We start from the raw sequence: 1103907 nt of genomic DNA on the forward strand, positions 1-1103907 counted from the left end.
GGTGCCCGAACCCGACCTGGCACCGGAGACGCCGCGGGTTGATTCCGGTAACGACGGCGGGGACTTCGCGAGTCAGAGCGAGAGTGAGCCTGCCAATGAGCAACTGAGGAGGTCTTTGGAAGAGGCGATTACGCAGTATCGCTCCACAAACAATCCTAGGCCACGATTACCACGTCTGCCTATGAATAGACGCAATCTAGCGTTAATGGGAGCCTTAAACGCTTTACTAGAGCCATTTATACGGACTAGTAAAGATCTAGATGATACACACTCGATCATGTATTGCGGAGCCATCGCGGCGTGCCGTGTTGCTCGAGTCAAGTTTCCGGACGCTGACCGTGCAACTAGGACCGTCGGAGGTGTTCCTGCATGGCAAGTACGGATCGAGCGTCGTATCAACTCGTTTAGGACTCTCATTGCAAAGCTGATCTGCTTCAGAGGGGGTAATAATCGCCCCCGAGTAATGCGCTTTGTGAACCAGGCGTTCGCGGGGACGGACATCAGGCCCCGCGACTATTTGGCCAATGTCACAGAGCGCATCGACTTCCTGAAGCAGAAAGTCTATGCATGGGCAAGCCGTATTCGCCGCTACAGAAAGCGTGTGGACCGATTCCAGCAGAATCGTCTTTTTCAAAGCGACCAAAGGAAAGTATACCGGAGGTGGGAGGAAACCGACCCTCGTGTGTCTGACGTGCGGCTGCCGGATGCTACTGCCATGTCTGATTTCTGGCGTAGCATCTGGTCGGTGCTCGTCGAACACACGGAGGGTGAGTGGATGACCGTTGTCGAACGCGAGTGCGAGAACATCGAACCTATGGGGGCTATCACCATCAGCCCCGACGACGTAAGTTGTGCTACCCGTACGGCCCAGAACTGGAAAAGTCCTGGACCGGACGGATTGCACAACTTCTGGCTAAAATGGTTTCGATGCTCGCACTCGCGTTTGGCAACGCAATTTCAACAAGCCCTCGATCTTGGTTCTCTCCCACCTTCCCTAACAACTGGTGTTACTTTCCTGCTCTACAAGTCCGGTAGTACCACGGAAGCAAAAAACTACAGACCCATCACGTGCTTGCCTACACTCTACAAGCTCCTTACATCCATTTTGAGAGCAAAAATTAACGCGCATATTGTCTCTAACAACATTCTGGCCCCCGCTCAAAATGGATGTAGGGTTGGGTCCCGTGGTACTAAAGAGCTCCTCCTCATAGACATGACCATTTGCCAACAAGTTCGGCGGAACAAGGGGGCCATCTCGGCCGCTTGGATTGACTATAAGAAGGCCTATGATTCGGTGCCTCATTCATGGCTGAGAAGGGTATTGGAGCTGTATAAACTTGATGCAGCTTTAATATCCTTCCTGGCTGCATGTATGAGGCAGTGGACCACAGTCCTTCGTCAACCAGAAGGCAGGGATGACCCCACTGGCCCGCAGGACTTCATAAGGATTGAGCGAGGAATATTCCAGGGTGACAGTCTGAGTCCATTATGGTTCTGCCTAGCTCTGAATCCCCTCAGCACCCTGCTGAAGGATTCTGGGCTAGGTTGCCGGCTTCGGAGAGAGGGTGAAGTCATCTCTCACCTTCTGTACATGGACGATCTCAAACTATTTGCACCGAACACCCAAGACCTGATGGTGCTATTGAAAACCACAGAAGTTTTCAGTACCGCCATCAGAATGGAGTTTGGTGTCGATAAGTGTGCGGTTATGCATGTACAGCGGGGGAGGTTGTAAATTCAGAAAATTTACAACTTTCTGAGACGATGTCGTTCAGATCTATCTCTGAATCAGAAACCTATAAGTACCTTGGTATGTCACAGTCGTTGGGTATTGAGGATGTTGGCATTAGACGGTCGGTGAAGGAGCGCTTTTTCAGTCGGCTCACAAAAGTCCTTAACAGTCTTTTGTCAGGAGGCAATAAAGTGCGCGCCTTTAACGCCTGGGTAATGCCTCTACTCACATACTCCTTTGGCATACTAAGGTGGACCCAGACCGAGCTGGACGCCCTGGATCGGAGGGTCCGGTCACTGCTTACCACACACCGTATGTTACACCCGCGCTCGTCTGTTATGAGATTGTACATCCCACGGAAGTGCGGAGGTCGAGGCTTCCTAAACGCCAAAAATCTCCACAACCGTGAGGTGTACAATCTCAGGAATTACTTCCTTAACAACGAGTGTGGGATGCATCGTGATGTGGTGGCAGTGGACGGAAACCTCACGCCGCTCTCCTTGGCGAAACAGAACTGGCGCAAACCTGTGGTACTAAGTACTGCGGACCGCAAGGCGGTATGGGAGAGCAAGCAGCTACACGGGCGGTTCTACAAGGCCCTCACGGGACCCGATGTAGATCTGCTCGCATCGGTGAACTGGTTACGATTTGGGGACCTCTTCGGAGAAACCGAGGGTTTTGCCTGTGCAATTGCGGACGAAGTTATGATGACGAACAACTACCGGAAATATATCCTGAAGGACGGTACGGTCGACATTTGTCGGGCATGCCGCCGTCCCGGAGAGTCACTCAGGCATATCATTTCCGGTTGTTCTCATCTAGCTAACGGCGAGTACTTGCACAGACATAATCTCGTAGCCAGGATTATTCACCAGCAACTTGCTCTTCAATACGGCCTTGTGGACCGCGAAGTACCGTATTACAAGTACTTACCTGCGCCAGTTCTCGAAAATGGTCGTGCCACGCTCTATTGGGATCGATCTATTATCACTGACAGGACTATAGTAGCCAATAAGCCTGACATTGTGATAATAGATCGACTGCAACGCCGGGCCGTGCTCGTTGACATCACCATCCCCCATGATGAGAATCTCGTGAAAGCCGAGAAGGACAAGTCCAGTAAGTACCTAGACTTGGCTCACGAGATAACCGCCATGTGGGATGTTGATTCAACGATCATTGTTCCGATAGTCGTTTCAGCGAACGGTCTCATAGCGAAGAGTCTCGACCACCATCTTAAGAGACTCTCGCTAGGTGGATGGATCAAGGGCCAGATGCAGAAGGCGGTGATCTTGGACACGGCGCGGATAGTCCGACGGTTCCTCTCTCTGCAGCCCTAACCACCGGCAGCTTGGGCCCTGCCCCGCTGCTGGCGGCACCCTAGGTTAGGTTTTTTATAATGTGTTTATATGTTTTATATTGTTTTGTAAGTGTTATTTTTATTTTACTTTTATACTCATATTGTACAAAACCTAACTTAAGAAAGAAGATAATAATAATAAATAACTTTATTTCGAACCATCAAGTCCATAGGGTTAGTAAATACAACAACCTATACATCTATTGTTAGTAACAAGAAAAGATACAATCATTAAACAAAACAGATACAAGGACGGAAACAAACAAAAACCTAATATATTTACAAGTTTCGCGGCAGCACAGCTACAGGTGAGTGTAGCTGCACATACCGCTTGACTAGGGGCGAGTCACACCGCTGCGCCAATGTACTTAGGATGCCGTTTGTGCTGCCTCGACTGCGTGTGAGAAGTGACGCGATACGCTTCCTTATGATTGCGTAAAAACAGTCTGTTCTAGCCTCTTCAAACATTGCTGAGGCGCAATGTAACGGATTTATTTAACGAAACGTGCATTTATATTGCTATGTTAAGTGAGATATTTTTTTATAGTTATTTCTTAAAATTAAACTACTTGTTCTGAAACTGCTTTGATAATCTATCCCCATGGCAGTATTAAATTAACTTTAAACTATATGGAATAAAATTGCAAATAAAAACAAAATCCGCAGTAGTCAATTGATGAGCTCTCATTATTTATTAACTTTATTGATAAAATGATGAGATAACTTTATTGATGATATTTTTAAAAGATGACAAACATTGTACCAAAAAAAATTTACAAAAGGTGTGTAACATTGCATTACCCATTAGTTATTGAAACACATACATCTGATAACTATAGGACAAGTACATTTTTCTGGATCCAAAATGGAACACATTGCTTTATACACAATAAGCGCCACGATATGATACGCTATTCAGTTTGTGACAGTAAAATTTCATAAATTAATTGGCTTAAGGAAACCGTGGAATTATGAGTAAAGTAAACTTGTACTTTGTCAATGCTTTATTTGTATTAACAATGCCTCGAGTTGTTAAACACGGCCAACACCATTTTATGTTTTTTTCGGAAAAGTGGTGTAATTTATTCGAACGAGGCAATTGTCATGGTCTAAATCCTTACGTCTAGATTTATACTGCTATTGTATTCTGTTATTATGTATTCGTTATTCTGTTATAATACATATTCGAGCTTATCAGGTTATACAGATCAGAAATACAATTAAAAATTCATACTGAATTAAATACGCTGTGTAAAATATGTTCTCATAAAGTACATCAATATTTAATTCCTCGTGTCCGGTAACGCAAGATTGGTAAAATTTATCTATACTAATGAAAAGTTGATCTCAATTCAAACTGAGAATTATAATGATGGTTCGTAATTTTGATATTTAATGCGTTGAGTACGATTTTGATTATAGTATTCTAGTATACACAAAAGCGATTCCCGTTTATTTGCAAATACATATTTAACAGTGAATATAATATATTATATTAAACGTTAAAATCGAAGTTGTGCATCAGGGTAGTTCAATTCTGTTGAGTACTGAATTTAAAAATAAATAAACTTTAATACTAAGGTTGCCAACCTCTGGTATGAATAATGGAGAGTATGTTGTACCTCAAATCATCTTCGGATATTTTATGATAACTCGTTATAAAAATGTTTAGCGTTTTAAAGTTTTAATTGAGTTTTTTACTTATGACCATTTGACTCAATTAATTGAACTGTGTTGTAGAGTTTTCAACGTTTTATATCATGAATTGGACTGATTGATCTCCTATTGCTTGTTGACGGCATGCTACCACATTTATGAATACTATTTTATAATGGCCAGTGATGGCAGAAGTATTTAATCAATGTAACGTATAAAATAAAATGCTTCGCATGTTACCATGGTGATCATGGATGAGAATTCGATGGGAAGTCTAAAAATTACATCTATGGTGTGAATATATCATTGAGGACATGTTTCAGACCATTAGTAATATCTGTTTGCTTCTTTAATAATAATAACACCGATTTTATTTTCGTTTTTGGTATTTGTTGTTATAGCAGAAACATAAATACCTAGATCATCAGATATTTTATTTATTTTTCCAACAACTTCCTTAAATATTTGCTTAGATTGATTACATGAGACAATATTAACCATTCCCGCCAGTCATTTCTGTTAATAATAACACACGCATGAGATTTAAGAGTATATAATGGTATTGTCTTTCCACCATCGCCGGTCTGAATATTATATGATGTGTTTAATAAATAAGACTGAAAGAAAAGACTAGTATGACTATTTCATGAATTTGTTGTAATTGTGATTCATAGGATTTTTAAGTTTTAATGGCCTATATAATCTCATGTAGGTAATCAATCTAAGCCAAAATTTAAGGAAGTATTTGTAAATATTGTCATTATGAATCATACCTGCTTTGCCTACTTTAGTGGACACAGAGGAAAAGCTTGGCTTTGGTAAATAAATACCTTCAGTTTTTAACGGAAAATGTTTTTCCGCGATAAGCAGCAGTGTACATTTACATTTGAATCTTGGCGATTTCACGAACTTTTCTCGGCGGAAGTTTGGGGGTAAAATGTGACTTAACAGCGGCAACCAGTGTGTGGGAGTTGGTTTTAGGCAGCCGCTGATGAGTCGCATGGTGTGGTTCAGCTGGGCGTCAACCGCGGAAGTATGGATGCTGTTTAGCCACACCGCTGAGCAGTACTCGGCAGAGGAGTAGACCAGGCATAGCGCGGTTGTCCGAAGTGTTGCTGCGTTGGCACCCCAGGAAGTTCCAGTAAGCTTCTGAATGATGCTGTTCCGGGTCTTGAGCTTCGCAGAGAGGCTGGTCAGGTGTTCCTTGAAATTCAGGCTGCTATCCAGGGTGACTCCAAGATACTTAGGGAAGAAGTTATGGCGGAGCTAATTGCCCCTGAATTTGACTCTTAGCTCTTGGGTTGCCAGTTTGTTGCACAGGTGGAACCAAAATACCTCGGTCTTTGAAGTACTAGGGCACAGGCGCCAGCGGGAAAACTAGTCACTATAAGTACGCCCAGGTCCCTTTCCAATGTGATTTCTGCAGGCATCTTGCTGTGTTCTTGGACCACGAAAGCAAGATCATCGGCATAAGCAAATTTCTGCGAAGTGGTACTAGGCAGGTCGTGGATGTACACATTAAACAAAAGTGGTGCTAGGACAGATCCTTGGGGGAGACCGTTATTCAACATTCTCACTGAGCTGCTAGTCTCACCCAGATGGACCTGAAATGGCCTGTTGCTGAGTGCATTTTCCAAGAGCCTGTAAATCTTAATGCAGGGAACGATCTTCAGAAGCTTGAATAGGAGGCCCTGGCGCCAGACAGTGTCGTACGCCGCCGTTCAGTCGACGTAGACCGCAGCGGATTTTTTCTTGTTCTGGAAGTCTGATTCAATGTGCGTTGTTAGAGCCAGGACCTGGTTTGAGCAACTTCTGTGGGGCCGAAAGCCAGCCTGTTCCTGGGGAATGATGGCGTTAATTGTACTGGCAATACGGTTATATATTATTCGTTCAGCAGTTTGTAAACTACACTCAGAAGAGATATAGGTCTATAGCTGTCGGGCTTACCCTCAGGTTTTCCAAGCTTCAGAATAGCAACCACTTTGGCTCTTTTCAGAAGACGAGGTATGTTCCCTGACTCGATTATGTTAGAGAAACAGGATGCGAGTCATGCGAGCCATGACCGAGTGCGTGGGCCACAATGCTGGATGAACTCGGAAAAGCAGTCGTCGAAACCGCAAGCCTTATTACTCACGATGTGTTCAATGCCTGAAGAAACTTCATCAACTGTGACGGGACGACTGAACTTGTCGTCGGCTTTTGTAGTTTTCTTAAGTTTCTGAAGCTCAAAACGTGTAGTGCGGGTGTGAGACTTGTGGCTAGGGGCATTCGAAAGTCTGCGTATCCTGTCAGCTAAAGTATCAGGGTTAAGATTTGTTTGGCATTTCTGGGAAGTAGAGCCACTCGACAGGCGATTAAGAGTGTGCCAGGCTTTACGGCTGGAATGTGTAAAGTTCATAGATTCCACTGTTCGTTCCCACTTTTCCTTTCGAGCGGTACCTATCTAGAGCTTCAACCAGTTTGTGAGCCACGTTGCGGTCGCCGGTCTTGTTAAACGCCTTCCAAAGTTTCTCAGTGTCGTCACTGACGTCACTCTTACATGGGATTGGGATGTAGTCCTTGCGGTATCCACGCGGGATATATGTTTTGGTTAAGCTATTGACCAGACCAAGAAATCGTTCATAGTTGCCGGGCAGTGGGGGTACAGGCATCAAGTTTGGCCGCGTATCCATTCCAGTCCGCTTTTTGAAAATTCCAACGCGGTACAGGGTATGACTCAACCATCGGAATTCTCAAGCCTATAACGGTTAGGACGGATAGGAGTTAACTGGGCGGTGTTGGGAGTGTGGGAAGTCCCCTAAAACGAAACGCTCGGCGGCGACCGAGGTACCATCCGCTTCCCTAGTTGTGAAAACTAGATCCGGGTTATGATCGCTTCCCCAGCGAGCCGATTTGAATGTTCCTTTACCCTTGTTAGAAACGGCCAAGAAGATGTTGTTCCTTTCTGCACAGTCGGTAATCGCCTCTCCGTTGGCATCCGATCGCTTATAACCCCAGCTAGTATGGTGGCTGTTGAAGTCTCCGATGTATAGGGATGGATGCTCCAACTTAGGAAGGGGTGGTGTAGGCCTGCAGTTTGAGGAGGCTTATAGATGTTGCATAGCCTCATTTCATTGATTTCGATCACTGTGGTAGCTATGTTGTTCCCGTCGGTTTTATTAGAAATCACGTTGACTTGTGCAGACACTGATGACCGGGTGTACGTGGCAGTCCCATATTGGGCGTGGTGTGTGGCCGCTACCAGATCAAACCCCGGTATTTTACCACGTTTAGCGAGTTGGGCATCATCTGAGGTGTGTGTTTCCTGAAGAAGGACTATGTCAACACGGTTGTCGTGCAGAATTCTACCTAAGCATTCCGTTTTGGAATTGCTGATGCCTTCAATATTCAGCTGCAGTACACGCAGTGCAGTATTTGTGTGTGCATTCGGTTTCATTTTCAAGTAGAGAAAGCTGCGAGATCAGAAAGATAGTGCAGCTGCCAAAGTCGTTGCGCTCTTAGCACCACCCGGGAGACACGTGTAGGGTTATCTAAGGTAATTCCTTAGGACGTGGAGCAACATCGCCACCCAACGCCTCACGTCCGTAGTGTGAATGAATATAGGGGAAGTCCACGGAAGTATCTAATTGCCTTGACTTTGGTTTTTGATTTTTCTAATTCATGTTACCTCGCTTATTAATTTGCCTGTTCTAATTAGTTTTATACCTACTGTATATTGTCACGAAAGCATAATGCTAGGCTTCATGGGTTGAGATATAAACATATAAGAAATGTATTTATTAAATCGCATTTTTTCTCAAAAAATACCTTTCTCTCTAAGAGCCACGACTCTAATTGCAGGGACTGTTCTAATACTTCTAATTGCCATCGTATGATATGCTTGTTATGATTCCGTGCTGATCATTTACTTTTTGTCAGTTGAGTCTATCTTTAAAAAAGTATAGGTACTGCGAGTGAACATACTAAGTATTATTTAGTAGATTAGAGTCTATTTGATATATAACATAACAAAAAAAACATAAAAAGGATTTAGGGGTATTCCACGCCATGCGGGCAGGTAAAAAAAGTTGATGTCTCCGATTTGGATAATTTTTGGTGATAATATACCTATGTGTGCCCTCGGCCCAGATACCAAATATTTTTATCATTTGAAGTATAGTTCATGAGTTATTAAATTTTGAAATTTTCACCTTTGGGCGGTATATGGTATCTTTGACGGCCATTATTGCGTATAAAGACAACACAATGTTACAAATTGAATACTGAAGTGTATTGTATGATCAAATTTGTCCAAAGCCAAAAGGACTGATATTTACACTCATGTAAAAAAATAATTGTACAATCATTGATATGTATGTTATACGCCATGAAATTAGCTGAAAGTATTCCAATACAACTGTGATGTTATGTTTAAGGGTAAAGAAATTACGATAGAAAGTTTATTTTATATGTCGGCGTATGATGCATTTTGTCCAGCACTGTATATTACTGACGAAGCACCGCTACGTTTCAAAAATAGGTTTAACTTCATGAACCGCTTTTATTTTAAGCAAGAATTTTTATTTTAGCATAGACTCAGAATTCCATTTTCACGCCACTTCTCATGGTAAAGGGCCGTGTGATGGTCTTGGTGGAAACCTTAAACGCCTAGCAACACAAGCTAGTTTACAGGCGATGTCGGACAAGGCTATTTACAACACTAGCGCAGCAACAAATGATATGATTTTATCGTTTACCGCGCGACGACACTTGCCTGTCCGACCGGTGGGATTTAAGGAGCCTCGACAGGTTTGGTGTCGGCTGAACCGGATCAAGACAGGCATCGGAAACTGCGCGTCTCTGTGGTGCAGATGGGGATGGCGCGAGTCTGCGGAGTGCCAGTGTGACCAGTGACCACCCAGATCAGACGGTGCACCATATAGTCTTCGAGTGCCCCATCACCAAGTTTAGCGGAAAAATGGCTGATCTTAAGACACTTTCGACAAATATCGTTGAATATCTTAAATCTAGTATTTTAAAAATTTAAGTAGAGAACAACCTGTAAGCCATACGATAAATAAGTAAATAACTACGGACGTGCGCACTGGCCAAGCACATGCGCAAGACTAAGGCTTCCCACAGACAGTCTTAAAAATTCATAATCTTAAAAAAAAACTTGTATGCAATCTGACAGTTCAAACTGACACTGACAAGACACTGACAGATTTGAACTGTCAGATTGCATACAAGTTGTTTTTAAGATTATGAATTTTTAAGACTGTCTGTGGGAAGCCTAACGGCTCACAGCCCGTGCCATAGTGATGTGCTTGATAACCCAAGTTAGGGTTGTACGAGCTCGATTGTTAACAATCGCGGCAATTATACTTTTCGGCCGGACAAAACTGTTATCGATGGTTTTGTTAAAGAAAGTATATTATATTTGGTTGTATATTTTATATATTGTGTATAATATCTTTATTCATAAGAAAACATGATTGAAAATAGCAAAAATCACTAAATTTTGAAGTCACGGAAAAAATTCTAAACTGGGAGAGCGTTTGGACGCGTCGTGGCAATTATAAGAACAGGATTTTAAAAAAATATATAAAACAAACTAAAACCCTTAGGGACATGACTGTGTATGCAACAGATTGGTATAAGTGTAAACTATCTGTAGAAAAATCTGCGCCTCAATATTATTTCACTTGCCCATGGATTTTGCCTCGGACATGAAAAATCTTGCTCTCAGAGAATGACCCAGTTAAAGCCCTTTAAGAAAAGAGGTGTACAACTTTCTTAAAAACAATAATCGCCAATCTACGGTGGTTTTTAAAAAAAGGGTATTGATGCGATTTTAATGGGTCTTTAGGTGTGCTACCCTAGACGGGTTTAAAAGGAGGTGTAAAGGTGTCATATGGATCATTTATACTCCAAAGGTCACCGAGGACACTACTGAACATCTGCAGAAAGAAAAAGCGTTCAGAATACGGTTACAACACCAGAAAAAGCAGCTCAAGTGGTGGCACTGCTCCTAAACGGACTATGGCAGTAGCAAGTTGCTGAACGCCTAAGCATAAGCCGTTTCCGGGTGCAACGAGTCTTGCTGCGGTTCCTGGAGATCAGTGGCTACATCAGGAGGCCTAGATCCGGGAGAAGACGCTGCACCACCGCTAGAGACGACCGGTACATTGTCTCGGCCTCTTTGCGGAACCGCTTTCTGACCGCTGCTGAGCTGCAGATATTGCTTAGGTCAGCTCGAAGAACTGCAGTGAGTTTCTCCACGATCAAAAGAAGATTGCTGGAGAAGAAAATGTTACCCCGAAGAGCTGGCAGGGGCCCCCAATTGAAGCCAGAGCATCGAATTTCCAGAGGGCAATTTACCCGAGTGCACGAGGATTAGACGTTACAGCAATGGAGGAAAGTTCTGTTCCCCGATGAGACGATAGTTTATTTACGCAAACGACAGCCGCAAGAGGGTGTACAGGAGTTAAGGAGAGCAGTTTACACCAGTCTGTACAGAAGAAACAGTCTGTCACGGGAGCGGCTCGTGCATGTTCTGGGGCGGCATTTCCATCGACGGCAAAACGGATCTCGTCTGCGTTTCCCGCACGTGGTCGTCGTTTTGAGGGGTCCTTAACTGCTGGCAGTTACATTATGGGGATCTTGGAAGAACATGTGGTCCCGTACGCTGAGTTTGTTGGACCTGACTTCCAATTTATGCACGTCAACGCCCGTTGCCATACTGCCTTGACAGTGCGGGAATCCCTGCATGAGGTCGGAATGCACCGTGATGGAATGGCAAGCTACGAGCCCCGACCTGAACCCCATCGAGCATCTCTGGGATGAGTTAAAACGGCTTGTTTGGTCGCGGGATCCTGCTCCAGCCACCCTCGACGAGCTGGAAGCCGCAGTTGAGTGGGACAACATTCCTACAAAACGGATCGTAACACTGATCAGGTCCATGATTGCCTGGAAGCTACACGAAGGGCCAGAGGGAGGAAACACTAGGTTTTGAGTTTAGTTTTAGTCATTTTTTTTTTCGATATTTGTTGCTTTTATGATGTTTGATTTCTTTTAATACTTGAACCTGAATGCACGTTGATTCCTTCTTCCTGAAAATTTTCATTTTTTCTGAAAAATGTCATAAATTTTATGGCATTTCCCCATAGAGCGTTAGATTACCTTTCAAATAAAACCACATAGTCATACTTTTCCTTATATAATATAAGGGTTATAACCGCTTGAACGAAACCGATTGAGAGGTGCGATTTTTTTGACGCTGAGTGTATTTGGTACATACTAAAAATGAAGTACTTAAACTTCGTATCGGTTATGAAGAGACCTATCAGATTTAAAATAAAATCGTTACTAAAGATTATAAAATATCTGTTAAGACTCTTTGCAATACAAATAAAAATGTATATAATATCTGACGGGTTTACACTGTCGCTAAAATAAATAGCAAGTCGAAGAACAATATAAGCATCTGGCAATCATATGAACTTGTTGACCAAAATGAACTTCTTTAAAAAGTTCTTAAACAAAACCTTATTTTTACTATGTTCAGAAATACAGATCAGTATAATTTGAATCCACTTATATGGAGCTATAGCCTAAATAACTAGTTTTTTAAAGGTGCGCGGGGCCCGAGGGCCCCGCGGTGTTCTTTTGTGCTTTGCTTTTTGTGCTTTGCTTATGCTTTTGCTTTTTGTTTTTGAGCTATGCTTATGCTTTTTGTTTTTGAGCAATGCTTTTTTGTTTTTTTGCTTTGCTTGTTTGATTAATTGCTTGGGAGCACTCTCTGCCCGCAGCTCGGCCTGCGGCCTCGCGTGCTTGGGAGCCTATCAGACACGCTCCGGGCCTTCGGCCCTCCGCGTAGTTACTGTGGGGTTGTAGGGAAGTTGGAGCTTAAACGCGACCCAACAGTAAAAGTGTCTTGAGAAGCTCACGACGGGCCTACGGCCTGCGGCCTCCGGCCCGTCGTTTCGCTTCCCTAAGACACTTTTACTATTGGGTCGTGTTTAAGCTCCAACTTCCCGGTCCGCCGGCGAGCCGATCAGGGACGCTCCGGGCCTTCGGCCCTACGCGGAGCTCGGCCTTCGGCCTTCGCTTGGTTTCGAAGCTCCGCGTCGGGCCTTCGGCCCGCCGCTTCGCTTATTTAGATACTTTTTGTTATTGTTTTGTTTGGGAGCACAGTGTGTACGCAGCTCGGCCTGCGGCCTTCGCGTGCTTGGGAGCCTCTCAGACACGCCCGGCCTTCGGCCCTCCGCGTAGTTTCTGTGGGGGTTGAAGGGAAGTTGGAGCTTAAACACGACCCAATAGTAAAAGTGTCTTGAGAAGCTCACGACGGGCCTGCGGCCTGCGGCCTCCGGCCCGTCGTTTTGCTTCTCTAAGACACTTTTACTATTGGGTCGTGTTTAAGCTCCAACTTCCCGGTCCGCCGGCGAGCCGATCAGGGACGCTCCGGGCCTTCGGCCCTACGCGGAGCTCGGCCTTCGGCCTTCGCTGGGTTTCGAAGCTCCGCGTCGGGCCTTTGGCCCGCCGCTTCGCTTATTTAGATACTTTTTGTTATTGTTTTCTTGGGAGCACAGTCTGCACGCAGCTCGGCCTGCGGCCTTCGCGTGCTGGGGAGCACTCTGCCCGCAGCTGGGCCTGCGGCCTTCGCGTGCTTGGGAGCCTCTCAGACACGCTCCGGGCCTTCGGCCCTCCGCGTAGTTTCTGTGGGGGTTGAAGGGAAGTTGGAGCTTAAACACGACCCAATAGTAAAAGTGTCTTGAGAAGCTCACGACGGGCCTGCGGCCTGCGGCCTCCGGCCCGTCGTTTCGCTTCTCTAAGACACTTTTACCATTGGGTCGTGTTTAAGCTCCAACTTCCCGGTCCGCCGGCGAGCCGATCAGGGACGCTCCGGGCCTTCGGCCCTACGCGGAGCTCGGCCTTCGGCCTTCGCTGGGTTTCGAAGCTCCGCGTCGGGCCTTCGGCCCGCCGCTACGCTTATTATGACACTTTGATTATCGTTCTGCTTGGGAGCACAGTCTGTACGCAGCTCGGCCTTCGCGTGCTTGGGAGCACTCTGCCCGCAGCTCGGCCTGCGGCCTTCGCGTGCTTGGAAGCCTCTCAGGCACGCTCCGGGCCTTCGGCCCTCCGCGTAGTTACTGTGAGAGTTGTAGGTAAGTTGGAGCTTAAACACGACCCAATATTAAAAGTGTCTTGAGAAGCTCACGACGGGCCTACGGCCTGCAGCCACCGGCCCGTCGTTTCGCTTCTCTAAGACACTCTCACTATTGGGTCGTGTTTAAGCTCCAACTTCCCGGTCCGCCGGCGAGCCGATCAGGGACGCTCCGGGCCTTCGGCCCTACGCGGAGCTCGGCCTTCGGCCTTCGCTGGGTTTCGAAGCTCCGCGTCGGGCCTTTGGCCCGCCGCTTCGCTTATTTAGATACTTTTTGTTATTGTTTTCTTGGGAGCACAGTCTGCACGCAGCTCGGCCTGCGGCCTTCGCGTGCTTGGGAGCACTCTGCCCGCAGCTCGGCCTGCGGCCTTCGCGTACTTGGGAGCCTGTCAGACACGCTCCGGGCCTTCGGTCCTCCGCGTAGTTACTGTGGGGATTGTAGGATTTGTAGGGAAATTGGACCTCCGGCCTGCGGCCTCCGGCCCGCCGCGTCGCTTTTTAGACACTTTTTACTTATATTTTCTTGCTTGGGAGCACTGTCTGTACGCAGCTCGGAACTTGGACCGGAGCAATGACCGTTGGGCTGTGCAGAACGCTCCCTCAGGCTGGTAGGGAAATTTGACTTTGTCCCCTCTCGCCGCCGTTTTTGACTTTTCCAAAAAAATTTTTTTCTCATTTCTATTTTTGGCCCCCGTTCTTACCAAGTCCCAAATTGGAACGCGCTCGGACCGAAAATAAAAAAAAAAATTTTCAAAGTCGGCCATTTTGAAATTTTGTAAATGCCATTCGATGGACTACAAATAACTGTACAACATTAGTTTAAGCACTATTAACCTTTCTCCTACCGTTACGGAGCTATGGGGATTTAAAAAAAAACCTCCATACAAACTGGTAGGGAAATTTGACTTTGACCCCTCTCGCCACCGTTTTTGACTTTTCCAAATTTTTTTTTCTCATTTCTATTTTTGGCCCCCGTTCTTACCACGTGCCAAATTTGAACGCGCTCGGACCGAAAAAAAAAAAAAAATTTCAAAGTCGGCCATTTTGAAATTTTGTAAATGCCATTCGATGGACCTCAGATAACTGTACAACATTAGTTCAAGCACTTTTAACCTTTTCCCTACCGTTACGGAGCTAGGAGGATTTAAAAAAAAGACCTCCATACAAATTTCAATTGGCCTTCAAAGGGCGCCATTTTGAATTTTTCAAAATTTTCTTTTTGTATACTAATCTTAGGGTGACTGTCCACCCGTGTGCAAAATTTCAGCGCGCTCGGACCATTTTGAAATTTTTCAAAAAAAAAGTCGGCCATTTTGTTTTTTTTTTAATGCCATTCGATGGACCTCGGGTGACTGTATAACATTTGTTTGAGCACTTTTCACTTCTTTGTACCGTTACGGAGCTATGGTAATTAAAAGAAAAACCTCCATTCAAATTTCAATTGGCCCTCAAAGGCCGCCACACAGACTGGTATTTGACCCAAAAAGTTGGCCAAAATTATTTTAAAGTTCCAATGGCCCCCTAACCATTTGTTATTAAGATTTAAGGGTCAAGAAGGTAAAATAAACCGGCCAAGTGCGTGTCGGGCCACGCTCAGTGTAGGGTTCCGTAGTTTTCCGTATTTTTTTTTAGAACTACTGAACCTATCAAGTTCAAAATAATTTTCCTAGAAAGTCTTTATTAAGTTCTACTTTTGTGATTTTTTTCATATTTTTTACACATATGGTTCAAAAGTTAGAGGGGGGGGGACACTTTTTTTTCCTTTATGAGCGATTATTTCCGAAAATATTAATATTACCAAACAACGATTTTAGTAAACCCTTATTCATTTTTAAATACATATCCAACAATATATCACACGTTGTGGTTAGAATGAAAAAAAAAATTGTCCCCACTTTACATGTAGGGCCTTTACATGTGTACCCTAACAAAACATTTTTTTTCCACTTTTTATTTTACCATTTTGCCGGCATGGTTGATATATATATTGGTACCAAATTTCAGCTTTCTAGTGCTACCGGTTACTGACATTATCCGCGGACGGACGGACGGACAGACAGACATGGCGAAACTATAAGGGTTCCTAGTTGACAAATTGAAAGTTGAAAGACATTAAATATTATATTTCAACTTTTATTAGTTATTTTCTTCAAAGCTTACATTAGCTTTCTTCCAGGACATTTCTGTTTTATGTCTCTTGCTCCTGTCGCTCAACTCTAAGAAAGTCTTTTCAGGACGACCAGAACTGACTCCTGCTTTTGGTAGAGATATGCATCCTTTGAGCTACTCGATGCTGCTATCTAGGAATCTGGCACTTGTATTAAGAGCAGCTGTCCATTTTTGTTTAAACTAATGCTTGATGCGAGACAGTTTCAGCTTTATGTCAGCAATATTGTGGTCATTTTCCGTATATAGATTCAGTAATACTTGCTCCAAAAATTGCAACTTTTTGTTAAAAGTTGAGCTGTCTGAGCGTTCAATAATAGCAAATAAATCATTCCTATATAATACCCGGATTCCAGAAGAACCTAAAACACAAAAACGTAAAAATAAGTAAAATCTCATGTACCGAGTAACGAATGTGCTTACGGAAAAAAAATCACCAAAAATAGGCGGGTACATTGGGGTGGCTATTCTGCACTTTATATTATAAAGGAAAGTCTATTCTTCAACATGTCATTCAAATGTTTGCTGGATAATGCTTGGTAACTTATTAAAAATTCCAATGTTCTTGAAAAACTTATCTTTTTATTTAAAATTTCCCGGTACTCACTTCTCAAGGGTATTAATGAAGAAAATCAATTAATATTTAAGTAAAATTTAGTGTTAAATAAAGTACATACCTGGTTCTTCGCAATCCATATTAGAAACCAACACAAAACGGGCCAATCAAGGAATAACAAATTTTTGAAAACAATGAAATTCGAGTGCATCGAACAATCACGCAGACGCTTTCGGCGAACGGTAATTTTCGACTAAGCCTACACGGGTGATAGATGACTTTAGCACGTGGTATTTTTTTTTACTAGGTGGAGGGGTTATCCTAGTTTTAAGAAACAATGGTTAAGAAGGGGTACGGCGTAAATAAAAAAAATGGATTTTGGCCAGCTTTTGAGGCTCAATACCTGTCTGTGCGCCATTTTGAATTTTTCAAAATTTTCTTTTTGAATATAAATCTTGGGGCCACCTTCCACCCGTGTGCCAAATCTCAGCGCGCCAGGACCAATTTGAAATTTTTCAAAAAAAAAAGTCGGCCATTTTGAAATTTTTTTTAATGCAACTTTTTTCTACTCGGATACCTGTATGACATTTGGTCGAGCACCCCCCGGCTATATCTTACTGTTTAAAAGTTGCCATACAAAATAAAAGTGGCCAGTTTTCCCACATTTGTAGCACTTTTCAATTTTTTTTTATTTCATTCGAATCGAGGCCACTTGGAGATTCTATGACCAAAATTTGAGCTCTCTACGACAAACTTGAAAAATCGTCAAAAAAAAAAGTCGGCCATTTTGAAAAAAAAATGGCGGTGTCAAAAACTGCCCAGGATCCTCTATGACATTTGGTCGAACACTCCCCGTAGTTTTTTAAAGGTGCGCGGGGCCCGAGGGCCCCGCGGTGTTCTTTTTTTGTTTTGCTTTTGTGCTTTGCTTATGCTTTTGCTTTTTGTTTTTGTGTTTTGCTTTTGCTTTTTGTTTTTGTGTTTTGCTTTTGCTTTTTGTTTTTGAGCTATGCTTTTTTGATTTATTGCTTTGCTTGTTTGCTTTAGCCTTTGCGTGCTTGGGAGCACTCTCTGCCCGCAGCTCGGCCTGCGGCCTCGCGTGCTTGGGAGCCTGTCAGACACGCTCCGGGCCTTCGGCCCTCCGCGTAGTTACTGTGGGGGTTGTAGGGAAGTTGGAGCTTAAACACGACCCAATAGTAAAAGTGTCTTGAGAAGCTCACGACGGGCCTGCGGCCTGCGGCCTCCGGCCCGTCGTTTCGCTTCTCTAAGACACTTTTACTATTGGGTCGTGTTTAAGCTCCAACTTCCCGGTCCGCCAGAGAGCCGATCAAGGACGTTCCGGGCCTTCGGCCCTACGCGGAGCTCGGCCTTCGGCCTTCGCTGGGTTTCGTTTCGAAGCTCCGCGTCGGGCCTTCGGCCTTCTTTTAGACACTTTGATTATCGTTCTGCTTGGGAGCACAGTCGGTACGCAGCTCGGCCTGCGGCCTTCGCGTGCTTGGGAGCACTCTGCCCGCAGCTCGGCCTGCGGCCTTCGCGTGCTTGGAAGCCTCTCAGGCACGCTCCGGGCCTTCGGCCCTCCGCGTAGTTACTGTGAGAGTTGTAAGTAAGTTGGAGCTTAAACACAACCCAATAGTAAAAGTGTCTTGAGAAGCTCACGACGGGCCTGCGGCCTGCGGCCTCCGGCCCGTCGTTTCGCTTCTCTAAGACACTTTTACTATTGGGTCGTGTTTAAACTCCAACTTCCCGGTCCGCCGGCGGGCCGGTCGGGGACGCTCCGGGCCTTCGGCCCTACGCGGAGCTCGGCCTTCGGCCTTCGCTGGGTTTCGAAGCTCCGCGTCGGGCCTTTGGCCCGCCGCTTCGCTTATTTAGATACTTTTTGTTATTGTTTTCTTGGGAGCACAGTCTGCACGCAGCTCGGCCTGCGGCCTTCGCGTGGTTGGGAGCACTCTGCCCGCAGCTCGGCCTGCGGCCTTCGCGTACTTGGGAGCCTGTCAGACACGCTCCGGGCCTTCGGCCCTCCGCGTAGTTACTGTGGGGATTGTAGGATTTGTAGGGAAGTTGGACCTCCGGCCCGCCGCGTCGCTTTTTAGACACTTTTACTTATATTTACTTGCTTGGGAGCACTGTCAGTACGCAGCTCGGAACTTGGACCGGAGCAATGACCGTCGGGCTGTAGAACGCTCCCTCAGGCTGGTAGGGAAATTTGACTTTGTCCCCTCTCGCCGCCGTTTTTGACTTTTCCAAAATTTTTTTTTTCTCATTTCTATTTTTGACCCCCGCTCTTACCACGTGCCAAATTTGAACGCGCTCGGACCGGAAATAAAAAAAAAAAATTTCAAAGTCGGCCATTTTGAAATTTTGTAAATGCCATTCGATGGACCTCAGATAACTGTACAAGATTAGTTTAAGCACTATTAACCTTTTTCCTACCGTTACGGAGCTATGGGGATTTAAAAAAAAAACCTCCATACAAACTGGTAGGGAAATTTGACTTTGTCCCCTCTCGCCACCGTTTTTGACTTTTCCAAATTTTTTTTTCTCATTTCTATTTCTGGCCCCCGTTCTTACCACGTGCCAAATTTGAACGCGCTCGGACCGAAAATAAAAAAAAAAAATTTCAAAGTCGGCCATTTTGAAATTTTGTAAATGCCATTCGATGGACCTAAGATAACTGTACAACATTAGTTCAAGCACTATTAACCTTTTCCCTACCGTTACGGAGCTATGGGGTTTTAAAAAAAGGACCTCCATACAAATTTCAATTGGCCTTCAAAGGGCGCCATTTTGAATTTTTCAAAATTTTCTTTTTGTATACTAATCTTGGGGTGGCTGTCTACCCGTTTGCAAAATTTCAGCGCGCTCGGACCATTTTGAAATTTTTCAAAAAAAAAAGGCGGCCATTTTGATTTTTTTTTAATGCCATTCGATGGACCTCGGGTGACTGTATAACATTTGTTTGAGCACTTTTCACTTCTTTGTACCGTTACGGAGCTATGGTAATTAAAAGAAAAACCTCCATTCAAATTTCAATTGGCCCTCAAAGGCCGCCATTTTGAATTTTTCAAAATTTTCTTTTTGAATACTAATCTTAGCGCGACCGTCCACCCGTGTGCCAAATCTCAGCGCGCTAGGACCATTTTGAAAATTTTCAAAAAAAAAGTCGGCCATTTTGATTTTTTTTTAATGCAACTTTTTTCTACTCGGATAGCTGTATGACATTTGGTCGAGCACCCCCGGCTATCTCTTACGGTTTAAAAGTTGCCATACAAAATAAAAGTGGCCAGTTTTCCCACATTTGTAGCACTTTTCAATTTTTTTTTATTTCATTCGAATCGAGGCCACTTGGAGATTCTACGACCAAAATTTGAGCTCTCTACGACAAACTTGAAAAATCGTCAAAAAAAAAAGTCGGCCATTTTGAAAAAAAAATGGCGGCGTCAAAAACTGCCCAGGGTCCTCTATGACATTTGGTCGAACACTCCCCGGCTAACTCCAGCCGTTTGGCCAGGCCGTCCAACATTTTTTTACCCGGAACCGGTAGACCGACGGTCTGATCTATCCGGGGTCGCAGGACCAACCTCTATACGGCAACACCAAACACTGCCACCTTCAAATCCCCCTTCTGCCCATTTTTGGAAAAATGTCAGTCGGGTTGTAGCTTTATATTATATAGACTAGTTTTTTAAAGGTGCGCGGGGCCCGAGGGCCCCGCGGTGTTCTTTTTTTGTTTTTGTGCTTTGCTCTTCGTGTTTTGCTTATGCTTTTGCTTTTTGTTTTTGTGTTTTGCTTTAGCTTTTTGTTTTTGAGCTATGCTTTTTTGATTTATTGCTTTGCTTGTTTGCTTTTTTGCTTTAGCCTTTGCGTGCTTGGGAGCACTCTCTGCCCGCAGCTCGGCCTGCGGCCTCGCGTGCTTGGGAGCCTGTCAGACACGCTCCGGGCCTTCGGCCCTCCGCGTAGTTACTGTGGGGGTTGTAGGGAAGGGCCTGCGGCCTGCGGCCTCCGGCCCGTCGTTTCGCTTCTCTAAGACACTTTTACTATTGGGTCGTGTTTAAGCTCCAACTTCCCGGTCCGCCGGCGAGCCGATCAGGGACGCTCCGGGCCTTCGGCCCTACGCGGAGCTCGGCCTTCGGCCTTCGCTGGGTTTCGAAGCTCCGCGTCGGGCCTTCGGCCCGCCGCTTCGCTTGTTAAGATACTTTTTGTTATTGTTTCGCTTGGGAGCACAGTCTGTACGCAGCTCGGCCTGCGGCCTTCGCGTGCTTGGGAGCACTCTCTGCCCGCAGCTCGGCCTGCGGCCTTCGCGTGCTTGGGAGTCTCTCAGACACGCTCCGGGCCTTCGGCCCTCCGCGTAGATACTGTGGGGGTTGTGGGGAAGTTGGAGCTTAAACACGCCCCAATAGTAAAAGTGTCTTGAGAAGCTCACGACGGGCCTGCGGCCTGCGGCCTCCGGCCCGTCGTTTCGCTTCTCTAAGACACTTTTACTATTGGGTCGTGTTTAAGCTCCAACTTCCCGGTCCGCCGGCGAGCCGATCAGGGACGCTCCGGGCCTTCGGCCCTACGCGGAGCTCGGCCTTCGGCCTTCGCTGGGTTTCGAAGCTCCGCGTCGGGCCTTTGGCCCGCCGCTTCGCTTATTTAGATACTTTTTGTTATTGTTTTCTTGGGAGCACAGTCTGCACGCAGCTCGGCCTGCGGCCTTCGCGTGCTTGGGAGCACTCTGCCCGCAGCTTGGCCTGCGGCCTTCGCGTACTTGGGAGCCTGTCAGACACGCTCCGGGCCTTCGGCCCTCCGCGTAGTTACTGTGGGGATTGCAGGATTTGTAGGGAAGTTGGACCTCCGGCCTGCGGCCTCCGGCCCGCCGCGTCGCTTTTTAGACACTTTTACTTATATATTTTCTTGCTTGGGAGCACTGTCTGTACGCAGCTCGGAACTTGGACCGGAGCAATGACCGTCGGGCTGTAGAACGCTCCCTCAGGCTGGTAGGGAAATTTGACTTTGTCCCCTCTCGCCGCCGTTTTTGACTTTTCCAAAAATTTTTTTTTCTCATTTCTATTTTTGGCCCCCGCTCTTACCACGTGCCAAATTTGAACGCGCTCGGACCGAAAATAAAAAAAAAAATTTCAAAGTCGGCCATTTTGAAATTTTGTAAATGCCATTCGATGTACCTCAGATAACTGTACAACATTAGTTTAAGCACTATTAACCTTTTTCCTACCGTTACGGAGCTATGGGGATTTAAAAAAAAAAACCTCCATACAAACTGGTAGGGAAATTTGACTTTGTCCCCTCTCGCCACCGTTTTTGACTTTTCCGAATTTTTTTTTTCTCATTTCTATTTTTGGCCCCCGTTCTTACCACGTGCCAAATTTGAACGCGCTCGGACCGAAAATAAAAAAAAAAAAAAAAAAAAAAAAAAAAAAAAAAAAAAAAAAAAATTTTTCAAAGTCGGCCATTTTGAAATTTTGTAAATGCCATTCGATGGACCTCAGATAACTGTACAACATTAGTTCAAGCACTATTAACCTTTTTCCTACCGTTACGGAGCTATGGGGATTTAAAAAAGGACCTCCATACAAATTTCAATTGGCCTTCAAAGGGCGCCATTTTGAATTTTTCAAAATTTTCTTTTTGTATACTAATCTTGGGGTGGCTGTCTACTTGTGTGCAAAATTTCAGCGCGCTCGGACCATTTTGAAATTTTTCAAAAAAAAAGTCGGCCATTTTGATTTTTTTTTAATGCCATTCGATGGACCTCGGGTGACTGTATAACATTTGTTTAAGCACTTTTCACTTCTTTGTACCGTTACGGAGATATGGTAATTAAAAGAAAAACCTCCATTCAAATTTCAATTGGCCCTCAAAGGCCGCCATTTTGAATTTTTCAAAATTTTCTTTTTGAATACTAATCTTAGCGCGACCGTCCACCCGTGTGCCAAATCTCAGCGCGCTAGGACCATTTTGAAAATTTTCAAAAAAAAAGTCGGCCATTTTGATTTTTTTTTAATGCAACTTTTTTCTACTCGGATACCTGTATGACATTTGGTCGAGCACCCCCGGCTATCTCTTACGGTTTAAAAGTTGCCATACAAAATAAAAGTGGCCAGTTTTCCCACATTTGTAGCATTTTTCAATTTTTTTTTATTTCATTCGAATCAAGGCCGCTTGGAAATTTTATGACCAAAATTTGAGCTCTCTACGACAAACTTGAAAAATCGTCAAAAAAAAAAGTCGGCCATTTTGAAAAAAAAATGGCGGCGTCAAAAATTGCCCAGGGTCCTCTATGACATTTGGTCGAACACTCCCCGGCTAACTCCAGCCGTTTGGCCAGGCCGTCCAACATTTTTTTACCCGGAACCGGTAGACCGACGGTTTGATCTATCCGGGGTCGCAGGACCAAACTCTATACGACCACACCAAACACTGCCACCTTCAAATCCCCCTTCTGCCTATTTTTTGAAAAATGTCAGTCGGGTTGTAGCTTTATATTATATAGACTAGTTTTTTAAAGGTGCGCGGGGCCCGAGGGCCCCGCGGTGTTCTTTTGTGCTTTGCTTTATTGTTTTATTGCTTTTGCTTTTTGTTTTTGAGCTATGCTTTTTTGTTTTTTTGCTTTGCTTGTTTGATTTATTGCTTTGCTTGTTTGCTTTTTTGCTTTAGCCTTTGCGTGCTTGGGAGCACTCTCTGCCCGCAGCTCGGCCTGCGGCCTCGCGTGCTTGGGAGCCTGTCAGACACGCTCCGGGCCTTCGGCCCTCCGCGTAGTTACTGTGGGGGTTGTAGGGAAGTTGGAGCTTAAACACGACCCAATAGTAAAAGTGTCTTGAGAAGCTCACGACGGGCCTGCGGCCTGCGGCCTCCGGCCCGTCGTTTCGCTTCTCTAAGACACTTTTACTATTGGGTCGTGTTTAAGCTCCAACTTCCCGGTCCGCCAGAGAGCCGATCAGGGACGCTCCGGGCCTTCGGCCCTACGCGGAGCTCGGCCTTCGCTGGGTTTCGTTTCGAAGCTCCGCGTCGGGCCTTCGGCCCGCCGCGTCGCTTTTTAGACACTTTGATTATCGTTCTGCTTGGGAGCACAGTCTGTACGCAGCTCGGCCTGCGGCGTTCGCGTGCTTGGGAACACTCTGCCCGCAGCTCAGCCTGCGGCCTTCGCGTGCTTGGAAGCCTTTCAGGCACGCTCCGGGCCTTCGGCCCTCCGCGTAGTTACTGTGAGAGTTGTAGGTAGGTTGGAGCTTAAACACGACTCAATAGTAAAAGTGTCTTAGAGAAGCGAAACGACGGGCCTGCGGCCTCCGGTCCGTCGTTTCGCTTCTCTAAGACACTTTTACTATTGGGTCGTGTTTAAACTCCAACTTCCCGATCCACCGGCGAGTCGATCAGGGACGCTCCGGGCCTTCGGCCCTACGCGGAGCTCGGCCTCCGCCCTTCGCTGGGTTTCGAAGCTCCGCGTCGGGCCTTTTTAGATACTTTGATTATCGTTCTGCTTGGGAGCACAGTCTGTACGCAGCTCGGCCTGCGGCCTTCGCGTGCTTGGGAGCACTCTGCCCGCAGCTCGGCCTGCGGCCTTCGCGTGCTTGGAAGCCTCTCAGGCACGCTCCGGGCCTTCGGCCCTCCGCGTAGTTACTGTGAGAGTTGTAGGTAAGTTGGAGCTTAAACACGACCCAATATTAAAAGTGTCTTGAGAAGCTCACGACGGGCCTACGGCCTGCAGCCTCCGGCCCGTCGTTTCGCTTCTCTAAGACACTTTTACTATTGGGTCGTGTTTAAGCTCCAACTTCCCGGTCCGCCGGCGAGCCGATCAGGGACGCTCCGGGCCTTCGGCCCTACGCGGAGCTCGGCCTTCGGCCTTCGCTGGGTTTCGAAGCTCCGCGTCGGGCCTTTGGCCCGCCGCTTCGCTTATTTAGATACTTTTTGTTATTGTTTTCTTGGGAGCACAGTCTGCACGCAGCTCGGCCTGCGGCCTTCGCGTCGCGTGCTTGGGAGCACTCTGCCCGCAGCTCGGCCTGCGGCCTTCGCGTACTTGGGAGCCTGTCAGACACGCTCCGGGCCTTCGGTCCTCCGCGTAGTTACTGTGGGGATTGTAGGATTTGTAGGGAAGTTGGACCTCCGGCCTGCGGCCTCCGGCCCGCCGCGTCGCTTTTTAGACACTTTTACTTATATTTTCTTGCTTGGGAGCACTGTCTGTACGCAGCTCGGAACTTGGACCGGAGCAATGACCGTCGGGCTGTAGAACGCTCCCTCCGGCTGGTAGGGAAATTTGACTTTGTCCCCTCTCGCCGCCGTTTTTGACTTTTCCAAAATTTTTTTTTTCTCATTTCTATTTTTGGCCCCCGCTCTTACCACGTGCCAAATTTGAACGCGCTCGGACCGAAAATAAAAAAAAAAATTTTCAAAGTCGGCCATTTTGAAATTTTGTAAATGCCATTCGATGGACCTCAGATAACTGTACAACATTAGTTTAAGCACTATTAACCTTTTTCCGACCGTTACGGAGCTATGGGAATTTAAAAAAACCTCCATACAAACTGGTAGGGAAATTTGACTTTGTCCCCTCTCGCCACCGTTTTTGACTTTTCCAAATTTTTTTTTTCTCATTTCTATTTTTGGCCCCTGTTCTTACCACGTGCCAAATTTGAACGCGCTCGGACCGAAAATAAAAAAAAAAAATTTTCATAGTCGGCCATTTTGAAATTTTGTAAATGCCATTCGATGGACCTCAGATAACTGTACAACATTAGTTCAATCACTATTAACCTTTTCCCTACCGTTACGGAGCTATGGGGATTTAAAAAAAGGACCTCCATACAAATTTCAATTGGCCTTCAAAGGGCGCCATTTTGAATTTTTCAAAATTTTCTTTTTGTATACTAATCTTGGGGTGGCTGTCTACCCGTGTGCAAAATTTCAGCGCGCTCGGACCATTTTGAAATTTTTCAAAAAAAAAAAGTCGGCCATTTTGATTTTTTTTTAATGCCATTCGATGGACCTCGGGTGACTGTATAACATTTGTTTGAGCACTTTTCACTTCTTTGTACCGTTACGGAGCTATGGTAATTAAAAGAAAAACCTCCATTCAAATTTCAATTGGCCCTCAAAGGCCGCCATTTTGAATTTTTCAAAATTTTCTTTTTGAATACTAATCTTAGCGCGACCGTCCACCCGTGTGCCAAATCTCAGCGCGCTAGGACCATTTTGAAAATTTTCAAAAAAAAAAGTCGGCCATTTTGATTTTTTTTTAATGCAACTTTTTTCTACTCGGATACCTGTATGACATTTGGTCGAGCACCCCCGGCTATCTCTTACGGTTTAAAAGTTGCCATACAAAATAAAAGTGGCCAGTTTTCCCACATTTGTAGCACTTTTCAATTTTTTTTTATTTCATTCGAATCGAGGCCACTTGGAGATTCTATGACCAAAATTTGAGCTCTCTACGACAAACTTGAAAAATCGTCAAAAAAAAAAGTCGGCCATTTTGAAAAAAAAATGGTGGCGTCAAAAACTGCCCAGGGTCCTCTATGACATTTGGTCGAACACTCCCCGGCTAACTCCAGCCGTTTGGCCAGGCCGTCAAACATTTTTTTACCCGGAACCGGTAGACCGACGGTCTGATCTATCCGGGGTCGCAGGACCAAACTCTATACGACCACACCAAACACTGCCACCTTCAAATCCCCCTTCTGCCCATTTTTGGAAAAATGTCAGTCGGGTTGTAGCTTTATATTATATAGATATAACTTTGGCACTTAACTTATATAACCAGCATACAAAGGAGCTTTCTATTTCGACATACGATTGCATCAATTTTAGCTAGAACCTAGGAATAAAATAAATAAATAAATAAAGACGCGTAATAAAGTTGTGTAATATAATATGTATACATTACAAATGGTAAATAAATAATGAGACATGATATTTTATTAACAGGTCATAAATTTGAGTATTTAAAGATTCTGTAAATGTGTATACTGTATGAATCCGGAAAATCTTGGATGTAATTTCTGAGTAAAGAGATAAATAAAGGTAATGACAATAATTTAATTAATGTTATTGAATTAATTACCGAACCATAATCATTTTTACCATAATTTCGAGGAAAGTCGAAATTTTATGTTCCTAAAGAAAGTGTTGCAAGTTCCAGACCAAGGACCCAGGAGCGTTCAGGTGAAAGGGCCAGGGTCTGGTGTTGATTCACTACCCAGGAGTACCCAGGTGAGAGGGTCGGGGTGTAGATTCACTTCCGACCCAGGAGTGCCCAGATGAGAGGGCCAGGGTAAAGAGACTTCTGTATCGATCGTCGCCTAAGTCCTCAAATACTGGTATGGCATGCGAGCCTGCGTCTGGCGGCGCAATATCCGGCGTCCGTGATGAGCAACATCGGCTGCAATATCCAGGCTGACAGAGCTTGGGTGGTCCATGATGCTATTGGACGGGTTTACGTGGTTACGGGTATACGTGGACGGGTACATCGTGTTTGTTCGGCGTACACCGGTATTGTCTTTCTTTTGAATTATTTCGCATTAAGTTTTGGCGAAGGGTCTTGCCTCGAACAGGATGGCCGAGCTGTAAGAGTAATTATTTATAAATGGCTTATATTTTGAATTATCTTATTGTTACATAAGATGAGCGTATTAAAGAATATCAATTGATTGACTCGTACTAGTCACTGATTCCCGCCATCTTGGATCGATATAAAACACCGGGAATGCAGTGACGGTTGGCCAGTTCGAGTACAGACGAGTTGTAGTGAAGAAGTCTTGAAATATTTATTGTAAATTGGTTGTTATTATGTTTGTAATTAACGAATAAAGTAAAAGTGTTACAAGTAAAAGTTTTCATCATCAACCTGGTAATAGGTATCTCCTTACAATATGAAACCCAAACAAATACCTGTGCTTACGTCGTTGTAAGCGGTTGGACGTTATGTCATGTCTATGCGGAGTCGTAATGCTAACCGGACTCTACTAATAAAATGTATATTTGAGTGGACTCTGGACCAATTTTTAAACTTCAAGTTTAGTTAATTGACTTAGGCGTCATCCATATATTACGTTAAATACTAAATGTGACAAGCCCTGTTAAAGGGATACAAAAAAGCGTGACATAGGGGGGGGGGAGGGGTCCAAAAACCTGAAATTTGGTGTGACGTAATATGTGGATGATCCCTTATTTAAGAAATTCCGTGCAGTTATGTAAATGAAAGGTAATAAATAAATCTTTATTATTAAAAAACATTAAATAATTACGTATTTTTACACCTGCCTGCTTTTTTTTGCCTCTGTGGTGACGGGTTAAGAATTTCACCACCCCCTTTCTTTCCGTGGGTGTCGTAGAAGGCGACTATGGGATATGGGTTAAATTGACAACATTTCATATTTTTGAGTACTACTTTTTATTGTTTGGTTTGAAAGAACTCAATACTAAAAGATACACGTATTTTTTTATTTTTCCAAAAACTGCTATTTTAATGAGAAATTCCCTTTTTATTACTGCTTCGAGCAGAAAGAGCGTAAGTTACAAACGTCAAGACACAGCTTCGTGACGTCACATGTGTTGTTTCATACACCTAAGAAAACGACAAAATCATTCCTAAAAAAGTTTTAACAGTCAGCTTAAACAGTCCGGTATGTCTGACCACAGTATAACAAAGAGTACTATCGTACAGTATGGCCACTCCTGCTCCCCGCTGAAAGTGCCGCTCACCCCCTCTCGGTTACCTCACAGTTACCGCCTGTCAAAAATGCGAACAGTCGACCTGTCATATCTCACTCATACAAGCATGGTAAGCGTTCACCTACACGAGCTTAGAATGTGTGCTAGGAACGCGCCTCTTTCATATATTTGATCGCCAGTGTCCGAGATGTGGTCTGACTGTCAAGTGTCACTGTCAACCACTAGTGAATGACTACGAATCATAGACTAAGCCATGATTTTTTAAATATCTTTGCTACGAACTGTGATAAGTTTCACTGTCAAACTCAAGTGACATCCCAACTGGAAGATTTTTTTGATATACCTAGTGGCAGCTCTAAATCAGCTATTTGACGTCACTTCCCCTTTAAACTATTTGTAAGATTTTTTATACTAAAAATGCGGAAATAAAATTAAATAATTTTTAAGAAAAAAAAAACGTCGCCTTTCGGGTTCTGGTGAAAGCTACTTGCGAATGTTGGATTATGTAGAAATGTGTAAGTATTTTTTTAAACTGATTTTAATGCTTTAATTATTAGATGGCAACACAAATGAATATAGGTACCTATAACGTTAAGGTTTGAGGAGTTTCCTCAATTTCTCATGAATCCGATTATATTATAAGAAATCGGAGATAAACTTTTGTAAGCTTTTGTCGAGAGATGGCTGTCTGTGCACTGTGATTACACATTTTACTTTGACAGTAACTCTCTATAATACTCGATCCTCTTTGATCTGTTGTTGCTTGAAGAATTCGGAACAAACCTTGTCCGTAGCACTATGTTTACCTAAGCAGTTAAGGCAGGATGGGACATCCGTACAGGTACTGCCTTCATGGAGCTGAGCACATTTGGAATTTTGGAACAACGAGGACGAGACCGGCATTGCGCCCGAACGTGGCCGAAGCGACAGCATTTGAAACATTGCACAGTTGGGAAATAATATTGAACCACGTCCAATGCACAGCTGAATAAAAACACATTGTCCGGGAGAATTTGGCCGTCAAAGGTCAGAACTACAGTTTCTGATGGGGCCCATTGAGTGGAATTGTCGGAAGGATTTATTTTTTTAAAAGTTTAATCATCTCGCCTTTATAATCTTACCACATTCGAAAGGAGTGGAAATTAAATTTGGTAGGTCCTCGTTCGTGAAATCAGTCGGGATATTACGTACAATATCTGTTTTGGTAACGTGATAGAAAGGAATAAACTTCTCACAATTATTGGTGGCCAATGAGCAAGACAATTTTGTTATTTATTTATTTATTCACAAGAACGGTTACAGTATACCAGTAACACTTGCTACTAAAAGTAAGATAAACATATTAATAGAATGTAAACAATGAAACTAGACTAGACAAGAACTGGTTAGCCCCGGCAGCAGATAAAAATTCTACACTCAGCCTATTTCTGCCAATTTTTTAATACCACCATCCTTCAGATTTAATTTTGATACTCCATTTGTGTAAAGAAATTGGCCAAATTTCACCGGATGCATGTAGGCACTGTGAGTACTGGCCACGGGACTCTCGACGCAGATCGGAATTCAAATCCTCATTTGAATCCGTCAAACCGACGTAACATTATAATGTTTGTTATTGTTGTCAATTATTATCTAAACGAATCTGTAGAATAAAGATCTGTTCATTGTGCCTGTGATCCGTGACTTTCTACTCCAGCTGCCCTCTCATATTCCCCCACCCTCACAAATGGTAGCAGAGCGTGGTTCCAGAATCTACGCGCCTGAGAATAATCGAGATGGCATCGACGAGTTATAGAAATATTGAACCATTGAACAAGTCAAATTATGACACATGGTGCTTACAAGCGCAAGCGGTCCTGATAAAAAACGACTATTGGGATATCGTTAGTGGCGAAAATAGATTATCGCAAGAATAAATAAATAAATAAGAATAAATAAATATTATAGGACATTCTTACACAGATTGACTGAGGCCCACGGTAAGCTGAAGAAGGCTTGTGTTGTGGGTACTCAGACAACGATATATATAATATATGAATACTTATATACATAGAAAACATCCATGACTCAGGAACAAATATCTGTGCTCATCACACAAATAAATGCTCTTACCGGGATTCGAACCCCGGACCGTGGCTTAGCAGGCAGGGTCACTACCGACTGAGCCAGACCGGTCGTCGAGACGAGAGAGAGAGAAGAAGCAGATGAGAAAACGAAGTCAACTTTCATCAACACCTTCCGAACTAAAACAAGTGAAGATCTGCACGTCATCAAAAGCCGTGTGGAACAAATTAAAAGCGATTTATCAAAGCACCGGCAACCCTGCGAGAAAAGCAACCTTGCTAAAACAATTGGTTCTAAAACGGATGACCACAGATGAAGATATTCGTGATCACTTAAATAATTTCATGGATATCGTGGATAAGCTAGCCGACATGGACATAAAAATACCATCGGAATTGCTCAGCATAATGCTACTCTACAGTTTGCCAGCTACATTAAACTTTCGCATCGCGATTGAATCAAGAGACGCCCTGCCCGATCCTGATGACCTGAAGGTAAAAATTCTAGAAGAATATCAGGCCAGGAGTGGTAGTGAACAACCAGAGCACTCCGAAGCGTACCATTTCAAGAAAAAGAACTCGAAACCGTACTGCAAGAGCTGCAAAAAGAAAGGTCACACTACTGAGGCATGTTGGAGCAAAAAGAAGACTTCAAATGAGAAGATGAACAGAAACCAGACTAGCAACTTCAACGTTTGTCTGAGTAGCGCAAATTCAAGCACCGGAGAAGATATTTGGTGTTTAGATAGCGGCTGTTCTTCCCACATTTGCGGCGACAAATCTAAATTCTCCAAAATAACCTCCGAAAACGGCGCGCTTAAGTTGGCATCAAGAAAACACACAAGTAATATTGAAGGAAAAGGAAGAGTAACAGTCAAGACAGAAAAAGGTGATGGTTACAATATAGACGACACCTTATTCGTTCCTGATGTATCAGTAAACCTAATGTCTGTTGGAAAGATCACAGACAATAAAGGATTTAAAGTCATCTTCGACAAAAATAAAGCTCTACTTAATCACACAGAATAATGGCAAAATATTACTGATAGCACAGAGAAGAGACGAATTGTACTACCTTAAATTCAAGAAAGAAGCAACTGCAAACTACACACAAAAAGGGCTTTCTGACATCATGGAGTGGCATTTAAAACTTGGTCACATAAATGAAAGAGATCTTAACAAGATGGCCGCAAACAACCTTATGTACGGATTGAACCTACGTAAAGAAAAATTAAATACCTGCGAGACATGCATCAAAGGCAAGATGTCAAGATTACCTTTCACAAGACATGATGATCTTTATACGATGCAACCGCTAGAAATTATACACAGCGACGTCTGTGGACCCTTCGAATGTGTCACTGACAGGCTCAAGATACTACGTCACATTCATAGATGATTTTACTCGATACTGCTACGTGTACTTCATCAAGAAGAAAAGCGACGTATTCAAATGTTTCCAAACTTATAAAAATGAAGTTGAAACGCTCCATAACAAGAAAATTCGACACCTGCAATCTGATAACGGGTCAGAATACCGCAACAAGGAATTTGACAACTTTCTCGCATCGCATGGCATTCAAAGAAGATTGACCACTGCTTACACGCCCCAAATGAACGGCATAAGCGAAAAGAAGAATCGTTCCTTATTAGATAAAACCAGATGTCTGTTGATAGAAGCCAATGCTCCCCAAAAACTCTGGGCAGAATCGGTATCTACGGCAAACCTTATAAACCGTAGCCCTTCAAAAGCATTAAATGGCACCATACCGTTCACGAAATGGATGAACAAGACACCATCTGGAAATCATCTTCACGTTTTTGGCAGAAAGACCTTCGTTTTGAAAAAGAACAAACGAGGTAAACTGACACAAAAAACCAAAGAGGGTGTATTTGTGGGATACTCATTGACCTCTAAAGGCTACAAGAATCTACATACCCGAAGATGACGACGTGGTAATAAGCAGGGATATCAAGGTCATAGAGAAAATGTACTTTAAAGACGAAAATACAAGCTATGAAGACCTCGTACGCGAAGAGGAGTGCAACACAAAGAAATCTGAAAGAGGAAACAGAAATAAACATCAGAATAGTCATGGCAGACGACATATAGAGGTAGAAGTCACGGATCACAGGCATAAAGATCCCCTCAAAATTCCAGTGATATCAGCTCAACAAAACAGGCACAATGCAACAGATCCCATTCAAGAGGACGAACCGGAAGAAGCAGATAACTTCGATGATGCTCCAGAGTTTGCTGAGATGCCCGAAAACGAGATTCAGATGCCCGAAAACGAGATTCAGATGCCTGAAAACGAGAGGCAGATACCTGAAAACGAGAGACAAACATCTGAAAACGAGAGGCAGATACCTGAGATTGAGAGGCAGATACCCGAGAATGGGAGGCCCCAAAGAGAACGGCGGAAACCTTCATGATGGAAAGACTTCATACTAGGTGACAGAGAACAATGTCACATGCTCACAGAGACAAGCAACCTCTTTGACGAAAATGAAAATGACGAATACTGGCATGACGCGATAAAAGCTGAAATAAGAGCACATGTCAAAAACGGGACATGGAAAATCGTTAAGAAAACCAAAGATATGAAAGTTGTAGTTATAATATAAAATGGTACTTAGAAATAAAATCGGACCCGATAACAGTTTCACACAAAGGGGCTTTACACAAAGACCAGGAATCGACTACAACGAAACATACGCTCCCGTTGCGAAATTAAGTTCGATCAGATCTGTCATTGGCATTGCTATGGAAGAATTGAAGAAAAAAACCCTAATTCAGCCGCCTGTATCATTCGCGGGGACTGAAATCAGAAGTTACATACTTAAAAAAAAAATTGGTTGTCTGTAAAGTCGGTTTACGGACGGTAGTTTAACGTGATAACGTCAAACATTACAGTAGTATAGACAGGGGCGGTCAGAGTATAGCAAAAGGGGCCCGATTCTGGGACTTTTTTCACGTTTTTTTATTTATTTATTAAAAATACACAAAAGTTAACAGTATTTCACCAAAGCACTTATGTGGTAATATAATTATGTACAGTATGTTAAATTGACATAAATAAAAGCAAACACACTTAAAAGTTAAACTATGGTTATTACATTAATCACCTATAAGGAGTGTAGAGTCTATGAACCTTAAGAGTTTTCTGTAAAACACACCAACACTATCAGCAAATATGTCAATATCGTCTGTCTCCAACATGATGCGGTTAAGAGCAGCTCGGGCTCGAGCGGTGCGCCGGCCGCCGCGAACAGGCGCCTCCGCCGCCGCGCCGGCACCGCGCCCGGCATGCCAACCACCACATTCGCTCTTGGCACTTGCAGCCCCATTCTCTCAAGCACGGATGCGTCATCTACTCTATGGTGAAACAGTTGGCGGTAATGCATAATATGCAGCAGTTTCCGTCTGGTTTCTAGAGTTTGAAGACCAACCATTCCTGTTACGAATAGAGATGGATACATATATGGGTAATATCCGTACAGTCGTTTGTAAATGTGCCTACAGAACTTCCTCTGCACTCTTTCTAGCATAGTGTTTTGTTCTTATTAGAAAGAATGCATTAAAATAAGCATCTTTTATAAATTAAAGTTTTTTTAAAACCTACTAATTTAGGAGTTAGAGTGGTGCAAAGTTGCAAAATTTTCCCGTAGCATTACTAAGGCGCCAGAGACAGAAAGCGATATCGACGGAGCCCCGCCATCGATCTAAACTCGATCTAAAATCGATGAGCCCCGCTTATTACAGAAACTGCACAGAATAGGAGCCTTCGACCGTTTGAAGATACCTAACGAACCTAACCTATACCTATATAAAAGTCGTCATTTTGTATCCTAGACCGTTTGCGAGACACGCGTTAATTTTATTAAAGTGCTAGTGCCATTTACTAATCTTAGAACCCTAATATCTCAGTAAATATTAATGGAGAAGAAAAAGTTTATATAACAAAACATCCTTATTTAAACGTGTTCTATATGATTTATCAATATTAACATAGGTTATATTGGTAAAAAAAATCATCGTAAATTTATTGTCTCTGGCGCCTTAGTAAATACTATGGGAAAATTCGCAACTTCGTACTGCTCTAACTCCTAAATAAGTAGGTTTTTCAAACAACTTCATTCTATAAAAGATGCTTATTTTAATGCAATCTTTCATGTTTTTAAATTACAAACACTCAAAAATAATAAATACGGGCGCGCCATCTGTCGCAGCTGTGGTGCTTTACTCAGGCCACACGCTACAACCATACCGAGCGCATCGATCAGCCGCTTAGTTCCTACGCGCGCCAATAGATGGCGCTTTCGCTCTCTTGGGAAACGGGACAATGACGTCATCTTTTTCGTGCATGCTGCCCGTAGTAACGAGTTATTAGACGTTATCACGTCAAAAGTCGGTGATAGCCTCCCCACAGACGAGTCTTAATTTTCATAATCTTAAAAAAAATTTGTATGCAAATTGACACTGACAGATCTGTCAGTATCAGTTTGAACTGTCAGATTGCATACAATTTTTTTTTAAGATTATGAATTTTTAAGACTGTCTGTTGGAAGCCTTAGGCTCCCCACAGACAGTCTTAAAAATTCATAATCCCACAGACATTCTTAAAAAATTCATAATCTTAGATAATGTATTGAAAAAGGATGGAAAAAAATTTCTCTTTTTGGTTGTATGCAATCTGATTCACATACAATATTGATATAAACATTTCATTTGGATTATTATGTGGCTTTTTGGCTATGAAAGTCATATATTCATACATTCTTGCCTTCTTGGCTAACCGTACCTACTGATTGCAAATAAATGGTTTGTTTATGTACTTACCTACATAAACGGTCACTTCTCTTCTCTTACCAAGTCCTAATATTACATTATCATACCTATATCTCTGATCATAGGTCTGTATGCCTCCCTTTTTCTGTAACGTGAATAAAAAGGACGGCATGTTGTCTATGACTATATTTCTATGATAGTGTAATATCGGCCTAAATAGTTGTAAAAAATAGAAGATGGGAGATACGAGTATAAAACAAATAAATACATTCTTCTCTTCTCCTTACGCAAAGACCTAAGTAATTTAATTCGTGTAGCATCCCTCTATTAATTTCTAGTCCACCACTCAAGAATCTACTTATACTTACCTCAATAATATTTTCTCTATCAAATAGAAAATAAAACAAAACGGCAGTGTAGGTACCAACATTTATTATTTCAATAGTTTCACCTATTTTTAGTTTCTTTTAATAATGTTTGAGAATTTCTGGAAAACTAAAAAATACTATAAGTTTAATTCACTAGAAATGTTACATTACCATTTACCCAGTCTGTGATACCTGATCATCATTAATCATTTTCATGTCCTTTTCAATGCAAGAATGTCAATAGAGTTAATGTCGGGACGTCGATAAAAATGACACATCACTAGTACAAAAACATAACCTAAAAACAGTTTGGAGAAACTTCAGAACAGAATTTAACATGGTAGTAGTTATTATATAAACTATGAAAATATCGTATTTTATGCTTTGTTTAGATCCTACAAATAATAGTATCAATAACTGACCGAAATTCACTAATGAAACACAGCAGGTTCTTGGGAGTTTTCTTTTCTCCATGTACGTGAATTACAGTCGTTAATCACACAAGCCATAATCACACAAGGAACTTGAACACATCACAAATAAGAATTTAGCAGGATCATCAACTATCTATCAGGAATAAACACAATTAAATTAAAAATCGGCCAGACGACCGCCGAGATATTTGATCTAATATAACGTCGTTGAGATTGCCAATTCCGTTATGTGCATTTTTTCGATTTTTCGTTTTTTGCAGATTTGCCTTTAAAATTGTATTCCACGTCTAATGCAAAAACCAGCATACGCAAATTCTACTTGGATCATGTTTTAACTAAACACATTTGTGACTTTAGCCCCAAAAATAAATACACATGTACTTCCAAGCACATATAGGTTTTGGTAACCAAGTAAAATAAACGAAATTGATAATTACTACTGCACATGTGTGGATTTAGTATGGATTGTTGCTTAGTGTGCTTATGTGTTTCGGTCATATATCTTTATTTTTCAATTTATTTTTTCAAAGCTAAATATTTTAACCGTAAAGCTGTTATACTTATTATGTTTAATATTGTGAAGTACCTTTTTGTCGTCGATTATTCGGCAGGTTTTTCACATTTATCGCAAAACATTTTCTAACACAGTAAGAGGGTAGCAATTATACTTCATTCTAACGTTCTTGATACTGATAAATTATGATAACTTCGTATCTGACTTATTTTACAGCTATTCCCGTTAAGTTTGTACATTAAGATCACGTCTCCGATTTGGATAAAAATTGGTAGGCTGATAGAGTCCATGATGCTGAGCAAGATCCACTAGGTAACCCAAAATGTCCTAGGTTGATTGTATGAAACTTTCCTTTTTTGTTACCGAAAATGTATAGAAATTTGGTAACAAAAAAGGAAGGTTCATACAAACTATATAGGACATTTTGGGAAACCTAGTGGATATTGCTCAGCATCATGGACTCTACCAGCCTACCAATCTTTATCAAAATCGGAGACGTGATCCAAATGTACAAAGTTAACGAGAATTGCTCTTTAACACTATTTTAAAAGTAATTGTTTATTGGTGTAGTTAGGTAGCATCTACTGTGTAGTATATCCGGCGTAAGAGTAGCACCAACCCTGGTAGAAGAACGAGGGTGTTGTAAAAGGCAACTAAGTTCACAAACGAAGCAGCTAATAGCTAAAGGGGAGATGAGCCTCTTCTCTTCGAGAAGGAAAACTACTAACTCAAGCCCGGGATGGAATCCCCGTTAGGCGCGAGTAAGGTCCAAGCTGAAATATGTGGTAAACTCCTCAACCTCCAACGGCCAGTTTCCAAGAGGGTAGCACAGGTGCGGGGAATCACAGCGATTTCCTTCATTCCTCAGTCCCTGGTGGTGTGTCTGCCGAGGTGTGCGACAGGGCTGCGTGTCGTCGTGTGTGTCTTTGCTACTTTGGTATTCATCTGCATACAAGAATCTATAGAAAGTTCAAAGTTGTACACATCACTCCTCAAATCACAGAAGAAACGCGAGGAACTTTTAATTGGCAGCCTTTATGCCAATACTTTATGCCGATGACGCAGCCTTTGTTGCTACCTCTGTGAGCTTCAGCTAATGATGGGTCCAATCTCCAAGGCAGAAATTCCACTCGATGGCACGCTGTTGGAGACCACTTTACGACAATAACCGACCATCTTTCGCTCTAGGTAGAGGTTGACAAGGCATCGGCAAGGAAGCTACCACTTTTGGGAAGCTTAGTGCTCGAGTATGGCATAACAGACTCCTGACTACTAAGACCAAGGTGTTAGTCTTTCAGGCTTGTGTATAGACCATACTCTTGTACGAATCCGAGACGTATGCCAAAGTCAAACGCCGTGGCATCTCCTTCTATAAGCGATGCCTGTGTAAGATGTTGGGCATATCATCACAGGTCGTCAAACCAGAGAGTTCTAGAAATCGCTACCCAGTCTGACCATGCTTCTCAAACAGAGGCGACTTCGTTGATGGGGTATATGCACAGGATGGAACCCTCTCGTTTACCACGCCGTGTTCTTCTGGGCACAGTAGCGAATGCCAAGAAAGATGTTGAGAGGTCATTGCTTCGCTTCAAAGACTGCGCCAAGAGGTACTATCAGCTGCAAAAGTGCATGGAGAAGTTAGAAATGAATTCATTGATAAATTCGCCATGCACTTTTGCAGCTGATAGGACATGGCTGCCTTTTAGATCGACTACCGAAACTAGGAGAGGCTTGCTAAGAAACGGAGGGAGTGGCGTAAGTGCATTGAAGATGGTCGCAAGTTCGTCCATGGACCTGGTTTGCGGCACTTGCAGACAATAGGGAAACAAGGTACCGTAGCAAACCGTCTCAATTGGTTGCAAGCTTCCCTTGTCAGCTATGTGGCAAAGTATGTCGCTATCGCATAGGTTGTCGTTATAATTACGTTGAATTTAGTCAGAACGAGTTTTAAGTTCTTTTTTTATTATAAATGTATATTTCGTTTTCTTTCAACCCCTTTTTGCCAAAAGTGGCACTGAAACTTGAGTAGTTCATGTGCTCTGCCTACCCCTTTATGGGATACAGGCGTGATTGTATGAATGTATGTACGTAAATATATATTATTAGTAATTGACAAGGAAGGTCTTTAGTTTTGTCAGATACTGACATTTTCCTTTGGATAATATCATTTATTTCTGATACAAGTGATCATGTTGTTTTGTTTTTATTACCCTAAACGCACATAACTTACTCTGATAAACCTCAAATGAACAGTATTTACACATATGTATTTAGTAAGCTCAAAACCAATACCCATATGTGCACAAAATTAAGAAAAACGAGTATATCTTAATTTGTGACTTATTATTTCCCATTTTTTTTCACACAACATATTTCTTGCTATTTTTGACACATTTTGGATATAAATTGAAATGATGTTTGTACCTAATTCTCTAGTAAATCGATTTTTTGTCTCTCCTGAAAAGTAGCTAAAATGCACATAGCGGAATTGGCAATCTCACCGACGATAATACGATTATGTACAATTGTCAAAGGTAGACATCTGGGGGCCTGCTCCATTTCAGCTTCTTGGCCTTCTTTTTGGTGGAGTCTTGGGAGTTAAGGAACCGCGAGCATCGCACCTTGAACTTCGTGTTTCCGGTCTTCTTCTTCGGAAATCTAAGAAATATATAAAGTTGAATTTGTAAAATAGCTAAATAACAAGAGAATCATAACAAAGAACAATAATCATTGATGGCGTTTTTAAGGTATGAATATTGATAGGTTATTATTGCAAGGTCGATAAAACACATCACATCACTATGCTAAAAAACATAACCTTTCCGAGTTTGAGAAAACTTCCAAAAAATATGCAAAAATCTATACAGAATTGAATAAGATTTGAATTGTATAAACTACTAATATGTACATTTATATTTCTGCCAGGTCGTATCAATAAATATTATCAAAAACTCAAGAAACTTACCGATGAAATGATATAACCTCTTGCGTGTTTTCTTTTCTTCCTGAATGTGATTTGCAACACTTGATCACACAAGCCATAGTCAGAAATGAAACTTGGAACTATCACAAATATACACTGAGCTATTTTTTCCACGATCTATCAGAAATCCTCACAAAATATATAAATATCGTCAAGACGACCATCGAAGTCGCGCTAAAAACTCGAACCAATATAATACGACTATGTACAGTTGTCAAAGATGGAGACCGAGTGTGAAATGACAAACGTTTATTTAATTTTGCCGTATAATAAATGGACCCCAGGTCCGTTTTGACATCAGCATTTAGGGACAACCTTCGAGAAAACGAAAGAAGTTGTGGAATAATGTCTCTTTCGCTCATATAAAAAAGGTAATAGTGTGGTGTGAGTAAGATACATGTCACCGAGCTCTTATTTTAGCATGGCTTCCATGCTTTAGTTATACTTCCGTGAATCTGACAGTTCAAACTGACACTGACAAGACACTGACAGATCTGTCAGTGTCAATTGCATACAATTTTTTTTTAAGATTATGAATTTTTAAGACTGTCTGTGCGGGGAGCCTTAGCCAAGGATAATAGAATTTCTATGGGATTAGCAACTTTTTCTTTCTTAGAGAGCGCGCACACGGGCAACTTTTGGCAGCGACTTTTTTGTCGCTCACATCATCGGTCTGTGGGCTAGTATAAGAGAGCGCGCACACTGCCAACTGTTGACGGCAACTGTTGCGGGCAACTGTTGTCGCGACCATGGCCTAGTATGAAAGTGCGCATACGAGGCGACGCAACTTTTCATACAAATACGAAAGTCGCCGAGCAACTGTTGCCCCCGTAGGCGCGCACCCTGAAAGTGCGCACACGTTGCAACGCAAGTTTTTTGTCTGCGGGTTCGGCAACAAGCCAGCGACGCAACTGTCTCCTTCCCTATTGGTTTCAATGCATATGCGCACACGGCGACAAAATAGTCACCGGTCGGTTGTTATTTTGACAGTAATCACTCAACCGCCTGGGCGAACGTATGTTATTATTCGAAAAAGTCTGTCGTTTAATTGAAGAAGTAGAGGAAAGACCGATTTTATATGACAAGAATTTAAAAGAATATTCCGACAATATTGAGAAAAACGATGCCGGGTTGTAAAATTCTAACTAGTTCAAAACTTTTAAACACTCATTCTGAAGTACCAAAAATTTTTTTTTGGATAGGCTCTCAATTTCATGAAAAAAGAAAAAGTTGCGTCGCTGTCGTTCCCGTGGGCGCACCTTGCAAATTGTCGCGAGGAGCGACGACGACGACAGAGACAAAAAAATCGCCGTGCAACTTTGTCGCCCGTGTGCGCGCACCCTTACCTTGTATCATAGACTAAGAAATTCTATTATCTATACATCACCGACATGACGCTGGCAAATGAAGCCAAAAAAAAAGGAGTCGGAGTCGGATGAGTTTTGATTGTTAGGAGGGCGCCACTGTAATACAAATGCCCAAAATCTAGTACGTGGCGTGGTTAGTTTAGTTTTTCGCCGCCAGCAATTATAATAATGTCATAGACAAGACAATCCAAGTAGTAACTCATATCGTGGAGGTGATAGTGACGCTTGGGTTAAGATTTGCATTAATGTACGTAGTTTGTCTAATAAGTAACATGTTATCTTCTTAGAGTATAATATAAATGTTTGTCGCTGTTTACACGTAGTTAAAACATGTTTTTATTAATCTAGTGACTGCAGATTAAAAAACACAGGTCAGTATCAGATTCATGCTTAGGTATATCATTATATTGTTCAATCCCTATTCAGCACTAAAGTTCATGTTTATTATTTGTTGTTAATCGACTTATTTTGTCAATAGCACGTATTGTTTTATCATACGTTCTCACCGTGTATCGGACGGAATTCAAAATGTAGTCCTTCATCTTCACGGAATACTGTCTTACACGGTGGGCACTTTAGGCCTATAAATTTGTATATGCAATCAAAGTTTTACACTAATGGTTAAAAGCTAGTCCTGAAAATATGATATAAATAGTTAAACTAAACTGTTTACTTTCAAGGGAGGTTAACACGGACACATGACTGCTCAACTACAGCTAAAATAGCTAAATAGTTATTAGTTCTTATCTATTTCAAATCTTCTTTTTAAAATACATACATACAATCACGCCTGTTTCCTAGAGGGGTAGGCAGTGATCACGGATTTCCATTTGCTACGATCCTGACAAACCACTTTCGCTTCACACTTGCTTGTTGGTTTCGAGTGCTTCTGACTGGGCCTTTTTGCAATATTTTCCCCATTTGGTCGAGAAAAGTTTGCCTAGATCTTCCACTTCCAATTGATACTTGCACTCTTTTTCATATATTTACTTTGTTGATCTCACTTATGGTTCTGCAGGATAAACTTAAAATATGTTGCTATAAAACCAAACTGAATACCAAATCATTCCTGTGTACTAAAACATAAGTTTCATAGTTGAATGTTATAAATAATGTGAATTGTGGGCTGGATCACCCTTCACTTGTCACATCTATCAAGTTATTTTTAGATCTACCTAACCACATTGCACAAACAATGAATAATATAAAATTTAGGAGACAATTTTGGCCTTTAAAATCTTATGGACTATTTAGCTAATTTATAATTTTTCTATAAGATATCATTTTAAAGAAGTAAGTGATACTTTATTTGTAAAAATAATCATTTGTATGATTTTCATATTAAATAGCAAAGTCATGAGTTAAAATGTTTTAAAACAAATTTGGCATTTTCAAATTATGAATACAGCAGAATCTCTATAATGACATTGAAGATATATGTCAAATACATCATACTAAGTGGATGTCATGCTAAACATAGTTAATCAGCTTCATACAGTTAAGTTTTTCAAGTAAATCTTCAATTCCACTGAGAAATATGAATTTTCCAAAACTTGTCCCAATTACTAAATTGTGACGGAGAATAAAGATCCAAATAATGTAGGCTCCATGAACACACCAAACACCTTCACAGGAAAAAATGTGGGGACAGCAAAGAAAACCATCAAATCTGTCAGTATAACCGGTCATAGCATCACAATTATAGCTTGTTTCGGTCACAGTAGTTACTAACTACTGATAAAGTCCCCAGACAATGGTGCATCTCTGACATAATACTATTACAGAGGAAAGGAGACCTTCAAGATATTGGAAATTTCAAAATCATTTACCCACATATCACAAAAAATCAATGACAGCCAACCAGTAGAACAGGCAGGCTTCTGTACTAGATATTCAACCATGAACCATATTTATACATTGCAGCAGATATTGGAGAAATATTAAGAATTCAAATACCCCCTGTACATCGCCTTCATCAACTTTTTTTTTAATTTTTTTTTTATTTATTCTGAAAAAAAAAAACAACTTAAACAAATTTTTTACATTAAAAAACTTGCCAAACTGCTACGTTTAATGGCAAACTACACCCAGGCTTTCGACAGCATAACACATAGCTCATTTGGAATGCACTTAGCCTGCAGTGAACAAAACAATAAACATCATCAACATAGTACCAGTAGAGTAAGGTTGGAAATAACGGCTAAAGAGATACCTGTAAGGAGTAAGACAAGGAAACCCATTGTCTCCAAAGCTGTTTATTGCTGTATTGTAAGAATTATTAAAAAATATCAACTGAAGCACTGGTAGCCTAGCGGTAAGTGCGTGCGACTTTCGTTCTGGAGGTCGTGGGTTCGAACCCTGGCTCGCACCAATGAGTTTTTCACTTATGTGCGAATTGTCATTTGATATTTGCCAGTCGCTTTTCGGTGAAGGAAAACATCGTGAGGAAACTGGACTAATTCCAATAAGGTCTAGTTACCCTTCGGGTTGGAAGGTCGGATGGCAGTCGCTTTCGTAAAAACTAGTGCCTACGCCAAATCTTGGGATTAGTTGTCAAAGCGGACCCCAGGCTCCCATGAGCCGTGGCAAATGCCGGGATAACGCAAGGAGGATGATTAAAAGATATCAACTGGAAGAATGAAGGACTGGATAAAGTGCAAGCAACTTTGTCATCTTAGATTTGCAGATACTTGCAGATGAAAGCAGGAAAATTTGCTTATACATGAATATAGGGAAAACTAAAGTGATGACCAACAGTATAGCCCAGCCAATCAAGATCACTGGAAAACAGGTAACAAAGAAGAATATAAGAGCTATGTACACCTTGGCAAGTCTCGTTCTATACAAAGAACAATGAGGATGAAGTGAAGAGAAGGATAAACCATGCATGCCAAAAATACTGGGCTCAGGCAGGCAAGCATTGTCGCGCGATAAATGATAAAACATCAGGCTGTCCCTATCACACTATTTGTAAGTTTGATAGGGACGGCCTGATGTTTTATCATTTATTGCGCAACCATGCTGGCCTGCCTGGAAGAGATACTAAAAGGAGACTACTCCTCAAACCTAAAAAAGTTAATTATGGATACTTGCATTCTGACCCAGCTAGACATATATGGATGCACAAAAAACATCAGAATTAAAATCTTAACATGCAATGGAGAGAAGTATGTTGAAACTCAGGAGAATATATAAAATCAGGAATGAGAAAATGAGGAACAAAACGAAAATGATAGATGCATTTAAACAAGCTCTACTAATATAGTGGAGACGGGCTGGACATCTGTCTAAATATTTTGATATAAGATGGACCTTAAGTGCGTTTTCATATTATTCAATCAGATGTAGGAAGGATTTTAACGGCAAAAAATAAATATGGCGGCTTAAATGTATGGGATACCGGTGCTACATCGGATATCGGATTGGATAATGTGAAAACGCACTAAGAGTAACAAACTGGAAAAGGCCCAGAGTGATGCGAGATTGAGGAAAAACGAATAAACGAGGCTCAGATGACATGGTAAACAATGACAATAGGAAGAAACTGGATGGAAGTGGTGAGAGACAGAGAGAGAGAGAGATGGAAGGGTAGTGAGGAGACTTTATGCCATCAGCCAGCAGGAATCAGTCACTAAGTAGATTCTACTATACCAAGATTTAATTAACTTATGGGTATTTAAGGGTTCCGTTTCAGCCCAAATAGCTAAACGTCATAGCAATTTTACTTGAAAACTATTTAGATCAGTCAATGAATGCTCAAAAGGGGGATCTAGGTGGAATGGCCGAAAGCAGAATGTTTCACTACGGGATGTTGTTAGGGATAGTCAGGAGACATACATACTAAAAGTCCTCGGACTTTGGACGTGAGCTCGAAGAGGGGGGGATGAAAAAGATCCCATTTTTTGGTTTTTTTGCTCATATTTCAAAAACTATGCGTCATACGAAATTTTGGTTTACTACACTTTGAAAGCTTATAAAATTCTCTATAACTTTGATCTAGAAACTTTTTTTTTATTCTTAACCATTATCTAGGTATGAGCTCCTAAAAACTGTTATTTTTTAAAAATCGTCCCCCCCCCCCACTTTTTACTTCATAAATTGCTCCATATCTTGAAAATATTTATCTTAGACAAAAGTTTTCTTAAAAAATCTTGTAGATCATTCAAATACCTGTACCGTTGAATAATTATACGACTTTAAAACGAAATGAAACAACAAATGTATGTGATAAACGTGTAAAATATGTATTTCATGAACATGATTGTATTTACGATGCTGTATAAATGCATTCACACAACATTACAGGTAACAATACAATTAGCTGTACATAAAGGCCTTCTCACACCCACATCTACCACTACTACCATCTGTGTACTGTGGTGCACCGGCAAAATATTAACTTCAGTATTTCTTCCAGAGCAGCTGGTACTTTGGTTTGCACAGGAATCAGTAAGTTGCTTTCGTTCCGTGGCATCGCTCATGGGAGCCTGGGGTCCACTTTGACAACTAATCCCAAGATTTGGCGTAGGCACTAGTTTTACGAAAGCGACTGCCATCTGACTTTCCAACCCGAAGGTTAACTAGGACTTATTGGAATTAGTCCGGTTTCGTCACGATGTTTTCCTTCACCGAAAAGCGACTGGCAAATATCAAATGACATTTCGCACATAAATTCAGAAAATTTTTTTATAATATATAATAATTGGCTGTTTGTTACTAGGGTTATATTGTTTATTCTGAATTGTAAGCTGTTGGTTCTCCAAATAATAAATAATAAATAAATAATAAAAAGTCATTGGTATAAAAGTGTGGAAGGGAGGTAAAAAAGTGTGGAATACTGATACAACTAACTAACTTAGTTTCGGAGGTAAAAATTGCTAATAACAGCTTAAGTTACAATTATGTCCTAACTCTTAAAAGTTTTCTACTACTATTCTACTTTAAATCAAATTTTAACGTAAAAAAAAGGTTTTTATACGTACTTTACGAATACTGGACCAAGTGCGCTAAAATACTCGTATACTGGATCAAGTACTCTTATATCATAAACTGTTGTAAAATTGAAATTCTCATGAATGCAGGAATAACCTCATTTATTTAGTTAAAACAAATCCGAATTTTTATGTTATTACGTAAACAAATATGTTAGTTATGTTACTTTGTACCTTTGCTTTGTTGCTTTGTACCTTTGAACGGCTCTCCTGTAAAATCATGACTTTGCACTTGCCTCAGTATTCTTAGGAGGTATCGATATAACTTGCACGTGTTTTATTTACTCGTTGCCTCTTTGGGCGGGACGGTACTAATCGGTCTTCTTTGTTTGTTTGAAATGTTGTTGGTCTCACACCTTACTACTGTCAACACTGCAATTCTCTATTATAACCTTGTGTGTTACTGTGTTTGTTGTCCCAAATAAATTAAACAAATTGAAACTGTTTCTTCCATGTCGTCTGGATCAGATTTGCAACTGTACGTATCTTAGACAATATCATCAGTGTCTTCCTCTATCCTGGGGGTGTCGTTGACTTTCGATCCGGAGGTCGCGGGTTCGAACCCGGCTCGTACCAATGACTTTTTTCTGAACTTGTGTGCAAAATGTCATTTGATATTTGCCAGTCCCTTTTCGGTGAAGGAAAACATCGTGAGGAAACCGGACTAATTCCAATAAGTCCTAGTTAACCTTCGGGTTGGAAAGTCAGATGGCAGTCGCTTTCGTAAAACTAGTGCCTACGCCAAATCTTGGGATTAGTTGTCAAAGTGGACCCCAGGATTCCATGAGCGATGGCACGGAACGAAAGCAACTTACTGATTCCTGTACAAACCAAAGTACCAGCTGCTCCGGAAGAAATACTGAAGTTAATATTTTGCCGGTGCACCACAGTCCACAGAAGGTAGTAGTGGTAGATGTGGGTGTGAGAAAGCCTTTAAATGTACAGCTAATTGTATTGTTACCTGTTGTGTGAATGCATTTATACAGCATCGTAAAATCGTAATACAATCATGTTCATGAAATACATATTTTACACGTTTATCTCATACATTTGTTGTTTCATTTCGTTTTAAAGTCGTATAATTATTCAACGGTACATGACACAGAAGCATATGTACACATATTAATGAAAGGTATTTGAATGATCTACAAGATTTTTTAAGAAAACTTTTGTCTAAGATAAATATTTTTCAAGATATGGAGCAATTTATGAAGTAAAAAGTGGGGGGGGGGGGGACGATTTTAAAAAAAATTAACAGTTTTTAGGAGCTCATACCTAAGATAATGGTTAAGAAAAGAAAAAAGTTTCTAGATCAAAGTTATAGAGAATTTTATAAGCTTTCAAAGTGTAAACCAAAATTTCATATGACGCATAGTTTTTGAAATATGAGCAAAAAACCAAAAAATGGGACCTTTTTCATCCCCCCCTCTTCGAGCTCACGACCAAAGTCCGAGGACTTTTAGTATGTATGTCTCCTGACTATCCCTAACAACATCTAGAATCGTTCGTTGACCAAGCTAATTAGGTACATTTTGATAAGATTCGGAACATAGGTGTGTTTTGTAAGGTGCTACTTATTTTGGAATGAAATTGTATTAAATAATATTTTTTAAGGGTTCCATATATGTAATTAAAATGTGGCACATCATCATGCTTCTAGCGCTATCCCGGCATTTGCTACGGCTCATAGGAGCCTGGGGTCCGCTTTGACAACTAATCCCAAGATTTGGCGTAGGCAACTAGTTTTACGGAAGCGATTGCTATCTGACCTTCCAATCCGAAGGGTATTAACTAGGCTTTATTGGAATTTGGAATTAGTCCGATTTCCTCACGACGTTTTCCTTCACCGAAAAGCGACTGGCAAATGGGTGATTCTAAGTTAAGAGGTAATACGTTGTATGGAGTGACGGCGCGGACTTTTTTTTTGTTTTTTACCTATTTGTTTATTTGTATTAGTTAAAACTGCAAATTTGAAGTGTTTACAAAGAGGACCAGTCAATTTATTTGTTTTATCGTGTTTTATAAGTGACCAGGGGAAATACTCAGTCCAGGGGAGATACTGTTGCACAGGGGAGGATACTTTGTGACCAGGGAAGAGACAGTTGTATGAAAAATTTAGTTTAATTTTTTAAAAATTAATTTTATTTATCGTTTTTATTATAATTATTGATTATTTATACTCAGACTTTACATTTCATAACATTCTTACAGCAAGAAAAGTGATAATTCCTTAATGAGTTGTCTTATTTTTCACTTCTCCATATTATCCATTAAAACAAAAATAATTTGAATGTACAATCAATAGGCAACAATTAAACAAAAACCTATCCTTTTAATATCAGTATTAAACCTTTTTATTAAACAGCTTCATGAAAATTTCATATGAAGTTTAATGTGAATGTGCCCTCTTTTTTTCTTAATAGTTGCATTTTTCTGGAAAGAAAACCTTCTATCGTAAAGCTATAATAAAAATAGGTACAACGCTAAACAAAGGTTAAGAGATAACGGAAATAAAAATAATCAAAACTAGTACAAAAGTGTCTCCTCTGGACAGAAGTATCTCCCCTGGCATCAAAAAAGCCAGGGGAAATACGTCAGGGGAGATACATTTTCGATGAAAATCAAAAATAGCTGTAAAAGTGTTTCTCGTACGCAATTCATAAACAAACGTAACAATATATTCAACATTTACAGTGGATATTGTTATATATATTAGTATTTGAACAAATGATTGTGAAATAAAAGTGACCAGAGGAAAGACTGCATTCACTCAACATTTCTGTACCCAGCGAGTGCTGTGGCCGAAACAACCAATAAAACGGATGCATAGTTGCCTTACGCGCCTCTTGACGGTAACTTCACATAACACCCTGTTTATTAGAGGACAAAACCTCCACAGATTAACAAATTAAACCGACTTTTGAAGGAAAACTAAAAAGCCAGGGGACGAGACACGAAACGAGGAGGACAAAGTTTGGAGTTCATATTTGTTGTAAAATACAGAAATATAAGAAATTCCACTCATAAAATACTGTTCCCTAGTTATTTATGTTTGTAAAATTAAGGCTATTAAAATAATAAGTGAATTTTAACAAAGTCATAATTACTTATTTACAAATAAATTCGGTTGGGGGACAGGCCAGGGGAGAGACATTTTTCCTACATTAGAGCTGATTGTGACTAATTTACATAAATTTCTGTAATAATTTTGGGTGTCCATGTAGAAAACATTTAGTTTTATGAAATAAATATTTTTATTATGAAGTTTTATCTTGAAAAAATATATTTTTCAGTACAGATGGTCGTTTTTTTTTTAACTTCGGAGAGCCATCTGTACTGAAAAACGTCGTTCGATACACGTGCGAAAAGGAAATTCGTAACTCGTGTCGATTTAAAACACTCCCTTCGGTCGTGTTTTAATTTATCGCCACTCGTTTCGAACTTCCTCTTTTTCGCACTTGTATCGAAATGTACTATTATTGTCAGTGCCGTCGAAAGTACCTCTTAACTTAGAATCACCCAAATATCAAATGACATTTCGCACATAAGTTGCTAAAAACTCATCGGTACGAGCCACGGAAAGTCGCACGATCTTACCGCTAGGCCACCAGCCCGCGTATCATGATTCCAATTTTATCACTTATCCACGTGGATAAAGCATCCGTCACGCTTTGGCAAGTATGTCAGTGTGAGAGTGACAGTTGTCTTATCCACGTGGACAAGTGATAAAATTGGAAGCATGATACGCCGGCAGCGCTTCGTTAAAATGTGGCACACCCACAGATGTCATATACAGATGTATGTATACCATAGATCAAGCAAACGTATCTACTTAGCGTGTCAAATGAACACAGTGAAATCCACTGAGTTGTCCGTCTTTACTCGCAGCTTGCAGCTTTCGGGCGTCAATTTTTGTAAGTTGAAGTCAACCAAAACATAAAAAATGCCTCGTTACGTGATATTCAATTGCAACAACACAAAAATTATGAACAATCAAGAGCCTGAGACATATTTAAAATTACAGGCAAGAATCAACTTCAGTACAAAATTTGACACGCTCGGCCCCTATACAAATATATGAATTTGTTTCTTCTATCTAAATTAAGTTCTGTGGGCACACCAATCGATCGGTTATCAAAAATAATATAAATGTTGCTAAAATAGTTCTTTGATCCAGTAAATACTTTTGGAGATACCACTCTCAAATCTAAAAAAGATTATCTCTAACTTTTGAATCTATTGAAAAGTAAGAAAATATTTCAGGACATAAAGCTTCAAAATGCTTCTTATGGAATGAGTAAAGCATAAATTCGAAACTAGTACAGTCGAGTTCATAAATACGTGTACATTTTTTCACCTTATTGCAACAAGTTAAGGTGGAGAAATGTACATATGTTTATGAACTCAACTGTACTACAAAAATAAATATAGTTTCTTTTTTGATTGTTCGTTTATTTCATACAAACTGCGAGTGAGACACCTGTCCAATAGTTATTTGTTTTGCAAGGGGGCAAAGTAGTTGTTTAACCGCACGTGCCAATATTGATACCTGAGCAAGCGAAAGATTCCAATATTGAACCGCGAGCGTAGCGAGTGGTTCAAAAAGTGGAATCTTGAGCGTTGCGAGGGTATCAAGGCACGAACGTTAAACAAACTTTGCCACCGAGTGAAACACAAAATTTTTCACCACACCAACACGAACAAAATACTGACTATAAAACATCAAAATAAATCAAATCCGTAAATTTATTTAATATTTATGATTGAAAATCATCATTTAAAGGTAAAATGTAGCAGCCAGATTAAGACATCGCGTTAAAATTTGTATGAAATTACTTTGCCCCCTTGTGGATAAAATGCAATTTTGCTATCTGTTTTCGAATAGCAAAGAAAGCCTTTACCAGTTGGTGTGGTGAAAAGTTTTTTTTTATCTCATGAATGTGAACACACCTTTTAGCCAAATGTACCCTACCCAATCTGTCTGGGGATGGGTATATACGTTCGTGGTATACCTCATTTTTTTAGCATTAGAGAGAACGTAAAAGCACAAAGCACGAGGTCTTTTATATGAAGCACAACTGTCATTCATAAACTGTCAGTATCATAAACAGACATTTTAATAAAATACTCTATTGTTTTATACGTACACTAAAATTATAAAATTGTGTTTTAGATTTATATATAAATAATACTTACAATTATATGTACATTTAATTTGAAAGTATTTGTTTTAATATGTATTATTTATAATTTCCTAATTTAATTCTGGAAAGGTTGCACATTAAAAAACCTAAATAAGCAGACATTTGGAACTATCGGTTCATTTTATGAGCTGCCTATGTGTTGTCAGTGGTAATTATTTATTTATACATATTAGGTACATTATTTTTTGTATTATCGTATAGAATTTTATGACACGAGCATTTATTTTGTTACTTTGGCGGCATTCGACTGTGATTACCTACTGCAATAGATCAGCCAGAGGCCCAAGTGGCTTGCAAAAACACCGTCACATAGTCCTCTGAATGTTAGTGTCTTGAATAAATAAATAATCACTCCAATATTGTTTAGCAAATAATCAAATGATGCAGTTGATATACCTACGGGTGCATATTTAAAGTCACATACAGGTCGAACGCGATTAATTAACATTACTTTATATAATAATTAAATTAAGACGATACGGTAGGGGTCAATTCTCCATACAAACGCTCTCAACTATTTCCTCCCTGGTTTTTGAAGATAGAGCAATGATTTTTTCAAAACAGATTGTTATTATTTTTATCTGTGTCAGACCGTTTTGATTTTTTTGATATTCTGCTTTTTAAAGATTCTAGAGCCAATCAAAAATTTCCAATAACGGCCTTTTTCATTGTGGCGCAAAAAAAGGTGTGATACTCAAGATTGGTAACAATCAACCAAAAAAGCTAAACGGTCCGACATAGATTATTTCATTGTTATTCAGATTCTCAAATTTCGTTCCGATTGATTAAGTTTTGAAGGAGGAAAGAGTCGAGAGGGGAACCTCGATTTTAAAGATTTTTTAAAATATCTTTTGACTGAGTTGTTCTTAATGGACAATTTTTTTTCGATAAATCTAGTTAATAACACTTGTATATTTAACCGAAATTCCCAAGTTGAAAGGGGGGCTCCTTTCCATTTTAGCATTTTCGCTACCGTATCCTCTTAATTTATTTTTTTAAATATGTGTACAAAGCGCGAGAACTTAGTGTTACGAGTATATTTCAAACCCGGGTGCAATTAAAAAGAAATCTAAAAATAACTAATATTGACCTGTTATGTTCTCGTTCTGGTTAAAATTCTTAACATCTAATATTTGTCCTAAGAAGATAGGTTGACGACGACTGCTTCTTTGTTTACCAAATTTCTTATTCTAAAAAAACGAGGTATAGCAACAGGCTCATGATTAGGCCGGCAACAGACAGTCGTAAAATTCATAATCTAAAAAAATCATAATTCATAATGCACGAAGTTCCATACAATTTTGCAACTGTCCACACACACTTATGATTTTTCAGATTGATCTGGTAGATTGTATTGTATACAAATCTTCTTTTTCAGATTATGAATTTTAAGACTGTCTATTGCCGGTCTTACGGTTCGTTACTACCAAAATATAAGACCATGTTCTTAGAATGTCGCAAGGTTAAAACGGATTAGTAGTAAAATGTCTAAAATTACGAAAATACCCATTTTCTGCAGGTAACCAAAATTCAAAATAACACTTTCTCAGAATATCTAAAATTTTATTTACAGTGTACTGCTTGCACTGTGTTTTATTAATTATCATTAACTTTCGTATTCATTTAGTTAATAAATGCTAACTATTTATGAAAAACTGTAAAAATACAGTTTTCATGGATACTGCATTTTAGGCATGTTGAAAAAGTGAAGTTTTGGTATTAAGTTAATTTGACTTTTAGACATTTTGGGAATACGGTTATTTGAGAAGTAGGCTTAAGTCATTTCAAGCTTTAGAAATTTTGAGACTAATCTGTTTTGGTCACAATGCCGTTTTAGGAATATGGTATTTTAAAATTTGATTGTAACGAACCGTAATCAGGCTCATTTATAAATAATAATTTAGTAAAACCATCACCAATTGAATGTAGCTCTAATGTTTTCATTACACTAGGCAGCATTACCACATTGAGTTGAGTTATGGATAGAGTAAATTGAGTGAAAAGAAATAATAGTATATTGTGCAACAAGGGAGGTAGAGGGGATTTTGTCTGCGAGTGTTAAAACTCGCGACAGCCGCAGGCTGGAGAGAGTTATAGACACGAGTTTACAAAATCCTTACCTCCTGAGTTACACACAATGTTTTTCATCACATTTGAGAGGAAAACACAGAGAAAAAAAAACATAAGGCAAAACCTTCAATGAATGGCGGTGTTGTACTGCCCGTTGCTATGGCAACGCGGTCAAGCGCAAATCGAGATGGCCGTCACAATTTTCTGCCAGATTGCAAATTATAACGATTTATCTAAGGTCAGTCGGGGTAATAGTAACTACGGGACAATTGTAACTAATCGAAATATCTTCCATATTTTACATCATTTACTGTAGTTCCATATATGTCCAGATAGCGTATAAGCTCTTTCATAATTTCACCGTAGATGGTGTTGATAGTCCTAATGATCTCTGATCTACACGACCGTGAAGTTTTCGACGAAATTGGTAGTATGCGCGTGAGAGACAGCCTCTCAAACATTCTATAAAAAATATGGTTTTAATGTTAGTTAACATTTTTTCTACAGTTAGTTGCATAATTATAAACTTTTTTATATTTGTATGTCCTTCAATCTTCTGATTTTCATGTTTTAATAGTATTTAAGCGATAGTTAAATTGCCCCCCTTAAATTGCGATGGAGGCTAATTTCGACTATTTGGTAGTTTTAATTGCCCCGCCATATTTTATATGAAAATCAACAACACTAGTGATGTACTCGATTCGAGGTTTTGTATCCATATTAATACCTCATTTAGTGACTCTGGCTCTGGAAGGGGCTAAAAGTATATTTTTATTGAAAGTCAGTGTGTATTATCGATTATTTTAAGCATTTATTGGTCTGATTATGAACAGAGAATAAGGTGTGCGCGGGTGGGTACACGGTATGCACCTATAGACACAGTATCGACAGATTTCTAATAGGCACTATTCCCATCACTACTTAGTATGGAGACCAGTTTTAATTAACCCGCTGATATCTTGTAAGTGTTTTTTTACACAAACCGACAGACCTACATAAAAATGAGTGTTTAAGTTAGGTTCCTTACGTCTTGACAAACCACATGATATCCGGTTTATCAGTGTAAGTTCACCGTAACGAAACTTATTATCAATAGTTGGAATTTCCCCTCGGCGGGGTAATTATAACTATTTCTGCCATCTCATATAAAAATCGTATTTTAAATTATACGGAATCAATTCAATTCATCAATTGTCATTATAATTACCGTTGATAGTAGTTTTAGGCAGTCAAAGTTGTACTTTATATTTTAGTAGTCGCAGTTCCCCCGCTTGACCTTACTTGAAATTTACAAAATAAATGTAAACACACACTGAAACAATTGTAAAACATCAATAAAATGCATTTTTCATACCGTATAATATTTTTTTATATAAAATTTAGTTGTACAAAAAAAATCCTTGGCTGATTGAAACATCCTTTGCCTGAAGTATTGTACGGATTGTATTAATTTTTAAAACTAAATCCATTACTCCCGTGGGAATAAAATAGTACATTATTCTTCAGTACACGTAGACGCAATGAAACCTTTAAACAGCAAATGTGATGAGAAATATGTTTTTTTTTTTTTTTTTCATAAAATCATAACATTATTGATGTGTCGACATCAACAGTGTTTTCAATAAAATATTTTGCTACTTTAGTGAATGTGCTCCGAGTTAGCTTGATTATGCTTAGTACTCTTACTTAATGAGACTTTTTGTGATATGTTTTGCTAAAATTTTTTGTTTTTCTATAGACACATGAATATAAATTAATTTCTTTAGGCATTGCATAATTTTAAAATAAAGCAAAATTCTATGTATAGTACCGGGGGTGGCTCACTTCGCGATTTTATCGCCGCGCTACAAGTACATGCTGGCGGCCGCGAGTTCGCGGTCTATTCAATGGTTGGCGCGCGTTCTCGCGGAACGCACGTTAGTTTACGTCGCTAGTTTTTTAAGCATCATAATTATGCGATGTCCGCGCGTGTATTGATCAATTATGCTTAGTTAAATAAACATCATAACTAAAACAAATACCATAGGATATTTCTACACAGATGTACTATGGACTAAGTCCCACGGAAAAGCTCAATAAGGCTTGTAATGTTGGAACTTAAACACAAATATATAAATACTGTATAGGTATATACCCAGAAAGTACCCAAGACTTGATTATAATAGTACAAACTTTTATCAGAGTATTAATTCGTTAGGCATTCCGTATTTGTTTTAAATAATCCATAGGCAACCCTAATGTCGGTCGCTGCTCGCGTGCGGTTCATTTCTTTATAAGAATAATTGAGTAGGCACAAAAAGGTTGCCTTTCGTGAACATCAAAGCAGTGGGCCTTCTGTACCTGTACTATTATATATTCTGTGGTAGTATAGTCAAGTTCAAAAATATCGGTGTACACATCTTACTCCAAAATATGTCCGATAGCATCTTAGACCGGTGTAATAAGAGCGTAGTACATACTGTATTTATGAGGATTTTTTCGAGGTCAGGTGGGGTAAGGGGGACTATGGGGGAAGGGAAACACTGATCGGTAACTCTGAATTCATAGACTATAGCTGGGTCATTTGTTGGTCGGTAAGGTACTACCTAGGATTTAGTTATAAAACAAAAACAAAAATAGCGCTAAGTCTAAGGAGTGTGCGTCCTTGACAAAAACAAAAAATCAGTTGTCGTGCTACAAGACCACGAGTTGGACGAGTATTATTTATGTAGTGATTTGTGTAGCAAAAAGTTATGTCCGAAGACTTTTGATATCTGTAAATATTACTTTATATGTTGAATGTTCATGTTATGTATTTGAATTTGAGAAAACTATACTATAAATATGGAAATTTAACGTGATTAATAACACAACCTATAAATGACATACCGGGGTAACGGGAACTACCATAGCCGGGTTAAGTGGAACATATGTTTCCTTTTCCCGATTTCAGGGGTCATGAACATTTTCAGAGACACATATTATATAAGTACAGAAATTTTGTATTGATCCAAGCTTCAGTATTTTAAATACGAATAATTACTAATAATTAAAAATCGTTTTGAAATTTGCAATTCCGAAAATCGAATTTTCGAACAAAACTTGTAAAAAAAATCGTTAAAAATAATCTTTTTATATTTTTTAGTTAACAACCCCTGTCTCAAGCCCATATGTTCCCCTTACCCCGAATTTCAATTTACGTAAATATTTTCTATTTTAAACTATATGTCAAAGAACCAAAGTCTCCATTTGATTGATGATATTTTTTTTTAATTTACATTTCCGGTATAATCCGCACTAGCGCCAATACTTTGAGATTTTAGAGAAGTGTTTCCCTTACCCCAAAACTCGGGAAAGGGAAACGGCAGGACCAGCCTAAACATTTTATCAATTTTCAGCTACATGCATTAAAGCTAGTTTAAAAATTCATTTAACCCTAGAAAGCAGACTTAAAAAAGCATACTTTGTGTCGGTCAAGATGAATATACGACATTAAATAAAGTGATTAGAGCTTGATATAAAATATAAAAAATGAAGTATGTTTCCCTTACCCCACCTGACCTATACACCTGACATATTTTTGCACTTGGCAGACGTTTCTGCATTATATGAAATAAGCTAAAGTGTATTTCTATTTTCATATTTTACGGAGTATTTTATCAAAGTAATCCTTTAGTATATTTATAATTTTTTATGTGTGAATATGCAGATAAAATACTGATATGTTTTTTAGTTCAACTTTCCTTGATTACAAATTGTGTTGAATACAAATTGTATGTGGAGGTAGTTTAAGTATAAAGTTTGTGATCACATAATTGTGTAACCTTGAATTTAGGACACCGTAATGTAAGTATTTTGAGCTAAGGATGTTGTAAGTATCAATTTCCTTAATAAATAATCTGATAAACTGAATTAAAGAGCAACATCATTTTAGCTTTGTGATTTGTGTTACAGTAACAGCAGCAGGAGAGAGAAGATTGTGCTTGAGTGGAATTAAGTTAATTAGGAATAGTTTATGACCGTTTAAGGTCATAAACTGACAAGTGTAGTGCTTCAGTATGGACCTCCCTGACTGCCCTCCTGGAGCAGAAGGCTATCAAGACTCTGTCACCGAAGTTCCCAAGAAGCCAGATCTTGAAGATTCTTCTTGCACTAAGGTAAATATCCATTACACTATTGTCTTATATATATTTTTTATAACTAACATTTTTTTATAATTTAGATAAAATAGAAACCTAATAAACCGTAACAGTAACAGGAGTATAAGTAGGTACTTAACCTACATTTCCCCAGACTATTTTAATCATCTAGTTTTATCCACTCAAACTTTATTTCAAATAAAGTATGCCGGTCTTGCCCGCACTGACATTAAGTGTATTTTTATATTATTACTTATTAGACTAAGATTGTATATAGTTATATGCAAGTGGCCTCCTTTTTATTCATAGTTTGGTATTGGTATACATAATACTATATTTTACAATAACCAAGATTGCAACACCCGAAATTATTCCGGCAGCCAAAGTTCCGGGAGTTCTGTTCCAAGTTCCATGAAGTTACGTTCCTTTGGTACAATATTAGTACAGTCTAAATCATAAGAGTGCGTCATATATTTTTCAACACACTTGCCCATAACAAGGATATTATTTAACCGTTTTTAGGCTCAAGTGAGGAAATTGTACACGCCTGGCTTACTACATTATGCATTATCGCGCTTTTGCGGTGATGCATGATAACCCAATAGAGTTGAGATTGAAACTAGCCGCCAATATAATGCCATTTCGCTTTGAACGGAATAAACATAAACAAACTGCTGTCACTGTCAAAGTAACACAATGCAATTCAAGTAAGAGGTTCTCAAAGTAAGGGCCGACAGAAAAACAAATATCTTATAACTGTTTATTAACGATCACTATTACACACTCAAAGTAATGAATCGAGGTAGCTTAGACCCCGATAAAAGATGGAGTAGTTTTTATCTATAATCATCAACATCAATCGATTTAAAATCGGCCCAGAAGTGACGAAGTTCTGTTATAGCAGATATTTACAAAAACACTAATTAAATTGATAACCACCTTATTATACACCACCGTATTTGAAGACGGTTTAATTAGCCATTAAAATTGACTACCACCTAGTCTGGAAAGTAGGTGAAAAATAATGTTTACCGGCCCGCTACTTGGTCGCCCAGGTACATTTCCATAGTGATACCAGTGCAATAAACAAACTACCCGACAAGAACAGCTTTTTATTTTCAATAAATCAAAACGTGTTAAAATTTAGTTTCGTTTAATTAGAGTCATTATTTGTATAAAGGAATCGAATGGTGCACATTTTTTATGGCACAGGCATTGAGGTATAAATGTCCTCTTAGTATAAAAATATCTGCATTCCGTGTTTTTTCTGTCGTATTTATACATAGGGTTACCTCAGTCCTCGCGGCTCGCGTGTTTTATTTAACAACAAGGAAATCCTTCAATGTTTTGGTTGTTAGTCATTTTTATGATTTAAGTGTGTGTGAATACCATTACTTAAATGGGATGTATTTCTTGGTAAGTATGATCTTTGACAAAACGAAAAAATTACTGTTTATTTTATGAATAAAGCAATAAAGGATTGGATCTGTTTTATTTGTGATATATCCTACCAATATAGTTTTTACCATTTCACGAATGACCCCGCGGTTTTGTTAATTATCACACGGCTGTGAATTGCTAGTGTGTTAAAATTAAAATGCTGACTCGTTAACACATTCACTGCCAACAATGCTTATACATATGTACCATCGACAACACTGTTAGCTGTACATTTGTAATCCTTATTACAAGCGCATAAATAAAGTCTACCGATGGTTAGCTAAGAGTGTTGCTGTTAGAACATATTCGTGCAACGTGCTACAAGTTTTTCCTGGCAGTGATTGCATTAAGAGCACTTGAGGGCTTGCCGTAATTGAAACAATTTCGTGATGTCGGTATCTAAGAGTTTTATTTATGTAACACAATATGTAGAATATGTAGTATTAGAAGGAGTGTGTAACGAAAGGGTGTTTACAGGCGGAGCAGGAATTCCAAGAGCATTTGAACAGCCTGCGCATCAGCTGTGAAGATGGCAGCCAGCGCTGCATGGTGGAGCGCCGCGGGCGCGACGTGTCCGGCAAGTGGATCTACCTCTGCTACCCGTGCGCGGCCGTCTGCAGCGGCGAGACCATCCTGCAGGTACTCTATCAACAACCAACCTATATTCCTCCTCGCGAGTACCCATTTATTATTCATCTTAAGAGGGCTTTCACCAGGTCGCCACTTAAATCGCGAGAAAGCGTTTTATCATACCTACCGTGTAGGATATCTAATGAAATATTTTACAAAAATATAATAAATTACTTTATTAAAAAATCTATGACACATCATGTAAACTACACCCGCAGTTAGATACCTTTATATTTTTCAAACCGATAGTGGTATTTGTATCTAACGAATTAAAGAGAATTTAATATGGTATTCAATTCCACTTTCATTGTCCTACTTCGAAACTGGAAACAGGCTTCATTACAAAAAAACAAATTTGATATGATATTCACAAAAGCTCGTTTATTAATGACTTTTTTTTATAGACTCATATTTCGGGGAAAAAACACAAAATCAAGATAGCTATGCGAAATGTTTGGCCGCTGAGTCTTTTCGATGAGCACCCTTTCATACAAACAGAACGAGGGACTAAAACTGAAGGTGAGTTGAATTAACCGATTAATAGAATAGTAATAACTGATAAACTTTCCTTAACTAATACTTTCCGTAACTATACTTACTTAGTAAGTCTAGTCATAATAATTGTTTTATTTACAGCAACGGAAAAGGTGTTGCAAAAGATGGCGCAGGAAGTGGACATGCACAACAAAAACGCTTCCGAGTTTGACAAGAAGTACGGCAAATACAGAGATGTGATGTGTCACATACAAAGCATAGTAGACAATGTCAAGTGAGTCACCATAATTCGTTAAGGTCAGTTTCGGGAAGACCGTCTATCTGGGAAGTCCGTCTACTGAATATAATTTTATATGCTTCTTACATCTCCAAAGGTAAGTATACTAGTTTTTCATCCTTAATCCATTGGTCTTCAATAGATATCCCTAGGACGAACACTAGTTAACAAAAAGAACACTTTTTTCATTTTTAGTAAACGCTTATTCATTTTTGAATATCTATCCAACAATATATCACACGTCGGAAAGACCGGCATATAATAAATAAGTAGTTGCCAACCTTTTTTAGGCTTTATGGGAAATAAGTCGAGTGTAGACGGGTGTTGTAGGTAAATTTTAATTGTAAGTTCCGGCTTTGCTTTTATCTGGGCCTGAAAAAAAAGCTTATGAACACCATTCACAGGACAGGCCGGACTTGCCTTATAAAAGAAAATGCTCATATGTTTAAAATTTTAACGTTAATTGATTTAATGTCAACACATTATTCACTGTTATTACGGAAAATACCAATGATCATGATTTTGATACCTATTCCCATATGAAATTACGCGTCAACGAGCACTAGACGGTCTTGCCTTACTCTTCACGGGGACACGGTCAACCCGCCGAGCCTCTTAAAAAGTGGTGAGTTGATGAGTTACACACAATGTTTATTACATACGCTTTTTGAGCACATACAAACACTAAAATACTGCATATAACTTAAATTCAATGTTCAAAGAATAGCTTCTAATTCTAATTTGAACTTAATTTACGTGTCCGTCAAAATAGAGCGGGGCGGAAACGGCGAATTAGTATGAATGTTATAGTCCCTGCTGGCAGAAAGCATGAAACTTGGCATGTATATTGGACAGAGCCCAGGGCCGCCAGACCTTCCTCAAATTCTCAAGGATGAAACTTTGGGATAACGTCATTGAGGTATATGTACTACGTACTAGAGGCGACGTTGCCAAGCGAAAACACTGCACATGCTGACAAATGCGCGGGGTGGGGGGAGCGGCAATTTACGCATAGAGTAGGTCCACCATCAGATGTGACACATTATTATTATATTCTGCCTAACGGAAATTTTACATTTTAAAATACGGCTATTCTAGTCAAAATGATTTATTTATTTACAACTTAAACAATACAAATTAATATAATTGTGCTGTACTTATCTTCTTCTTTAAAATACAATGAATGAACATATATATGTGTTGGACAAAGCGTATCCATTGTTCCCTTTTTTCATGACCAGATCAAAGAAAACTGCAAAAAGTGAGCGTGCTAAAAATACAATTTCACTCAAAAAATATTAACAATCAATAAACAAATAAACTTTTTTTATATTATAGTAACATAATTCATGAAGTAGTAATTAGTTACCTAATAATTTTCCAAATAGAAATATATATATTTCGCAAATATATTAGAGGTGAAACACTTAGTAGGAACAATGTAAATGGCACATCTGCGTGGTTAGTCTATGATTGCGTCACCAAAATGGCGGCAGTCCGCTCCCGCTCGCGTATTTGTAGAATATTCAATCTTAAAATATTATAGACGAGTTTTTTGTTTAATTTACCGATGAAATGTCACACCTTGACTTTTATTTGATTTTTTTCGAGTGATTAGAACAATTTTTAAGCACACAAGAACGCATTATTCACGTGGAAAGTAAATGCATCACGGCACATCACTGCACTGCGAGGGCCTGGTGACGACTGACAACGTTGCGGTCCATGGACCGCAGTGGGGTGTGTAAAAAATTCTCTTAGCAGCGTCGCCTCTAGTACGTAGTACATATACCTCAATGGATAACGTAGAGTTCATATCGACGTTTAATGTCTGCATATTTTCTAGTTCGGCCCGACGGCCATTTTTTTGCTATCAAGTGTTGAAGGTGAAAAAAAAAGTGCTAACTTTTCTTACCGATTCGAATATCCGAATTATTCAAATATCCCCCAATATTTTTATCCGAAAATATTCGAATAATCCATCTGAACATATCCGGATAAACGGATAATTTCTATAAACATATTTTTTTTATTTACATGTAATATATTTCATACATAGACGTCACTGAAACCAATTTCGATCAATTCTTAATACGGATAATATTAATGCTAACAAGCCTTAAACAAAGGATACTATAGACTAGACAGCCAAATAATAATACCACTACCGAACGAGATGGTCACATACAAATTATAATAAGAGTGACAGAGAGCAAAATGTTATTGTTTGTCTTTGTCATAGTTTCACTTTTCCGCCGCTGCCACAAACGAGTTTGTGGCAAACAATAACCCTTTACCGCATATTGTTCCACATTTGGCCGTTATAAATTCTACTCTACTGACAACTGTTATAGTTCAAATTTGAACAAATATTGTATACGTCACATGCGGTAAGGGATATGTACGTGACGTCAAGCTTATTATCCGCCCAGATTACGTAGGTTGTTTATGGTAAACTGTCAGCCATTTTTAAAGTACTTCTTAATTTCGCTCCATTATTCTATATCTGTCCCTTACGGGTGTACGCTTACGTCAAATCTATAGTATTCTTCATCTGAGTAACAAGCTAATACCTATTTATCGTCAAAATCAAACTAATAACATTATTCCAGTCTAGCCATTCTAGGCAACCGCCAGACCTTCCTCAAATTCTCAAGGATGAAACTTTGGGATAACGTAGAGTTCATATCGACGTTTAATGTCTGCATATTTTTTAGTTCGGCCCGACGGCCATTTTTTTGCTATCAAGTGTTGAAGGTGAAGTGAAGTGTCTAAGGTCTTCGACTAATTGGTCTTCTTTTATTTGGGTTTTCTGTTGTGCGAGTACCTATATCTTCACTCATTCCTATTGTACGACCTTAACAATGACGCCCATTACCACCAATCACCGGTGGAGGCCTCCAGGACGCTTTTTTAGAGCCTAAGTACTTTTTCAACTTTTCATATTATCCGATCCGATATCGAGTGTAGGACCGACTCCTATACATTCTCGATATCCTATAATATATATCCATTCAAGGCGCCTTCTTAGATTTTTGCCTTTGACATCCTTCCTACATCCGATGTCGGATAGGATAATAGGACAACGCTGTAAAGTCCCACAGCCATCATCATATTCAATGATTTTATGTTTGACATTCCACTCTACATTCATCAATTTCCAAGTTGAAGGTGCTGTCAGAAAAACGTCTCCTTATACCTAACTAATTACTACTACTCATTGTCATATATCAACAGCTCTCTATCTTATTGCAAGAGATCTACTAGCATATTCTAGTCACAGAACTAAAAATAGAGAGGTGTGTTTTCTACAGTTTGCTGATTTACGTAAAAAATAAATAAAATATTTAGGTAAATTTCGCATTATGGCTCTCATATATCTCAGCCGTTATCAATTCCACGCTTAATTCGGCGCTAATTTTACAAATTATGTTTTTTGGAACATCATTTTGTTCCATTTACAAATTAACCGATTATTCGAATAATAAAAATTGTATTATCCGAATTATTAGAATATTAAAAACCCGTCGGATAATGCAAACTCTAGCCACAGATTAAAGAGCAAAGTCGCTAGTCTTACTTGTCGTACAGGTCATCAAACATAAATATTGTTTGCGGAAAATGAGCATAAGGTCAGTGCGGCCAAGACCGGCATACTTAATTTGAAATAAAGTTTGAGTGGATAAAACTAGACTATTAAAGTAGTCTGGAGAGATCCGCATGGTCCTATGGGCTAGCAAATTTTATATTCTACACAGCTTTTATAATACTTTGGTGAATTAAAGTAAACTTATGTGATAAAAATCACTTATTTTAAGGCTCGGCGGGTTGACCGTCCCTACGCACTCAGTACGGAAAGACCGTATAGTGCTGGTTGTCGCGTAATTTCATATGGAAATAAGTATCAAAATCATGTTCATTGTTATATTCTGTAATAACAGGGAGTAATGTGATAGGTATTAAAACAAATAACGTTGATATTTTCAACATATCAGCATTTTTCTATTTATAAGGCAAGACCGTCCCGGAAATGAGGTTGATAACCTTCTATTTTCAGGTCCAGACAAAAGCAAAGCCGAAACTTATAATTGAAATTAACCTACAACACCCGTTTAAACTCGACTTATTTCCCATAAAGCCTAAAAAAGGTGCCTTACTCTTATATGTCTTTCCGACTAGGCACAATTTCGAAGTTACATATTTCAGGACATAAAACAGTAAATTGAACGCGTTTTAAGAGCATTAATTGTACTAGACAGGAAGAACGATTATTAAATTAACACGTTACATACATAATGCACAAATATTCCAACTGCTTCTATTTTATTTTAATTTTGTGCGTAACCTTGTTGAACTCGATGGTCGAGTTCGAAACACGAATCAAGTTTTTTGTTAACTAGTGTTCGTCCTAGGGATATCTATTGAAGACCAATGGATTAAGGATGAAAAACTGGTATACCTTCGGAGGTGTAAGAAGTGATAGATATATATATACTAAAGTTATATTCAGTAGACGGTCTTTCTGGGTAGACGGTCTTCACCACACTGACCTTAGTTTGAAAATTATAAGTTCTAGCTATGTCCTTCCAAAGACAATATTGTAGAGAATTTTATGGAGAATATACTTGAGAGTTTTGAATGATTCACGGTTATTTTCATTAGACTTATATTGACCGGGATATAGACCGTGATTACCTTTTTGATTTTTGTCGAGCTCCCGATATTTCGACGCAGTTGCATGCATCATGATCACGGAAAACTGACGAACATCCACCCGCCTTCGTCAGTTTTCCGTGATCATGATGCATGCAACTGCGTCGAAATATCGGGAGCTCGACAAAAATCAAAAAGGTAATCACGGTCTATATCCCGGTCAATATAAGTCTAGAGAATATACTTGTCCTAGACATCGTGATTTCACGGTTTTCATGGAAATATTAAAAAAAAACTGAAAACAGGGATACAAAACTGGGGGGAAGAGGGGAAACATTGACACCTTGGCGTGTTTCTACTTCTATTTTTTCTTATAACCCTATAAGCTATACACATGCCAAGTTTCATGCTTTCTGCCAGACCGGACTATAGATCTGGTTAAGAAGTCGTACTAAAATATGTTGTCAATATTTTTTTAATTTTCTTATAATTCTTATTGAAATTTCTGTTCTACTGCCCGTTGCTATGGCAACGCGGTCAAGCGCGAATCGAGGTGGCTGTCACAATTTCCTGACAGATTGCAAATTATTAACGATTTATCTGCGTGAAATCCATACTAATATTATAAATGGGAAAGTGTGTGTGTCTGTTTGTTTGTCCGTCTTTCACAGCAAAACGGAGCGACGAATTGACGTGATTTTAGGCTACTTTTTGTCTCTTTCTAACGCGAGCGAAGCCGCGGGCACCCTGAAATAATTGTAAAACATAAATAAAATGCAATTTTTATGATGTGTAATATTTTTTTATAGCTTAATAGTCAAAGTCTAGTAGTGCAACAATAGTATATTGGGCATTAAGGGAGGTAAGGGGGATTTTGTCAACAAGTGTTAATAACTCGCGACAGCCGCTGGCTGGAGAGAGTTATAGACACAAGTTTACAAAATCCTTACCTCCTGAGTTACACACAATGTTTTTCATCACATTTGAGAGGAAAACACAGAGAAAAAAATTACATAAGGCAAAACCTTCAATGAATGGCGGTGTTGTACTGCCCGTTGCTATGGCAACGCGGTCAAGCGCAAATTGCGGTGGCCGTCACAATTTCCTGCCAGATTGCAAATTATAGCGATTTATCTACGTGAAATTTACAAAATAATTGTAAAACATAAATAAAATGCATTTTTCATACCGTATAATATTTTTTTATAGCTTAATAGTCAAATTTTAGTTGTGCAAAAAAAATCCTTGGCTGATTGAAACATCCTTTGCCTGAAGTATTGTACGGATTGTATTAATTTTTAAAACTAAATCCATTACTCCCTTGGGAATAAAATAGTACATTATTCCTCAGTACATGTAGACGCAATGAGACCATTAAACAGCAAATGGCTGATTGAAACACCTTTGCCTGAAGTATTATACGGTACATTATTCATCAGTACACGTAGATGTAATGAGACCTGCATTCATCAGTACACGTAGATTCAATGAGACAGCAAATGTGATGAAAAATATAATATTCGCTCATATGCGGATCATCCCAGACTACTTAAATCATTTAGTTTTATCCACTTAAACTTTATTTCAAATAAAGTAGGTATGCCATATGCCGGTCTTGCCCGCACTGACCTTACATAAATAAGTGCTTGGGTTATCAAACTGTTATATTTTTGTCCTGTTTAATCCCCATCTTAGGGAACTGAGGGTTAGGAAAAGACAAAAAGTAGCCTATGTCACTCTCCATCCTTTCAACTATCTTTACTTAGAGAACACCACAATTAGAACACTAATAATAATAAGGTTCTAATGAGACGTAGTCGCGGAGACAATGTCGTATTTGTGTATTTGCATATGTATGGGTAGGTGTGCTGAAAGAATCCTTCAAGTGTAGTGTACGAGTAGTATGGGATGGGGAGTCGAGTCGGTCTCATGCCGGTGGTGTGTGTGTGTCGCAGGGCGCCGCTGCTGGGCCTAGAGTACCTGGTGGAGCACCCGCCCGAGCAGGCGCACTACGAGCCCTCCTACACGTGCACGCTGTGCTCCAAGCAGGGCCACCCGCGCACCATCATCAACCACATGACCTGCTTCTGGCATAGATACAACTACCTCGTAAGAACATGTCTATTTATACTATCATCATTTACGCCTAATAATTATAATTAACTCTACCGTGTTATTTCAATGACACCAGTATCTATACTTTTCTATGTCTTTCCCATCACGGAAACCATAGGGTATTCCGGACCTTTAGGAGGAGGCGCGCGCGGAGCCAAAGCCAACACGTAGAGGAACCTTTTGAAAGGGGTACACTGAGCGGATGCTGCCCTTACTCGTGTCATGGGACGCACGCAGAGGCAGCACTCGCCAGGGTGTACAAGTCGCGCCACGTTACTTTAGCGGCGACGGTTATTGCGTAGAAGTCAAAAACAGGTCTCTTAGGGGATCTCAGGGTACCCCCTATCCCCAGCTATCCCCTCCACATTTCACTCTGCGCTAAAGTTACGTGCCGCCAAATGTAAGGATTATTTGACGGCCTAGCCACGACATTGGTCTAAGCGCGACAGCGTTGAGCGGCAGCCATACGTGCGAATGAAAAGTCCCATCGCTGTGTCTCGCTCCAATGTATGGCCGCCGCTCACCGCTGCCGCGCTTAGACCAATGTCGTGGCTGAGCCGTGAGAGTTCATGAAAATAATGGAATCTGAAATGAGCTAGGTTATTGAATGAACTAATGGACTTAACTAGTATCTATTTATTTATTTAATCTTTATTGCATAAAAGAAAAATCTTGCAGTACAAAAAGGCGGACTTAATGCTTTAAGGCATTCTCTACCAGTCAACCTCGAACATATAATATTAAGGCGAGTCTAGGAAATGTAAGTAAAGATATCTCTATGTTCTCCCTCAGACAACATTTTGAAAAAAATATATGTTGTAGGTTATTAGTGGGTGTACTATTGGCGAAAAAACTAGAGCGGTCTCTAACCTGTAAGTAATTTAAAAAAAAAAATTAAAAAGTTTAGTCAGCTTTTTTATTTTTTTGCTATGAAACAATGAGAATATTATTATGTCATATAATTATCTTGACTTAATCTACAAAATATGTAAATTATACTAAAATCGGTTAACTAGAAAAAAAGTTATCAAAGGAAAATTAATTTTCGTTTTTTTTTACAAAAACTATAAAGTTTAGGGTGCTCAAATTTTGCACATTAATTACTGGTGTAGAGCCACACCAACCATAAAAATTAAAAGCCCAAATTCGTCGGGGGCAGAATCACTTAGCTTATCCTGGCACGCCCTTTGATCATACAGGCTTTAATGGCCAACACAGTCCCATGTAATCAATCCAAGCCAAAATTTAATAGACTGGTTCCATTTCTCAAAAAAATCGATGCGACTGGCAAATCATATTACTTTTTAGCAACCTGGTTCTTTAACCTAATTTGGGGTCGCTGAATCCGAATTTGGCGGTTGCCTTCGCGAAATCTTGACCGGAAGTGAGTTATTCAAGATGGCAGCCAATATGATCTTATATAGCGACCTATTGTTTAATTATTATTGAAAGTAATGACAATAGCAATAACGTGTATTTTCTAAAAGTTTTGCCTGATCAAATTCCTGACCGGAAGTGAGATATTCAAAATGGCGGCCAATATATCCCTATTTAGCGACCTTAGTGACTTCCTTGTATGGAGACCCATACTTATGAGTATGTATGTAAATATGTCAGTTCTTTTATGTTATAGAAACATGTCTATCTATCACACTTAGGTACATATTTCCTTATAAAAATTTAAAAGAAATAAAATGCATCAAACCTGGTATTTCTTCAGGTTTTACACGATTTGATTTAGACAAAGTCCGCAGAGGTTTAACCTTTCCAACTCTCGTTTCTACTTCTCCTTCATACATGTAATCATTTTGTCAGTCTTCTTCCACTCATTCTTTCCACATCTTCTGCCTTAACCAACTTGACTACTTATTACAACAACATCCCTTTATGCACCCTGCACGGCCAACCTATCCCAAATGCTATTTACAACACCTTCTGCAGCTTTGAAAGTGGTGTGTCCATTCACTCGATTTCCTGCATTCACTCTTTTTTCAATGTCTTTTATCAAGCTTACCATCTCTAGTGAACAGGGTTCCCAGTAGGCTACTAGACTCGTATCGAATTTAGCACATCAAGTTATTGTTTTCTGTAGTATTTGACTTAAGAAATCAATATTTATAGCTTGCGGGCATTAAAAGTGCGTGATGACTGCGTATTTTTAATTAAAGATGTGTGTATATTTTTTTTAAATTATGGACTCCGAAAACGGTGTTGGCCGATGGAGTGACGTCACATAATTCAGATTAACTATGGAAATTAGAGGTAGTAATCTGATCTCCATAGAAGCAACCTCTATTGTATTAAAATTCATCAAGAATCTTATATACATGGATGTTGCACGCCGAACATTACTTTGAAGCCAGAAAATTTGACCTTGAATTACGTCACGCCGGTCTTGCATCTCTTTCTTTAGGGTGTCCATGATTAAGCATACATTAGGGATATCCCGCGGAATTTGACGTATTACATCTCTCGACACAGGCTTAAAACCTTTGAACCTCCGTTTTGAGAATATTCTCAGCTTGATATGATATTGATATGTGTTAAAATGTCAAATATTAATATTAGCGCCATCTATCTGAGCGTACCTAGACCTACCCCAAAGGTGTATCGCCATCTAGCTCACCGTACCTTTTTCTGTATGGTTTTGAGGTAAGTTTTTTTCATAGACTATCTGTCTATACGGAGTTACATAAGTATTTGTCTTTTACTAACTGACACCTGTGTTTATTAAAGCATGCAATGGAATATATATTTTAGTGTTTTGGTCATCACAATAATATTTTGGTAGTAACTACTGGGAAAACTAATCCCAGTAGCTATCAACCCCGGTGTGGTAATTAACAATGTGGGGGAAATCCCAGTAGTTAGGACAGGTAAAAACTTGGTGGTAACTAGTGGGAATAGCCACAAAAATATAAGGGAAGTATTTGTCAATGGGGAAATAATGAAATACTAGGACGTTTTAAAACAGTATCTTTATTTTTAAGCGCCGCCCCAAATCTCAAGGAAGGTGGTTCTCAATTCGTACGTATTTCAATTCTCTTCGCATGTATATATGTATCTCAATTTAATGTTTAGGCCACGATATATCCGTCGTTACTGGACTGATTTTTAAAATTTCTTTCTGTGTCATAATCTTCAGGCTTAAAGTGCAAATCTGCAAATTGTCGAACGCTCTGAAACATTTCCTTTTATCGGTACAATCGACAGCCAACAGCCAATGCTGCCTCCTTCCTTCATCTTTTGGAACACTGAAAAGTTTAATATTATTCATGTTAATTGTAAAGACATAAATTATATAAAGTTGGTACTATTATACTGTGATATGAACTATGAACATAGAAACCGTACCAAGTTGATAGATTTAGCTCCATTCAATAAGAGTAAATACCATGCAAGAAAAAAGATTGGTCACCCTAGTCGTAAAACCACACATAGCATTATTTTTCTTTAAAGGTCATATTTATCGTTCTAAACCTATTCGTGGGAATTTTGATATAATTTGAGACAATGAAACCAATATAATGATAAGAACTAACCAAGATTACAAGCAACATAGAAGAAAATTTATTGCCAGTGAGGTTTATGAACATTTTGGTAAAATAAGTACTTACTTGTGAAATTTTACGTCGGATTTCGGTTTCCATTTACTTCCACAATGGTTCACTATGCAATACATAGCTCAGAACTTAAGTAAATCGTCGAAAAACGTTTATTTTGCAAAATAAATCTCTGAATCGGTGAATGAATTTTGACAATTCTGACATATCGGGCATAATATAAAATTCTTGAAATTCATAGTCGTTGACGGGTGTGACAATGTAAAATATTTTTTCTAAATATACTGACGTCATGTCATAGATATTCTATAGATTAATATGGCTGATGTTGTTTTTGCCTGATGAAGTAAAAGTAAACTTTAAATATTTTTTTTGCGGGTTTTTAAGTCGTAATAAAATATGGTACTATTTTTTTTTTCGTTTAATTAGACAGTAATTAATAATATAAGACATACTTTGAAAAAGAGTCAAGTAGCCTATTACACAAACTATCACTTGTTACATTATTTCTTTTCATAATAAATTTTCTGACTTATTTAATACCTACCAGTATTTTCACCTTGATTATGCAGGTATTTATTTTCATTCTTTCAACTCTTGGCCCTATGATGCTAGCTCAGCAGGTCATTACCGTAAAATATACATTTGATCAAGAGCCCACACACTCTTAGCCCACATTCATCATTTTTGAAATCATTAAACTTTTAAGTGTTAGTATGGAATAGGTTACAATCAAATCAAGTAATGTTAAGCTGGTTAATCGAAACAGGATTTGTTTTAATTCAGAAGACAGTGACATACATTTGTTAGGAGATTTGTTCTATGTTTCTTAAGCAGTTTTCAGTTTTCAAATCAAATTTTGTCAAGCTCGATCTCTTATAATCGGATATCGGATTTATTAGGAATTGAGGAAACTCCTCAAACCTTAACGGTATACGTATATTAATTTGTGTTTCCATCAAATAATCAAAGATTTACATTAAAAGCAGTTTTAAAAAATACGTACACATTTCTACATAATCCAACATTTGCAAGTACCTTTCACTAGGACCCCAAAAGCGGCAGTTTACTTGTTAAAAATTATTCAGTACAGATGGACCCTCTGAAGTTTCAACTTGACAAGATATGAACCTCTTTGCTCACTAGTGCGGGCAAAAAGCACCGTCTACACTAAAAAAACCTTACAAGTGTATTTTCAGGTTTCGATTTAAATGAATGAACATTTTGAATGATTTAGTATTAATTAAGTATGCAGCATAAATTATAATATTGAGTGTAGTTATATATGTGTCGTATGTATAAGTTTAGTGAGAGCGGATTGATCGGCAGGTGCGGCATTACGGGAAGGCGTGCAGCCTCATGACGCCGTACCGCGCGCAGCCCAAGTACCGCGAGGGAGTGGCCGTCATCATGAACCGCCTGGCGCAGCGCATCGAGGACAAGCACGGTCGCCAGCGGCCCGTGCACATCGACAAGGAGGAATATGACAACGATAAGTTAGAATCCTGCACTAATCACTTTTTCATTGCTATTCCTTGTACAAATTCAAAAATAACCCCTTTTTTTCTTCTTAGAAGAAGCACCTAACTTTTTAACCCTTAAATGCATGATGATGTATATATATACATCGTATCTTTGATGGCCCGTCGCTCAATATGTAGCTACCTGAAATTACATTTATTATTTAATTATTATTCATTATTTATTAGTATTTAATAAATAATTGAAAAAATTGTTAGTATTTAAGGATTAAGATGAAAGGGCGGAAAAGTGGGAAAAAACAGGATTATGGCGATTTTTAGTATGTGATTTAGGCTGATTTTTTCAGAATGAGTAATTATTTTAAATTTAAACTTTTTATCATACCTAGGGGTTTCACAAATAGTGTACCTTTCTAATAGTAGTAAACTTTTCATATTAAATTTACCAATAATGATATATTTGTTTAAATATGAGTTAGCCTATTTAACTTCTAACACTGACTTAGTATTAAAATCGATGTTAAATATTTTTTTATTATTTTTCCCAGGGGTAGAAAACCATTGTCTATCACATATACATATTAATTTCGCGTTAAAAGAAAAAAAAACATGCATTTAAGGGTTAAAAATATCGACGAATGGCTCAGGGCGTCGCTAGCGGTTGCTTTAGGATTCAGGGTATGTGGTACGCGCATAACGTTCTTGTTTTTTTAACAGGGAGAGTATTCATCAGTGGATATTCAAAGGTTTCCATTTCTCTGAATCCAACGGCCCCTCCTTTGAAGAAGTAGTTGACGTCGATCTAATCAACACTTTATTGAAGTCAGGTTAGTGAGACTAATCAAATTATTAGAGCGTTTTCACATCCGATATTGGACATAGGACCGATACATTTAGGGAATGCAATTACCGGTGATTTTGAAAACCGGTAATTTACCGACATAACGTTGCCAAAACCGGTAAACCGGTAATTTAAGTAGTATTCATTAACTTAGCACTTCAAAAGAAAAAAGTAGGTGAAGTTTTAGATAAATCTTACAATTTACAATCATCTTCGCTAATATCAACTGTGACACAAGAAATCATCAATAAATGTATTTGTACCCTAAATCAGAGCCGACATAGTGTGGTCATGGTCACCCTACATGATGCATTCGTATGAGAAAAAATATATCTGAATATCTTTAAAACCAGACAACGAATGTAAAATATTAGATGGTGGATATTTAGTAAATATTTTTACTTAATGGTGGTGCTACTAATCTTAAGATATTAACATTTTTAACTTTCTCTAAACGCGTGGACTGAGTGAGCAACTGAGCACTTACAAAAATTTATTATAAAAAAACCTGACACGTTAGTGGTTCATTTTGTATTTTACAAATTCCCATATTACTTTTACTAAACTATACACATAATAGAGGTCTAAATCTTATGTTTTTCATCAAAATTCGGGTTTTCAGAAGTGTGAGGATTGAGTGAGCATAAGAAACTATTTGTATAAAATTAAATACGTCACTAGGTGATCCACAGTCGAGTTCATAAATATGTGTACATTTCTTCACCTTAACTCGTTGCAATAAGGTGACAAAATGTACACATATTTATGAACTCGACTGTACAATTTATAGAGGTAAGTTGGCATATTTTTTGCCAAATGTTAGTATATAAATATTATATGTTTAATGAATACATTCACTGTTTTCGTTGGTAGTTTGTGAGAACTGAGTGAGCACCTGTTAATGAGTGTTTCTTTTGCTTTATCTTTTTACAAATTCAGAAATTCGTTTTACAAATGTTTTAGAACTTTTACTAAATGATCAGCATATTTTTTTTTTCGGAAGGTGCTCACTCAGTCCACACGCCACACCTGTTGGGCTAGGGCTGTTCGGCGCAAACACCGACAATACCTGTTCTTCTGAAAAATAAATCAGAAAACGCAGGAATAGCCAAAAGTGCAATGTCGCAGTTACAAAGAATATGGAGAAACCATATCTCTAGAAAAAACAAAACCAGGTTGTTCTACGCTCTGTACATTGTACTTTTGGCTGTTGAAAAAAATATAAACAAACCGGAGCCGTCAAATTTGACAGATCCCAGGGGTAGTAAACTTTTTAAGGCCAAATTATAGAACAAAATTATAGGTGACTACTTACTTGGTACTTTTCATTTATGTTGACCCATTTTGAAATTAAGTGAAAGTAACAATGCGTAACGTATTAACGTTACCTACGTTTGGTTCCTGTTCAATTTTTCGTATTTAAAAATAATTGAGCTCACTATTATAGTCCGTTCCATTCCAAAAACTTGCAAAGTTTTTTTAATTTATTTAATTTTTAACCGACTTTAAAAAAAAGGAGGTTCTGAATTCGACTGAATGTTTTGTTAATTTTTCTACTTGTCGACTGTAATCTGTCAATTAGGACACCACAGACTAAACTATAAGTGCTAACTTTTCAGTGTTGGATACTCTATGGTAGTTCCGACTCAATTATAATAAGCTCATTATAGTTGACTTTAGTTAACTGTAATAATTTCAAAAATAGAACTCCATACAATTTCTATACTAATTTGCGATACCTGGCAAATTTTCCTGCATCTGAAACACATTTTTTTTTATCTGTCGCGTTATCGGCCAATCAGAGACGGTTATTACAAACAATTGGTTGCTAGGTAATTGTTGATGTTGATACAACGGTGAATGACTCTATTAACATTAATTTTAACTTGCATGAATGATGATATTTCCGTCCATTGATGATGAAGATGATGACTCGTAGAAAAAGTATTGTATACATACATATAATCACGCCTGTATCACATAAAGGGGTAGGCAGAGCACATGAACTACTAAGTTTCAGTGCCACTCTTGGCAAAAAGGGGTTGAAAGAAATCCAAATTTTGACATTGCAGTGACAGGTTGCCAGCCTCTCGCCCACGCCACAATTTAACCCATATCCCACAGTTGACTTCTACGACACCCACGGGAAGAAAGGGGGTGGTGAAATTCTTAACCCGTCACCACACGGGAGATTGTATACAATAGTGATATAATTAAGCTTTTCACTCTCGTACCGTACTATTAGGCCACTCAGCAAGCTTCGTGGCCTAAACATGGTACTCGACTGAAAAGCTTTGTATTATATCACGATTGTATAAAATACTAAGTTTTTTTATGTACGTTACTCGATATCTCCGAGATTCGTGGCCCGATTTTCATTTTTTTTTAATCGTACGGGTATAATCCCGAGGTGGTCCCGTTGGCACCAAGTCGGGGTCTGATGATAGTATCTTGGAGAAATCGAGGGAACTCTTCAAATGTTATAGGCACATATAATGTTTTTAGTGTATTTTTCAAAGCTACACAATATTTACGCCTGATGGTAATGATTTTATGTAGCTGAGCTGATGATGGAAGGTCAACTCCTCAATGGTTAGGAGTTAAAGGATAATTCTTTCACTATTGTACGCATATTCAGTCTGCTACTTATAAATCAATAGGAACAACTAAAAATCAAGAAATGAATAAACGGTTTTTTTTTATAAAACCGCCTTTAAAAAATAAGCGTGTTAGAAAACACGGAGAAACTAAAAAGCCAGAAATAATATACCATATACCTTTGAAATCAGATTTCTAATCGGATTGCAATAATCTAAACATCCGAATTATAAAGAAATCAATTATTTTTGGAGTCGGGGCTCGCCTGCGTATATATTTAGGCAATAGCAAGGCGAGGGAATGCACCTACGCGAGGAGGAGGAGATCTTATTTTTAAAGCTAATCAATTATTTAATATGACAATGAGTGAATTAATGGTTTTATTCTTTGTTCTGGGTCTAAATTTGGATTTCACGAAATCAGCTGTTACTACAATGATACAAAAAATTTAACGAACGATTAACGATCACGAGAAAAACGTTTTTTTTTTACTAAATAATATTTAAAAAAAATTGCCTGAAGTGTATGTAGGTGTCTATTTTAGAAAACACTTTCTGTAATAAAATTTTATGTAAAAAACCGATTGTGGAAACATATTACCGCTAAAGTTCCGAACTCTTTGGCAAAATTACCGAGAAACCGGTTTACCGGTTTGCATTCCCTATACATATACAGTAAAGGCGCCATATTTGACATCCTACCTACGTCCGATGTCGGATATGTGACAACGCTGTTATTAAGGTGGCTGTTCACCCTGAATGCGTTTGTACCGTAACTGGGGTTACATTGATCAATTTTAAAGTTTAATCTTCTCTAACTTCTACATTTAATGGGATCAACTTTTTTAGTGATTCGACGCCAAAAATCTAGAAAGCTAACAATGTACATAAAAATAAAACGTGATCTAACAAACTGACCTTGGGGTTACTTTGATACCCCATGTTTTTTAATGGTAATCGAATGTAACCCCTTACAGAAGTATTTTATCTCAAGAAAAGATAAAAATCGGTTCACAGGTTCAAAAATTACAACTGTTTAATGCTATTTTGGGGTTCAAAGATCAAAAATAGATTATATACCCATCTTCGAAAAATCAACTGTTTTTAGGTTGTCTCAATATTTATTACAAAAAGAGGACATGAAAAGTAGCAAAAAACTATAGGTACCTATATTTAGACACGTGATCCACACCGCCCACGACCATACTTGTTCACTGCGTCAGAGCAACTAGTGGCAGTAACTATCGATATTGACAACCTTAAAAAATGGCCAGATGCGTTCTGAAACGTAGATTTTTGCGTTTAAAAATAAAACGAAAAGTTTTCATCAATGTAACCCCAAGAATCAAAGTAACCCCAGTTTACGGTATTCGACCACCAAACAAATATTTCAGGTTTAGCCAGCCGATCCATTATGTTACGTGTATTATTGTATCACAGAGAACCTCCTATAGAGTGGCAGTCTTGTATATTTGGTTCGCGATACGAGTCACCAGTGTTTGGGGTGCGAGGAGCGGGCGGGGAATGTGTTAAGCGCGCTGTGATTGGCCGTTTCAAGGACGGCGGGCAGTCGCGCCAGATGAAAAGGGACAGAAGTATGACTGTCCCTCTACTGACGCGTAAGTGGCCAATGTAAGTTGACCTATGCCGGCTCTGAATAAATTATAAATATGACTTATTTGTGGAATGTAATGCCGTCTGTTTTTAAATTTGAGCTTCTTGTTACCTTTCCACACCATTTCACACTACAGGTGGACATCTTTAAGGCATCAAAATACCCTTTTCCAATTTTTTTGTGCGAAAAACACGCGCTGCTTTCGGGTCTGTTACTTGGTCGATACTGATCGGGCACGGCGAGCGCCCGCGCTTATATCAGTGCAAATACTAGGAAGGCTGGCCACCGCGAGTCGTCTTGTAATAGATGTCTATAGGGGTTGGTCTGTGTATTGTATTCATAATTCCAAGTGAAAAGGGATTAGTTGTCAAAGTGGACCCCAGGCTCCCATGAGCGGTGGCAAACGCCGGGATAACGCAAGGAAGATGATGATGATGTTTATTAACGTGTCGATTTCGGCCGAAACTTATGTATGTACTTAGTGAAATTAAAACTGAGCCTACGATTTCGTCTTTCTCTACTTTGACCAAATTCTATTGTTGCAGATAATGAGTCGAAGCTGGCAATGAGGTTAGTAATGTTTTTTTTGGGTTCCCTCTATTTGGCATAACTTTAATTGTCCGAAACAATTTTCGCATAACAGACTTCGCATAATCGATTTTCGCCGAATGTTAATCTGGCACAAAACGTATTTGTCATAATCTAAAATAATACGAATATTACTTTGTCCGAAAATAAGTTCGCATAATTCAGTTTACGCCGATTGTTTTAATGAATAAAATTAATTCACAATTGCATTTGGCATATTTATTAAAATCAGAATATCGGCCCATACTAAATGATGTCAAGAGAGTCGGTCTGGTTAGGTTAGAACTGCGACCTCAAGAAATACAACATCTTAACATGAATTTCAAAGACAAATTCTTGACAAAGGTTAGAACTGCAACATTAATAAAGTAGTATTACCTATGATAAAAGTTCTGCGTGGTAAATTTAGACTAAACCATGTTATGCAGAAATAATTTATGCATAAAAACCATTCGGCGAATAACCTTTATGCACGAAATATATTCGGACAAACAAAAATATGCCTAAACGAATTATGCGTAACTATACTATGCCATAACAGATTATGCGAAAGGTGAATTATGCCAATATAGATTATGCCAAAAAGAATTCGTGATTGTAAAATTATGCCAAAACAAGGGGAACCGTTTTTTTTATAAACCCTTGGTAATTAAGAGGACAGGGTATGATTATTTCTAAATGTTTTAACCCTGTGTAGAGAAATGACTGCACTGTGACTACAAATTTCACTTTGACAATAATCCTCCTTATCGTCAACATGGGGACCAGTGATTCAGATGTTGAAACCAAGAGATCTATCTCCGGACCAGTGCGCGGATACTGTGTGCTGTGTGTCGTGCGGTGGATAATAAACATTGAACAAATACGCGTAGATCAATTTTATTTGTCTACCCCAAACATTTATAAAAATGAATATCGGGTAGCTTGGCGTTGTTTACATTTCCATTGACACTTCGCTGGGACGTCAGTCTTCCGCGACCACGGCTAATGCAACCTGGCCGAAACGTTGTATAAAAGGTAAAAATGTTATTCTATCCCGTTCGACCCGTGTTGCGTCTTTAAAAATGTATACCCTTTTACGTAACAGAAACATCGGTCTAAAATACCCAACATACAACCGCCGCTCCAACGCGCGTGTCATGTATCTAAACACTATACAAAAATTTAGCGCGCGTTCAACTCATCTGAACTGCGCCTGCCTTTAAGGTAGGTTCAGATGACCTACCTACTACTATGACTAACCTACCGTTTGGTAGCCAACATTTCGTAACCGGCTGCAAACCGGAAATCTTGATTCCCATTTTGTAGCTGGTTACGTATTGGGCCCGAGTTACTGATCAGAGTTTCTAAAAAATTACTCAATGTCAGCATTGTTCGAATAAATCGTGTATTCATGACGGCAAAAGAAATCCCATTTTGAAACCCGTTACAATAAGGGATATTTTTCCCGTTTAGAAGCTGGTTACCAACCATGGCTATAAATCGGTAATGATTTAAGTAGTCTAATTTTAAACCAGTTACAACACGGGATTCTTTTTCCCGTTTCGAAGCCGGTTACCAAACGTGAAAGTCCCAATTTAAAGCCAGTTACGAATTGGAACTTTTTCCCGTTTGAAAGCTGGTTACCAATTTTTAGTTACGAAGCGGTACTAAACCAGATGACAGGCGTTCAACGCGCGTTTTGCTAACGCGCTTACAACTACATAAGTTGGCCTGAATATAGGCCGGTACACATTCTAATGCGCGTTAAACGCGCGAAACCGATATACATTGTTCCCATTACCTATGTATGACGTCCGCATATTATTACCATATGAAAGCAGTTATAGTTTCAGGCTTTACACCAGCATAACATGTCAATCTAATCATTATGTATTTATATATGTTGTTATGACTGCAGGAACAGAGAAAGAGATCCATCCCCGCCTCACGTGGCGGCGCCGTGTAAGCCTCATTTCAATGCATTCACGGTTAGTATCACTACTATCAAAGACATGTAACTCCGTGTAGACAGATAGTCTAAGAAAAAAAACCGGCCAAGAGCGTGTCGGGCCACGCTCAGTGTAGGGTTCCGTAGTTTCCCGTATTTTTTTTTCAAAAACTGTTCAACCTATCAAGTTCAAAATAATTTTCCTAAAAAGTCTTTAATAAAGGTCTAATTTTGTGATTTTTTCATATTTTTTAAACTTATGCATTATGGTTCAAAAGTTAGTCCTCCCGGACACACATTTTTTTTTACTTTTGGAGCGACTATTTCTGAAAATATTAACAATATCAAAAAAATGGTTTTCGTAAAGCCTTGTTCATTTTTAAATACCTATCCAAAAATATATCAAACGTTAGGGTTGAAATGCCCTAATAAAACATTTTTTTCCACTTTTTATTTTACAACTTTGTCGGCGTGATTGATATACAGATTGGTACCAAATTTCAATTTTCTAGTGCTAACGGTCACTGAGATTATCCGCGGACGGACGGACGAACAGACAGACGATAAGGGTTCCTAGTAGACTACGGAACCCTAAAAACGTACCTCAGAACCATACAGAAAAAGGTACGGTGGACTAGAATGGCGTTACACCTTTGGGGGACGCTCGGCTAGATGGCGGTAATATTAATATTCGACATTTTAATGGGCCAAATTGTCAAAACTGAGGTCCAAAAGTTTTAAGCCTGTGTCGAGAGATGGCAGTATAATGCACGTGTTAAACACGCAAAGAAAAAAACCGGCCAAGTGCGAGTCGGACTCGCCCACCGAGGGTTCCGTACAAACTTTCTTTCAAACTACCTAGTAAAAATAATCTCATATTTTCATATAACTCTAATGACTTGACTAGAAGACAAAAGTATAGGCACTAATGAGTATTATTGTGTATAGCGCCATCTCCCGGTCAATTTGCTAATTTGCGCGACCTGGTTTTTCAGGGATAATTCTTTATAATGTTAACCGATTTAAACAGTTTTTAGGGTTCCGTAGTCAACTAGGAACCCTTATAGTTTCGCCATGTCTGTCTGTCCGTCCGTCCGTCCGCGGATAATCTCAGTAACCGGTAGCACTAGAAAGCTGAAATTTAGTACCAATATGTATATCAATTAGGCCAACGAAGTGCAAAAATAAAATATGGAAAAAAATGTTTTATTAGGGTACCGGTACATGTAAAGTGGGGGCTGATATTTTTTTTCATTCCAACCCCAACGTGTGATATATTGTTGGATAGGTATTTAAAAATGAACACGGGTTTACTAACATCGTTTTTTGATAATATTAATATTTTCGGAAATAAAAAAAAAAGGAATTCAAAATACAAACACGATTATATTTTTCCTGTAATATTTAGCATAAAACCAATGTTTACTAAAATTTTCATAATTTTTCGTTGGTAAACTTCGGAGATAAGGGGGGAACGGTATTTTTTTTTACATTTTCCTTCAAAATTCTTTTTTTTTTCCACAACAAAAAAATTATAAAAAATAGCTTATTTACGTTCAATTTGAGCTCTTTCCAACGATACCCCACTTGACCTAGTACCTTGAAATTTACAGTTTGCCCCCCTTTCATTTTGGCCATTTTCTACAATTAAAATTAATATATTTAAAAAAATTATACTTTCTATTTGTAGAGGTTTACAATGTTCATAACTATTCCAAATTTCAAGTTGATAGCATTAGTAGTTCTCGAGATATTTAGGAATGTGACAGACGGACAGACAGACGGACAGAGTCGCACCATAAGGGTTCCTGTTGTACCTTTTTGGTACGGAACCCTAAAAAGAGTGTATTGTTTTCAGAGTTCATGTATGTAACTATGTATGTGAGATTATTTGTTCCACCATAACTTCTGAATGCGATAACTGATTTAGATGAACGATGTATCATTAGAATCCTTACGTCATCCCAATTAACATAGGATATGTGACGTCATGATAAATTCAATATGGCGGACTAAGTACGTCATAATACGCAAATTTTAGAAACAATATCTTGCATACCTATCGAGTCGGGTATCAAAACGAAGAGCTTTGAAAAGTGATTAATAATATATATACATTATGCGCGTTTATGTTTTATTTTGAAAGAGTATGAGTTTTCAAAATATGTAACTAAACAAAACTAATAAATAATTTTTAAGAAAAAAAAACCGCCTTCCTTTGGGCTTCTGCTGATAAATACTTTCAAATGTTGGATTATGTTATCAATTCGTCTGTATATTTTTTAATGTTTGTTATTCGTTATCTCCGTCATTTCTGAACCAATTTTGAAATTTGGATGATTCTGAAGTACTTACAGATGAGAATGATTATCAGAACGGAACTCTAACGGCGGCTCACTCTCCATCAGCAGATCCACTGCATCAAATGTCACTGTTCTGGACGTAAGTGCATGCTGTTCTTATAAAAATACCAAAGTCACTATAAGTGTGCCGTTCAGATTTGAGGAGTTCCATTCTGACCATCATCAGGAGTTTCACTGCACCAAATGTCACTGTTCCGTACGTAAATGCATGCTGTTCCTTTAAAAACACAAAAATCACCATATGTATGCCTTTCAGATTTGAGGAGTTCCCTCGATTTCTCCAGGATCCCATCATCAGAACATTCAATCAAAAAAAAAATTTCAAAATCGGTCCACTAACGACGGAGATATCGAGGAACAAACATTTAAAAAAAATACAGACGAATTGAGAACCCCTTCCCTTGAGATTTGGAAGGCGGTTAAAAATAAATAATTAAAAACACGACTGCAGTTTTAAAGCGAATTGAAAAGATCAAAATAATCTTTAGATCAAGTTGACTGACCCACGTATCTAAAGATTATTTTGATCTTTTTTCAGTTTGCTTTAAAGCTGCAGTCGGGTTTTTTAATTTTTTAATTATTTATTTTATACTTTGACAGTAACTTTCTATAATACTCTATCCTCTTCGCTGCTATGTACATATTATTAGTATTTCAAAATCATCATTTAAAGGTCAATTCTACCAGCCAGCTTAAGACAAGTTAAAATTTGTATAAAATGACTGCACTCCTACGGAATAAACTCCAACTTTCTTATCAGTTTTTAAACTATCAAGAGAGCCTTTAGCAGTTTTGTGGTGAAAATAATGATGTCAAATTTTTGAGAATCTGAATATAATATGGTATAATTGACAGCGTTCGGGGCGGCGGCAGGAGCGGCGCGGCGCGTCTTTGGACTCGCTGTCGGACATCAGCGATGAACAGGAGCCGCGGCGACGCGCGGAGCGCCCTCGCCCGCGCCGAGAGCCGTCACCCGACCGCGACCGCGACCGCGACGCGCCCAGGTCACTTACACACCTCTACCTCTACCCGACCTCACGCCTTCTACACTAACTCACTTTTACAACTGATTCATTTCAAACAATAGGCTAGTTTCCTATACTTAATATAAAATATTTTATGCAGTGCACGAAATAAAGCACCACATAATTAGAAGGAAAATATGGACAGTAGTTATGTTTAAACATAATTTCTATTTAATAAGTTAAAGAGAAAGATAAGTAAATGAATTGACGTCACGCGTCACTCCTCAGTATTTCATAGTAATTCCATATGAGCAAATCGTTTTTACAGTTCTTCAAAAGAAGCTGATTTGACTAGTAGGACACTAGCCTATTATCAATATACCTAGATATTTTTCTGGCACGAACGAAGTGACACTAGTGACTTCCTTCCGATATTTATATAGTTCATCGATAACTTACATTATAATATGTCATTAATTATTATAATTTTATTATGTCATTAATTATTGCCATGGCACTGAATCTTGAGTAGTTGCATGTACTCTGCCTACCCCTTTTATTAGGGTTCCGTAGTCAACTAGGAACCCTCATAGTTTCGCCATGTCTGTCTGTCCGTCCGTCCGTCCGTCCGTCCGTCCGCGGATAATCTCAGTAACCGTTAGCACTAGAAAGCTGAAAATTAGTACCAATATGTATATCAATCACGCCAACAAAGTACAAAAATTAAAAATGGAAAAAAATGTTTAATTAGGGTACCCCCCCTACATGTAAAGTGGGGGCTGATATTTTTTTTAAAAATGAATAAGGGTTTACTAAGATCGTTTTTTGATAATATTAATATTTTCGGAAATAATCGCTCCTAAAGGAAAAAAAGTGCGTCCCCCCCATTAACTTTTGAACCATAAGTTTAAAAAATATGAAAAAAATCACAAAAGTAGAACTTTATAAACACTTTCTAGGAAAATTGTTTTGAACTTGATAGGTTCAGTAGTTTTTGAGAAAAATACGGAAAACTACGGAACCCTACACTGAGCGTGGCCCGACACGCTCTTGGCCAGTTTTTTGAATATAGGCTTGAATTGATGTGTAGGTATATGTCATTAATGTTTTATACAAATGTAGAGGTTAACGATGCTCATAAGTATTCCAAATTTCAAAGCGATAGCATAAATAGTTCTCGAGATATTTAATAATGTGACAGACAGACAGACAGACGGACAGAGCGGCGCCATAAGGGTTCCTTTTGTACCTTTTTGGTACGGAACCCTAAAAATGAAATATGTAGTAACTATGTATGTATGCATGTATACAGTGTTGGCCGAATGTCAATGCAATTAACTATTAAAAATTACACATTTAAAATGTTAATTGCAATTCACCGAAACGACAATTGACAGAAACTTAATTGTTAATTGCAGTTAACACCAATTGCCATTAACGTTAATGTATGTCGAAAAATTAACAATTGAAAAGGATTAAGGGGCTACCTTTGAACGCGCCACGCACCGCACGCCAGTTGCCTGCCGGCTCTCGGACGGGGGGGGCTGTGCCGCTCGCTGCGCCGAGCCATTTTTTTTCTTAGAATAGAGAAGCGAAACAAAATGAAATTAAATTATCATTTCATTATTACAAGTGTACATTACATAATTCCTGTTTTAGGACAAAAACAAATTATTTCACAATGTACTATGTGACATGTATTGGCGAATTTTGCCCGTCAGTCGCAAGTAGAATTTGGCCGTGTGGGTTTCATCACCGCTTACGGCTCTCACTGATCAATGCGGGTCCTGGTTTCGAGCCCGGGCAGTGGGATATCTTTTTGTGTTTTTTTTTTTCAAAAACGATTAGTTTCTACATTATAAAGGTTTTAATATCTCCCGGTTACAATATTTATGGCAAAATTCATTGTTTCGTATTTTCTCGCTGATGAAAATTATTTGAAGCTTCATATATATGTAAAAGTTTATACAAACGTTGAATTTTATCACAAATATTATACAGGAAGCCTGTATAGTTTACATGTGCTGGCTGTGTAAAAAAAGCAATAAATAAATATGAAAATGAATACATAATTATTTTATATAAAATACACACAAGCTAAAATGCATGTGCCTTGTAAACGAGCGCGCAGGCATGGTTAGATTTGGTTAGGTACCCACAGTACCTACTGCGAGCCGCGCGCGCGCTCGGGTGGGGTCGTTGACCTTGCAACCCCTGCAGGTAGGTTTTAGTTCGCGGCTTCGCGCACATAGCACGAAATGATATAGGTAACAAGGAAAGGTGATATATAAATAAATTTGAACTATTCTTTATATTATAACGTGACCATAATACGTACCGTATGCCGCAACTAACAAAAATCTAAATTTGTAGATAGGTGTTCGTAGTTTCCGTTAGAATAACGAAATATTTTAAAATTATATGATTATTACGATCAAAGATACGGTACCTACCATAGAATTTTATCACAAATATTATTCATTTTTAGTTAAAAATATTGTGCCAAATTGTACAGGCTGTAATTTTTATAACAAGTAATATGTTAAAAAATAATGGAACCTGAAAATGTAATATTATATTTCGTTAAATTTTATATATTTTCAATTTCAGTTTATTTATTCAAGAACAATTTTTACATCGTGTTTGTTTATACACTTTAATCCTTCCATTCTGTATCCAAAACACTCTTCTCTCACGAGACTATTCAGATGGTACGCGACTGAACTTTGTGCTTCGTCCGCCTCGCCTGTGCGCGCTGTGTGTGTAGTAAGGTGAAGTGGTCGACAGTGGTTCGTTTTTTTTTCAAAGGCCATATCTCCGGAACTATTGCCGATAGGGAGTGAGTATAAAGAACAAAATTACAGTAAATGTAATATAGTTTTAGTATGTATTATTGATTTTTAAAAAAATAATACTTTCAAACCCAAAGAAACCTAATATGTATTGCACTATATATTGTACATTGATTCGGTTCGGAGGTGGTGTCACCCCTTTTCCAGGCATTGGATACTGCGAATAATTACCCATTTTGATAATTTTAAGCAATATAAATCATCAATAGAATCAAATAAAAGTAAGGCGTAGATAAAAGCTAAAGTAATAGTTATTTGTTATACAAGGGTGCAAAGTTGAACTTGGCGAGTTTTTCAACACACGAAAAGTAAAATACATTTGCACCCGTTTGTAAAACGAAACTTTTCCCCTCCACTATTTATAGCGAGGAAAGTACAACGCAAAAAACGTATGTAGAATAGTATAATCCTTTTTTATAAAAGCAAACGTAAAGATATGCAAACAGGTATACGGTCCGCCTGATGGAAAGCGATCACCGTAACCCTGTATACATGTATTCGTCATTATGCTAGATACAATTCCTTGAGAAATCTCTTTCAAAACCTTCTATGTTTGGTGCGCGAGCGTTATCATGGATACTCGCAGGCATCCTATCAGTCATTCTGTGAAATATCCAGTACTGGTGTTAGTCGTCGCTCAAATGGTGTACACCGCTTGTTTGTCTTCTAAAAGCTAAAATATAAATAAGATAAAATGTGAAATTCATGGAATGGGCAGATACATAGCGCGCGCAGGCGGACTAAGCACACATGTCAGTGGCGGGATCCCTTTCTTTCCCATAAACTTATTGTTCATAATTTCGTTAGTCAGAAGTTGTTATTCACATATTTTGTGGTCATAAACATCACTAGTCATAATTTTTGTTACGAATAACGTTTCATGGTTCTAACAATAACAAACCATAATATTGGATATCATAATCTCAAAAGTCATAAAGTTGATGAGTATAAAATTGAAAAGTATAACAATAATTATTCAGAAATATTATTAGGCATATATTTTGAAGCCCTACTGATTTTTCTGCATATAGATTTAATGTCTAAAATTCCTAAAGTATATTATATTTCAGACATACATATATTTATTATTACACAGAAAAAAAATATAGTAACCCTATTCCTCGGGTAGGTTGTTAGTTTCCTTTGATTCCTTAGAGCGGAAATAGGAGCCCCGAGTAGTGGGCTCCGTCTACTCATTGGTGGAACTAAATTGTTTTAAAAATAACCCTTTTCCTCATGTAGGTTCGTTAGTTACCTTAGAGCGGGAATAGGAGGCCCGCGTAGCGGGGCTCCGTCGGTTTATTGGCGGAACAAAATTGTTTCAAAAAGTAACCCTTTACCTCGTGTAGTTAGTTTCCTTTTGCTAGTTATCTTTTGTCCTTAAAAGCGGATATAGAAATTGTCAACGTCGGCTCCTTGGCGAGACCAAATGGTTTAATAAGTGCCATGAAAATTTAATAAACACTGAGGAAGTTAGTAAGCCAAATTACAAGTTTCGAAAATGCAGACGAAAAAAACATTGCAACATTATTTATGGGAAACAATAGAGAACCATTTAATGCTATTAGTGAAGAAACACATGGTTATTAAGGTTCACTATTATCTGGCAGAAACTTTTTACGCATATATTTGATTCGTATAATAGTTCTTGGCAGAAGTATTACGCAGAATATGCTTTGGCATAAATCATTTCGCAGATTTTTGTAATACCGAATCATCTGTTGTCATAATGTTGATGACCATAATAGTCTTTTAGTCGAACATTTGCTTTTGCAGATAATATTTGTGCATAATATTTAGGTGGCATAAAGTTGCGATTTGCTATTTGATAGCGAGTTGGATGTGTTGGGGATGCAAGATACCTAACACTCCTCCTCGCTTCGCTCGTCGTCGTACCTAACGGTGACTCTGGGGCAGTTTTTCTCTTATGATAGCGTGTAATAATTCTGCTAATGTAATATTATGCGATTAGATTATTATGGTACATACAATTATGCTAAATCAAAGTCGACCAAAGTAATGTTTCTGCCAAATGTGTCTTATGCATGGTAGTAATAATGCCAACTAAATTTTCTGCAAAATTACCATTCGACTGAAAGTGTTTCTGCGAAACATGTTATGCGAAGTGTGTTTCGGACTAAAATTATTCTACCAGATGAGGGTAACCCGGTTATTAATCGTTATGACTTGTGATAAATCCTTAGATCAATTATTCCGAATAAGTTTATTTCCTTCAACATTATGGATTTGTACATCTATGGACTTTGATTATTATGGCTAATAAATTTTATGACTAACAATACTTATGACTTTCAAAAATCAGAACTACAATTTCTGACGTTTAATTTTATGACTAGTGATAATATGACTAAGAAAAATTATGACGGAAAACGTTATGGATAGTAAAAATCGGACTTAAAAAATTATGGGAACCAATAGAGACCCGTCAGTGGCGCTTCATTTGAATAGCCTCGTGATAGAGGAGCGTTAGAGAGAGAAGAGTGTTTTGAAGACAGAATCGAAGATTTAAAATGTACATAAGTAATAAACAAAATTGATGATGAATTTTGATGTTCTATTCTTTTTTCACACAGCCAGCCGGCAGCCCATGTGCAGAAAATATTGCTTGTTATAAAAATTACTGCCTGTATAGTTTGGTTCCCTGTATGATATTTGTAACAAAATTCAACGTTTCTATGGTAGGTCGAATCTTTGATCGTAATAATTATCATATAATTTTAAAATGTCTCGTTATTCAAAATGTAACTTATAGGTACTTGAGTTGTACTGTGCGTGCTAAATATGCAGTCTGCCTGTATGCAGTCTTTCGCCGGCTCGGCGCTGCGGACTACCTACCTCGCAACTCGCAAGTCGCAACGCAACCCCAAACACAAGGCACATGCATTAGCTTAAGTGAATATTTATAATAGGTACCTATATTTATTGCTACGCGTTCTGTTTTATTGCAAAAAAAAGGTGTGTGTGTGGATTGAGTGAGCACCTTCCGAAAATAAAAAAAAATATGCTGATCATTTAGTAAAAGTTCTAAAACAATTGTAAAACGAATCTCTGAATTTGTAAAAAGATAAATCAAAAGATACAGCCATTAACATGTGCTCACTCAGTTCTCACAAACTACCAACGAAAACAGTGAATATATTCATTTAACATATAATATTTATATACTAACATTTAGTAAAAAATAGGCCAACCTACCTCCATAAATATTAGATCACCTAGTGACGTATTAAATTTTTTACAAATAGTTTCTTATGCTCACTCAATCCACACACTTTTGAAAAGCCGAATTTTGATAAAAAACATAAGATTTAGACCACTATTATATGTGTATAGTTTAGTAAAAGTGAAATGGGAATTTGTAAAATACAAAACGAACCACTAACGTGTCAGGTTTTTTTATAATAAATTTTTGTAAGTGCTCACTCAGTCCACACGTTTTGAGAAAGTTAAAAATGTAAATATCTTACGATTTGTAGCACCTAAGACACTCGAAAGTACTTCAACATTTAGTAAAAATTTTTACTAAATATCCACCATCTAATATTTTATATTCGTTGTCTGGTTTTAAAGATATTCAGACATAACTTTTCTCATACAAATGTATCAAGCAGGGTGACCACACTATGTCGGCTCCTGATTTTCCCCACCTTCCCATTGTCATATTGAGATTGGGGAGTTTCGTTCAATTTTGATAATAGTTTACCGGATTTGTAAGTGGGAGCGAGAAAAGAATAACTATTTCTCGCTCCCACTTACAAATCCGGTACGCTCATCTGTTAGCGCGATTAGATTACCAGGTTCTGGTTTCTTACTAGTGAAGTATTATATTCTTTGTTTCTTACCAATTATCATTCATGTCCTTTTTAATGCATGAATGTCGATATGGTTATTATCCTGACGTCGATAAAAATTACACAATACACATCATCACTAGGCCAAGAACATAACCTAAAAACAGTTTGCAGATGGATAATTAATATGGTATTAGTTTAATATTATCAAAATTAAACGAACGAAACTCCTCAATCTCAATATGACAATGGGAAGGTGGGGAAAATCAGGAGCCGACATAGTGTGGTCACCCTACTTGATACATTTGTATGAGAAAAGTTATGTCTGAATATCTTTAAAACCAGACAACGAATATAAAATATTAGATGGTGGATATTTAGTAAAAATTTTTACTAAATGTTGAAGTACTTTTCGAGTGTCTTAGGTGCTACAAATCGTAAGATATTTACATTTTTAACTTTCTCAAAACGTGTGGACTGAGTGAGCACTTACAAAAATTTATTATAAAAAACCTGACACGTTAGTGGTTCGTTTTGTATTTTACAAATTCCCATTTCACTTTTACTAAACTATACACATATAATAGCGGTCTAAATCTTATGTTTTTTATCAAAATTCGGCTTTTCAAAAGTGTGTGGATTGAGTGAGCATAAGAAACTATTTGTAAAAAATTTAATACGTCACTAGGTGATCTAATATTTATAGAGGTAGGTTGGCCTATTTTTTACTAAATGTTAGTATATAAATATTATATGTTAAATGAATATATTCACTGTTTTCGTTGGTAGTTTGTGAGAACTGAGTGAGCACATGTTAATGGCTGTATCTTTTGATTTATCTTTTTACAAATTCAGAGATTCGTTTTACAATTGTTTTAGAACTTTTACTAAATGATCAGCATATTTTTTTTTATTTTCGGAAGGTGCTCACTCAATCCACACACACACAAAATAAGATACTTTTTATGTGAACCTAAAATTAATTTACATCAGGAAAAACATACAAAACAATGAATCTTGCCATAAATATTGTAAACGGGAGATATAAACCTTTATAATGTAGAAACTTATCGGTTTTGAAAAAAAATAAAAACCAAAAAAATATTCCTCAGGCCAGAATCGAACCCAGACCATACTAGTACTAGACTCAGTCAGTAAGCGGCGTTACAAACCACAGTGCCAAACTCTGCTTATGACTACTGGCCAAAATGCGCTAGTACTTTTCACATTGTACATTGTGAAATAAACAATTTGTTTTAGTACTAAAACAGGAATTATCTAATGATAATTTAGATACATTTTGTTCCGGTTATCGATACGGTCATTGATGATGCCACAGGGCCCTCTGGTTCGAGTTTAAAGGTAATTTTATGATACGTCAATACAACAACATTCTTATTGATTATTGACAAAAAAAATCTTCCATAATACGACAGCATTCCAGCCGCGGGTAACTGAAGGCCTTGGTCACTTTTCTTTAGTTTACTGCATTTATTTCCGTTTATAATATTTGCATATTTATAGCATTAAAGTGTACCCATACATTCGTACAGGCAACTCCTGGCGCTAGTAGCTTATAGTATTGCGATCTAGTACAAGCAACTCCTCCTAGATGGCGACTTGTTACGTATGGTGGTCTTGAATCTCGATCGACGTATCGTATAACAGGGGTGCGGGGAGGGGAAGTAGCGCGATCGAGCGAGGGCATTCAAACGGGGGACCGTCTTAAGAGCGCTTTCAAAAAATCTGCTTGCTCGCATTTCGACGCCGGCGGCGCTGGCGTGCGCCTGTGTGCAGACGCACACTATAACCAGAAGCATAACGATTGTAGCCTGCGGTACAGACATAGCGTGCGATCCTCTTCGAACCAACCTTACGTGCGGCTAGAGCGAAAGGGATAGCATTCATGGTCGGTACCGCCACGCCGTCAGTAGCGTTGCGGACTAACCATTATTGATACTTGCGTAAAAACACCACCATATATATATTACATATTTGCATACATGATTTCGTGCATATATACTTGACCTTTTAGTTTAATTATTAAACTTATCACAGTTTTTAGGGTTCCGTAGTCAACTAGGAACCCTTATAGTTTCGCCATGTCTGTCTGTCCGTCCGTCCGTCCGTCCGCGGATAATCTCAGTAACCGTAAGCACTAGAAAGCTGAAATTTGGTACCAATATGTATATCAATCACGCCAACAAAGTGCAAAAATAAAAAATGGAAAAAAATGTTTTATTAGGGTACCCCCCCTACATGTAAAGTGGGGGCTGATTTTTTTTTTCATTCCAACCCCAACGTGTGATATATTGTTGGATAGGTATTTAAAAATGAATAAGGGTTTACTAAGATCGTTTTTGATAACATTAATATTTTCGGAAATAATCGCTCCTAAACGAAAAAAAAGTGCGTCCCCCCCCCTCTAACTTTTGAACCATATGTTTAAAAAATATGAAAAAAATAACAAAAGTAGAACTTTATAAAAACTTTCTAGGAAAATTATTTTGAACTTGATAGGTTCAGTAGTTTTTGAGAAAAATACGAAAAACTACGGAACCCTACACTGAGCGTGGCCCGACACGCTCTTGGCCGGTTTTTTTTATTAAAACGTGTGTAGCCTAGGAAGAAATAAATTAAATTGTCTTCTGTCACCGCGATAGTTACTTATGAAATAAATTTATGGAATCAGATTATATCGCGTATAATGAATATAATCCGTTTTCTTAGTTTTATTTCATTTTTGTATGATATGTTTTCTAGGTTCTTTTCGGTGAAGGAAAACATCGTGAGGAAACCGGACTTATTCCAATAAGGTCTAGTTTACCCTTTGGGTTGAAAGGTCAGATGGCAGTCGCTTTCGTAAAAACTAGTGCCTACGCCAAATCTTGGGATTAGTTGTCAAAGTGGACCGCAGGCTCCCATGAGCCGTGGCAAATGCCGGGATAACGCAAGGAAGATGATGATGTTTTCTAGGTACCAGTGGCGGGGCGTGAAAATTTTCGTTGGTAAAGCCGGAGGGGTTTTTGGAATCTGTTTTGTATGGACTTCTACAGATACTAGAGAATTTTAGGGAACCCGTTGGGAATCGAGTTGTATCGACGCTCCGCCACTGCTAGGTACATATATATAATGGAACTAAGATCGGTTTTCTTTAATTTTAAGTAGTTTTTTTTATATTTAAAATGTGTTTTTAGGGTTTCGCAGTCAACTAGGAACCCTTATAGTTTCGCCATGTCCGTCTGTCTGTCCCTCCGTCCGTCCGTCCGTCCGCGGATAATCTCAGTGACCGTTAGAACTAGAGAGCTGAAATTTGGTACCAATATGTATATCAGTCACGCCGACAAAGTGCAAAAATAAAAAGTGGAAAAAATGTTTTATTAGGGTACCCCCCCTACACGTAAAGTGGGGAGTGATTTTTTTTTTCATTTCAACCCTAACGTATGATTTATTGTTAGATAGGTATTTAAAAATGAATTACTGAAATCGTTTTTTGATAATATTAATATTTTCGGGAATAATCGCTCCTAAAGAAAAAAAAAGTGTGCCCCCCCCCCTCTAACTCTATTAAAAATCACAAAAGTAGAACTTTATAAACTTCTAGGAAAACTGTTTTGAACTTGATAGGTTCTGTAGTTTTTGAAAAATATGGAAAACTACGGAAAAGCCGAGCGGCTATTTACCAACGCGGCTTTAAAAACCGGCCGAGAGCGTGTCGGGCCACGCTCAGTGTAGGCACTGAGCGTGACCCGACACGCTCTCGGCCGGTTTTTAAATATTATGTTGTTTTAATTGCATGGAGCACAGGAAGGTCCACATCTATGTATTAGGTTTTTGTAAGGAAATACAACTCTACGCTACGCCTACCTGCTTTAGTTGACTGTTGACACACTGAGACAGTGGACTACGCCTACCTGCTTTAGTTGACTGTTGACACACTGAGACAGTGGATGCGCCAGAGTATAAAAGAGTGATTACCATCTCTTGTCAAAGATCTTGTTGAGACGAATCAAACGAACCCAAACATGAAGTGGTTTCAAGACCTGGTCGTGGAATACTCTTGACTACCTTCCAGCTTCATCATCAGATCCTGGGTACCATCTCCTGTCAAAGATCTTGTTGAGACGAATCAAACGAGCCCAAACACAGAAGAGTTTCAAGACCTGGTTGTTGAATACTCTTGACTACCTTTCGGCTTCACCATCAGATCCTGGGTACCATCTCCTGTCAAAGATCTTGTTGAGACGAATCAAACGAGCCCAAACACAGAAGAGTTTCAAGACCTGGTTGTTGAATACTCTTGACTACCTTTCGGCTTCACCATCAGATCCTGGGTACCATCTCTTGTCAAAGATCTTGTTGAGACGAACCAAACGAGCCCAAACACGGAGTGGTTTCAAGACCTGGTTGATGAATTCTCTTGACTACCTTCCAGCTTCATCATCAGATCCTGGGTACCATCTCCTGTCAAAGATCTTGTTGAGACGAATCAAACGAGCCCAAACACAGAAGAGTTTCAAGACCTGGTTGTTGAATACTCTTGACTACCTTTCGGCTTCACCATCAGATCCTGGGTACCATCTCTTGTCAAAGATCTTGTTGAGACGAACCAAACGAGCCCAAACACGGAGTGGTTTCAAGACCTGGTTGATGAATTCTCTTGACTACCTTCCAGCTTCATCATCAGATCCTGGGTACCATCTCTTGTCAAAGATCTTGTTGAGACGAACCAAACGAGCCCAAACACGAAATGGTTTCAAGACCTGGTTGATGAGAACTCATGACTACCTTCCGGCTTCATCATCAGATCCTGGGTACCATCACCTCTTGTCAAAGATCTTGTTGAGGCAAATCAAACGAACCCAAACACGAAATGGTTTCAAGACCTGGTTGATGAGAACTCATGACTACCTTCCGGCTTCATCATCAGATCCTGGGTACCATCACCTCTTGTCAAAGATCTCGTTGAGGCGAATCAAACGAGCCCAAACACGAAATGGTTTCAAGACCTGGTTGATGAGAACTCATGACTACCATCTGACTTCATCATCAGATCCTGAGTACCATCTATTGTCAAAGATTTTGTTGAGACGAGTCAGTAATACTTACTAAAAATATTAGTCAAGTTAATTAGTTAGTTACCAAAGTCGTCAACCCAAGGATCAAAGTTTTCGGTCGCAGTATACATGCAACAGTACAGCCAAACACGCACACAAGTGCGGTTTTGGACACGGCGGGTGCCGCACACGATGACAAAATAACTTCGCGATCGTCGAGCCGCGTGCGGAGCGGACTAACATACGTCCTGCCTCTACAAGCTCTGCCGCGGTACTGACATCGCAAGCGCGCGTAACCGGTAATAAGGAGGCATTTTTAAAAAATCGTCAAAAATATTAAATTGCAATTAATAGAAAACTTTTGCATAAAATCTGTTTGAGTAAGCGTTGCAGATTATTTTTATATTAAAACTACTTCAAAAACACGTAAGTTTTCGAAGAAATTGACACTTATTCTGAGGTGATTTCTGAAACAAATTGGATTCATCATATCCTCATTTACTCTATTCTAAAGCCTTATAACAAAGAAGTAGTCTCAGAAGATTGTAGTACAGGATATACATAATACAAATTTACCACTTGAAGCATTCAAAACTATCCAAATTTTACAAATTAGACGGACTAAGTCAGCACTTTTCGCGGGTTTTCCTAAACATGCACCAGAAAAAAAATCATAATTAATTAAGTGAGTTAGTTTTTAAAAATCCAGTCTCATAACATGTAAGTTAAGAAGATGTCCTAATCGAATCCTGAACTTAATAAGTCTTTTAAATGACGGAAAGTGTAGCATTTTGCCGACTAAAACTATCAATTTTACATTATTACGACGTTTTCGTTGAATGCCCTCTTAATGCCTAACTGCTACACAAAACATTAATAGTTATTTGTTATACAAGGGGGCAAAGTTGTATTTTAACGCCGAGTGTGGAATTGAAAAACGAGCAAGTGAAAGGATTCCATAGTTGAACCACGAGCGAAGCGAGTGGTTCGAGAATAGAATCCTGAACTTGCGAGTTTTTTAACACACGAGAAGTAAAATACATTTGCACCCGAGTGTAACACAAAACTTTTCCCCTCACTATAGCGAGGAAACTACAACGCAAAAAATGCGTTTATCACTGCTTCCAGTAGTTCCACAGGTGGTAAATAAATCTTTATTACTAGATTCACCTACTATTATCAATTTTAAAGCAGTTAATTTGACTTTATTCAAGGTCAAATTACTTTACACACTAGTGGATAAAATGCGGTTTTACCCGCTGGTATTAAAGGACAAAACACGTGTTTCCGAGCTAGTAAGGGGAAAAAAATTAAATCAATAGGCTACTTGCATCCTAGTCAAATCAGCTTCTTTTTAAGAACTGTCAAAACGAATTTGAACGACTTGTTATATGGAATTTATATGAAATCGAATTGAGTGTCGTCACGGTCAACTCAGTTACTTTATACAGAGTGGGGCCTGTAACAAAGGCGAAGAATTGAACTCTAGACTATTCTCCTTATACTGATCAACATTTGTTCGGCGACTTTTAAAAATAACTTGTATTTTGATTTTTATCACCCTTGAAAGTTTTTTCTAAGAGGTAATGTATTGCGAATTCTGTTAAGTCTAAAGTGTGACAGACAACGTCAATGACAACAATAATGGCGTACATTGAAGCTAATATTTATTTTGTATGAAAAATTAAAAATTTAAAGACTTCATAATTTTTAAAAGTCACTGAACAAATGTTGATCAGTATAAGGAGAATAGCCTACAGTTCAATTCTTCGCCTTTGTTACAGGCCCCACTCTGCATATTTCTACCTGACTTATTAAATAAAAATTGGATTTAAAAATAACCTCTGTCCATGTTTTTCTAATAATTATCTGATGCTTTATTTCGAGGTCAAAACAGACGAGTGGCGTGGGTAACAATTTGAGGCGAAGCTGAAAATTGTTATTAAGACGCCACGAGTATTTTTTGACTCAGTTACACGCCGTTGCATACAATACTCTTTCTACGACAATGCACTTACTTTTGAATAGTTTTATAGAATAACTTTCGTGAAATTGGCACTGTTTCCTATAAGTATTTTGACTTGTCCTCTGCAATGTTTCTGAACTCACCCTGTCGCTCGCACTCCCCCGCGCCGCCGCCGCCGCCAGCCCCCGGCGCCCCGCGCACCCCCGCTATATCCATATATAGGCATCCTAACAATGCTTTAAGAGCTATATCGTATGCGTGGGTGCGCGGGGTGCCGGGCGGGGGCGGGCATCTTTTATGTAGGGTTTTGACGACCGGTCTGGCGCAGTCGGTAGTGACCCTGCCTGCTACGCCGCGGTCCCGGGTTCGAATCCCGGTAAGGGCATTTATTTGTGTGATGAGCACAGATATTTGTTCCTGAGTCATGGATGTTTTCTATGTATATATAATATAAGTATTTATATATTATATATATCGCTGTCTGAGTACCCACAACACAAGCCTTCTTGAGCTTACCGTGGGCCTCAGTCAATCTGTGTAAGAATGTCCTATAATATTTATATTTATTTATATTTATATGGTGAGCGTCATATGGTGCGCGATAGACGATAAAATATCAGATCGTCCCTATCGCACTTACAAATAGTGCGATAGGGACGGCCTGCTATTTTATCGTCTATCGCGCGACTATGCTTCCCGTGCTGGACCACTACAGATATTTGATGTTTAGTACATACTAAAATTTAGTACCTATTTGATACTATTTGGTACCTGAGTACATATATTTGGTACCTCCATTGATATCGAAAAATCGTGCGAATAAAGTGGCCAGACATTCTGACGTCAGGATGTCTGGACCATTTTTGGTTTACATAGTTCTAGACAACACTACTAATTGATATCTTAGTCAATATTTAATACCTATTTGGTACCTGTCAATATATTTTTTTCAATTTTTTTGGCGTACCAGAAAAAAGTTATGACGGAATTTAAAGTTGTGAGCCCAGCCGTGGCGTTGAAGTATGTAACGCCTGTCAAAAGTATAGAGGCAAATCCGCCTGCCCTCCTGCGTGCGTCAACTTAAATAGGAATTTAGCTTTCGGCACTCGCACATCATCAGCTACTGATGTCCCTGAGAGACATCTCCTGGCGGAGAAATTTGTAAATCAGTTTACCCTGACCTGACAGCCGCTCATTTTTGTGACTGTTCAGCAGCTGTAGCTGTATGGCAGATTTGGCGGCATTATGGTTGTGTGGCAGTGCCTAAAACTAAATTCCTATTTAAGTTGACCAGGAGGGCAGGCGGATTTGCCTCTATACTTTTGACAGGCGCTACATACTTCAACGCCACGGCTGGGCTCACAACTTTAAATTCCGTCATAACCTTTTTCTGGTACGCCAAAAAAAATTGAAAAAAATATATTGACAGGTACCAAATAGGTATTAAATATTGACTAAGATATCAATTAGTAGTGTTGTCTAGAACTATGTAAACTAAAAACTTTTTAACAAAAAATAAAACCGCCTTCAAAAATAAGCGTGTTACAAAACACGCAGAAACTAAAAAGCCAAAAATAATAAACCTTTGAATTCAGATTTCTTATCGAATTGCAATAATCTATACATCCCAATTATAAACAAATCAATTATTTTTGTAGTCGGTACCAAAAAAAAAAAATCAAAATAATTTATTCAGCAAATAGGCCACAGGGGCACTTTTACACGTCACATGTACATAGGTATTTAAACCAGACCTGTTCGTCGCCTTGCTATTTCCTGTTTGCCCCACCTAACCATACTCAGGCTGGCCCCGACTCCAAAAATAATTGTTTTGTTTATAATTGGGATGTTTAGATTATTGCAATCCGATAAGAAATCCGAATTCAAAGGTTTATTATTTTTGGCTATTTAGTTTCTGCGTGTTTTGTAACACGCTTATTTTTGAAGGAGGTTTTATTTTTTGTTAAAAAGTTTATTTATTTGTTGATTTTTAATGGTTCCTATTGATATTATATGTATCAGTCCGAATATATGTACAGTAGTGAAAGAATTATCCTTTAACTCCTAACCATTGAGGAGTTGACCTTCCATCATCAGCTCAGCCACATAAAATTATTACCATCAGACGTAAATACTGGTGTACCTTTGAAAAATACACTAAAAACATTACATGTGCCTATAACATTTGAAGAGTTCCCTCGATTTCTCCAAGATCCCATCATCAGACCCCGACTTGGTGCCAATGGGACCATCTCGGGGGTATACCCATTCGATCAAAAAAAAAAAATTTTGAAAATCGTTCCACGATTTTGGGAGATATCGAGTAACATACATACAAAAAAAAAATAAAAAAAAAATTCAGTCGAATTGAGAACCTCCTCCTTTTTTGAAGTCGGTTAAAAATGGTCCAGACATCCTGACGTCAGAATGTCTGGCCACTTTATTCGCTCGATTTTTCGATATCAGTGGAGGTACCAAATATATGTACTCAGGTACCTACCAAATAGTATCAAATAGGTACTAAATTTTAGTATGTACTAAACATCAAATATCTGTAGTGGTCCAGGGGTCCTGACGCTCACTTTATATGCACGACACGGTAAATGACGAATAACAACACGGGAGTAGAAAAAATAATAATTTTAACTACAGTCAAGTTCCCTATTGCTAATGTACATTGAAAGTGTCATTGACAAGTAACAATTAACAAAAATAATTTAAAAAGACTAAATTTATATACGTTTTAAGTACCCATTTTGAGATTTATTCATGCTCATCATCAGGGAGCGTACTTTTCATGCCGATGACATTAATCTGACGTCACGCTCCGTATAGGATGATCACAAATAGTTTTATTGTAAATTATTAATCATTATTCGTCAATCATTTTAATCTTATACAAATTACTTCAAATACAGTAGTCCATTTACATGTGGCATAAATAATACCTACTTGAAATGTGAAACGTGAATAAAATTATTTGATTTGTTTTTATAAATAAATTTAATTAAATAGTATTGTTAACAACACATTACAAGAAATACGTAGAAAAGAGAATTTCTCTCTAACGTAAAGCACACCATCCTTCTTGCATTCATTACCATGCAAAGAAATGCATAACTTAAAATGATTGATGACTAATGATTAATAATTAACAATAAAACAATTTGTGATCACCCTATATGGAGCGTGACGTCAAATTGATGTCATCGGCACGAAAAGTACGCTCCCTGCTCATCATGAACCCTGGTTGTACAGTCAACCAATTGAAACCCTAGGCCACTGTAGAACTATGTCATAGTGGCGTTATAAATCAGATTGTAAGATATCTCTTACTCCTTGTCATTTTGACATGGTTGTAGAGTGGCCTAGGGTTCCAATTGGTTGACTATACCTAGTGGAACTCATGTTTAGTGCAACATAAAAACAAGCCGTTTTCGTCATCCGACTCGCCTTGATGAGTATTTGGGTGAGCAGTACCCAAGATAGAGCTGATGCTGAACCCTGGCTGTACCTAGGGGAACACGGGTTTGGTGTAACATAAGCAAACACTGTTTTCGTCATCGGACTTGTCTTGATGAGTACTTAAGGTAGAGCTGTAGCTGAGCCCTGGCTGTACCTAGGGGAACTCAGGTTCGATGCAATAATTATAAATACACGCTGTTTGTAACCGCGGCCCCAAATCTCAAGGAAGGTGGTTCTCAATTCGTCTGTATTTTTTTTTGTTTGTGCCACGATATCTTCGTCGTTACTGGACCGATTTTTTTTATTGAGTGTATATTATGCATACAAATTGGTCCCATTTTTATCAAAACCCAGTTCTGATGATAGGATCCTGGAGAAATCGAGGGAGGTCCTCAAATCTTAAATGCATACATACAGTGATTTTTGTGTTTTTATAAGAACAGCATACATTTACTTATGGAACACTGACATTTGGTGCAGTGGAACTGCTGATGATGGTCAGAACGGAACTCCTCAAATCTGAACGGCACAATTATAGAGAACTAGCTTTTGCTCGCGACTTCGCTTGCGTTAGAAAGAGACAAAAAGTAGCCTACGTCATTCTCCATCCCTTCAACTTTTTCCACTTAAAAAATCACGTTAATTCGTGGCTCCGTTTATAATATTAGCATGGATTTGGTATTTATATAAGAACAGCATGCAATTACGTCCAGAACAGTGACATTTGGTGCAATGGAACTGCTGATGAAGATCAGAACGGAACTTCTTAAATCTAAACGGCACACTTATAGTAACTTTGGTTTTTTTTATAAGAATAGCATGCATTTAAGTTCAGAACAGTGACATTTATTTAGTTATGTTCGCTAAGAATATTGAGTTTTCAAGTCAAATTTTGCCTAGCTTCGATTTCTTATAATCGGATTCATGAGGAATTGAGGAAACTCCTCAAACCTTTACCTGTATTTATTTGTGTTTTCATCAAATAATCAAAGATTTACATTAAAAGCAGTTTTAAAAATTACCTACACATTTCTACATAATTCAACATTCGCAAGTACCTTTCACCAGAACCCCAAAAGTGGCGGTTTTTTTTTTTCTTAAAAATTATTCTGTTTATAAGTTCGTTGGACACAGAAATAAATTTATTTTATTTACCACATGGTGGCAAAGAAGTATACCTACATCCAATCTGATAGTAAGCAGTTACCGCAGCCTTTGGACGCTTGGAACTCCAGTATTATTTATATTGCCTACATGTGTTACTGTTAGTGAAATCAACTGTAATTAATTCTGATATTCAAATGAATATACATTCATATTTCTTATAGTAATATAATTATGTACTGTCTGTTTCATATATGGTAAATTAATAAATGTGTTGTAACTACATGGTGTTAAGGGGCTCCACACGGTTTTCATCGATTTTTTACAAGTTTTGAGTTGAAACTCTTAAATGTGCACTAAGGTCAGTGCGGGCAAGACCGGCATACTTTATTTGAAATAAAGTTTGAGTAGATAAAGAATATATAATAATAAAGTTTGAGTAGAAAAGATAAACAGTCCGGTCCAAGCAGTTGCCGAGCGCAGTCGTGTACGAGTATTATCGCTACGCGCGAAGGGTCATTGAACCCACGAATCGAGTCGAGCTATTTCGTGATGGAAAAAATGTGTCTTGTGAAATGTACTCAGTGTAATATTGTAATAAATGAGGTGTTAACATTTATTAGAAACAAAATTGATGTGATGAATGATGAAAGCTTGATACAAATTTGTACGTCGGCGTTCAGTGACGTTGAAATTAAGAATGCAAAAACTTTGCTATTCCAATCGGTGCCGAACAGCGACCGTTTAATTACGAGAAAAAATAAAGGAAAGTCAACTAGAGACATGGAGGATATTGTGAGACTGTTAAGAAAAGCTCATGTGGACAGTTTACCCATTTTCGTGGCAAAAGACTTACATAGGCTTCCGCCTGTTTATTTTGACCACATAGACTGTACACGCTTGCTCAAGGACATTCTCGTGATGCAGCAAGAAATTGTCCACATCAAGGAGAACTTTGCTACTCGAGAACAAGTGAAAAGCATAGAAAATGAGGTTAAAAACTTTAAGCAATTTAGTAGCCCTCAACCACAGCCCCGACCACATACCCCCGAGCAGGAGAGGTTTGATTGCAACGTTAATTTGCGAAGAGGAGGTTTTGTTTTTAGAGACAGTTTTGTGAATAATAGCGGGCCGATAGGTCTACAGCATTTAACTTCACCGTTAAGGTCAATGGACGACGTCAACAGCCGGCAAGGTGGCTCGCTCGAACATGCAGCACAATCGCATACGGCTATCTCACCTACATCGTCATCGGTACGGAGGTCATCGAACTGTGAGCGGCCGAGCGATAGCGATCTGTTGGAATCTTCCGTCCCGCTCGCACGCGCGGAGGAAGTCAGTCGCGCTATTTCTCCTGTACACGCATCGCACGAAGCACCCCGAATGCATACGCACGTGGAGGCCACAACTGCGGTTTCGAACAGTGCGAAATCAACTCAGGCGCCGATTGAGGCCCGCTTACACGCGCTGTCGGCCAGCTGTTCGGACGATAACGACGGTTCAACGCATATGCACCGTATTAATGACGTGAGAGAGTCCAATTTACCGATGAAATCTATGGCGGAGGTTGTTAAGGACGGCGTTTGGAAACAGTCTCAAAATAAAGACGACGAGTATGTGAAAGGTCAAATGTACCGACTTAGAAATCAATTTATTGGAAATCGTGGTAGGGCTAATCCTGGTGCGAACTGTAAGTTTAAGGCGGCAGAAGTAAAAGTCCCGTTTTATATCTACAACGTGGACGAGGGAGCTTCGGAAAAGGATATTGCCGATTTCGTTTTCAGTAAAACGAGAGTTACGATAAGACCTCAGAAAATACGAATGAGACAGACTAAGGGATATGAAGCGTACAAATTCTTTATACCGGAAAATAAGCTAGCAGTTTTTATGAATGAACAACTGTGGCCGAGCGGTGTCGCTTTCCGTCAGTATATCAGGATTGACAAGAAAGGTGATAATCGCGTGTCTTATCTGCGTGCCTCGAGTGATAAGAACTTCTCCGAGCTTAATCAGTGAAATTAGTAAATAATACCTAGATTTCTTTTGGGGATCGCTTTTTAGGAGAATTGCTTTTTACAGTTATAGCTTTTTATGATAATTGCTTTTATGGGAATGGCACGAAACGCTAGTGCTAGTACTATAACGTTAGTAAGCTTTAATTGCAAAGGTATTATAAGATCAGTTGAATGTGTAAGAAATATTTGTCGCACGGCAGATATTATTGCTATCCAGGAGTCGTGGATAATGCCGCATGATTTGGGCTTTTTTGGAACCATAAGTAATGAGTTTTCATTTACCGGTAAGTCTGCGATCGACACGTCTAAGGAAATTTTGAGGGGCAGACCATATGGAGGTGTAGCTATACTATGGCGGAAGACAGTGTTCCCGTGTGTGTCTGTAATAGAATGTCGTAGTGTGCGTCTGTGCGCGATTAAAATCGATATTGGGGACCGATCGGTGTTGTTATTCTCCGTATACATGCCTACAGACTCAGCAATTAATGTTGTGGAATTCACGGAATGCTTAGGCGAAGTGGCGGCAATTGTCGAGAATAGTAACGTTGACTCGGTGTTCGTACTCGGTGACTTCAATGCTCACCCGGGCGAGCTATTCTCAAATGAACTATTGAACTTTTGTGTTGAACAGGATTGGTCGTGTGTCGACATGGATCTGCTCCCAAGCAACTCGTTTACTTTTATCAGTGATGCCCATGGTTGCAAGCGCTGGTTGGATCACTGTGTAGTAACTCACGCCGCCAGGCAGTCAGTGATCAATGTATCGGTGCTACATAATACCTATTGGTCGGATCATTTACCTTTGGCCATAGAATGTGACTTAGACTATATTAAACCTTCTATACCGACGCCTGTGGTCATGACTGATAGGGTAAAATGGGGTGTCAGGGACGAGGTACAGATAGAAAAATATCATGACTTCTGTAATATAAGATTAAGTAAAATACATTGTCCACGAGAACTTAGTAACTGTGTTCATAAGTTATGTGATAACGAGAATCATAAGGCGCTGGTGAATAATATGTACAAAAACATTGTAAAAATACTTAAAGCGGGAGCGGAGCATAGTTATGTGGAACCGAGACGAAGGAAACACAAATATGTTGCGGGCTGGAATAAGCACGTGTCCGACGCGCATAGGATGGCCAGAGTCTATTATTTAAACTGGATAGATTACGGAAAACCTACGGCAGGACCCGTATATAACCAAATGCGCGAATCGCGTCGGGTTTTTAAATCTAAGTTAAAATTCTGCCAAAATAATCAAAAACAAATTAAATTAGACATAATTGCAAAACACCACTATAAGAAAGACTTCAGTAAGTTTTGGAAGGAGACTAGTAAATTAAACCCAAAGTCTGGCCTACCGGTGAGCGTCAGCGGCCTACATGATCCTGTAAGCATAGCCAACGCCTTTAAAAACCATTTCAGAGTGGAATCTCCTTTGGGGCCCACTGAGCTTACGCCTGAGTTTGATAGTCGGGAGGATGAGAATCTGGTTAATTTCTCTGCCGAAGAAGTGGCTCGTATAGTTAAAAATATGGTTAGAGGTAAATCTCCGGGGCATGACAACATCAGCATTGAGCACCTGAAATATGCGGGAAGCCATCTACCGAGGGCGTTGGCCATGTTTTATAGTCTTTGTGTTCGGCATAGCTATCTTCCGGAAGAGTTGATGTACACTATTGTGGTTCCAATAATTAAAAATAAAACTGGAGATGCATCAGATGTGACCAACTACCGGCCTATCTCACTAGCAACCACCATTGCCAAGGTGCTGGATGCTCTGCTTGATAGGCAGCTGGACAAGCACATTCAATTACATGACGCGCAATTTGGCTTTAGGCCGGGCCTCTCCACTGAGAGTGCTGTCTACTGCCTCAAGCAGACCGTACAGTACTATACCTCCAGGAGGACGCCGGTGTTTGCATGCTTTCTGGATCTCTCCAAGGCCTTTGACCTAGTGTCATACAAAATTCTTTGGCAGAAGATGCAGAGCAGCGTCGGTCTTCCTGGTGAGGTGATCTCCCTGCTTAAATATTGGTACCATCAACAGAAGAATTGCGTGAGATGGGCTGGTAGGGATTCCGAGGAGTACGGGCTGGAGTGTGGGGTCAGGCAGGGGGGGATAACGTCTCCAAGGCTGTTCAACCTGTACGTCAACGGATTGATTGAGGAGTTAAGTAGCGCCAATGTCGGATGTTCGGTTGATGGTGTTTGCATGAACAACTTCAGCTATGCAGACGACATGGTGCTGCTTGCACCATCTCTGGGTGCTTTGCAAACCCTAATCGGTGTCTGTGAGAGATACGCAGAGAGCCATGGACTCAGATACAATGCCAGCAAAAGTGAATTTCTGATTTTCAAGGCTGGTACAAAAACGTATGAGACCCTGCCACCAATTACTCTATGTGGCACTAACCTGAACAGAGTCACGCATTTTAAGTATCTGGGTCATTGGGTCACTGAGGATCTCTCTGACAATATGGACATCGAGAGGGAGAGACGAGCGTTGTCCGTCCGTTGCAATATGTTGGCACGTAGGTTTTCAGGATGCACGAAGGGAGTCAAGGTTACTCTTTTTAGGGCATACTGCCAGTGCTTCTATACATGTAACCTATGGGTCAATTATACGCAGAGGACGTACAGCGCTCTTCGAGTGCAATATAACAACGCCTTTAGGATGTTGCTCGGTCTTCCACGTTGGTGCAGTGCATCAGGAATGTTTGCGGAGGCAAGCGTGGACGGCTTCCATGCGATTATAAGAAAACGCTGTGCCTCTCTGCTCAATAGGTTAAAAGGGAGCCCGAGCAGTATCCTGAGAGTGTTTGCCTGGAGGTGGGATTCACCAATGATGCGAAGATGGATCGGTCTGCACTCCAGTCTTGTAAATTATGATTATTAATAATAATATATAGCTTGATTTGATTATATTTCTATTGCCTAATTATTTATTCTATAATCCAGTTATATTTTTAATTTAATACATTGCATGTTGTTAAAATTTATCCCTAATTGTGTAAATAATATAATATATATAATTATAATTCTATTTTTATTGGAATAATTGTGCTTATATAATTAATTTATGAGAGACATGTAACCTAATTTGGACATTGCCAGTAGCTTCTAATATTTAATTTCAACTTCTTTTTATTTTATTTTATTTCGTTATTAAGTACTTATTTTTTATAATTTTTGACATGTTTCCCATAATTTAATTAATGCTTTATTGTTAATGTGCGTTATTTGATGTTTATTTTAATCTCTAAATTGTATAGGTCCTTAGTTATTTTGTCACCCATTGTATGAGCCATGTTGCTTGAATCAAATAAATAAATAAAAATAAAATAAAAATAAAACTGAGACTATTAAAGTAGTCTGGAGTGATCCGCATGGTCCTATGGGGTAGCAAATTTTATATTCTACACAGCTTTTATAATACTTTGGTGAATTAAAGTAAACTTATGTGATAAAAATGACTTTTTTTAAGGCTCGGCGGGTTGAGTACGGAAAGACTGTCTAGTGCTCGTTGTCGCGTAATTTCATATAGAAATAAGTATCTAAACCATGGTTATTGTTATATTCTGTAATAACAAGGAGTAATGTGATAGTTATTAAAACAAATAACGTTGATATTTTCAACATACCAGCATTTTTCTATGGCAAGACCGCCATACGTCCCGTAAATGAGGTTGATAACCTTCTTTTTTCAGGTCCAGACAAAAGCAAAGCCGAAAGTTATAATTAAAATTAACCTACAACACCCATTTAAACTCGACTTATTTCCCATAAAGCCTAAAAAAGGTGCCTTACTCTTATATGCCGGTCTTTCCGACTAGGCACAATTTCGAAGTTACATGTTGCAGGACATAAAACAATAAATTGAACGCGTTTTAAGAGCATCAATTGTACTAGACAGGAAGAACGGTTATTAAACTACTACGTTACATACATAATGCACAAATATTCCAACTGCTTCTATTTTATTTTAATTTTGTGCGTAACCATGTTGAACTCGATGGTCGAGTTCGAAACACGAATCAAGTTTTTTGTTAACTAGTGTTCGTCCTAGGGATATCTATTGAAGAATAATGGATTAAGGATGAAAAACTAGTATACCTTCGGAGGTGTAAGAAGTGATAGTTATATAAATACAAAAGTTATATGCAGTAGACGGTCTTTCTGGGTAGACGGTCTTCCCCACACTGACCATACCTACATATAGAATTATAAGACAAACGGCCATCGGTTCTTCAATCTTTTATCTCTATTCGCAAGAAGCATTTAAAAAAACCTTATTTTAAAAACATGGTCTAAAAAAACACAGTTATAGAAATTTGACTTTAGTGAAGGGTCTTACATACATGAAATCGACATCGAATTGAGAACCACCTTCCTTGAGATTTGGGTTGGCGGTTAAAAACAGCGTGTATTTATATTGTATCGAACCTGAGTTCCCCTAGGTACAGCCAGGGCTCAGCTACAGCGCTGTCTTGGGTACTGCGCACCCAAGTGCTCATTAAGGCAAGACCGATAACGAAAACTGGATTTGTCTATGTTGCACCAAACCCGAGTTCCCGTAGGTCCAGCCAGGGTTCAGCATCAGCTCTACCTTGGGTACAGCTCAGCCAAGTACTCATCAAGACAAGTCCGATGACGAAAACAGAGTTTGCCTAAGATGTTACACCAAACCCGTGGCTCCTAGGTACAGCCAGGGTTCAGCATCAGCTCTACATTAAGTACAGCTCATTCAAGTAGGTACTCATCAAGACAAGTCCGATGATGAAAACAACGTTTGCCTATGTTACACCAGATCCAAGTTCCCCTAGGTCCAGCCAGGGTTAAGCATCAGCTCTATACTGCTTACCCAAATACTCATCAAAGTCGAGTTGGATGACGAAAACGGCTTGTTTTTATGATTCACTAAACCTGAGTTCCCCTAGGTGCAGCCAGGGTTCAGCATCAGCTAGACCTTGGATACTGCTCAATTGCTCATTCAAGTACTCATCAAGACAAATCCGATGACAAAAACAGCGTTTTTCTATGTTACACCAAACCCGAGCTCCCTAGGTACAGCCAGGGTTCAGCATCAGCTAGACCTTGGGTACTGCTCACTCGAGTACTCATCAAGACAAGTCTGATGACGGTAACAGCGTTTGCCTATGTTAAATCTGCGCAAGGCAAGAGCATATCATAACAAAGTATTTGGTATTGAAAATCAAACCTTATTTCATCTACAAACGTTTCAATCAAACAGAAACGCGCAAATATCACACAGTGCCGCCATAGGTAACAATCATATGTTATTTCGTTCGCGGTAATGTGTGCTTTATGAGTGAGGTACAGAATTAAAATTTGCACGATATGCTCTAAGAGGGAAAGCCAATAAAACCCAATATAAGGCTTACCCTTATGGCGTTAGGCTGAGCAGGTGATAAGGGTTTTAAAAGGTATTGGGCTATTTTGGGTAAGCGCTAGCGTTAGAGCTTTAAAAGCAAAAGGAAAGGCTATCGTCTGGAAAGGGTAGGGTAAGTTAAGCCTAACGAAATACCCATACAAAACCCCGTATAAGGGATAGCGGGCCGGTCCCTGGTCCTGCAGTGGCCTAGGGTTCCAAGTAGTTGACTGCACATATTTAGATTTAATTTCAGCAATCAATAGTAGTTTATTTTTCTTGTGGTTCAAATAAAAGTAATATTACTAATATATTTTAATTATTTGTGAACGCATTACCCCTAATAGTTTAAACTCATTGATCTGGCTTTACAGATTTTAATTGGAAGCATTATTATAAATTTCAGGGGCAAATACGAACACCAACGGGCGCGTTACGAGCCTTACCCAGACAAGCGGCGGACCAGCCCCTATCGCTCGCGCTTCGCTCTGCGGAACCCCCCTGCGGAGAAGCCCCGCGCGAGTGACTCGAAGGTACAATACACCAACGACACGGTGCCTTACAAACACCACCAATTCTGTATTTGGTTCTTTTAACAAAATACATTAGCTACATGACATTCCTAGCTTCTTTCTATTCCTTACACATTGTTAGCAAAAATTATTTGACAAAAGGTTCAAACGTCATTCAATACGGTTATTACGCAAAAATCTGCTCTAGCGAGTCTCTCAAGATGTTGGTCGAGAGTCTTCGCTATGAGACCGTTCGCTGAAACGACTATCGGTACAATGAGTGAGCCAAGTCTAGGTACTTACTGGACTTGTCCTTCTCGGTTTTCACGAGATTCTCATCATGGGGGATGGTGATGTTAACGAGCACGGCCCGGCGTTGCGGTCGATCTATTATCACAATGTCAGGTTTATTGGCTACAATCGTCCTGTCAGTGATAATAGATCGATACCAATAGAGCGTGGCCGGACCATTTTCGAGAACGGGCGCAGCGCAGGTGAGTACTTGTAGTACGGTACTTCGCGGTCCACAAGGCCGTATTGAAAAGCAAGCTGCTAGTGAATAATTCTGGCTACGAGATTATGTCTGTGCAAGTACTCGCAGTTTGCAAGATGAGAACAACCGGAAATGATATGCCTGAGTGACTCTCCGGGACGGCGGCATGCCCGACAAATTTCTTCAGGATATATTTCCGGTAGTTGTTCGTCATCATAACTTCGTCCGTCATTTATTTATTTTTATTATTTATTAACACGCTGAGATAAGGCCATTTCGTGGCACTTCATTCCTTTCAGTCTTGTTGTTATTATGTGTATTTTGTCTTACCTGTGTTCACGAATAAACGTTTATTCTATTCTAATACTAAAGACTGTATCGTTAAGTATGAAGACAACTTTGAGTAGCCGTATTTATTTGCTATTATATTTTTTTCTTATAACAAGCCATGGGCTTAATAAGGCACATAATAAGGTAGACATTTTGTCCTAGAAACTCGACGTAAAGCATATGGTTTAGACAGTATTGACTTAATCCTCCCGAGTACCAATTACGATTCCGGACAAATGCTACTAGAAAATTCACAAAGTGCGTAAAAGACGATACGATTGCGAAAAAAAATTGTATGGTGCGAACCTCAACGACACATGATCCACAAAGCAGAATATCTGGACATAGTCTAGCCACTGTTATTTAAAAAAAATATAGTTCAGGATCTGTGTATGGCGGACATTTAGAGAATGTGGCATGGTGCTTACTCTAACTCCGACTTTGATGTCGAATTTGACTATCATACATTGTTTATATCGATCTGGTTTAAGCACTGTTCAAACACCATGAATGTCAATTAGACTTTGGCCTATGGCTAATTTTTTTATCTGTTTCTCTCATCCTGCTAGCATCAAAAATTTACGGCAATCCGGAACGTTGCTCAAAATTGCGTTTTTTTAAATTATATAAATTCGCCGCATTTATTCTACAAGTACCCAATTGGAAAAACCATGAAGAGGACTCTTAAAGAATATATTTTGGCAGCATATTAACCTTTGTTTGTTGAAATCGTACAAAGAGTCATTGAATTATTCTCAAATTAAGCCAGATAGGGGTTGTCCGAAATTTATTTGCTAGACCTTGATGAAAGTGCCATAAAGTCCCTAAAATAAAAAAAGTATCAGACATTCTTATATCAAATAGTACTTACCAATACCTTAAGATCATACTCTCGGAACATAATAATACAAAATTATGCACATGTCAACATTTAGACGAGGTTTGTTTTGTCCTTATACTTAACGATACAGTCCTTATAATTAAAAAAAAAATGGTCAAAAAAAAACTTTTCTCGAAATTTGATTTTAGTGAAGGGTCTTACATACTTACATGATATCGACAAGTTTGGAATTACCTTTGACTTGCCTAAAAACTCAAGAGAGCTATTAATTTTAAACTAGTTAAAAGAATAGTACATTGTGCAATAAGGGAGGTAAGGAGGACATTAATAACGTGTGTTACACACAAGTTATTAACCCTTCGTATGCTTAGACACGGATCCGTGCGTGGGAATTTTAATCTATTGTTTTAAATGTCAAGGTCGTATTTTCAATGATCAAAATTGACAGGCCGCATACGAGGGGTTAACCCTTTACCGCATGTGACGTATGCAATATTTGTTCAAATTGGAACTGTAACAGCTGTCAGTAGAATAGAATTTATAACGGCCAAATATGGAACAATATGCGGTAAAGGGTTAATGTCCTTGCCTCCACCCGCCTAAAACAATGATCAAATGTCAAAATTTCATTTTTTTTATCAGTCTACCACAGATAATGCTACGAAGTGCGTTTAGTTCTCGTGACATGTTATACTGCCAGATTGTAAATTATTACAATTTATCGGAATGAAATTTACTAAATAAATGCAGTACAGACTGAAATAATTAATAATTGGAAGCGCTGGTGGCCTAGCGGTAAGAGCGTGCGACTTTCGATCCAGAGGTCGCGGGTTCGAACCCCGGCTCGTACCAATGAGTTTTTCGGAACTTATGTGCGAAATGTCATTTGATATATGCCAGTCGCTTTTCGGTGAAGGAAAACATCGTGAGGAAACCGGACTAATCCTAATAAGGCCTAGTTACCCTCCGGGTTGGAAGGTCAGATGGCAGTCGCTTTCGTAAAATTAGTGCCTACGCCAAATCTTGGGATTAGTTGTCATTGCGGACCCCAGGCTCCCATGAGCCGTGGCAAATGCCGGGATAACGCAAGGAGGATGATGACAGACTGAAATAATTGTAAACATAATTTTACATAAATTAATTGGACTTTTAATACCGTACAATACTTTTTTTATAACTTAATAGTCAAATTTTAGTCGTGCAGAAAAAATCCTTGGCTGATTGAATCATCCTATGCTATGCCTGAATTATTTTTCATCACATTTGCTGTTTAAAGGTCTCATTGCATCTACGTGTACTGAAAAATAATGTACTATTTTATTCCCAAGGGAGTTATGGATTTAGTTTGTTGCACTACCAGAGTTTGACTATTAAGCTATAAAAAAAATCACACAATTTAAAAATTGCATTTTATTTATGTTTTGTAAATTTCACGCAGATAAATCGTTATACTTTACAATCTGACAGGAAATTATGACGGCCATCTCGATTTGCGCATGACCGCGTTGCCATAGTAACGGGCAGTACAACAGAAACTTCAATAAGAAAATGCTTTGTCTTATGATTTTTTCCTCTGTGTTTGATGAAAAACATTGTGTGTAACTCAGGAGGTAAGGATTCTCTCCAGCCTGCGGCTGTCGCGAGTTATACACTCGTTGTCAAAATCCCCCTTACCTCCCTTGTTGCACAATGTACTATTAAGGATAGGTATTAATTTTTAAAACTAATAAATCCATTATTTCCTTGGGAATTAAATAGTACACAAAGACCTTTACAGGGGACAGCTCAATCACATTTTTTGCCATACGAAATTAAACCTTATTACTGAAACAGAAAGTCGATCGTATCAGACTAGCGAAAACGGTCCACATGAGAGGACATTGTTTGGGCTGGTGTCCCTCTCGCACGTGTTGCCAGTGTTAATGAGGTTCCCATATTAGTAGTATTTTTATCTGTATATTACCTGACTTTATAACTTCTTATTTTATTTTAATGTTATATTCAAACTAGGGTTTCGATATATTTCAAAAAATTTGAAAATAATTATAATGTAATTATTTTGATGCCAGTAAATCAAAGATTTGTATAATTAAAAAATACTTTCAATTGGGTGTTAGTAGATTTAGTAGTAACTTTGAAAATTGACTGGTATCCCCAATTTATGACAGTGATGACGTCACTGAATAATGTTGACATTGTCAGCAAGTGCGAGAGGGACACCAGCCCAAACAATTACCTCTCATGTGGACACACTTTTTGACCTAACCAAACAATCTAGTTTAATAATTCTAAATCTATGATAGTACATTATTCTTTAGTACACGTAGATACAATGATACCTTTAAACAGCAAAAGTGTTCAGTCATTTTATTTTATTGGACTGACCCTAACGTATTTTCACACCCGGCCGCAGTCGCCGCGCGTTGTGCGCTTGAAACACTCCGTTGAGCCAAAACCGTTAAGTTCATTATTCTTGACCGCTAGCAAGTTTCGGTAAATAAATCGTAGGTATTTGTCGTTTGCGGGGAAGTGAAGGATCTGTTACGCTAGTAACTTATTATTGATCTGTGGTAAGGCATCTTAATCTTATTTTAGAACTAACGAACATTGCTATTTAAAGACCAAAATATATGGTTATTAGAGAAAAGTCTGAATAATAATTCTATGGATTAGTATAATAAAGTAGCGAATGTTTTTTTTAGGGTTCCGTACCAAAAAAATACAACAGGATTAGGGCTTGCATTCCGGAATTCCGGAATCTCGAAATTCCGGAATTTCGGACAATTTTTCCGATATTACAGTTCCGGAATTGAAACACATAATCTCGAAAATTCCGGAGTTGAAAAAAGATATATTTTTGGACGAAAACGTGTAATATCAGCCTGGTTATTTTACAAAACTACCACCGCGTCTATAAAAGATATGTAAATTCATTAAGTTAGACACTGCTCGGATTCAGGTAGTGCCTATTTTAGGACCAAAGGGTTGCATCCAGGGCTAGTTAGAGCGAGATAGTGTAGTTTTAACCCTAATATTATACCATTGTCACTTTCTGGTTTTGCTCTCAATTGTTTTAGCTAATGAGTGAAATATATAATCAGTTTAAAGTAAATATGTGTTATAGACAGTTGTGTTTTGTGATAATTTAAAATTACTAGCCGGGAGTTGAGTGTTATGCTCGAATACTGAAGGACAATTAAATATAAATAAATAACATTAGGTACATTATTATTTTATTAGCGTTATTTATGCTCAATTTATTAGATCGAACTTAAATTTCAGTAATAATCTAAATTAATCGGTATTAAAGCGGCATAAACTCAAAATGTTACTTCTTTTCTCATAGCACTGAACATTTTAGGCATAAAGAAACTTAAGAAAGTTCAGACGCAAATCGTAGTATTTGGTATTACATTCATTCACAAGCATAACGTCGTAGTTACTTTATACACTTTTCACAAAGACGTGTGCATATTTTACTAAACTCTATCTAAGTCTATTACCACTTACCTCAAAATCAAAAGATTTGAGAAGCAAATGTATGGAAAATGATGAATACGAAAAGAATGATTTATTTTTTTACAAAAAATTAAGTTGTATGTAGGTACCTAGGAATAAATCATAAAATCTGTCTTTATGGGCTAGCTTGGATATCTTTTGTCCCTACTCGAATCTGATAAAGGTAATTCAATATTTCTTTTATTACAGTTACGTGAACAAGACGCTATGCCATTCTTGTAAATTATTACTTTTATATTATTTCGATAGACAATGGATAAAAAAATAACTTTAACGTTGACCACTATCAGAAAACTGGCACTAAAACCTCGTTTGTATCGTTAACTGTAGTTCGAAATACCTTGCAAGACCGATTTTGACACAAAATGGGCTTTCCTGTAAAATTACTAAAATGAAAATTTCAGTGTTATATGCCTTTCAGGTACGGAGTTATTGTCTTAAACGTCGATTTATAATAAATTTCAATTTAAAATTGTATTATTTCATCAAAAACCCACCAGAAAACCAAACCAAAAAAAATTGTTCAATTCCGGAACTAGTTCCGGAATTCCGGAATTGAAGTCCAATCTCGAAAACCAGTTCCGGAATTGAAAATCGTCCGATATTGCAAGCCCTAAACAGGATCCCTTATGGTGCGACTGGACAGAGTACCGACTTCTTTACGTAGAAAGAGGAGGTTCTGTATTCAGTTTCGTATTTATGTTTTATGTACTTATGCACGGGAAGCATGGTCGCGCGATAGACGATAAAATATCAGGCCGTCCCTATCGCACTTACAAATAGTGCGATAGGGACGGCCTGCTATTTTATCGTCTATCGCGCGACCATGCTTCCCGTGATGTTCACCGATGACTCCGAGAGCCATGATCCAATTTTAATCATATTTCTGAAGAAAGCGGATTATTGCAAACGTGACGAAAAAGAATTAAATTTTGGTTTTAACATAGATATTGTGTGACGTAAAATTGAAAATCCTCTGATGACGTCAGCCGCGAAATTATCGTTAATACATCATTTTATCGACACTTCTAATTACATACTAGTAATTGTCTTTGACCATATTTGACGTTTCGTTGGTTTACTATATTGGACAAGTAAGGTTGAACTGACTTTAAATCTACTAAAAGATGAAAATGTAGTATCCGCAATTCCGACCGATGCATTACAACCTTTTTAGGGTTCAGTACCAAAAAGGTACAACAGGAACCCTTATGATGCTCAGACGAATGATACTAGGATCATTCGTCTGAGTTATGGTGCGACTCTGACCGTGTCACATTACTAAATATCTCGAGAACTACTAATGCTACCAACTTGAAATTTAGAATAGTTGTGAACGTTGTAAACCTCTACAATTAGAAAGTATATATTTTTTTAATTTATGAATTTTAATTGTAGAAAATGGCTAAAACGAAAGGGAAACTGTAAATTTCAAGTTACTAAGTCAAGTGGGGTATCGTTAGAAAGAACACAATTTCAACGTAAATAAACTATTTTTTACACGACTGCCCCAAAAAAAGAGTGTATTGTTTTCAGCGTTCATGTTTGTATGTATGTATGTGAGTTTCTTTGTTCCACCATAACTTCTGAATGCCTTAACCGATTTAAATGAATGATGTATCATTGGAATCCTTACGTCACCCCAATGAACATAGGATATATATGTGACGTCACTTAAAATTCAATATGGCGGACGTATTACGTCATAATACGCAAACTTTTGAAAAAAAACTTTTGTAAACCTATCGAGCGGGGTATCAAAATGAAGAGCTTTGAAAGGCGAATAATAATAATATATACATTATACGCGTTTATGTCTTGTTTTGAGAGATTAAGAGTTTTCAAAATATGTTACTTAAACAAATGTAATAAGAACAAATATTATAGAATGAGACATTAGAATGAAGACTTTAGATAGAGGACACTAGAAAACATAAGTATCCGGAATAACAATAGGTACTTGTGTTATTCTGGGGCCTAGTTAATAGATTATGAATCGCGCGAACAGAGTCGAAAACGTGAAAACTTAATCTACATCTACGTCTGTTTATTAGAAAATACGATTATAAAGATAAAAAAAATCTGCGTGGACTTACAGATCAAAGCAGGTACCCGACTGATTTTCCGAGGAAAAATACGGTGATTTTCGGCACGCCAACAGCGGTTCGCCGACCGCTTCTTTGGTCGAATAACAATTAGAAGAGTCTCATTACGCATAGCATAATACTCATTCGTAAGTGGAGATCATTTGGCATTAGGTATTGGTAGTTTTTTGGGACTCGCGTATATTTTGTTGTATGGATTCAAGAAGCTGGTACTTTTAATATTTAAAAAGTTTCTAAATGTCTGAGAATTCTACATTCAAAGCTAATGATTATGAGCCTGAGAGAGCATACTGACCAATTTAAAATGGCAAATTGCCCTATACGCTGAAACAACTATTTAGAACAAGCAATGTGAAAAATACGCATAGTAACCAAACGCATATTTTGACGTAAATTAGGTAGCTTAGGTTTTTTTTTTTTTTGAAATGAAAATAAATTTATTGGTTACAATATAAACGTGTTATACAAGACATGGTTGGAATCTCCAAGTAAGTAAAATTATACTTGTAGAAGGAGATCCCGCTCTTCCTACCATAGTTACTTACATAGTAACCGAAAATCTACTTAAAGGTTCGTTAGGTATATTCAAATGCCCGATGGGCAAACTGCACAGGAATAGGAGTCCCACAACATGGGGCTCCGTCAAGGGCAGATTTAGAAAATCACTGTCTATCTAAACTCATTTATTAGCCAATACGATCATAAAGCCCCGTCTAAGCTATATCTACCTAGACTTAAAGATTCGGGGGAATCCAAGCGCACGCGTTCCAAGGCCGGGCGCCAACATACTCAGAGTCGTCATACTTAGAGTCGGGCCAAGCCCGACGCACGCGGTTGAAAGCGCCCTCATACTTAGACTCGGGTGAAGCCTGACGCCACAGATGCCTGACGCACGCGGTCCATGGCCGGGCGGCGAAGGCGCCCTCATAAATAGAGTCGGGCGAAGCCCGACGCACGCCGTCCATGGCCGGGCGTCGAAGGCGCCCTCATACTTAGACTCGGGTGAAGCCTGACGCACGCGGTCCATGGCCGGGCGGCGAAGGCGCCCTCATAAATACTTAGAGTCGGGCGAAGCCCGACGCACGCGGTTGAAGGCCGGGCGCCGAAGGCGCCCTCATACTTAGAGTCGGGCGAAGCCCGATGCACGCCGTCCATGGCCGGGCGTCGAAGGCGCCCTCATACTTAGACTCGGGTGAAGCCTGACGCACGCGGTCCATGGCCGGGCGCCGAAGGCGCCCTCATAAATACTTAGAGTTGGGCGAAGCCCGACGCACGCGGTTGAAGGCCTCATACTTAGAGTCGGGCGAAGCCCGACGCACGCCGTCCATGGCCGGGCGTCGAAGGCGCCCTCATACTTAGACTCGGGTGAAGCCTGACGCACGCGGTTCATGGCCGGGCGCCGAAGGCGCCCTCATAAATACTTAGAGTCGAGCGAAGCCCGACGCACGCGGTTGAAGGCGCCCTCATACATAGAGTCGGGCGGAGCCCGACGCACGCGGTCCAAGGCAGGGGCGTCGAAGGCGCCCTCATACATAGAGCTGGCGAAGCACGACGTATGTGGTCGAAAGCCGGGCGCGGAAGGCGCCCTCATACATAGAGTCGGGTGAAGCTCGACATCCGTGGTCCAAGGCCGGGATCCGAAGGCCCCATCATACTTAGAGTCACGCGCTAGAAGGCCGGGCGCCGGAAGCATCCTTATACTTAGAGTCGGGTGAAGCCACGTACGCAGTCCAATGCCGGGCGCCGATTTTGTAGGGGCGCAGAGAAAGAGTGTTGGTGTTACGGTGTGCCATTCTGTCTGTCCTCCGTAGCCGAGTTATGGCAATGCAATAGATGTGTTGTCAGTGCTTAAGCACAGAACAAAAGTAACACACACAACACAAACTAGTGACTAAAAGCGAACGCCGTTAAATAAAGTTATCTACATGTTTCTTGCTAAAATATCAAGAGCCAACTCCATGACGTAAAGAAAATATTAAAATTATGGTTGTTTTGTGTGGTCACTAAAATGTACGAAATAAAATAAATAATAAAAAAATTAAAAACACGACTGTAGTTTTAAAGCGAACTGAAAAGATGAAAATAATCTTTAGACATGCTGGTCAGTCAACTTGATTAATATAAAATGGAATAATGAGTGTTTAGTCAGGTTCAAAATTAGCTAAATCAAAAGTTAATCTCATGGATAGGATATCGTGACCGTACCTGGATATTTTATTTTGATTGCAGTCGGGGGACCTTCATGTCAGGTTCTTGTCCATTGTCCCCCGACTGCAATTTAAATAAAATATCCAGGTACGGTCACAATATCCTTCATGAGATTAACTTTTGATTTAGCTAATTTTGAACCTGACTAAACACTCATTATTCCATTTTATATTAATCAAGTTGATTGACCAGCATGTCTAAAAATTATTTTCATCTTTTCAGTTCGCTTTAAAACTGCAGTCGTGTTTTTAATTTTTTAATTATTTATTTTATTTAATTTTTTTTTGTTGTGAAAAAAAAAAAGAATTTTGAAGGAAAATGTAAAAAAAAATACCGAGATAGTACATAAAGAGGTAGTTTCCCTTCAGGGCCCGACTTATCTTTACACCCTGTATATCTTCTTGTAATTGTGTCGCTTAACTTCAAAAGTGGGTAAATCCGTTCTGCTATAAGGTTGATTATATAAAAAATACAATATGATCTTAAAGATAATCAACCTTATAGCAGAATGGATTTACCCACTTTTGAAGTTAAGCGACACAATTGTTGTTGTTTGTTAAGCAGCAGAGACCGCCGAATTATGCATACAAGCTGAAGCTGGCGGAGGACAAGCGCATGATTGCTGAAGAGTCGGCGCAGAAAACCCTCGCCTATCACGAGAAGAACCCGGAGAAGCATCCGCTCTACCCCGAGGAGTGGAAGAAGTTTTGGAATAGGCGGTACAAGGAAATACAAGCTGGTCAGTATTACCGTGTACACTAGCCAATCGTATTTGCAGTCAGCAGCAGAAGTAGTTGAAATGGAATGATCATTATATTCATTATACCTACTTATAGCAGGTAAAAGGTAAAGCCCTCACTTAGCTGGTTTTACTGCTGGCGCAGAGTTAGTAGAGTTGGAAGCTTGACTCTACATGAGATCTGATAACTTATTGTGAGGCTAGCCTTATGGTATCGTCTTGGCACTCGGAGGAAATATAGACTAGAGTAGCCTTTCAGTGACTTACCCCTCTGCCAAAAAACTTGAACAAATGTTCATAAAGTCACGTTAATACAATTTCACTATCGATTCATGCTCATTCACAGAATCGCCACGACACATATCACTGGTAATTAAAAATGCCCGCGTGTGCTGTGAACACTTGTAATAAGCGCTCAAATACCTTAAGTTTACAAAAAGATGCCATAACATTCCATTTGTAAGTAATTTTAAGAGGCCTTATTCCTAAAGACGAGCGTTTTTTGCAAAATAGAACCTTTTTCATTCAAAATTATAAAGAAACTATAAATGATTATTAAAAACAAGTGCGAGTCGGGCTCGCGCACAAAGGGTTCCGTAGCAGCAAATATAATAAACTTATTATGTCAATTTATACACCTGCCAAAATTACAGTTAAATCAACCTATCTCAAAAACTATAAGAGATACTTTGATCAAACCAAAAATCGTTGAAAGAGTTAATTAGCATGCATCACCTCTATTTTTTTTAGAATTTTATACCCCGTAGTTATAAAAATAGAGGGGGGGGGGACATACTTTTTACGACTTTGAGAGCTGATATCTCAAAAACCGTTCACTTTAAGAAAAATGTTTTTAGAAAACTTTATATCATTTTAAAAGACCTTTCCATTGATACCCCACACGGGTATGTACATCGAAAAAAAAAATTTCATCCCTCAGTTACATGTATGGGGGCCCCACCCCCAATTCTTTTTTTTACTATTTAGTGTCATAATTTTGTAGCGGTTCATACAACACATATTCCCATCAAATTTCATCACTGTAGTACTTATAGTTTCCGAGTAAATCGGCTGTGACAGACGGACAGACGGACAGACGGACATGACGAAACTATAAGGGTTCCGTTTTTGCCATTTTGGCTACGGAACCCTAAAAAATGATAATGTTCCTAAAAGTACATATCTTAAGCTAGAAAGTCAATTGGTACTACTTTAAAATATGTCTTTTTATACTTCCGAAAAATCAGTTTTTTCGGAAGACGTTTTCAAATTTCGTAGTGGGATAGCTCGTTTAGAATCGTGATTGTGCTGTTAAAAATGTTATTTGGGGTAATAAATGATCACAATCCTATTTGTTATATCCTGTACGAGTTAGCTAATACTTTGACATTTTAAGATTTACTTGAAATGGTGGATAAATAACCTTCCGTATCCTCCCCATTTTTTCTATAAAAAGAGGTTTACATTATGTATTTTTCCTGCGATTCCTGCATTTTTTGTAACTCTTAAATAATATTATCCTAAACTAGAACTTCTTTTTAACCTATAAGAAAAAAATCATACATATAAGACATACCTTTCTGTCGATAGATATGTTTTTAAAACACCTAAAATTCGAATAAAAGACACTGTGCTAACGCGAGTAGAGATGTGCCAAACCGAAAATATCGCAAACGTTATCAACATTTTCGAGTCGAGTCATGTGGGAGTGGGACCGATCGGTACGTTCGTTCGGCTGCGTTCCGTCTGCTCGTTGGAACCGGTTTGGTGAACTGTCAAACCGAGTCGGGCCGAGTTGAGCCTAACTCGGTTTGAACCGGGTTGGCAAACCGGGTTGACACATCTCTAAACGCGAGCCCGCTCAGTCTGCGCCGAGCGCTCGAAGACAACGGACCTGCGTTTGATCGTCTGGCGCACCTAGCTTTCGTAAGCAGCTCGATAGTTCCGAGAAGTGCCGTAAACTGCGACTAAACAAATCTTGATCCTTTTTACACCTTATGCAATTTTAGCATTCGACATGCTTTTCATATGATTTTGGATTTTAAGTTATACGTGAAGTTTGTTGAGAGTTTGAATTATTATTATATTTTGGGACCAGGATGAGGTTCTGGTTCTCATGATGATGGAGTCAGGAGGTGGTCAACAGAACTGCTATTCTCCTCATCATAACCCCATCATGTTTGGGCTCATTAGATTTGGGCTGACGAGCACCATCGAACTAGATGAGGTCCAAGGTCTCATGACGGGGTCAGGAGGTGGCCAACAGAACTGCTATTCTCCTCATCATAACCCCATCATGTTCGGGCTCATTAGATTTGGGCTGACGAGCACCATCGAACTAGATGAGGTCCAAGGTCTCATGATGGATTCAGGAGGTGGTCAACAGAACTGCTATTCTCCTCATCATAACCCCATCATGTTTGGGCTCATTAGATTTGGGCTGACGAGCACCATCGAACTAGATGAGGTCCAGGGTCTCATGATGGGGTCAGGAGGTGGTCAACAGAACTGCTATTCTCCTCATCATAACCCCATCATGTTTGGGCTCATTAGATTTGGGCTGACGAGCACCATCGAACTAGATGAGGTCCAAGGTCTCATGATGGAGTCAGGAGGTGGTCAACAGAACTGCTATTCTCCTCATCATAACCCCATCATGTTTGGGCTCATTAGATTTGGGCTGACGAGCACCATCGAACTAGATGAGGTCCAAGGTCTCATGACGGGGTCAGCAGGAGGCCAACAGAACTGCTATTCTCCTCATCATAACCCCATCATGTTCGGGCTCATTAGATTTGGGCTGACGAGCACCATCGAACTAGATGAGGTCCAAGGTCTCATGATGGAGTCAGGAGGTGGTCAACAGAACTGCTATTCTCCTCATCATAACCCCATCATGTTTGGGCTCATTAGATTTGGGCTGACGAGCACCATCGAACTAGATGAGGTCCAAGGTCTCATGATGGAGTCAGGAGGTGGTCAACAGAACTGCTATTCTCCTCATCATAACCCCATCATGTTTGGGGTCATTAGATTTGGGCTGACGAGCACCATCGAACTAGATGAGGTCCAGGGTCTCATGATGGAGTCAGGAGGTGGCCAACAGAACTGCTATTCTCCTCATCATAACCCCATCATGTTCGGGCTCATTCGATTTGGGCTGACGAGCATCATGAACTAGACGAGGTCCAAGTTCTCATGATGGAGTCAGGAGGTGGTCAACAGAACTGCTATTCTCCTCATCATAACCCCATCATGTTTGGGCTCATTATAAATATGTGGAAGGTCGTTAATAATAATAAATGTTTTATTAGGGTACCCCTACATGTAAAGAGGGAGCAGATTTTTTTTTATCTACTACTTTTTTTTTATCTGTATTCATATACATTCAATGTTTTTTTTTTAAATCGGTCCAGTAACAACGGAGATATCGAGGAACAAACATAAAAAAATGAAAAAAAAAATAAACATACAGACGAATTGAGAACCTCGCCTCAAATCTCTCAGATTTGAGGCGACGGTTAAAAAGTGACACATCATGAGCAGTTCCAATGCACCAAATGTCATTGTTCTGGACGTAAGTGCATGCTGTTCTTATAAAAATATGAAAGTCACTATAACTGTGATAATTTCCGAAAATATTAATATTATCAAAAAACGATCTTAGTAAACCCTTATTCATTTTTAAATACCTATCCAAAAATATATCACACGTTGGGGTTGGAATGAAAAAAAAATCAGCCCCCACTTTACATGTAGGGGGGGGGGGGGGTACCCTAATAAAACATTTTTTTCCATTTTTTATTTTTGCACTTTGTTGACGTGATTGATATACATATTGTTACTAAATTTCAGATTTCTAGTGCTTACGGTTACTGAGATTATCCGCGGACGGACGGACGGACGGACGGACGGATGCACAGACAGACATGGCGAAACTATAAGAGTTCCTAGTTGACTACTGAACCCTAAAAAACAGAAATCACTATTAAACTATTCTCTAATTTCAAGTTCCTAACTAAAATTTTCCTAATAAAAAAAAAAACAAATTGATCCCGCTACAAACTTTCACCCCCTTTTTCCCTCTACTAGGGGTGTAAATTTTCATAATCGATTCTTATCTCTTCGAAATTTTGTTAATGCAATCTATACAAATTTCGACTTTCTAGCTTTCGTAGTTTCGGCTCAGCGGTGTTGGTTGTTGAATCAATCAATTAGGAAACCTGAATTTATATATGTACATGTAGACTAATACTATACTTTTACTACATTCATATACCTTATTTACTACTACCATACCATGAATATGAAATTAAATAAAGAGTCCCCATATAAAATTGAAAATTATGTTATTAGCAATTTAATTCAAAACTATCAAGATTATTCGTGTCTGCGTTGAATCGATGGCCGTTTCGTGAAATTGATGAGCGCTCTAAGGAATAAGGGGTCTTAATATTTTTGTATTACTGTTCTTATTATTTAAATGAAAATTTCTTGTCATACATACGTCATCGAAATCGATTTATGTGATCGAATGCAATCGATTTGAAATTTGTTGGTGGGTAGAAATGCTGTTTAAGAAGTTGCCTAATGTGGTTTTAACCCTTAAATGCATGAATTTTTCTTTTAACGAGATATTCATATATGTGATAGACAATGGTTTTCTGACGCTGGGAAAAATAATAAAAAAAATATTTAAGATCGATTTTTATACTAAATCAGTGTTAGAAGTTAAATAGGCCAAATCTTATTTATATAAATATATCGTAATTGGTAAGTTTTATTTTTTTTAAATTACAAGTATTAAAAAGGTACACTATTTGTGAAACCTTTATGATAAAATGTTTAAACATAAACTAATTACTAACTCCGAAAAAATCTGCCTAAATTATATACTAAAAATCGCCATCGTCCTGTTTTTAGGGTTCCGTAGTCAACTAGGAACCCTTATAGTTTCGCCATGTCTGTCTGTCCGTCCGTCCGTCCGCGGATAATCTCAGTAACCGTAAGCACTAGAAAGCTGAAATTTGGTACCAATATGTATATCAATCACGCCAACAAAGTGCAAAAATAAAAATTGGAAAGAATGTTTTATTAGGGTACCCCCCCTATATGTAAAGTGGGGGCTGATTTTTTTTTTATTTGAACCCCAACGTGTGATATATTGTTGGATAGGTATTTAAAAATCAATAAGGGTTTACTTATATCGTTTTTTGATAATATTAATATTTTCGGAAATAATCGCTCCTAAAGGAAAAAAAAAGTGCGTCCCCCCCCTCTAACTTTTGAACCATATGTTTAAAAAATATGAAAAAAATCACAAAAGTAGAACTTTACAAAGACTTTCTAGGAAAATTGTTTTGAACTTGATAGGTTTGATTGATTTAATTTATTTAATTGTATATTAAATAATAATAAATAATGAATAATAATTGAGCAATAAATGCGATTTTGGATAGCTACATATCGAGCCACGGGCCATCAAATATATGATGCATATATACATCAACATGCATTTAAGGGTTAAATACAGTCGATATTTATATACCAATTTATCCATAAAAAATCCAGAAGTTGTGCACTTCGCACGAGACTCCATTTTCATATTTTGTAAGAAATAACCTAATTGCAATTAGAATAGAACATATAATAATATTGACAGGATAATTGTGTCGCTTAACTTCAAACTCGGGTAAATCCATTCTGCTTTAAGGTTCATTAATCATTATGTATGAAATAGTACATTACGATACAAGTGCGTAAAAAAGGAAGTTCGAAACGAGTGGCGATAAATTAAAACACGACCGAAGGGAGTGTTTTAAATCGACACGAGTTACGAATTTCCTTTTCGCACGTGTATCGTACGACGAAGTCTCGTCCTGGCATATAATGAACCACTTCTCGCACTAGTGCGAAAAAAAAAAACACCATCTCTACTGAAAATATATAAATATAATCTGAAAAAGAATCAACCTTATAGCAGAATGGATTTACCCGAGTTTTAAGTTAAGCGACACAATTGTAAATTAGGAAGATCACCGACCCGAGACTTCTTCGTAGAGATGAGGTAATGGTCGGTAAAATACCTAATATCTATCGATAAAAAAGTATGATTTACAAAACTTGTTTTTTTTTTCTACAACACAATTTATTTGAAATAGATATATTTGCAGTTTTCCGACGTTTTCGTCAATCATAAAGTTGAGTTGTCCAAATCAATTATGACGAAATACACGAATGTAAGGCTAACTGATCTAACAAAGAAAAGTGATCCTAAAACATGCATTCGCCATATATATATATATATATATATATATATACCAAATTAATTGATTTTAAGAACCAATACTAGTACTTGACCAAAATTAGATTATAGGATATAAAGATTTGTAATCTATATAATATAAAGCTACAACCCGACTGACATTTTTCAAAAAATGGGCAGAAGGGGGATTTGAAGGTGGCAGTGTTTGGTGTGGTCGTATAGAGTTTGGTCCTGCGACCCCGGATAGATCAGACCGTCGGTCTACCGGTTCCGGGTAAAAAAATGTTGGACGGCCTGGCCAAACGGCTGGAGTTAGCCGGGGAGTGTTCGACCAAATGTCATAGAGGACCCTGGGCAGTTTTTGACGCCGCCATTTTTTTTTCAAAATGGCCGACTTTTTTTTTTGACGATTTTTCAAATTTATCGTGGAGTGCTCAAATTTTGGTCGTAGAATCTCCAAGCGGCCTCGATTCGAATGAAATAAAAAAAATTGAAAAGTGCTACAAATGTGGGAAAACTGGCCACTTTTATTTTGTATGGCAACTTTTAAACCGTAAGAGATAGCCGGGGGGTGCTCGACCAAATGTCATACAGGTATCCGAGTAGAAAAAAGTTGCATTAAAAAAAAATCAAAATGGCCGACTTTTTTTTTTGAAAATTTTCAAAATGGTCCTAGCGCGCTGAGATTAGGCACACGGGTGGACGGTCGCGCTAAGATTAGTATTCAAAAAGAAAATTTTGAAAAATTCAAAATGGCGGCCTTTGAGGGCCAATTGAAATTTGAATGGAGGTTTTTCTTTTAATTACCATAGCTCCGTAACGGTACAAAGAAGTGAAAAGTGCTCAAACAAATGTTATACAGTCACCCGAGGTCCATCGAATGGCATTAAAAAAAAATCAAAATGGCCGACTTTTTTTTTTTGAAAAATTTCAAAATGGTCCGAGCGCGCTGAAATTTTGCACACGGGTAGACAGCCACCCTAAGATTAGTATACAAAAAGAAAATTTTGAAAAATTCAAAATGGCGCCCTTTGAAGGCTAATTGAAATTTGTATGGAGGTCCTTTTTTTAAATCCCCATAGCTCCGTAACGGTAGAGAAAAGGTTGATAGTGCTTGAACTAATGTTGTACAGTTATCTGAGGTCCATCGAATGGCATTTACAAAATTTCAAAATGGCCGACTTTGAATTTTTTTTTTTTTATTTTCGGTCCGAGCGCGTTCAAATTTGGCACGTGGTAAGAACGGGGGCCAAAAATAGAAATGAGAAAAAAAAAATTTGGAAAAGTCAAAAACGGTGGCGAGAGGGGACAAAGTCAAATTTCCCTACCAGTTTGTATGGAGGTTTTTTTTTAAATCCCCATAGCTCCGTAACGGTAGGAAAAAGGTTAATAGTGCTTAAACTAATGTTGTACAGTTATCTGAGGTCCATCGAATGGCATTTACAAAATTTCAAAATAGCCGACTATGAATTTTTTTTTTTTTTTTCGGTCCGAGCGCGTTCAAATTTGGCACGTGGTAAGAGCGGGGGCCAAAAATAGAAATGAGAAAAAAAAATTTTTGGAAAAGTCAAAACGGCGGGGAGAGGGGACAAAGTAAAATTTCCCTACCAGCCTGAGGGAGCGTTCCACAGCCCGACGGTCATTGCTCCGGTCCAAGTTCCGAGCTGCGTACAGACAGTGCTCCCAAGCAAGAAAAGTAAAAGTGTCTAAAAAGCGACGCGGCGGGCCGGAGGCCGCAGGCCGGAGGTCCAACTTCCCTACAAATCCTACAATCCCCACAGTAACTACGCGGAGGGCCGGAGGCCCGGAGCGTGTCTGACAGGCTCCCAAGTACGCGAAGGCCGCAGGCCGAGCTGCGGGCAGAGTGCTCCCAAGCACGCGAAGGCCGCAGGCCGAGCTGCGTGCAGACTGTGCTCCCAAGAAAACAACAAAAAGTATCTAAATAAGCGAAGCGGCGGGCCAAAGGCCCGACGCGGAGCTTCGAAACCCAGCGAAGGCCGAAGGCCGAGCTCCGCGTAGGGCCGAAGGCCCGGAGCGTCCCTGATCGGCTCGCCGGCGGACCGGGAAGTTGGAGTTTAAACACGACCCAATAGTAAAAGTGTCTTAGAGAAGCGAAACGACGGGCCGGAGGCCGCAGGCCGCAGGCCCGTCGCGAGCTTCTCAAGACACTTTTACTATTGGGGCGTGTTTAAGCTCCAACTTCCCCACAACCCCCACAGTAACTACGCGGAGGGCCGAAGGCCCGGAGCGTGTCTGAGAGACTCCCAAGCACGCGAAGGCCGCAGGCCGAGCTGCGGGCAGAGAGTGCTCCCAAGCACGCGAAGGCCGCAGGCCGAGCTGCGTACAGACTGTGCTCCCAAGCGAAACAATAACAAAAAGTATCTTAACAAGCGAAGCGGCGGGCCGAAGGCTCGACGCGGAGCTTCGAAACCCAGCGAAGGCCGAAGGCCGAGCTCCGCGTAGGGCCGAAGGCCCGGAGCGTCCCTGATCGGCTCGCCGGCGGACCGGGAAGTTGGAGCTTAAACACGACCCAATAGTAAAAGTGTCTTAGAGAAGCGAAACGACGGGCCGGAGGCCGCAGGCCGCAGGCCCGTCGTGAGCTTCTCAAGACACTTTTACTATTGGGTCGTGTTTAAGCTCCAACTTCCCTACAACCCCCACAGTAACTACGCGGAGGGCCGAAGGCCCGGAGCGTGTCTGACAGGCTCCCAAGCACGCGAGGCCGCAGGCCGAGCTGCGGGCAGAGAGTGTTCCCAAGCACGCAAAGGCTAAAGCAAAAAAGCAAACAAGCAAAGCAATAAATCAAAAAAGCATAGCTCAAAAACAAAAAGCAAAAGCAAAACACAAAAACAAAAAGCAAAAGCATAAGCAAAACACGAAGAGCAAAGCACAAAAACAAAAAAAGAACACCGCGGGGCCCTCGGGCCCCGCGCACCTTTAAAAAACTAGTTTTAACTATAAAACTCCCGTGAGACTCATACATATTTAAAAATATTTTAAGCGGGTTACTCACGTATTAAGTCGATATTTTTAAATATGTATGAGTCTCACGGGAGTTTTATAGTTAAAATTACAAATCTTTATATCCTATAATCTAATTTTGGTCAAGTACTAGTATTGGTTCTTAAAATCAATTAATTTGGTATATATATATGGCGAATGCATGTTTTAGGATCACTTTTCTTTGTTAGATCAGTTAGCCTTACATTCGTGTATTTCGTCATAATTGATTTGGACAACTCAACTTTATGATTGACGAAAACGTCGGAAAACTGCAAATATACCTATTTCAAATAAATTGTGTTGTAGAAAAAAAAAAACAAGTTTTGTAAATCATACTTTTTTATCGATAGTTATTAGGTATTTTACCGACCATTACCTCATCTCTACGAAGAAGTCTCGGGTCGGTGATCTTCCTAATTTACAATTGTGTCGCTTAACTTAAAACTCGGGTAAATCCATTCTGCTATAAGGTTGATTCTTTTTCAGATTATATTTATATATTTTCAGAAGAGATGGTGTTTTTTTTTACGCACTAGTGCGAGAAGTGGTTCATTATATGCCAGGACGAAACTTCGTCGTACGATACACGTGCGAAAAGGAAATTCGTAACTCGTGTCGATTTAAAACACTCCCTTCGGTCGTGTTTTAATTTATCGCCACTCGTTTCGAACTTCCTTTTTTACGCACTTGTATCGTAATGTACTATTTCATACATAATGATTAATGAACCTTAAAGCAGAATGGATTTACCCGAGTTTGAAGTTAAGCGACACAATTATCCTGTCAATATTATTATATGTTCTATTCTAATTGCAATTAGGTTATTTCTTACAAAATATGAAAATTGAGTCTCGTGCGAAGTGCACAACTTCTGGATTTTTTATGGATAAATTGGTATATAAATATCGACTGTATTTAACCCTTAAATGCATGTTGATGTATATATGCATCATATATTTGATGGCCCGTGGCTCGATATGTAGCTATCCAAAATCGCATTTATTGCTCAATTATTATTCATTATTTATTATTATTTAATATACAATTAAATAAATTAAATCAATCAAACCTATCAAGTTCAAAACAATTTTCCTAGAAAGTCTTTGTAAAGTTCTATTGAGTTGGTAAGAAAGTAATGAGCGAATCATAACCAATATTGTTATTTTTATTTAATTTATTATTTTAATCATTTATCAAAAATATAACGGAATTCGTTATCTACTACTTGTCTCCATCGTTCTGGTAAAGAATGAATAGCATCGGCGAAGAAGTTCTTAGGTTTAGATTCAAAAAACTCAGCTATGTACTGTCGTAGATGGGCTTGATCATCGAACTTTTTTTCATTCAAGGCATTGCTTAGCGATCTGAACAATGCGTAATCCGTAGGTGCCAAGTCTGGAGAGTACGGTTGATGAGGTATCACTTTCCAACCTAGCTCTAATAGCTTTAGCCGAGTCACTTTTGCAATGTGTGGGCGAGCATTGTCGTGTAAGAAAAAACTTTAGCATGCTGTGGACGATTCTGACAGATTTTTTGGTTTAAATTTTCAAGCTGATTACAGTACACTGATGCGGTAACAGTCATTCCACTTGGTAGGAGTTCCCAGTGAATAATACCATGAATATCCCACCAAACGGACAGCATAACTTTTTTCGGGTGAGGCTCTGTTTTTGGTGCCTCTATTCCTTTTTCGTTTGGAGCTAGCCACTGACGTTTGCGTGTGTGATTTATATATAAGACCCATTTTTCATCTCCAGTGATAAGATGGTCCAACCAGTTGAATGTGCGGCGAAAAGACAGAAGTTGTATGCAGATATCGGCACGGCGGTTTAGTTGATGTCTATCAAGTTCGTGCGGTATCCAAACACTGTATTTGTAGTTTTTTCCCAACTCGTGTAAATGTGTTTCTATGGTGACATGAGAGCAGCCTAACTCGGTAGCAAGAGTACGACTCGTTAGCCTCGGATCTCCTTCAATTAAGGTTTTTAATTTGGCTACATCAATCTTCACCGGTCGACCAGACTTAGGTTGATCTGATAATGAAAAGTCGCCACTACGAAACCGCTGGAACCATCGTTTCGCCGTGGCCTCAGACACGACTTCAGGAGCAACACGCTGACATATATTACGCACTGCTTCGGCGGCTGAATGGCCAGACTGAAATTCATATAGTAAGCAATGCCTTACATGCACTTTTAATTCGTCCATTTTCTTCCTTATATTAGCTCGGCGACAGCTAGTGAATGACTGACGAGAAACTGTGCGACTCGCCCTTTATATACTTTCGACCATAGAAGATTCTAGAACTCTCTCAAAAATTTTATGTGGAATTCAATCGATCGCTCATTACTTTCTTGCCAACCCAATACTTTTGTGATTTTTTTCATATTTTTTAAACATATGGTTCAAAAGTTAGAGGGGGGGGGACGCACTTTTTTTTTCCTTTAGGAGCGATTATTTCCGAAAATATTAATATTATCAAAAAACGATATTAGTAAACCCTTATTGATTTTTAAATACCTATCCAACAATATATCACACGTTGGGGTTCAAATAAAAAAAAATATCAGCCCCCACTTTACATATAGGGGGGGTACCTTAAGAGGGCTTTCGTGTTAAAAATAGTGAAATCGCAACCGAGCGCTCGATCATACCGTGTGTGGTATCAAATTAAAGGGCTTTGCGAGTAGTTTATAAATATATATCACATTATAGGACTTTTTCTACTTGGTCTAACAAAATATGAGAAAATGTCCAAAAGTGGTAATAATTGTACCGGTGAAGGCTCGTTTTCAAAAAATTAGCAAAAATCAATAATAGCAATTTATAATCACTAAGGCATAACAGCAATTTAAGTAAACGTTGCAGATTAATTTAGTACAAAACTTACTTCGATGTGATGTAGATTTTCAAAGAAATTGTCACTTAATTTTAGGTAATTTCTGAAAAAAATTGAATTCGCCTTAGGCTAGTTTACTCTTTTTCAAAAACTTAAAATAAAAATCTAGTCTGAAATCATTGTGGTACAGGATATACGAATTATAAATTTACACGTTTTAATATTCAAAATTGTCCAAATTTTACAAATAAGATCGACTGATTCAGCTCTATACGTGCGTTTTTCTAAACGTGCATTAGAGAAAAATTCATAATTAATTTAGTGAGTTAGTTTTCAAAAATCCAGTCTTATAAAAATCAAGATAATAAGATGCTCTAACTGGAACTTGAATTAAATAAATCTATTGGATAACGGAAAGTGTAGTATTTCACCGACTAAAACTATCAATTTTACATTCTTTTGACGTTTTTTTTGAAAGCAGCCTTAATAAAACATTTTTTTCCAATTTTTATTTTTGCACTTTGTTGGCGTGATTGATATACATATTGGTACCAAATTTCAGCTTTCTAGTGCTTACGGTTACTGAGATTATCCGCGAGATTATCATTTTTACATTTCCTACTGAATGACTAATGGTACTTGGTGATTGCCCACAGCGGTGCAACGCTAAAACAGCTATTCGGTTTCAGCAATCGCAGCAAATTACTGTTTTTTGTTTTAAAATAATTGTCAAACATTCAAAAATGGAATCCAAAAACATTTTCTTAAAATTATGTTCTAAATTTAAATAAAAATAAGGTGCCAGTGACAGAATTTTAGGACCGACTAAGTAATGTTAACCGATTTTAACAGTTTTTACTTTATAGTAAGGCGGCGGAATTGAAAAAAGTCGTCTAGTTTTGAAGTTGATGTGACTGGAGAGTATACTGCTGACAAGTGGTATCGTTGTGATCGGTAGACTTTACTGAGTACGAAATAATGACTTGTCACTTTCTCAGACTGTGGGGGGGTTAACTATGACGTCACAAAGATCGCGGTCCCGGGTTTCAATTTTTTGCCAATTTGTCTAGAACCCCTTATCCAATTTTGAAAAATGAGGTGTCGATTGAAAGCGTATAACATGCTGATTAAGATTTATTATATGTGAAGAGTATAGTTTTGTTAGTTATTTTTTAATTAATAATAATGCAAAAAATACTTTTTTTTTACTCTCTTTTTTGATTTTTGTGACTCAAAAAGGCAATGAAAACGGCCACTTAGCTAAAAAATATGTTATATAAATCATTTAACTACATTATTAAGCTATCTGTTGCTTTTTAAATTTCTACGATCGGATAATAAATAAGCAAACTACAACCACATACCTGTAGGCGGGGAGTACCGCTTGACACGCGTTCCCATACATTCGGCGTCTACCAAATTACACCTCGCGCAAAATTCGTTTCAAGCAGATATACCTCTAATCTTATTCATCGTAACCTATCAATATTGGTATCATTTGAAAGTACAATTAAAGTACTTTAAGAAACAATGTCAATCATTTTCATAAAATCAATAATCGCCAGTCTGTGGTGGTTACAAAGGAAAAAAGTGGGTATGCAATTTGACTGGTTTCCTAGGTTTGATACCCTAGACGAGTTTAAAAGGGGAGGTAAAGGTGACATATGGGTTGTTCTCTGGCCTAAAAGCTATACAGAGGGTCAGGGGAGAAAAAAACTAGGGTTTAAGTTTAGTTTTAAGTTATTTTTTCTTTTATTTGTTGATTTTATTGTGTTTAATTTTTTTGTAATTTTATCAAGGATACACATTGGTTTCTTTTGCTGAAAATTCCCTTTTTTATGAGAAATGTTATGAATTTCATGGCATTTTCCGATAGAGACTAAAATTAACTTTCAAATAAGGCCACATAGTCATACTGATACATAGTCATACCCTTAATATTATATAAGTAAAAGTATGACTATGTGGCCTACTGATACATAGTCATACCCTTAATATTATATAAGTAAAAGTATGACTATGTGGCCTTATTTGAAAGTTAATTTTAGTCTCTATCGGAAAAAGCCATAAAATTCATAACATTTCTCATAAAAAAGGCAACTTTTAGCAAAAGAAACCAACGTGTATCCTTGATAAAATTACAAAAAAATTTAACACAATAAAATCAACAAAAAAAGGAAAAAATAACTTAAAACTAAACTTAAACCCTAGTTTTTTCTCCCCTGACCCTCTGTGTAGCTTTTAAAGTAAAATCCATAAACCTACGGACCAAATTGACAAGTAAGTGTGAACGAATGTTGCCACAGTTTGGCCAGTGTCGTTCTTATCGATATTAAAATTATGATTACATCGTAGATTTAAGGTGCACCCAGACGGGACAATGAAATTGGCAATTTGATCGTCTAATCAATATACCAACTTTTTCTGTGATTTCGACAGATCAAAAGGTCTGTAGACCGTTAATTAGAGATATTTTTTTTATTTCGAAGCAGCAATAATATTATTCGAAAATTATATAGATATTTATGACATACTTGCCATAGCGTGACAGATAATTGATTATCGTCGGACATGGTATTTTATTTTTTACCTACAGGCTCGAAAACCTTTTTATGTTTTAAAACTAGTGGGTAAAAATGCGTGGCATCCATCCACTACCTCGAAGATACATAGAACAAATCAAAAACCGATCCGCCGACGTAGAGATGTGCGTGTCCTGTCGTTGCTGTACAACGTACTCTATAACCCCTGTTCGCCAACTTACCTATCTGAGAGATTTAACTATCTGGCTGAAGGCAGTGAACACCGCTTACGTTCAAGCACTAATCTTACGCTTGCCATTCCGACAAATAATACACGTACGTATGCAAAGTCTTTCACGGTGCGCGCGGTGAAATTGTGGAATGAACTGCCTCGGTCTCTCAAACAGTCTCAGTCTGTGGCGTCACTCAAGACTAATTTGAAGAAGCTTTGGCTTTCCAACCAAGCGTGATCTGGTTATGTGTATTCCTTCTGAACATACTCCTATTTGAGAAGTACATATTTCTTGCGATATTCATATTTATGTATATATATATTTATATATCGTATTTTATTTGTGTATTCGTGTAAGTATGTAGTTTATTTCATAATATTATTTAGTATTTATGTAGTTTATTTACTTGTGGACATTATTTTGGTTTATTTCTGACCTTTATTGTAATTCTGTAAGTTTGTCTATCTTGCCCACTTTAATGTTCCTCTCATCTAATCTGTTAGCTGGAAGAGATCCCTTATAGGGATAAGTTCGCCTTTGTACCTCTGTTCCTGTAAACTGTATATGAATCTGTTGTACACAATAAAGTGATTACTACTACTACTACTACTACAAAATGTGTACCTCTTATTTGAAACTAATATACTTATTCTTGATTTAAACTTGTCTGTTGTATGTACTTTACAACTTGTCGATATATTGTTATCGACATATACCCTTCCCTATTTTAACTTTGCTGTTCCTGGTATCATTTTACCTGTCAGTCATTTGTCAATTTAGTCCGTAGGATTATGAATTTTACTTTAGGCCAGAGAAAAACCCATATGTCACCTTTACCTCCCCTTTTAAACTAGGAAACCAGTCTAGGGTATCAAACCTAGGAAACCAGTCAAATTGCATACCCACTTTTTTCCTTTGTAACCACCACAGACTGGCGATTATTGATTTTAAAAAAATGATTGACATTGTTTTTTAAAGTACTTTAATTGTGCTTTCAAATGATATCAATATTGATAGGTTACGATGAATAAGATTAGAGGTATATCTGCTTGAAACGAATTTTGCGCGAGGTGTAATTTGGTAGACGCCGAATGTATGGGAACGCGTGTCAAGCGGTACTCCCCGCCTACAGGTATGTGGTTGTAGTTTGCTCATTTATTATCCGATCGTAGAAATTCAAAAAGCAACAGATAGCTTAATAATGTAGTTAAATGATTTATATAACATATTTTTTAGCTAAGTGGCCGTTTTCATTGCCTTTTTGAGTCACAAAAATCAAAAAAGAGAGTAAAAAAAACGTATTTTTTGCATTATTGTTAATTAAAAAATAACTAACAAAACTATACTTTTCACATATAATAAATCTTAATCAGCATGTTATACGCTTTCAATCGACACCTCATTTTTCAAAATTGGATAAGGGGTTCTAGACAAATTGGCAAAAAATTAAACCCGGGACCGCGATCTTTGTGACGTCATAGTTAACCCCCACAGTCTGAGAAAGTGACAAGTCATTATTTCGTACTCAGTAAAGTGTACCGATCACAACGATACCACTTGTCAGCAGTATACTCTCCAGTCACATCAACTTTTCCCGAGACCCTCTCGCCGCTCTACTATTATTTGAAAGAAGATGATCTCGTACTAATTTGAAATACGATATACATCCGTAAGAGTGGATAAATTGAAAGAAAAAACTGATAAGTTTTTTGTGCATTAAAAAAATGTATTCAAGATACAAACACGATTATAATTTTCCTGTAATATTTAGCATAAAACCATTTTTACATGTTCCTTAAAATTTCTTTTTTTTTTCCACAACAAAAACAAATATGAAAAATAGTTTATTTACGTTCAATTTCCGCTCTTTCTAACGAAACCTCACTTAACCTAGTAACTTACTTAAAATTTACAGTTTGCTTCCCTTTTATTTTGGCCATTTTCTACAATTAAAATTAATAAATATATATTTTCTATTTATAGAGGTTCACAATTTTCACAACTATTCTAAATTTCAAGTTGATAGCATTAGTAGTTTTCAAGACATTTAGTAATGTGACAGACGGACAGAGTCGCACCATAAGGGTTCCTGTTGTACCTTTTTGGTACGGAACCCTAAAAATGAAGACTAATATACATATTATGTGATAAATTGATTATAGTTTAGCGTTCGTATTAGATTAGTCAATATTTTTATAGAAAAAATACTTGTAGTGTTTGTTGTCCTTATCACATGGATCGTAATTGCACCATCTTACTTATCGACATATGTAGGTATATACATGACTATTTTATTCTTTGCTATTCCTGATACTTATCATTTTCATTTGTCAAACTAATGTCGATTTAGTTCGCTTGATTCTGGACGCGACTGTACATACGAGGCACATACGTTTGTTGAATATATTTTATTTTTGTTACAGAGGGCAAGGATCCATCTAAACACGATTTCAAGCCAGAATGGATAGTGTTTTGGACAGCACGCATGAAAGAATTGCACGACGCCGAATTGAAAGTGGTAGTTAACGAAATCTACCGAAAACTTTGTATCTCACCTCCCGACATGAGAGGTCGGTCGCCTGAGCTAAAGGCTTGTTCGGCGGAGCGGCGCAGGTCGCCTGAGGCGCGGCGCCGTTCGCCGGCCAGGCGGCGCTCGCCCGAGCCGCGCCGCCGCGACCCGTATCTCGAGCGCCGCAAGTCGCCGCACCGCCCTCTGTCTCCGGACCCAAGACGCAATCGCAGGTCAGACTTAACACACTTTTCACATTATCCTATCCGATGTCGGATGTATGAAGTTGGTACCTACCAAAGGCAAAGATGGCGCCTTTAATATACACACTGTAACATGAGGAAACCGAAAAATTTTAACAGCATATTCTTGATCACATTCTATTTTAAGACTAAAACACCGGTATACTCTTGGGTCGTCTCGTTCGTTTTTCGCCTCGTTCCTAAATTTGTCCAATTCTGCTTTAGCCAGCTATTCTTCATTCGTCAACTTAGGGCCAGTTGCATCAACCACATTTGACAGACACATCGTCAAGCAGCAGACGTCTATGGAACTTCCCATACAATAAAATTTAAAGAGGATACGGTAGCGAAAATGCTAAAATGGAAATGAGCCCCCCTTTCAACTTGGGAATTTTAGTTAAATATACAAGTGTTATTAACTAGATTTATCGAAAAAAAAAATGTCCATTAAGAACAACTCAGTCAAAAGATATTTCAAAAATATCTTTAAAATCGAGGTTCCGCTCTCGACTCTTTCCTCCTTCAAAACTTAATCAATCGGAACGAAATTTGAGAATCTGAATAACAATGAAATAATCTATGTCGGACCGTTAAGCTTTTTTGGTTAATTTTTACCAATCTTGAGTATCACACCTTTTTTTGCGCCACAATGAAAAAGGCCGTTTTTGGAAATTTTTGATAGGCTCTAGAGTCTTTATAAAGCAGAATATCAAAAAAATCAAAACGGTCCGATACAGATAAAAATAATAACAATTTGTGTTGAAAAAATCATTGCTCTATCTTTAAAAACCAGGGAGGAAATAGTCGAGAGCGTTTGTAAGGAGAATTGACCCCTACCGTATCGTCTTAACGAACGCTTTAACGGTGACAGACGGTTTGATGCAACCGGCCCTTAGTCTGCAGTCAGTCATTATCCTCTTTGGCCATAATCACATAATGAGTTGTTTGGCCTTTTTCTTATCTCGACTCAAAATTTTTTCGTCAATTCGTATTTGGACGTAGGTATTTTAAGTTGGTACTACCGACCTAATGCTAAGACTATGAAAAACACGAAAAACATAGATTTAACAGCAAACATGCCGAAAGAAGAATATTACGAGTAAAGAACGAGGCGGATTAGAATGGCTGACGAAAGCAGAATCGGACAAAGGGCCTGGCCGGACTGCCATGGTAAAATCGCCCCTGGCTAAATATGAAATATTGATATGCAGGATTATTCGTATTGTTACTACATGTACTACTACTGGATATTATGCCTCAAACTGTTTCCGTTTACGAAAAAAATTTAAAAAAAGAAATTTTGTTTTTTATTTTTTTCTTTAAAACCGCGTATCCGATTGAGTTGTTCTTTGGATATTTTATAGATATATTAGGGATACATCAATAAAAAAAAATTAACTTCCTGACTTTTTGTTAAGTACATTTTTTTTTTAATTTATGTTTTAAATATTTTTTTTTTACCACATACGAGTTAGCGACACCGTAGCGTTGTAGTAAATTTATTAAGGATTACTTCGTTCCTACACGCTTTTTCTGTATCGTCATTCGGTTTTGTCAGAAATCGAGAAAAATCGCATTTTCGGCTCTTTAAGGGGGGGTAGAGGGGTGACGCAGAGGGGGGAGGGGTGGGGAGGGTTGATGAAAAATAACTTCGGCCTATAATCTACATATCCCAATTAAAAAAAAATCTTCCATTAATTATGCCAAAATTTTCATACATCACTTTCCAGGAGCAACGTACTAAAGGGTAATACTAGTAATATATAAATAACTTATTTTGACATTGTTGATCCAAACTAATATTTTTGATAAAAATATATGTAATAGAGTATAAAATGGCGATTATTATATAAAAATATAGTAGGTGTCGCTAACTCGTATGTGGTAAAAAAAAATATTTAAAACATAAATTAAAAAAAAAATGTACTTAACAAAAAGTCAGGAAGTTAATTTTTTTTTATTGATGTATCCCTAATATATCTATAAAATATCCAAAGAACAACTCAATCGGATACGCGGTTTTAAAGAAAAAAATAAAAAACAAAATTTCTTTTTTTTAATTTTTTTCGTAAACGGAAACAGTTTGAGGCATAATATCCAGTAGTAGTACATGTAGTAACAATACGAATAATCCTGCATATCAATATTTCATATTTAGCCAGGGGCGATTTTACCATGGCAGTCCGGCCAGGCCCTTTAGGAACGTGACGAAAAACGAACGTTACGACCCAAGAGTATACCAAAAAGGAAGAGGGTAGTGCGAGATAGCACCTGAGCGGACGCGAAATTTATTGCTCTTACGCTTTTAATCTCAAAAAATACTTAAGTACCGCTGTGCGCGAATATTCGTGTAAAATAATAGTCAAATAACTATAATCAGTGTTTTGTGTAACAAATCGGACATAAAATCGCCAGTTATTTGTGTTTTAAAGCAATAGCTAGGACTAATAGTTATTTGCTTACCCTCGCTGGACTCATTAAAACAACATCACTTTTAATCAATAGGTATGCCACCTATAACAACCAACAACATGTCTGTAAAAACCTGCGCTGGCTGTCAGCTGGCAATTAAAACCAGACTGTTTTTATGTTGTTCGAACTCGAAGTGCAAGAAAGTGTACGATTTGGAATGTGCGGGTTTCAGCGAAAAACAAGTCAAGCAAATGGAAATCAGCAAACGCGCTGAATGGAAGTGCCCGGAATGTCAAAATAAGCAACCTAAAGTCGGTAATACAAATACACCAGTGCGATGCAATCACTCCTCACCTGCAGAGGGACCCAGCCCGCCACAGACACTACAGGACCAGACTCCACAGGACGGCCTGCTTCAAAATATACCGGACAGTTGCGACGCGCCCACAAATGATTTTGAAAAGTTAAAATGTGATTTAACTGCTACATTTCAAGTTATGATTGATAAGTGTTTAGAAAAGCTGTATAAAAAAATCGACGGACTTTCACACACTTTCTCCAATTTAAGCTCACGTATGGACTCCGTGGAGGACCGAGTCTCTGCTGTGGAATCAACCCTCAGTCAGAAATCCTATGACGAACCGAGTGCACTAGCGGACACCATAGAACAGCTCAAAGTACAATTAGACCGTCGCGACCAAGAACTTCTGCTAAATGACCTAGAAATATCGGGAATACCGGAAAGTAGCGGTGAAGACACGGTTAACCTAGTGATGCTTATCGGCAGCAAACTTGAAGTCACTATACAACAACAAGAAATTGTCAGTGCAACGAGAGTTGGTGCAAGGCGTGACAACGGCGATAACGTGCGGCCGCGGTCGCTAGCACTGCGCCTGGTGCGACGAGAGCTGCGCGAGCGACTGCTGCGGGCGGCGCGCGAGCGGCGCGGCGCTAACACCAAGGGATTCCAGCTACCCGGAGCGGACAGCGATCAAACCTGTCAATTCTACATTAATGAGCGACTCACAAAAGCAAACAGAAGGTTGCTTTTCTTGGCCCGCCAGGAATCTAGACGTCTAGAGTGGCGTCACCCGTGGACACGTGACGGTGCCATTTATGTGCAAAGTAGTCAAAAATACTCCCCGCGCCGTATTCGCACAGAAGCTGAACTGCATCAGGTTTTTGGTTTGGAGCCTACTGGCAGTATTTAAAGTGTTTAACTCTGTATATTATAATAACAAAAGCAACAGTATACTTATCAAGTGATAATCATTGTTACTACTATAGTCTACAGGTATATTTTAAATTAAGTGCCACTATCTGTGCTAAAATAATTTCGCATGTTCTTTGTAATCCTAAGTTTATATTCAAGGCAGCCTATGTATTACTGGTACGGACGGTTCACTGGACGACATATTATCTATATCAATTTAACCATATATATACATTATACTACAATAGCATGCTTATCGAAACATATATTTATTTAAAAATAAGTACGGCATGGTATACAACTGTTTGTTTTATTTATTCACTTATCTCCTATGTAAACTACATTATAGACCTGGCAAAGCATGATAGGTTACCAATAAATTCCAGTCATCTCTCAAATAAATATAACCGGTACTTATTTGTTGTTTGCATAAATGGTAATAGTACATACTTATACTCGATATACAGGTACGCGCACCTAGAATCATTTTGTTTTAAGATTTTGGACTGGAGACATGCTTCACAGTTAAGACTGTACCTACTTCACAGTAAATATTGTGAAATATTATTCTCTTTTGTTATACAATTTATTAAAAATAAAAAACTGACCCTTGGATTTTTAAACCCTGGTTCGCTTAGTACACGACATAGTGAGTTTCTTGTTGCCATGGCACGCTATGATGTAGATATAATGGCCATAAGTGAGACATGGTTGAGAGCCGGGCAAGAGGCCCGCGCGCCTGCGCCGCCGGGCTACCGGCTGCGGCACGTGCCGCGCGACGCCGCGAGCGGGCGCGCGCGCGGCGGCGGCGTCGGCATGTACCTGCGGCGCGGCCTCACCGCGCGACGGCTGCAGCACCCCGAAGCGCCATTAGTTGAACAGATGTGGCTAAGTCTCAATATCGGTGGTCTTAGACTGGCTGTAGGAACTGCGTATCGACCTCCCTGGTTTAATGTTGACACATTTCTGGATGCACTTACTGATTCTTTAACCACTTTTGCCATGTTCGATTATATTATTCTGTTAGGCGATTTTAATATTAATGTTTTGAACGAACGTGAGCCCAATACAAGGAAACTAACCAACTTTTTAAACTATATGCACTTATCACAATATGTAACTGAGCCGACGCACTTTACAGAACACAGTGAAACTCTCATTGATGTTATCTGCTGCAACAAGTCTATATCAAATGTGTCCGTTAATTACATCCCTGACCTCAGCAGTCATGCTTTTATTACCTGCCAACTAAATGTTAAAAAAGTTAAGCCACCTTCGAAAATGTTTTTATACAGACCTATTAAAAATATTGACCTAGATAAGTTTAATATGACTATCAATGTTATAGACTGGGAAGAAATGGTGAAGGGCAGCGTCGACGAGATGGTGGCTCAGTTTAATTATTGCTTGACGAATGTGTTTGATACATATGCTCCTTTACAAAAAGTATATATTAAGGAAAATAGTTACCCTTGGATCACTTCTAATATAAGGGAGATGATGCGCCTACGAGACCTAGCTCACACTAAATATCACCGCACGAAATTGGACTTCCATAAAAAATATTACAAAGATTTGAAAAGCCTAGTAAATATTTCACTCCATTATGAACAATCAGCTTATTTCCAGTACCATGTAAATAAAAACCTTAATAACCCTACAAAACTTTGGAAAAATATCAAACACAACTTAGTAGACTTCAAATCACAACACACTGAATTACCGACCCATCTCAATGATCCTGATTGTATAAACTCCTATTTCCTTAACATACCTGGCAATAATAACTTTGATTTACCATATATAATTTCTCTCGAATCTAATCGCCATGGTCCACATGAGTTTAACTTAAACCCTGTAGATGAAACAACAGTTGCAAAAATTATCAAATCATTAAAAACGAACGCTACTGGGGTAGATGGCATATCTCTGGACATGGTAATTCTGACCCTCCCAAGAACTTTATCGACAATCACAAAAATCGTAAATAAATCTATAGAAACAAATGTCTTTCCGCAGCTGTGGAAAGTTGCGTCTGTTAAGCCTATCCCTAAAATACTTCATCCATCCGATTACAAGGACCTGAGATCAATAAGCATACTACCTCTCCTTTCTAAAGTACTAGAAAAGGCCGTATGTATGCAGTTAACTGAATTTCTTGAATGCTGCCAAATATTACCAGAAAGACAGTCAGGTTTCAGAAAAGGTCACAGTACCTCTACAGCTCTGTTGGATGTAGTTGATGAAATCCTAACTGCACAAGACGAAGGCAAGGGATCAATATTGGCACTACTAGATTTCTCTCGTGCCTTCGATAGTATAAACACGTCCGTTCTTCTGTCATGATATAGAATCAAATGTGTCCGTTAATTACATCCCTGACCTCAGCAGTCATGCTTTTATTACCTGCCAACTAAATGTTAAAAAAGTTAAGCCACCTTCGAAAATGTTTTTATACAGACCTATTAAAAATATTGACCTAGATAAGTTTAATATGACTATCAATGTTATAGACTGGGAAGAAATGGTGAAGGGCAGCGTCGACGAGATGGTGGCTCAGTTTAATTATTGCTTGACGAATGTGTTTGATACATATGCTCCTTTACAAAAAGTATATATTAAGGAAAATAGTTACCCTTGGATCACTTCTAATATAAGGGAGATGATGCGCCTACGAGACCTAGCTCACACTAAATATCACCGCACGAAATTGGACTTCCATAAAAAATATTACAAAGATTTGAAAAGCCTAGTAAATATTTCACTCCATTATGAACAATCAGCTTATTTCCAGTACCATGTAAATAAAAACCTTAATAACCCTACAAAACTTTGGAAAAATATCAAACACAACTTAGTAGACTTCAAATCACAACACACTGAATTACCGACCCATCTCAATGATCCTGATTGTATAAACTCCTATTTCCTTAACATACCTGGCAATAATAACTTTGATTTACCATATATAATTTCTCTCGAATCTAATCGCCATGGTCCACATGAGTTTAACTTAAACCCTGTAGATGAAACAACAGTTGCAAAAATTATCAAATCATTAAAAACGAACGCTACTGGGGTAGATGGCATATCTCTGGACATGGTAATTCTGACCCTCCCAAGAACTTTATCGACAATCACAAAAATCGTAAATAAATCTATAGAAACAAATGTCTTTCCGCAGCTGTGGAAAGTTGCGTCTGTTAAGCCTATCCCTAAAATACTTCATCCATCCGATTACAAGGACCTGAGATCAATAAGCATACTACCTCTCCTTTCTAAAGTACTAGAAAAGGCCGTATGTATGCAGTTAACTGAATTTCTTGAATGCTGCCAAATATTACCAGAAAGACAGTCAGGTTTCAGAAAAGGTCACAGTACCTCTACAGCTCTGTTGGATGTAGTTGATGAAATCCTAACTGCACAAGACGAAGGCAAGGGATCAATATTGGCACTACTAGATTTCTCTCGTGCCTTCGATAGTATAAACACGTCCGTTCTTCTGTCTAAATTAGTTTATTATGGTTTTAGTAACAGTACCATAAACTGGTTTGCGAGTTATTTATCGAACCGATCACAGTTTGTTGAAGTGCGCGGCGTTGACGGTTCTAGTGTATCATCTGAATTACTCCCAGTGTCCAGAGGAGTTCCACAAGGCTCCATTCTCGGTCCTGTGTTATACAGCCTCTACAGTTCAGATATTGTAAAAAACATACGTCATTGCAAATTTCATGTATATGCCGATGATATTCAAATCTTTATATCTTTTAAACCAGAAGACACTAAAGAGGCAGTCGATAAATTAAACGAAGACTTGCATCGTATTGCTAGCTGGTCAAAAATGAACAGTTTGGTGCTTAATCCTTCAAAATCCAAGTTTCTGGTGTTAGGTTCAAGAAAACAAGTGAACAGAATCAACGCTTTAAACCCGAGCGTGAACATTACAGGTCAGAAGGTAGACATGGTCTCAGAAGCCCGTAACTTAGGCATCCTTATGGACAGTTCCTTGCACTTTGAAAACCATGTCGTTGAAACGGTCAGAAATTGCTTCTACAGGTTAACAGTTCTTTACAGGGTGCGAAATTATTTAAGTGTAGACATGCGTGTGAAGCTTTGCGATACTCTAATTCTGTCTAAACTTAATTACGCGGATACGGTATATGGGAACTGTTTACTATCTCGTACAAAAAGAATCGTTCAACGACTGCAAAATGCGTGTGCTCGCTTTTGCTTCCCAATACCACCTCGGACACACATAAGCCCATACCTGAGTAGTAACAAACTGTTAAACATGAGTAATCGACGCATGTTACATTTCGCCTCGCTCCTTTTTGGTATCTGTGTCAGTAAAAAGCCGGTGTATTTATTTGAGAAATTGACCGTCCATCACCACATAAGACATGCTCCCAGACTGCTCTGCCCAAGGCACAGAACTGCTGCATTTCGTGGCAGCTTTCGTTACGCTGCCACGAAGTGCTGGAATAATCTTCCACCTCCAATCCGACAGAGCATTACTATAGGTTCTTTCAAATTGCGACTAAAAGCGTACCTAATGGACCAACAATGTTCTGCTGCCTGAAACATTATTTAGTTTGAGCTAGATTTATTTATTTCATTAAAATATATATTTCCGATCTTCCTTTCCGTATGTCGTCTTTGTTACTTTTATATGCCTTTTTAGTAGTTCTGCTACTGTATATTTAGATATGTATTTGTGTATATATAATATAAATTTAACGTATTTAATTGACACTATCTATATTCACGATGTCCGCAACCAGTATGCTGTCCCGCATACCTCGCTGGCTCCGCAGAAAACCAGCGCCGTTGACACGCCTGTCGTGTCAGCTGCATTGCTGAGTGGAGACCATTTCGGCCTCTCATTTCTACTTCTACTGTTTTGTTTTAAGTCTTTGTATTTCTATTTCTGATGTTTGTAGTGATGTATTGGCTGAATAAATGAATTCTATTCTATTCTATTCTAAAACACGTAGGTCAAAAGTACACTATCAGATGTTTATCATAGAAATATGGTCATACTAGCTTTTGCCCGCGGCATCGCTCGCGTTAGAAAGAGACAAAAAGTAGCCTATGTCACTCCATCCCTTCAACTATCTCCACTGAAAAAAACACGTCAATCCGTCGCTCCGTTTGGCCGTGAAAGACGGACAAACAAACAGACACACACACTTTCCCATTTATAATATTAGTATGGATGTCTGTATGCCTTTCTTTTTCTCCAACGTGAAGAAAAACTACGGCATGTTGCCTATGATCATATTTCTATGATAAACATTTGTGACAGTGGACTATCGGCCGTAGTCAAAGCGGATCCTAGGCCCTCATGTGCCGTGGCGAATGCCGGGATAACGCAAGGAGGATGATGTTGACGATTTTAAGACTAACTTCTCTGGATTTTGCCTACTTTCAGAGCTATTACCAATTTTTAAAAAGGTTCTTTTTAACGGCGTCGATGCCACTTCCCATGTTAAACAATGTGTTACCTACTGTAGATAATTTTACGTAATGTTGCTGTATCGTTTTAGTGTGGGAGTGTAGTAACGAGGGGAATAAGTGCATTTGTACTTAATTAGTGCCTTTAACTCGCCGCCCTCGAAAGACGGCAGGATTTTTTTTGTTAGGACTACTTTAATGATGTGTACTCCCTACTGAATTCTCAAGTGAGCAACGGTACGAAATTACCCACGCTATATGTCTTTGCATTGTTGTATGCAATTTTGGGTTTACCCAACTCGTTTTCGTTTTGTATCGTACCAGTTGCACGAAATAATATTAATATTGTGTGCAATCCGTAGAGCGCGCAGCCCTGTACATACCAACTTCACATTGGAGTCAGTACGACGCAGCCGCAGCCCGCTGTCGCGGCGCGAGGCTGAGCTGCGTAACCGCAGCCCCGCGCCGCCCGCGCACCCGCACCACGCCGCGCCCAGCATGCAGACCGTCACCATCTCCGATGATGAACTTAAGATGTAACATATTCTACAGAGAGTAACGATACCAGTATACGTCTGTCTAAAGCCTGCGATACACATGTCTTTAGTTTCTACAACTGCCAGATCGGACTGATCGGACCATCGAACCTATTAGCAATTTCTTTTAAAATGCTGTTGGGACCACATCTCGCACGACTTAGTAATGAAATTATACTATTGTCCCGGAGCTGTAAGTTCACATTTTTGACACATGACAGCGTCCACAAAACGTAAACTCGCGCGACCTAATGAAATTTGAAATAAAATCCTGTAATAATATTTAAAAAAATCAAGTACTTACTTAAACTTTATTTTATTTTATTTTTAAAAACAATATTTCGCTTACTTTAAACATAATCTAACACATGTTACATTTTTGCGGATCTTCGTTAGTGAGTATGATATTAATTTATCACGCAGCATTTACTTATGTCATTTATCATTCATTTTTATTTTTAAACTAGTGCTGTGGCGGAGTTTGTCATTTCTATTCAAATGACATTTCAGTAAGTTGATAGAAATCGTATATTTGTTTAAACGCCTCCTTGTACATATAACCTAATCGATTCAACCGATTCGTAATTAATCGGTGTGCGTGTGGATTGAGTGAGCACCTTCCGAAAATAAAAAAAATATGCTGATCATTTAGTAAAAGTTCTAAAACAATTGTAAAACGAATCTCTGAATTTGTAAAAAGATAAATCAAAAGATACAGTCATTAACATGTGCTCACTCAGTTCTCACAAACTACCAACGAAAACAGTGAATGTATTCATTTAACATATAATATTTATATACTAACATTTAGTAAAAAATATGCCAACTTACCTCTATAAATTTTAGATCACCTAGTGACGTATTTAATTTTTTACAAATAGTTTCTTATGCTCACTCAATCCTCACACTTATTTTATATTCGTTGTCTGGTTGTAAAGATATTCAGACATAACTTTTCTCATACAAATGTATCATGTAGGGTGACCACACTATGTCGGCTCCTGATTTTCCCCGCCTTCCCATTGTCATATTGAGATTGGGGAGTTTCGTTCAATTTTGATAATAGTTTATATTAAACTAATACCATATTAATTCTCCATCTGCAAGCTGTTTTTAGGTTATGTTCTTGGCCTAGTGATGATGTGTATTGTGTAATTTTTATCGACGTCAGGATAATAACCATATCGACATTCATACATTAAAAAGGACATGAATGATAATTGGTAAGAAACAAAGAATATAATACTTCACTAGTAAGAAACCAGAAATCAGGAGCCGACATAGTGTGGTCACCCTATATGATACATTTGTATGAGAAAAGTTATGTCTGAATATCTTTAAAACCAGACAACGAATATAAAATATTAGATGGTGGATATTTAGTAAAAATTTTTACTAAATGTTGAAGTACTTTCGAGTGTCTGTGGTGCTACAAATCTTAAGATATTTACATTTTTAACTTTCTCAAAACGTGTGGACTGAGTGAGCACTTACAAAAATTTATTATAAAAAAACCTGACACGTTAGTGGTTCGTTTTGTATTTTACAAATTCCCATTTCACTTTTACTAAACTATACACATATAATAGCGGTCTAAATCTTATGTTTTTCATCAAAATTCGGCTTTTCAAAAGTGTGAGGATTGAGTGAGCATAAGAAACTATTTGTAAAAAATTAAATACGTCACTAGGTGATCTAAAATTTATAGAGGTAAATTGGCATATTTTTTACTAAATGTTAGTATATAAATATTATATGTTAAATGAATACATTCACTGTTTTCGTTGGTAGTTTGTGAGAACTGAGTAAGCACATGTTAATGACTGTATCTTTTGATTTATCTTTTTAAAAATTCAGAGATTCGTTTTACAATTGTTTTAGAACTTTTACTAAATGATCAGCATATTTTTATTTTATTTTCGGAAGGTGCTCACTCAATCCTCACGCACACATTAATCGCTAGATTTGGAAAACGATACGTCTTAGCCACATCGCAACATACTTTAACCTCCTAAGGCCCAAGGTCCTTCCTATAGTAATAATTAAGTTGGTCATTCAGACCCAGCTTCTTCAACGACTGTATAGTCATAGCGTACCACGGTCCTACCAGTAGGACTTATTATAAAAGCCATCATGTTGATTTCAAATTTCGCGCCAATCTAAACTGACGTATACGATTTTCTAGAGGGGTATTTTAGTTTGAATGTGAACACACTCATAAGCTTGAAAAACAAAAACAAAGTGTCAAACTGACAAGTTACAGACGGCGACTTGGGTATTCCGTGAAGGAGAGGTTAGTAAATCCAATTTTATTCATGTAATCTTGAGTAATTTTTACTAATTTTTAAATTATCTTCTTTTTTATTAGTTATTTTACGGAGTTAAGTAATAATTTATTTGATTTTGCTTATATTTTACGAAATACGGGATGTAAAAATATTAAGTCCTATGAGTAGTACCTCGGGCTTATACAACTACATAACTTAATAATAATGTTTGTGGTGGTTGCAAAAACTGACACATATTGCTTTTATTGTTGTAGGATTAAATGACAGAGAAACATAATTCGCTCTTAGGGAATCAGAAATAGAAACTGAAGATGAAGAAACAGACTTTAGCGACATAAAACTCATAGAAACAAATTTTGTACAAACAGTTCCTATGTCGATATTTCTCTGTCAGAACTAATTTCAAAGCCTAACCAGTGGAGTAACGTTCGTCCAAGAAGAGCGTAAAATCTTAATTTTTGGGTCTAGTAAACCACTAAAGACTGATTAAAAGTGATTAGTGCATTATATTATTTAAATAAGACTATTATTTTATTGTATTCATTCAATGAAACTAAAAAAGAAACAAATCTTAAGTGAGTTTTTTTAATTTTCTTAATATTAATTACGTTTTTTTATAAGCCCATGGTCCTTCTTGTAGGACTTTTTTAATTAAAATCAATTTATCCTAAAAGGCATCATAAACTGATAATAAATATGCCCCAAAGCTGTCAGTGGCATACAAGTACAATAACATTAAAAAAATGTGTTCCTAATGTTTGGGCCTGAAAGAGTATAAAACAATAGTACTACTGGTAGTACCGTGGTTCGCAATGACTAGGGGCCGAATTTCGCCTTGGGCCTGAGGAGGATAAAACAAATGTGTCAAATATGTGAACTTACAGATCCGGGACAATATGTGCAATTGTACATTACTAAGTCAAATAAAAAGAAATCCCTCAAAGGAATAAGTTCGCCTTTGTACTGTTCTTTACTGTAATTGACAACGTTTCAAAGTTTTCAATGTCCCTAAATCGAAAACCATTTCGAGATATATTATATTATATAGTCATACTATAGTTATGGAAAAAAAGCTGCACTTTTAGATGGAAGCAAGCCGCTTTGCATGGTGATAGTAGACATCATAGTAAACGATTTTTTCCGAGGATATCGAAATTTCATCCCTTAGGAAGCCGAGCGTAGCGAGGTGTTTTATGAAAATGAAAAAAATTATATCTTTTTATCATGTCGTCCGATTTTGACAAATCGTATCTCAAATAAAAGGTATTGCTTTATGTAATTCAAAAAATATTTGAAAAAAAAATATAAGTTAAAAAAAAGCAAGAAAAAATAAAAAAAGTAAATTTAAGTATCGCACTGAATAACTTCAAAAAATGACAGACAAAATGTACAATGTCGATATATGAGTTTTTTTTATTTAAGGACAAATAAATTCATAGTTGAAAACTAAAGACTGCATCGAAATCGGATTAGCATTTTTTAAGATACAAGTTGCCAAAGTTGGGAAAGATCGGTTTATATGGCCCCTTTGAAATTCCTTTGCCAGAAAGTCAGAAATAATATATTTTTCTGACACAGAAAAATACATAGTAGCAGTACACATCAAAATAAAATAAAAAATTCCGAGGATATTATAATTTCATCCCTTAGAACGACGAGCGTAGCGAGGTCGGTTACGAAAATCGAAAAAAAAAAATTAATTTTTTTGTACGTCGTCCAATTTTGACAAAACATATTTCAATTGAAAGGTATTGCTACTCGTATAAGTCACTTAAAAAAATATTGGAAATAAATGTATTTTTTTTTAATTTAAATTTTCGTATCACACTGAATAACGGCAAAAAACGGTACACACGATGTATATTCTCGATATATGAGTTTTTAAAATTAAAGACAAATCAATTCATGATTATAAACTAAAAACCGAATCGAAATCGGATCAGTAGTTTTTAAGATACAAGTTGCCAAAGTTGGCTTAGTTTGTTTATATGGTCGGTTATAAATTCCTTAGCTAGAAAGTCAGAAACATTAACATTTTTCTTACAGTTAGTTATTCATTGGTAAAAGACATCATAATAAACGATTATTTCTGAGGATATAAAAATTTCATCCCTGAGAAAGCCTTAGAATGACAATCCAATAAAAAAACAGATTTTTTTTTGTTTTTCGTAACAGACCTCTCTATGCTCGGCTTTCTAAGGGATGAAATTCTTATATCCTCGTAAAAAATCGTTTATTATGATGTCTATTACCAATGCATACTTTTTTTTAACTGTAAGAAAACTATAATGTTTCTGACTTTCTAGCTAAGGAATTTATAAGCGACCATATAAACAAACTAAGCCAACTTTGGCAAATTGTATCTTAAAAACTACTGATCCGTTTCGATTCGGTTTTTAGTTTATAATATAATCATGAATTTATTTGTCTCTAATTTTAAAAACTCATATCGAGATTATACATCGTGTGTACCGTTTTTTGCAGTTATTCAGTGAGATACGAAAATTTAAGTTAAAAAAAAATATATAACATTTTTTCCATTTTTTTTTCAATATTTTTTAAGTGACATAAAGCAATACCTTTCAATTGAAATATGTTTTGTCAAAATTGGACGACGTACAAAAAAAATTGATTTTTTTTTTATTTTCGTAACCGACCTCGCTACGCTCGGCGTTCTAAGGGATGAAATTGTAATATCCTCGGAATTTTTTATTTTATTTTGATGTGTACTGTTACTATGTATTTTTCTGTGTCAGAAAAATATATTATTTCTGACTTTCTGGCAAAGGAATTTCAAAGTGGCCATATAAAGCGATCTTTCCCAACTTTGGCAACTTGTATCTTAAAAAATGCTAATCCGATTTCGATGCGGTCTTTAGTTTTCAGCTATGAATTTATCTGTCTTTGATTTAAAAAACCTCATATATCGACATTGTACATTTTAAATTTAAAAGTGGAAAATGTCTGCCTTGGGTGAGACTTGAACTCACGGCCTCTGGATCAATATTCCAGCGTTCTGCCAACTGAGCCACCAAGACTTCAACCAAGCCAGCGAAATTTTCCACTACTAAGGTCAATGGGACCCGTAGCGACATCTACCGTAAGAATGTTAAACTTCTTAAACGGCAACCGGAGTTCCAAGTCATATTGGAAATTCACCAGTTACGATGCGCTAACCATGCTAAATTTTAACTTCTGATTAGCAGAAACGTCTGCAATCGATGCCACTAGGCCTAGAATAAATTTAAAAGTGGAAAATGTCTGCCTTGGGTGAGACTTGAACTCACGCTGGAATATTGATCCAGAGGCCGTGAGTTCAAGTCTCACCCAAGGCAGACATTTTCCACTTTTAAATTTATTCTAGGCCTAGTGGCATCGATTGCAGACGTTTCTGCTAATCAGAAGTTAAAATTGTACATTTTGTCTGTCATTTTTTGAAGTTATTCAGTGCGATACGTAAATTTACTTTTTTATTTTTTTCTTGCTTTTTTTTTAAATTATATATTTTTTAATTTTTTTTTAATTACATAAAGCAATACCTTTCATTTGAGATACGATTTGTCAAAATCGGACATGATAAAAATATTTTTTTTTTTTCATTTTCATAAAACACCTTGCTACGCTCGGCTTCCTAAGGGATGAAATTTCGATATCCTCGGAAAAAATCGTTTACTATGATGTCTACTATCACCATGCAAAGCGGCTTGCTTCCATCTAAAAGTGCAGCTTTTGGCCAAAAATTCTCCATAACAAGTATGACTAATACGCCTGTAGATCACAAAAATATATTGTTGTACAATTAATAACAAAAAAACACAGTAATTGACAACATTTCATATTTTCAACTACTACGTTTTATCGTTTGATTTGAAAAAACTCAATATTTAAAGATACACGTATTTTTTTATTGTTCCCAAAATCTGCTATTTTAATGCGAAAATCCCTTTTTATTACTACTTCGAACAGAAAGAGCGTAAGTGTCAAACGTCAAGACACAGCTTTATGACGCCACATGTGTTGTTTTATACACCTAAGAAAACGACAAAATCATTCCTAAAAAAAGTTTTAACAGTCGGCTTAAACAGTCCGAAATGTTTGACTGTCAAGCACAAACTACTAAGAATTGACTAAGAAGATACGTCTGTCAAGTGTAACTGTCAACAAATATTGAATAACTAAGAGCTATGGAATGTAGAAGTATAAGGAGAGAAATCTGTCAAAGTAGAACAGTCGAAAATGTGACTTCCCCTTTAAACTATCTTTAAGATTTTTTTACTAAAAATAAGGAAAAGAAATATTAAATAAAGAGTTTACTACTACTACTACTACATACTACTACAAATACAGTGTTACATATTTCATAACTGACCAGGGAGAACATTCTAGAACTCCCGCTCCGCTTGAGTGTGAAGAAAAATTACTGTCAAATGGACTGGCAATGGTATGTAAGTTCATTGAACGCGGCTGGCATTTCAGTTGTGTAAGCTACAGGCATGTGTATCGTTGGCTTAATATTAAATAAGCATTAATTACAGTTCTCAAACTCGGGTCAACACTATCCAATTTAGTAATTGTTATAATAATTTGACACCGAAATAATGGTTAAAAAAGAACATAATTATTACTTATAGGTTATTTAGTTCATAAAATAAGTTTTATCAAAGAGGATCGAGTATTAAAGAGAGTTACTGTCAAAGTAAAATGTGTAATCACAGTGCATAGACTGCCATCTCTCGACACAAGCTTAAAACTTTTGAACCTCAGTTTTGACAATTTGGGCCATATTCTTAGCTTGATATGTTTTAAAATGTCAAATATTTATATTAGCGCCATCTAGCCGAGCGTACCCCAAAGGTGTATCGCCATCTAGCCCACCGTACCTTTTTCTGTATGGTTTTGGGGTACGTTTTTTCTTAGACTTTATCGGTCTATACGAAGTTATATAGGTCTTTGGTTTTATTAAGCGGAACACCGTTGTCAAAAATTTGCTACTGAATTAATAACTTTCAAATCTGTTAGTTACAGTTTAAATTGCCTGGGACAGATCTGGAACAAGGCGCTTCAGGGGTTAATGTTAGAATTTATAACAAACCTGCAAACACTGTGGTGTATTGGTATTTTTTGCTCCTATTAACCCTTAATAGGGCAGAAGAATTTCGGAAATTAGTAAAATTTGAAGTGTGCGTGTGGATTGAGTGAGCACCTTCCGAAAACAAATTTGAATTCTGTCAAATTGTCAAATAAAGTCCGAACTATGGTGGTAAATATATGCCCCCTGCCCTATTAAGGGTTAATATATTTTAATCAAAAGTATGGCAAGTTGTATATTTTGAATATTTCGCTACCTTTGAATAGTAGACACTGTAGCGGAAAATAATCTATCATATTTGAATACTTACTTCATTCATTTAAAAAAAAACGACTGTTGTGATGTCGATGAATTTACAATATGTATATAGGTGCATACGAAAGACTATTTGGCCAACTTAAGGTTCATTTTTAAAACAATTCGTATGCCCGAGTTATGCAGGGTAGGCCCGTGGGCCTCAAATAGGAAAATAATCTAGTGGTGTAATCTCCATACCAACGACTTCTGAGATTGATAAATCCATCCATCTATATTATCAAAGACATATTGTAACTCCGTATAGACAGATAAAGTCTAAGGGCCCCCACAGACGGGAGACAAAACTGTTTTGTCTCCGTCGCTCGGTCTATGGGCTAGTATGAAGGTGCGCACACGAGGCGACGCAACTTTTCATACAAATACGAAAGTCGCCGAGCAACTTTGTCGCCCGTGTGCGCGCACCCTAAGAAAAAAACGTAGGTACCTCAGTACCATACAGAAAAAAGTACGGTGGCCTAGATGGCATTACACCTTTGGACACTCTGCTAGATGGCGCTAATATTAATATTTGACATTTGGGATCATCCATAAATTACGTCACACGTTAAGGGCGAGGGAGGGGGTCGACGAAGTGTGACAAGTGTGACAAGGGGGTGGGAGGGGTCCTAAATTTCGTGACGTCACATTTCAAAATCTATCATAATCTAAGGGTTAATTAAAACACGAACTTTAAACTGTTACTTTATGAAAACCTCATAAACATATACAAATACAGGTGTTCGGTAACCGGATGGAAAGCCAAAAGTAGGCGATAGTCTAGGCCATTTAGAACATTCTTCAACTATAAATGTCTTGGACAAAATTCGATTCGTCGTTTTTTTTTTTAACTTCTCGGTGAAAACTCCAAAATTTCAGACTAAATCGATAGCATACTCTTGTTACTGTAGATAGTTGTTTTGGTTTTATTTTGTATTGTAAAATGTCTATCGTATACCATAAAATAAATTTGAATCATCTGTGTCTAAAGAAAATCAAACTACAGCGATTTAAAAATTAATAATAATAAAAAATAATGAATTAATATATGTGTCGCAGCATGACGGCTGCGGATGTTGGAATGTCAAGATATAGTCTATGGAAATAGTCTATGCTTGAGTGTGTTTGACTGCGATACAGTGTCTGTTATTTATATGACCCGAACAGCTGTTAAATGGATTAGTTCCTGGCTGGTTAAGATGACCACCGTCATTAAGACAGCCGTGTTGAGTTGGATCCTGAGAGGAACAGTCAGTTAGATTTGAATTGGAAAGTATCGCAGTCAACTGCACTGCATTCTTTAAAATATTTTTGGTATATTTCTTTATTGAGGCTTTATTCAAGCCTCCAACATCAGAAGTGGGAGTGGGCAGCGGAAGTGGGTGGGAAGCCTCCAACATATGTATTAAAAAATTTTTTTTTAAACCACAAAACAAACATGTATGGCTAAAAATGTTCTAAATGGCCTAGATCAGGATCACCTATTTTCGACTTTGTATCTCGTTATAAATATAAGATACCAATTGTATTGTCGACCTATTCAGAATGTGGAATCTTGAGCGTTGCGGGGGTTTCAAGGCACGTAGGTTATAGTATTTTATGCAACAGGCGTTTAAAGGAGGTCAAAAAAGACGAGTGGCGTGGGTAACAATTTGAGGCGAAGCCGAAAATTGTTATTGAGACGACACGAGTATTTTTTGACCCAGTTAAACACCGTTGCATACAATACTTTTTCTACGACCATGCACTTAGTTTTTAATAGTTTTCTTTCGTGAAATTCACACTGCTTCCTGTATTTTGACGCAAAGGTTTGCACTGTCAGCTCAGCTGCCCAAAGCCTTTCCGCGCACTCGCGCAGTGTCGTTATAAGGCGTTGCCATGGTTACAGAGCCAAACAATGCGTTTTTAGTTTTTTCGATACTGCGCGCATGCGCGGAAAGCCGGCGGACACTGGCTTTGGGGAATAGACCTTTATGTAGGGTTTTAAAGAACTATGCACGACCGTGTAAATGACGTATAACAGTTCGGGAGTAGAAAAAATAAATTTGTCACACACACCAACACGTGGAAAATATTAACTGCAAAACATCAAACAATTTAATTTGATTCATATTTTTTTAAACATCCCAAAGTTAAAATTTCTATGAAATTACTTTACATTCTTATAGATAAAATGAAACTTTGTCATTTCGTTTTTGAAGTATCAAGTGTGGTGAAGAATAATTTAAGTACATAAATGGAAATAAGATTGATTTCTAATTGACCTGCTGTGATAAGGAGGGGGGGAGGGGTCAAAAATCACGATTTTTAGTGTGACGTAATTTATGGATGACATATATCAAGTTAAGAATATAGGCCAAATTGTCAAAACTGAGGTTCAAAAGTTTTAAGCCTGTGTCAAGAGATGGCAGTCTGCACTGTGATTATACATTTTACTTCGACAGTAACTCTCTATAATACTTATCCTCTTTGATATTATATTGTTAGTAGGATTCGCTATTTTGTGTTTTTATAATAAGAAGTTCGATATTAGTAACATACACGATCGGTGTGTGTAGTCTCCAATCCGCATCAGGCTCTCGTGGCTGCCCACGGGCCACGTGCAGTGTGTCCTATAAGAATAGTTAGTATTCAAATACATATTTGTAATGATGATCCAATAGTCTAATTTCGACTAATCGTTTTCGATATATGTATAACCAGTATGATAGATTTTTTCCGCTACTGTATGTAGTTGTTTATTGAGTCGCGTATTAAGTATTGATATGGTACATTTCAGCGATGACAACATATCACCGTGGAATTCGGATGACATGGATTCGATAGGGTCAGTGCCGGAAGCGCGGTCGCCGGGCACGCGGTCGACGCGCGCGGGCAGCGTGGCGTCGCGCGGCTCGCGGTCGCGGCGCGAGCTCCGCGGCCCGCTGGCACCCGCCGCCGCGCCGCAGGACCTCGGCCCGCCCGAGAACGTCGTCGTCACCTTGCGGCTGCTCGTCGCGCTCGAAGACTATCTAGGCAGTCTAGGCCCTAAAATTGTAGATTTACTCACCGAGGCTATCCGAATGGAAAAGGTATGTATCGGTATAGCTCCTACTCTCTTGCAACGAATTAGATCTAAATTGTTTAGTACCTAGTTATTTATTTATTACCGATACAAACTTCAAACCCTCTTTAATCCTATATCCCATCGTATGCTGCAGGCACGAATCCGTGCGTAAAATTAGGTCATGTAATTTTCTTTTTCTCAAACTTGGCAGTGCGCATAAGAAAAGAAGCAAAGCGCTTCGTGCGGTTTCGCGGAATACCAAGTAAGGTTGGAAACCGGCCGTGCGTCTGAGTCCGATGGTAGAATGGGGACGGTGGAACAAGCTCGTGTAGCTCTTGAGCACACTCCCCGAAGTGCAACCTGTAAAACACCGACAAACTGGCGACTTTCCGCCGATGGGCCAAAGACTGAAGCTTAGCCGTTAGCTTCTTATCGCCAATCATCTTCCTGGCTCTGCGCTCCACTGAGTCTAAAGCGGCGAGTTGGTATTTAGCTGAGTCGTCCCACAGGTGGCTGCAATACTCCATACAGGATCGGACTTGAGCTTTGTAAAGTGTTAGAAAAGCTTATTTAGGATGCCCAGCTTTCTGGCCGCAGTTTGTACTTAAACTCAATGAAGGTGCCAAAGTTGAGGACTGAACTCAACTCCACACCGAGGAGTTCCAGACAGATTCACCTCGGAAAATAGGAGTCATATCGAACGGACTCTGTTTTGCGGAAAACAGACACGCCTGCGTTTTGGTGGCATTGAACGTGACCAGATTTTCGTCCCCCCACTGCGAAACGCGACTAAGGGTTAAGTTCGCTCGCTCAACCATGGCCTCTCTCTGTGAATGTTTGTCGTCTCTGCTGTCCCCTGCACTAGCTAAATATCTCTCAACAACCGTACGTCTGCATAACCAACAATACTGGGTAATGTGGAACAGGAAAAGGGTTTCGGAGAGAACAGACTCCTGAGGAATACCGGCGTCGATGGCCATGAGGGCCGAGGAGAAGCCATAAATGACTACTCTGACCGACCGTTCACTCAAGGAGTCAGATAGCCAGCTACAAAATTCAGCGGGGATGCCGTATGCAGGAAGATTGTTAAGGACACTTGCGTGCCAAATCCTGTCAAAGGCCTTCGAAATGTCCAATAAAGCAGCTAGTTTCACCGTTCTTCTCGATGGTTTCGCCACAGCGGTGCGTGACGTACGCTAGAAGATCTCCAGTAGACCGACCCCGGCGAAAACCATATTGACGGTCACTGAGCAGATCGTTTGCCTCGGGGTAAGTCAGCAACTTGCCGTTAAGTACCCTTTCCATGACTTTACAGAGCATGGAAGTAATGGCGATTGGTCGGTAATTGCAGGGATCAGCACAACTACTCTTCTTGGGTACTGGCTGCACATTTGCAAGCTTCCAGGATTTCGGCACCATTCTTGTTTGGAGAGAGAGAGAGATGCGGTACAGGCGTGTCAGTACAGGATACCGTCTGGACCATTGGTCTTATCCACGTCCAGAGTCTGCAGAGCTCTGCGTACCTCATTTTGACGAGTAGCAATTCCTTGCATAGAGGAGCTGCATTGAGGTAGCGTAGGTGAGAGTTTTGAGCCTGCGTCTAGACGTGAATTGACAACATTTCATATTTTCGACTACTACTTTTTATTGTTTGGTTCGAAAGAACTGAATATTTAAAGATACACGTATTTTTTTATTATTCCCAAAAACTGCTATTTTAATGCGAAATTCCCTTTTTATTACTACTTCGAACAGAAAGAGCGTAAGTTACAAACGTCAAGACACAGCTTCGTGACGTCACATGTGTTGTTTCATACACCTAAGAAAACGACAAAATCATTCCTAAAAAAATAGTTTTAACAGTCAGCTTAAACGGTCCGAGATGTCTGACTGTCAAGTGTCACTGTCAACAAATATTGAATAACTACGAGCTATGGAATGTAGAAGTATAAGGAGAGAAATCTGTCAAAGTAGAACAGTCGAAAATGACGTGTCATACCCTTGTACCTGCAATTGCAGCGCCACCTGGTTTTATATCTGCACTTCTGAAACTTAAAGCTTTCGCTCCTTACCTCTTATCTCCATACTACGAGCGGTGATAAGTGTCACAGTCAAACTCAAGTGACATCCCAACCGGAAGATTTTTTTGGTTATAGTGGCAGCTCTGAATAGTCTGAATGGACTATGTGACGTCACTTCCCCTTTAAACAATTGTTAAGAAATTTTGACTAAAAATAAAGAAAAAAAAATATTAAAAAATATTTTTTTGTGATCTACAGGCGTATATCTCGAAATGGTTTTCGATTTAAGGACATTGAAAATTTTGAAACGTTGTCAATTGCTCGCAAACAGAGAAGCAAACAAGTTTGATTTCTCCGTCGCGGATTGGGCCACTGTACCATCCGGGCTTGTGCAGAGATGGCAGTGTGGGACGGCAGAAGTTGGATTCGACCGCTTTCGACAGGGACCAGACCAGAACCGCTTACTACCTATACGACTGACGTGGTCTAATCGAGCCTTTCGAAGCACACTTTTGCAGGACTTGGCAGCTGAGTTAAAGGCTTTTTTCCTCGCACGTACCCTCCTCTGTGTTCCAGCTTTTGAGTCGCGGGCTTGTTTATTTACCATGGAATTACCCACCTCTGCTTATGAGTATTATCAATAATAAAGAGTGGTCCAGTAAAAAAGTAGCAGTGAATGATATGGTATATTTTTTTTATCCGTTGCTACTTACGAACCAGTTATTTTTTTAGTAATCTGTATATAATTATACTATAAAATATAAATAAAATCATATTGGAAAATACGAGGTTGTTTATAAATTTTTATTGTAATACTTTGAAAATTTTTGGACAAGACAATTTGACAATCTTCATTTCGTCGTTGAGAATGCCAAATCCGTTATGTGCGCGGTTTTGAGTAAAGTAAATAACACTATGTATTTTGTTGCTAGGTAACTATTTGTCAATCAAAAATCGAGCACATAACGGATTTGGCATTCTCACCGACGATTTGCCGTTTTCCACAACGCCACAACTAGGGTTGCAAATAGAAAAAAAAACAAATGGTTTTTTTCCAAATATGGTTTTTTTTTTCAGATGAACAAATAATACGACAATAACGGTTTTTCGTGATTTTTAACGTTTCAATAACAATAACGTACATTTTAATTCGATAAACATTCAGTATACAAACATTTATTGGGGAATCCCCGATGCAGCGTGGAGAGGCGGTGGTGTTGCCAACAATAAATAGCGATATGTTAGTTTTATAAAACCCGAAATTAAAGTTATTAAATTAAATTTGTTTAATAATTAACATAAAGTCTAAAAAAGCGCATAAAAGTATTAACTGTTCTGCAAATTTTGAGATTTCGACCTTTAGAAAAAAACATATACTCCAGAAAAAAAAAATGTTTTTGCCACGGTTTTTTTTTCGTTTTTTTTTCAAGCCAGAAAAAAACCGTTTTTTTGTAACCCTAGCCACAACTGAATTTTCATGTTCATATGTTGGTTCACCTTTTTGGAAATATCATCTTATGAATAAGTTATACCAATTAACTGGATCTAATCTTGGGTAGTCAGCAGCGACCGCGGCTCCATACAAGCCGGTTCCCACCGAGTTGTCCTAACATTTAGTGCTACCTAGATTGTATATTTATATACCTAGCAACTCATAAACTAATGATGAAAATTCTTGCTAAGTTGCAATTGCTAATACAAAATAGGTACTAGGTTTCATTCAACCATACCACTTCATAACACGCGCGCGCGCGAAAGCCACAGAAAGTTACCTTCACCTACCTAGCGCAAGCTTAGCTTCCCTAATCATTCATAGATTCATCGCGCGGTACGAAAACTACGCACACACTCATAATTTTTGCTATAAAAAATTTGCGCACGGGATAACTTGATTTTTATCGGGTTATAGGTAGCAATAAGGTTCATATTGGCGTTTAACTCGGTTGCACGCACACGTTTACAAAGCCGGTAATAGCAGTATTATATTTGGAATAAAAACCTTAAATTATAGGTATTGAGGTTCTCATATGGTTTATATTGAAGTGTGTCCTGCGTCACAATTTTGAGTGGAGTCGAAATGGCGTCAAGGACCTTTAAATATTGCCATACGAAAAATCTAATTGAAACAATGCACAATGGGTAAAATTAAAATGTTATCGTATTCCGCTGTTATTAATAATTTGTTAATGTTATATTTTGAAAATATTTTGAAAAATACAAATTATTCTTTTAGAGTGAGTTCAAGTGTCTTATTGTAGGTTCTAATTTAGTTTTATAAGAACGTTTCATAAGTACTTTTTCAAATTCTGGGTTTTCTAAATTCGTGGGTAAAAAAGTAAGTTATCATGGCAACATTTAGGTACATTTTATTCCCGGTTTTTGTTTACAAATAGGTACCTTTCACTGTAAAATTTTAATGTTAAAAACTAATTTTGTGCATAAATTACACGTAGGTACACTTTATTGACCGGTGTAATTTAGTTTGACTAGTATTTTGAGTATATTGTATAGTGATGCTGATGAGATAGGATCGAGTTATACAAATGGACGCAGCGCAGTGCAGGTATATTTTATAGGTTAGTTCATGTTTTTGGAATTAAGTTATTGCAGTGTGTGTATTGTAGATGGTTTGATGAAAAACTTAATTAGGTTTTACCCCGATACTTTTTTAAATTAATTCGTTTTTATTCGTTTATTGTGACACCAGTGATGAAAGATAACAAACTACCAGGGCTTACGCTGACTGTAAGCGTTCGCGTCCAAGGACATATTCACGCGTAAGATTAGAAACCTTCGCTAACTAAAAGTTAGGTTAAGTTTAGGTATTTTTGCTCTGTGTTGCCTAGTCATGTAGTGTCTAGCGCCGCGACTGGTAGTCAGTAAGCCTCTCCAATGTAACCTCTATATTATACAGACGTTTTTGTATAGGATACAAATACGTGTAAAAATGGCAAATAAACAAAAAATAGAAATTTCATGTGACTACTTACCTCATCGTAACGTAAATTCAAGTAAGTTTAGTACTGAACAAAAGACAATTCATTAAGATTTTAAAAAGTTACTAATAAAATAAAAGAAAATAATTGTTTATGAGAAAACACCTCGTAAATTCTTTCAGAAGACCGTGTTCAAAAATATTTAGGGGAATTGTAATATAAAATGGTGGTGGTCCGATGGTTGACTGGTAGAGAATGCCATTAGGCATTAAGTCCGCCATTTGTACATTTTTTTTTTATTTATGTGCAATAAAGTTTAAATAAATAAATAAATAAATAAATAAAACGTGGAAACTTGAATTAGCCCTTTTACTTTAAATAAAATTGTTTTTAATTTTACAGAATAGGATCTACATATTATTTTAAAAATGCACTGCTTTAAAATTATCTCAAAATAGAATGAATAATCTACATTCTGTGCTGCTACTTTTTTTCCGAACCACTCCTTATTATTGGCGATAATTAGTGATTGCGTTGCGAGTGATTTAGTGGGTTGATTCGGAAACAGGAGGTCGCGAACTCTTCGGAGGAGCTACTGGAGCGCGAGTCAGCGGTGGTGCTGATAGAGACGGCCAAGGAGAAGCTGAAGGGCGCCGTGCAGGCGGGGCTCGTAGCCGCCGCCGCCGCCGCCGCCGTGCGCGCCGCCATCGTGCGCGCCGCCGCCACGCTGCACGTGGCCGACACCCGCGCCCACAAGGTATACTTGTTTCATGCCCTGCCCAACCAATATGCTTACGGTCCCCCTCCCGGTTCACTCTATATTTAACTAATTGGGACTAGGGAAATAAAAGGTTTCACTACAGAAAATGTTTGAGTAAAATATTTAGTGCTCTTCGAATCGAATAAGTATAATACATTTATCTCACACACTTGTGTATTTTCCTATTTTATCTTACCACTAAGACTAAACTTTAGTTTTAGTAGCAGTTCTCAGTAGCGATAGAGCAAACTTTTTGCAAATACATATGTACCTTCACTGATGAATAGGCCGATGTATGAGAAAAAACATATAAAACTATAAATCGGTGGCGCTGCAAACCCCTCGTAGCCGAATTTCAAATAGCTGACAGGGTATTTCATTCCGTCATAAAACTAACATACATAACATAACTCATACATAACATAAACAATAACAATATAATTAATGCGGAAGGTACGGAAGGCATAGTCACGGGAGTAAGTAGTATTATACAGCTCTTGTCGACGTTGTAATAGGATGTGAATATTTATTTAGTAAGGTCAGTGTGGAAAAGAGCGTCTATTCGGAAAAACCGTCTACTGACTATATCTTTTGTGTTTATATATCTACGTCTCTCACACCTCCGAAGGTATACCAGTTTTTCATCCTTAATCCATTGGTATTCAATACATATCCCTAGGACGAACACTAGTTAACGATAAACTTGATTCGTGTTTCGAACAAAAAAAAAAAGAAGCAGTTGGAATATTTGTGTATTATGTATGTAACGTAGTCATTTAATAACGGTTTTTTTCTGACTAGCACTATTTAATCTACTCGGAAAGTCCGGCATAAAAGAGAAAGGCAAGACCGGCGATATGATAAACAAGGAGTTGCCAACCTTTTTTAGGCTTTATTGGAAATAAATCGAGTGTAAACAATGTCAATATAATTATAAGTACGTTTTTGGCTTATGATAGTTGTACCGTTTTTGATTTTAACTTATACAGTTTTGGTAATGATTCGTAAGGTGTTACTGAAATCATTCGAAAGTAATCAATAAAAATAAAATATATATGACATGGTTGTAAAGAATGATAAGAGGTGAACAGAACTGATCCTACACTGCATTATTCATCATCATATTTAAGTTGGTAGAATTATCGTAAGTTCTACCCGTTTTTTATTATTCTTGTTTAAGTATACATATGTGGATTGTGCAACATGCGGCAACAAATATTTCTAAAGAGAGTAGGTATAGTAAAAAGGCGATGGCCAGCGATTTACGCCCTGAGTTACAAATCTTAATGTTTTTATTACACTTGCACTTAAATATATTCAAAAACAACGTAAGGTCAGTGTCGGGAAGACCGTCTACCCAGAAAGACCGTCTACTGAATATAACTTTTGTATTTATATATCTATCACTTCTTACAACTCCGAAGGTATACTAGTTTTTCGTCCTTAATCCATTGGTCTTCAATAGATATTCCTAGGACGAACACTAGTTAACAAAAAACTTGATTCGTGTTTCGAACTCGACCATCGAGTTCAACATGGTTACGCAATAGTTATTTGTTATACAAGGGGGCAAAGTTGTATTTTAACGCCGAGTGTGGAATTGAAAAACGAGTAAGTGAAAGGATTCTATAGTTGAACCACGAGCGAAGCGAGTGGTTCGAGAATAGAACCCTGAACTTACGAGTTTTTAACACACGAGAAGTAAAATACATTTGCACCCGAGTGTAACACAAAACTTTTCCCCTCACTATAGCGAGGAAACTACAACGCAAAAAATGCGTTTATCACTGCTTCCAGTAGTTCCACAGGTGGTAAATCATCATTATTACTAGATTCACCTACTTTTATCAATTTTAAAGCAGTTAATTTGACTTTATTCAAGGTCAAATTACTTTTCCTACTAGTGGATAAAATGCGTTTTTACCCGCTGGTATTAAAGGACAAAACACGTGTTTCCGAGCTAGTGAGGGGAAAAAAAATTAAATAAAATGGAAGCAGTTGGAATATTTGTGCAACAACGGGTGTTGTAGGTTAATTTTAATTATAAGTTTCGGCTTTGCTTTTGTCTGGACCTGAAAAAAGAAGGTTATCAACCTCATTTCCGGGACATATGACGGTCTTGCCTTATAAATAGAAAAATGCTGATATGTTGAAAATATCAACGTTATTTGTTTTAATATCTATTACATTACTCCCTGTTATTACAGAATATAACAATGAACATGACTTTGATACTTATTTCCATATAAAATTACGCGACAACGAGCACTAGGCGGTCTTTCCTTATTCAGCGCGTGGGGACGGTCAACCCGCCGAGCCTTAAAAAAGTAATTTTTATCACATAAGTTTACTTTAATTCACCAAAGTATTATAAAAGCTGTGTAGAATATAAAATTTGCTAGCCCATAGGACCATGCGGATCACTCCAGACTACTTTAATAGTCTAGTTTTATCCACTCAAACTTTATTTCATATAAAGTATGCCGGTCTTGCCCGCACTGACCTTACTAGATGGAGAACGATTTTTCTACAACTCACGCTCCGCCTGCGTGCAAAATCACATTTAGTGTGCGATTGTGATGAAAAAAAAATACGCATTCATTCATACTGTAGTGACTATAGCAAAATCCAGACATTGCTAAGAAATATTAGCAAACTAATTCACGTATCTTAGGATACCTTTTCTTGATAATAAAGTTTCGAAAACAGATAAGTAGTTGGATTTATATGAGCCTGTAATATCGTGACTTAATTGGATTCGCAGGTGTTCGTTGGAAAAACACCTATATACGAGGGCTGGTTGAAAACAATCCGAAACAATATTAAAAAAATAAATAAAATAAAAAACTTTTGTTAGATACGTCATCTGCAATCTTTTACGATTCCGATAAATGTAATTTCATGAGATAATAGTTGTTTTATTGATAAAATATTCTCATCTGAATTGAAAAGTCGATAATTTTCGTGAAAATGGAGAAAATGGAGGTTCGTGCTGTTATAAAGTTTAATGTTTTAAAAGGAAAAACAGCAACTCATATTAAAACAAGGCTGGATCGTGTGTTAGGGCATTCTTCGCCATCGTTGAGCACTGTTCACACATGGGTCGTGGATTTCAAACGAGGATGACAGTGCTGCAATGATGCTCCCCGTAGTGGAAGACCAAATGAGGTAACAACCCCAAAAATGGTCTCTAAAATAAAAAACATTGTATTGGGGGACCGTCGATTAAAACTTCGGGAGATAGCAGAGATTGTAAATATTTCGTTAGAACGTGTTTTTAATATACTGCATAAGCATTTGTCTATGAAAAAGCTTTGTGCTCAATGGGTGCCGCGGTTTTCAAATGACCAGCCAATGAAACACCGAGTGAATGTTTCTAAAGAGTGTTTGCAAATCTTTAGAGAGAATCCTAAAGAATTTCATCGTCGTTTCATAACGGTCGATGAGACTTGGATCCACCACTACACACCGGAAACTAAAGAGCAATCCAAGCAGTGGACAAAAAGTGGTGAACCCGCCCCAAAGAAGGCAAATACGACCTTGGCCGCTGGCAAAGTAATGTCAACCGTTTTTTGGGATGCTAGAGGTGTCATTTACGTGATTATCTTGAAAAGGGAAGAAGAATAAACGGCCAATATTATGCAAACTTGTTGCAAAAGCTGAGCGATGTAGTCGAACAAGAAACACCCCACTTATATAAGAAAAAAATCTTCTTCCACCACGCTAACGCAGCGGTTCACACGGAAAAAGTTGCGATGTCAGAAATTCAAGAATTACGCCTCGAAATACTGCCGCACTGGCCTTATTCGCCTGACTTGGCCCCCTGCGATTTCCATTTGTTTCCGAATTTGTAAAAGTGGCTAGGGAGACAAAAATTTTCGACTGACTCTGAAGTTATTGACGCCGTTAACGGCTATTTTCAGGGTCTTGACAGAAGCTTCTATAAAAACGGAATTATGGCAATAGAGAAGCGTTAGTCAAAGTTTGTTGAGCTAGGAGGAACCTATGTTGAAAAATAAAATCGTTTTATTCAAATAACTCTGAGTTTTCCTCTTCGTTTCGGATACTTATCAATCGGCCCTCGTATATGGACCTGAAAAGAAAAGGTTATGAACCCCATCTACGGGACATATCGGCGTCTTGCCTTATAAATAGAAAAAAACCGGCCAAGAGCGTGTCGGGCCACGCTCAGTGTAGGGTTCCGTAGTTTTTCGTATTTTTCTCAGAAACTACTGAACCTATCAAGTTCAAAACAATTTTCCTAGAAAGTCTTTATAAAGTTCTACTTTTGTGATTTTTTCATATTTTTTAAACATATGGTTCAAAAGTTAGAGGGGGGGGACGCACTTTTTTTTCCTTTAGGAGCGATTATTTCCGAAGATATTAATACATACATACATACATACATACATACATACATACAATCACGCCTGCATCCCATAAAGGGGTAGTCAGAACTCATGAAACTACTAAAGCCTCAGTGCCACTCTTGGCAAATAAGGGGAAGATATTAATATTATCAAAAAACGATCTTAGTAAACCCTTATTCATTTTTAAATACCTATCCAACAATATATCACACGTTGGGGTTGAAATGAAAAAAAAAATCAGCCCCCACTTTACATGTAGGGGGGGTACCCTAATAAAACATTTTTTTCCATTTTTTATTTTTGCACTTTGTTGGCGTGATTGATATACATATTGGTACCAAATTTCAGCTTTCTAGTGCTTACGGTTACTGAGATTATCCGCGGACGAACGGACGGACGGACGGACAGACAGACAGACATGGCGAAATTATAAGGGTTCCTAGTTGGCTACGGAACCCTAAAAATGCTTATATGTTTAACATTTCAATGTTAATTTATTAATTATCTAGCACATGCTGCCCTGTTTATTACGTAAAATAACAATGATCATGATTCTGCAACGTAGTCTCAATATGAAATTACGCGACAACAAGCACTAGACGGTCTTCCCGTACTCATCGCGGGGGGACGGTCAACCCGCAGAGCCTTAAATATTGTGATATTTATCACTTAAAATTACCTTTTTTCACCAAAATATTATAATAGCTTTATAAAATATAATATTCGTTAGCCCATAGGACCAAGCGGATTACGCCAGACTACAATTATCTACTTTTATCCACTCAAACTTTATTTAAAATAAACTATACCGGTCTTGTCCGCACCACAGAGGACCTATACATAGAGGATCCAGCTCCATACATTAAAATACAACCATCTGAATTTAGCTTAGACGTAGATGGCAGCAGTATTGTCTGCTTAGGCATAGATGGCGCTAAAACTGCTAGAAGTTTTTAGTATTTGTAGCGACATCTAGATTCAAGGTATCGAAATAATGTTATTTCTAGATAAGTTGTCAATTTGAAAAAGTCTTTAAAATATGGTCGCTAATTTCGTCATCTGAGTGTCGGCAGCGCATAGCTCCGTCGTAAGTGCGTCGGCCTAAAAATCACTTGCACATCGTGGGTTCTTATCCCGGCCAGAAACAAAATTTTTATGTTTGTATTTATAAGTTCCTTTTTTATGTAAAGACTCGATCTAATAAAATAAAACCGAGCGAAGCTCGGCCACCCTACCTGGTGTATAATGTATATGATATGATTCAAACACAATTTATTATTGTTTATGTATAAATGAAATGATCAAATTGAATGATTATCTTTGTAAAGAAATTTGAATAAAGTACCTAATAATTTCACTTTATGCAAGTTCGACTTGTGGGCCAAGATAACCACAGAGTGGGAGCCCCACGAGTCAAACCGGGGATCCGGCAGACCACACCGGCGATGGCGGGATAACCTGGACTCATTTTTGATTGGCTGGCCAGAAATAGCACTAGACAGAGAAGATTGGAAAAAGAGGGGGGAGGCCTTTGCCCAGCAGTGGGACACAGTGGGCTCTGAATGAATATGCAAGTTTGGTGACCAAAAAATGTTTTTTCAGTACAGATGTTGTTTTTTTACGCACTAGTGCGAGAATTGGTTCATTTCTTGTCAGGTCGAAACTTCGAGAGGGCCATCTGTACTGAAAAACGTCGTACGATACACGTGCGAATGTTGCCAGTACATGGAACACCCATTCCTACAAATTCCTTCCGATAAATTTTGACGTCATTGTGGCAAGATAACAAGTGACAGATGTACACATCATATTTTTCATCAAACACAAATTGTTTATATAGTTATATTTACCGAAAATACATTTTTTTGCAATAATAATTTACTGTCATTTTATCCATTATTTGTGGAGAAAATTCTCAGTTTTAACCTTGGCAACCCTGCGTCCGATCGTTCCGTTTTACGCGACTTGCCATTTTAATAGTAATGTGCGTAGCCAAAACTCATCCTCATTAAATTAGGTAAAGTGGAAATGATAAAGCTAGTCTTATTATTATATATTTCCTTTATTTATTTTGCTTCTTAGGTTAAGCTTTTTATAATATGAATATAAAAGTAAAATACAAAAACACATACAAAACAATATAAAAAACATATAAACACATTATAAAAAACCTAACCTAGGGTGCCGCCAGCAGCGGGGCAGGGCCCAAGCTGCCGGTGGTTAGGGCCGCAGAGAGAGGAACCGTCGGACTATCCGCGCCGTGTCCAAGATCACCGCCTTCTGCATCTGGCCCTTGATCCAGCCACCTAGCGAGAGTCTCTTAAGATGTTGATCGAGACTCTTCGCTATGAGACCGTTCGCTGAAACGACTATCGGAACAATGATCGTTGAATCAACATCCCACATGGCGGTTATCTCGTGAGCCAAGTCTAGGTACTTACTGGACTTGTCCTTCTCGGCTTTCACGAGATTCTCATCATGGGGGATGGTGATGTCAACGAGCACGGCCCGGCGTTGCGGTCGATCTATTATCACAATGTCAGGCTTATTGGCTACAATAGTATTATTGTTATTGTTATTATAGTGAGAGTATAAGTAAGATTTTAATTATTATTTTATTTCACAATGCAAGTTTGGTAGTTGAAGTATAGAAACGGAATGCATAATTCAGATTGAGGTTACTTGTAGAAGCAAAACATTACCTTTACAATTTTCTTTTCCTAGCGTTTCGTTTGTTGCCAGCTCGTCAGATTACGGTTAGGAGAATGCTGACAACGTTGCAATGTATTTATGTTATGATCCTGACATTCTTATGAGTTCAAATCCTACGCCGAGCATATTAGATATGACTTGTAAGGTGTGCAATTTCTGTTAAGATTAGTGATGTAGGGACTTTTTTACTTTTTTTTGTATTTATTAGTATTTCTTTTTTTTTAGACAGCTTTTGTTTTGTTTAGTGTTTGCAAGCTTTTGTTTAGTGACATCTATTGGTGTTTTTTTGACAAGAATTGAGCTATGTACCATGTTAGCCCCGTAACGAACTAAAAAGCATAAAGATGTCGTAGTGCGATAGATGGCGTTTAAATCAATTTACGCCATATATGATTTAATTGTTCGAAACACCAATTTACACTCTGAGAAAGGGTATTCTTGACTGTTTTCGATGTATTATGGTAAATTGATTAAAACTGTGCATTACCAGCAAGTAAATATCTTGATATCAAATAAAAATAAATCTATCAATAGTCAATCATACACCAAGTGACATCTATTGTGACAAATTCTGAACTATTCGAGACGACTATGAGATGGATCCTCTATGTATAGGTCCTCTGTGTCCGCACTGACCTTAAATGTATAAATGTGATGCCTACACTGAGAGAAATTTGCGTTTGAAACAAAAGTAGGTATTTTAGTAAACGGAATAAATCACTATAATATTGATGATACAAGTCGAATTTGTACGAACAACAAGTTCAAACTTGTTAAAAGATATTTGATTGAATCAGTCAAACATAATGTTTAAAACAATATGTGACATGTTGCTTTTATAAAATCGACTTGTTGATTCAAATAAAATAAAACTTGTAGAATGTACTAGTTACACTTAACAAAATCAAACTTGTAGATTGAACCAAAGAGCACGTAGTAGGCGCTTTTTTAACAAAAAACATTGTTGAACGAACATGAAATCTAGTTGTTTTTTCTCTCAGTGTATCCATACTGATATTATAAATGAGAAAGCGTGTGTGTCTGTTTGTTTGTCCGTCTTTCATGGCAAAACGGAGCGACGAATTGACGTGTTTTACTAGGTGGAGATAGTTGAAGTGATGGAGAGTGACATAGGCTACTTTTTGTCTCTTTCTAACGCGAGCGAAGCCGCGGGCAAAAGCTAGTTGTATATAATGTGTGGGTTGTCGCTGACCACTATACAATACAATACAAATCCACTTTATTGCACAACCTCAGAAATGTACATAGGAACACACACATTACAATAAATTTTATTACAGAGGTAAACAACAGGCGGCCTTATCGCTAAAGGGCATTATGCATTGTCGCAGTAAACTATTGTGTTACTGCTGAACACTGAAAGTGGCTAATCGCCATATATCACACCTCCGAAAGTCCCTTCTCGCCAGGATGGCAGAACAAAAAAATTAAACGCATATACTTGGTTTACAATTTTTTCTGAAACCAAAACCTAACAAAGTTAAACTTGGTAAATTTTAATTACAGACAGACACACATTCATTGAAATGAATAGCAGGAGTAAGAGTACTGTTTAAGTTTTAGTACTGTAATTTAAATCCAGTAAGACGTAAAAATGTCATAGAATCAATTAATTATAGAAGAAGTAACAGAAATAATGATATTTTTTTGTCCTTATCACAATTGTTGTTGTCCGTGCGGATCCGGAAGGATAACAATTAACCCGACCAAATTACGTAGGTTGGTTATGGCATGTTATCAGAAATGTTTAAACGTATTGAAATATTAACTCATGGGCGCGAATCTAGTTCGTCATGTTAACGTATTTGTGAGTGTGCACTGGAAAACGTCCCACTTTGTCGATAGCTATAAAGCCGTTTTGTCAGTTTATTCATATAAAGGTAGGTACAAGTAAATCTCGCCTTAATGGTAACCGACAAAGTGGGACGTTTTAACAACACACTCACATTTGAACATTTTAAACTGTTGCCTAGTTACTGACATTTTTAACTCCCGACGCAAAAACTACGCGGTGTTATAAGTTTTACGTGTCTGTCTGTCTGTGGCATCGTAGTTCCCGAACGGATGAACCGATTTAGTTTTTTTTTGTTTGAAAGTTGAATTAGTCGGGAGTGTTCTTAACCATGTTTCATGAAAATCTGTCCACTATATTTTTTTTTACAAAATTTTAATTTATTCTTATGGTTATAGAATAATACATGCCCACATGTTTATATAATATTTATATAATATCAGTGTCGATTAAAAAAGAACATTTATTTACCTACTAGTAAGAATCACATTAAGTTAAAATCGCGTTATTTACTGGGTATATAGCGTGTTATTTTATATGTCTAATACTATTGATATTTCAAATAATTTAAAATTCAGTTAAGCAATGACATGTAACCTAATGTTACCAATAAATTTTCATTTTCATGTCATAGCAGAGCAATCCCCGTTAAGTTTGTAACAAGAAGCAACTGTATCCTGATAATTGTAAGGTTCAAATCTGTACAGCAGCAAATTTGAGATAGATTATTTTGGAAATGTGAAGCGATAGACCACACCGCTATAGGTGCGAAAATACAGCGTTTCTAATACTTTGATACTTGGTGGTGGTGCTGTAAGTAATGAAACACGTATATTATCACTTATTTTTTATTAATGATTTTGTTAACAATCAACAATTGTATATAGCAATATATAAATAGTAATTACATAAATATTAGGTACAAGTCTTGATAAATAAAATAACATAAATAACTAAACAAACCGTAAACCGTATTTATAACAAAACATAACAATGGCGGTCAGATTGAAAAACCTTATCAGTGTTTATTGTCACTTTGCGATGACACCTTAAGGTGCCAGGTGCTTATCAACCTTTTAATCGTAGTTTCGCTGTTTAAACGTGTTATTTTTATTATACAGACTGACATATTACCGATGATTATTATAACTATATGTACTATACTTACACCATCAAGTATCAAAGTATTAGAAGCGCTGTATTTTCGCACCTATAGCGGTGTGGTCTATCGCTTCACATTTCCAAAATAATCTATCTCAAATTTGCTGCTGTACAGATTTGAACCTTACAATTATCAGGATACAGTTGCTTCTTGTTGTCTTAGCGCGTGCAAATACAGAAGCTCCCGCTCAACACAAAAGGAACAATACCTTTGTTTAGAAACGTTCGTTTCAAAAAATTCATACTATACATTTGGATCACGTCACGTCTCCGATTTTAATAAAAATTGGTAGGCTGATAGCTTTTCCCAAAATTTCCTATGTAGTTTGTATGAAACCTTCCTTTTTTGTTACCAGATTTCTATACATTTTCGGAAACAAAATAGGAAAGTTTCATACAATCAACCTAGGACATTTTGGGAAACCTAGTGGATCTTGCTCAGCATCATGGACTCTATCAGCCTACCAATTTTTATCCAAATCGGAGAACTTACAATACAAATGCTGACAGTGTGCTGTACAATATTGAACCTTAGGTGCAGTGGAAATTCAATTCCTTGATTGGTGTTTGATCAGAATAAAATAAGCTTTCAAATGATGCATACCTATACCTTGTACTTTTGGCACTTGAAAAAAGTGTAAACAAACCTGAGCTGTCAAATTTGAGGGTTGTTTATTAGGTAACGTTTGGTTCCTGAATTTTTTTCTCTATTTAAAAATAATTGAGCTCACTACTATTTTCCATTTTCTTTCCGCTAACATGTAATTTCGTTTAATTTGATGAAACGTATACACCTTTACGAATATAAAAATATCGTCATTACATTTAATGAATATTATTATTTTCTTCAGGGAATCATCAACCAAAAAGTACCTAATTTTGCAGAGGTTTAAAACTCATGGTTGCATTTTAATCTGGGTGTAACTCCGGTTTCACATTATCCGATCCGATATCGGATGTCGGAAGGATTTCGATGGAAAAATCCAAGATGGCGCCTGTAATGTATGGGATATCGGTCCTACATCCGATATCGGATCGGATAATGTGAAAACGCACTAACTCTACTAAAATATAAAGGTAGTACAACTTACGCGATTTTTAATTTTATATGTCTAACATTTGCCATTGCTTGTTATCAATCATCATCATCATCATCATCTGTTCCGAGTTCGATATTTGTGTTGATGATTGTTATATTTATGTTTTTTAGGGTTCCGTACCAAAAAGGTACAAAAGGAACCCTTATGGCGACGCTCTGTCCGTCTGTCTGTATGTCTGTCACATTTCTAAATATCTCGAGAACTACTTACGCTATCGATTTGAAATTTGGAACAGTTATGAACATTTTAAACCTCTACAAGCTGAAACTATTATTTTAAAAAATATATTAATATTAATTATAGAAAATGGCCAAAATGGAAGGGGGCAAACTGTAAATGTCAAGTTACTAGGTCAAGTGGGGTATCGTTAGAAAGAGCTCAAATTTTACATATCAAAACTATTTTTTATAATTTTTTTGTAGTGGAAAACAAAAAGAATTATGAAGGAAAATGTAAAAAATAAAATACCATTCCCCCCCTTATCTCCCGAAGTTTACCAACGAAAAATTATGACTTTTTACGAAATATTGGTTTTAAGCTAAATTTTACAGGAAAAGGTTTCTGGCCTTAAAAGGTTCCCTATCCCTGGATCTGTCAAATTTGACGGCTCCGGTTTGTTTACACTTTTTTCAAGTGCCAAAAGTACAAAGTATAAGGTCAATAAGTGTGTCATGCGGAGAAGTGTGTCTGGACTTCACATTTGACCTGTGTAAACTAAACAATTTTTACTATTTATTGAGTGATCGTACGTTTACTAACTAATCGTGAGTAGCAAGTAGCAAAAGTATAAACTCACAAAAACACACTTAGGTATCCCCGTATGGAATACTTACCCGTATTGACCTTACATCTTGTAAATTTAAACGCTTTAGTACCTATAGTTAAGAGTCAAAAGTGTGGTAAGGTAAGTTAGTATATACTACGTATACATATATGTACATGTTGATACTTGTGTTAATCAGGGTTCGAAGAGCGGGTCGAGCGCAGTTCAGTCGGGTCACGCGACGGCGGCGGCGGCGGCGACGGTGACGGGGGTGGCGGTGGCGGGTGTGGGCTCCGTGGACCGCGCGCAGATCGCGCAGCAGATGGCGGCTGCGCTTGTGGCGCAGGGCAAGACCGACGTCTCCTCCGAGGAACTCGCGCAACTCGTCGACGCAGTGGTCGGTACTAGTACAAAAAACTACCTTCTCATACCACTTTCCTTTCTAACTAATGCCAAACCTACCACTCTAGCCTCATACGTCCTATGCTTATCGAAATCTGCACCTTATTATTATTTAAATGGGGTACGCTAAACACGGGCTCGGTTCCCGCGTCACTTTTTCGTATTGGCCCGTTGAACAATAAAATCTGAAACGCGCCGATTGCACCCCGGTGTTTTCCCCCGTGCGCGCGGTTTTTAGTGCCAGTCGTATTAAGACATTCTACTTATATTATTCTGTGTTTGTTTTACACTGACTCAAATACGAATAAAATTTATTTATTTCGTTAACCTTTATTAAACAACATAATGTAAACATGGCGAACTTAATGCCTTAAGGCATTTTCTACCAGTCAACCATTGAGCCAAACAGAAACTTACAATTGGTGAGAAAAAAAACAGAAATTTAAATAGATATGTCACTATCAAAATACTATATGCATTATCAATATACATACATAAATACATACAATCATATACATAATTATATAGTACTACCCATTTAAGATTGTGCCAATTCGTCGTGTGCGTGTGGATTGAGTGAGCACCTTCCGAAAATAAAAAAAAATATGCTGATCATTTAGTAAAAGTTCTAAAACAATTGTAAAACGAATCTCTGAATTTGTAAAAAGATAAATCAAAAGATACAGTCATTAACATGTGCTCACTCAGTTCTCACAAACTACCAACAAAAACAGTGAATGTATTCATTTAACATATAATATTTATATACTAACATTTAGTAAAAAATATGCCAACCTACCTCTATAAATTTTAGATCACCTAGTTACGTATTTAATTTTTTACAAATAGTTTCTTATGCTCACTCAATCCTCACACTTTTGAAAAGCCGAATTTTGATGAAAAACATAAGATTTAGACCGCTATTATATGTGTATAGTTTAGTAAAAGTGAAATGGGAATTTGTAAAATACAAAACGAACCACTAACGTGTCAGGTTTTTTTATAATAAATTTTTGTAAGTGCTCACTCAGTCCACACGTTTTGAGAAAGTTAAAAATGTAAATATCTAAAGATTTGTAGCACCACAGACACTCGAAAGTACTTCAACATTTAGTAAAAATTTTACTAAATATCCACCATCTAATATTTTATATTCGTTGTCTGGTTTTAAAGATATTCAGACATAACTTTTCTCATACAAATGTATCATGTAGGGTGACCACACTATGTCAGCTCCTGATTTGGTACTCCTGAACTGGTAAAGGCTCTCTTTGCTATTTGAAAACAGATAGCAAAGTTGCATTTTATCCACAAGAGTGCAAAGTAATTTCCTACAAATTTTAACTTGATGTCTTAAGCAGGCTGGTAGATATTTCCTATAAATGATGATTTTGAATCATAGGTATTGAATAAATTGATGGATTTGATTTAATATTTCGATGTTCGTGTTGGTGTGGTGAAAAATTTTGTGTTTCGCTCGGTGGCAAAGTTTGTTTAACCTTCGTGCCTTAAAACCCTCGCATCGCTCAAAATTCCACTTTTTGAACCGCGAGCGTAGCAATTTTTTTAATGCTCTAAATGCTGTTAAAATTATTCGGTTCGGTATTAAAATAACGAGCATAAAAAATACTCATGAGTGTCAGGCAAAATAATTTTACATATACTTACACTCAGTTCAGCCTTACTTGTCCAATCATGTAAACAAACACTGCTGGAAAACATTATCTCAATTTTCTCTGGAATTACACATTAACCATCACTTAAAATGTTATTATACACTTAAATAAACTCACAAAGTATTGAAATCAATCAAAAAACCACTGAATAATATCATTTCTAAAACGATTTTCACCAATAATTTGTAATTACTATACCTAGATATTTTTCTGGGACGAACGAAGTGACATTAGTGACTTCCTTCCGACATTTAGTTCATCGATAACTTACACTATAATATGTCATTAATTATTGCCGTGGCACTGAATCTTGAGTAGTTTCATGTGCTCTGCCTACCCCGTTTAGGGAATATAGGCTTGAATTCGTGTGTATGACATTAATGTTTTATACAAATCGTCACTACTTTGAAAAAATCTCGTATCTCACACTGCTCCTCAAAGTTAAAACGCAGTAAGTCTATGCATTGCATACAAACTTATTACATTTTTCTTTTCATTGACAGAAGAAGATAAAAGTTTTTTTCAAAGTAGTGACGAAATGTCACAAGTGTCACATTTTAATAGTTTACATAATTTCTTACATTATTATTCATGATTTTAGAGATTATTATTAGGGGTAATTAATAACCTTATATAAGGCTATTTATCGATAAAAGGATTGTCGATGTTTTTATTTTGTCAAGCACTAACAACTTGACGTTCGTGCCAGTTAAATATCTAGGTATAGTAATTACCAATGGATGACATAAAAAACTCCTGACATTACGAAGTCTAGATTGTCTATGAGTCGTAATGTTGGGATGACAACTTATCGTTATGAACGATCGATATTAACGTTTGAGTTTGTATAGCTTGAAAAAGATGCGTTGATATTATCAGACTTTTAACCGACTTCTGTACGTAGAAGGAGGAGGTTCTGTATTCAGTTTCGTATTTATGTTTTATACCGTTTTTCCAACGAACACCTGCGAATCCAATTTAGTCATGATATTACAGGCTCATATAAATCCTACTACTTATCTGTTTTTGAAACTTTGTTATTAAGAAAAGTTAATAGGATATTAAGATACGTGAATTAGTTTGGTAACATTTCTTAGCAATGCTTGGTTTTGCTATAGTCACTACCAGAGTTGGACAAAAAGTAATCGAGTAACGATTAACGATTAAAATAAGACGATTAATTAGTTTTTAATCTATTGAAAGGATGATTAATTAGTTGTAATCGAAGATTTTAGATTAACGTTTATCGAGAATAAATTCATCGTCGACTATACCTTGTACTTTTGGCACTTGAAAAAAGTGTAAACAAACCTGAGCTGTCAAATTTGAGGGTTGTTTATTAGGTAACGTTTGGTTCCTGAATTTTTTTCTCTATTTAAAAATAATTGAGCTCACTACTATTTTCCATTTTCTTTCCGCTAACATGTAATTTCGTTTAATTTGATGAAACGTATACACCTTTACGAATATAAAAATATCGTCATTACATTTAATGAATATTATTATTTTCTTCAGGATAATCATCAACCAAAAAGTACCTAATTTTGCAGAGGTTTAAAACTCATGGTTGCATTTTAATCTGGGTGTAACTCCGGTTTCACATTATCCGATCCGATATCGGATGTCGGAAGGATTTCGATGGAAAAATCCAAGATGGCGCCTGTAATGTATGGGATATCGGTCCTACATCCGATATCGGATCGGATAATGTGAAAACGCACTAACTCTACTAAAATATAAAGGTAGTACAACTTACGCGATTTTTAATTTTATATGTCTAACATTTGCCATTGCTTGTTATCAATCATCATCATCATCATCATCTGTTCCGAGTTCGATATTTGTGTTGATGATTGTTATATTTATGTTTTTTAGGGTTCCGTACCAAAAAGGTACAAAAGGAACCCTTATGGCGACGCTCTGTCCGTCTGTCTGTATGTCTGTCACATTTCTAAATATCTCGAGAACTACTTACGCTATCGATTTGAAATTTGGAACAGTTATGAACATTTTAAACCTCTACAAGCTGAAACTATTATTTTAAAAAATATATTAATATTAATTATAGAAAATGGCCAAAATGGAAGGGGGGCAAACTGTAAATGTCAAGTTACTAGGTCAAGTGGGGTATCGTTAGAAAGAGCTCAAATTTTACATATCAAAACTATTTTTTATAATTTTTTTGTAGTGGAAAACAAAAAGAATTATGAAGGAAAATGTAAAAAATAAAATACCATTCCCCCCCTTATCTCCCGAAGTTTACCAACGAAAAATTATGACTTTTTACGAAATATTGGTTTTAAGCTAAATTTTACAGGAAAAGGTTTCTGGCCTTAAAAGGTTCACTATCCCTGGATCTGTCAAATTTGACGGCTCCGGTTTGTTTACACTTTTTTCAAGTGCCAAAAGTACAAAGTATAATTTTGACGATTAAAATTTTTAAACGATTAATTAGTCGGATAAAAAGTTAATCGATTAATACCTATTTCTGATCCAGGCATGGCCTTTAATATTTCATATACAGGGTGTGAATCTAAAACGGGCGATGGAACTCTTATGTTGACCGTTTCAACCGTTTCAAGTAGCTACGGGTACCCGACCGAAAGTAGGGCTAAACGGTTATTACGAGATGTCTTGCTTAGACGGCGGCGACCGCGCGGTAGCGATACATCGCGAGGTCTCTCCTCACTCTTACTACCACGAATCAATCTCAATAACGATAGTGCTATCTCTGTCACTCTTTACTGTATGCGCGAAGTGCATATACCACGAGTATAGGTTGTTGGGGGTGCTGATATCAAAATTAATGACCAATTTGGAATCTGATATTACCGACTGTCACTTTGACACAAAAGTCGTCTTGGGTGTCGTCAGATTGGTTTTTGGGGGTGCTGATTTCAAAATTAATGACTAATTTGAAATCATGACAATGCTGACTGTCACTTTGACACAAAAGTCGTCTGGTGTGTCGTCAAATAAGTTTTCGGGGGTGCTGATTTAAAAATTAAACACCACTTTGGAATCTGACATTGCTGACTGTCACTTTGACATAAAAGTGGACAACTTATATGTCAAAGTGACAGTCAGCAATGTCAGATTTCCAATTAGTCATGAATTTTGAAGTCAGCACCCCCAAAAACCTATTGACGACACCCATGACGACTTTTGTGTTAAAGTGACAGTCAGCAATGTCAGATTCCAAAGTGGTGTTCAATTTTGAAATCAGCACCTATAGTAGAGCGGCGAGAGGGTCTCGGAAAAAGTTGATGTGACTGGAGAGTATACTGCTGACAAGTGGTATCGTTGTGATCGGTAGACTTTACTGAGTACGAAATAATGACTTGTCACATTCTCAGACTGTGGGGGGGTTAACTATGACGTCACAAAGATCGCGGTCCCGGGTTTCATTTTTTTGCCAATTTGTCTAGAACCCCTTATCCAATTTTGAAAAATGAGGTGTCAATTGAAAGCGTATAACATGCTGATTAAGATTTCTTATATGTGAAAAGTATAGTTTTGTTAGTTATTTTTTAATTAACAATAATGCAAAAAATACTTTTTTTTTACTCTCTTTTTTGATTTTTGTGACTCAAAAAGGCAATGAAAACGGCCACTTAGCTAAAAAATATGTTATATAAATCATTTAACTACATTATTAAGCTATCTGTTGCTTTTTAAATTTCTACGATCGGATAATAAATAAGCAAACTACAACCACATACCTGTAGGCGGGGAGTACCGCTTGACACGCGTTCCCATACATTCGGCGTCTATCAAATTACACCTCGCGCAAAATTCGTTTCAAGCAGATATACCTCTAATCTTATTCATCGTAACCTATCAATATTGGTATCATTTGAAAGGACAATTAAAGTACTTTAAGAAACAATGTCAATCATTTTCTTAAAATCAATAATCGCCAGTCTGCGGTGGTTACAAAGGAAAAATGTGGGTATGCAATTTGACTGGTTTCCTAGGTTTGATACCCTAGACGAGTTTAAAAGGGGAGGTAAAGGTGACATATGGGTTTTTCTCTGGCCTAAAAGCTATACAGAGGGTCAGGGGAGAAAAAAACTAGGGTTTAAGTTTAGTTTTAAGTTATTTTTTCTTTTATTTGTTGATTTTATTGTGTTAAATTTTTTTGTAATTTTATCAAGGATACACGTTGGTTTCTTTTGCTAAAAGTTCCCTTTTTTATGAGAAATGTTATGAATTTCATAGCATTTTCCGATAGAGACTAAAATTAACTTTCAAATAAGGCCAAATAGTCATACTTTTACTTATATAATATTAAGGGTATGGCTATGTATCAGTAGGCCACATAGTCATACTTTTACTTATATAATATTAAGGGTATGACTATGTATCAGTATGACTATGTGGCCTTATTTGAAAGTTAATTTTAGTCTCTATCGGAAAATGCCATGAAATTTATAACATTTCTCATAAAAAAGGAATTTTCAGCAAAAGAAACCAACGTGTATCCTTGATAAAATTACAAAAAAATTTAACACAATAAAATCAACAAATAAAAAAAAAAATAACTTAAAACTAAACTTAAACCCTAGTTTTTTTCTCCCTGACCCTCTGTATAGCTTTTAGGCCAGAGAACAACCCATATGTCACCTTTACCTCCCCTTTTAAACTCGTCTAGGTATCAAACCTAGGAAACCAGTCAAATTGCATACCCACTTTTTTCCTTTGTAACCACCGCAGACTGGCGATTATTGATTTTAAGAAAATGATTGAGATTGTTTCTTAAAGTACTTTAATTGTACTTTCAAATGATACCAATATTGATAGGTTACGATGAATAAGATTAGAGGTATATCTGCTTGAAACGAATTTTGCGCGAGGTGTAATTTGATAGACGCCGAATGTATGGGAACGCGTGTCAAGCGGTACTCCCCGCCTACAGGTATGTGGTTGTAGTTTGCTTATTTATTATCCGATCGTAGAAATTTAAAAAGCAACAGATAGCTTAATAATGTAGTTAAATGATTTATATAACATATTTTTTATCATTGCCTTTTTGAGTCACAAAAATCAAAAAAGAGAGTAAAAAAAAAGTATTTTTTGCATTATTGTTAATTAAAAAATAACTAACAAAACTATACTTTTCACATATAAGAAATCTTAATCAGCATGTTATACGCTTTCAATTGACACCTCATTTTTCAAAACTGGATAAGGGGTTCTAGACAAATTGGCAAAAAAATGAAACCCGGGACCGCGATCTTTGTGACGTCATAGTTAACCCCCCCACAGTCTGAGAATGTGACAAGTCATTATTTCGTACTCAGTAAAGTCTACCGATCACAACGATACCACTTGTCGGCAGTATACTCTCCAGTCACATCAACTTCAAAACTAGACGACTTTTTTCAATTCCGCCGCCTTACTACTACGAAAATCTATTGATGACACCCATGGCGAATTTTGTGTCAAAGTGACAGTCAGCAAAGTCAAATTCTAAATTGGTCATTAATGTTTGGTATCAGCACCCCCGAGAAGCTATTTGACGACACCCATGATGACTTTTGTGTCAAAGTAACGGTCATCAACGTCAGATTCCAAATTGGTCATTAATTTTGAAATCAGCACCCCTGAAAACATACTGACGACACCCATGCTGACTTTTGTGTCAAAGTGACAGTCAGCAATGTCAATTAACGGTCGGGTAGCCGTAAAATTGTCGGTCAAAACCGTTTTAAAGGGTACCCATACGGTCTCTGTTGGGTAATACTGATCATAAAAATAAGGCATATAATTAACCGGGCAACTAAAATATTAAACGGGAAGTTATGTCGGGCATACAATAATATTATTTGGCTGTGTTTTAATATTGTGGCGACAAAAAAAATATATGAGCCTCAAATATTAAGCATCATTATTATTGAAAAAACGGCAGCAAATTTCAAGCGACAAAAATATTGCCGAGGAACATTAAACAATACTTTGGCGACTAAAATAATAATTGGCACCTAGTATTGTAATGCGTAAGATTTTTAATATTTGTAGTCATATAGATGTTAGCACCTAAATAATTATACTTAGCTCATCGTTTAAAGTAGTATTTAAATTGCGTAGGCAACTAAAAAAATTATTGGGAAGTAGGTTTTTTTAAAACACATATAAAATCGTTTCTTTATGAAAACGATGTTCTCATCGGAAGATCAGCGCTGGAAGTCAGTGTAGTTACTACTGAAATTTATTGATATGATTTTGCTTGCAGGTCGGGATAGCTGAAGAAAAGAAACGACAAGAACAATCCAAGAAAAGGCAGGAACAAAAAATAACTGTCACTCCGACATCCAAAACCATCAGCGGAACTGCTTCTGCGTTGCAAATGTTGCAGTCGGCCTATGATGAGAATGACAAAAAGTGAGACCCCATAATCTCTCTCCACTTATGCATTATAAATATTATGTATGACTGTCAGTCTCTTAGACGTTACACGGTCATTTAAGTCATTTTAATTATTCACAGTGTGATTAGTGATTCCATGAAAGTTGGGTAACTTTTAGGCGAATATTGCATGAGGTGTTTATTAAATGTTAACAAAAAACTTTATCGTCCGTTGGATAAGTGTACACTGTACAGTACCCGGCGATAATTATGGCACATCGGTTTTTTGTCTTCATAGAGCGTTGTCTCTTTTTTGCTTATGTGACCTTAATTTTCCCTTTCCAAATGCCAGAAATTGTTATAAGGTCAGTGCGGGCAAGACCGGCATACTTTATTTGAAATAAAGTTTGAGTGGATAAAACTAGATCATTAAAGTAGTATGGAGTAATCCGCATGGTCCTATGGGTTAGCAAATTTTATATTCTAGACATAGTAAGGCGGCGGAATTGAAAAAAGTCGTCTAGTTTTGAAGTTGACGTGACTGGAGAGTATACTGCTGACAAGTGGTATCGTTGTGATTGGTAGACTTTACTGAGTACGAAAAAATGACTTGTCGCATTCTCAGACTGGGGGAGGGGGGGGTTTAACTATTACGTCACAAAAACCGCGGTCTCGGGTTTCAATTTTTTGCCAATTTGTCTAGAACCCCTTATTCAATTTTGAAAAATGAGGTGATTAAAAGCGTATGACATGCTGATTAAGATTTCTTAAATGTGAAAAGTATAGTTTTGTTAGTTATTTTTTTATTAACAATAATGCAAAAAAAAAACTTTTTTTCTTACTCTCTTTTTTTGACTTTTGTTACTCAAAAAGGCAATGAAAACGGCCACTTAGCTAAAAAATATGTTATGTAAATCATTTAGCTACATTAATAAGCTATCCGTTACTTTTTAAATTTCTTCAATCGGACAGGGGCGGCTCACTCTGCGATTCTATCGCCGCGCTACAAGTACATGCTGGCGGCCGCGAGTTCGCGGCCTAGTCAGGGATGGCGCGCTAGGGTGGTCCACATTTGTATGGAAGAAAAATAAATATGACTAATCCTTTCTCCACATGGTTATCTTTGTTCTATTATGAATTAGTAGCCTATGTACCAAATTTTAACCCATTTCCACATTATTTACAGGTCGCTCAAGATACATTTAAAATTTAATATCTCCTATAATAAAATAAAAACCGAAATAATTAAAACATTGCAAACTGCCCGGTTCATGTTTTATTTAGCTCTAATGAAATAGGGAAAAATATAATTAAACCATTAAAATACCTCCATGTAAGATTTTTTCTTTAGTCAAATTCATTTCATACATTTCAGTATGGCATTATTGCATTATTTTGAGCGACCTCTAAATAAAGTCTGATTGTTCTCAAAATTAGTTGCAATGATTTTAATAAGTTTTCGTGTAGAAATAACCATGTGGAGCTCAAACAATAAAAATAAAAAATTTTTTTGGACCACCCTAATGGCGCGCGTTCTCACGGAACGCACGTTCGTACTTTTTATTGTTACTATACATCGCGAGTTTTTATTAAGGTTTATATGCGATGTCGGCGTGTGGAATGGCTAATAATGCTTAGTTAAATGTCATCATGAATAAATAAGACAATTTTACACATCTACTAATGATTAAGTCCCACGGAAAAGTTCAATAAGGCTTGTGATGCTGAAGGCTTAAACAAAAATATATAAATACTGTATATATACCTAGAAAGTACCCAAGACTTGAATATATAGTATAACATTTTATCTGAGTATGAATTCGTTTCAATCTATAGGCAACCCTATCCTCCGACGCTGCGCACGTGCGTCTGGTTTCTTTGTTAGAATTTTGTAGGCATTTATAAAGGCGGCATTTCGTGAACATCAAAGTAGTGGGCCTTCTGTACTTGTACTATTATATATTCTGTGAATCGGATAATAAATAACCAAACTACAATCATATAACCGCATTCGAGGCACACCGTTTGACACGCGTTCCCATACTTTCGGCGTCAAACAAATACACGTCGCGCAAATATTCGTTTCAAGCAAATACAGCTCTAATCTTATTCATCGTAGCCTATCAATATTGGTATCATTTCAAAGTACAATTAAAGTCCTTTAAGAAACAATATCTACCATTTTCTTAAAATCAATAATCGCCAGTCTACGGTGGTTACAAAGAAAAAAAGCGGGGATGCGATTTGAGTGGTTCCCTAGGTTTGATACCCTAGACGAATTTAAAAGGGGAGGTAAAGGTGGCATATGGGTTGTTCTCTGGCCTGAAAGCTACACAAAGGGCCAGGGGAGGAAAAACTAGGGTTTAAGTTTAGTTTTAAGTTAGTTTTTCTTTTATTTGTTGATTTTATTTTGTTTAATTTTTTTGTAATTTTATCAAGAATACACGTTGGTTTCTTTTGCTGAAAATTCCCTTTTTTATGAGAAATGTGATGAATTTCATGGCATTTTCCGATAAACATTATAGGTAACTTCATTTTAGTAATCTATTGTGTATAACGACCGAAGTCCAATCGTTTTGATTTTATGATTACTTTTTAATACTGGGTCAAAACCCGCACCTCTCAGTCGTTTGAGTTCAAGCGGTATTACCCTTAGTATTATATAAGTAAAAGTATGACTATGTGGCCTTATTTGAAAGTTAATTTTAGTCTCTATCAGTGACATGTGTGAGTTTTCGCTGAATACAGTCCATAGTACATTTCATTTTTTGTCCAGCGTTTTTTGACTGACACTCTTCACAGGCTTCCTATCCCACTTTTCACAATTGTAGTTATATTTTTAAAAGCCGTTTTACACGCATTAGAATGTCATCATACCAAAAAAAATAGTTATTGTAACTCATTTCGACATTTGGGAGCCAGGAAGGCTTTCTACTCCAAGCACTGAAAGTTGTTTTTGTATGGGAAAGCCAAAAAGTTTCAAAAAGTCGAACTCAGCAAAGTTAGAAAACCTCAGAACTTTCTTAATCTTATTACAATCAGAAAAATGTTTACTATTGTGGAATCGGTATATCATCAGGTATATTTTGGCTAATATGATTAAACATTAAAACATCTTTTTAACAGGAAAGTTTTGTAAAGACTGCCAGAAGACAGTGGACAAAAAAATATTGGTACCATGAGATATACACTGCTAAAATTCATAGACCAACTAACGTTATGGTATGTTTATATCTTTAATTTGTAGGTTGATATCCACAAATTATATGAAAACGGTCCTGCTTGAAAATTAACTTTCTATTAAAAGATTTGCCATATTATGTATGGCCGAATTTTATCGTGTACAGTCTTTAACTACCGTAGATTGGCGATTATTGATTTTAAGCAAATGGTAGACATTGTTTCTTAAAGGACTTTAATTGTACTTTCCAATGATACTAATATTGATAGGTTACGATGAATAAGATTAGAGGTATATCTGCTTGAAACGAATTTTGCGCGAGGTGTAATTTGTTTGACACCGAATGTATGGGAACGCGTGTCAAGCGGTACTTGCCGCCTACGGGTATGTGCTTGTAGTTTGCTTGTTTATTATCCGATCGAAGAAATTTAAAAAGTAACGGATAGCTTAATAATGTGGCTAAATGATTTATGTAACATATTTTTTATCTAAGAGTCCTTTTTGTTGCCTTTTTTGAGTGATAAAATTAAAAAAAGACAGCCAAAAAAAATATTTTTGCATTATTATTAATAAAAAAATAACTACAAAACTATACTTTTAACGTGATACCAAATTTTAAAGGGCACTGTATAAGCTTTCAAATGACATCTCATTTGACAAAATCGGATAAGGGGTTCTTAGTCAAATTTAAACCCGGGATCGCGATCTTTGTGACGTCATAGTTAACCCCCCCACAGTCTGAGAATGCGACAAGTCATTTTTTCATACTACACAATACACATGACAACGATTTTTTCAGAAATGATTAACTCGTCCCTACATATATTACACGAAAATGATATACGATTTGCTCTGGTCACTAAGAGCAAAAAGAAGTTTAATGCATAGATTTCACCGAGGAAACCGGCCCTTTCCCCTTGTTTTTGCGGGGGGTACTGACATGCGATTTCACGACTATTGAGCTAAATCGGATCAGTTTGACCCAAGGAACAATTTTGTCAAGCAACATCGCCACAGATAAAAGAGCAAAGTCGCTAGTCTTACTTATCGTTCAGGTCATCAAACAGAAAAATTGTTAGGGGAAAATGAGCATAGTTTGAAAATTATAAGTTCTAGCTTTATACTTCCAAAGACAATATTGTAGAGAATTTTATGAAGAATATACTTCTCCTAGACATCGTGATGGTAGCTTTCACGGTTTTCATGGAAATGTTAAAAAACTGAAATCAGGGATACAAAAGTGGGGGGAAAGAGGGGAAACATTGACACCTCGGCGTGTTTCTACTTCTATATTTTCTTACAAACCTATAAGCTATATACATGTCAAGTTTCATGCTTTCTGCCAGCAGGAACTAAACATATACATTCATACTAATTCACCGTTTCCGCCCCGCACTATAAGCTATTTTACACACATTAGAATGTCATCTTAGCAAAAACAGTATTTTATGCAACTGGCGTTTAAGTGAGGTCAAAAAAGACGAGTGGCGTGAGTATAGTCGTTCCGTTTCTGTAAGGCAGAAAAGCCATAAAACTATTAAAACTCGTTACAATAGCATTATTATTTGCAAAAGGTAAGAAGTTGTAATACGGAGGAAACAGTTTTGACCCGAAACACAGTAAACATAAAGCTTAAAGTGACGGAAAGAAGTGATTGTGTCTGGTGAACAAAAGAAATATAAATTTTATTTTATTTAGTTTATAGGGTTGACACAAGTAAACATGAATAATTCTTTCTAAGCTAAGTTTTGAATACCTGATCACGACATATTAGCAACACGAATAAAGTTTAATAAGATTCTATATATTATTCAATCTATTAAGTAGAGCCCATTTAAAGATAAAAGATTATTAATTATATTAAATTTTCTGTTTTGTTTTAGTTTCCATAATGTAACTTTGTTCATGCAAATAAATGAATTTTGTTAGTTCCGATGTGTAAAATAATTATTAATAATAATACGCCTCTGAAGTTTTTATATCAATCCTATTGTATAGACTGGCGGATAGTAAGCAAACATTCATTCAGGACTAAATTAGTTTAAATACTGAGGAATAATAGGCTAATAATAGGTCACATATGTCTTCATATATTCAGCAAGTATGTACAAGTAACATACTTGTTACATACACTACATGCCGTGGCCATGCAATTCATAGGTGTAAAGTAATTTAACCGGACTTCACAATCCCACGTGTTCAAATTTTCTGGTAGAATTTTCCCGTTCCGTGGTTTAACTATGTCCATCCATCCTCATATAATTGTCACGTGTGACGTGATAGGTAAGTTTCAATAAAATATAATTATTGATTCACTTCGCGAATCATCTTTTACTGACAAGTAGGCATATTAAAATGAACACATTTCCTACTACATACATTGGTCCTAGTACGACACTCCCGATGGTGGCGCAGTGGCAACCCTACCCTCCAATATTTTTTATTGCTATTAGAATTTCAGTGACGTTCATTTGACATTGAACCTTAACACATATTATTACGTTAGCTTTTCGTACATGTAATGAATGACTTAAGCTATTTTTACAATTGATTAACTAATTATCTTAATTTTATGGCTCTTTTGCCTTAGCCCGCCGGACAAACTATAACAATTTGAAGCGTAGGCGAAATTTGTTAATAAAGACGCCACGAGTATTTTTTGACTCAGTTAAACACCGTTGAATACAATACATTTTCTACGACCATGCACTTACTTTTTAATAGTTTTCTAGAATAACTTTCGTGAAATTCGCACTATTTCCTGTATTTTGACGCGTCGGCCTCCCCTCTGTTCCTGCACTCACCCTGTCGCTCGCACTCCCCCGCGACGTCGCCAGCCCCCGGCGCCCCGCGCACCCACGCTATATCCCTTAAAGGCTTAGAAAGAGGCTTAGAGGATTCTTCCTAACAATGCTTTAAGAGCTATATCGTATGCGTGGGTGCGCGGGGCGCCGGGCGGGGGCGGGCATCTTTTATGTAGGGTTTTAACGATCTATGCACGACACTGTAAATGACGAATAACAAACAACACGGGAGTAGCAAAAATACTTTTTGAAACTCAGTTCGACTTTTCGAAGTCAGGAAGACTTTCTACTCAAAGCACTGAAAGTTGTTTATTTTGTATGGGGGAGATTTTTCCGTTAAAAAGTCGAGTTTACCAATGTTTAAAAAACTTCTCTCTATCTGATCACAATTAGAAAATTGTATTCTGAAATCAGGATGTAATAACATATATTTGGGTTTATCTAATAATAAAACATGGCTAAGAACACTCCCGACTAACTCAGCTTTCAGTAAAAAAAAACTAAATCTAAATCGGTTCATCCGTTCGGGAGCTACGATGCCACAGACAGACACTCACACAGACAGACAGACAAACAGACAGACAGACACATCAAACTTATAACACCCCGTTGTTTTTGCGTCGGGGGTTAAAAAATGTTTTTAACAGGAATACTTAGTAAAGATTGCCAAGTGACACTGTACAAAAAAAAATTGGTAAATCCTGCCAAGATTTTATTTCACCCTGAAAGAGTGTCGCTACTAACCGCTTCCATATGGCAATAATGTGCGAACCTCGTATACACCGTGCTCGTGAGCATTGCGAGAGATTTTAACAGCATATTGCTGATCCTATTATATACTTTTCTGTATTTCGCCTAGTTTAAGACGGGTACGTAGCACAATGTCGAAAATCAAATTTCCGAAGTACAAAATTCCGAAAAACATGGTATCTAAACTCAAAATTAAATAAATAAATAAATATTGGGGGACACCTTACACAGATCAACTTAGCCCCAAACTAAGCAAAGCTTGTACTATGGGTGGGTGCTAAGCGACGATATACATACTTAAATAGATAAATACATACTTATATACATAGAAAACATCCATGACTCAGGAACAAATTTATTTATTATTATTATTTATTCAATTAATATACATATTCAAATAATAATATAAATATATTGCTCCACAAAACTATTTATATAGTTTGACTGTGGAGTCAGAGCTCGCTAATACAACAAAACAAAAATATCGCTATATTAATCAGAATTATCTATTGGACAATCCGGTAGGAACTAATGGCCATCGCCATTCCTATAGGATATCCAAGAGATGTTTTTTGAGTTTATTCTTGAACACTGTTTTTTTCCGTTCAAGAACAATGTTCGCCGGTAAGGAGTTTAATAGATAGGGTACGCGTTTTTTTAGAGTTCTATCCCCGTAATAGTTAGACACTCTAGGTACTTGGAATTTACCTGCGGACATCGCTCTTGTACTGAACCTATTATTTACTAATGTTAATCGCTCTAGATTGCTATGGTTGTTTAATGCTATTGTGTATTTAATTTTGGATCCCAAAGGTAAGACTTTACATATTTTAAATAGCTGTCTATAGTCATTTTTATACTTGTGTCTTGTCTTTTTACTAACTAATAGTTTCAGGAATCTAATTTGAAGCGTGTGATACTATACAGCACGACCACGGATGATTTTATTAATTCTGATGCGGTACAAATTCACGAAAAAAAATGTACTTTTTTGTACTGACGTTTAAAAAAAATGTACCCTTATGATTTTGGAGTTTTGACATAGGGCCCGGGGTCGTGCTAGGTAGGTACTCCCTGGCACGACCACACTATATTTAATGAGATTTTAAATTTCTGTTGCAGTACAAATTCACGAAAAAAAATGTACTTTTTTGTACTTACCTTTTAAAAAAAAATACCCTCATGGTTTCGGAGTTTTGACATGGGGTGTGGTCGTGCTAGATAGGTGGTACTTCCTGGCACGACCACACTATATTTATGTTTAATTTGATGGTCAAATGAATACTAAACAAGTGTTTTGAAATTGTACTATGTAAATTACTTTAAAAACTTAGTGCTGTCGTGCCAGGGAGTACCTATCTAGCACGACCACAACCCATGTCGAAACTCCGAAACCATGAGGGTACTTTTTATAAAAAGGTAAGTACAGAAAAGTACATTTTTTTCGTGAATTTGTACCACTACAGAAATTAAAAAAATCATTAAATATTGTGTGGTCGTGCCAGGAAGTACCACCTATCTAGCACGACCACACCCCATGTCAAAACTCTGAAACCATGAGGGTATTTTTTTTTAAAAGGTAAGTACAAAAAAGTACATTTTTTTCGTGAATTTGTACTGCAACAGAAATTTAAAATCTCATTAAATATAGTGTGGTCGTGCCAGGGAGTACCTACCTAGCACGACCACGGGCCCTATGTCGAAACTCCAAAATCATAAGGGTACATTTTTTTTAAACGTCAGTACAAAAAAGTACATTTTTTTTCGTGAATTTGTACCGCATCAGAATTAATAAAATCATCCGTGGTCGTGCTGTATAGTATCACACTTTGAAGCAACTCTAATTTATCAATATTACTTTTAAAGGTTAGACCATAGCAATCAAGAGCGTAGTTGAGTATGGAGTCTACTAAACACATATAATAGTATATTATATAACGGTAACGTTATGAAGGCTATAAAAGTTGAGTACCGCGGTTAGGCCACGAAGGCTTGCCGAGTGGCCTAAGTAAGGTACGAGACTTTTATAGCCTTCATAATGTTACGATTGTATACTATACTTTTTCTACGACAGCCACATACATACCTATTCGAGAATAATAAAATGGGTTAGTTACTTACTTCATGTAATGAATGGGAATATTTGTGTGGATCGTCGTAGCATTGAGTATTCTGTCCACAATGTTGATGGCGAGAACTTGTTGCACAATTCTTCAAAATATGCCAACAACGCCGTTTCAGAGAAAGTTGAAACATTTTTTTGCAATTTCCATGTCAAAACAATCATAACATTTTTGGTACGCTTTATCTGACTTTTCATGTAACAAATTGTCAGTCACTTTGAGCGCCCATAGCCTTGATTTCTTCGGAAGTGAATTTTTCACCAGAATCACTCATAATTACTTATGTTTTTGCACAATAACGTCGAATTAAAACAAACTACACACCACCGAAATAGTTCAAATAGTTTCGTGATAAGTTTACAAATGTCAAACATACCATAGACAAGAGAAATAGAAAATAAGCCGGTTTTCAATTACGAAAAATGTGGTTGCGTTCAAGAATATTTAAATGTCGAATGTAAAATTATTGGATAAACTTATGATTTTTACCTTTGTTTTGCAATATCTAATATGTAAAACGCATTTAAGTTTATTTTTTCATCTTGATTTAAATTATGAACCTAAATATTATATTATTTATTAAAAGTTACTTATTACTGTAAATGAAAACATACCTGATAAATGGAAGTTGTGCTTTTAAAAAAAAATTAACAGAACTCCTATATTCATATGATTACTGCTAGCAGTAATCCTATGAACCTATAGACAAATAGACTTTCTCATCGTTACTCAAATGAACTTAATTTGGATACCGCTGACAATAATCTAATTGACAGATTTAAGTGCTGGAGTAGAAAAAGACATTTTAAGGTACTCAAAGGAACTTTAAAACTTAAATGATAGAATTTACCTAAAATAATTCTTAACTTACTGCAGATATAATCGACATGAGCTGACCAAGAAATTTTTTTATCTATTTTAACTCCAAATTTGTGCTCATCACACAAATAAATGCCCTTACCGGGATTCGAACCTGGGACCGCGGCTCAGCAGGCAGGGCTATGCTAATGCACAAAATTCCTAAAGATGCATGCATGTCCTATTATACTTTTATACCTTTTCACCGAACGATCTCATTTTCGAAAGTCAATATTCCTCTGTCCAAAATTCCTTACACCAATCAAAGACATACGTAACTCCGTATAGACAGATAAAGTCTAAGAAAAAAACGTACCTCAGTACCATACAGAAAAAGGTACGGTGGCCTAGATGGCATTACACCTTTGGGGTACGCTCAGCTAATATTAATATTTGACATTTCAACACATATCAAGCTAAGAATATGGGCCAAATTGTCAAAACTGAGGTTCAACAATTTTAAGCCTGTGTCGAGACGAGATGGCAGTCTATGTAGGTACTGTGATTACACATTTTACTTCGACAGTAACTCTCTATAATACTCGATCCTCTTTGGTATAGCTAATTGTATTGTTACCTGTTGTGTAAATGTGTGCGTGTGGATTGAGTGAGCACCTTCCGAAAATAAAAAAAAATATGCTGATCATTTAGTAAAAGTTCTAAAACAATTGTAAAACGAATCTCTGAATTTGTAAAAAGATAAATCAAAAGATACAGTCATTAATATGTGCTCACTCAGTTCTCACAAACTACCAACGAAAACAGTGAATGTATTCATTTAACATATAATATTTATATACCAACATTTAGTAAAAAATATGCCAACCTATAAATTTTAGATCACCTAGTTACGTATTTAATTTTTTTACAAATAGTTTCTTATGCTCACTCAATCCTCACACTTTTGAAAAGCCGAATTTTGATGAAAAACATAAGATTTAGACCGCTATTATATGTGTATAGTTTAGTAAAAGTGAAATGGGAATTTGTAAAATACAAAACGAACCACTAACGTGTCAGCGTGCGTAGCCGAATGGCATTTCTCCGACGCCAAACGAAAACGAAACGCCACGCCAGTTTGTCCGGCTCTGTCGCGCCAATACGCACGAGCGATAGAGATAGATATCTACTAGCGTTTCGTTTCGTGAGCGTTTCGTGAGCGTTAGTGCCATTCGGCTACGCACCCTGGTTTTTTTATAATAATTTTTTGTAAGTGCTCACTCAGTCCACACGTTTTGATAAAGTTAAAAATGTAAATATCTTAAGATTTGTAGCACCACAGACACTCGAAAGTACTTCAACATTTAGTAAAAATTTTTACTAAATATCCACCATCTAATATTTTATATTCGTTGTCTGGTTTTAAAGATATTCAGACATAACTTTTCTCATACAAATGTATCATGTAGGGTGACCACACTATGTCGGCTCCTGATTTCTGGTTTCTTACTAGTGAAGTATTATATTCTTTGTTTCTTACCAATTATCATTCATGTCCTTTTTAATGCATGAATGTCGATATGGTTATTATCCTGATTTCGATAAAAATTACACAATACACATCATCACGACACGAGGCCAAGAACATAACCTAAAAACAGTTTGCAGATGGAGAATTAATATGGTATTAGTTTAATATAAACTATTATCAAAATTGAACGAAACTCCCCAATCTCAATATGACAATGGGAAGGCGGGGAAAATCAGGAGCCGACATAGTGTGGTCACCCTACATGATACATTTGTATGAAAAAAGTTATATCTGAATATCTTTAAAACCAGACAACGAATATAAAATATTAGATGGTGGATATTTAGTAAAAAAATTTACTAAATGTTGAAGTACTTTCGAGTGTCTGTGGTGCTACAAATCTTAAGATATTTACATTTTTAACTTTCTCAAAACGTGTGGATAGAGTGAGCACTTACAAAAATTTATTATAAAATAACCTGACACGTTAGTGGTTCGTTTTGTATTTTACAAATTCCTATTTCACTTTTACTAAACTATACACATATAATAGCGGTCTAAATCTTATGTTTTTCATCAAAATTCGGCTTTTCAAAAGTGTGAGGATTGAGTGAGCATAAGAAACTATTTGTAAAAAATTAAATACGTCACTAGGTGATCTAAAATTTATAGAGGTAAGTTGGCATATTTTTTACTAAATGTTAGTATATAAATATTATATGTTAAATGAATAGGTACATTCACTGTTTTCGTTGGTAGTTTGTGAGAACTGAGTGAGCACATGTTAATGACTGTATCTTTTGATTTATTTTTTTACAAATTCAGAGATTCGTTTTACAATTGTTTTAGAACTTTTACTAAATGATCAGCATATTTTTTTTTATTTTCGGAAGGTGCTCACTCAATCCACACGCACACTGTATATCCTCATTTTCCCGGCCTCTGCTGTAATGTACTATTTTTTCTTTGTTCAATCAAATGCAGGCCGGAAAAGGCGGACGCACCAGACGCTATGGACGGTTTATCAGACTCTGATCTAGAAACCTTGTTGAAAAATTTCAACGAGCTTTCGGCAGAGGAACAGCACAGCCTTATAGCATACCTGAAGAAATTAGAAGCCCGTGAGCCTGAGCGGGTGGAGCGACTGCGGCAGTACGTGAGCGCGGCCGCGTCGCCCGGCGCGCCCGCCACCCCTGCGCCCGCGGACGACGCGACCGCGCCGGCCGAGGCGCCGCGCCCCGCGCCCAACGCCGCGCCTGCGTCTGCCGCCGCCAGTAAACCAATTGCTATCGACAGCGATGACGACGACTACACCGTTGAGGAGGTAACCTTTCAATTTGCCACTGCTAGGGTCACTCAAGCTACCAGTAATACCAGATTTGTTGCGCTGCCGCGCGTACTAGACTAGTCAAAAAGATAAATAAAAAAACAAAGCGTGATGTAAAGCCGCATTTTTGGTATATTATTAGAGGTCCTTGAAGTAAATGTAAAACTATGTTCTTATTTCGTAATTTGCAAAAAATTCGGATATTTTTAGTTTTTGCAGTGTCATACAAATACTGGAAATTTTAGGCAACAAGTTGTTTTACAAAGTTGACAGTACATTAAATTTGGAATAGTACATTACGATACAAGTGCGTAAAAAAGGAAGTTCGAAACGAGTGGCGATAAATTAAAACACGACCGAAGGGAGTGTTCGGTCGTGTTTTAAATCGACACGAGATATGAATTTCCTTTTCGCGCGTGTATCGTACGACGTTTTTCAGTACAGATGGCCCTCCGAAGTTTCGACCTGGCATATAATGAACCACTTCTCGCACTAGTGCGTAAAAAAACACCATCTGTATTGAAAAGATCTTTATTAGTTACTAGCTTTTACCCGCGGCTTCGCCCGCGTAATAAAAGTATTCTTATTGAAACGTTTACAAAAAATAAGATTTTCATTTGGATCCGTAGGTTTCTTTGTAAGTAGGTACATCTGTCCGCGATTATTTCGATTAAGGTAAAGCGGGGCAATTCTCGACTGCCATTGTAACTGATCTATTTGCTGTACGGTCAGCCAAGAAAGTGGTTTACCACTTTTCGACTCTATTGATCGAAAAGTGGTAAACCACTTTTTTGGCCGACTGTACCTTACACATATTACTATTGTTTTAAAAGAAATTCTTGCAATGATTGTAGAATTGTTACACAGCGACCACAGCGTAGGTAGTAGGTACGAATATGTATGTATTTTACCTATATGAATATTTATACTGGGGAAACTTCATACAACCCACATAGCCAGTATCTCGACGCTATGGTCGGTAGGGTAAAAAGTACTTTCTTGCATTATCGCTTACAATTTTTTCCATTTTGCTTATACTTATTGCAAACGTAAACATATAAAAGGCAAGCAAACAACGATCTTCTTACAGCACATTGAATGTAATAGTTATTACAGTCTACAGATGCAGGATACTCGCCGATGCCTACTTACTAATCCCTTCCCACTGAGCCACCTGCATTTTACACTGCCTAGATATCGATTGCCGACCGATTATTCCGACCCCAATCCCTATTCTTATCCCTGTCCCTATCTCTATCCTTGTCCCCGTCCCCGTCCCCGTCCCCGTCCCCGTCCCCGTCCCTTATCCCTATCCCTATCCCTATCCCTATCCCTATCCCTATCCCTATCCCTATCCCTATCCCTATCCCTATCCCTCTCCCTATCCCTATCCCTATCCCTATCCCATCCCTATCCCTATCCCTATCCCTTCCCTATCCCTATCCCTATCCCTAACCCTATCCCGTCCCGTCCCGTCCCGTCCCGTCCCGTCCCTGTCCCTGTCCCTGTCCCTGTCCTTGCCCCTGTCAAATTATCATGCTAATAGGAGGTGAACTTTGAAAAATCCTTTCTTAGTTCTCCTGGAACTTCCGTGTCAATTTGAAATCTCTTGAACCAGAAGTAAAGATAAAAACTAAACCTATACTTATGGCTATTTTGGATATTTTAACCCCATTGCACAACAACAGGGAGAAAATTTCTTTTCCACCTCATTAGATTTTAAAAACGTTGTATTTATCGTGATCAGCGACCCAATAAACCGTAAAAACGATACCCATATTAGTTTTTTGACTTTATCACCCCCTTTTCACCCTTTTAGAGGTTAAATTTTCAAAAAACCTGAAACACGTCTTTAGTCATATGTTTTTAGGATCCCTCCTGTGAAGTTTCGAATAAAACAGTGAAACTAACATTGTTACCCCATACAAACTTTGAACCCCCATTTGACCCCCTTAGGAGGCGAATTTCGAAAAATCCATTCTTAGTGCTCCTCTACACTATATGAGGAACCTACGTGCCAAATTTGACATCTCTAGGACCAGCGGTTTCGGCTGTGCATTGATATGTCAGTCAGTCAGTCAATATCTTCTTTTATATATTTTTTTGATATTTAAACCCCATTGCACCACAGCAGGGGAGAAGGTATTTCACTTCCGCCTCGTTAGATTTTAAAAACGTTGTATTTATCGTGATCAGCGACCCGATAAACCATAAAAACGATACCCATATTGATTTTTTTACTTTATCACCCCCTTTTTACCCTTTTAGGGGTTAAATTTTCAAAAAACCTGAAACACGTATTCAGTCATATGTCTTAAGGAATCTTCCTGTGAAGTTTCGTATAAAATAGTCAAACTAATCTTGTTTCCCCATACAAACTTTGAACCCCCATTTGACCCCCTTAGGAGGTGAATTTTGGAAAATCCTTTCTTAGTGCTCCTTTACACTATATAAGGAACCTACATGCCAAATTTGAAATCTCTAGGACCAGCGGTTTTGGCTGTGCGTTGATATGTCAGTCAGTCAGCTTCTTCTTTTATATATTTAGATTATAAATGGGCTTACTCTTGGCCACAGATTAACCAAAAGCAAAGACGTTGCCTACGATGGAGTAAGCTCGCCCAAGATTTGACCAAGGTTGCCATAACGCTTCAAAATCGGTATTTTTTCCCCTTACCGGTACTTTTCTCTTTTGACAATATTTTGAGGCAAATATCAGCAAAACTACTCAGTTTATCATATCTATTGCGAAATAAATGTTTAGCAAATTTAATGAGCTTTCATCAATTGGCCAAATGATTATTTTTTTAACCTAAAAAAAAAGATTATAGCGTAAATCTAGTATAACTGGATCAGAAATTAGTGGTGGAGGGTGATCGCCAAACGGGATAGTTTACATTATATATCGTTTAAGAGGCGTAGTAGAGAAGGCGTTATTATTATTTGGGGGGCTGTTCCAGTATTACGTAAGCACTATAACTAGGGGGCGGGATGGTCTAAGGTCTGCTTATTTTTGGGCTTGACTTGGGCTTTCGTACTTTTTTGCTAACAAAGGGAATTATTAGATTAGGTAATTTTATATGAAGAAAAAAACTTTAATTTTATCCCGTTTACTTGTTCATTATATTGGCTACGTGCACGACAATTACGCCCACTACCATGTGAACTTGAAGTGGAAAATGTCAAAAAATGACATGTAAACAAACCTTATATTTTAATTTTTCGTTAATTTTAAATAAATCGAATAACAAGAGCTACTATTTCAAGTGTAATTTAGGTATATAGATTATAAAGACATGGATATAATACCAAAAATCAGTTTCCAAAGCATTACTCACGGTATAAACTTCCAACCCCAGACTACAGAAAGAGTCAATAAATTGGTGCTGGCGGGGCATATAAGGAATCTTGAAGAACATAGGAGTAATGGTACAAGTTCTTCGAGCTAGTGATATGGTATTCGCTAAACTTCCGTCCCGTTAATGCCATATATAACAAATCTAAACGTAAGTACCTAGTCATGTCCGCGGCCGCAGAAATATCCGACACGGGCCTATTCCCAGGCTAGGCCTGAATCTTTAAGCATAATCTTTTACGGTAGGAAAAATACTAACAGCGTATTGAACAATGTTAGGTACACAAAGCTTAAATATAATTTATTATAATATTTTGTTTTGACATGTCACTTACGTTTTCTTTTCACCGTAGCTATCCATTTAGTTCTTTGATCCAATTTCCAGTGTGCTCTAAGAAACGCATAGAACGTGCAACTACTATTTATGCCATTATTTTTACAATTAACAACGAAACCACATTGATGCCCCATATCAAACATTACACATTGTATTATATTTTATGAGTTTTGATAGATGACAACCACAATCAGTGTCGATTTTGACCAACGCAAGCACTGCGATCGCTTTGCTTACCACTTCGCACGAAGCCAATACAATTACATAATACGGGATGCGCCCTCTTCCATTGTTTAAAACTAAAACAATCCTGTGATGCATATTCGCCACCATATTATTCCAATTATTCCAAAACATGTCACTTCCTCTTAATAGTTTCCAAGTGTGAAATACCACTTGATTCAAAGGCCATGCCAGGATAAGCTAAGTGAATCTGTCCCCAGCGAGTTTTGGCTTGTATTTTTTTATTGATTTGTCTTAGTATTAGTATGTATCGAGTACCTATGCCAAATTTCAGCTCCCAAAACTTTATAGTTTAGTAATTTAAAAAAAAATCGAAATATTCGTTTTAACGAGCGTGTATGGGAGTAAATGTATTGTGATTTGTGATGTATTCAATTTAAAAAAAAACACCTTGTTCTACCACAGATAAAATTAAGTATTTATATTCATTTGGTAGCTTATTAAAGAGGCTTACTTTGTGAAATATCTGGAGGTGTCGCTGGCGTGATAATACTTAATATTTTTTTTTTTTACTTTTTGTATGGCAATATAACACAAAATTAATATCATATACTTAATTGTCTTTACTACGTGCACAATATACGCGCTTTGCTTTGGACGTCGCTTGGATCCCAATTAAGAACCATTTTACCCCAAACATTCTCAATAGGGTTTAAATCCGGGCTTTTAGCTGGCTACCCAATGAGCTCAACGTCAGGTAGGCCTGCTAGCCATTTCTGGCATTCCTGCACTAATGGGGGGCGGTGTCTAGAACTATTGTCCAGATTGACTTTGAGGGCTACTGTTCTCGTTCTTTCCAAAAGAGTTAGACGGGAATCCATCTTCAAACGTGAATTTAATAGAATCGTAACATCAATCGGAAGTGAATCCACATGGAATCCACAATTTCAATCAAAGGCATTTAATGTCAATAATGACATTTTATCAAACACAAAAGAAAAAATAAATAAATAAATAAATAAATATTATAGGACATTCTTACACAGATTGACTGAGCCCCACGGTAAGCTCAAGAAGGCTTGTGTTGTGGGTACTCAGACAACGATATATATAATATATAAATACTTATATACATAGAAAACGTCCATGACTCAGGAACAAATATCTGTGCTCATCACACAAATAAATGCCCTTACCGGGATTCGAACCCGGGACCGCGGCGCAGCAGGCAGGGTCACTACTACTGACTGCGCCAGACCGGTCGTCGGGAAAATACTGTTAACAAAACTCTTTTGAATAAATAGCCCGTAACTTGTGAGCGTCAGGACCCCTGGACCACTACAGATATTTGATGTTTAGTACATACAAAAATTTAGTACCTATTTGATACTATTTGGTACCTGAGTACATATATTTGGTACCTCCACTGATATCGAAAAATCGAGCGAATAAAGTGGCCAGACATTCTGACGTCAGGATGTCTGGACCATTTTTGGTTTACATAGTTCTAGACAACTCTACTAATTGATACCTAAGTCAATATTTACTACCTATTTGGTACCTGTCAATATATTTTTTTCAAATTTTTTTGGCGTACCAGAAAAAAGTTATGACGGAATTTAAAGTTCTGTCCGGCGACAATTGTCAGTAGTGAAACAGGCCAAAAGTATTACTGAAATAATCGTATTTCTGTGGACTTAATCGATGTAATTTCTGTTCTAGGTATTCAAGTCTGTAACAGAGAAAGTGAAAGAAGACCAGATCCGTCAGGAAATGGAAATTGTCAAAAAATCGTTGGAAGAGACGAAAGCAGTAACTGTTGCTAACGAAGTAGTCAGAGATCCCCAGCCTAACGTATCTAAAAGCATGTCATCAGCGGCAAATTTGCTGGCCTTAGTGCAAGCTTCGATCCAGTCCTCGGAGTCCGCCAAGTGCACGCGTGCTCCTCCCTCGGACGTCGTCGCCAGCAACCCTCAGCCGAGATCTTTCGGCGACATGCCGATACCACCGGTTGCAGTGCCTACAGAGCCGAGCAGACCAGCTATGCAACCCGTACCCATAGCGACGCTAACGTCTCCGCCCGGTCAGCAAATCGACTACAACAACCAGCAGCAACATGCTCCCTTTACTCATCAGCACAGCTCATTACCTGGACCTATACATGACAGGCCTAATTTTGGCGGAAATAACACTTCTCATGTCAATGTTTGGGATCATAGACCGATGCATAATATGCCAGATGTGCGATGTTCTATGCCGAGGCCACCTGCATATAATAATTATGGTCAAAACAATATGTACAACCAACCAGGACCCAGGGGTAGTTTCATGAACGGTAGAATGCAAGATAGTTACGATACAAGGCTGAATGAGATGAGTCACCAGTTCGAGCGAGCCCAATATGATCAAAACCATTATGCTCGAAGAGGAGGCAGTGGAGGACGGGGTCATTTCGGCGGCCCTGGGGGGTCCAAAAGGGGCCGAGGACGCGGCTACTACTAACGTTCCAATCAAAACTCTCAATAACTTAAAATAGTTATAATATAATAAAACCTTAAGTCGTTGGTACCATTCATAAATTAATGGAATCGCTCGTTTTATTTGCAACAAAACACTTGTGTAGTTACTATCCTTTTCAGCAAAGACCACAATAATGTATTTAGTCCAGCTGCTAGACATGTTACCTTTTTGAATCGATTCTTATGTAAGTACTTTTTGAACAGCTATGATTAATATAGTAGTTAAGGCTGAAATTAAGTTAAAATCCCGGATGCCAAAAAGTATATAGGTAATATGATTTTTCCCTCACTAAGTAGCTCGGAAACACGTGTGTCTTACTTATCCTATTTCCATACAAAAAACCATTTGTTGCCCGTGGTCCTACCGCGTAGTCCTACTGGTACTGGTACGGGCAATTTTTTTTGTCCGTGGATCTACCGGTAGGACTACGCGGTAGGACCACGGGCAACAAATGGGTTGAGCAAGGATTCATTGTTTAAAATACCAGGATATGTCTGTTTCAGCGAGGACAGACCTGATGGGTATGGCGGAGTGGCCATGATTGTCAAAAACTCACTAACTTATGATTATGTCACTTTACCAGTACATAGTGATGAAATATCTGTTATAGCAGTGGTTGTAAATAGCAAGGACCATTTAATACTAGACTGATATAGCCCATACAAAAAAGCGTACCCCTGAAAAAAGCTTAGTTTTTGCTTTAAACCTAGATGGCGTTGTTTCGTAACCCGGGAGTGGAAAAAAACATATTTTCACACTTATTTTTACTTGTTTTTATATTATACTATGAATAACTATCAAAAAACTTTATTTTAATATCAAAATATTGGCTCAAAACACAATTTTTACAAATTATATTTTTTGGTCGGCCTCGACGTAGTTGTGATCGCTTCGCTGGCTAAGTTTGTTCGCATGTTGTCTAATTATTGCCAAATAAAATGACTAGATGACGTTGGTGGACTAGGAAAATGTCACATCCGTTTCGTTGTTCATTAATATAATATACTTAGTGATAATAAACCTATATGTTGAGCTCAAATACGTTCAACAAAACGCAATCATTGTGCCAACAGATGTGACATCTGACATCCATGTCACATCACAAATGTCATTGTATGATTTATTGAATATTCATAATAAATGGATATTAAATATTTTAGAATCGCAGCAGCAATGCGAGTAGAGATACAGAATTAATAACGGTATAAATTAATAATTGTATGACCAATGACCTCATACATAAATTTACCAGTTTAGGTGACAGAATGCGAATCCAATTTGTAAACATTAAATGTGCTAAGGAAAAGAATCTTTCCGATTTTCAACGGGACACGGCTGAAGGCTTCGACTGCGCCCATGCATCTCAATTGTCCAGAAAGTTCATTCGAAGATCATTTTGCTTATAATAATCTGAGTAATCACAGTGAACGGTTTGACAGTATTTCAGCTAACATGTAGAGAGACTTGCTAGCTTCGTCGGTCAGGCTTCGTCTTGGACACAACGCGGATAGTTCAGCGTTTCTTGTATGTCACTCCGAGCACCCTAACCATCGGCAGCGTAGGCCATGCACTGGCCGACTAGGTGTGGCACTTTGGATTACGTTTTTATAATAAATTAATGATAGTTTGTATTGTTTTGGTAATATATTTTCTACTCGTATACTACTCGTTTGGTACTCGTATAAACCTAAACTCTGACATAAGTAATAATTAATGAGACTAAATTTAATGCGTTTTCACATTATCCGATCCGATATCGGATGTAGGACTGATACCCCATACATTACAGGCGCTATCTTGGATTTTTTCCAATGAAATACTTCCGACATCCGATATCGGATCGGATAATGTGAAAACGGACTAAGACAATAGATACCTTGTTAGTGTTATATACCTATGCCTATGTATATCCCACCAAAAACATTCTGTAAAAAATAGCCGTCTCGATGGAGCTGCTTGTTTATCTCTAAAAAGTAATGAAATCTACATAAAATTCCTTACTGCGATTTCTTTATTATTATAGTTAACTAGCCTTTGCCCGCGGCTTCGATCGCGTTAAATTCGAAAATCTCTCCACAAACTTCCATCCTCCATTATAAGGAAGTGGGGGGATATAAAAAGAGACAAAAAGTAGCCTATGTCACTTTCCATCCCTTCAACTATCTACACTTAAAAAATCACGTCAATACGTCGCTCCGTTTTGCCGTGAAAGATGGACAAACAAACAGACACACACACTTTCCCATTTATACTTGACGTGACTTGGCCGTTGAAGTGTAGCGGTGCTGGCGACAGATTGGTGCAATGGTGTCATGGAGCACCTGGTTATAAACTTCTTTATACCCTTGTGTACAAAGAAGTTTATAAGTTTCATATTCGATGGTCCGAGCTAAGGTTCGTAAAGCCATGAAGCCGAGCTGATAATCATTGACGCTAAACGCCGATCGAAACGCAGTCTGAAGTGGGCGATAGACGTACGATACGAGCAAGTATGCGTACTTATGGCTCGACGACCTTTTTCGATTATGTGTCACCGTAAGTGCGTTTTCACATTATCCGATCCGATATCGGATATCGGACCGATAATCCATACATTACAGGCGCCATCTTGGATTGTTTCTATTGAAATCCTTCCGACATCCGATATCGGATCGGATAATGTGAAAACGGTCTAAGTACGCGTAAAAACCGCCGCGCATAGTAGTCGACCATCCAACGCGTACTTGCTCGTACGCCTATCACCCACTTGACGTCGCGCCAACACTTTATGGAAAAAGCGGGTTTTCGACAACTACCAATAAGATTTTAGACATTCAAAAATCTTCAATAATACTCAACTGTTTCGGTCGCACTTGTTCAAATATAGGATAGGATTGGTGTGAGCGAGACGGTCAGGAGATTGATTGTCAACATGATATCTATCATAAACACCGTTCGAAATGGCCTCATTAAAATCTAAATTTTAAATATATTGAAAGTAATATTACTAATCATTGACGTCACGCTCAAAATGAAAGAGATAGAAAATTTGACAGTATGGTACTCTTTTGCATGATTGTCATAATTCAAAATAAGAACGATGGCTTGCTTTGTAAACAGGGACCGAAACATGACACGGGCCCCTAGCGTCATCTATATACTTTTCACTGTATCACTTGTAATGCCGTTGAACTACCGCGTGCGTATTTTAAAAAAAAAACGACATTTTTATTCAAATGACACTCTTAGTGACATCTAGCGACATAGATTTACGGCTGCCAACGGGGTACGGTGTTTAGTATGGACTCTGCTGGTCCTTTATAATCGTCCTTGTAAATAGCATTTGTTTTGTATCATAAACAACTTAAATTTTTAAGTCCCTGCTTAAGCCATTTGTTTGCCTAGGGGATTTTAATGCTCACCATGAGTTCTGGGGCTCTGCTCAAACTTCATACTATGGAGAAAGGTTATTGGAAATAATTAGTGAACCTAATTTATGCATTGTAAACACTGGATCTCCAACTAGGCTTGCTCGAAATCCAAGTGCAATAGATCTGTCTATATGTACTCCAGATCTTGCTAAGGTGCTTCTCAATTCGTTTGTATTTTTGACGTGATAACGTCTAATAACTCTTTACTACGGGCAGCATGCACGAAAAAGATGACGTCATTGTCCCGTTTCCCAATATAGCTTAAGCGCCATCTATTGGCGCGCGTTGGAACTAAGCGGCTGATCGATGGGCTCGGTATGGTTGTAGCCACAAACTACTAAAAAGATACTACGTGTAGCGTGTGGCCTGAGTAAAGCACCACAGCTGCGACAGATGGCGCGCCCGTGTTTATTATTTTTGAGTGTTTGTAATTTAAAAACATGAAAGATTGCATTAAAATAAGCATCTTTTATAGAATGAAGTTGTTTGAAAAACCTACTTATTTAGGAGTTAGAGCAGTACGAAGTTGCGAATTTTCCCATAGTATTTACTAAGGCGCCAGAGACAATAAATTTACGATGATTTTTTTACCAATATAACCTATGTTAATATTGATAAATCATATAGTACACGTTTAAAAAAGGATGTTTTGTTATAAAAACTTTTTCTTCTCCATTAATATTTACTGAGATATTAGGGTTCTAAGATTAGTAAATGGCACTAGCACTTTAATAAAATTAACGCGTGTCTCGCAAACGGTCTAGGATACAAAATGACGACTTTTATATAGGTATAGGTTAGGTTCGTTAGGTATCTTCAAACGGCCGAAGGCTCCTATTCTGTGCAGTTTCTGTAATAAGCGGGGCTCCGTCGATATCGCTTTCTGTCTCTGGCGCCTTAGTAATGCTACGGGAAAATTTTGCAACTTTGCACCACTCTAAGGCTTCCCACAGACAGTCTTAAAAATTCATAATCTTAAAAAAAACTTGTATGCAATCTGACAGTTCAAACTGACACTGACAAGACACTGACAGATCTGTCAGTGTCAATTTGCATACAATTTTTTTTTAAGATTATGAATTTTTAAGACTGACTGTGGGAAGCCTAACTCCTAAATTAGTAGGTTTTAAAAAAAACTTTAATTTATAAAAGATGCTTATTTTAATGCATTCTTTCTAATAAGAACAAAACACTATGCTAGAAAGAGTGCAGAGGAAGTTCTGTAGGCACATTTACAAACGACTGTACGGATATTACGTATATGTATCCATCTCTATTCGTAACAGGAATGGTTGGTCTTCAAACTCTAGAAACCAGATAGTCATACTTGTTATGGAGAATTTTTGGCCAAAAGCTGCACTTTTGGATGGAAGCAAGCCGCTTTGCATGGTGATAGTAGACATCATAGTAAACGATTTTTTCCGAGGATATCGAAATTTCATCCCTTAGGAAGCCGAGCGTAGCGAGGTGTTTTATGAAAATGAAAAAAATTCTATCTTTTTATTGTATCGTCCGATTTTGACAAAACGTATCTAAAATGAAAGGTATTGATTTGTGTAATTTAAAAAAAAATACAAAGAAAAAAATTTTGAAAGAAAAGTAAGAAAAAAATAAAAAAAGTAAATTTACGTCTCGCACTGAATAACTTCAAAGAATGACAGACAAAATGTACAATGTCGATATACGAGTTTTTTTTTAATTGAAGACAGATAAATTTTTAGTTGAAAACTGAAGACCGCATCGAAATCGGATTAGCATTTTTTAAGATACAAGTTACCAAAGTTGGGAAAGATCGCTTTACATGGCCACTTTGAAATTCCTTTGCCAGAAAGTCAGAAATAATATGTTTTTCTGACACAGAAAAATACATAGTAACAGTACACATCAAAATAAAATTAAAAATTCCGAGGATATTATAATTTCATCCCTTAGAACAACGAGCGTAGCGAGCTAGCGAGGTCGGTTACGAAAACCGAAAAAAAAATCTAATTTTTTTGTACGTCGTCCGATTTTGACAAAACATGTTTCATTTGAAAGGTATTGCTTTATGTAACTTAAAAAAAAATATTGAAAAAAATTGGAAAAAAAATGTAAGATTTTTTTTTAAAAAAAACCTTAATTTTCGTATCACACTGAATAACCGCAAAAAACGGTAGACACGGTGTATAATTTCGATATATGAGTTTTTAAAATTAAAGACAAATAAATGCATGATTATAAACTGAAAACCGAATCGAAATCGAATTAGTAGTTTTTAAGATGCAAGTTGTCAAAGTTGGCTTAGTTTGTTTATATGGTCGCTTATAAATTCCTTAGCCAGAAAGTCAGAAACAATATATTTTTCTTACAGTTAAAAGTATGCATAGGTAATAGACATCATTATAAACATTTTTTTACAAGGATATAAAAATTTCATTCCTTAGAAACCCTTAGAAAGACGATCCAATAAAAAAAACTGCCTTTTTTTTGTTTTTCGTAACAGACATCGCTACGCTCGGCTTTCCAAGGGATGAATTTTTTATATCCTCGTAAAAAATTGTTTATTATGATGTCTATTACCTATACATACTTTTAACTGTAAGAAAAATACAATGTTTCTGACTTTCTGGCTAAGGAATTTATAAGCGACCATATAAACAAACTAAGCCAACTTTGACAACTTGCATCTTAAAAACTACTGATTCGATTTCGATTCAGTTTTTAGTTTATAATCATGCATTTATTTGTCTTTAATTTTCAAAAATCATATATCGAAATTATACACCGTGCCTACCGTTTTTTGCGGTTATTCAGTGTGATACGAAAATTAAGGTTTTTTTTTTTTAAAATCTTACATTTTTTTCCAATTTTTTTCAATATTTTTTTTTAAGTTACATAAAGCAATACCTTTCAAATGAAACATGTTTTGTCAAAATCGGACGACGTACAAAAAACTTAGATTTTTTTTCGGTTTTCGTAACCGACCTCGCTGCGCTCGTCGTTCTAAGGGATGAAATTATAATATCTTCGGAATTTTTAATTTTATTTTGATGTGTACTGTTACTATGTATTTTTCTGTGTCAGAAAAACATATTATTTCTGACTTTCTGGCAAAGGAATTTCAAAGTGGCCATATAAAGCGATCTTTCCCAACTTTGGCAACTTGTATCTTAAAAAATGCTAATCCGATTTCGATGCGGTCTTCAGTTTTCAACTAAAAATTTATCTGTCTTCGATTAAAAAAAACTCGTATATCGACATTGTACATTTTGTCTGTCATTCTTTGAAGTTATTCAGTGCGAGACGTAAATTTACTTTTTTTATTTTTTTCTTACTTTTCTTTCAAATTTTTTTTTTGTATTTTTTTTTAAATTACACAAATCAATACCTTTCATTTGAGATACGTTTTGTCAAAATCGGACGATACAATAAAAAGATAGAATTTTTTTCGTTTTCATAAAACACCTCGCTACGCTCGGCTTCCTAAGGGATGAAATTTCGATATCCTCGGAAAAAATCGTTTACTATGATGTCTACTATCACCATGCAAAGCGGCTTGCTTCCATCCAAAAGTGCAGCTTTTTTTTTCATAACTAGTATGACTAAGACGGAAACTGCTGCATATTATGCATTACCGCCAACTGTTTCACCATAGAGTAGACGACGCATCCGTGCTTGAGAGAATGGGGCTGCAAGTGCCAAGAGCGAATGTGGTGGTTGGCATGCCGGGCGCGGTGCCGGCGCGGCGGCGGCGGCGCCTGTTCGCGGCGGCCGGCGCACCGCTCGAGCCCGAGCTGCTCTTAACCGCATCATGTTGGAGACAGACGATATTGACATATTTGCTGATAGTGTTGGTGTGTTTTACAGAAAACTCTTAAGGTTCATAGACTCTACACTCCTTAGGTGATTAATGTAATAACCATAGTTTAACTTTTAAGTGTGTTTGCTTTTATTTATGTCAATTTAACATGTACATAATTATATTACCACATAAGTGCTTTGGTGAAATACTGTTAACTTTTGTGTATTTTTAATAAATAAATAAATAAATAAAAAAACGTGAAAAAAGTCCCAGAATCGGGCCCCTTTTGCTATACTCTGACCGCCCCTGTCTATACTACTGTAATGTTTGACGTTATCAACTTATCACGTTAAACTACCGTCCGTAAACCGACTTTACAGACAACCAATTATTAGTATTTTTGTAAGAACAGCATGCCATACGTAGTATCTTCTTAGTAGTTTGTGAGCATGCCCTTACGTCCAGAACAGCGACATTTGGTGCAGTGGAACTTCTGATGATGGTCAGAACGGAACTCCTCAAATCTGAACGGCACGCTTATAGTGACTTTGGTATTTTTACAAGAACAGCATGCACTTACGTACAGAATACTGACATTTGGTGCAGTGGAAGTGCTGATGATGGTCAGAACCGAACTCCTCAAATCTGAACGGCACGTTTATAGTGACTTTGGTTTTTTATAAGAACAGCATGCACTTACGTCCAGAATAGTGACATTTGGTGCAGTGGAACTGTTGGTGATGGTCAGAACTGAAATACGTAATCCAACATTCGCAAGTAGATTTCACCAGAACCCCAAAAGCGGCGGTTTTTTTTTCTTAAAAATTATCCTATATACATTACTTTTCCTTTTTATAAGACTCCACGAACACATGCCAGACAGCCCCGTATGAAACATAAACTGATTGATGACAAGTGGGATGAGTATAGAGAGGCTGTAGTAAAAAGAAATAATATTTTTCCAGAAATAAACAACTCAAATATATTAGAGAGCTCTCAAGCATTTGCCTTAGCTCTGGTGGAGGCAGCTAATGAAACCTTTCCATTAACCCTTAAATGCATGGTGATGTATATATGCATCATATATTTGATGGCCTGTGGCTCAATATGTAGCTATTCAAGATCACATTTATAGCTTAATTATTATTCTCGGTATTTATTTTCATTCTCTAGGCTACTAGGTTTTTTACAATATGTATATAAAAATAAAATATAAAAACATTTAGAAAACAATAAAAACATATAAACATATAAAAAACCTAACCTAGGGTGCCGCCAGCAGCGGGGCAGGGCCCAAGCTGCCGGTGGTTAGGGCTGCAGAGAGAGGAACCGTCGGACTATCCGCGCCGTGTCCAAGATCACCGCCTTCTGCATCTGGCCCTTGATCCAGCCACCTAGCGAGAGTCTCTTAAGATATTGGTCGAGACTCTTCGCTATGAGACCGTTCGCTGAAACGACTATCGGAACAATGATCGTTGATTCAACATCCCACATGGCGGTTATCTCATGAGCCAAGTCTAGGTACTTACTTATTATTCAGTATTTATTATTATTTAATAAATAATTAAATAAATTAAATAATATAATGATTTATTATTTAAGGATAAAGATGAAATTGGAGTTAGTAATTAGTTTATGTTTAAACATTTTATCATGGGGGTTTCACAAATAGTGTACCTTTCTAATAGTAGTAAAACTTTACAAATAAAACTTACCAATATTTATATAAATAAGTTTTGGCTTATTTAACTTCTAACACTGATTTAGTATTAAATATTTTTTTTATTATTTTTCCCAGAGTCAGAAAACCATTGTCTTTCACATATACAGTGGAAACTGGATAAGTGGAACCTGGGTAAGTGAAATCTGAATACCATCAAGGTGAGGTTGGAACGAACTCCGGACCTCTGCTCTTTAACCCTTAAATGCATGAATTTTCCTTTTAACGAGATATTAATACAAGGTATAAGTGGAATCGCAAGGGACCGGCTGTTTAGTTTCGCTTATCCAGGTTTTCCGTTTATCCAGTTTTTCACTAAACCAGGTTCAAATAAAACGTTTTCTCACTTACAGAGGCTCTCGCTTATAGAGGTTGTCGGTGCTAGTAATGTCGCTTATAGAGGTCAAAAAAATATGTATCTTTTATTTAATATGCATGTAGAATTGTAGATATAAATTAACAAAAAATAGGTTTGTGATCCTGACTTCAAAAAGCAATACTGTATATAACCCACAATGCTGTTATACAAAAACAATATCTTTCCTTTATTATGAAGTAGGTAACTTATATACAAAATCACTCCTAATATTTATTTATGCAAGAGATCCAGTATGGTTAAATAAATCAATATACCGATTGTACTTTAATGGAAAAATCCGATTTTTTTTAATTTATCCCGAAGAGATAAATACTTGATTGTGTGCTTACTTGCTTAGGCATTGCTTATCTAACAGCACGGTACCGCACCGCAGCTAAAACTAAACTAAACGATGTGTAATCTCATACAAAATATATAGTTTTAAACACAAACCATAATGTTAACGAAATAAACTACCCTCCTTGTGGCGGTTTATTAAAAAAACAAAATTTATAACGCCATGCTTTTCCACTATATATAATGATTTATTATTTAAGGATAAAGATGAAATGGCGGAAAAGTGTGAAAAAACAGGATGATGGCGATTTTTAGCGTGTGATTTAGGCAGATTTTTTCGGAGTTAGTAATTAGTTTATGTTTAAACATTTTATCATGGGGGTTTCACAAATAGTGTACCTTTCTAATAGTAGTAAAACTTTACAAATAAAACTTACCAATATTTATATAAATAAGTTTTGGCTTATTTAACTTCTAACACTGATTTAGTATTAAATATTTTTTTTATTATTTTTCCCAGAGTCAGAAAACCATTGTCTATCACATATACAGTGGAAACTGGATAAGTGGAACCTGGGTAAGTGGAAAACCTCTTTAAGTGGACCCAAGTTCTCGGTCCCAGTCCCTCAGGACCGAATTACCTCTATAAGTGGAATTTTGGGACCTCTATAAGCGGAATCCATTTTTTCGTAAATTTCTTATTTTTACCTCTGCAACTGGAAGCAGTCGTCTCCAAAACCTCTATTAGTGGAAAAGCATGGCGTTATAAATTTTGTTTTTTTAATAAACCGCCACAAGGAGGGTAGTTTATTTCGTTAACATTATGGTTTGTGTTTAAAACTATATATTTTGTATGAGATTACACATCGTTTAGTTTAGTTTTAGCTGCGGTGCGGTACCATGCTGTTAGATAAGCAATGCCTAAGCAAGTAAGCACACAATCAAGTATTTATCTCTTCGGGATAAATAAAAAAAAATCGGATTTTTCCATTAAAGTACAATCGGTATATTGATTTATTTAACCATACTGGATCTCTTGCATAAATAAATATTAGGAGTGATTTTGTATATAAGTTACCTACTTCATAATAAAGGAAAGATATTGTTTTTGTATAACAGCATTGTGGGTTATATACAGTATTGCTTTTTGAAGTCAGGATCACAAACCTATTTTTTGTTAATTTATATCTACATGCATATTAAATAAAAGATACATATTTATTTGACCTCTATAAGCGACATTACTAGCACCGACAACCTCTATAAGCGAGAGCCTCTGTAAGTGAGAAAACATTTTATTTGAACCTGGTTTAGTGAAAAACTGGATAAACGGAAAACCTGGATAAGCGAAACTAAACAGCCGGTCCCTTGCGATTCCACTTATACCTTGTATTAATATCTCGTTAAAAGGAAAATTCATGCATTTAAGGGTTAAAGAGCAGAGGTCCGGAGTTCGTTCCATCCTCACCTTGATGGTATTCAGATTTCACTGTTGCAATTAAGCAAAGAAAGGAGGCAGAGAAAAAAGTATTGTCAAGAAATAACTGATACTAACTTTGATAACTACTTGAAGTCGCTAAAGCAACTAAAAGAATTACTTAGAAAAAAAAGTTTGAAGGGTGGCATACATTTTCTAAATCATTAAGTCCAAATGTAGCTCCTTCAATTGTTTGGCAAAACAGGAGGTTTCGATCAGCATTTAAAGACACACAAAGCAAAATATCTCCATATTTAGCAGACCAGTGGGCCTAGCACATGATGGCCGCGGGAGTATGTCGCCGCGAGATAGATGCCACGTCTTCTTCTAACTGTATTAATGACATAAGGACGGGTAGTCTATCTCGCGGCGACATACTCCCTCGGCCATCATGTGCTAGGCCTACAGGTTATGGATCGTTTGGGTCCACCTTATGTCCCAAACACCCTATGATTCTCAGGCCACTAATGTTGTCTAAAAATGATACAGAAGATGTTTTAAATTTAAGCATTTTTATTATGGAGATTAGAAATATAAGGAGCGAAAGCTTTAAGTATCAGAAGTGCACATACACAGAGAACCTCCTATAGAGTAGAAATCTTGTATATTTTGTTCGCGATACGAGTCACCAGTGTTTGGGGTGCGAGGAGCGGGCGGGGAATGTGTTAAGCGCGCTGTGATTGGCCGTTTCAAGGACGGCGGGCAGTCGCGCCAGATGAAAAGGGACAGAAGTATGACTGTCCCTCTACTGACGCGTAAGTGGCCAATGTAAGTTGACCTATGCCGGCTCTGAATAAATTATAAATACTTAATAAATTATATAGACTTATTTGTGGAATGTAATGCCGTCTCTTTTTAAATTTGAGCTTCTTGTTACCTTTCCACACTACAGGTGGACATCTTTAAGGCATCAAAATACCCTTTTCCAATTTTTTAGTGCGAAAAACACGCGCTGCTTTCGGGTCTGTTACTTGGTCGATAGTGTCGATACTGATCGGGCACGGCGAGCGCCCGCGCTTATATCAGTGCAAATACTAGGAAGGCTGGCGACCGCGAGTCGTCTTGTAATGGATGTCTATAGGGGTTGGTCTGTGTGCACATATTAAAAAAAAGATAGGTGGCGCTGCAATCGCAGGTGCATAAGGGTTTGACAATCTCTTTGCCTTCTCGGTAGTGACCCCGCCTACGGAGCAAGAGGACCCGGGTTCAAATCCTGATGAGACCTTTTTAGGGTTCCGTAGTCAACTAGGAACCCTTATAGTTTCGCCATGTCTGTCTGTCCGTCCGTCCGTCCGTCCGTCCGCGGATAATCTCAGTAACCGTAAGCACCAGAAAGCTGAAATTTGGTACCAATATGTATATCAATCACGCCAACAAAGTGCAAAAATAAAAAATGGAAAAAAATGTTTTATTAGGGTACCCCCCCTACATGTAAAGTGGGGGCGGATTTTTTCATTCCAACCCCAAAATGTGATATATTCTTGGATAGGTATTTAAAAATGAATAAGGGTTTACTAAGATCGTTTTTTGATAATATTAATATTTTCGGAAATAATCGCTCCTAAAGGAAAAAAAAGTGCGTCCCCCCCCCTCTAACTTTTGAACCATATGTTTAAAAAATATGAAAAAAATCACACAAGTAGAACTTTATAAAGACTTTCTAGGAAAATTGTTTTGAACTTGATAGGTTTAGTAGTTTTTGAGAAAAATACGGAAAACTACGGAACCCTACAGGCCTACACTGAGCGTGGCCCGACACGCTCTTGGCCGGTTTTTATTTTTTTCTACTAATATTTTTCTTGAAATATTTTATTTTTTTTAATGTCCAAAAATATTTTGTTTTGTTACAACTTTTCGAAATTTCATTCGCAAGACTTACAACATTACCGAAGAATCCTAAGGCTTCCCACAGACAGTCTTAAAAATTCATAATCTTAAAAAAAACTTGTATGCAATCTGACAGTTCAAACTGACACTGACAAGACACTGACAGATTTGAACTGTCAGATTGCATACAAGTTTTTTTTAAGATTATGAATTTTTAAGACTGTCTGTGGGAAGCCTAAGATGGGGCAAACTAGTCTCCCTGATTTTTATCACAGATACAATAAGTTTCTCTAAGAGGGTGCGCACACGGGCAACTTTTCGAAGCAACTTTTTTGTCGCGACAAAAAAGTCGCCGGCAACAGTTGCCCGTCTGCGCGCTCTCTTAGTTGCTGCCTTTCTAGGCTTGCCACAGACAGTCTTAAAAATTCATAATCTTAAAAAAAATTGTATGCAAATTGACAGTTCAAACTGACACTGACAGATCTGTCAGTGTCAATTTGCATACAAATTTTTTTTTAAGATTATGAATTTTTAAGACTGTCTGTGGCAAGTAGGGTTGCCAACTTTTTTTTAGGGAAATATAGTATTTTAGAAAATTCCATCTAAAAAATATAGTACACCGAAATAAAATATAGTACGGTACACATAATCGATAACCAAGTCGTAGAGATCGTTCTTTCTGTCCACTCTAAGGGGCTCCATTCGGTTTTCATCAATTTTTGACAAGTTTTGTGTTGCATTGGTTCTCTTATTTAAGTATCGTCGAAAGTTGTATGGCCGAATATCACTTCCCAACTCACGTTTCGCGCAATTTTATTCCGCCGAATGTTCATTTCCCACCTTATTGTTTTATTTGCCAAGCTCACATTTACCAACTTAACATTTGACCTTTTTTAAAAAAGCAAACTTTCATGTTGTCGAATGTTTTACTTAGCGTAATATATAACTAGTTTATTTATTGTATGTAATGTACCAAATGTTTTATTGAACACCAACAATATATATGGCGTATTTCGAAAAATATGCAATATTGAGTCTTCTATCACTTTCTAAATGTATTGACAGGTGTGCAATTTTTACTTACGTACCTATTAATTAATATTATTAATTTCAATAGTTACCTACTTACTTTTTTTACATGACCCATATAAAAAAAATACCCATATTATAAGTACTTATATTTTTTATGAAATTTGATATTGTTTTAAAAACTTTTACTTCAATGAAATCTAGACTTTTATAAAAATGCAAAAGCGATTTTAATTTTAAACTAATTAAGGCAAAAATTTTGACCAAAGAACCAGTTTCGGTCCTAAAATAGTTCAACTTTGATGCTAAATATCACACAATCAATGAGCTGTGAAGTAGGTACCTAATTATGGGATGCTAGTTTGTTTAAAGACGATTCTGTTAATATGATATGCTTCAGAAACTATCGTAATATTCATAATAGCAATGGATTCAAATCGAAGCTCATCGGAGTAGAGAATCCCCTTAAGAAATGTCGTTTTTTAATATATCATGGAAAAAATACAAATGTTTGCAAACAACAGTGGCTTTATACGTAACTGCAATATTTGCAGGATAGAACGAAGTAATGAAATGTACAGTAAAGGTTAAATATGTATAAAAGCGCGAGCGGAGCGAGCGCGAAATTTTTTTCATTATCAAAAATTCAAAACGCCGCTCCTGGCGGTTTGACCCTAGTGTAAATTCGCCACTGGCATGGACCCCAAAAATATAGTACTTTTGCGTACTATATATGCTTCATATAGAATATAGTACGCTGGGCCAAAATATAGTACAGTACTATATTATATAGTACGGTTGGCAACCCTAGTGGCAAGCCATAAATTCTGCTTATGATAACGTCAACATTTCAATCTTAAAAAATAAATTAATAAAATTAGCTGATCCTAACTTTCTTATTACTTTTATAATCAATATGCTGTATGAAAGGTTTATAAATTATCACTTAGAACAACCTGGAAATAAATTCATTAAAATAACTGTCTGGAAAGGTCTACCACAAGGTTGAGCCCTTTAGGCTCCCCACAGACAGTCTTAAAAATTCATAATCTTAAAAAAAACTTGTATGCAATCTGACAGTTCAGATCTGTCAGTGTCTTGTCAGTGTCAGTTTGAACTGTCAGATTGCATACAAGTTTTTTTTAAGATTATGAATTTTTAAGACTGTCTGTGGGGAGCCTTACTGTATAACATTTATACTTATGATCTAAAAACTTTCTGTTGGAGGACAGGTGAACGTCCTTCACTATGCGGATGATTTGCTTTTGTATTATGTTTCGGGGAGTTCTTTAGAAAACATTAGTAACACAATGTCCTCATCCTTGAATGCCTTAAATAGTTGGTTGAATAATAATGGGTTAGGCTTCCCACAGACAGTCTTAAAAATTCATAATCTTAAAAAAAACTTGTATGCAATCTGACAGTTCAAATCTGTCAGTGTCTTGTCAGTGTCAGTTTGAACTGTCAGATTGCATACAAGTTTTTTTTAAGATTATGAATTTTTAAGACTCTCTGTGGGAAGCCTTAGATCGTTCACCTTCTAAAAGTTCTGTTGTTGTTTTTTCACGAAAGAAAAATACTCCACCCAAGAATTTTATATACATACTGGATATTGCACGCCGAACATTACGTTGAAGCCAGAAAATTTGACCTTGAATTACGTCACGCCGGTCTTGCATCTCTTTCTTTAGGGTGTCCATGATTAAGCATACATTAGGGATATCCCGCGGAATTTGACGTATTACGTTTATACGACTGATTAATTTTGTAACTTATTAAATTCAAATCCGATCAATCGTTTTATCACGAAAGTGAACATCCATCCTCACAAACTCAAAAAGTAAGGTACATTAGGGCAATTCCGAAAGTCGTCTAATTAGGAAAGTCGTATAGAAATCACCATTATTTCCGTCATATCAAGATTCCCCTTTCGGAATTATCTGAACATTTCTGTCATTCGGAATTACTCTAATGCACCTTACTAATTTGTCAACCGCCAATAAGGTCCATTTCTATACCACTCTGCAGTTACTTTGCCTTACGCCACAAAATACGGTACAGTTGACTGACCTGTATTTATTAAAAAATGTTTCAGTCACTTTAAACCATCACAACAATATTTTGGTAGAACTACTGGGAAAACTAATTAACTAGTCAACTACCAAACCAGGTGGTTTGGTAGTTAACAATGTGGGAAAAATCCCCGTAGTTAGGGCTGGTAAAACTTGGTGGTAACTAGTGGGAATAGCCCCAGAAATATAAGGGAAGTATTTCGTCACTACTTTTAAAAAATCTCGTATCTCATGCTTCTCCTCAAAGTTAAAACACAGTAAGTCTATATGCATTCCATACATACTACTACATTTTTTTTAATTGACAGAAGATACAAGTTTTTTTCAAAGTAGTGACGATTTGTCAATAGGAAAAAAATTAAATACTAGGACATTTTACAACAGTATCTTTTCTTTATTTCTTTTAAGTCTTCAGGCTAGGCTATTAAATAAATTTTATAATACGAATATAAAAGTAAAATACAAAACCACTTACAAAACAATTAAAAAAAAACATATTATAAAAAACCTAACCTAGGGTGCCGCTAGCAGCGAGGCAGGGTCCAAGCTGCCGGTGGTTAAGGATGCAGAGAGAGAGAGGAACCGTCGGACTATCCGCGCCGTATCCAAGATCACCGCCTTCTGCATCTGATCCAACCACCTAGCGAGAGTCTCTCGAGATGTTGGTCGAGACTCTTCGCTATGAGACCGTTCGCTGAGACGACTATCGGGACAATGATCGTCGAATCAACATCCCACTTGGCGGTTATCTCGTGAGCCAAGTCCAGGTACTTACTGGACTTGTCCTTCTCGTTCTTCACGAGATACAAGTTTTTTTTAAGATTATGAATTTTTAAGACTGTCTGTGGGGAGCCAATAAATTTGGTATTATATACTGTGATATGAATTATGAACATAGAAACCGTACCAAGTTGATAGATTTAGCTCCATTCAATAAGAGTAAAATACCATGCATGAAAAAAGATTGGTCACCCTAGTCGTAAAACCACACATAGCTATTTTTTTCTTTAAAGGTCATATTTATCGTTCTAAACCTATTCGCGGGAATTTTGATATCATTTGAGACAATGAAAACAATATAATGATTAGAACTAACCAAGATTACAAGCAAAATAGAAGAAAATTGATTGTCAGTGAGGTTTATGAACATTTTGGTAAAATAAGTACTTACTTGTGAAATCTTATGTCGGATTTCGGTTTCCATTTACTTCCACAATGCTGCACTATGCAATACATTGCGCATAACTTAAGGAAACCGACGAAAAATGTTTATATCACAAAAGAAAACTCTGAATTGGTGAATTACTTTTGACAATTCTGACATATCGGGCATATTTCTTTATTATTAGTGTTCCCATAGTACGCAGGAGGTAAATACCGGAGAAATAAGGTTTTTGCTTGAGTGCTTTTTTGTATAATACAAAGAAAACTAAGTCAATTTGATTGAAGAATGTTTTATACGTTTTTTTTAGTAACTAATCTGGCAATACATCACAGTGTCGGAAAGAGATAGAACATAGGAGTAAAGGTGAATGAACCTGGCTTCAACTCATTGGTCGGCACGCACTATCCAGAGATATATATAAAATTCTTGACTCCACCTATTGTGTGACTGAAACTTAGCTTGTAAGAGTGGCAACACTCAGGCTTTATGGAAAATAAAGTTATTCTCTATGATCAACATACATGGTGACATGGTGGATATTTTTTTTCCCGATGTGAAAAAGAATTATGGAAGAGCTAAAGCAGCAAATGGAAGCGCAAATGGCGCTGATACAGCAGTTACAAACCCAACTCGCAGCACAAACTTCTGCATCATCAGCATCAAGCCAAACTATAAGTTTCCTGCCCGGCATGACCACGCCGCCGCCACAACCTTTCACCTTTAAAGCTACCGACTGGGAAAATTGGATCATCCGTTTTGAACAATATCGTGAAACAACTCGTTTGAAGATGCTACCAAGCGAGACACAGGTAAACTCATTACTATACATCATGGGTGCTCAAGCCAATAACGTCATCACTTCGATGAAACTGAGCGAAAGCGACATGAAATCTTACGATATCGTCAAAGCCAAATTTGAATCCTACTACTCAGCCCGAAAAACCAAAATGTATAGTAGAGCAAGATTCAACCAACGCATTCAAAATGAAAACGAATGCATAGACGACTTCATTACAGACTTACATAATACATACATACATACATACAATCACGCCTGTATCCCATAAAGGGGTAGGCAGAGCACATGAAACGACTAAAGCTTCAGTGCCACTCTTGGCAAGTAAGGGATTGAAAGAAATCTAAATTGTGACATTGCAGTGACAGGTTGCCAGCCTCTCGCCTACGCCACAATTTAACCCATATCCCACGGTCGCCTTCTACGACACCCACGGCTACGAGACTTACATAATATAGCAAAAAAATGTGAGTTTGGAACACTCGAAGAGGAACTTATACGCGATCGTATCGTCGCCGGCATGACACGGACACGGAGCTAAGAAGAACCAAAGCTGGAAACTGTAATCAACAGAGTCAGACATGCGGAGATCGTAGAAGCCAATAGCGCTACACTTAACCCAACAACACAGACCCCAGAAGTAAATTTTATTAATAAAAGGGTGAGTGCTAAAAAGCCCATAAAACAAACGGGAACATCCGAATCCTGCAGAAAATGTGGACGAACACCGAAGCACAAATTCGCAGACTGCGAAGCTACTAATTCGACCTGCAAAGGCTGTGGACTAAAGGGACACTGGCTGGTTGTATGCAAAAAGAAAAAAGAAGGCATAGAGCCAAAGAACTACCTGAATTAGAAACTGGGAAAAGAGTATTCCTACCAAGTGAACAAATATATGGAACAGTCACTGGAAAAAGAGAAGAACCTCGAAGCTACAACATATTGACAGAAAAAGGAAGTGAAATGAGGAAAAATAGGAAAGCAATCATTGAACTACCTGATCAGACTAATGGTTTAAAGAAACAGAGCTGTACCCCTGCTCTCACACCATCTCTGCCATACTTGTCTTCATCACCAAGTCAAGAGCCCGTCATATGTATCATTCCAGAAGACTGCAATCAACCAAATACAACTACAGACCAAACAGAGACTATGAACCACTTGCCACCGACAGAAGAACAACGTCGAACATCATCACCTGTAATTAGACCAAAAACACCATCAGCGGAGATCTCAGTAAGCAGTCCCATACAAGAGCCCAACTCTGAAACTGTTTATGGATCACCACAATCAACTCCTGTCAATACCCCAGAGTCATCATCATATTTGTCACTCACAAGTTCAGAGACCTCACCAGAAAAGGAAATCATTACCACCAGATCAGGACGGCATGTAAAACCCACAAAAAAGTGTTTGTGTAAAGACTGTTAAGAAGTGATTTCCCTATTTAAGTTTTAATATTTCATTTAAAATCAAGAACATTGATAGTGTTGTGTACTCAGTGAATTTGTACTTAAATTAGTATACATCGTAAATAAGGAGAAGTGATTATTAGTGCAAAGTCAAACAGATAATTATTTCAAGACCTTTATTGTTATAAAATACAGAAATATAAATTTTGTTGATTAGCCTATTGTAAACTCTCGCCGCACTAAACTGCTCCTAGACTGAAATTGTTTGTAAATCATTTCTTATAACATCACGTAACAGATTAATTAATGTCCTAATGTTTACGTACTATGATTGTTAATTAGTAATAAAATACGTTGTTTACTACTTAATTTTAGGTTAGAATCTATTGATATGTCAGTGTCACTCATGATATGTAATGTCAACTAGTGATGTAACAGTCGTCTTCAATAACCGGTAACTAGTGATGTCCAAATTACTTTTGTTTAAGAAAAAGGAAGATGTGTGACTGAAACTTAGCTTGTAAGAGTGGCAACACTCAGGCTTTATGGAAAATAAAGTTATTCTCTATGATCAACATACACCTATTAATATAAATTATAATGGTTTCCCACTGGTAATTAAAGATAGTGTAAAATTTCTGGGAGTTATATTAGATCGTAAGCTTACTGGAATTCCCCATTATGAAAATGTTGTTATAAAATGTGAACGTAACCTGAATGACATGGGTCTGGTGGGGAGCCCACCCTTTTACTGTGAGATTACTATGTAATGCTTTAATAAGAAGTGTTTTAGATTACGGCACCTACCTCTTACACCCTGGAAATGTTAAAGCGACTCAAAAACTAGATTCAGTACAGATTAGTTACAGGTGCAATGAAATCAAGCCCAATAAGTTGCTTCACTTGCTTGCAAGTAGAATGTTGTGATCCACCTCTTGCCTTTAGAAGACAGTTTCTATGTGACAAATTCTTTTTCCGTTCTGTGCAACTATATTTTCATCCACTACTTCCAAGAGTAAAGCAGTTAGCTGAACTGGTTGAAACATGTACCTAACTATTAGGCCCATAAGGATTCTCCTTGTGTTGTTAAAGAGTTACAAAAAAATACAAAAGTCTAGAAGCACCGACTTATAGAAGTGAGACTCTTCCTTTATATCAACATCAACACTCATACAACAGTCTCATTACTAATCCAGATATTAGATTTACATCGGCATATCTAAACACGATATAAATCCAAAAATAGATTTTTTGAACCTTCTTAACAATGACTGGAATAATTGGCACTGTTTGTACACTAATGCCTCTAAACATGGTGATAGGAGTAGCGTTGGTGTTGGAGATTTTCATTCACAATACAAAGGATTACAACTTATTAAACTGCCACCTGAAAGTTCTGTCTACACTGGTGAATGGTGGTTTACTTAAAGCTATAGAATATGTACTTTACTTATGTTGAAGATACCTAAAACAATAATTTTTTCAGACTCCCGTAGTGCTTTAGAAGCAATAATGAGGTTTCCATTTAAGTCCTCTGTCACAGAACTAAATCAAGATAGAAGGAAAATGCTCGGCGATTAACAGCGAAACCGAGCGTGTAACGTTTTGTGTCGAACCTATGACGTCACGAGTGTACTTTAGTGATGGGAACGTTGTCGCCGCGTAACCCATTCGGTCGATTGTGGAGGTTGCGTGCGGGATGCCTGCCGAAGTTAAAAATATCGGATGTTCATCTTCGTTGTGAAATGAAGTAAGTATATACCTGTATTCGTGTGATGACAAACAATTCACTAGTAGGTATATAATTTGCCTAAGGCCAGGAACAAAGATTTTTGTAGGTAGGTATTAATACTAGTTAATATTTCGTAATATTTTTAAGAAAATCGACCATGTACTCACAGCATTATCCTCATGTTATTTGTTACAACTTTTAGTAATATATAAATATAATTAACCATTAACACATTTTTAGAGTTATTTTTATTCATAATAAATATAGAGCGTATTATGTTTGTATTTGTTTTTCTGCCGACCACAAATTCAACGTTAATACCGTAACTGTAACCTATTTTAAAGTTAAATTTACTTTTCACTGGTACTTTTTATGTATAGTTTCATAACAATATAAAAACATAATTATAATTTCCACTGCTTCGCTAAATCGATTTAAATCGAATAAGGAAATCGCAGCATACATGACGATATAGTTCCGTGGTGCACCACTATTCTTAAGTTCGACGTGAGTTCGACGGACAAAATAACAAATCTACCTTCACTTTGTCTCGACAGTTTGAATAGCCTATTTTTATATCGCTTGTTTTAAACGCACGCCAAGTCGGACTCGTCAAATTAAAGCCGCAATGGAAAACTAGTTTGACGGCCGTACGTCAGCTAATGTTTTGATGATAAAAATAGGAAAATCGTGTTTTTTATTTAATAAAAAATATTTTAGGACAAATGGTACTTACCGATGATAGGAAACACTTTGTTTAACACCCTTGCTTTTATTGGTGGTGTTTGAAACAGTTAATTATCGAATACCGACCCATTTTGTATTTTTCACTGTATGTCACTCGCGGGCAGCGGTCGGGAGCAGACTGACTTGCGCGGCGAACAATGTTGCTCGCTATTTAACTTTTCCGCACGCGAAGTAGATACACTTTTTCCTTCTATCTTGATTTAGTTCTGTGTCCTCTGTCGTGTTTAACATTAAGAGCACAGAACTAAATCAAGATAGAAGGAAAATGCTCGGCGATTAACAGCGAAACCGAGCGTGTAACGTTTTGTGTCGAGCCTATGACGTCACGAGTGTACTTTAGTGATGGGAACGTTGTCGCCGCGTAACGCGCGTGGAAACGATTTAAAAAGATCGATTGTAGAGATTGCGTGCGGGCTGCCCACCGAATTTAAAAATATCGGATGTTCATCTTCGTTGTAAAATGAAGTAAGTATATACCTGTATTTGTGTGATGACAAACAATTCACTAGTAGGTATATAATTTGCCTAAGGCCAGGAACAAAGATTTTAGTAGGTAGGTATTAATACTAGTTAATATTTTTAACAAAATCGACCATGTACTCACAGAATTATCCTCATGTTATTTGTTACAACTTTTAGTAATATATAAATACTAGCTTTTGCCCGCGGCTTCGCTCGCGTTAGAAAGAAACAAAAAGTAGCCTATGTCACTCTCCATCCCTTCAACTATCTCCTCTTAAAAAATCAAGACAATTCATCTATCCGTTTTGCCGTGAAAGGCGGACAAACAAACAGACACACACACTTTCCCATTTATAATATTAGTATGGATAATTAACAATTAACACGTTTTTAGAGTTATTTTTATTCATAATAAATATAGAGCGTATTATGTTTGTATTTGTTTTTCTGCCGACCACAAATTCAACGTTAATACTGTAACTGTAACCTATTTTAAAGTTAAATTTACTTTTCACTCGTACTTTATATGTATAGTTTCATAACAATATAAAAACATAATTATAATTTCCACTGCTTCGCAAAATCGATTTAAATCGAATAAGGAAATCGCAACGTACGTGACGATATTGACGATATAGTTCCGTGGTGCACCACTATTCTTAAGTTCGACGTGAGTTCGACGAACAAAATAACAAATCTACCTTCACTTTGTCTCGACAGTTTGAATAGCCTATTTTTATATCGCTTGTTTTAAACGCACGCCAAGTCGGACTCGTCAAATTAAAGCCGCAATGGAAAACTAGTTTGACGGCCGTACGTCAGCTAATGTTTTGATGATAAAAATAGGAAAATCGTGTTTTTTATTTAATAAAAAATATTTTAGGACAAATGGTACTTACCGATGATAGGAAACACTTTGCTTAACACTCTTGCTTTTATTGCTGGTGTTTGAACAGTTAATTAACGAACACTGACCCATTTTGTATTTTTCACTGCATGTCACTCGCGGGCAGCGGTCGGGAGAAGACTGTCGTGCGCTGCGAACAATGTTACTCGCTATTTAACTTTTCCGCACGCGAAGTAGATACACTTTTTCCTTCTATCTTGATTTAAGCTAGGAACATACTACGCGGACGTCCGTCGTAAAACGACCGCGACCGCGACCTATCAGTGTGCACGGAACAAAACATCCAGAGAGCCAGATTTCGATCGGACGTCCGTGCGCTCAAGGCCACGTCCACGGCCAAGGCCCAAGGCGTCCGTCGACCGATAGTTTGCACGGTTATGTGTATTTCCATTGTCCAGATTCCCGTCCGCGGTCGATTTACGACGGACGTCCGCGTAGTGTGTTCCTAGCTTTAGTTCTGTGATTAAGAGCCTTTTATACAAATGTTCCCAAAAGAGTTGTGCTGTCGTGCCGGCTTGGGTACCAAGCCATGTGGGTGTCCCTGGGAATGAAAGAGCTGACCAACTGGCAAATGAGGCTATTCACGTGGGAGACATTGTACCATATCATAACTATTGTCATGACTTAATCAATTTGTCGAAAGAGTATTTGTATGATAATTGGAATGCGATTTGGAATAAGGAAACATCAAAAGGTGAACGTTATAGGCATATTCAGCCGGCAATTCCAAAGAAACCATGGTTTACCAAAGTATCATTTTCAAAAACTGTGACGTCAACATTCTGCGGAATGCGCCTGGGGCATGTTTGTTCCCCGGTGCATTTACATTTAATAAATAAAAAGCCAGATCCTCATTGCTCTTGTGGTGAATATGGGGACCTAAACCATATTTTCTTTGCATGTACTCTTTACGATCGCTCTGATTTTCTTTCTAGTCTTGAATTACTACGCATCCCATTTCCTACATCCATACTTTGCTTGTTATATAATAATTCGTATGATATTTATAAAGCCATATCAGTATTTTTAGAACAGGCAGGCAGGCAATTATGGTTGTTTTGGTCAGCCGAAGCCACGTCCCGAAGACCGTGCACACTGATCGGTCGCGGTCAATAAGTGCAGTGGCAATAAGTGCGAGAGGGACACCAGCCCCAACTTTGACCCTCTCATGTGGAGTTGTGGACACACTTTTACTAGTCTGACACGAACGCCTTTCTGGACCCGTGATAAGGTTCAATTTAGTTTAGCAAAAAAAGAGCTCAGTCCCTATTGAAGCTCCATGATTTATACTCAATAAAGATAATTATTTGTATATACATCTATGCATGGTCACAAAGACTAAAGTCCCCCATTCACGGTACGATGCGATATATCTGTACGATAACACTATTCTGTTTTTATCTCATACCAAGGGTCCTTGCTCATACTTACCTTTTTTTTTATGAAATAGGCAGCAAACGAAAAGACGAGCCGCCTGATGGTAAGCAGTCATCGCCGCCCATGGACTTAAGCAACATCAGCGGAGCCACTTATGCGTTGCCGACCTTTGAGAACCCTAAATACCTACTAATTTTATTATTCCGTTCGTGCGAGTAACGATGGCGAAGGGGATCGTTTACGATATCGTAAACGATCGCTCGCCTCGTATGTTGTGGCTGGAGCTTTCGATGCGACCGACGTTCACGATATCTGTCCGATCGATCGAAACATGAATCGTACCGTGAATGTGGAGCTTAAGGGTGCGCGCCCACGGGCGACAAAGTTGCTCCGCGACTTAAGTACGTATTTGTATGAAAAGTTGCGTCGCTTCGTGAGCGCAATTTCATACTAGCCCATGGTCGCGACAAAAAAGTCGCCCGTGGGCGCACCCTCTAAGGCCGGCAACAGACAGTATCTTATGAAATCAGATCGAGTGCCTTGCCACACACATTCTTAAAATTCAGATCAATCTGAAACCTGTCAGATCAATCTGAAAAAAATCATAATCTTAAAAAATAAGACTGTGTGTAGACAGTTGCGAAATTGTGTGGAAATCCATGCACTCGATCTGATTTCATAAGATTATGATTTTTTAAGATTATGAAATTTAAGACTCTGTGGCGTGCCATAGGCTTCCCACAGACAGTCTTAAAAATTCATAATCTTAAAAAAAATTGTATGCAAATTGACACTGAGAGATCTGTCAGTGTCTTGTCAGTGTCAGTTTGAACTGTCAGATTGCATACAAGTTTTTTTTATGATTATGAATTTTTAAGACTGTCTGTGGGAAGCCATAGGCTCCCCACAGACAGTCTTTGTTGAACTGTTCAGTTTGAACTGTCAGTTTGCATACAAATCTTTTTTAAGATTATGAATTTATTATTTAACTTAAGACTGTCTGTGGCGTGCCTATGAAACTTAAAGACTGTCTGTTGCCGGCCTTAAAATTCATAATCTTAAAAAAGACTTGTATGCAATCTGACTGATCATCCTGAAAATTCATAATCTTAAAAAAGAGTGTATGGCTCCCCACAGACAGTCTTAAAAATTCATAATCTTAAAAAAAAACTGTATGCAATCTGACAGTTCAAACTGACACTGACAAGACACTGACAGATCTGTCAGTGTCGATTTGCATACAATTTTTTTTTAAGATTATGAATTTTTAAGACTGTCTGTGGGAAGCCTATGTAGACAGTCGCGAAATTGTATGGAACTCAGTGTCACAACCTGTCAGTTCAATCTGAAAATTCTGTTCAAAGGCCGGCAACAGACAGTCTTAAAAATTCATAATCTTAAAAAAAAATTGTATGCAAATTGACAGTTCAAACTGACACTGACAGATCTGTCAGTGTCAGTTTGCATACAATATTTTTTTTAAGATTATGAAAATTAAGACTCGTCTGTTGCCGGCCTTAGACAAGACACTTAATAAGGCCGGCAACAGAAATATCTGAAAAATCTGTCAGTTTGGCCGGCAATTTTTTTTTAAGATTATGAATTTTTAAGACTGTCTGTTGCCGTCCTAAATCCTGTCTATACGTACGATTTGTGTTTTTGTTTTTCCACTTTTTCAGTATTGCGCCTTTTTTGTACTATACAGCTTGTACATAGAAACTATCTGGCTGGTATGTGATAAATCCCAAAATAACAAATTCCTTTTTTGAAAGATCGCGCAGTCTTCCAATTATTGAAACATTTCTCTGAGCGTAAAAGATATCAGTGAAAATTTTCATATTTTTGCAATAAATTCGTCAGATTCGCACGGATAGTAAATAAAGTTGTAGTTTATTTGAAGTTCTACGTTCAATTATGTTTTCTTTCAGATAAAGGACAATATATACGATAGCGAAGTATTCATATTTGAAAAGGGCGCCTTTCTTTGCAGTCCTGAACGTTTCCGCCGTAATAATCTAATTAATGTCTTCGAAAGAATACTTATTTGCAATATATTATAAGAACTGTCGAAAAAAAATACACAATACGCATTTCTGCAATCAGTTATCAGAGTGTTTAAAAAAACCTGTGTGAGATCGCCGTTAAAGGCTTCCCACAGACAGTCTTAAAAAATCATAATCTTAAAAAAAAATTGTATGCAATCTGACAGTTCAAACTGACACTGACAAGACACTGACAGATCTGTCAGTGTCAATTTGCATACAATTTTTTTTTAAGATTATGAATTTTTAAGACTGTCTGTGGGAAGCCATAAAGTCATATAAATATACCATAGACTACAGACTTGACGAAGTAGAGTTGGTTCCGTCAAACCTGCCACTTATCCTTTCTTTCGCGATCCAGCAAAGATGGGTGAGTGCCTCCGTGCTGTTTTATATTAAATCTCTCAGAATCTGGAGTTTATTCGTTCAATTTTGTATAAAGAGTGGTTTATATTGTGTAATTTATTCTTTTACGTTTTTCGTATCAATATTTCTGTTTTCAGTCCCTAATCACTATGTGAATTCTTATCGTATCCTGGAGGTTTTCTGCAGTATTTTATGTAAATTCTCAAGTGAGTGTTATACGTTTTACCAGGTATTAGTCGTGATCATTGGCATAAGCGAAGAGCTACTGGCGGCAAACGTGCGCCCATCCGTAAGAAGAGGAAGTATGAGTTGGGTCGCCCGGCAGCCAATACCAAGGTAAGGGTTGTGTATTTAGTCATTAAGTTTTGTGTTTTTGTGTGTCTGTCAAGTTTTTATTAGTTAATTTGAGTATCAATGCGCCTTTTAATACCTTACATGTTAATTCAAGCTGTTTAGTATACTATAACCTATAAGTGTACATGTGACTTCATTGTTGTAGCTTACACCGTTATTACAGTTAGTTATGTTATTTACAGCTTGGCTCTCAACGTATTCATCTAGTGCGCTCGCGTGGTGGCAACGTGAAATATCGTGCCCTGCGCCTTGACACAGGAAACTTTTCTTGGGGCTCCGAATGTAAGTTTTCCATACTACTAACACGTTTCGCTTGTCCTTGCTGCGCTTATTCCCCATTTAAGTAATATATTATCATCCACAGTTGAGTTGTTTTCTGGTACAGTAAAGTGTAAAAATATGGGTGTACACATTACTCAAAAATATGTCTCATAGCATCTTAGTCCGGTGTAATAAGTGTGCAGTACCATATTATAAAGACGATTTTTTCGATACATGTTTTTGCACTTGACTGTTCAGTATAAGAAGCCAAGGTGGTAATAATTCAGTGTTTATTTAATACAGATTTATTTTGTTGGTTAGTATAGAAATGTGATGGCTGCCCATCATTGATAAACTATAAAGACTAGCTTTGTCATGGTATGGTATTAAAGGTAAATTAAAACAAATTAATATGTTTGGATTTTCCACTGAGGTATGTTTGTGTAGCCTGCTGTAGTATGAAGATTTTCTTATTTATCAGACCAGGCAGGCAAGCATGACTGCGCATCTAATGATAAAACATCAGGCCATCTATCGCACTCTACAAATAGTGCGATAGGTATGGCCTGATGATTATTCATTTATCGCATGACCATGTTTGCCTGCCAGCATGGAATACATACATACATACAATCACGCCTGTATCCCTTAAAGGGGTAGGCAGAACACATGAAACTACTAAAGCTTCAGTGCCACTCTTGGCAAATAAGGGGTTGAAAGAAAACGAAACTATGGCATTGCAGTGACAGGTTGCCAGCCTCTCGCCTACGCCACAATTTAACCCATATCCCATAGTCGCCTTCTACGACACCCACAGGAAGAAAGGGGGTGGTGAAATTCTTAACCCGTCACCACATGGCTTGAGCCTGTTTGACATACCTAATTATAGAGAAGTCAGTGTGGCCACCAACTTGTGATGGCTTAATTACTACACTATCATCTTTTGTGCTAGTGATCTGAAATATGTGTACGTAGATGAAAAATGTTTTTCCATCTTATTTTCACAGAAACCCACAATCTTGTCATGCTGTTCCAGCAGTCCCAGTACAAGAAGTACTGATGATGACTGAAGTAGCATGACAAATTCGAACGTTTCTGGGAAAATTTGAAGGAAAATTGTGCACTACATCTGTATTCAAGATGACCATACTGTCCACATTCAAGGGATGTATGATTTAACATTAACTATATTTGTAGTAAATAATCAATATAATTGGGCTAGTACTCATGTTTATCAGAAGCTACACAATGGATTTTTTTTAGATTTGCTAGCTTCTTAATAAATTCTTAACTCTTGTCAATTTAAAACACTTGTTTCGAACTTTCTCTTTTGTGCACTTGTATCGTAGTGTTATGTTCTACATATTTCATATTTTAATGGCATGATTAAGGAGCCTTTTTAAAAAAAAATTATATTTGGTGCTCCCTAATTTATAGCATATTATATGTAACATAACCTTAAACAGTGACAAACACTGGAATGTGTTGACCAATACTTGGTATCATTAAAAAGATTAAAAACATTTAATGTTTAGAATTTTGCAATATTGTTTGATCTTGCGAATGTTTATGTTAATGCTACAAGCAATATAATTAATGTTTATAAAAATATTCAACATCAAAAAGATAGTGCAGGTAAAAGGCACATACCTATACCTACTATGTTATAAATAAATAAAAAAACGCCTTCATTCCAAATCTTACATAAAAAGTGTTTGTGTATTGGTTAGTAATTTCATCATCATCATCATATGTGCTTGTGCACGGGAAAACGTCCCACTTTGTCAATATGGAGTTAAGACTAGTTCCTAATACTACGGAACATAAGCTACCTTTTGGTGAAAAAATCATTTGTTTAAGTGCTATAGTTATTTTTTTTTAATTCTTCAAGTTTGCAAAAGCGAAAAAACCGACAATTGAGAAATGTTGGTTAAAGTATGGGATGGTAAAAACACACTTGTAGTGTGAAGTTATGGAGTGGTGGGTATCAAATTAATTGTCGTACTTCAGGGATTTCGAATAAGTCTAAACCATGTATGTAATCATAGTAGTTTTAATGTTACGGAGACTTGAACATAAAAATCTCAACTTGAATATGTCTATTTTTTCCAAATGTATAGCACAACATGCAGTTTTATCATTAAAGTTGTATTTATAAATGTATTCTTATGCTAAAAAAAAGTAGAAATAATTCTATGGATGCCCCTAGTTAGTCATTATATTAGAAAGTTAATAAAAATATAATTGAAATTTATACTATTAAAAAAAATACTAATTACATATGTATATCAATTTAAAACACATGATTACTTAAAAACACACTGATCAAGCATAAAAAGTATGAAAACATCAAATATTAAGTACTTTTTTATGCAAATAAAGTTTAGTGATTTTCTGTAGGGAGCGTCCCACTTTGTCGGTTTAGTAAACTTTAGTGCTTGTTCAGTAAAATACATGTGTGTGGTATATTAAACACATTTTATCTATGAGATAAAGGTTTGTTATTATTAACATAATAGTCATTGATACTAATCGTCACTACTTTGAAAAAATCTCTTATCTCACGCTGCTTCTCAAACTTAAAACGCAGTGTCTATATGCATTCCATACAGACTTACTACAATTTTCTTTTCATTGACAGACGAAGATACAAGTTTTTTTTAAAGTAGTGACGTAATGTCGTTAGTTTGATCTATTTTTACGGAATTTGAACTGAATTTATTTTAGATTCAAGTTAAGTGACCCGCTTTGTCGGTCTAGTAGTTCACACGCTGAAAATTGAGTACCAGTATACACCGTGTTTCACATAACACTAAAAACCTGAAAACCGTTTGTTCAGAATCGAGAGTAGAATCGATTGAGCTATATCTTGATGGGGGTAATATTTTTATTTAAATTAGTATTATTAGTTATTTTTTATGTGCCTATTCTATTGTATTCGTAATACAACATTGTGTATATCGCATTGCTAGAGGTTGTTTACCTTTTTCAGTATTTGGGGGTATTCATACTGGCTGGTTACTTGGACGATTATTTTTTCCGCTACGAGTTTGACGTTGTTTGTCAGTTTAATCTTAATGTTTATCATAAGTCACAACAAATTGAACTCGTACCTAATTACAACCTTGTCATTTTGAATATTGGGTTTAAATTTGCTTACTGTGATTACCTGTCCAATTTGAAGTTTACTGTGACAAAGCTTTAAAGTGTTTTACAGTGACATCTTAGCTGTCTATTGGTAAACCTTATGTCGTTGCAGTAACGTACACAAATAAATAGTTTTATGGTTTATGATGGTAGTTAGCAATTATTTTATTGAGTGTAGAGCTAAAAGTCAAGTAGAGCTGTACAGAAAATTAAAAGTTCATTAAAAAAAAAAGTAACCACCGGATTAAAAGATGAATACTCTAGACGAGTTTAAAAAAATAAAAATCAGTTGGGGTGTCTGAGGTTTTGAGTGGTACCGGAAACACGTTGTATAATCAGCTTTTAAATCATAGCTGTCATTTTTAGGGTTCCGTAGTCAACTAGGAACCCTTATAGTTTCGCCATGTCTGTCTGTCCGTCCGTCCGTCCGTCCGTCCGTCCGCGGATAATCTCAGTAACCGTTAGCACTAGAAAGCTGAAATTTGGTACCAATATGTATATCAATCACGCCAACAAAGTGCAAAAATAAAAAATGGAAAAAAATGTTTTATTAGGGTACCCCCCTACAAAGTGGGGGCTGATATTTTTTTCATTCCAACCCCGACGTGTGATATATTGTTGGATAGGTATTTAAAAATGAATAAGGGTTTACTAAAATCGTTTTTTGATAATATTAATATTTTCGGAAATAATCGCTCCTAAAGGAAAAAAAAGTGCGTCCCCCTACCCCCTCTAACTTTTGAACCATATGTTTAAAAAATATGAAAAAAATCACAAAATTAGAACTTTATAAAGACTTTCTAGGAAAATTGTTTTGAACTTGATAGGTTTAGTAGTTTTTGAGAAAAATACGGAAAACTACGGAACCCTACACTGAGCGTGGCCCGACACGCTTTTGGCCGGTTTTATTTTCGAATTAGTATCCATGAAAATGTATGTGATAATAATATATTTTTTATTAATAAGAGTTTAAAAGTCTATAGTTATTAGTATTTAGTATAAAAGTCTATAGGTATTATCATCAGTCATCGAAATAGACGAAATATAACTTTTAAAGTACAAGTGTGTTTTTTGCCGTCCCAAACTATAACAGTTGACGCTTTTTCACTTTTGCAATATTTGAACACATTAAAAAAAATAACTATTGGACATACAGACATAATTCTTTCACCAAAAGATAGCTTAAGTTTTGTTATATTACAACTACTCATTGAAAAGTAAGTTTTCCCTAAAACAGTCACAAGTATGATATCCACGGTTTTTTATGTAACCGACAAAGTGACGGTCGGCACTAAAATTTGAGGCCCTGAAAAGGTGCTTAAATTTGACATTTATGCACCGGTATCAAAATAATAACTTTATTTGAGTCTTATTAATCAGTTTTTATTGAAAACCGATTTGCGGTAGGTTTTGCCATATTTCACGAAACTGCCCAGTGCCCGTAGCTCCGTAACTAGAACCGACAAAGTGGGACGTTTTACTAAACTCACTCGCATATCAGCCCTTTATTGCCCACTGCTGAATAGGCCTCTCTTCTAGTACGCCACTTGTCCCGGTCCTGAGCTAGTCTCATCCAGTTTCTTATTTAGTTATTACTGTTAAGTTTATGTTTATACTATTTGGCTTATGTGATTTAGACCCCAACTCTTTCCATTTTTCCTGTCTTGGGCTTTATTTAGCCAGTCTTTTCCTACAGTTTATTTTAGGTACATTGTATGTCCATCATTTACTGGGTGGGCCTTGTAACAAAGGCAAAAAATTAAACTGGCTCCTGTCCTGGCATACTCCTTATTTTTTTATTAATTTATTAACACAATAGGTACATTCATTACAAAAACTGACCAACATTTGTGCAGTGACTTTTAAAAATTATGAAGTCTTTAATTTTTTTTGTCATTGATGTTGTCTGTCATACTTAAGAAAACTCTGATACATTACCAAGAAAATCTTCCAAGGGTGATAATCAAAATAGAAGTTGTCACTGAACAAATGTCGGTCAGTATAGTTCAATTTTTAGGGTTCCGTACCCAAAAGGTACAAAAGGAACCCTTATGGCGCCGCTCTGTCCGTCTGTCTGTCTGTCCGTCCGTCTGTCTGTCACATTAACAAATATCTTCTCATTAATAAATGACATCCTATTTCAGCATTCTAAGGAACCACCTAAGGGAGATATAATGCGTTAAAATATAAGTACCTACAATAATTACGTAAAAAAGTAAAAATAACGTAGCTTCAGAAACAAAAACCAAAATTTTCTTATGCACTAAATTATAGGAACTTTAAGAGTCTTATTACCCATTACCAATCATTGAAAAGTTTTTTTTTAACTCTAAGCTAGGAATCTAAATAAGATGTCATATATTAAAGAAAAAATGACGAGCACCACCAGTGGTGAAGGTCGGATTCGGATTCGATTTCGGTGGCGAGGTGGTCTAGGGGTTCATGGCGTTTGGCCCGGATTGCTAAAAGACGCCGGTTCGAATCTGGCCTTCACCACTGGTGGTGCTCGTCATTTTTAGGGTTCCGTAGTCAACTAATAAAGACTGTATCGTTAAGTATGAGGACAACTTCGAGTAGCCGTATTTATTTGCTATTAAATTTTTTTCTTAAAACAAGACATAGGCTTAATAAGGCACATAATAAGGTTCACATTTTGTCCTAGAAACTCGACGTAAAGCAAGTGGTTTAGACAGTATTGACTTAATCCTCCCGAGTAACAATTACGATTCCGGACAAATGCTACTAGAAAATTCACAAAGTGCGTAAAAAACGATACGATTGCGAAAAAAAATTGTACTGTGTGAACCTCAACGACATATGATCCACAAAGCAGAATATCTGGACATAGTCTAGCCATAGTTATTTTTAAAAAATAAAGTTCAGGATCTGTGTATGGCGGCCATTTAGAGAATGTGGCATGGTGCTTCCTCTAACTCCGACTTTGATGTCGAATTTAACTATCATACACTGTTTATATCGATTTAGTTTAGGCACTGTTCAAACACCGTGAATGTCAGTTAGACTTTGGCCTATGGCTAATTTTTTTATATGTTTCTCTCATCCTGCTTGCATCAAAAATTTACGACAATCCGGAACGTTGCTCAAAATAGCGTTTTTTTTAATTATATAAATTCACCGCATTTATTCTGCAAGTACCCAATTGAAAAACCATGAAGAGGACTCTTAAAGAATATATTTTGGTAGCATATTAACCTTTGTTTGTTGAAATCGTACAAACAGTCATTGAAATATTCTCAAATTAAGCCAGATAGGGGTTGTCCGAAATTTATTTGCTAGACCTTAATGAAAGTACCATAAAGTCTCTAAAATAAAAAAAAAATAGACCTTATATCAAATAGTGCTTACCAATACCTTCAGATCATACTCTCGGAACATAATAATATAAAATTATGCACATGTCAACATTTAGACGAGGTTTGTTTTGTCCTTATACTTATCGATACAGTCCTTAGGAACCCTTATAGTTTCGCCATGTCTGTCTGTCCGTCAGGCCGTCCGCGGATAACCTCAGTAACCGTTAGCACTAGATAGCTGAAATTTGGTACCAATATGTATATCAATCACGCCAACAAAGTGCAAAAATAAAAAATGGAAAAAAGTTTTTTATTAGGGTACCCCCCGCTACATGTAAAGTGGGGCTGATATTTTTTTTTCATTCCAACCCCAACGTGTGATATATTGTTGGATAGGTATTTAAAAATAGTTTACTAAGATCGTTTTTTGATAATGTAAATATTTTCGGAAATAATCGCTCCTAAAGGAAAAAAAAGTGCGTCCCCCCCCCCTCTAACTTTTGAACCATATGTTTAAAAAATATGCAAAAAATCACAAAAGTAGAACTTTATAAAGACTTTCTAGGAAAATTATTTTGAACTTGATAGGTTCAGTAGTTTTTGAGAAAAATACGGAAAACTACGGAACCCTACACTGAGCGTGGCCCGACGCGCTCTTGGCCGGTTTTTTTTTTCTTTAATATATGACATCTTATTTCGATTTTTAATTTATATACCTAGTAGTGTGACTACTGACTACATAAAAAACACAAATCAAAATATTTGTTAAAATAATTTGATTTGTTCCCATAGTTGCGTCTAACCTAGGATTTAAAATATGGCGGAGCCGAATATTCGGCCGAATGTTCGGTTCGGTAATAGCTGAACCGAATGTTTGGCCGAATATTCGTATTCGGCAAAGTCCGTATTCGGCCAATCTCTATTCATAACTATTCCAAATTTCAAATCGATAGCTTTAGTTCTCGAGATATATAGTAATGTGACAGACAGACGGACAGAGTGGCACTATAAGGGGTTCCTTTTGTACCTTTGTGGTACGGAACCCTAAAAACGGCGTTTTACGTGCAGAATTGCGGACATGCCATTATTCACTCGTCCCGAGTATTGCCACACCTGCGGTTCATGCTAAGATGAAATGACATACTTCCCGCACTAGTAACGAAATGTACTATTTTACAGTTTTGGGTGTCTAATTATATATACAGGTGTCCCAAGGCTATGGGACATGAAGGAAAAGTACCTTAAATATTTTGCTAAGAGAAGACTTTATTTTATTTTTAAAACTAAGTAAAACTGCATTCATCTTTTTCAATAATTACATGGTTAAACCGGGAAACAAACCTGCTACAAGAGAAAAAAAAACCATCCTGTAATTTTGTCATACCGATTGATAGGTTTCATCATAAGGATTATTTTTCTCTAAATAACATAGTGTCGGACATAAAAGGAAGACCATGAATTTTAATATTTTAGATGACATACTCCTTAGCCTTAAATTTTGTCCATACAATTAAAAAAAAAAAACTGAATGCAGTTTTACCAAGGTTTAAAAATAAAGTCTTCTTTCAGCAATATATCCTATCTGTGATATTTTAGGTACTTCCCTTCATGTCCTATGTTCTTGGGACACCCTGTATATGCCTTATACTAATTACAAGTATTTCTATGTGCAGTGTCAAAATTTTAAAGCGTCGGTTTCATCCGAAACACCTAACAGTTTGGGCTGGACACTAATTTTAGGCAGCGCAATGGGCCTTCTGCACAATAAAAGCTAATATTTGACATACAAATTGGCGAATAATATTAGTTGGTACATTGTCATTCAATGGGCTCATTACCAAAGCAAACTATCGTCTTAAAATGTAGTATTATTTTTCAACTATTACCTACTGTCTGTATGGGCCGTAAAGTACCGTAGCTGAAATACTTGGTGACAGCCGTCACATTTATTACCTTTACATGCAAGTTCACACTGACCTTAGTTATTCTTAGTTATATTGATTGTCAGTTTTACTGTTACAGGTTCTACCCGAAAGACTCGCATCATTGATGTCGTGTACAATGCGTCCAACAATGAGTTAGTGCGTACTAAAACGTTGGTGAAGAACGCCATTGTTGTTGTGGACGCGACTCCTTTCCGCCAGTGGTACGAGTCACACTACTTGTTGCCACTTGGTAGGAAGAAGGGTGCTAAATTAGTAAGTATGAAGATAGTCATTAACTATATCTTCTTAGGGCAAATATTAGATATTAAGAATTTTAACCAGAACGAAAACAACAGGTCAATATTATTTATTTTTAGATTTATTTTAATTGCACCCGAAGGTATTGGCTACGTGCACGACAATTACGCCCACTACCATGTGAATTTGAAGTGGAAAATGTCAAAAAATGACATGTAAACAAACACTATATTTTAACGATTTTTAGTTAATTTTAAATAAATCGAATAACAAGAGCTACTATTTCAAGTGTAATTTAGGTAGATAGATTATAAAGACAAGGATATAATGTGTGTGTGTGGATTGAGTGAGCACCTTCCGAAAATAAAAAAAAATATGCTGATCATTTAGTAAAAGTTCTAAAACAATTGTAAAACGAATCTCTGAATTTGTAAAAAGATAAATCAAAAGATACAGCCATTAACATGTGCTCACTCAGTTCTCACAAAATACCAACGAAAACAGTGAATATATTCATTTAACATATAATATTTATATACTAACATTTAGTAAAAAATAGGCCAACCTACCTCTATAAATATTAGATCACCTAGTGACGTATTAAATTTTTTACAAATAGTTTCTTATGCTCACTCAATCCACACACTTTTGAAAAGCCGAATTTTGATGAAAAACATAAGATTTAGACCGCTATTATATGTGTATAGTTTAGTAAAAGTGAAATGGGAATTTGTAAAATACAAAACGAACCACTAACGTGTCAGGTTTTTTTATAATAAATTTTTGTAAGTGCTCACTCAGTCCACACGTTTTGAGAAAGTTAAAAATGTAAATATCTTACGATTTGTAGCACCTAAGACACTCGAAAGTACTTCAACATTTAGTAAAAATTTTTACTAAATATCCACCATCTAATATTTTATATTCGTTGTCTGGTTTTAAAGATATTCAGACATAACTTTTCTCATACAAATGTATCAAGTAGGGTGACCACACTATGTCGGCTCCTGATTTTCCCCACCTTCCCATTGTCATATTGAGATTGGGGAGTTTCGTTCAATTTTGATAATAGTTTACCGGATTTGTAAGTGGGAGCGAGAAAAGAATAACTATTTCTCGCTCCCACTTACAAATCCGGTACGCTCATCTCGACGACAACAACGTACAAAGCGCAATCTGCGATTTTTTCTCGTAGCAGATAGCACCTTGTACGTTGGTGGGTAAGGTGCAATTTTCTGAAAAAAAAAATTGCAGATTGTACCTTATACGTTCAGTGGCGTGCCTAGGGTTTTGAAGTAAGGCAAGCCGAAAGATACGTTTTGGCAATATCTAACTAATCTTCAGTTTTCGGACTCAAATGCATTTGCAAGCGTTTCGAAGCAAGCTAGTCATAGCGCACTGAGGGCATACTAATTACTAGATAGAATATTAAAACCATATCAGTAGTTGTATACCCCCGGTGGCTTTGAGAAAAGCCGTTTCATTTGGTTTAGTGAACATCCTGTGTACCTATATACAATATATTATTTACACGATTATTATTTACAAGTTATTATTCTAAAGGAACGATCTAATCGATCTATCCATATTTACATGAGGTCCATATACTAACTATTTATACACTAATTCAAATCGTCTGTCTTTCTTTAGAAAAGAATCAATTACGTCACTGTAGAATGTCGGCGAACGTTTCAGCTCTACCAACAAAGATTTCTCTATGGCAATAGTTGATAGGTCGGTAAGACGCTCTTGGCCTTGTGTATTTCTCAGATACGTGTGTATACGCTTGAGAGACGAAAAAGCTCGTTCCGCTGAAGCACTTGTAGCCGGAATAGTTACAATCAGATTTGCTAATTTTAAAAGCTGAGGAAAAGCGTCTTGAAGGCTATTTTCATGAATGAAATCAATCAGTTCAAAAACGTTACAGTTTTGTAATTCGGGAGAGGAATACAAGCATATCAATTGACTTTTTATTGTGTGTTCGTCAAAGCGGTTTGGGTAGGTTTCAAAAAGCGACTTTAGTGCCTCTGACGGAAAATTGGAGCGATAATTTTCGTATTTTTTATTGTTTACTAATTGAAAAAATTTAAGTTTAAAAATTTCGGCATATCTTTGTTCGACTTCCGAATAAATATTGTCTATTATTTCAATAAACAGTCTTTTATATTCAGTTTGAGCGCAACTTATGTTGCGTCTCAAACGAGGAGCCGAGCAGTTTAGCAAGGTGTCTTTATATATTTCTTCAAATTCTCCTTGGAAATTGACTCGCAGCCATGTTTGAAAATCTTTTATTTTGTTACTGCAATATCCGATATCCACCTCGGATTTTTGCAAGATGTTGTATAAGCAGTCCGACCTTTCAAATATACGATGGAATATCGACAGGTAAAAATTAAAATTGAACGATTTGAGCATGGTCTCGAAATTTTCTGCCGCTAAAATTGTATCGCCATCCCAGTCCTGTGGATTGTCACACATTTCTACAAACACCGTTGTGAGATTGTTTTTCTGATCGAAAACCGTGTTAACAAGTCGCGACATATACGTCCAGCGAGTTGCAGGTGCATTTGGCAGTTTTTTGCTACAGTGAATGTCATAAAATGCAGCTCGTTTAGTGCTGTGGCCGAAGAAAGTCGACAAAGATTGCAGGGCCGAAAAGAACGAACTAACCTCTTTAATTCTATTGCACGATTTTGATAATACTAAAGCCAAGACATGTGCATTGCACCAGATGTACATTGCTTGTGGACACATCTCTTTGACTTTTTGTTGCACCCCATTTCTTACACCTGACATCACGGATGCTCCGTCATAGCTTTGTGCCACTAGTTTTGCAGTGCAATCATGTTTCATTAACATTTTTATTATTATATCTGAAAGTACGTCCGCGGTGCGACTTAAAGAAACATCAACATATCCCATAAATCGATCATGGATATCGTTTTCGCAGAAATATCTCAGAATTAAACATAATTGTTCTCTATGACTAACATCAGGAGTTTCGTCAATTATAACAGAAACAAATGTAGCTTTTTTTACTTCAAGTTCAATGCGAGTTCTTATGACGTCAGCTACAGAATGAATAATGTCATTTTGAATTTTGTTAGACAAATAGCTCGAGCCGGCCGTCGGTTTGTCGCTTTGTTGAACGTGTTTTTCCAATACGCCGTCATATTTCGATAGAAGCGATACAAGCTCCAAAAAATTGCCCCTATTTAATGAAGTTTTAGACTCATCGTGCCCTCTAAACGGAAGTTCTTGTTGGGCTAAATGGCAAACAATGTCTACTAACCTCTGGAAGACACTACGATTATTGTCAACACGAATATTGTGTTTCGAGATTTCTTCGGATAATTGGCGCGACAAGGAGGCCTCGATTCGTTGTTTTCCAAAATTGCTAAAAGAAACAACAGCACACATATGCTTACTTGAATTCATGTGCCTCTTTATCGCGCCAGATAAATTATTTAAATCATCGTATCCAGTAGAATTCCATACGTTAGCATCGTTGGAAAAAAATATGCAACACCAGCAATACAATTTGTTGGTGTGGGAACAACCAACTAGCCAATGTGTTTTGTACACAGCCCTACAGAATTTTCTCTTATGCGCACCACTTTTCTGAGAAATACACAGGTCGGGCGTTGGTTTTGGCGCGGAAATAATATCACGTTTTTGGGCAAAATTTAATGATTTTACCTTGCCTTCGTTGAGTAACATAAGGACGCATTTATCACCGTCACAAGGCACCACTTCATCCATTGTTATGTAGGTTTTTGAAACACAAATAACACTTTGTTACAAGAAAACGAAGAAAGCACATTCACTTACGCAAATAAAACTTTCGACTAAATAATACACTTGAAGTTGTTTATAAAACGCGCGCTCAACTCAAACCTGCACCTCACTTCATACCAAAAGCCCGGCTTAAATCGTCGAAGAAATGTGCTATATATACCTACAAATAGTTATATAGGTTGCTAGGCAAAATGTACGCTAAAAGTTGGGGAAAAAGGATGCAAGAGCAAGCCCCATTGCAAGCCAACGAGTGCGAGCGAGCAAGATAAACTGTGCTGCTTCGACTTCAAGTCTCGTTCCTTCCGCGCTGCACTAGCGCCACGGCAAAGCATGACAACATGCTGAGGTCTGTACTGTTAGTACCGTGTGGTCGGTCGGCCGTGAGCTTTACTTATGGAGAATCTAATAATACCTAATATTGGCGCGCGGTTTTAAAAATGTTAGGGCAAGCCCGGCTTTTCGGCTTATATGGCTGTACCGCCACTGTATACGTTGTTGTCGTCGATCTGTTAGCGCGATTAGATTACCAGGTTCTGGTTTCTTACTAGTGAAGTATTATATTCTTTGTTTCTTTCATGTCCTTTTTAATGCATGCATGTCGATATGGTTATTATCCTGACGTCGATAAAAATTACACAATACACATCGTCACTAGGCCAAGATAATAACCTAAAAACAGTTTGCAGATGGATAATTAATATGGTATTAGTTTAATATTATCAAAATTGAACGAACGAAACTCCCCAATCTCAATATGACAATGGGAAGGTGGGGAAAATCAGGATATAAAACCAGACAATGAATATAAAATATTAGATGGTGGATATTTAGTAAAAATTTTTACTAAATGTTGAAGTACTTTCGAGTGTCTTAGGTGCTACAAATCGTAAGATATTTACATTTTTAACTTTCTTAAAACGTGTGGACTGAGTGAGCACTTACAAAAATTTATTATAAAAAACCTGACACGTTAGTGGTTCGTTTTGTATTTTACAAATTCCCATTTCACTTTTACTAAACTATACACATACACGGTGTTTCCGGTATCACTCAAAAGCTCAGACACCCCAACTGATTTTTATTTTTTTAAACGTATCTAGAATGTTCATTTTTTAATCTGATGATTATTATTTTTTTAAATTGAGTTTTAAATTTTCTATGCAGCTCTACTCGGCTTTTAACTCTACACTCAATAAAATAATTGCTAGCTACCATCATAAACCTTCAAACTGTTTAATTGTGTACGTTACTGCAACGACATAAGGTTTACCAATAGACAGCTATGTCAATGTAAAGCACTTTAACCTGTGTCACAGTAAACTTCAAATTGGACAGGTGACTCAGTAAGCAAATTTAAACCTAAAATTCAAAATGACAAGGTTGTAATTAGGTACGAGTTCAATTTGTTATGACTTATGATAAACTTTAAAATTAAACTGACGCACAACGTCTATCTCGTAGCGGAAAAAATAATCGTCCAAGTAACCAGCCAGTATTAATACCCTTAAATACTGAAAAAGGTATACAACCTCTAACAATATGATATGCACAATGTTGAATTACAAATTTGTAGAATGGGCACGTAAATAATAACTAATAATACAAATTAAAACAAAAAATATTACCCCCATCAAGATATAGCTCAATCGATTCTACTCTCGATTCTGAACAAACAGTTTTCAGGTTTTTAGTGTTAAGTGAAACACGGTGTATAATAGCGGTCTAAATCTTATGTTTTTCATCAAAATCCGGCTTTTCAAAAGTGTGTGGATTGAGTGAGCATAAGAAACTATTTGTAAAAAATTAAATACGTCACTAGGTGATCTAATATTTATAGAGGTAGGTTGGCCTATTTTTTACTAAATGTTAGTATATAATATTATATGTTAAATGAATATATTCACTGTTTTCGTTGGTAGTTTGTGAGAACTGAGTGAGCACATGTTAATGGCTGTATCTTTTGATTTATCTTTTTACAAATTCAGAGATTCGTTTTACAATTGTTTTAGAACTTTTACTAAATGATCAGCATATTTTTTTTTATTTTCGGAAGGTGCTCACTCAATCCACACACACACACGATATAATACCAAAAATCAGTTTCCAAAGCATTACTCACGGTATAAACTTCCAACCCCAGACTACAGAAAGAGTCAATAAATTGGTGCTGGAAGGGCATATAAGGAATCTTGAAGAACATAGGAGTAATGGTACAAGTTCTTCGAGCTAGTGATATGGTATTCGCTAAACCTCCGTCCCGTTAATGCCATATAAAACAAATCTAAACGTAAGTACGTAGTCATGTCCGCGGCCGCAGAAATATCGACACGGGCCTATTCCCAGGCTAGGCCTGAATCTTTAAGCATAATCTTTTACGGTAGGAAAAATACTAACAGCGTATTGAACAATATTAGGTAAAGAAAGCTTAAATATAATTTATTATCATGTTTTGTTTTGACATGTCACTTACGTTTTCTTTTCACCGTAGCTATCCATTTAGTTCTTTGATCCAATTTCCAGTGTGCTCTAAGAAACGCATAGAACGTGCAACGACTATTTATGCCATTATTTTTACAATTAACAACGAAACAACATTGAAACCCCATATCAAACATAACACCACATTGTCACAGTATAATAAAGAGTATTATCATACAGTATGGCCACTCCCGCTCCCCGCTGAAAGTGCCGCCCACCCCCTCTCGGTTACCTCAAAGTTACCGTCTGTCAAAAACGCGAACAGTCGACCTGTCATATTGCACTCATACAAGCATAGTACGCGTTCACGTACACGAGCTTAGACTGTGTGCTAGGAACGCGCCTCTTTCATATATTTAATCGCCAGTGTCCGAGGTGTGACATTGTATTATATTTTATGAGTTTTGATAGATGACAACCACAATCAGTGTCGATTTTGACCACCGCAAGCACTGCGGTCGCTTTGCTTACCCCCTCCATGCACTTCGCACGAAGCCAATATGAATCGCATCATTTGATGTGAGCGTCAGGACCCCTGGACCACTACAGATATTTGATGTTTAGTACATACTATTGGGTTGGTAAGAAAGTAATGAGCGAATCATAACCAATATTGTAATTTTTATTTAATTTATTATTTTAATCATTTATCAAAAATATAACGGCCTTCGTTATCTACTACTTTTCTCCATCGTTCTGGTAAAGAATGAATAGCATCGGCGAAGAAGTTCTTAGGTTTAGATTCAAAAAACTCTGCTATGTACTGTCGTAGATGGGCTTGATCATCGAACTTTTTTTCATTCAAGGCATTGCTTAGCGATCTGAACAATGCGTAATCCGTAGGTGCCAAGTCTGGAGAGTACGGTGGATGAGGTATCACTTTCCAACCTAGCTCCAATAGCTTTAGCCGAGTCACTTTTGCAATGTGTGGGCGAGCATTGTCGTGTAAGAAAAAAACTTTAGCATGCTGTGGACGATTCTGACAGATTTTTTGGTTTAAATTTTCAAGCTGATTACAGTATACACTGATGCGGTAACAGTCATTCCACTTGGTAGGAGTTCCCAGTGAATAATACCATGAATATCCCACCAAACGACAGCATAACTTTTTTCGGGTGAGGCTCTGTTTTTGGTGCCTCTATTCCTTTTTCGTTTGGAGCTAGCCACTGACGTTTGCGTGTGTGATTTATATATAAGACCCATTTTTAATCTCCAGTGATAAGATGGTCCAACCAGTTGAATGTGCGGCGAAAAGACAGAAGTTGTATGCAGATATCGGCACGGCGGTTTAGTTGATCTCTATCAAGTTCGTGCGGTATCCAAACACTGTATTTGTAGTTTTTTCCCAACTCTTGTAAATGTGTTTCTATGGTGACATGAGAGCAGCCTAACTCGGTAGCAAGAGTACGACTCGTTAGCCTCGGATCTCCTTCAATTAAGGTTTTTAATTTGGCTACATCAATCTTCACCGGTCGACCAGACTTAGGTTGATCTGATAATGAAAAGTCGCCACTACGAAACCGCTGGAACCATCGTTTCGCCGTGGCCTCAGACACAACTTCAGGAGCAACACGCTGACATATATTACGAACTGCTTCGGCGGCTGAATGGCCAGACTGAAATTCATATAGTAAGCAATGCCTTACATGCACTTTTAATTCGTCCATTTTATTCCTTATATTAGCTTGGCGACAGCTAGTGAATGACTGACGAGAAACTGTGCGACTTGCCCTTTATATACTTTCGACCATAGAAGATTCTAGAACTCTCTCAAAAATTTGATGTGGAATTCAATCGATCGCTCATTACTTTCTTACCAACCCAATAAAATTTAGTACCTATTTGATACTATTTGGTACCTGAGTACATATATTTGGTACCTCCACTGATATCGAAAAATCGAGCGAATAAAGTGGCCAGACATTCTGACGTCAGGATGTCTGGACCATTTTTGGTTTACATAGTTCTAGACAACACTACTAATTGATATCTTAGTCAATATTTACTACCTATTTGGTACCTGTCAATATATTATTTTCAAATTTTTTTGGCGTACCAGAAAAAAGTTATGACGGAATTTAAAGTTGTGAGCCCGGCCGTGCCGTTGAAGTATGTAGCGCCTGTCAAAAGTATAGAGGCAAATCCGCCTGCCCTCCTGCGCGCGTCAACTTAAATAGGAATTTAGTTTTAGGCACTCTCACATCATCTCTACTACTGACTAGTGGCATTAATATAGTCGAAATATAAAAGTAATTAGTGTAATTACACTAGTTTTCCATTTTCCTCCTGAGAGACCTAAACACGTGGCAACAGTTGGGCAAATTCTAGGGGGGAAATAGCATAAACTGTTATAATTAACAGCGTCATTGGTAATATTGGTATATAGGATGTATTTTGATGATGTGGACCAGTCTATGGTCCACGAGCTCCGTTATAGGGGTTCATCATATAAATAAACCACTGCTTTCGGTAACATTTGTTTTTTGCATCGATTAGTGTCAATTATGAATTAAGAATAAATACAAACATCAAATCAATCATCTACTACCAGTACCTACAACCACAATGCCGCCAAATCTGCCATACAGCTCTACAGCTGCTGAACAGTCGCAAAAATGACCGGCTGTCAGGGGTAAACTGATTTACAAATTTCTCCGCCAGGAGATGTCTCTCAGGGACATGACATGAGATTAGACGTTATTGAGACTGTAGGAGGTTCTCTCAGGAGGAAAATGGAAAACTAGTGTAATTACACTAATTACTTTTATATTGGATCCGGTCACTTAGGGCCACTTTCATTTTTAGGCCAAGTTTTATGAACGGCCACTTCCCCGATAGGCCACTTCCTTTAAGGGCCACTTAGTGACAACGTTCCCCGAAGGGCCACATTTATCTAAAGGCCACTTCTTCTCATGGCCAATTCCTTTAACGGCCTGTTTCTATTATGGCCACTTCCTCTCATGGCACAGACCAACCCCTATAGACATCTATTACAAGACGACTCGCGGTCGCCAGCCTTCCTAGTATTTGCACTGATATAAGCGCGGGCGCTCGCCGTGCCCGATCAGTATCGACCAAGTAACAGACCCGAAAGCAGCGCGTGTTTTTCGCACAAAAAAATTGGAAAAGGGTATTTTGATGCCTTAAAGATGTCCACCTGTAGTGTGAAATGGTGTGGAAAGGTAACAAGAAGCTCAAATTTAAAAACAGACGGCATTACATTCCACAAATAAGTCATATTTATAATTTATTCAGAGCCGGCATAGGTCAACTTACATTGGCCACTTACGCGTCAGTAGAGGGACAGTCATACTTCTGTCCCTTTTCATCTGGCGCGACTGCCCGCCGTCCTTGAAACGGCCAATCACAGCGCGCTTAACACATTCCCCGCCCGCTCCTCGCACCCCAAACACTGGTGACTCGTATCGCGAACCAAATATACAAGACTGCCACTCTATAGGAGGTTCTCTGTGTCTCATGGCCTTTTCCTATGATGGCTACTTCCTCAAACGGCCTGTTACTCTAATGGCCACTTCCTCTCATGGCCTTTTCCTCTTGATGGCCACTTCCTCAAACGGCCTGTTCCTCTTATGCCCACTTTTTCTAATAGGAACTTATGTATCTGACAACCTTCCTCGTAAACGCATTATCAACAGGCTTTTTAATGACCACCACCACTAAAAACTTTTTCATAAAAAAAATAAAACTGCCTTCCTGCCTATGGTTATCTGCATATGGTTGGATGGGGCAAACAGGCAATAGCAAGGCGAGGAACAGGGCTAGTACCGACTACAAAAATAATTGATTTCTTTACAATTTGGATGTTTAGATTATTGCAATCGGATAAGAGTTCCGTTCTGACCATCATCAGCAGTTCCACTGCACCAAATGTCACTGTTCCGTACGTAAATGCATGCTGTTTCTTTAAAAACACAAAAATCACCATATGTATGCCTTTCAGATTTGAGGAGTTCCCTCGATTTCTCCAGGATCCCATCATGAGAACTGGGTCCTGAGAAAAATGGGACCAATCTGTATGCATATACATTCAATCAAAAATTTTTTTTTAAATCGGTCCAATAACGACGGAGATATCGTACAACAAACATTTAAAAATTAACATTAAAAAAAAAACATACAGACGAATTGAGAACCGTCCTTCCTTGAGAGATTTGAGGCGGCGGTTAAAAAGTAGCCAATCGGAGAATAGGACAAACTAGTAAATGTTGTAGTGGCCGATCGAGGAATTAGACAAACTGGTAATTTTAACGATGGTCGTTCCGGAAATGGGTGGCCCCACAAAGAATTTTCATAGTGGCCATTCGGAGAACTGGACATAGAAAGAATTCCGACAGTGGTCTATCGGGGAAATGGTCAGACAAGGAAACAGCCGAACCAAGAAATGGCCCATATAGGAATTTGCATGGTGGTCGTTCGGGGAATGGGGCCAACAAAGAATTTTCAGTGGCCGTTCGAAGAACTGGACGTAGAAAGAATTCCAACAGTGGTCTATCGGGGAAATAGTCGGACAAGGAAACGGCCGAACTAAGAAATGGCCCATATATGAATTTGCATGGTGGTCGTTCGGGGAAGTGGCCGTAGGTGACCGGATCCAACGCGCAGGAGGGCAGGCGGATTTGACTCTATTCTTTTGACAGGCGCTACATACTTCAACGCCACGGCTGGGCTCACAACTTTAAATTCCATCATAACTTTTTTCTGGTACGCCAAAAAAATTTGAAAAAAATATATTGACAGGTACCAAATAGGTAGTAAATATTGACTAAGATATCAATTAGTAGTGTTGTCTAGAACTATGTAAACCAAAAATGGTCCAGACATCCTGACGTCAGAATGTCTGGCCACTTTATTCGCTCGATTTTTCGATATCAGTGGAGGTACCAAATATATGTACTCAGGTACCAAATAGTATCAAATAGGTACTAAATTTTAGTATGTACTAAACATCAAATATCTGTAGTGGTCCAGGGGTCCTGACGCTCACCATTTGATCATTGGCTAAGCGAAATTGGAGTGATTATTTATTTATTCGAGAAACTAACATTCAGAGGACTACGTGACGTGTTTTTGCAAGCCACTTGGGCCTGCCTCTGGAAGTGCTCGTATCATAAAATTCTATACGGCAATACAAAAAATAACTAACCTACTTACCTACTATGTATTCATAAATAAATACCATTGACAACATTGACAGTTCATAGTGACCCGATAGTTTCAAATGTCTGCTTCCTTAAGTTTCTTAATATGCAACCTTTCCAAAACTAAATATTTTTTTTTAAATAATACAGATTAAAACAAATGCTTCCAAATTAAATGTATAATTGTATTGCCTGACAAGTTGGGTTTCTGATTTCTCGACCTATTTGAAGTCTCGAGTTTCGAGAAATCTCGAGCCCAAAGTCTCTAGTCTTCTCGAGTCTCGAGTCTTTTTTTATAAATGGTAAAATTTTGATAAAATAATAAACAACAATATGATTAGTAGTTTATATTCCACCACACTATGATAAAAAATGCGTACAGCAATAAAAATCTTCTTTGAAATAAACATAAATCAAATTTTAACAAGAAAACTACAATTATAGTCTTGAAAATAATACCTAATCCTTTAACTTCCCCGCCTGTGCACGGGTTAAGTAAATTAAAATGTCATGTATTAAATTATAATGTCATTGAAATTAAACGTTTAAAATAACTTCGTCTTCTTCCTCGTTTCCTCATTGCTGAGGTTCGCGACCACAAGTAGCGTGTCTCTATTGAACGCGGTCATAAGCCATGTGGACTGCACAGTATACGCTGCCGCCACACGATTTCTTCACACAGTCAGACCATCTCTTACGAGCCCCACCCCAAGAATGTTTATTAATTCGCCATATTACGCATTGGTGCTCTCATAATGTGTCGCTGACTTTTTCGTAATGACAAAGTGCTTTTAAATAACACGAGGCTGTCAAAACTAGCCAAAGTCGCTGCCAGCTTACGTTGGAACGAGAGGTTAGATCGCTTTATCTCGTTATAATTTATGGCCGCCGTTCGACACCGTCCCCACCGCCTCGCGATGAGACCGGGCAGAAGGTAAAAAGTTGCATTTCTCTTCAGTTCGTACTTTATATTCGGAAGTCGAGAGTCTCGAGTACCTGTCATTTTTTTCTCGTCTCGATTGAAGCCGAAATTCTCGAGTTGTCTCGAGTATCGAGACTCTCGAGCAGAAACCCTACTGACAAGTTTTTATTTGACCCTCGCCTTGTTGCGGATTTTCAGCGGAACAAATTTTTTTTACTGGCAAGGATTACTGTTTAACACCCGTCGTTGAAAGTCATCGAAGGTCAGTGATGTAAACAAGAAGTAATAAATACATTAAATTTTCTAACGGTTGCATCGCAATTTTGCCCAAAATAATATCAATAAAAGTGAAAATAATTATCTGAACGTGATAAATTACTTACAGCAAAAAAGGATGACGGATTTTACAGCATTTCAATAACAATGTTCTGAAATCGGTTGTTGACATGTCCGGTACTAGCAGTTTATAGTGCGGCTCTCTTGTATTGGTTAGCTGGTTTCGATTTAGCCTAATATATTTTTTATTCTTATTTAAGAGGGCTTTCATGTGAAAAAAACAGTGAAATCGCAACCATATATAAAGTACAAATATATAATATACTAGCTTTTGCCCGCGGCTTCGCTCGCATTAGAAAGAGACAAAAAGTTGCCTATGTCACTCTGCATCCCTTCAACTATCTCCACCTAAAAAATCACATCGTTTCGTCGCTCCGTTTTGCAGTGAAAGACGGATAAACAAACAGACACACACTTTCCCATTTATAATGTTAGTATGGATAGTATGGATTATAGGACTTTTTCTACTTGGTCTAACAAAATATGAGAAAATGTCCAGAAGTGGTAATAATTGTCACAGTGAAGGCTCGTTTTCAAAAAATTGCCATAAATAAATAATAGCAATTTATAATGACTAAGGCATAACTGCAATTTTGGTAAATGTTGCAGATTAATTTAGTACACAAATAACTTGGATGTGATGTAGATTTTCAAAACAAATTTTAGGTAATTTCTGAAAAAAAATTAATTTGTCTTAGCCTCGTTTACTCTTTTTCAAAACCTTATAATAAAAATGTAGTCTGAGAAGATTGTAGTACAGGATATACGATTTATAAATTTACCCGTTTCGTTATTCAAAATTGTCCAAATTTGACAAATAAGACCGACTAATTTAGCTCTATACGCGAGTTTTCCTAAACGTGCATCAGAGAAAAATTCATAATTAATTCAATGACTTAGTTTTCAAAAATTCCGTCTTATAAGAATCAAGATAATAAGATGCTCTAATTGAAACTTGAATTAAATAAATCTATTACATAACGGAAAGTGTAGTACGGGACGTGACGTTTTTTTTGCTGTCTGTAGCTCTGCAGTGAGAAATATTTAAAAACAAGGTCCCACGCAAAAAGAAAATGAACATCGATGACTTCGATTTCGGCTGTTCGGAAAGAAGTAGCGAGTCTTGAAACCTTGCTCATTAAATGTTGATTCTCTAAATTTCTAAAATCATGTTTCTATTTTCTACAAATATTAATGGGTAACCAGTACAACGCTGTCCCCATTACATATGACATCGGCACATTATTACCATATGAAAGCGGTTTGTAGCGTAGCGACACTCTTTCAGGGGGTCAAATAAAATCTTGTCAGGCTTTAAATGTCAAACACTTAAAATTTTAGCAGAAAACAATATTTTATTAAAATGTGTGTTTATGATACTGAGAGTACACGAATGAAAGTTGTGGCAAAAATGTCTCATATAAAAGACCTCGTGTTTCGTGCTTTTACATTCTCTCTAATGCTAAAAAAATGAGGTTTTCAAAAATTGGGACCCATAATTAGTGACAGTTAACAAAAATTAACTCTGTCAGTTTTGTGACGACAATAATTTGTCGTCACAAAATTATTATAAATAAAATTTGTCTCTTTTTCCATGTTTTAAATATAAATTATTGCTTATAGTAATCACTGCGGGTTCATATTTTTATTTCAAGCCTGACTAGAAATATATATTTCTCGTACCGTCTAAATAGGCACTTAGAATGAATGAGTAGCCAAACGTCTGGAAATATACATAGTCCGTATGATTAGCATATCTAAAAAGCCAAAAGTGTAGTTAGTTAATTGACGTCAACACAGAACTATTCAGTAGCAAAACGTCCGGAAATATAATGTGTCATCGCCATGGTTTATAAATATGTAACAGAACAGTTCTTATTAACAGTGCGAGAAGGTTTGAATTCTCAAGACACTTAAGCATTTTAAAACCAGACGTTTACCTAACGGGTCGTTTGGCGTTTATTCTATTTAGCAATAAAAACATTAAACAATCCAGATTTTTTGCTCCTTGACCGTTTAGCGTTCATGTCTGTTTTGTAATACAGACATTCGAAGATGAAGATGTTTTGCAGTTAGATCATTTTAAATTGTTACGTTTTAAGATCCAGACGTTTTGCTAAAGACACATTTGAATGTTGTCACGAGGGCGCGCTGTTATCCTTACGTATAAGGAAAATAGTTCTAGTAAAATTCCGCAAAATGGTTAGCAGAAATATATGACTACGCTTATAATTAAATAAGAATAAAAAATATATTAGGCTAAATCGAAACCAACTAATCAATATTATAATTTTCTGGTAAGGATTTAAATACTTTGGCTAACTCAAATTGTCAGATTATTGTCTCCCCTGAATTGAACATCAATGCTGTGCCGGCGACACAGAATGTTTGAATACGAAATGTTAATTTTCCTATACCCCTGTCGGCGCTGGCATAGGAGTAGAAGTTGACTTAATGCCAGTGGCATAGGAATGAAAATTTAGAGTAATTTGCCAGTGAAGCTGCGTTTTCCAAGTATAATTCAAAATCATCATTTATTATATCATGTGTCACTGGCATGGGAGCCTTGGGGACCGTCCACACTCAAGAGACGCGTGTCCGCCGACGCGGAAGGACGCGCAAGGGACGTCGCTTGGCGCGCGCCGCGCCGCCTGGGGGCGCGTCTTACGCCCTTCCTATACAAAATGTACTGAGGAGACGTTTTTTAAATTACATTCAGGCGGCGTGGCGCTGACGTCCGTTCCGCGTCGGCGGACATGCGTCCCTTATGTCGCCGCCAATTAATTGCATAGTTGTCGTATAAGCGTCGTGAATTCGACTTAAGGTAGAGTAGTGGTGTAATATACAACTTTAGTCGAGTAATTGTCGCTTAAAGGTCGTTAAAATAACTTATTTCTTATGAATTCAACATACAAAGTTCTGCGTCGCGTCGGTGTCGTTTAAGTGGCGAAAGACATCTTTGAAAAAAAAAGGCAAGTCGCCATTTTGTTTTCAATTATCAAATATTAGGTTATAAGATAGGAGACGAGAGTGCATCTAATACCGGTAAACTATTGCGCAGCCAAATTTACTGATTATACTAGCCTATGTTTATAACTAATTTTTGATGCGCCAGTAAAATTCTTAACCATTTAATAATTATTAGTGACAAATTATAAATCAGTTGCCTTATACGACACTTATACGACTTAAGGTCGTATAATTTAAATGTATGAATGCTCTGTTGTCTGAAACTTAGTGGCCAAAACGATACTTTTAGGCTTCACTATAAAAATAATACAACTTTTGAAATACATAAACCATAAAATAACGTATTTGGGGCGTTATTTGGGAAAAGTGTCTTCATTATCATTCTAGTTTTACGACATATTGGCATAAGTTGTATAAAGGTTAACTTGGAGACTTCTATTGGACTATTGGTTGTATAAAGGTAGTATAAAGGTATTATATGCTACTTAAACACGTATAATGGTTGCCCCAGTTACCTTTATACGACGTTCTATAAAGCACACTATTACGACATTTAAGTGACTTATGGTAGTTTAAAAGTCGCATAATGGTAACCTATACCTCAAATTGTCGTATAAAGGTCGTCGTAATACCCACTATACGACGTCGTGTAAAAAGGTAGAATAAACGTTTATACGACCTTTCTATACGACCATAAGTCGCACCGATGTTTAAGTTGTATAATTCACCTTTACTCGACCTAAGGTCGTAATGACGACTGCTATACAACATTTATACTACTTAACGTCGTATAGCTAGCTGCTTGCTTATACGACCAAATTGTTACCTGGGTAAACGCCGCGGCCAGTCGTCTAACGCAGCACGCACCATATTCATGTCTATTTCAGCGACTGCTTTTCTTATAGATGACTTCAGGCTCTCCAAATTTTTATGTGGTTTAGCACAGACCTCTTCTTAGACAGACCGTAAGACCTGCCAAATTTTGTATTTCAAAAGATTAAGGTCCTGACTGGAGGAAGGCCAATCTTCGTGTCTTATGAAGTCGATTTTTTGACGCTCAAACCAGGCTTGAGTGGTCTTGGCTTTGTGTGCAGGTGCAGAATCCTGCTGGAACACAAAAAGATCTCCTGAAAATAGCGTGTTGGGCAGATCTTTGACAATATGATCTAAAACCGTCTCTTGGTAAAATTTGCACTGATTTTGACCCCTTTTTCGCAAAAATGATCCTCAGTTGGCCCGTAATAAGATACTCCCAACCAAACCATCACTGATGATGGATGATGCCCATGTTGCACCAGCGGAACTATTTTTTAACCGTCGCCTCATATCTCAAGAAGGACGGTTATCAAGTCGTCTGTATGTTTTTTATTTTTTTTATTTTTTATGTTTGTTCCTCGATATCTCCGTCGTTCCTGGACCGATTTTGAAAATTTTTTTTTTGATTGAATGTATATACATACAGATTGGTCCCATTTTTCTCAGAACCCAGTTCTGATGATGGGATCCTGGAGAAATCGAGGGAACTCCTCAAATCTGAAAGGCATACATATGGTGATTTTTGTGTTAATAAAGGAACAGCATGCATTTAGGTACGGAACAGTGACATTTGGTGCAGTGGAACTGCTGATGATGGCCAGAACGGAACTCTTCAAATCTGAACGGCACGCTTATAGTGACTTGGGTATTTTTATACGAACAGCATGCACTTTCGTACAGAACAGTGACATTTGGTGCAGTGGAATTTCTGATGATGGTCAGAACCGAACTCCTCAAATCTGAACGGCACGCTTATAGTGACTTTGGTATTTTTATAAGAACAGCATGCACTTTCGTCCAGAACAGTGACATTTGGTGCAGTGGAACTGCTGATGATGGCCAGAACCAAACTCCTCAAATCTGAACGGCACGCTTATAGTGACTTTGCCATTTTTATAAGAACAGCATGCACTTTCGTCCAGAACAGTGACATTTGGTGCAGTGGAATTTCTGATGATGGTCAGAACCGAACTCCTCAAATCTGAACGGCACGCTTATAGTGACTTTGGTATTTTTATAAGAACATCATGCACTTTCGTTCAGAACAGTGACATTTGGTGCAGTGGAATTTCTGATGATGGTCAGAACCGAACTCCTCAAATCTGAACGGCATACTTATAGTGACTTTGGTATTTTGTGTGTGTGTGGATTGAGTGAGCACCTTCCGAAACTAAAAAAAATATGCTGATCATTTAGTAAAAGTTCTAAAACAATTGTAAAACGAATCTCTGAATTTGTAAAAAGATAAATCAAAAGATACAGCCATTAACATGTGCTCACTCAGTTCTCACAAACTACCAACGAAAACAGTGAATATATTCATTTAACATATAATATTTATATACTAACATTTAGTAAAAAATAGGCCAACCTACCTCTATAAATATTAGATCACCTAGTGACGTATTAAATTTTTTACAAATAGTTTCTTATGCTCACTCAATCCTCACACTTTTGAAAAGCCGAATTTTGATGAAAAACATAAGATTTAGACCGCTATTATATGTGTATAGTTCAGTAAAAGTGAAATGGGAATTTGTAAAATACAAAACGAACCACTAACGTGTCAGGTTTTTTTATAATAAATTTTTGTAAGTGCTCACTCAGTCCACACGTTTTGAGAAAGTTAAAAATGTAAATATCTTACGATTTGTAGCACCTAAGACACTCGAAAGTACTTCAACATTTAGTAAAAATTTTTACTAAATATCCACCATCTAATATTTTATATTCGTTGTCTGGTTTTAAAGATATTCAGACATAACTTTTCTCATACAAATGTATCAAGTAGGGTGACCACACTATGTCGGCTCCTGATTTTTCCCACCTTCCCATTGTCATATTGAGATTGGGGAGTTTCGTTCAATTTTGATAATAGTTTATATTAAACTAATACCATATTAATTCTCCATCTGCAAACTGTTTTTAGGTTATGTTCTTGGCCTAGTGATGATGTGTATTGATTGTGTAATTTTTATCGACGACAGGATAATAACCATATCGACATTCTTGCATTAAAAAGGACATGAATGATAATTGGTAAGAAACAAAGAATATAATACTTCACTAGTAAGAAACCAGAACCTGGTAATCTAATCGTGCTAACAGATGAGCGTACCGGATTTGTAAGTGGGAGCGAGAAAATAATAACTATTTCTCGCTCCCATTTACAAGCTAGCAAGCATCCATATGGATGACCTTGGTGCGGTACGGTGCTCGTACGGTCATGTGTTAGCAGCTTTACAGCGTGCGTAGCCGAATGGCATTACTCCGACGCCAAACTAAAACGAAACGCCGTGCCAGTTAGTCTGGCTCTGTCGCGCCAATACGCACGAGCGATATAGATGTCGATATGGTTATTATCCTGACGTCGATAAAAATTACACAATACACATCATCACTAGGCCAAGAACATAACCTAAAAACAGTTTGCAGATTGAGAATTAATATGGTATTAGTTTAATATAAACTATTATCAAAATTGAACGAAACTCCCCAATCTCAATATGACAATGGGAAGGTGGGGAAAATCAGGAGCCGACATAGTGTGGTCACCCTACTTGTACATTTGTATGAGAAAAGTTATGTCTGAATATCTTTAAAACCAGACAACGAATATAAAATATTAGATGGTGGATATTTAGTAAAAATTTTTACTAAATGTTGAAGTACTTTCGAGTGTCTTAGGTGCTACAAATCGTAAGATATTTACATTTTTAACTTTCTCAAAACGTGTGGACTGAGTGAGCACTTACAAAAATTTATTATAAAAAAACCTGACACGTTAGTGGTTCGTTTTGTATTTTACAAATTCCCATTTCACTTTTACTAAACTATACACATATAATAGCGGTCTAAATCTTATGTTTTTCATCAAAATTCGGCTTTTCAAAAGTGTGAGGATTGAGTGAGCATAAGAAACTATTTGTAAAAAATTAAATACGTCACTAGGTGATCTAATATTTATAGAGGTAGGTTGGCCTATTTTTTACTAAATGTTAGTATATAAATATTATATGTTAAATGAATATATTCACTGTTTTCGTTGGTAGTTTGTGAGAACTGAGTGAGCACATGTTAATGGCTCTATCTTTTGATTTATCTTTTTACAAATTCAGAGATTCGTTTTACAATTGTTTTAGAACTTTTACTAAATGATCAGCATATTTTTTTTTATTTTCGGAAGGTGCTCACTCAATCCACACACACACTGGTATTTTTATAAGAACAGCATGCACTTTCGTCCAGAACAGTGACATTTGGTGCAGTGGAACTGCTGATGATGGTGACTTTGGTATTTTTGTAAGAAAAGCATGCATTTAAGTTCAGAACAGTGACATTTATTTAGTTATGTTTGTTAAGCATATGTTTTGAAGACAAAGTTTGTCAAGCTTCGATTTCTTATAATATAATCGGATTCATGAGGAATTGAGGAAACTCTTCAAACCTTAACGTTATACGTATATTCATTTGTGTTTCCATCTAATAATTAAAGCATTAAAAGCAGTTTTAAAAAATACTTACACATTTCTACATAATCCAACATTCGCAAGTAGCTTTCACCAGAACCCGAAAGGCGACGGTTTTTTTTTCTTAAAAATTATTTTCCTTCTTCAGAGCTCGTAGCATACACTATCATTCTGTTTATTATACTTTTCTTCAACATCGAAATGTTTTTCGTCTGTATAGAGGATATCGCGGTGTCGATTTTTCGCGTACCGCTTTATAACTTTCGGGATCTTTTAAGCCTTATTGTTTTAAGACGCTCATTAAGCAAGTGCCCACTCTTTTTTTTTGTATGCTCGTAGACTTAAGATCTTCGATTAAAATCTTTTTGACGGTTTTCCTACTGACACCCATCTGCAAAGCCATCAACTTCTGTTTTCGGACAGGATTTCTTGCTATACGGGCCTTGATCGCTTTGATCACTGCTGGTGTTCTTACGGAGCGTGGCCGGCCAGTTCTTTTTTTGTCCTCAACACTAGAGACTTCATTGTACCTATCAATAGTACGGTACACAAACCTAAGCGTTCTATTTAATTTTTTGAGCAACTTGAAAATGGCACTTGGCGAGCGCCCACAGCGGTGCAACGCTAAAACAGCTATTCAGTTTTCTTTTAATGTCCACTCCATCGTGAGCAATCGCAGAAAATGACTGTTTTTTGTTTTAAAATAATTGTCAAACATTCAAAAATGGAATGCAAAAACATTTTCTTAAAATTATGTTCTAAATTTTAGGACAGAATTTAAGGACCGACTAAGTATTCGTCATAAGATAATGATAAAAAACATACAGATATTTTTGCACCACTAGAAGAAACGTTATTCAATTTGTCACAGGCACTAGCAGGACCCATGATAAACGGCCGCTATATAGTGTAGTTAGGTTTATTATTAGCAAAGACATAACTCCTTGTAGACAGATAAAGTCTAAGACAAAACGTACCTCAGTACCATACAGAAAAAGGTATGGTGGCCTAGATGGCATTACACCTCTGGGGTACGCTCAGCTAGATGGCGCTAATATCAATAATTGACATTTTAACACATAACAAGCTAAGAATATGGGCCAAATTGTCAAAACTGAGGTTCGAAAGTTTTAAGCCTGTGTCAAGAGATGGCAGTCTATGCACTGTGATTACACATTTTACTTCGACAGTAACTCTCTATAATACTCGATCCTCTTTGTTATTAGGTTTCATTAGTGTAATGTAATAGCTTTATTCTATATCATGTGAGTATTATTTACAGACTGAAGCTGAGGATGCTATCATCAACAAGAAGCGTAGCAAGAAGACTGCCAAGAAGTACATCTCAAGACAGCGCCTCTCCAAAGTTGAAGCTGCACTAGAGGAACAATTCCATACTGGAAGACTATTGGGCAAGTATTACTTATTAAAATCCAATGATGTTAACAGACTTCAAAGTTTTGAAATGTAAACTCCCGTATGCGCATATTGCGCATGCAGATGAACTCGTGATTGTCATTTAACCCTTTACCAGGGGAAGGGGCATATATTCCTCCCGCGTCTTAAATCAGTTACCATGGTCAGGTTTTAACCGAAAACCTGCTAGAAAATATTTTGTCAACCCCTGAAAATAGTGTTTTATGATTTTCATTCACAATTCTTCTATATCGCGTCATATATATTTGGCAGCTGTTTATTATATATCTCTTCCCATCTCGGCCCCTGTAAGTTATCTGAGGTTGATCCCATACAACGAATTAATACTACAGTTCAGAGTAGAGATGGGCCGAATATTCGGTAAATATTCTGTATTCGGCATATTCGGCAAGTTTTCCAATGTTCGTATTCGGCCGAATAGTTCGGTTATTGCCGAATATTTACCGAATAAACAAAGTAAATAAATAGCGTAAGTTGTTTCGTAATTCATCGGATAATGACATCCTATTTCAGGATTCTAAGGAACCACCAAAGGGATTTAAATATGCGTTAAAATATATATACCTAAAATAATTAATTAATTATGTAAAAAAGTAAAATAACGTAGCTTAACATACAAAAACCAAAATTTTGTTATGCACCAAATTATAGGAACATTAAGAGCCTTAGTACTCATTACTAACCAATCATTGAAAAGTTTTAAACTCTAAGGATTTAAAATATGGCGGAACCGAATGTTCGGTTCGGTAACAGCTGAACCGAATGTTCGGCCGAATATTCGTATTCGGCAAAGTCCGTATTCGGCCCATCTCTAGTTCAGAGCTTTCAAACAAGATAATTATGTCTCGCCCATGGGACACCGCCCATTCTCCTTTCGTGTTCGGATTTGTAAAAAAAACCACTATCATCACTTGTCTAGTGGATTTAAACGGCTGGCATAGATACATTATTGGATTTTGAAGCGTGACGTGAATGAAGATCATAAGATAATGTCTTTAGTGATTGATATAATGTTCCGTAGTAGATGTGGGTACGTAGCCGAATGGCACAAACGCTCACGAAACGAAACGCTCGTAGATATATCTATCTCTATCGCTCTTGCGTATTGGTGCGACAGTGCCAGTCTGGCAAAGGTAGTCTATCTACCTTTCGCGGCGTTTCGTTTTCGTTTCGCGTCGCAGAAATGCCACTCGGCTACGGCACCTGGAGTTAAAACTTGACTATGCTTGTACACATCGGTAACTCGTGGCAATTAAAAGGTGTTTTTTCAGAAAAGACAAAATAATAAATTAATATTCCCTACATTGTGTAGCTTTATTAAATAAAATAAAAATATTCGAAATAACATATCCATTTTATCCGGATATTCAAATTCCAAGTATTCGAATTATCCGGGTACAAAATTGGGCGGATAATTGTGTCGCTTAACTTCAAAACTGGGTAAATCCATTATGCTATAAGGTTGATTATCTTTCAGATCAGATTATATTTTTTATATATTCAACCTTAAAGCAGAATGGATTTACCCAGGTTTGAAGTTAAGCGACACAATTGCAAGCCCTACTACATTAAGAGAGCATTCAGAACTTCTATTCTGGGGTGGGGTACTTCTATTCACCATTACGTCAGTGGAGGTTGAAAAATAGTTTTCTTAAACACATTGGATTTTCTCAAGTAGAAGACGTAGGCTGACTTGTGAACATTTAGAACAAATGTGTCGCTTAACTTCAAACTGGGTAAATCCATTCTGCTTTAAGGTTGAATATTATATAAAATATAATATGAACTGAAAGATAATCAACTTTATAGCAGAATGAAAATTTAGTGAGCGTCAGGACCCCTGGACCACTACAGATATTTGATGTTTAGTACATACTAAAATTTAGTACCTATTTGGTACCTAAGTACATATATTTGGTACCTCCACTGATATCGAAAAATCGAGCGAATAGTGGCCAGACATTCTGACGTCAGGATGCCTGGACCATTTTTGGTTTACATAGTTCTAGACAACACTACTAATCAATATTTACTACCTATTAGGTACCTGTCAATATATTTTTTTCAATTTTTTTGGCGTACCAGATAAAAGTTATGACGGAATTTAAAGTTGTGAGCCCGGCCGTGCCGTTGACGTATGTAGCGCCTGTCAAAAGTATAGAGGCAAATCCGCCTGCCCTCCTGCGCGCGTCAGTTTTAGGCACTCACACATCATCTCTACTACTGACTAGTGGCATTAATATAGTCGAAATATAAAAGTAATTAGTGTAATTACACTAGTTTTCCATTTTCCTCCTGAGAGACCTAAACACGTGGCAACAGTTGGGCTAATTCTAGGGGGGAAATAGCATAAACTGTTATAATTAACAGCGTCATTGGTAATATTGGTATATAGGATGTATTTTGATGATGTGGACCAGTCTATGGTCCACGAGCTCCGTTATAGGGGTTCATCATATAAATAAACCACTGCTTTCGGTAACATTTGTTTTTTGCATCGATTAGTGTCAATTATGAATTAAGAATAAATACAAACATCAAATCAATCTTCTACTATCAGTACCTACAACCACAATGCCGCCAAATCTGCCATACAGCTCTACAGCTGCTGAACAGTCGCAAAAATGACCGGCTGTCAGGGGTAAACTGATTTACAAATTTCTCCGCCAGGAGATGTCTCTCAGGGACATGACATGAGATTAGACGTTATTGAGACTGTAGGAGGTTCTCTCAGGAGGAAAATGGAAAACTAGTGTAATTACACTAATTACTTTTATATTTCGACTATATTAATGCCACTAGTCAGTAGAGATGATGTGCGAGTGCCTAAAAATAAATTCCTATTTAAGTTGATGCGCAGGAGGGCAGGGTCAAATTCCCATTTCACTTTTACTAAACTATACACATATAATAGCGGTCTAAATCTTATGTTTTTCATCAAAATTCGGCTTTTCAAAAGTGTGAGGATTGAGTGAGCATAAGAAACTATTATGTAAAACTGAAGGATAAATGCCGTAACATCGACATAAGGGAAAGAACCAAAGTTAGAGACATCCTCACACATATAGACATGGAAAAATGGAGGTGGGCCGGCCACACTGTAAGATGTAAGACCGAAAAATGGAGTCAAAAAGTCCTCATGTGGCACCCCAGAGATGGTTCAAGAGCTCAACGCCCACCACTCAAACGATGGGAGGACGAAATTATAACCACTGTAGGGCCTTTCTGGACTAGACTGGCCAGGCAGAGGAAATACTGGAAAGAGCTGGAGGAGGCCTATGCCAACAGGCACACTGAACTACGCGACTTTATCTAAACAAACAATCATAAACACTAGACCACGTTCAGAAGAAAAGGCTAAATAGATAGATAGAAGAAACTATTTGTAAAAAATTAAATACGTAACTAGGTGATCTAAAATTTATAGAGGTAGGTTGGCATACTTTTTACTAAATGTTAGTATATAAATATTATATGTTAAATGAATACATTCACTGTTTTCGTTGGTAGTTTGTGAGAACTGAGTGAGCACATGTTAATGACTGTATCTTTTGATTTATCTTTTTACAAATTCAGAGATTCGTTTTACAATTGTTTTAGAACTTTTACTAAATGATCAGCATATTTTTTTTTATTTTCGGAAGGTGCTCACTCAATCCACACGCACATAATATTGACTAAGATATCAATTAGTAGTGTTGTCTAGAACTATGTAAACCAAAAATGGTCCAGACATCCTGACGTCAGAATGTCTGGCCACTTTATTCGCTCGATTTTTCGATATCAGTGGAGGTACTAAATATATGTACTCAGGTACCAAATAGTATCAAATAGGTACTAAATTTTAGTATGTACTAAAAACATCAAATATCTGTAGTGGTCCAGGGGTCCTGACGCTCACGAAATTTACCCACTTTCGAAGTTAAGCGACACAAATATTCATTGTTTAACACGAATGTCATAATATATTAAATGATTAACATTCCTTCTTTTAATTGGTTTCTTTTTCTTGACTCGTAGGTATATGAAAAACATTGTCACATCACTAGTCTGCTAATATAACTGTCAAGTGCCATCAAAATGCCACAAGTTACCGATGTGTACAAGCAGTCAAGTTTTAACTCCAGATCCTGTATATATCTGCTGTATATCTTATTATCTATGAACCATAACCCACATTTATCCTCCTCATCCTCATCATTTATCTCCTCATTCTATTTTATCATTTTATTCTATCATTTATCTCCTACTTTACGTATGAAGACACTTCTTAGGGGCCTGGTAAAGGGTTAATTCACAAAGATAATAAAAAATACTTGAATAACTTTTCGTCAATAACATATTCATAATTAATATGATGAAACCGATAAGTTTGATTCTGCACTTGGGCTGTTACCGTTTTGGGAGCGGTCTAGCAGTTGAATGATCTACTTGTCATAGTTACTCTGATAGTCTAAAATAGATTTGGCAAAATATGTTATTATTGCAATGTGGTAATTTTTAATATTTTTTATTTAGCATGTGTTGCAAGCCGGCCTGGTCAGTGCGGCCGCGCCGATGGTTACGTGCTTGAAGGCAAGGAGTTGGAGTTCTATCTCAGGAAGATCAAGTCCAAGAGAGCAAAGTAACGGGCGTAAAATGTAGAAATAAAACACTAAACCACAAATATTGTTTCATTTAATTAGTCGCCTAATACCTAATATCTGGGCGAAAACCCTGACACCCGCGCTGCCTGCGAATAATTAGACCGACCTCTGGTGTGGTGTGCTACTCTCCGGCGGCGCCACCTTAATGAAATTCAACTAATTATATGTTAAAATGATGTTCGTAAGACGTACAGTATGTACGTGTAATGTTATGACTGTACCTATAGCGGGAAATAAAATAATGGGCTTTTATTGTGGGCGGCGCCACTCAGTTCTCATAGATAGAAATTACATCATCTACTTTTTTCTTATGGAAATTGATGTACCAATGCTGTTTATTATGTACGTATGGAAAAAATCACTATAACTTAGTAAATTTATGTACTTTCAGTAATTCCGCATTCCGCCTGAACGGTATGAGATAGTGTGTAAGCGAGAGGGAGATATATTCCTTCCCGCGCTTCCGCGCTCGGCGCGATTTGCTCTGGGTTTCAATAATTATTATTAAATTTATGCCCCTGTTGTACACTCTGCTTTTCACTTCGATTGCGAGGAATTAATTATATTTTTCTCGGCAATTAAACCACGAAATTGTCGTAAAGCGAAAGAACATAATACATAACCAAGAATCTTATATACATACTGGATATTGCACGCCGAACATTACGTTGAAGCCAGAAAATATGACCTTGAATTACGTCACGCCGGTCTTGCATCTCTTTCTTTAGGCTTGCCATGATTAAGCATAAATTAGGGATATCCCGCGGAATTTGACGTATTTCGTTTATACGACTGATTGATTTTGTAATTTATTAAATTCAAATCAGATCAACCGTTTTATCACGAACGTGAACATCCATCCTCACAAACTCAAGTAAAAGGTAATTACTATTTTCTTACCACTCAGCAGTTACTCGACCTTACTGATGTCCGGCAAAAGGTTACCTTTTCCTAAGAACGCCACAAATACGGTACAGTTTTTACCAGTGATAAACTATTGGTATATATATAATTATATATAAAATTCTTGTACATAACCAACTCCCGCCAACTTTTTTTGACGTGATAACGTCTAATAACTCGTTACTACGGGCAGCATGCACGAAAAAGATGACGTCATTGTCCCGTTTCGCAATATAGCTTTAGCGCCATCTATTGGCGCGCGTTGGAACTAAGCGGCTGATCGATGCGCTCGGTATGGTTATAGCGTGTGGCCTGAGTAAGGCTCCCCACAGACAGTCTTAAAAATTCATAATCTTAAAAAAAACTTGTATGCAATCTGACAGTTCAAACTGACACTGACAAGACACTGACAGATCTGAACTGTCAGATTGCATACAAGTTTTTTTTAAGATTATGAATTTTTAAGACTGTCTGTGGGGAGCCTAAAGCACCACAGCTGGGACAGATGGCGCGCCCGTGTGTTGTTCTCGTTAAGCTGAGTTTAGACCAGCAAGTTATTGCTGCAAGTTTTGAGACGCAACTATAGGTAAGAGTGAGTGGCAAATATCTGCATCTCTTTCTAGCATATACTTCTGTCTCAAAACTTGCAGCAATAACTTGCATGTCTAAACTCAGCTTTACAAAATTAATTATTTTAATTTATACGACTTTTTACAGAACATATCCCGTCTGAACTCATCATAGATTTAGAATTATTAAACTAGATTGTGTAGTTAGGTCAAAAAGTGTGTCCACATGAGAGGTCATTGTTTGGGCTGGTGTCCCTCTCGCACTTACTGACAATGTCAACATTATTCAGTGAACGTCGTTTTTAATTATACAAATCTTTGATTTATTGGCATCAAAATAATTACATTGTAATTACATTGTAATTATTTTCCAATTCTTTGAAATATATCGAAACCCTAGAAGTTATAAAGTCAGGTAATATATATATATAAAAATACTACTATTATGGCTCATTAACACTGACACGTGCGAGAGGGACACCAGCCCAAACAATGCCCTCTCATGTGGACCGTTTTCGATAGTTCAGAATAGCGAAAACGGTCACCTTTTTGTCTCAGTAATAAGGTTCAATTTAGTATGGCAAAAAATGTGATTCCGCTGTCCCCTGTCTTTGGAACTCACTGACAATGACATTTGGGCCGCTAAACATAGTACAATAGGGACTGAGCTCACACTTTTGCCATACTAAATTGAACTTTATCACCGGTGCAGAAAGGCGTTCTTGTCAGACTAGTAAAAGTTTTTGGCTTAACAACTCAATCTAGCTTAATATATATAAATCTATGGCATAGAACAACATGTCGGGTCCCTATATATAGGTCTAAGGTTTTATTTGAAAAAAAAAAAAATCAAAATAATTTATTCAGCAAATAGGCCACAGGGGCACTTTTACACGTCACATGTACATAGGTATTTAAAAAAATATTTAAAATTGAGTTGAAATTACAATTGATACTATTATATACTAATTCTAAGTTCTAACTAAAGTTAACTCTATACAATTAATTAGAGATGTAGAAGGTCTCTAAATGTCGAATTACAACCAAGAACTACACTAAATTTTAATATAAAAAGTACAAATACAAAAAAAAAAGTCTAAAATTACTTTAGAGGTGCAAATGACTCTAAATGTCACCAGGGTGTCCACTTTCTGGAAAGTCAGGGAAAGTCAGGGAAAAGTCAGGGAAGCTCATAGTGGTCATGGAAAGTCAGGGAAATGATTTGGAGGTCAGGGAAAAATTTGGCACCAAGGAAAAAAAAAACAAAAAGTATTGAAAAATGTATACGATTTCTTGGGTTTGGCCACATCCGACAGCAAAGATGGATCCCGGTAGTGATTTTAAGGCAACTTAGAATTGTCTCTTTAGACTTTTATGACAAGTATAGTGCCTGGCCTCCATGCCAGTGATTACTAATAAGGGATATCTTCATGCTCTAGCTTAATTTATCTATATATATTTGTGCAACATTCATAATGGGCGACGTGAAAACGACAAAGTTACGTCGCTGTCAGAATTCTAAGTATCTATCCGACGTTCCAAAGCGGAGTTCCTCATAAAGCCAATGGTGCAAAACGTCACATAAAGGCGCAATCTTGTATGAGTCAAAGGAGCATAGGAGGATAATGAGCCTGACGATAAGAATCACTTTGAAACCTAAAGGCATGTCGTGGCAAAACACCTAAATGAGCATCCCGACTCTGACAACAGACAAAAAATTTCGCGCTCGCTTCGCTCGCGATTACTACTTTTACATAGTTCATATTTTTGTTCTTGGTCAATACTTCGCGCTCACTACGCTCGATATCTCGTTTTCATTTCAAAAGCCTGCTTTCTTGCTCTCCTGCTCGCTCTGGTACTCCATTATGTGCTATCAGCTGCAAAAGTGCATGGCGAATTTGTCAATGAGTTCATTTATACTTTCTCCATGCAATTTTGCAGCTCACTGTATGTGATAACTACTATCAGCCCCAGGGACGTATAAAAGTGGAACATTTTTCGCGCTCGCTACGCTCGCGATATTTTTTTCTGCCACACTATATCCAAGGCTACCAAAACTCAAACTCGCTGGTATGAGAAATTAAAGTTTAATAGTTAACATAAAGGTAAAAAAAACCGTAGGTATATAAGTATGAATTGCCTTGAAAATGTTAAAATTTCGTACTTTACGTACCACGTGTCGTATATTCCAGAAAAAAATTAGCTGTGACAGACGGACAGACAGGCGCACGAGTGATCCTATAAGGGTTCCGTTTTTCTAAAAAAAACTGCTTTTTTCAGGTTCTTTTTTTCAAGACAGAAAAAAACCGTTTCACAACCCTGAGCAAAAGTGGTAAAAATGTCATCATAAAATGAACATTTGGTCAGGGAAATTTTCTTAAATGGTCATGGAAAGTCAGGGAAAAGTCAGGGAATTTTTTTTGGGTTTAGTAGTGGACAACCTGGTCACAACTAAAAATAAAATGTATATCTACTTAATCTAATTCTCCTTAGAGATGTATATGGTCTCCATGAGTCAAAATCATATATTTAAAATATTCACTAAAAGAAAGGAAACAAACGACAACCGAACAAAGTGTCCTAATTTAATAAAAATTAGAATTAAAGTTACTAAGTTATAACAGCCCCAGTAAGCTTAAACAGACCGGTCTTCACAGACGGCACCCGTTCACGAGTATGACGCGTATCTCAGCCATCGCCTCCCTCAACCTTTATTCGGGAAGGTGGCGACCCGATCAACGACGCCACCGCAGCAAAGACTTTTAAGTGTGCATGACATGTTCAAGCTGCCAGGCTAAATTAAATATTCAAATAATAAAACATAGCTGTAAGACACTATATTCTGTGCTCGTATGTTACAAAGGAAGGAAATATAGATTTATACAATAAAATTAAAGTAAGATAAACATTAAACATTAAACACATAATCTTGGAGATGTATAAGGTCTCCAAGTGTCCACAACTAAACTTAAATAAAAACAATATAATCAGACGAGAATATGTTCTCATACGTCAATTGAACACTAGTATGCTTAATTACACAATGCAGAGAAAATGAAAAAATATATACGACTTCATTCATCTATTGACAAGCAACCACCTTAAAGGCATCCCTATCATCTATAAAATCCTTCACAGTGTAGTACGCCTTACATAACAACAAACGCTTAATGCGTGCCTTAAATTTGTCAAATGGCAAATCCACTATATCGGTTGGTACTTTGTTATAAAAACGTGTACAGTTCCCGACGAAAGACGTACCAACCTTACGCAGACGGTGGGCGGTCACAGCAAGTTTATGTTTGTTCCTTGTGTTATAGTTATGGATGTCACTGTTAAGCTTGAATTCGTGGATATTTTTCCGAACATACATAATATTTTCGTATATGTATTGAGAGGCAACGGTAAGAATGTTCACCTCTTTGAATTTTTCTCTTAAAGATGCTCGACCGCCCAATCCGTAGATTGAACGGACTGCTCGTTTTTGCAGCACAAAAATAGCCTGAATGTCTGCAGCTTTTCCCCATAACAGGATCCCATATGACATAACACTGTGGAAGTAGCTAAAGTATACCAGCCTGGCCGTCTCTACGTTTGTTAGTTGTCTGATTCGCCTTACTGCGTAAGCTGCAGAACTAAGTTTGCCAGCTAAAGTGGCTATATGTGCATGCCATTGCAGTTTTGAATCCAAAGTGACTCCAAGGAAAACCGTTCGATCTTCAAATTCCAGCGTTTCACCTTTCATTTGGATCTTACTGTTATTTACCTGCTTAACGTTCGGAAGCGCAAATCTGATGCACTTGGTTTTCTTGGCGTTTAGAAGTAAGTTATTCGCCGTAAACCAGTCTGTTATGCTAGACAGTGCATCGTTGGTGTTATCGAAGCTGCTTTCCTTTCTATCAACTTTGAATATAAGAGAAGTGTCGTCAGCAAATAACACTATATCATGTTTATCTTGCACTAGTTTCGGTAGATCATTAATGTATACTAAGAACAGGAAGGGACCGAGAATTGAACCTTGAGGCACTCCAAGTGCTACCGGTGAACCTGCTGATTGAGTCCCATTGATAACAACTCGCTGAGTTCTGTCGGAAAGGTACGATGAAACAAGGTCAAGGGCAGCAGCTTTAACCCCATAGTGGCTCAATTTTCTCTTTAAATTCTCGTGATCAACGCAATCAAAGGCCTTTGATAGATCACAGAAAATTCCAACAGCATCTTGAGCTCTTTCCCAGGCGTCAAAGATGTGTTTTAGAAGTACCACACCGGCATCAGTAGTTGAACGACCTCTGGTAAAACCAAATTGATTATTGTCAAGCAATTTATTTCTGTTAAAGTGAGACAACAGTTGATTAAGAATAAGCTTCTCAAAGACCTTACTTAGCGCTGGTAATATTGAAATAGGTCTAAAGTTGGTCGGGTCTGATTTCGTTCCTGATTTAAACAGCGGGATAATTTTGCTGTGTTTCATAATATCAGGAAAAATGCCAGTTTCAATACATCTGTTGAAAATCTCAGCTAAATAGGGTGCGATTGATTCTACTATTGAGTGTAATACTTTAACTGACAAGCCCCATAGATCTTCAGTTTTCTTTAAATTTAAAGATCTGAACGTTTTAATAACTATGGTCGGAGTAACATAAGAAAATGTGAATATTTCTGAACATTCTTCTACATTAGCTTGCAGCATTTCTTCAGCGACAATTGGCGATGAGTTAAGAGACTTTGTTGTCTCTGCCGGTATATTCGAGAAAAATCGCTCGAAGTGATCTGCCACTTCACGGTCGGAACTTACTAAAGTATCAGCAACTCGTAGGTTGTAGTGCCGTTCTTTTATTTTACGCTTTCCTGTTTCACTGCTGATCACTTGCCATGTAGTTTTAACTTTATCGCTGGAATTTAAGATCTTTTTGGATAAATAATCAGCTTTAGCGGCGACACACATCCTTTTAAAAGATTTCGAGAAATTCTTTACGTACTCTATAAATTCCGGCCTTTTATCAGTTGTTCGCAGATCATACAAATCATAGAGCCGGCGTCTCTTATCGTGAATATCCGGCGTAGCCCAGTCGCTAAATTTAACCTTGACCTTGCCCTGCATCTTCTTGGGGATGAAGCAGGCATCAAATTCCTTTTTTATACAGTTAAACAACTCAGAACTCAGACAGTCAGGGTTCTCTCGGTTACATGAAAGAAAAGGTAAGTTGTTCCTAATATTACGATTGAATGACTGTAAGCGCCTTTCGGAAATCAGTCTGCACACAGTGTCTTGTGGAATATCCTCTATCTTCCCGCCAAAAGAGGCTTTTAGTCCACAGTGGTCAGAACTCAAGGTGTTTATTACAGATTTACTAATCGCAATATCGTTACTGAAGATGTTGTCTATACATGTTGCACTGGTTGCCGTGATTCTAGTTGGTTCACAAAATAAATTTACTAAATTAAAAGATTTAAAGGTATTTAGTAACCTTCCACACAAAGGCGAATTTTCTAGCAAATTAATATTAAAATCGCCACATACAACTATAGTTTTCTGACTTCTAAAAACACGACTAAGGACTTCATCTATAACCGATTCAAATACATTATAGTCCGCCGATGGGGACTATAATGTATTTGAAAATTGAAATGGTCATACAATGCCAAAAATTGTAAGTATTTGCAATATTACTTTCTATTATAGTAAAACATATATTTTTTAAGGATTATAATATATATAGGTACGTATGTTTTTTCATAGCCAAATCTGGTCTGCTTTGGCAAACATTGCCATCATTGCGGTAAATGGATGGAGCGGAGAGCTTTGAGGAAAGATTGTAAGTATTCACTTCTGATAATTGTGTTAAAGGTTTTTTATCTATCTACTCACACCAGTATTCCCAAAAGTTATTGGCAAATCACTAGAAAGAGTGCAGAGGAAGTTCTGTAGGCACATTTACAAACGACTGTACGGATATTACCCATATATGTATCCATCTCTATTCGTAACAGGAATGGTTGGTCTTCAAACTCTAGAAACCAGACGGAAACTGCTGCATATTATGCATTACCGCCAACTGTTTCACCATAGAGTAGATGACGCATCCGTGCTTGAGAGAATGGGGCTGCAAGTGCCAAGAGCGAATGTGGTGGTTGGCATGCCGGGCGCGGTGCCGGCGCGGCGGCGGAGGCGCCTGTTCGCGGCGGCCGGCGCACCGCTCGAGCCCGAGCTGCTCTTAACCGCATCATGTTGGAGACAGACGATATTGACATATTTGCTGATAGTGTTGGTGTGTTTTACAGAAAACTCTTAAGGTTCATAGACTCTACACTCCTTAGGTGATTAATGTAATAACCATAGTTTAACTTTAAGTGTGTTTGCTTTTATTTATGTCAATTTAACATGTACATAATTATATTACCACATAAGTGCTTTGGTGAAATACTGTTAACTTTTGTGTATTTTTAATAAATAAATAAAAAAACGTGAAAAAAGTCCCAGAATCGGGCCCCTTTTGCTATACTCTGACCGCCCCTGTCTATACTACTGTAATGTTTGACGTTATCACGTTAAACTACCGTCCGTAAACCGACTTTACAGACAACCAATTTTTTTCAACATGTAATCAGAGTTTCAGACGCTTGGTTTTTTGCCAAGTCAAAAATTTTTTTAACGATAAGTAATCGAATCCTATTTTATTTGATTTACTGAATTTAATGACAGAAAATACGGAATTCTAATGAATTGTAGCAAAAATAAAATTGTGCAATATGTTTTAACTGTTTTTGTCTCTTGAGACCGATTTCCTTAGTCTTAAGCTAGGAACATACTACGCGGACGTCCGTCGTAAATCGACCGCGACCGACCAGTGTGCACGGAACAAAACATCCAGCGAGCCAGATTTCGATCGGACGTCCATGCGCTCAAGGCCACGTCCACGTCCGTCGACCGATAGTTTTTGCACGGTTATGTGTAATTTCATTGTCCAGATTCCCGTCCGCGGTCGATTTACGACGGACGTCCGCGTAGTATGTTCCTAGCTTTAAAATAGTCTTAACAGACAGTCTTAGGCTTCCCACAGACAGTCTTAAAAATTCATAATCTTAAAAAAAATTTGTATGCAAATTGACACTGACAGATCTGTCAGTGTCTTGTCAGTGTCAGTTTGAACTGTCAGATTGCATACAATTTTTTTTTAAGATTATGAATTTTTAAGACTGTCTGTGGGAAGCCTTAAAATTCATAACTTGATAAAATCATAATCAGTACAGAAATCAGATCGAGTGCACGGATTTCCATACAATTTCGCGACTGTCCGCACACACTCTTGTTTTTTATGATTATGAATTTTAAGACTGTCTGTTGGCGCCTTAGAAGAAAATTTAACACGCTTCATTATCAGTTTAATATGTAACTATTTACACAACAAAACAAATTAGAATAAACTACATATTTCGTGACACTAACCATAATATAAGTAGGTACGTATATAGTTAATTGCTAAAACAATTTGAAAACTGTATTTTAAATAATTTCACAGTGCTTTCCCGCTACAATAAACTTTTTTTTATATTTTTATTAAACTGTAGGGACCAAGGTAATATGAAGTTAATTGTTAGATGAAAAAGTTGTATTTTAATTTTTTTTAAACGAAGTATTAACAAATAAATTTCGTTTTCACTTCTCATGCTTGAAAAGTGCACCTTTATGTAGTTTAGTTATAAAAAGGACTTGTAGTGAGACTTGTAGTAAACGTTTTGGTGTTAAACTGTAAGTTTATATTGAAATTAAATAAATGAAATGAAATGTAGTGCGAAGACGACATAAAATCGCATTTTATGTTCTAGAGCATAAAGTACAATTTTCTTCTAAGGCCGGCAACAGACAGTCTTAAAATTCATAATCTTAAAAAAAAAAGTGTGTGTGTGTGGACAGTCGCGAAATTGTATGGAACTCCGTGCACTCGATCTGATTTTTGTACTGATTATGATTTTATCAAATTATGAATTTTAAGACTGTTCATAATCATAATCTTAAAAAAAAATTGTATGCAAATTCACAGTTCAAACTGACACTGACAGATCTATCAAGTGTCAGTTTGCATTTGGTTTGCATACAATTTTGACGTGATAACGTCTAATAACTCGTTACTACGGGCAGCATGCACGAAAAAGATGACGTCATTGTCCCGTTTCCCAATATAGCTAAAGCGCCATCTATTGGCGCGCGTAGGAACTAAGCGGCTGATCGATGCGCTCGGTATGGTTGTAGCGTGTGGCCTGAGTAAAGCACCACAGCTGCGACAGATGGCGCGCCCGTGTTTATTATTTTTGAGTGTTTGTAATTTAAAAACATGAAAGATTGCATTAAAATAAGCATCTTTTATAGAATGAAGTTGTTTGAAAAACCTACTTATTTAGGAGTTAGAGCAGTACGAAGTTGCGAATTTTCCCATAGTATTTACTAAGGCTTAATAAATTTACGATGATTTTTTTTACCAATATAACCTATGTTAATATTGATAAATCATATAGAACACGTTTAAATAAGGATGTTTTGTTATATAAACTTTTTCTTCTCCATTAATATTTACTGAGATATTAGGGTTCTGTTCTAAGATTAGTAAATGGCACTAGCACTTTAATAAAATTAACGCGTGTCTCGCAAACGGTCTAGGATACAAAATGACGACTTATATAGGTATAGGTTAGGTTCGTTAGGTATCTTCAAACGGCCGAAGGCTCCTATTCTGTGCAGTTTCTGTAATAAGCGGGGCTCCGTCGATATCGCTTTCTGTCTCTGGCGCCTTAGTAATGCTACGGGAAAATTTTGCAACTTTGCACCACTCTAACTCCTAAATTAGTAGGTTTTAAAAAAAACTTTAATTTATAAAAGATGCTTATTTTAATGCATTCTTTGTAATAAGAACAAAACACTATGCTAGAAAGAGTGCAGAGGAAGTTCTGTAGGCACATTTACAAACGACTGTACGGATATTACCCATATTTATGTATCCATCTCTATTCGTAACAGGAATGGTTGGTCTTCAAACTCTAGAAACCAGACGGAAACTGCTGCATATTATGCATTACCGCCAACTGTTTCACCATAGAGTAGATGACGCATCCGTGCTTGAGAGAATGGGGCTGCAAGTGCCAAGAGCGAATGTGGTGGTTGGCATGCCGGGCGCGGTGCCGGCGCGGCGGCGGCGGCGCCTGTTTGCGGCGGCCGGCGCACCGCTCGAGCCCGAGCTGCTCTTAACCGCATCATGTTGGAGACAGACGATATTGACATATTTGCTGATAGTGTTGGTGTGTTTTACAGAAAACTCTTAAGGTTCATAGACTCTACACTCCTTAGGTGATTAATGTAATAACCATAGTTTAACTTTTAAGTGTGTTTGCTTTTATTTATGTCAATTTAACATGTACATAATTATATTACCACATAAGTGCTTTGGTGAAATACTGTTAACTTTTGTGTATTTTTAATAAATAAATAAATAAATAAAAAAACGTGAAAAAAGTCCCAGAATCGGGCCCCTTTTGCTATACTCTGACCGCCCCTGTCTATACTACTGTAATGTTTGACGTTATCACGTTAAACTACCGTCCGTAAACCGACTTTACAGACAACCAATTTTTTTTAAGATTATGAAAATTAAGACTCGTCTGCTGCCGGCCTAAGGCTCCCCACAGACAGTCTTAAAAATTCATAATCTTAAAAAAAACTTGTATGCAATCTGACAGTTCAAACTGACACTGACAAAACACTGACAGATCTGAACTGTCAGATTGCATACAAGTTTTTTTTAAGATTATGAATTTTTAAGACTGTCTGTGGGGAGCCTAAGGATCAGATCTGTCAGTGTCTTGTCAGTGTCAGTTTGAACTGTCAGATTACATACAAGTTTTTTTTAAGATTATGAATTTTTAAGACTGTCTGTGGGGAGCCTAAGACTAAGGAAATCGGTCTCAAGAGACAAACAGTTAAAAAATATTGCACAATTTTACTTTTGCTACAATTTATTAGAATTCCGTATTTTCTTTCATTAAATTTAGTAAATCAAATAAAATAAGATTCGATTACTTATTGTTAAAAAAATTTTTGACTTGGCAAAAAACCAAGCGTCTGAAACTCTGATTACATGTTGAAAAAAAAAGTTGGCGGGAATTGGTTATGTTTTATGTTCTTTCGCTTTACGACAATTTCGTGGTGTAAATTGCCGAGAAAAATATAATTAATTCCTCGCAATCGAAGTGAAAAGCAGAGTGTACTACAGGGGCTTAAATTTAATAATAATTATTGAAACCCAGAGCAAATCGCGCCGAGCGCGGAAGCGCGGGAAGGAATATATCTCCCTCTCGCTTACCCGTAGGTACACCTCCTTACATACTATCTCATACCGTTCAGGCGGAATGCGGAATTACTGAAAGTACATAAATTTACTAAGTTATAGTGATTTTTTCCATACGTACATAATAAACAGCATTGGTACATCAATTTCCATAAGAAAAAAGTAGATGATGTAATTTCTATCTATGAGAATTGAGTGGCGCCGCTGCAGAGCATGCTCTGCAGCGGCGCCACAATAAAAGCCCATTATTTCATTTCCCGCTATAGGTACAGTCATAACATTACACGTACATACTGTACGTCTTACGAACATCATTTTAACATATAATTACATAGTTGAATTTCATTAAGGTGGCACCGCTGCAGAGTAGCACACCTGGTGTGCTACTCTGCGGCGGCGCCACCATAATAAAATTCAACTAATTATATGGTAAAATGATGTACGTATAACGATGTGCGTTCCCATTGAGGGTCCACGTTAGAATTTCGAGCTTTTGAATTTGTCAGTCTTAAGTAAAAGTTCTCAAACGATTGTAAATTCAACCAATAATTTGTAAAAGTAGGCACTCAAAAGTTATATTCGTTTAAGCCTCCCCACAGACGAGTCTTAATTTTCATAATCTTAAAAAAAATTTGTATGCAAACTGACACTGACAGATCTGTCAGTGTCAGTTTGAACTGTCAATTTGCATACAAGTTTTTTTTAAGATTATGAAAATTAAGACTCGTCTGTGGGGAGGCTAAAGGTGGACCCTCAGTCGTGCATGTCAGGTATCCATATTTCATAATCCACTTCAAATTTACAACTTCTGTAAATGAGTTCTCTTAGTAAAAGATTTGTAAAACTAATTTCATTAATTGTGACCCCTTTCTGCTAACTCCACACGAAAAATGTCATGTAGAATGTGGTCCCTCAATCGATCGCGATAAGTTCGCGTTAAGAGAAAACAATAGTATTATTTAAAATATAGGTGTGACTGAGAGTTAGTAATATATTACCTGACTTTATGACTTTTTATTTATTTTAGTGTTATATTCAAACTAGGGTTTCGATATATTTCAAAGAATTGGAAAATAATTATGATGTAATTATTTTGATGCCAATAAATCAAAGATTTTTATAATTAAAAAATACGTTTAAATGGGTATTAGTAGATTTGGTAGTAACTTTGAAAATTGACTAGTATCCCCAAGGTATGACAGTGATGACGTCACTGAATAATGTTGACATTGTCAGTAAGTGCGAGAGGGACACCAGCCCAAGCAATGACCTCTTATGTGGACACACTTTTTGACCTAACTACACAATCTAGTTTAATAATTCTAATTCTATGGTGAGTTCAGACGGTATATGTTTTGTCAAAAAGTCGTGGTATAAATTGAAATAATTAAATTTCTTTTTATTTAACTTATTAAATGAGAATGAGAACACGATCATATTGGAAGCCTCCTTTTCTATTTTCACTTATCAAAATAAATAACTTATTATACTTATTATTTATTTAACTTATTAAAAGAGAACACGTTCATATTGGAAGCCATCTTTTTATTCTGCCTAGGCAGCATACACTAAAATGGTCCATACCCAAATTACCCAAACCACTTGCTCTTGCTTGCGGGCCTTGCGGACCGGGACAATGACGTCATCTTTTTCGTGCATGCAGCCCGTAGTAACGAGTTATTAGACGTTATCACGTCAAAAATATTAACTAACTACTTATTGCTCCATCGATCAGTAAAAACAAATGTACCATTTTACTTAAAATAATAATCAAATGCCTGCGAAGAAATACTACGGGTCAGATGACCACACATTAGAATTTTGATGGATAATTAAATAATCACAATTTTAGTTTTCTTTCAACTTCTTTTTGCCAAGAGTGGCACTGAAACTTAAGTAGTTCATGTGCTCTGCCCACCCCTTTATGGGATACAGGCGTGATTGTATGTATGTATGTATGTAATTAAATAATCGTACATTACGTCATTACGGGAAAGAAGGACTTACAGGCTGAGTAGGTGTATCCGGCTACTATTATTTAATTATCTAACAAATTCCTAATGTGTGGTCACTTGGACCGTAGTATTTCTTCGCAGGCGTTTTATTATTATTTTAAGTAAAACGGTACATTTGTTTTTACTGATCGATGGAGCAATAGTTAGTAAATATTTTTTCAGTACAGATGGTGTTTTTTTAAGCACTAGTGCGAGAAGTGGTTCATTATATGCCAGGTCGAAACTTCCGAGGCTCATCTGTACTGAAAAACGTCGTACGATACACGTGCGAAAAGGAAATTCGTAACTCGTGTCGATTTAAAACACTCCCTTCGGTCGTGTTTTAATTTATCGCCACTCGTTTCGAACTTCCTTTTTTACGCACTTGTATCGTAATGTACTATTTACTAACGAGTAGACTATAGCAATTGCCTATTTAAGAACCAAATGTTACGTAAATTGATTTATTTTTATGACAAACGTTTCGATTGAGGGACCACCTTAAATCGAATTCGATTGAAACTTTTGAATGGCATCTTTTACAAACTAAAGCTTGAATTTACAATGATTCGAGTACTTTTACTAACTCTCAGTCACACCTATATTTTAAATAATACTATTGTTATCTCTTAATGTGAACTTATCGCGATCGATTGAGGGACCACATTCTGCATGCCATTTTTTCGTATTGAGTTAGCAGAAAGGAGTAACAATTAATGAAATTAGTTTTACAATTCTTTTACTAAGAGTAGTCATTTACAGAAGTTGTAAATTTGAAGTAGATTATGAAATATGGATATGGTAGTTTCAACTCAGTTGAGGCCACGCACACTATAACACTGTCATGTAATGACAACGAGATTTTGAAATTAGTGTTCTTACCGTGTACCGACTGCAGATTAAACAGTGAATTGCAAGAAAGACCAAAAAGTTTATATTTACTATTTTGTTAAGAATTACGTCTATAGAACAATTTTCAAACAAAACAGAAAATAAAATATCTCGCATGTGATTAATTGTCAGATTATGATTGTAATATAAATCGTAGAAATCAAAGATAATATGTAATAAATTGCCTTATTTTATCATCTTAGCTGTTAAAATGGTGTTTACCTATTTTTTCATTACTTATTAGCAGACATAGAAGTCGCAGTAGCAATAACGTCAATTAACATAGGGACATCCTTCCGATATAAAATATATCGATAGCTGAATACTTAGTTGGAAGTGAAATTTCATATGAGCTATAAAGTTCACTAGATAATTTAATTTAATAAAATAATATCGTTTGTCCTTACCTAAATTTTATTCGTGCCACCGCGACTTCCAGCTAGTACAGCTAGTAATACTGAGTTCACATTTAATAGCGTCATGAGAAAATTAAACGAAGATATAGCAGCACTTGATAAAGAAACGTTTCACAGTATTTTCAGAAAAACCCAAGAAAACGAAGAAAGATATAGGGAAAGGGAACCTATGATAGATGATTTAACCGAAAACCAAAACCTTATAATCAATCCTAACGAATCAGATGAAGATATGCCAAGTGACGGTGGTTTATAAAAGGATTTGTTCATTATTTTTTACTGCTTTTAATACCATTAATGATAAGTATATCAATAAATAATAATGTTTTTCAAAAATATATTAATCGTTTTTTTTACATTCACTCACTCATTTCATTCATTCATTTTTTTGCAATCAGTACTAATCTTCATTTAGCTGTGTGTGTTATCATTCACTTCAACCTCCATGGAATTACCTTTTTTTAGGGTTCCGTAGTCAACTAGGAACCCTTATAGTTTCGCCATGTCTGTCTGTCCGTCCGTCCGTCCGTCCGTCCGTCCGTCCGTCCGTCCGTCCGTCCGTCCGTCCGTCCGCGGATAATCTCAGTAACCGTAAGCACTGGAAAGCTGAAATTTAGTACCAATATGTATATCAATCACGCCAACAAAGTGCAAAAATAAAAAATGGAAAAAAATGTTTTATTAGGGTACCCCCCCTACATGTAAAGTGGGGGCTGATATTTTTTTTTCATTCCAACCCCAAAGTGTGATATATTGTTGGATAGGTATTAAAAAATGAATAAGGGTTTACTAAGATCGTTTTTTGATAATATTAATATTTTCGGAAATAATTGCTCCTAAAGGAAAAAAAAGTGCGTCCCCCCCCCTCTAACTTTTGAACCATATGTTTAAAAAATATGAAAAAAATCACAAAAGTAGACCTTTATAAATACTTTCTAGGAAAATTATTTCGAACTTGATAGGTTCAGTAGTTTTTGAGAAAAATACGAAAAACTACGGAACCCTACACTGAGCGTGGCCCGACACGCTCTTGGCCGGTTTTTTTATACCTGACATGCACGACTGAGGGTCCACCTTCAACCGAATGTAACTTTTGAGTGCCTACTTTTACAAATTATTTGTTGAAGTTACAATCGTCTGAGAACTTTTACTAAAGACTGACACGCTCAAAAGCTCGAAATTCTAACGTGGACCCTCAATGGGAACGCACATCCCTCAGTCGTGCATGTCAGGTATCCATATGTCATAATCCACTTCAAATTTACAACTTCTGTAAATGTCTACTCTTAGTAAAAGATTTTAGTCATACTAGTTATGAAAAAAAAGCTGCACTTTTGGATGGAAGCAAGCCGCTTTGCATGGTGATAGTAGACATCATAGTAAACGATTTTTTCCGAGGATATCGAAATTTCATCCCTTAGGAAGCCGAGCGTAGGGAGGTGTTTTATGAAAATTAAAAAAATTCTATCTTTTTATTGTGTAGTCCGATTTTGACAAAACGTATCTCAAATGAAAGGTATTAATTTGTGTAATTAAAAAAAAATACAAAGAAAAAAATTTTGAAAAAAAAGTAAGAAAAAAATTAAAAAAAGTAAATTTACGTCTCGCACTGAATAACTTCAAAGAATGACAGACAAAATGTACAATGTCGATATACGAGTTTTTTTTAATCAAAGACAGATAAATTTGTAGTTGAAAACTGAAGACCGCATCGAAATCAGAATAGCATTTTTTAAGATACAAGTTGCCAAAGTTGGGAAAGATCGCTTTATATGGCCACTTTGAAATTCCTTTGCCAGAAAGTCAGAAATAATATGTTTTTCTGACACAGAAAAATACATAGTAACAGTACACATCAAAATAGAATTAAAAATTCCGAGGATATTACAATTTCATCCCTTAGAACGACGAGCGTAGCGAGGTCGGTTACGAAAACCGAAAAAAAAATCTCATTTTTTTGTACGTCGTCCGATTTTGACAAAACATGTTTCATTTGAAAGGTATTGCTTTATGTAACTTAAAAAAAAATATTGAAAAAAATTGAAAAAAAATGTAAGATTTTTTTAAAAAAAACCTTATTTTTCGTATCACACTGAATAACCGCAAAAAACAGTAGACACGGTGTATAATTTCGATATGTAATTTTTTAAAATTAAAGACAAATAAATGCATGATTATAAACTAAAAACCGAATCGAAATCGAATCAGTAGTTTTTAAGATGCAAGTTGTCAAAGTTGGCTTAGTTTGTTTATATGGTCGCTTATAAATTCCTTAGGCAGAAAGTCAGAAACATTATATTTTTCTTACAGTTAAAAGTATGCATAGGTAATAGACATCATAATAAACAATTTTTTACGAGGATATAAAAAATTCATCCCTTGGAAAGCCGAGCGTAGCGATGTCTGTTACGAAAAACAAAAAAAAGGCAGTTTTTTTTTATTGGATCGTCTTTCTAAGGGTTTCTAAGGAATGGAATTTTTATATCCTTTTAAAAAAATGTTCATAATGATGTCTATTACCTATGCATACTTTTAACTGTAAGAAAAATATAATGTTTCTGACTTTCTGGCTAAGGAATTTATAAGCGACCATATAAACAAACTAAGCCAACTTTGACAACTTGGATCTTAAAAACTACTGATTCGATTTCGATTCGGTTTTTAGTTTATAATCATGCATTTATTTGTCTTTAATTTAAAAAAATCATATATCGAAATTATACACCGTGTCTACCGTTTTTTGCGTTTATTCAGTGTGATACGAAAATTAAGGTTTTTTTAAAAAAATCTTACATTTTTTTCCCAATTTTTTTCAATATTTTTTTTAAGTTACATAAAGCAATACCTTTCAAATGAAACATGTTTTGTCAAAATCGGACGACGTACAAAAAAATGAGATTTTTTTTTCGGTTTTCGTAACCGACCTCGCTACGCTCGTCGTTCTAAGGGATGAAATTATAATATCCTCGGAATTTTTAATTTTATTTTGATGTGTACTGTTACTATGTATTTTTCTGTGTCAGAAAAACATATTATTTCTGACTTTCTGGCAAAGGAATTTCAAAGTGGCCATATAAAGCGATCTTTCCCAACTTTGGCAACTTGTATCTTAAAAAATGCTATTCTGATTTCGATGCGGTCTTCAGTTTTCAACTACAAATTTATCTGTCTTCGATTAAAAAAAACTTGTATATCGACATTGTACATTTTGTCTGTCATTCTTTGAAGTTATTCAGTGCGAGACGTAAATTTACTTTTTTTATTTTTTTCTTACTTTTATTTCAAATTTTTTTTCTTTGTATTTTTTTTTAAATTACACAAATCAATACCTTTCATTTGAGATACGTTTTGTCAAAATCGGACGATACAATAAAAAGATAGAATTTTTTTCATTTTCATAAAACACCTCGCTACGCTCGGCTTCCTAAGGGATGAAATTTCGATATCCTCGGAAAAAATCGTTTACTATGATGTCTACTATCACCATGCAAAGCGGCTTGCTTCCATCCAAAAGTGCAGCTTTTGGCCAAAAATTCTCCATAACAAGTATGACTATTTGTAAAACTAATTTCATTAATTGTGACTCCTTTCTACTGACTCAATACGAAAAAATGGCATGCAGAAGGTGGTCCCTCAATTGATCGCGATAAGTTCACATTAAGAGAGAACAATAGTATTATTTAAAATATAGGTGTGACTGAGAGTAAATTCAGGCTTTAGTTTGTAAAAGATGCCATTCAAAAGTTTCAATCGATTAAAGCTCGGAACACACTACGCGGACGTCCGTCGTAAAACGACCGCGACCGCGACCTATCAGTGTGCACGGAACAAAACATCCAGAGAGCCAGATTTCGATCGGACGTCCGTGCGCTCAAGGCCACGTCCGCGTCCGTCGACCGATAGTTTGCACGGTTATGTGTATTTCCATTGTCCAGATTCCCGTCCGCGGTCGATTCACGACGGACGTCCGCGTAGTGTGTTCCTTGCTTAAAGGTGGTCCCTCAATTGAAACGTTTGTCATAAAAGTAAATCAATTTACGTAACATTTGGTTGTTAAATAGACAATTGCTATAGTCTATAGTCAAATCCCTGCGAAGAAATACTACGGAACAGGTGACCACACATGAGGATTTTGCTGGATAATTAAATAATAGTACATTATGCCGGGAAAGAAGGGCTTACAGGCTGATAGTAGAGCGGCCAGAGGGTCTCGGAAAAAGTTGATGTGACTGGAGAGTATACTGCTGACAAGTGGTATCGTTGTGATGGGTAGACTTTACTGAGTACGAAAAAATGACTTGTCGCATTCTCAGACTGTGGGGGGGTTAACTATGACGTCACAAAGATCGCGGTCCCGGGTTTAAATTTGACTAAGAACCCCTTATCCGATTTTATCAAATGAGTTGTCATTTGAAAGCTTATACAGTGCCCTTTAAGATTTGGTATCACATTAAAAGTATAGTTTTGTAGTTAATTTTTTATTAACAATAATGCAAAAATATTTTTTTTGGCTGTCTTTTTTTACTTTTGTCACACAAAAAAGGCAATAAAAAAGACTCTTAGATAAAAAAATATGTTATAAGTCATTTAGCCATATTATTAAGCTATCCGTTACTTTTTAAATTTCTTCGATCGGATAATAAACAAGCAAACTACAAGCACATACCCGTAGGCGGCAAGTACCGCTTCACACGCGTGTTCATATACATTCGGCGTCAAACAATTTACACCTCGCGCAAAATTCGTTTCAAGCAGATATACCTCTAATTCGTAGCCTATCAATATTAGTATCATTGGAAAGTACAATTAAAGTCCTTTAAGAAACAATGTCTACCATTTGCTTAAAATCAATAATCGCCAGTCTACGGTGGTTACAAAGAAAAAAGCGGGGATGCGATTTGAGTGGTCGACGTTGCAGGTGCGGCTAGGACGATTGATAGATAATGGAATTTCATACAAACCTTGCAGGCCAAGGCCGGCAAAGTCTTCTTTTTTAATTTCCAACCACAGATAATTGTGACATAACATCCAGGTATTTAGCCAATTAAAAAAAACTATAAGGGGCTTTATAGACGTGCCGACTGCAACTGGTACGGGCCCTAGACAATATTTGATTTTGGGTGCATTTTCATACAAAAAAAAATTTTTTCGTTTTTTTTTTCGTTTTTTTTTTAACTTTTTGTTTTTTTTATAAGCGTATACGGGACATTAAAGGGGAACGAAAATTCGATTTTTGCGCTACGACGCACCGTTTAGGAGATACAGCCATCCAAAGTTACTATTTTCAGTAGACTTTATTTATTTCATACCATGTTTGAGAAAAGCACTATACATACCTCGGCGGGAAATGGGGTTGCCCGCCTCAGACCTATCCGGCCTCGCTTCGCTCGGCCGTCTATATGTCTTCGGCCGGCAACCTCCTTTGTCCCGGCCTCTGTAGTAATGTACTATTGTAATTTTACCCAGAATACTTACACGTGGGTTTCTTTTGCTGAAAATTCCCTTTTTTATGAAAAATGTGATGAATTTTATGGCATTTTCTGATAGAGACTAAAATTAACTTTCAAATAAGGCCACATAAGTCATACTTTTTAGGGTTCCGTAGTCAACTAGGAACCCTTATAGTTTCGCCATGTCTGTCTGTCCGTCCGTCCGTCCGTCCGCGGATAATCTCAGTAACCGTTAGCACTAGAAAGCTGAAATTTGGTACCAATATGTATATCGTTCACGCCAACAAAGTGCAAAAATAAAAAATGGAAAAAAATGTTTTATTAGGGTACCCCCCGTACATGTAAAGTAGGGGCTGATATTTTTTTTCATTCCAACCCCAACATGTGATATATTGTTAGATAGGTATTTAAAAATGAATGAGGGTTTACTAAGATCGTTTTTTGATAATATTAATATTTTTGGAAATAATCGCTCCTAAAGGAAAAAAAAGGTGCGTCCCCCCCCCTCTAACTTTTGAACCATATGTTTAAAAAATATGAAAAAAATCACAAAAGTAGAACTTTATAAAGACTTTCTAGGAAAATTGTTTTGAACTTGATAGGTTCAGTAGTTTTTGAGAAAAATACGGAAAACTACGGAACCCTACACTGTCGTGGCCCGACACGCTCTTGGCCGGTTTTTACTTATATTATAATAAGTACTAAGGGTAATACCGCTTGAAGTCAAATGACTGAGAGGTGCGGTTTTTTGACCCAGTATTAAAAAGTTATCGTAAAATCAAAACGATTGGACTTCGGTCGTTATACACATTAAATTACTACAATGAAGTTACCTATAGTGTTTATCGGAAAATGCCATGAAATTCATCACATTTCTCATAAAAAGGTAATTTTCAGCAGAAACCAACGTGTATTTTTGATAAAATTACAAAAAAAATTAAACAAAATAAAATCAACCAATAAAAGAAAAAATAACTTAAAACTAAACTTAAACCCTAGTTTTTCCTCCCCTGGCTCTCTGTGTAGCTTTTAGGCCAGAGAACAACCCATATGTCACCTTTACCTCCCCTTTTAAACTCGTTTAGGGTAGGGAACCACTCAAATCGCATCCCCGCTTTTTTTTCTTTGTAACCACCGTAGACTGGCGATTATTGATTTTAAGAAAATGGTAGATATTGTTTCTTAAAGGTCTTTAATTGTACTTTAAAATGATACCAATATTGATAGGCTACGATGAATAAAATTAGAGCTGTATTTGCTTGAAACGAATATTTGCGCGAGGTGTATTTGTTTGACGCCGAATGTATGGGAACGCGTGTCAAATGGTGTCCCTCGAATGCGGTTATACGCTTGTAGTTTGATTATTTATTATCCGATTAAAGAAATTTAAAAAGTAACGGATAGCTTAATAATGTAGCTAAATGATTTATATAACATATTTTTTAGCTAAGTGGCCGTTTTCATTGCCGTTTTGAGGCACAAAAGTAAAAAAAGAGAGTAAAAAAAAGTTTTTTTTTGCATTATTTTTAACAAAAAAAATAACTAACCAAAAAATCCTTTTCAGATATAAGAAATCTTAATCAGCATGTCATACGCTTTTAATAGACACCTCATTTTTCAAAATTGAATAAGGGGTTCTAGACTAATTGGCAAAAAATTGAAACCCGGCACCGTGGTTTTTGTGACGTCATAGTTAACCCCCCTACAGTCTGAGAATGCGACAAGTCATTTTTAGGGTTCCGTACCTCAAAGAGGAAAAACGGAACCCTTATAGGATCACTCGCGTGTCTGTCTGTCCCTCTGTCACAGCCGATTTCTCCGAAACTACTGGACCGATTTACTTGAAATTTGGCACACGTATGTAAACCTGTGGCCCAAAGACGGACATGCAGTATAATTAAATGAAATTAAACGAAATTTAATCATAAGGGGCACTTTTGGGGGGTAAAATTGAAAATTAAAAATCAAAGTTATTAGAACTATATTGTGATACATATCAAATGAAAGAGCATTTTATAAGCATTTATATATAATATATTTTTTTTATAGTTTTTATTTTGGTAATTTAGAAGTTATTTAAGAAAAATGACCATTCCCCCCCCCCTTATCTCCGAAACTACTTAGCGTAAAATTTTCAAAAAAATACACCAGGTAGCCCTCTACATGTAGATTACAGGAAAACCTATTAGAAATCTACAGTCAAGCGTAAGTCGGACTTAAGAGAAAAAAACTCAAATTGAGATTTTCACTCACTGCCGCTGCAAGTACTTACTAAATGTTTTGAAATTTTGTGAGCGCCATGGACAGGTAGAAAGAAATTCATTTCTGTTTAGAAATTGTTAAAATTTTTAATCATTTGCCAAAATGACTTAAGTTCCTACTAAAAAAGAGGCGCTTAAGACTGTTTAGAACTGCACTGACCATAATATTGCCCTAATAGGTCCAAAAAATGGTGTATATATACGAAAACAAAAAAATTGTGCCACCGACAACCAAAATCTGAAGTCTATTTGCTCTATCTCTTATAGTTTCCAAAATATACGCAAAATCTTTAAAGTACAAATCTAGTGTAGGCGCTCATGACCTTTTTGTATGGAAATGTCGAAATCCGACTCGCACTTTACCGATTTTCATAGAAAATTGTGTTTTATTATAGTTTTGAAGGAGGTTTCTTGTTTTTAACCACCAACGCAAAAACGAAGGAGTGTTATAATAATAATAGGTTTGACGCTTGACATGTCTGTCTGGCATCATAGCTCCCGAACGAATCAATCGATTTTGATTTAGTTTTTAATGTTTAAGGTGAATTCGTCGAGATTTTTTTTTGTACCACGTAGGTGGCAAACATGCATACGGTCCGCCTGATGGAAAGCGGTCACTGTTACATATGGACGCCTGCCACTCAAGGAGTGGCACATGTGCGTTGCCGAGTCGACTCATTAGAAACTTGTACAAACCTGTACTTAGAAGGGGCCTGGGTGCCGACGACTCAAAGGACCGAAGGAAGGAGGAGGAAGGAAGGAAGGAGGAAGGATCTATTGTCCTAATTACTTCCGTAGGTCCTCCAGTTGCGATACAGGCTGCCAACATTTTAATTACACTTTGTGCATTTTAATCTTTCGGGCCGCATGACCACGCCGTTGATAGTTCATAATTAATGGGAAAATACTTGAACAGGCATCCACGACTACTTTCCTAGGTTTAAAGATTGATCAGGGCTTAAAATGGGACCAGCAAGTAGATAAACCGTGTGGTAGTCGGGGCAGTGCGTGCTTTGCCTTAGGTCGAGTTGCAAAGTCTGTGGCTCCAGAAGTAGCCCGGACATGCTATTTCGCCACTGTCCATTCATTAATACAGTACGTTGCGGAGGTCTGGTCTGGGGATGTTGTCCTGAATGGGAGAGGGTCTTTCGCTTTCAGAAACGAGCTGTCAGGATCGTTGCTCAGGTACCTGTAGACAGTAGACACTCCGGCCAAAGAACTCTTTAAAAAATAAGAATCCTTAAGCTAGGAACACACTACGCGGACGTCCGTCGTAAATCGACCGCGGACGGGGATCTGGACAATGAATATACACTTAACCGTGCAAACTATCGGCCGACGGACGTGGACGTGGCTTTGAGCGCATGGACGTCCGTTCGAAATCTGGCTCGCTGGATGTTTTGTTCCGTGCACACTGTTCGGTCGCGGTCGATTTACGACGGACGTCCGCGTAGGATGTTCCTAGCTTTACACTCATTACACTGCCTGCAAAAGTTATCATGCAGGTAGCCATTTATGTAAGAGAGAACTTGGCAGCATACAAAACCAGGGGCGGCTCACTCCGCGATTCTATCGCCGCGCTACAAGTACATGTCAGCAGCCGCGAGTTCGCGGCCCATTCATTGGCGACGACCTTCGCGCGGCGCAATAATAGTTATTTGTATAATAGTTATTTGAAGAATCATGAACTTGCAAGTTATTTATAGAATCCTGAACTTGCGAGTTTTTTAACACACGAGAAGTAAAATACATTTGCACCCGAGTGTAACACAAAACTTTTCCCCTCACTGTAGCGAGGAAACTACAACGCAAGAAATGCGTTTATCACTGCTTCCAGTAGTTCCACAGGTGGTAAATGATCTTTATTACTAGATTCACCTACTTTTATCAATGTTAAAGCAGCTCATTTGAATTTATTCAAGGTCAAATTACTTTACCCACTCACTAGTGGGTAAAATGCGTTTTTACCCGCTGGTATTAAAGGACAAAACACGTGTTTCCGAGCTAGTGAGGGGAAAAATTCAATGTTGGCTGCTCGCGTGCGGTCCGTTTGTTAATGTAGGTAAGAATTTAGAATGGCGTCATTTTGTGAACATCAAAGGAGCCTTCTGTACTTGTACTATTATACATAATATATTCTGTGACAAAACTAACAACATGTGTTCCAAGTACAACATTCGAAATGCCGGAAAGTTAGTAGGTATCGACCGTAAATTGGCGAAATCCAATTTACGGTCAAATTAACACATGTGATGGACCCTGCCGTCTATAATAAATTGCCGCAATATGTGGTTGAAGCGCCTAGTGTGTCGAACTTTAAGTACCTATCGCTTAAAAAATTGGTTGGTCGAGCACCCGTTCTACACTAATGACAATTTTTTTATTACCTAATTAGAAAAATATTGTATTTTTGTGCATTTTTTATGTGAATATTGCCTAACTTTTTGTAATTTCAATCTTCTGTCTATTTATTCTCTAAGTATTATTGCTGTATAAATATTATTTTTTAAAATCAAATCTTGACGTGTAAAATGGCGTTACAAATATGAATAAATGAATATGAGTATAAGTAGTATGATTATTTTAACCATTGAAAGTTTGTACGGAACCCTCGGTGGGCGAGTCCAACTCGCACTTGGCCGGTTTTTTAGTACTCAGTAAAGTCTACCGATCTTGTAACGATACCACTTGTCAGCAGTATACTCTCCAGTCACGTCAACTTCAAAACTAGACGACTTTTTTCAATTCCGCCGCCTTACGAGTAAGTAGGTATATTCGGCTTCAACACCTTCGCTGCGGCAATTAACCACACTTCGTAAATGGTCTAAAGACAGGGGGTCTTATTGTAGTGAACGTCTTAAGTCCACATCCACATTACTTTTGTCTGAACTCATTTTGAAAAGGTGCTTACAACAATGCCATCGTCAGAAAAAAAAAACATGCAAAACGGTTTACATAGACGGTATATAGACGGTGCCGCCTCCATACATTTTTACTCCTTTATGCCAGACTATAATGCGGTAAATGTCACCGATTAAAACGTTACCTCAAACAATTAGTATAAATTAGTATATTAAAAAAAAAGTTTAAGCGCGGAAATCAATATATATATATATATATATATATATATATGTATATGTTTGCCGGATTTATCATAAATATTTGTGTATAAGAGCTTTTTCACATTTCAAAATGAGTTCGGACAAAAGTGGTGTCCGAGACCCCGATATTTTGTCATCTTTTTTATTTCAGCCGCCTCCGCAGCTGCCCCAGCCCTGTTTGAGGTTCTTGAAAGATGGGAAGGTGCCAGTGTATCGACGCATGTGGCGTCCCAGACTAGCACCCGTCCCATCTTCCAAGGAACTAGGGTCATACCGTCCGGTCTCTTGCCATCGTCCCTCGAAACGCCGTTTGGTTCAAGGATGGCCGGCGCGTTGACGGTAGCAAGAGACCGGCGTATAATGTCATTCAGGGCAGAGTGTCTGGAGAGGCGACCGGCACTCAGTTGACAAGAAAGGCCATGGTGTCCAAGCTCGTCGACGGTTGTGCCGCAGGGGCACCTATGAGGGGTGTAGACCTTTATTCCGAGCCTGAGGCTCACGGCTAGGCGCAGGGTATCAGGCTCAAGGTATAGGTACCACTGGGAGGGGAGGGGTAAGCGTGCAGCCACTGACCAGATTCCTTTTCTGCGGCTGCGAACAGCCGCGCCCGCGTTGTGGCAGTGGTACCGGGACTGGAAAGGAGTTCGTCGAAAGTAATTTTACAAATAGTGTCGTCCCAGCAACGTTGGATATGTAATTTTTCAGGTAAAATTTGGCTCGGACAAGCCGTCAGCCAAGCGTTTCTAGCGTCCATCAGGCACGCCGTCTCGTAGTTTAAAGGGCAGGCCCTTAATATTTTACCCACGAGGGCGGAAGTGCCGTAGACGGATGATAGAAACGCCGGCAAAGCAACACTAGAAATTTTGCGCGTACCCAACCCGCCGAATCTGATGGGAAGGGACGCTTGGTTCCAGGCCCCGTAGCCGAATGGCATTTCTCCGACGCCAAACGAAAGCGATACGCCGCTGGCTCTGTCGCGCCAATACGCAAGCGCGATACAGATAGATATCTACTAGCGCTTCGTTTCGTGAGCGTTTCGTGAGCGATTGTGCCATTCGGCTAGCCACCCAGGAATGCTCGCTGAGCTGAATGTTTAAAATTGACTCTAAGTAAGAGGATCTAATGAGGTCGTCAATGGGTGATAATAAATTTTGATGCTTCCAAAAAGGGCAGCAGCGAAGCAAATAGGTAAATTTAGGTACAAATTAGACATGCGCGCCGCCGCTACAAGGAGCCAGCGCGCCGCCGCCGCCGCCGATAGTTGGAATTTCGCGCCGAAATAGAGAACCATATTCATATTCATATTCGTTTATTGATAATAATTCCTATTACATGTCATTTTAAATTTTATTATAATAATACATTATAATTATCTATTAATAAGTTATAAATAAGTGTATTACAAATTAAACCAAAAATAAAATATTATTATCTATATCATACGAGATTAATACTTAATATTAAAATCCATTGAATATAAACAAACGAATGAAACGCGCGTAGCCCGTGTCCCTTTAGTTTCATAAGAGTATTTTATGCAATTAACCGTTGCTTATGAGAGGTGAAAAATGGCGTGCTGTGGGTTACAATTTGAGACGGTAGTATACAAAAAGCTCTTCCTAATATCCCCATTGTATAAACGCTCTTTGAATGTTCTACATATTCCAACGGCGCTGCGAAGGCTGACAGGTTCTACTCCTAATCTAAGCCGTCAATAAATTTGCTGACAACCAAACTGCCCGCCGCCGTTGGATGGAGTCAAGCGGAAGGAGCTGATATTGCGGAGCGCTAGACCAGAGATGGGGACAGTACTCAATATTAAGGCCGAACCTTTTTTTTTTGACGAAGTGGGAATGCAGTTACGCACGATGTGTGGTACTCGCCGTTTCTTTACCCTCCCCTAGCAAGAGGGGGGAAACTTGGCCCTACCCACTAAATCCACTCCGGCGTTTCATCCTCTCTGGCGTTCGTGAGGGCGCGCTGGGATCGATGTATGTTCATCATGTCATTCACCATGGCGTCATTCACCAAGAGCCAAGGCATGAGGAGGGAGATCAGAAACGCTTAATCCCTCAGGCATGGCATCGGGGGCTTAGGGTCGAGGCGAGCGTATGTTCTTCGCCTTTGACCCTGCCGCTTGCGTCGCAGCGGAAGAGCGTCTGCGGCTGCTTCTCGCTCCCTCTCTGCTTCTTCCTTCTGCGATATGATCTCTTCGCCGAAGGAAGCCAGCGCATTCCAGTTTCTCTCGCTACCCAGTATGGCTTCTACTACGCTGCGTAGCGAGACATCCGCCATCCCCGTCGCCGCCCTGAGGGAGGCTCTTTCTACCGCCCAGCGACCGCACTCATCCAAAGTGTGCTGGGCCGTGTCGTCCGCTGCGCTGCATTCGTGGCAGTGAGGCCCCGGCTCTCTCCGTATTCCGTGTAGGCAATGTCCGAAACAGCCGTGTCCGGACACCACCTGCGTCATCCTATTTGTCAGGGCCCCCCTCCTGCTATTAAGCCACTCGTCCATCACTGGGAGAATAGCTTCTATGGTTCGGATTCTATAGGTGCCATTCTCCAAGGCATCCCTCCATCTTTCTAGCAGGCACTCCATGGCAGCCCGCAATCTCCTCTCCGCTTCCTCGGCATCCGGGACCTCTCCTCGCTCCCTGGCCTCCACTTTAAGCCGGTACCTCTCTGCCAGCACCCCCGTGTCCAGCTCCAGGTGGGGTGCCGGCAAGAAGGCATGCCGCTGCGTGAGAGGTGGTGCGGTAGGCCCTCACCATCCTTTGTGGCTGACGGAGCAGTGCCTTTGTGCGTGTCGTCAGTCGTTCTGCCCAAATGGGCGCTCCGTAGAGCGCCATGCTCCTGATGACTCCCGAATATAGCCGCCAACATGGGGTATTCGGCCCTCATAGATTAGGTAATAGGCTGCCCAAAGCCGTCGCCGCCTGAACGAGGTGAGGAGCCAGTTTCGCAAATTGCTCCTCGAATGTCCACTTCCTGTCCAGGACAAGATCCAAGTACTTGATGTGGGGCTTGACCTGAACAGACTCACCCCCCACCCTCACTGCAGTGCCCGGAGGTAACCGCCCCCACCCCCTCGTTCGCCCGAGGACCATAGCCTCGGTCTTTGGTAAGGCAACCCGGAGCCCCAGGAGTCCTATGCGCTCTACCGTGAGCTCGGTCGCCACCGCCGCCCTCCTGAGTACCTCTTCTAGCTCTCTTCTCCGTACGCGGCCACCAACGTGTCGTCTGCGTAACACACGGTGATCATGCGCCTGCGGGGAAGCTGCACCCCCCGGATAACTCAATCATAGCCGAGATTCCACAGGATTGGACCCAAGACAGACCCCTGCGGAACCCCGCACGCCATAGCCCTCGATTAAGGTCGAACCTGCGCTTCATAATATAACGAAAGTCGCTGACGCTGACCCGGTAGTTTGGCCCTGTTCTCTCGTTGGAACCCAATTTAGCTTCATGTTTCACATGACTTCGAAACTGGATATGGTTCGTAATATCAGCACCAAGTATCCAGACTTTTTGTTAGAGATGGTAAAAGGGATGCCCTGAAACTTTGGAGCCGGGGCATATGGTGTTTTCTTAGTAGAAAACGCACTAACTATGTATACTTTGTTTGAACTGGGCTAGGTTAAGATTACCCAATTCTGAGACTGGTCTCATCTCGAAACATCTGGAAACATCTCGATCTCAGACACAAGGTTGCATTCTATATACTCCGACAACTGCTCAGGGGAGGCATTTTTGCACTACCTGTATGTGTATACCGGCTGTGTCGGTAGTGCTTATCATCTGTATAGCAGTGAATACTTATTGTTAGCAGACAACAAATCATTGAATTGCAGAAGGAACAAGGTAAACAGTACAGATCCTTAGGATACGCCAACGTTATTCCGACAGTGACGACTGAAATGGTTCGCCTAAACAGGAAGCAGGAACCAATCTGCACAACCCTTTAGGAAGACAGTACGAGGTCAGTTTAAAGAGAAGAGCCTTACGCCAAACCCTATAAAAGGCCTTTGTGATATATAGGCTAACAGCCAGTGCTCTCTATAGCTGTGGCGCAACGACAAGTAAGGTAGACAAAGAGGTCTCCAGTGCCTCGACCATGGCGAAGACCGTACTGCCGGTCGATATTGAGCTGGTGGTCTACAAGGTACTTAAAACTGTTTTCAAATCAGCAAACGGACATCATCTTTCAACTCTTATTTGCTAGGTTGAAAATATTGAAAAGAAGACAAAGAAATATTGAAAAGAATATATACCCAGGCAATATTGAAAAGAAGACAAAGCGACAAACAGAGAGCAAGGAAAGTCCACTTTCTCTTTTGCGGAATGAGCCAGTGAGTCATTAGGTTTGGGCAAGGGTAAAAGTGCAAAGAAAACTTGCAGAAGGTCTTCTGAACAGTTTCTAGTTCTAGTTATCTAGTATAAGAACTGGGAGTAAAAATCCAGGAAACAGTGTATATTTTCAGAAAGTTCTTCAAAAAAACATTGGAAATACATGGTCGTAGATAAAGTAATGTTTGCAATGTTGTTGAACTGAGTCAATCAAATCATGCTGGTACCCATGCCTCTCACTTTTTTTGCCCAGTGTCTTAAAAAACGGTCGCATAATATACTATAAATAAGATTTTCATTAATATTTAACCCCATGAAAGTGATATTTAAAAAGTTGGAAAAAATCTCACGCCGCCGCCGACGATTTTTTCGAGGCGCGCCGCCGCCCGATTTTTTCCGAGCGGCGCGCATGTCTAGTACAAATAGGCAGAATTTTAAAATAGTCAGAGCGGAATGAAAAATTATCTCGAGTAAGCGATCGGCGCAGTTTTTGAATTTGGAAGTCGCGTTTGTAATGATGTCAGGAATAGCTTCTTCGAAGATGGGTGACCCTAGGAGGTTTAGTGAGTCCTTGTTGACAAATTTAATGTTAGGCGTAATTGCTTGAAATTTTTGAATGGCGTCGGGATTAAAACTGGTGAGATATAATTCGCATTTATCAGAATTTAATTCAAGTCCAATTCGTTGAAATTTATTTTTTATTTCCAATAGGTCAGCCAATACCGTGTTAGCATCACCTCCAAGCCACTCCAAGGGTACCGTCATCTAAGTACCATACGTTAAATTTTGAATTTAGATTTTGAATAATAGGATTTATGGCTAGGCTAAAAGCGGCTGGTCCGAGAGGGTCGCCCTGTTGGCAGCCTACTTCAGAGGAGAGTTCATGGGTTTTGTATATCAATTTTGAGGGATTTGCGTAGCAATTTAATAAATAGTTGTAGAGTTCTGGAGTGTGGTTATTGACTTCTGCAAGCAGGGCGTCCCTATTGAGCGAGTTAAATGCATTTTTGACATCCAGTTTAAGCACTACCTCACACTGGTTATTGATAAGGCAGGTGCGGAGAGCGTGTACTGCCGCTTCACACCCACCCCTAGTCCCAAAGCCGAGTTGTACAGGTTCGAATACTTTTTGTAATTTTGTAAGTATATGTCGCACAGAAATTTTCTCAGCCAGCAAGTAAAGAATATTAACATATTTGATCTTGTAGGATCTAGCCTACATTATGCACTCCCGGCACTTTATAGGTACATATTTAAATATTTACATACATAGTTACAGTGCAAGTTAAATAAAAGCTTTTAAAAAACGCGAAACCTGGTTTTGGTTGCATGGGAGTGCATCATTTAAGGGAAACGACGTGTTATTATATTAATTACGTATATTACAAGCACATATTTTCGTGGGGCTATTTAATTTGCGGGGAGTGCATACAAATACTCTTTATTGCACACCTCAATACACGAAACAACATAGCAAGTATAAACAACAACTTAAGAGGTAAAACAAGAGGCGAAATGCATAATGTAGGATGTATCCACATTTTGGATAGTAGTACAAATATCACCCAAAATATGTCTTTAGATATTTTTTCGTATTTTTCTCGTGTTTTTTACGCCATTAGGTATCCACATTTTTTTTTAATTGAAAAAAAAAATCATGCATTTAAGGGTTAAGAAATTAATGATACCCGCCATTCTGACGTCAGGTCGGCGGGTGCACTTCCAGTTCTATAGCTAATGGCCACCTACTCAAGGGTGCCTAAGGTCAGTGCTCGCAATGTGCTTCCACATGTATGAAGCACAAACTAATTCAGAGAGCCGTTCAAGAGTAATAGGGAATTGAATAAATATATCTAAAAACGCCTGCTGAAATAAAATAGCAATACGCGTTTTACTCAAATAAAAACCGGCCAAGAGCGTGTCGGGCCACGCTCAGTGTAGGGTTCCGTAGTTTTCCGTATTTTTCTCAAAAACTACTGAACCTATCAAGTTCAAAACAATTTTCCTAGAAAGTGTTTATAAAGTTCTACTTTTGTGATTTTTTTCATATTTTTAAGACCCCTTACTCCTTAGAGCGCTCATCAATTTCACGAAACGGCCATCGATAGATGGCGTTGGCGCTCGGTACGCAAGCACCGGCAACTCAACGCGCGTTTCAACGCAGACACGAATAATCTTGATAGTTTTGAATTAAATTGCTAATAACATAATTTTCAATTTTATATGGGGACTCTTTATTTAATTTCATATTCATGGTATGGTAGTAGTAAATAAGGTATATGAATGTAGTAAAAGTATAGTATTAGTCTACATATACATATATAAATTCAGGTTTCCTAATTGATTGATTCAACAACCAACACCGCTGAGCCGAAACTACGAAAGCTAGAAAGTCGAAATTTGTATAGATTGCATTAACAAATTTCGAAGAGATAAGAATCGATTATGAAAATTTACACCCCTAGTAGAGGGAAAAAGGGGGTGAAAGTTTGTAGCGGGATCAATTTGTTTTTTTTTTATTAGGAAAATTTTAGTTAGGAACTTGAAATTAGAGAATAGTTTAATAGTGATTTTTGTTTTTTAGGGTTCCGTAGTCAACTAGGAACTCTTATAGTTTCGCCATGTCTGTCTGTCCATCCGTCCGTCCGTCCGTCCGTCCGTCCGCGGATAATCTCAGTAACCGTAAGCACTAGAAAGCTGAAATTTAGTAACAATATGTATATCAATCACGTCAACAAAGTGCAAAAATGAAAAATGGAAAAAAATGTTTTATTAAATTAGTGTAAAGTGTAAAGTGGGGGCTGATTTTTTTTTTTCATTCCAACCCCAACGTGTGATATATTTTTAGATAGGTATTTAAAAATGAATAAGGGTTTACTAAGATCGTTTTTTGATAATATTAATATTTTCGGAAATTATCACAGTTATAGTGACTTTCATATTTTTATAAGAACAGCATGCACTTACGTCCAGAACAGTGACATTTGGTGGTGTCCTGCCGTTTCGCCGAAAAACGTTTCGTCAAATTTCATTATTTAGTTATGTTTGTTAAGCATAATTATTGAGTTTTCAAGTCAAAGTTTGTCAAGCTTCGATTTCTTATAATCGGATTCATGAGGAATTGAGAAACTCCTCAAACCTTAGCGTTATACGTATATTGATTTGTGTTGCCATCAAATAATTAAAGCATTAAAAGCAGTTTTAAAAAATACCTACACATTTCTACATAATCCAACATTCGCAAGTAGCTTTCACCACAACCCGAAAGGCGGCGGTTTTTTTTTCTTAAAAAATATTAAACGTTTTTTTATGGGATAGGAGGCAAACGAGCAGATAGGCTGCCTGATGGTAAGCGATCACTGCCGCCCATGGACACCAGAAGCACCTGGTGCGTTGCCGGCCTTTAAGATGGATGTACGCTCTTTTCTTGAAGGTTTGATGGTCGCATTGGTCCGGAAATACCGCTGGCGACAATTCATTCCACAGTTTAACTGTGCATGACGTGACCAAATTTGCAAAACGTTGCATCTTAGAAACATTTTAAAGGGTGAAAATCAAAATATGTACACCGTGTCCAATAAGTTTGAATACAGCACAAATAGCCAATAAAACAAAATGAACAAATAGTTACTACATTATTATTATATTTTATGAATGGCACTCTTATTTACTACATTCACAACAAATGTTTTGGAATAACTCCAGCATTAACTTGTTTACCAGCCTCAAACGCTTCTCAAACGGATCACACGCGGCACGCACCGTTTTCTTCACATTTCATCCCAAATACTCTCAATAATCTTTTTGAAATGATCTAGGTTTATGATTTTATAAAAATTTAGTCTTCAAAGCATGTATGACCATACAAAGTAGTCTAATACGCCTAAACCTGGAGGCCTGGGTGGCCACTCATGTTTCGGATAAAAAACTGCCAAATTAGTCTGAAACTACGCTAGAATACCATTTGCCGAATGTGCTGGAGGTGCGTCTTGTTGGGACACATGATACTCATTCCCAAGCATCCTTTTTAACTTTAAGGCATTTTTTTCTCCAAAACCTTGGTTTTAAAGAAAAAAACGTTGATTTTAACGCTTTTATCTGTAAGTACTGAAGGTAGTTTACCTCGCTTACATACTGCATCCCACACCTGGGCCGATGGTGAGCTCTGGAACCTAGGCACATTTTTCTAGTTGCCCGGAACGTTATCTATCCTCGGTACCCATAATAGTTTATTTTGGACACGTGGCGTCTGTTTTATCACATACAGATTCTGCTTATAAAAAATAACTCGTCACCTGCGTGCCGAGCAAGTATTTTGTTGGCACTTTACCTCTTTGTTTTTCTTAGACACTTCGGAAATTTCATGAACTTTGTGCTTGTATTTTATTAAAAGGAATATACTCTTCAGTTTAAATAAGAATTTGATGGCCTGTGATCCCTATATCTTTAGAACTGAGGTAAAATGTGAGTATTCGGACTTATTGGACACGGTGTACATGTTCGTTCTAAAAGTAGCTGATCAAGCATCGTCGGTTTGGAAAGCCTGCGGTAAAATTTTTGCTCATTACTATACATATTCGATTTAAAGGGTTTTGAGATTTAGGAAATAAAACAACGCTTCATTAGATTTAATTTAATAGCATTATGTAATTATAATCTCAATGTAAGTGCAAGCAGTCTTATTTACAATAAACTTAAAAGCGGAAACAAATATATGCAGAAAGAAAAAAGAAGCTGTCAATACTGAATCCCCTAGGGTGGCTATGTATGAATAGCACAGAAAAGTATTAAAATAAAATAAAAACCGGCCAAAAGCGTGTCGGGCCACGCTCAGTGTAGGGTTCCGTAGTTTTCCGTATTTTTCTCAAAAACTAACCTATAAAGTTCAAAACAAATTTTCAAAGAAAGTCTTTGTAAAGTTCTACTTTTGTGATTTTTTTCATATTTTTAAACATATGGTTCAAAAGTTATAGCGATTATTTCCGAAAATATGAAAATTATCAAAAATCGATCTTAGTAAAACCTAATTCATTTTTAAATACCTATCTAACAATATATCACACGTTGGGGTTGAAATGAAAAAAAATATCTGCCCCCTCTTTACATGTAGGGGTACCCTAATAAAACATTTATTATTATTAACGACCTTCCACATATTTATAATGAGCCCAAACATGATGGGGTTATGATGAGGAGAATAGCAGTTCTGTTGACCACCTCCTGACTCCATCATGAGAACTTGGACCTCGTCTAGTTCGATGGTGCTCGTCAGCCCAAATCTAATGAGCCCGAACATGATGGGATTATGATGAGGAGAATAGCAGTTCTGTTGGCCACCTCCTGACTCCATCATGAGACCCTGGACCTAATCTAGTTCGATGGTGCTGGTCAGCCCAAATCTAATGAGCCCAAACATGATGGGGTTATGATGAGGAGAATAGCAGTTCTGTTGACCACCTCCTGACTCCATCATGAGACCTTGGACCTCATCTAGTTCGATGGTGCTCGTCAGCCCAAATCTAATGAGCCCGAACATGATGGGGTTATGATGAGGAGAATAGCAGTTCTGTTGGCCACCTCCTGACCCCGTCATAAGACCTTGGACCTCATCTAGTTCGGTGGTGCTCGTCAGCCCAAATCTAATGAGCCCAAACATGATGGGGTTATGATGAGGAGAATAGCAGTTCTGTTGACCACCTCCTGACTCCATCATGAGACCCTGGACCTCATCTAGTTCGATGGTGCTCGTCAGCCCAAATCTAATGAGCCCGAACATGATGGGGTTATGATGAGGAGAATAGCAGTTCTGTTGGCCACCTCCTGACCCCGTCATAAGACCTTGGACCTCATCTAGTTCGGTGGTGCTCGTCAGCCCAAATCTAATGAGCCCAAACATGATGGGGTTATGATGAGGAGAATAGCAGTTCTGTTGACCACCTCCTGACTCCATCATGAGACCCTGGACCTCATCTAGTTCGATGGTGCTCGTCAGCCCAAATCTAATGAGCCCGAACATGATGGGGTTATGATGAGGAGAATAGCAGTTCTGTTGGCCACCTCCTGACCCCGTCATGAGACCTTGGACCTCATCTAGTTCGATGATGCTTGTCAGCCCAAATCTAATGAGCCCAAACATGATGGGGTTATGATGAGGAGAATAGCAGTTCTGTTGACCACCTCCTGACTCCATCATGAGACCTTGGACCTCATCTAGATCGATGGTGCTCATCAGCCCAAATCTAATGAGTCCAAACATGGTGGAGTTATGATAAGTAGAATAGCAGTTCTGTTGAACATCTCCTGCCTGACTCCATCATCATGAGAACCAGAACCTCATCCTGGTCCCAAAATATAATAATAATTCAAACTCTCAACAAACTTCACGTATAACTTAAAATCCAAAATCATATGAAAAGCATGTCGAATGCTAAAATTGCATAAGGTGTAAAAAGGATCAAGATTTGTTTAGTCGCAGTTTACGGCACTTCTCGGAACTATCGAGCTGCTTACGAAAGCTAGGTGCGCCGGACGATCAAACGCAGGTCCGTTGTCTTCGAGCGCTCGGCGCAGACTGAGCGGGCTCGTTTTTTTTTTTTTTTAGATTTGGAAATTCTTTGAGTCGGGCGGGTTAAGCGCCCTTTACTCTTTACGGGACGGGGCGCCTATACACCTGGGTGTATAGGGCAAAAGTGAGCGGGCTCGCGTTAGCACAGTGTCTTTTATTCGAATTTTAGGTGTTTTAAAAACATATCTATCGACAGAAAGGTATGTCTTATATGTATGATTTTTTTCTTATAGGTCAATAAGAAGTTCTAGTTTAGGATAATATTATTTAAGAGTTACAAAAAATGCAGGAATCGCAGGAAAAATACATAATGTAAACCTCTTTTTATCGAAAAAATGGGGAGGATACGGAAGGTTATTTATCCACCATTTCAAGTAAATCTTAAAATGTCAAAGTATTAGCTAACTCGTACAGGATATAACAAATAGGATTGTGATCATTTATTACCCCAAATAACATTTTTAACAGCACAATCACGATTCTAAACGAGCTATCCCACTATGAAAATTGAAAACGTCTTCCGAAAAAACTGATTTTTCGGAAGTATAAAAAGACATATTTTAAAGTAGTACCAATTGACTTTCTAGCTTAAGATATGTACTTTTAGGAACATTATCATTTTTTTAATAATCATTTATAGTTTCTTTATAATTTTGAATGAAAAAGGTTCTATTTTGCAAAAAACGCTCGTCTTTAGGAATAAGGAGTTAGAGGGGGGGGACACACTTTTTTTTCCTTTAGGAGCGATTATTTCCAAAAATATTAATATTATCAAAAAACCATCTTAGTAAACCCTTGTTCATTTTTAAATACCTATCCAACAATATATCACACCTTGGGGTTGGAATAAAAAAAAAATCAGCCCCCACTTTACATGTAGGGGGGGTACCCTAATAAAACATTTTTTTCAATTTTTTTATTTTTGCACTTTGTTGGCGTGATTGATAAACATATTGGTACCAAATTTCAGCTTTCTAGTGCTTACGGTTGCTGAGATTATCCGCGGACGGACGGACGGACGGACGGACGGACGGACGGACGGACGGACAGACAGACATGGCGAAACTATAAGGGTTCCTAGTTGACTACGGAACCCTAAAAAAGTGATACTCGTTAGATAACAATCTACAATTTTATTCATTGTTGTAGTTTTAGCATAAAAAAACGTCATAAGTTTACAAAAAAGTTGTCGATATTTGATGACTTTTGGACTGGACTAGAGATGGGCCGAATATTCGGTAAATATTCGGTATTCGGCATATTCGGCAAGTTTTTCAATGTTCGTATTCGGCCGAATAATTCGGTTGCATTGCCGAATACTTACCGAATAAACAAAGTAAATAACTAATGTACCTAGATCTTATTCCATCGTAGATCGTATTCCATTGGATAATAAGCTCCTATTTTAGTAGCTTTCTAAGGAACTACTATGCGTCAGAAATGTCAGAATACTCAAAATATAAATACAAAGTTGAAAAAACCGTAATTTAAGAGTTGAGAAGAGTTCAGAGTTGTTTTAACTAACTTTTAGTTAAATCCACTAAATCGTAAGACCATATGTAGTTCGAGTAACATATGTAACCATCATCAATCATTTAATAGTTTTAATCTTAACATCCGCTTTAAAATATGGCGTAACCGAATATTCGGCCGAATGTTCAGTTCGGTAAGAGCTGAACCGAATGTTCGGCCGAATATTCGTATTCGGCAAAGTCCATATTCGGCCCATCTCTAGACTGGTCTAATAGTAGAGGATCCGTACTAAGCTCGATCTTCACCGACGTGTTAGCCAGCGTTCCCACTTAAGCGTCGCGTGTCTCGGGGCGCGCAACGGACGTCCGCGCCACGCCACCTGAGTGTAATTCAAAAAACGTCTCCTCAGTACATTTTGTATAGGAAGGACGTAAGACGCGCCCCAGGTGGCGTGGCGCGGACGTCCGTTGCGCGCCCCGAGACACTCGACGCTCTGATGAGGCCGGTCCCTTAACCAGATGAAAAAAATATTTTATAAAAGAAAATAAGTTTCTGAACATGTCTTAATAAGGCAACCTCAATAAAAAATGGTCAAGATTATTTTTGAAAAATATTTGAAAAATATTTTTTTTTATTAATTTCACCGACGTGTTTACCAAATGAAACAAACTCCAGTAGAAAGTTTACTCTATACACAATATGCAACACCTCAGTTGCTTACCTTTTTTTGGTCCCTAATACCTGGCAGCCGCTGTCAAACGGGTAAGTTGATGGTAGTAGTTGCACCCTTTTGTTAACCAATCCGGGCTAGTCTTAAAATGAAGCTTACTAAAGTAGTATAAGGTTGCCTGAGAAAAATTGGTCATAAATCCTAGTTGCCAGGCTTTTAAGTTGAAAAATTCGGAGCGAGCAAAAATCCAAGACAGAGAGGTCGGTACTCATCGTGATAGATACGAACAACTAACATGGAAACCAGGCTAAAATAAGCTTGGTGAAATATATCTTACAATACAACACACAATCAATTTTAGTTAAGAGCTAATGACACAAAATTCTTCTTTGGAAAGGAGTCATTTGACATAAAAAGTCCATACTACTGCTAAATTTGTCATTGTACTACCCCTTTCCATATATATTATGTGACAACTGTACATAGTCGTATTATATACACCGTGTTTTTATTGAATTCCGTTAACTTTTATGGAAGGTTTTTTAGATCAAATACAATTAATGTAGGTATATAATTTTAAGCACTCACGTTTTTTAAAATATTGTAAATATATTTGAGTCTCACGGGAGTTGTTGACATAAATTATTTTAAGAATTTTCTATTGTACTACCACATGTTTTTTTAAGAATATAATTGTCTTATTTGTTCTAAAACAGTTTTCTTTACTACTTTCATCTACTTATGCCAATTTTTTAAAAAGTTATCAAATTTTTTAAAGTATCATTTTATGTACTCGAAAACATTACTATTTAGTAATAGTTATTTGTGCAACAAGAGAGCAAAGTTGATATTTACATAGATTTGCCATCCTTTTCGTACTATTTGTAAGTGCGATTGGGACGCACTAATGCGATAAAGATTATAAATCCAACTAGGGACACTTGCACCAATGAAAATAGAGGGTGAACCCGAGGATCAACGCACCATTTTATATGGAATTTGACAGATGACAGCCCACTAACCCTGAGTTAAGTGGTTGGTGCAAGTGGGCCCTAGTGTGTTACGCCCGCAGGTTCCTGGAATTGACTATTCGTGTTTCTATGTAATTCACACGTGCACTCTCTCACAATTACGCCGTGGCTTGCGTGGGCGACGGTCGCGCGATGGTCGCGCGACGGCGATGCGACGCATACGAAATCAAACCTTATCGATATGGAAGTATGACTATGAGACGCGATGGCAACGGTCGCGCGACCGTCGCCCACGCAAGACACGGCGTTAGTGGGTGCGTGGTATCCTTTTCTATCACGATGAGTAAGTACGCGCAACTTCTCTTTGTCTTGGATTTTTGCTCGCTCCGAATTTTTCAACTTCAAGTCTGGCAACTAGGATTTATGATCAATTTTTCTCAGGCAACCTTATACTACTTTATTTGTAATTAAGACTAGCCCGGATTGGTTAACAAAAGGGTGCAACTACTACCATCAACTTACCTGTTTGACAGCGGCTGCCGGGTATTAGGGACCAAAATAATTTTTAAGAAAAAAAAACCGTCGCCTTTCGGGTTCTGGTGAAAGTTACTTGCGAATGTTGGATTAAGTAACTATGTAGAAATGTGTAGGTATTTTTAGGGTTCCGTAGTCAACTAGGAACCCTTATAGTTTCGCCATGTCTGTCTGTCCGTCCGTCCGTCCGTCCGGCCGTCCGTCCGTCCGCGGATAATCTCAGTAACCGTTAGCACTAGAAAGCTGAAATTTGGTACCAATATGTATATCAATCACGCCAACAAAGTGCAAAAATAAAAAACCGGCCAAGAGCGTGTCGGGCCACGCTCAGTGTAGGGTTCCGTAGTTTTCCGTATTTTTCTCAAAAACTACTGAACCTATCAAGTTCAAAACAATTTTCCTAGAAAGTCTTTATAAAGTTCTACTTTTGTGATTTTTTTCATATTTTTCAAACATATGGTTCAAAAGTTAGAGGGGGGGGACGCACTTTTTTTTCCTTTAGGAGCGATTATTTTTTTATATTTTTCCCCTCACTACCTCGGAAACACGTGTTTTGTCCTTTAATGCCAGCGGGTAAAAACGCATTTTATCCACTAGTGGGTAAAGTAATTTGACCTTGAATAAAGTCAAATTAACTGCTTTAAAATTAATAAAAGCAGGTGAATCTAGTAATAAAGATGATTTACCACCTGTGGAACTACTGGAAGCAGTGATAAACGCATTTTTTGCGTTGTAGTTTCCTCGCTATAGTGAGGGGAAAAGTTTTGTGTTACACTCGGGTGCAAATGTATTTTACTTCTCGTGTGTTAAAAAACTCGCAAGTTCAGAATTCTATTCTCGAACCACTCGCTTCGCTCGTGGTTCAACTATAGAATCCTTTCACTTGCTCGTTATTCAATTCCACACTCGGCGTTAAAATACAACTTTGCCCCCTTGTATAACAAATAACTATTTTTTTTATTTAGGCTCACAATTCTGTTCTGAACAAAGCCATGCTGGCTGGGAGAAATAAAGGTACTTAAGTGAGAGTAAAACGAACTGTCCAGTACGGATTCAAGCAATTTTGAAAAAGCAGATAGGATACTTATAGTCCTGTAATTTTGGCATTGATCCCTGTCACCTGATTTATGGATTGGGATAATAAATGCAGTTTTCCATGCGTCTGGAAAAGTACCGTTTGTTAATGATTTATTGAAGATAATAGAAAGAGGTGGACTGAGTTCCTCAACACACTTTTTTATGAATGACGCAGGAATGCCATCATGACCGGCTCCTTTGTCATTATCCAGGTCCTTTATTTTTACCTTTACCTCGTCAACACTGATACGAGTATCACAAAGTGTAATATGTGAATAGGGTGCATTGGGAATAGTATAAGTGCATTCATTTGCTGGTTTCTGAAAGACTGAGCCAAAGTAACTGGAAAACATTTCACAGACTTCCTTTGTGTTTGATGATATGAGATTGTTATATTTCATTGTAACTGGTATAGAGTTGGAACCCTTTTTAGCATTAACATATCTCCAGAAATGTTTAATATTGTGTTTAATTGAGTCTTGCACTGAGTCTACGTAAGCATTGTAACACTTATCAATCAATTTTTTGCACCTTGCTCGTAATAAATCGAACGTGTCGTAATCTCGAGGGTTACCGAAATTCTTATAGCGTTTGTGATATTTCGATTTCTCTTTTAAGGCCTTTATTAAACCACGACTGAACCAACACGGATAAGTGTCAGTATTTACTTTTTTTAGAGGCGTATTATTTTTAATGATTTCGTCCAATTTATTATGGAAGCAACGTACAGCGGTATTTATGTCGGAATGTGATAAGAGTTTGTCCCAGTCGACCGATTGTAGTTCCAGTCGAACTTTTTCGTAGTTACATTTATTAAAGTTTAGTTTATATTGATTATTGGAGTTTATGCATTTCGGTGGCAGGATAATAACATCAAGATCTATTATTAATGGTGGATGATGTGTGTCAGTCCGGCTTAGAGGAGCTGCACCGTAAACGCTGACACCGTTCGTCATACTAGAAAGGACAAGGTCTAAAAACCTATTATTGTTGTTAGGGATATTATTATACTGATTTAGGTTGCATAAAGATATCGTTTCTAAAAGTAATTGGGATTTTGAATCTTGAGGCGAGGAAGATAGCATAAGCGACGAGTTATTAGATTTAATCCAGGTTATATTAGGCGCATTAAAATCACCGATACAAATAAATTCAATTTTTTTATTTGTTTGCAAGTGCAACATTCTTCTCTGACAGTTGGAGTAAAATGATTTTAACTTAATTAATTTTAGATCAGGAGGCAAATAGCAAAGACAAATAATTAATGTAATCGAGTCATTCACTTGAACACGGACCCACAGGTCCTCTATCTCACTCTCCCAAGAGGGCAGTCGAACTGCGTTCAAACTTTTTTTGACTGCAATCGCTACTCCACCGCCCTCGCTTTTACGAATAGTGGTCGAGCAACGATCCCTTCGGTGGATGTTGTACCGGCTATCCAAAACTTCGGTGTCATGTACTCCGTCATTCAAGTTTGTCTCGGTTAAACAAATAATATCATACTTAGTTATAGTTTAGAATACTTAAATATAGGTTATTTAACTTACTTCTAATTCGGTTTACATTTTGGTAGTATATTAACATATTACAAAAGGGCTAAAGTTATAAATATAATTAACAAAATATAATCTTGTTACTTATCTCTACACTAAAATAAGGGATTCCAGTGAGTCCCAGGTGAGAACTATTGAGTAGCGCAGTGGAGCCTCCGGAAGTCCTAGCCGATTTATTGTACCGACTGACCGATGACAAAACAGAGTCACGCAGAATAGGGCTTGACAATGACACTAAGATGTTACGTGGTCTCCTTGAGTTTGAGTCCATTTTAGCAACTCTGCGGCAGGCAACAATGTTGCAATCGTCCATGTTCATATTGACAACGGAGCATAACTTCTTAAAAAGCGACAGGACATTTTCTTTTTTATTTTCTCCAGGATCCCATCATCAGAACTGGGTTCTGGGAAAAATGGGACCAATCTGTATGCATGTACATTCAATAAAAAAAATATTTCAAAATCGGTCCAGTAACGACGGAGATATCGAGGAACAAACATTAAAAAAAACAGACGAATTGAAAACCCCTTCCTTTGAGATTTGGAAGGCGGTTAAAAAAACATACAGACGACTTGATAACCGTCCTTCTTGAGAGATATGAGGCGACGGTTAAAAAGGTAAGCAACTGAGGTGCTGCCATCGAGTACGTACCCCAAGGATATATCCTCGATGGGTGCTGCATATTGTGTATAGAGTACACTTTCTACTGGAGTTTGTTTCATTTGGTAAACACGTCGATGAAATTAGTAAAAAATATTTATTTTTCAGATTTTAAAAAAATAATCTTGACCATTTTTATTGCGGTTGCCATAGTAAGACATGTTCAGAGAATTATTTTATTTAATAAAATATTATTTTCACCTTATTAACACGTTGGTGAAGATCGAGCTTAGTCCATCTTAGACATGGATTTTGCTCCGAATTGTTCAACTTAAAAGTCTGGCAACTAGGATTTATGACCAATTTTTCTCATGCAACCTCATACTACTTTATTTGTAATTAAGTTAGCCTCATTTTAAGACTAGCCCGGATTGGTTAACAAAAGGGTGCAACTACTACCATCAAGACGTCCGCGGTCGCGCGACCGCGTCGCGACCGATCAGTGTGCACGGTCTTCGGGACGTGGTTTCGGCTGACCAAAACATCCAGCGAGCCAGATTCGGACGTCCGTGCGCTCAAGGCCACGTCCACGACCGACGACCGATAGCTTACACGGTTAAGTTTAAGTGTATATTCATTGTCTAGATCCGCGTCCGCGGTCGCGCAACGGCGGACGTCCGCGTAATATGTTCCTCCTAGCTTAAACGAATTCATGGACTTTCGATTGATCCATGGAACATGGCGGATCGTTCTCCAAATATGTATTTTTTATTTTTGCATTCTGCTGTTTAATGTATAAGTTTGATAGGATATTATGCAGTAATAGCTTTAAGAGGCAAAAATCAAATGTTTTGACACTTTTGACATATTGATTGTTTGATAAGACAATTGGTGTTGCTTGCTACACATAGTTCTGTTTTAGTTCCACTTGTTATTGTGTTGTGAAGGTTGAATATGCAATCGACTCATGCTTGACCAAGTTTAAGTTTGGAACCTCAGTTGTCTATGTGCAGACTTTTGAGTTTTTCAAACGACACTCTTTTGACAGGACTCATGATGTAAACATGTTTGTGTAAATATATATTAATAAATTATAAATAAATAACGTTCGGATAATCCAAAGTGCCTTCCTATTGTTCCAAGGACCTCCTGTGGGAATTACCACAGGTTATGGCCCAGACGCAACGTTAAGGAAAATATATTCAAAGCTAGGAAGTGTTTGTATTTTTTCAGCATTATTTAGTCAGCTTTCGTACGGCGAGAATAACGTTAGCAACCACAGTTGTTGACAACATAACCTTAGCAACGAGAGTAACATCATAGTTAAAGGAAAACCGTAAGTAAATTACATCATGGACAGCAAGGACAACATAAAGACTTTGAAATTAAATACGAATTATTCTAATTGGAGAAAACTAGCTAAATTATTTCTGGATGCAAAAGGAATTGGAGCTGATGATAAAGGTAAAGACGCAAAAGCTAAATACTATATTTTAAATTCAATAGATGAAAATATTTTACATTATGTGATTAATTGCTCAACCACAAAGGATATTTTTGAAAAATTAGATATTGTCTTCAATTACAAAGTGGAAAAAGACAGTCACCTCAGAGTTATAGAATTTTATAACTACAAATTTACTGGAGATATACTTCAAGATATTAGCAAATTGCAAAATATGTGTTTTGAACTAGAATCTACCGCAAATAAAATAAATGATGACATGCTTATACAAAAGATTTTGACCATTTTACCTTCAACATTAAATTACTTCAGGACTATATGGGAGGTAACTCCGAAGTCTGACCAAACCATACATACTTTGATCGAACGAATTCAAAAAGAACTTAAGCTTGTTGAAAATAATTATTCAATAGTAGTCAATTCAGATATAAATCACCAAACAGAGGAAGCAATGAAAAGCAATGAAAGAATTTGTTTTAATTGTAACCAACGAGGGCATATTGCGAGATTCTGTAATAATAAAAAATGCACAATATGCAATAAAAGTGGCCACACTTCCAGTGAATGTTTTTCCACAAAGGTATGTAGGAAATGTAACAGGAAGGGACACATTGAAAAATTTTGTCGCACTTTTAGTCTGGTGAGTGAACAACTGAAGCATACAACTAGTATTAGAGCCATTATTGATTCGGGTGCATCCTCTCACATGTTCTATAATAATGATGTCATTAACTCCACAGAAAATGTAAATGTAGAAATAAGATGTGCTAATGCAGAGAACCTCGTCGCACAAGCCATAGGTACAGTAAAAACAAATGGTTTTGAACTGGAAGATGTACTACATGTTCCTGCAATTTCTAGAAACCTGATATCTGTAAGTTCAATCACTGATCATGCAGCTTCTGTACTCTTCGTTGGAAACAAGGTAACTGTAAAGAAATATAATCGCATTATTCTTACGGGATATAAAACTAGAAACGGTCTTTATGAAACAGAATTTTCTGCTAACACTGTTCGCGAGGTTTTGCTTTCTGAGAACACCGATATTTGGCATCGTCGGCTAGGTCACGTATCGGATGTGCCGCGTCTAGCTAAACTGGTGAACGGTATCAAAATTGGGGGGGAACATAAAGAAAACTTTTGTGAAATATGCATTAAAGCAAAAATGACTAGAAAACCTTTCAAAAATAATAGAATTAAAGCAAAATTTCCTTTAGAAATTATCCATACGGACATTTGCGGTCCGATAGAAATTCCCACTTGGGATAATAAAAAATATTTTATTACTTTTTTGGATGACTTTACACATTTTTGTGTTGTCTACTTAATTACTTTTAAAAGTGAAGCCTTTGATAAAATAAAACAGTTTGTGACTTTAGCGGAAAACCATTTCAATACAAAAGTTAGGAAAATCAGATGCGACAACGGAAAAGAATACTCGAACAATAACCTAATGTCTTGGTGCAGCTCTAAGGGCATAATTATGGATCTAACAATACCCTACACTCCTCAATTAAATGGAAAAGCAGAGCGATTGAATAGAGAACCTTGTTAGAACGAACGAGAGCATTAATATTCGATGGTCGAGTTCCAAATTATCTATGGGGTGAAGCTCTTATAACTGCAAGTTTCTTAATCAATAGAAGTCCTACCGAAGGCAAAGACAAAACTCCAGCAGAGATGTGGTTTGGCATCAAACCTGATGTATCACATGTAAGACGTTTTGGTTCAACAACTTATTATAAAATAAACTCTGGTGTACGAAAGCTAGATGTCAGATGCAAAAAGGGAATCCTGATTGGCTATATCAGGAATGGTTACAAAATATGGGTGGATGAAACAAAAACAATTGTAAGAGCGAGGGATGTAAGAATAAATGAAGATGAGCAAGGTATATATACAAATGAAGAAAATGATGAAAGTATTAGAGGTCTTTGGACAATCAACGAAGAAACTGAAGAGACAGTTAGAGAAGGCACAACACAAAATGAAGATCAAATAAACAGGCAGGAAGAATATCAGGTCAGAAGAGTCAACAGTAATGAAGGTCGAGAAGGAGATACATTAAGAAGAATTGAAACAAGTAGCAATGGAGAGGAGGGTCGAGAAGGAGGTACATCAAGAAGAGTTGGAGGAAGTAGTAATATAGAGAAGAGTCGAGAAGGTGATATGTTAAAAATAAAAGTAAGAAGTAGAAATGCAGAGAATGTTCGAGAAGGTGTTATTCATTTAAGAAGATTAGGAAGCGAAACAAGTGAAGATGAAACAAAAGATGAAACAAAAGAAGATGAAACAAAAGAAGATGAAACAAAAGAAGATGAAACAAAAGAAGGTGAAACAAAAGAAGGTGAAACAAAAGAAGGTGAAACAAAAGAAGACAAAACAAAAGAAGATGAAACAAATGAAAGCGAAACAAATGAAGGCGAAATAAATGATGGCGAAACAAATGAAGGTGAAATAAATGAAGGCGAAACAAATGAAGATAAAACAAAAGACAATGAAACAAATGAAATAGAAACAATTGAAGAAGAAGAAAATAATGAAGTATTTTATGATGGGAATGAAGAATTTTTTGATAATGAAGAAGTTGAAAATCGAGTTGGAAGTATTGAAAATCAAAATATTGATAGTGATGTTAATCAAAATAGAAGAGTTCAACCTGCTAGAGACCGCAGATTACCTGATAGATATAAAGATTATTTAATGAATTATGATACTGAAGCTTCAATGTTAACTTACGAGGAGGCAATAGAATCAAAAGAAAAGGATAAATGGAAAAAGGCAATAAAAGAAGAAATTAAATCACTTGAAGAAAATAAGACGTGGTCATTTGTGGATGAACAGGAAGCAAAAGGAAGAAAATTAGTTACTAGCAAGTGGATTTTTACAGTAAAGTCTGATCGCAGATATAAAGCCAGACTAGTTGCAAGAGGCTTTCAACAAAAGTACAAAATAGATTATGACGAGACGTACAGTCCGGTAGTTAATAGTACGTCTTTAAGAATCTTACTGTCTATTGCAGCGGCAAAAGGGTTAAAAATGAAACAGTTTGATGTGAAGACAGCCTTTTTACATGGAGACTTGAAAGAATGTATATACATGAAGGTACCCAAAGGCTATAGCAACAAAGAAGGCAAAGTATGCAAACTAAACAAGAGCTTATACGGTCTGAAACAAGCTCCACTAATGTGGAATATTAAGTTTACAGAGTTCTTAATAAAGATGGGGTTCAAGCAGATGAAACTTGATCAATGCATTTTTGTTATGGAGGGTGAAAGGAAGATTATTCTTGCGGTATATGTCGATGATGGATTAGTTCTTGGAGAGAAAGAAGAAGATCTAGTGTACATAATAGAAAGAATTAGAAAGGCTTTTGAACTAAGAGTCTTAGATGAAGTCACCAATTACATTGGTTTGGACATTAAGCAAGATGAAAATGGGATTAAAATTTTTCAGAAAACATACAGTGAGAAAATCATTAAGAAATTTAACCTAAACAATGCCAAAGAATGTAAATGTCCAACAATTCTCAAATGTCGCATCACTTGATAATGGGTGACCTTAATACCGACCTTTGCAAGGATACGACCCACAGCCGAAAATTGAAGGCGTTGATTCAATCTGTCAACTTCTCTCTGCTTCCTCTGGCTCCAACTCATCACACTTCCACTACTGACACGTGGTTAGACGTTATTATGGTGTCTTCTCCTGATCTTGTTGTGAAGCACGGCCAACATCTTGCCCCCGGTTTCTCTCACCACGACTTGATATACGTGTGTTACAAAATCAAGCCCCCCAAGTACAAGCCTGCACTTATAAGCATGCGCTGCTTTACCAAAATAGATACTAATACTCTATCTAGGGATGCAGCGGCTATTGACTGGACACGTGTATATTCTACTCCCTCTATTGATGACAAGGTATCACTCTTCAATGCTGTCGTACTAGAGCTTTTCGACAAACATGCACCATTACGTGATGTTCGTGTCAGGCGTCCCCCGGCACCGTGGATTACCGATGGCGTACGTATGGCTATGAGGAGAAGGGACCGTGCCTTCAGAATATATAAGCATAACCGGACTGAGGAAAACTGGATGTTGTTTAAACAAGCTCGCAATCGGTGCAACCAGTTGGTGCGTGCGGCGAAGCGTCGCTTCATTCACCAAAATGTATCCTCTTCCTCTATGGCCGATGTATGGAAGTTTCTGAAATCACTAGGCATAGGGAAACAACACAGTAGCTATGATGGCACTCCTTTCTCACTGGATCAACTGAATAAACACTTTTCCTCTGCTCGTTCAGTTAACGACGGTGTCAAGACAATCACTCTCTCGATTATTTCGTCCCTACCCTCTTCTTTGTCCGCATTTTTTTTGTTTTAACCCTACCTCTCAAACAGAAGTAAAACATATTATTCGGGCCATCAAATCTAAGGCCGTTGGATGTGATGATGTGAGTCGTTACATGATAGTCTCAATTCTTGATTGTGTACTGCCTGTGGTTACTCACATCATTAATTTCTCTCTGGTGAATGGCCAATTTCCTGAGCTTTGGCGAAAGGCACTTGTGATCCCACTTCCTAAAACTAAAAACCCCACTTTGCTTAGTAATTTTCGACCAATTTCAATACTTCCTTTCCTATCAAAGATCGCTGAAGCTGTCGCCCACAAACAACTCTCAAACTTTATACATACACACAAATTGCTAAGTCCGCTTCAGTCTGGTTTTCGACCTAGCCATAGTACATGTACTGCTTTGATTAAGGTAACTGAAGACATAAGACAGGGCATGGAGGATCAAATGGTCACAGTCCTTATTTTAGTTGATTTCTCTAACGCATTTAATACTGTTGATCATGACATTCTCCTTGCTCTTCTTAACCATATAAATGTTTCGCCCCAAGCTCTAAGATGGTTTTCTGCCTACCTTGGGGGACGCAAGCAAGCCGTCCGAGCTGACCGGTCCTTGTCGGACTGGTGCGACCTAGTCACCGGCGTTCCTCAGGGTGGTATTCTCTCTCCTCTCCTCTTCTCTACATTTATAAACTTTATCACCCCTGAGTTAGGCTGTGCATACCATCTGTACGCGGATGATCTACAACTTTACGAGAAATGCCATGTAAAAGACATAACAAATGCCATTGATAAATTAAATGGGGATCTCCTACATGTTCAACGATGGTCGGAGAAGTTTGGCTTATTTGTGAATCCCGCAAAGTGTCAGGCTATTGTCCTGGGTAGTTCGCGACAACTTGCCAAGCTGGACCTAGATTCGGTTAGGCCGGTGCACTTCAATGGCACTCCTATTTCTTTTAGCCCGAGCGTCAAGGACCTGGGAGTGTACTTGGACTGCACACTGAGTTGGAGACCGCAGGTTGCGGAGATTAGTCGGAAGGTTACTGGCACCCTTCATGCACTCAACCGGCTTAGACACTTCTTGCCAGTAAAAACCAAGATATTGTTAGTCAACACCTTGATTTTACCCATTATCGATTATGGTGATGTGTGTTACCCGGACTTAAACGTAGAACTTCTTAATAAGTTGGACCGGCTCCTTAATAATTGTATTCGCTTTATCTTCTGCCTCCGGAAATACGACCACGTGTCCTCATTTCGCACACAGCTCGGCTGGCTCCCTATTCGGCAACGGCGGAATATTCGCATGCTCTGCACACTCTATTCCATTCTCAATGACCCTCACTCCCCTGAATATCTAAAATCCTTGTTTCACTTTTTTGGTGCCTCTCGTGATCGTAATCTTCGTTCCACTGGCAATCTCTCTCTCTCAATCCCTCTTCATCGTACGGGCTTCATGTCCAATTGCTTTGCTGTTCAGGTGGCCCGCCTCTGGAATGGTCTTCCCCCTAGCATCAGGAAAGCACCCAATAAGACTATATTCAAAAGATCTGTGCGTAATTTCTTTGCTGGTAGTTCCACATAATATAAAATAGTACAAGTTGGTAGTTCAAAGTAGAATTAAGTATCTATCTAACAAGTTTAAAATGTATATATTAATTATGTATATATGAGTATATTTATATATCATTAAATTATATTTATGTATTATATGTATTTATGTATTATTTGATGTAAGTATGTTTTAGATTTCTGATTTTCTTTTTCTGTTCTTTTGTTTTCAATGCACCGCCTACAATCTTCTCTGCTTTGCCTTAAGGTTGACTGGTAGAGAATGCCACATGGCATTAAGTTCGCCTTTTGTACATTAAGTTTGTCTTTTGTGCAATAAAGTTTAAATAAAAAAATAAAAATTCTGATAGAACAGCATCCGTCAGTAAAGGTTGATACTAAGTCTCATGAGCTTTACCGAGAGATGATAGGGTCATTGTTATATCTTTCGAATAAAACGCGACCAGACATTAGTTTTCAAGTGGGTTATTGTTCGAGGCATCAAAATTCTCCAAATTTAAATGATTTGAATAATGCTAAGACAATTTTGCGATTCCTGAAAGGCTCAACAGAAAAAGGGATTCACTTTAATAAAGATGATAAAGTACTCAGGGGTTATTGTGATTCGGATTTCGCGGGAGATCCAGACACTAGGCGCAGCACTTCTGGTTTTGTGATTTGGCTGAATGGTGGACCAGTGGCATGGAGCTCAAGAAAACAATCAGTAGTCGCACTGAGCAGCACAGAAGCAGAATTCATAGCAGCAGCAGAATGTTGTAAAGAACTACTATTTATAAGGGATCTGATTTTTGAGATAACCAAGGAAAAACTAGAAGTTGAGATGAGAGTAGATAATCAATCTGCAATTTGGCTTATGAAAAAAGGAATCATGGGGAGAAGAAGCAAACACATAGACGTAAAATACTATTACCTAAAAGAGAAAATTGACGAAAATCAGATTACAGTTAAATACTGTCCGACGGGATCACAGCTGGCTGATATACTAACTAAAAGTTTACCGGCTGTAAAGTTTGAAAAATGTCAACGAAGATTAGTGTTTTAGAATATAATTCTCTTTATTTACATGAACATATTTACATAATTATATAAGAAACTAAGACTAAACTTAAAAGCTAGCTAATGTCTAAAATAGGCCCTTGAGGCATTGTACCAAGGATACTGGCGACATTTCCTCGCTGTATCGCAATGCTGATACGTTGTGCGAGGAAGTCGCCAGCTCTTCGGTCACCAGTTACCTCAACCAGACGCTTCGCGATTTCTGTAAACAACTTGTTCGCGCTGGGGCCCCATGGACCTAGAGTTTCTACACCAAAGGGTACAAAAAGGTATTCTTTGCCAAGACTTTTGTATTTATTACGTTTCAAAATTTCGGCACTTTCTGCCGCTGCGCCCGCTTTTATCTTGGTCCGTTGGAGGTGAGACGGTGCCAATGTGTCTACGCAGGTAGCATCCCACACTAACATTCGTCCCATACTCCAAGGGACCAAGGACACTCCATCAGGCCTCTTGCCATCATCTCTGATTATGCCAGTCGGCTCAAGGAGAGCAGGCACATTGATGGTTGCAAGGGACCGACGGATAATGTCATTAAGCGACGCATGTCTCGAAAAACGGCCTGCACTTTTTTGACAAGATAATCCATGGTGTCCCAGTCGGTCTACGTCCGTGCCACAAGAGCATATGTGTGGCGTACACACCGAAACCCCAAGTCGCAGACCGATCGCCAGTCTAAGGGAGGTCGGATCCAAGAAAGTACCAGTGTTTGGTGAGGGATGGGCATGTAGCCAGTAACCGGCTTCCCGGGCTCCGACCGCCAAAAGCCTCGCGTGTTCTGGACCTGTGAAGTTGTTTAGAAGAGTATTGTAAGCTAAATCACAATAAATATTATCCCAACTCCTTTGTGATTTTGGATTGTCTGGAAAGTTTTTGCCTGGGCAGGCAATTTTGAAAGCATTTCTGGCATCCTCAAAACCCGCAATCTCATAGTTTGTGGGCAAAGCCCTTAAGATATTTCCTATGAGATTTGACGCGCCATGAGTAGATGCCAAAAAGGCTGGGGGAGCGATACTGGTAATTTTGCGAATACCTAAACCACCAAACCGAATAGGAAGGGATGCTTGAGACCAGGAGGCCTCACTCAAATGAATATTTAGGATTGTCTCTAAACTAATTTTGATTAAATCATCTATGGGTGACAGTAAATTTTGATGTTTCCAGAAAGGACAGCAACGGAGCACATATGTAAATTTAGGGACAAAAAGACAGAATTTAAGAATTACGAGAGCATAATGAGGGCTAATTTCGAGTAACCGATCAGTGTGACTTTTGAATTTAGATATGGAATTAGAAACGTAACCGGGAAAAGATTCTTCAAATACGGGAGAACCCAGGAGGCTAAGGGAATACTTGTCTACTATTTTGATATTGGGGGCCAGAACGTCAAATTTTGGTTTAAAATCAGTGAACGTATAAGAAGGCTTTTGAATAAAAAGTTCACATTTGCTGAAATTCAGCTCTAGACCAATAAGTTCGAAACTGCTTATTATGTAAGACAAATCAGAAAGTACAGTATTCACGTCGCCTCCTAGGGTACCGTCATCTAAATACCAAATACCGTGTTTTAGTGATATTGTGGCTAAAATGAGTCATTGAGTGTAGTATAAGTGCGGGCTAAAGTGAACGTTAATTATTTTTCGGCTCATGTCGGGGTTTGTTTATAATTATCGTAGTATGTAAGTTTTTTATAGGGTGTGTAAAAAAATAATACAGGAATGTGTATTGAAAGAAAACTTAAGGATTCTGGAAACATGAAATAAAGTTAGAATTAAGGGGGTGCTTAATAATGATTCACTTAAGAGGGTGTAAGGTTCGTTCTCAAAAAAGTGGCACCGTCAGGGTAAAGTGAATGAAAAAAAATGAAAATGGTTTTTTGTACCTTTTTGGATTTAAATATGTTTTTGAGTGCATCAATGATACGGAATTTGCAGGAGGGAACGAAATAGTCGTAAAAACGTAGAACTTATAGCGAGTTGAAATTTTAGACATACAGGAGAAAGTGAATAGACAGGGTAGCAGGGAAAAAGTGGCAGGATAAAGAGAGTTTGAATAAAAAAACAAGTTTACCACTAATAATTCAACGTATATCGACTATTATGATTAGGTTAGGATTCAATTTTTTTTCTTTAAGTAGAAACAAAAGCAAAAAAAGGTATTTTTTTAAACAATATCCATTATTTTTTATTCAAAACAGTTGAAGTACAGTAAGTGATATCTGATTATTATTTTCAGTCACGATGCCTGCAGTTTTTGACTGGTAGAGAATGCCTTAAGGCATTATGTACACCATTTTGTACTTTTTTATGTGCAATAAAGAATAAATAAATAAGTACCTACAATCACAGTCTTGTAAAACAACAAAGTACATATCATGATTCACAATGTGAGTTGTACTTGTGCATGTAATGCCTGCAATGGCTGCCCCAGTGGAAGAGTTGGTTCGTCTCCTTGATGTCTCCTTGGTAACAGATGTCGAGATAATGAGGTCAGTATTTAAAATGAGGGCCACTCTAGGGCCGGACGGTGTGCCTTGGCTCTTTAAACATCTTGGAAGTAGATTACGTGGCCACATTGACGACTGCCTCCGAGAGAGTATAAATTCTCGTTGGAAGGTGGGCAGACTGTGCCTTTCGAAAAAAGGGTAGTCCAGCTGACTGTCCCTTAGGATACCGTCCCATTGCCCTCCTAGATGAAACTGGCACGATGTTGAGCGCATCATCGTAAGTCTCATCTACTGCTGTGCACGCATTTTGAAAGACACGTGCCCAAACATCAGAGATCGGGTTCTGGGAGGAGCGATAGACGCAATTGATGCGCTGCATAAATACAGCGGTCTGGTAGCAGAGAAAAGGCAGGGAGCTATCTCAGTATCTCTTGACATTGCCAATTACTTCGGCTTTCTTCCTTATGTGGTAATAAAATAGGCGCATTGCTTCCACGATGCGCCTTTCTATTTGAAGATCATCATTCACCATAGGGCATTACCTTGCAGATAGAGTACTGCTCAATGAATCAGGAGGAAGATGCCTAGAAAGGCGAATGGAGTGTGGTGTTCCTACCGGCTGCGCCATATAAACGTATAGGGACAGGTCAATGAGACTACGTGCTCAAATCAAGACTGACTTCTTTATTCTTCTTCTTACCCACATGCATATTCATAATAATCATAACCTACCCACAGTTTTCCACAGGGGTCGGTACTGGGCGCCTGCTCTGGAGCATTGGCTTTGACTTGGCTATCAGAGTAGTCCAACTTCTCCGCATGATCACCATTTGTTATGCCGATGACACAATAGTAGCCGTGAGGGGAAGAAAGTACCAGGATAATAAGGAGAGCCACAGTGGCAACTGAGCTCACAGTTAGGCGCATTAATTTGTTTGGGCTTGCGGTGTTACTTGCCACGACCGATGACGTGGTTTTCGAAGGAAAGGTTGGCTTCTGCCCGAAGAAAGTGATTGCTGCCGACCTAGCCAAAATGATAATTGTTAACGCTATACGCCGATCGAAATGCAATCTGGTTCTGTAATGCCTATATGCAAGAGCGATAGGGATGTTGCCTTGCCTATTGGCGGTGAGGCGGTCCCTCTTACGCCCCAAATTAAGTACTTGGGCTTAAATTCAAACCAAAATTGGTACTCCGAGGAACATTTTATCAAATTGGTTCCTAGCCTCGTCGAGACTGCTTCGGCGCTGAGCAGACTATAGCCCAATATCGAAGGACCCAATGCCCCATATCGGCGCTTATATGCGAACGTCATCCGCAGCGTGTATACAAAATTTCAGCTCAGTCGGTTGAATATTTCTGCTTCAAATTGGGTTGCAAGATTTGACCTCAACATACATACAAACATACATACATTGCAAGTTAGTAAAAACCATGTCAAAATAGCTTTTTTGTACTTGTGTTTCTTTATCCTGTCAACAGTCACTTTACCCTGCAGATTGATGGCAGGATAAAGTTACACAGGGTGTAGTGAAAATCCGATTAACTAGATATTATCTCCGAAACTGTTGATAATACAACTGTCATAATTTTAATATACATAGTTATACTTCAATACAACATTAAAATGTTATTGGTAAAAAAACTGCCGTATTAATATTTTAAAATAATCATGCCAGAATAAAGTGGACATACCTGTTACAAACTCCGAACGTCACACTTTGAAAACTTCTAACCACAAGACCGCAGCACCTCACACACAAACCTTTACACCGGCGGCTAGAACCATACTGGCTACGTGTTTTACGTATATTAGGGCCTCAATAAGACTTTCTGTGTGTGAGTGAGGTGCAATACCGCGGACGCACAGGATATGGAGAAAATATCGATGGACAAACTTTGAAGGTGAAAATTAGTGTTCAAAAGTAATCGAAACATCCCGTGCAACGTATATTTAAGAATATAGTAGTCTATTCTCTACAAAAAACGATATTTTATTATCATAAAACTGCAATTTAATAATCTATAGAGCGAAAACTTGAGCAGTGTCGCGTTGTGACAAGGCAGGGTACAGTAGAAAACGGTCTTCTTTATTTTTTTTTTTACAAAAGTATTATATTTATAGAAAAAATATGTGTTGGCCTCGATGTGTCACGTTAATGCCTACTTATGAAAATTTTAATTATATGTGAAAATTATATATTTCGCATACTTTCTATTCAAAAACGTGATGGCAGGGTACGATGCCACTATTTTGAGAATTACCCGTAAGTGTATGTACTAATGGTAAGTGAATCAATATAAAAGCAACCATCAAACGAACTTGAAAAAAAAAAGAGTAAAACCACACATTCATTTAGTCATTATTTACACAGTGTTCTGAAGTTATCCTTAAGTATTTTTTCTAAATTTTATTTATTCCAAATATTATTATAATTTTTAGTATTTAAGTATTTGTTTAGAGAAGGGAAAGATACGTAAATTTTATAATCGAATATATATTTGGCAATTAGTAATGATGTATTGATCCATTGAAATCGTACATTCAGCCTTGCATCAAATGAGGTAGTTCTAATTTTTATACATATTGTTAACGATGACATAGTGATGTCAAATCCGAGTTTTCCACCTCGAAAGCCCACCGGGTCATTATTAAATACTTGAAAAACCATGACTTTTTTTGGTTCTTCTCATATTTCACCATCAAAAACTTTCTTAAGGGCTAAAGTCATTATGAACAATTTTAAGAATAATAAATTACCAACAAAATAATATAAAAAGTATCTTTGTGGCCCCAGTAGTTTCTGAGATACGCTTAGTTAAAGTTTTCACAATTTCATAAAAACACAGTGTATAGTCATAAATATACTGAGGGTGAGTTAATGTTATTGTTCTTAAACTACTTAATAGGACACGGGCATGTCCTTAAACTACGACAACCAATGTTAGTAGGTCCCGCAAGGGGCCATCAGGCCCCGTAGCCGAATGGCATTTCTCCGACGCCAAACGAAAGCGATACGCCGCTGGCTCTGTCGCGCCAATACGCAAGCGCGATAGAGATAGATATCTACTAGCGCTTCGTTTCGTGAGCGTTTCGTGAGCGATTGTGCCATTCGGCTAGCCACCCTGGTCTGCTACCACCCTCCCGCCGAAATCCAGGCACCGAATAGCCTTGCTGCGTTTCATCTATGTACAGTGCCAGTGCCTTTGGATGATGATTGGGTATCAGGTATGTTGCTTACAGCTAGTCATTTTGGATCCTAAAGTTTACCGGACCCAGTAGCTCACGCTGGAAGGTAGCGAGATCCGAGGCACGGTCTTGTCGGTCGCCGACCGCAGGAAGTTGGGGGCTAAAGCAGTAAGTGTAAACACCAGCGGCACTTCCTCTTATTGAAAGTGCACCTCACCAACGTGCATATAGTGCGATCTGTTTCTCCACCATCTTGAAATCGAAAAGCTTATCAAAACATCATCCTCCTGGCTCTGCAATGTATCCAAAGCGGTGAGTTGGTATTTAGCTGAGCCGTCCCGCAGGTGGCTGCAATACTACGTATATGGTCGGAGTTGAGCTTTGTAGAGCATGGAGAGTGGATCGACATGGATTTCACCAGACAGTGGCCGGATCCCAGTGGAGCTGAGACCGAAACCGAGTGCCTTTTTGGATCAGTTGTTAGCAGAAGGTCACTTTCCTGGTTTCCGCTGTACGTCGGTAGACACAGGTATACGATCGCTTTCTCAGAGCCCAAGTAAATAATTATCCACAAAGCGGACCTCTCACCACCCCGGACCCGGTCACCTCAAAGAATCAGAGGCATTGTAGAAAATGCCGTCGCGGATGTACACACAGACCCCAGCATCTGCTCTGAACTTGTCCTCCAGTGAGTAGCCTGGGTAGTTGATGTACGCCGCGTCCGCTGGGTTTTTAATTTGCGTATTCGCCAAAAAGAATATGTGCGGCTTTTCGATTTCAGGATGGTGGAGAACCGGATCGATATAGTGCACGTTGGTGAGGTTCACTTTCAATGAGAGGAAGTGCCGTTGGTGTTTACACTTACTCGTATTCTTTTTCTTTTTCGTTTCATGTTGTTGAAGGGTACGGGGTGGGTGAAAACTGGTTGTCAAGGTGTTGCCTTTACTGCTTGGATCACTTGAACTAATCAGGACAATGAGGAGCTCACTTAGAGATTGCCTCCTCCTCCCATCCAGTCGCCATATCTGGCACGGTGGAGCTATTCGCGGATTTTTCACTAGGTGGCGGGGCAGCCTTTTGCATGTGGCTGCCGTACAACTGGACCTCAACTTCCTGCGGTCGGCCACCGAAAAGACCGTGCCTCGGATCTCACTACCTTCCAGCGTGAGCTACGAGGTCCGGAAAACTTTAGGATCCAAAATGACTAGCTGTAAGCAACATAACTGATACCCAATCATCGTCCAAAGGCACTGGCAGTCTGGCACTGTACATAGATGAAACGCAGCAAGGCTGTTTGGTGCCTGGATTTCGGCGGGAGGGTGGTAGCAGACCAGATGGCCCCTTGCGGGACCTACTAACATTGGTTGTCGTAGTTTAAGGACATGCCCGTGTCCTATTAAGTAGTTTAAGGACATAACATTAACTCACCCTCCAGTATATGACTATACATTGTGTTTTTATCAAATTGTGAAAACTTTAACTAAGCGTATCTCAGAAACTACTGGAGCCACAAAGATCCTTTTTATATTATTTTATTGGTAATTTATTATTCTTAAAATTGTTCATAATGACTTTAGCCCTTAAGAAAGTTTTTGATGGTGAAATATGAGAAAAACCAAAAAAAGTCATGGTTTTTCAAGTATTTAATAATGACCCGGTGGGCTTTCGAGGTGGAAAACTCGGATTTGACATCACTATTTCATCCTTAACAATATGTATAAAAAATTAGAACTACCTCATTTGATGCAAACCAACCCCCCCTGAAACATACGATTTCAATGGATCATATCGAGCAGTGGAGAATAAAGATAAGTATGAGTCGAGAGGTGGAATAAATAAGGGAGATAGATGTAGTTAATTTATATATTAGTAGTGATGTATCGAGTGGGAGAATAAAGATAAATATAAAGCGAGAAGTAGAATAATTAACTGTTTATTTATATATTTGTAGCGATGTATCGAGTGGGAGAATAAAAAATAATATGAGGCGAGAAGCTGAATAATTAACTATTTATTTATATATTAGTAGTGATGTGTCGATTAGTGGGAGTTTATATTATATGAGAGTACATGTAGATATGTACTAATTAATATTTGATGATAATGTTTTTTGAAACCTTTTGTTTTTTGGTAAACTAATGTGATGAAACTTTTTTGAAATATTGTTCTGGAAATGAGATTGTGGCCTTTTTAAATAAAAGTTGTAAAGTATTAGATAAAAGTTGTAAAGTATGTACTAACGCTTCAAGCAGAGTCGATTGAGGGGGTGTGTTAATAGTGAAGGTTGAATATGCAATCGACTCATGCTTGACCAAGTTTAAGTTTGGAACCTCAGTTGTCTATGTGCAGACTTTTGAGTTTTTCAAACGACACTCTTTTGACAGGACTCATGATGTAAACATGTTTGTGTAAATATATATTAATAAATTATAAATAAATAACGTTCGGATAATCCAAAGTGCTTTCCTATTGTTCCAAGGACCTCCTGTGGGAATTACCACACCACTTTACTGCGTTCTCTATAATATTCTGTCGCACTATACATAATGCACAAATATTTCGACTGCTTCTATTTTATTTTATTTTTTTGCGTAACCATGTTGAACTCGATGGTCGAGTTCGAAACACGAATCGTTATTGTTATAGTGTTCGTCCTTGTGAGAGGTCCTTGGAACAATAGGAAGGCACTTTGGATTATCCGAACGTTATTTATTTATAATTTATTTATATTAATTTACAACAACATGTTTACATCTCGAGTCCTGTCAAAAGAGTAGCTATTTGAAAACTCAAAAGTCTGCACATAGACAACTGAGATTCCAAACTTAAACTTGGTCAAGCATGAGTCGATTGCATATACAACCTTCCCAATAACACACCCCCTCAATCGACTCTGCTTGAAGCGTTAGTATCAAATACTATATACTATAATACGTGCAGCTTCTGACGTTTCCCATACAATTGAGCGGCAACAATTTTACTAGCGCCATCTAGCGGTTCTAATTGATCAAAGTAGTTGTTCAGACTTTTATTTGAGTAAATTAAAATAGAAAATGCTATTACTTGATCTACTTTAACATTTTTAGACGGAATAAAACAAAAAAATAAGAATTTGTAATTTTTTTTAATTTTATGCTGTATGAAACTAAACTATTTTGATCAACTCATGCCGCTAGGAGCGCTAGTGTGCCTGTTGCCAACTTTGGCACCGAGCTGCACGTATTAACTCGTAGAGTTTACATAGTATTTGTTAGTATACTGTACTAACGCTTCAAGCAGAGTTGTAAAGTATGTACTTTACAACTTTTATCTAATACTTTACAACTTTTATTTAAAAAACCACAATCTCATTTCCAGAACAATATTTCAAAAACTTTCATCACATTAGTTTACCAAAAAAAAAACAAAAGGTTTCAAAAAACGTTATCATCAAATATTAATTAGTACACATCTACATGTACTCTCATATAATATAAACTCCCACTAATCGACACATCACTACTAATATATAAATAAGTAGTTAATTATTCAGCTTCTCGCCTCATATTATTCTTTATTCTCCCACTCGATACATCGCTACAAATATATAAATAAACAGTTAATTATTCTACTTCTCGCTTCATATTTATCTTTATTCTCCCACTCGATACATCGCTACTAATATATAAATTAACTACATCTATCTCCCTTATTTATTCCACCTCTCGACTCATACTTATCTTTATTCTCCACCGCTCGATACATCATTACTAATTGCCAAATAAACATCGATTATAAAATTTACGTATCCTCCCCTTCTCTAAACAAATACTAAAATACTAAAAATTATAATAATATTTGGAATAAATAAAATTTAGAAAAAATACTTAAGGATAACTTCAGAACACTGTGTAACTCTTTTTTTTTTTCAAGTTCGTTTGTTGGTTGCTTTTATATTGATTCACTTACACTTACACCCCCTTAAGTGAATCATTATTAAGCACCCCCTTAATTCTAACTTCTAGAATCCTAAGTTTTCTTTCAATACACATTCCTGTATTATTTTTACACACCCTATAAAAAACTTGACATACTACGATAATTATAAACAAACCCCGACATGAGCCGAAAATAATTATTAACGTTCACTTTAGCCCGCACTTATACTACACTCAGTGACTCATTTTAGCCACAATATCACTAAAACACTAATCTTCGTTGACATTTTTCAAACTTTACAGCCGGTAAACTTTTAGTCAGTATATCAGCCAGTTGTGATCCCGTCGGACAGTATTTAACTGTAATCTGATTTTCGTCAATTTTCTCTTTTAGGTAATAGTATTTTACGTCTATGTGTTTGCTTCTTCTCCCCATGATTCCTTTTTTCATAAGCCAAATTGCAGATTGATTGTCTACTCTCATCTCAACTTCTAGTTCTTTACAACATTCTGCTGCTGCTATGAATTCTGCTTCTGTGCTGCTCAGTGCGACTACTGATTGTTTTCTTGAGCTCCATGCCACTGGTCCACCATTCAGCCAAATCACAAAACCAGAAGTGCTGCGCCTAGTGTCTGGATCTCCCGCGAAATACGAATCACAATAACCCCTGAGTACTTTATCATCTTTATTAAAGTGAATCCCTTTTTCTGTTGAGCCTTTTAGGAATCGCAAAATTGTCTTAGCATTATTCAAATCATTTAAATTTGGAGAATTTTGATGCCTCGAACAATAACCCACTTGAAAACTAATGTCTGGTCGCGTTTTATTCGAAAGATATAACAATGACCCTATCATCTCTCGGATTTACATTCTTTGGCATTGTTTAGGTTGAATTTCTTAATGATTTTCTCACTGTATGTTTTCTGAAAAATTTTAATCCCATTGTCATCTTGCTTAATGTCCAAACCAATGTAATTGGTGATTTCATCTAAGACTCTTAGTTCAAAAGCCTTTCTAATTCTTTCTATTATGTACACTAGATCTTCTTCTTTCTCTCCAAGGACTAATCCATCATCAACATATACCGCAAGAATAATCTTCCTTTCACCCTCCATAACAAAAATGCATTGATCAAGTTTCATCTGCTTGAACCCCATCTTTATTAAGAACTCTGTAAACTTAATATTCCACATTAGTGGAGCTTGTTTCAGACCGTATAAGCTCTTGTTTAGTTTGCATACTTTGCCTTCTTTGTTGCTATAGCCTTTGGGTACCTTCATGTATATACATTATTTCAAGTCTCCATGTAAAAAGGCTGTTTTCACATCAAACTGTTTAATTTTTAACCCTTTTGCCGCTGCAATAGATAGTAAGATTCTTAAAGACGTACTATTAACTACCGGACTGTACGTCTAGTCATAATCTATTTTGTACTTTTGTTGAAAGCCTCTTGCAACTAGTCTGGCTTTATATCTGCCATCAGACTTTATTGTAAAAATCCACTTGCTAGTAACAAATTTTCATCCTTTTGCTTCCTGTTCATCCACAAATGACCACGTCTTATTTTCTTCAAGTGATTTAATTTCTTCTTTTATTGCCTTTTTCCGTTTATCCTTTTCTTTTGATTCTATTGCCTCCTCGTAAGTTAACATTGAAGCTTCAGTATCGTAATTCATTAAATAATTTTTATATCTATCAGGTACCTAATCTGCGGTCTCTGGCAGGTTGAACTCTTCTATTTTGATTAACATCACTATCAATATTTTGATTTTCAATACTTCCAACTCGATTTTCAACTTCTTCATTATCAAAAAATTCTTCATTCCCATCATAAAATACTTCATTATTTTCTTCTTCTTCGATTGTTTCTATTTCATTTGTTTCATTGTCTTTTGTTATATCTTCATTTGTTTCATTGTATTTTGTTTTATCTTCATTTGTTTCGCCTTCTTTTGTTTCATCTTCTTTTGTTTCATCTTTTGTTTCATCTTCACTTGTTTCGCTTCCTAATCTTCTTAAATGAATAACACCTTCTCGAACATTCTCTGCATTTCTACTTACTTTTCTTTTTAACATATCACCTTCTCGACTCTTCTCTATACTTTTACTTCTTCCACTTCTTCCTAATGCGTCTCCTTCTCGACCCTTCTCTATATTACTACTTCCTCCAACTCTTCTTGATGTACCTCCTTCTCGACCCTCCTCTCCATTGCTACTTGTTTCAATTCTTCTTAATGTATCTCCTTCTCGACCTTCATTACTGTTGACTCTTCTGACCTGATTTTCTTCCTGCCTGTTTATTTGATCTTCATTTTGTGTTGTGCCTTCTCTGTCTCTTCAGTTTCTTCGTCCATTGTCCAAAGACCACTTTCATCACTTTCATCATTTTCTTCATTTGTATATATACCTTGCTCATCTTCATTTATTCTTACATCCCTCGCTCTTACAATTGTTTTTGTTTCATCCACCCATATTTTGTAACCATTCCTAATATAGCCAATCAGGATTCCCTTTTTGCATCTGACATCTAGCTTTCGTACACCAGAGTTTATTTTATAATAAGTTGTTGAACCAAAACGTCTTACATGTGATACATCAGGTTTGATGCCAAACCACATCTCTGCTGGAGTTTTGTCTTTGCCTTCGGTAGGACTTCTATTGATTAAGAAACTTGCAGTTATAAGAGCTTCACCCCATAGATAATTTGGAACTCGACCATCGAATATTAATGCTCTCGTTCGTTCTAACAAGATTCTATTCAATCGCTCTGCTTTTCCATTTAATTGAGGAGTGTAGGGTATTGTTAGATCCATAATTATGCCCTTAGAGCTGCACCAAGACATAAGGTTATTGTTCGAGTATTCTTTTCCGTTGTCGCATCTGATTTTTCTAACTTTTGTATTGAAATGGTTCTCCGCTAAAGTCACAAACTGTTTTATTTTATCAAAGGCTTCACTTTTAATAGTACATTTCGATACAAGTGCGAAAAAGAGGAAGTTCGAAACGAGTGGCGATAAATTAAAACACGACCGAAGGGAGTGTTTTAAATCGACACGAGTTACGAATTTCCTTTTCGCACGTGTATCGAACGACGTTTTTCAGTACAGATGGACCTCCGAAGTTTTGACCTGACATATAATGAACCACTTCTCGAACTAGTGCGTAAAAAAGCGACCATCTGTACTGAAAAAGTAATTAAGTAAACAACACAAAAATGTGTAAAGTCATCCAAAAAAGTAATAAAATATTTTTTTATTATCCCAAGTGGGAATTTCTATCGTACCGCAAATGTCCGTATGGATAATTTCTAAAGGAAATTTTGCTTTAATTCTATTATTTTTGAAAGGTTTTCTAGTCATTTTTGCTTTAATGCATACCTATTTCACAAAAGTTTTCTTTATGTTCCCCCCCAATTTTGATACCGTTCACCAGTTTAGCTAGACGCGGCACATCCGATACGTGACCTAGCCGACGATGCCAAATATCGGCGTTCTCAGAAAACAAAACCTCGCGAACAGTGTTATCAGAAAATTCTGTTTCATAAAGACCGTTTCTAGTTTTATATCCCGTAAGAATAATGCGATTATATTTCTTTACAGTTACCTTGTTTCCAACGAAGAGTACAGAAGCTGCATGATCAGTGATTGAACTTACAGATATCAGGTTTCTAGAAATTGCAGGAACATGTAGTACATCTTCCAGTTCAAAACCATTTGTTTTTACTGTACCTATATAGGGCTTGTGCGACGAGGTTCTCTGCATTAGCACACCTTATTTCTACATTTATATTTTCTGTGGAGTTAATGACATCATTATTATAGAACATGTGAGAGGATGCACCCGAATCAATAATGGATCTAATACAAGTTGTATGCTTCAGTTGTTCACTCACCAGACTAAAAGTGCGACAAAATTTTTCAATGTGTCCCTTCCTGTTACATTTCCTACATACCTTTGTAGAAAAACATTCACTGGAAGTGTGGCCACTCTTATTGCATATTGTGCATTTTTTATTATTACAGAATCTCGCAATATCAATCGTTGGTTACAATTAAAACAAATTCTTTCGTTGCTTTTCATTGCTTCCTCTGTTTGGTGATTTATATCTGAATTGACTACTATTGAATAATTATTTTCAACAAGCTTAAGTTCTTTTTGAATTCGTTCGATCAAAGTATGTATGGTTTGGTCAGACTTCGGAGTTACCTCCCATACAGTCCTGAAGTAATTTAATTTTGAAGGTAAAATGGTCAATTTCTTTTGTATAAAGCATGTCATCATTTATTTTATTTGCGGTAGATTCTAGTTCAAAACACATTTTTTGCAATTTGCTAATATCTTGAAGTATATCTCCAGTAAATTTGTAGTTATAAAATTCTATAACTCTGAGGTGACTGTCTTTTTCCACTTTGTAATTGAAGACAATATCTAATTTTTCAAAAATATCCTTTGTGGTTGAGCAATTAATCACATAATGTAAAATATTTTCATCTATTGAATTTAAAATATAGTATTTAGCTTCTGCGTCTTTACCTTTATCATCAGCTCCAATTCCTTTTGCATCCAGAAATAATTTAGCTAGTTTTCTCCAATTAGAATAATTCGTATTTTTTTTCAAAGCCTTTATGTTGTCCTTGCTGTCCATGATATAATTTACTTACGGTTTTTCTTTAACTATGATGTTACTCTCGTTGCTAAGGTTATGTTGTCAACAACTGTGGTTGCTAACGTTATTCTCGCCGTACGAAAACTGACTAAATAATGCTGAAAAAATACAAACACTTCCAAGGTTTAGTTATACATTCCTTAACGTTGTTCCTGGGCCATAACCTGTGAGAGGTCCTACAGGAGGTCCTTGGAACAATAGGAAGGCACTTTGGATTATCCGAACGTTATTTATTTATAATTTATTTATATTAATTTACAACAACATGTTTACATCTCGAGTCCTGTCAAAAGAGTAGCTATTTGAAAACTCAAAAGTCTGCACATAGACAACTGAGATTCCAAACTTAAACTTGGTCAAGCATGAGTCGATTGCATATACAACCTTACCAATAATAGCTTGGTCAATGAACGATTCTAGATGGAATGGTCGAAAGCAGAAAGTTTCACTACGGGATGTTGTTAGGGGTAGTCAGAAGACATACATACTAAAAGTCCTAGGACTTTGGACATGAGCTCGAAGAGGGGGGGGGGTGAAAAAGGTCCCATTTTTTGGTTTTTTGCTCAAATTTCAAAAACTATGCGTCCTACGAAATTTTGGTTAACTACACTTTGAAAGCTTATAAAATTCTCTACAACTTTGATCTAGAAACTTTTTTCCTATTCTTAACCATTACCTAGTTATGAGCTCCTAAAAATTGTAAATTTTTAGAAAATCGTCATTCCCCCCACTTTTTGCTTCATACATTGCTCCATATCTTGAAAAATATTCATCTGAGAAAAAAGTGGGTTGAGAAGGGCTTGTAGATAATTTAATTGTCTTTCAGAATATGTGTACATTCATGTACCGTTGAAAAATTATAGAACTTTTAAAAAATCTGTTAATTTAAGCAATTTTTCAGTGAACGAAACGAAACAACAAATGTATGTGATAAACGTGTAAAATATGTATTTAATGAACTTGGTAGTATTACGATGCCGTCTAAATGCATTTACACAACAGATAACAATACAATAGGCTAGATGACTCGTATCAAATTTGGCACAATAAATGTTATTATCTGTAGTATTGTTGACATAAAAAAACAATTTCTATAGATTTTGGGTATTAAAGGTGTATCATGAGTACGTATGTTCGATTAAAATGTTTATTTATTTATTTCGGCTACCTAAAACGCCGTCAACGATGTAGTGACGTCATCGAATAGTAGGGTAATATTTTATTTCAGTTAATTGGACAGTACTTAATCATATAAGACTTTAAAAAAAGGTCTAGTAGCCTATTACCTATATATACAAAAAAGAAATTAGCCCAGAAGACAGCTAGTACTTACACGTTTTAATTAACTCGTTTTTGCCTTTTTGGGCGGGACGGTAACAATAGATCTTCTTTGTTTGAAACTTCTATGTCATCTGGATCAGATGTGACAAGTGTATCATCTACCATATCCTCCCCGCCGTCATCATCAGACTCTTCTTCTATCCGGGGGGTGCCGTTTAGGCAACTTCCGTGGCAATTGTGACAAATGGTAGAACACAGCATTGAAGCCTTCTTACACCCACATCTACCACTACTGCAATCTGTGGTGCACCGACAAAATATCAACTTCAGTATTTCTTCCGGAGCAGCTGGTACTTTGGTTTGCACAGGAATCAGTAAGTTGCTTTCGTTCCGTGCCCATCCCCATTGCTCAGGACAAACATCGCGTCCAAGCCAAGTCTGGACCTGGTAGTATGTGCGGAATGAGTGCTCCATCGCTGCTCCCTCAGTTGGTGGGAGGGAAGAAATATCTTGTTTCACTTTAGATACAGATTGGAGGAAGCGCTGGTATCTAAACTCATTAAGGGAGGTCTCGTGCTATGCTCCATACCATCTCAAAAAGCAAACATTTCCACTGTCTTTAATGTCAGCAGATGATGCAGAGGGATTCGAAAATTCCTCAGCAGCTCGACGGACTTCAGGGGTTTTCAAATAAAGTTTGCAGAAACCAACTTTACTTCTCCGAAATGCTGCTGAGATGGTGTCACACCCCGTGAAGGCATGTAGAAAGAGTATGTCCTTTAGGCCTATCTGTTGCATCTCCTGACTCGAATAATGGGCCGTGAAGGTTTAACTAACATAATTTTGTTTACAGTCAAGCCAGCCAGCTTTATAGGAACTGTATGCTGCACGTTGCTATGTAACGACAAATCGTAACGGTTTAATTACCAATCTGATTGTAGCCAATTTTCACATTTTGTTATATTTCTTCTTGAACCCGATTTTTGTTAAGAATACTAAAAATCATGAGTATACATAAAAAATATTATTTTTTTTTCATTTTTTTTTAAGTTTTTGTTTGGCAAAATAACACAAAATTAATAAATCATATAATTGTCCTATCTCCATACACAATATACGTGACACACGTCAAAATCGGCTGCACAAAAAAATATCTAAGAAAGTTCAAATTTCGTTTTTTTTTATTACTAAACTATAAAGTTTTGGAAGCTGAAATTTGGCATACTCGATACTAATACAAAGAAAAATCAAGCCAAAACTCGCTGGGGGCAGATTCTCTTATCTTATCCTGGCATGGCCTTTGCTAAATTTGCCGATTTTTTTTTAAATTCGTATAATTCATCAACGGTACATGACACATAAGCATATGTACACATATTCTGAAAGACAATTAAATTATCTACAAGCCCTTCTAAACCCACTTTTTTCTCAGATGAATATTTTTCAAGATATGGAGCAATGTATGAAGCAAAAAGTGGGGGGATGACGATTTTCTAAAAATTGACAGTTTTTAGGAGCTCATAACTAGGTAATGGTTAAGAATAGGAAAAAAGTTTCTAGATCAAAGTTGTAGAGAATTTTATAAGCTTTCAAAGTGTAGTTAACCAAAATTTCGTAGGACGCATAGTTTTTGAAATTTGAGCAAAAAACCAAAAAATGGGACCTTTTTCATCCCCCCTCTTCGAGCTCATGTCCAAAGTCCGAGGACTTTTAGTATGTATGTCTTCTGACTACCCCTAACAACATCCCGTAGTGAAACTTTCTGCTTTCGGCCATTCCACCTAGACCCCCCTTTTGAGCATTCATTGACTGATCTATAACAGTCCTAGGGACATCTTTATTTACTTATTGAAGACTAATGGATTAAGGATGAAAAACTGGTATACCTTCGGAGGTGTAGATATATAAATACAAAAGTTATATTCAGTAGAACGACGAGTACTAGAGTACGGTCTTTCCGCGTAGACAGTCTTCCCGACACTGACCTTACTAAAATTTTGGCGCGTAATCCGGATCTGAACTACCTATATTCCCATAGAGCATTAAAATCACGTTTTTGCCTGAAATCTTTGGTGTTCTTGCGGAATAATGAATATAATGATATTACAGCAATTCCCGTTTAGTTTGTACATTTGGATCACGTCTCCGATTTGGATAAAAATTGGTAGGCTGATAGAGTCCATGATGCTGAGCAAGATCCACTAGGTTTCCCAAAATGTCCTAGGTTGATTGTATGAAACTTTCCTTTTTTGTTACCGAAAATGTATAGAAATCTGGTAACAAAAAAGGAAGGTTTCATACAAACTACATAGGACATTTTGGGAAACCTAGTGGATCTTGCTCAGCATCACGGACTCTATCAGCCTACCAATTTGTATCCAAATCGGAGACGTGATCCAAATGTACAAACTAAACGGGAATTGCTCATTAATGATAGGTAGGTGTATGGAACGGAACGTAACGTTGAAGCATGTCTATAGTGTATATGCTAAGGCAAAGTTATGTTTATATAGCTTTGCGCGTTGCGCGCGCATCGCATCTGCTCGCCCCACCGATATGGCGGATAAGCAGTGAAGGGAAGGATGTTGGTCGTCTTTTCTGAATCGGAAATTATTGATAGTATCCAATGGCATAATTCGGTATTTTTTAAAATTTAGTATTGTAAATAGTTTCGTGTACATATAGTTATTATATTTGTGTCCCTTTTGTTTAGAATCTGTGTGAATAGTGTTTTTGTTTTGAGTGTTTACTTAATTCAGTTTTTTTTGACGCCGATATTGTATATTTCGGAATCTAGTTAATACAGAAGTTAGCGATCTGAATTTAAATGATAAAAATTGTTTAGCCTTTCTTTGTGTTTGGATTCGTTAGTGATACCAGAGGCGCCTACAATATTTTGGTTGGCCCTATCGGCGGCTGTCATCGTAGTTTCGATTTTGCTAGCTGTCATCCACAAAGACAAAAAGGCTGGCGTATAAACGATAATCAATGGTTACAAGTGCGAACTACTACGTTATTGGTGTTCAGTGTTTAATGATCATGTAAATCGTCCATTGTACCACTCACCGTAATACACTTAAGGAAATTTGACGATTTTTCGGGAAGCGGTGAATTTTACGAAAGCTTCGTGTTTACGGTTGCAAAAGAAAAAAGTGAAGCCAAACTGAATGCTTGAGCCCCACGGTAGCCCAATGAAGTGGCCGGGGTCGGGAGCGGAGGAAGAGTCTGGCGAAGCAGGATTGCAAAGCGCGCGTACCGCGCAGGCCCGCTCCCAGTCCCAGGACGATGCCGGCGTGCACTATGTGTTCCAGCGTGAGCGTGACCGCGAACCCCACGACCCAGAACTGCCCTGTCTAGCTCCAAAGCAACGTTGGGCAGTAGGGGACGACGCATGCCTAGAGGTATCTATATACATACTAGTTTTAAACTGCATTTGACAAGGAACAATATTTTGTGTCGTTTTTGATTAGAAGCTTCTTTATTTTACTGTGATTGAGGTAAGGTTCACGTATCACAGTACCTGAAACATGTTTCCATGTCATGCTCTATGTTGTGGTTTTCCCGTTGATCAGAAATCTGCCATGTTGTGTGAAAGTTATCAAACTTAGACTAGGATTCTTGTACGGAATTGGTGTTGTATTCTACTGAATGAGACCAAAAGTTTTATAGTCTTATTTACGGCCTAAACAATATTAACAATATACCATATACTTTGCTCCAAAACCAGGAGAACTAAATTGACAGGTTAATATGCATAAATGATACCTCGGTTTGGCATAGTTTTAAGTATGAATTAGAGAATATTGGTTGAATCCGTTGAAGTGGTTAGTTCAAGTGTAAGTTAGAGTAATTCTTATTTTATGTGAATGTTCATTAATATTTCAACAATTTTTTATTGTTATAATAATAAAAATAAAAACTGATGTTTATAATTCATAATCAAATAATTGCTGTCACATGTAAATTTGTACACCATTTTTCGTTTCCGTTAAATTCAACAGATCCTTAGGTTCATTATAAGGAACCTAGTATATATTGTGTAACATGAGGAAACCAAATAATTTTAACAGCATATTCCTTATACCTTCGGATGTAAGGAATACGCCGTTTATATGACATTACACAAAAATGTCATATAAACATTTCTGGATTTCGCCTACGTTCAGAGTTATGAGCATTTTAAAAAATAACAATTACTTATTATTTCTCAGAACAAAATGCTGTCTTGATGGTGATGATACCGTTATGGAACATAATCTAACTATACTTATTGATAAATATCAGTAAGTAACTAGTGACTTGTTGCAAAAAAATATTTTTTTAGAAAAATGATGTCAATTTTTATTTTAAGTGCCACTTTTACGAATAACATTTACTTTTTATGTGAAAATACATCCGAAAAAACTTACAAAAATAGCTAGGGATGTACCGACTAGTCGGGAAAGCCGACTATCCGGCCACATTTGTAGTCGGCGATTAGTCGGCGACTAGTCGGCAAAACAGGCCGATTAGTCGGCACTTTATAAGTTATAGAAAAACAGTACAAAAATAAATTAACAGCTGATATAATTGTATTATGTACCGATTTGTTATATCTTTGTTAGTCAAAAGAACAAATATCTGTGATTATCACAGAAATAAATATCTTACCTAGGACTATCGGGTTTCATAGACAGGATCCCTACACTACCCTATCCACTAAGCCAAACCGGTTGTTAAAAATGGAAAATGTATAAATATTCTCATAGACCTTTGAAAAATTTAACCTGTAAAAAAATTGAAAGCGCAAACGAAGGACCAAAAATGCAATTCAAAAATCCTGACGAATTTAGTCGAAAACTATGTTCTGGCCTACTAGCCGACTAGTAGGCCGACTAATCGGCCACCCAAGCGCCGACTAGTCGGTAGTCGGCCTAGTCGGCCAAATCAATAGTCGTTACATCCCTAAAAAATACACAAAAATAAAATATTTTCGCCCTCAGAAATGCGTAGTTAAAATCTTTCGGTTTCCTCATCTTACACAGTGTAACTTTTTGTTACACTTTTTGTTAAAATGTAAAAAAAAATTTTTCATTGTTGTCATACATAAAAGAAATAATAAATAAGTGTGGGAGATCCTTTAGAATAACATTTCAGTTAATGGGTGAATTTCAACATACTCGAAATTTGCCTAATTTTGGTGGATTTTTTTAGTTTTGTAATTTTTGTTAAATTATGTACTGATGTTACATAACTAATTATTACCAATGTTATGTATCAATGACCTTTCATTATAATAAGTAGTTTTAGAGAAATTACGATTTCAATGACATGGTCGCCACCAAAATTGGTCTACCCACAAAAATAAAAAATAAAATCAAAAATAAAGCCTTTTATTCATTTTTCTATTATTTTCTACTTGAAATAATAAACTTTTAACATGTAATAAATACTTTTCAAATAGTTATTTTTTAATACGCATAAAATTAAAATTATTTTTGCTTGGTTCTTTAATGTATGACATAAACCCATCCCTTTTCGTGTCAAATTTTAGTCAAATATGAACCGCGAATTCTTAGCTGCCAGCACGTACAGCAAGAAGGTTATTAGCCGAATAAAATCGCTGATTGGTAGTTAGTGACATTATATGCATTTCAGCTACACTTATCTGTGTGGATTAGTATAAAAGAGATGACTATTGTTTTGTTTACCAGTTTTGATTACAGGGCCTGTAAACGTATTGTCTTGTGTAAATGCAGGCGTAATTGTGTATGTGTGCTAAACGGTGCCAAGAATTTGAACGGTAGTGTTCTTAAAGGCGGCTTCCATGTTTATCTTACTTCGTTGTACACAAGACAATACGTTTACACTTACAGGCCCTGTAATCAAAACTGGTAAACAAAATAATAGTCATCTCTTTTATACTAATGTATAAAAGAGATGACTATTATTTTTACTACACAGATAAGTGTAGCTGAAATGCATACAATGTCACAAACTACCAATCAGCGATTTTATTCGGCTAATAACCTTCTTGCTGTACGTACTGGCAGCTAAGAATTCGCGGTTCATATTTGACTAAAACTTGACATGAAAAGGGATGGGTTTATGTAATACATAAAAGAACCAAGCAAATAATAGTTTTAATTTTATGCATATTAAAAAATAACTACATAATCAATTTGTTTTTATCAAATAACAAACTACATAAGAAAACATTAATTATGGCGTAAACGTATTCCGCTATAATAGGTAATAGGTATTTATAGGTGATCAATGATACCTTGATAGACTCATGTCCCCTATATCTGGCATGTAATTTGTTATATATGGTGATTCTAAGTTAAGAGGTAATACGTTGTATGGAGTGACGGCGCGGACTTTTTTTTTTGTTTTTTACCTATTTGTTTATTTGTATTAGTTAAAACTGCCAATTTGAAGTGTTTACAAAGAGGACCAGTCAATTTATTTGTTTTATCGTGTTTTATAAGTGACCAGGGGAAATACTCAGTCCAGGGGAGATACTGTTGCACAGGGGAGGATACTTTGTGACCAGGGAAGAGACAGTTGTATGAAAAATTTAGTTTATTTTTTTAAGAATTAATTTTATTTATCGTTTTTATTATAATTATTGATTATTTATACTCAGACTTTACATTTCATAACATTCTTACAGCAAGAAAAGTGATAGTTCCTTAATGAGTTGTCTTATTTTTCACTTTCCATATTATCCAATATCCATTAAAACAAAAATAATTTGAATGTACAATCAATAGGCAACAATTAAACAAAAACCTATCCTTTTAATATCAGTATTAAACCTTTTTATTAAACAGCTTCATGAAAATTTCATATGAAGTTGAATGTGAATGTGCCCTCTTTTTTTCTTAATAGTTGCATTTTTCTGGAAAGAAAACCTTCTATCGTAAAGCTAAAATAAAAATAGATACAACGCTAAACAAAGGTTAAGTGATAACGGAAATAAAAATAATCAAAACTAGTACAAAAGTATCTCCTCTGGACAGAAGTATCTCCCCTGGCATCATCAAAAAAGCCAGGGGCAATACGTCAGGGGAGATACATTTTCGATGAAAATCAAAAATAGCTGTAAAAGTGTTTCTCGTACGCAATTCATAAACAAACGTAACAATATATTCAACATTTACAGTGGATATTGTTATATATATTATTATTTGAACAAATGATTGTGAAATAAAAGTGACCGAAACAACCAACAAAACCGATGCATTACCTTACGCGCCTCTTGAGTCTTGACGGTAACTTCACATAACACCCTGTTTATTAGAGGACAAAACCTCCACAGATTAACAAATTAAACCGTATTTTGAAGGAAAACTAAAAAGCCAGGGGACGAGACACGAAACGAGGAGGACAAAGTTTGGAGTTCATATTTGTTGTAAAATATAAGAAATTCCACTCATAAAATACTGTTCCCTAGTTATTTATGTTTGTAAAATTAAGGCTATTAAAATAATAAGTGAATTTGAACAAAGTCATAATTACTTGTTTACAAATAAATTCGGTTGGGGGACAGGCCAGGGGAGAGACATTTTTCCTACATTAGAGCTAGGGTGTGCAAACCGGTTAACCGAAAAACCGGTTAACCGAGACTTTTTGGCCTCTGTTAAAAACCGGTTTTTATAGTCTCTAACCGGTTAATAACCGAAACTGTATTTATTTCTCAAAATTTGGAAAATTAAGCATAAAAAGGTTCCAAAATACGTAATTATTTAATTTTTTGTAATAATAAAGATTTATTGATTACTTTTCATTGACAAAATTATTATCTGTAATGATTTTATTTTAAAAATTAGTCCCGAGTATACTACCGAGTATACATTTTATACAATACAGTAGAGTCCGGTTAGTATATTACGACTCCGCATAGACCTAACGTCCAACCTCTTACAACGACATAAGCACAGGTATTTATTTGGTATTCGTATGTGATAGTATGAAAGTACATCCGTTTATTACGACTTCGATTTTTAACGACCAGCCGCTTTTTACGACACATTTTACACAGAATCCGTCTGTCAAGTCCGGTTGCAACGACGAGCGACAACGTTTTTAGTTTTACTAGTAAATTGAGGAAACAAAGCTACTTCCACCCGAGCACGGCCCCCTGTCTTGCCTACAACAAGTAGCAAGATGACATTGTGGCCATGTAACTTTTTGGAGTACTTTTAAAATTTTAACAATTGGTTCACCTCGGGTCTAATCTTATAAGCTAAATAGAACCCAATTTGTATGTTTCGCTTGCGTATAAACTAGCTTTACTTACAAATGATGAGCAAGCACGCATACTAAAAATGACTTTTTCACAATAAAATAAGGTATTAATACTATGATAATAATACCCTGTAAATAAACCTATTGATTGAAATGTTTTAGTAATAGAGATGTAGATATTACTTTTAATTAAAAGAAATGAAATTCGTTTTGTACGACATCCGGTTAGTACGACGTAATATCAGCGGTCCCTTGAGCGTCGTTGTAACCGGAGTCTACCGTATATTTCAAACTATATTTTTTCTATTGTTTCTGTTAACATGTTTCATGTGCTGTTGGTTTTCAATAAATAAATAAATAAATAAAAGAAAGGTAAAATGGAGATCTTGGTTTTCTTACATCAATTGCTTGTATACGATTTCTATCAATTTAGTGAAATGTCATTTGAATCGAAATGACAGACTCTGCCGCCACAGCACTAGTTTAAAAATAAAAATGAATGATAAATAATTGACATAATAAGTAAATCCTGTGTGATAAATTAATATCGTAAAATACTCACTAACAAAGATCCGCAAAAATGTAACATGTGTTAGATTATGTTTAAAGTAAGTGAAATATTGTTTTTAAGTACTTGATTTTTTTAAATATTATTACATTTATTACCTGTAAAATCCTGATTTTATTTAAAATTTCATTTGGTTGCGCGAGTTTACGTTTTGTGGACGCTGTCATGTGTCAAAAAGAGGTTCTTACAAATCTGGGACAATAAGAGCACAGGGCCGCCAGACCTTCCTCAAATTTTCAAGGATGAAACTTTGGGATAATGTAGAGTTCGTATCGACGTTTAATGCATATTGTCTAGTTCGGCCTACGGCCATTTTTAGGGTTCCGTAGTCAACTAGGAACCCTTATAGTTTCGCCATGTCTGTCTGTCCGTCCGTCCGTCCGTCCGCGGATAATCTCAGTGACCGTTTGCACTAGAAAGCTAAAATTTGGTATCAATATGTACATCAATCACGCCGACAAAGTAGTAAAATAAAAAAAGGAAAATAATGTTTTGTTAGGGTACCCCCCCTACATGTAAAGTAGGGACTGTTTTTTTTTTCATTCCATCCCCAACGTGTGATATACTGTTAGATAGGTATTTAAAAATGAATAAGGGTTTACTAAAATAGTTTTTTGATAACATTAATATTTTCGGAAATAATCGCTCCTAAAGGAAAAAAAGTGTCCCCCCCTCTAACTTTTGAACCATATGTTTAAAAAATATGAAAAAAACATAAAAGTAGAACTTTATAAAGACTTTCTAGGAAAATTGTTTTGATGTGATAGGTTGAGTAGTTTTTGAGAAAAATACGGAAAAATACGGAACCCTACACTGAGCGTGGCCCGACACGCTCTTGGCCGGTTTTTTGCTATCAAGTGCTAAAGGTGAAAAAAAAGTGCTAACTTTCCTTAAATTCTCAAGGCTGGTTTTTATGTAGAAATTGGTAATCATCAATGCCAGACCGTTTCCGCCGGCCGTAACTTTTACCAGAAAGTTGGTAAATAGAAGTAGAAGAAAAGAAATTTCAGCTTTTTTTCGATTTTTATCCTTTTAGTGGGTTAGAAAAGGGCATTTGTTAGTCGTATACCTCGAAATCAAAAAATCCTGTAGGGTTCCGTAGTTTTCCGTATTTTTCTCAAAAACTACTCAACCTATCACATCAAAACAATTTTCCTAGAAAGTCTTTATAAAGTTCTACTTTTATGTTTTTTTCATATTTTTTAAACATATGGTTCAAAAGTTAGAGGGGGGGGGGACACTTTTTTTCCTTTAGGAGCGATTATTTCCGAAAATATTAATGTTATCAAAAAACTATTTTAGTAAACCCTTATTCATTTTTAAATACCTATCCAACAGTATATCACACGTTGGGGATGGAATGAAAAAAAAAAACAGTCCCTACTTTACATGTAGGGGGGGTACCCTAACAAAACATTATTTTCCTTTTTTTATTTTACTACTTTGTCGGCGTGATTGATGTACATATTGATACCAAATTTTAGCTTTCTAGTGCAAACGGTCACTGAGATTATCCGCGGACGGACGGACGGACGGACAGACAGACATGGCGAAACTATAAGGGTTCTTAGTTGACTACGGAACCCTAAAAATTGCCGTAGGCCGAACTAGACAATATGCATTAAACGTCGATACGAACTCTACATTATCCCAAAGTTTCATCCTTGAAAATTTGAGGAAGGTCTGGCGGCCCTGTGCTCTTATTGTCCCAGATTTGTAAGAACCTCTTTTTGACAATTTTGACACATGACAGCGTCCACAAAACGTAAACTCGCGCAACCAAATGAAATTTTAAATAAAATCAGGATTTTACAGGTAATAAATGTAATAATATTTAAAAAAATCAAGTACTTAAAAACAATATTTCACTTACTTTAAACATAATCTAACACATGTTACATTTTTGCGGATCTTTGTTAGTGAGTATTTTACGATATTAATTTATCACACAGGATTTACTTATTATACATACATACATACATACATACAATCACGCCTGTATCCCATAAAGGGGTAGGCAGAACACATGAAACTACTAAAGCTTCAGTGCCACTCTTGGCAAATAAGGGGTTGAAAGAAAACGAAACTGTGACATTGCAGTGACAGGTTGCCAGCCTCTCGCCTACGCCACAATTTAACCCATATCCCATAGTCGCCTTCTACGACACCCACGGGAAGAAAGGGGGTGGTGAAATTCTTAACCCGTCACCACACAGGTTACTTATTATGTCATTTATTTATCATTCATTTTTATTTTTAAACTAGTGCTGTGGCGGCAGAGTCTGTCATTTCGTGTAGCGCAGATTAATGTAGCGTTTATCACTAATAGCCTATTCAGTTAGCCGCAAATATTTTTAGTCGCATTTTACCTGGGTCTCATACTATTGTATTAATGGTTTTAAAAAAAGGCTATATCACTGGGATATAATACGTGGTTATCAGTGATATGCACAACGAGGTTATATAACCAGGAAAAAACCTACAAATGCGAAATGCATTTGCAAAACAAAACTAAAGTGCTAAAAAAAAGGAAATATCAGAATATCTAATAACGCATTACAAACAAATATCTATTGAGGTGAAAAGCGACTACAGTGAAAAAAGGCAGGATAATAAATATACTATGAATTTTATACACCATTGTAATTGGCGACCAAAAATCATACTACAAGAAAAAAATATTGTTCAGAAATTTTGAGATCGCGGCGAAACGCGAATAGGTGAAAAGCTACAAAGATTTTTTGATTTCGAGGTATACGACTAACAAATGGAAAAGGGATGGCCATCGATTTAAACTTCCCTAGATACACTATCGCCTACAAATTCGACACTCAAAAGTGTCCGATCGCTTAGTTGCAAATGTGTGCGTCTAGTTGACAAACGAAAACTTCGCAATGTAGTAAAAACTACTTTAATTTTTTTACAAAAACAACGTTATTTCTTAGTACTTAGAGTTCAATTTCAAATGCAAGCAATTGGCGGTTATGACATTAATGAATGTGATCATCGCGAAAGCCATGAAAATTTTATGACAAGGCTTGTACCTTTCAGATCGCAGGTGTGCATATTTTTAAACAAATCTACGTCTTATTGCAACCAACATAAGTTTAATTTCGTTCGCGCTGCAACAATCTAAACGCCATTTTTAAATTGGGAACGAGGATGGACAGAGGCATCATGGGAGTCGCGCTATGAGATGAAAGGCGAGAATGAGGATATTTGCGGTATTTTTGCGAAAAACTGTTAAAAAATATATATATATATATATATATATATATATATATATATATATATATATATATATATATATATATATATATACTGTGTGTGTGTGTGTGTATGTATGTTTATAAATAAATAAATAGATATTGGGGACACCTTACACAGATCAACTTAGCCCCAAACTAAGCAAAGCTTGTACTATGGGTACTAAACGACGATATACATACTTAAATAGATAAATACATACTTATATACATAGGATACATCCATGACTCAGGAACAAATATCTGTGCTCATCACACAAATAAATGCCCTTACCGGGATTCGAACCCAGGACCGCGGCTTAGCAGGCAGGGTCACTACCGACTGAGCCAGACCGGTCGTCTAATATATATAACATATGTGTGTGTGTGCGTGTAGTGAGTGTATGTGTAGCGATTATGTGAAGGTAAACAGTTGAGGGATTGTATGTGGTGTGTGTGAGGGATGGTGGACTTGGAGAATATGAATTAAGTAGCTATTAAAACAAAGAAGAATTGAATGATGACATTAATTTATTATTCTACGTAATTTCTTTCAAAGCTTTGTGTGGGTAAATCTTCTCTCCGCTCCTCAGCTATAATCTTGCGCCATTTTTCCCTTTCAACGTCTTGTTTTGGGAATCTGGAATAAAAACCTTTTTTATTACTTAAAAACGAATTTGCTATTCCCGGGTTGTTTCTTTTTATAATTAAAGTAATTTATAAGATATGTATTAATATTATTGAATTGAAATCATTTATTTCAGACTTATTGGTCCATAATAATAAATAAATACATACACTAATAATATGAAATAGGCTTCTTTTACAAAAAATATAAATAAGCGACTCCATCATTCCATTTTTAACTATGTTCCACTTCATCCATCTTTTGTCGCCGTCCGCTCATTACTAGTATAGCGCGAGAGAAAGAGACAAACTGCGTAAGACCAAATCAAGGAATTTACTTTAATTATTCTAGAAAATAAATGTTTTTAGTAAGTTAGGAAGCCATTTTGGCCACAAATGCATAACATTATAAAATTATTAACAATTACTTACCGGAAATACGATACGTCATCCTTTTTTAACGTATATAAGGTGTTATTTTTGCACTTTTTTACGGAGCACTTAGGCATGTTGCCGACACGGCGGATGAAGCGCTACTGACCGCCCAATTGTGCTTAGAACATTTTCAAGCACAATTTGCTGCGGACACATTCTAAGCCATGATGGTGCATCATCTAGGTAGTTTAGATCGATGGGGATGGCAGTTTGTATGGGGACTAAATTTTATTTTGAGTTAGGTTAGGTTAGGTTACGAACTTGAAACTTTGTAAGAAGATAATAAATACAAATTGTAGAAAAGCAATTTCGGCGTTTTTCGTTTTTCGTCTTCTTAGGGGGTTAAAAAAGGGAAAGCAGTTTGTATGAGGATCAAATTTTGTTTTAAGTTAGGAACTTGAAACTCGGTGCAGAGGTAATAAATAAAAATAAAATTGAAGTGATTTTGGCCTTTTTTGATTCTCGTCCCCTAAAAGGGTAAAAAAGTTGATGAAAGTTTGTATGTGGATCACATATATTTTAGAATTAGGAACTTGAAGCTTGGTGAATAGATAATAAATACAAATAGAAGAAAAGTTGGTAATTTTAGGAACTTATCCTAACTAAAAATAAAATTGGATCCGCATACAAACTGACATCCCGGTTTTAACCCCCTTAGGGGTAAAATTTTTCAGAATCGCTTTTAGCGTATAATATACATTATAAACGTAAACTACTGTGCAAAAATCAACTCCTTAGCTTTTGTAGTTTCGGCTAACTATCTATAATCACGATTTTACTGATGTTGATAGCGAAACTTTAAGTCGGTCTGGCGGATGGTTGGTCTGGCTGCTTACAAACGGTCTAGTTATAGTTTCCTGTGTATCATATATCAAAATCAGGCTTGAGAAAATGAGGAAAGTTAGAGTGGTTTTTTGTCAACTTTTTAAACTGTTTTAAATACATATTTATGTGATTGTGTTTAGTAAAACGTTAACCGGGACTTTTTGGTCTCGGTTAAAAATCGGTTTTCATAGTCTCTAACTGGTTAATAACCGAAACTATATTTCTTTCCCAAAATGCCCAAACTAGGCATACAATATAATCAAAAGTACGTGGTTCATTAATATTTTGTTATCACAGACATTTATTTATTACTTTTCACTGCCAAAATTACGATCCTGTACTAAGTTTCGTTAGGAACTCATAGTATAAAGCATGATTTTATAATCAAAGTGTGTCTTCACTTCATTGTAAAAAGAAGTCCTTTTAGTCCTCAAATTTATATTTATTAGGCCGTCAAAAGTTTTATTTCTATTTTTATTTTACATACTAAGTATACTAACATATATGGTGGTTTGAACAAAACCTAGTCCCTTTTATCTTATTTTACCCCACCCTGCCTTCATTCTCCGCTTTAAAAGACGAGAGGTATAAACACTTGTCAAATCAACTGTTTTGATACTTTTGACGTAGACTACGGGATGTGGGGTAACTGCTTTGTGTTCATTGTTGGCGTTTTTTTAAGTTTATTAAGAGAAATGATTTGACATAAGTAGGTTATCAAATTATTTCAATTTCTTTTTGTCCTAAAAATAAATGTCTCAGCAAAGATAATTTCATTGTTTGTGAGCTATATAGCCTGACAAGTTTTTATTTGACCCTCGCCGCGTTGCGGATTTTCAGCTGAACTAATTCCTTTCCACCCGTCATCGAAAGTCATCGAATGTCAGTGATGTAAACTAGAAGTAAATATTTTAAAATTTCTAACGGTTTCATCGCAAATATGCCCAAAATAATATAAAAAACCCGGCCAAGAGCGTGTCGGGCCACGCTCAGTGTAGGGTTCCGTAGTTTTCCGTATTTTTCTCAAAAACTACTGAACCTATCAAGTTCAAAACAATTTTCCTAGAAAGTCTTTATAAAGTTCTACATTTGTTTTTTTTTTTTTTTTTTAATTTATTTACTCAAAAAAGGTTACACAGTATTATTCTAATTATAGTATTTTCGCCAAACTGTATGACAGTTTGTTGGCGAATGCAAGCACTCACTATTATTTCCTTATCGTCTACTGTGTAAGGTAGGTAGCAACAGCAACACACTTGTCCGACTTGTGATTTTTTTCATATTTTTTAAACATATGGTTCAAAAGTTAGAGGGGGGGGACGCATTTTTTTTTCAGCCCCCACTTTACATGTAGGGGGGGTACCCCAATAAAACATTTTTTTCCATTTTTTATTTTTGCACTTTAGTTGGCGTGATTGATATACATATTGGTACCAAATTTCAGCTGTCTAGTGCTAACGGTTACTGAGATTATCCGCGGACGGACGGACGGACGGACGGACGGACAGACAGACATGGCGAAACTATAAGGGTTCCTTTCCTAGTTGACTACGAAACCCTAAAAAGTGAAAATAATTATACTGAACGTGATAAATTACGTACAACAAAAAATGATGAAGGATTTCACAGCATTTCGATAACAATGTTCCGAGATCGGTTGTTGACATGTCCGGTACTGACGGTTTATAGTGCGGTTCTCCTGTATTGATTAGTTGGTTTCGTTTTAGCTTAGGTATATTTTTTGTTCTTATTGATGGTGTCTGTAGCCCTGCCGTGGAAAATATTTGTAGAATTAAGGAGGCCGTTCCATAATTGCCACCAGTACAGAATAAGGCCCCACGCAAAAAGAAAATAAACCTCGACAGCTTCGATTAACGCACAAGATTCATGGATTTTAGGCTGTGCGAAAAGAAGTAGCGAGTCTTAAGACCTTGCTTATTAAATTTTGATTCTCTAAAACCATGTTTTAATCACTACATAGTATAAAACAAAGTCGCTTTCTTTGTCCCTATGTCCCTATGTCCCTATGTATGCTTAAATCTTTAAAACTACGCAACGGATTTTGATGCGGTTTTTTTAAATAGATAGAGTGATTCTAGAGGAAGGTTTATATGTAGGTATAGTAGCCGTGCGAAGCCGGGGCGGGTCGCTAGTTTTCTATAAATATTAACGGGTAACCAGTACACGCTGTCCCCATTACATATGACGTCGGCACATTATTGCCATATGAAAGCGGTTTGTAGCGACACTGTTTCAGGGTCAAATAAAAACTTGTCAGGCTTTACAAACAAACAATCACTGATTATTTACTTGTTTTTTGGGATAATTTATTTACTCTAATGTTAACTTGCATTTCTTTTTTATTTCGAAGTCATTTATTATTTGTTGATTTATTTCATTTCAATTATTAATGTTAACTTGCTTGTGTTTTGATGTTTATGAGCAGTATTAGTTAAAAATATTTCTATTTAGGTAATTCAATTATAACTGATACTGCATGATTATTCAGTGCTTCGGGCTATAAAGTCTCTTTTTTATACTCCCTTGGCCCTCTTTCAAGAATATATTCTTGTGTAGTGGAGTAAGACCCAGTAAAAGAACCAACAGATCTATGTGTTTCCCAACAACTACTACATTCTCGTATCTTTCGGCCTTGAATTGACTACAGTACCTCTTTCATTTTTTGAAGAAATCTGCCCTATACGAAATCTTTAACAATGTTTTAACTGAACCGTGAACCGACACTGGAGAACGATCGGGGTGACGAAGTTTAACGAAGTGTAGCTCGAAAACGGAGCACTGCGTAACATCGCATCGCGACATATAGCTTGCAGTGGACAATATTTCTTATTCATTAGAATGCAGTTTTTTATGAAAAATATTCGAATATTCGTCTTTTTCATGACCGAATATTCGAATTGCAAGCCCTATGCGCGTCTTACGTCTTTCCTATACAAAATGTACCGAGGAGACGTTTTTTAAATAAAATTACACTCGGACTGCGCGGCGCTAGCGTTGCCTGTGTGTAGATAGTGCCTTATACGTTCTTTGTCACAAATTTTGGTGGCTTAACTACAAACTTAATTTTTGGTGACATAGGAAGTACTCTTATAGAATTAAGTTATTTTCTCAGTAGTAGCAAGACTGGATAGCTCTTATCTCAGGGTAATAGGGGCATTTTCAAAAATTGGAACCCAAAATTAGTGACCGTTGTCAACAAAAATTAACTCTATGTCAGTTTTGTGACGACAATTAAGAATAAAATTTGTCTAAAAACCAACTTTTTTCATGTTCTAAATGTAGATTATTGCTTATAAGGACTGTTCAATTTACTAAGCGGACACTTAAAAAAAGCATTTCTATTCTGCATAGCATAACATCTTATTTAGCTGAATGTTATTACAACGACGACTAACGTAATAGATAATATTTAATATGAAAAAAGAACTTAATTAAGTACATCGGTCAAAATTTCGGACTTTTATACGGATACGACGCATGAGTGCCTGCACATTACTTCTTGCTACTTTTCGGCAAGTTGCAGACCACATTCGTTTGAATTCATCAAGAAATATATTATCTCAGACATTCTTTCGTAAGTATGTCTCAACAATGGTCCAGTGCCGCTCGATAGGTCAGAGATCTGGACAATTTGGTGATAGGCTTCTTTTTGAACAAATTTCATGTTTTTTGGTTTTAGTAGCTCAACTGTCTGACCAGCATAGTGAGCACTTGCTAAATCAGGCCCAAACAAAGGAGAGATATAATGTATCGGATAGATGACAAAAAAATGTATTTGAATGCATTCTTTTCTGTAAATTTCGCCTCCAATAGTACCAGTAGATAACCTAACCACAAAATTAAAATTTTGAAAAAACCCCCGACTGCGACATAGTAGACCGATTTTCATGAAACATGGCTAAGAACACTCCTGACTAACTCAGCTTTCAGACAAAAAAGACTAAATCTAAATCGGTTCATCCGTTCGGGAGCTACGATGTCACAGACAGACACACACACAGACAGACAAACAGACAGACGGACAGACAGACAGACAGACAGACACGTCAAACTTATAACACCCCTTCGTTTTTGCGTCGGGGGTTAAAAAATAAGATACACTCCTGAAAGCAACAGGAACAGATTGCCTGCTAAACAAGTAGGTACTTTTTTCCCGAATTTATCAATTTTTATGGCTTTCTCCTCATCTAGCACATACTCCCCTATGACGTCATTGTGGGACTGGAGTCCCGGTAATGAACTACAGTCAAATTTGACGTACGTTTTGTCGTTCATTAAAATGCAACGAGATTTATTATTTAGCAACATTTTATAAAATTTTCCGCACCATTTTCTGGATCGAATTTTGTTACTTGCACTTCTCTTCTGCATTTTCTGCTTCGTGTAAGTCTTTATATTATTTTTTTGAACAGGACCTACGCGAATGGCTACTTTTTTTACAATTTGGTGAACCGATAGATAATTTTACGATTTTAACAACTGTCTAACTTTATCCTCGACTTGAGGATTTACCGGACCGCTTCTACGCCTAGATTTCGGTAAATCCTGAAGCTTATGATGCTCTTCACATTTTGTAACGATTTGGAACACCGCTGATTTTGAAAAATTGTACATATTTGCGGTTTTTTGTAGAGAACACTTTCCAGTACACCATTTGTGCAAGATTGCTTTGCGATCGTTCTAAGTAATACGCTGCATCGTGAAATATAATTAACTATGGAAATATAACTATGCAGCGATCGACGTTGATAGCTTTTCTAATGTAGTCACCGTCAACTGTTTATCAATTGTTTTTAAATTACAAATTTTAAAGATGTTTTAGTGTGTCCGCTTAGTTAAATTGAACAGTCCTTAGTTTATGTAATTAACACAAAATCAATATTTTTATTGAAATTTCATGTTTAATTGTCGTCACAAAATTGACATCGAGGTAATGCTTAATTAAAAATTAAATTAACTTTCACTAATTTTGGGTCCCAATTTTTGGAAATGCCCGTAGTCAAAATTAACCGCCGTTACAATTTAAGCGGGGCAATTTAAACTATCACAAATATACTATTAAAACGTAACTTTATTTAAATATAGGGACATACACATATAAAATAGGCTATAAATAATTAACTCACTGTAATTCACATTGAAACCACAATTTTTATACTCGCATTTACACTCATATACTTAATATCGTGGAAAACAAAACAGCCGTGTAAATCAAATCAAAGAACATTCGCTCATTTCGGTCTATTAAGACAGTCTACAGTGAAATGTTGAAAGAGTTTATACGCCATCCGGACATACGTTACGTACAGTCAACTAATTTGAATCGTAGGCCACTATAGAACCTATTCACGGTAAACGTCGAAGCACGTCGAAGTGACTTCTATGACAAATTCGTTACGATATCAATAAGACAGGGTTCTAGAGTGGCCTAGGTTTGAAATTGGTTGACTGTACATAGGTTCATATGTACATATGACACTCTAGTAAATAATGTAAAACATGGAACATATTTCAATTACTTGATATATCCCCAAGCCAGAATTTTTTCCTTGTTGAAATACGTTTAAAATGCAGTGCCGAATGTGCTGTTTATCTGTTGCCGTCGTGAACTTTACTATTCTGAGAGGTTATTATTATAATCTCTATATGTGAGTGTGTCGATTGCTATAAAGCCGCTTTGTCAGTTTATTCATATAAAAATACAAGTAAATCTCGCCTTAATGGTCTACAAAGTGGTACGTTTTATTAAACACTCGCATAATATACAGGATGATTCATGAGTCGTGAGCAGGAGTGAACAGGGTACTGGGGAGGGTCACGCTGAGCAACTTTCATAATGGGGCAACACTGAATTGTGATTATTTTTCTTAACTATGACTTAATTGATAAGTACTTAATTGATAGCTAATTATCAATTACGTTCTAATTATGACTTAATTGATGATTAACTATCATAGTTAAGAAAAAAAAAATCACAATTTAGTGTTGCCCCATTATGAAAGTTGCTCAGTGTGACCCTCCCCAGTACCCTGTTCACTCCTGCTCACGACTCATGAATCACCCTGTATACTTGTCGGTTAGTGTTCTAAACTCTTGTGCCAAATCCCTACAAAACATCTCTGTTTTAAATATATATATGTAGTTTAATTTCTATGAAAAACCTGTAAAACTTAAGTCATACTTACACCTATTACATATGTACTATATCATTCACCCATATCCGACACCATATGAATTGAAAGTAATGTGAAACCTGATTTTCCAGCCAACTCCGTAGTACCTAAATGTAACTGTCTCCATAAACTTTTTTTTTTTACAGAATCAAGACAAGTGGAAGAATGCCATTCCTGTAGCCATAAATAACATGCATCATCAAGCTCCAGTGCAGATAAAAAATTCTCAAACAAACCCGCAACAATTTATAAATCAAGCTATTGCTTCATCCGTTGGGAATATGGCAATGAATCCGTCAGCTATTGGGAGTCATCCTCAGCACCTGACGTCTAACATGGTTCACACCCAACTGGCTCCGCTGCAGAATCATAACATGGGGAACAACTTAACTATACAAAGCAATGCCATGATGATGCCACCCCTACAGGGCATACAAAATGCACCACAATTGGGTCAACAAGCTCTGTACGACATACATCAACACCATGGAAATCCTATGCAAGCCATAAATGGTATGGGCAAAAGTGCAGAACACCTGATGTATTTAAGTCAGGCAGGCATGCTAGCACCGGGCACAAATCAATTTTTACAAGGACAAAACCAACTGGGCATGACTCCTGTTGCTGCCATCCGAAATCAGGTAGGTCTAAATATAGTTTCCCGCTAATGTAATTATATGTTATAATTTTTGTTAAAGAATACCCGCCCTAAATGTATAGCAAGCGAAATGCTACCTGCGCGCCGCTCGAGTGTTATTCAAAATTCGTCTCAGTACATTTTGTATATATAAGTAGTAAACGTTTTGGAGCGGCATCGTACCTGCGCTGCGTCTGTGCCTTACCTCGTTTGTATTTCACGCCTAAGAGCCTGTCCGCTGTCCACATGGGCGCGTTGCGGCGACGCGCCGCAAAAAATCTTCGTTGCGGTGCCGCACCGCGGGTTTTTGCGGCACGAAATCTGCGGCGCGGCACCGCAACGCAAGAAATCGTAAAACCCGCGGTGCGATCCCGCAACGCCTATTTTTTGCGGTACATGTAACTGGCCCATGTTTTACAATGTTTGCATTAATAAGAGGATACGGTAGCGAAAATGCTAAAATGGAAAGGAGCCCCCCTTTCAACTTGGGAATTTTAGTTAAATATACAAGTGTTATTAACTAGATTTATCGAAAAAAAAAATGTCCATTAAAAACAACTCACTCAAAAGATATTTCAAAAAAATCTTTAAAATCGAGGTTCCGCTCTCGACTCTTTCCTCCTTCAAAACTTAATCAATCGAAACGAAATTTGAGAATCTGAATAACAATGAAATAATCTATGTCGGACCGTTTAGCTTTTTTTGGTTAATTGTTGCCAATCTTGGGTATCACACCTTTTTTTGCGCCACAATGAAAAAGGCCGTTTTTGGAATTTTTTGATTGGCTCTAGAATCTTTAAAAAACAGAATATCAAAAAAATCAAAACGGTCCGACACAGATAAAAATAATAACAATCTGTGTTGAAAAAAAATCATTGCTCTATCTTCAAAAACCAGGGAGGAAATAGTCGAGAGCGTTTGTATTATTAGAAGCGTTTATCGACAAAAAGAGGCCAAACCTTTTTTTTCTTGACCAAAGCATGAAACTTGGCACAGTTGTTCCTTATATCAAAATAAGCCGATTAAGATCGGGAGCCTTCGGGAGCCTCCCCCCTGGGGCTCAGGAGGGGGGGTCAAAGTACCGCTTCACCCGGCTTGCTTTGAAAAATTCTAAGATACCCCGTTTAGTTCATAGGTCATGTTTGGTATCGTTTTCGAGTAAATCAATAACGTAGAATTCATTTTTGATACTAAAATTATAATTTAATGGTAAATAAAATAAAATAAATGAAAAGTTTGAAATTTTCATCTAAAATTTACAAATTCAAGTCATCATAAATGTCAAACTGTTTGCTTTTTCTTTAAATAAAAAGAGCCTATTTAATATAGATTATAAAAAATGAAACTTTTACCCACCTTTACTAACGTTAAGTTTCATAAAAAAAACTTTAAGCCGCGCGTCGTCGGGACGCCGCGAGCGTAATTTTAAAATGCCTTTATTTTAAAAAAACTCCATTAGAACCCGTTTAGCTTTTAGGTCATGTTTAGTATCGTTTTCGAGTAAATAAATAACGTAGAATTTAGTTTTGGTACTAAAATGACCATTTAATGTTAAATTAAATTAAAAAAACATGAACATTTTGAAATTTTCTTCTGTGATTTACAAATTCAAGTCACCATAAATGTCAAACGGTTTGCTTTTTCTATATATATATAAAAATATGATATTAAATCTTATTTAGAATAGACTACATAAAATATAATTTTTACCTACCTTTACTAACTTTAAGTTCCATAAAAAAAACTTCGTTGGGACGCCGCAAACGTAATGCCTTTATTTAAAAAACTCTATCAGACCCCAATTAGCGAAAAGGTATTTTATTAATTTCGGGTAAAAAAAAAAGAATGGGAAATTAATTTCTTGTAAAAAATAAAAGAATGTTTAGCAATTTAAAAATCAAAACAACAAATATGTTTTTTGTGATTTTTTTTAATCTACTTGCTGTAAAAACATTATGAGGCTTTACAAATGCCACAATATAATAAAGAGTACTATCGTACAGTATGGCCACTCCCGCTCCCCGCTGAAAGTGCCGCCCGTCAAAAACGCGAACAGTCGACTTGTCATATCTCACTCACAAAGGATAGTACGCGTTCACCTACGCGAGCTTAGACTGTGTGCGTATTTGATCGCCAGTGTCAGAGGTGTGTTAATGCATAAATAGAAAAAGATTCGTTATTATTGACTCCGGTGTCGACAACGGCAACACTCGGGTCGGACCACACGCTCTAAAGACCGACTGTACCTGTTATTTATTCATTGTAGTGAATCCTGAAAGAAATGTATATAAATGTCAATTTTTTACTTTGATGATATTATGTGTGTGACTAATATAAATTAAATGATACCCACTAACTACAGATCTTGTGCTTCAAGACAATTCCCTACACAGAGACATAGCTGGGTACATATGCAACTGCATAAAGAGGGCTCTACCCTCTTGCAGTTGCATCGGTTTTTGCAACCTGCTTTACATTTACATCTTGTAAGTTCTAAGGCTTAGAATCTAAGTATATACTGGCCACTTCAGTGTTGTCTGACCAGTGTGATGGTACCCATTCGTCTCCTTCTTCCTTTCATCCCCAAGAAGACGGACTTCGCAAATTTCACGGACGGACTCCAAACAAGAACGCCCTGAGGCCTATTTCTCAAAACTGAAAGTTACAAGTTACAAGCGGAAGTCTCTTTCCAACTTGTCATATTAGACATTGACAACCAGTTGACCATTGTAACTTGTAGCTTCGTACGTTGGTACACTGTGCGCAGTATATGCTGATGCAAGGCAGCCCCTGAAGGAGGTATGTTCTCCAATTGTCGATCTTTTCTGGTACCTAAAGAGGTAGGTACTTCGACCACTCATTCACCGTTGCGCAACGACTTGGTCTGAAACAATATGTGCATTATCATTCTAGATTGTACAACTATCAAATTACTATTTGGTGGATCACGTAACCTTCAGTATTACCCACTTACCTATCATACAAAATAATTACAAACTTTAGTAGAATCTGATTTACCCCTGATATTGCTCCATCTTAATAATAGTCTTAATAATAGTTTGACACCTTAGGTGGCCTAGCTAAATGCGTGCCATGCTTCAAAGCCAAAGGAAAACGTTTCTAGATTAGACATAGTATGGGATAGGTACGATAAACGCAGCTTGAAACGATCAACAAGGGAGAAACATGGCCACCCAAGGCTTCAAACTATTACGAGATGGAGCAAAATAGATAGGCAAATCAGATTCTACTAAAGTTTGTAATTATTTTATATGATAGGTAAGTGTGTAATACTGAAGGTTAGGTACGTGATCCGCCAAAATGTTGTAATTTGATAGTTGTAGAATCTGTTTAAATAAAATGACAATGCACATATTGTTTCAGATCAAGGGTCCTTACGCAACGGTGAATGAGTGCCGGAAGTACCCCTTTACTAGAAAAGATCGACAATTGGAGAACATACCTCCTTCCGAGGCTGCCTTACTTCATCATATACTGCCATTTTTCTAAGACTGGGGCTAAAGACCTGCCAACCACACCCTTAATGCCGACGCATTAGGACACCACGGACTCCACTGCCAGTCTAGTGCTGGCCGAATTTTCTGACACGCTGCACTTAACGATTTAATCCGCAAGGCTCTCGGCACAGCGAATATACCGACAACCCTCGAACCTGTCGGCTTGTCAGCAGTAGACGGAAAGCGGCCTGATGGTTGCTCGCTTGTGCCTTGGTTTCTGGGACGACCCTAGGCGTGGGGCGTGACCTTGGCTCCGTCCAACGTCTAACGCTCGGCCCAGAAACCAGGGACTGCTGCTGAAAACACCCAGTTTAACAGGTGCCGCAAATATGCATTTTTTTTAAACAACTACATATTTGCGGCAATTGCATTTGAAACATTTGGATCATGGTCATCAGACACCAAGCAGTTTGTGAAGGAAGTTTCCACCAAACTTGTCTGGGTGTCTGGTGACCTACGCACGGCCAATTTCCTTGCACAACGGCTGAGCCTAAGCCATACAGCGAGGAAACGCGGCAAGCCTAGGGACGATGCCCCGGGCAAACGTAGAATTAATATAATATTAATATAAGCTTTATTTTGATATGTATTTGCTGAATAAATAAAAACGTCACTCGTTAGTAAAGGTGGGTAAAAGTTATATTTTTTATAATCTATATTAAATAGGCTTTTATATCATATTTAAAGAAAAAGCAAACAGTTCTGACATTTTTGTTCACTTGAATTTGTAAATCATAGATGAATAATTTTTTTTATTTATTTATTTACCATTAAATTATAATTTTAGTACCAAAAATAAATTCTTTGTTATTAATTTACTCAAAAACGATATCAAACATGATCTAATAGCTAAACGGGGTCTAATAGAGTTTTTATAATAAAGGCATTTTAAAATTACTTTCGCGGCGTCCCGACGCCGCGCGTCTTAAAGTAATTTTTTTATGGAACTTAATGTTAGTAAAGGTGGATAAAAGTTTTATTTTTTATAATCTATATTAAATAGGCTTTCATATCATATTTTTTATTTATAGAAAAAGCAAACATTTTGTCATTTATGATGACTTGAATTTGTAAATCATGGATGAAAATTTCAAAGTTTTTAATTTTTTTTATATTTTATTTACCATTAAATTATAATTTTAGTACCAAAAATGAATTCTTATGTTATTGATTTACTCGAAAACGATACCAAACATGACCTATTAACTAAACGGGGTAAGTTATAATTTTTCAAACCAAGCCGGGTGAAGCGGTACTTTGACCCCCCCCCCCCCCCTCCCGGGCCCCAGGGGGAGGCTCCCGAAGGCTCCCGATCTTAATCGGCTTATTTTGATATAAGGAACAACTGCGCCAAGTTTCATGCTTTGGTCAAAAAATTTTAGGTTTTGCAATGAACGCCCCAACTATATGGAGAATTGACCCCTACCGTATCGTCTTAAATAGAGTGTCCACCGGTTTTACAAGTTCATATGGTAGGCGCGTTGAGTGGATACATGTAGAACTCAACATCATAGTGTAATAATGGAAAAAATTGAACAGCTACAATTGCCCCCCAGTCGAGATTTCGCGCTGTACCTTATCTATAATATAAACAATGACTGAAGTCATTTTGATAGAAAATATGCGGCATTAAAGACAAGAGAAGAAGTTAAATTAGAGAAGCACTCCATTAATGTCCATTATAAATTAATAGTCAATAGTTTATTGCAAGAACATAGTGAGATTACATAAGATGATAACATTGAAAAGCAGTTCTTATGTTCTACCAAGCAAAGCGAGGCATGCAATAATTAACATTTATTTACAAGTATGTACAATATAATGTCAATATATGCAATAATTCATTACAAATATACACAAAGATTGAGTCAAATTATTACATTTTATAAATTACACAGCTAAGATGTCAAGGCATAGATTATTATTATTATTTGTCTGTCTTTTCCATATCTCGGGACCATGGGGTCCCGGTCCCGGACCTTTGGGAGGCATGCGTGGGGCCGAAGCCAACAGCATATGTGGCCTAGCATATGTGGCTTATAGTTTCGCCATGTCTATCTGTCCGTCCGTCCGTCCGTCCGTCCGTCCGTCCGCGGATAATCTCAGTAACCGTTAGCACTAGAAAGTTGAAATTTGGTACCAATATGTATATCAATCACGCCAACAAAGTGCAAAAATAAAAAATGGAAAAAAATGTTTTATTAGGGTACCCCCCTACATGTAAAGTGGGGGATGATATTTTTATTCATTCCAACCCCAACGTGTGATATATTGTTGGATAGGTATTTAAAAATGAATAACTATTTACTAAGATTGTTTTTTGATAATATTAATATTTTCGGAAATAATCGCTCCTAAAGGAAAAAAAAAGTGCGTCCCCCCCGCTCTAACTTTTGAACCATATGTTTAAAAAATATGAAAAAAATCTGAAAAGTAGAACATCATAAAGACTTTCTAGGAAAATTATTTTGAACTTGATAGGTTCAGTAGTTTTTGAGAAAAATACGGAAAACTACGGAACCCTACACTGAGCGTGGCCCGACACGCTCTTGGCCGGTTTTTAGACATTTTAATCTAAAGGCAAGGGATACACGTGGCGGATACCATCCCCGAGCGCACAATATGATACAACCGGAGATGGTCCCCGCCAGGTGCAAAGACTATTTTCTACTCGTCGAGTTTAATCTGTCAATTAGGACACCACAGACTAAACTATAAGTGCTGACTTTTCAGTGTTGGATAGTCTTTGACACTTAGTCAACTATAATATTTCATTACACTTTACTTTAGTTAACTGAAAAAAAAATGAAAAATAGAACTTCATACAAGTTCTATACTAATTTGCGATACCTGGCAATTTTTTCTGCATCTGAAACACATTTTTTTTAATCTATCGCGTTATCGACCAATCACAGACGGTTATTACAAACAATTAGTTGCCAAGTAGGTAATTCGATGTTGATACAACGGTGAACGACGCCATTAAGAGCGCTTTCAAAAAATCTGCTTGCTCGCATTTCGACGCCGGCGGCGCTGGCGTGCGCCTGTGTGCAGACGCACACTATAACCAGAAGCATAACGATTGTAGCCTGCGGTACAGACATAGCGTGCGATCCTCTTCGAACCAACCTTACGTGCGGCTAGAGCGAAAGGGATAGCATTCATGGTCGGTACCGCCACGCCGTCAGTAGCGTTGCGGACTAACCATTATTGATACTTGCGTAAAAACACCACCATATATATTACATATTTGCATACATGATTTCGTGCATAAACACTTGACCTTTTAGTTTAATTATTAAACTTATCACAGTTTTTTTTATTAAAACGTGTGTAGCCTTGGAAGAAATAAATTAAAAAACTTTAAAATATAATAAATTGTGTATATAATATTGTCTTCTGTCACCGCGATACTTACTCATGAAATAAAAAATAAAAAAATAAAAAAAAAATTATGGAATCAGATTATATCGCGTCACAGAGAACCTCCTATAGAGTGGCAGTCTTGTATATTTGGTTCGCGATACGAGTCACCAGTGTTTGGGGTGCGAGGAGCGGGCGGGGAATGTGTTAAGCGCGCTGTGATTGGCCGTTTCAAGGACGGCGGGCAGTCGCGCCAGATGAAAAGGGACAGAAGTATGACTGTCCCTCTACTGACGCGTAAGTGGCCAATGTAAGTTGACCTATGCCGGCTCTGAATAAATTATAAATATGACTTATTTGTGGAATGTAATGCCGTCTGTTTTTAAATTTGAGCTTCTTGTTACCTTTCCACACCATTTCACACTACAGGTGGACATCTTTAAGGCATCAAAATACCCTTTTCCAATTTTTTTGTGCGAAAAACACGCGCTGCTTTCGGATCTGTTACTTGGTCGATACTGATCGGGCACGGCGAGCGCCCGCGCTTATATCAGTGCAAATACTAGGAAGGCTGGCGACCGCGAGTCGTCTTGTAACAGATGTCTATAGGGGTTGGTCTGTGTATCGCGTATAATGAATATAATCCGTTTTCTTAGTTTTATTTCATTTTGTATATGATATGTTTTCTAGGTTCTTTTCGGTGAAGGAAAACATCGTGAGGAAACCGGACTTATTCCAATAAGGTCTAGTTTACCCTTTGGGTTGAAAGGTCAGTTGGCAGTCGCTTTCGTAAAAACTAGTGCCTACGCCAAATCTTGGGATTAGTTGTCAAAGTGGACCGCAGGCTCCCATGAGCCGTGGCAAATGCCGGGATAACGCAAGGAAGATGATGATGTTTTCTAGGTACATATACAGAGTGGGGCCTGTAACAAAGGCGAAGAATTGAACTCTAGGCTATTCTCCTTATACTGATCAACATTTGTTCGGCGACTTTTAAAAATAACTTGTATTTTGATTTTTATCACCCTTGAAAGTTTTTTCTAAGAGGTAATGTATTGCGAATTCTGTTAAGTCTAAAGTGTGACAGACAACGTCAATGACAACAATAATGGCGTACATTGAAGCTAATATTTATTTTGTATGAAAAATTAAAAATTTAAGGACTTCATAATTTTTAAAAGTCACTGAATAAATGTTGATCAGTATAAGGAGAATAGCCTACAGTTCAATTCTTCGCCTTTGTTACAGGCCCCACTCTGTATATAATGGAACTAAGATCGGTTTTCTTTAATTTTAAGTAGTTTTTTTTTTATATTTAAAATGTGTTTTTAGGGTTTCGTAGTCAACTAGGAACCCTTATAGTTTCGCCATGTCTGTCTGTCTATCCCTCCGTCCGTCCGTCCGTCCGCGGATAATCTCAGTGACTGTTAGAACTAGAGAGCTGAAATTTGGTACCAATATGTATATCAGTCACGCCTAGGGTTTGAGATCCGGATATCCGAATTATCCGGATATCCGTTGAATTTGAGATCCGGATCCGAGGTCTCATAGGATCCGGATAAAACGGATAATACGGATCCGTTAAATATGGGTATCTATTCACGCCAGAAAGAATTTTTGAATGAAATTTATGAATTATTTCCTGCATTTTGTCGCCTAAAATGTTTATTCACATTTATTTAATTCAAATACTCCAGAATATCAAACTAGGTTAGGTTTGGTACATTACGCATTACGCCATGCGATGAACCCATAAAACTATATGTTAACAAACTAAATAAAATGAACAGTAAACCATTGTTTTTAAAACTGCTTTCGTTTCTAACTGGATGCATCCCGCAGGAATAACGATAAATATTTAATTAAATAATTTTCTATAAAGCAGAAACGATTGCCACGGATGTTTTTAAGCTCAATGATGAATTAGAGATCATGGAAGTAATTGATATAATTATATAAGTAATTTTATAAGCTGAGTCCAGATCCAATTTTTTTTGTATCTAATAAGATGGGAGGCAAACTAGCAGACAGGTCGCCTGATGGTAAGCGATCACTCCCGCCTATGGACACCCAAAACACCAGAAGGATTGGAGGTGCGCTGCCAGCCTTAGAGCTTCACTGAAATGCGACTGGCAAATATCAAATGACTTTTGCACATAAGTTCAGAAAAACAATTGAAAATGGTACACGATAACTAAATATGTGTAACATATTTTACACGTATAATACGTTTAACGCAATAAAATTATATTATTTTATTTTTTTCCTACAACTGCAATTTCGCATGGATGTATTTATTGGTTGTGGTTACTGGTTACGGATAGACTCCCCAGTAAAACAGAGGTATTAGTGAACAACTGCTTAATTACTCTGCAGTAGCTTATGTATGTTAAATAAAAATATTGGCCTACTGTTTATTGTTATATGCTGTACCTGTACAATGGGAGTGACATTAATTGTGTCGCTTAACTTCAAACTATCCATTCTGCTTTTTTAGAATAGAATAGAATATTTTTTATTTAACATCAGTTTTCATTTCATTTCATTTATTTAACATTAAAGTCATATGCATTACAGAAGGTGTTAGTTTGAGGTAGTCAGTACATGACACCCGGGTAGGGCGCATAATGTTAGTACTTATGAGGTACTTACTTATATACTAGTCTACATATTACCTACTTATACAATTTCTAATTCATGCGTTTGGACAAATATAACAAAGATAAATACAACACAATCTAGATGTTAAATTGGGAGCCCACTCAGCATATTACCACATTTTAAACTTAAAAATAAACTTGGTTGTATAATCATCCTTAAAACCGAATCGATTTACGCGAGTTTGAAGTTAAACGACATATATACAATTGTATGTTAAAAGTTCATCTAAAGAGTTAATGAACCAATAATAGACTATATTTATGTCGTTTTGTGAGTTTAAATTATTTTATTTCGGTAACAGCAGCTTTGATTAGACGAAACCCCTATAAAAAGTGACCTTTTCAACATGGATGGATATCCGGATCCGGCAAATCTTAAGATCCGAAATATCCGGATCCGAAAAATCGACGGATCTTGCAAACCCTAGTCACGCCGACAAAGTGCAAAAATAAAAAGTGGAAAAAATGTTTTATTAGGGTACCCCCCCTACACGTAAAGTAGGGAGTGATTTTGTTTTTCATTTCAACCCTAACGTATGATTTATTGTTGGATAGGTATTTAAAAATGAATTACTGAAATCGTTTTTTGATAATATTAATATTTTCGCGAATAATCGCTCCTTAAAGAAAAAAAAGTGTGTCCCCCCCCCTCTAACTTTTTAACCATATATTTAAAAAATATTTAAAAATCACAAAAGTAGAACTTTATAAACTTTCTAGGAAAACTGTTTTGAACTTGATAGGTTCTGTAGTTTTTGAAAAATATGGAAAACTACGAAAGAGCCGAGCGGCTATTTACCAACGCGGCTTTAAAAACCGGCCGAGAGCGTGTCACGCTCAGTGCCTACACTGAGCGTGGCCCGACACGCTCTCGGCCGGTTTTTAAATATTATGTTGTTTTAATTGCATGGAGCACAGGAAGGTCCACATCTATGTATTAGTTTTTTGTAAGGAAATACAACTCTACGCTACGCCTACCTGCTTTAGTTGACTGTTGACACACTGAGACACATGCGCCAGAGTATAAAAGAGTGATTACCATCTCTTGTCAAAGATCTTGTTGAGACGAATCAAACGAACCCAAACACGAAGTGGTTTCAAGACCTGGTCGTGGAATACTCTTGACTACCTTCCAGCTTCATCATCAGATCCTGGGTACCATCTCTTGTCAAAGATCTTGTTGAGACGAATCAAACGAGCCCAAACACAGAAGAGTTTCAAGACCTGGTTGTTGAATACTCTTGACTACCTTTCGGCTTCACCATCAGATCCTGGGTACCATCTCTTGTCAAAGATCTTGTTGAGACGAACCAAACGAGCCCAAACACGGAGTGGTTTCAAGACCTGGTTGATGAATTCTCTTGACTAACTTCCAACTTCATCATCAGATCCTGGGTACCATTTCTTGTCAAAGATCTTGTTGAGACGAACCAAACGAGCCCAAACACGAAATGGTTTCAAGACCTGGTTGATGAGAACTCATGACTACCTTCCGGCTTCATCATCAGATCCTGGGTACCATCACCTCTTGTCAAAGATCTTGTTGAGGCAAATCAAACTAGCCCAAACACGAAATGGTTTCAAGACCTGGTTGATAAGAACTCATGACTACCTTCCGGCTTCATCATCAGATCCTGGGTACCATCACCTCTTGTCAAAGATCTTGTTGAGGCGAATCAAACGAGCCCAAACACGAAATGGTTTCAAGACCTGATTGATGAGAACTCATGACTACCATCTGACTTCATCATCAGATCCTGAGTACCATCTATTGTCAAAGATTTTGTTGAGACGAGTCAGTAACCTAAAATGATATTCAATAATAAATAATACTTACTAAAAATATTAGTCAAGTTAATTAGTTAGTTACCAAAGTCGTCAACCCAAGGATCAAAGTTTTCGGTCGCAGTATACATGCAACAGTACAGCCAAACACGCACACAAGTGCGGTTTTGGACACGGCGGGTGCCGCACACAATGACAAAATAACTTCGCGATCGTCGAGCCGCGTGCGGAGCGGACTAACATACGTCCTGCCCCTACAAGCTCTGCCGCGGTACTGACATCGCAAGCGCGCGTAACCGGTAATAAGGAGGCATTTTTAAAAAATCGTCAAAAATATTAAATTGCAATTAATAGAAAACGTTTGCATAAAATCTGTTTGAGTAAGCGTTGCAGATTATTTCTATATTAAAACTACTTCAAAAACACGTAAGTTTTCGAAGAAATTGACACTTATTCTGAGGTGATTTCTGAAACAAATTGGATTCATCATATCCTCATTTACTCTATTCTAAAGCCTTATAACAAAGAAGTAGTCTCAGAAGATTGTAGTACAGGATATACATAATACAAATTTACCACTTGAAGCATTCAAAACTATCCAAATTTTACAAATTAGACGGACTAAGTCAGCACTTTTCGCGGGTTTTCCTAAACATGCGCCAGAAAAAAAATCATAATTAATTAAGTGAGTTAGTTTTTAAAAATCCAGTCTCAGAACATGTAAGTTAAGAAGATGTCCTAATCGAATCCTGAACTTAATAAGTCTTTTAGATGACGGAAAGTGTAGCATTTTGCCGACTAAAACTATCAATTTTACATTATTACGACGTTTTCGTTGAATGCCCTCTTAACATTAATTTTAACTTGAATGATGATATTTTTCGTCCATTGATGATGAAGATGATGACTCATAGAAAAAGTATTGTATACAATTGTGATATATTAGGTTGGCACAAAAGTAATGAGACACTTGGTTTACGTTTTATATTTTTTATTATTATTACAATACAAAAAGCTTAGTCGATGATGTAATCACCATTAGCATCTATGACTTCTTGCCAACGATCCGGCAAAGTTTGCATGCCTTTCACCCAGAACTCTGATGGCTGTGCCTCGAAAAAGTTGTTCAACTCCACCTGTACATCATGGATATCATTGAATTGTTTACCCCGCAAATGTCGTTTCAGGGCTCTAAACAAATGAAAGTCTGATGGTGCGAGGTCTGGAGAATAAGGTGGGTGGGGTATCGTCTCCCAGCCCAAGTTCTGCAGCTGTTGGCGAACGGTAGATGCGACATGACATGAGGTCGAGCGTTATCATGTAGTAAAATTACAGTGGCTCGTCTTCGTCGTTTTTTCTTGATAGCAGAAGATAGTTCGGTGAGCTGTGTTGAATATTTGTTAGCGTTTACAGTTTCATTGTGTAATAGTTCATGAAACAGCATGCCTTGCGAGTCCCAGAAACAACAAAGCAAAACTTTTAAGCGGTTCTTTTGACTCAGCTTCGGTTGAGTTGGTGGCGTTTCTTCTCGAGGCAGCCAAAAAGCACGACGTGTATCGTTCTCATAATAAATCCATGATTCATCTCCCGTAACCAGATCAGTCAAAAACTCTTTATGTCGGGGTCGCAGCAACAGTGATTGACAGATGGCGACACGGACTGCACGACTGGCGTCGGTAAGGATGTGCGGTACCCATCGAGCCAAAACTTTTCGATTGCAGTTAAGTGCTTCCGCTAATTCACGAGTAGTAGCATCAGGATTCGACTGTAGTTCGCGGCGTAAATCGTCATCATTGAATGCAGGTGGTCGCCCTGAGCGTGACTGACTTTCAAGGCTCCTGTCTCCTGATTTAAAACGGTCAAACCATCTGGACACCGTGGCATGGCTTGTACTTCCAGCGCCCAATGCAGTGTTGATATTGTCAGCCGCAGCCCGCGCACTGTGGCCTAACAAGTACTCGTATAAGTAAAGTGTTCGAACTTGTCGCTCGTCCATTTTATTTCAATCTAACTAAACCAATCACGAGGGCGGCTTTATATACCCTCGCATTAGAAGTACCTAGAATGTTCTACAACATACTAGAATATTATCGAAAACAATTAACTTAAGAAAGGAAATGTATAGAGTTTTGTAGAGTGTGTCATTACTTTTGTGCCAACCCAATAATTAAGCTTTTCACTCTCGTACCGTACTATTAGGCCACACAGCAAGCTTCGTGGCCTAAACATGGCACTCGACTGAAAAGCTTTGTATTATATCACGATTGTATATAAAATACTATTGCAGTGCAGCACTTTTGTGCTGCGATTAGAGATGGGTCGTGGGTAAATACCCAATCTACCCACCCAGGTATTTACCCGGTAAATACCTATCTACCCGGTATTTACCCGTATCTACCCAAATTGACGGGTAGATTCATTTCATGTTGCACATGCTGATTTGTGTTAAAATGGAGATAAATACTAAGTTAGTGGTTGTAATTATTATACACAATTCAAAACGAAACTGTTCAGTCAAATATACAATAAAGATTACAGAAGTTTTAATGTATATTTTTAAAATAATTTAAAGAATATGTTTTACGTGTGCTTTTTAGATTGCATTAAATAGTCGTATTTATACGATAAAGATAAACTTCCTAGTACTGGTTGGAGGGGGTTATGGTGGGGTTAGGGGGGGTAAAATGTATTTTTTTCATATTTCATGGAAACTATCATGAATATCGAAAAGTTTTGTATATACGAACTAAAGTAGACACTATTTCCTACAAAAAAGTTTATATACATTTTTGTCATAAAACATACTATGTATGAGTTATGAGCTTCAAAAAGAGATTTTTAAAATATTTTTATGCACATATTTTCATTTACAGTTTTAATTTATCAGACTTATAATTTATATTAAAAGCATTTTAAATTATTTCCGTATGTCAGAGAATGATATTACACCATTTTTATAGTTGGAAAGATACACTAAAATCACATTTTTTCTCATAGCAACCTATTCGTTCTCAATTTGAATAAACATTATGTGTACAATTAAAAAGACTGACTTAAATTAATCTATTTTAGCCCAAAACACCATTTAAAACGTCAAATTTGGAAGAAAAATGAAAATACCCGCGTATTTACCCGCGGGTAGGTAAATATCGGGTATTTACCCGGTAAATACCCACCGTCGGGTATTTACCTGGGTAGTTACCCATCTCTAGCTGCGATGGGAGCTAAGGTCATGAGTTATTAGTTGGATGAACTGGTTAAAGGGCTATGGTAGGAGACTATCGGACACCTGCCGTGACAATTAGTCTCACAATTGTAAAAGGCAGGCGGTGACTCGCCAACTCATTGAGTGGGCCCCGCAAAACGGCCGCACGCACGGTGCGACAACAGAGCAACACTTGAGAATGGCTAAAAGGTTGTCGAGAGGTGAATCTGCGGTAGCTTGGTTCCTGGTGTTCCATTCAGCAAGCCGCCGGCGTTATGACATTTTACACTTCCAACCTGGAGCATAGGTCCCGCTCTTGCGAATCCACTCTGGTCAGCCGGTTAAGGCAAGCACAGAGGCGAGGGCTAGATGGAAGTGCCCTCTGGAATAGGGGTCCGCGGTGTCGCCACTCACCGTCAGCTCACCACAAGCTGCCCCCGCGGGCTTATTATTATTATTGTTTGTCTTTTCCAATTCTCGGGACCATGGGGTCCCGGACTTTTGGGAGGCGTGCGTGAGGCTGAAGCCAACAGCGCAGAGGCCCTTTAAGACAGTTTAATTTAAAGTAATGTGACACTAGCCGGCGATTGTCCCTGTCCGCACTATAGAATGCACCCAAGGACAAGCCCCGGTTAGTGTAAAACTATTGCAATGAAAAGAAACAAATTATTTCAATTTTCAATTTCAAATATTTATTCAAGTAGGCTTAATTAAATAAGCACTTTTGACATGTCATACAAAATATTAACAATTACAGCTTAAGAATTACAGATAAGTATTACAATAATAATTATATTACAGTTATACGAAATTATATTAGTAAATAATACAATACAACAGTATAATATGGCAACTAAATATTATATAAACGGTATTAGCTAGTATTTAGAGTGCGCAAGTCAACTCAGTCCCAGGCGGTTTTGTCATTAATATAATCCTTAGTGCTATAATAAGCCTTACACATTAATCTACTGACGTCAGCAGCGCTACCCCAGAGCAAGATGCCATATGACATGATACTGTGAAAGTAGGCAAAGTATACCAATCTTGCTGTCTTTTCATCTGTTAGGTGGCGAATTTTAGATACTGCAAACGCTGCAGAACTGAGTTTGTTTGCAAGAATATTTATGTGCAAACCCCATTGCAGCTTGGCATCCAAAGTTAGGCCTAGGAATACTGTACTGCTGGTTAACTCCAGTTCCTCATCATTGATGGTGACAATTGTTGGTGTAGTTTTGACATTAGTAGTCACGAACCTTACATATTTAGTTTTCCTTTCATTTAACAATAGGTTATTGGCATTGAACCATTTTACTATATTAGATAAAGCACTGTTTACATGATCATTGGCATCTTCGTGACGTTTACGTGACTTTAAAGATGAGAGAGGTATCATCAGCAAACAGTATTATGTCATGGTGATCCTTAACTAAGTGAGGTAAGTCATTTATATAAATGAGGAACAGGAAGGGTCCCAATATAGAACCCTGGGGTACTCCCATGGTAACTAGTGACCCAGAGGACCGTTCTCCATTGACATCTACTCTTTGGATTCTCCTATACAAATAAGATTTTAACAGATCCAGCGCTTTCCCTCTAACTCCATAAAAATAAAGTTTCCTGACGAGTGTTTCGTGACTTACGCAGTCGAACGCCTTGGATAAGTCACAAAAAATGCCTATGGCATCCTGTGACTCCTCCCAGGCATCGAAGATATTTTTAACTAATTCCACCCCTGCGTCAGTGGTCGATCTGCCCCGAGTGAACCCAAACTGTTTATTGTGCATCAGATTGTTGCTGTGAAAGTGATTTAATAATTGTGACAATATTAATTTTTCAAAAATTTTACTTAGTGTAGGCAGAACTGAAATGGGCCGATAGTTGGTGGGGTCAGTGGTAATACCTGTCTTAAATATAGGAATAATTTTACTCTGTTTCATGAGGTGTGGAAACTCGCCAGAGTCGACGCAATTGTTGAATATGAGTACTAGGTGAGGTACCAGTAATTCGATTAGTGATTTAATGAGATGAATAGAAACCCCCCAAAGATCAACAGTTTTTTTAACATTGATGGCCTGAAATGCCTTAAGTACATCTAGCACAGTAACATGTTTAAACCTAAATTCAATTAAACATTTCGGCAAGTTATTTTCTAACATTGTGGCCGCAGAAGAACTTGATGAGTTAAGATTCTTAGTCGTGGTAACTGGTATGTTTGTAAAGAAAGTTTCAAATTCAGTGGCGACATCTGTGCTAGATTCTAACAATTTCCCATCTACGTTTAACTGGTATGTGTTACTTGTACTTTTTTTCCGACCTGTCTCTTCATTTATTATTTTCCATGTGGTCTTAATTACGTTGGAACTATCTTTTATCCTACTGCTTAGATAATTGCTTTTAGCCCCCTATGGCATTCTTGTTTAAAACTTTTAGAAAACTTTTTTACGTATTCTTTAAATGCATCATCCGTTCTATAGCGCCGTTCCTCGTAAAGTTCATACAATTTTTTTCTTTGATTGTGTAATTCTGCAGTAGCCCATTCACTAAAATTATTTGTACAGCTAATTACCACCGACTTACTTGTGAATATTTTATTGTACTCTTTCATGAAACATTTGAAAAATGTATTGTACATATTAGTTGGACCTAATTCAACAGGCAAAAAAGGCAACTGAAGGGGGAGGCTATTCCTCATTCTTTCCAAACGTTCGAAAGTTACTGGTACAAACGTAATTTTCTTCATTGGAGGACTTACATCCCTTGCGCACTCAAAAGTCATCAATTGACCCAGGTGATCTGATTCCAGAGCATTGATCACATTCTTACCAATAGGAACAATATTAGTAAAAATGTTATCAATACAGGTTGCGCTGGTAGCTGTGACTCTTGTAGGCTCCTTAAAGATATAATTCAATCCGAAAGATCTAAAAAGACTTATTAAGCTGACACTCAAGGTGGAGGTTTCCAGAACATTGACATTGAAGTCTCCACAAACGATTATTTGTTTATTAACGTGTGATATTTTTTCTAATGCTATTTCCATTTGCTTTTGAAATATTTCATAACTGGCCAAAGGTGGCCTATAATAGTATTTTATGCAACAGGCGTTTAAAGGAGGTCAAAAAAGACGAGTGGCGTGGGTAACAATTTGAGGCGAAGCCGAAAATTGTTATTAAGACGCCACGACTATTTTTTGACTCAGTTAAACACCGTTGCATACAATACTTTTTCTACGACCATGCACTTACTTTTGAATAGTTTTCTAGAATAACTTTCGTGAAATTCGCACTGTTTCCTACAAGTATTTTGACCTTGTCCTCTGCAATGTTTCTGCACTCACCCTGTCGCTCGCACTCCCCCGCGCCGCCGCCCGCCCCTGGCCGGCGCCCCGCGGCCCGCTATATCCCTTAAAGGCATCCTCACAATGCCACAGAATATATAATAGTACAAGTACAGAAGACCCACTGCTTTGATGTTCACGAAATGCCGCCTTTTAAATGCCTACAAAATCCTAACAAAGAAACGAGCCGCACGTGCGCAGCGTCGGACGATAGGGTTGCCTATTAAAACCAATTATTACTCAGATAAAATGTTATACTATTATATTCCAGTCTTGGGTACTTTCTGGGTATATATACAGTATTTATATATTTTTGTGTAAGTCCCAACATCACAAGCCTTATTGAACTTTTCCGTGGGACTTAATCAATAGTAAATCTGTGTAAGGTTGTCCTATTTTATTCATGATGTCTATTTAACTAAGTATTTTTAGCCATTCACACGTGGACATCGCATATAAAACTTTAAAAAAACTCGCGACGTAAAGTAACAATAGAAAGTGCGAACGTGCGTTCTATGAGAACGCGCGCCACCCCTGATTAGGCCGCGAACTCGCGGCCGCCAGCATGTACTTGTAGCGCGGCGATAGGATCGCGGAGTGAGCCGCCCCTGACAATGCTTTAAGAGCTATATCGTATGCGTGGGTGCGCGGGGCGCCGGGCGGGGGCGGGCATCTTTTATGTAGGGTTTTAACGATCTATGCACGACACGGTAAATGACGAATAACAACACGGGAGTAGAAAAACACATATAACAATGAATTGTTCGAATTCCACAGCGGCTAGTTCAACAACTCTTTCGACAGATAAGGACACAATATCTTTACGTTCTTTGAACTTTAACTGGTTGTTTATGATTATCAATATTATCATAGTCCCACCATATACCGATTTAATTCTACTAAATATACTACCAAGCTGATGGTTCTTAAAATTAAACATTGCTTCGTTAGATCTTAGCCAGTGTTCGGTAATACATAATATATCAATATTTTTACAGTTTAAGAATAGATCAATCTGCAAATCCTTACTTCTTATGCTTTGAATATTTTGATGGACCAAGTTTAAGCTACTTACAAGATTACAATTCTTTTTGTTGTGAGAGTTCCCTATATTAGGCAAGTTGCCAGCACTAAAGTCTACTGTTGTCACATGGTTTAATTTAAATTAGTTTGTACCCTCACAAGGTTTGTGCTTGTCTGTTGGAGATTAATATGCTTACAAACCAAGTTTTTTGTTGATACATCAAAAAAGTATGATAGCGACTTAGCTATCTGTTTTCTACAGTAATATTTGAGGTAACATTTACCTCTGTTCAAAGTGTAAAAATGTCTAACGTACCTGTTAGTGTCAATAATATGGATGTTTTTATTATACGCACAGAGATTGTACATTTGTAAGTTTAACTTATGTCTAAGTTCATTTTCCGCTCGTGACAACTGCTGGCAGTAAGGGAAAGAGAACAATACAATTTGTTTTATTTTGAGGCCATTTAGAATGTCATGATATCTAATTATGTCATTTTTATTAATTTTATCTACGTTTCCTATAAATATAATCAATGTCGTATTAGAATGGATGTTATTGTCTCTCGTCATATGATTTAAAATATTCTCAAAGTTATTACGTGGCATGCAGGTGCTAATAATTCTTTGCTCCCCACAATATCTGTGAAGAAGTGTGCCAATGTTTTTACCGATCTCATCACAATACATGACTATATTTGGTGTCGGCGCGCTCGGCGAGGGCTCAGCCGAGGGCGGCGAGGGCTCAGCCGAGGGCGGCGAGGGCTCAGCCGAGGGCGGCGAGGGCTCAGCCGAGGGCGGCGAGGGCTCAGCCGAGGGCGGCGAGGGCTCAGCCGAGGGCGGCGAGGGCTCAGCCGAGAGCGGCGAGGGCTCAGCCGAGGGCGGCGAGGGCTCAGCCGCAGTTAAAAAACTATATATAAGCGACTCTGTCAATTCTCGGTTATGTTTGCTTAGCAAAGTAAGTTCTAACGTAGCAGTGGAAAGCTCCTGTATCTCTTTGTTAGCAGAGCTTAATTTTGAACTTAGAGTTTCGAGCTCAGCTCTCTGATTTAATAGTTTATCAGTCATCTTCAAAGACTCCTTCTTTGATCTAATATATTTTCTACAAATCCTCATACAGTGCTTAATTTGAGATCTTTGCTTAATTTTGTTTGTTGTCTTCGAATGCCTCTTCACTAGTTTTTTAATATCGTAGTGGAAACTATTACAAGAGTCGGAAGAGGATGACAAAGATGACAGTTCCTCGGACAGTGTGTATATTAGATCATCTTGCCCTTTGTCTTGTTTTAAAATATGAATTTCATCTTGGGCTTCTCCAAGCTGTATCTGAAGGCAAGAGATTTTTTCGAGAGCGGTCTCGTGCACTGATTGACATTCTCGAAAGCCGTCCACCAAGACCTGCAGAGAATTTCTTTGTTCTTCAGTCTCCGCTAGTTGATTAGACAGCTCGTTTAGTTAGCGCTTTAATAGCGAGTTACGTGACACAATGGTCTTAATTTCAGCCTTATTTTTCTCTCGCTCTTCTAGTAGTCTATCACATAAAGCTTGTTGACTTTTGAGCTCATCTTGGGTCTTAGATAGACTCTCTAGTAGATACTGCCTTCTAGTGGTCATTTTTATTAAGTTGAACAACAAAAGTAATTACAAAAAACTGATCTAAAAAAAATAATAATGTGTGATGATTTGGAACACTGCCTTTGTTGAGGACGGTGTGAAGTCGTCCGTCGCTCTTTTAATATCTTATTGTTTCTGAACGTACCTCGTTCATGTGACACTTCAACGTCAGTTTGTAGCTGTCAGTGTCAGTCGTCAAAAGCCGTCAAACTCAGCCGGTAAATACCGCAGTTTTTACTAGATATTTAACTAACTAATCCTTTTATTTTAAAAGTGAATGTGTGAGTGTTATTTTTGGAAGTACCGTTATAATTTTAGGCTTTGTTTTGATCTAAATACACAATTAGAACTCACCATAACGCCTAAAACTTCATCACCATGACGCTTGTATCTTCTCGTAAGTTTTATACACTAATTAGAGTTATTTTAACGGGTTTAAACATTATTTCGTAATTAAATTAAATTAAATGCACTGCCAATAACATGACTGTCAATTCTCACGCACACACGCGCACTTACGCATTATACTGGGCTATTGGGTTGAGATGTTAGTGTGCTAGTGACCGGTCTATGGAAAGGTCTATGGCACCTGCCTTGATCATATGTTTTAAAAACTCGAAAAAATAGGCAGGCGGTGACTCGCCAACTCACTATATGGGTCCCCGAAAACGGGCGCTCGCACGGAGCGACAAGGGGACAACATAGCGTGAGCGGCTCAGGGTGTGGAGAGGTGTGCGCCGCTTTCTACCCAGTCTGTACGAAACAGCCACTGTGCTAACTCGCGTCTTATGCATATTTCACTTCCACCCTGCAAGCATATAGCTCTGGCATCCCACTCTGGACGGCCGGTTAAGGCAAGCCAGAGGTGAGAGTCCTGCGGCCCCTGCTCAGTGTTCACTCAAGCCGGCCAGTGAAGGCAAGCCGGAGGGAGGGGCCTAACCGACTCTCGGGGGCATGGGACCCAAGGGACGCCACTTCCCATTCAGCTCGCCACAAGCTGCACTGGGGGCTTACATACATACATACATACAATCACGCCTGTATCCCATAAAGGGGTAGGCAGAACACATGAAACTACTAAAGCTTCAGTGCCACTCTTGGCAAATAAGAGGTTGAAAGAAAACGAAACTGTGACATGACTGTGACTGGAGGCTTATTATTATTATTATTAGCCCACATTGTCCCACTGCTGGGCAAAGGCCTCCCTCTTACTCTTCCACGTATCCGTATCCTCGGAAGTCTCCCACCAGTCGAGTTCGTCCCGCCATCTCTGACGTGGTCTACCCCTTATATGTCCATGAGTATATTTACCTGGGCCAAATAGTCTCCTTCCAGGAACGGCAAGACAAAGAAGTCGCAAGACGGACCGAGAATGCCTGGAGGAGCTTTTGTTCCATGAAGGAACATATGAAAGGAACCTACCCATATCACTTAAAAGAAAACTCATGGACATGTGTATATTGTGTATTCTCCCCATCCTTACCTACGGAGCACAGACTTGGTCTTTGACAAAGATTCAAAAATCCAAACTCAAGGTTTGTCAGCGAGCCATGGAGCGTAGTATTCTGAACGTGAAGTTAAGCGATCGCATTAAAAAAAAATATAATACTACGCTCCAAAACTGGGATTACAGACGTAGCTAACACTGCCGCCAAGCTCAAATGGGATTGGGCAGGACACGTTTAACGTATGCCGGATGACCTACGGGCAAAAACAGCCACCCGTTGGTTGCCAGGTTGCCACAAATTACAAGGCATAGATAAATTACTTAATTTCAAGATTTACAATAATTTGAGATCTTGGCAACTTAAATATTCTTTTACGGAGTAATAGTTATTTGTTTTACAAGGGGCAAAGTTGTTGTTTAACCGCACGTGTCAATATTGATGTCCGAGCAAGCGAAAGATTCCAAATTTCCAATATTGAACCGCGAGCGTAGCGAGTGGTTCAAAATGTGGAATCTTGAGCGTTGCGAGGGTTTCAAGGCACGAAGGTTAAACAAACTTTGCCACCGAGTGAAACACAAAATTTTTCACCACACCAACACGAACAAAAAACTGACTATAAAACATAATACTAAATCAAATCTATCAATCTAATCAATGTTATTGATTCAAAATCATTATTTATAGGTAAATTCTACCGGCCAGCTAAGACATCAAGTTAAAAATTGTATGAAATTACTTTGCTATCTTATGGATAAAATGCAATTTTGCTATCTGTTTTCGAATAGCAAAGTAAGCCTTTACCAGTTGGTATGGTGAAAAAACATTTGTCTAGTAGTCATTCCGTAAGTGATTTCTTAAAGCGATCTGTAGGACATTCTAAGATCGATTTAGGCAGCTGGTTATAAATTTGAATAGCCATACAGAACGAAATGTTTTTATGAAGCTTTACTCTAGAATACGGTAAGAATAGTTTGTCTTTATTTCTGGTAGATCTAGGATATAATGTACTTTACTTTTCAAAAAATTCAGGATGTTCTAAACAAACAAGTGGCAATACTTTTATTTCTTTAAATAAAGGTCTACATGGCTCTAAGTAGTGTGTTACAAACGGCTCGTACACATTTTTTTTGTAGTAAAAATGCATCATACACATCTACGTAATTGCCCCAAATAATCAAGCCGTAGCTAAGTAGAGAGATGGCACGTGCCGCGTGCCCGTGATAAGCAGTTAGTGCTAAATCTCTAGATGAGGTTCTGCTTAATTTCCTTAATGCAAAAACAAACTTTTCTAGCCTTTCACACAAGTAGAATTTCAAAATTTGTCAATAATTATTCCAAGAAATTTCGTTGTTTCGGGTCACTATCAAATTTACCTTATCGCTAAACGACAATATAGCTGAAACGTCTGGATTGTATTATGTCGTTGTGACCACTTAGACATGAATGCTAAATGCCTATTTAGCAAAACGTCTGGAACTCGTAATGTTACAATTTAAAATGAGCTTGCAGCAAAACTTCTTTATCATCGAATATATTTATTACTTAATTGATATTAACGCTAAAAGGTCCGGTAGCAAAACGTTTGCAACGCAAAATACCCATGGAGCAAAACGTCTGGATTGTGTGACTTCTTCGTAATTAAATATGACAAACAAATTCTAATTCACACGTATACTAATTATTTTACTTCAGACATTTCATGACGTTATGCTACTAACTCGTTCTGTGTTCATGTTAATCAACTTATATCACTTTCGGCTTATTGGGTATTCTAATCATAAGGACTATTTATATTTCCAGACGTTTAACTACTTGTCCATTCTAATTCTTAGTCATTCAGCTAAATTGACGCTTTGCTGAGTGTGTGTTATACTTTTATGTCGTCGCAGTTGAATTGACTCTATGCTGACCGTATATTTAACTTTTATGTCATCTAATTGAAATGGTCGTTTAGCGATAAAGTACATTCGATAGTGACCCGTTGTTTCTACTTCTTCTAATTGGTAACTCTTGTAATTAATATTAATATTAATGTCAGTATTTTTGTATGTCCTAGATTGCATAACATTAGTCTTGTTTATATTTATTCTTAATTTATTCATGTGTAGCCAGACAATGATGTCTGCCAGAGTTTTATTAATGTTATATATCTATGACTATGGGATATGGGTTAAATTGTGGCGTAGGCGAGAGGCTGGCAACCTGTCACTGCAATGTCACAGTTTCGTTTTCTTTCAACCCCATTTGCCAAGAGTGGCACTGACGCTTTAGTAGTTTCATGTGTTCTGCCTACCCCTTTATGGGATACAGGCGTGATTGTATGTATGTATGTATATATCTGCATAAATGTTAATTTTGACGACTGGTCTGGCTCAGTCGATAGTGACCCGGCCTGCTGAGCCGCGGTCCTGGGTTCGAATCCCGGTAAGGGCATTTATTTGTGTGATGAGCAACAGATATTTGTTCCTGAGTCATGGTCGTTTTCTATGTATATAAGTGTTTGTATATTATACAGGGTGTATTTTGATAGCGGGTCAGTAAGGCAGCTATGAGATCCCGTAGTCCTACGTTAAAATGGTCTAAGGGGACCATCCATCGATTTCAAATTGATAAAAACGGACATTTACAGATTTTGAAAAAAAACATAAAGGTTGAACACGCCAAAACCGAGGCATATAAATTAATTTGCTGCTTCGTTATAATTAAAGTTATAGAAATTTTAATGATGCCATTTAAATCGTAAAAACGTATAGTTTTCAAATATATCAGTTACTTTTGTGAAAGATTTATATATGAAGCGATATCGAACAGGCAACTGAAACAACGTGAACTTATTTTGCACGAAAACACAAAAAATCCAAAACTCAGCTACAGGGATGTGGGTAAAAGATTAAAATTTCCACAATCCACTGTTTGTTGCGTATTGAAAAGGTTTTGGGAACGCCTAACTTTAGAGCGAAGGCCAGGAATTGGTGGGTTGCAGTGTATAAAGGATAAAAAAAAGAAGGAACGCATCTTAAGGATATTTGCTTCAAATTGTATGATGTTACCTCGTGACGTGGCTAAAAAGTAAAGATGTCCCAATCGTATGTTCAAAAGGTGAAACGTAGAGCAGGGCTAAGAAGTTTTAAAGCACAGAACGGCACCAGATCGGAATGAAAGACAGAAATCAGCAGCAGAAACTCGATTGAGAATTTATACCAGCAAAAATAGCACAGAGGCTCCCAAAGACTGTCAAATAAAAAAGATCTAAGTTTCCAAAAAAAAATACCTAGTTTGGCAGGCAATTAGCAGTTGCGGGAAAAGAAGCAGCTGTTTTGTCACTACCGGAACAATAAACGGCAGCATCTATCAAAAAGAGTGCTTACAAAAGCGATTACTTCCGTTTATTAAGAAACACCACTCCTGGCCTTTATTTTGGCCAGACCTTGCCAGGTGTTACTACGCGAAACCTGTCATGGAGTTGGTACAAAGCAAATGGTGTAGCCGTGGTACCGAAATATAGCTATCCACTAAATTGCCTAGGACTCCGGCCTATCGAGGAATATTGGAGTATAATGAAAGGGTTTCTTAAAAAGAGAGGCGGGGAGGTTAATTCCGCGGAGGAGCGGCGAAAACTGTGGACCTGGCGACAAAGAGGTATCCTGACGTGATGGTGCAGGCTCTGATGAGTCGTATTCGAAGAAAGTACGATCCATGGCTTATTCGTCGAGAAACCTTGACTAATTATGGTTTGCATTTAAAATACATTAAATTTGCTCATATTTAAATCAAACATCTTTTATTTATTTATTATATCTTTTTTATAATAAACATTTAAGTGTGCCCCATTTTTGGCGTGTTCAACCTTTAGTACATGCTGCGAGAAAAAGGGCATTTTTTTTTGACGCCAATCGATCTCATTCCTATCCAGGATCAAAAGCTTGTATGGGACCAACAAAAATTTTCCTGCTAGAAAAGTCACAAGTCGCGAAAAACTTTTCCCATATAATTTGTATGAAAAACATTTTTTTTTCGCATGGTATTTTTTTGATGCCAATCGATTCCATTCTTATTCAGTATCAATACTTGCTTAGGGGTCATACAAGCTTTTGATCCTGGATAGGAATGGGATCGATTGGCGTCAAAAAAAAAGTTTGTCAAAAATCTATGTAAGAATGTCCTGTATATTATTTATTATTATTTATTAACCCTTAATTGCATGATTTTTTCTTTTTTAACAATTTACAGATATATGACCTGATGGTGGTATGCTAAGCACTGGAAAAATAATGAAAAAAAATTATCACCATATTTCAAAAAATATGAAACAGCCTTTTATTATTTAGCCAATTAAAAAAAGAAGATTTTTTACTGGCATATACACAACAGTTCACAAATTGCGAGTAGCGGTGACGCGTCGCGAGACCTGCGTTGCGGTGCCGCGCCGCAGATTTCGTGCCGCAAAAACCCGCGGTGCGGCACCGCAACGAAGATTTTTTGCGGCGCGTCGCCGCAACTCGCCCATGTGGAATTGTGGACAGGCCCAAAAGCATGCCGCTTGAAAATTTCTCTACCAACATTTATTGGGCATGTTGTCAAATAAAAGTAAAACTTAGGATTTACCGAATCAATGTCGGTAAATGCTCAAAATTTTGATGGTCATTATTCAGTAGCGTACTTTGGACTTTTACAGTACCTACCAAATATATAAATTGTTGCCAGCCTTATTTTAAATGTTGTATCTGGCAAATAAGTGAATCAAGCAAGACATGTTTTTTTAGGGTTCTGTTATAGTGTTCGTCCTAGGGATATGTATTGAAGACCAATGGATTAAGGATGAAAAACTGGTATACCTTCGGAGGTGTGAGAGGCGTAGATATATAAACACAAAAGTTATAGTCAATAGACGGTCTTTCCGGGTAGACGGTCTTCTCCACACTGACCTTACATCAAATGAATGATTCAAAGAGTTCTGGGGGCCGATTTTTGAGTCTCACGGCGTTCGAATTCAGAAAATTGTCACTGAAAATTCACCGTTTTCAACCGGTATTTTAGTGACAGTGAGACTCAAAAATCGGCCCCCTGTTCTTGTATCCTTTCCGGTAGCAGCTTTCTTCGAAGGGTGCTGAAAATATCCTGGAGTATGCCGGCGGACATTCTTGGGGTTTTTTAATCCTTTGTTTACGAAGTAGTTCTAAATCAGGACGGCAACCTGTATAAAAATGAAATGAGTATGAGAAAATCAAATATGCACAATACTGTTAGGTATCGATAGATCGATGTTATGCACAATACTGTTAGGTATCGATAGAGCAAAATATTTCCGTGAAGTATCTTTAAATGTTCTGATTTACTTTTATATTCACTTTTTACTTACTTTGTTTATCGATATGTCGATATGTCATTTTGTCAATCTCTAGTTTCTGTGAGAAATGATTATGGGCCTAATTAAGTAAATACACAATATTGAGACATTTGAGACATGATATTAAATATGTGTGTCGCAGATATACATAAAGAACAAGATTTTCAATCTGTTATATCTAGAATGTTTTAATATTTAACATTAATATCGCATATCGCTTACCGGTAAAACGACAAAATGATTGTTTTGTTCTTTGGAAACTTGATTTCGGTTTTTATAACCCCGTACCACACAGGCCTTTCCTCTTGAAATTGATGTATACAAATAATTATCATTATTGAGTATAAATCAACACAAATATAAGAAAACGTTGTGAATCATTTGCAGAGAGTGTAGTCTTCACAACAAATCGACGTCAGGGCAATGCGGGGGCATAGACCTTCACCATAATTATAAACTATATCTATTGTCCCAGAGCTGTAAGAACCTCTTTTTGACACATGACAGCGTCCACAATACGTAAACTCGCGCAACCTAATGAAATTTTAAATAAAATCCTGTAATAATATTTAAAAAAATCAAGTGTGTACTTAAAAACAATATTTCGCTTACTCTAAACATAATCTAACACATGTTACATTTTTGCGGATCTTCGTTAGTGAGTATTTTACGATATTCATTTATCACACAGGATTTACTTATTATGTCATTTATCATTGATTTTTATTTTTAAACAGTGTCATTTTGATTCAAATGACATTTTTCAGTAAGTTGATAGAAATCGTAATATTTGTTTAAGCGCCTCCTTGTATTGTACATAGGGCCTAATTCTGAGGGCCTAATCGATTCAACCAATTCGAAATTTCGCGAGGGCAACCGGCAAATTCGGATTCAGCTACCCCAAATTAGGTTAGAAAACCCGGTTGCTAAAAAGTAATATGATATGCCAGTCGCATCAAGAAGGAGAGCGATTTTATACATTTTGGAACTAGACTATAAGAGCGTGCGCAGACAGAGAGCGGTCTGGAATTCTGCGTTCCGCGTTCAGAGTTCTGCGTTCTTTAGAATGTACCGAGTCTGTAGCAGCAACGCACACAGCGGGCAGTCTGCCCGCGGCGGTCAAAGCGGAACGCCGCGTTCTAGCGTTCTTTTCCCGCCGAGACAGAGAACGCCGGAACGCGGGGATGTCTGAGGTTGCAAACACAGAAAAAAATAATGAATTTGTTAGGAAAAGGAAGGATTTCTGAGGTTGAATCTACGGATAGTACACGACGAAATGCTATTATGTTTATTGTATCCTTAAGAAATAATTACAATGTCCTAAAAATACAGCCAACCTTTATTCATCGACATGCGAATAAAAATATCGAATCGCTGTTCATCTGTAAGGAGAATTTAATAGGTGGAATTTTTGAGCAATAATTCTTCATAGGAAAACGAACTTTTCAGTGACATGTTGCATGTACAAAGACACAAACGAAACTAGAACGCGAGAATTTGAACGCCGCCTGTGTGCGCGGGGAGTAATGGATTTAGTTTTAAAAATTAACACCATCCGTACAATACTTCAGGCAAAGGATGTTTCAATCAGCCAAGGATTTTTGTTGCACAACCAAAATTTGACTATTAAGCTATAATAAATATTTTTTAATACAGTTGCTCAATCAAAAAGTGCCCGTTTTTTGGCTGTTTAGCGTGCGAGATGTTGGTTTTTACGCACTCGTGCGTAAAAAGTGTGCGTTCCATTTTACGACTACTTACCGAGCTGTTTTAATATTAGTATATTTTACTAAGACGGAATAAAACTATAAACATACTATTAAGTGATTAATGTTTAAAACATTGATATTTCATATGTAATTGTTTATTTTTAGTCATACTAAACATAATTTATAAAATGGTTTATACTTTGAAAAAGTGGCTCATAATGAGTCGTGTAAACAGAACGTGAAATGGAACGATACGCGACGTCTGTCATTTAGGCCGGCAACAGACAGTCTTAAAAATTCATAATCTTAGAAAAGATTTGTATGCAAACTGACACTGACAGATCTGTCAGTGTCAGTTTGAACTGTCAGAACTTAATGCAAGCACGTTCAAAAACCTTAATATGTTACGCGTTTTGTCATAATTATTTTATGCTATTTGCAATACTTCGAGGCATAAATGGTCGATTGAATTAAAATGTAGGTGTATATTAAACAATCGTCCCAAATCGTAAATGTTTATGGATTTATGGCACACAATGAAATAAATAAACTGTGTTGGATGGATAGCAAAATCGAAAATATGAACGCAAGTTTAAAAGCTTCAAAGATAGATACGTCAATGTCATGCGAAAATTGTGAGTTCGTATTGTTTATCGTTTTATTTCGTTGTAGTAGTGTTTTTTCGCAACTGTATTAAAAAACGTCGTTCGTCACACGTGCGAGAATGTCATTACTACACGAGTCCCGAGACATTTTGCCACGAGCGGCACGCGAGTGGCAAAACTCGAGATGAGTTTACGTTACGTTATATGTATTATAACGAGACGTTATAAGTGCGATACTTCTCGCACTTATAACGAAATGTACTATTTTATCTTTTTAATGGCACCACAGCGATACCAATCATACAGATTTAAAATCTTAGTAACATTTTGAATTTGAAAAAACCGGCCAAGAGCGTGTCGGCCCACGCTCAGTGTAGGGTTCCGTAGTTTTCCGTATTTTTCTCAAAAACTACTGGACCTATCAAGTTCAAAATAATTTTCCTAGAAAGTCTTTATAAAGTTCTACTTTTGTGATTTTTTTCATATTTTTTAAACATATGGTTCAAAAGTTAGAGGGGGGGGCGCACTTTTTTTCCTTTAGGAGCGATTATTTCCGAAAATATTAATATTATCAAAAAACAATCTTAGTAAACCCTTATTCATTTTTAAATACTTATCCAACAATATATCACACGTTGGGGTTGGAATGAAAAAAAATATCAGCCCCCACTTTACATGTAGGGGGGGTACCCTAATAAAACGTTTTTTTCCATTTTTTATTTTTGCACTTTGTTGGCGTGATTTCTATACATATTGGTACCAAATTTCAGCTTTCTAGTGCCAACGGTTACTGAGATTATCCGCGGACGGACGGACGGACGGACTGACGGACAGACAGACATGGCGAAACTATAGTTTAGTTTAGTTTATTTATTACATAATGATAAATTACAGTATAAATTAATCTACGTTAACCTATATGAATTTACATTATGATCGTCAATAATGATAATTATAATTAGGCATGCAAACATATAAGAGGTACAATAATATTTATGTCAATGATAATCATAAGCAATAGAAAACATGAAAGAACAATTTGAATTTCAAATGGTATTTCAAAACTACCGTCATTAAGTAAATATGTAAACAATAAAATACAGGTCAAATTAAAATCTAATAGGCAGGTAGAGATGGGTAGGGGTGAGTAAATACTGAGTATTTACCCGTAATTTACTCAAAGCACCGAGTAAATACTCGTATTTACTCATTTGGGTGAGTAGAAACTGTTACCTAAAAATAATTAAAAAAATGAGATTTAAGTACTTAGTCGTGTTTATTTTAACTGTGTGGACATGTTTAAATGATATTTATATTATTAGAAGCTTATGGGAGTCTTAGTTTGTCGAAAAAGAGGTAATCATTGTGAGAAAAAAATAGTGATAATGTTTAGTTAGCAGTTTTGTTTTAAAAAAGCAGGTATTCACAGTAAAAGTATGAGAATTAAATTAAATTGATGTTCTAGATAACGGCATGACGTTCGGAAGTGATTGTTAATGTGGCACTTACGACCTTTTATTAAGGGTTTTCTAAAAAAAACTCAAAAATGGCTCAGCTGATGACGTTTAAAGTACTAGTTTTGTGTTTTGTATTATATGGGCAATAATTTGACGCTTTCTGGATATTTTTCCAACAACGAATTCGAAAGTTATAAAGGTATAAACATTATTTCGGCCTTAATTATCGTTTTATTCCAAAACTGTTCATATTATTAAAAAACTTTTTTAGAAACATTCAATTAATTTTTAAAGACCTATCAGATGATGTATAACACACTGGTAATTTCTGAATTTTATTTTTGTGAAAAATAGTTACATGTATGGAGAGCACGTCTTTAAAATAAAATTCATATAAATTTGATTACTTAACTTAGTAGCCGATAACAAAATACACCAATATTTCAAATTTGTATTTCCATTTCAGCACGCTAAATAGTTTATACCCACCAATTTGAGTAAAAACGAGTAAATACGGGTATTTTGAGTAAATACTGAGTATTTACTCGATATTTACTCTTGAGTATTTACTCACTACCCATCTCTGGGCAGGTATCTCATAGTGATCGTCATAGTAAAATTATAACTATGTCAAACAATTTAAAGCAGGTTATTACAATTTTAATTCCATATATTCATCTACTGAATCACGACGTCCAGGCCCGAATTAGCGCTGCTTGGGCAAAATGGCGAGAAGTAACCGGTGTCCTCTGCGACCCCAGGATACCGGTGAAGCTTAAGGGTCTTGTGTACAAGAGCATCATCCGACCAGTCTTACTGTATGGTAGCGAGACCTGGCCTGCTCTCGGAAGGCATGTCCAGCAGCTTCACGTCACAGAGATGAAGATGTTGCGGTGGATGTGTGGCGTTACGCGACTAGATCGCATACGTAACGAACACATCCGTGGCAGCCTCGGAATCCGTGACGTGGCGGATAAGCTGCAGGAAAGTCGCCTCCGATGGTATGGCCACATACGCCGCAGACCGGTAGACTACGTCGGAAACAGATGCCTCAACCTCATCGTCCAAGGCCCTAGGTCACGCGGCCGTGGTAGGCCTAAGAAGCGCTGGCTGGACGTCGTGACAGCGGACATGGAAGAGAACAATCTTTCACCTCAGGATGCCGAAGACCGGGCAAAGTGGAGAAGGCTGAGCAGGAAAGCGGACCCTGGCGCTAGGCCGGGAAAACGCTAGGTTGAAGATATTCATCTACTGAATATAATGGATTATTCAATAAAAAGTTCCTCAATTGCCGTTCAAATGCTTCGTCAGATACCTCAGTTCTTAATTCGGCGGGTAGGTGTTCGTAATAAGTAGGGCCTATTACTCGTGGGTTCTTGCATGAAAGTGCCATGCGACGCGGCACTGTTCGCAGTCTTCCCGTCGATCTGATCTGCTTGCCTATGACTTCGACGCGTTTGAACATAGACAAGTTTCTCCGTACGAATATCAAAACTTGAAAAATGTATAACGAAAAATGCGTCATTATACCATACTTTTGAAAAAGTTCTTTACAGTGACATGTTTGTTTAATTCCAGCCAGTAAACGGATCGCACGTTTTTGGAGAATCAGTACTCTCTTGGCCTCTGTGGAATTTCCCCAAATCAGTGTACCGTATGACATCAACGAGTGAAAGTGCGAAAAATACACATTTTTAAGTGATTTCCGTGATATCAATGGTTGTAGTTTCTTTAATGCAAATATTGAACTACTCAACCTATTACAAAGCTGATCGACATGGCACTTCCAATTCAGATTCGAGTCAAGTACAAAACCAAGAAATTTGATTTCGTTACATGATGGCATTGGGCAGCTACTTAAGCATGGAGGTATTGTGGTGTTGCGTCCCGAAAATATCATCACATTGGATTTCGCTATATTCAACAGTAGGCCATTAGATGAAAACCATGTTTGTAATTGCTCACAAGCTACATTGATTGCCTCGGCCAACTGCGCATGGGTTTTTGCTTTAACAACAACGGTGGTGTCATCTGCAAATAACACCGACAGTCCATTTGTGATGGCAGAGGGCAGATCATTCACAAATAGTAAAAATAGCGTATTTCCGGCCGCTGATCCTTGAGGAATACCCAAATTAATGTAGCCTGTTTCTGATACATGTTTTTGGCCATTAAGTGACATTTTAACCACTTGTTGACGGTCAGACAAGAACGATGCAAACAATTTGTGTGCGGAGCCATTTATGCCATACATTCTTAATTTATTTAAAAGTAAATTATGTCTAATAATGTCAAAAGCCTTAGACAAATCGCACAGTACAGTATAAGGGTTCCTAGTTGACTACGGAACCCTAAAAAGGCAAGACTTTTCGAATGGCAACCATTTGTGACACGTCAAAGTCAGTTGTCATGATTTTTTGCGTGATAACAAAAGGTTTTCTAGTGTTTTGAGGCTAAGTATAAAGCTGAGTTTAGACCAGCAAGTTATTGCTGCAAGTTTTGAGACGCAACTATAGGTAAGAGTGAGTGGCCAATATCTGCATCTCTTTCTTGCATATACTTCTGTCTCAAAACTTGCAGCAATAACTTGCACGTCTAAACTCAGCTTTAGTACGAAAAAAAATCAGTTAAGTGCATACAATGAATACTGTCATAAACTAGATTTATTTCCCCTGTGCTCTGCTTAAATAGAATTGTCATAACGATATTAATTAGCCAAGATTTTAAGGTTTTAGTAAGTGGGAAATTATTTTCCGGCGTTCGTGCTGTCGTGACGTCGGTTTATCCTATGCAAGGCTGACGATCAGAGCAATACACTTTATTACTCTAACTTCAACTATTCCTGAGTTCTAACAAGACATAACGACAAGATAGTTCTGAACATATACAATAAAGTAGTAAAGACTGAGAGATGAAGTGATTTCCATAAGTATATTCTTTTCTAGATTCTAAATCATAAACATTCTTCCTAGTTTCTATTCTGATTGTTTGGCGGAGATTCTTTCTCCGCCGCGGGCCTCCACAACTCCCCTTATAGCCCGACCCTGTCCACTCACAACCATTTGGCATATTCTTGGCTGTTTCTATTCTAATCCTTCAATCTTATGTTATCCCTTCATCTCTCTAATCCAATTATGATTAACTATATTTCTAACACTCACCGATTCAACGTCGAGTCTTCTCTCCTTCCTTCCACTTACTTCTTTCTATTGTTCCCGCCACACGAACCTTGTCCGTCCGGTCGCAACGTGTCTCTTTCCCCCCTACTGTCAAAGTCATTCGTTCTTTTTTAAAACCAGTTAATCGGTGTTACCAGTATAAATAATAATCTGTCAAAATCATACAGTTACCTGCTAATTTGTTGAGGATCGCGTTCGTCGCGACACGTGCCTGAACTCACAATTTTGGTAGGTTTTAATCAAGTGGGAATATATTTCCCAGTGTTTATTCTCGACATTAACTTTTTGAAAATGGGCGTTTTTTTGTTTTCCATTTTTCTATTTGTTTTTATTTATTACTAGACGTGCCCGCGCGGCTTCGCTCGCGCAAGTGATCGATATCCTAATTAAGGCCCTGGTTTCTCTGGCCCGTCACACGCGACCGGCGGCGTCTGAATGTGCGTCGCACGCTGTGCCACACGCCGTCGGTCGCGGGTGCGTGGGTTTCCTGACCCTCGGTCACCCGTCGCCGGCAACGGAACTCAGAAGCTCTGGTAGACTGCTTTTTGAACTGCTGTGTTGTGCTCTGAGCAAAATGAATGCAAAAATACTTACATTGTAACTCTTAGAGAAAGAATATGTTCATAAAATAGGTACCTATTGATTTTATCCAAAAAAAGAGACAGTCAAGCGATATTTGTATAATAGCGGCAAAAAAAAGTGCAATTTTTAACTTGGTACTCAAACACACACTACATCGTATATTCAATTATCTCTAAAACAGTTCACAAAAGTACAATTCATCATTATTTTTAGAGAAATCAGTCATTTTCCATATCAAGACGCCACCCGTCGTCCGTTGCTATTCTACAAAACGAATACAGACCGTCGCGTGCGGCGTGTGACCTTCGCCCGTCGGTCCACCCGCCGCCGGCAAACATTTCCGAACAACACATTCGAACGTCGTCGGTCGCGGACGCGGACCCGCGTCGGTCGCCGGCCGCCGGCGGCGGTTGGTCAGAGAAACCAGGGCCTACACTTTCACTGTCCTTGCACCCAATGTGGAATCACGATTATCCTCAATTTAAATTAGCGAATGCAATCGGTAAATAGTTTGTATGAAAATAACTTGTTATTTACCGGTGTCTCGGTAATTCCCATACAATTATTTACCTGTTTACATGCCCTAATTTCAAAGTCTATTTTACCCATAACAGTATTAGGGTACACTTTTCAGTTAAGAACCGTGAACGTGATTTATCTACTTACAATTCTAGGAATCGCCAAACCAAAATTCGTCACATAAATTTTCGGCTTTATCCATGTTCATTCCACAGTTGACACTTGACTTGACAGTAACTACACGACAGAACAAAATAGGCCTTTTATTTCCTGTCACTTCGAATAAAATAAACAGCTATACTACTGCAGGTGTACCAACATAACAAACTCACAAAACATAATAAACTTTCATCAACTTGAACCACTTCAACTTAATTTTAACTATAAAACTACCGTGAGACTCATACATATTTAAAAATATTTTAAGCGGGTTAGCTAGAGTTGTGCCTGCTCGTTCACTGAAAAGATCGCTCCCAACTAGTACGATCTCCGAAGTGTACTAGTTCGTTCTTTTAGGACATTTAGGACAGTTTTCATATACATTTTCTATTCCTATATTTAGACAATAGATTTAACCCAAGTAACATTTTAGTGCTATAATTTTAGTTTTCGACGCCAAAAGCTACTATAGATGTCGTATAAAGGTTTTCGGTGTGACCGCTTGTCGTATAAAAGCCTCCAGTAACACCTTTTAGCTCTATAAGCTTATACCGCTAAAAGGTGTTATTAGGAAGTGATGTAAACGTTTATATCACCATTTTATAGAGCCGCTATAGGCCTGGTCTATAACAGGATCAAATATGACTACTATAGATCTATATTATTGTATAATAGTGTTAGGAATCACTGCTATGCAATCAATTTGCGCTATTAAGGTTCCCGACAAGCTGCTATAGTTGTTGCGTTATACAGCTAAAAGGTGTTATTAGGAAGTGATGTAAACGTTTATATCACCATTTTATAGAGCCGCTATAGGCCTGGTCTATAACAGGATCAAATATGACTACTATAGAACAATATTATTATATAATGGTGTTAGAAATCACTGTTATGCAATCAATTTGCGCTATTAAGGTTCCCGACAAGCCGCTATAGTTGTTGCGTTATACAGCTAAAAGGTGTTATTAAGAAGTGATGTAAACGTTTATATCACCATTTTATAGAGCCGCTATAGGCCTGGTCTATAACAGGATCAAATATGACTACTATATAACAATATTATTATATAATGGTGTTAGAAATCACTGTTATGCAATCAATTTGCACTATTAAGGTTCCCGAGAAGCCGCTATAGTTGTTGCGTTATACAGCTAAAAGGTGTTATTAGGAAGTGATGTAAACGTTTATATCACCATTTTATAGAGCCGCTATAGGCCTGATGTATAACAGGATCAAATATGACTACTATAGAACAATATTATTATATAATGGTGTTAGAAATCACTGTTATGCAATCAATTTACGCTATTAAGGTTCCCGACAAGCCGCTATAGTTGTTGTGTTATACAGCTAAAAGGTGTTATTAGGAAGTGATGTAAACGTTTATATCACCATTTTATACAGCCGCTATAGGCCTGGTCTATAAGAGGATCAAATAACCTACTAAAGAACAATATTATTGTATAATAGTGTTAGGAATCACTGTTATGCTATCAATTTGCGCTATTAAGGTTCCCAGCAAGCCGCTTATAGTATTTTTAGTAGTCGTATTTTAACAGAAATTAAAACCTAACTATACCACTATTTTGGGATATAGTGGCTTTGGAAAACACTGCTACAGTATTTAACACTGTAGTAGTGATATGAATACCATTATAGAGCTATTTTGCTGTATAATGAAGTTTTCAGGATACGTTTATATAGCTTTGAAAAGCGTTAATAGTCGTTTTCTAATGCCTTTTATATCTCATCGCCGTATACGTCACAATTACTCTTTTATATCACAGAACTGTGGAATAATGGTTTCGGTATCTCTTTTAAAACACAATAGCGTTATAGCTGAGTTTACTATATGTTTTATAAAAAAAAATATTTAGAAGATCTTTCTATAGTAAAACATTGAAAACAAGTATTGTTTTCTATATAAAGAACTTATAAGTTAAACTGGATCATAGTTAAAGTCTCATGAAATCCTAATTGAATCCACAATGGCGGGCTTATGGCAGTGAATGCGTATGATAAGTGACATAGTCGAACTATAAAAGCGTATGTTTTACTTCTTGGATCCATAGTAGAAACTATGGTGCCAATAATTTTATTGTATTAAATTATATTTATTTATTTTATTCAAAACAGGTATAAATCGAGGGCGCACTTAAAATACTCCATTAAACTAATATTCTTTTAACGGTAAAATTTCCATCGCATACCTTTTTGCAGTAATGATGGAATTATACGAAATCCAAATTATTTTGATTGACACTAAACTTCACAAGTTCACAAACCACTTTTCATAAAGTTCCTCGTTTGTTAAATATTACACACATTAAATTATTTTAGAAATTTCATTCATTCGCATTAAAAGGGACGGCAACTGCTATTACAGAACAAAAAACCTGTATAACGGAATCTCAAATGCTACTATAGCATAAATTGATACTATAATAGCGTTACTGTGTCATCTATGTCAACAAATTAGCACAATAGTCATCATCACATCACCATTATAGACCTTAAACGTCACGGATGATACTGCTATAGCCCTATTATATCACTAAATGGCTGCATAATTGCGCCAAATCGGCTCTACAGTACCAATATAGACTATTTATAGGACTATTTAATGTGATTTAATTTGGTGCTCTCGACCACTATAGGACCAGAAATTGTTACTTGGGTAAATAGTTTTCTATTACGATACTTGCGTTGTATCCGAGAAATTTGTAAGGCGCCATCTCGTTTCTTCCCTCGTTTTTTTAGGGTTCCGTAGCCAAAATGGCAAAAACGGAACCCTTATAGTTTCGTCATGTCCGTCTGTCCGTCTGTCCGTCTGTCCGTCTGTCCGTCTGTCACAGCCGATTTACTCGGAAACTATAAGTACTACAGTGATGAAATTTGATGGGAATATGTGTTGTATGAACCGCTACAAAATTATGACACTAAATAGTAAAAAAAAAAAGAATTGGGGGTGGGGCCCCCATACATGTAACTGAGGGATGAAAATTTTTTTTTCGATGTACATACCCGTGTGGGGTATCAATGGAAAGGTCTTTTAAAATGATATAAAGTTTTCTAAAAAACATTTTTCTTAAAGTGAACGGTTTTTGAGATATCAGCTCTCAAAGTCGTAAAAAGTATGTCCCCCCCCTCTATTTTTATAACTACGGGGTATAAAATTCTAAAAAAAATAGAGGTGATGCATGCTAATTAACTCTTTCAACGATTTTTGGTTTGATCAAAGTATCTCTTATAGTTTTTGAGATAGGTTGATTTAACTGTAATTTTGGCAGGTGTATAAATTGACATAATAAGTTTATTATATTTGCTGCTACGGAACCCTTTGTGCGCGAGCCCGACTCGCACTTGGCCGGTTTTTATTATCCCTTTCTGGTTTTTCGTTTTTATATAAGTAGATATTTCTATTAATTTTTAGTAAAGACAAAATGAATAAGAAACTCTTGTGAACTTAGCTTTAGCTGATGTGTCTGATTTATCCGATCATGAATATCATGAGTCATGCATGAGTCTGATAATGATCCTTCTATCCCGACAGAATATATTTTCCATTTCTAAGTTACTAGATTTTAAATCAACTAAAATTGACTAGTAAACAGTTCGTAGGTACCCTTATCGAGCAATGTAATTTGAGGTTTGAGGCCACGAAAAGCAGACTGACAGGGCCTATATGTAAGGTACACCCGGCTAAGATCGGATCTAAGGTAAGATCGGATGACCGCAATAACTACTAAAATAATAGTATTTTTTCATCACTGGCAATACTATGCATAACGCCATTTTATCCCACCCCTCACTTGCCAAAGCGTGACGGATGCTTTATCCACGTGGATAAATGATAAAATTGGAATCATAATACGCCGGCAGGATGCAGCAACCGCTCAGCCGCATCAGTCGTGTGCTACGAACGTTTCATTTTTTCGAGAATTTTTGGAGATCCGATCTTTAACATAAAAAATAAAATCAGTTTTTGGGTGACTAAATGGGTTTATATTATTATTGCAATGAAATAATGGGTAGTTTAGGTTTAATGCGGTTTGATTTCTGTATTTGAGTTTGGCGTAGGAAGGCTGTAAACGGAGATCCGGTGTTTAACCTGTCAGCTAAAGATACACAACTGGTTCTCAAACTTTTTTATATGGCACATTGGACGACCGGTCTGGCTCAGTCGGTAGTGACCCTGCCTGCTAAGCCGCGGTCCTGGGTTCGAATCCCGGTAAGGGCATTTATTTGTGTGATGAGCACAGATATTTGTTCCTGAGTCATGGATGTTTTCTATGTATATATTTAAGTATGTATTTATCTATTTAAGTATATACATACTTAAATAGATAAATACATACTTATATATTTAAGTATGTATTTATCTATTTAAGTATGTATATCGTCGCTTAGCACCCATAGTACAAGCTTTGCTTAGTTTGGGACTAAGTTGATCTGTGTAAGGTGTCCCCAATATTTATTTATTTTATTTATTTACTAGCTTTTACCCGCGGCTTCGCCCGCGTAATAAAAGTATTCATTAAGATTTTCATTTGGATCCGTAGGGACCGTAGGTTTCTCTGTAGGTATATTTATCTGCGATTATTTCGATTGCACATAATACTTTTGCTTGCAATGATTGTAGAAATATTACACATCGACCACAGCGTAGGTAATTCTATATACGCTGGGGAAACCTTTATAAACATCCCACATAGCCCGTATTTCGACACTATGATCGGTGGGTAAAAAGTACTTTTTTCTATTATCCCTTACAATTTTTTACATTTTGCTTATACTTATCGCAAACGTAATCTTCAAGCAAGCAAACAACGATCGTCTTTGAGCACATTGATGGTAAGAGACCGCCGACCGATTATCCGTATCCCGCTAACGATACCCATATTATCCGTATCCGTATCCGTATCGCTATCGCTAACGCTATCGCTAACGCTATCGCTATCGCTATCGCTATCCCTATCGCTATCCCTATCGCTATCCCTATCGCTTTCCCTATCGCTATCCCTATCCCTATCCCTTATCAAGATGTTTAATGATATAACACTTTAAGTTCTCGCGCTTTGTACACATATTTAAAGTCACATACAGGTCGAACGCGATTAATTAACATTATTTTTACCTTTTTTCCCAACGTTTCGGCCAGGTTGCACTGGCCGTGGTCGCGGAAGACTGACGTCCCAGCAAAATGTCACCGGAGATGTAAACAACACAAAACTACCCGATATTAATTTATATAAATGTTCGGGGTAGACAAATAAATATAATCTACCCGCTTTTAGTTAATGTTTATTTCCCACCATGTTTATTTTATTGTTGACCGAACATTAGCATAGTTCTCCATTTCAGCTTGGACAAAAATGCGTCCATTTATTTAGCGGTCTGCCTGCTTGTTCTCAACTCAACCACTGTCGTAAAATGTATAAGTATGCAAGTCCTATAAATCGTAAATTATTTATGTTGTTTTGTTTTTTCTTAATATTTTCTTATCATCTTACAATATTATGGACATCAGTAGAAAATAAGTATAAAATATTTTTTATACGTAATATATAAAAAAATAGGACGTTCTTACACATGTGGGTACTCCGACAACGATATATATCAAATACAAATATTTATATACCATAGAAAAAATCCATGACTCAGGAACAAATATCTGTGCTCCACACAAATAAAAGCCCTTACCGGGATTTGAACTCGGGACCGCGACTTAGCAGGCAGGGTCACTACACGCTAGTCCAGACTCCAGACCAGCCGTCAAACACACCGTATAAACACCGTGTTTTTAGTAAGAGTTACATTGAATGTACTAATTATATTTTTCTTTTTGAGTTGTTCATGTTGTAAAGTTTGTCTGTGAGTAGTAAGTATAAGTAGGTACTGTTGATTACTTAGTAAGTACAACTAGCCTGTTGATCATTTTAATTTTGTAAAAAGTAAACAATTCTTGCTGATTCCTAACTGCTTTAATTAATTTACTTACAGTACAATTATAATAAAAGCCGATTACAAGACTTATTCATTGATACATAATATTCCTGCATTTGTATAGCCACATCTATACACCCCATATATCTGCAACTGTAGGATCCGGACTTAAGTACATCATTTACCACAAACACTTTGAGAACCACAAAATGTGCATATTTTGTAGTCGGACTAAAAAACGACAATTTTTTTTCAAAACTTGGTTCCCGCCAAAATATTATGAAAATAAATGTATTTCCATAGTATATTTTTTAATAACTAAAGTTCGGATTTTTTCCATGTATGCACCTTATTCTTCTTACTTTAGAATTTAAATTAGGCACTAGTCCGATCTTAAGCCGAGAAGGTTTTTGGTTGGGTGTCTTGAAAAAAAATTAGTGCAAGTTTGAATGTCGATTACTCCTAAACTATTTAGTTGAGTTTCATCAAGTAAATTTTTTATATCGAAAGCTTGATTTCTTTTTAATCACGTACATTATAAATATGCAGGTAAAAGTTAGTGAGAATGAATTTATGATTTTTTTTGTGACGTCTTTCCAACTCACCGAAAAATAGTCCGGTCTTACCCGAGTGTACTCTATTTTTATAAAGGTCCTTTAAAAAAAAAAACATTCATAATTTTGCTATTCCGTACCGGATAACGGGAAATTATTTCCCACCGCAATACCCCTCTTTTCCCCCACTCCAAAATTTTGTAATGTATATTTTCGTAATCTACGCACCCGAATTACCTAACTGTTCTTACTTAAAAACTAGTGCCTACGCCAAATCTTGGGATTAGTTGTCAATGCGGACCCCAGGCTCCCATGAGCCGTGGCAGATGCTGGGATAACGGAAGGAGGATGAGTAACTCTCCATAATACTCGATCCTGTTTGGTCACCGGCCTTACTCAGCGGCCTCAGCGCACAAGATATGTACGTACCGACCTAATTTGAAGTAAGTACGTAATGACAACATTTCATTGCAAGTTTGAGAAAATATTATTTTTTTAAACTTAAAAAGTAAAATTATAATTTATAAATGTACAGTACCGGTCAAAAGTTTGAGTTCACCCTTTGATTTCGGTACAAATGAGTACTTTTGTACGATAATTATATTCGGTTTGGTAGTCGAAATATGTTTTCAACTTATATTTATTGTTTTGTGGAGATTTGTTTTACTAGTTAGACACAATTCACGTACCTTTCTTTCACTAAAATCTAATAAACATGACGGCAAAATGCTAGTTATATTTATGGCCTTGCCTTTGCCACTAATTGAGACACATCTTTACACGAAACACAGTTTTAGCCAGATAATATAGGCCAAATAATTAATTAGCCTATAAGATTTGAGGGAAACAGATGTTAAAAAAATATAAATTGTTTACGAAACAAATTTTTCTCAAACATGGTATGAAATATTGATGTTATGTGCCTTATAATTGGCAGCGAAGTATGACGTTGCAGGTGCGGCTAGGACGATTGATAGATAATGGAATTTCATAGGCTTTCATACAAACCTTGCAGGCCAAGGCCGGCAAAGTCCTCTTTTTTAATTTCCAAACACAGATAATTGTGACATAACATAACATCCAGGTATTTTGCCAATTAAAAAAAAACTATAAGGGGCTTTATAGACGTGCCGACTGCAACTGGTACGGGCCCTAGACAATATTTGATTTTGGGTGCGTTTTCATCAAGCCCCCCTAATAAAAATTCGTGTAAAATGCATATACTCATCCTTGACTTCCTTATGACTTAGATAATGTATTGAAAAAGGATGGATATATGCTAGTTATTGCTCTTTTTGGTAGGTGGTCCCTGGTTTTGTGTTAGCTAGGGATGTTACTTTGTCGATTCAATTATCGATAAAATATGCACTTACTTACGTTCTCACCTTAAAAATAATATAAACGTCATATATATAAAAGTAACGAAAACATACAATATTGATATAAACATTTCATTTGGATTATTATGTGGCTTTTTGGCTATGAAAGTCATATATTCATACATTCTTGCCTTCTTGGCTAACCGTACCTACTGATTGCAAATAAATGGTTTGTTTATATACTTACCTACATAAACGGTCACTTCTCTTCTCTTACCAAGTCCTAATATTACATTATCATACCTATATCTCTGATCATAGGTCTGTATGCCTCCCTTTTTCTGTAACGTGAATAAAAAGGACGGCATGATGTCTATGACTATATTTCTATGATAGTGTAATATCGGCCTAAATAGTTTGTAAAAAATAGAAGATGGGAGATACGAGTATAAAACAAATAAATACATTCTTCTCTTCTCCTTACGCAAAGACCTAAGTAATTTAATTCGTGTAGCATCCCTCTATTAATTTCTAGTCCACCACTCAAAAATCTACTTATACTTACCTCAATAATATTTTCTCTATCAAATAGAAAATAAAACAAAACGGCAGTGTAGGTACCAAAATTTATTATTTCAATAGTTTCACCTATTTTTAGTTTCTTTTTAATAATGTTTGAGAATTTCTGGAAAACTAAAAAATACTATAAGTTTAATTCACTAGAAATGTTACATTACCATTTACCCAGTCTGTGATACCTGATCATCATTAATCATTTTTATGTCCTTTTCAATGCAAGAATGTCAATAGAGTTAATGTCGGGACGTCGATAAAAATGACACATCACTAGTACAAAAACATAACCTAAAAACAGTTTGGAGAAACTTCAGAACAGAATTTAACATGGTAGTAGTTATTATTTAAACTATGAAAAGATCGTATTTTATGCTTTGTTTAGATCCTACAAATAATAGTATCAATAACTGACCGAAATTCACTAATGAAACACAACAGGTTCTTGGGAGTTTTCTTTTCTCCATGTACGTGAATTACAGTCCTTAATCACACAAGCCATAATCACACAAGGAACTTGAACACATCACAAATAAGAATTTAGCAGGATCATCAACTATCTATCAGGAATAAACACAATTAAATTAAAAATCGGCCAGACGACCGCCGAGATATTTGATCTAATATAATATGATTATGTACAATTGTCAAAGGTAGACACCTGGGGAGACATCTGGGGGCCTGCTCCATTTCAGCTTCTTGGCCTTCTTTTTGGTGGAGTCTTGGGAGTAAAGGAACCGCGAGCATCGCACCTTGAACTTCGTGTTTCCGGTCTTCTTCTTCGGAAATCTAAGAAATATATAAAGTTGAATTTGTAAAATAGCTAAATAACAAGAGAATCATAACAAAGAACAATAATCACTGATGGCGTTTTTAAGGTATGAATATTGATAGGTTATTATTGCAAGGTCGATAAAACACATCACATCACTATGCTAAAAAACATAACCTTTCCGAGTTTGAGAAAACTTCCAAAAAATATGCAAAAATCTATACAGAATTGAATAAGATTTGAATTGTATAAACTACTAATATGTACATTTATATTTCTGCCAGGTCGTATCAATAAATATTATCAAAAACTCAAGAAACTTACCGATGAAATGATATAACCTCTTGCGTGTTTTCTTTTCTTCCTGAATGTGATTTGCAACACTTGATCACACAAGCCATAGTCAGAAATGAAACTTGGAACTATCACAAATATACACTGAGCTATTTTTTCCACGATCTATCAGAAATCCTCACAAAATAAATAAATATCGTCAAGACGACCATTGAAGTCGCGCTAAAAACTCGAACCAATATAATACGACTATGTACAGTTGTCAAAGATGGAGACCGAGTGTGAAATGACAAACGTATATTTAATTTTGCCGTATAATAAATGGACCCCAGGTCCGTTTTGACATCAGCATTTAGGGACAACCTTCGAGAAAACGAAAGAAGTTGTGGAATATTGTCTCATTCGCTCATATAAAAAAGGTAATAGTGTGGTGTGAGTAAGATACATGTTACCGAGCTCTTATTTTAGCATGGCTTCCATGCTTTAGTTATACTTCCGTGGTTTTCATACAAAAAAATTTTTTTCGTTTTTTTTTTTATTTTTTTTTTAACTTTTTGTTTTTTTTTTATAAGCGTATACAGGGCATCAAAGGGGAACGAAAATTCGATTATTTTTGCGCTACGACGCACCGTTTAGGAGATACAGCCATCCAAAGTTACTATTTTCAGTAGACTATTTATTTCATACCATGTTTGAGAAAAGCACTATACATACCTCGGCGGGAAATGGGGTTGCCCGCCTCAGACCCAGCCGGCCTCGCTTCGCTCGGCCGTCTATATGTCTTCGGCCGGCAACCCCCTTTGTCCCGGCCTCTGTAGTAATGTACTATTGACGTCTGAACTACAAAAAACTATCTCTCTAAAGCAGTCAATTGTACTGAAAACAAGGAGTGAACTTAAATTTTTGACCGGTACTGTAAGTATTTTACTCGTATAATATATCTACTTGAGTTCCATGAATTTTGTGACACTGAATAGTATGCTGGGAAAATTATAAAAAAAAAATCCATTACGCCAGTGGGGTGATGAGGATGATCTCATTACGGCTCATTACATCTCAGTATGCTGGTATAATATATAATAGGCTATTATTATAATAACACTGTTTGCAAGCAAGTGTGATAAAAAAACTTTAGTTGATTTGCACGCCCTCTATGTACAGGGGACTGAGGTCTGTTCTGAACATTGGACGCTCGGCTCTGTCCAATGTGCGCCCATCATTTCTGTGTTTGTGTATGGACCATTTTAGCGCAGGCGCTGTGGTCGGCGTACGTCCTTTGTTCGAAACAAGTCAACATTGTAGGCTAGTTTGCCTATTGAATTGAGTTTGATTCTTGTACTTTTTAAGGTGAAGTGTTTGAAAAGTAGTAATACACAGTGTTTGTTGAGTGGAAATCAAGTGCAGTCTAATGTGAACAGTGATAAGTTTCTTTCAGTATAAGCTCTCTGTATTGGTGTCTACATGATTGAGCTGTTAGTTCGTTCGTATGAAACCGTTGAGTGATTTTTTTTTCGAAGCTGATGTTAAGGATATGGGCCCCGACATGGTAGGTGTGAGCATTTTATTTGATAGATAACATTACTGGGATGTAGTTTTAATTCATGGGCTATCATTATTATTACATTTTACACGCAACAGGTCAGTTTTTGTTTTGTTTACTTGTCACCGGCGTCGGCCATTTCTTGGTAGGTTTAATTTACAGATGCTAAACCTAAATTTATTAAGACTAGTTATTGTAAATTTAATACGTGTTATACTGTGGTTTCATCAAACGATCAAGGCTTTTACACTTCATTCATAAGATTTACGAAACGCGAACTGTCTTGATATATGGATTGATTTCGTCGCCATCACGAAATAGTGTTGCCACTTTTGTCGTATATATGGAATATTGTCTAAGAAACTAACTTGATATGTTGTGTACTTATCATGATTCGTTCGTGGGTTGGCTGATTTATTGCCTCATATTATGCTCAATAAGCTCTTTATACACCGTGTTTTTTTCCGTTAAATTCGACACGTCGTTAGGTTTATTATCAGGAACCATCCTGTACATCCTGTGAGCCAAGCCAAGGCTCAAGAGCTCAGTCACAGGGTTCCATCATTTAATCTATTGCTTCCAGTTTCATGTGAGGGCATGTCCGTGGCCCTCGAGCTCCGGTATGGGGGTTTATCATTTAAACCACTGCTTCCGGCTACATTTGCTTTATTACATTGATTGCTTCAATTACAGTGTCAAATAATAATCAGGAATATAACATTAATCAAATCATTAATCATCTACTATCAGTAGTTACAATCCGTACAAAAACTCTTATAACCTAAAAAGTGAAGTGCCGCCAAATCTGACGTTTACTGTTGACATTCGTTAAGCCCATGCACAGATGAGCTACGATCAGTATAAGGCTATATATACAGAATGTTATTCATTGTGATGCTTACAGCTTCGGCCGTCCTTATTATAAAGTGAGCCCTCTCACTAAACATATTCACCTCAATAACAGTGGTAACAAACGTACGGGTACCTATCTACGCTTAATGTCAACATTCATTACTACAGTATCAATCCACAGACATTCATTACTACAGTATCCTTCTCCTAAACCTTATTAATAATCAGTATAACACATATACAAAATCTTAAATTCTTTCGTAACCTTATTACAGTTATTAAATATACAAGAGCTATCAGTTTAACACATATAAAATCATCAGCCTTTTAATCTCATAAAATCACAAATCAAGATCACTTTTAATCTGCAGTTACCTATCTTTCATTAATATATTAAGGAACTTAAATCATGCTCTTCTAGACAGTTTATGAGTAAGTAAAAATCAACATCAATACAGCCTGTCCTAATGCCTGCTCTAAACCTATGCATAACTTTTTTTTTGTAATATTCAACATATTTATAAACACTTGCATTACCAACATCAAGTAGCTGTAACAGCTTGCATTTCGTTGAAGTTTTCCAATCTAGCAACTAATTTACAATCATAGACTGCTCCAAGCAATTAATACAAGTAGGTATAAACGACCATTAACAACCGCAGCCTGTCTTCAAGGCCTACTCAACATTCTGGCAAATTAGATCATTATATTCAATGCGTATCTTGATCAATCGCAACCCTCGGTCTTTCACAGCTTTCAGGAACTGTTCTTATCACATTAACAAAGTATATATATAAATAATAATCTCAGTCCGCTTTCAAAGGTCAGTTCTAAACATATTAACGAATTATGTATCATTAACAATGCCATAGGCAGTTTGAATTTTGTACATAATATAAAGTGATTAACACTCTCAGTTTGTCCACAAATGTTCTAATCATATGAACAAAGTATTATCATTAACTATCTCAGTCTGTTTACAATACCTGTTTTATAACCAGTATGATTATCCATTTTATCAAAGTATATAAAACATCATTATCAATCTCTGCCTACTAGGCTTGTTATTTAAGTATTGACTAAGTATAATATATCATTAATAGTCACATTCAGCTTACAAAGTCAATTCTAATCATATTATCGAGGTTTTTATATTATATCATTAACTATCTCAGTCTGCCTTCAAGGCCGGTTCCAAAGTATAACATATTAGCAAAAGTATATTTTCTAATTAACATCACAGTCTGCCTACTAGACTAGGCCTGCTCTTATCATATTAATAAAGTATATTATATCACTAATAATCAGTCTGCTTACAAGCCTGTTCTAATTATATTAACAAAGTATATATCATTAACAGTCAACCTAAAGGCTTGTTTTGAACATATTAATAAGAGATATTATGCCATAAACATCCGCAGTCTGCCTTTAAGGCCTGCTCTTTTCATCAACAAAATATAATTTGTTATGGCCCGTTCTTGACTAATCAAGGCGGTCTGCCGATCAATCAATTAAATTATGGCCTGCTCTAGACTGGTGTGGCCTAGACAGTCTGCCATATCGGCCTGCTCTAGAGTGTCAAGATGGTATTATAGCCTGTTCTAGACAGTCTGCCTTCACGGCCTGCTCTAGAATGTCAGGCTACTACCCAAACCTGTTCCAGACAGTCTGCTACTTCATTCAACCTAATCAATCAATATAATTTTATAATTTGGTATGGCCTGCTCTAGACTGGTGTGGTCTAGACAGTCTGCCATAACGGCCTGCTCTAGAATGCCAAACTGGTATCCTAGCCTGTTCTAGACAGTCTGCCTTCACGGCCTGCTCTAGAATGTTAGGCCCAACCCAGTCAGGACCTGTTCCAGACAGTCTGCTCCTTCATTCATCATAATCAATCAATCAAAAGGTATTAACCTTTTCAATCTTATATGTTTGTTATGGCAAATAATATCATCATCAACAATCAGGGCCTGCCCCAGACAGTCTGCCTTTAAGGCCTGTTCTGAGCAGTTTTCCAACATAAATTTACCTATCAATATTTTGTTTAAAATTTGATTCACGCAACAAGCTTACATTACAAGAATCTTCGAATCGACATAAGTCACAATCTATACATAGCTTTGTTTGTTTTACCTACTATCATGGCCTGGTCTAGACTACACACTGCCATAACTCGGCACTCAATTAAGATTTTACAATATGTATATAAAGACTAGTATAGTCGTGCCAGCTATTAATCTTATTACATTGAATCTCGACACTCTCAATCAATGCACATATAGAGAGATTCGCTTCCTTATCGTGTAAGTACACGGCACTGCAGTACGGCGACTCTGCGACCCTGATCACCAGCAGCTTGGCACTCGGTCCGCTGGCAGTGGCTCCACCATCTATCAGATTTAACCTTCTTTACATCAGTGTGCTCTTGCAGCGAGGCTCTTCCAAATCATCAATTTCATCCGATCAGCCATATTACCAGCGTTGGAACATAAAACAAATAGAAACACATTATACTATTGTCAGTACCTAATTCTCGTTCTAGCCACAGACGTTAAAAATTCGATCAGACACAGTCGATCATCATCATCATAATTCGTCTAGGTATAAGATTATTACCATCATTATAATCCATCATCGATTTTATCTGGTTATTAACCCTGTTATATACATCGAAACAAACTTTCAGTCAACATAGAAAAGCATAGAAAAATCACCCTCAAGAGACCTGCTACTTATTGAGTATAGTACCTTAAAACCTAAAATTATCAGTATTGAAATTGAATCAGTAATCAAACGTCATGGACATCAGTCTCAGTAGATACTCTCAGTATTTTAATCAAAGATTCATATCATTAATTTAATACAATGACATTCATACTAATTTCATTTATCAACCTTGAATATATTTAGAAAATTAAGTATTATATTCACAATTTCCGTTACTTTTAACGCCTTAATTGCCAAATTGGCTTCGTTATACTATTGTCAGTACCTAATTCTCGTTCTAGCCACAGACGTTAAAAATTCGATCAGACACAGTCGATCATCATCATCATAATTCGTCTAGGTATAAGATTATTACCATCATTATAATCCATCATCGATTTTATCTGGTTATTAACCCTGTTATATGGGTGAATCACCTTTTTCTTGCTTGTTATTGCCATGGTTACGGTCCCCTGGGTCACCCTGGTTTTATGCAAAATTATGCTATTTAAACTATGCAAACAAGCATTTTTCTGTTGTTAATACATGCCTTTCTTAATGGGCCATCTACAAACATGGACTACATGCATGTTTGCATAATTAAAGTAGCATAATTTTGCATAAAACCAGGGTGACCCAGGGGACCGTAACCATGGCAATAACAAGCAAGAAAAAAGTGATTCATCCATATACATCGAAACAAACTTTCAGTCAACATAGAAAAGCATAGAAAAATCACCCTCAAGAGACCTGCTACTTATTGAGTATAGTACCTTAAAACCTAAAATTATCAGTATTGAAATTGAATCAGTAATCAAACGTCATGGACATCAGTCTCAGTAGATACTCTCAGTATTTTAATCAAAGATTCATATCATTAATTTAATACAATGACATTCATACTAATTTCATTTATCAACCTTGAATATATTTAGAAAATTAAGTATTATATTCACAATTTCCGTTACTTTTAACGCCTTAATTGCCAAATTGGCTTCGTAATTGCAGTTTCACGTGCTCTGCCTACCCCATTTTGAAATACAAACATGGCGTTATGTAAGTTTATCAGTAAATATTAATTAAATGCAACATCCCTGGTAATATTTTGGGTAGCTATTGAAATCTTGTAGCTATTAGTAACCTTTAATGAAACAAAACTTCTTAGGTACCTATCATAGAGGAATAAGTAAGGGAAGAGTTGTAACTCCATACATCGGTAAATGAAGTTATTTGTAGTGACATCTAGCTCATCCACTCATCAATCACGTGTCAATTAGCGTAAATTATCAGTACTGCTACTTGTCAATAGATGTCGCGACGAACAAAAAGTCTAATGCTCAACAATTTTTAGCTAATATTACAATAGTATTAATCAGTGCTCTGTTTTCAATTCCTTCTGCTTGAAATATAAGTTATAAACTGTTTTGATATTACATTTTTAGCAACGCAGCGCTGGTGGCATCTATTATCGAGTAGTGGTACTGATAATTTACGCTATTTGACGCATGATTGACGTGTGATTGTCGCTAGATGTCACTTCAAATAACTTGCATTTACTGATGTATGGAGTTACAACTCTTCCCTTACTTATTCCTCTATGGTACCTATACAAATATTCAATGAACTTTCCTACGTATTACATTCTCTTTCTCTTGCAGTTTTATAACGTAAATTGTTTATTAACCCGCAGATTCATAATGGCAATAATCAACTACTTATTGGAATCGTAAATTTCAGAAACATCTCTTCAACCTCTGGCTCTGCAGCGACTCACGAGGGCGCAACAAACAACATTATTCAGACAAAATCAAAATGAACCTCTGAAGTCTTTGGCCGGAGCCGAAAACGCTATTTGCATACCAGCCATATTATTTAGAATAAGTTCAGTTACTTATATCTTATTCATTTCTTCTTTTTGTTACATTGGTACAGCCGTCGAGCTCTATTTGGATGTAAACAGCACTCTTCTAAATAAAATGTAACCTTCAATTTTGTATTCGTTGGTTACCTTAATACGATTAAATTTACCTACTTATTTCTGGTCATCACTGAGTCTCCATCATACAATAATTAATTACACCAAATATTATGATCAAAAGTTGATTTCACGATGCCTTATGAAAAATTAAACCAACTCCAAATTCCTCCCTTTCTGGCTTATTTCGCAAGGTTTCTTTATATTAAAATGTCATTTACCGTTAACCACATAAGTACATTTAAGTCACTCTGGAAACTCTAGATTTTACCTTTTTTAGGGTTCCGTACCTCAAAAGGAAAAAACGGAACCCTTATAGGATCACTTTGTTGTCCGTCTGTCCGTCCGTCCGTCTGTCAAGACCCTTTTTCTCAGGAACGCGTGGAGGTATGAAGCTGAAATTTATATCAATTACTCAGGTCTACTGTCCCTTGAAGCTGTGAAAAAATCAAACTTCTAAGCCAACGCAATCAAAAGATACAGCCGTTTATGCCGCAAATTTTCGACACTTGCAAGGGAATCAAAACCTACAGGGTGCTTCCCGTGAACTCAGAATCTTGAAATTTGGTACGAAGCAACGTCTTATAGCATAGATAAAGGAAAAATTACGAAAACCATAAATTTTTAGTTACATCACATAATATATTTTTTTTTAATAATTTTAACCTTACTACCCATTTCCTCATAAACGCGTAGAGGTATTAAATTGAAATTCATACCAAATACTCAGGTCTATAATACCTTTAAGCTGTAACAAAATCAAACTTCTATGTCAACGCAATCAAATTGCAATAAAAATACCATAGTTATGACTCGATTGTCGTAATGAACGAACTTTGTAAACCTTGCAGGTTTGTACGGAACCCTCGGTGCGCGAGTCCGACTCGCACTTGGCCGGTTTTTTTGTATCATTGGACTAGGTACTAAGCCACCAAAGACAATGTACGGCATATCGACACCACACAATAAAATCACTGCAACAATCATCTGCTAAGATGCTGTGGCCAATGATGTATATTTACAACAGGAATCCGAACAAATAAATGTATTAATACCAAAACTTGGTAGTACCTAAACAATTTGAAGTAGATACTTCTATTTACCATTGTTACTTTTTTTTAAAGTCCATTTTCAATGATAATTGAATAAAAAAAAGTTCTGCTGGTATTTCAAACAAGCATGGTTTTTTTGATATTTAATTTAAATTACTTATATAACTTGATATTTTTTTTAAATTTTAATAAGTAGGTACCTACAGGTCACCTGCTTTTACCTTTACTAGGCACTGTATACCTTGAACTGGCTTGTAATTTTTACCTTTACTAGGCACTTGCAATTTTAAATATAGTGACCTAAAAGTTACGACCTGGTAGTTGTGTTTACTTAAAATACATCAATAATTACTCTGTCTATTAACCTGAATCTACCATACTATAAATTATTTGTGTTCTTTTCTAGAATAATTCCATAGAATTACTGACTCTCTAACATGTTGGTAGTGGGGAAAAGTAATGTGCACACTCAATCCCTTAAAACAAAAACTAAAAAAAGAACCGGGTTATCACTAAACCTTTTATACTTACATACATATTTGATCATCAACATTGATAAATATCACATGGTAATATTCAAAGGCACACTTTCGTGATGTACATTGTACAGTACCAAAATTCGAAATGGAATCAGAGGCCAATTGTCCTGGATGAAAATGATGATGCTTTGAAATTGTAACCTTTGTTTTCGGAGTAACCTTTTAGAAATTTAGTGTTAAAAGATAGTGACACCATGAAATGGTTGTGTGTCTCTTTTACACTCATGTACTGTTTATATCATTAGTAACATTACTTAACTACCTTTGTATGTAACCCCGTGATTAATCATGCCAGTTATCCATATCAGTCGGTCACAAAAATTATTAGAGAATCAATGAAGAATTTGAAGTAATTAATAATATCCATAATTGAGGAGTAATCAATTCAGGAAAACCCATTATATCTTTATATTGCATAAATATTACTCATACTTTCACAAAATTCAGGCTTGATAGTATAAGCGGACCTTTGATTAGCTTACTACACAATAGGTAATAGTCTGGAATAGAGATCTGATTCACTCTACCAGTTTTAATATGTCACTACCAGTACCGCTACACATTTGGAATTCTTATCATCTGTGATTTTATTTATTCACTTTTTACTTGCCTACTCTCCTTATATTATTAAATAAAGCATTCAACATCAACTATGTACATTGTAGTATTCATTTGCCTAGATCTCAAAATATTTATAAATAAATATTGCGCTACGGAATCAAAACTAATTTCTTTGTACCTTATACCTCAAATAACTGATACATATATCGGCTATGATTACTGTCACAATGATCACTGGATACAGGCTATATCAGTTCTTTAACTGCCTGCCTGCTTATTAAATAATAATAATAATATATTTTATATATAATTATGTACATGAACTATCTATTGAGCTATGTATTCTGATTTATGAACCACAGTTTATATATTCTATGACCTGTGACCTGTGTGCCGCTTGGTAAAAATCTCTTTATATTGAAACCCGACATAGCCTGCTAACAATTTAATTTAGCATGCTACTGCTTGAAGCTCTTTTCTCATTTTACATAATAGCTAAAACTTTGGATTGTTAATCTATATCATTATCTTTGTTATATTTCATCATACATATATATAGGTACTATATAACCAATGTGTCTGAACAAAAAAAAAACTTTTCAGTACTTTTCAGTAAACCTTCCAAAAGAATAAGTATACATTCAACTTACATGTGTTAATCAGTTTTCTCTGAGTACCTGCACTGCACCAGAATACTGTGTATTCTGTCCAATGCCATTCTTACCATCTAGCATTTCATATCCTTATCAACATGTTCAAGGCTTGTGCTGATGACATAGTTAGTTTCACCTAGGGAATGCAATTACCGGTAGTTTTTCAAAACCGGTAATTTACCGAAATTGCGTCCGAAATACCGGTAAACCGGTAATTTACCGGTTTTTAATTTATTTCATGAAAAATCTATATTTTCCGTCAAAATCGATAAATAAGTAGTTTTTTTAGTAGTTATTCATTAAAATACCACTTTCAAAAGACAAACAAATATTATTAATTAAATCTTGAAAAAAGCAGGTCTTAGGACTTCGTTACAAAAAATAAATACATTCTGAATCTTACAATTAGCAATCATCTTCGATAAAATCAACTAAGACACTAGAAATCATCACAGATTATTGACATATCACGTATTTGTGTAAAGTAAAATAATATTGTCTTCGGTTACCGCGATAGTTACTCAAAAGGTTAAGTAACTGATAATTTAACCATTAATTTACGAATTTTGTTTCGTAGTGGTCACTCCGCCGGTCGCATACAAATGAGCGCTGACCGTAGTAAAGTATTCAATATTTTTAAGTTCTTATTTTACGGATCCATATGTAAGAGGTATCATTTAAAAGCAAATTAAACCTACTATAATTATTTTTGAATAACTATAGTTATAAAGGTAGCTGTTTACAAAATATTTGAAAACATGAGTTTTTTTTTCGAGCACGAGTTGCACATATACAGATAAAAAATGCTTCTAACTTAATAAACAATAACTTTACCGCAATTAATGTTATTATAAAATTTACGCGAAATTTCATGCGCTTTCTAAAAATATAAGTATTATTGGTGTATGATAATATATGACCAAGTAATTACGAATTTGGTTTAGCAGGTGTCACTGCGCCCTGTCACGATATTGGGTGCTGACTGACATCGCCAAATTTTCTACGTTACTCGGATCCTATTTTACTGATAAATTTGTGAGAGGTATCATTTGAAAGCATATTATGCGTACTATCTTTATTTCTAATATTTCGAGTCGAAACTGTAGAAGTTTACAAAATATTTGATTAGTAATATGTGTATTTTACTGTGCATGAATAGCATTGGCATTGATAAGACACGCTTCTAGCTCAATAAATTATAGTTTTCCGCAATTGAAATAATAACAAAATAAACGGAAAATGTATGACTTACACAAAAAATAAGTTTGGTTTGTATTGCATAAACAATTAATTTGAATTTGTTCAGCTCACCTACTGCGCACCATCATATAAATGGATTTCCACCGTCGTTGCCTTTTTTCATGATTTTTCAGATTTTATTTCACTAATCGTATATTCATAATAAATATAATATATCACGTATCGAATTTACTTATATACTTAATTGATCAGTAAAATAAAATCTGTAAAATGATGAAGAAATTAAGGCAACGGCGGTGGACATCCGTTTATATGACGATTGACCGTGCGCAGTGGGTATGGTGGACAAATTAACATTAATTGTTTAAGCAAATCTAACAAAACTCATTTTTTGTAAAGGCCATACATTTTGCGGTTCATTTCGTTATTATATCAATTGCGGAAAAATATAATTTATTGAGCTAGAAGCATGTTTCACTCGTATCAGTGCGAATGCTATTCATATACAGTAAAAATACACATATTGTCAAATATTTTGTAAACTTCTACAATTACGACTAAAATTATTAAAAAGTAACGATAGTACGCATAATATGCTTTCAAATGATACCTCTCACAAATTGATCGCTAAAATAGGATCTGAGAAATACATAAAATTAGGCGACGGTTAGCACCTATTTACGTCACGGGGGTGCAGTGACACCTGTTAAACCAAATTCGTAATTACTTGGTTGTATAATATCATACATCAATAAAACTTATATTTTTAGAAAGCATATGAAATGTCCTGTAAATCTTATCATAACATTATTTGCGGTAAAGTTATTGTTTATTGGTCATGCACCAAGATACAATCTTAAAAATTATGAAAACGGCAACGAAAATGGTCATCCATGTATATGACGGTGCGCAGTGAGTATGATGGATAAATTAACATTAATTCTTTATGCAATACTGACAAAACTTATTATTTGAAAAGGTCATACATTTCGCAGTTTATTTTGTTATTATATCAATTGCGGAAAAAATATAATTCATTGAGCTAGAAGCATGTTTTACTCACATCGGTTCCAATGCATATTTTCAAATATTTTGTTAGCTACTACAGTTACAACTAAAATTATTGAGAACCAATGATAGTACGCATAATATGCTTTCAAAAGATTCCTGTTAAATAAAATAGGATCTGAAAAATATAGAAAATTTGGTGACGGTCAGCATCCATACGTGGCCGGGCGCTGTGGCCCCTACTTAACCATATTTGTAATTACTTGGTTATATAATATCATACACCAATAAAACTTATGTTATTAGAAAGCACACGAAATTCCGCGTAAATCTTATACTAACATCAATTCCGGAAAGTTGTTGTTTATTGATTAAGAAGCATTTTTTACCAGTAGGTACTTGTGCGACTCATGGTCTATAAAACACATATTTTCAAATATTTTCTAAACAGCTACCTTTATGATTATAGTTATTATAAAAAATATAGTAGGTTTAATTAGCATTGAAACGATACCTCTCGCATATGAATCCGTAAAATAGGACCTCAAAAATATTGAATACTTTACTACGGTCAGCGCCCATTTCTGCGACCGGGCAGAGTGACTCCTGCTAAACCAAATTCGTAATTACATGGTTATATATTATCATATACCAATGAAACTTATATTTTTAGAAAGAGCATGAATAGACGCAAAAATTTTATAATAACATCAATTGCGGTAAAGTTATTGTTTATTGAGTTAGACGCATTTTTTCTAGTACTTGTGCAATTAATGCGCGATAAAAAAACACATATTTTCAAATATTTCGTAAACGGTTACTTTTATGAGTATAGTTATCTAAAAAAAATTAAAGTAGGTTTAATAAGCTTTCAAACGACACCTTGCACGAACAGATTGGTGCCATAGGACTCGAGATGTGAATAAATATCTATGATGGTCGGCCGCCATCTTTCTCCCCCTTTTTCTCAACCCGTCCCCCCTCCTTAAACTAAAACAGGTCAATTCGTAATCTGGAGATAACGAGGAACACATCCATACCTGTTTTAGGTATTTAGAAGAGATGTCGACGACTTTTTGTAAAAGAGGTCGTTTGGTCCCTGACTATAAAGTAAAATAAATAAATTTGTAATTGTGTAAAGGACAACTACAGGACCCTGGTTCTTACACTGAGAGAAAATACAACCAGTTTTCATGTTCGTTCAACAAGTTTTTTGGTTAAAATAGCGCCTACGTGCTCTTTGGTTCAAACAACAAGCTACTTGTCATTTGAATCGGCAATATATTTGAATCAACAAGTCGATTTTATAAAAACAACATATTGTTCAACATACGTTTGGCTGATTCAAACGGATAAACCGCAACAAGTCGGACTTGTTAAATTCACAATGCAAATTTCTCTCAGTGTATATACCACCAGAAAAGTGCTGTAACACAGCAAGTTATGCCACATCCTGGACTGGCAGATCTCGCAAAAACAGGCAAGTTTCGTCAAGGGCAAAGGTGCAAACAGATCCTAAATATATGTCCAATTGTCCATTGATAGAGATGGCTTACGAATTCAGTACTTCGATGATCCTCTACTTCATCGACTATAGCATAGCCTTTGACTGCATCGTTTTGTCCTCAAGCATTTGGTAGCTTTCATTGAAACTCCGTTGAAAAAGGAAACTGAATCGGCAGATAAACTTTGAGCCTTTTTACTCTTGTAAAAGGTGTTGATATTAAGATTACCCGTCACCTGCCTACGGTGAATATGTCATCAGAAGAGCCTGCGGAAGCTGAGAGGGAAGAATTATCATTGGTGGGCACCAAAATAACGAATCTTCGATATGTTTGATAGGCAGATGACACCAATTTTCTGGCCGCCAATGAAGCGGAGATGATTGCCAGCACTGGTAAAATGGAAAGCATCAGTTTGGAAACGCATTTCAAGATTAACCACAGTAAAAACCAAGCTCATGGTGGTGGATTGTGGTAGGTAGATACAACACACAAATGCTCTTAGGCCAGTAACAGTAGATGACTTCATATACAGGGTGGGCCAATGATAAATGCATTTTTGAAAATTGAAATAATAGGACTTTTTTGTGGTTTTGAAATAAAAAGTATATTTAGAAAGTATGTCAAATAAATAAATTTTACGTTTCAAAAATTAAATCATCAAGATGTCGTCCGTGGCGGTTGCGGCACTCTTCCAGCCTTGCTTGTAAATTTTGAAAGACTTTCGTCAGAAGTTGCGGAGATATTGCTTGGATTTCTTGGCGAATGTTCTCCTTTAATTCTGCTGTGGTTGCCGGATTATTTGAGTACACTTTACTTTTCAAGTAACCCCATAAAAAAAAGTCACCTGGAGTTAAGTCAGGGCTCCTGGGAAGCCAAGCAATATCACCCCGAATCCGAACTCGAAAACGCCGACGAACAGACACATAAGATCGATTGTTTTCATAAAAAGCTTGAATGCAAAACGCTCGCTGTTCTCCCGTGTAAGACACCATTTTGAATAAAAATTTTCTTTTTTTTTCTTTTAAATGACACCATTATTATATGCCAATGTTTTGTAATTTTGATAAAGGAGGTCGAGACAAAAGTGAATTTATCACTGGCCCACCCTGTACTTCGGCGCAAACATCGACAATACCGGAAATCAGAATACGCATAGGAATGGCCAATAGATTCCCAAATACAAGGATTATCTCCATAATTTTTGGTTCCTGAGAACCGCATGTCTCTAGAAAAACCAAAACCGGATTGGTTTACGCTCTAGTCTTTTCCATTTTCGTCTACGGAGCTGAGACTTGGAGTCTGAAAAAGGCTGCAACCGCATTGACGCTTTCGAGATGTGGTGCTAGATGAAGATTTTGTAAATACCCTGAATTGCCTTCCGTACAAACGTGTCTATCTTACGCGAATTGAAAATCAACAGTCAACACCAGGTTATCAACCATCTGTTTAAGTAGAATTTTGGGAGTTTTTGGAGGGAAAAAGGCCACAACCTTGAGCAACTAATCATTACTGGCAAGGTTAATGGCTAACGATCTAGAGGTCGCAAGATGGACAGATGAGAACCCTTCCACCCTCTACACCCAACTTCGAAACCGGAACAGAAAGTCAGAATAAAATTGATTCTATTGGGACTTCACGACCCTCAGTAATGAAGATACCAAATGCGAGGATGAGGGGGTCTTATCTTTGAAACTAATCAATTATCTATATACAATGAGTGAATGAATGGTCTTATCCTTCATTCGGGGTCTAAATTTGGAATTTATAAAATCAACTGTGATTGTGATAGTGATAGTGATTGTCCACAGTCCACACTTGTTGGTTTTATAGAAATCCGATTATTTTATCTTGGAACCGACAATGCAGGCACGCACTGTGCAGCCAAAAATGCACGGACTCTAGCCGCTGCAAGAACTCATGCCTGATGATGGGTCTCCATATGATACGAAACGTCGGCAGACATAGGTACGTTTATGATACGACAACCATTCATCCCTCTCGCACGTATTGACTGTCGACGTATTACAGTGGGTAAGATACACTTAATAGACATGTTTTCAATACCACAATATAGCATAACAATGACACAAAAAATAAACGTTTTCGTGGAAAAAACGAATTCTTGCTAAATGAAGTGTTTACCATAAGTATCTACAAGTGTTTATTTACGAAGAAATTGCGACAGAAGTGCTTTTTGTAGTAATTTTTAAGTAAATTTAAATTTCGGTAAAAAACCGGTTTTGGAATATATTTACCGGTAATTTACCGAACCCAAATTTGGCAAAATTACCGGGAAACCGGTAAACCGGTTTACCGGTTTGCATTCCCTAGTTTCACCAAAGAGCTAATGCTTCAACCCTTAAGTTACCTCTCATCATACATCAGCTGTTTGATTCCTTGAGTTGTTCCTTTGTGTATGGCAGCTTCTCATCTCACAGCCCAAAAACAAACAATACAAAAGAAATGGTTAATAATTTGATCAACTGAAAACAAAGTTATGCTAGATGCACCAAACAAAAACTTTTTGGTTTTAAGTAAACAAAACGATCTGTCTTTTGCTCCTCTTATCGAACAAGTTAATGAAATCTTGTATCATTTGTACACATATTTTCTGTAGTTTCTATTATCAAACCAACTTTTAGAAGGCCAAGTGACGTTTACGCACCTTGTGGACATTAGATCCTTTATTCAACTTCTGAGATGTGAGCCAAGCCAAGGCTCAAGAGCTCAGTCACAGGGTTCCATCATTTAATCTATTGCTTCCAGTTTCATGTGAGGGCATGTCCGTGGCCCTCGAGCTCCGGTATGGGGGTTTATCATTTAAACCACTGCTTCCGGCTACATTTGCTTTATTATACTACTTTAAACGATGAGCTAAGTATAATTATTTAGGTGCTAACATCTATATGACTACAAATATTAAAAATCTTACGCTTTACAATACTAGGTGCCAATTATTATTTTAGTCGCCAAAGTATTGTTTAATGTTCCTCGGAAATATTTTTGTCGCTTGAAATTTGCTGCCGTTTTTTCAATAATAATGATGCTTAATATTTGAGGCTCATATATTTTTTTTGTCGCCACAATATTAATACACAGCCAAATTATATTATTGTATGCTCGACTTAACTTCCCGTTTAATATTTTAGTTGCCCGGTTAATTATATGCCTTATTTAAATATAAATAATAATATTTAAAATTGCAAACGGGACTTAATCGCGTATTTACTATGTTTTAAACACTATGTTTTAAACACTAACCTCCGACGTTTCAAGGACGGCATTGTCCCCGTGGTCTCGGAGCAGACTGGCTGAAGTTGACATCAACATCTTCTAGCTGTACGAGTTTTGAGCATGTCGCGTCAGTGTTGCAGCCGCTGGTAGGTGGTACCTTCCTCATACACCAACCTTATATAAAACAAACCTACAGATTATAAGTTATTTATTTACTTACAATTCTAGGCATTGCCTAACCAAAATTCGTCACATTAATTTTTCAGCTTTTGCCATGTTTTTTCCACAGTTGATTTGACACTTGACTTGACAGTAACTACACGACAGAACAAAATAGACCAGTACGTTTTATTTCCTGTCACTTCGAACAAAATAAACACCGATACTACTGCAGGTGTACCAACATAACAAACTCACAAAACATAATAAACTTTCATCAACCGAAACTACTCGCGAAACCAAAAGACCGAGTAAGTGCCGATTGGATCCCGAACATAGCCGAAGTTTTGAAATGGTAAATTTTATGAAATTTTCGTTAGCTAATTTTTATTTCGAAAAAAAGGGATGAAGGGGTTGAAAAAGAGGTTGAAAGTTTGTATGGGATTTCTTAATTTTAACACTTTCGCTACCAAGAACCCGACTGTCGGGTACACCGCTCGTAGAAGCGTAGCCGATTACATGGGTTTCCCCGTATGTAGCGAAAATGTCGTAGCGCCGCGTAGAGCCCGGTTTCGAAAGTGTTAAATGATAAAACCATGAAACTTTATATTTTAGCACTTGACAAGAAATCATTAAACATATATTTAAAGTCACATACAGGTCGAACGCGATTAATTAACATTATTTTTACCTTTAAAATAAACATGGTGGGAAATAAACATTAACTAAAAGCGGGTAGATTATATTTATTTGTCTACCCCGAACATTTAATATAAATTAATATCGGGTAGTTTTGTGTTGTTTACATCTCCGGTGACATTTTGCTGGGACGTCAGTCTTCCGCGACCACGGCCAGTGCAACCTGGCCGAAACGTTGGGAAAAAAGGTAAAAATAATGTTAATTAATCGCGTTCGACCTGTATGTGACTTTAAATATGTGTACAAAGCGCGAGAACTTAGTGTTATATCATTAAACATCTTGATAAGGGATAGGGATAGGGATAGCGATAGGGAAAGCGATAGGGAAAGCGATAGAGATAGCGATAGGGATAGCGATAGCGATAGCGATAGCGATAGCGATAGCGACAGCGGAAGCGATAGCGGAAGCGATAGCGATAGCGATAGCGATACGCATACGGATAATACGGATACGGATAATATGGGTATCGTTAGCGGAATACGGATAATCGGTCGGCGGTCTCTTACAATCAGTGTGCTCTAAGACGATCGTTGTTTGCTTGCTTGAAGATTACGTTTGCGATAAGTATAAGCAAAATGTAAAAAATTGTAAGGGATAATAGAAAAAAGTACTTTTTACCCACCGATCATAGTGTCGAAATACGGGCTATGTGGGATGTTTATAAAGGTTTCCCCAGCGTATATAGAGAGCTAGTTGTAAAATAAATACGCAGCGTAAGGCCGTTTTCACATTATCCGATCCGATATCGGATGTCGGAAGGATTTCAATAGAAAAAATCCAAGATGGCGCCTGTAATGTATGGGATATCGGTCCGACATCCGATATCGGATCGGATAATGTGAAAACGCACTAAGCGGCAGTTTTTATCCTCATTTTCTATTCCTATATTTAGACAATAGATTTAAATAGTTTTCTATTACGATACTTGAGCTGTATCCGAGAAACGTGGTCCAAAAGTTCTTAAAATTTGTAAGGCGCCATCTCGTTTCTTCCCTCGTTTTTTATCCCTTTCTGGTTTTTCGTTTTTATATAAGTAGATAGGCAGGCTTTGTACCCATATTACATGCAGTACTTTCAATATGTGTTATCCTATAATTAAATTCGAACACTCGCGTTCTAAGACTCCTTAGTTTTTGAAAATTTTGAACTATATCCAGGGGCGGCTCACTCCGCGATTCTATCGCCGCGCTACAAGTACATGCTAGCGGCCGCGAGTTCGCGGCCTAATCAGGGGTGGCGCGCGTTCTCACGGAACGCACGTTCGCACTTTCTATTGTTACTTTACGTCGCGAGTTTTTTTTTAGGTTCATATGTGATGTCCGCGTGTGAATGGCAAATAATGTTTAGTTAAACAGACATCATGAATAGAATAGGACAATCTTACACAGATCTAATATTGATTACTTAAGTCCCACGGAAAAGTTCAACTAGGCTTGTGATGTTGGGACTTAAACAAAAATATATAAATACTGTATGGATATATAGAGGTATATATGACCTAAGACTTGAATATAATAGTATAACATTTTATATGAATATTAATTTGTTTTAATCCATAGGCAACCCTATCGTCCGACGCTGCACACGTGCGGCTCGTTTCTTTGTTAGAATTTTGTAGGTATTTAAAAGGCGGCATTTTGTGAACATCAAAGCAGTGGGCCTTCTGTACTTGTACTATTATATATTCTGTGCTATATCATTACTTTTGAATTTGTCGCGTAGACACTTCTAATATTATTTGAATGGAATTACCAACATTAAACCTCCTTTTGAAAATAAATTTTAAAGAATATCCCACTGTCAGATAGTCACTGGTATTTAATTTAAAACAAATGCCTATAATAAATAAATCCGATTAACCTTTGGGGTGGTGTGCATCAGAATGACTGACCAAAGTGGCAGATCGATGTTGGAGTACCATCAGCATTTACTACCTATTTGCTACTATTTACTACCTATATTGACATATTTGCTACCTAAGTTGAAAAAAAGATTTTCCAAAAATAATGTGGGCAGTCATTCTGACGTCAGGATGACTGCCCAAACTGAGTATGTCGGGTTTGGACCCCCTAATTTGCAACAATGTATATACTATGATTTACTACCTATTTGCTACCTACACATATATTTTTTTCAGATTTTTTAGGAAAAAAATAACGATTTTATGAGCAAAGTATTATTTTTAGAGAATTCTTCCATAAAGTGAGCAGTCATTCTGACGTCAGGATGACTGCCCAAACTGAGTATGTCGAGGTTGGACCCCCTAATTTGCAACAATGTATGTACTATGATTTACTACCTATTTGCTACCTGCACATATATTTTTTTCGGATTTTTTAGGCCAAGATTAACGATTTTATAAGCAAAATAGTTTTTTTGTAGAAATGTGTTTCATAAAGTGGGCAGTCATTCATACTTCAAGTTGGACCCCTAATTTGCAACATTCTATGTCCTATGATTTACTACCCATTTGCCTACTTACATAATATATGTATCCTTTGGGGTGTCCATTGTCGAATTAAATTATTTTCGTAGAAAATATTTTAATTTGTATCCTTCCAGCTCGAGATTCTTGGAAGCCCTGTAAATTTTTCTTTGTGACAATATGATATGACATTTATTTCAGGAAATTTACACATACATACATTACATACATTTATTGTAATAAACGGAGTACAAGTGACCAACATAAAGATGATACAGTAGGGTATTTTTAAAGTTGTGTGATGAAGAAATAAAATTGGGGCCTTTTTTAGGTATCTATTTATGGGATAAATTGGAAATATCTAATACCTACATACTTATTACAATATATTGGTAGCGGCTCCATTCGTTCAATATTCGTTGACAATTCATTTTGACATAAGTCATTTGAGCATATTACGACAAAAGGTATTTTGATAAAGAGTTTTTAGTGTGTCGCAGTTCCATTTGCAATTTTGATACTTAGATCTTTATACACTAAGTTGGTTATGGCATGAACGATTTTTTTCCTAAGCAGATAAGAAGTTAACGTTAATAGCATCAACAAGAATGTTATAAATGCAATTAAGACCCAGATTTTCAAAACATTTTTGTTACGAATTGTGCGTCCTTGTATTTAATGTCATTGCAGTAGCTTGTACTCATCAACTTATAATATAAATAAAACATTAAAAAAATGAATTAAAAAAGCTGTAATATCCACGTATGCGACGACTGAGATTTGAACTCCTGACCTGTAGGCCTAGCACATGATGGCCGCGGGAGTATGTCGCCGCGAGATAGACTACCCGTCCTTATGTCATTAATACAGTTAGAAGAAGACGTGGCATCTATCTCGTGGCGACATACTCCCGCGGCCATCATGTGCTAGGCCTACTGTGGCTTGTAAGTCTAACGATAAACGCCGGGGCTATACCTGGCCGTGACATATGGGTCGAAATTCGACTTTGCATAGCTTTCGCGTGTTTATAACAAGCGTTGCATCAACGTTTCTGAAAAACGGAAGAATACATTTCACAAGACGACGGAGATCTGTCAAATGGTTGAAGAGAAAAACTATGACAAGTATGTACTCTTTTCGACGAGTGCCTGTGTTTTTGCCTATGCGTTATTTTGAAAAATGTTATAGCACATTTATTGTTCGCCATATTATTTCTTATCGTATAGTATTTTTATAATTACGTTTTTCGCAAAAAAGTAAGAATGTCCGCTTTTTCATCGTTTCGCCCCATTGTGCGCCGTGTCTCTTATTTACACAGGAGTGATTATCTTAAGTTCGTTTTTATAGCCAGTGCCTACTGCACCGATACCGCGCCGACGAGTGGGGAAGCTGCCGAAGGCCGAAAGCTTCATTTCTTTTCGTTCGTAATCCTTCACTTCCTTGACAATGTACTACTTAAATCTTCTTCAGTGTCATTATCATTATGGATTCATAAGGAACTGTTCATTGTTTACAGATTGCACCTGCTGCAAAAAAACTATGGGACAAGGGGCCCGGTGCTGGTGGAGACAGTAAGGGGCCACCGCATCTTCCTCCTTTGCAACTAAATCCTGAGCAAATGTGGCGCGATCCGACTTGGTCAGCTCAAGGTCTGTAATGTTTGAGTGTGATTCCGTGTTTTTTTTAAATTATAATTTTCATTAAATATTTAAGTGACATCCCCTATAATATTAACTTTATTACATTAAAGTGTTTATATATTTAAGTGTTTAATGTTAGTCTTACTGCCTGGCAAAACAGAGTAGAAAATAAAAATTGGCAACATTGTTGTGTCTTCTCGTTTTCTCACACATTTGTAAGAAAGGGATGGCATACGATTTTTGCCAATCTACTGTCCACGAGGCGTGTAGATGCATAGACGCTGCATACATTGCCTGTGCAGTGCAGTAGTCATGCAGCTCGGCTTAGCATAAGCGAACCGTATTGTCCTGCATTACCTTTCATTGACCCCCAACGCATAAACGACGTGGTCATGAAGAATAGAGGTAAAGGAGGAACATCTTCATGTATCAGAAGTAGAGATGGGCCGAATATTCGGTAAATATTCGGTATTCGGCATATTCGGCAAGTTTTTCAATGTTCGTATTCGACCGAATAATTCGGTTGCATTGCCGAATATTTACCGAATAAACAAAGTGAATAACTAATGAAGATCTTACGTATTCCATTGGATAATAAGCTCCTCTATTTTAGTAGCTTTCTAAGGAACTACTAAAAATAGATATTATGCGTCGAAATATAAATACAATTGTTTTGTAAAAAAGTTGAAAAACCGTAGCTTAAGAGTTGAGAAGAGTTCAGAGTTGTTTGAACTACGAGTAAGTTTTAGTTATCCACTAAATCTTCCGGCTCGGTAAGAGCTGAACCAAATGTTCGGCCGAATATTCGTATTCGGCAAAGTCCATATTCGGCCCATCTAATCAGAAGTGTACATATAAAACAATACGAGTAGATAGGTGGCGCTGCAATCGCAGGTATCTAAGGATTTGACAATCTCTTAGTCTTCTCGGTAGTAACCCCGCCTACGAAGCTGAGAGGTCCCAGGTTCAAATCTCGAGAAAAGCTTTTTTCTACATATATTTTTTCCTGTGTTATTTTATTATTGTCTAAACAGATCTTGTTACAACTTTAAAATGAAATTTATGCGAAAATAATAGTACATTACGTCAGATGCCGGGAAAGAAGGGCTCACAGGAGTGATACGAAGCCTGTAAGCCCTTTTCACGGCGAGGAATATATAGCGCTATTCTCAAACCTGCAAATGGCTAAAAAACTGACCTTGAAAACCTTTCATTTTAAGAAATTTTCATACGCCGTCGTTTCTTACTTTGGATTTCGGGGGCAGTAAATTACTCATGTCTACTTCTGCCTCCGCTCGCAATTCCGGAGGCGTATTACACTTTAAATCCACATCCACAACACTTGTCCGAACTCAATTTGAATAAGCTCTTGATAAAATAATTGATAAATCCGAGCAAACATAATTATATTTCAATTTAATTTCCGCGCTTAAACTTTTTTTTAAATCTGTTTGAGGTAACGTTTTAAACGATGACATTTATCTGGCAAAAAAGAGTAGAAATTAATAGGGTGCGCCACCGTCTATGTAAACCGTTTTGCCTGTTTTTTTTCTGATGATGACGTTGTGCTAAGTATTCATTTTGTTGCATAGTAGTCGTACTTGTTATGGAGAATTTTTGGCCAAAAGCTGCACTTTTGGATGGAAGCAAGCCGTTTTGCATGGTGATAGTAGACAACATAGTAAACGATTTTTTCCGAGGATATCGAAATTTCATCCCTTAGGAAACCGAGCGTAGCAAGGTATTTTATGAAAATGAAAAAAATTCTATCTTTTTATTGTATCGTCCGATTTTGACAAAACGTATCTCAAATGAAAGGTATTGCTTTATGTAATTTAAAAAAATTTGAAACAAAAAATATTATAACGACGACGAGCGAAGCGAGGAGGAGTGTTAGGTATCTTGCATCCCCAACACACATGACTCGCTATCAAAACAGAAATAGGAAGAAAATGGACAACTTTTTACCGCCTAAATATTATGCAATCAAAAATCTACGGAAGTACTCTTAATCTAGAAGATTATTTTGCTCTTTAACATTATGCCACCATAAGATTCGATATTATAAAATCTGCGGAACGATTTATGCCAAAGCATATTATGATTTTCCTGCCAAAAAAAATAATCTTTCAGAGTGATGTTAAGACTGCGTAAGGCCAGCCTTAGATTCGATAGAGTAAACGTCATGAAAAGTTAAATTAATTGTATAGTTAGACGAAGTTGCCTGCACCAGTGCACTCCAAACACCGAATTTCTTACCCATGAGTATAATATTTTGTCGACCGTTATATTTTATAAGAATCCTTTTTTTTATTAAATTGACAGCTCAGGTGATGAGTGCCGATGTATAAATATATAAAAGAACTGTATATTTTATATTAATAGACAGCCGTTTTCCTATTAAACTGTATCTCTTAAATTGTTTCCAATATAATAATTCAGTTGCCAAATAAATAGTTGGTACTCGCGTCTGAATAAACCGTAGCCGTAATGACATTAAAATGCTACCTCATATTTAAATAGTTTGAGGCCCCATTTTAGTCGCCAAACTATTATTTTTGATACCCATTTCTATGGTTATTCAGTCGCCCCGTTAAATACGTGCCAAAAATTAATAGTATCTTGTGCAACAAGGCTGGTAAGGGGGATTTTGTCAGCGAGTGTTAAAACTCGCGACAGCCGCAGGCAGTTATAGACACGAGTTTACAAAATCCTTAAATACCTCCTGAGTTACACACAATATTTTTCATCACATTTGAGAGGAAAACACAGAGAAAAAAAAACATAAAAAAACCGGCCAAGTGCGAGTCGGGCTCGCGCACAAAGGGTTCCGTAGCAGCAAATATTTAACCAAAATTACAGTTAAATCAACCTATCTCAAAAACTATAAGAGATACTTTGATCAAACCAAAAATCGTTGAAAGAGTTAATTAGCATGCATCACCTCTATTTTTTTTAGAATTTTATACCCCGTAGTTATAAAAATAGAGGGGGGGGGACATACTTTTTACGACTTTGAGAGCTGATATCTCAAAAACCGTTCACTTTAAGAAAAATGTGTTTTAGAAAACTTTATATCATTTTAAAAGACCTTTCCATTGATACCCCACACGGGTATGTACATCGAAAAAAAAATTTTCATCCCTCAGTTACATGTATGGGGGCCCCACCCCCAATTCTTTTTTTTTTACTATTTAGTGTCATAATTTTGTAGCGGTTCATACAACACATATTCCCATCAAATTTCATCACTGTAGTACTTATAGTTTCCGAGTAAATCGGCTGTGACAGACGGACAGACGGACAGACGGACAGACGGACATGACGAAACTATAAGGGTTCCGTTTTTGCCATTTTGGCTACGGAACCCTAAAAATAATAACCTTCAATAAATGGCGGTGTTGTACTGCTCGTTGCCAATGGCATTACATTCAGGCGGCGTGGCGCGGACGTCCGTTCCGCACCTCAGGACATGCGTCTCTTAAGTGTGGCCGGTCCCTTACGTCCTTCCTATACAAAATGTACTGAGGAGACGTTTTTAGGGTTCCGTAGTCAACTAGGAACCCTTATAGTTTCGCCATGTCTGTCTGTCCGTCCGTCCGCGGATAATCTCAGTAACTCAGTAAAGGGTTTACTAAAATCGTTTTTTGATAATATTAATATTTTCGGAAATAATCGCTCCTAAAGGAAAAAAAGTGTCCCCCCCCCCTCTAACTTTTGAACCATATGTTTAAAAAATATGAAAAAAAATCACAGAAATAGAACTTTATAAATACTTTCTAGGAAAATTATGTTGAACTTGATAGGTTCAGTAGTTTTTGAGAAAAATACGGAAAACTACGGAACCCTAACACTGAGCGTGGCCCGACACGCACTTGGCCGGTTTTTGAATTACATTCAGGCGGCGTGGCGCGGACGTCCATCCCGCACCTCAGGACATGCGTCTCTTAAGTGTGGCCGGTCCCTAACGTTAGTGATACTATATACTATTTTGGAAATTGTCTGCTTTACTTTTTGAAAATAATGGTTACAAAATGGATTTCCACTTCTACTTTAAATCATGGGACGCGATAAAATGTAATATTCTAATGTATTGAATAGTATTATATTTAACGCAGTATGTTTATAATGTAGAATTCATAGAGAAACTGACCACTACAAAACAACATAAATAGGGAAAAGTTCTTGAACTTACCTTATAACAATGTTAAAATGTCGTCGATCGAGTAAGGACAACCGCGCGCCAATAGTAGGTACTAGGTATTATCATTGAGGAATAAGTAAAGAAAGAGATAAGAAAGAATAAGTAAGAGTAAGGAGAGAGTAAGAATAAGTACAGTCGGTTCATCTTTACTTGTCTTATCATCATGTAAACAAACGAAACGTCAAATATGATCAAAGACAATTACTAGTGATTGGAAATGTCGATAATTTGTAAATCAACGCTGCTAACGTCATCAGAGGATTTTTAGTTTTACGTCACACGATATCTATGTAAAAACCAAAATTTAATTAGGTTTCGTCGCATTTGCAACAATTTTATGGAAAAGGCTAAAAGTTCTGACGTAAAATATACTGACAACAAAATAGTATTTTATGCAACAGGCGTTTAAAGGAGGTCAAAAAAGACGAGTGGCGTGGGTAACAATTTGAGGCGAAGCCGAAAATTGTTATTAGGGACCGGCCACATCAGAGCGTCGCGTGTCTCGGGGCGCGCAACGGACGTCTGCGCCACGCCGCTTCAGTGTAATTCAAAAAACGTCTCCTCAGTACATTTTGTATAGGAAGGACGTAAGACGCGCCGCTTGGCGGCGCGGCGCGCGCCACGCCGCCGCCACGCCACCTGGGGCGCGTCTTACGTCCTTCCTATACAAAATGTACTGAGGAGACGTTTTTTGAATTACATTCAGGTGGCGTGGCGCGGACGTCCGTTGCGCGCCCCGAGACACGCAACGCTTAAGTGGGAACGCTGGCTTAAGACGCCACGAGTATTTTTTGACTCAGTTAAACACCGTTGCATACAATACTTTTTCTACGACCATGCACTTAGTTTTTAATAGTTTTCTTGAAAAACTTTTGTGAAATTCACACTGTTTCCTGTATTTTGACGCGTCGGCCTCCCCTGCACTCACCCTGTCGCTCGCACTCCCCTGTCGCTCGCACTCCCCTGTCGCTCGCACTCCCCCGCGCCGCCGCCAGCCCCCGTACTATTAGGCCACTCAGCAAAGCTTCGTGGCCTAAACATGGTACTCGACTGAAAAGCTTTGTATTATATCGCGATTGTATTGGGTTGGCACAAAAGTAATGAGACACTTGGTTTACGTTTTATATTTTTTATGATTATTACAATACAAAAAAAAAGCTTAGTCGATGATGTAATCACCATTACCATCTATGACTTCTTGCCAACGATCCGGCAAAGTTTGGATGCCTTTCGCCCAGAACTCTGATGGCTGTGCCTCGAAAAAGTTGTTCAACTCCACCTGTACATCATGGAAATCATTGAATTGTTTACCCCGCAAATGTTGTTTCAGGGCTCAAAACAAATGAAAGTCTGATGGTGCGAGGTCTGGAGAATAAGGTGGGTGGGGTATCGTCTCCCAGCCCAAGTTCTGCAGCTGTTGGCGAACGGTAGATGCGACATGAGGTCGAGCGTTATCATGTAGTAAAATTACAGTGGCTCGTCTTCGTCGTTTTTTCTTGATAGCAGAAGATAGTTCGGTGAGCTGTGTTGAATATTTGTTAGCGTTTACAGTTTCATTGTGTAATATTTCATGAAACAGCATGCCTTGCGAGTCCCAGAAACAACAAAGCAAAACTTTTAAGCGGTTCTTTTGACTCGGCTTCGGTTGAGTTGGTGGCGTTTCTTCTCGAGGCAGCCAAAAAGCACGACGTGTATCGTTCTCATAATAAATCCATGATTCATCTCCCGTAACCAGAGTCAAAAACTCTTTACGTCGGGGTCGCAGCAAAAGTGATTGACAGATGGCGACACGGACTGCACGACTGGCGTCGGTAAGGATGTGCGGTACCCATCGAGCCAAAACTTTTCGATACCCAAGCTCATGCAGATGGTATTCCACAGCGTGGTGACTGCAGTTAAGTGCTTCCGCTAATTCACGAGTAGTAGCATCAGGATTCGACTGTAGTTCGCGGCGTAAATCGTCATCATTGAATGCAGGTGGTCGCCCTGAGCGTGACTGACTTTCAAGGCTCCTGTCTCCTGATTTAAAACGGTCAAACCATCTGGACACCGTGGCATGGCTTGTACTTCCAGCGCCCAATGCAGTGTTGATATTTTCAGCCGCAGGCCGCGCACTGTGGCCTAACAAGTACTCGTATAAGTAAAGTGTTCGAACTTGTCGCTCGTCCATTTTATTTCAATCTAACTAAACCAATCACGAGGGCGGCTTTATATACCCTCGCATTAGAAGTACCTAGAATGTTCTACAACATACTAGAATATTATCGAAAACAATTAACTTAAGAAAGGAAATGTATAGAGTTTTGTAGAGTGTGTCATTACTTTTGTGCCAACCCAATATAAAATACTATAAGTATTCAAAAGGTTAATTAATGGTAACTATTTATGAAAAACTGTAAACAGATGAAAACTGTACACAGTTTTCATGGAGTACAGTGTTCAGTTTTCATTTTAGGCATTTTGAGAAAGTGAAGTTTTAGTTTTAAGTTAATTTGACTTTTAGACATTTTGAGAATACGGTAATTTGAGAAGTAGGTTTGTCATTTCGAATTTTAGACATTATGAGACTTATCTGTTTTGGTATTGCGACGTTTTAGGAATATGGTATTATAAAATTTGGTTGTAATCAACCGTAATCCACTGAACATTAAATTTAAAATATATTAAAAATAAATAAGCACCTGGTTTCTTTTCACATCCCATATACGTTAAATGCACAGTATTATAAGGTGTGACAGAATCACGACATTGGAATTATACGAGGGATTCAGCTAGTTTCTTTGGAAAAGTTGTTACATATTATACACTGAATCACTTACAAAATTATTATTTCATGTTTCTGTCAAACCCTGTATAATAATCAGTATTGAAATGCTTCTTCTCTGCCAGCTTCTTTGCTTTGGAAGGCACGCTAAGATGGTTGGTCACATACAAATTTGTAGTTTGGTTTGTTACTCAATCACGAGAAAGCGGCTAGGCGGATTTAGATAAAATTTTAAATACAGATTATAAACTGGATCAATACATGAACTATACTTTATTTCTATTTGGACCTCGAATTGGAAGCAAATAAATTGCAGCGTACCTATTGTGAAAAGGCAGAAAACTTAGGTGCTTGTTTCATGGAGTCAGACGGGGTGAGCTGTAACTCTGGAAGTTATTACTCTACCACAATTATAATAGTATCGTATTGTAGCTCAATGAATAAGGCATTTAACCTCTTTAGCCTATTTTTGAACAACTCTTGTACTTTTTTCTATAAATGATACAAAAAAGAAAAAAGTGTGCCTCTTTTTACAATTTCATAATAAGTTGATGGCTGTTTTCTTTTTAATTAAATATTAATCTTATCAATATGTATTTGGTATCGTTTTATAGGAAATTTATCGACGATGATTTGGTTCTTAAAGAGTAAACTCGTCAGTCCTACCGTTTTAGAATAAAATCCAGAAAACTAGAATGAGGGAGATAAAATGGGGGGTAAGGGGGGAAAAATTGACTCTTCAGCGAGCTTCCATATCGACATTGAAGCACATATATGAAAGCTACATTCATGCCAAGTTTCATGCTTTCTTCCGGATGGGACCGTATTTTTCATTATGGACCCGTACTAAAGAGAAATTTCGACGGCTTCCGCTGTGGCAAGGTGGCCTAGGGGTTCATGGCGTTTGGCCCGGATTGCTAAAAGACGCCGGCCTTCACCACTGGTGGTGCTCGTCATTTTTAGGGTTCCGTACCAAAAAGGTACAAACAGGAACCCTTATGGTGAGACTCTGTCCGTCTGTCTGTCCGTCTGTCACATTCCTAAATATCTCGAGAACTACTAATGCTATCAACTTGAAATTTGGAATAGTTATGAACATTGTAAACCTCTACAAATATAAAGTATAATTATTTTAAATTTATGAATTTTAATTGTAGAAATTGACCAAAATGAATGGGGGGCAAACTGTAAATTTCAATTATAATTTTTTTGTTGTGGAAAAAAAATAATTTTGAAGGAAAATGTAAAAAAAAATACCCTTCCCCCCTAATCTCCGAAGTTTACCAACTAAAAATTATGAAAATTTTAGGAAACATTGGTTTTATGCTAAATATTACAGGAAAAATATAATCGTGTTTGTATCTTGGAAACTTTTATTTTAATTCACAAAAAACTTTTCATATTTTTACTTTCAATTTACCCACCCTTGCGAATGTATATCGTACTTCAAATAAAGAATTATCCCTGAAAAACCAACATAGTATACAGGTCGCGCAAATTAGTTAGCGAATTCACCGAGAGATGGCGCTATACACAATAATGCTACCTATACTTTTGTCTTCTAGTCAAGTCACAGAGTTATATGAAAACATGAGATTATTTTAACTAGGTAGTTTGAAAGAAAGTTTGTACGGGACGGGACCCTCGGTGGGCGAGTCCGACTCGCACTTGGCCGGTTTTTTCTTTAATATATGACATCTTATTTCGATTTTTAATTTATATATAGTAGTGTGACTACATAATGAAACACAAATCAAAATATTTGTTAAAATAATTTGATTAGTTCCCATAGTTGCGTGTAAATGTAACAAGTTTTTGCAATGTAGATTATATATTATTAAAAATAAACACAAATGGTGGAATAATGTCTTCAATCTCAAGAAAATGCCCAGCTCGCACAAATTTCTTGCCTTTATTCATCGTCTCCGGTTGGAAAACGATTTCGTGGGTGATGGCACGAAACCCCGTTTTAGTCATCAGTTAGCTAATTTTTCACTGAAAATATCAATTTTAAGACGCTACAGGAGTGAAAATGCTAAAATGGAAAGGAGCCCGCCCCCTTTCAATTTGGGAATTTTAGTTAAATATACTAATGTTATTAACTAGATTTATCAAAAAAATTGTTCATTAAGAACAACTCAGTTAAAAGATATTGCGAAAAAATCTCTGAAATCGAGGTTCCGATCTCTATTGTTTCCTCCTTCAAAATTTAATCAATCGTAATGAAATTTGAGAATCTGAACAACAATGAAATAATCTGTGTCGGTCCGTTTCGTTTTTGTGGCTAATTGTTACCACTCTTTTGAGTATCACACTTTTTTTTGCGCCATAATGAAAAATGCCGTTTTTCGAAATTTCTAGCGTTTTTAAAAATAAAAATATCAAAAAAATTAAAACGGTCCGATAACAAATTAAACGGTAAAAAATAATAATAATCTGTGTTGAAAATATAATTGCTCCATCTTCAAAAACCAGAAAATAAATAGTCGAGAGCGTATGTATGGAGAATTGACCCCACCTGTTTTGTCTTAATGTTATGTGTTGGTACTTGATATGGGTGCAGAAAGGCGTTCTTGTCACACTAGCAAAAGTGTGTCTGTGTACACATGAGAGGGTCAAAGTTGGGGCTGGTGTCCCTCTCGCACGTGTGACCAGTGTTAAAGAGATTACTATAGTAGTAGTATTTTTACCTGTATGATAAGTTGATAACTGTTTATAAACTTCTTAAAATTTTTTATATTATATCGAGGCAAGGGTATGAATACCTTGTAACGAATTGGTAAGTAATTATTATGAAGCCATAAAACCAAAGATTGGCGCTATTAAAAAAAAAAACCTTTAATTGGGTATTAGTAGATTTAGTAGTAACTTGAATATTGGGTATCCCCAAATTATGACAGAGATGACGTCATTCAAATGATTTTGACAGTAGCAATAAGTGCGAGAGTGACACCAGCCCCAACTTTACCCTCTCATGTGGACACACTTTTTGGCCAATCAACTCAATCAAGGTTATCTATAATATATATCTATTCTGGTAGTGTCAGTACCGCCAGGCTGCATGACGAAAGCGTGCAGCGAGCGTCTATGCTGTTAAACCTCGTGGACAGTAGACCTTGAGTAAATAGAAGTTAATACGATTTTCGTACCTGAAGCGCAGCCTCCTACTCTACCCACCAAGGGCTGGCGCATGGCTATTGGTCTTGATTAGACCTTGTAACGAATTGGTAAGTCATTATTATGAAGCCATAAAACCAAAGATTTGCGCTATTAAAAAAACCTTTAATTGGGTATTTGGTAGTAACTTAGAATATTGACTGGTATCCCCAAATTATAACAGAGATGACGTCATTCAAATGATTTTGACAGAAGCAATAAGTGCGAGAGGGACACCAGCCCCAACTTTACCCTCATGTGGACACACTTTTTGGCCAATCAACTCAATCAAGGTTATCTATATATCTATTCTGGTAGTGTCAGTACCGCCAGGCTGCATGACGAAAGCGTGCAGCGAGCGTCTATGCTGTTACGCCTCGTGGACAGTAGACCTTGAGTAAATGGAAGTTAATACGATTTTTGTATCTGAAGCGCAGCCTCCTCCTACCCTACCCACCAAGGGCTGGCGCATGGCTATTGGTCTTGATTAGCTCAGCCTTACGTATTTTATTTTATTATACCTGTTTCAAATGGTTTCTTTCGATAACAACATTTGCACCAACCATTCATTTTTTAGTTGCTACGAGGCGCGGTCCAAAAGTCTCCGGCCAGAAAAATATGTCGGAAGATTAAAAAAAGTACGAATATCATTGTGTTCGTGATTTATTCCACTTTTTTGGTGTATAGTTTCTTTAGGTGTCTGTTGGTTTTTTCACGGTGTTTAGTGCTAGGTTAGTGCCCAAACTTTTATCGTGCTTACAGCGAGATGAGTGAAAACCCGTGAGTTCATTAAACTTTAGGGACCATCCCCACTCAGGCGACGCATGTACTGAGACGCGGAACGGACATCAGCGCCACACCGCCCGAATGTAATTTAAATAACGTCTCAGTACGCGTACGTTTTACAATGTCTAAAATGAAAAAACCTAACGTTAAATGACCTACGTTCAAAATACCTAAAATCAAAATACCTAATGATTTTAAATACCTAAGAAAGTTACACCTACGCACGAATAACCGGAATTTAAAATACCTATTGGACTAAATACCTAATGTTTGAAATACCAAAAACTATGTCACGTAAATTTTATACACCAACATTTGAAATACCCTATGGTCAAAATACCTAAAATGATTAACCGGTCAAAATACCGAAGTAGTAGGGTAGGTTCCGCGAGCGTAAAAGAGGGTAAGTATATTGAAGTATTAATTTTAAGCATAGTATAGTTACGCATAATTTATCTAGGCATATTTTTGTTTGTTCGAATATATGTTGTGCATAAAGGTTTTTCGTCGAATGGTTTTTATGCATAACATGGTTTAGTCGAAATTTATCACGCAGAATTTTCATCATAGCTAATACTACTATATTGATGTTGCAGTTCTAACCTAACCTAACCGACATTCGTGCATTCTTAACACAATATTGTATTTCTTGAGGTCGCAGTTCTAACCTAACCTAACCGACTCTCCTGACTGCATTTAGTATGGGTGGTTATTTTGATTTAAAGAAATATGCCAAATACAATTATGCAAATCAATGCTATTCATAAAGAAACAATCTGCGTAAAAAGTATTATGCGACCTTATTTTCGGACAAATTATTTTAGATTATGTCAAATAAGTTTTCTGCCAAATTAACATTCGTCGAAAATCGATTATGCGAAGTCTGTTATGCGAAAATCGTTCCGGACAATTAAAGGTATGCCAAATAGAGGGAACCCGATAGGTTTAAATCCTATATTAGAGTAGGTTTAGGTTAGAACTCCGCCCTTATACAACAACGAACGGCTTTTAAAGTAGGTTTAGGTTAGGTTAGTACCATGACCACACACAAAAACAAACAGTTTACAGAGTAGGTTTAGGTTAGGTTAGAACTGCGATCACACAGAAAAGAACGGCTTACAGAGTAGGTTTAGGTTAGGTTAGAACTGCGACCCTACACATCAATGCACGACCTTTAAAATAGGTTTAGGTTAGGTTAGTTGTGACCAAACATAAAAACAAATAATTTACAAATTGTAAAATTTTAGAAAAATTAACAATTGAAATAGGTATACAAAATTGAAATAATATTATGCGTAATAAATTTTATTTAATGTAAAACAAAATGAAATGAAAAAACACAAAACGAAATACCACGATATAAAGTATACTCGGAATAAGTTATCTACGTAATCCACGGTTTAATTTGACTTGTATCGATCATTCTACGATATGAACTGTCGATAAAATGAAATTATTTGAAACGATGTCTTTGAAATAATATTCGATGAATTGTCTATCGACGAGTCAAGGGTAAACCGGTTATTTAAGCCCCATTTATTAGACATTTTTGCTTTTCGGATTTAATCATTAGGTATTTCGATTTTAGGTATTTTGAACGTAGGTCATTTAACGTTAGTTTTTTTATTTTAGACATTATAATATGCACCTTTTTAAACTTTAGGTATTTTGAATTTCGGTCGAAACACCATTATGTATTTTTAGGTATTTTGAACGTAGGTCATTTAACGTTAGGTTTTTTAACTTTAGACATTGTGATACGTACCCCCTCAGTACATTTTCTATAGGAAGGACGCGCAAGGGACGTCGCTTGGCGCGCCCCAGGCGGCGCGGTGCGCGCCAAGCGACGCGTCTGGGGGCGCGTCTTACGTCCTTCCTATACAAAATGTACTGAGGAGACGTTTGTTAAATTACATTCGGGCGGCGTGGCGCTGACGTTCGTTCCGCGTCTCCGGACATGCGTCACCTGAGTGGGGATGGTCCCTTAGACCAGCATAGACACCGCGTAGGGCGCGTAGCGAGTTTTATGTTATGCAATTGCTACTGTAGATGAAACTATGGTTATACTTAGTCCGTTTTCTTTTGGAAAAAGGTATGAATTTTTGTGTACAACATTCGCGTTTGTTATGGGTATTATACATACACTAGGGCTTGCAATATCGGACGATTTTCAATTCCGGAACTGGTTTTCGAGATTGGACTTCAATTCCGGAATTCCGGAACTAGTTCCGGAATTGAACAATTTTTTTTGGCTTTGTTTTCTGGTGGGTTTTGATGAAATAATAGAATTTTAAATTGAAATTTATTATTAATCGACGTTTAAGACAATAACTCCGTACCTAAAAGGCATATAACACTGCAATTTTCATTATAGTAATTTTACAGGAGAGGCCATTTTGTGTCAAAATCGGTCTTGCAATAAAGATACAAGTAAATCTCGCCTTAATGGTAACCGACAAAGTGGGACGTTTTACTAAACACACTCACATATTTAGCATTAAGTATTATTTAATAGTATTTGACACATCATTTAGTAATAAAAACTACACATTTTAGATAAAAAACCAAATAAAACTACCCCAAATACAGTGTTTTCCTACTGAACTTTTTTCATACTTGAGGATTTACAGCAATATGGACAAGGACAAAATTATTGTTTTATCAATTTTATTAAACTAATAAAAACAAGAATTTTAAATGCATATGCATCGATTGATCATCGATCATCGCAATAATGTAAAAGTAATAATTTACAAGAGTGGCATAATGTATTGTTCACATAAATGTAATTAAAATTAAGTATTGAATTACCTGTATCAGACTCGAGTAGGGGAAAAAGATATCCATTATTTGTTTTCGAGGCGCAAAAAATCGGAGTTCCTGATTTATACCTAGGTACCACCTTGAATTTTTGTTAAAAATAAAACATTATTTTCATATCCACCATTTTCCATACATTTGCTCCTCAAATATTTTGATTTTGTAGTAGGCGGTCATAGAGTTAGATAGAGTTTAGTAAAATATGCACACGCCTTTCTGAAAAGTGTATAAGTAACTACGACTTTTGAATGAATGTAATATCAAAACACTACGATTTGCATCTGAAATTAAGATTTTTTGTCTAAAATATTCCGTGCTATGAGAAAAGAAGTACTTAATATTTTAAGTTTTTGCCGCTTCGATACTAATTAATTTTGATTGTTACTGAAATTTAAGTTCGCAAAACCAGAAAGTGACGATGGTGTAATATTAGTGGGTTAAAATTAGACGCTCTCGTTCTAACTAGCCCTTTTGGCCATAAAATATGTACCATCTGAGTCCGAACAGTGTCTAACTTATGAATTTCTTATACATTCTGTGGTAGTTTTGTAAAATAACCAGGCTGATATTGCACGTTTTCATCTTAAAATATATATTTTATTATACACGTCCTCCTGAGTCAAATAGGACCGGTAGCTACTTTGAACTCCGTGTCCGAAGAGTATAATATTTTTTTAGTAGCCACGAAATGTAAACAAATCCTCATATTTCCATATTTTTGTACTAAACTTGTTTTTTTTTTTTTAATACTGTTAAAAAGTCCATTTTATGGGTAATCTTAAAACATTAACATTAAATATAAAATTATATTTGATATAAAACAATAGTACATTGTGCAACAAGGGGAGGAAGTTGAACATTACTAATAGACCCAGAGCCCAGGCCCGCCAGACCTTCCTCAAATTCTCAAGGATGAAACTTTGGGACAATGTAGAGTTCATATCGGCGGTTAATGTGTGCATATTTTCTAGTTCGGCCCATCGGCCAATTTTTTGCTATCAAGTGATGAAGGTGAAAAAAAAAGTGCTTACTTTCCTTAAATTCTCAAGGCTGATTTTTATATATGTGTTAGAGCACGTTGTTAGAAATTGGTTATCATCAATGCCAGACCGTTTCCGCCGGCCATAACTTTTACCAGACGCGACAAAGTTGGCAAAAAACGACTCTAACTTACCTCATTTTCTCAAGCCTGATTTTGATATATGATACGCAGGGACCTGTAACTAGACCATTTGTAAGCAGCCAGACCAATCGGATGGACCCAACCGTCCGCCAGACCGACTTAAAGTTTCGATATGAGCATTAGTAGAATTTAAATATTCCGGGTCTATAAAAGCTAAAAACTTGAATTTTCTACATTAAGCTACGTGTATATTGTATACTTGACGTAATCAAAATCAGGCTTGAGAAAATGAGGTAAGTTAGAGTCGTTTTTTGCCAACTTTGTCGCGTCTGGTAAAAGTTATATTTATAATAAAATACACATGTACTTACGCAGTGTAAATAAAATTCATAGCTTAAAATTAATCTTGCACCACATATAAACTTTCATTTTTTTATTTCCTTAGAAGTAAAATTTTTGAAAGTCGCTTATTACGTGTTAGTTTATGTCTGTTGCGGGAACTTCGTACTACCGTTCGTACCCTGTGCTACCATTTTATGAAATATAAAAGAAAGCAGATTTGTAATTGTGAATAATTATCTAGAATCTGTAGAGTCTGTAGTGTTATTTAGTTGATTGATTAGTTTAGAATATTTAGTTGGTAATTTCACTTAGTAAACGTAAGTAAAAATGCACAGTTTAGTTATTAATAATAACGTAATGTTATTAATACTGTAATGCTGTGTTACTTTTTGATTAAATAAATAAATAAATAAATTAGTTACTAGAATGATTTTTATTGAGGTGCTATCACAATCATCATCCTCCTTGCGTTATCCCGGCATCGGCATTCGCCACGGCTCATGGGAGCCTGGGGTCCGCTTTGGAAACTAATCCCAAGATTTGGCGTAGGCACTAGTTTTATGAAAGCGACTGCCATCTGACCTTCCAACCCGAAGGGTAACTAGGCCTTATTATAATTTAATTATAATACAGTATGTAAACTAACGAAAACCATTTACTGTAACCCGTAAATGTCCAGGTGATACTGAGAAACTTTAACTATGGGATCAACCCCGAAATCACGAAAATATCTTCTGACAGTTTCATAGGTAGTTTTATTTTATAGTAAGTATTTCCTATGGGAGAGTAAATTTTTATTTCGCGTTTTGGGTGTTGGTCCCATAGTAAAAGTTTCTCAGTATCACCTGGACATTTACGGGTTACAGTAAATGGTTTTCGTTAGTTTACATACTGTATTATAATTTGTTGCAAAACAAATTCACCACAGTACTGGTACCGGTACCATTGTCTATAATAGACATGTCCCATTGCCATCCCTGTTGCTAATCGTAAAGGCGCGCCATTATTTGAAACGACCAATGGCAGCACCGTGCGCGCCCGCCTCGCCCCGCAAGGATTGGTGATTTGCGTCTCGAACAATATCGCTTGCATTAGGCTTCTAGTGGGGTGTTCTGTGGGTCCATCCGATTGGTCTGGCTGCTTACAAACGGTCTAGTTATAGGTCCCTGCGTATCATATATCAAAATCAGGCTTGAGAAAATGAGGTAAGTTAGAGTCGTTTTTTGCCAACTTTGTCGCGTCTGGTAAAAGTTATAGCCGGCGGAAACGGTCTGGCATTGATGATAACCAATTTCTAACAACGTGCTCTACACATATATAAAAATCAGCCTTGAGAATTTAAGGAAAGTAAGCACTTTTTTTTTCACCTTCATCACTTGATAGCAAAAAATTGGCCGATGGGCCGAACTAGAAAATATGCACACATTAAACGCCGATGTGAACTCTACATTGTCCCAAAGTTTCATCCTTGAGAATTTGAGGAAGGTCTGGCGGGCCTGGGCTCTTGATTGATTGATTGAAGAGAGTAAGTTGCCAGCCTCTCGCCTACGCCACAATTTACCCCATATCCCACAGTCGCCTTCTACGACACTCACGGGAAGAAAGGGGGTGGTGAAACTCTTAACCCGTCACCACACGGATACAAATACAAACAAACTAAACAACAGGACACAAATTTTCACACGAAACAGGATACAAACTTTGTAAATAAATACAAACCCGACCCGCGCACGCCCGCTGTGTGTGAGCTTATACGCAAACCAATGAATTACGAAAAAAGCTACCGCCCGTTAGCCGCCTCACCCGCTCTCTGTCTGTGTCGCGGGCGCGGGCGCGGGCGGGCGCGTGTGGCTGATACACGCACCCGCCCGCGCCCGCGCTGTGTGTGTAGATGTACATTATACACTGGCTAACACAACGCGCGGCGGGCCCGCAGACGCACGCACCCGCCCGCGCCCGCGCTATGTGTGTGGTACGCTTTAAACATTAATCACTTAAGGGTGCTTTCGAGAAAAACGTCAAAATAATGTAAAATTGATAGTTTTAGTCGGTGAAATACTACACTTTCTGTTATCTAATAGATATATTTAATTCAAGTTTCAATTAGAGCATCTTATTATCTTGATACTTAATAGACTGGATTTTAGAAAAGTAACTCATTAAATTAATTATGAATTTTTCTCTGATGCACGTTTAGGAAAACCCGCGTATAGTGCTGGATTAGTCGATCTTATTTGTAAAATTTGGAATACTGAAACTGGTAAATTTATAATACGTATATCCTGTACTACAAACTTCTCAGACTACATTTTTATTATAAGGTTTATAAAAAGAGTAAACAAGGCTAAGATGAATTCAATTTTTTTTCAGAAATTACCTAAAATTATGTGACAATTTCTTTGAAAATCTACATCACATCGGAGTTATTTTCGTACAAAATTAATCTGCAACGTTTACTAAAATTGCTCTTATGCCTTAGTGATTATAAATTTCTATTATATATTTTTGACAATTTTTTGAAAACGAGCCTTTTCCCAGTCACAATTATTGCCACTTCTGGACATTTTCTCATATTTTGTTAGACCAAGTAGAAAAAGTCGTGATCGTTAGAATGGCCGGTGTACATCAAGCAATCTTGGTGCGGTATATATATACTTCAGGAGTTAGTGCTAGCAATGTGCCAAATGTGCGCCAAAATTCAAGCAATGTGCTCTTTAAACTCCAGAGATATTTAAGAAATTAATGATACCTGCCATTCTGAGTTTCTGACGTCAGGTCGGCGGGTGCACTTCCAGTTCTAGCTAATGGCTACCTACTCAAGAGTGAAAGTACTGCCTAAGGTTAGTGCTCGCAATGTGCTTCCACATCTATGAAGCACAAACTAATTCAGAGAGCCGTTCAAGAGTAATATGGAATTGAATAAATATATCTATAAACGCCTGCTGAAATGAAATAGCAATACGCGTTTACACAAAAAAGTGATCTATTTTAATTCAGTATTTATATTCAGTAAAATATAACTTCTCGCACGCTAAACAGCCAAAAAACGGGCACTTTTTGAGCAACTGTATAAAAAAAGTATTTATTATTCGCAAACGAGTTTCAAAACGATTCTACGTGATTAGATAAATGTCTTTAATCTGACATATTATGGCAAAAATATTTTTATATAAAATATTATATAAGAATAATAAAAAATGACTAAAATTGCGTACAAATGGAACTTAATACTTTATTTTTAAAGCATGTGCTCATGGCATATGCGGGCATATTTAATTAGCCAACAAGCGATCCGTGGAGAAGCGATTTTGTGAATGACCATTAGGGTATGCAAAAACCGGTTAACTTAAAAAACCGGTTAGTAACCGGGACTTTTCCTTCAAAACCGGTTAACCGGTTATTAACCGGTTTTGAGGATTTTTAGTAAATGGCCGTACTACGCAATAATTACCATTACCTTTAAGAATTCTGATGTTGATGATATCGTAGGAGGTATTACTTGCACGATGAAGATCATTTTTATCCAGTTTTTGGAAATTTGGTAAATGCGGAAATTGCTAAAAAAGGCTTGTGTGGTTTGAATGTGATTCGTCAGTTTTGCGTTTTCTAGGCATGTCGCGAAGGTCTACAGCTCCCAGAGCCCCTAGTAATACAAGCAATTGATGTAAGAAAACCAAGATCTCCATTTTACCTTTCTTTTAAAAAATATAGTTTGAAATAGCTCCCTGTCGAGGTATTCCCGATGAACTACAGTATGGGTTTCTTCAAAAAAGGAGTGTACAAGTTTTAATGGGTCGGCAACGCGCACGTGACACCCCTTGAGTTGCGGGCGTCCAAAAATATAGTTTGCCACCGACGTGGTATAAAAAAAATAAAAAATATACGGTATACTCCGGTCACAACGACGCTCAAGAGACCGCTGATATTACGTCGTACTAACCGGATGTCGTACAAAACGAATTTAATTTCTTTTAATTAAAAGTAATATCTACATCTCTATTACTAAAATATTTCAATCAGGTTTATTTACAGGGTATTATTATCATAGTATTAATACCTTATTGTGACATTTGTGACTTGTTTAGTTAGAAAAGTCCTTTTTAGTATGCGTGCTTGCTCATCATTTGTAAGTAAAGCTAGTTTATACGCAATCGAAAAATACAAATTGGGTTCTATTTAGCTTATAAGATTAGACCCGAGGCGAACAAATTGTTAAAATTTTAAAAGCAATACTTCAAAAAGTTACATGGCCACAATGTAATCTTGCTACTTGTTGTAGGCAAGACGGGGCCGTGCTCGGGTAGAAGTAGCTTTGTTTCCTCAATTTACTAGTAAAACTAAAAACGTTGTCGCTCGTCGTTGCAACCGGACTTGACGGACGGATTCTGTGTAAAATGTGTCTTAAAAAGCGGCAGGTCGTTAAAATCGGAGTCGTAATAAACAGATGTACTTTCATACTATCACATACGAAAATCAAATAAATACCTGTGCTTATGTCCTTGTAAGAGGTTGGACGTTATGTCTATGCGGAGTCGTAATATACTAACCGGACTCTACTGTATTGTATAAAATGTATAATTGAGTAGACTCGGGACTAATTTTTAAAATGAAATCATTAATTCATCTAAATATATAAAAGAAGAAGCTGACTGACTGACTGACTGACATATCAACGCACAGCCGAAACCGCTGGTCCTAGAGATTTCAAATTTGGCACGTAGGTTCCCTATATAGTGTAGAGGAGCACTAAGAAAGGATTTTCCAAAATTCACCTCCTAAGGGGGTCAAATGGGGGTTCAAAGTTTGTATGGGGAAACAAGATTAGTTTGACTATTTTATTCGAAACTTAATTTGGCACATAGGTTCCTTATATGGCGTAGAGGAGCACTAAGAAAGGATTTTTCAAAATTCTCCTCTTAAAAGGGTGAAATGGGGGTTCAAAGTTTGTATGGGGAAACAAGATTAGTTTGACTATTTTATTCGAAACTTCACAGGAGGATTTCTAAAGAAATTTGACCCCTAAAGGGGTGCAAAGGGGTAAAGTCAAAAGCACAATATGGGTATCGTTTTTATGGTTTATCGGGTCGCTGATCACGATAAATACAACGATTTTAAAATTTAATGAGGTGGAAAAGAAATTTTCTCCCCTGTTGTTGTGCAATGAGGTTAAAATATCCAAAATAGCCATAAGTATAGCTTTAGTTTTTATCTTTACTTCTGGTTCAAGAGATTTCAAATTAACACGGAAGTTCCTTAGAGGAGCACTAAGAAAGGATTTTTTATAGTTCACCTCCTAGCATGATAATTTGACAGGGGCAAGGACAGGGACAGGAACGGGATAGGGTTAGGGATAGGGATAGAGACAGGGACAGGGACAGGGATAGCGACAGCGACAGCGACAGCGACAGCGACAGGGACAGGGACAGGGACAGGGACGGAACGGGATAGGGTTAGGGATAGGGATAGGGGACGGGGATAAAATGCAGGTGGCTCAGTGGGAAGGTATTAGTAAGTAGGCATCGGCGAGTATCCTGCATCCGTAATAACTATTACATTCAATGTGCTGTAAGAAGATCGTTGTTTGCTTGCCTTTTATATGTTTACGTTTGCAATAAGTATAAGCAAAATAGAAAAAATTGTAAGCGATAATGCAAGGAAGTACTATCTACCCTACCGACCATAGCGTCGAGATACTGGCTATGTGGGTTGTATGAAGTTTCCCCAGTATAAATATTTAAATAGGTAAAATACATACATAGTCGTACCTACTACCTACGCTGTGGTCGCTTTGTAACAATTCTACAATCATTGCAAGAATTTATTTTAAAGCAATAGTAATATGTGTAAGGTACAGTCAGCCAAAACCGGACCGTACAGCAAATAGATCAGTTACAATGGCCCTCCAGTCGAGAATTGCCCGCTTTACCTTAATCGAAATAATCGCGGACATCTGTACCTACAAAGAAACCTACGGATCCAAATGAAAATCTTATTTTTTGTAAACGTTTCAATAAGAATACTTTTATTACGCGGGCGAAGGCGCGGGTAAAAGCTAGTTACAGATAATAATATTGTCAATGAAAAGTAATGAATAAATCTTTATTATTACAAAACATTAAATGATTACGTATTTTTTAACCTTTTAATGCCTAATTTCCCAAATTTTGAGAAATAAATACAGTTTCGGTTATTAACCGGTTAGAGACTATAAAAACCGGTTTTTAACAGAGGCCAAAAGGTCTCGGTTAACCGGTTTTTCGGTTAACCGGTTTGCACACCCTAATGACCATTAATCAATTGTGAAATTGTATTTACGTGACTTTATGAATATTTGTTCAAGTTTTTTGCAGAGGGGTAAGTAACTGAAAGGCTACTCCAGTTCTGTTTCCTCCGAGCTGAAGATAGACTACTGGTCGCCTTTGAAGGTTTTGCCTTATGATTTTTTCCTTTGTGTTTTCCTCTCAAATGTGATGAAAAACATTGTAACTCGTGTCTATAACTCTCCAGCCTGTGGCTGTCGCGAGTTATACACTCGTTGTCAAAATCCACCTTACCTCCCTTGTTGCACAATGTACTATTTTGCCGTCCCCTATGCTGCGCTGGCGATCGTTGCAGTACTTTTGATATTAGAAATCTTTAAGTAAAGTAAATATTTATTGCCAACCATGGTATGTACAACGTAAACAATGTTACAGTCAATACAGGTTTCATATGGCCCCCGGTGTTGGCCTATGCCGTCCCCTATGCTGCGCTGGCGATCGTTGCAGTACTTTTAATTTTTTTTTACATCAAATAATAATAAATGTTATTAGGGTGATTCTAAGTTAAGAGGTACTTTCGACGGTACTGACAATAAAATATTTTCAAGATAAAACTTCATAATAACATATTTATTTTATAAAACTAAATGTTTTCTACATGGACACTCAAAATTATTACAGAAATTTATGTAAATTAGTCACAATCAGCTCTAATGTAGAAAAAATGTCTCTCCCCTGGCCTGTCCCCCAACCGAATTTATTTGTAAACAAGTAATTATGACTGTTAAAATTCACTTATTATTTTAATAGCCTTAATTTTACAAACATAAATAACTAGGGAACAGTATTTTATGAGTGGAATTTCTTATATTTCTGTATTTTACAACAAATGAACTCCAAACTTTGTCCTCCTCGTTTCGTGTCTCGTCCCCTGGCTTTTTAGTTTTCCTTCAAAATACGGTTTAATTTGTTAATCTGTGGAGGTTTTGTCCTCTAATAAACAGGGTGTTATGTGAAGTTACCGTCAAGAGGCGCGTAAGGCAACTATGCATCGGTTTTGTTGGTTGTTTCGGCCACAGCACCTGCTGGGTACAGAAATGTTGAGTGAATGCAGTCTTTCCTCTGGTCACTTTTATTTCACAATCATTTGTTCAAATACTAATATATATAACAATATCCACTGTAAATGTTGAATATATTGTTACGTTTGTTTATGAATTGCGTACGAGAAACACTTTTACAGCTATTTTTGATTTTCATCGAAAATGTATCTCCCCTGACGTATTGCCCCTGGCTTTTTTGATGCCAGGGGAGATACTTCTGTCCAGAGGAGATACTTTTGTACTATTTTTGATTATTTTTATTTCCGTTATCTCTTAACCTTTGTTTAGCGTTGTACCTATTTTTATTTTAACTTTACGATAGAAGGTTTTCTTTCCAGAAAAATGCAACTATTAAGAAAAAAAGAGGGCACATTCACACATTCAACTTCATATGAAATTTTCATGAAGCTGTTTAATAAAAAGGTTTAATGCTGATATTAAAAGGATAGGTTTTTGTTTAATTGTTGCCTATTGATTGTACATTCAAATTATTTTTGTTTTAATGGATAATATGGAGAAGTGAAAAATTAGACAACTCATTAAGGAATTATCACTTTTCTTGCTGTAAGAATGTTATGAAATGTAAAGTCTGAGTATAAATAATCAATAATTATAATAAAAACGATAAATAAAATTAATTCTTAAAAAATTAAACTAAATTTTTCATACAACTGTCTCTTCCCTGGTCACAAAGTATCCTCCCCTGTGCAACAGTATCTCCCCTGGACTGATTATTTCCCCTGGTCACTTATAAAACATGATAAAACAAATAAATTGACTGGTCCTCTTTGTAAACACTTCAAATTGGCAGTTAACTAATACAAATAAACAAATAGGTAAAAAACAAAAAAAAAGTCCGAAACATGATAAAACAAATAAATTGACTGGTCCTCTTTGTAAACACTTCAAATTGGCAGTTAACTAATACAAAAAAACAAATAGGTAAAAAACAAAAAAAAAGTCCGCGCCGTCACTCCATACAACGTATTACCTCTTAACTTAGAATCACCCCTAATATTTTTAGATTACTCATAAAATGGACTTTTTAACAGTATTTTTAATAAAAAGTTTAGTACAAAAATATGGAAATATGAGGATTTGTTTACATTTCGTGGCTACTAAAAAATCATTATACACCGTGTTTTTTTTTTTGTTTTCCGTTAAATTCGACACGCAGTTAGGTTCATCATCAGGAACCACCCTGTATATCGCTTTTTTGAAATTCTCAAAAATAAATATATTTTTTCGTTTCCATACATAATAAAATGGATTAATTAGTGTAAGAGGACCTTAATCATAACCAGGGCCCGTAACTTTCATGCCGATGACATCAATTTGACGTCACGCTGCATATACACCGTGTTTCACTTAACACTAAAAACCTGTAGATTAAAAAATGATTCAAATAGTTTTATTGTAATAATTAATCATTATTCATTAATCAATTTTTATCATGTACAAATTACTTCAAAAGTAAGTTATTCATCCGTGGAATAATTAATACCTACTTGATACATGAAACGAAAAGGAAACAATTTTTTTTGTTTTAATTTATTTAAATATTGTAACAAACATTATTGCACAAAAAATAAACAAATAATTTAATTTCCTTTTCACGTATCAAGTAGGTATTAATTATTCACGTATGAATAGATTAGTTTTGAAGTCATGATTAAAATGATTGATGAATAATGATTAATTATTAAATAAAATTCTTGAATCATCCTGTATGCAACGTGACGTCAAATTTATGTCATCGGCATGAAAGTTACGGGCCCTGTAGGCCTAGCACATGACGGCCGCGGGAGTATGTCGCCGCGAGATAGACTACCCGTCCTTATGTCATTAATACAGTTAGAAGAAGACGTGGCATCTATCTCGCGGCGACATACTCCCGCGGCCATCATGTGCTAGGCCTACTGATCATAACATTAAAGTCATTGTAAAGTGTTTGACGTGACAAAACAAATAACATTATGAAGTGGTAACTGGCAAGGGATGCCACACACGTGTTCACTAATTTTTTTTTTTTAATGAGAGTTAAGATGCTAGTTTCTTTGAGAAATTGATTGTATTTTAACTAAATAATCTTCCCTTAAAGTTAACGGAATTCAATAAAAACACGGTGTATTAAATATTGCGCTATATTTTGCTATGGAACCCTAAAAACTAGTATTAGGAATAAATTGAGCATTATCTACATAAAAATGACACCAAAATTAACTCAAAAGTTCAGCCGATTAGGTCAGAATTTTTTTCTGAGCACTGGGAGCTCCATACTTTGACAATAGCAGAAATAAGTAAATAGCAGATACTACGCAATAATTTTTGACCAGTTACGATAGCAGATTATGCAGAATAGTCGTTAAAAACTAAGTAGAAAAAAAATTTCTTCGGTTGACGAAGTGAAGTGTCTGACCCGTGCGGTTTAGACCGATTTTGAGGATAAAAGTCTTTATTATTTTTGTTAGGTGATAGAGAAGCTTTTAAAGAGATTTGAAAAATGCATTGTAACCGAGGAAGACTATATTAAAATAAAATAAAAAAATGAAGATGAAATTGTAAAGATAGTAGCCCTTTTTTTGTTAGGCCGGAAACTTTTGGACCGCACCTCGTAAATGCCATGCCCATGATCTTATGTCCCTAATATTAGTAATATTATATCAAATATATTATGTAAAAAATAATAATCTCAATTTTCATGATCTTTTTACTGTTCTCTTGAGTTGCTCCGCCTGAAACGTGATACAGATATAGTGCGAAGATTTTCCTTCGTATATTTTCTGGAAATGTTCTTTTTTGTCATGCCAGTAGAGACAGTGTCAGTACGACTCGTACTGAGACTGTCTGAACTAGCATGACAAATATGAACGTTTCCGGAAAAATGCGAAATAAAAGCTTTTTGCACTACATCTCACAGTGTGGGATCAGACCTCATTTTTGACCATGGTCTTTTTTAGTAAAAACCGGTAGCCTAGACCAAAAAAATGCTACGACTAAAATTCCCGAATGTCAAATATGACTAGTTTACGAGAAATTATTTTTTGAAATTTAGGGCAAATGTACCCGAAAATTGACTAAAACTCAAAATATCCTGAGAACGGTATCGATTATCAAAAAACACCTTTAAGAGAACTTATAGAACTAGCAATATACTGTCGTATGGAATAATCACCACAGTCGTAACATCATTCATATCGGTATTAGAACCAAATTAGTCATTTTCGATTTTTATTTTTTTTCTCGAAAGTTCCTGTATATTTTTTTACTGAAAGGTGATTAGCTTCCCTATATGCCATGATTATTGCATTAAGCAATTCCATAGGATCTAGAAATTCTGGTGTGTTTAAACGTCCCATATAAAATCCCCATAGAGTAATTAAGCACACCATAATTTCTAGATCCTATGGAATTGCTTAATGCAATAATTATGGCATATAGGGAAGCTAATCACCTTTCAGTAAAAAAATAAAAGAAATGCTAATATACAGGAACTTTCGAGAAAAAAAATCTAAATCGAAAATGACTAATTTGGTTCTAATACCGATATGAATGATGTTACGACTGTGGTGATTATTCCATACGATAGTATATTGCTAGTTCTATAAGTTCTCTTAAAGGTGTTTTTTGATAATCTATACCGTTCTCAGGATATTTTGAGTTTTAGTCAATTTTCGGGTACATTTGCCCTAAATTTCAAAAAATAATTTCTCGTAAACTAGTCATATTTGACATTCGAGCGTTTTAGTCGTAGCATTGTTTTGGTCTAGGCTACCGGTTTTTACTATAAACAGACCATGGTCAAAAATGAGGTCTGATCCCACACTGTGCATCTGTACTATACTTTGAAGAATATCATATCATACGAAACATAACAAACGAAATGACATAACATGGCGTGTTTGAGAAAATTACTGTTATTCGTCCATAATCAGTTTTTTTTTTTTATATTTCTAGCCATAGAACATAATGTTGGCGTACCGATGATTGGCACTCGTAGAGGTGTCGCATTTCCAGGCGGCGATGCTGGAAGCATTTTATCGCCACGTGATACAGCTGGCCTTGGCGTTAAGATGGTGGAATACGTCTTGGGAGGATCTCCTACAGGTTTGTGACGGTCGTTACTAATATAGCTCAAATTATAGATATTGTTTGTTACATTCATTTGTTACACAGCAAAAAAGAGTGTACAAGTACCAAGGAGGGTTCGGGTTGCCGACGACTCAAAGCACAATAGACGGAACAAATTAGTTCCGTAGATCCTTCCGTCACCAGCACACCGCACCCTCGTTGAGCTCTGGCAGCCTTACTCACCGGCAGGAACACAACACTGTGCACAACACTGCGGTCTTCTGTAAGGCGGAGGTACTTCCCCAGCTCTGCTCTAGATTCGAGCGAGATGATATCCGCTGTGCTGTGCCCTACCACACAAAGCGGAAATTTCATTCGCTATGCCCTACCTCCTCTTGCATGCATTTGTTGAGCTTGAACTGTTTTTTTCATCTCAGGGATTCCAGGTAACTCTTTGTTTAAGCAATAATTGACAACATTTAATAATTTTGAGTACTACTTTTTATTGTTTGGTTTGAAAGAACTCAATACTAAAAGATACACCTTATTTCATTTTTCCGAAAAAGCTATTTTAATGCGAAAATCCCTCGTTATTACTACTCCGATCAGAAAAAGCGTAAGTTACAAAGTCAAGAATCAACTATATGACGTCACATGTATTGTTTCAAAGAGTCCTGCCGTTTCGCCAAAAAATGTATCGTCAAATTTAATTTCCCAATAATCATATCGCAATAGTTTCATTTCCCAAATTATTGTTTGGCAAAGGTATCGTCACTACTTTGAAAAAATCTCGTATCTCATGCTTCTCGTCTAAGTCTATATGCAATTATGCATTCCATACATACTTACTACAATTTTCTTTTCATTGACAGACGAAGATACAAGTTTTTTTTCGAAGTAGTGACGGTATGTTTCGCAATAAATTTGTTTGGTCAAATTATCATTTGGCACAATTTTACTTAGTCAAATTTTGTTTAGACAAAACTTTATGTCGCAAACATTTTTAATAGCAAAACTTGTATCCGAAAAACATTTTTGGTCAAAATTTCACATCGCAAATTTCGAAAATATTTAGGCATTTGCATTGTCATATTTCTACGGGATCCATTTAATTTACCGAAGATTTTTTTGCCAAATTTCATTTCTCAAACAAATTTTGCCAACTAGACGTTTATCAATCTTTCCCATATTAACATTTGACAAACTTAAAATCTGTCAAATTATAATTTCCCAAACTGTTATAATTGCAATTTGTTTAACCCCAACTGCTTTATTCCCAAGTGCTTCAGTTGGACAAGAAAAGTTTGCTCAACTTTATTTTTGTCAAATTAATTACTGGACAAAATTATTATGTCAATTATTTTTTTTTGTAAAAAAAAGTTTCTACAAATTACACCATTATTGTAACAGAAGACTCGTGTGTGGCAGAGTCAGTTTAGGTGCGACGACGAGCGAAGCGAGGAGGAGCGTATTAGGTTGACAGCGAGCGAACCGGAAATGACTTTTTAATGTAATGAAAAATTTATAGAACATAATGGCCTCGAAAACATCAGGATTCTTTTTAATATAATTTTTAAGAAAAAAAAACCGCCTTCCTTTGGGGTTCTGGTGATAAATACTTTCAAATGTTGGATTATGTTATCAATTTGTCTGTATATTTTTTTATGTTTGTTATTCGATATCTCCGTCATTTCTAAACCAATTTTGAAATTTGGATGATTCTGAAGTACTTACAGATGAGAATGATTATCAGAACGGAACTAACCAGGGGCGGCTCACTCTTCATCAGCAGTTCCACTGCACCAAATGTCACTGTTCTGGACGTAAGTGCATGCTGTTCTTATAAAAATACCAAAGTCACTATAAGTGTGCCGTTCAGATATGAGGAGTTCCGTTCTGATTCTGACCATCATCAGCAGTTCCACTGCACCAAATGTCACTGTTGTGGACGTAAGTGCATGCTGTTCTTATAAAAATACCATAGTCACTATAAGTGTGCCGTTCAGATTTGAGGAGTTCTATTCTGACCATCATCAGGAGTTCCACTGCACCAAATGTCACTGTTCCGTACGTAAATGCATGCTGTTCCTTTAAAAACACAAAAATCACCATATGTATGCCTTTCAGATTTGAGGAGTTCCCTCGATTTCTCCAGGATCCCATCATCAGAACTGGGTTCTGAGAAAAATGGGACCAATCTGTATGCATATACATTCAATCAAAAAAAAAATTTTCAAAATCGGTCCAGTAACGACGGAGATATCGTGGAACAAACATTAAAAAAAAATACAGACGAATTGAGAACCCCTTCCCTTGAGATTTGGAAGGCGGTTAAAAATGTATCCAGAGTATCCAGACATGTAAGTGAAAATGTCACCCTTGACATTTGCAGCAGGAGGAAAATAGTACGACATACACATTATTTCACACAAATCTTGGACACAAAGTATAAAATCAACAAACAGTTTTCTAGTGTGCCATTTAATTACAATATATTGGAAAATGGAAATTTTGTCTAACAATACATTTGACTAAATAATATTTGGTATAATGAAAGGGTATAGCCGGATAACCATAGTGAAACTGCCCTAAGCAAAAAAACTGATTTCCTTTTACTGGATTGTATACCTATGTATATGTAGTGCTTTCACCAAATATCAGGCCTCTATGTATTAGATTAAAAAAAACATTTTTATTTTATTTTAGCCAAAGTACTTATCCAATTTCTTTGTAATTTGGATATGTTGTATATACAATTAAGGTTTATTTCTAAAAAAAAAAAATTGTGTTATGTCATGAAAAAAAAAAGAAAAATAATGAGTTGAAAATTAAAAAAAAAGAAAAATAATTCTTGCGAGATAGCGACAGTTACCGAATTTACATATTTTATGTATAATTTAATAATGTTTAACATATATTTTTTTCAAAAATAAAAATCGGGATTAACAGTGTGAAAAAATCGGATTTGTGACATCCCATACATTGTTTTCATTCAAAATAACTTGTACGTGAATCCACTAGAACGTTTTATTCCGAAACGTATTTTGAATTTAGAACGCGAGTAATTAAACTGAGAGCGAACCATACACTCCTTGGCTGTATGCGGCTGGGCGTACAGCATTCGAATGATTAAAAAAAATAAAAGGCGGGAACGGGCAAATAGGCACGAAGAACGATAGGTGTGCTAATTATCGAAATGGGTATAAATGCGTTTACTTGGGTTTTTTCCTAAACGACGTTAGTGAAATTAAACTCCCGACCGCTAAAGATAACGGTAGCGTAGGGGCCGTTTTTCCATTTATCCCTATGGACGTATTAACCCCGCACTCGGTATTAATAGTAATTTAATTCCTCGCGTTCTAAACTAAAATTCACAATCCTGCGGACTAAATTGACAAATGACTGACAGATGAAATGTTACCAGGAACAGTGAAATAAAAATAGTGAAGGGTATATGTCGATAACAATATATCGACAAGTTGTAAAGTACAAATAACAGACTAGTTTTAATCAAAAATACGTATGTCACTTTTAAATAAAAGGTAAACATTTTGGTTTGCTCGGTTTAAATTTGTTTAAATTACTACGTAATACTCAGAAAAGCAATACGTCCCGCGCGACTACACAGGCGGGCGTTTCGCGGCACTCTGCCACTTGTTACGCCGCCGGCGGAACGGCTCGCGTGTACTACACGCCGTGTAGGTACTTAACGAGCGACCGAGAGCGAGTGACGGGGGCCCACAGAACACCCCACTAGAAGCCAAATGCAAGCGATATTGTTCGAGACGCAAATCACCAATCCTTGCGGGGTGAGGCGGGCGCGCACGGTGCTGCCATTGGTCGTTTCAAATAATGGCGCGCCTTTATGATTAGCAGTAGGGATGGGAATGGGACATGTCTATTATAGACAATGGTACCGGTACCAGTACTGTGGTGAATTTGTTTTGCAACAAATTATAATATTATAATTAAATTATAATAAGGCCTAGTTACCCTTCGGGTTGGAAGGTCAGATGGCAGTCGCTTTCATAAAACTAGTGCCTACGCCAAATCTTGGTAGTAGTTTCCAAAGCGGACCCCAGGCTCCCATGAGCCGTGGCGAATGCCGATGCCGGGATAACGCAAGGAGGATGATAATTGTGATAGCATCTCAATAAAATCATTCTAGTAACTAATAACTAAACTGTGCATTTTTACTTACGTTTACTAAGTTAAATAACCAACTAAATATTCTAAACTAATCAATGAACTAAATACCACTACAGACTCTACAGATTCTAGATAATTATTCACTATTACAAATCTGCTTTCTTTTATATTTCATAAAATGGTAGCACATGGTACGAACGGCAGTACGAAGTTCCCGCAACAGACATAAACTAACATGGCCCCATGCCTAGTCGTTTACGTGAAAGGGATAGCATATCACATTGTTAACTCGGTAAAGAGGGATGGACGCGCCTCGGCGCCGCTCAGCACAACCATATTGACCAGTATAAATGAACTCCGCGGACAATAAACAATATTCAACAAAATAATTAATTTGACTTAACTGTGGAATGTTGTTCCATCTTTTTTACATGTAGAAGTGTTAGAAGACTTGCCACACCACTTTATGCTGTAAGAGACCATTGTTTGCAACCAAAATTGATTATTTAAGATTTTTTCCCGAGCGGACACGGACACTGTTAGCGGGTCGTATACTTGGGCGCTACTGATCGGTGTCGCACGCATTCAAACTTTTATAAACCTGATTTGTCGTATGCTTGGTGACCGCGAGTCGCCCTGTAAGGGCCATCTTGTTGTATTGATCTGTGCGGGGGCCTGTTAGTAGTTAAATGATCAGACGGATTGCCTGATGGTAAGCAACTGCTGGAGCTCATAAACAATGAGGTTACAAGTAACTGGTCGAAAAATAAACGCAATCCTCGTGCAGGTAATAATATTTATAAAATAAACGATATTAAATAAGCAAGTTCAGCAAGTGTTGGTTATGATATAGGGAAATAGGAATGATTATATAAAAATAATGAAATTGTACAGAAATGTAGTTATTATTTACGTGTAATATAAAAAAGTCAACTTTCTTTGTCACAAAGAAAATGTGTATTTTTGCACTTAATTATTTATCTATAATACAGTGAATTTTTATACTCATATTTTATTGTAAGCGAGGCCTATACTAAACTAGTTAAAAAATAAATTCAGCGTAATAACAATGATGATTTGATATCGCATTTAAAATAACGACCCGTTATAGCAATAAATTCATATTATAAAGGTAGGTACATAATATTATGATAAAAAAACTGTCCTTTTTAAACCACATAAAACCTGGAATCCCGCGGCATATCCATAATTCCATACTAGCCTAATGTTTGAGGTCATTCACCCCAAGTGGCATCTAAATCCCCGATCACTGGCTAATGTTGGTAGTTTTGCGAATGAAATTTCCATTATTTTCGCATAAATAAAGTTGTAACAAGATTTTTGGATACTAATATCTGTAGAAAAAAAAAAGAAAAATCCTCATCAGGATTTGAACCCGGGGCTTCTTGCTTTGAAGGCGGGGTTACTACCGCGAAGGCTAAGAGGTTGTCAAACCCCTATGTACTTGCGATTGCAGCGCCACCTTAATCTATGGTTTTATATGTGCATTCTGATACTTAAAGCTTTTGCTCCTTACCTCTAATCTCCATACTACGAGCAGTGATACTGATAAGTGTCATAGTCAAAGTTAAGTGACATCCCAACCGGAAGAATTTTTGGTTATAGTGGCAGCTCTCAATCAGCTATGTGACGTCCCCCTTTAAACTATTTTTAAGAATATTTATTAAAAATATATTTTGATCTACAGGCGTATATATATCTCAAAATAGTTTTCGATTTAGGGACATCAAAATTTTTGAAACGTTGTCAATTATAATTTTGTCTCACTCTTACGCTAAGTATAAATGCACGTGTAATGAAAAACATTAAGATTTGTAACTCAGGGCGTAAATCGCTGGCCATCGCCTTTATACATACCTACTCTCTTATGAAATATTTGTCTCCGCATAGAACTTACGATAATTCTACCAACTTAAATATGATGATGAATAATTTATTTATTTATTTAAACTTTATTGCACAATTAAAAAAAGCACAAATGGCGGACTTAATGCTAGCAGGCATTCTCTACCAGTCAACCATGGGCTAAACCGAGAGATCGTGTTGGTGCAGGGTCATAAAACAGTTAAGTAGTGAAATAACAAGGAATTATATACATACACCTAAATTTGCCTAACTAGTTATATCTACATATACATACATAAATAATGCTAAATATAATAAATATACATAAAATACATATATAAAATATCCATTGTGAAACATCATGAGGACAACTATTAAACTTTTTCTAACAGGTGCTTGCGTAACATGCGCTTGAAAGACAATTTGCTCTGGGCCTGCCTGATGGAGAGCGGAAGATCAATGCCACAGCCGGATCGCCTGCACGGTGAAGGAATTAGACATGAAGCCTGTGCGATGCTGGGGGACGATAAGTTTAAGACTACGGGTGGTTCGGAGATCAGTGCCGGGACGCGGAGAAACAAATTTAAATTTGGAAGGAAGATAATCAGGGGTAAAAGGGTCAAATAAAATAGAAAATAACGTGCAGAGAATACATAACGACCGTCGTTGTCGAATAGAGAGCCAGTTTAGTTTCTTACGATATGCTAAAATATGGTCGTATTTTCGCAGTCCAAAAACAAACCGGATACAGTTGTTGAGCAATCGATCGAACTTATATAGAGAGGCTTGGGTGAAATTACTGGAAGTCACATCAGCATAATCCATGATGGGCAAAACGAGGGCTTGAACTAGGAGAATCTTGGTGCTAGATGGAAGAAAATGTTTAAATCGATACAGACCTCAGTGTTAGTCACTCTCCGGCTGACATCAGATACCAGGGGATCCCATGTAAGGCCACTGTCTATAATCAACCCTAGGTTCTTTACTTGCGGAACAAAAGGGATGACTGTTTGTTCGTACTGGATCGGGGCTATTGTTGCTGCATTTGTCAAGAAAAGCAAGCGCGTACTACCCAGTATGATGGCCTGACATTTGGTAGGGTTTACTGCAATGCCGAAACAACGTGACCAGGAAGCTATAAGGTTAAGATCTTCATTTAAGTCGGCGACAGCCCTATCCATATCGTCAGCACTAGCCTGACTGTAAAGCTGTAGGTCATCAGCATACAGATGGTAAGAGCACTTAATGTTGCTTGTAATTAGATTAATGAAAATGGAAAAAAGCAGTGGAGACAAGATGCCACCCTGTGGGACCCCAGAAAGTAGTTGGCACCAATCAGAATGAGAGTTATTAGACATGCGCGAAACAGTGCTTCAAAATGTAATGCCATATCACATCACTTTTCCGAGAAAGTAACATCTCACTGTGATGTCACATCACACATCACTCGAAACGTTACCCGACCTTGAACAGCGCGCGAGATGGCACCATCACAGTCATCACAGATACCAACAAGGCTACGCATCTCTTATCAGCGCGTAGTTCCATTACATGTTGCTTTTTGTCACCGCTACGTGAATTATGTATATTTTATAACATTTGCAAATGGTTACTTAATACTTATACTTACTGGATCATACGATACCACTACCACACATGTACGTAATGTTCATCTAGATACATTATTAGCCGCGAAAGTCAACTAAACATTTCACAACAATAATAATAATGTTTTGTTTTCGGCGCGCCCAATTTCACAGACAAAATTACTCTGTTTACCCGCATCCACAAAATTATTATAAGAAATGATAATAATAAAATAAGCTCTATGAGGACGCATTACAGTTTTAAATCTTTTGGACTGTTATAAAATCATATTCGCAAGCGAAATTTGCAACTACGTAAACGCGACCGCGTTCGGCTGAGTGGCGTGTTCCGAACTCTTCCGGAAATAGCCGAAAGCATCGTATGATATTTTGATGGTTAGAACGAGAGCGACCGAGCGCTTAGTGCGGCGCGCGTGAGCGCGAGAGCGGGATAAGAAATAAGAAAGTAATAAGTGTAATAAGTGATGCTTTCAAACATCTCAGTTGTTACACCATTACAGTTTTCACATGGGGCAGTAAACATTACGCGCACTGTTTTAGTAGTTCCCGACATTTGCGTTCGGGTGATACGTAATGCTAGAGGTGATGGTGGATTTCTCGGAGTGATACGTAATGCCATATTACGTGTTCAAGTGATATCACATTTGTGATATTACTCGCATTACTTACACATGTCTAAGAGTTATCTGCACGGACTAACTGAAGTCGACCACGAAGGTAGGAAGCAAACCAGTCGATGACAGATGAAGAGAGGTTCAGGTTTTTAAGGGAGGCCAGAAGTAAATCGTGATCTACCACATTGAACGCATTAGAGAAGTCGATAAGGACCAGCACTGTAAGCAGCGCAGAATCCATACCGACCCTCACGTCCTCAATTACCTTGAGCAGCGCGGTAGATGTACTATGACTACGGCGAAATCCGTCTACCGAAGGCGCCGACATAACTGAAGACCAGTCAGCTGCTTGAGCTTCACGCTTTAAGGCCTCATGGCCAGGCTATCAAATCATATCAAGCCTAGCGAAACTGCGCAGTTGAACCTTCACACGCTGCAACTTAGGGGGACGAATACGGTAGCTTAATAGATGAGGTCGTGGTGTGAAAAACCAGGAGCAGAGAGTTGGCCAACCGTAATGACGCGTTCAGGGCAGGAAACGATGGCAAGATCAAGCCAAGAGTCAGATGCGTCAGTATTATGATTTATGATGCGTACTTGCGTAGGCGATAAAGGAAGTACCGAAAGGTCCGCTGATTCAATAATAGCATTTAGCTTGCGCGTCCTGAGGCAAGTCTTCGTAAGATCAGTGTTAAAGTCACCAAAGATAAGCTGATGTGAATGATGTAAATAATCTGTACTAAGTGGAGAAAGAACAGACTCCAGATCAGTGAAATAGTCAACACCAGGAGGACAATATACAACTCCTAGAGCCGCTTTAGTACCCGAAATGTTAACCTCCAGGATTAAGTATTCCACTGACCGAACTGAGTACAATGACGGAGATGCGCAAATAACTTTGAACGCGATGTTACTACGCAGGTAGATGAGCAATACCGCCGCCTCCCTTGCCAATACGGTCGTTGCGCAACAACACAAAACCGGGTAGGCTAAAAGAAGTAGTATCAAGACAGGGCTTCAGCCAGGTTTCAGAGATAAGGACGTCGTGAACATTACAGGAAGAGACAGTGTCGAGAAAATCAGTGTAATGACATGGCAAGCTTTGTGCGTTAATGTGACATGCGTTGAAGTGTTTAGTGGCATTTTGAAAAGTACGATTTAGGCTGTTACCAAGAGTTTCAGGCTCAGCTGAGCTATTGAGCGAAAGGAAGGAAGCAGACATGTCGCAAGCAGAGTGATACGATTCATCATCAGACATAATAATTCACAATGGTATAATATATATACATATAAATTTATAATTTATAAATACTTATTACCTACACTAAAAAGTGCCGAAAGCATAAAACTTATACAACAATCGACAGCTATCGATTTAACCCACCAGTCGACCAGTTCACACATATAAATAAAACAGAAAATAATCAATTTAAAATTAACACCATACTGTAAAATTAAAATATTTATACAACAAAAATTTTCAACAAGCTGTAGCAGTTTCTAAATGAATAAAAAAAAAGTGTTTCATGTGAAAACGGAACGCAAGAATTTGACAGCTAAGATGTCATTTTGTTAACGCCACTTACGTCAGTGTTAGAATTTTACAAAAATATATTCAATTTTGTTACGGGAGTCAGACAAAATTTGAAGTAAAATAATGCAGTCTAGGCTTAGTTCTGTTCACCTCTTATCATTCTTTACAACCATGTTACATGCATTTTATTTTTATTTAATACTTTCGAATGATTTTAGTAACACCTTGCGAATCATTACCATGTATTTCGAAGTTAAAATCAAAAACGGTACAACTATCATAAGCCAAAAACGTACTTATAATTATATTGATATTGTTTACGAGGGGCGTTCAATAAGTAATGATAATGAGTATTAAAACATAAGAATGTAAGTATCCTTATATTTTTATAATTAAAAGTAACTCTTTTGTGATTTATTTACATATTTAATTTTTCCAATTATTATATTTTTGCCCCCTTTAAAAATTAAAATCTTAACGATAGTCTAAATACCATGTCAGTAAGCACTTCACTTCATTATACTTCAGAGCAGCGATTATATTACAATTTTATTTAAAGGTCGGGTATAAAATATTAATTATCCTTATATTACCTTCAATATTAGGTATGTCACTTGTAGCTTTAAATACACTAACTTGAGCAGCACCCTCGGCAATTTGAGGGTTCGGCCCTGTCGACTGTCAGTTTGAAGGCCAAAAACATTATTATTTGTTTGTTTAAAATGTTCTTATTGTAACTAATCATTTTTTTTAATATTAAAATGATTGTATGTTCTTCTTTAATACTAACGTAATTTTGTTTCCAATCTATATTCTCAATTTTCGTGATAATCTGTAAAAATCGTGAACATGACCCAAAACAGCACCTAGATTTTTTTTGGATACCATACCGTTTGAAAATGTATCTATACGAACTTTTTTTATTGCTGTTACTAACAAAGGATAAACCCAGCTTTAATTTAAAGTATGATTATTTTTGATATTCATGTCAGAAATGAACTCACGACATGTCAAATATTCATGAAAACATGCTCTTATTTTACTGAAAATTTTCATCCCCCACCTTGTGTCAATTATTTACATATCAAAGAAAATCAAATGAAAGTAGTAAAAATTTGAATTATGCAATTTCACTTTAATTAGTACTGCTACATGGACAAGTTAAGACAAATTAAATCAAGATACAGGAACATATCCATTCTCATTACTTTTTGAACGTCCCTCGTACACTCGACTGCCCGTGCTACGTGCCCAAACTTTTATCATGCTTACAGCGAGATGAGTGAAAAACCGTGAGTTCATGAAACTTTAGACCAGCATAGACAATTAGACACCGCGTAATAGCGAGTTTATGAATACAATTGCTACTGTAGATTATACTGTACGTAGTCATTAGTCATGTAAGACGATGAAGAATATAAAAGATGGAGTGACAACGTCGTCGTGAAAAAGCGCCTAGAACAACATCGGTCACAAAATGCACGAAAAAAGATAAAGGCTACGGTATTCTAGGGTTGTCACGAAATTGTAACGATTGACATAAAAGAAGGGTAGACTACGGTAAATAGCAGATACTAACGCAATATTTTTTTACCAGTTACGATAGCAGATTATGCAGAATAGTCATTAAAAACTTAGCAGATGCACAAAGGAATCTCCGCGACAATTTTTCCGTTCACGCTGCTTCATTTTACAAGGTTGCTGTGACGAAATGTGTCTTCAAAAACTTTCGGCACCCACCCTATATTCGTTAGACGCGCCCCCAGGTGGCACGCCGCCGCCACGCCACCTGGGGCGCGTCTTACGTCCTTCCTATACAAAATGTACTGAGGAGACGTTTTTTGAATTACATTCAGGCGGCGTGGCGCGGACGTCCGTTCCGCACCTCAGGACATGCGTCTCTTAAGTGTGGCCGGTCCCTAACACGCATGTCTTGCGGCGCGCAACGGACGTCTCCGCCACGCCGCCTGATTGTAATTCAAAAAACGTGGCGGAGGCGTGGCGCGCGCCTCGCCGCCTGGGGACGCGTCTTACGTCCTTCCTATACAAAATGTACTGAGGAGACGTTTTTTGAATTACATTCAGGCGGCGTGGCGGAGACGTCCGTTGCGCGCCGCGAGACACGCGACGCCTAAGTGGGGACGCTGCCTAAGCCTAACACAGCCTGAGCTTCGCGTAACCTAGGCGAACCACCTTAACGTATGCGGAGTGAAATCTGGACAAAATTCAATGTTTTATAAAATTAATATAACATAGTTTGTTTTTGATATTTTTCATGATTTTAATTATATTATGTCCATCGGTGTCGACAAAACCAATGTTAACAATTTTTAAGGTCCAAATTTATCTTCCATATGATAACTTATTAAAGAAGCTTCGTATGCTCGACATTTTTCACATTCTTGTCCGTAGGATCATTAGTGTTCTCAAAATAATAGTTTTCTTGTGAAATTCCATTTAATCGACATATTATTAGTCATTCATAAACCGACTTAATGTAATTTTGGATAGCTACATATTGAGCCACGGGCCATCAAAGATGTGATGCATATATACATCATCATGCATTTAAGGGTTAAAGTCGGTTTATGAATGACTAATAATATGTCGATTAAAAAATAAATAATTTAAAAAAATTTAAGGATTAAGATGAAATGGCGGAAAAGTGTGAAAAAACAGGATTATGGCGATTTTTAGTATGAAATTTCGGCCGATTTTTTCAGAGTTAGTATTTATTTTAAGTTTAAACATTTTACCATGGGCGTTTCACAAATAGTGTACCTTTCTAATAGTAGTAAAAATTTTCATATATAATTTACCAATAATTATATATTTGTATTAAATATGATTTAGCCTATTTAACTTCTAACACTGATTTAGTATTAAAATCGATGTTAAATATTTTTTTTATTATTTTTCCCAGAGTCAGAAAACCATTGCCTATCAAAACTATGGCTTTCCGACACTTAATTTTTTTTTTTTTATCGGATTGTTTTTTTTTTCTTTTCTCTCTTTTTCCTTTTCTTTAATTTTTATCTATTTTTTTTTAATTGTCGTCTTGCTTTGTGGTTCGAATTAATATCCATATACTTTTTGGTCTAAGTACCTATATAAATATATATTTTATGAGTATTTGTTTATTTATTATTATATTATTATATATGTATATATTAGTGTATTAATGTAATTGTATATGTATATATTTGTTACCATGTGTATAAAAAATTTGCATTTAATTCTTTTAGTGGTTGTACATTTTTGAATTCGTCACTCATCGTTAATTCGCTTCTACTCATTTCCTCAAAGGTTGACTGGAAGAGATCCCATTAAGGGATAAGTCCGCCTACATTGTATATTACTGACTCTGTAACTGTGTCTCTTTTGTTTCCTTTATGTACAATAACGCTTATACATACATACATACATACATACATACATACATACATACATACATATATTAATTTCGCACTAAAAGAAAAAATCATGCATTTAAAGGGTTAACCTGTCAATAATGACACCACAGACTTAATTATACGTGCAGACTTTACAGTGTTGGATAGTCTTAGACACTTATTTCATCATTACACTTCACTTTAGTTAACTGAAATAAATTCAAAAATAGAACTTCATACAAGTTCTATACTAATTTGCGATACCTGGCAAATTTTTCTGCATCTGAAACACATTTTTTTGATCTATCGCGTTATTGACCAATCAGAGACGGTTGTGTCATAAAAGAATTGGTTGCCAGGTAATTCGACGTTGATGCAACGGTGAACGACGCTATTACCATTAATTTTGACTTGAATGATGATATTTTTCGTCCATTGATGATAAAGAAGATAGGAAAACTGTCAAAAAGATTTTAAACGAAGATCTTAGTCTACGAGCATACAAAAAAAAGAGTGGGCACATGCTTAATGAGCGTCTTAAAACAATAAGGCTTAAAAGATCCCGAAAGTTAAAGCGGTACGCGAAAAATCGACACCGCGATATCCTCTTAACAGACGAAAATTTTTTTGATGTTGAAGAAAAGTATAATAAACAGAATGATAGAGTGTATGCTACGAGCTCTGAAGAAGCAAAAAAAAAAAATTATTCGACGGGTGCAACATGGGCATCATCCATCATCAGTGATGGTTTGGTTGGGAGTATCTTATTAGGGGCCAATTGAGGTTCATTTTTGCGAAAAAGGGGTCAAAATCAGTGCAAAAGTGTACCAAGAGACGGTTTTGGATCATATTGTCAGATCTGCCCAACACGCTATTTTCAGGACATCATTCTCCATGTACTCCATGTACTCCATGAAAACTGTACACTGTTTACAGTTTTTCATAAATAGTTACCATTAATTAACGAAATGAGTACTAAAATTAATAATAAAACACAGTGCAAGGCATATAATGCACACTGGATATGTTGAAGGACCTGCGGATACGAAGTTCCTAACGAACTATTGTAATAAAATAAAACAAAACGGAAAATAAAATTATGGAGATTGATGGGGAGCCAAACTCACCGATGTTGTCGTCTCGAGAGTTTATCGGGTGGCCACCCTTGCAAAGCTTGGTTCTCTCTTTCCTTGCACTGCACACTCGCGAATCGTTCTATTATAATATAATTAATTAATAACTTAATTCGTTGCGGATATTTTTATTTACTATTGACAACGACTGTCTTTTTGCGGATTGACACTTGACGTATTTTATATTTTTTAAGAAGTTTGGCAAAGAGGCGGGTGACATGACAATTAAAAATGAGGTTGAACCTATCATAAGGAAGAGCGAGCGGGATGGACGATATGAATGATAATGAATGAAAAGGGCGCGAACATTTCTCCCCGGCTTTAAAGGGTTCCTTTAAAGGAAAGAAGTACTAAATAAAATAAATAAATAATGACCCTTTTCTTCGAGTAAAATAATAGCGAAAAAAATAATATTATTCTAACATAATACCTATTCCATTACTGGTTAGGCAAAGGACACAACCGCACGACAGGACGGACGAAACTTCCTTTACTTGTCCTGACAGTAACAACGCGGGTTGAGCCGTCCTTTGAAGGATGCACTGCGTCTACAACACCCAATGGCCATGAGAATGGCGGCGCATTATCTACTTTAATGACGACTACTGTGCCAATTGCGATGGGAACTGATGGCGTTGTCCATTTAGCTCGAGATTGCAACTGATGCAGATACTCTGCTCGCCATCGTTGCCAGAAAGACTGCACTATCCTATCTAGGAGGGCATGTCGTTCACGTAAGTTACCTGACTCGACCAATGGAGTAGGTAACGACAACAGTGGAGCAGTATGGAGAAAATGAGCAGGAGTAAGAGCTGATGGCTCAGCGGGGTCACTGCTCAAGGCTGTTAGAGGCCGGGAATTAACGAGCGCTTCTATCTGAGCAAGCGTCGTTAGAAGTTCTTCGTACGTCAGTATTTGCGTACCGATCACCTTGAAAAGGTGATTTTTTACTATTTTCACCATAGACTCCCATGCGCCTCCAAAATGAGCAGAAGCAGGAGGGATGAACTTCCAATCAATGCGGTTCTCCGCTAGTTCCATCTCTATAAGTGGACGATGAGCATCCAAGAACTTGTAGAGGTCACGCATATAAGAATTGGCGCCAACGAAATTAGTTCCATTGTCCGAATACATGCATTGGACGGGACCACGGCGTGCCAAAAAGCGCTTTAATGCAGCCATGAAGTTGGCGGTACTCAATTCCGTCGCTATCTCAATGTGAAGACAGCGCGTAGTGAGGCAAGTGAAAATACATAACCAAGCCTTGCGACTCTTCACTCCTCTGCCACGAGTAGGCGTATATTGCAGAGGGCCTGCATAATCACACCCTGTATGCGTAAACGGTTTATCCACTTGATTCACGCGACAGCCCGGTAAGTCTGCCATGAGCGGAAAAGACGATTGTGGATTCGCTCTGAAACAAGTGTTGCATTTGGCAATGCGGTCGCGAATGACACGACGAGCCGACAGAATCCAATACTGAAGCCTAAGTATAGTCATCATTGACTCGGGACCAGCATGCAAATGCTTTCTGTGAACGTAGTCAACGATCATATTGACTACATGATCACGTCGCGGGAGCACAATTGGGTGCTTCTGAGAATACTGCAAGTCTGTATTTGTCAACCTGCCTCCAACACGAATTAGACCGTCTTTGTCTAAGAACGGTTTGAGCTTTTGTAAAGCAGGTGAGCAATATTTCTTGCTCTTAATTTTCTCAATATCGTCACAAAAATGTTCGTTTTGCAACGATGAGAGAATTTTGCCTTCAGCAAACTCTAAGTCGGATCGGGTAAGGGCCGTGGGGAGCGGTTTCGGATTAAGGATGCGGTACACGTATACGACGATGCGCAGTAATCGAGACCACGACGATATCCGCTGCGCGAGGGAATAAAGTGGTGACTCTGACACATCCGTAGTAGTAGCGTGTGCAAGAGGCTTAAGCTCCGGCACTTCTCCGATGGACTCTCGATCGAGCTCCCTTAAAGGCCATTCTGATGGATGCTTGGATGCCCAAGCCGGTCCTGTAAACCACAAAGGATGATCCACAAGCTTAGCAGGCGTCAGGCCACGCGACAAGCAATCCGCGGGATTTTCTAAGCCCGCCACATGATGGAAGCAGCTGGCCGGTACAGCTTCAATTATCTTAACAACGCGATTGGCAACGAATGTTTGCCAGCGGTGTGGTGATGACTGAATCCAGCAGAGCGCAACTTTCGAGTCAGTAAAGGCGTAGATCTCGTTAATGTTGTAACGGGGCTCGAAATTATCTTGCACCTTCCGCATGAGCTTTGCCAGGAGGACAGCAGCACACAGCTCTAATCTCGCTACAGAGACTGTCTTCAAGGGAGAGACCTTCGACTTGGAACACACCAATCGAACTGTCACTTCATTCCCGTTTATGACCTGAAGATAAACTACACCTCCATATGCCCGCTCGGAAGCATCACCGAAGCCTAAGAGGTTTATAGTACAACCTTGTACTACCCCGAGATGACGCGGTATATGAATTTCATTCAATTTTGGCAACTCAGAACAAAATCGTTCCCATAAATTTACAATATGGGTCGGGGAGTTTCATCCCAGTCGCATTTGATCAACCAAAGCTCCTGTATGAGGAGTTTTGCGTAAAGGACAACTGGAGCTACTAAGCCGACGTTATCCCATAGGCGAGCCACTGCAGACAAGATTGTCCTTTTAGTACACGTTGGATCTGGCTCTGTCACCTTGAAATAGAAATAATCGCCAGATTTATTCCAACACAAGCCAAGGACCTTTTGCGAGACTCCTGGGTCTATTTCCAAGTCTACGGAAGCCCTATGAGAAGCAGGTATCTCACGTAGCACGGTCTCTGAGTTGCAGGTCCATTTGACAAGATCAAATTGACCGCATTTGAATAGGTCAATAAGCTCCTTAGCCGCAGCGATAGCAACAGATTCATCCTGCTGTTGCGAATCATCTGACATAATGCTGAAGCATACGTCATCCATGTATGTGCAGGACGATGCGATCGCTGCTGCCATTGGAAACTTATTTCCGTCGTCTGCAATCAGCTGGCGAACGACGCGGAGCGCGTGATATGGGCTCGACTTCATACCAAAACACACACGGTTAAATTCGTATGTCGAAATGGGATCTGCCGGGCGGAATCTATATAAGATTCGTTGAAACTGGCGGTCCGATTCGCGAACACCAATCTGTAAAAACATTTGGCGACAATCGGCTGAAAGCGCTATTTTGAATAAGCGAAAGTTCAAGAGGATTGAAAATAAATCCCCTTGAAGATTGGGCCCTGAGTGCAAGACATCATTCAGCGACAGGCCTGTAGTTGTCTTGCTACTCGAGTCCAGGACCATACGAACTTTGGTAGTGGTCTTATCCTCACGCACGACAGCATGATGAGGAATTATGTATGCGAGGGCTGAAGAGGTGTTCGCGTTGAGAGAGTTAGTCACGTCCGATATATAACCCTTACTGACGTATTCACGAATTATATCGTCATAGGCGGCACGTAACACACTCGATGACTCTAGCTTTCTTTCAAGACAAAGAAAGCGCCTCTTAGCAGCCGAATGCGACTCTCCGAGCTTGAACACGTCATCTCGGAAAGGCAATGCCACAGTATATCTACCACTAGCGTCGCGCGTAGTGGTGGCGCGGAAATATTCCTCGCATTCAAAGTCATCCTGGCTTTGAGCGGGCGGAGCGGATACTTCCTCAAGTTCCCAGAACTTTTTGAGGAGGTGGTCCATGGAATCCACGGAAGTACAACAAGCTGAAGTATATTTACGCGGTGGCTGTAAAGCAGGCACCGAACCCATTAAAATATACCCCAGTACCGTCTGTATAGCTGGTGGCATATAGTCCACTTCGCTTTTGACGATGTGCGGCAGCAGCAAATGTGGAAATATAGTTGCACCCACCAGTACATCAATGGCGACGGGCGTATCCAACGTGTCGTCAGCTAGAGGGAGACCATGAACATGTGTCAGTGCTGACATGTCCACGGGCACTGACGGCAGGTCGTCGGTGATGCGATCGACCACCAAACTCGAAACGTCGAAGTTGACATTATCGTCGAATCGCGAAAATACTTTTACGTTTGCGTTCCCCTTAACAATCTTTTTGGTTTTTCCAATGCCGAATACAGAGCTTGGTTTCCTATCAAAAGTTAGACCTAAGCGCCTACAACATTCTTCAGTAATGAAGTTACTTTGTGACGCGGTGTCAAGTAGACATTTGATAACCTGCGTTTCACCTTTACTGTCGCGAACTATGACCTTTGCGGTGGACAGCAAAACCGTGTCACACGAAGATGTTGAGTTTTGATTTGACACTTTATTGTTAGAGGCTGCAAGTGCTCGCGTCACGATAGACGTGTTACAAGACGTGCTTTCCGGCGGCGAGGATGTTTTAGCTGCGTTGCTCGTAGATGAATTTGACTCATCAGATGTCGAAGCTTTTTCATCCTTGTTCTTGTCAAAATGCAACAGAGTATGATGCTTTTGATGGCAAACTCGACATTTCACCTCGGAATTGCACTCGCGGGTGCGGTGTTTAATGCTTAAGCAGTTAACACATGCTTTAAGCTCTTTAGCGCGTTTGAAGCGATCAGAAGACGTTAAGTCGTTAAAAGAAGGACATTTGAATAAATGTTCATGGACAATATTGTCACAAATACATTTAGTAGTGCTCGCGCAAGCAACGTAGCTTTGTAGTTTAGGTGCGGCACTACGCGGTTGAGTAGACTTAACACCTTTTTCGCGCGATGGATTTACGGCGGCGGAGACGGCGGTACATGGTTGAGAGTTTTGATAAATCCTAAACTGACTTTTCATGAAATCTGACAGATCGCGAAATGTAGGCAACTTCGTATTTCGATGCAGCATCTCAAATGCTCGAAGAGTTTCCTGGTCTAACTTCTTTAAAGCTATATGCATAAGCATAAAATCGCTTAAATCATCGAGCTTAAGCGATTTAAGCGCATTCGCAGCAGTCACAAACTTATCGATGAATGTCTGAAAGTTAGACGAGGAAGCGGGACCATTAATCTTCAAATTGAGCATTTGATCCATGTAAGTCGAGGCAAGAGTGCGCTTATCTTGAAATCTGTCAAGTAGACTATCTAGAATAAGCTGATAATTATCTGCGCTCGGAGTTATACCTGCAAAGACGGCTTGAGCTTTTGGTGACAATTTCCCAATCAAATAAAACAGCTTCTCCTCGTCGGTAAGTGACAGATTGTCAAGCACTCTCGATTTAAAACTAGCGTAGAACAGCGGCCAGTTACGTATGTCTCCATCAAACGCTACCAGTTCCATCGTTGGCAAAGAAGGTCTAGCTCTCTCCACCGATAAAGGCGGCGAAGAGGCCGGCGGTGCGGCTGGTTGCAGTCGCTTAACCACTCTCCTGATGCGGCAGTACAAATCTTCAAAGGCTATGAGCGGCTGATAATTATCAGGGACAGCAGCCGTCTTAGTCCTCAGTAGCGTGCGGTTGTACTCATTTACCACCTCTTTGAACTCCGTCCGAAGTTCGTCGATAGTCAGCGTCAAGAAAACTTTCGCGACTCACTGCATCTGTATCGGCAACTAGCGACTTTTTATAAATACCCTGGACGAGTTCAAAGAAGACGTTGCGTTTTGCTTCAAGCATTGACAACTCGTCTTCATAACACCAGCTGTCAACGCTTTCGGCTTTTGTTTCTTTTGCCATTTTGCAGGAGACGGGTTAAATATGCGGTAAATCAATTTATGTTCCTATGAAAGGATAAACTCTTATAAACGTATACCTAAATTGCGGGTGCGGTTAAAAATATATATTTAGGTAAATAATTTGTAAGGGCGGAGCGACGAATAAAGTAATATACGTATAAATAAATACCTAAACTGCGGGAGCGAGTAATTAGGAATAATTTAGGTAATATTTATACGGGCGGTGCGGGAGGAGAACGATTCGCAATGAATGTATGAGGAGAAATTAGGGGAAGAGAATCCGGTTCGAAGACCAGATATGTTGAAGGACCTGCGGATACGAAGTTCCTAACGAACTATTGTAATAAAATAAAACAAAACGGAAAATAAAATTATGGAGATTGATGGGGAGCCAAACTCACCGATGTTGTCGTCTCGAGAGTTTATCGGGTGGCCACCCTTGCAAAGCTTGGTTCTCTCTTTCCTTGCACTGCACACTCGCGAATCGTTCTATTATAATATAATTAATTAATAACTTAATTCGTTGCGGATATTTTTATTCACTATTGACAACGACTGTCTTTTTGCGGATTGACACTTGACGTATTTTATATTTTTTAAGAAGTTTGGCAAAGAGGCGGGTGACATGACAATTAAAAATGAGGTTGAACCTATCATAAGGAAGAGCGAGCGGGATGGACGATATGAATGATAATGAATGAAAAGGGCGCGAACAGTAAATAAAATTTAGGTATTCTGAGAAAGTGTCATTTTGAATTTTGGCTATTATGAAACTAATACATTTCGGTTATTAGATATAATCGACCAACGTCATTTTGGCATTTTGATGTACTGGCAAGATATGTCATACTGACTTACGACAAAACTAGCGACATAGAAGACATCAACAAAGCTAGAAAAGCGTTATTCGTCAAAGGACGGGCCATGGAAAGGTTGCCACCAACACTCGGTGCTCTTGAACAGTATACATACAAAACGAGCATTTGCAAGCAGGATTGATCTGGGGTCAGAGTTTGATAGCAAACCCAAAATATCCAAACTTTGAAAAGTAGGGATGGAAAAAAGAAGGCGGTGACTGGACTCCATTATGGAGTACCATCAAAGAAACTTCCGCATCCTTAAAGGAATTGACGAAGTGTTCGTGTCACATGCAGCTGCATCAGATTACGGTTCGTTACAACCACATTTTATAATACCATGTTCTTAGAATGTCGCAATGTTAAAACGGATTAGTAGTAAAATGTCTAAAAATACATAAATACCAATTTTCAGTACATCAAAATGCTAAAATGACGTTGGTCGATTATATCTAATAACTAGGCTTAGGACTTTTTATGGCATACCGTGGTTCTAAAATCCGTGGAGTCGCCATACGAGCATATTTGCAAGCAGGATTGATCTGGGGTCAGAGTTTGATAGCAACCCCCAAAATATCGAAACTTTGAAAAGTGCGGATGTGATGGGTGATGTGTGACAGAATCATGACATTGGAATTATCAGAGGGATTCAGCTAGTTTCTTTGGAAAAGTTGTTACATATTATACACTGAATCACTTACAAAATTATTATTTCATGTTTCTGGTAAACACTGTATAATAAATCAGTATATAAATGCTAATTCTCTCCCAGCCTCATTGCTTTGGAAGGCACGCTAAGCCAGTTGGTCACATACAAATTTGTAGTTTGGTTTGTTACTCAATCACGAGAAAGTGGCTGGGTGGATTTAAAAAAAATTTTATATACAGATAGATTAGAAACTGGATCAATACATGAACTATACTTTATTTCTATTTGGACCTCGAATTGGAAGCAAATAAAGTTGCAGCGTATTGTGAAACGGCAGAAAACTTAGGTGCTTGTTTCATGGAGTCAGACGGGGTGAGCTGTAACTTTGGAAGTTATTACTCTACCACAATTATAATAGTATCGTATTGTAGCTCAATGAATAAGGCATTTAACCTCTTTAGCCTATTTTTGAACAACTCTTGTACTTTTTTCTATAAATGATACAAAAAAGAAAAAAGTGTGCCTCTTTTTACAATTTCATAATAAGTTGATGGCTGTTTTCTTTTTAAATATTAATCTTATCACTATGTATTTGGTATCGTTTTATAGGTAACTAGCTTTTACCCGCGGCTTCGCCCGCGTAATAAAAGTATTCTTATTGAAACGTTTACAAAAAATAAGATTTTCATTTGGATCCGTAGGTTTCTTTGTAGGTACATCTGTCCGCGATTATTTCGATTAAGGTAAAGCGGGGCAATTCTCGACTGGGGGGCCATTGTAACTGATCTATTTGCTGTACGGTCAGCTAAGAAAGTGGTTTACCACTTTTCGACTCTATTGATCGAAAAGTGGTAAACCACTTTTTTGGCCGACTGTACCTTACACATATTACTATTGTTTTAAAAGAAATTCTTGCAATGATTGTAGAATTGTTACACAGCGACCACAGCGTAGGTAGTAGGTACGAATATGTATGTATTTTACCTATATGAATATTTATACTGGGGAAACTTCATACAACCCACATAGCCAGTATCTCGACGCTATGGTCGGTAGGGTAAAAAGTACTTTCTTGCATTATCGCTTACAATTTTTTCCATTTTGCTTATACTTATTGCAAACGTAAACATATAAAAGGCAAGCAAACAACGATCTTCTTACAGCACATTGAATGTAATAGTTATTACAGATGCAGGATACTCGCCGATGCCTACTTACTAATCCCTTCCCACTGAGCCACCTGCATTTAACACTGCCTAGATATCGATTGCCGACCGATTATTCTGACCCCAATCCCTATTCTTATCCCTGTCCCTATCTCTATCCTTGTCCCCGTCCCCGTCCCCGTCCCCGTCCCGTCCCTGTCCCCGTCCCCGTCCCCGTCCCCGTCCCCGTCCCCTGTCCCTGTCCCCGTCCCCGTCCCTGTCCCTGTCCCTGTCCCTGTCCCTGTCCCTATCCCTGTCCCTATCCCTATCTCTAATATCCCTATCCCTATCCCTAATATCCCTATCCCTATCCCTAATATCCCTATCCCTATTCCTATCCCCATCCCTTCCCTATCCCGTCCCAGTCCCGTCCCTGTCCCTGTCCCTGTCCTTGTCCCTGTCCCTGTCCCTGTCCCTGTCCCTGTCCTTGCCCCTGTCTAATTATCATGCTAATAGGAGGTGAACTTTGAAAAATCCTTTCTTAGTTCTCCTGGAACTTCCGTGTCAATTTGAAATCTCTTGAACCAGAAGTAAAGATAAAAACTAAACCTATACTTATGGCTATTTTGGATATTTTAACCCCATTGCACAACAACAGGGGAGAAAATTTCTTTTCCACCTCATTAGATTTTAAAATCGTTGTATTTATCGTGATCAGCGACCCGATAAACCATAAAAACGATACCCATATTGTGTTTTTGACTTTACCCCCTTTGCACCCCTTTAGGGTAAAATTTTCAAAAAAACCTGAAACATGTATTTAGTCATATGTCTTTAGAAATCCTCCTGTGAAGTTTCGAATAAAATAGTCAAACTAATCTTGTTTCCCCATACAAACTTTGAACCCCCATTTCACCCTTTTAAGAGGAGAATTTTGAAACATCCTTTCTTAGTGCTCCTCTACACTATATAAGGAACATATGTGCCAAATTTGAAATCTCTAAGACCAGCGGTTTTGGCTGTGCGTTGATATGTCAGTCAGTCAGTCAGATTCTTCTTTTATATATTTTTTTGATATTTTAACCCCATTGCACCACAACAGGGAAGAAGGTATTTCACTTCCGCCTTGTTAGATTTTAAAAACGTTGTATTTATCGTGATCAGCGACCCAATAAACCGTAAAAACGATACCCATATTAGTTTTTTGACTTTATCACCCCCTTTTCACCCTTTTAGAGGTTAAATTTTCAAAAAACCTGAAACACGTCTTTAGTAGTATATGTTTTTAGGATCCCTCCTGTGAAGTTTCGAATAAAACAGTGAAACTAACATTGTTACCCCATACAAACTTTGAACCCCCATTTGACCCCCTTAGGCACCGGCCACACCAGACCGTCGCGTGTCTCGGGGCGCGCAACGGGCGTCCGCGCCACGCCACCTGAGTGTAATTCAAAAAGCGTCTCCTCAGTACATTTTGTATAGGAAGGACGTAAGGCGCGCCACCAAGCGGCGCGGCGCGCGCCCCGCCGCCGCCACGCCACCTGGGGCGCGTCTTACGTCTTTCCTATACAAAATGTACTGAGGAGACGTTTTTTGAATTACACTGAAGCGGCGTGGCGCGGACGCCCGTTGCGCGCCCCGAGACACGCGACGGTCTGGTGTGGCCGGTCACTTAGGAGGCGAATTTTGAAAAATCCATTCTTAGTGCTCCTCTACACTATATGAGGAACCTACGTGCCAAATTTGACATCTCTAGGACCAGCGGTTTCGGCTGTGCATTGATATGTCAGTCAGTCAGTCAATATCTTCTTTTATATATTTTTTTGATATTTAAACCCCATTGCACCACAGCAGGGGAGAAGGTATTTCACTTCCGCCTCGTTAGATTTTAAAAACGTTGTATTTATCGTGATCAGCGACCCGATAAACCATAAAAACGATACCCATATTGATTTTTTTACTTTATCACCCCCTTTTTACCCTTTTAGGGGTTAAATTTTCAAAAAAACCTGAAACACGTATTCAGTCATATGTCTTAAGGAATCTTCCTGTGAAGTTTCGAATAAAATAGTCAAACTAATCTTGTTTCCCCATACAAACTTTGAACCCCCATTTGACCCCCTTAGGAGGTGAATTTTGGAAAATCCTTTCTTAGTGCTCCTCTACACTATATAAGGAACCTACGTGCCAAATTTGAAATCTCTAGGACCAGCGGTTTCGGCTGTTCGTTGATATGTCAGTCAGTCAGTCAGTCAGTCAGTCAGTCAGTCAGCTTCTTTTATATATTTAGATTTATCGACGATGATTTGGTTCTTAAAGAGTAAACTCGTCAGTCCTACCGTTTTGGAATAAAATCCAGAAAACTAGAATGAGGGAGATAAAATGGGGGTAAGGGGGGGAAAAATTGACTCTTCAGCGTGCTTCCATGTCGACATTGAAGCACATATATGAAAGCTACATTCATGCCAAGTTTCATGCTTTCTTCCGGATGGGACCGTTTTTTTTTTGTTAGGACGTGGACCCGTACTAGAGTAATATTTCATATTAATCGCTTTAATAACGTAAATGTGTAAAGTTTTTCACATGATTTTCTTAAAAATTGCAATGGTATTTTTGTCTTAATCAATATTCGAATTATTCGTGTTATCCGGATTTCAACGTACAAAAATCCGGAGTTTAAAATTGGCGGATATCCGGATAAAACGAATATCCGGATATCCGGATTGCAAGCCCTTTCGCTGAAGTAAAGGTTCAACACGCCAAAAATGGGGCACACCTGAATGTTTATTATACAAAATGTATAATAAATTAATAAAAGATGTTTAACGTAGAGCAAATTTAATGTATTTTAAATGCAAATCATAATTAGCCAAGGTCCTAGAGATTTCAAATTTGGCACGTAGGTTCATTATGTAGTGTAGAGGAGCACTAAGAAAGGATTTTCCAAAATTCACCTCCTAAGGGGGTCAAATGGGGGTTCAAAGTTTGTATGGGGAAACAAGATTAGTTTGACTATTTTATTCGAAACTTCACAGGAAGATTCTTTAAGACATATGACTGAATACGTGTTTCAGGTTTTTTGAAAATTTAACCCCTAAAAGGGTGAAAAGGGGTGTGATAAAGTCAAAAAATCAATATGGGTATCGTTTTTATGGTGTATCGGGTCGCTGATCACGATAAATACAACGTTTTTAAAATCTAACGAGGCGGAAGTGAAATACCTTCTCCCCTGTTGTGGTGCAATGGGGTTTAAATATCAAAAATATATATAAAAGAATATATTGACTGACTGACTGACATATCAACGCACAGCCGAAACCGCTGGTCCTAGAGATGTCAAATTTGGCACATAGGTTCCTTATATAGTGTAGAGGAGCACTAAGAAAGGATTTTTCAAAATTCGCCTCCTAAGGGACTCAAATGGGGGTTCAAAGTTTGTATGGGGAAACAAGATTAGTTTGACTATTTTATTCGAAACTTCACAGGAAGATTCCTTAAGACATATGACTGAATACGTGTTTCAGGTTTTTTGAAAATTTAACCCCTAAAAGGGTGAAAAGGGGGTGATAAAGTCAAAAAATCAATATGGGTATCGTTTTTATGGTTTATCGGGTCGCTGATCACGATAAATACAACGTTTTTAAAATCTAACGAGGCGGAAGTGAAATACCTTCTCCCCTGTTGTGGTGCAATGGGGTTTAAATATCAAAAATATATATAAAAGAAGATATTGACTGACTGACTGACATATCAACGCACAGCCGAAACCGCTGGTCCCAGAGATGTCAAATTTGGCACGTAGGTTCCTTATAATATAGTGTAGAGGAGCACTAAGAAAGGATTTTTCAAAATTCGCCTCCTAAGGGACTCAAATGGGGGTTCAAAGTTTGTATGGGGAAACAAGATTAGTTTGACTATTTTATACGAAACTTCACAGGAGGATTCCTAAAGACATATGACTAAATACATGTTTCAGGTTTTTTGAAAATTTGACCCCTAAAGGGGTGTAAAGTCAAAAACACAATATGGGTATCGTTTTTATGGTTTATCGGGTCGCTGATTACGATAAATACAACGATTTAAAAATCTAATGAGGTGGAAAAGAAATTTTGTCCCCTGTCGTAGTGCAATATGGTTAAAATATCCAAAATAGCCATAAGAGGAGCACTAAGAAAGGATTTTCACCTCCTAGCACGATAATTTGACAGGGGCAAGGACAGGGACAGGGACAGGGACGGGATAGGGTTAGGCTTAGGGTTAGGGATAGGAATAGGGGACGGGGACGGGGATAGGGATAGGGGAGTGACGGGGACAGGGACGGGACGGGGACGGGGACGAGGACAAGGATAGAGATAGGGACGGGGATACGAATAGGGATTGGGGTCGGAATAATCGGTCGGCAATCGATATCTAGGCAGTGTAAAATGCAGGTGGCTCAGTGGGAAGGGATTAGTAAGTAGGCATCGGCGAGTATCCTGCATCCGTGATAACTATTATATTCAATGTGCTGTAAGAAGATCGTTGTTTGCTTGCCTTTTATAAGTTTACGTTTGCAATAAGTATAAGCAAAATGGAAAAAATTGTAAGCGATAATGCAAGGAAGTACTTTTTACCCTACCGACCATAGCGTCGAGATACTGGCTATGTGGGTTGTATGAAGTTTCCTCAGTATAAATATTTATATAGGTAAAATACATACATATTCGTACCTACTACCTACGCTGTGGTCGCTGTGTAACAATTCTACAATCATTGCAAGAATTTCTTTTAAAACAATAGTAATATGTGTAAGGTACAGTCAGCCAAAAAGCAGTGTAAGGTTCTTGGCTGACCGTACAGCAAATAGATCAGTTACAATGGCCCCCCAGTCGAGAATTGCCCCGCTTTACCTTAATCGAAATAATCGCGGACAGATGTACCTACAAAGAAACCTACGGATCCAAATGAAAATCTTATTTTTTGTAAACGTTTCAATTAGAATACTTTTATTACGCGGGCGAAGCCGCGGGTAAAAGCTAGTGTATAATAAATTAATGAAAGATGTTTAACGTAGAGCAAATTTAATGTATTTTAAATGCAAATCATAATTAGCCAAGGTTTCTCGACGAATAAGCCATGGATCGTACTTATCTTCGAACACCACGACTCATAATATCCTGCACCATTAGTCCATTACGTCAGTATACCTATTTATCGACAGGTCCACCGTTATCGTAGCTCCGCGAGTTCCGCGACGGAATTAACCTCCCCGCCTCTCTTTTTAACTGCCTTCCAAATCTCAAAGGAAGAAGGAAGGCGGTTTTTTTTTTCTTAAAAATTATTATTAAGAAACCCTTTCATTATCCTCCTCGTTGGGCCGGAGTTCTAGGCAATTTAGTCCCCCTACCTATAGACCTATATTTCCGTACCACGGCTACTCCATTTGCTTTGCACCACTCCATGACAGGTTTAGCGTAGTAACACCTGGCAAGGTCTGGACAACATGAAGGATGGGAGTGGTGTTATATAATAAACGAAAGTAACCGCTTTTGTAAGCACTCCTTTTGATAGATGCTGCCGTTAATTGTTCCGGTAGTGACAAAAGAGCTGCTTCTTTTCCCGCTACTGCATATTGCCTGCCAAATTAGGTATTTTTCTGAAAACTTAGATCTTTTTTATTTGACATTCTTTGGGAGCCTCTGTGCTTTTTTTGCTAGTATATAAAACTCTTGGCCAGGGATTTCTTAGAAATCGGATTTTATGTAAGTTTTATAGTCCATGAGAACGCAGTCAAATTTAGTTAATAAATTTTAGTATTGTTTCTCGATCGAGTTTTTGTTGCTGATATCTGTCTTGCATACCGATCTGGTGCCGTTTTGTGCTTTAAAATTTCTTAGCCCTGCTCTACTGTTCACCTTTTGAAAATACAATTGGGGCATCTTAACTTTTTATAATTTTTAGCCACGCCACGAGGTGATATACAATTTGATGCAAATATCCTTAAGATGCGTTCCTCCTTTTTTTATCCTTTATACTGGGTTTCGTTCTAAAGATAGGCGTTCCCGAAACCTCTTCAATACGGAACAAACAGTAGATTACGGAAATTTTTATCTTTTACCCCCGTTCCTGTAGCTGAGCGTTGGGTTTTCCGTGTTTTTGTGCAAAATTAATGTAGTTCGCGTTCTTTTAGTTACCTGTTCGATATCGCTACATTTATAAATCTTTCACAAAAGTAACTGATATAAATTTAAAAACGAACCTTTTTACGATTTAAATGGCATCAAAACATGTCCTATACTTACTTACCTTTAATTGTAACGATACAGCAAATTAATCTATATGTCTCAGTTTTGACCTTTAGCCAGCGTTCCCACTTAAACGTCGCGTGTCTCGGGGCGCGCAACGGACGTCCGCGCCACGCCACCTGAGTGTAATTCAAAAAACGTCTCCTCAGTACATTTTGTATAGGAAGGACGTAAGACGCGCCGCCAAGCGGCGCGGCGCGCGCCACTCCGCCGCCACGCCACTCCGCCGCCACGCCACCTGGGGCGCGTCTTACTAGTCAGGGACCAAACGACCTCTTTTACAAAAAGTCGTCGACATCTCTTCTAAATACCTAAAACAGGTATGGATGTGTTCCTCGTTATCTCCAGATTACGAATTGACCTGTTTTAGTTTAAGGAGGGGGGGACGGGTTGAGAAAAAGGGGGGAGAAAGATGGCGGCCGACCATCATAGATATTTATTCACATCTCGAGTCCTATGGCACCAATCTGTTCGTGCAAGGTGTCGTTTGAAAGCTTATTAAACCTACTTTAATTGTTTTTAAATAACTATACTCATAAAAGTAACCGTTTACGAAATATTTGAAAATATGTGTTTTTTTATCGCGCATGAATTGCACAACTACTAGTAAAAAATGCGTCTAACTCAATAAACAATAACTTTACCGCAATTGATGTTATTATAACATTTTCGCGTCTATTCATGCTCTTTCTAAACATATAAGTTTCATTGGTATATGATAATATATAACCATGTAATTACGAATTTGGTTTAGCAGGAGTCACTCTGCCCGGTCACAGAAATGGGCGCTGACCGTAGTAAAGTATTCAATATTTTTGAGGTCCTATTTTACGGATCCATATGCGAGAGGTATCGTTTCAAAGCTAATTAAACCTACTATATGTTTTTATAATTAACTATAATCATAAAGGTAGCTGTTTAGAAAATATTCGAAAATATGTGTTTTATAGACCATGAGTCGCACAAGTACCTACTGGTAAAAAAATGCTTCTTAATCAATAAACAACAACTTTTCCGGAATTGATGTTAGTATAAGATTTACGCGGAATTTCGTGCGCTTTCTAATAACATAAGTTTTATTGGTGTATGATATTATATAACCAAGTAATTACAAATATGGTTAAGTAGGGGCCACAGCGCCCAGTCACGTATGGATGCTGACCGTCGCCAAATTTTCTATATTTTTCAGATCCTATTTTATTTAACAGGAATCTTTTGAAAGCATATTATGCGTACTATCATTAGTTCTCAATAATTTTAGTTGTAACTGTAGTAGCTAACAAAATATTTGAAAATATGCATTGGAACCGATGTGAGTAAAACATGCTTCTAGCTCAATGAATTATATTTTTTCCGCAATTGATATAATAACAAAATAAACGGCGAAATGTATGACCTTTTCAAATAATAAGTGTTGTCAGTATTGCATAAACAATTAATGTTAATTTATCCATCATACTCACTGCGCACCGTCATATACATGGATGACCATTTTCGTTGCCGTTTTCATAATTTTTAAGATTGTATCTTGGTGCATGACCAATAAACAATAACTTTACCGCAAATAATGTTATGATAAGATTTACAGGACATTTCATATGCTTTCTAAAAATATAAGTTTTATTGATGTATGATATTATACAACCAAGTAATTACGAATTTGGTTTAGCAGGTGTCACTGCACCCCCGTGACGTAAATAGGTGCTAACCGTCGCCTAATTTTATGTATTTCTCAGATCCTATTTTAGCGATCAATTTGTGAGAGGTATCATTTGAAAGCATATTATGCGTACTATTGTTACTTTTTAATAATTTTAGTCGTAATTGTAGAAGTTTACAAAATATTTGACAATATGTGTATTTTTACTGTATATGAACAGCATTCGCACTGATACGAGTGAAACATGCTTCTAGCTCAATAAATTATATTTTTCCGCAATTGATATAATAACGAAATGAACCGCAAAATGTATGGCCTTTACAAAAAATGAGTTTTGTTAGTTTTGCTTAAACAATTAATGTTAATTTGTCCACCATACCCACTGCGCACGGTCAATCGTCATATAAACGGATGTCCACCGCCGTTGCTTTAATTTTTTCATCATTTTACAGATTTTATTTTACTGATCAATTAAGTATATAAGTAAATTCGATACGTGATAGATTATATTTATTATGAATATACGATTAGTGAAATAAAATCTGAAAAATCATGAAAAAAGGCAACGACGGTGGACATCCATTTATATGACGGTGCGCAGTAGGTGAGCTGAACAAATTCAAATTAATTGTTTATGCAATACAAACCAAACTTATTTTTTGTGTAAGTCATACATTTTCCGTTTATTTTGTTATTATTTCAATTGCGGAAAACTATAATTTATTGAGCTAGAAGCGTAATATCAATGCCAATGCTATTCATGCACAGTAAAATACACATATTACTAATCAAATATTTTGTAAACTTCTACAGTTTCGACTTGAAATATTAGAAATAAAGATAGTACGCATAATATGCTTTCAAATGATACCACTCACAAATTTATCAGTAAAATAGGATCTGAGTAACGTAGAAAATTTGGCGACGGTCAGTCAGCACCCAATATCGTGACAGGGCGCAGTGACCCCTGCTAAACCAAATTCGTAATTACTTGGTCATATATTATCATACACCAATAAAACTTATATTTTTAGAAAACGCATGAAATTTCGCGTAAATTTTATAATAACATTAATTGCGGTAAAGTTATGGTTTATTAAGTTAGAAGCATTTTTTATCTGTATATGTGCAACTCGTGCTCGAAAAAAAAACTAATGTTTTTAAATATTTTGTAAACAGCTACCTTTATAAGTATAGTTATTAAAAATAATTATAGTAGGTTTAATTTGCTTTCAAATGATATCTCTTACATATGGATCCGTAAAATAAGAACTTAAATAGTATTTTATGCAACAGGCGTTTAAAGGAGGTCAAAAAAGACGAGTGGCGTGAGTAACAATTCGAGGCGAAGCCGAAAATTGTTATTGAGACGCCACGAGTATTTTTTGACTCAGTTAAACACCGTTGCAATACAATACTTTTTCTACGACCATGCACTTAGTTTTTAATAGTTTTCTTGAATAAATTTCGTGAAATTCACACTGTTTCCTGTATTTTGACTCAAAGGTTTGTACTGTCAGCTCGGCTGCGCAAAGCCTTTCCGCGCACGCCCGCAGTGTCGTTATAAGGCGTTGCCATGGTTACAGAGCCAAACAATGCGTTTTCAGTTTTTTCGATACTGCGCGCATGCGCGGAAAGCCGGCGGACGCTGGCTTTGGGGAATAGACCTTTATGTAGGGTTTTAAAGATCTGTGCACGACCCTGTAAATGACGAATAACAGTTCGGGAGTAGAAAAAATATTGAATACTACTACGGTCAGCGCTCATTTTTATGCGACCGGCGGAGTGACCACTACGAAACAAAATTCGTTGTTTAATGGTGATATTATCACTTACCAATAAAACTTATATTTTTAGAAAGCTCATGAATAGTCGCGTAAATTTTATAATAACATCAATTGCGGTAACGTTATTGTTTATTGACTTAGAAGCATTTTTTACCAGTACTTGTGCGATTCATGCTCGATAAAAAACACATATTTTCAAATATTATGTAAACCAGCTACCTTTAATACTAAAGTTATGTGTAAACAATTATAGTAGGTTTAATTATCTTTCAAACGATACCTCTCACATATGGATCCGTAAAATAAGACCTCAAAAATATTGAATACTTTACTACGGTCAGCGCCCGTTTATGCGACCTGGAGGATAACCCCTGCCAAACAAAATTCTTAATTACATGGTTATATATTATCATATACCAATGAAACCTATATTTTTAGAAAGAACATGAATAGACGCGAAAATTTTATAATAACATCAATTGCGGTAAAGTTATTGTTTATTGAGTTAGACGCATTTTTTACTAGTACTTGTGCAATTCATGCGCGATAAAAAAACACATATTTTCAAATATTTCCTAAACGGTTACTTTTATGAGCATAGTTATTTGAAAACAATTAAAGTAGGTTTAATAAGCTTTCAAATGACACCTCGCACGAACAGATTGGTGCCATAGGACTCGAGATGTGAATAAATATCTATGATGGTCGGTCGCCATCTTTCCACCCCTTTTTCTCGACCCGTCCCCCCCTCCTTAAACTAAAACAGGTCAATTCGTAATCTGGAGAGAACGAGGAACATATCCATACCTGTTTTAGGTATTTAGAAGAGATGTCGACGAAAATCGTGAAGGAGACGACTTGTGGCCAAATTGGCTCTAGACTATACGTCCTTCCTATACAAAATGTCCTGAGGAGACGTTTTTTGAATTACACTCAGGTGGCGTGGCGCGGACGTCCGTTGCGCGCCCCGAGACACGCGACGCTCTGATGTGGCCGGTCCCTTAGATGGCGCACAGTGTTTCGTCTAGAACAAGCTAGGTGGACAAAATTATTTTTTTAGATTTTTGGGTAGGATTATGGTCTATATTGCAGAACTAAACATAATAAATAATAATTTCTATATTTTAGGAAAAAAGGCCCAAAGATATTTTTTTTTTCTTCTATAAATGAATGTATTATTAAAAAACTATACTATAATAAATATGTTAATATCACTATAATAAAGACAAAATAAAACAATTATTTATACATTCAATAAAATATATAGGTAGTCTTAAACAGGGACCGGACAACCCCTTCCACGCTACAAGCCTTTCATTGGGAATCCCTAACGACCCAATCGAGAGACTCTCCCTTTCGAACTGCAAGCCCATTCATTTGACTAGCCCTTACAAAAAACTTAGCAAAACAATAAAGCTAGCCCTGTGCATTGGCTTACCGCTATCCGATACGGCTTGCAAGCCTTTAATAAGGGTTACCCTTATTTTAAGCGCTATTTATAAGGCTTTCCCTTTTGTTAAAGCGTAGTCGAGCCTTGCGTGAAAGAGACAGGATTATGAATTTAAGCTAGTGTAAGAACAGGAAGGAAAATGCGCTGTTGCCACTCCGCACTATGCGCCCCATTTTTTTTGCAACGAAACATGTTTTCGTTGGATTAAAGTAGAACACGGCTAGAAATTATTTTTAATGAACTGGGAGACAAGGGACTGATGGATCGCCTGATGGTAAATGATCATCGTCGCCCATAGATCAGTATGTATGTTCGCACGTATGAATGTATGTAGGATGTATGAATGTATGTAGGTATGTATGTATGAATATAAATATGTAAATATGTATGTATGCATGTAAATATACAGTGTTGGCCGAAAATCAATACAATTAACCATTATCATTACACATTGAAAACGTTAATTGCCAACATAATAAATAAACTTTTTAACAAAAAATAAAACCGCCTTCAAAAATAAGCGCGTTACAAAACACGGAGAAACTAAAAAGCCAAAAATAATAAACCTTTCAATTCAGATTTCTTATCGTATTGCAATAAGCTAAACATCCAAATTATAAACAAATCAATTATTTTTGTAGTCGGTACCAGACCTGTTCGTCGCCTGTTTGCCCCACCCAACCATATACAGGCTGGTACCGACTCCAAAAATAATTGATTTGTTTATAATTTGGATGTTTAGCTTATTGCAATACGATAAGAAATCTGAATTGAAAGGTTTATTATTTTTGGCTTTTTAGTTTCTCCGTGTTTTGTAACGCGCTTATTTTTGAAGGCGGTTTTATTTTTTGTTAAAAAGTTTATTTATTTGTTGATTTTTAGTGGTTCCTAGTGATATTATATGTATCAGTCCGAATACATGTACAGTAGTGAAAGAATTATCCTTTAACTCCTAACCATTGAGGAGTTGACCTTCCATCATCAGCTCAGCCACATACAATTATTACCATCAGACGTAAATACTGGTGTACCTTTGAAAAATAGACTAAAAACATTACATGTGCCTATAACATTTGAAGAGTTCCCTCGATTTCTCCAGGATCCCATCATCAGACCCTGACTTGGTACCAATGGGACCATCTCGGGGTTATACCGGTTCGATCAAAAAAAAAAATTTGAAAATCGGTCCACGATTCTCGGAGATATCGAATAACATACATACAAAAAAAAAAAAAAAAAAAAAAAAAAAAACATTCAGTCGAATTGAGAACCTCCTCCTTTTTTGAAGTCGGTTAAAAATAAGCCGTTTTCGTCATCCAACTCGCCTTGATGAGTTAATTGGGTGAGCAGTTTCTAAGATAGAGCTGATGCTGAAACCTGGCTTTTCCCAGGGGAACGCGGGTTTGGTTTAACATAGGCAAGCGCTGTTTTCGTCATCGGACTTGTTTTGATGAGTACTTGAGTGAGCAGTAAGCAGTAACCAAGGTAGAGCTGATGCTGAACCCTGGCTATTTCTAGGGCAACTCGGGTTTCGTGCAACATAGGCAAACGCTGTTTTCGTCATCGGACTTGTATTGATGAGTACTTGAGTGAGCAGTAACCAAGGTAGAGCTTATGCTGAACCCTGGCTTTTCCCAGGGGAACGCGGGTTTGGAGTAACATAGGCAAGCGCTGTTTTCGTCATCGGACTTGTCTTGATGAGCACTTGTGTAAGCAGTAACCAAGGTAGAGCTGATCCTGAACCCTGGCTATTCCTAGGGGAACGCGGATTTGGAGTAACATAGGCAAGCGCTGTTTTCGTCATCGGACTTGTTTTGGTGAGTACTTGAGTGAGCAGTAACCAGGGCAGAGCTGATGCTGAACCCTGGCTATTCCTAGGGGAACTCGGGTTTCGTGCAACATAGGCAAACGCTGTTTTCGTCATCGGATTTGTATTGATGAGTACTTGAGTGAGCAGTAACCAAGGTAGAGCTGATGCTGAACCCTGGCTATTCCTAAGGGAACCCGGGTTTCGTGCAACATAGGCAAACGCTGTTTTCGTCATCGGACTTGTCTTGATGAGTACTTGAGTGAGCAGTAACCAAGGTAGAGCTGATGCTGACCTGGCTTTTCCCAGGGGAACGCGGGTTTGGAGTAACATAGGCAAGCGCTGTTTTCGTCATCGGACTTGTCTTGATGAGTACTTGTGTGAGCAGTAACCAAGGTAGAGCTGATGCTGAACCCTGGCTTTTCCCAGGGGAACGGGGGTTTGGAGTAACATAGGCAAGCGCTGTTTTCGTCATCGGACTTGTCTTGATGAGTACTTGTGTGAGCAGTAACCAAGGTAGAGCTGATGCTGAACCCTGGCTATTCCTAAGGGAACTTGGGTTTCGTGCAACATAGGCAAACGCTGTTTTCGTCTTCGGACTTGTATTGATGAGTACTTGAGTAAGCAGTAACCAAGGTAGAGCTGATGCTGAACCCTGGCTATTCCTAAGGGAACTCGGGTTTCGTGCAACATAGGCAAACGCTGTTTTCGTCATCGGACTTGTCTTGATGAGTACTTGAGTGAGCAGTAACCAAGGTAGAGCTGATGCTGAACCCTGGCTTTTCCCAGGGGAACGCGGGTTTGGTGTAACATAGGCAAGCGCTGTTTTCGTCATCGGACTTGTTTTGGTGAGTACTTGAGTGAGCAGTAACCAGGGCAGAGCTGATGCTGAACCCTGGCTATTCCTAGGGGAACTCGGGTTTCGTGCAACATAGGCAAACGCTGTTTTCGTCATCGGATTTGTATTGATGAGTACTTGAGTGAGCAGTAACCAAGGTAGAGAGCTGATGCTGAACCCTGGCTATTCCTAAGGGAACTCGGGTTTCGTGCAACATATGCAAACGCTGTTTTGTCATCGGACTTGTATTGATGAGTACTTGAGTGAGCAGTAACCAAGGTAGAGCTGATGCTGAACTCGGGCTATTCCTAGAGGAACTCGGGTTTCGTGCAACATAGGTAAACGCTGTTTTTGTCATCGTGAAATATCTGAGACTCGTCTTTATGACTGGTACTTGGTTGAGTTGAGTAGTACCATAGAATCTGTCAAACTATTTCTGTTGATTGTTGTTGTGAATTCTATGAAGATCGTTTGAAACAGAAATACTTTTCTGGTGGCAATCAAGTATACAGCCCGTCTGATAGTAAGTAGTTACCGCAGTCTATGGACGCTTGGAACTCCAGTATTCTCTTTATTCCCTGTGTTACTATTAGTGAAATCGACTGTACTTAATTTTGATATTCAAATGGATATACATACGTATTTTTTTAGACACAAATAAAGTGTTTCATGTATGGCAAATTAATAAATGTGTTCTAACTACTTGATGTTAATATTCACTTCTGGTAAGATTTTTGTTCAGTTAATATTATGTTTTTATGCCTAACTTGAGATTGCATGAAATATTTCTATATTATAATGTACCGAAACCAGAGTTGCCCTAGATACCGCCAGGGCTCAGCTACAGCGCTGTCTTGGCTACTGCGCACCCAAATACTCAAGACAAGTCCGATGACGAAAACAGCGTTTGCCTGTGTTACACTAAAACCGAGTTCCTCTAGATGCAGCCAGGGTTCAGCATCAGCTGGACTTCGGGTACTGCTCACTCGAGTACTCATCAAGACAAGTCCGATGATGAAAACAGCGTTTGCCTGTGTTACACTAAACCCGAGTTCCCCTAGGTGCAGCCAGAGTTCAGCATCAGCTGGACTTTGGGTACTGCTTGCTCGAGTACTCATCAAGACAAGTCCGATGACGAAAACAGCGTTTGCCTGGGTTACACTAAACCCGAGTTCCCCTAGCTGCAGCCAGGGTTTAGCATCAGCTGGATTTCGGGTACTGCTCACTCGAGTACTCATCAAGATAAGTCCGATGACGAAAACAGCGTTTGCCTGTGTAACACTAAACCCGAGTTCCCCTAGGTGCAGCCAGGGTTCAGCATCAACTGCACTTCGGGTACTGCTCACTTGAGGACTCATCAAGACAAGTCCGATGACGAAAACAGCGTTTGCCTGTGTTACACTAAACCCGAGTTGCCATAGGTGCAGCCAGGGTTCTGCACCAGCTGGACTTTGGGTACTGCTCACTCAAGTACTCATCAAGACAAGTCCGATGACGAAAACAGCGTTTGCCTGTGTAACACTAAACCCGAGTTCCCCTAGGTGCAGCCAGGGTTCAGCATCAACTGCACTTCGGGTACTGCTCACTCGAGTACTCATCAAGACAAGTCCGATGACGAAAACAGCGTTTGCCTGTGTTACACTAAACCCGAGTTCCCATAGGTGCAGCCAGGGTTCTGCATCAGCTGGACTTTGGGATCTGCTCACTCGAGTACTCATCAAGACAAGTCCGATGACGAAAACAGCGTTTGCCTGTGTTACACTAAACCCGAGTTCTCCTAGATGCAGCCAGGGTTCAGCATCAGCTGGACTTCGGGTACTGCTCACTCGAGTACTCATCAAGACAAGTCCGATGACGAAAACAGCGTTTGCCTGTATTACGCTAAACCCGAGTTCTCCTAGGTGCAGCCAGGGTTCAGCATCAGTTAGACTTCGGGTACTCATCAAGACAAGTCCGATAAAAAAAACCGGCCAAGAGCGTGTCGGGCCACGGTCAGTGTAGGGTTCCGAAGTTTTTCATATTTTTCTCAAAAACTACTGAACCTATCAAGTTCAAAACAATTTTCCTAGAAAGTCGTTATAAAGTTCTAGTTTTGTGATTTTTTTTTCATATTTTTTAAACTTATGGTTCAAAAGTTAGAGGGGGGGGGGACGCACTTTTTTTTCCTTTAGGAGCGATTATTTCCGAAAATATCAATATTATCAAAAAACAATCTTTGTAAACCCTTATTCATTTTTAATTACCTATCCAAATAATATCTAATACACGTTGTGGTTGGAATGAAAAAAAAAATCAGCTCCCACTTTACATGTAGGGTGGGGGGGTACCCTAATAAAACATTTTTGCCATTTTTTATTTTTGAACTTTGTTGGCGTGATTGATATACAAGTATTTGGTATTGACCAAATTTCAACCTTAACGGTTTGAGATTATCCGCGGACGGACGGACGGACAGATGGCGAAACTATAAGGGTTTCCAGTTGACTACGGAACCCTAAAAAACGCGCAGGAAATATCAGTTTGGACAAAGTGCCGCTTGGACACAGTAACGATCGTATGTTATTTCAAACAGGGTTCGGATCACGCCGGCATAATGTGTGCTTTATGAGCGAGGTACAGGATTTAAACTCGCACGATATGATCTATAAGGGAAAGCAAATAAAACCCAATATAAGGCTCACCCTTATGGCGTTAGGCTGAGCCGATGATAAGGGTTTTGAAAGGGTATTGGGCTATTTTAGGTAAGCGCTTTCGTTAGGGCTTTAAAAGCAAAATGAAAGGGTATCGCATCAAAAGGGTAGGGTAAGTTAAGCCTAACGAAATACCCATACAAAACCCCGTATAAGGGATAGCGGGCCGGTCCCTGGTCTTAAACTTCCGACAAGATTTATATTTTCACATGATGCCGATGCTTGTGGTCGGGTTGTGTGCACTGTTATTTCAATATTCTGGCCATCAAGCCAACTTTTAAACTTTTCCACAAATTGTTCCTTTGATCTTGCTGCACTGTTCCACTTGGTATTCAGTTTTGATGAAAAACTAGTCAAAACATTATTTAACCGTCTCTGAGATTCTTCAGTCAGATCTTTTAATTCATATTTTGCTAATATGCACTCATAAAGATGTCTATTTCTGTCATTTGTTCCTTATTAGACCATTCTTCAAAAAGCATCCTCCTTGAAATAGAAAAAACGTGTTTTGAAAAAAGAAAAGAAAAAAAAATGTTATGTAAATTTCTGAAAAATAAAATCTATACCATCCATATCCATACTATCCATACTATCCATACTTCCATACTATCCATACTATCCATACTAATATTATAAATGCGAAAGTAACTCTGTCTGTCTGTCTGTTACGCTTTCCCGCTTAAACCACGCAACCGATTTTGATGAAATTTGGAACAGACAATCTTTAGACCCTGAGACAGAACATAGGCTACTTTTTATTTCGAAAAAAAGGGATGAAGGGGTTGAAAAAGAGGTTGAAAGTTTGTATGGGATTTCTTAATTTTAAAAGATAAAACCATGAAACTTTATATTTTAGCACTTGATAAGAAATCATTGAACATCTTGATAACGGATAGGGATAGGGATTGGGATAGGGATAGGGATAGCGATAGGGATAGCGATAGCGATACGGATACGGATAATATGGGTATCGTTAGAGGGATACGGATAATCGGTCGGCGGTCTCTTACAATCAATGTGCTCTAAGACGATCGTTGTTTGCTTGCTTGAAGATTACGTTTGCGATAAGTATAAGCAAAATGTAAAAAATTTTAAGGGATAATAGAAAAAAGTACTTTTTACCCACCGATCATAGTGTCGAAATACGGGCTATGTGGGATGTTTAATAAAGGTTTCCCCAGCGTATATAGAATTACCTACGCTGTGGTCGATGTGTAATATTTCTACAATCATTGCAAGCAAAAGTATTATGTGCATTTGTGCAATCGAAATAATCGCAGATAAATATACCTACAGAGAAACCTAAGGATCCAAATGAAAATCTTAATGAATACTTTTATTACGCGGGCGAAGCCGCGGGTAAAAGCTAGTCATAAAATAAAATTACGAAAGTAAATAATATCAAAAATATAGACCGGTGTTAAGCGGTGTCAAGTATTTACTAGTCTATCAAAGTTCTAAAATGAAGAAAAAAACACCCATGTTTTTTAAGTGCAATTTTAATGCTCTATATGAGCATTATTACAACTGATATGAACATGTTTTTAAGAAAAATATAAAGTACTTACCTTCAGTTATAAGATCCATCTTTTCACAAAATAACGTTGTACTTGTAAGAGATGTTGTTGAACGCATCACAAAATTGCAACTGATTTAATTGTGCAATTGCACTTACCTCATTAGCTGACTTCTGCACCCTGTGACTCATAAAATTAGAAAGTTAGAAATAATCTATTAACAGGTTTGGGGGTTTAAACATGTTGTTTATCTTATCTAATGACTTATTAGTGATAATTTGATAACGACTTTTGTCCACCTAGCTTGTTCTAGACGAAACACTGTGTGGCGGGCGCCACTGTCTCCCGGCAGTTTTGGAAACCACATTATCCCAAAGTTTCATCCCGGCAGTTTTGGAAACCACATTATCCTTAAAATTTGATCGGTATACTCTGTGTGGCGGGCGCCACTGTCGGCAGTTTTACATTATCCCAAAGTTCATCGGTTTTTCGTCACGTTCCTAAATTTGTCCGATTCCGCTTTCGTCAGCCATTCTTCATTCGTAAACATAGTCGGCAGTCATTAACGTCTTTAACCCTTAAATGCATAGTGATGTACATATGCATCATGCATTTTTGACTCTATTGAGAGCATGTCAAAGTTCAAATTTGAATAAATCTTTGTCGTCATGCATTTAAGGGTTAATGAGTTGTTGGCTTTTTCTTATTTATATATATTTGGTCAAATTCTAAGTTGGTACCGACCTAAGACTACGAAAAAATACGAAAAACATAGATTTAACAGCGAACATGCCGAAAGAAGATTATGACGAGTAAAGAACGAGACGGATTAAGATGGAGATGAACAACGAAATTGACCGTAGTTGAGATAGACCATCGACGATCGTGACGAATAAAGAATGGCCAAAGAAAGCAGAATCGGACATATTTAAGAACGTGACGAAAAACAAACGTGTCAACTCAAGAGTATACCGTTTCATCCTTGATAATATGAGGAAAAGCTCCGGGCTGTTGCTCTATAAAGATACTGTATTATTCAATTTAAAATGACTCTGTAGAAGTTATTGAGGCTTGCTCATGCACATCTTTAAGGTTTTCTTATTTCATTTCATTGCTTTATTTACTATTTACACAGCATTACAGTAAGGACTAATACACTGTTAAACGATAAAATGACATACTATAAGTACGTAAAACTAAAAATAAAATTAAAACACTTTAAAAACACTAGACTCCCTCTTATCCATCACCTCACAAAATAACTTATGCATACGTTTAATTTATACAGAAGCTGGTGGAGCAACCGTTGGAGGAGGAGAAAAAGTGGCTGGCGTAGTTGCGGGACTGCGGGGCATGGTATTAGAAGAGAGACCCGAGGATAAATCTGCATCACCATTTGAAAAAGATCTTCACGAATTGCACGAGCATGGTCCATTACCCAATGGTCTTCATAATGGACAAGAAGATGATAAGGCTTTCAAGTGAGTACAAGTGAATTTTACACAAACTTTTTATTGCGAGAACAAACGGAAATAGGTCGATAATAGATCTTAAAATCTACACTACAGCTGTATCAGTATATTCAACCAAATGGTATTTATAGTAGATTTCATACCTAGGCCAGTAAAGTAAGAAATGTCTCAGATCACATGTATTTGTCAGCCGACATGTTTTATTTTCACATTTTCTTTAGTGATAGTGGTAGGTGACTGATCATTGGGGTTGTTAGTCTGTAAAGTGAGTCATTTTCGCACGTTTAGTGTGTGCGAAAGGGATTTCACTCACACAGTCGAGGAATGAGCGACCCTCCGCGGGCGCATGGTGTAGAGGCGCGAGTCACGCCCGCATTGCGCCGCGCCCGCGCCGCGTTCGCGCGCGCGATGAGGGCGTGTTGAGACGTTGAGAGCGCGAGGCCGGCGTGATCCGCGCGCACCCTGTTTGAACAGTCATCGCGATTCGCGTCGGCATCACGCGGCGCGGACGCCACGCTGCGTCGCGCTGTGTGCCTTATCCAAGCCTTAAATCCACATCTACATTACTTTTGTCCAAACTGATTTTAGTTCCTGCGCTTAAACTTTTTTAGGGTTCCGTAGTCAACTAGGAACCCTTATAGTTTCGCCATGTCTGTCTGTCCGTCCGTCCGTCCGTCCGTCCGTCCGTCCGTCCGTCCGCGGATAATCTCAGTAACCGTTAGCACTAGAAAGCTGAAATTTGGTACCGATATGTACCTATATTATCAATCACGCCGACAAAGTGGTAAAATAAAAAGTGGAAAAAAATGTTTTCTTAGGGTAGCCCTACATGTAAAGTGGGGACTGATTTTTTTTTCATTCCAACCCCAACGTGTGATATATTGTTGGATAGGTATTTAAAAAAGAATAAGGGTTTACAAAAATCGTTTTTAGATAATATTAATATTTTCGGAAATAATCGCTCCTAAAGGAAAAAAAGTGTGCCCCCCCTCTAACTTTTGAACCATATGTTTAAAAAATATGAAAAAAATCACAAAAGTAGAATTTTATAAAGACTTTCTAGGAAAATTGTTTTGAACTTGATAGGTTTAGTAGTTTTTGAGAAAAATTCGGAAAACTACGGAACCCTACACTGAGCGTGGCCCGACACGCTCTTGGCCGGTTTTTTCTACTTCCGAACTGTTAAACCTCCGCCACATATATAGGGCGCCCGCTAATTAATGGACAGCCTTTTAACCACCAAGAGGGCACCTTATACTGGTCCAGAAAATCGATATTAAGGTTTAGTAAAAGTCGCCTGGTTTTCGAGTTCTCACACTTTTTAAAATTTTAGGTGTTTTGATTTCCAATTTCACTCTAATGATCGTAGAGGCCACAAATAAAAAGATTTTTACGTTCTGTTTTTGAAAAATATTCCCAAATAGTGCTTCTAACTAACTGACATTAACATCTCATCACAATCACTCCAGTTTATTTTGTATTGGGTTGGCACAAAAGTAATGACACACTCTACAAAACTCTATACATTTCCTTTCTTAAGTTAATTGTTTTCGATAATATTCTAGTATGTTGTAGAACATTCTAGGTACTTCTAATGTGAGGGTATATAAAGCCGCCCTCGTGATTGGTTTAGTTAGATTGAAATAAAATGGACGAGCGACAAGTTCGAACACTTTACTTATACGAGTACTTGTTAGGCCACAGTGCGCGGGCTGCGGCTGACAATATCAACACTGCATTGGGCGCTGGAAGTACAAGCCATGCCACGGTGTCCAGATGGTTTGACCGTTTTAAATCAGGAGACAGGAGCCTTGAAAGTCAGTCACGCTCAGGGCGACCACCTGCATTCAATGATGACGATTTACGCCGCGAACTACAGTCGAATCCTGATGCTACTACTCGTGAATTAGCGGAAGCACTTAACTGCTTGGGTATCGAAAAGTTTTGGCTCGATGGGTACCGCACATCCTTACCGACGCCAGTCGTGCAGTCCGTGTCGCCATCTGTCAATCACTTTTGCTGCGACCCCGACGTAAAGAGTTTTTGACTGATCTGGTTACGGGAGATGAATCATGGATTTATTATGAGAACGATACACGTCGTGCTTTTTGGCTGCCTCGAGAAGAAACGCCACCAACTCAACCGAAGCTGAGTCAAAAGAACCGCTTAAAAGTTTTGCATTGTTGTTTCTGGGACTCGCAAGGCATGCTGACGCTAACAAATATTCAACACAGCTCACCGAACTATCTTCTGCTATCAAGAAAAAACGACGAAGACGAGCCACTGTAATTTTACTACATGATAACGCTCGACCTCATGTCCAAGGATCGGACAAACGCCCGTCATTTCGAAAATGTAACCCTGTTCCGTACAGCAGAGACTTCCTTATGTTAGTAAAAAAATTGTAAGTGTTTTATAAATTTATTGGACCATATAATTTATATCCAGTGACAAATTAGTTAATGATTATTATTACGAAAATTACTTTCGCCAATAAAATAGAATGACCAAATTTTTTTCTAAATTTTCAGGTATGAGCCTATAAAGACGTGAATTTAGGACCCATTTATGCGTTGAAAAAGTCCGTTCACAGTCTACGGACGTCATAGGGGCATATGTAATCGTTGACATTGGTATATTGTTCTCCCAATATGATTGTGCCTCGGAGTTAATTTTCTCATGAATTTGTTTCACGGTGATGTAGTCAGGATTCCTATTAAATTGAAATTTTGACATAGCTGTAGATCTAAAACTCCCGGGAATATTTTGTAAAACAGTCCTTATGTCCTTAACAATTTTAAATGCTTTTTTTATGTGTAACTTCGTCCTTTGTAGTTCAAGAATTTTTTGTGGGATGACTTGGAAATATTTTTTTATGTACAGAAAATCTTTTTTTTAAACTGGGGATTTTTATTAATTTCTTAATCTTTCGAATTGCGGAAACAAATTTTTCGAAATTCATGAGAAAATTAACTCCGAGGCACAATCATATTGGGAGAACAATATACCAATGTCAACGATTACATATGCCCCTATGACGTCCGTAGACTGTGAACGGACTTTTTCAACGCATAAATGGGTCCTAAATTCACGTCGTTATAGGCTCACACCTGAAAATTTAGAAAAATTTTTGGTCATTCTATTTTATTGGCGAAAGTAATTTTCGTAATAATAATCATTAACTAATTTGTCACTGGATATAAATTATATGGTGCAATAAATTTATAAAACACTTACAATTTTTTTATTAACATAAGGAAGTCTCTGCTGTACGGAACAGGGTTACATTTTCGAAATGACGGGCATTTGTCCGATCCTTGCTCATGTCGCATCTACCGTTTGCCAACAGCTGCAGAACTTGGGCTGGGAGACGATACCCCACCCACCTTATTCCCCAGACCTCGCACCATCAGACTTCATTTGTTTAGAGTCCTGAAACGACATTTGCGGGGTTAACAATTCAATGATTTCCATGATGTACAGGTGGAGTTAAACAACTTTTTCGAGGCACAGCCATCAGAGTTCTGGGCGAAAGGCATCCAAACTTTGCCGGATCGTTGGCAAGAAGTCATAGATGCTAATGGTGATTACATCATCGACTAAGCTTTTTGTATTGTAATAATAATAATAAAAAATATAAAACGTAAACCAAGTGTCTCATTACTTTTGTGCCAACCCAATAATTAGGCCTTGATTAAAAAAAAAAACTATTAGACAAACATTTTCCGCAAGTTCAATCGCCTTTGGTGAAAAAAAAAATGTATGGAAATTAAAGTGGCCAACTTCCAGGATAATAGCTTACTTAATACTGAATCAGAAATGGTACAACACATGATAGCTATTATTTCACGAAAATGATTTTGCCGTTAATAATCATTAAGAGCGAGCTTATTCCAGTTAAACGCGGTCAACGATTTGTTTAGAGATATCATTTTGCGGAAAGTGCGCATGCGTGCAGTAACGAAAAAATTGAAAACGCATTTTTTTTTATTTTTTTTTTTATTTAGGCTCACAAAACAGGTTACAGTCATTGCAGTTACAAAATATTAAGATTCGGGATGTACAAACAGCATTCTGAACTGGAAACCCTAAATATGTGTGCACAGTAAGAACTAAATTTACATGCAATAAATTTGTGCTTATTATATTATTATATGTGTCAAATATTATTAAGGTAAGTATCAAAATTACAAACAATTAGGTAATTTAGATTAGTCAGGTCAGTGTTACATGAGTTAGTACAAGTGCGATGAAATATGAATGTCGAAAAAGACTAAATATACAATATATACTTAACTTAGATTAACAAACAATTATAAACGGAATATTCTTGTAATTCTTATTTTAAATTGATATAAACTATTGCCAAAGCTGTCAAGAGAATGCTTAGCATCGGTGTCATTGTATAAACGACACATTCTGGTAACCGGATTATAATAAGACGTATTATTTTTGAAGATTTGTAGCTGGAAGATTCTCTGTGAGGGATTTCGTGTATTTATTCTTGTAATCCACAGAACTTAATTTAGATAGAAGAAACAAATTCATATATTTGTATAGGGGCCGAGCGTGTCAAATTTTGTACTGAAGTTGATTCTTGCCTGTAATTTTAAATATGTCTCAGGCTCTTGATTGTTCATAATTTTTGTGTTGTTGCAATTGAATATCACGTAACGAGGCATTTTTTATGTTTTGGTTGACTTCAACTTACAAAAATTGACGCCCGAAACTCCCGAAAGCTGCAAGCTGCGAGTAAGGACGGACAACTCAGTGGATTTCACTGAGTTCATTTGACACGCTAAGTAGATACGTTTGCTTGATCTATGGTATATATGACATCTGTGTTGTAATCAGATTAAGTTGTGAAAGGGGAGAGGGACAGTCAATCTGCGAGTGAACAATTTTATATAAGACCATTAATTCATTACATTGTCTCCGTGACGATAGGCATGGCAAGTTAAAATGTTTAAGCCTACTAGAACATGATCTATATGTGCGACCAAGCTGAGATCTGTAGCAAAGGATATTGAGAAACCGCTTTTGGACCCTTTCAATGCGATCAATATGAACTTTATAGTACGGAGACCAGATTACAGATGCATATTCCAGAACGCTTCTTATTAAGGAGTTGTATAGAATTTTAATAGTTTGGATGTCTTTAAAGTCCCGAGAGGCCCTAGTAATAAACCATAAGAGCTTATTGCATTTACAGATCAAGTAGTCATAATGATAGTGGAAATTTAATTTCTCGTCAAAATATACTCGCGGATGACTTGCTTGCGGTTTATTGTAACGTTGTTTAGTGTATAATCAAAAGTAATTTAATTTTTTGAGTTTGAGAATGTAATCGTGAAGCAAATGATCAAATTCACAACAATCAAATTTTATGTCTTTTAGTAGATTTTTCCTTGTCTAAAGTAGTATTCATGAATAATGCAACAAAATAATAAAATGCTTTCCATTCAAAATGGATATATATCAAAGTTGATAAATATCCGATATATATCATAAATATCCGATATTTTGATATTTATTATAAATATCGGATATTTTCGAACCCTGTTTAAAAGTAAAAATGAATGATAAATGACATAATAAGTAAATCCTGCGTGATAAATTAATATCGTAAAATACTCACTAACGAAGATCCGCAAAAATGTAACATGTGTTAGATTATGTTTAAAGTAAGCGAAATATTGTTTTTTCTACTTTTGAACTGTTCTTCGTCATTTACAGGGTCGTGCTCGTGCATAGATCTTTAAAACTCTACATAAAAGTCTATTCCCCAAAGCCAGCGTCCGCCGGCTTTCCACGCATGCGCGCAGAATCGAAAAAACTAAAAACGCATTGTTTGGCTCTGTAACCATGGCAACGCATTGTTATAACGAATCTGCGCGCGTGCGCGGGAAGGCTTTGGGCAGTTGAGCTGAAAGTGCAAACCTTTGCGTCAAAATACAGGAAACAGTGTGAATTTCACGAAAGTTATTCAAGAAAACTATTAAAAACTAAGTGCAAGGTTGTAGAAAAAGTATTGTATGCAACGGTGTTTAACTGAGTCAAAAAATACTCGTGTCGTCGTGGCGTCTTAATAACAATTTACGGCTTCGGCTCAAATTGTTACCCACGCCACTCGTCTTTTTTGACCTCCTTTAAATGCCTGTTGTATAAAATTCTATTTAAGTACTTGATTTTTTTAAATAGCGCGAGTTTACGTTTTGTGGAAGCTGTCATGTGTCAAAAAAAGGTTCTTACAGCTCTGGGACAATAGTTATCTTCATTTGCACATAATTATTATACGGAGATTATTTAGCTGGTTCTTCAATGTATTGCATAAACCTATCCATAATGCATGTCATATTTTAATCATATATGGACCGGGAAATTTTAGCTGCCAGTACGTACAGCAAGAAGGTTATTAGCCGAATAAAATCACTGATTGGTAGTTATAGTTACTGACGTTTTATGCATTTCAGCTACACTTATCTGTCTACATTAGTATAAAAGAGATAATTGTTATTTTGTTTACCAGTTTTGATTAATGATTACAGGGTCTGTAAACGTATTGTCTTGTGTAATAGAGGTGACTATGGATTTGTTAACTAGTTTTGATTACAGGGCCCGTAAACGTATTGTCTTGTGTAAATGTAGGCGTAATTGTGTATGTGTGCAAAACGGTGCCGAGAATTTGAACGGATTGTTCTTAAAGGCGACTTCCATGCTTATATGAGTTCGTTGTGACTACCTCTAAAGTAGGGATTGCAATCCGGTCTGACCTCCAATCCGGCCGGATCCGGCCGGATTCTGGCCCCGATCCGGCCGGATTGGCCTTGAGGATTAAAAGTACCCAAATAGTACCTTTTTTGCAAGTTTTCAGCATAATACGATGGTATTTTGCTTCACGATTAATAAACCAAAAGATTAAATAAAGCTTAGAAAGCAACATTTTTTTAACCGCCTTCCAAATCTCAAAGGAAGGGGTTATCAAGTCGTCTGTAATTTTTTTTTTTTTTTAATGTTTGTTCCTCGATATCTCCGTCGTTTCTAGACCGATTTTGAAAATTTTTTTTTGATTGAATGTATATGCATACAGATTGGTCCCATTTTTCTCAGAACCCAGTTCTGATGATGGGATCCTGGAGAAATCGAGGGAACTCCTCAAATCTGAAAGGCATACTTATGGTGATTTTTGTGTTATAAGCATAGAGGTAAAATGAAAATGTAACAAAGACATACTGACTGAACCTATCTAGTTCAAAAGTTAGAGGGGGGGGGGACACTTTTTTTTCCTTTAGGAGCGATTATTTCCGAAAATATTAATATTATCAAAAAACGATTTTAGTAAACCCATATTCATTTTTAATTACCTATCGAACAATATATCACACGTTGGGGTTGCAATAAAAAAAATCAGTCCACACTTTACATGTAGGGGGGGTACCCTAACAAAACATTTTTCCCCTCACTAGCTCGGAAACACGTGTTTTGTCCTTTATTAGCAGCGGGTAAAAACGCATTTTATCTACTAGTGGGTAAAGTAATTTGACCTTGAATAAAGTCAAAATAACTGCTTTAAAATTGATAAAAATAGGTGAATCTAGTAATAAAGATGATTTACCACCTGTGGAACTACTGGAAGCAGTGATAAACGTTTCCTCGCTATAGTGAGCGGAAAAGTTTTGTGTTACACTCGGGTGCAAATGTATTTTACTTCTCGTGTGTTAAAAAACTCGCAAGTTCAGGATTCTATTCTCGAACCACTCGCTTCGCTCGTGGTTCAACTATAGAATCCTTTCACTTGCTCGTTTTTCAATTCCACACTCGGCGTTAAAATACTACTTTGCCCCCTTGTATAACAAATTTATAACTATTTTTCCACTTAGTTGGCGTGATTGATATATACATATTGGTACCAAATTTCAGCTTTCTAGTGCTAACGTAACGGTCACTGAGATTATCCGCGAACGGACGGACGGACCCGACCCAACTAACAAAAATTAGTCTTATAGTGGCTTATAATGCCAAAAATAGTACTCTTATAATAACCTTGTAAACCCTTTACAAGAGGGCATTTGGGCACACCTTATAAGGCCAAAAACCTTATATCCCCCTTGTAGTTGCTATATTATTAGCTTTCTTATCTTGTACGTGCTTTATTATGGCATGCAATAAGAAAGTTAACCTTATAATGGCAAGAAAAGTGCTTTTAAAAGGCTAATGTACTAATAAGAATCATATTTAAAGCTTTAATAAAGGCAATTATACTTGTAAGAACCATATTCAAAGCTTTAATAAGGGCAATAGCTCTTATACACGTTTTGTGATCATCAGATATAAGGGAGTAAAACTCATAACGGCGAAACAGGATGCTGTTTTAAAAGTTTATTGTGCTTTTCGTAGTGAATTATGTGTACATCATCATCAAGTCATCCATTTTGCAAGTTAGTAAACGGTAAGTTAACTTTTACATATTACAATTATTTGCTTATTTATTATGAAAACTGTGTGGGAATCCAATTTCATGGTGAAATGTGATATAAAATGTGTTGTATTATTAATGCGCCCTTGTATTTCAACGGTTTTGTACTAAAAATGCGGTTAATTAATTTTGACATGTCTTGAGCAAGGCTATATTATAAGAGTAAAATCAGTAAGCACATCATTTACAAATACTCTATAAGAGTAAAAACTTTATAATAGCCACCGGTGTTACTTATGATTCGCCATTTTATATATCTTTAGGGTTCCTTCTCACAATTAGTGAAATCCCGAACCTTACCATCTAGTTAAATATTTGTAACGGATACCAGTTAAAAATTCATAACGTTATCGTTAGAGAGCAGATTTCAGGTAGCGATTTAAATATTAATATGAATATGACTCGCATACAATATTTATAATTTTTTCTACACACGAAAAAATGTATGGGAACATAAAAGTAAAACCCTTTTTGGATGCTTTTGTGAATATTGGGCAAAAATTATAATGATAATAAATAAAAATTAAAAAAATATTTATTTATACTTATTTCTTTAATATTTCTTCTGCGCATTGCACAGTAAAAACTTCTATTATGGCTCAAAGAATATAAAAATGAAAATAATTCGCTTCTTATATATATTTAAATTGAAAGTCCATTATTTAGAATAAAATACTTTTTTTAAATGTAGTTTATTGAAAAAATAACATTAATTTAATCTAATTATTCAGTGAAGTTTGTGGTGTGCGATGTAGGTAATAATAATAGATTATAAACCACATGACATGTATTTAAAAAATTGCACTAGTCATATCCATATTAATATTTAAATCGCTACCTGAAATCCGCTGTCTAGTTATCATGTACTTGGCGCAAACCTTTGAAATTGCATTTTTGTTCGAAAGACCGTTCTTTTTAAACCGGTATTTTGGGGAACGCTTTGATAAAGGTTTGGTTCGATTAACCGGCATAGAACAAAATAAAACCGTGTAGTTCGCAGCATGTCAGGTAATACTGATATTTTCAATATTTCATTAGGAAGTTATACCTAGAATTTTCAATTTAAAACAAACTTGTGCTTCGGAATATTTAATCTTCTGGTGCCTTATTTTATTACTTCCTATTGATTTATTGTAAATGCTGAGTCAAATACTCTATTTGATATTTATTATTATGGTTATTGTTACAGAATCTGTGGATGAGATACATAGTCAGCCGTTTTTAGTGACGTGAAGATGACAACTCTTCTCCTCCTCTTAGTAAGTAAGTGCTATTGAAAACCACAGACGATTTCAGTACCGCCATCACAATGGACTTTGTGTCGATAACTATAAACAGCCTAGCCTAAGACTTCAAATAAATATTTTTTTTTTATTACAGATGAACTACAAAACGGCACGTATTCTGATGGAGAAAATCAGTCACAATCATTACTTACACCCAAAAATAAGCCCGGAGTGGTGGATCAAAAAACATGCAAAATGGAAGAGGACGCAGGAAATAGTTTAGGTTGTAAGAAAATCACACCAAGCAAAGATGGCGCTGATAATTCAAAACAAGAAAAATTTACTGATAGGTTAATTACAATTTCTACCACCGTGTAGGTTAATTATTAATTATTATTCTGAAGAATATATTAATATTTTGAAGTATGTAGACTCATTGAAACAGCAATATCGTGAGCAATAGAACAGAAAATATTAATCTTATAAAGTTACTTGTATCGGTTTGGTTTCGTTGCACATAAATAAATATCTTAAAAACAGTGAGTTTGTCTTTATTTGTCCTCAATTTTAATCTGTCTTAGTCCCAAAAGGACTACATATAAAATCGGTTTCTTCTTAAAATAGCCGAACATTGTATTCACTTATTCAGATCGTCCAACATTTACAATGATAATCCGCAATAAAAGATTTTTTTTTATTTCAGACCAAAGTCCATAAATTAAGGAATACACTTTTGGAACTTATTCTAATAAAGTTAATCTTAAAAATTAATATTAGTAGGTACTGATGGATAAAAAAACTGAGTGCCTTGGTAATAGTCTCTTATACGCTCAGTTATGTATAATTGGCCACCTCCGAGTATGCACTCGCTAGTCTGGTATAACCGGTGGACACTCTATTTAATAATGTAAACATTGTAAAACATGGAAACAATGGACCAGTTACATTTGCCCTCCAGTCGAGATCTGCCCCGCGGCCCCGCTGTATATACCTTAACATTTTTCACCGCAGAGCTACAGACACCTTAAATAAGAACAAAAAATATAATTATTAAGCTAAATCCAAACTCAATTCATCATTTCACGATATACCTGTATTACTGTCACTGCTGCTTGCCTGCATATTCTTATAATTATTCCATAATGGCATCCTCTACGGAACCACTAATCGATAAGTTGGGATCAGATTGTTCACATTCGCTGGATTTTCAAAATGACGAATCAAGTTTTATAAAAACTTTTAATACGACACTTTCAAGAATAATGCCTTTATAATTATTGTATAAGAGAAAATGTATTGCTTTAATTCTTTTAAACACTTTATAAAATGCTATAATTTGTTTGCTGGATAGACGTTTTATAATATGCTCCTATGAGGCATAAAGCATCATAGTTATCTTATGCATTACTTTTATAAGAATAATTGGCCATAACAAAAGCTTTTATAGTGCTTTGAATATTATACAGCGAAAAGGCATTTTAAATGGCTTCTATAAGAATACATATTTTTAAACCCTTATTGCAGTCATATAAACTGGACTTATTAACGTGTACATGGCCAAGTTATAAGAGTAAATGTACTATTGGCCAAATCCTCTTATAATGAGCTACTATAAGAGTAAATATTTTTAAACCCTTATTGCAGTCATATAAATTGGACTTATTAACGTGTACATGGCCAAGTTATAAGAGTAAATGTACTATTGGCCAAATCCTCTTATAATGAGCTACTATAAGAGTAAATATTTTTAAACCCTTATTGCAGTCATATACATTTGACTTATTAACGTGTACATGGCCAAATTATAAGAGTAAATGTACTATTAGGCCAAATTCTCTTATAATGAGCCGCTATAAGGAACTCTGGCATAATGAATGCTATTTTAAAACTACTATGAGTGTTTAGCCCTTATAGATTGATTTTATAAGGATATTTTGTTTGTTGGGGACGGACGGACAGACAAACATGGCGAAACTATAAGGGTCCCTAGTTGACTATGGAACCCTGAAAACCAATAAAATAATTTTAATCGGGTTTTGGGCATAAATACTCCTATGTGCGGCGCTTTCAGCGGGGAGCAGAAGTGGCCATACTGTATGATAGTAACCTACTCTTTATTATACTGTGATGCAACGGTGTTTAACTGAGTTCAAAAATTCTCGTGGCGTCTTTGTTATTACCCACTAATTTGTTACCCACGCCACTTGTCTTTTTTGACCTCCTTTAAACGCCGGTTGTATAAAATAATATTTAAAATCTGTTCGAGGTAACCTTTTATTTCAAATTCCGCGCCAAACTTTATATTTTAAATTAGTAATCAACCGGTGACATAGGCGATTTATATAAGTACCTAGATATTCTGTGCTACCATTTATTGTTTATTCCTGCTTTTGTGACCCACTAAAACTATTTGTTAATCAATACTTAACCCGTCGTCTGCTTTTGTCAGAAAAAAGTCCAACGCCTTAGGATCCTTATCAAACACAGACGAAGGGTTAAGGATGGCCCTGTCTTATAATATACTAGATGAGAAAATGTGATATTCCTTACATATTTGTTTCAGTCGCACTCCAGGTTCCCGGCAACCATCTCCTGCAGAAGAGGAAGGCGGTGGAACAGGAGGAGGGGTTGTTGGTGGCGCCATCCGCAATGGAGACGCCGCCGCATTCCCCCTACTGCCTCCGCACGCAATGCCGGCGCCGGCTCCCGCACCCGCACAATTACACCATTTACCACATTTAACTCACCCACAGGTTTGAATTTTTTTTTCAGACTGGCATAAATAAAATGTATCATATTAGCTTGTACAGTCAGCAGCAGAAGTTCGGTAGCGGGCAAGGTGTTCACAATGATCCTAACACGCTCTTATTGTCTTAAAAATAAGATCGTGTCAAGTTCATTTTGAACACCTTGCCCGCTACGCTACTTCTGCTGCTGACTGTAGTAGGGCGGCCAAATTGAAAAATGTCGTCTAGTTGATGCGACTGGAGAGAGTATACTGCTGACAAGTGGTATCGTTGTGATCGGTAGATTTTACTGAGTACGAAATAATGACTTATCACGTCACTACTTTTAAAAAATCTCGTATCTCACGCTGTTCCTCAAAGTTAAAACGCAGTAAGTCTATATGCATTCCATACATACTTACTACAATTTTCTTTTCATTGACAGACGAAGATACAAGTTTTTTTAAAAGTAGTGACGTGTCACTTTTTTAGACTGTGGGCCGGTTAACTATGACGTCGCAAAGATTGCGGTCCCGGGTTTCAATTTCTCTACAACCCCTTCTCCAATTTTCAATAATTAGGTGTCATTTGAAAGCTTATGAGATGCTTAAGTTATTGTTTTACTAATAATAAATCAATAAATCATTTTTGATTTGATGTCAACTTGCGTTTTGTCACCCAAAAAAGGCAATAAAAACGGCCGCTTAGGTAAAAAATATGTCATAAAAATCATTAAGCCACATTGGTTCGAGTAAGCTTTCCGTTACTTCCTAAATTTCTTTTAGTCATACTTGTTATCAGAGAAAAGAGACTAACAAAGAATGGGAACTCCGTAGTCCAATTTATATGTTTGACTCGTAAAACAATAGATGGCAATACTATACTCTCGCGACAAATGGTATTGTTCAATTCACGAAATAATTTCATTTAAATGACCCAAGTCGTAATATTTAAAAATTTGGAACTTGATCATACAACATTTTCATAACACCGAAATTTACAAAAACAAGAGCGCTATGACAAAAAAAGGCGATATATTGTAAAATGTACAATATTTATCGGCAAAATTGTACACTTTACTCATACTAAAAGACAGTAAAAGTACTTGTTTCAGTTAGAAAATCTAATTAACTGTCGGTTCATTAAAAAACATATGGAAGAAAAAGCGTTTTCAATTAGTAATGATTTTTTTTCTGATGCTCGTTTAGGAAAAACCGCGCGAAGCACAGATTTCGGAGCTCTTATTATGTACAATTTGATAAGCTCACTCTCATAAATGCGGTAAATTTAAATTCCTAATATCTTGTACTTTAGGCCCATTAAACAATATTTATCATTTAATCCTTTGAAATTGAGAAATTGAAAGTAAAACGAACTCAATTTTGTCTTGAAAATACATCGAATAGAATCAAGTGATAATTTCTCCGAAAATCTACATGTTATCGAAGTTATTTTAGTATATAAATAATCTGCACAATGTGCTTAAATTGCTGTTATCCATTTGTCGTTATAATATTTTATCATGATTTTTTGCCAATTTTTTGAAAACTAGCCTTCCTGTCGCTATTTTACCGGCGACGGACGCCTGCGATTTCAGTGCCGCGCCGGAGCTCGAGGAGGTGAGACGTATGTCGCTTCGCTCTCCGAGTTTTCATCGCAAACGTCGAGAATATTTATCGTTGTGTGGGTCGGACGCCTTGTTTATACACGGGCTATCCTCGCATTGTGTGTGTGTAAACAGCGACCAACGAATTTGATCCTAGATCCGTAAATATTTGCTTTTGTAATACTTTGTTATGTTTGAATGTTAAAGTATTACAACGTTATGATGATAAATATGTGAAAATTACAATACGGTCAAGATGATAAGACACATCAAGATGGTACTCGGGATCTGATGATGGAGCCAGAAGGTGGTCACCAGTACCAGTGAACCATGTAAGTAAACGACTTCGTGTTTAGGCTCGTTGGGTTCGTCTCTACAAGACCTTTGACAAGAGGTGGTACTCAGGGTCTGATGATGGAGCCAGATGGTGGTCACCAGTACCAATAAACCATATGACTAAACCACTTCGTATTTAGGCTCAATGGGATCGTCTCAATAAGACCTTTGACAAGAGGTGGTACTCGGGATCTGATGATGGAGCCAGAAGGTGGTCACCAGTACCAGTGAACCATGTAAGTAAACGACTTCGTGTTTAGGCTCGTTGGGTTCGTCTCAACAAGACCTTTGACAAGAGGTGGTACTCAGGGTCTGATGATGGAGACAGATGGTTGTCACCAGTACCAATGAACCATATGACTAAACCACTTCGTATTTAGGCTCAATGGGATCGTCTCAATAAGACCTTTGACAAGAGGTGGTACTCGGGATCTGATGATGGAGCCAGAAGGTGGTCACCAGTACCAGTGAACCATGTAAGTAAACGACTTCGTGTTTAGGCTCGTTGGGTTCGTCTCAACAAGACCTTTGACAAGAGGTGGTACTCAGGGTCTGATGATGGAGACAGATGGTTGTCACCAGTACCAATGAACCATATGACTAAACCACTTTGTGTTTAGCCTTATTGGGTTCATCTCAATAAGACCTTTAACAAGAGGTGGTACTCAGGGTCTGATGATGGGGCCAGATGGTGGTCACCAGTACCAATGAACCATGGAACTAAACCACTTCGTATGTAGGCTCATTGAAATCGTCTCAACAAGACTTTCGACAAGAGGTGGTACTCAGGGTCTGATGATGGACCCAGATGGTGGTTACCAGTACCAATGAACCATATGACTAAACCACATCGTCTTTAGGCTCATTGGGATCGTCTCAATAAGACCTTTGACAAGAGGTGGTACTCAGGGTCTGATGATGGAGCCAGATGGTGGTCACCAGTACCAGTGATCCATGTAACTAAACCATTTAGTAATCAGGCTCATTGGGTTCTTACTTCTTCTTAATCAGACCTTTGACAAGAGGTGGTACTGAGGGTCTGATGTTGGAGCCAGATGGTGGTCACCGGTACCAATAAACCCATGTAACTGAACCACTTCGTTTTTTTTATGTTATTCAAATATGCGAGTTGATTTTTGGTGACCACAATCTCTCTCCATCATCAGACCCTGAGTACCACCTTGAAGTAATTAGAATTATATTTGACTTATTTTATCATCATATTAATATATACTTTACTCTAATACTTATCATATAACAAAAGCAAACATTTGGGATGGGATCTACTTAAATATGATCACAGTTTATAATTATTACTTTAAATTTTTAAATAAATTTTAACGTAATTAATATTATTTTGCGCTATATTCTAGTCTTTTCGTACAAAATAATGTTTATTAGAAATCAAAAGTTTATATCGAGATAGTAGATTGTGGTTGTTATCAAAATTCCATAGGAAGGATCAAGATTGTTTTGTCCATTATTGTAGTGCGAGCGAGTGATAAGACGTGCTAGAAAGGGTCGGCATATTAGGCTCGCGCGGCGGGTAAAATACCTAATTTCGCCCGACGCCGAAATGTTATAACGCTCTTAAATACCTAATTTCGCCATGACATGTGTTTTTTCGTCAGCATCGGTAAGAGGATAGTTAGTGTAGCGGCTACTCCGTCTGATTCGCAAACGTGAGGTCCTCGGTTCCAATTCCAAGAATGACATATCTTTTTGTATTTTTTCTTGTTTTACTCTGTTACTTTTTTTATTATAATATTTATAATATTTACAGTATTTTTAATTATAATTGTATGCCTTTTTTATATTAATTGAACAGGTAACATCTAATAATTTAAAACGAAAAATTTTATACAACATGTAACATCTAATAATTTAAAACTAAAATACTAAAATAAAATATCATGTTTAAGGTCATTCGCTTTCTTTAAATATTACAAACAAATATTACATATTTACACTAATAAAGACTACTAGGTTAAACGATCAAGATCATTAGGTTGCGAGAAAAACACCACGCCGCCAAAAGGGTCTGGCCAGGTATCTTTTGTTATCACTAATCCTATTGTTAACGCTAATTGACCGTCTCAAGTGCCATCGGGCCATCGTATTTGAAATGGACTATAAGAAAAGTAACAAATTTTACTAATTTTTATTTTTATAATATTTATAATAAAGAAATCTTTGCTTAAATAAACATGAGGTATACAGAAAAAGAAAGGCACTTTGCTATAAATAAAGTTATTTATTTACTTAAACATAAATTTTCGTAACGTTTATTAAAAAACTTCAAAATAATAACACGACCTTTTTTAGGGTTCCGTAGTCAACTAGGAACCCTTATAGTTTCGCCATGTCTGTCTGTCCGTCCGTCCGTCCGTCCGTCCGTCCGTCCGTCCGTCCGTCCGTCCGTCCGTCCGTCCGTCCGCGGATAATCTCAGTAACCGTAAGCACTAGAAAGCTGAAATTTGGTACCAATATGTATATCAATCACGCCAACAAAGTGCAAAAATAAAAAGTGGAAAAAAATGTTTTATTAGGGTACCCCCCCTACATGTAAAGTGGGGGCTGATATTTTTTTTTCATTCTAACCCCAACGTGTGATATATTGTTGGATAGGTATTTAAAAATGAATAAGGGTTTACTAAGATCGTTTTTTGATAATATTAATATTTTCGGAAATAATAACTCCTAAAGGAAAAAAAGTGCGTCCCCCCCCTCTAACTTTTGAACCATATGTTTAAAAAATATGAAAAAAATCACAAAAGTAGAACTTTATAAAGACTTTCTAGGAAAATTGTTTTGAACTTGATAGGTTCCGTAGTTTTTGAGAAAAATACGAAAAACTACGGAACCCTACACTGAGCGTGGCCCGACACGCTCTTGGCCGGTTTTATAGTCATACTTGTTATGGAGAATTTCTGGCTAAAAGCTGCACTTTTGGATGGGATCAAGCCGCTTTGCATGGTGATAGTAGACATCATAGTAAACGATTTTTTCCGAAAATATTGAAATTTCATCCCTTAGGAAACCGACCGTAGCGAGGTGTTTTATGAAAATGAAAAAAATTCTATCTTTTTATTGTATCGTCCGATTTTGACAAAACGTATCTCAAATGAAAGGTATTGCTTTATGTAATTTAAAAAAAAAAATGAAACAAAAATTATTATAAAAAAAGTAAGAAAAAAATTAAAAAAAGTAAATTTACGTCTCGCACTGAATGACTTCAAAGAATGACAGACAAAATGTACAATGTCGATAAATGAGTTTTTTTATATCAAAGACAGATAAATTCATAGTTGAAAACTAAAGACCGCATCGAAATCGGATTAGCGTTTTTTAAGATACAAGTTGCCAAAGTTGGGAAAATTTGCTTTATATGGCCACTTTGAAATTCCTTTGCCAGAAAGTCAGAAATAATATATTTTTCTTACACCGAAAAGTACATAGTGACAGTACAACTCAAAATAAAATAAAAAATTCCGAGGATATCATAATTTCATGCCTTAGGTTAGGACGACGAGCGTAGCGAAAAAAAAATCTTATTTTTTGTACCTCGTCCGATTTTGACAAAACATATTTCATATTATTAAATTAAAACGGGACTTAATCGCGTAAAACTTACGTTTTATATTTAACCCGACGTTTTTTCTGGACATAAAAGTGATAGGTCGGATGGATGGATCCTTGGCGCACACTGTCTACAGGAAGCCTACTCACACAGATAGATACCTCAATGCTCAGTCTCACCACCACCCTCGTCACCTACTGTCCGTCGTTAATTCCCTAAAGAACAGAGCACATGACCTTTGTGACCCTGAATTTTTAGAGAGTGGGATGTCACACATTCAGGAGGTTCTTAGAAAGAATGGGTACAGGGTGGATTGTCGGCAACCAAGACGAAAGCCTGCGAAGAAGCATCCGAATGTTGCAAGACGACCGGCATTTATGCCCTATGTCAAGGGAGTGACAGACAAGGTTGGTACCATACTAAAGAAGTATTCGATACAGACTGTGTACATGCCGTTGTCGAAGGTGGCGGGGCAACTAAGGTCAGCAAAGGATGTTATTCCATATCAGACGCCAGGCGTTTATAAGATTGACTGTAGCTGTGGTAGTTCTTATATTGGAGAAACCAAACGCACCATAGCGGAAAGGGTCAAAGAACATATCGCGGCGGTCAAAAAACGACAAATAAATAAGTCTGCGGTTGCCGAGCATTTGCTAGAGTCAGGACCGAACCACTGGATTGAACTGCATAATCCCAAAGTCCTTTCAACTGAACGTCTTTACTATAGCAGGAAAGTACGTGAAGCGATTGAAATCAGGAAACATCGTAATTTCAATCAAAATGAAGGGCAAGGGATTTCATCTTCGTGGAATCCAGTGATTAGCAAGTGTAAACGTGAGAAAACTTCCCGTCTCATACCATCGGATGTCGTGAGTGTTGTATGTAGGCAGAGTGGCAACCCTAGCGTAAAAGTGACTGATGACAATCAAGTGCGGGTAGTTCGAAAAACTCGTACAGCTAGAAGATGTTGATACAACTCCCAGCCAGTCTACCCGTGACCACGGACGTAATGTCATGTCCGAAACGTCGGGTTAAATATAAAACGTAAGTTTTACGCGATTAAGTCCCGTTTTAATTTAATAATATGAGTGAAGATCGTGTTAGTTTAAATCAATATAAAACATATTTCAATTGAAAGGTATTGTTTTATGTAACTGTATATGTGTGTATGATGTCTATTACAAATGCATACTTATAACTGTAAGAAAAATATATTATATAATGTTCCTGACTTTCTAGCTAAGGATATAAGCGACCATATAAACAAACTAAGCCAACTTTGACAACTCGTATCTTAAAAACTACTAATCCGATTTCGATTCGATTTTTAGTGCTGATTATAATCATGAATCTATTTTTCTTTAATTAAAAAAAAACATATATCGATATTATACATCGTGTCTACCGTTTTTTGTGATACGAAAATTTAAGTTTTTTTTAATCTTACATTTTTTTCCAATTTTTTTCAATATTTTTTTAAGTTACATAAAGCAATACCTTTCAATTGAAATATGTTTTGTCAAAATCGGACGACGTACAAATTTTTTTTTTCGGTTTTCGTAACAGACCTCGCTACGCTCGTCGTCCTAAGGGATGAAATTATGATATCCTCGGAATTTTTTATTTTATTTTGAGTTGTACTGTCACTATGTACTTTTCTGTGTAAGAAAAATATATTATTTCTGACTTTCTGGCAAAGGAATTTCAAAGTGGCCATATAAAGCAAATTTTCCCAACTTTGGCAACTTGTATCTTAAAAAATGCTAATCCGATTTCGATGCGGTCTTTAGTTTTCAACTATGAATTTATCTGTCTTTGATATAAAAAAACTCATATATCGACATGTTACATTTTGTCTGTCATTCTTTGAAGTTATTCAGTGCGAGACGTAAATTTACTTTTTTTATTTTTTTTTCTATATTTTTTTCATTTTTTTTTTCAATTACATAAAGCAATACCATTCATTTGAGATACGTTTTGTCAAAATTGTACGATACAATAAAAAGATAGAATTTTTTTCATTTTCATAAAACACCTCACTACTAGGGAATGCAGAACCGGTACCAGTCCCAGAACCGGGACTGAGATTTCCGGTACTGGGAAAGAACCGGTAAATCCCGGTTCTTCCTTACTTTTTGGTACTGAGGGTTTACTAGTACATTTGTTGAGGTTACATACCTACAATTTAATGTTCCTACTATACAACTCATGATTTAAATAATTCATATGACCTATTATTTTATTCCGTCCTCTTGACTTCGGCGGCAAGTGATTAGAGAGTCGAGTAGGTATAGGACCTATACCTATGGTTTTTATAAACAGACAACAAGTAGGCGCGAACAATACTTACTTTTCTATGATTCAACTTCAAATCATACTTATTTTTCTAATATTCAATTATATATAAAAAAAATTGGTTGTCTGTAAAGTCGGTTTACGGACGGTAGTTTAACGTGATAACGTCAAACATTACAGTAGTATAGACAGGGGCGGTCAGAGTATAGCAAAAGGGGCCCGATTCTGGGACTTTTTTCACGTTTTTTTATTTATTTATTTATTTATTTATTAAAAATACACAAAAGTTAACAGTATTTCACCAAAGCACTTATGTGGTAATATAATTATGTACATGTTAAATTGACATAAATAAAAGCAAACACACTTAAAAGTTAAACTATGGTTATTACATTAATCACCTAAGGAGTGTAGAGTCTATGAACCTTAAGAGTTTTCTGTAAAACACACCAACACTATCAGCAAATATGTCAATATCGTCTGTCTCCAACATGATGCGGTTAAGAGCAGCTCGGGCTCGAGCGGTGCGCCGGCCGCCGCGAACAGGCGCCGCCACCGCCGCGCCGGCACCGCGCCCGGCATGCCAACCACCACATTCGCTCTTGGCACTTGCAGCCCCATTCTCTCAAGCACGGATGCGTCATCTACTCTATAGTGAAACAGTTGGCGGTAATGCATAATATGCAGCAGTTTCCGTCTGGTTTCTAGAGTTTGAAGACCAACCATTCCTGTTACGAATAGAGATGGATACATATATGGGTAATATCCGTACAGTCGTTTGTAAATGTGCCTACAGAACTTCCTCTGCACTCTTTCTAGCATAGTGTTTTGTTCTTATTAGAAAGAATGCATTAAAATAAGCATCTTTTATAAATTAAAGTTTTTTTTAAAACCTACTAATTTAAAACCTATTAATTTAGTTGCAAAATTTTCCCGTAGCATTACTAAGGCGCCAGAGACAGAAAGCGATATCGACGGAGCCCCGCTTATTACAGAAACTGCACAGAATAGGAGCCTTCGGCCGTTTGAAGATACCTAACGAACCTAACCTATACCTAAGATATAAAAGTCGTCATTTTGTATCCTAGACCGTTTGCGAGACACGCGTTAATTTTATTAAAGTGCTAGTGCCATTTACTAATCTTAGAACCCTAATATCTCAGTAAATATTAATGGAGAAGAAAAAGTTTATATAACAAAACATCCTTATTTAAACGTGTTCTATATGATTTATCAATATAAACATAGGTTATATTGGTAAAAAAAATCATCGTAAATTTATTAAGTCTCTGGCGCCTTAGTAAATACTATGGGAAAATTCGCAACTTCGTACTGCTCTAACTTCTAAATAAGTAGGTTTTTCAAACAACTTCATTCTATAAAAAATGCTTATTTTAATGCAATCTTTCATGTTTTTAAATTACAAACACTCAAAAATAATAAACACGGGCGCGCCATCTGTCGCAGCTGTGGTGCTTTACTCAGGCCACACGCTCTACAACCATACCGAGCGCATCGATCAGCCGCTTAGTTCCTAAGTACGCCAATAGATGGCGCTTAAGCTATATTGGGAAACGGGACAATGACGTCATCTTTTTCGTGCATGCTGCCCGTAGTAACGAGTTATTAGACGTTATCACGTCAAAAAGTAAAAAACAACAATATAACTGTTTTTCAAACATATTAAAAAAATCCGGACCTGGGTCTCGAACTCGGGATCATAGACGTGCAAGTCAAATACACTAACCCCTAAGCCAAAAAACAAGGAGCCGCCCGGCTCAAAATATTGAATCATATTCAGATATGGTTGCTCGGCAATGTAATTAGCCAAAAGCTGCACTTTTAGACGGAAGCAAGCCGCTTTGCATGGTGATAGTAGACGTCTTAGTAAACGATTTTTTTCTTAGGAAGCCGAGCGTAGCGAGGTGTTTTATGAAAATGAAAAAAATCTATCTTTTTATTGTATCGTCCGATTTTGACAAAACGTATCTCAAATGAAAGGTATTGCTTTAGGTAATTTAAAAAAAATTATAAAAAAAAAAATTTAAAAAAAGTAAGAAAAAAAATTAAAAAAAGTAAATTTACGTCTCGCACTGAATAACTTCAAAAAATGACAGACAAAATGTACAATGTTGATATATGAGTTTTTTAAAATCAAAGACAGATAAATTCATAGTTGAAAACTAAAGACCGCATCGAAATCGGATTATTATTTTTTAAGATACAAGTTGCCAAAGTTGGGAAAATTTGCTTTATATGGCCACTTTGAAATTCCTTTGCCAGAAAGTCAGAAATAATGTATTTTTCTTACACAGAAAAGTACATAGTGACAATACAACTCAAAATAAAATAAAAAAATCTGAGGATATCATAATTTCATCCCTTAGGACGACGAGCGTAGCGAGGTCTGTTACGAAAACCGAAAATAATAGTACATTACTACAGAGGCCGGGACAAAGGGGGTTGCCGGCCGAAGACATATAGACCGGAAAGGTCTGAGGCGGGCAACCCCATTTCCCGCCGAGGTATGTTATGTATAGTGCTTTTCTCAAACATGGTATGAAATAAATAAAGTCTACTGAAAATAGTAACTTTGGATGGCTGTATCTCCTAAACGGTGCGTCGTAGCGCAAAAATAATCGAATTTTCGTTCCCCTTTGATACCCCGTATGTATACGCTTATAAAAAAACAAAAAGTAAAAAAAAAAATAAAAAAAAAAACGAAAATTTTTTTTTGCACCCAAAATCAAATATTGTCTACGGCCCGTACCAGTTGCAGTCGGCACGTCTATAAAGCAACTTATATTTTTTTTTTAATTGGCTAAATACCTGGATGTTATGTCACAATTATCTGTGTTTGGAAATTAAAAAACCGGCCAAGAGCGTGTCGGGCCACGCTCAGTGTAGGGTTCCGTAGTTTTCCGTATTTTTCTCAAAAACTACTGAACCTATCAAGTTCAAAACAATTTTCCTAGAAAGTCTTTATAAAGTTCTACTTTTGTGATTTTTTCATATTTTTTAAACATATGGTTCAAAAGTTAGAGGGGGGGGACGCACTTTTTTAGGGTTCCGTAGCCAAAATGGCAAAAACGGAACCCTTATAGTTTCGTCATGTCCGTCTGTCCGTCTGTCCGTCTGTCCGTCTGTCCGTCTGTCACAGCCGATTTACTCGGAAACTATAAGTACTACAGTGATGAAATTTGATGGGAATATGTGTTGTATGAACCGCTACAAAATTATGACACTAAATAGTAAAAAAAAGAATTGGGGGTGGGGCCCCCCATACATGTAACTGAGGGATGAAAATTTTTTTTTCGATGTACATACCCGTGTATGGGGGTCCATGGGGTATCAATGGAAAGGTCTTTTAAAATGATATAAAGTTTTCTAAAAAACATTTTTCTTAAAGTGAACGGTTTTTGAGATATCAGCTCTCAAAGTCGTAAAAAGTATGTCCCCCCCCCTCTATTTTTATAACTACGGGGTATAAAATTCTAAAAAAAATAGAGGTGATGCATGCTAATTAACTCTTTCAACGATTTTTGGTTTGATCAAAGTATCTCTTATAGTTTTTGAGATAGGTTGATTTAACTGTAATTTTGGCAGGTGTATAAATTGACATAATAAGTTTATTATATTTGCTGCTACGGAACCCTTTGTGCGCGAGCCCGACTCGCACTTGGCCGGTTTTTATTTTCCTTTAGGAGCGATTATTTCCGAAAATATAAATATTATCAAAAAACGATGTTAGCAAACCCTTATTCATTTTTAAATACCTATCCAACAATATATCACACGTTAGGGTTGGATTGAAAAACATTTCAGCCCCCACTTTACATGTAGGGGGAGTACCCTAATAAAACATTTTTTTCCATTTTTTATTTTTGCACTTTGTCGGCGTGACTCATATACATATTGGTGCCAAATTTCAGCTTTCTAGTGCTAACGGTTACTGAGATTATCCGCGGACGGACGGACGGACGGACGGACGGACGGACAGACAGACATGGCGAAACTATAAGGGTTCCTAGTTGACTACGGAACCCTAAAAAACCGGCCAAGAGCGTGTCGGGCCACGCTCAGTGTAGGGTTCCGTAGTTTTTCGTATTTTTCTCAAAAACTACTGAACCTATCAAGTTCAAAACAATTTTCCTAGAAAGTATTTATAAAGTTCTACTTTTGTGATTTTTTTCATATTTTTTAAACATATGGTTCAAAAGTTAGAGAAGGGGGGACGCACTTTTTTTTCCTTTAGGAGCTATTATTTCCGAAAATATTAATATTATCAAAAAACGGTCTTAGTAAACCCTTATTCATTTTTAAATACCTATCCAACAATATATCACACGTTGGGGTTGGAATGAAAAAAAATATCAGCCCCCACTTTACATGTAGGGGGGGTACCCTAATAAAACATTTTTTTCCATTTTTTATTTTTGCACTTTGTTGGCGTGATTGATATACGTATTGGTACCAAATTTCAGCTTTCTAGTGCTTACGGTTACTGAGATTATCCGCGGACGGACGGACGGACGGACGGACGGACGGACAGACGGACAGACAGACGGACAGACAGATATGGCGAAACTATAAGGGTTCCTAGCTGACTACGGTGTAACGGAGGTGTTTTTGATGGGGGGTAAATAAATGGAATGGAAAGCTCCGGCTAGTTCAAAGTAGGGTTTGCAAGATCCGCCGATTTTTCGGATCCGGATATTTCGGATCTTAAGATTTGCCGGATCCGGATATCCGGATATTTCGGATAAAACGGATCCATGTTGAAAAGGTCACTTTTTATAGGAGTTTCGTCAAATCAAAGCTGCTGTGACCGAAATAAAATAATTTAAACTCACAAAACGACATAAATATAGTCTATTATTGCTTCATTAACTTTTTAGACGAACTTTTAACATACAATTGTGTCGTTTAACTTCAAACTCGCGTAAATCGATTCAGTTTTAAGGATGATTATACAAAAAAAAGCAGAATGGATTTACCCGAGTTTGAAGTTAAGCGACACAATTAATGTCACTCCCATTGTACAGGTACAGCATATAACATTAAACAGTAGCCAATATTTTTGGTTAACATACATAAGCTAATTCAGGGTAATTTAGTGTTGTTCACTAATACCTCCGTTTTACTGGGGCGTCTATCTGTAACCACAGCCAATAAATACATCCATGCAAAATTGTAGATGTAGGAAAAAAGATAAAATAATATAATTTTATTGCGTTACACGTATTAGACGTGTAAAATATGTTACACATATTTAGTTACCGTGTACCATTTTCAAATTGTTTTTCTAAAATTATGTGGAAAAGTCATTTGATATTTGCCAGTCGCTTTTCAGTGAAGCTCTAAGGCTGGCAGTGCACCTCCAATCCTTCTGGTGTTTTGGGTGTCCATAGGCGGGAGTGATCGCTTGGTAAGGCGACCTGTCTGCTAGTTTGCCTCCCATTTTATTAAATACAAAAAAAATCGGATCTGGATTCAGCTTATAAAATAATTACGTATATCATATTAATTACTTCCATGATCTCTAATTCATCATTAAGCTTAAAAACATCCATGGCATAATTAGTTTTAAGTCTTTCTCCTAGGTTCTGTCGTCTACAACCTCCCGCCCAGTACTGCTTCGGCAGTACTCACACTGGTAAGCGTACAATGCGAGCTGCGGGTCTCACTAACACTCGTGATTTTGTTTTCACGTGGACCGTTCTCACTCGCCCGTCCTTGCCGCGGCACACTTCTTGTACCAGTCCGCGCGCCCAGTGGTTTCGTGGGGCGTTGGGGTCAGCAATCAGTACTAGATCACCCACTTGTAATGGGCGGCAATCGTCATGCCATTTTTGACGAGGTAGCATCGTAGGCAACACTTCTTTTACCCATCGGCGCCAGTACATATCTGCCAGTCTTTGGGATATTCGCCATTGTCGTTTCAAGAAAAAATCTGAATCATCAAATGATCCCATCAGAGGTAAGTTTGATGAGGTTCCAAGTAGGAAATGGTGAGGGGTCAATCCTTCAGGGCAGTTTGGTTCCACGGAGACATGAGTGAGAGGCCTGCTGTTTGCCATGTTCTCCGCCTCTGCTAAAAGAGTAAGCAGTACCTCTTCGCGTGGGGCCCTCTCTTTTAAGGTCACCTTCAAGGTCGTTTTAATTGACCGTATAATTCGTTCCCAAGCTCCTGCCATATGAGGACTTGCAGGAGGAACGAAGTTCCAGGTAACGCCACGGTTCGCTGCGTACGTCGTAAGTTGTGACTTATCCAATTCCGTAGCGGCTAACTTAATTTCTGTATTGGCGCCTCTCAAGTTGGTTCCATTATCCGAAAAAAGTTGTTTTGGCCAGCCTCGTCTTGCTGCCATCCTTCGTAAGGCCAAAATTAACGAATCCGTGCTGAGTGAGTGTACTAGTTCTATATGAACTGCTCTTATCGTCAAACACGTAAATAGTACTGCGTAGCGCTTCTCTCGGCGTCGGCCAACAGTAATATCCATAGGACCAAATAAATCCAAACCAGTGTTAGAGAACGGCCGTTGATGATGGGCCATTCTGGCCTCGGGTAGGTCGCCCATGCGAGGAACTTCCGGTTGCGCCTTTCGTATTCTACAGGTCATGCATCTGGCAGCTACGTATTTCACGGTCGGTCTAATACGAATAATCCAGTACTTTTGTTTAAGTTCGTTGACGACCATTTCTTGGTAGCCATGAGCAGCATTTTCATGATAAAACTTTACTATTAATCTGGTCACATAGTTTCTTCCATCTAAAATTACGGGTCTTTTCATTTCAGATGATATTTCAGGCGCGGCATCGATTCGGCCACCAACTCTCATCAGTCCATCTTCGTCCAGGTAAGGAGCCAAGGTAAGTAGTACAGGTAAGCTATTTTTATTTAAAGTCTTCTCTTTAGCTAGTAAGGCTATCTCCACACCGAACGACTGTATCTGTGAGTATCTCAATATTAGGCATTCTGCGCGTGCTAGTACGGTACTTTCGCAGGTATCTAAACGTTTCATCTTATTTATAAATTTCAGAACTGCAGCGGTAGCGCGCACGAGCCGTATCCACGAAAAAAACCTCTCAGGATCAGGAATGTCGAGGTTTATAGGCTCCGGCTGCACCATCAATGCGATCTCAAGGTCATCTTGATTTATACCTGGAGTCAAAATATCTTTCGGCCATTGATCTTCTTTGTTATATAAAAATGTAGGTCCTTTAAACCACTCGCAATCAGCGCGTAACATATACTGTGTTTTCTTTGTAGCTATGTCAGCAATATTCAGGTGTGTAGGTACGTAGCGCCATTCCAGGGAACTGGTAAGTTCGTCGATTTCTCCAAGTCTGTTAGCGATATATTCCTTATAATTGCGACTATGGTTTCTAATCCAGTGCAAAACACAAGAAGAATCAGTCCAGAAGTACGTCCGGTCGCTTTTTATACGATGTTGCTCCTTTATAGTTTTAGCTAAACGCGCCGCCATCAATGCGCTTTCTAATTCCGAGCGCGGTATAGATAATCGTTTCATTGATGATATTTTATTTTTGCAGGCGATAAGGGACACGCACACATCTCCGTTATCTTTCACAAGTCTCCAGTATGCGACGGCTGCGAAGGCGGTTGGCGCTGCGTCACAAAACAAGTGAAGTTCCAGAACGCTAGTTATCTCTTTCGCACTCTTTACGAAATTCACAGACGCAGAAAAATACCATCTAGGTATGTTGAGATGCACAACACTCTTAAGGTCGGTAATCCATTGTTTAAATTCAATAAATAGCTCCTCAGATATTTTTTCGTCCCAGGATAGGGCGGTCTTCCAGATGGACTTCAATAATATTTTTCCTTTTATTGTTACAGGTGCTAATATACCAAATATATCATAAATTGACATAGTAATGCGTAAAATTTCTCGCTTAGTCGGCGTTTTCTTGAATTCCAGAATATCTTCAGATATGTTTTTAAAAGACACATCAACTGCCAAGGTATCGTGCGATGGGTCCCATAACAAGCCCAAGGTTCGCTGAGTTTTATTTTCGCCATCTACCAGCAAACTTTCTCCGTTAGTACTTAATTGGTCTTTAGGTAAGTGTAACAAAACATTTTTATTGTTACTTGTCCAGCCACGTATATCAAATCCACCGAATTTATGCACCGTTGAAACATCGTCAATGATATTTATCGCTTCGCTTTCTGTGGACAGCGAGTCTATGAAATCGTCTACGTAATGACTATGCATGATAGCACGGACGGCGTTAGGCTTCGTTTCGATGAACTGTTGAGCGTTCTTATCTCTTATAAATTGTGCAATGAACGGGCTACAATTTCCTCCAAATAAAAGTGACGTCATAACATATTGTTTTATCGGTTGACCTTGATTATCTCGCCATAAAAAACGGAGGGCGTTTTGGTCTTCTTTTCGTATTTTAATTCTTAGAAACATGTCACGTATGTCCCCCGTTATTCCTATGGGGTTTTCTCTGAAACGTAACATAATCCCATAAAGTGAATTTAATAAGTCAGGGCCTTGAAGTAAATAATCATTTAGACTTTTTCCGTGAGAAATACTAGCACAGTCAAAGACTAATCTCAATTTCTTCTTTCTGGGATTGTCTACCCCAAAATGGGGAATTACCCAAATTCTGTTCCCATTTTCGTCGGGTCTTACTTCTCTCGCGTAGTCATTTTCAAATAAATGTCTTATTCGCTCGCGGTATCGTGAAGCATATTCTCCGTCATTTCGCAATCGCTTCTCAACAGATTTTAATCTTTTTTCCGCAGTCGAGTAAGATTCCACTAATTTTTCTTCATTTTTCCAGGGAAGCCCCACCTCCCATCTGCCATTTTTTAACTTTGCCGTATCATTTAAAATAGAAATCGCCTGTTGTTCTTCTTTATTTTCCCGCTTTTTTGCAGTTACGCCGACACTTTCCAAGTTAAAATAATTTCTCACCGTTTCGTGCAATAACACATCTGCGTTGTAATTATCAGTAGGCTCGTTCGCATCAATAAATAAGACTGCAGATTCATCAAAACAGGTTTGCTCGGCCGGTGGCAACACAGCTGACGCGCATGTGCTTGCAGGGGCGGCGGGCCGGGCGGGCGCACCGCTGTTATCACAGCTAAGGCGGCCGGCGGGAGGGAGCGAGCGAGAACGATGCGCACGCGCAGGTGAGTGTGACACGAACAGGACGTCGCTTGCAGTGCGCTGGCGCTGCCTAGGCGAGGTTTGATTTGTAGGGCCGTGCACACACCATCCTAATACAGTCAATGTAGCACAAGGATCGTTCCACTTACGCGAAATTATTTTTCGAGGCATAATTAGGTGATAATAATCTTGTCCGATCAATAGTTCCGGTTTCACATCCGCGTTCACAAAATGTTGATTATTTAATTCACTCAAGTGTTCATAGTTTTGAATATTTAGTTTTGATAGTTTTTGCACAGGTATATTCAGTTCTGACATTTTTCGCGCACGTAATTTAAAACATTTATTGTCCATGTTTGATATTTTTAAGTCCACTATTTCAGATTTGCACCAAATTTCTCCAGACTCCCAGGCACCACGTAAACACATGTTTCGAGTCTTTCCAACTAACCCCACTTGATTTACCACTTTGTCCGAAATTAATGATATTGCTGCACCGTCGTCTAAAAAGGCGTGCGTTGTGATCATGCCTTTAGGACCGTGAACATTGACACGGACAACTTTTAAAAGTACTTTGCTGTTGATATCACTAACACTTGCAACGATACTTCTCTCAGACGCGGGCTCACTTTCTGGCTGTGAGGAGTGAGAGTCATCATCATCATCATCCTCGTCCTTGTCTTCAGAGATAACATCCACGGCGTGAACTTGCTTGGGGGCTTGTTTGTTGATAGGATAATGGAGCAGTGCATGGTGTGGCTGTGCGCAGCCGTCCTTGTCGCACATCGGCGCTTGGCACGTTTCCTTGTCATGATCAGCTGATAAGCATTTAAAACAAATTCCGTTGTTTCTCACAAAGTTCCAACGCTCTTTGCGTAATGACTTTTTAAATAGTCTACACTTTATTAGGCTGTGAGGGGATAACTTGCAAAACTTGCACCTTTCCGTTTGTTGACTTGTAGCACATATTGCATGTTGTTTGAATGAACTTTTATCAGCACTATTATTTATTTGCTTCATGTTTAGTAGACAAATGCCAGACTCGGTAATTTTTGTAGCTTCTTCTGAGAGGAACTGCGATAATAATTCCAACTTGGTCAGCTTGACGTCAACATTTATATCCTTATGTTTATAATAATAGTCAGACCACTTAGTTAGCAGAGCAGTAGGTAACTTAGATAAGACGACCGTACAAACACTGACGCCTTTTAGGTACTCGTTTCGGTTGAGCGTTTTTACTGCTGCCATGAAATTTTTAATTTTTATTGAAAATTTCACTATGTCCCCAATATAGTCTTGAGGCAATGTAGGTATTTTCTTGATATCATTCATGATTTTATTTATAATCAGTTCTGGGTTTCCAAATTGTAGCTGAAGGGTTGCCATGATGGTGTCGGGCGACGAACCACTCGTGAGTAGCGCCGCTACTGCCTCTCGTGCCGCTCCGACGAGGCACTTCCTCAAGCGCCACATGTTCTCCTTCGCGCTGTAGTTACAGAGTTCTGTGGACTCATCAAAGGATTGTTTGAAGTTTAGCCACTCCAGGGCGTCACCAGAAAAGGTAGGTAACTCTCGTGGTGTACTCAAACGACTAATTAAATTATTGTTTTGTTTGCAGGTGGAAGCTGTGAGATCCTTAAGGGCGTGTGCCAGCATAGACACGGTGGCTTCTGCATCATTGGCGGCTAGCGCCGGCGGGCGGCCGGTGACGTCACCCTCCTCGCGAGCACGTTGAAGCACTTGTTGACCTTGGTCGATCCACTTCTCAATCTCACTTCCATTATTCTTCTTTTCACTTGACTTCGACGACGATATGTGACTGTATTTTTCTTCCAAGGCTGCTAGATCTGCCGCTAGCTTTTTCTGAACCAATTCAGACTGTATGCGAGCTAATTCCTCTGCAGCTCTTATTTTTAATTGTTTACGTTCGTCCACTAATGTACTCTTAAATGATGCAGACTTCGAGCGATTGCTACTGCGCGAACCGGGCGGGTGGTGAGGCTCTTTATCAGCCGGGTCCAAAAACATTTTTGAAGTACCCTCTCCTGGATCAGGTGCTACGTAAGTCTTGTCGCATTCCTTGACTTTTTTCTTCGAGTCTTCATCAGTGTACTCCTTAGTGAGTTGCTTCACATCACTTTCCTCTATTTCCGCCTGTTCCAGTTCGCGTTCCTGCTTTTCACGTTCTCTTTTTAGCTTTCTGCGGGTACTCGCCATCTTGCGCGGCGATCAGGTAAATCCTTGATCCGGCTCGAAGACCACTTTGTAGACTGTAGACGGTGAGTAGGGGTACAGGGTAGAACAGTAGCAGAATAAAAACACTAGTTTACGAAATGAAAGTAACAATAGGTAGCGGTCGCGAGGGACAGCGTGCATGTGTGACAGTGGTCAGTTAGCAACTGATTCGAGTTCGGTACAGGTACGTATGGCATACGTTTCTGCTTTATAGAAAATTAATAATTTATCGTTATTCCTGCGGGATGCATCCAGTTAGAAACGAAAGTAGTTTTAAAAACAATGGTTTACTGTTCATTTTATTTAGCTTGTTAACATATAGTTTTATGAGTTCATCGCGTGGCGTAATGTTCCAAACCTAACCTAGCTTGATATTCTGGAGTATTTTAATTAAATAAATGTGAATAAACATTTTAGGCGACAAACTACAGGAAATAATTCATAAATTTCATTCGAAAATTCTTTCTGGCGTGGATAGATACCCATAATTAACGGATCCGTATTATCCGTTTTATCCGGATCCTATGAGACCTCGGATCCGGATCTCAAATTCAACGGATATCCGGATAATTCGGATATCCGGATATCCGGATCTCAAACCCTAGTTCAAAGTAAATACACTCACGTTAGCACAAAATTGATAATAAAACAAAAACTAAATGGTGTCTCTATACTTGCTGGAGGAAAGCTAGGGGAGAAACAAATTAAACAATATCACATTTTATAACTTTATTAAATATACACGATGATTTTTATTCCGTGAACAGGAGTGGAAAAATATTAAAATTTAGCCCAAATTAAACTTATTCGGCGAGGTCTCGCGTTATTTCTTCACTGTTTAATTAATTAAAAGTGAAAACATAATTAAAACAAATAACCACTGAATACATGGTCACCCTACAGTATAAATAAAGTTTAACTATGATACGTCAAGTGTCATCAGTATGGCGGGAAATTTGACGGATCTTATGTCAATAAATACTTCTATGTACTTGTAATCTTATCACTCTTATTAGTGCTGCACTGATAACGACGAAAATAATTGATAGGTAATTAACATAAAGTGCATTATACCTAAACTTGCATTACTTACCTAAACTTTTATTTGCAAGCTACTTTTGTACAAGTTAAATGTTGAACAAGTAATACAATGGTACAGTATAACAAGCACCTGTAATTTCATTTTGCAAGGATCTCAGATACATCGCTTCTTTGCAAGCCTCAGCTATAGACATTAACTCCGATTCCATACTAGATAAAGCGACAGTTCTCTGCTTCTTACTTAGCCAAGAAATAGCTGAGCCTGACATTTGAAAACAATAGCCGGTAAAAGACCTCCGGTCTATAACATTACTTGCCCAATCGGCATCCACATATCCTTCAAGCTGAGCTTTTTCCTTTACATACTTTAAACAAAAGTTTTTAGTTCGGCTTAAATACCTAAGTATTCTCTTTGCATAATTCCAATGAACTTTAGTATAACATTTGTTGAATTGACTCAGAAAACTAACACTGAAAGATATGTCAGGCCTAGTCATCACTGACAAATACATAAGGCCTCCAATAAGATTTTGATATGGAATTTCTTTATCACAAATTTCTGATTTCTCTACATTTAATTTACATTCCATTGGAGTACTAGCCTCTTTACAATAGGCTAGTTTCCTATACTTAAATTAAAATATTTTATGCAGTGCACGAAATAAAGCACCACATAATTGGAAAAAAAATATGGACAGTAGTTATTTTTAAACATAATTTCTATTTAATAAGTCAAAAATAAAGATTTTAAGTAAATGAATTGACCGTGACGTCACTCCTCAGTATTTCATACTAATTCCATACTAGCAAATCGTTTTGACAGGTCATAAAAAGAAGCTGATTTGACTAGTAGGAAACTAGCCTATTGGACATATTAAATTTTTCTAACAAATTGTTTATGTATTCTTCCTGGTCTAATGTAATAACATTTGCATTTTTATCAATTTTAACTCGCATGCCCAGGCAATTCTGAACTTGTCCTAAGTTTTTAATATTAAAATTAGAACTCAAAACAGAAACTAATTTGTCAGTCTCTTCTTTACTATTTGAATAAACAAAGAAGTCATCCACATATAAAGCTATAATGATTTTCACATTATCATTCATTTTTGTAAACACACAAGGTTCCAATTTACATTTTTGAAATCCTAGTTCACACAAACATTTTTCAACTCTTTCATACCAAGAACGAGATGATTGCTTTAAGCCATAAATAGCTTTATTAAGTTTAACTATCACCTTTTTCTTGTTAGCATCACAAGTAATATCTGGGTGATACATATAAATATCCTCTTTGAGGAAACCATTTAAAAATGCAGTTTTAACATCTAGATGTGTAACATCCAGATTCAATTGTACAGACAAGGCAAACAACAGTCTTAAAGTGGAATGTCTGACCACAGGTGAGAAAGTTTCATCATAGTCTATACCTGGCTTCTGCGTGAAGCCTTTAGCCACTAAACGCGCTCTGTAACGCACACTTTTATCACTGTTCACTTTGATTTTAAAAACCCACTTACACTGCACTAAGGTTTTACCTGGAGGTAACTGTTCCACTGGCATCCAAGCCTGATTTTCTTCAAACGCTTGCAACTCATCCTGCATAGCCTCGATCCATTTATCCTTATCGGGTCTAGACAAGGCATCACGAACAGATACAGGATCAGTGATGTGGTCTGGATTCGATGAGGTGCACAAGTTGGTAAATCCATATCGCTCTGGTTGCCTCCGGACACGTTTGGTTACCACTTCCACTGGTTCTGGGTCCGGTTCAGGTTCCTCCTCTGACAGCTCCTGCTGTAATGTAGTATCCAAGTCAGACATCGCATTGTCATAATTAGACTCTTCAGAAATGTTCAGATCAGAGTTATCAGGTTCACTCTTATTTATAACTGTCTCCTGTGTTTCGTCACAGGCAGTTTCCTGTTCCTGAGTGGTATCCCCAACTGAAACTGATACTCTGTCATCTGAGCACTTCTTTTCAATATCCTCATGTATATATACATCCCTACTTGTACTTATACATTTTTTTATGGGATCATAAATCCTATATCCCTTGACATTTTCTGGAAAACCAACTAGGATGCTTTGCTTTGACTTAGTGTCCCACTTAAGTCGCCTTTCCTTAGGTATATGAACCATAACCTGGCTGCCAAAAATCCGGACATGGCTCAAATCTGGCTTGGTATTAGTCCAAAGCTCAAAAGGTGTCTTGTTATCTAATCCTGATGCTACAGATCTATTTTTAAGGTAAACTGCAGTACTAGTAGCCTCTGCCCAAAACTTTTTATCTAAATTAGCATCAAATAACAAGCAGCGAGCTCGTTCCACCACCGTGCGAAGAGAACGTTCTGCCAGGCCATTCTGTTCTGAAGTGTAGGGATTAGACTTTTGATGCACTATACCGGCTTCCTTCAAATAAGTCTCAAACTCATTGCTACAGAACTCAAGTCCATTATCTGTCCTAAAATACTGGATTTTCCTACCTTTCTGGTTTTCAACCATGGCTCTAAATTCTTTAAAACATTTAAATGATTCACTTTTAGCTTTCAGAAAGTATACAAATACCATACGGGAGTAATCATCTATTAGAATTAGGAAATACCTTGATCCGCCAATTGAGGTTGTTTCCATAGGTCCACATACATCTGCATGCACTAATTCCAATAGCTGGCTGCTTCGTGTTCCTGTGTGATTAAATGGAAGACGAGCCTGCTTCCCTTGACAACACACAGTGCACGTATTCTTGCTGAAATTCGACTTGCCACTGTATGATATGCCATTGACAGCACCATCTCTCATCATATCGAGTGATTTCATATTCAAGTGTCCAGTTCTACAGGGCCACACTTCACTAGTTGCCGAGTTTGACGTAAACAAACAAAGTTTACTTTCGTCCATGATTAATCTGTATACACCGTCAATCAAGTCAGCCACGGCCACAAGTTCTCTGTTTTTATTGTAAACAAAGCAGTTTTTTTTTCCCGAACCTGACTTCATTGTCATTCTTAATTAACGGGCTCACTGATATGAGATTCGTGCTAAGGTTAGGTACGCACAAAACATCTTTCAATGTCACTTCATATTTACATCTTGGCGTCACTGTCACAATATCCACATCGCCCGAACATAATACTGGCATGGCACAATGATTAGCTGCCATAATCTCCTTTATGCTGGGTGTAAAAGATGCATTCTGGATCATGTTTATATCACGAACATAATGACCACTCGCGCCAGAGTCCAAATAAAAGTCCTTTTCACCGTAATTCCCGGACATAAATACTGCCGAGAAAGCGTGTGTTTTCTTCACATGTTCCGTCTGCTGGCTACTTGCTTGGCATTGATTTTTATAATGGCCATAAGACTTGCACCGGTAACATTTTATTTTCGACTTGTCACCATTGTTGTTGTTGACGTTTGCCACAGACAATCCGCCGCCATGATTCCTTTTCTTGTCAGAGCTACCAACTTTCAAGTTTTTGCTTTGGTAGTGCTGCCCTCTACAACTAAACAATGCGTTGCCAACTTCACTATCATCAACCGTCAAGTCGATGAGTTTCGTTTTTACGACATCTGCAGTAATGGCGATTCCGGAATGTTCAATTGCCATTATCATTGGTATGTATTTTTCAGGTAATCCTGCTAACATCAAGCACCCGATCCACTCGTCGTTCACGGTAAAACCGGTTCCCGATAATTTCTGAGCCGTCTCGATGATTTGTGTAACATAATATTGCATTGATTTACAGTTTTCGAGTCGAATCGAAATTAAATTTCGCAGCAAGGTAATTTTTCGGGAAAAACCGGAGTCATCAAACATCTTCTGTAGCTTCGTCCACAGCTCTTTAGTTGTTTTTGCTTCCTTTATGTGAACATACAGCGATGGATCGATCGTTAAAATCAATTTAGCCTTTGCTTTTGCATCACTTGTGGCTGCTGATGCGTCGGGTTCAGTCTTTATTGAATCTCCCGTGCCCTCCAAAATCAACAAATTCTCCACTGCAAAAGCCCATTCCCGATAATTCTCACGTCCCTTCAACTTGGGAACGTTGGTCAGGAACGAATTTGACGTCATGATGTCGAATCACAAACCACTTTTAAAAAAAAAAATACGATAAACGATTCGTTTTTAAACCGTACAATTTAATTAATAAATAAACAACAATAAAAGCAACTGCGTACCTGACCAACTAAAACATAAAAAAAAAATATTTTAAACATAATTTAACAAGTGTTCAAAATGACCACCGTGTTGTTCTTGACACAGCTCCGCTCGACGCCTGTGATTATTTTTAATTCTGCGGAGAGAATTGCTAGCCCTTATTTCGTCAAATGCGTTGCATATTCTTTGGCGGAGTTCTTGATGGACAGTATTAGACTCTTGTTCGTAAACAATTCGTTTTACGTCACTCCAAAGGTAAAAATGTGAGATCTGGACTGCGTGGAGGCCATGCGATGGGACCGCCGCGGCCGATCCACCGCCCAGGGAATTCCGCGTTCAGGTAGTCGCGAACCCTATATTCGAAATGTGCAGGGGCACCATCATGCTGGAAATGCAGGTTGTTCAAATTCCGCAGGGGCACTTCGTCCAACAGTTCTGTCACCATATGCCTTAGCAAATTTAGGTAGTTTCCTCCATTTAATCTCTCTTCTATGAATATGGGTCCAATTAATGTCTCATTAATTATCCCTGCCCACACATTTACCGAGAAACGCACTTGAAACGCGTTTCTTCGGGTGAGCCGTGGATTTTCGGCAGCCCAAAAGTGTTCATTATGGACACTAAATAGACCGACACGCGTGAAGGTCGATTCATCCGACCACAAGATATTGGTTTCGATGTTTCTCTCGAACCACTGACAGAAAGCAACCCTCCCTTCAAAATCTGTTGGTAGAATATCTTGCACAGGTCGAAAATGAAAGGGATATAAATCGGACGAGTTAAGCAGCCGCCACACGAAGGATTGACTCACTCGAAATCTTCTTGCTGCTTGCCTAGTGGTCCTTCGAGGATCCCGAGCAAAGAATCTTAAGATTCGTCGATCCAGATCGTCAGGATGACGATGAGGTCGTCCGGGTGCTTGAGCATGTTGCGGCACTGTAAACTGTCCGAAGTCACGTAGGTTTTGGTGCATGCGGTTTATCAAATTGTGTCTGGGAATCGGGACGTTTGGATGAAGTTCGTGGAATAACTGTTGGGTTCGTCTTGTGCTGTTTGTTTGTATCGACAAACGTATAATATCGTAACGCTCGATATTTGAGTACGGATATGGTTGAGGCATGACTTTTAGAAAATAAATTATAATTTTCTCAGTCAATATCCACGAATCTGACTTTGTTTACGCGTATGACAAAAGTAATTGACAATGTCAATGACAAGATTTACTCATAAATTGTCAATTACTAATAAGTTTGTAAAGGTTACAAACTCATTAAAACTGATAAGGTAGTAGAGTGACAAGGATTTTAGGATAAAATTTAACTCAAAATTAAAATTAGGATTTAAAAAAGAACAAGTTTGTTTCCACGTAATTACTATTTTAACGTAATCCCCATCAATTACTGAGTTAGAAAAAATGGTTCCTGTTCACGGATTAAAAATCATCGTGTATATTAATTCTTGCCTAAACAGAAATTAGTGAGTTATACTAAATTCGACACCATATAAAAATATGAACTACGCTCAGTGGTAAAGCTGGGCCGCTTTAAGAGGGTCCAGGAAAAGGTTTCTTACAACCATTTATTCTACAAAACTAAATAGGAATTTACCTAAAGTTATGCACCAGAATTCTCAAAATAAATGAAATCAGAAATTACTTTACACAGAAATTAAAAACCTGAATTACACAGCATTACCGGCAGGAAACGGGCAGGAGACACACCTTGTCAGGGATGAGCCGGCTGCTCCCCGGACTCCGGTGCTGACGCCCCCTCGCCACGTGGACAGGGCTGACCCTTCCATACGAAAACAAGGTCCAAAGGCACCTTGCGCCAGTAACGCCAAAGAAAGTTTCCTTGCACATCAAAATGTTAAAAGCTTTTACTTCTTTAATTCTTTATTTCTGCCCGACTCCTATGAAACAAATAAATTGGTCACATTAGTCGAGTGCCCTCACACACTGTGATAGACTAAACAAAAAATGTAAGCGAGCTCACCGGAGACCTGCAGACTGCAGACCGAGGATCTCCACGGAGCACTCCCACCCTTAGCATGTTTCTGCCAGCTGGAAATAAACCAATTTATGGTTAAGAATCTCTCCACGTTTCACGCCATGGAAATATCAAAAGCTCACAATGAAATCTACTTACTCAGACTGACAGAACGCACCACACAAAATATGGAACGCCACGGCAGCACGTGGCATGCCGGGCTCCAGGCCCTTATACGGCCGTCCGATCACTATGCAAGAGGATCTCGTTACAAAAAGAACGCCGCACTGAATGATCTCGAATTTAAAGGACCCAAAACAAAAGCCGGGTGGCAAACGAATAAACAATAAAAATCTCTAATTAATTAAATGAAAATTACTCCAGTTTCTGTATCAGACCTTGAAGTAAACAAAACCCAACAAATGTCATTCCAGAACAGCCTTAAAAAACCTATGATAACATTTGTTATCATGTTTCTAAAATATTATATTTTCCAAAAATCAATACCTAAACTATATCAAAATAATACAAAGTTTTTCTGGAATGACAGCCAAAATACCTACAATTTCGAATAATACTTGTATGGCAACCCTACAACAGATAAACATAAATATTTGCATTTGAAATGCAACAGATAATGCAATGAACGAGAAGGAAGTGTTTCTTTCATTCAAAAATTAAATTTATCCAAAATATTTAATTACGACTATCAAAAAAATCTGCTACGTTACAACGGAACCCTAAAAAGAGGACTTTGCCGGCCTTGGCCTGCAAGGTTTGTATGAAATTCCATTATCTATCAATCGTCCTAGCCGCACCTGCAACGTCATACTTCGCTGCCAATTATAAGGCACATAACATCAATATTTCATACCATGTTTGAGAAAAATCTAATTTTTTTGTACGTCGTCCGCACAGAACTAAATCAAGATAGAAGGAAAATGCTCGGCGATTAACAGCGAAACCGAGCGTGTAACGTTTTGTGTCGAGCCTATGACGTCACGAGTGTACTTTAGTGATGGGAACGTTGTCGCCGCGTAACCCATTCGATCGATTGTGGAGGTTGCGTGCGGGATGCCCGCCGAAGTTAAAAATATCGGATGTTCATCTTCGTTGTGAAATGAAGTAAGTATATACCTGTATTCGTGTAATGACAAACAATTCACTAGTAGGTATATAATTTGCCTAAGGCCAGGAACAAAGATTTTAGTAGGTAGGTATTAATACTAGTTAATATTTCGTAATATTTTTAAGAAAATCGACCATGTACTCACAGCATTATCCTCATGTTATTTGTTACAACTTTTAGTAATATATAAATATAATTAACCATTAACACATTTTTAGAGTTATTTTTATTCATAATAAATATAGAGCGTATTATGTTAGTATTTGTTTTTCTGCCGACCACAAATTCAACGTTAATACCGTAACTGTAACCTATTTTAAAGTTAAATTTACTTTTCACTCGTACTTTATATGTATAGTTTCATAACAATATAAAAACATAATTATAATTTCCACTGCTTCGCAAAATCGATTTAAATCGAATAAGGAAATCGCAGCATACATGACGATATAGTTCCGTGGTGCACCACTATTCTTAAGTTCGACGTGAGTTCGACGGACAAAATAACAAATCTACCTTCACTTTGTCTCGACAGTTTGAATAGCCTATTTTTATATCGCTTGTTTTAAACGCACGCCAAGTCGGACTCGTCAAATTAAAGCCGCAATGGAAAACTAGTTTGACGGCCATACGTCAGCTAATGTTTTGATGATAAAAATAGGAAAATCGTGTTTTTTATTTAATAAAAAATATTTTAGGACAAATGGTACTTACCGATGATAGGAAACACTTTGTTTAACACCCTTGCTTTTATTGGTGGTGTTTGAACAGTTAATTATCGAATACCGACCCATTTTGTATTTTTCACTGTATGTCACTCGCGGGCAGCGGTCGGGAGCAGACTGACTTGCGCGGCGAACAATGTTGCTCGCTATTTAACTTTTTCGCACGCGAAGTAGATACACTTTTTCCTTCTATCTTGATTTAGTTCTGTGGTCGTCCGATTTTCACAAAACATACTTCAATTGAAAGGTATTGCTTTATGTAACTTAAAAAAAAATATTAAAAAAAATTGGAAAAAAAAATTAAGATTTAAAAAAAAAACTTAAAATTTTCGTATCACACTGAATAACTGCAAAAAACGGTAGACACGATGTATAATGTCGATATATGAATTTTTAAAATTAAAGAAATAGATGCATGATTATAAACTAAAAACCGAGTCGAAATCGGATCAGTATTTTTTAAGATACAAGTTGTCAAAGTTGGCTTAGTTTGTTTATATGGTCGCTTAATAAATTCCTTAGCTAGAAAGTCAGAAACATTATATTTTTCTTACCAAGCAACCCAATACTTCTTCGCCTCGGGCAAATTATACTTGCATGGCTTGTGGTCGTGTTTGCAGCTCCCGCATTGGCTTACACAGACATGATGAACAACGCTGCCGCTCTACTACTTGACAAGACACTGTTTTAATAGTCTGTAATAGACTTAAAGGCCAATGATTGATTGATATACAAGGGAAGAGCGTTGGATTAGGGGCAGACTCAACAGAGTCATCATACCCAGGAAACTATTCCATTCATTCTCTATGTCATTTTTACGAGAGCACGAATAAAGGTACACTTATAAGAATATCTACGTGCTTGTTTTACTTGTTTATTATAAATATTTGACTTCCGTTTCAATAATTACACCCAGGGTAAGAACCACTGTGCTGACTACTAAACTTAATGTACTTACCAGGGACCGCAACTTTGGTGCCGGTGACGTCATTATGACGTTTAGTCCGATATAGGATGTTCTTTTAATAACATAGCAATACCTCAATTCTTAATAATGAGATATTGAGAACTGCTTGGTATTTGCATAAAAAAATAATGTTAACATTAAAAAACGATGCAAGTATTATTTTTATTGGCGTCCGTCCGTCCGTCCGTTTTTTACAGTAATGTAATTGTAACAAAAAATATTATTCTTCGTGTACTTAAATAAAACAAAAGGTTGTTTTTTTTTATACATTTCACACGTACATTCAGGGCAAAATAATTCTTTAACCTCTCGCCAATTCGGAAAATTGGGGTCGCACTGGTCATAATTCCTATAACCGCATCTGGAGCAAATGTTGTTGACGGTCAACCATTCTTCATCTAAATTAATTTCTTTTGATGGAAATGACGCCAATGACTTTAAAAATAGCTCTTTCCGTAAAAATTCTGGCAATCCAAGATTCCGAACCCATCCTCGAAAATTTATCATCTAAAACAATAAGTGTCATGAAATAAAATTAACAATGTCGGTATAATAAGTATTATAATATGGAACCCGTGCTTTTCATTCTTTACGCACTTGTATCGTAATGTACTATTGTAGCTTGCTTTCCGATCAAAGAAATTTAAGAAGTAACGGATAGCTTATTAATGAAATGTGGCTAAATGATTTATATAACATATTTTTCAGTACAGATGGTGTTTTTTTTACGCACTAGTGCGAGAAGTGGTTCATTCGGAGGTCCATCTGTACTGAAAAACGTCGTTCGATACACGTGCGAAAAGGGAATTCGTAACTCGTGTCGACTTAAAACACTCCCTTCGGTCGTGTTTTAATTTATCGCCACTCGTTTAGAACTTCCTCTTTTTCGCACTTGTATCGAAATGTACTATTTATCTAGGTGGCCGTTTTTATTGGCTTTTTTGGGTGACAAAATGAAAGTTGACAATGTCAAACATCATAAAAATGTTTTCCCCTCACTAGCTCGGAAACACGTGTTTTGTCCTTCAATACAAACGGGTAAAAACGCATTTTATCCACTAGTGGATAAAGTAATTTGACCTTGAATATAGTCATTTTTTCTGCTTTAAAATTGATATAAGTGAGTGAATCTAGTGATGACGATGATTTACCACCTGTGGAAGTACTGGGAGCAGTGATAAATGCGCTTTTTGCGTTGTACTTTGCTCGCTATAGTGAGGGGAAAAGTTTTGTGTTACACTCGGGTGCACATGTATTTTACTTCTCGTGTGTTAAAAAACTCGCAAGTTCAGGATTCTATAGTTAAACCACGAGCGAAGCGAGTTTCACTTGCTCGGGTATCAATATTGGCACGTGCGGTTAAACAACTACTTTGCCCCCTTGGGGTTAGGGGTTAAGGGGTTGGAGAGAAATAAATAAAAACGTCTTAGTAAACCCCCCCCCCCCCCCCCCCCCCCACAGTCTGTCTTTATTTCGTATTCAGTAAAGTATACCGATCACATCGATACCACTTGTCAGAAGTATACTCTCCAGTCACATCAACTTTCCGAGACCCTCTGGCCGCTCTGCTATTATTTTATTAACGAATCGTAGTGGGTTTGTTATGTGTGTGGATAAATGAAATAAATGCTTTCGCTTCGATACAACATATCGTATTTATGTTGCAGCACCATCCTGGGATGTTGGGAGTAGCACCACTGCAGGGTTTGCCGCATCCACAACATCCTCAAATTCACCCTGGTACGTTTTTGTTCATTAGACTTCTATTGGTTTATATACCATTTAAAAAAAAAAGAAATTTAGGATTTGGTGTGTTTCGGTGGTGTGTTTTAGTCACAGTACACGTGCAATTAATTTCAAGGTTAGATAGTAGGGTGGTCCACATTTGTATAGAAGAAAAATAAATATGACTAATCCTTTCTCCACATGGTTATCTTTGTTCTATTATGAATTAGTAGCCTATGTACCAAATTTTAACCCATTTCCACATTATTTACAGGTCGCTCAAGATACATTTAAAATTTAATATCTCCTATAATAAAATAAAAACCGAAATAATTAAAACATTGCAAACTGCCCGGTTCATGTTTTATTTAGCTCTAATGAAATAGGGAAAAATATAATTAAACCATTAAAATACCTCCATGTAAGATTTTTTCTTTAGTCAAATTCATTTCATACATTTCAGTATGGCATTATTGCATTATTTTGAGCGACCTCTAAATAAAGTCTGATTGTTCTCAAAATTAGTTGCAATGATTTTAATAAGTTTTCGTGTAGAAATAACCATGTGGAGCTCAAACAATAAAAAAAAAATTTTTTGGACCACCCTATTAGATAGTACCTATTTTTAAGAAAAGAAATAGTTAGGACTTTCTGTGGTTGAGAAATGGTAGCGTTAATTACTGCGTTACTAAATGGCTCTACACGATTTTCGACTCAAACATTCGAAATAAATAAAATTGTTGTCACGCGTGGCCGTAGTCGTCCAGACTTAAAGTTATAGACGGAGAGATGGCCTTTTAAGCAATTTCATAGCGGACTGTACGATAAATACACTTGGATTTCATGACATATTTTTAACCGCCGCCTCAAATCTCTCAAGGAAGGTGGTTTTCAAGTCGTCTGTATGTTTTTTTTTATGTTTGTTCCACGATATCTCCGTCGTTACTGGACCGATTTTGAAAAAAATTTTTTTGATTGAATGTATATGCATACAGATTGGTCCCATTTTTCTCAGAACCCAGTTCTGATGATGGGATCCTGGAAAAATCGAGGGAACTCCTCAAATCTGAAAGGCATACATGTGGTGATTTTTGTGTTTTTAATAGAACAGCATGCATTTACGTACGGAACCACAGATGTCATATATACCATAGATCAAGCAAACGTATCTACTTAGCGTGTCAAATGAACTCAGTGAAATCCACTGAGTTGTCCGTCTTTACTCGCAGCTTGCAGCTTTCGGGCGTCAATTTTTGTAAGTTGAAGTCAACCAAAACATAAAAAATGCCTCGTTACGTGATATTCAATTGCAACAACACAAAAATTATGAACAATCAAGAGCCTGAGACATATTTAAAATTACAGGCAAGAATCAACTTCAGTACAAAATTTGACACGCTCGGCCCCTATACGAATATATGAATTTGTTTCTTCTATCTAAATTAAGTTCTGTGTACGGAACAGTGACATTTGGTGCAGTGGAACTGCTGATGATGGTCAGAACGGAACTCCTCAAATCTGAACGGCACGCTTATAGTGACTTTGGTATTTTTATAAGAACAGCATGCACTTACGTCCAGAACAGTGACATTTGGTGCAGTGGAACTGCTGATGATGGCCAGAACCGAACTCCTCAAATCTGAACGGCACGCTTATAGTGACTGGTATTTTTATAAGAACAGCATGTACTTACGTCCAGAACAGTGACATTTGGTGCAGTGGAACTGCTGATGATGGCCAGAACCGAACTCCTCAAATCTGAACGGCACGCTTATAGTGACTTTGGTATTTTTATAAGAACAGCATGCACTTACGTCCAGAACAGTGACATTTGGTGCAGTGGAACTGCTGATGATGGCCAGAACCGAACTCCTCAAATCTGAACGGCACGCTTATAGTGACTTTGGTATTTTTATAAGAACAGCATGCACTTACGTCCAGAACAGTGACATTTGGTGCAGTGGAACTGCTGATGATGGTCAGAACCGAACTCCTCAAATCTGAACGGCACACTTATAGTGACTATGGTATTTTTATAAGAACAGCATGCATTCAAGTTCAGAACAGAGACATTTGTTTGTTATGAGATTTGTTATGTTTGTTAAGCATATTGAGTTTTCGAGTCAAAGTTTGTCAATCTTTGATTTCTTATAATCGGATTCATGAGGAATTGAGGAAAGTCCTCAAACCTTAACGGTATACGTATATTCATTTGTGTTGCCATCAAATAATTAAAGCATTAAGGGCAGTTTAAAAAAAATACCTACACATTTCTACATAATCCAACATTCGCAAGTAGCTTTCACCAGAACCCTAAAGGCGGCGGTTTTTTTTTTCTTAAAAATTATTTGTTAATCCTGTTACCAATATTACCAATGACGCTTCTGTTTACCCTTAAATGCATGACTTTTTTTCTTTTCACGAGAAATTAATATATGTCATACTTAGGGTTGTAAATAGAAAAAAAACCAAATGTTTTTTTTTCAGAATTATGAAAAAAAACATGAAAAAAAACCGAGCACCTTGGTTTTTTTTTCTAAATATGGTTTTTTTTCAGATGAACAAATAATACGACAATAACGGTTATTCGTGAGTTGTAACGTGTTTCAAGAACAATAACGTACATTTTAATTCAGTATACAAACGTTTATTGGGGAATCCCCGATGCGGCGTGTAGCGTGGAGAGGCGGTGGTGTTGCCAACAGTAAATAGTGATAACTACAAACTACAGATTTCGTAAATGTTACTTTTATAAGACCAGAAATTAAAGTTATTTGATTAAATTCGTTTAATAGTTAACATTAAGTCTAAAAAACCGTATAAAAGTATTAACTACTTTGCAAATTTTGAGATTTCGTACTTTAGAAAAAAAACATACTCCAGAAAAAAAACTGTTTTTTTTCACGGTTTTTTTTCATGTTTTTTTTTCAAGCCAGAAAAAAAACCGTTTTTTTACAACCCTAGTCATACTAGCTTTTTTCCGCGGCTTCGCCCGCGTACTAAAAGTAATCTTAATCAAACGTTTACAAAAAATAAGATTTTCATTTGGATCATTTGCAGGGTTCGAAGATATATATCCGATAACCCCGCTGGATATACAGGGTGCCCGGTAATTAATGGACAACCTTTTAGCCACCAAGGGAGGACCTTATACTGGTCCAGAAAATCGACTTTAAGGTTTAGTAAAAGTCGCCTGGTTTTCGATATTTGCACACTTTTTAAAATTTTAATATAACCTAAAATTTTAAAAAGTGTGAAAATCTCGAAATATGCCTTCAATACAAAATCGATATATTATATCAAAGTTGATATACAGGGTGGCTCATTCAAATCGGTCAGTATGGGAAAGACTGAAACTACACCGTGTTTCACTTAACACTCAAAACCTGAAAACTGTTTGTTCAGAATCGAGAGTAGAATCGATTGAGCTATATCTTGATGGGGGTAATATATATTTTTTTAATTTGTATTATTAGTTATTTTTTACGTGCCCATTCTACAAATTCGTAATACAACAGTGTGCATATCGCATTGCTAGAGGTTGTATACCTTTTTCAGTATTTAGGGGTATTCATACTGGCTGGTTACTTGGACGACTATTTTTTCCGCTACGAGTTTGAAGTTGTTTGTCAGTTTAATTTTAATGTTTACCTCTAATAAGTCATAAGTCATAACAAATTGAACTCGTACCTAATTACAACCTTGTTATTTTAAATGTTGGGTTTAAATTTGCTTACTGAGATTTTCTGTCCAATTTGAAGTTTGCTGTGACAAAGCTTTAAAGTGTTTTACAGTGACATTATGGTAAACCTTATGTCGTTGCAGTAACGTATACAAATAAGTAGTTTTAAGGTTTATGATGGTAGCTAGCAACTATTTTTTTGAGTGTAGAGTTAAAAGTCGAGTAGAGCTGCACAGAAATTTAAACATTCAATTTAAAAAATAAATAAACATCAGATTAAAAAATGAATACTCTAGATAAGTTTAAAAAAATAAAAATCAGTTGGGGTGTCTGAGGTTTTGAGTGATAACGGAAACACCGTGTATAAGATATACGAAGATCTGTTCTTGGGAACCATACCATGTCATCGATTTTAATAAAAATTAAAAAAAAAAAACTGTAGTACCCAGCTGGGGAATTGAACCTAGTTGTTTGGAAAAAAATAAATAAATTAGGTACATTTTTTCTATTCAAATATCGATTGTTAAGACCTACCTACCTTAAGCAGTGTCTCTTTGAAACATGATGTCTAAAATGAATAAAATGCATTATTTTTATTTTAACATTATTATTTTTTATTTTTTCACAGCAACCGGGTTCGATTCCCTAGCTGGGCAGTTTTTTTTTTTCAAATGTATGAGTGCAGAGTGCAGATTTTCTTTTTATTGAAATCGATGACATGGTTCCTAAGAACAGATCTTCGTGTGTCTTATAGTTTTAGACTTTCCCATACTGGTCATCATGAGCCACCCTGTATACCCGATATATATCATAAATGAGGAGTGTCTTTTCAAAAGGGCTTATTTCCACTTTGAACTTATTTTGGGAAATCGAGAAAAACATAATTCCACGGTATTGATTTTGAAATTAATATTTAATTTGCAAAATTGTAATATTGTAAGTTGACGTTAATGCTATGATTACATCAAACGTAACATGTGTACCTAAATAAATATTAAATTACCATATGTTTATGAGAATTAAGCACTTTTGATAGTTTTGATGCGAACTTTTGGGAACTTAAGCCCTTTTGTTGTGGCCTTGTAGCGTAACTGTTATTATTTTAAAATATGTAGTATTAAGTTAGTTGATATCAATGTTGTTGTACTACATACATTGGTTTATCCACATAAATAATCATTACACATTTTTCAAAAGATCAAGGCGAGACTTTTTGAGCTTTAATCTCAAAACAACACGTAATTTTCTATACTAAAAAAACTGCATTCATAGTTTAAAAAAAAGAAAAATGGAAACAATCTCTTTTGGAAAGACACTCCTCAAATATCCGATATTTTCATATTTATTATAAATATCGGATATTTTCGAACCCTGATCATTTGTACATTTGTCCGCGATTATTTCGATTACACATACGAGGGGCATACCGAAATGATCGGGAATAAAGTCTGAAGTGGGGGCTAAAGGTTAAATACGCCAAAACTGAGGCATATAAATTCATTTGCTGCTTCGTTATAATTAAAGGTATATAAATTTTAATGATGCCATTTAAATCGTAAAAAAGTATAGTCTTTAAATCTATCAGTTACTTTTGTGAAAGATTTATATATGTAGCGATATCGAACAGGCAACTGAAACAACGTGAACTTATTTTGCACGAAAACACAAAAAATCCAAAACTCAGCTATGTGGGTAAAAGATTAAATTTCCACAATCCACTGTTTGTTGCGTATTTGAAAAGGTTTTGGGAACGCCTAACTTTAGAGCTAAGGTGTAGGTGTAGGTGTATTGGTGGGTTGCAGGGTATAAAGGATAAAAAAAAGAAGGAACGCATCTTAAGGATATTTGCTTCAAATGGTATGGTATGTTACCTCGTGACGTGGCTAAAAAGTAAAGATGTCCCAATCGTATGTTCAAAAGGTGAAACGTAGAGCAGGGCTAAGATGTTTAAAAGCACAGAACGGCACCAGATCAGAATGTAAGACAGAAATCAGCAGCAGAAACTCGATTGAGAAACTATACGTAAATTTATTAACAAAATTTGACTGCGTTCTGATGGACGGTGAAACTTACATAAAATCCGATTTCTAAGAAATCCTGGCCAAGAGTTTACCAGCAAAAATAGCACAGAGGCTCCCAAAGACTGTCAAATAAAAAGATCTAAGTTATAAAAAAAAATACCTAATTTGGCAGGCAATTAGCAGTTGCGGGAAAAGAAGCAGCTCTTTTGTCACTACCGGAACAATAAACGGCAGCATCTATCAAAAAGAGTGCTTACAAAAGCGATTACTTCCGTTTATTAAGAAACACCACTCCTGGCCTTTATTTTGGCCAGACCTTGCCAGGTGTTACTACGCGAAACCTGTCATGGAGTGGTACAAAGCAATGGTGTAGCCGTGGTACCGAAATATAGCTATCCACTAAATTGCCTAGAACTCCGGCCTATCGAGGAATATTGGAGTATAATAAAAGGGTTTCTTAAAAAGAGAGGCGGGGAGGTTAATTCCGCGGAGGAGCGGCGAAAACTGTGGACCTGGCGACAAAGAGGTATCCTGACGTAATGGTGCAGGCTCTGATGAGTCGTGTTCGAAGAAAAGTACGATCCATGGCTTATTCGTCGAGAAACCTTGACTAATTATGGTTTGCATGTAAAATACATTAAAGGGCCTGGCCGGACTGCCATGGTAAAATCGCCCCTGGCTAAATATGAAATATTGATATGCAGGATTATTCGTATTGTTACTACATGTACTACTACTGAATATTATGCCTCAAACTATTTCCGTTTATGAAAAAAATTAAAAAAAAGAAATTTTGTTTTTTATTTTTTTCTTTAAAACCGCGTATCCGATTAACTTGTTCTTTGGATATTTTATAGATATATTAGGGATACATCAATTAAAAAAAAATTAACTTCCTGACTTTTTGTTAAGTACATTTTTTTTTTAATTTATGTTTAAAATTTTTTTTTTTACCACATACGAGTTAGCGACACCTACTATATTTTCATATAATAATCGCGATTTTATACTCTATTACATATATTTTTATCAAAAATATTAGTTTGGATCAACAATGTCAAAATAAGTTATTTATGTATTATTACCCTTTAGTACTTAGTACGTTGCTCCTGGAAAGTGATGTATGAAAATTTTGGCATAATTAATGGAAGATTTTTTTTTAATTGGGATATGTACATTATAGGCCGAAGTTATTTTTCATCAACCCTCCCCCCCCCTCCCCCTCTGCGTCACCCATCTACCCCCCTTAAAGAGCCGAAAATGCGATTTTTCTCGATTTCTGACAAAACCGATTAAGATACAGAAAAAGCGTGTAGGAACGAAGTAATCCTTAATAAATTTAATACAAATCTCTCATAAACACTTTAGTGCTAGCACTTATAGTTTTCGCGCAATCCGTCACGAAAGTTGCTCCTTTCTTCAATTTTCTTTAATGAATGAAAAGTTTTTAACCGACTTCAAAAAAGGAGGAGGTTCTCAGTTCGACTGAATGTTTTTTTTTTTTTTTTTTTTTTGTTTTTTTTTTGTATGTATGTTACTCGATATCTCCGAGAATCGTGGACCGATTTTCAAAATTTTTTTTTTGATCGAACCGGTATAACCCCGAGATGGTCCCATTGGCACCAAGTCAGGGTCTGATGATGGGATCCTGGAGAAATCGAGGGAACTCTTCAAATGTTATAGGCTTATGTAATGTTTTTAGTCTATTTTTCAAAGGTACACCAGTATTTACGTCTGATGGTAATAATTTTATGTGGCTGAGCTGATGATGGAAGGTCAACTCCTCAATGGTTAGGAGTTTAAGGATAATTCTTTCACTACTGTACATGTATTCGAAATGATACATATAATATCACTAGGAACCACTAAAAATCAACTGAGCTGATGATGGAAGGTCAACTCCTCAATGGTTAGGAGTTAAAGGATAATTCTTTCACTACTGTACATGTATTCGGACTGATACATATAATATCACTAGGAACCACTAAAAATCAACAAATAAATAAACTTTTTAACAAAAAATAAAACCGCCTTCAAAAATAAGCGCGTTACAAAACACGGAGAAACTAAAAAGCCAAAAATAATAAACCTTTCAATTCAGATTTCTTATCGTATTGCAATAAGCTAAACATCCAAATTATAAACAAATCAATTATTTTTGGAGTCGGTACCAGCCTGTGTATGGTTGGGTGGGGCAAACAGGCAATAGCAAGGCGACGAACAGGTCTGGTACCGACTACAAAAATAATTGATTTGTTTATAATTTGGATGTTTAGCTTATTGCAATACGATAAGAAATCTGAATTGAAAGGTTTATTATTTTTGGCTTTTTAGTTTCTCCGTGTTTTGTAACGCGCTTATTTTTGAAGGCGGTTTTATTTTTTGTTAAAAAGTTTATTTATCTCCTTATATGTTTACGAAATCATCGGTTTGATAGTACTAAAATATTATAAACTCAAGAATTAATTTCAGGGGAAAAAATCACTACCATGGGCGGGACTTGAACTCACGGCCTCTAGATTGATAGATATGATAGATAAATAACGCTAGGGGTACCATTGATTCATATAGTAGAAAGCTGAAAGATTCGCTAACTAGAGATGAGCTTTTGGTGGCTCAGTTGGTAGAGCCCTCGAGTTTCTATTCAGAAGCCGTGAGTTCAAGTCCCATCCATGGTAGTGATTTATCCCCTTAATTTAATTATAGTCATGAGTTTACAATATTTTAGTCGTATCAAACAAATTTCGACGATTTCGTAAGCATTTTGGGAGAACACTTTAATATTCTTTAAAGAAAATTGCAGCAAGGACCAACTTTCGTGACGGATCACGCGAAAACTATAAGAGCTAGCACTAAAGTGTTAATGAGAGATTTGTAGTAAATTTATTAAGGATTATTTCGTTGCTACACGTTTTTTCTGTATCTTCAACGGTTTTGTCAATAATTTAGAAAAACTGCATTTTGGGCTCTTTAAGGGAGGGTAAAGGGGTGACGCAGAGGGGGAGGGGTAGGGAGGGTTGATGAAAAATAACTTCGGCCTATAATGTACATATCCCAATTAAAAAAAAATCTTCCATTAATTATGCCAAAATTTTCATACATCACTTTCCAGGAGCAACGTACTAAGTACTAAAGGGTAATAATACATAAATAACTTATTTTGACATTGTTGATCCAAACTAATATTTTTGATAAAAATATATGTAATAGAGTATAAAATCGCGATTATTATATGAAAATATAGTAGGTGTCGCTAACTCGTATGTGGTAAAAAAAAATTATTTAAAACATAAATTAAAAAAAAAATGTGCTTAACAAAAAGTCAGGAAGTTCATTTTTTTTTAGTTGATGTATCCCTAATATATCTATAAAATATCCAAAGAACAAGTCAATCGGATACGCGGTTTTAAAGAAAAAAATAAAAAACAAAATTTCTTTTTTTTAATTTTTTTCATAAACGGAAATAGTTTGAGGCATAATATTCAGTAGTAGTACATGTAGTAATAATACGAATAATCCTGCATATCAATATTTCATATTTAGCCAGGGGCGATTTTACCATGGCAGTCCGGCCAGGCCCTTTGCTCATATTTAAATCAAACATCTTTTATTTATTTATTATATCTTTTTTATAATAAACATTTAAGTGTGCCCCATTTTTAGCGTGTTCAACCTTTATTTTAGTACTTCAGTCAAATTATGGTGGTTCTCAGCGAAAAATAAGGTACCTAAAACTCAATTTACTATGCAATATAGTTTGAACTGTAGTCATACTAATACGTATAGTTTCCAAGATCTGCTCGTATGTCACATGTCTGTCATTTTCAATTATTTTTTGCGTTGCCGTGACGTTATCAGGTCTCACCGCCGTTTTTGATCTACCTTAATTGTGGAAATGCCATCGTGGTTCTTAATAGCCAGTACACATGTGACAGAAAAGGCTTTATTATGACTGGGCGTTAATTATTCCATTCCCGACTATTTCGGTGTGCCCCTCTTATTACTGTTGTATTTAAAGAAATGCTTGCAATGATTGTAGGACATACAGTGACTACAGCGTAGGTAGTAGGTACGAGTAGGTAGGCTCGACACTGTGGTCGGTGGGTAAATTTTTTTTTGTTTGAAAGCTCATTCAGTCGAAAATCATTCTTAGCCACGTTTGATGGAAATGGGTCCACTATGTCTATGTTGAAGGTTATTTTAAAATTTAATTTTTTTCACAAATATTTGTATTTTCAAGAATTTTTCCTTTCCCTATCCCTATCCTTTTCCTTATCTCCAGCGCCCGTAACTTACGTGCCGATGACATCATTTCAAATTTGACGTCACGCTGCATGATTCAAGAGTTTTATTTAATTAATTAAACATTATTCATAAATCATTTTAATCATGACTTCAAAACTAGTCTAAGGTCAGTGTCGGGAAGACAGTCTACTCAGAAAGACCGTCTACTGAATATAATATTTATATATCTATCACTTCTTACACCTCCGAAGGTATACCAGTTTTTCATCCTTAATCCATTGGTCTTCAATAGATATCCCTAGGATGAACACTAGTTAACAAAAAACTTGATTCGTGTTTCAAACTCGACCATCGAGTTCAACAAGGTTACGCAAAAACTTAAAACATAATTTTTAAGAAAAAAAAAACCGTCGCCTTTCGGGTTCTGGTGAAAGCTACTTGCGAATGTTGGATTATGTAGAAATGTGTAGGTATTTTTTAAAACTGCTTTTAATGCTTTAATTATTATTAGATGGCAACACAAATGAATATACGTATAACGTTTAAGCACAGAACACCCCACTAGAAGCCAAATGCAAGCGATATTGTTCGAGACGCAAATCACCAATCCTTGCGGGGTGAGGCGGGCGCGCACGGTGCTGCCATTGGTCGTTTCAAATACTGGCGCGCCTTTATGATTAGCAGTAGGGATGGGAATGGGACATGTCTATTATAGACGATGGTACCGGTACCAGTACTGTGGTGAATTTGTTTTGCAACAAATTATAATATTATAATTAAATTATAATTATGCCTAGTTACCCTTCGGGTTGGAAGGTCAGATGGCAGTCGCTTTCATAAAACTAGTGCCTACGCCAAATCTTGGTAGTAGTTTCCAAAGCGGACCCCAGGCTCCCATGAGCCGTGGCGAATGCCGATGCCGGGATAACGCAAGGAGGATGATGATTGTGATAGCATCTCAATAAAAATCATTCTAGTAACTAATAACTAAACTGTGCATTTTTACTTACGTTTATTAAGTTAAATTACCAACTAAATATTCTAAACTAATCAATTAACTAAATACCACTACAGACTCTACAGATTCTAGATAATTATTCACTATTACAAATCTGCTTTCTTTTATATTTCATAAAATGGTAGCACATGGTACGAACGGCAGTACGAAGTTCCCGCAACAGACATAAACTAACATGGCCCCATGCCTAGTCGTTTACGTGAAAGGGATAGCATATCACATTGTTAACTCGGCAAAAAGGGATGGACGCGCCTCGGCGCCGCTCAGCACAACCATATTGACCAGTATAAATGAACTCCGCGGATAATAACAATATTCAACAAAATAATTAATTTGACTTAACTGTGGAATGTTATTCCATCTTTTTTATATGTAGAAGTGTTAGAAGACTTGCCACACCACTTTATGCTGTAAGAGACCATTGTTTGCAACCAAATTTGATTATTTAAGATTTTTTCCCGAGCGGACACGGACACTGTTAGCGGGTCGTATACTTGGGCGCAACTGATCGGTGTCGCACGCGTTCAAACTTTTATAAACCTGATTTGTCGTATGCTTGGTGACCGCGAGTCGCCCTGTAAGGGCCGTCTTGTTGTATTGGTCTGTGCGTTTAAGGTTTGAGGAGTTTCCTCAATTCCTCATGAATCCGATTATTAAATAAGAAATCGAAGCTTGACAAACTTTGACTTGAAAACTCAATATGCTTAACAAACATAACTAAATAAAATGTCACTGCTCTGAACTTATTGGCTGGGACGCTATTGCACAACACCCTGCATTTTATGATTAAGCACTGAGACTTGGCACAGGTTGTTCCTTGGGTGGCCCTGAGTAGATAAAGGTCGGGAGGCATCGAGAGCCCCCCTTCATTTAGGAGGGAAGAGGGGGGGAAGGCTGGCGCCGCCGCGCTTTCTTCGAAACCATATTTCTCTAAAACTATACAAAATAGGGCATGCGATATATCTTTTCCGGATAAATGAAGGACGAGGAATTCATTTTTGGAACAAAAAAAAATGTACTTTAGAACAAAAATACAAAAAAAAGGGAAAATCTTAAAACGAGTTTTTTTTTATACATATTGCACTTTTTATAAAAACCGTAATAGTTATTTTAAAATAAAAAATATTATTTAATAGCTACATTTATCTAGTTTTAGAAAATGTATAATTTGTTATAGAAATATATTATAGGACGAGTGATAAAATAGTAGGTACATTTCGATACAAGTGCGAAAAAAAGGAAGTTCGAAACGAGTGGCGATAAATTAAAACACGACCGAAGGGAGTGTTTTAAATCGACACGAGTTACGAATTTCCTTTTCGCACGTGTATCGTACGACGTTTTTCAGTACAGATGAGCCTCCGAAGTTTCGACCTGGCATATAATGAACCACTTCTCGCACTAGTGCGTAAAAAAAGCACCATCTGTACTGAAAAATAATTTACATCGCACGATAGGGTGATTTGAATGCTCATTTCAATAAGTTTTGTTAATGATTTCAGGTATAGTCACTATTTTTAACACACCAAAGCCGTAATCATTGTAGTTTATGGCTATTTTAGTGATTAATGTACTTAAAATAATAAAAAATACAAAAATTAAAAAAAAATATTAAAAATGTGTTAATTTTTTTAACATTATCCTATTTTGTTATTTCTACACAATATAGAATATCAATAAGAAGCCATATTTATGCAGTTTATAAAAATATATAGTTTGTTATATAAATATATTACGAAACGCGAGATAAAGAATAATGAAAATGAAAATTTTAATGTACGGGTCAGCTTGCATTATTCGATGAGGTGAGGTAAAGGTACTACCCGCTAAGCAGTGGAGTTCGTCTAGTAATACAGAAATATACTTATTCTAATAACGTTTACACATGTAGGTATATCACGACCCAGTACAGAAAATTGTAAAAGTCCTATAATATATAGTTTATTTTGATTGTAAAATAAAATTACATGTGACTTATATTGTAAAATAAAAAATGTCTTAATCACGTTCTCCTCTCCTAAAGCAGTTCTGCATGCATAGGCTTGAGGATTTTTTAGTTTACTAGCAGAACTTAGTTACTTCCTTTGGGCCCCCTTAAATCGGTTTTACCCATCCATAAAAGATAAAATAAAAATCGTCATATTCTTCCTTTCAGTATCAATGATAGTTAGTTATTGCGCAATAGTGCCATAAAAAATAAACTAGATTCGTATTTTAACTATAAAACTCATATTTAAAAATATTTTAAGCGGGTTACTCACGTATTAAGTCGAGTATTTTTAAATATAGATTCGTATTAGCATTAAACATTAATGATTTTTGAACTAAGACATTGCTTTTGTACAAAGGAGTACCTCAAAAAATGGTCTGACTAGACGAAAACATGTGTATCGGGGCTAGTACTCAAGGCTCTCAAAAAGTGTAGCTATTTTGAGTTATTCAAATAAAACAACATGAATAGTCTGAATTTAACTATATACAGAGTGGGGCCTGTAACAAAGGCGAAGAATTGAACTCTAGGCCATTCTCCTTATACTGATCAACATTTGTTCGGCGACTTTTAAAAATAACTTGTATTTTGATTTTTATCACCCTTGAAAGTTTTTTCTAAGAGGTAATGTATTGCGAATTCTGTTAAGTCTAAAGTGTGACAGACAACGTCAATGACAACAATAATGGCGTACATTGAAGCTAATATTTATTTTGTATGAAAAATTAAAAATTTAAAGACTTCATAATTTTTAAAAGTCACTTAACAAATGTTGATCAGTATAAGGAGAATAGCCTACAGTTCAATTCTTCGCCTTTGTTACAGGCCCCACTCTGTATATGTTATGGACCAAGTGATAAATCGGGCACTATACATAATGCCCGGGCATTATGAATAATGCCCATTGGGAGTGGGCAGTTTGATAATAACTATTCAAATAATTGAATTGCCCGGGCATTATGCATAATGCCCATCCTCTTTTGGGCAAAGTAATAGTAACACAGCGAGTAGCTGAATTTTGCCCGGGCATTATACATAATGCCCATCCTCTGTTGGGCAAAGTGACAATATCATACCGAATAGCTGAATTTTGCCCGGGCATTATGCATAATGCCCATCCTCTGTTGGGCAAAGTAATAATAACACACCGAATAGCTGTACTTTGCCCGGGCATTATACATAATGCCCATCCATTGTTGGGCAGAGTAATAATAAAACATGTAGCAAAGCTAATAGCTGGATTGGCGTAGCTTCAGCATACTTTCGTGCCGATTAGTTCAAGAAACTGTATGCAGTTTCATATCGAACAACAAAGGACGCGCAGCCGCTGCAACTTTGACATCCACCCGCCGTCTTCAGTTTCCCGTGATCAAGATGCATGAAACTGCGTCGAAATATCGGGACTTCAATAAAATTCATAAAAGTAATCACGGTTTATATCCCGGTTAATATAAATCTTATGAAACTAATTGTGAATCATTTAAAACTCTTATGATAGATGATTTAGAGTTAAACGAAAAGTCCGATATAGGCCGCAGAGCAGAGCTCGCCTTGAGCCTTAGTGAGGCAGGGTCCATAGTCCATAGATGATATCGGAAGAGGGCAATAAAGAGTTTCGGTCCGTCAGACCAGCTTCTAGCCATAAGGCACGGCTACCGGTAAGCGCCATGATAAAAATGCACTTTCACGAATGGCAAAGATGGTGAAACGCCTAGTTTGTTTAGCAGGTATGACCAATGATAGCGTGAAATGTGACTCTACAGACAATATGGCCAGCACACTGGGAGAATACAGTCGTTGGGCTGCGGAGAGTTTCCTTTAAGGCAGTAACGAGGTTTGCAGACCTGTAGATGTAGCGAGAACATGGGATAATGACGTAATATTTTTTTTATATTCCCGTCTAACTGTAACCGCTATTTGAAATATGTTTGTTTTTTAAATAATAGGTACGTTTTGTGAAACTGATTTAACATTGATCATCTTTACTGACCTGACTGACCACTATTTGATCAACAACTTAATAAAATCATTTGTATCCATTTTCATTATACTTTCAAGTCTACTTCAATTAAAACGATGATGGCGTACAAGGAAATAGGTATTTAATTTGTATAAAAAAATCGAAAGACTACTAATTGTTCAAGTCTACTCAACAAAAGTACCTATCCTCATGAAATAAGCACAATTTACATTTCATTATTTGTTAGGAAACACTCAGTATACTTATTAAACTTATTATCAAATTTCCCAACGATCATGTGTATCATAATGACCGGGCAATGTGATAAAAAATGGCGTTTAGACAAACTTGTTAAACTTACCATCAAATTGCCCAACGATCACGTAGCATTATCAAAATGACCGGGCAATGTGATAAAAAATGGCGTTTAGACAAACTTGTTAAACTTACCATCAAATTGCCCAACGATCACGTTAATCACGTAGCATTATCATAATGACCGGGCAATGTGATAAAAAATGGCATTTAGACAAACTTGTTAAACTTATTATCAAATTGCCCAAAGATCATGTAGCAGTATCATAATGACCGGGCAATGTGATAAAAAATGGCGTTTAGACAAACTTGTTAAAACTTATTAAAGTGCCCAGCGATCACGTAGCATTATCATAATGACCGGGCAATATGATAAAAAATGGCGTTTAAACAAACCTGTTAAACTTATTATCAAATTGCCCAACGATCACGTAGCAGTATCATAATGACCGGGCAATGTAATAAAAAATGGCGTCTACACAATGATTAATCACTTTGCCCAATACAGCTAGGCTTTATTCATAATGTCCGGGCATTATACATAATGCCCTTATTAATCACTTGTTCCATAACATATACATAATACCTACATCTACATGTACCTACCTATACTATGAAACTATTTAACTTGTTCCTAATAATAAAAATATTTTTGGTACATTTCAGGTATGACTCTGAATGATTCCATGAATCAGCACATAGAGCTGGTGTTACAAATGGAACAGCACCCTCAATTTGACAACAACAGTTTTGCCAGCACGCAACAGGTATACCCTTTTTAAATGCTAATTCGTTCGTTCGTAACACAAGGAACCGGTGGGATTCTAACCATGCATTTCTGAGGCGGAGAGGAGGAAAAAATGTTGTATGAATTTCAGAAAGTTAATGGCGAAAACAATAACTTTATTTATTTTAATTTGAATTGAAATCTAACTGTTAAGGTTTACTAAATGAAACAATTGGGCAACTGAAACACAATAACTCCCATTAACTCACATTTAATCATTTTAATAAGCCGCAGTGCGTGGCGATTAATCAGTTACAGTGGCATAGTCGCGTATCGATAAAAAAAACAGCGCGTCGCGAGTAAAAAGTCAGTCTCAGAAAATACATATCCCATCAAAAACAAAACTTGTAAAAACACCAAGTCTCGCAACTCAGTTCTTCTGGCGTGAAAAAAGTTGAGATCCCTTTAATACCAAGTCGGTTAATTTATTCAGTCCCTACTTAAAGGACCTTCTGCCGTAAGTTATTACGTAGTTTACCTATAACTAACCTAATAATATCTTATAACGACCATATCAATATTAAATATATTTCATGTTTTAAAGAAAATGGACTGACTTGGCAATCGCATGAAACAATTTTGTCAACGGTGTAAATTGCGATTGCCAAGTCAGTCCATTTTCTTTAAAACATGAAATATATTTAATATTGATATGGTCGTTATAAGATATTATTAGGTTAGTTATAGGTAAACTATAATTTACGGCAGAAGGTCCTTTAGTAGGGACTGAATAAATTAACCGACTTGGTATTAAAGGGATCTCAACTCTTTTCACGCCAGAAGAACTGAGTTGCGAGACTTGGTGTTTTTACAAGTTTTGTTTTTGATGGGATCTCATTTCTTTTTGTAGACTCTCTGTAGAAAGATAGTCCAACTTTTTTCCTTCTTTCCTATTTAACCTCCTCATACACGCATTAATAGTTAATAGGTATATGGCCATGAGGCTGATAGGGGATATCGTGTTCATGTACTTACCTACACGTAAGCGTAGCAAACGCGAAACTTTGACTAGGAGTATGTAAGTAAAAAATGCATTCTGTCTACCATTTCAAAGATATTTATTTGATGGAAATAATAACCGCGAGCGAAGCGAGCGCGAATTTTTTTCATATTATTGACTCAATTTATAAAGACTCAACCCGCTAGTGGAGAGGAAGGTGGGATTCTATCAAAACCCTTGTCTTTCATAGGCCAAATGTATATGCAGGTCCATAATTGTATCGGGATGCCCACAGAACTAAATCAAGATAGAAGGAAAATGCTCGGCGATTAACAGCGAAACCGAGCGTGTAACGTTTTGTGTCGAGCCTATGACGTCACGAGTGTACTTTAGTGATGGGAACGTTGTCGCCGCGTAACCCATTCGATCGATTGTGGAGATTGCGTGCGATGATAGGAAACACTTTGTTTAACACCCTTGCTTTTATTGGTGGTATTTGAACAGTTAATTATCGAATACCGACCCATTTTGTATTTTTCACTGTATGTCACTCGCGGGCAGCGGTCGAGAGCAGACTGACTTGCGCGGCGAACAATGTTGCTCGCTATTTAACTTTTTCGCACGCGAAGTAGATACACTTTTTCCTTCTATCTTGATTTAGTTCTGTGGGGATGCCCATTTCGGTGTTTTTTTTTTCAGTAGGGCCCTTCGGTTTCCTAGTGCTCATCATCACGCTTGCTCCTTTGACTCTCTGAGACGTTTTTTTTTATGGGATAGGAGGCACACGAGTAGACAGGTTGCCTGATGGTAAGCAGTAACTGCCGCCCATGGACACCCGAAACACCAGAAGTGTTGGAGGTGCGTTGCCGGCCTTTAAGATGGGTGTACGCTCTTTTCTTGAAAGTTTGAAGATCGTATTGGTCCGGAAATACCGCAGGCGACAATTCTGCTGCCATAAGTTTTATGAAGAACTCCACTTCGGACTGTATTTTAGACACATGATATTTAGATTACGACGTAACTTTGTAACTACGTAACTTTAATTGATGCAAGGCAACACCACATAATTGATAGGTACAATTTTAATGGATTATTGTCTTTCAAAGGTTTGTCAATGACTAAAATCCTCCTTTCATTTAATTGCCCCTTATGAATGTTGTACACTGCGACATTTTGATACATCGTTCCACAATCATTTCAATATCTGAATTAATTCCTGACACCTCTCGCTAGCTGGTGGCCTATCGGTAAGAGCGTGCGACTTTCGATACGAAGGTCGCGGGTTCGAACTCCGGCTAGCACCAATGAGTTTTTCGGAATTTATGTGCGAAATGTCATTTGATATTTGCCAGTCGCTTTTCGGTGAAGGAAAACATTGTGAGGAAACAGGACTAATTCCAATAAGGTCTAGTTTACCCTTCGGGTTGGAAGGTCGGATGGCAGTCACTTTCGTAAAAACTAGTGCCAACGCCAAATCTTGGGATTAGTTTTCAAAGCGGAACCCAGGCTCCCATGAGCCGTGGCAAATGCCGGGATAACGCAAGGAGGATGATGATGACCTCTCGCTATTTTGGAATATGTGCATGCGCGCCCACGCGATATAATACTTTTTATTGGATTTTTTTCACATGTAGGTACGATTTTTCGGCCCCCTTACCATTTGGTGCCTAGAGCGGTCGCTCCACTACCCTTAATCAGCTATACATTCTTTCACCTTAACCTATTGCAAATTAGTTGAAAAAACGTACACATATTTATGATCTCGACTGTACCTACTATTAACGACTAGCACAAGTTTTTTTATTATATTTGAACATAATATTTAAGTATGTATTTATATTTAATTACATTTTAGAACACATTGATTATAGGTACTCATATATTTATATGGGTATATGAAGTTGGTGATGTAGGTAGAATTGCAATTTACTTGTTTTAAATTTTTGCTGTACTTGGCGAGGGCTCGCCCTCATATCTATATCTTATACTTTTAAACGAGCAATTCTTGTATATTTCTTTATTTATTTATTTATATATATATTTATTTACACTGACGATCTCGGAAACCGCTCTAACGATTTCGCAGAAATTTGTTATGTGGGGGTTTTTGGGGGTGAAAAATCGGTCTAACTTATCCTTAGGTCCCGGAAAACGCGAATTTTCGAGTTTTCATGAGTTTTTCTTCGCGCGCCATCTCGTGTGCAGTAGTTGTACTGTTAAGACAGAATTCTTTCGGTTGATGTAAGTACTATTTATTGCAAACACTAGATGGCGACACAGGTCAAGGCTAAAACAAATAGAAAAATACACTATTTGAGTTTTTGTGGCGAAATGCGCGCCATCTCGTGTGGAGTAGTTGTGTTGTTAAGGCTGAGAATTCTTTCGCTCGATGTAGGTACTATTCATTTTTGAACTAGATGGCGACACATGTCAAGGATACGAAACAGAACCGAGCGAAGCTCGGTTGCCCAGATTACATACATAAAGTCGCGCATGTATTTCCCAACAGGGTACGCAGAGCACACTAACTCGTTTCAGTGCAACTGTTGGCAAAATTATGAAGGGGTTGTCAGCCTATTCGTCCAGACCACAATGGAACCCATATCCCATAGTTGAATTATACGACTCCCACCATGTAAGGAAATGGGGTAGTGAGATTTCCAACCCATCACGACATCGGGTATCTGTATAAATGTACATAGACAGGTACACGGATTTATTTACTGTAAATCAATTGCAAATATAACTTGGTAATTCCATATATTGATATGAGATTACAAAGTTATTTATGCAGTTGGTGTATCTGAAAACCTGGAATGAATTTGCAACTTTTTTTAATTTTTGTGTAATTTATACACTAAACACTAACTGTATTCTAAATTTGAAGCTTCCAAGTATACTAGAAGTGTCTTATTATCATTGATGATCGTGTGTCAGTCAGCCAGTGAGTGACAAAACTAAGAAACTTTGGCTAGTAATTATTCCTAAACTATTGGTTCAAATTTAATGAAATTTGGAATATACCGTCTTTATACAATGACTACTTGGGTGCTGAAAATTGAGGCTTCTAGTTTTATCCAGAACGGAGTAACAGGGGGTTGAAAATGGTCTGAAATGCTTCGAGAAAAGGATGGTACGGCCGTGCCTCTTTTTGCTCGACTTGGCGGGGGCACTGCCGTGCCCCCAGATGGGTGTTATTTAACTGATCTGCTTAAAATTACGATTTTGATGAGCAAAAACATATATTTGGTCAGCAAAATGGATAAATGGTCAGCAACTTAAGGTTAAGTATTCCAAAACCGGTTTGCATTTAATGTCACGCTCAAAGAGCATTGAACCACTACGTTTTAACACTTAAATGCATAGTGATGTACATATGCATCATGCATTTTTGACTATATTGACAGCATGTCAAAATTCAAATTTGAATAAATCTTTGTCAAGGATGAGCATTTAAGGGTTAAGAGTCGGCACTTTCGAACAAGCCTCGAACCGACTCATGCAAGCGTTTTTAGGGTTCCGTAGTCAACTAGGAACCCTTATAGTTTCGCCATGTCTGTCGATCCGTCCGTCCGTCCGTCCGTCCGTCCGTCCGTCCGTCCGTCCGTCCGTCCGTCCGTCCGTCCGTCCGTCCGTCCGCCCGTCCGTCCGCGGATAATCTCAGTAACCGTTAGCACTAGAAAGATGAAATTTGGTATCAATATGTATATCAATCATGCCGACAAAGTGGTAAAATAAAAAAGTGGAAAAAAATGTTTTGTTAGGGTACCCCCCCTACATGTAAAGTGGGGACAGATTTTTTTTTTCATTCCAACCCCAACGTGTGATATATTGTTGGATAGGTATTTAAAAATGAATAAGGGTTTACTAAAATCGTTTTTTGATAATATGAATATTTTCGGAAATAATCGCTCCTAAAGGAAAAAAAAGTGTCCCCCCCCCTCTAACTTTTGAACCACATGTTTAAAAAATATGAAAAAATCACAAAAGTAGAACTTTATAAAGACTTTCTAGGAAAATTGTTTTGAACTTGATAGGTTCAGTAGTTTTTGAGAAAAATAGCGTGGCCCGACACGCTCTTGGCCGGTTTTTTGACGGTCGTGACATCATGTCACTGCTACCAACACAAAGAAAAAAATCGCTAGGGCTCGACCAACCCAGTCCCTGATATTTATCGATATCAATGACATTAAATACAAGGACGCACAGTTCCAAAAAAAAAAAAATTTAAATATCTGGGTCTAAATGCCATTTGTCACATTCTTGTTGATGATAATAACGTTAACTTCTTATCTTCTTAGAAAAATAATCATTCATGCCATAACCAACTTAGTGGTCTGTAGTGGTCCAGGGGTCCTGACGCTCACAAGAAGTTGCCAACCTTTTTTAGGCTTTATTGGAAATGGAAATAAGTCGAGTATTAACAATATCAATATATAAGTACGTTTTTTGGCTTATGATAGTTGTACCGTTTTTGATTTTAACTTCGAAATACAGTTTTGGTAATGATTCGTATGGTGTTACTAAAATGACCGGTCTGGCGCAGTCGGTAGTGACCCTGCCTGCTACGCCGCGGTCCTGGGTTCGAATCCCGGTAAGGGCATTTATTTGTGTGATGAGCACAGATATTTGTTCCCGAGTCATGGATGTTTTCTATGTATAAGTATTTGTGTATTATATATATCGTTGTCTGGGTACCCACAACACAAGCCTTCTTGAGCTTACCGTGGGGCTCAGTCAATCTGTGTAAGAATGTCCTATAATATTTATATTTATTTTATTTAAAATCATTCTAAGGGACCGGCCACACTTAAGAGACGCATGTCCTGAGGTGCGGAACGGACGTCCGCGCCACGCCGCCTGAATGTAATTCAAAAAACGTCGCGCCCTGCCTGCTACGCCGCGGTCCCGGGTTCGAATCCCGGTAAGGGCATTTATTTGTATGATGAGCACAGATATTTGTTCCCGAGTCATGGATGTTTTCTATGTATAAGTATTTGTGTATTATATATATCGTTGTCTGGGTACCCACAACACAAGCCTTCTTGAGCTTACCGTGGGGCTCAGTCAATCTGAGTAAGAATGTCCTATAATATTTATATTTATTTTATTAAAAATCATTCTAAGGGACCGGCCACACTTAAGAGACGCATGTCTTGAGGTGCGGAACGGACGTCCGCGCCACGCCGCCTGAATGTAATTCAAAAAACGTCGCGCGCGTCACGCCGCCGCCACGCCACCTGGGGCGCGTCTTACGTCCTTCCTATACAAAATGTACTGAGTAGACGTTTTTTGAATTACATTCAGGCGGCGTGGCGGAGACGTCCGTTGCGCGCCCCGAGACACGCGACGCTTAAGTGGGAACGCTACCTAAAGTATTAAGTAAATATATGTGACATGGTTGTGAAGAATGATAAGAGGTGAACAGAAGTAAGCCTACGCTGCATTATTCATCATCATATTTAAGTTGGTAGAATTATCGTAAGTTCTACCCGTTTTTTATTATTTTTGTTTAAGTATATGTAGATTGTGCAACATGCGGCGAGCGGCGACAAATATTTCAAAAGAGAGTAGGGTTTCAAGTTGGTAATTATTTTTATAATCAGCATTACCCAACAGGGATCGTAAGGGTACCCTTAAAAACGGTTTTGACCGACTATTTTACGACTACCCGACCGTTAATTGACATTGCTGACTGTCACTTTGACACAAAAGTCATCATGGGTGTAAGATAAGATAAGATACATTTATTGATAAAATTTTACAAATTTTACACGTCATATCTTATTACACAATGTCTATTATCTTATTTAACATTTTAATTATTATGACATTCTAATATTCTACATCGTATTAAATATTCAACATAATATGTATTAGTATACAGTTCGTAATTTAGGTATATAATTTAGTTTACATGTTACATAGGTAAATCTTGTTACAATAAAGAAATGACTTAATTTATCAGTTCATAATTAGATTAATTAGTTACTATTTATTAACGATCTCTGAATACAAATTCATTCACAGTGTAGCAACTTAGGTCAATTAACATTGTTTTTAGTTTACGAGCAAATATGCTATCAGTCGCGGAGGTAATTATATCATTCGGTAGGGTATTGTAGATCTTAACACCGAGGACAGCGAGTGATTTTCGAGCCTTAGCGAGTCTACGGCGCGGGACGAGTAGCAGGTGTGCTCCACGGGTATTCCTACCATGAGACTGACCGCGCGTCATGTATTTATCCAGATTCGACCTGACATATTGACAGGCCATCCATACATGACGCGCGGTCAGTCTCATGGTAGGAATACCCGTGGAGCACACCTGCTACTCGTCCCGCGCCGTAGACTCGCTAAGGCTCGAAAATCACTCGCTGTCCTCGGTGTTAAGATCTACAATACCCTACCGAATGATATAATTACCTCCGCGACTGATAGCATATTTGCTCGTAAACTAAAAACAATGTTAATTGACCTAAGTTGCTACACTGTGAATGAATTTGTATTCAGAGATCGTTAATAAATAGTAACTAATTAATCTAATTATGAACTGATAAATTAAGTCATTTCTTTATTGTAACAAGATTTACCTATGTAACATGTAAACTAAATTATATACCTAAATTACGAACTGTATACTAATACAAAAAACTGTATAATGTAATAAAAAATAAATTAAATAATATTCAATATTCTCGTAAAAAAAGGTAAGTAGGTAACTATTGAAATTAAAAGAATATTAATAGGTACGTAAGTAAAAATTGCATACCTGTCAATAAATTTAGTAAGTGCTAGAAGACTCAATATTGCATATTTTTCGAAATACGCCATATATATTGTTGGTGTTCAATAAAACATTTGGTACATACAATAAACAACTAGTTATATATTACGCTAAGTAAAACATTCGACAACATGAAAGTTTGCTTTTTAATAAAGGCCAAATGTTAAGTTGGTAAATGTGAGCTTGGCAAATAAAACAATAAGATGGGAAATGAACATTCGGCGGAATAAAATTCCACGAAACGTGAGTTGGGAAGTGATATTCGGCCATACAACTTTCGACGATAAATAAGAGAACCAATGCAACACAAAACTTGTCAAAAATCGATGAAAACCGAATGGAGTCCCTTAGAGTGGACAGAAAGAACAATCTCTACGACTTGGTTATCGATTATGTTACAGTTTTTTCCGGTTTGCTCACGGTCAATCTAACACCCTCCCCCACGCCTCGCTCGTCGTCGCACAAACTTGACTCTATTATACCTATATAATTATAGTGGCAACATAGTCCTTGAACAGAAAAGTGCTACTTTGCTCCCTCCTAACAGGGAAGAAAAGTACCTACCCTATCCGAATGGATGATGTTAGAAATTATTATTTTATTTTATTTAGAAATTATTTGTAAGTAACTTGCCTAATGTTTCGTTGCGAAACGTTATTCGTCCAAGAGTTGTTTGAGCAAGTGAATCATTTGACAAATGACAAGTCTGCCAAAAGTTTAGATTGATTTTAATAATTTGCTTTTGCAATAATTCTACCAATTGAAAAGTCGCCAAACGTTAGTTGTTAAAATGAAACTTCGGCGAAAGGTTGGTTGGCAAATGAAATTCGGCCAAAAATAGTTCTGTGAAAAGGCAGAACACCCTATTTGTAAGACCCATATTTAAAAAAAAAAAGAATACCCATGTAAGTACTTATATTTTTTATGAAATTTGACATTGTTTTGAAAACATTTTTATTTAAATGAAATCTAGATTTTTATAAAAATGCAAAAGCGATTTTAAATTTAAACTAATTAAGGCAAAAGTTTTGACCAAAGAACCAGTTTCGGTCCAAAAATAGTTCAACTTTGATGCTAAATATCACAGAATCAATGAGCTGTGAAGTAGGTAATTATGGGATGCTAGTTCGTTTAAAGACGATGCTGTTAATATGATATGCTTTAGAAACTATAGTAATATTCATAATACCAATGGCTTCAAATCGAAGCTCATCGGAGTAGAGAATCCCCTTAAGAAATGTCGTTATGTAATATATCATGGAAAAAATACATATGTTTGCAAACAACGGTGGCTTTATATGTAACTGCAAAATTTGCACGTTAGAACGAAATAATGAAATGTACAATGAAGGTTAAATATAAATAAAACCGCGAGCGGAGCGAGCGCGAAATTTTTTTCATTATCAAAACGCCGCTCCTGGCGCTTTGACTCTAGTGTAAATTCGCCACTGGCATGGACTCCACAAAAATATAGTACTTTTGCGTACTATATTTTTCATATAGAATATAGTACGCTGGGCCAAAATATAGTACAGTACTATATTATACTAGACGTGCCCGCGCGGCTTCGCTCGCGCAAGTGATCGATATCCTAACACTTTCACTGTCCTTGCACCCAATGTGGAATCACGATTATAGCTAAATATAATAATATATAGATTATAGCTAAATATAATAATATAATTGCCCAATGGTTCTCATCTAACGGCATGAAATTGAACATTGACAAAACTAACATTATGCACTTCCAACTGCGTAAAAATGATGAATGTTCATTTAATATTGACATAAATGGCATTAACCTACCCCAAGTTGATCAGGTGAAATATCTGGGCTTCACGATGGATTCGGGTTTAACATGGTCCCCTCATGTGGAAGCACTTTGCGACAAGCTAGCATCTGCCTGTTTTGCTTTGTCCAGACTTGTCCCCACACTAACACCTGACAACCTCAGTAGGCCTAGCACATGATGGCCGCGGGAGTATGTCGCCGCGAGATAGACTACCCGTCCTTATGTCATTAATACAGTTAGAAGAAGACGTGGCATCTATCTCGCGGCGACATACTCCCGCGGCCATCATGTGCTAGGCCTACTGGACTGCTTATTTTGGGTACTTCCACTCAATCCTGATCCAAGGTGTCGACCTATGGGGTACATCAGCAGACTTTGACAGACCATTTAAACTACAGAAGCGGGCCATGAGAATAATATCGGGTAAGCCACACGATTATCCAGCACAAGGATTATTTAAGGAGCATAAAATTCTCACCCTGCCTTGTATTTTCCATCCATACAAGGCAGGGTGAGAATTTTATGCTCCTTAAATAATCCTTGTGCTGGATAATCGTGTGGCTTACCCGATATTATTCTCATGGCCCGCTTCTGTAGTTTAAATGGTCTGTCAAAGTCTGCTGATGTACCCCATAGGTCGACACCTTGGATCAGGATTGAGTGGAAGTACCCAAAATAAGCAGTCCAGTAGGCCTAGCACATGATGGCCGCGGGAGTATGTCGCCGCGAGATAGATGCCACGTCTTCTTCTAACTGTATTAATGACATAAGGACGGGTAGTCTATCTCGCGGCGACATACTCCCGCGGCCATCATGTACTAGGCCTACTGAGGTTGTCAGGTGTTAGTGTGGGGACAAGTCTGGACAAAGCAAAACAGGCAGATGCTAGCTTGTCGCAAAGTGCTTCCACATGAGGGGACCATGTTAAACCAGAATCCATCGTGAAGCCCAGATATTTCACCTGATCAACTTGGGGTAGGTTAATGCCATTTATGTCAATATTAAATGAACATTCATCATTTTTACGCAGTTGGAAGTGCATAATGTTAGTTTTGTCAATGTTCAATTTCATGCCGTTAGATGAGAACCATTGGGCAATTATATTATTATATTTAGCTATAATCTATATATTATTATATTTAGCTATAATCGTGATTCCACATTGGGTGCAAGGACAGTGAAAGTGTTAGGATATCGATCACTTGCGCGAGCGAAGCCGCGCGGGCACGTCTAGTATAATATAGTACTGTACTATATTTTGGCCCAGCGTACTATATTCTATATGAAAAATATAGTACGCAAAAGTACTATATTTTTGTGGAGTCCATGCCAGTGGCGAATTTACACTAGAGTCAAAGCGCCAGGAGCGGCGTTTTGATAATGAAAAAAATTTCGCGCTCGCTCCGCTCGCGGTTTTATTTATATTTAACCTTCATTGTACATTTCATTATTTCGTTCTAACGTGCAAATTTTGCAGTTACATATAAAGCCACCGTTGTTTGCAAACATATGTATTTTTTCCATGATATATTACATAACGACATTTCTTAAGGGGATTCTCTACTCCGATGAGCTTCGATTTGAAGCCATTGGTATTATGAATATTACTATAGTTTCTAAAGCATATCATATTAACAGCATCGTCTTTAAACGAACTAGCATCCCATAATTACCTACTTCACAGCTCATTGATTCTGTGATATTTAGCATCAAAGTTGAACTATTTTTGGACCGAAACTGGTTCTTTGGTCAAAACTTTTGCCTTAATTAGTTTAAATTTAAAATCGCTTTTGCATTTTTATAAAAATCTAGATTTCATTTAAATAAAAATGTTTTCAAAACAATGTCAAATTTCATAAAAAATATAAGTACTTACATGGGTATTCTTTTTTTTTTAAATATGGGTCTTACAAATAGGATGTTCTGCCTTTTCACAGAACTATTTTTGGCCGAATTTCATTTGCCAACCAACATTTCGCCGAAGTTTCATTTTAACAACTAACGTTTGGCGACTTTTCAATTGGTAGAATTATTGCAAAAGCAAATTATTAAAATCAATCTAAACTTTTGGCAGACTTGTCATTTGTCAAATGATTCACTTGCTCAAACAACTCTTGGACGAATAACGTTTCGCAACGAAACATTAGGCAAGTTACTTACAAATAATTTCTAAATAAAATAAAATAATAATTTCTAACATCATCCATTCGGATAGGGTAGGTACTTTTCTTCCCTGTTAGGAGGGAGCAAAGTAGCACTTTTCTGTTCAAGGACTATGTTGCCACTATAATTATATAGGTATAATAGAATCAAGTTTGTGCGACGACGAGCGAGGCGTGGGGAGGGTGTTAGATTGACCGTGAGCAAACCGGAAAAAACTGTAACATAATCGATAACCAAGTCGTAGAGATTGTTCTTTCTGTCCACTCTAAGGGACTCCATTCGGTTTTCATCGATTTTTGACAAGTTTTGTGTTGCATTGGTTCTCTTATTTATCGTCGAAAGTTGTATGGCCGAATATCACTTCCCAACTCACGTTTCGTGGAATTTTATTCCGCCGAATGTTCATTTCCCATCTTATTGTTTTATTTGCCAAGCTCACATTTACCAACTTAACATTTGGCCTTTATTAAAAAGCAAACTTTCATGTTGTCGAATGTTTTACTTAGCGTAATATATAACTAGTTGTTTATTGTATGTACCAAATGTTTTATTGAACACCAACAATATATATGGCGTATTTCGAAAAATATGCAATATTGAGTCTTCTAGCACTTACTAAATTTATTGACAGGTATGCAATTTTTACTTACGTACCTATTAATATTCTTTTAATTTCAATAGTTACCTACTTACCTTTTTTTACGAGAATATTGAATATTATTTAATTTATTTTTTATTACATTATACAGTTTTTTTCCGGTTTGCTGACGGTCAATCTAACACCCTCCCCCTCACCTCGCTCGTCGTCGCACAAACTTGACTCTATCTATATAATATAAAGCTACAACCCGACTGACATTTTTCCAAAAATAGGCAGAAGGGGGATTTGAAGGTGGCAGTGTTTGGTGTGGTCGTATAGAGTTTGGTCCTGCGACCCCGGATAGATCAGACGGTCGGTCTACCGGTTCCGGGTAAAAAAATGTTGGACGGCCTGGCCAAACGGCTGGAGTTAGCCGGGGAGTGTTCGACCAAATGTCATAGAGGACCCTGGGCAGTTTTTGACGCCGCCATTTTTTTTTCAAAATGGTTTTTTTGTCAATTTTTCAAATTTATCGTAGAGAGCTCAAATTTTGGTCGTAGAATCTCCAAGCGGCCTTGATTCGAATGAAATAAAAAAAAATTGAAAAATGCTACAAATGTGAGAAACCTGGCCACTTTTATTTTGTATGGCAACTTTTAAACCGTAAGAGATAACCGGGGGGTGCTCGACCAAATGTCATACAGGTATCCGAGTAGAAAAAAGTTGCATTAAAAAAAATTCAAAATGGCCGACTTTTTTTTTGAAAAATTTCAAAATGGGCCTAGCGCGCTGAGATTTGGCACACGGGTGGAAGGTCGCCCCAAGATTTATATTCAAAAAGAAAATTTTGAAAAATTCAAAATGGCGGCCTTTGAGGGCCAATTGAAATTTGAATGGAGGTTTTTCTTTTAATTACCATAGCTCCGTAACGGTACAAAGAAGTGAAAAGTGCTCAAACAAATGTTATACAGTCACCCGAGGTCCATCTAATGGCATTAAAAAAAAATCAAAATGGCCGACTTTTTTTTTTGAAAAATTTCAAAATGGTCCGAGCGCGCTGAAATTTTGCACACGGGTAGACAGCCACCCCAAGATTAGTATACAAAAAGAAAATTTTGAAAATTTCAAAATGGCGCCCTTTGAAGGCCAATTGAAATTTGTATGGAGGTCCTTTTTTTAAATCCCCATAGCTCCGTAACGGTAGGGAAAAGGTTAATAGTGCTTGAACTAATGTTGTACAGTTATCTGAGGTCTATCGAATGGCATTTACCAAATTTCAAAATGGCCGACTTTGAAATTTTTTTTTTTTATTTTTGGTCCGAGCGCGTTCAAATTTGGCACGTGGTAAGAACGGGGGCCAAAAATAGAAATGAGAAAAAAAAAATTTGGAAAAGTCAAAAACGGTGGCGAGAGGGGACAAAGTCAAATTTCCCTACCAGTTTGTATGGAGGTTTTTATTAAAATCCCCATAGCTCCGTAACGGTAGGAAAAAGGTTGATAGTGCTTAAACTAATGTTGTACAGTTATCTGAGACCCATTGAATGGCATTTACAAAATTTCAAAATGGCCGACTTTGAAATTATTTTTTTTTATTTTCGGTCCGAGCGCGTTCAAATTTGGCACGTGGTAAGAGCGGGGGCCAAAAATAGAAATGAGAAAAAAAAATTTTTGGAAAAGTCAAAAACGGCGGCGAGAGGGGACAAAGTCAAATTTCCCTACCAGTTTGTATCAAGGTTTTTTTTTTAAATCTCCATAGCTCCGTAACGGTAGAAAAAAGGTTAATAGTGCTTAAACTAATGTTGTACAGTTATCTGAGGTCCATCGAATGGCATTTACAAAATTTCAAAATGGCCGACTTTGAAATTTTTTTTTTTTATTTTCGGTCCGAGCGCGTTCAAATTTGGCACGTGGTAAGAGCGGGGGCCAAAAATAGAAATGAGAAAAAAAAATTTTTGGAAAAGTCAAAAACGGCGGCGAGAGGGGACAAAGTCAAATTTCCCTACCAGCCTGAGGGAGCGTTCTACAGCCCGACGGTCATTGCTCCGGTCCAAGTTCCGAGCTGCGTACAGACAGTGCTCCCAAGCAAGAAAATATAAGTAAAAGTGTCTAAAAAGCGACGCGGCGGGCCGGAGGTCCAACTTCCCTACAAATCCTACAATCCCCACAGTAACTACGCGGAGGGCCGAAGGCCCGGAGCGTGTCTGACAGGCTCCCAAGTACGCGAAGGCCGCAGGCCGAGCTGTGGGCAGAGTGCTCCCAAGCACGCGAAGGCCGCAGGCCGAGCTGCGTGCAGACTGTGCTCCCAAGAAAACAATAACAAAAAGTATCTAAATAAGCGAAGCGGCGGACCAAAGGCCCGACGCGGAGCTTCGAAACCCAGCGAAGGCCGAAGGCCGAGCTCCGCGTAGGGCCGAAGGCCCGGAGCGTCCCTGATCGGCTCGCCGGCGGACCGGGAAGTTGGAGTTTAAACACGACCCAATAGTAAAAGTGTCTTAGAGAAGCGAAACGACTACAACTCTCACAGTAACTACGCGGAGGGCCGAAGGCCCGGAGCGTGCCTGAGAGGCTTCCAAGCACGCGAAGGCCGCAGGCCGAGCTGCGGGCAGAGTGTTCCCAAGCACGCGAAGGCCGCAGGCCGAGCTGCGTACAGACTGTGCTCCCAAGCAGAACGATAATCAAGGTGTCTAAAAAGCGACGCGGCGGGCCGAAGGCCCGACGCGGAGCTTCGTAACGAAACCCAGCGAAGGCCGAAGGCCGAGCTCCGCGTAGGGCCGAAGGCCCGGAGCGTCCCTGATCGGCTCTCTGGCGGACCGGGAAGTTGGAGCTTAAACACGACCCAATAGTAAAAGTGTCTTAGAGAAGCGAAACGACGGGCCGGAGGCCGCAGGCCGCAGGCCCGTCGTGAGCTTCTCAAGACACTTTTACTATTGGGTCGTGTTTAAGCTCCAACTTCCCTACAACGCCCACAGTAACTACGCGGAGGGCCGAAGGCCCGGAGCGTGTCTGACACATACTTATATTTTTTATGAAATTTGACATTGTTTTGAAAACATTTTTACTTAAATGAAATCTAGATTTTTATAAAAATGCAAAAGCGATTTTAAATTTAAACTAATTAAGGCAAAAGTTTTGACCAAAGAACCAGTTTCGGTCCAAAAATAGTTCAACTTTGATGCTAAATATCACAGAATCAATGAGCTGTGAAGTAGGTAATTATGGGATGCTAGTTCGTTTAAAGACGATGCTGTTAATATGATATGCTTTAGAAACTGTCGTAATATTCATAATACCAATGGCTTCAAATCGAAGCTCATCGGAGTAGAGAATCCCCTTAAGAAATGTCGTTATTTAATATATCATGGAAAAAATACATATGTTTGCAAACAACGGTGGCTTTATACGTAACTGCAATATTTGCACGTTAGAACGAAATAATGAAATGTACAATGAAGGTCAAATATAAATAAAACCGCGAGCGGAGCGAGCGCGAATTTTTTTTCATTATCAAAACGCCGCTCCTGGCGGTTTGACTCTAGTGTAAATTCGCCACTGGCATGGACTCCACAAAAATATAGTACTTTTGCGTACTATATATTTTTCATATAGAATATAGTACGCTGCGCCAAAATATAGTACAGTACTATATTATACTAGACGTGCCCGCGCGGCTTCGCTCGCGCAAGTGATCGATATCCTAACACTTTCACTGTCCTTGCACCCAATGTGGAATCACGATTATAGCTAAATATAATAATATAATAGGCTAGCCTCAATTTCAATTAGGGAACGCAATCAGTAAATAGTTTGTATGAAAATAACTTGTTATTTACCGGTTTCTCGGTAATTCCCATACAATTATTTACCATAACAGTAGGGTACACTTTTCAGTTAAGAACCGTGAACGTGATTAAATATCGACTAATTATAACTCTATCATTGCCTTCAGCATTCAATCCTGTCAGGGCTCAAAACTGTAATACCTCTTTAACCTTTGTAACTTAGTTTGGACTCAATAAATGATATGATTTGAAAAAGAAGAGGTTGTACTTTTTTATCCACCTTATTTATTTAAAACCTTTATGCAAAACAATCAGTCTTAAGTATATGCATCATTACTTAATAGGAATATTCTTTATCCTCATAAAGTAATCTGTTTAGCTATACCGTAATCTCGGCGTGCTTCAGCCCTCGAAGGTTACATTGTCTACCCCAAAAAATTAACCATGTATAAATATTTTACTTTGGGAGTAAATATTCGTTCTTTTTAATTAAAAAAATATTTGAGTACTAAATAAGGTACATTAGGGTAATTCCGAATGACAGAAATGCTCTGGTAATTCCGAAAGGGGAATGTTGATATGCTGGAAGTAATGGTGATTTTTACGCGACTTTCGTAATCAGACTACTTTCGGAATTACCCTAATGCACCTTACCTCAAAAACTTCTTTTGAAGTAAATTCGCTCTTTAATAAAACAATTATTTACATACAAAATATCTCAGTGTAAATCTCATTTTTGTCAAACACTTATCAAAATTTTGGCAAACACTAATCACTTACTTATTCTTAAATTGAGATGGCTGACTCAGTCTTAATAATAAATTTACCACAACTGGGCTGTTCTATGTTAGTGAGCGAGAACTCTTCAATAAATGAGGTTTCAATAGGAATAAACAGTCCTCCCCTTGTGAACTCTGTTGCTTCATCTTAGCTAAGGTCGACAGTTGTTTCGCTTTTTCTATTTTATTTTTTCGCTTAAGCCAATTTGCTGTCTCAAGCCCGCATGTTTCACAATTCATGAAAACATCTGTAAAACTGTTTTAATATTATTTATCGCAATTATTATTGAACAATCTATGATGTTATAGGGTCAAACAAAGCACATGGTCGGTTGTAATTCAACTGCTTGATGCGTTTCCCCGACCGCGGGTATCCAGTACTTAACTTTAGAAACGGGTGCTTTGAGCCGTATACGGGTGTATACAGCTCAAAGATAAGTAAAAGAAAATATATTTCGGAATGTATAAAGACATAAAAGGCAAATAAAACGAATGCCTACTAAATAAACATAATATAAAACAAACCTTAAACCCTAAAGTTATTTATCTACTTACAATTCTAGGCATCGCCAAACCAAAATTCGTCACATTCATTTTCATCTTTAGCCATGTTTTTTCATAGTTGACACTTGACTTGACAGTATAACGACACGACAGAACAAAATAGGACGTTTTATTTCCTGTCACTTCGAACAAAATAAAAACCGATACTACTGCAGGTGTACCAACATAACAAACTCACAAAACATAATAAACTTTCATCAACTTGAAGTACTTGAACTTACGTACTCGCGAAACGAAAGACTGAGTAAGTGCCGATTGGATCCCGAACATAGCCGAAGTTTTGAAATCGTGGTTTTTATGAGATTTTCGTTAGCTAATTGTAAAATAAATACGCAGCGTAGTCGGCAGTTTTCATACTCATTTTCTATTCCTATATTTAGACAACAGATTTAAATAGTTTTCTATTACGATACTTGCGTTGTATCCGAGAAACATGGTCCAAAAGTTCTTAAAATTTGTAAGGCGCCATCTCGTTTCTTCCCTCGTTTTTTATCCCTTTCTGGTTTTTCGTTTTTATATAAGTAGATAGTACGGTTGGCAACCCTACACGGACCATCTCCAATATTAGACTATGGGAACTGACTGGTCAAAACCCTTTAGACAAAGAAATTCTGCTGCGGAAATGGCGCTGGATAGGTCATGTTTTACGAAGGCCAAACAACCACCTATCCAAGCAAGGATTGACCTGGAAAATTCCCGGGAAAAGAGGGCAAGGTCGCCCACGTACCACCTGGAGAAGCACAGTGGAAAAAGAGGCGGCATCAGTTGGCCTCGGCTGGGCGGAGCTGGAGGAGGCCGCGCTGGGCCGCGAAGAATGGAAATCCCTTCTGAGAGTCCTATGTCCCTGATGAGGGATAACAGGATATCATCATCATCATCATCATATATATATATATATATATATATATATACACCGTGTTTCACTTAACACTCAAAACCTGAAAACCGTTTGTTCAGAATCGAGAGTAGAATCGATTGAGCTATATCTTGATGGGGGTAATATATTTCATTTTTATTTGTATTATTAGTTATTTTTTACGTGCCCATTCTACAAATTCGTAATATAACAGTGTGCATATCGCATTGCTAGAGGTTGTATACCTTTTTCAGTATTTAGGGGTATTCATACTGGCTGGTTACTTGGACGACTATTTTTTCCGCTACGAGTTTGACGTTGTTTGTCAGTTTAATTTTAATGTTTACCTCTAATAAGTCATAAGTCATAACAAATTGAACTCGTACCTAATTACAACCTTGTTATTTTAAATGTTGGGTTTAAATTTGCTTACTGAGATTATCTGTCCAATTTGAAGTTTGCTGTGACAAAGCTTTAAAGTGTTTTACAGTGAGATTATGGTAAACCTTATGTCGTTGCAGTAACGTACACAAATAAGTAGTTTTAAGGTTTATGATGGTAGCTAGCAACTATTTTTTTGACTGTAGAGTTAAAAGTCGAGTAGAGCTGCACAGAAATTTAAACATTCAATTTAAAAAATAAATAAGCATCAGATTAAAAAAGAGATAAGTTTAAAAAAATAAAAATCAGTTGGGGTGTCTGAGGTTTTGAGTGATAACGGAAACACCGTGTATATATATATATATATTAGGGTGGTCCACATTTGTATGGAAGAAAAATAAATATGACTAATCCTTTCTCCACATGGTTATCTTTGTTCTATTATGAATTAGTAGCCTATGTACCAAATTTTAACCCATTTCCACATTATTTACAGGTCGCTCAAGATACATTTAAAATTTAATATCTCCTATAATAAAATAAAAACAGAAATAATTAAAACATTGCAAACTGCCCGGTTCATGTTTTATTTAGCTCTAATGAAATAGGGAAAAATATAATTAAACCATTAAAATACCTCCATGTAAGATTTTTTCTTTAGTCAAATTCATTTCATACATTTCAGTATGGCATTATTGCATTATTTTGAGCGACCTCTAAATAAAGTCTGATTGTTCTCAAAATTAGTTGCAATGATTGTAATAAGTTTTCGTGTAGAAATAACCATGTGGAGCTCAAACAATAAAAAAAATTTTTTTGGACTATATATATATATATATATATATATATATATATATATATATATATATATATATATATATATATATCTCGCATAAGTAGTTCTCGAGATATTTTGAAATGTCACAGACGGACAAAGTTGCACCATAAGGGATTAGAACCAGGTTTCTTAGCGATTATTGGTAGCTGACTTTTTCAAAAGAGATGTTGTGGGTGTCACGCATACTTGATTGATATTTGATAGTGGCTGAAAATATCAGTCGGTTGACTAAGTAGCTTGTTAATTCCTCAATCGGTTTTCCAATATGAATCGTAAATTAATTGAAGTTTTTCTGTAACAAACAAATTTTCATCCTCCGCACCCTCTAGGTTGTATTAGTGAAATATTCTGAATCTAGTGACATTTAACCCTCAAATGCATGATCTTTTCTTTTAACGCGAAATTAGTATATGTGATAGACAATGGTTTTCTGACTGGGAAAAATAATAAAAAAAATATTTAACATCGATTTTAATACTAAAATTACTTAATCAGTGTTAAAAGTTAAATAGGCGAAATCATAATTATACAAATATATAATAATTATTGGTAAACTTTATATGAAAAGTTTTACTACTATTAGAAAGGTACACTATTTGTGAAACCCCTGTGGTAAAATGTTTAAACTTAAAATAATTACTAACTCAAAATCAGTCTAAATCGCATACTAAAAAAATCGCCATAATCCTGTTTTTTCACACTTTTTCGCCATTTCATCTTAATCCTTAAATAATAAATAGTAAATCATAATACTATTAGGTTTTTTAAATTATTTATTAAATACCAATAAACAATGAATAATAATTAAGTAATAAATGTGATTTCGGATAGCTACATATTGAGTCACGGGCCATCAAAGATATGATGCATATATACATCCTCATGCATTTAAGGGTTAATACTGACTTTAAGTTGTACGTTAATGTGCGCGAATGCATTGCGGTTTATACATAACATTAATGAATCGAGACACTGTTATATATACTGTACCTGGGCGACCGAGCTTCGCTCGGAACTCGAAAATTCGCGTTTTTGGGGACCTAAGACTAAGCTAGATCTATTTTTCAACCCCTAAAACCCCCACATAATAAACTTCAGCAAAATCGTTAGAGCTGTTTCCTAGATCGCCGGTGTATATAAATTATTAAATGTACAAGAATTGCTCGTTTAAAAGTTTAAAATAATACCTATTTCAAATTGGGTGTCATATTTTTTGTTGTTTTGCATTTAGTAGGGTCATTAGTGGCAGTGACCTTGCAAAATGTTCGCAAAGAAAGCCACTTGGCACAGTTGTTCCTTGGGTCATTCTGAGTCATTTAAGACCGGGTGACACGAGGTACCCCCCAACAGGTAGGAGGGGGGGGGGGGGTAAAGGTACATCTCTGCCCTCATAAGGCAATTGGCAGTATCCCAAATAAAATTTTAATGCAATCATATACCTTAAGTTTTCTAAATGACAGTTCCATTTGATTTTGAGATACCGCTAATTGCTTTATCGGGGCAGATCTTCCGCTCTGCATTCTGGGCTCCATATCTTCCCCCAGAAAGTTACCAGATCGAGTTTGGTGTCGTTTTCATATAATTCGAGGATGATCTATTATTCATTTCTGGAACAAACTTTTTGCCCGTTCATAGAAAAAAACGGAGAAAAATTAAAAATCTGAAAATTATTCGATTTAGTAATTTGTCCATTACAATCATATAGTAGCGAAATTAACTAAATAAAAAATATGCTCATATAGCCTAGCTAATATTAAATATAAAATATATAACTTAAAAGCCATATTTAATGTATTAACACATCAAAAAAAATATAAACGAAGACGCGGCCGCCCTGTTTTCGCGAAAAGTACATCTCCTGCACTACATCCTGGTCTCCATATCTTCCCTCTGAAACTTACCAGATCGAGTTTGGTGTTAATCTCGTATAATTCGAGGCCGGGCTATTCATTTGGCAAAATTTTTGCCCTTTCATAGAAAAAATCGAAGAAAAATGAAAAGTAGCAAAATTTATTCAATGAAAAATTTTGGAAATTCGTCGATTATAATAATATAGCTGCGAAATTAACTATATCAAAAATATAGTCATGTAGCCCAACTAACATAAAATATAAAAAATATTACTTAAAAGCCACATTTAATGTCTTAACATATCAAAAAAATATAAACGAAGACGCGGCCGCCTTGCTCTCGCGGTCGGGCGGCGGCCGCGGCGCCGTGCGCCTTTTAGGTTTTTATTTTATTTTATTTTTTTATTTATTAAGGTAATCGCAACTTCATTACTGTATCATGTTAGTATATATTATTAACTAGCTTTTACCCGCGGCTTCGCCCGCGTAATAAAAGTATTCTTATTGAAACGTTTACAAAAAATAAGATTTTCATTTGGATCCGTAGGTTTCTTTGTAGATACATCTGTCCGCGATTACTTCGATTAAGGTAAAGCGGGGCAATTCTCGACTGGAGGGCCATTGTAACTGATCTATTTGCTGTACGGTCAGCCAAGAAAGTGGTTTACCACTTTTCGACTCTATTGATCGAAAAGTGGTAAACCACTATTTTGGCTGACTGTAGTACTTACACATATTACTATTGTTTTAAAAGAAATTCTTGCAATTATTGTAGAACTGTTACACAGCGACCACAGCGTAGGTAGTAGGTACGAATATGTTTGTATTTTACCTATATAAATATTTATACTGGGGAAACTTCATACAACCCACATAGCCAGTATCTCGACGCTATTGTCGGTAGGGTAAAAAGTACTTCCTTGCATTATCGCTTACATTTTTTTCCATTTTGCTTATACTTATTGCAAACGTAAACATCGATCTTCTTACAGCACATTGAATGTAATAGTTATTACGGATGCAGGATACTCGCCAATGCCTACTTACTAATCCCTTCGCACTGAGCCACCTGCATTTTACACTGCCTAGATATCGATTGCCGACCAATTAGTCCGACCCCAATCCCTATTCTTATCCCCGTCCCTATCTCTATCCAGTCCCCGTCCCCGTCCCATCCCTGTCCCCGTCCCTCCCCTATCCCTATCCCCGTCACTGTCCCCTATTCCTATCCCTGTCCCTGTCCCTGTCCCTGTCCCTGTCCCTGTCCCTGTCCCTGTCCCTGTCCCTGTCCCTGTCCCTATCCCTATACTTTCCCTATCCCTATCCCTATCCCTATCCCTATCCCTATCCCTAACCCTATCCCTATCCCTATCTCTATCCCTATCCCTATACTTTCCCTATCCTTATCCCTATCCCTTCCCTATCCCTATCCCTATCCCGTTCCTGTCCCTGTACCTGTCCCTGTCAAATTATCATGCTAGGAGGTGAACTTTGAAAAATCCTTTCTTAGTGGTCCTCTAAGGAACATCCGTGTCAATTTGAAATCTCTTGAACCAGAAGTAAATATAAAAACTAAACCTATACTTATGGCTATTTTGGATATTTTAACCCCATTGCACAACAACAGGGGAGAAAATTTCTTTTCCACCTTATTAGATTTTAAAATCGTTGTATTTATCGTGTTCAGCGACCCGATAAACCATAAAAACGATACCCATATTGTGTTTTTGACTTTACCCCCTTTGCACCCCTTTAGGGGTCAAATTTTCAAAAAACCTGAAACATGTATTTAGTCATATGTCTTTAGGAATCCTCCTATGAAGTTTCGAATAAAATAGTCAAACTAATCTTGTTTCCCCATACAAACTTTGAACCCCCATTTCACCCTTTTAAGAGGAGAATTTTGAATAATCCTTTCTTAGTGCTCCTCTACGCCATATAAGGAACCTATGTGCCAAATTTGAAATCTCTAGGACCAGCGATTTCGGCTGTGTGTTGATATATTAGTTATTCAGTCAGTCAGTTTCTTCTTTTATACATTTTTTGATATTTAAACCCCATTGCACTACAACAGGGGAGAAGGTATTTCACTTCCGCCTCGTTAGATTTTAAAAACGTTATATTTATCGTGGTCAGCGACCCAATAAACCGTAAAAACGATACCCCCATATTAGTTTTTTGACTTTATCACCTCCTTTTCACCCTTTTAGGGGTTAGATTTTCAAAAAACCTGAAACACGTCTTTAGTCATATGTTTTTAGGATCCCTCCTGTGAAGTTTCGAATAAAACAGTGAAACTAACATTGTTTCCCCATACAAACTTTGAACCCCCATTTGACCCCCTTAGGAGGCGAATTTTGAAAAATCCTTTCTTAGTGCTCCTCTACACTATATAAGGAACCTACGTGCCAAATTTGATATCTCTAGGACCAGCGGCTTCGGCTGTGCGTTGATATGTTAGTCAGTCAGTCAATATCATCTTTTATATATTTTTTTGATATTGAAAGTATTGAAACCCCATTGCACCACAACAGGGAAGAAGGTATTTCACTTCCGCCTCATTAAATTTTAAAAACGTTGTTATCGTGATCAGCGACCCGATAAACCATAAAAACGATACCCATATTGATTTTTTGACTTTATCACCCCCTTTTCACCCTTTTAGGGCTTAAATTTTCAAAAAACCTGAAACACGTATTCAGTCACATGTCTTAAGGAATCTTCCTGTGAAGTTTCGAATAAAATAGTCAAACTAATCTTGTTTCCCCATACAAACTTTTAACCCCCATTTGACCCCCTTAGGAGGTGAATTTTGGAAAATCCTTTCTTAGTGCTCCTCTACACTATATAAGGAACCTACGTGCCAAATTTGAAATCTCTAGGACCAGCGGTTTCGGCTGTGCGTTGATATGTCAGTCAGTCAGTCAGTCAGTCAGCTTCTTCTTTTATATATTTAGATAATTCTAAAAACTTATTCATTTAATTTTTAAATATGTACCTATGGTACTGATCGACATTAAGTGCCTCTGGATTCACATGCAAGATGAATTTCCGATCTTATTATCATACTTATTCCTAAATAGATATTAATAGATTATAAAGTGCAATTAAGATGTTTCTGTATGTCAACATACGTACATACACACGGACTTACGGACACACAAAGCTCTGTACACATCAATTTTCTTTTTACGCAGTTGCATCTCTTTGCTCACTTCTGTTTGCATTTTCAGCTACTGAGCTCGACGCACGCGCTAGGTGCTACCGGCAAAGTCAGCCAAACTGGCTCCCGAAGACCTGAATCCTTAGTCAATCCCAGTTGAAAGGATAAGGAAGATTTTGCTGCGGTACTCGGATTTGTCCCCATACAGCCATACGGGTCCTTCTTTGTACACTGCTCGAAGCATAATACGTATACTGTTGTAACGAATATTTGGCAGATGGCAAATATTCGATGCTTCAATCTTTTTTTGTCAATAGGTCTCTTCTGCAACTATTCACCGCGGTGCAAGATCTCGAACTGAAATAAACATACACAAGCTAAAACACCGTTCGCGATTTCAAGTTTTATAAGTTATATTTACCTATAAACGAACTGTTTCTACACGCATGTACAAGTAAAGTTTTCGTTGCATGCAGGCTGAAACGTGCATGATGATCCATGTATCTGATGTCCATAGCCCCAGGATACATAAAGATAATACTTACTGAGAAACAGTGGACAAAGACGTGGTAGTACTAGCTATAATATGCATATTTAAATTAGCACAGCTCAAAGCTGGAATAACTGTGGGTTCACGTAAGCAACATAAAAAGTCGCACATATACATCTCATGCACTCGTGTGGCAGCCTCTCCGGGTAGTAAATATCCGTGAGCGTCAGGACCCCTGGACCACTACAGATATTTGATGTTTAGTACATACTAAAATTTAGTACCTATTTGATACTATTTGGTACCTGAGTACATATATTTGGTACCTCCACTGATATCGAAAAATCGAGCAAATAAAGTGGCCAGACATTCTGACGTCAGGATGTCTGGACCATTTTTGGTTTACATAGTTCTAGACAACACTACTAATTGATATCTTAGTCAATATTTACTACCTATTTGGTACCTGTCAATATATTTTTTTAAAATTTTTTTGGCGTACCAGAAAAAAGTTATGACGGAATTTAAAGTTGTGAGCCCGGCCGTGCCGTTGAAGTATGTAGCGCCAGTCAAAAGAATAGAGGCAAATCCGCCTGCCCTCCTGCGCGTCAACTTAAAAAGGAATTTATTTTTAGGCACTCGCACATCATCTCTACTGACTAGTGGCATTAATATAGTCGAAATATAAAAGTAATTAGTGTAATTACACTAGTTTTCAACTTTAAATTCCATCATAACTTTTTTCTGGTACGCCAAAAAAATTTGTAAAAAATATATTGACAGGTACCAAATAGGTAGTAAATATTGACTAAGATATCAATTAGTAGTGTTGTCTAGAACTATGTAAACCAAAAATGGTCCAGACATCCTGACGTCAGAATGTCTGGCCACTTTATTCGCTCGATTATTCGATATCAGTGGAGGTACCAAATATATGTACTCAGGTACCAAATAGTATCAAATAGGTACTAAATTTTAGTATGTACTAAACATCAAATATCTGTAGTGGTCCAGGGGTCCTGACGCTCACAAATATCCGTATTGCATATCGAGTATATCGACTAAGTAGATACCATTTAAAAACTTATTTTTCTTTCACATAATCAAAGTAGGCAGAAGTACTGGCAAAGGTTTAACACCTTTACGAGTGGTGATTGGTGACAACCTGATAACACATTTTTTGCGTTATGGGAAGAAGACTGACTTTGAGACCAGAGTGCGTAGCCAAATGCACAAACGCTCATGATAATATCTGTTTCGTAGCTATCTATCTCTATCGCTCTTGCGTATTGGCGCGACAGAGCCAGACTGTATTTCTGTCGGCGTCTGGCGTCGACGATTGCCATTCGGCTACGTCAGTTGGAGTGTATACCCGAGTGTTAAGAAAAGTTTTAAATTGGACAACCGAATTAAGTACAATGCAACAAAATATTCTATATAATATAAAGCTACAACCCGACTGACATTTTTCCAAAAATAGGCAGGAGGAGTTTTTGCAGGTGGCAGTGTTTGGTGTGGTCGTATAGAGTTTGGTCCTGCGACCCCGGATAGATCAGACCGTCGGTCTACCGGTTCCGGGTAAAAAAATGTTGGACGGCCTGGCCAAACGGCTGGAGTTAGCCGGGGAGTGTTCGACCAAATGTCATAGAGGACCCTGGGCAGTTTTTGACGCCGCCATTTTTTTTTCAAAATGGCCGACTTTTTTTTTTGACGATTTTTCAAGTTTGTCGTAGAGAGCTCAAATTTTGGTCGTAGAATCTCCAAGCGGCCTTGATTCGAATGAAATAAAAAAAAATTGAAAAATGCTACAAATGTGGGAAAACTGGCCACTTTTATTTTGTATGGCAACTTTTAAACCGTAAGAGATAGCCGGGGGGTGCTCGACCAAATGTCATACAGGTATCCGAGTAGAAAAAAGTTGCATTAAAAAAAATTCAAAATGGCCGACTTTTTTTTTGAAAAATTTCAAAATGGTCCTAGCGCGCTGAGATTTGGCACACGGGTGGAAGGTCGCCCCAAGATTTATATTCAAAAAGAAAATTTTGAAAAATTCAAAATGGCGGCCTTTGAGGGCCAATTGAAATTTGCATGGAGGTTTTTCTTTTAATTACCATAGCTCCGTAACGGTACAAAGAAGTGAAAAGTGCTCAAACAAATGTTATACAGTCACCCGAGGTCCATCGAATGGCATTAAAAAAAAAACAAAATGGCCGACTTTTTTTTTGAAAAATTTCAAAATGGTCCGAGCGCGCTGAAATTTTGCACACGGGTAGACAGCCACCCCAAGATTAGTATACAAAAAGAAAATTTTGAAAAATTCAAAATGGCGCCCTTTGAAGGCCAATTGAAATTTGTATGGAGGTCCTTTTTTTAAATCCCCATAGCTCCGTAACGGTAGGGAAAAGGTTAATAGTGCTTGAACTAATGTTGTACAGTTATCTGAGGTCCATCGAATGGCATTTACAAAATTTCAAAATGGCCGACTTTGAAATTATTTTTTTTTATTTTCGGTCCGAGCGCGTTCAAATTTGGCACGTGGTAAGAACGGGGGCCAAAAATAGAAATGAGAAAAAAAAATTTTTGGAAAAGTCAAAAACGGTGGCGAGAGGGGACAAAGTCAAATTTCCCTACCAGTTTGTATGGAGGTTTTTTTTTTAAATCCCCATAGCTCCGTAACGGTAGGAAAAAGGTTAATAGTGCTTAAACTAATGTTGTACAGTTATCTGAGGTCCATCGAATGGCATTTACAAAATTTCAAAATGGCCGACTTTGAAATTTTTTTTTTTTTTCGGTCCGAGCGCGTTCAAATTTGGCACGTGGTAAGAACGGGGGCCAAAAATAGAAATGAAAAAAAATTTTTGGAAAAGTCAAAAACGGCGGCGAGAGGGGACAAAGTCAAATTTCCCTACCAGCCTGAGGGAGCGTTCTACAGCCCGACGGTCATTGCTCCGGTCCAAGTTCCGAGCTGCGTACAGACAGTGCTCCCAAGCAAGAAAATATAAGTAAAAGTGTCTAAAAAGCGACGCGGCGGGCCGGAGGCCGCAGGCCGGAGGTCCAACTTCCCTACAAATCCTACAATCCCCACAGTAACTACGCGGAGGGCCGAAGGCCCGGAGCGTGTCTGACAGGCTCCCAAGTACGCGAAGGCCGCAGGCCGAGCTGCGGGCAGAGTGCTCCCAAGCACGCGAAGGCCGCAGGCCGAGCTGCGTGCAGACTGTGCTCCCAAGAAAACAATAACAAAAAGTATCTAAATAAGCGAAGCGGCGCGCCAAAGGCCCGACGCGGAGCTTCGAAACCCAGCGAAGGCCGAAGGCCGAGCTCCGCGTAGGGCCGAAGGCCCGGAGCGTCCCTGATCGGCTCGCCGGCGGACCGGGAAGTTGGAGTTTAAACACGACCCAATAGTAAAAGTGTCTTAGAGAAGCGAAACGACGGGCCGGAGGCCGCAGGCCGCAGGCCCGTCGTTTCGCTTCTCAAGACACTTTTACTATTGGGTCGTGTTTAAGCTCCAACTTCCCTCAACCCCCACAGTAACTACGCGGAGGGCCGAAGGCCCGGAGCGTGTCTGAGAGGCTCCCAAGCACGCGAAGGCCGCAGGCCGAGCTGCGGGCAGAGTGCTCCCAAGCACGCGAAGGCCGCAGGCCGAGCTGCGTACAGACTGTGCTCCCAAGCAAAACAATAACAAAAAGTATCTTAACAAGCGAAGCGGCGGGCCGAAGGCCCGACGCACAGCTTCGAAACCAAGCGAAGGCCGAAGGCCGAGCTCCGCGTAGGGCCGAAGGCCCGGAGCGTCCCTGATCTGCTCGCCGGCGGACCGGGAAGTTGGAGCTTAAACACGACCCAATAGTAAAAGTGTCTTAGAGAAGCGAAACGACGGGCCGGAGGCCGCAGGCCGTAGGCCCCTCGTGAGCTTCTCAAGACACTTTTACTATTGGGTCGTGTTTAAGCTCCAACTTCCCTACAACCCCCTCAGTAACTACGCGGAGGGCCGAAGGCCCGGAGCGTGTCTGACAGGCTCCCAAGCACGCGAGGCCGCAGGCCGAGCTGCGGGCAGAGAGTGCTCTCAAGCACGCAAAGGCTAAAGCAAAAAAGCAAACAAGCATAGCTCAAAAACAAAAAGCAAAAGCAAACCACAAAAACAAAAAACAAAAGCAAAAGCAAAAAAACATAAAGCAAAGCACAAAAACAAAAAAGAACACCGCGGGGCCCTCGGGCCCCGCGCACCTTTAAAAAACTAGTCTATATAATATAAAGCTACAACCCGACTGACATTTTTCAAAAAATAGGCAGAGGGGGTTTTTGCGGGTGGCAGTGTTTGGTGTGGTCGTATAGAGTTTGGTCCTGCGACCCCGGATAGATCAGACCGTCGGTCTACCGGTTCCGGGTAAAAAAATGTTGAACGGCCTGGCCAAACGGCTGGAGTTAGCCGGGGAGTGTTCGACCAAATGTCATAGAGGACCCTGGGCAGTTTTTGACGCCGCCATTTTTTTTTCAAAATGGCCGACTTTTTTTTTGACAATTTTTCAAATTTATCGTAGAGTGCTCAAATTTTGGTCGTAGAATCTCCAAGCGGCCTTGATTCGAATGAAATAAAAAAAAATTGAAAAGTGCTACAAATGTGGGAAAACTGGCCACTTTTATTTTGTATGGCAACTTTTAAACCGCAAGAGATAGCCGGGGGGTGCTCGACTAAATGTCATACAGGTATCCGAGTAGAAAAAAGTTCCATTTAAAAAAATTCAAAATGGCCGACTTTTTTTTTTGAAAATTTTCAAAATGGTCCTAGTGCGCTGAAATTTGGCACACGGGTGGACGGTCACGCTAAGATTGGTATTCAAAAAGAAAATTTTGAAAAATTCAAAATGGCGGCCTTTGAGGGCCAATTGAAATTTGAATGGAGGTTTTTCTTTTAATTACCATAGCTCCGTAACGGTACAAAGAAGTGAAAAGTGCTCAAACAAATGTTATACAGTCACCCGAGGTCCATCGAATGGCATTAAAAAAAAATCAAAATGGCCGACTTTTTTTTTTGAAAAATTTCAAAATGGTCCGAGCGCGCTGAAATTTTGCACACGGGTAGACAGCCACCCCAAGATTAGTATACAAAAAGAAAATTTTGAAAAATTCAAAATGGCGCCATTTGAAGGCCAATTGAAATTTGTATGGAGGTCCATTTTTTAAATCCCCATAGCTCCGTATAGTCAGGGACCAAACGACCTCTTTTACAAAAAGTCGTCGACATCTCTTCTAAATACCTAAAACAGGTATGGATGTGTTCCTCGTTATCTCCAGATTACGAATTGACCTGTTTTAGTTTAAGGAGGGGGGGACGGGTTGAGAAAAAGGGGGAGAAAGATGGCGGCCGACCATCATAGATATTTATTCACATCTCGAGTCCTATGGCACCAATCTGTTCGTGCAAGGTGTCGTTTGAAAGCTTATTAAACCTACTTTAATTGTTTTTAAATAACTATACTCATAAAAGTAACCGTTTACGAAATATTTGAAAATATGTGTTTTTTTATCGCGCATGAATTGCACAAGTACTAGAAAAAATGCGTCTAACTCAATAAAAAATAACTTTACCGCAATTGATGTTATTATAAAATTTTCGCGTCTATTCATGCTCTTTTTAAAAATATAAGTTTCATTGGTATATGATAATATATAACCATGTAATTACGAATTTGGTTTAGCAGGAGTCACTCTGCCCGGTCGCAGAAATGGGCGCTGACCGTAGTAAAGTATTCAATATTTTTGAGGTCCTATTTTACGGATCCATATGCGAGAGGTATCGTTTCAAAGCTAATTAAACCTACTATATTTTTTTTATAAATAACTATAATCATAAAGGTAGCTGTTTAGAAAATATTTGAAAATATGTGTTTTATAGACCATGAGTCGCACAAGTACCTACTGGTAAAAAATGCTTCTTAATCAATAAACAACAACTTTTCCGGAATTGATGTTAGTATAAGATTTACGCGGAATTTCGTGCGCTTTCTAATAACATAATTTTTATTGGTGTATGATATTATATAACCAAGTAATTACAAATATGGTTAAGTAGGGGCCACAGCGCCCGGCCACGTATGGATGCTGACCGTCGCCAAATTTTCTATATTTTTCAGATCCTATTTTATTTAACAGGAATCTTTTGAAAGCATATTATGCGTACTATCATTAGTTCTCAATAATTTTAGTTGTAACTGTAGTAGCTAACAAAATATTTAAAAATATGCATTGGAACCGATGTGAGTAAAACATGCTTCTAGCTCAATGAATTATATTTTTTCCGCAATTGATATAATAACAAAATAAACGGCGAAATGTATGACCTTTTCAAATAATAAGTTTTGTCAGTATTGCATAAACAATTAATGTTAATTTATCCATCATACTCACTGCGCACCGTCATATACATGGATGACCATTTTCGTTGCCGTGTTCATAATTTTTAAGATTGTATCTTGGTGCATGACCAATAAACAATAACTTTACCGCAAATAATGTTATGATAAAATTTACAGGACATTTCATATGCTTTCTATAAATATAAGTTTTATTGATGTATGATATTATACAACCAAGTAATTACGAATTTGGTTTAGCAGGTGTCACTGCACCCCCGTGACGTAAATAAGTGCTAACCGTCGCCTAATTTTACGTATTTCTCAGATCCTATTTTAGCGATCAATTTGTGAGAGGTATCATTTGAAAGCATATTATGCGTACTATCGTTGCTTTTTAATAATTTTAGTCGTAATTGTAGAAGTTAACAAAATATTTGACAATATGTGTATTTTTACTGTATATGAATAGCATTCGCACTGATACGAGTGAAACATGCTTCTAGCTCAATAAATTATATTTTTCCGCAATTGATATAATAACGAAATGAACCGCAAAATGTATGGCCTTTACAAAAAATGAGTTTTGTTAGTTTTGCCTAAACAATTAATGTTAATTTGTCCACCATACCCACTGCGCACGGTCAATCGTCATATAAACGGATGTCCACCGCCGTTGCCTTAATTTTTTCATCATTTTACAGATTTTATTTTACTGATCAATTAAGTATATAAGTAAATTTGATACGTGATAGATTATATTTATTATGAATATACGATTAGTGAAATAAAATCTGAAAAAGGCAACGACGGTGGACATCCATTTATATGATGGTGCGCAGTAGGTGAGCTGAACAAATTCAAGTTAATTGTTTATGCAATACAAACCAAACTTATTTTTTGTGTAAGTCATACATTTTCCGTTTATTTTGTTATTATTTCAATTGCGGAAAACTATAATTTATTGAGCTAGAAGCGTGTCTTATCAATGCCAATGCTATTCATGCACAGTAAAATACACATATTACTAATCAAATATTTTGTAAACTTCTACAGTTTCGACTTGAAATATTAGAAATAAAGATAGTACGCATAATATGCTTTCAAATGATACCTCTCCCAAATTTATCAGTAAAATAGGATTTGAGTAACGTAGAAAATTTGGCGACGGTCAGTCAGCACCCAATATCGTGACAGGGCGCAGTGACCCCTGCTAAACCAAATTCGTAATTACTTGGTCATATATTATCATACACCAATAAAACTTATATTTTTAGAAAGCGCATGAAATTTCGCGTAAATTTTATAATAACATTAATTGCGGTAAAGTTATGGTTTATTAAGTTAGAAGCATTTTTTATCTGTATATGTGCAACTCGTGCTCGAAAAAAAAACTCATGTTTTCAAATATTTTGTAAACAGCTACCTTTATAACTATAGTTATTCAAAAATAATTATAGCAGGTTTAATTTGCTTTCAAATGATACCTCTTACATATGGATCCGTAAAATAAGAACTTAAAAATATTGAATACTTTACTACGGTCAGCGCTCATTTTTATGCGACCGGCGGAGTGACCACTACGAAACAAAGTTCGTAATTTAATGGTTATATTATCACTTACCAATAAAACTTATATTTTTAGAAAGCTCATGAATAGTCGCGTAAATTTTATAATTACCTCAGTCGCGGTAACGTTATTGTTTATTGACTTAGAAGCATTTTTTACCAGTACTTGTGCGATTCATGCTCGATAAAAAACACATATTTTCAAATATTATGTAAACAGCTACCTTTAATAGTATAGTTATGTGTAAACAATTATAGTAGGTTTAATTATCTTTCAAACGATACCTCTCCTATATGGATCCGTAAAATAAGACCTCAAAAATATTGAATACTTTACTACGGTCAGCGCCCGTTTATGCGACCTGGAGGATAACCCCTGCCAAACAAAATTCTTAATTACATGGTTATATATTATCATATACCAATGAAACTTACATTTTTAGAAAGAGCATGAATAGACGCAAAATTTTTATAATAACATCAATTGCGGTAAAGTTATTGTTTATTGAGTTAGACGCATTTTTTACTAGTACTTGTGCAATTCATGCGCGATAAAAAAACACATATTTTCAAATATTTCCTAAACGGTTACTTTTATGAGCATAGTTATTTGAAAACAATTAAAGTAGGTTTAATAAGCTTTCAAATGACACCTCGCACGAACAGATTGGTGCCATAGGACTCGAGATGTGAATAAATATCTATGATGGTTGGTCGCCATCTTTCCCCCCCTTTTTCTCGACCCGTCCCCCCCTCCTTAAACTAAAACAGGTCAATTCGTAATCTGGAGAGAACGAGGAACATATCCATACCTGTTTTAGGTATTTAGAAGAGATGTCGACGAAAATCGTGAAGGAGACGACTTGTGGCCAAATTGGCTCTAGACTAGTAACGGTAGGGAAAGCGTTAATAGTGCTTGAACTAATGTTGTACAGTAATCTGAGGTCCATCGAATGGCATTTACAAAATTTCAAAATGGCCGACTTTGAAATTTTTTTTTTTTATTTTCGGTCCGAGCGCGTTCAAATTTGGCACGTGGTAAGAACGGGGGCCAAAAATAGAAATGAGAAAAAAAATATTTGGAAAAGTCAAAAACGGTGGCGAGAGGGGACAAAGTCAAATTTCCCTACCAGTTTGTATGGAGGTTTTTTTTTAAATCCCCATAGCTCCGTAACGGTAGGAAAAAGGTTAATAGTGCTTAAACTAATGTTGTACAGTTCTCTGAGGTCCATCGAATGGCATTTACAAAATTTCAAAATGACCGACTTTGAAATTTTTTATTTTTATTTTCGGTCCGAGCGCGTTCAAATTTGGCACGTGGTAAGAACGGGGGCCAAAAATAGAAATGAGAAAAAAACATTTTTGGAAAAGTCAAAAACGGCGGCGAGAGGGGACAAAGTCAAATTTCCCTACCAGTTTGTATGGAGGTTTTTTTTTTTTAATCCCCATAGCTCCGTAACGGTAGGAAAAAGGTTAATAGTGCTTAAACTAATGTTGTACAGTTCTCTGAGGTCCATCGAATGGCATTTACAAAATTTCAAAATGGCCGACTTTGAAATTTTTTTTTTATTTTCGGTCCGAGCGCGTTCAAATTTGGCACGTGGTAAGAACGGGGGCCAAAAATAGAAATGAGAAAAAAAATTTTTTGGAAAAGTCAAAAACGGCGGCGAGAGGGGACAAAGTCAAATTTCCCTACCAGCCTGAGGGAGCGTTCTACAGCCCGACGGTCATTGCTCCGGTCCAAGTTCCGAGCTGCGTACAGACAGTGCTCCCAAGCAAGAAAATATAAGTAAAAGTGTCTAAAAAGCGACGTGGCGGGCCGGAGGCCGCAGGCCGGAGGTCCAACTTCCCTACAAATCTTACAATCCCCACAGTAACTACGCGGAGGGCCGAAGGCCCGGAGCGTGTCTGACAGGCTCCCAAGTACGCGAAGGCCGCAGGCCGAGCTGCGGGCAGAGTGCTCCCAAGCACGCGAAGGCCGCAGGCCGAGCTGCGTGCAGACTGTGCTCCCAAGAAAACAATAACAAAAAGTATCTAAATAAGCGAAGCGGCGGGCCAAAGGCCCGACGCGGAGCTTCGAAACCCAGCGAAGGCCGAAGGCCGAGCTCCGCGTAGGGCCGAAGGCGGAGCGTCCCTGATCGGCTCGCCGGCGGATCGGGAAGTTGGAGTTTAAACACGACCCAATAGTAAAAGTGTCTTAGAGAAGCGAAACGACGGGCCGGAGGCCGCAGGCCGCAGGCCCGTCGTGAGCTTCTCAAGACACTTTTAATATTGGGTCGTGTTTAAGCTCCAACTTACCTACAACTCTCACAGTAACTACGCGGAGGGCCGAAGGCCCGGAGCGTGCCTGAGAGGCTTCCAAGCACGCGAAGGCCGCAGGCCGAGCTGCGGGCAGAGTGTTCCCAAGCACGCGAAGGCCGCAGGCCGAGCTGCGTACAGACTGTGCTCCCAAGCAGAACGATAATCAAAGTGTCTAAAAAGCGACGCGGTGGGCCGAAGGCCCGACGCGGAGCTTCGAAACGACACCCAGCGAAGGCCGAAGGCCGAGCTCCGCGTAGGGCCGAAGGCCCGGAGCGTCCCTGATCGGCTCTCTGGCGGACCGGGAAGTTGGAGCTTAAACACGACCCAATAGTAAAAGTGTCTTAGAGAAGCGAAACGACGGGCCGGAGGCCGCAGGCCGCAGGCCCGTCGTGAGCTTCTCAAGACACTTTTACTATTGGGTCGTGTTTAAGCTCCAACTTCCCTACAACGCCCACAGTAACTACGCGGAGGGCCGAAGGCCCGGAGCGTGTCTGACAGGCTCCCAAGCACGCGAGGCCGTAGGCCGAGCTGCGGGCAGAGAGTGCTCCCAAGCACGCAAAGGCTAAAGCAAAAAAGCAAACAAGCAAAGCAAAAAAAAAACATAAAGCAAAAAGCAAAAAAAAACAATAAAGCAAAGCAAACAAAAAAAACAAGAACACCGCGGGGCCCTCGGGCCCCGCGCACCTTTAAAAAACTAGTCTATATAATATAAAGCTACAACCCGACTGACATTTTTCAAAAAATAGGCAGAAGGGGTTTTTGCAGGTGGCAGTGTTTGGTGTGGTCGTATAGAGTTTGGTCCTGCGACCCCGGATAGATCAGACCGTCGGTCTACCGGTTCCGGGTAAAAAAATGTCGGACGGCCTGGCCAAACGGCTGGAGTTAGCCGGGGAGTGTTCGACCAAATGTCATAGAGGACCCTGGGTAGTTTTTGACGCCGCCATTTTTTTTTTAAAATGGCCGACTTTTTTTTTGACGATTTTTCAAGTTTGTCGTAGAGAGTTCAAATTTTGGTCGTAGAATCTCCAAGCGGCCTTGATTCGAATGAAATAAAAAAAATTTGAAAAATGCTATAAATGTGGGAAAACTGGCCACTTTTATTTTGTATGGCAACTTTTAAACCGTAAGAGATAGCCGGGGGGTGCTCGACCAAATGTCATACAGGTCTCGGAGTAGAAAAAAGTTGCATTAAAAAAAATTCAAAATGGCCGACTTTTTTTTTTTGAAAAATTTCAAAATGGGCCTAGCGCGCTGAGATTTGGCACACGGGTGGAAGGTCGCCCCAAGATTTATATTCAAAAAGAAAATTTTGAAAAATTCAAAATGGCGGCCTTTGAGGGCCAATTGAAATTTGAATGGAGGTTTTTCTTTTAATTACCATAGCTCCGTAACGGTACATAGAAGTGAAAAGTGCTCAAACAAATGTTATACAGTCACCCGAGGTCCATCGAATGGCATTAAAAAAAAATCAAAATGGCCGACTTTTTTTTTTGAAAAATTTCAAAATGGTCCGAGCGCGCTGAAATTTTGCACACGGGTAGACAGCCACCCCAAGATTAGTATACAAAAAGAAAATTTTGAAAAATTCAAAATGGCGCCCTTTGAAGGCCAATTGAAATTTGTATGGAGGTCCTTTTTTTAAATCCCCATAGCTCCGTAACGGTAGGGAAAAGGTTAATAGTGCTTGAACTAATGTTGTACAGTTATCTGAGGTCCATTGAATGGCATTTACAAAATTTCAAAATGGCCGACTTTGAAAATTTTTTTTTTTATTTTCGGTCCGAGCGCGTTCAAATTTGGCACGTGGTAAGAAAGGGGGCCAAAAATAGAAATGAGAAAAAAAAAATTTGGAAAAGTCAAAAACGGTGGCGAGAGGGGACAAAGTCAAATTTCCCTACCAGTTTGTATGGAGGTTTTTTTTTAAATCCCCATAGCTCCGTAACGGTAGGAAAAAGGTTAATAGTGCTTAAACTAATGTTGTACAGTTATTTGTGGTCCATCGAATGGCATTTAGAAAATTTCAAAATGGCCGACTTTGAAATTTTTTTTTTTATTTTCGGTCCGAGCGCGTTCAAATTTGGCACGTGGTAAGAGCGGGGGCCAAAAATAGAAATGAGAAAAAAAAATTTTTGGAAAAGTCAAAAACGGCGGCGAGAGGGGACAAAGTCAAATTTCCCTACCAGCCTGAGGGAGCGTTCTACAGCCCGACGGTCATTGCTCCGGTCCAAGTTCCGAGCTGCGTACAGACAGTGCTCCCAAGCAAGAAAATATAAGTAAAAGTGTCTAAAAAGCGACGCGGCGGGCCGGAGGCCGCAGGCCGGAGGTCCAACTTCCCTACAAATCCTACAATCCCCACAGTAACTACGCGGAGGGCCGAAGGCCGGAGCGTGTCTGACAGGCTCCCAAGTACGCGAAGGCCGCAGGCCGAGCTGCGGGCAGAGTGCTCCCAAGCACGCGAAGGCCGCAGGCCGAGCTGCGTGCAGACTGTGCTCCCAAGAAAACAATAACAAAAAGTATCTAAATAAGCGAAGCGGCGGGCCAAAGGCCCGACGCGGAGCTTCGAAACCCAGCGAAGGCCGAAGGCCGAGCTCCGCGTAGGGCCGAAGGCCCGGAGCGTCCCTGATCGGCTCGCCGGCGTACCGGGAAGTTGGAGCTTAAACACGACCCAATAGTAAAAGTCTTAGAGAAGCGAAACGACGGGCCGGAGGCCGCAGGCCGCAGGCCCGTCGTGAGCTTCTCAAGACACTTTTAATATTGGGTCGTGTTTAAGCTCCAACTTACCTACAAATCTCACAGTAACTACGCGGAGGGCCGAAGGCTTCCAAGCCGCGAAGGCCGCAGGCCGAGCTGTGGGCAGAGGCTTCCAAGCACGCGAAGGCCGCAGGCCGAGCTGCGTACAGGCAGAACGATAATCAAAGTGTCTCCCAAGCACGCGAAGGCCGCAGGCCGAGCTGCGTACGAAGACTGTGCTCCCAAGTTGGAGCAGAACGATAATCAAAGTGTCTAGAGAAGCGAAACGACGCGGCGAGGCCGAAGGCCGAGCGGAAGGCCGAAGGCCCGGAGCGTGCTTCGAGAGGCGAAACCCAGCGAAGGCCGCAGGCCGAGCTCCGCGTAGGGCCGAAGGCGCAGGGAGCTGCGTCCCTGATCGGCTCGCCGGCAGACGATAATCGGGAAGTTGGACGCGGCGGGCCGAAGGCACGACGCCAATAGTAAAAGAAACCCAGAGAAGGCCGAAGGCCGAGCTCCGCGGGCAAAGGCCCGGAGCGTCCCTGATCGGCTCTCTGGCGGACCGGGAAGTTGGAGCTTAAACACGACCCAATAGTAAAAGTGTCTTAGAGAAGCGAAACGACGGGCCGGAGGCCGCAGGCCGCAGGCCCGTCGTGAGCTTCTCAAGACACTTTTACTATTGGGTCGTGTTTAAGCTCCAACTTCCCTACAACCCCCACAGTAACTACGCGGAGGGCCGAAGGCCGGAGCGTGTCTGACAGGCTCCCAAGCACGCGAGGCCGCAGGCCGAGCTGCGGGCAGAGAGTGCTCCCAAGCACGCAAAGGCTAAAGCAAAAAAAGCAAACAAGCAAAGCAATAAATCAAACAAGCAAAGCAAAAAAACAAAAAAGCATAGCTCAAAAACAAAAAGCAAAAGCAATAAAACAATAAAGCAAAGCACAAAAGAACACCGCGGGGCCCTCGGGCCCCGCGCACCTTTAAAAAACTAGTTTTATTTGTACATGCGTAGAAACAGATCGTTTTTAAAAGTAAGTAAGTAAAACACTTTATTGTACCAGAAAATAATACAACACACAGGAAAAAGAGCTTATTACAAGTACAAAGGCGAACTTATCCCTTTAAATGTAACTTATAAAACTTGAAATCGCGAACGGTGATTTAGCTTGTGTATGTTTATTTCAGGTCGAGCTCTTGCACCGCGGTGAATACATAGTTGCAGAAGAGAACTATTGACAAAAAAAAACCATCTGCATGATTCTTTACAACAGTATACGTAATTACGTATTATGCTTCGAGCGGTGTACAAAGAAACATCCGTATGGCTGTATGGGGACAAATCCGAGTACCGCAGCAAAATCTTCCTTATCCTTTTAACTGGGGGTGGACTAGGAATTCAGGTCTTCGGGAGCCAGTTTGGCTAACTTTGCCAGTAGCATCTAACGCGTGAATGCTCATTAGGTGAAAATGCAAACAAAAGTGTGCAAAGAGATACAACTGCGTAAATAGAAAATTGATGTTTACAGAGCTTTGGGTGTCCGTAAGTCCGTGTATATGTACATATGTTGAGATAAATAAACATCTTAATTGAACTTTATAATCTATTTAGGAATAGGTATGATAATAAGAACAGAATTTCATCTTGCATGTGAATCCAGAGGCACTTAATGTCGATCAGTACCATTCATAATTTCTCCATGCAATTTTGAAAGAAGAAAAGAGAAGAATAATCATTCAAGTTTGCCATATACTCGTATCTATAAAGTCCAACTTCAAAATGATACCTAAAAGGCGCACGGCGCCGCGGCCGCCGCCCGACCGCGAGGGCAAGGCGGCCGCGTCTTCGTTTATATTTTTTTGATATGTTAATACATTATGTGGCTTTTAAGTAATATTTTTTATATTTCATGTTAGTTGGGCTACATGACTATATTTTTGATATAGTTAATTTCGCAACTATATTATTATAATCGACGAATTTCCAAAAATTTTCATTGAATAAATTTTGCTACTTTTCATTTTTCTCCGTTTTTTTCTATGAACGGGCAAAAAGTTTGTTCCAGAAATGAATAGATCATCCTCAAATTATATGAACGACACCAAATTCAATTTGGTAACTTTCTGGGGGAAGATATGGAGCCCAGAATGCAGAGCGGAAGATGTACCTTTACCCCCCCCTCCCCCTCCTACCTGTTGGGGGGGTACCTCGTGTCACCCGGTCTTAAATGACTCAGAATGACCCAAGGAACAACTGTGCCAAGTGGCTTCCTTTGCGAACATTTTGCAAGGTCGTCCATACAAATCTGCCACTAATTACTCTACTAATTATCCAACGTGTCTTATAACGTAACGACAATAGTTCATTGCCTGTTTGAAAAAATAGCTATAATATTTTGACAGTATGGCGGCGGAGTTGGTGGAGTAGGCGGCGTCGGGAGCGTGGGTGGCGTTACTGGCGCAAGCGGCGGCGTCGCCGCGGGAGCGGCTCCGACTCTTGTCAACGGCGCCTCTGTCGTGCAGTCAGCGCCAGATTCTTCTCAACATCACCAACCTTTCGATGTGCAGGTGAGATATTTAGTATGCGAGCTCAGGACACAGAAGTCCTTTTCTTCACTATTTTCGGGGCCAGGTATCTCTTCTAAATACCGAAAACTGGTATGGGGTGTGTTGTGTGTTGCTGTTTGCCTCCCAATCGTTCAAAATCTGCGATATCATGGACCATTTTCTGTACCGAATCATGTCCCAGGTAAAGGGTTGTGACTCACGATATATAGATATTAGGCCAGTGTTTATGACGAACGTGCACGTTTCTCTGGAGTTTGTCAGCGATTCGTTTTAACGAGCGTGTATGGGAGTAAAACTGCACAACGCCATGCGCTTGGCGAGGAACAGACGCCTATGGAGAGACCTAGTCTTCAACAGAATGACATTATGTCACGATCCTCAGCATTGAGGGAACGACTAAAGAAGGAAGAAGGAAGGGAGTAAAATATATGCATTCATAATATTGTCTTCGGTTACCGCGATAGTTGCTCATGAAATAAAACTATGGAAACGGATTAAATCGCGTATAATGAATTTAAAATACATCCCGACGTTTCGAACTCTACAGCGTTCGTGGTCAACGGGTGACTGAGGAAAAATTACAATGTGCAAAAGCTACCCACATACAAGAAATATTAACGAACCATGATCACAAATAATATAGATTTCTAAGGCAGGTTCACACACTATTAATAAAGCTAGTTATACAATATTCAAAAAATTTACCATTACTATGTTAAAAAATAATTAACCAATTAATCTACACAAAATTGACAAAGAACAAACTGCAAATGTCCAACACCATACAACACAAATGCCTCACAGCCTTCGTCGTGCTTGTTCCATTATCAGATGTACTACTGGATCCCAAGCCGGTGGTAAAGTAAAGCCATCTTCTCTATTAAAGTTTGGATATTTCTTGATCTCAATGGCCTCTCGCAACATTCTGGGTATATATCGCTTCTCCTTAGCAAGAACCAGAGGCTTGTCAAACTTTATAGCATGATTGACTTTATCCATGACATGTTCAGAGACTGCAGACCTTTGCCGACGGTGCTTGACATCCGCTAAGGACTGTACCATTTACTAAGCGAACACACTAAAACATCTTTAAAATTTGTAATTTAAAAACAGTTGAAGGTGACGACATTAGAAAAGCTATCAACGTCGATCGCTGCATAGTTATTCTTCCATAGTTAATTATATTTCATGATGCAGCGTATTACTTTGAACGATCGCAAAGCAATCTTGCACAAATGGTGTGCTGGAAAGTGTTCTCTGCAAAAAACCGCAAATATGTAATTTTTTTCAAAATCAGCGGTGTTCCAAATCGTTACAAAATTTGAAAGGCATCATAAGCTTGAGGATTTACCGAAATCTAGGCGTAGAAGCGGTCCGGCAAATCCTCACGTCGAGGACGAAGTTAGGCGGTTGTTAAAATCGTAAAATTATCTATCGGTTCACCAAATTGTAAAAAAAGTAGGCATTCGCGTAGGTACTGTTCGAAATATAAAAATAATAATAATATGTTGTTAGCAAGCCAATACAAGAGGTAAACACATTAGCTAGTGGCAAGGCCGAAACGAAACTATCTTTTGCAAGAGTGGTACAAAATGGGAATACTTGGAAACAACCGACTGAGGATGATGAATGGAAGGCTGTACGTTATAGAAAACAAAAGTATAAGTATATCGGAAATAAAGGCAAAGCCGAGCTGAGCTCTAACACTAAATTTAAAGCCGCGGAGGTCAAAGTGCCATTGTTTATCTATAATGTGCATAAAGATGTGTCGGAGAATGACATACGGGACTATTTACTGCAAAAAACCGGTGAAAATGTCTCCCTGGTAAAAATAAAAATGAGAAAACAGAGGGCCTATCATTCTTATAAATTGTTTGTTGCATCGGATAAATTAAATATGTTTATGGATGATGCACTGTGGCCGGAGGGAGTGTACTTCAGACGGTTCGTCTCTCAGAGGGATCGGCAAGAGGAAGCGCTCAAGGCAAGTGGTGAGAATGGAAATAATATACAGTGCGAACAATAATGACAATGGCAGAAATGAGTAATTTAGTAAGTTTTAATTGTAAATGTTTGAAGCGATCGTTAGATGGAGTTAGGGAACTGTGCAAGGAAGGGGACATTATTGCATTGCAAGAGACTTGGCTGCTGCCGCACGACTTGCCGCTGCTCGGGACAATACATGAGGACTTCGCATACACGGGATCATCTGCGGTCGACACAGGGGCCGGTTTACTCACGGGGCGGCCGCACGGGGGCGTCGCATTGCTATGGAGGAAGTCTGCGTTCTCGGAAGTCACAGTAGTGGAGTGCGAAAATGTACGGTTAGTGGCAATAAAAGTGAAAGTGCGGGAGTCCTCTTTCTTGGTGTTTGTTTAGTGTATACATGCCGGTAAATGCTCCTGAAAATGTGCCGCTGTTCACAGAATGCTTAGGGGAAATCAGTGCAATCAGTGAGGACAACACGGACGTTGAGGCGATATACGTGCTGGGAGACTTTAATGCACACCCAAATGAGTTGTTTTATAATGAGTTGCTGCAGTTCTGTGAAACACAGGTGTGGAGATGCGTGGACTTAGAAATGCTAGGCTCCGACTCTGGGACATTTACATTTACCAGTGAGGCTCATGGATGTAACAGGTGGTTGGATCACTGTGTTGTCACGGAGGCAGCGCGGCAAACGGTTTGCAACGTACGGGTAAAATATGACGCATATTGGTCCGACCACCTGCCGCTCATAATTGAATGTAAACTAAACAAGATACAGATTAAGTGTAGTAGTGGCAGGTTACGTAATGAGGGGGTAAGATGGGGCGAAAGGCAACCCTCCCAAATAGAATTGTACCAAGCACTCTGTAATGACAGGTTGAAAATGCTGGACTTTCCAGCCGAGCTAACGCCGTGTGCCGACAAACTATGTATGGACCGCAATCATTCGGTAATTTTAGATAAGATGTATGACGATATAATTGACACTCTGACGGAGGCGGCGAGAAAGTCTAGCAGGAGAGGGCACAGTAAACGGAAGGTCGTTATGGGATGGAACAAGCACGTCGCAAGCGCGCATAGACTAGCAAGAGACAAATTTCTGGCCTGGGTGTCGGCTAATAAACCTAGGCAGGGCTCAATATATGAGGGTATGCGTGATTCCAGGAGGGCTTTCAAGTCAAAGTTAAAATGGTGCCACGATAAGCAGGTACAGCAGCAACAAATTAAAGCAGACATTTTGGCCACCAAACGGGCAACAAATGACTTTAAAGCCTTTTGGAAGAGCACAAACCAGCATAATGTGAGACCTAGTGTTCCTGTGAGTATAGGGGGAGTTAGCGACAAGAAAGATATCGCGAATAGCTTCAGGCGTGCTTTTTCTGTACAGCCACTTTTGTAGAGACCTGCAAAAGAGGTGCGAAATGCTGAGGCAGTCATGGCTGAGAGTACCCTTAGTTTTACAGCTAAGCAGGTTCACACAGTGATTAAAAATATGCAGAGGGGTAAATCACCAGGTCATGACGGGCTCAGCATAGAGCATCTCAACTATGCAGGAGTACACCTTCCGAGAGTGCTAGCGATGTTTTATACGATGTGCCTAAGACATGCATATCTCCCTAGTAACCTCACTAGAACGGTGGTAGTGCCGTTGGTAAAGAACAGAACGGGGGATCTGTCAGACCTGGGAAATTATCGGCCCATCTCGCTGGCAACTGTACTTGCTAAGGTGCTTGATAGTCTTCTTAATGAGCAACTCTGTAAATACATTAAGCTACACGATGCACAATTCGGCTTTAGGCCAGGATTGTCCACAGAAACTGCGATATTGTGTTTTAAGAAGGCTTTCAAGTACTATAAAGATAGGAACACACCTATATATGCATGTTTTTTGGACCTCTCAAAAGCGTTTGACCTGGTTGTGTACGACGTACTGTGGGACAAGTTAGCGAAAACCGATATACCGGGAGAGAGCGTCAAACTGTGTGAGATGGGCAGGTGAGGACTCGGATGACTATGCTCTAAAATGTGGGGTTCGTCAAGGCGGACTAACATCTCCCGTGCTGTTCAACCTCTATGTAAATGGGTTAATTGAGGGGCTCAGCAACACACATGTCGGATGTCATATAGATAAAACATGTTTTAACAACATCAGTTACGCTGACGACATGGTGTTGCTGGGTCCGTCAAGTGACTCGTTAAGGCAACTCATTTGTGTGTGTGAGGAGTATGCTGTGGAACGAGGTCTTAGGTATAACACTAGCAAGAGCGAGTTCGTTCTCTTTAAAGCTAGTAAGTACAACCCTACAACAATACCTACGATCATGTTGTGCGGCGTGCCCTTAAAAAGAGTTGAGAGGTTTAAATACCTGGGACATGTCATTACGGAGGACCTTAAGGATGACTTGGATCTGGAGAGGGAGAGAAGGGCGATGGCAGTGCGTGGCAATATGCTTGCCCGCAGGTTTGCAAAGTGTAATGAACAGGTCAAGTTGACGCTTTTTAAAGCCTACTGTCAAACGTTCTACACTTGCAGCCTGTGGGTAGCGTTTACCCAGAGGGCATATAACGCACTGAGAGTGCAGTATAACAATATTCTGAGGATGCTCTTGCGGCTGCCGAAGCACTGTAGTGCGTCCGGCATGTTTGCCGAAGTGCGAACTGACGACTTTTTCGCAATCAGACGCAAGCGTGTTGGATCGTTGCTTAGGCGAGTGCGTGGCAGCAGCAATAGCCTCCTCAGAGGACTGTCTGGGAACTACGACTGCCCCATAATTAAATACTGGGTGGAAGTTGCCATCGGCAAGGCTAAGTAAGAGTGTGTGTGTGTGTGTGTGTGTGTGTGTGTGTGTGTGTGTGTGTGTGTGTGTGTGTGTGTGTGTGTGTGTGTGTGTGTGTGTGTGTGTGTTTGTGTATGTTTGTGTATGAATCTACTAACATAGTTTGTAAGTTAAAATTGTTACTAATATATTCTATGGATCAGTGGTCTGCAATAAATGTTTTTTATTTATTTTATTTTATAAAGACTTATAAGAAGCAGAAAATGCAGAAGAGAAGTGCAGATAACAAATTGCGATCCGAGAAATGGTGCGGAAAATTGTATAAAATGTTGCTAAAGAATAAATCTCGTTGCATTTTAATGAACGACAAAACGTACGTCAAATTTGACTATAGTACATTACCAGGACCCCAGTCCCACAATGACGTGGTAGGAGAGTATGTGCTAGATGAGGAGAAAACCATAAAAATATATATATTCGGGAAAAAAGTACTTGTTTAGCAGGCAATCTGTTCCTGTTGCTTTAAGAGTGTATCTTATTTTGCTACTGGTACTATTGGTGGCGAAATTTACAGAAATGAATGCATTCAAATACGATTTTTTGTCATCTATCCGATACATCATATCTCTCCTTTGTTTGGGCCTGATTTAGCAAGTGCTCACTATGCTGGTCAGACAGTTGAGCCACTAAAACCAGAAAACATGGAATTTGTTCAAAAAGAAGCCTATCACCAAATTGTCCAGATCTCTGACCTATCGAGCGGTACTGGACCATTGTTTAGACATACTTACGAAAGAATGTCTAAGAAGATATATTTCTTGATGAATTCAAACGAATGTGGTCTGCAACTTGCCGAAAAGTAACAAGAAGCGATGTGCAGGCACTCATGCGTTTTATTCGTATAAAAGTCCAAAATTTTTACCGATGTACTTAATTAAGTTCTTTTTTCATATTAAATATTATCTATTACGTTTGTTGTCGTTTTAATAACATTCAGCTAAATGAGATGTTATACTATGCAGAAAAAAAAAATGCTTTTTTTAAGTGTCCGCTTAGTAAATTGAACAGTCCTTATGTGTTCCTTCACCCGTGTGGAAATAGGTACTTCGTTTCGTCTGTCCACATATGACAGGCTGCACTCACAGTCTAGCCTGTACACTCCCGCATTTTGTAGAGGAGTTTGACATTTCACAGGCCTCAGGAATTGGGACATCTTCTTCATAGGCTTGAAATAAGTTTTAATAGAAGCCCGTTTCAAGATGTGGCTGATCTTATCCGTGATCCCCCTAACAAAAGGCAGACACAATGAAAGAAAAAATGAATGAAGGGAAGGTCTACAAAATGCGGGAGTGTACAGGCTAGACTGTGAGTGCGGCCTGTCATATGTGGGGCAGACGAAACGAAGTATTTCCACACGGGTGAAGGAACACATAGCGGATGTCAAGCACCGTCGGCAAAGGTCTGCAGTCTCTGAACATGTCATGGATAAAGTCAATCATGCTATAAAGTTTGACAAGCCTCTGGTTCTTGCTAAGGAGAAGCGATATATACCCAGAATGTTGCGAGAAGCCATTGAGATCAAGAAATATCCAAACTTTAATAGAGAAGATGGCTTTACTTTACCACCGGCTTGGGATCCAGTAGTACATCTGATAATGGAACAAGCACGACGAAGGCTGTGAGGCATTTGTGTTGTATGGTGTTGGACATTTGCAGTTTGTTCTTTGTCAATTTTGTGTAGATTAATTGGTTAATTATTTTTTAACATAGTAATGGTAAATTTTTTGAATATTGTATAACTAGCTTTATTAATAGTGTGTGAACCTGCCTTAGAAATCTATATTATTTGTGGTCATGGTTCGTTAATATTTCTTGTATGTGGGTAGTTTTTGCACATTGTAATTTTTCCTCAGTCACCCGTTGACCACGAACGCAGTAAAGAGTTCGAAACATCGGGATGTATTTTAAATTCATTATACGCGATTTAATCCGTTTCCATAGTTTTATTGTATGCATTCAATTAAAAAAAACACCTTGTTCTACCACAGATAAAATTAAGTATTTATATTCATTTGGTTTTGGTAGCTTATTAAAGAGGCTTACTTTGATGAAAAATCTGGAGGTGTCGCTTGCATGATACCTAATACTTTAAAAAAGAAAATATTATTATTATTCTCTTTATTCATTTCAATTCTTAGGCTAGGCTTTTTTATAATATGATTATAAAAGTAAAGTACAAAACCACATACAAAACAATACAAAATATATAAACACATTATAAAAAACCTAACCTAGGGTGCCCCCCAGCAGCGGGGCAGGGCCCAAGCTGCCGGTTAGGGTGGTCCACATTTGTATGGAAGAAAAATAAATATGACTAATCCTTTCTCCACATGGTTATCTTTGTTCTATTATGAATTAGTAGCCTATGTACCAAATTTTAACCCATTTCCACATTATTTACAGGTCGCTCAAGATACATTTAAAATTTAATATCTCCTATAATAAAATAAAAACAGAAATAATTAAAACATTGCAAACTGCCCGGTTCATGTTTTATTTAGCTCTAATGAAATAGGGAAAAATATAATTAAACCATTAAAATACCTCCATGTAAGATTTTTTATTTAGTCAAATTCATTTCATACATTTCAGTATGGCATTATTGCATTATTTTGAGCGACCTCTAAATAAAGTCTGATTGTTCTCAAAATTAGTTGCAATGATTTTAATAAGTTTTCGTGTAGAAATAACCATGTGGAGCTCAAACAATAAAAAAAATTTTTTTTGGACCACCCTACTGCCGGTGGTTACGGCTGCAGAGAGAGGAACCTTCGGACTATCCGCGCTGTGTCCAAGATCACCGCCTTCTGCATCTGATCCTTGATCCAACCACCTAGCGAGAGTCTCTCGAGATGTTGGTCGAGACTTTTCGCTATGAGACCGTTCGCTGAAACGACTATCGGGACAATGATCGTCGAACCAACATCCCACATGGCGGTTATCTCGTAAGCCAAGTCTAGGTAGTTACTGGACTTGTCCTTCTCGGCTTTCACGAGATTCTCATCATGGGGGATGGTGATGTCGACGAGCACGGCCCGGCGTTGCGATCGATCTATTATGACAATGTCAGGCTTATTGGCTACAATAGTCCTGTCAGTGATAATAGATCGATCCCAATAGAGCGTGGCACGACCATTTTCGAGAACTGGCGCAGGTATGTACTTGTAGTACGGTACTTCCCGGTCCACAAGGCCGTATTGAAGAGCAAGCTGCTGGTGAATGATCCTGGCTACGAGATTATGCCTGTGCAAGTACTCACCGTTAGCTAGATGAGAACAAGGAGATGATATGACTCTCCGGGACGGCGGCATGCCCGACAAATGTCCACCGTACCGTCCTTCAGGATATATTTCCGGTAGTTGTTCGTCATCATAACTTCGTCCGCAATTGCACAGGCAAAACCCTCGGTTTCTCCGAAGAGGTCCCCGAACCGTAACCAGTTCACCGATGCGAGCAGGTCTACATCGGGTCCCGTGAGGTCCTTGTAGAACCGCCCGTGTAGCTGCTTGCTCTCCCATACCGCCTTGCGGTCCGCAGTACTTAGTGCCACAGGTTTGCGCCAGTTCTCTTTCGCCAAGGAGAGCGGCGTGAGGTTTCCGTCTACTGCCACCACATCACGATGCATCCCACACTCGTTGTTAAGTTATTCCTGAGATTGTATACCTCACGGTTGTGGAGATCTTTGGCGTTTAGGAAGCCTCGACCTCCGCACTTCCGTGGGATATACAATCTCATAACAAACGAACGCGGGTGTAACATACGGTGTGTGGTAAGCAGTAACCGGACCCTCCGATCCAGGGCGTCCAGCTCAGTCTTATTATTTTTAAGTTTTTATGGCAATATAACACAAAATTAATATCATATATATATTTGTCCTACCTACATGCATAATATACGTGACGCCCGTCAAAATCGGCTGCCCAGAAAAAAATTTATCGAAGAAAGTTCAAATTTCGTTTTTTTTTAATTACTAAACTATAAAGTTTTGGGAGCTGAAATTTGGCATACTCGATAATAATACAAAGACGAATCAATAAAAAAAAATTCAAGCCAAAACTCGCTGGGGGCAGATTCACTTAGCTTATCCTGGCATGGCCTTTGAAAAGTTGACTCCATCTTTTAAGATGGCATAAGAAGGCCCAGATGTACCGTAATAGTATTTTTTCTACTTGTCGACTGTAATCTGTCAATTAGGCCACCACAGACTAAACTATAAGCTTGTGCTAACTTTTCAGTGTTGAATACTCTATGGCAGTTCCGACTCAATTATAATAAGCTCATTATAGTTGACTTTAGTTAACTGTAATAATTTCAAAAATAGAACTTCATACAATTTCTATACTAATTTGCGATACCTGGCAAATTTTCCTGCATCTGAAACACATTTTTTTTATCTGTCGCGTTATCAGCCAATCAGAGACGGTTATTACAAACAATTGGTTGCTAGGTAATTCGATGTTGATACAACGGTGAACGACGCTATTAACATTAATTTTAACTTGCATGAATGATGATATTTCCGTCCATTGATGATGAAGATGATGACTCGTAGAAAAAGTATTGTATACAATAGTGATATAATTAAGCTTTTCACTCTCGTACCGTACTATTAGGCCACTCAGCAAGCTTCGTGGCCTAAACATGGTACTCGACTGAAAAGCTTTGTATTATATCACGATTGTATAAAATACTATTATGATTGGCTGTGACAGACGGACAGACAGATACACGAGTGATCCTATAAGGGTTCCGTTTTTCCTTTTTGAGGTGAGGTATTTTTGCGAAAAATCTTATTTGCACGCCTGCCAGCGAAATTCTGACCAATGCTTACTTATTGCAACAGCATGATGCTTGGTCAGAGTTCTTAGTTCAGGGTGAACTACTAGTCTCATCAAAAACAGCCCCTGTAGTGTTATACATTGTGAAAGAGGCCGTTTAAGTTTTACAATACGTGTTTTTTTACTAATGGCAAAAACGGATTATATTCTGGAGGCCCATTTTGACGATGTTTGCGATTTATTACTCAGTGGTCCTCATCATAACATAATAAGCGTATGAAACGCCCAACTCGGCGCGGCATCCGCACCCAAAATCGATAAGACATTATTGAAACGTCGCGAAGCCGTTGATAGGTTCACGCGATCGGCCCGATGCTATCACATGTAGGCTGTAATGATAACTGTAGTTAAGGTGTATGTTTATTGCTTCCTGGAGCAAGCGCCGTGAAAAAACCTCCGAAGATAGTCGCCCTTTACAAGCACCAGGAAACGCAATACAAAATAATGTTATTTTCGTAAACTTTCTAATAAATTCTTAGAGAACGTGTAAGAAATGTTATAGTATGCTATATATTCGTGAACTACTCAATAAGCCCTTTCATTTCATACCCCACACGGCATGGTTTGTTGAAATATTTTTAAATCTTTGTATGCTATCTTTAATTGCCGGGGTTGCCGCATTATGTTTAAACGTCCCATATAAAATCCCCATAGAGTAATTAAGCACACCATAATTTCTAGATTAAGAAAAAAAAAACCGCCTTCCTTTGGGGTTCTGGTGATAAATACTTTCAAATGTTGGATTATGTTATCAATTCGTCTGTATATTTTTTAATGTTTGTTATTCGATATCTCCGTCATTTCTGAACCAATTTTGAAATTTGGATGATTCTGAAGTACTTACAAATGAGAATGATTATCAGAACGGAACTCTAACCAGGGGCGGCTCACTCTTCATCAGCAGTTCCACTGCACCAAATGTCACTGTTCTGGACGTAAGTGCATGCTGTTCTTATAAAAATACCAAAGTCACTATAAGTGTGCCGTTCAGATTTGAGGAGTTCCGTTCTGACCATCATCAGCAGTTCCACTGCACCAAATGTCACTGTTCTGGACGTAAGTGCATGCTGTTCTTATAAAAATACCAAAGTCACTATAAGCGTGCCGTTCAGATTTGAGGAGTTCCATTCTGACCATCATTAGGAGTTCCACTGCACCAAATGTCAATGCACCATGTTCCGTACGTAAATGCATGCTGTTCCTTTAAAAACACAAAAATCACCATATGTATGCCTTTCAGATATGAGGAGTTCCCTCGATTTCTCTAGGATTCCATCATCAGAACCGGGTTTTGAGAAAAATGGGACCAATCTGTATGCATATACATACAATCAAAAAAAAATTTTCAAAAATCGGTCCAGTAACGACGGAGATATCGAGGAACAAACATCAAAAAATATTGTTGCACTTAATAATATGGGCAACAATTAATATGGCAATAATTGCTTATGGCGTTTGAATATTCTATTAAACCATATTATTGCACGTAATAATATAACTAAGGCTAACAAATAGTATGGCACTGTATGATTATGGAAGGTAATGTTCGGATAAACAACCAGTATGTCATACAATTTATATGGTAAACAAATCGTTCGGGCAAATGAAATTCAGGCAAGTTAGATTCGGGCATATGAATATTATGTTAAATAACTGTCGGGCAAACAATAGACAACCTACTTCAACATTTAGTAAAATTTTTTACTAAATATCCACCATCTAATATTTTATATTCGTTGTCTGGTTTTAAAGATAACAGACATAACTTTTCTCATACAAATGTATCATGTAGGGTGACCACACTATGTCGGCTCCTGATTTCTGGTTTCTTACTAGTGAAGTATATTCTTTGTTTCTTACCAATTATCATTCATGTCCTTTTTAATGCATGAATGTCGATATGGTTATTATCCTGACGTCGATAAAAATTACACAATACACATCATCACTAGGCCAAGAACATAACCGAAAAACAGTTTGCAGATGGAGAATTAATATGGTATTAGTTTAATATAAACTATTATCAAAATTGAACGAAACTCCCAAATCTCAATATGACAATGGGAAGGCGGGGAAAAAACCAGACAACGAATATAAAATATTAGATGGTGGATATTTAGTAAAAATTTTTACTAAATGTTGAAGTACTTTCGAGTGTCTGTGGTGCTATAAATTTTAAGATATTTACATTTTTAACTTTCTCAAAACGTGTGGACTGAGTGAGCACTTACAAAAATTTATTATAAGAAAACCTGACACGTTAGTGGTTCGTTTTGTATTTTACTAATTCCCATTTCACTTTTACTAAACTATACACATATAATAGCGGTCTAAATCTTATGTTTTTCATCAAAATTCGGCTTTTCAATAGTGTGAGGATTGAGTGAGCATAAGAAACTATTTGTAAAAAATTAAATACGTCACTAGGTGATCTAAAATTTATAGAGGTAAGTTGGCATATTTTTTACTAAATGTTAGTATATAAATATTATATGTTAAATGAATACATTCACTGTTTTCGTTGGTAGTTTGTGAGAACTGAGTGAGCACATGTTAATGACTGTATCTTTTGATTTATCTTTTTACAAATTCAGAGATTCGTTTTACAATTGTTTTAGAACTTTTACTAAATGATCAGCATATTTTTTTTATTTTCGGAAGGTGCTCACTCAATCCACACGCACACATAAAAAATAACTTTGACTTGAAATATCATCAATATTGTTCGTCCTTTGATGATGATGACTCATAGAAAAAAGTATTGTATACAATAGTGATCTGAACTTTATTTTTATCATTAATGTACTCGACCGAGTTCAATGAACTACTAGTAGCATCGACACCAACGGGTCTTTGCGACTTGCATTGTTCTTGATGAATGCAAGTCGTGCGAAAACAGAAATCGGGTTAGCGCTGATGAAAGCCATTGCATTAGCATTTAATATAGTTTTTGCATGTTTGAAAATCGGAGCACTTGTAGAGCAACAACGCTATCTGTTTATAATTGGTCCTGCTTTCTCACGACATCTCAAGATAACCTATTTTTCCCCTCACTAGCTCGGAAACACGTGTTTTGTCCTTTAATACCAGCGGGTAAAAACGCATTTTATCCACTAGTGGGTAAAGTAATTTGACCTTAAATAAAGTCAAATTAACTGCTTTAATAGTTATTTGTTATACAAGGGGGCAAAGTTGTATTTTAACGCCGAGTGTGGAATTGAAAAACGAGCAAGTGAAAGGATTTATAGTTGAACCACGAGCGAAGCGAGTGGTTCGAGAATAGAATCCTGAACTTGCGAGTTTTTTGACACACGAGAAGTAAAATACATTTGCACCCGAGTGTAACACAAAACTTTTCCCCTCACTATAGCGAGGAAACTACAACGCAAAAAATGCGTTTACCACTGCTTCCAGTAGTTCCACAGGTGGTAAATCATCTTTATTACTAGATTCACCTACTTTTATCAATTTTAAAGCAGTTAATTTGACTTTATTCAAGGTCAAGTTACTTTACCCACTAGTGGATAAAATGCGTTTTTACCCGCTGGTATTAAAGGACAAAACACGTGTTTCCGAGCTAGTGAGGGGAAATAGTTATTTGTTATACAAGGGGGCAAAGTTGTATTTTAACGCCGAGTGTGATATTGAAAAACGTGCAAGTGAAAGGATTCTATAGTGGAACCACGAGCGAAGCGAGTGGTTCGAGAATAATCCTGAACTTGCGAGTTTTTTAACACACGAGAAGTAATAGTACATTGTGCAACAAGGGGAGGAAGTTGAATATTACTAACGAGAGTAAGTTAAATCGCGACGGCTTGCCGGAGCGATTTAAAGACTCGAGTTAGTAATATTCATACTCCCCGAGTTACACACAATGTTTTTCATCACATTTGAGAGAAAAATAGAGAGGAAACAGTTATAAGGCAAAACCTTCAACCGGCGGCGTTGCTACCAGTAGTGTATCTTGATTTACATCAGATTATTCATATTAAAGCCGTTGTTTATGATAACAAACACTTTTTGAACGAAAACAAACTCGAAAATACTGCGTATAAATTAAATGCAATGTTCAAAAAAGCAGATAAATCATATGATTGAACTAAAATTTCACTTATCTTTCATTCAGTTCAATAGGTATTTTGATCTGTTGTACTCTCCGTTGCTAGGCAACGGTGGGTGCCTCGCGTACGCACGCGGTCAAGCGCGAGTAGAGAGCATGTTGTCAGATTATAAATTATAACAATTTATCTCAGTTAAGTTTACGAAATAAATGCAAAACACACTGAGATAATTGTAAAACATAAATAAAATTCATTTTTCATACCTTATAATTTCTTTTTTCTACTCCCGAACTGTTATTCGTCATTTACAGGCTTGTGCATAGATCTTTAAAACCCTACAAAAAAGTATATTCCCCAAAGCCGGCGTCCGCCGGCTATCCGCGCATGCGCGCAGTATCGAAAAAACTGAAAACGCATTGTTTGGCTCTGTAACCATGGCAACGCCTTATAACGATACTGAGCGCGTGCGCGGGAAGGCTTTGGGCAGCTGAGTTGACAGTGCAAACCTTTGCGTCAAAATATAGGAAACGGTGTGAATTTCACCAAAGTTATTCAAGAAAACTATTAAAAACTAAGTGCATGGTCGTAGAAAAAGTATTGTATGCAACGGTGTTTAACTGAGTCAAAAAATACTCGTGGCGTGTTAATAACAATTTTCGGCTTCGCCTCAAATTGTTACCCACGCCACTCGTCTTTTTTGACCTGCTTTAAACGCCTGTTGCATAATATACTATTATAGCTTAATAGACAAATTTTGGTTGTGCAATAAAAATCCTTGGCAGATTGAAACATCCTTTGCCTGAAGTATTGTACGGATTGTATTCATTTTTAAAACTAAATCCATTATTCCCTTGGGAATAAAATAGTACATTATGCTTCAGTACACGTAGACGTAATGATACCTTTAAACAGCAAATGTGATGAAAAATACTTTTGCACCCGTGTGTAACACAAAACTTTTCCCCTCACTATAACGAGGAAACTACAACGCAAAAAATGCGTTTATCACTGCTTCCAGTACTTTCACTGGTGGTAAAACATCTTTATTACTAGATTCACCTGTTGTTATCAATTTTAAAGCAGTTAATTTGACTATATTCAAGGTCAAATTTCTTTACCCACTAGTGGATAAAATGCGTTTTTACCCGCTGGCATTAAAGGATAAAACACGTGTTTCCGAGCTAGTGAGGGGAAAATATCATTTACAGGGTACAGGGTTTATTGTAAAATAAAAACAAACTCTATAATAACTTTTAATAATATACATTACAAAAACTTGTTTCATTTACTTGAAAATATTGGAGGTTTACCAGATACCACATCAAAATAAATATGTAATCATCAATGCGATGAAATAAGTTCTCAGGAATTTTATTTAAAATGTGATAAGCCTTCAGTGGATGGGATGCTTTTGCTTCTATTGTTCTCCTGCTCCTTCGTCCCATTGAAACCTCGGCATTTCGTCAATCCGTTTCGATTTGTACACAGGAGCACACATGAGGAAACAACTCAAATGATTTTGGTACATAGGGTAAACGCAGCTATTAACGCCCCCCTTAAGGCAATTTTACAATCGGGTCTAATTATTAAGTATACACGTTGTTCAAACATTTTATTTTCCTATTATATGTGATACTATGATAATTAAAAAAGGTAAATATTGTGTTACTTGTACTCAAATTAAACATTGATATTAAAAATCAATTTTTAAATTACTGAGTCGATTGCTAACATTAGCGACCCATAAAAATGCATATGAAGCTATCAACGATTTTTAAGCAGTTATTACCGATTGTGTTATAAGTATGAGTAATTACCTGAACGCCCAGCGAGTACACAGTACAGCAACACCTAGTATAGTGGCATAGTCCACAGGTAACGGGTAATTTATTAAAAACGTGTTCAGCATTGTCATAAAATTGAAATTTGATAATGAATTAATTGATGGATTTCATTAAATTTAGTTTGATGTTTAACAGCCATTAATTTGTTCGCATTTGTGTGAGATTTTTTTTTATAAATTGCTCAGTGGCAAAGTTTGTTTAACCTTCGTATCTTGAAACCCTCGCAACCCTCAGATGCTACATTCTGAACCACTCGCTACGCTCATGGATCAATATTGAAGTATTTAGCTTGCTCGAGTATCATTATTAGATAGTAGGTATCAATATTTGTACGTGCGGTTAAACAACAAATTTGCCCCCTTGTAAAACAAATTTAACTTTTGTCGTGATATTTTTTCCTACAGTGCTGCAAGAGAGGCACAACCCAAGAGGCTGTATTAGGCAACTCTTCTTGGTACCAAAGCCACATTTTTGTTAAAACTTGTATGTTTGTAATAATTGTATGGCTTTAATAATATCCTTAATATTATAACCTACTTATTTAGAAACGATCGGTCATACCTTCTCATGGTTTGTAATAGCGATTTCTATGAGTCGTTGAAAGAATATGTAAGCACTAACGTAAAATGTATGACCGACCCATATTAAACAACATTATTATTGTTATTTTATTATTGTTGTGGCTACTAAACACTTTGTTATTACGTGCTATTCAAAATTTTTGACATAAAATCAGTTTTTATGGGTAAAACTCCTTCACAAACAATGTCTTACACAATATCCGTTTTCCAAAATATTGTTATTTTAGTAAACTTTACAACGTCAAAAGAAGAAAACTAAGTACAAATGTGTACGTCGTTAATAGCTTTTTGAAAAAAAAACTACTATTTGGGTCTCAAATAATCTATAAGCATACTTATGTTTCTAAAGACTAATATTGTAAAAGAAAGAAAAAACTTAACATGACGTTATAGTCATTACCGACCTGTGGGTCGTTGATAGCTGCTACTACTAAAACTGATGAAGCTATCACCGCCCAAATTTAATTTCATGTTTTATGTATATTAATGGATGTTTTTTAACAAATCGTGATAACCAATCTATAATTTATAAATGACTGAATATAATTAACAACAAAAGTAAATGTAAAATAGTCAATTGTTAACATAAACGTCTTAGCCAGATAAGTCAAATCCTTACTTGAAAGTGCAAGCGCCAGTATGGAATGTCCTTCTTCTTCGGTACCCACGACTTGATTGACGTATTATTATGATTTCTCGAACTACCACTCAAACTAATGTAACACTACCCTATACTCAAGAAATAAACGCTTTTAGAAAATAACCTACCTACCCTCACGTTACTAGTGGCAACGGATAAATGTCGAATTACTTATTAGATCGGTAATACCTTCCGATTTTCGATGGAGCGTTAATAGCTGCGTTTACCCTAACTGGGATTGGCTTCCACATCGGCTTTTCTACCTCCAATAAAGTTTGCACTACAAATTCACCGTAAATTCAATTCAATACTTGTATCAAATGTTTACGCACTTTAAGTAAAACTTCAGAGGTTAGATGACAATTTTCTTCTTACGGCAATTATCCACATAAACGGTGGTTTCGTTTCCACCACGGTCTTGGAAGTTGCTAGAATTTAGTCGCTATTTTTCTTGGAGTTATTACAATTCAACATAACAAATTTTACTAGGCCCATATTAAATTTATCTCAAAAACGATATGAAAATATTTACTGCAATATGGATTTGACAGCGTAAGTCAGCGACAAAAATGACAATTTTGGCCGTAGTGAGCGCTGTGATCGTTTTAGCTACCCCCTGCACCCGCTTTGCACCCTGCCAATATGTTTTGCATCATTTAAGCTATACGTAGATGTGCGTTCCCATTGAGGGTCCACGTTAGAATTTCGAGCTTTTGAATGTGTCAGTCTTTAGTAAAAGCACAGTATAAGTATATGGACGACACGTAGTTAATCTCCGGCAGCGGCGATGCGAAAAGTACCTGCTGCGTTCGAAAGCACCTGGTTGAACAAAATTACTATAAATGTTACTCGAATCGAATGTAACTTCTGAGTGCCTACCAGTGGTGGGGCGTGAACATTTTCGTTGGTAAAGCCGGAGGGGTTTTTGGCATCTGTTTTTTATGTACTTCTAACAGATACTAAAGAATTTTAGGAAACCCGTTGGGAATCGAGTTGTATCGACGCTCCGCCACTGGTGCCTACTTTTACAAATTATTGGTTGAATTTACAATCGTTTGAGAACTTTTACTAAAGAATATTCAAAAGCACGAAATTCCAACGTAGACGTAACGTGCCTGCCTCGTGTTGGTGTCTTGAAAACTGTTGTTTCACTCGGTGGCAAAGTTTGTTTAACCCACGTGCCTTAATAACCGAGCAAGCGAAAGATTCCAATATTGAACCGCGAGCATAGCGAGTTAAACAACAACTTTGCCTCCTTGTAAAACAAATAACTATTATTTTAGTGTCTCTATGTGAAGCAGCCATTGTGCCAAATATTATGTGTAGACATAATTAACGGTTGTTCACTTGACTATTCATTACTGGCAATTAATTCCCGCGGGTTGAGCACTGCGGCGCTGAGATCGACCTCGTGGGAAATTAAACTGCGCGGGCCGTCTTCTACCGCCCACCGCCTCTCACCTCGCCCGGCTTTCCTTCACACGTGAATACTTTCTCCTCCGCTACCAACCAAAACACACAAGTTTACTTCGGTTTATTTATTAATAGGTCTAATCATTGTTTTACTAGGGAGCATAATAGTTGTTTAACCGCTTGTGCAAATATTGAGAAACGAGATAAAGACTGTATCGTTAAGTATGAAGACAACTTTGAGTAGCCGTATTTATTTGCTATTATATTTTTTTCTTATAACAAGACATGGGCTTAATAAGTCACATAACAAGGTACGCATTTTGTCTTAGAAACTCGACGTAAAGCATATGGTTTAGACAGTATTGACTTAATCCTCCAGAGTACCACACAATTACGATTTCGGACAAATCATCATCCTCCTTGCATTATCCCGGCATTTGCCACGGCTCATGGGAGCCTGGGGTCCGCTCTGACAACTAATTCCAAGATCTGGCGTAGGCACTAGTTTTACGAAAGAGACTGCCATCTGACCTAACCATCGATTTCGGACAACTGCTACTAGAAAATTCACAAACTGCGTACAAGACGATATAATACGATTGCGAAAAAAAATTGTACGGTGCGAACCTCAACTACACATGATCCCACAGAACTAGATTTAGATAGAAGAAACAAGTTCATCTATTTGTATGGCGGCCGAGCGTGTCAGATTTTGTACTGAAGTTGTTACTTGCCTGTGTTTTTAAATATGTCTCAGGCCTCTAAGTGTTCATAATTTTTGTGTTGTTGTAATTAAATATCACGTAACGAGGCATTTTTAATGTTTTTGTTGACTTCAACTTACAAAATCTGACGCACGAAAGCTGCAAGCTGCGATTAAAGACGGACAACTCAGTGGATTTCACTGAGTTCATTTGACACGCTAAGTAGATACGTTTGCTTGATCTATGGTATATATGACATCTGTGCATGATCCACAAAGCAGAATATCTGGACATAGTCTAGCCACTGTTATTTAAAATAAATAAAGTTTAGGATCTGTGTATGGCGGCCATTAAGAGAATGTGGCATGGCGCTTACGTTAACTCCGACTTTGATGTTTATATCGATCTGGTTTAAGGAACTGTTTAAACACCATGATTGTCTATTATACTTTGGCCTATGGCTAATTTTTTTATCTGTCTCTCTCATCCTGCTTTCATTAAAAATGTACGGCAATCCGAAACGTTGCTCAAAAATGTGTTTTTTTTTTAATTATATAAATTCACCGCATTTATTCTGCAAGTGCCCAATTGAACAACCATTAAAAGGCCTCTTAAAGAATATGTTTTGGCAGCATATTAACCTTTGTTTGTTGAAATCGTACAAAGAATCATTGGAATATTCTCAAATTAAATTAAGTCAGAAAGAAGGAAACCGGCCAAGTGCGAGTTGGACTCGCCCACCGAGGGTCCCGTACAAACTTTCAATAGTTGAATCATCAAATATTATTCATACAACTCTACAAACTTGATTCCCTCAAGACTCAATTTCCCACATAACAAGTAATATTCATATACAATTTTATTGTTAGACAACGTCCAAAGAAAATCAAAGCTATTCGACTTCAATACTTTACGACATGTCGTAAGACTCTTAAGGACGCTCCTGAACCGACCTCATTATATCAGGAAAAAAACGCGATGTAGGAAATGAGCGTTCAACGTACAGCGACATCTATCGGCAAATTGAGTAGCTGGTACGGAAGATGATTTTTATGGGATAATTGACAACGTTTCAAAATTTTCAATGTTCCTAAATCGAAAACCATTTCGAGATATACGCTTGTAGATCACATAAATATTTCTTTTAATTTTTTTTTCCGTATTTTTAGTATAAAACATCTTAAAAATAGTTTAAAGGGGAAGTGACGTCAAATAGCTTATTTAGAGCTGCCACTATAACAAAAAAACTTCCGGTTGGGACGTCATTTGAGTTTGACAGAGGCACTTATCACAGTTCGTAGCAAAGATATAAAAAAAATCATGGCTTAGTCTATGGTTCGTAGTCATTCACTATTGGTTGACAGTGACACTTGACAGTCAGACATACCGGACTGTTTGAGCTGACTGTTAAAACTTTTTGTTTAGAAATGATTTTGTCGTTTTCTTCGGTGTATGAAACAACGCATGTGACGTCACGAAGCTGTGTCTTGACGTTTGTAACTTACGCTCTTTCTGCTCGAAGTAGTAATAAGAAGGGATTTTCTCATTAAAATAGCAGTTTTTGGAAAAAAAAATACGTGTATCTTTTAGTATTGAGTTCTTTCAAACCAAACAATAAAAAGTAGTACTCAAAAATATGAAATGTTGTCAATTATTTATTGCGTGAACCGATTTTAACCAGTTTTCCTTTATTTGAAAGCAGGTACTTTCATTGTTATTCTGTAAAAAAAATGCAGGTACAATTAACGTGCAAGTGTGTGGAAATTGAAATTACATTTTCAATTTCTGAAAGATTTTTTATAAATAAAAAAAATGTTTTCAAGCTATGTGTACGATTTTATTTTTCCTGGTAATTTTCATTATAATAGCCATGTTTGGGGAAAAATTCATAAAGGGTATGGCCGCCATAGCAAAATCGCCCTTGGCTGAATTTGATATATTGTTATGCACGACACGGTGACAAGGGTCGAAATTTTCAAGTATATGACACAATTACCGAAGGCTCATGGCTTATGGGGAAGGCTTAGGTTAACAATGTTCATAATTAATCCAAATTTCTTATCTATAGCATAAGCAGTTTTCGGGATATTAAGTGATGTGACAGACGGACAAACAGACAGACAGACGGAGAGAGTGGCTTCATAAGGGTTCCTTTTGTACCTTTTTGATACGGAACCCTAAAAGTAGCTGAATTAGTCGGGATTGTTATTTGCCATGTTTCATGAAAATCGGTCCACTATGTCGCGGTTTCTTTTTTAATTTTTCATTTTTTGAGCTACAACCACGTGCCAATATTATATGAACTGTACTTTATATGGAGAAAACGTGAAATTGTATTCACTACTTTATCAGATGCTACAAGCTCTATAATCCTAAATGGCTGTTTGTAGTGCTTTAAGGTTTAGCACAAATGCACATAAAAGTTAGTTAAGCTTCAACTAAAAAGTAGCACTTTTAGCTTCTTTATGGTTTTTATGCCTCTAGACTTGTTATTTGGATTTTGAAGTTGTGGCAAATATTGTGTCAAAGAAGGCTCTTGGGATGACCATATTTTCGTCTGCATCATCATTTCGGCTAAAATTGTACTTTCGGCACAGCAAGTTTGACAGCTAAGTTCAAAAGATGATCTAATGTGTGGGTACTAAGAAGAGGCCTGCCTTTTAGAAGCTGCAAAAAATGATAGTTGTCGACAGCTTGCTAATGATTCAAAAACGCATTCTCAACTATTGACTATCCCACTAAAAACATTTTCATGTAAAACGTTGCCAAAACGATGGCTTAAGGCTGGCCTCACAAAAAGTTATCAGCACGGGAAGCATGGTCGCGCGATAGACGATAAAATAGCAGGCCGTCTTACAAATAGTGCGATAGGGATGGCCTGATATTTTATCGTCTATCGCGCGACCATGCTTCCCGTGCAGATCTCACGTAGAGCCAAGCTTCTAACTCTACAAACCCCAACTTCACACTTTAGGTAAAATATGCGGCTTTGCCGTTTCGCTGCCGCGGCATGCCGTGTTACAATATGCCCACTGTTCAATACGTTTAAAATAATAAGTAGTTCTTGTATTATCGAAACGGGTAATTTAAAAGATCGTATGTCGTATGAAAATCGTATGCAGTTTCCACATACATTTTCCACTTTTAAATTTATTCTAAGCCTAATGGCATCGATTGCAGACGTTTCTGCTAATCAGAAGTTAAAATTTAGCATGGTTAGCGCATCGTAACTGGTGAATTTCCAATATGACTTGGAACTCCGGTTGCCGTTTAAGAAGTTTAACACTCTTACGGTAGATGTCGCTACGGGTCCCATTGACCTAAGTGGTGGAAAATTTCGCTGGCTTGTTTGAAGTCTTGGTGGCTCAGTTGGCAGAGCGCTGGAGTATCGATCCAGAGGCCGTGAGTTCAAGTCTCACCCAAGGCAGACATTTTCCACTTTTAAATTTATTCTAAGCCTAATGGCATCGATTGCAGACGTTTCTGCTAATCAGAAGTTAAAATTTAGCATGGTTAGCGCATCGTAACTGGTGAATTTCCAATATGACTTGGAACTCCGGTTGCCGTTTAAGAAGTTTAACACTCTTACGGTAGATGTCGCTACGGGTCCCATTGACCTAAGTGGTGGAAAATTTCGCTGGCTTGGTTGAAGTCTTGGTGGCTCAGTTGGCAGAGCGCTGGAGTATCGATCCAGAGGCCGTGAGTTCAAGTCTCACCCAAGGCAGACATTTTCCACTTTTAAATTTATTCTAATTCTAATTTACTCTAATCTATTCTGGCATCGATTGCAGACGTTTCTGCTAATCAGAAGTTAAAATTTCGTATGCAGTTGTTACGTTTTTGCTTGTCGCCGTATTATTAAAAATATCTGGGCGACCGAGCGGTTCTATTTTAATATATCACGTCTTTGAATAAAAAAAAAACTCTTATAAATACAAAAACAAAAAAAAAGACAAAAAACAAAAACTTAATTTCTGGCCGGGATTCGAAACCCTGACACCTACGATCTATCTGCGTACATTAGACCGACCTCGTACGACTGAGCTAAGCGGAATCGATGCGCGCGCGGCGAAATTAAGGACCATATTTTACGTTTACAAACGCGAAAGAAAAACTCATGAAAACTCGAAAATTTGTGTTTTCCGGGATCTAAGGCTAGATCGATTTTTCACCCCCGAAAACCCTCACATAACAAATTTCAGCGAAATCGTTAGAGTGGTTTCCGAGATCGTCGGTATATATAAATAAATAAATAAATATACAAGAATTGCTCGTTTAATAGTATAAGATAAGATATTTTATTAATTCATCATTATTTTACTTAAGTTATCTGTTTACTTACATGTGAAATGTGATTCCACTGGCCTTAAAATGGGCAGAATAGTTATTTGTTATACAAGGGGGCAAAGATGTATTTTAACACCGAGTGTGGAATTGAAAAACGAGCATGTGAAAGGATTATATAGTTGAGCCACGAGCGAAGCGAGTGGTTCGAGAATAGAATCCTGAACTTAGCGAGTTTTTCAATACACGAGAAGTAAAATACGTTTGCACCCGTGTGTAACACAAAACTTTTTCCCTCACTATAGCGAGAAAACTACAACGCAAAAAATGCGTTTATCACTGCTTCCAGTAGTTCCACAGGTGGTAAATCATCTTCATTACTAGATTCACCTACTTTTATCAATTTTAAAGCAGTTAATTTGACTATATTCAAGGACAAATTACTTTACCCACTAGTGGATAAAATGCGTTTTTACCCGCTGGTATTAAAGGATAAAACACGTGTTTCTGAGCTAGTGAGGGAAAAAACTTTTACACCACTTAACGTAACACCGAAATATTTTTATTTATTTAAAATAGTATTTTATACAATCGTGATATAATACAAAGCTTTTCAGTCGAGTACCATGTTTAGGCCACGAAGCTTGCTGAGTGGCCTAATAGTACGGTACGAGAGTGAAAAGCTTAATTATATCACTATTGTATACAATACTTTTTCTACGAGTCATCATCTTCATCATCAATGGACGGAAATATCATTCATGCAAGTTAAAATTAATGTTAATAGCGTCGTTCACCGTTGTATCAACATCGAATTACCTAGCAACCAATTGTTTGTAATAACCGTCTCTGATTGGCCGATAACGCGACAGATAAAAAAAAAATGTGTTTCAGATGCAGGAAAATGTGCCAGGTATCGCAAATTAGTATGGAAATTGTATGAAGTTCTATTTTTGAAATTATTACAGTTACTCGTAACTAAAGTCAACTATAATGAGCTTATTATAATTGAGTCGGAACTGCCATAGAGTATCCAACACTGAAAAGTTAGCACTTATAGTTTAGTCTGTGGTGTCCTAATTGACAGATTACAGTCGACAAGTAGAAAAACATCGTTTTCATGCACCGATTTTGCCATCCGTCACTAATTGTCATCTCGGCCGAACTGAGGTACACAACCGAGCACTTTTTACACCCCGCCTACGTCAGGGTAGATTACGTTGGGATATTATTGAGCGGACATAACGCCACCGTAATTAATTTACTTAAAAACCAGGGTATCAATTCCAACTATAGAGGATAGCTGGCAACCCTAGCCAAGTAAGCACCTATAGTGAGAACTCCAAGCATTTTTAATTAAAATAATTAATAAGAACATCAACAACACGAGTTACAACATATTGAAAAGTGAACATGGATCACTCACATCGGAATATCTCCTAATAACACCAAGAGAGAACCCAGGTACATTCCACTAGCACTTTTACAAAATCGCTAAATTACCGTTGCACTTTTGAATGTAATTTTGAGTTTGTAAACAAAGGAAACTATCAAAAATAATTTAGAAAGCTGACGGTTTCGGCTTAACCTCAAACACCTGATTGGACAACAAACTCAAGTGACATATCTGTCATACATGACAGTCATCGTCAGTGTGGACAGCATAAAAATAACAATAGATGCGTTCGGAAACCATATTTGCATTACATTGACATATTGTTGATAGAAAAATTAAATTTCGTAACACAATTATATTGCATTTGAAAATATACCACAAATTCTAATAATGGCCACCACTATTTCAAATTCTACGCCCAAATTGGATACGACTAAATGCGGGAACTGCGGGAAATTGATAAAAAACAATGATGTCATGAAATGTTCCCTGTGTAACAACATCTATGATCTACCATGTACTACTGTTACGTTACGAACTTTTAAATCAATGACAATAGACAGAAAATCATCTTGGAAATGCCGTCAATGCATATGTAAAAAGCCAAAAAAAGACCCAAACAAAGCTAAGATTATCAATGAATGTCCCATGGATAAACCTGAATCGCCCCTGCTGTTAAAAACAACGTCGACTGAGAACCTTGCTAGCAACCTAAGCAACGCAGAGCTCTCAGCATCTTCCCTAAATGATGACAGCCCACGGAGTTTACCTTATATATCTCACCTAGACAGTTCAGAAACAGCTGAATTAAAAGATAAATTACAGAATGCTACGACTGAACTTTCGAGTGCTCATAGTGAAATAGAACGTTTGAACAGTGAAAACAATGAACTTAAAAAACAAATAGAAGATTATATAAAGAAGCATAACGTCTACAACAAATTACTCAATGAGGACACCCCAAAAAGAAGAACGCCGCAACGAATTCTTAGAGTTACAGCAACTGCTGAGTCTGAAAAAAACAAAATTACCCTACTAGAAGATCAAATATCTCAACTGAAGATGAAAATACAATTATTAAAAAGAAAATTAAGCAATGTTTTGAAAGAAAATAAACAAATTAAACAAAAATCTGACAGGGAATCGAATAAATCACTTTCAAGCATAAAACGATTAGTAATGAGGTTACAGAAAACTATGAATGAACTAATAGTCAATTCACCACCTCACACAAATCAAACTTCATCTACAAATTCTAACACAAACTCAAATACTGAAGAGGACCTTACAAACATAGGAAGAAATAGTTTTGTAACAGCCAAATCAAGCCAGGACCAGATAAATGACGACAGGAACAAACACCAACATTGTACGAGAAAGAAAATTAGTATTTTGAGTGCAAATGTCACAAATAACCTTCTACGTATTGCACAACGTCACTTAAGCGTAGGTTACGATCTCTGCCATCTCTTGTATCCACATGTAGGAGTAAGACAATTGCTACAAGACTTACCACAAAAGCTCGCAGGGTTCACGAAGGATGACTATTGTATTGTATTAATTGGCGAGGAAGATTTCAAAGTGTCACAAAACTATGTTACCTTAATTACAGATATTAGAAATAGCATCCAAGCTGTAGAACATACAAATGTAATTCTATGTGTTCCTACCTTCAACTGCGGAAACAGAGTAAACAGTATGTTTAACTGGAGGGTAGAATCGTTCAACAGATTACTTTATCTTGACATAATAAAATATGAATACGCATACATTTTAGATTCTAACATGAACCTTTCATATGATGCTACCATGTTTTATCAACGATCTGGCCATATCAACAACCGTGGTTTGAGTCAAATTTTTCAGGACATTGGGGATTTTCTTTATATTTGTAGCGATACCTTTATAGACATTAACAATACTCTACCTGTGATACATAGCAATATTGAAAAATCGACCAGATCTCCCAATAAAATCACAAACTATCTTCAAGTCATAAAGAAAAGTGAAGGGAACAATTTTTTAGACCAGGCCAGTCAGGTCCCATTACGGGAAATAGGAGATTAACAATATTTCATCAAAATATAACAGGTGCACTGAATAAACAAGATGAGTTATATTCGGTATTGGATGACTTTAGAAGAAACGGTACTTTGTTAGATATAATATGTCTCAGTGAAACATTTATTCAAAGGGGTTCAGAAGTTAACTTAAAAATAAAAGACTATAATGTAGCGGCAAGTTTTTCTCGAGCAGACAAAAAGCGAGGGGGTGTCGCTATTCTCACGAGAGAAAGTATTGAACATAAACCCATCCCAAATATAGAAAAATATACGCAGGAATGCGTTTTCGAATGTTGCGGTGTAGAATTATCAAATTATGGGATGTATGTTTTGTGTGTATATAGAACTCCGACCTCCAATGTAGACACATTCATATTAAATTTGGATCAGATGCTTGATGAATTAACCATAAATCCGAAGAAGAAATTAATTTTATGTGGGGATATTAATATAGACGTGATGAAAAAAACTAGACATGCAAAATGTTTTTTAGATACTATAGAAAACTATAACCTTAAAGCACAAATAAAAAACCCGACCCGTATTACCAAACTGTCACAAACATGTATTGATCAAATTATTAGCAATGTTAACAATGGAAAGGCCAGTATTCACGATCTGGGCCTCTCCGATCACACAGCCCAAACTTACAATGTATCATTAATTGAACCTAAGCAGAAACCGGTGACATGGTGGTACCAAAATAAAAGAGATTTCTCTAAAGAAAATAAAGTAAAGTTCCTTAGTTACTTGTCCTGTCTCTCATTCAATGAAGTTTACGAAGAATATGACTCTGAACTAGCTTTTAATAAATTTCATGAACTTTACTGTTTGTTTTACGACTTATGTTTCCCTATCATTCGAGTAAAAGTCAAAAATGTGTCAAAAAAATATGAGTGGCTGACAAAAGGCTTACGTAAATGTTGTAGGAAAAAACGAACTTTGTACATGGGATGCCGGTATAATAAATGCCCTGCCAATACTGCACTTTATCGCAAATATGCAATGCTCCTAAAAAAATGTATCAATGATTCACAAAAAAGTAGAAATATGTCGCTTATAAACAATTCGAATAATAAATGTAAGGCGTCCTGGAATGTTATTAAGCAGTACACGGCTGCTAATACTTGTATTAATAACATTCAACAGATTATTGATAAAAAAGTTGTATATAGTGATCCTGATGATGTAGCGGATATTTTTAATAAATATTTCATTAATGTAGTTGAAGATAACTGTCCTAAAATTCATAGTTTTTCAGAAATCAATGAAACTGTACCGCAATTCGAAAAAAGTATTTTTTTGCGACCGGTTTCAATTACTGAACTGGAAAAAGTTGTTGCTTCTTTGAGTAATTCTCAAGCAGTTGGTTATGACGAAGTCAGTACTGATATTATAAAGATGAGCATTCACATAATAGGCGAACCCTTAAGACACGCAATTAATTTATCCTTGACACAAGGCCGTTTCCCGGAGATACTAAAAAAATCAATTGTCAAACCACTATTTAAAAAGGAGACAAAAACCAAGTAGATAATTATAGGCCAATAACACTCATATCCATATTTTCTAAGATCTATGAAAAAGTCTTATATTCAAGAATTAGTAACTTTGTCGAAAGTAATGATTTGCTTAAAGATGAACAAAATGGCTTTCGTCGACATAGAAATACAAGCCTTGCTATCTTCCAATTAATGAAAACAGTCACTGAATGCATAAACGAAAAAATACCTGTAAGCGTTATTTTTATGGATATGAGTAAGGCATTCGATTTCGTTTGTCACAGAAGATTATTGGAGAAAGTTTATCGGTACGGTATTCGTGGTTTGGCTTATGATTGGATTAAATCTTATTTGACAAGTAGAACCCAATGCGTGGAGATATCTCAATATTGTTCTAATAATAAACACATTATGAAATACAGATCAAATTTTGTACATAATAAATATGGCGTACCACAAGGTAGCATAATGGGACCATTACTGTTCCTATTATACATCAATGATTTACCAAATGTTCTGACACAGCAATGTTATTTATTTGCAGATGATACAAGTATTGTTATTAAATCAGATAATCTAACCACTTACGAACGATTGATTAACGACACCTTGGAAAAAACAATAAAATGGTTAGAGTGTAATAATCTTAGAGTTAATTTAGCCAAAACTAAGTTAATGCAATTTTATACTAACAAGGAAAACCACAAAATCTCGATGTTAACTACAATGGTCATAAAATTGACGAAGTAACTAGTTTTAAATTTTTAGGTGTAACTCTTGACCGGTTCTGCAGCTGGAAAGAGCATATAATCGACCTATGTTCGAGAATGAATCGTTTTGTATATGCATTAAAGAGAATAAGGCAAGTAGTCTCAATAGATGCGGCACTTACTTCCTATTATGGTTATATTCATTCGATTCTTCAATATGGCATAATTATGTGGGGTAGATCTACGGATATAGATGATGCATTTCTCATGCAAAAGAAATGCGTAAGAGCTGTTTATGGACTGAAAACCTTAGATTCATGTAGACCTTATTTTAAAAATCAGAATATTTTGTCGCTCCCGTCTATTTACATATTTAATGCCTGCATATTTGTGTATCAGCATGGCCATCTCTTCCAGCAAGTCAAGGAAGTTTATCGAAATCCTGTACGTCCACAATATCGGAACAAATTGTATATACCTCCAACAAAGCTGTCACTCGTAGCAAAGAATGCATTTATTATGTGTATAAAGATTTATAATCAAGTGCCGGACGAGATTAAGGATTTACCATTCAATCGATTTAAAAAAGAATTAAAGAAATGGCTTGTGGATAAATGCTTTTATAGTATAAACGAATTTCTCAACTATAAATAAGCTAGGTTATTGAATAGATTAGAATGTAAGTACATTATGCATGCCTGTAAGGTAGTTTTAGTGATACCTCTGAAGTACACACTTGTATTCCTAGATATATATTTCCACCTTTCTGTACCTAAAACTGTGCGTAATAAAATAATTTCATTTCATTTCAATTTCATTTCATTTCATTTCATTTCATTTCAATTTCATATATATTAATAGTATATTATATAATGGTAACTATAAAAGATGAGTACCGCGTTTCAAGGTACGAGACTTTTAGCCTTCATTGACAATTGTATATGGAAAAAGTTTTCTACAATTTGCAGCTTTTTAGTACATTACCGGAAGTTGAGCCCTAAGAAACTATTGATACTGAATAGGAATGTAATCGATTGGCATCAGAAAAAACCATGTAAAAAATTTTTTTTTCATACAAATTGTATAAGAAAATTTTTTCGCCATTTGTGACTTTTTTTTATAAAAAAAACATATTCATGTATGTATTTTTTTATTTTTTATTAGTAGCCAGTGTTTATGACGAACATGCACGTTTCTCTGGAATTAGCGATTCGTTTTAACAAGCGTGTATGGGAGTAAAATGTATTGTGATGTATTCAATTTAAAAAAAAACACCTCGCTCTACCACAGATAAAATTAAGTATTTATATTAATTTGGTAGCTTATTAAAGAGGCTTACTTTTGATGAAAAATCTAAAGGTGTCGCTTGCATGATAATACTTTAAAAAAAAAATAACTTTTATTTTTAAATGTTTTTGTATGGCAATATAACACAAAATTAATATCATATAATTGTCCTACCTACTCGTACATGCACAATATACGTGACGCGCGTCAAATTCGGCTGCCCAAAAAAAAATTTCGATGAAAGTTCAAATTTCGTTTTTTTTTAAATTACTAAACTATAAAGTTTTGGGAGCTGAAATTTGGCATACTCGATACTAATACAAAGACGAATCAATAAAAAGAAATTCAAGCCAAAACTCTCTGGGGGCAGATTCACTTAGCTTATCCTGGGAATGGGCCTTTCCTACAAAACACGCGCCGAACAAGCCATAGACAAGATAAATAGATAAAAATAAGCCGGTTTTCAATTAAGAAAAATGTGGTTGCGTTCAAGAGTATTTAAATGTCGAATGTAAAATTATATGATAGAATTATGGTTTTTACCTTTCTATACAACGTGTTTCCGGTATCACTCAAAACCTCAGACACCCCAACTGATTTTTATTTTTTTAAACTTATCTAGAGTATTCTTCTTTTAATCTGATGGTTACTTTTTTTTAAATTGAATTTTTAATTTCCTGTACAGCTCTACTTGACTTTTAGCTCTACACTCAATAAAATAATTGCTAACTACCATCATAAACCATAAAACTATTTATTTGTGTACGTTACTGCAACGACATAAGGTTTACCATAGACAGCTAAGATGTCACTGTAAAACACTTTAAAGCTTTGTCACAGTAAACTTCTAATTGGACACGTAATCGCAGTAAGCAAATTTAAACCCAATGTTCAAATAGATAAGGTTGTAATTAGGTACGAGTTCAATTTGTTATGACTTATGATAAACATTAAGATTAAACTGACAAAAAACGTCAAACTCGTAGCGGAAAAAATAATCGTCCAAGTAACCAGCCAGTATTAATACCCCTAAATACTGAAAAAGGTAAACAACCTCTAGCAATGCGATATACACAATGTTGTATTACGAGTACAATAGAATAGGCACGTAAAAAATAACTAATAATACTAATTTAAATAAAAATCTTAGAACAAATTAAATTATTCTCATTTGAAAATATTTTAATTTGTATTTTTTAAGTAGTAACACTACTATTATACTATAAACATTAAATAAATGTCATATACAAAGAAAAAGTGACCAAGGCCTCCAAGTGTTCCAGCTCGGAACACTTGGAGGCCTTGGTCACTTTTTCTTTGTACGAGTATATGACATTTATTTAATGTTAAATAAAAATGTTACCTCCATCAAGATATAGCCCAATCGATACTACTCTCGATTCTGAACAAACTGTTTTCAGGTTTTTAGTGTTAAGTGAAACACGGTGTATATAAAAAATATTTATTTTTAAAAAGCTGCAATTAAAAACAAACCTGTTATATGGAAGTTGTACTTTAAAAAAAACAGAACCTATAGACAAATTGACTTTCTTATCGTTACTCAAATAAAGTTAATTTGGATACCGCTGACTATAATCTAATTGACAATTGTAAGTGCTGGAGTAGAAAAATCTAATTAAAGCCATGTTAGCCATAAGGAAAGCAAATAATTTTAACAGCGTATTCCTGATCACATTTGAAGACTGAACTGTCATGTAAACTTAACGAATTACAAAAACTAGGTTTTGAGAAGAAAAAATGCCAGAGTTCGTTTTAAGTGATTGTTTTACATTAATATTTATTTTCTTCGTAGCAGACGTTTCTGCGCATGCATAAAAAAATGTTTTGGGAGGTATTACTGAAACCTTGATCGTATGGTGATGTATTTATGTTTTGATGAAGAACACCGCTGCAATAATTCGGCCACCTCCGTCGCTTTAGCAACACCGGAGATAACATACACCTTCCTTATTGCCAGTCTGAGCTGCGCCGCCGCCTTCCTCCTCTGCTAACTAACGCTTATTAAACTTCAACAACGCTCCTGCTGATCACTTCACCATCTTGTTTGCTCTTTAAACTTAGATTAATCGTTGGCTCTATTTTGTTAGCGAAGCGTAACCGGGTTTGTAATTAAAGTTCTCTTTAAAACACTCTTTGTAAGTAGTGGCTATTTGTACCAATATTTCGCAACAAGGTTTAGAAATAGTTATACCTTGTCTAGAATATCATTTCCCTAGAGCTCCGAATACACGGAATGGTGGTAGGCGCGTATTTTCTTGCTTAGTTCAGGCGATCAGCTAAAATCGATGTTAAGGGTTCCTAGTTAACTACGGAACCCTAAAAACGGAACATAATCGCGTAAAACCAAGGGCGGCTCACTCCGCGATTCTATCACCGCGCTACAAGTACATCCTGGCGGCCGCGAGTTCGCGGCCTACTCAGGGGTGGTGCGCGTTCTCACATTGTTACTTTACGTCGCGAGGTTTTTGTAAGCGATGTCCGCGTGTGGAATGCTCATAATATTTAGTTCCATAGACATATTGAATAAAATAAATACCATAGGACATTCTTACACAGATCTACTACTGATTAAGTCCCACGGAAAAGTTCAATAAGGCTTGTGATGTTGGAACTTGAACAAAAATATATAAATACAGTATATATACCTAGAAAGTACCCAAGACTTGAATATAATAGTATAACATTTTATGTGAGTATTAATTCGTTTGAATCCATTGGTAACCCTATCACCGGACGCCGCGCACGTGCGGCTCATTTCTTTGTAAGAATTTTGTAGGTATTTAAAAAGGCGGCATTTCGTGAACATCAAAGCAGTGGGCCTTCTGTACTTGTACTATTATATATTCTGTGGTAAAACTTTGTTTTTAAATTAGCGTAACCAGGTCAATCCGCGGCAAGAGTAACATGAACATGAGTCACAATTTTATGGCATGTTCCATTTGTTCACGATGCAAGTTCAAGTGATAATCTATCTCAACCCTAACGTGTGATATATTGTTGGATAGGTACTCGAACATCGAGTTCAAAATGGTTCTGCAAAAAATTAAAATAGAAAAATAGAAGCAGTCGGAATATTTTGTGTACTATGTATGTTAGTCAGGGGCCAAACGACCTCTTTTCCAAAAAGTCGTCGACATCTCTCCTAAATACCTAAAACAGGTATGGATGTGTTCCTCGTTCTCTCCAGATTACGAATTGACCTGTTTTAATTTAAGGAACGGGTCGAGAAAAAGGGGGGAGAAAGATGGCGGCCGACCATCATAGATATTTATTCACATCTCGAGTCCTATGGCACCAATCTGTTCGTGCGAGGTGTCATTTGAAAGCTTATTAAACTTCTACTTTAATTGTTTTCAAATAACTATACTCATAAAAGTAACCGTTTACGAAATATTTGAAAATATGTGTTTTTTTATCGCGCATGAATTGCACAAGTACTAGTAAAAAATACGTCTAACTCAATAAACAATAACTTTACCGCAATTGATGTTATTATAAAATTTACGCGTCTATTCATGCTCTTTTTAAAAATATAAGTTTCATTGGTAAGTATATGATAATATATAACCATGTAATTACGAATTTGGTTTAGCAGGTGTCACTCTGCCCGGTCGCATAAATGTGCGCTGACCGTAGTAAAGTATTCAATATTTTTGAGGTCCTATTTTACGGATCCATGTGCGAGAGGTATCGTTTGAAAGCTAATTAAACCTACTATATTTTTTTACAAATAACTATAATCATAAAGGTAGCTGTTTAGAAAATATTTGAAAATATGTGTTTTTTATAGACCATGAATCGCACAAGTACTGGTAAAAAATGCTTCTAAATCAATAAACAACAACTTTTCCGGAATTGATGTTAGTATAAGATTAACGCGGAATTTCACGCGCTTTCTAATAACATAAGTTTTATTGGTGTAACTAAGTAATTACAAATTTGGTTAAGTAGGGCCACAGCGCCCGGCCACGTATGGATGCTGACCGTTGCCAAATTTTCTATATTTTTCAGATCCTATTTTATTTAACGATCAATTTGTGAGAGGTATCTTTTGAAAGCATATTATGCGTACTATCATTAGTTCTCAATAATTTTAGTTGTAACTGTAGTAGCTAACAGAATATTTGAAAATATGCATTGGAACCGATCGGATGTGAGTAAAACATGCTTCTAGCTCAATGAATTATATTTTTTCCGCAATTGATATAATAACCAATTGCCTGTGTGGTGACGGGTTAAGAATTTCACCACCCCCTTTCTTCCCGTGGGTGTCGTAGAAGGCGACTATGGGATATGGGTTAAATTGTGGCGTAGGCGAGAGGCTGGCAACCTGTCACTGTAACGTTACAGTTTCGTTTTCTTTCAACCCCTTATTTGCCAAGAGTGGCACTGAAGCTTTAGTAGTTTCATGTGTTCTGCCTACCCCTTTATGGGATACAGGCGTGATTGTATGTATGTTGTATGTATGTATGATATAATAACAAAATAAACGGCGAAATGTATGACCTTTTCAAATAATAAGTTTTGTTAGTATTGCATAAACAATTAATGTTAATTTATCCATCATACTCACTGCGCACCGTCATATACATGGATGACCATCTTCGTTGCCTTTTTCATAATTTTTAGATTGTATCTTGGTGCATGACCAATAAACAATAACTTTACCGCAAATAATGTTATTTTAAGATTTACAGGACATTTCATGTGCTTTCTAAAAATATAAGTTTTATTGATGTATGATATTATACAACCAAGTAATTACGAATTTGGTTTAGCAGGTGTCACTGCACCCCCGTGACGTAAATAGGTGCTGACCGTCGCCTAATTTTATATATTTCTCAGATCCTATTTTAGCGATCAATTTGTGAGAGGTATCATTTGAAAGCATATTATGCGTACTATCATTACTTTTTAATAATATTAGTCGTAATTGTAGAAGTTTACGAAATATTTGACAATAATATGTGTATTTTTACTGTGTATGAATAGCATTCGCACTGATACGAGTGAAACATGTTTCTAGCTCAATAAATTATATTTTTCCGCAATTGATATAATAACGAAATAAACCGCAAAATGTATGGCCTTTACAAAAAATGAGTTTTGTTAGTTTTGCTTAAACAATTAAGGTTAATTTGTCCACCATACCCACTGCGCACGGTCAATCGTCATATAAATGGATGTCCACCACCGTTGCCATAATTTTTTCATCATTTTGCAGATTTCGATACGTGATAAATTACATTTATTGTGAAATAAAATCTGAAAAATCATGAAAAAAGGCAACGACGGTGGACATCCATTTACATGATGATGCGCGTAGGTGAGCTGAACAAATTAAAATTAAAAGGTTATGAAATACAAACCAAACTTATTTTTTGTGTAAGTCATACATTTTTCCGTTTATTTTGTTATTATATCAATTGCGGAAAACTATAATTTATTGAGCAACAAGCGTGTCTTATTAGTGCCAATGCTATTCATGCACAGTAAAATACACATATTACTAATCAAATATTTTGTAAACTTCTACAGTTTCGACTTAAAGTATTAGAAATAAAGATAGTACGCATAATATGCTTTCAAATGATACTTCTCACAAATTTATCAGTAAAATTGGATCTGAGAAATGTAGAAAATTTGGCGACGGTCAGTCAGCACCCAATATCGTGACAGGGCGCAGTGACCCCTGCTAAACCGAATTCGTATTTACTTGGTCATATGTGAGTGAGTTTTACTAAACGTCCCACATTGTCGGTTCTAGTTACGGAGCTATGGGCAGTTTAGTGAAATATGGCAAAACTTACCGAAAATCGGTTTTCAATAAAAACTGATTAATAAGACTCTCATATCAGCCCTTTATTGCCCACTGCTGAGCATAGGCCTCTCTTCTAGTAGGTACGCCACTTCTTCCGGTCCTGGGCTACTCTCATCCAGTTGTGATCCGCTATTTTCCGGATGTCATCGACCCAACGAGCCAACGGATACTAGGCATTCCTTCTTACATTTGTAAGCGGCCACCATTCCGTTAACATTTCAGTCCACCTGCCATTACTCTGCCTAGCAACTAGTCCCGCCCAACTCCATTTTAGTTTGGTAGTAACGAAACCCACGTCTTGCACCTTGGTGCGACGACGGATCTCGGTATTCCTCCCTCGATCTTGCATCTTGATACCGAGCATGGCGCGTTCCATGGCTCTTTGTGCTACTCGTATCGTATCATATGCACAGCCTTCTTAGTAATCGTCCATCTGTCGGCACCGTAGGTCATGGTGGGCAGTGTTAGGCAAAATGTAATCTAATTACAAATTATGAATTGCAATTACTAAATGTAATTTCAATTATAAATTTAAATTATGAATTGAAATTACAGAATTGTAATTTCTAATTGAATTACAATTTTCACTAAATTACAAAATGTAATTCGCAATTCTATTCCAAATTACATTTTGTAATTTTAATTGGTAATGCGTTACTTTATGACATTACAAATTACATTCATCTAAGAAAAAAAACATTGGCATTGTTCTAATATTACTTGCCACTATAAAATTTATTTCTATTTTATTTGATTTGGATTTTGGTGTTGATTTTGATTGTGATTTAAATTTTCACTTTTATTTTGGTTTATTTTACCTCAGTATTTTCATTCAATTTAATTTAATATTAATTTTATATATTTTTTCATATTTTTAATTCTATTTTATTATTTATTAAATTAATTTTTTTCATTTTACTTATTTTTATTTTCACCTGTAAAATCTAAACAGGATCGCGGGGCTGGGGACCAAGATCCCAAAGCGATTAGCTACGTAACTTCGTAATTCAATTACAAATGAATGTAATTTCAATAACAATTAATTCAATTGCGGACGTAATTAATTACAAGTAACTGCATTACATGTAGTTTAATTTGTAATTCAATTACAGAATAATTAAATTATGCCCAACACTTATGGTGGGCAGGACACAGCAGCAATTATGGTGGGTAGGATTAAGGGTGCTTTCAAGAAAAACTTCAAATGAAAATGAAATGAAAATGAAATATTTATTTTTCAAGTAGGCATATTACAAATATTACAATGTGCATATGAACGTCAAATAAAGCTACGCCGGCTCTCACCCTACGCCTCAGCCTCGAGAAGATTTCAGTCCCCCCTCAGTTGGGAGGGGGTTATCCAGGGACCGGCAAGAAACTCGGCGGGCCACTTCTTTTCAAAACATTACATCTTATAATTGACATGCAAAATAATATAAAATTGATAGGTTTAGTCGGTGGTATACTACACTTTCCGTTATCTAATAGATATATTTAATTTAAATTTCAATTAGAGCCTCTTTATCTTGATTTTGCCATTGGACAATTTTGAATACTGAAACTGGTAAATTTATAATACTTATATCCTGTACCACGGTGTTCTCAGTCAAAGGAAATAGTAAATCCGATGTACTTAGGATATGTTTAGGAAACTCAATGATAGCGATCGTGAAAAACAAGTATATGCCGGGAATGCAAGTTAAGTCACTGTTACCCCCGTAAACTGGCTAACGACTTGTTATCGTAAAATGTATAAGTATTTTTTGATGTCCAAATTTTGGCAGAGAGCGAAACAAATTAATTTTTTGAGGTCAGAATTTTTAAAATCGGGTTATGGGGTAATGTTCTTTGGCTCTAGACCTTACTTGAACCGATTTTTTTTTTAATAAACTGAGTTTAACTAAGTATGCCAATTTTTTTAAGTTTAAAATGCGTGTCTTTTAAGATACGAGCGTAAACTGAACTAATTAAGACCCACATTATATTCAAGGGATTTTTCTAATTATAAAAAGTAGCTGACATTTTTAGAAAAATACTAAAATAACATAATATTCAAAAAATCAAAAAAATAATTAAAAACTGAATATCTTTTTTGGGGGAAATAATATAATCTTCCCTCATATCCCTAAAAATCAAGGAATCCTGTATTTTTTTACTTCTGTAACTTTTACTTCATATTTCGATCACTAACTATAAAAAAATACGTTTCATTCGGACGTAACAAAAGTTACTGATTTCTTGAAACGCAAGTTACCAATGTTTTGCATGTTTATTTTCATAATTGAAAAATATTTAGATTCCTTTTTGCTACATACGAGTAAACATACCTGTACTCTTGACTGACACGATTTAAGTTACAAGAAAATTCGTAAACCAATATGGAAATAAAAAAATCGTATTTAAATGATGCTTTAAAAACCCATGTCCAATTTCTGTAACGAAAGTTACCACCTCATTTTAGTGTACTGAGGCCAGAAAATGGTTAGGTTTCAAATAATTTCCACTTTAGTTTAATGAGATATAACTGTATTAAATGGTGCACCAGCAAAAAAGATATTTAAGTATGAATTAAGCCACAAATAACCTTTGTTTGACAACTTTGCGTTCTAAATGTAACGCAAGTTATCATGGAATTACCCTCCTGCAAACTAGCGAACGACATTCTATGGTTATTTATATGAAACTAGCTTTTACCCGCGGCTTCGCCCGCGTAATAAAAGTATTCTTATTGAAACGTTTACAAAAAATAAGATTTTCATTTGGATCCGTAGGTTTCTTTGTAGGTACATTTGTCCGCGATTATTTCGATTAAGGTAAAGCGGGGCAATTCTCGACTGGGGGGCCACTGTAACTGATCTATTTGCTTTTCGGTCAGCCAAGAACCTTACACTGCTTTTTGGCTGACTGTACCTTACACATATTACTATTGTTTTAAAAGAAATTCTTGCAATGATTGTAGAATTGTTACACAGCGACCACAGCGTAGGTATAGTAGGTACGAATATGTATGTATTTTACCTATTTATACTGGGGAAACTTCATACAACCCACATAGTCAGTATCTCGGCGCTATGGTCGGTAGGATAAAAAGTACTTCCTTGCATTATCGCTTACAATATCGATTAGTCGGTCGGCAATCGATATCGCCTAGATATCGATTGCCGACCGATTATTCCGACCTCGATCCCTATTCTTATCTTCTCTGTCCTCGTCCCCGTCCCCGTCCCGTCCCTATCCCCGTCCCTCCCCTATCCCTATCCCCGTCCCCGTTCCCGTCCCCTATTCCTATCCCTATCCCTATCCATATCCCTATCCCTATCCCTATCCCTATCCCTATCCCTATCCCTATCCCTATCCCTATCCCTATCCCTATCCCCATCCCCATCCCCATCCCCATCCCCATCCCCATCCCCATCCCCATCCCCATCCCCATCCCCATCCCCATCCCCATCCCCATCCCCATCCCCATCCCCATCCCCATCCCCATCCCCATCCCCATCCCCATCCCCATCCCCATCCCCATCCCCATCCCCATCCCCATCCCCATCCCCATCCCCATCCCCATCCCCATCCCCATCCCCATCCCCATCCCCATCCCCATCCCCATCCCCATCCCTAGCCCTAGCCCTATCCCTAGCCCTAGCCCTAGCCCTAGCCCTATCCCTATCCCTAACCCTAACCCTATCCCGTCCCTGTCCCTGTCCCTGTCCCTGTCCTTGCCCCTGTCAAATTATCATGCTAGGAGGTGAAAATCCTTTCTTAGTGCTCCTCTTATGGCTATTTTGGATATTTTCACCCTATTGCACTACGACAGGGGAGAAAATTTCTTTTCCACCTCATTAGATTTTAAAATCGTTGTATTTATCGTAATCAGCGACCCGATAAACCATAAAAACGATACCCATATTGTGTTTTTGACTTTACCCCCTTTAGGGGTCAAATTTTCAAAAAACATGAAACATGTATTTAGTCATATGTCTTTAGGAATCCTCCTGTGAAGTTTCGTATAAAATAGTCAAACTAATCTTGTTTCCCCATACAAACTTTGAACCCCCATTTGAGTCCCTTAGGAGGCGAATTTTGAAAAATCCTTTCTTAGTGCTCCTCTACACTATATAAGGAACCAACGTGCCAAATTTGATATCTCTAGGACCAGCGGTTTCGGCTGTGCGTTGATATGTCAGTCAGTCAGTCAATATCTTCTTTTATATATATTTTTGATATTTAAACCCCATTGCACCACAACAGGGTAGAAGGTATTTCACTTCCGCCTCGTTAGATTTTAAAAGCGTTGTATTTATCGTGATCAGCGACCCGATAAACCATAAAAACGATACCCATATTGATTTTTTGACTTTATCACCCCCTTTTCACCCTTTTAGGGGTTAAATTTTCAAAAAACCTGAAATACGTATTCAGTCATATGTTTTAAGGAATCTTCCTGTGAAGTTTCGAATAAAATAGTCAAACTAATCTTGTTTCCCCATACAAACTTTGAACCCCCATTTGACCCCCTTAGGAGGTGAATTTTGGAAAATCCTCTCTTAGTGCTCCTCTACACTACATAAGGAACCTACGTGCCAAATTTGAAATCTCTAGGACCAGCGGTTTCGGCTGTGCGTTGATATGTCAGTCAGTCAGTCAGTCAGTCAGCTTCTTCTTTTATATATTTAGATTAAATTGTAAATTTTATTATTGTCATCATTTTTGACAAATAAGTCCGTGTAGAAATAGTTATTTATGTGACTGGTTGGTGAACGATTACTTTAAACCTATTAAAAATCCCGCCATAAATATGTGGCGTTCCATGTTTAAATCGTCAACATACTTTATGTCGAACCTTTAGGCATTGAAAGTCACGTGAAAAGTTGTTGCAACTTGATAATAGATGACGCTGCATTTGAAAATCTTGATGACTGATAACTTTATACCATACTATTCAATATACTGTCCTGTACTATAATAACCTCAGACTACATTTTTATTACAAGGGTTTGAAAAAGAATAAACGAGGCTAAGATGGATTCAATTTTTTTCAGAAATTCTCTAACCGGTGTCTCAAGTCGTATTGAGAATTCACCAGTAACAATTTGTGTGTGTGCATTGGCTTCCGTAGCTCAATTGGTTAAAAGCGGCCGCCTAGCCTGCGGCTGATGCACGTTCGTGTCCCGCCGGAAGCGTAAATTTTTCCATTTTTTAAGTAATTTTTTCCTTAAATATAAAAACTTAAGACGATACGGTAGGGGTCAATTCTCCATACAAACGCTCTCGACTATTTCCTCCCTGGTTTTTGAAGATAGAGCAATGATTTTTTCAACACAGATTGGTATTATTTTTATCTGTGTCGGACCGTTTTGATTTTTTTGATATTCTGCTTTGTAAAGACGAGCCAATCAAAAATTTCCAAAAACGGCCTTTTTCATTGTGGCGCAAAAAAAGGTGTGATACTCAAGATTGGTAACAATTAGGTAACCAAAAACCGGCCAAGAGCGTGTCGGCCCACGCTCAGTATAGGGTTCCGTAGTTTTCCGTTTTTTTCTCAAAAACTACTGAACCTGTCAAGTTCAAAATAATTTTCCTAGAAAGTCTTTATAAAGTTCTACTTTTGTGATTTTTTTCATATTTTTTAAACATATGGTTCAAAAGTTAGAGGGGGGGGGGGGCGTCCTTTTTTTCCTTTGATGAGGAGCGATTATTTCCGAAAATATAAATATTATCAAAAAACGATCTTAGTAAACCCTTATTCATTTTTAAATACCTATCCAACAATATATCACATGTTGGGGTTGGAATGAAAATAGTATTTTATACAATCGTGATATAATACAAAGCTTTTCAATCGAGTACCATGTTTAGCTCACTCAGCAAAGCTTCGTGGCCTAATAGTACGGTACGAGAGTGAACAGCTTAATTATATCACTATTGTATACAATACTTTTTCTACGAGTCATCATCTTCATCATCAATGGACGGAAATATCATCATTCATGCAAGTTAAAATTAATGTTAATAGCGTCGTTCACCGTTGTATCAACATCGAATTACCTAGCAACCAATTGTTTGTAATAACCGTCTCTGATTGGCCGATAACGCGACAGATAAAAAAAATGTGTTTCAGATGCCGACAAATTTGCCAGGTATCGCAAATTAGTATAGAAATTGTATGAAGTTCTATTTTTGAAATTATTACAGTTAACTAAAGTCAACTATAATGAGATTATTATAGTTGAGTCGGAACTGCCATAGAGTATCCAACACTGAAAAGTTAGCACTTATAGTTTAGTCTATGGTGTCCTAATTGACAGATTACAGTCGTCGAGTAGAAAAAAAATATCAGCCCCCACTTTACATGTACCCTAATAAAACATTTTTGTCCATTTTTTATTTTTGCACTTTGGTACCAAATTTCAGCTTTCTAGTGCTAACGGTTACTGAGATTATCCGCGGACGGACGGACGGACGGACAGACAGACATGGCGAAACTATAAGGGTTCCTAGTTGACTACGGAACCCTAAAAAAGCTAAACGGTCCGACAAAGATTATTTCATTGTTATTCAGATTCTCAAATTTCGTTCCGATTGATTAAGTTTTGAATGAGGAAAGAGTCGAGAGCGGAACCTCGATTTTCAAGATTTTTTTGAAATATCTTTTGACTGAGTTGTTCTTAATGGACAATTTTTTTTCGATAAATCTAGTTAATAACACGTGTATTTAACTAAAATTCCCAAGTTGAAAGGGGGTCTCCTTTCCATTTCCATCTCTTAATGTATCAAACGACGTTTTCAGTACAGATTGCCCAAATGCCCATACCGAAGTTTCGACCTGACAAGAAATGAAGCACTTCTTGCACTAGTGCGTAAAAAACGCACCATCTGTACTGAAAAAAAAAATTAAACTTCTAATATGTATCATAAATTGTACCTTCCAGCATTCTGTTCAATTGGGTTTAATATTGGTTAGTATAGGCTCTTTATATTTGTCGCGTAGATCTTACGAAAGGATTTGCTATCCCTCAACCTACGGTCGGCGCGAGGATTTTCCGTGTCACCATCGGCATAGACTGGGCTTAATGTACAAACCCAGATTAATGAAATGTGCCTGTTGGTGGAAGTCGGTGTTGCAGCTTTTGCGGTATTAATGTGAATGTTTATCAGTGTAAATGATTGTTAATTGCCATTTAGTACCTCACAAAGTTTGATTTAGTATGTAAAAATCAATTTAAGGTATCCAAGAAAATAAATGAAGGGTCCACGGAAATGACATGTCTAGTCACTTTTTAGGGTTCTGTACCAAAAAGGTACAAACAGGAACCCTTATGGTGCGACTACTGCGACTCTGTCCGTCTGTCTGTCCGTCTGTAACATTCCTAAATATCTCGAGAACTACTAATGCTATCAACTTGAAATTTGGAATAGTTATGAACATTGTAAACCTTTATGAATTTTAATTGTAGAAAATGGCCAAAATGAATGAAAGGGGGGCAAACTGTAAATTTCAATTTACTAGGTCAAGTGGGATATCGTTAAAGAGCGCAAATTGAATGTAAATAAACTATTTTTTATAATTTTTTTGCTGTGGAAAAAAAAGAATTTTGAAGGAAAATGTAAAAAAAAATACCCCCCCCCCCCTTATCTCCGAAGTTTACCAACTTAAAATTATGAAAATTTTAGGAAACATTGGTTTTATGCTAAATATTACAGGAAAAATATTTTCATATTTTCATATTTTTACTTTCAATTTACCCACCCTTGCGAATGTATATCGTACATTCAAATTAATACAAGATGTGAACTATTTTTTTTAGCGTGGCCGGCCATTTCTTTTTTTGTCCTCAACACTAGAGACTTTATTGTACCTATCAATAGTACGGTACACAAACCTAAAGCCCCATTTAGATGGTACGAGTTTCTCGCCTCGAACGTACGATTATCGAAGTACGAGAAAAAATATCGTATCATGTAAACTATGCGTACGATATCGCACGAGAGGGGGCGATAATCGCCTCGCCTTTGATATTTGTATGTCTCCGTGTAAACAAAACTCATATGCGAGAATCGTATACGAGTTTATACGCTACTCAGTCGAAATGAGTTCAGTAGAAATCATGTAAAACATGGTGTTTTTATATTTATAGCTACCTCTCAGTAACTGCTAAAACCAAAAATAAATTCGGCTTATTAATATTATACAGTTAATGTTTACCTACTCACATTTTACCCCATATATCTATGGGGCAAAATGCCTACTATAATTTAAAAAAAAATGTTATTTATATTCTATGTTTAATAGTATCCTAAACCCAATCGCAAGTATCGCAACCAAGATTTTATTAGCTAGGTAATGCTACGGTCGAAATCATTATTTTCCCTATTGTATATTATTGAGACCTTCATAAATCATTTATAGTGTTTTTAATATTATTGGGTACTATACATCTTAAATTCAAATAAATCCAAGGTAAATTATACCCAATATTATAAAAAAGCATATAATATATGTGTTTATAATTAATTAATTAGCAACTAGGCACGCAAGTTAACAGGCAAAACTCGTATGAAAATCGGTTCGCTCCGATTCGTGCGATAATCGCACGTTCGAGAAAAAATGTCATACGAGAACCGGTTTAGACGAGTCGAGAAATGTTATGGAAATATCTCCCGAAAATTCTACTCTCCGTCTAAACTATTTCGCCTGGCGATAATCGCCTGGCGAGTCTCGCATACGATACTCGTATGCGAGTTTTTATTTCTCGCACTAATGTAAACGTTTTCGTACGATACTCGCCAGGCGATTATCGCATACGATAATGTCATACGAGTTTCTCGACCAAGACGGGCGAGAAACTCGTATCATCTAAATGGGGCTTAAGCGTTATATTTAATTTTTTGAGCAACTTGAAAATGGTACTGGTACTTGGCGAGTGCCCACAGCGGTGCGACGCTATAACAGCTATTCGATTTTCCTGCACTCCATCGTGAGCAATCGCAGCAAATGACTGTTTTTTGTTTTAAAATAATTGTGAAACATTCAAAAATGGAATCCAAAAACATATTCTTAAAATTATGTTCTAAATTTAAAAATAAGGTGCCAGTGACAGCATTTTGGGACCGACTAAGTACAGGGTGGTTCCTGATAATGAGATAACAACGTGTATATTCAAATCGTTTCAATAGCTTAAGCACTTGGACACATTATAGTTAATTGCAAGTAGGAATTGCATGCAGTAGCGGTACTGTTTTAAAGAACCGGGATTTTCGATACCGACTCAATACGGAACCGGGATTTTCGGTACTTTTGGGACTGGTTTAAATATTTCGCTGTTTCAAATAAAACAACATATTTTTTAGGATTTGACATCTTTTATTATACATAATACTACTAGCAGTACTAGCGAACCGCCCCGGCTTCGCTCGGCATAATATTTTACCTGCCTTTTTATTATTTCTTAGTATAAATCGGGAGAACATGGCAACCATAGGTACCGTTGCAATTAGGGATGTTACGAATATTTGCATTCGCATTCGCATATGCGAAAGATTCGTATTCTTTTAAACATTTGCATTGACATTCGCATTCACTTCAAACGATGCGAATGTTTTGCGAATGCGAATATGTGCAAGTCGCAGCTTGTTCCTCGCCCGCGCCGGCCGCTCCAATTGCTACTTGTCGACTGTCGACTCGCGCATGCGCAGATAGCTCAAATTCGTACGGCGTAAAGTTCGTACTCGGCATTTTGACCAATAGTAAGTATTTTTACCCAGCGGGTTGTTGGTGATTGCTTGGTTTTTATTTTGGTTTTTTATGAAATTCAGCGATATTCGCATTCGCACATTCGCATTCTGAATATTCGCATTCGCGAATGTGACACATGCGACATTCGTGACATCCCTAGTTGCAATGCATTGCTCCGATTTAGCGATCTGCCGTTGCCGAAATTGTCTCGAGAACAGAGAAATCTTTCGAAAACAGTCCCGGAAATTTCAGGAAAAGTTTTTGGGAGCTAAAACCTTTTTGTCGCAAACTCAACGAATACTTGTGTTTTAATACGAGTAGGTTTGCAAATACCACATTATATGTGAACGTTTTTTAAATAGTTGAGAAGAAGTTTTTTTAAAGTTAGACATCGCCGCCGACTTTTTTCTAGACCTATATAAGATTAATACAATTCCACCAAGATTACTAAATCGGTATGGGCAGGGTTTTCGATTGAAACTCTTAAGCAGTGTTATTTTAACCATCTTGATTAGCACATATCGTCATATTTTAATCAATTTAAAACAAAACCTTAAACCTCCGTCAAGAATCACTCTTTTCATACGTAGGTGAAAACCGCATGAAAATCCTTTCAGTAGTTTTGAGTTTATCTAGAACACTGGCACACAGACAGACACGGCGGGGGAATTTGCTTTATAATATTTAGAGATAACGATAATCACAGTTTCATTTTCTACGTATAGTCGTACTAGTATAATCACAATAGCCAAAATAAGAAAACATTTTTTATGAATGTTAATCGATATGTCGGCGGCCGAACGAAGAATCCGCCAGATCACGAGATTCCTAGGCATATCGTGAAACGGAGCCAAATCATGATTTGGCTTAGTAATATTCGCCATATCGTTCAAAACTCACCGTTTAAGGCGATATATTTCCGTAGACGCTGCGCGCACTCGTTTTTTGAAGCCGTTAAAAACATAGGAAAACGCAATGGAAAAATCTGAAAACGATATATGTTAAATTTCAGGATCTGGTGAGTATGTTATGGAGTTGAACAACATGAATGTTACAACTTCGCTCGATAGAAAATGACTCCAAAGTTACCTCTTCTCTTAACAATAAATCGTTCCCATGGCTATGATAAGAACTTTTTTGACTTGCTTTTTACTTCAATATATAGGTAATAAGATTATCTAGACGAATCTGATGAGTTTGTGCCGGTAGCGTCATTAAAATAATATAATATTTACCAAATACTACCAAATCCGCAAAGGAAAGATGGAACAACTATGAACCCAATTTTAAGACCTGTTACTAATCCTGTTTTTGCAAAAAAAAAATTTTTTTGAAAATTGTTTTGAAATTGAAAACATTTTCGATGGCACTTATGGCCTCTTCAGTCGCGCGGCGGCGCTTTCAGAGGATAGACCTGTGTCAGTTTTCTCCGCGTGGTCACGTGTCATTGAAACAATGGGGAACAAAGCTTTGAGGAGGCAGAAAAAATAATTGCGTGCTAGAAAACAAATAAATAAAGAAAATTCTAATCAAAGCCCGTGAAAAGGTAAGAAAATGATAATTTATATATACACGTAAGTATTTCATTTTCATATGATGTTATCAAGTGACATTTACGATATCTAAACATCATAGATTTTAGAAACCCCTAGATGACGGGTCTGTGACGTCATTACAGCACAACTTTTCCACTTAGAAAATATATGACTGATGTCCAGCTAGTGAACAAACTTACGCAAAATTTTCATAAAAATATTGAATTGTTCGAAAGAAAAGGCGGCGGTAGGTACAGTACTGATTGAAGATCAGGTACGGTAGGTATTTCTGTCTTTCAAAATTTGGTATAAGGTTAATTAGATCGTGCTACCCTCCGTCTATATTTTTTCTATGTCTATGCCAAACATGTGGCCAGCCTGACAGAAATTTTGTTTGACAACTATCGCCATTTTTCCACAATAGTTAAAAGATTTCAGTATTTTAACTTCTCAATAAATTTTGATGAAAGTCCATAATCATACATTGATAAAGCTGGACAATTTTTTTTTTTTTATTTGGTGGGTATGATTACGGTACTTGATATTTAAAGATATTTGTCTAATTTGCAAGATTATATGAATCCTTCAACAAGCTGTCTGACTCCTTTGACAATAGTTGATACTTGATATGAATATTACTTGAGAATTCAAGGTAGGCATAGAATGGTATTGATCATTTATCCTGTGCTGGGTTGTATTCCATTTGGAGGTACGGTAGTGGCGGTAGTGCCCCCGCCAACACGAGTCAAGCGAAGAGAAAAGCTGTTTTCTTGAAGCATTTTGTCGTTCTTCTGAATCCTCGAATTTTGGGTCTGGTTTAAACCAGATAAATATAATTGTCAGGATATGATATCAATAGCAACTTTATTAAATAGACAAAGTTTCAATTGCATAGTTTTCATACTTTAGATTTTATTCATATCTTAATATAAATAGCACAGATTTCATCAGTGACTGGCTGAGTGACTTCATCATGTTTGAAGTTGTAGGTTCATAAACAACAAGAATAAAATTCGAAACTTTGGCATATATACAGCTTAAAGGCTTTCAATATGAAAAAGAAAAAGCGTTATTTATTCACGACTGACAAATTTTATGTGTCTTTTTAAACAACAGTGACATGACATAATATCTTTTTACATAAAGTCTATGGTCAAACAAGCTGATGGTTACTGTGTTCTGTTAACAATAGGTTTATAAGAAAAAACTTCTACATAAAGTAGAAAACACGCCGAGATGTTAATCTTTCCCCTCCTCCCGCCTCCCCATTTTTATGTTCCCATTTTCAGTTTTTTTATATATTCAGGAAAACCGTAAAAGCTACGGTTATGATGTTTAGGAGAAGTAGGTATATTTCCATAAAATTCTCTACACAGTATTATCTTTGCAGGTAAATAATTGTAACTCGTAATTTTCAAATTATGCTCCTATTTATTATGGGACTAATGATGAAAACGCAAAAAAAAAATCTATTGTATACATTTCGACTGTTATGATACAGCTCATTTCTATGGAACATCCAATTTTTTTTTCGTGGTTTCAGCATTGGACCCTTAATAAAAGTTGTTCATAATGACATCAAAAGTCACTATGCAAAGTTTGAATGGTCCTTTTTATTTCACCCTGTCGATCTGTAGCTAAGTGCGATTACTAAGAAGTTTCAACGATGGCAGTTGGAGAATCCGAAAAAATCGATAAAATTGATTGTAGCTTAGGGACGTCCTTAAAAGCAACGACAACGCTGACCAAACATACTGTAACTATAAATCATTCGTATACTTATACAAATGATGAAACCTAATAAAAAAAAATAAGGCGGTGATCGTTTACTATCAGGCGATACAGCTGCTCATTTGCCTCCTATTTCATGAAAAAACTAAGAAAGCCCAGTTAAAATACGGCGATCATTATACTGCGATCCGTCTGTGTCATGCTGCCGCGCGAATTTGAGTTCCCGTGTGCGACAAGCGAACAGAGCCGCGCGGGCGGGGCGGCCCGGACGCCGCGCACCTGTGCAATTCCCGTTAAGTTTGTACATTTGGATCACGTCTCCGATTTGGATAAAAATTGGTAGGCTGATAGAGTCCATGATGCTGAGCAAGATCCTCTAGGTTTCCCAAAATGTCCTATGTAGTTTGTATGAAACCTTCCTTTTTGTTACCAGATTTCTATACATTTTCGGTAACAAAAAAGGAATGTTTCATACAATCAACCTAGGACATTTTGGGAAACCTAGTGGATCTTGCTCAGCATCATGGACTCTATCAGTCTACCAATTTTTATCCAAATCGGAGACGTGATCCAAATGTACAAACTAAACGGGAATTGCTGACCTCACCCCCTTGGTTTGGTTAGTTTGACAGATCATCTCGCCTTAACGATTTTCCCAGTGACGTTTAAGCAGATCATTAAATTCCTAGGCATTTCATGAAACGCTGCCATTTCTTGATTTAACCAAGTAAAACCCACCAGTGGCATTTAGGCAGATCATGAGATTCCTAGGCATATCATGATACGCCGCCATATCGTTCAATACTTAAGTAGGGTTCCAAAATTGAAGTAAAAAATGCAAAAAACCATAATAAGTACAATATTTATTTAAATACTTTGTATTTTACAAATAAAATGAAACGAAACTTGTATTATTACCTAATTGGAACAAATATTAAATTAACCTTTTCAATAATTTTGTTAAAACTATCGTGAGACATATTACATCCATACTAATGGAATGGGAAAGTGTGTGTCTGTTTGTTTGTCCGTCTTTTACGACAAAACGGAGCGACGGATTGAGGTGTTTTTTTAAGTGGAGATAGTTGAAGGGATGGAGAGTGACCCCACTTCCCTAAAATGGGAGGTGGAATTTTCATTCATTCATTCATTTATTCAATGCAACCATGGTATTTTACAGAGGTGTTTTCAGATTGTAGGTACAAGCATGGACCCCACTAGGGTGTAGCATTTTTACATATTATAAATAGTACAACAAAACTTGGTCTCCTAGGAAGTCATGCAAGGAATATGGGCACAAAATTAAGTAGATAGGACTTTAGTTTGTTTACAAAAGTTTTGTATTTTCTCTCGCTTAATATATTTTGAGGAATTTTATTAAAAACCGTCATAGCCATTGCATGAGGTCCTTTATTGAACATTTGCAGCGTAGCAGGGACATTCATAAAGACTCTATTTCGTTGGCGCAGGTTATACGTTTCTGAACTATGGTATTTATTTTCTTTTCTTTTCTTATCTTTTTGTATGGAGCATGCAGAATATTTGGATTTTTCACTCGATAAACAAACACGACCGCCATCCGCGCCATCGCATACGCTACGCTGCATACGCAGCACCACCAATGGCCAAGAAAGAAACTATTGTACGAAGTGCCCGCTATAGAGCTAGGAATATCGACGAATGCGTTGCTCTAATCGATCTGCCGTGTTGTTTATCAGGCACAGCGTGATATGCCTGGACAACTTTTAGGCATTTCATGATTTGGCGCCGTTTCACGATATGCCTAGGAATCTCGGGATCTGGCGGATTTTACGATCGGCAGCCGACAGATATAATCAGGCGTTTATTTTATTTGCGGCAATGTAGAAAATAACTTAGCTAATCCGCGAACAGACAACATGCTAGTTAATCAGCGCTAATTTGTTACACTTGCGTTTTACTGTATGCAACTAATGTTCAAACCCTCCATCGCAAATAAATATAAGGTACCACCAAAAATACAAACCTCGACTACCGACTAGCGGGGCTAGTTAATGAGTAATATAAACAGAAATAAATGCAATGTGTAGCAAAAAATGCCACTAAAAAGTATTTCCCGAAAGTACCGGGATTTTCAAGTTGATTACACGGTTCTTTGCATGCCTGAAAATCCCGGGAATTCCCGGTACTTTCAGTACCGGTATTTCCCGGGAGCAAACCCTAATTGCTAGTCATCAATCAAAATAAAATTTCAACATAGTGTCACCGCTTAATTATTGATTACGTGGTGACATGCCATGGTATTTAAGCTTTTATATAAAAGAAAACAAAGGTGCCCAATAAACATGACGGGTGCTACTTTTTATACTTGTATTGGATTACGTTTCGATGGAAAGTTTACAATAGAACACGTACTAACGTAAGCTGAGCTTTTGTGTTCTGATTCGACTACTTGATAAAAGTTTATGGGAATTGATTCCAATCTAATTTTATGTTTTGTGTAGGTACTTTTTTGAACTATTTCTGAGTTGATTTTCACAAATTAACTACAGGGTTACCATGACATTTTTCAGAAATATTTATTAAAAATGAATATTTACTCGTAATCCCACTTTCGATTAATTTTAATTGCGGGCATAGTTATCTGGACTTCTAGCCAACATTGGCCGCGTTGATTTTTGACGCAAATATCGACATTATCTAAGACGTAATAAAGAGCAAACGGCAACATTGCCCAAATCCTTGTATTGGGGATTTGGGCAATGTTGCCGTTTGCTGTAGAGATCTAACCGATACTATCGAATCTCTCATGCCACAATGGGTGGGCAATTTTAACCTGGGATTTTTTCTCGTTTCCATACAAACCGCATTTAGGTTTATAGATCTTTATTTTCTCAAAGAAATTATACATTTCACTTTAGAGAAATATAACTAAAACATAAATAAAATGTTAGGTTAGGTTAGGTTAGGTTCGCGATTTCAAAATATTCTAGGGTTGTCATATTTGAGATGAAATATTTTTTTTTTTTTGCAAAATGGAAACTTTTACAGTACATATGGTGCTATTTTACCTCACTAGTGCGCAAAGTAGCACTTTTCATGCATATGTCGAAAATTTAAAGACCCATATGTAAAACGTCGTACGATACACGTGCGAAAAGGTAATTCGCAACTTATCTCCACTCATTGCAAATTCCTACTTTTCGCACTTGTATCGTAATGTACTAATTTTAACGTAAAACAATATTAACAGAATAAAATCAGAATGTGTCAACCCTAAGCCTTTTTAGACTCTGGGCAATGTTGGCATTCATAGGTCGAAGCATTTCTGGGTAACATTGCCTGTCGTAATAACTTTGATTTAAACAATATTCAGAGATGAAATTATGCTCAAAATACTCAGCACATTGTCTTTTATAACTTACAATCAAATAAACACTTAAATGTGTTTTCGCCATGACTTAAAATTCAGTTTTCAATTTCTCGAAATGTTTGCCCGCAAGAATACACTCCTCACTCGACTAGTTCCAACAGGCTACTGAGTGAAATTAGAAACAAACACGATACTTAGTGATGCCACACACAAAGTCTATTTTCCGCTTTCGTAATAAGCTTTGCCATATATCTGGTGTATTTTTACTAATCAACGAATTACCTGAAAAATAATGATTCGGGCAAAGATACCCTTGTGGGAAATGATTTCATATTTCACGGTATGTGTTGAAAAAATCATTGCTCTTTCAAAAACCAGGAAGGAAATAGTCGAGAGCGTTTGTATGGACAATTAACCCCTCCTGTATCGTCTTAAAGAGCTGATTTAGTAAATACAAAAGAACTGTCATTATATTATCCATATATTTGTATGTTCAAATGTTACTCGTCCCACCTGTCACAAAGCACTGTCCCACCCGTCACAAGCATTGAGAAGCAAAATTATTTTTGTTTTAAGAGTTATTTGCGTAAATTATACATACCTATACTCCAATTGCTAATTCGAGTCCAAAAAAACTACTACGATGTTGCCACTGCAATAAAATGTTTGTAAAATAGTATAATCCTTTTTTATAAAAACACACGCCAAGATAAATGATTTTTATTTATTTCAATCCTTTGATTTATATATTTAATAGTCTTTTATTATTTACATAAATACTAGGTCGCTCGATTTTTTCTTTTTTTCCGTGATTTTTAGTTGTAAAGTTGGTATTGCGCTTGTATCACTTCAGGTATCAATAACATTTGGTGCTATATTTTGCGGTATAGAACAAACTATTGATGATATAGATATTGTGACCAATTTTTTATACATATATTTTACAATTAGCTAATCAGCGAAATAGTGTATAGTGGGTTTATGGTTGCCACGGCCGCCATTGTTTTGGAAGCGGCCATGACACCATGGTCTGTCAAACTGTATTTGAATTTGACACTCTTATTCGACGTCTAACTTCTGTTCTGATTGTTTGAATGTTTTTTTGCTCCGTGGTGATTTTTTGCCTTGTTGAGTTTTTGTTTTTTGTTAAGATTTTGTTAACTGTTCAGTTACTGTTATTTCAAATCGTTGTTAAGATTGTGTTATCTGCGAGGACTTTGCAATAATAATAATAATCGTGATGTGGTGGCAGTGGATGGAAACCTCACGCCGCTCTCCTTGGCGAAAGAGAACTGGCGCAAACCTGTGGTACTAAGTACTGCGGACCGCAAGGCGGTATGGGAGAGTAAGCAGCTACACCGGCGATTCTACAAGGCCCTAACGGGACCCGATGTAGATCTGCTCGCATCGGTGAACTGGTTACGATTTGGGGACCTCTTCGGAGAAACCGAGGGTTTTGCCTGTGCAATTGCGGACTAAGTAATGATGACGAACAACTACCAGAAATATATCCTGAAGGACGGTACCGTCGACATTTGTCGGGCATGCCGCCGTCCCGGAGAATCACTCAGGCATATAATTTCCGGTTGTTCTCATCTTGCTAACGGCGAGTACTTGCACATACATAATCTAGTAGCCAGGATTATTCACCAGCATCTTGCTCTTCAATATGGCCTTGTGAACCGCGAAGTACCGTATTACAAGTACTTACCTGCGCCAGTTCTCGAAAATGGTCGTGCCACGCTCTATTGAGATCAATCTATTATCACTGACAGGACTATTGTAGCCAATAAGCCTGACATTGTGATAATAGATCGACCGCAACGCCGGGCAGTGCTCGTTGACATCACCATCCCCCATGATGAGAATCTCGTGAAAGCCGAGAAGGACAAGTCCAGTAAGTACCTAGACTTGGCTCACGAGATAACCGCCATGTGGGATGTTGATTCAACGATCATTGTTCCGATAGTCGTTTCAGCGAACGGTCTCATAGCGAAGAGTCTCGACCAACATCTTAAGAGACTCTCGCTAGGTGGCTGGATCAAGGGCCAGATGCAGAAGGCGGTGATCTTGGACACAGCGCGGATAGTTCGACGGTTCCTCTCTCTGCAGCCCTAACCACCGGCAGCTTGGGCCCTGCCCCGCTGCTGGCGGCACCCTAGGTTAGGTTTTTTATAATGTGTTTATATATTTTGTATTGTTTTGTATTTTACTTTTATATTCATATTATAAACAGCTTAACCTAAGAAGCAAAATAAATAAAGGACAATAATAAATCATTTATTTGCAAAAAATATCGTCGCGTCACGTGCGAGAATCGAGAACAAAATCGTTAAAATTGTAAATAAACATTCCCAACACTATTATAAATATGAAGCTCCCTATTTTGCCAGGTATAGTGGTGATTCTTCTGACTCGTCGCGGTACAATAAACTGATTTGTGACATTTAAAGTTCACTCTGGTATTTGCATGGGTAAAGAAAAGGCTATCTGCCGACGTGCCGACCCGTGAGCGTGACTTAACTACATCTTATAACACAAACTTCCCCGCCGCGTGTGTGTTGGTGTCTGTTTGTATGTTCGATAAACTCTAAAATTTTTAATGGCTCAAGAGGGCTTTCAAGTCAAAAATAGTGAAATCGCAATCGAGCGATTAATCATAATACCGTGTATAGTATCAAATTAAAGGGCTTTGCGAGTATTTTACAAATATATAACTTATAATGCGACTTTTTGTACTTGGTCTAACAAAATATGAGAAAATGTCCAAAAGTGGTAATAATTGTGACGTTGAAGGCTCATTTTCGAAAAAATGCCAAAAATATATAATAGAAATTTATAATCACTAAGTCGTAAGAGCAATTTTAGTAAACGTTGCAGATTAATTTAGTAGGAAAATAACTTCGGTGTGATGTACATTTTCAAAAAAATCACTAAAATTTTGGTATTTCTGAAAAAAAAAATTTGAATTCGTCTTAGCTTCGTTTACTCTTTTTCAAAACCTTATAATAAAAAAATGTGGTCTAAGAAGATTGTGTAGTACCTACAGGATATACGTATTATAAATTTACCAGTTTCAGTATTCAAAATTGTCCAGATTTTACAAATAACATTGACTAATTCAGCGCTATACGCGGGTTTTCTTAAACGTGCATCAGAGAAAAATTCATAATTAATTTAGTGAGTTTTCAAAAATCCAGTCTGATAAGAACCAAGATAATAACTCTAATTAAAACTTTTAAAAAAATCTGTTAGATAACGGATAGTATAGTATTTCACCAACTAAAACTATCAATTTTACATTATTTTGACGTTTTTCTTGTAAGCACCCTAGGATTTTCACTAATGAATAAAGTTATTCTAGAAGAACTATAATTGTGAAGATTTTGTTTGAATTATAAAATTTCGCTGGCAGGCGTGCAGAAGGTCAAATAATTTTTTTGCAAAAATTTCATTTTTAGCACAAGTTTTTATCGTCGACTTTACTTTTCTTATGGATGTGTTCCTCGTTCTCTCCAGATTACGAATTGGGGGTTGAGAAAAAGGGGGGAGAAAGATGGCGGCCGACTATCATAGATATTTATTCACATCTCGAGTACTATGGCACCAATCTGTTCATGCGAGGTGTCGTATCGTCGTTAAAAGCTTATTAAACCTACTTTAACTGCTTTCAAATAACTATACTTATAAAAGTAACCGTTTACAAAATATATAAAAATATGTGTTTTTTTATCGAGCATGAATTGCACAAGTACTGGTAAAAAATACGTCTAACTCAATAAACAATAACTTTACCGCAATTGATGTTATTATAAAATTTACGCAACTATTCATGCGCTTTCTATAAATAAATATAAGTTTTATTGGTATATGACAATATATAACCATGTAATTACGAATTTAGTTTAGCAGGAGTCACTGCTATCCATCCAACACAATTTATCTATTTCATTGTGTGCCATACAAAACATAAACATTTACGATTCGGGACGATTGTTTAATATATACCTACATTTTAATTCAATCGACCATATATGCCTCTAAGTATTGCAAATAACATAAAATTATTATGACAAATCGCGTAACATATTAAGGTTTTTGAACGTGCTTGCATTAATTTGGTAACATTGGTAAGACGCCACTACTTTAAATGACAGACGACGCGTTTCGTTCCATTTCACGTTCTGTTTACATGACTTATTATGAGCCACTTTTTCAAAGTATAATAGTATTTTATACAATCGTGATATAATACAAAGCTTTTCAGTCGAGTACCATGTTTAGGCCACGAAGCTTGCTGAGTGGCCTAATAGTACGGTACGAGAGTGAAAAACTTAATTATATCACTATTGTATACAATACTTTTTCTACGAGTCATCATCTTCATCATCAATGGACGGAAATATCATCATTCATGCAAGTGCAAAATTAATGTTAATAGAGTCGTTCACCGTTGTATCAACATCGAATTACCTAGTAACCAATTGTTTGTAATAACCGCCTCTGATTGGCCGATTACGCGACAGATAAAAAAAATGTGTTTCAGGTGCAGGAAAATTTGCCAGGTATTGCAAATTAGTATAGAAATTGTATGAAGTTCTATTTTTGAAATTATTACAGTTAACTAAAGTCAACTATAATGAGCTTATTATAATTGAGTCGGAACTGCCATAGAGTATCCAACACTGAAAAGTTAGCACTTATAGTTTAGTCTGTGGTGTCCTAATTGACAGATTACAGTCGACAAGTAGAAAAACCATTTTATGAATTATGTTTAGTTAAACATTAATCACTTAATTATCAGTGTGTAACTATCTTAAGTTCTAGCACTTATAGTTTTCGCGTGATCCATCACGAAAGTTGGTCCTTTGCTGCAATTTTGTTTAATGAATGTTAAGTTTTCGCCCAAAATGCTTACGAAATCGTCGAAATTTGTTTAATATGACTAAAATATTGTAAACTCATGACTAAAATAAAATTAAGGGGGAAAATCACTACCATGGGTGAAATTTCCAATATGTCTTGGAACTCCAGTAACTATTTAAGACGTAATATTTTCACGGTAGTAGTCACTAGGAGTACCATTGATCCATATAATATATCGCTGACTGGGGATGAGCTTTTGGTAGCTGTTGGTAGAGCCCTGGAGTATCAATCCAGAAGCCATGAGTTCAAGTCCCACCCATGGTAGTGATTTTTCCCCCTGAAATTCATTTTTAGTTTATAATATTTTAGTAATATCAAACAGATTTCGTAAGCAATTTGGGAGAAAACTTAACCTTCACTAAAGAAAATTGCAGAAAGGAGCAAATTCCGTGACAGATCGCGCGAAAACTATAAGTGCTAGCACTGAAGTGTCAAAGACAGATTTGTAGTAAATTTATTAAGGATTACTTTGTTCCTACGCGCTTTTTCTGTATCTTCAACGGTTTTGTCAGAAATCGAGAAAAACCGTTTTTTCGGCTATTTAAGGGGGGGGTAGAGGGGTGACGCACAGGGGGAGGGATGGGGAGGGTTGATGAAAAATAACTTCGGCCTATAATGTACATATCTCAATCAGAAAAAATCTTCCATTCATTATGCCAAGATTTTTATACATAACTTTCCAGGAGCAACGTACTAATATAGATAAGTGTGTCTATGAAACATAGCTAATAAAAAAAGACGTCTTAGTTGAATTTAAAACTGTTTATAAAAACGATGGATTTTCTGTGATTATGCATTACTTATCAAAATAAACAAATTTGCGAAAAAATAATGGTCGAGGTACTCACTAATTTTCATGGAATGCGTCATTAGTGGCAAATAATTCTTCGACTTTTACCCGAGGATGTTAATGAATACAATCACGTGGTCGTGGGTTCAGATTTGCGTTGCCTAATTAGTCAGCGTTTGCGCCAGCCTAGTCGTACGATACAAGCGTTTCAAAGGATTCGCTGTTCATTACGTGCAGTAGTTCCACGCAAAGTAAACTATCCCTTCATGCTAGCAAATCCCGAATCCATTGTTCAGATTATCATATTGTTGCTGGCCAGTTCACAGTGGATGTATTTGTATTTCGTAGCAGGGGACGATAAAGATTAAAGACAGTCACGGAAAAGACAGTTACGGGCACCGCGATGCTATGTTCGCGGAAGGCGCGATAAGATCGCGTGAGAGGAGGGCAAGCGGTGCGGGGGCGCTCCTCCCCATGCCGATGAACTCCATTCCACCGGGCGATTCGTCACGCTGCGTTAATGTTCCCGTAGCACGCCATTATTTACTATCTTTAACGCCTTGGCTTGCTTTAGCGATATCAATTTGTTAAAATTCTCCTTCTGGAGTTACCTTTCTTACTTTTTTGATAGAAGTTCAGAGGAGCATCGTTTCACTATACTTTGGTAAGGGCCGACCGAGATCTCGGTCGCGGTTTTCGGCCAAAATGGGCCGAGATTCTCGGCGAAACCGAGACTGTGATTTTGAATTTATTACGCACTCGCGTCCGGTTTTTAGCTATCCGCTGGTTACATCACCCGTTTGGTATCCCGATTTTAATGATTTTGATAGGTACTTTATCGATATTTTAAGCCAAAAACTAACAAATAACTAGGTATAATTAATAAAAGAGTTAAAAATATTTACTGGAAAACTGTGTGTGCGGAAGACGACGACGACGCGAAAAATCAAAGCAACGGGGAAAAACAATACCTACCTATATGATAGAAATGGCGAATTATGAAATATCGGACGAAATTTTGAGCTTTGTTGATGCTGTTTTGAGTTTTTTTAATAAGTAAGGGTTTCCCATAATCATGTTTTAGATTTAAATAACATTTTGGAAATAATTGCTATGAAAAAAAACTAGTTTGTGTCCCTTAACCGTGAATCATGTGCCTAATAATATAATACGTCAAAATCGAAGTTTAGTAAAGACTGGACAATTACCCCTAGTAAACATGATTCTTCAAACTGTTATATGAGTTCTTGCAAAAATTTACAAAAATTCAGGGTGTTAAATGCGCGTGTGTTTACATGGAATTACCCTACTAGGTTTCAACGTAGGGCGATCGTCAAGCCGTGTGTCGTCGAACGATGCCGTACGAAGACACAAAATTGTTCACCTTATAGCGGTACGGTACCGGTAGTGAGAAACGCGGACGCGTCTAGCCCCCGCGTGTAAATGGCTTCAGTTAATTAAGTTTAATCAGAGCCGTGACGTGCCGCGCGGCCGTCGACCATCTGCCGGTCGATGCACGCCCACTTATTTAGTTAAGTCCATGATAATCTCTTTTTAGGATATGTGTTGCTCTGATGTATTTAGTTAAATAACATTAAGTACCTAATATGGTTGTCGGCAAGAGCTCCACTAACAAAGCTAGGATCTGAAGTCAAACTGCGCTCTAACGTAAAACAATTTGTATGGCTCTGGCTCAGTTGGTAGTGACTCTGCCTGCTAAGCCACGGTCCTGGGTTCGAATCCCGGTAAGGGCATTTATTTGTGTGATGAGCACATATATCTGTTCCTGAGTCATGGATGTTTTCTATTACAAGTATGTATTTATCTGTTAAAGTGTGTATATCGTCACTTAGCACCCATAGTACAAGCACAGTATAATAAAGAGTACTATCGTGCAGTATGGCCACTCCCGCTCCCCGCTGAAAGTGCCGCCCGCCCCCTCTCGGTTACATCACAGTTACCGTCTGTCAAAAATGCGAACAGTCGACCTGTCATATTTCACTCAATACAAGCATATAAACGTACAATTGAAACTTATTTTACGTGTCCGTCAAAAAATATTGTTAACTTTTTCATTTTCTGATACCGCAGACAATGCAACGATTGCCTTTCGATCTATCTGAGTAATTTTTACTAAATAAATGCAAAACACACTTAAATAATTGTAAAACAAATAAAATGAATTTTTTATACTGTGTGATATTTTTTACAGCTTAATAGTCAAATTCTGGTAATGCAACTAAAATCCTTGGCTGAAATACTACACTTTCCGTTATCTAATAGATATATTAAATATTAAATTCAAGTTTCTTAAAGCATCTTATTATCTTGATTCTTATCAGACGGAGATTTTTGAAATCTAACTCACTAAATTAATTATGACTTTTTCTTTGATGCACGTTTAATAAAACCCGCGTATTGGGACCGTGCGCGACGACAACGCCACGTCACAGGTGACCATTATGGACAATATTGTCACCGCTGTGAAGCGAGAAGTAAGTAAACATTGTTAAAAAATTAATGAAATCTTGTGTTATTTTACCATATTAGACAATTTTGGACGATGGTGGTTATATCATATCATATATCATATCAATGGTTATAACATTATCGTTACATGTAACACATGTTACATTTTTGCGGATCTTCGTTAGTGAGTATTTTACGATATTAATTTATCACGCAGGATTTACTTATTATGTCATTTATCATTGATTTTGAACCGACTTCAACAAAAGGAGGAGGTTCTCAATTCGACTGAATGTTTTTTTTTTGTATGTATGTTACTCGATATCTCCGAGAATTTTTCAGACCGATTTTCAAAATTTTTTTTTCAATCGAACAGGTATAACCTCGAGATGGTCCCATTGGCACCAAGTCGGGGTCTGATGATGGGATCTTGGAGAAATCGAGGGAACTCTTCAAATGTTATAGGCACATGTAATGTTTTTAGTGTATTTTTCAAAGGTACACCAGTATTTACGCCTGATGGTAATAATTTTATGTGGCTGAGCTGATGATGGAAGGTCAACTCCTCAATGGTTAGGAGTTAGATAATTATTTCACTACTGTACATATATTCGGACTGATACATATAATATCAATAGGAACCACTAAAAATCAAGAAATAAATAAACTTTTTAACAAAAAATAAAACCGCCTTCAAAAATAAGCGCGTTACAAAACACGGAGAAACTAAAAAGCAAAAAAGAATAAACCTTTGAATTCAGATTTCTTATCGGATTGCAATAATCTAAACATCCTAATTATAAACAAATCAATTATTTTTGTAGTCGGGGCCAGCCTACGTATGGTTGGGTGGGGCAAACAGGAAATAACAAGGCGACGAACAGGTCTGGTACAGACTACAAAAATAATTGATTTGTTTATAATTTGGATGTTTACATTATTGCAATCCAAAAAGAAATCTGAATTCAAAGGTTTATTATTTTTTGCTTGTAACGCGCTTATTTTTGAAGGCGGTTTTATTTTTTGTTAAAAAGTTTATTTTTATTTTTAAACTAGTGCTGTCTGTGGCAGTCAGTCATTTCGATTCAAATGACATTTCAGTAAGTTGATAGAAATCGTATATTTGTATAAGCGCCTCCTTAAACATAGGGCCTAATCGATTCAACCAATTTGAAATTAATCGTTAGATTTGGCAAACGAAACGTCTTAGCCACATCACATCGCAACATACTTCAAAACAAATGTGTCAAAAATGTGAACTTAAAATCCGGGACAATACATGGATATATCCGCAAGCGGGGCGCACCGCACTGCTTTACGTGCGTTCCTATATTTACAGGCGCGATTGAGAAGGCTGCAGGTACTTACTTAAGTAGTATAACCTCAAGAACTAGTTAAGTAAGTACCTGCAGTGCTTGCAAATGCACTAAGCATCAAAAAATCGCACATCCCAATCGTTTGTGTTCAAGCGGTATTAACCCTTATATTATATACTTAAGGAAAAGTAGGTTAGGTGCACAGATCAATACAACAAGATGGCCCTTACAGGGCGACTCGCGGTCACCAAGCATACGACAAATCAGGTTTATAAAAGTTTGAACGCGTGCGACACCGATCAGTAGCGCCCAAGTATACGACCCGCTAACATGTCCGCTCGGGAAAAATCTTAAATAATCAATTTTGGTTGCAAACAATGGTCTCTTACAGCATAAAGTGGTGTGGCAAGTCTTCTAACACTTCTACATGTAAAAAAGATGGAATAACATTCCACAGTTAAGTCAAATTAATTATTTTGTTGAATATTGTTTATTGTCCGCGGAGTTCATTTATACTGGTCAATATGGTTGTGCTGAGCGGCGCCGAGGCGCGTCCATCCCTCTTTACCGAGTTAACAATGTGATATGCTATCCCTTTCACGTAAACGACTAGGCATGGGGCCATGTTAGTTTATGTCTGTTGCGGGAACTTCGTACTGCCGTTCGTACCATGTGCTACCATTTTATGAAATATAAAAGAAAGCAGATTTGTAATAGTGAATAATTATTTAGAATCTGTAGAGTCTGTAGTGGTATTTAGTTCATTGATTAGTTTAGAATATTTAGTTGGTTATTTAACTTAGTAAACGTAAGTAAAAATGCACAGTTTAGTTATTACTAGAATGATTTTTATTGAGATGCTATCACAATTATCATCCTCCTTGCGTTATCCCGGCATCGGCATTCGCCACGGTTCATGGGAGCCTGGGGTCCGCTTTGGAAACTACTACCAAGATTTGGCGTAGGCACTAGTTTTATGAAAGCGACTGCCATCTGACCTTCCAACCCGAAGGGTAACTAGGCCTTATTATAATTTAATTATAATATTATAATTTAATTATAATATTATAATTTGTTGCAAAACAAATTCACCACAGTACTGGTACCGGTACCATTGTCTATAATAGACATGTCCCATTCCCATCCCTACTGCTAATCATAAAGGCGCGCCATTATTTGAAACGACCAATGGCAGCACCGTGCGCGCCCGCCTCACCCCGCAAGGATTGGTGATTTGCGTCTCGAACAATATCGCTTGTATTTGGCTTCTAGTGGGGTGTTCTGTGGTTAGGTGTTAAGGCCTCTCTATCGGAAAATGTTACAAAATTTAGTTACATTGCGGGCTGGCTGTTGAGGTTACATACAGGTTTGCACAGCCATCAAATACCGCAACGTAATAAAACTCGTATGCGAGTTCTCGTACCGTCTAAATATTTAGGCCCTAAAGGAAAAAAATAACTCAAAACCTAGTGCTTCCTCCCCTGGCCTTGCTTGAAACGAATTTTGCGCGAGGTGCGATTTTTTTGAAGTTTATAGAAACGCGTGTCAAGCGGTGCGCCCCGCCTGCGGAAATATTCCTTTTAGTTTGCTTAGTTATATTTAATATCCGATCAACGACATTTAAGAAGTAACGGATAACTTATTAACGTGGCTAAATGATTAATGTAACATATTTTTTATCTAAGTGGCCTTTTTAGAGTAACAAAAGTAGAAAAGACAGTAAAAAAGTTTTTTTTTTGCATTATTATAATTAATTAAAATAATACCAAATCCTGAAGATCATTGTGTAAGCTTTCAAATGACACCTCATTTGACAAAATCGGATAAGGGGTTCTAGTCAAATTTACAGTCATAGTGACGTCATAGTTAACCCCCCACATCTTTATTTCATACTCAGTAAAGTCTACCGATCACATCGATACCACTCGTCAGCAGTATTGTACCTTCTCTCCAGTCACATCAGCTTTTTCCGAGACCCTCTGGCCGCTCTACTATAGTGAATTATGTACATTTTTAACCGCCGCCTCAAATCTCAAGGAAGGAAGGTTCTCAATTCGTCTATGTTTTTTTTTATTTCGATACGATATCTCCTTCGTTACTGGACCGATTTTGAAAAAAAATTTTTTTGATCGAATGAATATGCATACAGATTAGTCTCATTTTTCTCAGAACCCAGTTCTGATGATGGGATCCTGGAGAAATCGAGGGAACTCCTCAAATCTGTAAGGCATACTTATGGTGATGTTTGTGTTTTTTAAGGAACAGCATGCATTTACGTACGGAACAGTGACATTTGGTGCAGTGGAACTGCTGATGATGGTCAGAACCGAACTCCTCAAATCTGAACGGCACACTTATAGTGACTTTGGTATTTTTATAAGAACAGCATGCACTTACGTCCAGAACAGTGACATTTCGACAGAGACACCGCACCGCTATCACAGTAGATGTCAAGATTAGTATTAGAAGGTGTTCAAGAATGCAGCCAACCAAGTACTAATCTGTTCCTAGCTAATTACATCGATTGGTAAAATGCATCCCGGTAGTCATGATTCTACGTCGACACTAACGATGTGTTCTATCTCGGAGGTGGCGCCATCTCTTGAGGAACTTGTGTACTACATAAGTATTATTTATATATAAATATCAAACACACTTTTATAATTTTAGTGTAGAAAACAATAGAGTATTTTATTAAAATGTCTGTTTAAGATACTGACAGTTGATGAATGACAGTTGTGCCAAAAGTGCCTCATATAAAAGACCTCGCGCTTCGTGCTTTTACGTTCTCTCTAATGCTAAAAAAATTAAGTGTAATTAATTACAAAATTTCACCTTTTTGAGACTGTGCCCTCTAAGAAAATAAAAAAAAGTAAAAATGACCCACCCTAATGCTCGTGGCTGGTTATTTTAGTTATTTATTTGAAAGAATTCAGTTCTATAACGATTTTAAGTAGTCATCATTGTTGGTCTTTAATTTATTCATTTTTTCTACTCCCGTATTGTTATTCGTGAGTTACAAGGTCGTGCATAGATCTTTAAAACCCTACATAAAAGATGTCAGGACAAGTCTATCTAGTCTATACCCTGAAAACATTTAGTAGCAGTAGCACGAAATAGCTGTTAAAAGTTCAGTAAATACATTGCTACCAACTTACAAACCACTCACTTCATCGTAGAAAATTAAAATATTGTATGTAATCGAATTCAAATGTATTAGAACTCGATTCGATGCGGCTCAATTCGTCTTAGTGGCCAGTATTCAGAGAACCATACCATAGACAGTTTTATTTTCATGTTTGCACTCAAACTGCATATTCAAAATGGTAGGTGGTGTGGTCCACTAGATAGCTAAGATGACTGAAAGTAGGTATTTGTTGAATTTATAATTTTCTTTCAAAGTGCTTGGTCGTAGAAAAAGTATTGTATGCAACGGTGTTTAACTGAGTCAAAAAATGCTCGTGGCGTCTTTATTAACAATTTTCGGCTTCGCCTCAAATTGTTACCCACGCCACTCGCCTTTTTTGACCTCTTTTAACCACCAGTTGCATAAAATACTATTAGATACGTCATGCCACCCACAATTCCCCCAGAAAACTCACATGGCTTTTTGTCACTTGCTGTCCTTGTCTGATAGCGGCTAACATATTGCCACGTTATTGAAATAATAGGTATCCATACTAATATTATAAATGGGAAAGTGTGTGTGTCTGTTTGCTTGCCCGTCTTTCACGGCAAAACAGAACGACGACTTGACGTGATTTTTTAAGTGGAGATAGTTGAAAGGATGGAGAGTGACATAGGCTACTTTTTCTATCTTTCTAACGCGAGCGAAGCCGCGGGAAGAAGCTAGTATATATTATGTATTTCATTTCTCAATAATTATAAAGTAATTATTCCATTGCTACATATAAAAAAAACGAATGGGCAAAGGGTTGTTTATACTTATTTATTCACATTTTACTAAGTGTATGTAAGATTGCTGCAGTGTTGTTCGATTGACGACCGCAGCGATCCTCTACGGTCACATGGCGCGGGCCGATCAGCGCTTCAGTTGAGATTTATTGTGCGGCAGCACGCAGCTGGCGTACCGCCCATCGCCCATCGCCCGCCGCCCTTGCGAGTAAAACACCGGACGGTTTAATTTGTTTGTTCTTAGGCGGTCGAGCTAATGAATCGTCTCGGGACATGGGTTTGTCCAGGACCCACACAATATTGCGTTTACACCCCGAAACTGTTACAGCCATGTAAACATAGCATTAATCTGCATACTTATCGAAAAAGAGGTTATCAAAACATTAAATACCTGTTTAAATATAGGGAATAGAGTTTTTTAGGGTTCCGTACCAAAAAGGTACAAAAGGAACCCTTATGGCGACGCTCTGTCGTCGTCTGTCTGTCTGTCTGTCACATTTCTAAATATCTCGAGAACTACTTATGCTATCGACTTGAAATTTGGAAAAAGAAAATTAAATGAATTATAGAAAAATGCCATTATAAACCCCTGCCCTGTTATTAGGCCTGTGTGGTGACGGGTTAAGAATTTCACCACCCCCTTTCTTCCCGTGGGTGTCGTAGAAGGCGACTATGGGATATGGGTTAAATTGTGGTGTAGGCGAGAGGCTGGCAACCTGTCACTGCAATGCCATAGTTTCGTTTTCTTTTAACCCCTTATTTGCCAAGAGTGGCCCTGAAGCTTTAGTAGTTTCATGTGCTCTGCCTAGTGCCTACCCCTTTATGGGATACAGGCGTGATTGTATGATGTATGTTGTTATGTTGTTGCCATTATGCAAGGGGGCAAAATGTAAATGTCAAGTTACTAGGTCAAGTGGGGTATCGTTAGAAAGAGCTCAAACTGTACATATCAAAACTATTTTTTATATTTTTTTTGTAGTGAGAAGAAAATATTATGAAGGAAAATGTAAAAAAATACCGTCCCGTTTTAATAAAAAAAAACTTTTCAGATTTTTACTTTTAATATAATCACCCTTGCAGATATTATATAGTACTTCAAATTAATACGAAATTTTACGTAAAATACTTTCTTTCAAATAAAGTAAAAATTGTCGAAATCGGTTAACATTATAAAGAATTTTCCCTAAAAATCAACATATCATACAGGTCGCGCAAATTAGTTAGTAAATTCACCGAGGAATGGCGCTATACTTATACTTCTAGTCACGTCTTTAAAGTTATATTAACACGTTCACTGCGAAACAGGTCATTCTGACCCTGTTCCGGACTTCACCCTGGTGCGGCGACAGAAATGCGCAACTTCACCCTAGTGCGAAGCCCATAACGTTGTGATATTTTATTATTTTTATATAGTCAAGTATACATATATTTGTTATTTTACACTCTATTTGACATCATTTAACTTAATAAACAGGTCACGTATGTCCTGTTCGCTCCAGAAGTCCAGACTTTTGTTGTTCAGTGCGGAGCAGGGCCTATATAACCTGTTACGCACGATCTTGTATAGCACTCCATCAGAGGGCATGCATTAGTGTTGTTACCATATTATCAATCCACACGTTATTTTTTGGGGAAAAAATGTGTTTCGATTGTTTTAAAAATGAATAATGAAATTCGTTAATCACAATATAACGCTTTTATGCGCAAAACACGTACAATTTTGCGGAATATTATTGCGTAAAAATATATTGTAAAAAGTTTAAATAGCTAATTCTAAAAATCGTTTTTTAAATAATATTAAATGCAAAGTTCAAAGTTTTTTTTGTATATAAAAATCAGGTTACATTAAAGGTAAAGAAAGTAAGAATTAGATCGATATATTTTGTGGTTCGTTTATTTTCCTCATCACTACTAAATCATCGACATTTTTACCTGTGCCCGTTCTGGCTGTGCGGTACAAGTCAATTTTGACCTGTTAATAAATTCGTCTATAAAATCTAAACGAAAAGTCATCAAGTTCGGCGAAGACAGTATAGTGTAGATTAGTTATTAGATTAAACATTGTTTCAATAAAATGTACTAAAAGTGTATTCGGTAAAGGTATTTTAGGTAAAATATGAAACCCTTCTTACGGGCTGGAATTGACTTGTACCGCACAGAGAGAAAGTTCAATACAGGACTCTCATGGGTTGTAACGCACTGAGAGCGAGTTCACAAAATGCGGCTCCGCAGTGAACGTGTTAAGAAACATGAGATTATTTTAACTGTTGAAAGTTTGTACGGATACGGAACCCTCGGTGAGCGAGTACGACTCGCTCTTGGCCGGTTTTTTTTTTAATAAAAGGGAGTTGAGCTTGCGCTGGTTTGTTAGGAATCGATGCGCCGGTTTAGTGTATCATGTATGGTCACTTGGTCAGTTATATCGTTACCGTAAGTTTAAGAGACACAAATTTGAACACTCAATTATTTTGGTATATTAATGGACATTATAAAGCTGTTTTTGTTGGGTTGGGTAGTTTATTTGTCGTTATTGCACTGGTATTGTATCACTACGAAGATTCGGGTTGCTAAACTTTATTTTTCACTAGGTTTCGAGGTTTGGAGCTCATGAAATCGATTTGAGTTTTAATAAGGCACATGTTATCATTTGACCTTTTTTTATGTCGGTCAGTATGTATGGCTTAAAGGGTGTGTACTATTAAATTGTCGCATTTTGCAATATAGTTGAAAATAATATACTTGAAACTGAAAATTATTTATCATTATGAAATTTACGATAAAATGGACTGACTATCATCATTTTATATTTTAGCTTTTGCCCGCGGCTTCGCTCGCGTTAGAAAGAGACAAAAAGTAGCCTATGTCACTCTCCATCCCTTCAACTATCTCCACTTAAAAAATCACGTTAATTCTTCGCTCCGTTTTGCCGTGAAATAGGGACAAACAAACAGACACACACACTTTCCCATTTATAATATTAGTATGGATTTAGAACACAACGAGAACATTTTCGGACTTAACTCTTGACCGCACTCATAGAATTTTGCCTGTAAGTCATTTGTAATAAGTTGAGTTCATTTAATCCGCTTCATTTTGAAATCTGGTAATGATGAGTTGATGAGGCAGGTTGGCATGTTTTTTTTAAATATTTGCCCAGTATTCTTCTATCGGCCTGAGTTCTGGGCAATTTGGTGAATTCGTATTCTTCGGTACTACGTCGATAAAATTCAACATGTACGAGTACCAGTACCACTCCAAAGCTCTCAACGAAAAATTACAACTTGCCAAGTCTATCCAGAACAATGTGCAAAAAGTGTATTTTTATAAGTAGTAATAACCATTCTAAAGCATTCAGATAGATAGATATTCGTGTTAATTCTGCTAGTGGTTACAAAAGGCGAACATCTCATATCACACGTGCATATCGCTTGCCACACGAGATACCTACTTGGTGAATTTCTCCACTGTAATGACTTTTTCTGATTTATGCAGTCCCGAAATGTTGGGAGAAGAAATGTATTGATTGCCTGGTATTGATTTGAAATAAGCCTTCTCATATGTTTCGTCGTCAGCAATTCCCGAAAAGTTTGTACATTTGGATCACGTTTCCGATTTTGATAAAAATTGGTAGGCTGCTGGAGTCCATGATGCTGAGCAAGATCCCCTACGTTTCCCAAAATGTCCTAGGTTGTTTGTATGAAACTTTCAATCTGGTAACAAAAAAAAACCGCCTTCAAAAATAAGCGCGTTACAAAACACGGAGAAACTAAAAAGCAAAAAATATTAAACCTTTGAATTCAGATTTCTTATCGGATTGCAATAATCTAAACATCCAAATTATAAAAAAAAAAAATATTTTTGTAGTCGGTACCAGACCTGTTCGTCGCCTTGCTATTTCCTGTTTGCCGTACCCAACCATACGCAGGAGGCTGGCCCCGACTCCAAAAATAATAGATTTTTTTATAATTTGGATGTTAAGATTATTGCAATCCGATAAGAAATCTGAATTCAAAGGTTTATTATTTTTTGCTTTTTAGTTTCTCCGTGTTTTGTAACGCGCTTATTTTTGAAGGCGGTTTTATTTTTTGTTAAAAAGTTTATTTTTATTTTTAAACTAGTGCTGTCTGTGGCAGTCTGTCATTTCGATTCAAATGACATTTCAGTAAGTTGATAGAAATCGTATATTTGTATAAGCGCCTCCTTATACATAGGGCCTAATCCTAACTGTAAATACCCATAAATATTCGTTGTTTCAGCCTTGACTGTAATCCTGACCAGAAATATATGACTGACCAAACACTTAAGTTTTATTTAACATTAGTTAATTTATTTGTTGACCCCTTTTGTCCCGGCCTCTGTAGTAATGTATTATTAAATCTAAGCAGACAGCATAATAACACTTTAACTGACGTGTAAAATGATTATATTATTTTATGAAAAAAGGATTGAAATGAATGATTGGGTGTTTCAGTGATAATGATGACTAATTAGAGTGTTTATTCGGGGTTAACAGAGAATAAAATTCCGAAAATAAACACTGGGCATGTGAGCGAGTCGTCGAGTAATGCTATCATCATTCGCGGAGTATTTTAAGCGCACAGGTAGGGCAGAGCGCTGCGGAATGCGACCTCACCTGGACGAAACTGATTCACTCGTGCTAAATCAGTACCGTCTACAAAGTTATTTGTAGATGCTCTCGAAAACGATTGAAGCGTTACGAAATGTTGTCAATATCCAAATAATTGGTTTCTCCGTTTTGATAGAATTTAAACACATACGTTATGCAAGGCTTTGTCGCATTGAACACGTTTTGTTATTAACATTTAAGAGGGGGTAAAGGAGAGGGTGGAAAAAACTTGTTGAACGAACATGAAAACTGGTTGTTTTTTCTCTGTGTTCAATAGTGTACATTCGACATTATTGCACTAAAGTTTCGACCTTATTGCATTATGAATGTTCTAATAACATTTAACGGAAATGGGTCTCAAATTGATGCTGGTGACTGTACTCTTCTTCTTCAACCTAGCGTTTTCCCGGCCAAGCACCGGGGTCCGCTTTCCTGCTCAATCTTATCCACTTTGCTACGAGTGCCACTACGTGCAGCCAGCACTCAGTCCTACTGTGGCTGCGTGACCTTGGGACGTAGACACTGAGATTGAGGCATCTGTTTCCGGCGTATTCTACCGGTCTGCCGCATATGGCCATACCATCGAAGGCGTCTTTCCTGCAGCTCATAGGCTATGTCGCGAATTCCGTGGCTGCCACGTATGTGTTCGTTATCCATCGCAACATCTTCATCTGTGTGACGTGAAGTTGCTGGACATGCCTTCCGAGAGCAGGCCAGGTCTCGCTACCTTATAATAAGTGGTCGGATGATGTTCTTGTACACAACTTACACAAAACCCTTCATTTTCACCGGTACCCTGGGGTCCGCAGAGGACACCGATTTTTCTCGCCATTTTGCCCAAGCATCGTTAATTGGGCTTGGACGTCGTGATCGATTTCACCCATTAATCCAACACGGACCCAAGGTATTTGAATTTATCCGTTGTCAGGAAAAATTCGTCTCCTACCGTTATGCGGTCGGAGTCCGTACCGGATATCATCATCATCATTCTCCTTGCGTTATCCAGGCATTTGCCATTAAGGCCTGACTGAGAACGATATTTTTATCACGGCCGAGAACGAGACCGAGACCGAGATTCAATTTGATTCTCGGCCGAGACCGAGAATTTTTAAAACAGTGAAAAACATGCGATTTTTACAAAAAATGTTTTAATAATCGCAATTCGCCTATTAATCAGGAAACCAAGAGCATGTCAGGCCCTGCTTAGTATTTGGTTCCGTAACTACCCAAACCTACCGCACACCTTACCTATCTAACGTAGAAAAATAGACTACGTCAGTGACAAACAAGTATATGGCTTGTCTGATAGTAAGCAGTCGCCATAACCTATAGAGGCAAGCAACTTCAGAAGTTTTACAGGCGCATTTAACACCCTGAATTTTTGGGACTTTTTGCAAGAACTCATATAACAGTTTGAAGATTCATGTTTACTAGGGGTAGTTGTCCAGGTTTTCCTTGAAAGTCTTTACTAAACTTTACTTTGATTTTGACGTATTGTATTATTAGTTTGTTAACAATTATTTCCAAAATGTTATTTAAATCTAAAACATGATTATGGAAATCCCATACTTATTAAAAAATTAAAAAACTTCGTCCGATATTTTATAATTCGCCATTTCTATCATATAGGTAGGTATTGTTCTTCCCTATTGCTTTGATTTTTCGCGTCGTCGTCGTCTTCACACACACACACACAGTTTTCTAGTAAATATTTTAAACTCTTTTATGAATTATGCCTAGGTATTTGTTAGTTTTTGGCTTAAAATATCGATAAAGAATCTATCAAAATGTATGTAAATGGTCTAGCATTTGACAATCTTAATAATATTTTGGCTTATTTTCTATTTATCTTGTCTATGGCTTGTTCGGCGCGTGTTTTATTGGAAATTTGTAAACTTTGTCGAAACTATTTCAGTGTTTTGTAGTTTATTTATTATCGGTCGACGTTATTGTTCAAAATCTTAAGTTATTAATTATTATGAGTGATTCTGATAATTAATGTACTCCCGAAGAAATCAAGGCTATATGGCGCTCGAAGTGACTGACAATTTGTTACCTGAAAAGTCGAAGAAAACGTACATGGAAATGAACCCATTTTATTGTTCTCGGATAGGTATGTATTTGGCTTTCGTAGAAAAAGTATAGTATACAATTGTAACATTATGAAGGCTAAATGTCTCGTACCTTAGGCCACTCGGCAGGCCTCGTGGCCTAAACGTTTTATAGCCTTCTTAGAGATTATATAATATACTAGTTTCGGAGAACATGAATACTAACTTAGATTAGATGTGATAATCTGAATCAGGAGAGCTATCGCTAAGCTTAAAATATAGATACTCATTGTACTGTAAACGTTTCCTTCGTTCTGTTTGGTTCACCACTTAATTAGGTACTGCTCGTAAAACTGTCTTCCTCATCTTATATTTACCGCGTTTGCCCTTTTTATTATCCGATTACATGGGCCGCGCGCTTTGCAAAGCGTTCTCTAGAGCGAGGGGAGCTGTTTCATTTGTTTCTTCAGAAATTACTTCACACGATTCTTACTCCTGGAAACTCGATCTTTAATATCAGGAGCCTTTTGTCAAACATGGTATGAAATATTGGTGTTATGTGCCTTATAGATAGCCGCAAAGTATGACGTTTAAGGTGCGGCTAGGACAAGAGGTCGATAATGGAATATCATACATTTAAAACCGAAACAAATTACACATATGAAAGAAAAAGTGACCAATTCTAAGGAGGGTCCGGGGTGCCGACGACTCAAAGGACAATAGACAGTACTAATTAGTTCCGTAGGTCCTCCCGTCGTCAGCACATAGCACCCTCGTTGAGCTCTGGCAGCCTTACTCACCGACAGGAACACAACACTATGAGTAGGGTCTAGTGCTATTTGACTGCGGTCTTTTGTAAAGCGGAGGTACTTCCCCAGTTAGACTCTGCTCTACCTTAGAGTATATTCAATTTAGTATGGTATAGACTATAGAGTTATCAGTCAAGATATTCAAATGCAACGCCATCTATTATTAGTTTCTACAACTTTTCATGTGACTTTCCATGCCTAAAGGTTCGCACAAGTCACAAGTCGCATAAATTACTTAGTAAATTTTGCCGAGAGATGGCGCTAAATGCTCATTAGAGTACCTATATACTTCTAGTACACCTCGGACACTGGCGATCAAATATATTGAAAGAGGCGCATTCCTAGCACACAGTCTTAGCTCGTGTAGGTGAACGCGTACTATGCTTGTATGAGTGAAATATGACAGGTCGACTGTTTTGACAGGCGGTAACTGTGAGGTAACCGAGAGGGGGTGGGCGGCACTTTCAGCGGGGAACGGGAGTGGCCATACTGTACGATAGTACTATTTATTATACTGTGCTTCTAGACTAGTCTTATATGAGTACCATGAGATTATTTTAACCATTGAAAGTTTGTACGGAACCCTCGGTGGGCGAGTCCGACTCGCACTTGGCCGGTTTTTAGTTTATTAGCAGAACTTCGTTACAATTCCCTTGGGCCCACTTACATCTGTCATAATACCCATCCATAAAAGATAAAATAAAAATCGTAATTTTCTTCCTTTCAGTATCAATGATACTGCCATAAAAAATAAACTAGATTAGTATTAGCATTAATGATTTTTAAACTAAGACATTATTTTTGTACAAATAGGAGAACCTCAAAAAATGATATGACTAGACGAAAACATATGCATCGGGGCTAGTATGTATTGTGGTATATTATCGAAAAATGGCATTATTTATGTTCGGTCCGATATCATTACAGTTGTAAGAGCTTATCAGATCGGTCCGTTGGGGAGCTCAAGGCTCAAAGCACAGATAATGAAACATTATTTAGAGCCTACTTTATTAGCGCTACCCGAACTAATATTGCACTAGATATTTGTTGTTAATTCGAAAGCAACACGGCTATATTTGTTGTTGGCGAACGAATAGCGCGGCGTTGCAATTAGCAAAGCACTCGACGCGTCACTTCCCACAAACCATAGCGTAGAGCCCACTCGTGTGTCGCCGCGCAAATTAAAACGCAGCTCTTCACAGAGTCAAACGCGGATTCGTTTATCTGATAACCGTTTAGTTTATTATTATTATTATTTTCTTTCTAATATTACACCATTGATATAATTATATACAGAGGTTTATTGTGATGGAGCTCGAAGGTAAACTCCCGCGGGCTCTCCTTTTTGTAATTGAGTGCGCCCGCGGGCCAATAATTGTTCCTGCCCTCGAGCAGAGTCGGCGGCAGCGCGTAAATCATGCTTGTTACTCTCCATTAACTCGTAATATGAATTGACTCCCAAAGATTGTTTGGTTCCTGCGATTCGAGTTACTTAAATCGCAGGAAATCTATGTATTGATACAACGTTAAAACGTTATTTTACTTAATGTATGTATTTTGGAAGGAAAACCATTCGTTAGGTACCTAATATTATGAACCTGGTGATAATTAGTACATTACCGCCGAGGTCAATGACATTAAATACAAGGACGCACAGTTCCAAACAAAAATGTTCAAATATCTGGGTCTAAATGACATTTGTCACATTCTTGTTGATGCTCATAACATTAACTTCTTATCTTCTTAGAAAAAAAAAATCATGCCATAACCAACTTGGTGTAATAAGACCTAAGTATCGAAATTGCAAATGGAACAGCGACACACTTAAACTCTTTATCAAATTACCTTTAACCGTAATATCTTCAAATGACTTATGTCAAAGTGAATTGCGGACTAATACTGAACGAATGGAGCCGCTATCAATATATAATAAGTATTAACTATTTATTCCAAAAATAGAAATACCAAAATAACATACATAACATACAATCACGCCTGTATCCCATGAAGGGGTAGGCAGAGCACATGAAACTACTCAAGTTTCAGTGCCACTCTTGGCAAATAAGGGGTTGAAACGAAACTGTGACATTGCAGTGACAGGTTGCCAGCCTCTCGCCTACGCCACCATTTAACCCATATCCCACAGTCGACTTCTACGACACCCACGGGAAGAAAGGGGGTGGTGAAATTCTTAACCCGTCACCACACGGCCATACCAAAATAAAAGGCCGCATTTTTACTTTTTTATTTATGTTAACTTTAAAACTTAACACTAATGTGTCCTCTTTATCTTGGTGACTAGTAATCCGTTTATTGCAATACATATATGGATTTACTGAAGCTAATGTCATATCATATATGTATAAAGAAAAAAAACCGGCCAAGAGCGTGTCGGGCCACGCTCAGTGTAGGGTTCCGTAGTTTTCTCAAAAACTACTGAACTTATCAAGTTCAAAACAATTTTCCTAGAAAGTCTTTATAAAGTTCTACTTTTGTGATTTTTTTCATATTTTTTAAACATATGGTTCAAAAGTTAGAGGGGGGGGGGGTCGCACTTTTTTTTTCCTTTAGGAGCGATTATTTCCGAAAATATTAATATTATAAAAAAACGATCTTAGTAAACTAAGTAAAGAATTTATTTAGATTATGATCTATAAATTCCAAATAAAAAAAATATTAAAATATAGACCTAATAGCGACTCATTAGTTTTTGTTCCTTGACGGTCTTTAATTTGAACTAATAAAATTATTTATTTAAATCCATTAAATTACGACGAGTATACATTCATTTCACAAAGAAGTAATTAAAAGAAATTTATTCCATCCTTTTTCCGTGTTTTCTGATTACTATTCTGGCAATTTTTCATTGAGAATTTTCGTCATTCCGGACAACTGTCACTTGTCTGCAGTACAAACAAGACTAATCGACAAAATACCTCCGCATTTGTACGGGAGGCATATTTGACGGGCCATTTTTTTAGCTGATTGTGTATCCTGTACTTATTATAATATCTATGGCCGAGGTAAGAAAATTATATTTCCGCTGAGGTATATACAACGTGTCTCCGGTAACACTCAAAACCTCAGACACCCCAACTGATTTTTATTATTTTAAACTCATCTAGAGTATTCATCTTTTAATCTGATAATTACTTTTTTTTTAGTTGAATTTTTAATTTTCTGTACAGCTCTACTTGACTTTTAGCTCTACACTCAATAAATTGCTAACTTCCACCATAAACCATAAAAATATTTATTTGTGTACGTTACTGCAACGACATAAGGTTTACCAATAGACAGCTAAGATGTCACTGTAAAAAGATTAAACTGGCAAACAACGTCAAACTCGTAGCGGAAAAAATAATCGTCCAAGTAACCAGCCAGTATTAATATAAAATATAAAATAGGTAGCAAAAAGTATACAAGGTACCTACGACTTTCGACTTTTCATTTACACTGCATGTGCATACCGACATTACAACTGACTCCGACCGAACTGACGTTTCCCATGTCAACAACACTCGTGTCGCTTGGCTTTAAAAAGTGCGTCACGTTTGTTCTCGCTAATATAATAGATATTCCATTCTGCAGACCGCTGGGGATTTTGCGAAAATCTTTTATGAAAAGAATTTATTTAGATTATGATCTATAAATTCCAAATAAAAAAAATATTAAAATATAGACCTAATAGCGACTCATTAGTTTTTGTTCCTTGACGGTCTTTAATTTGAACTAATAAAATTATTTATTTAAATCCATTAAATTACGACGAGTATACATTCATTTCACAAAGAAGTAATTAAAAGAAATTTATTCCATCCTTTTTCCGTGTTTTCTGATTACTATTATAAAATTATTACTATATAAAAAAAAACACACTTTTTCTATTAAAATATCGATTGTGTTGGTAGGTTGTGTTAAGCAGTAAATGTCTCTATGGATTTTAACGTGTATACTCGTGTAAGTTCCAACATCAAAAGGCTTATTGAACTTTTCCGTGGGACTTAGTCAATAGTAGATCTGTGTAAGAATGTCCTATGGTATTTATTTTATTCATGTTGTTTATTTAACTATAAAGCATTATTACTATTATTAGCCATTCCAAGCGTGGAAATCGCATATGATGCTAAAAAAAACTCGCGATCGCGACGTAAAAAATAACGATAGAAAGTGCGAACGTACGTTCCGTAAGAACGCGCGCCAACCCCTGAATAGAATCGAGGAGTGAGCCGCCCCGTGCTTCAGGCGACAATTGTTATTAAGTATTGTGAAATACACACACACACGGCAGTTTTTTTTCTGAAAATCGCCTCAGATATTGAATTGTGTTACTACTAGTAGTATAAGCAAGGAAGAATACTTGTTTAATAGTAATAAGTTTTTTTATTATGTTGTATTTCTACGACTTCTCCATAATCCCGTTATCTTTCTTGATTATGTTTCGCACAGACGATTTGTATTGAAACCAAGCGTGCCGCTGCCGACACTGCCGACTTTTTACCACTCACTGTGACGCCGTCGACTCGGTCGCGGACGCGGTCGACTTTAAACGATTCGAAGACACCAAATAGTCCAAATACCCCTTCTCTCCGCCCCTTATCTCGCTCTTGCACATATATTTTATATCTGCGGGCTCGCTCGTTCACTCCCCGCTCCCCTGCAAACCACCCTAAAAATGAGGGACGTCAAGCTCAGTTTCCGATAGACGTATAGTAACGGAAATTTTTTTCATACTTGGTTATATAATATCGAAAACGAAAATTCATAAAATTACACTTTAATATCAAGAGTAAAATAACTATTGTTTCATCATTAAAAATATGTATTTGTATACTTACTACGAGTATTAGAACCTACTGCACGTAGCCCGTGGGCAGCCACGAGAGCCTGATGCGGAGAGTGAAGTTTCTCGTGACGTCACGCCTAGGTACAATGTTTACTTAGAAGTGACGTCACAAGCCCCCACTCCGGAAGTTTGATGCTCTATCTTTGTATTTTTTCATTAATTAGAAAAAGCGACCCCCACAATATTATTTAAAAATTACTGATTAGTGATATGAAATATGTATTCATTTTTGTGCGCTGGAAATTTTGGTTACGTACGGCTGCAACTGGACTGTCGGTAGAAATGGCCATCTCAGTGTCTGTCACTGAGTTCGGACACGCGTAGTTGATACATTTGCTTCATCTAGTGTATATTCATAATATATCTATGCTGCTTCGTGTTCCGTTTTATCACTAATCACTATCGCGGTATTGTATTATTTTATTGATAGTAGTAATTATGGTCAGTGTAATACGCTTGAATTGGAAGTTGGTATAAACCGAAAACGCTGAACAAAATCGAAGATCTCCTTATAAGAAAACCGGCCAAGTGCGAGTCGGATTGGCCCACAGAGGGTTTCGTACAAACTTTCAATAGGTAGTTGAATCATCAATATAACTCTACAGACTTGACTAGATCCCTCAAGACTCAATTTCCCCCGTAACAAGTTATATGTAACATACAATTTTATTTAAAAACGTTCAAAGACAATCAAGACAAGTCGACTTCGATAGTTGATGGCATCGTAAGGACACTCCTGGCCTGACCTTAAAAATCTTTTTCTACTCCCATACTGCTACTCGTCATTTATTGTGTCATGCATAGATCTTTAAAACCCTACATCTAGATGCCAGCCTCCGGCCGGCTCCCCGCGCACCCACCCATACGTTATTATAGCCTTTAACGCATTGTTAGGAAGCCTTTAATGGATATAGCGTGGGTGCGAGGGAAGCCGGCCGGGGGCTGACGGCGGCGCGAGGAACTTCTATCGACAGGTTGAGTGCAGGAACAGAGAGAAGGCCTTTGCGTCCAAATAAAAGAAACAGTGTGAATTTCACTCAAGTTATTCTAGAAAACTATTACAAAGTAAGTGCATGGTCGTAGAAAAAGTATTGTATGCAACGGTGTTTAACTGAGTCAAGAAATACTCGTGGAGCCTTGAATAACAATTTTTGGTTTCGCCTCAATTTGTTACTTGCGTCTTTTTTGACCTCTTTTAAACGCAAGTATTCTGAAACTATTAAAAACTGAGTGCATAGTTTTTAATAGTTTCAGAATAACTTTCGTGAAATTCACACTGTTTTCTGTATTTTGACGCAAAGGTTTTTTGCACTGCCAGCGCTCGAGCCAGCTGCCCAAAGCCATCCCCCGCCGGCTTCCCGCGTATGCGCGCAGTAATGTTATAGCAATGCGTTGCCATGGTTACAGAGCCAAACAATGCTTTTTCAATTTTTTCGTTACCTCTTCGCACGCGCGGCGCGGGAAGCCGGCGGAGGCTTGCTTTGGAGAATAGACTTATGTAGGGTTTTAAAGATCAATGCACGATTTGACGAAACGTTTTTTGGCTAAACGCTGGACATGCACGATACTGTAATAGAATTTTATGCAATTGTCCACTAGTTAAAAGAAGTCTACGTAAGAAGTCCGAGAAGACGCATTGTGAGCGTCAGAATGGCGGGTGTACATCAAGCAATCCTGGTGTGGTATACGTCAGGAGTTAGTGCTAGCAATGTGCCAAATGTGCGCCAAAATTCGAGCAATGTGCTCTTTGAACTCCAGAGTTATTTAAGAAATTAATGACACCCGCCATTCTGACGTCAGGTTGGCGGGTGCACTTCCAGTTCTAGCTAATGGCTGCTTACTCAAGGGTGAAAGTACTGCCTAAGGTTAGTGCTCGCAATGTGCTTCCACATGTATGAAACACACACTAATTCAGAGAGCCGTTGAAGAGTAATATGGGATTGAGTATCTATAACGCCTGCTGAAATAAAATAGCAATGTTCATTGCCTGCAATGCAGCATTAACATGCAGGTGCTTTTCACAAAAAAGTGATACTTATAGATATTTATTCAATCCCATATTACTCTTCAACGGCTCTCTGAATTAGTTTGTGTTTCATACATGTGGAAGCACATTGCGAGCACTAACCTTAGGCAGTACTTTCACCCTTGAGTAGGCAGCCATTAGCTAGAACTGGAAGTGCACCCGCCAATCTGACATCAGAATGGCGGGTGTCATTAATTTCTTAAATATCTCTGGAGTTCAAAGAGCACATTGTTTGAATTTTGGCGCACATTTGGCACATTGCTAGCACTAACTCCTGACGTATACCACACCAGGATTGCTTGATGTACACCCGCCATTCTGACGCTCACGACGCATTGGCATATTTTTGGATTCAATATGGTGAACTTATCACTTCAAGGTAACATAACACTTCTGACTTCTCATTACTGTGCTGCCGATGTTGCACAGACATGCGATGTTTTTAAACAAACTTTATCTTCCTGTAAAAACAGAAAGGAGTGCGATAAAACGATCGCGTGACTAAGCCTCGCATAGTAGTCGCGTCGGCGAATGCCTTGATTAGGCGAGACGTTGTCGTACTACTTCTAACTACCGTCTTGTTCTTTTTCATCTAAAACAACTTATTAAGGTCAGTGCGGGCAAGACCGGCATACTTAATTTGAAATAATGTTGGAGTCTATAAAACTCTAAAGTTAAAGTAGTCTGGAGTAATCCGCATGGTCCTATGGGCTATAGTGCTCCGCCTAAGCAGGTATGAATGAAGGTACAACACATTGTGGCAGGAAGCATGAAACTTGGCATGCATATAGCTTTGCTGTTTATAAGTATAATTAGAAGTAGAAACACGCCCAAGAGTTAATTTTTCCTCGCTTTCCTCCCACTTTAATCTCCCCAGTTTTAGTATTTTAAATTTTTTACAAACTATGATAGCTACCTACAGTAAAGATGTCTAGCAGAAGAATAATATTCACCATTAAATTCCCTACAACATTCGCTTTCAAACTATATTGCTAACTGTTGTAGTTTTCAAATTGTTCTCAATTGTTCCTCATAATATATGCGATTTTAGGAGTTTACTGTGTGAATTAAAAATCTACTAATTTGTACCTAAAAATGGCAAAAATACATATAACATGCATTAAAACTTTATATTTATACTTTGGAAATGCACATTTATTTTTAAACATATTTATAAACATTGTTAACGTCCACAAATTGAAAGTCAAATTTTTTTTAATTTAGTAATTTTAATTGTAGAAAATGGCCACTATGAAACGGGCAATCTGTAAATAATGTCGGACGGGCAACCTGTTACTAGGTCAAATGGGATATCGTTAGAAAGAGCTCAAATTGTATATAAGTATGGAAACATTTTTGTTTGTTGTGAAAAAGGATTTGTGAAGGAAACATTCCATTCCTCCCTTATGATAAAAAAATATGAGAAAAATATAAATTTTATCTGTATCTTTTTATGTTTACAAAATTATCATGACGACTATAAATGAGGATTTGTAGAGTAAATATGTGCCGACAACCTCCGATCGCACAGGAAGTGGCTCAGCGGAAATGGAGATGGATCGGTCATACCCTTCCAAGAGGAGCTACCAACAGCGCCAGTATCGCGTTTGAGTGGCGCCCTCAAGGAGGAAAGCGAGCCCGCAAACGCCCCGGACACACCTGGACTGGAGGCGGAGCGTAGAGAACGAGCTGCGGGAGTTCGGACTGAGTTGGAACGAGGCCAAGGCGGTGGCTCAAGATAGAAAGGCGTGGAAGGATCTTGTGGAGGCCCTATGCACCTATGCGGTGCCCTATTACAATCATCAACAACAAAACTATAAAAGGATGATCAAATTAATTAATTTATTTAAATTAAATTAAAAACGAATCTAAATTAAATTAAATCTTGAAACTAACAAAATGATGTAACTAAAATATTTAAAAACGACTATATAATTATGCAACTAACTGAAGTCCCGCAAGTCGGTCCCCTACATTTTTATTATTTGACTTTGATCAGTTACATGAGTTTCGTCACCGTATTTTTCCACAATAAAATGTATGACCGCCTACTTTAGGCACTAGTCCCACCGCGAGGAGTGTATATCATAGTTTCGGACACGTACTCTCGAAGTATCATGCTGTCCAATGTTCGTTGACTCGACTGTTGCTGGAATTGCTGGATCGAATATCCGCTGGGTCGAAATACTTGTGTCCGAATTGTGCATTGTGCATAATCGAAAAATCATAATCTAGAATTGTATGCTTTCGATCTGTTGTGTATCGAAAGTTCATGGGCTCGTCTGTTTTTGTATCGAATATTCGCTGGGTCAAAATACTTGTGGCCGAATTATGCATAATCGAAAAATCGTAATCTAGAATTCATTTTCTATCTGTTGTGTATCGAAGGATATCGGCTCGTCTGTTCAATGTTCGCTAGATCCAAATACTTGTGTTCGAAATATGTACAAACTGTCTTATATAGGCTACTTGACCCTTTTTAAAGTCTATCTAGTCTATATTGTTAATTACTGTCCCATTAACCGAAAAAAAATATTAGTTGAAAAAATGTACACATATGTATGATCTCGACTGTACCTACTTTTAACGACTGTAATACAAGTTTTTTTTTTACATTCGAACAAATTTTTGTACGTAGGTATTATTTAATTGTATTTTACAACACACTGATTTATTCACTGTAATTAATGCACATGTACCTACATAACTAACTTTGTAATCTCATATATTTGTATGGGTTTACGAAGGCGGTTGGTGGATGTAGAATTGCAATTTTCTTGTTTTAAATTTTTGTTGTAGGTACTTGATGAGGGCGCTCCCTCATATACATACATAAAGTCGCGCCTGTTTTCCCAAACAGGGTAGGCAGAGCACACGAAACTGCACGTTTCAGTGCCACTGTTGGCAAATTATTAATGGGTTGTCAGCAATTCAGCATATTCTCCCACACCACAATGGAACTTATGGAACCCATATCCCATAGTTGAAATCTACGACTCCCATGTGAGGAAATGGAGTACCTAGTGAGATTTTTAAACCATTACCACACCGGGCATCTGTATACTTAAATTTATTATTACATAGACAGGTACACTGATATTCACTGTAAATCAACTGCAAATATAACTTGGTAATCTCATGCATATAAACTCTTTATTTACATGAACATATTTACATAATTATATAAGAAACTAAGACTAAACTTCTCATGCATTGATATGAGATTACAAAGTTATTTATATAGTTGGTGTATCTGGAAACCTGGACTGAATTGCAACATTTTTAGGTTGTTGTGTGACCTATACACCAGTGGCGTGCCTAGGGTTTCAAAGTGAGGCAAGCCGAAAGGTACGTTTTGGCAATATCTAACTACTTAATCTTCAATTTTCGAACTCACAGCCCTACAAAATGTTCTATTACGCGCCGCACTTTTCTGAGAAATACACAAGCCGGGCGTTGGTTTTCGCGCGGAAATAATGTCTCGTTTTTGGGCAAAATTTAACTACTTTACCTTGCCTTCGTCGAGTAATATGTGTACCACGCATTTGTCACCGTCACAAGGAACAAATCATCCATTGTCAATTGGATTTTTAAACGAATTAAACACTTAATAACAAGAAAACGAAGAAGAGCACATTCACTTAACGCAAATAAAACTTTCGACTAAATAATAATACACTTGAAGTTGTCAATCAAACGCGCGCTCAATCTTGTTCCTCACTTCATACCAAAAGCCCGGCTTAAATCGTGGAACAAATGTTCTATATATACCTACAAATAGTTATATAAGTTGCTAGGCAGAATGTAGGCTAAAAGCTAGGAAAAAAAGGATGCAAGAGCAAGCCCCATTGCAAGCCAACGAGTGCGAGCGAGCAAGATATAGCTGAACGTAGTGAACGTGCTCTTCCGCGCTGCACTAGCGCCACGGCAAAACATGGCAACATGCTGTGGTCTGTACCGTATGGTCGGTCGGCCGTGAGCTTCACTTATGGAGAACTTAATAATATCTAATATTAGCGCGCGATTTTAAAAAATGTTAGGGCAAGCCCGGCTTTTGGGCTTATATGGCTGTACCGCCACTGCTATACACTAAACACTAACCCCCTTATTCATAAACGTACTCTAAAGTTGTCAAGCCGATAAAGTTCGTTTGTCCTTTTCTATCACACCAATACGTCGAAAAGGGACAAACGATCTTTATCGGCTTGACAACTTTAGAGTACGTTTATGAATAAGGGGGTAACTGTTTTCTAAATTTGAAGCTTCCAAGTGTACTAGAAGTGTCTTATAATAATTGATGATCGTATGTCAGTCAGCCAGTGAGTGACAAAATTAAGAAACTTTGGCTAGTAATTATTCCTAAACTACTAGTTCAAATTAGACGAAAGGCCATGCCAGGATAAGTTAACCCTTAAATGCATGGTGATGTATATATGCATCATATATTTGAAGGCCCGTGGCTCTATATGTAGCTATCGAAAATCGCATTTATTTCTTAATTATGATCCATTATTTATTATTATTTAATAGGCAATTGAATAAATTAAATAATATAATGATTTACTATTTATTATTTAAGGATTAAAATGAAGTGGCGGAAAAGTGTGAAAAAACAGGACGATGGCGATTTTTAGTATGTGATTTAGGCTGATTTTTTCGGAGTTAGTAATTAGTTTATGTTTAAACAGTTTCTCATAGAGGTTCCACAAATAGTGTACCTTTTTAATAGTAGTCATTTTTTTTAAATAAAACTTACCAATTACGATATATTTATATAAATAAGATTTGACCCGTTTAACTTCTAACACTGATTTAGTATAAAAATCGATCTTAAATATTTTTTTTATTATTTTTTTGACCAGAGTCAGAAAACCATTGTCTATCACATAATTATATTAATATCTCATTAAAAGAAAAATTCATGCATTTAAGGGTTAAGTGAATCTGCCCCCAGCGAGTTTTGGCTTGTATTTTTTTATTGATTTGTCTTTGTATTAGTATCGAGTATGCCAAATTTCAGCTCCACAGATTCACTTAGATTCCTTCCTAGCATCGCCTTTGGAATTATACAATGTCTGTTTGGGTACTGAAAATTCAGGCTTCTAGTTTTATCCACAACGGAGTAACAGGGGGTTGAAAATGGTCTGAATTGTTTCGAGAAAAGGATGGTACGGCCGTGCCTCCTTTTGCTCGACTTGGAGGGGGCACTGCCGTGCCCCCAGATTGTATATTATATATTACTTGTTATGAGGAAAATTGAGTCATGAGGGATCTAGTCAAGTCTGCAGAGTTATATTGACGATTTAAGTATTGAAAGTTTGTACGGAACCCGCGGTGGGCGTATCCGACTCGCACTTGGCAGGTTTTTTCCCTATAAATCTATAAGCTATATAAATATCAAGTTTCATGCTTTCTGCCACACCGGACTGCTCCGGGTAGGGAATCGGACTACTAACAAGTATTATATTTTACTAAGCTGTAATAATACTTTGGTGAATTAAAGTAGGCTTATGTGATAAAAATCACTTTTTTTATTGTCTTTACTACATGCACAATATACATGACGCACATCAAAATCGACAAAGAAAAGCAAGATTTAATGAATAATCGGAGACCGTAGTTCATAGCTCTCCAATACGCAATAGATAGTCAGCCATATTTGATTCACTAGAAATTGTTTGAAATTGGGTTTCGAAGAAACATTATGTTTAAATTGAATCCAATTCATAAATGTTAAGAGCGCTAGACGAAGTGGTACCAGTAGTTAGCTGGCACTATGAGCTTATCGGCGTGACGTCAGTCCAGGGGCGGTGCCGACGTAGAGGCATGTAGATTGCGAAATTGATTGCATGTTATCTGATGCGGCACGGGTTCTTCGCTAGCTTTTAATACGGGCGTTTGCCACACAGCACGCGATCCTTTTGACAGAAGATCGCTTGTGCGCTCCCCTTCGGCCGACTTTGGTAATTATCGCATAGGCCGTGTGCTCTGGTGACGTCTCCGGCTCCTCGATAGTAAATGTCTTACCCTTACATGCTATATTAGCCTTAAGACAATTTTTTGAATTAAATTTCTCATTATCATGTTCATCAGCAGTTCTCAATAGTTTGTACAAAAATTAAGGATAAAGTTAAATCATTTGTTTTTATTCCTATTTTGTTACCAAAATTTATTTGATGAATTAAATTTTTTGTAAGTTTTATTTCGTCATCAAGGTTGTCTAGCTATAACAATTATCCTGTATATATCATTTGAAAGTCGACTTATATTACTAATTTTTAGTAACAAAATATGATCAATTAAAATTTGCTGACTTATATAATTAAAGTTTTTGGGAACTGAGCGTTTTTTTTTTTTTTTTCAAAATAAATCTCGAATATCGAATTTGACCAGATCTGGACGTATTTGGGCTCATTCTTCTCAGAACCACGAGCTGATTCATCATGAATTCATGACGATAAAAAAATGTGTCCTCATTTTTTCCCTTTACGCCACGAATTTAGTATGGACTTACTACGAGCGTGCACGTATTGGAAACTCGAATTTTGTATGAAAAATTTGGAACATTTTTTTATCGTCATTTCAGATAAGCTACTCTCTTGATTGCCGTGCTGGTTCTAATAATAGATATTGTATTTTCATACCGAGGTAAGTGATGCATCTCTCTCAATCGGCTTACATAGGCTCGAAACTAGATTAAATATTATGCATTCAGGAGTAGTCATGCGTAACTATCTCTCTCTCTCTCTCTCTGGCTAATAGGAAGGGGTTAAATAAGGTAAGGTACCTTCACGGTAGGAACGCGCGGTGTCGGAGACTCTTATGAATAACAAAGTTAATGTCAAATATCTGACGGCACATGTCATAATAAAAAGGCCGTACGTACTGCACTTGTTGAGTCATTAAATTTATGTTTTGAATAACTCAATAACAGTAAGTGACTAGAGACATGTGCGATATGTCATTTGATATTTGCCAGTCGCTTTTCGGTGAAGGAGAACATCGTGAGGAAACCGGACTAATTCCAATAAGGCCTACTTACCCCCTTCGGGTTGGAAGGTCAGATGGCAGTCGCTTTCGTAAAACTAGTGCCTTCGCCAAATCTTGGGATTAGTTGTCAAAGCTGACCCCAGGCTCCCATGAGCCGTGGCAAATGCCGGGATAACGCAAGGAGGATGATAAGTGACTAGCGATATTTTGCAATTGACAAGTGACATCGTAGCTCCCGAACGGTAGAACCGATTTAGATTTAGTTTTTTTTTTGTTTGAAAGCTGAATTAGTCGGGAGTGTTCTTAGTCATGTTTCATGAATATTCGGTCCACTATGTCGTTTTTTTTTTTTTCAAAATATTAATTTTGTGGTTAGTAATGTATTCTATAAACAACTAACCATGAATTTCAATCAAATCGGTTCGAGTTAACTAAGTAGAGAGCTTCTGGTAAATATAGTCTTCGATTTAAACATTTCCCACCCCAGAAAATAACGAACTGACTCATTTGTTTAGATTGTTAGTTGGAGTGTCGATGTTACGATATAAATTGGAAAGGTTTGCCGTAATGGTTAGGGGGGCGGTGCTCCCGTAATTTGATTGGCAAGAGAGGGAAGAAGACCCGCGCCGCGTCCGACACAGCGCTAATTGCCTCGCGCAATATAGAAACAATGACAAAACTTCGACCCAAGTCAGTCGCCATCGGCACTCGACTTGTCGCTATTTTATTTAAAATTCGTTTACCCGCTTCGCAGATTGTTTTCAACTTACGCTTTACGTAATGAAAACAAACGTAAACTCCATTACCCATTACTATACAGTGGAATATATTTTTTAATAGAGTTGCTGAAAACGTACCCGTATTTTGGCTGTTAAGCGTCCTTTTGATCGTTACTTTTTGCTGTCCATTTTTTAGGGTTTCGTAGTCAACTAGGAACCCTTATAGTTTCGTTCATGTCTGTCTGTCCGTCCGTCCGCGGATAATCTCAGTAACCGTTAGCACTAGAAAGCTGAAATTTTGTACCAATATGTATATCAATCACGCCGACAAAGTGCAGAAATAAAAAATGGAAAAAAATGTTTTATTAGGGTACCCCCCTACATGTAAAGTGGGGGCTGATATTTTTTTTTCATTCCAACCCCAACGTGTGATATATTGTTGGATAGGTATTTAAAAATGAATAAGGGTTTACTAAGATGGTTTTTTGATAATATTAATATTTTCGGAAATAATCGTTCCTAAAGGAAAAAAAGTGCGTCCCCCCCCTCTAACTTTTGAACCGTATGTTTAAAAAATATGAAAAAAATCACAAAAGTAGAACTTTATAAAGACTTTCTAGAAAAAATGTTTTGAACTTGATCTTGGTCTTTTGGTCTTTCTCAACTACGGTCAATTTCGTTGTTCATCTTTATCTTAATCCGTCTCGTTCGTCACTCGTCATAATCTTCTTTCGGCATGTTCGCAGTTAAATCGATGGTTTTCGTGTTTTTTCGCAGTCTTGCTTCGGTACCAACTTAGAATATGACCAAATACGAAATGACGAAATACGATTGAGTTGAAATAAGAAAAACCGGCCAAGAGCGTGTCGGGCCACGCTCAGTGTAGGGTTCCGTAGTTTTCCGTATTTTTCTCAAAAACTGCTAAACCTATCCAGTTCAAAACAATTTTCCTAGAAAGTCTTTATAAAGTTCTACTTTTGTGATTTTTTCATATTTTTTAAACATGTGGTTCAAAAGTTAGAGGGGGGGGGACACACTTTTTTTTTCCTTTAGGAGCGATTATTTCCGAAAATATAAATATTATCAAAAAACGATTTTAGTAAACCCTTATTAATTTTTAAATACCTATCCAACACACACACGTATATCACACGTTGGGGTTGGAATGAAAAAAAAATCAGTCCCCACTTTACATGTAGGGGGGGTACCCTAACAAAACATTTTTTTTTACTTTTTATTTCACCACTTTGTCGGCGTGATTGATATATATATTGGTACCAAATTTCAGCTTTCTAGTGCTAACGGTCACTGAGATTATCCGCGGACGGACGGACGGACGGACGGACGGACGGACAGACAGACATGGCGAAACTATAAGGGTTCCTAGTTGACTACGGAACCCTAAAAAGGCCAACAATTAAATATGGTCAAAGACGATAATGACTGCAGATGCAGACTAAGTTGACGAATAAAGAATGGCTCACGAAAGCAGAATCGGACAAAGGCCGTAGCAGGATAAGGGAACAAAAAGTGCCCTTTATGATTAGGAGCTGTTTTTTTTTCTATAGTTACTTGACACTTAGTAGTACGATTGTGCAAAGTTTTGTTGAACAATTCCCGGTGGTTCAGCCAGCAGAAGAAAAAAACCAAATTCATGAAATATGACTTTTCTCTAAAATTATTTAACTTTATCATGCAATCTTTTTTTCATTTTGGTTAACTAAATAGTACTTATAACCTGGAAGAAAATTGAGTCTCCAACTATAATATTTCTGCAAAAGTACGTAAGTCAACATTTCAAAAAAAATTTTTTTTAGTTTCTGAAGGAGGTACCACTCTAAGTGATACTTCTAAAAAAGCCTTATTTAATAATCTGTCCGTCATATAAGTTTGACAGTTAAAATCGAAAAGCAACAGTGTCAAAATTTAAAAATAATGTTGGTTGGATTTTGTTATATTTTATTGTTATACCGTTCTAACACCGCCAAATAACTTAAAAATTTATTTCCTGATCGAATGTGTAAAAATAAAACAAATTTTTGACAATATTGGCTTCAAAAAGATATACAGGGTATATTTTGATAGCAGGTCAGTGAGGGCAGCTACCAGATCCCGTGCTGCTACGCAAAAACGGTCTAAGAAGACATTCCATCTATTTCAAATTGATGAAGATTGGCGTTTACAGATTTTGGAAAAAAACATTTTTCACAAACTCTTTTTGGATACTAAAAGATCCCATTCCTCTCAAGGACCAAAAAAAAAATCCGGCTAGAAAATCCACAAATTGAGAAAAACTTTGAAGTGGTTTAAAGTGAACTCCAAAATGAAGCATTTTCGTAAATTTTCTAAAAAATTCTTAGAGAAAGTGTAAGAAATGTTATAGTATGCTATATATTTGTAAACTGCTCAATAAGCCCTTTCTTTTGATACCCTACACGGTATGATTTGATGAAAATTTTTTTTTTGTTTGTATGCAATTTTTAATTGGCGGGGGGGGGGGACGGGTACCACAAAACTGCTTGGCAACATCTGTTTATAGGATGTCTGGGACCTATACAATATACCTATATCAGAAGTCAGAATGAGGTGCGCTATTTTTGCAAACGAACATCCTCTTGGAGCCTCATCTATAAGGTATAAATGATAACGGCAACGGACAGACAATTAGTACAAAATAGCTTTCTAAATATAAAACCTTCGAAAATAACATCAAAAAAAGTCACAACTTTGACTGCATCCATCCATACTAATATTATAAATGGGAAAGTGTGTGTGTCTGTTTGTTTGTCCGTCTTTAACGGCAAAACGGAGCTACGAATTAACATGAATTTTTAAGTGGAGATAGTTGAAGGCATGGAGTGTCATAGGTACTTTTTGTCTTTTTCTAACGCGAGCGAAGTCGCGGGCAAAAGCTAGTATATAACCTAACCACAAATTTAACATTTTGAAAAAACCCCCGACCGCAACATAGTGGACCCATTTTCATGAAACATGGCTAAGAACACTCCCGACTAACTCAGCTTTCAGACAAAAATAATAAATCAAAATCGGTTCATCCGTTCGGGAGCTACGATGCCACAGACAGACACACACACAGACAGACAAACAGACAGACAAACAGACAGACAGACAGACAGACAGACGTACAGACAGACGGACGGACGGACGGACGCTTTTAAGCATGAAATCTGTCTAAAAATGTACTTTTTTCACATTCTGAATGTAGATTATCGCTTAAAGTTTATGTAATTGACAACGTGTCAAAATGTCCCTTGAGTTTGACAGTGACACTTATCACAGTTCGTAGCAAAGATATTAAAAAATTCATGGCTTAGTCTATGGTTCGTAGTCATTCACTATGGGTTGACAGTGACACTTGACAGTCAAACATACCGGACTGTTTGAGCTGACTGTTAAAACTTTATTTTTTTTAAAAGATTTTGTCGTTTTCTTAGGTGTATGAAACAACACATGTGACGTCACGAAGCTGCGTCTTGACGTTTGTAACTTACGCTCTTTCTGCTCGAACTAGTAGTAAGAAGGGATTTTCTCATTAAAATAGCAGTTTTTGGAAAAATAAAAAAATACGCGTATCTTTTAGTATTAAGTTCTTTCAAACCAAACAATAAAAAGTAGTACTCAAAAATATGAAATGTTGTCAATTAACACAAAAACGATATTTTTATTGAAATTTCATGCTTAATAATTATCGTCACAAAACTGACAGTGGGGCAAATTTTTGTTAACGATATACGCTAATTGGGGTGTCCCAAATTCTGAAAATGCCCTCATACAAGTTCTTTACTCATTTACATTTTTTTCAATCTGTCGCTTTATCGGCCAATAAGAGACCATTATTACAAGGGTGAACGACGCTATTGACATAAATTTTACCTTGAATGATGATATTTTTCGTCCATTGATGATGAAGATGATGACTCATAGAAGAAGTATCGTATACACTAAATATTAGCTTTTCACTCTCGCACTGTACTATTAATTGTAAGACACTCAGCAAGCTTCTTACTAAACATGCTACTCTACTGAAAAGCTCTCTATTATATCACAATTGTACAAAATACTACTAAATATCTAAAAGCCTCTTTACAAAATCACTTCCTTTTACAATATTGTATCATTTTTGACCCCCGACGCAAAAACGACGGGGTGTTATAAGTTTGACGTGTCTGTCTGTGTGTGTGTGTGTCTGTCTGTGGCATCGTAACTCCCGAACGGATGAATCGATTAGATTTAGTTTTTTTTGTTTGAAAGCTGAGTTAGTCAGGAGTGTTCTTAGCCAAGTTTCATGAAAACCGGACCACTATGTCGCGGTGGGGGGTTTTTTTCAAAATTTTAGTTTTGTGTTTTTATATTTACCTTTTTCATACTTGGCTCACGTAGTCACTTCACTACTCGTGGCAAAATCCGACTTTTGGTTTTATCAGAATTGCATTTAATTCAAACATTATTACTATATTGTGAATAAATGGGATCAACTGTACTATTGACTTTGCCGCAAAGCAAACACACCTAGGTAACCTCGAGTTTACGTTTGCAGACCCCTCCCTAAACTTTTAAAGGCCGCTTAATAACACAGGCGATTTGTGGGTCTCCCCTTGTTTACTCGCTTGCTTTACTAAGGTAATTTGATGATTTTGACTTATTCAAACTGTTTGGATTGCTGGCCGCAGTCAGTTAGTTATATCTGCGCGTATGATTAATTATTCACTTCAAGAATGCTGAGTGGGAGTTATGTAGCCAATATAATACGCCCCGTTAGTAACATAACGTCATAAACGTAGTTATAAACTATTTATTTTACCAGTTTTTAACTATTTATTTTTGATATCTTTTCTATTGCTCTCTCTGCCTTAGATTTTAGGTCTGTTGACTCTCATCTAAAACAATTTTTTTCACAAAAAATTGCCTTAGATACTTATGACGTTTTTTTTTTCAGGCAGTCAAAAATACGTAGTACAGATGTAGTGCGAAAATATGTGCCTTCGTATTGTTACGGAAACTTGCGAACGAGTCATGCTATTTCAGTCAGCCTCAGTACAAGATGTACTGACATTGACTGAACTAGCATGACAAATACGAACCCTTTTCGCACTACGTCTGTACATTATTTCTTTCATTTTAAGGCTCGGCGAAATTAGAATGGAGTACCCCTCATGTTGCATTTGCGTAAAATCTGCCCGTTTGGCGGGACGTGAGGAACCAACACACGCAAAAGAAAGTATACCTAAACGCAAAAAATATACATGGTGACTTCAAATTAGTGATACAAATTCAATGTTTTTACAAATATATTCCCTAAACTAAGCCTTTAGTACCGTTTCGTAACTAAAAATTGGTAACCAGTTTCGAAACCGGAAAGAAATCCCAATTCGTAACTGGCTTACAAACGGGAAATTAGAATCCCGGGTTGTGACTGGTTACAAAATGAGATGAAATCATTACCGATTCGTAGCCGTGGTTTGTAACCAGCTTTCAAACGGGAAAAAATATCCCGTATTGTAACTGGTTACAAAACGGTTTTTTTTTTGCCTTCATGAATATAACATGATTTATTCGAATATTGATGACATTGAGTAATTTTTTAGGGTTCCGTAGTCCACTACTACTAGGAACGCTCCTCTTTCATAATATGTACCTATAATATCTTATATTTGATCGCTAGTGTCCGAGTCCGAGGTGTGGTAGTACGCTGGTCCCAATATTTAAAAACAAAGGAGATGTCCAAAATTGCAATAATTACCGAGGAATAAAGCTCATGTCACATACGATGAAGGTCTGGGAGAGGATAATAGAGAGAACAATGAGAGATGAGTTTGAAATAACTACACTTCGGTAACTCGTGGCATTTTGGTGGCACTTGACAGTTGTTAACAGAATAGTGATTTTCCTGTACCTACGAGTCGGGAAAAAGAAACCAATTAAAAGAAGTAATGTTAATCATTTAATACAGTGCTGGACAAAATTCTTCATACACCGACATATAAAATAAACTTTCTATCATAATTTCTTTACCCTTAAACTTAACATCACAGTTGTGTTGGAAAACTTTTAGCTAATTTCATGGCGTACAACATACAGACAATAACATATCAATGATTGTACAATTATTTTTTTACATGGGTATAAATATAAATATTAGTACTTTTGACTCTGGACAAATTTGATCATACAGTAATTAAAATACGAATGAAATGCAATGTATAAGTGTGTATGGCTTTCACCTGCTTTAGATATTGCTGCTTGTCTCGGAGGAACATTTTCAGTTACAAATTGAAGGTATTTATCTAACCCAAGCTTTTTCCTGTGTGCCTATTAAAGTAGGCAAAGTGGGTATAATTCAGAATAACATTTGATATTTTCTTTGTTTTTCCAAAAACTTCCTTAAATTTTGGCTAAGATTGATAACATGAGACTATGTTAGCCATTGAAGCTACTTAATCCTATGAATCACAATGAACGCATGAAATAGACATACTAGTATTTTCTTTCAGTCATCTTTATTAAACACATCATAATATATTCAGACGGGCGATGGCTCAAAGACAATACCAGTATGTATATCTCATGCGTTTGTTATGATTAATAGGAATGAATAGCTTGAATGGCTAACATAGTCTAGTCTCATGTAATCAATCCAAGCCAAAATTTAAGGAAGTTTTTGGAAAAATAAAGAAAATATCAAATGTCATTCTGAATTATACCCATTTTGCCTGCTTTAATAGACACACAGGAAAAAGCTTGGGTTAGATAAATACCTTCAGTTTCTAACAGAAAATGTTCCTCCGAGACAATCAGCGATATCTAAAGCAGATGAAAGCCATACACACTACTACATTGCATGTCATTCGTATTTTAATTACTGTATGATCAAATTTGTCCAGAACCAAAAGTACTGATATTTATATTTATACTCATGTAAAAAAATAATTGTACGATCATTGATATGTTATTGTCTGTATATTATACGCCATGAAATTAGCTAAAAGTTTTCCAATACAACTGTGATGTTAAGTTTAAGGGTAAAGAAATTATGATAGAAAATTTATTTTATATATCGGTGTATGATGATGCATTTTGTCCGGCATTGTATATCGTGACATTCATGATAAACAATATTTGTTCTAAATGTTCACAAGTCACACACTTCGTATTATGCACAGATGTCATATATACCATAGATCAAGCAAACGTATCTACTTAGCGTGTCAAATGAACTCAGTGAAATCCACTGAGTTGTCCGTCTTTAATCGCAGCTTGCAGCTTTCGGGCGTCAAGTTTTGTAAGTTGAAGTCAATCAAAACATAAAAAATGCCTCGTTACGTGATATTCAATTGCAACAACACAAAAATTATGAACAATCAAGAGCCTGAGACATATTTAAAATTACAGGCAAGAAACAACTTCAGTACAAAATTTGACACGCTCGGCCCCTATACAAATAGATGAACTTGTTTCTTCTATCTATAAATTTAGTTCTGTGGTATTATGTTATACCACTCTACAACCAAACCACCATACTACATTAAAGTTTAGCTGGTTTTTTTTTTCCCATACATTCGAACACAACTTGACCGAATCATAAATTAAGAGGATTCATTCATACCAAAAAATATTCATATGATTTGGCTAATTTAACAATGTTTTATTCTTCCTTTTGCCGTGTATTTTTTGCGCTTATTTTTCCGCGTGCTGACGTCTATCGACAATCTCAAAGTACGGGTCGAAAACAATCGGGTTCGGGTACAGTGCCGGGTCTGAATCAAGGATTCTATAAAATCAAGATCCATATATACGATCGTTTAAGGTACAGCGGGGCAAATCTCGACTGGGGGGAACTGATCCATTTTTTCCATTATTATACTCTGACGTTGAATTCTACATGTATCCACTGAACACGCCTACCATATAGGCAGGGTGCCCGCTAATTAATGGACAACCTCTTAACCAAGAGGGCGCCTTATACTGGTCCAGAAAATCGTGTGTGTGTGGATTGAGTGAGCACCTTCCGAAAATAAAAAAAAATATGCTGATCATTTAGTAAAAGTTCTAAAACAATTGTAAAACGAATCTCTGAATTTGTAAAAAGATAAATCAAAAGATACAGCCATTAACATGTGCTCACTCAGTTCTCACAAACTACCAACGAAAACAGTGAATATATTCATTTAACATATAATATTTATATACTAACATTTAGTAAAAAATAGGCCAACCTACCTCTATAAATATTAGATCACCTAGTGACGTATTAAATTTTTTACAAATAGTTTCTTATGCTCACTCAATCCACACACTTTTGAAAAGCCGAATTTTGATGAAAAACATAAGATTTAGACCGCTATTATATGTGTATAGTTTAGTAAAAGTGAAATGGGAGTTTGTAAAATACAAAACGAACCACTATACACTGGTCAAAAAGAGAAATAAAAAAACAAAGTGTGATGTAAAGCTGCATTTTTGGTATGTTATTTGGGGTCCTTGGGGGAATGTAGGACTATATTTTGCAAGCAAAAAAATGGTGTGCTAACTTCGTAATTTAAAAAAAAAAGTAAAAAAATCTGTATTTTTTGGTTTCTGCCGTTTTATTAAAAAAACTATGCATTTTTGGTCAAAAATTGCTTTGTAATGTTGAAAGCGCATTAAATTCCAAACAGTTTGACATCTTTTTTATCAATGTCCGTCAAATATTTTTTGAGATATGAAGCGTCAAAAGAAGAGCATTTTTCCCCTTTCTATGAAAATATTCGTTTTGCTAATATTTTGAGACAGATATCAGCAAAACAACTCAGGCTATTACATAAATTGTAAAATAAAAATGTAGAAAATTTCACTAGCTTTCATTTAAGACTAAAAGAGTGCGAGTTATTTAAAAAAATAGGATTATATCATAAGTCTAGTATAACTGGATCAGAAATAATCGGTGGATGGTAATGGCCAAATGGGATAGTTTACATATATTTACAAGAGGCTTAGCGGAGAACGAATTATTATTATTTGGGGGCTGTTATAGTATTACTCAGACACATATTTGCGTATATCAAATCAATATTCATTTAGTAAGTTAAGTTTACGGTCAGAAAGACCTCAGGATCGCCGCTTGGCGGAAAAAAATATTTACGAGTAGAAAACCCTCATTAATTGAATCAGATTGTTCCGAAATTGTTCTTGTACGGACTGGTTTTTAAAGCATATCACTGAGGGCCAATAACATCGATGCAATCTCACGAGCGTTGTCGTGGACGTGCCTGAATCATAGTATTCTCCGTTTAACGAAATATCAGTACATAGTATGTGTTGTATTGCACGCGCAGGTCTCTCACCGCCGCGCAGGTGTAGTCGGACCATAACTCGACAGTATACACGCTTGTGCAAAAACTGAGGAACAGCTGTCTTTTTACGCATTTGGCGAATCTTCTAGCCAACATGTTTGCCCTTACTGCGGTGGCTCGCCTCTGCCTTTCTATGTCCTCCTGGTCTTTTAAACTGGACAAAAAGATGTGGCCAAGATATTTGACTTCGTGTACTCTCCGCAATTGAACTCCATCAAACAAAAGAGGTGGTACATGCGTGGGCATATGTGCTGCCTCCATGAGCATAAATTCAGACTTGTCCGGATTGTATCTCATGTTATGCTGGCTGGCGTATCTCTCGCATTCTGCAAGTAACTTACGCATAGCTCCCACAGATGGTGCTAGTAGGACCATATCGTCTGCATATGCGATGTGATTTATCATTTGCCCATTGATGGAGCAGCCAACCTCGGTACTGGTCAAAGCCTGCGACAGCCCATCCATGTACACGCTGAAGAGAGCCGGAGACATACTGCCTCCTTGTCTCACGCCACAGTTTAGCCCGCTGGCTGTGGACAGAGTTGACTTCCATCTTACTACGTTCTTCTGCTGGGAATACCACTTCTCCAGTTTCTTAATAATTGGCGTGGGCGCTTTCCGTTCCCGTAGTTTATTCCACAGCAATTGGTGGTCAAATACAACTCAAGTGGACTTTCTATCACTACAGGAGTTGTGCCATCAAGATGCAGGACCAGGACCCTCAAAAAGGAAAAAGTAAAATGTAACTAATTCTGTTTTATCTTTCTAATTTACTAAACTTCAAAATTTTACTGTATTTTATTTCTTCATTAGTAATAGTCAAATCGATGCAAAGTTAGCTGAGACAATTTTTTCAGATAAACGTATATCAAAGAAAGTTAGATCGAATAGATAGCACTTTCAACCTAAAACTTTTAGCGTAAACTATTTTACCTTAACCAATCTACCAGACTCTTGGCTTCTCTATTTATAGATTTTTTTTTGTTTACCAAAGTAACTATTCGTCTTACTGACCTTTATTTGCACTAAAACTAAAGCAAAATAAATTTTATACAATGTTATATTGCAATATATATCATATCATGAAGTATTTTGCAGATATTTGTCTAAAAATATTGGCAAAACGCTACATTTTATAAATGCGTCAAAAATTAACCTTTTTTGACGCTTCATATCTCGAAAACTATTTGACGGACATTGATAAAAAAGATGTCAAACTGTTTGAAATTTAATGCGCTTTCAACATTACAAAGCAACTTTTGACCAAAAGCTCATAGTTTTTTTAATAAAAAAATAAAAACCAAAAAAAGTCCGATTTTTTTACTTTTTTTTTAAATTACGAAGTTAGCACACTTTTTTTTTGCTTGCAAAATATAGTCTTACATTCCCCCAAGGACTCCAAATAACATACCAAAAATCCAGCTTTACATCACACTTTGTTTTTTTAGCCGATTTTCATGTAAGATTTGACCGGTGTACTAACGTGTCAGGTTTTTTTATAATAAATTTTTGTAAGTGCTCACTCAGTCCACACGTTTTGAGAAAGTTAAAAATGTAAATATCTTACGATTTGTAGCACCTAAGACACTCGAAAGTACTTCAACATTTAGTAAAAATTTTTACTAAATATCCACCATCTAATATTTTATATTCGTTGTCTGGTTTTAAAGATATTCAGACATTACTTTTCTCATACAAATGTATCAAGTAGGGTGACCACACTATGTCGGCTCCTGATTTTCCCCACCTTCCCATTGTCATATTGAGATTGGGGAGTTTCGTTCGTTCAATTTTGATAATATTAAACTAATACCATATTAATTCTCCATCTGCAAACTGTTTTTAGGTTATGTTCTTGGCCTAGTGATGATGTGTATTGTGTAATTTTTATCGACGTCAGGATAATAACCATATCGACATGCATGCATTAAAAAGGACATGAATGATAATTGGTAAGAAACAAAGAATATAATACTTCACTAGTAAGAAACCAGAACCTGGTAATCTAATCGCGCTAACAGATGAGCGTACCGGATTTGTAAGTGGGAGCGAGAAATAGTTATTCTTTTCTCGCTCCCACTTACAAATCCGGTAAACTATTATCAAAATTGAACGAAACTCCCCAATCTCAATATGACAATGGGAAGGTCGGGAAAATCGGGAGCCGACATAGTGTGGTCACCCTACTTGATACATTTGTATGAGAAAAGTTATGTATGAATATCTTTAAAACCAGACAACGAATATAAAATATTAGATGGTGGATATTTAGTAAAAATTTTTACTAAATGTTGAAGTACTTTCGAGTGTCTTAGGTGCTACAAATCGTAAGATATTTACATTTTTAACTTTCTCAAAACGTGTGGACTGAGTGAGCACTTACAAAAATTTATTATAAAAAAACCTGACACATTAGTGGTTCGTTTTGTATTTTACAAATTCCCATTTCACTTTTACTAAACTATACACATATAATAGCGGTCTAAGGGCCTTATCACACTTGCGATTTACAAGCGAGGCGAAAGCGAAGCGAGCGCGCAGCGAGTTCGTCGCGAGCCCGTTACCAATTCGCAGCGAGTGCGTCGCGACTTCGCCGCGAGCGCGCAACGATTTCGTAGCGAGTTCGCCGCGTCTAGATATGCTGTACCTTCGTCAGCAAAATTTTTTTCTACCCACTTTAGTTTAATCCTATCATTTGTAGTAGTTTATTATCTACGAGTGTGAGCGGACAGTAACAATAATGGCGGAACAATCAAACATTGTTGGAATCGATATCGAGGCATTTATAATCGAAATTCAAAATCGTCCCGTTCTATGGGCGCATATAGGAACGAAATATTTTGGGATTATTTTTGATTCGTTCACAAAACAGCACATAATAGTCGCTCTCTTGCAGTCGATTACTTAAAAATGGATCCTCCCAAACACGCCGTTTCTGCTTTAGTTTTCGTTTCTTACTTCTTCGAAGCAATAAAGCTAACAGAAGTGTTTCGTCGTCGGAATCCATTATGTAAGCGACTGTCTAAGACGCAGATCACTTTCAGCGAATACGCAGCGTATTCGTTACGCGCTCGCGGCGAATTCGCGACGCACTCGCTGCGAATTAGTTACGGGCTCGCGACGAACTCGCTGCGCGCTCGCTTCGCTCTCGCCTCGCTTGTAAATCGCAAGTGTGATAAGGCCCTAAATCTTATGTTTTTCATCAAAATTCGGCTTTTCAAAAGTGTGTGGATTGAGTGAGCATAAGAAATTATTTGTAAAAAATTTAATACGTCACTAGGTGATCTAATATTTATAGAGGTAGGTTGGCCTATTTTTTACTAAATGTTAGTATATAAATATTATATGTTAAATGAATATATTCACTGTTTTCGTTGGTAGTTTGTGAGAACTGAGTGAGCACATGTTAATGGCTGTATCTTTTGATTTATCTTTTTACAAATTCAGAGATTCGTTTTACAATTGTTTTAGAACTTTTACTAAATGATCAGCATATTTTTTTTTATTTTCGGAAGGTGCTCACTCAATCCACAAACACACCAGAAAATCAACTTTTAATACTACCTAAAATTTTAAAAAGTGAAAATCACGAAATTAATTACCGGGCACCCGGTATAACCGTTGGACACTATTTCATTATGCAAACATTGTAAAACATGGAAAAAATGGACCAGTCACAATTGTCCCCAGTCGAGATTTGTCCCGCTGTACCTTATGTCACATTTTAATAAGTATAAAACAAGCTTTGATATCATGTAACTTTTTAAAATAAAAACCTTTTATTAAATTTTATCAGTTAAAACATTTGTGACAGAACTTATGACCCGACTAGGTAAGTAAGGTCAAAACTGGTAAGTGTGTCATAAGTATATCTTGCCTTCACTTCACATTTGTCCATTTTACTCATATACACATGTGTTTTTGCGAGTTCATGCTTTTGCAACGTGCTACTCACGGTTAGTGGTAAACGTATGAATTATCAATAAACACTTTTATCATTGGTTTAAATAGGCAAAATGTGAAAGCTAGACACACTCTTCCTTATGACACACTTATCCGTATTGACCTTACCTAATATTGATAAAGAAGCACGTGTGCGAGTCTGAAGTACCGTAGAAATGGTAAGGGAGATGTTTTTATTCGCGCGACACGTCCGCAAACCGCCCAACACGGCGACGTGTCGTACTCCCGCGGGACAGCATCCGTACTTTCGAACGGAGATATTTATAGCCGCCCCAGAAGCCGCTATTACCTAATGTAACATTTTATGGTAGTCCTTATTACGTATCCCTCACCTACCTTTTCCCGACAATTTGGATCCTATGGGCCATAAGAAACATTGATGTTTGTCTTCATCTCTCCGATCTTCTCTTTTAATTTTCATAAGAATGTTTTCATTCGGCCATCAGCTGATTTTTGCGATCACTAGTGAAGTTCTCGCAAAAATCCCCTGCCGAAGATACACTTTGCGGCACTCGTAAATTGGGCTCGTCCCTTGGGTGTGACGCCACCTCCGCCTCTGCCGCCAGTACCGTCTCTTCTGCGCTGCGCTACATATACTATTATACGTTAATCGCAAATGTTTGTATGCCCCTGGTTTTTTTTGCGGTTCGAGCAGTCCGTAGTCCGCCCGACATCGTTCTCCGTACATCACGCTGTAATGGCCGCGAGAAAGCCTCTTTTGTTGAGGCAGCTATTTGTTATATTTCGTAGCGCCTTTTCTAAGATACCTGCTTTGACTCGCATAATTGTTGTTTTGAATCAGCGGTTTTGTTGTGTATAAAATGCTTTGTCACATAAGTCTTTAATGCTGCTCTTCGTCAGAGCCGTTATAATCCTCTTCTTTGTTTGTTGTAAGAATTCATTAGCCCTTGCATAAGCAAGTTATCAATATTTGGGTGCTTTAAAAACGCTTTTTCACAAACATAGTATGGAATATTGATGTTATGTGCCTTATTATTGGCCGCGAAGTGTGACGTTTCAGGTGCGGCTAGGACAAGAGGTCGATAATGGAATTTCATACATTTCTTGCGGGCCTACCGCCAGCCAAGTCCTCTTTTTTAATTTCCAGTCATTGATATTTGTGATTTTATTAAATGGCTAAATACCTAACGGTTATGTACTTATTTAGCCATTTAATAAAAAAATATAAGGGGCTTTACAGACGTGCCGACTGCAACTGGTACAGGGCCTATTTTTTCTATTGTTATTTACGGAGTTTTTAAACTTTACTTGATTACACCGGATAATTCACTAATAACTCGGAAAAATTGACTATTTACAAATCTGCAAGCGCTCTGCCCAGACTGCCATAGTTACACGCATTGCTCGACTGCATTATTTTTTCGACCTAAAGTTGAATTTCGTACAGCAAATTGGCATGATAAGAACTAGATTTAGTTTGACATTCTGGCATGAATCATAGATTGCAGGAAACCCTAGATGAAGTCTTCGGCGCCCTCATACTCAAAGCGTCCTAAGCCAGAGGTGCCATCCCTCACATGCGCACGCGGACCTAATACTTAAAGTGACACACGCGAACCTAAGCCGGGTGCCTTTATAATTGTGGCATACGACTAAGGTTACCTTCGGAACACATTGCACGTAGAACCGATGGCCGTTGGGGCGGAAAGGTTCTCGAATGGCGACCGCGTACCGGAAGGCGAAGCGTGGGTAGGCCCCCACAAGGTGGACTGCTGACCTGGTGAAGGTCGCAGGAGTCAGCTGGATGCGGGTGGCGCAGGACAGGTCATTGTGGCAATCTTTGGGGGAGGCCTATGTCCAGCAGTGGACGTCTTTCGGCTGATATGATGATGATGATTTATAAAATTTACAAACTTTTTATAACATCTGTGAATTTCATGCATGATATAATTTCATAAAAGAATTCTATCTTGTTTCATACTCTTTAGAGCACATTTTACAGTTGTCGGGTTTTAGTTTTTGAACTTATTTTTATTACCCATAAGCAAGGACTATTTATATAAGATTTACAATCTTCATACTAAGAATTGTACCTCGATTTTTTACGTCATGCTCCCCGGCAGAACCACATCGTCTTTCGGAAACATAAACATGTCAGGAAATATCTATAAGATATCTATAAAATATTAGGACCATTTGGAAAAATTCTATACGCCTAGTTTTTGTGTAAATCTAATTTCAAAGTGGTTCTGCTACATAGCTTCCTCCCAGCAGAATCACCAAGATATTCTTCTAACTACACATGCTATTTAAAGGTTGAACACCAAAATTGAGGCATAATAATTCATTTACTGCTTCGTTAAAATTAAAGGTAAGTATAGGAAATGTTTTGATGCCATATAAATTGTAAAAAAGCATAATTTTTAAATATATCAGTAACTTTTGTGAAAAATGTATATATATGTAGCGATATCGAACAGGCAATTGAAACAATGCGCACTTATTTGGACGAAAACACGCAAAATCCAACGCTCAGCTACAGGGATGTGGGTAAAAAATTAAAATTTCCACAATCCACTGTTTGTTCCGTATTGAAGAGGTTTTGGGAACGCTTAACTTTAGAACGAAAGCCAGGAAGTGGTGGATTGCAGGCACAAAACACCCCCATAGAAGCCTATTGGAAGCAATATTGTTCGAGACGCAAATCACCAAACCTTGCGGGGCGAGGCGGGAGCGCATGGTGCTGCCGCTCAATCGGTTAAAGATATCTGCTTTAAAATTGAGTCGCAAGATTTCACCCGAACAAACTTACATTGTACGTTAAATAAAAGCTTGTAAAAACGCCTAATTTGCGCATTGCTTACCATTACTTGTAGAAAGAATATTTAATCACGAAATAACTATAAGTTTGAAAAACTGCATACTATATGCAGTTTTTCAAACTTATAGTTATTTCGTGATTAAATATTCTTCTACAAGTAATGGTAAGCAATGCGCAAATTAGGCGTTTTTACAAGTTATTTCGTGATTTATTCTTTTAACGTAATGGTAAGCAACAAAAACGTACAAACGTACAATGTAAGTTTGTTCGGGTGAAATCTTGCGACTCAATTTTAAAGCAGATATCTTTAACCGATTGAGCGGAAATTTTGCACACATATGTAAGCCACGTGACAATGCAATATTATGGTATTATGGAGCTAACCTGATGATGGACCAGAAACGTGGTCATAAGAACTTTGTAATGAAATGCCGTATCCCCATCGAGTAAGGGGTTTTAAGAAACATATAAGATAGCAGTAGATGACTGCTGAAAAAGAAATACAGTCGGCGATAAAAGCTTGTATGAAATTTTTGCGAGAAAACTTATTACTTATTATACTAATGTCTTGAATTAATTCATATTGAAACAGTCTTAAGAATATGATTACTAGGACTATTTAAAAATTTTGGATTAAGTTTTTTTTTAATGTTGCATTTTTAGATTTTTTTTTCTGGAGTCGTTTGAACACGTTTAAAACATTTCAAAACTGTCAAAAGAATGGGTATGAAGTAATTATTACTTATGGTCGATTAAAATTCAGGTTGACGATCTGGTGGAGAATAAAATATAGACAGGTTATCGACAACAGTAGCAGGTTAACGGCAAATTAGTATGACACATTTGACAATTAACGTCAAGCGTCGCTGAGCTGCATCCGTAGTCGATCACCTGTAGTTTGGTGGTCATTCACCTGGCCCCTGTTTCAAAAAGGCTACAATTGTCAGTGACATATGTCGAGCGACAATTGTCGATGACAGGTGACAAATTACAATTTTATAAAATATTTTCTATAGAATTGCTTACAAACATGACAGGCATTTTGCTACAATTGTATGTATTACAATTATGTTGTGAAACAATAATTATTATTTTCTAGGCGACATATTTGTAGAATTGTCGGTGAATCTCGACAGGAGGATTAAGATGTGTCGAATTGTGTGACAATTGTAGTAATTTGTGGTTGACATACGCGTTGTTCAAAATGGCTGCCGAAAAGCGAGTAGTATAGAGACACTTGTAGTGATAGTGACAGTAATTATTTTCCTACCTATATACTTAGGTTTTCGTACTTAGTTAGGAGTTCGTGTTACTTCGCCGTCGATATAAGTTTCAATAATGCTACGTAAATATGAAATAAAACTAGTTTTTTAAAGGTGCGCGGGGCCCGAGGGCCCCGCGGTGTTCTTTTTTTGTTTTTGTGCTTTGCTCTTCGTGTTTTGCTTATGCTTTTGCTTTTTGTTTTTGTGTTTTGCTTTTGCTTTTTGTTTTTGAGCTATGCTTTTTTGATTTATTGCTTTGCTTGTTTGCTTTTTTGCTTTAGCCTTTGCGTGCTTGGGAGCACTCTCTGCCCGCAGCTCGGCCTGCGGCCTCGCGTGCTTGGGAGCCTGTCAGACACGCTCCGGGCCTTCGGCCCTCCGCGTAGTTACTGTGGGGGTTGTAGGGAAGTTGGAGCTTAAACACGACCCAATAGTAAAAGTGTCTTAAGAAGCTGCCTGCGGCCTCCGGCCCGTCGTTTCGCTTCTCTAAGACACTTTTACTATTGGGTCGTGTTTAAGCTCCAACTTCCCGGTCCGCCGGCGAGCCGATCAGGGACGCTCCGGGCCTTCGGCCCTACGCGGAGCTCGGCCTTCGGCCTTCGCTGGGTTTCGAAGCTCCGCGTCGGGCCTTCGGCCCGCCGCTTCGCTTGTTAAGATACTTTTGTTATTGTTTCGCTTGGGAGCACAGTCTGTACGCAGCTCGGCCTGCGGCCTTCGCGTGCTTGGGAGCACTCTCTGCCCGCAGCTCGGCCTGCGGCCTTCGCGTACTTGGGAGCCTGTCAGACACGCTCCGGGCCTTCGGCCCTCCGCGTAGTTACTGTGGGGATTGTAGGATTTGTAGGGAAGTTGGACCTCCGGCCTGCGGCCTCCGGCCCGCCGCGTCGCTTTTTAGACACTTTTACTTATATTTTCTTGCTTGGGAGCACTGTCTGTACGCAGCTCGGAACTTTGACCGGAGCAATGACCGTCGGGCTGTAGAACGCTCCCTCAGGCTGGTAGGGAAATTTGACTTTGTCCCCTCTCGCCGCCGTTTTTGACTTGTCCAAAAAATTTTTTTCTCATTTCTATTTTTGGCCCCCGCTCTTACCACGTGCCAAATTTGAACGCGCTCGGACCGAAAATAAAAAAAAAAATTTCAAAGTCGGCCATTTTGAAATTTTGTAAATGCCATTCGATGGACCTCAGATAACTGTACAACATTAGTTTAAGCACTATTAACCTTTTTCCTACCGTTACGGAGCTATGGGGATTTAAAAAAAAACCTCCATACAAACTGGTAGGGAAATTTGACTTTGTCCCCTCTCGCCACCGTTTTTGACTTTTCCAATTTTTTTTTTCTCATTTCTATTTTTGGCCCCCGTTCTTACCACGTGCCAAATTTGAACGCGCTCGGACCGAAAATAAAAAAAAAAATTTCAAAGTCGGCCATTTTGAAATTTTGTAAATGCCATTCGATGGACCTCAGATAACTGTACAACATTAGTTCAAGCACTATTAACCTTTTCCCTACCGTTACGGAGCTATGGGGATTTAAAAAAAGGACCTCCATACAAATTTCAATTGGCCTTCAAAGGGCGCCATTTTGAATTTTTCAAAATTTTCTTTTTGTATACTAATCTTGGGGTGGCTGTCTACCCGTGTGCAAAATTTCAGCGCGCTCGGACCATTTTGAAATTTTTCAAAAAAAAAGTCGGCCATTTTGATTTTTTTTTAATGCCATTCGATGGACCTCGGGTGACTGTATAACATTTGTTTGAGCACTTTTCACTTCTTTGTACCGTTACGGAGCTATGGTAATTAAAAGAAAAACCTCCATTCAAAGGGCCTGGCCGGACTGCCATGGTAAAATCGCCCCTGGCTAAATATGAAATATTGATATGCAGGATTATTCGTATTATTACTACATGTACTACTACTGAATATTATGCCTCAAACTATTTCCGTTTATGAAAAAAATTAAAAAAAAGAAATTTTGTTTTTTATTTTTTTCTTTAAAACCGCGTATCCGATTGACTTGTTCTTTGGATATTTTATAGATATATTAGGGATACATCAACTAAAAAAAAATGAACTTCCTGACTTTTTGTTAAGCACATTTTTTTTTAATTTATGTTTTAAATAATTTTTTTTTTTACCACATACGAGTTAGCGACACCTACTATATTTTCATATAATAATCGCGATTTTATACTCTATTACATATATTTTTATCAAAAATATTAGTTTGGATCAACAATGTCAAAATAAGTTATTTATGTATTATTACCCTTTAGTACTTAGTACGTTGCTCCTGGAAAGTGATGTATGAAAATTTTGGCATAATTAATGGAAGATTTTTTTTTAATTGGGATATGTACATTATAGGCCGAAGTTATTTTTCATCAACCCTCCCTACCCCCTCCCCCTCTGCGTCACCCCTTTACCCTCCCTTAAAGAGCCCAAAATGCAGTTTTTCTAAATTATTGACAAAACCGTTGAAGATACAGAAAAAACGTGTAGCAACGAAATAATCCTTAATAAATTTACTACAAATCTCTCATTAACACTTTAGTGCTAGCTCTTATAGTTTTCGCGTGATCCGTCACGAAAGTTGGTCCTTGCTGCAATTTTCTTTAAAGAATATTAAAGTGTTCTCCCAAAATGCTTACGAAATCGTCGAAATTTGTTTGATACGACTAAAATATTGTAAACTCATGACTATAATTAAATTAAGGGGATAAATCACTACCATGGATGGGACTTGAACTCACGGCTTCTGAATAGAAACTCGAGGGCTCTACCAACTGAGCCACCAAAAGCTCATCTCTAGTTAGCGAATCTTTCAGCTTTCTACTATATGAATCAATGGTACCCCTAGCGTTATTTATCTATCATATCTATCAATCTAGAGGCCGTGAGTTCAAGTCCCGCCCATGGTAGTGATTTTTTCCCCTGAAATTAATTCTTGAGTTTATAATGTTTTAGTACTATCAAACCGATGATTTCGCAAGCATTTAAGGAGAAAACTTTTCATTCATTAAAGAAAATTGAAGAAAGGAGCAACTTTCATGACGGATTGCGCGAAAACTATAAGTGCTAGCACTAAAGTGTCTATGAGAGATTTGTAGTAAATTTATTAAGGATTACTTCGTTCCTACACGCTTTTTCTGTATCTTAATCGGTTTTGTCAGAAATCGAGAAAAATCGCATTTTCGGCTCTTTAAGGGGGGGTAGATGGGTGACACAGAGGGGGGAGGGGTGGGGAGGGTTGATGAAAAATAACTTCGGCCTATAATGTACATATCCCAATTAAAAAAAATCTTCCATTAATTATGCCAAAATTTTCATACATCTCTTTCCAGGAGCAACGTACTAAGTACTAAAGGGTAATAATATATAAATAACTTATTTTGACATTGTTGATCCAAACTAATATTTTTGATAAAAATATATGTAATAGAGTATGAAATCGCGATTATTATATGAAAATATAGTAGGTGTCGCTAACTCGTATGTGGTAAAAAAAAAATTTTTAAAACATAAATTAAAAAAAAAATGTACTTAACAAAAAGTCAGGAAGTTCATTTTTTTTTAATTGATGTATCCCTAATATATCTATAAAATATCCAAAGAACAAGTTAATCGGATACGCGGTTTTAAAAAAAAATAAAAACAAAATTTCTTTTTTTAATTTTTTTCATAAACGGAAATAGTTTGAGGCATAATATTCAGTAGTAGTACATGTACTAACAATACGAATAATCCTGCATATCAATATTTCATATTTAGCCAGGGGCGATTTTACCATGGCAGTCCGGCCAGGCCCTTTCAATTGGCCCTCAAAGGCCGCCATTTTGAATTTTTCAAAATTTTCTTTTTGAATATAAATCTTGGGGCCACCTTCCATCCGTGTGCCATATCTCAGCGCGCTAGGACCATTTTGAAATTTTTCAAAAAAAAAAAGTCGGCCATTTTGAATTTTTTTTAATGCAACTTTTTTCTACTCTCTGTATGTCTCTGTGTGTGTATGTGTGTGTGTCTCTGTGTCTGTGTGTGTGTGTGTTTCTGTCTCTGTGTTTATCTGTATGACATTTGGTCGAGCACCCCCCGGCTATCTCTTACGGTTTAAAAGTTGCCATACAAAATAAAAGTGGCCAGTTTTCCCACATTTATAGCATTTTTCAATTTTTTTTTATTTCATTCGAATCAAGGCCGCTTGGAGATTCTATGACCAAAATTTGAGCTCTCTACGACAAACTTGAAAAATCGTCAAAAAAAAAAGTAGGCCATTTTGAAAAAAAAATAGCGGCGTCAAAAACTGCCCAGGGTCCTCTATGACATTTGGTCGAACACTCCCCGGCTAACTCCAGCCGTTTGGCCAGGCCGTCCGACATTTTTTTACCCGGAACCGGTAGACCGACGGTCTGATCTATCCGGGGTCGCAGGACCAAACTCTATACGACCACACCAAACACTGCCACCTGCAAAAACTCTTTCTGCCCATTTTTGGAAAAATGTCAGTCGGGTTGTAGCTTTATATTATATAGATTTGTAGCAAACTACGGATATCTCAATTTATTTTTATCATTGTACCATCGGCAGCAATGTTAGTACCTTATTACAAGGGCATAAAGCCTACCGATGATTAGTTAAGAGTGTTGCTGTTAGTAAACGCTATTGGCCCCTTCGTAACATTATTAGTACTTAGGTATATTTTTGAGATTTCTCTGCGTTATATGTATTATTATACTAAATTGTGTTTTTAAACTTATGTATCATAAAAAACCGGCCAAGAGCGTGTCGGGCCACGCTCAGTGTAGGGTTCCGTAGTTTTCCGTATTTTTCTCAAAAACTACTGAACCTATCAAGTTCAAAACAATTTTCCTAGAAAGTATTTATAAAGTTCTACTTTTGTGATTTTTTTCATATTTTTTAAACATATGGTTCAAAAGTTAGAGGGGGGGGACGCACTTTTTTTTCCTTTCGGAGCGATTATTTCATAATATAAATATTATTATTATCAAAAAAACAATCTTAGCAAACCCTTATTCATTTTTCAATACCTATCCAACAATATATCACACGTTGGGGTTGGAATGAAAAAAAAATATCAGCCCCCAGTTTACATGTAGGGGGGGTACCCTAATAAAACATTTTTTTCCATTTTTTTTTTTTGCACTTTGTTGGCGTGATTGATATACATATTGGTACCAAATTTCAGCTTTCTAGTGCTAACGGTTACTGAGATTATCCGCGGACGGACGGACGGACGGACGGACGGACGGACGGACGGACGGACGGACGGACGGACGGACAGACAGACATGGCGAAACTATAAGGGTTCCTAGTTGACTACGGAACCCTAAAAATACTACATACCTATGTACCTAAATAGCTATCATTAATATTATTTTATACAAATACTTACCCTCAAATTAATTTGAGCGTTTTTAGGGTTCCGTAGTCAACTAGGAACCCTTATAGTTTCGCCATGTCTGTCTGTCCGTCCGTCCGTCCGCGGATAATCTCAGTAACCGTAAGCACTAGAAAGCTGAAATTTGGTACCAATACGTATATCAATCACGCCAACAAAGTGCAAAAATAAAAAATGGAAAAAAATGTTTTATTAGGGTACCCCCCCTACATGTAAAGTGGGGGCTGATATTTTTTTTCATTCCAACCCCAACGTGTGATATATTGTTGGATAGGTATTTAAAAATGAATAAGGGTTTACTAAGACCGTTTTTTGATAATATTAATATTTTCGGAAATAATCGCTCCTAAAGGAAAAAAAAGTGCGTCCACCCCCCCTCTAACTTTTGAACCATATGTTTAAAAAATATGAAAAAAATCACAAAAGTAGAACTTTATAAATACTTTCTAGGAAAATTGTTTTGAACTTAATAGGTTCAGTAGTTTTTGAGAAAAATACGAAAAACTACGGAACCCTACACTGAGCGTGGCCCGACACGCTCTTGGCCGGTTTTAAATGAACGAGTTACCTTCATATTTAGGTACACCGAATTCCAAATTCAAATATTTTTAGTTTAGTTAAGCATTTTAATTATTAGTTTAGAATAGTTTTAATTTGTTTTATTTGTATATTTTTATTGTAGTAATGGTCAATGTTTTTACTTTTTCTTCTTTTGTTCACGTTTATAAGAAATAAATTTTATATATCTTAATAATTCATAATTCAAACTTATTAATATATCTTAGATATTTCTATTTTTTTGCCATACCTACACCCGTTTCAATCAAACGTTGAACTATTCCTTTATATTTAAGTAATAACTTTCATTGCGGATGTTAATTTGTTATCAAATTTATCAAATAACACGAATTTGCGGTCGGAAATAAATTTTAAGACAGTCATCTTTCTTATTATATCCATGCTGCAATATAGTTTTTGAAACAAAATACTAACACATAACCATAGCTGGGCACCGTTAATCAAATAGTTAACTTCGTTAATCGCTAATCCGTTACTAAAAAAGTTAACTCCGTTAATCGTTAAAGCGATACATTTCGACAAATTTAACGTAAGTTAAAGTTAATCGTTAATCCGTTAACACGTGAAAAAAAATGAACTTTTCTTTAAATATTTAGTTGCATCAGTATCCACTATAACGTATTATATTTCTGTAAAAGGCCGAAGTACAGCTAGCCTATTGAACTCTAGGCTGCACGTGGAAGGCAGTGATCGCCTGAGCTACTGCCAAGAGCTGTGTCAGGAGAGATGCTGGCGGTGACGGGACTGTTGTGGCACTTTGGGCGGTAGAGGCTAGGGAAGCGAATGTGGTCGTAAATAGGGCTCGAATTTGCTGCCCTATCACTACAACAGTCGGCATGGTAAAGCTTAGGATTCACCGAATCAAAGTTAGTAAAAGCAAATCCACGTTAAGAATACTTTTTTAGGTAATATTTCGGACTTTTAGCAATCGACATCGGTAAAACCTAGGATTTACCGGCAAATCATAGGATTTGCCGTACTTCGGGCTTTTATAGTAGCGTTCAGAACGTGTTTTTCGCAGCGCAGATGGCGCCTGTGCCTTACTAGATTAACGATTAACGGACTCGGAGAAATTTAACGGAAGTTAACGAGTCCGTTAACATTTTTTCAAGTTAACTTAAAAGTTAATCCGTTAATCGAAATGTTAACTTCGTTAATTAACGATTAACGGATTAACGAGTTAATGCCCAGCTATGCACATAACCAATGCCTACTTGATACACATAAATAGTGTTACCGAAGAAAATTATATAATGGTGGGAGAGGATTTAGGTAATGAGTAGTTTTAAATAAGTTTTATCGAAGTTAACAAAGGCATTTATATTTATAGTCAGCCAATAAACATAAAAATATCCATTAAATAAATTTACTTATTGCCATTTGAGTCAACTACTATTAATAATTTGATACATTTGTCCCTATGGTTAGTCGTGACAATTGTATCCTACAATTGTCGCACCTGTCAGCGTGGTGAAACCAATAATTCTACATATGTAATATTTTGTGACAATTGTCGCACCTGTCACCTATATGAAATTGGGGCCTGGTATGGACATTATTCACCTGCCCGTCAGCATTATAATTATTATCTGATAGTCTATTAAAAAAATAAGGATATATGTAAATAAAATACAGTATTAAAGGTAAGTAATTTATGTACTTTTAACAACTCGAAACATAAGTACTCCGCGTTGGGACACGGAAGGTGGACGACAAAACTTAGTTACAATTAAATATTATTTATTTAATAAATGTAAAATAAATCAATTTCAAAGCATTGGGCCTCTATGACCAAAGTGTCTTTTAATATTTATTGATGAAATGAAATGAAATGAAATATTTATTTTCCAAGTAGGCATATAATTTCTAAGTAGGCATATATGCGCTTATGAACGTCAAATGTGACGTTCATAAGCGCATTGTAATATGATATTTTTTATGAAGATGACGTACATACATACATACAATCACGACTGTGTCCCATGAACGGGTAGGCAGAGCACATGAAACTACTCAGGTTTCAGTGCCACTCTTGTCAAATAAGGAGTTGAAAGAAAACGAAACTGTGACATTGTAGTGACAGGTTGCCAGCCTCTCGCCTACGCCACCATTTAACCCATATCCCACAGTCGCCTTCTACAACACCCACGGAAAGAAAGGGGGTGGTGCTGGTGAAATTCTTAACCCGTATCAGCTCCATCTCATCACCGGAGACCTAACTACTCACCTAGAGGATTCTAAAAAACCCACACAACATATGCCGTTCACAAACCAACTCTTGAGTTCCGTCGCACTTCTTCCAAGTTCATCATCAGCTCCATCTCATGACCGGAGACCTAACTGCTCACCTAGAGGATTCTAAAAAACCCACACAACATATGCCGTTTACAAACCAACACTGAGTTCCCTCGCACTTCTTCCAAGTTCATCATCATCAGGTCAAAGGTGAAACGTTGGTGGCAATCGTAGCCCATGGACGTTTGTTAAGGAGAATGTCACATTCATGGTCTTTTCCTACTTTGAATAACTGCTAATATTTCGTATTAAGTAATTATTGTGATAGTACCTCAAAAATAATCCTTCTACTGATATTAGTTGTTACTACTAAACTATGCATTTCTACTTACTAATGAATACCAACTATTCTAAACTAATCAAGCAACTAAATAAAACTACAGATTCTAGATAATTATTCTCAATTACAAATCACCTCTCTTTTATTTCATTAAATGGTACCATATGGTACGAACGGCAGCACGAAGTTCCCGCAACAGACATAAACAAACATGGCCCCCATCCCTAGTCGTTTACGTAAAAGGGATAGCTTATCGCATTCCTAACTTGACGAAAAGGGATGGGCATACTTCGGCGCCGCCCAGTACAACCATATTACCCAGTATACAATGAACTCCGCGGATAATAAACAATATTCAACAAAATAATGAATTTGACTTACCTGTGGAATGTTATTCCATCTTTTTTATATGTAGAAGTGTTAGAAGACTTGCCATACCACTTTATGCTGCAAGAGACCATTGTTTGCAACCAAATTTGATTATTTAAGATTTTTTCCCGAGCGGACACGAACACTGTTAGCGGGTCGTATACTTGGACGCTACTGATCGGTGTCGCACGCGTTCAAACTTTTATAAACCTGATTTGTCGTATGCTTGATGACCGCGAGTCGCCCTGTAAGGGCCGTCTTGTTGTATTGGTCTGTGAACATAGAGCAGGGCTAAGAAATTTTAAAGCAGAAAACGGCACCAGATCGGAATGTATTAACAAAATTTGACTGCGTTCTGATGGACGGCGAAACTTACTTAAAATGCGATTTCCAGGGAGCGTACTTTTCGTGCCGATGACGTCAATTTGACGTCACGCTCCATATAGGGTGATCACAAATTGTTTTATTGTAAATTATTAATCATTAGTCATCAATCATTTTAAGTTATGAATTTCTTTGCATGGTAATGAATGCAAGTTAACTTAAAAGTTAATCCGTTAATCGAAATGTTAACTTCGTTAATTAACGATTAACGGATTAACGAGTTAATGCCCAGCTATGCACATAACCAATGCCTACTTGATACACATAAATAGTGTTACCGAAGAAAATTATATAATGGTGGGAGAGGATTTAGGTAATGAGTAGTTTTAAATAAGTTTTATCGAAGTTAACAAAGGCATTTATATTTATAGTCAGCCAATAAACATAAAAATATCCATTAAATAAATTTACTTATTGCCATTTGAGTCAACTACTATTAATAATTTGATACATTTGTCCCTATGGTTAGTCGTGACAATTGTATCCTACAATTGTCGCACCTGTCAGCGTGGTGAAACCAATAATTCTACATATGTAATATTTTGTGACAATTGTCGCACCTGTCACCTATATGAAATTGGGGCCTGGTATGGACATTATTCACCTGCCCGTCAGCATTATAATTATTATCTGATAGTCTATTAAAAAAATAAGGATATATGTAAATAAAATACAGTATTAAAGGTAAGTAATTTATGTACTTTTAACAACTCGAAACATAAGTACTCCGCGTTGGGACACGGAAGGTGGACGACAAAACTTAGTTACAATTAAATATTATTTATTTAATAAATGTAAAATAAATCAATTTCAAAGCATTGGGCCTCTATGACCAAAGTGTCTTTTAATATTTATTGATGAAATGAAATGAAATGAAATATTTATTTTCCAAGTAGGCATATAATTTCTAAGTAGGCATATATGCGCTTATGAACGTCAAATGTGACGTTCATAAGCGCATTGTAATATGATATTTTTTATGAAGATGACGTACATACATACATACAATCACGACTGTGTCCCATGAACGGGTAGGCAGAGCACATGAAACTACTCAGGTTTCAGTGCCACTCTTGTCAAATAAGGAGTTGAAAGAAAACGAAACTGTGACATTGTAGTGACAGGTTGCCAGCCTCTCGCCTACGCCACCATTTAACCCATATCCCACAGTCGCCTTCTACAACACCCACGGAAAGAAAGGGGGTGGTGCTGGTGAAATTCTTAACCCGTATCAGCTCCATCTCATCACCGGAGACCTAACTACTCACCTAGAGGATTCTAAAAAACCCACACAACATATGCCGTTCACAAACCAACTCTTGAGTTCCGTCGCACTTCTTCCAAGTTCATCATCAGCTCCATCTCATGACCGGAGACCTAACTGCTCACCTAGAGGATTCTAAAAAACCCACACAACATATGCCGTTTACAAACCAACACTGAGTTCCCTCGCACTTCTTCCAAGTTCATCATCATCAGGTCAAAGGTGAAACGTTGGTGGCAATCGTAGCCCATGGACGTTTGTTAAGGAGAATGTCACATTCATGGTCTTTTCCTACTTTGAATAACTGCTAATATTTCGTATTAAGTAATTATTGTGATAGTACCTCAAAAATAATCCTTCTACTGATATTAGTTGTTACTACTAAACTATGCATTTCTACTTACTAATGAATACCAACTATTCTAAACTAATCAAGCAACTAAATAAAACTACAGATTCTAGATAATTATTCTCAATTACAAATCACCTCTCTTTTATTTCATTAAATGGTACCATATGGTACGAACGGCAGCACGAAGTTCCCGCAACAGACATAAACAAACATGGCCCCCATCCCTAGTCGTTTACGTAAAAGGGATAGCTTATCGCATTCCTAACTTGACGAAAAGGGATGGGCATACTTCGGCGCCGCCCAGTACAACCATATTACCCAGTATACAATGAACTCCGCGGATAATAAACAATATTCAACAAAATAATGAATTTGACTTACCTGTGGAATGTTATTCCATCTTTTTTATATGTAGAAGTGTTAGAAGACTTGCCATACCACTTTATGCTGCAAGAGACCATTGTTTGCAACCAAATTTGATTATTTAAGATTTTTTCCCGAGCGGACACGAACACTGTTAGCGGGTCGTATACTTGGACGCTACTGATCGGTGTCGCACGCGTTCAAACTTTTATAAACCTGATTTGTCGTATGCTTGATGACCGCGAGTCGCCCTGTAAGGGCCGTCTTGTTGTATTGGTCTGTGAACATAGAGCAGGGCTAAGAAATTTTAAAGCAGAAAACGGCACCAGATCGGAATGTATTAACAAAATTTGACTGCGTTCTGATGGACGGCGAAACTTACTTAAAATGCGATTTCCAGGGAGCGTACTTTTCGTGCCGATGACGTCAATTTGACGTCACGCTCCATATAGGGTGATCACAAATTGTTTTATTGTAAATTATTAATCATTAGTCATCAATCATTTTAAGTTATGAATTTCTTTGCATGGTAATGAATGCAAGAAGGATGGTGTGCTTTACGTTAAAGAGGAATTATCTTTTCTACGTATTTATTGTAATGTGTTGTTGACAATACTATTTAATTAAATTTATGTATAAAAACAAATCAAATAATTTTATTCACGTTTCACATTTCAAGTAGGTATAATTTATGCCACATGTAAATGGACTACTGTATTTGAAGTAATTTGTACACGTTTAAAATGATTGACGACTAATGATTAATAATTTACAATAAAACTATTTGGGATCATCCTATATGGAGCGTGACGTCAGATCGATGTCATCGGCATGAAAAGTACGCTCCCTGGCGATTTCTAACAAATCCTTGGCCAAGAGTTTAATACTAGCAAAAAGATATTAGTTTCCAAAAAAAAACCTAGTTTAGCAGGCAATTTGCAGTTGCGGGAAAAGAAGCAGCTCTTTTGTCACTACCGGAACAATAAACGGCAGCATCTATCAAAAAGAGTGCTTACAAAAGCGGTTACTTTCGTTTATTAAGAAACACCACTCCCAACCTTCATTTTGGCCAGACCTTGCGAGGTGTTACTACGCGAAACCAAGAATGTTAGTACACGAAACCAAGAATGTTACTACACGAAAACTGGATGTTGCGTGCCGACCTATGAGTTGAAGCTAGGTTCATTCACCTATGCTCCTGTGATCTATCTCTTTCCGATACTGTGATGTATTGCCGGATTAGTTATTAAAAAAAACTTATTTTTTATAGAAATACGCATTATCAGGTATCGCCTAATTAATTTACTTTAAACTAATTTCAACAAAAAAAAATTTTTTTTCTGATAAAACATTCTTCAACCAAATTGACTTAGTTTTCTTTAAATTATATAAAAAAAGAACTCAATCAAAAACCTTATTTAACCGGTATTCACCTGCGTAATATGGGAACACTAATAATAAAGAAATATGCCCGACATGTCAGAATTGTCAAAAGTCATTCACCAATTCAGAGATTCTTTTCGTGAAATAAACGTTTTTCGTCGATTTACTTGGGTTATGCGCCATGTATTGTATAGTAAAGCATTGTAGAAGTAATTGGAAACCGAAATCCGACATAAAATTTCACAGGTAAGTACTTATTTTACCTAAATGTTCATAAACCTTACTGGCAATGAATTTTCTTCTATTTTGCTTGTAATCTTGGTTAGTTTTTATCATTATATTTTTTTAATTGTATCAAATTATATCAAAATTCCCATGAATAGGTTTAGAACAATAAATATGGCCTTAAAAGAAAAATTTAGCAATGCGTGGTTTTACGACTAGGGTGACCAATCTTTTTTCATGCATGGTATTTAGTGTATTTACTCTTATTGAATGGAGCTAAATCTATCAACTTAAAAATTGAAAATTCATATCACAGTATATAATACCAAATTTATTGTCGTGTCTTTACAATTAACATGAATAATATTAAACATTGCAGTTTTCTAAAAGATGAAAGAAGGAGGCAGCATTGGCTGTCGATTGTACCGATAAAGGGAAAGGTTTCAGAGCGTTCGACAATTTGCAGCTTGCACTTTAAGGTCCCCCCACATCTAGCGTCTCGCGAACGTCGACGCCTCTCCAACGCCCGCGCGACGTCGGCGCCGCGCTCCCGCAGCGCCGACGCGACGTTTCGGCGTCTCTCCAACGTCGACGACGCAGTAACGTCCACGCGGCGTCGGCGCCGCGTTAGCGCACCGCCCGCGTATCGCCTCCGCGACGCCAGCGGCTACCAACGTCCAGTCAGCGCCCGCGCAGCGTCTCCCCCCGGTCCCTGCCCACCGCGTCTTACGTCTCCTTCTCGGAAACCGCTCTAACGATTTCGCTGAAATTTGTTATGTGGGGGTTTTCGGGGGTGAAAAATCGATCTAGCGTAGCCTTAGATCCCGGAAAACGCGAATTTTCGAGTTTTCATGAGTTTTTCTTTCGCGTTTGTAAACGTAAAATATGGTCGTTAATTTCGCCGCGCGCGCATCGATTCCGTTTAGCTCAGTCGTACGAGGTCGGTCTAATGTACGCAGATAGATCGTAGGTGTCAGGGTTTAGAATCCCGGCCAGAAATTAAGTTTTTGTTTTTTGTCTTTTTTTTTGTTTTTGTATTTATAAGAGTTTTTTTTATCTAAAGACGTGATATATTAAAATAGAACCGAGCGAAGGTCGGTCGCCCAGATATTGATTTTTATTTGATAAAATCTCGCGACAAATTTCGAACAGTAAGTATGTGTATCCTATTTGGTGCCTAATTTTCAACTGATATTGTTGAGACGCGGTATGTTGCGTGCTCTGTCCGTCGCAGTGACGCTGCGTGGGCGCCGACAAGACGCTCCGACGCTCGACAGCCGCCACTGACGTCGAGGAGGCGCGGCGCTAACGCGGCATCGACGCCGCGCGGACGTCACTGCGACGTCGACGTTGGAGAGTCGCCGAAACGTAGCGTCGGCGCTGCGGAAGCGCGGCGTCGACGCCACGCGGGCGTTGGATAGGCGTCGACGTTCGCGAGACGCTAGATGTGGGGGACCCTTAAGCCTGAAGATTATGACCTAGAAAGAAAAGGCGTGCCAGGATAAGCTAAGTGATTCTGCCCCCAACGAATTTGGGCTTTTAATTTTTATGGTTGGTGTGGCTCTACACCAGTAATTAATGTGCAAAATTTGAGCACCCTAAACTTTATAGTTTTTGTAAAAAAAAACGAAAAATCATTTTCCTTTGATAACTTTTTTTCTAGCTAACCGATTTTAGTATAATTTACATATGTTGTACATTGAGTCAAGATAATTATATGACGTAATAATATTCTTATTGTGTCATAGCAAAAAATATAACCTAACCACAAAATTAAAATTTTGAAAAAACCCCCGACCGCGACCTAGTGGACCGATTTTCATGAAACATGGCTAAGAACACTCCCGACTAACACAGCTTTCAAATGAAAAAAACTAAATCGAAATCGGTTCATCCGTTCGGGAGCTACGATGCCACAGACAGACACACACACAGACAGACAGACAGACAGACAGACAGACAGACACGTCAAACTTATAACACCCCGTCGTTTTTGCGTCGGGGGTTAAAAATAAAAAGCTGACTAAACTTTATTTTTTAATTACTTACAGGTTGGCCTAAAATAGGAGGTGGAAGTTTGTATGGAGCAATCGTCAATTTTCGAATTTAATGCGAGCGAAGCCGCGGGCAAAAGCTAGTTGCTAATAAATACTGATCGCTTATATGTGAGAAATAAATAAAATGAAATGAATAATAAGAACTAAAAGCAAGCTAACCTAACTCAACTTCCTCCCCTCGACTTACCCTCTCGGCAAGTCGCCCATCACGCAGGCATCAGTAACTTAAGACATACCTAATTTAAACCTGTATGTATTTTTCTTTTCAGGTAAGATTCAGCCTCGTCAAGTTTGAGCATCTTTAAAGAAAAGGTATCGTTGATTACTGTAAAAGATGTAATAAGACGCTCTAGGCAACGAAAATAGTATTTTTTAATACAGTTGCTCAAAAAGTGCCGGTTTTCTGGCTGTTTAGCGTGCGAGAAGTTGGATTTTACGCACTAGTGCGTAAAAAGTATGCGTTCCATTTTACGACTACTTACCGAGCTGTTTTAATATTAGTCTAGTTTACTAAGACGGAACAAAACTATAAACATACTATTAAGGGATTAAAATTTTAAAACATTGATATTTCCTAGGTAATTGTTTACTTTTAGTCATATTAAACATAATTTATAAAATGGTTTATTTTTGGAAAAAATAGGTCATATTGAGTCGTGTAAACAGAACATTAATGGAACGAAACGCGTCTTCTGTCAAAGTAGAGGCGTCTTACCATGTTTTAACTTAATGCAAGCACGTTCGAAAACATTAATATGTTACGCGATTTGTCATAATTATTTAATGTTATTTGCAATACATCGAGGCATAAATGGGTCGTTTGAATTAAAACATAAGTATATATATTAAACAAACGTCCCCAATCGTAAATGTTTGTTTTTATGGCACCCAATGAAATAAATTGTGTTGAATGAAAATGAATAGCAAAATCGAAAATATGCATGCAAGTTTAAAAGCTTCAAAGATACGCCTTTGAATTGTCAAATAATGCGTCAATGTAAATGCGAAAATTGAGTTTGGATTGTTTATCGTTCTATTTCGTTGTAGTAGTGTTTTTTCGCAACTGTATTAAGGCGATATATTTCCGTAGACGCCGCGCGCACTCGTTTTTTGAATCCGTTAAAAACATAGGAAAACGCAATGGAAAAATCTGAAAACGATATATTATGTTAAATTTCAGGATCTGGTGAGTATGTTATGGAGTTGAACAACATGAATGTTACAACTTCGCTCGATAGAAAATGACTCCAATTTTAAGACCTGTTACTAACACTGTTTTTGCAAAAAAAAATTTTTTAGAATTTTTTTTTGAAATTGAAAACATTTTTGATGGCACTTATGGCCTCTTCAGTCGCGCGGCGGCGCTTTCAGAAGATGGACCTGTGTCAGTTTTATCCGCGTGGTCACGTGTCATTGAAACAATGGGGAACAAAGCTTTGAGGAGGCAGAAATAGTACATTACATCAGAGGCCGGGAAAATGAGGATTTCCGGCCAAGTGGGTATATACGGATAGGGATACGAGGCCGGGAATCCGTTTTCACGCCGAGGCATGTATAGTGCTTTTCTCAAACATACAATGAAATAAAAAAAAATGCTCTAAAGGACAATATTTTATAAAAAAAAGTTACTTTACAGGCCTAGGCCTAAAAAATAATATGAAATCCCTTTACAGTCCTCTCGAGTTGTTGCGCCCAAAAAGCGATACTTCCCAGCCCATTTTAAGGAACGTAAAGACAATATTTCATTGCATGTTTGAGAAAAAATAATTACATGCTAGAAAACAAATAAATAAAGAAAATTCTAATCAACGACTGTGAAAAGGTAAGAAAATAATAATTTATATATATATTCGTAAGTATTTCATTTTCATATGATGTTATCAAGTGACATTTACGATATCTAAACATCATAGATTTTAGAAACCCCTAGAATAGATGACGCGTCTGTGACGTCATTACAGCACAACTTTTCCACTTAGAAAATATATGACTGATGTCCAGCTAGTGAACAAACTTACGTATAATTTTCATTAAAATATTGAGTTGTTCGAAAGAAAAGGCGGCGGTAGGTACGGTACTGATTGAAGATCAGATAGGGTCGGTATTTCTGTCTTTCAAAATTTGGTTTAAGGTTAATTATTAGATCGTGCTACCTTTCGTCTATATTTTTTCTGTGTCTATGCCAAACATGTGGCCAGCCTGACAGAAATTTTGTTTGACAACTGTCGCCATTTTTCCACAATAGTTAAAAGATTTCAGTATTTTAACTTCTCAATAAATGTTGATGAAAGTCCATAATCATACATTGATACTCGTAAAGCTGGACAATTTTTTTTACAGATATTTGTCTAATTTGCAAGATTATATGAATCCTTCAACAAGCTGTCTGACTCCTTTGACAACAGTTGATACTTGATATGAATATACTTGAGAATTCAAGGTAGGCATAGAATGGTATTGATACTTTATCTTATGCTGGGTTGTATTTTATTTGGAGGTACGGTAGTGGCGGTAGTGCCCCCGCCAACACGACTCAAGCGAAAGGAAAAGCACTATAATATTTCTCTGCCCTTTCTTGATAGTCCGTTCTCTATTGGCGCATTCGGTAGTGACCCTGCCTGCTACGCCGCGGTCCCGGGTTCGAATCCCGGTAAGGTATTTGTTCCTGAGTCATGGATGTTTTCTATTTTGATAACTTCCAGCGCCCAATGCAGTGTTGATATTGTCAGCCGCAGCCCGCGCACTGTGGCCTAACAAGTACTCGTATAAGTAAAGTGTTCGAACTTGTCGCTCGTCCATTTTATTTCAATCTAACTAAACCAATCACGAGGGCGGCTTTATATACCCTCACATTAGAAGTACCTAGAATGTTCTGCAACATACTAGAATATTATCGAAAACAATTAACTTAAGAAAGGAAATGTATAGAGTTTTGTAGAGTGTCTCATTACTTTTGTGCCAACCCAATATTTATATATTATATATATCGTTGTCCGAGTACCCACAACACAAGCCTTCTTGAGCTTACCGTGGGTCTCAGTCAATCTGTGTAAGAATGTCCTATAATATTTATTATTTATTTATTATTGGGAAAAGGTATGAATTTTTGAGTACAGCATTGGCGTTTGGTATGGGTATTATACACGTCCTCCTGAGTCAAACAGGACCGGTAGCCACTTTGAACTCCGTGTCCGAAGGGGGGGGGGGGTCAAAGTATGGAGCTCCCGGTGCTCAGAAAAAAATTCTGGCTGATTAGTTTGAGCTTTTGAGTCAATTTTAGTGTCATTTTTATGTAACTAGATAATGACTAATTTATTCCCAATACTAGTTTTTTAGGGTTATATAGCACAATATTTAATATAATGAATTTTTAGTAGCAACGAAATGCAAACAAATCCTCATATATCCATATTTTTGTACTAAACTTGTTTTTAAAAAAATACTGTTAAAAAGCTCATTTTATTAGTAACCTAAAAATATAAACATTCAATATAAAATTTCTTATATTTGATGTAAAAAAAATTTAAAAGTACTGCAACGATCGCCAGCGCAGCATAGGGGACGGCATAGTCCAACACCGGGGGCCATATGAAACTTGTATTGACTGTAACATTGTTTACGTTGTACATACCATGGTTGGCAATAAATATTTACTTTACTTAAATATTTCTAATAATCAATATAATCATTATGCTGCGCCCCGAGTGTTGCCCACGACGAAGAAGAAGCAATGAGTTAACTTAGGTTATATCGTACCTTCTCCATAATTAATTTATCAATATTTGTTAAGCCACTTGGGCGTGAAGAAATAACAAACACAGTATGCTCACAATCACAAACTTTTTCCTTTATAATATTACTGTGATTTTTAATCATCTTCGATTTAAAAAACGAAGCGAGGTAACAGTTAAAAAGAAAGACAAACAATAATAGAATTAATTATCTCATTTACATCCACCTCCACAGTGACATAACTCTGTACATTTGAGCTGGCGTTTGATACGATTGCACCTAAAACTGCAAGATTTAAGGCACCGACATCTTAATTCTAGGCATGTTTGAGCATCCATAGGTCTTTGGGCTCAAAGTGACAGCCAAGCATCGTCTTCCTTCTGCCAACCTCATTCAGATGGCTAAGGGAGATTTTGAGTCTTTTGCAGGCATTGTCCCCAAATATAAACCGCCTTTAACACTGCCCTTAAGGTTTATTGTTTGAGAACAGCATCTGTAGGAGGCAAATTTTCAATTTATGCGTGCTTTTTTTGTAAACAAAAACTTTCGGCACTCATTTACTACCTCGTAGGGGCATAATCTGAAAAACAATTATACTAATGAAAACATGTGTTCTGGATCAGTCTATCTCTTAAATCTCGTTACCTTACTTGTCATACATTGCAATCACAAATTTTTGAATTTCAGAGTCTGCATCTTCCCCTCTATACAGTGCTTAAACCCCTGTGTGATATTTGGATACGCCTTCCATGCCTCAAATGCGGCATGCCTAAAATCAGTTGCATCAGATCCACGTTATGAGAAAGTATTTTGGAAAATGCATGTCCAGTTGTCGGGCCCCACCTTAGGTTTCACAACGATGTCTGAGCAGTTTTCAAGTATCGTGATATAATTGGTAAAACGGTTAAAAGTGCAAAACCGTGAGATTTACGCTTCGATGCCCACACGGGCATTCAACCCATACAGAGTACAGTTTCTGTTTAGAACCATTACTTCCGACTACAGAGCAAGAACCCCAGACCTTTTACACCGTGCTTTTTGGTCTATAGTCATGTCCTCATTCTCAATTTAATCCAGTACGAGGACTGAGTGCTAGAGTGAAAAGTCTGGTAAAAATTAAACTATTTGTTTTATTTTTGATAAAGTATATATTTTATTTTGAACTTAGTCTCCTTCTAACTCAATACACGTGTTCCAACGTTTTTCTAGTTTTTCGATTCCTTCCATATAGCATGATTTCTCCGACCCTTCAAAATAAGGCTTTATTGGTCGACAAAACTGCTTTAGCCTTCTTCGGCGCCGGTTTACCCGAAACAATCCATTGTTTTGACTGGTCCTTGGTTTCCGGTGTATGTTGATGAATCCAGGTTTCATAAACTGTTATGAAACGATACCAGAAATCCTTTTTATTATGCCTAAAACATTCCTAAGACATGGTCACCCTAGTGCGCTTTTGGTCTACTGTGAGCAATCGCGGCAGGCAATGGGTGGATAGCTTTTTCATATCTAAATGATTGTGTAGGATATTTCGAACCCTTTCGTCTGAAATCCCTAATCAGCTATCTCGCGCACGTTGACTCTTCGGTCATCCAATTCGATGACGTGGAGTTTGGCGATCATCACTGGTCACTGGCGGTCACTACAGACCTCAACCGGGCGTCCGGGTCAGTCGGCGTAATTTGTGATTGTCCGGCCACAACGAAAATCCGTAAACCACGTGCGAATCATTTTAATCGACGGTGCAGAGTCCCCGTAATATTAGCCAAGTATTTTTTTTTGTATCCGTAATGGTTTTATTTCGCAAAAATAATGTTTTATCAGAACACGAAACTCACTCTTCTCCATGGTTGCAAAACTCAAGCCGATTGTTTTTTTTTTTAATTGCTGAAAAAAAACTAACGGCGCGAACTTGCTGAAAATACGCATTTTTCTTCAGAAAAGGTTGGACTACATTTTAAAAATATTTAATTGGTGACAGTTGACAACGTTTCAAAATGTTCAATGTCTCTAAATCGAAAACCATTTCGAGATATACGCCTGTAGATCACAAAAATATATTTTTTAATATTTTTTTCCATATTTTTAGTAAAAAATTGTTAAAAATAGTTTAAAGGGGTTACGTAGTTGATTCAGACTATTCAGAGCTGCCACTATTACCAAAAAAATCTTCTGGTTGGGATGTCACTTTAGTTTTGACTGTGACACTTATCACCGCTGGTAGTATGGAGATTAGAGGGGTTTGACACGTCATTTTTCGACTGTTCTACTTTGACAGTCTTTCCTTATACATACTTCTACATTCCATAGCTCATAGTTTTCAATATTTGTTGACAGTGACATTTGACAGTCAGACATCTCGGACTGTTTAAGCTGACTGTTAAATCTTCTTTTTTGGGAAGGATTTTGTCGTTTTCTCAGGTGGATGAAACAACACATGTGACGTCATTAAGTTGAGTCTTGACATTTGTAACTTACGCTCTTTCTGCTCGAAGTAGTAATAAAAGGAATTTTTGCATTAAAATAGCAGTTTTTTTGAAAAATAAAAAATACATGTCTCTTTTATTATTGAGTTCTTTCAATCCTAACAATAAAAAGTAGTACTCAATAATATGAAATGTTGTCAGTTACGCCCTGAATGTGATTTTTACCAGACTTATCACTCTGCCCTCGTAACTTTATACATCTGTAGTATGTGTCAAATCCGGTAGTTCTGAGTTTTTGCAGGCTTGTTTATGATGTTGGCCTTATGAATAATCCAAGTTTGTGACCTCGAGCGCCGAACGCAACTTTATCAAAAATCGAAAAAAAAACGCAAAAATGTAATGAGGAGTGTGAATGTGTTCAACGTGTGTTCACGAGATTTCAAGCCGGTCATACGCTCTCTAAAAGACCCAAAACAGGCAGAACTCGCTGTACTTCAGAGAAAATGAGAGATTTATCGTCGTTACCTTTCCAAGAAATCGTCGACTCAACGCTGTTCAGATTCAGCAAAATAACTTTATTCGGTAATGAACTAATGACGGACGCGCACAAGTCTAACGAAGGCCTGGACAGCGGTTTTTTCGATGCTGTGTCTTTTTCGATTATTAACAAAGTTGTGTTCGGCGCTCGAGGTCACAAACTTATTATTCATTAGGCCAACATCATAAACAAGTCTGCAATAAATCAGAACTACCGGATTTGACGCATACTGCCCCATACATTCAGGCGACATTACTTGTACTAATTGTTAAATATTTCATTTTTATTAAAAGCTCTCTGTTATGTCACGATTGTATAACATACTCATTAATATTAAGCTTGCATTGCAGTTGTAGGAATTTTACTGTGGACGTAATATGAAAAATTATTTTCCTAAATTTGACTAAATTATGCTTTTCAGATTTTTCATCCATACAATAAAATGATCTACGTCTGAAATGACGACGATCTGTTTAAAAAAAAAAACAATATATTCATTTTTAGGTACAACACTTGACCAAAATTTTTACTTACGTACACCAAAATTGTTTTTCCAAAAAAATGCCGAATGTTTCCTTAGACAGCTTCCCTGTATCTTCTATAGTTTCCGATTTCTCCATTCTGTCTGACTTTAAAAATCACTGTATACAGAGTGTATTTTGATTGTGGATCAGTGAGGTACCAGATCCCGTCCTGCTACGCGAAATCGGTCTTAGGAGACCTTCAATCTGTTTCAAATTGACGAAAATTCCGGCTAGAAAATCCACAAACCGAGAAAAAAACCCATACAATTTGTATATTTCTTTTTTTGCCCTACTTTTTAATGCCAATCGATTCCATTCCTGAATGAAGCGCTGGTGGCCTAGCAGTAAGAGCGTGCGAGGTCGCGGGTTCGAACCCGGCTCCGAACCAATGAGTTTTTCTGAACTTACGTGCGAAATGTCATTTAATATTTGCCAGTCGCTTTTCGGTGAAGGAAAACATCGTGAGGAAACCGGACTAATTCCAAAAAGGCCTAGTTACCCTTCGGCTTGTACCCAGCACGACCTAATGTCGAAACTCCGAAACCATAAGGATACATTTTTTTCGTGAATTTGTACCGCAACAGAAATAATAAAATTACCCGTGGTCGTGCTGTATAGTAGTATCACACGACACGATCTGGTAGCTACCTTTACTGACCCTTATACACTTGCGAAGAGAATACGAGTAGGCTTATAACTTTCTTCGGCTCCCTTCGGTCGTGTTTTAAATTATCGCCTTTTTATTCGAATTTCCTGCAGGTGCATCGTAATATACTATTTTCATACTCGTATCGTAATAAACTAATTTCAGAGGTACATAAAGTAAGTGAGTAAGGTAGCTGAACAAAATAATTATGTTATTATCAGCTTGAACCATATCGCCTTCAAGTACAGTTTTATTTATTGCTCCAGTTACAATAAAGTATTTGTATTTAAAATGACACTAAACTCCTTATTTTTCACGTCATTGTCAGTATATTTTGTTCCACAACGCGGAAACGTAGCATCATTAGCAGCTCCTACCGTCAGCGTACATGTAGTGTCACATAAGACAGGTGACATAGTAACGAGCGCCCGCGGAACTGCGTCGCCGTCTTTTAAGAAGTAGCTACTCATAGCAAAATTGTCACCGAAGAAGACTATTAACGCGCACTAACAAACAATAGTTATGCAGCGTAACGTTACTGCGCCTGATGTATGGGCGTAACTTGCGTTACACTAGAATAGACGAGTGGTGGAAAAGGGGGACGAAATGATGCCTGAAACTTGAAATTTATCATATTTTCACTACTCTACGAAGAGGAAGGGATCTTAAACCCTTTTCGCACTGATTAGAAAATGACTATACTGGTACTAATACAATCAATATTTAGTGACATATACACTTTTCACGGCGAGGAATGTATAGTGCTTTTCTCAAACTTGCATTGAAAACTTGCCTTGAAAACCTTCCAATTTGAGAAATTTTCATACGCCGTCATGTATCTACTTTGGATTTCGGGGGCAGTAAGTTACTCGTGTCTCCTTCTGCCTCGGTTCGCAATTCCGGAGGCATATCTACATCTACACTTGTAAATCCACATCCAAATCACTTTCGTCCGAACTCATTTTGAAATTTGAAAAAGCTCTTGTTAAAATATTAGATAAATCCGAGCAAACATATATTTTTTTTTATAATTTCCGCGCTTAAACTTTTTTTAAATCTGTTTGAGCTAACTTTTTAAACGGTGACACTCAAATTCCGCGCCAAACTTTTATTTGATCCGTTTGAGGTAACGTTTTAACCGGTGATATTTACCGCATTATAGTCTGGCATGTAAATGTTTTTTTTCTGATGATGACGTTGTCCTAAGTATTGTGGCGTTGTGTCAGAATTTGACGTTTAGAAACAAGTGACTCGAGCATTGCTGGCTTAGGTGGGGAAATTACTATGAAATTCCATTACACACCATCCTCACCATTCCTCACTCAACGTTCCTGTTTTCCGGCAGCCGCATCGCACCACACCCAGTCTTACATGGGCAAAATATGGTTTTGAGAATGGAGTCAAGTTGTCTTGTTGTCACTGGCTTTAAGATGCCATTGTCTCCTGTGGCCCATCCCCATTCAGTAGGTGGTAGGGGATTGCCGAGCCATTGTAGTATCTGCAAAAAAAGTAAAAAGATAAAAGATAATTTTTAAGAAAAAAAAAACCGCCGCCTTTGGGGTTCTGGTGAAAGCTACTTGCGAATGTTGGATTATGTAGAAATGTGTGGGTATTTTTTTAAACTGCTTTTAATGCTTTAATTATTTGATGGCAACAAAAATCAATATACGTATACCGTTAAGGTTTGAGGAGTTTCCTCAATTCCTCATGAATCCGATTATAAGAAATCGAAGCTTGACAAAATTTGACTTGAAAAGTCAATATGCTTAACAAATATAACTAAATAAATGTTAGGTACTGTTCTGAACTTAAATGCATGCTGTTATTATAAAAATACCAAAGTCACTATAAGTGTGCCGTTCAGATCTGAGGAGTTCGGTTCTGACCATCATCTGCAGTTCCACTGCACCAAATGTCACTATTCTGGACGTAAGTGTATGCTGTTCTTATAAAAATACCAAAGTCACTATAAGCGTGCCGTTCAGATTTGAGGAGTTCCGTTCTGACCATCATCAGCAGTTCCACTGCACCAAATGTCACTGTTCCGTACGTAAATGCATGCTGTTCCTTTAAAAACACAAAAATCGCCATATAATGCCTTTCAGATTTGAGGAGTTCCCTCGATTTCTCCAGGACCCCATCATCAGAACTGGGTTCGGAGAAAAATGGGATCAATCTGTATGCATATACATTCAATCAAAAAAATTTTTTTCAAAATCAGTCCAGTAACGACGGAGATATCGAGGAACAAATATTTAAAAAAAAAATACAGACGAATAGAGAAACACCTTCTTTTGAGAGATTTGAGGCGGCGGTTAAAAATATTAAGATCAAATAGAGTATTGTGAAAAAAACGTAGTATCTGCAAAAAAAGTAAAAAGAGCAAAGTAAATATTTAGATCAAATAGAGATTTGTATTGTGAAAAAAACTTCTATAAGTGTTTGACAACTTGTGTGATTAAAGATACATGCAGATTGCAGCTGTATACTCTGAACGAGTGCTGCTTCCAAGCTCCTCTGGTAGGAGGAAGAGTGGACAGATCTGATTTCGGTCTAAACAATGCTCTTAAAGAAAACCCCTCCACCCGTTAGCTTTACCCCGACCCACCAGTACTTTGAGTATGTGGGTTAAAAAACCATTCCCTCCAACTATGCAAAAATTCGCTTGTTCAAGAGTTTTTTCCACTGAGTTAACTTCGTTGGGAGGATGATTATGCACTAAAGGTTTTTGTTAAAATAAAATATAATAAATCAAATATGTCGAGTCAAAATGTGGGACTCAATTAACAGCAAAACCAGTTTTAACAATTTTGTTTAGTCGCAGGTATATTGCACAAAAGAAAATAATCGTAATGAGTCTGTGAAATCTCTATGAGTCAGCCTTCGGCCTAAGCTCGTAATTTGAAGGCGGTGCAGCGGCGAAGAATTTGGAAATAAAACTACTTGCTACTTAACCTCGAGAGAAATCCTTCTCTACACAAGTGTGCTGCAGCGCTCGCAGCTGTAATCTGCACATGCAAAATAAGCGAGGGACTATTTTGCTTCATGCTTCAATATGAAATACTCAGTATTTTATTGTGACTTTGACTAACAAATTTCCGTTAAAATTATAGTGTTAGCTATAGGTGTTTACTCGACATCGGTAAAAGGTTTGTAAGTCCCTCGCGGCACGAGGGCGCTTGTTTTCATTTCGTTATTTACTTTTAATTTGGCAGCAAGCGGATGATGCGGCTGCGAGCGCCATGTCGTGTGAATAATTGAACCAATACAGCGATGAGTGTCGGTGTGCTTATGACCACGTTAGTATTTTATGCGAGCAATAATTATTTCGATTTTATTATCATTCACCACACCTATACTGGTAAATACTCTCTTGATCCTTCGAAAACGTAGGTATGAGGATGTTGCATTTTTTCCACAAGTGCTAATGAGTTTCATACAATTTTTTACTTCATGTGTCTATGGGACGGTATTTAAAAAAATGTACATTCCATTCGGAGCGAGCGGCAGTCTTTTTGTGACTTAGGTGACGAACGGATGTGCTGCGCAGCGACATCCTCAACGTCTACTAAAACCCAAAAATGGATACACGCTCGTTTTGCCACGAGTTTGTATTCGATTTTATACAATGTTTCAAAGGACATGATTGTCTATGGAAGTACACTAACAAAGACAAAAAAAATAAAGTTTTAAAAGCTTCGGCGTACAATAAACTTTCTGAAATCTACACTACATTTCTATTAGATTCGTCAGAGGTGACACTAAAGCCAGCAGCTCTAAACAATTCCTAGGACATCCTCAAATAATTTCAGTAGTCATTTGGTTCACCCATGAGCTCTGTCAATAAGTTTAAAATGTTTAAATGGGACAAGCGGTGGCTTTCTTGCAGCCAATTTTTTACCCACACTTTATGGCATCTTTTTTCTTTTTTTTTGTTCTATATACTGATGTAATAATACATATACCCAGGCACTAAGTAACTCCGTCTAGAAACACGACATGACTTCTCCAACGATGAGAGTGTAGACTGCTTGGTACGCTAATGGATCACCAGCGCGAGTCGACAGGCCGGCGAGCTAACGATTTGTTATCAACTGTTAGCTCGCCTGTTCGCCAATGGATCACCCGCTTTACTCGCAAATGGATCACCCGCTTTACACTAGTATTTTCCTCGTATGATAGTATTCTTAACAAAGGGTATAGCAGGATAAGCTAAGAAAAATTGCCCCCCGCGTCTTTGGGTCGAAACTATAATCAAACAAATGATGCCTTTTGAAGAGGTTTTACCCTGCACAAAGTTTCATCCCCCTGTTACCCCCTGGGGGTGAAAAATACCCGGTTATCCCCAAAACTGTTTTATTTATTTTCTCCGAAACTATAAAAGTTACGAATTCCAAATTTTGTACAAACATTAATGTCACTAAAAGCTATATGTGAAAAAAATATGACCCTTCTAAACAGAAAAAATCATAAATAAAAAATTGAACAAATTTTTTAATCAACCTGTATAACCAGTTCGGCTCTTGGTACAAACACCATATTTTTTTAATATATGAACCAATCTATATTCTACATCATACAAAAGTTTCATCGGCCTAGTCCAGAAGTAACATTACGAAAATAATATGAATTGACTCTTTGGTGCTATTCTCTAACAATCTACTACACAGAGACTTGCATTATACCGGGTGGGCCGTATAGTATAACAAAAGCAAAAAATTAAACTGTAGACTATTACTTCTTATAGTGACCAACATTTTGTTCAGCTACTTTTAAAAATTATGAAATCTTAAAAAAAATATTTTTCATACAAAACAAATATACGGGGTGTCCCACGGTTATGCAAATGAAAAAATGAAAACATCACTGATAGGATATTTTGCTACCATAAGACTTTATTTTATTTTTAAAACTTAGTAAAACTGCATTAATAGATTTTTAAATAATTACATAGTTAAACCGGGAATCGAACCCGATCACAGCGATCGAAAGGCTTTATCATAAAGATTATTTTTTTCTAAATAACATAGTGTCAGAAATAAAAGCAATACCCTGACTCGTAACCGTGCAAGGCCTTAAATTTTATCCATACAATTTGTAAAAAAAAAATTAAAAAATAACATCAATCCTTCTTTTAGCAAAATATCCTATCTATGATATTTAAGGTACTTTCCCTCTATGTGCCATAGCCGTGGGACAGCCTGTATATTTGTTTCGTATAAAAAACATTTTTTTTAAGATTTCATAATTTTTAAATGTCGCTGAACAAATGTTGGTCACTTGTTTATGATGTTGGCCTAATGAATAATCCAACCGCAAAAAAATCGTTTATTTTTCAAATTATTTCGATTATAACCCTAAAGGACTAATTTTTAAGAAACATTTCTGAGGACGTTTTTAAAGTAGACTAATTTTGCTACAATATGATACTAAAATTGTCTCTGTAGACCCGTTTATGAGATTAAGCCTTTCAAAGTTTATCATTTTATTCGCTATACCCTTTACTACAGTGCCTAAATTTGTTGAACTTACGTGCTTGGAAACCTTCGCTACGCTCATGGTTCAATATTGGAATCTTATGCGGTTGAACAACAATTAAGATGTAGCCAAGATATCATTACTGAAATCGCAACAGCTAAACAAGCCTTCAACAATAAGAAGCACATTTTCAAATCGTAAATGTGTACTACCAAAAAAAACCTTTTTTTTATTCTATATCTGGAGCATCGCCTTATACGCCTGTGAAACGTGGACAATGACGAAAAGAGATAGAGAGAGATTGGAAAGCTTCGAGACGTGGTGCTGGCGGAGAATGGAAGGGATTAGTTGGACAGAAAAAAATATCAAATGTTAGAGTTCTAGATAGGATGGAAGAAAAAAGAAATATATTAAAGACACAGAAGAGGCGTACTAGTTAAACATCTGCTACGACACGACGAGAAACTATTTCACCCAAATTAAAGAAAAGGTTCAGGCCGTGTCGTACCAGAAGGTGAAGGAGTTGGCAGAGGACCGGACGAGTTGGAGATTGCTCCACCGACAAGAGCACAGCTCTTAAGTTAGAAGAAGAAGAAGAGCAATTTTGCCCTCTTGTAAAAAAATAACTATTAATCGTTGTTCTAGAGGCATTTCAGCAGTTTGAACAGACGCGTTTGCTCATGCGATGACTTGAGCTTACCTACAATTTAGCACACCGAATTTGAGTTTAACGATCCCACAATTATTATCCTAATATTTTCAAAGAAAAAAATACTTGTTCACTTACGTTGTCGATTTGAAATTTGGAGTAAACATAGCTGACCTCTACCTACTAACAGAGAGGCAGGGAAATCTATTATTTAGTAACTATAGAAAATTGGCCAATATATTACAGGGTGGCAACATGTCTAGTTTCTAGGTCAAAAAACATGTTAAGAAAATTAAAAAAATAAAGATTTTTCTCAAATTTGCAATGAAATGTTGTCATTACGTACTTCAAATTAGGTCGGGATCTCTACGTATCTGGTTCGTTGAGTGAGGATGATATGTAATATAATTTATAGTAATTTACCCACCTAAGCCAGCAATGCTTGTGTCACTTGTTTCTAAACGTCAAATTCTGACACAACGCCACAGAATAAATAATACTTAAGGATAACGTCATCATCAGGAAAAAAACATGCAAAACGGTTTACATAGACGTTGGCGCCCCCTATTAATTTCTACTCTTTTGTGTGTTTGTTTTGCCTGACTATATTGCTGTAAATGTCACCAATTAAAACGTTACCAAAAGTTTGTCGCGGAATTTTAATGTCACTGTTTAAAAGGTTTACCTCAAACATATTTAAAAAAACATTAAGCGCGGAAATTAAATAAAAATATATGTTTGCTCGGATTTTACAAATATTTTATCAAGAACTTTTCGAATTTTAAAACGAGTTCGGTCAAAAGGGATGTGGATTTAAAGTGTAGATACGCCTCCGGAATTGCAAGCGGAGGCAGAAGTAGAAATGAGTAACTTACTGCCGCCGAAATCCAAAGTAAGTTTTCAAGGTCAGTTTTTTAGCCTGTTTCATTGCAAGTTTGAGAAAAGCACTATACATTTCTCGCCGTGAAAAGGGCTTACAGGCTTCGTATCACTGTCCGATGTACCTACTCACCCTGTAAACCCTTATTTCCCGGCGTCTGACGTAATGTACTGTTTTTACATGACATTGGTATAGAATTAACAAATAAGAGCTAATTTGCCGATAGATGGCACTAAACATAAAATTCTTAGAAACGTTCAACTTTAACTTTACTATAATTCTAGACGAGTATTTATTTAACCCTTTATAGGCCACAGGTCTCAAAAAAACCATCCCGTACGATTATCTTGTTGTATTTTTTTTCTTGCACAAAATTTTTAGGACTATCGTGTCGTGTGGCGATGAGGTTTAAAGTCACGATTTTTTCAAGTTTTGCTCGTTAATGGGACTTGTATGAGTATGAATTATGAATAGGTAATTGAACCTATACCCTTAGCGTGCGAGATAATCGAACACACAATTAACGGGCATTTTTGTGGAGGGTAGGCTTGGCATATTATCTAGAGCTATGCCTGAATAAACAATGACTTTAATCAATATGCGGAAAGAACAATTACAAACTTCATTTAAAATGCCTCGCTTGACATTCGTCGAAAGAAGTTAATTGCCTCAACGTGAATGGCCAAGACTGTAAGATAGACGACGTCATTAGGATCCTTTGAATTGTAACATAATTAATTATTTGAATCCTGTTCTTACTCACACAGTAGCATACTACACAATAAATACAGGTGTTTCATCATAAGGGTGATCCTTCAGGTCTGCCAATGTTTTTCTCCCAGTATACGGTTGCACAGTATGCTGCAGGTGAGGTCACTTAACTCTGCAACTTAAAAATCGCCAAAATAGATCTGTTAGATAGTTAAAGGGATGGAGAGTGACATAAGCTACAATATTTCAATGATTGGTAATGGGTACACATTTATCTTACTAGGGCTCTTAATGTTCCTATACCTTAGTGCATAAGAAAATTTACCTACAGGCCGTGAAAATTAGTTAGCGAATTCACCGAGAGATGGCGTAATACACAATAATTATTATATCATTAGTACCTATACCTCTAGTCTGAAGTCTTTAGAGTTAAATGAGTTTAAGATTGAAAATGTGGTCGGAACCCTCGGTGGGCGATTCCGACTCGCACTTGGCCGGTTGTTTTTCTATTAGCGTACCTACATGCATTTCAAAATTACGAATTTGACTAATGACGTTATGTTAGTGTAGTAAATGTGATCACAAATGGTAAGAGAATAATTATTTCACTATTAAGTTGCTTAATAACTTCAAATTCTTTAACTTATTTGGCTACCTAGATTCTGAAATTAAATTCGACACCATTTTCAATACTTTCCTCTATAATACTAGATTTAAATTCATCATGAGAAAAAAAAATCTCAGCGGATCATCTAGGAAGTATGGGAGAATCGGCAACAGTATCCACTGTTGAATTTTCAAGTTTGTATGAGATTTTCAAAATTTCAAACCTAATGCGGAGGCTGGAGATGTTGATTAAAAAAGCTGAAATTTTGCACAAAGGCTTCATAGGTCATTGATTGTTGATAACTATTAGGTTCGCTAATTCCAGAAAAGTGTTTTTTCGCTGCACCCTAATAATTATTCAACATTCAATAATATAATTTGAGCTATATCACTTTACAGGTAATCACAATATAAAAGAACACAAACGAAATAATAAAGCAATTAACTCGTTCTATGCAATATTTTTCCTTGACGACGGCTGCACATTGTTGAAGCGGTTCAGATGGAGATTTTCGTTTGTACAGTTAAGGGCCACGGGAAAACAGGCTGCCGTTTGTGTACAATAGTGTGCACGACACGAAGAGTTCAGCACTCTTCCTAGTTTACAAACTATGCATTGCTACGATCATACTTTATACTTACTACCCAAACAATTATACCAAAATTGTAAGAGCGCTTTCATGTGAAAAATAGTGAAATCGCAAGCGAGCGCTTAATCATACCGTGTGTGATATCAAATGAAAGGGATTTGCGAGTAGTTTACAAAATTACAAATATATAACATATCCCATCAAAAACATAAATGTGAAATGAGAGCCAAGTTCAATAATATGATACCTATATGCCTTGCTTATTGACTTCAACGACAAAAGAAGTGAGATCTAAATAGGTGACAAGTTTAAAGTCCGTCCTGAAATTTATTTATAACAACATAAAATATAATTTCTTCTTATTACTGACTTGGCGAGTTCTCACATACAAATTATTATGTTCAATGGCTAGTTTCTACCAGCAAGCCAAATTTCGGAATAATAAAATAAGAAGTAACACTTTAGAACTTGCGTGGATTGCTTGCGTGGATTAAATTCGAAAATTAATGCTCCATTCTCGTACTAGAGTTGGGCCAAATATTCGGTAAATATTATAGGTTTTCGGCAAATTTGGTAAATTTTTCAATGTTCGTATTCGGCCGAATAATTCAGTTACATTGCCTAATATTTACCGAATAAACAAAGTAAATAAGTAGTCTAAGTTGTTTCGTAACTCATCGGATAATGACATCCTATTTCAGCATTCTAAGGAACTACCAAAGGGAGTTAAAAATGCGTTAAAATCTAAAATACAATAATTTTGTAAAAAAGGTAAAATAACGTATCTTAAGGAGTTAAGGATCAAAAACCAAAATTTTCTTATGCACTAATCACTAAGTTATAGGAACATTAAGAGCCTTAGTAAGATAAATGTGTACTCATTATCAAACATTGAAACATTTCAAATATTATAATACGAAGCCAGGATTTAAAATATGGTTCAACCGAATATTCGGCCGAATGTTCGGTTCGGTAACAGCTGAAACGTAAGTGTACATGTACACCCAAATGAAAACAATATTAGTAATAGCTAGGGTTGCAAAAAAAAACGGTTTTTTTTTCTGGCTTGAAAAAAAAACATGAAAAAAAGTTTTTTTTCTGCAGTATATTTTTATATTTTTTCTAAAGTACGAAATCTCAAAATTTGCAAAGTAGTTAATACTTTTATACGGTTAACTATTAAACGAATTTAATCAAATGACTTTAATTTCTGGTCTTATAAAAGTAACATTTACGAAATCTATAGTTGGTAGTTATCACTATTTACTGTTGGCAACACTACCGCCTCTCCACGCTACACGCAGCATCGGGGATTCCCCAATAAACGTTTGTATGCTGAATGTTAATTTAATTAAAATGTACGTTATTGTTATTGAAACACGTTACTACTCACGAAAAACCGTTATTGTCGTATTATTTGTTCATCTGAAAAAAAAACATGTTTAGAAAAAAAACCATGGTGCTCGGTTTTTTTCATGTTCTTTTTCACAATTCTGAAAAAAAACATTTGGTTTTTTTTTATTTACAACCCTAGTAATAGCACCTATTTAACTTAGATTTTAGATTAGTTTTATTGGTAATTTAGTTTGTATAGTTACCTATACCTTTAGCACTGTTGTTACAAATCTAATTAGGTATGTATAAAATTATGTAGTTGTCAATTCGCTCTCGCAGACGTCCAAAATACAGGCTCGGCCTAGTTTGGAGTCTGATGGATAATCATGTAAACGTGTGTCTCTTTGACTTTGATAAATAAATATTATTATTATTTGTATTTCCGTTTAAAACTTTAGGGTCTTTCGAGCCCGGTTATTTTATAAGGCGTGCGTGGGGATGTAGATCCAACACGTAGAGGCCGTTTGGAGAGCTTTGATATCATGTAGAACGTCATTATTATTATTCTCTTTATTCATTTTAATTCTTAGGCTAGGTTTGTTATACTATGATTATAAAAGTAAAATACAAAACCACATACAAAACAATACAAAATATATAAACACATTATAAAAAGGGGGCAGGGCCCAAGCTGCCGCTGGTTAGGGCTGCAGAGAGAGGAACCGTCGGACTATCCGCGCCGTGTCCAAGATCACCGCCTTCTGCATCTGACCCTTGATCCAACCACCTAGCGAGTCTCTCGAGATGTTGGTCGAGACTTCGCTATGAGACCGTTCGCTGAAACGACTATCGGGACAATGATCGTCGAATCAACATCGCACATGGCGGTTATCTCGTAAGCCAAGGCTAGGTACTTACTGGATTTATCCTTCTCGGCTTTCACGAGATTCTCATCATGGGGGATGGTGATGTCGACGAGCACGGCCCGGCGTTGCGATCGATCTATTATGACAATGTCAGGCTTATTGGCTACAATAGTCCTGTCAGTGATAATAGGTCGATCCCAATAGAGCGTGGCACGACCATTTTTGAGAACTGGCGCAGGTATGTACTTGTAGTACGGTACTTCGCGGTCCACAAGACCGTATTGAAGAGCAAGTTGCTGGTGAATGATCCTGGCTACGAGATTATGCCTGTGCAAGTACTCACCGTTAGTTTGATTAGAACAACCGGAGATGATATGCCTGAGTGACTCTCCGGGACGGCGGCATGCCCGACAAATGTCGGTCCTTCAGGATATATTTCCGGTAGTAGTTTCATTATTATTATTATATTAATAACATACAAACTTCAACCCCCCATTTTAGGGAATTGGGGGGTTAGAAAGAGACAAAAAGTAGCCTATGTCACTCTCTATCCATTCCATTTAACTATCTCCACTTTAAAAAAACAGTTAAAATACACGGACAACAGACTAAATACATAGAAAGGTGTTTTTCCGAAACGGTGCGTCGTAGCGCAAAAATAGTCATTTTTTTAGACCAACACAATACACTATTACTACTAGGAGCTAACTAAGCGTTTTAGTATTATTAACAACGACAACTTAATACAAAGCACATAAAAGCGCAATTAATAGAATACTAAACCATTATCCGAATAAGTTTTAATTGCCAAAATTTAACGCCCTTATGCTTATGCACAATAGTTATAGATCTACCCCTTCATCTATAAATTCCAATATTTCACAATTAACCTACTAACAACTTATTTAATTATTCAAAGTAACTCCATTTTTGAGTCATAAATAATATGCTACTTATTAATTTAGGAAAAGCAACACAGGAACAAAGAAAATAAATGTAACCATAGTGTGATTTCAACTTCCATCCAATTTATAAGAACGTCCCCTAGAGGGACATGTGGAAACAATCATAAAACTTGTCAAAATTCGATTACATTTGTGACTTCCAATAGTGAAAACTGTGCTTATTCAGAGTGAAATAAGCTGACTAAAATTCTGAAATAACATATTGAGGCACGCGTACAATTATTAACTTTTTCTCTCTCCCACTTACAGACGTCAAGTGTGACATGACGTCACGTTGCGTTTTGAGAATTTGTGAGGGAATTAAAAAACCCCCAGCCACGACTGGAACAATCTTCAAGGTCGTCTCTTCTGCGATTTTAAACCAGAGCACGTGCAAGACATATTAGACTTGTTTAAGCAGGCACTACATTTATTAAATTTTACAATATCGTGTATTTCTCAATATTTCTAACTACTACCTATTTAGAGAGATACCTACTGGTACGAAATGTCAATAAATATTTAGTATTATTAAATACCAATATTTTATTACACAAATACCTAATCTTAAACCTAACCTAATCTACTCTCAAGAACCCTGGTGAATACAAGACTTCATCAGAATCTCGTTAATCTAAAAGTATGTGCAATCTCATGGAAAATAATAAAAAGTATTTGTAGCAAACGCAGCAGAGAATTGAAATAGTTTTCTAAATCTATGTTCAGGGAATTCAGATGAACTCCTGAGTTTACCAGGGTGCGCTGGTGGACCAGCCTAAGTGATTCCGGTGGACGGAAAGATGGAAACTGTATTTGTAGATATAACAACTTTGAGTCCAACTGTCAGGTCAACCTGCTGTCATACTGGAGTCCAGTTAGGTTAGCATGCTATGCTGTCAATACTAGTTTCCAGGTAGGTCAGTTTTTTTTTGTCCAAATTGGAATCCAGTTAGGTCAGAGATGACCTAAATGGAACGATTTTTTTTCTGACCTAAGTGGTAGGTGACGTAAGTGGATTAAGTCTTAATTTCACTATTAAATTAAGATAAATTTCAAGTATTTTACACATATGTTTTTTAGCAATAAAGATTACAAATAAATATTTTGGCGATATTGGAGTTACGTATATATGACCAGCTGGTACCTCGATCCCCGGCTTAACTCAAAGTTAGTATAGTCGCCTGGAGGTCGCTAAGTGAGTAGCTACGTTTAAAGTTTACTTTAAAGTCAGTTTATGCAAAAAAGAGTTTTCTCTTTACCTCTGTTCTTCATACCAAGAAGTCTCAAGTCATTGCCGTCACTAGAAGAAAAGCGGCAAAAATGTATATAGAAGCGAAAATTTCTTGTCAAAAAAATTAAATTTGACGCCTTTTTCTAGTAGTGACCGCCGTCGTATTTCTTATTAGTAATAATAATAATGTCTAACCAACATCTTAAGAGACTCGCTAGGTGGCTGGATCAAGGGCCAGATGCAGAAGGCGGTGATCTTGGACACAGCGCGGATAGTTCGACGGTTCCTCTCTCTGCAGCCCTAACCACCGGCAGCTTGGGCCCTGCCCCGCTGCTGGCGGCACCCTAGGTTAGGTTTTTTATAATGTGTTTATATGTGTTTTATGTTGTTTTGTAAGTGGTTTTGTATTTTACTTTTATATTCATATTATAAACAGCCTAGCCTAAGATTTGAAAGAAATAAAGAGAATAATAATGTCTAAAAAAAGTATATTATACAGTAGCGGAAAAAAATCTATCATACTGGTTATACACCGTGTTTTTTTTTGTTTTCCGTTAAATTCGACACGTTGTTAGGTTCATTATCAGGAAACCACCCTGTATATCACTTTTAGTTAAATTCGCAAAAAATAATGTTTTAATAATTTTCATATATAATAAATGAATTTATTAGTGTAAGAGACCCTTATGAATAACATTCAAGTTGCATTCAAGTAAGTATCAAGTGATTAAGATCAAGTTAGATCGTGCATATGTCAAAACAAATAACATCGACGCTAGTTTCTTAGAGAAATTAATGGTATTTGATGTAAAGAATCTTCCCTTAAGGTTAACGGAATTCAATAAAAACAGGGTGTATAGTGTATATCGAAAACAGTAAGTCGAAAATTCTTAAAATTAGACTTTAATATCAAGTAAACAACTATTGTATCATCATTACAAATCAGTCTTAGGAGTCCCTGCACGTGGCCCGTGGGCAGCCAAGCCACGAGAGCCTGATGTGGATTAGAGACTTTACACACACTTTGTTACTAATATTGAACTTCTTATTATAAAAACACAAAATAGCGAATCCTGCTAACAATTATAATACAGATGGATTGATTTATCAATCTCAGAAGTCAAACGTATGAAAATAACAAAACATTATTATTTTGCTGTTTGAGGCCCACAGGGCAACCCTGAATAACTCGGGCATACATAGGTCTAAGTATTTAAAATGCACTTGTAAATTTATTTATAGGAAATATAAATACATATATAATTATCAAAAACATGCTAAATTTAACAAATAAGTTAAAAAATCGTCCCTTTATGATAATTAATTTGATTGGCGGAATTAAATCCAAATACGACTCTTACATACTACTGATCGAATTGAATACGTTTGGTTTATAACACTTCGATTCTCTAATTCTATCCCACGACTTTCAAACCTAAGTGACAAAACCGCGCAATGGAGATTCAAAAATCGCTGTTATAAATGTACCCATCTTAGTGCGGGGCGGAACAGGGGAATTAGTATGAATGTATAGTCCCAGCCGGCAGAAAGCATAAATATTGGCATGTATGTAGCTATAGGTTTATAATTATAAGTAAAAATAGAAGTAGAAACACGCCGAGGTGTCAATGTTTCCCCTCCTTCCCCCCACTTTTGTATACCTGTTTTCAGTTTTTTTATATTTCCATGAAAACCGTAAAAGCTACAATAATAACGTCTAAGAGAAGTATATTCTCTATAAAATTCTGTACAATATTATCTTAGGAAGTATATAGCTGGAACTTATAATTTTCAAACTATGCTCATTTTCCCTATGCAATATTTGTGTTTGGTGACCAGTAGGATAAATAAGACTGCTCTTTGGCCGGTTCCCTCGGTGAAATCTATGCAATACTTCTTCTTGCTCTTACGCCGTGGTTTGCGTGGGCGACGGTCGCGCGATGGTCGCGCGACGGCGATGCGACGCATACGAAATCAAACCTTATTGATATGGAAGTATGAGACGCGACGGCGACGGTCGCGCGACCGTCGCCCACGCAAGACACGGCGTTAGCGACTAGGGCAAATCGTATATCATTTTCGTGTAATGTAGGGATGAGTTAATCATTTTTGATAAAATCGTTGCACCTTTCATACAAAAATGTGATCGTCCATAAGAAAAGGGCCCTTATGGCAGTTTCTAGTTACGGAGATATTGGCGTTTTTGTAAAATCCTTCAAAAATATTGTTAGAGTTAAAGTTTCCCGCCAAATAATCGGGTCATCTGGCAATCCAAATTCTGTAGCCTTCTGCAACGTGAAAAGGCAAAAATGTTTAGGCGCAGACCGTAGAACTTATGGGAATGATTCTACAGGAGAAAGTGTATAAACAGGGTAGCAGGGAAAACGTGGCAGGATAAAGAGATTTTGTACTTATTTTTTTATGTGCAATAATGAATAAATAAATAAGTACCTATAATCACAGTCTTGTAAAACAACAAAGCACATATTAATATATCATGATTCACAATGTGAGTTGTGCTTGTGCGTGTAATGCCTGCAATGGCTGCCCCAGTGGAAGAGTCGGTTCGTCTCCTTGATGTCCCCTTGGTAATAGATGTCGAGATAATGAGGTCAGCATTTAAAATGAGGTCCACTCTAGGGCCGGACGGCGTGCCTTGGCTCTTTAAACATCTTGGAAGTAGATTACGTGGCCACATTGACGACAATGACGACTGCCTCCGAGAGGGTATAAATTCTCGTTGGAAGGTCGGCAGACTGTGCCTTTCGAAAATAGGGTAGTCAGCTGACTGTCCCTTAGGATACCGACCTATTGCCCACCTAGATGAAACTGGCACGATGTTTGAGCGCATCATCGTAAGTTTCATCTACTGCTGTGCACGCATTTTGGAAGACACGTGCCCAAACATCAGAGATCGGGTTCTGGGAGGAGCGGTAGACGCAATTGATGCGCTGCATAAATACAGCGGTCTGGTAGCAGAGAGAATGCAGGGAGCCATCGCAGTATCCCTTGACATTGCCAATTACTTCGGCTCTCTTCCTTATGTGGTAATAAAATAGGCGCATTGCTTCCACGATGCGCCTATTTGAAGTTCATCATTCACCTTGCAGATAGAGTAGTGTCAATGAATCAGGAGGAAGATGCCTAGAAAGACGAATGGAGTGTGGTGTTCCTACCGGCTGCGCCATGTAAACGTATAGGGACAGGTCAATGAGACCAAGTGCTCAAATCAAGACTGACTTCTTTATTCTTCTTCTTACCCACATGCATATTCATAATAATCATAACCTACCCACAGTTTTCCACAGGGGTCGGTACTGGGCACCTGCTCTGGATCATTGGCTTTGACTTGGCTATCAGAGTAGTCCAACTTCTCCGCATGATCACCATTTGTTATGCCGATGACAAAATAGTAGCCGTGAGGGGAAGAAAGTACCAGGATAATAAGGAGAGCCACAGTGGCAACCTGTGAGCTCACAGTTGGGCGCATTAATTTGTTTGGGCTTGCGGTGTTACTTGCCACGACCGATGACGTGGTTTTCGAGGTAAAAGTTGACTTCTGCCCGAAGAAAGTGATCGCTGGCGACCTAGTCAAAATGACAATCGTTGACGCTATACGCCGATCGAAACGCAATCCTGTTCTGTGGTGCCTATATGCAAGAGCGATAGAGATAGCTAGCTACAATAACTGTTGCCTGTTCGCTGTGAGGCGGTCCCTCTTACGCCCCAAAGTACTTGGGCTTCAATTTAAACCAAAATTGGGACTCCGAGGAACATTTTATCAAATTGGTTACTAGTCTCGTCGGGGCTGCTTCGGCGCTGAGCAGACTATTGCCCAATATCGAAGGACCCAATGCCCCATATCGGCGCTTATATGCGACCGTCATCCGCAGCGTGTATACAAAATTTCAGCTCAGTCGTTTGAAAATTTCTGCTACAAATTGGGTTGCAAGATTTGACCTCAACATATATACAAACATACATACATACATACATTGCGAGTTTGTAAAAACCATGTCAAAATAGCTTTTTTTTACTTGTGTTTCTTTATCCTGTCAACAGTCACTTTACCCTGCAGAGTGATGGCAGGATAAAGTTACACAGGGTGTAGTGAAAATCCGATTAACTAGATATTATCTCCGAAACTGTTGATAATACAATTGTCATAATTTTAATATAAATAGGTATACTTCAATACAACATTAAAATGTTATTAGTAAAAAAACTGCCGTATGAATATTTTAAAATAATCATGCCAGAATAAAGTGAACATACCTGTTACAAACTCCGAACGTCACACTTTGAAAACTTCTAACCACAAGACCGCAGCACCTCACACACAAACCTTTACACCGGCGGCTAGAACCATACTGGCTACGTGTTTTACGTATATAAGGGTCTCAATAAGACTTTCTGTGTGTGAGTGAGGTGCAATACCGAGGATGCACAGGATATAGAGAAAATATCGCTGGACAAACTTTGAACGTGAGAATTTGTGTTCAAAAGTAATCGAAACATCCCGTGCAACGTATATTTAAGAATATAGTAGTCTATTCTCTACAAAAAACGATATTTTATTATCATACAACTGCAATTCAATAATCTATAGAGCGAAAACTTGAGCAGTGACGCGTTGTGACATGGCAGGGTACAGTAGAAAACGGTCTTCTTTATTTTTTTTTTACAAAAGTACTATATTTATAGAAAAAATATGTTTTGGCCTCGATGTGTCACGTTAATGTCTACTTATGAGAATTTTAATTATATGTGAAAATTATATATTTCGCATACTTTCTATTCAAAAACGTGATGACAGGATACGATGCCACTATTTTGAGAATTACCCGTATACAGTATGTAAACTAACGAAAACCATTTACTGTAACCCGTAAATGTCCAGGTGATACTGAGAAACTTTTACTATGGGATCAACCCCGAAATCACGAAAATATCTTCTGACAGTTTCATAGGTAGTTTTATTTTATAGTAAGTATTTCCTATGGGAGAGTAAATTTTTATTTCGTGTTTTGGGTGTTGGTCCCATAGTAAAAGTTGCTCTGTGTAACTTAAATATTAACAGGCTTCAGTAAATGGTTTTCGTTGGTTTACATACTGTATATTAATATTTATAGGAATATACATATTGGTTAACCTGTTAGTGTAATTTTGATTAGAACATAAAATGGTTGTAGTAGAAATGCAGCGTTAGTGCACGCCTGCCGCGCCTGGTGCAGAAGCGGTGTTTGTTGTCAAATCGGTGGGAGGCGCAAGCGGGGCGCGGGCGGTGACCGCGATGGCAGGTGCGCGCCGCGCCAGTTCCGCGACTCTCGCCGCTGTGTCGGCACGTGCTGCAAAATAGACAATGTAGTCTGTTATGCATCTACCACTACTAACTAAGTGACTTGTGTTGTGTCATTGATTGTTAACTTTTTTTACAATTATGGTAGTGCTAGAAAGTGGCGGCGCTTTACTTGAACCAGCGCTCGCGCTGGATGGGACGGCAGCCGCTTGTCTTGAACGAGCTTATGCGCAAGCAGACGTTTCTCTAAAACTTTTACCTAAGCGTTATATTAACCTTCATCAATGGTTATCACCCGTGGCAACGTCACCAACTGCAGCTGCTGCTGCTGGAAAAGACCTTAAATTGCAAATAGTAAGCTTTATTTAGCAATAACTTCTCTTTTTGGATACGTACATCATACACGACTTTTAATATTGTTGTTTCTTGTCTAGGATGTGTTATTGATTATGTGTCTTATGATCTGAACAGGTCACACCGAAAGTTGCTGAAAATAAAAAATTAAGTTTAAATTTCAGAATTTGGTCATTTTACAAGTTTCATATAACCACAGAATATATAATAGTACAAGTGCAGAAGGCTCACTCCTTTGATGTTCACAAAATGCCGCCATTCTAAATTCTTACCTACATTAACAAACGGACCGCACGCAAGCAGCCGACATTGAATTCTAATGCGCGGCGCTAAGGTTGTCACCACTGAATGGGCCGCGAATTCGCGGCCGCCGGCATGTACTTGTAGCTCGGCGCAAAAATCGCGGAGTGAGCCGCCCCTGATATAACCAACAACTCGAGAAACCCACATAACACCGAAATAATTATAAAGAGCCTCTAAAAATACCTCTATAAAATGTATGTACCCCCTTATTCATAAACCTTCACTAGTTTACAATAATCAGCTAAAAAAGTTTATCGGCTTGATAACTTTCGTGAACGTTAATGAATAAGGGGGTTAGAGTTTAAAATGTAAATTTGTAAACGAAAGTAACTCACTTTTTAATATGCACTTTAGTATAACCTCTTAATAATATTTAATTTAAATTGCTATTGGGCCTTAAATAAAAAAATCTATTGACAGCATTAACCCTGTAGGATGAAAGTACTATGAAAAAAGCGCATCATTGTCATTAGCATTTTATTCAAATTTACAAAATCGAATATTTTGCTGACTGAAAAACAGCAGTTGAATAGGTTCAAAAATTGCCGAGTACTGTGAAACCTGAATAAGAAGACCAAGGGACAACCAAATTTATCTCACTCAAAACAGGTATTCCACATACCCAGGGTCTCAGTTAAGCAGGTATAAGTACATGTCTGTCTCATTTACAAATGGGAACTAATAGAATTAAGAATAATTTATCGCAAGTGAAACTTTTCATATGATTTTTTTGTTTTCATTTACCGAACAAAAAAATAATTGTAATTTTCATCTATGTAATTCATCTAATAATCACCATGAACATTTAACCTGACAAGACGTTTAACATAACATCTCTCATGTCACTCATGCCAACAATTGGAACCCGGCGGGGGCGGGCTTTGGGGAATAGACTTGGTTTTAAAGATCTATGCACGACCCTGTAAATGACGAATAGCAGTTCGGGAGTAGAAAAAATGCTATTAAAAATTAACCTGCCGCTTTCTCAGTTGTTCGTAAAGGAGTAAGCCCCATGCCTCGCGATTTTTTGAATTCCATACCATATTTTAGACTTATGGTATGTATGTCCTTAAAGCATGGTATGGTGCAGCGGCTTTTGTTGGTGGCAAAGCAGCAAGATTATAGTTATTTGTTATTACAAGGGTGCAAAGTTGTATTTTAACGCCGAGTGTGGAATTGAAAAACGAGCAAGTGAAAGGAGTCTATAGTTGAGTTCGAAAATAGAATACTGAATTTGGCGAGTTTTTCAACACACGAGAACTTTTTCAACATCCGTGTGTAGCAGAAAACTTCTTCCCTCACTATAGCAAGCAAAAACCCCTTTAATCACTGTTTCCAGTAGTTCCACAGGTGGTAAATTCACCCACTGTTATCAGTTTTAAAGCAGAAAATTTTACTATATTCAACAACAAAATTTTTACCCGCTGGCATGAAAGGATAAATCATGTCATGTGTTTCCGAACTAGTGAGGGAAAATAGTACATTACTACAGAGGCCGGGCCGAGGTATGTATAGTGCTTTTTTCAAACATGGTATGAAATAAATAAAGTCTACTGAAAATAGTAACTTTGGATGGCTGTATCTCCTAAACGGTGCGTCGTAGCGCAAAAATAATCGAATTTTCGTTCCCCTTTAATACCCCGTATACGCCTATAAAAAAACAAAAAATTAAAAAAAAAATTAACGAAAACGCACCCAAAATCAAATATTGTCTAGGGCCCGTACCAGTTGCAGTCGGCACGTCTATAAAGCCCCTTATAGGTTTTTTTTTAATTGGCTAAATACCTGGATGTTATGTCACAATTATCTGTGTTTGGAAATTAAAAAAGAAGACTTTGCCGGCCTTGGCCTGCAAGGTTTGTATGAAATTCCATTATCTATCAATCGTCCTAGCCGCACCTGCAACGTCATACTTCGCTGCCAATTATAAGGCACATAACATCAATATTTCATACCATGTTTGAGAAAAAATATTTTTACAAATGATTTTTAAAATGGTTGGTTGGTATCTGAGATCTTCTAAAGGAATCCTTAAGGAAGCTGTTATTGGAATTTGGAATAGTCTTTCGACTGGTTTTCGCAGGAATAAACTGCTTATTCTGAGATGATATTGATAATTCGATGGGATGCTTCAGAGTTTGATATAAGAATTCTGTATTGCGGTACATAAGTCAATCAACATTAAGTACGGAATGAATATTCATTTAAAACCTGCGTAACGGCAACATCTCTTCCCAACGTGATATTACCGGGGGTCAAACTTTTCAATCGCCTGTAACTTTGTATCTATAACACTAACAGAAATGCTATGTAAACCTTTTTGATTCAAAAGTTTATTTTATTTTTTTACTTCCCATACACACTTTTGTCATAAAATCAATGGTTAAGGTTTTATTAAAAAATAGATCAAGTTTGGGCCTTTTTAATTCAAGATGACGCATAACTAGAGTTGTGCCGTTCTCGGGAACGTTCTCATTTTACTATGGAGAATATTCTCCTGAGGGAACATTTCCCATACAAACAGGAGAACGTTCTCGGGAACGGCACAACTCTACGCATAACCTGCCGACCGTTCAAGGTCGAAAAAACACCTTTTGTACGGCAAAGCCTCTTGTCTTTGCACCCAATGAACGAAAAAACATCTCGATTTGCGAATTGTTCTTTCATCTGCTGCTATATTACATTTGGCCATCGCATCGCATATCTCCGCAAAGTTCTCTTAAAAATAACTAATTCGCGAAGTCCTCGTGTAAATATATATGGATCTATTTCTAACTATCGTGTGAATATGCATATATTGCTTGCCAAGCGAAGGGAATTCATGCGTACTACCGCTTACCTACCTCTGTTTTAACACTTTCGCTACCAAGAACCCGACTGTCGGGTACACCGCTCGTAGAAGCGTAGCCGATTACATGGGTTTCCCCGTATGTAGCGAAAATGTCGTAGCGCCTCGTAGAGCCCGGTTTCGAAAGTGTTCTGTCGGGATGTTTTGTTTGTTTTAATACCATTTTGAAGCATTATTAGATAAACCTTAGTAGCTTGTGTCACAAGGGAGCAAGAAATAACATAACTATTTACGGCGAGGGTGAACGAGTACCTGCATTTAATTATATTCTACATACTGGTTGTCACAAGAGACAGTGGCGATCTTTCGTTTCGAGGTCAAGATAGTCAAGATTCACTTTGGATCACTGAGCCAAAATAGTTCTCACCACCCCAACAGGTAAAGGCTCTCTTTGCTATTCGAAAACAGATAGCAAAATTGCATTTTATCCACAAGAGTACAAAGGTATTTCATAAAATTTTTAACATGATATCTTAAGCGAGCCTGGTAGATTTTACCTACAAAATGATGATTTTGAAATCCATACTAATATTATAAATGGGAAAGTGTGTGTGTGTGTCTGTTTGTTTATCCGTCTTTCACGGCAAAACGGAGCGACAAATTGACGTGGTTTTTTAAGTGGAGATAATTGAAGGGATGAAGAGTGACATAGGCTACTTTTTGTCTCTTTCTAACGCGAGCGAAGCCGCGGGCAAAAGCTTTAGTTTGATGTTTTATAGTCCGAAATTTTTCGTGTTGGTGTGATGAAAAATTTTATTTCACTCGATGGCAAAGTTTGTTTAACCTTCGTGCCTTAAAACCCTCGCAGCTCTCAAGATTCTACTTTTTGAATCGAATATTTTGCTTGCTCGGGTATCAATACTATCACTATTGGCACGTGCTGTTAAACAACAACTTTGCCCCCTTGTAAAACAAATAACTATTTATCCCTTCTCATATTTTTTTGTTGCCAGTCTGATGAAAATCTTGTGTTTATCTTAGCGCGTAAGAATATTTTGAACTCGAATCTCTATATCCGGCAAATCTTGACTTCTGCTCCATATCAAAAGTTTCGAAAATGTGCCAATTCGTGCTTTCAAAATCACCACCACCAAACCACCTTGCACCAAACCGTCTGTCTCCGTTAAAGCGTTCGTTAAATTTTATTGTATGGGAAGTTCCATAGACGCCTGCTGCGTGACGATGATGTGTCTGTCAAATGTGATTGAGGCAACTGGCCCTAAGTCACAACTTGCCATATTTTATTTAAAAATCTGCTATTATTAAAGATGAATTGTTTAGTGTCTACGATCGATAGCAGGTACGTGTTCGTTTTTAGGGTTCCGTACCAAACAGGTACAAAAGAAACCCTTATGGTGCCGCTCTGTCCGTCTGTCACATTACTAAATCTCGAGAATTACTATGCTATCGATTTGAAATTTGGAATAAATAAATAAATATTATAATTAATAGGACATTCTTACACAGATTGACTGAGTCTCACGGTAAGCTAATAATGGCTTGTGTTGCAGGTACTCAACGATATAATATACAAATACTTATATACATAGAAAACATCTATGACTCAGGAACAAATATCTGTGCTCATCACACAAATACATACAAAAAACATACATTATGAACATTGTTAATGTTGACCTCTACAAACTGAAAGAATTATTTTTTTAATTAATCAATATTAATTATAGAAAATTGGCAAAATGAAAGGCAGTAAACTGTAAATGTCAAGTTACTAGGTCAAGTGGGGTATCGTAAGAAAGAGCTCGAATTGTACATATCGAAACAAATTTTTTGGTAGTGGAAAAAAAAAGAATTATGAAGGAATATGAAAAAAAAAATGAAACATTGGTTTTGTGCTAAAGATTAGGTAAAAATAAACTTTTTTTAATAAAAAAAAAAACTTCAAATTTTAACTTTCAATTTAATTACTCTTGCTGATGTATATCGTTCCTAGATTAGATTTTACGTTAAAAAAATCTCTTTGAAATATAGCCTGACAAGTTTTTATTTGACCCTCGCCACGTTGCGGATTTTCAGCTGAACTAATTTCTTTTATAGTCCATTTCAAATACGAAGGCCCGATGGCACTTGAGACGGTCAATTAGCGTTAACAATAGGATTAGTGATAACAAAAGATACCTGATTGCACCGACAAAAAGATTGCACCGACGCGTGCCAATTTGAAGTGGGCCTAATTAGATAACAAAAGGCAAACATTATGAGCCCTATTGTTAAGTTTCGAGTGCCATCGGGCCTTCGTATTTGAAATGGACTATACTGGCAAGGATTAATATTTGACACCCGTCGTCGTAAGTCATTGAATGTCAGTGATGTAAACGAGAAGTAAATATTTTAGATTTTCTAACGGTTTCATCGCAAATATGCCCAAAATAATATTTAAAAAAGTGAAAATAATTATACTTAACGAGATAAATTACTAACAACAAAAAAGGATGAAGGATTTCACAGTATTTCGATAACAATGTTCCGAAATCGGTTGTTGACATGTCCGGTACTGACAATGTATAGTGCAGTTCTCCTGTACTGATTATTTAATTTCGATTTAGCTTAATAAATTTTTTGTTCTTATTTAAGGTGTCTGTAGCTCGGCCGTGAAAATGATTTATAGAAATAAGGAAGCCGTTACATCATTGACACCAGTATAAAACAAGGTCCGCAGGTCGCAAAAACAAAATAAACATCGACGACTTGGATAAAGGCACAAGATTCATGGATTTTAGGCTGTACGGAAACAAGTAACGAGTATTTAAACCATGCTTATTAAACTTTGATTCTCTAAAACCCTGTTTTCATTTTCTACAAATATTTACGCGAAACCAGTACACGCTGTCCCCATTATACATGACGTCCGAACATTATTGTCATATGAAAGCGGTTTGTAGCGACACTCTTTCAGGGTCAAATAAAATCTTGTCAGGCTATAAAGTAAAAACTGTCGAAATCGGTTAACATTATAAATAGATTGGTCAAAAAAAGAAAACAAAGTGTGATGTAAAGCTGCATTTTTGGTATATTATTTAGGGTCTTTGGAGGAATGTGAAACTATGTTTTGCAAGCAAAAAAAGGTGTGCTTTTTTTTTAATTTGCAAAAAAACTGCAAAAAATCACTTTTTTTAGTGTTTGCAGTGTCATTTAAAAACTGAAGATTTTAGGCAATAGTTGCTTTACAAAGTTGAAAGTACATTTAATTTAAAATCATTTGAGCCTACTCGCAGTGCCATATCTCAAACAGTTTTTGAGATATGACGCTTCAAAAAAGGGTATTTTTCCCTCTTTATGAAAATTTTCATTTTGCCAATATTTTGAGACAGATTCCAGCAAAACATATCACGGTATTATATATTTTGCGAAATAAAGTTGTAGCAAATTTAATTAGCTTTCATTTAAGACCAAAAGTGAGCCAGTAACTCAAATAGCCAAATTTTTAACCTAAAAAAACCGGCCAAGAGCGTCTCTGGCCACGCTCAGTGTAGGATTCCGTAGTTTTCCGTATTTTTCTCAAAAACTACTAAACCTATCTCACCTATCAAGTTCAAAATAATTTTAGCGAGCGATTATTTCCGAAAATATTAATATTATCAAAAAACGATCTTAGTAAACCCTTATTCATTTATAAACACCTATCCAACAATATATCACACGTTGGGGTTGGAATGAAAAAAAATATAAGCCCCCACTTTACATGTAGGGGGGGTACCCTAATAAAACATTTTTTTCCATTTTTTATTTTTGCACTTTGTTGGCGTGATTGATATACAATGGTACCAAATTTCACCTTTCTAGTGCTAACGGTTACTAAGATTATCCGCGGACGGACGGACGGACGGACAGACAAACATGGCGAAACTACAAGGGTTCCTAGTTGACTACGGAACCCTAAAAAAAAATAAGATTATAGCATAAATCTAGTATAACTGGATCAGAAATGAGTGGTGGAGGGTGATGGCCAAACGGGATAGTTTACATAATATATCTCGCAAGAGACGTAACAGAGAAGGCGTTATTATTATTTGGGGGCTGTTCAAGTATTACGTAAGCACTATAATAATAACCATTATTAAGAAAGCACTATAACTATAGGGGGCGAGGAGGTTATATCTCTGCTTATTTTTGATAATATGGAGCGTTTGGGTGATGACTTACAGGTTTCCTTACTTTTTTGCTGACAAGGGGATTGGGGGGAGGTTAAATATTTGTAATAAATTAGCATAAGTAACACTTGAACGGCCTCTTGTCCTTGACGTAGTCCCATTTTTTACTTCCTCTATACTTTTTGTATGCGAAATACAACAATGTATTCTAACATCAGATTTATATTAACCGGGATATAGACCGTAATTACCTTTTTGATTTTTGTCGAGCTCTCGATATTTCGACGCAGTCGCATGCATCACAATAACGGAAAACTAAAGAGGGCGGGTGCGGGTGTGAATCCTGTCGCATTTTTTTTTTTTAAATTCAAAATATCTTTATTCATGTAGGCCTAGTTACAAGCTCTTATGAATAGTTCATTACATATATATTATGATCTTAATCTAACCTAATTATCAGAGTAATTTATTGTTGTAAATTATTGTTCATAATAATATTGAGTCTATAATATACAATTTCATATAAAAATAATCGTTAAACAAAAAATATATAATTAGGTATATGTATATATAGGTTTAGTAGTATATAGGTATATGTATATTAGGTATATGTATAAAAATACATGTCTAGAATATTTCTAGGAAAAATCCAATGTCCAAAAAAATACAATATTAATTTCATCAACAATAATAATAATAAAAAACGTAAAAATAAGAAACCATTTCGAATAACAATTAATCCCACGTTGTTTTATCATTCATGTAGTCTTGTGTTGTATAATAAGCTTTGGAAATGAGTACACGCTTTACATGATTCTTAAATTTATTAATTGACAAGTCAGTAATATGATTCGAAAGTTTATTATAAAATCGAACACAATTACCCATGAATGATTTTTTAATTTTACAGAGCCGTGTGAAGGGCACCGCGAGTTTATGTTTATTTCTAGTATTTATACTATGTACATCACAGTTTTTCTTAAAATTACAAATGTTTTTATGTACATACATAATATTCTCATAAATATATTGACAATGCACTGTCATTATATTAATGTCCTTAAACTTATCTGTAAGTGAGTCTCTATGGTTCATTTTATATATTGCTCGAATAGCCCTCTTCTGCAGAATAAATATGGTATTTATCTCTGAAGCACTGCCCCAAAGTAAAATACCATATGACATAATGCTGTGAAAGTAACTAAAATAAACTAAACGAATCATTCGCACTCGATGGTCTGTCCAAACACACAACACTCACAGTGTCACTACGTTGATTCAATTCTGACTTCACTTACACAAACAAATCACTGGTTTCCATTTATTTGATAATTTGAAGCCATCCTCACTCAATCTCGGTATTGTAGTGGCGTTCCGTCGAAATTACCTTAGAACTATGCATACCTAGACACGCACAAATCTGTACTTATTTCTAGTGTTTATTTTAGATGAATAGTGTTAGTGTTGTTAAAAAATGACCATAAATACAAATTCTAGTGTAGCAAAATATCACTCGTACTCGGCCACTGAAATAGTCGAGCCACATTGGTGTTGGTGTTCACACCAATGAAGATTCGTTTTTTCACCAGTCGGCGATACTGATGTGCCGGGTCTTTCTGACATCAAAATTCAAAATCCAGCAATAATATTAAATCGACACTCATTTTATTTAGTTCCTCTATTTGAGTGGCCGAGAGCCGAGTATGACTGATATTTTGTGACGCTTGTGTTTGTGGTCATTTTTTAAGAGCACTCATACACTGTACAATAGGAAATAGTCATCTAAAATTTAATATAGACTTATTAAGCATACGCGACAGAATATACGCACCATAGGCAATACACAGAAATAAAATAAAAAAAACACATTTTAAGATACCAGACTGTCCACACAACATACCAAACAAACTATTAAATACATTGTTCGACACACCATGCCCCAATATCTGGGCGACCGAGCTTCGCTCGGTTCTGTTTCGTATCCTTGACCTGTGTCGCCATCTAGTTCGAAAATAAATAGTACCTACATCGATCAATCGAAAGAACTCTCAGTCTTAACAACACAACTACTCCACACGAGATGGCGCGCGTTTCGTCACAAAAGCTCAGTGTATTTTTCTATTCGTGTTAGCCTTGACCTGTGTCGCCATCTAGTCTTTGAAGTAAATAATACTTACATCGACCGAAAGACTTCTGTCTCAACAGTACAACTACTCCACACGAGATGGCGCGCGAAGAAAAACGCGTGAAAACTCGAAAATTCGCGTTTTCCGGGACCTAAGGATATGTTAGATCGATTTTTCACCCACTAAAACCCCCACATAACAAATTTCAGCGAAATCGTTAGAGCGGTTTCCGAGATCGTCGGTATAAATAAATAAATAGATAAATAAATAAATAAATAAATAAATAAATAAATAAATATACAAGAATTGCTCGTTTAATAGTATAAGATACAAAATGTATAGAGGGAAGTAACAAGTGGGAGCATGTCAAGGCCAAGGGGCCGTTCAAGTTGTACACTATCCCGTTGGCCATCACCCTCCACCACTCATTTCTGATCCAGTTATACTAGATTTATTCTATAATCTTGTTTTTTTAGGTTTAAAATTTGATTATTTGACTAACTGGCTTTCTTTTGATCTTTAATGAAAGGTAAATAAATTTGCTACAACTTTATCTCGCGAAATATATAATACCGGACTATCTTTTGCTGAAATCTTTCTCAAAATATTGGCAAAACCAAAATTTTCATAAAGAGGGGAAAATACCATTTTTTTGAAGCGTCATATCTCAAAAACTGTTTGAGATACGGCACTGCGAGTAGGCTCAAATGATTTTAAATTTACTGTACTTTCAACTTTGTAAAGCAACTTATTGGCTTAAATCTCCAGTTTTTAAACGACACTGCAAAAACTAAAAAAAGTCTGATATTTTTGCAGTTTTTTGCAAATTAAAAAAAAAGCACACCTTTTTTTGCTTGCCTAACATAGTTTCACATTCCTCCAAGGACCTTAAATAATATACCAAAAATGCAGCTTTTCATCACACTTTGTTTTTTTAGCAGATTTTGGTGTAAGATTTGACCGGCCTATAATAATTATCCCTGAAAAAATAACCGGCCAAGAGCGTGTTGGGCCACGCTCAGTGTAGGGTTCCTTAGTTTCCCGTATTTTTCTCAAAAACTACTCAACCTATCAAGTTCAAAACATTTTTCCTAGAAACTCTTTATAAAGTTCTACTATTGTGATTTTTTTCATATTTTTTAAACATATGGTACAAAAGTTAGAGGGGGTGGGGGAGGGGGCACACTTTTTATTTTAGGAGTGATTATTTCCGAAAATATTAATTTTATCAAAAAACCTATGTGTCATAAATAGTTAGCCAGGTACAAATACGTGTCTGTCTCCAAGAGGATATCTTAGTTGTAGAGCACTATAACCTTGGTCCGGTTAAAACTTAGCGCTACCATCAAATAAAAAAATTATATATATAGGGTGTATTTTGATAGCGGGTCAGTAAGGGCAGCTATGAGATCCCGTAGTCCTACGGTAAAATGGTCTTAGGAGAGGTTAGGTCTTTGAGAAGTTTTTCGCGATTTGTGACTTTTCTAGCCGGAATTTTTTTGGTCCCATACAAGCTTTTGAACCTGGATAGGAATGGGATCGATTAGCGTCAAAAAAAAAATTTGTCAAAAATGCCCTTTTTCTCGCACCCTGTCTGTATATTTTTTCCTAAATCTGTAAATGGCATTTTTCATCAATTTGAAATCAATGGATGGTCGTCGTCGACCATTTTCACGTAGGACTATGGGATCTCATAGCTGCCCTTACTGACCCGCTATATGTATACACCGTGTTTCACTTAACACTAAAAACCTGAAAACACTTTGTTCAGAATCGAGAGTAGAATCGATTGAGCTATATCTTGATGGGGGTAATATTTTTATTTAAATTAGTATTATTAGTTATTTTTTACGTGCCCATTCTATTGTACTCGTAATACAACATTGTGTATATCGCATTGCTAGAGGTTGTTTACCTTTTTTCAGTGTTTAGGGGTATTAATACTGGCCGGTTACATGGACGATTATTTTTTCCGCTACTAGTTTGACGTTGTTTGTCAGTTTAATCTTAATGTTTATCATAAGTCATAACAAATTGAACGCGTACCTAATTACAACCTTGTCATTTTGAATATTGAGTTTATTTGCTTACTGCGATTACCTGTCCAATTTGAAGTTTACTGTGACAAAGCTTTAAAGTGTTTTACAGTGACATCTTAGCTGTCTATTGGTAAACCTTATGTCGTTGCAGTAACGTACACAAATAAATGGATGCTGATAAGCAACAATGTGTCAACCCACACGCCAACCATTTTGAGAAAATGGCGTCTAAAGATTTTTTCTCATTTTTTTGTGTTTCTCTTAAAAAAATTGTTTTTATATAGATTGTTGTGTTTTTCAGCTATAATACGTTCAGTAGTAGTGATTATTGTAGCTTAATTTCAAAACAAACTTCAATTTGACGAAATAATGCCCTTTTCTTTTATTGCGAATTGTTCGACGACGTCAAACTTTTTCAAGACTGTGTTATGATACTTAACCCACTTTTGCTAATTGTTTAAAAATATCTATGAGTCTTAAATAAACATGTTAAAGCACATAAATTGTTGTTGTAAAATACTCTACCTATGCATATTTTTAACTTTATAAGTGTTAAGTAACATATCAGTCATGGTCACTTATGTTATTAGGTATGTAGGAATCAATACATTATTTATTAATCAAACCTTTTAATGATTTTTCTGCTCCCGAACTGTTTATTCACGCAAACGCATTGTTTGGTTCTGTAATCATGGCAACGCATTGCATTAACGATACTGTTGTAAAAAAACTATTAAAAACTAAGTGCATGGTCGTTGTAAAAGTATTGTATGCAATGGTGTTTAACTGACTCCAAAATACTCGTGGAAAGTACGCCACTCATATTTCTTGACCTCCTTTAAACGCCTGTTGAATAAAATACTATAAATTAACTATTAGAGTAATGATCATTTCTAGACACATATTTAAATTATCTGTGCTTTTTCAACAAAAAATCGTTACAAAAACCAAATAATCATCTTTAAAAAAAAATAAACTACTTATCTAAAATATACAACAAAATATTTTTTTACGCTAAGAAATAGACTAAGTCATTTAAATTATGAATAACTCATGACTTGTACAAGAACAAAACATAAAATATCTTTAACAAAATAATAAACTACCATTCAGTAAGTATTCAAAAATCAAACAATATTTTTATGCATACATTAACACGTCTTAATGTAATTAGTAATTATAAAAAAATAGTAGCTTATATTAGATTTTTATATAAACACATACTTGTAAAAAATGTTTGCAAATTATAATAACGAATATGTATATTCATGACTTAAAATGTTCAATTTCGTACTGAATTTACCATTCATGTGCAAAAATATACTAATGGACTAAGTCATAACTTATTCAAACATAAATTAATATGAACAGTTATATTTTACAATATAGTGTCATGGTACTTACACCAAAAACGAACAATTTATGACCCGAATATAATTTAACAATAATGACTTATGTTTTATAACACGGGTCGTAGCATAAAACAACGAATAAAATATCATTTTGCAATAATCATTCAAGTCTCATAGTGGGTAACTATGTCATTTTTTGCGTTTTGCAAGAATGAGTCAAGTGTAAAAAAAATCGTTGAGTCAACCCTCATAACACATTATTGTAATTTAAATATGTCTTCTGCCAATTACTATAATAAGTTAAGGTTCTTGACACATTAATGCAAAACAGGCAACACACGATAAAGGATTTGTGTTAACCTATTTTTTTACTTTTGGGATAGTGAAAATTTTCAAAATGAAAAGGTCATTTTTGCAAATAGAAGTTTAAAAATCCAGCTATAACATGGCATTAAAATCTCATTTTTTTAGTTTTTGTGGGTTGACACATTATTGCTTATCACCATCCAAATAGTCTTATGGTTTATGATGGTAGTTAGCAATTATTTTATTGAGTGTAGAGCTAAAAGTCAAGTAGAGCTGTACAGAAAATTAAAAATTCAATTTAAAAAGAAGTAACGATCAGATTAAAAGATGAATTACTCTAGATGAGTTTAAAAAAATAAAAATCAGTTGGGGTGTCTGAGGTTTTGAGTGATACCGGAAACACCGTGTATATTATATATATAAAGTCCCACACATTCTTGCACTAGTGAATAACTAAAAACTATTTCCCAGGGGTATTGTTTCTTGTCTGGACAAAATGCACTGGTCACGTCATCTAAGAGAACATTACAAAGCGGAGAAGATTCTAGGGAACGGCACAACTCTAGTTGGTCCTAATTAAAAATTCCGCCTTAAGTATGTGGCTTTCCATGTCTCGATTTCTGTGCAATAAGGAAGCTTTAGGCATGGAAAGTCACATGAAAAGTCATGACTCAATAATAGATAGCGCTGCATTCGAAAATCTGCACTGATGTCTAAGTGGTAACTGTATACCACACTATTCAATATACTATATGGTGTTAACTATCAGCAAAGAGGATAGAGTATTATAGAGAGTTACTGTCGAAGTAAAATGTGTAGTCACAGTGCATAGACTGCCATCTCTTGATACAGGCTTAAAACTTTTGAACCTCAGTTTTGACAATTTGGCCCATATTCTTAGCTTGATATATTTTAAAATGTCAAATATTAATATTAGCGCCATCTAGCTGAGCGTACCCCAAAGGTGTAATGCCATTTAGGCCACCTTACCTTTTTCTGTATGGTACTGAGGTACGTTTTTTTCTTAGACTTTATCTGTCTATACGGAGTTACATATGTCTTTGGTATCAGTCATGCCAAAGACAGCATGTTTACGATCAGCTTTGCAGTAGGTATTGGTTCTGTGTTTCAAAGGGTCATTCCAGGTGTGCTGCATGAGAATAAAAAAAAATTGAGGATATACTTCATGGTGGCACTATTTTTTTTTTCTTTTAATTTCCAAGTTTTACCTATTCGACTAACAGTGGGGTCAAATTCCTGCTTATACAAAAACAGACTTAAGTCGTTTTCTTTGAAAGCTAGCGAAATTATTACTTTTAGTACAGTTACTTTGTCGATTGAAAATATGTTTGATTAGATAAATGTATCTAGATATTATAATGTATGATTTTTTTTCTGAATCTACTACAAACTAAATGGCAACCATCTGAAATGTACACCTAATCAGTCATTTTTTGCAATTTTAAATCGTTTCTTATGCCAACTCTGTTGCATATCAACGATTACTTTTTTCTGAAATGTAAAGTACTTGCCCTGTTCATCGCTTGCCCGTGCCCCCCTAACATCTTGTAAATGTTTTTTTACACAAACGGACAGACCTAGTGTTTTATTTAGTTTCCTTACGCTTAGGCAAACCACATGATATCCGGTTTACCAGTGTAAGTTCATCGTAACGAAATTTATTATCAATAACTAGTTGGAATTCCCCTCGGCGGGGTGATTATAATTATTTCTGTCATCTCATATAAAAATCGCATTGTAAAAATTATACTTACGGAATCTATATTTTTGGATGAAAGCCACGAAAAATAAAACCTATATAACTAATCTACAGTATGAAGGCAATCAATTGTTAGTAAAATGTCTGTAGATTTAGGCAGTCAAAGTAGTACTTTATATTTTAGTAGTCGGAATTCTCCCGCTTGACCTTACCTAATCATGACAATCATGAAAACTTTGATATCAAATTTACAAAGTAAGAATTTGTGCATACTTACACAACGTCGTGTCGACTGCGGACAGGTACCTCCGACACACAGTACATGTGTCTAAACAAAGAACGAGGTAACTCGAAGGCGAGGGCGGAGCGCACCAGCGCCCGGAATACATTAGCTGCCACCAACAGTGCCAGTGTGGAGCGTTGTAATATATTTTCCGAGCGGTCATTTTCGACAATTAACCACATAAAATAAGTGAAATTATGCATGCGGCCGACGAAGGCGTATATCACGTCCAGTTACGGAGCACGATACCTACCTTCCTACCTTAACATTCATTATTCAAAGAAATGTTTCGCTCCACTAGCCCGAGCCCGGAAACGCGGGGTCTGCTAGTGTGATTGATGGAAACCACTTTAAACTTTTTTACCTAGATTATGACATTTCGCCAATTTATTTTTTAGTATTCTACAAAATTCTATTACGATTAGTTTAATAGATAGGTTTTAAATCCCCTTGGTTGTTCCCTAGTTAACTGAAAGATAGATGTTATACATGTTTAGCAATAGGCATAAAGGTAAATTAATCAAAGAACTATTGACATCTTGGCGAGAAACGAGGTTACTGGCCGCGTAACTTATCCTGGAGACATTTGTTTCCCGGCCTAATACTAATGTACTATTTCCGATAAGGTTATGTGGAAATGTTAAGCCCCATTTTTACTACTTTGCTCCTACTAAAATCAAACTCCTTCCCTCCAAAAGTGCCAAAAATGAGAGGCAATTTTATTTATAGTGAAAAAATATTTTTTAAGATAAAAAAACCGCCGCCTTTGGGGTCCTGGTGAAAGCAACTTGCGAATATTGGATTATGTAGAAATGTGTAGGTATTTTTTAAAACTTCTTTTAATACTTTAATTATTTGATGGCAACACAAATGAATATACATATACCGTTAAGGTTTGAGGAGTTTCCTCAACAATTCCTCATGAATCCGATTATAAGAAATCGAAAATTTGACTTGAAAACTGTTATTTATTAGTTAATTCTTAACATACATAACTAAATAAATTACACTGTTTTGAACTTAAATGCATGCTATTCTTATAAAAATACCTAAGTCACTATAAGTGTGCCGTTCAGATTTGAGGAATTCGGTTCTGACTATCATCAGCAGTTCCACTGCACCAAATGTTACTGTTCTGGACGTAAGTGCATGCTGTTCTTATAAAAATACCAAAGTCACTATAAGTATGTCGTTCAGATTTGAGGAGTTCGGTTCTGACCATCATCAGCAGTTCCACTGCACCAAATGTCACTGTTACGTACGTAAATGCTGTTGGAACCTATGTAAACTACATGTTCTATATCATAGATATTAACCTACTGGTTGTTTGTATAGCAACGTATTTTTGAAATTACTTTTGACTGTTCTACTTCACTCTTATTATGTCATCCACGGAATAAACACACTTTTACCTAATTAAAGTGGTTTTCCTCTATTATGGTAGCATACCGTTAGGTTACAGTCGCTTTAATGTAAAGAAAGCGTCTGTGGAGTGTTTGTGTGCGTTGTTCTTTATATCGCAAAAAGTTACGCGCACGATATCCCAAAATCGAGATGGCGACGTCCAGTTCGGGGGCGGCTATAGTTCCAGCTATTGAGAAACTAAATGGCATGGGGAACTACGGGTCATGGAAATTCATGGTCAAGATGATCCTGATCCAGGAAGATTTGTGGGAGTGCGTAGAGAGTGACGATGGTAAGACACCTAATTGCGAAGATAAAAAGAAACAACAGAAAGCACTGGCTCGCATATGCCTGAGCATAAACCCTGCAGTGATCACGCACGTGCGTAACGCAACTACCGCACGGGAGGCGTGGGTGAGTCTTCAGGCCGCGTACGAAGACAGGGGTCTTTGCCGGAGACTGGGTTTGATGCGGCAGTTATTTGGGATGAAGCTGCAGGAGTGTACCAGTATGGAATCGTATCTCACGAAGATATGTGATGTCGCACAGCAACTAACCGACATCGAAGCTCCGCTGAACGACGAGTTTTTAGCTGTGATAATGTTAAGTGGGCTCACATCTGACTACGACCCACTGATAATGGCGCTAGAAAACTGTAGCGTTAAACTGTCGAGCGAGCTAGTTAAACAGAAGTTATTACAAGAACATCAGCGCCGGACCAACGGAACGGACACTGGCGGTGGTTCTGTGATGGTGGCGAAACGTAATGAAAAGCCTGTTAAATGTTACCGCTGCAAAAGGCTGGGCCACATTTCTAAGAATTGTCCAGGGAACAGGAAGACGAAGGGACCCGTTGCCAAAGATATGGCAAATATGCTGAGCGCGCTGTCGGTGGACGTGCAGAAGGATTTCTGGTACGTCGACTCGGGTGCGTCGAGCCATTTCTGCAACCGGAGGGACATCCTTGACGACTTCGTTCCGGATACAAGCTTGGAAGTCACGGTGGCAAACGGCGAAAAAATTTGTAGTGCGGGTCGTGGCAGTACCGAACTGCATGTTAAAGACGGTATAAAAACTCTATGCAATGTAGTTAATATTCCGAGCTTGTCATGTAATTTGATATCTGTCAGTGTCTTAGCGTCAAAAGGTTTTAAAATTGTTTTTGTTTCTGATGTTTGTAATATTTATTTTGGAAATGTTTTATTTGCTATTGCGAAATGTGAAAATGGTTTATACAAATTACAAACCGTGTCGGATTCGCGTAATAGTAAACCGAGATCGTCTGAGTCTGCGTCCGCTGAACATGTCGCGGCGAACGTGGGGACTGGGCGTGCGATTTCTCAAGATGTATGGCATCGTCGTCTCGCACATCTTAATTCAAGGAGCATGAACCTACTAAAATCAGGTATGGCCAACGGCATTGATTTCGATATCTCGGATTTTAAACAATGTGTTACATGCATTGAGGGAAAAACCCCTAAGTTACCTTTTCCGAAGAAATCGTTTACGAGAGCGACTGAAGTCTTAGGGCTCATACATACTGACGTTTGCGGGCCTATGCCGCAAACATCGTTCGGAGGTTCGAGATATATGCTACTTTTTATAGATGATTTTTCGCGTAAGACTTTTAGTTATTTTATTAAATCAAAAGACGAAGTTTTTGATAAGTTTTTAGAATTCAAGGCCCTAGTCGAGAATCAAACAAATAAAACTATTAAGATTCTGCGTAGTGACCGGGGAGGTGAATTTGTGAACAAAAAGTTCGATGTATTTCTGAAGCAGCATGGCATCAGACACCAGCTGACAGTTCCACATAGCCCTCAGCAAAATTCGGTAGTTGAAAGGGCGAATCGCACGATTGTTGAGGCTGCGAGGTGTATGTTGCAGGGAGCTGGCTTGAATCAGAAATACTGGGCAGAAGCAATGAACACCGCTGTTTACCTGAAGAACAGATCGCCAACCAAGGCCGTGTTAGGCGTGACTCCGGAGGAGAAGTGGTCGGGATCGAAGGTAAATCTGAACCATTTACGAATTTTTGGTTGTGTTGCTTACTCTGTCGTGGAGGATCGCAAGAAACTTGATCCGAAATGTAAACCGTACATTTTTGTTGGTTATTGCGAGAATACGAAAGGATATCGGCTCATAGATCCCGCTCATCCTTCGAAGTGCATATTTTCGCGTAATGTCGTGTTTGTAGAGGACAAATTCTACAAGGACCCGGTTCAGCAACCTGTGGTCAACGAGCCGACACCGTACATGATCATTACTAATGAATCTGAAAATGTAGGAGTGCAGACGGCGGAACGCGTTGACGTCGCGGAAGAGCCAGAGCCTGCGAACGAGAATCAGGACACGGAAGATACTGACACGGAAGAATCCAGTACATCTGATGAAGATTACGCTCCTGGTTCGTCATCTTGGGATTCGGAGGAATCGAGAGGACGGAGCGACTTCGAAAATGGGTTTTGTGCGGTATTCACCACTGACGCGAGTTGCGGCGCGGAAACGCCCACTACCGTGCGCGAGGCACTCGACGGTCCTGAGTCTACGCAGTGGAAGGGAGCTATGCAAGATGAGTATCAGTCTTTCATAGATAATAAATGTCTGGAGCTTGTGGACTTGCCGAAGGGAAAGAAACCTGTCAAGTGCAAGTGGATATTTAAGAAAAAGAGAGGTCTGAATGGAGAGCTCCTGCAATACAAGGCTCGATTAGTTGCGAAGGGATTTACACAAAAGTATGGAGTAGATTATTTCGAAACATTCTCACCCGTCGTGAGATACTCCACAATAAGATTACTTTTGGCACTGGCGGCAGAATATGATATGGAAGTTGATCATATGGACGTCAAGACAGCTTTTCTTAACGGGGACTTAAAAGAAGAGGTTTATATGGAAATTCCTGAAGGCTTCGGGGTAGAGAGCGGCAAAGGGAAAGCGTTTCGTTTGTTGAAGGCTGTCTACGGATTAAAACAAGCGAGTAGATCATGGAATGAGAAGATAAACGACGTTCTTGTGAAAAAGTTGAAGTTTAAGAGGCTGGCGTCCGAGCCGTGTGTATACGTCAGATCGAATAACAATGGAATTGTCATTCTCGGCCTTTATGTTGATGACATTTTGATATTCAGCAATAATCAAACTGAGAAAAAGGCGGTGAAAGAGGAGATGATGAAACAGTTTGTTATGAAAGATCTTGGGCCTGCAAAATGTGTATTAGGAATACACATCAGCCGGAAAGATGGGAAAATTATTCTAGATCAGTCTGGTTACATCAAGAAGGTGTTGGAAAGGTTTAAGATGAGTGACTGTAAACCTGCCAGGACACCGATGGAAGTTGGCTTGAAACTTGAAAAAGCTGAGAAGACTGGAGACTACGAGTATAGAAACTTGATCGGTTGCCTTATGTATATCGCGGTCTGTACGCGTCCTGACATCGCGCATGCTGTAAGTATGTTAAGTCAGTTTAACGATTGCTACTCGGAAGCTCATTGGAAGGCTGCGAAGCGAGTGCTTCGGTACTTGAAGGGTACATTGGACTACAGCATCAAATATGAGAAGAGTGGGTTGAACGTGACAGGGTCAGCGGACGCAGACTGGGCGGCTTGTGTAGTCGATCGTCGGTCTTATACCGGTTATGTATTTAGACTAGGCAATTCTTTGGTCTCCTGGGAAAGTCGTAAACAACGTACAATTGCCTTAAGCAGCACGGAAAGTGAGTACATGGCTTTATCCGACGCTTGTAAGGAGGCATTGTTTATTAGGGCATTCATATCTGAATGTTTGAAGTTAGATGTCAAAGTGGTGGTTTACAATGACAATCAATCTGCGATTAAATTGTCTGAGAACCACATGTTTCATGCAAGGACAAAGCATATCGACGTCCGACATCATTTCATTCGCGAGATAGTTGAAAATGGTGTCATAGTTATTAAGTACATGCGTACTGACGACATGCTGGCCGATGCTTTAACAAAGCCTCTATGTATAGAAAGGTTCCAGCGTTTCGTTAGAGACTTCTATATGCTTCGTACTTAGTAGGTAATTTATAGTAATGTGTATTAGATATTATATTACTATGAACATATAGTTTAAGGGGTGGTGTTGGAACCTATGTAAACTACATGTTCTATATCATAGATATTAACCTACTGGTTGTTTGTATAGCAACGTATTTTTGAAATTACTTTTGACTGTTCTACTTCACTCTTATTATGTCATCCACGGAATAAACACACTTTTACCTAATTAAAGTGGTTTTCCTCTATATATAGCCTGTTCCTTAAAAAACACAAAAATCACCATATGTGTGCCTTTCAGATTTGAGGAGTTCCCTCGATTTCTCCAGGATCCCATCATCAGAACTAGGTTCTGAAAAAAAAAGACCAATCTGTATGCATATACATTCAATCAAAAAAAAATTTTCTGAATCGGTCCAGTAACGACGGAGATATCGTGGAACAAACGTTAAAAAAAAACATACAGACGAATTGAAAACCACCTTCCTTGAGAGATTTGAGGCGGCGGTTAAAAAAAGAATAATTTATTACTTTTTCTCACACTTGCAATGAAAATGTTGTCATTATGTACCTACTTCAAATTAGGTCCGGAAGTACTACGTATCTGGTGCGCTGAGTGAGGATGATATGTAATGGAATTTCATAGTAATTTTTCCCACCTAAGCCAGCAATGCTCGAGTCTATTGTTTCTAAACGTCAAATTCGGACACAATGCCACAGAATAAAATGTCAACGGTTAAAATGTTACCTCAAACAGATTTAAAAAAAGGTTAAGCGCGGAAATTAAATGAAAATATACGTTTTCTCGGATTTATCAAGTGCTTTTTCAAATTTCAAAATGAAACTGATGTGGACATTGTGGATTTAAAGTGTAGATACACCTCCGGACTCCGGAATTGACAACATTTCATATTATTGAGTACTACTTTTTATTGTTTGGTCTGAAAGAACTCAATATTAAAAGATACACGCATTTTTTTTATTTTTCTAAAAAGCTGCTATTTTAGTGCAAAAATCCCTTTTTAGGGTTCCGTAGTCAACTAGGAACTCTTATAGTTTCGCCATGTCTTTCCGTCCGTCCGTCCGCGGATAATCTCAGTGACCGTTAGCACTAGAAAGCTGAAATTTGGTACCAATATGTATATCAATCACGCCGACAAAGTGGTAAAATAAAAAGTGGAAAAAATGCTTTATTTGGGAACCCCTTCTAGACGTGAAGTGGGGGAGTGTTTTTTTTTTTCATTTTAAACCTAACGTGTGATATATTGTTGGATAGGTATTTAAAAATGAATAGGTGTTTACGGTTAACATTTTTTTGATATTGTTAATATTTTCGGAAATAACTGCTCCAAAAGTAAAAAAAAAATGTGTCTCCCCCTCCTCTAACGTTTGAACCATAAGTTTAAATAATATGAAAAAAAATCACAAAGTAGAACTTTTCAAAGACTTTCTAGGAAAATTATTTTGAACTTGTTAGGTTGAACCGTTTTTGAAAAACATCTCTATTTAGGAACATTGAAAATTTTGAAACGTTGTCAATTGCGAACGGAGGCAGAAGTACCTCTAGAAATGAGTAACTTACTGCCCCCGTAATCCAAAGTAAGTTTTCAAGGTTAGGTTTTTAGCCTATTTCATTGCAAGTTTGAGAAAAGCACTAAACATTCCACGCCGTGAAAAGGGCTTACCTACTCGGCCTGTAAACCCTTATTTCCCAGCGTCTGACGTAATGAACTATTTATTTATTTAAGGTCAGTCGGGGTAATAGTAACTACGGGGCAATTGTTACTAATTCAAATATCTTCCATATTTTACATCATTTACTATAGTTCCATATATGTCCAGATAGCGTATAAGCTCTTTCATCATTTCACCGTAGATGGTGTTGATAGTCCTAATGATCTCTGATCTACACGACCGTGAAGTTTTCGACGAAATTGGTAGTATGCGCGTGAGCGACAGCCTCTCAAACATTCCATAAAAAATATGGTTTTAATGTGATTTAACATGTTTTTCTACGATTAGTTGCATAAGTAAGTATAAACTTTTTTTCAGTACATATGTTGTGTTAAACACTGATTCAAACTTTCACGATTTTTACACATATTTAAAATTGCAAACGGGACTTAATCGCGTATTTACTATGTTTTAAACACTATGTTTTAAACACTAACCTCCGACGTTTCAAGGACGGCATTGTCCCCGTGGTCTCGGAGCAGACTGGCTGAAGTTGACATCAACATCTTCTAGCTGTACGAGTTTTTCGAACTACCCGCACCTGGTCCTGACTACCCACTTGAACAGTTTGTGCACTAGGGATGTCACCCTGTCGACACACAACACTCACGATATTCGGATTTTCAACCCGCGATATTTGTTTCTTCTTGCATTTACTAATGACCGGGTTCCATGTGGATGAGATATTAAAACCTTCGTCTCGATTGAAATTTTTATACTTCTTAATTTCAATGGCTTCACGTATTTTTCTACTATAATACCCACGATCTGTAGAGAGAATTTTAGGGTTGTGAAGCTCAATCCAATGGTTAGGCCCTGACTGTAGCAAGTGTTCAGCAACGGCAGACTTTTGGCGATTTTTGACAGCTGCGATATGTTCCTTGACCCTTTCCGCTATGGTACGTTTCGTCTCACCAATGTAGGAACTACCACAACTGCAATCAATCTTATAAACGCCCGGTGACTGGTACGGAATAACGTCCTTCGGGGACCTCAGGCTCCCTGCAATTTTGGATAAAGGGGTGTAGACCGTTTTTATAGAGTATCTGTCTAGTACCGTGCCAACCTTATCCGTTACTCCTTTGACATAAGGTAAAAATGCTGGCTGCCTGGCGACATCAGGGCGCTTCGTCGGAGGTTAGTGTTTAAAACATAGTAAATACGCGATTAAGTCCCGTTTGCAATTTTAAATATATGTTGTTTTTTTACGCACTAGTCCGAGAAGTGGTTCATTATATGCCAGGTCGAAACTTCGGAGGCTCATCTGTACTGAAAAACGTCGTACGATACACGTGCGAAAAGGAAATTCGTAACTCGTGTCGATTTAAAACACTCCCTTCGATCGTGTTTTAATTTACCGACACTCGTTTCGAACTTCCTTTTTTACGCACTTGTATCGTAATGTACTATTATGTTTGTATGTCCTTCAATCTTCTGATTTTCATGTTTTAATAGTATTTAAGCGATATTTTAAATTGCCCCCCTTAAATTGCGATGGAGGCTAATTTCGACTATTTGGTAGTTTTAATTGCCCCGCCATATTTTATATGAAAATCAACAACACTAGTGATGTACTCGATTCGAGGTTTTGTATCGATTAATACCTCATTTAGTGACTCTGGCTCTGGAAAGGGCTAAAAGTATATTTTATTGAACGTTATTGTGTATTATCGATTATTTTAAGCATTTAGTCCCCTTATTGGTCTGATTATGAACAGAGAATAAGATGTGCGCGGTTCCACGGTATGCACTATAGACACAGTATCGACAGATTTCTAATAGGCACGAACCCATCACTACTTTAATAGTATGGAGACCAGTTTTAGTTACCCCGCTGACATATTGTAAGTGTTTTCTTACACAAACCGACAGACCTACATAAAAACGAGTGTTTAAGTTAGGTTCCTTAAGTATATCCGGTTTACCAGTGTAAGTTCACCGTAACGAAACTTATTATCAATAGTTGGAATTCCCCCTCGGCGGGGTAATTATAACTATTTCTGCCGTATTTTAAGTATACGGAATCTTTATTTTTGGATGAGAGCCAGATGAGATAAAAACTAGATAACTTATCTGTTTTACAGTTTGGCGAAACTTTAATAATATGCTTGTGTACATTGTCTTTTTTGTTAAATAAAAAAAAATAAAAAAATAACTACAGTGTGAAGGCAATCAATTGTCATTAAAATTACCGTTGATATTAGTTTTAGGCAGTTAAAGTTGTACTTTATATTTTAGTAGTCGTAGTTCACCCGCTTGACCTTAATTAAACTTTATTGCACAAAATATACACAAAAATGTACAAATGGCGGACTTTGCCAAAGGGTATTCTTTACTACTCAAGCATAGGGCCAAACAGAGAGCCAATACAAATGGTGCAGAGAGGAAACAAAAAGGTGATGAACTTGCTCTAAAGACTGTGTCGACGAAGTATACGGACAACCTTTAAGGCTGCTTTCGAGAAAAACAACACAACAAAATAATGTAAAATTGATAGTTTTAGTCGGTGAAATACTACACTTTCCGTTATCTAATAGATATATTTAATTCAAGTTTCAATTAGAGCATCTTATTATCTTGATACTTATAAGACTGGATTTTAGAAAACTTACTCACTAAATTAATTACGCATTTTTCTCTAATGCACGTTTAGGAAAACCCGCGTTTAGTGCTGGATTAGTCGATCTTATTTGGACAATTTGGAATACTGAAACTGGTAAATTTATAATACGTGTATCCTGTACTACAAACTTCTCAGACTACATTTTTATTATAAGGTTTTTAAAAAGAGTAAACAAGGCTAAGACGAATTCAAATTTTTCCAGAAATTACCTAAAATTAAGTGACAATTTCTTTGAAAATCTACATCACATAGAAGTTACTTTCGTAAAAAATTAATCTGCAACGTTTACTTAAATTGCTCTGATGCCTTAGTGATTATACATTTCTATTATATATTTTTGGCAATTTTTTGAAAACGAGCCTTCCCCGTCACAATTATTGCCACTTCTGGACATTTTCTCATATTGTGTTAGTCCTATAATATGTTGTATATTTGTAAACTACTCGGAAAGCTTTTTAATTTGATACTACACACGGTATGATTAAGCGCTTGGTTGCGATTTCACTATTTTTCACATGAAAGCCCTCTTAAGTAGACGTATTTTGTTGATATTTAATATTTTTCTTAAAACAACACATTGGCTCAAAAAGTGCCTTAATAAGGCTAATAATAATTTAGACAATATTTTCTAAATCCTCCAGAGAATCAATAACGATATCTGACAAATAAATATGTACTACTAGAAAATTTACACATGGCGTGCAAGAACATACGATTGTAAATAAAAATGGTACGGTGCAAACCTCAATTACAAATGATTCGTAAACCGCAATACCTAGGGAGAGAGGGAGGATAAAAATAAAGTTTTGGATCTGAAAATGGCAACTATTTAGAAAATATGGCATGTTTGTCCGCAGTACATTTGCTAGTCCACATTGAAAGCACCATAAACTCCCTAAAATAAAATATCAGACTTTGTTATATGTATCAGATATTGCTTACAAGTAACTTCAGATCATACTCTCGGAATATAATAATACAAAATTATGCACATGTCCATATTTATACCAGACAGACAGATGTTTTATCATTAAAATTTATCGCACGACCATACTTGCCTGCCTGGTTTTAGTTGTCCTTATACTTAACGATACAGTCTTTAATCATTGCAATTTTCGCGTCGCTGCCACACATTGAAAATTTAGATTTTTCATACAAAATGTTTTTTCTATCTAAAACAACGCATTAAGGTATTTAAAGCTATTTATGAGGATATATTTGGTATTAAGAAAATGTGATACTCCAGCAACCCCACTTTGCGTTTTGTTTTTTTTATTATACGAGGATTTAGTACACAATAAAATAGGTGCTGAATTTGTACTTACTTGAAATAATTTGTACCCCCAAAGGATATACTGGTATGTGCCCGACTATTACCACTGTAAGTTACTCGAGGCTTTCACGTTACTTCTAACTGATAATTCAAAAATTTGTATTTTTTGAAAAGTTACAATACAAAAAGGTACATTACGATACAAGTGCGTAAAAAAGGAAGGTGGCAGTTTCCTTTTTTACGCACTTGTATCGTAATGTACTATTTTAGTTTCTTTCCGCTAAAATATGTAAGGAGACTGGGGTAGAATTCATATATTCTTGCAATTTCCTCTAATTTCCGGTCACTGTGTGTTAGTATTCGTACATTGTTTCGGCTTTAAGCTTTTATGTCATCATTACGCGCATGAGTTTATATAGAATAATAAAACCTAATAAATAAAAAGTACTTAAGGTCGGCACTGTAACTTTTGCAGTTTCATGTGCTCTGCCTACCCCTATATGGGAAACAGGCGTGATTGTTGTATGTATGTATGTACTTAAGGTCGATACAGGTAAGTGTGCTGTACTCGTAATACCTATATTTTCTAGTCATGGTCTCCGGCAGAACCGCATTGTCTTACGGAAACATAAACATATAAAAAAATATCATTAAGATATTTATAAAATTCTAGGACCATTTGGAAAATATATATATATATGCCTAGTTTTTGTGTAAATCTAATTTCGTAGTGGTTCTGCTACAGAGCTTCCTCCCAGCAGAACCACCAAGATATTCTTCTAACTACCTTCGGAGGTGTGAGAGGCGTAGATATAATAAACACATAAGTTATAGTCAGCAGATGGTCTTTCCGGGTAGACGGTCTTCACCACACTGACCTTAGTTTATAAAAACCGGCCAAGAGCGTGTCGGGCCACGCTTAGTGTAGGGTTCCGTAGTTTTCCGTATTTTTCTCAAAAATTACTGAACCTAACAAATTCAAAACAATTTTCATAGAAAGTCTTTATAAAGTTTTTCATATTTTTAAAACATATGGTTCAAAAGTTGAGAGGGGGGGGGACACACTTTTTTTTGTTTAGGAGCGATTATTTACGAAAATATTAATTTTATCTAAAAACGATTTTAGTAAACCCTTATTCATTTTTAAATGCCTATCCATCAATATATCACACGTTGGGGTTGGAATGAAAAAAAAAATATCAGTCCCCACTTTACATGTAGGGGGTACTCTAACAAAACATTTTTTTCCACTTTTTATTTTACCACTTTGTCGGTGTGATTGATATACATATTGGTACCAAATTTCAGCTTTCTAGTGCTAACGGTCACTGAGATTATCATTTTTAAATGCCTATCCAACAATATATCACACGTTGGGGTTGGAATGAAAAAATATATCAGTCCCCACTTTACATGTAGGGGGGGTACCCTAAAAAAACATTTTTTTCCACTCTTTATTTTACCACTTTGTCGGCGTGATTGATATACATATTGGTACCAAATTTCAGCTTTCTAGTGCTAACGGTCACTGAGATTGTCAAAGGACGGACGGACGGACGGACAGACATGGCGAAACTATAAGGGTTCTTAGTTGACTACGGAACCCTAAAAAGCGTAATACTAAGGGCCGGTCTTGCCTTATAGATCGAAAAATGCTTATATGTTTAAAATTTTAACGTTAATTCATTAATTATCTAGCACATTCTGCCCTGTTATTACGTAAAATAACAATGATCATGATTTTGCAATGTAGTCTCATATGAAATTACGCGACAACAAGCACCAGACGGCCTTCCCGTACTCATCGCGGGGGACGGTCAACTCGCCGAGCCTTAAAAAATGTGATTTTTATCACTTAAAATTACCTTATTTCACCAAAATATTATAATAGCTTTGTAATAGTATTTTATGCAACTGGTGGTTAAAAGAGGTCAAAAAAGGTGAGTGGCGTGGGTAACAATTTGAGGCGAAGCCGAAAATTGTTAATAAAGACGCCACGAGCATTTTTTGACTCAGTTAAACACCGTTGCATACAATACTTTTTCTACGGCCAAGCACTTATTTTGAAAGAAAATTATAAATTCAACAAATACCTACTTTCAGCCTACCATTTTGAATAATGCAGTTTGAGTGCAAACGTGAAAATAAAACTGTCTATGGTATGGATCTTTGAAGCTTGGCCACTAAAACGAATCGAGCCGAGTTGAATCGAGTTCTCATACATTTGAATGCGATTCGACGCGTCGCCAATGAACGCAGTAGAAAACGAAGAAGTCTCGACTCTGCGAATTGGTTTGTTAAGTTGGTAGCAATGTATTTACTGAACTGTAACAGCTATATCGTGCTACTGCTACTAAATGTTTTCAGGGTATAGACTAGATAGACTTGTCCTGACCTGACATCTTTTATGTAGGGTCTTAAAGTTCTATGTACGACCTTGTAACTCACGAATAACAGTACGGGAGTAGAATAGTTATTTGTTATACAAGGGGGCAAAGTTGTATTTTAACGCCGAGTGTGGAATTAAAAAACGAGCAAGTGAAAGGACTCTATAGTTGAACCACGAGCGAAGCGAGTGGTTCGAGAATAGAATCCTGAACTTGCGAGTTTTTTAACACACGAGAAGTGAAATACTTTTGCACCCGAGTGTAACACAAAACTTTTCCCCTCACTATAGCGAGGAAACTACAACGCAAATAATGCGTTTATCACTGCTTCCAGTAGTTCCACAGGTGGTAAATCATCTTTATTACTAGATTCATCTACTTTTATCAACTTAAAAGCAGTTAATTTGACTTTATTCAAGGTCAAATTACTTTACCCACTAGTGGATAAAATGCGTTTTTACCCGCTGGTATTAAAGAACAAAACACGTGTTTCCGAGCTAGTGAGGGGAAAAAAATATAATATTTGTTAGCCCATAGGACCAAGCGGATTACGCCAGACTGACAATATTAATTATCTAGTTTTATCCACTCAAACTTTATTTCAAATAACTATGCCGGTCTTGTCCGCACTGACCTTAAATATTACATTACGATACGAGTGCGGAAAAGAGGAAGTTTGAAACAAGTGGCAAGCGTCAAGTATCTGAAAACACATGAAAATAATTGTATGTGACCTGAAGAACCTTTCCATACATTTAACGGAAGTCAATAAAAAAATAGGGTCCTTAATGTTGTATTGGACAAAGGTGACATTTTGCTTTGACACAGTCGATTCTAAACAGTTAGTAAGATAGAGTTGTAGAGTACCTTGAGGTGTGTATGAATACTATGAATCAGCAGACGACTCCGCTCACCGGTGTGACGATATTGGGTTAAGAATAGCTTGCGCTCTATTTAGGAGTCCTGCGTTTGTTTGCCAGCAATATGTGTCATTGTTAACTAATTTAAGTAACAGTCTCAGCCAGATGTTACGACATTTCATAGTGGAACAGAAATCAAAGACCGTGCCAGTATAAGCTAAGTGATTCTGCCCCTATCGAGTTTGGACTTGTATTTTTTATGAGTGGTGTGGCTCTATATTAGTAAATATTTTGTAAAATTTGAGCACACTAGACATCATAGTTTTTGTGTAAAAAAATAAAATCGAAATATAGTTTTTCTTCTATATTTTCTTTTCTAGTTAACTTCTTCGTGCTTTGCATATATTGTACAATTATTAGAGATGATTATGACAATAATTACATTTTCAGTACAGATGGTCGTTTTTTTACGCACTAGTTCGAGAAGTTGTTCATTATATGGATGGTGATAAGCAATAATGTGTCAACCCACACGCCAACCATTTTGAGAAAATGGCGTCTAAAGATTTTTTCTCATTTTTTTGTGTTTCTCATAAAAAAAATTGTTTTTTATATAGATTGTTGTGTTTTTCAGCTATAATACGTTCAGTAGTAGTGATTATTGTAGCTTAATTTCAAAACAAACTTCAATTTGACGAAATAATGCCCTTTTCTTTTATTGCGAATTGTTCGACGACGTCAAACTTTTTCAAGACTGTGTTATGATACTTAACCCACTTTTGCTAATTGTTTAAAAATATCTATGAGTCTTAAATAAACATGTTAAAGCACATAAATTGTTATTGTAAAATACTCTACCTATGCATATTTTTAACTTTATAAGTGTTAAGTAACATATCAGTCATGGTCACTTATGTTATTAGGTATAAATAATAAAATAATAATAAATATTATAGGACATTCTTACACAGATTGACTGAGACCCACGGTAAGCTCAAGAAGGCTTGTGTTGTGGGTACTTAGGCAACGATATATATAATATATAAATACTTATATACATAGAAAACATCCATGACTCAGGAACAAATATCTGTGCTCATCACACAAATAAATGCCCTTACCGGGATTCGAACCCGGGACCGCGGCGTAGCAGGCAGGGTCACTACCGACTGCGCCAGACCGGTCGTCATGTAGGAATCAATACATTATTTATTAATCAAAACTTTTAATGATTTTTCTACTCCCGAACTGTTATCCGTCATTTACAGGATTGTGCGTATCGAAAAAACTGAAAACGCATTGTTTGGTTCTGTAATCATGGCAACGCATTGCATTAACGATACTGCGTGCGTGCGCGGGAAGGCTTTGGGCAGCTGAGCTGACAGTGCAAACCTTTGCAATACAGGAAACAGTGTGAATTTCGCGAGAATTATTTAAAAAAACTATTAAAAACTAAGTGCATGGTCGTTGTAAAAGTATTGTATGCAATGGTGTTTAACTGACTCCAAAATACTCGTGGAAAGTACGCCACTCATATTTCTTGACCTCCTTTAAACGCCTGTTGAATAAAATACTATAAATTAACTATTAGAGTAATGATCATTTCTAGACACATATTTAAATTATCTGTGCTTTTTCAACAAAAAATCGTTACAAAAATCAAATAATCATCTTTTAAAAAAACAAACTACTTATCTAAAATATACAACAAAATATTTTTTTACGCTAAGAAATAGACTAAGTCATTTAAATTATGAATAACTCATGACTTGTACAAGAACAAAACATAAAATATCTTTAACAAAATAATAAACTACCATTCAGTAAGTATTCAAAAATCAAACAATATTTTTATGCATACATTAATACGTCTTAATGTAATTAGTAATTATAAAAAAATAGTAGCTTATATTAGATTTTTATATAAACACGTACTTGTAAAAAATGTTTGCAAATTATAATAACGAATATGTATATTCATGACTTAAAATGTTCAATTTCGTACTGAATTTACTATTCATGTGCAAAAATATACTAATGGACTAAGTCATAACTTATTCAAACATAAATTAATATGAACAGTTATATTTTACAATATAGTGTCATGGTACTTACACCAAAAACGAACAATTTATGACCCGAATATAATTTAACAATAATGACTTATGTTTTATAACACGGGTCGTAGCATAAAACAACGAATAAAATATCATTTTGCAATAATCATTCAAGTCTCATAGTGGGTAACTATGTCAGTTTTTGCGTTTTGCAAGAATGAGTCAAGTGTAAAAAAATCGTTGAGTATACCCTCATAACACATTATTGTAATTTAAATATGTCTTCTGCCAATTACTATAATAAGTTAAGGTTCTTGACACATTAATGCAAAACAGGCAACACACGATATAGGATTTGTGTTAACCTATTTTTTTACTTTTGGGATAGTAAAAATTTTCAAAATGAAAAGGTCATTTTTGCAAATAGAAGTTTAAAAATCCAGCTATAACATGGCATTAAAATCTCATTTTTTTAGTTTTTGTGGGTTGACACATTATTGCTTATCACCATCCATATGCCAGGTCGAAACTTCGGAGGCTCATCTGTACTGAAAAATGTCGTTCGATACACGTGCGAAAAGGGAATTCGTAACTCGTGTCGATTTAAAACACTCCCTTCGGTCGTGTTTTAATTTATCGCCACTCGTTTCGAACTTCCTCTTTTTCGCACTTGTATCGAAATGTACTATTTCACAATATCATACAAAAAATAAAAAATGAATGCCGTTTAAACTTTTCAGATTTTTTTTACTTACTTAAAAACCGCTTTAATTTGTTCACTAATAATACATCCACTAACGGCCAATAATATGTATTTTTTTTTATACACTTCCTTGAACCAACCTTAGTCTGCAGTCATTATCGTCTTTAACCATAATGAGTTGTTGGCCTTTTTCTTATTTCGACTCAATCGTTTTTCGTCATTTTGTATTTGGTCATATTCTAAGTTGGTACCGACCTGAGACTACGAAAAAACACGAAAAGCATTGATTTGACAGCGAACTTGCCGAGAGAAGATTACGACGAGTAAAGAACGAGACGAATTAAGATAAACAACGAAATTGACCTTAGTTGAGACGAATAAAGAATGGAGGATGAAAGCAGAATCGGACAAATTTAGGAACGTGATGAAAAACGAACGAGACAACCTAAGAGTATACCGAAACTAGTATCTTGACCCTTACTGTTTGAGTTCAAAAAAAGACCACGGTGTGTCACTCGCTACCTTTACTACAATAATGTTATTTTTCCTAACACTCGTGCATGACGTACAAACAACAACACAGCTAGAAGAGAGCTAAATGGGAAAGTGTGTGTGTCTGTTTGTTTGTCCGTCTTTCACGGCAAAACGGAGCGACGAATTGACGTGATTTTTTAGTTGGAGATAGTTAAAGGAATAGAGAGTGTCATAGGCTACTTTTAGTCTCTTTCTAACGAGCGAAGCCGCAGGCAAAAGCTAGTGGGAAATATTGCATGAAAGAGAATATACTAGCCCCAATGCATATGTTTTCGTCTAGTCAAGACCATTCTTTGAGGTTCTCCTTTTTGTACAAAAATAATGTCTTGGTTCAAAAATCATTAATGTTCTGATACTAATACTAATCTAGATTATTTTTTATGGCAGTATTGTATAATAACTCAATCTAAATACAAGAAATATCATTGATACTGAAAGGAAGAAAATCACTATTTTTTTTTATCTTTTATCGATGGGTATTATAATTTATGACTGGTGTAAGGCGGCCAAAGGAAAGTAACTAAGTTCTGCTAATAAACTAAAAACAAATCTTAAAGCCTATGCATGCAGAACTGCTATAGGAGAGGAGAACGTGATTAAGACAACATAAAACAAAGTTTTTCGCAATTTGTGACTTTTTTAGGGTTCCGTAGTCAACTAGGAACCCTTATAATTTCGCCATGTCTGTCTGTCCGTCCGTCCGTCCGTCCGTCCGTCCGTCCGTCCGTCCGTCCGTCCGCGGATAATCTCAGTAACCGTAAGCACTAGAAAGCTGAAATTTGGTACCAATATGTATGTCAATCACGCCAACAAAGTGCAAAAATAAAAAATGGAAAAAAATGTTTTATTAGGGTATCCCCCCTACATGTAAAGTGGGGGCTGATTATTTTTTTCATTCCAAGCCCAACGTGTGATATATTGTTGGATAGGTATTCAAAAATGAATAAGGGTTTACCAAGATCGTTTTTTGATAATATCAATATTTTTGGAAATAATCGCTCCTAAAGGAAAAAAAAGTGCGTCCCCCCCCCTCTAACTTTTGAACCATATGTTTAAAAAATATGAAAAAAATCACAAAAGTAGAACTTTATAAAGACTTTCTAGGAAAATTGTTTTGAACTTGATAGGTTCAGTAGTTTTTGAGAAAAATACGGAAAACTACGGAACCCTACACTGAGCCTGGCCCGACACGCTCTTGGCCGGTTTTTTATAAAAAAACATATTCATATATTTTAATTTTTATTAGTGGCCAGTGTTTATGACGAACGTGCACGTTTCTCTGGAGTTTGTCAGCGATTCGTTTTAACGAGCGTGTATGGGAGTAAAATGTATTGTGATGTATTCAATTTAAAAAAACAACTTGTTCTACCTACCACAGATAAAATTAAGTATTTATATTCATTTGGTAGCTTATTAAAGAGGCTTACTTTGATGAAAAATCTGGAGGTGTCGCTTGCATGATAATACTTAAAAAAAATTAAAAATATTTTTTATTATTTTTTTTAGTTTTTGTATGGCAATATAACACAAAATTAATATCATATAATTGTCCTACCTACATGCACAATATACGTGACGCACGTCAAAATCGGCTGCCCAGAAAAAAAAGTATCGAAGAAATTTTAAATTTCGTTTTTTTTTAATTACTAAACTATAAAGTTTTGGGAGCCGAAATTTGGCATACTCGATACTAATACAAAGACAAATCAATAAAAAAAAATTCAAGCCAAAACTCGCTGGGGGCGGATTCACTTAGCTTATCCTGGCATGGCCTTTTAAATGTTACTCGTTTTTCGTCACGTTCCAAAATTTGTCCGATCCTGCTTTCGTCAGCCATTCTTCATTCGTCAACTTAGTCTGTAGTCATTATCTTCTTTGACCATAATGAATTGTTGGCCTTTTTCTTATTTCGACTCAATCGTTTTTCGGCATTTCGTATTTGGTCATTTTCTAAGTTGGTGCCAATGTTGGTGCCAGGTGTGTTGTTTCCAGTTTTGAATGTCCAGCTTCTTCCGAACATCTTCCCAAAATATTTTTTCCAAGCTCTTATTTTTCCTTTAATTTCTCTCAATCTCCACTTTCCGCATCAGTCATCTATGTTTCTAACTTCCCATCTGCTCCTTGTCTTTAGCCCAACAATGCGCGGATGCGGTGCGGTGTTGAAGTAATAGTTCTATACTTTATGTCACTTCCGTATCTTTTGGCGCTACCCTGCCCTTGAACTTGCCTACAAAAATTATGATACGTATAGTAACAGAAATCTCATACGTGACAAAGTCCAGTTAGGTGCTTGCACCTCCTATACGAAACCTTTACAGGTTTACGATATAGCTAGAGAGACTGGTGCTGCCATCTATACGCAACTATGGGAACAAATCAAATTATTTTAACAAATATTTTGATTTGTGTTTTTTATGTAGTCACACTACTATATATAAATTAAAAATCGAAATAAGATGTCATATATTAAAGAAAAAATGACGAGCACCACCAGTGGTAGGTTTTGTATAGGTTACTTCTACCAAAAAATCGTACTCTTGGTCAAATAACGCCACATCTGCAAAATGTTCACTTTTCAGGAGAGAGGTTTAAAGATTTCGCGAGTGAGGATAACTCTTTAGTGTTTAAATCAATGTCCCCAAAATTTTGCGTGAATATTTTTGTAAATGTATGTAATTCTATGCGCTTAACTCTGTCTTATTTAATAAATTATTTTTGAAAATGGTATGTCGGATGTGCACATACGGCATTATTTTACCAAAGGTCAAGTGACGCGTGTGATGATCCGTAGTTATATGTATATATTTTTAAAAACCTCAGAATTACGTTAAATTCATAGCGGAGTATCAGCAAAATATGCTTAACATATTTTAATGGAATTTTTATTGATACACCAAAAATCAATAAAGAATATCGTATGTAATAATCCGACTGCCTAATTTACTCCAAAAACAGAACTTCAACAGCCGTATGTGCAGATGCGATAGTTTTACGCAAGACTGTCTTAATAACATTTAAAACTATTCTCCATTTGGTATATTAATTTTGCACCCTTTTTATGCCAATTTTGATATATCGTGTGGTACAATGTAAGTGTTCCGGTAACACTGACACAACTGATTTTTTAATACAGTTGCTCAAAAAGTGCCCGTTTTTTGGCTATTTAGCGTGCGAGAAGTTGTATTTTACGAACAAGTGCGTAAAAAGTATACGTTCCATTTTACGACTACTTACCGAGCTGTTTTCATATAAGTCTAGTTTACTACGACGGAATAAAACTACAAACATACTATTAAGTGATTAATATTTAAAACGTTCATATTTCATATGTAATTGTTTACTTTTAGTCATACTAGACAAAATTTATGAAAATGGTTTTTATACTTTGAAAAAAACCGGTCATAATGAGTCGTGTAAACAGAACATGATTGGAACGAAACGCGTCTTCTACTGTCAAAGTAGAGGCGTCTACCATGTTTTAACTTACTGCACGTTCAAAAACCTCAATATGTTACGCGATTTGTCATAATTATTTTACGTTATTTGCAATACGTCGGGGCATAAATGGATCGATTAAATTAAAATGTAGGTAGTTGTACATTAAACAATCGTCCCAAATCGTAAATGTTTGTTTTTATGGTACTCAATGAAATAAATTATCTTAGATGATTAGCAAACTCGAAAATATGCACGCAAGTTTAAAAGCTTCATAAATACGCCTTTGAATTGTCAAATTAATCCGTCAATGTCCATGCGAAAATTTATAGTTCGGATTGTTTTATTTCGTTGTAGTAGTGTTTTTCGCAACTGTATTAAAAAACGTCGTTCGTCACACGTGCGAGAATGTCATTCTTCACTCGTCCCGAGATTTGCCACTCGCGTGCCGCTCGTGGCAAAATGTCTCGGAACTCGTGAAGTAATGACATACTTCTCGCACTTATAGAAATAGAAATAGAAATAGAAATAATTTATTATGAATAACATAAGTGTACATTGGTTTTTCTTAAAGACTAAGAATTTTACAAGGGATGATTTATACAAATGCCTGAGCTAGGATAGTTCCTGTGTTTCAGGCAATAACAAGGACTTAATTGGTAAATTATTATTAATTATTCACTATAATAAAGCTAATTATTTTAATTATAAATAAACAAAAAACATATTACAGCAGGTTCTCAACTAGGTAATTAATTAATTTACAACCATAAGCAAAATTTCTGTATCATCGTACCCACGTCATACAATAAACATAGCTACATAGGTGTATATGAGTAATACGTGTTTTTCTTGTGTTAAGTAATTTAGCTTGATACACATTTTTACTAAAGTATAACATGCTATTTCCTATATCTATCAGCAGAATTTTAATAAACAGGGTCAAAGTCAAATTTACGTAAATCATTTTCAAGTTTGTTTATGCTTCATTAGTGACAAATTGCATGCATTACGTGACTTAAGTATGTTAAAATAAGGTTCTGTAGAGTTATTTAAATTGCTAAAATTGTCAGTGGGTTCCGGCAGAGCCAGAAATTTGTGTGAGAGCCGCGACATCGTATACTTTAGACTCTGACACAGAAAATTGTCTAGGTGGAGCAAGATCATATTATACATAAGAAGGATAATCTAATGGGAATAAAAAGTACTATGAAAATATGTTAAGAGGCGCTCCTAAGCGCCTTCATAGTCTACAGAATTTATGAATCTTTTCTCAGCCATTTGTCTCGCTGGGCAGTCGGGGTCGCCTGTTTGATGGTCGTTCGGTTTCTTGAAGTGCGAACAGGTTGCACACTTCGGAGGTTTGTCCTTTTTTGGACATTCTTTTGAAAGTGTGACCCGCTTCCCCGCAATGTCCGCAGATGTTGCACTCCATTTTGCAGGTCTTTGCAGCATGATTGTAGAGCTGGCATTTGAAGCAACGTGTGACTAGGGTGAAATCTCTCACTGGGCACGACGACCAGTTCACAAAAATCCTGTCATTCTTAATTAGGGCCTTGCGGATCACTCCAGGAACCTCAATTATGTAATTACAGGACTCAGCATCCTTTTTCCCGGATTTGTGACTAAGTCTCGTAGCGGTCAAAAATTTCTCGAGCGTCCAGTCCTGTATCTTATCGTCCAAGTTTTGTTTATAAATGCACTTCAGGACATCATTTTCATGCATTTCCGCGGGAACTCCAATTATGACAATTCTGGGCTTGCGTTTTAGTGGCTCGTCAACAGTGAGTCCAGAGGTAGTGAACTGTGATGATTGTTTCAGTTTTACAATGTCTTCTTTAGAATCAGTGCTTATCACTACACCGCCGTTTCTTACTTTGCGTAACCCTCTCACGTGCAGTTTCATTTCGTCGGGCCGAATAATCTTTTGAACGAGGGATTTTGTCTCCTCGCTCGACTTCAATTTGTCCACAGGGTATATTGCGACTGAGCTGATATTAGACGGTTGGACATACCTCGTTCCAGATTTCTTCAGGGCATCGGCAAATGAAACTGGTCCAGGGGCTGGTCGGCTGGATTCCTCAATCGTCCTCTGTAGGTCTTGGATGCGTTGCACTAGGTCAGTTTTTTCCTGGTGAGCTTGATGCGACTGATAAGCTTGGATCGCATGGGATTTTAGCGATTGGTACTCAATAGCCATTTGTGAGGCGTAATGAGTCACGTTGCGACAAAGAGTGCTTATTCTGAGCTTCTGGTCAATGTTAAGTTTACCTTCTGCTGCTGTTTGGCTAATGTCTTGCAAGTTTAGATCTATCTTTTTAAACCAAGCTTTGATGTCACTTGTAGCAATGACCTTTGGGGGCTCTTCATCCTGCTCCATGTTTGCGGGCGCGGTCGCGGGCGGGACGGGCTGCGGCGTGGGCGTCGAGGGCGGGCTGCGGCGCGTTAGGCCACTCCGGTTAAAGGGACTATTCCCGTTTGACATTTCAAACACTTAGTTATCCTATGTCGACATTATACTACAGCCACGAAACGCGATAGCTGAGTAATGACTCAGATTACGCACGAAATGCAGAATTATGCACGCGAATAATTAAATATCTTAATTAACACGTCCGAACTCATTGACGTCTAGAGAGTTTGTATGTTATAACGAAATGTACTATGACGACGGCATGCGCGCCTCACTGCGCTCGCGGAAACCACGTAAAAAAACGAAGCATGTGCATTTGTGGCATTATTTTACGTCCATTGCTTTTACATACGTCCTTGTTCAAAAAAATATCTCGGTAACTAAAAGAGATAAAAATGAATTTCTTGAGGTATACTGTAGAATGTTCTATACTATTTTAAGGCTTTTTCCGCAATAAAAAGAATATCGACGTAAAGTCACATATTGCATTATTTTACCAAGGGTGCAAAGTTTTAAGGCATGGATATGTATTTTTTTTTAAATTTGTGCTTGTCTACTTACTAAACAACGCGCATGTGACACTCCTTTAGTCGCAGGCGTCCATAGGTTGCGGTGACCGCTTTCCATCAGGCGGATCATATGCTTGTTTGCCACCGACGTAGTATTAAAAAAAATGAACTTAGTAGTATCGCGGGTGTATTAAACAATGACATGATTGGGGAAGAGTAGCGCAAACATGACTAAGTAAAACACGATACCGTTTAGCCAGTTAATTAATTGCCCTGACCGAGAGCGATCCCAAGTGCGGTAGCATTCGCCGCTGCCGTCGCGGTTTCGTTATGGAACTAAGTAATGAGTGCGACGAAAACTGCATCGCAGTATTTAGTAAGGCGGCCAAATTGAAAAAAGTCGTCTAGTTTTGAACTTGATGTGACTGGAGAGTATACTGCTGACAAGTGGTATCGTTGTGATCGGTAGACTTTACTGAGTACAAAAAAATGACGTCACTTTCTCAGACTGTGGGGGGTTAACTATGACGTCACAAAAACCGCGGTCCCGGGTTTAATTTTTTGGCAATTAGTCTAGAACCCCTTATCCAATTTTGAATAATGAGGTGTCGATTGAAAGCGTGCGTGACATGCTGATTAAGATTTCTTATATGTGAAAAGTATAGTTTTGTTAGTTTTTTTTTATATTAACAATAATGCAAAAAAAAACGTTTTTTGACTCTTTTTTTAGATAGATAGATAGATAGATAAATGATTTATTGTCACAACATGGTCGTTACAATGTATCCTTATCATATATCTTAAAATTATATGTAACCTATACAATACAAGGAAATTTAACTTACAATCTAGGTATTCGTGACAAGTGGACAGTCTCAGCTACGTGCTGGAGCCTCACCTTCCGGCGTGGTTTCAGCGCTGATTTTCAGCCTGCCCGGGTTGAGGCGGTGACACAAGACGACTACTAAGTATTTACATATTATTAAAAAAAAAAACAAGAATGCAAAAATTTAAGTTTTCAATTACCCACTAATTACTTACAAAACCTTAAAAAAAGATATATTTTTAACATGAAATTAAGTAAATACTTAGATACACTGAATATGGAATTATATTGGTAGGTAGTATTCATAAGTCATTTTGCCTTTTAAGCAACATGGGTTTCAGTTTGTCTTTTTAGGGTTCCGTAGTCAACTAGGAACCCTTATAGTTTCGCCATGTCTGTCTGTCCGTCCGTCCGTCCGTCCGTCCGTCCGCGGATAATCTCAGTAACCGTTACCACTAGAAAGCTGAAATTTGGTACCAATATGTATATGAATGACGCCGACAAAGTGCAAAAATAAAAAATGAAAAAAAATGTTTTATTAGGGTACTCCCCCTACATGTAAAGTGGGGGCTGAAATTTTTTTTCATTTCAACCCTAACGTGTGATATATTGTTGGATAGGTATTTAAAAATGAATAAGGGTTTGCTAACATCGTTTTTTGATAATATTTATATTTTCGGAAATAATCGCTCCTAAAGGAAAAAAAAGGGCGTCCCCCCCTCTAACTTTTGAACCATATGTTTAAAAAATATGAAAAAAATCACAAAAGTAGAACTTTATAAAGACTTTCTAGGAAAATTGTTTTGAACTTGATAGGTTCAGTAGTTTTTGAGAAAAATACGGAAAACTACGGAACCCTACACTGAGCGTGGCCCGACACGCTCTTGGCCGGTTTTGCTTTTGTGACTCAAAAAGGCAATGAAAACGGCCACTTAGATAAAAAATATGTTATATACCTAAATCATTTAGCCACATCCGTTACTTTTTTAATTTCTTCGATCGGATAATAAATAAGCTAACTACATTACCGCATTCGAGGCACACCGTTTGACACGCGTTCCCATACATTCGGCGTCAAACAAATTACACCTCGCGCAAATATTCGTTTCAAGCAAATACAGCTCTAATCTTATTCATCGTAGCCTATAAATATTAGTATCATTTCAAAGTACAATTAATGTCCTTTAAGAAACAATTTTCTTAAAATCAATAATCGCCAGTCTACGGTGGTTACAAAGAAAAAAAGCGGGGATGCGATTTGAGTGGTTCCCTAGGTTTGATACCCTAGAAGAGTTTAAAAGGGGAGGTAAAGGTGACATATGGGTTGTTCTCTCGCCTGAAAGCTACACGGAGGGCCAGGAGAGGAAAAACTAGGGTTTAAGTTTAATTTTAAGTTATTTTTTTCCTTTATTTGTTGATTTTATTGTGTTTAATTTTTTTGTAATTTTATCCAAAAGAAACCAACGTGTAGTCACATCAACTTTTTCCGAGGCCCCTCTGGCCGCTCTACTAATTCGCAGTAGAAAAAGTTTTTGAGTCTGCACCCCCTGTGCCCCTTTAAGTTTTTTATTTATTATTGTTGCCAGTTTTTTTTATGGTGATACCGATTGCCAACATTAAAACCACACTTTCTTTACATCGTTAGCTCAGAAATTTATTATTTTACATGTACTATTCCCGCAATTTTAATTGTCATTTAACAGGGTCGAACACGATCTTAACGTTACAATGAAATATGTCAATTGACATGTCTAATAGTATATTTGCCAAAAACTCATTTGTGCATTCACGCAGTATCTCTTTATCATTTTTCGATAGAGCACAGAATATGTAACACGATGTAACATGAGGAAACCGAATAATTTTAACAGCGTCGTATTCCTCGTCATATTAGAAGAGTAAAGTGTCATATAAACTTTTCTGGATTTCGCCTATTTTCAGAATTATAAGCATTTAAAAAAATAACAATTACTTATTTTTAACAAGCAGAAACGTCTGCTAACGATTCTAAACATTTTTATATTAACCTCCTAAGGCCCAAGGTCCTTCCTATAGTAATAATTAAGTTGGTCATTCGGACCCAGCTTCTTCAACGACTATACAGTCATAGCGTACCACGGTCCTACCAGTAGGACTTATTATAAAAGCCGACATTTTGATTTCAAATTTCGCGCCAATCTAAACTGACGTATCCGATTTTCTAGAAGGGTGTTTAAGGTTGAATGTGAACACACTCATAAGCTTGAAACATTAAAACAAAGTGTCAAACTGACAAGTTACAGACGGTGACATGGGTATTCCGTGAAGGAGAGATTAGTAAATCCAATTTTATTCATGTAATCTTGAGTACTTCCTTACTGATTTGTAAATAATCTTCTTTTTTATTAGTTATTTTACGAAGTTAAGTAATAATTTAATTGATTTTGCTTATATTTTACGAAATACGGGATGAAAAATATTAAGTCCTATGAGTAGTACCTCGGGTTTATACAACTACATAATTTAATAATAATGTTTGTGGTGGTTGCAAAAACTGACACATATATTGCTTTTATTGATGTAGGATTATATGACAAAGAAACATAATTCGCTCTTAGGGAATCAGAAATAGAAAACTCATAGAAACAAATTTTGTACAAGCCAGATCCCGGTATATAAAAGGACTTTTTTAATTAAAATCAAAATGGTAAAAAATTTGCCCCAAAGCTGTTGGTGGCATACTTAACATTAAAAAAATGTGTTCCTAATGTTTGGGCCTGAACGAGACGTCACCCCAAGACGTGAAAAATGGAAAAATTTACATAGACGTGTGAGGAAAGGCATGGAAAGATTTGCGATGTCCGGCGTGGCTTCCGTAGCTCAATTGGTTAAGAGCCTTGCACGGATTGCAAATGATGCGGGTTCAAGTCCCGCCGGAAGCGTAAATTTTTCCATTTTTCCTTTAATATAAAAACAATTACTTATTATTTCTCAGAACAAAACGCTGTTTTGATGGCGATGATGCCGTTATCGGACATTATCTAACTATCCCTGTTGATAGATATCAAAAAGTAACTAGTCACTCGTAGCAAGAACGTATTTTTTAGAAAAATAATGTATTTTTTTATTTTAAGTGTCAGTTTTACGAATATTTACTTTTATGTGAAAATACATTTAAAAAAAATACAAAATTTTTTGACGTCATAACATTTTATCTTTATTTTGCCCTCAGAAATGCGTAGTTAATCTTTCGGTTTCCTCATGTTACACCGTGTATAATAGTACAAGTACAGAAGGTTCACTCTTTTGATTTTCACAAAATGCCGCCATTCTAAATTCTTACCTACACTAAGAAACGGACCGCATGCGAGCAGCCGACATTGAATTCTATTATGCCGCGCGAAGGTCGTCAACGTCATCACTGAATGAGCCGCGTACTCGCGGCCGCCGGCATGTACTTGTTGCACGGCGATAGAATCGCGGAGTGAGTCGCTTCTGGATAGAGGTTAATTTCGACTATGTAGAAATTGAGTTGGAAGTTGGAGTACGAGTTGTAATTGCCCCTCCATATTTTTTATGAAATTGAATAACTATAAACTAATAGTGTTGACCACTATGCGAGATTTTAACCGAAGCACGTATGTAATATAAAAAATACTGACCCTGTAAAGTCATTTCAACTCCAATTTCAACTCAAAATTTCAACTGGGGAGAAGGTATTTCGCCTCCGCCACGTTAGATTTCAAAAGCGTTATAGTTATCATCGTGATCAGCGACCCGATAAACCATGAAAACGATACCCATTTTGTTTTTTTTGGCTTTGTACGTCATTTCACCCTTTTAGGTCCTGATACTCCTGATTTCTCAAAAAACCTGAAACACTTTTTTACTCATTTGTCTTTAAAAATACTCCTGTAAAGTGTCGAAAAATATGGTCTCAATTGTCATGTTTCTTCATACAACTTTTGGACCACCCCATACGGAATTATGAAAAATAGTCTCAAACTTGCAATGAAATGTTGTAATTACGTACTTTAAATTACATCGGGAAATACTACGTATCAGGTGCGCTGAGTGAGGATGATATGTAATGGAATTTCATGTTTTTAAAATTAAATGGCTTGCCAGTGTCAAGGTGATTATGAGCTAATTGTTATTAATGTTGGTACGGTAAGTACGACAGTGTACGGTGACTTGTAAATTGATAGCTAGATTTTACAAGTGCACGTGTACTCCGGCCGTTGACGACATAAAAGTGGCTAAACTAAACGCTTTACGCTTTTCGAGATTAATTCTTCGTCAGCTTCTCGCTACAACATTAGTTTACTGCATAATTAGCTATCGATATTACACTTTAAACAATATTCATGAGCAAAAGAAAAATAAATTATTCACGACACGAAGCCGCTAAGATGGCGCTCGAACCGAAAGTCCTGGAATTTCATAGTAATTTCCCCACCTTTCTAAACGTCAAATTCTGACACATCGCCACAGAATAAATAATACTTACGACAACACCATCATCAGAAAAAAAACGCAAAACAGTTTACATAGACGGTGGCGCCCCTTTATTTCTACTCTTTATTGCCAGACTTAATTCGGTAAATGTCACCGGTTAAAACGTTACCTCAAACAGATTAAAAAAAAGTTTGTCGCGGAATTTGAATGGACGTCACCGTTTAAGAGGTTACCTCAATCAGATTAAAAAAAAAGTGTAAGTGCGGAAATTATATTAAAATATATGTTTACTCGGATTTATCAAATAGTTTGTCAAGAGTTTTTTCAAATTTCAAAATGAGTTCGGACAAGTGATGTGGATGTGGATTTAAGGTGTAGATACACCTCCGAAATTGCTAGCGGAGGCAGAAGTAAAAATGAGTAACTTACTCCCCCCGAAATCCAAAGTAAGTTTTCAAGGTCAGTTTTTAGCCTGTTTCATTGCAAGTTTGAGAAAAGCACTATACATTCCTCGCCGTCAAAAGGGCTTACAGGCTTCGTATCACTGTCCTATGTACCTACTCACCTTGTAAGGGAACATACCCAAACTACGTGACCATATTTGTGCCGTTTTTTGCCCCCCTCCACCCCTGCGTGACCAAGCGTAGTATATGCCAGTAGTTTTCACGTAGTATTTATAAATGAAGTTTTAAATCAATTTTTGCAGAAAGTTGTTAATAGATATTCGTGTGTCTATATCAAATTTAATACACTCAGCGTTAAAAAAATCGCACCTCTCAATCGGTTTCGTTCAAGCGGTTATAGCCCTTATATTATACAAGGAAAAGTATGACTTTATGGCCTTATTTGAAACTTATTTGAAAGGTAATTTTAACGCTCCATTGGAATTTTCAGGTTCCATTTTCACAAAAAAATAAAATTTTCAGGAAAAAGGAGTCAACGTGCATTCAGGTTAAAATAAAAAAAAATCAAAGACAATAAAATCAACAAATATCGAAAAAAATTACTTAAAACTACACTTAAAACCTAGTGTTTTCTCCCTCTGGCCCTTCGTGTAGCTTCCAGGCAATCAGTTATGGACCTTATCAGTGTTACGATTCGTTTTTGAGGAATGTTATTCCACTCCTCAATAACTGCGGCTTCCAGCTCGTCGAGGGTGGCTGGAGCAAGATCCCGCGACCAAACAAGCCGTTTTAACTCATCCCAGAGATGCTCGATGGGGTCCAGGTCGGAACTCGTTGCTGGCCACTCCATTACGGTGCATTCCGACCTCATGCAGGGATTCCCGCACTGTCAAGGCAGTATGGCAACGGGCGTTGACGTGCATAAACTGGAAGTCAGGTCCAACAAACTCAGCGTATGGGACCTCATGTTCTTCAAAAATCTCCATAATGTAACTGCCAGCAGTTAAGGACCCCTCAAAACGACCACAGCCAGTGCTGGAAACGCCGACGAGATCCTTTTTGCCGTCGATGGAAGTGCCGCCCCAGAACATGCACGAGCCGCTCCCGTTTCTGACTGTTTCTTCGGTGCAGATTCGTGTAAACTGCTCTTCTTGCCTCCTGTACACCCTCTTGCGTCCGTCGTTTGTGTAAATAATGAACCCCCTCGTCTCATCGGGGAACAGAACTTTCCTCCATTGCTGCATCGTCCAAACCTCGGGAAAATTCCTTCTGGCAATTCGATGGCTTCTATTGGGGGCCCCTGCCAGCTCTTCGGGGTAACATTTTCTTCTCCTCCTATCTTCTTCTGGTCGTGGAGACACTCACTGCAGTTCTTCGAGTTGTCCTAAGCAGTATCTGCAGCTCAGCAGCGGTAAGAAAGCGGTTCCACAAAGAGGCCGATACAAATGTACCGGTCCTCTCTAGCGGTGGTGCAGCGTCTTCTCCCAGATTCAGACCTCCTGATGTAGCCACAGATCTCCAGGAACCGCAGCAAGCCTCGTCGCACCCGGAAACGGCTTATGCTTAGGCGTTCAGCAACTTGCTACTGCCGTAGTCCGTTTTATTAGGAGCAGTGACACCACTTGAGCTGCTTTTTCTGGAGTTGTACCCGTATTCTGAAGGCTTTTTCATTCTGCAAGTGTTCAGTAGTGTCCTCGGTGACTTTTGGAGTGCAAATGATCCACATGACACCTTTACACCTCCTTTTAAATCCGTCTAGGGTAGCACACCTAGAGACCCATTAAAATCGCATCATTACGCTTTTTTTTTAAACCACCGTAGATTGGCGATTATTGTTTTTAAGAAAGTTGTACACCTTTTTTCTTTAAGGGCTTTCATTGTACTTTAAAATGATACCAATAATTGATAGGTTACAGTCAATAAGATTAGTGCTGTATTTTCTTGAAACGAATTTTGGGCGAGATGCGATTTTTTTGACGCTGAGTATATTTGTTTAATGACGCGTGTTTATCGTCTTTTTTTCCGGCCTTTAAACAATGATTTTCATCCCATCACCTTCATCATCATCACCAGCCTGTATAAACGTTCCTCTGCTGACCACGGCTGGGCCAATATTCAAGAAGTTAGACCCCCCCCCTCCCCCTCTGTGACCAAGCGTAGTATTTTGACGACCCCCCCCCCCCCACCCACCCGCCTAAACGTGTCACGTAGTTTGGGTACGTTCCCTAAGCCCTTTCCCGGCGTCTGACTTAATGTACTATTCTTCAGACGCCACAGGAGCCAAAATGCTAAAATGGAAAGGCGTCCTTTCAATTTGGGAATTTTAATTAAATATACGGCATATAATTAACCGGGCAACTAAAATATTAAACGGGAAGTTATGTCGGGCATACAATAATATAATTTGGCTGTGTTTTAATATTGTGGCGACAAAAAAAATATATGAGCCTCAAATACTAAGCACCATTATTATTGAAAAAACGGCAGCAAATTTCAAGCGACAAAAATATTGCCGAGGAACATTAAACAATACTTTGGCGACTAAAATAATAATTGGCACCTAGTATTGTAAAGCGTAAGATTTTTAATATTTGTAGGCATATAGATGTTAGCACCTAAATAATTATACTTAGCTCATCGTTTAAAGTAGTATTTAAATGGCGGAGGCAACTAAAAAAAAATATTGGGAAGTAGGTTTTTTTAAACACATATAAAATCTGTTTTTTTATCATGCAGAAACGTCTGCGAGCGATATTACATATTGCGCAGTTGGTGAGCGCGATGGCCCCGGCAAGGCCAAAGGTCGCAGGTTCGAGTCCTGCCGGAGGTGTGAATTTTTCCATTTTTCCTTTAATTTAAAAATACATATAAAATCGTTTCTTTATGGAAACGTTGGTCTCATCGGAAGATCAGCGCTGGAAGTCACCAGCAACACGCTGAGGTGAGGCCATTTCGTGGCACTTCATTCCTTTCTGTCGTGTTGTTAATATGTGTAATTTGTCTTGCCTGTGTTCACGAATAAATGTTTATTCTATTCAAACATCGTATTTGAGACCCGTAAACCACGGGTAGTATTTAAATATTTCACATCCTATTTTCGAGCGAGTTGCAAGCGAGGGAACGCGTACCAAATCATTTTGTAATAAGTACACAGCAAAAAGAAGTGTATAAGCTTCTAATGGGTCGGTAACGCGCATGTGACACCCCTTGAGTTGCAGTCGTCCATAGGTTAAGTTGACCGTTTTCCATCAGGCGGATCGTATGCTTGTTTGCCAACGACGTGGTATTCAAAAAAATTACCATGACAATCGTATCGTATAATATTACAAGAGCAGAATTATTTTCTGCTAGCAGAAAAGTGGGTTAGGGTTAGGTTATTTTTTTTGTAGAATATAAGTCCTACCAAATTTGCTATGTCATATTCTCAGGTACTTTGTATGAACAAAACAACGATAGCAAAAAGGAAATGAAATACAGTCCCAGAGGCACCGTTAGGTACGACGACGAGCGAAGCGAGGAGGAGTGTTAGGTATCTTGCATCCCCAACACACATGACTCGCTATCAAAACAGAAATAGGAAGAAAATTGACAACTTTTTACCGCCTAAATATTATGCAATCAAAAATCTACGGAAGTACTCTTAATCTAGAAGATTATTTTGCTCTTTAACATTATGCCAGCATAAGATTCGATATTATAAAATCTGCGGAACGATTTATGCCAACGCATATTATGATTAAGGTTTTCCTGCCAAAAAAAAAATTCTTTCAGAGTGATGTTAAGACTGCGTAAGGCCAGCCTTAGATTCGATAGAGTAAACGTCATGAAAAGTTAAATTAATTGTATAGACGAAGTTGCCTGCACCCCCAAACACCTAATTTCTTACCCATAAGTATAATATTTTGTTGACCGTTATATTTTATAAGAATCCTTTTTTTTATTAAATTGACAGCTCAGGTGATGAGTGCCGATGTATAAATTTTAAATGTAGTTTTTATATTAATTTGCTATATAAATATTTTAAAAGAACTGTATATTTTATATTAATAGACAGCCGTTTTCCTATTAAACTGTATCTCTAAAATTGTTTCCAATATAATAATTCAGTTGCCAAATAAATAGTTGGTATTGGTACTCGCGTCTGAATAAACCGTAGCCGTAATGACATTAAAATGCTACCTCATATTTAAATATTTTGAGGCCCCATTTTAGTCGCCAAACTATTATTTTTGATACCCATTTCTATGGTTATTCAGTCGCCCGGTTAAATACGTGCCTAAATATACTAGTGTTTTTAACTAGATTTATCGAAATAAAATTGAACATTCAGAATAACTCATTTAAAAGATATTGCGGTAAAATTTTTTTAATCGAGGTTCCGCTCTCGACTGTTTCCTCCTTCAAAACTTAATCAATCGTAACGAAATTTGAGAATCTGAATAACAATGAAATAATCTTTGTCTGTTTACTTTTTTTAGCTACTTGTTACCAATTTTGAATACCACACCTTTTTTTGCGCCATAATCAATAAGGCCGATTTTGGAAAAAAATTATGGGCTCTGGCGTCTTTAAAAATAAGAATATCATAAAAATCTAATCTGCAAACACCAGGAAGGAAATAGTCGAGAGCGTTTGTACGGAAAATTGACCCCTCCTGTATCGCCTTAATGCATCTCTAAATCCTACGAACTTAGTGTCCAATTTGGAATCTCTAGAACCAGAAATAAACATTGATATTTAAACCCCACGGTGTCCTAACAGGGGAGGTGATATTTCACCTCCGGTTCGTTAGATTTTAAAAGCATTACAGTTATCGTGATAAAAAGCGACCCGATAAACCATAAAAACGATACCCATGTTGTTTAATTATTAGGAATACTCCTATGAAGTTTCGAATAAAATAGTCAAACAAATCTTGTTTTCCCATACCTGCTTTGGATCCCATTGCACGTTAGGAGGTGAATTTTGAAAAATCCTTTCTTTGTGCTCCTCTAGACCTTATAAGGAATTTACGCGCAGCAGTTTTGGCTGTGCGTTGATATATCAGTCAGCCAGTCAGTTTCTTGTTTTATATACTTACTAGCTTTTGCCCGCGGCTTCGCTCGCGTTAGAAAGAGACAAAAAGTAGCCTATGTTACTCTCCAACTCCATCCCTTCAACTATCTCCACTTAAAAAATCACGTCAATTCGTCGCTCCGTTTTGCCGTGAAAGACGGTCAAACAAACAGACACACACACTTTCCCATTTATAATATTAGTATGGATATATCTTATTAAGATGAGATGAGGCGCACATCTTCGGGTGGGTCTATTGGGGTCGTGCCTGTGATTGAGGCAAGGTTTGAGACGTGTCACTTGATTTAATTAAGTGCGGTTTTACCGCCCATTCTTCCCATCTAACGCTTCAAATGGTTCCCCTGTTAATTTCGTACCACCCTTACTTACACGCCAGATTTATTTCAATCTATGTCTGACATGAAATTTGTTTAATGTCGTCCTGGTATACGTAGAACTTTTAGAACAAGTTCTTTATTGTATTGCTGGATTAAGTAAGTGCAGAAATATACATATTTTGTGGCAACTAGGCATTGCAGCTTTATTTGGCCTAAATAGTGCCAAGTGAATCTCGCCTCACCTGACATAAAAGTATATTTGAAGACTCGATGTATAAATATGAGGGCCTACTCTGTTTTCAACATATACGTGAACAGTACCTAGTGTACCTACTTAATAATAGCAGAGATATTTAACTCTGATAGTGATAAGATAAATGAAATCTAAACATCTTTACAAACGCCACATTTTTTCATTAATAGTCATGGTGATTTTTCATCACATTTGCTATTTAAAGGTCTCATTGCGTCTGTACATTCATTGCGTGTGTGTCATTGTGTGTGTACTGAAGAATAATGTACTATTTTATTCCCAAGAGAGTAATGGATTTAGTTTTAAAAATTAATACAATCAGGCAAAGGATGTGTCAATCAGCCAAGGATTTTTTTTGCACAACTAAAATTGCGGCTAAACTGCGGCTGTCGCGAGTTATTAACACTCCTCGACAAAATCCCCCTTACCTCCCTTGTTGCACAATATACTATTAACACATATGTATATCAGGTCAAGAATATAGAGGTCAGCTGAGTCAAATTGTCAAAACTGAGCTGAGGTTCTAAAAGTTCGTGTGACGATATGTCCGTATATGCACCGTAACTACAAATTTTACATTTACATCGTCTATCTTTGGCAATAGTGTCAAATTTCTGCTCAATTTATTTTTTCAGCAACGGCCTCATGCAGTTCAAAGGTTGAGTTCAATATAAGGCTTAACATAACGACAGGGACGTATAAAACCTTTTAAATCCGCTAGTGATTGTATCCCATTACCCGGGAATAGTCGTCATATTTCAGTCCGAACTTCGGTGTTGGATTTATACAAACAGTATCATTTGTTACCACAACTTACGACCCTTATTATTGTTTTAGGTGAGAAATAATATAGAGCGATCGGTTAGTAGGAATATAAAAAAAGACTCGTTGGCAGATGTTATGTTTAAAAAGTTTTTGTATTTAGCTTTTTTTTTACAAACATGCTAATGTAGTCTTTGTTTACCGCCTTTTTTAATTTATTTTATGCTATAGTAGGTATTATTTCAGGTACCTGTACTATTTCCTAGCAGCGGAAAATGAATTATAATTATTTCATTCTGCGGCTTGCTAAAACACATCCCAGATTCTTAAACTTGAAAATAAATAGAAAATGAATAGCGGGCACCTCAGGTTTTCTATAACAACCAAATTAAAGAAGAAGCCAATTATTTATTTATAAAGGTTTTTTTTTGTAATGATACCGCTCCTTTTAATGCATTACTCTTGTTAGCCGTCATCACGCGTATCAAGAACTTTGTTATTAATTCATCGACTCTCAAGTTTCCTTAATAAAATTTGAATATACGTATTATACGACCTATATGTATCCACCTACGTTCGTGCAGCTGTAGCAAATATTCTAACATACCGTAGGAAATGAGCGTTCAGCGATATCTATCGGCAACTTAAGTAAATAGTCCATTTTCTATTGGGAAAAGGTATGAATTTTTGAGTACAAAAAAGGTTTGAATTTATGAAGAATCCGATATAGGTGAAGAGAGACTACTGGTCGCAGCACCGCCATGCAGGTTTTGCCTCATGATTTTCCTCAGTTTCAAATGTGATGAAAAACATTGCAAGTCAGGAGGTAGGGATATTAAAAACTCGTGTCTATTATAATTCACTCCTCCCTGTGGCAGTCGTGAATTATAATAACACACGTTTTTAATGTCCCCCTTACCTCCCTTGTTGCTCAATGTACTATTACTTAATTTAAAAGCGGGTATTTTCATTGTTATTTTGTAGAAATTACTGGTACAACAAAAGAGGTTAAATTGAAAATGTAAATCTGAAAAGTTTTTTATAAATAAAAAAAAGTTCTCAGGATACGTATACGATTTTATTTTTCCTGTAATATTTACTATAACAGTCATGTTTAATTGAAACATTCCATGAATTTAATAGTTAATAAACTTCGGAGATAAGGGGGACGTTAATTTTTTACATTTTCCTTCTTATGAAAAATGTTTTATAACATTTTTGTTTCCACAAAAAAAATTGATTTGATATGTACAGTTTGAGCTCTTTCTAACGATACCCCACTTGACCAAGTCACTTGACATTTACAGTTTCCCCCCTTTCATTTTGGCTATTTTCTATAATTAATGTTGATAAATTAAAAAAAAAAATACTTTTAATTTGTAGAGGTTAACAATGTTCATAATGTAAGGAAAAATGGGGTTATTAACAGATTGATGTTGAAAACTATTACTTGTACTGTTATACACCTCGTAAATAATGCACAGGCTAATAGGTAGTTACAATGTTTATTTCTCAATATTACATTGAAGGCTCACTGCCAATTAACAATACATATTCACATCACTCAAGGCTTCACACTTTCTTATATCTTATTTACCCAAACCTAATCGGGCTCCCACCCGAACCTATTTGGGCTCACACCCATTCCTAATCGGGCTCCCATCCCACCTGAACCTATTTGGGCTCACACCCATTCCTAATCGGGCTCCCACCCGGACCTACTTGGGCTCACATCCATTCCTAATCGGGCTCCCACCCGAACATATTTGGGCTCACACACATTCATAATCGGGCTCCCACCCGAACGTAAAACAGGGGTCACACCAGACACTGATATCAACGAGGGCTCACACCCACGTTTACAAATTAACTAGGGCTCACACCCAACTTGTCAAATCAAATAATTAGCTGCACTTCGAAAAACTAGATTTTTATTTTTAGTTTTAGTTTTTTTTTTACTGATAGACTCAACACGTCCGTAACGTTCGACAGCTCAGACGAACTTATTACGAAGTTATCTAATAACGAACATTGGGTTATAATATTAATATTATATATTAACTTTATTTATTTTCCTTAAGTTAGGCTGTTTATAATATGAATATAAAACTAAAATACAAAAACACATACAAAACAATATAAAAAACATATAAATACATTATAAAAAACCTAACCTAGGGTGCCGCCAGCAGCGGGGCAGGGCCCAAGCTGCCGGTGGTTAGGGCTGCAGAGAGAGGAACCGTCGGACTATCCGCACTGTGTCCAAGATCACGGCCTTCTGCATCTGGCCCTTGATCCAGCCACCTAGCGAGAGTCTCTTAAGATGTTGGTCGAGACTCTTCGCTATGAGACCGTTCGCTGAAACGACTATCTGAACAATGATCGTTGAATCAACATCCCACATGGCGGTTATCTCGTGAGCCAAGTCTAGGTACTTACTGGACTTGGCCTTCTCGGCTTTCACGAGATTCTCATCATGGGGGATGGTGATGTCAACGAGCACTGCCCGGCGTTGCGGACGATCTATTATCACAATGTCAGGCTTATTGGCTACAATTGAATAGTCCTGCCGGCGTATTATGATTCCAATTTTATCATTTATCCACGTGGATAAAGCATCCGTCACGCTTTGGCAAGTATGTCAGTGTGAGAGTGACAGTTGTCTTATCCACGTGGACAAGTGATAAAATTGGAAGCATGATACGCCGGCTGTCAGTGATAATAGATCGATCCCAATAGAGCATGGCACGACCATTTTCGAGAACTGGCGCAGGTAAGTACTTGTAGTACGGTACTTCGCGGTCCACAAGGCCGTATTGAAGAGCAAGTTGCTGGTGAATAATCCTGGCTACGAGAGTACGTCTGTGCAAGTACTCGCCGTTAGCAAGATGAGAACAACCGGAAATGATATGCCTGAGTGACTCTCCGGGACGGCGGCATGCCCGACAAATGTCGACCGTACCGTCCTTCAGGATATATTTCCGGTAGTTGTTCGTCATCATAACTTCGTCCGCAATTGCACAGGCAAAACCCTCGGTTTCTCCGAAGAGGTCCCCGAATCGTAACCAGTTCACCGATGCGAGCAGATCTACATCGGGTCCCGTGAGGGCCTTGTAGAACCGCCCGTGTAGCTGCTTGCTCTCCCGTACTGCCTTGCGGTCTGCAGTACTTAGTACCACAGGTTTGCGCCAGTTCTGTTTCGCCAAGGAGAGCGGCGTGAGGTTTCCGTCCACTGTCACCACATCACGATGCATCCCGCACTCGTTGTTAAGGAAATAATTCCTGAGATTGTACACCTCACGGTTGTGGAGATCTTTGGCGTTTGGGAAGCCTCGACCTCCGCACTTCCGTGGGATGTACAATCTCATAACAGACGAGCGCGGGTGTAACATACGGTGTGTGGTAAGCAGTGAGCGGACCCTCCGATCCAGAGCGTCCAGCTCAGTCTGGGTCCACCGTAGTATGCCAAAGGAGTATGTGAGTAGAGGCATTACCCAGGCGTTAAAGGCGCGCACTTTGTTGCCTCCTGACAAAAGACTGTTAAGGACTTTTGTGAGCCGACTGAAAAAGCGCTTCTTCACCGACCGTCTAATGCCAACATCCTCAATACCCAACGACTGTGACATACCAAGGTACTTATAGGTTTCTGATTCAGAGATAGATCTGAACGACATCGTCTCAGAAAGTTGTAAATTTTCTGAATTTACAACCTCCCCCCGCTGTACATGCATGATCGCACACTTATCGTCACCAAACTCCATTCTGATGGCGGTACTGAAAACTTCTGTGGTTTTCAATTGCACCATCAGGTCTTGGGTGTTCGGTGCAAATAGTTTGAGATCGTCCATGTACAGAAGGTGAGAGATGACTTCACCCTCTCTCCGAAGCCGGCAACCTAGCCCAGAATCCTTCAGCAGCGTGCTGAGGGGACTCAGAGCTAGGCAGAACCATAATGGACTCAAACTGTCACCCTGGAATATTCCTCGCTCAATCCTTATGAAGTCCTGCGGGCCAGGGGGGTCATCCCTGCCTCCTGGTTGACGAAGGACTGTGGTCCACTGCCTCATACATGCAGCCAGGAAGGATATTAAAGCTGCGTCAAGTTTATACAGCTCCAATACCCTTCTCAGCCATGAATGAGGCACCGAATCATAGGCCTTCTTATAGTCAATCCAAGCGGCCGAGATGGCCCCCTTGTTCCGCCGAACTTGTTGGCAGATGGTCATGTCTATGAGGAGGAGCTCTTTAGTACACGGGACCCAACCCTACATCCATTTTGAGCGGGAGCCAGAATGTTGTTAGCGACAATATGCGCTTTAATTTTTGCTCTCAAAATGGATGTAAGGAGCTTGTAAAGTGTAGGCAAGCACGTAGGGTCTGTAGTTTTTTGCTTCCGTGGTACTACCGGACTTATAGAGCAGGAAAGTAATACCAGTTGTTAGGGAAGGTGGGAGAGAACCAAGATCGACGGCTTGTTGAAATTGCGTTGCCAAACGCGAGTGCGAGCATCGAAACCATTTTAGCCAGAAGTTGTGCAATCCGTCCGGTCCAGGACTTTTCCAGTTCTGGGCCGTACGGGTAGCACAACTTACGTCGTCGGGGCTGATGGTGATAGCCCCCATAGGTTCGATGTTCTCGCACTCGCGTTCGACAACGGTCATCCACTCACCCTCCGTGTGTTCGACGGGCACCGACCAGATGCTACGCCAGAAATCAGACATGGCAGTAGCATCCGGCAGTCGCACGTCAGACACACGAGGGTCAGTTTCCTCCCACCTTCGGTATACTTTTTGACCGACTCAAATTTCCTATTGGTATTTTTCACTTTACCCGTATATTAAAACATAACCCTAACTGTTAAATCCAATAAAGAAACGAAGTTCGTTCTGTAACTCCAGGACAAGTAACGCCGGTCGGTCAAAAAGTTGATTCGCCCATACTTTCCTTTGGTCGCTTTGAAAAAGACGGTTCTGCTGGAATCGGTCCACACGCTTTCTGTAGCGGCGAATACGGCTTGCCCATGCATAGACTTTCTGTTTCAGTAAGTCGATGCGCTCTGTGACATTGGCCAAATAGTCGCGGGGCCTGATGTCCGTCCCCGCGAACGCCTGGTTCACAAAGCGCATTACTCGGGGGCGATTATTACCCCCTTTGAAGCAGATCAGCTTTGCAATGAGAGTCCTAAACGAGTTGATACGACGCTCGATCCGTACTTGCCATGCAGGGACACCTCCGACGGTCCTAGTTGCACGGTCAGCGTCCGGAAACTTGACTCGAGCAACACGGCACGCCGCGATGGCTCCGCAGTACATGATCGAGTGTGTATCATCTAGATCTTTACTAGTCCGTATAAATGGCTCTAGTAAAGCGTTTAAGGCTCCCATTAACGCTAGATTGCGTCTATTCATAGGCAGACGTGGTAATCGTGGCCTAGGATTGTTTGTGGAGCGATACTGCGTAATCGCCTCTTCCAAAGACCTCCTCAGTTGCTCATTAGCAGGCTCACTCACGCTCTGACTCGCGAAGTCCCCGCCGTCGTTACCGGAATCAACCCGCGGCGCCTCCGGTGCCAGGTCGGGTTCGGGCACCGGGTCCGGCGACATGGCGGGCAAATCCCGCCCCGAGGCGGGGTCCGCGCGAGCAGCGAGAGCCTCCTGGCGAAGCCGATCAAGTGTGGCGTCATTCAACCGCTTTGACCGCTGAATGACGCGCACCTGATCCGATAGACGCTGCTCCGATACGGTGGTGGATGGCTTGAGTGCCTGAAACAGAGGCAGCATTCTAGAACGTTACGCGGATAGCCGAGTTCCCCCCTCTGTGGCCCCGTAATAGGCGCGCATGACATTCTCGTTTATTTATCGAGTCCATGTCGTCCATTAATAATATTGTTATACGTTTTGCTAAAATTAATATTGATTAAAACACATCATTCATAATTTTGCTCGTTATTTTAGTTTAATCGCAGTCAACATTTTCATCAGTTACTTCTTAAGTAGGTAGGTATATTTAACAATTAATGATAAAACAGAAACTAACTTATTTTAGCCTTTTCTAAAATAAAGAAACAAGTCAAAATGATGCATGATGGTTAAGTGTAAATAGGTACTCGCTGTATTTACCTTTCCCACTATACGGCGGTTGCAAATATATTCATTTTTACAGTTTTCATTAAAATTTATATAAACTAAACACATAACCTAATTATATAAGGGTGGAGTGACACTTATGCGTATGTCTACGTCTATTTTTTCATAAAAATTAACGTAAACACACAATATGTCAAGTTTATTGCTTTCTCCCAGATGTCCAGTATAGCAGAGGCTGAGACTAAGAAGCTTGAATAGTCCCGATAGCTAAATATTTTTTCTGTGATGTTGATGATTTTTTTTTTTCATTTCTTTAATAGGTTAGTAGAATCGACAATCATTTAACGAGCAAAAAGCGTCCACGCGGGGTTGATTATGACATTGTCCGCCACTGGCACCGCTATGCGATGGGGCTGCCTGGTGCATCGCGGGTGCATTTGTAATGCAAATTGTAGCGCCCGCAACGCCGCCCATGCTTTACGCTTTACTTGCTTAAACGTCTGAAATTATTGCTAAAAATATACGTCTAACCCATCATATTTTGTGTAAACCTACATTTAGCTACTTGTAAGTATTTGAATTGGTGACAGGTAGTACCTAACTGTGTTTTTCTGCTCCGGCACTTTTATCTGTCAATTATATTGTCCCGCAAACAAATGTAAAACCATGACTTATGCAATTTCAGAAAAGTCCATCTTGTCTATACTTCATACTTACCCTAGGATTATAAAGTCACTAAAATGCAACCGCTAGCAGAGGTATCCAGCCACTTAAAAAAAATCAACACTACATTTACAACAAAACGCAAACTCCCAACAACAAACTACTGAATTAATATGGTCTGAAACAGAAACATATCTAAAATAATTGCTGCCAACATAAGGAAAAGCGCAAGTACATATTTTAAAATCGTCAGTCACTGGCAGGCAGTAACTGACAGCTAAAACCCATATATGACGATACAAGGGTGAGAAAACGGAAGTTCGAATCGAGTGGCGATAAATTAAAACACGACCGGAGCGTGTAGCGTACGACGTTTTTCAGTACACATGACATGACATGACCCTCCGAATTTTCGGGCTGACAAGAAATGAACCACTTCTTACACTAGTGCGTAAAAAAAGCGCCATCTGTACTGAAAAGTCCATCTGAAGTTATCCATTACATTTTTTGTTTGTTTTGTGCGGAAATCTTTATTTCTTTTCTTAATTTAATCTCTAGTCGTTGTATTAACAGGTCAAAGCATGTTCATGGCGTTTTCCTGAATAATTTTCGCCTAACGAGTCTAATTGTTACCCACGTCACTCGCATGTTTTGACCCCACTAATAAAACTATTGCATAAAATGCTATTTTATCGGCAACAACTAACTAGACGTTTAAAAAATTGTGTGAAAGTATCGTCAAAAGATATCTACAGTAGATTCCCTCGGTACAAAACGTTATCATATTTCAAACGATTTCGCAAAACGAATAAATAGGACCCGAGGTAAGAAGCGTGCAGTGAAACCAAGTTAGAGCGTGGGTATTAGAAACGCTCCGATTACTTTGCTCACCGGAACTTCTAGATTAACTTCTCTCGTTGAACAGAGATTGATGTAATAGATTTTTAGTTAATATTTGATATTATCGGTTTTCAGTTAGACTGCATTAATTTCTGTGCTGTGTTCCGCGGTTGTTTAATGCTATACCTAAATGCAATGAAACGTCTCATATTGTGTGCATTGAAAGAAAGAAGGAAAGATATTTTTTTTGCAAACACAACACACATCAAACAATTAAACAAACAATAAAATAAAAAACCATGTTTGTGTGTCAGCAAAAAGGCTCAAACTCAGCATTGTGCTCCAGCACGGGACTTTTTCCTCTTCCTACGTGTCATTATGGTACGAGGGGCACACCGAAATGATCGGGAATAAAAAAAACTAGCTGCATGTTATACATAATTTATGATTGATTGTTTTTTAGAGTACAATCCCTAACAATTAATGCATTTTTGCATTATTTAGAACCATTGGCTAAAACGCTAATTCCAGTCTGAAGGAAGGGCTATTTTTACTTCAGTCAAATTATGTGGTACCCAGCTAAAAATCAATTATCTAACACCCAATTCACTATTCCATATAGTTTGAACTGCAGTCATTCCAATAGTTGCCAAAATCTGCTCAATGTCACATGTCTGTCATCCCAATTATTTTTTGCATAGCCGCGACGTTTTCTGGTCTCACGGCCGTTTTTGGTCTACATGTAGAAGATACAGTACTGAGAGAGGCACAACCCCGTCGAAACTCCGTATACCAACGATATATTGTTGACTATGTGCTTAACTATCGTGTATAGAAATAAACTCGTTGAGGCATTTATTTTGGGGTAATAGTCTAGAGCCAATTTGACCAAAAGTCGTCTCCTTCACGATTTTATTTAGTTTCCATACATAATGAATGGATTAATTAGTGTGAGAGGACCTTAATCATAACATTTAAGTCATTGTCAAGTGTTTGACAGCACCTGTCAAAACAAATAACATTAGAAAGTGGTAAGGGATGCCCCACGCTAGTGTTCAGTAATTTTATTAATTCGATAATCGTAAGAGTTAAGACGCTAGTTTCTTAGAGAAATTGATTGTATTTTAACTAAAGAATCTTCCCTTAAAGTAAACGGAAGTCAATAAAAACGCTGTGTATTATGTATGTATTTAAATTCTATTTTAGCTGTAATGGGTATTAGAATTGAATGTATAAGGTTTGTTATACAATTCACTTAAAATGAGAATATAAATATTATTAATACGTACAAAATACAAAAGCTACAAACAAAAATTAAAAGGTTACAGGTTTAAAATACACATTCACCCATAGGTACATATCATTATTTTGTGGTTGAGGGTAAGTGGACAACAGGGCACGCGGATTAGATCGAACATGCTTATTTTTAGACTGGTCAAAAAGAGAAATTAAAAACAAAGTGTGGTGTATGTAAAGCTGCATTTTTGGTATATTATTTAGGGTCCTTGGAGGAATGTGAAAATATGTTTTGCAAGTACATTACATCAGAGGCCGGAAAAATGAGGATTTCCGGCCAAGTGGGTATATGCCAGGCCGGATAGGGATACGAGGCCGGGAATCCGTTTTCACGCCGAGGCATGTATAGTGCTTTTCTCAAACATACAATGAAATAAATAAAAAATGCTCTAAAGGACAATATTTTATAAAAAAAAGTTACTTTGCAGGCCTAGGCCTAAAAAATAATATGAAATCCCTTTACAGTCCTCTCGAGTTGTTGCGCCCAAAAAGCGATACTTCCCAGCCCATTTTAAGGAACGTAAAGACAATATTTCATTGCATGTTTGAGAAAAAGTGTGTTTTTTTAATTTGCAAAAAACTGCAAACAAATCGGACTTTTTTTCAGTTTTTACAGTGTCATTTAAAAACTGGAGATTTCAGGCAATAAGTTGCTTTACAAGTTGAAAGTACATTAAATTTAAAATCATTTGAGCCTACTCGCAGTGCCGTATCTCGAAACAGTTTTTGAGATATGACGCTTCAAAAAAAAAAAACTTTTTTCCCCTCTTTATGAACATTTTTGAGATAGATTGATTTCAGCAAAACATATCACGCCAAAAGAGAGAGAAAAAATAAAGCCCCATTTAAATGGTACGAGTTTCTCGCCCGTTTTGGTCGAGAAACTCGTATGACATTATCGTATGCGATAATCGCCTGGCGAGTATCGTACGAAAACGTTTACATTCGTGCGAGAAATGAAAAACTCGCATACGAGTATCGTATGCGATACTCGCCAGGCGATTATCGCCAGGCGAAATAGTTTAGACGGAGAGTTGAATTTTCGGGAGATATTTCCATAATATTTCTCGACTCGTCTAAACCGGTTCTCATATGACATTTCTTCTCGAACGTACGATTATCGCACGAATCGGAGCGAACCGATTTTCATGCGAGTTTTGCCTGTCAACTTGCGTGCTTAGTTGCTAATTAATTAATTATAAACACATACAACGTGTTTCCGTTATAACTCAAAACCTCAGACACCCCAACTGATTTTTATTTTTTTAAACTCATCTAGAGTATTCATCTTTTAATCTGATCGTTACTTTTTTTTAATTGAATTTTTAATTTTCTGTACAGCTCTACTTGACTTTTAGCTCTACACTCATTAAAATAATTGCTAACTACCATCATAAACCATAAGACTATTTATTTGTGTACGTTACTGCAACGACATAAGGTTTACCAATAGACAGCTAAGATGTCACTGTAAAACACTTTGAAGCTTTATCACAGTAAACTTCAAATTGGACAGGTAATCGCAGTATTTTCGCAACTTTCGGTAGTCTCTTATAAATATGTATCAATAACATATACTTAACATAAATACCGCCAAAAAACATTTTTTATCTAAAAGTTAAATTTTTAGGTTTCTGAGATGAGATTTTCAAAATTTCAAACCATTGCAGGGGCTGAAGATGTCGTCAAAAAACTGAAAATTTGCACAAAAGCTTCATAGACAGGGTATTTCATTGAGAACTATTAGGTATGCTAATTCCAGAAAAGTGTTTTTTTAACCCCCGACGCATAAACGACGGGGTGTTATAAGTTTGACGTGTCTGTCTGTCTGTCTATGGCATCGTAGCTCCCGAACGGATGAACCGATTTCGATTTAGTTTTTTTTTGTTTGAAAGCTGAGTTAGTCGGGAGTGTTCTTAGCCATGTTTCATGAAAATCGGTCCACTATGTTCACGGTCGGGGGTTTTTTCAAAATTTTAATTTTGTGGTTAGGTTATCGATCCACCCTAACGCACGCGTTAACACATTCACTACCAGACAAATAATGGCGCACTACGTAATAAATCGGTCGCAATTTATAACCGACCGCTTATATTTATTTATAGTTTGTTTTATTATTGGATATTTGCAGTTTGTTTTTTGTCAATTTTATGTAGATTAATTGGTTAATTATTTTTTAACTTAGTACCTAATGATAAATTGAAATAGATATCATGCACGAAAGAAAAAACGGCAAGGCCCACTGGTGGCCGAGCCGGGAATCGAACCCGGGTCTTCAGCTTACGCGGCTAACGTCTTTACCACTAGACCACACGCCCGCCGTGGTACCCGACGAAATTTCTCTAGTGTATGTTATCTCTGATAAGGCTAGGCGCCTTTTGACCAACTCAATAAAAATAAAATAATTATAATATTCAAATATTCAATAAAATAATTATTATTTAAATATTCAATAAAATAATTTGATTTGTTCCCTAGTTGTTTAGTACCTAATGGTAAATTTTTTGAATATTGTATAACTAGCTTTATTAATAGTGTGTGAACCTGCCTTAGAAATCTATATTACCTATTTGTGGTCATGGTTCGTTAATATTTCTTGTATGTGGGTAGCTTTTGCACATTGTAATTTTTCCTCAGTCACCCGTTGACCACGAACGCTGTAAAGAGTTCGAAACGTCGGGATGAATTTTAAATTCATTATACGCGATTTAATCCGTTTCCATAGTTTTATTTCATATGAAAAGTAAGTAAATTAAATTTACGTAGCCAGGTCATGATGTCCTTAAAATATTGCAGCTTATAAAAATGACACCTGTACAATGTCGCATCGGTAGAGCTCTAGACGGGACGGGGTTGCCTATTTGGAGGATGTATGTATGTTACTTGATATCTCCGAGAATCGTGAACAGATTTTTAATTTTTTTTTTAATCGAACGGGTATAACCCCGAGATGGTCCCATTGGCACCAAGTCGGGGTCTAATGATGGGATCTTGGAGAAATCGAGGGAACTCTTGAAATGTTATAGGCACTTGTAATGTTTTTTTCAAAGGTACACCAGTATTTACGCCTGATGGTAATAATTTTATGTGGCTGAGCTGATGATGGAAGGTCAACTCCTCAATGGTTAGGAGTTAAAGGATTAATTCTTTCACTACTGTACGCATATTCGGACTGATACTTATAATATCAATAGGAACCACTAAAAATCAAAAAATAAATAAACTTTTTTCAAAAAAATAAAACTGCCTTCATAAATAAGCGCATTACAAAACACGGAGAAACTAAAAAGTCAAAAATAATAAATAAAAAATAATTTGTTTATAATTTGGATGTTTAGATTATTGCAATCCGATAAGAAATCTGAATTCAAAGTCGGATTTGTTCGAACAACAAGGTCAAACTTGTTAAAAGATATTTGATTTAATCAGCCAAACAGATGTTTAATACAATATGTGTCATGTTGCTTTTAAAAAATCGACCTGTTCATTTAAATATATTCTTGATTCAAATGACAAGTAACTTGTAGAATGTACTAGTTACTATTAACAAAACCTAATTTGTTGTTTGAGCCAAAGAGCACGTATTCGCTATTTTAACCAAAAAACTTGTTGAACGAACATGAAAACTGGTTGTTTTTTCTCTCAGTGTAATATTATAAATGGGAAAGTTTGTCTGTTTGTTTGTCCGTCTTTCGCGGCAAAACGGATCGACGAATTAACGTGATTTTTAAAGTGGAGATAGTTAAAGGGATGCAGAGTGACATAGGCTGCTTATTGTCTATTTCTATTCGCCCAGTCCCCTAAAAAGGGAGGTGGAAGTTTGTATGGCGCAATTTCCGCAATTTTTGAATTTCACGCGAGCGTAGCCGCGGGCAAAAGCTTTTTCGGATGCGTACTTCTTTAGTTTTTTAGTTTACCAAACTTAAAAAGATAAGTCTAGACATATTGAAACGTACTATGTGAAATGCGTAAAAATATGTCGAATCGACTAAGTGCCCAAACTGATAAAAAAGTCGTTTAACTTTTAGCAATAATCTAGTTCTAACCGGTTTAAAACCTAAATTTATCACCTGAGGGCCAAATAATCTTTGATAAAGTAGAATGGAGAACGCTGCATTTTTTCTCGGACGTGCTATGAGCAATTTTTCAACTTACATCTGCGTTAACCATTTTGGGATTCTCCAAAAATTTAAAAAATAAAAAAGCAACAAAGATTATAAAGTGAATATACGGACACTAACATGCGGCTGCCGGCTTGACCGCGTTCCGCTAACGGTATCCACTCCGAAGCATTTCTCTGCGCCTGGCACACTTCGTGCGTACATTCACCTCTGCCATCGCTTTATAACGGCACTCGATCTTCTTAACACCGAACTTTATCTGTTAGGCTCTTTGCACAAACGTCTCTCGAATTGTGAATACCTGGGTTAAAGAACTTGGTATAACATTTGAGGAGTGTCTTTTCAAAAGGGCTTATTTCCACTTTGAACTTTTTTTGGGAAATCGAGAAAAACATAATTCCACGGTATTGATTTTGAAATTAACATTTAATTTGCAAAATTTTAATATTGTAAGTGGACGTTAATGCTATGTTTACATCAAACGTAACATGTGTACCTAAATAAATATTTAATTACCATATGTTTTTGAGAATTAAGCACTTTTGATGCGAACTTTTGGGAATTAAGTCCTTTTGTTGTGGCCTTGTAGCGTAACTGTTATTATTTTAAAATAGTTTTATTTTATTTTTGGATTTTGTATTAAGTTAGTTTATATCAATGTTGTTGTACTACTAATTGGTTTATCCACATAAATATTCATTACACATTTTTCAAAATGTGTTCTAAACTTAGATGTTACTCTTTTTTTTAAAGATCTAGGCGAGACTTTTTGAGCTTTAATCTTAAAACAACGCGTAATTTTCTATACTAAAAAAAACTGCATTCATAGTTTAAAAAAAATAAAAAATGGAAATAAGCCCTTTTGAAAAGACACTCCTCATTTGTTTCCACATCGCGTCACATCGCGTTTGTTTCACAGCACATAATATGTATAATCGACTATTTTTTTTTCTTTATTTAAATCAGTACTATTTGTACCTCTTGTAACTTTTTGATGCGTGTACCGTCTGGTGGAAGACGCTGGACGCCGCCGACAGCGGGTGTTTGGTCGTTTTGAGGTCGTAGCCGCGGCAGTTTCCGAGAAGAATTGAAAGAATATGTCTGTATTCCTCAAGGAAAGTTTGTCATGGCAATAATATTTTATTCATAATTTGAATAATAATTTTCTTCAGAAAATATACTTTCTTGAAATATTTAGAGTTTCACTGATACTTTCCTACACTTATGTTTTAAATTGTAGTTTTTAAAGTTTTATTTTGTGTATCGTACAATAGTACATTACATCAGAGGCCGGGAAAATGAGGATTTCCGGCCAAGTGGGTATATCCGGATAGGGATACGAGGCCGGGAATCCGTTTTCACGCCGAGGCATGTATAGTGCTTTTCTCAAACATACAATGAAATAAAAAAAAAATGCTCTAAAGGACAATATTTTATAAAAAAAAGTTACTTTGCAGGCCTAGGCCTGAAAAATAATATGAAATCCCTTTACAGGACTCTCGAGTTGTTGCGCCCAAAAAGCGATACTTCCCAGCCCATTTTAAGGAACGTAAAGACAATATTTCATTGCATGTTTGAGAAAAATACTTTTACATTTTTACAAAAATTCGTCTTTTTCTTTGGTGAAATTCTCCATATTGAGCCAGCGTCCACCCGCCGCAATGCTTCAAAATATAAAGACGCGGCGGCCAGCGGGTGTAAACGACCGTGGCCTTACTTTTAGTGTTGAGAGAAGAGGGCCACTGATAAGTAGTATTTTCTTAAGTTTTTCGTAAAAATATCCTTTTTGACACAAGGTTTTATCGCCGACTGTACTTTTTTATTAACAGTCTTCTACTGCTTTCCGAGACGTTTCTAAAAACACCATTTTCGGTACGACATTTTTCTGCTCCATCATCAGATCAGCTCTATGATACCATAATATTACATTGTCACGTGATTTACATGTTACAATGGTTAAGGATAGCTTTAAAATTGAGTCGCAAGATTTCACCCGAACATATACACGGTGTAACATGAGGAAACCGTAAGATTTTAACTACGACTTTCTGAGGGCGAAATAAAGAAAATGTTGCCAAATGCAAATTTCGCATAAAAGTTTTTTTTGTTTTATTTTATTTTTAGTTTTTTTGCATGTATTTTCACATAGAAAGTAAATGTTATTAAACTAGCACTTAAAAAAAATCAATTAAAAAAAAACCACTTTTTTGCAGTGTGTCACTAGTTACTTTTTGATATCTATCAACGAGGATAGTTAGATTATGCCCGGTAACAGCATCATCGCCATCAAAACATCGTTTTGTACTGAGAAATAATATGTAATTGTAATTTTTTTTAATGCGTATTACCACAAACTATTATAATAAGTTAATAGTTACTAACGTAACAGATCCTTCACTTGCCCGCAAAACGACAAATACCTACGCTTTATTTGACTAAGGTCAGTGTCGGGAAGGCCGTCTACCCGTGGAAAGACCATCTACTGAATATTACTTTTGTATTTACATATTTACCACTTCTTCAAAAGATATCCCTGAGACGAACACTAGTTAACAATAAACTTGATTAGTGTTTCGAACTCGACCATCGAGTTCAACATGGTTACGCAAAAAAATAAAATAAAAAAATAGAAGCAGTCGGAATATTTGTGCATTATGTTATGTATATATCCTTTTAGTAATTTAATAATCGTTCTTCCTGTCTAGTACTATGATTTAATGCTCTTAAAACGCGTTCAATTTATTTCTTTATGTTCTGAAATATGTAACTTCGAAATTGTAGTTAGTCGGAAAGACGAAAGAAGAAAGAAATATAAGAGTAAGGCACCTTTTTTAGGCGTAATGTATCTCAGAAACTACTGGGGCTACAATGATCTTTTTTATATTGTTTTATTGGAATTTTATTATTCTTAAAATTGTTCATAATGACTTTAGCCCTCATATAAGTTTTTGGTGGTAAAATATGAAAAAACCAAAAAAAGGCCTAAAATTTCATGGTTTTTCAAGTATTTAATAATGACCCCATCGGCTTTCGAGGTGGAAAACTCGGATTTGACATCACTATTTTATCGCTAACAATGTGCATAAAAAATTAGAACTACCTCATTTGATGCAAGGCTGAATGTACGATTTCAATGGATCAATAATTACGCGACAACGAGCACTTGCACGAGCACGGTCTTGCCTTACTCCTATATTTTTCCCCTCACTAGCTCGGAAACACGTGTTTTGTCCTTTAATACCAGCGGGTAAAAACTAAAAACGCATTTTATCCACTAGTGGGTAAAGTAATTTGACCTTGAATAAAGTCAAATTAACTGCTTTAAAATTGACAAAAGTAGGTGAATCTAGTAATAAAGATGATTTACCACCTGTGGAACTACTGGAAGCAGTGATAAACGCATTTTTTGCGTTGTAGTTTCCTCGCTATAGTAAGGGGAAAAGTTTTGTGTTACACTCTGGTGCAAATGTATTTTACTTCTCGTGTGTTAAAAAACTCGCAAGTTCAGGATTCTATTCTCGAACCACTCGCTTCGCTCGTGGTTCAACTATAGAATCGTTTCACTTGCTCGTATTGTATAACAAATAACTATAATACTAATAAGTTAGTACGTAAAACTCTGAAGAATAGTAGTTACGTGCCTCGCGACTTTACAGGCGGCCGCGTGGCGCCCCTCGGCCACTTGTTCATTCGAATGCACGGCTAGGTAATTAACGCGCGACCGCGAGCGAGTGACGTAGGTGAAATCCTGAAAAGTTTATATGATATTTTACTTTTCTAATATGATGAGATTGATGAGGGATACCTACGCTGTTAAAATTATTCGGTTTCCTCTTGTTTCTAAAATAATTATTTATTAATGGTCTTTTGAATTATGTTATTGTTATTTATGATGAGCGTATTAAAGAATATCAATTGTCACTAGTCACTGATTCCCGCCATCTTGGATTGTTATAAAACACCGGGAAAGCAGTGACGGTTTCCCAGTCTTTAAAGTTATGAGAAACATGATTATTTTAACTATTGAAATTTTGTACGGATACGGAACCCTCGGTGGGCAAGTCCGACTGGCACTAGGCCGGTTTTTAACCGTCGCCTCATATCTCAAGAAGGACGGTTATCAAGTCGTCTGTATGTTTTTTTTTTTTTATTTTTTTTAATGTTTGTTCCTCGATATCTCCGTCGTTACTGGACCGATTTAGAAATTTTTTTTTTTAATAGAATGTATATGCATACAGATTGGTCCCATTTTTCTCAGAACCCAGTTCTGATGATGGGATCCTGGAGAAATCGAGGGAACTCCTCGAATCTGAAAGGCATACATATAGTGATTTTTGTGTTTTTAAAGGAACAGCATGCATTTAGGTACGGAACAGTGACATTTGGTGCAGTGGAACTGCTGATGATGGCCAGAATAGAACTCTTCAAATCTGAACGGCACGCTTATAGTGACTTTGGTATTTTTATAAGAACAGCATGCACTTTCATCCAGAACAGTGACATTTGGTGCAGCGGAATTGCTGATGATGGTCAGAACCGAACTCCTCAAATCTGAACGGCACGCTTATAGTGACTTTGCCATTTTTATAAGAACAGCATGCGCTTACGTCTAGAACAGTGACATTTGGTACAGTGGAACTGCTGATGGTCAGAACCGAACTCCTCAAATCTGAACGGCACGCTTATAGTGACTTTGGTATTTTTATAAGAACAGCATGCACTTGCGTCCAGAACAGTGACATTTGGTGCAGTGGAACTGCTGATGATAGTCAGAACCGTACTCCTCAAATCTGAACGGCACACTCATAAGTGACTTTGGTATTTTTGCAAGAAAAGCATGCATTTAAGTTCAGAACAGTGACATTTATTTATTTAGTTATGTTTGTTAAGCATATTGAGTTTTCAAGTCAAAGTTTGTCAAGCTTCGATTTCTTATAATATAATATCGGATTCATGAGGAATTGAGGAAACTCCTCAAACCTTAACGTTATACGTATATTCATTTATGTTGCCATCTAATAATTAAAGCATTAAAAGCAGTTTTAAAAAATACCTACACATTTCTACATAATCCAACATTCGCAAGTAACTTTCACCAGAACCCGAAAGGCGACGGTTTTTTTTTCTTAAAAATTATTTTTAATATTATATTGCGGGAAACCTTTCATTCATCGTTCAGTCCCTTCATACTGAGCCCTTTTATTTTCACAATAACCTCGAATTTGAAGGTAAGATGAATTATTGGTTTAAAGTATTATTTTCCGAGGCGTAAAGCCTTTTCTTGCGTGCTTATGATTACTTTCCTCGCATGCTGTTGTAATATATTCATATTTTCACCACCTTTGCATCCGTTATGTTTTGTTTCTTCAAACATTTGGCATGTTCTTGAATTTAGTGTGATAAGTTTAACGTTGTTCTAGGTTCGTGTTGTTTGTGTATGCAAAATGCTGGCAATCCCGGCATGATCTTTGATACGTGCTCGAATACATAAGGAGCTATTTGAGCTGTTTCTTGATCCTAAAAATCCTTACGGCTCTCTCGATTTCCTTCATATCTCCTAGCGTTTTTTAACTATGTTTTTTATAAATAAGTAAGAGTATCGCTAGTCTTATTTATGGTCCTTAAATGCATGAATTTTTCTTTTAAAGAGATATTAATATATGTGATAGACAATGGTTTTCTGACTCTGGGAAAAATAATAAAAAAAATAATCAAGATCGATTTTTATACTAAATCAGTGTTAGAAGTTAAATAGGCCAAATCTTATTTAAATAAATATATCGTAATTGGTAAGTTTTATTTAAAAAAAATTACTACGAAAAAATCAGCCTAAATTACATACTAAAAATCGCCATCGTCCTGTTTTTTCACACTTTTCCGCCATTTCATCTTAATCCTTAAATAATAAATAGTAAATCATTATATTATTTAATTTATTTACTTGTATATTAAATAATAATAAACAATGAATAATAATCAAACAATAAATGTGATTTTGGATAGCTACATATCGAGCCACGGGCCATCAAATATATGATGCATATATACATCACCATGCATTTAAGGGTTAAGATTCCGGCAAATTTCAGGTGAATTTAAGTCCAAATAGTATAAGATCGAATCCAACTTGGCGAGCTGATTACCGAAGGGTTTGCAATCCGTTTATCGGATAATCCGATCATCTGGATATCCGATAAAAATAATATCCGAAAATATCGGATATTTTAGAAAACACATAAATAACGTTAATTTTTTTTTAAGGAAAGCTACCTCAACCTCAGATCTAAATATATAAAAGAAGAAGCTGACTGACTGACTGACTGACTGACTGACTGACTGACTGACTGACTGACTGACTGACTGACTCTGACTGACTGACCGACTGACTGACTGACTGACATATCAACGCACAGCCGAAACCGCTGGTCCTAGAGATTTCAAATTTGGAACGTAGGTTCCTTATATAGTGTAGAGGAGCACTAAGAAAGGATTTTCCAAAATTCACCTCCTAAGGGGGTCAAATGGGGGTTCAAAGTTTGTATGGGGAAACAAGATTAGTTTGACTATTTTATTCGAAACTTCACAGGAAGATTCCTTATTACATATGACTGAATACGTGTTTCAGGTTTTTTGGGTGGAAAGGGTGAAAAGGGGGTGATAAAGTCAAAAAATCAATATGGGTATCGTTTTCATGGTTTATCGGGTCGCTGATCACGATAAATACAACGTTTTTAAAATCTAACGAGGCGGAAGTGAAATACCTTCTCCCCTGTTGTGGTGCAATGGGGTTTAAATATCAAAAAAATATTGGGTTGGGGAAAAAATAATTTCGGTTGTTTCTAATAGATGGTGTTACTAGTCCTATGTCTCTAGTAATGATTATTCGGTGATGTCATACTATAGCATGTTTAGAAGTTACGAGTCTATGGAACATTCTAGAGTGCGAATTAGCGTCATTTGTTTACTCATTAAAAAATATTGCGAATTGATCATGGAGACTCCAGAAGGCCACTTTCGTCACATTTTGCTTTTTTATTTCCGGAAAGGAAAAACTGCAGCCCAGGCTCATCGGAAATTGTGCAGTGTTTATGGTGATGACTGTTTAAGTGAACGACAGTGTCAGAATTGGTTTTCTCGATTTCGTTCCGGAAACTTCGATCTTAAAGATGAACCTCGCCCTGGTCGGCCAACCGTTGAAAAAGTCGATCAAATTCTTAATGAAATCGAGGTAGACAGACATATTTCATCTCGTGACATTGCTGTTAAACTAAACGTCGACCATAAAACAGTCTTGAACCATTTACACAAGCTTGGATACCAAAAGAAACTCGATACTTGGGTTCCGCATGAATTAACATTGAAAAATTTAATGGACCGAGTTTCCATTTGTGAATCCCTGTTGAAACGAAACAAAATCGAGCCATTTTTGAAACAAATGATTACGGGCGATGAAAAGTGGATCATGTATGACAACAATCCACGATCTCTTCGTGGTTAAAGCCCGGAGAAACTTCACAAACAGTAGCGAAGCCCACCTTGACGCGAAGGAAGGTGATGTTGAGTGTTTGGTGGGATTGGAAGGGTATTGTTTATCATGAGCTGCTCGAATCTGGCCAAACCATTAATTCGACTATCTATTGTCAACAGTTAATGCGATTGAAGCAGGCGATGGAAAAAAATCGGCCAGAATTGATCAACCGAAAAGGCGTTATCTTCCATCATGACAATGCTAGACCGCACATATCTTTAGTGACTCGTCAAAAGCTGAAAGAGTTTGGCTGGGAAGTTCTGATGCATCCACCATATAGCCCTGACCTTGCCCCATCGGACTATCATTTGTTCCGGTCTCTGCAAAATTCTCTTAATGGTGTAAATCTGGTTTCAAAAGAGGCTTGTGAAAATCACTTGGTTCAGTTTTTCGCCCAAAAATCTCAGAAATTCTACAGTGACGGAATTATGGTTTTACCAGAAAAGTGGCAAAAGGTCATTGATCAAAACGGCGCATATATCATTGATTAATGTTGAAAATTTATATTAATAAAATTAACTTGGACTAACATAATGAAACCGAAATTATTTTTTCCCCAATACAATATATAAAAGAAGATATTGACTGACTGACTGACATATCAACGCACAGCCGAAACCGCTGGTCCTAGAGATGTCAAATTTGGCACGTAGGTTTTTTATATAGTGTAGAGGAGCACTAAGAAAGGATTTTTCAAAATTCGCCTCCTAAGGGGGTCAAATGAAGGTTCAAAGTTTGTATGGGGAAACAATGTTAGTTTCACTGTTTTATTCGAAACTTCACAGGAGGGATCCGAAAAACATATGACTAAAGACGTGTTTCAGGTTTTTTGAAAATTTAACCCCTAAAAGGGTGAAAAGGGGGTGATAAAGTAAAAAAAAACAATATGGGTATCGTTTTTATGATTAATCGGGTCGCTGATCACGATAAATACAACGCTTTTAAAATCTAACGAGCCGGAAGTGAAATATCTTCTCCCCTGTTTTAGTGCAATGGTGTTTAAATATGAAAAAATATATAAAAGAAGAAACTGACTGACTGACTAACTGACATATCAACACACAGCCGAAACCGCTGGTCCTAGAGATTTCAAATTTGGCACATATGTTCCTTATATGGCGTAGAGGAGCACTAAGAAAGGATTTTTCAAAATTCTCCTCTTAAAAGGGTGAAATGGGGGTTCAAAGTTTGTATGGGGACACAAGATTAGTTTGACTATTTTATTCGAAACTTCACAGGAGGATTCCTAAAGACATATGACTAAATACATGTTTCAAGTTTTTTGAAAATTTGACCCCTAAAGGGGTGCAAAGGGGGTAAAGTCAAAAACACAATATGGGTATCGTTTTTATGGTTTATTGGGTCGCTGATCACGATAAATACAACGATTTTAAAATCTAATGAGGTGGAAAAGAAATTTTTTCCCCTGTTGTTGAGCAACGGGGTTAAAATATCCAAAATAGCCATAAGTATAGGTTTAGTTTTTATCTTTACTTCTGGTTCAAGAGATTTCAAATTGACACGGAAGTTCCTTAGAGGAGCACTAAGAAAGGATTTTTCAAAGTTCACCTTCTAGCATGATAATTTGACAGGGGCAAGGACAGGGACAGGGACAGGGACAGGGTCAGGGACAGGGACAGAGACAGGAACGGGATAGGGATAGGGATAGGGATAGGGATAGGGATAGGGGACGGGGACGGGGATAGGGGAGGGACGGGGACAGGGACGGGACGGGGACGGGGTCGGGGACAAGGATAGATATAGGGCCGGGGATAAGAATAGGGATTGGGGTCGGAATAATCGGTCGGCAATCGATATCTAGGCAGTGTAAAATGCCGGTGGCTCAGTGGGAAGGGATTAGTAAGTAGGCATGGGCGAGTATCCTGCATCCGTAATAACTATTACATTCAATGTGCTGTAAGAAGATCGTTGTTTGCTTGCCTTTCATATGTTTACGTTTGCAATAAGTATAAGCAAAATGGAAAAAATTGTAAGCGATAATGCAAGGAAGTACTTTTTACCCTACCGACCACAGCGTCGAGATACTGGCTATGTGGGTTGTATGAAGTTTCCCCAGTATAAATATTTATATAGGTATAATTTTTAAGAAAAAAAAACCGTCGCCTTTCGGGTTCTGGTGAAAGCTACTTGCGAATGTTGGATTATGTAGAAATGTGTAAGTATTTTTTAAAACTGCTTTTAATGCTTTAATTATTAGATGGCAACACAAATGAATATACGTATAACGTTAAGGTTTGAGGAGTTTCCTCAATTCCTCATGAATCCGATTATATTATAAGAAATCGAAGCTTGACAAACTTTGACTTCAAAACTTATGCTTAACAAACATAACTAAATAAATGTCACTGTTCTGAACTTAAATGCATGCTTTTCTTACAAAAATACCAAAGTCACTATGAGTGTGCCGTTCAGGTTTGAGGAGTTTGGTTCTGGCCATCATCAGCAGTTCCACTGCACCAAATGTCACTGTTCTGGACGAAAGTGCATGCTGTTCTTATAAAAATACCAAAGTCACTATAAGCGTGCCGTTCAGATTTGAGGAGTTCGGTTCTGACCATCATCAGAAATTCCACTGCACCAAATGTCACTGTTCTGGACGAAAGTACATGCTGTTCTTATAAAAATGGCAAAGTCACTATAAGCGTGCCGTTCAGATTTGAGGAGTTTGGTTCTGGCCATCATCAGCAGTTCCACTGCACCAAATGTCACTGTTCTGGACGAAAGTGCATGCTGTTCTTATAAAAATACCAAAGTCACTATAAGCGTGCCGTTCAGATTTGAGGAGTTCGGTTCTGACCATCATCAGAAATTCCACTGCACCAAATGTCACTGTTCTGGACGAAAGTGCATGCTGTTCGTATAAAAATACCAAAGTCACTATAAGCGTGCCGTTCAGATTTGAAGAGTTCCGTTCTGGCCATCATCAGCAGTTCCACTGCACCAAATGTCACTGTTCCGTACCTAAATGCATGCTGTTCCTTTAAAAACACAAAAATCACCATATGTATGCCTTTCAGATTCGAGGAGTTCCCTCGATTTCTCCAGGATCCCATCATCAGAACTGGGTTCTGAGAAAAATGGTTCCGTAGTTTTCTGTATTTTTCTCAAAAAACTATTGAACCTATCAAGTTCAAAACAATTTTCCTAGAAAGTCTTTATAAAGTTCTACTTTTGTGATTTTTTCATATTTTTTAACATATGGTTCAAAAGTTAGACGGGGCCCACACGTCTGTCCGTCTGTCCGTCTGTCACAGCCGATTTACTCGGAAACTATAAGTACTACAGTGATGAAATTTGATGGGAATATGTGTTGTATGAACCGCTACAAAATTATGACACTAAATAGTAAAAAAAAAAGAATTGGGGTGGGGCCCCCATACATGTAACTGAGGGATGAAAATTTTTTTTTCGATGTACATACCCGTGTGGGGTATCAATGGAAAGGTCTTTTAAAATGATATAAAGTTTTCTAAAAAACATTTTTCTTAAAGTGAACGGTTTTTGAGATATCAGCTCTCAAAGTCGTAAAAAGTATGTCCCCCCCCCCTCTATTTTTATAACTACGGGGTATAAAATTCTAAAAAAAATAGAGGTGATGCATGCTAATTAACTCTTTCAACGATTTTTGGTTTGATCAAAGTATCTCTTATAGTTTTTGAGATAGGTTGATTTAACTGTAATTTTGGTTTGCTGCTACGGAACCCTTTGTGCGCGAGCCCGACTCGCACTTGGCCGGTTTTTTCCTTTAGGAGCGATTATTTCCGAAAATATTAATATTATCAAAAAACGATTTCAGTAAACCTTATTCATTTTTAAATACCTATCCAAAAATATATCACACGTTGGGGTTGGAATGAAAAAAAAATGGTCCCCCCTTTACATGTAGGGGGGGGGTACCCTAATAAAACATTTTTTTCCATTTTTTATTTTTGCACTTTGTCGGCGTGATTGATATACATATTTGTACCAAATTTCAGCTTTCTAGTGCTAACGGATACTGAGATTATCCGCGGACGGATGGACGGACAGACGGACAGACATACATGGCGAAACTATAAGGGTTCCTAGTTGACTACGGAACCCTAAAAACCGGCCAAGTGCGAGTCGGACTCGCCCACCGAGGGTTCCGTATCCGTACAAACTTTCAGTAGTTAACCCAACAAACAAAATATCCTTATAAATTCAATCTATAAGGGCTAAACACTCATAGTAGTTTTAAAATAGCATTCATTATGCCAGGGTTCCTTATAGCGGCTCATTACAAGAGGATTTGAATAGTGCATTTACTCTTATAATTTGGCCATGTACGGTCAACCAATTTGAATCCTAGGCCACTCTAGAACCCTGTCGTATTGACATCGTGCTTTATTGGCCATTGAAGTCACATTTGGCGTTGACTGTGAAAAGGTTCTACAGTGGCCTAGGATTCAAATTGGTTGACTGTACACGTTAATAAGTCCAATTTATATGACTGCAATAAGGGTTAAAAAATATTTATTCTTATAAAAGCCATTTAAATTGCTTTTTCGTTGTATAATATTCAAAGTACTAAAGCTTTTTTTCTACTCCAGCACTTAAATCTGTCAATTCTTGAGTAACGATAAGAAAGTCTATTTGTCTATAGGTTCATATGATAACTGCTGATCAGTAATCATATGAATAAAGGAGTTCTGTTAATTAAAAAAAAAAAATAAAACTTCCATTTAACAGGTTTGCTTTCAATTGCAGTAATAAGGAGCTTTTTAAAGATAAGCTTACATCCTACCGAGTAATTGACCTGTAACTGTATCACAAATATTATTTCAACAGATTCAAGTAAGCTCTCAAGACTACCACCGACTCATCCACTAACTACAGCGCACGCGAAACTGAGCTCTAAGCTCTCGATCATCTCTCGCAAATGCTAAAGTATGCTAATAAGATCCAATTTCCACCGGCCGCCGCTTTTCGCGCCATCGAACTAATACACGACAAGCGAATTAAATCAATATTATCTGAACTGGGATAGCTTCACCCATGCCATGCGTTCCTGGCCCCGTAGCCGAATGGCATTTCTCCGACGCCAAACGAAAGCGATACGCCGCTGGCTCTGTCGCGCCAATACGCAAGCGCGATAGAGATAGATATCTACTAGCGCTTCGTTTCGTGAGCGTTTCGTGAGCGATTGTGCCATTCGGCTAGCCACCCTGGTCTCTGGATGTGTGGAGTCGACGTTCTAGGTTAGGAACAATATTTTGGTTCATAATTTAAATCAAGATGAAAAAATATACTGATATGCGTTATATATAGTAGATATTGCAAAACAAAGGTAAAAAGCATAATTCTATCATATAATTTTTCATTCGACATTTAAATATTCTTGACCGCAACCACATTTTTCGTAATTGAAAACCGGCTTATTTTCTATTTATCTTGTCTATAGCTTGTTCGGCGCGCGTTTTGTTTAGTTGGAAATTTGACAACTTTGTCGAAACTATTTTAGTGTTTTGTAGTTTATTATCAGTCGACGTTACAGTGCAATATCTTAAGTTATTCATTATTATGAGTGATTCTGATGAATAATGTACTCAACTATAAATCAAGCCAATCAAGGCTATATAGCGCTGTTACTGACAGTTTGTTACCTGAAAAGTCGAAGAAAGCGTTCATGGAAATTAACCCATGTTGTCGGATAGGTATGTATTTGGCTGTCGTAGAAAAAGTATAGTATACAATTCGTCACTATTTTGAAAAAAACTTGTATCTCCTTCTGTCAATGAAAAGAAAAATGTAATAAGTATGTATGCAATGCATATAGACTTACTGCGTTTTAACTTTGAGGAGCAGTGTGAGATACGGTGTTTTTTCAAAGTAGTGACGAATTGTAACATTATGACGGCTAATTTGTAGCCTTCATAAAGTTACCATTATATAAAATACTATTACGCCGTGTCTTGCGTGGGCGACGGTCGCGCGACCGTCGCCGTCGCGTCTCATACTTCCATGTCGATAAGGTTTGATTTCGTATGCGTCGCATCGCCGTCGCGCGACCATCGCGCGACCGTCGCCCACGCAAGCCACGGCGTTAGACTTTACTATAATTGTACAGTCAAGTGTAAAAATTTGAGTGTTCATAGTTGCCCAAATAGTTAGAAAAAAGTCAAACTCACACTGGACTTCTTAAGTTTTAAATTTACATCAAAAACTGTGTAGGTACTGAAGCAAAAAAATCGGTCATTACAATGCAGTTTTTTTTGTAAGTGTCTTTGCCACGATTTTAAATGACCGATCATCCTAATTTGAGCCTTATCCTTAGTACGCAAACGTTGATGTTATTATACGCTAACTAATTGTAGTATAAAAAATGGTGGGTGGTTTGACACTAATGTCAAAGACTATCCAACACTGAAAAGTCAGCACATATACTCGTAGTTTAGTCTGTGGTGTCCTAATTGACAGATTAAAGTTGACGAGTAGAAAAAATAATTAAAGCAATCCATTTTCACTTATATAATAATTATAAAGGCATTAATCTTGAAAGTGTTGTATTAAAAGTTTTTATATAACTAGATGTATTCCCGACCCGATCGGCCAACTAGATGAATTCGGACGGAGTCGGATGTCTATAATTATAACATTCATTTTTAGGGTTCCGTACCAAAAAGGTACAAAAGGAACCCTTACAGCGCGACTCGGTCTGTCTGTCTGTCACATTACTACATATCTCGAAAACTACTTAAGCTATCGATTTGAAATTTGGAATAGTTATAAACATTATTGTTTAGTGTAAAATGTGTCCATTTCTATGGCCATTTCATGTTATGTAAATTGCGATCTTGATTTTAAAAAATTGTCAACATCCGCGAATACTACCATTGTATAATCTGCGGTTAAGCAAAATTTATATAAGTACAAATATTTAGATATTTTAGATGCCTACGCACGGGATTTCACTAATTGTGAAAAGTAACCCTAAAAATATGTATAATGTCGAATCTTAAGCAACACCGGTGGCTATTATAAGGTTTTTACTCTCATACAGTATTTGTAGACGATGTGCTTACTGCTTTTACTCTTATAACTTATAACAGAACATGTCAAAATAATTAATCGCATTTTTAGGACAAAACCGTTTAAATACAAGGGCGGGTTAGTTATACAACAACAACAACACCATGAAATTGGATTCCCGCACAGTTTTCATAGTAGGTAAGCAAATATGGATAAAAAAAGTTGATGTGGCGTTTACTTTTCTGCAAAATGGAAAATGTAAATCACTAAGAAAAACACTTATTACACAGTCATGAAGGACAGCTATAAGTCTGACAAACATCAAAAGAGCCTCTCTTGATGATAACAAAACGTGTACAAGACCTATTGCTCTCATTAAAGCTTTCAATATGATTCTTTTATGTATAATTGCCTTTATTAAAGCTTTTAATATGACTCTTATTAGTGAACTTCGGAGATAAGGGAGGGGGTTTTGTTTACAGTCCTTCATAATTCTTTTTTCTCAACTACAATAAAATTATAAATAATTTTTAAGAAAAAAAATCCGCCGCTTTTGGTGTTCTGGTGAAAGGTACTTGCGAATGTTGGATTACGTATAAATGTGTTTTTATCCGATATCCGATTGTTCAATATCGAAATTTGACTTGAAAACTCAAGATGCTTAACAAAGAGAACAAATCTCCTAACAAATAAATATCAATGTTCTGAACTTAAATGCACGCTGTTCTTATAAAAATACTAAAGTCACTATACGTGTGCCGTTCTGATTTGAGGAGTTCCGTCCTGATCATCAACAGAAGTTCCACTGCACCAAATGTCACTGTTCTGAACGTAAATGCAAGCTGTTCTTATAAAAATTCCAAAGTCATTATAAGCGTGCCGTTCAGATTTGAGGAGTTCCGTTCTGACCATCATCAGCAGTTCCACTGCACCAAATGTCACTGTTCCATACGCAAATACATGCTATTCTTAAAAAAACACAAAAATCACCATATGTATGCCTTTCAGATTTGAGGAGTTCCCTCGATTTCTCCAGGATCCTATCATCAGAACTGGGTTCTGATAAAAATGGGACCAATACATATACATTCAATCAAAAAAATGTTTTCAAAATCGGTCCAGTAACGAACGACGGAGATATCGTGGAACAAACATTAAAAACAAATACAGACGAATTGAGGACCCCCTTCATTGAGATGTGGGGCGGCGGTTAAAAATAGTATTGATATGTACAATTTGAGCTCTTTCTAACGATATCCCACTTGACCTAGGAACTTGACAGTTTGCCTCATTTCATTTTGGCAATTTTTTATAATTAAAATCGATGAATTAAAAAAAAAATACCTTTTTATGTGTAGCAGTTAATAAATTAACAATGTTCATAACTATTCCAAATTTCATATCGATATATTCAGTAATGTGACAGACGGACAGACAGACGGACAGAGCGGCGCCATAAGGGTTCCTTTTGTACCTTTTTGGTACGGAACCCTAAAAACTACCAAATAAACATATATTTTATAAGAGGTTTACTACCGACTCATATGTGGCATTTAGGTAAATTTACTCCCAGCATTATTGTTATGGAGCGGAAAAGACCATTCTAAAGGCGAAAAATAAGGGCGAAATAATTGGACTGCCTATTATGAGTTCTATCTCGCCTTTAGGGTTCAGTACACATTTTTACTACGTTTTGCCTTTACGATTTAAATACTGCTCGTCTGATTTTGTTATTTGGTTTGTTACTGGCTACTGCTAGTAGTTAAAAATGTGAATGTAGGTATGTATGTTCAAATGAACCCAATTTCTTAGCTACATTATATGCAAAATTCAGCTTTCTAGGATTAAAGTAACATTATCAGTTGTTTTCTAAATAACTTCCACTGGTACAATTTAGCCAAGTCGGTTAAATTGTACCACCCTCATTTAAACTGTTGGAATTAAGGACCATATCATTGTGTATATTTTTGTTCCTCTGTGCTACACTGTATCATAGTTATAAATAGAAATAGTTATTTGTTTTACAAGGGGGCAAAGTTGTTGTTTAACCGCACGTGCCTATATTGATACCAGAGCAAGCGAAAGATTCTAATATTGAACCGCGAGAGTAGCGAGTGGTTCAAAAAGTGGAATCTTGAGCGTTGCGAGGGTTTCAAGGCACGAAGGTTAAACAAACATTGCCGCCGAGTGAAACACAAAATTTTTCACCACACCAACACTAACAAACTAACAAACTACTGACTATAAAACATCAAACTAAATCAAATCCAGCAATCTATTCAATATTTATGATTCAAAATAATTATTTGTAGGTAAATACTATCAGCCAGCTCTAGGCATCAAGTTAAAATATGTATGAAATTACTTTGCACTCTTGTGGTTAAAATGCAGTTTTGCTATCCGTTTTCGAATAGCAAAATTGATCTTTAACAGTAACTTTTCACCACAACTGTTGGTGTGGTGAAAAACATACTTCCGCACTACTACTCGTATTAACTAAATATTACATAACCAGACGTCAAACGTTTTCGTGGTCCAACGTCTACCTATTCTTACTAAAAAAAAACCAGACTGTCATATCAAAACTAGAAAAAAAACACCAATGACAGCTAAGTGACATTGACAACTGAGATCGCTTTTTTTTCTAATTTCATACATTCAGCACGCGCAAAATGCATTGTCACCTCATCTGCTATTAAATTACACAAACATCATTTCAGTCATTTAAAAATAGATAATAAATGATTTATACGAAATAAAAATGAAAGAGCCACCTTTCCGCTATCGTGTTAACGTATTCTACCATAAAAAAGTATTATTTGCCTATCTTCATGAACCTTTACCTACCCAATTGTTTGTCAGTTTCTATTCTAGCAAATGATGGTAATAATAGTAGTAGAGCATTATTAAGGGCCTGAAATATAAGTGAAATAGGCTGTTAAAATGGAAATCTAGACGTGGTACTATTTAACAGGCGGTACGATATAATAGAATGTATTAATACACACAAAAAAAGAAACATGTTGCAAATAAGAAGACATAAACAAGAAGGAGGTGCTACGAAATGGTCTAATCTCAGCATACTGCTGGCGACTTCCAGCTGATCTTCCGATCAGACCATCCGGTGAAACAATCGCGACAAAAAATATAGAAAACATACGAGTGCATTATAGAAAATTACTGAAACGTATTACGCAAATTACATTATACTATACAGAGTGACTGCTAATTCGATCGATTCCTGCAAAGGGGTTATTCTATAGGCTATTTGCAATATTTTAGCCCAGTCAACTGAGGGTCGAAAATCAGTGGTTTTTGAGTTATCAATAGGAAATTAGGTATTTAGTTTTTATAGTGACAATTTAATTTGGCCTCTCATGGTGACGTCTTACAAAAGTTACTGGGTTGGGTTAGTATCGACTAGAGGTGGTTTATCGATACAATAAGTTCGATAACAGACGTGAGCGGATTAAAATTAATGCAAGCTAAAGCCTCCATGCACTTTGCATAAAGTCAATACTCGAATAGATGGCGACGATGTCTGATAAATAACACATAGCTATTATTTTTAACTTCTGATTAGCAGAAAAGTCTGCAATCGATGCCACTAGAATATCTATCCAGAGGCCGTGAGTTCAAGTCTCACCCAAGGCAGACATTTTCCACTTTTAAATTTATTCTAAGCCTACATAGCTATTAGTGCTATTACTTAATTATCATTTAAAGAATTTGGGATAAATAGTTATCCGCCCTTATATGTAAGTATATATCGTTAAGAATGTATTTCGGGATAATAGCACGGACAAGAAGGGGTGAGTGATATTAGTTGCAAGGTGTGGCCAATAGGCGACGCCGCTGTGCTTAGGAGCTACGCCAGGGAATCGTGATGTTTTCACATTTTACGAGTTGGGTGCGTCGAGCAGGGGCGCACCTGTTAATTTTGATAAAAGCATTGTGGCCACTCCTGCCTCAACGCCTGATATTGCTTTTAATTTATTTTTTCACCAAAAAACCTATCCATAAAGAAGTTGAACATTAAGTACGGCTAGTTTTGTATTATTTTCAATCGATTTAATTATGGTCCAGACAAATCATTACGTCCGTTTGGTAACAATTTGAAGCGTAACATATAACCGGACAGTCAAATGTAACCAAACAGCTAACTGTAAAGTTGCATGCGCGTTGAGTATAGCTAGTTTTTACCGTGACTTTGTCCATACTTATATTACTTATTTTTTGTATCAATCTTACTTATGCGGAAGTACTAAACAGAAGAAATTAAAAATGCGTAAAACCGAAAGAAAAAAGGCTCTTAATACCCTAATACGTATTTAACAAAAAACCTCTTACAGACTTATTGTGATCTCGTCCTTACTTGCCCGTTAAGTTACATAGTTGTCCATTTGGAAAGAGTCCCCTTGTTTCTAAACTGTTTGTCGTTTATTGAAAGTTTAGAAGCTAAAATGCTTATTTTTTTGATAATAATTATGTATGTATGTATGTATAAACTCTTTATTGTACAAAACACAAAACACAAATATGACCCAGGATAGACAGTACAAAGGCGAACTTATCCCTTTAAGGGATTTCTTCCAGCTAACCTTTGAGTAGGTGAAATGTGATGAATAATGGTAGACAAATATAGCACTTAGTACAACAGTTTATAGGAAAGCCCATAAAAATATAAGAGACTAAAACAAAAATAATAAAATAAAATTGGAATAAAAGGTACATCAAATATAAAGAATATATAACAATATATATAGTAAATAAATATATATTTATATATAGTATCTATAACTAGTTACAAACAAGTCATCCATGTTCCGATAGCCACAGCTTTTTTAACTGCCCCTTGAGCGAGGCAACGGACTGCGATTTCCTTAAGGACGGAAGCAACTCATTCCAAAGTTGAACCGCTCGCACTGCAAAAGATTTACTATACGCACGGGATTTATGATGAGGTGTTGCCAGTGCAAGATTAGAACTAGAACGTAGACGATGGCCAATACCGTCCGCCATAAATTAAAATTTTTGTGAAAGATAAAGAGGAGACGAAGGATTAAACAGAACATTAAATAGGAGAGAAAGAATATGCAGATCCCTGCGACGGCGGATGGGAAGCCACTTGAGTTGACTGCGAAAGAGGGAAACATGGTCGAATTTCTTTAGCCCGAATATAAATCTTATGCACACGTTCTGGACGCGTTCAAGTTTGTCAAGCAGTTCCTGTCTTAGATCGAGAAAAGAAATATCGGCATAATCGAGAAGAGGAAGTAAAAGAGACTGAGCCAACATAACCTTAGTCTGATGCGGGAGGAAGTTCTGCAGACGCTTGAGGGAATGTAGAGAGGCAAAAATCTTACGACTTATTTCGGAGACTTGAGGGTCCCATGAAAGCGTTTGGTCCATAACAATACCGAGGTTTTTGACAGTGGAAGAGAACGGAATCGGAGTTCCCTCGAACAATATATCTGGTAGAACCTGGTGAGGCAGTTTAGAGATGGAGTAAGGACTACCAATGATTATTGCTTGCGACTTTGCGGTGTTAACTTTCAGCCCAAACGATGATGCCCATTCACTTATTGCTTCCAAGTCAGAGTTAATTTGGCCTACTAGAGAACTGACGTCGTCAAGGTTGGACGCTGAATATATTTGTAAATCGTCCGCATAAACGTGATACGAGGATTTCAAACGCTTAGTAATGCTATCAATAAAAACCGGCCAAGAGCGTGTCGGGCCACGCTCAGTGTAGGGTTCCGTAGTTTTCCGTATTTTTCTCAAAAACTACTGAACCTATCAAGTTCAAAATAATTTTCCTAGAAAGTCTTTGTAAAGTTCTACTTTTGTGATTTTTTTCATATTTTTTAAACATATGGTTCAAAAGTTAGAGGGGGGGGGACGCACTTTTTTTTCCTTTAGGAGCGATTATTTCCGAAAATATTAATATTATCAAAAAACGATCTTAGTAAACCCTTATTCATTTTTAAATACCTATCCAACAATATATCACATGTTGGGGTTGGAATGAAAAAAAATATCAGCCCCCACTTTACATGTAGGGGGGGTACCCTAATAAAACATTTTTTTCCATTTTTTATCTTTGCACTTTGTTGGCGCGATTGATATACATATTGGTACCAAATTTCAGCTTTCTAGTGCTAACGGTTACTGAGATTATCCGCGGACGGACGGACGGACGGACGGACAGACAGACATGGCGAAACTATAAGGGTTCCTAGTTGACTACGGAACCCTAAAAATGGAAAATAGTAACAATTCAATTTCAATTCAAAATATCTTTATTCATGTAGGCCTAGTTACAAGCTCTTATGAATAGTTCATTCCATATATATTATGATCTTAATCTAACCTAATTATCAGAGCAATTTATTGTTGTAAATTATTGTTCATAATAATATTGAGTCTATAATATAAATACAATTTCATATAAAAATAATCGTTAAACAAAACATATATAATTAGGTATATGTATATATAAAAATACATGTCTAGAATATTTCTAGGAAAAATCCAATGTCCAAAAAAATACAATATTAATTTCATCAACAATAATAATAATAATAAACGTAAAAATAAGAAACCATTTCGAATAACAATTAATCCCACGTTGTTTTATCATTCATGTAGTCTTGTGTTGTATAATAAGCTTTGGAAATGAGTACACGCTTTACATGATTCTTAAATTTATTAATTGACAAGTCAGTAATATGATTCGGTGACAGTACACCTCCCTGGGGGACACCGGCCAAAAGTTCAGTCCATTCGGAGACCTTGTCATCAATCCGGACTCGCTGCCGCCTCCCAAAAAGGTAACTACGGAACCAGGACAGAGATATAGGGGAAAAATTAAGATTATTAAGAAACGCAAGAAGTATATCGAAATCCACCGTATTAAAGGCACTACTAAAGTCCAAAAGAACCAAGATAGTGACCTTTTTATTTCCAATATTATAACGAATATCGTCAGTGACCTTAATCAATGCTGTGACTGTGCTATGCCCGGGGCGGAAACCCGACTGAAGTGGATTAAAAAGGTTATTTTTGTTGAGATGTGAAGTAAGGCGTCGATTAACAAAGTGTTCAAATAATTATAATAATAATTATAATTAAGGCAATAATGACAACCGTTATTTAATAAAGTTAAAAATTAGGTGCGGTTTGGGGTCATGCCGTAACCAAACCACCTAAAATATGGTTTTATTTCATATTCATGATCATTATTTTTTGTTTGTCTGTTTCGAAATATAAGCTTCAAACATAATAACATTTGGTTCCAGTATGCCTTTGACTTACTACACTAAAAAACATTTGTAACCAAACGGACCACAAAAAACCTCTCTCAGTCTATGAAATATTCATTTAAATTACTTTATTCTAAAAATATAGCGATTCTCTTCAGTGTTTGGTAAACTAGAATATATTTTAACACAACACAATACCAAATAATCCGGGTCTCCCTCGGAATCCCTAATAACGTTTTTCCTAAACTCACTTGCCCTAACAGCTTTAACCTAAAAATAAATCTAAAAAGACAACATTTCATTGCAATTTTGAGAAAAAGTTTTTGTGAGAAACGGATAAAACATCATTTAAGACGATACAGGAGGGGTCAATTCTCCATACAAATGCTCTCGACTATTTCCACCCTGGTTTTTGAAGATAGAGCAATGATTTTTTTTAATACAGATTATTACTATTTTTATCTGTGTCGGGAAGTTTCGATTTTTTGATATTCATATTTTTAAAGACGCTAGTGGTACGGTATTCAAAATTGGTAACAATTATCCAAAATAAACTTTTCAGGGTGCGTAGCCGAATGGCACAAACGCTCACGAAACGCTCACGAAACAAAACGCTAGTAGATACCTAGATCTATCGCGCTTGCGTATTGGCGCGACAGAGCCAGCGGCGTTTCGCTTTCGTTTCGCGTCGGAGAAATGCCATTTGGCTACGGGGCCAGTACAGATGGTGTGTTTAGGGTTCCGTAGTCAACTAGGAACTAGGGATGTACCGACTAGTCGCCGACTAGTCGGGAAAGCCGACTATCCGGCCATATTTGTAGTCGGCGATTAGTCGGCGACTAGTCGGCAAAAAAGGCCGATTAGTCGGCACTTGATAAGTGATAGGAAAACAGTAGGTAACTAGGTACAAAAATAAAATAAGGGGTGATTTATGGTCGTATTATGTACCTACGTATTCTAAATTTTCTACAGTGAACAGCGATAAAGAATGCACATCGGTCTTTGGAAAGAGACAATTAACGTCACATCAGCAAGATAGACGTCACATAAGAAAGAGACAACGCTCTACGAAGACGAAAAACCGATGTGCACACATTATCGACGGGTACTGTGCCTAAGACTATGGGTCTCATAGGCAAGACCACTATTTATTTTAAGCTAAAAAATGGAAAATGTTTATAATTTATTCTCATAGACCTCTGAACCTGGAAAAAAAAAAAAGAAAACGCGAAAGATCCAAAAATGGCCGACTAGCCGACTAATCGGCCACCCAAACGCCGACTAGTCGGTAGTCGGCCTAGTCGGCCAAATCACTAGTCGGTACATCCCTACTAGGAACCCTTATAGTTTCGCCATGTCTGTCTGTCCGTCCGTCCGTCCGTCCGTCCGTCCGTCCGTCCGTCCGTCCGTCCGTCCGTCCGCGGATAATCTCAGTAACCGTTAGCATTAGAAAGCTGAAATTTGGTACCAATATGTATATCAATCACGCCAACAAAGTGCAAAAATAAAAAATGGAAAAAAATGTTTTATTAGGGTACCCCCCCTACGTGTAAAGTGGGGGCTGATATTTTTTTTTCATTCCAACCCCAACGTGTGATATATTGTTGGATAGGTATTTAAAAATGAATAAGGGTTAACTAAGATCGTTTTTTGATAATATTAATATTTTCGGAAATAATCGCTCCTAAAGGAAAAAAAGTGTGTCCCTCCCCCTCTAACTTTTGAACCATATGTTTAAAAAATATGAAAAAAATCACAAAAGTAGAACTTTATAAAGACTTTCTAGGAAAATTATTTTGAACTTGATAGGTTCAGTAGTTTTCGAGAAAAATACGGAAAACTACGGAACCCTACACTGAGCGTGGCCCGACACGCTCTTGGCCGGTTTTTTTTTTAGGCACTAGTGCGAGAAGTGGTTCATTATATGGCAGGTCGAAACTTCAGAGGTCCATCTGTACTGAAAAATGTCGTTCGATACACGTGCGAAAAGGGAATTCGTAACTCGTGTCGATTTAAAACACTCCCTTCGGTCGTGTTTTAATTTATCGCCACTCGTTTCGAACTTCCTCTTTTTCGCACTTGTATCGAAATGTACTATAACGTTCCGACACAGATAATTTAATTTTTTTATTTTTTTATTTACAGATAGATTCTCAATTTTCGTTACGATTGATTAAGTTTTGAAGGAGAGAGAGAGAGCGGAACCTCGATTTTAAAGATTTTTTCGCAATATCTTTTAACTGAGTTGTTCTGAATGGACAACATTTTTTTTTCAATAAATCTAGTTATTTATATCTAGTATATTTAACTGAAATTCCTAAATTGAAACCCCGGGGCTCCTTTCCATTTTAGCATTTTCGCTCCTGTAGCGTCTTAACTAATTCAAATTCGCAAAATTTTGTATCAAGTTACTCATCATTCACCTTGCGTTATCCCGGCATTTGCCGCGGCTCATGGTTCGCTTTGACAACTTATCTCAAGATTTGGCATAGGCACTAGTTTTACGAAAGCGACTGCCATCTGACCTTTCAACCCGAAGGGTAACTAGGCCTAATTGGAATTAGTCGGGTTTCATCACGATGTTTTCCTTCACCGAAAAGCGACTGGCAAATATCAAGTGACAAATGACATTTCTCATATTAAAAAAAATTAAAATAAATTCACACGTAAGTTCCGAAAAACTCATTGGTACGAGCCGGGGTTCGAACCCGCGACCTCCGGATTGAAAGTCGCACGCTCTTACCGCTCGGGCACTGTAAATGGTATATCCTAACTAAAGAGCTTAAGATGTTACGTTTGTGTGAGTGCAAAATGAGACAAAGAAACAAAACGATGAATGTATAGTTTAAAGATTTGTGAAATAATTCGCTTTTATTAATAATCTTCGAAGGGTGGGCGTGGGCCATGTGGGCGTGTCTTTTGCCCCGCCCAAGTACGACCCGCCTACGCCCTTTGCCACTTTTGCTCCGTTTATAACATTCTTTCTGCCTAAGACATTGACTACGTACAATGATGATTACTGTTTCAAAATATATCCTGCCTTCCAACGGCACATGATAACGTTTATTAAAAGAAAAAATCACGTGACTATATTATACAAGCTTGATTTCCGTAAACTTAAAGGGGACCTTCCCTTATTTCTCTCTTTTTTCGAATTTAACAAAAAGTGATATACCAGGTGGTCCCTGATAATGAATCTAACGACGTGACATATTTAAGGGTAAACAAAAAAAATATGGTGTATCATATTTATCTTAAAATAGGTATGTGGATCGTGCGAGCATTAAATGCTGGAAATTTTCTACTTTGAATTATTTGCTTTAAAAAAAAAACTACATTTTGGTGATGGTCAAGAAGCAGGCATTTAGGGTTATCAAAGGTCTGCAACGCATAAGTGGCTCCCCTGAAACAGCAGCTTATGTCCATGGACGGCGATGACTGCTTCCCATCAGGCGGCTCGTCTGCTCGTTTGCTGCCTATATCATTAAAAAACTAATTGAAGGTTGAAATAACATAACGTTTATCTTTGCTTCACTTATTGAAACCTCCAAATGTTTTTGGAGCGTGGTTGTATGGAGAAAAAGAAAAATTTGAAATTCATAATTTAAAATAAGGTACTACTTTTGGTCCTCTACCAGCCGTAAAAGAAAAAAAAGGTAAAATTAACAAATAAATATGTCTGATGTGAATTTTTATTTTTATTATTAATTTATCATATAAAAGAACCTGTAATTGAGTGAATTTAACCATAATAATGTTTTAATTTATTTATTAAACAATAGCAAAGAGGATCGAGTTTCTACTTAGTCGGTCCTAAAGTTCTGTAACAAATGCTTTAACTGATAAAATTGTATATAAAGGTTTTTATTCAATAAAAAATACATGATATCAAAACCTGTTTTATACTTATTAAAATGTGATATAAACAATCGAAAATGTAGATCGTGATTTTTAAGAATCCTTGATTACTTTGAGTTTGTCGATAGACGTCAGCACGCGGAAAAATAGACTTCGCAAAAGGAAGAAAAAAACATTGTTACATTAGCCAAATAAAATAATTATTTTTTTAGTATGAGTTCTCTGAATTTGGGAATATTGAATTACTGGTATTTCATTTTCCTAGAAATCTTTAAGTCTGCTAGTAACCTTTAGAACTTGGGTACTTTTCAGTAAAACGCTTAGATTTCACAATCATCAACGGGAATGTGCAACAAAACGTTGTACAGTAGCAATATTGTCCATTTAATTCACAAAAATCATATACAAACTTAAAGATAAAAGACCCAGCGTTTATAATAAGTATCATAAAAGCATATTAAGCCAACCAAAAATAAATAAAAAATAAAAACGTCCGGAAGAGGTCGCGTGTTTCTTGACTTGTTTTTTTTTACCAAATTTTCAGATGTTACAAGGAACCACGCGAAACTGCGACAGCAAAGTACTTTAAGTAATATTGCAATTTATTCAGTATGAAACGAGCTTTCAAACCATGCATATGCATAGTAAGAAATATCTGTCAATAAAGTTTTTATCACTTAAAATCTTTGTGACAGAACTTTAGAACTGACTAAGTAGAGAGTTACTGCCAAAGAAAAATGTGTAGTCACAGTGCACAAACTGCCATCTCTCGACACAGGCTTAAAACTTTTGAATCTCATTTTTGACAATTTGGCCCATGTTCTTAGCTTGATGTGTTAAAATGTCAAATATCATTATTATCCATCTAGCCGTCTAGCCGAGAGTCCCCCAAAGGTGTATCGCCATCTAGCCCACCGTACCTTTTTCTAAGGTTCTGAGGTACGTTTTCTTCTAAGACTTTATCTGTCTATACGCATAAGAGTTTTGAATGATTCATCATTCTAATGTCATACGGAATTACATATGTCTTTGACAATAGTAAATAATGATACTTCAATGTTTCATTTTTAACTCAATATTCACGTTATCATTCGAAACGAAATATATTTTTTAGGTTGTATTTTATATAAAAGGTCATCTTAAGATATAAATTAAATGCTTTGGGTTTTAGCTGCATTTTTCTTGATTTTTCCTATTTTTACATGATGACCAAAAGTGACATTTTAGGCATTATTAGGCAATCTAGGCATACTTTGAAGTGTTATAACAAAAGTTTTTGGTTTGACTGATATGTCGTTTAATATGCTATGAGTTTATTTCGATTGATAGGTTTCTGTCACATGCTTAGAATATTTTTTTAAGTAGGAGTTATGTGTAAATGTTCTTATATAAAATTCAGTTTTGCAGTAAATTTAGGTCTCAGAAAAAAAAATGTTTTAAAGTTAAAAAAAAAACAAATTAAAATAATTTCAGACACCAAAGGCGATGTTTAATTTATAAATGTAATAAAAATAATAAAAAATAAATATTATTAATATATTTTTATTCAATCAATGGGAGAGGGCCAAAAGTATAGGTCAGTGTGGGGAAGACCGTCTACCCGGAAAGACCGTCTATTGACTATAACTTTTCTCACACCTCCGAAGGTATACCAGTTTTTCATCCTCAAGCCATTGGTCTTCAATACATATCCCTAGGACGAACACTAGTTAACAATAATCTTGATTTGTGTTTCGAACTCGAACACCGAGTTCAACATGGTTCCGCAAAAAATTAAAATAAAATAGAAGCAGTCGGAATATTTGTATATGTAACGTAGTCATTTAATAACCGTTCTTTCTGACTAGTACTATTAATCTACTCAAAACGCGCTCAATTTCTAGTTTTATGTTCTGAAATATATAACTTAGAAATTGTGCCTACTCAGAAAGTCCGGCATAAAAGAGAAAGGCAAGACGGCATATGATAAACAAGGAGTTGCCAACCTTTTTTAGGCTTTATTGGAAATAAGTCGAGTGTAAACGATATCAATATATAAGTACGTTTTTGGCTTATGGTAGTTGTACCGTTTTTGATTTTAACTTCGAAATACAGTTTTGGTAATGATTCGTATGGTGTAGGGCTTGCAATATCGGACGATTTTCAATTCCGGAACTGGTTTTCGAGATTGGACTTCAATTCCGGAATTCCGGAACTAGTTCCGGAATTGAACAATTTTTTTTGGCTTTGTTTTCTGGTGGGTTTTGATGAAATAATAGAATTTTAAATTGAAATTTATTATTAATCGACGTTTAAGACAATAACTCCGTACCTAAAAGGCATATAACACTGCAATTTTCATTATAGTAATTTTACAGGAGAGGCCATTTTGTGTCAAAATCGGTCTTGCAAGGTATTTCGAACAACAGCAAACGATACAAACGAGGTTTTAGTGCCAGTTTTCTGATAGTAGTTAACATTAAAGTAAATATATGTGAGTGTGCAAAGGAAAACGTCCCACTTTGTCGATTGCTATAAAGCTGCTTTGTCAGTTTATTCATATAAAGATACAAGTAAATCTCGCCTTAATGGTAACCGACAAAGTGGGACGTTTTACTAAACACACTCACATATTTAGCATTAAGTATTATTTAATAGTATTTGACACATCATTTAGTAATAAAAACTACACATTTTAGATAAAAAACCAAATAAAACTACCCCAAATACAGTGTTTTCCTACTGAACTTTTTCATACTTGAGGATTTACAGCAATATGGACAAGGACAAAATTATTGTTTTATCAATTTTATTAAACTAATAAAAACAAGAATTTTAAATGCATATGCATCGATTGATCATCGATCATCGCAATAATGTAAAAGTAATAATTTACAAGAGTGGCATAATGTATTGTTCACATAAATGTAATTAAAATTAAGTATTGAATTACCTGTATCAGACTCGAGTAGGGGAAAAAGATATCCATTATTTGTTTTCGAGGCGCAAAAAATCGGAGTTCCTGATTTATACCTAGGTACCACCTTGAATTTTTGTTAAAAATAAAACATTATTTTCATATCCACCATTTTCCATACATTTGCTCCTCAAATCTTTTGATTTTGTAGTAGGCGGTCATAGAGTTAGATAGAGTTTAGTAAAATATGCACACGCCTTTCTGAAAAGTGTATAAGTAACTACGACTTTTGAATGAATGTAATATCAAAACACTACGATTTGCATCTGAAATTAAGATTTTTTGTCTAAAATATTCCGTGCTATGAGAAAAGAAGTACTTAATATTTTAAGTTTTTGCCGCTTCGATACTAATTAATTTTGATTGTTACTGAAATTTAAGTTCGCAAAACCAGAAAGTGACGATGGTGTAATATTAGTGGGTTAAAATTAGACGCTCTCGTTCTAACTAGCCCTTTTGGCCATAAAATATGTACCATCTGAGTCCGAACAGTGTCTAACTTATGAATTTCTTATACATTCTGTGGTAGTTTTGTAAAATAACCAGGCTGATATTGCACGTTTTCATCTTAAAATATATATTTTTTCAATTCCGGAATTTTCGAGATTATGTGTTTCAATTCCGGAACTGTAATATCGGAAAAATTGTCCGAAATTCCGGAATTTCGAGATTCCGGAATTCCGGAATGCAAGCCCTAGTATGGTGTTACTAAAATCATTCGAAAGAATTAAGTAAATAGTTATTTGTTATACAAGGGGGCAAAGTTGTATTTTAACGCCGAGTGTGGAATTGAAAAACGAGCAAGTAAAAGGATTCTATAGTTGAACCACGAGCGAAGCGAGTGGTTCGAGAATACAATCCTGAACTTGCGAGTTTTTTAACACACGAGAAGTAAAATACATTTGCACCCGAGTGTAACACAAAACTTTTCCCTTCACTATAGCGAGGAAACTACAACGCAAAAAATGCGTTTATCACTGCTTCTAGTAGTTCCATAGGTGGTAAATGGTCTTTATTACTAGATTCACCTACTTTTATCAATTTTAAAGCAGTTAATTTGATTTTATTCAAGGTCAAATTACTTTACCCACTAGTGGATAAAATACGTTTTTACCCGCTGGTATTAAAGGACAAAACACGTGTTTCCGAGCTAATGAGGGGAAAAATAAAATATATGTGACATGGTTGTGAAGAATGATAAGAGGTGAGCAGAAGTAAGCCTACACTGCATTATTCATCATCATATTTAAGTTGGTAGAATCATCATAAGTTCTACCCGTTTTTTATTATTTTTGTTATGTAGATTGTGCAAAATGCGGCGACAAATATTTCAAAAGAGAGTAGGGTTTCAAATTGGTCAATATTTTTATAATCAGCATTACCCAACAGGGACCGTATGGGTACCCTTAAAGACGGTTTTGACCGACTATTTTACGGCTACCTGACCGTTAATTGACATTGCTGACTGTCACTTTGACACAAAAGTCGTCATGGGTGTCATCAAATATGTTTTCGGGGGTGCTAATTTAAAAATTAAACACCACTTTGGAATCTGACATTGCTGACTGTCACTTTGACACAAAAGTGGTCATGGGTGTGGTTAAACAGGTTCTCGGGGGTGCTGATTCCAATAACCATTACAGCCAAAAAACTGTTTGATGACACCCATGAAAACTTTTAAGTCAATGTGACAGTCAACTATGTCAAATTCTAAATTGATCATTAATTTAGGAATCAGCACCCCCGCAAACTTATTTGACGACACACCAGACGACTTTTGTGTCAAAGTGACAGTCAGCAATGTCAGATTTCAAATTAGTCATTAATTTTGGAATCAGTACCTCCGAAAACCTATCTGACGACACCTATTACGACTTTTGCGTCGAAGTGACAGTCAGCAATGTCAGATTCCAGATTGTTTATTAATTTTGAAATCAGCACCTCCGAAAACTTATTTGACGACAACCATGACGACTTTTGTGTCAAAATGACAGTCAGTTATATTAGATTCCAAATTGGTCATTAATTTTGAAATCAGCACCCCTGAAAACATATTTGATAATGTCTGGGACATTGCTAAGAAATGTTACCAAACTATTTCACGTACCTAATATCCTATTACCTTTACTTAATAACCAAGTTTCAAAAACAAATAAGTAGTTGGATTTATATGAGCCTGTAACATCGTGACTAAATTGGACCTGAAAAGAAAAGGTTATGAACCCCATCTACGGGACATATGCCGGTCTTGCCTTATAAATGGAAAAATGCTTACATGTTTAAAATTTCAACGTTATTTTATTAATTATCTAGCACATTCTGCCCTGTTATTAGGTAAAATAACAATGATCATGGTTTTGGAACCTAGTCTCATATGAAATTACGGGACAACAAGCACTAGACGGTCTTCCCGTACTCACCGCGGGGGGACGGTCAACCCGCCGAGCCTTAAAAAATGTGATTTTTATCAATTAAAATTACCATATTTCGCCAAAATATTATAAAAGCTTTGTGAAATATAATATTTGCTATCCCATAGGACCATGCGCATTACGTCAGACTACATTAATTATAGAGTTTTATCCACTCAAACTTTATTTCAAATAAACTATGCCGGTCTTGCCCGCACTGACCTTAGCTACATTTTTTACATTATTTTTCTCGTAATCTATATAAAATTAGGCATTCTTTGAGTGTTATTCAATTGCATATTTCCAAAATTTTTAATTTCCCTCCACCCTGTCTAATTATCGGTTCACTATTATCTGGCAGAAACTTACGCATATATTTGATTCGTATAATATATTCGTTCTTGGCAGAAGTCAAGTTTGGCAGAAACACCTTACGCAGAATATGCTTTGGCACAAATCATTTCGCAGATTTTTGTAATACTTACCGAATCGTCTGTTGTCATAATGTTGATGAGCATAATAGTCTTCTAGTCGAACAATACATTAGCAGATAATATTTGTGCATAATATTTAGGCGGCATAAAGTTGTAATTTGCTATTTGATTGAGAGTTGGATGTGTTGGGGATGCAAGATACCTAACACTCCTCCTCGCTTCGCTCGTCGTCGTACCTAACGGTGACTCTGGGGCAGTTTTTCTTTTCTGATAGCGAGTAATAATTCTGGGTAGACGGTCTTCCCGACACCGACCTTATGTAACAGTGGGCGATTAATGGCTGAAATTATATAAAGAATGGTAAAAATGAAATGGTATAAAATGTAGATCTGAAATATTTTAACTTTTGTAAATTTAGCAACAGCAATTGAAAAATGCTTGTACTATTTAATTGGCCTCAAACGTAATTTTGAATTTAACTGTCGTTCTATCTTAGAGATATTAAGCAGTTTTTATTCCTATTACTCGAAAAAATACGTTTATTTTTGAATTACAACAAAAACATTTAATTAGGGGAGGGGTAGGGTAAGCTCGCCTCATTCGGTGACTCGCCTAATTTGGTGATATAAACTTTGGAGCATGATTCCGAAGAAACCAAGTGAATTATGGCCTATTAATTGCAACCTTACGTAAAGCATTAACCTATAATTCCGATGGCATTCCTGTGGGTCAACTAGAGAGAGAGAGATAGTTAATATTTGCAAATTTCTCGCGCGAAACCTCATTTCGGCGCCGCGCGGACACGTATAAACTGGTTCTCAGTTTGTAATTTGTTTTAAATACTAAAACTGCCTAGATTTGTATAAAAAATGAGCATGATTTGAGGATCATTTTGCAGATTATATACAAGTTCTTCTATTTTATTTAACACAATCATTGTTATATATTACTTGTTTTCGTTCAGGATATTGAATTATAAAGGATTGTTTTTTTTGCCTGTGTGGTGACGGGTTAAGAATTTCACCACCCCCTTTCTTCCCGTGGGTGTCGTAGAAGGCGACTATGGGATATGGGTTAAATTGTGTTGTGGGCGAGAGGCTGGCAACCTGTCACTGCAATGCCAGTTTCGTTTTCTTTTAACCCCTTATTTGCCAAGAGTGGCCCTGAAGCTTTAGTAGTTTCATGTGCTCTGCCTACCCCTTTATGGGATACAGGCGTAATTATATGTATGTATGTTGTATGTATGTATGTTGTATGTATGTATGTTGTATGTATGTATGTTTTTTTTTAACTAGGTACTTGATTCCTCTGGTAACATATTTCGATTTTATCACCGTATTAGATGAGGTCACCCTAACGCCGTGTCTTGCGTGCGCCGTCGCGTCTCATACTTCCATATCGATAAGGTTTGATTTCGTATGCGTCGCATCGCCGTCACGCGACCATCGCGCGACCGTCGCCCACGCAAGCCACGGCGTAAGTGAAACATACACTGAAAGTCAGGGGTAATCAACATCGTTTTAACCGATCGGACTAAATCTAATCCATACTAATATTATAAATCGGAAAGTGTGCGTGTGTGTGTGTGTGTGTGTGTGTGTGTGTGTGTGTGTGTGTGTGTGTGTGTGTGTGTGTGTGTGTGTGTGTGTGTGTGTGTGTGTGTGTGTGTGTGTGTGTGTGTGTGTGTGTGTGTGTGTGTGTGTGTGTGTGTGTGTGTGTGTGTGTGCGTGTCTGTTTGTTCGTCCGTCTTTCAGGGCAAAACGGAGCGACGAATTGACGTGATTTTTTAAGTGGAGATAATTGACGGGATGGAGAGTGACATAGGATACCGTTTGTCTCTATCTAAATCGAGCGAAGCCGAGGGCAAAAAAAAGCTAGTAAAAAATATTCGTGGAAAAAGTGGCCACGTATTGTATTTAAATCACACTAATAATGAGTGTTATAACTGAAAGCTGCCCACTTCTGAGTGCTGCAATAGTTTCTTGTGAAAATGATTCCTTATCTGTTATTCTTCTATACTCGTAATGTCGCACATTTTCCATGTCTCTGACCCAAAACACTGCATACAAAAAAAAATACACACACTTTTGTGAAAATATTAACTGAAAATGTATTATTAAAGAACCACAAATTAAAATTTTGAAAAATAACCCGATATACCGACCGACGGACCGGTTTTCATGAAACATTGCTAATAACACTCCCGACTAACTTAGCTTTTTAAACAAAACAACTAAATCTAAATCAATTCATCTGTTCCCGAACTACGATGCCACAGACAGACAGACACGTCAAACTTATAACACCCCGTCGTTTTTGCGTCGGGGGTTAAAAACTGAAGCTTTTTCCTGCGTGTCTACTAAAGTAGGCAAAGTGGGTTTCAGAATGACATTTGATATTTTATTTATTTTTCCAAAAACTTCCTTAAATTTTTGCTTGGATTGATTAGGTGAGACTATGTTAGCCATTCAAGCTATTCATTCCTATTAATCATAACAAACGCATGAGGTATTCATACTGTTATTGTCTTTCAGCCATCGCCTGTCTAAATATATAGGACGTGTTTATTAAAGATGACTGAAAGAAAATACGAATTTCACGACCGAACGAACTAACGACCCTATTCCTCGGTAACTCTGAAAGTTACGAATACCGCCGGAGGCACACAAAACTGTCGGTCAAAAGGTTATCTCTGTAATTTGCTATGTAATGTTTATTCATTTAGATATGCCTATCAGACTTTATTGATGTGACTTTTTTATTTAGATTTGTATGCAATGAGTTTTTTGGGGCGTTAGAGATTCATTATGTTTAGTGAAATTAGATTGAACGGGTAAAAGCGAGAGATAAACGTCCCTGGTCGGGGCCACAACCCGCGGGCAGATAAACTCGTTACATCAGGACAGGATAGCACGAGCGCGGGTGCGGGCGGAGGCAGCCGAGAACACGCCAGCCGCCGGTATTTTTGTAATCTCGTTGTGATTCCCATTCCCCTCGACTCTGATTCTCTCCCCAAATTACCTTTTGTACTTGATCGAAAATCTAATTTGCTACTAAAGTGAGTTTTCTCTATTTCTGATACTTTTACCTCTTGAACAAACATCCAAACGATACTTGTACAGGATTGTTGAGTGCTGCCTGTTTTGCTGGAAAGCACGTGACGCTTCGCAGTTGTCGCTAAAAGCTTCTTGTTGACGGAGCGTTCGATTGTATAGGCACGGGCTATGTTCTTGTATTTATAATTGATTGCTTTGTCACGAAATTTGTTTGCCAACGCCTTCCAAGATAGGACGGGAGATTCTCCGGGGAATAACGTGTAGCACCTTCCCTTTGGTAAATAGTTTAATGTAATTACTAATTCTTAGTCCGTAGTCGACTAATTGAAAAGCTCTCCTTTTTAGGTTTGGGAATTTTTAGTTAAATTGATAAACTAGATATTTGAAAAAAATCAGCTAAGAGCGTGTCGGGCCACGCTCAGCGTAGGGTTCAGTAGTTTCCCGTATGTCACAAAATGTGTCTTCACTTAAATTCCATTAATAAAGACAATCCGACCACGATAATTTTTCGACCTAACATAAGGACGCACCTGACCCGACCCTGCGATGTAAATGAGCGTTCCATGTACAGCGATATCTATCGGCAAATGAAGTAAACTATTGCTCGCGAGGTTGAAGTATGGAAGATTATTTTTATGAGATAATTCTTTTCACCACACCAACTGGTAAAGATCAATTTTGCTATTAACGGAGAGTAAAATTGCATTCTATCCACAAGAGTACAAAGTAATTTCATACTAATTTTAACTTGATGCCTTGAGCTGGCTGGTAGAATTTACTTACAAATTAGTATTTTGAATCATAAATATGGAATAGATCGTTGGATTTGATTTAGTTTGATGTTTTATAGTCAGTATTCCGTTCGTGTTAGTGTCGTGAAAAATTTTGTTTCACTCGGTGGCAGTTTGTTTAACCTGCGTGCCTTGAAACCCTCGCAACGCTCAAAATTCCACTTTTTGGAAAGATTGGAATCTTTCGCTTGCTCGGCCTAGTTACTATTGCCCCACCTGACCTTAATTAAAACATGAATCCAGAAAGAAAAACTTGTACTTGTAAACACGTATACTATTCAACCTATACCGTAATACTATATTATTAGTTTATTCTTCACAAGTGAGTTGAAATGTGTGCCTTTGTCTTTGCATTCATTGATCATTACACACATCGGCTCTCTTATGCGCGCTGACACAATACTGCTTCTTATATACTGACCAAACCTAGCACCACTTGTATCAGAATGTACTATGAAGTTTATCAAAAACATTCGTTTTACATAAATTACTTCATGATTAATTATACAATTTCTTACAAAATTGTCAACGATGGTGTTTTGGGTCGTAACACCTTCGCGTCATCTGTCAAATCTATGAAACTTGCTGGTGTTCATAAAAAAAACTTTTTGCTATTGGATAGAATTTATGGTACTTCCGACATTTAGTTTTTTAAAGCCCACCGAAAACCAGAACTGAACTTTTCTTAAGAGAAAAATATTTAAATTTAATTTTCTTATAACCCTAAAAAGAGAGAGCTTTATTTAAACCTGAAAGATCCTAAAGGTTCTGTTTATTTTTATTTTTAATGTATGAAACCCTAAACACTAAGAAATGTATATAGATTCGTCATAATGTTGAAACATGGCTACTAAAACAGATGTCGTCGAAGTATGATCGTAATTTTAATTTAGAGCTTGTACCTAAGTATCGCACCCTCTTTTATTTTTCATTAGCTAATTGACACGGAATCATTATCTAATGTCGTAACTTTGCGGTGGGTAAATTCAAAGCCTCATTTGGGCCGGAGTTACGTTTGATCTTCTAACTGATTCCGACGGCAGCCTCTCGGCTCCACGGCAATTTAATTCATCGGAGCAGTGTAATTGAGCGAGGCGTCGGTGCAAGCGTCAAGCGCGGGTTGTGCACGTGCACTCTGCGGAAAATAGACCAAGTTGACCGCAATAGAATTAACTATCTTCTGTCGTAAGATACGGCAGCGAAGCGAGGTGGCAGTGGCGCCTCGCATTCAATTAGACGTTCGGTAATCCGGCTGCACCGAGCTTCGATACCAATTACAGGGTTATTAGAGACGGTCCCTCTGGCTCATCTGGTAGATCCCGGCAGTGTAAATCCTGTATATACATTTTGTATTTATTACGTTCAAATATGAATATAACAGCGGCCTCATAGAACCAAGTGCTAAATTTTATGTAATTGCTCCTGAGAGCATATAGGATTGACAAATATTACCTACTTAGTGTGTTGTACCTACATAAGTTCGGAGACAAGAGTTTTAACTAAAAATATTGAAATTGGAAATATTTAATAATTAGTTACCTATTTATATGGTTTTAAAGGTTATTTATTTGTGATAAATTTACAATACATCGTCCTCCTTGCGTTATCCCGGCATTTGCCACGGCTCATGGGAGCCTGGGCACAGAATATATTGTATAATAGTACAAGTACAGAAGGCCCACTGCTTTGATATCCACGAAATGCCGCCTTTTAAATGCCTACAAAATCTAACAAAGAAACGAGCCGCACGTGCGCGGCGTCGGACGATATAGGGTTGCCTATGGATTCAATTATAATTAATACGTAGATAAAATGTTATACTAAGTCTTGGGTATTTTCTAGGTACAGTATTTATATATTTTTGTCCCAACATCACAAGCCTTATTGAACTTTTCCGTGGGACTTAATCAATAAGATCTGTGTAAGATTATCCTATTTTATTCATGATGTCTATTTAACTAAGCATTATTAGCCATTCCACGCCCGAAATTCGAATATGAATCTTAAAAACAACTCGCGACGTAAAGTAACAATAGAAAGTGCGAACGTGCGTTCCGCGAGAACGCGCGCCATCCCTGATTAGGCCGCGAACTCGCGGCCGCCATCATGTACTTGTAGCGCGGCGATAGAATCGCGGAGTGAGCCGCCCCTGGCCTGGGTCCGCTTTGACAACTAATTCTAAGATTTGGCGTAGGCACTAGTTTTACGAAAGCGACTGCCATCTGACCTTCCAACCCGAAGGGTAACTAGACCTTATTGGAATTAGTTCGGTTTCCTCACGATGTTTTCCTTCACCGAAAAGCGACTGGCAAATATCAAATGACATTTCGCACATAAGTGAAAAACTCATAAATTTACAATACAATTTAAAGAAAATAGTTTTGCATACAACTTTTAACACTCTGAAAAAGGGGTGAAAAAAAATATGGCAAATACACGCGGCCTGTTCCAACTCAAATTTGTTTTCTTTTTAATAAAAACCCTGAATACTAGCGTCGTCGATGCAGTGGAGTTCGTCTAGAAATACAGAAATATTTTGTTTAAGGTATATCACGACCCACTAGTGAGAATTGTAAAAGTACCAAGTATAATATAATTAATATAGTTTTCACCACACCAACTGGTAAAGGCTCTTTTCGCTATTCGAAAACAGATAGCAAAATTGCATTTTATCCACAAAAGTGCAAAGTTCCATACAAATTTTAACTTGATGTCTTAAGCTGACTAATATATTTTACCTACAAAATATGATGATTTTGAATCATAAATCCATACTAAAAACTGTCCACGTAAATTAAAAAGTGGTCGACATAAAATTCTTAAAAAAAATAAATGAAAGAAAACTGATATCTGTCACTTTGACAGAAGGCGGGATATATAAGGTTTATTTTGGGACTATTTTCGATTTTAAAAATAATAACTGTAATAAAATGGCCTCTAGCCAACTGGACAAACGTAAAAAACTTTGTACACTTTCAATGAAAATCCTGATATATCGCAAATTGCGATTTGCGATTCGCAATAGATCGGTCAAAAAGAGAAATAAAAAAACAAAGTGTGATGTAAAGCTGCATTTTTGGTATATTATTTATGGTTCTTGGAGGACTGTGAAACTATGTTTTGCAAGCAAAAAAAGGGTGTGTTTTTTTTTTAATTTGCAAAAAACTGCAAAAAAATCGGACTTTTTTTAGATTTCGCAGTGTCATTTAAAAACTGTAGATTTTAGGCAATAAGTTACTTTTCAAAGTTAAAAGTACATTAAATTTGAAATCATTTGAGTCTACTCGCAATGGCGTATCTCAAACAGTTTTTGAGATATGACACTTCAAAAAAGGGTAATTTTTCCCCTCTTTATGAAAATTTTCGTTTTGCCAATATTTTGAGACAGATTTCAGCAAAACATATCACGGTATTATATATTTTGCGAAATAAAGTTGTAGAAAATTTAATTAGCTTTCATTTCAGACCAAAAGAGAGCCAGTTAGTCAAATAATCAAATTTATAACCTAAAAAAATAAGATTATAATGGTATAAATCTAGTATAACTGGATCAGAAATGGGGGAGGGTGATGGCCAAACGGGATAGTTTACGTGATATATATTTCAAGAGACGTAACAAAGAAGGCGTTGTTATTATTTGGGGACTGTTCAAGTATTACGTAAGCACTACCTATAACAATAATAGGCATTATACGTAAGCACTAATTATAGGGGCCGAGGAGGTGATTGCTCTGCTTATAGGGTTTTGGTGATGATTTAGAGCTTTCATTACTTTTTTGCTGGCAAGGGAAATGGGGGGAGGGTATATATTTGTAATAAATTAGCATAAGTAACTCCTGAATGGCCCCTTGTCCTTGACGTAGTCCCATTTTTTACTTCCTTCTATACTATGAGAAATACTACTATGTATCTTATATTGACTGGGATATAGACCATGATTACCTTTTTTATTTTTGTCGTGCTCCCGATATTTCTAAAAATGAAGAAGGCGGGTGCGGGTGTAAATCCGATCGCATTCACACACGATGGTATGTCCAAACACACTACACTTACAATGTCACTACGTTTGTTCAATTCTGACTTCACTTACTCAAACAAATCACTGGATTCCATACATTTGATAGTTTTAAGTCATCTTCAATCTCGGTATGTTGTGGCGTTCCGTCGACATTACCATAGGACTAAGCAACTTGACCGTCGCAATCCTAAGCCATGAGGAACAGAGGAAGAAGAAAAGTGTCATTATTTTTGACTGCAGCAATGTGTTCTTTAATTCTGCAGGCAGTGCGCTTGGTCGGCCCTATCATAACTCTTAATGTATTCAACATGTTTGACGTATGTTGTCTGGACAGTCAGTGCCCTTTTTCACCGCAGTGATATTGACACCTTGACACGCCCAAATCTGTACTTATTTCTAGTGTTGATTTTTAGATGAATAGTGTTTGAGTGCTATTAAAAATTGACCATTTCAAACACAAATTCTAGTGTTGCAAAATATCACTCGTACTCGGTCACTGCAATAGTTGAGCCACATTGGTGTTGGTGTTCACCACTTCACATCAATGAAGGTTTTCTGAATCGTTTTTTCGTCAGGCGGCGATACTGATGTGCCAGGTCTTTCTCACATCAAAATTCTGAATCCAGCAATAATAGTAAATCGCCACTCATTTTATTTAGTTCCACTGTTTCAGTGGCCGAGTATGACTGATATTTTGTGACGCTTGTGTTTGTGGTAATTTTTAAGAGCACTCACACACTATACAATCCATCCATCCAGCCATCTAAAATTTAATACCATAGGCAATACACAGATATTAAAAAAAACACACACACTTTAAGATACCTGACTGTCTACAATATAAATACATTGTTCTACACACCTTGCCCCATACAAAATGTATAGAGGGAAGTAACAAGTGGAAGTATGTCAAAGTTAAGGGGCCGTTCAACTATTAAGTAAGAAACTGTACAGTAAAATAGATAAAAGACAAAATTTATAACAAGTGTTAACCCTCCCCCATTCTTGTCTTTATCCATCTTTTGGCATGATGTTTGGCCATCACCCTCCACCACTCACTTCTGATCCAGTTATACTAGATTTATGCTATAATCTTATTTTCTTAGGTTTCTAATCTAATTTATTAAAAATATATATCATCCCCCCATTCCCCTTGTCAGCAAGAAAGTAAGGAAAGCTCTAAATCATCACCAAAACCCTATAAGCAGAGCAATCACCTCCTCGGCCCCTGTAATTATGGTGCTTACGTATAATGCCTATTATTGTTATAGTTCTTACGTAATACTTGAACAGTCCCCAAATAATAATAACGCCTTCTTTGTTACGTCTCTTGAAATATATATCACGTAAACTATCCCGTTTGGCCATCACCCTCCACCACTCATTTCTGATCTAGTTATACTAGATTTATGCTATTATAATCTTATTTTTTTAGGTTATAAATTTAATTATTTGACTAACTGGCCCTCTTTTGGTCTTAAATGAAAGCTAATTAAATTTTCTACAACTTTATTTCGCAAAATATATAATACCGTGATATGTTTTACTGAAATCTGTCTCAAAATATTGGCAAAACGAAAATTTTCATAAAGAGGGGGAAAAATACCCTTTTTTGAAGTGTCATATCTCAAAAAGTGTTTGAGATACGGCATTACGAGAAGGCTCAAATGATTTCAAATTTAATGTTCTTTAACCTTTGCGAAGCAACTTATTGCCTAAAATGTCTAGTTTTTAAATGACACTACAAAAACTAAAAAAAGTCCGATTTTTTTGCAGTTTTTTGCAAATTAAAAAAAAAGCACACACTTTTTTTGCTTGCAAAACATAGTTTCACATTCCTTCAAGGACCCTAAATAATATACCAAAAATGCAGCTTTACATCACACTTTGTTTTTTTAGCAGATTTTCGTGTAAGATTTGACCGGTCTACAAGCTAAGCTAGCTAAATTATTATCCGTTCCTAAATCTACCGTCCAAAAGGTATTGGCTAATTATCGTTCGAGGTTGACGGTCGAAAGGAAGAAAGAACCCAACGCTGTCCATTCGAGACGTCGCCAGGAAATGTAAGGTATCGAAATCGTACGTCTTGAAGATCAAACAGAGAGCAAGTTTACAATCATATAAGGCGTTTACTGTTCCAAATCGCGATGCTACTAAACAGAAAGTATGTAAAACTCGAGTCCGACCAATTGTATACCAATTATTTAACAAAATTTGATTGCGTTTTGATGGACGATGAGACCTACGTCAAGGCAGATTTCAAACAGTTACCAGGGTCACAGATTTACGTCGCAAAGAAACGAGGAGATATTGATGATAAATTTACAACTTTACAACAAAAAAAACTAGACAAGTTTGCAAAAATTTTTTTGGTGTGGCAAGCTATATATACATGTGGTAAAAAAAGCAAATCTTTCGTTACGACTGGCACCATTAACTAAGTTGTTTACATGAAGGAGTGTTTAAAAAAACGTTTATTGCCGTTCATAAGAAGCCACGCCCAGTCAGTCATATTTTGGCCTGATTTAGCCACTTCACTTCTCATTATGCGAAATTGGTTTTGACATGGTATGACGAAAATAATATCTCTGTTGTACTGAAATCTGCAAATCCTCCAAACTGCCCTTGTAGAGAAATTCTGGGCAATAATGAAAAGAAAGCTAAAAAAAAGTAATAAAATTGCTACTGATGTGCAACATTTCAAAAAATATTGGGATACAACATGTATAAAACGATCACCGAAACCGATGTACAAAGGTTGATGGAAGGAGTAAGAAGAAATGTCAGGGCATTTTATTAGTCTTAATGTATTGCACAAGTCTTGTATTATATTTTGAAGAAAACGAATTAAACTATTATATAAATATATAATTAAGTAGATTTTGTCATTTTTGTCATCTTATTTGTCATTATAACGTCGACCACTTTTTTACGTGGACAGTCTTTAATATTATAAATGGGAAAGTGTGTGTGTCTGTTTGTTTGTCCGTCTTTCACGGCAAAATGGAGCGACGAATTGACGTAATTTTTTAAGTGGAGATAGTTGAAGGGATGGAGACATAGGCTACTTTTGTCTCTTTCTAACGCGAGCGAAGCCGCGGGCAAAAGCTAGTATTGAATAAATTGATGGATTTGATTTACTTCTTTGATTTGTTATGGTCAGTATTTTGTTGGTGAGGTTAAAAAATTTGTTTCACTCGGCGGCCAAGTTTGGGCTTGAGTGGTGGGGGCTATAGCCTGAGCACTCTTTTACATGAGGAGGCCTGTGTCCAGTAGTGGGACGTATAAAGGCTAAATTATTGTTATTATTAAGGTCAGTGCGGCCAAGACCGGCATACTTTATTTGAAATAAAGTTTGAGTGGATAAAACTATAAGTAGACAAATGAAGAAGTCATACATATTTAAAAATATTTTAAGCGGGTTACTCACGTATTAAGTCGATATAGCGTTCGACATGTTTCGGTCCAATTTCGAGGACCTTTCTCAAGAGTAGCGACCCCGCCTTTACATGTCGAGAGCGCGACGCATACACCGCGCTCTCGACATGTAAAGGCGGGGTCGCTACTCTTGAGAAAGGTCCACGAAACATGTCGAACGCTATATCGACTTAATACGTGAGTAACGTGAGTAACCCGCTTAAAATATTTTTAAAAATGAAGAAGTCTTGAGTAATCCGCATGGTCCTATGGGCTAACAAATATTATATTTTACTAAGCTGTTATAAGGTCAGTGCGGGCAAGACCGGCTTACTTTATTTGAAACAAAGTTTTGAGTTGATAAAACTAGACATATAAAGTAGTCTGGAGCCATCCGCATGGTCCTATGGGCTAGCAAATATTATATTTTACAAAGCTTTTATAATACTTTGGTGAATTAAAGTATATTTATGTGATAAAAATCACTTTTTTTAAGGCTCGGCGGATTGACAGTCCCCGCGCGCTGAGTAGGGCAAGACCGTCTGATGCTCGTTGTCGCGTAATTTCATAATTATGGGAATAAGTATCAAAATCATGGTCATTTTTATATTCTGTAATAACAGTGAGTAATGTAATAGATATTAAAACAAATAACGTTGTTATTTTCAACATATCAACTTACAATTAAAATTAACCTACAACACTCGTTTACACTCGACTTATTTCCCATAAAGCCTAAAAAAGGTGCCTTACTCTTATATGCCAGTCTTTCCGATTAGGCACAATTTCGAAGTTACATATTTCAGAACATAAAACAATAAATTGAACGCGTTTTAAAAGCATTAACAGTACTAGACCGGAAGAACGATTATTAAATTACTAAGTTATATACATAATGCACAAATATTCCGACTGCTTCTATTTATTTTTTTATTTTTTGCGTAACCATGTTGAACTCGTTGTTCGAATTCGAAACACGAATCAGATTACGTCATGCTCCCGGGCAGAACCACACTGTCTTTCGGAAACATAAACATATCAGAAAATATCTATAAGATATCTATAAAATTCTAGGACCATTTGGAAAAATTATATATGCCTAGTTTTTATGTAAATCTACATAGATACCACATCAAATAATTCTATATTAGTGCTATATTTATCCAGATTACTATATCACTCTTTTTATTCTGAGTACAAAAATTTGTAACATGTGAAACTACTATGTATCAAGCGCCTGCACAAATCATCGTAGCAAATAATACGTCATGCTCTCCGGCAGAACCACATTGTCTTTCGGAAACATAAACATATCAGAAAATATAGAATGAATATAGAATTATTTGATGTGGTATGCCTGTAAATAGCATGTGTAGTTAGAAGAATATCTTGGTGGTTCTAGAAGCTATGTAGCAGAACCACTTTGAAATCAGATTTACACAAAAACTAGGCGTATAGAATTTTTCCAAATGGTCCTAGAATTTTATAGACATCTTATAGATATTTTCTGATATATTAATGTTTACGAAAGACGATGTGGTTCTGCCGGGGAGCATGACGTATCAGATTTCTTGTTAACTAGTGTTCATCCTAGGGATATTGAAGACCAATGGATTAAATATGAAAAACTTGTATACATTCGGAGGTGTAATAAGCGGTAGATATATAAGTACAAAAGTTATATTCAGTAGACGGTCTTTCCGGGTAGACGGTCTTCCCGAAACTGACCTTCCGTATTGTATGTGTTTTCGATCACGGAAACCATTGGCGCAAAGGCGAGGCTATCAAAATCGTCGCCAATTTTATTTGTCTTCGCCTGATTCTGTGTACGAAATACATTCTCGATGTTGTTGATAAAATCTAGGTCTACTTACAAACTTAGAATATTTACCGTTTGCGGTAAGATACAGCGTGTGCCGTGGTCTGTGCAGCTAAGCTTTGTTAATTATCTGTTTGTGCCGTTGTTTTTATCATATCGCCAGCGCCCAACGATACCACTGTAATAATGTTCAACCAGCTATTAACAGCTGCTGCCACTAAACTGTACACTTGTACAGTATAATAAGGTGTAGTTTGTTATTAGGTCAGTGAGGGCAGCCACTAATCAAGGAAAACCTTTCCAAACCAAATTGTACGAAATGAAATGAAAACTATTTGCTTCTTTTTAGTCTTGGGTCGGTTAAAAACGAATCAGGCGACTCAATATGATACCAATTTTTGCCAATTGCATCCATTCCTGCCCATAATCAATATTAATGTGTTGTGTACTCGTATTATATGATTAATTTCAATGATGCGAGTTGATAAATATTACTGCTCACCACGAAAATTCCGGCCTATGGTCGTAACGAAAGGGGTGACACGTAACACTTAATTATTGATACATACATACAGTTTGTTGCACAACTGAACCAACATGTATAATTTTGACACGTTTCTTTAATTTTTTAGAAAGGGCTAATACTTTGGTTTCTGTTTTAAACCCTCGATTGCTCAAGATTCCACTTTTTGAACAACTCGCTACGCTAGTGGTTCAATATTGAAAGCTTTCGCTAGCTTATCAATATTAGCATTATTAAAACTCTTATTAGCACGAGCGGTCAAAAAATTACTTTGCCCCTTTGTTAAACGTAAAAATACTATAGTTTAGTGTAGCAAGGCTGAATAAAAACTTAAATGAATAATGCGATCAAAACTTTGTTTCAGCAACTATTCCGATCGCAACAAGCAGCTGCAGCCGGTGGACAAGCAGCAGCAGCACAACTGCAGCTTTTACAACAGCAGCAGCAACAACAATTTCAACTACAACAACAGCTAGCAGCGCAACAGGCTTTTACGCAGGCGCCTTATGTTATAAATGCTGGGCAGGAAGGTGCGCCCTATGTGAGCGCGTTAATCGCCGGAGTACCCCCTTATTACGGAGTGGCAGCTCCATGGGGAGTTTATCCAGGCCTAGTTGCCCAACCTGCCCAACAACAGGGTCAACAGCCACGCCGACCTCTGACGCCCCAACAAGGGGAGCAGCAAGTGAACGGACAAGGGCAATACGTTATCCCGTATTATGACCCTGGATCCCTCGTCATGGGTGGACGAAATGGCACGCCGTTAAGACTCGTGTCACCAGGCGGTGTACTAGCGCCGCGACAGTATCAACCGGCATCTAGCCACCCAGCCGCTTCTGCGGCCCCGCCCGCAGGGGCACAACCCCAGCCACCACAGCAACAACCTGGTATGTACACAAATTTAATTTTTTGGGTTAGTGTCGTCTAGAGATGATAGAGATCTGGTGTAATAATAATACAGAATGATTTTGTGAGTACTAGCCGTAGGCCGTGCCAGGATGAGCTAATATGTTATGTACTATAGTGGTTCAAAGAAATGTAAGTATGTAAGATAATTTGGTGTAAAGATTTCTCTCTCCGCTAAAATTAAAAAAAAATACATATGACGTTAGTGGGTGTATTATTAGTGAAGAAATTGGAGCGGTCTCTAACCTGGAAGTAAGTAAAAACAAATCTGACAGCATTTATTTTTTATTTTTTGTATGAAATAGTGAAATAGTTATTTGTTATACAAGAGTGCAAAGTTGTATTTTAACGTTGAGTGTGGAATTGAAAAACGAGCAAGTGAAAGGATTCTATAGTTGAACCACGAGCGAAGCGAGTGGTTCGAGAATAGAATCCTGAGCTTGCGAGTTTTTCAACACACGAGAAGTAAAATACATTTGCACTCGTGTGTAACACAAAACTTTTCCCCTCAATATAGCGAGGAAAGTACAACGCAAAAACACGTTTATCACTGCTTACAACTAGTGCCACAGGTGGTAAAACATCTTTATTATTAGATTAACCCACTTTTATCAATTTTAAAGCAGAAAATTTGACTTTATTCAAGGTTAAATTACTTTACCCACTAGTGGATAAAATGCGTTTTTACTAGCTGGTATTAAAGGACAAAACACGTGTTTCCGAGCTAGTGAGGGGAAAATGTAATTATTGTCATTTAACCATCTCTAATAATTGTACAATATATGCAAAGCACGTTAAAATTAGTTAACTAAAAAAAATATGGAAGAAAAAATACGTTTCGATTTTATTTTTTTACACAAAAAAATTATAAAGTTTAGAGTCCTAAAATTTTGCAAAATAATGACTAAATTAGAACCACACCACCCATAAAGATTACGAGTCCAAACTCATAGGGGGCAGAATCACTTAGCTTGTCCTGGCACGGCATTTGCATAGTGACCTTGTGAAATAGATCAAATGGTCTCATTCTGTGACCTCACTCAAGGTGAATCTGAAGAAACTTTGGCTTTCCGATCAAGCATGATAGAATTTTATATAAAGCATAAGTTTAAGAGCATCGTTTGCCCACGTTTCTTCTTGATTTCCTCCTACTCTTACTTCCTGTATTTCGCTAATGCAGAAATGCAGCAGACTTATAAGGTACAGCGCGACAAATCTCGACTGGGGGGCAAATGTAACTGGTCCATTTTTTTCATGTTTTTCAATGTTTGTATTATTAAATAGTGTCCACCGGTTATATATGGTAGGCGTGTTCAGTGGATACATGTACAGCTCAACTCAACATCATAGTGATATAATGGAAAAAACTGGATCAGTTACAATTGCCCCCCAGTAGAGATTTGCCCCGCTGTACAGTCGAGTTCATAAATTATTATCTGTACATTTCCTCACCTTAACTCGTAGCAATAAGGTGAAAAAATGTACACATATTTATGAACTCGACTGTACCTTACATACGATAGGACGAAAATACAATATTATGATATTTATAATGAATGGAAACATCTGTGTGCGATACCACATAATTCTAAATGAAAGGAAATATAGAGAATATTAAGACGATACGGTAGGGGTCAATTCTCCATACAAACGCTCTCGACTATTTCCTCCCTGGTTTTCGAAGATAGAGCAATGATTTTTTTAACACAGATTGTTATTATTTTTATCTGTGTCGGACCGTTTTTGATATTCTGCTTTTTAAAGTAGAGCCTATCAAAAATTTCCAAAAACTGACTTTTTCTTTGTGGCGCAAAAAAAGGTGTGATACTCAAGATTGGTAACAATTAATCAAAAAAGCTGAACGGTCCGACATAGATTATTTCATTGTTATTCAGATTTTCAAATTTCGTTCCGATTGATTAAGTTTTGAAGGAGGAAAGAGTCGAGAGCGGAACCTCGATTTTAAAGATATCATGACTGAGTTGTTCTTAATGGACAATTTTTTTTCGATAAATCTAGTTAATAATTAATAACACTTGTATATTTAACTAAAATTCCCAAGTTGAAAGGGAGGCTCTTTTCCATTTTAGCATTTTCGCTACCGTATCCTCTTAAATTTAAAAACCAGCCCGCGACCGTCGTCACTCGCAATCTCTAACCAACTGAGTCTGCCCAGATAAGTGCGAATTTGCATATTTTCCGTAAGACGTTTAACCATTGAGGGAAGAAATATAAAAATTGTAATAACACTAAATATTAAAACAATTACCAGATTATTGAAAGCTTGTAAAATTGACTGGTCTGTCTTAGGCCGATATTAGACTAGCACATATTTATCACAGAAATATGATCACAATTGTATGCTTGCTGTCAGATATGATAACATTTGTATGATAGACTGATAGTCTAATATCGGGCATAGGCTAAGGCGATGAGGCTGTCTTTGTGAAATTCAGTTAGGGGTGTTGAGCAGTGTGGTGTGGCGTTTTGCAGGCGGAGCAGGAGGCGCGCGTCGAGACTCCCTCGAGTTCGGCGGAGGCGGGCCGGCTGCCGCGCTACAGGAGTACGCCCGCAAATGGGGCCCGTCTCCACTGTCGCCGCCGTTGGGCGCGGCGCTAGGGCCAGTCGGCCTTCGCCCCGTCTCTGCTGCACCCGGAGCAGAAACCGCCAAGTACAGGTAATATGAAGATTATTTTATGGAGAGTGCGAAAAATGTCTCTACCTGCGTGATCCTTTCGCACGCGCAACTACTACTTACCTATAGACACAGTATAGAACCAGTAATAAATCTTCTATCAAACGTACGCCGCCCGGGGTGCACACAAGCGCATCGTGTACGTACGTAACACATGCAAGCGGATTTGGATAAACGTGGATAAGAATAATATGCAAAATGATATTTTGATACGTGTGGTGACGGGTTAAGAATTTCACCACCCCCTTTCTTCCCGTGGGTGTCGTAGAAGTCGACTGTGGGATATGGGTTTAATTGTGGCGTAGGCGAGAGGCTGGCAACCTGTCACTGCAATGTCACAATTTGGATTTCTTTCAACCCCTTTTTGCCAAGAGTGGCACTGAAACTTAGTAGTTCATGTGCTCTGCCTACCCCTTTATGGGATACAGGCGTGATTATATGTATGTATGTATGATATTTTTTGGTTTTCTGACTGATATAATGTGGTATTATTATACTAATACTTATAGTTAATAGTATTAAGTAACAACAACTTATTTTAGACGATGTCGAGTAACATTTATAGTAATTTTGTGCAACCACGTGCTTTCGAACGCAGTAAGTACCTTTCCCGTCGCCGCTGCCGGAGATTAACTAGTGAGTCGTCCTTATACTGTGCTATAGATGACGGCACCAATTTCTCTCGCTATATTTTTAGTCAGCAAGTGATTTACAGATTCGTGTAGGAGGCACAAGGCATAAAAGCCCGTACTGTTCGCCCTTATTATTGTTTTGTCAGGTTCGTGATTCGGTCAAGTTGTGTTCGAATGTACGAGTATGGGAAATAAAAAAAAATTAAATCTAGTTAAACTTTCATGTAGTATCATACTGGTAATGGTACCTTAGGGTGCTTTGCGCACACTAGCGTCCCCTACCGTCCCCCTGTGGCAACACCCCTTTTAGCACGATATAGGTCCCGGTTTACGGGTTTTCTTCATTTTTGAGAGAAGTATTAGAGTTAGGAAAAAAGTGTCTATGAAGAATTAATTATTATTAAATTTTGAACAATAAAGGTTATATGCATTTTTTATAGCACTTACCATATTCGTGCATTAGCTTGTTGAAGTTCTATATAACTCGGTACTTAATGAAATAGTAATATGTTTTTCAGTGGTTTTTGTCAGTCTCCCGGACCGTCTTTTCACATAAACAAGGGCGTCAAGCAAGGTGATCCCCTGTCACCCAAGTTGTTCAATAGTACCCTGGAACAGGTGTTCAGGAAGCTGGCGGCAGGATGGGAACGTAAAGGAATTGACATCGGCGGAAGGCAGCAACAGCAACAGGCAACTATAATATTTCATTACACTTCACTTTAGTTAACTGAATTTTTTTCAGTTAACTAAAGTGAAGTGTAATGAAATATTATAGTTGACTAAGTGTCAAAGACTATCTAACACTGAAAAGTCAGCACGTATAGTTAAGTCTGTGGTGTCCTAATTGACAGATTAAAGTCGACAAGTAGAAAAAAAATATTGTATGACCTTTTTTTATTGGGAATTACATGAGCATTATTTCTTTCATTGACAACTTTATTCCAAACTGTATACTTTCCCCAAAGATTAAAAAAAACTGAATTTTTGGGCATATTTCAGGGTAAAAGGGGGGGGTTGCGTCAGGTGGGGGGATGGGACGCTAGTGTGTCAAACCGCGTTTATTTTTATTTATAGTAAGGCGGCGGAATTGATAAAAGTCGTCTAGTTTTGAAGTTGATGTGACTGGAGAGTATACTGCTGACAATAGGTATCGTTGTGATCGGTAGACTTTACTGAGTACGAAATAATGACTTGTCGCATTCTCAGACTGTGGGGGGGTTAACTATGACGTCACAAAGATCGCGGTCCCGGGTTTCAATTTTTTGCCAATTTGTCTAGAACCCCTTATCCAATTTTGAAAAATGAGGTGTCGATTGAAAGCGTATAACATGCTGATTAAGATTTATTATATGTGAAAAGTATAGTTTTGTTAGTTATTTTTTAATTAATAATAATGCAAAAAATACTTTTTTTTTACTCTCTTTTTTGATTTTTGTGACTCAAAAAGGCAATGAAAACGGCCACTTAGCTAAAAAATATGTTATATAAATCATTTAACTACATCATTAAGCTATCTGTTGCTTTTTAAATTTCTACGATCGGATAATAAATGAGCAAACTACAACCACATACCTGTAGGCGGGGAGTACCGCTTGACACGCGTTCCCATACATTCGGCGTCTACCAAATTACACCTCGCGCAAAATTCGTTTCAAGCAGATATACCTCTAATCTTATTCATCGTAACCTATCAATATTGGTATCTTTTGAAAGTACAATTAAAGTACTTTAAGAAACAATGTCAATCATTTTCTTAAAATCAATAATCGCCAGTCTGCGGTGGTTACAAAGGAAAAAAGTGGTTATGCAATTTGGCTGGTTTCCTAGGTTTGATACCCTAGACGAGTTTAAAAGGGGAGGTAAAGGTGACATATGGGTTGTTCTCTGGCCTAAAAGCTATACAGAGGGTCAGGGGAGAAAAAAACTAGGGTTTAAGTTTAGTTTTAAGTAATTTTTTCTTTTATTTGTTGATTTTATTGTGTTTAATTTTTTTGTAATTTTATCAAGGATACACATTGGTTTCTTTTGCTGAAAATTCCCTTTTTTATGAGAAATGTTATGAATTTCATGGCATTTTCCGATAGAGACTAAAATTAACTTTCAAATAAGGCCACATAGTCATACTGATACATAGTCATACCCTTAATATTATATAAGTAAAAGTATGACTATGTGGCCTACTGATACATAGTCATACCCTTAATATTATATAAGTAAAAGTATGACTATGTGGCCTTATTTGAAAGTTAATTTTAGTCTCTATCGGAAAAAGCCATAAAATTCATAACATTTCTCATAAAAAAGGCAACTTTTAGCAAAAGAAACCAACGTGTATCCTTGATAAAATTACAAAAAAATTAAACACAATAAAATCAACAAATAAAGGAAAAAATAACTTAAAACTAAACTTAAACCCTAGTTAAACCCTGTGTAGCTTTTAGGCCAGAGAAAAACCCATATGTCACCTTTACCTCCCCTTTTAAACTCGTCTAGAGTATCAAACCTAGGAAACCAGTCAAATTGCATACCCACTTTTTTCCTTTGTAACCACCACAGACTGGCGATTATTGATTTAAAAAAAAATGATTGACATTGTTTTTTAAAGTACTTTAATTGTGCTTTCAAATGATATCAATATTGATAGGTTACGATGAATAAGATTAGAGGTATATCTGCTTGAAACGAATTTTGCGCGAGGTGTAATTTGGTAGACGCCGAATGTATGGGAACGCGTGTCAAGCGGTACTCCCCGCCTACAGGTATGTGGTTGTAGTTTGCTCATTTATTATCCGATCGTAGAAATTCAAAAAGCAACAGATAGCTTAATAATGTAGTTAAATGATTTATATAACATATTTTTTAGCTAAGTGGCCGTTTTCATTGCCCTTTTGAGTCACAAAAATCAAAAAAGAGAGTAAAAAAAAGTATTTTTTGCATTATTGTTAATTAAAAAATAACTAACAAAACTATACTTTTCACATATAATAAATCTTAATCAGCATGTTATACGCTTTCAATCGACACCTCATTTTTCAAAATTGGATAAGGGGTTCTAGACAAATTGGCAAAAAATTGAAACCCGGGACCGAGATCTTTGTGACGTCATAGTTAACCCCCCCACAGTCTGAGAATGCGACAAGTCATTATTTCGTACTCAGTAAAGTCTACCGATCACAACGATACCACTTGTCAGCAGTATACTCTCCAGTCACATCAACTTTTTCCGAGACCCTCTCGCCGCTCTACTATTAGATTTTATTTATTTTTTCTTTCAAAAAACACAGTTTGACCGAATCATTAAGATAGCGCCACTTAATCCTGGAATACTGCCATAATCTAGGTAGGTACATCTCTCATTAAAAATAAACATTTCTACTAGCGCCAATAAGACTTACCAATTTCTCCCACACGTAGCACACGTGCTACGCGAATCCAAAATATTTGCAAAAGTTCTATGCAATCGTCTTGTAGTACACAGTAACTTTGTCGACTGAAAGTATGGAGCAGTATTCGTCAAATCCGGTAGTTCTGATTTTTTGCAGACTTGGTTTTGATGTTGGCCTTATAGTGCGGTCGTTAGTGTCACCCAATGTATGGAAGGTACAAATTTTGGTATCGAAAGGAATCACTTGGCACGGATGTAATATACATCAAGTTAAGCTAATCTAGCCCGGTAGCCATGCGCCCACCCCTGGTGGGGGGGGGGAGTGGGGGCATGCAAACTGGCGCCCCGCCGCGCTTCAGATAAAAATCCTAACTACTTCTATTTACCTAAAACCTCAAGTGTGGTATCGTTTTCGGATAAATCGGTGATGAGGAAATCATTTTTGAGTCATTTATTGTACAGTTTGATACAGAAAAATTAATATATTGACCAAAATATCAAAATCGGTTCGCTCCTTTTTTTTAATTTAACTTAGATTAACTTTGTAAATAATGCAATAATAGTCAATAAAAAAACATATCGTCTTAAAGAATATTTATCTAGCTTTTAAAAAATATATACATTTATTTATGTATTATATATGATAAATACTATTTATCATATTATATCTATCTAAAAAAAACCAAGTTGGTACGCGGCGGTGCCTATAAGAGCTTCTACTTAGCCTTACATAATTTGTTGCAAGTATTGTATTACGTTGATTTTTAAGCAAAATACAACATTAAATCGTCTTTAAATAATGTCGCGTATGGTCTGCAGCCTTTCCAGCAGATATATGCTACGTGGATGTGTTTATTGATACACACCACCAAGCAACACTGGAGGGCATGGGACGCACGGGTTCAATTAAGCTAATCGGTGGATATCAAACACATCCAAGTAGCACTTTGATGGAATGTCACACCTAAATGATGACATACATACATAAAATCACGCCTGTGTCCCAGAAAAGGGTAGGCAGAGCACATGAAACTACTCAAGTGTCAGTGCCACTCTTGGCAAATAAGGGGTAACAAGAAAACGAAAATTGTGACATTGTAGTTAGTGGCAGGTTGCCAGCCTCTCGCCTACGCTGCAATGTAACCCGTAACCCATAGTCGACTTCTACGGCACCCACGGGAAAAAAGGGGGTGATATTTTTATATTTCTATTAATTTAAGTATATTGAAAATTACATTATTTAGCGTCACTCTGTACAATTCCATTGTCTTTTTAGACAGGTTGCACCGTGACTTGCACTTGCACCAAATCAGTTCATGACAATCGGTAGCAGCAAATAGTGCAGTTATCGTTATCATATCAGCCAAAAGCACTGCTGGACAAAGGCCACTGCTGCACAAGGGCTTCCACCAGAGAATATTAGATTCCTGAATAGATTCCCTTACCGGGTCATCGATTCATCTTTCCGTCCGTGGTCGCCACTCAAGAACTCGCCGGGCTCACTGGCTATCAGTTTTCCAGGCAATAAGTATGTGCAGCTCACTGCCAGTCCCGTTTGGCAATTTTCTGACCTACATCGGTTCTTACTTAACTTATGCAGTAGTTCACTTTGGCTTCCTACCTAGACAAGTGAAACTTCAAAAAATGAGCTTTCATTAACGAGGTATTCATATTAGTTATACATTATTCCGTTCCGTTCAGGTTCCGTTCCGTTCAGTTCTCCTTGGCAAACGAGAACTGGCACAAACTTGTAATGTAACTATATGGTATATATAGTTATGTATACTACGTAACGTACCTACTCAGTTAATAATAAGGAGTTTATAAAAAAATAAAAAAGGGATAGTTTATAGATATGGCAATATTGCTATGTTGTGATAGAACGTGTATACCTAGTTCAGCCTTACTTGTCCAATATTAGTAAACAAACACTGCTGGAAAACATTATCTCACTTTTCTCTAGAATTACACATTAACCATCACTAAAATATTAATATACACTTAAATAAACTCACAAAGTATTGAAACCAATCAAAAAACCACTGAAAAATATCATTTCTAAAACGATTTTCATCAATAATTGTAATTACGAACGGATGACATCAAAAACTCCTGACATTACGAAGTCTAGATTGTCTATGAGTCGTAATGTTGGGATGACAACTTATCGTTATGAACGATCTATATGAACGTTTGAGTTTGTATAGCTTGGAAAAAATGCGTTGATATTAACTACAATAATGTATCAGATTTTTAAACCGACTTCTTTGCGTAGAAGGAGGAGGTTCTGTATTCAGTTTCGTGTCTATTTTTTTATGTACTTATGTTCACTGATGACGATGACTTCGAGACACGTGATCCGATTTTAATCATTATTTTATTTTCGAATGAAGCTACCTCCAAGATAGTCCCATAATACTTAATTTGTTCTGATTATGAAGTCCTGAAAAGTTGAGGGAACTCCTCCATTTTGAATGGCACGTGTCCGGAATTAAAAGTTTACTAAAGTAGCCGAAGCATTTCCTTCGGAAAACCTACATTTCGATGTAGCGCAATTGTAGCCTTACCACGAACAAATGCACTAATAACAAAGTCAGGGTTGAAAGGGCAGTGAGTTGATGGGTTGGAGGCTCAGGATTTTGAGCTGAGAGGAGGAATCAGGGTTCAGGAATTGAGCGGTTGGGCGTAATCATAATCATCACGCAATTAAACTAAAAACCTAATCGTGATCAAGTTAATTTCAAGACTTCTCTAAGAAATTCAACAGCTATGATAAGATGTTCCAATATGAAGTTCCAGTTCATATCTTCCGACTCCATCATCAGATTAGTTCGACAGTACCATATTATTGTATTGTCATCAGAACTACATTCAGCTGCCAATATTCATTACCCTACGACCCTTGGCAGATGATTAAATTAGTTACCTTAGATTCCATTACATAGTTACATACAGGTCGACCTAATAAAAGTGTGTTAAAACGTTTTATTTCCTACCCTTCCTTTACAATAAATAATGACAGCAGCAGCGAAATTATCGTTAATACATCATTTTATCGACACTTCCAATCACTAGTAATTGTCTTTGACCATATTTGACGTTTCAATTGTTTACTATATTGGACAAGTAAGGCTGAACTGACTTTAGCTCTGTTTATTATCTTTCCTTAACACCTTAAGGCTGCTTTCAAAAAAAACGTCAAAATAATGTGAAATTGATAGTTTTAGTCGGTGAAATACTACACTTTCCGTTATCCAATAGATTTATTTAATTCAAATTTCAGTTAGAGCATCTTATTATCTTGATTTTTATAAGACTGGATTTTTGAAAACCAAGTCACTAAATTAATTATGATTTTTTTTCTAATGCACGTTTAGAAAAACACACGTATAGAGCTGTGTTAATCGATCTTATTTGTAAAATTTGGACAATTTTGATTACTAAAACAGGTAAATTTATAATTCGTATACCCTGTACTACAAACTTCTCAGACTACATTTTTTTATTATAAGGTTTTAAAAAAGAGTAAACGAGGCTAAGACGAATTCAATTTTTTTCAGAAATTACCTAAAATTAAGTGACAATTTCTTTGAAAATCTACATCACATCGAAATAATTTTTGTACTTAATTTATCTGCAACGTTTACTTAAATTGGACGGTGTTATGGAATAGCGAACTAAGCGCCAAAATCCGAAAAAAAAGTTATGAATGCAGTTCGGATATAAATGTGATAATCTATAGTATTGATTATTTCTTTGTTGAAAAATCATGCTTACAGCCTTATTTTAAGGGGCTGAATCAAGCGACACGTTAAAATTTGTATGGCCCTGTGTACTAAGTCGTTACGTAAAAACGAATTGAACGCCAAATTTACTTTTATCATTACGCAAAATCGAGTTAAACGCCATAAAGATGTTATTAATTCGTTTTGGTTTAAAGTTTTGATGATTTATAAACGCAATATCGATTTAACCGCCCTATTGGTGTCGTTTAATTTGTTGTTACATATTTGAAATTGCAGGATATTTCGCTTAATGACAACTAAGTATCAAGAGGTTTTGTTATATCATAATATCTTATGTGTGTAATCCTGGCTAGTACTAATGAATTATTATTAGTTACAATGCCAATTTTGCCATATATGCTGATTTTTTTGACATTTATTAAAAAAAGTTGATTGCAGAACAAAACTAAATTGTTAGACGGATTAGTCCTAATCATTGTGGAGGAAAACATTGTTGTTAATTTATTTACAATAGCACTATTTATTCAAATATACGGAATTTTATTTTATTCCAGTATTCACTTTACCTCTAACAATTTGCATTAAAGAATCAAGCGACAAAATATGTCTCATAGTACGCTACGGCGAAATAAATTAACGTCATCGCAGTATTAGTTCAATAAAGAATCAAGCGGAAAAACGTTAATAACTTCGAAACTTGAATAGGTATGGTGTTATTTTTTTTATCAATTTAAATTATGAACACTTTTATATAACTGTCGCTTGATCGCTTATTCCATAACACTGTCCAATTGTTGTTATGCCTTAGTGATTATAAATTGCTATTATTTATTTTTGGCAATTTTTTGAAAACTGGCCTTCACCGGTACAATTATTACCACTTTTGGACATTTTCTCATATTTTGCTAGACCAAGTAGAAAAAGTCCTATAATGTGATATATATTTGTAAACAACTCGCAAAGCCCTTTAATTTGATACCACACACGGTATGATCAAGCGCTCGGTTGCGATTTCACTGTTTTTCACACGAAAGCCCTCTTAAGTTTGCGCCAGTTTTCGTTTGCCAAGGAGAACGTTGTGAGGCCCCCTATCTGATGCCACCCCATCAGGGTACTTCCGATACTGATCGTTTAGGAGATAATTCTTAAGTAACACTTTACGGTTATGGTGTGGTTGTATACATATCTGTGGGATGTTGAATCTCTTAACGAGGGTGTTTCATTATTAAACATTTAATAAAGTTTGTTAGTTTTTCTAATTACTTACTATATATTGAATCATAGTACAAAGGATAAAATTACACGAGCAATTCTTCGGGTGAGATAGCAGGATCGTGTTACAAACTCGGAGGTTCTGCGTCGTACTGGTATGACGGGTATGGAATGCCTACTCATCAAAGGTCAACTGCGTTGGTGTGGACACCTTGTGCGCATGCCACCATCAAGATTGCCCAAAATTGTGTTTTACTCTGAACTAGCTTCGGGTAAACGCAAGGCTGGTGGGCAATATCTGAGGTACAAGGATGTCCTAAAGCGCCACCTGTCGGCCATCGGTATATCGTGTGAATCATGGGAGGAGCTTGCAACTCAGAGATCGGACTGGCGAACTGCGATCAACACTGGTCTCAACGACTTCGAAAGTGCACGCCTCGAAGATCTTGACGCTAAACGCCAGATCCGAAAATCTCGGCCCAAGCCCTCCTACACATACACCTATGACGCAAATGGTGAGCTTTACTGCATGACTTGCGACCGGAAGTTTAAAACAAAACTCGGCTTCGCAAGTCACGTTCGAGCCCATGCACGTCAGAACTTATAAAATACCTGAATTGTCCAGGTGTCGCCGTCGACGGATACGTCTGGGAGGACATCATCATATATGATCTATATGGACCTATACAACGTGTTTCCGGTATCACTCAAAACCTCAGACACTCCAACAGATTTTTATTTTTTTATACTCATCTAGAGTATTCATTATGGTTACTTTTTTTTTAAATGAACTTTTAATTTTCTGTACAGCTCTACTTGACTTTTAGCTCAACACTCAATAAAATAATTGCTAACTACCATCATTATTATTTATCAAAAGATTTATTAAGTTATCAAAACCCAGGAAACTTTTCCATGCATTCTCTATGTTGAACTGTATGTTATATTAGTAAATACGCTCATTTTCGCGAGAGCTCGAATAAAGGTACACTTATAAGTATATCGACGTGCTTATTTTATGGTACTATTAAGTTTTTCTTGTTCATTATACAGATTTTACTTTCGTTTCAATACTTACTCCCAGGGTAAAAACCTCTGTGTACCAATTAGTGGACATACTACTAGTTAAAATAAATACAATAATATCCAAGTTAAGTACAGGGTGGCCCAAAAATACGTTGACAAACGTTTGTATAATTATTTTTCTGTCCTTACAAGAATAATTGTCCTACAAATTGAAATATGTAACCTTAATAATTTTTGACCAAAAAAATCGAATCTTCTTCAAAATATCCTCCCTTTGCTTTCAAGTACAAACGTAAAAATGAGAACAAAAAATTAACGATATGCCGCTGCACCTCTAGTATGACTTTCGTCTAACTTATTGCACGTATAGCTTGTAAAATATCCTAACTGTTGTAATCAGTAAACAGGCTAGGGTTTTAAGATTAATTACAACTTATAATTTATAGTTTTAAGTTAGGTGAATTTACTTAAGTAGGCTGAAACGTATCGAGCTTATGAATCTGGGAAAAATGTCTTTACACAATTGGTCTACATTGCAAACCTTGCGGAATGGACATGAATGCTGTTGAAATATCCATGGTGTATGTAGAAATATACAATATACATAGGCCCAAAAAATATTTTCGGTAACTTCGATAATTATATTTTTTTTTTCAATATTTCCCTATTTTTTGTCAATGTAATTTTGGGCCACCCTGTATAAGGGCCATTGATTTGCTTACAATTAAGTGAATGTAATCGAATTCAAATAAAATCCGAGTAAAAGAGTTAAGTAGGTTCACTATTTGCCTCAATAAAAAAAATTGTGACTATAAACAAGAAATAACTAATCTAATGTTTTATCTGCAATAACGTAACTTAGTTCTTAAGTGTTCTTAGCAATTAATTATAAAGCAGAAACCTAATTATTAGCCTTTTCTGAAAAAAAATAAAGAAACGTTTCAAAATTATACATGTTCTACAAAACTGCCTTACTTACATTATGATTACACATCGGTAACTCGTGGCGTTTAGGTGGCACTTGACAGAATAGTGATGTGACAAGTTTTTTAAGTGTTTTTTCAGAAAAGATAAAATAATAAATAATTATTCCCTACATATATTCGAAATATCCGGTTTATCCGGATAATCAAATTCCAAGTATTCGAATTCACCGGATACAAAATTGGGCGGATAATTGCAAGCCCTACTACATTAAGAGAGCATTTAGAATTTCTATCAGAGTTTTTTTTTTCATTACTTCAGTGGAGGTTGAAAGCTCGTTCTCTCAAACACAGTGGATTTTCTTAAGTTGTGAACATTAATTACAACAAATATTTATTGTTTATCACGAATGTCATAATATATTAAATGATCAACATTCCTTCTTTTAATTGGTTTCTTTTTCCCGACTCGTAGGAACAGGAAAAACTTCTGTTAACAACTGTCAAGTGCCACCAAAATGCCACGAGTTACCGATGTGTAATTATGATACAACTATGCTAGGTTGGCCAGTAGACAAGAGGTGTTATTGCGCGCGCGAGCGAAGCGAGTGCGCATATGAGAGCCGATATTGTGTGTACAGATACAGATAGTGCGAAAAGGGTTCCCGAAAAGGGAAACGATCGTATTTGTCATGCTTGTTCAATCAATGTCAGTACATCTTGTAATGAGACTGACTGAAATAGCATGACACGTTCGTAGGTTTTCACACTACAAAAGAAAAAAAACCGGCCAAGTGCGAGTCGGACTCGCCCACCGAGGGTTCCGTACAAACTTTCAAACTTTCAAACTTTTTCTTTTTTCTTTCTTTTGAATCATCAAATGTTAATTCATAATTATAACTCTACCAGACTTGACTAAATCCCTCAAGACTCAATTTCCCACATAACAAGTAATATTTAATATATATTTCTTTTGACGTTGTTTAGTAATATTTATGACTAAACAACGTCAAAAGAAAATCAAGACAATTCGACTTCAATAGTTTACGTTACAACATTGTCGTCAGGACGCTCCTGATCCTGACCGGACCCCATTATAATGTATCAGGAAAAACGCGATGTACAGTGACATCTACCGGCAAATTAAGTAAACTAATGTGCGCGAGCTTAAAGTATGCAAGATGATTTTTATGGGATAATTATTTATTGCATGATTCGATTTAAATAATTTTTCCTCTATTTGAAAGCAGGTACTTTTATTATTACTCTGTAAACATTACAGGTACAATAAACACCCGCAAGGGTGGTGAAATTGAAAATGATAATCTGAAAAGTTTTTTATAAATTTAAAAAAAAGTTTTCAAGATACGTGTACGATTTTATTTTTCCTGTAATATTTATAATAATAGCCATATTTGGTAAAAAAAATCATAAATTTTCGTTAGTAAACTTCGGAGATAAAGGGGGGGGGGTATTTTTTTTTCCTTCAAAAAACGATTTTTTTCCACAACAAAAAAATTATAAAAAATAGTTTTGTTATGTACAGTTTGAGCTCTTTCTAACGATACCCCACTTGACCTAGTAACTTGACATAAGAGAGCCGATATTGTGTGTAATGAAATTTGATGCGAGAAAATATCATGATTCTGAATTTAATTAATGGGACTCGGTTTTGCAAATGGATACATGGCTGACACTGAGACGTCAGAGACGCATATTTATCACCTAATGATTTTTAATATTTAGACTATTTAATCACCACTGAACTATGTTCTCTAATGGATAAAATGTTTATATTTATTTTCAATAACATAATCGGGCAGCAAGGTCTTAAGTTTTTGGACAAGTAATAATAAACCAGAAAATAAATTCAATAGCTTTTTCTGAATAAATGAAAGAAACGTGTCAAAATTATGGATGATGGTTCAGTTGTTTTCTCAACTGTATTTTATTATTTTTCAGAGCGGTAAGCAGTTTAGCACAGGGACTTACTTCAAATGCCATGTTTGGCTCTTCATCATCGCTGCTAAGCAAGCTTAGCGGAGTCGGCACTATATCAGGTAAATACATCAAGACACGACACACATACACACACAATACACACACACATGTATTTTCACCGCACCAACTGGTAAAGCCTCTCTTTGCTATTCGAAATCAGATAGCTAGCAAAATTGCATTTTATCGTGCAAAGTAATTTCATACAAATTTTAACTTGTTTTCTTAAGCGAGCAGGTAGATTTTACCTGTAAATGATTGATGATTTAGAATCATAAATATTGAATAAAATGATAGATTTGATTTACTTTGATGTTTTATAGTCAGTATTTCGTTCGTGTTGGTGTGGTGAAAAATTTTGTTTCACTCGGTGGCAAAGTTTGTTTAACCTTCGTGCCTTGAAACCCTCGTACCGCTCAAAATTCCACTTTTTGGACCACTGGCTACGCTCGCGGTTCAATATTGGAATCTTTCGCTTACCCAGCACCCTTACGGCTCAGCCACGACATTGGTCTAAGCGCGAAGACGGTGAGCGGCGACCATACATTGAAGCGAGACACAGCCATGGGTCTTTTCATACAACCCTGGCACATTGTATCAACATTGGCACGTGCGGTTAAGCAACAACTTTGCCCCCTTTTAAAACAAATAACTATTACACGTTTAGTCCTTTCTTTCTCGATTGGAGTAGGTTAAGTTAAATATCAATATGCCAAAACTCCCCTTGTTCCTCGTAGATAACCAAGTTTGATAACTGGTTGTATGAGGAAAAATAATTCTTCCTAGCTAACTGGGTTATAAAATGGGATTTTTTTTTTCCTCAAAGAAACCCATTATTTTATGCAGTTTTCTACGAAGATTATTTTTCTTCTAAGCTTACCCGGTTATGAAGTGGGTTTGTTTTCCTCATAGAAGCATATAATAGAGAACTTATGTTATGGATGTCGATAATAGTATTTCATGCAACGGTCGTTTAAAGGAGGTCAAAAAAGACGAGTAGCGTGGGTAACAATTTGAGGCGGATCCGAAAATTGTTATTAAGACGCCACGAGTATTTTTTGACTCAGTTAAAGACCGTTGCATACAATATTTTTTCTACGACCATGCACTTAGTTTTTAATAGTTTTCTTGAATAACTTTTGTGAAATTCACACTGTTTCCTGTATTTTGACGCAAAGGTTTGTACTGTCAGCTCAGCTGCTCAAAGCCTTCCCGCGCACGCGCGCAGTATTGTTATAACAATGCGTTACCATGGTTACAGAGCCAAACAATGCGTCTTCAGTTTTTTCGATACTGCGCGCATGCGCGGAAAGACGGTGGAAGCTGACTTTGGGGAATAGACTTTTATGTAGGGTTTTAAAGATCTATGCACGACCCTGTAAATGACGAATAACAGTTCGGGAGTAGAAAAAATGTTCTAAAGAATGGAGCTATATTTTCAAACGTGTCTTCATGGGTGTAGTAGTTTTATTTTCTATAAATAATAAAAAGTCCCGTTTGCGTTGGCTGGGAAGAATAAACTATTCCCCTTAGAAATCCAAATAAAATAACGGGTTTCCACAAACAACAAAAATAAACCCATTTCATAACCGGTTAAGCTAAGGAGAAAAATAAATCTTCGTAGAAAACTGCATAAAATAATTGCATTCTATGAGGAAAAAATCCCATTTTAAAACCAGGTAAGCTGAGAAGAAAAGAAATTTCTTGATAGAAAATTGCAAAAAATAATGGTTTTCTACGAGGAAAAAAAATCCCATTTCTTCAAAAGAAGAAAAATATTCTTCGTAGAAAACTGCAAAAAATAATGTTTATCTACGAAGAAGTAAAAAATCCTCTTTCATAAGTTATGAATCATAACCCAGTTAGGTAGCTAAGAAGAATTATTTTTCCTCATACAAAACCAGTTATCATACTTGGTTATCTACGAGGAACAAGGGCAAAACTCGAACTTGTTCATGTTGTGGACAACCAATTTGAATCCTAGGCTACTTACTCTAAGATCGGTGATCGAATCCCAGACCAAAAAAGTAAACAAACGGATTTTCGTCATAACTAGCGATGAAAAACACATGGAAGATATTTTACATGTTCTTTCAAACTCCCCTGCTTTTTTCAATAAAATCGAAGATCCGCAAGGAAAGATACTGTATCTTTCCTTGCGGATCTTCGATTGAATTTTCGCGTCTAAGTTTTTTACTTGTAAAATATATTGTATTTTTCTCATTATTAATCATATTGTGAATCCGAGTTACTACAGAATGTATTGGCTGTCATACAAATAGGTGACTTTCCGCTCATACTACAGGGTGTTGAAACATCCTTCATTGAAATGAACGTAATCCATACTAATATTATAAATGGGAAAGTGTGTGTGTGTCTGTTTGTTTGTCCGTCTTTCACGGCAAAACGGAGAGATAGTTGAAGGGATGGAGAGTGACATAGGCTACTTTTTGTCTCTTTCTAACGCGAGCGAAGCCGCATGCAAACGCAAAGGACTTTAATTTACTAAGTGGACACTTAAAAATAGCATTTTTTTTCTGTATAATATAACATCTTATTTAGCTGAATGTTATGAAAACGACAACAAACGTAATATATATTATAATATTTAATATGAAAAAAGAACTTAATTAAATAAATATAAAAATAAAAATATCGGACTTTTATACGGATACGATATATCTTCTCGGCCATTCTTTCGTAAGTATGTCTCAACAATGGTCCAGTACCGCTCGATAGGTCAGAGCTCTGGACAATTAGGTGATAGGCTTCTTTTTGAGCAAAGCAAATTCTATGTTTTTTGGCTTTAGTAGCTCAACTGTCTGACCAGCATAGTGTGCACTTGCTAAATCAGGCCAAAACAAAGGAGAGATATTTAATACTACTTTTCAAATTTATTATAACATTAAGTATTTTGGATAATTGATTTCCTTCAATTTTATCGCTATAAAAATAAAACTTCAAAGTTAAGTGATTTATTTGTTTATTTTCATGCTTTAATTTAACTTGCATTAATTTTACTCCGTTCACGTCTGTTATCGAACTTATTGTATCTATAAACCACCTCTCTCTACTAACCCAACGAAGTAACTTTTGTAAGACGTCACCACGCAGGTTCATATAAAACAAAATACAGTGTAGTGTCAATTTCTTAGTAAAACCAAGGATTATTTATATAGGATTTACTTACTTCATACTAAGAATCATACCTCGATTTTTAGCGCCACCTATTAAATACGTGTACTACATACATACATACATACAATCACGCCTGTTTCCCAGAGGGGTAGGCAGAGATCACGGATTTCCATTTACTACGATCCTGACAAACCACTTTCGCTTCACACACTTTCATAACGTTTCTCATACACGCTCGTCGGTTTCGAGTACTTCTGACCTGGCCTTTTTGCAATATTTCCCCGATTTGATCAAGAAAAGTTCGCCTAGGTCTTCCACTACCAACTGACCCTTCCACTCCTTTTTCATATACTTTCTTCGTTAATCTCCTCTCATCCATCCTCTCTACATGCCCAAACCACCTTAACATCTCAATCTTTGTCACCACATCTTCATCCACTCCACACTTCTCTCTTATCACGCTATTTCTGATCCTATCACTCAACTTTACACCAGCCATGCTTCTTAACGCTCTCATTTCCACGGCATTCACTTGACTTTGAAGTCTTTTCTCCCACACCCAACTTTCACTACCATACATAAGTGTAGGCACCAAAACTCCTCTATGCACTGCCAGACGTGCTTTTTGCGACACTTTCTGGCTGCCCATAAAAGCGTTTAGTGCTCCGTTCACTCTATTCCCAGCATTCACTCTCCTTTCAATATCTTTTCCATGTTTACCGTCCCTTGTAAACAACGTTCCCAAATACACAAACTCTTTCACTTGTTCCAAACTTTCATTATCGATCTCAATTTCGCAATCTGTCATAATCTCATCTCTTTCAAATACCATTACTTTCGTCTTACTGACATTCATTCTCATTCCTTTCCTCTTACTGGGGACGCTATTGCACAACACCCTGCATTTTATGATTAAGCACTGAGACTTGGCACAGGTTGTTCCTTGGGTGGCCCTGAGTAGAAAAAGATCGGGAGGCATCGAGAGCCCCCCTTAATTTAGGAGGGAAGAGGGGGGGAAGGCTGGCGCCGCCGCGCTTCCTTTGAAACCATATTTCTCTAAAACTATACAAAATAGGGCATGTGATATATCATTTTCGGATAAATGAAGGACGAGGAATTCATTTTTGGAACAAAAAAAATGTATTTTAGAACAAAAATACAAAATAAAATGGGAAAATCTGAAAATGAGATTTTTTTTTATACATATTATTGCACATTTTATGAAAACTGTAATGGTTTTTTCTAAATAAAAAATATTATTTAATAGCTACATTTATCTAGTTTTAGAAAATGTATAATTTGTTATAGAAATATGTTATAGTACGAGTGATAAAAAATAATTTACATCGCCCGATAGGGCGATTTGAATCCTCATTTCAATAAGTTTTGTCAATGATTTCAGGTATAATCACTATTTTTAACACACGAAAGCCGTAATCATTGTAGTTTATGGCTATTTTAGTGATTAATGTACTTAAAATAAAATAAAAAATACAAAATTTTTAAAAAGTATTAAAAATGTGATATTTTTTTTAACATTATCCTATTTTGTTCTTTCTACACAATATATATCTAAAAGCAATAAATATCAATAAAAAGCCACATTTATACAGTTTATAAAAATATATAGTTTGTTATATAAATATATTACGAAACGCGAGATAAAAAATAATGAAAATGAAAATTTTAATGTATGGGTCAGCTTGCATTATTCGATGAGGTGAGGTAAAGGTACTACCCGCTATGCAGTGGAGTTCGTCTAGTAATACAGAAATATACTTATTCTAATAACGTTTACATATGTAGGTATATCACGACCCAGTAGAGAAAATTGTAAAAGTCCTATAATATACAACTAGGGAACAAATTAAATTATTTTATTGAATATTTTTTGATTTGTTCTTTTTCCAAGTAGTCACACTACTATATATAAATTATAAATTTAAATAGATATCATACACGAAAGAAAAAACACACGAAAGAAGAAATACACTAGAGAAATTTCGTCGGGTACCACGGCGGGCGGGTGGTCTAGTGGTGAAGACGTTAGCCGCGTAAGCTGAAGACCCGGGTTCGATTCCCTACCCGGCTCGGCCACCAGTGGGCCTTGTCGTTTTTTCTTTCGTGTATGATATCTATTTAAATTTATAGTCCTATAATATAGTTTATTTTGATTGTAAAATAAAATTGCATGTGACTTATATTGCAAAAAAAATATCTTAATCACGTTCTCCTCTCCTGAAGCAGTTCTGCATGCATAGGCTTGAAGATTTTTTAGTTTACTAGCAGAATTTAGTTACTTCCTTTGGGCCCCCTTAAATCGGTTTTACCCATCCATAAAAGATAAAATAAAAATCGTCATATTCTTCCTTTCAGTATCAATGATAGTTAGTTATTGTGCAATAGTGCCATAAAAAATAAACTAGATTCGTATTAGCATTAAAGATTAATGATTTTTGAACTAAGACATTGCTTTTGTACAAAGGAGAACCTCAAAAAATGGTCTGACTAGACGAAAACATGTGTATCGGGGCTAGTACTCAAGGCTCTCAAAAAGTGTAGCTATTTTGAGTTATTCAAATAAAACAACGTGAATAGTCTGAATTTAATTATGTAAGGACTGTATCGTTAAATATGGGGACAACTTTGAGTAGCCGTATTTATTTGCTATTATATTTTTTTCTTATAACAAGACATGGGCTTAGTAAGGCACATAATAAGGTGCGCATTTTGTCCTAGAAACTCGACGTAAAGCATGTGGTTTAGACAGCATTGACTTAATCCTCCCGAGTACCAATTACGATTTCGGACAAATGCTACTAGAAAATTCACAAAGTGCGTACAAGACGACACAATTGCGAAAAAAAATTGTACAGTGCGAACCTCAACGACACATGATCCACAAAGCAGAATATCTAGACATAGTCTAGCCACTGTTATTTAAAAAAAATAAAGTTCATGATCTGTGTATGGCGGCCATTTAGAGAATGTGGCATGGTGCTTACGCTAACTCCGACTTTGATGTCGAATTTAACTATCATACACTGTTTATATCGATCTGGTTTAGGCACTGTTCAAACACCATGAATGTCTATTAGACATTGGCCTATGCCTAATTTTTTTTATCTATTTCTCTCATCCTGCTTGTATCAAAAATTTACGGCAAACCGGAACGTTGCTCAAAAATGCGTTTTTTTTAAATTATATAAATTCACCGCATTTATTCTGCAAGTACCCAATTGAACAACCATGAAGAGGACTCTTAAAAAATATATTTTGGCAGCATTTGTCACCACCTTCTGTCATCACCTTTGTTTGTCGAAATCGTACAAAAAGTCTTTGAGATATTCTCAAATTAAGCCAGATTAGGGGTTGTCCGAAATGTATTTGCTAGACCTTAATGAAAGTACCATAAAGTCCCTAAAATAAAAAAATATCAGACCTTCTTATATCAAATAGTACTTACCAATACCTTCAGATCATACTCTCGGACCATAATAATACAAAATTATGCACATGTCAACATTTAGACGAGGTTTGTTGTGTCCCTATAATTAACGATACAGTCCTTACAGGACGCAGATCTGGAATAATAAATATGTCAAGTAAGAATTATCCATAAATTATGCAAATCATATAGATAACTACTATTTCACAAGATGTATTAGGATCAGATGTATATATCTGACCTATCATATCAATCGATCATTTCATGTAATATAAATAGTTAAATTCAGACTATATAAGAGTATGTTGTTTAATTTGAAGTACTCTAAATAACTACACTTTTTGAGAGCTTTGAGTACCTTTACCTCACCTTATCGAATAATGCAAGCTGACCCATACATTAAAATTTTCATTTTCATTATTTTTTATCTCGCGTTTCGTAATATATTTATATAACAAACTATATATTTTTATAACCTGTATAAATGTGGCTTTTTATTGATATTTATTGCTTTTAGATATATATTGTGTAGAAAGAACAAAATAGGATAATGTTAAAAAAAATTATCACATTTTTAATATTTTTTAAAATTTTTGTATTTTTTTTTATTTTAAGTACATTAATCACTAAAATAGCCATAACTACAATGATTACGGCTTTCGTGTGTTAAAAATAGTGATTATACCTGAAATCATTGACAAAACTTATTGAAATGAGGATTCAAATCGCCCTATCGGGCGATGTAAATTATTTTTTATCACTCGTCCTATAATATATTTCTATAACAAATTATACATTTTATAAAACTAGATAAATGTAGTTATTAAATAATATTTTTTATTTAGAAAAAACCATTACAGTTTTCATAAAATGTGCAATAATATGTATAAAAAAAAATCTCGTTTTCAGATTTTCCCATTTTATTTTGTATTTTTGTTCTAAAATACATTTTTTTTGTTATAAAAATGAATTCCTCGTCCTTTATTTATCCGAAAATGATATATCACATGCCCTATTTTGTATAGTTTTAGAGAAATATGGTTTCAAAGGAAGCGCGGAGGCGCCAGCCTTCCCCCCCTCCTCCCTCCTAAATTAAGGGGGGCTCTCGATGCCTCCCGATCTTTATCTACTCAGGGCCACCCAATGAACAATTGTGCCAAGTCTCAGTGCTTAATCATAAAATGCAGGGTTCCCATACAAGACATAGCAATAGCGTCCCCAGTATCTCGAAAGATGCATGCACTCTTGTTACCATCAGTTGTAACTCCTCGGCCGACGACGCAAGTAATAGTAGGTCATCGGCATATAGGAGACATTTGACCAGTAACCCTTCCATTCTCAACCCACAATCATAATCTTTCAGATCTTGCAAACAACTATCCATGAATAAATTAAACAGCCACGGCGACGCTACACATCCCTGTCTAACACCCTTTTCGATGCTAAACCACTCAGTGTATGACCCGTTTATTCTCACGCAAGCACTGGAATCCTCATAAAGAGATTTCAGTGCTTGAACGAGTTGACTGCCTACTCCATACATGGACACTACCGACCACAATTCATTCCTCATCACTCTATCATACGCCTTTTCCAAGTCCACGAAAGCGCAATAGACCTTTTGACCTTTGGCCAAAAACTTTTCGGCTATGCATCGTAAGGAAAAGACTTGATCCGAACATCCCATACCCTTTCTAAATCCCGCCTGTGCATCCCACACTTTCTCGTCGGTTACTCTCACTACTCTCTCAATCAACACTTTCGCATACAGTTTTCCGACGATGCTGAGTAAGCTAATGCCCCTGTAGTTTTTGCAGTCCAGTCGTGAGCCTTTTCCCTTGTAAAGAGGAACGATGACGGCCTTGCACCAGTCCTTAGGTACCCGGCCGGTACTGAAGCACAAATTGAAAAGGCGATACAACTGACTCGCTACAATGCCCTGTCCAGCCTTCAGCATCTCGGCGGAGACCTTGTCATATCCTGCAGCCTTACCTGATTTCATACCTTTCAATGCTTTCACAATCTCATCCATGCTAATTTCATCCATTGATAAGTTTCCATTCAAACCTGAGGTTAGCATATTTGCTTCCTCCCTTTCAAACAGGCTTTCAAAATACTCCTGCCATCTCTTTAGAATACATTCTTCCCCATTCAGCAAACTTCCATTCGAATCTTTCACCGATTTTAGCTCAGAGTCTGAACTCTGACCTCTGGCTAGGCGAACGGATTTCCAGAAGAACTTTATGTTCGTCTGAAAATCTTGCGACAATCTTTCATCCATTTGATCATTAAGTTCATCTTTCTTTCTTTTAACTAATTCTTTCACACGCACTTTTCTTCTTTCACAATTCTTTCATACGTGTACTATTACTATCATAACTACACTGATGATGCCTACAAATTTTTTTTTAATGTGAATTGACGTGATAATATCATGATTTTAAAATAAAGAAATATGTCATTTGTTCTTATAAAACATAAAAACACGCAAAAATATTTAGGGAAAATATGATTTTCCCCTTTCCCATACATTTCAGTTGTGCGCTTTTTTGTATGGGCTTTGTCAGTCAAGTATTAAATTCTAAATAACTTGCTATTGATGTTACCTACTTAAAACTTGAGTTTTAACATAAAACCGTTGACTGCATATTTTAAGGCCTCTAAACGCATTGGTGTGATAAGACGTCCTTACGTGGTTATATGAACAAAAATGTGTCACAGGACCCATAATAAAACGGCTCAAATATAATTAGTACCTATGCTCTTTTTCACCTAGGTTGAGTTCTGTGACACTTAAAAACCACAAATCATTTAAAAAAAGACCTGCATGAAAATTCACATTCTATTAAAAGGTTTACCTTAAGCATGTATGGCCGGTATTTTATCGTGTACTGTTTTTACATACGTATGTCCAAAGAGGATCGAGTATTATAGAGAGTTACCGTTGAAGTAAAATGTGTAATCACAGTGCATAGACTGCCATCTCTTGACACAGGCTTAAAACTTTGAACCTCAGTTTTGACAATTTGGCCCATATTCTTAGCTTGATATTTGTTAAAATGTCAAATATTAATATAGGCTACTAACTCATATCGAATTTGGCCCAATAAATGATTGTCTTCTGTAGTATTTGACATAACAATATTTATAGATTTTGGGTATTAAAAGCGTATGATGACTACGTATCTTCGATTAAAAATGTGTGTAATTTTTTATTTTGGCCACCGAAAACGCTGTCAGCGATGTAATGACGTCATCGAATTCGAACCTTAATGCATGTCAAAACAATCACTGACATATTGAACTTTATGCCTTCATACTTAAAAAGTCAGAAAATGTTGTTTTCGAATAGAATGACCTGATACACAGATAATCTATAGATTAACAGGACTGTGTTGTTTTCGCCTGATTACGTAAAAGTATACTTAAGACGCTACGATACCCCTCATTTCTCCATACAAACGCTCTCGCCTGTTTCCTCTCTGGTTTTTGAAGCTAGATCAATGGTTTTTTCAACACAGACTTTTATTATCAATATCTGTGTCGGACCGTTTTGCTTTTTTTGATATTTTTGTTTTAAAAGGAATTAGAGCCTCTCAAAGTTGGCAAAAACGGCTTAATTGAATTTGCCAGAAAGAAAGGCGTGGTATTCAAAACTGAGATCAATTATCCAAAAAAACGAAACGGTCCGACACAGATAATTTCCTTGTCATTCTGATTTCCAAATTTCGTAACGATTGGTTAAGTTTTGGAGGAGGAAACAGTCGAGAGCGGAACCTCGATTTTTGCAGTTTTTACGCGGGATTTCGCGCCTGAGCTGCAGTTGTCCCTATCGCACCAAATTTAGGGGCGGGGCTAAGTTTTTATATACGTACACTGAAATAAAGTGATGGGAAATACTCGACATCTAATGTCGATAATCTAGTGATGTGAAAAGTTATCGATATACTACGTCGAAATATCGACATACCGTGTTTGACGAACTTTTTAGTTAGAAATACGTACTATTATATGTTCATATTTAAAATTGGTGGTCCAAAAAAGACTAGTCTGCTCCGAGACCACGGGGACAATGCCGTCCTTGAAACGTCGGAGGTTAGTGTTTAAAACATAGTAAATACGCGATTAAGTCCCGATTATAAATATGTGTAAAAATCGTGAAAGTTTGAATCTGTATTATATATTCTGTGGAAATACTAAGTCCATATTTTATAAGTATAGGTACGTAACAATTGCATACAGGTATAGGTTTATTTTATACATGCATAACTTTTCTCGTCATTGGTTTACTAGTAACAATTATAAAGTTATGCTGTATTTTACGATAGATTCCACGAATATTAGGCAACTATTTGGTATTCGGTCTTTTCAGCCATTTTGCCGAAAATTTGGTATTCGGTCATCATTGTTTATTTATTACTATTCTGCCGAACACCAATTAGGTAAGTAGTTATATTAGTCATATTATATGTACCTACTTATTTACACACAATAAAAACAGACATAATATTAATAATTAAAGTCATGTTTTAAAATATTTAAAAAAACGATGGGCCTTATTTAGTAATACATAGTTTGTTCAGGTTGGTACCAGTACCTGCCCTTAATAAGGCCCAGTGCTTATATTTCTTCTAAGTTTTATCAATCATGCCGTTTTGTATATTTTCTTCGCAGACATAGAATCAAAAAATGCCCTAAATAGTTACTTCTCTAAATAAGGCCCATCGCTCGCTTCTTAAGTTTTATAACTTTGTGTAAACATTGTGTTCATGAATTCAATCATCAATTTTTGTGATAAGTATTTATACTACGGTCTGTCGTCTAAAACACATTTATTCAGGACTATGCATTTAGGATATGGTACTCTAAATTAGAGGGGTTCAAGTCTTAACAAGCAGTGCGTCAAGGTCAATGTGGTCAAGATAGGCAGACTCTATTTCATATTAAGTTTAAAGGGACAAAATTAGGTACTTAATTAAAGTAGTGTGCGGTAGCCTGCTGTCCTACGGGGCAATAAATATTATAATGTATTGTGTTTATGTGTATTGTGTATCATAAGTACTGGGCGTTTGCGGGGTCGCCTTCCACTCTGAGGCCACCACTCAAATACTGGCGCTGTTGATAGCTCATCTTTGAAGATTATATCCGATCCATCTCTATTTCCGCAGCGCTACTTCTTGGGTATCGAAGGTTGTGAACATGTGGACACATGGGCGGCATGGGCCTTATTTCATACCTGCATCAAATAAGACCCATAGTTTTTCTGTTTAATAATACTTACTTTTTACTTTTTTACTTACTGCACGAAATTTTTGAACCATTTACACTTATCAAGTTATAAAATGTAAATAACATTTCGAAACTTAATAGCCGGGCCTTGTTTGCATTGACATTACATATGCCCTTAGTAGGTAGATGAAATGAGTATTACCAACGTTTTAATTCTGCGGTAACAAAAATGCTTTGCCGAAAAGTATAAATAAGATCTAAATAATAAAAGTATATGAAGTATCTATACGTTTAAATAGCCTAGGTTTAAATTTAGCTGGCAAATTAGTTAAGCATTTTTATGGTTGGTATGCATGTTGGTAACCACGAAAAAATGCACATTTTATTACATTATGATTATGGTAAGTAATTAAATAATTAAATAAATATTGGGAACACCTTACACAGATCAACTTAGCCCCAAACTAAGCAAAGCTTGTACTATGGGTGCTAGGCGACGATATAACGCAGGACACCATCGCGAGCGCAGACTTCTGGCCGAAAGGTGTGGTTTTTCGGCGATTCCGGGGCAACTTGCCGAATCCTACACCGGGGCAAACGACGCAACGGAGCCACGCTGTTACGTCATCGCCCAAATAAATTGTTTAGTTTTAAACTTTATTGTTTGTTTTTTTTTTCATGTTCTTACTTACTGTTTTTTTTTTCTTTTTTGTTATCTAAGTTTCGTGACGCATTGGTTTTACTGTAATGTCATGTAAACATGTTTTTACTAATAAATAAATAAATAATACATACTTAAATAGATAACATACATACATACAATCACGCCTGTATCCCATAAAGGGGTAGGCAGAACACATGAAACTACTAAAGCTTCAGTGCCACTCTAGGCAAATAAGGGGTTGAAAGAAAACGAAACTGTGACATTGCAGTGACAGGTTGCCAGCCTCTCGCCTACACCACAATTTAACCCATATCCCATAGATAAATACAAAACCATACTTAAATAGATAAATACATACTTATATACATAGAAAACATCCATGACTCAGGAACAAATATCTGTGCTCATCACACAAATAAATACCCTTACTGGGATTCGACGAACGACGACGGGAACCGAAGACAACATTAAAATTAGGTAGTTAATTAAAGTACTTTGAAGTAACCTGCTGTCCTACGGGATAAATATTATAATATATATAGGTAGGTATCCATATATTTTTATTCTTTTCCTTCCGGCGACCGTCCTTTGTCACCCATGTTTCACAACTAAAGAGTAAGACGAAATTGACGAGTGAAGATGATCTGACTGAAACAATTACTTTTCATATTATTAATGTTTACCATTACACACAGAGTACAATCTCATCGGTAAATATTATCAATTTTACTTTATTTCGACGTGCGTTTATCATAGCGCTCTTGAATAATATGATTTTGTAAATAAATTATCTCCTAGATACATACTATCAATTGTGTCGCTTAGTTTCAAACTTGGGTACTTAAATCCATTCTGCTTTAAGATTGAATATATAAAAATATATATATTAACCTTGTAGCAGAATGGATTTATCCAGGTTTGAAGTTAAGCGACACAATTACGCTTAATTCGGTATGTAAGAAATACCTTATTTTTTGTTAAGTTACTGATGGGCCTTATTTCATACATGCAGCAATTTGGGAAAAGTGCACCTACTTAATGCACAATTGCACATGGACCCAATTTTTTGACCCATTTACACTTATTTAATTATAAAATGTACATAACATTTCGAGACTTTTAACCGGGCCTTATTTGTATGTAGATTACAGATGCCGTTAGTTGGTAGATGAAGTGAGTGTTATATACGTTTTAATTCTATGGTAACAGGAATGCTGATATGTAAGTATAAATAAGTTTTAAATAATAAAAATATCAAAAGTATCTATACGTTTAAGTAGGTTTAAATTTAGCTGGCAAATTAGTTAAGCATTTTTATGGTCGGTCTTGTTCTGTGCTAAGCCTTGTATTTCTAATGCTAGGTAGGTAATATGTATACACAACCCTAGAAAATTAGAAATATAAGATGCATATGTAGCTTTCCATCTGAAAAAGGTCCTTATGCTTCATATGCAATAAGATTTTGTTCGGCAGATTTTTTGTTAGAATTCTGCTAAAAAGTTCTAATTACCTTGGAACATAATCCGGTGTCTGGTAAGTATAATAGGTACCAAATTGTTACCTAGTTAAATTTTCCTACGCTGTCACTTCTGTCAAACATGTGCAAAAAAAAATCGTTGAAAGAGTTAATTAGCATGCCAAGAGCGTGTCGGGCCACGCTCATTGATGTAGGGTTCCGTTTTGCCATTTTGGTAGAACCCTAAAAACCGGCCAAGAGCGTGTCGGGCCACGCTCAGTGTAGGGTTCCGTAGTTTTCCGTATTTTTCTCAAAAACTACTGAACCTATCAAGTTCAAAATAATTTTCCTAGAAAGTCTTTATAAAGTTCTACTTTTGTGATTTTTTTCATATTTTTTAAACATATGGTTCAAAAGTTAGAGGGGGGGGGACGCACTTTTTTTTCCTTTAGGAGCGATTATTTCCAAAAATATTAATGTTATCAAAAAACGATCTTAGTAAACCCTTATTCATTTTTAAGTACCTATTCAACAATATATCACACGTTGGGGTTGAAATGAAAAAAAATATCAGCCCCCACTTTACATGTAGGGGGGTTACCCTAATAAAAGATTTTTATCCACTTTTTATTTTTGCACTTTGTTGGCGTAATTGATATACATATTGGTACCAAATTTCAGCTTTCTAGTGCTAACGGTTACTGAGATTATCCGCGGACGGACGGACGGACGGACGGACGGACGGACGGACAGACAGACATGGCGAAACTATAAGGGTTCCTAGTTGACTACGGAACCCTAAAAAAAGAATAAGATTTACATACATTTTTGGTAGGTAGATACTGTCAACCAATTATGTAGAATCCTAGGCCACTCTAGAACCCTGTCGTATTGACACCGTCATTTATTTGCTACAGAAGTTAGTTTTACTTTTACTGTGAAAGGGTCTAGATTGGCCTATGACCTAGGATCCAGATTAATTGGTTGATTGTACGTACCTACTCCTATAATATGGCTTCTCTTTGAAATCGAAAATGTTTTAGCTTTTTACATACCGAATAACTTTATTTCGCTAACAATGTGACTATCTTAAAAGAAATCATCTTTTAAGATAATCACATTATGTATAAGATAAGGAATTGTTTCTACCATTCCTTAAAACATTACAAATTTGCATTTTAGTCAAATCAGTACACTTAATATCTTCACGGAGTCCAAAACATTATGCATCAGAAGTCCGAAACTAGACAAATATAGAGAGATTAGAGAGCGCTTGAGCGCGAGTAAGTACTTGTGCCGGCGGCGGACGCGGGTGTGTGCGTGCGCCACGCGCACGCACACAGGGCCTCTCTGTGGGTTCCACCCCCGTCAGCGCGACGGCGATAAAGACCTAAAAATCTCAAATTTGAATTCGTGCTTCGGTATCGTATCCTCTTAAAAAATATTTTTTTCTGTTTTTAAGTCAATAAAATATGATAATATTTTATTTCGGTTGATTGGACAGTACTTAATCATATAAGACAGACTTTTAAAAAAGGTCAAGTAGCCTATTAGCGCTATCTAGCTGAGCGTACCCCGAAGGTGTAATGCCATCTAGGCCACCGTACCTTTTTCTGTATGGTACTGAGGTACGTTTTTTTCTTACCCCCTTATTCATAAACGTACACTAAAGTTATCAAGCCAATAAAGTTAGTTTGTCCCTTTCTATCACACCAATACGTCGGAACGGGACAAACGAACTTTATCGGCTTGATAAATTTAGTGTGCGTTTATGAATAAGGGGGTTAGACTTTATTTGTCTATACGGAGTTATATATGTCTTTGGTCTATTCGTTTCAATTTCTACAATCGACTGTTATCTTGTCTGGGGTTCCTGATTTAGAATCGTCTAGGAAATAGCGCCGAATCTAGTGTCGATGTACCTACCTATATGGAATAGTAAAGCTTGAGCAGAAATATATGACTAGGTACGCGCCATGTTGCGGAATTTTAATAGAGCAATTTTTTTCATGCAGTATGTAGTGATTTGTCACCGTATACATCAGAATAACAACGCCCTGTTGACAAGAGTGTTATATTAGTGGTCAGGCTTTAAATGCATTATTTGGTTACAGAACTGGTCGGTGGCGGTGTTGGTGTGGGCGTTGGGGGTGTGGGTGGCGTGAGCGGCGTGGGAGTCGGCGGTGTGTCAGTGGGCGCTCTGGTTGCAGACAAGCCGCCTGCCGGCCGATCTCGTCTTCTTGAAGACTTCCGAAACAATCGCTTTCCTAATTTGCAGTTACGGGATCTCGCTAATCACATAGTGGAGTTCTCACAAGATCAGCACGGTTCTAGGTAATTTTCTTCTCTCTGTGTTATCAAGGCTGGTAAAACGTTAAAAACGCCTATAATTTACAAAATTTTACCTTGTTTTGCTTACACGCTCCTATTTGCTTATATCAACTATACCGAATATGAACAATTCGTACTCATAAATGGTTTCTTAGGTATATGGTAAATAAATATTCTTCCTTATTTCAGATTCATCCAACAAAAATTAGAAAGAGCAACAGTTCAAGAAAAACAGATGGTATTCAATGAAATCATTGGAGCTGCCTACAGCCTCATGACAGACGTTTTTGGAAATTATGTAATACAAAAATTCTTCGAGTTCGGGACAACAGAACAAAAAACGACTTTGGCACAAAAGGTTCGACCATTTCTCATTATTAATTGTGCCTGCTAACCACAAAAAAAAAAGTTTAGCTTAAGCAGAATTATTAATACGAGTATGTATTCCTACAATTGATGTTTTTAAAAAGTGTGTAGGAGCCTCGGTAGGCGACGGCTCAGGTTCGTATTTTTCTAACTATTGTAGTGTATACATTTTCTTGTAAACCAAGTCCTCTCAGGTGTATCTGCTGCTGTATGTATGTAATACGATTAAATAATCCAGTGAAAGAGAAGTAGATTACTACAGAGGCCGGGACAAAAGGGGTTGCCGGCCGAAGACATATACAAAAAAAAATTAAAATCAATTTATTCAGCAAATAGGCCACGGGGGCACTTTTACATGTCAACATTACAGAGTATTCATTAAAGTTAAACAAATAGAATTAGAGATGTATAAAGTCTCTAAATGTCATATTATTAATAACTATAATCAATACATAAAGAAAGCGCAAACAGATACAAAGATAAAAGAAATCTATAATACTTCAACAGTTGTAAAAGACTGAATGTTACAAGTAAAATATTATACTTAATCAAATAATCCATGGAGATGTATAGAGTCTCCAAGAGTCAAATTTTATAAAATTAAAATATTTAAAAGTAAAAACCTTTGTCAAATCATACAAAAAAAATACAGAAAATGAACAGCTAAATTACACATTTCAAGAGATGCACAAGTCTCTAGTTGTCAATCACTAAAGTAACAAATCAAGTTTACAAAAAAATATAATCAAAATCTCAGAGATGTATAAGGTTTACAAAAAAATATAATCAAAATCTCAGAGATGTTTAAGGTCTCTAAGTGTTCAAAAACTAACATAAACTTGATCAAACGACAACAAGATCATTAAAGTAAGGAATCTATTTTAAAATAAAATATAATCATAATCTCAGAGATGTATAAAGTCTCTAAGTGTCCAAAAGCTAAAATTAACTAAATTAAACGACAACGTGATGGTCTCTAGTGTCATCTTTAAGACATTACTTACTTAAGTTTAATTCTTACAAGAACCGAATGTAGTGTCTCGCAATCCGCTCAAAAGTAAAGTTAAATAACCTAACAAAACATGAGGCCCAGGTAAGCTTGAACAGACCAGTCTCCACAAACAGCACCCGTTCACGAGTATGACGCGTATCTCAGCCATCGCCTCCCTCAACCTCCATTCGGGAAGGTGGGAAGGTACATACACATACATTTTGTATAGGTAGCGGAGATTATAGTCTAGAAGGGATGTAACGTTAATCGATCGATCGATCGATCGAATCGATCTTTACATATAAGACAGCTATCGCACTGACCATGAATCAACACTCTATGGGCATACAATCCCATCTCATATCAAACTAGATCTCGTGTCTCTTGTTATGAATGCAACCTCAAAACTCTCTCAGGGAAAATTAGAAGGGCCCCAAGTCCCGTGGCTGTTATCAGTGCATGCACGGCACAACTGAATCTCCAGAGGAGAACTCATCGTACATCCCGCAACTCAGAACACTTATCTCATTCTCAAGAACTTGCGGCGAGGTGGTGGGAACCCCGACGAGCCTCCACAACCCCTACAGATCATCCATCAGCCTCCATAAAGTAACCTCCAGTAACTCAAACCGATAACCCCCAGCCACCTCACATGTTACATTCAAACTTAAGGATACACAGAATGTCACTCAACAACTAAGCTCAATCTCAAGGTAGCTGTTACCATAGAGGAATAAGTACGAGTAAGGGAAGAGTTGTAATTCCATACATCAGTAAATGCGAGTTATTTGTATAGGCATAGTTAAGTGACATCTAGCGACAATCAACGTCAATCACGCGTCAAATAGCGTGAATTATCAGTACCACTACTCGATACTAGGTGGCAACAATGTCTCGTCAGCCAAAAACTTAATATTAGAATAGTTTACAACTTATATTACAAGCAGAAGGAATTGAAAACAGAATACTGATTAATACTGTTGTAATATTAGCTAAAAATTGGTGAGCATTAGGCTCTTCGTTCGTCGCGACATCTATTGACAAGTAGCAGTACTGACAATTTACGCTAGTTGACGCGTGATTGTCGCTAGATGTCACTTAACTATGCCTATACAAATAACCCGCATTTACTGATGTATGGATTACTTATTCCTCTATGCTGTCACTCATGGTCACTACAATATCTATACACTATGTAACATAATTGCCGAAGATAAATCCTACGGCTTATACATTACCTTCTATAGTACCTTTGATTTTCATGGTTGTTTATTTTAAAAAAGGAAGTGGTATTCGTAACCGCTATTCGATACCGGTTATGCTCTTAAATGGATCACCAGCATTAATGTTACATCCTGTATATTGAAATATAGAAATATCTCACTTACCAAGAGTGTCGTACACGTGAATTACGTACCCAGTTCTCAGAGCGCCTCTCTCTACATCTCAAATGGTAACGCCATTATTTTCTCTCTACTGTCACCTCTGACACTTGTTCACCTCTATAGCCAGTGTTACTAGTGAAGGATACTCTAAGAGTGACCGTTTGGATACATACCCTAATAACAGACTTCGCGGTCTCCGCGACATTATAGGCTGATAACTCAGGCGGACAACCCCATATTTCCCGCCGAGGTATGTTTAGTGCTTTACTGGTATGAAATAAATTAAAGTCCACTGAAAATAGAAACTCTGAATGGCTGTATCTCCTAAACCGCGCGTCGTGCGTAAAGCCTTACATGAGCAATAACAAAACAATAAAGAAAAATAAATATCGAAAACAAAACCAAAACGTCAAAACATAGGTACCAAAAAACATTTTGCTTAGACCCTACTCAAGTTGCAGTCTAGAAAGTCCCTCTTAGATTCTTTAAAAATGCTAAAATGGAAATTAAAAAATGTATATTTGCCAAAAATATATTTTGCTATAATTGTTTACCCGTTCTCTGGAGTTGAACCGCCTGCAATGTGACACTTTGAAGGCTATTTCAGCGAACGTAAGGACAACATTTCATACCATGTTTGAGAAAAATCATTTCCCTACCCCCGTACTATACGGCTCGCTCACGCTCACTCGGCAGGTCTCATCTTGCTCAGTCCCGTGTATGTCAGGATGGCGTGAGAGATGTCTGAATAGTCACAAAATTTGCACCAAATAACTGTACCTAAACTGTACCTATGGCGAAGAAAACTACCTTAAGCAATTAAACAATAATACTTAGATAGTTAAATTAAACTGTCAATAATAAAATCATTGGGGTTTGAGCGATGGGCTGACTACTTGTCACATCAATATCACTATAACGTTTTCTTTCAAACCATTAATGACTAAGAAGAGTGGCACTGGTGGCACCCTTGAGCAGTTTCATGTGCTCTGACTACCACTTTAGAAATACAGGCGTGAGTTTATCTATGTATGGAAAATGTGCTATAGGTACAAAATAATGCATAAATTAAATAAAAATAACAGTATTTTTCTGCGCTTGCGAAGCCTCGGCAATAGCTTATAACAGTTGTAACATTATACAGTGTGTTATAAAAGGTGAAAAACTTAAGAAAGTCACCTGTTGTATGTGTGAGTGACGTGTTCGAATAGAGAACACATATTTAAAATTAGTAACACAAACAAAACAAACGCCTATTCGAACACGTCACTCACACATACAACAGGTGACTTTAAGTTTTTCACCTATACCAACAAGTGGGTTTTCTTTAAAGGAACGTAATCTTACATAGTTATTTCATTTAATCATGCCCTTAATTTAATTCGTAATTTGATACGATCCATCGTGTCCAAATTTCTCAATAGAACGGAACGGATTGTACTAATTTAAAAATGCGTTTAAACAGTTAGTTGGTTACATGTGTGTCTCGGCCAAGTTTACTATCTCTTGCATTTGTTTGGTACGTGTGATGAAGGCATTATTAGGAGTAATTAGCACATTGGTTACACACACAGGTGCGCGGACATGTGTTAGCGCTGGCGCTGCAAATGTACGGGTGCCGGGTGATTCAGAAGGCGCTCGAGTCCATCCCCGCCGAGCAGCAGCAGGAGGTCGTTCGTGAACTCGACGGACACGTTCTCAAATGCGTCAAGGACCAGAATGGAAACCATGTTGTAAGTCATTCTTAAGTAACACTACCTCTAACATCTGTGAAAATATATCAATACTTATTGTGTGTATATCGCTTTGATTACTTGTAAACTACAATTAATTTGCCTAAGCGGTTTTATCGCGAATTGTTTTGTCTATGCGAACATGCCGCACTGCGAACTGCTGATTTGTTTTTAAAATAATGAATTATACGATGTGACATATGTATACGTGTTCGATGGCTACAAGGAGCACGTTAGGTCAATGGTGCTTATTGTACTTATGTTCAGGTACAGAAGTGCATCGAGTGCGTGGAGCCGACGGCGCTGCAGTTTATCATCAACGCGTTCTCAGGGCAGGTGTATGCACTGTCTACGCACCCATACGGCTGCCGAGTCATCCAGCGCATCCTCGAGCACTGCACGCCTGAGCAGACGGCTCCTGTGCTGTCGGAGCTGCACGCTCACACAGACCAGCTTATCCAGGTTCGTCATATCCTTATTTCCCGCGTGCAATTCATAAACATTCGTTAGTTTTGGTGCGATAACGATTGCCGGAAAGTACGAAAAAACCGGCCAAATGCGAGTCTGACTCGCCCACCGAGGGTTCCGAATACGTACAAACTTTTAATAGTTAAAGTAATCTCATGTTTAGCATATAACTCTAAAGACTTGATTAAAAGTATAGGTATAGCGCCATCTCTCGGTGAATTCGCTAATTTGCGCGACCTGTATAGTATGTTGGTTTTTTAAGGTGGTTCGCCTAGGTTACGCGAAGCTCAGGCTATGTTAGATGGCGCCAGATCTGCAAATTGTCAGTTTTATTTTTTTTTTGTCAAGTCGTACGCCAATTTGTATACTTTCAAGTATGCTTTGCGCACATTTAATATTAAAATTGACCTATAAAAACAAGCATTAAGGTGGTTCGCCTACGTTACACAAAGCTCAGGCTGTGTTATTTGGCGTTACATCTGCAAATTACGTTTTATTTTTTTTTGTGAAGTCGTACAGGCATTTATATACTTTCAAGTATGCTTCGAGAACATTTAATATTAAAACAAACATTAAACTTGTCATTGTACCGTAAATCCCCTTAATCTAAACAAATTGACTATTTCACACTCACACATGCAAACAGTGTTTTTGTATACCTTCTAATCGATAAAATCACGCGGCGACAGCTTGTTTAAATAGCATTGCGGTAAATACGTGGCATTGCATGATTTGCATGGAAGTGGAGTGGGTTCGTATCACAGATGTCATATATACCATAGATCAAGCAAACGTATCTACTTAGCGTGTCAAATGAACTCAGTGAAATCCACTGAGTTGTCCGTCTTTACTCGCAGCTTGCAGCTTTCGGGCGTCAATTTTTGTAAGTTGAAGTCAACCAAAACATAAAAAATGCCTCGTTACGTGATATTCAATTGCAACAACACAAAAATTATGAACAATCAAGAGCCTGAGACATATTTAAAATTACAGGCAAGAATCAACTTCAGTACAAAATTTGACACGCTCGGCCCCTATACAAATATATGAATTTGTTTCTTCTATCTAAATTAAGTTCTGTGGTTCGTATCCAGGACTTTTTCTCTTTTTTTTGTTTTATTATTATACATAAATGTTACATGTACAGTACATACTGAGCGTTTTCCAAAAAAAAGATTAAAAACCTATTCTCTTAAATCGTAATAATTTTTGGGTTCTTCCAACTCAGAATTTTTAACATAACTATCCTACTCAGATATTTTAAAAATTTCGAAAAAGTATAGATAAATTTTAGTTTCCTAAATGCGTGGTTTTGTGATTCAAATGTTTTTTTTTTTTCTAATTGTTTATTTTCGATTGAGCAAGGGTATTCAAATCGCTTTTGAAATCTTAAATTAGTAAATGAAAATGCAATAGTTAACTGAGTAACGTAATGCTTTAAAAACTCAAGTGGATTTCTGTCTTTTTTATCTAACGAGTAATTTCGAAAAAATATTATATTGACCGAGGGTATTAAAAGTTATGTTTTATATCTTAACTAAATAAATGGAAAATCAAAATGAGAATAAAAAACCAATACGTTCTATAAGATAAAATTGATACCTTCGGCTCTCCCTTCTTGCTCGGTCAATAAAAAAAATACGAAATTTATATCGTAATAATTTATATACATATAAAATGATAGAAACCCGGGATTCGAATGCAGCTTCACGGCGTGACAGACGACTGTTCACGAACGACACCATTAGGCGTCATCCATATATTACGTCACAGTGTAAGGGGGAGGGGGGGGTCATACTAAATGTGACAATCCCTGTTAAAGGGATACAAAAAAGCGTGACATAGGGGTGGGGAGGGGTCCAAAAACCTGAAATTTGGTGTGACGTAATATGTGGATGATCCCTTATATAACACGCAGTTTCCGACGAAATTGGGCTATACATATATTAACTTAAATATAAATAATAATGTCAAATTACTCACTATAATCGAAGTGGAAGAATTCGTTGTTTCACCAAATATAATCTACCAGGCATAATAATGGATTGTATTGTATTATTGTATGAAAATAAAAAAACCGGCCAAGTGCGAGTCGGGCTCGCGCACAAAGGGTTCCGTAGCAGCAAACCAAAATTACAGTTAAATCAACCTATCTCAAAAACTATAAGAGATACTTTGATCAAACCAAAAATTGTTGAAAGAGTTAATTAGCATGCATCACCTCTATTTTTTTTAGAATTTTATACCCCGTAGTTATAAAAATAGAGGGGGGGGGACATACTTTTTACGACTTTGAGAGCTGATAATGAAAAATAAGGGTTCCGTTTTTGCCATTTTGGCTACGGAACCCTAAAAATAGCAAAGCAATATAGTTAAATATTCCTTAAAAAAAATATACAAAAAACTTAATAAATACAAAAAAGGTTCAAATAATTAAAAACTTTGGAATGGAACTCGGGATCTGCTGCATCATATTAGTCAGTAATTTGACCGAGACGCCATTTCGATTTACACTAGCAGTGTCGAAATTCACGATAAGTATATATCTTTATTGACAAAATGCGTCATTATTTCTGAGTCTGCTTGAATTAACTAAACCAATATCTTTAACTTTAAATAATTACTTGTCAAGAGCCAAGTGTCACTGATGACAATGTCAACTAAAAATGCGCGAAATATGACGGCTCTGTGTCGGTACACAAAATTTGGCACGCACATTTATGTAAAATTAATAAAAAATTCACATGGATTTGTCCATGATTTCTGTATGAAACAATATATTTCATTTAATACCGCGACAATGGATAATGTAAAGTAGATGTATACGCATATTTTTATTTAGTTGTAGTATGCGGTGACTAAATAAATGGGAGCGTCTTTTTGTATGGAAAGCGAACCACCTTAAACTTTTCATTGTAACATAAATCCTCTTAATGTCGACAGATTGACTATTTTACACTATTTTCAACAACCACTCACACATGCAAACAGTGTTTTTGTATTCCTGGTAGTCGATAATTTCACGCGATGACAGCCAGTTTAAATAGCGTTGCGGTTAATACGTGGCATTGCATAATTTGCATGGAAATGGAGCGGTTTCGAATCCAGGACTATTTTCACTTTTTTTGTTTTATTAGTAAATATGACTACTGTACATAATTTATTAATAAAACAATTACTGAGCGTTTTCTTCAAATAAATTATAACATATTCTACTCCAATATTTAAAACATTTCAAAAATGTATAAATAAATTTTAGTTTCCTCAATGCTAATTGCATGTTTTTGTGAAACTACGATTCATATGATTTTGTTTTTCAATTGTTTTATTTTCGACTGAGCAAGGGTATTAAAATCGCGTTTGAAATGTTAAATTAGTAAATGATAATGAAAATGCAATAGTAAACTGAGTAATTCCAAAAAACTTTGTACATTAGGATCACGTCTGCGATATTGATAAAAATTGATAGACTGGTCCATGATGCTGAGCAATATCCACCAGGTTTCCCAAAATGTCTTAGGTAGTTTGTAAGAAACTTCCCTTTTTTTGTTACCGAAAATGTATAGTAATCTGTCTGATACAAACTTTTTTTGGAATTGTCTTAGTTTTTATATGTACATATCACAGAACACCCCACTAGAAGCCTAATGGAAGCGATATTGTTCGAGACGCAAATCACCAATCCTTGCGGGGCGAGGCGGGAGCGCACGGTGCTGCCATTGGTCGTTTCAAATAATGGCGTGCCTTTACGCTTTGCCGTAGGGATGGGAATGGGACATGTCTATTATAGACAATAGTACCGGTACTAGTACTGTGGTGAATTTGTTTTGCAACAAATTATAATATTATAGCAGTTTTTCTAACTTATTTATATTTCTTTAGTTATAAAGTATTATTTCTACAAGTAATGGTAAGAAATGCGCAAGTTAGGCGTTTTTGCAAGCTTTTATTTAACTTGCAATGTTAGTATATTCAGGTGAATTCATGCGATTTTTAAAGCAGATATTTTTAACCGATTGAGCTGAAATTTTGCTCACATAATTGTGTAAATCACGTGACGATGCAATATTATGGTATCATGGAGCTGATCTACTGATGGACCAGAAACGTGGCCAATTGGCCATAGATTAAATTTCATATCTGATTATGATGTTGACCTCAATTCCAATAACGCCTAGTTACCCTTCGGGTTGGAAGGTTAGATGGCAGTCGCTTTCGTAAAACTAGTGCCTACGCCAAATCTTGGGATTAGTTGCCAAAGCGGACCCCAGGCTCGCATGAGCCGTGGCGAATGCCGATGCCGGGATAACGCAAGGAGGATGATGATTGTGATAGCACCTCAATAAAAATCATTCTATTAACATAATAACTAAACTGTGCATTTTTACTTACGTTTACTATGTAAGTTAAATTACCAACTAAATATTCTAAACTAATCATTGATAAGTTTGTAGCAGACAGATTACTATACATTTTCGGTAACAAAAAAGGGAAGTTTCTTACAAACTACCTAAGACATTTCGGGAAACCTGGCGGATATTGCTCAATTAGTAGTGTTGTCTAGAACTATGTAAACCGAAAATGGTCCAGACATCCTGACGTCAGAATGTCTGCCCACTTTATTCGCTCGATTTTTCGATATCAGTGGAGGTACCAAATATATGTGCTCAGGTTCCAAATAGTATCAAATAGGTACTAAATTTTAGTATGTACTAAACATCAAATATCTGTAGTGGTCCAGGGGTCCTGACGCTCACAAATAATAGACGTAGCTCGGAAAGCGGCTAAGTTAAAGTGGGACTGGGTTGGCCATGTCTGCCGAATGACGGACGACTTGTGGGCCAAGATAACCACGGAGTGGGAGCCCCACGAGTCAAACCAGGGATCCGGCAGACCACACCGGCGATGGCGGGATAACCTGGACTCATTTTTGATTGGCTGGCCAGAAATAGCACTAGACAGAGAAGATTGGAAAAAGAGGGGGGAGGCCTTTGCCCAGCAGTGGGACACAGTAGGCTCTGAATAATAATAATAAGGACCGCGAAGTACTGTACTACAAGTACTTACCTGCGCCAGTTCTCGAAAATGATCGTGCCACGCTCTATTGGCATCGATCTATTATCACTGACAGGACTATTGTAGCCAATAAGCCTGACATTGTGATAATAGATCGACTGCAACGCCGGGCAGTGCTCGTTGACATCACCATCCCCCATGATGAGAATCTCGTGAAAGCTGAGAAGGACAAGTCCAGTAAGTACCTAGACTTGGCTCACGAGATAACCGCCATGTGGGATGTTGAATCAACGATCATTGTTCCGATAGTCGTTTCAGCGAACGGTCTCATAGCGAAGAGTCTCGACCAACATCTTAAGAGACTCTCGCTAGGTGGCTGGATCAAGGGCCAGATGCAGAAGGCGGTGATCTTGGACACAGCGCGGATAGTTCGACGGTTCCTCTCTCTGCAGCCCTAACCACCGGCAGCTTGGGCCCTGCCCCGCTGCTGGCGGCACCCTAGGTTAGGTTTTTTATAATATGTTTATATGTTTTGTAAGTGTTTTTTTATTTTACTTTTATACTCATATCGATGACCGTAGGCTCAAAGGGCGTAAGGGACAAAATGGCGAAAATGAGTTATGAATGCAGTTATACTCAGATTTTTTTCTCTATCGAATGGTATATTCAACGTCTTGATACCTTTGAAAATATGTCCGATACGCTCTAAAAAAAATCGTAATTTCTACCAAGTTTGAAAGAGCATTTTGTCGTATCCACCAAGCTAAAAAAAACTTTTGGTGCGTTTTGGCGTAACTCCCCAATCTCATGTACGTTACAGGGCGGATCATTTATCTAAATTTAAGAAATCTTTTAACGATGGGTGCGAATTTGGTGCTCTATAGGGTGCAAATGACGTAAAAAATATTAAAAAAAAAAAAATATTTAATTTGAAAAAGTGCCTCCACAAAGCTATCGAAAAAAAACCAACGACATAATAACTCTGCTTTGTATGTTTTGCTATGTACCCTCGTCGATATTTATAGTAACGCTACAGGAATTAAACTGCCGCTGAACGTAGTGAAAAACTAAGAAAAAGAGTAAACAATTAAATACTTGACCATTATGTGAGTTATGACCAATATAGTACTAAATAATTAAGTTCGAAAACACTTTTTTAATGTGTTTTTCAACATACAACATACAATCACGCCTGTATCCCATAAAGGGGTAGGCAGAGCACAGTCATGAAACTACTAAAGCTTCAGGGCCACTCTTGGCAAATAAGGGGTTAAAAGAAAACGAAACTGTAGCATGTGTTTTTCATTACTTTAAATAGCTTTATGGAGGCACTTACCAATAATTGATACTTTTTCATTATTTTTCTAAGAACGGCCTCCACAAGAGGCATCAAAATCGCACCCATCGTTTACGAAAACCTCGAAAAAAGTTGTCATAATACAAGTATTTGTGTCCGATACGCCTAAATATTCATGAACTGAATATAGCTGTTTTTGGCGCGTAACGTACAAATCTTTTCAAAAACTCATTTTTTTTTTGGCGTAACGTACATCTATCTCTGTTATTAATCCACTACTACTAATACTTATTATTAAAAGAACTTAAAGATACATGAAAAAATCAAAAACAAGCATTTTTTTTCTCAAAAATAAATAGTTTTTTGGCTCTCTTGAAAAATCGTGTTTTGTCCCTTACGCCCTTTGAGCCTACGGTCATCGATATTGTAAAAAAACCTAGCTTAAGAGAAAAGATAAATAAAGGAAATAATAATCAAACTATTATTTGTCAGTTGCTTTCTATTTGTTTTTGGTACTCGATTGCTTGCAACATGTCGCTAAAGAAAAACAATTTGATCAAAATTTAACAACGTTCAGTGATTAAGTTTCTCACTAAGGAAGGAAATACGCCTTCGCAGATAAAACAACGTATGTAACCCGTGTTCGGTGATTCGTGCCCTTCCGATTTCACGATTAAGTTCTGGTCTAAGCAATTTAAATCGGGCCGGGAAAGCCTAGAAGACGATCCTCGTAGTGGACGGCCGATTTCTGCCATTACTGAAGAAAATGTGACCAAGGTGAAAAATACAATACTTGAAGACCGACGAGTGAAACAATGGGAGATAGCCAGAGATGTGGGCATTAGTAAGGAACGGGTTAATGAAATAATTCATAGCTATTTGAACATGTCTAAGGTTAGTGCCCGCTGGGTCCCCAAAATGCTTACTGCGTTAGACAAGGACAGACGTGTCAAATGTTGTCAAGAGTTTTTAGACATGAGTCGAGGTAAAGAGGAAGAAATTATTTCTAGGATTGTGACATGTGATGAGACTTGGATTAGACAATGGGACCCAGAAAGTGAGCAGGAGTCACTACAATGGAAATTCAAGGACGAAAAGCCTCCTCGGAAGTACAAGGTTCGTCCATCGGCTAGTAAACTTATGGCGACCATTTTTTGGGATACTGAAGGAATTTTACTAATAGATTATTTACCTAAGAAAACTACAATGAATGCTGACTATTACGCAAATTTACTTTGCCAGCTCAGAGAAGCCATAAAAGAAAAAAGGAGGGGTAAACTTAACAGAGGAGTTCTGATATTACACGACAATGCACCAGTCCATACTGCTCGCACTACACAGTTAGCCATGGCCAAAAATGGCTTCGATGCTATCGACCACCCACCTTACAGCCCAGATTTAGCCCCATGTGACTATTTCCTGTTCAGACTTTTAAAGAAAGATCTCAGAGGACGACGATTTTCTACTGAGAGTGAGATGATAGCTGCGGTGAACGAGTATTTTGACGACAAACCGAAAGAATTTTTTTTACTGGATTAATGTCATTATTTGAAAAATGCAATAAATGCATTTCAGTAGAAGGAGATTATATAGAAAAATAAAAATATTTTACCCAGTTACGCCTTTTCTTTCATAGTTAGGTAGATTACTTTTCAGCCACCCCTCGTAAGACACGTTTCGAAATACAGCTTTATGATCTTGATTTATCTGTTTTGCAAGTTAACTTTTATAAAAGTATGACACACTTACCCATATTGACCTTATCTTAAAATGTGTTTTTTTATTTTATTTATGTGTATTGCCTATGGCGAGTATGTTCTGTCGCGTATGCTTATTAGCACGCCTAACGAACACCTAACTGCCTGTCAGGGGATGTAACTCGTGTATAAGCGAATTTTGGCATAATTGTAGGGAATGGTGTCATAATTCACATACTCAAAGTACTGGGGGGTAGGGATGGAGATCACGGGTGGAGGAGGGTGTAAAGGTCCATTTTTTTAGTTTTTGTGAATAGTTCTTAAACTGTGTCACATAGCAAAGAATGTTCTAAGACAAATCATCAGTAATCTTCATAAAATTCTCTACAAAAAAGTATTCATACTTTTTATCTGGATTCATGAAATATGGAGAGGAAAAGATGGACAATAAAGAAATAAACACATTTGTTTATGTACGGCACGTTTATTCCTCTAAATAAAATTCCTAATTATCTTCTATCTCTAAAACACTCTCATCATCATCGTCGTCGACGGTAGCTTCGATGGGAGCTCCGTTAGTGCACACACCCCAGCATACACCACAGACACTGGAGCAGGCAATTTCTGTTTTTCGGCAGCCGCGTCGCACCCACACCCAGTCTTGCATCGGCAAAATATGGTTCTCAGAATAGAGTCAGGTGCCTTGGGGTCGTTTGTTGTCACTGGCTTTTGAGATGCTATCGTCTCGTCTGGCCCATCCTCATTCAGTAGGTGGTAGGGGGTTGCCGATCCATTGTTGTACCTACCTGTAAATAAGTGAAAAGATCAAAGTACTTAAGTATTTAGGTTAAATAGATATTAGTATTATGAAAAAAACTCTTAAAAGTGTTTGACAACTTGTATGATTAAAGATAGCTGCAGGTATGCTCTGAACGAGCGCTGCTTCGAAGCTCCTCTGGTAGGAGGAAAAGTGGCCAGATCCTGATTTCGGCCTTAACGATGCTATTGAAACAGCCGAGTAGCGATATTTGTTGAGGTTTTGTTCCTCCTTTTACAAATAGTGCGATGAGCCTGTAAAAATAATTTTTGAAGATGTTTTGAAGAAGCTGGCCAGTCAGAATTAGAAACACATTGGCAACAAAATAGGGTACAAATAAACTAGTTTAGGTCGTTCCTGCCCCTCTAGCACAACTTGTCGCGCGCGAGTCCATACTTGAAGTCGCGCTTGATGTATGGACTCGCGCGCGACATGGCAAGTTGTGCTAGAGGGGCAGGTGAATATTTTCAAGCCAGATTGTAGCTAGCTAAGTATTTCTTCTCAGTTCTGTCTGTCTGTCTGTCTGTCTGTCTGTCTGTCTGTCTGTCTGTCTGTTACGCTTTCCCGCTTAAACCACGCAACCGATTTTGATGAAATTTAGAAAAGACAATCTTTAGACCCTGAGACAGAACATAGGCTACTTTTTATTTCGAAAAAAAGGGATGAAGGGGTTGAAAAAGAGGTTGAAAGTTTGTATGGCATTTCTTAATTTTAAATGATAAAACCATGAAACTTTATATTTTAGCACTTGATAAGAAATCATTAAACATATATTTAAAGTCACATACAGGTCGAACGCGATTAATTAACATTATTTTTACCTTTAAAATAAACATGGTGGGAAATAAACATTAACTAAAAGCGGGTAGATTATATTTATTTGTCTACCCCGAACATTTATATAAATTAATATCGGGTAGTTTTGTGTTGTTTACATCTCCGGTGACATTTTGCTGGGACGTCAGTCTTCCGCGACCACGGCCAGTGCAACCTGGCCGAAACGTTGGGAAAAAAGGTAAAAATAATGTTAATTAATCGCGTTCGACCTGTATGTGCCTTTAAATATGTGTACAAAGCGCGAGAACTTAAAGTGTTATATCATTAAACATCTTGATAAGGGATAGGGATAGCGATAGGGATAGCGATAGGGATAGCGATAGGGATAGCGGTAGGGATAGCGATAGGGATAGCGATAGCGATAGCGATACGGATACGGATAATATGGGTATCGTTAGAGGGATACGGATAATCGGTCGGCGGTCTCTTACAATCAATGTGCTCTAAGACGATCGTTGTTTGCTTGCTTGAAGATTACGTTTGCGATAAGTATAAGCAAAATGTAAAAAATTGTAAGGGATAATAAAAAAAAGTACTTTTTACCCACCGATCATAGTGTCTAAATACGGGCTATGTGGGATGTTTATAAAGGTTTCCCCAGCGTATATAGAATTACCTACGCTGTGGTCGATGTGTAATATTTCTACAATCATTGCATGCAAAAGTATTATGTGCAATCGAAATAATCGCAGATAAATATACCTACAGAGAAACCTACGGTCCCTACGGATCCATCATCATCTTGCTAGACCTTTGTCCCATTTACTTGGGGTCGGCCTTCCCCGTCCTTTTCTTCCATTCTGCACGATTGAGCGCAAGATCGGCGTCTATATTGTGGTCTTTCAGGTCTCGTTGAACCGTCGTCAGCCAGGTGGGCGGGCGTCTTCCTGGTCCTCGCTTTCTCGTTGGAATCTCGAGCGCTACCTTAACCATGTAGTTTTCTGGACGCCTCTGTACATGGCCGTACCACCTCAGACGTTTTTCCGTCAGCTTTTCGGTTATTGGTGCTACCTTGAAACTTCCCCGAATATACACATTCTTGATTTTGTCCATCATGGTGACACCCGCCGACCAGCGTAGCATGCGCATCTCTGTTGTATGGAGTTTATTCAAATGGGCTTTATTAGTGGCCCAACACTCGGATCCGTACAACAACGCTGGTCTAACTGCCGTCTTATACACATGACCCTTCACCTTCAAGGGTATTTTTCTATCACATAAGACGCCAGTGAGCTCTCGCCATTTCATCCAGCCAGTCTGAGTTCTATGGACTATATCGCTGTCAATCTTTCCGTCGCTGCTGAGTACGGAGCCAAGATATTTAAACTTTGTGACAGTTGGCAGGCGATCAGTTCCTATATAGAATCTGACGTTTTCTGGGTTATTTGCCGTTGTATCAAACAGACAGGACATGTGCTCGGTCTTCTTCCGACTGATTTTTAGACCGTGACCCTCTAATGCATCTACCCAGCTATTCAGATCGCGCTGAAGGTCAGTCTCAGTCTCTGCTATTAAGGCCACGTCGTCAGCATATAGAAGGTGCCAGGGAACAGTCCGTTGGCATTTTTGTGTAAGATAATCCATCGTAACATTAAAGAGAAGTGGACTAAGTGTGGAGCCCTGGTGTACTCCGACCTTGAGCTCGAAGCTGTCGCTCATACCTGCCGGGCAAATGACCTGAGTAGTGACGTCTGCGTACATGTCCATAATAAGGTTGATGTAAACCTCTGGGATAAGCTGGGCACGTAGAGCCTCCCATATAAGGTCTCGTGGTACATGGTCAAATGCCTTTTCAAGGTCAATAAATATCATATGAAGGTTTGTGCTGTTGTGTTTGGCCTTCTCAATCAGAATTCGTATAGCCTGAATGGCGTCAGAAGTACCTTTTCCCGCAACGAACCCGCACTGATTAGGAGTGAGCTTCACGATACAATTTAGTCTGCTGTTGATGATCCTCTCCCATAGTTTAAATGTGTGATCCATGAGCTTTATTGCTCGGTAATTCCCACAGTCACGTACATCGCCTTTTCCCTTGTAAAACGGTATTAAATGGCTTCTTCTCCAGGCGTCTGGTATTTTTTGTCCTGCTATGAGCCTGTTAAACAACTTCCTTAGCCAGTCGATGCCACGGTGCCCTGTATGTTTCCACACTTCTATTGGTATCTCTGATGGGCCTTGAGCTTTGTTGTTTTTCATATTTCTAATCTCTTTGATGATTTCCCCCGTCGTGACTTCTGCTGTTGGACCTAGAACTGGCGATGGATTTTCATGATTTAAATTTCTGGGATTAGTTACATTAAGCAAATGACGGTAGTACTCTGCCCATCTTTCTCTTATGTCATTATCTTCTGTTAGTAGTTTGTTGTTTTTATCTGTGATGTATTTGGCTGAGGTTATATCCTTACTTTTTCTGTTTCGATCTTTTGCGACTTTATGAATATTGATTTCTGTAGTGGAAGATTCTAGTTCTTTGTAGAAGTTAGCCTCAGCTTTAGCTCGTGCGATTGCCACTTCGCGTTTTGCGTTGGATTTCGCTCTGTTGTAATCTGCTTTATCCGTGACGTCGCCGGTCTCCTGCCATTTCTTAAATGCGAGCTTTTTGGCTTGCACAGCATCTTTGACGGATTGTTGCCACCATTTGGTCTCTTTGAAGGGGGCTCTCTTGCACCTGGTTCTCCCTAAATGTGTTTCTGCGGTTAATCTACAGAACGTTTCGAAATCATTCCACATATCATTTGCTGTTTCTACCTTTGAAGTGTTCTTTGTTTCAAAGTACGCTTCCATGTCTTGGACAAATTTCGATCCCATGACGGTATTTAGGGATTTCCACTTAATTTTCGGGATTTGTTTGTTGCTGCACTTGACAGGTTTATTTAGCTCTTGAACTGATATTAATAGCCTGTGCTGAGAGGTCAACGCCTCTCCTGGGATTACTTTACAGTCCCTAATTTTGCCAAGATGTTTTCGCCTTACAAGGGCATAGTCTATTTGGGTCATATGTCTTCCGCTTCGATATGTTACTAGGTGGTCTATCTTCTTTTTAAAGTATGTGTTCACAATGGCAAGTGTGTTTCTCGCTGCAAACTCTAGGATTCTGTCACCGTCCGCATTGCGGGTGCCAAAGCCAAAACCGCCATGCCATTGCTCAGCGTTGATATTATTTTCACCCACATGACCGTTTAGATCTGCACCAAGGTATAGGCTTTCGTCCTCTGGGATTTCACTGATGAATGTGTTAAGGTCTTCCCAGAATGCGTCTTTATCATCCTCACTGCAATTTGTTTGTGGTGCATATGCACTGATTATATTCGTGCATGGCTGACCCTCTAAGGCGATCTTCACTGCCATAAGTCTGTCGCTGACCCTTTCGACGTGTAATATTCTCTGGGTAAATTTCTCAGATATCACTATGCCAACTCCATTTCTGCCGTTGGTGGTACCATGGTATAGAAGTTTGTAGCCGTTTCCGAGTATTCTTGATTTTGACCCCTTCCACCTGGTCTCTTGTAAACAACATGCGTCGATGCAACGTCTCTTTAAGACATCGCTGAGTTCCGTGCCTCTGCCAGTCAGGGAACCAAGGTTCCAGGTAGCCAATCGCATTTTAACACATGTGTCGCTTCGATGACCGTCGCTTGAGGGGGACGCCCTAGCATTAGTACTCAATCTCTTATTTGAACTTTTCATATTAGGACAGGGAAAGTGTTGTGGCTTTATTGTTTTACTGCCGGCTGCCGCCTGACGCAAAGACAGTATTTCTCGTGGAGACTTGTGGGAGCCACCGTTGGGCTTTTCTAAGCCTCATCCGCTGCCATCCCTACTAACAGCACCCTGCCTAGTGCTGCATTCCACTGCAACCTGTAACCTCAATATGTGAAGGCAGCTTAACAGTGGGGTTTTGCCTCTTGCGCCTGCTCCGCCGTACTAGTGGTTGCCACCTCCGCCTTCGCAGCCGTTAAGGTCTTCGCCCGTAACCCTGGGCACGGGATCCACGCTATACCCCGTAGAACTGGGTCCCTAACCGAACTCGGTCACCTACGCACTCCGGCCTACTGAGGTGCGTTGGTGTCCACCCCCACGACAAGGACGCGCCGGTCAGGTATTACCACAGAGGTTGACAGGGAAGGTGACCCTGTCCCCCCTGTGGCCGGGTTAATGATCTCGTGTGAACCCGAGACCAAAGGATCCCTACGGATCCAAATGAATACTTTTATTATGCGGGCGAAACCGCGGGTAAAAGCTAGTAATATTATAAATATTACACGTTCATCAATAAAATTATTTAACAGCAATTAAATTAAGATTAATACAATTTCAGTCTAATTATAATTTCAAATATTTAATTGAAAGATGCATTCATTGATTATATTACTGAAATTCATTGATTATATGATATGTCATTTAGATTTGTTAATTTGATGTGTATTATTTGTATGTGTTAAAATGTCAATTATTAATATTAGCGCCATCTAGTCTAGCGTTCCCCAAAGGTGTAAAGCCATCTGAACCACCGTACCTTTTACCTAGGGCTTTGAGGTACGTTTTTTTTCTCGACTATCCGTCTGTACGGAGTTACATATGTCTTTGACAATACTAACGAACAAACTATGAACGTATCTTTACCGTTTAGTATAATATACATATGTAAACTGTATAGGCCCTACAATCGATTGAACTAATTCGTAAATAATCGCTAAATTTGGCAAACGATACGTCTTACTCTTACTTACCCACATCGCTACAAACTTAAATAGAGGCAAAAAGAGAATATTACAGATAATGGATTTAGGGCCGGTTGCATAAAACCGTCTGTCACCGTTAAAGCGTTCGTTAAATTTTATTGTATGGGAAGTTCCATAGACGTCTGCTGCGTGACGATGATGTGTCTGTCAAATGGGGTTGATGATAGAATAGAATAAAATAAACATTTATTCGAGAACACAGACAAGACAATATACACATAATAACAACAAGACAGAAAGGAATGAAGATAGCCTTTGTATTTTTGTTTCAGGATCAGTATGGCAACTACGTGGTGCAACATGTATTAGAACACGGCGCGGCGGAGGACCGGTCCCGGCTGGTGGCGGCGGTGCGAGGCAAGGTGCTGCAGCTCTCGCAGCACAAGTTCGCCTCCAACGTCGTCGAGAAGTGCGTCACACACGCCACGCGCAACGAGCGCGCGCTCCTTATTGACGAACTCTGCGGGTTCAATGATAAGTCAGTATCACCATTGCTTACATTACATACCGCAGAACCCTGAGATTCGCCAACGTTTAGGAACTTTTTTCCAATATTATTTACAGATATAGGGTCCTCGTTTTCGTATAATGCTATTTCGAATGGAACGGAATAAACGTAAACAAACTGCTGTCACTGTCCCAAGTAACACGTGCAATTCAAGTAAGGGGTTCTCAATTTAAGGGCCGACAGGTAAACAAATAACTTTTAACCATTATTAACGATCACTCTATTACACACTCAAAATCGTGAATCGAAAAAACACACGATGACTGTTATATTATGTTATGATCCCATGCAATTCAAAATAAAAATCGGTGCAAAATTTACGAAGTTCTGTCATACCAGATACTTAAAAAACCAATAATTAAATTCATAACCACCTTATTATGCATCACCGTGTTTTAAGACGGTTTCAATTTGCCATTTTGACTACCACCTAGCCTCGAGCGTTGGTGAAAAATAATGTTTAGCGGCCCGCTACTTGGTCGCCCAGGTACCACAGTGATACCAGTGCAATAAACAAACTACCCCAAAAAACAGCTTTTTAATAATGATAAATATACCAAAACGTGTTGTGTTAAAATTTAGTTTCGTTTAATGAGAGTCATTATTTGTGTATTAGAATATATAAAGATTTCTAATAAATATGTAAAATATGGGCATTTTTAATACCTCTAATGGTGAAAATTTTGTATGGCATCGGCCACACCTTTGTTTACAATAATTCCGGCTAATTCAAAATGGCAGTATAGTTGCGATATCGATTAGCAAAGTAAGCCTTTCACAGTTGGTGCGGTGAAAAGAGCTTTACATATTCCATTACACAAATAGTTACTCTGTTTAAACTTTAATCGTCAAATTTTTGAGTTGACACTTATTGCAAAATGCATGTGGGATAACACATTATTGCATATCAGCATCCAGTTATCTGTAGGCCTAGTACATGATGGCCGCGAGAGTATGTCGCCGCGAGATAGACTACCCGTCCTTATGTCATTAATACAGAAGAAGAGGTGTCATCTATCTCGCGGCGACATACTCTCGCGGCCATCATGTGCTAGGCCTACTGTTTACTGTTTTTAAGTCATAAAATTAAATTAAGTTATTTACAATTATTTACATAAATTAAAAATAAAATACAACTAAATTAAAAACTAATCTAAATTAAACTAAGTCTTAACTAAAATAATTAAAAAGATATATACATAATATACATGCAGCTACCTGAGGTCCCCAAAGTATGGAAGTGTGCCCATGAGACTGGCTACATTCCCCCGCTGAATAGCAATGCCAATTCTTTGGCCAAGGAATGAGCCAGCCCTAGGATCACCTGAAGATTCTCGGGAGTCCAGACACCCAGTTTTTGTTAGGATCATTAGGTTTTAATTCCCTTGCAGTTAGGCGTAATTACAATGTCTTAGTTACAGCGTGTGGAATTTTACGCGGCGATACAGACTGTCCCGAACTCGTAGAAAGAATTGTCAAACTTAGTGTTCCATTTGTGCCCAAAAATTTACTAAGACCGCGAAATCACAACCTTTTAGCAGCCCCAATAACACGAACTGTAGCGCATAGAAATTCACCAGCTGTGCGGGCTCTAAATCAGTTGAACTCGTTTCTGTCATGGGCTCCAGAATGTGATGTGTTTGCAAGTAGTTGGATGATTGTGTATCAAATGTGTCTGCGGTATTGTGAGGTGATGGACGAAAGGTGATCGTATTTTATATATGTTTGTTTCTTTTGTTAATCACCTAACAATATATATAAACTGAATTGTACAGTGCTTTGGTTTCGACTGTAATGCTGTAAATTATGTTTACAATAAATAAATAAATAAAATAAAAAATGTGAAATGTGATTCCACTGGCTTTAGAATGGGCAGAAGAATTTTTACACCACTTAAAAGGCACACGAAAACATTTTTATTTATTTAAAAATATCGTTTTCATGCACCGATTTTGCCATCCGTCACTGATTGTCATCTCGGCCGAACTGAGGTACCCAAAACGAGTAGATTTTACACCCCGCCTACGTCAGGTTAGATTACGTTGGGCTATTATTGAGCGGACATAATGCTTCCATGGTTTTTTCGTTCACTGGTTAGTGCCAGTCCCGGGCGAGACAAAGGAGTTTTAGAATTATTTTGAACTTGATGGATTGTACCCACAGTTTTTAAGAAATTGCACAAAATAACTTCTGAACAAAGTATATGCAAGCATTTTATTATCTTGAACGTATTTTCTTTCGAATAAAAACAGAATTTTTACAATCGGTACACGTAATCCAAAATTACCACCGAAAACGCAACATACATACATAACCCAACAAAAAGGTAATCACGCTCTATATCCCGGTCAATATAAGTCTAATACATAACCCGTCTAGTTTGTATGTATAAATTAGTAACCCAATTTCCTGAGAGATGACACTGTACTTTGGCTGAGTTTATGGGGTCGGGACACTCGGGACGGTTATGAACTATTAAGTTGTAAAATTGTTTTTTAACTCTTAAGAGGGGACAATTATTTTGACGAATGGTAGACTACGAAACCCTACACTGAGCGTGACCCGACACGCTCTGGGCCGGTTTTTTTTTATGTAAATAAAAATTGATTTAAATTAGGCGACTATAGGTATCTCAGGCGAAGATCTCAGGTTTTACGGTAATCAAACTGTCCTTGATGATGTGCTGTAACTGCTTTTTTTATTTATCTAAACAACTCGCATCTTCGTCGTCAAGGGTTGGTTGATCACATTTCATTTCAATACAATCTCTTCTGATCGATTATTAGTTCGGTCTGTAATATTGATCGCAGTCGTGCGTTTTTCAGTGCACTTCACGTGATGATGAAGGACCAATACGCCAACTACGTGGTACAGAAAATGATCGACGTAGCGGAACCCACACAGCGCAAGGTTCTAATGCACAAGATACGTCCACATATTGGTTCGCTGCGCAAGTATACCTACGGAAAACACATTATTGCCAAATTGGAGAAATTCTTTATGAAAGCGCCGGAGCTAGGACCTATCGGCCCACCGCCGCCAAACCCTGTTCTGTAGTATGTGTAAAGTATTAATGTCCGCGGGCTTGAGCTGATGCGACGGCGCGGGTATCCCCGCCTATTATAAATTTTGTGAATATTGAGATTGTACATTTGTAACTATGAGCTCGCCGCTTCGTCGTCCACCGTTCACCGGCATATCATGCCGCCCGCTGCAACCCTCTCGTAGAATAAGTAGCGGCAAACGACAGCCGCATTAAATCTGATTAGGTATTAATATAGTCGTGCACCGCGTCGTGTCTGTATATGGTAAGCTCGTGAAGTACCTATAATAATTGTGTTAGTCGTATTGTTGTGTTGTGAGAGGCGACGGCAACGGCCACGCACGGCACGGGCGGCTTCAGCGCAGACGTGAGGCCCCTCTGTACATACCGTAGCAGACTGATGTAAAGAATGATTCGATTACTGTAACAATAGTTGTACAGCGTTGACGCCGACACTGGTGCTCGGCCGTCGCGTCACTGTGGCGTACATTTATTGCGTTTCTAGCTCTTAAGTGTTCTAGTATTATTCGTTGTTCGTATGATCTATGTATAAATATTTGAACGTCTCTCATTCTCGTGTAATTTATGAATCGAAGGAAAACAGTGGTCACAAGGACCGAACAGTTTTCTAAATTAGCTCGTTGTAGAATAACTATTAGCTGGGCTAGGGGACCTTGAATCTTCGAGTGATTGAGAAATGCCGCAGGCAGTTCTAGACAATCGGCACTATAGCCGTGATTCTATTTTATAATTGTAATTTATGTATTTTGTAATGTATTTTCAAGTCAAGCTCTCGTTTAAGTTAAACCCGGCTTTTAAATCATACTATCGAATATTGTTTGATGCTGGAATGTATAGTTACTTTAATTTTGTGAAAATGATATTTTTGTATATTTTTATGCAAGTAATTTAAGTTATTTAGTTATGTAATTAGCCTTGTTGGAAGCTGGAAGGAGACGGCTCTCGCCGGGAGCGAAGGCCGCCCGCGGTCATCGGTCCGCGGGCGCGCAGGCGCGCGGGCGCGGGCGTGCCGCGCTCTCTTAGGTTATAGTGATGATTGTAAAGTCCTGTACTGATAGTTGTAGTTCCGAGGTCTACCTTGCCGGATGCACGTCACAAGCGTAGCTGCTCCTCATTCCCCTGTGTAATTAATTTTATAGGAAGCGTAGTTTCCTATGACACCTCAGATTTTTTACATTTAGAGGTAACTAAAAATTATTGTATATGGCTGTACAAAAATGATTACAAATGATTTGTAAAACCTGTATGTGATGGAATAAGGCGGAACGACAAGAGTGGTGAGGTAAAACTGATCGCGGCTCCCGCCGTTCCGCTTTGTAGGTTGTACTAGATAACATTTATATGATGATCCATCTATTTAGACATTAATTATAATAAAGCATTTCTGTAATAATATTACAAAGTACATGTTGTTTTATTATTTACTAGCGACCCGCCCCGGCTTCGCACTGGTACTATACCTATACCTACATGTAAACCTTCCTCTACAATCACTATCTACTTATTAAAAAAACCGCATCAAAATCCGTTGCGTAGTTTTAAAGATTTAAGCATACATAGGGACAGAGAAAGCGACTTTGTTTTATACTATGTAGTGATTTATTTAATAATTACTCGACCATGTGCATGCATAATTGTTTGACTACAGAACTTTGTAGTAACAATAGGCTACTTGACCCTTTTTTAAATCTCTTATATGTATTATTAAATACTGTTCAATGAACCGAAATCAATATTGCCATATTTTATTACAAATTGAAAACCACAAAGAATATTTTTAAAGTATACTTTTTTTAACAAGGCAAAAACAACATCAGCCATGTTAGTCTATAGATTATCTGTCCTTGACGTCATTCTGCTGGAAAACAATATTTTCTAACATTTAAATATGCACAAATTTATTTATGATTGGACATGAAGTTATAACGGATGATAACAAAAAAATGAGAATACATTTATGCAGCTCTAGAAAAAATACTAGTCAACCATTGAAAAAAAGTTTGTTCTAGAAGTTGTTACTATCTCTTTTGTGTAACATAATCGTCATTTGTTTTTTTCATAAGTTATTTTGTTGCTCAAAGACGGCGTGGATAGCAAGAAGCTTTGAAACTACGCGCTGTACACTTTAGACTTCCTAACATTCGCGTCTGTAAAAAGTTCACAGTGGATCATTTTAGCAAGAAAAACGTGGCAATTTCTACCATCTATAGAATTCTGTCATCCTTGACGGTAGTTCGAAGAGGTGGCAGCAGTCGACCAGCGAAGATTATGACTAAGAGGGCGTTGAAGTTACTTTACAGTAATTTTAATGATACAAATTCCATAAGCCAACGATATGTCGCTATAATATTGAAATATACTTACTCATACATCTGTAAATCGTGAAAAACGATTAGTCTGAAATACTGAAAGTAGGCGAGGGCACCAGAATCCACATACGATCAAAAATCGACTGTTACGTCGTAATGTCGTTGCATGACGTGAAATGATTCAAGGAAATCGTTCATTTTAGATGATGGAAGAAATTTGCCTTTTAGTAAAACTCATAATATTGGATATAATATAAACGGTACTTACTGGAGATGTTTCTACTACACCAGAAAGATATAAAGCATAGGTAACTAAAAACAATTAGAGAGCTGAAAATTTTGCCCAATTAATAATAAAAAAAAGACATGTGTTCGAAAGATGGACAAAAAAAAATCGTCCACCGGTTTTTTACGAACATCATGTTCAAGCTCCGATTTACAGTTATCCTATCCTATGCCAATCTCCATTACATTTTTGTATATTTATTCTTGTATATATTCAACATATATAACATTTTTTTTTTAAATCTGAAGAGTTTTCTTTAAATGCCTGTCAAATGTATTCTCATTTTTTTGTTATCACCCGTTAGTTTGTACTTTTGGCTGTTGAAAAAAGTGTAAACAAACCGGAGCTGTCAAATTTGACAGATCCAGGGGTAGTGAACCTTTAAGGCCAGATTGAAAAACAAAATTATAGGTGGCTACTTTGTACTTTGTGTGCTACTCTGCGGCGGCGCCACCATCATAAAATTCAACTAATTATGTGGTTAAATGATGTACGTATAACGACAGTATGTACGTATGATGTTATGACTGTACCTATAGCGGGAAACGAAATAATGGATAATAACTTTGATTGTGGCGCCGCTGGGGAGCATACTCTGCAGCGGCGCCACTCAGTACTCATAGATAGAAATTACATTATCTACTTTTTCCTTTTGGAAATTGATGTACCAATGCCGTTTATTATGTACGTATTGCAAAAATCATTATAACTTAGTAAATTTATGTACATTCAGTAATTCTAATTTCGCATTCCGCCTGAACGGTATGAGCTATTATGTAAGGATCTGTACCTACCTACGGGTAAGCGAGGAGATATCTTCCTTCCCGCGCTTCCGCGCACGGCGCGATTGGGTACATTGCCCTTGTTGTACACTCTGCTTTTTACTTCGATTGCGAGAAACAATTATATTTTTCTCGGCAATTTACACCACGAAATTGTCGTAAAGCGAAAGAATATAATACATAACCAATTCCTGACAACTTTTTTTTTTCAATATGTGATCAGAGTTTCAGACGCTTGGTTTTTTGCCAAGTCAAACATTTTTTTAACGATAATCGAATCCTATTTTATGTGATTTACTAAATTTAATGACAGAAAATACGGAATTCTAATAAATTGTTGCAAAAATAAAATAACCTAACAAGTTTTGTATTGTAAATTGTGCATTATGTTTTAAGGGTCCCACGGGCAACAAAGTTGCTCGGCGACTTTCGTATTTGTATGAAAAGTTGCGTCGCTTCGTGTGCATGTAGGCCATGGTCGCGACAAAAAAGTCGCTGTCAAAAGTTTCTCGAGTGCGCGCTCTCTGTTTGTCTGTTGAAACCGGTTACCTTAGTCTTAGGCCGGCAACAGACAGTCTTAAAATTCATAATCTTAAAAAAAGACTTGTATGCAATCTGTCAGATATATCTGAAAATTCATAATCTTAAAAGACAAGAGTGTGTGTGTGGACAGTCGCGAAATTGTATGGATTTCTGTGCACTCGATCTGATTTTTTTATTGATTATGATTTTATCAAATTATTAATGTCTGTTGCCGGCCTAAGACTAAGGTAATCGGTCTCAACAGACAAACAGTTAAAACATATTGCACAATTTACAAAACAAAACTTGTCAGGTTATTTTATTTTTGCTACAATTTATTAGAATTCCGTATTTTCTGTCATTAAATTGAGTAAATCACATAAAATAGGATTCAATTATCGTTAAAAAAATGTTTGACTTGGCAAAAAACCAAGCGTCTGAAACTCTGATCACATATTGAAAAAAAAAAGTTGGCAGGAATTGGTTATGTATTATATTCTTTCGCTTTACGACAATTTCGTGGTGTAAATTGCCGAGAAAAATATAATTGTTTCCTTGCAATCGAGGCGAAAAGCAGAGTGTACAACAATGCATAAATTTAATATTATTGAAAACCAATCGCGCCGTGCGCGGAAGCGCGGGAAAGAATATATCTCCCTCTCGCTTACCCGTAGGTAGGTACTGCTCCTTACATAATAGCTCATACCGTACAAGCGGAATGCGGAAATACTGAAAGTACATAAATTTACTAAGTTATAATGACTTTAACAATACGTACATAATAAACGGCATTGGTACATCAATTTCCAAAAGAAAAAAGTAGATAATGTAATTTCTATCTATGAGTACTGAGTGGCGCCGCTGCAGAGTATGCTCCCCAGCGGCGCCACAATCAAAGCCCATTATTTCGTTTCCCGCTATAGGTACAGTCATAAGTGTCATAACATCATACGTACATACTGTACGTTATACGTATGTACATCATTTTACCATATAAATAGTTGAGTTTCATATGGTGGCGCCGCCGCAGAGTAGCACACGATAATACATCTAATATTTTTTTTAAACAAAAACAACTGAAACTAATTTTGTACATTAAAAAAAACTTGCCAAACAGTAATGATAAGGTAGGTATAGTATGAATTTTTTGAAACGAACGTTTCTAAACAAAGGCATTGTTCCTTTTGTGTTGAGCAAGAGCTTCTGTTTTACGCCGCGCTAAGACAACAAGAAGCAACTGTATCCTGATAATTGTAAGGTTCAAATCTGTGCAGCAGCAAATTTGAGATAGATTGTTTTGGAAATGTGAAGCGATAGACCACACCGGTATAGTTGCAAGTACACAGCGCTTCTAATACTTTGATACTTGGTGGTGGTGGTGTAAGTAATGAAACACGTATATCACTGTTATTTTTTATTAATGATTTGGTTAACAATCAACAATTGTATATAGCAATATATAAATAATTAATTACATAAATATTAGGTACAAGTCTTTATACATAAAATAACATAAATAACTAAACAAACCGTTATTTAAATTATTAGGAATGTTTGTCTAACAATTAGGAATATAAAAAAATCAATAAACATATTTAAATTGTAATAACTACTGTAAAAAACAAATAAAATAAATACTTTAGTTACAATAAATCTAAATTTCAAAGTATAAATAATACAGTACGAAAAAAATGTGTATGTCTATAGACTTGTACCTAATATTTATGTAATTAATTATTTATATATTGCTATATACAATTGTTGATAAAATTCATACTATACTCCTCGTTAACATGCGTGCGGTGTTCTCGGTTGTTGTGTTTACGTTACTAGCTTGCACCTGTTGACCTACGTCATGCTCTCCGGCAGAACCACATTGTCTTTCAGAAACTTAAACATATCAGAAAATATCTGTAAGATATCTATAAAATTACGTATACCACATCAAATAATTCTATATTAATTCTATATTTATCTACCTTACTATATGACTTTTTTATTCTGAATACACAAATTAACAACATGTCAAACTTTAAACAAAACTATGTGTCAAGCGCCTGTACAAATCATCTTAGCAAATAATGACTACTATCTTTGCAAAGCTTTGCATTAAGGCGTTGTTCAGTCTATTTAATTTGACATGTCGTAAATTCGTGTCTTCAGAATAAACAGAGTGATTTAATGAACTAGATAAATATAGAAATAATATAGAATTATTTGATGTGGTATACGTGTAAATAGCATGTGTAGTTAGAAGAATATCTTGGTGGTTCTGCTGGGAAGAAGCTCTGCAGCAGAACCACTTTGAAATTAGATTTACACAGAAAGTAGGTGTATAGAATTTTCCCAAATGGTCCTAGAATTTTATAGATATCTTATAGATATTTTCTGACATGTTTATGTTTACGAAAGACGATGTGGTTCTGCCAGGGAGCATGACGTGTTGACCTTGGCTTGTTATACCCCAATAGAGCTAGATCAAGAGCCCCAGGGCCGCCAGACTTTCCTCAAATTCTCAGGGATGAAACTTTGGGACAATGTAGAGTTCGTATCGACGTTTAATGTAGGGAATGCAATCGAATAGTGAAAAACCGAGTTTCGGTTAAAACCGTCCGGTTTTCACCGATTTAAAACTCGGGTTTCAACCGAGTTAAAATCGAGTTTTTCGTTAAAGGATTTTTTTATAAAAGTACTGAATAACATTTAATGCCAATATAGAGCGTAATGGTGATTTTAACTTTTAGCGCCCATTTTATTTTTGTAATGATAAAGTGCTTTCATTATTGTTTAAGATTCACCTAATACGCCAAAGATTACGTTCCGGTACAGGTCTGATCCAATCGGGTAACTTGCTTAACAATCATATTATAAAAAAGTTTTAAAGGAACTTATCTTTTCCACTTCATCAAATGTATTACAATATGGTACGTAGATACTTATTAGGGAATGCAAACCAGTTAGGTATAACTGTTGGAGCTGGCCATCAGGTGAATACTCTTTGTATGAAACTGATCTATGTTTTCAAAAGTAATTTGAATGTTTTTGACAGACTTCAATAAAAATAGTCCAAGGGGAATATTTGTTTTATTAGGTTATGGGCCCAGCACGGGATTGATTATCATGAAACTTTTAGTCCCGTTGTTCGCTGGGACACAGTTCGAACTATGCTGAGCGAAGCAGTCCTTAGAAATATGCACATTACTCAATTCGATGTCAAGACTGCCTTTCTGTACGGCGACATCGACGAGGTAATATATATGAAGCAACCCGTGGGGATTGACGACGGATCAGGCCGCGTCTGCAAGCTTCTAAAAAGCCTTTACGGCTTGAAACAAGCACCAAGGTGCTGGAATAAAAGGTTTTGTTCGTTTCTATTGAAATATAAACTTAAGCAAAGTGATTCAGATCCTTGCTTGTTTATAAGCCAAGATCGGCAACTCATGGTAATGATCTACGTGGATGACGGTTTAGTCCTGTCCCCAGACAAGAAGTATGTGGAAGAGTTCCTGAGTGCCCTGACTGCAGAATTTCAAGTACGAACATCCCAAGTTGGCTGCTATCTTGGTCTAGAAACATTCTAGAAATAAGTCGCCTAAATGACGGGTCAATATTTATCAACCAAGAAGCCTACATAAAAACTATTTTGAAACATTATGACATGTGTGATGCAAACTCTGTTGTCATTCCGATAGACAAAAGTCAGATTACAGAAAATTCAAAACAAGACAATGAAACGAGTGTCAATAATTTTCATTATAGAGAATTGGTCGGAAAATTATTATATTTATCGGTTGTGATCAGACCGGATATTTCCTTTGCTATAAATGTTTTAGCGAAACATGTGGAAAAACCTGAAAGGTGCCATTATGCCAGGGTCTTGAGATACTTAAAGGGAACCCAATGCCTGGGTATACTATACAAGTCTTCGTGTGATGGAAGTTTCGTGGCATATAGCGATGCCGACTACGCCGGAGACAAGACTACAAGAAGGTCGACTTCTGGCTACGTATGTCTGGCCGCAGGGGGAGCAGTGTCGTGGTCTTCAAAAACGCAAAGATGCGTGAGCCTTTCTACTACAGAGGCTGAATTTGTTGCAGCCAGCCTTGCAGCCCAGACGGTAATATGGCTCAGCCTCCTGTATAAAGAAGTGCGAGGTTTCGTGTGCGTGTGGATTAGGGCTTGCATTCCGGAATTCCGGAATTTCGGACAATTTTTCCGATATTACAGTTCCGGAATTGAAACACATAATCTCGAAAATTCCGGAATTGAAAAAATACATATTTTTAAGATAAAAACGTGTAATATCAGCCTGGTTATTTTACAAAATTACCACAGAATGTAAATTCATAAGTTAGACACTGCTCGGACTCAGGTAGTACCCTATTTTATGGCCAAAGGGGCTAGTTAGAGCGAGATAGTGTAATTTTAAATTTTAACCCGCTAATGGCGCTAATATTAACCATTGTCACTTTCTGGTTTTGCGAACTTAAATTCAGATGCAAAACATAGTATTTGGTATTACATTCATTCACAAGCATAACGTCGTAGTTACTTATACACTTTTCACAAAGACGTGTGCATATTTTACTAAACTGGTGGACTTTACTGCAATGTATGGAAAACGGTGGATATGAAAAGTATGCTTTATTTTTACAAGAATTCAAGGTTATATGTACATGCACCTAGGTATAAATCAGGAAATCTGACTTTTTTGGCCTGATACAGGTAATTCAATAATTAATTGAAATACGGTTGTACTCACGTTATTATATCGCTATTGCTACATGTTTCGGGCCAATTCGGAGGCCCCTCTTCAGGCATATAGGAGTTCACGCGACGGCTAAACTAATGTCTCACGAAAGTTTAACGTGTATAGGTAATTCAATATTTATTTTATTACATTTATGTGAATAAGATGTTGTGCCATTGTTGTAAATTATTACTTTTACATTATTTCGGTAGACAATCAATGCATAAATATGCATTTAAAAGTTTTAAAACCCTTGTTTTTATTAGATTAATTGATAAAACAATAATGTTTTCCTCGTCCATATTGATGTAAATCCTCAAATATGAAATAAGTTCAGAAGGAAAACACTGTATTCGGGGTAGTTTTATTTAGTTTTTGTCTAAAATATGTAGTTATTATTACTGAATGATGTGTAAAATACTATTAAATAATAATGTTAAATATATTTACTTTAATGTTAACTACTATCACAAAACTGGCACTAAAACCTCGTTTGTATCGTTTGCTGTTGTTCGAAATACTTAGCAAGACCGATTTTGACACAAAATGGGCTTTCCTGATTTAAAATTGTATATTTTTCGGAGTTATTGTCTTAAACGTCGATTAATAATAAATTTCAATTTAAAATTGTATTTTTTCATCAGAAATCCACCAGAAAACACAACAAAAAAAAAATTGTCCAATTCCGGAACTAGTTCCGGAATTCCGGAATTGAAGTCCAATCTCGAAAACCAGTTCCGGAATTGAAAATCGTCCGATATTGCAAGCCCTAGTGTGGATTGAGTGAGCACCTTCCGAAAATAAAAAAAAATATGCTGATCATTTAGTAAAAGTTGTAAAACAATTGTCAAACAAATCTCTGAATTTGTAAAAAGATAAATCAAAAGATACAGTCATTAACATGTGCTCACTCAGTTCTCACAAACTACCAACGAAAACAGTGAATGTATTCATTTAACATATAATATTTATATACTAACATTTAGTAAAAAATATGCCAACTTACCTCTATAAATTTTAGATCACCTAGTGACGTATTTAATTTTTTACAAATAGTTTCTTATGCTCACTCAATCCTCACACTTTTGAAAAGCCGAATTTTGATGAAAAACATAAGATTTAGACCGCTATTATATGTGTATAGTTTAGTAAAAGTGAAATGGGAGCCGACATAGTGTGGTCACCCTACATGATACATTTGTATGAGAAAAGTTATGTCTGAATATCTTTAAAACCAGACAACGAATATAAAATATTAGATGGTGGATATTTAGTAAAAATTTTTACTAAATGTTGAAGTACTTTCGAGTGTCTGTGGTGCTACAAATCTTAAGATATTTACATTTTTAACTTTCTCAAAACGTGTGGACTGAGTGAGCACTTACAAAAATTTATTATAAAAAAACCTGACACCTTAGTGGTTCGTTTTGTATTTTACAAATTCCCATTTTACTTTTACTAAACTACACACATATAATAGCGGTCAAAATCTTATGTTCATCAAAATTCGGCTTTTCAAAAGGTGTGTGTGTGGATTGAGTGAGCACCTTCCGAAAATAAAAAAAAATATGCTGATCATTTAGTAAAAGTTCTAAAACAATTGTAAAACGAATGTAATACCCCGCTACCCCTTTATTAATTCACCCTTTATTAACCTAACACTACCTAACTTAAGTCCAAATTGTTAGCCCTAATTAAAACAATACACTATTAAAAATTGGCCATTAAAACAAATACTGTGATCGTCTAGTAAATGGTAGGACCCCGTAGTTGTGCGTAATAATCCAGATTCTTTTTACCTTTAGGAACTTGCTATTTTGGTCAAATTTAAGTTGATAAAACTAAGGCAGTAATATATTCACTAGAGATATAATAAGCAGAGTGAACGACATTTGTGAAAGAATTTAGTGAGTTGAGATAAGAGTGTGTGAAATAGGTAAAATTGTGTAAGGTATATAAATACAGGAATTATATTAAAAATATATACAAGACATTATTTAAAATGGGGTTAATTGCTCCCGACCCACGAGTTCCTTATACGTAGGAATAATAGGTGTATGATATAATATAGCCTATTATAAAGACCTCGCTCGAGCATATGGACAAATCAGGTTGCCGGTTCAATTTATGTTTTATCAAACATTGAACAAATGGGTTCCTTAGAACAAAAGTAAACTGATGAAGAGTGTCTTTGCACTACTCAAAAATGTACTACCATAGTAGTAGATATCAAATAATTAGACAAGGGCCCTTTAATCCCGGTATAATTTTATATGTTTTGGGATGTTTCTGCAACCAAATTCTCTTCGTTTTTGACAGACTTCAATAAAAATAGTCCAAGAGGAATATTTGTTTTATTAATAACCGTAACCGAAATAATCTGTTATTTGACTAATTTTCATAACCGATTATTAGGAAACTCAAACTGGTTCCTGTTATTATCAGTTATTATGTTATGACTAAAATTCGATGAATTGGACCATTTGGACCTTTAGTGAGTCCAGAATACTGCATTTTATGGCTGTGACTATTATTTTTGTCATTCGTGTACTTGTTGTTGATTTTGTTTGTTTTTTTAACCTTTATTTATATTTATAAAAACTAGTGATGTTCTAAGCCAACCGAGTATCGTACTTAGCGATTTATTTCAACGATCTGCGAGGGCTCCGCCTAAATGTTTGACGAAGGAGTTCATTTGTGGTGCGAATACACCATCGACAGAAGTCTCGAGGGGGGTGAAGGTAGAATGTTTCGCTTCGCAGGCAGCAGAATATTTCTTTTGTTTTTCGGTCTCAGCAGATTTCAGAACAGAAGTGACATACATGGCGTGAAATGTAAGAGGGAGCGTCGCTCCTGATTGTGATTGAATATTGTATCACGTCAAAGGCCCTAGCCCTATTGTCACTTTTACTAATTAGCGGTTTTTATTTAAAAAAAAAAACAGACTTATACTTACATTCCTAAATATATTGCCTTTACTTTTGTATTCTTTCGATTATTTGATTAAAAAATTACCACTTTTGGTCAGAAATAACCGTAACCGATTATAACCGGTTATCGGTTATTTTTCGGTCATAACCGTAACCAGTTATTGCATTCCTTAATACGTATACGCTTAAGGTTTGAGGAGTTCCCTGGATTCCTCATGAATCCGACTATTAGAACTCGAGCTTGACAAAATGACGTCTTGAAAATCCAACATGCTTGACAAACATAACGAAGAAAACAAATTATCTAACATATACTATGCGACGTGGAAGAGTTCATCATTATCAGCCAGCGGTTCCAATTCATCAAATGCCATTCTGTGTAATGTGTCCTTGATAAGTCCTTTCTGATAAAAATACAAAAGTCACTATTTTGAGGAGTTCCCTTGATCTCTTCTACTATCTCTTGAAGGAATCATGGATCCCATCACCAAAACTCGAGCTTGACCGAAATATGGCTTGAAACCCGAACGTGCTTAGAAAGCAAAACACATTTCTTAACATCATCAGTTCTCCACTGCACCAAATGTCACTATTTAGAGTGTAAATGCATGATGTTCTTATAAAAACACAAAAATAACTATGGAATGCATTTAAGATTCGAGGAGGGATTTTATTCAAAAATTTACTGGTAGGTAAAAAAACTCGGTTAAAAACCGAAATTCAAATCGGTTTCGGGTTCCACCGAAAAAAAAACCGAAATTCGGTTTTCGGTCATAGCTACATTCCCTAATACACCCTGTTTTTATTGAATTCCGTTAACTTTAAGGGAAGATTCGTTAGTTCAAATACAATCAGTTTCTCTAAGAAACTAGCCTCCTAACTCTTACGGTTATCGAATTATTAAAAAAAATAATTTAATTACTGAACACGTGTGTGTCATCCCTTTTTTTTTTGTTAAGATTGGCTTTTGCTGCCAGGGCACTTTGAGTGAGTAGGGGTGATTTCAGGAGTGCACCTAAAAATTTAACCCCAAATTTTGAATCCAAAGTAATAAGTTGCATACTTGGTACATAATATTATGAACATAATAAACATATACATCTAGGTATATACGCAATATTTACAGACTGATATTATTTTTTTCAAGAATTTGTGCTATCTGTTTTAATACTTTGGGATCTGAGCTAGCTAAAAGAGATTTTATATTACAAGGAAGAGGGACTTTCAATTTAAGTAAGAGATCGTATAAGCAAAAACGGTTCGTTGGGCATTCAAAAAATATATGTTCGATTGAGCCCACGCCATAACCACATTGGCATTCTGGGCTAGCTTTTTTCTTTATCTTGTATAGGAATTCTGGAGAACAGACATGACCCAGTCTAAGGCGAATCAGGCAGCTCGTTACCTTCTTATTAAATTTAAATAACCAAGGTTTGGGGTAAATTTTTTGCTGAATTTGAAAGAACTGTAATTTATTATTAGTAATCCAAAGATCTATCAGCTTTGTCGAGGAAATCACATCTAAGTCCTTCTACCAGTTACAGTTACTGTAACCTTCTACCAGTTACTGTAACCTACTACCAGTTACAGTTGCCTCTTTTGCAGCTTTATCAGCCAATTCATTACCCTGAATGCCTTTGTGGCTTGGGATCCATGATAACTGAACGTCTAAATTTAATAGGTGACAGGTAAAGAGGGATTCTTTGATTAAGCAAATTATAGGGGTTTTCGCACAATTTTTGATAGAATTACAGGTGATAGCCTGGATTGAACTTAAGCTATCGGAGAAGATTACAGATTTAGACAGTTTGTGTTCCATAATGTATCTGGTTGCTTTCAAAATGGCTACGCATTCCCCAGTGAAAATAGAGCAAACTGAAGGAAGTTCAAATTTGTGGACTGATTCGAGGTTATCATGAATGAAAGCACAGCCAACAGAGCTATTGACAGATTTAGAAGCATCTGAGAAAAATAAATCCCATTCCTTCCATTTGTCTCTTATTGCAATCAGGAATTTTTCATTTATGCTATTTGAACTTCGCGTAACGCCGATATTGACAGATTTTTGTTCGAACATTAAGGCAGCATAAGGAACAGTATAAATGGGTATTTTTGGGAATTTAGCTATGGGGACGTTGATATCATATAATCTGTTTAGACTGGTATAAAGGATGATTTTCTAATTGAGAAGCGCGAAGTAGGTATCTGTCAGCCAAATATTGGCGACGGAAATTTAGAGGAGGGTCAGCACACTCCACCTGAAGCGCTCTAACAGGGGAAGATCTCATAGCCCCTGTTACTATTCTGAGGGCTTTTTCCTGGATAGCATCTAATTTTTTAAGATCTTTTTTGCGACATGGTTCTATTATTATGGAACCAAAGTCCATTAGTGATCTTATTAAGGAATTATATAGCAATTTTTGGGTGTAAGGATGAGCTCCCCACCAACAGCCAGAGAGAGCACGAATGATATTTAGGTTTTTTTCACACTTCCCAATTGTATTATCAACATGTTGTGTAAACGTTAATTTTGAATCAAATGATACACCTAGAAATTTTACAATGTTATGGACTGGGATGTTTTGAGAACGAAATGAAACATTGACTGGTGGATGATTCTTGCTTCTTGAGAAAACTAGAGCAGAACTCTTAGATGGGGATAGGTCAAGACCATGAGTATCTAGCCATAAACCTAGAGATTCCAGAGAATGATTTACATAATGGGTCGCATCTACGATGTTCTTATGGACCGAATATATTACAATATCATCCGCATATTGTAGGATATTGCAATGGTTATTAATGGATTGTTCCAAGTCCGACGTATATATACTGTATAGCAATGGACTTAAAACCGAGCCCTGTGGTAGGCCCCTCCAGAAAAACTTTGGATTGTTTTGCATGTTAGGTACTCTTAAAGAAATCTTTCTGCCCGATAAGAGATTATTAATGAAAAGCACAACTTTCTCTGGAATTTTCATAGAACGCAGTTTCCTGCAGAGAACCGGGAGTAAAACATTGTCATATGCTGCTGCTACGTCGAGAAAGGCAGCAACGACAGATTGTTTTTGAGAAAATGCTATTCTGACATCTGTTGATAATAGAGCATGGCTGTCAGTAACACTTCTACCTTTTCTGAATCCGAATTGGGTCTCAGCGAGAAACCCCGAATTCTCAACAAACCACTCTAACCTATTTTTAAGCATATGCTCAACTATCTTGCACAGAACTGACGACAGAGCAATTGGGCGGTAAGAATTGGAATGCTCGGGATCTTTACCCGGTTTTAAAATAGGAAGAATGATTTGATGCTTCCACGATTCAGGGATATTACCAGACTCGAAGATTCTATTAATGAGATTTAAATAAAAATCATGACAAAATGGGCCCGCTTTTTTCAAAAAAGAGTACATGATCCCATCGGCACCAGGAGACGAGTCCGTTACTGTAGCAAGCGTCGTTTTGAGTTCATCTAAACTAAAATCCTTCTCTAATAAATTATCAGATTTGTTAAAAGAGTAAGAGACTGGGATATCGGACTCGTTAGGAACAGCAGGAGGGGCTAGTTTATCTAAAAAATCGTTTACCCAGTTGAAAGACGACCCAGAGGCGGACACAGGAGCAACGCCTCTACGAAACCTTCGTATATTCCTCCATACAAATCATCCCTTACCACTTCCTAATGTTATTTCTTTTGACATGTGCCGTCAAACACTTGACAATGACTTTAATGTTATGATTAAGGTCCTCTCACACTAATTAATCCATTTATTATGTATTGGTACAAAAAAAAATTTTTTTTTTCGAATTTAACAAAAAGCGATATACAGGAAGGGTGGTTCCTGATGATGAACCTAACTGCGTGTCGAATTTAACGGAAAACAAAAAAACACGGTGTATAGTATCTTCTACCAAGTTTAAAGTTCCTAACTGAAAATAAAATTTGGTCCCCATACAAACTGCCATCCGTTTTTTAACCCACTAAAAGGACGAAAATCGAAAAAAAGCCGAAATTACTTTTCTTCTACTTCTATTTACTCTACCTTTTTACCAAATTTGAAGTTCCTAACTAAAAATAAAACTGGATCCCCATACAAACTGACATCCCGTTTTTAAGCCTCTTAGGAATAGAATTTTTCAGAATCGCTTTTAACGTCTATACATATAATCGTCATTATAAACGTAAACTGCTGTGCAAGATTCAACTTCTTAGCTTTTGTAGTTTCGGCTAACTATCTATAATCACGATTTTACTGATGATGTTCATAGCGAAACTAAATGTCGGTCTGGCGGATGGTTGGGTTGGGTCCATCCGATTGGTTTGGCTGCTTAAAAACGGTCTAGCTATAGTTCCCTGTGTATCATATATCAAAATCAGGCTTGAGAAAATGAGGAAAGTTAGTGGTTTTTTGTCAACTTTGTCGCGTCTGGTAAAAGTGACGGCCGGCGGAAACGGTCTAGCATTGATGATAACCAATTTCTAATTAACAACGTGCTCTAACACATACATAAAAATCAGCCTTGAGAATTTAAGGAAAGTTAGCACTTTTTTTTCACCTTCAGCTCTTGATAGCAAAAAAAATGGCCGTCGGGCCGAACTAGAAAATATGCAGACAATGTCGATACGAACCCCAAAGTTTCATCCTTGAGAATTTGAGGAAGGTCTGGCGACCCTGTCCATTACTATAGGTACCTAGATATTTTTGTGGCACGAACGAAGTGACACTAGTGACTTCACTTTCTTCCGATATTTAGTTCATCGATAACTTACATAATAATACGAGTATGTCATTTTCCAGTTCTCGGGACCATGGGGTCCCGGACTTTTGGGAGGCGTGCGTGGGGCCGAAGCCAACAGCGCAGAGGCCCTTTAAGACAGTTTAATTTAAAGTAATGTGACACTAGCCGGCGATTGTCCCTGTCCGCACTATAGAATGCACCCAAGGACAAGCCCCGGTTAGTGTAAAACTATTGCAATGAAAAGAAACAAATTATACTGGGCTATTGGGTTGAGATGTTAGTGTGCTAGTGACCGGTCTATGGAAAGGTCTATGACACCTGCCTTGATCATATGTTTTAAAAAAATAAGTTCAAAAGCTAAAACCAGACTACTATAAAATGTGCTCTAAAAACTATGAAACAAGATAGAATTATTTTATAAAATTATCATACATGATATTCACATGTGATAACCGTGGTCGTATGCCAAAATTATAAACTTAAGTACATAAGTGGCATACGACCACGGTTATCTTCGGAATCTCTTCAAGTATATATAAAATTTACAAACTTATTATAACATTGAATTTATGTAGGTATTGAAAAGAATACACATCTGTGAATATTATGCATGATAATTTCATAATATAATTCTATCTTGTTTCATACTTTTTAGAGCACATTTTATAATAGTCGGGTTTTAGTTTTTGAACTTATTTTTTATTTAACTTACTTTGGGGTTACATTTTATTTATTAAATACGAGGGCGCTAAGGCCCCGCGCACACGGAGGCAACAGTTGCTCGGCGACTTTCGTATTTGTATGAAAAGTTGCGTCGCCTCGTGTGCGCACCGTCATACTAGCCCATAGACCGAGCGACGGAGACAAAACAGTTTTGTCTCCCGTCTGTGGGGGCCCTAAAGGCGCCCGGCTTAAGACCGCGTGCGTCGGGCTTTGCCCGACACTTTAAGTTAGAGGGCGCCGAAGGCGCCCGGCTTAGGACCGAGTGCGTCGGACTTCGCCCGACACTTCAAGTTAGAGGGCGCCGAAGGCGCCCGGATTAGGACCGCGTGCGTCGGGCTTCGCCCGACACTTTAAATATGAGCCTATGAGGGCGCCGAAGGTACGTTGTTTTAGGACGTGACTCTGTAAGGACTCTTTAAGTAGATTTAGGACCGCGTCTACGGTATGTACACTCTCATGAAGCATACCGTATACTGAAAGAGACAGGTAGCTGGCAATCAGTATCGATGTAAGTATCGCATTACTCTCTCTTTATGAAAATTATATTAACTTTAGATGATTAACTGGCTTTTAATAATATATTTTCAGTACAGATGGTCGTTTTTTTACGCACTAGTTCGAGAAGTGGTTCATTATATGCCAGTTCGAAACTTCGGAGGCTCATCTGTACTGAAAAACGTCGTACGATACACGTGCGAAAAGGAAATTCGTAACTCGTGTCGATTTAAAACACTCCCTTCGGTCGTGTCTTAATCTATCGCCACTCGTTTCGAACTTCCTTTTTTACGCACTTGTATCGTAATGTACTATTTCGTAGTAGAAAGTCATTATGGCACGATGACGTAACATACCCTTCATCTAGGGTTTTCTGCAATCTATGATACACGTCAGAATGTCAAAACAGCGTCAAACTTCATCTAGTTCTTATTATGACAATTTGCTGTACGAAATTGAACTTTGGTCGAAAAAATATTGCAACTCTTTAATAAAATTAATATATAAAGCAGCCAAATTAGTTTCTTTGGCAAAAGCCTTCTTGTGTAACCGCAGACGGATAAGGCGTGGAACTATGGCAGAGCGCTTGCGGATTTGCACATATGTAGTCAATTTTTCCGAGAAATCAATGAATTATCCGGTATAATCAAGTAAAGCTGGGAATAAAAGCTACCAATATACAGGGTGATTCATGAGTCGTGAGCAGGAGTGAACAGGGTACTGGGGAGGGTCACACTGAGCAACTTTCATAATGGGGCAACACTAAATTGTGATATTTTTTTTTTCTTAACTATGACTTAATTTATAGTTAATCATCAATTAAGTCATAATTAGAACGTCTATCGTAACGTGTATGTCGTAGAGCTATCAATTAAGTCATAGTTAAGAAAAATAATCACAATTCAGTGTTGCCCCATTATGAAAGTGAGTTGCTCAGCGTGACCCTCCCCAGTACCCTGTTCACTCCTGCTCACGACTCATGAATCACCCTGTATACATATTTGAATTGTGCTAATCAAGCCCTTTCAAATGATATACAATATGTCATCCTAACTTTTTTTTTTTTTGCTTCGTTACTTTATGACCTCTAGAGGGCGCCATGTTTTGTTTGCGGTGACGTCATATAGAACCAGCGGACGATTAAGGTGGCTCGCCTAGGTTACCCGAAGCTCAGGCTGCGTTAGATGGCGTTAATCTGCAAATTACCAGTCTTATTTTTTTTGTGGAGTCGTACAGGCATTTATATACTTTCAATTATGCTTCGCGAACATTTAATATTAAAATTGACGTATTAGGGGGCGTCCATTAATCGCGTCATACTACATAGGGGGGGAGGGGGTCATGAAAAAATCACCAAATATCACCATGGGGGGTGGGGGGGTTAGGAACATATCACGTGTATTTTTTTGTTACACTAACGTAAAGAAAAAAACATTTCTGAGCTATTTTTATATCAACTTTTACAGTCAGAACTTGCGTTGTGCAGTGCAAAGAGAACAGAATAGAATAGAATATAATTTATTGGTGAACACAGTCAAGATTAATTACACATTTTACAATACAAACAGAAAGGAATGAAGTGCCACGAAATGGCCTCATCTCAGCGTGTTGCTGGTGACTTCCAGCGCTGATCTTCCGATGAGACCATTGTGTGCAGTCGGTTATTTTTAATTCTCAAAGATTTTTTTAGTTTGCCCTCATCACGTGTATACGGACAGTCGGTTATAGACGGTCAAAAAATCAGTCCCCACTTTACATGTACGGGGGGGGGGGTACCCTAACAAAACATTTTTTTCCACTTTTTATTTTACCAATAGTGTTTTATTTTTGCTTATTTTTTTCCTTTAGGAGCGATTATTTCCGAAAATATTAATATTATCAAAAAACAATTTTAATAAACCCGTATTCATTTTTAAATACCTATCCAACAATATATCACACGTTGGGGTTGGAATGAAAAAAAAAATCAGTCCCAACTTTTCAACTTTTTATTTTACCACTTTGTCGGCGTGAGACATACATATTGGTACCAAATTTCAGCTTTCTAGTGCTAACGGTCACTGAGATTATCCGCGGACGGACGGACGGACGGACAGACGGACAGACAGACATGTGAACCCTAAAAATGTCCCGAGATTTCCATATTTTTTTAGACCTTCCATTCCGTTACCACCATACAAAATGTATGAAAAAATGGTAACGGAATAGAGAAAAGCCTTGGGACACTTTTATACTCCTGTTAGGATTGAAAGAGCTCGCGATTCTGAGTGGAAAGCACATAAAAAATTCCAAATAAAAAAAAGTGGGGCCCAATTAACGCTCTTTCATTTGATATGTAACACGCTAAAAAACTATTTCAAAAAACTTTGATTTATAATTTTTACTTTTACCCCCCAAAAGTGGCCCCTATAGTTGTTTTTTTATTTTATTTAAATTATATGCCCGTCTTTGGGTCACAAGTTTACATATGTGTGCCAAACAAGTTAATCGGTTCAGTTGTTTCGGTTCAGTGGTTTCCTTTTTGAGGTACGGAACCTTAAAAATGAGGGGGCAAAGGTTTAATTCTCATAGAAAATTTGAATTTCGCGCCAAGATTTGGTTGATTCGTGGGTTGAAAAAAAGTCTACTTAAGTTGCCAAAAAATTACACGTCATATTGGCCAGGGGGGGAGGGGGTCCTGAAAATATCACCAAAGATCACCATGGGGGAGGGGGGGGTCTAAAATAAGCCAAAAACGTATGACGCGATTAATGGACGCCCCCTTACAACAAACATTCAACTTCTCATTGTAACGTTAATCCCCTTAATGTAGATAAATTTACTATTTTACACTATTTTTAAGTACCACTCACACATACAAACAGTGTTTTTGTATTCCTTTTAGTCGATAATTTCACGCGGCGACAGCTTGTTTAAATAGCCTTGCGGTAAATACGTGCCATCGCATGATTTGCATGGAAGTACTGGGTTCGAATCCAGGACTTTTTCTCTTTTTTTTTTTATACTACGTCGGTGGCAAACAAGCATATGGTCCGCCTGATGGAAAGCGGTCACCGTAACCTATGGACGCCTGCAACTCAAAGAGTGTCGCATGCGCGTTGCCGCCCCATTAGAAACTTGTACACTCCCCTTTGCTGCGTGTGCACAGCAAAAAGGAGTGTACAAGTTCAAAGGAGGGTTTAGGTTGCCGACGACTCAAAGGACAATAGACGGAACAAAGTACTCGTACAGTAGTTACTGAGCGTTTTCCACAAAAAAGATTAAAAACCTATTCTCTTACATGGTAATAATTTTTGGGTTCGTCGAACTCAGAATTTCTAACATAATTATGGTTGACTGGTAGAGAATGCCATCTGGCATTAAGTCCGCCATTTGTACTTTTTTATATTGTGCAATAAAGTTTAAATAAATAAATAAAATAATTATCCTAATCTGATATTTTTAAAAATTCCAAAAAGTATAGATATATTTTAGTTTCTAAACTACGATTCGAATGATTTTTTTTTCTAATTGTTTATTTTCGATGGAGCAAGGGTATTCAAATCGCTTTTGAAATCTTAAATTAGCAAATGAAAATGCAATAGTTAACTGAGTAACGTAATGCTTTAAAAACTCAAGTGGACTTTTTATATCTAAGGAGTAATTTCGATAAAATAATATATTTAGCGAGGGTATTAAAAGTTGTGTTTTATATCTCAACTAGGGCTTGCATTCCGGAATTCCGGAATCTCGAAATTCCGGAATTTCGGACAATTTTTCCGATATTACAGTTCCGGAATTGAAACACATAATCTCGAAAATTCCGGAATTGAAAAAATACATATTTTTAAGATAAAAACGTGTAATATCAGCCTGGTTATTTTACAAAATTACCACAGAATGTAAATTCATAAGTTAGACACTGCTCGGACTCAGGTAGTACCCTATTTTATGGCCAAAGGGGCTAGTTAGAGCGAGATAGTGTAATTTTAAATTTTAACCCGCTAATGGCGCTAATATTAACCATTGTCACTTTCTGGTTTTGCGAACTTAAATTCAGATGCAAAACATAGTATTTGGTATTACATTCATTCACAAGCATAACGTCGTAGTTACTTATACACTTTTCACAAAGACGTGTGCATATTTTACTAAACTGGTGGACTTTACTGCAATGTATGGAAAACGGTGGATATGAAAAGTATGCTTTATTTTTACAAGAATTCAAGGTTATATGTACATGCACCTAGGTATAAATCAGGAAATCTGACTTTTTTGGCCTGATACAGGTAATTCAATAATTAATTGAAATACGGTTGTACTCACGTTATTATGTCGCTATTGCTACATGTTTCGGGCCAATTCGGAGGCCCCTCTTCAGGCATATAGGAGTTCACGCGACGGCTAAACTAATGTCTCACGAAAGTTTAACGTGTATAGGTAATTCAATATTTATTTTATTACATTTATGTGAATAAGATGTTGTGCCATTGTTGTAAATTATTACTTTTACATTATTTCGGTAGACAATCAATGCATAAATATGCATTTAAAAGTTTTAAAACCCTTGTTTTTATTAGATTAATTGATAAAACAATAATGTTTTCCTCGTCCATATTGATGTAAATCCTCAAATATGAAATAAGTTCAGAAGGAAAACACTGTATTCGGGGTAGTTTTATTTAGTTTTTGTCTAAAATATGTAGTTATTATTACTGAATGATGTGTAAAATACTATTAAATAATAATGTTAAATATATTTACTTTAATGTTAACTACTATCACAAAACTGGCACTAAAACCTCGTTTGTATCGTTTGCTGTTGTTCGAAATACTTAGCAAGACCGATTTTGACACAAAATGGGCTTTCCTGTAAAATTACTGAAATGAAAATTGCAGTGTTATATGCCTTTCAGGTACGGAGTTATTGTCTTAAACGTCGATTAATAATAAATTTCAATTTAAAATTGTATTATTTCATCAGAAATCCACCAGAAAACACAACAAAAAAAATTGTCCAATTCCGGAACTAGTTCCGGAATTCCGGAATTGAAGTCCAATCTCGAAAACCAGTTCCGGAATTGAAAATCGTCCGATATTGCAAGCCCTAATCTCAACTTAATAAATAGAAAATCAAAATGACAATAAAAAAATCAATATGTTCTCTAAGATAAAATTGATACCTTCGGCTCTCCATTCTTGCTCGGTCAATAAAAAATACGAAATTTATATCCAAAAAATACAAAAAGTTTATAGAATCCTGGGAATCGAACGCACCTTCACGGCGTGACAGACGACTGTTCACCAACGACGCCATTACATAACACGTTGTTACCGACGAAATTGGGCTATACATATATAATTATTTAAATATAAATAATAATGTCAAATCCATACTAATATTACAGACACACACCTCTGTTTGTTTGTCCGTCTTTCACGGCAAAACCGGAGCGACGAATTGACGTGATTATTTAAGGGGATTTAGTTGAAGGGATGGAGAGTGACATAGGCTACTTTTTGTCTCTTTCTTACGCGAGCGAAGCCGCGGTCAAAAGCTAGTTTATTATAAATGGGAAAAGCTGGTTACTCTATAATCTGAAGTGGAAGAATTCGTTGTTTCACCAAAGATAATGTGTGTTTGTTTGTTTGTCCGTCTTTCACGGCCAAACGGAGCGACGGATTGACATGTTTTTTAAGTGGAGATAGTTGAAGGGATGGAGAGTGACATATGCTACTTTTGTCTCTTTCTAACGCAAGCGAAGCCGCGGGCTAAAGCTATTACAGCACGGGTAGCATGGTCGCGCGATAGACGATAAAATATCAGGCCGTCCCTGTCGCACTATTAGTAAGTGCGATTATAGGGACGGCCAGATGTTTTATCATTTATCGCGCGACCATAATTGCCTGCCTGGACCAGATTATATTGATGATAATTTGATGATAATTATTATTTGTAACCATTTAGTTAATATTGTCTTCAGTTACCGCGATAGTTACTCATGAAATAAAAACTATGAAAACGGATTAAATCGCGTATAATGAGTTTAAAATTCATCCCGATGTTTCGAACACTTTACAGCGTTCGTGGTCAACGGGTGACAGGAAAAATTACAATATGCAAAAGCTACCCATATTCTTGTATATAACCATTTAGTTGTTGAAGAAAAACATTCACACAACAATAACATAGGTCAACCAGTTCAGTAAATGCAATACATTACTAATACTATGCCCACACTTATGACCTATGTATAATGTATTATACCAGACGTGTAATATTTTATTTTATCAACAAAGGCATAATAAAGGATTGTATTATATTTTTGTATGAAAATAAAAAATAGGAAAGCAATATAGTAATAGTCAAATATTCCATTTAAAAAATATAAAAAAAAAATCCAAAAAAAGTTCAAATGATTAAAAAAAACTCAGGATTTCCTGCTTCATAATCGGTGCATTTGACCAAGACGCCATTTCGATTTACATTAGCAGTGCCGAAATATACGATATGTATCTTTATTGACAAAATGCGTCATTATTTCTGAGTCTGCTTGAGTTAACTAAACCAATATCTTTAATAATTACTTGTCAAGAGCAAAGTGTCACTGATGACAATGTCAATTAAAAATGCGCGAAATATGACGGCTCTGTGTCTGTACACAAAATTTGGCACGCACATTTACGTAAAATTAATAAAAAATTCACATGGATTTGTCCATGATTTCTGTATGAAACAATGTATTTCATTCACTAGTTTCACTACCGCGACGACGGATAATGTATAGTAGATGTATGCGCATATTTTTATTTAGTTGTAGTGTGCGGTGACTAAATAAATGGTAGATGTTTTTTGTATGGAAAGCGAGCCACCTTAAGACGATTCGAATGACATATCGTTTGTCAAATTCTAATGAGTACTTTAAAAGTTATGAGGGAACAGATGAACATAACCCTCCTTTGCGTTGCCGTAGTCGGGTAAAAATCATAACCCTCCTTTTGCGTTGCCGTAGTCGGGTAAAAACAATTATGTCATTAATTATTATATTTATGTCATTAATTATTGCCATGGCACTGAATATTGAGTAGTTTCATGTACTCTGCCTACCTCGTTTAGGGAATATAGGTTTGCATTTGTGTGATTTACACAAATGTCACATGTTTGAAAATGAATGGACAATAATAACAAAACGAACCATATTTTAATACTTTACTTAATTTCTTACATGATTATTCAAGATTTTAGAGATTTTTATTAGGGGCAAAGAGGATTGAGTATTATAGAGAGTTACTGTCGAAGTAAAATGTGTAATCACAGTGCATAGACTAGACTGCCATCTCTTAACACAGGCTTAAAACTTTTGAACCTCACTTTTGACAATTTGGCCCATATTCAGCTTGATATGTTTTAAATTTTCAAATATTAATATTAGCGCCATCTAGCTGAGCGGTGTAGCCCAAAAGTGTAATGCCATCTAGGCCACCGTACCTTTTTCTGTATGGTACTGCGGTACGTTTTTTCTTATCCCCTTATTCATAAACGTACACTAATGTTATCAAGCCGATAAAGTTAGTTTGTCCCTTTCTATCACACCAATACGTCGGAACGGGTAGTTTGTCCCTTTCTATCACACCAATACGGGTTAGACTTTATCTGTCTATACGGAGTTATAGGTCTTTGTTAGATGTGCGTTCCCATTGAGGGTCTACGTTAGAATTTCGAGCTTTTGAACGTGTCAGTCTTTAGTAAAAGTTCTCAAACGATTGTAAATTCAACCAACAATTTGTAAAAGTAGGCACTCAAAAGTTATATTCGGTTAAAGGTGGACCCTCAGTCGTGCATGTCAGGTATCCATATTTCATAATCCACTTCAAATTTACAACTTCTGTAAATGACTACTCTTAGTAAAAGATTTGTAAAACTAATTTCGTTAATTGTGACTCCTTTCTGCTAACTCACTACGAAAAAATGTCATCTAGAATGTGGTCCCTCAATCGATCGCGATAAGGTCACATTAAGAGATAACAATATTATTATTTAAAATATAGGTGTGACTGAGAGTTAGTAAAAGCACTCGAATCATTGTAAATTCAAGCTTTAGTTTGTAAAAGATGCCATTCAAAAGTTTTGATTGATTAAAGGTGGTCCCTCAATTGAAACGATTGTTATAAATGCACGATATATCATGCACGACTGAGGGCCCACCTTTAACCGAATGTAACTTTTGAGTGCCTACTTTTACAAATTATTGGTTGAATTTACAATTGTTTGAAAACTGTTATTAAAGACTGACACGTTCAAAAGCTCTAAATTCTAACGTGGACCCTCAATGGGAACGCACATCTTATTTACGAAAAATAATTAAATTTTGGTTTAACATAGATATTGTGTGAAGTAAAATTGAAAGTCCTCTGATGACGTCAGCAGCGAAATTATCGTTAATACATCATTTTATCGACACTTCCAATCCCTAGTAATTGTCTTTGACCATATTTGACGTTTCGTTTGTTTACTATATTGGACAAGTAAGGCTGAACTGACTTTAGTGACTCTATACATTGAATGGCACTTATGTGAATTGCTGGCAATTGTGTTGCCCGTGTAACAGCACCGTTAAAGAGTATTAGCTATACATTCGTGATTTCGTGACGTCCCACAGGAAAAGGAACCTTACGGGGTTTGGCGCTTACGCGATGCACCGCAAGAGGTATCTTATAGTGTGGAACGTCACATATGGATATAAAACACGTTTATTATATTTGAATATTTTATTTTATGAAATGGGTCACCCGATAGTAAGAGAAATTTCCAGACTATTGGGTGTTATGTAGGTGTCCTTTCAAAACGAAGTAGGTGAATATATGTTACTTAACACTTCAAGTGGCATCAATCACTTTTTTATTTATATTCTATGTGAATTAATAAATTTAACAAATGCTGAATATACCACGAGGTGGCGGCATGCCGCTTGAAGGATCAACATACACTATTTTATTTATCTTCTTCTTTATCCTTGGATTCTTTTGGTTTGGGCTTGAGACTTCTTTCTCTGTCCCGGGACCTATCCCTGTCTCTGGACCGCTCGCGCTCCCGCTCGCGCTCGCGCTCCCGCTCGCGCTCGCGCTCCCGCTCCCGCTCGCGCTCACGCGACCGCTCGCGCAGGCGCGGCGAGCGCGAGCGCGACTTGTGCCGTCGAGATCGTGACCGTGACCGTTCGCGTCTATATGATCTGGAAAAAACAATACAAACGGAAATCATAGCTCGTCTTCGTCTTTTAAACCAACTATTATTTATTCATTTTACACCACAATCCACCCCTTCCTAGTCAAGGTGCTTTATCTAATAGTGCTCTACCTTATGGGTATATAGTTTAAATCCAGAAACCGCTCCTAGTTTTTATACTGTATAGTTTGTAGTGTAATTGGTGTACTGGGTCCCACAAAAAAAAAACCTTAAATTGTATGGATTTTCATGAATTTTATTATGACTCCATGGGCTTTCGGGAAAACTTGGATTTGACAGTACTATTTCATCCCTAACAGTATACAGGTTGATTTTTTTAAAGTGCTAGCCTAACTTTGATGAACAACTTTTATTGTTGCGATGCTAAAATCGCGAAAGTAAAACTGGCTGTTTCCTAATAATAAATAAATTAGTAGGTACTACAGTGAATTCACCTTAACTTTTCCAATCATGTAAACAAACACTGCTGGAAACTATTATCAATCAATTATTGCAAATGTGATGAACGAATTCAATTTTGGTTTTTACATCGCTAAAGTGAGATGTAAAATTGAAGATCCGCTTTTTTAAATTATCGTTATTACATCATTTTAAATACATTTCCAATCAGTTTAAATACATTTCAGTTCGGTCTTTGACCATATTTGACATTTCGTTTGTTTACATGATTGGACAAGTTAAGGTGAATTCACTGTACTTCGTTTGATGCAAAGCAACATCCCTTAATTGATACGATTTCAATGGATTATAAAAACCAAACAAAAAATATTGCCGAGGTGTCAATTTTTTCATACGAAAACATGATACAGGAGATATGAGAGCGAAATTTATACACACGAAATTACAGAACTACTTAATGAACTTCCTATCAGAAAATCAATATCAATTGCCTATTTGCAAATTGATCACAGACTTTTTTCACGAGCAATCCGTGCTTTAAATACCTATTTTGTTCTTCAACAGTTCTTCAACAGGACTGGTGGTCCTGCAAAAACTAGACATGCACTTATGGCAATGCAGTTATGGAAACCCAATATCAGGCCCAAGAACATCCAAAAAATTTGTAGCGGCGGAACCTAACGATTTTCCTTTGACTTAGCTCTAGGCAGGGGTTTTCGAGGCTCGTGTATGAATCCTCGTCAATCACTGAGTGACTTGATTACAAAATACTGAAGGTAAATTGGTTTGTTCAGATTACTTGCAACTTAGAATTAAGTATAAAATCCTTACTTTTCTCGTATCCTATCCGGTTTTATAGAACGAGATCGCTCGCGTTCCCGTTCCCTTTCCTCCTAAAACAAAAAAAAACATTACATAACAGGCATGATGACAGTGAATGGCAATTAGGATTTCCGGCCAAAGGGCTGGCAATCCGTTTTCACGCCGAGGCATGTATTGTATAGTGCTTTTCTCAAACATGCAGTCAAATAAAAAATAATGCTCCAAACCGTTCCTCCTACAATTTTAGTCTGACAACGTCACAAGCAACCTTTAAAAAGAAAACCGGCTTTTTGACAAGCCAGCCACTCCAGCCAGCGGTATGAATGACAATCTTGTCCAAAATAAAAATAAAGTTACTTTGCAAGGCCTAGGCTTGAAAAGTTGTATGAAATCCCCTTTCCTTCCATATATACTTCCGGTTCCATTATAAGGTAACGTAAAGATAATATTTCATTGCACGTTTGAGAAAAACATAATTTTGGAGTAGGGGAATGTAGATGCATTGATAGATAGATTCATCACCATACCATAGCCCGTAATCGAACCCGCAAAACTGTAGCATGTACGTCATCAGGGTTGTCGCTATGTACTAGGAACAAATTAAATTAAATTGGAACGGATTGAATCTTGAACCATTACGATGTTTATCTGTTGCCGAATTAAGATAAATATTATGTTTTTCTTTTTGGAAAATGTAAGTAATAAATGAAGTACAGTAAATGTTGTTATTTTTTACCTGTAATCCTGGGTTAGCTTTTAACCTCTCGTGTGCCAGAGCGTGGATCCGCGTTCCTAGGTATTCAACTCTAATTTAAAATTAATTACAATTCAATATCTACGAGCGTGGAGCCACGTTCCGATACGAGAGGTTAAAAGAACATCTAAATGTTAAGAGTAACCATTTTTCTTTTGTTGGTGGCTTCTACTAGCTAAAATTGCTAAATAATCGTTTATTTCTCAAGTTAGTAAAGTTATCATTACTTATGAATATTGTCATTAAATTGTAATTTAATTATACGTGCAATTAAGTAAGCAAATTATTCATCGTAATCGCTAACCCCACCCAAACGTCTAACTGTCAAATGCTACGGTTTTGCTACATCCGTTACGAGGTATGTTCATCACATATAAAAACTAAACAAATGAGAGCACACGGTTAACACAGTTCAATTAACTCAAACTAGAAGTAACAAAGTAGGCGTCGGAGACTCGCCGCCGCCGCCGCCGACTTGCGGCGCGGCGCTCGAAAGGTTTTCCATTTTTTCATTCCGAGGTCGAAACCCATTTTGAACATATCACTCACCAACAAGGCGCTACTTAGTCGGTCCTAAAATCCTGTCACTGGCACCTTATTTTTAAATTTAGAACATAATTTTAAGAAAATGTTTTTGGATTCCATTTTTGAATGTTTGACAATTATTTTAAAACAAAAAACAGTCATTTGCTGCCATTGCTCACGATGGAGCGGACATTATATTATAGTAATCTTAAAAATTCTCCTCTATTTTGTACTGAAAGTAGCGGAACGGATATATATATGGGTTTAAAAAAATAGTAGTCGGCATTTATGTGAAAATGAAAGTGTAATTTCTTTATTTGTACTTTTAGAATGAATAATAAGGGTCACTATCAAGTTTATCTTATCGCTAAACGACTATTTTGGCTAGATGTCAGAAAATGTAAATATACAGTCAGCATAAAGTCAATTCAGCTGGGATGACTTGAAAGTAGAATACTCAATCAACAAAAAGTTAATTTAACTGGATGGCTAAGACTTAGAATGAATGAGTAGCCAAACGTCTGGAAATATACATACCCGTATGATTAGCATATCTAAAAAGTCAAAAGTGAAGTTAGTTAATTGACGTCAACACAGAACGATACAGTAGCAAAACGTCCGGAAATATAATGTGTCATGGACGTCATGGTTTATAATAAATATGTAACAATTCTTATGAACAGTGCGAGAAGGTTTGAATTCTCAAGGCACTTAAGCATTTTAAAACCAGACGTTTTGCTAACGGGTCGTTTGGCGTTTATTCTTTTTAGCAATAAAAACATTAAACAATCCAGACTTTTTGCTCCTCGACTGTTTAGCGTTCATGTCTGTTTTGTAATACAGACATTCGAAGATGAAGATGTTTTGCAGTTAGATCATTTTAAATTGTTACGTTTTAAGATCCAGACGTTTTGCTAAAGACGCATTTAGTATTCATGTCTACGTAGCCACAAAGACATAACACAATCCAGACATGTCAGCTATATAGTCTTTTAGCGATAAGGTAAATTTGATAGTGACCCAATAATAAACATATTGTAAAATTCCCTAACCTTTTATATTTGCATTATCTGCGATTAAAGTTGGTTGCGGAACGGAACACTCGCATCTCAACTCAACAAAAACATATTTTCTTCATTAATTACTTAAAAATCAAGTGAACCTTCTATATTTTATATAAATTTATTTAATAAAGAATCTATAAAAACAGCTTTTAATAACTTTCTATCGGTTTCATTTTCATATCAACTTTTTTCGGGGTGGACAACTTTGAATAAAATGGCCCTGATATATGTATATAATTTATTAAAAACTGATTGGTACTTCTGTTTTTATCATTATTTTTATTTGTGACAGAACTTTAGGACCGACTAAGTACTTAACTGTATATTATATAATATACCATTGGTTGAATTGAGTACCCACAACACAAGCCTTCTCTTGAGCTTAGCGTGAAACTCCGTCAATCTGTGTAAAAATGTCCTATAAATCTTATAATATTTATTTATTTAATTTACTTGATTCAAAAAACAGGATATCCGCATGAAAAGAGGTCTGGCGAACAAATGAATGTAGGTAATTAGGTATACATACGTCGTCTCTCCTGTCGCGGTGTGGACGGTCGCGCTCGTCGCGCTCTCGGTCGCGGTCGCGCGCGCGCTCCAGCGCGTGCGGCGGGTGCGCGCGGTACGGCGACACGAACGGCGCGCCCATCAGGTGCGGCGGCGGCGCGCCGACGCCCGGCGGGCCCATGCCGGGCGGTGGGCCCATAGCCGGCGGACCCATCGGACCAGGTGTCAGCTCCTTTATGTCACTTGGCGCCCATCCGCTCTGCTCTGAGTGCCCTGCAATTACACATATGTTTCGATGCTATTTAATTCATTAAACGTGTGAAATCGCACTTGTATCGTAATGTACCTACTATTTTGCAATGAGTCACTTGTAACTTTTTGACATCTATCAACGAAGATATAACTAGATCATGCCCGATAATGGCATCATCGCCATTAAAAAAACGCTTTGTGCTGAGAAATAATAAGTAAGTAATTGTTAATTTTTTTCATGCTACTAACTTTTAAAGTAGGCGAAATCCAGAATAGTTTTTTATGAGATTTTAGTCTTCTAATATGATCAGGAATACAATGTTAAAATTAATCGGTTTCCTCATGTTACACCGTGTAGGTATATTCCCGTTTGTCGCAGCCGAGAACAGGCAATTCAAAGAATGCGTTCACTAGAAAGTTGAACTAGTCTAGGGCCAAGGAGTGGAATTCCTTGCCGGTGGCTATTTTTCCGAGGTCATGTAACCCGGCACCTTCGGCACGACCTTCAAATCAAGAGTGAACAGGCATCTTCTGGGCGAGCTCACTCCATCGTAGGCCACGTCTTTGCCTTCGGCTAGTCTGTGGCCAAGTGTAAGCCCATTTATAATAATAATAATAAAAAAAGCCTATTTGACCAAAAGTCGTCTCCTTCACGATTTTCGTAGACATCTCTTCTAAATACCTAAAACAGGTATGGATGTGTTCCTCATTGTCTCCAGATTACGAATTGACCTGTTTTAGTTTAAGGAGGGGGGACGGGACGAGAAAAAAAGGAGGGAGGGGAAGATGGCGACCGACTTCATTGATATTTATTCACATCTCGAGTCCTATAGGACGACTCTGTTCGTCAAGTACTAGTAAAAAATTCTTCTAACTCAATAAACAATAACTTTACCGCAATTGATGTTATTATAAAATTTACGTGTATTCATGTTCTTTCTAAACTTGTTTGCATTCAGATGGGCGAATGTGTGCCGAGAGTGTCTGAGGTTTTGTGAGAAGATGGACGATAGGATTCCCAGCACTTGCATGTAAATTGTCTGAGGTTTTATTTATTACTTATGTGATTTTTTTATTTTACACTACTAGATTAATACATATTCTGTAATTATAGTTGTAATTAGTTTAATTATTCGGTGTATTGGCTTAAGCTGTGATGCCGTGTAAATTATTTGAAATAAATGTTAAATATAAGTTTTATTGGTATATGATAATATATAACCATGTAATTACGAATTTTGTTTGGCAGGGGCTACTCCGCCCGGTCGCATAAACGGGCGCTGACCGTAGTAAAGTATTCAATATTTTTAAGGTCCTATTTTATGGATCCATATGTGAGAGGTATCACTTGAAAACAAATTTAACCTACTATAATTGTTTTAAATAACTATGGTCAAAAAGGTAGCTGTTTACAAAATATTTGAAAACATGTGTTTTTTATCGAGCGTGAATCGCACAAGTACTGGTAAAAAATGCTTCTAAGTCATAAACAATAACGTTACCGCAATTGATGTTATCATAAAATTTACGCGACTATTCATGTGCTTTCTATAAATATAAGTTTTATTGGTATTAGTGATAATATACAACCATGTAATTACGAATTTTGTTTCGCAGTGGTCACTCCGCCGGTCGCATAAATGAGCACTGACCGCAGTAAAGTATTCAATATTTTACGGATCCATATGTGAGAGGTCTCATTTGAAAGCAAATTAAACCTACTATAATTGTTTTTGAATAACTATAGTTACAAAGGTAGCTGTTTACAAAATATAAACATGTGTTTTTTTATCGAGCATGAATCGCACATAAAGGTTGAACACGCCAAAACTGAGGTACATAAATTCATTTGCTGCTTCGTTATAATTAAAGGTATAGAAATTTTTTTGATGCCATTTAAATCTTCAATATCGAACAGGCAACTGAAACAACGTGAACTTATTTTGCACAAAAACACAAAAAATCAAAAACTCGGCTACAGGGATGTGGGTAAAAGATTAAAATTTCCCACAGACCAACCCCTATAGACATCCATTACAAGACGACTCGCGGTCGCCAGCCTTCCTAGTATTTGCACTGATATAAGCGCGGGCGCTCGCCGTGCCCGATCAGTAGCGACCAAGTAACAGACCCGAAAGCAGCGCGTGTTTTTCGCAGTAAAAAAATTGAAAAAGGGTATTTTGATGTCTTAAAGATGTCCACCTGTAGTGTGAAATGGTGTGCAAAGGTAACAAGAAGCTCAAATTTAAAAACTGACGTCATTACATTCCACATAAAAGTCATATTTATAATTTATTCAGAGCCGGCATAGGTCAACTTACATTGGCCACTTACGCGTCAGTAGAGGGACAGTCCCTTTCATCTGGCGCGACTGCCCGCCGTCCTTGAAACGGCCAATCACAGCCCGCTTAACACATTCCCCGCCCGCTCCTCACACCCCTGGCACTGGTGACTCGTATCGCGAACAAAATATACAAGATTGCTACTCTATAGGAGGTTCTCTGTGAAATTTCCACAATCCACTGTTTGTTGCGTATTTAAAAGGTTTCGGAAACGCCTAACTTTAGAACGAAATCCAGGAATTGGTGGGTTGCAGGGTTTAAAGGATAAAAAAAAGAAGGAACGCATCTTAAATTAAGGATATTTGCTTCAAATTGTATGATGTTACCTCGTGACGTGGCTAAAAAGTAAAGATGTCCCAATCGTATGTTCAAAAGGTGAAACGTAGAGCAGGGCTAAGAAGTTTTAAAGCACAAAACGGCACCAGATCGGAATGTAAGACAGAAATCAGCAGCAGGAACTCGATTGAGAAACTATACGAAAATGTATTAACAAAATTTGACTGCGTTCTGATGGACTTACATAAAATCCGATTTCTAAGAAATCCCTGGCCAAGAGTTTTATACTAGCAAAAATAGCACCGAGGCTCCCAAAGACTGTCAAATAAAAAAAGTCTTAGTTTCCAAAAAAAAATACCTAGTTTGGCAGGCAATTAGCAGTTGCGGGACGAATTTGGTTTAGCAGGGGTCACTGCGCCCTGTCACGATAATGGGTGCTGACTGACCGTCGCCAAAAAATCAGGAACCACCCTGTGTTAGTTAAATTCTCAAAAAAAAATTTTCACCGTTTTCATAGATAATAAATGAATTAATTAGTGTGAGAGACCCTTCATAATAATATTCAAGTTAGTGTTAAGTGATTGACGGCACATGTCAAAACCAATAACATTGGGAAGTGGTAAAGGCTGTCACACACGTGTTCAGTAATTATTTTTATTTTTTTAATAATTCTATAACCGTAATAGTTCAGACGCTAGTGTCTTAGAGAAATTAATTGGTCTAAAGAACCATCCCTTAAAGATAACGGAATTCAATAAAAACAGGGTGTATAATTCATCACATATCGAATTTACTTATATACTTAATTGATCAGTAAAATAGAATTTATTTTTAACAAGCAGAAACGTCTGCTAACGATTCTAAACATTTTTATATTAAAGGAAAAAATGGAAAAATTTACGCTTCCGGCGGGACTTGAACCCGCATCATTTGCAATCCGTGCAAGGCCCTTAACCAATTGAGCTACGGAAGCCACGCCGGACATCGCAAATCTTTCCATGCCTTTCCTCATGTACACACGTCTTGGGGTGACGTTTAGCTCAATTGGTTAAGAGCCTTGCACGGATTGCAAATGATGCGGGTTCAAGTCCCGCCGGAAGCGTAAATTTTTCCATTTTTTCCTTTAATATAAAAATGTTTAGAATCGTTAGCAGACGTTTCTGCTTGTTAAAAATAAATTTAGTATGGGTTAGCACATTGTTACTGGTGAATTCTCAATATAACTTGAGACTCCAGTCACACCTCGGACACTAGCGATCAAATATATGAAAGAGGCGCGTTCCTAGCACACAGTCTAAGCTCGTGTAGGTGAATGCGTACTATGCTTGTATATGAGTGACATATGACAGGTCGACTGTTCGCGTTTTTGACAGGCGGTAACTGTGAGGTAACCGAGAGGGGGTGGGCGGCACTTTTAGCGGGGAGCGTGAGTGGCCACTCACGCTCCCCGCTGTACGATATATATACGATACTGTACGATATGTATACTGTACGATAGTACTCTTTATTATACTGTGCTCCAGTGCCGTTACAAGATGTAATAGTCTGTCGGTAGATGGCGCTAGACGTCACCCCAAGACGTGTGTACATGAGGAAAGACATGGAAAGATTTGCGATGTCCGGCGTGGCTTCCGTAGCTCAATTGGTTAAGAGCCTTGCACGGATTGCAAATGATGCGGGTTCAAGTCCCGCCGGAAGCGTAAATTTTTCCATTTTTAGGGTTCCGTAGTCAACTAGGAACCCTTATAGTTTCGCCATGTCTGTCTGTCCGTCCGTCCGTCCGTCCGTCCGTCCGTCCGTCCGCGGATAATCTCAGTAACCGTTAGCACTAGAAAGCTGAAATTTGGTACCAATATGTATATTAATCACGCCAACAAAGTGCAAAAATAAAAAGTGGAAAAAAATGTTTCGTTAGGGCACCCCCCCCTACATGTAAAGTGGGGGCTGATATTTTTTCATTCCAACCCCAACGTGTGATATATCGTTGGATAGGTATTAAGAAATGAATAAGGGTTTACTAATATCGTTTTTTGATAATATTAACAGTTTCGGAAATAATCGCTCCTAAAGGAAAAAAAAGTGCGTCCCCCCCCCTCTAACTTTTGAACCATATGTTTAAAAAATATGAAAAAAATCACAAAAGTAGAACTTTATAAATACTTTCTAGGAAAATTGTTTTGAACTCGATAGGTTCAGTAGTTTTTGAGAAAAATACGGAAAACTACGGAACCCTACACTGAGCGTGGCCCGACACGCTCTTGGCCGGTTTTTTTCCTTTAATATAAAAATGGTCAGTAAAATAGAATCTGCAAAATGATGAAAAAATTAAGGCAACGGCGGTAAACACCAGTTATATGTATGTATATGTATTTGTAAATTATATGTGTACTTATGTTTAGTTTATTTAGTATGCTTTCTTTTATTTCCTTTGTTTTGATTTTACTGTTGTAATTGTAGCACCGCTCAGTCTCTCTGCTTAGCCTCGAGGTTGACTGGTAGAGAATTCTTTAAAGCATTAAGTTCGCCTTTTTGTACTGCAAGATTTTTCTTTTGTGCAATAAAGATTATAAATAAAATAAATAAACATCCATTTATATGACGACTAGCTTTTGCCCGCGGCTTCGCTCGCGTTAGAAAGAGACAAAAAGTAGCCTATGTCACTTTCCACCCCTTCGACTATATCCACTTAAAAAATCACGTCAATCCGTCGCTCCGTTTTGCCGTGAAAGACGGACAAACAAACAGACACACACACTTTCCCATTTATAATATTAGTATGGATTGACCGTGCGCAGTGGGTATGGTAGACAAATTAATTGTTTATGCAATACTAACAAAACTCATTTTTTGTAAAGGCCATACATTTTGCGGTTTATTTCGTTATTATATTAATTACGGAAAAATATAATTTATTGAGCTAGAAGCATGTTTCACTCGTATCAGTGCGAATGCTATTCATGCACAGTAAAAATACACATATTGTCAAATATTTTGTAAACTTCTACAATTATGACTAAAATTATTCAAAAGTAATGATAGTACGCATAATATGCTTTCAAATGATACCTCTCACAAATTGATCGCTAAAATAGGATCTGAGAAATATATAAAATTAGGCGACGGTCAGCACCTATTTACGTCACGGGGGTGCAGTGACACCTGCTAAACCAAATTCGTAATAACTTGGTTGTAATAACAATAACATTATTTGCGGTAAAGTTATTGTTTCATGCAGCAAGATACAATCTTAAAAAATATAAAGGCAACGAAGGTGTCATCCATGTTTATGACGGTGCGCAGTGAGTATGCTGGATAAATTAACATTCATTGTTTATGCAATACTGACAAAACTTATTATGTATTTGAAAAGGTCATACATTTCGCCGTTTATTTTGTTATTATATCAATTGCGGAAAAAATATAATTCATTGAGCTAGAAGCATGTTTTACTCACATCGGTTCCAATGCATATTTTCAAATATTCTGTTAGCTACTACAGTTACAACTAAAATTATTGAGAACTAATGATAGTACGCATAGTATGCTTTCACAAGATACCTCTCACAAATTGATCGTTAAATAAAATAGGATCTGAAAAATATAGAAAATTTGGCGACGCGGCGTGGCCGGGCGCAGTGGCCACGCCTAACCAAATTTTTAATTACTTGGAAAATGAAATGAAATGAAAATGAAATGAAAATGAAAATAAAAATGAAAATGAAAATGAAATGAAAATGAAATATTTATTTTTCAAGTAGGCATATTACAATGCGCATATGAACGTCAAATAAAGCTACGCCGGCTCTAACCCTACGCCTCAGCCTCGAGAAGATTTCAGTCCCCCCTCAGTTGGGTGGGGGGTATCCACTATGGGACCGGCAAGAAACTCGGCGGGCAACTTCTTTTCAAAACATTACATCTTATAATTAACATGCATTAAATAACAAGATACAATTTAACATGCAAAAGTATTCATCAAAGAATATGAACAGACTAGGTACTCTATGGAAATTAATTTCAATAAATTATATTATTGCTTAATAATACGTCGTTCTTCTTCAGAGAAAACATATCAAATTGTCACAGAAGAAAAAGATAATATGAATCTCAATATCATTAAATATGTAATTTACCTACACAACATAAAATATAAAATATTTGATGTGCTTTCTTATCTGAACTGTGTCCTCTATACATAATACAATTATTTTAATTGCTATTCGTTTTTTGTAGTTTCTGGTTATATCCATACTAATATTATAAAATTTATAAATGGGAAAGTGTGTGTGTCTGTTTGTTTGTCCGTCTTTCACGGCAAAACGGAGCGACTAATTGTCGTGATTTTTTAAGTGGAGATAGTTGGAGGGATGGAGAGTGACATAGGCTAATTTTTGTCTCTTTCTAACGCGAGGCGAAGCCGCGGGCAAAAGCTAGTAATATCATACACCAATAAAACTTATGTTTTTAGAAAGCGCATGAAATTCCGCGTAAGTCTTATACTATCATCAATTCCGGAAAAGTTGTTGTTCACTGATTTAGAAGCATTTTTTACCAGTACTTGTGCAATATTTTGTAAACAGCTATCTTTGCGACTATAGTTATTTAAAAACAATTATAGTAGGTTTAATTTGCTTTCAAATGATACCTCTCACATATGGATCCGTATATTAGGACCTCAAAAATATTGAATACTTTACTACGGTCAGCGCCCATTTATGCGACCGGGCGGAGTGACTCCTGCTAAACCAAATTCGTAATTACGTGGTTATATATTATCATATACCAATAAAACTTCTATTTTTAGAAAGCGCATGAATAGTCGCGTAAATTTTATAATAACATTAATTGCGGTAAAGTTATTGTTTATTGTGTTAGACGCATTTTTTGCTCAACATGCTCGTGCTCATGCTTCATGCTCGATAAAAAAACACATATTTTTAAATATGTCGTAAACGGTTACTTTTATAAGTATAGTTATTTGAAAATAATTTAAGTAGGTTTAATAAGCTTTCAAATGACACCTCGCAAGAACAGATTGATGCCATAGGACTCGAGATGTGAATAAATATCTATGATGGTCGGCCGCCATCTTTCTCCCCCCTTTTTCTCGACCCGTCCCCCCTCCTTAAACTAAAACAGGTCAATTCGTAATCTGGAGAGAACGAGGAACACATCCATACCTGTTTTAGGTATTTAGAAGAGATTTCGACGACTTTTTGGAAAAGAGGTCGTTTGGCCCCTGACTAAACGGCAAGTCCCGCACATTGAGTGTAGTGCATTCCCACTCCGTTAACACAAAAGTATAAATGATAAGGATTCGTCGTCGTTTTGAACCATCACAAAGGCAGCGGCATACCCCAAGGCTCATCGTAAGGCTGGTGCTGGTGCTGGTGCGGCGGCGCGAAATAGTGGTCGGGCGGCGGCGCGAAGTAGTCCGGCGGCGGCGCGTCGCGGTGCGCGCGCCCGTACTCGCGCCGCTCCGCAGTCATCACCTGCGACACACCCCACACACTCACTCAACAACAACATTAACAACAACGGCCGACCAAACACGCATTTTCATCACGCTTGCTCTTAAACGGTGTTATTATATGCCAGCATATTGAAACGTGATCAGAGCGTATTATATCTACATGGAGTCAGTTCTATTCATATGTGGAAAGAGAAGAGTCGTGAAATGTATGGGGTCTAATACATTTCACGACTCTTCTCTTTCCACATATTAATAGGCTAGTTTCCTATACTTAAAATATTTTATGCAGTGCACGAAATAAAGCACCATATAATTAGAAGAAAAATATGGACAGTAGTTATGTTTAAACATAATTTATATTTAATAAGTCAAAAAGAAAGATATTAAGTAAATGAATTGACCGTGACTCCTCAGTATTTCATAGTAATTCCATATTAGCAAATCGTTTTGACAGTTCTAAAAAAAAACCGGCCAAGAGCGTGTCGGGCCACGCTCAATGTAGGGTTCCGTAGTTTTCCGTTTTTTTCTCAAAAACTACTGAACCTATCAAGTTCAAAATAATTTTCCTAGGAAGTCCTTATAAAGTTCTACTTTTGTGATTTTTTTCATATTTTTTAAACATATGGTTCAAAAGTTAGAGGGGGGGGGACGCACTTTTTTTTCCTTTAGGAGAGATTATTTCCGAAAATATTAATATTATCAAAAAACAATCTTAGCAAACCCTTATTCATTTTTAAATACCTATCCAACAATATATCACACGTTGGGGTTGGAATGAAAAAAAATATCAGCCCCCACTTTACATGTAGGGGGGGTACCCTAATAAAACATTTTTTTCCACTTTTTGTTTTCGCACTTTGTTGGCGTGATTGATATACATATTGGTACCAAATTTCAGCTTTCTAGTGCTAACGGTTACTGAGATTATCCGCGGACGGACGGACGGACAGACGGACGGACGGACAGACAGACATGGCGAAACTATAAGGGTTCCTAGTTGACTACGGAACCCTAAAAAGAAGCTGATTTGACTAGTAGGAAACTAGCCTATTAATATTGTCACAAATTCAAACAAAAAGAGATATAAGGTTAGTCGAGGCAATAGTAACTACGGAGAATTGTAACTAATCGAAATATGTTCCATATTTTACATCATTTACTGTAGTGCCATATATATCCAGATAGCGTATAAGCTCTTTCATCATTTCACCGTAGAGGGTGTTGATAGACCTCAGATGATCTCAGATGATCTACACGACCGTGAAATTTTCGACGAAATTGGTAGTATGCGGGTGAGAGACAGCCTCTCAAACATTCCATAAAAAAATATGGTTTTAATGTGATTTAACTTTTTTTTCACAGTTAAGTGCATAATTAAAAACTATTTTATGTTTGTATGTCATTACCACTAGATCACCGAGACGAGATTTCGACGAGATTTCTAATAGGCACGATTCCCATCACTACTTAGTATGGAGACCAGTTTTAATCACCCCTCTGACATCTTAGGCCGGTCAAATCTTACATGAAAATCTGCTAAAAAAACAAAGTGTGATGTAAAGCTGCATTTTTGGTATATTATTTAGGGTCCCTGGAGATGTGAAACTATGTTTTGCAAGCAAAAAAAAGTGTGTTTCAAATTTTGAATTTGGAACCTTTTAATTTTAAAAAGGATATTTTATTCGATTATTTGTCATTCTTTATCGAGATGGCGGGAAAGAAACAGTTACGGTCAACGGTGATTTCGTTGTATGAAGCCGGTGCAAAACCTATGGAGATTTTCAATCAGATTAAAAGTATTGGAGTTAGTCGCAATTTTGTATAATATACCTTGAAGAGGTACAGGGAGACCCAATCAATTGCTGATCGACCAAGAACCGGCTGTCCGCGATCGGTAAGGACTCCAGCAAACATTAAATTGATCAGGGAACGACTTCGTCGTAATCCGTGAGTTGCGGGCGTCCATAAGTTACGGTGACCGCTTTCCATCAGGCGGGCCGTATACCTGTTTGCCATCGACGTGGTATAAAAAAAAAACACACAGAAGAAAATGGCTCTTCAAACTAATATTAAATTTCACGTATATCGGTAAACAGAATTCTTAAATATGATCTTAAACGTCCTACAGTCGGAGAAAAGTTCATTATTTAAATGATCGCCTTCGAAAAATGCGACGTGTTCGATGTCGGATGCTGCTAAGGACACACGATCCTAAAAAAAATTTAGTCACTGATGAAAAAATATTTACAGTTGAAGGAAAATTTAACAGACAAAATAACAAAATCTATGCAAAAAGCTCGAAGGACATCCTGGCTAACGTGCGAAACGTCCAACGTACCCATCACCCTGCTAGCGTCATGATATGGTGGGGCGTTTCGTATGAAGGTGTTACTCCGCTACAATTCTGTCAACAGGGGGTCAAAGTCAAGGCACAAAATTATCAGAATGACATACTAGAGAAAGTTGTAAAACCCTTATCTACCATACCACCTTATTCACTGGAAAATACTGGATTTTCCAACAAGATTCTGCCCCGTCTCATAAAGCGAAATCTACCCAGAAGTGGCTAAAAGACAATTTACCCAGCTTTATTAGGACTGACGAATTAGTAGAGCGGCCAGAGGGTTTCGGAAAAAGTTGATGTGACTGGAGAGTATACTGCTGACAATTGGTATCGTTGTGATGGGTAGACTTTACTGAGTACGAAAACATGACTTGTCGCATTCTCAGACTATGGGGGGGTTAACTATGACGTCACAAAGATCGCGGTCTCGGGTTTCAATTTGACTAAGAACCCCTTATCCGATTTTGTCAAATGAGGTGTCATTTGAAAGCTATAGGTACATTGCCCTTTAAGATTTGGTATCACGTTAAAAGTATAGTTTTGTAGTTATTTTTTTATTAATAATAATGCAAAAAAATGTTTTTTTGGCTGTCTTTTTTTACTTTTGTCACACAAAAAAGGCAATAAAAAGGACTCTTAGGTAAAATAGTACATTTCGATACAAGTGCGAAAAAGAGGAAGTTCGAAACGAGTGGCGATAAATTAAAACACGACCGAAGGGAGTGTTTTAAATCGACACGAGTTACGACTTCCCTTTTCGCACGTGTATCGAACGACGTTTTTCAGTACAGATGGACCTCCGAAGTTTCGACCTGCCATATAATGAACCACTTCTCGCACTAGTGCGTAAAAAAAACACCATCTGTACTGAAAAATATGTTATATAAATCATTTAGCCACATTATTAAGCTATCCGTTACTTTTTAAATTTCTTCGATCGGATAATAAACAAGCAATCTATCTACAAGCACATACCCGTAGGCGGCAAGTACCGCTTGACACGCGTTCCCATACATTCGGCGTCAAACAAATTACACCTCGCGCAAAATTCGTTTCAAGCAGATATACCTCTAATCTTATTCATCGTAATCGTAACCTATCAATATTATTATCATTGGAAAGTACAATTAAAGTCCTTTAAGAAACAATGTCTACCATTTGCTTATAAACAATAATCGCCAATCTACGGTAGTTACAAAGAAAAAAGTGGGGATGCGATTTGACTGCTTCCTTAGGTGTGTCAACCCTAGACGAGTTTAAAAGGGGAGGTAAAGGAGACATAGGGCTCGTTCTCTCACCTGAAAGCTACACGGAGGGTCAGAGCAGGAAAAACTAGGGTTTTAGTTTAGTTTTAAGTTATTTTTTCCTTTATTTGTTGATTTTATTGTGTTTAATTATTTTGTGATTTTATCCAGAATACACATGGGTTTCTTTTGCTGAAAATTCTCTTTTTTATGAAAAATGTGATGAATTATATGGCATTTTCTGATAGAAACTAAAATTAACTTTCAAATAAGGCCACATAGTCATACTTTTACTTATATAATATTAAGGGTAATACCGCTTGAACTCAAACGACTGAGAGGTGTGGTTTTTTGACCCAGTATTAAAAAGCAATCGTAAAATCAAAACGGTCGTTATACACATTAAATTACTAAAATGAAGTTACCTATAATGTTTATCGGAAAATGCCAAATTCATCACATTTCTCATAAAAAAGGGAATCTTCAGCAAAAGAAACCAAAGTGTATTCTTGATAAAATTACAAAAAAATTAAACAAAATAAAATCAACAAATTAAAGAAAAAATAAATTAAAACTAAACTTAAACCCTAGCTTTTCCTCCTCTAGCCCTCTGTGTAGCTTTCTGGCCAGAGAACAACCCATATGTCACCTTTATCTCCCCTTTTAAATTCGTCTAGGGTATCGAACATCAAACCTAGGGAACCACTCAAATCGCATCCCTGCCTTTTTTCTTTGTAACCACCGTAGACTGGCGATTATTGATTTTAAGAAAATGGTAGATATTGTTTCTTAAAGGACTTTAATTGTACTTTGAAATGATACCAATATTGATAGGCTACGATGAATAAGATTAGAGCTGTATTTGCTTGAAACGAATATTTGCGCGAGGTGTATTTGTTTGACGCCGAACGTATGTCAAACGGTGTGCCTGGAATGCGGTTATATGTTTGTAGTTTGATTATTTATTATCCGATTGAAGAAATTTAAAAAGTAACGGAACGCTTAATAATGTAGCTAAATTATTTACATAACATATTTTTTAGCTAAGTGGCCGTTTTCATTGCCTTTTTGAGTCACAAAAATCAAAAAAGAGTAAAAAAAAAGTATTTTTTTTAATTATTGTTAATAAAAAAATAACTAAGAAAACTATACTTTTCACATATAAGAAATCTTAATCAGCATGTCATACGCTTTCAATCGACACCTCATTTTTTAAAATTGAATAAGGCGTTCTAGAAAAATTGGCAAAAAATTGAAACCCGGGACCGCGGTTTTTGTGACGTCATATCATAGTTAACCCCCCCACAGTCTGAGAATGCGACAAGTCATTTTTTCGTACTCAGTAAAGTCTACCGATCACAACGATACCACTTGTCAGCAGTATACTCTCCAGTCACGTCAACTTCAAAACTAGACGACTTTTTTCAATTCCGCCGCCTTACTAAATGGCCTTCATCGAGCCCCGATTTGAACCTGTTGGATTATGCTTTGTGGACAGAGTTGGAGCTAAGAGCATACCGAAAAACACATCCGAACCTTCAGTCCCTAAAACGCACGCTAGTGAGAGAATCGAAACGAATCCCCATAGAAAAGATGCGTGCCGCTATTGACGAGTGGCCAGCCCGCTTAAAGGCTTGTATAAATAAAAACCGGCCAAGAGCGTGTCGGGCCACGCTCAGTGTAGGGTTCCGTAGTTTTCCGTATTTTTCTCAAAAACTACTGAACCTATCAAGTTCAAAATAATTTTCCTAGAAAGTCTTTATAAAGTTCTACTTTTGTGATTTTTTTTCATATTTTTTAAACATATGGTTCAAAAGTTAGAGGGGGGGACGCACTTTTTTTTCCTTTAGGAGCGATTATTTCGGAAAATATTAATATTATCAAAAAACGATCTTAGTAAACCCTTATTCATTTTTAAATACCTACCTAACAATATATCACACGTTGGGGTTGGAATGAAAAAAAAAATCAGCCCCCACTTTACATGTATGGGGTACCCTAATAAAACATTTTTTCCCATTTTTTATTTTTCACTTTGTCGGCGTGATTGATATACATATTGGTACCAAATTTCAGCTTTCTAGTGCTAACGGTTACTGAGATTATCCGCGGACGGACGGACGGACGGACGGACGGACAGACAGACATGGCGAAACTATAAGGGTTCCTAGTTGACTACTTTCGTTTTCGAGTTAATCAATAACGTAGAATTCATTTTTGGTACTAAAATTATAATTTAATGGTAAGTAAAATTTAAAAAAATTAAAAAATTTGAAATTTTCATCCATGATTTACAAATTCAAGTCATCATAAATGACAAACTGTTTGCGTTTTCTAAAAATAAAAAATATGATATGAAAGCCTATTTAATATAGATTATAAAAAATATAACTTTATCCACCTTCACAAACGTTAAGTTCCACAAAAAAATTACTTTACAACGCGCGGCGTCGGGACGCCGTGAGCGTAATTTTAAAATACCTCTATTTTAAAAACTCTATTAGACCCGGTTTAGCTATTAGGTCATGTTTGATATAGTTTTCGAGTAAATTAATAACAAAGAATTTATTTTTGGCACTACAATTATAATTTAATGGTAAATAAATAAAAAAAAATATTCATCTATGATTTGCAAATTCAAGTCAACAAAAATGTCAACTGTTTGCTTTTTCTTTTAATAAAAAATATGATATAAAAGCCTATGCCTATGTCACCAAACACCCAGACAAGTTTGGTGGAAACTTCCTTCACGAACTGGTTGGTGTCTGATGACCATGGTCCAAATGTTTCAAATGCAATTGCCGCAAATATGTAGTTGTCTTTTAAAAATGCATATTTGCGCGTTTAAACTGGGCGTTTTGCAGCAGCAGTCCCTGGTTTCTGGGCCGAACGTTAGACGTTGGACGGAGCCAAGGTATCCACACAGGTCACGCCCCACGCCAAGGGTCGTCCCAGAAACCAAGGCAAAAGCGAGCAACCATCAGGCCGCTTTCCGTCTGCTGCTGACAAGCCGACAGGTTCGAGGGTTGTCGGTGTGCCGAGAGCCTTGCGGATTAAATCGTTAAGTGCAGCGTGTCACAAAATTCAGCCAGCACTAGACTGGCAGTGGAGTCCGTGGTGTCCTAATGCGTCGGCAGCAAGGGTGTGGTTGGCATGTTTTTAGCCCCAGTCTTAGACAAATCAAATGGCAGTATATGATGAAGTAAGGCAGCCTCGGAAGGAGGTATGTTCTCCAAGTGTCGATCTTTTCTAGTAAAGAGGTTCTTCCGGCACTCATTCACTGCTCCGTAAGGACCTTGATCTGAAACAATATGTGCATTGTCATTTTATTTAAACAGATTCTGCAACTAATCAAATTACAACATTTTGGTGGATCACCTTCACTATTACACACTTACCTATCATACAAAATAATTACAAACTTTAGTAGAATATGATTAGCCTATCTATGATATTGCTCCATCTCGTAATAGTTTGAAGCCTTGGGTGGCCATGTTTCTCCCTTGTTGATCGTTTCAAGCTGCGTTTATCGTACCTATCCCATACTATGTCTAATCTAGAAACGTTTTCTTTTGATTTTGAAACTTAGCCAGGCCACCCAAGGTGTCAAACTATTACAAGATGGAGCAATATCAGAGGCAAATCAGATTCTACTAAAGTTTGTAATAATTTTGTATGATACGTAACGTAAGTGGGTAATACTGAAGGTTACGTGATCCACCAAAAAGTTGTAATTTGATAGTTGTAGACTCTAAAATGATAATGCACATATTGTTTCAGACCAAGTCGTTGCGTAACGGTGAATGAGTGGTCGAAGTACCTACCTCTTTAGGTACCAGAAAAGATCGACAATTGGAGAACATACCTCCTTCAGAGGCTGCCTTGCATCAGCATATACTGCGCACAGTGTACCAGGGGCCCATTTCTCGAAGCTACAAGTTACATTTTCAACTGGTTGTCCATGTCTAATATGACAAGTTGCAAAGAGACTTCCGCTTGTAACTTGTAACTTTCAGTTTTGAGAAATGGGACTCAGGGCGTTCTTGTTTGGAGTCAGGCGTTGGTGCCACACCAAAATTTGCCAAGTCCGTCTTCTTGGGGATGAAAGGAAGAAGGAGACGAATGGGTAGTGTGGTACCCATTCGTCTCCTTCTTCCTTCCATCCCAGTCAGGCAACACTGAAGTGGCCAGTATATGCTTAGAAGTTACAAGATGTAAATGTAAATCAGGTTGCAAAAACCGATGCAACTGCATAAAGAGGGTAGAGCCTTCCTTATGCAGTTCCATATGTACCCAGCTATGTCTCTGTGAAGGGAATGTATAGTATGAGTATGAGTAATCTGTTAATTAGGACACCACAGACTAAACTTAGTGCTAACTTTTCAGTGTTGGATACTCTATGGCAGTTCCGACTCAATTATAATAAGCTCATTATAATTGACATTCGTTAACTATAATAATTTCAAAAATAGAACTTCATACAATTTCTATACTAATTTGCGATACCTGGCAAATTTTCCTGCATCTGAAACACATTTTTTTTATCTGTCGCGTTATCGGCCAATCAGAGACGGTTATTACAAACAATTGGTTGATAGGTAATTCGATGTTGATACAACGGTGAACGACTCTATTGACATTAATTTTAACTTGCATGAATGGTGATATTTCCGTCCATTGATGATGAAGGTGATGACTCGTAGAAAAAGTATTGTATACAATAGTGATATAATTAAGCTTTTCACTCTCGTACCGTACTACACATAGTACTCGACTGAAAAGTTTTGTATTATATCACGATTGTATAAAATACTATTAATTAAATTTCTTACAGGATTCACTACAATGAATAAATAACAGGTACAGTCGGTCTTTAGATCGTGTGGTCCGACCTGAGTGTTGCCGTTGTCGACACCGGAGTCAATAATAATGAATCTTTTTCTATTTATGCATTAACACACCTCTGATACTGGCGATCAAATATATGAAAGTGAACGCGTACTATCCTTTGTGAATAGGCTTTAATATCATATTTTTATATTTATAGAAAAAGCAAACCGTTTGACATTTATGATGACTTGAATTTGCAACTCACAGAATTTTTTTTTTTTTTTTTTATTTCATTTAACATTAAATGGTAATTTTAGTACCAAAACTAAATTCTACGTTATTTATTTACTCGAAAATGATACTAAACATGACCTAATAGCTAAACGGGTTCTAATAGAGTTTTTTAAAATAAAGGCATTTTAAAATTACGCTCGCGGCGTCCCGACGCCGCGCGGCTTAAAGGTTTTTTTTATGAAACTTAACGTTAGTAAAGGTGGGTAAAAGTTATATTATTCATAATCTATATTAAATAGGCTTTCATATCATATTTTTTATTTGTAGAAAAAGCTAACAGTTTGACATTTATGATGACTTGAATTTGTAAGTCATAGATGAAAATTTCAAACTTTTCATTTTTTTTATTTTATTTACCATTAAATTATAATTTTAGTACCAAAAATGAATTCTACGTTATTGATTTACTCGAAAACGATACCAAACATGACCTATGAACTAAACGGGGTATGTTAGAATTTTTCAAAGCAAGCCGGGTGAAGCGGTACTTTGACCCCCCCTCCCGAGCCCCAGGGGAGGCTCCCGAAGGCTCCCGATCTTAATCGGCTTATTTTGATCACTATACGGAACCCTAAAAACGAGGCGGTCATTTCGAGTAAATTTTGTTTATTTGGTTGTTTTGTTGTCTTTAGTCCTATGTTTGACATATCACAATAAATTGTTTCAGTTTTTTATAGTGTCAGTTTTTTTCTCGTCTCAAAACTTATGAACACCACGAGGTACTTAATCTTATTTTTTTAGGTTAAAAATTTGGCTATTTGACTAACTGGTTCACTTTTGGTCTTAACTGAAAGCTAATTAAATTTGCTACAACTTTATTTCGCAAAATATATAATACCGTGATATGTTTTGCTGAAATTTGTATCAAAATATTGGCAAAACGAAAATTTTCATATGAGTAAAGAGGGAAAAAAAATAACCTTTTTTGAAGCGTCATATCTCAAAAACTGTTTGAGATACGGCACTGCGAGTAGGCTCAAATGATTTAAAATTAAATGTACTTTCAACTTAGTAAAGTTAGGAACTTATTGCCTAAAATCTCCAGTTTTTAAATGACACTGCAAAAACTAAAAAAAGTCCGATTTTTTTGCTGTTTTTTGCAAATTAAAAAAAAAAGCACACCTTTTTAGGGTTCCGTAGTCAACTAGGAACCCTTATAGTTTCGCCATGTCTGTCTGTCCGTCCGTCCGTCCGCGGATAATCTCAGTACACGTTAGCACTAGAAAGCTGAAATTTGGTACCAATACCAATCATAACGGCTGCACCGATTTTAATGGTTGGGGTGGCTACCAGTTTGTATTAAAACGTTTATTAATATAAAAATTAAAATCATTTAAAAAATTAAAGATGGCGGCCGAATAATAAGAAAAATATGAAATTTTCATTTTTTTTTTGTATTCTCACGAAATTTACGAATAGTTTTTCTACGATATGGTCACATTTTTATTTATTGAAATAAAATCTGATAATATCATCTGCAAAATAAAAAAAAAAACATTAAAATCCGTTCAGTACTTTTTGAACTATACGCATTGCAAATGAAGCGCGCGGGTTTGAAAGACGTCTTTGCACTTGATGTGATGCATCGTATCGTTTGGTACCGCTATACACTAGTTTAGGTATATTTAGATAACCCCCGTAAACTTTGATGGTCATAATTCTTATTTTAATACATAAAAGAACTTCAATAGGTACACATAACATTTGTATCACTTCTCCTTTTCAAGGCTAGAGATAATCTCCGACAACTTCTGTAGGGGGCTACGGAAACATATATTAATACAAAACTTATTTTTTGCTTCTCGTCTAGGTTATACTGAAAGATAAAAGTCATACAAAATAATATCAAAATACAAGGAAATAATGAATAAATAATAATTTATAATATCATTTTTGCAAAATACTTTTTTTTCGGCAGCTGCCTTTGAAAATGTTACATTTCATTATTTGTATTGCGCAGGGTAGACCCACAACACGTACAGCGTATTGTTTCGCAGCCTTTTTCACAACCGCAATTGACCAAGTATACCCATTCATACCGTATCTCCCTGTTTTCAGACCACTGCAGTACTCAACTATCATTGTACGTCGTCCAACCCCAGGGTGATGGCATAGGCATATAAGTAATATCCACAGAATATGGGGCGTTGTTATACGACACGGAGCGCAAGTGCCGATGTTGGTTACTAATTTATTTTTGGTGGTAAACAGTTTCTTGCTCACCAAGTTCAGATGAAATTTTCAATCATGGCGATTATTCCTCCAGGAAGACTTTGTAGTTACTGCGATGTTTCTATCAAAGCTGGTATAACTTCAGGGCGTGCAAACAATGTTTTAGAACATGATTTTTTCTTTTTGTATTGAAAAAAGAAGTGGTGTCATACGTAAAGGCGTAAAAACCACGAAGAGCAGTCGGTCTTCCAGTGTCCAGTGTTGGCTATTTTATAACTTATACTCTGGTAGGTTATTCTCCTTTGAAATATTAAGAAAATATACTAGACAAGACTTTGAACTTTCCCAATATAATGAGCTCCATAGATCCCATGCTTAAATGCCAAATTGGGACCGTTCTTAACACATATTTTAGTGAGCAAGCGTGGACTTTACCACCCTGAACTCACTCGAGGCCTCTTCATGAGGCAAAGACCTTTCGAGGCACTAAGCTAGGTCCAAACTCGAATCTGGCCACTGACTTTACGTCTATCCTTCACCCGTACTTCAGACTTCAGTAGTTTTTATTTAAATACCAAGACATCTGTATCGGAAGATCTGATGATACGCGTGAGTCCCTGAGATACAATGAGGCTATCGGCTTCTTCCGGTTACGTTCCTATGGTTTACCCTGAAATAGCAGAGCAAATGTTTTCTGAGGAAGTAAATTGTTTAGACAAAAAATTCACCACACTAATAACATCAACAGGCTACAGTTTCTGGAAAAAGCCTTGTTGGTGGTGTGTTGCCAGTGTCTTCCTGGAGGAATAATGGCCAAGCTTGAAAAGTTCACCTGCGGCCTATATATGATCCTTTATCGGTGAACTTGGTGCGCAAGGAACTGTTTCCAACCAAAATTAATAACCAGCATCCCACCAACATCGTCAGCACTACAATAAAATACGCTCCTTGTCGTATAACAAGCAGACCATCTCCAAACGTAGGCTAAGTAGACGAGAAAAGAAAATAAGTTATTTTATACATAGATATTTCTGTAGCCCCCTACAGAAGTTGGCGAGAATTATCTCTGGAGTTCTCGGAAAGGACAATTGCTATTAATACAAATGTTATGTTATGTGCATTTAAGTTCGAGGGCGAGAGGCTGGCAACCTGTCACTGCAATGTCATAGTTTCGTTTTCTTTCAACCCCTTATTTGCCAAGAGTGGCACTGAAACCTGAGTAGTTTCATGTGCTTTGCCTACCCCTTCATGGGACACAGGCGTGATTATAATATAATAATAATAAATTTCATTTATTTTCACCTCACAAAGGACATACAAACAATTTGAACTAAAATTAGAACAGCTTAGTTTTACTATCCTTTGTGAGAGACTGGAGTCTGAACTAGGCGTGAACCTGTAATACAGATCTCCAGGCTCTCACCCCGGAGACAAGGAGAAATATTCAACGAGATTTTTTACAATGTATACCTAACAGGAGTTGGTTGCAATAATGAGGTTGTATTAAATAATCATCAATGTAGAAAAATAATAGGGATAATCTACAGGTACATTTACAAATTCATGCAGGGGCATGCATAGTGTGTGTGTGTGTGTGTTTGCGTGTGTGTGTGTGTGTGTGTGTGTGTGTGTGTGTGTGTGTGTGTGTGTGTGGGGGGGGGGGGGGGTGTGATGGATAAATCATTTAAACAAAATATGACCTATTTTATTTTACAAGATCCTCTAATTTCTCATAGGTTAAGGTCATCAACCAGGAAGAGAGTTTTGATTGACATTCCTTAACTGTTAGTTTGTAGATATTTATAATTTTATTAACCCGATTATATAATTTTGGACTCAGATAGTGAAAATGACGACCAGAGTGCTTCAGTCGAAAATGGTGCACCACACAGACACGGTCCGAACGTCGCCTGTTACGTGTAAGTTCTGGGTTAAATGGTAGAGTTTTATGCTTAGATTGTATGTATGTATGTAAGTTCTTTTAGGTAGGTATTAAAATAAAAATTATGATCATCAAAGTTTACGGGGGTTATCTAAATATACCTAAACTCGGAATAAAAAACTAATAATGTATATAAATACTAAAAACATTGATTCTGAACAGTAATATAGTAAGTTGTGACCAAAATAAATAATCAGTCTTGCGTGTATAGCGGTATCAAACGATACGATGCATCACATCAAGTGCAAAGACGTCTTTCAAACCCGCGCGCTTCATTTGCAATGCGTATAGTTCAAAAACTAATGAACGGATTTTAATGTTTTTTGTTTTATTTTGCAGATGATATTATCAGATTTTATTTCAATAAATAAAAATGTGACCATATCGTAGAAAAACTATTCGTAAATTTCGTGAGAATACAAAAAAAAATTGAAAATTTCATATTTTTCTTATTATTCGGCCGCCATCTTTAATTTTTTAAATGATTTTAATTTTTATATTAATAAACGTTTTAATACAAACTGATAGCCACTCCAACTATTAAAATCGGTGCAGCCGTTATGATTCCAAATTTTTTTACATCACGTGCAAAAACGTCTTTCAAATCCGCGCGCTCCATTTGAAATGGGTATAGTTCAAAAACAATACCTATATGTATATTTGTATATCAATCACGCCGACAAAGTGCAAAAATAAAAAGTGGAAAAAATGTTTTATTAGGGTAAGTAAAGTGGGGAGTGATTTTTTGTTGTCTAACGTGTGATATATTGTTGGATAGGAATTTAAAAATGAATAGGGGCGTCACTTAGATACGCATTTTATTACAAAGAACGATATAATTACGGTATCGCGAAACAAGGAATAGAATTCCATACACTTACTATGATTTTTTTAATCACTATTTTTATCCCGCTATTCAGTTTTGTACAAGACATATTGACAAGATTCACGAGATAAAAAGAAACTCACGTTTCTTTATTTCATAAATAAATGAAGGACTAAGAGCCTCATTTTCTCAAAAATGAAACTTTGATGATATTTTTCAGCACACGTAAGTAATTTTTTAAGTGTATAATATGTATATCACAAGCGTGAATTCATTTTTAAACATTTTTTTTAGTATTTTAATTTATGCGTCCAATGATGAACCCTATCAAGTAAAGGTACCCTAATGTCCCCACTCCGAGTTGATTGATTGTTATATGAAATACGTGTCCGTTATTTTTGACTATTCTATAACATATATATAGAATAGTCAAAAATAACGGACACGTATTTTTTACAGCGGCAGAAACTCATCCTGTTGAGAGAAATTGTCCTTCAAAGACCCGAAAAGTGACAAAACTCTCTAATTTCTTCAGGGAGATTTGTTCAATCATATTGATCATTAATTACCGATTTCGTTATATGTTAGAGAACATGAAAAAGTAAGGGTCACGTGTTCTGCGTTTTTACCTCTTTCAATTTATTTTTATTTTTATTTGATGTATCCCTAATATATCAATAAAATAGATAGGTGGTTTTGAAGAAAAAAAATAAAAACTAAATTTCTTTTTTTTTCGCAAACGGTAATCAAATAAGGCATAATATTCACGAAAAGTATATGTAATATACAACGAATAATCGTGCATAATAATATCTTAAATTCAGCCAGGGGCGATTTTGCTATGGCGGTCCGGTCATACCCTTTATTTAAAATATTTTACTAACGTTATTATACCTGTATAGTATTTTCCCGCACTTGGTAGTTGCCACCCATCGGTGGCTGCATCTCGTCGTTTCTCGGTGGGCCTGTAACGTCCGATACACATACAGTTAGAAGCAATCACTGACAACGGTACTAATGGCATATTCCACACTTCCACAGTGAGCTAATTTTGCTTTGGTACATGGGGTCAATCATGCATTTAAGGGTTAAATAATGGCTTCGAATTGCCTATTCCATCGTGTGCAATTCACTAATAGGAATAATAGGTATTGCTCCGAGGCTTTGATATAAAGAACATTTAAATATATGTATTATAGTTTTTATTACATTATTTATACAATAAATTACTAATAAGGAAGGAAAAAATCGTATGTATGGGAACTCAAAGAGATTGCTAATCGCAATCATATGAAATTAAAAGAGATATGGTCAGTGCGGGCAAGACCGGCATACTTTATTTGAAATAAAGTTTGTGGATAAAACTAGACTATTAAAGTAGTCTGGAGTGATCCGCATGGTTCTATGGGCTAGCAAATTTTATATTCTACGCAGCTTTTATAATACTTTGGTGAATTAAAGTAAAGTTATGTGATAAAATAACTTAAAAATTAAAACACTAAAATAAATTAAATTTATAACTTTGTATTTGGAATTAGTTAAATTTATAACTTTGTGCATACTTTTATACATAAGTGTTACCTATTAGTGAAAACTTCATTGGCTTATGATCCACCTAAATGTACGATTTACAGATGTACTATATAATGCTGTTTGTTTTCCTTAATAAAGAAAAATAAATAAATAAATAAAAATCAATTTTTTAAAGGCTCGGCGGGTTGACCGTCCCCGCGCGCTGAGTACGGAAAGACCGTCTAGTGCTCGTTGTCGCGTAATTTCATATGGAAATAAGTATCAAAATCATGTTCATTGTTATATTCTGTAATAACAAGGAGTAATGTATTAATTTTGGAATCAGCACCCCCGAGAACCTATTTGACCACACCCATGACCACTTTTGTGTCAAAGTGACAGTCCGCAATGTCAGATTCCAAAGTGGTGTTCAATTTTGAAATCAGCACCCCCGAAAATCTATTGATGACACCCATGACAACTTTTATGCCAAAGTGACAGCCAGCAATGTCAGATTTCCAATTGGTCATTAATTTTGAAATCAGCACCCCCAAAAGCCCATTTGACGACACCCATGACGACTTTTGTGCCAAGTGACAGTCAGAAATGTCAGATTCCAGATTGGTTACTAATTTTGGAATCAGCACCCCCGAGAACCTATTTGACCACACCCATGACCACTTTTGTGTCAAAGTGACAGTCAGCAATGTCAGATTCCAAAGTGGTGTTTAATTTTGAAATCAGCATCCCCGAAAATCTATTGATGACACCCATGACAACTTTTATGTCAAAGTGACAGTCAGCAATGTCAGATTTCCAATTGGTCATTAAATTTGAAATCAGCAACCACAAAAACCTATTTGACGATACCCATGACGACTTTTGTGTCAAGTGACAGTCAGCAATGTCAGATTCCGGATTGGTTATTAATTTTGGAATCAGCACCCCCGGGAACCTATTTGACCACACCCATGTCTACTTTTGTGTCAAAGTGACACTCAGCAATGTTAGATTCCAAAGTAGTGTTTAATTTTTAAATCAGCACCCCCGAAAACCTATTGATGACACCAATGGCGAATTTTGTGTCAAAGTCACCGTCAGCAAAGTCAAATTCTAAATTGGTCTTTAATTTTGGTATCAGCCCCAAGAATCTATTTGACGACACCCATGATGACCGTTGTGTGAAAGTGACAGTCAACAACATCAGATTCCAAATTGGTCATTAATTATGAAATCAGCATCACTGAAAACATATTTGACGACACCCATGACGACTTTTGTGTCAAAGTGACAGTCAGCAATGTCAATTAACGGTCGGGTATCCGTAAAATAGTCGGTCTAAACCGTTTTAAAGGGTACCCATACGGTCCCTGTTGGGTAATGCTGATCATAAAAATAATGACCAACTTGAAACCCTACTCTCTTTTGAAATATGTTGCACAATCTACATATACTTAAACAGAAATAATAAAAAACGGGTAGAACTTACGATAATTCTACCAACTTAAATATGATCAGGGGCGGCTCACTCCGCGATTCTTTCGCCGCGCTACAAGTACATCCTGGCGGCCGCGAGTTCGCGGCCTACTCAGGGGTGGCGCGCATTCTCACGGAATGCACGTTCGCACTTTCTATTGTTACTTTACGTCGCGAGGTATTTTTAAGCTATATCCGCGTGTGGTATGGCTAATAATACTTAGTTAAATAGACATATTGAATAAAATAAATACCATAAGACATTCTTACACAGATCTACTATTGATTAAGTCCCACGGAAAAGTTCAATAAGGCTTGTGATGTTGGAACTTGAACAAAAATATATAAATACAGTATATATACCTAGGAAGTACCCAAGACTTGAATATAATAGTATAACATTTTATGTGTATTAATTCGTATGGATCCATTGGTAACCCTATCACCGGACGCCGCGCGCGTGCGGCTCGTTTCTTTGTAAGAATTTTGTAGGTATTTAAAAAAGGCGGCATTTCGGGGACATTAAAGCAGTGGGCCTTCTGTACTTGTACTATTATATATTCTGTCCATACGAATCATTATCAAAACTGTATTTCGAAGTTAAAATCAAAAACGGTACAACTATCAAAAGCCAAAAACGTACCTACATATTGATATTGTTTACACTAGACTTATTTCCAATAAAGCCTAAAAAAGGTTGGCAACTCCTTGTTTATCATATGCCGGTCTTGCCTTTCTATTTTATGCCGGACTTTCTGAGTAGGCACAATTTCTAAGTTACATATTTCAGAACATAAAACTCGAAATTGAGCGCGTTTTGAGTAGATTAATAGTACTAGTCAGAAAGAACGGTTATTAAATGACTACGTTACATACACAATATACAAATATTCCGACTGCTTCTATTTTATTTTAATTTTTTGCGGAACCATGTTGAACTCGATGTTCGAGTTCGAAACACGAATCAAGTTTATTGTTAACTAGTGTTCGTCCTAGGGATATGCATTGAAGACCAATGGATTAAGGATGAAAAACTGCTATACCTCCGGAGGTGTGAGAGGCGTAGATCGTAGATATATAAACACAAAAGTTATAGTCAATAGACGGTCTTTCCGGGTAGACGGTCTTCTCCACACTGACCTTAATAGAGACTCATTGGTTTTTGTTCCTTGACGATCTTTAATTTGAACTAATAATATTCATTTTGTAATGTAATCCAAAGAAATAACTAAGTTACTTATTTACTTAGTGATGAATAATTGTGGCGTAGGCGAGACGCTGGCAACCTGTCACTGGATTTCTTTCAACCCCCTTTTGCCAAGAGTGGCACTGAAACTTAGTAGTTGATGTGCTCTGCCTACCCCTTTATGGAATACAGGCGTGATTATACGTATGTATGTAATGTACTTAGAGATGTTTTTCGACATCCAGTTTAGCCTAGTGTACTGATGTGCAAGTTGCGGAAACTTTCCAAGATAAGTTCTTGGAAATTTCATAAAAGTTTCACAAGAAATCACAGACCAACCCCTATAGACATCTATTACAAGACGACTCGCGGTCGCCAGCCTTCCTAGTATTTGCACTGATATAAGCGCGGGCGCTCGCCGTGCCCGATCAGTATCGACCAAGTAACAGACCCGAAAGCAGCGCGTGTTTTTCGCACTAAAAAATTGGGAAAGGGTATTTTGATGCCTTAAAGATGTCCACCTGTAGTGTAAAGGTAACAAGAAGCTCAAATTTAAAAACAGACGGCATTACATTCCACAAATAAGTCATATTTATAATTTATTCAGAGCCGGCATAGGTCAACTTACATTGGCCACTTACGCGTCAGTAGAGGGACAGTCATACTTCTGTCCCTTTTCATCTGGCGCGACTGCCCGCCGTCCTTGAAACGGCCAATCACAGCGCGCTTAACACATTCCCCGCCCGTTCCTCGCACCCCAAACACTGGTGACTCGTATCGCGAACACAATATACATTATTGCTACTCTATAGGAGGTTCTCTGTGCAAGAAAATAGGAAAATTTTATTTATGGAATGGAAAGTTTCAATCTCCATACAAAAATAAGAAAAAGTTGAGAATTTATGCTAGTTACCCTGCTTATGAATTGGATGGTTCCTTGTTGGACCCCTAGCATAAACTGTTGTGCGGGAGGTGGAGGTGGTCGTACCTGGAGGGCGGGCGCGGTGCGGATCGGACGGCGGCGGCGGGCGCGGCGGCGCGCCCTGCAGCAGGGACACGCCCGCCTCGTTCACGCGCATGCGCCGCTGCCGCTCGCAGTACGCACTCCACGTCACTTCGTTGAACCCGTAGTTGAAGTAATCTGGAATTATTACTCACTCATATATTTAAGCTTGACGCTTATTACCAATATATTGAATTACACACATCAGAGAAGAGAAAATTGAGGAAAACGTCAAAAAAACTGTTAAAAAGGCATAACTCACAGTCATCCGTGTCATCAATCATACCTATGATCTCCCGTGGTAGTTTAGTAGGTATGGATGAGCATCCGCGTCGTCCGGTTGTGTCAACATTTTCATTTTACAACCTTATATCCAGCACTCGAGTAATTTTAGATTTTTTATAATGGAGTCCTTTAATGTTGAACCTGAGATGTTATATATAACGGGTGATAGCAAAAAAATGAGAATAAATTTATGCAGCTCTAGAGTAAGTCAACATTAAAAAATGTTTGATCTAGAAGTTGTTGCTATCTCTTTTTTGTAACATAATTGTAATTTGTTTTTTTCATTAGCCATTTTGTTGCTCAAATATGGCATGAATTGCAAGAAGCTTTGAAACTACGCGTTGTACGTTGTTAGACTTACTAACATTCACGTCTGTAAACAGTTCACAGTGGACCGTTTTAGCAAGGAAACGTGGCAATTTCTACCATTTATAGAATTCTGTTATTCAATAGAATAGAATTCAGTTCATAGTTACGTTGGCAATAGTTCGAAGAGGTGGCAGCAGTCGACCGGCCAAGATTATGACCAAGAGGGCGTTGAAGTTACTTCACAGTAATTTTAATGATAAAAATTCCATAGGCCAACGATATGTCGCTATAAAATTCAAATATACTTACTCGTATATTTGTAAATCGTGAAAAACGATTGGTCTGAAATACAGAAAGTAGGCGAGGGCACCGGAATCCACACACGATCAAAAATCGACTGTTACGTCGCAATGTCGTTGGATGACGTGCAATGATTCAAGGAAATCGTTCATTTTTGGACGAATAAAGAAATTTACCTTTTAGTAAAACTCATATTATTGGAAATAAACGGTACTTACCAGAGATGTTTCTACTACACCAGAAAGACGTAAAGCATAGGTAACTAAAAACAATTAGAAAGCTAACAATTTTACCCAATTAATTAAAAAAAACCGGTCAAGTGCGAGTCCGACTCGCCCACCGAGGGTTCCGTACAAACTTTCAATAGTTGAATCATCAAATGTTATTCATATAACTACAGACTGACTAAATTCCTCAAACTCAATTTCCCACATAAAAAGTACTATTTAATATACAATTTTATTACTAAACAACGTCCAAAGAAAATCAAGACAATTAGACTTCAATAGTTTACGTTACAACATTGTCGTCAGGACGCTCCTGATCCTAACCCGACCCCATTATAATGTATCAGGAAAAACGCGATGTAGGAAATGAGCGCTCAACGTACAGCGACATCTATCGGTAAATTAAGTAAACTAATGTGCGCGAGCTTAAAGCATGAAAGATGATTTTTATGGGATAATTATTTATTGCAGGAACAGATATTAATATTTTTCCTCTATTTTAAAGCAAGTACTTTTATTGTTATTCTGTAAAAATTACAGGTACAATAAACACCCGCAAGGGTGGTGAAATTACAAAAAGATAAATCTGAAAAGTTTTTATAAATTAAAAAAAAGTTTTAAAGATACGTGTACGATTTTATTTTTCCTGTAATATTTATTATAACAGCCATATTTGGTCAAAATTTCATAAATTTTCGTTGGTAAACTTCGGAGATAAGGGGGGGAGGGGGTTAACTTTTTCCTTCAAAAAACGATTTTTTTTCCACAACAGAAAATTATAAAAGTAGTTTTGATATGTACAGTTTGAGCTCTTTCTAACGATACCCCACTTTCCCTAGTAACTTGACATTTATTGTTTCCCCCCTTTTTGGCCATTTTCTATAATTAATATTAATAAATAAAAAAAAAATACTTTCAGCTTGTAGAGGTTCACCATGTTCATAAATATTCCAAATTTCAGGTCGATAGATAGCATAAGTAGTTCTCGATATATTTAGAAATGTGACAAACAGACAGACAGACGGACAGAGCGTCGCCATAAAGGTTCCTTTTGTACCTTTTTGGTACGGAACCCTAAAAAGGACATGTGTGCGAAAGATGCACAAAAAAAATCTTCCAACGGTCTTTTACGAACATCATGTTCAAGCTCCGATTTACAGTTTTACCATGGTCCCTATGCCAATCTCCATTACATTATTATATACTTATTTTTCTATATCATCATCCTCCTTGCATTATCCCGGCATTTTGCCACGGCTCATGGGAATTAGTCCGGTTTTGCTCACGATGTTTTCCGTCACCGAAAAGCGACTGGCAAATATCAAATGTCATTTCGCAGTTCGCACATAAGTGAAAAACTCATTGGTGCGAGCCGGGGTTTGAACCCGCGACCTCCAGAACGAAAGTCGCGCGCACTTACCGCTAGGTATTTTTCTATATATTCAATATATATATGCCAAGTTTTTAATAAAATCTAAAGAGTTTTCTTTAAGTGCCTGTCAAATGTATTCTCATTTTTTTGTTATCACCCGTTAATAGGGTGTCAAGATGCTACTTACGTAAAATAGGCGTGTCCGTCAGGATGGCGTGAGAGATGTCTGAATAGTCACAACATTTGCACCAAATAACTGTACCTAAACTGTACCTATAGCGAAGAAAACTATACCTTAAGCAATTAAACATTAAATAGATAGTTACATAGACACGCCTCACGTAAATACAATTTCACAATCGATTCATGCTCATTCACAGAATCGCCACGACACATATCACTGGTAATTAAAAATGCCCGCGTGTGCTGTGAACACTTGTAATAAGCGCTCAAATACCTTAAGTTTACAAAAAGATGCCATAACATTCCATTTGTAAGTAATTTTAATATTGTTGTATTACTGTTTTTATTATCTAAATGATAATATTTTTGTCATACGTCATCGAATATCGATTTATGTGATCGAATGCAATCGATTTGAAATTTGTTGGTGGGTAGAAATTACGTCACGAACACTCCCCACGAGACTTCGATTTTTTGCTGTTTAAGAAGTTACCTAATGTGGTTTAAAATAGGGTCCATATTTATATATCAATTTATTCATAAAAATCTAGAAAAGGCGCACTCCCCACGAGACTTAATTTTTATATTTTATAAGAATTAACCTAATTGCAATTAGAATAGAGCATATAATAATATTGACATGGATAATTGAAAATTAAAAAAATTACCTGCCCGAGACTTGGTCGTAGAGATGTGGGCATGGTCGATGAAATACCAACTATCGATAAAAAAGTATGATTTGCAAACCTTGATCACACAATTCATTTGAAATATATTTGCAATTTTCTGAAAGAGAATGATTTGAGTTTTATTACATGTACTTAATAAACTTTTCACTTTGAACCAGTATTGATAACAGTTAATGAAGACTAAACCATTTCTAGTTTATTTATTTAACCAAGTTTGTCTATAATGATTTAGTACCACCAACCGCAGTAAACGTTGTTGATTAGTTAGTCTGGAAAAATAAATTAATGTTTTGTCAAAATGTCAAATATTTCTTTACCTACTAATCCTATTATCCATCGCTAGTCCACCCGCGTGATACCTACTACTACCCACTCTACCCAGGATTGTCATTAGTGAATCTTAATATGATTATAACAGATCTAAAAAAAACAACGACATCATTATAATTTGCTTGATTAATTATTATCGACTTCAGTTATCGATGCCTGCCTCATCCCTATAGTTTGAGACACACACGTGCGCATTTAGTGTCCGTATACACTGTGTTTCTACGAAGCATTTCCATGTGTGATATGTCTGTGTGCATCATAATGAGCATGTGTTATATTTTTATCATAATGTGCGTGTGTATTGACAATAATATTTTTTGCATTTGTGAGTACTCCTTTACATGTGTTATTTCCTCACCTCCCGCGAATCTTGGCAGAATTATTTGTACGTAGACGCAACATGAAGGCTACTCCAGTTTATATTTCCTCCGAGACTGTACCTCACTAAACTGCCAATAATAACATTCAAATCACACGTGATATCGGTCAAATCAACAACATTTTTTTTACTGCTCTCATATAATTAAATGAATGACATGTATGTTTGCCGATCAATTTGCAACAGGCGCTTGTTTTCACGTAACACTATGTGGTAGATTATGCCGATCACGAATTGGATTATATGGCCACAAGCGGCGCTGTCGCTCAATCAGAGATGCTGCTCAAATCATCTGTAAAGATGCACAAGGCCTAATGATGACGATTATATTGTAATAATATCATATGTATTACGAGACAGCCGAAAGAAAACAAGCGCCTGTTGCAAATTGATCGGCAAACATACAGGTAATTTATTTAAGTAAATGAGAGCAGTAAAAAAAATTTTGCTGTTGAGTTGACCGATATCATGTGATTCATGTGTGATTTAAATGTTATTCTTGGCTGTTTAGTGAGGTACAGTTTAGGTACAGTTTATTGATATAGTATGTTCCAGAACATAGTTCCCACACGATGGGGCGATACACGGCTATGCACGCTGTAAGCTGACGTCAGAACGGCGTGTCTATGTAACTATCTATTTAATGTTTAATTGCTTAAGGTATAGTTTTCTTCGCTATAGGTACAGTTTAGGTACAGTTATTTGGTGCAAATGTTGTGACTATTCAGACATCCTGACGGACAGAAATAGGCTAGTTTCCTACACTTCAAATAAAATATTTTATGCAGTGGACGAAATAAAGCACTAGATAATTAGAAGAAATATATGGACAGTAGTTATGTTTAAAAATAATTTCTATTTAATAAGTCAAAGAGAAAGATATAAAGTAAATGAATTGACCGTGACGTCACTCCTCAGTATTTCACAGTAATTCCATATTAGCAAAGAGGATCAAGTATTATACAACGTGTTTCCGGTATCACTCAAAACCTCAGACACCCCAACTGATTTTTATTTTTTTAAACTCATCTAGAGTGTTCATCTTTTAATCTGATGGTTACTTTTTTTTAAATTGAATTTTTAATTTTCTGTACAGCTTTACTTGATTTTTAGCTCTACACTACACTCAATAAAATAATTGCTAACTACCATCATAAACCATAAGACTATTTATTTGTGTATGTTACTGCAACGACATAAGGTTTACCAATAGACAGCTAAGATGTCACTGTAAAACACTTTAAAGCTTTGTCACAGTAAACTTCAAATTGGACAGGTAATCGCAGTAAGCAAATTTAAACCCAATATTCAAAATGAGAAGGTTGTAATTAGGTACGAGTTCAATTTGTTATGACTTATGATAAACATTAAGGTTGAACTGACAAACAACGTCAAACTCGTAGCGGAAAAAATAATCGTCCAAGTAACCGGCCAGTATTAATACCCTTAAATACTGAAAAAGGTAAAAAACCTCTAGCAATGCGATATACACAATGTTGTATTACAAGTACAATAGAATAGGCACGTAAAAAATAACTAATAATACTAATTTAAATAAAAATATTACCCCCATGACATAGCTCAATCGATTCTACTCTCGATTCAGAAACAAACTGTTTTCAGGTTTTTAGTGTTAAATGAAACACGGTGTAGAGAGTAACTGTCTATATAAAATATGTAATCACAGTGCATAGACTACCATTTCTCGACACAAGCTTAAAAGTTTTAAACCTCAGTTTTGACAATTTGGCCTATATTATTAATTTATTAGCTTGATATGTATTAAAATGGCAAATATTAATATTAGCGTCATCTAGCCGAGCGTCCCCCAAAGGTGTAATGCCATCTAGGCCACCGTACCTTTTTCTATATGGTTCTGTTCTGGGGTACGTTTTTTTTCTTAGACTGTAGCTGTTTATACGGAGTTACATATGTCTTTGATATTAGCAAATCGTTTTGACAGTTCTTAAAAAGAAGCTTAGTAGGAAACTAGCCTATTGTACATATGTTTGGTGACCACGCCACGCGCTCTTTGTAAAGCTTGATAAGGATGTGTCTATGTAGTGTATGGTAGAACCAATCGCCATCGTCAGGTCCACACATGGTCCCCTGAAGGGGCGTGAGGGGACGGGGGCTGCGGATCGTGCAGTAGAGGGTGAAGCCTACCCGAGATGTCGGCTCCCGGCTTGTTCCAGGGCTTGTCCTCGATGGTGTCGATGTTGAACTCGAGCGCCGGGACGCCGTTGATGCTGCCGGGCCCCTCCAGGTCGTCGAGCGTCACCTTGCCCGGAGTCGGCCCGCGCGCCTTCTCCGCCCCGGCCGCCACCAGACCCACGCCACGCTGACATTATCACATCTTACATAAACATACATATTATACTTACCTACACAACAACACAATACTACATTACGATACAAGTGCGTAAAAAAGGAAACGAGTGGCGATAAATTAAAACACGACAAAATTTTAAATCGACACGAGTTACGAATTTCCTTTTCGCACGTGTATCGTACGACGTTTTTCAGTACAGATGAGCCTCCGAAGTTTCGACCTGGCATATAATGAACCACTTCTCGCACTAGTGCGTAAAAAAAACACCATCTGTACTGAAAAATATTTTTGCGTTAAAAAACACCACCTGTACTGAATTTTTTTCATCCCTTAGTAAGCTGAGCGTAGAGAGGTGTTTTATGAAAATGAAAAAAATCTATTTTTTATTCATTCATTCTACTCATTATTATTATTCATTCAACTTAAAAAAAACAATCAAGGTAAACTAGGAAAAAAATAAAAAATAGTAATTTGTTTTACAAGGGGGCAAAGTTTTTGTTTAACCGCACGTGCCAATATTGATACCCGAGCAAGCGAAAGATTCCAATATTGAAGGTTCAAAAAGTGGAATCTTGAGATTCTTAGGCGTTGCGAGGGTTTCAAGGCACGAAGGTTAAACAAACTTTGCCACCAAGTGAAACACAAAATTTTTCACCACACCAACCAAGACGAACAAAATACTGACTACAATACATCATATCATCATCATAATCTATTCAATATTTATGATTCAAAATCATCATTTGTAGGTAATTTCTACCAGCCAGCTTAAGACATCAAGTTAAAATTTGTATGAAACAGGCTACTAGACTCATATCTTTAAATAGCCTAGGGAATAAACATAGTTGTAAAAACGCGTTTAAGAAATTTTATATTAAATAACAGGCGTGTGAGGACAGGTGTTACCACCTGCCATATGCTTGTTAAGTACCTAGATATCTTACTTTATTGAAATTGTAATACGTAGGTACCTACATCTTATTTATTATTTAACAAATGCACCACATATAAAAACTCTAAGCATAAAACTTAATAGTTGACCTAATCTATATATATAAACGGCAAAGTCCTGAGTGACTGACTGACTGACTTAAATCAACGCACAGCCCAAACCGCTGGTCCTAGAGATTTCAAATTTGGCACGTAGATTCCTTATATAGTGTAGAGGAGCACTAAGAAAGGATTTTCCAAAATTCACCTCCTAAGGGGGTCAAATGGGGGTTCAAAGTTTGTATGGGGAAACAAAATTAGTTTGACTATTTTATTCGAAACTTCACAGGAAGATTCCTTAAGACATATGACTGACTACGTGTTTCAGGTTTTTTGAAAATTTAACCCCTAAAAGGGTGAAAAGGGGGCGATAAAGTAAAAAAATCAATATGGGTATCGTTTTTATGGTTAATCGGGTCGCTGATCACGATAAATACAACGTTTTTAAAATCTAACGAGGCGGAAGTGAAATACCTTCTCCCCTGTTGTGGTGCAATGGGGTTTAAATATATAAAAGAAGATATTGACTGACTGATTGACATATCAACACACAGCCGAAACCGCTGGTCCTAGAGATTTCAAATTTGGCACATATGTTCCTTATATGGCGCAGAGGAGCACTAAGAAAGGATTTTTCAAAATTCTCCTCTTAAAAGGGTGAAATGGGGGTTCAAAGTTGGTATGGGGAAACAATATTAGTTTGTTTATTTTATTCGAAACTTCACAGGAGGATTCCTAAAAGGCATATAACTAATACATGTTTTAGGTTTTTTGAAAATTTGACCCCTAAAGGGGTGCAAAGGGGGTAAAGTCAAAAACACAATATGGGTATCGTTTTTATGGTTTATCGGGTCGCTGATCACGATAAATACAACGATTTTATAATCTAATGAGGTGGAAAAGAAACGTTTCCCCCTGTTGTTCTGCAATGGGGTTAAAATATCCAAAATAGCCATAAGTATAGCTTTAGTTTTTATCTTTACTTCTGGTTCAAGAGATTTCAAATTGACACGGAAGTTCCTTAGAGGAGCACTAAGAAAGGATTTTTCAAAGTTCACCTCCTAGCATGATAATTTGACAGGGGCAAGGACAGGGACAGGGCCAGGGATAGGGACAGGGACAGGGACAGGAACGGGATAGGGTTAGGGTTAGGGATAGGGATAGGGATAGGGATAGGGATAGGGATAGGGATAGGGATAGGGATAGGGATAGGGATAGGGATAGGGATAGGGATAGGGATAGGGATCGGGATAGGGGGATAGGGATAGGGATAGGGATAGGGATAGGGATAGGGTAGGGGTAGGATAGGGATAGGGGATAGGGGGATAGGGATAGGGATAGGGATAGGGATAGGGATAGGGATAGGGATAGGGATAGGGATAGGGATAGGGATAGGGATAGGGATAGGGATAGGGATAGGGATAGGGATAGGGATAGGGATAGGGATAGAGATAGGGATAAGATAGGGATTGGGGTCGGAACAATCGGTCGGCAATCGATATCTAGGCAGTGTAAAATGCAGGTGGCTCAGTGGGAAGGGATTAGTATGTAGGCATCGGCGAGTATCCTGCATCCGTAATAACTATTACAATGTGCTGTAAGAAGATCGTTGTTTTGCTTGCCTATTATATGTTTACGTTTGTAATAAGTATAATGGAAAAAAATGTAAGGGATAATGCAAGGAAGTACTTTTTACCCTACCGACCATAGCGTCGAGATACTGGCTATGTGGGTTGTATGAAGTTTCCCCAGTATAAATATTTATATAGGTAAAATTCATACATATTCGTACCTACTACCTACGTTGTGGTCGCTGTGTAACAATTCTATAATCATTGCGAAAATTTCTTTAAAAACAATAGTAATATGTGTAAGGTACAGTCAGCCAAAACCGGACCGTACAGCAAATAGATCAGTTACAATGGCCCCCCAGTCGAGAATTGCCCCGCTTTACCTTAATCGAAATAATCGCGGACAGATGTACCTACAAAGAAACCTACGGATCCAAATGAAAATCTTATTTTTTGTAAACGTTTCAATAAGAATACTTTTATTACGCGGGCGAAGCCGCGGGTAAAAGCTAGTCTAAATATATAAAAGAAGAAGCTGACTGACTGACTGACTGACTGACATATCAACGCACAGCCGAAACCGCTGGTCCTAGAGATTTCAAATTTGGCACGTAGGTTCCTTATATAGTGTAGAGGAGCACTAAGAAAGGATTTTCCAAAATTCACCTCCTAAGGGGGTCAAATGGGGGTTCAAAGTTTGTATGGGGAAACAAGATTAGTTTGACTATTTTATTTGAAACTTCACAGGAAGATTCCTTAAGATATATGACTGAATACGTGTTTCAGGATTTTTGAAAATTTAACCCCTAAAAGGGTGAAAAGGGGGTGATAAAGTCAAAAAATCAATATGGGTATCGTTTTTATGGTTTATCGGGTCGCTGATCACGATAAATACAACGTTTTTAAATTCTAACGAGGCGGAAGTGAAATACCTTCTCCCCTGTTGTGGTGCAATGGGGTTTAAATATATAAAAGAAGATATATTATTGACTGACTGATTGACATATCAACACACAGCCGAAACCGCTGGTCCTAGAGATATCAAATTTGGCACATAGGTTCCTTATATGGCGTAGAGGAACACTAAGAAAGGATTTTTCAAAATTCTCCTCTTAAAAGGGTGAAATGGGGGTTCAAAGTTTGTATGGGGAAACAAGATTAGTTTGACTATTTTATACGAAACTTCACAGGAGGATTCCTAAAGACATATGACTAAATACATGTTTCAGGTTTTATGAAAATTTGACCCCTAAAGGGGTGTAAAGGGGGTAAAATCAAAAACACAATATGGGTATCGTTTTTATGGTTTATCGGGTCGCTGATTACGATAAATACAACGATTTTAAAATCTAATGAGGTGGAAAAGAAATTTTCTCCCCTGTTGTTGTGCAATGGGGTTAAAATATCCAAAATAGCCATAAGTATAGCTTTAGTTTTTATCTTTACTTCTGGTTCAAGAGATTCCAAATTGACACGGAAGTTCCTTAGAGGAGCACTAAGAAAGGATATTTTTAAAGTTCACCTCCTAGCATGATAATTTGACAGGGGCAAGGACAGGGACAGGGCCAGGGACAGGGACAGGGACATAGGGATAGGGATAGGGATAGGGATAGGGATAGGGATAGGGAAGGGATAGGGATAGGGATAGGGATAGGGATAGGGATAGGGATAGGGATAGGGATAGGGATAGGGATAGGGATAGGGATAGGGATAGGGATAGGGATAGGGATAGGGATAGGGATAGGGATAGGGACGGGGATAGGGATAGGGGAGGGACGGGGACAGGGACGGCACGGGGACGGGGACGGGGACAAAGATAGAGATAGGGACGGGGATAAGAATAGGGATTGGGGTCGGAATAATCGGTCGGCAATCGATATCTAGGCAGTGTAAAATGCAGGTGGCTCAGTGGGAAGGTATTAGTATGTAGGCATCGGCGAGTATCCTGCATCCGTAATAACTATTACATTCAATGTGCTGTAAGAAGATCGTTGTTTGCTTGCCTTTTATATGTTTACGTTTGCAATAAGTATAAGCAAAATGGAAAAAATTGTAAGCGATAATGCAAGGAAGTACTTTTTACCCTACCGACCATAGCGTCGAGATACTGGCTATGTGGGTTGTATGAAGTTTCCCCAGTATAAATATTAATATAGGTAAAATACATACATATTCGTACCTACTACCTACGCTGTGTAACAATTCTACAATAATTGCAAGAATTTCTTTAAAAACAATAGGTGTAAGGTACAATCAGCCAAAACCGGACCGTACAGCAAATAGATCAGTTACAATGGCCCGCCAGTCGATAATTGCCCCGCTTTACCTTAATCGAAATAATCGCAGACAGATGTACCTACAAAGAAACCTACGGATCCAAATGAAAATCTTATTTTTTGTAAACGTTTCAATAAGAATACTTTTATTACGCGGGCGAAGCCGCGGGTAAAAGCTAGTCCTAGAATAAGCCCTTGGGGCATTGTACCAATTACTTACTCGCCGTAACCTATAATATGTAGGTACCTACTAATTGTCTGTGCAGTTGAGCGGAGTGATGCATTTGCACCACGCATAAACTTCTTACAAGTTTCTGTGGCGCATCTTAGTTCTTAAGATTTTTGTAATTTTCTTTATGATATAAATAAAAAAATAAAAAAAAAATCTAATTTGGCACAATAAATGATTTGTCTTCTGTAATATTTGACATAAGAAACCAATATTTAATGATTTTGGGTATTAAATGTGTATGATGACTACGTATTTTTAATTCAAAAATGTAAATATATTTTTTTTAATTTTGGCCACCCAAAACGCTGTCGGCCGTGTAGTGACGTCATAGAATTAATGTCAAATCAATCGCTGAAATAATGATCTTTATGCCTCGTCAGAAAGTGTTGTTTTCGCACTGACAGAAAATCTATAGATGACATGGCTGATGTTTTTTGCCTGATTACGTAAAAGTATTCTTTAAAAATATTTTTTGCGGTTTATAAGTCATAATAAAATATAGTGATATTTTTTTTCGTTTAATTGGACAGTAAGTAATAATATAAGACAAACTTTAAAAAAGGGTCAAGTAGCCTATTACTTTGCACTCTTGTGAATAAAATGCAATTTTGCTATCTGTTTTCGAATAGCAAAGTAAGCCTTTACCAGTTGGTGTGGTGAAAAGTAAATTTACGTGTCGCACTGAATAACTTCAAAGATTGACAGGCAAAATGTACAATGTCGATATATGAGTTTAATCCCGGTTTAATCAAAGACAGATAAATTCATAGTTCAAAAGTAAAGACCGTATCGAACGGACTATTTTTAAAATACAAGTTGCCAAAGTTGGAAAAGTTTGGTTTATATGGCAACTTTGAAATTACTTAGCCAGAATTCGAAAATGATATATTTTTCTTACACATAAAAGTACATAGTGACAGAACAGTTAGAACACATCAAAATAAAAGTTTTTTTTCCGAGGATATCATAATTTCATCCCTTAGAAGGACGAGCGTAGCGAGGTTTGTTACGAAAACCGAAATAAAATCTATTTTTTTTGTACATTGTTCGATTTTTCCAAAACAACGGTTGAAAGGTATTGCTTTATGTAACTTAAAAAAAAAGTATTTAAGAAAATTGTAGCAAAAAAAATAAGAAAATATTTAAGTAAACAAAATTAATAAGTAATAATGATTCCAAGGGATTTATAGTTTCGAGGTGAACAACTTGCATTTATTTTTGGTCTTTACTAATGTAAGGACTGTATCGTTGAGTACAAGGACAAAAAAAACCTGGTCTAAATGTTGACATGTGCATAATTTTGTATTATTATGTTTCGAGAGTATGATCTGAAGGTATTGATAAGCACTATTTGATATAAGAAGGTCTGATATATATATTTTTTTAATTTAGGCAGTTCATGGTACTTTCATTAAGGTCTAGCAAATAAATTGCGGACAACCCCTATCTGGCTTAATTTGAGAATATTCCAATGACTCTTTGTACGATTTCAACAAACAAAGGTTAATATGCTGCCAAAACATATTCTTTAAGCGTCCTCTTCATGGTTGTTCAATTGGGTAGTTGCAGAATAAATGCGGTGAATTTATATAATAAAAAAAAATGCATTTATGAGCAACGTTTCGGATTGACGTAAATTTTTGATGCAAGCAAAATGAGAGAAACAGATAAAACAATTAGCCAAAGGCCAATGTCTAATAGACATTCATGGTGTTTGAACAGTCCCTAAACCAGATCGATATAAACACTGTATGATAGATAAATTCGCCATCAAAGTCGGAGTTAGCGTAAGAGCCATGCCACATTCTCTAAATGGCCGCCATACACAGATCCTAAACTTTATTCTTTAAATATAATACCTTGGCTAGACTATATCCAGATATTCTGCTTTGTGGATACAGTCAGAGACACTAAACAGCCACGTGTGTATAATTTCTTCACTTATGTTATGAGCCTCAAAACGCCTAAAAATAATATCCTTGTTATCAACGTATCAAGAGTCTTGAAAATCAAAATATGTACATAGTTGACTTACTTTTATGTTCAAGCTTGCATAAGCTTGTGGTCCCGATTTTATGTCTCCAATGGTGACTTTAACATCATCACTGTCGTCTGAGTCCGAGTCTGCGTGGCCGGGACTAGCAGCATCTCCGTTAGCCTTGTCTTGCTCTTCCCTGCCCACGTCAGCAAAATGTTCATCATTGAAATGAGAATCATCATTGTCATCTGCTTCATTTTCATTGTCCTCTTGATCCTTTTCTTTATCTTCCTAAAAGATAGTTCAAAAGACAAGAAACAATTAATTTGTTATTTATAAATGAACAAACTCCCGTGTAAACACTGTGTTTCAGTAATAAAGGAGTAAATAAGCCCTGTAGATTTGAACTTTGATAAATTAACCTTTTTATCCATACCCTTATAGTTTCCTTGTGGTTTATCCAGTGTTGCCAGATCTACTGATTTAGCAGTAGATCTACCTGATTTTGAAAAAATCTACTGATCTACTGCTTTTTTTGTAATTTTTCAAGAAATCTACCTGCTTTTTCCCAAATCGATATTTTTCAGTATAAACAATTGGATTGGCTTCAAATTTTTACTATAGACAGTCCAACAATTTAGTCAAGGCGCGAAATTACAATTTTCTATGGGCCAACTTTCATCCCTTCATTTCTTAAAGTTGCTGCTTTTTTCTAGTGACAGAAATCGCTTGACAGACTTTATATCTGCGATTGTTCGTAATGTAGTGGTAGCTTGGTATTAGCAATAGCGATTTAGGCGGGTGCAAGAAGTTTGATGTTTGTATTCTAACTGGTTTAATATGTGTTCATATCAAATAATAGTACATTACGTCAGATGTCGGGAAAGAAGGGCTTACATGCTGTGTAGGTATATCCAGCTGAGTAGGATAGTGATACGAAGCCTGTAAGCCCTTTTCACGGCGAGGCATGTAATTATAGTACTTTTCTCAAACTTGCAATGATATGAAAAAAAAAATCTCGCGATAGTTTTGATAAAACTAGGCAAAAAGAAAACTCTTCTAATTCCGCGCCAAAGTTTTTTTTAACTCTGAGGTAACTTATTAAATGGTGACATTCAGGTACATTAGTAGTTTAGTACTATTAATGTTTTTTTTCTGATTACTAAATGTCATGGTGTAGTGTCAGCATTTGACGTTTAGAAACAAATGGAGGGTGCTTTACAGGCAGGCTTTTTTTTTGCTGTAAACTGTACTATGAAATATTATCTTCACTCAGCTCACCGGACACGTAGTAGTCCCGAAAACATTTCATTGCAAGTTTGAGAAATAGTACATTACATCAGAGGCCGGGAAAATGAGAATTTCCGGCCAAGTGGGTATATACGGCCGAGAGAGCGTGCGAGCGAGGCCGGATAGGGATACGAGGCCGGGAATCCGTTTTCACGCCGAGGCATGTATAGTGCTTTTCTCAAACATACAATGAAATAAAATAAAAATGCTCTAAAGGACAATATTTTATAAAAAAAGTTACTTTGCAGGCCTAGGCCTGAAAAATAATATGAAATCCCTTTACAGTCCTCTCGAGTTGTTGCGCCCAAAAAGCGATACTTCCCAGCCCATTTTAAGGAACGTAAAGACAATATTTCATTGCATGTTTGAGAAAAAGTTCTTATTTGTGCAACTGCCCCATCGATACTGAATAGGAATGGAATCAATTTAATGCATCCTACACCTTATAAAACAAAGTCCCCCTTCGCGTCTGTCTATGTGTGTTCGCGATAAACTCAAAAACTACTGAACGGATTTTCATGTGGTTTTCACCTATGAATAAGTGATTCTTGGAGAAGATTTAAGCATATAATTTGTTGAGACTTTGTTTGAAATATAACGATATTTGCTAAACAAGTCGGACAAAATCCCACTGGCTGAGAGAGAGCCTTAATCGTAAACGCTGCCCAAACCGTTTGAGCTATATCATGAGCTGTATGGCGAAATAGTGTATCTCTCATAGGTTTACATAAAAGTACGCGAAAGCATATGTCTATCTTTTACGGATAACTTACTATGTATAACCATTTTTAATCCCCATGCGTATCTGGGGCGGGCCGCTAGTGTGGAATAAGTTTATCTTCGTAAAAATTGTATGGGATAAGTTTTTTCTTGATGTGTGGCCGGATTCTGATTCTTTTTTTTTCATACAAACATTTAATCATAGATAAGAAAGAAAAAAAATTATCAAAAATGACCTTCGTATGTTTTATCCAAAACCTATCAACGCCAATCTGCATGAATTTGAAATCGCGAGAAGTCTAAAAGAGTTCCAGGACCGTGTTCGATCGTGTCACAGCATAATTTTTCTTTCATTCTTCTTCACTTAGTATCAATATTTGTAGTCTACTGCTTTTTTTCCTGATCTACTGGTTTTTTTATTCATTTTTCTACTGTATACTTCAGATTCCGTCTGGCAACACTGGGTTTATCTGTCTGTCCGACTGTCCGTAATATGGGGTTGCAGGCAGGGTGCGTGACGTAGGTCAGCCACAAAATGCAAACATCCACTTTCTCCAATAAATATTATAATGTCTATAAATGTGTTTACAACACAGAAGGAATGTCCAAAGTTCAGAAGATAGAAACACAGAAGGTAACAGTACGGAAGAAATAGAAAATACAGTTTAAACAAAGGCAAAGCGATAGCGATCGTAATGCGTCTAGCGGTCATAAGCGACATGCGTTTCGCGTCAGTATCGTGCATCGACTGAGATGGGGCGCGGCGCTTGCCGGCCGGTACTGGACGCCTCGAAACCGGGCGCAGCGAACAAAGAACTGCTATCGCGGTGCGCGTTTGCATAGCACACAACGACCTGTTGGTACGGCAAATTATTGACGGACGATACATAAACTTAACGTATATATTATAAATATGTAAATGTAATATAATATTGTGTTTGTTTGTTTAGTGATGTAAGTCAATGTATATATGTGTATAAAATGTATATAAATAAATATGTGTATATATTAATGATTTTATTTTATTATAAGTGTAAATATATTATTAATGTAAGTTTAGGTGTAAGTGGGAAGGTAGCCCACATCAAGACACAGACCTTTTACTCAATAACAATAAAATAAAGTATATTTCGACTAGATTTGGAATGAAGGTGTATCTTGTAAGACTCTACTTAATTTTAACTTCTGATTAGCAGAAACGTCTGCAATCGATGCCGTTAGACTTAGAATAAATTTAAAAGTGGAAAATGTCTGCCTTGGGTGAGACTTGAACTCACGGCCTCTGGATCGATACTCCAGCGCTCTGCCAACTGAGCCACCAAGACTTCAACCAAGCCAGCGAAATTTTCCACTACTAAGGTCAATGGGACCCGTAGCGACATCTACCGTAAGAGTGTTAAACTTCTTAAACGGCAACCGGAGTTCCAAGTCATATTGGAAATTCACCAGTTACGATGCGCTAACCATGCTAAATTTTAACTTCTGATTAGCAGAAACGTCTGCAATCGATGCCGTTAGGCTTAGAATAAATTTAAAAGTGGAAAATGTCTGCCTTGGGTGAGACTTGAACTCACGGCCTCTGGATCGATACTCCAGCGCTCTGCCAACTGAGCCACCAAGACTTCAACCAAGCCAGCGAAATTTTCCACTACTAAGTTCCACTACTAATTCTGCTAATCAGAAGTTAAAATTTAGCATGGTTAGCGCATCGTAACTGGTGAATTTCCAATATGACTTGGAACTCCGGTTGCCGTTTAAGAAGTTTAACACTCTTACGGTAGATGTCGCTACGGGTCCCATTGACCTTAGTAGTGGAAAATTTCGCTGGCTTGGTTGAAGTCTTGGTGGCTCAGTTGGCAGAGCGCTGGAGTATCGATCCAGAGGCCGTGAGTTCAAGTCTCACCCAAGGCAGACATTTTCCACTTTTAAATTTAGACTCTACTTAGTTTGGAAGTATAACTAATGTGTAAGAAATACAAAAGGAAAACCGATTTTTGGGGTTGTCTTAAAACAACTAAACCCTGGCCATTTTTGAAATGTAACCTGTGATACCTGTGTAACCTTATAATGTGATATGGAGGTCTTGTTACCTACTTATAATAACTATACATATATATACAGTGCACACTTATGTTAAAAACTAGATTTGCTCATTTTGTATAAATAATCCAATATGTATAAAGGCCGTAGCAGGATAAGGGAAGAAAAAATGCCCTTTGATGATTAGAAGCTGATTTTTTTTTCTATAGTTACTTACACTTACGAGGGACGTCCAAAATGTAATGAGAATGGATATGTTCCTGTATCTTGATTTAATTTTTCTTAACTTGTCCATGTAGCAGTACTCGTTAAAGTGAAATTGCATAATTCAAATTTTTACTACTTTCATTTGTTTTTCTTTGATATGTAAATAATTGACACAAGGTGGGGGATGAACATTTTCAGTAAAATAAGAGCATGTTTTCATGGATATTTGACATGTCGTGAGTTCATTTCTGACATGAATATCAAAAATAATCATACTTTAAATTAAAGCTGGGTTTATCCTTTGTTAGTAACATCAATAAAAAAAGTTCGTATAGATACATTTTCAAACGGTATGGTATCCAAAAAAACTCTAGGTGCTGTTTTGGGTCATGTTCACGATTTTTACAGATTATCACGAAAATTGAGAATATAGATTGGAAATAGGGCTGCCATCCGTCCGGGTTTCCCCGGATTTGGACGGGCGGGATTTCAAGAAGTGTCCGGGGACACATTTCATGTAAGGAAGCACCCCATTGAATTAGTATTTATCAGCGAATTTAAGTTGACTAATTAACTAATATCTGTTTACATAATAAAAAACTGGCCAAGAGCGTGTCGGGCCACGCTCAGTGTAGGGTTCCGTAGTTTTTCTTATTTTTCTCAAAAACTACTGAAGTTAGAATGAAAAAAAAAATCAGCCCCCACTTTACATGTAGGGGGGGTACCCTAATAAAACATTTTTTTCCATTTTTTAACCGACTTCAAAAAAGGAGGAGGTTCTCAATTCGACTGAATTTTTTTTTTTTATTTTTTTTGTATGTATGTTACTCGATATCTCCGAGAATCGTGGACCGATTTTCAAAATTTTTTTTTTTGATCGAGCCTGTGTATGGTTGGGTGGGGCAAATAGGCAATAACAAGGCGTCGAACAGGTCTGGTACCGACTACAAAAATAATTGATTTGTTTATAATTTGGATGTTTAGCTTATTGCAATACGATAAGAAATCTGAATTGAAAGGTTTATTATTTTTGGCTTTTTAGTTTCTCCGTGTTTTGTAACGCGCTTATTTTTGAAGGCGGTTTTATTTTTTGTTAATTATATTTGCACTTTGTTGGCGTGATTGATATACATATTGGTACCAAATTTCAGCTTTCTAGTGCTTACGGTTACTGAGAAGTGCGACTCGGATTCGCCCACCGAGGGTTCCGTATTCGTACAAACTTTCAATGGTCAAAAAAATCTCTCTCATATAATTAAGTCTAATGACTTGTGAGGTAGATACCAATGTATTATTGTGTATAGGAAAATACGCCATCTCTTGGTGAATTCTCTAACCAATTTTTTATAGAGGATGACATGATAGTTTTTCAGGGATAATTCTTTATAATGTTAACCGACAGTTTTCACTTTATTTGAAAGAGAAGGTACAATCTCGTACAATTTTGAAATACGATATGGATGTATAATATGTATATATGCAAGGCTGGTAAAATTTAAAGTTGAAATTGAAAAGTTTTTTGTCTATTAAAAAACCGGCCAAGAGCGTGTCGGGCCACGCTCAGTGTAGGGTTCCGTAGTTATCCGTATTGTTCTCAAAAACTACTGAACCTATCAAGTTCAAAATAATTTTCCTAGAAATTCTTTATAAAGTTCTACATTTGTGATTTTTTTCATATTTTTTAAACATATGGTTCAAAAGTTAGAGGGGGGGACGCACTTTTTTTTTCTTTAGGAACGATTATTTCCGAAAATATTAATAATATCAAAAAACAATCTTAGAAAACCCTTATTTATTTTTAAATACCTATCCAACGATATATCACACGTTGGGGTTAGAATGAAAAAAAAAATCAGCCCCCACTTTACATGTAAGGGGGGTACCCTAATAAAACAATTTTTTCCATTTTTTATTTTTGCACTTTGTTGGCGTGATTGATATACATATTGGTACCAAATTTCAGCTTTCTAGTGCTAACGGTTACTGAGATTATCCGCGGACGGACGGATGGACGGACGGACGGACGGACGGACGGACGGACGGACGGACGGACGGACGGACGGTGCGATTTACGCCAAATGTCCGGGTTTTTTTGAAATTTTGTCCTGGTTTGGCGAAATTCGAGATGGCAACCCTAATTGGAAACAAAATTACGTTAGTATTAAAGAAGAACATACAATCATTTTAATATTAAAAAAATGATTAGTTACAATAAGAACATTTTGAACAAACAAATAATAATATTTTTGGCCTTCAAAATGACAGTCGACAGGGCCGAACCCTCAAATTGCCGAGGGTGCTGCTCAAGTTAGTGTATTTAAAGCTACAAGTGACATACCTAATATTGAAGGTAATATAAGGATCATTAATATTTTATACCCGACCTTTAAATAAAATTGTAAAATAAACGCTACTCTGAAGTATAATGAAGTGAAGTGCTTACTGACATGGTATTTAGACTATCGTTAAGATTTTAATTTTTAAAGGGGGCAAACAAATAATAATTGAAAACATTTAATATGTAAATAAATCACAAAAGAGTTACTTTTAATTATAAAAATATAAGGATACTCATATTCTTATGTTTTAATACTCATTATCATTACTTATTGAACGCCCCTCGTAGTAGTAAAATTGTGCAAAGTTTTGTTGAAAAATTCCCAGTGGTTCAGCCGGCAGAAAAAAAAAACCAAATTCATGAAATATGACTTTTCTCTAAAATTATTTAACTTTATCATACAATCTTTTTTTCATTTTGGTTAACTAAATAGTACTTATAACCTGGAAGAAAATAAGGTCTCCAACTTTGTATGGTGTCATCTTACAGAACGATGGTGGCAACTATATAGGTAACATTGAGTTGGAAATTTTGGTATCGAAAGAAATCACTTGGCACGGAAGTAATATACATAAAGTTGAGCTAATCAAGCCCGGTAGCCATGCACCAGCCCTTAGGGGGGAGTGGGGGGCAGCCGAAGTCGCGCTCCGCCGCGCTTCAGATAAAAAATCATAACTACTACTATTTACCTAATACCTTGAGTGTGGTATCGTTTTCGGATAAATCGATGATGAGGAAATCATTTTTAAGTCATTTTAGATATAGTTTCATAGAAAAAAATTAAAATAATGACCACAATATCAAAATCGGTTCGCTCCTTTTTTTCATTCAACTTTGATTAACTTCGTAAATACTAAGGTATACTCAAAATAAAATTTACCATATTTTAGAATAATTATTTAGCTTATAAAAAATATATACTTTTTATTATATATTTATTATACATCTATCTGAAAAAAAATCTGAGATGGTACGCGGCAGCGGCTGGGAGCTTCTACAATCATCTACTTAGCCTCACATAATTTTGTTTCTAGTAAATATTGTACGTTGGTGTTTATACTTTTTATGAAAAATCGGTAATGAGGAAATCATTTTTGAGTCATTTTAGATATATTTTCATAGATTTTTTTTAAAATAATGACGAAAATATCAAAATCGGTTCGCTCCTTTTTTAATTCAACTTTGATTAACTTCGTAAATGCTGAATCATATTCAAAATAAAAAATATATTGTTAAAGAACATTTATCTAGCTTTTTAAAAATATACTTTTATTCATGTACTTATATATCTATCTAAAAAAAATCAAAGTTGGTACGCGGCGGCGGTGCCCGGGAGCACTTAGCCTCACATATTTTGTTGCAAGTATTGTATTATTTCGTTGTTTTTTATGCAAAATAAAACATAAAAAGGTCCTTAAATAATATATTCTGTCGCGTATGGTCTGCAGCCTTTCCAGCAGATATGTGCTACGGGAATGTGTTTATTGATATCCACCACCAAGTAACACTGGAGGGCATGGGTCGCGCGGGTCACACTTAGACACTACGAATGCACTTAGAATATATAAATGATGGTATGTTTATATTTCTATTAATTTAGGTATATTGAAATTTAGGTATATAAATTTGTCATTGCAGTGGTACTTATAACTCCTGTCTTCTGCTGTGGGATTGGGAGCGCTCCGCTAGGAAATATCTTTAGCCTTAAGCGGTGAGCTAATAATCAAAATATTAAACTTGTTACCTCGGCCTCGGGTCGACAGTAACTAGTAACCTTTCTCCGGATGCAGAAATCGACGATCGAATCGGAAAAGCCGCGACGATGTTTGGGAAGTTGAGTACAAGATATGGCAAAATAAACACCTAACAATGAAAATCAAGATGGTACTTAGTATATCAAAGTTGCATCCTGAGCATACTCTTGTACAGGGCTGAGACTTGGACATCATACGCCAAGCATGAGCGACGACTGAAAGCTTTCCACATGCACTGCATCCGGAACATTTTAGGGATAAGCTGGAAAGATAGGGTCACGAACGAGGGGGTTCTGGAGATTGCTCAGCTGCCCAGCCTCTTTGCGCTGCTAAAGCAGAGACGCTTACGCTGGCTGGGGCATGTGAATCGAACGCAACCATCTCGTTTGCCGCTGTGTGTTTTGCTTGGCGTTATAGGCGATGCCAGGAGAAAAATTGGTCGGCCCATGTTACAGCATAAGGACTGCGTCACGCGAGACATGCTCGCCTTCAATATTCCAGTGCATAATTGGGAGGAACTTGCTGAGGACATAGAAAAATGGCGCAAACTTTTGTTTGACGGGCGTCAAATCCAGGATGAGGCGTGGTTTAAGAAACTCGCAGCCACGCGAGCCAAGCGTCACCAACCCAATACTTCTTCGCCTCGGGCAAATTATACTTGCATGGCTTGTGGTCGTGTTTGCAGCTCCCGCATTGGCTTACACAGACATGATGAACAACGCTGCCGCTCTACTACTTGACAAGACACTGTTTTAATAGTCTGTAATAGACTTAAAGGCCAATGATTGATTGATATACAAGGGAAGAGCGGGGGATTAGGGGCAGACTCAACAGAGTCATCATACCCAGGAAACTATTCCATTCATTCTCTATGTCATTTTTACGAGAGCACGAATAAAGGTACACTTATAAGAATATCTACGTGCTTGTTTTACTTGTTTATTACAAATATTTGACTTCCGTTTCAATAATTACACCCAGGGTAAGAACCACTGTGCTGACTACTAAACTTAATGTACTTACCAAGTAGTGGAAAATTGGAAATACTACGAGTTAAAAGAAATGCAATAGCATCCAAAAAATGCAATAGTTACAAGGGTCATTGATTTGAGTTAAAATTAGGTATACTATATGCTTTCATAAAAAAAAAATACTAAGTATAAATAAACAAGAAAAAACTAATTCCAGTTATAGAAGGACGTTTTATTTTACTAATAGAGGTACCTAATCCAGTGTGTAGTGTCAGTGTGAAATTATTTGGTGCGGACCAAATAATTTCAGCTATAGAAGATTCCCACGTATCCAGGTCCAACACAACCAAGTTACACGTACTGTATTTTATAACATTTCCCATCCGTAATGGGAAGATTTTGAAAATGCACTATTCCTTGACCCTATCACGCTCTAATATACAATATCTAATTCTAATGATTGTTATTACTGCATGACCTACTCAAATCAGTTGTTTTCTGTGTCTGGTCTCCACTACCCAAAAGTTGTCTGGAAGTTGCCATAAGACCGTCTGTTGTCTACCATAGTTAAACTTATGTGCGTAATTTTTTGATGTCATCTTGTTGAAATATTGGTGAGCAATAAAAAATATTTGTATCGTAATATTGTATTAGTGAATATTACCTGAACACACTCTCTCATCTCTTCACGTATCTGGTGGAAAGGCACCCTTGGACCATACACGACAGCCAATAATTTTGCTAATACGTATTATGTATATGTCGGAGCCGGTAGCTCTACGAAAGCAGGGGCCTGGCACCAGCTCCATGGTGGGCGGAAACGGTGGGCATATCACACACACAAGTCCAATAAATGTTTATGCAATAAATTATGTAACTGGTAACGAATATTACTAAATCACAACGACAGTTAATTAAGTTCCAAATCACAAAGAAATCACACCAAGTCAATCAAAGCTTTAACATCACTAAGTTATCAGAAACGGAAACGAATCCGTGGGTCAAGTGGTACAAGTCTGTACTTAAAGCGCACACGTAATCTCACGGCACGGTTATGGGATAGGGCGCGGTCGCGCGTCTATATTCAACCATGTCCCCTAAATATCCACCATCTAATATTTTATATTCGTTGTCTGGTTTTAAAGATATTCAGACATAACTTTTCTCATACAAATGTATCATGTAGGGTGACCACACTATGTCGGCTCCTGATTTCTGGTTTCTTACTAGTGAAGTATTATATTCTTTGTTTATTACCAATTATCATTCATGTTCTTTTTAATGCATGAATGTCGATATGGTTATTATCCTGACGTCGATAAAAATTACACAATACACATCATCACTAGGCCAAGAACATAACCTAAAAACAGTTTGCAGATGGAGAATTAATATGGTATTAGTTTAATATAAACTATTATCAAAATTGAACGAAACTCCCCAATCTCAATATGACAATGGGAAGGCGGGGAAAATCAGGGAGCCGACATAGTGTGGCCACCCTACATGATACATTTGTATGAGAAAAGTTATGTCTGAATATCTTTAAAACCAGACAACGAATATAAAATATTAGATGGTGGATATTTAAAAATTTTTACTAAATGTTGAAGTACATTCGAGTGTCTGTGGTGCTACAAATCTTAAGATATTTACATTTTTAACTTTCTCAAAACGTGTGGACTGAGTGAGCACTTACAAAAATTTATTATAAAAAAACCTGACACGTTAGTGGTTCGTTTTGTATTTTACAAATTCCCATTTCACTTTTACTAAACTATACACATATAATAGCGGTCTAAATCTTATGTTATTCATCAAAATTCGGCTTTTCAAGTGTGAGGATTGAGTGAGCATAAGAAACTATTTGTAAAAAATTAAATACGTCACTAGGTGATCTAAAATTTATAGAGGTAAGTTGGCATATTTTTTACTAAATGTTAGTATATAAATCCAACACCTCTGGTGTTTTTTTTTTTTTATTATGGACTGGTCGGCGATTGACCCTAGTCACACCTGATATATGTTAAATGAATACATTCACTGTTTTCGTTGGTAGTTTGTGAGAACTGAGTGAGCACATGTTAATGACTGTATCTTTTGATTTATCTTTTTACAAATTCAGAGATTCGTTTTACAATTGTTTTAGAACTTTTAAAAAATATGCTATTTTTTTCGGAAGGTCAATCCACAACTCAATCCACACGCACACAAAAAATACGCAAGTAAGTATAACAGGTTGGCACTGATTGACTTGCACGTCTATTCGCGAATCGCGGATTAGCAAAGGAATGTTCTAGTTTATGATGATTAACATGGATTTCCGCAAAGTAAAGCTTGGTTCCATCGATTACCGTGTTAATTTTTATTTTCTGTTAAATTCGACACGTCGTTTGGTTCATTATCAGGAACCACCCCGTACGTTATACGTTTTGTTAAATTAAAAAAAAAATTGTTTTCATACATAATAAATTATTCAATTAGTGTGAGAGACCCTTAAAAATAACATTTAAGTTAGTGTAAGTAAATGATGTTCCATGTCATCTATATATACAGGGTGTATTTTGATAACGGGTCTGAAAAATGGACTTAGAGGATCTTCCTTCGATTTTTTATTTATGAAAATTGGCGTTTATAGATTTTGGAAAAAACATACAGGGTGCGAGAAAAAGATCAATCGCCAATCAATCCCATTCCTATCAAGAATGAAAAGCTCCCGGTCCCGTACAACCAAAAAAAATTCGGCTAGAAAATCCACAAATCGAAAACGTTTTCCATATTTTATCCAATTTGTATGTGAAAATATTTTTTTCAATTTCACATAAATACAAACTTTTGATCCTCGATAGGAATGGAATCGTTTGGCATCAAAATCAAGCGCTTGAAATTGGAAAATCAGCCCCTGATTGATCTAATCGCTTGCTCCATACAATAGGTATGGTAATTGGTAAATCATTTTATGATAATAAAGTTATAGGTAATAATAGTATGCAACTTTCAATTATGCAGAATCATTGTTATGCAAGATAAGCAAAGAGCGGAATTCTTCATAGCGAAAATCAAACTGTCAAATGGATTGACCTAAACTGTTTTATCGACTCATCGATGTTACGGAATAATATCGCATTAGGTATCCATAATCAACTGAAAAGATTATTCTGTAACATTTGTACATTTGACCTTTTTGATAAGCAACTTGCATCTCCATATTAGGGTCCCCCCACATCTAGCGTCTCGCGAGCGTCGCGTCGGGCCAACTGTATAGAAAAAGACGTCGCGTCGACGCGACGTCGAGCTTTGCCCATACAGTTGGCCCGACGCGACGCTCGCGAGACGCTAGATGTGGCGACCCTTAAAGTAAATCATGTCAGCGTTACATATCGTCACTACTTTGAAAAAAACTTGTATCTTCTTCTGTCAATGAAAAGAAAAATGTAATAAGTATGTATGCAATGCATATAGACTTACTGCGTTTTAACTTTGAGGAGCAGTGTGAGATACGAGATTTTTTCAAAGTAGTGACAATATGTCATTTATGTCACTTGAGTCACAGTATAATAAAGAGTACTATCGTACAGTATGGCCACTTCCGCTCCCCTCTGAAAGCGCAGCCCACCCCCTCTCGGTTACCTCACAGTTACCGCCTGTCAAAAACGCGAACAGTCAATCTGTCATATCTCACTCATACAAGCATGTTACGCGTTCACCTACACGAGCTTAGAATGTGTGCTAGGAACGCGCCTCTTTCATATATTTGATCGCCAGTGTCCGAGATGTGCTTGAGTTTTCGTGAGTGATTTCCGTGCCGCACTGTGGAACGAAATCCGGCTCTCGAAGACATAGGAATCGAAGTTGTTATTTTAATATTTTTTTGATTGAAATGGGTTTAGCTTATCATTTCTATGACAACCTATAAATTTTAGGCAATTTGACTTGAAAATTACAGTTTTATGATTTTTTTTCGATAAAAATGTATGGAGCGGAAACAAAATCTCAAGAAAATCAACTCACTCACACACTCAACCGTTATAACCTCGCAGATGGGTATACTACGAATTATTTGTGATTTTTTGGCATACTACATTTTTCCGCCGCGACTGAGGATTTTTTTTTTAAATCGTTGAAAGTTTCTATGGAAAAATCACAGAAACCAAAGTTGACATTTTAAGGTTTTTTTTCTTTAAGTGGGTTTGGTTGAACAATAATTAAAATATTTCCGAGTTTTTGTTCTGGCTCCATACATTTTTATCGAAAAAAAATCATAAAACGATAGTTTTCACGCCAAATCACCTGAAATTTATAAATTGTCATAGAAATGGTCAACCAAACCCATTTAAAAAAAAAAAAACCTTAAAATGTCAACTTTGGCTTCTGTGATTTTTCCATAGAAACTTTCAACGATTTTTTAAAAAAAATCCTCAGTCGCGGCGGAAAAACGTAGTATGCCAAAAAATCACAAATAATTCGTAGTATACCCATCTGCGAGGTTATAACAGTTGAGGGTGTGAGTGAGTTGATTTTCTTGAGATTTTGTTTCCGCTCCATACATTTTTATCGAAAAAAAATCATAAAACCGTAATTTTCAAGTCAAATTGCCTAAAATTTATAGGTTGTCATAGAAATGATAAGCTAAACCCATTTCAATCAAAAAAATATTTAAATAACTACTTCGATTCCTATGTCTTCGAGAGCCGGATTTCATTCCACAGTGTGCCGTGTTACTAAAATGGTTAATAATCCTAAGAGAAAACAATAAAAAAATGGATACAGAAAGATTCTTCTCTTAGTTTCAAAGAAGATTCTTCCACAATATATTGCTCTAAATGTTTAATCGTTAATTTGTTTGTATGTATATCCAAAAGCCTGATTTAAGTACTGTAACTTTGTTTCGTTAAGTGACAAATATTTATCGATAAGTCGATAAAACAGTTAGGTCAATCCCTTTGACAGTTTCATTTTTGCTATGAAGAATTCCGCTCTTTGAAGATAAGTATTACGCATTTTTAATATTATACTTATTCAATGTTATGAACACTTATGTTATGCTAAATCTGTTATGTGAATTAATGATAGGCGAAATAGAGGGCACCATATCACAGGGCCCATCTTGAAATGGTCAGGGTATAATCCATCAACAGGCTCTATTTGAAAGGCTCCAAGGCCTCCCACAAGATGAAAATGATATAAATTTTAAGTAGGCCCACTTTAATTAATTTAAATACGGTTGTACTCACGTTATTATATCGCTATTGCAGCAATATTGTCGCAGCAATAGCGATATAATAACGTGAGTACAACCGTATTTAAATTAATTATTTGAATATGTCTCAGGAAAGCTTAACGTGTAGGCCCACTTTGAAAAAAATAAGCCACATTTTGAACTGCTTGGAGAAAATGGAGAGATTTAAATAGCCGGAACACTCTCAACTAATTCAGCTTTCTGTGAGACCTGCTATGCTATATGGCGCGGAATGCTGGGCCGCCCTCAAAAAGCACGAGCAACAACTGCATATGGCAGAAATGACAGTGCTGAGGTGGGCCGGCGTAGTAACGCGCTTGTACAAGATACGTAATCAATACGTCAGAGTGTCTTTCAAAGTAGCGCCAGTAGCAGACAAACTGCAGGAAAGTAGACTTCGCTGGTATGGTCACATAATGCGCAGAGATGACACCTACTCCATGAAAACTGTACTCAACATCAGTACACAGTCAAGTGGAAGAGGCAGACGACCAACTACGTGGTGGTCAACTGTGAGAAGGATTTAAAAGCCCAGAAACTTACATCAACGACAACCTAGGATAGAATATCCTGGCGCCGATGCACAAGGAGGCCCGACTTCAGACAAACACAAACACAGACAGACAGAGCGTTTTTGCGTCAGGGGTTAAAAAACATGAAAGGTTAGTTAAACACTCACGTCAGCTAAATCAGGGTTTCGACTGGTCTCCAACGGCACCTTTTCATTAAGAGTGGAAGGACTGCCCTCCCTTAACTCCCCTGGACCATCCCCATACAACCAGCTATCATCATTGTCTTCGCCTGGCGCTGTTTCAACCACGGCGTCTGCCATTTCTTCTGAAATGAGAGACCACGAGCAAGCACGTAAAAATAAGTAAAACCAAAAAAACAACGGCTATAACCTAAAATGTTGAAAATTCAGTATATTACATTTAGCTATCCACTTTAAATATAGTTTAAATGAATCAAAAGTCCCAAACTTAACGCAACCGAGATTGGATACTTGGATAGCAATATTGGCAATAGGCAACAAAATACATATGCTCTTTGTCTATGGTATGGGCATAGACATGACCATGAAGAATAGAGGTAAGCTAAGGGCCCCCACAGACGGGAGACAAAACTGTTTTGTCTCCGTCGCTCGGTCTATGGGCTAGTATGAAGGTGCGCACACGAGGCGACGCAACTTTTCATACAAATACGAAAGTCGCCGAGCAACTGTTGCCTCCGTGTGCGCGGGGCCTAAGAACAAAAACTACTAAGGCTCAGCGCACACGGGCGACAAAACTGTTTTGTCTCCTCGCTCGGAAATTCTAGGAGGTCCTAGAACAATAGGAATGTGCCAAACCACTTTGGATTATCGCAAACCGTTATTTAACGGTTATGATTTTATTAATATATATTTACACAAACATGGTTTCATGAGTCCTGTCAAAAGAGTGTCGTTTGTGCACATAGACAACTGAGGTTCCAAACCGAGTTGCTACGACGGTCCTTAGCGTATTAATGTAGCGGTTAGGTTTGGCCCGTGTGAAGCGATTCGTCAAAATTGAACACGAATCAAGTCGGTCGGGTTGAGTCGAGTCAAGTTATGCCCGAAACACATGATATAAACGTGTTTTTTTATTTATTTAAAATTAAAGTTGTGTTTGAACGAGCTAAACTGAAACTAAATTAATGCAAATAAATATATTTCATTTCATCAAAATATTCGTAACGGAGACAGAATTCACAGAATATCGGTAAGGGCGGCAAGCCGGCAACGGCAGAATAGCGGGAGCATTTAATTACAGTTGTACAAACTGTTGTAAACTGTTATATTTCCCCATAGAGTTAAGGTCCATGTATTTCCCCATTTATTATTAGGAAAAAGAGCACCATCTGTTATAATTGATTTCAAACCAAAGCGAGCACGGTCGGGCAAAGTATGTATGGTTTGAAAACTCAAAAAGCGTTATCAACATTTTCGAGTTGAGTCATGTGGGAGTGGGACCGATCGGTACGTTCGTTCGGCTGCGTTCCGTCTGCTCGTTGGAACCGGTTTGGTGGACTGTCAAACCGAGTCGGGCCGAGTTGAGCCTAACTCGGTTTGAACCGGGTTGGCAAACCGGGTTGACACATCTCTGGTATGAAGGTGCGCATACGAGGCGACGCAACTTTTCATACAAATACGACGGAGACAAAACAGTTTTGTCTCCCGTCTGTGGGGGGCCTAAGGCTTGCCTCCAACGAAGTAAGATAAACATGGAAGCCGCTTTTAAGAACATTACCGTTCAAATTCTTGGCACCGTTTAGCACACATACACAATTACGCCTACATTTACACAAGACAATACGTTTACAGGCCATGTAATCAAAACTGGTAAACAAAACAATAGTCATCTCTTTTATACTAATGCACACAGATAAGTGTAGCTGAAATGCATATAATGTCACTAACTACCAATCAGCGATTTTATTCGGCTAATAACCTTCTTGCTGTACGTACTGGCAGCTAAGAATTCGCGGTTCATATTTGACTAAAATTTGACACGAAAAGGGATGGGTTTATATCATAAATTAAAGAACCAAGCAGAAATAATTTTAATTTTATGCATATTAAAATATAACTACATAATTAATTCGTTGTTATGAAGTAACAACCTACATATGAAAATAATAATTATGTCGTACACGTATTCCGCTATAATAAGTATTTTTATGGCTAGATAAATTCAATTTATATCTGTATAACAATGTACAGTCACGTTCATATTGTTCTCAGTTGCCATCTATTGTTAACAGGTGTTAAACGTAGGCATTCATTTTATAAATTTTACCTTTTCAGGGCTGGTTTTTAGTACAATACAGGTCAGATAAATATCAGCTGTCACTGTCATTTATACGTGTGATGAAAAGGATAGTGATAACTTTATCTGGTAGATATATTTATCTGGCGACTGAAAAACCGGCCCTTAAATATGTAATTACTTAGATGTCGCCACCGAAAGATAATAACATAGAACACTTCTTTCAAACAAAATGCCAGCCGAAAAGTGGTTCCAAGATTATAATACGCCGTACTGACACCGGACCATAGGTCACGTCTATTTCTATTCTACAACCTTCTAAATTAACACGTTTAGGGACGCTTAGTGACGTCATCTGTCATAGACCAAAGGAAACAAATGACTACGCGTATGCTATACCATACGTGTCCACGAATGTGTTCAGATTGGCCATTTAAACCACTATGCCGGTGACACAAGGTCTGTGATTAAAATAATCGAACTGCTATGCCACTGACACGTACGTGTGTTTAAACAAGTTTACTGGCCTATGTCGGCCGCACAGCAGGCAGGCAAACATGATCGCGCGATATTAATAAAATTATACAAAAATGAAAGTTTTTAAATATGGCTATTAAAAATATTGCATAACATCATCCCCATACAAAAGTAGTTCGTAAAAAATAAATCGAAATAATTATGATCCTCGCCAATTTACACATGAAACTCAATCCCATATTTTTCTACGTATTTGTTGGAACGACTAGCACATGATATTACAAAACAGTACGGCATATTCTTTTTGTAAACATATATTCTAAATATGCCGTACTACGACTGTTCCGACTGGCCGCCATTAGCGCACTGACAAGCTCCGTGGCACAATTTTGAGGCCCCGCCTACCGTGGCACAATATTTGTGGGGTCATTTTTGAGAGCTCTTTAGACATCTAGGTATATTAACAATCGCTGCTTGCCTCAGACAGTCTTAGGGCCCCCACAGACGGGAGACAAAACTGTTTTGTCTCCGTCGCTCGGTCTATGGGCTAGTATGAAGGTGCGCACACGAGGCGACGCAACTTTTCATACAAATACGAAAGTCGCCGAGCAACTTTGTCGCCCCCCTAGACGCCAATTGTTTCATGGCAGTTGCGTGGGATTGTGCAATTCGTACCTGTCGGACCCCAGGTCCAAGGTTATAGATTTAGTTTTAAATTTGGTTAAATGTGGTCTAAAAGACAGAAACGTATAAAAGTTAGGTTTGGTTGTAGTTTGTTTTCAATTTTAACTCTGTTAATTAAGTCGTTATGTTGCTGTAGAGGCGACATCTTCGTGAAACGAAAAAGCCTCAAATAAAGAATAAAAAAAAAAAAAAACTTTGTCGCCCGTGTGCTCGCACCCTTAAAAATTCATAATCTTAAAAAAAAATTGTATGCAAATTGACAGTTCAAACGGACAGTGACAGATCTGTCAGTGTCAGTTTGCATACATCTTTTTTTAAGATTATGAAAATTAAAGCTAGGAACACACTACGCGGACGTCCGTCGTAAAACGACCGCGACCGCGACCTATCAGTGTGCACGGAACAAAACATCCAGAGAGCCAGATTTCGATCGGACGTCCGTGCGCTCAAGGCCACGTCCGCGTCCGTCGACCGATAGTTTGCACGGTTATGTGTATTTCCATTGTCCAGATTCCCGTCCGCGGTCGATTTACGACGGACGTCCGCGTAGTGTGTTCCTAGCTTAAGACTGTCTGTTGCCGGCCTAAGGCTCCCCACAGACAGTCTTAAAAATTCATAATCTTAAAAAAAACTTGTATGCAATCTGACAGTTCAAACTGACACTGACAAGACACTGACAGATCTGAACTGTCAGATTGCATACAAGTTTTTTTTAAGATTATGAAAATTAAGACTCGTCTGTGGGGAGGCTAAGAAGATACTACGTATGAGTACACCGAGCGGATGTTGCCCTTGCCCGTATCACAGCCCGTATCATGGAACATGGTTTTCGATATCGTAAACGATCGATCGCCTCGTGTGTGGCTGGCTGGCACTTTCGATGCGACCGATCGTTCACGATATCTGTCCGATCGATCGAAGCGATGAATCGTACCGTGAATGTGAGGCTTAAAGCAAGGAACACACTACGCGGACGTCCGTCGTGAATCGACCGCGACCGCGTCCGAACAGTATGCACGGAACAAAACATCCAGCGAGCCAGATTTCGAACGGACGTCCATGCGCTCAAGGCCACGTCCACGTCCGTCGACCGATAGTTTGCACGGTTAAGCTAGGAACATACTACGCGGACGTCCGTCGTCGATCGACCGCGGACGGGGATCTGGACAGTGAAATAACACATAAAGCTAGGAACATACTACGCGGACGTCCGTCGTAAATCGACCGCGACCGCGTCCGAACCGTATGCACGGAACAAAACATCCAGCGAGCCAGATTTCGAACGGACGTCCGATGCGCTCAAGGCCACGTCCACGTCCGTCGACCGATAGTTTGCACGGTTATGTGTAATTTCATTGTCCAGATTCCCGTCCGCGGTCGGTTTACGACGGACGTCCGCGTAGTATGTTCCTAGCTTAACCGTGCAAACTATCGGTCGACGGACGTGGACGTGGCCTTGAGCACATGGACGTCCGATCGAAATCTGGCTCGCTGGAAGTTTTGTTCCGTGCACACTGATCGGTCGCGGTCGCGGTCGATTTACGACGGACGTCCGCGTAGTATGTTCCTAGCTTTATGTGTAATTTCAAGCTAGGAACATACTACGCGGACGTCCGTCGTAAAACGACCGCGACCGCGACCTATCAGTGTGCACGGAACAAAACATCCAGAGAGCCAGATTTCGATCGGACGTCCGTGCGCTCAAGTTCACGTCCGCGTCCGTCGACCGATAGTTTGCACGGTTATGTGTAATGTCATTGTCCAGATTCCCGTCCGCGGTCGATTCACGACGGACGTCCGCGTAGTGTGTTCCTAGCTTCATTGTTCAGATTCCCGTCCGCGGTCGATTTACGACGGACGTCCGCGTAGTATGTTCCTAGCTTTACGATGGACGTTCGCGTAGTATGTTCCTAGCTTTACGACGGACGTCCGCGTAGTATGTTCTTAGCTTTATATTCTTTGCTCAAAACCAAACTCAAACAAAACCATCTCAAAACTTGGCTCAAAAGACTTGGATCCAGGCCATAAATATTTAAAAAAAACATCTCAAAACTGTCATTGTCAAATGTAAAAAACTATTCTCAAATTTAATTTAACCCTATTGTATTGCAAACGTTGTAATCTAGTAAAGTAATAGTATTATAAAGAATTTTGATAATTTTGTAGGCAAAATCTCGTATATTTGAATAACGGTCATGGACGAAGAATTGGGAGAAGTAACGCAAGAAAATTATGATCTACCTCCAGTGAAATACGAATGTAAGTTGCTGTTTATTTTTAAGCTAGGGAAAGACTAGGTGAGGTACGTTCTTCATCGTCAATTTGTCAGACAAAGCTGGCGATATGTGTCGTAGGGCCGCTGTATACATGGGCCCAACGGTTGCGCCAGCCCTTTTACCAGCCCCTTGGCTTAAGGCCGCTGTACACATGGAGCCAACCCTTTGACCAGCCCCTTTGCCAAGCGTGCAGAGGGCTACTTGGCCGTATGTTGGCAGTTGGCACCAACGCTGGCCGGCCCATTAGTGTCGATCAAAGAGGATCAAGTATTATAGAGAGTTACTGTCAAAGTAAAATTGTGTAATCACAGTGCATAGACTGTCATCTCTCGACCTACCTATCTATCTATCTATTTACCTTTATCTATCTTATCTAACCTCAGTTTTGACAATTTGGCCCATATTCTTAGCTTGATATGTGTTAAAATGTCAAATAATTATTAATATTAGCACCATCTCGCTGAGTGTACCCCAAAGGTGTAATGCCATCTAGGCCACCGTACCTTTTTCTGTATGGTACTGAGGTATGTTTTTTTCTTAGACTTTATCTGTCTATACGGAGTTATATATGTCTTTGGTGTTGATGTATGCACATTGGTGAACCAATCAATTGGCATTGGCTCTTCATAGAAGATGGACGTAGAATGGAAAAGGCTAGGCAATTCTAGGTAATTTACGTTGGCAACAAAATTGATTTAATAAATAATAACCTCATAATTAAATTAAATCATCTGAAATATTAACAGTTTTTTGAATATTCTGATAAACACATTTATCTTTTTTAGGCAATACATTAAACATTTGCAAGGGTATTTTATTTCTTAAAATCAAATAGTCTTGATTTTAAGAAATAAAATACCCTTGCAATTGGCATAGATTAATTTATTATTATTTTCGTAAATCTTTCACTACTGTCCTCTCTGATGGATGTCGACAAACTGAATGAGGTGCCAACGTATGAACACAGTTCGCCATGTGTGCCAAGATCCTTTGATGTGTGGACAAAAACCGACACCAGTCGGTTGGCCGGCCATCGCTGGCTCCAACTGCCAACATACAAGTAGCCGTATAAATAGCTTGGCCAAGGGGCTGGTTCAATGGTTGGCCCAACTGTTGGGCCCATGTGTACAGCGGCCTGTAGAATACTATTGCCTAGTTACCCACAGACCTAGGATAGTATCATCATGGAAGCTGAACTGTGTGAAAATGAAGCCATCATGTTTATGGAAATCATATGAGTGCAAATGAAAGGAGTGTAAATGAGAATTTTTTAGTTTCACATTGGCAATGGTTAGCCATCATAACACCTTCATGTTGAACTTGGAACATATAAATCAACCAGCCAGAACATTACTAAAAACTTATGTCAGTCCAGATAGTGTCAACTCATAGGTTGGATATTAGTGAATAGTGCAAAAATATGCGGTTTGGTTTAATTGCACCTTAACTCATTTTTACTCAAGTGGGTAAAAGAAATGATGAAATGTTAAAATTTTCTCATGTTACTGATATGTTTCAATGAAGTATAGATACTAATAAGCATTATTGTGTATGTGTGTATTAGCTAAGTTGTGCCATTGTATAGGATGTTGGTTTTTTCAGGTATAATTTTTTATTATGTTAACAATTTTCAAAAGTTTTTATTTCATTTGAGAGGTTTTTTCTATGTACAATCTCGTAAAAATCAGAAGCATGATAAACATCCTATAGGGTGGTAAATTAAAAAATTTTAATTGAAAGGTTTTTTCTCAATATTTAAAAGATGTGCTTGGTTTCTGTACAACAGTACAATTTGAGCTTGTTTTAATGATAATGGCAAAATTTAAATGTGAGGTTATACTTGACCTGGTATGAGCTGACATTAAATTTGGCCTCCCTTTAATTTCAGTTTTCTATCCATTAATATTGAACAGATTATAGTTATTTGTTATATAAGGGGGCAAAGTTGTATTTTAACACACGAGAAGTAAAATACATTTGCACCCGAGTGTAACACAAAACTTTTCCCTTCACTATAGCGAGGAAACTACAACGCAAAATGCGTTTATCACTGCTTCCAGTAGTTCCACAGGTGGTAAATCATCGTTATTACTAGATTCACCTACTTTTATCAATTTTTAAGCAGTTAATTTGACTTTATTCAAGGTCAAATTACTTTACCCACTAGTGGATAAAATGCGTTTTTACCCGCTGGTATTAAAGGACAAAACACGTGTTTCCGAGCTAGTGAGGGGAAAAAAAATAACACTTTCAATTTGTAAAAGTTAACAATGTTCATAACTAGGCTTAGGACTTTTTATGGCATACCGTGGTTCTAAAATCCGTGGAGTCGCCATATGAAAAATTTTCAAAGTCAAAGTCCAACAGTATGATGTCACATTAAATATAAATATTTATACATACCATAAGGGTTCCTTTTGTACCTTTTTGGTATGAAACCTTAAAAGGCCAAAATAATATTAATGGATTTATCATTATTTTAAAATTTAAAATAAATTCGTCATCTGAATTCAGAAAGAGGACTGAGGATGGATTAGGAATGATGAATCCGTATTATGAATTTTTAGATTATTAATTCACTAGCTTTTACCCGCGGCTTCGCTCGCGTTAAATTCGAAAATAACGAATGATCCATACAAACTCGCCCAATTTTAGAAACTAGGGGGCGGGGGGTTAGAAACTAGATAAAAAGTGGCCTATGTCACTCTCCATCCCTTCAATTACCTCCAATTAAAAAATCACGCCAATATGTCGCTCTGATTTGCCGTGAAAGACGGACAAACAAACAGACACACACACTTTCCCATTTATAATATTAGTATGGATAAGTATGGATAATGCATGTCAAGATCAACTTTGACAGATCAATCTTATAGTATATTGTGCAACAAGGGAGGTAAGGGGAATGTTGTCAACGAGTGTAACAACTCGCGACAGCCGCAGGCTGTAGAGAGTTATAGGCACGAGTTTACAAAATCCTTACCTCCTGAGTTACACACAATATTTTTCATTACATTTGAGAGGAAAACACAGAGAAAAAAAAATCATAAGGCAATACCTTCAATGAATGGCGATATTGGCGATGTTGTACTGCCCGTTGCTATGGCAAGCGTCAAGCTCAAATCGAGATGGCCTTCACAATTTCCTGCCAGATTGCAAATTATAACGATTTATCTACGTGAAATTTACAAAATAAATGTAAAACACACTGAAATAATTGTAGAACATAAATAAAATGCATTTTTTCTACTCGTCGACTGTAATCTGTCTATTAGGACACCACAGACTAAACTATAATAGACCACAGACTAAAATAATATAAAGGGTAGGCAAAGTGTAAACACGTATTTAAATTTTACTGGCGAATTTTATTTTATTTTAATTAATTTACAACAGTTTATTAATACAAAGAGCTTCAAATGTGTTAATACTTCACCTCAGTGCCACCCACAGCTGTTTTCTCAACATTATTTCTACAAATAAGGACTAAACTGCACAACACTTTCACAACACATACTGCCATGGATCTCCTGTCCCAGCTACAAAAGGAAGTGAACGGTATGAAAGATCTTTTCAACACGCGCATGGACAGCTTTGAGAACTCAATCTCCGCAGAGGCTGTGGCACCACCAGCAGTCCAAGACGATTTCAATAGTTTCAAGGATCTCATAAAAAAGATGCTCTCAGGCCTGCAGACTCAGTTGGACATAGTCTTCAAGGCATTGGAGGATTTGGAAACTCGGTCGCGGGCTGGAATATTGCTGCTGCATGGAGTCCCGGAGGCTGAGGGTGAAATTGTCCCATCCTGTATCGTAGATATTTGTCAAAACAGGCTGCAGCTAAGTGACATCTCTGCTAACTGTTTCATTTCTTGTCACCGACTTGGTAAGAACAAAGTGGCCTCCAAGCCCAGGGCGGTACTTATAAAATTCTCCTGCCCTAAAACCAGGGATGCTGTATGGGCTGCCAAGAAGCTTCTTAAAGGCTCCGGTTACACTTTATCAGAGTTCTTAACCAACACTCGGCATGCTGTCTTCCTTGAAGCCCGGCGAATCTACGGAGTCAAAGGTAGCTGGACTAGCGATGGCCGAATTGTCGTCATATGTCCAGATGGCTCGCGACACAAAATTACAACTATGGTGGAGCTCCGTGCACTACCGGTGCCATCGAACGCCCTCGGAGCCGCCCCAGTGACGTCCACTAATAGAGATGAGCAGCTCAGCGGTGTACCCGTGCTGCCTAACGCTGCCAGGAGTGCTGCCACCTCGGCGGAGCGCAGGGTTCTTCCAAATCGAGGCTCGAGGAAGTGAAGTCTCGATGTCAGTCGCAATCGACGGCATAGTGATATTTATTCAATTGTATAATTATGGGTGTTCAACTGCAATGATCTCTAACTAATATATTTCATTCTTCTGTGTGAGCACTTCTCCCCAATATGTACTCTCAAGGTCAGCCATTCGAAGTTCCGGATATCACGTCACATTTACTTTAACTCTGTACTGCAATTATGTAGGTTAAACGATATTCAATTCACGAGTAATTTTGTCTGCAGGGTGTTTGTAAGTTTAAGTTGTCACTGTCGCTGCCGTCACTGTCATAATCTGACAATTGCGTTCCGTTTTTCCCCTATTGTATTGAAGTGTATTTCTCTACTTTTTTCCATCCAATTATTTTAATATGTAGTTCTTAAATATTTACTGCCCTATCGTTTAAATGCTTTAAGTAATATCCAAATGAATACGATGTACTTTTCTTATCCTTTAATTGTACTGTTCAGCTGTCGGCGAGCATTTGAGGTGAATTTATGGAATATAGCTTTAATTTTTTCGTTTTAATCTCTACGCATTTACGATTCTTTTAGCGACGCTCCCGATATTCCAGATTTAAATGAGCGTTTACATGACACTTTCGATAACGCGGGGAAGAGTTTCAATATTGTTCACATCAACGCACAAAGTATACCTGCACACTTTCCTGATTTATTAGCCACTTTTGACGTTAAAAACATACACGCAATCCTTATCTCGGAATCGTGGCTTAAGCCCTCTTTGCCGTCAACACTATACCCGCTAGCTGGCTACCGTCTATTCCGAAATGACCGAATCGGCACTAGAGATGGTAATGGCGGCAGCATAGTTCGCGGTGGCGGTGTTGCCATATATATTAAAAGCGATATAGCTTGTCAAGTAGTTTCTCAATCTCCCGCAGTCTACTCAGGCGCACCGGAATATCTTTTCCTGGAAGTCATCTTACATCACAGCAAAGTTCTTCTAGGAGTATTTTACAGTCCCTCTTCTACGGTTAATTATTTCGATGCGCTTGAGAATGCTCTAGTGGATTTAACGCCCAACTTTGATCATCGTATTATTATGGGGGATTTCAATACGTGTCTCATAAAAAATGATCACCGGTCTCGCAAGCTTAACTCACTGGCATCCTCCCTAAATTTTGAAATCTTACCCCTCGGCCCCACTCACTTTCCACATAATGGTCCTCCCTCCCAACTTGATTTGATTCTTACTTCTTCCGCCGAAATAGTGGCACGTCATGGACAATTTAATGCACCCGCCTTCTCTAATCACGACCTTATTTTCGCTTCTTTCAAAATTCGTCCCCCAAAAAGCGTCATAAAATAGTGGTGCGCCGAAACCTTCTAGACGTTGACAGACAGGCTCTCCAAGATGACCTGCGCATGTCTGACTGGTCAGCCTTACAGTTGGCTGATGATATTGACGTTAAGCTGGGGACTTTCAACGACGTATTGCTCGCGATCTTTGATAAGCACGCTCCTCTAAAGCCTACTCGAGTCAAGCACTACCCCGCGCCATGGCTTACAGATGAGATTAAGGCACTCATGGCGAAGCGGAATCGTGCTCGCGTCAGACTCCGAAATGATTCTTCGTCTGCTAATCAGAGTGCTTACATGACCTTACGCAACCGTTGTAATAAGGCATGTAGAGATGCAAGACGTCGGTATATACACCAGGCAATTGATGACTGTCCCCCCACAAAGCTGTGGAAATTTCTCAAATCTCTTGGGGTGGGCAAAAGTCAGCAAGATCAGGTGGGTGGCCTAGACTTAGATGCCATTAATCGACATTTCAGTTCTTCTCCGGTCGAGCTTGACTCCTCAGTTAAGCAACGAACTCTCTCCCTTCTAGCCAGTGTTCCTCGACCCGATGCGTCTCTGTTCCAGTTCCGCCCTATTGCTCCACAGGAGGTTCTTGCTATTCTGCGAACCATCAAAACTAAAGCCGTCGGTGAAGATGGGTTCAGTTTGGCCATGATCATGTTGGTAGCGGATTTTATCGCACCTGTCCTGGCCGAAATCATCAATTTCTCTTTTGCTTCTGGCTCCTTTCCCTCATCTTGGAAACTTGCTAATGTGATCCCGTTGCCAAAGGTCTCTAGTCCGACTTCATTCTCCCAGTACCGCCCAATCTCTATTCTTCCAATTCTCTCTAAAGTAATTGAACACTATGCCAACAGACTTCTCTCTTCGTTTCTTAACAGACATAATCTCTTTAATCCCTTTCAATCTGGCTTCCGCCCAGGGCATAGTACTGTTTCGGCGTTAGTTAAGGTTACTGACGACTTCCGCCTCAACATAGAAAACAAAGAGGTTACAGCTCTGGTTCTCTTAGATTTCAGCAGTGCCTTTAACTCCGTAGATTTTGATATTCTTCTGGCTATTCTTCGTAATTATAACCTATCTCCTTTAACTCTCTCTTGGTTTCGTGACTACCTACTTGGAAGACGCCAACGGGTCATGGTCGATGACACAGTCTCCTCCTGGTGCGATCTGTCAGCGGGGGTGCCGCAGGGCGCTGTGCTATCCCCTTTACTTTTCTCGTTGTTTATCGATGGGATCACGAAGTCTCTTGCTTCGTCCTATCATCTCTATGCAGATGACCTGCAAATCTACTCAGCGGCAAGCATAGACAATTTAGATTTTTTAATAAGCCGAATCAACCGGGATCTTGACTCTATTTGTTCCTGGGCAGCTTCTTTTGGTCTTATGGTTAATGCGAAGAAGTCGCAAGCGATTCTGATTGGGAGTCCCCATTTCATCTCCAAGTTGTCTGAAGTGACAGTGCCTGAAATCTTCTTCGATGGAACACTCATTCCTTTCTCTTCTACCGTCAGGAACTTAGGCATTGTCATTGATCAGACTCTCTCTTGGGCACCCCATGTGACTGAAATTAGCAGGCGACTCTTTGCCTCTCTTCACTCGCTTCGGCGTCTCCAAAGCTTCCTTCCGTTCCGTACAAAGGTTGTCCTTGCGCAGTCGCTTCTGATTCCACTCCTGGATTATGCGGATATCGCATTTTTGGACCTCACCGAGGAGCTACTTGACAAGCTCGAACGTTTGCAGAATGTCTGCATCAGATACATTTTTAATCTAAGAAAATTTGACCACATCTCTCATTTCCGCTCTCAGCTGGAGTGGCTACCCATCCGTCGCCGTAGAGACTTGCATGTGGTTTCCCTCCTGTATAATGTTTTATTTTCTCCTTCTTCCCCTCCCTATCTTTCAGAACGATTTAAATACTTGGCTGACGGTAGCGGGCACCGGCTCCGTTCCAGTGTGAATCTCACTTTGAGTATCCCGCCCCACAAGCATAGGTCTTATAATAAATCGTTTACAATCTACGCAGTTAAATTGTGGAACTCCTTGCCTTTATCTCTTTGACAGTGTCAGTCGGTCGCGTCGCTGAAGGCTAATCTAAAAAAGCTCTGGCTCTCTGATGAAGACTAAGGTATTGGATGTATGCGGTTTTGTAGTTGTCGTTTTTATTATGTAAATATATATTTAATTTATATATTAAGTATATATGTATATATATTTATATTATTTGCTATTTGTATGGTTATATTATGTATTTATTCGTATATATTGCATGTTAGTATAAGTTATAATTAATTTATTATTACCTAGGATCCGTTTTCTGCGCCGTTTGTACTGTATGCCTACCATCTCCAATTCTCCCTCAATTGCTCAAAGGTTAACTGGAAGAGATCCCTTAAAGGGATAAGTTCGCCTTTGTACTTGTAATAAGCTCTTTTCCTGTGTGTTGTATTATTTTCTGGTACAATAAAGTGTTTTACTACTACTACTACTACTACTATAAGTGCTAACTTTTCAGTGTTGGATATTCTATGGCAGTTCCGACTTCCGACTCAACTATAATAATCTCATTATAGTTGACTTTAGTTAACTATAATAATTTCAAAAATGGAACTTCATATAATTTCTATACTAATTTGCGATGCCTGGCAAATTTTTCTGCATCTGAAACACATTTTTTTTTATGTGTCGCGTTATCGGCCAATCAGAGACGGTTATTACAAACAATTGGTTGCTAGGTAATTCGATGTTGATACAACGGTGAATGACGCTATTAACATTAATTTTAACTTGCATGAATGATGATATTTCTGTCCATTGATGATGAAGATGATGACCCATAGAAAAAGTATTGTATACAATAGTGATATAATTAAGCTTTTCACTCTCGTACCTTACTATTAGGCCACTCAGCAAGCTTCTTGGCCTAAACATGGTACTCAACTGAAAAGCTTTGTATTATATCACGATTGTATAAAATACTATTTCATACCGTATAATATTTTTTTCATCACACCCGCACTTTAAATGTGCTATTGCACGCAGGCGGAGCTTGAGTTATAGAAAAATCATTCTCCCAAGGGAATAATGAAATTTCTTGTACCGTACTTAACTTTTTTACATCTATTTACATATTTTTTACATTGAGAGTGTGATGAAAAACATTGTGTGTAACTCGGGGAGTATGAATATTACTAACTCGAGTCTTTAAATCGCTCCGGCAAGCCGTCGCGATTTAACTTACTCTCATTAGTAATATTCAACTTCCTCCCCTTGTTGCACAATGTACTATTATAGCTTAATAGTCAAATTTTGGTTGTGTAACAAAAATCCTTGGCTGATTGAAACATCCTGCATCCTTTGCCTGAAGTATTGTACGAATTGTATTAATTTTTAAAACGAAATCCATTATTCCCTCATTGCGTCTACGTGTACTGAAGAATAATGTACTATTTTGTACATTATTCTTCAGTACACGTAGACGCAATGAGACCTTTAAACAGCAAATGTGATAAAAACGTTATTAGCATCAACAAGAATGTGACAAATGTCATTTAGACTCAGATATTTGAACACTTTTGTTTGATTCATAAGTGAAAACTCCATGAAACTCCGTTCAGTACTTTTTGAGTTTATCGCGAATACACACACAGACAGACGCGGCGGGCGACTTTGTCTTATAAGATGTAGAAATACTTAATCTGAATTTGTGTGGACAAAAGTGAAAATGTATGCAACTCTGTGCACTCGTGCACTTGTGCTGATTCTTAGAGATTATGATTTTTTCAGATTGATCTGATTCAGATTTTCTTACCTAAAATCATTAAATACCTTCCTAAGTAACTATATATTTCTCTTAATTACAGATTTGGATCACACTGCTGATGTACAGTAAGTACATTAAAGATTATTACATCTACAACGTGTTACACCATGCACTGAAAACCAGAAAACAGTTTGTTCAGAATCAAGAGTAGAATCGATTACGCTATATTTTAATGCAGGTTATTTTTTGTATTTATTTTTCATTTTTTGCGTGCCAGGTCTAAAAGTTACAAAAGCAAAAGTTACTACTGTATCTCTGATAGAGGATTGCATACTTGGTAATGTTTTAATACTGGCTGTTCTTTTTATTAAAGATTGAATTTTTAAAATTTCGCTCTTCTGGCTCAGTGATAAGGTTCAATTTATCATGGCGAAAATACGACAGGTCAGTCCCTGTTACTACAAAGCGAATGTCAGTTGCCAATGTCACTACCGTATTTCAGGCAATAAGGGCAGTTTTTCTTACAATTTGTAACAAACTATCGCCTTATCGACTTTTGTTCTAAACCCAGTTTGTATGACAGACAATTGATAAGATACCTAAAGCCTTATGCCTTTGCAATAAGGATTACGAATTGCCAGTAATCTGTTTGGACCACGATGATACACTAACACGGCACGCATACGTAATCAACGAACGTAGAGTTACTAATCAACTAGACTTACGAAAATAAAAGAAACAGCAATATCTTTGGAAATAATAGGTCGATTTAAGAATAAATTCTCTAGACTAACTCTAAATAATAAAAATCTGTTGGGGTGTCTGAGGTTTTCAGTGGTTGGTGTAACACGTTGTATAAGCCTTAAATGCATGAATTTTTCTTTTAACGAGATATTAATATGTGATAGACAATGTTTTTGTAATTCTGGGAAAAATAATAAAAAAAATATTTAAGATCGATTTTTATACTAAATCAGTGTTAGAAGTTAAATAGGCCAAATCTTATTTATATAAATATATCGTAATTGGTAAGTTTTATTTAAAAAAAAAATTACTATTAAAAAGGTACACTATTTGTGAAACCTTTATGATAAAATGTTAAACTAATTACTAACTCCGAAAAAATCAGCCTAAATCACATACTAAAAATCGCCGCATCGTCCTGTTTTTTCACACTTTTCCGCCATTTCATCTTAATCCTTAAATAATAAATAGTAAATCATTATATTATTTAATTTATTTAATTGTATATTAAATAATAATAAATAATGAATAATAATGAAGCAATAAATGTGATTTTGAATAGCTACATATTGAGCCACGGGCCATCAAATATATGATGCATATATACATCACCATGCATTTAAATTTTAAAGGATATGGTAGGTTTATTGATTAAATTCACCGTTTATTTCAGTGTATGACAGTAGTAGATTGTGTCACAAGGGGTCATAATTACCACTGATCGGGGATTTGGATGCCACACCGCGGGATATCAAGTAGAAACAGTGATATGGATACGCCGTCCGGCCCGTGATATTTTTTCTTATATCATAGTAGACAAATGATCACACGGATCGCCTGATGGTAAGCAACTACCGTAGCTCATAACCAATGAGGTTACAAGTAACTGGTCGAAAAATAAACGCAATTCCCCGAGTAGGTAATAATATTTATGAAATAAACGATATTGAATAAGCAAGTGTTGGTTATGATACAGATAAATAGGAATGATTATATAAAAATAATGAAATAGTACAGTAATTTAGGTATTATTGACATGTAATAAAAAAGGCAAACTTTCTTTGTCACTAAGGAAATAATATGTGTTCATTTTGCACTAAATTATTTATCGATAATAAAGTGAATTTTTATACGCTTATTTTATTGTAAGGGAGGCCTATACTAAATTAGTAAATTAATTAAGAGGGCTTATTCCTAAAGACGAGCGTTTTTTGCAAAATAGAACCTTTTTCATTCAAAATTATAAAGAAACTATAAATGATTATTAAAAAAATGATAATGTTCCTAAAAGTACATATCTTAAGCTAGAAAGTCAATTGGTACTACTTTAAAATATGTCTTTTTATACTTCCGAAAAATCAGTTTTTTTGGGAAGACGTTTTCAAATTTCGTAGTGGGATAGCTCGTTTAGAATCGTGATTGTGCTGTTAAGAATGTTATTTGGAGTAATAAATGATCACAATCCTATTTGTTATATCCTGTACGAGTTAGCTAATACATTGACATTTTAAGATTTACTTGAAATGGTGGATAAATAACCTTCCGTATCCTCCCCATTTTTTCGATAAAAAGTGGTTTACATTATGTAGTTTTCCTGCGATTCCTGCATTTTTTGTAACTCTTAAATAATATTATCCTAAACTAGAACTTCTTATTGACCTATAAGAAAAAAATCATACATATAAGACATACCTTTCTGTCAATAGATATGTTTTTAAAACACCTAAAATTCGAATAAAAGACACTGTGCTAACGTGAGCCCGCTCAGTCTGCGCCGAGCGCTCGAAGACAACGGACCTGCGTTTGATCGTCCGGCGCACCTAGCTTTCGTAAGCAGCTCGATAGTTCCGAGAAGTGCCGTAAACTGCGACTAAACAAATCTTGATCCTTTTTACACCTTATGCAATTTTAGCATTCGACATGCTTTTCATATGATTTTGGATTTTAAGTTATACGTGATGTTTGTTGAGAGTTTGAATTATTATTATATTTTGGGACCAAGATGAGGTTCTGGTTCTCATGATGATGGAGTCAGGCAGGAGATGTTCAACAGAACTGCTATTCTACTTATCATAACTCCACCATGTTTGGGCTCATTAGATTTGGGCTGATGAGCACCATCGATCTAGATGAGGTCCAAGGTCTCATGATGGAGTCAGGAGGTGGTCAACAGAACTGCTATTCTCCTCATCATAACCCCATCATCTTTGGGCTCATTAGATTTGGGCTGACGAGCACCATCGAACTAGATGAGGTCCAAGGTCTCATGACGGGGTCAGGAGGTGGCCAACAGAACTGCTATTCTCCTCATCATAACCCCATCATGTTCGGGCTCATTAGATTTGGGCTGACGAGCACCATCGAACTAGATGAGGTCCAAGGTCTCATGATGGAGTCAGGAGGTGGTCAACAGAACTGCTATTCTCCTCATCATAACCCCATCATGTTTGGGCTCATTAGATTTGGGCTGACGAGCACCATCGAACTAGATGAGGTCCAGGGTCTCATGATGGAGTCAGGAGGTGGTCAACAGAACTGCTATTCTCCTCATCATAACCCCATCATGTTTGGGCTCATTAGATTTGGGCTGACGAGCACCATCGAACTAGATGAGGTCCAAGGTCTCATGACGGGGTCAGGAGGTGGCCAACAGAACTGCTATTCTCCTCATCATAACCCCATCATGTTTGGGCTCATTAGATTTGGGCTGACGAGCACCATCGAACTAGATGAGGTCCAGGGTCTCATGATGGAGTCAGGAGGTGGCCAACAGAACTGCTATTCTCCTCATCATAACCCCATCATGTTCGGGCTTATTAGATTTAGGCTGACGAGCACCATCGAACTAGATGAGGTTCAGGGTCTCATGATGGAGTCAGGAGGTGGCCAACAGAACTGCTATTCTCCTCATCATAACCCCATCATGTTCGGGCTCATTAGATTTGGGCTGACGAGCACCATCGAACTAGACGAGGTCCAAGTTCTCATGATGGAGTCAGGAGGTGGTCAACAGAACTGCTATTCTCCTCATCATAACCCCATCATGTTTGGGCTCATTATAAATATGTGGAAGGTCGTTAATAATAATAAATGTTTTATTAGGGTACCCCTACATGTAAAGAGGGGGCAGATATTTTTTTTTCATTTCAACCCCAACGTGTGATATATTTTTAGATAGGTATTTAAAAATGAATTAGGTTTTACTAAGATCGATTTTTGATAATTTTCATATTTTCGGAAATAATCGCTATAACTTTTGAACCATATGTTTAAAAATATGAAAAAAATCACAAAAGTAGAACTTTACAAAGACTTTATTTGAAAATTTGTTTTGAACTTTATAGGTTAGTTTTTGAGAAAAATACGGAAAACTACGGAACCCTACACTGAGCGTGGCCCGACACGCTTTTGGCCGGTTTTAATTTTATTTTAATACTTTTCTGTGCTATTCATACATAGCCAGCCACCCTAGGGGATTCAGTATTGACAGCTTCTTTTTTCTTTCTGCATATATTTCTTTCCGCTTTTACATATTTTGATTTTCACCCTTTAAAATGTTTCTAAGACGCAATGTTTTGCAAATTTGGTCACGTCATGCACAGTTAAACTGTGGAATGAATTGTCGCCAGCGGTATTTCCGGACCAATGCGACCTTCAAACCTTCAAGAAAAGAGCGTACATCCATCTTAAAGGCCGGCAACGCACCTCCAACACTTCTGGTGCTTCTGGTGTCCATGGGCGGCAGTGATCGCTTACCATCAGGCAGCCTATCTGCTCGTTTGCCTCCTATCCCATAAAAAAACGTTTAATATTTTTTAAGAAAAAAAAAAAACCGCCGCCTTTCGGGTTGTGGTGAAAGCTACTTGCGAATGTTGGATTATGTAGAAATGTGTAGGTATTTTTTAAAACTGCTTTTAATGCTTTAATTTTTTGATGGCAACACAAATCAATATACGTATAACGCTAAGGTTTGAGGAGTTTCTCAATTCCTCATGAATCCGATTATAAGAAATCGAAGCTTGACAAACTTTGACTTGAAAACTCAATAATTATGCTTAACAAACATAACTAAATACCTAAATGTCACTGTTCTGAACTTAAATGCATGCTTTTCTTACAAAAATACCAAAGTCACTATGAGTGTGCCGTTCAGATTTGAGGAGTTCGGTTCTGACCATCATCAGCAGTTCCACTGCACCAAATGTCACTGTTCTGGACGAAAGTGCATGCTGTTCTTATAAAAAAACCAAAGTCACTATAAGCGTGCCGTTCAGATTTGAGAAGTTCCGTTCTGGCCATCATCAGCAGTTCCACTGCACCAAATGTCACTGTTCCGTACCTAAATGCATGCTGTTCCTTTAAAAACACAAAAATCACCATACGTATGCCTTTCAGATTCGAGGAGTTCCCTCGATTACTCCAGGATCCCATCATCAGAACTGGGTTCTGAGAAAAATGGGACCAATCTGTATTCATATACATTCAATAATTTTTTTTTAATCGGTCCAGTAACAACGGAGATATCGACAAACAAACATAAAAAAATGAAAAAAATAAATAAACATACAGACGAATTGAGAACCTCGCCTCAAATCTCTCAGATTTGAGGCGACGGTTAAAAAGTGACACATCATGAGCAGTTCCAATGCACCAAATGTCACTGTTCTGGACGTAAGTGCATGCTGTTCTTATAAAAATATGAAAGTCACTATAATCTGGTCTGTGATAATTTCCGAAAATATTAATATTATCAAAAAACGATCTTAGTAAACCCTTATTTATTTTTAAATACCAATCCAAAAATATATCACACGTTGGGGTTGGAATGAAAAAAAAAATCAGCCCTCACTTTACATGTAGGGGGGGGTACCCTAATAAAACATTTTTTTCCATTTTTTATTTTTGCACTTTGTTGACGTGATTGATATACATATTGTTACTAAATTTCAGCTTTCTAGTGCTTACGGTTATTGAGATTATCCGTGGACGGACGGACGGACGGACGGACGGACGGATGGACAGACAGACATGGCGAAACTATAAGAGTTCCTAGTTGACTACGGAACCCTAAAAAACAGAAATCACTATTAAACTATTCTCTAATTTCAAGTTCCTAACTAAAACTTTCCTAATAAAAAAAAACAAATTGATCCCGCTACAAACTTTCACCCCCTTTTTCCCTCTACTAGGGGTGTAAATTTTCATAATCGATTCTTATCTCTTCGAAATTTTGTTAATGCAATCTTTCCAATTTTCGACTTTCTAGCTTTCGTAGTTTCGGCTCAGCGGTGTTGGTTGTCAATCAATCAATTAGGAAACCTGAATTTATATATGTACATGTAGACTAATACTATACTTTTACTACATTCATATACCTTATTTACTACTACCATACCATGAATATGAAATTAAATAAAGAGTCCCCATATAAAATTGAAAATTATGTTATTAGCAATTTAATTCAAAACTATCAAGATTATTCGTGTCTGCGTTGAAACGCGCGTTGAGTTGCCGGTGCTCGCGTACCGAGCGCCAACGCCATCTATCGATGGCCGTTTCGTGAAATTGATGAGCGCTCTAAGGAATAAGGGGTCTTAAGAAAAATAAATTCAGCAATAATAACAGATGATTTGATGTCTGTCGCATAATATTGACCCCTAATAGCAATAAATTGATAATATAAAGGTAGGTATGTACATCATGTTATGTAAAAAAAACTATCATTTTTCTAACCATATAAACCCTGGAGTCCCGCGGCATATCCATACTAGCATAAATTTTTGAGGTCATTCACCCCGTGTGGCATCCAAATCCCCGATCACTGATAATTACATATGACACTATGTAACACGAAGAAACCGAATAATTTTTAACAGCGTATTCCTGATCACATAAGAAAACTAAAATGTCATATAAACTCTCCTGGATTACGCCTACTTTGAGAGTTATTAGCATTCAAAAAATATATATATATTGCTTATTATTTCTCAGTACAAAACGCTCTTTTGATGGCGATGATGCCATTATCGGGCATAATCTAACTATCCTCGTTGATAGATGTCATAAAGTTACAATAGTGCGGGACGAACAGGGGAATTAGTATGAATGAATGTATAGTCCCAGCTGGCAGAAAGCATGAAACTTGACATGTATATAGCTTGCAGGTTTATAAGAGAAAATAGAAGTGAAAACACACCGAGGTGTCAATGTTAAACCCCATTTCCGAAATAGTGATGTAAAAAGTATTATGTTAAACAAACTAAATAGCATAATAGCATAAGATATAGGGATTATATAGGCCATAAGGGGGGTAATGACTGAGCAATGTCGGGGCAAATACGATTTGGGGGCAATTTTCAACTGATCGATTTTTTTCCATGTTTTACACTATTAACTTGAGCTCCAGATACACGCGTGCCATATCTGACCAGTGGATCTTCTATTTAATAATGAAAAAAAAAGTAAAACATGAAAAAATCCAGTAGTTCAAAAATGCCCGCCAGTCGTAATTGTCCCGGTGTAGCTTATTATTTTTAGTACTAACTGTTGACATCGAAGAATGTAACAATAGTACATTACATCAGAGGCCGGGAAAATGAGGATTTCCGGCCAAGTGGGTATATACGGCCGAGCGAGTGTGCGAGCGAGGCCGGATAGGGATACGAGGCCGGGAATCCATTTTCACGCCGAGGCATGTATAGTGCTTTTCTCAAACATACAATGAAATAAAAAAAATGCTCTAAAGGACAATATTTTATAAAAAAAAGTTACTTTGCAGGCCTAGGCCTAAAAAATAATATGAAATCCCTTTACAGTCCTCTCGAGTTGTTGCGCCCAAAAAGCGATACTTCCCAGCCCATTTTAAGGAACGTAAAGACAATATTTCATTGCATGTTTGAGAAAATCAAATTATTTGATTAAATATTTTTTGATTTTGTTTTCTTAAGAGCGTTATAACATTTCGGCGTCGGGCGAAATTAGGTATTTTACCCGCCGCGCGAGCCCAATATGCCGACCCTTTCTAGCACGTCTTATCACTCGCTCGCACTACAATAATGGACAAAACAATCTTGATCCTTTCTATGGAATTTTGATAACAACCACAATCTACTATCTCGATATAAACTTTTGGTTTCTAATAAACATTATTTTGTACGAAAATACGAGAATATAGCGTGAAATAATATCAATTATGTTAAAATTTATTTAAAAAATTAAAGTAATAATTATAAAAGTAGATCCCATCCCAAATATTTGCTTTTGTTATATGATAAGTATTAGAGTAAAGTATAATTATATTAATATGATGATAAAATAAGACAAATACAATTCTAATTACTTCAAGGTGGTGCTCAGGGTCTGATGATGGAGCCAGATGGTGGTCACCAATACCAATGAACAATATGACTATACAACTTCGTGGTTTACATGTCATTCTAGCATTTTCACTTTCACATTTCAAGTGCATATACCACGAGTATAGGTTTTCGGGTGTGCTGATTTAAAAATTAATGACCGATTTGGAATCTGACATTGCTGACTGGCACTTTGACACAAAAGTCGTCATGGGTGTCGTAAAATAGGTTTTAGGGGTGCTGATTCCAAAATTAATGGCCAATGTGGAATCTGACATTGCTGACTGTCACTTTGACACAAAAGTCGTCATGGGTGTCGTCAAATAGGTTTGCGGGGGTGCTGATTCCAAAATTAATGAACAATGTGGAATCTGACATTGCTGACTGTCACTTTGACACAAAAGTCGTCATGGGTGTCGTAAAATAGGTTTTAGGTGGTGCTGATTCCAAAATTAATGACCAATGTGGAATCTGACATTGCTGACTGTCACTTTGACACAAAAGTCGTCATGGGTGTCGTCAAATAGGTTTGCGGGGGTGCTGATTCCAAAATTAATGAACAATGTGGAATCTGACATTGCTGACTGTCACTTTGACACAAAAGTCGTCATGGGTGTCGTAAAATTGGTTTTAGGGGTGCTGATTCCAAAATTAATGACCAATGTGGAATCTAACATTGCTGACTGCCACTTTGACACAAAAGTCATCATGGGTGTCGTAAAATAGGTTTTAGGGGTGCTGATTCCAAAATGAATGACCAATTTGGAATCTGACATTGCTGACTGTCACTTTGACACAAAAGTCGTCATGGGTGTCGTAAAATAGGTTTTAGGGGTGCTGATTCCAAAATTAATGACCAATGTGGAATCTGACATTGCTGACTGTCACTTTGACACAAAAGTCGTCATGGGTGTCGTCAAATAGGTTTCCGGAGGTGCTGATTTGAAAATTAATGACCGATTTGGAATCTTGACATTGCTGACTGTCACTTTGACACAAAAGTCGTCATGGGTGTCTTCAAAAAGGTTTCCGGGGGTGCTGATTCCAAAATTAACGACTATTTTGGAATCTCACAGTGCTAATTGTAATTTTGACACAAAAGGAATCATGGGTGTTGTCAAATAGTTTTTAGGGGGCACTGATTCCAAAATTAATGAAATGATTTAAAAAGTAATGACCGATTTGGAACCTGACATTGCACAGTACCCCTGGAAAGGAAACCTATTTGACGACACCCATAACGACTTTTATGTCAAAGTGACAGTCAGCTAGTGTTGAGTTCCTCACTCGTGAGGCACCTCATTTGTACCACTCATATTGTAAATTTGTCGCAGTACTTCACACGGCAAAAATGTATTGCATCACACTTCAACTCACCGCACCTCATTTTACTCGCTTGTGACAGTCGCAACACAAACACCTCACTCCTCACAAAGCATTCACGTACTTCAAATGTCACAAAAACGTCAAAACTCATCATCCACACGCGCGCCTCGCGGCCCTCAAATACTCGCTCGCAACAGTAGCAACACAAACACCTCATTCCTCACAGATCATGCACATACTTCAAATGTCACAAAACGTCAAAAACTCATCATCCATGCGCGCGCCTCGCGGCAGACGCGGCCCTCAAACTCCGTCGCGAGAGTCGACACCTCAAATGAAGTGGTCAACCACACGTTCAGTTACCGAACTACAGACCTTATGGCCGGGACAAAAGGTCCACCGATAAAATAAAATGTATCGTTTGACTCGTTTGTACCGGAAATCGCTTTGTACCGGAAAGACAGAAGAGGCACTGTGACAACAATACTTCAAAAATCCTATCAAAGTGAAACAGATAGTTACGTTTACCATAAGAGGGAGTAAGACAGACACACGCGGGCTTCAAATTTGCCTCACCAAAAATACGTTACACATGACTCGAAAGAAAACAATCTTATGCGCCGCAAGTTTTCATACATTTTACGCCTTTTTGATCCCAGCATAGTTAACTTGCTCGCAAAAATCGCGCGAAAAATCAGACGATTTCGCGTGAACCACATCTTTTGTCTCTGTCGCATTTGTGAAGTCATGAATAAATGCTGCTGAGATGCAAAATGTTGTTTTTCGCGGCAGGTCTTCATTTTGGAATTTTTTGATAGCTATTATTGTGCTAACACATTGACCAGTATAACGTGATATACCGCAGCAATAGAGTATGTATGGCTGTTGTTATGTGTAATCAGGGAGCTCTCGTAGACTGCACGGTGAAATGATAACTTTGAAGCGTTTTGAATATTCGGAATACCAAGTATATCAACACAGAGGGCCAACCACTGAGAAGATGCGTTTACGAAGCTTGCTTAAAAACAATTACAAGATTACTGTCCGAAATATAATATAAATTATGTGAAGCATGGTAGTTTAATTAAGTATTTAATCAGTAATAGAAAGAATAATTCATTTCTTAATTCAATATAATGATAAATAAATCCGAAACGAAACGTAATTCACAGGCGGTTGACGTTGACAGTATGACAGTTTACAGAAGAAAAGTTAGTTTGTACTTGTAGTTGCATTAGCAATATTTGCATAAAGTTTAGTTTTGTCCTACAGTGATAATACTAATAAATGAGCCAAAATGTAATAATGGTGACAACTTTTACACAATCAAAAATATACCTGTAATTCTGCCTTAGTGTCATTTGTGTGCAAAAAATAGTGAAAAGACTTACCGACGTCGCGAATGTTGATGGTGCTTTTAATTACTATCATATTGCTTTTAAAACACATGGAGTGGTAAGCTTGTTATTTTTATGTAAAAGTGGTACTAAGTATAAAACAATACGAATTTAGTTTGTTTTAAAACATGCAGTTTTATGGTAACTATGCTAATCAAAGTATGTTGTTATTAAGCTGTTAATAATATGAAACCACTGTAATTTGTAGCAGTAATTTAAATGGAACAAACTGTAAATAATATTATTCAATGGCAAAATTAGACCCAGTTCCATAAAAACATCAAATTAAGTTGATATGCAGGTCTCTATGACAGTCCTTGAAATATTTTTTAATTTTATCTATTTTCTCTTGTTAAATGTTCAAGTACTCATTATGACTAATGAAATTTAGTATGTATAAAGGATATTTACCTAGTACACAACTACACATACTAGTTTTTGTTGCCGATGGATTTTGTCAAACAGCCGATGCTAGAAATTATATATATACAGATCAGTACCTCACCTCATTTGAAGTAAGACATTGTAACACCTCATTTTTGGAAATGAGGTACTCATACAAACTCGTTTGAAATTGATGTCCTACCCATCACTACAGTCAGCAATGTCAGATTCCAAATTGATTGATTAATATTGAGATCAGTACCCATGAAAACCTATTTGAAGACACCCATGATCACTTTTGTGTCAAAGTGACAGTCAACAGTGTCAGATTCCAAATTGGTCATTAATTTTCAAACACCTCCGGATACCTATTTGACGACGCCCATGACGACTTTTGTGTCAAAGTGACAGTCAGCAATGTCAGATTCCAAATTGGTCACTAATTTTGGAATCAGCACCCCCTAAAACCTATTTTACGACACCCATGACGACTTTTGTGTCAAAGTGACAGTCAGCAATGTCAGATTGAACATTGGTCATTAATTTTGGAATCAGCACCCCCTAAAACCTATTTTACGTCACCCATGACGACTTTTGTGTCAGAGTGACAGTCAGCAATGTCAGATTGAACATTGGTCATTAATTTTGGAATCAGGACCCCCTAAAACCTATTTTACGACACCCATGACGACTTTTGTGTCAGAGTGACAGTCAGCAATATCAGATTGTAGATTGGTCATTAATTTTGGAATCAGCACCCCCTAAAACCTATTTTACGACACCCATGACGACTTTTGTGTCAAAGTGACAGTCAGCAATGTCAGATTCCACATTGGTCATTAATTTTGGAATCAGCACCCCCTAAAACCTATTTTACGACACCCATGACGACTTTTGTGTCAAAGTGACAGTCAGCAATGTCAGATTCCAAATTGGTCATTAATTTTGGAATCAGCACCCCCTAAAACCTATTTTACGACACCCATAACGACTTTTGTGTCAGAGTGACAGTCAGCAATGTCAGATTGAACATTAGTCATTAATTTTGGAATCAGCACCTCCTAAAACCCATTTTACGACACCCATGACGACTTTTGTGTCAAAGTGACAGTCAGCAATGTCAGATTCCACATTGGTCATTAATTTTGGAATCAGCACCCCCTAAAACCTATTTTACGACACCCATGACGACTTTTGTGTCAAAGTGACAGTCAGCAATGTCAGATTCCACATTGGTCATTAATTTTGGAATCAGCACCCCCTAAAACCTATTTTACGACACCCATGACGACTTTTGTGTCAAAGTGACAGTCAGCAATGTCAGATTCCAAATTGGTCATTAATTTTGGAATCAGCACCCCTAAAACCTATTTTACGACACCCATAACGACTTTTGTGTCAGAGTGACAGTCAGCAATGTCAGATTGAACATTAGTCATTAATTTTGGAATCAGCACCTCCTAAAACCTATTTTACGACACCCATGACGACTTTTGTGTCAAAGTGACAGTCAGCAATGTCAGATTCCAAATTGGTCATTCATTTTGGAATCAGCACCCCCTAAAACCTATTTTACGACACCCATGACGACTTTTGTGTCAGAGTGACAGTCAGCAATGTCAGATTGAACATTAGTCATTAATTTTGGAATCAGCACCTCCTAAAACCTATTTTACGACACCCATGACGACTTTTGTGTCAAAGTGACAGTCAGCAATCTGAGGTACTACATATTCGTAATCTGAAAGTAATCAAGTCAATAATTTCAGTTATTTTGAATCGATTATGATTCCGAATTATTGGTAATAGTAATGATTGTATAGATGATTAGTGATTCCTTTACATGTAATGGTAATTTACCGTTTCACTTGATTACATTACAAGTAATCTGACACCCAGTAGTGTCAGATTACAAAGTAAAATCAAGTAATCGTGTAATCCGGAATCGATTACGATTTCCCCATCTCTGGGTTTAGTTATATGGTTCATTGGTACTGGTGACCACCATCTGGCTCCATCATCAGACCCTGAGTACCACCTCTTGTCAAAGGTCTTGTTGAGACGAACCCAACGAGCCTAAACACGAAGTCGTTTACTTACATGGTTCACTGGTACTGGTGACCACCTTCTGGCTCCATCATCAGATCCCGAGTACCATCTTGATGTGTCTTATCATCTTGACCGTATTGTAATTTTCACATTTTTATCATCACAACGTTGTAATACTTTAACATTTAAACATAACAAAGTATTACAAAAGCAAAGCAAATATTTACGGATCTAGGATCAAATTCGTTGGTCGCTGTTTACACACACACAATGCGAGGATAGCCCGTGTAGAAACAAGGCGTCCGACCCACACAACAATAAATATTCTCGACGTTTGCGATGAAAACTCGGAGACCAAAGCGACATACGTCTTACCTCCTCGAGCTCCGGCGCGGCACTGAAATCGCAGGCGTCCGTCGCCGGTAAAATAGCGACAGGAAGGCTAGTTTTCAAAAAATTGGCAAAAAATCATGATAAAATATTATAACGACAAATGGATAACAGCAGTTTAAGCACATTGTGCAGATTATTTATATACTAAAATAACTTCGATAACATGTAGATTTTCGGAGAAATGATCACTTGTTTCGATGTATTTTCAAGACAAAATTGAGTTCGTTTTACTTTCAATTTCTCAATTTCAAAGGAATAAATGATAAATATTGTTTAATGGGCCTTAAGTACAAGATATTTGGAACTTAAATTTACCTCATTTATGAGAGTGATCTTATCAAATTGTACATAATAAGAGCTCCGAATTCTGTGCTTCACGCGGTTTTTCCTAAACGAGCATCAGAAAAACAATCATTACTAATTGAAAAAGCTTTTTTTTTCATATGTTTTTTATTTAACCGACAGTTAATAAGATGTTCTAACTGAAACAAGTACTTTCACTGTCTTTTAGTATGAGTAAAGTGTACAATTTTGTCGATAAATATTGTGCATTTTACAATATATCGCCTTTTTTTGTCATAGCGCTCTTAAGTAGTAACACGACTTTATATAAGTTCTAAACTTAAATATAACCATACACTGGCCATTGATATAACATTTGTAAACTTATAAATGTTAACATCTTGTACAGGATCAATTTACCCAGTACCACACTGAACGTGTTAACCAATACCTATCTGAGATTATACACCATGTTTTTTTTGTTTTCCTTTAAATTCGACACGTAGGTTCATTATCAGGAACCACCCTGTATATCACTTTTATTTAAATTCGCAAAAAAGTTTTTTATCTTTTTTCATACATAATAAATGAATTTAGTGTGAGAGACCCTTAAGAATAACATTCACGTTAGTCTCAAGTGATTGACGGCACATGTCAAAACAAATAACATTAGGAATTGGTAAAGGCTGACACACGTGTTCAGTAATTCTAATTATCTTTATTTTTTTAATAACTCGATAACCGTAAGAGTTAAGACGCTAGTTTCTCAGAGAAATTAATTGTATTTGATCTAACGAACCTTCCCAAGTTAACGGAATTCAATAAAAACAGGGTGTATACACCTCAAACCTATCCGGCCTCGCTTCGCTCGCCCGTCTATATGTCTTCGGCCGGCAACCCCCTTTGTCCCGGCCTCTGTAGTATCTAATGTACTATTTTGTTTATAGTGGCAGCTCTGAATCAACTATGTAACGTCACTTTCCCTTTAAAGTAATTTTAAGATTTTTTTACTAAAAATATGGAAAGAGAATCCGTTCATTGTTTTTGAGTTTATCGCGAGCACACACACATAGATTTTATCAAAAAGTGATATACCAGGTGGTTCCTGTTAATGAGTCCAACGATCTGTCGAATTTAATTGAAAAAAAAAAGGTGCGTAAGGAACGTACCAAAAAGGTACAAAAGGAACCCTTATGGTGCCGCTCTGTCCGTCTGTCTGTCTGTCTGTCTGTCTAGGCACGGCAGTGATGTTTACAATAAACGGTTTAATTATTTCAGATTACATGCTTGGGGCGACAGTCTGAAAGAAGCTTTTGAACAGTGTGGGATGGCAATGTTCGGCTACATGACTGAACTGGACTACGTTACCGTTAGAGAGGTGCACACCATCGAGGCAAATGCTGATGACATGATGGGTCTTTTGTATCATTTTCTTGATGAGCTATTATTTTTGTTTTCAGTTGAACCATTTTTGATCTGTAAAAAACTGGTGATTACTGAGTTTAATGTGGAGGAGTTTCGGATTGTTTGCAAGTGTTATGGTGAAGAGTTTCAGATCGGCAAACATCCTCAGGGGACAGAAGTAAAAGCTATAACTTATTCGGCTATGCAGATTATTGATGAACCGAAAGATAATAAATATGAAGTATTTGTTATAATAGATATATAATTAAATAAATATTTATTGTTTCAGTATTTTAAGTCATGCATTATTGAACTCGTACCCTTTTTAGGGTTCCGTAGCCAAAATGGCTAAAACGGAACCTTGATCCTCAACCGGAGCCGTCAAATTTGACAGATACAGACGTCATGCACTCCGGCAGAACCACATTGTCTTTTGGAAACATAAACATATCAGAAAATATCTATTGGCTGGGTGCACGATGACAGCATTGACAGCATCACCTAGCGGTTACAACTACGGCGGACTTTGAAACGCCAAATGGCTTTCTGTCAATACGAAGAGTAAGGTCAGTGCGGGCAAGACCGGCATAGTTTATTTGAAATAAAGTTTCGAGTGGATAAAACTCAATAATTTATGTAGTCTGGCGTAATGCGCATGGTCCTATCGAATAGCAAATATTATATATATATTTTACAAAGCTTTTATAATATTTTGGCGAAATAAGGTAATTTTAAGTGATAAAAATCAAATTTTTTAAGGCTCGGCGGGTTGACCGTCCCCCCGCGGTGAGTACGGGAAGACCGTCTAGTGTTTGTTGTCGCGTAATTTCATATGAGACTAGGTTCCAAAACCATGGTCATTGTTATTTTACGTAATAACAGGGCAAAATGTGCTAGATAATTAATAAAATAAGGTTGAAATTTTAAACATATAAGCATTTTGCCATTTATAAGGCAAGATATGTCCCGTAGATGGGGTTCATAACCTTTTCTTTTCAGGTCCAATTTAGTCACGATATTACAGGCTCATATAAATCCAACTACTTATTTGTTTTTGAAACTTTGTTATTAAGTAAAGGTAATAGGATATTAGGTTACGTGAATTAGTTTGGTACTATTTCTTAGCAATGTCTGGGTTTTGCTATAATCACCAGAGTTAGGCAAAAATAATCGACTAACGATTAAAATAAGATGATTAATTCGTTTAAATCGATTGAAAAGGACGATTAATTCGTTGTAATCGAAAATCTTCGATTAACGTTAATCGCGAATAAATTAATCGTCGACTAATTTTGACGATATTTTTTTTAAACGATTAATTAGTCGGATAAAAGTTAATCGATTAATACCTATTTCTGATCCAGGCATGGCCTTAAAGGCTGGTTCACACGTATTAAGTTGTCAAGTAATTAACTAAATTTTAACTTAATTTTAAGCGACTTAAAGCGTGTAAACAATCAATTTAGTAATACTCTAAGAACAAATTAAATTACTTTCATAGAAAATATTTTAACTTGTTATTTTAAGTAGTAACACTACTATTATGTTCTAAACATTAAATAAATGTCATATACAAAGAAAAAGTGACCAAAGCCTCCAGTGCTCCGAGCTGGAATCGAACCAGCGTACTCCGCTTACCGGGCGAATGCCAGAACCACTCGGCTATCGGTCCACGAAAGCAAGGGTCGAAATTTCTAAGTACAATATGACATTTCCGAAGGCTCGTGGCGCCCTCTGGCCATCCCTGAGGTAGAACAGTATGGTTCGACCTCCTAGCCGAATCAACTCAGGTGATTACAAGCTAGCGAAGAGAGATGGCGCTGCCATTAACACTCTAAGAACAAATTAAATTACTTTCATAGAAAATATTTTAACTTGTTATTTTAATCATCAATTTCATATTGTACTTAGAAATTTCGACCCTTGCTTTCGTGGACCGATAGCCGAGTGGTTCTGGCATTCGCCCGGTAAGCGGAGTACGCTGGTTCGATTCCAGCTCGGAGCACTGGAGGCTTTGGTCACTTTTTCTTTGTATATGACATTTATTTAATGTTTAGAACATAATAGTAGTGTTACTACTTAAAATAACAAGTTAAAATATTTTCTATGAAAGTAATTTAATTTGTTCTTAGAGTGTTAATGGCAGCGCCATCTCTCTTCGCTAGCTTGTAATCACCTGAGTTGATTCGGCTAGGAGGTCGAACCATACTGTTCTACCTCAGGGATGGCCAGAGGGCGCCACGAGCCTTCGGAAATGTCATATTGTACTTAGAAATTTCGACCCTTGCTTTCGTGGACCGATAGCCGAGTGGTTCTGGCATTCGCCCGGTAAGCGGAGTACGCTGGTTCGATTCCAGCTCGGAGCACTGGAGGCTTTGGTCACTTTTTCTTTGTATATGACATTTATTTAATGTTTAATTTAGTAATAAGTTACAAGTTAATATTTAGCGTGCACTTAAGCAAGTAGATTAGAATTTTGTCTATTTTTCGGTTAAGTCGGTGAGCGTGAATTACCACTTGACACGTTTGGACAGGCACGATTTAGTTAAATCTTATACTTTTAAACGAGCAATTCTTGTATAATTCAGATTCAGATTCAGATTCAGGGGGTAACTCCAGCCAGCATATCCTGCTGCAAGGACTAGGAAGGGGAGACTACAGGGGGAGGAGATTTTGATACGCAATAGCGCTGTAGGCTCACGTGACTCTGATGATTGAGCCTAAGAGGCAGCGAGTCGTTGGATATGTCTGCGTCACATCTCACCAACTAAGACTCGAACGCAGAATCAGACAGAGTACGTTTGCAAACCGGCTCATTGCGCAGCAACCCCTGCTGCCCCGCCGTAAGCTCCCGCAGCCTGTCCAAGACACCAGAGCACCCAGTAGATAGGGTTGGGAGTGTAGGGTTTGCAGTCAGGATAGTAGGAGAGACGGGAAATTTGGAGCCGACCCGAATACAAGGCATCGTAAAGTCAGCGTTGGGTAGATAAATACTATACTTGGTGTGTAATAAATATTAGGTGTGAGGATATGTGACTGCATTTAAGATACACCCTCCCCTTTGTCTCACTTGTCATTTTTTCGTCTCGGATGTATCAGACGGAAGCTGGCTAGCTTCCGGAGGGCCTTCTCCCGTCTTCTTTTACGGTTTCAGAACCAGCTTGATGTCGTTGCACGTTGTAGTTGTGTTATTTCAGCGATAGTGGAGCATATCTGTAGTTTTCTATAACTCCACGGATCCCATGTATGTTATTCTTCTTTGTCTTAATTCTTCCATAAGTAGTCTCTACGCGTGAAGTGTGTAAATATTGGTTGATTGCCATATTGCCACTGTTAGGATCACCCACAACACTTTACTATACGTTAACTAAACAAATGACACTAAAAAATCAAAACGTAACTAAGAAATTGAAATTGTTAAATTTGGTAAATATTTCACACTGTAACTGATTTCACTGTAAGATAAAACTGAGGCCAGCGTTCTGAAGATAATTATTGTAGCACAGTTCTCAGTTTTGTTTAACCGGCTGCGCAGCCAGCCATTCTTGATGATGAGAAGAGATAGAATAGGTACCTATGTAATAACTACGAAGAGGGTTGAGTTGAGCACTGTTGAGATAATGAGTTATTTTTTTTTTCTGTTGCTTATTCTCGTTGACAGTTTCATTTCATGTCATTCTTTGTGAACTCGATGTATTTCTTGTTTCTTGACAGCCGACAAACACGTGAGGTTTAGTACAAACAGTTTGAGTGTCCATAATATGAGCAGACTTGGCGAAGTAATAAGGGCTCCAGTAACGTTGTCCTGTTGTGGGTAAGTGCAGAGTAATGTAATAGTGTTGCTGGTTGTAGACGTCTACGGCGATAAGTTTGATAACACGTCCGCTGATGGGATAGTTAAGAATGAATACCGTTTTAAAGCGCTGATGCAACTATGTATTACCATTTAGGCAAATAAGGGTTTATGTATTTCTTTGGTATCCTCTTGTGACATCTATTTCTTCAAGCTCATAAAAGACCCTCACAATTTTAACCCCATACTTTCACGGTGCATCCATTCACCACAACACATATAGCATTAGATACACAAGTTCACTTAAGGATAGCACAGATAATAGCAACGACAAATTATGGTAGTAATAGTCACTTTATCTACACTCGAAATCACTTAATAAGTGCTATACTTCTGTTAGTACTATTTTGACTACCACAAGTACCACAACGCTTGATCGCGCCCGTATGTTTTCATGTAGGTACCTAAAACTGAGAGAATGAAAATATAGTTTATTATAGTTGGCCGGTTTAGCCTGGTCTGGTAATAAAAGCGATTGTTATTTTTCTCTAGTAGGTGGCGTGGGTTCGAATGCCAGATGGGGCCTATTGTCTTAGTTATAAATTTGCGTCAGGGATTTGGAAAGACATTTGGATGAAAAGGTTTAATGGGGTTTGCAGTTATACTATGGTCTGGCGGCCGACCGTTAAACAACCCTATATCAATAGAGTATTGCATAATTTATATCCTTTTTGACCGTGTTTGGCAGAATAGCGGTGACTGGAGGCCAGATGTGTGCGTGTTTACTCGGAAATTGTCTTGTTTTTTTTAAGAAAGTAATTTATCCTTTTCTTTAATGGGCAGTTATTGGCTTGGTTTATGATTTGGAAGTGCAATGTGTTATGTTGTAAAAGTTGCCTGTTGTAATAGTTCAAGAAACAGCCCGTGTTTTTTTTTTCTTTTTTTGAGTCTCAGATACTTGTTTGGTATTTCCAGCTAGCAATGTATCATTGGGGGTTGAGTAAGTACCTAAGGTGCTATTATGTAAAGCTTGGTAAAGTGAAGTTAGTATCAACAATATTATAGGTATATTTTCCAAACTAAGATATTTCGTTACAGTTCTTAGTTAAAACGGTACCAGAGGTATGATATAATGTATTATACAGCGCAAAAGCAATGGTAAATTTAATGCTGACAACCTGGTCAAATAGACATCGCTATCGGTTTTATTGAGACCAACGGGCTTTCTTAAATCAACTTTCCTGTCTAGTGCAGAACTGTAGCGCTAGTTCTAGACACATAACTTAATTAACTAATATGAAATATGCGGCCCGCTTCTAATACCCGGGCCATTGAATTTGCGTAGTGGAAATTTTAGCTAATACAGTTTAATTGAGGTACCTGGACTATGTGACCTGTCTTACCTACCTAGTTACTTAAATAGTTAAGTATAATTATGGTAACGTCATCGTCACGGCTATCACTCAACGGTTCTGCGAGTCAATGTTAACATGTGTTCTCGATTCATTAATTTAAAACTGATCGAATAAGGCGTTACTTAATGTAACTTAAGATTAGATTCAATGTGACTATAAGATTAGCTTAAATATAATTGAAATGGGTCACGTGACTGGCTCTTTCAGGCTAGTGACAAATAACCGTACTTAAGTCGATGCTAGATTATAGATTTGAAATCAAAGTTAGGAAGCTAATTATAATAAGTTACTTAAAATGATAGGTATACATTATTGTATGTTTTACTTGGTTATTCTTAAAATGTAACTTTAGTATTAAGTATATAAGTTTAGTACAGTTACAAGATATTTGTATCCAATTTACATTTTGTTACCTCGCCTAGAAACGAATAAATAATTACCATTAGATTGAACTATGTGGAATACAAGCATACTATGTGTTGTGCTTATTAAATAGTAAGTAAATAGTCGCGTTATATAAAATTAGGCACAATGTGTATAATTAGCTAAACTGGGCGTATAATTGTAATCAGTTGATAACCCTTTCGTTGAGGCTTAACAACTTGGTCAGCTAAATCTAATAGTTAAATAGGCACCTAAACCTAGGAGCACCGGAGTTAGCGCTAAGTAAGACTTAACAGAGATGGAACGAGCTCACCAATTTGGTCGCAATGAAGGTGTGGTTAGCATCAGCCGCTGCTTCTCGACGTTTGGGTAGTAGGCGCCGGGCCCAGGTTGAGTATGGGCGGCGCGACGACGAGAGCCACCGGCACTTGGCTTGATTCGCTACTAAGAGTACTAAGTACTCCTAAGTATAGGTATTTAATCTAACACTGTCTCTAAAAATTGAGCAACTGTCACTGTAAGTATGTAAACACACTGCACACGCTTGTGGTGCGGGAAGAAGCTCATAACTCGTACTGCGGATTGTCTGTTTGGATGCTACTGGGTGTTTTTGGTCTCGCGCTGTCTCTATAAATTGAGTAAATAAGAAAACACACGGCACACTCGTAACGCGAAAACTACAAGCTCTATACATTTTATCACTACTGTCATAAAAGTCTGAAGTTAGGTACAACGCGGCGCGGGAGCTTTGGTCGGGTCGGGGCGCGCCGGCGGCATTTAGATGCACGTGCAGCGGTTGCACTTGGCGCGATGGGTGTCTATTGTTTCGATGGGTTTTTACGCGTTTATGAGACTTGCTCCGGACACGACCGTCCGCCACGGCGTCCCAAATGGTTCTCCTTAAACGAGCAATTCTTGTATAATATTTATTTATTTATTTATATATATATTTATTTACACTGACGATCTCGGAAACCGCTCTAACGATTTCGCAGAAATTTGTTATGTGGGGGTTTTTGGGGGTGAAAAATCGGTCTAACTTATCCTTAGGTCCCGGAAAACGCGAATTTTCAAGTTTTCATGCGTTTTTCTTCGCGCGCCATCTCGTGTGCAGTAGTTGTACTGTTAAGACAGAATTCTTTCGGTCGATGTAAGTACTATTTATTGCAAACACTAGATGGCGACACAGGTCAAGGCTAAAACGAATAGAAAATACACTATTTGAGTTTTTGTGGCGAAATGCGCGCCATCTCGTGTGGAGTAGTTGTGTTGTTAAGGCTGAGAATTCTTTCGCTCGATGTAGGTACTATTCATTTTTGAACTAGATGGCGACATATGTCAAGGATACGAAACAGAACCGAGCGAAGCTCGGTTGCCCAGATATTATTAGTTAACTGTATAAGTTTGGCGGAGCCGGAGCGGTTGGTTGCGATCGTATGTTCGTGAGTTAACTAGGTATCTTTTTTGAAAAATGTTGAAGTGGTCGGAAGACACTAAGGTAACGGACCCAATCATGGACAGTTTAAGATAAAATTTTGCCTATTTTTGATATTTCACTGATACGTTTAAAAATGATAACTTGAATGTCTTACCCTATAGCAGGGGGAAATTAGCTAAAATTACGGCATAATTAATGGAAGGTTTTTTTAAATTGAAATATGTACGTTATAGACCGAAGTTATTTTTCATCAACCCTCCCCACTCCTCCCTCCTCTGCGTCACCCCTCTACCCTCCCTTAAAGTGCCGAAAATGCGGTTTTTCTCGATTTCTGACAAAACTGTTGAAGATACAGAAAAAGCGCGTAGGAACGAAGTAATCCTTAATAAATTTACTACAAATCATTCATTAACACTTTGGTTCTAGCACTTATAGTTTACGCGTGATCCGTCACGAAAGTTGGTCCTTTGCTGCAATCTTCTTCTTCAATTCTGTATCTACAACGGTTTTGTCAGAAATCGCGAAGAACCGCTTTTTCGGCTATTTAAGGGGGGGAAGAGGGGTGACGCAGAGGGGGGAGGGATGGGGAGGGTTGATGAAAAATAACTTCGGCCTGTAATGTACATATCCCAATCAAAAAAAATCTTCCATTAATTATGCCAACATTTTCATACATAACTTTCCAGAAGCAACGGACTACTAGCTTCTTTTACATTTCAAGCGTATTGCAGAATAGATACTCCTATCGGTTTCTTCATAGTTAACAAATTAAAACGAGGTGTTTTTTCTCCAATCATGGACGGCAGTTCTCCAGTAATGGATCCCCCATTATGGACAGTGAAATAAGTTTAAAATTTTACTTTTAAAGCCAACTGATACTCAATGAGTCAATTTTATATAGGTACCCCAAATAAAATTAGTTTGGGTTATTTTAACATAGGATCGTTTCTTGTAAATTTTGGTTTCGTAAATTGTTCCTTGTCCATCATAGGAGGTACGCTGTTTTCCGTTTCCAGTTATGGACACTCGCAAAATAACACTATTTCTTTATATCTTTGGAGCAACAAACTAGTATGTTTTATACCTTATCTCATACTTAATGCAGTAAGTAAAACTCATTCAAGTTTACACCGAGTATTTTTTTATTATTATTTATTACATGAACTCAACTCTCTTAGCAACATTACTAAGAATTCGTCCTGATATTTTTTTCAGTAAACTGATGACTTTTACATATCATGCCGCCAAATCCTTCAGAATTAACCGAATTAAATGAAACTTCAAAATTAATCAGCTCTATGACTCTAGTTTAGTTTATGGTACATTTCCGTCAGTTTTTATAAACTAATTTTAGATACTTATTTTTATGCATTTGTGTTTTTTGTCCATAATGGCATCACCTTCCATTATAGGGTATTTTACGTTACAATGAACTTTAAGTTGCACTAGCGCTATATTCATTTCTTCTGCTTATCCAGTTTCTCACCCACAGTCTCGTGGGTGCTCTCGTTTCCCTGTCTATTTCATTCTTCAGTTCGTCTAAAACCTCGCTGAATACATATTTAATTACTGAATTAATGACTTGACCGCGCTGTTGATCGTCCATCTCGGGATGACTAAAGAGCTTAGCTGTTTACAACGTGTAAACGATTACTTAAAATTAAGTCGCTTAAAATTAAGTTAAAATTTAGTTAATTACTTGACAACTTAAAGGCCGGTTCACACGTATTAAGTTGTCAAGTAATTAACTAAATTTTAACTTAATTTTAAGCGACTTAAAGCGTGTAAACAATCAATTTACTAATAAGTTACAAGTTAATATTTAGCGTGCACTTAAGCAAGTAAATTAGAATTTTGTCTATTTTTCGGTTAAGTAGGTGGGCGTGAACTACCACTTGATACGTTTGGACAGGCATGATTTAGTTAAATATTAGTTAATTGTATAAGTTTGGCGGAGCGGTTGCGATCGTATGTTCGTGAGTTATCTTTTTTGAAAAATGTCGAAGTGGTCGGAAGACACTACAGTGAAGTTTATTGAAGAATAATTATGTTAAACAAAGTTGCACTAGCGCCATATTCATTCCTTCTGCTTATCCAGTTTCTCACCCAGTCTTGTGGGTGCTCTCGTTTCCCTGTCTATTTCATCCTTCAGTTCATCTAAAACCTCGCTGAATACGAATGTAATTACTGAATGAATGACTTGAACGCGCTGTTGATCGTCCATTTCAGGATGACTAAAGAGCTTAGCTGTTTACGACGTGTAAACGCTTACTTAAAATTAAGTCGCTTAAAATTAAGTTAAAATTTAGTTAATTACTTGACAACTTAATACGTGTGAACCGGCCTTCATATTTCATATACGGGGTGTGAATCTAATACGGGCGATTGAACTCTTAAGGCCGGTTCACACGTATTAAGTTGTCAAGTAATTAACTAAATTTTAACTTAATTTTAAGCGACTTAATTTTAAGTAAGCGTTTACACGTCGTAAACAGCTAAGCTCTTTAGTCATCTCGAAATGGACGATCAACAGCGCTTTCAAGTCATTCATTCAGTAATTAAATTCGTATTCAGCGAGGTTTTAGACGAACTGAAGGATAAAATAGACAGGGAAACGAGAGCACCCACGATACTGGGTGAGAAACTGGATAATCAGAAGGAATGAATATGGCGCTAGTGCAACTTTCTTTAACATAATTATTCTTCAATAAACTTCACTGTACGTAGTGTCTTCCGACCACTTCGACATTTTTCAAAAAAGATAACTCACGAACATAAGATCGCAACCGCTTCGCCAAACTTATACAATTAACTAATATTTAACTAAGTCGTGCCTGTCCAAACGTATCAAGTGGTAGTTCACGCCCACCTACTTAATCGAAAAATAGACAAAATTCTAATTTACTTGCTTAAGTGCACGCTAAATATTAACTTGTAACTTATTACTAAATTGATTGTTTACACGCTTTAAGTCGCTTAAAATTAAGTTAAAATTTAGTTAATTACTTGACAACTTAATACGTGTGAACCGGCCTTTATGTTGACCGTTTCAAGTAGCTACGGGTACCCGACCGAAAGTTGAGCTGAACGGTTATTAAGAGGCCTTATTCCTAAAGACGAGCGTTTTTTGCAAAATAGAACCTTTTTCATTCAAAATTATAAAGAAACTATAAATGATTATTAAAAAAATGATAATGTTCCTAAAAGTACATATCTTAAGCTAGAAAGTCAATTGGTACTACTTTAAAATATCTCTTTTTATACTTCCGAAAAATCAGTTTTTTTGGGAAGACGTTTTCAAATTTCGTAGTGGGATAGCTCGTTTAGAATCGTGATTGTGCTGTTAAGAATGTTATTTGGAGTAATAAATGATCACAATCCTATTTGTTATATCCTGTACGAGTTAGCTAATACATTGACATTTTAAGATTTACTTGAAATGGTGGATAAATAACCTTCCGTATCCTCCCCATTTTTTCGATAAAAAGTGGTTTACATTATGTAGTTTTCCTGCGATTCCTGCATTTTTTGTAACTCTTAAATAATATTATCCTAAACTAGAACTTCTTATTGACCTATAAGAAAAAAATCATACATATAAGACATACCTTTCTGTCAATAGATATGTTTTTAAAACACCTAAAATTCGAATAAAAGACACTGTGCTAACGTGAGCCCGCTCAGTCTGCGCCGAGCGCTCGAAGACAACGGACCTGCGTTTGATCGTCCGGCGCACCTAGCTTTCGTAAGCAGCTCGATAGTTCCGAGAAGTGCCGTAAACTGCGACTAAACAAATCTTGATCCTTTTTACACCTTATGCAATTTTAGCATTCGACATGCTTTTCATATGATTTTGGATTTTAAGTTATACGTGATGTTTGTTGAGAGTTTGAATTATTATTATATTTTGGGACCAAGATGAGGTTCTGGTTCTCATGATGATGGAGTCAGGCAGGAGATGTTCAACAAAACTGCTATTCTACTTATCATAACTCCACCATGTTTGGGCTCATTAGATTTGGGCTGATGAGCACCATCGATCTAGATGAGGTCCAAGGTCTCATGATGGAGTCAGGAGGTGGTCAACAGAACTGCTATTCTCCTCATCATAACCCCATCATCTTTGGGCTCATTAGATTTGGGCTGACGAGCACCATCGAACTAGATGAGGTCCAAGGTCTCATGACGGGGTCAGGAGGTGGCCAACAGAACTGCTATTCTCCTCATCATAACCCCATCATGTTCGGGCTCATTAGATTTGGGCTGACGAGCACCATCGAACTAGATGAGGTCCAAGGTCTTATGATGGAGTCAGGAGGTGGTCAACAGAACTGCTATTCTCCTCATCATAACCCCATCATGTTTGGGCTCATTAGATTTGGGCTGACGAGCACCATCGAACTAGATGAGGTCCAGGGTCTCATGATGGAGTCAGGAGGTGGCCAACAGAACTGCTATTCTCCTCATCATAACCCCATCATGTTCGGGCTCATTAGATTTAGGCTGACGAGCACCATCGAACTAGATGAGGTTCAGGGTCTCATGATGGAGTCAGGAGGTGGCCAACAGAACTGCTATTCTCCTCATCATAACCCCATCATGTTCGGGCTCATTAGATTTGGGCTGACGAGCACCATCGAACTAGACGAGGTCCAAGTTCTCATGATGGAGTCAGGAGGTGGTCAACAGAACTGCTATTCTCCTCATCATAACCCCATCATGTTTGGGCTCATTATAAATATGTGGAAGGTCGTTAATAATAATAAATGTTTTATTAGGGTACCCCTACATGTAAAGAGGGGGCAGATATTTTTTTTTCATTTCAACCCCAACGTGTGATATATTTTTAGATAGGTATTTAAAAATGAATTAGGTTTTACTAAGATCGATTTTTGATAATTTTCATATTTTCGGAAATAATCGCTATAACTTTTGAACCATATGTTTAAAAATATGAAAAAAATCACAAAAGTAGAACTTTACAAAGACTTTATTTGAAAATTTGTTTTGAACTTTATAGGTTAGTTTTTGAGAAAAATACGGAAAACTACGGGAACCCTACACTGAGCGTGGCCCGACACGCTTTTGGCCGGTTTTAATTTTATTTTAATACTTTTCTGTGCTATTCATACATAGCCAGCCACCCTAGGGGATTCAGTATTGACAGCTTCTTTTTTTCTTTCTGCATATATTTCTTTCCGCTTTTACATATTTTGATTTTCACCCTTTAAAATGTTTCTAAGACGCAATGTTTTGCAAATTTGGTCACGTCATGCACAGTTAAACTGTGGAATGAATTGTCGCCAGCGGTATTTCCGGACCAATGCGACCTTCAAACCTTCAAGAAAAGAGCGTACATCCATCTTAAAGGCCGGCAACGCACCTCCAACACTTCTGGTGCTTCTGGTGTCCATGGGCGGCAGTGATCGCTTACCATCAGGCAGCCTATCTGCTCGTTTGCCTCCTATCCCATAAAAAAACGTTTAATATTTTTTAAGAAAAAAAAAAAACCGCCGCCTTTCGGGTTGTGGTGAAAGCTACTTGCGAATGTTGGATTATGTAGAAATGTGTAGGTATTTTTTAAAACTGCTTTTAATGCTTTAATTTTTTGATGGCAACACAAATCAATATACGTATAACGCTAAGGTTTGAGGAGTTTCTCAATTCCTCATGAATCCGATTATAAGAAATCGAAGCTTGACAAACTTTGACTTGAAAACTCAATAATTATGCTTAACAAACATAACTAAATACCTAAATGTCACTGTTCTGAACTTAAATGCATGCTTTTCTTACAAAAATACCAAAGTCACTATGAGTGTGCCGTTCAGATTTGAGGAGTTCGGTTCTGACCATCATCAGCAGTTCCACTGCACCAAATGTCACTGTTCCGGACGTAAGTGCATGCTGTTCTTATAAAAATACCAAAGTCACTATAAGCGTGCCGTTCAGATTTGAGGAGTTTGGTTCTGAGTGTTCTGACCATCATCAGCAGTTCCACTGCACCAAATATCACTGTTCTGGACTGGACGTAAGTGCATGATGTTCTTATAAGAATACCAAAGTCACTATAAGTGTTCCGTTCAGATTTGAGAAGATCGGTTCTGATCTGACCATCATCAGCAGTTCCACTGCACCAAATGTCACTGTTCTGTAGTGTTGAGTTCCTCACTCGTGAGGCACCTCATTTGTACCACTCATATTGTTAATTTGTCGCAGTACTTCACACGGCAAAAATGTATTGCATCACACTTCAACTCACCGCACCTCATTTTACTCGCTTGTGACAGTCGCAACACAAACACCTCACGCCTCACAAAGCATTCACGTACTTCAAATGTCACAAAAACGTCAAAACTCATCATCCACACGCGCGCCTCGCGACCCTCAAATACTCGCTCGCAACAGTAGCAACACAAACACCTCATTCCTCACAGATCATGCACATACTTCAAATGTCACAAAACGTCAAAAACTCATCATCCACTCGCGCGCCTCGCGGCAGACGCGGCCCTCAAACTCCGTCGCGAGAGTCGACACCTCAAATGAAGTGATCAACCACACGTTCAGTTACCGAACTACAGACCTTATGGCCGTGAAAAAAGGTCCACCGATAAAATAAAATGTATCGTTTGACTCGTTTGTACCGGAAATCGCTTTGTACCGGAAAGACAGAAGAGGCACTGTGACAACAACACTTCAAAAATCCTTTCAAAGTGAAACAGATAGTTACGTTTACCATAAGAGGGAGTGAGACAGACACACGCGGGCTACAAATTTGCCTCACCAAAAATACGTTACACATGACTCGAAAGAAAACAATCTTATGCGCCGCAAGTTTTCATACATTTTACGCCTTTTTGATCCCAGGATAGTTAACTTGCTCGCAAAAATCGCGCGAAAAATCAGACGATTTCGCGTGAACCACATCTTTTGTCTCTGTCGCATTTGTGAAGTCATGAATAAATGCAGCTGAGATGCAAAATGTTGTTTTTCGCGGCAGGTCTTCATTTTTGAATTTTTTGATAGCTATTATTGTGCTAACACATTGACCAGTATAACGTGATCTACCGCAGTAATAGAGTTTGTATGGCTATTGTTATGTGTAATCAGGGAGCTCTCTTAGACTGGACGTTGAAATGGTAACTCAAGTGTTTTGAATATTCGGAATACCAAGCATACCAACACAGAGGGCCAACCACTGAGAAGATGCGTTTACGAAGCTTGCTTAAAAACAATTACAAGATTACTGACCGAAATATAATATAAATTATGTGAAGCATGGTAGTTTAATTAAGTATTTAATCAGTAATAGAAAGAATAATTCATTTCTTAATTCAATAGAATGATAAATAAATCCGACACAAAACGTAATTCACAGGCGGTTGACGTTGACAGTAATGACAGTTTACAGAAGAAAAGTTAGTTTGTACGATAGTTGCATTAGCAATATTTGCATAAAGTTTAGTTTTGTCCTACAGTGATAATACTAATAAATGAGCCAAAATGTAATAATGGTGACAACTTTTACACAATCAAATATACCTGTGATTCTGCCTTAGTGTCATTTGTGTCCAAAAAATAGTGAAACTGAACTGAAAAGACTTACCGGCGTCGCGAATGTTGATGGTGTTTTTAATTACTATCATATTGCTTTTAAAACACATGGAGTGGTAAGTTTGTTATTTTTATGTAAAAGTGGTACTAATTATAAAACAATACGAACTTTAGTTTGTTTTAAAACATGCAGTTTTATGGTAACTATGCTAATCAAAGTATGTTATTATTAAGCTGTTAATAATATGAAACCACTGTAATTTGTAGCAGTAATTTAAATGGAACAAACTGTAAATAATATTATTCAATGGCAAAATTAGACCCAGTTCCATAAAAACATCAAATTAAGTTGTTATGCAGGCCTCTATGACAGTCCTTGAAATATTTTTTAATTTTATCTATTTTCTCTTGTTAAATGTTCAAGTACTCATTATGACTAATGAAATTTAGTATGTATAAAGGATATTTACCTAGTACACAACTACACATACAAGTTTTTGTTGCCGATGGATTTTGTCAAACAGCCGATGCTAGAAATTATATATATATACAGATCAGTACCTCACCTCATTTGAAGTAAGACATTGTAACACCTCATTTTTGGAAATGAGGTTCTCATACAAACTCATTTGAAATTGATGTCCTACCCATCACTACTGTTCTGGACGAAAGTGCATGCTGTTCTTATAAAAATACCAAAGTCACTATAAGCGTGCCGTTCAGATTTGAGAAGTTCCGTTCTGGCCATCATCAGCAGTTCCACTGCACCAAATGTCACTGTTCCGTACCTAAATGCATGCTGTTCCTTTAAAAACACAAAAATCACCATACGTATGCCTTTCAGATTCGAGGAGTTCCCTCGATTACTCCAGGATCCCATCATCAGAACTGGGTTCTGAGAAAAATGGGACCAATCTGTATTCATATACATTCAATAATTTTTTTTTAATCGGTCCAGTAACAACGGAGATATCGACAAACAAACATAAAAAAATGAAAAAAATAAATAAACATACAGACGAATTGAGAACCTCGCCTCAAATCTCTCAGATTTGAGGCGACGGTTAAAAAGTGACACATCATGAGCAGTTCCAATGCACCAAATGTCACTGTTCTGGACGTAAGTGCATGCTGTTCTTATAAAAATATGAAAGTCACTATAACTGTGATAATTTCCGAAAATATTAATATTATCAAAAAACGATCTTAGTAAACCCTTATTCATTTTTAAATACCTATCCAAAAATATATCACACGTTGGGGTTGGAATGAAAAAAAAAATCAGCCCTCACTTTACATGTAGGGGGGGGTACCCTAATAAAACATTTTTTTCCATTTTTTATTTTTGCACTTTGTTGACGTGATTGATATACATATTGTTACTAAATTTCAGCTTTCTAGTGCTTACGGTTATTGAGATTATCCGCGGACGGACGGACGGACGGACGGACGGACGGATGGACAGACAGACATGGCGAAACTATAAGAGTTCCTAGTTGACTACGGAACCCTAAAAAACAGAAATCACTATTAAACTATTCTCTAATTTCAAGTTCCTAACTAAAACTTTCCTAATAAAAAAAAACAAATTGATCCCGCTACAAACTTTCACCCCCTTTTTCCCTCTACTAGGGGTGTAAATTTTCATAATCGATTCTTATCTCTTCGAAATTTTGTTAATGCAATCTATACAAATTTCGACTTTCTAGCTTTCGTAGTTTCGGCTCAGCGGTGTTGGTTGTCAATCAATCAATTAGGAAACCTGAATTTATATATGTACATGTAGACTAATACTATACTTTTACTACATTCATATACCTTATTTACTACTACCATACCATGAATATGAAATTAAATAAAGAGTCCCCATATAAAATTGAAAATTATGTTATTAGCAATTTAATTCAAAACTATCAAGATTATTCGTGTCTGCGTTGAAACGCGCGTTGAGTTGCCGGTGCTCGCGTACCGAGCGCCAACGCCATCTATCGATGGCCGTTTCGTGAAATTGATGAGCGCTCTAAGGAATAAGGGGTCTTAAGAGGTGTCGTGCTTACGCCGTGGCTTGCGTGGGCGACGGTCGCGCGATGGTCGCGCGACGGCGATGCGACGCATACGAAATCAAACCTTATCGATATGGAAGTATGAGACGCGACGGCGACGATCGCGCGACGGTCGCGCGACCGTCGCCTACGCAAGTCACGGCGTTAGGCGGCGGCGACCGCGCGGTAGCGATACATTTCGAGGTCTCTCCTCACTCTTACTACCAAGAATTTCAATAACGATAGTGCTATCTCTGTCACTCTGTACTGTATGCGCGAAGTGCATACACCACGAGTTATGCTACTATCATTAATGACCAATTGGAAATCTGACATTGCTGACTGTCACTTTGACGCAAAAGTCGTAATAGGTGTCGTCAGATAGGTTTTCGGGGGTACTGATTCCAAAATTAATGACTAATTTGAAATCTGACATTGCTGACTTTCACTTTGACACAAGTCGTCTGGTATGTCGTCAAATCAAAGACCTTTACAGGGGACAGCTCAATCACATTTTTTGCCATACGAAATTAAACCTTATTACTGAAACAGAAAGTCGATCGTATCAGACTAGCGAAAACGGTCCACATGAGAGGGCATTGTTTGGGCTGGTGTCCCTCTCGCACGTGTTGCCAGTGTTAATGTGGTTCCCATATTAGTAGTATTTTTATCTGTATATTACCTGACTTTATAACTTCTTATTTTATTTTAATGTTATATTCAAACTAGGGTTTCGATATATTTCAAAAAATTAGAAAATAATTATAATGTAATTATTTTGATGCCAGTAAATCAAAAATTTGTATAATTAAAAAATACTTTCAATTGGGTGTTAGTAGATTTAGTAGTAACTTTGAAAATTGACTGGTATCCCCAATTTATGACAGTGATGACGTCACTGAATAATGTTGACATTGTCAGCAAGTGCGAGAGGGACACCAGCCCAAACAATTACCTTTCATGTGGACACACTTTTTGACCTAACTAAACAATCTAGTTTAATAATTCTAAATCTATGCGTCAAATAAGTTTGCGGGGGTGCTGATTCCAAAATTAATGATCAATTTAGAATTTGACATAGTTGACTGTCACTTTGACTTGAAAGTTGTCATGGGTGTCATCAAACAGTTTTTTGGCTGTAATGGTTATTGGAATCAGCACCCCCGAGAACCTGTTTGTCCACACCCATGACGCCATGACCACTTTTGTGTCTAAGTGACAGTCAGCAATGTCAGCTTCCAAAGTGGTGTTTAATTTTTAAATAGGCACCCCCGAAAACCGACTAATGACACCCATGCCGAATTTTGTGTCAAAATGACAGCCAGCACAGTCAAATTCTAAATTGGTTATTAATTTTGGCATCAGCAACCCTGAGAATCTATTTGGCGACACCCATGATGACTTTTGTGTCAAAGTGACAGTCAACAACGTCAGATTCCAAATTGGTCATTAATTTTGAAATCAGCACCCAGAAAACATATTTGACGACGCCCATGACGACTTTTATGCCCATATTTTAACTCAAAGTGACAGTCAACAACGTCAGATTCCAAATTGGTGGAAAAAATAAATTTCGCTGTAAAAAGTGACAGTTGGTCTGCCGAGGGTTCCTTTTTTGGCCACGGTGCGCGCTTCGATCGATTCGTGGTTCTCCCACCACCTACTTCGCACCCAGCCAATAAGATATCTATAAAAATCTATATGCCTAGTTTTTGTGTAAATCTAATTTCGAAGTGGTTCTGCTACAGAGCTTATTCCCAGCAGAACCATCAAGATATTCTTCTAACTAAACTACACATGCTATTTATTTACACGCATACCACATCAAATAATTCTGTATTTATCTAGTTTAATTGTATGCAAATTGACACTGACAGATCTGTCAGTGTCTTCAGTTCAGTTCAGTTTTTAAAATTAAATGGCATCAGTCCATTGGGACTATTTCGCCAGTGTCAAGGTGATATGAGCTAATATTAGTAATTTTTGTACGGTAAGTACGACATTGTACGGTGACTTAGCACTTGTAAATTGATAGCTAGATTTTACAAGAGCACGTGGACTACCGGCCGTTTACGACAAAAAAGAGGCTAAACGCGTTTCGAGAACAATTCTTCATCAGCTTCTCACTACACCATTAGTTTACTGCATAATACGCTATCAATATTACACTTTAAACAACATTAATGAGTAAAAGAAAAATAAATTATTCACGACACGAAACCGCTATGATGCCTATGATGGCGTCCCAACCGGAAGAGCCTGTCAGTGTCTTGTTAGTGTCAGTTTGAACTGTCAGATTGCATACAATTTTTTTTAAGATTATGAATTTTTAAGACTGTCTCTGGGAAGCCTAACATCTCCAGAAAAATAAGAAAATATGCCTACAAGCGTTGTTAAATTGTGTAAAAATTACAACAATCGAAAGAAAAAAAAAATACGGAGCAACTTTTCATGCGTAAGGCTTCCCACAGACAGTCTTAAAAATTCATAATCTTAAAAAAAACTTGTATGCAATCTGACAGTTCAAATCTGTCAGTGTCTTGTCAGTGTCAGTTTGAACTGTCAGATTGCATACAAGTTTTTTTTAAGATTATGAATTTTTAAGACTGTCTGTGGGAAGCCTAAGGTGCGACCACACCGCTGCTTAAAAAACGGTGACGGTACGGAAACGCAGTGACTTTCGTATGGGGAACGTCATGCGTTTCCGTACCGTCGTCGTTTTTTGAGCAGCGGTGTGAGGAGCATGCGGTAAATACGGTACGGATACGATGCGTCACTGCGATTCCGTACCGTCACCGTTTTTTAAGCAGCGGTGTGGTCGCACCTTACGCATGAAAAGTTGCTCCGTATTTTTTTTTTCTTTCGATTGTTGTAATTTTTACACAATTTAACAACGCTTGTAGGCATATTTTCTTATTTTTCTGGAGATGTTAGGCTTCCCACAGACAGTCTTAAAAATTCATAATCTTAAAAAAAAATTGGTTGTCTGTAAAGTCGGTTTACGGACGGTAGTTTAACGTGATAACGTCAAACATTACAGTAGTATAGACAGGGCGGTCATAGTATAGCAAAAGGGGCCCGATTCTGGGACTTTTTTCACGTTTTTTTATTTATTTATTTATTTATTTATTTATTAAAAATACACAAAAGTTAACAGTATTTCACCAAAGCACTTATGTGGTAATATAATTATGTACATGTTAAATTGACATAAATAAAAGCAAACACACTTAAAAGTTAAACTATGGTTATTACATTAATCACCTAAGGAGTGTAGAGTCTATGAACCTTAAGAGTTTTCTGTAAAACACACCAACACTATCAGCAAATATGTCAATATCGTCTGTCTCCAACATGATGCGGTTAAGAGCAGCTCGGGCTCGAGCGGTGCGCCGGCCGCCGCGAACAGGCGCCGCCGCCGCCGCGCCGGCACCGCGCCCGGCATGCCAACCACCACATTCGCTCTTGGCACTTGCAGCCCCATTCTCTCAAGCACGGATGCGTCATCTACTCTATGGTGAAACAGTTGGCGGTAATACATAATATGCAGCAGTTTCCGTCTGGTTTCTAGAGTTTGAAGACCAACCATTCCTGTTACGAATAGAGATGGATACATATATGGGTAATATCCGTACAGTCGTTTGTAAATGTGCCTACAGAACTTCCTCTGCACTCTTTCTAGCATAGTGTTTTGTTCTTATTAGAAAGAATGCATTAAAATAAGCATCTTTTATAAATTAAAGTTTTTTTAAAACCTATTAATTTAGGAGTTAGAGTGGTGCAAAGTTGCAAAATTTTCCCGTAGCATTACTAAGGCGCCAGAGACAGAAAGCGATATCGACGGAGCCCCGCTTATTACAGAAACTGCATAGAATAGGAGCCTTCGGCCGTTTGAAGATACCTAACGAACCTAACCTATACCTATATAAAAGTCGTCATTTTGTATCCTAATTTTATTAAAGTGCTAGTGCCATTTACTAATCTTAGAACCCTAATATCTCAGTAAATATTAATGGAGAAGAAAAAGTTTATATAACAAAACATCCTTATTTAAACGTGTTCTATATGATTTATCAATATTAACATAGGTTATATTGGTAAAAAAATCATCGTAAATTTATTAAGTCTCTGGCGCCTTAGTAAATACTATGGGAAAATTCGCAACTTCGTACTGCTCTAACTCCTAAATAAGTAGGTTTTTCAAACAACTTCATTCTATAATAGATGCTTATTTTAATGCAATCTTTCATGTTTTTAAATTACAAAGCAGCTGTGGTGCTTTACTCAGGCCACACGCTACAACCATACCACACCATACCGAGCGCATCGATCAGCCGCTTAGTTCCAACGCGCGCCAATAGATGGCGCTTAAGCTATATTGGGAAACGGGACAATGACGTCATCTTTTTCGTGCATGCTGCCCGTAGTAACGAGTTATTAGACGTTATCACACGTTATCACGTCAAAAATTGTATGCAATCTGACAGTTCAAACTGACACTGACAAGACACTGACAGATCTGTCTCAGCCTATGGCTTCCCACAGACAGTCTTAAAAATTCATAATCTTAAAAAAAAATTGTATGCAAATTGACACTGACAGATCTGTCAGTGTCTTGTCAGTGTCAGTTTGAACTGTCAGATTGCATACAATTTTTGACGTGATAACGTCTAATAACTCGTTACTACGGGCCTATGGCTTCCCACAGACAGTCTTAAAAATTCATAATCTTAAAAAAAAAATTGTATGCAAATTGACACTGACAGATCTGTCAGTGTCAGTTTGAACTGTCAGATTGCATACAATTTTTTTTTAAGATTATGAATTTTTAAGACTGTCTGTGGCAAGCCATAGGCTTCCCACAGACAGTCTTAAAAATTCATAATCTTAAAAAAAAATTGTATGCAAATTGACACTGACAGATCTGTCAGTGTCAGTTTGAACTGTCAGATTGCATACAATTTTTTTTTAAGATTATGAATTTTTAAGACTGTCTGTGGGAAGCCTTAGTAGTAGTAGTGATTATATTCTCTTGGGTCCGATCCAAGTCCGATCGATCAAAACGATGAAGCTAGGAACACACTACGCGGACGTCCGTCGTAAAACGACCGCGACCGCGACCTATCAGTGTGCACGGAATAAAACATCCAGAGAGCCAGATTTCGATCGGACGTCCGTGCGCTCAAGGCCACGTCCGCGTCCGTCGACCGATAGTTTGCACGGTTATGTGTATTTCCATTGTCCAGATTCCCGTCCGCGGTCGATTCACGACGGACGTCCGCGTAGTGTGTTCCTAGCTTCAAGCTCGGAACACACTACGCGGACGTCCGTCGTAAAACGACCGCGACCGCGACCTATCAGTGTGCACGGAATAAAACATCCAGAGAGCCAGATTTCGATCGGACGTCCGTGCGCTCAAGGCCACGTCCGCGTCCGTTGACCGATAGTTTGCACGGTTATGTGTATTTCCATTGTCCAGATTCCCGTCCGCGGTCGATTCACGACGGACGTCCGCGTAGTGTGTTCCTAGCTTCAAGCTCGGAACACACTACGCGGACGTCCGTCGTAAAACGACCGCGACCGCGACCTATCAGTGTGCACGGAACAAAACATCCAGAGAGCCAGATTTCGATCGGACGTCCGTGCGCTCAAGGCCACGTCCGCGTCCGTCGACCGATAGTTTGCACGGTTATGTGTATTTCCATTGTCCAGATTCCCGTCCGCGGTCGTTTTACGACGGACGTCCGCGTAGTATGTTCCTAGCTTGAATAGTACCGTGAAATGGGGGCTTAAATAAAACGGACAACACCAGTTCGGGGCGACGCCGACGTGTGACATCGCAACGCATGGATCTGATTGACCCTTTTTAATGACTAGCTGGAAAACAAAATCCTAAACACTTGTTTTTGGTATATGGCACGTCAGTGTCAAATATTTAATTCAAGAAAAGAAAAAGATATCACTGCAACTTTTATACTTATTTATCCATTTATTATCGCATTACTCATCAGTGTAAAAAAATAAGTATTGTCGTTTTTGTTTTTTCTCATTGAATTGTGTGGAAATGGATCCAATCACAGTTTTGCAAAGTAGAATTGAACAACTGGAGGCCAAGTTAGGTTTAGCTACGAGTACGACTCCAGACGGTCAACAGGGGGATTCCGCTACCGCTCATTTACTTAACACCGCTCAAACTGTGAACAATGCCACAGTGGGGCTTGAAAAGCTCTCCGAAGCTGTGAATATGGCCAACGAACTGAACAACTACACCGACCCAAATTTCGTTGAAATGGTTAGAGCATTTTATTAATATGTTATTTATAACTCTCTCGTTTCTTATTTTCGTCGTATTAGCGGCTGTAGCGTATGTAGCTGAAAATTAGACACTTCCATAGACATGTACTTCTCAATTTTAGTTTGGCTTTTCCTACTTTCTAATGTCATTTAGCGTCATCAGCCTCATTAGACAATGATTTAGACCTGATTTAGACCAGTAACAACTTCGAATTCTGCTGTCAGTTTTCCGCAAGCTCTTGATCTTGCTAAATCTGGTGGCAACAATAATCATGTTTACTAGTTTTTTAATTTTTATATAATGGCTCTCTGTCAACACTGTCATATGCTTTGGCAAAATCAACAAATAGAATATGGATTGTTTGTGCGTACTCCCATTTCTTCTCCATCAGCTGTTTCAACAGAAAAATCTGATCCACGGTGCTGCGGTTCCAACAGAAGCCACACTGGTAGTCGCCGAGAATGGTTTCAGCATAAGGCTGGAGTCGACCCAGTATGCCGTTGGGAGCAGTGCAATGCCCCTGTAGTTGTTACACTTTTTCCTGGATCCTTTAAAAGTATGGTATATTATAAAACATTCAATTTCTATCTACTTACAATCGAAATGACAGACCTGCCACGGGTCAGTATGAAATTTACCTAATCACCAAACAACCATTTATTTCAGCTAGGTGACATACAATTTTAATACACTGTCAGCATAGAGTCAAAACAGTTGCGACGACACGAAAGTAGAATACTCAGTAAAAAGGCAATTTAGCTGGATGGCTAAGACTTAGAATGAATAATGATATAGTAACAAAACATGAGTAATATGTAACAGTTCATTTTAACAGTGCAACAAGGTTTGAATTCTCAAGACACTTAAGCATTTTAAAACCAGACGTGTTGCTAACGGGTCGTTTGGCGTTTATTCTACTTACCAATAAAAACATTACACAATCCAAATTTTTTTCTTCTTGACTGTTTAGCTTAGCGTTTGTCTGTTTAGAAATATAGACATTCGAAAATGAAGATGTTCTGATGTGCGTTCCCATTGAGGGTCCATAGACACATTTACACAGGGACATTTATTTATTTATTTCAATGACATTACAGATAAATCCAATGCATCATGAAACTTAAATTTAAGAAACAGTAAATAAGAACATGAAAAAAAACCGGCCAAGAGCGTGTCGGGCCACGCTCAGTGTAGGGTTCCGTAGTTTTTCGTATTTTTCTCAAAAACTACTGAACCTATCAAGTTCAAAACAATTTTCCTAGAAAGTCTTTACAAAGTTGTACTTTGGTGATTTTTTTCATATTTTTTAAACATATGGTTCAAAAGTTAGAGGGGGGGGACGCACTTTTTTTCCTTTAAGAGCGATTATTTCCGAAACTATTAATATTATCAAAAAATGATTTTAGTAAACCCTTATTCATTTTTAAATACCTATCCAACAATATATCACACGTTGGGGTTGGAATGAAAAAAAATATCAGCCCCCACTTTGCATGTAGGGGGGGGGTACCCTAATAAAACATTTTTTCCCATTTTTTATTTTTGCACTTTGTTGGCGTGATTGATATACATATTGGTACCAAATTTCAGCTTTCTAGTGCTTACGGTTACTGAGATTATCCGCGGACGGACGGACGGACGGACGGACAGACAGACATGGCGAAACTATAAGGGTTCCTAGTTGACTACGGAACCCTAAAAAAACCATAAAACAACACAATTCAGACATGTCAGCTATGTAGTCTTTTAGCGAAATTTGATAGTGCTGGTAAATTAATATCAGATTAAGATCTGCAAAAATGTAAATTGTGTTTGTTTATGTTTATAGGAAGCGCAGTATTGTTTTTAAGTAGTTATATTGTTTTTATATTATTACAGGATTTTATTTAAAATTTCAGTAGGTTGTGCGTTTTACGGGCGCTGGCATGTGTCAAAAAGAGGAACTTATAATGTTACTGTAGTTTTGTTGAAACAATAAACAAAAGTTTAGTTGGTAAAAAATAATAATAATGTTTTGTTTTGATTCAGAGTGAGCAGAGCAACAAGCATGCGCAGGTGGTGGCGGCTGCGGAGCCGGTGCTGCGCCATCACTGCTCCTGCATGCACCGCTGCAAACAGGTCACTGCTCAATATAAAACCACCTTCAAACAACTCTAATCCACTGCCCAGCTGCCATTGTTATTACATGACAATTTACACGAGCTGGCACTAATACAATAATTATTTCACTCAATAATGGACAGTGTTATGGAATAGCTAGTTAAATGTTGTGTGACAGATTAACCAATACAATTGTAACTCTTGATGACTGATATAGTGCGACAGAATATTATAATTTCGCAATTCTCTACATTTTTCTGTCTCACTGTACAGGTGTCACTAAAACAATTAGTTTTTCATCACATTTGTTGTTTAAAGGTCTCATTGCGTCTACGTGTACTGAAGAATAATGTACTATTTAATCCCAAGGGAGTAATGGATTTAGTTTTAAAAAATTAATACAATTCGTACAAAACTTCAGGCAAAGGATGTTTCAATCTGCCAAGAATTTTTGTTACTCAACCAAAATTTGACTATTAAGCTATAAAAAATATTATACGGTATGAAAAATGCATTTTATTTATGTTTTACAATTATTTCAGTGTGTTTTGCACACAGAATTTTATTTATATAGAAGAAACAAGTTCCTCTATTTGTATAGGGGCCGAGCGTGTCAAATTTTGTACTGAAGTTGTTTCTTGCCTGTAATTTTAAATATGTCTCAGGCTCTTGATTGTTCATAATTTTTGTGTTGTTGCAATTGAATATCACGTAACGAGGCATTTTTTATGTTTTGATTGACTTCAACTTACAAAAATTGACGCCCGAAAGCTGCAAGCTGTGATTAAAGACGGACAAAGTTCATTTGACACGCTAAGTAGATACGTTTGCTTGATCTAGGGTATATATTGGCCGCTGTACACATATGGCCAACGGTTCCACCAACCCCCTTGGCCAAGCGTGTAGAGGGCTACTTCTACTTGGCCGTAAGTTGGCAGTTGGCGCTTGCGCTTGCCGGCCAACCGATTGGTGTCGGTTTTTTGTCCACACATCAAAGGATCTTGGCGCCAATGGCCAACTGCGTTTACACGTTGGCGCTTCATTCAGTTGGTCGTCAGCCGTCAGAGAGGACAGTAGTGAAATATTTACGAAAATAATAAGTTTATCTATGCCAATAATAGTGTAGATTTTAGGAAATAAAATAACCTTGCAAATGTTTAATGTATTTCCTAAAAAAGATAAATGTTCTTATCAGAATATTCAAAAAATTGTTAATATTTCAAATAATTTAATTTTACTACGGGGTTATTATTTTTTAATCAAATTTTTCTGACAACGTCTATGACCTAGAATTTCCTAGACTTTTCCATTCCACGTCCATCTTTCATGAAGAGCCAATGCCAAGTGATTGGTTCGCCAATGTGTAAACAGCGGCTCTTATCTTGGCCAAGGGGTTTCACAAAGGGTTGGTGGAACCGTTGGCCATATGTGTACACAGGGTGTTTCACATTTGTATGGGAAAAATAAAATTGTGATATTTTTTCTGACTTCGCTCGGCTTTCGGTTCCAGCTTATCTTAAAGGCATATATACCAAATTTCAAGTGATTTGGACGTTGTTTAGAGGTCGCGCTTGATGAACAGTTTGAAAGAAAGTCACTAAAAAGTAATGTTATTCAATTTTATTACCAAATAAAACAATAGAGTAGTTGTAAATTATTTTAAAGTAAAAGTAAATTTATTAAACTTAAAATACAACAGTTGTAACATCCATTCTTGATAAAAGAAAGTTATCATCATCATAATTTAGCTTACAAATGTAAGCCGCAACCTTATCTTCTGTTCGCTTAAGTAGTAGGTAAGTAGTAACGCATTTTCTGTGATGTTCGACACCTATGTTTTGCTCTTTATCATTGACTGGAGCGTTAATTTCTATTATTAAATATATTCACCTCTTTGCGGTATCACCGTATCATAGACTATTGTCAGACTATCGACCAAGTCTCTGGTGTTAGGGCTACAATAATCGCTAACATCCTGGACATTAAATAGTTCGAAAACAAAAATCACAAAGGTAAGTACGGTCTATGTCCCGGTAAATATACTTAAGTCAAAGAACGATCTTGTTTTCTTCCTTGTCGTTACACTCTTGGCAGAGTGGTAGTCGTCACATCAGGGGTGGTAGCAAGCTTAACAATGCATGGCCACTCCTTACGCATTCGTAGAGTGGGCCACTGAATGCAGCCTTGACTTGGCCAGTCCATAGCATCTGAACCTTGTCCAGGACACTCCTAGCTTTCTTCTGCAACACCACATTTCTAGGACATCTATCTTCTTTCCCCTTGAAGTCCATGTCTCAGCACCGTAAAGAAGTATGGGAAAATGGGAGATACTAATGCCCTGACAAGTCGCATTTTAGTGGCATTTGTGATGTTTCTTTTTCTCCATATTTTCCTGAGCCGGTTCATGGCGGACCTGGTGATAGCCATGTGCCGCTTCATTTCTTCCATCTATCCTATTATTAGTGCCCTGAGAGGGCCAATAGACCACTGCTTCATGCCAAAAACAGGACAAAAAATCAACAAAACTTGTTCCTTAGAAGGAAGTCGAGCGTCCAAAAAATTACCATAAGGAACTATGCCTAGAAACTAAATGTCACGACTACTACTCATTTTTAAAAAAGAACTTGCTTCAATATAAACACTACTCATCAAAATCACTTTTAAACCACCTCCTACAAAAAGTTACACGAGTTTTGTTCCTAGCCTCTCCTGCGCCCATAGTAACTTCTTCAGACAAAAGTTGCCACAGAGCGCGACCTCTAAATATTGTCCGATTTCGCTGATTTTTGGTATATGGGCTCTGTATAGGTGTAGAACCAAGAAGAAAAGCGAAGTCAAAGATAAATCAAAATTTTGGAAAAATGAAACACCCTAGTGTACAGCGGCCATATGACATCTGTGGTTTTGCATTTATTTCGTAAATTTAACTCAGATAAATCGTTATAATTTACAATCTGACAATATGTTCTCGACTCGCGCTTGACTGCATGCCTGCGCGAGGCGCCCACCGTTGCCTAGCAACGGGTGTGCTACTCTCATAGCTGGGCACCGTTAATCAAATAGTTAACTTCGATAATCGTTAATCCGTTACTAAAAAAGTTAACTTCGTTAATCGTTAAAGCGATACATTTCGACAAATTTAACGGAAGTTAAAGTTAATCGATAATCCGTTAACACGTGAGAAAAATTGAATTTTACTTGCATCAATAATCCATTATAATGTATTTAAGTTACTGCACAGTACAGCAAAGCTTCTCAAAACATCCCTAAAGGGAGGCCTAGGTCAAAGCCCGAAATGTTAACAAATGTGAGTGTTTATAAAACGTCCCACTTTGTCGGCAAGATTTACTTGTATATTTATATTAATATACTGACAAGTGGCTTTATAGCAATCGACAAAGTGGGACGTTTTCCAGTGTACAGTGTACACTCACAAATATCGTTTTGAAGTGAATGTGGTCATAAATTGTGCTGCAATTAGCAGCCCTGACACAATCGCCATGGTAAAATCCTAGGATTTACTGAGTCAACGTTGGTAAAAAGCGAAGCAAAGAAATACTAGCTTAAGGTCAGTGTGGGGAAGACCGTCTACCCGGAAAGACCGTCTATTGACTATAACTTTTGTGTTTATATATCTACGTCTCTCACACCTCCGGAGGTATACCAGTTTTTCATCCTTAATCCATTGGTTTTCAATACCTATCTCTAGGACGAACACTAGTTAAGAGCGTTATAACATTTCGGCGTCGGGCGAAATTAGGTATTTTACCCGCCGCGCGAGCCCAATATGCCGACCCTTTCTAGCACGTCTTATCACTCGCTCGCACTACAATAATGGACAAAACAATCTTGATCCTTTCTATGGAATTTTGATAACAACCACAATCTACTATCTCGATATAAACTTTTGGTTTCTAATAAACATTATTTTGTACGAAAATACGAGAATATAGCGTGAAATAATATCAATTATGTTAAAATTTATTTAAAAAATTAAAGTAATAATTATAAAAGTAGATCCCATCCCAAATATTTGCTTTTGTTATATGATAAGTATTAGAGTAAAGTATAATTATATTAATATGATGATAAAATAAGACAAATACAATTCTAATTACTTCAAGGTGGTGCTCAGGGTCTGATGATGGAGCCAGATGGTGGTCACCAATACCAATGAACAATATGACTATACAACTTCGTGGTTTACATGTCATTCTAGCATTTTCACTTTCACATTTCAAGTGCATATACCACGAGTATAGGTTTTCGGGTGTGCTGATTTAAAAATTAATGACCGATTTGGAATCTGACATTGCTGACTGGCACTTTGACACAAAAGTCGTCATGGGTGTCGTAAAATAGGTTTTAGGGGGTGCTGATTCCAAAATTAATGGCCAATGTGGAATCTGACATTGCTGACTGTCACTTTGACACAAAAGTCGTCATGGGTGTCGTCAAATAGGTTTGCGGGGGTGCTGATTCCAAAATTAATGAACAATGTGGAATCTGACATTGCTGACTGTCACTTTGACACAAAAGTCGTCATGGGTGTCGTAAAATAGGTTTTAGGTGGTGCTGATTCCAAAATTAATGACCAATGTGGAATCTGACATTGCTGACTGTCACTTTGACACAAAAGTCGTCATGGGTGTCGTCAAATAGGTTTGCGGGGGTGCTGATTCCAAAATTAATGAACAATGTGGAATCTGACATTGCTGACTGTCACTTTGACACAAAAGTCGTCATGGGTGTCGTAAAATTGGTTTTAGGGGGTGCTGATTCCAAAATTAATGACCAATGTGGAATCTAACATTGCTGACTGCCACTTTGACACAAAAGTCATCATGGGTGTCGTAAAATAGGTTTTAGGGGTGCTGATTCCAAAATGAATGACCAATTTGGAATCTGACATTGCTGACTGTCACTTTGACACAAAAGTCGTCATGGGTGTCGTAAAATAGGTTTTAGGGGGTGCTGATTCCAAAATTAATGACCAATGTGGAATCTGACATTGCTGACTGTCACTTTGACACAAAAGTCGTCATGGGTGTCGTCAAATAGGTTTCCGGAGGTGCTGATTTGAAAATTAATGACCGATTTGGAATCTTGACATTGCTGACTGTCACTTTGACACAAAAGTCGTCATGGGTGTCTTCAAAAAGGTTTCCGGGGGTGCTGATTCCAAAATTAACGACTATTTTGGAATCTCACAGTGCTAATTGTAATTTTGACACAAAAGGAATCATGGGTGTTGTCAAATAGTTTTTAGGGGCACTGATTCCAAAATTAATGAAATGATTTAAAAAGTAATGACCGATTTGGAACCTGACATTGCACAGTACCCCTGGAAAGGAAACCTATTTGACGACACCCATAACGACTTTTATGTCAAAGTGACAGTCAGCTAGTGTTGAGTTCCTCACTCGTGAGGCACCTCATTTGTACCACTCATATTGTAAATTTGTCGCAGTACTTGACACGGCAAAAATGTATTGCATCACACTTCAACTCACCGCACCTCATTTTACTCGCTTGTGACAGTCGCAACACAAACACCTCACTCCTCACAAAGCATTCACGTACTTCAAATGTCACAAAAACGTCAAAACTCATCATCCACACGCGCGCCTCGCGGCCCTCAAATACTCGCTCGCAACAGTAGCAACACAAACACCTCATTCCTCACAGATCATGCACATACTTCAAATGTCACAAAACGTCAAAAACTCATCATCCATGCGCGCGCCTCGCGGCAGACGCGGCCCTCAAACTCCGTCGCGAGAGTCGACACCTCAAATGAAGTGGTCAACCACACGTTCAGTTACCGAACTACAGACCTTATGGCCGGGACAAAAGGTCCACCGATAAAATAAAATGTATCGTTTGACTCGTTTGTACCGGAAATCGCTTTGTACCGGAAAGACAGAAGAGGCACTGTGACAACAATACTTCAAAAATCCTATCAAAGTGAAACAGATAGTTACGTTTACCATAAGAGGGAGTAAGACAGACACACGCGGGCTTCAAATTTGCCTCACCAAAAATACGTTACACATGACTCGAAAGAAAACAATCTTATGCGCCGCAAGTTTTCATACATTTTACGCCTTTTTGATCCCAGCATAGTTAACTTGCTCGCAAAAATCGCGCGAAAAATCAGACGATTTCGCGTGAACCACATCTTTTGTCTCTGTCGCATTTGTGAAGTCATGAATAAATGCTGCTGAGATGCAAAATGTTGTTTTTCGCGGCAGGTCTTCATTTTGGAATTTTTTGATAGCTATTATTGTGCTAACACATTGACCAGTATAACGTGATATACCGCAGCAATAGAGTATGTATGGCTGTTGTTATGTGTAATCAGGGAGCTCTCGTAGACTGCACGGTGAAATGATAACTTTGAAGCGTTTTGAATATTCGGAATACCAAGTATATCAACACAGAGGGCCAACCACTGAGAAGATGCGTTTACGAAGCTTGCTTAAAAACAATTACAAGATTACTGTCCGAAATATAATATAAATTATGTGAAGCATGGTAGTTTAATTAAGTATTTAATCAGTAATAGAAAGAATAATTCATTTCTTAATTCAATATAATGATAAATAAATCCGAAACGAAACGTAATTCACAGGCGGTTGACGTTGACAGTATGACAGTTTACAGAAGAAAAGTTAGTTTGTACTTGTAGTTGCATTAGCAATATTTGCATAAAGTTTAGTTTTGTCCTACAGTGATAATACTAATAAATGAGCCAAAATGTAATAATGGTGACAACTTTTACACAATCAAAAATATACCTGTAATTCTGCCTTAGTGTCATTTGTGTGCAAAAAATAGTGAAAAGACTTACCGACGTCGCGAATGTTGATGGTGCTTTTAATTACTATCATATTGCTTTTAAAACACATGGAGTGGTAAGCTTGTTATTTTTATGTAAAAGTGGTACTAAGTATAAAACAATACGAACTTTAGTTTGTTTTAAAACATGCAGTTTTATGGTAACTATGCTAATCAAAGTATGTTGTTATTAAGCTGTTAATAATATGAAACCACTGTAATTTGTAGCAGTAATTTAAATGGAACAAACTGTAAATAATATTATTCAATGGCAAAATTAGACCCAGTTCCATAAAAACATCAAATTAAGTTGATATGCAGGTCTCTATGACAGTCCTTGAAATATTTTTTAATTTTATCTATTTTCTCTTGTTAAATGTTCAAGTACTCATTATGACTAATGAAATTTAGTATGTATAAAGGATATTTACCTAGTACACAACTACACATACTAGTTTTTGTTGCCGATGGATTTTGTCAAACAGCCGATGCTAGAAATTATATATATACAGATCAGTACCTCACCTCATTTGAAGTAAGACATTGTAACACCTCATTTTTGGAAATGAGGTACTCATACAAACTCGTTTGAAATTGATGTCCTACCCATCACTACAGTCAGCAATGTCAGATTCCAAATTGATTGATTAATATTGAGATCAGTACCCATGAAAACCTATTTGAAGACACCCATGATCACTTTTGTGTCAAAGTGACAGTCAACAGTGTCAGATTCCAAATTGGTCATTAATTTTCAAACACCTCCGGATACCTATTTGACGACGCCCATGACGACTTTTGTGTCAAAGTGACAGTCAGCAATGTCAGATTCCAAATTGGTCACTAATTTTGGAATCAGCACCCCTAAAACCTATTTTACGACACCCATGACGACTTTTGTGTCAAAGTGACAGTCAGCAATGTCAGATTGAACATTGGTCATTAATTTTGGAATCAGCACCCCCTAAAACCTATTTTACGTCACCCATGACGACTTTTGTGTCAGAGTGACAGTCAGCAATGTCAGATTGAACATTGGTCATTAATTTTGGAATCAGGACCCCTAAAACCTATTTTACGACACCCATGACGACTTTTGTGTCAGAGTGACAGTCAGCAATATCAGATTGTAGATTGGTCATTAATTTTGGAATCAGCACCCCCTAAAACCTATTTTACGACACCCATGACGACTTTTGTGTCAAAGTGACAGTCAGCAATGTCAGATTCCACATTGGTCATTAATTTTGGAATCAGCACCCCCTAAAACCTATTTTACGACACCCATGACGACTTTTGTGTCAAAGTGACAGTCAGCAATGTCAGATTCCAAATTGGTCATTAATTTTGGAATCAGCACCCCTAAAACCTATTTTACGACACCCATAACGACTTTTGTGTCAGAGTGACAGTCAGCAATGTCAGATTGAACATTAGTCATTAATTTTGGAATCAGCACCTCCTAAAACCCATTTTACGACACCCATGACGACTTTTGTGACAAAGTGACAGTCAGCAATGTCAGATTCCACATTGGTCATTAATTTTGGAATCAGCACCCCCTAAAACCTATTTTACGACACCCATGACGACTTTTGTGTCAAAGTGACAGTCAGCAATGTCAGATTCCACATTGGTCATTAATTTTGGAATCAGCACCCCCTAAAACCTATTTTACGACACCCATGACGACTTTTGTGTCAAAGTGACAGTCAGCAATGTCAGATTCCAAATTGGTCATTAATTTTGGAATCAGCACCCCCTAAAACCTATTTTACGACACCCATAACGACTTTTGTGTCAGAGTGACAGTCAGCAATGTCAGATTGAACATTAGTCATTAATTTTGGAATCAGCACCTCCTAAAACCTATTTTACGACACCCATGACGACTTTTGTGTCAAAGTGACAGTCAGCAATGTCAGATTCCAAATTGGTCATTCATTTTGGAATCAGCACCCCCTAAAACCTATTTTACGACACCCATGACGACTTTTGTGTCAGAGTGACAGTCAGCAATGTCAGATTGAACATTAGTCATTAATTTTGGAATCAGCACCTCCTAAAACCTATTTTACGACACCCATGACGACTTTTGTGTCAAAGTGACAGTCAGCAATCTGAGGTACTACATATTCGTAATCTGAAAGTAATCAAGTCAATAATTTCAGTTATTTTGAATCGATTATGATTCCGAATTATTGGTAATAGTAATGATTGTATAGATGATTAGTGATTCCTTTACATGTAATGGTAATTTACCGTTTCACTTGATTACATTACAAGTAATCTGACACCCAGTAGTGTCAGATTACAAAGTAAAATCAAGTAATCGTGTAATCCGGAATCGATTACGATTTCCCCATCTCTGGGTTTAGTTATATGGTTCATTGGTACTGGTGACCACCATCTGGCTCCATCATCAGACCCTGAGTACCACCTCTTGTCAAAGGTCTTGTTGAGACGAACCCAACGAGCCTAAACACGAAGTCGTTTACTTACATGGTTCACTGGTACTGGTGACCACCTTCTGGCTCCATCATCAGATCCCGAGTACCATCTTGATGTGTCTTATCATCTTGACCGTATTGTAATTTTCACATTTTTATCATCACAACGTTGTAATACTTTAACATTTAAACATAACAAAGTATTACAAAAGCAAAGCAAATATTTACGGATCTAGGATCAAATTCGTTGGTCGCTGTTTACACACACACAATGCGAGGATAGCCCGTGTAGAAACAAGGCGTCCGACCCACACAACAATAAATATTCTCGACGTTTGCGATGAAAACTCGGAGACCAAAGCGACATACGTCTTACCTCCTCGAGCTCCGGCGCGGCACTGAAATCGCAGGCGTCCGTCGCCGGTAAAATAGCGACAGGAAGGCTAGTTTTCAAAAAATTGGCAAAAAATCATGATAAAATATTATAACGACAAATGGATAACAGCAGTTTAAGCACATTGTGCAGATTATTTATATACTAAAATAACTTCGATAACATGTAGATTTTCGGAGAAATGATCACTTGTTTCGATGTATTTTCAAGACAAAATTGAGTTCGTTTTACTTTCAATTTCTCAATTTCAAAGGAATAAATGATAAATATTGTTTAATGGGCCTTAAGTACAAGATATTTGGAACTTAAATTTACCTCATTTATGAGAGTGATCTTATCAAATTGTACATAATAAGAGCTCCGAATTCTGTGCTTCACGCGGTTTTTCCTAAACGAGCATCAGAAAAACAATCATTACTAATTGAAAAAGCTTTTTTTTTCATATGTTTTTTATTTAACCGACAGTTAATAAGATGTTCTAACTGAAACAAGTACTTTCACTGTCTTTTAGTATGAGTAAAGTGTACAATTTTGTCGATAAATATTGTGCATTTTACAATATATCGCCTTTTTTTGTCATAGCGCTCTTAACATAAAACTTGATTCGTGTTTCGAACTCGAACATCGAGTTCAACATGGTTCCGCAAAAAATTAAAATAAAATAGAAGCAGTCGGAATATTTGTATATTTTGTATGTAACGTAGTCATTTAATAACCGTTCTTTCTGACTAGTACTATTAATCTACTGAAAACGCGCTCAATTTCTAGTTTTATGTTCTGAAATATGTAACTTAGAAATTGTGCCTACTCAGAAAGTCCGGCATAAAAGAGAAAGGCAAGACCGGCATATGATAAACAAGGAATTGCCAACCTTTTTTAGGCTTTATTGGAAGTGGAGTCGAGTGTAAACAATATCAATATATAAGTACGTTTTTGGCTTATGATAGTTGTGCCATTTTTGATTTTAACTTCGAAATACAGTTTTGATAATGATTCGTATGGTGTTACAAAAATCATTCGAAAGTATTAAGTAAAAAAAAAAATATATGTGACATAGTTGTGAACAATAATAAGAGGTGAAGAGAAGTAAGCCTACACTGCATTATTCATCATCGTATTTAAGTTGGTAGAATTATCGTAAGTTCTACCCGTTTTTTATTATTTTTGTTTAAGTATAATTATGTAGATTGTGCAACATGCGACGACAAATATTTCCAGAGAGAGTAAGGTTTCGAGTTGGTCATTATTTTTATGATCAGCATTACCCAACAGGGACCGTATGGGTACCCTTTAAAACGGTTTTGACCGAGTATTTTACGGCTACCCGACTGTTAATTGACATTGCTGACTGTCACTTTGACATAAAAGTTGTCATACGGTCAACGGGTAATGAGTCAGGGTGTCATGGGTCAATTATCGTGACTAAATTGGATTCGAAGGTGTTCGTTGGAAAAACAGTATTATCTGGACCTGAAAAGAAAAGGTTATGAACCCCATCTACGGGACATATGCCGGTCTTGCCTTATAAATAGAAAAATGCTTATATGTTCAAAATTTCAACGTTATTTTATTAATTATCTAGCACATTCTGCCCTGTTATTACGTAGAATAAGAATGATCATGATTTTGGAACCTAGTCTCATATGAAATTACGCGACAACAAGCACTAGACGGTCTTTCCGAGCACATCGCGGGAGGACGGTCAACCCGCCGAGCCTTAAAAATGTGATTTTTATCACTTAAAAGTACCTTAATTCACGAAAATGTTGTAAAAGCTTTGTAAAATATAATATTTGCTATCCCATAGGACCATGCGCATAACGCCAGACTACATTAATTATAGAGTTTTATCCACTCAAACTATAATTCAAATAAACTATGCCGGTCTTGCCCGCACTGACCTTATATATATAATTTTCATATTTTTAACGATTGACATCGGGTTTTTTCAGTAGCGTTCACAACGTGTTTTTCGCTGCGCCGCTGGCGCCTGCCATGCTAGCTTAACGATTAACGGACTGGGATAAATTTAACGGAAGTTAACGAATCCGTTAACATTTTTTAAAGTTAACTTAAAAGTTAATCCGTTAATCGAAATGTTAACTTCGTTAATTAACGATTAACGGATTAACGAGTTAATGCCCAGCTATGGCTACTCTGCGGTGGCGCCACCATAATGAAATTCAACTAATTATATGTTAAAATGATGTTCGTAAGACGTACAGTATGTACGTATAATGTTATGACTGTACCTATAGCGGGAAACGAAATATTGGGCTTTTATTGTGGCGCCGCCAGGGAGCATACTCTGCAGCGGCGCCACTCAGTTCTCATGGATAGAAATGACATCATCTACTTTTTTCTCATGGGAATTGATGTACCAATGCTGTTTATTATGTACGTATTGAAAAAATCACTATAACTTAGTAAATGTATGTACTTTCAGTAATTCCGCATTCCGCCTGAACGGTATGAGCTAGTATGTAAGGAGGTGTATCTACGGGTAAGCGAGAGGGAGATATGTTCCTTCCCGCTCGCTCCCGCGCTTTGCGCGTTTCGTTCTAGGTTTCAATAATTATTATTAAATTTATGCCCCACTTTGCTTTTCACTTCGATTGCGAGGAATTATTATTATATATTTTTCTCGGCAATTTACACCACGAAATTGTCGTAAAGCGAAAGAACATAATAGGTACATAAGATAACCAATTCCCGCCAACTTTTTTTTCAACATGTGATCAGGGTTTCAGACGCTTGGTTTTTGCCAAGTCAAACATTTTTTAAACGATAAGTAATCGAATCCTATTTTATTTTATTTACTTAATTTAATGACAGAAAATACGGAATTCTAATAAATTATAGCAAAACTAAAATAACCTATCAAAGTTTTGTCACCTACACAATTTTATTGCTCAATAAAATTTTGCAATATGTTTTAACTGTTTGTCTCTTGAAACCGATTACCTTAGTCTTAGGCCGGCACGGCAACAGACAGTCTTAAAATTCATAATTCGATAAAGTCATAATCAGTACAAAAATCAGATCGAGTGCACGGAGTTACATATAATTTCGCGACTGTCCACACACACTCTTGTTTTTTAAGATTATGAATTTTAAGACTGTCTGTTGCCGGCCTTAGAAGAAAATTGTACCTACTTTATGCTCTAGAATGTAAAATGCGATTTTATGTCGTCTTCGCACTACATAAAGGTGCACTTTTCGAGCATGAGAAGTGAAAACGAATTTTTTTTGTTATACTTATACAGAAATGCCTGCCAACGATACTATATTTATATACTATGATTACTAAAATAATACTCTCTTTAAAAAAAAATACATTATGTAAACACTGTCAAACAATTTAAATCTGTCAGTAAATAAGAACAAAGAAAACTATTTGCATCCTTTTCTATAGCAATAGAAAAGGATGCACAATTTTATTGAGCAATAAAATTGTGTAGGTGACAAAACTTTGATAGGTTATTTTATTTTTGCTATAATTTATTAGAATTCCGTATTTTCTGTCATTAAATTAAGTAAATAAAATAAAATAGGATTCGATTACTTCCCGTTTAAAAAATGTTTGACTTGGCAAAAAACCAAGCGTCTGAAACTCTGATCACATGTTGAAAAAAAAGTTGAAGGGAATTGGTTATCTTATGTACCTATTATGTTCTTTCTCTTCACGACAATTTCGTGGTGTAAATTGCCGAGAATAATATAATTAATTCCTCGCAATCGAAGTGAAAAGCAAAGTGTACAACAGGGGCATAAATTTAATAATAATTATTAAAACCTTGAACGAAACGCGCCGAGCGCGGGAGCGAGCGGGAAGGAACATATCTCCCTCTCGCTTACCCGTAGGTATACCTCCTTACATACTAGCTCATACCGTTCAGGCGGAATGCGGAATTACTGAAAGTACATACATTTACTAAGTTATAGTGATTTTTCAATACGTACATAATAAACAGCATTGGTACATCAATTCCCATGAGAAAAAAGTAGATGATGTCATTTCTATCTATGAAAACTGAGTGGCGCCGCTGCAGAGTATGCTCCCTGGCGGCGCCACAATAAAAGCCCATTATTTCGTTTCCCGCTATAGGTACAGTCATAACATTATACGTACATACTGTACGTCTTACGAACATCATTTTAACATATAATTAGTTGAATTTCATTATGGTGGCGCCGCCGCAGAGTAGTAGCACACAGCAACGGAGAGTACAACAGAGGCTTCAATGGCCAAAATGAATGAATGAATGAATGAAAAATAAGTAAAAAAAATACTTAAATTATATGCTTCTTTGAACATTGCATTTAATCGATATGTAGTATTTTCGTGTTTTTTTTCGTTCAAAAAGTGTTTGTCATCAAAAACAATGGATTTAATATGAATAATCTGATATAGATCAAGATACACTACTGGTTGCAACACCGCCGTTGCGTTGAAGGTTTTGCCTTATGACTTGTTCCTCTGTATTTTTCTCTCAAATGTGATGAAAAAAATTGTGTGTAACTCAGGAGGTAAGGATATTAAATACTCGTGTGTATAATTCACTCCAGCCTGCGGCTCGGCTGTCGTGAATATAACACGACACTCGCATGGAATGTCCCCCTTATGAGACATATTCAAATAATTAATGAATCTACGGTTGTACTCACGTTATTATATCGCTATTGCTGCGACATAACGTGAGTACAACCGTAGATTCATTCATTAATTACAATTAGTTTCGTTCATTCCATTCATGCCAGTTATGGTGAAACAACCTTTAATTTACTGTAATATGATGTAATGAAGCCTGGGCTAGCCATAAACAGCATTAACACTGCATTCATTTAAGCATATCATTATCATTAGTATTTTTATATGAGGTCATACTTACTTAATAGTTATTAACCCTGTAAATATAACAAACTAGCTTTTGCTCGCGGCTTCGCTCGCGTTAGAAAGATACAAAAAGTAGCCTATGTCACTCTCCATACCTTCAACTATCTCCACCTAAAAAATCACGTCAATTCGTCGCTCCGTTTAGCCGTGAAAGACTGACAAACAAACAGACACACACTTTCCGATTTATAATATTAGTATGGATTAGTTGAGGATGAGTTTTGAATGATTGCTGGTTATTTTCACTAGCATCAATTAAATAAATAGATCCTATATAATTTATCCAATCATTAACAAAGAACTTTAATAGATTCAAGGACCACTAAGTGCATTTGCCTTTACTGGTTCAACAGTATTTTAATACTACAACACACTACCCACACAAGACACACAACTACTACAAGACACTGACCTTATATTTATATAAGGTCAGTGTCTTGAAGACCGTCTACCCGGAAAGACGGTCTACTGAACCCTTTAGTACCGTTTCGTAACCTTGCCCGCACTGACCTTAGTCTTTAAAATTATTATGTCACTAACAAAATAAGAGCATCTTCAAAATTGAAAACTTTTTATTTTAGTGTTTAGATTATTATTTAATTTCAGGCTGTTCCAGTATTAGAGTCTGAACCAATACAGCATGTTCCTGAAATGCAGGCAGCTGTTGATAACATGAACCAAGCTGCAGCAGAAGTAAAAGCTGAAGCAGATGCAGTAAGTATAATTATAATTTATGTTATGGGCCAAGTAAATTATGATATTAATTTTGTGTTATATTGCCATACAAAAACTTTAAAAAAATATATTTAAAATATTTTTTTTAAAGTATTATCATGCAAGCGACACCTCCAGATTTTTTTATCAAAGTAAGCCTCTTTAATAAGCTACCAAATGAATATAAATACTTAATTTTATCTGTGGTAGAACAAGGTGTTTTTTTCAATTGAATACACCACAATACATTTTACTCCTATACACCGTACACGCTTGTTAAAACGAATCGCTGACAAACTCCAGAGAAACGTGAATGTTCGTCATAAACACTGGCCATTAATAAAAATTAAAAACCGGCCAAGAGCGTGTCGGGCCACGCTCAGTGTAGGGTTCCGTAGTTTTCCGTATTTTTCTCAAAAACTACTGAACCTATCAAGTTCAAAACAATTTTCCTAGAAAGTCTTTATAATGTTCTACTTTTGTGATTTTTTTCATATTTTTTAAACTTATGGTTCAAAAGTTAGAGGGGGGGGGGGGGACGCACTTTTTTTCCTTTAGGAGCGATTATTTCCGAAAATATTAATATTATCAAAAAACAATCTTAGTAAACCCTTATTCATTTTTAAATACCTATCCAACAATATATCACACGTTGGGGTTAGAATGAAAAAAAATATCAGCCCCCACTTTACATGTAGGGGGGGGGTACCCTAATAAAACATTTTTTCTATTTTTTATTTTTGCACTTTGTTGGCGTGATTAATATACATATTGGTACCAAATTTCAGCTTTCTAGTGCTACCGGTTACTGAGATTATCCGCGGACGGACGGACGGACGGACGGACAGACAGACATGCCCATACAACCATTTCAGTCGCAAAATCTTCAAATCAGTAACTAACTGTCAAATGTGACATAACGCGTGGTAACGTCGTGCAAACAATGCGACCGTATTGATACAATAACAAAATGTAGTCGTCGTGTGCACTCGTTACGGTAACAAAATGTGTACGAATTTGTGGCTGTCAATGTCACTGTCAGAATGACTTTTAACGACACTTTATTAGTCGACGTTTGCACACATAACGGTAACAACATGTGGACGAATTTGTGGCTGTCATTGTCACTGTCAGAACGGTTTCTGACAGTGACATTGACAGAATTTGTACACACATGTGTAGGTCTGATTACCGAACTGCTCCTAAACCACTGTATCCGCAAATGACAATCTAAAATACGAAGGTTTCTCAAACTGTCTTGTGAAGTTGTGGACTGGTTGCTTTGAATCATTTAAATATGAGCGAATTAAATAATAATAAACGACGACGACCATTTAAGCACTCTTCGACATTTTATAGAAATGTAGGAAAGTTAAGAAAAGTGCAGAATGATAATACAAATAGATAAGCACTTTATAGTTACTTAATGTATTAAATATATAATTTTTAATTCTTATTGATGAAAATGAAGTGTAGTGTTACTTTACACAATAAAAGTAGGAATCAAATGAAATAGAGTATTTACTGTGATATTAATAGAATTTCTGTTGCGCAATGATAGTTTTTTTCAGTACAGATGCTGCTTTTTTTAACGCAGTAGTGCGAGCAAATCAAGCAATGATTCATTTCTTGTCTGGTCGAAACTCTTAGCTTAGATTTAGGTACTGAAAATCGTCGTACGATACACGTGCGAAAAGGACATTCACAACTCGTGTCGATTTAAAACACTCCCTTCGTTCGTGTATTAATTTATCGCTACTCGTATCGATTTTCCTCTTTTCCGCACTCGTATCTACAAGTATTTTGTTTGGGTTACAAAAAAAAACACATTATTTACTCTACTACGTTTTATTTATGTCTCTTTAACATTACAAATTTGTAGACACTTCTCTATACAAAAATCTTGACAAAAGAAGTACAGATCGCTGAAATTAATGTTGATAGTAATATTAATGACGACTACTTCAACAAGTGTCAATTGTGAAATGCCGCAAAATACTAGTTGCTCTATAGAAGACCATAATAATATGATCCCCGATCCGTTACAACCCAGCAGCTCGGTACGCACGTTACAATTTTTTTTAATCTTCTTTAGTGAGGGCAACTGAGTACGACGGCATATTTAATTGTTTATAAAGTTTGAGGATACCTGGGTGGCTAGCCGAATGGCACAATCGCTCACGAAACGCTCACGAAATGAAGCGCTAGTAGATATCTATCTCTATCGCGCTTGCGTATTGGCGCGACAGAGCCAGCGACGTATCGCTTTCGTTTGGCGTCGGAGAAATGCCATTCGGCTACGGGGCCTGGAAAAAATGAATACAAGAAGCCATTTTGAAAATCCAATAAATATTCACTGCTTTCGGTCACGCGTGTACGCTGCGACCATTTTGCGACCGTTTGTCGACCGTTTGGTGACCGTTTGGCGACTGTTTTTTACATGGAATATTACCGTCTTAATCCATATTTTAACAACTTTATTGGTTTTCTAGGCATCAATTTTATTATTTCAGTATAGTATATGCACCGGAGCACTAAAACTTCACCAATCAATATACATAACACGCAAACACCGAGTAGGTATTCAATAATATTATTAAACTCAGTAATTCGCCTTTCGAGATTACACTGAGTTTACATGTAGTAGCACGAAGATAGTGCTGCCATCGTACACCATTTTAGAGCAACTATTAAAAAAATATCAATTTTTATTTATACCCTGTGGCGGGTACTTCATAATCTCATACACGTTTTGTGTCGCCGCCATCGTATACGTTTTTTCCGTGCTAAGTGTTTTAATTCGATTATTTGGCTATAATTCGCGTGTGTCATCATGGGAAAACGTAGATTTAGTGGTGATGAAGAATATTATGCACGGAAAATAAGAAAGTTGGAGCACAAAATGGAAAAAATTCGGCGGGAACGCCGAGAGGAGTCGTCGGATTCGGAGTGGAGTTCGGAGTCATCGGATGCTGTCCAGTACGACGAGGAATTGGTAAACGAGCTGGCGGACCATCATGTTTCCGAGCAGGAGGTTCCGCGAACCGAAGGTACTACTTTGTTCTTTATGTTACTCGTGATTTTGTAGGTACGTGCATTAACGCATGTAAGATTGACCTTGAGGTCGCGTGCGCTCGCGCCCCCTAGCGGCCGGCCGGGAAACCTGTGGAATCATGTCGTAGATTAGATACCTACCTACTTATTGTTCACTGCGTGCGTATTTTTTGTACAATGCTGTTACGTATGATGGATTGATGGTTCATGCAACGTATTTTTTGGTTCTACTTGTAAACATTAGTGGCTAAAAGTTGGGTCTGTAAGGCTACATACTAACCTAAAATATACTCCAGATCGATCTGTAAGGTTGTTTCGTTGTATATAGGTTTGCCACATCGATACACAGCCGCTAGTCCGTGAGACAGCTACTGATGATATCACATGTTTACCCTAAGGTATCCAGATTACAAAATCGACTTACATAGTACCAAGTCAGTCATGAATGAGTTTGAAAGGCTGTTTTTAGACTTGCGTATGTGAGTTATTTTACTTAGACATTGTGTGTCGGCTTTTTTCAGGACCCCAAGAGGAAAACCAACCATCTCCAGTCATTGACCCTCAGCTGGAAATTACGCCAGAATTAGATCCCAGTATTTTGAATATTCTAGGGGACGAACCCGCTAAGGAAGAGGTGTTTAGCAAGGCTGTTCACAAGGATATTGCCAGCCGGTGGTCCGATATACTGATAAATGGTTTAAAGGACGATGTCAAAAAGGAAATTATTTCATGTCACGATATCCCTGAGAATCTGACATTGCTGCAGAGTCCTATATTGAACCCTGAAATTAAAGCAGCGGTCAACGAAAATGCGCTAAAGAGAGATGTTATCTTATCAGAAAAACAGAGAAGTATGGCTTGCGTCTTGACATGTATAGCCGACTTAATGTCATCGAATTTAGAAAATTCTTCTGACACCGCAGAAAACAAAGGAAGTTTAAAGTTACTCAGCGACGCGGGCCGCTTGTTATGCCATATACATTATGAAGAGAGTTTAGCTAGAAGGAACTTTTTACAAGCTTGTCTTAGCAAAGACGTCAAAGAAAATATAAAGGACCTGAAACGAGACAGATTCCTCTTTGGTACGGATCTTTCAGAGAAACTGAAATCTATGAAGGCGATAACGAAGACGGGCGCGGAGATGAGACCTGCCTCAACGAAACCGACGCCTCAACCTAGAAGCAGACCGGCTGAGGCTGGACCTTCGAGGGCTTTAAACTGGCGGGGCCCGCCACCGCCGGCGCCTCGGCGCACGTACGCGCGGACGAGCTCGACGGCTGGTGGGCGCAGGCAGCCGGCAGCGACGGCGACGCCGCGCAGCGCGCGCCGCGAGCCGCGGCCGCGCAGCAGCAGGCCGGCCACCAGTCGCCGCTAAGCAGCGAGTCACAGGTGGGTCAATTGCGATTTTGCTACCATAATTGGCAACGCATAACTAATGATCCGGTGGTTTTATCTTGGGTCAGGGGTTTGCGCTTGCCGGTCGACACTGACATCGTGCAATCACAAATACCAGTGAATAAACCACAATCCGCTCAGCATAAGTTAGAAATGAGTAATGAAATTACTAAACTCATAAATATAGGTGCTATTTGCGAGTGTGAACCGCGTGAGGGCCAATTCTTATCAAACATTTTTCTAATTAAGAAAAGTAATGGCCAAAATAGATTTATCCTTAATTTAAAGCAATTAAACAAGTTTATTCCTACTCCACACTTAAAAATTGAAGATTACAGGACTTTGACGCGTCTGTTATCTAAAGATGCTTATATGTGTAAGCTGGATCTTCAGAATGCTTATTTTTCAATAAGTATTCATGAAGACTACAGAAAATACTTGCGATTTCAATGGTTAGGACGTTTATATGAATTTCAAGTACTCTGTTTTGGCTTAAATTTAGCGCCATATGTATTCACAAAACTTATGCGACCGGTTGTGGAATATTTGCGGAAACAGGGGTTATTTTCTGTTATTTACTTAGACGACATATGTCTTTTCGGTTCCAGTCCTTACGAATGCAACCAAAATTTCAAACAAACCAAAGACTTATTAGAATCGCTGGGCTTTGTAATAAACTTAGAAAAGAGTAACGGTATACCTAATCGAACCATTACTTTCCTAGGTTTTGTATTTGACTCTAAGGCCCTAACAATTAGTATACCGAAAGATAAAAAAATTAAAATAAAGAATGAGTTAATTCGGTTCTCAAACATGAAAAGATGCAAAGTTCGGGATTTTGCTCATTTAGTTGGTTTGCTAGTATCTGTATGCCCAGCCGTTCAATACGGGTGGGTTTATACAAAAATGTTCGAACGACAAAAATACCTTTGCCTAAAAGATAATGATGATTATAATCAATTCATGTCAATACCGAATTATCTCAGTAGCGATTTTAATTGGTGGTTACGTAATATTGATAAGTGTAACAATCCAATACGGTCAGGTGATTATCGGCTAGAGATTTTTTCAGACGCATCTCGTACGGGCTGGGGTATTAGTTGCTTGGATCAGACAGCGAGTGGCCAGTGGTCAAAAGAAGAGTTAAATGAGCATATTAATTTTTTGGAACTGACAGCTGCATTTTTTGGTTTAAAAATATTTGCCAGTAAATTCACGGATTGCGAGATCCTTTTGCGTATTGATAATACTACGGCCATTGCATACATAAACCGATTCGGCGGCATTCAATTTCCGCATCTAAATGCACTAAGCCGTAGGATTTGGCAGTGGTGCGAGGAAAGACGCATATATATATTTGCATCTTACATAAGGTGACGAACCCAATCATGGACAGTTTAAGAAAAAAAATTCGCCTGTTTTTGATATTTCACTGATAAATGTAAAAATTCTACCGCCAAGCGTGTTAAATCTTGAATGTCCTATCCTTCTTCTACATTTCAAGCGTATTGCAGAATAGATACTCCTATTGGTTTCTTCATAGTAAACAAATTAAAACTAGGTGTTTTTTCTCCAATTATGGACGGCAGTTCTCCAGTAATGGATCCCCCATTATGGACAGTGAAATAAGTTTAAAATTTTACTTTTAAAGCCAACTGATACGCAATGAGTCAATTTTATGCACCATAAATACAATTAGTTTAGGTTATTTTAACATAGGATTGTTTCTTGTAAATTTGGGTTTTGTAAATTGTTCCTTGTCCATCATAGGAGGTAGGCAGGTTTTCGGGTCCAGTAATGGACACTTGCAAAATAACGTCATTTCTTTATACCTTTGGAGCAACAAACTAGTATGTTTTATACCTTATCTCATGCTTAATACAGTAAGTAAAACGCATTCAAGATTACGCCGTGCGTTATTTTTTTATTATTTTATACATGAACTCATGTCTCTTAGCAACTTTACTAAGAATTCGCCTTGATATTTTTTTCAGTAAACTGGTGAATTTTATCTTGTCTCCAAATCATTCAGAAATAACCGAATTAATTGAAACTTCAAAATTAAACAGCTCTACAACTCTAGTTTATGGTACATAGCCGTCAGTTTTTAGAAACTTATTTTAGATACTTATTTTTAAGCATTTGTGTTTTTTTGTCCATAATGGCATCACCGTCCATTATGGGGTATTTTACCTTAAGTACCACTGAGAATTTGATTGCTGATGCCGAATCTCGCAGAGCTCATGCAGATGTTGAGTGGGAGCTCGCTGATGAGGCCTATAACCTGATTTGTGAGACATTTAGACGACCAGAAATTGATTTATTCGCAAGTCGTCTAAATAAAAAATGTGTGAAATTTGTATCATGGCATAGAGACCCAGAAGCATTCAAAGTTGATGCTTTTACATTACCTTGGAATAATTTCTTCTTCTATGCTTTTCCTCCATTTTCTATGATACTCAAAGTACTTCAGAAAATCGTAAATAATAAAGCGGAGGGTATTGTGGTTGTACCTTTATGGCCCACACAACCTTGGTTTCCACTTTTCAAGAAACTACAAATTTCAAATAGCTTGGTATTTCCTCCAGAAGCTAATTTATTGCATTCGCCTTACAGGGCTGAACACAAGCTTCAGCGGAACCTTACCCTGGTGGCCGCTGTCTTATCCGGACGGCGTTCCTGAAGCAGGGCGCTCCGCTGGAAGCCGTGGACGTGATGCTGGCCTCGCTTACGGACAATAATATTAGTCAGTATGAACCATGTATTAAAAAATGGTTTTATTATTGCCAAGAAATTAACATCAATATTTATGATGCATCAGTTAGGGATGTAATGGGGTTTTTAGTGAACCTTTATAATCAAGATAATAAATACGGTTCCATTAATTCAGCAAAATCAGCAATAAGTCTTATAGTAGGTTCTCAAATTATGAACGATTTAAAGATAAAACGATTCATGAAGGGGGTGTATAAATTGAGAACTCCCCTTCCGAGGTACAATTCTACTTGGAATCCAGCTGTAGATTTAGATTTTCTAAGTGATCAATATCCGAACGAAAGCTTGCCGTTTGATTTGTTATCTAAAAAGTTAGCTACATTACTAGCTTTGACCACTGCGCACCGTGTGCAGACTCTCTCTTTGATTCGAGTGTCTAATATACAAAAATATGAGTGTGAGAAATTTGTGATTAAGATCTCAGATAAGATTAAAACTTCTTCGATTGGCAGATCACAACCTTTGTTGATTCTTCCTTATTTTGACGAAAGGCCATCTATTTGTCCGGCTAGAACATTAGAACAATATCTAAAAGCTACTGCTGATATAAGGCAAGATAATTGTGAATTCTTATTCGTAAGCTTAAAAAAGCCATATAAAAATGTATGTTCACAATCAGTGAGTCGCTGGATTAAGGCCACACTGCAGGAGAGCGGGATCGACACTTCAGTATTCAGCTCTCACAGCACTAGACATGCCTCTACGTCTGCAGCCAATAAGCTTGGCGTCAGCATAGATATTATAAAAAGAACCGCGGGATGGACAGGTAACTCGGCATCCTTCGCCAAATTTTATAACAGGGAAGTATTACCTGATACATCAGAGTCTTTTGCCCGGTCTCTTTGCAGTATGACCTCCAAATAATTTTGTATTAGGTTTTAACTCGTAACTTGTTGATTATTGATAACCTAAGATAATTGTAAGGTAAACGGTTTGTTAAAACTGAAATATAGTAATATGTGATTTTCAAACATTGTTTATTTCAGTTCAGCCTGCTTACCTAAATATTTCGTGATGCTCTAAACATCTACATGTAAACTCAGTGTAATCTCGAAAGGCGAATTACTGAGTTTAATAGAAAATCAAACGAACTTACCTGTAAGTGACTGTTGCGGCGTCTACCACAGAAGAGGAAGCGGGGACCGGGGACCTCCAAACCTGTTAGTCCGAATGCCTCGCCCCGCGCCTCTCTACTCACCTAGCGAGCCACTTAGCTTTGAGATACGCTCATGTGCGCTTCACTTTTATTTTATTATATAAATTTCCATACATTTTAACTTTAAGTACCTATTGTGGAACTTTGATTAGAAGCTTTACTAAGATCACGGATTTTTATTTAATACACAAGACTCCAAGCTTGTACATGGTGACCCCGACGTGATCTAAATTGATTAAACACGCTAAGAAAGCTTCTGCCCGAGTCACGGAATTTTACTTTGAAGAAGGCAACAGCATCAACGTGGAAATATTTGGATGAGCCAGTGTCTACGCAGTATTTTTCCACGACGCCCTTTGGACTACAGTTATCTACGACGCCAGTGGGACTGCATAGAGACAACGGACATTTACGACGCCATTTTGTGGAAGTTGCAGACCCCCTTACTTCAAGCCCGCCGGTCAAATTACGCCGCAGCCAAGGTTTAGCAAGGGAAGTGCACCATTCCTTCATTTTCCTATTTTTCCGTCGTATTTTCCCCCCATCTTGATTAATTAGCTTTGCCATTCTTCACTCTTTACTGTGCTTAAAGTTAATTGTATGTTTTTTTTGCACAAGTGACGCAATCATTTTTAGCCACGTACTCTCTTTAATTGCTAGTCGCTGCTTTAGAGCCTTTTGAGCTAAATTAAGCATTTAAAACTATTTAAGAAGCATAAAAACGCTTATTTGAGTGACCTTCTTATTAGTTATTTTCATAAATCTTAATTAAAAATTACGCTATACCTACTTAGGTATCATAAATTATACCTAAAGCATTTCTTCATTTCATGCGCTTATTATAATTTTAAGTTACCTACTACGAATAGTGTACAGCGGTTTAACTTATTACGCGCAGTTAAATCTAAACGCAAAAAATACAAGTGTTTGTGCAATCGTGTTACAGATAAGGCCCGGCCGCATCTGCCCGGCAACAACAACTACTCCGCACAGCTGCGCCGCGCTTTCCGCTGACTCCTGCATTCCGCACAGCCAGCACTGTTGCCGCCCGAGCCAACCACTGTGACTGCGAACTTAGGCCAAATTTACGTATTTATACAATTTTATTTATTTTTGATTTTCTCATTCGCTGTTTTAATTGAAATCAGATCTCAACAATTAAAATGTCTACTCTGATCCCTACTAGAACGTCAATTAAAGGACGTATCACCAAATTTAAAAATTACATCACTGAATTAAATTCTCAGGAAAATATTTCCTCAAAGGATGTAGACGAACTTTCTTTGAAGTTGGATCGTTTTCGCGCTATGTTCACACAGTTTGACCAGGTCCAAACCCAAATAGAGATTTCGACTACATCAGACATGCAGGCCGAAATTGACATAAGAGAAGAGATGGAAAATGATTTTATTTCTCTTATTGCCACGGCCCAGAAGATCATTGATAGGACAGCTGAAAGATCTGATTTCGCCAGCGTAAAGTCTGAGGTTCAAAGTAACTGTGGACACGATAACACATGTAATGGTTTAAATTTTCGTTTGCCTGTGATTAAAATCGCTAGTTTCGATGGTTCGTATTTTAAGTGGCTCGAGTTCAGAGACACATTCGATTCTCTCATTCACAGTTCCGACAACGTCAAGCCGATTCACAAGTTTCACTACCTAAACTCTTATTTAGAAGGTGAAGCGGCTCAAGTAATAAGTAATTTAGAAGTGTCGGACGGTAATTACGCTGAGGCCTGGCGTCTCTTATGCGAGAGATATGACAACAAAAAACAGCTGATTAGCAACCATTTGAACTCCCTGTTTAATTTGCAAGCGATAGGTCGTGAATCGGCCAAGTCCCTGCGTTATTTAGTGGATCATGTGTCTAAAAACCTAAGAGCTTTAAATACGTTGGGCCAGCCTACTGATAAATGGGACACGCTTCTCATTCATATGGTCGCAAGTAAACTTGACAGCAACACCAGTTTAAAATGGGAGGAATTTAAAAATAATTCGTTTCAAAATGACGACTTGCCGTCATTGGCCGATTTTAATCGTTTTTTAAAGGGATGTGCTGACGTTTTGGAATCGGTTCAGCGTAATAAATTTGATAAGTCTATTACGAATAATAATAATAAACGCGAACCTGCTGCCTCGCCTAATAATAAACGTGAGAAGTCTAGCACCAAATGTTTTGCGGTTTCAGCCACCCCCTCCACTTCGGCCGCGGCCTCTCCTCCTGCCTGTGTGTTCTGCGGCGGCGAGCACCGTATTTACGATTGCTCGTCATTCCTGTCCCTGTCCATTGAAGACCGGATCTCCGGAGCGTCAAGGTTACGCCTTTGTCTTAATTGTCTTCGGAAGGGGCACACTTCTTATCGCTGCAGAGTAGCTGCTTGTCAAACATGTAAGAAGCGCCACAATACATTGCTGCATAGGGAAACTCCTCAGGTTGCAGATTCGCCCGTAGACGCGCCTCTGCCGCAGTCGGCACCCGCGCCCGCGCCCGCTCCCGGGTTGTCGTCTAATATGACCGTATCGCATTCGGACCAGGTACTTTTACCTACCGCGTACGTAGACATATATAGCCCGGCTACTGATAGTTACGTAACGGCGCGCGCGTTTTTAGATTGTGGAAGTATGACTTCTATTGTCACAAAAGATTATAAGCAAAAATTGCAACTGGCACCGCTGCCCAGTGATAAAAATCTTTTCGGATTATCTGACGTTCCTATAGCCAATAGTCCCGAGCGTTGTTTCGTTCAAATTCGATCTAAACATGATCAAAATATAAAATTCGACATCGCATGTTTAGCTTTGGACAAAATTAACAGCAGTTTGCCGCTAAAGCCTATTGATATCACCAACATCAAGTGGCCGCGTAATAAAAAACTCGCCGATCCTCAGTTTAATCGACCGGGTCCCGTAGATATTTTAATTGGCGGTGATGTTTTTGGACCTTGGTAGGGGGCGAGCAAATTGATTTAGGGCACGATTCGCTTGTTTTGCGCAAATCAAAACTAGGTTGGTTAGTGGTTAGTAAATATAACCCATTTTTAATGTTTAACGATAGGTCTTTAAATTCCCTTTGCAGTGCAATCATTTGTACACGACCAATGAAGACCTTGACGACTCGCTCACCAAATTCTGGAAGCTGGAGCAAGTGCCCCAACCTAGCCAACCGTTTACAGATTTAGAGGCAGAATGTGAGCAACATTTTGTCACTCACACATATCGCGATGATAACGGAAGGTTTCACGTGCGTTTGCCATTAATTACGGAACCCGACTGTTTAGGCGATTCCTATCGCTTCGCTAAAAAACGGTTCTATGCATTAGAAAAGCGATTTAAACGCAATCCTGAATTAAAATCGGCTTACGAGCAATTTATTAATGAATATGCCGAATTAGGTCACCTCTCTGTGTCCGACTCTGACATTCCTGACCCCTCTTTTTTTGTGCCGCATCATGCTGTGCAAAGGCCCTCCAGCGAATCTACGAAGCTTCGTGTTGTTTACAATGGAAGTGCCCCCACCACATCTGGCTATTCAATAAATAATCTACAGATGGTTGGGCCAACAATTCAAGACTCGCTATTTAATATTCTCTTGAGGTTTCGTACCTACAAATATGTTTTGACTGGTGATATCGCCAAGATGTATCGCCAGGTCATGGTTCAGGAGTGCGACCGCGATTTACAATTAATTCTTTGGCGCTCCAATGAGAATGAACCTTTAAAAACTTTACGACTCAATACAGTCACTTACGGGTACTCGAGTGCTAGTTTTTTGAGCACACGCTGTTTATGGCAATTGGGTGAGGAATGCGCAGATGAAAAAATTAAAACTATCATTCAAAATGATTTTCTAGTCGATGATTTATTAACAGGCTCAGACACAGAGGAGGAATTGCGTTACATCAAAGACTCAGTTGAGCGTGCGCTGGCCGCTGGCTGTTTTCCCTTGCGTAAATATCGCTCAAACTTATCGTCAATTTTAAATGACTCACAAGGCTCGAACGATAATAAAGGTAGCTTGATTATTAGCTCGTCGTCACATACGTTGGGCGTAGGCTGGGATTCTGAGGCAGACATCATTCATTTTCCTACTCAATATTCTGCCAAGGTCGGCCACCCCACAAAACGGTCAATTTTATCGGACTCGTGTAAAATATTCGATCCGTTAGGCCTCTTATGTTTAATGACGATTATACCTAAAATTTTAATTCAAAAACTGTGGCTTGAAAAAATTGACTGGGATGCTCCCGTGCCTAGCCATATAAACGAGTCTTGGCAATTCTTTGTTAACGGTTTAGCGTCTTTAACTTCGATCCAAGTACCTCGCCACGTCCTTTGCGACTCGCCTAATCACATCGAAATGCACGTATTTTGTGATGCGAGTTCAGTAGCATACGCGGCATGTATTTATTTAAGGTCGACTAATGATAAGGGCGACTGTGTAGTCAGGTTGCTGTGCGCAAAGGCTAAGGTCTCACCGGTCCAGGCCACAACTACGCCGCGTTTGGAATTGTGTGCTTGCCTACTAGGCGCACAGCTCGCGTCAGCTGTTTCCAAGACGTTGCGCTGCCAGATCGCACAGAAATTTTATTGGACTGACTCGTCAATTGTAATTGCATGGCTCAAAATGAACCAAACAAAATTAAAAACGTTTGTCGCCAATCGCGTGGCTCACATTTTGGAACTCACTGAGGGCAGTGAGTTTCGTCACGTTCCGACCGCTTTAAACCCGGCTGACTACCCATCTAGAGGAGTCGAAGCTGGTCGCTTACCTGATTTGCAAATGTGGTGGAACGGGCCAAGTTTTTTGTATGAGCCACAGAATAACTGGCCTCAGTTCTCTCTCAACTCGGAACTCGATTTACCCGAACTAAAGGTTAACGTCGCGATAACGAGCGATTCTGAACCCCATAATTTAATTGATTTCGATCGGTATTCTAAATTAAAAACCTTACAACGTTCGGTAGCATATTTACTTAGGTTTGCGCACAATTCCCGTCCTTCTTCCAACAAAACTGCGGGTGTGCTACAACCTGAGGAGCTCGATGTTTCTTTCAAAAAATTGGTCGCTTTGTCACAGCAGTCTAGCTTTCCTCAAGAATTAAAATTGTTGCGTGACAAGCAACCTCTAGGCCCTAAAAACCCTATTTTATCGTTGAACCCATTTTACGACGAAGACGACAAACTCATCAGAGTTGGCGGACGTCTGTCTTCCTCTTTCTATGCATTTGACAAACGCCATCCAATGCTTTTACATGCCAAACACAGACTGACTAAATTGCTGTTTCAGCAGGAGCACGTCCGTCTCTTGCATGCTCCACCTCAGCTACTTCTTGTCGCCATTCGCGAGTCTGTGTGGGCCGTGTCGGGCCGCGCGCTCGCGCGCACCGTGTCGCAGCAATGCGTCACCTGTCGCCGCGCAGCCGGCAATACCTTTGCTCCTTTGATGGGCTCTCTGCCTTCTCAGCGCGTAACGCCTGACTTTCCCTTTATTAGCGTCGGCGTTGACTTCGCTGGACCCTTTATGATTGCAGATAGGCATGGCAGAGGTTGCAAAATTACGAAATGTTATTTAGCGATATTTGTTTGTTTTAGGTACAAATGTCTGCACTTAGAGGCAGTTAGTTCGCTGTCTACGGACTCATTTATTCTCTCGCTAAGGCGTTTTATCTCTCGTAGAGGACGACCACGCGAAATCTTTTGCGATAATGGACGTAACTTTGTAGGAGCGGCCAGAGAAATTAGCGATTATCTCTCATCAAACTCAGATACAGTTTGCAATTTTGCAGCGAATGAGGGAATCGAATTTAAATTTCAACCGGCATACTCAGCTCACTTTGGTGGCTTGTGGGAATCAGGAGTCAAATCTGCCAAATTTCACCTCAAGCGCATATTAGGGAACGCTCATTTAACTTACGAAGAGCTGGCAACTCTCTTTAATCAAGTGGAGTCTATCCTAAACAGTCGTCCTTTATGCCCTTTATCGTCCTCTCCAAACGACTTCCAACCTTTGACCCCTGGTCACTTCCTCATCGGCCGCGCGCTCACTTCGCTGCCGTCGCCGACCCTCGCGGATCTAAACCCAAACCGTTTAGACAGGTTTCAGAGGCTCGAGGCATTGAGACAGCACTTCTGGCGCCGCTGGCAAATGGAGTACATCTGCGAGCTCCAGCAACGGGCCAAGTGGCGTGTTCCAGGACGACCTCTTCAATTGGGTGATCTGGTCCTTCTCAAGGAAGAGAATACCCCTCCAATGCACTGGCGGCTTGGACGAATAGCCAAGCTGTTTCCTGGCGCAGACGGGATTGCGCGAGTAGCTGAAATTGCTACTGCCACGGGTACCTACAAACGAGGTGTAAGATACCTCTGCCCTCTTTTGGACGAGGACCATCAATCCTTGAAGGCTGACGCCTCCAAGGGCCCCCAGGATGTTGCGGCGTCTACCACAGAAGAGGAAGCGGGGACCGGGGACCTCCAAACCTGTTAGTCCGAATGCCTCGCCCCGCGCCTCTCTACTCACCTAGCGAGCCACTTAGCTTTGAGATACGCTCATGTGCGCTTCACTTTTATTTTATTATATAAATTTCCATACATTTTAACTTTAAGTACCTATTGTGGAACTTTGATTAGAAGCTTTACTAAGATCACGGATTTTTATTTAATACACAAGACTCCAAGCTTGTACAAGCTTGTTCGATGATTATTAAACGAGGTAATTCGCCTGAGAGATTACACACCCACCCGGACCCTACACAGAACGTGTTCTGTAGTTGCCCCGTGTCCTCACGAAATATAATCATATATGAGCTGACGATGGGCTCCGGGTACCAAAAGTGTATGAGATTATGAAGTACCCGCCACAGGGTATAAATAAAAATTGATATTTTTTTAATAGTTGCTCTAAAATGGTGTACGATGGCAGCACTATCTTCGTGCTACTACATGTAAACTCAGTGTAATCTCTCAGGCGAATTACCTCGTTTAATAATCATCGAACGTCACTTACAGGTAAGTTCGTTTGATTTTCTATTACTGGTTAAACTGAGGTAAATTGATGGCGCGTTGATAAATTTAGACTTATTTTATGAAATCACTCGAGCAATTTAATTGGCCATGGTAATTAGCCCACATTATATTACAAATGCAAACAATATTTATCTTTAACAAATTCTTACGTCATTACATTTTAATGTCAAATGATTTTATTTATTTTTTACTTTGACGTCTCTGACAGTCGCCATTTGAAAAGAATGTAATGAACGAATGATTTTGGGAAAGTAGTCGCCAAACGGTAACAATGTGTGCACGCGTAGTGCAAACTTCTGTCACTTCTGTGACCATTTGTGCCTGTTACCAATCGTCCCCATTTGGGTCGCCGCGACTAAACGTCGACCGTACTGCGACTAAGCATTGAGACCCGAAGACCTGTGTGTACACAAAATAGGAGGATTTGCGTAGGAACGGCGACCGATTATGGTTATATGGGTGGCGAAACTATAAGGGTTCCTAGTTGACTACGGAACCCTAAAAAATACATATATGAATGTTTTTTTATAAATCAAAGTCACTAGCGAAAAAAAATTCTTATACAATTTGTATGAAAAAAAAAATTGTTTTACATGGTGTTTTTCTGATGCCAATCGATTCCATTCCTATTCAGTATCAATAGTTTCTTAGGGCTCAACTTCCGGTAATGTACTAAAAAGCCGCAAAATGTAGAAAACTTTTTCCACATTTCCCCCATAGTGTATGATATTTTTACAAACAGTTTTTTTGATGCCAATCGATTTCATTCTTATGACCACAAATCAATGGATACATTTTCCATACATTTTGTTATGGGGTAATATATATATATATATATCAGTGGCGGAGCGTCGATACAACTCGATTCCCAACGGGTTCCCTAAAATTATATATATATATATATATATATATATATATATATATATATATATATATATATATATATATATATATATATATATATATATATATATTATATATATATATATATATATATACACCGTGTTTCACTTAACACTAAAAACCTGAAAACGGTTTGTTCAGAATTGAGAGTAGAATCGATTGAGCTATATCTTGATGGGGGTAATATTTTTATTTAAATTAGTATTATTAGTTATTTTTTACGTGCCCATTCTATTGTACTCGTAATACAACGTGTATATATCGCATTGCTAGAGGTTGTTTACCTTTTTCAGTACTTAGGGGTATTAATACTGGCTGGTTACTTGGACGATTATTTTTTCCGCTACTAGTTTGACGTTGTTTGTCAGTTTAATCTTAATGTTTATCATAAGTCATAACAAATTGAACTCGTACCTAATTACAACCTTGTCATTTTGAATATTGGGTTTAAATTTGCTTACTGCGATTACCTGTCCAATTTGAAGTTTACTGTGACAAAGCTTTAAAGTGTTTAACAGTGACATCTTAGCTGTCTATTGGTAAACCTTATGTTGTTGCAGTAACGTACACAAATAAATAGTCTTATGGTTTATGATGGTAGTTAGCTATTATTTTATTGAGTGTAGAGCTAAAAAGTCAAGTAGAGCTGTACATAAATTAAAAATTCAATTTAAAAAAAAGTAACGATCAGATTAAAAGATGAATACTCTAGATGAGTTTAAAAAAATAAAAATCAGTTGGGGTGTCTGAGGTTTTGAGTGATACCGGAAACACGTTGTATGTATATAATTTTTATTAGTGGCCAGTGTTTATGACGAACGTGCACGTTTCTCTGGAGTTTGTCAGCGACTCGTTTTAACGAGCATGTATGGGAGTAAAATGTATTGTGATGTATTCAATTAAAAAAAAACCCTTGTTCTACCACTGATAAAATTAAGTGTTTAGCTTATTAAAGAGGCTTACTTTGATGAAAAATCTGGAGGTTATTTGTTTTATAAGTTTTTGTATGGCAATTTAACACAAAATTAATATCATATAATTGTCCTACCTACATGCACAATATACGTGACGCACGTCAAAATCGGCTGCCCAGAAAAAAAAAATATCGAAGAAAGTTCAAATTTCGTTTTTTTTTATTACTAAACTATAAAGTTTTAGGAGCTGAAATTTGGCATTCACGATACTAATATAAAGATGAATCAATAATAATTAAAAAAAAAAAAAACCGCCGCCTTTGGGGTTCTGGTGAAAGCTACTTGCGAATGTTGGATTATGTAGAAATGAGCAGATATTTTTTAAAACTGCTTTTAATACTTTAATTATTTGATGGGAACACAAATGAGTAGGTATACCGTTAAGGTTTGAGGAGTTTCCTCAACAATTCCTTATAAATCCGAATCGAAGCTTGACAAAATTTTACTTGAAAAGTCAATATTCTTAACAAACATAACTAAATAAATGTCACTGTTCTGAACTTAAATGCATGCTATTCTTATAAAAATACCAAAGTCACTATAAGTGTGCCGTTCAGATTTAAGGAGTTCCATCTGATCTTCATCAGCAGTTCCACTGCACCAAATGTCACTGTTCTGGACGTAAGTGCATGCTGTTCTTATAAAAATACCAAAGTCACTATAAGTGTGCCGTTCAGATTTGAGGAGTTCGGTTCTGACCATCATCAGCAGTTCCACTGCACCAAATTTCACTGTTCTGAACGTAAGTGCATGCTGTTCCTATAAAAATACCAAAGTCACTATAAGTGTGCCGTTCAGATTTGAGGAGTTCGGTTCTGACCATCATCAGCAGTTCCACTGCACCAAATATCACTATTCTGGACGTAAGTGCATGCTGTTCTTATAAAAATACCAAAGTCACTTATAAGTGTGCCATTCAGATTTGAGGAGTTCCGTTCTGGCCATCATCAGCAGTTCCACTGCACCAAATGTCACTGTTCCGTACGTAAATGCATGCTGTTCCTTAAAAAACACAAAAATCACCATATGTGTGCCTTTCAGATTTGAGGAGTTCCCTCGATTTCTCCAGGATCCCATCATCAAAACTGGGTTCTGAGGAAAATGGGACCAAACTGTATGCATATACATTCAATCAAAAAAAAATTTCAAAATCGGTTCAGTAACGACGGAGATATCGTGGAACAAACATTAAAAAATAATAATTTTTAAGAAAAAAAAAAACCGCCTTCCTTTGGGGTTCTGGTGATAAATACTTTCAAATGTTGGATTATGTTATCAATTCGTCTGTATATTTTTTAATGTTTGTTATTCGATATCTCCGTCATTTCTGAACCAATTTTGAAATATGGATGATTCTGAAGTACTTACCGATGAGAATGATTATCAGAACGGAACTCTAACCAGGGGCGGCTCACTCTTCATCAGCAGTTCCACTGCACCAAATGTCACTGTTCTGGACGTAAGTGCATGCTGCTCTTATAAAAATACCAAAGTCACTATAAGTGTGCCGTTCAGATTTGAGGAGTTCCGTTCTGACTTCTGACCATCATCAGCAGTTCCACTGCACCAAATGTCACTGTTCTGGACGTGAGTGCATGCTGTTCTTATAAAAATACCAAAGTCACTATAAGTGTGCCGTTCAGATTTGAGGAGTTCCATTCTGACCATCATCAGGAGTTCCACTGCACCAAATGTCACTGTTCCGTACGTAAATGCATGCTGTTCCTTTAAAAACGCAAAAATCACCATATGTATGCCTTTCAGATTTGAGGAGTTCCCTCGATTTCTCCAGGATCCCATCATCAGAACTGGGTTCTGAGAAAAATGGGACCAATCTGTATGCATATACATTCAATAAAAAAAAAAAAAAAAATTCAAAATCGGTCCAGTAACGACGGAGATGTCGAGGAACAAACATTAAAAAAAATAAAAAAAAACAAAAAAAAAATACAAATTGAGAACCCCTTCCCTTGAGATTTGGAAGGCGGTTAAAAAATAAAAACATACAAATGAATTGAAAACCTTCCTTCCTTGAGAGATTTGAGGCGGCGGTTAAAAAAAAATTCAAGCCAAAACTCGCTGGGGGCAGATTCACTTAGCTTATCCTGGCATGAGCTTTGGTTAGAATAGAATAGAATATTTTTATTGCGAACCATGGTACACATAGAGTTGTTACATTTCATTAAAATAGAGCGGCATGGCGCCCTGAGAGGGCATTGCAAATCAGTCTTATATCTAGTTATCGTAAAACACTTAAAACCAACAAACACTTAAAACTAGTGTTTACATACTAGCGAATTATTTTGTCCTAGATTATTTTTGTATTTAGTAAGTATGAATACTGACTAATATTTAGGTATACGCAAGAGAGCACATAGGTTAGGAAAATAATAGTTATTAGTAGTATCTTAAGTATACCTAGTTATGAACATTATAGGACCAACGGCCATCAGTTCTTCAATCTTTGATCTCCATTCATAAGAACCATATTTTGAAAAAAATTAGTCCTTAGAACCTACTCAAGTTGCACTCTGAACGCCTTTAAAGCCCCTTTTAGTTTTTTTTTTTAATTGCCATAAACCTAGATTCTATGGCACAAATATCTGTGACTAGCTGACTAGAAATTTTAAAAAAAAAACCGGCCAAGTGCGAGTCGGACTCGCCCACCGAGGGTTCCGTACAAACTTATTTCAAAGTTCCGAGTTAAAATAATCTCATGTTTCTCATATAACTCTAATGACTTGATTAGAATACTAGAAGCTAGAAGTACTAATGAGCATTATTATGTATAGCGCCATCTCTCGGTGAATTCGCTAACTAATTTGATCGACCTGTATAGTATGTTGGTTTTTCAGGGATAATATTTTATAATGTTAACCGATTTAAACAGTTTTTACTTTATTTGAAAGAAGATGGTCTACGTAACATCTCGTATTCATTTGAAGTACGATATACACCCGCAAGGTTAAATTGAAAGTAAAAATTTTATAAGCTTTTTGTGAAATAAAAAAAAAGTTTTATAAGATACAAACATGATTTTATTTTTCCTGTATTATTTAGCATAAAACCAATATATCCTAAAATTTTCATAATTTTTCGTTGTTAAACTTCGGAGATAAGGGGGGGGGGGGGGTACATTTTCCTTCCAAATTATTTTTTTTCCACAACAAAAAAAATATAAAAAATAGTTTATTTACGTTCAATTTGAGTTCTTTCTAACGATACCCCACTTGACCAAGTAACTTGAAATTTACAGTTTGTCCCCCTTTCATTATGACCATTTTCTACAATTAAAATTCATAAATTAAAAAAAAAATACTTTCTACTTGTAGAGGTTTACAATGCTCATAACTATTCCAAATTTCAAGTTGATAGCATTAGTAGTTCTCGAGATATTTAGTAATGTGACAGACGGACAGACAGACGGACAGAGTCGCACCATACCTTTTTGTCATACGGAACCCTAAACAGAGGACTTTGCCGGCCTAGGCCTGCAAGATTTGTAAGAAATTCCATTGACGTCCTCTTGTCCTAGCCGCACTTGAAACGTCATACTTCGCAGCCATTATAAATTATAAGGAACATAACATGAATATTTCATAGCATGTTTGAGAAATAGTACATTACATCAGAGGCCGGGAAAATGAGGATTTCCGGCCAAGTGGGTATGAGGGATACGAGGCCGGGAATTCGTTTTCACGCCGAGGCATGTATAGTGCTTTTCTCAAACATACAATGAAATAAATAAAAAATGCTCTAAAGGACAATATTTAAAAAAAAAAAGTTACTTTGCAGGCCTAGGCCTAAAAAATAATATGAAATCCCTTTACAGTCCTCTCGAGTTGTTGCGCCCAAAAAGCGATACTTCCCAGCCCATTTTAAGGAACGTAAAGACAATATTTCATTGCATGTTTGAGAAAAGTGTATTTTTGATAATGATTTGTTTTGTGGCAGGTATCTCTCGGAATACAAGAAATAGCAGAGACGTGCGGAGCCGCCGCGGCGGCGGCGTCGGAGCAGCTGGCGGGCGCGGCGCGCCGCGTGGAGGAGGCCGAACACAAGCTGTTCCCTCAGCGCAGGAACGGCCTGGATTAGCCCCGCTTGCCTCTCGATTCTCCATTTCTACTCTACGCTCTACTACTGCTACTGGGCTCGTAGCCGAGAGTACAAACGATCACTCTCTGAATTCTGAACCCTAACGTACGTCCTCTGTCGCTCTTCCGCATTGGTGCGATACAGACAGTTGCATATCCATCGCCACGAACAGAGATGGCCATTAATCGAGTAACTTTTTCGACTAATTAACCCGTGGAGCGCCCTATAGACACACCGTGTCTATAAGAGTAGTCGTAAACTAGAACGTTCCTTTGCTAATCCGCGAATTGATAACGTGCAAGTCAATCAGTGTTAACCTATTGTACTTACTTGCGTATTTTTACATGCAATTAATTTTCCCACCCTCCCACCGCAAAAATAAAAATAAATACGCAAATAAATACAACAACCCACCACCAAAAATACAAAACTCGACACGTGTTTCGCCTCTCTACGAGGCATCCTCAGGAGCTGATGTTGACGGTCCGAAGTTCCGCAACTGACTGATCGTCTCCAGAATGGTCGGCCATATTTATACTTTGTCCACCCCCCCTACCAAGCAAGTTAGATGGAGAAATTCGTAATAACGGCGATGACGCAACATTCAACTGCTCATTAAGGATCAACCCCCTATTGTTGTACCTAATTATTTCCAACTGTTCCAAAACCCCTAAACGCAGCCCTTTCTCACATACATGTAATACATCAAAAGAATGATTATCTGATACAGTATGGCCACTCTCTATCAAATGCTTTGCAAAATTGGATCTTTCTGGATGGTTGTGCCTGTACGACGCCATATGCTCCTTGTACCTGGTAGTGAAATTTCGGCCCGTTTGGCCCACGTACACTTTGTTACAAACATCACAGGTCAACTTATAAACCCCAGATTGTTTCCCTTTCTCGATCCTGTCTTTTCCGTTGCAAAGCTTGGAGTGCAAAGTATTATTTGTCCTAAAGGCCACTGGAATGTCGTTTGACTTCAAAACCTTATAAATGGCCTCCGACACTTTGCCAACATAGGTAATGCTCGCTTGACACCTCTTAACCTATATCCTAGAGTTTGATATCCTAGACCAAAAGGCGAGATGCTTTGCTTCTGAACTTGCACATGAGATGTATACTACTCAGCTAAACAAATTGCGTAGGTTAACGGAGTCGAGTTCTAGTTCGGTTTTGAGGAGGAGGGAAACGGAACCAACGCCTCACCATAACTTCCATCCTCGTGTGAAAAATTTAACTAATGTGGAGTTTTCGGAAAATGAAATAGGGCTCTTAGAAAAAGGGTTGAAATATAATTTCCAACCAAAAATTACTCAGGGGACGTTAGAGAATTTGGCTGTGGATTCAGAGGTAGCGATAGTGCGTGGCCGTGGTGATTTAGATACCAAAACCATGGCAGCTAATGTTATTAAAAGTACTGTTCCGGCACAGGGTGGTGGAGTTTGTTCTGATGGTTTGGCCTTGAGAACTATTCAACAGAAAGTGCGAGAAAATGATTTGGTAGTTTCGAAAGCGGACAAAGGCAATTGCATTGTTATTCTGGAGAAAGGAAGTTATAATCAGAAAGTTCTGGATCTGATTCAAGGTGAAGACTTTTCAAGCTTGCAGAGAGACCCAACTCCAGGATTCCAGAAAGATCTGAGACATGCAATTAAGAACTCTATGTTTGTTTTTGAAACTGAACATCAGAAGAGCATGGTTGTGCCAATGAATCCACGAGCTCCTATTCTTTATGGGCTGCCTAAGATTCATAAGGATAACATTCCAGTTCGTCCAGTGGTCTCATATTTGGGTGCGCCAACTTATAATCTAGCTAAGAGGTTGAATCACATTATTAGAGAAAAGTCCCAGTTCCGGCCGAAGTTTTGTTTGAAGAATAGTTTGCAGTTAATAGAAAAGATCAAAGATATTATTGTTCCGGATAATGCTGTCTTGCTTTCGTTGGATGTAGATAGTTTGTTTACGAATGTGCCGTATGGGGAGACTTTGGATATTCTTAGGGACCTTTTTGAAAAGCAACGTTTACATCCAGGGGAGGTAGATGAGTTGATAGATCTAACTGCTCTTTGTATGAAACATAATTATTTTAGATTTGGGGGACAGTATTATTTGCAAAGTGATGGTTTGGCCATGGGTTCTCCGCTAAGTCCTTTAATGGCGGATGTCTTTATGGACCACTTTGAGAACCAGCACATTGCAGGGAATGATAATATATTGTATTACTTCAGATACGTAGATGATTTGATTATTTGTTGGACGGGGAGTATGGACCTGCTGGATTCATTTGTTACTGGGCTTAATAGTAAACATCCAAAGATCAAGTTTAAGAAGGAACTAGAGCAAGACAAGTCACTGAATTTTCTAGATTTGACCATTACTAGAGTAAATAATAGCCATCAATTCCAAATTTACCGCAAGCCTACACATACTGACACGGTTATACCAGCTTCTTCTACACACCCTTGGCAGCATAAGTTAGCCGCTTTTCACTGTTATGTGCATAGGATGTTGTCTGTGCCTCTTTCTGAGGAACACTATCGAGCCGAATTGAACAATATTTACCACTTGGCAGTTTCGAACGGCTATGATAAGTCAATCATTGATGGCATCATCAGAAAGAAGCGAATGGTTATGGTTAACAATATGTTGTATGCGGCACGTTCTTCTGAACCGGTTAAGAGGTGTCAAGCGAGCATTACCTATGTTGGCAAAGTGTCGGAGGCCATTTATAAGGTTTTGAAGTCAAACGACATTCCAGTGGCCTTTAGGACAAATAATACTTTGCACTCCAAGCTTTGCAACGGAAAAGACAGGATCGAGAAAGGGAAACAATCTGGGGTTTATAAGTTGACCTGTGATGTTTGTAACAAAGTGTACGTGGGCCAAACGGGCCGAAATTTCACTACCAGGTACAAGGAGCATATGGCGTCGTACAGGCACAACCATCCAGAAAGATCCAATTTTGCAAAGCATTTGATAGAGAGTGGCCATACTGTATCAGATAATCATTCTTTTGATGTATTACATGTATGTGAGAAAGGGCTGCGTTTAGGGGTTTTGGAACAGTTGGAAATAATTAGGTACAACAATAGGGGGTTGATCCTTAATGAGCAGTTGAATGTTGCGTCATCGCCGTTATTACGAATTTCTCCATCTAACTTGCTTGGTAGGGGGGGTGGACAAAGTATAAATATGGCCGACCATTCTGGAGACGATCAGTCAGTTGCGGAACTTCGGACCGTCAACATCAGCTCCTGAGGATGCCTCGTAGAGAGGCGAAACACGTGTCGAGTTTTGTATTTTTGGTGGTGGGTTGTTGTATTTATTTGCGTATTTATTTTTATTTTTGCGGTGGGAGGGTGGGAAAATTAATTGCATGTAAAAATACGCAAGTAAGTACAATAGGTTAACACTGATTGACTTGCACGTTATCAATTCGCGGATTAGCAAAGGAACGTTCTAGTTTACGATTAACATGGATTTCCGCAAAGTAACGCCTGATTCCATCGATTATAAGAGTAGTGTTGCTATTGGTGAGCTTCTTTGTCAGATTTGGTAGTGTTGGCACTCCCGATTGGATTGAAAATCGGTGTGAGACAGTTCTACCAACATAAAAACGCTGATATTCGGCATTCTACTCCAATCCAAGGCACCAAAAATAATAAATTTCCGAAACGTGACCTTGTAATGGCAGCACAGCGACGTGTTGAGCGCGCGTAAACACTGCTCAAATAAATAGTTCTTGTGTAGTGCATAGTGCGTCTTGGTGAAAACCAATGATATCTTTCGACGCGGAATTTAATAACGATCAAAATACTTTAATAATAAATGTGAAATATATAAACAAGTAATGTGTAAATAGGCAAAGTGTTCTAATGAGTGACACAAACAAATGAAAAAATAATAGAAACAAATGAAACTCGAAGAGGAATGTTTGTTTTTGGATTGATAATCACAGGTTAGTTACATTTTTCTAATTCTCATGTATAGCATATTTAATGCAGCTTTCTAACGATGTATGACATATGTTATATAATTATAAAACATAAGCACAATTTCAAATGAAGTATCAAAAGGTAACCTCAAGTTTTTCTACACAATTTCGCTGGGCACTTATGGCCATTTTGAATTTTGGCGGGAGGTCGCTCCACGGGTTAATCGATAAAAATTCGGCAAAGTTATTCGAGGATTAATTTAATCAACCTAACATGTGATTTAAATTATTTTAATTGAATCTGTATCTTAATGGATTGATTTAACGATTAATTCTCTATTACAAGTTGACAGGTAGGTAGTCAATTTGTACGTAAAATCAGGCTAAGCTAACTCTGCAGCTCTGCATCCAGGGTTTTAAATATGATCTTTTTGTTTTAAGGTTTCCGGAGTTAAAAAGAATGATGATCAATTTGAAATCCTATATGGCGGTCATGTACTTGGTCACTAAAGTCGTCATGGACGTTGTTGTACCTATATATTTTCGATACGCTGATTTAAAACTGTAATGCAACACTGTTAACGCGTTAATCGAGGCTCTTCGATTAAAAGTAATTAATCGTCGCATTTTAATCTTTAATCAATTATTTTTTGCCCAACTCTGGCATCGAAACGTGTTCGATTGTGATCTTGGATACGGGCCCTTTTGCACTGAATTTCGTTTTCGCAAGTCGAATTTACATCCAGGCTTATCTTTATTGTCTACATTGTTCGTTTTATGAAAGTTACATTTCTTCTTCTGGACTGTTCTTTTTGATCGTATTTTAAAATTGTTATTCTGTTTAAATTTAATGTTTTTAATTGTATTTATTTTTTGATACAAAACGGATAAAATAAATTATCTATCACTTTATATCTTTAATATTTACGAATAGCACCTTACCAATTTTGCCATAAAACGTTGTGAGCGTCAGAATGGCGGGTGTACATCAAGAAATCCTGGTGCGGTATACTTCAGGAGTTAGTGCTAGCAATGTACCAAATGTGCGCCAAAATGCGAGCAATGTGCTCTTTAACCCTTTAACCGCCAGAGTCTGATATATAAGACATTACATATCCAGTTCATTCCGCCATAGTCTGATAAATAAGACAAAGATCTGATTTGGTTTTTACAGCCCATTTATAACTCCCATAACTATGCCAACCTTACTCTGCGTGGTACAATACCTGTCGGTGGCGACACGAGCACGCTCGATCAAAAATTTCTGGCGGTTAAAAGGTTAAACTCCATAGATATTTAAGAAATTAATGATACCCGCTATTCTGACGTCAGGTCGGCGGGTGCACTTCCAGTTCTAGCTAATGGCTACCTACTATAGGGTGAAAGTACTGCCTAAGGTTAGTGCTCGAAATGTGCTTCCACATTGTATGATGCACAAACTAATTCAAGAGCCATTCAAGAGTAAAATGAGAATAAATACATCTATAAACCCCTGCTGAATTAAAATAGATCAGGATCACTTTTGTGTAAAACGCGTAAATATTGCTATTTCATTTCAGCAGGCGTTTATAGATATATTTATTCAATTCCATATTACTCTTGAACGGCTCTCTGAATTAGTTTGTGCTTCATAGATGTGGAAGCACATTGCGACCACTAACCTTAGGCAGCACTTTCACTCTTGAGTAGGTAGCCATTCGCTAGAACTGGAGGTGCACCCGCCGACCTGACGTCAGAATGGCAGGTATCATTAATTTCTTAAATATCTCTGGAGTTTAAAGAGCACATTGCTTGAATTTTGGCGCACATTTGGCACATTGCTAGCACTAACTCCTGAAGTATACCGCACCAGGATTGCTTGATGTACACCCGCCATTCTGACGATCACCGTGTATCGCCCCAACGTGTGGGAACTATGTTCTGGATCATATATCAATAAACTGTGTACCTAAACTGTACCTCACTAAACTGCCAATAACAACATTTAAATCACACGTGATATCGGTCAAATCAACAACAATTTTTTTACTGCTCTCATATAATTAAATGAATGACATGTATGTTTGCTGATCAATATGCAACAGGCGCTTATTCATTACGTAACACTGTGGTAGATTTTGCCGATCACGAATTGGATTATATGGCCATAAACGGCGCTGTCGCTCGATCAGAGGTGCTGCTTAAATCATCTGTAAAGATGCACAAGGCCTAATGATGATGATTATATTGTAATAATATTATTATATGTATGACGAGAAAAACAAGCGCCTGTTGCAAATTGATCGACAAACATAAAGGTCATTTATTTAACCCTTAAATGCATGAATTTTTCTTTTAAGAGAGACCTATCCCTGAAAAACCTATACAGGTACTATTCATGTCGCGCAAATTAGTTAGCGAATTCACCGACATTAATGCTCATTAGTAGCAATTAGTAACTATGTATACTATAGGTACTTCTAGTCAAGTTAAAGTTAGAATAGGCTACTAGACTCGTATCGAATTTAGCACATCAAGTTATTGTTTTCTGTAGTATTTGACTTAAGAAATCAATATTTATAGCTTGCGGGCATTAAAAGTGCGTGAGGACTGCGTATTTTTAATTAAAGATGTGTGTATGTTTTTTTTTAATTATGGACTCCGAAAACGGTGTTGGCCAATGGAGTGACGTCACATAATTCAGATCAACTATGGAAATTAGAGGTAGTAATCTGATCTCCATAGAAGCAACCTCTATTCAATATAGAGTCTATTGTATTAAAATTCATAGTCGTTGAGTCGTTGACGGGTGTGACAATGTGAAATATTTTTTCTAAATATACTGACGTCATGTCATAGATATTCTATAGATTAATATGGCTGATGTTGTTTTTGCCTGATCACGTAAAAGTAAACTTTAAATATTTTTTTTGCGGGTTTTTAAGCCGTAATAAAATATGGTACTATTTTTTTTCGTTTAATTAGACAGTAATTAATAATATAAGACATACTTTGAAAAAGGGTCAAGTAGCCTATTATATGAGAAACATTAAATTAATTTAATTTTTGAAAGTTTGTACGGATACGGAACTCTCGGTGGGCGAGTCCGACTCGCACTTGGCCGGTTTTTTTTTCTTATAGAAATTGATGAACCAATGCCGTTTATTATGTACGTATTGAAAAAAAAAATAACTTAGTACATTTATATACTTACAGCAATTCCGCATTGCACCTGAACGGTATGATATGATATGAGCTATTATGTAAGGTGTGCGGGTAAGTGAGACGGAGATATGTTCCTTCCACGCTCCCGCGCAATCGTTCAGGCGGAATTCAGAATTAATTAAAGAATTCATTAATTAAATAATAGTATTTTATACAACTGGTGGTTAAAAGAGGTCAAAAAAGGTGAGTGGCGTGGGTAACAATTTGAGGCGAAGCCGAAAATTGTTAATAACTAAAGACGCCACGAGCATTTTTTGACTGAGTTAAACACCGTTGCATACAATCTACGACCCAGCACTTACTTTGAAAGAAAATTATAAATTCAACAAATACCTACTTTCAGTCATCTTAGCATTGATAGTATTGGGTTGGTAAGAAAGTAATGAGCGATCGATTGAATTCCACATAAAATTTTTGAGAGAGTTCTAGAATCTTCTATGGTCGAAAGTATATAAAGGGCGAGTCGCACAGTTTCTCGTCAGTCATTCACTAGCTGTCGCCGAGCTAATATAAGGAAGAAAATGGACGAATTAAATGTGCATGTAAGGCATTGCTTACTATATGAATTTCAGTCTGGCCATTCAGCCGCCGAAGCAGTGCGTAATATATGTCAGCGTGTTGCTCCTGAAGTTGTGTCTGAGGCCACGGCGAAACGATGGTTCCAGCGGTTTCGTAGTGGCGACTTTTCATTATCAGATCAACCTAAGTCTAGTCGACCGGTGAAGATTGATGTAGCCAAATTAAAAACCTTAATTGAAGGAGATCCGAGGCTAACGAGTCGTACTCTTGCTACCGAGTTAGGCTGCTCTCATGTCACCATAGAAACACATTTACACGAGTTGGGAAAAAACTACAAATACAGTGTTTGGATACCGCACGAACTTGATAGAGATCAACTAAACCGCCGTGCCGATATCTGCATACAACTTCTGTCTTTTCGCCGCACATTCAACTGGTTGGACCATTTTATCACTGGAGATGAAAAATGGGTCTTATATATAAATCACACACGCAAACGTCAGTGGCTAGCTCCAAACGAAAAAGGAATAGAGGCACCAAAAACAGAGCCTCACCCGAAAAAAGTTATGCTGTCCGTTTGGTGGGATATTCATGGTATTATTCACTGAGAACTCCTACCAAGTGGAATGACTGTTACCGCATCAGTATACTGTAATCAGCTTGAAAATTTAAACCAAAAAATCTGTCAGAATCGTCCACAGCATGCTAAAGTTTTTTTCTTACACGACAATGCTCGCCCACACATTGCAAAAGTGACTCGGCTAAAGCTATTGGAGCTAGGTTGGAAAGTGATACCTCATACACCGTACTCTCCAGACTTGGCACCTACGGATTACGCATTGTTCAGATCGCTAAGCAATGCCTTGAATGAAAAAAGTTCGATGATCAAGCCCATCTACGACAGTACATAGCTGAGTTTTTTGAATCTAAACCTAAGAACTTCTTCGCCGATGCTATTCATTCTTTACCAGAATGATGGAGACAAGTAGTAGATAACGAAGGCCGTTATATTTTTGATAAATGATTAAAATAATAAATTAAATAAAAATTACAATATTGGTTATGATTCGCTCATTACTTTCTTACCAACCCAATACATATACCTCAATGCATCTTAGCTATCTAGTGGACCACACCACCTACCATTTTGAATATGCAGTTTGAGTGCAAACATGAAAATAAAACTGTCTATGGTATGGTTCTCTGAATACTGGCCAGTGGCCACTAAGACGAATCGAGCCGCGTCGAATCGAGTTCTCATACATTTGAATTCGATTTCATACAATATTTTAATTTTCTACGATGAAGTGAGTGGTTTGTTAAGTCGGTAGCAATGTTTTATAGAACTTTAACAGCTATATCGTGCTTCTGCTACAAAATGTTTTCAGGGTATAGACTAGATAGACTTGTCCTGACATCTTTTATGTAGGGTTTTAAAGTTCTATGTACGACCTTGTAACTCACGACGAATAACAGTACGGGAGTAGAAAATAGTACATTACGATACAAGTGCGTAAAAAAGGAAGTTCGAAACGAGTGGCGATAAATTAAAACACGACCGAAGGGAGTGTTTTAAATCGACACGAGTTACGAATTTCCTTTTCGCACGTGTATCGTACGACGTTTTTCAGTACAGATGAGCCTCCGAAGTTTCGACCTGGCGTAATAGTGGGGACGTTTATCGACAAAAAGAGGCCAAACCTTTTTTTCTTGACCAAAGCATGAAACTTGGCACAGTTGTTCCTTATATCAAAATAAGCCGATTAAGATCGGGAGCCTTCGGGAGCCTCCCCCTGGGGCTCGGGAGGGGGGTCAAAGTACCGCTTCACCCGGCTTGCTTTGAAAAATTCTAACATACCCCGTTTAGTTCATAGGTCATGTTTGGTATCGTTTTCGAGTAAATCAATAACGTAGAATTCATTTTTGGTACTAAAATTATAATTTAATGGTAAATAAAATAAAAAAAATGAAAAGTTTGAAATTTTCATCTATGACTTACAAATTCAAGTCATCATAAATGTCAAACTGTTTGCTTTTTCTACAAATAAAAAATATGATATGAAAGCCTATTTAATATAGATTATGAATAATATAACTTTTACCCACCTTTACTAACGTTAAGTTTCATAAAAAAACCTTTAAGCCGCGCGGCGTCGGGACGCCGCGAGCGTAATTTTAAAATGCCTTTATTTTAAAAAACTCTATTAGAACCCGTTTAGCTATTAGGTCATGTTTAGTATCATTTTCGAGTAAATAAATAACGTAGAATTTAGTTTTGGTACTAAAATTACCATTTAATGTTAAATGAAATAAAAAAAAATAAAAAAAAATTCTGTGAGTTGCAAATTCAAGTCATCATAAATGTCAAACGGTTTGCTTTTTCTATAAATATAAAAATATGATATTAAAGCCTATTCACAAAGGATAGTACGCGTTCACTTTCATATATTTGATCGCCAGTATCAGAGGTGTGTTAATGCATAAATAGAAAAAGATTCATTATTATTGACTCCGGTGTCGACAACGGCAACACTCAGGTCGGACCACACGATCTAAAGACCGACTGTACCTGTTATTTATTCATTGTAGTGAATCCTGTAAGAAATTTAATTAATAGTATTTTATACAATCGTGATATAATACAAAACTTTTCAGTCGAGTACTATGTGTAGTACGGTACGAGAGTGAAAAGCTTAATTATATCACTATTGTATACAATACTTTTTCTACGAGTCATCACCTTCATCATCAATGGACGGAAATATCACCATTCATGCAAGTTAAAATTAATGTCAATAGAGTCGTTCACCGTTGTATCAACATCGAATTACCTAGCAACCAATTGTTTGTAATAACCGTCTCTGATTGGCCGATAACGCGACAGATAAAAAAAATGTGTTTCAGATGCAGGAAAATTTGCCAGGTATCGCAAATTAGTATAGAAATTGTATGAAGTTCTATTTTTGAAATTATTATAGTTAACTAAAGTCAATTATAATGAGCTTATTATAATTGAGTCGGAACTGCCATAGAGTATCCAACACTGAAAAGTTAGCACTAAGTTTAGTCTGTGGTGTCCTAATTAACAGATTACTCATACTCATACTCATACTATACATTCCCTTCACAGAGACATAGCTGGGTACATATGGAACTGCATAAGGAAGGCTCTACCCTCTTTATGCAGTTGCATCGGTTTTTGCAACCTGATTTACATTTACATCTTGTAACTTCTAAGCATATACTGGCCACTTCAGTGTTGCCTGACTGGGATGGAAGGAAGAAGGAGACGAATGGGTACCACACTACCCATTCGTCTCCTTCTTCCTTCCATCCCCAAGAAGACGGACTTGGCAAATTTTGGTGTGGCACCAACGCCTGACTCCAAACAAGAACGCCCTGAGTCCCATTTCTCAAAACTGAAAGTTACAAGTTACAAGCGGAAGTCTCTTTGCAACTTGTCATATTAGACATGGACAACCAGTTGAAAATTGTAACTTGTAGCTTCGAGAAATGGGCCCCTGGTACACTGTGCGCAGTATATGCTGATGCAAGGCAGCCTCTGAAGGAGGTATGTTCTCCAATTGTCGATCTTTTCTGGTACCTAAAGAGGTAGGTACTTCGACCACTCATTCACCGTTACGCAACGACTTGGTCTGAAACAATATGTGCATTATCATTTTAGAGTCTACAACTATCAAATTACAACTTTTTGGTGGATCACGTAACCTTCAGTATTACCCACTTACGTTACGTATCATACAAAATTATTACAAACTTTAGTAGAATCTGATTTGCCTCTGATATTGCTCCATCTTGTAATAGTTTGACACCTTGGGTGGCCTGGCTAAGTTTCAAAATCAAAAGAAAACGTTTCTAGATTAGACATAGTATGGGATAGGTACGATAAACGCAGCTTGAAACGATCAACAAGGGAGAAACATGGCCACCCAAGGCTTCAAACTATTACGAGATGGAGCAATATCATAGATAGGCTAATCATATTCTACTAAAGTTTGTAATTATTTTGTATGATAGGTAAGTGTGTAATAGTGAAGGTGATCCACCAAAATGTTGTAATTTGATAGTTGCAGAATCTGTTTAAATAAAATGACAATGCACATATTGTTTCAGATCAAGGTCCTTACGGAGCAGTGAATGAGTGCCGGAAGAACCTCTTTACTAGAAAAGATCGACACTTGGAGAACATACCTCCTTCCGAGGCTGCCTTACTTCATCATATACTGCCATTTGATTTGTCTAAGACTGGGGCTAAAGACATGCCAACCACACCCTTGCTGCCGACGCATTAGGACACCACGGACTCCACTGCCAGTCTAGTGCTGGCCGAATTTTGTGACACGCTGCACTTAACGATTTAATCCGCAAGGCTCTCGGCACAGCGAACATACCGACAACCCTCGAACCTGTCGGCTTGTCAGCAGCAGACGGAAAGCGGCCTGATGGTTGCTCGCTTTTGCCTTGGTTTCTGGGACGACCCTTGGCGTGGGGCGTGACCTGTGTGGATACCTTGGCTCCGTCCAACGTCTAACGTTCGGCCCAGAAACCAGGGACTGCTGCTGCAAAACGCCCAGTTTAAACGCGCAAATATGCATTTTTAAAAAACAACTACATATTTGCGGCAATTGCATTTGAAACATTTGGACCATGGTCATCAGACACCAACCAGTTCGTGAAGGAAGTTTCCACCAAACTTGTCTGGGTGTTTGGTGACATAGGCATAGGCTTTTACATCATATTTTTTATTAAAAGAAAAAGCAAACAGTTGACATTTTTGTTGACTTGAATTTGCAAATCATAGATGAATATTTTTTTTTATTTATTTACCATTAAATTATAATTGTAGTGCCAAAAATAAATTCTTTGTTATTAATTTACTCGAAAACTATATCAAACATGACCTAATAGCTAAACCGGGTCTAATAGAGTTTTTAAAATAGAGGTATTTTAAAATTACGCTCACGGCGTCCCGACGCCGCGCGTTGTAAAGTAATTTTTTTGTGGAACTTAACGTTTGTGAAGGTGGATAAAAGTTATATTTTTTATAATCTATATTAAATAGGCTTTCATATCATATTTTTTATTTTTAGAAAAAGCAAACAGTTTGTCATTTATGATGACTTGAATTTGTAAATCATGGATGAAAATTTCAAATTTTTTAATTTTTTTAATTTTACTTACCATTAAATTATAATTTTAGTACCAAAAATGAATTCTACGTTATTGATTTACTCGAAAACGATATCAAACATGACCTAATAGCTAAACGGGGTCTAATAGAGTTTCTAAAATAAAGGCATTTTAAAATTACGCTCGCGGCGTCCCGACGCCGCGCGTCTTAAAGTAATTTTTTTGTGGAACTTAACGTTAGTAAAGGTGGATAAAAGTTATATGTTTTATAATCTATATTAAATAGGCTATCATGTCATATTTTTTATTTATAGAAAAAGCAAACAGTTTGTCATTTATGATGACCTGAATTTGTAAATCATGGATGAAAATTTCAATTTTTTTACTTTTTTTTATTTTATTTACCATTAAATTATAATTTTAGTACTAAAAACTAATTCTACGTTATTGATTTACTCGAAAACGATACCAAACATGACCTATTAACTAAACGGGGTAAGTTAGAATTTTTCAAACCAAGCCGGGTGAAGCGGTACTTTGACCCCCCCTCCCGGGCCCCAGGGGGAGGCTCCCGAAGCTCCCGATCTTAATCGGCTTATTTTGATATAAGGAACAACTGTGCCAAGTTTCATGCTTTGGTCAAAAAATTTAAGGTTTTGCAATAAACTCCCCAGCTATTGGCACAGACATTAGCTGAGCCACCTACCTTTTCAATTAGTTTGTAAGCATGCCTGTGTACTTTTATAATGTACCTGTGTTCAAACTTTTGAATAAACGTCTTTATTATTATTTTCTGTATGTCTTTCCCATCACGGAACAATGGTGTTCCGGACCTTTGGGAGGCGTGCGCGGGGCCGAAGCCAACGCGTAGAGGCCCTTTTGACACTTTAATGAAATGTAATGATGCTGCCCTTGCCCGTATCATGGGACACACGCAGAGGCAGCATCCGCCAGGGTGTAAGGATTATTTGAGAGTTAATGGAATCTAAAATGAACTGGGCTATTTTGATGAAAGTGATGGACTAAATACTGGGCTATGGATAAAAAACCGGACGCCTGCCTAATAAAATGGTATCCAATTTTATTTCCGGCAGACGGTGACTCGTCCCCATAAGATGGGCCCCCAGAAAAAGCGACATTCAAGATGGCTCAAGGGCAACACCGGTGTGGGAACTCAAGGGTGTTGAGAGGTGTACACCGCTTTCTGCCCAGTGGCTGTCAAGCCACTGTACCAACTCGCGTCTTATGCAAATTTTCACTTCCACCCCTGGGGCATGTAGCCCTAACGACTCCACTCTGGACGACCAGCCAAGGCAAGCCAGAGGTAGAGAGTACTGTCCCACCCACCCGCCTTACGGGTAACAGAACTCCCCAGGAGCACTCGGGTACGTGGGGTCGCTGTTCCCCAACAGCTCGCCACAAGCTGCCCTGCGTTGACTGATTGCACTGGTTAAACCAATGGGCGATGGGGTCGTCACATCCCTACGCCAAATTATTATTATTATTTGTTTGTCTTTTCCAGTTCTCGGGACCATGGGGTCCCGGACTTTTGGGAGGCGTGCGTGGGGCCGAAGCCAACAGCGCAGAGGCCCTTTAAGACAGTTTAATTTAAAGTAATGTGACACTAGCCGGCGATTGTCCCTGTCCGCACTATAGAATGCACCCAAGGACAAGCCCCGGTTAGTGTAAAACTATTGCAATGTAAAGAAACAAATTATACTGGGCTATTGGGTTGAAATGTTAGTGTGCTGGTGACCGGTCTATGGAAAGGTCTATGGCACCTGCCTTGATCATATGTTTTAAAAACACGAAAAAATAGGCAGGCGGTGACTCGCCAACTCACTATATGGGTCCCCGAAAACGGCCGCTCGCACGGAGCGACAAGGGGACAACATAGCGTGAGCGGCTCAGGGTGTGGAGAGGTGTGCGCCGCTTTCTACCCAGTCTGTACGAAACAGCCACTGTGCCAACTCGCGTCTTATGCATATTTCACTTCCACCCTGCGAGCATATAGCTCTGGCACCCCACTCTGGACGGCCGGTTAAGGCAAGCCAGAGGTGAGAATCCTGCGGCCCCTGCTCAGTGTTCACTCCGGCCGGCCAGTAAAGGCAAGCCGGAGGGAGGGGCCTGACCGACTCTCGGGGGCATGGGACCCAAGGGACGCCACTTCCCATTCAGCTCGCCACAAGCTGCCCTGGGGGCTTATTATTATTATTATTATTCTCTTTATTCATTTCAATTCTTAGGCTAGGTATTTTTATAATATGATTATAAAAGTAAAATAGATAGTCCTGTCAGTGATAATAGATCGATCCCAATAGAGCGTGGCACGACCATTTTCGAGAACTGGCGCAGGTATGTACTTGTAGTACGGTACTTCGCGTTCCACAAGGCCGTATTGAAGAGCAAGCTGCTGGTGAATAATCCTGGCTACGAGATTATGCCTGTGCAAGTACTCACCGTTAGCTAGATGAGAACAACCGGAGATGATATGCCTGAGTGACTCTCCGGGACGGCGGCATGCCCGACAAATGTCGACCGTGCCGTCCTTCAGGATATATTTCCGGTAGTTGTTCGTCATCATAACTTCGTCGGCAATTGCACAGGCAAAACCCTCGGTTTCTCCGAAGAGGTCCCCGAATCGTAACCAGTTCACCGATGCGAGCAGGTCTACATCGGGTCCCGTGAGGGCCTTGTAGAACCGCCCGTGTAACTGCTTGCTCTCCCATTATTATTATTTGTATGTCTTTCCCATCACGGAACAATGGTGTTCCGGACCTTTGGGTGGACTAAATACTGGGCTATGGATAAAAAACCGGATATTATTATTATTATGTGTGCCAAATTTCAAGTTAATCGGTTCGGTTCGGTAGTTTCTCAGAAAATTGGCTGTGACAACGGACAGACAGAAACGAGTGATCCTATAAGGGTTCCGTTTTTCCTTTTTGAGGTACGGAACCCTAAAAACGTACATCAGTACCATCAAAGAGGATAGCTCCGTGTAGCTTTCAGGCGAGCTACCTCCCCTTTTAAGCTCGTCTAGGGTATCAAACCTAGGGAACCACTCAAATCCACTGCTCAAATAGCATCCCCGCTTTTTTCTTTGTAACCACCGTAGACTGGCGATTATTGATTTTAAGAAAATGGTAGATATTGTTTCTTAAAGGACTTAAAGTTGTACTTTGAAATTATACCAATATTGATAGGCTACGATGAATAAGATAAGAGCTGTATTTGCTTGAAACGAATTTTTGCGCGAGGTGTAATTTGTTTGACGCCGAATGTATGGGGAAGCGTGTCAAACGGTGTGCCTCGAATTCGGTTATGTGCTTGTGGTTTGCTTATTTATTATTTATTATCCGATCGGAGAAATTTAAAAATTAGCGGATAGCTTAATAATATGGCTAAATGATTTATATAACATATTTTTTACCTAAGTGGCCGTTTTCATTGTCTTTTTGAGTCACAAAAGTTAAAAAAAACCGGCCAAGAGCGTGTCGGGCCACGCTCAGTGTAGGGTTCCGTAGTTTTCCGTATTTTTCTCAAAAACTACTGAACCTATCAAGTTCAAAACAATTTTCCTAGAAAGTCTTTATAAAGTTCTACTTTTGTGATTTTTTCATATTTTTTAAACATATGGTTCAAAAGTTAAAGGGGGGGGGGGCGCACTTTTTTTTTCCTTTAGGAGCGATTATTTCCGAAAATATTAATATTATCAAAAAACGATCTTAGTAAACTCTTATTCATTTTTAAATACCTATCCAACAATATATCACACGTTGGGGTTGGGTTGGAATGAAAAAAATATCAGCCCCCACTTTACATGTAGGGGGGGTACCCTAATAAAACATTTTTTTCCATTTTTTATTTTTGCACTTTGTCGGCGTAATTGATATACATATTGGTACCAAATTTCAGCTTTCTAGTGCTAACGGTTGCGGAGATTATCCGCGGACGGACGGACGGACGGACGGACAGACAGACATGGCGAAACTATAAGGGTTCCTAGTTGACTATGGAACCCTAAAAAGAGTCAAAAAAACGTTTTTTTTTATTGCATTATTGTTAATTTAAAAAAAAACTAACAAAACTATACTTTTCACATATGAGAAATCTTAATCAGCATGTTAGAATCGTCCCACGATAAGTCTGCATAGATTTTAATAGCCCCGACTCTGCAAGGGTTAAGTAAACGTCATAATTTCATCAAAGTTTGACGTTTAAAATAACATCTGCACTGGCGAGGGTGTGAAAATCGTTGCAAACTTATCGTGGGACGATTCTATACGCTTTCAATCGACTCCTCATTTTTCAAAATTGGATAAGGGGTTCTAGACAAATTGCCAAAAAATTGAAACCCGGGACCGCGGTTTTTGTGACGTCATAGTTAACTCCTCCACAGTCTGAGAAAGTGACAAGTCATTATTTCGTACTCAGTAAAGTCTACCGATCACAAAGATACCACTTGTCAGCACTTGTCAGTATAGTCTCCAGTCACATTAACTTCAAAACTATAATAGACGACTTTTTTCAATTTGGCCGCCTTTGGCCGCCTTACTATGACATTGAAATTAAATGTATTTGTTTTAGTCTGTATTAAGGTGCATTAGGGTAATTCCGAATGACAGAAATGCTTTGGTAATTCCGAAAGGGGAATCTTGATATGATGGAAATAATGATGATTTTTATGCGACTTTCGTAATTAGACGACTTTCCATTAGGCCATACCCTGCGGCACGCAACTCGCCTCCGTCCAATCGCGCGAGTGTTCGTGCGTCTGTTGCCTCGTGCCGCTCGTGCGTCGCGTCGGCGCCTATGTGCCGTACCGTGCGTTTTTTCTATACAAAATCAAGATTCTACATACAAAGTTAAAAAACGTATCAACGGACCTCGCTGCGAGATGCGGAGCAGTGTGTGAAGGGCCATATGAATCATTTGATCCCTTATCTTTACGAAAAGCCTATAACAGACTTTCAAAAGCGGTCCACTCGAAAACTATCCGAGATATCTAAGCGCATGGTAGTGCGTAGGCCAAGTTCCAGCAACATACCGCGCACGGAATTATAACTAAAGCATGGAATATAACTAAAGCTAAAATAATTTTTTAGAAAAAAAAACCGCCGCCTTTGTGGTTCTGATGAAAGCTACTTGCGAATGTTGGATTATGTAGAAACACGTTAGTCATTTGATATTTGCCAGTCGCTTTTCGGTGAAGGAAAACATCGTGAGGAAACCGGACTAATCCTAATAAGGTCTAGTTACCCTCCGGGTTGGAAGGTCAGATGGCAGTCGCTTTCGTAAAACTAGTGCCTACGCCAAATCTTGGGATTAGTTGTCAAAGCGGACCCCAGTTTCCCATGAGCCGTGGCAAATGCCGGGATAACGCAAGGAGGATGATGATGATTTGATGGCAACATAAATGAATATACGAATACCGTTAAGGTTTGAGGAGTTTCCTCAATTCCACATGAATCAGATTATAAGAAATCTAAGCTTGACAAAAATTGACTTGAAAACTCAATATTCTTAACAAACGTAACTAAACAAATGTCACTGTTCTGAACTTAAATGCATGGTATTCTTATAATAAAATATAATTTTTAAGAAAAAAAAACCGTCGCCTTTCGGGTTCTGGTGAAAGCTACTTGCGAATGTTGGATTATGTAGAAATGTGTAAGTATTTTTTTAAACTGCTTTTAATGCTTTAATTATTAGATGGCAACACAAATGAATATACGTATAACGTTAAGGTTTGAGGAGTTTCCTCAATTCCTCATGAATCCTATTATATTATAAGAAATCGAAGCTTGACAAACTTTGACTTCAAAACTTATGCTTAACAAACATAACTAAATAAATGTCACTGTTCTGAACTTAAATGCATGCTTTTCTTACAAAAATACCAAAGTCACTATGAGTGTGCCGTTCAGGTTTGAGGAGTTTGGTTCTGGCCATCATCAGCAGTTCCACTGCACCAAATGTCACTGTTCTGGACGAAAGTGCATGCTGTTCTTATAAAAATACCACAGTCACTATAAGCGTGCCGTTCAGATTTGAGGAGTTCGGTTCTGACCATCATCAGAAATTCCACTGCACCAAATGTCACTGTTCTGGACGAAAGTGCATGCTGTTCTTATAAAAATGGCAAAGTCACTATAAGCGTGCCGTTCAGATTTGAGGAGTTTGGTTCTGGTCATCATCAGCAGTTCCACTGCACCAAATGTCACTGTTCTGGATGAAAGTGCATGCTGTTCTTATAAAAATACCAAAGTCACTATAAGCGTGCCGTTCAGATTTGAGGAGTTCGGTTCTGACCATCATCAGAAATTCCACTGCACCAAATGTCACTGTTCTGGACGAAAGTGCATGCTGTTCGTATAAAAATACCAAAGTCACTATAAGCGTGCCGTTCAGATTTGAAGAGTTCCGTTCTGGCCATCATCAGCAGTTCCACTGCACCAAATGTCACTGTTCCGTACCTAAATGCATGCTGTTCCTTTAAAAACACAAAAATAACCATATGTATGCCTTTCAGATTTGAGGAGTTCCCTCGATTTCTCCAGGATCCCATCATCAGAACTGGGTTCTGAGAAAAATGGGACCAATCTGTATGCATATACATTCAATCAAAAAAAAAATTTCAAAATCGGTCCAGTAACGACGGAGATATCGAGGAACAAACATAAAAAAAAAAAAAAAAAAAAAAAAAAAAAAAAAAACATACAGACGACTTGATAACCGTCCTTCTTGAGATATGAGGCGACGGTTAAAAATACCAAAGTCACTATAAGTGTGCCGTTCAGATTTAAGGAGTTCCGTTCTGATCTTCATCAGCAGTTCCACTGCACCAAATGTCACTGTTCTGGACGTAAGTGCATGCTGTTCTTATAAAAATACACAGGTCTTCTAGTTGTAAGAAGGCTTTTACGGCAAAACTCCAAGTTGCATAGTTTTCTCGTCCCGTCAATTTTTCTATACTTAATAATCCGTTATGAGACGACATTTTTAACCGCCTTCCAAATCTCAAGGGAAGGGGTTCTCAATTCGTCTGTATTTTTAAGCGCCGCCTCAAATCTTTCAAAAGAAGGTGGTGCTCAATTCGTCTGTATTTTATTTTTTTTTATTTTTTTTTAATGTTTGTTCCTCGATATCTCCGTCGTTACTGGACCGATTTTGAAAAATTTTTTTTTGATTTAATGTATATGCTTACAGATTGGTCCCATTTTTCTCAGAACCCAGTTCTGATGATGGGATCCTGGAGAAATCGAAGGAACTCCTCAAATCTGAAAGGCATACACATGGTGATTTTTGTATTTTTAAAAGAACAGCATGCATTTACGTACGGAACAGTGACATTTGGTGCAGTGGAAGTGCTGATGATGGTCAGAACGGAACTCCTCAAATCTGAACGGCACGCTTATAGTGACTTTGGTATTTTTATAAGAACAGCATGCCCTTACGTCCAGAACAGTGACAGTTGGTGCAGTGGAACTGCTGATGATGGTCAGAACGGAACTTCTCAAATCTGAACGGTACACTTATAGTGACTTTGGTATTTTTATAAGAACAGCATGCACTTACGTCCAGAACAGTGACATTTGGTGCTGTGGAACTGCTGACGAAGAGTGAGCCGCCCCTGGTTAGAGTTCCGTTCTGATAATCATTCTCATTTGTAAGTACTTCAGAATCATCCAAATTTCAAAATTGGTGTGGAAATGACGGAGATATCGAATAACAAACATTAAAAAATATACAGACGAATTGATAACATAATCCAACATTTGAAAGTATTTATCACCAGAACCCCAAAGGAAGGCGGTTTTTTTTTCTTAAAAATTATTCAGGGATAATGCTTTATAATGTCAAAGACGGTAACCTATGGATGTTTCGAAAATACTTTGTCCGATTATCACTTGTACGAAAACGATTGACAGAATTTTTATAATCCAAAACCAAATACATTTTTTACCATATTTTTATAATGTCGCAGTTTGCTATGCCACATTATCGTTTTCCCGAAACTCTATAACCAGAAGAACGGTTGCCAACTTTATCATTTGACAACCAAAAAAAATCGACAAAAATATTAAATTGCAAGTAATAGAAAACTTTTGCATAAAATCTATTTGAGTAAGCGTTGCAGATTATTTTTATATTAAAACTACTTCAAAAACACGTAAGTTTTCCAAGAAATTGACACTTATTCTGAGGTGATTTCTGAAACAAATTGGATTCATCATATCCTCATTTACTCTATTCTAAAGCCTTATAACAAAGAAGTAGTCTCAGAAGATTGTAGTACAGGATATACATAATACAAATTTACCACTTGAAGCATTCAAAACTATCCAAATTTTACAAATTAGACGGACTAAGTCAGCACTTTTCGCGGGTTTTCCTAAACATGCACCAGAAAAAAAAACATAATTAATTAAGTGAGTTAGTTTTTAAAAATCCAGTCTCACAACATGTAAGTTAAGAAGATGTCCTAATCGAATCCTGAACTTAATAAGTCTTTTAAATGACGGAAAGTGTAGCATTTTGCCGACAAAAACTATCAATTTTACATTATTACGACGTTTTCGTTGAATGCCCTCTTAACCGTTAACCACCTTTTCATAAATCCGATGCTACGTGACATCGAAATGTCATTTTCCCTAATATCATTTTATAGAAACTCAATAACCAGAAGAACGGTTGCCAATCTTATCATTTGACAACCGTTTCGTTAACCACCTTTTCATAAATCCGATGCTACGCGACGTCGAAATGTCATTTTCCCTAATATAATTTTATAGAAACATTACAAAAATAATTTTTTAAGAAAAAAAAACCGCCTTCCTTTCGGCTTCTGGTGATAAATACTTTCAAATGTTGGATTATGTTATCAATTCGTCTGTATATTTTTTAATGTTTGTTATTCGATATCTCCGTCATTTCTGAACCAATTTTGAAATTTGGATGATTCTGAAGTACTTACAGATGAGAATGATTATCAGAACGGAACTCTAACCAGGGGTGGCTCACTCTCCATCAGCAGATCTACTGCATCAAATGTCACTGTTCTGGACGTAAGTGCATGCTGTTCTTATAGAAATACCAAAGTCACTATAAGTGTGCCGTTCAGATTTGAAGAGTTCCGTTCTGACCATCATCAGCAGTTCCACTGCACCAAATGTCACTGTTTTTAGAATAGAATAGAATAGAATCGTTTTATTTGTTTAAAAAAGGGTATACATTGATGTTACATTATATTATAACCAGCCTTAATTTACCATAATACATGGCGTACAAATAATCTTAATTAACCTATTTATCACCTAACATGACATTTGTATCATCAAATTTACATGAAAAGATAATAATGATAAAAAAAACAATAATTTTCCAATAATTAATAAATATACAATATTGCAATATCAGTATAAATTACAATTAGAAATTATTATTATTAACTTTATTTAATTACAATAAGTCTAACAATACTACTTTAATAACAATAATTTAATACACAATAAAATTTAAAATTATTCTATGTCATTTCTATGATTAATTTATTAATAAATAGTTATAAAATCTCACAGTTTACATGTTGTTTTAAACTCGTCAATAGAATAATAGCAATTTTCTATAAGATGGTCAGTTAAATATTTCTTGGTCAGTTAAATTGTTCTGGACATAAGTGCATGCCGTTCTTATAAAAATGCCAAAGTCACTATAAGTGTGCCGTTCAGATTTGAGGAGTTCCATTCTGACCATCATCAGGAGTTCCACTGCACCAAATGTTACTGTTCCGTACGTAAATGCATGCTGTTCCTTTAAAAACATAAAAATCATCATATGTATGCCTTTCAGATTTGAGGAGTTACCTCGATTTCTCCAGGATCCCATCATCAGAACTGGGTTCTGAGAAAAATGGGACCAATCTGTATGCATATACATTCAATCAAAATAAATTTTTCGAAATCGGTTCAGTAACGACGGAGATATCAAGGAACAAACATTAAAAAAAATAAAAAAAAAAACGAAAAAAAAATACAGACGAATTTAGAACCCCTTACCTTGAGATTTGGAAGGCGGTTAAAAATAGGTTAGGTAGAAATGCGACTGCCACTGTAACAAACTTGCTAAGAAAAGTGGGTTAGGTTAGGTTAGAACTGCGACCATACAGAAACAAACTTGTGCTAGAAAAGTGAGTTAGGTTAGAACTGCGACCATAAAGAAGGAAACATTTGCAAGAAAAGTGGGTTAGGTTAGGTTAGAACTGCGACCTTACAGAAACAAACTTGTGCTAGAAAAGTGGGTTAGGTTAAGTTAGAACTGCGACCCTACAGAAACAAACCTTTGCCATGAACTCTTATGGCAAGGACTCTTAGGTCAAGAACTGCGACCGTGAGGGTCGGGAACAAACTTTTGTTAGAAAATTAAGGATTTATTGAACTTTTGATAAATTAGTAATATTTCGAATTATAAAACTATAAGTACACCATAAAAAATAGCTGTCATATGATACTTAGGAATTTTAATAAGTGTTAATTCGAATTTCGAACTTTGATCTAAATAATATTTCGGATTAAAAATTTTACGCGACAAAAAGTAGTTGTCAAATGATTCTTAGGAATTTTAATAAGTGTAGATTTGTTCGAATCATAAGCGAAACAAAATTACAGCGAAATAAGAATCGGGAAAATAATAATAAGGGAAAAGTACTTTCGGGCAAACAAAACTTAGGCCAATTAATAAAATGGGAAGCGTTTTCGGGCTACTAATATTCGACATTACAATTTTTGACTTTTTGATAGGTAACCGTATAATGTTAACCGATTTTAACAGTTTTTACTTTATTTGAAAGAAGATGGTTTACGTAACATTTCGTATTTATGTGAAGTACGTTATATATCCGCAAGGGTGATTAAATTAAAAGTTAAAATCCTAAAAGTTTTTTTTTATTAAATAAAAACTTTATTTAATTTCTCCAAGATCCAAGATACAGACACGACTTTATTTTTCCTGTAAGGTGAAATAGCCCATAATGGACGGTGATGCCATTATGGACAAAAAAACACAAATCCTTAAAAATATGTATCTAAAATTAGTTTCTAAAAACTGACGGCTATGTACCATAAACTAGAGTTGTAGAGCTGTTTCATTTTGAAGTTTAAATTAATTCGGTTATTTCTGAAGGATTTGGCGACAAGATAAAATTCATCAGTTTACTGAAAAAAATATCAAGACGAATTCTTAGTAATGTTGCTAAGAGAGTTGAGTTCATGTATAAAATAATAAAAAAATAATACTCGGTGTAAACTTGAATGCGTTTTACTTACTGCATTAAGCATAAAGAAATGGCGTTATTTTGCGAGTGTCCATTACTGGAACCGAAAAACTGCCTACCTCCTATGATGGACAAGGAACAATTTACAAAACCAAAATTTACAAGAAACAATCCTATGTTAAAATAACTCAAACTAATTGTATTTATGGTATATAAAATTGACTCATTGAGTATCAGTTGGCTTTAAAAGTAAAATTTTAAACTTATTTCACTGTCCATAATGGGGGATCCATTACTGGAGAACTGCCGTCCATAATTGGAGAAAAAACACCTAATAGTTTTAATTTGTTAAGTATGAAGAAACTATTAGGAATATCCATTCTGCAATACGCTTGAAATGTAAAAGAAGGATAGGACATTCAAGATTTAACACGCTTAGCGGTAGAATTTTTACATTTATGAGTGAAATATCAAAAACAGGCGAAAATTTTCCTTAAACTGTCCATGATTGGGTCCGTTACCTTATTATATGCCATAAAACCAATGTTTCGTAAAATTTACATAATTTTTCGTTGGTACACTTCGGAGATAAGGGGGGGATGTATTTTTTTTACATTTTCCTTCAAAATTCTTTTTTTTTCCACAACAATAAAATTATAAAAAATAGTTTCTTTAAGGTAACGGACCCAATCATGGACAGTTTAAGAAAAAAATTCGTTTGTTTTTGATATTTCACTGATAAATGTAAAAATTCTACCGCTAAGCATGTTAAATATTGAATGTCCTATCCTTGTTTTATATTTCAAGCGTATTGCAGAATAGATACTCCTATTGGTTTCTTCATAATTAACAAATTAAAACTAGGTGTTTTTTCTCCAATTATGGACGGCAGTTCTCCAGTAATGGATCCCCCATTATGGACAGTGAAATAAGTTTAAAATTTTACTTTTAAA

General features: G+C 37.3%; 7 protein-coding genes and 2 long non-coding RNA genes across 19 annotated transcripts; 6 read left to right on the forward strand and 3 right to left on the reverse strand.

Annotated features, from left to right (window-relative positions):
* Positions 1 to 40932: 40932 nt before the first annotated feature.
* On the forward strand, positions 40933 to 202127 carry LOC125241602 (uncharacterized protein CG7065-like). Of its 4 annotated transcripts, none has more exons than XM_048150161.1 (21): positions 40933 to 41038; positions 56990 to 57192; positions 59092 to 59253; positions 59649 to 59763; positions 59881 to 60013; positions 66625 to 66778; positions 71677 to 71843; positions 72546 to 72655; positions 77427 to 77451; positions 79370 to 79439; positions 82618 to 82766; positions 108803 to 108929; positions 118969 to 119143; positions 136429 to 136747; positions 146198 to 146371; positions 156822 to 157113; positions 162614 to 162802; positions 174924 to 175121; positions 183038 to 183186; positions 195322 to 195661; positions 201262 to 202127. In XM_048150161.1, exons 2-21 carry the CDS (start codon positions 57094 to 57096, stop codon positions 202039 to 202041), a joined length of 3927 nt encoding a protein of 1308 aa, XP_048006118.1. In that variant the 5' UTR covers positions 40933 to 41038; positions 56990 to 57093; the 3' UTR covers positions 202042 to 202127. The 4 variants fall into 4 exon arrangements, with proteins under 4 accessions (XP_048006118.1, XP_048006117.1, XP_048006119.1 ...); XM_048150160.1 differs by having other exon boundaries at positions 40976 to 41162; XM_048150162.1 differs by lacking the exon at positions 56990 to 57192 and having other exon boundaries at positions 40976 to 41162.
* Positions 202128 to 228920: 26793 nt separating this feature from the next.
* LOC125241162 (40S ribosomal protein S8) lies at positions 228921 to 264566 on the forward strand. Its single transcript, XM_048149506.1, has 6 exons — positions 228921 to 229040; positions 229266 to 229372; positions 229573 to 229672; positions 238135 to 238310; positions 259746 to 259875; positions 264419 to 264566. The coding sequence occupies exons 1-6, from the start codon at positions 229037 to 229039 to the stop codon at positions 264526 to 264528; spliced, it is 627 nt and encodes a 208-aa protein (XP_048005463.1). The 5' UTR covers positions 228921 to 229036; the 3' UTR covers positions 264529 to 264566.
* Positions 264567 to 334725: 70159 nt separating this feature from the next.
* On the forward strand, positions 334726 to 901607 carry LOC125241845 (maternal protein pumilio-like). Of its 5 annotated transcripts, XM_048150508.1 has the most exons (19): positions 334726 to 334844; positions 335077 to 335606; positions 352478 to 352972; positions 419565 to 419697; positions 446204 to 446353; positions 488299 to 488491; positions 500748 to 500937; positions 531797 to 531869; positions 547752 to 547852; positions 588176 to 588340; positions 844857 to 845379; positions 847892 to 848075; positions 860980 to 861077; positions 877065 to 877284; positions 877471 to 877639; positions 881598 to 881756; positions 882024 to 882218; positions 896903 to 897108; positions 899949 to 901607. In XM_048150508.1, the coding sequence occupies exons 2-19, from the start codon at positions 335373 to 335375 to the stop codon at positions 900193 to 900195; spliced, it is 3735 nt and encodes a 1244-aa protein (XP_048006465.1). In that variant the 5' UTR covers positions 334726 to 334844; positions 335077 to 335372; the 3' UTR covers positions 900196 to 901607. The 5 variants fall into 5 exon arrangements, with proteins under 5 accessions (XP_048006465.1, XP_048006467.1, XP_048006466.1 ...); XM_048150509.1 differs by having other exon boundaries at positions 334752 to 335606; positions 899964 to 901607; XM_048150510.1 differs by lacking the exon at positions 446204 to 446353 and having other exon boundaries at positions 334751 to 335606.
* On the reverse strand, positions 401345 to 403457 carry LOC125241848. Its single transcript, XR_007178782.1, has 2 exons — positions 403324 to 403457; positions 401345 to 402857 (listed from the first exon to the last, which is right to left on the reverse strand). It is a non-coding gene; the product is annotated as an uncharacterized LOC125241848 (long non-coding RNA).
* Positions 526782 to 527879, reverse strand: LOC125241847. The gene is made up of 3 exons (XR_007178781.1): positions 527468 to 527879; positions 527315 to 527382; positions 526782 to 527231 (listed from the first exon to the last, which is right to left on the reverse strand). It is a non-coding gene; the product is annotated as an uncharacterized LOC125241847 (long non-coding RNA).
* Positions 901608 to 926468: 24861 nt separating the features above from the next.
* On the reverse strand, positions 926469 to 987239 carry LOC125241846 (pre-mRNA 3'-end-processing factor FIP1-like). Of its 3 annotated transcripts, none has more exons than XM_048150515.1 (10): positions 987148 to 987239; positions 986897 to 987054; positions 971716 to 971949; positions 964446 to 964620; positions 958191 to 958343; positions 953923 to 953993; positions 939260 to 939395; positions 931056 to 931306; positions 928193 to 928254; positions 926469 to 926948 (listed from the first exon to the last, which is right to left on the reverse strand). In XM_048150515.1, the coding sequence occupies exons 2-10, from the start codon at positions 987047 to 987049 to the stop codon at positions 926711 to 926713; spliced, it is 1473 nt and encodes a 490-aa protein (XP_048006472.1). In that variant the 5' UTR covers positions 987050 to 987054; positions 987148 to 987239; the 3' UTR covers positions 926469 to 926710. The 3 variants fall into 3 exon arrangements, with proteins under 3 accessions (XP_048006472.1, XP_048006474.1, XP_048006471.1); XM_048150517.1 differs by having other exon boundaries at positions 986897 to 987051; positions 987148 to 987227; XM_048150514.1 differs by lacking the exon at positions 987148 to 987239 and having other exon boundaries at positions 986897 to 987124.
* A 4994-nt stretch (positions 987240 to 992233) lies between these two features.
* LOC125241870 (protein archease-like) lies at positions 992234 to 1017463 on the forward strand. 2 transcript variants are annotated; one of them, XM_048150555.1, is made up of 4 exons: positions 992235 to 992426; positions 1001939 to 1001963; positions 1017047 to 1017146; positions 1017229 to 1017463. In XM_048150555.1, the coding sequence occupies exons 1-4, from the start codon at positions 992363 to 992365 to the stop codon at positions 1017241 to 1017243; spliced, it is 204 nt and encodes a 67-aa protein (XP_048006512.1). In that variant the 5' UTR covers positions 992235 to 992362; the 3' UTR covers positions 1017244 to 1017463. The 2 variants fall into 2 exon arrangements, with proteins under 2 accessions (XP_048006511.1, XP_048006512.1); XM_048150554.1 differs by having other exon boundaries at positions 992234 to 992426; positions 1017047 to 1017463.
* A 22265-nt stretch (positions 1017464 to 1039728) lies between these two features.
* LOC125240730 lies at positions 1039729 to 1079115 on the forward strand. The gene is made up of 4 exons (XM_048148767.1): positions 1039729 to 1040093; positions 1042125 to 1042214; positions 1057384 to 1057491; positions 1078728 to 1079115. The coding sequence occupies exons 1-4, from the start codon at positions 1039866 to 1039868 to the stop codon at positions 1078866 to 1078868; spliced, it is 567 nt and encodes a 188-aa protein (XP_048004724.1). The 5' UTR covers positions 1039729 to 1039865; the 3' UTR covers positions 1078869 to 1079115.
* On the forward strand, positions 1060019 to 1064683 carry LOC125240729. The gene is made up of 3 exons (XM_048148766.1): positions 1060019 to 1060541; positions 1061067 to 1061934; positions 1064557 to 1064683. Exons 1-2 carry the CDS (start codon positions 1060325 to 1060327, stop codon positions 1061918 to 1061920), a joined length of 1071 nt encoding a protein of 356 aa, XP_048004723.1. The 5' UTR covers positions 1060019 to 1060324; the 3' UTR covers positions 1061921 to 1061934; positions 1064557 to 1064683.
* Positions 1079116 to 1103907: the final 24792 nt, after the last annotated feature.

Source organism: Leguminivora glycinivorella, chromosome Z (assembly GCF_023078275.1).
Source record: "Leguminivora glycinivorella isolate SPB_JAAS2020 chromosome Z, LegGlyc_1.1, whole genome shotgun sequence".
NCBI lineage: Eukaryota > Metazoa > Arthropoda > Insecta > Lepidoptera > Tortricidae > Leguminivora > Leguminivora glycinivorella.

Bases quoted from the DNA above. Each gene is read 5' to 3' on its own strand.
- LOC125240730 (XM_048148767.1), top strand. From the start codon at position 1,039,866: ATGGATCCAATCACAGTTTTGCAAAGTAGAATTGAACAACTGGAGGCC. The intron at 1,042,215-1,057,383 runs GTCACTGCTCAA...ATTTAATTTCAG, and splicing joins GCATGCACCGCTGCAAACAG to GCTGTTCCAGTATTAGAGTC. The intron at 1,057,492-1,078,727 runs GTAAGTATAATT...GTTTTGTGGCAG, and splicing joins TAAAAGCTGAAGCAGATGCA to GTATCTCTCGGAATACAAGA.
- LOC125241845 (XM_048150508.1), top strand. From the start codon at position 335,373: ATGCTTGAGCCCCACGGTAGCCCAATGAAGTGGCCGGGGTCGGGAGCG. The intron at 848,076-860,979 runs GTAATATGAAGA...ATTATTTTTCAG, and splicing joins GCAGAAACCGCCAAGTACAG to AGCGGTAAGCAGTTTAGCAC. The intron at 861,078-877,064 runs GTAAATACATCA...ATTTGGTTACAG, and splicing joins CGGAGTCGGCACTATATCAG to AACTGGTCGGTGGCGGTGTT.
- LOC125240729 (XM_048148766.1), top strand. From the start codon at position 1,060,325: ATGGGAAAACGTAGATTTAGTGGTGATGAAGAATATTATGCACGGAAA. The intron at 1,060,542-1,061,066 runs GTACTACTTTGT...GGCTTTTTTCAG, and splicing joins GGAGGTTCCGCGAACCGAAG to GACCCCAAGAGGAAAACCAA.
- LOC125241870 (XM_048150554.1), top strand. From the start codon at position 992,363: ATGGACGAAGAATTGGGAGAAGTAACGCAAGAAAATTATGATCTACCT. The intron at 992,427-1,001,938 runs GTAAGTTGCTGT...TCTTAATTACAG, and splicing joins ACCTCCAGTGAAATACGAAT to ATTTGGATCACACTGCTGAT. The intron at 1,001,964-1,017,046 runs GTAAGTACATTA...TAATTATTTCAG, and splicing joins GATCACACTGCTGATGTACA to ATTACATGCTTGGGGCGACA.
- LOC125241602 (XM_048150161.1), top strand. From the start codon at position 57,094: ATGGACCTCCCTGACTGCCCTCCTGGAGCAGAAGGCTATCAAGACTCT. The intron at 66,779-71,676 runs GTAAGAACATGT...ATTGATCGGCAG, and splicing joins GGCATAGATACAACTACCTC to GTGCGGCATTACGGGAAGGC. The intron at 195,662-201,261 runs GTAACCTTTCAA...TTTCTGTTCTAG, and splicing joins ACGACTACACCGTTGAGGAG to GTATTCAAGTCTGTAACAGA.
- LOC125241162 (XM_048149506.1), top strand. The intron at 229,373-229,572 runs GTAAGGGTTGTG...TGTTATTTACAG, and splicing joins GCCCGGCAGCCAATACCAAG to CTTGGCTCTCAACGTATTCA. The intron at 238,311-259,745 runs GTAAGTATGAAG...TATTATTTACAG, and splicing joins GGAAGAAGGGTGCTAAATTA to ACTGAAGCTGAGGATGCTAT.
- LOC125241846 (XM_048150515.1), bottom strand. From the start codon at position 987,049: ATGGCAGACGCCGTGGTTGAAACAGCGCCAGGCGAAGACAATGATGAT. The intron at 953,994-958,190 runs GTACGACCACCT...CGGACGTTACAG, and splicing joins GCACCGCGCCCGCCCTCCAG to GCCCACCGAGAAACGACGAG. The intron at 926,949-928,192 runs GTAAGGATTTTA...TGTTTTTTCCAG, and splicing joins CCGGATAGGATACGAGAAAA to ATCATATAGACGCGAACGGT.